Source organism: Homo sapiens, chromosome 10, assembly GCF_000001405.40.
Source record: "Homo sapiens chromosome 10, GRCh38.p14 Primary Assembly".
NCBI lineage: Eukaryota > Metazoa > Chordata > Mammalia > Primates > Hominidae > Homo > Homo sapiens.
This window is the reverse complement of record NC_000010.11, coordinates 111,977,234-112,935,018: the sequence shown is the minus strand read 5'-3', so window position 1 is coordinate 112,935,018 and position 957,785 is coordinate 111,977,234. Positions and strand designations below refer to the sequence as shown.

General features: G+C 41.6%; 5 protein-coding genes, 5 long non-coding RNA genes, 3 other non-coding genes and 1 pseudogene across 60 annotated transcripts, besides 36 other annotated features; 6 read left to right on the top strand and 8 right to left on the bottom strand.

The window, feature by feature from the left end:
• Nucleotides 1-7,080: 7,080 nt before the first annotated feature.
• Nucleotides 7,081-43,987, bottom strand: LINC02935 (long intergenic non-protein coding RNA 2935). The gene is made up of 3 exons (XR_001747706.2): nucleotides 43,947-43,987; nucleotides 28,806-29,042; nucleotides 7,081-7,890 (listed from the first exon to the last, which is right to left on the bottom strand). It is a non-coding gene; the product is annotated as a long intergenic non-protein coding RNA 2935 (long non-coding RNA).
• Nucleotides 19,212-19,412: a silencer, noted in NCBI's record as "peak1093 fragment used in MPRA reporter construct". NCBI's record gives its function as "represses an SCP1 promoter by STARR-seq MPRAs in K562 erythroleukemia cells {active_cell/tissue: K562}" and the evidence as "EXISTENCE:reporter gene assay evidence [ECO:0000049][PMID:32103011]".
• Nucleotides 21,458-21,958: an enhancer, noted in NCBI's record as "H3K4me1 hESC enhancer chr10:114672820-114673320 (GRCh37/hg19 assembly coordinates)". NCBI's record gives its function as "activates a minimal SCP1, AML or CMV promoter by ChIP-STARR-seq in primed H9 embryonic stem cells {active_cell/tissue: H9 hESC(primed)}" and the evidence as "EXISTENCE:reporter gene assay evidence [ECO:0000049][PMID:30033119]".
• Nucleotides 33,255-33,755: an enhancer, noted in NCBI's record as "H3K4me1 hESC enhancer chr10:114661023-114661523 (GRCh37/hg19 assembly coordinates)". NCBI's record gives its function as "activates a minimal SCP1, AML or CMV promoter by ChIP-STARR-seq in naive and primed H9 embryonic stem cells {active_cell/tissue: H9 hESC(naive and primed)}" and the evidence as "EXISTENCE:reporter gene assay evidence [ECO:0000049][PMID:30033119]".
• Nucleotides 35,343-36,155: an enhancer, noted in NCBI's record as "OCT4-NANOG-H3K27ac-H3K4me1 hESC enhancer chr10:114658623-114659435 (GRCh37/hg19 assembly coordinates)". NCBI's record gives its function as "activates a minimal SCP1, AML or CMV promoter by ChIP-STARR-seq in naive H9 embryonic stem cells {active_cell/tissue: H9 hESC(naive)}" and the evidence as "EXISTENCE:reporter gene assay evidence [ECO:0000049][PMID:30033119]".
• Nucleotides 43,988-79,650: 35,663 nt separating the features above from the next.
• Nucleotides 79,651-488,031, bottom strand: VTI1A (vesicle transport through interaction with t-SNAREs 1A). Of its 11 annotated transcripts, none has more exons than NM_001365713.1 (9): nucleotides 487,552-487,804; nucleotides 474,437-474,495; nucleotides 470,362-470,472; nucleotides 407,855-407,932; nucleotides 401,469-401,489; nucleotides 396,689-396,773; nucleotides 266,731-266,801; nucleotides 266,010-266,082; nucleotides 79,651-81,443 (listed from the first exon to the last, which is right to left on the bottom strand). In NM_001365713.1, exons 1-8 carry the CDS (start codon nucleotides 487,643-487,645, stop codon nucleotides 266,017-266,019), a joined length of 585 nt encoding a protein of 194 aa, NP_001352642.1. In that variant the 5' UTR covers nucleotides 487,646-487,804; the 3' UTR covers nucleotides 79,651-81,443; nucleotides 266,010-266,016. The 11 variants fall into 11 exon arrangements, 8 of the variants coding, with proteins under 8 accessions (NP_001352642.1, NP_001352640.1, NP_001352641.1 ...); NM_001365711.1 differs by having other exon boundaries at nucleotides 266,021-266,082; NM_001365712.1 differs by lacking the exon at nucleotides 79,651-81,443 and adding an exon at nucleotides 116,275-119,729.
• Nucleotides 99,949-100,038: an enhancer, noted in NCBI's record as "active region_4068". NCBI's record gives its function as "activates an Ori minimal core promoter by ATAC-STARR-seq in GM12878 lymphoblastoid cells {active_cell/tissue: GM12878}" and the evidence as "EXISTENCE:reporter gene assay evidence [ECO:0000049][PMID:35858748]".
• Nucleotides 107,287-111,523, bottom strand: LOC103344931 (uncharacterized). The gene has a single exon (NR_120684.1). It is a non-coding gene; the product is annotated as an uncharacterized LOC103344931 (long non-coding RNA).
• Nucleotides 122,069-122,768: an enhancer, noted in NCBI's record as "OCT4-NANOG-H3K27ac-H3K4me1 hESC enhancer chr10:114572010-114572709 (GRCh37/hg19 assembly coordinates)". NCBI's record gives its function as "activates a minimal SCP1, AML or CMV promoter by ChIP-STARR-seq in naive H9 embryonic stem cells {active_cell/tissue: H9 hESC(naive)}" and the evidence as "EXISTENCE:reporter gene assay evidence [ECO:0000049][PMID:30033119]".
• Nucleotides 122,769-123,467: an enhancer, noted in NCBI's record as "OCT4-NANOG-H3K27ac-H3K4me1 hESC enhancer chr10:114571311-114572009 (GRCh37/hg19 assembly coordinates)". NCBI's record gives its function as "activates a minimal SCP1, AML or CMV promoter by ChIP-STARR-seq in naive and primed H9 embryonic stem cells {active_cell/tissue: H9 hESC(naive and primed)}" and the evidence as "EXISTENCE:reporter gene assay evidence [ECO:0000049][PMID:30033119]".
• Nucleotides 123,468-124,168: an enhancer, noted in NCBI's record as "H3K27ac-H3K4me1 hESC enhancer chr10:114570610-114571310 (GRCh37/hg19 assembly coordinates)". NCBI's record gives its function as "activates a minimal SCP1, AML or CMV promoter by ChIP-STARR-seq in naive H9 embryonic stem cells {active_cell/tissue: H9 hESC(naive)}" and the evidence as "EXISTENCE:reporter gene assay evidence [ECO:0000049][PMID:30033119]".
• Nucleotides 130,292-130,791: an enhancer, noted in NCBI's record as "H3K4me1 hESC enhancer chr10:114563987-114564486 (GRCh37/hg19 assembly coordinates)". NCBI's record gives its function as "activates a minimal SCP1, AML or CMV promoter by ChIP-STARR-seq in naive H9 embryonic stem cells {active_cell/tissue: H9 hESC(naive)}" and the evidence as "EXISTENCE:reporter gene assay evidence [ECO:0000049][PMID:30033119]".
• Nucleotides 180,775-181,069: a silencer, noted in NCBI's record as "tiled region #7283; HepG2 Repressive non-DNase unmatched - State 7:EnhWF, and K562 Repressive non-DNase unmatched - State 24:Quies". NCBI's record gives its function as "represses a minimal TATA promoter and a strong SV40 promoter by Sharpr-MPRA in HepG2 and K562 cells {active_cell/tissue: HepG2 | K562}" and the evidence as "EXISTENCE:reporter gene assay evidence [ECO:0000049][PMID:27701403]".
• Nucleotides 202,170-202,671: an enhancer, noted in NCBI's record as "NANOG-H3K4me1 hESC enhancer chr10:114492107-114492608 (GRCh37/hg19 assembly coordinates)". NCBI's record gives its function as "activates a minimal SCP1, AML or CMV promoter by ChIP-STARR-seq in naive H9 embryonic stem cells {active_cell/tissue: H9 hESC(naive)}" and the evidence as "EXISTENCE:reporter gene assay evidence [ECO:0000049][PMID:30033119]".
• Nucleotides 213,635-213,929: a silencer, noted in NCBI's record as "tiled region #3692; K562 Repressive DNase unmatched - State 13:Ctcf". NCBI's record gives its function as "represses a minimal TATA promoter and a strong SV40 promoter by Sharpr-MPRA in K562 cells {active_cell/tissue: K562}" and the evidence as "EXISTENCE:reporter gene assay evidence [ECO:0000049][PMID:27701403]".
• Nucleotides 224,855-225,149: a silencer, noted in NCBI's record as "tiled region #921; HepG2 Repressive non-DNase unmatched - State 23:Low". NCBI's record gives its function as "represses a minimal TATA promoter and a strong SV40 promoter by Sharpr-MPRA in HepG2 cells {active_cell/tissue: HepG2}" and the evidence as "EXISTENCE:reporter gene assay evidence [ECO:0000049][PMID:27701403]".
• On the bottom strand, nucleotides 292,955-337,058 carry LOC124902503 (uncharacterized). Its single transcript, XR_007062292.1, has 2 exons — nucleotides 304,642-337,058; nucleotides 292,955-303,546 (listed from the first exon to the last, which is right to left on the bottom strand). It is a non-coding gene; the product is annotated as an uncharacterized LOC124902503 (long non-coding RNA).
• MIR4295 (microRNA 4295) lies at nucleotides 300,765-300,849 on the bottom strand. Its single transcript, NR_036177.1, has one exon. It is a non-coding gene; the product is annotated as a microRNA 4295 (primary transcript).
• Nucleotides 403,714-403,763: an enhancer, noted in NCBI's record as "active region_4067". NCBI's record gives its function as "activates an Ori minimal core promoter by ATAC-STARR-seq in GM12878 lymphoblastoid cells {active_cell/tissue: GM12878}" and the evidence as "EXISTENCE:reporter gene assay evidence [ECO:0000049][PMID:35858748]".
• Nucleotides 473,715-474,009: an enhancer, noted in NCBI's record as "tiled region #13267; HepG2 Activating non-DNase unmatched - State 15:Elon, and K562 Activating DNase matched - State 11:FaireW". NCBI's record gives its function as "activates a minimal TATA promoter and a strong SV40 promoter by Sharpr-MPRA in HepG2 and K562 cells {active_cell/tissue: HepG2 | K562}" and the evidence as "EXISTENCE:reporter gene assay evidence [ECO:0000049][PMID:27701403]".
• ZDHHC6 (zDHHC palmitoyltransferase 6) lies at nucleotides 487,447-510,607 on the top strand. Of its 30 annotated transcripts, none has more exons than NM_001363544.2 (12): nucleotides 487,447-487,873; nucleotides 489,369-489,849; nucleotides 491,413-491,504; nucleotides 492,668-492,827; nucleotides 494,324-494,485; nucleotides 496,630-496,683; nucleotides 500,555-500,722; nucleotides 501,738-501,779; nucleotides 502,498-502,643; nucleotides 502,733-502,779; nucleotides 506,581-506,637; nucleotides 509,426-510,607. In NM_001363544.2, the coding sequence occupies exons 2-11, from the start codon at nucleotides 489,583-489,585 to the stop codon at nucleotides 506,592-506,594; spliced, it is 1,152 nt and encodes a 383-aa protein (NP_001350473.1). In that variant the 5' UTR covers nucleotides 487,447-487,873; nucleotides 489,369-489,582; the 3' UTR covers nucleotides 506,595-506,637; nucleotides 509,426-510,607. The 30 variants fall into 30 exon arrangements, 28 of the variants coding, with proteins under 28 accessions (NP_001350473.1, XP_047281615.1, NP_001338011.1 ...); XR_007061983.1 differs by lacking the exon at nucleotides 487,447-487,873 and adding an exon at nucleotides 488,105-488,314 and having other exon boundaries at nucleotides 504,112-506,637; NR_147045.2 differs by lacking the exons at nucleotides 487,447-487,873; nucleotides 506,581-506,637; nucleotides 509,426-510,607 and adding exons at nucleotides 488,105-488,314; nucleotides 501,403-501,478; nucleotides 504,112-504,719.
• Nucleotides 487,739-487,998: an enhancer, noted in NCBI's record as "active region_4066". NCBI's record gives its function as "activates an Ori minimal core promoter by ATAC-STARR-seq in GM12878 lymphoblastoid cells {active_cell/tissue: GM12878}" and the evidence as "EXISTENCE:reporter gene assay evidence [ECO:0000049][PMID:35858748]".
• Nucleotides 488,199-488,318: an enhancer, noted in NCBI's record as "active region_4065". NCBI's record gives its function as "activates an Ori minimal core promoter by ATAC-STARR-seq in GM12878 lymphoblastoid cells {active_cell/tissue: GM12878}" and the evidence as "EXISTENCE:reporter gene assay evidence [ECO:0000049][PMID:35858748]".
• Nucleotides 506,643-560,903, bottom strand: ACSL5 (acyl-CoA synthetase long chain family member 5). Of its 4 annotated transcripts, none has more exons than NM_203379.2 (21): nucleotides 560,750-560,903; nucleotides 539,917-540,101; nucleotides 536,010-536,118; nucleotides 530,444-530,508; nucleotides 530,213-530,314; nucleotides 526,498-526,597; nucleotides 525,334-525,512; nucleotides 524,524-524,556; nucleotides 524,384-524,435; nucleotides 523,490-523,563; nucleotides 523,040-523,117; nucleotides 521,712-521,846; nucleotides 517,997-518,131; nucleotides 517,078-517,173; nucleotides 513,354-513,426; nucleotides 512,984-513,072; nucleotides 512,578-512,694; nucleotides 509,538-509,681; nucleotides 508,660-508,761; nucleotides 508,160-508,231; nucleotides 506,643-507,801 (listed from the first exon to the last, which is right to left on the bottom strand). In NM_203379.2, exons 2-21 carry the CDS (start codon nucleotides 540,070-540,072, stop codon nucleotides 507,661-507,663), a joined length of 2,052 nt encoding a protein of 683 aa, NP_976313.1. In that variant the 5' UTR covers nucleotides 540,073-540,101; nucleotides 560,750-560,903; the 3' UTR covers nucleotides 506,643-507,660. The 4 variants fall into 4 exon arrangements, with proteins under 4 accessions (NP_976313.1, NP_976314.1, NP_057318.2 ...); NM_203380.2 differs by lacking the exon at nucleotides 560,750-560,903 and adding an exon at nucleotides 559,477-559,751; NM_016234.4 differs by lacking the exon at nucleotides 560,750-560,903 and adding an exon at nucleotides 558,571-558,814.
• Nucleotides 545,341-545,390: a silencer, noted in NCBI's record as "silent region_2834". NCBI's record gives its function as "represses an Ori minimal core promoter by ATAC-STARR-seq in GM12878 lymphoblastoid cells {active_cell/tissue: GM12878}" and the evidence as "EXISTENCE:reporter gene assay evidence [ECO:0000049][PMID:35858748]".
• Nucleotides 545,411-545,540: a silencer, noted in NCBI's record as "silent region_2833". NCBI's record gives its function as "represses an Ori minimal core promoter by ATAC-STARR-seq in GM12878 lymphoblastoid cells {active_cell/tissue: GM12878}" and the evidence as "EXISTENCE:reporter gene assay evidence [ECO:0000049][PMID:35858748]".
• Nucleotides 558,170-558,670: an enhancer, noted in NCBI's record as "H3K4me1 hESC enhancer chr10:114136107-114136607 (GRCh37/hg19 assembly coordinates)". NCBI's record gives its function as "activates a minimal SCP1, AML or CMV promoter by ChIP-STARR-seq in naive H9 embryonic stem cells {active_cell/tissue: H9 hESC(naive)}" and the evidence as "EXISTENCE:reporter gene assay evidence [ECO:0000049][PMID:30033119]".
• Nucleotides 558,671-559,171: an enhancer, noted in NCBI's record as "H3K4me1 hESC enhancer chr10:114135606-114136106 (GRCh37/hg19 assembly coordinates)". NCBI's record gives its function as "activates a minimal SCP1, AML or CMV promoter by ChIP-STARR-seq in naive H9 embryonic stem cells {active_cell/tissue: H9 hESC(naive)}" and the evidence as "EXISTENCE:reporter gene assay evidence [ECO:0000049][PMID:30033119]".
• Nucleotides 558,671-559,202: a biological region, named in NCBI's record as "H3K4me1 hESC enhancer GRCh37_chr10:114135606-114136106".
• Nucleotides 558,693-558,912: an enhancer, noted in NCBI's record as "active region_4064". NCBI's record gives its function as "activates an Ori minimal core promoter by ATAC-STARR-seq in GM12878 lymphoblastoid cells {active_cell/tissue: GM12878}" and the evidence as "EXISTENCE:reporter gene assay evidence [ECO:0000049][PMID:35858748]".
• Nucleotides 559,053-559,202: an enhancer, noted in NCBI's record as "active region_4063". NCBI's record gives its function as "activates an Ori minimal core promoter by ATAC-STARR-seq in GM12878 lymphoblastoid cells {active_cell/tissue: GM12878}" and the evidence as "EXISTENCE:reporter gene assay evidence [ECO:0000049][PMID:35858748]".
• Nucleotides 560,904-578,423: 17,520 nt separating the features above from the next.
• On the top strand, nucleotides 578,424-626,841 carry GUCY2GP (guanylate cyclase 2G, pseudogene; annotated as a pseudogene). Its single transcript, NR_028134.1, has 19 exons — nucleotides 578,424-578,798; nucleotides 580,845-581,177; nucleotides 583,165-583,274; nucleotides 586,671-586,856; nucleotides 588,869-589,013; nucleotides 593,273-593,382; nucleotides 594,114-594,262; nucleotides 594,983-595,020; nucleotides 595,833-595,970; nucleotides 598,490-598,573; nucleotides 607,664-607,832; nucleotides 610,486-610,641; nucleotides 616,963-617,140; nucleotides 619,578-619,718; nucleotides 620,578-620,770; nucleotides 622,529-622,702; nucleotides 623,766-623,864; nucleotides 625,719-625,810; nucleotides 626,738-626,841. The product of NR_028134.1 is annotated as a guanylate cyclase 2G, pseudogene (transcript).
• Nucleotides 619,953-620,062: a silencer, noted in NCBI's record as "silent region_2832". NCBI's record gives its function as "represses an Ori minimal core promoter by ATAC-STARR-seq in GM12878 lymphoblastoid cells {active_cell/tissue: GM12878}" and the evidence as "EXISTENCE:reporter gene assay evidence [ECO:0000049][PMID:35858748]".
• Nucleotides 626,842-629,980: 3,139 nt separating the features above from the next.
• TECTB (tectorin beta) lies at nucleotides 629,981-651,619 on the bottom strand. Its single transcript, NM_058222.3, has 11 exons — nucleotides 651,523-651,619; nucleotides 651,209-651,371; nucleotides 650,294-650,484; nucleotides 648,806-648,948; nucleotides 648,628-648,700; nucleotides 641,178-641,281; nucleotides 640,958-641,041; nucleotides 636,788-636,950; nucleotides 635,455-635,527; nucleotides 632,886-632,918; nucleotides 629,981-631,756 (listed from the first exon to the last, which is right to left on the bottom strand). The coding sequence occupies exons 2-11, from the start codon at nucleotides 651,282-651,284 to the stop codon at nucleotides 631,707-631,709; spliced, it is 990 nt and encodes a 329-aa protein (NP_478129.1). The 5' UTR covers nucleotides 651,285-651,371; nucleotides 651,523-651,619; the 3' UTR covers nucleotides 629,981-631,706.
• Nucleotides 632,354-632,648: an enhancer, noted in NCBI's record as "tiled region #2531; HepG2 Activating DNase matched - State 5:Enh". NCBI's record gives its function as "activates a minimal TATA promoter and a strong SV40 promoter by Sharpr-MPRA in HepG2 cells {active_cell/tissue: HepG2}" and the evidence as "EXISTENCE:reporter gene assay evidence [ECO:0000049][PMID:27701403]".
• On the bottom strand, nucleotides 635,329-635,407 carry MIR6715A (microRNA 6715a). The gene has a single exon (NR_106771.1). It is a non-coding gene; the product is annotated as a microRNA 6715a (primary transcript).
• MIR6715B (microRNA 6715b) lies at nucleotides 635,331-635,407 on the top strand. Its single transcript, NR_106772.1, has one exon. It is a non-coding gene; the product is annotated as a microRNA 6715b (primary transcript).
• Nucleotides 645,988-646,616: an enhancer, noted in NCBI's record as "OCT4-NANOG hESC enhancer chr10:114048161-114048789 (GRCh37/hg19 assembly coordinates)". NCBI's record gives its function as "activates a minimal SCP1, AML or CMV promoter by ChIP-STARR-seq in naive H9 embryonic stem cells {active_cell/tissue: H9 hESC(naive)}" and the evidence as "EXISTENCE:reporter gene assay evidence [ECO:0000049][PMID:30033119]".
• Nucleotides 694,399-694,899: an enhancer, noted in NCBI's record as "H3K4me1 hESC enhancer chr10:113999878-114000378 (GRCh37/hg19 assembly coordinates)". NCBI's record gives its function as "activates a minimal SCP1, AML or CMV promoter by ChIP-STARR-seq in naive H9 embryonic stem cells {active_cell/tissue: H9 hESC(naive)}" and the evidence as "EXISTENCE:reporter gene assay evidence [ECO:0000049][PMID:30033119]".
• On the top strand, nucleotides 707,342-785,154 carry GPAM (glycerol-3-phosphate acyltransferase, mitochondrial). 5 transcript variants are annotated; one of them, XM_047425564.1, is made up of 23 exons: nucleotides 707,342-707,528; nucleotides 717,116-717,225; nucleotides 752,128-752,225; nucleotides 753,206-753,336; nucleotides 754,424-754,546; nucleotides 756,962-757,035; nucleotides 759,306-759,419; nucleotides 761,174-761,320; nucleotides 761,953-762,049; nucleotides 762,701-762,837; nucleotides 766,067-766,166; nucleotides 766,495-766,707; nucleotides 768,504-768,617; nucleotides 770,409-770,494; nucleotides 771,203-771,318; nucleotides 773,282-773,352; nucleotides 774,151-774,415; nucleotides 774,966-775,108; nucleotides 776,626-776,703; nucleotides 777,630-777,770; nucleotides 778,966-779,155; nucleotides 780,332-780,390; nucleotides 781,353-785,154. In XM_047425564.1, exons 4-23 carry the CDS (start codon nucleotides 753,235-753,237, stop codon nucleotides 781,467-781,469), a joined length of 2,487 nt encoding a protein of 828 aa, XP_047281520.1. In that variant the 5' UTR covers nucleotides 707,342-707,528; nucleotides 717,116-717,225; nucleotides 752,128-752,225; nucleotides 753,206-753,234; the 3' UTR covers nucleotides 781,470-785,154. The 5 variants fall into 5 exon arrangements, with proteins under 5 accessions (XP_047281520.1, XP_024303857.1, XP_005270055.1 ...); XM_024448089.2 differs by lacking the exons at nucleotides 707,342-707,528; nucleotides 717,116-717,225 and adding exons at nucleotides 719,628-719,851; nucleotides 720,604-720,700; XM_005269998.2 differs by lacking the exons at nucleotides 707,342-707,528; nucleotides 717,116-717,225 and adding an exon at nucleotides 719,628-719,851.
• Nucleotides 732,336-732,385: an enhancer, noted in NCBI's record as "active region_4062". NCBI's record gives its function as "activates an Ori minimal core promoter by ATAC-STARR-seq in GM12878 lymphoblastoid cells {active_cell/tissue: GM12878}" and the evidence as "EXISTENCE:reporter gene assay evidence [ECO:0000049][PMID:35858748]".
• Nucleotides 751,107-751,336: a silencer, noted in NCBI's record as "silent region_2831". NCBI's record gives its function as "represses an Ori minimal core promoter by ATAC-STARR-seq in GM12878 lymphoblastoid cells {active_cell/tissue: GM12878}" and the evidence as "EXISTENCE:reporter gene assay evidence [ECO:0000049][PMID:35858748]".
• Nucleotides 794,489-794,988: an enhancer, noted in NCBI's record as "H3K4me1 hESC enhancer chr10:113899789-113900288 (GRCh37/hg19 assembly coordinates)". NCBI's record gives its function as "activates a minimal SCP1, AML or CMV promoter by ChIP-STARR-seq in naive H9 embryonic stem cells {active_cell/tissue: H9 hESC(naive)}" and the evidence as "EXISTENCE:reporter gene assay evidence [ECO:0000049][PMID:30033119]".
• Nucleotides 830,141-830,640: an enhancer, noted in NCBI's record as "H3K4me1 hESC enhancer chr10:113864137-113864636 (GRCh37/hg19 assembly coordinates)". NCBI's record gives its function as "activates a minimal SCP1, AML or CMV promoter by ChIP-STARR-seq in naive H9 embryonic stem cells {active_cell/tissue: H9 hESC(naive)}" and the evidence as "EXISTENCE:reporter gene assay evidence [ECO:0000049][PMID:30033119]".
• Nucleotides 830,641-831,142: an enhancer, noted in NCBI's record as "H3K4me1 hESC enhancer chr10:113863635-113864136 (GRCh37/hg19 assembly coordinates)". NCBI's record gives its function as "activates a minimal SCP1, AML or CMV promoter by ChIP-STARR-seq in naive H9 embryonic stem cells {active_cell/tissue: H9 hESC(naive)}" and the evidence as "EXISTENCE:reporter gene assay evidence [ECO:0000049][PMID:30033119]".
• Nucleotides 859,521-859,721: a silencer, noted in NCBI's record as "peak1087 fragment used in MPRA reporter construct". NCBI's record gives its function as "represses an SCP1 promoter by STARR-seq MPRAs in K562 erythroleukemia cells {active_cell/tissue: K562}" and the evidence as "EXISTENCE:reporter gene assay evidence [ECO:0000049][PMID:32103011]".
• Nucleotides 872,277-872,826: an enhancer, noted in NCBI's record as "NANOG-H3K27ac-H3K4me1 hESC enhancer chr10:113821951-113822500 (GRCh37/hg19 assembly coordinates)". NCBI's record gives its function as "activates a minimal SCP1, AML or CMV promoter by ChIP-STARR-seq in naive H9 embryonic stem cells {active_cell/tissue: H9 hESC(naive)}" and the evidence as "EXISTENCE:reporter gene assay evidence [ECO:0000049][PMID:30033119]".
• Nucleotides 874,770-906,676, top strand: LOC107984268 (uncharacterized). The gene is made up of 4 exons (XR_001747587.2): nucleotides 874,770-875,282; nucleotides 893,670-893,711; nucleotides 898,893-898,962; nucleotides 901,466-906,676. It is a non-coding gene; the product is annotated as an uncharacterized LOC107984268 (long non-coding RNA).
• A 20,297-nt stretch (nucleotides 906,677-926,973) lies between these two features.
• On the top strand, nucleotides 926,974-931,703 carry LOC124902501 (uncharacterized). Its single transcript, XR_007062290.1, has 2 exons — nucleotides 926,974-928,102; nucleotides 930,705-931,703. It is a non-coding gene; the product is annotated as an uncharacterized LOC124902501 (long non-coding RNA).
• Nucleotides 935,783-936,297: an enhancer, noted in NCBI's record as "OCT4-NANOG-H3K27ac hESC enhancer chr10:113758480-113758994 (GRCh37/hg19 assembly coordinates)". NCBI's record gives its function as "activates a minimal SCP1, AML or CMV promoter by ChIP-STARR-seq in naive H9 embryonic stem cells {active_cell/tissue: H9 hESC(naive)}" and the evidence as "EXISTENCE:reporter gene assay evidence [ECO:0000049][PMID:30033119]".

Below are 957,785 nucleotides of genomic sequence, written 5' to 3'. Positions count from 1 at the left end.
CATTTTTTTTTTGTCTATGGTATGTACTTCCCAATTAATATTTAAATTATTTCCCAGCTTCACAATTCTACAGAATCTATGTTCACATTCACTAATATCACCATTAGATAGTTCAGTTCAATTTAAAAAGAATTACAAAGCATCTTCATATGTGCCAAGGTATTGTACTAGATGCTAAGAATTTAAAACTTGAACTTGGCATGGCAGTCATTCACTCAGAGCACGCAGTCTAATACCTTACACCCTGTGGTCTGCCCAGATCCATGTGAGGCTCCTGCCAACATCCATAGCATCTTTTCAAAGTCCCTTGCCTTAGAAGCAAGGTCTACCGCAGATTTGCTTTTCAGGCTGGTACTTGGTGCCTGTCCCCCAGAGTCTGGCTAGGGAGGTGGGAGCATGCTCACAGTATTACTCCTTTGGGGAATCTCTGAAGGTTCACAGGGAGAGGCTGAAATCTGGCTCCTATGTGAGTAGCAGGTCCCTGAGCCAAGTAAGAGCCTACATTCCAGCCAAGTCCGTGGTGGAAAAGATGCATTGTCTAGTCACCTGGAGTGACTCGAAAATCCCTGGGGCAGCTAAAATGTCAGTAACAGGACAAGTTATAAACTATGAATGACTTTTATGATACCTGATTGTATCATAACTGTTCTGCTTTGCTGGCCTCACTAGCTCTTCCAATGAATCATCAATCACATTGCTAACATCCAGCTACTAATTCCTTAGTCTGGGGAAGGTGATGTAAAGGTTGCAACCTCACCTACAATTTCCAATATCTGTCATCTGGAGACTTTTAGTGCTGTTCCAGAAGCTAGACCAAAAAAAAGAAAAAAAAAAGAAAAAAAACAAACAAACCCAACCCACTATCCTTACCCTTGGGCTCTTGAGGGCTCTTTCACTCCATCCCTAGTAATCACCCAGAACCCCCGTTCCTGGTTTCTGGCCCCTTCTGTTGGCCCAGGCAGGCTCTTTTTATTGGGACATATCAAGTAGTCGTGATTTCCCACTGGACCCAGACTCTCTTGGGGATTAGAGTTCATTCTGGCTCTTCCTACCCTGGTCCTTCTCAACGTAGAACACTCCACCCTCCCTAGGGAGCCCCAGCCTCCAATACTGACCACCAGCATTGATGGCTGTTGTCCCACCAGACCCATTGCAACTTCCACAAGACAAGGGATCTAGGCATTGCAGGAGGCCCCAGGGTCCGTAGCAGCTCCAGCCTCTACTTAACTACCCCAGGGTTCCTAGTAGCTCCAGGCTCTACTTAACTCTGGCCTACTTCATTTCTTTCTTTCTTTCTTTCTTTTTTTCTCGAGACAGAATCTGGCTCTGTCACCCAGGCTGGAGTGCAGTGGTGTGATTTCGGCTCACTGCAACCTCTACCTCCCGAGTTCAAGTGATTCTCTTGCCTCAGCCTCCCAAGTAGCTGAGATTACAGGTCTGTACCACCACGCCCAGCTAATTTTTGTATTTTTAGTAGAAACGGGGTTTCGCCATGTTGGCCATGCTGGTCTCAAACTCCTGACCTCAGGTGATCCTCCCACCTCAGCTTCCCAAAGTGCTGGGATTACAGGAGTGAGCCACTGCGCCTGGCTGCAAATTTATTTTTAAAAAATATTTTGATAGCTGCATTTCAATGTAATTGGGCTAATCCTGTGGGTTTTTTAAATTAATTATTTTTAACTGCTTTTTTTTTTCTTTTTTTTCTTGAGACAGAGTTTTGTTCTGTCGCCCAAGCTGGAGTGAAGTGGCATTATCTCGGCTCACTGCAACCTTCGCCTCCCTGGTGCAAGTGATTCTCGTGCCTCTGTCTCCCAAGTAGCTGGGACTACAGGCGTGTGCCACCACACCTGACTAATTTTTGTATTTTTAGTAGAGACAGGGTTTCACCATGCTGACCAGGCTTGTCTTGAACTCCTGGCCTCAAGTGATCTGCCCCCTTTGTCCTCCCAAAGTTCTGGGACTACAGGCGTGAGCCACCGCACCCGGCCAATTGAAATGTTCAGACCATTTACATTAATGTGAGTATTGCTATAGCTGGGTTTAAATATATCGTCTTGCCATTTATTTTCTATTTGTTATTTCTGTTCTTTGGGGTTTTTTTCCCCTCTTTTTTACCTTCTTTTGAATGAACTGAACATTTTTATGATGTCATTTTATCATCTTTGTTGGGTTATAGCTATAACTCTTTGTTTTGTTATTTTGATGATTGCTTTAGGGTTGATGGTATATATCTTTAACTTATCACTGTCTACCTTCAAATGATATTATACCTTTCTACATACAGTATGAGAAACTTACAATCACATACTTCCATTTATCCTCACCCAGTCTCTGTGTCATTATTGCCACACATTTTACCACCACGTATCTTATAAACCCTATAATACATTGTTAATTTTGCTTTAAACAGTCAAATATCTTTTACATAGATTTACATAATAAGGAAAAAGTCAGATATTTACCCATGTAATTAATGTTTCTGATACTCTTTATTCCTTCATGTAGATCTGGATTTCCAACCGATGCAATTTTCCTTCTGCCTGAAGAATTTCCCTTAACATTTCTTGTAGTATGGATCTGCTGGTGATGAATTCTTTCAAATTTTTTATGTCTGATAAAGTGTTTATTTCACTTTCATTTTAAAAAGATAGACTTTATTCTTTGCTTGTTTGTTTGTTTGAGATGGAGTTTCACTCTGTTGCCCAGGCTGGAGTGCAGTGGTGCGATCTCAGCTCACTGCAACCTTTGCCTCCCGGGTTCAAGCGATTTTCCTGCCTCAGCCTCCTGAGTAGCTGGGATTACAGGCACGTGCCACCACACCCTGGCTAATTTTTTTGTATTTTTAGTAGAGACGGGGTTTCACTGTGTTAGCCAGGATGGTCTCGATCTCCTGACCTCGTGATCCGCCCACCTGGGCCTCCCAAAGTGCTGGATTACAGGCTTGAGCCACTGCACCCGGCCGACTTTATTCTTTAGAGCAGTTTTAGGTTCACATCAAAATTGAGCAGAAGGTACAGATATTTCCCATATGTTCTCCTGCCTCAACACATGCACAGCCTCTCCCACTATCAACATCCTGCACCAGAGTTGCGTATTTGTTATAATTGATGAACATACATTGACACATCATTACCACTCAAATTTCATCATTCTCATTAGGGTCTACTCTTGTTCATTCTATGAGTTTTGACAAATGTACAATAGCATGTATTCACCATTATCATTTTACATAGAATAATTTCACTTCCCTAAAAATCCTCTGTGCTCTGCCTATTTATCCTTCCCTCTCCCCCAACACCTGGCAACCACTAATCTTTTTACTGTCTTTATAGTTCTGCCTTTTCCAGATGGTCATAAGGTTGGATTCTTATAGCACATATCTTTTTCACATTGGCTTCTTTCACTTCGTAATTTACATTTAAGTTTTCTCCATGTCTTTTTATGGCTTGGCAGCTCTTTTCTTTTTAGTGCTGAATAATATTCCATTGTCTGGATGTACCACAGTTTATTTATCCATTCATCTACTAAAGAGCATCTTGGTTGCTTCCACGGTTTGGTAAGTATGATCAAAGCTGCTATAAACATTTGTGTGCAGGTTTTTATGTGGACAAAATTTTCAGCTTATTTGGATAAATACCAGGGAGTATGGTTGCTGGATCACATGGTAAGAGTTATGATTAGTTTTGTAAGAATTGCCTTCCAAAGTGCTAAACTGTCTTCCAAAATGGCTCCCATCCAGTACCAACAATGAACGAGAGTCCCTGTTATGCCACGTCCTTGTCAGCATTTGATATTTTCAGTATTTTTGGATTTCAACCATTCTAATAGACGTATAGTAGTATCTCGTTATTCCTTTTAAACTGCAATTCCCTAGTTTTATATGATGTTGAACATCTTTTCATATGCTTATTTGCCGTCTTTGGTTATTTGCTTTCATTTTTGAAAGATCTTTTTGCTAACTATAAAATTCTAACTTATCAGTGTTGGGGTTTTTTTTTTCTTTCAGTTCTTTAAAGATTTTGCTTCACTGTCTTCTGGTTTGCATTGTTTCTAACAAGAATTCTACTGTTATTCTTATCTTTGTGTCTATGTGCATAGAAACAATGCTTCTTGAAAAATTTTCTCTTTATTACCAGTTTTAGGCAATTCTATTAAGATATGCCTCACTGTAATTTTATTTATTTCGAGTGTGTGTGCTTGGGATTTATTGAGCTTCTTGGATATTTTTTGGTTTGTTTTTCTGAGACAGGGTCTTTCTCTATCATCCAAGCTGGAGTGCAGTGGTGCCATCTCAGCTCACCGCAACCTCCGCCTCCCAGGCTCAAGGGATCTTCTCACCTCAGCCTCCCAAATAGCTGGGACCACAGGCACACATCACCACACCTGGCTATTTTTTTTGCATTTTTAGTAGAGATGGGGTCTCACCATGTTGCCCAGGCTGGTCTTGAACTCCTGAACTCAAGCGATCCACCTGCCTCAGCCTCCCAAAGTGCTGGGATTAGAGGCATGAGCCACTGCTCCTGGCCTGCTTCTTGGATCTTTGAGTTCATATTTTCCATCAAATAGGAAAAGTTTTTGAACATTATTTCTTCAAATACTTTATCATTTGAAGACTCTAGTTACACATGTATTGGGCTACTTGAAGTTTTCCTATAGCTCAATGATTCTTGTATATTTTTTATAAGTCTTTTTTCCTTTGTGTTTTACTTTAGTTTCTATTACGTTTGTAAGTTCATTAATCATTCTCTGCAGTGTGTAATCTGCTGTTAATCTGATCTAATGTACTTTACATCTTAGACATTATAGTTTTCATCTTTAGAATTCTTATTAAGATTTTTAAAAATATCTTTGATGTCTCTACTTAATATGCTTAATTGTTCCTCTAGCTTCTTGAATATAACTTCCATTGTTCCTGTCTGCTAATTCTGTCCTCTGCATCATTTCTGATTCAGTTTTGATTGAGTAATTTTTATACTCACTATTGGTTGTCTTTCCCTAATTCTTTGCATGCCTGATAGTTATCACACATCAGACATCGTGAATTTTACCTTTTTGAGTGCTGGATATTTTCTGTATTTTCACAAATACTCTAATTATTCTTGAGCTTTATTCTGGGGCATGGTTAAGTTACTTAGAATCAGTCTGATTTTTTCAGTCTTGTTTTCAAGCCTTGTTGGGTGAGAACAGAGCAGCAGTTAGTTTCAACCTAAATTTTTCCAACTACTGAGACAAAATTATTCAGAGTACTCTACCTTATGCCCTGTGGATTATGAGGTTTTCTACTCTGATTGATGAGAACAGGAACTATACCTGACCCTATGTGAGTTCTCTCTGTTCCTTTTGCTGGTTCTTTTTCTGGTCTCGCATAGTTTCTTCATGCACATGTGCTAATCAGGACTTAGCTGAAGACTCCAGGGAGACCCTCTCCAGATTTCAAGAGTTCTCTCTGTGAAATTCTCTCCTCTTTGATATTTTGCAAACTCCCACCACCTTGGCCTCCCCTCTCTCCTAGCTTTTCCTTCTCAGCCCAGCGACACCATGAGCTCCTCATCTTTGTGCCACAGTTGAGACACTCTCCTATGTCCCCAAGCTGGGCAATGTCATAGTGGTCACCTCGTTTATTTCTCATCCCTTGGGGATCAACTGCCCTATGTTACCCAATTGTCAATGTTTTGAAAACTGTTGTTGCATATACTTCACCTGGCTTTTTCAGGTAGGGTAACTCTGATCTCTATTACTCCATCTTGGTCAGTAGCAGAAATCTGCAATCAATCCTATATATTGTATTTAATGCATTTAAAACAAAATATGGAGCCTGAGAAAATGTCCATATCCTTCACTAGATGGTCAGAGGGGACCATGACACACAAAAACGTTAAGAACTCCTGCTCTTGCCGGGTGCAGTGGCTTACGCCTGTAATCCCAGCATTTTGGGAGGCCAAGGCACATCATTTCAGGTCAGGAGTTTGAGACCAACTTGGCCAACATGATGAAATCCCATCTCTAATAAAAATACAAAAAAATTATCTAAGTGTGGTGGTGCACGCCTGGAATCCCAGCTACTCAGAAGGCTGAGGCAGGAGAATTGCTTGAACCCAGGAGGTAAAGGTAGCAGTGAGGCAAGATCATGCCATTGCACTCAAGCCTGGGCAACAGAGCAAGACTCCACTTCAAAAAAAAAAAAAAAAAAAAAAACTCCTGCTCAGGTAGGATTAGTTAATATTTTTACAGGGTGCACAGATTTTCCCTGAGAAAGGTGGAACAAGGCCTGAGCTGCTTTTAGGCCCTCAAAAGCTGGGGTCTGAACATGAATGAGAACATGAAGATGGTCTCTGGCAGTCCTGGGCTTCTAGATTTTCCCCAGAGTAGATCTAGGAGGAAATTGGTTCCCACCCTGCAGTTTCTCCCTGTTGGCTGTGTCTCTCTTGCTTCCCAAAGAGAGGTTTGCAAATGTTCGGCAGGGTCTGGACAAATATGTCATGAAGTTTTAATTTCACAGCAAACTTGGTTATTAACCTTTTTTTTTCTTTATCCATGCCCTTCCTAAAAATCCTTCCCATCCCCACTGCAGACTCTGCCCCATTTTCTCCTCCTTTATAATTAGGGTGTAAGCTTGCTGAACCCAAACACCTTTGCCTGGTGAAAGAATCTATGTGCCCCTAGCAGTGCATGTTTTGTTAATCTGAGTGCAAAGTCAGAACAGGTTGAAGATCTCTGCCACCTCTGACAAAGGAGCTGGAGGCGGGGCTGGGTCCCACATGGAAACTATTCATTAGTCCTGTATTTTTCCTAGTATTCCAAGTCTTCCCTAATTCCCTTTGGGAGGCTGGTACTACCTGGGTTGCTGGGTAGAGACAAATGAAATGAACTCATTAGCATTTGTAAGCAAGTCCATGGGAGCTGGGCAGGAGGGATTCATTCTGTTGAGATGAACATTGATGTAACTCCCAAAGTTGAGATCAGCTGCTATTCCAGCATCAAGCTCAGAAGTATCTTCCTCTGAATCTCTTTTTCCTGGGTTTAAGGATCCTGCCCCGGGGGTAACACAGCCATCAGCCCAGGAAGCTCCAAAATCCAGCCTTGAGTATCCATGCATTTTTTTATTCAACAAATATATGAGACCCGCTGTATTCTAGTCCTTACAGTAGGCATTGAGGATAGAGCAATGAACAAAATCCAACAAGCTCTACAGTTCCTCTTTTTATGAGGCTTACCATCTAATTAAGACAGGCATTGATATGCTGTGTTTGTGTGTATAAAAGAGCACAAAATTACATGCATATATTATATGCATGCACACATATGTAAAATATAACTGTGACACTCCTTGAGGAGGAATAAGTAAGCATAAACTAGGGGAACTGACCTGGTTGGGGAGCTCAGGGAAGGGTTCCCTGAAGAAATGATAACCCAGCTGAGATGTAAAAGATGAGTAGACTTTAATTAGGGGAAGAGGGGAAAGAGCGCTCCCTGTGGAAGAAATAGGATGTCCAAAGGCCCTGTGGCCTAAGGAAGCAGGTGTGTGTGGCAGAGTGCATTTTCTAAAGATGGCTGCATCACTTTGTGATACTCCATAGCTCTTCCTGCAACATGAGGCCACACTCACCCATGGAGAGATGAAGGTCTGTGTCCCCTTGAATCCAGTGGGCCTACTGCAGATGTGATGCCATGTGACTTCTGAGGCTAAATCTAAAAATGTTCTATCTCGTCTTCTTGGGACCCAGGACCATGCTGTGAGGCACCCATGGAGCCACGTGGAAAAGTCCCAGCTGGCAAGGGCCAATTGCCCTCCAGACACAAGAGTGAAAGGGCCTTCAGATGACTCCAGACCCAGCCTCTGAGCCACTGCAGCAGATGCCAAGTGGAGTGAGCGCTGCCTGGATTTCAGATCTGTGAGCAAAATAAATATCATATCATCCTTTCAAGCCACTCAGTACTGACGTGGTTTGCTCTGGTGGCTGTAGATAACAGTATGTCTGGGGAACTCTGAGAAGGCCAGTGGAAAAGGGCACAAGTACCTCTGGGACCTGGCAATGGAAAGGGAGCAAGAGCTGGATCCAGAACTTGCTACAAGCCCAGTGACTCTAGAAAAGGCAATCTCTCCAGGCAAACAAAGATGTGGGGCCTATGCTTGGTTACTGGAGTGAGGACTGGATTTCAGCCCTCATTCATCTCTCAGCCAAATGTTCTTGTGCAGGGCACACCTACACAATCATACTTAGAGGCCCTGCTAGGCCACACAAAGTCTCAGAGGCTGGGTTAGGGATTTGGGTCTTTATTCTAGGAGCAATGTGGGAGCAGGTAATCGGGCCAGTGAAGTGATTCTTACCACTTTAGTTCAGAGTCTCCCAAAAGACTCAGAAAGCTGCTGTCCATAGATTTTAGGGTCCATTTCCAAGGGAGAGAATGGGGCCAAAAAAGTCAGGCTTCTGATTTTTTTTTTTTTTTTTTTTTGAGACGGAGTCTCACTCTGTCACCCAGGCTGGAGTGCAGTGGCACGATCTCAGCTCACTGCAAGCTCCACCTCCTGGGTTCACGCCATTCTCCTGCCTCAGCCTCCCGAGTAGCTGGGACTACAGGCGCGTGCCACCATGCCCGGCTAATTTTTTTAGTATTTTTAGTAGAGACGGGGTTTCACTGTGTTAGCCAGGATAGTCTCGATATCCTGATCTTGTGATCCACCTGCCTCAGCCTCCCAAAGTGCTGGGATGACATATATATATATATATATATACGTATATATACATATATATATACACATATATATACATATATACATATATACACACATATATATACATATATACATATATACATATATATACATATGTACATATATACATATATACATATATATACATATATACATATATATACATATATACATATATATACATATACATATATATACATATACATATATATACATATATACATATATATACATATACATATATACATATATATACATATATATATACACATATATATATACACATACATATATACATATATATATATATATATATATATTTTTTTTTTTTTTTTGAGACAGAGTCTTGCTGTGTCGCCCAGGCTGGAATACAGTGGTGTGGTCTTGGCTCACTGCAGCCTCTGCCTCCTGGGCTCAAGATATCCTCCCACCTCAGCCGGCTGAGTAGCTGGGACTACAGGCATGCACCATCATGCCTGGCTAATTTTTCTTTTTTCTTTTTTGGTGATGGAGTCTCACTCTGTTTCCCAGACTGGAGTGCAGTGCTGCGATCTCAGCTCACTGCAACCTCCACCTCCTGGGTTCGAGTGATTCTCCTGCCTCAGTTTCCCAAGTACCTGGGATTACAGGTGCACACCACCATGGCTGGCTAATTTTTGTATTTTTAGTAGAGACAGGGTTTCACTATGTTGGCCAGGGTGGTCTCGAACTCCTGACCTCAAGTGATCCACCCTCCTCAGCCTCCCAAAATGCTGGGGTTACAGGAAAGAGCCACCATGATCAGTCTTTTCTTTTTCTTTTTTTTTTTTTTTTTTTGTATTTTTGTAGAGACAGGGTTTTGCCATGTTGCCCAGGCTTGTCTGAAACTTCTGGGCTCAAGCAATCTGCTTGCCTCAGCCTTAATTTTTTTTTTTTCTTTGAGATGGAGTCTTGCTCTGTCACCCAGACTGGAGTGCAGTGGTGCAATCTCGGCTCACTGCAACCTCTGCCTCCCGGGTTCAAGATATTCTCCTGTCTCAGCCTCCTGAGTAGCTGGGATTACAGGTGCGTGCCACCATGCCTGGCTAATTTTAGTATTTTTAGTAGAGACAGGGTTTTGCTATGTTGGCCAGGCTGGTCTGGAACTCCTGACCTCAGGTGATCCACCCGCCTCAGCCTCCCAAAGTGCTAGGATTATAGGCGTGAGCCACCGCGCCCGGCCCCTAATTTTTTAAAATTATTTTTCATTTTTCAAAGATAGGGTCTTGCTTTGCTATCCAGGCTGGAGTGCAGTGGCACAATCATAGGTTACTGCAGCCTCAAACTCCTGGGCTCGAGTGATCCTCTTCCCTCAGCCTCCTGACTAGCTAGGACTACAGGTGTGTGCCACCACCCTCCAGCTAATTTAAAAAAATTTTTTTAGAGATGGGGGTCTTACCATATTGCCCAGGCTGGTCTGGAACTCCTGGCCTCAGGTGATTCTCAAGTGATCTGCCTCAGCCTCCCAAAGTGCTGGCACTATAGGCATGAGCCACTGTACCTGGCCAGGCTTGCTCATTCTTCAACATTTCTCTTGTCTCAAGGTGGAGATAATTTCTCCTACTTATAGGCTCAACTCTACCTACATACTAATCTCAGTTCTGTCCTAGCCCCCAGAATAGCTAAAACATGGCTAAAAGTAAAGATCAGCCTAGCATTTGGTCCCTTTACCTTTTTTTTTAAGTTTTATTTTCAATTGATACACACACACACACACACACACACACACATATGAAGTACAATGTGATGTTTTGATACACATATACATTGTGGAATGAGCAAATCAGGCTAATTAGCATATCTATCAACTCAAATATTTATCATTTCTTTGTGGTGAGAACATTTAAAATCCTCTCTGTTAGCTATTTTGAAATACACCATGCATTTTTTTTTTTTTTTTTTTTTGAGATGGAGTCTCACTCTGTCAACCAGGCTGGAGTGCAGTGGCACAATCTCGGCTGACTCTAGCCTCCACCTCCTGGGTTCAAGCGATTCTCCTGCCTCAGCGCTCCTGAGTAGATGGGACTACAGGCATGCACCACCATGCCTGGCTAATTTTTTTTGTAGTTGTAGTAGAGATGGGGTTTCACCATGTTGGCCGGGCTGGTCTCGAACTCCTCACCTCAAGTGATCTGCTGTCTCGGTCTCCCAAAGTGCTAGGATTACAGGTGTGAGCCATCTTGCCTGGCCTACAGTGCATTATTAGTAGCTATAGTCACGATCCAGTATATAGAACACCAGATCTTATCCCTCCTGCTTAACTGAAGCTTTGTACCTGTTGACCAGCATCTTCTCTTTCTCCATTCACCCCCGCCGCAGCCTCTGGTAACCACCATTCTGCTCTCTATTTCTGTGAGTTTGACTTTTTTAGATTCCGCATATAATTGAGATCCATAAGTGGTATTTGTCATTCTGTGCCTGGCTTATTTCATTTAACATAGTGTCCTGTAGGTTCATCCATGTTTCTACAAATGACAGAATTTCCAGGTTTTTTTTAAAGCTGAATAGTATTTCACTGAGTTTATATACCACATTTGATTAACATGGCAGGGGAGATATCTCTTCAGCATAATGATTTTAATTCCTTTGGGTATATACCCCAAAGTGGGATTGCTGGGTCAAATGGTAGTTCAGTTTTTTAGTGTTTTTTGTTTTTGTTTTTTGGTTTGTTTTTGTTTTTGTTTTGAGACAGATTCTTGCTCTGTTGCCCAGGTCAGAGTGCAGTGGCACGATCTCAGCTTACTGCAACTTCCTCCTCCCTAGTTCAAGCAGTTCTCCTGCCTTGGCCTCCCAAGAAGCTGAGGTTACAGGCGTGCGCCAGCACGCCTGGCTATTTTTTTTGAATTTTCAGTAGAGTTGGGGTTTGGCCATGTTGGCCAGGCTGGTCTCAAACTCCTGACCTAAAGTGATCTGCCTGCCTCGGCCTCCCAAAGTGCTGGAATTACAGGCATGAGCTACCGTGCCCGGCAGTGGCTTTTTAGTTTTTTTGAGTTATCTCCGTACTATTTCCAAAATGGCTGTACCTTTGCCTTCTCAAGCCCTCATTCTGGTGGCTTGGCTTTGACTTAGTGTCCCAGATACTTTGGATTTAGATTTCTATTCTTATCTTTGCACCTTCTTTCCCTTATTCTCTATTCTCTATCACCGATCTCCAAGACAATGACTCCTAATGCCCACCAAGACCATGTCCAAGCTCAGTCCCCCTACACATGGTGAAGCCATGTCCGGGATGAACGGTGTGATGAGTAAGCAATGGTGGGGATTGTGGGAGGCACTGTGGGCTGTCTACTCAATGGCAATTCTCTCCTATCTTCACGGTAATAGAATCCTGACTTTGTTCCCCTTCCCCAAGTGATCACAACCTTTTAGGAAGGTTGGACTCCTCCCTGGCCCTAGGGTTGAAATCTGGATGGATCTAAGCCAGTCATGATGGTCTCATTCTTCTTGACAAATGAATGGTTTGGATGTGGACCCATGTGTTGCAAGGGGAGGTTTGCTGGGGAGCCTTTTAGAACATTTTCATTGCTCATGAAAAGGAACACCAAAGCCCCACCCTGGCACTCACATAGATTTCTTAAGGGATGTTACTATGTTCATGTGGCTCTCAGAACTGCAGCGGCCAGCTTAGGCCTAGGTGGGAATCTCACCTAAGAGGATGAGTAAACAGACTGAGGATAACAAAATGAAAAGAGGGAAATAACCTGATTCCTTGAAGATATGATTGGGCAGCTAAATTACCAACCATGGAATCAGTCTAACTCCAATCTTATTTTTCTTATTTCTTTATTTTTTTTCAGACAGGGTCTTGCTCTGTTGCTCCAGCTGGAGTGCAGTGGCATGATCATAGCTCACTGCAGCCTCGATTTCCTGGGCTCAAGCTATCCTCCCACCCCACCCTCCCAAAGCACTGGGATTACAGGTGTGTGAGCCACAGTCCAGCCTTAACTCCCACCTTCTTGTCATATGAGATAATATATCATCTTAGAGTGCAGTGGCACGATCTTGGCTCACTGCAACCTCTGCCTCCCAGGTTTGAGCAATTCTCCTGCCTCACCCTCCCGGGTAGCTGGGATTACAGGCGCGCGTCACCATGCACAGCTTATTTTGTATTTTTAGTAGAGATGGGGTTTCCCCATGTTGGCCAGGCTGGTCTCAAACTCCTGACCTCAGGTGATCCGCCCCCTTTGACCTCCCAAAGTGCTGGGGTTACAGGTGTGAGCCACCACGCCTGGCCTGTTTAAGCCATCTTATGAATATTTTCTATTACTTATGATTAAGACTTCCTAACTGATACAGGACCTTCTGGCGTGAAATCCCAGACCATAAACTTCATTTCTTCTCCTTGCGGGTATAAGATGAGGAAAAGATGCTAACATTGTGAGCACCTACTGCATGCCAGACATTGTGCTAAACGCTGTCTACTCAATCGTCACAAGACAGTGTAGCAATTTTAAAACATGGCTGCAAATTCTTTAATGCTTTTTCCATCAAGAGGTAGGGCTTATGTCCCTTCTGCTTGGATCCCGTTGGTCCTGTGTATATATCCACCAACAGAGTCCAGTGAGAGGCTCGCTCATAAAAAGCTGTGCCTAGCTGGGCACAGTGGCTCACGCCTGTAAGCCCCACACTTTGGGAGGCTGAGGCAGGTGGATCACCTGAGGTTGGGAGTTCGAGACCAGCCTGGTCAACATGGTGAAACTCCGTCTCTATTAAAAAATACAAAAATTAGCCGGGCGTGGTGGTAAGCATCTGTAATTCCAACTACTCAGGAGGCTGAGGCAGAAGAATCACTTGAACCTGGGAGGTGGAGGTTGCAGTGAGCCGAGATCATGCCATTACACTCCAGCCTGGGTGACACAACAAGACTCTGTCTCAAAACAAACAAACAAACAAAAACAAAACAAAACAAAAAAAACAAAACTGTGCTGCTTTCTCCTTGCTTTCTGGAGTCACATAGGAAGTTCAGCTACCTTAATACCACCATGCCACGTAGTCATGGTGTAGGTGTGCTGATTGACAGTACCAGCTGAGCCCAGCTTGCCAGTCATCCCTACTAAGGCTCCAGACTTGTGAGTGATGCCCTCTTGAACCCTCCAGAGCAGCCTCTCAGCCTGCTGAATACCACTAAGTGACATCCGTTGATACTACATGGAACGGAAGAATCTCCCAGGCGAGCCCTGCCTAGAATTGTGAGATATAGAAATAATGGCTTTGAGCCCAGGAGTTTGAGACCAGCCTGGGCAACAAAGCAATACCCCATCTCAAAAACAAAACAAAACAAAACAAAATAAAATAAAACCATGGCTGTTGTTTTAAGTCATTAAATTTTGAGATACATAGTTACACAGCAATACATAACCAGAATTAGTAGGTTTTATTATCTCTACTTTGCAGCTAGGAAAGACTAAACCAAAGCTCAGAGAGGCCAGTAAGCAGAGGCAAAATTCAATCTCAGTTTGCCTAACTCCAAAGCCTAGACTTTTCTCACTACACTGTAATGCTTGGGCCCTTCCTTGACACCCAAGCACCATCTCTGGCCTGCTCCCTGCTTTGACCTCAGGCTCACAGTCTGGCTTCATTCTCTAGACCTGTGGTCTCTGCATTGACACTTTTTTCTATACTATTGGACTTTCCAACAGACACCATCCACTTAGTCTTTCTCCACCTGCCTAATCAGTGGCCTGGCCATTGCCACCTGCCCTACAGGTACTCCTGTGTTCTGCTCTGTTATCTCCTCAGCTCAGTCTCTGCCAAAGAGAAGTGCTATGCTCTTCATTTAAACCACACACATGGCCAGATGCAGTGGCCTGTAATCCCAGCAATTTGGGAGGCCAAGGCAGGAGGATCACTTGAGCCCAGGAGTTCAAAACCAGCCTGGGCAACATAGAGAGATGCTGTCTCTGCAAAAAATAATAATAATTTTAAAATATTAGCTGGGTGTATGCCTGAAGTCCTAACTACTCAAGAGGCTGAGGTGGGAGGATTGCTTGAGCCTGGGAGGTCAAGGCTGCAGTGAGCCATAATTGCACTACCTCACTCCAGCCTGGGTGACAGAATGAGACTCTGTCTCAAAATAAAATAAACTGCACACATTTATGGAGTGTCTGCTCAGTCCCAGATATTGAACAGGTACTGAGGATGCAAACACTGCATTCCACCTCAAACAGGATGGACCATGGAAAGCTTGTGTTAGATTTGTGAACAGAGACAACCATGTGCAAACATCCAGGTGGACACCGTCCTTTCAAAGAAAGTAAGACATTGATTCCAGGTTTGTGCCATGTTCTGCAACTCCCGAAAACCTCATCAGGAGTCATCATTTTGTTTTGTTTTGTTTTAACCTATGGAGGCATTACTCACTTCTGTCCCCAGCCTGATTCAGCCACAGAGCTGATCCTCCCGCTCTAAAAGAGCAAAGCTTGGTCACCACTGAGGAATGTCAAAAGGAGTAGTGCTCGTACTCAGGACCATTTCCACTCTCTCCTTGGCTCTGGTGTGTTTCCTGTGTCTCCTCGTTTGTTATCATCTGTTCTTTCCTCCATGTCACTTACTTCTTCGGGATCTTCGGTCCTTAGGTCTTCGGGGCTAAAGAGGTAGCTGGTTCTTGGATGGCCTCAAGACTCTGGCCAAAGGCAACCTCACACTGACATTTCTTTTGTGCCCCTCCCCATCTTACTAGACAGTAAATGAAAACAGAGGACTTCCAAGACCAAGAAAGTCGAATCAGATCAGAGGGGCCATCTATGCCAGGCAAACAACTCCTCGATCAACAGACACACATACAAAATAGAATAGGAGCCACATGGGACTTTTTACATAGAAGTGAGCCCCCATTATTTTATAATCCCAAACAGAATCAAAGGAACAGAGAAGGAAGATAAACAGACACTGGCCCAGCTCTGACATCTAGTAGTTGTGTGTCTTTGGACAAAATTCCTAACTTTTCTTACACTCAACTTTCTTATCTGTAAAATAAAGATAATCAGTGTATCTACCTCATACTGTTGTGAAGATGCAATGAAATAATACATAAAGCACATAGCTCAGTACCTGATACCCAGTAAAAGCTCAATAAATGGGAGCTATTTATCGTCATCATTGTCATCATCATCATCACATCATTGTCATTTCATCATCATCATCTTTTCCAAGTTCATATATTGCATCCTCTTAGTGCCTTGAAGGTCTTGCATTTTGTACTTGCGATCAAAAGGGTTAACTCCCTGGAAGGTGCCTTCTAGTTCCTGGTAGAATGCACCTCTTAGAGCTGGATCAAATGACTTCAGGATTTTTCTTTCCAAGCCAGTGGTTAGGGGCTCTGACTGCTCCACCTACCCCAGAAAGGGGTGGGAGCCCATTCAGGGAGGAGCCAGGTGGAACTGGATTTTCTCCCCTTTGCTTTAACCCAGTATTTCTTATAGTTCTTTGTCCTCCCAAACAAAGCAAGAGGAAAACTTCCCCAACTTGTAAATACTATGGCTATAAACCCAGGTTATGGCAATGTGCTAAGTGACTTTCATCTGAGGAGGGCACAGAGCCCCTGTGCCCACGACACTGCCTGGCACAGAGGGGCATGCAGTAAATATTGTTGAGCAGATGAATGAAATGAATGAATGAGTGGATGAGCAGAATGAATGCAAGGCCTCTTTCCAGTCCAGAGAGTCATTTCATCTCCCATAGAGGCTAAGCCATGGGTCCTACTTCTCTCTTCCTGTTCTCTCTTCTCCACCAGCCTTTCCTTGTTTGCTACTGAGGCTAGGTAGGGGCTTGTAAGAGTTCTACCATCAATGGCTATTTCCCCTAAGCCTGAGAAATAGATCTATTCAAAGCAAATAATTGGACGGGCACCTATCAGATTATGCCAGATAAATAGTACTGAAGAGATCTCAGGTGATTAAGTATCAACAGCTGTATACAGGACTACTTAATGCATTACTCAATCTCTGTCAATTGAAAATGCCAATGAATGCATCTTGTGAAGGAGACAACCTCCTTTCTTAGACTGAAGCTCAGATGGGTAAGGTAAGGCGAATAATGGAAGGTTCTTATATATCAACTACATTTAGGACAAAGTCTTTCCATCTCTTTTGAGGACTCATGTCTGGGGCCTGAGAGATTAGAATATTAGCAGAGATCTGTCACAAAATGCATCAAGCTGGCTTGTTCTACAGCCAGTTTTTTTTTTTTTTTTTCATGAAACAGGCAAAAAACAAACAAACAAACAAAACAACAAAAAACTCTGCAGGCAAGCCGTCACAGATAGTGGACATTGCTTTGGTTGGAGAAAGCTCTGACTTAAGCACTTTCCTAGATGTAGAATAACATAATGCGCTTTGGGGAACACATTAAGCCTCTCCTGTTCCTTGGTAGCTGCTCTAGATTTGCATTATGCAATTCTGGATTGATATGTTAAGGACTTAATGACCCCTGTCTCCTTTGCAACATCTGAACTGCCTTATTTATGCTTACGGCTAGATGGCTCATTGTGTATGGAAACACCCTCCTCTCTTTGAATAAAAGTAAAAACAGCCAAATTAAGGAGGCTGGTTAACATTTTTCCAGGAATAATGTCAGCTGGGAATCCTAAACTGTAGATTCTTCATATATAAAATGACTATAATGATAGAACTGTGTATTTTTAGTTTACAAAGTATTTTCATACCCATTTTTTTTCATTTGGTCTTTAAGGAAATGTTGGGGGAAGGATAACTCCCCTTATCAGTGCCATTTATGGAGAAGGCAACTAAAGTTCAAAATGGGTAAAGGGGGTGCCGGGCATGGTGGCTCATGCCTGTAATCCCAGCACTTTGGGAGGCCAAGGGGAAAGGATCACATGAGCCCAAGAGTTTGAGACCAGCCTGGACAACAGACCCCGCTCTCTACAAAAAATAATACAATTAGCTGGGTGTGGGTGTGTACCTGTAATCCCAGCTACTTGGGAGGCTGAGGCAGGAGAATCACTTGAGCCCAGGAGTTTGAGGCTACAGTGAGCTGTGATCATGTCACTGTACTCCAGCCTGGGCAACAGAGTGAGACCCCATCTCAAAAAAAAAAAAAAAAGAATTAGCAAAGGAACAGAAAGCAGAAATGGGTGACTCCAAGTCTCATGCTCTTAATTTACTCTTTTTTTAAAAAAAAATCTAAGCGCAGACATAAAATTCCATTGTGGCAAAATAAGTGTAGTAAAAATACATTATCACCCTCTTTTTATTTATTTACTTTTTTTTTTTTTTTTTTTTTTTGGAGACAGGGTCTCACTCTGTTGCCCAGGCTGGAGTTCAGTGGCATGATCATGCCTCACTGTAGCCTCTAACTCCTGGGCTCAAGGTATCCTCCCACCACTGCCTCCCAATTAGCTGGGACCACAGGCATGCACCACCATGCCCGGCTAATTTTCTTCTTCTTCTTCTTCTTCTTCTTTTTTTTTGAGAGATGGTGTTTTGCTTTGTTGCCCAGGCTGGTTTCGAACTCCTGGGCTCAAGTAATCCTCCTGCCTCAGCCTCACGAAGTGCTGGAATTACAGGCATGAGCCATAGTGCCCACCCTCATTTTTTACCTTCTCATAAGGTGGTCATGACTATAAAAATCACCTGGGAGCCTTGGCCCTCACCCCCAGAAACACAGAAAGGTTGGAAGAGTGCCCAGGAACCTGCAGGTTGGTTTAATAAGCTCTGGCTGGTGATTCTCTGGGAAGTTCCTTGGGTAATATTCGGAAAGAGTTATATACCAGGCTTTTTCTTTGCTGACATGATTCAGGACAAACCAAGAATATTTAGTCTCCTCTTATCCTATCTCTAAAACAACCACCTCTGAAGACCAAATCTTGCTTATTCCTGAGATTTTTTTTTCCAGCAATTCATAGATAGTGACTGTCTTGAAGCTCTAGGCAAATTCAAACGTCAACTCTGTTGTGTTGTCTTACAGTGAGCGAGTGACTAAGAGACAAACAGCTTGAACACTCTCCATTCGGGGAACATTTACAAACATACTCAAGAATTCCACCCTGAACAACTGAAATTTCAGACTGTGGGTTGAAATATTGAGACTTTTCACGAGCAAATGTCTGTCTGAATTTTTCTTTACTAGTTATGCTGGAAATTCTATGGCCAGATGTCTATTTTCAGCAAGCAATCATGAACTCTAGAAAGCTTAAGCTGTGTGTGATATGAGTTACTAATTTACTAGATCAATTACCAAAGGGTTACAGTGGTCAGTCAAGAGAAATATGACAGCTAAATTCCACTCTGACTCCAGCCAGACATTTTTACAGGCCTCATTTCTAAGAGCCTGAGAAATTCTGCAGTTCCACTTTCACTGATTCATAAGTCCCTTCTCAATTACCCAGGGAGGGTGGTTACTGACCATCAGCATGCCCTTCCAACTCTGTTTAATAGTTACTTTAAATCATGGTTACTGTGCTTTTAGTTGTGGTTTTAATGTACTTAAAATGGCAGCTCTATGAATGAAAATAGATCCTTGCCTTTGCAGGGTACAGCGGCACTTCCCAACCGTGGCTAAGACCAGAATCACCTACGGGGCTAAGATCAGAATCACCTACGGAGCTCACATGTTAGAGACCCACCCCAGACCTAGTGACTCAGAACCTCCCGCGACGGAGCATGGGTGTGTTTGTTTATTTGTCCTTACTTTTTTTTTTTTTTAAAGAGCTTCCTGGGAGTCCCCACCCCACTAGCCCTCCCCCACCCTCACCCTTAGGAACCACTGATATATTTTTTTGCTTTTCATGGTAATAAGATCTACCATATGTGAAGGTCTCTCATGTGCTGGGGGCTTTGCCTGTAACACACCTAATTCTTCTAACAACTCTGTAGGTTAGGAATTATTACCTTGCACATATTACAAATGAGGCAACCTCCACCCAGAAAAATTTAAGCAAAATTGTCCTGAGCTACTAAATCCAAATCTCTGCTCTTTCTACATGAAAATCCATCATTATGTGAGAGGCTCAGGGAATCAGCAAGATGAATTAGTTTGCTTAGGAAAGTAGTAGATACATCATTGGATATTTTTCAGAAAAAAAGTCCTTCTCTCCTGCCCTCTGCTTTTTCTTTTCTTTTCTTTTCTTTTCTTTTTTCTTTCTTTGAGAGACGGAGTCTTGCCCTATAGCCCAGGCTGGAGTGCAGTGGTACGATCTTGGCCCACTGCAACCTCCACCTGTCTGGTTCAAGCGATTCTCGTGCCTCAGCCTCCCAAGTAGCTGGGATTATAGGCATGCACCACTATGCCTCGCTATTTTTTGTATTTTTAGTAGAGACGGGGTTTCACCATACTGGGCAGGGTGGTCTCAAACTCCTGACCTCAAGTGATCCACCACCTCAGCCTCCCAAAGTGCTGGAATTACAGGCGTGAGCCACTGCGCCCTGCCTCCTCCCTGCTTTTTCTTATCCCTTGGGTCTTAGATAGCATTTCTTTAGGGGTACTTTTTCTGAGTCCCTAACTCTGGCCAGCTGTCCCTTCTCTGTGTGCCCAGTCCACTCTGTACTGGACTTAACACATATTGTAATGTTTGTCTACTTCTTTGTCTATTCTCCCAGAGGGCAGATATTCAGACTCACCACCAAAGCCCTCACTAGTCATCTAGTTGAGTACCTGCCTCATTTAAATGCTCAATAAATATGTGTTGAATGAATGGATGAGTAGACGGATGGACAGATGAACAGATAGGTGAAAGGATGGACGGATAATTGATTGTGGGCTGAATTAACTGGCAAGGGAGAAAAACGAGGACATGACTAAGAACATTTTGTAATTCTTGGAATAGGAGAATCACACACAAACAGACTTTAGACTCCTCTTAGTCAAAGGGGTGAAGATTCAGGGCAAATGTAATTTTGCGCATAAATATACAGGAAACCTGTCATAACCCCAGGGGAATATTTAGGTTACAAACGAATGAATGATTTAACTCATCTATTGTTATTCAATAGTCATAACAATGCCACCTTGGTTTTATACAAATCTTTTTCCCCCAAAGGGGTTAAGTCACTCAGCAAAGGACAGAGTTTGTGACTTCCCATTTCAAAGAACGTTCTCAACTATCTGGTTATTCCAACTGTCTGAAAAGAAAGAAGGAGGAAGGAAGGGAGAATAAAGACCATCTGTATGGCGAAGTCGGAAGCTCCCTCACCCTATTGCTCCACAGTGGTTCATATAAAGAGAAAAGGTTTTGAAATAATGGCAGGTCTTCAAGAGTAACAAAGGGCACCTTAGGAAATAACGTGAAAACAATAATAGTGCAATGCGGCAAAGACAGTGGCATAAATACAGAGGAAGGGAACATAAAGAGGTCTGGATATTAGAGAAGGAAGCTCCTTGGAGTTACTGCCCTAGGACTTGGGTAGTCCTTGTAAAAGGGAGAGCCTCATATTATGGGCAGGTGTTCAAGAGCAATAAAAGGCAGATTAAGAAAGTTCCAGCCCAGCGCAATGGCTCACGCCTGTAATCCTAACACTTTGGGAGTGTGAGGCGGGTGGATCACTTTAGCCCAGGAGTTCAAGACCAGCCTGGGCAACATGATGAAACCCCATCTTTACCAAAAATAGAAAAAATTAGCCAGGTGTGGTGGTGTGCGCCTATAGACCCAGCTACTGGGGGGACTGAGGCAGGAGGATCGTTTGAGCCTGGGAAGCAGAGGTTGCAGTGAGCCAAGATCATGCTACTGCACTCCAGCCTGGGCAACAGACCAAGACCCTGTCTTGAAAACAAAAAAAAATCCCAAGCACACTGTGTGCCTACACACACACACCCGCCACACACCCACACCTACACACACCCACATCCACACACACACACATTCACACACACCCACACACACCCACATTCACACACACACACCCACACACACCCACATCCACACACACTCAAAAACCCCACACCCCCCACACACCCACCCCTCACACACACCTACACACCCCCACACACACCCACACACACCCCCTCACACACACATACACACCCCCACACACCCCACACACACCTACACACACACACCTACACACACACACACACACCCGTGCACGCACACACACCCCCATACACACCTACACACACCTACCCCCCCCACACACACACACCCTTACCTTAGTACCCATCTTCATTTCCCGCCCCACTCTTCCTTAATACTGCATAACAAGGAGTTCAATGTCAGATTAAACCCATTTTGAACATGAAAGTAAAGACTACAGCTCCCCCCCAAAACCAGAACATTTTTTCCTCATTATCACCTCATTAAGATGCCCCTAAGGTCCTTAATCTTTATATGACGATATCATACAAGGAACAGGTCCTGCATGCCTGCGATGAAGCATGACTGATATTTAAGCCCAACAACTCTAGAGCATTTGATTGCTTCTGCGTTTATTCAGAATGGCACTTTTATGCGAAGCCATAAAGTGGCGAATTTCCTATGCAGAGCTGAGAGTGTGTGAGTTGGGGCAGGTGGTGTATGAAGGCCTAGGGTAACCTAGAGTAGCTCTAAGCATGGCCACCGGAGCCAAACGGGAGACTACGTGTGACTTCCCTGTAAATTGCTGTATTCATGTTGCCAAATCCCAACGCTACCTCTGAGAAAAGGAAAGGAGGAGGAAGTGACGTCAATGAGGAAAAAAGTCAGATAAAAGCAAATTGTCCCTGACAAATATGAGTCATACACCTTTTAACCAAGTCGTTCTCAGAAAAGGAAGCCATTGTTAGTCGAATTTAACCTCTGAGACTACAAACGCTGCGATGCTTAGGAGATGAAACTTTATGCGGCGATGGAAGGACTCCCACCCACATAAATACACTCTGTACACAGAATCTCCAGTTTTGGCCGTAACCTCAAACTCATCTGCCATTTTGGCCTCTAGAAGGGAAGAAAAAGAACAGCTGTGACTCCAAGTCGAGTGAATGTACCGCTCCATCTCCATCAACTTAGCCCGTTTTTGGATGTGGGTAGTGAGTGATTCCTTAGTCTTATGAATGAATACTGCTAGGTAAATGCATCTTCAATTACCTATACTACCCACTTGTAGTTCTCACATTTTCTTCTTTTTTTTTAACACAATTATTAAGATATAATTTATATAATCACACAGTTCACCCATTTAAATCATACAATTCAATGGTCTTTTGTATATTACATTACTACTTCCAAAAAGTTGCTTCTAAGTTTTCTTATTAGAATTTTCAGTACTGCTGCTAAAATTAGGAAGAAAATAGACATATAGAAGAAAACGATAGTAGAAGCACAGAAGGGAAAGGAGAAAGCGAGGAAGGGACAGAAAGAAAGGAAGCCAATGGCTTCCAAAGAAGGACTTCCAAAGAAGCCAATGGCTTCCAAAGAAGGACTGCTTCAGGACTTCTCAATGTTTTAGCCAGGATTCAAGAACCGACATGGCGGCCTGTCCCCCAAAGGCAGTGGGGGAAAGGAATGGGCCTGGGCACAGTGGAGAGTTATGGAGGAAGGAACTAGAATCAGCTTTGTGGATTGGGGCTGGGAGAGGAAAAGGCTTCGAAGAGGCTCTAGGAAATCTCAACCCCTGCCCAATTTCCTGTCACTCTGCAGAGCCCTCCCCTACAGAGAAACCAGGCAAGGCAAAGACAGAATTACAGCTCAGTGACCTGAACCAGGTGCCAATTTTCAACTCAGTCCTTGTCTTGCTTCTCAAAGTGCAGCATTTAATGAGGTTAAAAAATCAGATTATTATTTTTTTTAAAATGAGAATTCAGGGAAGTTTTTGGGTTAGCTGAGCCGTATGAAAGTATTTAACCTCTGTTCAGCAAACTGCCCTTTATTCACATTTTTCCTTCTACTGTTGTTCACAAAACTGCACTTTCTCAGACAAGTTCACCATTTGGCATTGGGACCTGGTTGTAACCAGATGGTGTGTATCACCATTACAGCATACAAATCAGCCTGGAGCTTGATTTAAGGACCAGAGGATTCTTTAGGGTAAATGCTTCTGGGAAGGGAGAAGAGCAAATGTTGTTGCTCTATGAGTGACAATGTGGGCTGCTCAGATGGCAATAGATGCTGATGCTGTGCGTCCCCCCCACCATTTATAATGATTAATTCTTTGCCTGGAGACCCACACTGTTTGGGAAGGAAGATGCAGAATGTCTTCCATCCATGCTACTGAAGAGGGGCCTTTTTTGACTTTTTACAAGGTCAATGCTTTGTTTTACTCCCTTCCCAAGGGGGCACACAACAGTGGAAAAACAGGTGAGATAAGAAAACAGTAGGCTGGACATGATGGCTCATGTCTGTAATCCCAGCACTTTGGAAGGCTGAGGTGGGAAGACTGTTTGAGTCCAGGAGTTCAAGACCAGCCCGGGCCACATAGTGAGACCTCATCTCTACTAAAAATAAATAAATTTTTAAAAACAACAAAAAAGAAACGTAAATAATCAAAAAGAGAACACTATCTTCTGCCCCACATTGTCCTCTTTGTAAGCTACCAAAGGACAGAAAGCAGAGAACTTTATTCTCCAAAATTACAGATTTTTAGAACTAGGAGCCACCTGAGAGCCAGTTGTGGTAGACACCTGCCATGGCGTCCCAGCATCAGCATCCTTTCTCTCTTCCTTGTCTCACAGCACCCTGATTCATCTTTGGGAGACCAATGCTCTTGTACTCTCAGATCTTTGGATGGGGCTAACCTGCTCCTGGCTCCAAAGGGTGGACATGTAACCCAGACCTGGACAATGGGCATATTCTATCCCTCCAGCCTTAGTGATTCATTTAGGATGGACACATGACTCCTATCAGTCCAAAGATAATATTTTGGATGGACCTATTGAATAGAGGAGGTCTATTTCTGATGGTGCTAGCTGTAAGGATAATGTCGGGCTAAGCTACTGGAGTCACCATATAAAGTGGGCATAACTGACTGTGAAAGTGTGAGGATGAGGCCAAATCATGGAAACTTTCTTTGAGCCCCTGGATCCAGCTACACCTGAAACTAATATAATCTCTGAACTTTTCAGTTATGTGAACAGATACGTCCAGTTTTGGGCTTTAGCCTGTTTGAGTTGATTGTCTATCATTTGCAACGAAATGAGTCATGACTAATCCATTCCCCAGTTCTTTCTTTTCACAAACCAAAATTAGAGAATGGCTTGTTCAGCTGGGCATGGTGGCTCATGCCTGTAATCCCAGCACTTTGGGAGGCCAAGGTGGGCAGATCACTTGAGGTTAGGAGTTTGAGACCAGCCTGGCCAATGTGGTGAAACCCCTTCTCTGCTAAAAATACAAAAAATTAGCCAGGCATGGTGGTGGGCACCTATAATCCCAGCAACCCGGGAGGCTGAGGCAGGAGAATCGCTTGAACCCGGGAGGCGAAGGCTGCAGTGAGTCAAGTTTGCACCACTGCATTCCAACCTGGGTGACAGAGGGAGAATCTGTCTCAAAAAAAAAAAAAAAAAAAAAAAGAAAGAAAGAAAAAAGAGAATGGCTTGTTCAACGTCTCACAGTTAGGAACATAACTGGACTAGCATCTAAGCCCCCTGATGTCCAGTCTAGGGCTTTTTCTAAAAACGTTTTAGAAGTATTCTTCCTGTTGAAATCACCATAACGTGGGCTAACGATATGGTATCAGATTTTTTTTTTTTGAGACAGGGTCTCCCTTTGTCACCCAGGCTGGAGTGCAGCAGCTCAATCACAGCTCACTGCAGCCTCGATCTCCTGGGCTCAAGTGATCCTCCCACCTCAGCCTCCTAAGTAGCTGGGACAACAGGCATGTGCCACCACACTGGCTGATTTTTTTTTTTTTTTTTTTTGGTAGAGACAAGGTCTTCCTATGTTGCCCTGGCTGGTCTCAAACTCCTAAGCTCAAGCAGTCCACCCACGTTGGCCTCCCAAAGTGTTGGAATTATAGGCATGAGCCACTGCTCCCAGCCTTTTATCAGATTTTGACAGCGAAGTCCTGTTACGATTGACAGGAACTGACCCCTGCCTATCTGACTGTTTAATGACAGACAGTTATGACTGCCACACTGTTCCATAGTGAGAGGGGATTCAACCAAGCGTGGCTCAAACACATTATCCCTCAACCTTTCTTTCTCTAGTGGATGGAGACAGTCTATTTCCTGAAGCTTGATACGTGGGTCTGAAGTTCACCAACACATATGGTTATGGCTGTGCTGGCTGTCAAGATATTGAAATGTCCCTCTCTTGCCAGGTGTGGTGGTTTACACCTGTAATCTCAGCACTTTGGGAGGCCGAGGAGGGTGGATTGCTTGAGCCCAGGAGTTTCAGACCAGCCTGGGCAACATGGTGAAATCCCAACTCTGCAAAAAATTTTTAAAAAACTAGCCAGGCATGGTGGCATGTGCCTATAGTCCCAGCTACTTGGGAGGCTGAGGTGGGAGGATCACCCGAATCCAGGAAGTCAAGATTGCAGTGAGCCATGATCACGCCACTGCATTCCAGCCTGGGTGACAAGAGTGAGACCCAGCGTCAGAAAAAAAAAAAAAAAAAAAAAAAAAAAAAGATAAAATAAAGGAAATGTGTCTGTCCTGATTAACAAAGAACCACTGCTCTGAGCTCCCTGAGGGTTCCTTCCTGCCCTGGCCCCTCCGCCTGGGCCCCGCTTCCCCTAGACCTCCTGAGTATCACAGGGCTTAATACTTGGGTTCTGGGGAGGGACCATCCGAACCCCACTCCAGCACTATGGCCGGCGTCCCTTCTGATTGGCTGTGCCTGTGCCCAGTGGGTTATTTCAAATTTAAAATTTTAGCTCTGTACACACAAAGACACAGCCCATGCCCAGGGGGAAAAGGGAGACGGAAAAGATGTGACCTGTTTCCCCTCACTGAGAGGCAGTTTGTACCTTCTCATCTGCCCCCACAAAAGTATTGGCTCATGGTGCCTTTAACAAGGCAGTAAGTATCGGACCAGGAAACGAGTACCTCTGGGTACTAATCCCAGTTCTCACCCAAACCTCTGTGGATCCAACTTAACTTCGCTGCATCCCACGCATGAGAAGTCAGAGGCATAGTTCTAAGTCCTCGACCTGTATGAACTCATTCAGTCCTCATCTCTTCGAGGCAGACACTACTGTTGTCCCTATTACAGAGGAGGAAACTCAGGCAGAGAGGTTCGGTTACTTCAGGCTGACTTCAGAGACTTCAGGCTTAATCATGACATATGGCTACCCTTGAGGCCACATAGCACAGTGGTTGTAGCATAGACTCTGGAGTCAGAATTCTGTGGGTTCAAATCCTGGCTCCGTTGCTTGGAAGCTCTGTGACTAAGTTACCTCTTAAGGAGGAAAAAAAAGCTGTGTTAGTAACAGTGATTGGCTATAGTTATGTGTGTTCCAGATATTGCACAGGACATGATATTGCATGGGACATGCTTACACTAAAAAAAATCAAATTGAACGGACGTCCTGAATCTTATCTGGCAACTGTTTTTTTTTTTTTTTTTGAGAGAGAGTCTCGCTCTTGTTGCCCAGGCTGGAGTGCAATGGTGCTATCTCAGTTCGCTGTAACCTCCACTTCCTGGGTTCCAGAGATTCTCCTGCCTCAGTCTCCTGAGTAGCTGGGATTACAGGCATGTGCCACCATGCCCGGCTGATTTTTATTTTTTAGTAGAGACACGGTTTCTCCACGTTGGTCAGGCTGGTCTCGAACTCCTGACCTCAGGTGATCCGCCCACCTCGGCCTCCCAAAGTGCTGGGATTACAGGCATGAACCAGCACATCCAGCCTTATCTGGCAATCTTATATAGGAAGTACTTGGCACAGTGCCTGGCAGGTTAGAAATATCAAGAGATGAGAGGTGTCTCTATTGGGAATGCAGCTCTGAATGCCAGCTTGGTGGGTCTGCAGAGTGCCACTTGCAAGGAGGACCAGATTGAGACGTTCTAGGCCACCAGAGTTGGTCGAGCCTCAGTGGCTGTTTCTGAAGGCTGAGGAGAAGCCCAGGGCTGACTTTGGCTGGGGAAGAAGTGGAATCTGAAGGCAGAGCTTTGGCCTTCATCTCAGCTTTGGCCCCTGCTCTGGGTTTTGCAGTCCCCACGTAACCCTGGTGTCTGGTCTGCCTACAGAGCCTCCAGGGTAGTCCTGAGGGACTGAGCCAGGCCCATTCAGTGCCTCCTTAGCCCCGGGAGGCCAGTGCTGCTGCCATATTAACAGTTCCTGGCGGCCGCCTGGCCAGGAGGACAGCATGTCCCCAGGCCTTGGAGCACACGAAGTGATCTCTAACTAGATGTTCCCGGAACATTCTGCCGCAGTCACACAGTGCAGGAGGGAAAGTGAAAAAACAAAACACCAAAAATACCCTGGGCTCTGCACGAGGATGAGCAAAAGGGAAGGAAGAAAGGAAAACAGACCTGAAATGGAGGTTTGCACCGAGTCACACTGGGTTTAAGGGCAAACCTACAAAGAGGACGGAGGCACCCTTCAGAGCCTAAAGTCTTTCTACCATCATCTTGTCTGCCCTTACTAGAGAGCTGTTCATCCGAGACTCCAACACCTTCCAGGCCCTCTCTTCTAGACCCAGCAGCCCTTGGCAGTTCACACTCTCTGCAGAGATCTACCATCCAAGACCTTCCCAGCAGGTCCCGGGTGCCTGCAACAACGTGGGCAGGTTGTCTTAACCACTGACTGCCTCGGTTCTTCAATTGGCTAAGTTGGGATAACACCATAGTACTACTCACTCAGTAAACTCACAGCTTTTCCTCAGTGTTGCCTAATAACATAGTTGTTAAGACCACGGGTTTGTTTGTTTGTTTTGAGACAGAGTCTCACTCTGTCACCCAGGCTGGAGTGCAGTGGCGCGATCTCGGCTCATTACAACCTCCGCCTCCTGGGTTCAAGTGATTCTCCTGCCTCAGCCTCCCAAGTAGCTGGGACTACAAGCACATGCCACCACGCCCGGCTAATTTTTGTATTTGTGGTAGAGACGGGGTTTCACCATGTTGGTCAGGCTGGTCTCAAACTCCTGACCTTGTGATCCGCCCACCTTGGCCTGACAAAGTGCTGGGATTATAGGTGTGAGCCACTGTGCCCAGTCTAGAGCATGGGTTTTTAAGATAGACCAAACTTTGCATTCTGGCTTTGCTGCTTACCTGCGCTTTGGGGCAAGTGTGCTGTCAACCTCTTTGTGCCTCAGTTTCCTTAGCTGTAAAAAGGATCTGCTCACACCTCTGCTTCATTGGACTGTTGTAAGGAACCAGCTCACATATTCAGGTGTTTCCTGGAGATGCCTCTGAGTTCCCTGGAGATGCGGTGACCAACAGGCAAAGCGTGGTCTCATTCCTGGCCAGCACTCTGGCTCATATGATGTACTGAGCACTTCCAGGGTACTAATAAGAAGCACACGAGAAACAGATACAATTGACAATATTCTATGCCCTCCAGGGTTTTACAGTGTGGTTGGGAAGACAGACCATTAAATCATTAGAGAAAAAGATACAAATACTTTCCTATAATTACGCACAGAGTGGGTGGCTCCAAGTGTAAATGCCTTGGACTGTCATGGAGGGAGGAAGAATAACAGGGAGGGTGCAGGAGGTAAGGCTGGGATGCTGGGAGAATGTGAGTGGGACAACTGGCTGACGAGGAAACCTTCAGGATGATGCTCCACCAGTTGCCCAAGGAGAAGCCCCCAGGGTACAAAGCGAGTCACCCTTACCTTGTTCTTTAGGTTAACAATTTTTTATTTTTTATTTTGAGACAGAATCTCACTGTGTCGCCAGGCTGGAGTGCAGTGGCACGATCTCGGCTCACTGCAACCTCCACCTCCTGGGTTCAGGCGATTCTCCTGTCTCAGCCTCCCAAGTAGCTGGGACTTCAGGTGCCTGCCACCACGCCTAGCTAATTTTTGTATTTTTAGTAGAGACGGGGTTTCACCATGTTGGCCAGGATGGTCTCGATCTCCTGACCTCGTGATCTGCCCGCCTTGGCCTCCCAAAGTGCTGGGATTACAGGCGTGAGCCACCGCACCCAGCCTAGATTAACATTTTTAAAAAAGATCCCAATCCAAGTCATGTGCTTGCAATAGTTATTGCTCCTTATCCATCAAGGACATTCCATTTCATCATTCAGATACCTGCACACAGCCCCAACAGCCTCTTTGCAGTAGATTGGAAAAGACAGAACTATCTCTGCCTCCATTCATAGCACAGCCTTTGCGGGTAGACTCACCACAGGTGCCCCCAGGCCTCCTCCCTGAACCACCTGTTTATTCCTTAGGATCACAATCCTGTGTTATACTTGGTGAAGGGCACAAAGAAATAGCAGACAGGGCCCGGCTGTCAAGCTGCTTCTAGTCTAACCAGGGGACATAAAACTCAATTTTTGCTTCTCTTGGCTTCTAATAGTTCATCAGGGTGGTCCTGTGTGTAGTTAAATCCCTTCTTGGGGGCACTCAGGTGAAGTCTTGTTCCTTCTGGATGTTTCTATGATTGGAACAGCTCAGTATAGATCCCAATGGGATTTCTTTCATATGTATCATTTTTGGTGAATTCCCTAATAACCCAGTGAGAAAGGCAGAGAGATGTTACATAATTCCACACCCACCCCCCCCCGCCTTTTTTTTTTTTTTTTTTTTTTTGGCACAGTCTCACTCTGTTGCCCAGTCTGGAGTGCAGTGGTGCCATCTCAGCTCACTGCAACCTCTCCCTCCCAGGTTCAAGCGATTCCTGTGCCTCAGCCTCCTGAGTAGCTGGGATTACAGATGCATGCCACTACACCTGGTTATTTTTTTGTATTTTTAGTAGAGATGGGGTTTCACCATGTTGGCTAGGCTGGTCTCAAACTCCTGACCTCATGTGATTCACCCGCCTCAGCCTTTCAAAGTGCTGGGATTACAGGCATGAACCATCGCGCCTGGCCCCAATGGGTTTTCTTTCATGTGTATCATTTTTGGTGAATTCCCCAAAAACCCAGTGAAAAAGGCAGGGAGATATTACCATAATTCCCATTTAACAGAAATCTGAGTTCCAGAGAAAGAAAATGACCTGCCCTGGGTGACTCAGCTGAAACTTGAACTTTCATTTCCTGGCTATAAATCAGCAACATTCTCAACATCGTTATCATCTCACCTCCTATGTAGCTCCTTGAAGGCAGGGTGTGTTTCTACACATCTCTGTCTCTCTTGTATAACCTATATTTTATGCAGTGGTGTGCTGGTAAATGTTTAACAACTGGCTCTCTGAGGAAATACATTTCTGATTTGTAGCAGTTGCCAATTTCGGTAGTGTAAATAGTCCCATCATGGCTGACTTCAAGCTACCAATGTGACATCAGCCACTTCAGAAATTCCTGAAAACTTGCTGGCCATGATAGCTCATACCTGTAATCTCAGCACTTTGGGAGGCTGAGGTGGGCAGATCACTTGAGGCCAGGAGTTTGAGACCAGCCTGGCCAACATGGTGGAACCCTGTCTCTACTAAAAAATACAAAAATTATCCAGGCATGGTGGTGCATGACTGCAATCCCAGCTACTCGGGAGGCTGAGGCATGAGATTTGCTTGAGCCCAGGAGGCAAGGGTTGCAGTGGGCTGAGAGTGTGCCATTGCACTCCAGCCTGGATGACAGAGGAAAACTGTCTCAAAAAATAAAAAATAAATTAAAAGGCCGGGTACAGTGGCTCACGCCTGTAATCCCACTACTTTGGGAAGCTGAGGCAGGTGGATCACCTGTGGTCAGGAGCTTGAGAGCAGCCTGGCCAACATGGTGAAACCCCATTTCTACTAAAAATACAAAAAAATTAGCCGGGTGTGGTGGCGTGTGCCTGTAACCCCAGCTACTTGGGAGTCTAAGGCAGGAGAATCCCTTGACCCTGGGAGGTGGAGGTTGCAGTGAGCTGAGATCCCGCCATTGCACTCCAGCCTGGTTGACAGAGCAAGACTCTGTCTCAAATAATAATAATAATAATAATGAATAAATTTAAGAAAAAAATCCTGAAAACTTAATAATTGTTTCCTAGAAGCTAGTATGAGCTGGTTCCAGCGTACTGCTATTTGTAGAGAACCTTACATATAATGGGACTCAGAGATATTTGATGCATTCAGTGATTATGATGCTCCTCCTTCCATTCAAATTCAAATACTCTGGGGGTGGAAGAAGATGCTCCCAGTTTACCCTGAAGGATGGATGGGATCTCCAGGGCTTGGGATTGTCTGGACCTGCAGCTCCCCTGAGATCAAGTAACATCGCTGGTTGGAGGTCTATGGTGCTGACAGAGAAGGAGGGAAAAACAGATTTAGAGAGGAAGGAATGAAACAATATGGGTGAAAAGAAGAGAAAAAGAAAGAGAAGACAGAAGTGAGGAAGGAAGGGAAGGAGGGAGACAGGGAGGAAGAGGAAAAGGAAGGAAAGGAGGGAGGGAAGAAGAAGGAAAGAAGGGAAGGAAGGAAGAAAAGAAAGAAGGAAGGAAGGAAGGAAGGAAGGAAGGAAGGAAGGAAGGAAAGGTGGCTTATAAGATGAATACTGGTAGAGGGAGAGTCTCCTGTGACCACTTCTAGCAAGCACCTGCATTTCAATGTCTAGTGCATAGTAGGTGCTCAGTAAATATTGCTGGCCAAGGATCCAGTCATGCTCTGCTTCTGCTATTCCTGTGTCTGATCTTATCTCCCAATGAGATTCTTTTTTTTTTTTTTTAAATGGAGTCTTGCCATGTCGCCCAGGCTGGAGTGCAGTGGCATGATCTCAACTCACTGCAACCTCTGCCTCGCGGGTTCAAGCAATTCTCCTGCCTCAGCCTCCCTAGTAACTGGGATTACAGGTGCACACCACCATGCCTGGCTAATTGTTGTATTTTTAGAAGAGACAGGGGTTTCACTATGTTGCCCAGGCTGGTCTCAAACTCCTGACCTCAAGTGATCCGCCCGCCTTGGCCTTCCAAGGTGCTGGGATTACAGGTGTGAGCCACCTGCCTGGCCCTATCTCCCAGTGAGATTCTAAGATCTTGGAAAGCAAAGACCGTATCATTCGTTTCTTACCCACAATAGAACTGCCTCTACTCAAAGGGGTTACTGATATTATTTAAATTCTCATTACAATTTTGCAATACAGAAAACAGGCTCAGCAAGATCAAGTAAATTGTTCACATTTACACAGCTATTTTAGGTGGTGGGGCCAAGATTCAAACTCTCTGCTCTTTCATGCTACTTCTGAAAGGACCTGAAATCTTTCTGACAAATGAATAGTGTATTTGTCTTCTCACCAAGATGGAGACTTCCATTTCCTTTCTTTTCTATAGTAGCCATTTTTCATTTGTCACGGGAGCCCCAGTAAGAACCTAAGTACTGATGCAAGCATATAACTCATATTCTCCAAACCTTAGCCTTTGTGCACTGGCTACTAACCCATGGTGGTCATGACATTATGAGACTTCATAAACACCCACCTCATTCCATAGAGCACATAGTAGACAAGGGCTCAGGGAGAGAGCAGATGCACCTCTGGATTTTTCCACTGCAAGGATTATTACATAGTCTCACTCATTAACAACCCTATGAGGTGGATGTTGCCAGACCCCTTTTACCATTGGGAAAACTGAGGCTTATAGAGCTTAGCATTTGGGAGGATTTGGGAGCAGGTAGTTTATTCAGGAGGCGATCCCAGGAAGCACCAGTAAGGGAGCAGGGAAGGAAGAGACATTGCAGGTGCTGTTATGGACAACTGAGGCTTCATCCTGCTGGGGGCCTTCCGAGGAACCAGTGCTTTGTGTCATCTCTTGTCCCCAAAGGGACGAGGAAGCTGAGATGCTTAGCCAACAGCCTCTGGCCCTCTTTGGGGGATGCCTTCTCTGGAGGGGTTAAATCTAGGGCACTCTGCTTGCCCTACTCAAGATTGAGCAAGTTCTCTTGGAACCAAGGGGAGACCCTGGGCACTTGAGGGTGGAGACTGTCAGCAGGCACAGGGAATGGCGGGTGACCTTGAAGGTGAGCCAGGGGAATATGGGGCGTGTTTGATCAAGGTCATACCTGCCCAGGGTCTTGCTGAGAGGAGAAGGAGCCAAACTGGGATTCAAATGCAGGTCTAGGCCGGGTGCGGTGGCTTACGCCTGTATTTCCAGCACTTTGGGAGGCCAAGGCAGATGGAGCGCTTGAGCCCAGCAGTTTGAGACCAGCCTGGGCAACATGGTAAAACACTGTCTCTACAAAAATACAAAAATTGGCCAAGCATGGTGGCTCCTGCCTGTAGTCCCAGCTACTTGGGCGGCTGAGGTGGGAGGGTCACTGAAGCCTGGGAGGTTGAGGCTGCGGTAAGCTGCAATCACGCTACTGCACTCCAGTCTGGGTGACAGAGGGAGACCCTATTTCAAATAAAGAAATAAAAGCAAAACCAAAAACAAATGCTAGCGTGTTTAATGCCAAAACTCATTTTCCTTCTGTGACACCAATCACTTAAGCCCAGTGAAGGAGTTAAAGTCCACACACCAGCCGGGCACAGTGGCTCATGCCTCTATTCCTAGCACTTTGGGAGGCTGAGGTGGGCGGATCACCTGAGGTCAGGAGTTCGAGACCAGCCTGCCCAACATGGTGAAACCCCATCTCCACTAAAAATACAAAAAAAGAAAAAGAAAAAAAAATTAGCCGGGCAAGATGGTGGGTGTCTGTAATCCCACCTACTTGGGAGGCTGAGGCAGGAGAATTGCTTGAGCCTGGGAGGCAGAGGTTGCAGGGAGCCGAGATTGCACTATTGCACTCCAGCCTGGGAGACAAGACCAAGACTCTGTCTCAAAAAAAAAAAAAAAAAAGTCCACAGACCTTGGAGGTGGACTGGGTAGGCTGGTGAGAAGAGTAGGGGTCAAAGATAGGTTGTCACCTAGGGTGGAGGCCTGTCTAGTCCTAACAAGGGCAAGAGGTGCTGTCATTAGCATCTCCTGCACACTCAGGAGCATAGAAAAGCCCCTGTCCCAAATGTAATTACCAGCACTTAGAGTGTGAGTGGAGGCAGGATCTATGAGTAGCAAAATACACAAGGGACGCAAGAGTCACACTTTCCAGATTAAAGAATGAAGGACAAGATGTGGAATAGCCTGGGATGATATTAATGACACTAACCACTGCTTCCTCCACATTTTGAACTTTTCTGAAGCACCAAGCTACATCTTTACATATCCCAGGGTCAGCCACATTTTCTGCAAAGGTCTAACAGGTAAATACCTTAGGCTTTGAGAGCTGCAGGGCCTCTGCTACTCAGCTCCACTGTTGTAGCATGCAAACAGCCATGGACAATCAGTCATTCAAAGGGGGTGGCTGTTTTAAAAACTTTATATAAAGAGACAAAAACAGGCACCTGCTAGATTTGGCCCACACGCCATAGTTTGCTGACCCCTGACATGTACTGTGTCTAATCCTGGCAACAACTCTCCCAAAGCAGTTTTGTTGACTCCATTTTATAGCTAAGTAAACTGGTTCAGAGAGGTTAAGTAACTGTGTGAAGTCACACAGCAGGTAACTACCAAGCCGGAATGGAGACCCAGGTGTGATTCCCAAACTGATGCTACTTATGTCTCGACTTGAGATCAGCCTGATGACATACTTGTGCTTCTGTGAAGCCCTGTGGGGGGATTCCAAACACCCAGGATGACAGACCCCAGGCTTCTGCCTCCCTGCCTGCGGCTCCGGAAGAAAGCTAGAGGCCCTCTACTGCTGTCACCCAGATGCCACATCTCCTCAGGAAGGAGAGGTCCAGAGCCAAGCTCAGGCATGGCCAGTGTTACATAGCTGGAGGCCTGTCTTGGCATCAGCCGCCTGGCGCCCAGTTAAACTTTTGACTTCCCAAATTGGAGAAGTTGAAAGTTCTGCTGGGCATTTTTTTTTTAGGGAAACATTTTTTGGTGTTAATTATTTACCAGAAATGGGTCTGTTTCTCTTTCTCTCTTTCTCATTCTTCCCCGCTCCTGGAATTATCTTCCCTTCAGATTCCCTCCTAACAAAGAGTTAACACTGGGGTAAGAGGCATTTAGTGGCTTCTCTTTCCAGACAAAGGAAAGCTAAAGTGTGGTTAGGGAGAGAACTGGGGGCTCTGGAAGCTTTTCCCTGGAGAAGTTGCTTCCCATTGGCCCGACCTAGCTACCTTGCATCTGATGTATAATTTAGCGATCCATTTCCTGCCACCCACCCAGCGTCGTCTGTTATCTGTGGGTATTTATCGACCCTTTCCCCAAGAAACTGCCTGGAATAGAGATGGGGAAGCCTGACAATCCCATTGTCCGAGAAGTTAAACATTAAGTTGGGCTCAAAGTTTGCTCCCCACCCCCACCCCCTGCTGCCCTTAAATTCCCTTTGGCCACACCTCCTTGCCAGAGCGTGAGGTGCTAATGGCCAGATTTACATCTGTGTAAATCCGAGCTGCGGGCACTAATGAGGCCTGAAGTGGAGGGAGCGGACTGGGGTGGAAACCCGGCTTACTCTACACAAGCCCTGTCAGAGACGCCCAAAACGGAACCCCAGGCCCAAACCCCGCCTCCAGAGTCGAGGCAGCAGGGAAAGAGTTAAACAAGAGGCAAGTGACTCAACGCGCTGCTGCCCTCTCCCTGGAAGCACCTTTCCCCAAGTCCCACAGCGCAAGGGCTTAGCCCAGGACCATGCATAATTGATGACGTCAGCGAGGCCCGATTTCCCCAAGCTGGTCATGATAGTGAATATTCACCTCATCCTAGGCAAGGGCAGAGCACCCTAATCCGGGTCACTGAGCGTCCATCTCAGTCCAGCATTTTGGGGACAAAGGCTCCCACGGCAAGAGCTGGGGTGGAGAAGGGGCATCCATGGGCAGCAGTACCCAAGTTGGTTTCAAGTCAGACTGATGGGGGGTCAGTTTCTTCTCCACAGCTTACTTACTTGCTCTGTGACCTTGAGAAAGTCACTGTCACTTCCTAAGCTGTTTATCCCTATCTGTAAGGTGAAGACGATAATAATTCTACCTCACTTGTAGAGTGTTGGGAAGATGACCTGAGCTAGCACGTGTGAGTGCTTTGCATGGTACCTGGCACAGGGGTGCTCAGTGACTTTATCCATTGCTTTCTTTTTCTTTTTTTCTTCTGAGATGGAGTTTCGCTCTTGTCACCTACGCTGAAGGGCAATCTCCGCCTCCCGGGTTCAAGCGATTCTCTTGCCTCCGCCTCCCAAGTAGCTGGGATCACGGGCATGTGCCACCACGCCTAACTAATTTTTGTATTTTTAATAGAGATGGGGTTTCACCATGTTGGCTAGTCTGGTCTCGAACTCCTGACCTCAGGTAATCAACCCGCCTTAGCCTCCCAAAGTGTTGGTATTACAGGCATGAGCCACCATGCCTGGCCTTATCTGTTTATTTCTAAATGGATGGCCCTAAAGGGAAGTCAGGATTGACAGATGGCAGGAAGACACAGGAATTTGGTAGAAAAGGAACTAAAGAAGTTTTTAATTAAAAAAATTATTTGTATATATTAATGGGGTACAAGTGCAGTTTTGCTACATTGACATATTGCATTGTGGTGAAGTGAGTGCCTTCAGTACCTCCATCATTGGAGCAATGCACATTGCACCCACCAAGCAACCTCCCAGCATCCATCCACTCCCACCCCCTCCACCTCTCTGAGTCCCCATTGTCCATCATTCCACACTCTCCTTCCATGGGTACACATTGTTTAGCTCCCATTTATGAGTGACAGCATGTGGTATTTGTCTGTGCCTGGCTTATTTCACTTAAGATAATAAGCCATCCATGTTGCTGCAAAAGACAGGATTTCATTCCTTCTTTATGGCTGAGTAGTATTCCACTGTGTGTGTGTATATATATATCATATATCATATATATGTGATATATATATAACATGATATATATACATGATATATATAACATGATATATATACATGTATATATAATGACATATATACATACATGTATATATACATATATAACGTGTATATATATACACGATATATATATATACTGTATATAATATCACGTTAAAAAAAAATCCAGTCCTCTGTTGATGGACACTTACGTTGATTCTGTATCTTTCTTATTGTGAATAGTGCTGTGATAAACAGAAGAGTGCAGGTATCATTTTGATATAATGATTTCTTTTCCTTTGAGGAGATACCCAGTAGTGGGATTGCTGGATGGAATGGTTGTTATTTTTTTAGTTCTCTGAGAAATCTGCATATTATTTTTCATAGAGGTTGTATTAATTTACATTCCCACTGTCAGGGTATAAACGTTCCCTTTTCTCTGCGTCTTTGCCAACCTCTGTTATTTTTTGTCTTCTTAATCATAGCCATTCTGATTGGTGTAAGATGATATCTCATTGTGGTTTTAATTTGCATTTTTCTGATGATTGGTGATGTTAAAACTGGAGAATTAAAAAAAAACCCTCCAGGCACGGGCCAGTGCAGAGTCTGGAGGCCATGCTTAGCTCTCCCATCTGGGGGATGCCCTTGGTTTAAACTCTCTGAGCTCAGTTTCTGCATCTGTAAAATGGGAGTGTGGGGGATGCTTACCCTCCTGCCCTGGAGGTTGGAGATGAGCTTCATGTGAGCTAAGGAGTGTGAATGAGCTTTGGAACCCACAATCCCTTCACGAGATGGTTAATTTTATGTGTCAACGTGACTGGGCTAAGGGATACCCAGATAGCTTGTAAAACATTATTTCTAGGAGTGTCTGTGAAAGTGTTTCCAAAAAGCTTGACTATTTGAATCAGTAGACTGAGTAAAGAAGATGGCATCATGTAATACATGGCCTGAATAGAACAAAAAGGCAGAAGAAGGGATATCACTCTCTTCTTGAGCTGGGCCATCAAACTTCTCCTGCCCTTGGACATTGGAGCTCTTTGTTTTCGGACTTTCGGACTCAGACCAGGACTTACACATTAGCTGTCTGACTCTCAGACCTTTGGACTCAGACCAAGTGACATCACCAGCTTTCCTGATTCTCTAGCTTGCAGACAGCAGATTGTGGGACTTCTTGACTTCCATAATTATATGTGCCAAGTCCCACAATAAATCGCTTCCTCTATCTATCTATCTATCTATCTATCTATCTATCTATCTATCTATCTATCATCTATCTCTCTACCTATCTATCATCTCTCTAGCCATCCATTCATGTCTGTATCTCCTACTGGTTCTATTTCTCTGGAGAACCCTGACCAATAACACTTCAGAAATGCAAGGGATTGTTATGGATATCAAGGTATCCATTGCAGTGTGTTCCTGATAATAATGATGGTGGTGATGATACTGACAGCACAAACTCCAAGTTCTCAGGGTCAAGAACTGCTCCTTCTTTGTCACCCTCAACTCCTCCCCAAGACAAGCACAGAGAGGAGCTCAGGACACAATTCACACACACATTTGAACCAGTTCATGTAATGGATCAGCACCACCTCTATGGCTGCATACAAAGACAGACAAAAGCAAGGCAGACCTGCGCTGCCTTCCCAGGCAGAACTGTTCCTCCCCTATATGAGCATCTATTATTCTAGTCCCTCTGCTGACCGCCTGATTCCTTGTAGGTGCTCAATAAATGTGGTTGGATGAACGAAGCATATTACTATTACCAGTTCAGTTCTCTGCTACACACTTTCATAGTTCATTTCCTCTGTAGAAGAATTATTCATTCTTTTTTTAAATTTTTTTATTTTTTGGTCATTGTGATGATTTTAAAAATGGTCACCAATACTTTGATATTCCTTCCACCGAAATGTGGGGCTTTGTCCCCTCCTCTTGGACCTGGGCAGACTAGTGACTGCTTTGACCAATTGGGTACGAGATATAAATGAAACCTTGTGACTCTGCCCCTCATTCTCTCAGTGCTCCCTTTCAAAATGTGTCCCCTGGGGACACAGCCACTAGGCTGTGAGAAGCTGGGGCCACCTGGGGAGGCCACATGCAGTGCTCCACTGCACAGTCCCAGCTTAGCCTGACTCTCCACTCATCACAGTCCAGATGCCACATGCATGAGTGATGAAGCTCCAGGTGATTCCAGTTGATCCCACTTGTCCTCATCACCCCTAAGTTGCACATCTTCTAGCCGATTCCCGAAACATGTGGAACAGAGACAAGCCATGCCCTCTGGGCCTGTCTGAGCTCTTGACCATAGACTCTGTGAGCATAATAAGGTGATGGTGGTTTTCTAGGAGGAAGCTGTGGGTGATCTGCTGTGGTAACTGGAATCTCCTTAGCTTGCATGTCTGCTACTGAAGTGTCAGCTCTCTGAGGGCAGAGTGCAGGTCTGGTTTGCTCACTACTCCTTCAGGGATGGGACTAGGGTGGGGTCAACCGAGTGCCTATGGCACAAACTTTAAAAAGGTGCTCACCTTCAGGACTGTGGGAGTTCAGGGTGAGTGCCTGAGAGCCAGTGCCTCCTTAGATGCCGTGCCTTGGGTGCCCTTCCTGCCTCACCCTCTTTCTGGCCCTGATCCCTGGAGACCAGCAGAGTGCCTGGCCCATAGTAGGCACTCAATAAAGATTAAATGAATCAATTAGTGAAGGAATAAAAGAAACGGACCCTGAAATGATATCTTCCTTGAGGTGGTAATGAAAAGAAGCAGCACTAGACTTGGAATCAGAGGGAGATAAATTCAAATCTCAGTGTTGTGGCTTCCTCACCACAGAAACACGAGCAAGTTGCTTAGCTTCTCAGAGCCTTGCCAAACCCCAAAAACAAAGAGCCTCAATCCAACTCAACCAGAGCCCGAAATTCATCTTTTGGCGGTATGCATTTTTAACAGTTACCCCTCAACTGACACATCTTTTTCCCCCTTAATGGGGAAATTAGTGGCATTAATACTGTCCCAGGGGTTACTGTGAAGGGAAATAACATGTATGTAAAGTGCCTGGCGTGTGTGGGGAATCAACACACATCATTCCCCTCTGCCTCCCCACTCCCTTAAAGTAGGCAACTATTCAGCAATCTCACAAAACTCTGCTGGGTACAACATTCCAGAGCCAGGGGGAGTCACAGTTTGGAAAATCCTGAGTTTGCCCCCATAGGGAGTTTGTTTTCATTTGCTTGCTTTTTTTTTTTTTTTTCCCTTAGCAAAGAGGCAGTATATTGTAGTAATTAGAATCACAGGAATCAGAGACAGCTAGGTTTGGGTTAAATCATAGCCCTCTCTGACTAACTTATTATATAATCAGCCTAAAGTCATTTAAACTGAACCTCAGTTTCCTCATGTAACAGCTGCAAGTAAAAATACTAAAATCTCCATGGCTAAACACAATAGAAATTGAATTCATGATCATATTACAGCTCAATACAGGAGTACTCAGCAGGTGACCTCCTCTGGAAGGTGTCATGAACCCAAGCTCTTTGCATTTGGTGGCTCCACCATCCTCTAGACCTCAAGGTCATTAGCTGGATCCTCTACATCTACTGGCAGAACAGGAGCGAGGAGCTTTGCAGGGGAGGTTTTTATGGGCCTGGGTTGGAAATGGCACATGCTACTTCCCCTCGGATTCTACTGGGCAGAACCAGTCACATGGTTTCACCTAACCACAAGGGAATCTGGGAAGTGTGCTCTAGCTGGGTGCTCAGGAAGAAAAGGACGATGCATAACAGTCCTTGCCGTATCTCATCTGTTAAATGAAACAAATCCTGGAGACAACCAAGAGGGCTGTGGAGAGATTTAAATTAGACAAAATGTGCAGTATGCTAATGCAGATCCTGTCCCAGAATAAGTGCTCAATAATGGCAGCTATTCAGTTCATCATCCACGTGTGGGTCAGTACCATTGCTTATCTACTGTGGAGGACACTAGAACATGGAAGAAATACACCACCATAGTGTGCTACAGTGACTGTGCTTCTTGAAGCTAAGATATCTGATTATCAACACACATTGAGCAGACACAGTGCTTCATAGACTAGGGTCCTTGGGAGATGCAAATGAACAAACACTGATCCCTGGAATCATAAAGCTTGTTCTTACTCAGTGTGGCTGATGGACTTGGCCCCAATGCCTATAATGCAGGTAAAATATATTAAGCATCCAGAAGGAAATATGTCTTAATTTCAGCTAAAGGGATTAGGGAAGCCATTTGGAGAATGTGATATCTAAGTTACACCATGAAGGTTTCCAAAAGGTGAGATGGCAGGGAAAGGCTTTGTTAGGGAAGAGACCAATGAGAGAAAAACCATGGAGAGAAGATCAGAGACAGTTTGGGAAATGGCAAATAATTCAAATGGCAGCAACAGAGTGTGAGTGTGGGGACAAACAAAGTGGTTACAGGCCAGCAGGAACAGACATAGGCATGGAGATTTGCATGCTGTGATGAATGACACTGGCTTTATTCTATGGGCAATGGTGAGCCATGAAGAGTTTAGGGTTTCCAGCAGCATTATTTTGATTATGACACTGAGCAAACTTTTGCACAGCTATCAGAGTTGGTTAAGACAGGTATAGTATTTTTTGTTTTTTGTTTTTGAGATGGAGTCTCACTCTGTCACCCAGGCTGGAGTGCAGTGGCATGATCTTGGTTCATACAACCTCCACCTCCTGGGTTCAAGCGATTCTCCTGCCTCAGCCTCTCGAGTAACTGGGATTACAGGCGTGTACCATCTTGCCCAGCTAATTTTTGTATTTTTAGTACAGACGGTTTCCCCATGTTGGCCAGGCTGGTCTCAAACTCCCAACCTCAGGTGATCCACCTGCCTCAGCCTCCCAAAGTGCTGGGATTACAGGTGTGAGCCACTGTGCCTGGCCAGGTATGGTATTTTCATTTCACAGATGATGGAACTGAGACCAGAAACTGTCTAAGCAATATATATATTACAGAGTAAATAATTTTAGCTACAAAATCAGTGGGTTGGACTAGAAACTCTTTCATTTCCCCTTTGTATCAGTTAGGTTTTTATTCCACAATGCTGCATAACAAAAGGCTCCTAAGTCTCAGTTGCATACAACAAAAATGCATACATTTCCAGCTCGTGGTTATATGAGTTGGCTGAGGCAGCACTGTCTTAGGGTATGGATTGACTGGGCTTCATTTCAGACAGTAGGGTAGGTCGAGGTTTTCTCCCTGTGTCTCTTAACTTCCTTTAATGGTTTCTTAGGGCATGCTCTTTTCATGGCATATGGCAGAAAGAAAAGACAGCAAGCCAAATGCACAAACCCATTTCTGTCCTAAAAAAAAAAATTACAGTACCTGTCTTACCCAATTCTCTGACAGCTGAGCGAAAGTTTGCTCAATGTCATAATCACAGTAATGCTGCTGGAAACCCTAAACTGTTCATGGCTCACCATTGCCCACAGAATAAAGCCAGCGTCATTCATCACAGCATGCATATTTCCATGTCTATGTCTGTTCCTGCTAGCCCACAACTCCTGTCATGTCTGCATGGCCACATCAGCGGCCAAGCCCAATGTTTAGGGACAGAGAAGTTCTGTGCTCTGGTGAAGCAATGAGAGGGGGATTATAATGCTAAAGAAGGAAGGACTGGGATGATAATCTCATTGACCACACTCCTATTGCTAATGCTTAGTGATTCTAAGCGGGAGAGCCCGTTACAGCATGTGGCTCTGGAGTTGGTAGAAGTAATAGAAGTGATACAGAATGAACTGCTGTATATAAGTGGATATATGGCAGAATCCCAGCATATAAAAATTTAAGTTATAAGAAACTCAGCTACATGGCCACACACACACAGAACAATGTAAATGGTGTAGCACCTGGCATTTCCCTGGGAAAGCCTGTGTTCTGGAAGGGCCTCCCATAGGATGCACCTCTCAGCCATGGCTCCTACACTGAGGGTGGGAGCCAGCATTTTGTGGCCCTCACACACACACACAGGCGCAACTGAAGAAAGAGCAACCCTCACACACACAGGCTCAACTGAAGAAAGAGCAACCGTTTCCCTTGAGAAAAAAAGGAAAAATAGGTTGTGCTGGATTTGTTGCGATATGGCAGTACCACACCCTTTAAGGATGATTTCCGGGATTTTCAGGATGACTAGACCACTGTGGAAGGCTTGTTGTGTGATGGGGTCAGGGTATAAGTTGGCAGTTCATCACAAAAAAATCAGTTAAAATGGAGAAACTTTATAAAACAATTCATATGCATATACTCTAAATGCTTTTAAAAATTTAAACGTGGTGGCTGGGCATGGTGGTTTATGCCTGTAATCCTAGCACTTTGGGAGGCTGAGGCAAGCAGATCACTTGAAGCCAGGCATTCGAGACCAGCCTGGCCAACATGGTGAAACCCTGTCTCTACTAAGAATACAAAAATTAGCCGGGCATGGTGACGTGCCTGTAATCCCACCTACCTGGGGAGGCTGAGGCACGAGAATCGCTTGAACCCATGAGGCAGAGGTTGCAGTGAGCTGAGATCACGCCACTGCACTCCAGTCTGGGTGACAGAGCGAGACTCCATCTACAAAAACAAAACGAAACAAACAAAATTTAAACATGGTAAGTATACATTTTCTTTACCAATCTTTTGATGTAGAACCAAGGCTTTTCTTAAAGGAATGGGTTTGGTCTTTGGAGTTCCGGCTTCTCTTTCTTGCCTAAGCCAAATGCACATCATTTACAATTTCCAGTTGTGGTTTTCTTAAGGTGAAGCCAGATCTTAAAGACACCTGAAGAACAATCAGATTGCAAGCCTCTTTGGGAGTTTTATGTTTCTTCTCCTATCTTTTATTCTGTCTCACTTGCACTTAGTATTTTTCCTATCAACTTTATGGAGGAATAATTTACATATAATCAACTGCATCTAGTTACAACACATAATTCAATGTCATTAAACAGTTGGATACAGTCTTATACAGCTGTGAAACACAATCAAGCTACAATGCATTTCTATTACCCCCAAATAATTCCTTAATTTTAAGGATTTTTTTTTAGCAACTTGCCTTTATAATTCCAAAGTATGCTTTTAGTTTTCATAGATACCACTATGCTCTCTTTGCTTCTTCCTATTTCATTGGCTGCCATACTTTTCTGTTAAATTAGTTCATGGCAATGTCGTGGTATAAGCAGGTTTGGGTATACCCAAACCACTAATCTGGTGGGTTCATGGTAAACATTAAACTCAGCTGGGGAAGCAGAGGTGCATGGAAATACTAGAGAGTATGAAATGCACCAATCCTGAGCATTCAGATGGCTATGGACACGCATGCCCTAGGATGTTTTACAGAGGCCAGGAAGAGCAGCCAATGGATCAGAGTTAGTTAGTGGGGGCTGATTAGGGAGTCTCTACTCAGGGCTGCCACATACCATTGTCCAGTCTGTGCACTGCACAAAGTGCTGCCTAAGGGGACAAATGGCAATTAAATTCCTGCTAGAAGTACTCTTTCCAAGCCCTGCACTCTGCTGCAGTCTTCTGTCTAGAAGAGATACCTTTTTCTAATTTGTCTATCCAAAGGCGGTACCTTTTTCCAATTTGTGCCAAAGCCCTGTAGAGACTAGTGGCAGTTCCACGTTACTCCATCTGTGATGCTGACCTTAAAACTGGTTTTAGTACCTAGCCAGCAAATAAGACGAGGCTGCACTGAATCATCACGGTGAACCTCCATGAACCCAACACCACAATACACGGGGTACCTCGACATCACTCAATGTCCTCACAATGACCCATTGCAAATCCCAAGGACTGTTTAGGCTCAGGGAGCTTTTCCTTTTGAGTAGGTTGTCACTTTCCCCAGTCCAAGCCAGTACACTGCTTGATTTGGAGGACTCTCTGAAACCCTGACTTCCTTTTGATGGAGGCTACAAGCTCTGCAGTAAAGCCCTGCGGTCTCCCCAGTTAAATGTGATGGATGCTGGAGATCTGCAGGGCTCAGCACCAGGCCACATCTCCTCATCACAGCCCCACTGTCTTTTTTAGAGACAAGGTCTCACTCTGTTGCCCAGGCTGGAGTGCAGTGGTACAATCATAGCTCACTGTAACCTCAAACTCCTGGGCTCAAGCAATCTTCTCATCTCAGCTTCCAGAATATCTAGGACTACAGGCAGGTGCACACCACCAGTCCTGGTTCAATTTTTTTTGGAGACAGTCTTGCTATGTTGCTGGTAGTGGTCTCAAGCTCTTGGCCTCAGGTGATCCTCCCACCAGAGCCTCCCAAGGTGCTGGAATTAGAGGTGTGAGCCACTACATCAGGCCCCTATCGTCTTGATAAAAGGGCTGCACTCTCTTTTATGGTGGCTCGTCCTTTTCCTGCTCCCGAACTTCATTGTGTTGCCTACCTTTCTCATTGGCATTGTGGAGAAGAATAGAAGAAGGGCCAAAAATGTTGCCTCAATTGCCTGCGTTAGCTAGAATTTTTTCAGTTAAGTGATACAAACCCAATTCTTATTGCCTTATGCAGAAAAGGAGACATAATGATTGGCTCAGGTAATTGAGAGTCCCAATGTATACTTCAGGCACAGCTGTATCCAGGAGCTCAAGTGATGCTAGTAGGACTAGCATCCTAGGGCTGCTTTTTTTTTGGATTGGACTGAAACTTTAAACTTTTTTTTGTAAAGTGCAGAAAAACAAAAGGTGAAATCTTGTAAGAAAAGAGATGATTAACAAAAGGAAGGTAACTTGCCTTTTGATTTCTGAGAGAAGGTAGCAGTTGGGTGTTTCAAATGGCAGAGCTGATCTTTCCTGCTGACGCCAGTCTGTAACAGAGTAAGATATTTGGTTGCCATAAATGCAATTAACAATCCCAATTAATGTGTTTGTTTGAGTGGATTGAAGAGCTTAAACTGGGCCAGGTGCAGTGGCCCAGTGGTCCATGAAGAGAACCCACTTCTCTTCATGCCCCGGTTGCACTTTCCTCTGAATTGCTTCTTCTCAGGCAGGCTCTCTCTGCCTGGTGGCAAAGAGACCACCAGCAGTAGAAGGCTTGTACCTTTCTTGCTTAAAAACCCAGTGGGAAATCATACCATCTTTTCTGGTGACTGAAAAATAAATGGTGAGAGGAATCTGATTGGCCAAATTGGGTATTGTGCCTGCTGGTTTAGGGTCAGACCCATCCGAACTGCATGGACCCAATGGGATTATTATAGAATGGGGGACAGATTGTCCCTAAAGGAATGCTGTCAGAGAAAAAATAATTTTCAGTGACTTCACAGCACATGTCCACAGCACATGGACACACACACACACACACACACACACACACACACTATTTGACCAAGAGCAAGAGAGCACAGTTTAAATTTTTTTTTTTTTTCAGACAGGATCTTGCTGTCACCCAGGCTGGAGGGCAGTGGCTCAACCTTGACTCACTGCAGCCTTGACCTCCTGGGCTAAAGTCATCCTGCCACTTCAGCCTCCGGAGTAGCTGGGACTAGAGATGTGCCATCGCACCCAGCAAATTTTTGTATTTTTTTTGTAGAGACGGGTTCTCACTATGTTTCCCAGGCTGGCCTCAAGCTCCTAGGCTCAAGCAATCCGCCCATCTCAGCCTCCCAAAGTGCTGGGATTACAGGTGTGAGCCATTGCACCTGGTCCAGTTTAAACTCTTCAATCCACCCAAACATACACATTAATTGGGATTGTTAATTGCATTTACTGCAACCAAATATCTGACTCTGTTACAGACTGGCGTCAGCAGGCAAGATCAGCTCTGCCATTTGAAACACCCAACTGCTACCTTCTCTCAGAAATCAAAAGGCAAATTACCTTCCTTTTGTTAATCATCTCTTTTCTTACAAGATTTCACCTTTTGTTTTTCTGCACTTTACAAGGAGAAGGTGTGTTTTATGCTCTGTGTAGATCTTGGCAGTTAACAGAACCCTTTGATTTTTAAGTAAGAGTGAGTCCTGCGTGTGCAGAGAAGGCTCCAATAGGCTGGGGACGGTACCTTTAGGTTCATGCCTTCCCCCAGCGCTGGATCGGAAGGATTGGACTGAAACTTTAAACATTTTGAGCAATACCTAGAATATGTATAATTTATAAGCCACACACCGTTGGCTGTCAAATAGGCGATTGATCTGACTCGGATCTTGTTAATTATCTTCCACATACATTACGCCTTAACAGATCTTCAGTATACTGTGTATCAATATTAATAAGATTATAAAACACTATTGATAATTAGGAACAGAAAGAGACCAGGCCTTTGATTCTGGCTGTTACAAATGCCCCTGCCTCTCTCCAGATTAGAAAGCGGCCCCTTTCCATTTAATAATATCAGATGAGAACATCTATGTCCTAAAGTGGGTTATTAGGAGACAGCTAAGATTTGCACCAGGATGCAAGGGGCTATTTGAAAATGAATATGAGAGCAGCGCTGATGTGCGAGAGATTTGTGTTTCTTATCCACAGGAGGCCTGATGGGGTGGGTGGGGCTTAAGAGGGAGCTGTGCCCACTTTGATCAGCCAAATTCCTCATTTTCTTTGTCCAGGCAAATCAGATCAATTTGGTTTTGCAGGATATTCACCAGGCTGGCATTTTATCTTGATTTCCTCAATTGGATGAAAGGTGCCCCTTTGGGAAGACAGAGAAAGGGGCTGGTGAGATGCAAGGCGGATTTCAAGCCTGTCTCATTTTGGATGGCATTTTATTTTCTATTTTTCCTCTTTGGAAAAGCCTCGTCTTTCATGTTTTTGTTGGGTTCACAAACTCATTAACATCAAACAGGCAGATCTGCCACTAACTAGGAAAACGCAAGCAATTTCGCATATAAATAGAAAGCCTTGAAGCTCGGGGCTGGGGCCAGGCCTTCTTCCTGGGGGTCTCTCACCTGGCTGAGGAGGGGGCAGAGGAGGAGGAGGAGGAGGGGAGGGAGCAAAAGGACACACTAAGGACCTTTCAAAGGCCAGTCTTAATGTGTTTGAGCAGAGATCAGTGGCTTCCAGGTCTTGGTGTGCACAAGAATTACTAGGGGATGTTTATCAATCATATTTGTATTTGATACAAATTCAAAGGCATTCTGTGTGTTTAGTAAACTTCCTTCAGTGGTTCTAAAACTAAATCTGATTTTTAGTCCATCTAGTTTTAACATTTATGATTCTTTCAGTTGCAAATGATCAAAGCCTCTAACCAAACTGTTTTAATAAAGAATGGCAAACTGCTGGGTCTTGTCACCGTCCAGGAGATGCAGGAGATATCTGGCTTCTGATGGAGCGAGAGCCACAGCTCAGACCATAGTTCCATTTCTTAGCTCCCATTGTCTGGCTTAGCCTCAGGCTGACTCTATCATCAGGCTGCTATAGCTCCCTACTTCACAGCCTCCATCACTGGGGAAGACAGCATACCTCTTCTATAAACTTCCATGGAGGAGATGAGCTTCTCTTTCCTAGAAGGTGCTAGAAGCTGGCTGTCACATCTCTGACTCTGGGTTGTTACCTGCAGATACCTGAACCAGACATTATGGGTGGGGACAGGTGAAACGTATTGGCTTAAAGACCTGGAGCTGTGGGTGAATTCAGCTTACCCTAACTATACAGTCACAGTGGAGGAGAGAAGCATTCCAGACTTTAGACCTGCTTCCCAGAAGGAGGGAAAATGGAGCCTGGAAAGCAAAGCACAGAGTTCCACCATCCACATCTTCCAAGTGACATTGGCACGCCCTGCAAAAGCCCTTGTGTCTGGTCTGCTCGAATACTTGCAGTCTCAGAGAGCTCACTGCTTGCCCCCCTCAGTCTCTTTAATCTCCAAACAGTGTCCCAGAACAAGCCATTTGGGTTCCATCTTAAAGATGGTTGAGACATCATTAAAAATGTTCCTTCCTCCATATATCAACTTTAGGCATTCAGCACTTGGTACCTGGCTGTCATCATTACATCCTCTGATAACCCCATCTGGGCACACTCATTTATTAGGAGCCACAGAAAGAAGGTATGTGTCTCTACATGTTCTGTGAATTTGTCCTTGTGGACAAGTCTTAAGGACCACTTGTGGCCACCATTGTCAAGAAACAATCTTTCAGCATTTCAGCAATCAAAGTGATTCACATCAAGTAATAATAAGCAACCTATCGTGTCCTAGCCTCAGAGATATGTTTATTTATTATTTGTTTTCTCCCCTAAAAAGATTTCAGGTGATTTAAAAAAATACAAATATGATTGAGAAAATAAAACACAGATAATGACATGGGCACAAGAGAGAAACAGGATACAATAATAAGAGAATGTAGTAGCAAAATTTGCATGTTGTACGAACTGGCAGTATTACTGAAGGTAGTCTTAAATTTGAATTTCCTGGTGTATTAGTCTGTTCTTACGTTGCTAATAAAGACATACCCAAGACTCAGTAATTTATAAAGGAAAGAGGCTTAATTGACTCACAGTTCCACATGGCTGGGGAGGCCTCACAATTATGGTGGAAGGTGAATGCAGAGGAGCAAAGTCACATCTTACATGGTGGCAGGCAAGAGAGCTTATTTAGGGGAACTCCCATGTATAAAACCATCAGATCTCATGAGACTTATTCACTATCACAAGAACAGTATGAGAGAAACCGCCCCCATGAGTCAATGATCTCCACCTGGCCCCACCCTTGACACGTGGGGATTATCACAATTGGAGGTAAGATTTGGGTGGGGACACAGCCAAACTATATCACCTGGTAATCAAAGCAAAGAGGTAACCGTGCTAAGTTACAAAATTTGCATTGTCATGAAGAAGTATCAGTTAAGCACTTAGGTGGCGCAAGACTAAATCCTGGCTCTCCTTCATCCTAGCTTTGTGGCTGTGGGTACCATATTATCCATCTTTCAGCCTCAGTTTTCTCAATGAAAAAATGGGGTTAATATTCTATGAATGTATACTGATGTCAATAAATAAGTAAGCAAAAAGGAGAGGAGAAAACCTCTTCCTTACAGAATTCCAGTTTTCAATGGAGAAAGAAATATGGAAATAGAGAATCAGCATTTGGCAAACACCCCAGTCATGATTGTTTTCAAGAAAGGATCACTGATAGATGTTAAAATTAGTGGGAAAAGTATGATGACAAAGAGGATATTTACATAGTCTCAAAGAATTTCCCCACAAGATACTTATCAGTTACAAAGGGGAAAAGAGTAACTTTATAGTGAAGAAAGGTGGTGTATACCACCTTCATCAAGTGATCAAAGTTGACATTCCCAGTAATGACATCATTGTATATTGACATCATGTACCTCCTGATATGATGCACTGAAAAAGGCACAGCATTTCTTTTGTGGTATTCTTGCCAAAAATGCATAACCTGATTCTAATCCTGAAGAAACATCAGACAAATCCAAGGAAGGGACATTCTATAAATCACTAACTGGCCAATACTCTTCAAAAGTGTTAAAGACAAACTACCTCAGATGAAAGCAAACTGGAGACATGTCAGCTGAATGCAACATGAAACCCTGGATTCTGGACCAGAAAAAGTCCAGCAGTGGTATAATTGGTGAAATTTGAATGAGATTAGCTATTATTAGATATAGTTAGTTATTAGTTCCATAGAGTTAAGTATTGCCTTGGTGTTAATTTTCTGATTTTGACTATTTTATTGTGGTTGTGCAAGATGTTAACATTTGGGCAGGGGCTGGGTAAAGGATATATGGGAATTTTTGCACTAATTTTGCAATATTAGTATTGCAGAAGAATTGCAAAATTAGTACAGAATGAAAAGTTTAAGGCTGGGTGTGGTGGCTCACACTAGCACTTTGGGAGGCAGAGGCGGGCAGATCACTTGAGGTCAGGAGGTCGAGACCAGCTTGGCCAACATAATGAAACCCCATCTCTACTAAAAATACAGAAATTACCCAGGCATGGTTGTGTGCACCTGTAACCCCAGCTACTTGGGAGCCTGAGGGAGGAGAATCACTTGAACCTGGAAGGCAGAGGTTTCAGTGAGCCGAGATTGCATCACTGCACTCTAGCCTGGGCAACAGAGCGAGACTTTGATTAAAAAAAAAAAAGTTAAAAAAAACTTAAGAGAGGTTAGTAATAGATAGTGTTGCATAGGGTTGGGAGAGAGCAGAGATCTCAGTCCACACTCACTCTTGTTAATGTTATTATCTGTAATACACGAGGGTGAATTATCCATGGTTACACCCCAAAGGAGCTAGTGAGGATGACTGGTGGGCATGCAAACAAACAGGACATAATTATAAGTGTTAACAGAGGTCAAAACAAAATACTTTAGACCCTTTACTTGAGCTCAGGTGGGAGGCATACCATTAGGGCAAAGTTGTTTTACTCCAGATCAGAGGGCCAGAGCTGCACTCAGATTTTACATCACTCCATTCCTCACCAGCAAATCTCTCAGCTGGGCTGAAACCAGCACTTCGGGACAAGTGAATTATTTTATACTGAAGGAGGAGCATGATGGGAAAAATTCAGGCCACAGGTAGGGAATGTGTTAGTGGCAGGTCACATCCTGGACTTGCATGTCTTCACCTCCCAATTCCTGAGTGTGGTTTCCAGGGTTGTATGGGACAGGTGTCTGAGAACTGTGCCTCACTCTGCAGGTAGAATCCCAAGAATGAAGAGATGAGTGAGTGAGAGTATGACCATAAACACCTTTTACATTCATGGCCTTTACTAGGGCCAGGGCTGGAGATTTGTGCTTGGTGGAGGAGGAACTGGGAAGAGAAGCAGAGAGAGGTGAGGCTGGTGTGGGTGTTTTGACAGGGTGAGAAGGCAACAAACTCCACCTTGATCAACCCCTGAAGGCTGAAGGAGAAAGCTGGAATTCTAGGAGCTACTGGCGGGAAGAGAGAGCTAGTTTGATGAGTTGGAATCCTTCATTCATTGGAACAAGACCCCAGTTAAGGAAATTTTGATTCACTAGAGCTTATAAATGATGGCAAGCTTGGGCAGTGTCCCAGGTAATCTGTGAGGCCAGCTGCATAGTGATCATGAAGCCTCAGAAATGTGTACAGAATTTGGGGGCATTTTCTCTCCAAGGGAAAGGGTTCATGGTTTTAAGCTAATTCTCTAAGGGCTATGAGACTCCCTGTCCCCAGAATGTTAGGAAGCAGTAACTATATTAGTGGGAAAAAGGCCAAAACTTAATCCAACTGGTCAACTGTGACGGAAGCTTCTTACACAGTTTACTTGAAACACTGTACTTTTTATAGTTAAACCTACAGGACAGCCCAGAACCCAAACAGTTAAAGGATTTGGGGGAAATGTTTTGATGGATAGTGGGACAATAACACAGAATGCTTAAGATCTTACAAAATACAATCCCACTCTGATGACAGAGACTATGTATTGCTTGCGTCCCTCAAACACAATCAAGCGGGTCCTCTGCTCACTTACTTGTGCCGTACAAGCTTGCATAGAGTTCTCCTTGTCACCCCACTCCCTACTACTGAAACTTATCTTGCCCGGGTCACAAATTATCTTCATATTGCCAAATCCAAAGGAAACTTCTTGTCCTTGTTTTGCTTGACATGTTGATATCATCAGATACTATTGTACTTGCTTCCTATTTCTCAAACTATTCTTCTCTTGTCTATTGGTTAGAATAATTCCATTTAAAAATAACAAAAAGGGCTGGGCACAGTGGCTCACTCCTGTAATCCCAGCACTTTGGGAGGCCAAGGCAGGCAGATCACAAGGTCAAGAGTTTGGGACCAGCCTGGCCAATATGTGAAACCCCGTCCCTACTAAAAATACAAAAATTAGCCAGGCATGGTGGTGGGTGCCTGTAATCTCAGCTACTCGGGAGGCTGAGGCAGGAGAATTGCTTGAACACGGGAGGTGGAGTTTGCAGTGAGCCAAGATCGTGCCACTGCACTCCAGCCTGGGCGACAGAGCAAGGCTCCATTTCAAAAATAAATAAATAAATAAATAAATATAAAAATAACAAAAAGTTCAGCACAAGCTGGCTTAAACAAAGATTTATCAGCTCATGCATCGTCAAAAGATCAATGGTTAGTAAGCTTCAGGTATAGTTTGATCAGGGCTCAGGCTCTGCAATTCTTCAATCTTTGTCCCCTTCTGAGGTATCGGCTTTGTCCTCAGTCAAATTTCCCACATAGTTGTAAGATGGCTGCCGACACAGCTTTTTAGGTCACATCCATAGGAACAAAGAGTTTTTATCTTTGCTCTAATTGGATCATCCCAAAACAATTGCTGTGGAAATGCCATGTGCTGTTTGGCTTAAGACTGAGCCACCTCAATCAGTTGTTATGATAAGAGGTTGAAATTACTCCTGGAGCTAGAGATGAGAGGGATCCCATGCAAATCACAAGGCTGAGACAGAAGTCTTGCTTTCCTCAATTTCACTCTGGGCTCCTTATCAGTCCTTCAACTTCTCCTCTTTGTTTACTCATCTTCTAAATGCCTAACTTACGTTTTAAACCTCCCTTTATAAGATCCTGAGTTCCTTTTACTTCCCCTATCAAATTACTCACCATGTTTTGCTAGAATCTGTTGAGCGATAGCTCCCTTCCTCATTAGTCTAAGGTCCATGATGGTAGAGTGCATGAGTATACTGTTCACCCTGCCACGTGTCAGAAGGCTTGTAACAGACTAGGCTCAAAATATCTGTGTTGAATGATGACCTGAGTAGTTACTATTCTAAGTGATTTTTCTTACTGAAGTTGGTAATGTCATCCCCATTTTACACATGAGGAAACTAAGGTTCTGAGAGGTCAAAGTGTTATGAAGGATCAGAATTGGACTTTGAACCATCAGTCTCATACCAGAACCCATGTTCTTTCTGCTATTCCTCCATCCATGAAGGAGAAAAATTAGATCTGTAAAGTCTGAGGATGTGATGCCCTTATTCTTGGTAGAGGTTGGCTGCAGTTAACAGGAATCTGAGGTCTTCTTTAACTATTACTTGAGAGATCACCTGCTTTTCCTCTGGCTGACACTATCCCAACTCTGACACTGTTCCTGCACCTTTTCTCACAGCACGACCTGGTCCCAAAGTCCTGCCTAGGATCCAATAGGAAACAGCTAAATGGTACAGACTTCAGGGAGGATAATGTTGGTATTTTAAGAATTGCGGGCTGGGTATGGTGGCTCATAACCGCATAACTGTAATCCCAGCACTTTGGGAGGCAGAGGGAGGGGGATCACTTGAGCCCCGGAGTTTGAGATGAGCCTGAACAACATGGTGAAACCTTGTCTCTACAAAAAATATGAAAAATTAGCTGGGCATGATGGTGCACACCTGTAGTCCCAGCTACCCAGAAGGCTGGGATAGGAGGATCACCTGAGTCCATGACGTCAAGACTGCAGTGAGCTGTGTACTGCACTCCAGCCTGCGCAATGGAGTGAGACCCTGTCTCAAAAAAAAAAAAAAAAGAAAAAGAAAAAAGAAAAAAAAGAATTATAACAGGCTATCATAAGCTGGGTGTGGTGGTGTGGTGGCTCACACCTGTAATCTCAGCACTTTGGGAGGCTGAGGCAGGAGTATCACTTGAGTCCAGGAGTTTGAGACCAGTCTGGGCAACATATGGAGACTTCATCTCTACAAAAAAATTTCTAAAAATTAGCTGGCCATGGTGGCACACACTTGTGGTCTCAGCTACTCAGGAGGCTGAGATAGAAGGATCACTTGAGCTCAGGAGGTAGAAGCTAATTGTACCACTGCACTCCAGCCTCGGTGACAGAGTGAAAAAGAAAAAAATTATAATAACAGCTCATTTAATCTTCATAGCAACCCAAGCCATAGATATTACTATTTTCCCCATTTTGCATTTGAAGAAACTGAGGATTAGAAAGACTAAATACTTTGTCTAAGGACACAGAGCTTATAAGCAGCAAAATATTGATTTGAAGCCAGGCAGCCTGACCTTAAAGCTCATGGTCTTAAGAAGCCATAGCTCAGGCCAGGCACGGTGGCTCACGCCTGTAATCCCAGCACTTTGGGAGGCCGAGGCAGGCGGATCACGAGGTCAGGAGATCAAGACCATCCTGGCTAACACGATGAAACCCCATCTCTACTAAAAATACAAAAAATTAGCCAGGCATGGTGGTGGGCGCCTGTAGTCCCCAGCTACTTGGGAGGCTGAGGCAGGAGAATGGCGTGAACCTGGGAGGTGGAGCTTGCAGTGAGCCGAGATTGCGCCACTGCACTCCAGCCTGGGTGACAGAGCAAGACTCCATCTCAAAAAAAAAAAAAAAAAAAAAAAAAACCCAGAAGAAGCCATAGTTCAGAGATTGAAGGAGAGAGGGTAGAGAATAAAGACAAGCATAGGCTACCACCTGGACTTTGTCTCACTAGGTGAGAGGTGAAAAACCACTGTGGTTTATTTGGTTTTCATAAAATGAGAATTTTTCTCCTTTAGGCTGGGTGCAGTGGCTCCCGCCTGTAATCCCAACACTTTGGGAGGCTGAGGGGGGCAGATCATTTGAGGTCAGGAATTCGACATCAGCCTGGCCAACATGGTGAAACTTTATCTCTACTAAAAATAGAAAAAAAATTAGCTGGGCGTGGTGGCATGTACCTGTAATCCCAGCTACTAGGGAGGCTGAGGCAGGAGAATTGCTTGAACTCAGGAGATGGAGGTTGCAGTGAGCTGAGATTCTGCCACTGCACTCCAGCCTGGGTGACAGAGTAAGACTCCATCTCAAAAAAAAAAAAGAATTTTCCCCCTTTGAACTGGCTGGTTTAGCATATTTTCCCCCTATATCAGCAATAACTATTTATGAAACACTTACTATATATATGCCAAGCACTGTGCTTGCCACAGGGGAATGTCAAGGTAAATCAGGCGTGATCCCTATCCACAAAGAACTTTGTATTGCAAGTGGCAGAAACCAAACTAGCTAGAGCAAAAGAGGAATTTATAGGCTTAGGTACCAGAAAAGTCTAAGGCAGAATTCTAACTTCAGGTACAGCTGAATCCAGGGGCTTAAACATCATCATCGCCTGGTGTGGTGGCTCACGCTTGTAATCCCAGCACTTTGGGAGGCCGAGGCAGGTGGATCACCTAAGGTCAGGAGTTCAAGACCAGCCTGATCAACATGGTGAAACCCCGTCTCTACTAAAAATATAAAAACTAGCCAGGTGTGGTGGCAGGCGCCTGTAATCCCAGCTACTCGGGAGGCTGAGGCAGGAGAATGAATCGCTTGAACCCAGGAGGCAGAGGTTATAGTGAACTGAGATCATGCCATTGCACTCCAGCCTGGACAATAAGAGTGAAACTCCATCTCAAAAAACAAAAAACAAACAACAACAACAAAAAAATCATCATCATCATCATCATCATCCATTTCTGTTCTTTCCTCTGATGTGGCTCCACTTCTGGGTGGGTCATTTCCATACAGTGGCCCTGATAGATCCAGTACCAAACATCAGACCAAGGGGATTGAATGCACACATTGATTAGGCACACATGCTCTTCTGAGCCAGCTAGGGTGCTGGGAGGCAGGAGAGAGAGGATGAGGGAGCAGTGGAGCCCTAAAGGAAAATCAGATCCTTTATCAGAAGGAGGAGTGAATATTAGTCTGGCAAAAATAATGTGTGCCTATCATTACACTTCATTTAACAAGAAAGGGCATGGTAAGGGAATGCATCATGATAAAGAGGTGGCACTCCTGTTATGGGGATGATGAGTATGTCCTCCTCTTCAAAGAGGCAGTTCTGGAGTAGTAGATGAGGATGGCATTTGGGGGCTAAGGCAGTTATAGAAAGGACCTCTAAAAGACTGCATGGCTGAACTGAGTCTTGAACAATAGAAGACTTGGATAATCAGGGAAGAAAGAGGGAGAACCTTCTAGGTAGGAGGCACAATACAGGCAAAGGATCGGAGGTGCTTAGGAATGGAGAGAGTAAAGCAGAGTTAGCTATGTAATCTCAGCACTTTGGGAGGCCAAGGTGGGTGGATCACTTGAGGTCAGGAGTTTGAGATCAGCCTGGCCAACATGGTGAAACCCCGTCTCTACTAAAATTACAAAAAAATTAGCCGGGTGTGGTGGTGCACACCTGTTGTCCCAGCTACTTGGAAGGCTGAGGTGGGAGAATCACTTGAACCCAAGAGACAGAGGTTGCAGTGAGCTGAGATCATGCCACTGTACTCCAGCCTGGGTGACAGAGCAAGACTCTGTCTCAAAAAAAAAAGGAGTAGAAGACTGAAACACTGAGGGGGGTGTTTCTTGGCCTGAGTCTTTCTCAGGATGAGGGATGCTATGGGTCACTTCCATTTTTGAGATTCTTTCTATGTTGAAAAATGAAGACATGTCAAGAGAGTACTAAAAATTCTTGTCTATTTTAACTCTTTATCTTCAACAAAGAAACACTCGAACACCCTTCCCCCAGCACAACCCAGGTAATTGTGCTATTCTCAGACAATTAGAGGATCTCTGAAGGACGTTATTACATATTGTCCAGGTGGGGTGGTCCAGTCATGGCCACAAATGAAAAGGGTAGAATGAACATTTTCTTCCACCTTGTCAGAAGCCTTTGTTGACTGTCTGTGGAGAGGAATTTGGAGAGAACACCAAAGTCTTGGACAGTGGCATTCTGCTCTATGTCAGCCCTCCTCCAGGTTTATCAGAGACCTGACGCGGGGTGAGAAACTGGACGAGTTCAGCAGTGGCTCCACAGGGTGGGAGACAGGGCTGCCATGTTGCTGAACTCCAGGGAGCACCATCCACATCAGAATCCCTGGGAGTGATACCCTGGAGTTTTGTAGGACGCAAAGCCTGTGTGCCCAGACATGGTGGTCCACGGAGAGTGGTGTGATGTCAGAAGAAACAGAGAAAACATCTAATCCCAGCAGATATACCTACTCCCAGAAAAACATAGCTCACCATTCATTGTCTTTGCTAAAGTCACCAAACGGCAATCTTTTTGGGGTTTAGTTCTTGTTAGTGTCAATTGACAGAATACAGGCTGGCCAGGATTCTCCACTAGTAAAGAGTCAACCAACAAGGCCGTAAAACAATTACTATAAGTTATGATTCTCAGGTAATTCATCACCATCAACATAGAAAACATTCTGTCCATTCAGAAGCATTTGCACAAAGACAGTGTGTACTTTGGAAGGAATTCCTAGAGCCCCTTAGTTTAAGCAAATCCAATAAGTGAAAAGTTGACTTTAGACAAAAAGGCTAATTCAGGGGAATTATTCACTTTGCAAAATAATGCTTCACTTTACAAAAATATTTCCCTGTGGTATTTCCTGCTACACAAAATCCTCGTTAGCATGTTTATAACATGAGACCATTTTGTAAAAATAGTGACGGCCCCACCACTTTGAGGGGGCACTCCTGTTATGGGGATGATGAGCATCAGGATTGGAAACTGCTTACAGACCAGGAACAGGACCCCAGTGTCATTAACAAGGACCCTGTGTCCCCTATCAGATCCATATTCCAGCAGCTCAAAGTGTTACTGGCTAAATCCTTCTGAGGCTCCTAGAGACAGCTGTGGGGCCGTGAAACCATGATGGATTTCATAAGAGGGAGGGAAATCCCGGCTCTGAGAAACACAGTGACTCACCCAAGGTCAACAGCAAGTCAGTGGGCAGGCCTGGGACCCTCCCTGCTCCTGGCAGCCCTGCCTAGTGTGCTGTGTATTTTTAAAAGCCCAGAGGTTCCTCCCTCCAGAAGTTCAATTCCCATCCCCTTGAGTGTGAGTTGGACTTTGTGACTTGCTTCTAACGAATAGAGAATGGAAAGGAAAATACAGTGAATTCTCAGTGGAGAAATCTCACAAATACCACCTTTGGTAAGCTTAATGTCAAAAGTTAACATCACCAGTAATATTGCAGGTTGGTGGCATGTGCCCCTGACATGATACAATGTGAATGGCATGACACCTCTTCCCAAACCTCATGACCTCAGTTGAGTTATGAGAAAACATGAGTCAACCCCAAATTGAGGAACATTCTACAAAACACCTGAGTGCTACTCTTCAAAAGCTCTCCAGGTCATGAAAGACAAGGAACGACTGTGAAACTGTCATAGACTGAAGGAGACTAATGAGACATGATGGCTAAGGCTAAATGCTATGTGGAATTCGGGATGGGCTCTTGGAATGGAAGAAGGACAGTAGTGGGAAAACTGGGGAAATCTAAATAAGTCTGTAGTTTGGCTAATAGTATTGTGGGAATGTTTTTGTTGTTGTTGTTTTGCTTTTTTGAGACAGGGTCTCACTCTATCATCCAGGCTGGAGTGCAGTGGCTCACTGCAATCTCCACCTCCCAGGCTCAGAGGATCCTCCCACCTCAGACTCCCGAGTAGCTGGGACTGCATGCGTGCACCACCACACCAGGGTGTCAATGATAATGTCTTCATTTTGACAAATGGATCATGGTTATGTAAGTAGTTAACGTTAGGGGAAGCTGGGTGAAGGGTATGAGAACCTTTCTGTACTACCTTTATAACTCTTTTGTAAATCTAAAATTATTTCCAGAAAAAAGATTTTGGTTTTGTTTATGAAGCCTAGAGGTAATTTAAATGCATGATCCTTCACTTGCTTTCCTTTTGGGAAGGTGGACCATCATTAGGGGTGCGGTACACATTTGGTCAGTCTGGCCAGCTCTGGCTTCTTCCAGGGAAAAAGCTACACCACATCCCCCAAATTCTGCAGAATGCCATACCACCTGTCCCATTTTCTGACATTAGCCCAGCTGCCTGTCAGAGTGTGACAATGCCCAGGAATGGGGATGGTGGGCCTGCAGAGCCAGGGAGGAAAATGAACACAGGCTATAAGGGGGCTCGTGTATAGGGGTCAGGGAGCTTCTCAGAATAATTTCCAGGCCTCAGGGAAACACATGATTCAAGAACATAAAGTTAATCAGTTTCCATCCACCAATCAAACTGATCAATATTATGCACACACAATGGCCAAAAGGAGAGAAGGGCACCCCAAGATGCCATGGTGGTGGTGGGAGGAATCAGTGTTTCTTGCCCATTCTGACAGTCTCCAAAGATGGCCACCATCAATTTCTTCTCTCCAAGTACATGAATGCTGCTCAACCCATCAAACAACTATCACTAGATGGAATCTCTCCTAGCCTTGAATTTGGGCTGGACTTTTGACTTATTTTGACCGGTACAATGTGGCAGAAGTGATGCTGTGCCAGTTATAGGTCTAGCCTCTGAGAGTTCTGGCAGCTTCTTGTTTCCCTCTTGAAGCCAGCTTTTGCAGAAATCCTGGAAACCCTGAGACTCTGAGGCTGCCATATTGTGAAAAAGCCTAAGATAACTGGCGGGAGAAGTCCATGGAGGACAACAAAGTTCCAGATGTGTGGGGTGAAACGTTAGACCTGCCAGTCCAGCTCACTTGCCAGTAGAATTCAGCCACATGAGTGACCTCAGCTGATGCCAAGAGAGTAGAATGGCCTGGCTGATCCTACTAAAGCCACAGTATTATGACAAATGAGAAATCACTGTTCATTTAAACTACTAAGCTTTGGGTTGATTTGTTATGCAGCAATGGATAACTGAAGTGCTCACAGACATACTTTCTTCCTGTTACTCAACTTTTTATACTTACCCTCACACATTTCAACTTTCTTTAAATGTAATATATCAAAATAAAAGGCAAAGTATGCCTCATTTATGTAAAGTAGTGGTAGAATATTTCAGACAGGTATTAATTCAGGAATTGGAAATCAAATTATATTACTTATCTGCTCCTATTGCTTTGCTGGCTTCATACATCACTCAGAATAAAAGCCACGTCATCAATGTGACCTACAAGGCCCCATATGAGCTGTCCTCTACTCCTTGCCTTCCTGACCTCAATTTCTACTACTCATTTCCTTTGATCTTCCTTGAATGTGATGGGTGCAGTCCACCCCAGGACCTTTGCATTTGCTGTTCCTCATGCCTGGAATATTCTTATCACAGACATATTCATGGACTGCCTGCCCTCTCATCTCCTTCAGGACTTCACTGACAAGGTAAAAATTGTTACCTAACCTGATTGATTTATTTATTTTATTTTATTTTTGAGACAAGAGTCTTGCTGTGTTACGCAGGCTGGAGTGCAGTGGTACAATCTTGGCTTACTGCAACCTCCACCTCCCGGGTTCAAGTGTTTCTCATATCTCAGCCTCCCAGGTAGCTGGAACTACAGGTGTGTGCCACCACCCTGGGCTAATTTTTATTTTTATTTTTATTTTTATTTTTAGTAGAGACGGGGTTTCACCATGTTAGCCAGGCTGGTCTCAAACTCCTGGCCTCAAGCGATCTGTCTGCCTCAGCCTCCCAAAGTGCTGGGATTACAGACATGAGCCATTGTGCCCGGCCACCTAACCTGGTTTAAAGTTGCTACTCTCCTCGTCTCTGACCCTTTCTACCTGCTGCCTTGCTTTATTTTTCTTCATCACACTCATTTCCATTTAGCATACTGTGTAGTATTATCCATCTTGTTTGTGGTCATTTCCTCTCAGTAAAACCTCAGTTCCAGGAAAGCAGACATTTCTGCTTGTTTTGTAGACTTCTATAAATCTAGAACTTAAAACTGTGTGTGGCACAAAGTTGGCCTTCATTAAATCTTTGTTGAATGAATGAATGAATGTTCTAAATCCCAAGCTTCAACTCCGGGTGGTTTCCAGCTGGTGTGTAGTGCATAGCCTCACCTACTGGCAATGTATGGCACTGCAGTTCAGCTCTATGAGACAAGAGTTTGGAATCACCAAGAATGCATTTAGGAGAACCTCAAGCCTACAGACCAGTGGTCAACAAACTTTTTCTGTAAAGGGCTAGATACTAAATGTTTTAGGCTGTGTGGGTCATGTGTCCATCACAATTACTTGACACTGTCCTTGTAGCATGAAAGCAGACTTTGGCAAAATATAAGCAAATGAGTGTGGCTGTGTTTCAATAAAACTGTATAGACACTGAAATATGAATTTAATATAATTTTATATATCACAAAATAGTTTTCTTCTTTTGATTTTTTTTCAAACATTTACAGATGTGAAATCCAGTCTTGGCTTGCAGGCCATATGAGAATAGATGGTGGAGCACCTTTGGCCTATGGGCTATATAGTTTGCTGAACACTGCTATTGACAATCTCCAAGTGACTCAAAGTGTGGACAAAGAATTCCATTTCCCAGGGTGAAGACTATTCATTTTTACAGAAGTATTATTCATAATGTAACTTCATGAATATTCATAGTAATTTCTGCATTCCAGGCACTTTTATAGCCAACATGCATGGAAGAGAAAGTGTCAAGCGTGGCCAAATGAGAAGAACCAATCTTCAGGCTGGGAATGCCAAATCCACTAGCCTCTTCATGCTTCCTTCCTCTGAGAAGGAGATGGCCCATGTAGGAGGGAGCATGGCAGGCTATCAAAGGTAGGGTGACACAGGAATCAGGTTGATGAAGGTGCTAAAGAGGGAAAGGCTGTGAGTTTGTTTCTTAAATGAACCAGTTGACTCTTCTGAAGCTCTTGGCTGAAGTCTGTGCCCCTGGCCCCAGACAGGTATTATATTAGTCAGGATTCTCCAGAGAAACAGAGCAAACAGAACACACACACACACACACACACACACACACCATAATATACGTGTATTTATATGTATATAAGCAATGAGCCAGTTCCATATTGTGTGTATATATGTACTGTGTGTACACAGTATTCATATTGTGTGTATATATGTGTGTATATATATTTATGTAAGTATAAATATATATATGGAACTGGCTCATGTGGTTATGGAGGCTAAAAGTCCTGCAATTTGGTCGGGCTCCATGGCTTACACCTGTAATCCCATGGCTCACACCTGTAATCCTGATCATTTGAGGTCAGGAGTTCGAGACCAGCCTGGCCAACATGGTGAAACCTTATCTCCTCTAAAAATACTAAAATTAGCTAGACATGGTGGCACCTGCCTACAATCCCAGCTACACAGGAGGCTAAGGCAGTAGAATCACTTGAACTTGGGAGGCAGCGGTTGCAGTGAGCCGAGATCATGCCACTGTACTCCAGCCTGGGCCACAGAGCAAGACTCCATCTCAAAAAAAAAAAAAAAAAAAAAGGAAGTCCTGCTATTTGTGCTGGCAGGCTGAAGACCCAGAAAAGCCAGTGCTACAGTTTCAGTCCAAGTCTGAAGGTCTGAGAATTAGGAGAGCCAATGGTTTAAGTCCCAGACCAGGAAGACTGATGTCTCAACAAAAAGAGTCAGGCAGAGACTGAATTCAACCTTCTTGCTCATTTTTGTTCTGGTCACGTCCTCAATGGATTGGATGAGGTCCACCCACTTTGGGGAGTGGAATCTGCTTTCCTGGGTCCACCAGTTCAAATGCTCATCTCTTCTGCAAACACCCTTGCAGGCACATCCAGAGGTAATGTTTAACCAGATATCTGGGCATCCTGAGCCCAGTCAAGTTGACACATAGAATAGCCATCAGAGCTGTCTTGTGTAGGTAGGAAAGGTAAGAAAGGGAGGGACTTTTAGAAGAGGGCCAGTTCAAACCCAACCCCTTTCTGACCACAGGAGAGGTAAGCCATGAAGAATGAAGCATGATGCTGGCCCTTTGTGATCTCTGGGGGTGTGTTGTGGAAGGAGTAGACACCAAAGATCACAAAGTGTCATTTTGTACTGACAAAGATTACTATTATTATTATTATTATTATTTATTTATTCATTGTTTTTGAGATGGAGTCTGGCTCTGTTGCCCAGGCTGGAGTGCAGTGGCACAATCTCAGCTCACTGCAACCTCCACCTCCCAAGTTCAAGTGATTATCTTGCTTCAGCCTCCCAAGTAGCTGGGATTACAGGCACCCACTACCATACCTGGCTAATTTTTGTATTTTTAGTAGAGACGGGGTTTTGCCACGTTGTCCAGGTTGGTCTTGACTTTCTGACCTCAGGTAATCCACCTGCCTCGGCCTCCCAAAGTGCTGGGATTACAGGCATGAGCCACCATGCTTGGCCTATTTATTTGTTTTTTTAAGAACCTTTAGTATGAAAAATTCCAAACAAGGCCGGGAATGGTGGCTCACACCTATAAGCCCACCACTTTGGGAGGCCGAGGTGGGTGGATCACCTGAGGTCAGGAGTGAGAGACCAGCTTGGCCAACATGGTGAAACCCATCTCTACCAAAAATACAAAAATTAGTTGGTCATGGTGGCGGGTGCCTGTAGTCCCAGCTACTCAGGAGGCTGAGGCAGGAGAATTGCTTAAATCCAGGAGGCAGAGGTTGAGGTTGCAGTGAGCAACCACTGCACTCCAGTCTGGACGACAGAGCAGGACTCTGTCTCCAAAAAAAAAAAAAAGAAGAAGAAAAAGAAGAAAAATTCCAAACACAGAAGTACAGAACAAATTAAAGCAAATCCCTATGTACCTGGTTACCCAGGTTCAAGAGCTGTCAACTCACAGCCCAAATTGTTTCCTTCATAGCGCAACCCTAGGTAACTTTGGAATAAATTCCAGATCTCAAGTTATTTTATTTTATTTTATTTTATTTTATTTTATTTATTTATTTATTTATTTTGAGACAGAGTCTCACTCTGTCAACCAGGCTGGAGTGCAGTGGCACGATCTCGGCTCACTACAACCTCTGCCTCCTGGGCTCAAGTGATTCTCCTGCCTCAGCTTCCTGAGTAGCTGGGATTACAAGCATGTGCCACCACGCCCTGCTAATTCTTTTTTTGTATTTTTAGTAGAGATGGGGTTTCACCATATTGGCCAGGCTGGTCTCAAACTCCTGACCTCAGGTAATCCACCCACCTTGGCCTCCCAAAGTGTTGGGATTGCAGGCGTGAGCCACCGCGCCCGGCTTAAGTCATTTTAGTAAGCAAAGGACATTTTATTTATTTAATTAAAAATTTTTAATTTTCCCTTCAGCTTTACTAAGGTATATCTGGCTAACAAAATTGAATATGTTTACGGAGTACAATGTGATGTTTTGATATATGCACACATTGTGAAATGATTAAATCAAGCTAATTGACATATCCATCACCTCACATGCTTATTTTTTTGAGGTGAGAACATTTAAGATCTACTCTCTTGACAAAGGTGATTTTAATTATATAGGAATTCATTTTTTGGAATTCCAAAACTACTCAAAATCCACTTAGAAAGATGAAAAACTAGGCCAGGTGCGATGTCTCACGCCTGTAATCCCAGCACTTTGGGGTGCTGAGGCGGGTAGATCACCTGAGGTCAGGAGTTTGAGACCAGTCTGGACAACATGGTGAAACCCCGTCTCTACTAAAGATACAAAAATTAGCCAGGAGTGGTGGTGGGTGCCTGTAATCTTGGGAGGCTGAGGCAGAAAAATCGCTTGAACCTGGGAGGCAGAGATTGTAGTGAGTTGAGATTGCGCCACTGACTCCAGCCTGGGCGGCAGAGCAAGACTCCATCTCCAAAAAAAGGAAAATGAAAAACGGAAGCAGCATGAGCTCCCCTGTACCTTCGGTTTCCTCCACTTTGCTGTTTATGTCTGAGTTCTTATTGTTGATGGTGTTTTTATTTCAACCTCCCCTTTAAAATTTCTTATTTTTTGCACACCTTTTACACCCTTGGGAAGAAGAGAAAAAAGAAACCCAAACTCACGTGTGCAGAAGGTATGCCCCAATTCCCCTCTCCTCCTCTCTCCTTTCCCCTCCCTAGGAAAAAAGACCTCAAGCATAAAAATTAAAAAATAAAGTTAAGCAAAAGGAAAGTAATAAAAATAATCCGTGTTCTCATCACCAAGAGATTGTCATCATTGCAAGTTCTTCCCACATTAAAAAAAATTATCTTACCATATAAAACCTTTGGAGCTTGATTTTTCCCCCTTACTAAAGTATCTATGACACATCTTCTTATGCTAATAAAAGATACATCTTCGCCAGTCACGGTAGCTCAACCCTGTAATCCCAGCACTTTGGGAGGCTGAGGTGGGGAGATTACTTGAGCCAAGGAGTTCAAGACCAGTCTGGGCAAAATGGTGAAACCCCATCTCTACTAAAAATACAAAACATTAGTCGGGCGTGGTGGCACATGCCTGTAGTCCCAGCTACTTGGGAGGCTGAGGTGGAAGGATCACCTGAACCCAGGAGGTCGAGGCTTCAGTGAGTCAAGAATGCACCATTGCACTCTAGCATGGGCAACACAGTGAGACTCTGTCTCAAATAAATAAATAAACAAGTAAACAAATGAATATATGCATCTTTGTCACAGCTCTTAATGGCTCTGTATATCTACATCCATTATGTAGATATACCTTTGTCTTAAAACCATTTTCTTATTGGTATGTATTTTGGTTATTTAAATCTTTTGTTATTATAATTAAACTGTAATAAACATCCTTGACCAATCTTGTGCCCTTGTTTAATCATTTCCTTTGGATAAATTAAGCAGAATTCCTGGGGCAAAGGGTACCTACGTATTTAAGGCTTTTCAGTCATACTGCCAAGCTGCTTTGTAGTAAGGTGATACCAAGGTCATATCAAGTGAACCAGGAAGGCAAAAGAGTGCCTGTTATCCTAATCCTTACCAATACTGCGTATTAACATTCTCATAACCTTTGCCAATCTGACAGGTGGGTAATTGCATATTGTAATTTTAATTTGCATTTCTTTGATCACTAGAGAGGTTAACTATATTTAAAGTATTGGGTGACCAACTTTGCAAATTTATTTTTAGAATCTATTTTGGAAAGTTTCAAAAATTTTCAGTAATAGAGAGTAAGGATACTCCTATGTAGCTATCACCCAGTTTCAACATTTATATATCTTCCTACTTCTCTTTCCTCACATACACAAACATACCAGATTATTTTATAACAAATTCCAGGCATCATATAAATTGTACATTTTCAGTATATATTTTAAACATAAAATGATTTTTTTTGGTGATAATATAACCAAAATATCATTATCAAACTTAAAAAATAGTAATTTATTAAAATACCAGCAAGTATATAATCAATGTTCATAAGTCTCTAATTGTCTCATTTTTTTTTTTTTTTTTTTTGAGATGGAGTTTTGCTCTGTGCCAGGTGGAGTACAGTGGCACGATCTCAGCTCACTGCAACCTCTGCCTCCCGGGTTCAAGTGATTCTCCTGCCTCAGCCTCTTGAGTAGCTGGGACTACAGGTGTGTGCCACTGTGCCCAGCTAATTTTTGTATTTTTAGTAGAGACAGGTTTCACCATGTTGGCCAGGATGATCTCGATCTCTTGACCTCGTGATCCGCCTGCCTCAGCCTCCCAAAGTGCTGGGATTACAGGTGTGAGCCACTGTGCCTGGCCAGTTTTTATTTTATTTTTTTACAATTGGTTTATTGGAATCAGCATCCATACCACACATTTACATATGGTTGATATGTCTCTTAAGTCTTTGTCTCTCTCTCTTTTATTGAGGTGAAATTCACATAACATGTGATTACCATTTTAAAGGGTACAATTTAGTGGCCTTTAGTGCATTCACAATGTTGTGCAACTACCATCTCTTTTATTTTCAAAACATTTTCATCAGGCTGAGCATGGTGGCTCACGCCTGTAATCCCAGCACTTTGGGAGGCCAAGGTGAGTGGATCACCTGAGGTCAGGAGTTCGAGACCAGCCTGGCCAAGATGGCTAAACCCTGTCTCTACTAAAAAATATAAAAATTAGCCAGGCATGGTGGCAGGCACCTGTAATCCCAGCTATGTGGGAGACGAGGCAGGAGAATCACCTGAACCCAGGAGGCAGAGGTTGCAGTGAGATGAGATCACACCACTGTACTCTAGCCTGGGCGACAAGAGTGAGACTCAGTCTCAAAAAAAAAAATTTTTTTTTTCATCACCCCATAAAAATACCCTTTTAAGTAATTATTCCCTGTTCCCCTCTCCCCCAGCTCCAGACAACCCCTAATCTACTTTCTGTCTCTATGGAATTACCTATTCCGAATGCTTTATATAAAAAAATTCATAACATACGTGGCTTTGTGTCTGATCTTAAGACTCTTTTAGTGTACAGTTTCCTCCTCTCTCTCTTCCTTTTCTTGACCTTTATTTGTTGAAAGAACTGGGTTGTCATCTGATAGAGAGTCCCACAATCTGTTTTTTGCTGACTGTATCATGTGGGTGTTTTTTAACCTGTTCCTCTCTCCCCTGTACCTTCTGTCAGTTGTAATTAGAGCTAGCAGCAAGATCAGATTTAGGTTTGATTTCCTGGCAAGAATCTTTCATAGAGTCCTGTGTATTTTGTATTACTTTATGTGAGAGGGTATTTAATGTTATTTGTTATAAGATTGATCAGTGGGCTCAGATATCATCAGCCTGGTCTGTTCACTATCCAGTTCCCCATTAGATTCTCACTGGATGATTTCAGGAGCCATTGCTGATCATTACCTGGATCCATTATTTCTTTTTTTTTTTTTTTTTTTTTAGATCGAGTTTTGCTCTTGTCGCCCAGGCTGGAGTTCAGTGGCACGATCTCAGCTCACTGCAACATCTGCCTCCCAGGTTCAAGCAATTCTCCTGCCTCAGCCTCCCAAGTAGCTGGGATTACAGGTGTGCACCACCATGCTCAGCTAATTTTGTATTTTTAGTAGAGACGGGGTTTCAGCATGTTGGTCAGGCCAGTCTCGAACTCCTGACCTCGAGTGATCCACCCACCTTGGCCTCCCAAAGTTCTGGGATTACAGGCCTGAGCCACCACGCCTAGCCCTGGATCCATTATTTCATTAGAGGTTGTAAAATGGTGTTATTCTAATTTTGTCACTCTTTCGCACTGATTAGCTGAGAATCTTGTATAAAAAAGAACTTTCCTACATCAATTATTTGATTTTTCTGAAACATAGTTCATGCCAGTAGGGCAGGTAAATACTTGATTCTTTCCTTACTTGCCAGTCTTCAGAAAATGAATTTGGTCCCTAGCCATCTCTAATAATTAACTACGAGAGTTTTAAAGAAAAGTATCACTGTGAACTCATGGATTGGAACATATTTGATGTGCTTTGATTTAAAGCAGTTATTATTTTACTGTGCAGATTTCTCCACCTTCGGTGAGTGGGGAGCCACTTTTGGTTAGTTCTATGTCCTCTGACACAATTACAGAAGTCTTTGATAGCCGTTTGCTGATATGACGATGATCCACTCTCATTTTGTACCTTTAAAATCATGTTGTTAGCATTAATACTGATGTTATTTTGATACTATTTTACGTCTTCAAAATAAGTAATTACGTTGGTGCTCTTTAGGAATCAAGATTTTCATCATAAAAGAAATACATATATAAAATCAAATAAGTAAAAACCCAATAGAATTAGAATTGGATTGTTTGTTTAAACTCATGATGTATTTTCCCTTAAAAAAATATCTTTCAGCACTTTCCACTTAAACATTAAGAAACAGCAACCAATTCAGCAACAAAGAGAGCCCAGATTATGGTCCTTAAATACTATTTCTCACTAAAGGTAGGGCTCCTCGGATAAAGACTGATGCTCAGTCTAGAGCAAGCAATTCACATAGGTTTTTGATGGACATTTGGGTGCATTTGTAAGTATATGCAGCTTGATATTTAACTTGCAGTGGCTATAGAAGGCACAAGGAAGGACTCAGCAACAGCTAGAGGGACTCCCTCTTCTCACTCCTTGGTCATTAGGCCCTGCCATTATTTATTTATTTGTTTATTTTTACCAACAAAACTCATCCTGCCAAGGTATTGGACCCAAAAGTCTTTTCCTCTTGTCCATCTCTTTCTTCTGTTTGGATGGTCTCTTTTTTTCACCTTATATTTTGTATGACCAACTTCTCATCCTTTGATAAAACAGGGCAGGACTCATGTAATGCACTGCATTGAAATGAAGACCTTCCTGTGTCTGGCACACAAGTTAGCCTCTGATAAACTCTCCTGCACAATTAGAAAAAGTGAATCAGACTTGCCTTATCTGCTAGGTTTTGAGCCCCTTGGGCAGAAGAAATGAGTCTCATGTTTCTTTTCATCCCTTTAAGGAGTGGCAGAGGCTGGGCACACTCCTTAATATTTACTAATTAATTTCTAGTTTTCTGTATAGGATTGCATAAAGTTTCAGCTGCTGAAACAAGGATCTAAAATAACAGAGGCTTAAACAAGATAGAAGTGTATTTCTCTCTAATGTAGCCATCTTGGCCTAAAGATTTCAAGGTTACATGTGGAGGCTGAATTGGGCCAGAGCCCCTTCCCTTTAAGGCCACGGACTGGCTGTTAGCAAATCATTTCTGCTCACTTCCCTTTGGCCAGAACTTATCACATGACCACACCTAGCTGCAAGGGAGTCTGGGAATGTAAAATTGAGGTTCTATGGAAGACGGTGGGGAGGTGGGGAGAAGGATATCAAGGGTTAACCAGCATTCCCTGCCAAGGTCCCTTAGGACCCGAACAATTCTGTCAGGACTCACTCTGAGTCTCTTCTCCCTTTCTAGGTCATTTAAAAAACACTTTAATTATAAAAGTAATATATCTTTATTGTAAAAAAAAAAAAAGAGCTAGAGTTTTAGAAGTATAAAAAATACAATGTGGAAAAAGAAAACACTTTCTTTATCACCACTGTCCTACACTCTTCTCCAGAGGTAACCACAGTTAACAGTTTTTTCCAGACTTTGTATTATGTTTTCACGAGTACATTTTTTTCCAGACTTTTTATTATGTTTTCATGAGTACACGTACCCACACACATACATGCTTCCTCATAGATATGTATTTATATATTTTTCAAATGGGATTGTACAATAGATATTGATATGGTTGTGTCTCCACCTATGTTGAATTGCAGCTCCTGTAATTCCCATGTGTCATGGGAGGGACCTGGTGGGAGGTAATTGAATCATGGGGGTGGATTTTTCCTGTGCTGTTCTCATGATAGTGAATAAGTCTCATGAGATCTGATGGTTTTATAGAGGGCAGTTCCCCTCCCACGGTCTCTTTGCCTGCTGCCATGTAAAACGTGACTTTGTTCCTCATTTGCCTTCCACCATGACTGTGAGACCTTCTCAGCCAATGTGGAACTGTGACTCAATTAAACTTCTTTCCTTTATAAATTACCCAGTCTTAGGTATGTCTTTATTAGCAATATGAGAAAAGACCAATACATATATATATATGTATATATATAAAATACATATATATAAAACAATTTGACTTTTCACTTTAGTATTATTTAGTATTTAGTATTATTTAGTACTTAGTATTATTCCATGACATAAATGGACCTTAAATTATTTAAGCACATTCTTCATTGATGGACTTTTTAGAAAACTACTGTGGTTTAAAAGTTGACCTTTGTTTGGATAAATATCTAAGCTGAATTGATGAGCTCTCGGCTCTGATTAGATCCAAAATAGAAAATCCAATGATTGATATATTATGTGACCAAAATCATCATCTATGTTTCTAAAAGGGGCTTGGTACAGTTGATTTAATCAAGGTATTTCAACTTTCCCAGAGAGGAATCAAGGAAATAATAATTTAATTGTTCACATTTGTTTAGTACATTCCAACTTTTCTTTTCTTTTTGAAATGGAGTCTTGCTCTTGTCGACTAGGCTGGAGTGCAATGGCACCATCTCAGCTCACTACAACCTCCACCTCCTGGGTTCAAGCAATTCTCCTGCCTCAGCCTCCTGAGTAGCTGGGATTATAGGTGCCCACCATCACACCTGGCTAATTTTTGTACTTTTAGTAAAGACAGGGTTTTGCCATATTGGCCAGGCTGGTCTCGAACTCCTGACCTCAGGTTATCCACCCACCTTGGCCTCCCAAAGTGCTGGGATTACAGGCATGAGCCACCGTGCCTGGCACATTCCAACCTTTCAAAGCATCTGTGATATTATTTAGTCCCTCTTATAGTCCTGGAAGAAAGCAGCACAGGCTTTATCATCCTCAATATACAGGTGAAACCAAAAACCAGAGTGCTAAAGTACATAGGAACTTGGTGGCTATTGGTCAGGGCAGACCTCGGTAAGTCCCAGAGTGGCCTGACCTCACTCTGTGTTCACTTGGTGTTCATGTACCATTGGCTGGTTTCTTACTTACACAGCCAGACCTGGGCTCCTGGATCCTGTAGACAGGCACAGAAACTGTCATAAGCCCCTCAGTCACCATCTTCTGACCCTCAAAGACTAAGCCAGATTGGCTAGGAGAAGGCATTTAATGTGATGATGGCCTATCTGAGGAATTATAGAAGAGAGATGAAGATCAGCTAATCCAACTCCCTCAGAGTACTGTCAGGTAAGCTGGGCCCAGGTGGCTTGCCCAAGTTTATACCAAACATCAGTGGCAGAGCCAGGCCAAGAACCCATGCCTCTTGCTTTCTACTCTTGGCCTTCTTGCCATACCTCATGGATGCATTAAGAGGTTTGAGGGATGGAACTATCTGTTAGTAACAATGTGCTTGGTGGGCACAAAGCACTGGAGAAAACTCAATTATGCTTTGGGTAAGAGATGTGAAAGAGAAAGCCATAAGAGAGAGACAAGCCTATGCTGCCAGAATCTCTTCCACCTCCTCTCTCTGCAACCTCACCCTCACAGCCTTGCTCAGGCTCTGTCTGTTTCTGTGCTTGGTTAAGTTGTGTGTGAGTTTAACTCTTGCAGACCAAATGGCACAGCAATGAAAGCAAAGGCTTAGGAATATTATAGACGAGGGTTCAAATTCCTTATTATCAAATTCCTTGTTATCTAGATGATCTTGGACAAGGGCTGAATCTCTTTTGTTTCAGTGGCCTCATCCATAACATGGGGGATAAGAGAGAGCCTTAGTGTGGTTGGAAACAGTACAAGAGAGGGAACATGCAAAAAACTTAGCACGGAGCTCAGGATAGCACACAGCCCCCACGAATGGGGGCTTTTACTTTCCACAAACATTTGCTGAGAACCTACAGGACATCAGCTACTATGCAAGTCACAGTGGGGGATACAAACATGAATAAGACATAGTCTTACCCTGTAGGAACGTACAATCTAGTAGGGCAGGGATGGGTGATACAGAAGCAGCTCTACCTTCTGTATTTATGTAATTCTGAAGCCTTCTACCAGGAAGGTTGGAGCTCTCTTATTCCATATAAGGCTCCTCCACCATGTAGGAAAACACATGATTCCAACGCAGCCATGTGTCAAATCCATCCTTAAGGATTAAAGAAATAGAAGTAACAGATACTAACGCTGATATCATATCTGCAGACTGCCAGATAGACAGAGCCCTTTGAAGTTCCAATCTCTTGAAGGTCTCTTTGGACCAGGCAAACTCCCCATGCCACATCCCGTGAGGCCATGTAGGCCCCTGGTGACACTCCTCTTCTTTGGGACCATGGTGGGCTTTTGAATTTAGTAGGGAGGTGGCAAGATCCCATCAATCTCCATGTAGTTAGATCCATCTTTTCCTCAGTGAAAGAAAAAAAATCTCCAACACCACCTCCAAACACAGAGACCTACCCTCCTTTATAAAGTGCATTCCTCTTTCTGGTTTTAGTTTCAAGTGTCTCCGTATCCAAAATGAGACTGCCCTTTGCCCGCCTTGTATTTATCAATACATTGAATTCCAGACCTGCAAATGTGATGACTGAACCTGAGCGGAATTTCTGTAGTCTCCAAGAGATGCCCACTGGTTCTCAAAAGGGAAAACCAAAGCTAAGCCTTCCGTGGCTCTTTTCCCTCCTGTTCCCCACCCCCTCAACCAGACCTTACGATGTCAAAGGTGCTCCATCAGCACACAGCTTGGGTTGCCTACTTTCCCCTTTCTCTGGAAAGCAAGTTTTGGCAGAGTTGAGCCATCTTGTTCCCATTTGGGGCTCTCCTATAGAAAAGGCTCAGTTATCTTGTTCAGAGATCCCCAATAATCACTGCGCTTACAAAACTTGCTAAGGGCTATCATTACAGCAACCACATTTTCTAAACCCGTTATCAAAACTTCAGAGCTGACATTGTCTGGGAAAAGGAAACAGACCCTGTGAAATGTAGCCATACCAGAGAGAACAGGGACATGCTGGGGCAAATGCAGGGATAAGACATTGAGCTTTGGGAAAATAGAGAAGGGAGCAACTCTGAGAAAAGCCAAAAACAGTAAAATAAAAACCTCTAATGCAAATCAGGCTCCCAAGTGCACATAAAGATAAACGGGCCAGTCAGGGTGGGAACTTGGGTCCTGGGGCAGCTCTGAAACTCCCAAAGAGTTGCCAAATGTGAGAACTGATTTTCTAGTAAATTAATGAGATCTTGCTCTCCTAATTGTAATGACAGTTATTATTGACTGCACGACTTGAATGTGTCAGGCACTGCGCTGTGTTTTATATGTTCTGTATCACTGAAGTGCAGATACTAAAATGTCAAAAGGATTTTACCATAATTAGTCCATTCATCCATCTATCTATCCATTTGTCCATCCATCCATCCATCCATCTGATCATCCATCCATCCATCCATCCACCCATGTGTCCATCTGTCCATCCATCCATCCATCTGACCATCCGTCTGATTATCCATCCATCCATCCATCCATCCATCTATCCATTCATCCATCTGTCTGATCATCCATCCACCCATCCATCTGATCATCCATCACTCCATCCATCCATGCGTCCATCCAATCATCCATCCATCCATGTGTCCATCCATCCATCCATCCATCCATCCATCCATCCATCTATCCGACCATCCATCCATCCATCTGATTATCCATCCATCCATCTGATTATCCATCCATCTATCCATCCATCCATCTATCCATTCATCTATCCATCTGATCATCCATCCACCCATCCGTCTGATCATCCATCCATCCATCCATCTGTACATCCATCCAGTAACATTTGCTAAGCAAGTACTAAGTCCCTGTAGGATCATGATTACTATGGATTGAAGGAGGCCCACACATAAACAAGTAGCCCCATCACAGTGTGATAATATAAGGTGAGATGATTTTTCTAGGAATCTACCAAAGGACTCCCGGTTCCAGCCCCACCTCCCACCTTGTGAGTCAAATTAAAACGCATTCATTAATCCCATCTGAAAGTCCCAAACAGCTCTCTGCTTCAAGTGGTAATAAATATTTCATGCCCAATTGTGCTGCGTTCCTCGCTGTGTTTATTAAATGGAGTTTCTCATAATTCCAGTTATTCATTTTAATGGGTCAGGCCTTGGCTGTGATTTAAACAGACCGCTGAGGAAACAGCCGTGGTTAAACATTGTAACGGTATGGATTATTAATTTAATTGGCTGGCTATTACTTGTTTGGACTCTGAGCTAACACATTTAGTTCAGTCTCTGGTGGCCCATAAACCGCAAAGGTCATGACTTTAACATTCAGAAGAATGGGAAAAAGGAATTGAGGTTGAGATTAGGAAGAAAACTTACAAAACAGCATGGGGAAGACAGTGTGAGGAAGCACGGGCTTGCTGGAGGCAGGGCAGGGCAAAGGGGGTTCATTGGTTGGATTCGCATTAGAACTTCCTCAGCAACCAGCCCCTGGGCTGACAACTGCCAGGAGCCAGTCTCTCACTCAGATTTCTGAAAGGGCCAAACACTTAAGATATGGTGATGGGAGCACCCCACACCCCGGGAAGGCCACACCTGTTTTCTGGATGCCTGAACCCCAGGGAAGGGTTGTGTGTTGTGGAAAAAGCAAGTGAGAAGTAAGGGGGTTACCAGAATGGCCGTTCTGCAGACCCCTGGACATCAGAGCCATGAATGACCTACTTTCTCTTCTGCCAAAGGCCCTGTGACCCTTCTAGATGCCGCCTCCCAATGTGCAGGGGTCCCAGGACCCTGAGATCTAGATGAGATCATCTCCGTACCCCTGTACTCCATGACCTGTGGATATCCAAAGCCCCCTCCTCTTTTTATTTTTTTTTGAGACACAGTCTCACTCTGTAGCCCAGGCAGGAGTACAGTGGCACTATCTAAACTCACTGTAACTCCTAGGTTCAAGCCATTCTCCTGCCTCAGCCTCCCGAGGAGCTGGGATTAGTGGCACCTGCCACCATGGCCAGCTAATTTTTGTATTTTTAGTAGAGATGGGGTTTCACCATGTTGGCCAGGCTGGTCTGGAACTCCTGGCCTCAAGTGATCTGCTCGCCTTAGCCAAGCATGGTTGTGGGCACCTGTAGTCTCAGCTACTTGGGAGGCTGAGGCACGAGAATCTCTTCAACCTGGGAGGCACAGGTTGCAGTGAGCCAAGATCGCTCCACTGCTCTTCAGCCTGGGTGACAGGTAACAGAGCGAGACTCTGTCTGAAAAAAAAAAAAAAAGGGCCGGGTGTGATGGCTCATGTAATCCCAGCACTTTGGGAGGCCGAGGTGGGTGGATTACCAGAGGTTAGGAGTTTGAGATCATCCTGTTCAACATGGAAAAACCCCATCTCTACTAAAAATACAAAAATTAGCCGAGTGTGGTGGTGCATGCCTATAATCCCAGCTACTCGGGAGGCTGAGGCAGGAAAATCACTTGAACCTGGGAGGCAGAGGTTGCAGTGAGCCGAGATTGTGCCATTGCACTACAGCCTGGGCAACAGAGCGAGACTCTGTCTCAAAAAAAAAAAAAAAAAAAAAAAGTAGCACACAAATTACTCTATTACAGTTTTAAAAATATTTTGATAACTGTATTCTAATATAGTTGGATTACTCATCTTAGGATTTTGTTTTATCTGTTTAAAAACATTAATCTGAGAAGGGATCCTTAGCCTTCCCCAGGGGGCCAATAATGGGCACACAGAGTAATTCAGGTTTACTCAGCCACCTTGACATTGCCAAACTCTGGACCTTTCTCTGAGTGGGAAGCTGTCTGTGGCTGTGCGGGCATTCTCCTCTCCACTCCCCCCAGTCACCTGCCTATTTGCTGCGTGGATCTTCACCGTACTATCAGTCCCCATGTGCTGATGAAGAAAGGGGACAGGGAGATTGGGTAACTTTGCGTTGCATATTTGGAAGCATCAGGCGAGACATTTGTGGCAGCAAGAAGTGATCATATTTGCCAGAATGTGACCAAGAGATAGGAGAACAGACCTCAAATTTGGAAGCAGTGGTTTGTGGACAAATAGAGTGTGTCAGTTTCCTAGTTCCTTTCCTGTCTCAAGAGTTGATGACTTTCATAGTTCTTACATTCAAAGTGAAGAGTAAGCCTGTGAAATGCATTATCTCAAGAGAAGGCACAGGCTGGAAGCTAACAACGGGGTAGCTTATATCAGATGTGCAGCCAGTGTCTTCCAATAGAGGCATTCAACACATGGTTGGCTGATTGATGAACAAATGAAGGAAGGAAGGAAGGAAGGAAGGAAGGAAGGAATGATAGTTATGGTGGTTAATTTTATGTGTCAACTTGCATGGGCTAAGGGATGCCCAGATAGCTGGTAATACTATTTCTGGGTATGTCTGTGAGGGAGTGGAAGAGATTAGCATTTGAATCAGTAGACCCAGTAAAGAAGATTGCCCTCACCAATGTGGGCAGGCATCTTCTAAGCCAGTGATGGCCCGGGTAGAATGAAAAGGCAGAGGAAAGGTGAATTCACTCTTTCTATTTGAGCTGGGACATCCATCTCTTCCTGCCCTTGGACATTGGTACTCCTGGTTGTTGGGCCTTTGGACTTAGATCAGGACTTACACTATCTGCTCCCCTGTCCTCAGGCCTTCGGACTTGGTCTTTAGACTTGAACTTAATGATACCACCAGCTTCTTTGGTTCTCCAGGTTGCAGACAGCAGATCATGGGACTTCTTTGCATCCATAATTTTGTGAGCCAATTCCCATACTGTCTCTGTCTCTCTCTTCCTTTCTCTCTGTCTATGTGTGTATAGCTAGCTAGCTAGCTAGATCCAACTGGTTCTATTTCTCTGGAGAACACTGACTAATACAGAGGACTTATATAAATTACTAGGGGAGGCTGGAGATTGGGAGATATAAGTCTATAAACAGCATGATCCCTAAGAATTCAGGGGCCCAGTTCCATCCCCAAATGTGTGTATGTGTGTATGTGTATAAAATCTAATTACAAAAAGCATCATAGATATCCTAGAGAGAAAAAAAAAGTAACAGATGTGGTGTGTATTATTATTTTCTTCAATCCCAACAGAAGCCCTGCAAAGTCCTGCCATGTGCTGCCTTTCACCCCCCACCCATCTGCCTGCCCCGCAGGTGCTCCCGCTCCCACTTGCTCCTGTCCTTGTCCACACTGTCCACACACCCAGCTCAGCCTAAGGAGAGGAATGGGAGGGGTGTGGCATTGGCTTCAGGACAGAGACCACCAAGCAACGTGCTGCCTCTCCAGGGTGGAGGTGGGAAATGGACAGAGAGGAGCCTTTAATTCTGGCAGAGATTGAAGTTGGAGATGGGTGAGGGCAGGTGAGATGAAAGGGGGGCTTCTGCACATTTTATGTGGAAAAGCAAGAGGCAGGGTGAGCTGTCCATGCACACAGACTCCAAAGCAAACCCTTTGCAGATGTGTGAATGGTCTGAGGCTCCCCTGAAAAAGATAGGAGTGCCTGCTTTCTTTTCCATGGCACCCCCATCTGTACCTGGCTGAGCGCAGGGTTTCAGAAGGTGAGACTGTCTGATTCTAGGAAAACCAGGCTTGGTAGCTGCTTTCCTGAGATTGAAAGGGAGTGTGTTTAGCCCTAGGAATCCATCCAGAGTGAGCTGAAATCACTGTTTATGAAAGGCAAACCACTCCAGAATTCATAGAGATGGTTCTCCATATTGTCCTTTTAAACTCTTGAGACAGTGTGTCCACAGGTGCACTCACAGCAAGCATGGTGTCTATGAGAACAAGGCTGAGCAAAGAGTTATTGATTTCCTACTATGTGCCAGGCTGAAAGGAGGATACAAAAATGAATAAGTAATACCCCTGCCCTGCACAGGGAGACCTCAGGGGAAGCAACGAACCAGGCAACTTCAGCCCAAGCTCTGTGGGCAGGAGGTCTGTGCATCTGTGGGCTGCCATTTTGTGTGGCCGTGTTACCTAATATTGCTAGGAGAGCAAGCTCCACTTCCAATGGCCTATATTGGTGGCATGGCTATGCCAGTCCCACCAAAAGCAGGCTTCAGGAAGACTTTGCGTTTGGACATCGCCAGGTGTTTATTTGATTTTTCCTATTTCTTGGTTTTTAATTGGTTTCAGATGTGAGTACCCAATAGCGGCCCTGAATAAATAAAACAGATCATAAAATATGGCCAAGCAAAATGGGCGTGAGTAATCCCAGAGTGCATGGAAATGCACTTCCAGAAAGGCTCATAAATAATGAGGTGGAAACAGTAGTCTATTTTCTCTTTAATGGAAAGCCAATTAGGAACCCTCTCTGGACTGGCGGGAAGAAGCCAGGTTCCTTTGTTCTGTAATGAGGAGGTGGGGGTAGAGTGGGTGAGGGGAAGCCACTAATCTTGCCAGAAAGGGCAGAGAAAATTCTCTGGTCATTGGGCCTGCAGAGAGTGACAAAATAGGAAGTTCAACACAAAGTAGGCTTCCCATCCTGGGTCGAGCTTCCCATCCCGGGTCGAGCTTCCCATCCCAGGTCGAGCTTCCCATCCCAGGTGGAGCTTCTCCAGCTCCTTCCCAGTTGGTGCAGGAAGGACTTTAAGCCCAAGCTGACTTGGGAAGAACTGGCAGAACTCTTTGGAGGCCCACAGCAGGCAGACTCTCTGTGAACTCAAAGAATCCTGTGGTTACTGACCCATTCTTGGCTCCTTCCCCTCCCTCACTGAGGCCCGGAAGGAGAGCCCCAGCTGGTACCATCTCCAGGGTGGGCCAGCTTTGAGCTGCAGGAAGGAAGACGGGAGTGCAGGATTCTAGAGGCGTTCTCTGCAGCAGGCGGCCCAGCAGACCCCTAGTGAATCTCCTTCTTATCGCTTCCCGATTGCTCTCCCTACATACTGGTGTCGCCTCATTCCAGACACTGGTTTTCTTCAAGCTGGTAATGCCTTTCATGGTGCTTCCATGCAGAACATTATAGATGATCTTGTCCCACTGAGGCATGGCAGGTATAGTGTCCTCCATCTTTCATAAGAGGGAACTGAGAAACAGAGGGGAAATGAGACGGTCGAAAGTCACACAGCCATGGAACAGCAGTGCTGGAAATCAGTTCTGTTCACTCTGCATGATCTCTGGGCGGCCGGGGCCCAGCTGGTGACTGTAAGTGGGGGTCATGGTGGCCTCCCCTCCGAAGCATTAGAGACATCTATAGTGGTTAAGAGCACAGGCTTTGGAGTCAGGGAGACCTGAGTGAAATTCTTGACTCTATCCCTTAATAATTGTGTGGTCTTGATCAAGTTTCTTAATTGTTCTAAGCCTGTTTCTGCATTTGTAAAACAGGGCTACTGAACTTGGGCTAATGGACTTAGTTCCCACCTGACAGGAAGCAATAAACAGCAGTGATACTGCTAGTACTTATTATTGTTAGAAGGCTTTGTGGCCAGCAGGCCTTTGGAATAGCCGGTGTGTTTCCTGTGGAACCCACTCAGGAGCATCACTACTGAGTTCAGACTCTGTCCATGTGAACAGTGTTCCCTGGAGACCTGGCTCAGTATCATATGAGGACCCAGGGAGGCAGCCAGACATGGCTAGCTGCCTCCAGCTCTAGGTTCATGCTGAGCAGGGTGGAGAAGAAGGGAGGCCTGGAGCTGAGGATGTCTGCTGAGAACTTCTCGGAGGATCTGAGGATCTTCTGTGCTTACCAATACAGAGTCACAGGGGAGGCAGCAGGTCCCTCAAAGCCAAGGCTCTTCCTACGTATGCTTCTAAAACAAAATCAGTGGCAGTCTGATGGAGAGAGGAGTCCACGGAGTGTAGCAGCTTTGCTGTGTAGAAGCTTGGGCCAGAGCTTTTGGTAAAGGGCCACAGCTGGAGAATCTGTTGCTTTTGTTCCTTATGATGAGTTTTTGGCAAGTTTTGTTTTTATTTTTAAAGAAATTTCACTTTTCCTCCATTGAAATGGATAAAACACTGCTCACCCATCTGTGTGACTCAAGGAAATGCTTGAAAAGCAGAGAGGTCTTGAAGAACAACACGAGGTCTCAGGAGACTTGACCATCGATGTTTGCCACTGGCCACCTGTGGAATGTGGGTACAGTCCATTACCTTTTGAAGGTCACTTGTTCAGCAGGGCAAGGAAGAAAGGGTGAAATATTTGTGAAACACACATGATGGACTAAGCACCTTGCCCCTCGCCTCATGAGGTATGTCCTGGTATCTCCAGTATATAAATGCAGAATCCAGGGCTCAAAGAGGCTACACACCTTGCCCACTATCAGACCCTGCATCACTTGGAGTTTGATGGCTGCAAGCAACAGAAACTCATTCTTAAAGACTCAAGAAAAAGCTGAGCAAGCAGGTCTTGCAAGGACAAGGATGTGGGCAGTTCTGGGGTTGGAGGTAGTAGGAGCTCACAGACATGGTCACTGGAGATTGCAGGCGAAATAGTGAGCTTTAACTTGTCACCCCATTCAGAATTTACCCCCCTGGAAGAGTGAGTCTTATGGATTTGGCCAGGTTGCCTGGCTGTACCTTGGACAAGGAGAACATGGCACTTTGAAAGACAGCCCTGGCCGGGCGCGGTGGCTCATGCCTGTAATCCCAGCACTTTGGGAAGCCAAGGCAGGTGGATCACGAGGTCTGGAGTTCGAGACCAGCCTGGTCAACATGGTGAAACCCCATCTCTACTAAAATACAATTAAAAAAAAATTAGCTGGGTGTGGTGGTGTGTGCCTGTAGTCCCACTTACTCGGGAGGCTGAGGCAGAGGAATTGCTTGAACCTGGGAGGTGGAGGTTGCAGTGAGCTGAGATTGTGCCACCACACTCCAGCCTGGCGACAGAGCAAGACTCTGTCTCAAAAAACAAACAAACAAACAAAACAAAACAAAACCAAGAAAGACAGTCCTATCCAGACTGAATGCAATGGGAGAGGAGCAATCCCCAGAGGAAAACTGGGGTGCTGTTACCAAGAGCAAAGGAGGGGACACTGCACTGCGAAGCAGATATGCACCATAGACATCCATTGGTCACAAAAGGTGAGTGGCACAGGTCAGTGACCCAAAGCCCAGAAGGGCTGCCAATAATGCCCACGTGCCAACCCCCACCTCAGGAGCCTTCACTTCTCTGTCCAGACTTGCGGCTTCCTCTTTAGTGGGCCCCATGATGCTGGCACTGCTTAGAAAGGGTTCATGCCCTGCTGGAGAGGAAATCTCCAAAGAAGGCAGAGAATTGGGAAGTGAAAGAGATACAGCAATAATTTAAGAGCAAGAGAGTGCCATGGAGAAGTGGGGAGGGCCTGTGGCTTTCTCAACGTGGGAAAATGACAAATCACTAGGAAGTTTTGTGGGGGAAGGGGAGCAGATAGGGACCAAACATGGGGAAGAATTAGAGGTGTAGGAATCATTGGAATCATCTAAAATTTAAAAGAAGCCACAGTATACTTTATCTACTCAGAAGTATTTGAGGTGTCTTATATTATAACATATTTAATCCATGAGAGTATTAACTTAAAAATTGTGAATTTAAAGAAATATAAAATGGGATGGTATATAATTAAAAATCTGGGAAGTTTCAAATTTAGCTTAGAGCTTCCTGGTAGCTAAGGCAAAAAAGGAAACATGATTGGTTATATAATTCTCATTTTCATTTTATTTTTTTCTTTTGTCTCATAAAAGGAAGTGAATCTGCAAGTCAGAAAACACAACATTCTCTTAAGTTATAAAGAAAAATTAACATGGTGGGATATTAAATATTCAATGGAAAGATTTTTCAGTGTAATTTCACTGAGGTTGAGAAACAGTCTTCCTACGGCCATTATCATATGAAGTGTGGTGGAAAGTAAAGAGTGTTCCTGCCAAGTGCCCCTCCCTGAGCTGGAAAGGTTCCCTACAGTTCTCAAGTTCAAATGCGTCTCCCTAGTTCAGAAGCTTCAGTTCAGAAGCCCCTGTATGGCTTCTCAGCTCTTCCATCTCCTGCAAAAACCAATTCCTGCGCTCACATCCCTCTGTTTTCAATACTTTCTGGTTTCTTTTTCCTGGGTGGACTTTGCTGGGTGTGCTCACTAATTGATGTCCAGCCTTAACCCAAACACCCTTGAGGAAGGGGCACCCCTTACTTCCCAAACAGAGCAGCCTACTTCATCTCAAAGGCAGGGCTGCCTGAAGGTGCCACTTCCACAGGGGTTCAGCGTGTAGACAGAATCTCGATTGAAGGAGGTACTAGAAAGATCTTTCTGGGCAGGGGAAGAAGCATATGAAGGTTTGTCAATTACCATGAGTATGACACATATCATGTCAATGTGCCATGAGCACATTGTCTAGTTGGAAGAGAGGCTATGTTTACTCAACAGACACGTTTTCAATCATTATCATTGCCCTAATATCACAGGCGACCCAGAAAAGGAATGCATGTGGCCCAGGCTCTGAAGGAGCACCTTGAAATGATTCAGTCAAATGCTCTGAGACTTTTAGGATCACCCCACACACTCTCTTAAGTTCTGCTCCAATCTGAATGCCTGAAAATACAATGGATTTTATGTGTCTGCTATAGTTTCTGTTTGCAAATGCAGGCCTTCATCTTAAAGCCAATCTTCCATGTGAAAGCAGAGTTCGGAAGGAAACATGCGCCTCTGTCTTGGGAGGAGCTTCAGTCTCAGGTGCTGCAAGGTGGACTAATCTGACACACTAGGGCATAAGAGAATTCTCAGGAGAGGCTGAGGTTTATTTGAATCAACTGGCATTTCTTTGGAAAGTTGGGGAAAGGGGCAGATCCAGGTTTCGTAGGGCATGAAATCAGGGTCGGCTTCATGGACATGCCACCTGCACAGTTGCACAGGGCCCTGTGCCAAGAAGGCGCTGGTGTTGCTATCTTCAAAGTTTTAGTTGTTTTTGAACAAAGGGCCCCACGTTTTTATTTTGCACTTGGCTGCCCAAATTATGTAGCTGGTCTTTTGTGACACTTATATGATTTGGGGGGCCCTCATTTTAAAAACAACACAAAATAAGAGAAATAAAATTAAGTTCCAAGTCTTGGAAGAGGTACCTAGGAACAGAAGGTGCTCTGCAGAAACTTAAGTTTCATTAACTTCACAGAAAATCTGCTTCTGGTTGGGGAAGGAGTGACCTCCACAGTAGTCTTCAAATTGTGGTCTTGGGAGTCTTGGGGGTTTAGTGAATGGGGTGTCAGGTGGACCTCTCTTTGCTCCCCCTCACCCTCTTCTTTACCCTTTACTTTAACCTAATTTCACTTTGTTCTGAATTAGAAATTGAGCTTCAGGCTGTTTCTTTTTTTTTTTTTCCTTTAAAGGTGCCATGACTCACATAGTTCGAAAACCACTAGTTAGACAAACCACATCACACCAGGCTTTTTGTTGTAGGGAATTGTCTTATTTCAGAAGGCCCCAGGTGACCCGCTGACCTGGGGTGTCTCCAAAGCCAGGTAATAATAGGCCGTGCTCTAATCTAAGGAGACTTTGCTGTATTTGCAGAGAGCTTTGAAATGTTCTGGGAAAAACGCTGATCAGATGTGCAAGGTATTATATTCACGGAGAGAAAAACCCTCCCAACTCTTTATAAAATGGATTAAGCTAGTTTCTAAAGGCTGCAGGTTTGTGTGATCTTAATCCCACTCCTTACTCCTGATCCACCACCTTCCTCTTTTGTTTCCAGGATGTGCACCTTCCTGGGTGAGGGCCGGGACGCCTTCCGGGGGAGCCCTACCCCTTCCCAGCTCTCCCCTTAGGAAGAACTAAGGGACACCCTCGCCCTTGCACCCACCTCGCCAGGGCTGCCTTTTTCTGTGGGCACATTTCACATTCACAGGCTCTGATCCGATGGAGGGAAATCTGAACAAAATATGGTAATGATGCCATTGTGCATTCAGCGACTCAGACTGGAGCAGCAGATGGGAAAAGTTGCGGATCACAACCCCATGCAATATTTGACAGAATATCAGTCAAATATAGTTCACCCAGATCCATGTTTCTGTCAGTCCCTCTTGGCTAGAGTTAATTTAAAGTGACAAGAATGACATTAGCTCTTTTCAGAGGGGTAATTCCTTCCTCAGGGCTGCCCCCTCCAATGGATACCCAGGCAGAGCCCTCCATCATCGAAAGGCGGGTTTTCTAAGAAGGGACCAGCCCTAGACCAGGAGTCACCATTCAAGACCTGTGCTGGTCAGTGTGCTGGAGGTTCAGTCTATTTCACTGTGGAGGAAGGAGCGAGGTTGCCCCAGGCTCCAGCTCCCTAGAGGGGTCGTCTCCACAAATGGGGTTTCAGGACTTGTAACCTTACCTCAGGGCTCAGGCAGAGAGAGCCCCACTGCGGGATGAATGCCCATGTGTGAAGACAATTTAGAAACATCTCCAGCAGGTGGAGGGCTCTGAGCTGGCACTGCCACCACTTGGAGTCTTAACAGTTGCAGATGAACAGCTTAGCATGTGTTGTTTTCCATTTGTTCTTCCTTGGTTCCTTCTGTCTTGCTACACCATGTACAAAAACTCACATAGTGTTGATAACTTTTGTAACTGGTCGATTCCACCAGCACTTGTGCCTTCTAAGGCTGCTTCCTGCCAAGACCTCAGTGGGTGTCATGACCTCCAAAGTTGGTCATGGGTCCAGAAGCTGGCCTCACCCCACCATCAGATCAATATGTGTGCATGTTGGGAACTGCATGTAGAAAGTTGGCTTTGCTCCTCTGTTTTTAAACCAGGTAGACCCACCCACAAATCATGGCTACCAACCATGAAAGATGACCCCCTACCCTTTATGGCTAGTGAACTCCTATTTGCCCTTCAAAATCCATCTCAATGGTCACCTCCTCCTGGGGGCCTTCCTGAATACCCCCAGAAATTATCATTCCCTTCCTCCTCAGGGCAGTCTCTGGGCTCCGTATGTACTTCTGTTTCTACACTATCAAAAGGCATCATAATCACTTTTTTGCTTCTCTGGCTTCCCTTTCTGGTTGTGGTCATCAAGAATTAACAAGTGTTTGCTGGACTGAATAATTGAATTGTTTCTTGAATAAGGTAATAGGCCAGGAGACCTTATCCACAGAAAACGTATGGTTTCCTGTAACTGCCATGATCTGTGTCTCCAGCCTGTGATATTAAATATGATCACTTCTGTTGTTTCTCATGAGACTCCCCATTTGCTGGAAGTCTCTCTTGAGGTTTCTCTGCTCTCCAAGGTCTGACCAGGGTCATTTGCCAGGGACTGTGTCATCAGGTCATCTGTAACTGACAGCAGGGGTGGGGTTCTGTGTCTGGAATTGCCCTAGTCATCGTTGCCTATCCCTTAATGGGTCCAGCTCAAGGGCTCCTCATCAAAGGAGGAGATTGAAGACCAATGGCATCTCCAGTCTGGGGCCCAGAAATGGCTAGTTAATTAATTACACCTGGCCACACAAAGAACTGGTTGGGCAGGTGATCCCAGCACTGCTGCCAGTTACAGAACTACAAGCAACTGACAAGGAGGGGATTGGGAGAGCTGGCCAAGAAGCTGGGAAGAGCCTGTTGAAACAAAAAGACAAGACCTAAAGTCTCATGATGGCGGTTGTGTCTGGGAATGTTTCAATTAGCTATTGTTGTGTAAAAAACTACCCCCAAATCTTAGTTGCCTAAAACAACAGTTTATTATTTTTTTTCTCATGATTCAGCATTTTGGATTGGGCTTAGCTGGGTGGTTCTTCCGCTCTATCTGGTGTGTGCTTGACTGTCCAAGATGGTTTCTTCTTTACTTATATGCCTGGTGCCTCAGATAGGAGATATGTTTCTTCAGTAACTAGGCACAGTGTCTGGCACCCAAGAGATTCTAGGGAAATGTTCAATGGTAGAATGAATAAATGAGGGTACACAAAAGCATAGGGTTTGTAAGAGAGAATAACTAAGTTATCTCATTTGGCATGGTGAATGGTGGGTGCTGTGATGATCAGAAAGATTCTCAGGATGATTAGGAAAGAATGTTCCCTGAGGATCTCTAGATGAAGTCAGGGCCTGGTCTTCTTTCTTGGCAGCAAGAAGGAGCTGCATGTAGAATGTAGCCTTTAGAGCCTGCTCAAACTGTAGAAACAGGGAAAGGTTGAGTGATTCAGTGGCTCTTGTAATCCTGGGAATCAGAGGGCAACCCTCCTTGCTCCTGATGGGAAACAGAAATTTGATTCCCATTCTTGCTTGAGTTTCTGGCTTTGCTTGTCAGACTTTTGAGGGGATAGAAGGAAGAGGTGACATAGAAGAGAGTGGGAAAGTTAGGTGTTAAAGGAGAACTCTGGAGTATTAAGACAAATCCTAGGAAATTCGGTCTGCTTGAAGTGCCTGAGGCCTCTTGGGAAAAAGGTAAAGGGAAATAGGGGGTGATGGTCAGCTCTCTAGAGCACCAAGGGAGATTAGCGGCTGCTCCAACTACCAAAGAGGAATCCCACACAACAGTCAAAAACTTACTGAGGGAGGAGAGACCCCGCAGCTGGAGGACACTGTTCAACAGAAGAAACAAACATAATTTGAAGGAAATAAGCTCCTGTCATCCATTTCTCTCAATTCTTTGGATCCTGGTGACAGCAGGAGCCAACCCTTCCAACAGTAGCTGTGTTAGCTATCCATTGCCACTGTAACAAATTACCAAAACTAGTGGCTTAATACAATACAGGCTTATTATCTTACAGTTCTGGAGGTCAGAAGTCTAAATCAAGGCATTGGCAGGGCTGCATTCCTCCTGGAGTCTTCACCTGGTGAGACTTCCTGAACCAAAGTATATCTTGGGTCTCTTCCAAGTTAGACTTTCTAGAATCACCGCTGTTCAATATGGTAGCCAGTAGACAATTTGGCTATTAAAATTAAACACCCAGTTCCTTAGTTCCACTGGCCATATTTCTTTTTTCTTTTTTTTTTTTTTTTTGAGACGGAGTCTCGCTCTGTCACCCAGGCTGGAGTGCAGTGGCGCGATCTCGGCTCACTGCAAGCTCCGCCTCCTGGGTTCACACGATTTTCCTGCCTCAGCCTCTTGAGTAGCTGGGACTACAGGTGCCCGCCACCATGTCCAGCTAATTTTTTGTACTTTTAGTAGAGACGGGGTTTCACCATGTTGGCCAGGATGGTCTTGATCTCCTGACCTGTTGATCAGCCCGCCTCAGCCTCCCAAAGTGCTGGGATTACAGGCGTGAGCCACCACATCCCGCCCACTGGCCATATTTCAAATGCTCAGTTGCCATACACTATTACATAGCACGAGTTAGTTCTATTGAACATCATCACGGAAAGTTTTATTGGCCAGTGCTGTTCCAATATCAACAGTGCGTGCTTGTGCCAATCTCCCGCCTGTCCAGCTTGTGCACACATCAGCCACTCCCAAGGCCATGAGGTATCCATTTCTGTAAGATGGGACTTCTTATGCCCCTTTTAGGGGAAATGCAGTTCAAGAGGAGATCCAACAGAACATGAAAGTTCTGATAATAGGATTCAGGCCTTGGTGCCTGGGGAAAGACCCCCAAAATAAATGGTGAACAGGATGGAAGATGACTCGCTTATTTTGGGAGTAAACTCTCCTATCTGTTACGCAAGTTCCCATCCTGCCAGGCTCTGCCTCGAGCCCTCTTCTCTTCTCCAGAAAGGACATCAAAATTCCCACCTCTGTCTTCTTTTCTTTTCAGACAGAGCCTCGCTCTGTCACCCAGGCTGGCGTGTCGTGGTGTGATCTTGGCTCACTGCAACCTCCGCCTCCCGGGTTCAAGTGATTCTCCTGCCTCAGCCTCCCAAGTAGCTGGGATTACAGGTGCGTGCCACCACGCCCGGCTAATTTTTGTATTTTTAGCAGAGACGGGGTTTCACCATGTTGGCCAGGCTGGTCTCGAATTCCTGACCTCAAATGATCTGCCTGCCTCAGCCTCCCAAAGTGCTGGGATTACAGGCGTGAGCCACCATGTCCGGCCCCCCACTTTTGTCTTTTGGTCATCAGCTCCACCTTGGGAGAACCTGGGGCTCGTCCTGAGTGAAACAGCTCTGACTTTCCTCCTCCTCCCGCGGAGGCTTTTCCTCCAGCTCAGCCCTCAGTGCCCTGAAATCTGTCTCCAAGGAGCTCTCAGGAGAGACGAAGCTACCGCTTCTCCCGTTTGTGGGTTACTTTTCCTCCCGGGGAGAGGGTCGCTGCTGCGCAAGTTAGTTCTGAAAGCATTTCTCTAGAGCCAGGCATTAATGAAGTCCAGGCAGCCCCTCTTCCTTGGTGGGGGAATTCGGGAACCAGAGAACAGGTGAGACAGGTGGATTTGCGGACCACAAGCCCCGCCCTCTCCAGCCACCTGTGCCAACCTGGAACAGCCAATGGGAGAATGTGCTGCCCCCAGGATTCAGCCAATCAGCAGGCGAGGTCTGTGCATGCTCTGTGTCTGCCTGGCCGTCCTGCCCCAACTTGTGCAGAGAAAGGCCGTTGGGTGCGGGTTTCTGCCACGTCCAGGCAAGACCCCAGCCAGAGGACCCCGCAGAGCAGGCGTGGAATGGTGGACTCGGGCCACCATTCTTCAAACACGCCCTCCCAGGCCTCACACCAACTCTGCCCTTTCTCTCCGCCAGGGAATAATGAAAATGAACTTGTCCTCTTCCCGAACCGACATATTTTACGGCTGACACGGTCATAGTCCTCTGGAGTTGACATCAGTGGGACCTCGGTGAAACTGCAGCGGGAAGAGGAACAGAAGGGTTCCTATTCCCCAAGATGGAACTCCAAAGTACATTTTGAGCAGAAAACCCTATGTGAATGGTTCCTCCTGCCTTTTCTTGCCAACAATAATAAAAACTGTCCAGTCATCGCAGTGACATTAAAAACAACAACTCAAAGCAGCATGTTCTCATTTCTCGAAATTTTGCGCTGCACAGTTAAGAGGAGGGAAAGGGTGAATATCTCTCAACTCTAGGATGTCAAACTACATTTTCCATGGTTCAATGTGATTTTCAATTATAAAAAAGGATTACACGCCAGGCGTGGTGGCTCACGCCTGTAATCCTAGCACTTTGGGAGACTGAGATGCGTGGATCACCTGAGGTCAGGAGTTCAAGACCAGCCAGACCAACATGGTGAAACTCCGTCTCTACTAAAAATACGAAAATTAGCCGGGCGTGGTGGTGGGCACCTGTAATCCCAGCTACTCGGGAGGCTGAGGCAGGAGAATCGCTTCAACCCGGGAGGTGGAGATTGCAGTGAGCCGAGATTGAACCACTGACTCCAGCCAGGGCGACAGAGCAAGACTCCGTCTTGGCTTTATCGTCCCCTTCTCCTTTCCATGACCTCAGAGCCTCTCATAATGAAAAGATCCAGGCTTCATGTTTGGTTCTCAACTCAAGTTTGGAAGTTAAGATGGAGATTTGCAACTCATTTCTTTGGAAGACAGGGGATGGGAAAAGAAATGAGGAAAGGAAGTGGAAAGAGAAGAAGAGCTGGTGTTTTAGAGGGAGACAAAACAAGCAGCACCAGAGAATGGTATATCTGGAAGGACTCCAGGGGGGCCTTTTGTTTATCCAGAGGTTCTTGAGCCTTTAATTTTTATTTATAGCAGCAGACCCTTTTCCCTTTTTTTTCAGATGACATCTTAAGCCAAAGCACAATATCTAAAACAGATAAAATAATGCCTCTCAAAGCCCTATGCCTTGGCATTCCTCTAACCTTCCTCCTCCTGAACACCCCAGGGCTCCTGGGCACACAGTCTGCAAACCATGGATCTAACCCAACTCCTAAATATGCCCATGAGGAAACCAAGGTACAGAGAGGGGAAGTAATTAACTGGAGATGGGGTGGGGGAAGGCTTCTCTAAGATCACGTGGTAGGCCTGGAGGAGCTGGGCCTGGAAGCTTAGAAGTGAAATGAGATAAGGACAGGGGATTGGGGGTGGTTATGAAAGAGCTGACCACATGATGACCTTGAGGAACGTGACTGTGTGGACTGTGAAGAGCAGAGTTCCAGGAGGCTGGAGACCCCCACGGCTTCCTCAATGTTCCTGCCCTGTTTTTCATTAGCTGCTCTAATTCTGAGGTCCCTCTTGAGCACCAGGTTTATGGGTGTTAACTCCACACATAGATGGTTACAACGTATATGTTTGACTCAGGGACAAAAGAAATAAACGCTGTTAGCAGTCACTTTAGAGAACTTTCCAATCATCAGTTTAGAGCAGGAGTGCAAGTGTGTTGCATACGATTCCTCACATTAATTCCACACCCATGACAGGCATTGCTAATCAGTCGTACCACCTTTTCCTGCTCATCCTATATACAGCCTCAAAATTATTTTCCACACAGTACTCTGGTCAGCCATTACCAATGAACCAGGAGCTGGCCCTTCAGATAAAATCTCTCTGCTCTTCCTGGTTTGTGGCTTTGCTGAATGTTGTCCTTAGCATCATGGTCACACACTTCTACAGTCTGCATCTCAGGGGAGAAGCCTGGAACTGCATTTCCCAGAATCCCTTTCCCTGTACAGCTTCACATTAGAGTCAGCCAATGAGAGGCACTGCTGGGAGAATTGGGAGGCGAAGAAGGAGAATCACTGTCATTCTCTGGGGGCAGCTGCAGCTTGACCCATGGGTAAAACCCAAAGCCTTGAGAATCGCATGCTCTGGTGCTTCCAGCTGTTGAGGTTGGTGGCTGCAGCCACCACTGAGACTGCTGGGTTCTTTGCAGCTTCTGGGTGAGCTCCCGTAAATCACCAGTCTCTGGCAGCTGCTGGCCTGACCTTTGTTTCCCCAGCCTTTCCAGTGATTGTGTAAGTATCCAATTCCCTGTATTGGAACCCTTCCTACTTGGAATACCCAGAGTGGCTTCTGTTTTCATGACCAACCCCCCTGACAGCTACAGTTCCATTAACACCTTAAGGGCAGGGAACAGAACTTGGTTGCAAGATGGATATTCTCCATGTTGCCAAACATGAAAGGTGGATGCTTGCTGCATTTGCTCCCCGTTTTCTGTGTTATGTCTGTGATCCACCTACACGGAGTGCAGAAAAGGAAGCAATGACAGGGAGACTGCCAAATAATCAGAATAATAGCATCATAGAATTTGGAGCTGAAGGACCTTTATACAGAAACAGCTTGGTTCTTTTCATTTTATTGATGGGAAAAACTGAGGCCCAGAGAGGAGAGTAGTGCCAGTTAGTCCCAGAGCTGGGGCTGGAAGCCAGGCCTGCTGACCTGGACCAGTTCTCATCCTTGGACCTCAGGATCTCAAATAAGGAGATTCATGTGATCTTGTAAGCAAGGCACAGCCAAGCTGAAATGTGTCCCATGGCAGGCTGGCTACTTTGATGTGAGCTAGTAAACACCTGGCTGTAATGGGAAGCCAAGGTGAGTGATCAGAGATGAGTTCTCCAGCCTCCCCAGGATGGGGGAAGCAGGGTGGGGCAGGTCTCATGAAAGCATGAGAATATGTAAGCCACATTTCCCTAATCCTAACCCTACTGTGGAAACCCTATCACTTTTCCATCTGGTAACAGGCATCTCATTTTAAAGAACTCCTTGTTTCTGCGAACCTGGGAGGCGGAGGTTGCAGTGAGCCGAGATTGCACCACTGCACTCCAGCCTGGGAGACAGGGTGAGACTCCGTCTCAAAAAAAAAAAAAAAAAAAAAAAAAAAAAGGAAAAAAAAAAAAGAAAAGAACTCCTTGTTTCTGTATCCAATTGTTGGAAACCATGTCATGAAATTAAAATCAACTATGTTGCTTGCTTTTTGTAATCATTCTCTTGCCTCCACCGGCCTTGGGCTTGTGGGCTGCATCAGAGCAGATTCCTAGTGGCAAGCCACTGGTTTAGCAGAGACGGGATTTATTGGAAGACTATTGCGGAGCGATAGAATTATCAAGAGGGCAGAAGACTGTTCCTGGAAACTACACCCTACTCAGTGGATGCCACCGGGGATGCTGCCAAACCCTGGTGACTGAGCTCCCACTGCCCCCACCATAGAGTGCCGCACCCCACATCTGGTGCTGCTCCTCTGAAAGTGGCTGTGACTGCCATGGGCAGGGCTGGAATGAATTCTTCACCACCTTTCTATTTTGTGATGACAGCTCCAGATTCAGACGCCCACTTTCCCTGGTCCCTGGCAGCAAGAGGGTCCTCTAGTGGGCTCTGATGTTGGCCAGCTGCATGACCAATGCCCCTTGCACCATCTTGGTGGTGTGGCTCCCAACGCCCCTCTTCTCTCAATCAAGGGTAATTTCTTTGTATCCAAACTGCCTGAAAGCCTACATTAATAGAGTTTCTCTGGACTCAGGGCTTTGCCTCCTATTAAAATATAAAGACTAAGTATGGATGAACAGCAATTCGGTTGTTTTCCAGAACACCCTCATCTAGCCTTCATACATGGGATGATGCACTAATGGTTTTGGGACCCACACCTTGTGATAGAATGTCACTTACCCTGTTAGCCCTTTGGGAAACTACCTTTGCTTCCACTGAGGTGGGGGCCTAGTTGGGGAGAGGGTCACAGCTGCAGATCCCAGGAGTCCCGCAGTGTCTTTAGTATCCCCTAGGAAAGCCCTGGGGTGAAGCTAGTGCGCTGAGGACTCCAGAAAGTGGTTCGCTCTGGGGGGTGTGCCTACATGCATCCTCCTGAACAGTTTTCTGAACCTTTGGCCTCTCACTTTGGTGCTGGCTGAGATGGCCGCACATTATCACCACCACTTCTGGCTGCTAGTTTCTGTTGAAGGCACATGTCCTAGATGGCAGGTGTCGTGCTAAGCATCTAACCCCAATTAGCTCATTTAGTCTTCTCCGCTTAACAACTAAGACAACTGTCACCCAAGGCCAAGAGCTAGCATGGGGTTGGGATTTGAACCCAGGCAAAACCCACTCTCTTCCCATTATACTAGTGGCCTCCTTCCCCAAAATATAGCCTCTCCCTAATCCCACCCCCTCAATACCATACATAAAGAAATACAGAATTTTATTAGGCTCACTTTCCCCCCAGGGGTCTAGTTGTTCTGGGAACCAGCCAATTCTTAGGGCACCTGTGCCTACCTCACAGCTCAGGGTTTGGAAACTCTTGGGCAAGCAGGCAGTGGGGCAGCTGCCCAGGGGGTCTCAATGGGTAGGGACAGAACCTCACTAAGCACCTGTTGAGTGCTAGGGAAGCAGTAGGAGCTTTTCATGCCTCGGCATTGTGGAAATAAATGATAGCAGCCAATGAGAACAAGCGAAGGCTATTTGTTCTGAGTTTGCTGTAGCAAAGGAGTTAGCCTAGCCACCATCACTTGTGTTTTGGCAGAGACTCAGAGACAGGCAGAGGAGTGGGAAGCCTTCGGTGTGCCCTGAGTGGAGGCTGTTGGGTTGGGGGACTCGTGGGTGGGATAACTAGAAGGGGGCATCCTATCTAACTGGTTGGGGTGCATATTTGGCTTTCTCTGGATGGTCCTAAGTAGGAAATGGAGACAAAAATTAGGGAAGCTGTCAGCTGTTAATCAAGTCCTGGCCATTTATGGTAGATTGTGGCAGGGGTTATTGTTTAGTTTCTGGATTTCACCAGAGATAGCAGCCTGGCTTCCCGTCATTCCAGCTGGCTTCCTGGGCTGTTTGTGTAGCTAAGGGGTTGGTTTCCTGGCCAGGTTGCTGCAGACTGTGGGGCAGAGTCCTGTTTTTATATACAGCCTGGCCCTCCTCCATTTGTGTATCCAGTCTCTCAGCTCTTTATCCTCACAGCTGTCCAACTTACAGATGAGGAAACTGAGGCCCAAAGATGTCCAGGAATGTGCCTGAAGCCCCTCAGCTGTACTGGGTATGTGGAGTTGGGCCATTCTGATCTACACCAAGCTGCCTGTCACCACTCATCCTCTATCCCCTGCCACCCCTGCCCCATGGAGATGGTCCCATTGACAGCAGGATGGTAGGCGCTCCTCCCTCCTGAGAGGGAAGTGGCCCTGCTTTGCCTTAGGGTGCTAGGTCTGGCAAATCATGATGGGGGAGGGGGACTGGAGTGGAGGTAGGAGTAGGGGTGCAGTGAGAAGGAAAGACTCCTGGGCTGCCCACCAGCAGCAGTGCCCCTAACTCAGAATCGCCCTTTGGGGCAGCGGGGAGCACTTGGGATCAACCCCAAGAGCCCACCCTTGTCTCTCTGATTCCATGTTTGTCCCCCCTTTCATCTATGCTCCCCCCAACCCTCCCAACCAGCCAGCAGTCCTTAAAAAGCTCAGATGGCATCACTCAGACCTTCCCGGGCTGCTCCCCCAAGTAGCCTCCTTCCTGCCTCCAGCCCTTCGTCCTGGCCTTTCCCTCTGCCTGGAACTCCCCACCGGGTTCCTCAGCATTTTTCGGGACTCAGCTCAGGCGTCACCTCCTCCAGCTCAGCAGCTGCCCCTGCAGGCCGGGACCCCACCCCCATCACTGTCACGGTGCTTCTCACAATGGGAAATGACAAGGGCTCACGATTGCTTGCGGGTTGTCAGCCTCCCCTGCCAGACTGTGAGCCCCTGAGGAGGGAAAGGGGCTGGCCCTGCCAGGGCTCAGGAAATACCCTGTGAATGGATGAATGAGTGAGTTTCGACTCCATCCCCAGTGTCTGCTCTTCCTGCTCTTGAGACAAGGCTCCAGCTCCATCCCTGACCAGTGAGCAAGGGAGGGGCAACCAGCAGAACCAGCCTCAGTAGCTGCCCATGGCCCCCTCCTTGGGCTGAGCTGCGAGGTGACCCAGCCAGCAGCCCTCAGGGAAGAAAGTGGCGTTCTTGCATCAGCTGCAAACTCTGCAGGCTGCGGGACTGACTGGATCTGGTCAAATGGTGATGGCAACCCTGCAAAGTCAGTATCACCATCATCCACATCGCTGGTGACAAAGTGAGGCTCAGGGAGGTTAAGGAACTTGTCTGAAGCCCCCAGCTAGGGAGATGCAGGATCGGGATTTCACCCAGATCTGACAACCTTTAGAGCAGTGCACTTCCGTGGCGCCAGATGCCTGGAAGCGCAGTGAGCTGCCCGGTGACCGAGGCCTGCTCCTTCTCTGCCACCCCCCTGCCCCTCCAGCGTCTTCTGTGCCCCCGTTCTTGCCCTTCAAGTCACCTGGTACCCACAGGCAAGGGCAGTGAAGGGTCTCTGAGTTCCTTCCCGTCCTGCCTACTCCCTTCCTGCCCTATGTTACTAAGAAGAGGGGGTGTCCTGATGCTTTCAATAAAATACTGGACACATGAAATACAAATTAGTCTAGGGGGAAAAAATCTGATACAGGATCATTCCCAGTTGTAATCTACACCATATATGACATAATGTGCAGCTCAATAAGCACTTTTTACTTTTCAGTAACTCAAATTTGCTTCCCTTCAGGCACATGTACTGGTGTTTGCCCAGTCTGTGCAGAAGGCTCTGCTCCCAGGTCCCTGGGACCCCCTAGCAGCCACCTGCAGTAGTCTCTGGCTCTGACCCCAGGAGGACCCGAGGTCTGTCCCAGGCCCTCCCTGGGGATTGGCCCCAGCCACCTGGGGCTGTCTTGGGAGCAGAATACACAGAGCAGTGGGGAGCACCTGCCTTGCGGGCTTGGCCCCAGCCCTCTTGGGGTCTTTTCCTCCCAGGCCACGTGGGCAGAGGGAGAAGCACTCAGTACCAGGCCAGGACATTGAGCTGTGTGCCTGGGCCTTCACACTGGCCTCGGTCCTGAATAGTGCCATGACTTCAGCATCCTGGCCTTAGTTTTCCCATCCAAAAATGGAGAACATGAAGGTTGCTGCCTCGTAAGAGGGCCCTTTTAAGGATTAATCAGATGATGCAGGTCAAACCCTTGGCCGAGGCCTGGATTGAGCTGGGTACTCCCTCCCTCCCCTTTTCTACTGTTACCCAAAAGTGGTTTCATTTCATGACTGTGAGGCAAACCAAATTCAGATAGTTGATCTGACCCTGGCACTTCAAAGACATCCCCAGACTCTCCCTATAAAGCCCAAATAGGACTTCAGGATTACCTGTGGCTAGGAATTACCTGTATATCTCTAGGGACTTGGCTGCCTGCTCTATGTTCCCAAGACCCAGGAACTGTTCCTGGGGAGCCATTCAACCTAAAACCTTCCAGACCAAGCCCTCCCATCTTGCAGATCAGCAAATTGAGGCCCAGAGGGCCAGCGAATTGCTCAGAGTCACATGTCTGAGATAGAGGCTGGAGCAGAACCAAGGATTCCTGAAGCCCTCAGGAGGGTAGGGCTGTCTTCATGTCAGCTGCAGCTCTGATTGAGCTGTGGGGGAGGGTTCCCACGCAACCACGCCTGGAAATCAAGCAGGCTGAGGAAAAGCAGGGGTCATGGCCTTCAGGATCCACATCGGTGGGTCACTGTGACATCCTTAACCACCCATCCTCCAGTCTTCTATCCCCTCCCCCTCCCAGGATTTTTTTTTGAGACGTTGTCTCACACTGTCACCTAGGCTGAAGTGCAGTGGCGCAATCTTGGCTCACTGCAACCTCCACCTCCCAGGTTCAAACGATTCTCCTGCCTCAGCCTCCTGAGTAGCTGGGATTACCGGTGTGCACCACCACACACCACACTCAGCTAATTTTTGTATTTTTAGTAGAGACGGGTTTCACCATGTTGGCCAGGCTGGTCTCGAACTCCTGACCTCGTGATCCGCCTGCCTCGGTCTCCCAAAGTGCTGGGATTACAGGCGTGGGCCACCACCTCCAGCCCCTTCCCAGGATTTTGATCTCCTTTGACTCCTTCTCCTGCACTATTGGCTCACAGTCCTGAGCTCCGAAGTGGCTCTGAAGATCCTTGGAGGGATAGAAGATGGAGTCAATTCCTTTGAACAATGTTTAACTTGAAGCCACTGCATTCTTCCGAGATGGTTTATTTACCTTGAGGTAGAAACGACTGGTAGCAGCTTGGAGTATGGTTTCTACTTTAGCTCAGGAGATAAAGTCAGGATCATAGAGTTCACAGATGGGCCTGAAACCACGGATTCCATACCCCCTCCCCGCCGCATCATGCTCCAATGTCCCATCCATCCACAGTCAACTGCATTTCATTTTGTAACTGAAATTAGACTCCCCTTTTAGGTCAACCAGAGGAGAAGACAGATTCAAGTGCTACTACACGTGGCCTGATTCCAATCTTGGAGTCAGGTTAGTTTGTGCTGAAGCCCCCAACTAAGATTTGACATGCAGTTACAAGAGAAAACGGAGGGAAATTTGCTATGAGGTAGCGGAGGGAAAGTTGAAGTTCTCTTTTATATTACAATATTGGAGAGGAGAGCACGTGAGGGGGCATGGACTGAGAATCAGGAAACTGCTGTTCTATTCTTGGCTCTGCAAGTAGCTTGCTGTGTGCCCTCGGGCAGGTCACTTCCCCTCTCTGAGCCTCAGTTTCCTCATTTTATATAACCAAGGAAGGATCTTCAAGTTTCTTCCTTTCAGTTCTAAAGAGCTCATGATTCTAGCTGGGTCTCTGGCCATGGGTGAAGAAATCAAAGACTTAGTTTCATTTCATAACTTGCACCCCCCAGCACTTCCCAGTTGGGGCTGGGAACAGGACCAAGCATTCATTGACGAAACTAATCTGAGCTTCAGAGAGGTGACTGCCGCCTCGGCTGTTGGAAACCTCACCCGGGAAGAGGACAGGGCTGGACGCAAGCTGGACAAGAGCTTAGTTCTCCCACCCCAAGGGCTGTGATTGGTGTCCAGGCAGCCGATGTTTATTCAGACTGGAGCTTTGGCCTTTGCAGGCTCAAATGTCATTAGCTGCTGTTTTTGATCAATGGGAAGCAGTGAAAGCAACAAATAATAATGTCCATTTGCGGGCAATTTCAGTCATTTGTGGCATTTAATTAGCATAATTGACCTGAACTGGAACTTTTTCTCCACCTGAATTTAAAAATACATTACTGCCCCCCCTACCCCAATATATCTGAGAAATTTTCTTTTTTTAATGAGGTTTTAACTAAAGCCCAATATCAAAACACCATATAATACTTTTATCTCATTGAAGACATTTGATGCTTATTAAAATATTATTGCTTTAAGGCTTATTTTGATTTTTTGCCCAAGAGTGTGTGCAGAGCCTTGCTACTCAGATAATAACAAAGAAACCTTAAACATGAAAAAAACACATGAAAGGTAATATGTTCCCCATTAGTCCCAGTATCATTTCCCCAGGATTACTGCTTTCCAAATATAGCATTAGTTTAAAAATAAAAGGCCGTTTACAGTAACGGGACACTTGGCACTACTTTGCAGTATGCGGGCCCTCCAAGGGGCTTGTACAGCAGCTTCATTAAGCGAGAACTGCAGGGGAGAGGGCTGGCTTAAAAACAATCGCAGCATGCCTCCTCGAAGGCCCCCCAGATAGGCCACCTATCCTGACCTGAGGCCCGTGTCTAACAAGCTCTTAATTCTCTTTTCAGAACTGCTTTTTCGTGCATTGTTTCTTCTGGAGATGAGACCATTTTGGAAACTGACAAGTAATCAATTGACTGCCACCGGGGAGGAGAAGCGACATTCTGGGGCTCCGTGTTCTGGCCTCATGGGTCAGGGTGTGGCTGCCATCCATGAGAGAGGGCTCCTTTTGGCTTTGGGAGGTCTCTTTTGTCCTGGGAGATCCAGGGCAGCAAGCCCCAGATGAGATTTATGTCAGTCGAGAAGCGCACGGGCCCTGTGTCTAAGCATGCTTTATTTGACTCAGACATGCCATTTTTTTTTCTTTTTTGCTAGGCACAGCTAAAGTCCATTTTCAGTTGGATGAACTAATCTAGCTAAGGGACAGAACAGTCATGTACATAGAAGGGCTCTCTCAAGTGGCAGGGAGGGCCACTCCAGTTTGCTTCCCTGTGGCCTGTGTAGAGTACCCACCGGAAGCTGCCAGCCCGCTGAAGGCCCCTGAAGAGACTCATGTTGCACATTTGCTATTTTAGTCCAACAATGCAGGCCCCTTCCGGTTTCAGGAGCTGGTCTCCTGGCACTCAGCAAACGCCCGGCTTCAAGAGGCCTCAGAGAGCCAGGGGAGCGAGCTTCCAGCCTGAAGGTAGGGAGAAGCTTTCCTGATTTTAAATCCTCAACTAAATGCCAGCCATATCTTGTTGTCAGCAGAGAGGGGAGATCAAGAGGGAGCGATGGAGGAGAATGGAGAGGTGGTAACAAGAGCTGAAATTTATTGCCTGGTGGCTTGCATTCTCCCCAGGGCAGGTGGCACTGTCCACTGGGCGGAGGGTCTGCTGTACCATGAGAGGGTTCTTTGCATGGAACCAATCACAGGTTGGTAGGGGGTTAGGGATGGTGTCTCTTTGGGAAGCATCCCATCTGACTGTCAGAATTGGGACCTCCTTGTTTGGCCTCATCTGGTTTGTGCTCTTGATGTTCTCAACTCCTCTTTCTAGCCAAGAATTGCTTATTCCCATCCGTATTCCTAGACTAGTGGCTGGCACAGAGCAGGCATCAGCTCACTTGAACTAAGAGAACAAGCTCCCATGGGTAATGTCTCATGAACAGACCAGAGACTGGGGCGGGGGTGTGGGCTGGTCGAGGCTGGTGGCCTTGGTGAGGGCTGTGATGGGCTTCCATTCACTGAGCACTCACTGCTGTCCAGGTTCTGAGCTGCATGTGTCACATGGATTCCCTCATCTGATCCTCATGCCACCTCCCTAACTTGGCAATGTTATCATGACCAACTTGCAGGGAAGGGAACGAGGTTCAGGGAGGTTGATTAACTTGCTTAGGCTCACCCAGCCAGAGAGCAAGCAGCAGTCTGGCTTGTGGTCCTGAGCCTCTGCCACCTCTCTTGTCTCTCATTGGCTCACGGTCCTGAGCTCCGAAGTGGCTCAGAAGCCCTTTGGAGGGATAGAAGATGGAGTCAGCCCCTTTGAACAATGCTTAATTTGAAGTTACTGCATTTTTCTAAGGATACTCCTTCTTTGGGAGCTAAAGATCAATGCCACAGGGATTGAACATGGCACCAGTAGGCCCTGAGTCCTCTGCCTCCCAGCACTTTGATGCCCCAAGGAGAAATAGAGTGTCAGCCCCAGACATGATTCCTGCCCTCCAAGAGCTCACATGAGTGGAGAAAGAAATGACTAAGGGCCATAATAAATGGCTCAAAGAGTGGGATAGCTGCAAAGGTATTTGCATCGTAACATGGAGGAGTTAAGATTCACTGTAGAGATCATAGAGTATCATTAATCTACAGATGGGGAAGTAAGGGTATAAAGAAGCAAAGTGACTTGTCCAAGGTTATCCAGCTAATTCAGAGGCAAAACCAGGGCCAGAACTTAGGAGTCTTCACACCCCTAGTCTCCGATTCACTCCTCTGCTTGGTTCCTTAGTGGCTGGCGAGGCAGGGAAGAGAATGATGGTCAGGAAAACAGGGACTGGGTGGAACCTTGAAGGAGTAGGCAGGGTACTGGAGAGGGGTATGAGGATGCTCTATGTAGGGGAAGAGGTATGCAGGTGATGTGGGATGTGGGACATGGGATGCTAGGGGTTAGATAGATTGCATGCCCTAACTCCACTCTTTCTGATGAGTAGAGGCTGCAGGAGATGCTGAGAGGAAGAGGACAAAAGAGCCAGGATCGATTAGCAATGTCTGTCAGGAGCATGGGGAGGGGAAGGAGAGGACCTCTTGCCACATGCCTGTCCTCCCTGGCATAAGGTGTGCTTAAAGCATGGTAACATGTGAACTCTTCTGATCCACTGACAGGTCTTGACCAGGGCTGGGGGAGGACTCTGCTATCGATTAATTTGTTTTTCATGGACAGTTTCCTGCTCACTCAGACCCAACTGGTGCTGGTATCAGCAGACCTTTGCATCTATTCCATGGACCCATCACCTGCCAAAGCCCCACTGCCTACCCTGCAAGGGGAGGCACCAGGTCTAGCAGAATTACTGCAGGGCCAGGGCTGGGAGGGAGCTGAGTTACAGAGCTTGGCAGGCCCACAGAGGAGCCTCTTGCATTTCAAATGGGCTCCCGTGGCCACTGCTGAGAGAGGCCACATTTCTGCTGAATGAGTCATTTCAGGCTCCGCTCACCTATAATGAGTGAGATTCTCTGGGAAACATTTCCATATTGGATGCAGGGGCCACCCAGGTAAGGGAAGAGGACAGTCTGAAAGCCAGAGGTTATGACTTTTGATCTAAGCCTCAGCTTTGAAATATTCACAACTCCACCGGAGCCAACTTGGGTCAGTGCCGCCCTTCATTCTTCTGAGAAAGAGAAGAAGTAAGTCTGATGTGGATGCGCTGCTGGGCAGCTTGGTGGGCAGGGCCCCTTTGGCTAAAATGGATGAAGTGCAGGTGAGAGCAGGAATGCATAGGGGCCCGACGGGGTGCAGGCAGGGCAGAAGCCTCCATGGGGTAAATGATACCCAGGCCCTCTCCAGCCTAACTAAGAGCCCACTAACAGCCCTGGCCTGGGCAGAATGAGACTTTCAGGGTCAGAGGTCTTTTTCACATTTTACGTGTTGTATTTTCCCCCAGCTTGCGAGTGTAATCCGACCTACCAGCGTGCAAGGCTTTGGGGGTTTTGAACTTGCCCTACATCAAAATACACCCCCTCCTCCACTAGGGAGAAAACCAGCCACTCTCTGCCGCAGACTCGGCGGGCATTTGATTGTCTAGAACACATCAAACAGCCTAAGTCTCCCTTGTAAAAGTTTTACAAGAAAATCATTGAAGACCAGCCGAGCTATCCTTTTTCTCTCCTCCTCCTTAAATTCCAAGCCGAAGCCGATATTCTCGATTCCCACACTGTGGTGTCGGCCGGCAAGAGCGCGGGGCTGCTGAGTGTACAGCGGCCGAAACCTCAGCCTCTGGATCATTAGACTTGCAGCGCATGGCTTGTGGGATCTAGTGATTTGGACATATTTTATTTAACCATCTTAGTAAAAGGTAATATTCAGCAGCTGTGATCTATAGCAGAATTACAATTTTCAGGGTCAAGGAGGGATTTTGATATTAGGAGGTTAGGCAGAATTGCTATGAAATCTCCTGAGCTGTCTTTAAAAATAAATGAGAAAATAGGTTATCCAAGAGTCATTGTAAGGGAAAAATCAATAGGCAGTGTCTATTCACTTGGGCTATCAAAATCCTTGAAATTTGAACAAAAGTTTTACGTTTAGTGTACTGTAGGTTTTGAAATACCAGCGCTGGAGGCTCGGCGGGTACAAATTCATTGTGCTACGCATCCAAACAAGACTAGCCTTGTGAAGCTGCTCAGCTCCCTCTTAAAATAGGGGAGAATCTTGGTGACCAAACTGGACAGTAAAAGGACACGCCTGGTGAATACCATTTCATCCAAGGCAGCCGTCTGTCCACAAACACTTGAGAAGCACCTGATGCGCCAGGAATATTAGCTCAGGTGTGGCCGATGGCCCAGCGCCTCTTCCCAGCCCCACCTCTTGTCCAGGAGGAAAGTGGATCCCACGTGTCTTCTCTCCCACACCATGCACAGTGCTCAGGCTTTTGGATGGGGACAAACGATAATTAACAGAGAACTTGCTGGTGGTGAAGTTTTGGCTGAGCAGGTTGTCTGAAATAATAGAAGTTCTCTCCCATTCATTCATTCATTCATTCAACAATAATCTACTGAGAACTCACTATGTGCCACCCTCTCTTCCGGCACCAAACAATGGAGAAATAAACAGGCCTTGTACCAGCCTCCACAGAGCATGCAGATTAGCTGGGGAGTGCATATTAGAAAAAAAAATGTCTCTACAAAAAATACAAAAATTAGCCGGGCATGGTGGCACGTGCCGGTGGTCTCAGCTTCTTGGGAAGTTGAGGTGGGAGGATCACCTGAGCCTGGGGGGTCAAAGCTGCTGTGAGCCATGATCGTGCCACTGCACTCCAGCTTGGGTGACTGAGTGAGACCCTGTCTACAAGAAAAAAAAAAAAAATATATATATATATATATATATATATATGAGGGTTTTAGGGAAGGTGCCACATGGAGCTGGGGGAAAATGTGGAACTTGAAGCTAATGCCTGAGATGGAGGAAACAGCAGCATGTTAATGAAAATTAGTGACAGACATTCCAACTGTTTTCTCCATCTCCTCGGTTTTAGGAGTGATTTCTCCTGGTCCCTGGTACAGGCTCTGAGTACTGCTCCTGACACCCACAGCCTAAGTGATCCACATAACGTGGATGATGGACACGAAAGAATAAACACAGGAATAAATACTTGAGTATGTATTATGATAAGGAAAAACGTAGGATGAGCAAGAATCAGGTGGACCTTCTTGAGATTGGAGGAAGGTTCAGGGAAGGCTTCTGTGATGGTGTATGTAACCTGAGACAGGGCAGGTAGAAAGAGCTAGCCAAGGAGAAGAGGGAAGAGGAGGAGAACATTCCAGGCAGAGGCTCTGAGGGGAGAAAGAGCTTGGAGTGTTGGAGGGAGAAAGGAGTGAGGGAAGTGGAATGGAGACAGGAGGTGGGGAGACATAAAATGCCTGGCCAGGGGTAGGCGTCAGGTCATGCAAGGCTGGACGGGCCATGGGAAGGAATTCTGATGCGAAAGGCTATGCCAAGTCAGAGGCTTTTGAACCAGAAGGCTCTATGATCTGATTTTCTTTTTCAAATCCTCACCCTGGCTATTGTGAGCTTGGACAACCTACCTAGTACAAGTGGGGAGAACAGCTTGGAGTCTATGGCAGGTGAGAGGTGGCAGCTTGACCAGGGAGGAGGAGAATGGACTAGGATTCTACCAGTGTTCCTGGGAGAGCACAGGTGAGTTATTTCTTCTCTACTTCCCTTTTAATTGCCCCTCAGCAGTGGATTATTTAAGAACCACACAGTGATCCAGGGGTCCAGGATTCCATTTGGAGTCAAGCATTGTGCACAGACTGAATAAAGAACTACATTCTAGATGCCTCACTTTTCACATTCCCACAGATGTTGTTATGAGTTCATTTAAAAGCATCTCATCACAGCATTTATCATTTCTCATAGTCTCCATTTTCTCAATCAATAGATTATTTATTTTTTATTTTTTGAAATGGAGTCTTTCTCTGTTGCCCAGGCTGGAGTGCAGTGGCACAATCTTAGCTCACTGCAACCTCCGCCTCCCGGGTTCAAGCGGTTCTCCTGCCTCAGCCTCCTGAGTAGCCAGGACTACAGGTGCCTGCCACCATGCCCCGCTAATTCTTTTTGTATTTTTAGCAGAGACGGGATTTCACCGTGTTGGCTAGGCTGGTCTCAAACTCCTGATTTCAAGCAATCCACCTGCCTTGGCCTCCCAAATGGCTGGGATTATAGGCGTGAGCCACCGTGCCCAGCCAATCAATAGATTTTTTTTTTTTTTCGAGACGGAGTCTCGCTCTGTCACCCAGGCTGGAGTGCAGTGGCGCGGTCTGGGCTCACTGCAAGCTCCACCTCCCGGGTTCATGCCATTCTCCTGCCTCAGCCTCCCGAGTAGCTGGGACTACAGGCACCTGCCACCACGCTCGGCTAATTTTTTGTATTTTTAGTAGAGACGGGGTTTCACCGTGTTAGCCCGGATGGTCTCGATCTCCTGACCTCGTGGTCTGCCTGCCTTGGCCTCCTAAAGTGCTGGGATTACAGGCGTGAGCCACCTCGCCCAGCCCAATCAATAGATTTTTAAAAATCAATGTTTCAAATGTGTCCTCAAATTTCCTTCAGGATACTGTATGCTGGACATTAGGTAGGCTCAAACCAGCATAAGCGACCAAGACTGCCTGCCTTATCTTTCCAGGTCTCTCTGTGACTGAACTCCTACAGCAGTTAATTGCCAGAGAACTGCTGGGTGTCCCTTAGTACCCTTGGGCTCTGGGGAAGGCAGAGACTCAGTTTTGTGGTTCAAATGCTGCCTTCATGATCCTGGTGCCATGTCTAATATTTATTCTTATGTGTGTGTGGTTTGTTTTTTTTTTTTCTTTTTTGAGACCCAGGTCTCACTATGTTGCTCAGGCTGGTCTTGAATTCCTGGGCTCAAGCAATCCTCCCACCTCAGCTTCCCAAAGTGCTGGGATTACAGGCATGAGACACCATGCCCAGCTCTATTTATTGTTAAAAAATAATTTTAGGCCGGGTGGGTGGCTCATGCCTGTAATCCCAGAACTCTGGGAGGCTGAGGCGGGTTGATCATGAGGTCAGGAGATCGAGACCATCCTGGCTAACACGGTGAAACCCCGTCTCTACTAAAAATACAAAAAATTAGCCGGGCGTGGTGGCGGGCGCCTGTAGTCCCAGCTACTTGGGAGGCTGAGGCAGGAGAATTGCGTGAACCCAGGAGGTGGAGCTTGCAGTGAGCTGAGATCGCGCCTCTGCACTCCAGCCAGGGCAACAGAGCGAGACTCCATCTCAAAATAATAATAATAATAATAATTTTAAAACATTTTTAAAATGAATTTTTTAAATAATGGAGAAATAAATATCTTTCTACCATTAAGGTGTTCTTCCACATACCGTGCGCTAACTGACTGTGCCACTGGAGCTACAGTATGGAATTAAGGCATTCTTTAGGTATCTGAAGCCCAGAATCATGAGGACTCTGCACATACACAAAAAACCCTAAACACCAACAACCCCCCAAGCAATATTTGTCTGCCATGTTACTGAGCAACACATTTAGTCATGATGAGTGTGATGGTTTGTCACATGCCTGGGGGTGTTTTCCACGGCGACCTAATTGAATCTTCATATCAGTCCTTGGGTGGAGTGCTATTTTCTCTGCTTTACAGTAGAGGAAACTGAGGCTCAGTGAGGAGATCAGTAGGTTATCCAGGCTCACCAGTGAGAGAATGAGAGCTCAGATCCAAGTCTGTGATTGCTCTGTAATGCCATATTTTTGGGAAATTAAAGAAAAATAAAAACCTGCATTCAAAAACAACCTTGAATATTATCTTTCCAAGTTTCATCATTTAAAAAAATGACAGCGTCTAATTCACAGTCCAAAAACTGTAGCAGAGCACTGAACTGAAGATTTTGAACTAACCTTCAATTAGAAAGGAAATGGAAGTAAGTGAAAGAATTCAAATGGAAAAGATGGGAATAGCCGACTTTAGAATTAGGCATTTTATTTAACTCATCAAATAATACAAGTTATTCCAGGAAACAACAATCAAAATGTATTACTTGTACTAACGATATGTAGAGCCACATTTCCAAGAAATCTCATGAAAATAAATTACTTGATGGAATAAAGCAAATAAATAGATTTTTTACAAACAATAACCCTGTGAATATTAGAAAAAAAATGTGAGGGTTCTGGGGAAGGTGCCACACGGTGCTGGGGGAAAATGGAACTTGAAACTAATGCCTGAATGAGATGTAGGAAACAGCAGCACGTTAACAAAAATTAGTAACAGACATTCTAACTGCTTTCCTCCATCTCCCCGGTTTTAGAAGTGACTTCTCCCATCCCCACCGAGAGAGGCTCCAAGTACCGCTCCTGACACCCACAGCCTAAGTGATCCACATAATGTAATCGCACCATCATTAGGAACCATGAAATTGCAATTCCTCGGGGAAGGAGCGCGATCGCTCAGTTACACGGAGAAGAGCGATTAATTAGCCGATCTCAGTTTAATGTGACTATGTACTACACGGGTTCTAATCCCACTCTGGAGCAGCTCTCGGGCCTAATGAATTATCTCTAGGAAGCTGAGCTGGAGCCAGAAGACATGACTCAAAATGAAATAAGTGAAATAAGATAAAAGCCAAAACTTTAACATGATATTGGGGAAAAGCTGTAGAAACCAAATGGGAGTCACCTAATTTTTCCTGATCCTGAAATGACACTATCGAGTATGAAATCTTATATTTAGACTCTATTTGAGGCAACTTCATCCAAACTGACTCATTCATTCATGCATTCATTCATTCCATAAGTGTTACCTTAAAGCAGTATTACTTTTTACAGAACGTGACGGGATGCTACTTTAGACCCATTTTTGGGCAGTTGCATCCTCAAACATCAGACAAAGCAGACTGAAAGCTGCAGGTGAAACCTCCATGAGGGTGGCTTAGAAAACTGTTCTGAAATGGGGATGCCTTCTTCCTGGAAACCTAAGTGGAATCAGGATATTTTCCTTTCCCAAAAGGAGGATGTCTCTAAATCCAAACCTAGTTGGCACCCACCCTCCTTCATGCTGGCATCTTTGTATTGAGCTCCCAAATCCTAGGCTTCACCTGAAACTCAAATGGATGGGTGCAGATACTGAGGACTGGTCTTTGCACACTGTGAGACCTCAGCTCTCTGGCCGACTAGTCTTTCCATTTCACAACTTGCTGGGATTCCAGATTAAATCTCTCCGGGTGGTTCTAACTCTGTTCTGTATTGATGGGGCTGCTTTTAGACTTCATTTCTAGAGCAGAGCACCTAGTGAGAGGAATACCTGGGAGAGAGACTGCCTTGCCCATGGTGGTTAAACCTATATGAGGGGACTGAAATCTCTTTGGATGCCAGTCCAGATCCCTTTTTAAGAAAAATGGGCTTGTGGTTCCAAGGCTGAGAGCTGGCACCACACACTGGTTTCTAAATCTCTGGCTTGGATTTTATCCAAGCGCATGTTCCTAACGTGCCCGTGAGCAGGAGGGGCAGGCGCAGTGTTAATGATCTAGTTTACTGATAGACAACTAAATGCCCAAGAGGGTAGGTGGCTCACCAGGCAGGACTGGCTACATAATTTTCAGGACCCACTACAAAACGAAAATGTGGGGCCCCTTGTTCAAACAGTCAGAAAACATGCTTTTTGCTTTCTTCCCCAGTCTCACTTTCAATTTGTCATGGTGTTTTAAATTTGCTAGTTAATACCATTCTAAGTAAAGTCAAAATTTTAAATTATTAGCATGACTTTTACCATTCCTTTTTATATTGTGCAATGCCAGTTTTAACTGGAAATATCCGAATATTGAACATGCATGTGGAATTATCAAAGCGGCACACTGTATTTCACGGTTCTCTCAGGAGGATACCTTGACCTGGCCGGAAGAGACAAGCTGGGCTCCGGAAGGTTGAAAGAAGGAAGAGAGGGTCCTCTCAGGCATGGAGATGACCCCATGGAGTGCTCCCTAGACATGAGGGTTCTCCTGGGGGAGTGCAGACCCCCACAGGCACCCTGGTGACTTGGGGAACACACAAACACTTGAACCCATCTTCTGGCTCCCTTTCCTGTGAGCTGCTGGGCCCACATGTTGTGCTCCAGGCCTAGGGCAGGAGGTTGAGCCAGGCATCCTCCCACAGGCCCCTGCCCCAACCCATAGCAGATGGGCAGCCCCCGGGGCACTACAAATTTTGTACCAGGACACACGAGGTACTGGATCTGGGGGGGGCTAGAGGCTCACCCCCGCAGAGTCCCACATGAAATGTGCCCTGGGCTGCCAGTGCAGGATGGGGACTGCTGCCACCATGCCCCACTCTGAGATGCTGTGGGGTGTGCTTGTCCCCCTCCCCCACAGGGTGTGCCTGTGCCCAGGTTGGGGGCAGGTTGGCAGTGGTTGCTGGGTGGGAGGCAGGGAGGTAGAAGGTGAGTGGAGCTGGAGCTGGAGCTGTGGGGGCAGAGGAGCAAGCAGCTGAGAAGCAGATCCTGGACGCAGGGAGATGGGAGGCTCCATGCTCCCAGTTCACATTCCACTGTCCCATTGGACTTCACTTACAAAACACAGTGACAAAGATAAAATTATTAAGAATTTGAAGACAGTGACTGCAGAGCCTTATTTCCCAAGCGTGGGGCCCTTCTGGGCACAAAGCCCTGTGTAGCTCTACTGGTCACACACCTGTGACACCAGCCCTGCATCCTGGACCACTTAGAAGCTCAGCTTACCAAGTCTCGTGGTCTTCTAGAAGGTTCTACAAACCACAGACTGCCATCTTAGCCTTTGGCTCTTACTTTGTTGGGAAGGTTCCCTTTGCACTGCCATGGAAGGCTGGGAGCTAGCAGAGACCTACCTTCCTGAGAGATTTTCTAGCCCAGCTTTCCCATTTTGTGGATGAGGAAACCGAGGTCTGGAGCAGGGTGTGACTGGCATATAAGGCCACACATCAGGCCACTGGCACAGCAGGGCCTAGAGCCCCGAGACCCGAGGCCCAACTCGGCATGAAAGGTGCCAGCCTCTGGGAAAAGACCAGAGCCCCACTGGTATCCGTACCACGCTGTTCCTGGCTGTGGCCGCATTCCAGCCACAGCCATCTGGACCCAGAAGTGGTATCAGGGTTTCCCTCCAGCTCTATCACCCAGGCTGGAGTGCAGTGGCGCGATCTCGGCTCACTGCTACTTCGGCTTCCCAGGTTCAAGCGATTCTCCTGCCTCACCCTCTTGACTAGCAGGGACTACAGGCACGCGCCTCCACGCCCAGCTAATTTTTGTATTTTTGTAGAGACAGGGTTTCACCATGTTGGCCAGGCTGGTCTCGAACTCCTGACCTCAAGTGATCTGCCTGCCTCGGCCTCCCAAAGTGCTGGGATTACAGGTGTGAGCCACTGTGCCCAGCCGAAAACTGAGTTTTTCTGTACATGTTGGTTTAATAAAAAAGTAACTGGAGAACTTTAGCACCAAGAGTGTGAAGGCCAATACTACTGAGGAGGCCCCCTGGCTCTGTGGCTGGGCCACAGCCCTTCTGAGCCTGAGGGGGCGAAAGACCCAGCCTTGAGTTGCTGGGCAGTGGGTGGGGATGAGGCAGAGAGGATTTGAAACAAAAGTTCCAACCCCTGGTGCTGTTTGAAGTTCCACTTCCTGGTGCAGAGGAAAGACGTCTCACCAGAGGCTGAAGGCATGGAATCTACTCCTGGACCTGTTACCAATTTGCTAGGTGCCATTAAGCAAATCTTGTCCCCTCTCTGAGCCCCCATTTCCCCATCTGAAAATCAGCAGGTAGGCCACAGTGGCCCCCTAGGGCCCACAAAGCTCAAAAGTTTTATAAATCTGAGCTCCTGGTTGGCTCACCCCATCGCCAAGGTGGCTAGCACTGAGCTCAAGGAATGCCGATCCACACTTCCTCATTTCAAAACGCTGCTCTTTCCAGCTCTGTGGGCTTCATCTCCCCTCACAAAGGAGTTCAGAGAGGCCGTCCAGAGGCGGAACATGCGGCTGCATTTGCTGGGATGCCCAGGCTCCTCTGTCCCTGAATGCCATGCACCCAGACATCAAAGTTTCTCTGCTGTCTGGGGGAGGATGGTGCGGGAGGAGGACCAAATCAGCCACGCGCCCCAATCTGGATTCTACTTCTATTTTCCCCTTTCCGCATGGGGGACAGAGAGAGGAGAAGAAGGGGAGAGAAGCCTTTGAAAATGTCTGCTGCTCCATTTCCTCCCCGTTCACTGCTCTCTGCTTAGCAATTCACCTCGCCGGCGGGCCCAGTGACACTCCCGTGGTGCACCTCTTAGCCACTCGGCAACTTTTTTCCCTTTTATGATATTTTGGGCTCCTGATTGCCTGCCAAGTCAAACCTTTAACATTTAATAAGCAGGAGGAAAAAATCCTCCAAGTCGGCCCCGATCTAAACAGTCCCCATTCCTATCCCTGGCCTCTCCTAGGCCAGTCCTGGAAGTAGGGCCAGTGCTGATGGGGACCTGCCCACCTGCAGGCAAGTGTCAGCCCTACTCAGCCTCAGCGGGGCTCCTTTGCTAATGCAGTCATGGGGATTGCAAGGAGGAATGAACATACAGCATTGTCCACTTGGAGAAGATTTTGCCTAGTAATTCACAGTGATGGTGCATTCATCTCAGGGGGCAGTGTAGAAGGTGGCAGAGGCACAGGCATCGCAATGTGATTTTGAGACCCTGAGAATGACCTTGCCCGGGATTGGAGTGAGTCAGGATTCTGGAAAGGAAAATAGTTTTCTGACTTCCAGTGCTGTGAGACTACCTTCTTTCTTTTCTTATCTATCTTCTTCACCATGTGTCTTCGGGGCCTGGAACATAGTAGATGCTCAATAAATATTGATTGAATGAATGAATGAATAAATCTGCTTACACCTCTCATGCTTCAAACAGGGAAAGGCTAGATTATTTAGAAGTCTTGTCGGGGATAATAATGAGCTCAGTGAAGCCCTCTAGTTCTCACTCGAGTTTCTCCCTTTCTTTAGAAATGCAGTGTAGAGCTCTGGAAGGGTGGGTGTGGATGAATGAGAGAAGATGGAAATTGAGCGGAGAGTCTCTGACGGCCACAGTGTCCCCTCTGTGCCAAGACCCCTGGATGTGGCAGTGTGGGGAAGGTCTGCTCAGGGCAGAAAAGAATCCCTTTTGGGTCCTTCCCCAAATGCCAAATTGTACACCACAGCGGATTTGGACTTCCTTCAGCCTCAGGAGGGCCAGAGGAGGGACACAATTTTCCTGCCCCCAGGGTTAGCTGTCCAAACTCCAACCCAGCCTCCCTGCTCTTTCTCGATCCTTCTCAGCCAGGGCATGGCTGTGGGACCTGTCAGGAGACCCTCAACCCATTACTGCTCCTTTGCAGAGCCCATTCTCAGGCTCCCATGTTTGCCTGCATGCAGCCCTAAGCCAGAACGCAATCCTTAGAAGAACGGGGTCCTGGCCAGGGAGTGGGTTTTAAGGCAAGGCTGAAGGCAGCTGATACGGGGCAACCTCCAGGGAGCTGGTCCTAGGGAACCAAGCCCCTCTTTCCTTCTAACCTTTCTCCCAAAGACCACTCAGGCTCCCTCATGTAGTGGGTCTGTCTTCCCCCAAACCCAAAATCTGCCCCCAGGAAAGGGTCAGACAACTCACTTAGAGGGATCTGTGGCTGGTAGGACTGAAGCTGTCTAGGGAAAAATGAATCTGCATTTTTCCAGTGTTCCAGGGCAGAAACCACAGGACGGCCTCTCTAGGGGTGGGGTTTCAGGCATCCACCACCGCGAGGGTGTCACTGCGCAGGGGCCTGGCATCCCTCAAAGGGTCAAGGCCTTGACCACTTCCTGTGTCCAGAAGAGGTGCAAACACGGGGAGGGACAGTCTGGTCAGAGGCTCAGGGAGTGGGGCTGGCAGGCTTTGGTCTCTGCTGGTCTCCCAGCCTGCGGCTGATGCACGTCTGTTGAATTTTGCAACAGTCCCCATCCCTCAAGGAGGTGGTGAGTCCTAGCCATGTTCTTGGCTCCTCTTTTCTGATGGGATGAGACAGGGGAGAGTAACGCGAAAATGTGGTACAGGATGCCGAAGTGCTTGTCAGCGCTGGGGGTATAATAGGGCCCCCACAGGTGTCAGCCCAGGATGCCTCTATGGCCTGGGTCCTTGGCAGAACATTCTGGGGAGAAACTGGAGCGGGAGGATGTGTTCATTCTCAACTCTGTGGGGCCTCGTCACGAAAAAACATTTCTCTCTAACTTAGGTGCTTACCCTGGCAAAATAAGTGAAAAACAGCAAAGTTGCGGTAACGAAGTGGCACTGAGCTGGAGAGGGCCTGGGCTCCCCCAGGTATTGTCCCCTCCTGAACACACCTGGGGGAGGCCGGGGAAGTGGGAGGGGGAGAGGAGGCTGTGCTGAGCGGTGCTGGTCCTGCCCCCAGGAAAAGCCCTGGCAGCTCTCGGCGGAGCCGGGTTTGCAGCCGATCAATACGGCTTCGGAGCCGCTGAGCTATTATTCACGCCAAAGGGCCTTGTTTGGATGAAGGGAAGGAGGGGGTGCGCGAGTTCATGGAATCACAGTCCAGAGCTCTGCTTCCTGGCGACTGCCCCCTCTGTGATGTCTGAGTTCTTCATGTAGCACGAGTAACGAGCGATTCCGGATGAGGAAGTGCTTTCCCCATGGCACACTGGGAGCCCAGGAGCTATGGCCACAGGGGTGTTTGACTGGGGCAGGGGGCCCTGGAGAGATGCACCCTGTCTTTCCCCCTCTTTAGCTCCTCCTGAAGAAGGGCAGTGATGAGCTCAAGGGGGCCTACTTGCCCTTGCTATCCCCTGGTGCTAGAAAAACCCTCCATCCCTCACCTGTCCACCCTCTGCTACCCAACCCCCAACATATCGTGCCCCATCCTGCCATCTTGCTTTTGCCCTGCTCGCCTCTGGTAAGCTGGCTCCTTGTTACTGCGCTGGAATCCCAATAGAGATGGGAACTCACTCTGCACTCCCCGCATCTGCCCTCCTCCACAACAGGACACTAACCCTGGCTCAGTCACTCATTTCAGGAAGTCCTGGCTCCAGTGACAGACTCTTGCTGCCTGGGCCTGGCTGCTCTCATCCATCTTGGGTGCAATATTTGTGGCTTCAGGAGCTTTTCTGAGCTGTCCACGCAGTCACCTGCCCTGTTTAACAAAGACTGGCATCTGGGCTGAGAGCCACCTGACTGCTGACATTATGTGGCCAGCCTCTGGCAGGTGCCACTGGTCTGAGTCTGATGGGTCACAGGCAAAGTGAAGCCACCAGAATATCTCTTGGGGGCTAGTTTAGAGTTAGAGAGTTACTGCATAGGGTGAGGTTGAGTTTGAGCTAGTCTCAGGCAGACCCTCAACCAGGGTCACTGGGAGTTGGACTGAGGATGGCTCTTCACAGAGCCAGCCTTCCTTCCTTTCTTCCTTCCTTTCTTCCTTTTGGAAAAATGGCTCTTGGTACCTTTTCTGTTGAGGTGTGAAGGCCATCCCAAGGGGGACAGATTGTCATGTGGCTAATTTATCCTGGATTGAAATGGAGGCTTGAGATCCTCCAAAGCCTGGCATGTCTGCTGTTCCTACGCCCATAGTAACCAAAGAGGCTTGAGGCCAGGTCCCACCTGGCTCGTGCCTGCCAGGCAGGTACCTCCCACGCCGTGGCTCCTGCAGGACCATCTGTCCTTGGATGGGTGATGCTGAGAGATGCTACACTGAGCAAGGAACGTGCACCATCTCTTCCCCTCACACCCATGGTGGAGCTACATAAGGGGCCTGGTCCCTCTGGGGATGGGAGAAAGGAACTTCCCATTCCCTGATATTGACCCAACACCCCTGCCCTGAAGTGTCAATGAACCGGGCCTCTGAGGGTGGCTTCCATGGTTATATAAACTCATCAAACAAACAGGCTGAGCAGACATAGACAGCAGCCATAGCATGGAGAAGGCCACTGACTTCCGATTTAGGATGAGGACGATGGGGCTTTGTCCTCCCTGGCCCTTCAAGCTCATGGTCCATGGAAAAGAAGAGCCATTCACCAATAGCAAGTCACAGAAAGGAAAAAGGACAGAAGGCCCATCTCAGCAAAGTGTCTCCCTGTTGCATATTAGGGAAGCGCTGTTTGTAATGAGCTCCAGTTGACGGCACGGAGATGCCCAAGACATACCCCCAATCAGACCCTCCCCAAACCAGCCAACCAGACACACATCTTCCTTTAAGATGTCTCTACTGGCTCTCCCGCCTGCCCACATCCCTGCAACAACACACCCAGCCAAAGGGGAAGGCAAGTGGCTTGGAGACCAGGGACTCACGGTGGTTCCTCTGAAACCAGCGCTGACCACAACCAACCAACAGAACTTGGCTCTGAACTTCCCCTCCACACACACGTTTCTCCCAGGAAAGCCACCTCCACTCCCAAGCATGGAGTGCCTCACTAGGCTAGCAGTTCAAACCAAAGGGATGAGGAAATCATCACTCCTAGTTAATTCTCCACTACGTAGACAAACTGCTATTAATATTTACGATGGGAAATTTCATTATTTAAAAATTCTGCCCTAAATTTCCAGCTCACTCCATGAAGAACGCCTGCTGAACAGGTTGCAAATTAAGAACAATTATTTTTCTCTTCTGCATTTGAATACAACTTACAGCTAAAGTCATTTAAAGGGGTTAACATCAACCTTAATTAAATATTAAAGTGTGCCTGTACCTGCTGCTATTGTTGCCCCTTCGAATAAGATATAACCTATTTTTGACAAGTTTTCATCTTTCTCTGTGGAAGACGCTACATGAAACCAAATCAGTGGCAAAGAGGAGAGTAATGAATAATCTATTTCATATTCCAACAGTACCCAGAGCTCGGAGTGGAAAAATATTCAGTCAGATGATGGCAAGAGGCTGCTTGGGGTACCACATGACACAGCTAATGTTTAAATAATAATAATAAAAAAAAGCGATAAACAAATCATTAGCCCTTAACAGTTGTTTAATGCAATTTGTTAATGAACGTAATGGTGGGGACTAATAATGAAAGAAAATAAAAACGTCTAAACAGGCGCCAAGTTGCTGGCAATGCGCAATTATTTCCTTGTCAAGTTTTTATGATTTAATGAGCCCCTCTGGGACTGACGGCTGTCAGTCAGTCGTGACTTTTTGACACCATTACAACTTCAAATACAGCAGCAGGCAGGCTGTTTTCCTCGGATTTGAAATACTGAAATGATCTGACAGTTTTAAAGAAAAGATGTGCAAAAAAAAAGGAGAAAGAGAGGGAGAGAAAGACAGTTGCTTTTCCTTTCTTTCTTTTTTTTCCCCTCCCTTCTTCTATGGGTTGATAATCTCTGGATGCTGTTTGGTAATGAAAACCCAATCACTGAGGTCATTATCTGATGAGGTTTTTGGAACAGGCAGGCTTTTTTCCCCCTCTTTATTTCTTTACTTAATGATAACCCTCAATGGGCTTGCCCCGCATGGGATGGCCAGAGCCGCACAATTTTGTTCACCATTAATTTCAGCCTTTGAAGCTCAGGGCTCAGAAGCAGTAGCAAAGCAAACCCCCCACCAAGCTGGTTCCAAAATAAGACAATCCAGCCTGCCTTAAACAGAATAGCAAATGGCCTCCCAGCCCAGGCCCGGCAGCTGACGTCAGACCCACTGCATTTGCAGGCATTCGCCTTCAACACGGATCATTTAAAACTCTTTACAACTTAAGAGACTTTAATTAAATTGCTTTTGATTCTGGAGTGGGGTAGCATCCACTTTATTTATTCTGTCAGGGAAACTGTTTAGTCTGCATGAATTTTATATGGCAAGGGCTTCCTTCTCTTCTTCCTCCTCCATGCCTTCATCTTCCCCCCAACCACTCCCTTAAACATCATTTTTAACAAGGGCTCCCAACTTGAGAAATATTCGTCAAAGTCTACACACTAAGTACCTAGAACCTCTCACAGATCTACTTCACTATCTGCTTCAAGTCTGTGGACGTTATTCCTTTCCTGGTGGGGCAGGGAAGGAAGGAGAGCAATTGGCCTCTGCTGGGGATCCCCTAAGTCTTTTCTGCAGTGTCCAGGAGGACCAGGAAGGAGTTGAGGGAACCTTCTGACCAGCTTCCTCACAAAGCACTCACTAGCCTGGCCTAGGTAGTTGCTCTCAAGGAGGTTTGATGGAGCTGTTAGGCCAAGGGTTATCTGTTCATATTCTTCCCACTCCCAAGGTTGAATTGGGGTAAAATCACAGGCAAGAGCTGATAAAGACATAGAACTTGAACGAAAAAAGCTATTGAGAGGTGAGCAATGCCCTCCTCCTTTCTCATTTTGTCTGCTTCAACATGAACGCCAGGATTCAGTGAAATATTCAGGAGGCGGCCAGTTTAGATGATCCGATCAACCTTGCTTGCTAGGTGGCCTTGGGAAGAGTCTGCTGCATTGTGGACGGGATGGCCGTGCGAAGTGCAGCTGGTAACTGGTTATACACTTTAGCTAAGATCAACAGTTTTGAAGGAAGCCACCAGAGGGGCTGGTGTAATACTCGATGACTATTCGTGTGTCGGAATGAGAAAAGGGTTGTTTGTTTGTTTCCTTGCTTTTTAATGGTTCTTAGATGTGGTCAGCACGTACAGCATTCCGTTATCAGAATACAAGATTCTTGCTGAGACGGATCCCTTAAGCTGACAGGAAAATTAGCATAGCTTCCTGCTCCTTCTCTGTCCTGCTTCCCTCGGCCAAAATCCCACACCATCCCTCCGAAGTAAAGGCTGCAGCTTTATTTACACAATACTAAATGATTTATCCGAACACATGCAGGCCTTGGCCTGTTTCGATAAGTGCAATTTCTCTGGTGGATTCTGCCATTCTGCATTTCCTCTCTAAACCATAATGGTTTTCTTCTGAGTTGGGAAAAATATCAAGCACTACATCCAGGTGATATTGATCCACGGGCACAGGTGGTTAGCATTTTTGATGAAGAGAACAGGTTTGCTTTTCAAGGATTCAAAGCTTCTAATTATATTCCAAAGATAGTACGGACCAGTAAGTGCCTATGAAGTCTTGAGAAAAACATTCTGCTTTGTGACTGGGGGGAAACGACCTCAGCTTGGGCAACTTTTAAGCCTGATCACAAATGAGCTCATTTTGAACGCAATTCCTGGTTACCTCAGACAGAAAGAAATGAAAGAAAAAAATCACAAAGCATATTAGAAGTTTGAATACATAGTGAATTCAAGAAAGGCTTGCTAACATTTGTTAGTTAAAAACCCAAGCCATTCCTTTTGGAACAATCTGCCATCCTCTATTCTTTTAAAGGAGGTTAGGGAACGTTTTCCGTGAAGTTTATCTCTGGTGGACCCTCCTATAGGACTCTCCCATATTTATAATCACATTTGAAATTTCACACTGATGGAGTCATGTTCTTGCTCTTACTGAAATATTCATGGTCTCTTTACATACTGGAATGTATGTGGAGAGAACCTTGTCAGACCTTTTGCAAGTATGAGGACTGCTTTTGGCAGTGCAGATATTAAAACCGAAAGGATACAGAGATGCTTACACAGGTCAGGGAAGACGAGGTCACAATTAAATCCTGTACCAGGGCTCACTTTGCCAGCAGATTCTGGGGAGTATGGGATTTGGGGAAGGCAAGAAAATATTTCTTGTAGCCAGTAATCAAAGTTGTGAACAGTGAATACTGGGCAGGCTCAGCAAAAAAAATATCTTTGGGTTAAAAAAAAAATTATGCAATAGAAAAACAGGGAAAGTGCTAAGTCAATTTCCTGTACAACCGACATTAAATACCGACCTTTACAATGAAAGCACTCAGGCAGGTTGATGACTATATTCATGAGGCCTGTGTAGGAACAGGGCTGGCTTGCTGGACGGGGTCACTGACTCCATCCCCTGCTTTTTGCTGCATTTTTATCCTCAGACATCACAGAAGAGCTTTTCAGCAACAAGAGGCGGGTGACAAACAGAAGCTCTCGTGACTGACTCATCATGTCCTCTCCCAAACCACGGCCCTTGACACGTCCAGAGGGCTAGGAGTGTCACTGGGGCTATTTTGGCTAGTTGATGACATTAGCAAAAAGGTAAATAAACATTCACCTTCCCCTCTAAAAAACGAATCTGGGTGAAGACAAACCTCGAAAAGGAAACCAACCCACATGCAAACAGGAATAGAAAATATTTTTACACTCTTTGCACTTCAGCCCAACGGCGGTGAGGGAGAGAGAGGGTCACCTGGGGCCTGTCAGCGCAACAGAATGATTCATGTGACCATTTTGTCTTAATTACTCAGAACAAGCTGTTGTTGCTGTTTATCAAGGGAGAGCAGATACATCAGTGTCTTCTGACAGAAAAAGTGATCGCCATCAGGATGGTGATGACCACGATGATCCCTAGGATGACGAGCAGGATGCGGTTCTGGATGATTCTAGGAGACAGCAAAGGAGAAAAAACACACACAGATAAGTGGAAGGCCTTCCCACAAACGCCGTCCGAGGCCAGGTTGGCTAATCAAACGGCAGCTTTGCAGGTGGGGGTGGGGAGCGTGTGTGTGTGTGTGTGTGTGTGTGTGTGTGTGCGCGCGCGAAAGAGACATCACGCAGCTTTCTGGTTCTACAAACGATCCACGAGGAAACGAAAGGCTCCACATGATTGTCACGCTGCCCTCCGAGAAATGCTTACTGCAAAGCTAAGGCGAATCAAATGGCTTTCGAGGCTCAGAAAATCATGTAGCCTCTTTAAGTGATCAAGGGCCCCTTGCGAGCTTCTCTTTCTAATTTAAAAGGCGAGACAAGCCTCATTTTTTGCAGTGTTTCCTGTTAAAGTAAAATACTCCAAGGAAACACATGTCAGCAATGTACTTACCTGCACAAAAATACCTGGGGAAAAGTAAAACAGAGACTAAGGAAGAAAAGGATGGGATTAAGAAACAAGTGTCAAATGTGCAGCTTAGGCTGTGAAACCATCATCTGTCAGTGTGGCTCACGCTCCGTTACGCTAGGAGGAAACGTTACATTTGCTCCATAGCAAAAAAGATGGAAATGAGAAATATACAATGTACTCAAGGTGCCTGTTGTGCGTCTGTTGCTGGGCCTTTACCTCCAGGGATTCTACCTCCCTGGGTTCTGGCTGGGCTGCACGCTGATGGGGAACCAGCAACTTAGAAGGGGGACCAGAGTGGAGACACACGCTCCCAGATGCCTGCAGAGAGCTTCTGATGAGGTTGTTTCATAATTTGTTACCTCATTCGGAGAAAAGAGGTCGAACATCAGAATGCTTTGTTGAGAGTTTCAAAGGGAACCTAGGTCAAACAGCCGTGCCCACGCTCGCTCTCACAGAGCTGCACGGAAATAGAGACATGAGCTGGCTGGCAGTCTAGCCAGCTATCTGTCCAGCTTAAAACCCCACGGCAAACCCCATCCAACCCTCCTCCAAATACCAAGCAGCAAAAGGCCTGCTGCCCTACTCCAGTCACCAAACACTGGACATGGGTCTTCCATGGGGAGGAGCTGGGGAGATGAAGCTGGGCTCCCCACGGAACAGAGACCCCACACCCCTACTTTGTATCTTCACACACAAAAAAATCTTTGCAGGGTATTTTCTACTTCCTAGATGAGTTTATTTCCTGGAAGGATGACATCAGGTTGTAGTTTTAGTCAGATTCCTCCTCACCCATCCCCTTCTTCTCCAAACCTAAACGGTTGAATGGAAACTGTCTTATCAGACCAACCCACTCCCTCGTGGCCCCCTAAAAGGACGAGCTCTCTCTCCTCCTGACAGGTAACAAAATGATCACATTTGCTGACACGTCTTCCGCAAAACTGCCTTAGTGCCTCTGTCCACTCTCCTCGCAGGAGATGAATGGTCCACTTGGTCCTCATTTATCACTCAAGGCTTGGCTAAGATCTGTCTCGTTTAGTTCTTCCCTTCCCCACTAGAAAGTCTGCACTCCGACATTAATTCTTCTGTGATGACAGCTAATTCAGACTTAACAGGCCACACTTACTCAAGAGGCAGGAAGATTCTCTGTCCCCCAAATAAATAAATAAAAACAGGACTTCATGGCTTATGATAGTGAGGCTAATTATCAACACTGATCGGTGCTACTTGGTGGCTCTGTTTAAAACCCAAATTGATTTTTTCCCCCTTTTCTCTGGGAGGGACAGGAGCCTTCAGAATGGTCCCTACACATCCCATTTGCCCAAGTCACTGTCAAAATCTCTATTTACCACAGTCACCCGCATCAGACTTGCAAAGGAAATCAGCAAAATTGAAACTCAGCAGTGAAACAGATTAAAAGCATGAAAACTCTTTAAAATTCTGCCTTAAGTAATCTACAGTAGTGTGTCTCTTGTACAGCTTGGTTGACAACCATTTTATTTGTGGGTTGAGGGCCCCAAGGCATCCATGATGCTAATTTAGAAAGGATTAACTGTGGGTGTTACTTGTTCAATCTGAGGCATGGTAAGAAATATGAATACACAGGAATCCTTAAATCCTCAGCTCTTCCCTAACCTTCCTAATTGGGCTTCACCCCCTCCTTGGTGCACCCACAGGGCCTGGTGGCTTCCCCTCCACCGCCCGCTCTGTTGCTTCCAAGGGCCCAACCTGTGTGGACTGGGACCATGTGGAATTCACCTCTACCACCCCAGCACATGGCACAGTCGCGTTGCACACAGGTACTCAAAAGAGAACTGCCCAAAGAGTGATCGTGAAAGAATGCAGTCTCTGGTAACTGTAATCTTCCATTCAAAGGAGAATGGAGAAGTCTGTGCAATTAATTTGCAGGAAAATCTCAGGAAGTCTGCATGGAAAAGGTTAAAGTTCAAAGTTGAAGCAAGCCCCGTCAAAGATGAAACTTCCTACCATCACGCCTTCTCAGCACTACTTGGTCTTCCCCCTGAAGCTAGAAGGAACTCCTTTGTGCTGGGTGGGGGCGGGGTGTCAGCAGGAAAGGGCATTTGCTTTCAAACCAAATGCTGGCAGACATTTGGGAGGAAGAGTAGAAGGGGATGGGGAAAGAGTTGGAATAGAGAGAGCTCTAAGCAAGCTTGACTGGCTGGGCCATCCACCCCAACCTTGGACCTCAAAGGAGTTGTGCAAATGTGATACCCCTCAGGACCAGAAAAGTGAACTGTCAGGGCATCTGGGTGGATAGGACTGAGCCAGTTTGGAAGGGGGAAATACAGGCTGGCATTGGTGGGCCCCATCTGTGAGGAAGCTTAGTTGCAATCGCAGCCAGGGGCTGCCGGCCTGTATTGCTGTAGGCAAAGCAGAAAGGAATGCAGAGCTCGGAGACAATCAGAAAAACCAGCTAGGCCAAGGGGTTCCCAGCTAGTGAGATGGCAGCGAAGGAACTTGGGGAGAAGCCCAAAGTAACTTCCTCCTAACTTTGGGCAAGGGGAGGGCTTTATGTTGAACTAGGTCTGCAGCAAGCCGTCTTAATCTCCCTTTTGAAAATGCAAAGTGTGTTTACCCAGTAAATAATTTAAGAAAGAATATACACTTGAAAGAAGACATCCATTGAAACAGCCAGGCTAAATTGCCTCCAGGCAAAAACTTGTGCATTTGCATGCTGCATTCTATTAAGTGAGCACACTGTGGCTTTAAAAGAATGCAGAGCCAAAATAAAAGGAATGTGGGCCCGAAACATCAAGGATTCTCCAAGTTTACATTATGAATCACAGTGCTGTTGATACAAGATGAATTAACCATTTACTTTGAGGCTGAACTCACAAAGTACTATTGAAAGTACTGATCCCCATGTGGAACTCAGGGAGCGGTTAATCTTTCCATTGCCAGTCTCCTCCCAGCCTGGAAACGAGCTCCTGCGTGTGGCAGCCGGAATCACAGAAGGCTGGTTCCAGTGCAGGGGACAGGCGCGGCACTGCACCTGGCACAGTTCTCTGCTCTTGCTCGAGGAGCCCAGGAATTCCACTGGAACAGGCATTACGAGTGTTCTCCAATAGCCAGTTCTCCTCTACTTCCAGGCATGGACTGCACTCTTTTTTTTTTTTTTTTTTTTTTTTTTTTTGAGACGGAGTCTCGCTCTGTCGCCCAGGCTGGAGTGCAGTGGCGCAATCTCGGCTCACTGCAAGCTCCGCCTCCCGGGCTCACGCCATTCTCCCGCCTCAGCCTCCCGAGTAGCTGGGACTACAGGCGCCCGCCACCACGCCCGGCTAATTTTTTTTGTATTTTTAGTAGAGACGGGGTTTCACCGTGGTCTCTATCTCCTGACCTCGTGATCCGCCCGCCTCGGCCTCCCAAAGTGCTGGGATTACAGGCGTGAGCCACCGCGCCCGGTCTGCACTCACCTTAATGTTAGGCTTGGTCATGGAACTAGCTTTGGCTAAAGAAATGAGAGCAAAAGTTCTGAGTGTCACTGCCAGCTGGAGGCATCTAACTTCCAGTGTTTGTCTCTCTAGCGGGCTCTTCCTGCGGTTTTGATTTGGGGAGGGAGGGGCTGTATTGTTCCAGAGAGTACAAGTTATAGGATGGTGGTAACATCTTCTGCCTGGATCCTGCAGTCATTATGTAAAGGGCCACTGTCCTGGAGATGCACCTGGACTCCCAGTGGACTTGCGTTAAGCCATTGAGGACTGGGGGTTGTCACTGCCGAATACCATAAGCTCTTTTACCCTGAGTGATAACGCTACCGTCCGCCTCTCAGACAAGACGAGGCATCTGGCCAAGCCAAGAGAGGCTCTGGTTTCATGTATTTCAGAAGCTAAGGTATGATGAAGACTGATAAGATTTTTTTTTTCTTGAAGAACAGGTTTTTGCCTCTTGGTTTTCAAAAGCTGGGAACCTCTTCTGACCTCTTGGTCACAACACTTTTCACTGAAGAATCAGGAGCTTCTTCCAGCCAATGCTCCTGTGTATTGATGACTGATGATATCATGCGTGAGGCCTCACCAGGCCTAGCCAGGCATCCGCTTCCTGTGTACAGCAGATCTACAGTGGCTGCGTTCGTTTCCCTATTCCAAACAGCTGATGCTACCCCAGCTCCAGGGGTACAGCTGTGACTGAGGCTGAGATGGTCAGTACATTCCATGCCCCTGGCCATGGTAACTGGACCAGGAGCAGGCTTGTGACTTAAGTCCATCCAACAGAGTGGATCTCAGCAACTTTGCTTGAAATGCGGGGTCACCTGGACAGTTTGGTGTGTGGATGTCAGGCTGGATCCACTGCAGGCCTTTTGATTCATTGAGGGAAGCCAACCTAAGAAAGAAGCTGACCCACAGTGGGCAGAGAAATAGAACCCCAGTCCTGAAGACAGAGAACTTTAATTTTTAACTTTTTTTTTTTTTTTTTTTGAGATGGAGTCATTCTCTGTCTCCAGGCTGGAGTGCAGTGGTGCGATCTCAGCTCACTACAACCTCCCCCTCCCAGGTTCAAGTGATTCTCGTGCCTCAGCCTCCCAAGTACTTGGGATTACAGGCACCTGCCACCATGTCCAGCTAATTTTTGTATTTTTAGTAGAGATGGGGTTTCACCGTGTTGGCCAACCTGGTTCCAAACTTCTGACCTCAGGTGATCTGCCCATCTTGGCCTCCCAAAGTGCTGGGATTACAAGTGTGAGCCACCATGCCAGGCCGACAGTGAACATTTTTTTTTTTTTAAATCAAACCACCCTTTCTTTGGACTTTAACTTATATGAGAAAATAAACTGACTTTATTTTCCAAAGTCAGTTTGAATTGGGTTTTCTGTTATTTATGACCAAAAAGCATTTTTAGGTTGAGTCACCCTGATTCCAAAACCAGGTCCTTGATCTACGGCATATGTGCATTCTTCCCTCCTCTTCCAAGAGGCATTTCCTGGCTATGTCCCTCTCGTATTCTCCTATCTCCCTACACATCTCTCTTTCCAGTACATTGACTACAGTCCCCAGTAAAAAGTGGACCTTCCACAGTCCGAATTTCTTTTGTCTTTTGTATCCCTGATGCCTAACACACAGCTTGGCATAAATGTTCTCAAAACATGCTTGCTGAGTGAAGAAATGAGAGACTCTACCTACACGTGCTCAGGGTCACGTGGTTATTGCTCTCCTGGTTTCTAAGGACTGCTTGTAGATAAGCACAGCTTTAGGACTTAGCTGTTAGCCACTGTCCCATTAAGGATGCCAGCGGAGTCCCAACTTTTTTACAAGCCTGTGTTCATTAGCTGGAGAGTGGCAGACACTTTACAGGTTCAGAGCAGCATCCTGTACCTGCCTTCCTGCCTGGCCGACTGGCCCTGAATAACGATGCCCCACTTTTGGGGTCTGACAGAACAGTAACAATTAGCAACCGTGAGAGCATAGGATAAATTCTGAGCAGAGGAACCCGGATCTGCTTCTCTCTAGGCACTTCCCAAAACATGGGCCAAGGGAAAGCTCTTTAAATTCTATATCCAATTCAACGTTACTATTCACCAGAAAGAAATGAAAACAGGAGTAGGAGAAACAGTTAATTGTCATCTGCCTCAAACACTCACTTTAATTGGAAGGGTTATTTTCAGAGCTGGGGACATGTTTGCCTCTGAGCTAGAGCTGTGCGGTTATCATGCTGCCTGATAATGCCCATCTTGGGTCTTCTATGTCCTGCATCTCTAGGAGTAATCCTCAGCCCCATCGCGAGAATTCAGGGAGGCTGATCCCACTCTGATTCCACAGATGGACATATGGCCCAGGCAGGCCCAGCCAATGACAGCTCTCTAGCTCTTGCACTACCATTTGCTCAAGGATTGGTCTGCCACTCAAGCCAGATGGAATTCCTCTTGGGATTCTTCCTGGAAAATCAAGAAAAAGATACTGTCTTTACTGAGATTGACTGTCAGGACAGTGAGAACCTGGAGCTGCCAAGGACCATTCTTACTACCATACCGGACGAGGCTGCCTGAAAGAAGCCGACACCAGAGGAATGCAGAGCCGAGAGATAAAGAAAAAGAGACGGATTCCTGAAGACATATTTGAACCCCTGCTTCCTGCTGTGTGCCTGAAACCTGAAGAGTCACACTTCAGCTTCCCAGTTACAGGAGCCAAACAATTCCCCATTGACTGCAGCAAGTATGGTTGGGGATTCTCTCGCTTTCTTTTTTTTTTTTTTTTTTTTGAGATGGAGTCTCGCTTTGTCGCCCAGGCTGGAGTGCAGTGGCGCAATCTCAGCTCACTGCAACCTCCACCTCCCGGGGCCAAGTGATTCTCCTGCCTCAGCCTCCTGAGTAGCTGAGATTACAAGTGCTGCCACCACGCCCAGCTGATTTTTGTATTTTTAGTAGAGATGAGGTTTCACCATGTTTGCCAGGCTGTTCTTGAACTCCTGACCTCAGGTGATCTGCCCACCTCAGCCTCCCAAAGTGCTGGGATTACAGGCATGAGGCACTGCACCCAGCCTCTTACTTTAAATCATACTGATTGTACTGGATTGAACAGTGTCCCTGCAAATTCATGAGGTTCCACCTGGAACCTCAGAATGTGATCTTATTTGGAAATAGGGTCCTTTTTATTTTTTATTTTTAAGAGACAGAGTCTTGGCCTATTGCCCAGGCTGGAGGGCAGTGGTGCAATCACAGCTCACTGCAGCCTTGAACGCTTGGACTCAAGTGATCGTCCCACCTCAGCCTCCCAAGTAGCTGGGACTACAGGCATGCACCACCGCACCTGGCTAATTTTTAAATTTTTTGTAAAGACAGGGTCTCACTATGTTTCCCAGGCTGGTCTTGATCTCCTGGCCTCAAGAGATCCTCTTGCCTCGGCCTCCCAAAGTGCTGGGATTACAGTCATGAGCTCCATGCTGAGCCACCACCATGCCCAGCCTGGAAAGAAGGTCTTTGTGGATGTGATTCATTAGAGATCTTTTTTATTTTTATTTTTTATTTTTTTTGAGACGGAGTTTCACTCTTGTTGCCCAGGCTGGAGTGTAATGGTGCAATCTTGGCTCACTGCAATCTCCGCCTCCCAGGTTCAAGTGATTCTCCTGCCTCAGCCTCCCAAGTAGCTGTGATTACAGGCGTGTGCCACCACGCCCAGCTAATTTTGTGTTTTTAGTAGAGATGGGGTTTTACCATGTTGGCCAGGCTAGTTTCGAACTCCTGACCTCAGGTGATCCTCCTGCCTTGGCCTCCCCGAAGTGCTGGGATTACAGGTGTGAGCCACCACAGCTGGACTTCATTAAGGATCTTGAGAGGAAATCATTCCAGATTTAGGGTGGCCCTAAATCCGATGACTGGTGTCCTTAAGAGAGGACAAAGAGGGGCACGTGAAGATGGAGGCAGAGACTGGAATGATGTTGCCACATGCCAAGGAATGTTGGGCCACCAGAAGCTGCAAGAGGCAAAGAAGAATTCTTCCCTTACACTTTTGGAGAGAGCATCGCCCTGTCAACTCCTTAACTTCAGACTTCTAGTCTTCGCAACTATGAGAGAATAAGTGCATTTAAGCCATGTTGTTACGGCAGCCCTAGCAGCCCTGGAAAATGAATACACTGAGTGCTCGGATCCAGACCAGCATATGGAGCTGGTGATCTTATCTTGGGTTTCGTGATGACTGTTTTCCACGTCTCCACCTTCTTCCCCATGGCTGCACTGCACATTTACTGTGGATCTACACTAAGATCTCCTCCAAAGGACAGGTCAGTCCCAGCCGAGTTCACAGAAGCTTTGCATGCAGCTGTGGGGCTCACAGTCTTCCGAAGCTTTTGATTCTTACATCTCAGAATAAGAATTCCATTCATGAGCAGAGCAGGCAGTTTCCTGAAGCCATGTGAGATAAGGGGACTGAGGGGGCATGTGCCACAACACTCATTTCACAAAACTCCTGCCTCTGGAATAGGCCATTTAAAACAGGAAGAAGGCCAGGTACATTGGCTCATGCCTGAAATCCCAGAACTTTGGGAGGCTGAGGTGGGAGGATCCCTTGAGCTTAGGAGTTTGAGACCAGCCTGGGCAACATAGAGAGACCCTCATCTCTGTGAAAAATTAAAAAAAATTAGGCAGGTGTGGTGGCCTGTGCTTGTGGTCCCAGCTACTAAGGAGGCTGAGGCAGGAGAATTGCTTAAGCCTGAGGGTGAAATCGCAATGAGCCACGATTGCACTGCTGCATTCCAGCCTGGGTGACAGAGTGAGACCCTATCTCAAAAATAAAAAAAAATAAGGCTGGGCACGGTGGCTCATGCCTGTAATCCCAGCACTTTGGGAGGCGGAGGTGGGCAGATCACTTGAGGTCAGGAGTTTGAGACCAGCCTGGCCAACATGGTAAAATCCCATCTCTACTAAAAATACAAAAATTAGCCGGGTGTGGTGGCGTGTGCCTGTAGTCCCAGCTCCTCGGGAGTCTGAGGCAGGAGAATCGCTTGAACCCGGGAGGTGGAAGTTGCAGTGAGCCAAGATCTTGCCACTGCACTCCACCCTGGGTGACAGAGTGAGACTCCGTCTCAAAAATAAAATAATAAAAAAAAAGGGAAGAAAACTAGATGCTATCTCTGGGCCAATCTACCAAGCCATCATCAGCCATTAGTAGCCCCCACTGGCTAACATCAATTTAGGTGTAGTCAGTCATCCGAGAGACCTGAGGGACTGGGACACAGTGGGGATGAGTTTTGATGGGCAGGGAGATGAGCACTTTCTCCAGCAAGGAACTGAGGAGCCACATCCACTCCCTGAGCCCTGGCATATCTAGATTAGGTCCTGAGTGAGGACTGGAGTCGCTTCGCCCTGTTTCTAAATTTTTCTTAATACTTAGCTCAACAGGAATCAGCACGCTCTGTCTGCAGAGGGCCAGATAGTCAGTATATTAGTGTGCTAGGGCCGGCATAACAAAGTCCCACAGACTGGGCGGCTTCAACAACAGAAAGTTATTGTCTCCCAGTTCTGGAGGCCAGAAGTCCAAGGTCAAGGTGTCGGCAGGGTTGGTTCCCTGAGAGAGCAGTGAGAGAGTCTGATCCATGCCTCTCTCCCAGCTTCTGGTGGGTTGTCAGCTATCTTTGGGGTCCCTTAGCTTGTAGATGCATTCCCTCATCTCTGCCTTTGTTTTCACAAGGTGGTATCTCTGTGTGAGTGCCTGTGTTCAAGTTTCTCCTTTTAATAAGGACACCGGTCACATTGGTTTAGGAGCCCACCCTATTCCCGTACCTCATCTTAACTAATTGCATTTGCAAAGACATTATTTCCAAATAAAGTCATATTCTGAGGTACCAGAGGTTAGTACTTCGACATATAAATTAAGGTGAGAGGCTGCAATTTAACCCATAACTAAACATTTTAGGCTTTGGGGACTACGCAGTCTGTCACAACTACTCAACTTTGTTCTCGTAGTGTAAAGCAGCCAGTGACATATGTCAACGAATAAGCATGGCTGTGTTCCAATACAATCTTTATTTACAGACACTAGAATCTGAGTTGTATAATTTTGAATGTGTATAATTTTCACATGTCAAAAATTCTTCTTTTGAGTTTTTTTCAACCATTTAAAAATGTACAACTATTATTAGCCCGTGGCTAAAACAGGAGGAAGGCTGGATATAGCCCACTGTCTGTGATTTGCCCACTCATGATCTAAAAGCCAAAAGCTACTGGCTGGGCACAGTGGCTCACGACTGTAATCTCCACACATTTGGGAGGCTATGGTGGGAGGATCGCTTGAGGGCAGGAATTTGAGACCAGCCTGGGCAACATGGTGAGACCCAAGTCTCTACAAAAAGTAAAAAAAAAAAATAGCCAGGCGTGGTGGGGCACACCTTTAGCCCCAGCTACTCTGGAGGCTGAGACGGGAGGATTGCTTAAGCCCAGGAGTTCAAGGCTGCAGTGACCTGTGATCGCACGACTGCATTCCAGTCTGGGAGACAGAGCAGGACTCTGTCTCAAAAAAAAAAAAAAAAAAAAAAAAAAATCTATAATCTACCTAGGGCGGCCCTCCTTGGTTAAATTATGTGGTGGTCTTCGACAAGGCATGAGCTGCACAGACAGGTCTGGCAGGTCTGGCTGAAGTCCTTCTGAAGAACAAAGGAAACACAGAGTCCCTGCCCTATGGGAACTTATGGTGTCACAATGAGCAATCAATGAATGACAGAAGCCTCACGACAAAGGCCGCGATTAGAGTAATGCCAGGGCCGGGACAATGTGTTCTGTGCCCATAATCTGGTATTTACCTGGTGTGACCTAGAGCAAGTCACCCCATGACATTTGGGTTTCAGTTTCTTCCCCAACAAAATCAGCCAACTCACAAACCACCCCAGGGAGGAGAGGATTAGCTCATTAAAGATTTTAAAGCACTCTGAAAAGCTCTTTACATGTGTGCAGCTGGCAAATCATTCTGTAAAAGGAGATGGTATTTCAGGAAAGGTGAGAGGCACTGGTTGTCAGAGGCTGGAGAAGCTGCCTAGGAAACTTCCAGTGGCTGGATGGGAAGGTGGGGGCAGGAATCCAGGAAGCTGCTGCTTCCCAAGCCTGCCAGGCTTCTGGTTCCCACAGGCTGGTATCCATCTGGGCCTCATGCTGACAGTCTCCTGAGCACAGCCGAGCCTTCTCTCCCATAAACATCAAAAGGGAGGGGAGGGCATCACATTGGCTGGCTCCGGGATACCTTCCCAGCCTGGGAAGGCAGCCAACAAGTACCTGTCAGAGCCCACTGATAAGTCCGATGGGTTTAGATCAGTAATGTGTAGTTACATTGCACTCTATGTTGCCAAATGTGTACAGCAAATTTCAGCCTGGGCACCACGGCCACTGCCATTCTTAAATATGGACTTGACAATGGCAGGGGGCCTGCAGAGCGGCTTTGCTGGCTGCAGACTCCCAGATAGGATCAAGGCAGCTCACTTCAATCAAAGGGCTTGGAAAGAACTTGAAGAGAATTAAATAAGGATGTTCTAGAAATGCAAGGTATATTTAACTCCTCACAGGTCTGTAGATGGCTAGACCTGGAAAAGGCCTCCATGCCCTAGTCTAAATTCTTCATTTTATTTTATTTTTTTTAGAGACAGGGTCTCACTCTGTCACCCAGGCTGGTGTGCAGTGGCACGATCACAGCTCACTGCAGCCTTCACCTCCTGGGCTCAAGTGATCCTCCCACCTCAGCCTCCTGAGTAGCTGGGATTACAGGCACACATTACCACATCTGGCTTAGATTCTTCATTTTAGAGTTGAGGACACTGAGGCTGTGAGAGGGGAAGAGATATGCCCAGGGTCAGCCATCTGCGGCACAGCCAGGCCTTCCGGCCCCACGTCCACTCTTGTTTCACTATCACACTCTTTCTCATTCAAGCGGCCACTGCCTCTAACGGTGTCTGTACCTGACGGCAACTCAAATCCATCAGTGGCCCCACCTCTTAATGAGCCCAACCCAAACTCACTTCTCTCTAAAATGAAGAAGGAGGCTGGGTGCAGTGGCTCATGCCTGTAATCCCAGCACTTTGGGAGGCCAAGGCGGGTGGATCACTTGAGATCAGGAGTTTGAGACCAGCCTGACCAACCTGGTAAAACCCCATCTCTACTAAAAATACAAAATTAGCCGGGCATGGTGGCACATACCTGTAATCCCAGCTACTTGGGAGGCTAAGGCAGGAGAAATGCTTGAACCCAGGAGGCAGAGGTTGCAATGAGCCGAGATTGAACCATTACACTCCAGCCTGGGCAACAAGAGCGAAACTTCGTCTCAAAAAATAAAAAAATAAAATAAAATGAAGAGGGGGCATGGGACGACTGGGAAAAGTGGCCCCTAACTCCAGGCCAAGGCTGAAGTGGGAAAAGAAGAGTAACATTAGAAAGTAGCTTTTTTCTTAAAACCAAGATTACTCAATTTCGAGGCTGCTCTTTTCTCTGAGAATATGCCCTTTCCACTGTTTCAGTGTCAAAATGTCCCTTGTTTTATGGAGTGATGATGACAGTAGATGGCAGGGTTTTTCCCCAGTGTCCTTCTTTGGACATTGGAAATGTAGTCTCCCTTGGAAATTACTTTCTCTTACTTGGCGAAATAAATAGTGGACAATCTTCCAATAGGCCTGTACTTAAAAAAAACAAAAAGGTCCATTCCAAGAAATCTGAACATCTGTAAAGCATGGGGCTAGAAAATCCAACCCGGCTCTACTCTTTGGTGATTCTTCTAGAGAATGCGGCTGCAGCAACATCCACTGCAGTGAGGACAGCTGCAGCCATGGCAGCAGGGATGCCTGCATGAGCAGCTCAGGTTGGCTGGGCTTTACTCCAGGCCAGGTGCTGTTCTGGCATTTTATACACTGTGCCTGAACCCTCACAACAACCCTATGAGCTGGGGCCTATTATCATCCCCATTTTTACAGAGGAGGAAACCGAAGCCTCAACCCACTTCTCCAGCCCCATCTTCTACCACCGTATGGCATACAGATCATTATTTATATAATCGTGTGTCTTAGAATCTTTACTAGATCCTCCTTGGTTCTTTGATAGAAGAGTCTTGGACATCTTCACATTATTTTCTATAGACACAGTCATTGAGTACACAAACTTATTTATATGTTTATTTTTTGAGACAAGGTGTCTCCCTGTTGCCCAGGCTGGAGTGCCATGGCACTGCTCACCACAGCCTCAACCTCCTGGGCTCAAGTGATCTGCCTCAGCCTCCCAAATAGCTGGGACCACAGGTGCATGCCACTATGCCTGGCTAATTTAAAATTTTTTTTAGTAGAGATGGGTCTCCCTGTGTTACCCAGGCTGGTCTCAAATTCCCGGGCTCCAGCGATCCTCCTGCCTTGGGCTCCCAAAGTGTTGGGATCACAGGTGTGAGCCACCACACCCAGCTGCAAGTTTATTTGTGTTGGTAGTGCAGGGCACTGATTAACCAAAGTCAACCGATTCTTCACTTAGTGCCTAATGTAAATACACAGTACATTACTAAGGTAATATTCATTTTATTCTGCAGCATATTTCATCAGCTTTCCTCAATCACTGGCACACTGCCTGTTTTCTTTCAGCCTTTTAAGGGGCTCAATTTATCTCTTCTAGGTAAATGCGTGATCACCTGATCCCTCACCAAAGAGTATGAGACAGAAAGAATGGCAAGTGTTCTCTGGGAGCTGCCAATGACCTGGTACCACACGATTTTTTATTTTTACATAACATATGGGTGAGGGGATACACTATAGAAAGATTCAGGTCTGCTGAAGATTTATTGTAGTGGATCTGTTGGAATAGAGTTCTAGACAGAAAGAAAATCAGATGGAAGAACTAGCTAGACTCACTGTGCGAATCTGGGAAAGGACTACGGGTCCTTGAGTTTCCCCATCCACGAAATGGTAATAAAGGAAGCTCTCCCAAGTATTTTCTGCGAGGGTTGTGAAGAGCAATATAACTTCCGGACAGTCTTAAAAAGAGAGTATCTTTTTCTGGTTTATTGCATACAAGATGTCATTGAATCTTTATAATTATGTTAAGTATTAGGACCTAGATCTGATGGCTCAGGCCTACCCAGGGAAAAGGCCAGGCCCACTCCAGAGGTGGCCGAAAGGTCTCAGCCCAGGGCAGACGTGATTGGTGTCTGGGCCAGGATGACCCCTCCCCAACCCCCAGCTTTAAGTACTCCTCACCCTCCCACCTCCTGCTGGCCATCCTGGGAAGATCTGCTCGAGAAGGTTCTCCACCCCCACTGGGTCCTAACCCTTTATTGAGAAGCAAACTTACTGCTCTTCTGAACTAGTAACCCACCAAGCTCTTTTCTGAAGGTCCCTCATCCTTTTCAGCCTCCAGAGAAGCCACATACTACATTCACGTGGAGGTTGAGCAACCACCCTCATTTTTGGAGCCAAACTGCTTGGATTCGAATCTAGGATCTACCACACACCAGTTGTACAGCATTGGTTAAGTTACTGCATTCCTTCTCTGAGATTACATCCTCTTGACTGTTTTAGTGTGAAAATGAAAATGTTCTTTATTTATGCAGTGATAGTAGGAGAAGATGTACCAGTGTCTTTCCTTGGACATTAGAAATGTAGTCTCTCATTGGAAATTACTCTTTCCTACTGGGCAAAATAAAGAGTGAACAATCTACCATCAGGTCTCTATGAAAGAAAACAGTACCAATATAAGGAATTGGCACGCTCCAAAGAATCAACGCTCTGCTTTCCCTCTATTGGTAAAATGGGGCCAATAATAGCAGCATTCTGTTAATGAATTACATTAGTAAATAAATGGCTTAATTCAATGTGAAGTGCTTAGATCAGTGCCTGGCCAATGGTAGTTGCTCAATAAATAACTATAGGAACTATTATTACTCCACTCCTATCATACTCACCCATCTCCCCACATTACTTCTGGAAACTCCTCCTTGTCTGGCTGTACCCCCACATGCAGGCAGCCTCCTGCCTCAGGTGCCTTGTTCTGAAAGCCTACAAATCCCTTCTCAGATTCCTGCAGATGCCCAGGGCTCAACAGGGCACATCTGGCCTTGGTCCTGATTAGCTTGGATTGTCCGGTCCAGGCTGAGCTACTCGCCTGGAATCCCTGCCTTCAGCTCCTCTGCAGCTCTGTGAGCTTCTCTGGGGATACTCGTTGACGGCCAAGATGCCTCTCCTGGAACATATTGGTGAAGACTCGGCTGCCTTGGCTTTTGTGATGGGCTTTATTTTCCTCTAAGATCTGACATTCGATACTTACCACTTAATAGTCATTTATTTAACACCTTTTTCTTTCCTGATGTCAGGAAGGACAAACATTTTGGCAGAGGCTTATCAGCCACCTGCATCTCTGCCAACTTTTGAGGGATGTGGTTACGTTTTCTAGATCCTAACATCAGAACTCTCTCTCTCTCTCTCTAACATCAGAACTCTCTCTCTCTCTCTCTCTCTGGGCTCCAGGGCCACTGCTCCTTGTCTAGTCCCCCCAGCCCAGGTGGAGGGGTGCCCTGCTGTGGCTAAGCCCTGGGCTGCTCTGTTTTCTTAGTTGGACACTGAATGAGACCGCTGCAGAGTGTGCTGTCTATTCAAACTTGTGATATCTCCTTCATAATCTTAAACTGACTTCACATACCCCAAAGCAGCATTAATCAGATCTGCGCAGGTGAACTCTGGGTTCTTAGGCTGGGAGGAGGGTGGGGTGGGGTAACGATCAGATAACAGAGCCCCCAGGTTTGTGCAGGTGAAGCCACATCACCTGCCAGCCTGGGAAGACATATCCTTCCCTCTAACCAAGGAAGAAAGTCCTGTGAGGGTGGGGGAGATCCAGTCTGCAGGCTGTAGGCATCAGGGGCAGGGACTGGGAGAACAGGGGCATCTGCCCTTTTTCTAAAGCGAGGGGCTGCTGCTGACTGCTGCTGGGACTGAGACCTTCTGATTTACCAAGATAAGCCAGAAATGGTGTTCTCTTTGTGAAATCTCCCAAGTTTTAAATATTGGCAACAAAGTCAAAGTTTTCCAAAACACTGGATGGCCAAAGAAAGCACATCTGTGGGGTAGACTCACCCTGTGGGCCTTCAGTCTGCGACCTCTGACTAGTTACTAAGGAAGAAATTAAAAGGAAGAGGGAGTGGTGGTGAGCGCATCCCTGCCTTACCCTCCTGGAGATTCCCTTGGAGGCAGGAAAAGCCCAGCCCTCTTGACCCCTGCGGCTCTCAGAAGCCTGAAGTTCAGCCTCTGTGGCAGCATCAATAACTAGGGTCTACACTGAGATCATCCAACTTAGCCCATAACCGATTCCTAACCGTGGAGTCAAAGGCCAGGGAGGGGTCAACAGGAGCCAGAAACCAGCCTGTGCGCGCCTCATGGACTCTCACGAGAAGCATAAGCAGAGATCAGGGCTGGACCACACATCTGCAGCCCCCTGACCTTGGCATGGTCTGCAGCACGTGGCTGGAAAAGCCCAGCTGGTGACTCTAGGGGAGGATGGTGTGCATTTTCTATGCAGCGTGTTATAGGTCAGGAGGCCTGGAATGGGAAAGCCAGAGGTCTCTCTTGGAGGATGAGGAGCAAAGGCAGCCTTGTAGGGTTGCCTCTACTTACAATTTGCTGTGTGATCTTCCGGAGAACAAATAGTGCCTCAGTTTATCCATCTTTAAAATGGCAGTAAACATATGAGAACCCAGCACCCTTGAGGATGGGCACCAAGAACCGTATTTGTGGATTTGATGAAGATAAAGAAAACTAGTTGCCAAGGAGTAGTGTGGCCTTTGATCACTCTCTCAGGTCCTGTATTTGGCAGCAATGAGTAGGAAAATCACCCATGAATTAGGAGGGATCTTCATACAGACTAAGTCAAAAGGCAGCCTGTGTCTTGCAAAGAGACAGCGACCTTTCACTCTGTCATTCTTTGGGGACACTCCCTTCAAGCTCCCTGGCCTTAATTTTCACAGATGAGGGTGATATCTGACCCCCTAATTAGTTACTAGACAACACGATGGCCCCTAAGTACCAATAATAAGGTGTTTCCACTCCAGGTCCTCAGCAAAGGGAACAACCTGAAATTCTCTCCTGTGGAAGACGTGTTGAAAGCCCAACTGAGAGACAGTGTTGGCTGAGGAGCCTAGTGAACTGGGGTCCACCTCTCCTGCTGGAGGCTCTGAAGTCGACCCTGGAGCAGCAGAGCCCCCTGAGGGTCCCACCTGCACAGCATTGCTTTGGTTCACAGCCGCACTGACCTAACACCGCCAGCCTGAGGAAAGGAGGATGGTCAGAGCGCCCTGCAGGGCTCACTGTGCTCCCTGGAAGGAAGCTTTGGAGCCTGGTGTTTACTAACCTGCACAGTGTGTGTCCCTGCGAAGAGGTCCCACGACAAAGTGTTCTCTCTCATCAGAGCAGGGGAAAAGGCTGAGTTTCTATCTCACAGATACTGACTCACGTAGCTGAAACAATTGCCCTCTCCAAGTCAGCTGCCAGAACGCTCAGAGAGAAATCTGTGGGCCACCTCTTACAAATGTATAGGCGATTCCACAGTTTGTGTACTAGCCTCCCCGTTACTTCTTTTGTAAATATTCAATCTTATTGTGTTGCATATATTTAGGTAAATGCTCTAATTCCTTTTGGGACCAAGACAGGTTCATACACAGGCACTAAAAAGGTGAGAAAACAAACAAACAAAAAATCCTCACGTCATCACAGATTGGCTACTTTAATGATTCTGCCTTTAGTTTCCCTCCTATCCCCAAAAATTCTGTATCATATCATACTTGGAATATGAGTTTTCACATTTACCAAAATAATAGGGTATCTTAATTTTTTTTTTTCTTGAATCTCCTTTCATGGCCAGCATAGAGAGGTTTCTAGAATGAACCCAAACTTGGGACTCGGGGCCCCTGGGCTCCTCCTGTAGCCAACTGCAGTGGATGGTGGGTCCCCTTTGTTTGGGGGATTTACAGCAATTGTCTTAACGACATGGACCTCTTTTGTGAAAGCTGCAGGCGTTCCCAGCAAATGTTGGCTGCAAATACACTAGCCGGGATGTTGCCACGGTCACGGCCCTTCCTCGAACAATCTAAAGCATATTTCTCTCTGTATATATTTGTTTTTTTAGATGCTTTAAAGCCTGGAAAACAATCATAGCTGAGGCCATTTCTGAGATGGCACTAAAAGAACCTACTCGGAGACAGATAAAAATAATGAGAATCTTTCTGTCAGGAAAGATTTAGAAAATATCACTGGCATTATTAAAATTTAATTTTTTACTCCGCTTTTTGGTTCCCCTTTCCAGTGATAATGAGCAGGACTGCACACCTCCGCCTTGCTAGTACTTGTTTTGTGCAATAAATTCAGCCTTCCAGTCTGAAGACATTTCAGACAACAGTTTTGACTGCTATAGGCTTATTTTTTACCCTGTGCTATGCTTTGAGTCTTCCTATAAAAACCAGTTCATGAGATAATTTTCCACAAGGCCAGTGGAACTAATAAAAATCAATTTTGCCCAACTGGTTCAGAGAAATCTTGGGAATAGCCAAGGCAGAACTGCAGAAAGGGGGAAAAAAAGGATCAATGTATTCACTAATGGTTTACTTGATAGAGAACTATCAAATTAGCTGACAGGAGACGCTTGGCTGTAGGAAATTTCCTTTCAGCCTAAACAGAATGCCTTTTACAGGCCCAGGAAGAACTTTTCCCTCCCAGGGTTTGAAGATACTCTAGTATAGTGATTCTTCCAAGGACTTGCCCACACCAGGGCCAACCTGGGGCCTGACAGATGGTGGCCTCTGCTTGTCCAGAACCTCTTTTATATGAGAGGAGCCAGTTTTGTGAAGAGGTGGGCTGCATTTTACTTGAATTGCTCTTAGACCACGAGATCAGTGGGTTGGGAATTCATCAGTTCACTTGGATGCCTTAGGTTCTTGAGACCTTCTCACACCCCTTGCAGACACATGACAGCCTTCTTTTTTTTTTTTTTTTTTGACGGAGTCTTGCTCTGGGGCCCAGGCTAGAGTGCAGTGGCTCAATCTCGGCTCACTGCAACCTTGGCCTCTGGAGTTCAAGTGATTCTCCTGCCTCAGCCTCCCGAGTAGCTGGGATTACAGGTGTCTGCCACCATGCCTGGCTAATTTTTTTAAAAACATTTTTTAGTAGAGACAGGGTTTCATCGTGTTGGCCAGGCTGGTCTCGAACTCCTGACCTCAGGTGATCTGCCCACCTTGGCCTCTCAAAGTGCTGGGACTACAGGGGGCAGCCACCGCGCGTGGCCCCGTGACAGCTTTTAGATCCCCCATATTGGCTTCTTGGCAATCCAAGTGGGATTTCAAGGGGGCACCTCTTTTATAATCAGAACACAAGGCTTAACGACTGTCTAGCTTTCATTAGTTCAAAACACTAGTTGAACTAACAGCAAGTCTTTGCACAGAAAGAAAAAGAACTGGAAGGAAACGCAGCCAAGTGTTAATGGTGTTTATACTCGGGTGGTGGGTGTTTTTTCTATCTTTATGTATTTCTACACTTTCTTGAATTACCGTATCTTATTACATATATAATAATTATTTAAAATAATGCTAAACTAAAAATTCAGTATATTGAATAAAAGAAACATAATAGACTAATTTATTCACAGTGTTATAAGAGAGTAAGAGGGGGCTGGGCGCAGTGGCTCATGCCTGTAATTAAGCACTTTGGGAGGCCGAGGTGGGCGGATCACCTGAGGTCAGGAGTTAGAGACTAGCCTGGCCAATATATAGTGAAACCCTGTCTCTACTAAAAATACAAAAATTAGCTGGGTGCGCTGGCACATGTCTGTAGTCTCAGCTACTTGGGAAGCTGAGGCAGAAGAATTGCTTGAACCCAGGAGGCAGAGGCTGCAGTGAGCTGAGACTGTGCCAATGCACTGCAGCCTGGGTGACAGAGCAAGACTGTCTCTCAGAAAAAAAAAAAAAAAAAAAGAGTAATAGGGAATGTGTAGGAGAAAAAAGAACAAGGGTAAAAATTATTTAAAAATTTTTTTTAGTGACTTCTACTATCCTAAGTCCTTCACTCAAATTATTTTATTTAATCCTCATACCAAATCTATGGCAAAGGTGTCAATGTTCCCATTTTCCAGAGGAGGAGACTGAGGCTTAGAGAGTTAAGTTAGCCAAGATCACACAGCTAGTTGGTGGAAAAGCTGGTATTTAAAATCGGATCTGATGTCAAAGACCACATGCAATACAACAGTGAGGAAAATAACAAGTCACAGAATGTCTTGCTTTCTAGCTGTAGTTCCAAACGGCTATGATGCCAGGTGAGTCACTTTGCATTTATGATTAAAGTCAGGGACAACAACATCTGTCCTTTTTTCCTATCTCATGGGTTCTTGTGATGCTGAAATTAGATCACACGTGTAAAAGAAGAGAAAACGCAATGTCCTCCTCAAAGGAATATGGTAATATGATAATATTTCATATAATATCGGTGAGTTGAGGGTTGTCACGAATGCTCTTTGGGTACTGATAATTTTCAAAGAAAAACTTATACAAAAGCAGAATTATTATTAAGACTATATTGAATAAATTTGTTTTTGATGATTCAGAAAGTTTAACAGAATCTGACCCTATCCTAGTCATCATTAGGACCACTAATTTTCTTGCTGATAATATATTATGTAAAAAGCAAGGGTTACAAATAGTACGTATAGTATGATCTGAATTTTGCAAAAACTACATATATAAATGTAAAACAGAAATCGGAAAGATATACATTGAAATGTAAATAATGATTGTGTCTAGGCGTTGGGATCATAATTTTAATTTTTTATTTATTATTTTATTTTATTATTATTTTTTAGAGGCAGAGTCTCACTCTGTTGCCCAGGCTGGAGTGCAACAGCGTGATTATAGCTCATTGCAACCTCAACCTCCTGGGCTCAAGCAGTCCTCCCACCTCAGCCTCCTGAGTAGCTGGGACCACAGGCATGCATGACCACACCTGGCTAATTTATTTTTTGTAGCAATGGGGTCTTACTCTACTGTCCAGGCCGGTCTCGAACTCCTGGCCTCAAGTGATCTTCCCACCTAGCCTCCCACAGTGCTGGGATTACAGGCATGAGCCAATGCGCCTGGCCAGGATCATGATTTTTTAAAAATCTCTGATTTTTTGAATTTTACAATTTTTTTTTGCATTTTGCATTTTGATTTGAATTTTGCAAATTTTGGGGTAATAAATATGTACTGTTTCTATAATCAGAAAATATGATCCAGCCCCCTCTTCCCCACAGTACAAAAACATCACCTTTTTCCTTGAATAAAACTGTAAAATAAATTCTGAGCTTTGTGGTTGTTTGAGTTCTGGTGAAATAAAAGTTTATGTGGAATACATTTAGAACTTAAAAAGTGAGGGGTGAGGGGTGTGGGCACTTCATCTTCTTTATGCAGGTCAGACTCAGTCGGTTGAGGGCTTTTGCCGACACAGCTTGACTGCAAACCATCAGAGGTCAAGAAGCAGGAGGGTACACAGTGCACCTGGAGAGAAAAACCTCATGCCTGCAACTGCAATGATGTCGTAAAACATCAGCACCTAGTCTGATTCTAGAACAATCTGATGGTTTGCCTGATGGCCTTAGAAGCAGAGCCGTGCCTCCTATCGGAGCACACAATCAGGAGCATAGCAGAAAAGCGCCACCCTGTTTGTAAAAACAAGGCCCAGTTCAGAGTTCAAGCAGTGCCACCAAGGAAGCTATTTTTAAGTATCTAATTGCGTTTGTAGCATCTGGCATTTTGCACACTTCATTTTTATGACTTCAGCATGATACATGTTCCACAAGACAAACAAACAAAAGAGAGATTAAGTGTGGTACATTGGAGTCATGTTGAATATTCCCAGTATAGAAACATTATAATATGCCCTAGAGATTATTCCAGGGCCAAGTAAAACATTACCCAATGTATAGAACCTTGGAATGGGGAATACTTAGCAGTGCAGGAGAACGGGAATTTACTTCATTTATTAGGCCAGTATACAGCCTCAGATGCTAACATGCACTGATAGGAAATGCCAACATTTCAACTTGAATCAAGGCCAGAGCCCATAACATCGACACTTTGCCTTTCAGCAAAGGATCACAAACAGCACAAATCTGGGTTTCTTGTACTAATTGGGGAGGTTTTCTAATTTGCTTATGATATCTGCCTCATGTCGAGCTAATCTTCCTCCGGTTACCTCCTAACGCTGTCTGAAATAATCCGCTTACTCCTGGTCTGTCCGCAGCACTTTATATCAAATAACACTGGCTTCCTTAACACAGCCACGGCAAAAGGCAGCCTCAGCCCCAGCCCTGTGCTTCCACTTCACCGAGTGTGCGACAATTACTGCAGATGCCTGTAACAGAGCCAGGCGAGGCAAGGAACAAGAGTGCATCACAGGCTTTTGAGTCAGTGAGACTGATGATGAAATATGTGCTAAACAGCACCAATTAACAACTGAAAGCATAATCTGATCAGCATTTTGAAAAGACTGAGACGTAACTTTGCTTTCTCAGACAGGCAGGCAAAATATTTCAGGGTGTTGAGCAGCCTACGTAATTATCACCATCAACATCCAAACTCAGTTCAAAAAAACTTTTTTTCTAAATACAGTCCCCACCTTTCCCCTCTTTTAAAAGGCTCATGTAAACATTCACTGACACAGCCAGGAGGCTTCATTGATACGGGCTGGCAATACCACTTCAGTAGTATCATTGCCGTATCTTGACTCGGTTTTTATGAGTCAGATTTTTGAAGAGTTCTGGGGAAGGAAATGTTTTAATTTTCATAAAGGAGAATCACTCAAAATTCCAATGCTCATAAAACGTGCCCTAGGTGTGTGTGTAGGGGTGATTATGTCAACAAACAATAGCAGCATTGGGCTGGAGAGCTCATTTGGGGAAGAGTGTGGTACTAAGGTGAGAGCCAGGCTCGGGTCCCAGGTGGGCTGCTGGGCTGTGTGACCTCAGGCAGAGCACTTTCTGCTTCTGGGCCCCCATTTCCTGATCTGCAAAGCATGAGACGTTGGGACACGTAAGGACTGGGGGACTTCTAAGACTCCTTCTAACACTAAGAGTCTACAGGTTTTGTTTGTTTGTTTTGAGATGGATTCTCTTGCACTGTCGCCCAGGCTGGAGTATAGTGGTACAATCTCGGCTCACTGCAACCTCTGCCTCCCGGGTTCACATGATTCTCCTGCCTCAGCCTCCTGAGTAGCTGGGATTATAGGTGCACACCACCACATCCAGCTAATTTTTTCTACGTTTAGTAGAGACGGGATTTCACTATGTTGGCCAGACTGGTCTCAAACTCCTGACATTGTGATACGCCTGCCTCAGCCTTCCAAAGTGCTGGGATTACAGGCGTGAGCCATCGTGCCTGGCCGAGTCCACAGTTTTTAATTGAAAGGTTCTTATTCCTTTCCTATAAATGTGTCTATTCTAACTACGCAATCCCAGCATCTCTTTTCCCCTGCTATGCAACACAACATATTTGAAAGTGTTTCCCTCACATTTTAGGAGGCTACTGAAGCAAAAAAAAAAAAGTTATATTGTTTAATCTTACTTTACAGGAGTTTGCTTTTTTATTAGAGAACAGACTCAGAACAGTGATCAGTGTAAGTTATACGTACCCAAAGTGAGGGGGTGCTGTGGGGGGAAGAAAAAAGGAGGCTGCCTTCAAGCACCTTGTGGAAATGTATAAAACAAGCAACGAGATAGTCCTTTGCCAAACACTGTCATAAATTTTTTATTTGGCAGCTAACATTCTCACTGGTTTTCTTGGCAGCAATTGGGACCTTTAGCAAGAAAGGTGCAGAAGAAAAATACCTTGTTTAGAGATGTTTTCAACACTTTCTGGGATTTTTCAGAACTTCTGCCTGCAGCACATATTTACAACTATAGTCTCCAATCACCTGATGAGTGGGTGGTGGGGTTTAAACTTTCTTCTTTTTTAAAAAAAGAATATATAGAGAGAAAGTGAACAAGCAGTGCTACCCCCCTCTGGCCTTTTGCTGAGCGTGTCTTTCTTATTTTTTGTGGTAGGCATTTCTGATATCCAAGTGGTTAGTCTTCTCTGTCTAGACAAAAAACTGAAAATAATATCAGAATGTACCTTTTGTTGCGCCTGATACTATCTATATTGTATTCCCAGATGACAGAGATAAATGAAAGTGAAACAACCTGATGACTAGGGCATTTTTCTTCAACAGTTCCGCCAAAAACAGGTCCCACCTGTTGCCTTTGGGTCAGCTAATGGGCCAAGAGCTGCCTGGATTCAAAGCTCATGTGAGCACATGCAGACGGGATCCTGGCAGTTACACCCTGATGGTGGAAGGAATGAAACAAGAGCATGCAGAGCTGGTCATTGCCATATTGGAGAACCTCAAGCACCAAATGCCCTTTGAGGAGGGGTCTTTGGGATTCTGGGAAGTAGAGGCCCAAATCCGCAAAGATGAGGTCTTTCATTGCAAGGGTATCCTAAACACTTTCTACAAACACATTCTACAGACCAGCAAAAATCCTCCTACCAGGGGACTTCCAGCTATGAGCGAAGAGGTCGGCAAATTCACAAAACAAGTATAAAACTGGAGAATGCACCAAAAAAAAAAAAAACGTCTTTTAGTGATCTGGATGACGACCAAAGGCAAAAAACAAGTTGAGAAGTGCTTATTCATAGAAAACTGGCAGAATTTTGGGTAAGAACAACCCCACCTCACCCCTTAGCTTAGTTGGCTAGAATGATGGTTTTACCAGGGTGGGGCTGCCAGAAGAGGCTGACTTGATTTGGAGCAGAGGGCAAAACCCAGGCCTAGCAGCATTGTCAATAAAAGTAGCAAACTCGGTAGGTAATGAATGGTGAAAACCCACACCTCTGCTAGCCTAAAGTTACAGTCCTAGTTGGGGCGGGTAACAGGCCAACCAAAAATGTGATGGGGAGATCCTGGAAATGAAAGAGCCACAGAAGTGCTAGATAAGCTCTCTATGCATCTCTTATGGAGTGGGAAAGTATATATATGTGCTGGGAAGACCTGAGAGACACCAGTGAGAAGCCAAAGCCAAGGCAAGCTTGGGAACTGGCTGAACTTTGAATGTGCTCTGCAACCCACACACAGATCACTGCAGAGGATGTAAGCCTTATGGGTTGGAGGTTTTTGAATACAATCTCTGCCCAGTCATTGGCTGACCACTAAGCTATGCACACAAAGGGGCAACCCCTAGGAAACCAGCCTCATAAAATAAAGATAAGACTTGAGGAAAAGAAAAAAGCAACAACTGAGTAGACTGCAGCGGAGACAGATTCTAGAGACTACATTCAGAAAAGCTACTTAAAAATACTAGACTCTTGTGTTGCTACAATATATTATCTAAAATGTCCTATTTTCAACAAAAAAATGACATGATAACAACCACCAAAAAAAAAAAAAGGAAAGAAAAAAAGGTGTGATCTATATATTCAGGGGAAAAAAGCAGTCAATAGAAACTGACTCTGAGTGGATCTGATGTTAGATTTAGCAGACTCCCAAGCAGCTATTAGAAATATGTTCAAAGAATTGAAGAAAATTATGCTTAAAGAATTAGAAGAAATTATGATGACAATGCCTCAACAAAGAAGAAATCTCAACAGAGAAAGAGAAATTATAAAAAAGAGCCAAACGGAAATTCTACAGTTGAATATACAGTAAATGAAATGAAGAGGAATTATGAACTCGAAAATCTGTCTAAAGAAATTATCCAATCTGAAGAAGAAAAAGGAAAAAAGACTGATGAAAAATGAACAGGGAGGGCTTCAGAGACCTGTGTGACAATATCAAGCATACCAACATATGTGTAATGGGAATCCAAGAAGAAGAGGAGAGAGAGTAGCAGATAAATATGTTGGTAGAAATGATGGCTGACAGCTAAACTCTTGAAAATAGCAAGACAAAAATGACTCATCATGCACAGGCAAATAACAAATATGATTAATGGCTGACTTCTCATCAGAAACAATGGAAGAGAAGACAGTGGAATGACATATTCTAAGTGTCAAAAAGGGTGAGGTGGGGGACTTATCAACCAAGAATTCTATATCTAGCAATACTATCCACTAAAAGTGAAGGTGACATAAAGACTTTTCTAGATAAACAAAGAATAAGAGAATTTTTTTTAGTAGACTTGCTGTACAAGAAATACTAAATAAAGTCCTTCAGGCTGAAAGAAATTATGCCAGATGGTAATTCAAATCCACGGAAGGAAATAAGAACACTGGAAATGGTAAATATGTAGGCAAATATAAAAGACTGTATAAATATATATATTTTTCTTCCCTTAATTTCTTTAAAAACCATTAGATTGCACAGCACTCACTATAATTTTGTATTGTTGGGTTTATATCATGTGTAGATATGATAATCATAGTCATATCTATACGTAACAAAGGAAGAGGGAGGAAATTGGTTATATTGGAATAACACTGCTATATTTTATTAGAATTAAGTCAGTATCAACCTGAAGTAGTTCATGAAAAGTTACAAGATACAATTCCTAGAGCAAAGACTGAGAACATTTAAAAATGTAATAAAAAAAATCAATATGTGAATTAAAATGGCATACAAAAATATCTATTTTTAAAAAGGAGGCAGAAAAGCAGAAACAGGAACAAAAAGACATAAGGAATATAGAAAACAAATAGCAAAATGGCAGACATAAATTCAACAGGACTAAAAAAAATCACATGTTAAATGTTAATGGACTAAATGTTAACATGTACATGTTAAAGGACTAAACACTCCAGTCAAACAGCAGAGATTGTTAGACTGGATATAAAAGACCCAACTTTATCCTGTCTGTAAGAGACACATTTCAGGTTAAAAAGCACATAGAGGGTGAAAGTTAAAAGGTGAAAAAATATATGCAAACAGTAACTATAAGGAGCTAGAGTGTCTATATTAATATCAGACACATGGCTTTTAAGACAAATAGTCTTAGGAACAAAAAAGGATGTTTCACAAATATAAGACAATCAATGTATTGAGGAGATACAATGATGATAAACATACACACACCTAATAACTAAGTCTTGAAAAACGTGAAGCAAAAACTGATAAACAAAAGGAGAAGAGAAAGTTCAACAATTATACTCAGAGATTTCACCACCCTATTCTCAATAACTGATAGAATAACTAGACAGGAAATCAGTAAGGCTATAGAAGACTAAGTAGACTAGATATAGAAATCAACATTTATAGAACATACATAGACCATACATAGGCCATAAAACAAGTCTCAATAATTTATTATTAAATAATAATTTATTATTAAAAATATTGAAATAATAAAAAATATGTTCTCTAATCACAAGACTAAATTATAAATCAATAATAGAAAGTAATTTGGTGGCCAGGCGCGGTGGCTCATGCCTGTAATCCAGCACTTTGGGAGGCCGAGGCAGGTGGATCACTTGAGGTCAGGAGTTCAAGGCCAGCCTGGCCAATATGGTGAAACCCCGTCTCTACTAAAAATACAAAAATTAGCTGGGTGTGGTGTCATGTGACTGTAATCCCAGCTACTTGGGAGGCTGAGGCAAGAGAATCGCTTGAACACAGGAGGTGGAGGTTGCAATGAGACAAGATTGTGCCACTGCACTCCAGCCTGGGCATCAGTGCGAGACTCTGTCTCAAAAAAAAAAAAAAAAAAAAAGAAAAGAAAAAAGAAAAAAGAAACTAATTTGGTAAGTCCTAAGTATTAGATAATTGAGTAACACATTTCTAAAGAATGCATGAATCAAAGAAAAAAATCACAACAAAAATTTAATGAATGGAAACCAAACCATAATTATCACTATTTGAAGGATGCAATTTAAGCAGAGCTTAGAGAGAAATTTATCTGCCTAGTTAGGGAAAAAGGAAAGGTCTCAAGTCAATGATCTAAGCTACCACATTAAGAAAGAGCAAATTAAGCCCAACACAAGCAATAAAAAGGAGTAAGGGTTAGAGCAGAAATTAATACAATAGAAAGTAGAAAATAATAGAGAAAAATCAATGAAACCAGAAGTTGGCTCAAAAAGATCAACAAAACTGATAAACTTTTAGCTAGAATGACCAAGAAAAAAGGGAAGAAGATACAAATGACCAATATCAGGAATGAAAGAAGAACATCACTACTTAACAAAAATTAAAGGATTACAAGGGAATATTCTGAACAGTGTTATGCAAACAAGTCAGATAATTTAGGTAGAATGGACAAATGCATAGAAATATACACATTACCAAAACTGACTCAAGAAAACATAGAATACCTGAATAGACCTATAACAAGCAAGTAAGTTGGATTAGTAATTTAAAATCTTCCCACAAAGAAAAGCCCAGGACCAGATGGCTTAAATAATGAATTACATCACAATTTATGAAAGAAATAATACTGTTCCTACACAAATCCTCTTAGAAAATAATGGAGAGACTATGCCAACTTGTTCTATGAGGGCCGTATCACCCGGATAAAAAAGTTAAACAAAAATATTACAAGAAATATTCTTCATAAACACAGACACCAAAATTCTTATCAAACTGAATCCTATAACATATTAATAAAGTTTAGATATCATGACCAAGTGGGACTTATCCCAGAAATGCAAGGTTGATTTAACATCTGAAAATCAATTAATGTGACACATGACATTGATAGAATCAAGAACAAAAATCACATAATCATTTCATTAGAGAAAAAACACTTGGCAAAATGTAACACCTACTCATGATAGAAACTCTCGACAAACTTGGAATAAAAGGAGACTTTTTCAACTCAATAAAGAGCATCTATGAAAAATTTACAGCGAATATCATACTTAAGGGTGAAAGACTGAAGGCTTTCTTTCTGATTGGGGATAGGGCAAAAATGTCTGCTCTTACCACTTCTGTCCAAAATTGTATTGGAGCTTCTAGCCAGTGCAATCTGGCATTTAAAAATTACAAGTAAAAGGCACCCAGATTGGAAAGGAAGAAGGAAAATTGTTGTCATTCACAACTGACGTGATTCTGTATGTATAAAATCCTAAGAGATCGACAAAATACTACTAGGACTAATACACAAATTTAGCAAGGTCACAAGATGAGAATATACAAAAATCAAGTGTATTGCTATAGCCACAAATAGTCTGCAAATGAAATTAAGAAAACAATGTAATTCACAATAGCATCAAAAAAGAATGCAAAACTTAGAAACAACTTTAACAAAATGAGACCTGTACCGTGAAATCTATAAACATAGCTTTAAAAAGTAAAGATCTAAATAAATGAGGAACAATTCCATTCATGAATTGGATGATTCAACATTGTTAAGATGACAACTCAATGCAATCCTTATTAAAATGTCAGCAAGCATTTTTTTTTGGGGGGGCGGTGAAAATGAAATGGGAATTCTTAAATGTATATGTAAATGAAACAACTAGAACTAGAATGTATAAAAATGAGTTTGAAAAAGAAGAACAAAGTTGGAAGACTTATACCACCTGACTTCAAACTTACTATGAAGCTACTGTAATCAAGACGGTGTAGTCTGGGTGTAAGGAAGACACAGTTCAATGGAACAAAACAGACAACAGACATTCCAGAAATAAACATTTATATTTACAGTCAATTTTTGACAAAGGATCCAAGGCAATTTAATAGAGAAATTGGGTACCCATATTTAACAAAATGAACATAGACCATAACCTTACACTATACACAAAAATTTAAATGGAACACATACCTAAATGTAAAGGCTAAACTATAAAACTTCTAGAAGAAAACATAGAAGTAAAATTTTCTAACCTTGGGACAGGCAAAGATTTTTAGGTAAACCACTACAAGCATGATCCATAAAATTAAAAATTGATAAATTTTTATCAAAATTAACAGCTTTTGCTTTTCAAAATTCCCCATTAAGAAAATAAAAAGACAAGCCATAGAGTGGGGAAAAATATTTGCAAATCATATATCCAAAAAAAGGTGTGTACAGACAAGTATAAAAATAAAGCCCCTCTATGGCTTTGTAGCAGAGTCTTACAAGCTCCAGAGCTGCCTTTGTTGGGGAGGGGCTTCTCTGCATTGCCTCTGGTCATTCCTCTGACAAGGATTCTGAAGGAATGGCTGCCTTCAGGAAGGCTCCTGGGGAGCCCAGTGAGCCCCTTGCTCCCATCTACAGGCTTCATGGACCTCTGCCCCCACTTCCTTCCCTTTCCCACCATTCTGGGGTCCTGCTCAGCTACACCACTGGCATGTGTGGGAAAACATTACTGGCTGTGCTTATATTCAGGGGCATGGAGGTCTTTTTCTGTATAAGTTTACAGTAGAGAACAATGAAAAGACTAAAATCCACAGCCAACGGGGGCCAAGGGATCTGCCTACATCTTGAGTTTTGCCATGATGTGAAAACACATGGCTTCAGAGTGTAACATGAACAACCCTGAGATCTCTCCAGGGTGGAATCTGTGTTTTCAGCTATGCAGAAATACGTACGATGGACCTTTTAAAAAGTCAGTGGGAGGGTGTGTTAAATGAAAATCAAGATAACCTTTCTTAGGCATGCTTTCCCCATATACTCCAAATTTTTTTCGTTTTGACTAGCATAACAGTTGGAGAAATGCCTTAAAACAGGGGAAGTATCTATTTTTCTCCAACCTCACTTGAATTGGGCACTCTGGGATGAAGGGGAGGTTTGCCGTTTGTAGACAAGAATGAAGCCTTTTGTGAACAGGCTAAGTACACCACTGACTTGCTTTAAAAAGTGTCAAAGGCTATTTCTGGAAAACGTGTGGTTGACTGTGCCACATTGAAACACTGACTTATCGCCCAATTTAGCGTTAAAACATTAGAACTTACAATTAGGACTACTCTGTTTACTCCAAATGAGTTTGTCAACATGCTGCAAATATATTTATGTTATCATAATAAAAGCAAGAAATAGGCAGGAGTGGTTTCTCACTGCTGAAGGCCACACTGAACAGCACTTCAGAACACTGAAATTTGAGCTGCCCTATCATATAGGCAATTTCTTTTCCCCTCGAAAAGCAGATGCTGGGTGTAGCTATATTAGTGCATAATAGGTTTATTCTCATTCACAAAACAGGAATTACTTTATGGCTCCAAAGTAAAACTAGTGTAAGGAATATACCGGCAGATTTGCTACAGATGTGGTCTCTGACACGTACACACGGGGAATCTGCTATTAATCACGTTAAGATTTGAACGTTATAAAGTACAAGGCAGACATGCGTTAAGTTCAAGGTCTGAACTGATAAAAAAACACGAGAAGAGAAAAAAAGATTAGTGTGCCTGTGCCCATCATTTGTGTTTAAATGTTCTGCTTTAAAAGATATTATTCATCCTTTTCCTTGTCCTCACCCCATTTTGCTTCAAGGTTGGTCTGCCTTTTATTTCTTTCCTTTCACTCTGACACAGATGACAGTTCTCGGGAGAAGGCGGCCCTTCGGCTGTCCTTCTTGCTTGTTGGAGTAGGACAGGAATGTGCTTGTTCGGCATTTGTTCAGGAGTGCCTAGACTCCCCGGACTCTGGGGACCGGGAGAGCCAGCAGCACATGCTGGAATCGGCTCAGCACCCAGGCCCTGCAGGCCTTTGTCACCACCTGCCTCCAGGGTTAAGGTGGCCACGGTAATTATGCCAAGGCCATGCATTACTCTGACAAAGTAATCCATCAAATTATGTCTCATAATTTCAATTCTCCCTTCGAATTTTCCTTACCTCCAAAGCCAGCTGGATATTATATTACTGAAGCTGTTGAAAAGGTAGAACACTAGCCATGAAGCCAAAGGCCACGGCAACTATGCAATGCATAAATTTTTATTGTTTGCTCAGTATTGAAATCTCATTAGGGTCCATAATTCATCTGAACACCGTGAACATTTACATCTGTTGATCATGAGAACCTAGAAGGAATGTACACCTTTAGCTAACTTGTTTTCAGAGGAGGCAGTGTGTGTGTGTGTGTGTGTGTGTGCACGTGCACGCGGGCATGCACATACAACTCATATGTTTTTAGCCCTTGAACAGCTGTGGTTTAAATATCCCTTACCCAAACCAATTTCCAACCTGAATTTAAATATCCCAAAGTTGTTTTCATTTGGTAGCTTTCAGACAAAGACTCAGTTCTCTTCAAGTCCGCTTAATCAATGTTGGAAAATTCCACTCATTGTACATTGGCCATAATGCAGCTCTGCTGTGTTAATTACATCAGAATTATCCCAAAGATTACACACCTTTCATTCAATGTATATATGTTTTTGTCTTCACTTAATTATGGCTTCAGAATCAACTTGAGAGAGGAAATGTAACTGTGACTGTTTCTGGGTCCCAGGGATATCCAGATTCGTGTCTACTTTTTTTGGTGTGTGTGTGTGTTATTTGAACATCTTTCCTACCAAGTTCTGCACTTTCGATCTGATGGTATTTTCATTTATGAGGCTCTTACCAGTTCCACGAACACTACAGTTTGAGTTATAATCACTGAATCACAAAATCGAAATTAGAAGGGGAAGGGACCTTCAGGGCCACCTAGCCAGGCCAGCCCTCTTCCAAGCTGGAATCCCCCCCAGTAACACCCCCTGACAAGTGGTCCTTCAGGAATGTATCCATTTTTGGAATGAACTATGGCAGCAGCTGAAAGGCTCTTAGCAAACACTCCCTAGCAGTTCAGGGCAGAGATGAAGAATGCTGTGTCCGATGAGAAGTCTGCAGGGAGTTTAGGTAGACCAAATGTAATTACCCAGACTGGCATCTGGCTAGGGCACCAGCTCGAACAGCCCCACTATAATTCCAGCTGATGGCAGTGACACCTTCTGATGAGAGTCTTGTCAACTACAAGCTGCTCTTTAGCCAGACTTCACTAATATGCCGCGACGGGAAAGATCGGATACAGATGTTTTCACTCAGAAGGCCTTGGAAACGCTAAGGTCCTATCTTCTCCTCAAGGAGAAAGAGCATGCGCTTCCACGCCGAAAAAGACGCCAAAGGGCCTTCACGCAGGGCCTGGCCTGATCCAAGCGTCATTGCAACATCCTTTTCCAGTGTGGCCTCCAAGTCGGCGTGAGGTTTTAGTGTTCCACTCTCAGTGCTGCTTTGAAAGCCCCAGCATGCAACTGGCGACAGCCAGTGAAATGGCCCTGGACACACAGAGTCCAGCAAGCGCTCTGATGAGGTCTGTGGGAAATGATCTGGTTCCATTCTGGGGGTACAGTGATGAGTAAAATTAGGTCCCTGTCCTCACAGAGCTTCTAGGCCTTAACAAAATCACATGTACATAATATAGAGTTTTAAACTGTGGTAATCGCTACAAAGGAAGCAGATATGATACTATGAGCATCTAGAAGAGGGGACTTGTGTCAGTCGAAGGGTCTTCTAGGAAAGGAGATGCTGGAAGGAGTTAGGTGTGCAAGAGGTTTCCTGGGGGTAATACCTGTAGCAGATAAATGGAGGAGGAGGCAGAATTGGGCAGGAAGAGCCTCGGACCACAGTGCAGAGCTGACAAAGTCTCATTTATTTACTTTTTAGACAGAGTCTCACTCTGTCGCCCAGGCTGGAGTGCAGTGGTGCAGTCTTGGCTCACTGCAAGCTCCGCCTCCTGGGTTCAAGCGATTCTCCTGCCTCAGCCTCCCGAGTAGCTGGGACTATGAGTGTGCACCTATGAGTGTGCACCATCACACCCCACTAATTTTTGTTTTTTTAGTAGAGGCGGGGTTTCACCATGTTGGCCAGGCTGGTCTCAAACTCCTGACCTCAAGTGATCCACCCGCCTCAGCCTCCCAAAGTGCTGGGATCACAGGTGTGAGCCACCGCTCCTGGCCAGGACTGACAAAGTCTTAACCAACCCAGTGATGAGCTCTGGAGCCAAGACAGCCCCGTAGAGGAATCCCACCTCAGGCAGAAACTGCCTAGCTTCAGGACCACACACTGTGCCTAGTCAATGACTGGGGGCCGCCTGGGAAGAGTGTGGCCTAGCTCTGATGCTGACATGGGTCTCTGAGGGTACCAACACCTGGGGCAGACTGCATGCCTGAAAGGTTGACAGCTGCATCTCTGTAGCTGCTGTAGGACTGAGCTTTTCTAGAGGCCCAGAGAGGGTGTCCCAAAGGTGGTAATGATGTTGAATTAAGATCTGGGCCGGGCGCGGTGGCTCATGCCTGTAATCCCAGCACTCTGGGAGGCCGAGGCGGGTAGACTGCCTGAGCTCAGGAGTTTGTGACCAGCCTGGGTAACATGGTGAAACCCCGCCTCTACTAAACTACAAAAAATTACCCGGCCATGGCGGTGTGCACCTGTAGTCCCAGCTACTTGGGAGGCTGAGGCAGGAGAATTGCTTAAACCTGGGAGGCGGAGGTTGCAGTGAGCCGAGATCAGCCTGGGCAACAGAGCGAGACTTCGTCAAAAAATATATATATATATTCTGAAGAATGCGCTAGGTTAAAAACTGAAGTGGGAGGGGTGAGTGGGAATGAGAAAGGGATTCCAGGCAGGTGGCACAGCATGTGCAAAGGCCCTTTATCTGTAGAGGAACACTGGGGTGCCCGGGGAGGAAAAAGCCAGGAGGAGAATGATGGGAGGGAGGCGAGCTGAAGAGGAAACAGAGGCGGAATCGTGCCAGCCTGTGGACCATAGTAAGGATTTTGGTTCTATCAGCCATGTGGCTTTGAGAAAGCCACATACTAATTTTACTGATATTTAGTTTCCTAATCTATAAAATGGGAACAACAATGCATACTCGATAAGGTTAACACACGGGTTAAATCAGATTATGCATATTGAGCTCTGACTCTAGTTCCCGGGACATGAGACAGCACATGGTTAATTATTATAATAATTTTAGAAAACCTCCACTGGAAACGCCTTCTGCAAGAAGCAAAGGAGAAAAATGGGCTTATTTTTACATTTTGTTTTCAAAGGCTTAAAAGTTTGATTCTGAAATAATGTGCCTGATTTGAGCAAACTCCAAGTGAAATTGCTCAATGCCTTTTCCACCAAGATCATGGTGCTACCACATTTTCAATTATTAAAATTCTAGGCATATAGGTAGGTTATTATTTTATTTATTTATTTATTTATTTATTTATTTATTTATTTATTTATTTATTTTTAGAGACAGGGTCTTGCTCTGTCTCCCAGGCTGGAGTGCAGCAGTGTGATCATAGCTTACTGCAACCTTGAACTCCTGGGCTCAAACGATCCTCCTAGCAGGGATTACAGGCACATGCCACCATATTGGGCTAATTTTTGCTTTTTTTTTTTTTTTTTTTAAGAGACAAGGTCCTGCTATGTTGCCCAGACTGGTCTCGAATGCCTGGCCTCAAGTGATCCTCCCAAAGTGCTGGGATTACAGGTGTGAGCTGTAATCTGCCATACAACTAAGTTTAGAATTAAACAATCTCAGTAACTCAGAACTGAGTAAGTAACAAATAGCTTGTAACAGAAAAATAATCTGTGAGAAACCTAAAGAACAAGGAAGTTCTCAGCCTCAACAGCACATTGTAAATGGAGGAATGTGGCTATAAAGAGCATGAGAGCTTCTATTTAATAATAACGTTGAAAAATAATTTCTTCTCTCGCCAATCTCACCTGTTTATGGGAGTAATCCTTCAGATGCCTATTTTCCGATTATTCTAATCCATAAAATGCCAGAAACAAGAAAATACAAAATGAGGAAAAACATATGTTGATTGGAGATGCTGAAACAGATTTGACTGCCAAAGAAACTTTGTACCGAGATGGTCATTTTTTTGAATAGTGGGATGAGCATGTGCTAACAGAGCAAAGACATTCTCTAAATTCAAGTCCAGATGATCTGAAATAGCTGAACATAAGCCCAGCGCCTACACCTTTGGCATGAGTATATAAAAGCTTAGAATAACCTGACCCATAGCTGAAAAAGAGAGGACAATCTCTCTTATGTAGATATGTTCACAACAAACTTATTTTATGGGTAACAGTTTAAGAAATCACTGTTTACTCCAGCTTGCTTATCTCTGTGTCAAAATCTAGTCTCCTCTTAAAAAGATAAAGCTGGCAGCCACTGTTTTACAAGCTCACACACCACTTCCTTTGACTTCTTAGCGTCTAGTAAATACATGAAGCTATTATTTTCAGCTGCTTATCCCCATGTTTATTCCATCCAAGTTGATTCTGACTCCTTCTGACCCTTAAAGAGTGCAGAAGACTGAAAATATCTGGCCTCTACTCTTGGAAATCTCAAGATGAAATATTGGTAATATCACTCAAAAGAACTGGAAGTATGTGTACCCTTTGGTATTTCTTTCTCTCGTTCCTTTTCAAGCTGCGATAAAGCAAACGTGAGATTTCCACAGCCACCTAAACAGAAACATCTTTGAGAATTTGAAAGTATTCAACAAATCCACTTCGATTATTATTCTTATTTTTTTCCTTCTTTTAGGAAAATGTGTCACTCAGTTCCTGAACTTCTCCTGCATATTTCTTTCCTGTGCCAAAGGCTTATCAACTCTTAGGTCATCTTGATATGTCAAAAACTTCTTGGATCACAGAGCTGAACCTAAGCAGACTGGACAGGAATTTCTTGATTCAGACAAAAAAATGTCTGATAAGAAAGCTATTTATGTCTCCCAGTAGAGCAAGGAGGCAGTCTACCTTTGCCCATATGTTGTATGTTAGTATTGACTAAACTAAAAAAAAAATTTTTTCCTGGAGGACTGCTACCTGATGGAACTGCTTCATGCTTCTGAAGCTTTCATTAAGGTGACTCATACTGCAAGTAATTTTAAAAAACCCTCCCAAGTTTTACCTTTGCCATAGATTTGCCAAAGACTTTTCTCAGTAAAATAGAGTGAACAGGAAAAGCTCTTTGTCCTGTATAGAATAATTAAATTCTTTTTAAAAATACAACATTTTATGAAAGATTTGCACTCAGTCCAGATGGTATCGGGGTTGTGGTTATTTGTGGGTAATCGGTTCACGTGGTGACATTGAGGCATAATTCACAATGGCCATCAGTTATCAGGGGGACAAGTGGGGTAACAATGGTGAATGGTCTTGGCAGAAGAACTTCCACCAGTGCTCAGAGTCACCGGCCTTTCCTGAAGCCATTCTAAGGTTCTTCAGTTCAACAACATGGGGATGATGGCTTTGGTATTAAGTTAAAAATGAGGTGATGTTTATCCAGGTAGCTGGTAATTCCAACTCATAGATCAGAAAGGTCACTTTCTAGAGTAATGTGAGCTCCATAAGGCTATTACGGAACTTGCTATCACCAATACACTTTTTTTTTTCCTTTTTTTGAGATGGAGTTTTGCTCTTGTTGCCCAGGGTGGAGTGCAATGGCACGATCTCGGCTCACTGCAACCTCTGCCTCCCAGGTTCAAGCGATTCTCCTGCCTCAGCCTCTCGAGTAGCTGGGATTACATGCATGCGCCACCATGCCCGGCTAATTTTGTATTTTTAGTAGAGACGGGGTTTCTCCATGTTGGTCAGGCTGGTCTGGAACTCCCTACCTCAGGTGATCCACCTGTCTCGGCCTCCCAAAGTGCTAGGATTACAGGCGTGAGCCACGGTGCCCGGCCACTTTCACCAATACTTTGTATTTGCTTCTGTGAAAGTTAAATGACAAAATGGGCAGAATCGAGTTTCACTGCAGCACTTCCTTAGTGAAGAGGCCAGAGAATGAATGCCACAATGTCCGGGAAACGGAGGCCTCTCATCTCTTTCCCTGCCAATGAGTTTTGCCTCTGACTGATGAATGTCAGGCATGGAATTAAAATGAGATAATCACCAAAAACTACTGAGGAAGATATCTCTACCAGGCAGGTCTTACATTCAGAATAAAATCCTTTTTGGCGAAGTCTTGTTTTCACTTTCTAGCCCCAGAGATGGCCTTTCCTCACAGTGCTCTATGTCAGACTCAAAGGATAAACCTTCTGCATAATTAAGCACTGCTCCGTGGCTGTCTCCATCCTCCCACCTGAAGAGATGGCACTGATTTGTTGGTGTCAATTTAGTGCTTGTATTGTGTGCATAAGGTCCTGAAATTTTCTATAGTGGGCCTAAGAAATCCACCCCCACCACAGTAATTCAGACACCACTCAGACAAGGCAAGCCTGGAAGGCTGGGAGATAGGTCAGCACCAGCCACACCTGGGAACTTGTCTTTTTTATTTTCTGGTCATCCATGTATAGAAACAGAATCCATGAGGATTCTTTAAAAGGCAAAAGAGTGACAGGAATTGACACGGACTTTGATTTTACTTTCTGTAATTAAAAAACTAATCATCAGGTATGTAAAAGTCAGCGTAGTGAACTTTTACATACCACTACCAATTAGGAAAAAAAAGCTTTGAAAGATGTGAGTTTTAGTTTCTCTTACTAAGCAAGCCTCAAGAAAAATGGCTTTTAAAGTTAAGTCAGCCTAGCCGGGTGCAGTGGCTCCCATCTGTAATCCCAGCACTTTGGGAGGCCAAGGCAGGTGGATCACCTGAGGTCAGGAGTTCAAGACCAGCCTGGCCAACATGGTGAAACCCCGTCTATACTAAAAATACAAAAATTAGCCAGGCGTGGTGGTGCGCACTTGTAGTCCCAGCTACTCGGGAGGCTGAGGCAGGAGAATTCCTTGATTCTGGGAGGCAGAGGTTGCAGTGAGCCAAGATCACCCCACGTACTCCAACCTGGGCGACAGAACAAGACTCCGTCTCAAAAAAAAAAAAAAAAAAATTAAGTCAGCCTAACTCAAGATTTGGAAGTGAGAAAATTATAATAATGTGGCTTCTTCTGTTTAGATGGTTTACATTAAATGCATCCTGGGGGATGAGGAGGTAGGGATGGTGCCACTGGCTGGCACCTCACACAGATGGGAGGCCGGATAGACGGATGGATGTCAGACAGCAGCTGTGAGATAATCTCTCTGCTCATAACCATCTTGTTTCCGGGACACAGACCAGAACAGACCGCCTAGTGCTAAGGCCCAGAGCCTGTTTCTGCACTCCCCTGCACCAGCCTTACTCCTGAGCTCCCCAAGGTTGCAGCAGATGTTAAAAACTAAAGTTGAAACCTTTAAGCTGTAATGAAGGAGTTCACAGGGTTCATAATCCCAGTACCCCACCCCAATTCTCCAGTGATCCCGCTGAAAGCTTTCAAATAGTCCTCAGCACTAACACGGTGCAGCGCGTGTTGAACACACTGATCTGCCCACGATTACCCTCGGCTGCTGTAAAACAATCTTACTCCTCGAGTGAATGCAGGCTGCAGCAACAATGGTGTTATTGACTTGTTGCTCCAGCTCTATTTAGTTATTACCCTCGGGGCCACAATCAATAGACTCTGCACCAAGTCAGCCTAATAAATCCCAGGCTCTCACTGGAGGTTTGCCAGAAACGGCAAGAAAATCTATGGCAGGGAAACACTTAGAGTGCGAAGACAGAGAAAGCTGCACTGACAGCTGTATAAATTAATTAACAAGGAACTGTTTATTCTTTCAAAAGATCAGATTGCACATTTACCATCACTGAAGAAGTCACAGATTGACTATCGCAAAAGTATCTGGTGATATATTTTTAAAACCCACATATTTGGAGGTACACACACAAAAGAGAGAGACCTGTGTCCTATGGCAATTATTTCTTTCTTTATTACATTTTCAATTACTCGATATAAATTTGCCTTCTGAGCACTAGTTCTGGCCAGTGTATTATTTTCAGCTTATTTGGACTAATGCAGTCTGCCTTGATAATTCTTTAAGCTTGTGGTTGAAACAGTCAACACGATAAAAATGAAATGTTGATCATTAACATTTGTTGTGCTTTGGGATTTTTTTTCCCCCTCTGCTGTTAGGAATTTGAATCCTACTTGTAATGCAGCAGTGGAAGGAAAAATGCTTTAGGTGATAGAAACACTAAAAGGTCAGTGAAAGCAAATGCTAGGTTATTTCAGATCATTGCAAAAGAATTCTAGGATGGTTCCTTACTTAATAAGCAAATGGTGTGTAGATTTAGTGGCAAGGAGCTCAGGATCCTACAGCCTTAAGACACATTGAATTAAACTTGGGCCTGCACTGGGACAACACAATCTTCTTCCATGGATTGAAAACAAATATAAGAGATCGATGAGGCTCTTGGAACCTATTTGCTACTGCAGTGGTACTTTGAAGAATTTTTATACAAAACTTTTTCTTTATCCCAACTCTATCCATGCTGGTATAGAATGTGTAACTTGATGAAAAAAGGTCTTTCTAAATGCTAAGCCGTTTCAGTTTTTAAATTCGGCAGTGGAGGTGTTAGAAATGGTCTTTAAGCAGAGTCACAAGACCCAACCTCAATATCACTCAGCTAACTGACCGACGTTCAGTGAGAGTCTATTAGGGACAAGGCACTGAGGCAGCCATTGACTGGTGGTGACACAGGCGTCATTGTTCTCAGGCGTCGAAAGCTTATTTCATTGCTTCGGTCTAGCCTGGGATATGTCAGCCCTGTTGCATGTTAACACACTCCTGTGAACACAAAAGGGCACAGCAATCCCCTCAAACATGTACCCTTGAACTTGACAGGCCCTCAGGAGGGGGGCTTCTCCGTGCACACACACGAAATCTGTTTCATTCTGGGACTGCTAATTGTGTTGTCCCAATAATTTATTGCCTCTTCTAAATGGTTTCCAGGTAATAAGAGTTAATTGACTCAAGTGACTTTCATCCATTGCAATTATCTCCTAATATTGTACATTAGGCCCATGTACTTTCTGTTAATCAGGTCAAATATGTCACCTGAATAGAGGCATTAAAAAAAAAAGGTGGAACTTAAAATCATCACCCTAAACTTATTTCTAAATGTGCTCACATAAAGTTGTTCCTCCTGAGATTAATTTACTGCCTAAGCCTGACTTGGCTTTCCCCTTGGAGACTGGTTAGAGCTGTCAGACTCAGAGTTCACCTTCTTCACACTCATCTCCTTTGTAGTGGGAAGACCAAAGTTCAGAGGAGGAAGTAGTCATCCTGGGGTGGCCCCTGGATGGTCAATGGCAGAGGCAGGCCCAGGTCATGGATTTCCCACCACTTCTTTCTGGCGTCCTGAAGTGAGGTGGAACTATGAGAGGAACTATGAGAAGAACCTTCCAGAAAACACAGATGCCTTTGTGTCTCTGCATCAGCCTGTTTTGGCCTCTCTCTCCCCAACAAAATAGCTCCTGAACTGCTTCTCTGGTGCCCTCAGCTCCAGACCTGAATGCTCAGTCTCTTTTTGTGACATTTTCTCCAACACCCTCCACATCGAAACATTCCAGTTTCCACGGCCTCAGTGCCAAATGGCATGAGCATTAGGTGTCCTGCGCTGCAGCTACTCACAGCCTCACCTCAGCCAAGCCACCCAGTGTCTCTGACCCCTAGCTGTCTTCTTTTGCCAAATAAGGGAGCTGGATAGAAGACTCCTAAGGGCCCTTCCTCTCTGCTCTAACCTCCTGTGTTTATGTCAGTGGCTACTCATTAGTTATTGTGCCCTGTCATGTTTGCATAGCTCTTCCTACACCTCCCAATATCTTCACATCCACTGGCTCTCTGCTGCCCACCCCAGATAAGATATTAGATCCTGGCAACAACACTATGCCTTAACCCAAAGGCACAGTGGAGTTTCAGGCCTGGGGTAAATCTCAAATCACACCTAAAGATCTCTCTTGGTCCTCTCTTCCCACATTTAGGATGCACCGGATGGGCAGTCACTTGGTCCTATGGCTACAAATTTTCTTTCCAATCAACTGTCTTCTGCCAGATACTGGACCCACCACTTGCAACACTGAGAAGTGTTGAGGGTGAACACTTCCCAGGCACACCCTTAGCCGAGTTGAGGTGTGTCCAAGTATCATCCTTTCCTAAGACTTCCAGTGGTTAATGATCTGGATGGAGGAATGGGGCTAGCACAGGATAGTTTATGGGGCAGGTTTGTGTTTCTGGAATTTGTGGTTGTGTGGAACTCCAGGGTTCTGGCTTCTATGATCTGAAGCAGCAGTTCAGTTAGTGTTCAGTGTAATCGATGGTACAGTTGGGAAGAGGAGTGTGATAAGTGTGAACATGCATGCTTTGTGTGGCAACTAGGTACCAGGTACTATGTGCTTTCCCAAACCTTGGAAAAACTTCCTTTGATTGATTCAATAAGACCAGGAACTTGGTATTATTATCCTACCTTAGAGAGAAGAAAACTAAGTCTCAAAGAGGTTAAGTGACTTGCCTAATGTCACAACAGTCACCAAGAATCAGCTCTTAGACTTCTGATAGCAAAGTCAATTCTCTTTTTATTACATCCTACTTCTACCCAAAAGGCCCAGAAATGGTAGGGAGGTAAGAGACGTATATAAATTATGGTGACTAAATCACGACCTTATTGGTAATTATTTTACCTACTCAATGGGCACACTTTGTGAGTTTTCGAGTTACACTCTATGGCTTGCAGGCTAGAGCTTCTCAAGCTAAGTGGCATTCTATTGCTAAACTCCACCCTGTTCTGCTCTGAATGACCTATGCCAGTCGGTCAGTTTTGTTCCGACTGACCAATGGGTTTCCAAGGTGGACTGGGCTGAGGTGTGTCTTGGTAGATGACCACATCAATCCACAGTTCTTTTTCTTCCTTCAAAAACATGGCTGTACAAGTAGATATCCATATGCAAAAGAAGACAGTTGGAACCTTACCTCACAGCATATATAAACATTAACTCTAAATGAATCAAAGACCTAAATGAAAGAGCCAAAATTATAATTCCCTTAGAAGATAACAGATAAATAAGTCCTTGTGGTGTGGGTTTTAACAATAGACTCTTAGATGTGACACCAAAAGCGCAAGCAACAAAAGAAACTAAATTGGATTTCATCAAAATTAAAAACTTTTGTGTTTCAAAGGACACTATCAAGAAAGTAAGAAGACACGCTGTAGAATAGGAGAACATGTTTGCAGATCGTATATACAATAAGACATATCTAGACTATCTTAAAAAACTCTTACAACGTACTAATAAAAAGACAACCTAATTAAAAAGCGAGCAAAGGATCTGAGTAGACATCTCCAAAGAAGATATAACAATGACCAATAAGCACAGGAAAACATGCTCAACATCATTAGGACTCGTGAAATGCAAATCAAAACCACAATCAGATACCACTTCTCATCCATTAGGATGGCTAGAATTGAAAAGTCTCATAACCATGAGTGTTGGTGAATATGTGGAGAAATCAAAACCTTTATATTGTGCTGGTGGGAATATAAAATAGTACAGCTGCTTTGGAAAGCAGTTTGCCAGTTCTTCAAAAAGTTGAACACAGAGTTACCATTTGATCTAGCCAATCCACTCCAAGTTATATAAGAGAATAAAAACATATGTCCACACAAAAACTTGTACACGAATGTTCACAGCAGCATTATTCACATAGCCAAAAGGCAGAAACAACCTAAATGTCCATTGGCTGAAGAATAGGTAAACAAAATGTGGCATGGTATATCCGTACAATGGAATACTATTTGACCGTAAAAAAGGAATAAAGTACTGGCACATGTTATAACCAGGATAAACCTTAAAAACATTATACTAAGTGAAAGAAGTCAGTCACAAAAAAATCACATATTCTATGATTCCATTTATATGAAATGGTCAGATTAGGCACATCTATAGAGAAAACAGAATCATGGTTGCATAGGGCTGGAGGAATGAGGGGATTGAAGATATAGCTAAAAGGTACAGGGTTTCTTTTTGAGGTGATAAAAAGGTTCTAAAATTGACTATGGTGATGGTTGCACATATAAGAGTATACTAAAAAAACCCCATTGAATTGTATACTTTAAATGGGTGCATTGTAGGTTTTGTGAATTATGTATCAATAAAGCAGTTACTGAAAAAAAGTACCCCCAAACTCCCTGAAACCACCAAACTACACAAAGCTCTTGCACAGCTGTTTTGCTGCAGGACAAGCAAACCCTTTCTCCTGTTCCCTCCCCAGTTCCTATGGTCGGCCTCATGTGGGCAGGGGTGCTGCTCACTTTAGAAGTGCTTTCCCTTTCATCCCTTGCAGGATGGAGAGAAGGAACACTAGTGATGAGAACTGACTCATTTCTGGGCACATGCTGCCTGCCAGGCTCCACACTGCGTGTTGTACAGAAATGATCTCATTTAGTTCTTCCAACTGCTCTCTGAGGTAGATACGACTTTTATCTCTCCACTTAAAGATGAGGAAAATTCTCCAAGGTCAGACAGCTAGTAAGAGGCAGTGCCTGGGTTTGAACCCAGGTCCACCTGACTTCGAATCTGGGCATATGTGAACCTTGGTTACACACTAGAAAGGGCGCCCGTGTGTGCTCATGCAAGCCATCCTCTCCTTGGGTCCTGGGGAATCCCGAAGTCTTCTCCATTCAAAACGACTCAGTGTTCCCTGGGAGAGCCAGAAATGTCTTTAGAGAGAAGCTAGAACATTCTTTAGAGATAAGTCCTATCTCTCCTGTTTATTTCTAAAACATGTCATTTGAAAATGGGAGAAGGGTCACCTTTTCCCCTGCAGCTGACATGCTGAATACCATCTCTAACCCTATTTGTTTCTGAAGAAACTTTTGTTAGGAAGAAACCTACTGGGTGAGTTTTAAGGAGATATTTCTACAAACATGGCAGAAGCAGGGTGTTATAAGATTTAACTACGGAATTAATTTTCTTTTTAAGAAAACATTTGGGGCCAGGTGCCGTGGCTCAAGCCTGTAATCCCAGCACTTTGGGAGGTGGAGTCGGGTGGATCACGAGGTCAGGAGATCGAGACCTTCCTGGCTAACACGGTGAAACCCTATCTCTACTAAAAATACATAAAAAAAAAAAAAAATTAGCCGGGCGTGGTGACAGGCGCCTGTAGTCCCAGCTACTCAGGAGGCTGAGGCAGGAGAATGGCGTGAACCTGGGAGGCGGAGCTTGCAGTGAGCCGAGATCCTGCCACTGCACTCCAGCCTGGGTGACAGAGCAAGACTCCGTCTCAAAAAAAAAAAAAGAAAAAAGAAAACATTTGGAATTAATCTGTTTTGTTCATGAGGCTGCATCTTTCAGCCAAATTATTGTTTTCGTGTCATACTGGCATACAGACTACATGAGTTTAACACTTTCATACAGTATGCCTGCCTCTGCCATTAACTAGCTGTGTGATCTTAGGCCAGTTACTTGCCATCTGTGGGTACCAGCATCCAGTTGGAATTCAATAACTGTGGAATAAAAGTGTCAAACACATAATACGAGTGGGTTGGATCAGATCAGAGGTCACCAACTGGCAGTCCATGGCCAGATTCCGCCTGCAGATGTGTTGGTTTGGCCTGCTCGGTTTGAAATTAAAAAAAAAAAAAATCGTTGCCAACATTTACAAATGCTAAGATTTGTAATCCAGAATGCAAGCATTCTGGAAACTCCAAAAGATATGACCCCAGTGGGCCTACATGCCCCTATGGCAACCATGGGGTGGATTCTGAGAAGCCTCTGGATAGGGTACTCCCTCTCCAGTTCTCAACACCTCCTGGCCTGTTTCACTCACTGCGGTACCCACCTGGTTCCTAAGGTATGTAAATATGCCACCTCTGACCTGGGTTATTTCCCAGATTCCTACCTGCTCTTTCTCCAGGCTATGTTCTAAGGTCTGTGGTGTTGCAACAGGAAGGTAAAAGAGGTGAGACTCCTGGATCTTGCCATATACCTTTCCAATACTAGGCAGAACAATGGGATGCATGGATTGAAACTGCATTGGCTTGCAAGCCTGATACCACACCCAGAACAGAACCTAAGGGAGATATTCAGAGGTCATTTAGGCCTCACCAAGGCTCCACCTTGCTGGGGACCTCCAGCTTATGGAGGGGTGGTGCACCCAGGCATGAACTAGGAGGCTACTGCTGGCAAGTCTGGCTTATCAAAGACATGAAGATAGGGAAATTCCATGGTCTTTCATCTAATATTCCAAATGGACTTGGACTTTAAGTCAACTCACTTTCTTCCTTATGAGAAGGAGAGGTAAATAGACCCTGCAGATTAAACGACAAAGCCCTCTCTGACTCCACCAGAGGCAGCGTAGAATCCTTCCACATACAGGAAGGGCTCACTGTCTAGTTGGGATAACCTTACAATGAGGCCCTGAGACAGCCACACCCTGCATCAGGGTATAAGCAAGGCCTGCTGTCTGTGTTCTGAAGTTAGCTGGGCTGTGGTGGTGATCTGGATTTCCAACTTACTTGTGGATGTAATTAATTGCAAATTTTAGCTCTCCCTATTTCACACAAAATTTATTTGGGCTCTGCATGTTATTTCCCTTTGCTAGCCCTTCCAAGTTTTTCTTTCAAGAAATGAGTAACTGTCAGTCCTAAAAGGCCAGAATTACTTCCTAATGGGTTTGGGTTTTAAACAAAACAAAACCAAAAAAACTTATTTTGAAATAAATTTAAACTTGAGAGAAGTTTCAAGAGAAATGAATTCCTATACCCTTCATGTAAATTTACTAATTATTATTATTTTGCACCCTAAGCTGTACCATTCTCTGTTTGTCTGCATAAACGCATATTTCATTGAGAACCATTTGAGTCAGTTGCAGACATGAGGCTCCATGATTATAACACATTTACCCAAATCAGGAAATTTAATAATGATCTAATACTAACATGGAAACCACAGCCTGTGTTGTCAATTGCCCTAGTAATGCTCTGTATTTCTTTCCCCACCCTCACCCCTGCTCCAGGATTCAACCTGGGATCATGAACTGCACTTAGTTTTCTAGTTGTCATGCCTCTTTGGTTTCTCTTAATCTGAAATCCTAACTGGTTTCTGAAGATGCTTTCTTTGTGGCATCGGAGAACCAGAACAGATAGAGGTTGAGGGTGGAAACATGCAAAAAAGGAGAAAAAACCCCAAATGTAATGGGTGAAACTGGTAGACGATCATGGGGGAATACCAAATGTTCCCGTGGACCGCAGCAGTTGCTCCAGGAATTGCATCATATGCTTAAAGTTGAGAAGGCCAACTTGCAAAGCTAAGAGTCTTCTATTTTGGTCTTATGCTTTCTTCCAGAGACAACTGCCACGTCCTGCTCTATTCATCCCAAGCCTCTCCAGAAAGCGCCTTGTGGAGCAGTAATTACATTTCCAGGGTGGCAGAGGCTCTTTCTCGTCAGCCTTGTGTCTCTCAAAGCCTCTAAATCATTCCATTATACCATAACAATGGATCCTCACACTCGTCATGCAATTTGTTTTCATTATGTAAATCACTTCATTCTCTTTTCCAATATCTGCAGGGAGCTGCAAACCACTGAAGGTCAAAATCGGAAGTGGAATATGCGGGGCAGGGACAGAGAGGGGTTGAGGGAAGCCTGGCTTGGTCCTGGAGGTCACCTATCACATGAGGTTGGGAAGGAGCAGATAGGAGCACAGAAGTCCAGGAAAGGCATGAGGATCCAAGGGGGAAGTAATACGTGTCCGGCTTCTGTGACACTAGTGCCTCTGGGCACATGACCTGCAGGTCACCCTCCCCAAGATGCCTGATGACAAGACTGGTCCTAGGAAGAGGTGAAGGGCCCAGAACATTTTGGCCTTTATATCATCTCACCATGCCTTACATGAAGTTTGTGTTTAAAATAAGTTAGTTACATGTCCCATTGGTCTTCAAACAATTTTAAAAATTATTATTTTTTCATCGCAACCAAGAAAATTGGGAGAATACAGAGAAACAGAAAAAAAAAAAGAGTAAGGAAGAAATAAGGTAGGCAGGCAGGAAAGACCCTTTAGTTGAAAACTCAAACGAATGCATTTAACATTAGGGAGTTTCTCCTCCCCTTTGTTCCAGTATGTGCCATGCTGTTGTTATTAGTTTATGCCCTCCTGTTTTCAGAACTAGCACAAATACACTAGAATGGTTTCTCTCCTTGTGCTTTTAATCTGACAGATTTTACTTCATATTCGGCATTGAATAGGCACTTACTTCCTTTTAGGCACTGGGTCTGCAATCAGGGTTTGCTGCCTCCAGGTGAAGAAGGGACTTGGGGAAGCAAAATAAACAAATGATTAAGAGTATGGGCTCTGAGGTCAGACCAGCTGGATTCAAATTCCAGGATCTCCACTTACTAGTTCATGACTTTGGGCCTTGGCCTTACCATCTGTAGCAGGAGATGATAAAACTACTTACCCAAAGATTGCTGTGAGAATTAAAATGCGCTAACACATATAAGAGCTTAGCACAGTACCTGACACACAGTAAGGCACTCAATAAATGCTAGCTATTACTATTATTCCAATATGGATTGAAAAGTCAACTTTAAGCCACAGATTGGGAAGCTGATGAAATCATTTCCCTTTTAAAGAATAAAAACTCACATGGCTAAGAAATCAGTGGCTTTAAACTCTGCTTTGAAGGATATGTAATATATATGGAGCAAGATTTAAATAACTAACACCTGAATGTACTATTGCTACGTTTTTCTCACTAAACCACAATTGGCACGGATCTTATTTCTTTTGTCCCTTTATAGCTTCAAATGAAGAAATCCTTAGCTTCCATCTCATCCAAGTTACCTGCCACTAAACCAGTCTCACAACTTCTTAAAGTACTTGTAAATACTTAGAATACCTATGCTATGTTAAATTTCCTTTGCCCCCAGCTAACTAAGGAAAAGGTTTATGAAGATGCATACAAGACCTGTTTTCCAGCACCCTTGCTAAAGTCATCACTTTCTCTTCCCTATGGTAGGAATCCAATGGGAGATTTTAGTTCTTTGGACCATATTCCTTGAGCATTTTTTGTTAATCTGAAGCAAGTATTTTTCTCTCCTCTTTGAAGTATACTAGCATTTCTTCCAAGGAGAATCTAGTTCCTGATTTTCCTATTGACTATTAATTTGAATGCAATGGTTTCCTCTTCAAGTGAGGTTGTCTGGAGCAACCAGCAGGTAAGAATCAGATACCAATTCTTGCAGAAACAGCTTCTTTCTAACTAACAAATCTAAAATTATATTGGAACTTAAGTTTATACACAGCTCTTAACTGAATTTAGCAAAGTTTATAAACAAAAATTTAAAGTAACTCCATAATAATTATTTTTATCTTTGAAAGTACTGGCTACCATCTGTTGAACTTAACCTTATTTATGTATAATTTCCACACTTGTTGCATTGCTTGTAGTCAGTTTTAAACTTTGACTTGTGTTTCTTTCCACGGAACGCCTTCTTTATTGCCTAATGTCTCCTTTTATGCTTAACCTTGTCAAAAGGCCTTAACATTCCTTAGCACGTGCTACTACACCTATAGGTCTGGCCCTGACCTCATACCACTCTCTCCTTTCTCTTGCTTCTCCAGACACACTGGCCTAATTCTGTCTCTTGTCCTCTGCCCACTTCCACCACAGGGCTCTTGCATAAGCTCTTTTCTGTGACAGAAGCATCTAGGTAATGCCTTCATACCTCAGCTCATGTCTCACTTTTTCATCAACCTGCCTTGGACTCCTGTCAAGGTAAAATCTCTAGACCACAGCTTCTCCAGGTGTGGTCTCTGGACTGGCGTCGTTAGCATCACAGAGAGATAGGTTAGACACAGAAACTCTGGGGTAGGGCCCAGACATCTGGGCTTTGTTTTAACAATCCCTCCAGGGGATTCTGGTGCCTGCTAAAGTTTGAGAACCACTTACTTATCATCTAGTTCCACTGCACCATGAAGCTCTCCTTCATAACAGTCATCACAATTACTTTCAAATTTGTGCGATTATTTGATTAATGTCTGTTTCCCCCACTATACTAAGGGCAGAAACTGTGTCCCTTTTGCTCACCAATATTTCCCCAGCACCTAGCAGTGTTTAGCATGTAATTGGTGCTCAATAAATATTTTTCAATAAATTAAACATAAATGTAATGCTTAAAAGGAAAAACACACCAGGTGAGGTGGCTCATGCCTGTAATCTCAGCACTTTGGGAGGCCGAGGTGGGCAGATCACTTGAGGCCAGAAGTTCAAAACCAGCCTGGCCAAAATGGTGAAATCCTGCCTCTACCAAAAATACAAAAATTAGCTGGGTGTGGTGGCGGGCGCCTGTAATCTCAGCTACGTGGGAAGCTGAGGCAGGTGAAGTGCTTGAAACCAGGAGGTGGAGGCTGCAGTAAGCCAAGATTGTGCCAACTGCACTCCAGCCTGGGTGACAGAGCGAGACTCCGTCTCAAAAAAACAAAACAAAACAAAACAAAACAAAACATACAAACTAGTAATTTACAAAGCAAGAAATTGAAATGGTATTTTAGCACACTCAAATTCAATTAGTAAACTAGGAAACAGGTATAATAATATGATGTCATTTCCCTTTCACTTCTCAAGTTAGCAAAGATGAAAGGGAATTATAATATCCAACCAGGACATGGGGATCATTGCTGTTGTAGCAATGTGGGTTTGAGTAGCTTTTCTGAAATGCAGTTTGTCATCATTTTGAAAATGTAAAATGACCCAGCAATGCCACCCTTAGTCATTAACTCTAAGGATATATTAGTACCTCTGCACACAGGTATATGTATGTACAAGGGTATAAATTATAACATGGTTAACTCTAATTTTAAAATAATGCAAATATTCACTAATACAGATTTGTATGAGCAAATTGTGGTGCGCTGACAACACTAACTACCATGCAGACAACAAAAATGATGACGCTGAGATGAATTAATTGATGTAGAATTAACCATGATCACAATGTTAACATTAACCAGGCTCAAAATACTAAGTAAAATGAAAAAGCTCAACTTAATTAAAAATTTATATTTATACAGGTATATATCCAGAGAAAAATGTCTAGACAGATACTCAGCAAAAGCACTATTAATGGTGTCAGTATGGTGGTCTTTATTTTCTTCACAATTCCCTATAATTTTCAAATTTTTTTCAGTATATCACTCTATATAAAACAGAGAATTAACAATAACATTTTTAAACACCACATTGGTTTAAGCAAAATATAACTAGGAAGGCGAAGCACTTTTGTAAACACAGAACCAACTAAAGATAATTCTCAAAAGATGACTCTTGCATTATTCACTGTTTTGGGTTAACCACACCGCAAGTCTCCTCCATTTCCACCGAAAATCAAGAATTTCTGCAACTGGCTGCAATGACCGACACATCAAGTACCGCAGGCACTGATTGGGGTTAAGTAGCTGGTAACTGACCGCATGCATGCAAACCACATCCAAACACTGCTGGCACAGGAGAGATAAAATCCCTACCCTTAACTAAGGATTCCAGAGGGCGCCATGTCCATGAATGGGGGCCGCCATCCTCATTGCTATAGGTCGGGCATCAGTCTGTTGGGGATCTCTAAACAACTCCCAGGGATGTGGGAGACAGTCATTGCAGGCATGATTGCAACTATTTAAAATATTTCCTTCCACCTCTCTCTTTTTCTCTCCCTGAAACTGTACATATTCTTGGGATGCTGTTTTCTGGAGAGGGTGCTCTGGCGTGAATCAGACAGATAAACCGATTGAGATCAGGTGATGTTTGTAGATGCCAGTGAAGCAGTGTCTGATTGGCACCCAGTTTACCACATGTTCTTCGTGTTATATGGTGGTGGGCAGAAAAAGGGTGAGGCTAGAGGTCAAAGGCAGAAACTCAATGACCTCGATGTGCATTTTAATAAAACAACACCCGAGAGCTAGACTGAGATGAAGGATAAAATAGGTCCCAAACCAAGAGAGCTTATATCAATATATTGTACAAAACTCCCAAACACAGGGCTACGAAGTCTCACAACTCAGCGAAGCAGGATTGTAAATGCCACCAGGCCATTATATTTACTTCTCAGAGCTATAAAGCAGGGCAACATGCTCTTAGTATAAACGGGCAGAAAAGAAGCAAGAACTCAATTCAACCTCATCACCTTAGTGCAGGTGAGGCATGTAAAATTATGCCTGGACATCAGACTTGTAACAAAGGCCAGTGGTACCTTTTTTTTTTTTTTTTGAGATGGTGTCTCGCTCTGTAGCCCAGGCTGGAGTGCAGTGGCGTGATCTCTGCTCACTGCAAGCTCTGCCTCCCGGGTTCACCCATTCTCCTGCCTCAGCCTCCCGAGTAGCTGGGACTACAGGCGCCTGCCACCATGCCCGGCTAATTTTTTGTATTTTTAGTACAGACAGGGTTTCACCGTGTTAGCCAGGATGGTCTCGATCTCCTGACCTTGTGATCCGCCCGCCTCGACCTCCCAAAGTGCTGGGATTACAGGCCTTTGGGATTACAGGTGTGAGCCACTGCGCCTGGCCCAGTGGTACATTTTAAGTCTACTAAGAGGCCACATGCTCAGTTATTCATTCTCTACTCACCAAACTGGTACCACTAATAGGTTTCTGAGTCCAGAGCCAAGTGGCAGGGGCTGTCTGGGTATGGAGTTTTTGGTGCCAAAAGGTAGGGGTTGAGGCTATGCAGAAACATCTTTCAGCTGTGGCTCTTGTTATATATATATTTAAAACTAGCATTGGCCCAGATCTTTTGGTTGTGCTGAGCTGGATCCGTGAGATTTAAATGTCTTGATCCATTACAAGTATGTGAAACATGGCCCTGAAATCTAAAGGGAACTGCTGTCCAGGCCCAGCACGGAAATCAATTCTGGAAGTAGCTGGGAGGGAAAGTAAGCTACATTTTCAAGTGAAAATGTTCATTTTCAGGCAGTGGTGATAGCCTCATATTCAACAACTCTCTTCCGGGTAGATATTAATGAGAAATTGGAATACTGACGCTAATGACTGCATATCCCTTGCATAATTACAATGACCTGTAGTCCTTTTTAAATGCCAAATTAGCTGATTAAAATTAGTCAGTCCTGTTGAAGTTATAATATCCTAACTCAAATCTCCTGCCCAAATATACTTGCAGAAACTAATATTTAAAGATGGATTTGGAAAACTCAAAAAGCACTCCGTTTCTAATATAGGGCCAAAGTAATTTCAAATGCACTTTAGGAAGCTTTAACTACGGCTTCTATTCCAATTCGTAGGAACCTCTCTGTCTTCGTGTTTCTGGATTACTACCTGCTTTCCATTCAGGAGAAAAAAAAAAGTTCTCAGCCTACTTTTGTCCAACTTCACCCCTGATTTCACTTTTTTTGTTCTTTTTTGGCCCTCACCCTTTACACCTTGTAGCTACAGAGCTGCATCTGAAACACTGGCTCTAGCATCCCCTATGAGCCCAACTGCAGAGAAGGGGGCTGTAGCCCTTGAAGCCATGTGAAATAAGACCTGAAGTAACCGCGATGCCAGTGTTTGGCCACCCTTGGCTGAAATAACATATTTACCCAGCAACAAAGCTTTCCCATCCATTTTTATTTAAGAGAGATTTTAAATAAAATCTAGTAAATGAAACTGTAATGTATCCAGTGCAACAACTGTCAAAGAACAGCCATTTAACTTCTTTGGAGGGGAAAGCATAATGCTGTCCAGGACTGCTGTAAATCAGTTCACTGTAAAAGACTTTATTTACTCAGATCGCGGAGTAGATATTCAGAAAACAAAATAAGATAGTTTCTTATGGCAAGAACAAGATTGCTACGTGTATAGATACACAAAGATACAAGATCAGCATATACATATATTAATATATTCATATACATACACACACACACACACACACACACACACAGAGAAAGAAAGAGAGAGGAGGGAGAGCAGGAGGGAAAGAGAACAAGCACTGGTAATAAATACAGCAACAGAATCAGCAGTTTCCAAACTCAGTTGTGTAAAATCGAACTTATTTTTCTAGCTTATAGGATTAAAACTGGATTTTAACTTAGAGGTAACACATTGCATTGACATTAAGAATAACGTCAGGCTGTGTAAATATTTTTTTAAAAGAAAATGTGGCATTATTAGTGAGAGTAAGACATAATTGTTATGTTTAAGGAAAGAAAGCCTTTATTTGTTCCCTATACAATCATAACTCAATCAAGCAAACAAGGCTTTTTCCTCCCCTCAAACCACCATCATAATGGGAGTTTTGTGTAAGCTCCTTGTTTGTACAAAAGCCTGACGATATAGTCTTGAGGGGTAATCCTAAGGCTGTTAGACCGAAATTAAAACAAACCTTACCAGTAGATCTGTGTTTTTAAGACAGCTCTATTTAAGAGGGCCATGCTGATTATACCAAGAGATAAGCCCCACAGAATCTAAGGGTGATCACTTCAGCAAACATGGGCATGGCATTGCAATTTTCTAGTTTTTCACCTCACAGAAGAGCAAAGATCTCACAATCACTTCGTTAAATAGCAGCGGATTCCTCAAGACATACAGTCCATGGTATGCATGAGCCTGAGTAAGAGGTTGACTTTAATTTTTTCAGCCTTGAAAATAAAAAAAGTTAAATGCTCACGTATATAATTGGTTCAATTATCACTAAAATAAAGCAGTGCTGACAAGGGTTCTATGTCCGATTTCTGCATTCTTAAATCAAATGTGAAGTTAATATTATACATCAATGAACATCTGTATTGTTTCCAACTTTTTGGTTTTTTTTTTTTTTTTTTTGGAGATGGAGTCTTGCTCTGTCACCCAGGCTGGAATGCAGTGGCACGATCTCCGCTCACTGCAACCTCTGCCTCCTGGGTTCAAGCCATTCTCCTGCCTCAGCCTCCCCGGTACCTGGGATTACAGGCGCACACCACCATGCCCAGCTAATTTTTGTGTTTTTAGTAGAGATGGGGTTTCACCATGTTGGCCAGCCTGGTCTCGAACTCCTGGTCTTGTGATCTGCCCGCCTTGGCCTCCCAAAATGCTGGGATTGCAGGCGTGAGCCACTGTGCCTGGACTGGTTTTTCTTATAATAAAATAAAATCTCATCTTGGTCCTTGACCCAACACACACACGCTGGTAATAAAAGTATCACAGACATAACAAATTGTGATGAGTCTCAACACTAGGTTTTAACATTTTAGAATAGAACAGGATATAGTAGTCTCCTCTTATCCATGGTTTCGCTTTCTGCAGTTTCAGTTACCCAAGGTCTGAAAGATACTAAGACATTTTGAGAGAGAGAGAGAGACCATATTCACCGAATTTTTATTACAGTATATTGTTACAATTGTTCTATTTTACTCTTAGTTATTGCTGTTAATCTCTTACTGTGCCTAATTTATAAATTACACTTTATCAAAGGTATACATGTACAGGGAAAAACAGCATAAATAGGGCTTAGTACTATCCATGGTTCAAGCTTTCAGGCATCCACTGGCGGTCTTGGAACGTATCCCCCTTGGATAAGGGAGAACTACTGTGTTTGAAATTGTTCAAACATCTACCTCCCTAGATTCTAGTTCTTCGTGTGGACTCCCATATATTTTTCTGTGTTTATATCTTCCCTATCCCTCTTCTTCATTTCTGGCTATTTGCAACCCAGGCTGAGATGGTTCCAGTATTCCCCATTGGGAATTGATGGGAATTGTTCTCCCATCCCAAACTGCCCCGTCACTTCTCAGATGTGTGTTTTTGTTTGTCTTGTTTAATTACAGCATCCACATTCAATCACCCCTCACTCCGAGAATATGTGGGGTTGGTTAGACCCTGAAATATACCCTATGTCTTCTGATCCAGGCAGACCTGGAGTGCTGGAACAGTGAGCCATCAGTGGCAATGGGAGACTTGTGGGGTGGGAAGGGGGCTGGGGAAGGGCAGGTGGGAGCTTCCGTGGGAGGAGAAAAGCATGCAGTTCCTTTGAATCTGCTTCTTGAACCAATAAAACGGAATTCCTTCATACTTTGTGTAGGTGTTATGGTTGACTGGGAGGATTCCCTGAATTCAGATGGCTCTCTGCAAGCTGGAGACTGGAGAAAAGAAGCTTGTTTGAAAAGTGTTTTGCAATTGAACTGTGTCCGTTGTGTTTCCAACAAAAATACTTTCTAACGCAGTGTCGCTAAACGTTGGTTCGGTAGGCATGTGAACGAACTCTATACGCTCGGGGAAATAAGAAATGGATTTTATTAAGTTTATTAGCAGCTCAAAACATGATACTTCAACAGTGGGAGGAAAGTGATCCACCCACACAATTTGAGTGGAATGAGCATTTGGCTTTAACTACAGCTCATAAGTGAAACCTAAAACCTAGTTTTCCATCTGAAGACCTTTGGGGTCCATTTTTACACTATCTTGATCAAACCAGGAATGAAAGTTCAAGCTGGCTTCCTCTGGTGAAGGGTCCTGGAGTTTCTCCAGTCACACCTCTCCACATCAGCATTGCCTCGGGCTTCTTTTTCTCTCTCACTGTAGCTTAACTTGGCTCCCAACCAAGGATGCATTTCTACCAATCAGATGCCACCAAAGACCTCCCCTCTGGTAGCCGGCTGGGGTAGGGAGGCAGGGGAGGCCTGGGAGGGAACAGGGCAGGAGACTCATCTCTGAGGCCACTTTCACAGCACAGGGTGTCATTGGTGAACTCAGCTCCAGCCAAGATAAAAGGCTCATATCGTTTCTCTTTAAAGCATGAGCAGCAGGTAGGAAGATGCCTACCTTGTAGATGCCATGTTGCCCCGGCTGGTTTCGAAAGGAAGATGCCTACCTGCTGCTCATGCCTTAAAAAGCAATGATGTGTATGAAAATAATAACAACTACCAAAACATGCATTGAGAATGGGGCATGGGCTGGGCCATCCATAAGCACCTCATTCAGTCTTCACAACCACACTTGGAGGGATTTTCTATTATGATCTTCCTTTTACAGAAGAGGAAACAGACTCAGTAAGCAAGGGGAATGGCCCAAGGCCACAAAGTGGTGAATGGCAGGGCCAGAGCCTGATCCCACACTTCTCAGCCCAAGCCCTTGCTCTTGAATACCGAGTGCCAGCCTTTGTGGCTGCAACCAGCACTTCCTCTTGCAGCATTGGGTCTTGGATGTCTTGCCCTGGAATCACTTTGGGGTGCATTTAAAAATGTAGATTCCTGAACCCTGTGCCACGGGTTCTGATTTAGCAGGTCTAGGATGGTGTCCAGGAGTCTTTTTAACCTGTACCCCAGGTGATCCTGGAGTAGACAAATGTTTGTGGATCAATGCACTAGAGCTTGAGATGAGGGGTAGACATAGGTGGTGGAGGTTGCCAGGCCTGAGCTGGCAGAGATAGAGAGATACTCCTTAGAGATGATGAGAAGAAAGTGCAGGCTGGGGGTTTTGAGAAAATCTGCAGTAATATGGGACTCTAAAAGACTCTACTACCCTGTGCAAGACCCCCCTCCTCTATGAGCTTTCCTGTTCATGCTAATCCTGAGAACTTCCCATTCCACAGGTTTCTGCAGCTCTAATGTGGGTCCTACAGTCACATCCTACCTTATTTTACAGGTAGTTATTGCATAACTGCTATTTGCAAATATATGTCAGATTGAAATAAATGACAATACTTACATGCAAAGATGCTCAGGGCAATATTATTTATAATCACGAAAAATTGTAAACAAAATATCCAGTAGAAGATTAAACTGTGCAGACCTCCTAAACAATAGTTTATAACATATAAAATGTTCACATGCTGTCAAGTGGAAAAAGTAAACAACAATTCTATTTGCATGTTTTGTAAAAACCAAAAACAAAAGATTGGAAGAAAACATATTGAAAAGTTAGAATGGGTATCTTTGGGTGGCCAGATTACAGATGATTTTTATTTTCTTTGAAAGTTTTTCTGTTTTCAAGTTTTTAAAAAGAAACATATTACTGTCATATTAAAAATGTCATTAAAAAATCAAAGCAACAGGTCAGGCGCAGTGACTCACGCCTGTAATCCCAGCACTTTGGCAGGACGAGGTGGGCAGATCACTTGAGGCCATGAGTTCGAAACCAGTCTGGCCAACATGGCAAAACCCCGTCTCTACAAAAAATACAAACAATTAGTCTGGCGTGGTGGCCCGTGCCTGTATTCCCAGTAACTCAGGAGGCTGAGGCGGGAGAATCACTTGACGCGGAAGAATTGCTTGAAGCTGGGAGGCGGAGGTTGCAGTGAGCTGAGATGGTGTCACTGCACTCCAGCCTGGGCAATGGAGCAAGCCTATGTCTCCAAAAAAAAAAAAAAAAAAAAAAAAAAAAAAAATCACAGCAACAAAGAAAGGGTGAAAGCAAAGGCAAAAGAGCTTTTCCTCCAGGAATAAGTTGGAAAATGGGCAAGTTGTGTGTGGAATAGTTACTCCTCTTCCCTCCCAGCACTCATCACATAGCAATTTTGTGTCATGGAAGTTATGCTTGACTGACTGTCTCTCTGCTACAGGGTGAGGCCCAGGGCATGTCCTGCTTGGTCACCCTTGTACCTACAGTAGCTAATGGAGGCCTACACTTGGCTGCCTCTGAATTAGTATTTGTTGAATGAATGCATAATGATGCATCTTTTTTTTTTTTTTTTGAGGCAAGGTCTCACTCTGTCACCCAGGCTGGAGTGCAGTGGCGCAATTTCGGCTCACTGCAGCCTTGACCTCCTGAGCTCCAGTGATCCTCCCACCTCAGCCTCTTGAGTAGCTGGGACTACAGGCACACCACCATGCCTGACTAATTTTTTGTACTTTTTGTAGAGACAGGGTTTTGCCATGTTGCCCAGGCTGGTTTTGAGCTCTGGGACTCAGGGATTCTCCCGGCTCGGCCTCCTAAAGTGCTAGGATTATAGGTGTGAGCCACTGTGCCCAGCCAAATGATACATCTTAAAGAAAGCAGGCTTACATTTGCCTTTTATTGCTGGATATCTCTATTGGCCTATTAGGGGCTAATAGAGAGAAAAAAATATTTTAATGACATATTCTAGATTCATAGACCAGATTTCACCTCTCCAACTAAGCTAACAGTACCTAGAGGGCAGGGCTTCCATCATATGTAGTATTTCTGAATTTTCCTGAACACCAGTGTTGGACATGTAGTAGGTGTTTAATAAAGACCGGCTTTTCTGATGGAGATCACAGCAGAAGGAAGCATGCCCGCTGAGAGAAGACAGCCTCCTGGATGCCTCCCCCAGAGTGCAGGCATGACTCCAGTGTCATGTAGTCGGAGCCAGCCTGCCTAAGTGTAAATGCTGCGTGGAACTGAATGGCTGATTTTGTTTGCTGAGAGAGGCAACTAGGTAGCCCGGGATCTTTATCTGCAAAAGTAGTCATGCCGTAACACACTGCCCCGCCCCACCCCTTTTGGAAAAAGATTGATAAGCATAATGATGATGTTTTAATGAGCTTAATTGCACATTCCTTATGTGCCTGTGGAGTTGCCAACCAGCTAGTTCCACATCCAACAGTTTACTTGTAATAACTTTTACCCCTTTCTCCACGCCACGGAGCATAATTATTCTTGCGGTGATCCCGTAGTTCAGCTCTTTCTCCCTCTCCTCCCCTCCCTCTCTCTTTTTCTCGCTGTTTTTTTCCTTTCTGGGAATTACTCTAAATGGGTATCTTTGAAAGGAGGGTGGCAGGCTGCTTTTGGTACAGTACTTACCAAGAACCCTTTCATCAAAGAAGCCCTTGTGAGCATGCTCTGGACTTGGGCCAATCAGATCATCTCGCTGTCTGTTTCTGACCCTGGTATGCAAGTCAAGCCAGAGACTGCAGACAGGCTGACTGCACTCCTAGGCCAACCTGTCTTAGCTGACTGAAAAAATGCTGAGGGGAAAATTACCTGTTTGGCTCCAGACGAAATTAACATTTTTTATATATATACACACAAGTATGTTTATTATTTTTTGTTTAAAAGCGTTTGCCTATCTAATATATTCATTAATGTTATCTGGTCAGTACTTGAAACATTTTGAAATATGTGCAAATGCAATAAGGCTACAGGGCCTGGAGGCAAAATAAGATGAATTTTCTAATTAACTGACAGAAAACTGTTTTGGGATTAACGAATGGCTGTTCTGTAATCTGTTTATGGGCGCTGCTCCGTGCAGGGACATTTGGTCCACGTGCAGACCCTGGTAAGTTATAAGGACCTGGATACCAAGCACTCCTACTTCTCCACTATTCTTCATTAACCCACTCTCCACCAGGAATCAAGTACTGAAGGTGGATAGTGTGGCCCCCACCCTGGCAGATAATGGCCTCTTCCCAAAGAGCATCTGCTGGGGTCTGCTTTCCCAAGCGGGCATCTTTCTGCTATGGGTGGCAGATATGTCACAGAATTTGAAGCATACTTTTCTTTCTTTCTTTCTTTCTTTTTTTTTTGAGACAGTCTCGCTCTGTCACCCAGGCTGGAGTGCAGTGGCACAATCTCGGCTCGCTGCAACCTCCACCGCCTGAGTTCCAATGATTCTCGTGCCTCAGCCTCCTGAGGTAGCTGGGATTACAGGCGTGTGCCACCATGCCCGGCTAATTTTTGTACTTTTAGTATAGACAGGGTTTCGCCCTGTTGGCCATGCTGGTTTTGAACTCCTGGCCTCAACTCCTGCCTACCTTAGCCTCCCAAAGTGCTGGGATTACAGGCATGAGCCACCGCGCCCAGCTAAGCAAACCTATCTTCTGAACAGCCTTGGAAACCTTTGAGCCCCAGTCCCCAAATCATCTTATGAACACATTTTTGACATTTTCAGAAAAATGTCATCATTGAGGAATATATTTTATAGTCTCCATTTGAGAGAAGTACTAATTCTTTTCCTCTTTCCTAGACCGATTCTAGTTTGTTGCCTTCCCTTTCCTCGGAAACCCCAAGTTTGTGGATGCTGCAGACACTCTGTGCCCCCCTGCATGCTGGGTGCCTGGCCAGCTGCCAGGGCATAAAGACAGAGACGATGTGGCCTTTGTCCTTAAGAATGAGGTTTGAAAGCCTCAGTTCTTCCATGTTAGGTGATTTCTTGCAGCTCTTGGTATCTGCAGAATTAGTGTGAATGCTTAAAAAATATTAACAGCTTTATATCATCAAAGTTTTAACAGTACACTGTGTGTACAGGTGAGAATTACTGTGTCGTGAACTTTTTCTTTGTGGTTTTCAGAATTTTCCAGAATTTCTACAATGAACTTTTACTTTTGTAGATAGAAAAGCAGCAGTTAAGAAGAAACTTCCTGGGAGCACTGAACAGGCACATTCCTGGATTCTACAGAGAATCAGTTGACAGACAGCAGGCTGGGCAGGAGTCAGTCATGGTAGAGGGAGTCTGAATCGAAAGGGGGGGATTTTAATGAGCGGGGCGGCCTGAGGATCACAGCTGGCTTGGGCTAAGTTCCTGGAGTGTTAAATCAAGTAATAACAAAAACATGACTACATTTTACATAGGAGATTTCATAACTTCCTGAGAAGTCAACAGTCCCTTTCTCCGTGGGTGTACCTTCTAAGGAACCTCTACGTGCTTGCTTTGGGCTTAACATTTTCCCAAAGTTTTCTTGTTTTTGCAGAGTGCAATGTCCCGAACAGAATGACAGCTTTATTTTCTCTCGCGGTCCAACTTACACACTTACATCAAGTTGCAGCAAGACGTCTGCGTGCTGGATCTCTTCCTGGCTCCACAATCCTGACCTGTGCTGTGTATACTGTTCTTCTTCTTACAGTTTTAGACTTGATGGTGGAAAGGATGCTTGGAAATTCTCTTGGTTTGATTCATTCTGACCTAAAGGGTTTCTTTCCAAAAGGGTTTTCTTTCTCTTTTATAAGCCCCACAAAGTCAAGGATATAAGCTGAAATTGAGGCTTTCCCAACCGTGAGAGAAAGAAATATCAAATTCTTTTCATATGAATATATTCACGAAAAATAATCATACTCTGCTCCTGGCGACTTCAACTCTGGGTGGGCAGAACAGAAGTCTGGGGAAAAAAGTCTATTTTTGCTCTTGCATAGTCTCTTTTCCCTTACCAGGGGAAAATAGCTAATTTTCATCACCAAATTATATCTCCGAATGGCCAATGAAAACAATGATGGAAAAAATTCTTTGCAAATAGCGCACGCCATGCTATCCACTATCAGATAATAGTAATTACAGGTTTTGTCTCAAGAGCAAACAATAACCCTGGAGGGAAAATTCTCTCTTTTTAAGGAGAATAAACTCTTTCTAGGATTTGCATACTTTCTCCCTCTCTGAGGATAGTAATTTTGGGAAAAAAACAAAAAATAAAAGACAAACTTAATCCCTTTCTAGAGTTGACAAAAGTGTCTTGGGGACATCTGTTCTTTCTGATTATGAAACTCCAGGTTGTATTATTATTATTATTATTATTATATTTAAAAGAGTAAAGTTTCTTGGCTGTTTCTCTTATGTGTATAAACCTGGCAAAGGATTATTTTTTCAAAAATAAGTTGTTGAGTCTAATAGCTGATAACATCGCAAATCTGTATATGTTACAGGTAGAATGTTCATATAACACCATTGCCTCAGGGCTACATCTATTTTATAAACTCTGATCCTTTTAAAGGTAATTTTTTTCCAATGTATAATTAAATCTAATTTAATTTAGAAGAAATTTTATGTAAGATACACATACAAATCAGGGAAAAAAAACCGTTTTTCAGGCTTCATGTCTTTCTTATTGATTTGTAAAATGTAGCTTCGGAGTCCACAAATTATAGACCTCTATCATACAAAAAAAAAGGGCATTGGTAAAAAACAAGTCCATGTAAGTGAGCTGAAGTACCAAAAATAAGTCTACACTATACCCAAAAGAGACTGCCAAGCCACTGTAACCCCAATGGGATGAATTTTAAGGTAGTAAATAGCAGAACACCAACCAGGCAGCAGAATTCTTTCTTCCCCAAACACTAATACTGTAGTGTGATAGTTCAATACAGAAAACAATCCATAGTTTCCTAAGTGGAGGCAACATCTATTCTAGAAGCTGTTCTTCACCTAGCTAAAGCAAATGGGCCTTATAAAAACCCTGGCAGCCACAGCAGAAAGAAAATACATTTTATTAAGTGGGCGTTTTTCCAAAGCATGTTCCCCCTGAAGGAGAATCATACCTTCAGCATTTCAAAGATTTCTCAAATAGCACAAAGGTCAAAAAGTTTGAGCAACAGAAATGCAGTGGGTGAAATCTCCAAGCTATTCTTTCAGCAGCTGTGGCTGGTGAAGCTGACTCCCCGGTAAAGAGATATCAGCTCTGCTTCAGACTAGTCGATAATGTAATCAGAATAGCACAAACCTGGAAAAGACAGAGGGGGATCAGAGGACAAAATGGAATCAGTATGACAACAGAGAAGGGGACCCTGGCTGGAGCCAGGCTGGATTCAGTCCTGGTAGCTCCTGACTCTGGGTCTCACCACAGCTTAGTTGGGAGGAACTGGTCATTAGCATCTGCAACCCTCTCATAACTGCATCTTCTCGTGTTTTTTCTATACCTGTTTTCAGCTTATAGTTTTACATTACCTGTGTATGGTTATGTCTATACCATGACTTTGGTTCTTCTCAGCTTGAGAAGACAGACCTGACTTCCCTGAGTTCTAAGTTAAAAGAACTCTTTGATTACTGTTAAATTGATGTATCTGAACATGTGTAATCACTTCCCTGATACCTATACTGGATAAGACTAGGTAAGTTGTAGCTATTAGAGAATGCCGTGCAACCTCTGCCTACCACACCACCATGTGAATTCACCGTTGAGCAAAGGAAGCAAAGGCTCCCACCTGCCAGGATTTAAATACCTCAATGTGATTGTGTAACCAATGAGAATAGTTGGAGATCAACTCCTCACCTCTGCAGGATGCGACATTAAATTGACCCTTTCATGTGGCTTGCTTTCTGCACTATTCTATAATGTGTAATCTCTAGTAGAGTACTATAACTCCTAGGTTCTTGCTCTATTTCCTTATTTCAGTGGAGTGATGGACAATTTTATCCCCTTTATTGGTCCTATTTACAAAAGTGGCTACAATTGCCTCCAAAGAAACTACACATTTTAGAAGAAATGGATGATATTTTAAATTATGTCCTAACTGCATCCCCATGAGATGTGGGCAGCTGTCTCTTGGTCTAGAAGCAAAGATGCAGCTTGCAGGGCTTTTTTTTTTTTTTTTTTTTTTAAACAGTTAATTACTGAACATTGTTGCTTTCCTCTACATGATTAGGGAAACAGCAGGGAGTTAATTATTGAGTACCTACTGTGTGCCTGGCCATGCCAGATGTGAGGTCACAGAAATGGCGGTGGTCTACTCCCTGCCCTCAAGTAGCCTGCTCTCTCTACGTGCCCTGGCAGGTCATTGGGGTCTCTGCTAAAACACACACCACATTCCCAGCAAACCTTTCTTCAACCCTTACATAATCTTAATTCTGTCCTCTTAAATCTTACCACAGTCGTAATTCTTTTCTCTCCCTTCAAAAGATAGGTACTTCACACCAAACACTAGCTCAAGCACTGACGTTATTCTACAGGACTATGAACCTTCATATCCACATTTACAGTCCGGACAGATAAAGGAAAACAACCCAAATCCAGGAGGCAATATAAAAGGAAGAGAACAAAACACACATTCATACACTCACACTTAAAAATAGGGGAAAACCAACAGGGGAACTTTCGTTCTCTTCCTGGATGTCTACTTAAAAATCCCATGTGGTACGTGTGTCTGTGGAAACCTTTGTTATCTCAAAGATAGTGAGATACTAAAGGCCGAGGTTGCCATGGGACACACAGTATTTGCTTTTTATTCTATTGCACAATATCTAATTACAGAGATCCTGATAAAATTATGCATTCCTAAGCACAAATTATGGCCATTCTACAGGAGACTTAGTGTACATATTTTGTCAAATTTCATTAAAAAATAAATGAGGGATGACTCTGCAGAGTATTAGGGATAAGCAGTCTAATAAGACTCAGTCCTTTCCAAGATAGAATTCTCTTGAACTCGTAGTTTGGGCTGTAGGAGTATCCTAGGTGAGAGGCAGCTCAGTTAGTTTGTTCTCCCACAAAAGCTTAAGTTGAAACTCTAAAGCCCTTTCTGCCATTAGAGTGTTGCACAAGACACAGATTTAAAAATCAGTCTTGGCTAGGTGTGGTGGCTCACATAATCCCAGCACTTTGGGAGGCTGAAGAGGAAGGATTGCTTGTGTCCAGGAGCTCCAGACCAGCCTGGGCAACACAGTGAGACCTCCTCTCTCAAAAAACAAGCAAACGAGAAAACCAAAAAAAAAATTACAAAATTAGTCAGGCATGGTGGTGCATGCCTATAGTCCTAGCTACTTGGGAGGTTGAAGTGGGGAGATCATTTGAGCCCAGGAGTTTGAGCCTGCAGTGGGCTATGCTCGTGCTACCGCACTCCAGTGTAGGCAACAGAGTGAGACCCTACCTCAAAAAACAAAAACAAAAACAAAACTAAAAAAAAAAAAGTCAGTCTCTTTGTTTCTCCCCAAAGACAATAATTGATTTAATCCCATGGAAGGCTGAGCTGGTCTTTTGATAAGATAACATGTGACAGTTCCTCCTCATTCATCTCTACCTCCAGGTAACTACTAACCTGAAGCTTGTCCCTGTTTTTATACTTTTACTACATATATATCAACATGCATAATACTTTGTGTATAGCATATTTGAAAATTATCTTTTGACTCAATGTAAGTTTCAAACTGCATATATGTGTGCATGGTTCACTTAACAGCTATATAGTATGCTACTGCATCGACCCTCTTCCCAAATGATGAACATTTATGTTGCTTCTAAATTTCTGCTACTCCAGTGCTGCAAAAAATGCCTGGGTATATGGCCTCTTGTCAGTATCTAGAAGGATTTTTCTTGAAGTCTTCAAACTAGAGCATAGCTAAGTTTAAGGGAACTGATTTCCAGGTCCCTCCTATATGTATTATTTGCTAAAAGCAATCCAGGTATCTTGCAGTTCTTTTCCCTCTCTTTCCTTAAATGCCTTCTCCCACTTTACTAAGTAGCTCTGCCTGAAGTGTAAAAACCTCCATAGAGGCAAACAGGCAATACGAAGGACTGCTGTAAGCAGCTACTCCTTTCATCAAGGGCCACAGATCCCAGCTACAGCTCTGAGTTTCCTCCCTGTCTTACACATATTCCTATCAAGGGTGAAGCAGCATTCAACCCTTGTTGGGATGATCTGAATTCAGATGTATTGTAGACTAGGGTGGTGCAACTTTTGACAATCTTCATTCATGGTTTCACGTTTTCCACCCCCTACCCTCATTTTCAAAGAATGTAGTTTTTCTGAGAAAGTCTTGTGAGGACAAAGCAAATAGAGTGTCAGTAAGCAGTACTGAAGGTGGCAGTGCCTTCTGCCCCATATGCCAAATTCACAGACAGGCTTAAAGCTCCACACTCCATAAATCCACCTAAGGCCACTGGACTGGCTTCGCAACTACCCTAGAATTAGAACAGAAGTGATGTGGTTGTCCTTGGTTCATGTATTAATGCATATATTTAAACAGAAAAAAAATCATGTCAGACTTGTTCTGTTAGAAAATCAGTCTACCTGGTTGTTTTATTTGACAACGAAGATTGGTTTTACTCATTGGGTCATACGGTAGACTTTTCCATAATTCGAATGAACTAAATCTGTAACTCCAAGGTTTTGATAAGAATATACTTAAAGCATGTAAGACAAAACATTTTCTGCTGGGAGCAGTGGCTCACGCCTGTAATCCCAGCACTTTGGGAGGCTGAGGCGGGTGGGTCACGAGGTCAGGAGATCGAGACCAACCTGGCTAACACGGTGAAACCCCGTCTCTACTAAAAATAAAAAAAAAAAATTAGCCGGGCATGGTGGCGGGCATCTGTAGTCCCAGCTACTCAGGAATCTGAGACAGGAGAATGGCGTGAACCCGGGAGGCGGAGCTTGCAGTGAGCCGAGATCGCGCCACTGCACTCCAGCCTGGGCGACAGAGCGAGACTCCGTCTCAAAAAAAAAAAAAAAAAAAAAAAGGTTTCTAAATTAAAAAAAAAAAAAGAGTAACAGGTGTCATTTGTGTGTGGGTTATTTGTACATGTGTATAATTATCCAGGGCACATCTTGGCTTTCAGAATAAGTAATAAAGGACTTGTTGGGCAACTTCCCTGCATCTCTGCTGTGGAATATAAATCTGGAGAAAACTTGACTGGCTCAGGTAATGTGACAACATGTGTTTTTATAGATGAGTCCCCAACTGTACGAATAAAATAGAGTTAATTTAAATAGCTTTTTTAGTGTTCTACACTGAAAATCTAGCCACCTGAGAAAAATGGGCAAAGCCTCTCTGGCTATTGTTGTTTTCAGTACCAGTACAATTTCCAAATGCAACCCCAAATTGGATTGCTGTATGACTAATCTAACATTGTGTATTTAGGCTTTGCCGTGGGAGGTACCTGTCTGGGTGGGTGATGTTGCCCTGAGCCGGGCATGTCAGCAGCCTATGGTGGAAGGGGTCTCTTGTCAGGAATCCTAGTGCTGGCTCCACCAAGATTAGCTGAGTGACCTTTAGCAAGTCACTTCCTCTACCTGGGCCTCAGTTTCTCCACCTATGAGATGAGGGGTTGGAGCACACATTCTCCTAAGGCTCCCTGTTGTCGCCTTGACCCATCACTTCCTCTCCGCTTTGGTCTAGGAGTCCAACGTCCAGGACCCTGTCTGGGCGTTGGATTGCCACTGTACCCTCCAGCCGGGCCATATGAGTGTGGCTGCCAACCCTGGAAACTTCAAAAACTTCCTAGGGAAATTGCTAGGTACAACTGAGAAACACATGGGGAACCTTGTTCCAGCCCCCAAAGGGGCAGCACTGAACTCTGAGTTTGCCAGAAGGAAGAAGCCATACTCTCCGTATTCCTCTTTGAGGGCCTCCTTCTACACAACCCAGTCTCCAGGTAAGGGTGAAGAATCAAGCATGTATCAAGCCTTTCGGGGACCAATACATATTTATTTTGCTCCCTTACCAATATTCTTATGTTTTATTCTAGGCACCCCAAGAGAAAACAAAACAAAACAATTACGGTCATCGGCCACCTAACAACGTTTTGGTCAACAACGGAAACTATAGTTATAATACAGTATTTTTACTGTAACTTTTCTATGTTTATATACACAAATACTTAACCATTGTGTTATAACTGCCTATCGTATTCAGGACAGTAAAATGCTGTACATGAGTGTAGCCTAGGCACTATAGGATATACCTTACAGCCTAGGTGTGTAGTAGACTTTACCATCTAGGTTTGTGTAAGCACACTCTGTAATGTTCGCACAACGATGAACTCTCAGAACGTATCCCCGTCATCAAGCAATGCATGCTAATAAGAATACTTGTGGCAGATGATAAAAACAGCTCCTGTTTGCTTTACCCACATCACAGGTAACATTCAGAGAGTGTCTTAAGGCATTCCCCATTTATGGGAAGTGTTTGGAGGCCCGGTGGAGTCCCGAGGAGGGAAACAGGAATAAGATTCAGATGGACCTCACTGTGTAACAGTGGATAAATGCACAGGCCCCCGAATCTGACTGCCCTAGTTCAAATCTGGTCTCCACCACTTGTTGGCTGTGTGACTGCGCTGGGTAAGTGACTGGATCTCTCTGAGTCTCACTGTCTTCATCTGTAAATTGAAATAGCCCCAGAGGGTTCTTGTGAGGATTAAATGAGATAAGGACTGTAAACATTCTTGGCCCAGGGACTGTAAGAATGATAATATTATTAACATATTTTTATCATGCAACCTTCTAGTTCGGACATATTAGAAAGTGATTCCATTGACTTGTTTAGTAGGAAAATCTGGCAGATAAGAAGTCAAATCCATCAGCCGTGATAGCAGCCAATGTTGAGTTTTCTTTCTCCCTAGGAATTTTTTCCATTATAAAATGGGAAGCCAAGTCAAATTTGCTCAGTTAATTTTGGCCTGAGAGGTGCTCTTAGGACCCTCAACATTTGTCTATAAGGTCAGGCTTATCGGTTCACGCTTGTTAGCGTGGAAAAACTCCTTCCCTATCACAGTTTCTGCCACTTCCCTTATCCTGTCTTTCTTCTGGAACAAGTGGCCTTGCAAGACACTTCACTCCCTGTTTTGGCAAACACACTTGTTCTGTGAGAGCGAGTTCCGCCCATGTGTACAGCGGTGGGCTGCACACACCAGAGGGTTTATCAGACAGAAAGGCTTTTTTCTGTAGGTGCCAGGGCACTGAAAGCAGGGTCGCTGCTGGCTGTCCCCCTTCTAATTAAGAGTGTCCCACCATTTCTGAACTGTGACTCTTAGGGACACCAGGATAAACCTAAGGACTGTACTATATTTATCAGTCCTTGGGGCATGCTGAGAAATACTCCCAGATGAATGAGGAGCAACATGGTTTCTAAAACATGGGTGGAGTAGAGGCAGTGAGTTTTGTTTCGTACAGATTTATCTGAAATTCTATATCATAAAATTGATTTCAAATAGACATGAAATTCCAGAGTCTTCAAGGAAGTTGGCCCAAATATGATCAAGAACACAGCAAACCTGTTTTGAGACTTAGATGTCCATTTTTTCTGTAGCAAATGTTGACCAATGGCTATGTACTTACTGAGCACTAAGGTGGGATAGGGAAGGGAAAGGTTTTGTAATACAAGACATGAATTAGCATAATTTAAAAGATTCTTAAATTGGCCTCTAAAGACTTGAGTTTAAATCCTAGCTCTGTCTCTTGCTACCTGAGTAACCTTGCACAAATCTGCTAGGAGATTCACATGTGGCTTCTCAGCTTCATTCTGGGCTTCAGGGTCAGTCCTTCACTTGTTTGGGCTCCTTCCAAGGTCCTGAAAGAGGTCTTAGCAATATGTTCACTTGGCCAAATATCTTTGTAAAAATAAGATACAGTAACTGCAATGCATGGTTAGGACGACTGACTTTCTACTATTCCCTTTCATGTTGGACAGCATCGGTGTGGCTGTGAGCACTTTTGGGATCCAGCTAAGGGGAAGCTGAGTTAGGGATAATTTACTTTGGATGTAGTGGGATAGATTCACATGTCCACAGTCATTTCCATGTCTGGTTAAATCACTGTCAGCTGTGTTGAGCTGGAGATGGTCAACTCATGGAGTACTGGGACACAAAGGTGCAGGCTCAGAGGTCTTACTGTAATGTGAACATAGTGAGAGCACTCGACACTGGAGGTACGTGGGTGGCACAAAAACAAAATGTATAGAGCCAGAAACTAGTCTGAGAAAAAAAAATCCAAATCCTACAGCTCATATATAGACAAAAAGTGAGAGATATGTTCATTTGACAACAATCTTAAAAACTTCCACGACATTACTAATACTGAACCACAGAGCCAAAGAAGCTTTTATAAAACTTTCAATCATTAAAAAAAAAACAAGTTTTGATCAACCATGCTAGAGGAAGAAGTTAACCCTCTTCCTACTCTCTCCACAAAAAGTCATAAAATAATTATTAGGTGAAGAAATGGCCAGGGATTATGCAGCCAAAAAACATAGGGAAAAAAAGTATTACATATGTGTCAATCAGTTAATTAATAAAACTACTTTTTTCCTGCATTTTATGGTGCCTGTAGTATTTGCCTGCTTTAAAAAATGTATTGTACTTTCTTTTCTTGACCTAGACAATCATTAACTTTCATAACTTACTGAGTTTAATGTTTCTTTCAGGGAGTACCCCAAACTGTAAATGCTTCAGGTCCCACAAAACCTGTTCTACCCCTGGATATCTCAGTTTGCTGTGAGGATGAAATGAGACAAGATGCTGAACGTGCTGGATCTGCAATGTAGCTGGCTTCTAGTAAGAGCTCCGACAGGGAGGGATGTCGATGCACAGCTAAGGGACAACATCGAAAGTGCAATAGTAGGCCAGGCGCCTTGGCTCATGCCTGTAATCCCAGCACTTTGGGAGGCGGAGGTGGGAGGATTGCTTAAACCCAGGAGTTTGAGACCAGCCCTGGCAACGCAGCAAGACCTTGTTTCCACAAAAAATTTAAAAATAAGTCATGCATGGTGACATGTGCGTGTAGTCCCAGCTACTTGGGAGGCTGAGGTGGGAAGATCGCTTGAGCCTGAGAGGCCAAGGCTACAGTGAGCCATGGTTGTGCCAGCCTGGGCGACAGACTCTGTCTCAAAAAAAAAAAAAAAAAAAGGAAGAAGAAGAAAATGTAAGCATGTAAGCATATGCCATATGTTCCATATCACTTCCGGCAGAATCTGGGGGTAGAACACCATAACCAATCACTGATATTTCTGCAAGGAAATATTTTTAAATTTCTAGCCAGAACTTTTATCAGGTTTATCTGTATGGTTGTGGCAAGAGAGTGGACGCTGAATTGGAGGGGGTTGAGAATTAAGGCAGGGAAGCTAATTCTGAGGCTAAGCTAATAGCTTATACAAGAGGAGATGTGAGCTTGATTTAGTTTTTTTCTGTAATGTGCAAGGGACATTTGTCTCCCTGCTATGAGGCTGACCCACATAAAATTGACATTTCCGTAAGTAGAAAACAAGTGAATACTGGCAATTTCTTATGGTTCAAATATCTGGAATATTAAAAACACAAACCGACAAAGAAAAAGTCCATTCTTCCTCCCTGAGTATATCATCCCTGTTTCCTTTCACAGGGAGGGTCCCAGTATTTGATGTGGATTTCTTCAAGGTGCTGCAGACTTGGTCTTATAAGGAAACTTGAGGTTGAACAGGGGCTTCACTGTATTTGTAAAATATTAACTCTAAAGCTTATACCAGGAAGAAAGGTGTTCATTATATTATGTCCTATATTTTTTATTTCTAAAATATTTGATTGAAAATGTATATAACCGAAATAATTTTTTTCTTTTTAAGAGTGTTCTCTCTGGAGAGGCAAAAAGGAGACACAGCAGAAACTTCTCTTGACTATTCCACTGGGGTGGGAGGTTCCTGAAACTTGGGTTTGCCATGTGGAGTTTAAATCCAAACCTCAGGAGACTCCAACCTTCCAAAGGCAGAGAGGGTTGGGCATGAAATATCTCCCCCCTGGCTCATGAATATGTCTAAAGGGCGCTGGCCAGCTGGGGCGGAAGTGAAATGAGTGGAGGATGTTGTTCATAGTTAATGGTTACTGGATATTGACGACTTGCAAGGAGAAACCACACTGCAGGAGGGACTAGCCCGGTCCTTACCAAGTACACAGCCAGCCCCAGCCACAAAGTGGAAGGCAATCCTTTTGTTACGAGTACCTCCAGATGATGGAGTGAAATAATGAAATAAATAAAAAGATTACTGCATGAGTCATCTCTGGAAAGTAGTAAACATTGTAAGCCTGACGAGTTTCATCTTTTGTAAGAGTTAACATGAATGAAGACGATTTATAATGGGTCTGCTCATTGTTGCAGGGGAGCATTCACAGACTTTGATGGGATGGTACGTTTAACCTCTGAGTCCTAATAATGTTCTATTTTCCAGACGAACTCAAGGCTTGTCATATTCTAGACCTGGAAAGCGTAAATGGTATTATCTTTGTATATACAAATAAAAATCAATTCATTTTCCAAATGTTTAATTCATTCAGGAAGACACACACACACACACACACACACACACACACACACACACACACGAGAATAGGTCCCAGCTAAATCAACAACATTAGCAAATCTCCTCTTGCTTATCAAATCAGGATATATCAGGTTCAATAAAGGTGCCTGGCTTATAAATCTACAAATAAATAGTTATTTTCCTTAAGAGCATTTTGATTTATTATCTCAAACTGTATTTCCTGTTCATTTATCATAGCTTTTTGTAACTCTCCCCTTAAATGGAAGGAAGTAGTACATCTGTAAAACAAAATATCTCAATAAACCATATTCTCTGAAGTATAAATGGACATTTTCTTCTTGTGAAAATGATCATAGAACAGAGATGCCAACTAGAAATCTTTTCTCTGTCATATTTTTAAAGAAATACCAACCAAAGGCTGCATTTTCCTACAAACTTGACATCCTGAAAGGAGATCTGTATAAAGCATTAGAATTAAGCAAACCATTTAGCAGCCTCCACTCCTGGACTCTTTCGAGACATTTGTGGAACACATCTTCTCAAATCTAATAATCTGCTTCACAATACTAGAGGGAAGAAAAATAGTTTTGGGTTTCTTATGCCCTAGGGATACAACCACATCTCAAAGCTGAGTTTCAGGCTCAAAACTCTTATTTCCTAGCAACTCTGATAATCTGACCTGGCTAGGAAGGCTAGGATGCTGGGGTTCTGTATCAAGCTGTTTACTTAACACATGTCACATCTAAAATAAGGATTGCTTTAGTTGAAAAAGCAATTCATTTATAAGTGTGCATTTATAAGGGCAAAAGTCAAGGCAACTGTGCAAACCACTTGTCAACTTATTTAGAGGAAATTGTGTAATCAACTTAACGTGCCAGTTAGCCTTTACCTGCCAGGTCAAGCTCAGAGTGCCTGTCAGTCACCACATTAGCCTATTAATCACTCTGCAGGAAATTCCACATTTTTCTTTAGATCAAACTACAGAAAGTAAAGTGGGAACGGAATCTAGAGAGGATTTCCTATTCGTTTCTTTGTTTCCTTTGACTTGCCTGATGTTTCATGATTTATTTATTTTTTTTACTTGCTTGCTACAGAATTTAAAATAGGTTCAAAATGATATATCTCAATATGCATTGCTAAAGGGACTTTTATTGCACAAAGGTAAATCTAGGTATTTGATGGCTGGGTGCCAACTGACTGCTGCAGATTCCAACCAGAGATAGAAAGCATTGACACTGTTGAACAAGTAACAGATCTTTCATTCCAGGAAAGAAAAAAAAGATATAAGCTATTAAATTGAAAAGCATTTCCCCCTTTTTTCTACGCTGGTAAAAAAGTTCAGATATGTTGATTTTTGAAGATATCCTAATTTTAAGTATAATTTTTAAAAACTCACCTTCAAATACCTTAAAAATTTTTTTATCTGAAAATATCTTCATTCATCTTCATTTGTAAACAGTTTTATTGAGGTATGATTCACATACCATGCAATTCACCCATTTAAAGGGTAAAATTTAAGAATTTTTAGTGTGTTCACTGAGTTGTACAATCATCATCAATATCAATTTTAGAAGACTTTCATCACTGCAAAAGAAACCCCAATATCCGTTAACAGTCACTCTTTTGTTTTTTAGTTTTTGAGACAGGCTGGAGTAAAGTAGTGTGATCCTGGCTCACTGCAAACCTCTGCCTCCTGGGCTCAAGTGATACTCCTGCCTCAGCCTCCTGAGTAGCTGGGATTACAGGCGCGTGCCACCATGCTCAGATAATTTTTCTATTTTTAGTAGGACGGGGTTCCACCATGTTGGCCAGGCTGGTCTTGAACTCCTGACCTCAAGTGATCTGACTGCCTCAGCTTCCCAAAGTGCTGGGACTACAGGCGTGAGCCACCGTGCCTGGCCCATTAATAGTCACTCTTAATTTCCCCTCTCCAGTGCTCTGTGACCACTAATAATCTACTTTTTGTCTCTATAGATTAGTTATTCCAGACATTCCATACAATGGATTCATAGACTATGTGGTCTCTTGTATCTGGCTTCTTTTACTGAGCATGTTTTCAGGTTTATCCATGTTGGATTAGTACTTCATTCCTGTTCATGGCTGAATAATAGACCACATTTTATTTATACACTCATCAGTTGCTGGACATTTGGGTTGCTTCTACTTTTTGACTATTATAAATAATGCTGTTATAAATATTCATGTATAAGTTTTTGTGTGGACATAGGTTTTCATGGGTCTTGGATACAGATACCTAGTAATGGAAATGCTGGATCATAGGGTAAACTCCATGTTTACCATTTTAAGTGATTGCCAAACTGTTTTCCAAAGTGGTGACCCCATTTTACATTCTCACCAGCAGCACATGAGCATTCCAATTTCTCCATATCCTTGTCAGCACTTGTTACTGTCTGTTTTATTTTAGCCATTCTAGTAGGTGGGAAGTAGTATCTCACTGTGGTTCAAATATCTTTTAAAGAAAATGTTCAAGGATGGGCATCGTGGCACACGCCTGTAATCCCAGCACTTTGGGAGGCCAAAGCAGGCAGATCACTTGAGGTCAGGAGTTCGAGACCACCCTGGCCAAGATGGTGAAACCCCTGTCTCTACTACAAAAATTAGCCATGTGTTGTGGGACGTGCCTGTGGTCCCAGCTACTCAGGAGGCTGAGGCAGGAGACTTGCTTGAACCTGGGAGGCGGAGGTTGCAGTGTGCCGAGATTGCACCACTGCACTCCAGCCTGGATGACAGCGCAAGACTCTGTCTCAAAAAGAAAGAAAGAAAGAAAGAAAGTGTTCACAGGGGGAATTCTGCATTGTTTTCCCATGGCCAGTATTTGTGAACACCAACTAATCAATGCTTACAGTATCCTGTACAGTACAAAGAATGGAAGAGAGTGCAGGAAACACAGATCAAGTCTACAAGATGATGGCTCGGAGGCTTGCAATGGTTGAGGTCTTATCTTTAATCTACAATGTTCTGAATTTCTAAACGTTTAAAAACAAAATGACGAAACCATTCACAAAGGGCATTCAAAGCTGCAAATTTTTGTGTTATTGTTTGGCATTTTCTTTGCATGATTTACTTTTAGAGAACAAACCCAGTCTTAATTGCAATGCATAATTTAAAAAAAATGATTAATTTTGCTTCTGAAGAGCCAATTGTAGCTACTGTTCTATTTGAGTAGCTGCCATGCTTATGTTTCCACTTTCTGGGGGCCTTGGCCCCAGCAACAAGAAAGATAATCCTCCTTTGTGGACATTCCCACAGTTAACTCCACACACATCTGGATGGCAGTTCAATAGTCCACTGTTATTCAAACAATCTGTAATCACACATACTATGTGTCAACCAACAAGCCAGGGTGTATGGCTTTTCAGTATTCCGTAGCATGCAGCACGCACAATTTACAAATAAAATAAAAATCTACAGCAGAGACAAGGGCACATTCTTTGCAGAGTAACTGAGTGAAAAGAATGTCTCTGTTGAAATACAAGACATCGCTTGTTATTTTGATGGTAAATGAAAAGAGGTTCGGAAAACCATATTTCATCTGTTAAGTCTCTTAACATGGAAGAGCACCATAGCTGTGGCATTGAAGAATCTGGGGCCATATGGTTTTTTAAGCTGGGCTTGAAGCAGAGATGTCCAAATAACCACCATTAGCATGTGGGACATGCAACTGACAAAATTCAACAGTATCTGTCTAAGGCATGATAGACTGGGGAAAATGGGGACCATGGACATCCTCACTGTGGGCAATTGTTTTTCTCATTACTTTGAGCTGGGAGGATATTGGGAGGGAGGAGTTGAGTTCAACCCCCCAAGTGGCTTGATTAACAATTTTGGAAACAAAGGGTTCGATAAGGCGGGAGGAAGTGAAGTTGAGCTTGTCCTGAGAAAACAGCACTGGGGACAGGCTCTCCACACACACAAGTATGACAAGGTGGCAGGAACAGCATGCCAATGTGCAAGCATCGTGAGACAGGGAGGTGTTGGGAAATGCAACCAGAGTGCAGCTGTGCAACATTCCACCTGCCTTGTCTGATTGGCAGCATGATGGCCTCTGACCCTGAGGGGCTGCATGCATCATTGGGAATCTGGAGTCCATTCAGAGCGAGTTCAGGCCGTGGAACGTGTTAAGCCCTCACTGCGGGATCATGCGGCTAGGTCACTGCTGAATTCCATAAGATTCAGGGACCAGATGATAAAGCATTTCTCTTCCATGAGGGCTTTCTCCTCAAGGCTTTCCCTACTGGCTTTCTGCCCACAACACCATAACTTGACTCTTGGGCTGTACTGAAAGCTTCTTAATAGAGGACAGCCCTCATTCCAAGGTAAACACAGTTCTGTCGTACTGTAAACTCAACAGTCTTATAAGAAAATAACCATTAAGATCCAGATGGCTCATGAGAGGAAGAAACTGTCACCATTTAATCAGACTGTATTGGGGAGAAAAGATTAATTTTACACTGAACTTTACATGTCTTGATTTCTCTCCACCCACAAAATATTAATTCCTTTAATATTTCAGATGTCCAGTCATTTATTTTCCAATTCATCAGCCGTTCACTGAGGACCAAGAACTGTGCTGAATCCTAGATATAAAGAAAAAGGAAACACACTCCCCGTCCTCAAGGATCTCCTAGCCTCAGAGGAGAGCCAAGTCTGTACAGAACAATCCATAATATAAACTGACAAATGCGTTATAGAGGAGAGTGAGGAAGCACAGAGGAAAGAATAGTTATTCTGCCTGAAGGCTTGGGGAGCTTCAGACAGAAGTTAACATTGAAGCTGGGCCTTGTGAGATGAGTGGGATCTACCCAGATGAAGGGACACGTGGGCACAGGGAACGTTAGGGGTGCTCGCCAGGGATGGTGCCACTTTACATATGGCCCAAATGAGGCCTCTCTGGTAAGACAACGAATCAGACTGGCTAGAAATCAGGTGAGGAATCTAAACTCCCTTCCTACATTCCATTCTCAGTATTCCATTTGCCCCAACAATTGACAAGGATAAGAATGAGATTGTGGTGCAGTGAATAATCCAAACTTCATTAACCAGACAAGACACTCATCTTGATCTCTGGACATCGGAGGACTTGCAGGAGGCCCTAAGCATCCCCGCCTAAATGTGCCTAGAGGGGACATACCTCCATCCTCAGCTCTCTCCCTCACACTCGCTGAAAGGCATCGATCCTACGGCTCAGCTATCAAACCAACGATAAACAGGAAAAGCAGAAAGAAATGCAAGAAAAATGACTCAGCAACAGAAAATCATCAATTTGTAATTTTTTTTTTTGATCTCCAGAAGTATGTCCTGAGAGGAAAGGCGGCCAGAGAGCTTTAATTTTCCAGATCACTGTAGGTCTCAGTGACCTTGACAGTCATCCGCACATGGATGGAGTGCTCTTGTTCTATTTTTGAGGTACCCCTGTGTTTCACACATAGAGGCTTTGCCTTCAGATCACAGAGCTGGACTAAGACCTTACATGCTGTCCCTGCCGCCCCCTGGGAATGCAGGCTCCTTGCTCACGATGTACCTAAAATACTGCACACCCCGTCTAAGGCATCCCAGGGAACAGAAGATGCGGAAGAGACTTTAAAAATTCAGCCTTATTATTTTGTTAGAACTTTTTTGTTCAGTTCATTTTTGTCATTTTTTAATTATCTTCTTATGGGACAAAATGAATAATCCACAGCTCATTTAAATTCCTCCTTTTAAAAATAATTGTTAGGGTTGGGCACGGTGGCTCACAAGGTTAAGAGATCGAGACCATCCTGGCCAACATGGTGAAACTCCATCTCTACAAAAAAAAAAAAAAAGAAATACAAAAATTAGCTGGGCGTGGTGGTGTGTGCCTGTAGTCCCAGCTACTTGGGAGGCTGAGGCAAGAGAATCGCTTGGACCTGGGAGGTGGAGGTTGCAGTGAGCCAAGATTGTGCCACTCCACTCCAGCCAGGCGACAGGGCAAGACTCTGTCTCAAAAAAAAAAAGAAAAAGAAAAAAAAAGAAAAAAAATTGTCCACTATGTAATGGGTTTCTCCCTTGATTATTACAGAATCATAAAGCTCTGGGATGGGAAGGGACCAGATAAATCACCCAGAACCACAGCACATTTGATGTCAGTTTCCCCTTTGATAGCATCCTTGCCAAGTACTCATGCACTGCGCATCTATAAATACTTCCACCAGCATCATCTCACTACTCATTTTCCGTCCAGGGCAGCTCTTTCAGTGAGAAGGCTTCTCATTGAAGGCACAATACGTGTTTGAGTAATTTCCACTGGCTGGTTCTGGTTCAAGCCTTTGGGGCCAGAGACAGGTTACATTGTTTTTTCACAGAACAACCCCTGTGAACAGTGAAGAGAAATCCTTATGTAGCATTTCTCACCATCCCTCATTGCTAAATGCACTAGTTTGTATACTTGTTTCCAATTTTGGCATTTAGAACAGCAGGCTTTGGTTTCTTATCAGAGGAGCCACTTTCAGAGTCATGCCTTTTCCTTGCATTCAATTTCTATCTTAACTCTGCGCTTGTCCCAACCAACCTAACTCGATTCCCTCATTCATCGCTTTAGTCCATCCATCCACCCACCCACCTACCCATCTATCCGTCTGCCCATCCAATACTTACTAAAAACTTACTACGTGCCGGGCACCATTCTTAGAGACTAGGGTTAGAGAGAGTAGTTCTAGAGACTAGTGAATAAGATAGACAAGGAATCTGTCCTTGCATAGCTTACAATCTAGTGGTGGTATATCACAATAATCAAGTAAATAAATGAAGAAAGGAAATAAATATGAGATATTAGGTAAGGTGGACAGAGAGTCTTTTTGAGGAGTGACAGTCAACTGAAATTTGAAGAAAAAGAAAAAGCCAGCCAAGTGAAGATCTGGAGGAAGAGCATTTGGGAAAAAAAAGTTATACATTTACATATATATATATATATATATATATATACACACACACATATATATGTAAAATATACTATATATAAAAATATAAAATATATTATACAGTATATAAACATATACTATATATAAATATAAAATATGTTTTAAAATATATGTATATTTTAAATTTCACCACTCAGAACAAAGTCATGTGCAAATTCTACTTTACCTGCATGTTGCAATGCCAAATTAAATTCGTTGTCCCCGTGTCTCTGTGGTCCATGAACATGTTGCTTTTCTCCAGAAATGCAATTAAAAAAGGTCTTGTGGCACTTGGAGTGCCATAGGGGACTCAGTGACCAGACTGACAGAATATTAATTTCAACTAAGTTGCAGGTTCCTGAGTAGTTGAGGAAGAACAGGGTATTTAATCGAAAAGCCAATTCACATAACCCAAGAGCAGGCTTTGTGTGTTCTAACCAATTAAACCTCCTCTAGTTTTTAACAGCTTTGTTTATGAAGCCCATATTGAAAATGAAATGTTTATTACAATTTTTTGAAGGTGAGGTATAGAACTTGGCAAAGTATTGATTAATAACTTGTGGATGGCTGGTGTAAGGAAACCAGTTTTGAACCCAGCTGTAAACAATGCCTCAGCAGAGTGTTTCAGCTCTTTGTAGGCTCAGAGCTTGCCAATTTGTAATTAGTTGCAGATTTTCAATTACTTCTCAGCAAACAAAATAGTTTTATTTGCATTGTTTACTCGGCATTTAATTTAAAAGGAATCCGATTGATTGTTTTTAAAGAAAGATGAATTTGGAGGGTTGGGAGAAAATAAATAGGTAAATGTTTGAGTAGCCCTACATCTGTATTTTTGTTTTGAGTGAAACAAGTGTACAGGATTTGGCCTAAATTCAATCGAGTCTATCACACAATCTCAAAATGCCTCCTGTGCAATTTGTCAAAAGAGAGATTTTTGGCAACTGCATATAAAACTCTTGAGATTTGTAATGAAGAACATAATCAGAAGGGAAAAAAAGCAAAGTTGCATTTTCTGCGAATTAAAACTGGTAAATCACTGTGGGTAGCTTTAAATTCAACAGAAGATAAAAATAATTACTATTTTAAATGTTAGTCCTTGTTACTTTGCTTCAGACTGGTTCTCTCCTTGACTTGGGGTCCTTGTAGGCCCATGGTTTTTTCTTTGGAGAAGAAAATTCAAATCATTCAACAAAATATTTATTGAGGGCTGGGCGCAGTTGCTCATGCCTATAATCCCAGCACTTTGGGAGGCCGAGATGGGCGGATCACTTGGGGTCAGAAGTTTGAGACCCCATCTCTACCAAAAATACAAAAAAATTAGCCTGGCATGGTGGCAGGCGCCTGTAATCCCAGCTATTCGGGAGGCTGAGGCACGAGAATGTCTTGAACCTGGGAGGCGGAGATTGCAGTGAGCCGAGATCGCGCCACTGCACTCCAGCCTGGGCAACAGAGTGAGACTCTGTGTCAAAAAAAAAAAAAAAAGAAATTTATTGAGGACTTATACAATGGTTGCTGCTAGATATTAAAATGAGTAAGGCAAGATTTCTGCCTTCATGAAGCTCAGTATTTAATTGGAAAAGGACAGAAATTTACAAAGAGCCCTTTTAAAGACTGGCTGTGATAGGTATTATGATAAATAAAATGCCAGAATTAGGGAGAAAGGAGGAATTCACTCTGATTAATGGACCAGGGAAGGTGAGAAGGTAAAACGCAGGATTATAGAGGAGGAATGGACTCCTGCATTTGTGGGGAGAGGAAGAATATTTTAGGGGGAGGAAACAGGACACACAAAGGGATGCAAGAACGAGTGTGCACCACGGGCCAGAGACCCCCGAACAGTCTAATGTGTTTGGCTCAGACATGGTATACAGGTGAGGGATGGGAATGATGAAGGGAGAGGAGGAACAGATTGTGGGCAGCCTTGGCCTGCTGGTAAGGAGCTTGAACCCTATTTTGAGGTGGGAGGAGCCACTGGAGAGTACTGAGAAGGGCAGTGACATGGTCAGATGGGTCTGCGTTTGAGAAAGACAAACTGGGGAAGGAATAGCATTTGAAAGGGGCAGGAGCAGTAAGAATGTAAATGAAGGCCAGGCACGGTGGCTCACGCCTGTAATCCCAGCACTTTGGGAGGCTGAGGTGGGTGAATCACCTGAGGTCAGGAGTTCGAGACCAGTCTGACCAACATGGTGAAACCCTGTCTCTACTAAAAATACAAAATTAGCTGGGTGTGGTGGTGCACCCCTGTAATCTCAGCTACTTGGGCTGAGGTAGGAGAATCACTTGAACCCAGGAGGCTGAGGTTGCAGTGAGCCGAGATCACACCACTGCACTCCAGCCTGGGCAACAAGTGTAAAACTCTCTCTTAAAATAAAATAAAATAAAATAAAATAAAATAAAATAAAATAAAATAATGTAAATGAGAACTGACTAGCAGTATTGCAAGTGTGGAATCCACAGGACTTAAAGAACAATTAGACAATAGGAGTGAGAGAAGGGAGAGGACCCAGCTGTTTCTCAGACTTCCATAGATGATGATGACATTACCCAAAACAGAGAACATATGAATAACTTTGACCAAATAATAAACACCACTACGCCAGAGAATGCCATAGTAAAACATTATGGCAAACTTAAAAAACTTCATGCTAAATGAAAGAAGCCAGTCACAAAAGGTCACATATTATGTGCTTCTATTTGTATGAAATATCCAGGGTGGGTAAATCCACGGAGACGGGGGCTGGGGGAATGGGAAGCAACTGTTTAATGGGCATGGGGTTGCCTTTTGGGGTGGTGAAAATGTTTTGGAACTAGGTAGACATGAGGGTTGCATAACATTGTAAATATACTGCATGCTATACTTTCAAATGGTTAATTTCATATGAATTTCAATTTTAAAACGATAAAAGCAAAGCAAAAAATAAAAAATAAAAAATCAAACCAAAAATAAAAAATCAAACCAAAACCCAAAAACACCATGGCAGCCCAAAAAGCCTTGTATTCCAGAGCTGAACGTGCCAGGAATCTCCTTTTAAACCCAGATAATCCCAGTAAGGAAAGAAACCTAAGGGAAGGACTGCTAGTGCCCATGCACTGAGCAGAATCACCTGGTCCCCAGTGGACACACTCCTTCCTAGCTGCTATTATGCACGTTTTGCTGGGAAGGCTGATAGCCTTGGAATTGGAGGTATGTTCTCTTCTTGGGGACCATCCACCTTTACTGTGTCAACTCTGGCTGACCTAGTAATGTGAGCAGTCAATCTGCCATGTGAAAACATATCAGAGGGAGGGGAAAAAGCAGCAAAGTACATCCAGAGAGAAGCATGTGGGTCAGGAAACAGTAAGAAAAACTTTCTGGCATTCATATTGGTCATCAGTAGCCCAAGGGGAATAAAGGGTTTCCTGATGCTCAGTGCATCATCAGGAAGATTAATTAACATTTGTAAAGGCCACACACAGTGTGAAAGGCCCAGTAATGGATCTCCAAAAGCCACAGTCCCTGCTTTCCAGAAGGTCATGAAACAAGGAGTGGAAAATATTCCCTAGAAGACAGAGCTGGATGACCTCGACCATGAAGAACATTGCAAAGAAACGACCGGGCTTGTCTGGGATTCTCTTCATTCTGAAGTTGAATCTGATCTGACAGATGTGGTGAGTAATTAAACCCTTGTCCATTCATAGTCTGAATGCTTGCACTGCACAGAGAATGGGGCAGGAATAATGAGAGGCACAGCCCCTCTGGGACTATTCAGGAGTGCTCAAATTTGCATGGTCACATGAACCCAAAGGAAGTGGATTATGCTGGCCTGGCCAGGAAGTAGAGACAGCCAAAGATTTCTGATTTGCATAAATCCTAAGGCTGGAAGGCAGAGAGGCTTAAAGGCTCTCAAAAAAGGCCAGATGTAGCTGCCTTCCCTAGAACCCAGCACATCTCTGTAGCTAGATGCCTTCTCACAAAGGCTGTACAGGTAATCAAACTTGTGATGTCATTTGCTCAAAAGTTTCATAAATATGTACTGTTAAGTTCCCCAAAAATGTGATTTTTACAAGTGAAGTTGCTGTACAGTCTCCTAGGGAATGGATTCTTTTAATTAGCTTGAAAAAAAGGTGATTCGGTAAAGGGTAATGCATTTTATTATGATTAATGCTGTCAAATAATTTCTAATGGTGTGACAAGGTGCTTAAGTAAAGAATTGTTTGTGGCTTTAAAAAATAGTTAATGCCTCTCAAAAAGGATTATTTTCTTTTTAAGTTTCAAATGAAGGCTACTAATTAATTAATCCATTTACATAAAAATGTCTTGGATCAGCTACCTGCAAAGATAAAGGATGAAATCTATCCTCTAATTGGAAAAAGAAAAACTGCTATAAAATATGTGGAATAAACATATGAAAGTAATCTACAAAAGGCAAATAGAAGTCATTAATTAAAAACTGACATCAAAAATTTCATTTCATTCTATGCAATATTAAAAATATTGGTGATGTCATATACTTAACTGAGTAATCTTCCTAAAATATGCCTTCTCATGTATGCTGTTTTATGCAGTTTTTTTTTTTTTTTTGAGATGGAGTTTCACTCTTGTTGCCCAGGCTGGAGTGTAGTGGCACGATCTCGGCTCACTGCAACCTCCACCTTCCAGGTTCAAGCGATTCTCCTGCCTCAGCCTCCTGAGTAGCTGGGATTACAGGTGCCTGCCACCATGCCTGGCTAATTTTTTTGTATTTTTAGTAGAGATGGGGTTTCGCCATGTTGGGCAGGCTGGTCTTAACTCCTGACCTCAGGTGATCCACCTGCCTTGGCCTCCCAAAGTCTTGGGATTACAGACGTGAGCCACCGGGCCTGGCCTTATGGAGTTTATTCACGGGAAGTCATGCAAAACTACATGGTGGTTTCAAGAAATTGGACTGAAATCTCCCTTCAGTTTTTCCCAAAATGTAGCTAACTTCATGTTATCTCCCAGATTCATAGACATCAGGCAACCAAGCTTGGTGAAAGCATTCCAACTTTTGCTCCCTTCAGTTCTGAACGAGTGCTACCCTTGATATAAACAGTCATTACAGACCCAGAATGCAACAAAGAAGGCAGATATTTACTAGTGAAAAACTGAAGTTCCTTAATCACTTTAATATATATAATCAAATGGAAATTATATATTACCCAGACTAATTATATATAATTTCTTGGCATCAGGTATAAACTATTCAGACTATCAAGGAAAAAAATAAAAAGATGCTTCTTTATAGCAGAATTTTTATTATAAAATATATCTCACAGCAAATCCCATCTTTTTAGTATCTGGTCTTTAGTCTTTGATGATTTCAGTTTGTTTTTCCAAATTTTTTTTCCAAGCTGAGGCTGTGCTGCCATTTTTGCAATTGGGATTGGTATTTTTATGATCACTTACTGGATTTATTATACGGTGGTTGAATAAACTGCTGACAAGAAAAGTGGAAAGGGAAAGAGAGAAAAGAGGAGAGAGTTAAAAAGCCAAGGAGATGGAAAAAGAAGAAAAAAGAGGGAAGAAAGAACAGGAAGGAAAGGGGGAAAGAGGTTAAAAAAAAAATCCTAAAAGTAGATGTTGTAATACATAGGAAAAAGAAACTCGGGCACCTGTCAAAGGGACTCCATGTGTCAGTGAACTGCAGGAGGTGACACTTAGGCATCCTGGCTGTACATCATCCCTCACTCTAAATGAATGTAAAGGTAGATCTTTATTCTTTTGGACTGACAAGATCACGCCACAAGGTGACTATCAATTGGCAGGGACTTCAACTTTACAAAGTTGTGCTGAAAGACAGAATTATCAATAAGCTCCTGAAGACACATTCTCACCAGGAGAAATGGAAAACTCAGGTTCTAGCCAAGTCCTTAAGAATGCAGAGGAAGGAGGGTCACAGAATGGAGGAAATCTCTGGTTTGCTGGTAGCTGTAACCTCTCCCCCTTAAAAAGCCCATCTTCACCTTTAAAATAATGCAGATTGTTCATGTATTCTTTGAAGGAGCTTAACATGACTTGTACAAAAGGCCAGCATAATTTTCCAGCTGTTTTGCTGAGAAATATGCCCTCTTCTATGGTCAGTGAGATTCAGCTCCAGAGAAGTGAAATAACTCAATCCAGGTGTTGCTGCTGGGGAGAGAGGTCCTGATGTTGGGGCCCCTGGATTGGAGGTCAGCATGCCCAGCCTTTGGCTGTGGAACTTTCTGGGGAGTATCAGGTTTGCTACGCACAAAGAGGGCTGGTAGAACTCTCCTGATCACAAGACATGACACTTGCCAGTACCACTAGAGCGCTGAAGAGGCGCAGGTTTCCTTTTCCCTGTCTTTGTAGATTACACCAAGGGTGTCCAGCCTGCAATCAGCTGATTTGAAAATGGAGTGCCCACCTGACTGTATTTCAATTGCTTCATATCCCCATCAACAACAATGGATCAGCCCACAGGAGGTGCTGACCCTTCACTGCTTGTGCCTCGTAAGAGATCTCTTGGAAGTGCTCATCAATTTGCGTGTGTTTTTCTTGTTACTTCTGTTGTATATTTCGCATGTGGTCTATTTCATAATGAGAAAAGTCTTCCTAAGATTCTACACAGAGCTATAACTTCTTAACCTTATGGAGTCTAAGTTTCTTTAACTGTAAAATTGAGACAGTTCCTATTTGTGGGGATTGTTGATAATTAAAAAATAAGCATGTTGCTTAGCACAAAAAAGGCACACAAGAAGTGGTAAACATCACAATTACTACCACAGAAAAAGAAGTGCAAAAAGTTGTTTAGGGCTATGAAAACATCTTTATTTTCATATTTTTATTCCCAGAGGTTTAAAATGTTCAGGTCTGTTTGCATTCTTTTTGGTCTCTGCTGCTATCAACACATTATTTAAAGAGTGTTAGAAAAGTTAATCCAAGAGAAACACACTTTTGGTCATTGGCCTCTTTAAGTGACACCTTTTTCATTAATTATTACCTTTCAGTGACAGTGCTGTGGCCAATTTCCATTCCCTCTGTTGGCCTGTATGAGTTCTAGGGTAAAAAGTGGTTTGGAACCTTTTTAGTCAAGGAGCAAAGAAGGCTATTTTTTTAAACTTTTAAGAAAAAAAATCAAAACCACCCAAACCAAAACCCCTAAAAGGCATCATGGTTGTTAAGGCTGAGAAGTTAGACCTGGTTCTGAGACCAGCTCGGCCACTTACGGAGGGCATGATCTGAGTTAGTTGTTTCCTTACTTATAAAATGGTATAATAAAAACATTGATCTCTTAGGCCTATTGTGCAGATTAAAAAAAAATCTACTAACATAAAATGCATAGCCCCATGCCTGGTACATACAATGGTTACCATAATCATGCTACTATCAATAACCATAAAACTCCATACAGGAGTCAGGGCATTGGTGCAGTGAACATTTGTTGTTAGATATTGTCCGAGAACACTAGGGGTAGCCTGAGCCCCTAATTACCCCCAAGTATGATTCTATTTTTTTTCTTCCATTTCAGGAAATTCATTTGTACTTGAAAATAGTCATTAAGCTGAGCCCTTTGTGATGCATGTGTTTAAAAAATGTGGTGGTGACACCTGGGTTATCAGTCTCTTTATTTGCAAAGACAAAGGTCACATCAGACTTTAGCTATTGTGCATTTCTGGGCCCACATACTGTGGACAAGCTCCTTTATCCCTTCAATGTCCCATGCATGGTAAGCAGGACAACTGTTTCCTTTTTATTAGATAGGGCAAACGGCCTGTGTTGTTCAAAAGGGATGTTAAAAAGCAAAGTTATTTCCACAAAATTTATAGCTCACTTAGTTGTTGATAAACATAAACCAGGTGTCACTCTTGCAACACATACCCAGACACCCTCTACTACTGATTTCACCAGCTGTGCAACATATTCTCAATTTTTCTTCTTTTACTTTTAGCAGATAATGTTTCTGAATCCACTCATTTTGAGGGGGGTGGGGGGAAGAAAAGAAAGAAGGAAACCTGTCTCTTTACGCAGGGACTGGTTCCACAGAACCTGAGAAACTTTCCTGAGGTAAAATCCCTTTCTCTGGTTAGTGAGACAGCCGGTGACTTCGGGTTCAGACTGTCCCCCCAGCAGCCTGCTGTGTCACAGATGTGCTGCTAGGGGTGTGGAATGGACCCTACTGGGTATGGGGGTGGTGAAGAGGGGCTGTGAGGTTGGGATTAAACCCCTCCTTAAGTTGGTCGGTCCTCAGGCCGCCTGGTAACTTTCTACAAGCCCAGTTTTTAAAGGCAAGATTTTCAAAGAACAGATTTTACTAATTCTGGATCCTTAGGGAAGACAGAAAGAGATGACATAAAGGGGTAAGAGAAGGGAAAAACTAGGCAGAGAATGCATGACCATATCTCGTTTGCCTTTCATTTATAATAAACTCTTATTCTGTCAATTAAGTAAATTATATTCTTCCCACTGTGACTATCATTATACTTGAGACCACTCTAGTTTTTCTGCCCTGTAAATGGATCACATTTGTTACTGACTTGTTAATTCATACAACATGTACACTGAAATACAAACCGTCCCGAAAGCCTCACAACTTCCACAGTGAGGACCAGCTCTTTAAGATTATTCTATTTATTTCACATTCTATGAGAATATTCAGTGAAGTTAATGACTGCTTATAATTTATTTCCTATCATATTTTTTTCATGTAAGTAGCTTCAACTTCCTAGGAATTATAAAAAAAATTTTTTTTTTCCCTGCAGGGTATCATTAGGGAATAAATGTGGTTTCTTCTTTTGGGCAACAGTTTTGCTCTGCTCACCTTTCAGCAAAGATTTACTGAATACCAACTCTATGCCTTGTTCTAGGTATACTTTGTAGAAGTATAGAGTGGAGAAAGACAGGCTAAAACAACAAGGTAGTAGGGTGAGTAAAGGTACTCTGGGTTTCATGTTGTTGCTTCTTAGACTATCTGAAATGAAGGACCAGTTTGTGCTTTGGTTTTTAATTTCCAACCTGTTGACAACTGATGGGGGGGCCTTTTTGCATGACTGCTATGCAGCTCCCACTGCGTGCAACTCACCTTGTGAACTCATCAGCACCCAAAATGCTTTGTACCCTATTCAATGAGACAAGTCCAAGGACCATATGCTTGCATGTTGTGACCACATCAAATTGCTATAAATTTTTTTAGATGCCTGTTCTCAGTTTCTACATTTATGATGTCACGGAATGACATCAAATAGTTCATAGACTGGCACCAGGAGTACTTCTATACCAAAGAATAAATAATGTTGAGTGGAGTGATTTGAAACTGACCCCCCGGTATCAGCTATATGCCTTCTTGTTCAGACTCACCTCCAAACCCTGCAGCCTCCAACAAGCCAGTGCACATCAGGATCTAGTCTATGAAAACAAATGAAACTCCAAGATACCCTGAGCTCCTTGAAGCCCATGAAATTGTCTGTAAAATTTTGTGTATATGTACATTTTTCCAGAGAGAGGTTCTATAGTTTTCATCAAATGTACAAATAGGTATGTGGCCTCAAAATGGTTAAGATAAACTAACTCCTTAACACTTTTTCATTACCTGGCAACCCTAGTTAAGAATTTCAACTTGCAACTGCCCATGCTTCCTAGGAAACACACACACCTGAGGGGATTGTTGGTTTTATGAAGCCTTCCTGGGTCTGGGGCCAGGACTGCCTGTTTCCATGGTGTTTCAAAGCATGGTTGTTCTGGGTTAAGAACAAGACTAAATTTGTCTACTGACGGCTTGGACAGCAACAGGAGGTTGACTCCCTTCAAGAAATAAAAACATAAAAATAGTCTGTGTAAGAAAGGGTACCATTATTCTTCAACATTAGAGAAGTGTTCCCCACTCTGGTGTCTTAGAAGCCCAGAGATGAGCTGGGGTATCTGATTTAGAAGGAGAGGATGAAGGCATTGAGAGAAGCAGCAGGATCTGGTTGGAGAAGGAGGTGGAATCACAGGGAGCACTGGCCATTATAAGACTGTGTGGGGAGGGAGCATCCAGGTGGAACCAGATGCCTACGGACAGCAGGACGATGAGATACCAAGGAAGACTGCGTTACCACTCCAACATAAACATAACCATTTCAGGGGAAATCTACCCTTGGTGTCTAGACTGAAGTCTTTATATACTATTTCCTAAGGAAAGGAATCAGGATTCCTTGTAAAAATAGTTGCTTCCAGGTTTGGGCCAGGAGCCTATGGCATCTTATCCTGACAGAAAAGACTAGTGGAATCATGTTAAAAGGCAAAAGAGGCAACTTGAAGGGGATCTCACCGATCAAAGAGTAATGGATGGACACCTATAAAATAGATAAAAGTCCAAGGGTTTATATTGATGCTCAAAACAAACAAGCAAGCATCATTGATCACTTTTGCAGGTTGCTGGTGCCATTCAATAATCTGAAAACTATTTAATAAACAGAGGCATTTATGCTGCTTTTCTGATATGAACTGTATTTCAGAGTAACCAAATAGTTGATGATAGTAAGCTTTTCTATATGATAGAATAATAGCTAGTAAATGCAAACTGAATGACAGAAGTGAACATTACCATGTTGTAATCCCTAATGAATGTTGGCAGTGATCATCAGTGGTTGCTAAAACTATTATGTTAACAGGTTGATAGAGAACTTCATAATGGATGAAAGGCTGACCACACCTGAACCCACTGATCAATCTTGATCTCAATAAATGTAATGCAAACAGATGTTATGTGCCTCCTGATGTGATACAGTTGAATTTGCATCTCATTAAGTCATTTGATCTAAGTATTAATTTACAGAAAGTACAGAGGAAATATAAACATGTTAAATGGCACCATGGAGATGCAATATTCAAATACATAAAATGAACATTTTTACAGGACGATAATCTACAGGACAAAAATTTTTACAGGACAATTTCTTCAACAAATAAATGTAATAAAAACAGGAGGGCGATCTGTAATAGATTAAAGAACGTTTAAAGACAGATCAACCAAATGCAATAGATATACTGTGTTTGCAGCCTGATTTAAACCGTCCAGCTATTTGTGAATGCTTTGGAAACAATTAGGAAATACTGAACCCAGACAGGTTATGCAGTCATTTCTAAATAGTGATTACGTTTTTTAAAAGTTATGCTGTATGTTCTAGAGATACATACTGAAATATTTACAGGTAAAATCAGACATCTGGGATTTGCTTTAAAACACTCTAACAAAACAAAACAAAAAGAGGAGAGAAGGATAAAACAAGAAGGGTGACATGTTGGTAGCTGTTGAAGATGGGTGTTAGAGACATGTGGGTTCATTACACTATTTTGTCTCTGTGTGTGAATTTCTGTAAAAAGGTTTTTGTTTTTTTTTCTTTTTTTTTTTTTCAAAAAAAGGGGGGATGGGGGAAGGAAATCTCACAGAATATAAAGCAAGCAAGACAGGCAAGCTAATGAAAACACAACCCTTATCTATAGAGTTTTTGAGTTCATGTCCAAACTTGCCCCAGCTCTGGGGTCTGAGGGAGGGCGAACACAGATTACATGAGGGAATGCACTCACTGCTCTCTTAGTGCAGGGTTACTAGGTGCATGGGAATTCACGGGGAAAGAGCAATTTGTGCTGAGTTCATAATCCCCAAGAGAGGTCAGGGCAGCTTTCTGATTGGTTGGAGGAGATAGAGCCTTCCAGGATCTACCCTGGAAGAGGCAAGCAAAAGGATCCCAGCCATAGTTTGGTGTCCTCTTTAACCTCATTCCCAGGGCAAATCCAAAACAAGTACCAACAGTACCATGCCATCTGGAATTCTATAATGCACAGCTGGCAATATGTCACGGTAAGCAACCCTCCGAACTGTAGATGATTGGCATATTTAAAGGCCACACACATCTTTTCTTCAGCTCTCTGTCTATCCTCTTATATGTTATTAATGCATGTAATAAATTTGGCCTTGGACAGGGCTTGGTTAAAGGCAATAACACCATACTTGATACAGAAATGACCTATTGGGACCTGTAATATCTCTGTGCCAGCTTTTTTCAATTAAATGACCACAACTAGCAAACAACTATTAACATGGGGACTGTGTGGGATACAAAGATATGCAGTGTCTGCAATGGTGAACCACTAAATGCTTGTAGGAGAAAAAGGGAAAAAAGTTTCTCATATAAGTTCTTGAGACAAAGATGTTATTCAGCTTTACAATCCTTTGAGCTCCTGCTAGGAATATTCCACCAGTGTCCACAATTGCAGTTAGAGGCTATCTTGATAGAATCTGTGTGCTAGAAAACCTGTAATATGCACATAATGTCCGCTCTTGCCCTGAATCCCAGAGAATGGAGGACTATTGCTACTGTACTCTCAGTGACTAGAGCAACTTCAAATTATTCCTTCATCAACTGAAAACTAAATAGAAACTATGCTTAATTGTGTTCTTTGATTTTTCTCTGAGGCTATCCCACATATTCAAATTATATTTACTTTTTAAACGATTAGGACACTGGCATTTGGAGCCCTTGCTTCCTATTTAGCAGTAACCATGCTTTCCAAACCACAGGTTTGATCAGCAGGGTGGGCCATCTGAAATTGAGATTGTCCTGAAGATTCAGGAGGTCAGCCTGCCGCATGCAGTACATGCCTTTCCCAGTTACGAAACAGAAACCCAGCCTGACCCTTCAGTCCGGGCCCCCACCTTGCAGAGCTATGGCCTGATCTTAATGTAGAATCAAGTGCTCGATGGAAAAACAGGTTACCGGGTTCAAGCTTGATCTTCTTGCAAAAAGTCCGATGCAAAACATTCCACTTCATCGGGAAGTTCTAGAGCTGAGAAGTATGTTGCTAATGTTGCTAAGAGTTCTTAGTTTTCAAGTAAGGCCAGGTATAGTCCTGTACAGGGAAGAGCACTTTTTCTATAGGTTCCTAGCTTCTAACACCTAGCAGGACACCACTGCTACCAACAACAAAACAATAATGGTGACGAGGAGGACGATGATGATGGTGGTAATTATAATATCATAATATGTAGAGTTTTAATTTTCTTTTGGGTCTTTATTAACTTTAGCCTTTACTTTGTAACTACTATTATTATCTTGATTTACAAATAAAGAACTTGAGGCACAGAGTGATTAAAATAACTTTCCTGACGTCACAAAGCTAGTAAGTGGACAAAGCCAGGCTGTCTGGCTCAAGAGCAGCAGTGTGAACCACTGTAAGACACTGCCCCTTATTGTACTAAAGAGCATTGGCTTTGAATTGATAATAGAAATGCTAGACAAGAAGCTGAATTACAAAAGCAAACGTCCAGATTTTGCCTGGACTCATGCTCAGAGTAGACTGATTAGATGAGCTCTTCTTAACTCTGGTTTCATGTAAGCATCACCCGGACAGCTGTTAAGATACTGGGAACCCACCAGTATCTGGGAACTAGAGAATATGATTCATTTGGTCTGCGGTGGGGCCTGGGCATCTGATTTTTAAAAAGCTCCCCAGGTGATTCTCACGAGCAACAAGGGCTGAGAGCCACTGACCTCTGAAGCACTTTGCAAAACTAAAAAACAAATTTGGAATTGCTGCCTCTTTTCTCTTTCTCTTGGATAGTCACAAAGAACAACAGCATGTTGCAGGCTCATATCAAATCTTTTTTTAAAAATGTTTAATTTTTTTATTATTATACTTTAAGTTCTAGGGTACATGTGCACAATGTGCAGGTTTGTTACATATGCATACATGTGCCATGTTGGTGTGCTGCACCCATTAACTCGTCATTTACATTAGGTATTTCTCCTAATGTTATCCCTCCCCCATCCCCCCACCCAACGACAGGTCCCGGTGTGTGATGTCCCTCACCCTGTGTCCAAGTGTTCTCATTGTTCAATTCCCACCTATGAGTGAGAACATGTGGTGTTTGGTTTTCTGTCCTTGCGATAGTCAAATCTTATCTGAATATAGATCCCTTGTTGTATACAGCATCTGTTAACATAGATGGGAACAGCTGTTCTAACCTTTTACAAACCAGTAATCCAGGTTGATAAATTTGGTTACTTTCTTTTAAAGAGAAAACCCTGTACCCTTAACATTGCAGGATAAGAGTGTATCAGAGCTAAACTCTCTTTCCTCAATAAGGATACAGAGGACCCCTTAAACCAGCTTACTCTCTTAACTAAGAACAAAGATCCACAATTTCATAGTTGAAAGGGCTCTTAGGTGCCATCTAACATCTCTCAGCACCACAAACACACTCCCCACCTCCCCCAATGCAGAAATGCCTTCTGCAAGATCCTTCCAGATGGTCAGTCAGCCCTAGTTTGAACAGTTCAATGACAAGAGGCCTCACTCCTTCATAAGACAACACATTTCATTGTTGGACAGATCAATTCTTCTTTATATGGGTTCAAAATTAGCCTCCCTATAACTTCTACTTGTTCATAGCTCTGTTGTTGTCTGAAATAATGGTATAAAGTCTCCTCTCCTTTCAAATGAGTGCCCAACAGCACATCATTATGGCGGAGGATGGTACACTGGAGGGAATACACAGGACTACATGGGAGCCAAGAGACTTGTTTTGAAAAGCAGCTCTGCCTCAGACTTTAGGACCGTAGTAACTAAAGCCCTTCAGGCCTTTGTTTCATCATGAGTATTAAAAGTACATAAAAACAAAGACAATGAAAAGCTTGTCAAATTGTGAGCATCAAATTAAAAGTGTAAGTCAAATGCTTTGTAACTGAAAAGTACCCTATGAATGTAAGTTGTTCTGTTATTGGTGCCTTAAGGTACAGTATTCTTACATTTGAACAATTCTTCTGTCCACAGAACCATATATTCTACTTCTGAAGTTGGTATTGTAGCGTTGCTAAATAACTGTTAACTATGGCAATGGTAAGTGAGTGCTCCTTGATGCCACCTATCGGTTATTTGTTTCAGTGACCATGAGAAGTTGGAAGATGGCACAGGAAGCAATGTGCTGATGCTGTCTTTCATTCCTCAGACAGATCAGAAGAAACAGAGCACAGCAGATTTGGAATCAGAAAATCTGCCACTCACTATGTAGGTGCCATTGAAAAAGTGAGCTAACCTCAGTTTCCCCACACATAAAACGAGAAAATAAAAGTATCAATCTTACATATGCTTCTATGAGGATAGAAGAAAATAATATGTGTTAAGTACTCAACAATAAATGTCACTGAGTAAACTGCAGGGCATTTTCACCATTTTTTTTTTTAAATCAGTGAGAACCTAGTGGCAAAGTGCTATATTCTCTCTAAAATAAACAGAGAATTTCAGATACTCCACCTGGATACAATTCCAACTCTATCATTAATTCTCCATGTGACCCACATATTTCACCTCTTAGGTCCTTGCTTTCCTAATTGGTAAAATGAGTTAATTAGACAAGCTGATCTTTCTAGGTATGCTTCTGGGACCACTAATATCCGTATCGCTAACCAAACGGAAAACAAAGTTTTAGAAGCAAATTGCTTCCTGAGAACAATTCAGTTATCGCCTAATCTAAAATACTACCATGGTAAAAAGAACATCTTCAACGTATACATTTGTTTGAAAATCCCTCCCTTTAGGAAGATATATTTGTTTCTAATGGTTCTGCTAACCACATGCCTGAGGTGAGGCAAAAGAATTTTTAAAAACTCAATAGAATCAGACATTTCTCCAAAGAAGAAATACAAATGGCCAATAAGCACATGAAAAAATGTTCAACATCTAGACATTAGGGAAATGCAAACCAAAGCCACCATGAGATAGTTCCTCACTGCTACTTGAAAAACTATAATATAAAAGATGCACAAAAGCAAGTGCTGGTGAAGAGGTGAAGAAATTGGAACACTTATTCATTGCTGGTGGGACTGGGAAACAGTGCAGCCACTTTAGAAAATAGTTTGGCAGTTTTTCAAAAGCTATGCAAAGTTACCACATGACCCAGCAATTCTACTCCTAAGTAGGCAGCAAGGAGAAATGAAAGTGTATGTTCACACAAAAACTTGTACATAAATGTCCATGACAGCATTGTTCATAATATTCAAAAAGTAGAAACAACCCAAATGTTCATCAATTGATAAATGGACAAATAAAATTTATGTATCCATACAATGGAATATTATTTGTCAATAAGAAGATTTGAAACATTATGCTAAGTGAAAGAAGCCAGACGCAAAATACCACATATAGTATGATTCCATTTATAAGAAATATCTAGAATAGGCAAATCTATAGAGACAGGAAGTATACTAGTGGATGTCAGGGGCTGGCAGGAAAGTGGGAGTGACTATTAATGGATACCAGATTTCTTTTTGCGGTGATAAAAATGTTCTACAATTGGGCTGGGTGTCGTGGCTCACGCCTGTAATCGCAGCACTTTGGGAGGCTGAGACGGGCAGATCACCTGAGGTTGGGAGTTTGAGACCAGCCTGACCAACATGGAGAAACCCCGTCTCTACTAAAAATACAAAACTAGCAGGGTGTGGTGGCGCATGCCTGTAATCCCAACTACTCGGAAAGCTGAGGCAGGAGAATCGCTTGAACCTGGGACGCGGAGGTTGCGGTGAGCCGAGATCGCACCATTGCACTGCAGCCTGGGCAACAAGAGCAAATCTCTGCCTCAAAAAAAAAAAAAAAGTTCTACAATTGTTTGTGGTGATGGTTGCATGATGCAGTGAATATCCTAACAGCTACTGAATTGTACATTTTAAATGGGCGCATTATATAACATATAAATTATATCTCAATAAAGCTGTTAAAAAAACAATAGAAGCACATAATCGATAAGGATCAAGAATCAGTTCCATTTAATCAAAGTGCAAGGAACATGTATGTTTGTATAATAGCATTTTATGTGGATAATTGCTTTGTACATTCAACTGCTTTAAACCCATTTTTGCATTTGGATCATTTTTCAAGGAGGAGATGAAATTTAAGGAAGTAAAATTGAATAAACAAGGCTATTGCAGCTCACAAAATATATTTCTTTTATTTTACTACCGAGGATCGACTCAGTGATGTAAAATGCCATTTAAAAAAAGAATGACAAAGTTTGAATGAGAAAATGTATTTCATCGTGAAAGATAAAAGTCTTTCCTTCTCTACAGTGAATACAGGTAATTTCAGAAGCAGCAGCTCCTAATTATTCACTGTTGAAAAGCTAAAAAAAGGTTCATATTGAAAACACTGACCTCTAGTTTGCTCTGTGAATGAAAGCAGACACAAATTCTCATTTTCCTAGAATTCTGGTTGATAACTGAGTTGGGAAAAGCATGCATTTCTTCATTACAGTGCAGTCGACTGTTCATTTAAATAACAATAACCTGCATAAAAGTCACAAAAGCATTATCTAGCAATTTTACTGTGTTGAAATGCATTATTAGTACTAACAATGCCAAACAGAGTAAATAAATGACTGTCTTCTTATTTTCAGCATTATTCCTGATTACTTAGCTTTATGAAAGGGTAGCATTATTATTACTGGTGCATTCAACACCTTGGTCAACACTATTTGCTTGGATAACTCTTGAATGAGAAGGGATTTCAGAATAGAGCTATATTCTTTTCTAGATTATCCAAGGGGGAAAAAATCTTCCAATTCAGTGCTTATATATCCTATATTTTTGATAACAAATGTTTGAAGAACTCAACTTCTGTTTTCTACATATGTGTAAAAACAAGAATTAAAGTCTTCATTAAAGATAGCACACTTGAAGTAGTGCTTACTAAAAAATGTAAAATTTACATCATTTGTTTAAATCAGAAGATTTCTTACCACGAACATGCTAATGCTTCAGTTTGTAAAGTTCCTTGAGCCCAAAATCTGGGCCTTTCTTTCAGTTTCTCTTTTTTCACTCCCTGAAGCATTCAGTACTCCACTAAATGCCATTGACCAAACTTGTTATGAGAGTACCATCAATCTCCCAGGTGCAGAGCAAATAGAGATTTGAAATCATTCACTCCTGAGTCTCTAGTTTGCAGGGGTTAGATTCAAAGGGGCCTCTCCATGAAAGATCTGAGCAATATTTGGCTTTAACAATGGATGGAAGTGCAAATTCCTAGAAGATGGGGCAACAGGATACATCCTTATAAAATGTTGTCATCTTGATGGGGACAGTACACACTTGAGTGACTGACTCTCATTCAGACAACAGGAGTTTTGTGGTTTGTGTGTGTGCACTGAGGCCTTGGATTTTGCTGTGGGAAGGGAGCAAGGAAGGTTGTGGGCGACACCGTAATGAGTAAATTAATTTTTAGGTAACTTAAAGGATTATGTGAGTGGATGAAAATGTTCTTCGGGGATGTGACAGATTGTATTTTCCAAAACTGGTTGCAACAATATTTCCTGCCCCACTGGTCTTCGTCAACCTGCCACCCCTGCATCAAAGAGTGGGGTATGTGTCACATCCCATCCCCTTAAACCTCGGCAGGCCCTTGCGACTGTCTTGCTGAGTAGAATGAGGCACAGAATGTGGCACTGTGTGACTTATTAGATTGGGTAAGAAAAAGCCACACAGCTTCTGCCTCTTGCTTTTGTAGCTCTCACCTTAGGTGCCCTGGGCTGCCAAGTCTGAGGCTGCCATACCGTAAGATTGCCCAAACCAGCATATGCAGGGAGACCACATGGAAGGGCCTTTTGACTAATGACAGAAAGAGAAAGGTGCCCAGCCAGTCCCGAGCTACTCCAGGCTCCTGTCCCCCCTACATAGTTCCAGCTCTGATCTCTGTCTGAAGAAGGCTCATGAGAGACCCTGAGCCAGAACACCCAGCCAAGCAACCCCTGATTTTCCTAACCCGCCAAAATCCTGAGAGACTGCTGCTGAAGTCACTGCATTTCTAGGGTGGTTTGCTACTCAGCAACAGATAACCAGGAGAAGAGAAAAAGAGAACTGAATGGAGAGTCACATCATCAACAATAGAAAGGGCACATCATATTTGGAGCCAAGCCTTTCAGGCCATGACCTCTGGACATGTAAATAAATGTAATGGGCAAAGACGCCTTGTAAATCAACATGTAAGCTTCCAACTCAGTCATGACTCAGAGCTTCCAACTCTCAGCACTGAGCCAATGTCCCTTCGGTGGAATCTCTAGATTTTCCATACAGAGGAGCTTAGGGCAGCAGAGGTGCAACGGCACTTGTTACGAAGCTGCGTTTACATAGCAAGCACAGTCCTCTTACTCCAACTATGTTTGCTTGGGGTGGCCCTGGCAGCATTCATGGCAAGGGGCTCTTGGGGTGGTGGGGAACCTACAGCCCCTCTAAGGTACCACTGGCTCAAACCCTGGCTCCCGCCTTGTCTTTTTTCCTCAAGTAAAACGGAACAGTTTGTAGGGGTTGGGTATCCCTTATCCAATATGCTTGGGACCAGAAGTGTTTGAGTTTTTAATTTTTTTTGGATTTGGGAATATATGCAAAATAACACTCCAGTTGAATATCTCTAATCCAAAAATCAGAAATCCAAAGTGCTCCAGTGAGTATTCCTTTTGAGCATCATATTGGGGCTCAAAAACTTGGATTTTGGGGCATTTTGAATTTTGGATTTTCAGAGTAGGGATGGTCAATCTGTAGCTCCTGGGCACAACATATTGTTTTAAGGCCTCCATGTCCCTGTTCTCTCTTCATTGGCTAACACACACTTATTCTTCAAAGCTCAGGCCAGGTATCACCAACTCCAGGAACCCCAACTTAGCTAAGAACTCCTTGTGTACACATATGGGTATGTTATACTCAAATTTATAATAAAATTTGCTTAGTTATGTCTTCTCACTAGAGTATACATGTTGGGAGAGCGACATGGATTATTTATATTTTATCTTCACTACCTAAGGCCTGCCATGTCTCAACAGCATGTGTTCCATAAATGTTTGTAGAATAGAAATGAACATGCCAAGACATGTTGCCTTCAAAGGATGAACTGGTGACAGTGTCTCCATGCATTTCAAATATTCCTTGCTCTTCCCTGATCTCAACTGGAAATCTCTCTCTGTGCTGGAAACTCCCAGGAGAACACTTCGTCAGAAATTTTTTCATGGCCCTTTCCCTCACCTCGGATCCTCATCCTCCATGCCTTCTTCCTCAGATCCATCCCTTCTGTGCTGGACCATACTTACTTATGTTCCCACTAGATCCCCTTCTAGGGGTCCGCTCCCAGCTGGCAGGTCCCTGGGCTGATGCGCATCCCGAGTGCCAAGAACAGCACTCCATATGCTCAGAGTAGGTTTGGTAAAGCAGCGTGTCTTCCCAGTCTCAATACACTGACAAAGTAGTTACTGACTCCGAAATCTCTTCCCTGGGGTTAGCAACTGTGCCTACAACAAGTCTGCGAATACACCAGTCTTAGATATGTTCAACAGGTGATATCAAGGTGAACTAAAATGATTTCAGGATAACCTGCTGAAGGCCTCAGAAGCTGACTGCGCCCTTGAAGTAGGTCATCCCCAGGAACAGTTGCTTTTCATCCACTCAGCAGGTGTGTGTCATCAAATAAATATCATAAAATGTCTTCCAGCCAGGAACAACTATCTGGCAGGGAAAAGGAAGTACACAGGCTCACTGATTACAGCTCTTGATGAAAAGCGTGAGATAAAGTTTTTTTTTTAACATATGAAAAACAGTATTTTTATGAACAAGAAGGTTTCCACCTCCACCGTTTACTGTCCTCCCAGTTCATCCAGCTGTCTTATCCCCCAACTAAGAAGCTTCCAGAATAAACTAGTCTCAGTTTCATAACTTCATTTACTAAGGTTTTAACAAAGAGGACTCCACAAACCTGGCACCATAAAAACAATTTTTTTTCTGTAAAACTGTGATTTTGAAAACAATCATAATAATTGGTAGGCCAATATGGTTTAATGCTTGGGATTCTCTCTCTCCTCCCATCCCTTTTTCAGTGTTTAGATTATTCATTTAGGTGCTATCTTCCTCCTTTTTGCTGGAAGATTCAGGAAGTATTAAAATTCAGTAATTTGTGGTTTTTCATATTTTGTAAGATTAGGGAGAACTGAATAACATGGTGCAATTTGTTCTTGAATATTCTCAAGCCTACCCCATCGTTACATACCAAATTACCAGGTATGATTGAACCCAAATATTAAAAAAAATGACTATAAGAAAAAATAAGCCTGTGGTTTAACCCTGATTTCAAAGTTAGGGGTACAACTTAAAAGAGGAAATATTTGGGCTCAAATGTGATGGGTAAGTTTTGGTTTTAATTTTATCCATATAACTTATAACCTGCAACGCTGATGACAATTCTAAGAGAACCATGAACACGGTGCACATCATGGAAGATTGAAAAGGTTGGCTCATAATAATTTCAAGATGAGTTATGTAGGCCAGTTTTTTACTTACTTGAATGTTATCTGCTAATATAATGGTGGATTTTTCAGTTAGTGTTTTTTTGATCGAATAGCGTTTTCCAGACACCCAGATACCATTTTCCTGATCCTCCTGTGCCTGGGCACCCATCTGAGTTAGTATTTACTTAACTGTTTTCTTCATGTCAACTTTAAATTGGCCCTTTAAAGAAAAAAGTCAGCTCATCCCAAACAACCATATCAGTAAAATCACAGGTCTGATGACTACCTAAATTTGTTCTTTTGGGAAAAAACAACCGAGTTAAGGGAAAACTACCCAGCTCAGAAGAGGCATGACAAGAAGTTAATCCTTTCATTTGATGAATATTTATTAAGTCCTTACTCTATGCCAACTCCTCTTGCAGATGCTGGGTTTATAGCAGTAAAGAAAGCAAAGTTCCTGCTCTCCTGGAGCTTACATTCTGCAGGAGGTGATGACAATAAGCCAACAAGTTTATAAAATGATTCCAGGTATTGATATATGCGATAAAAAGAACTAAAGCAGGGGAAAGGCATCGAGTGATGAGGGGCTTATCTGAGATCCAACGGAGCATGGAAAACAGTGGACTGTTTTAAGCAGAGGCAAAGCATCCAGAGAGTTAATAATATCACATGTCCCCATTTCCACTCTCCTTATAAAACTCAGTTGTGCCCCAAGATCAAGTCTTAGTGTGATGTACCGTCCTCAGATTGGTTTCTCAGTAGCAGTAGTGTCTTTCAAGGGCTAAGTTTTCAATAGGGAATGCATTTCTGAAACAGAATGGCCTGGATGGGGTTACAGTGGGGAGACCTAGAATGCTAAAAGGTGACCAAAAATGTTGAGAGGGGAAGAGTGGAAGGAAAAGGCTGGGTGCCAAAATACACGGGGAGCACCGAAGACCTCTTTTGCTATCTTGCCTATGGTCTAGTGTAGTAATCTCCATGTGCCACAAAAAAATTATTTCCTATACCAACCTTGGCTTAAATACACGGGTTGTTAAGGACCAGAGCAGCATTTTCCCCCTCTTTATGTAACAGGACCTGGTAAATATGCTTCTTGCAATTTTCCTTAAAAACTTGATTCTTAAGTTATTAACTGAAAACATCACTGATAATTTAAATGAAATGTATTGATAAAGGCATAGCCTGATTTTAAACAGATTTTTTTCTTTGACTATGTATAATTACTTACATTCTTGGAGGCTGACTGCATGATGAGAACCCAGCTGGTATCAGGTGTCAGACAAGGAGATCTGTGCTCTTAAGGCTGATAGACTGGAGCTGCTGCAATCCTGGCTCTGAGACTTGAGAGTTGTGTGAGTTTGAGCAAGTTACTGAACTTTTCTAAGCCTCAGTTTCCTCATCGGTAAAAGAAAATAATAATGCCTCCCTTATAGGTTTTCTCTGACAGTTAAATGAAACTAAACGAGATAATGCTTATATAGCAGTTAGCATTTAAGTACCCTTAAAATAAATGACAATTAAGATGGTGACAGTAATCTTGACAATAATGGTAAAAAAAATCATATGCGAGGTCCTTCAGTTTTGAAACTGAGAAGGAAAGCCCTGGATTCTAAATTACTAAAAGGATTAAGTAATAACCAATAGTTCTGTAAGAGAATACTAGTGCTCCATTGGGCTGGTGCATGCATCGTGGTGGTCAGAGAGAGAAGGAAACTAAGGAGGGAGGGGTCTTTCATATGGACCATGGGTCCATCTCAAATCTAAGGGGTTTAGAATGCAGTGGGCAGTGGGGACCATTCTGGGCAGCCTTGATGGCCATGGAAACACAGAAAGGGGATCCCTAAAGCTAGAACGGGGTCCTATATCAGGAACTGGAGATCCAACAGGAATGGAGAGACACGATGTCAGTGGAATGTGGCCCCAGCATTCTGAGGCCTCCCCACATTTGCAGCAGCTTTTGCCCTACTCAGTTTTACAGATGTTCAACATCTGCCACCCCAAATTTAAAGACAACAATGGGGGAGCACATCCTGACAGTCTAAAGCCATTAAATCTGCATATAGCAGAATGAGATGTTGTGGAATCAACATCCCTTGAACCTGCACCAGTCTCCATTGGCAACAGAAGCAAATCAGTTCACATGCTTGGAGAATGCAGCAGTGGAAAGTGAAGTACAAGTGGAAAATCAGGGTGGGCAAGTCTGTCCTAATGCACACTTTTTCTTATCAGGGCATGTGTTGCATGTAAGCAAAGATTCTTTAGGAAGGGAAAGGCCTCTCTTAGTTTCACGCCCCTACCCCTCTGCATGTATTCTACCCTTTTACCTTTCTTCCCCCTCTGGAGTAAACGTTTAACTAGATTTATATCATTTAATGTGTGTGTGTGTGTGTGTGTGTGTGTGTGTGTGTGTGATAATAGTTGATCTCATTTAGCTGTATTATATCATTTAGACCACATAGAGTTACTGAGTTCTATTGTGGGCCTAGCAGAGAAACAAATCATTAGGAGGATGAGCATTTCCAGGCAGCTTTTGCTTTTCATACCTCCACAGTCATGAGCTTTTACTGAAAATACATGTGAGGACTCCAACTTCCTTCTGTCCTGGTCCAATAAAAAGAGATTTGCAAGAGTAAATTTTAGGTTACTCTGTGGCCATGCCTGCAGAGTGTGACACCTACAACTTTTTGGCTGGGAGGAAGGGTGAGAAGAATGAAGATATCCAGGCAGGATATATCTGAAGAGGATGGAACAGCATATAGGTCATGAACAGAAAAGCAGACTGGGAACGAGAACTAGGTTCTCTTACTAATTGGGTCACTCATTCAAATACTGAAGGAATAGCAAGGGTGCTGAGGCTCCTTTTACTGGGCAGCCATGAAGAGTCATCAAGCACTGCTTATAAATGATTTCTACTTCCCTGAGACTATGAATGTGTCAGGTGTCTTCAGCTAGAGAATGGACAGAGAACAGATTAAGATAAAGTGGGACAAAGATTAAAATAGAAAACCACATAGAGGGAACCACACTCTAGGAAAGACTGAGATGATGGCTGCTTTGTGGGTTTCTCACAAACTGTAGCGTCGATCTGGTTAGAGAGTTCATTTTCTGTTGTTGTCCCAGAGGACACAGTTGGTACGCTATGGACCACATAGTAGAAAATAAATGACTCCAAAGCAATCACTTTGTTGGCGTATTCTCCATCTTGTTCCCCACAAGATTTGGGATGGTTTACTTACACCAACCGTGTGTGGGAAGTCACCGGTCTTGAACTTGGCCAGCTCTGATTCGAGGGCTGGCTTTACCAATGACTCACTGTATGGTCAGGGAGTATGGCCTGAAGCTCACCAGGCCCGGGGACAGCGCATGTGGGAGTCATTTACCAATAAGAATATGCTATACAAATGTCCGGGGTGATTATTAGTAGTAGGAATGCTTTTCATTTAATAGGCTAAATAAAACATGCTAAACAAACACAACTGTGAATAAAAAGCATAAAGTTTGACCTACACTGACATGGCCCCTGAACCTTAACAGTAGAAAGTTTTTCTCAGAGTAAGCAAAGCCATGATCTGGTCCTAAAAACAGCACATTTGTTAAACTGAAAATGCTCTAAATTACTCCTTGGTAAGGGCTATTCTGCACAATCTGATGATTTGGGATTTCGCCAAATTAATGTCACTAGATATGCCTTATAATTAGGATAAAATATTTTAAAAGTTTTCAAAATGAAGCTATTCATTAACTCATTGATTTTTTCTACAGATTGGGAGCCTGAATTTAAATGATACCCAAAAATATAACTAGGTGTGCTCAAAGAGAGAAGAACTGGTTGTGAGTCTTTAAATGGAATGCAGTGGTTTAAAATGTTATTACTATTCAGCTTCTCTGAGAATATTAAAACTGCCCATTAAATGAAAATCTAATAATTGGCCCCATTGAATTGTGACATTTTGTAACCTGTACAGAAATGCAGAAAATTGTGGAAGAATAGCTCTTTTGAGGCAGAATTTGATTTGGAATGTAATATTATTCTAAAAGTGAAGGTTCTCATACACACACACACACATACACACACACACACAGATACACATGGACAACAATGCAGACTGACTGAGAAAGCTGAGGAAGAGTCTTCAGAGCTAAGGCAGATAACTCAAGACTCTCCTAGGTAACTTATGCTACTGACCCGGGAAAAAAAGCAGGCAAAGCATGAGCTCAGAGTAAACCCCAACTTGGAAGTGGCCTCTCTTTGGACATTGCTTAAAAAATATAAACAAGTTAGGTCATTCCATGCTTTTATATAAACCACGTGCAATTCTGCAATTTCTATAATTATTCTGCAGTAGCACTAAGTGAATACAATTCAGAGACATTAACTGAGCCGGGCGTGGTGGCTCACACCTGTAATCCTAGCATTTTGGGAGGCCAAGGTGGGCGGATCACTTGAGGTTAGGAGTTTGAGACCAGCCTGACCAACATGGCAAAACCCCATTTCTACTAAAAATACAAAAGTTAGGCAGCGTGGTGGTGCACGCTTGTAATCCCAGCTACTTGGGAGGCCGAGGCAGGAGAATCATTTGAACCCAGGAGGCAGAGGTTGCAGCGAGCTGAGAGCATGCCAATGCACTCCAGCCTGGGCGACAGAGCAAGACTCCATCTCGGAGAAAAAAAAAAAAAGACATTAACTGGAGGACAACAAATGGATTCAAATCAGAGGTTTAAAAATCCTCATGGGCCAATATTTACCAAGCACCTTCCATGTGAATGCAACTGTGCTGAGTGCTTTCAGATTCAAATATGAGAGCTGTATTCCTTGTTCTCCAGGAGTTAACCCTATAGTAGAGGGAATGAGATAGGTACTGAAACAGCTGAAACTTAAGGCATACTAGATCTGTCCAACAAGAGCAGTACAATCAAAGCAACACAGAGCACTTTGGGAGGCCGAGGCAGGTGGATTGCTTGAGCTCAGGAGTTCGAGACCAGCCTGGGCAACATGGTGAAACTCTGTCTCTACTAAAATACAAAAAATTAGCCAGGCTTGGTGGTGCCTGCCTATAGTCCCACCTACCTGGGAGGCCGAGGCACAAGAATTGCTTGAACCCAGGAGGCAGAGGTCGCAGTGAGCCAAGACTGCGCCACTGCATTCCAGCCTGGGCAACAGAGCAAAACTATCTCAAAAAAAAAAAAAAAAAAAAAAAAAAAAGCCACATAGAGTGCCTCTTGTTGGGGAGATCTGAAAAATGTGATCTCTCCTTTCTTTGAGGATGCAGCATGAAGACAGGGAACTGAAAGATGGGCAGGATTTTTATGGGGAAGAGAAGGTAAATGTCCAGGCAGGAGGAATGGCATGAGCAAGATTAAGAGCAAGAGGCAAGTCTGGTAGGCAGGGAGCAGTTCCGGCTGGCTGAGGTGCAGGTCAAGCGAGGGGAGGGTGGCTGGGAAGGAAGGTAGAGGCTGCATTGCAGAGAAGGCTGAGGGCCAGCAGAGGCCTAGGCCAGCCCACAGCACCAGGGGGGCAGTTCTGTCTGAAGACAGACACTCTTAGGGAACTAGAGGTCAAAAATCTTCATTGTATACTCTTTATCTGTGAAAATACAGGGCTCCAACTTTCTGTCCCTTTTCTGAGGTGTTTGTCAGCAAAGCAACCAGACACTCTTAAAGAAGGGACACAAAAAAGGGAGCCAATTCCTGGGGAGAAATGGTGACTGAAATGAAATGAAGGCCGGGACTAATCAGGGAGGAGGATGGTGAGTGAGATGAAGGAGAATATATGCCAGAGGAAGGCGGTCTAATCAGGAACAGGATGGAGGTGAGGAAGGGGACACGTACCCCTCCCGGGATAATCCCTAAGAAAATTGACAATAGACGCTGGAGGGCCAGCAAGTCCATAGATTCAGAAACTACCAGCAACCGCGGGGTGGCATAAACATGCCAGCTATGGGTTTCCACCCAGAAACCAAGTACTGCTCTTTGCGCTTTTAGGAGACAGACTGTGTAACTACGAAACATGTTTTTAGGAGACTATTTACTGTCAAGAAGAAATGTTCACGGCAAACGGCGAAGTGGGAAAGGCTACACAAAATGGATGCATGTACAACATAATTCCATGTTTATAGAAATATGAGCAGCATTTATTGGTGTATTTGATCATCACGAGCTAGACTGCTGAATGGTGAAATATTTGAAATATTCCATGCCATCCAAAAGTTCTTCAGTTCTTACTTAGAATAGCTGGTGACTCGCTTCTGTCAAAGATACTGCTTAATGCTAATTAGTATGCAGAACACATTCCTTTACAAATATCTCTAATAAGTAGAATAACTAAAAGAATCTTGTCAAATATGTAGCTGGCACAGTATAAAACATTAGAGATGAGTGTTTTCCTTTTTACCACTTTTAGGAAACAGTCTTCTATGTAAGAAATACATGGGACCTTATTTGAAAAAAACTGAAGTATTAACACAAATATTCCCAAGCTTATATTAGCTCTTGTAATCAATGTAACTTCTTTACACAGACCTGTAACCCTGTTTATATAAATATGCCCATGTATAAACAATGCATACTGCACATTAGTGCCTGGTGGAGGCCAAGTCTTTTTCAAAATGCAAACATTTCAGAATTATTTTGTATTTCAACAAACCTACAGTAATATACATGCTGTATACACATACCACACAATTATTCTATTTTGCATGTGAAATTACATACTTTACACACCTGGCTAGCACAGTGGAAGGACAGGCCCACTGATACCAGTGAGAAGCAATGAGTCCTTGTGTTTAGCTTCTTCAATGTTATCAGGATAGAACTGTCTAACAGAAATGAACCTGCTTTCTTTGGCGGTAAAGAATGTTATCAACCTTTTACCTAAATAAACTTCACCAGGAACAGGGGTGAAAAAATTGGCTAGATGTTTAATAAAGTGCAACCAGGACTGCAGCTGCTAATTTTGTTTGATGTTTTACAGCTGAGGGTAGCAAAAAAACTAAAAGGCAATTACATGAACCAAACAGACTTTTATAGCTCATAGTCAATCTCAAATAAATAATTCTGGCAGAGTCTAATACTCTTTATGTTAAAATACATCATCTTCCAATTTAGGACAATAACTTTAAAATTTTTATGCAAAGTAAGAGCAAATCAGAGACAGGTCTGGAAAACTTAAATGCCAATAAAACATTCAATTATTTGTATGTAAAATATACATAAAAGGGAGGAGAATATATACAAAGTTATTAACAATAGTTCAATAGCTGGGCAAGGTGACTCAAGCCTGTAATCCCAGCACTTTGGGAGGCAGAGGCGGGCAGACCACCAGGTCAGGAGTTCGAGACCAGCCTGACAAACATGGTGAAACCCTGTCTCTACTAAAAATACAAAAATTAGCCAGGCATGGGGGCGCGTGCCTGTAATCCCAGCTACTCAGGAGGCTGAGGCAGGAGAATTGCTTGAACCTGGGAGGCGGAGGTTGCAGTTAGCCAAGATCGCACCATTGTACTCCAGTCTGGGCGATAGAGCGAGACTTCATTTCAATAAAAAAAAAATAGTTAGCCTGGTGTGGTGGCACATGCCTGTAGTCCCAGCTACTTGGGAGGCTGAGATGGGAGGATCACCTGACCCCGGGAAGGCTGAGGCTGCAATGAGCCATGATCATGCCACTGTACTCTAGCACTCCAGCCTAGGTGACAAAATGAGTTCCTGTTTCAAAAAAACAAATACAACCCCTCCCCGCGCCACAAAAAACCCCCAATGGTTCAATGGAGGATGAGGCTTAAAGGGAGTTTTAGTTTGTTCTTTAACCCTTTCTGAATTTTCAAAATATTCAATAATAAATATGAAAGTAATAGTTTTTAAACGTTTAGGTTTTATTGTTTAAAATTACAAGGAGTTCAGTAAACTCACCACATTTTTTTGTGTTAAAAAACAAAAATTAAATACTCTGAAGGTGATTTAAGCAAGTGGGAGCAACATGATAAACATGTTGAGTGTATGAAAAAAACCTGCTGCTGCTTTAAAGAACTGTTGGGCTGCTGGTCTGTTTCTGGGGTGACAAAGCAGGTCTGTGTTTTGATGTTGCGTGACAGGGAGGGGTGAGGTCAGGGCATCCTGAAAACACATGAAAGACGAAGAAGTAGCGCACTGGTAGCAAAAGTGCAGGTTTCTTGAGTGCATGTAAGTCGAAAGCAGTTATGGTTCAGAGTGGGAAAGGCCACATGTGCTATGGAGGGAGAAGCTCTAGAGACCGTAAGAGAAAAGCTCCCAACTACAATCCTTTCACAAGGACCAATATGCGTGCAGGTAATAGCTTTGTCTCTTTCCTACTTAATTTAGAGATTATATCCCTTTAATCTAGTCTGTATGGCAAAATATTGAGAGTACAGAGACCGAAGTAGGTAAGACTAAGAGCTCTCCACCATCTGAAACAGGCAGTAATGGCATAGGCACAACAGTTATTTAATTAGCACACATTGATTAACTTAACCCCATGTAACCACTGTCTTCTGCTACTGCTAATTTTGTTTTTGAAGTCAAATGAAATAAAGTAGCTGAAGAGTAATTAAACGTGTCCACTCCCTTTATCCCTATGGCTATGATGACTGGGCTGCCCTCCACTGCTGAGGTTTTCTGAGAAGATGCTGGAAAGGCTTTGAAATAACTAAAAGACATGTTCTCAGGAGGTGGCAACTTCACATTAAAAACCCTAATATGAATGAGGCTGTCGGCAGCACTTTCTCTGAGGACGTGGGAGAGGCACATGATTTGTAGTCATTTTCAAATATTGGCTACGAAAATGATGATGTTCTATTAAAAGGTTTGCTACGGAAAGGAATCCTAGGCTACATTTGTGACAGTCCACCTAACACAAAAGATGGAAGATTGATGAATGTAAACTGTAGATTAGCAGTGGTTTTCAAACTTAACAAAAACAACAACGACAAAAGAATTTTTTTTTTCAAATGACAATCGTAGACATGCCCAACAGAGGACCAGATTAACACGGAACTAGCTTCTCTAGATGAAGTCTTGTTTGTTTTGCCTTTTCTTCCTCCTTGGTGACCTTTAGGTGGGTGGGCAAATGTTAAGGTTCCTTGGAATACAATTTGAGAACCCCTCCTTTATGCATCTCTGGGAGTACTGTGCATTGACTCAGTCCACACGGATTCTGATGCTCTTTAGCAGCTTTCTTTGACAGCTAGGTGAGAAAGCTAAGAAGGACATTTCCAAAAGTCTCTTGCTACCAGGTTCTGGATGTGGCCAAGGTTCTGGAGGAGCCTGGGCAAAACGTGGAAAGTGGGTATGAGCAGTGTGAGGCAGCCACAGGGAACGAGATGGGTGCACTTCCCAGAAATGTGTGTGTGTCGGGGGTAGGGGTAGAGGGAGAAGAGGGGCGTGCCTTTGGTTCTTCTGGGACAGTTCTGGCAGCAATAATGGAGTCAGTATAGAAGCTAGTATCATGGATGCCATGTGGGATAACAGTGAGGCAGTGAGACCTCCCAGAACAGTCTGACTGCCTGTTCTGTTGCTGAAATTCATGGCTGTGTAGCATCTAAAAGAGCTTCACTGGCCTTCCCAAAGAGTCTGTAAGCTATTCTAGCGCTTATCTCTTTCTGCTTAAGTTAGCTACTGATTCTAACCCTCTGAATCTAAGAATCCTGACCAATTCAAATTCTAAAATAGAGGGGCTGGGCACAGTGGCTTATGACTGTAATCAGGTACTTTGGGAGTCTGAGGCAGGAGGATTGCTTGAGGCCAGGAGTTCAGACGAGCCCAGACAACATGGCAAAATCCTGTTTCTAAAAAAAAAAAAAAACTTAAAAACTTAGCCGGGCATGGTGGCACGTGCCTGCAGTCCTGTAGTCCTACTACTTGGGAGGCTGGGGCAGGAGGATTGTTTGAGCCCAGGAATTGCAGGCTGCAGTGAGCTATGATTGTGCCACTGCACTCCAGGCTGGGTCGACAGAGCGAGACCCTGCCTCTGAAAAATAAGTAAATTAAAAATAAAATAGACCCTCATTATCTCATTACCTCATAAGAGGTATCCATAACACCATCATCTTTGTATCCCTACTGGACCTAGCATCATTTTTATCATGTAGATTGAATGTTAGTTAAATCACACTACTATAGCCACAGCATTATGCTGATCAAATTTTAACACCATTCAACTACCAATTAGAGAGTGTGACAAGATCTAAATAATATACATAACAAACACCTCAATAAACAAGTGGTTGAAACACTGTAATTTCTAGCCATGTTCACTTATCTGGGTAAAGCAAGGCATTAAAAACAGTCTCAATTTCTCATCATTTGGAGAAGACAAAAGTCAAAAGCTATCTAAAATAATCATTATTATGATTAACAATGAGTCTGAACTTGACCACTGTAGAATGACACACTAAAATGCCTATGTCTTGGTGAAAAGTAACAAGCAAAAAGAAAAAGAAAAATAGGCCCTTTATTTTGAAAATAACATATTGTCCCTGTGGGGTCATATATATATAATTGTTATCTAAGAATTTGATTACTCACAGCACAACTAGTTTTCTTCATTTAGAAAAGACTATTTGAAAGGGCTTCTCTTTCTTCCATTTTGTACACAACCTTTATTTCATTTTCTGTAAGTGGTTAGACAAAGGGTCAGACGATGACTTTAAATATTTAAACTGGTCAATGACAGTCAAGTAGCCAGGAACTTCTCTGGTTTATTGTTAATACGAATTGCCTTAGAGGTAACCTCAAGTACATGGCACAGCTTCCTAATGAGTGATTAGTTATGAAACTATGAAGTAATTCTGAATTTTAAATAAGACCGAAGAAAAGACTGGGATATAACAAATTAAAAGTACCATAATTATGCAATATCATGAGATGTATTAGACAGTCACACTATGCATATATCAAAAAATACATTAATAAACCTAACATATTAATATAAAGCTAAGCTTGGCCCTTCAAGACCTCAACACTAATTGGAAAGGATTTTGACAGAACATCTTGAATAACTTTCATTATTAATTTTGGCAAGCTATTTTTTAGCTACCTAAATAATGATTATTTCTACACTCTACAGTGCATCTATCAAAATCTAAGATCTGAAAAATAACATGAGTGAGGATGAGTGAAGTAGCAAATGTTCAAATGTTACAACCTGAATATGAATTTATTGGTGTGATGTAAATAATATATATGTGATGTTTCATTTTCCTATGTTTTGCTTTATATTGTCTACTTAAAATATACATTTACAATCATATACTGTAGATTAATTATATATAATGCATCATATTCCAAATTTTAGCAATTTTTTTTTTTGAGACAGAGTTTTGCTCTTGTTGCCCAGGCTGGAGTGCAATGGCATGATCTCGGCTCACCGCAACCTTCATCTCCCGGTTCAAGCGATTCTCCTGCATCAGCCTCCCAAGTAGCTGGGATTACAAGCATGTGCCACCATGCCTGGCTAATTTTGTATTTTTAGTAGAGATGGGGTTTCTCCATGTTGGTCAGGCTGGTCTTGAACTCCCGACCTCAAGTGATCCGCCCGCCTTGGCCTCCCAAAGTGCTGGGGTTACAGGCGTGAGCCACTGCGCCTGGCCCAGAAATATTTTTAAGATCATGCATTCTGATCAGTTTAAAAACTCTTCCCAAGGTGTAATGATTTAAATGGATTTCATTTATAAAGAAAACACTTATCAATACATATCAAGGGCAAATCAATCTCACAATGAAAAAAAAATACATCTAGTAGTAGACATTATTGGTGAAAAGTATAAAAAGTATAATTTTGCCTTTAACAGCTTATTACTGTAACCAAGGCAGATTTATCCACCTTTTCTTTGTTGTTGGAATTAAAGTCATTGATTAAAAAAATCAGATCACTACTGAGTTTAAAATAAGAATGGTCTAGCCAAAAAGGAGGCCCAATTAGTTAATACTAGAGAGTACCCAGGTACCTACTAAAGTAATATAATTTATTGAGGTTAAAAAATAGGGCAGAGCCAGGCGCAGTGGGTCACACCTATAATCCCAGCACTTTGGGAGGCCAAGGTGGGTGGATCCATTGAGCCTAGGAGTTCAACACCAGCCTGGCCAATATGGTGAAATCCCATCTCTACCAAAAATACAAAAATTAGCCAGGTGTGGTGGCATGTGCCTGTAATCCCAGCTACTTCAGAGGCTGAGGCATGAGAATTGCTTGAACCCATAGGCAGAGGTGGCAGTGAGCCGAGATCACACCACTGCACTCCAGCCTGGGCGACAGAGTGAGACTCTGGCTCAAAGAAATAAAAAATAAATTAGCTGGGTGTGGTGGCACACGCCTGTAATCCCAGCTACTCGGGAGGCTGAGGCACAAGAATCACTTGAACTTGGGAGGTGGAGGTTTCAGTGAGCCGAGATTGTGCCACTGCACTCCAGCCTGGGCAGCAGAGCAAGACTCTGTCTGAAAACAAACAAACGAACAAGCAAAAAAATCAGGGCACTATGTGACATAGTAATGCTTTAAACGAATCCTGGTTTTAATACTGAATTTGGTGCTATTAAGGTTCTCCCCTTGAAGTGAAATGTCTGCTATCTGTATCTTTTTCATAGAAGGCTGTAGGTGCCATGTTTGTTGAAGGATATCATTTTATGAATACCCAGGCTTTAGCTTTCACCAAAATGGAAGGCTTGCTCAATAAATAAGGAACTTGCCCCAGGTCACGAAGTTAGATAGTATTAGAAAAGGAGGAAGATATTGCAGCCCAGGTTGGACTGCTGCACCCCACAGCCCTACCCAAAGTCCACCTACACAAGGAGGCCTTTGCTTCCTGCTTCTTTCAGTTGGGGTCCTGACTCATGGACTTCGTATGTTCCCTTTTCCTTTCTCACTGAAATGAAAACTCTCACACAGTATACCCATGATCATGCTGCAAGAGTAGAAATTAAGTTTATGAATGACACCCTTCACTTACTGCCCCTTTCTCTCATACAGTGATATTTGTAACTCACTAGATGTAGGATTTCTAAAGCTGAGTGATTTGTAATGTAATACTTCTAGAATCTCCAGAGTAATTTCAGCATTAGTTACTAATAAAAGTTGGCTCTCTGCATTTCTTAACCTTGGGAACATGAACCTTTAAGACTCAGAGATCAAATACCAACATTCCCCTAGGACTGCTGTGCACATCTGCATTTCTGAATGTAGGACTTTTTTTGTTCCTAATCAAGTATAATCTCACTTCATAACTTCTGCTTTTGGCTCAGTGCTACCTAGATTTCCAAGCAAATGAAGAAATGAAGGCTGAGGATTTCGTGCTTAGAGGTTTGGAAATTTGGCAAATACTACATTAAAATACAATCATTTGATCTTGAGCCTCAACATAGGGAAATGCAGTGAAAATACAAAGAAACCAACACGAGGCTTTATACATTCCAAATCTGCACCTGTGTTTGGATGTTGCCAGATATTTGTATGAGCAATTCTGTTTTCAGGACAAAACAGAATGAAGAGCCCCCCTAAATTTCCCTCTGGGATCTTCCAGCCATTCGAAGTAATCGCTAATTCCTGCTTACATCCACAAGTCAGGCATCCAAGTGTTGCTATTCCTGGCTGATCTTGTTCTGTGTTTAAATGGTCTAGTTGTTGGTTTCTGCATCTGGGTCCAAACCAATTTAACATGGAAAGTTAGTTCAAGGATTTCAGTCACCTTTAAATTATCTTTAAAGCCAGCTACAAAAATAGCTGGAGTTATTAACATACAATTATGAAAAATGCCATTCAGACTCACCAAACTCAAGGGTATCCCTCATTATATAGTTTGCTCAAAAATGACCCTTTAGGGTCCAGTCAATGAGATACAACTTATTTTCAAATAATTTAATTTAGCATCCATTAACTCTCTTTGCAACCTAAAACCCACAGAAGAGAAATGATTCCTCTCTTCTGATAATCGTGAGCACAAGTTACCTGTAAAATCAAATTTCCATGAAGATTTAGCCAGGGTAGCACATTTTATGGCCTTGCATTTAACCAAAGTGGTGGAACAGATGAAACTTGGACTTAATTTACAAATGCTTTCATATAATATCTGTAACTTTTACTTCTTGTTATATTTATCCACTTCATAATGTTAAACATTTTTAAAAAATCAATCACAAAGTACCATAACCAGGAATGATTAGGGGAAGAATATACTTCATCCAAACTTGACTTATACAATAGCTATGGTTTGTCTATGAACTCATTTATTATTGTTGTTTGGAAGCCAATATGAGCAATTTGGCTAAAGGTATGGGTTTTATTCAGAATTGGGCTTGCATTCAAATTCTAGCTCTGATACTTATGAGTTCTTTGATGCAGAGTATGTTTATTATGCATTTGAGGCCTTAGTTTCCTCACCTGTCAAATGAGTTGTTGTGAAGATCAAGAAAGATGATTGATTAGAAAGTGCCTAGTAGAGAACTAGCTCATAGTTCATGCTCAATAGATTGGAGTTATTTTTCATTTGTAAGTATCTTTGCTTTTCAATAAGCTCTTTGATGGGAAGGGCTATTTCTGGACTTTCTTGTACAGCTTACAGTACTTACCCTTGTGACATAGCAGGAAAAACACTGATTTAGGTATCAAGGGACCAGTAACATCCAATCTCACTACCTACTAGCTATGTAATTTTTGGCAGAGTTCTTAAGATATCTGGGTCTTAGCATGTCTATCTGTAAGATGGGGATAATGTTTTACCTCCGAGTGTTTTTTTTTTTTTGTTTTGTTTTTTTTTTTTTTTTTTGAGATGGAGTCTCGCTCTGTTACCCAGGCTGGAGTGCAGTAGCACGATCTTGGCTCACTGCAACCTCTGCCTCCTGGGTTCAAGCAATTCTCTGCCTCAGCCTCTCGAGTGGCTGGGATTACAGGTGCCCGCCACCATACCCGGCTAATTTTTGTATTTTTAATAGAGACAGGATTTCACCATCTTGGCCAGGCTGGTCTTGAACTCCTGACCTCGTGATCCACCCGCCTTGGCCTCCCAAAGTGCTGGGATTACAGGTGTGAGCCACCATGCCCAGTCTTTTTTTTTTTGAGACGGAGTTTTGCTCTATTGCCCAGGCTGGAGTGCAATGGCGCGATCTCAGCTTACTGCAACCTCCGCCTCCTGGGTTCAAGCGATTCTGCCTCAGCCTCCTGAGTAGCTGGGATTGCAGGCATGTGCCACCACACCCAGCTAATTTTTGTATTTTTAGTAGAGACGGGGTTTCACCATGTTGGCCAGGACGGTCTTGATCTCCTGACCTCATGATCCACCCGTCTTGGCCTCCCAAAGTGCTGGGATTATAGGCGTGAGCCACCATGCCCGGCTCCTCCCAGTGTTCTGACAAGGATCCAAAAAGATGGCTAAAACACATTTTATAAACTATAAACCATAGTTTAAATTTAGGTTAATATCACCATTGAATTCTAACTTGAATTAAGAACTACTATTTTTCTCAGCTCTCCTCCATGTGAGGATACAATGAGCAGACAACCATCTATAAACCAGGAAATGGGTCCTTACCAGACAGCAGATCTGCCAGCACCTTGATCTTAAATTTCCCAACCTCCAGAACTGTGAGAAACAAATGTCCCTTGCTTAAGCCACACCGTCTGTGGAATTCTGTTATAGCAGCCTGAGCTAAGATACCACCAATGACAGGTCTAGGTAGAGTGAGGAGGAGGTAGTTAGCTTGCCTAAAGTGATGGTAACTGCCATCTATGCTGAAATTACCAAGTAAGATGAAAGAGAATATGAAATCATTTCAACTCTACATCTGGTCATGAGTTAAGACTTTAGAGCTTGGCAGTTTGGGAAAATACAAATGAATTGGCTGGGGTGGAAAATAATACTTTGTGACACGACACACCCATCTGCTGGAACACTTGAACAGGCCACTACTCAGGGGTGTGGTAGCTACGGAGGACCACAGCTGTGGTCATCTCCGCGAGGATTTTCTTCTCTGGTGGACTGAAGGAACACAAGTGTGGACATCATCTGGCAGAAGGAGCTGTGACTTTATTAGGCACCAATCTTAGATGGAATGCTACTCACCAACGAACCTCTGGAAAGTCAGACTCTAGACAATACTCTGCCTGTGTTCAACAATGAGTGCACAAAGGGTGGCAAAGCATGTGTTCCAGCATATGTGAACAAAGGGCATAAAGATGTGCGAGACGGGTGTTAAAACATCAGTTCAAACACGTGTTTAACCATGTGTGAGCAGAAGGGTGTTAAGCCATGTGGTAAAGCAAGTGTTAGAGCAGATTCGATTACAAGTGTTTCTCATTTGGGGGCTTAAATTATTTTCTCCCTAATCCAGTGTTGCTAAGCAATAGCTCTGTGTTGTCCTAACTTAACACAATAAATTATTAAACTTAAAAAAACTGAAGCTAGAATTCTTTTTTCCTGTCTTGGTTTCATCACTAAGGATTTACGTCTATAGTTTCCAAAAGACATAGTGCTCTTCTGCTAGTGTAAGCAAAAACTGGGGTACACTCCATATGTAGGGAGGCAACAGTGAGAAATGAGGGGCAAACCACACTGAATACACAGTGAGACAATATGCAGTGTTCGGAAGATGCAGTGACATATTACCCAAGTCTCAAGGTCTGAGAAGCCGCATAGCCCACAGACTCAGGGTTCCTTTCCCACAGCTAGGATTTGGCTTTCTGTTTTCAATTTTAAAATATACATATCACTGCACTAAGAACAGGGATTCCTAGAGTTCTTATTGATAGCAACATGTGATAGAGGCTGGCTTTAAGGTATATCTGACACTATTTGCTGAATATTTTAGCTTATGTTACATTATGAATCACATTGCTGCTGTAGGCTTCCATTCCAAAGCAAATAGATTTGCTTAGTTTAAAATATAAATACACAACCCTGGATGTCACTTAAAAAAGAATAAAAGTAGACAAAACCCAGAATGTGCTATTAATGCTTTTCTACAGGGTGAAGAAAAGAATACACACACACACACACACACACACACACACACACACACACATGTAAATGCTAATACAGAGAAACAAAATTTCAGGCAGCTATTTTCTATTTTATCTTCTTGTTATGGAACAAAGCTATCAACAAAATAAACCAGTAAAGCTATTTAAACCCATTCATTTCTCTGCTGGTAATGGATATAATTACATATTCTTTTTAAAAATACCAAGAACAAGGCTGGGCGCGGTGGCTCACTCCTGTAATCTCAGCACTTTGGGAGGCTGAGGTGGGCGGATCACCTGAGGTCAGGAGTTCGATATCAGCCTGACCAACATGGAGAAACCCTGTCTCTACTAAAAATACAAAATTAGCTGGGCATGATGGTGCATGCCTGTAATCCCAGCTACTCAGGAGGCTGAGGCAGGAGAATTGCTTGAACCTGGGAGGCAGAAGTTGCAGTGAGCTGAGATAGCGCCATTGTACTGCCTGGGCAACAAGAGCTAAACACTCTCTCAAAAAAAAAAAAAAAAAGAAAAGAAAAGAAAAGAAAAGAAAATACCAAGAACAGAATTAGCCAGGTGTGGAGGCATGCACCTATAGTCCCAGCTACTTGGGAGGCTGAGGCAAGACAATCACTTGAACCCGGGAGGCGGAGGTTGCAGAGTGCCGAGACAGCGCCATTGCACTCCAGCCTGGGTAACAGAGCAAGACCCTGTCTGGAAAAAAAAAAAAAAAGAACAGAAGAAAAGCAAAAGATCTGCAAGTTTGTGTTTCAATTCCACTTCTCACACAGTACTAATTAATACGCCTTTTTCTGCTTAACAGAATAATTTATGTATAAGTACTATTTGACTATACCTAGGAAAATATTTCTGATTATTCTGAATAAAGAAAAACTGATACATCATTAGAAAAAAAATATTGCCTTCCCAATCACCTTTTGCTTCAAGATCATGGAATGCTTTATTGAATAAAAACTGGCAAGAGGAAAACACACAATTAAAGCTAGTGTTTTCTGCCAGCCACCTTTGTAGCAGAGGTCATAGAATTTTTGAATACTTCTCTTTTCCTGTTCACTTGTGTCACTTAATGATTTCTTCACGCAGCTCAGTACATACTCAAGGAAATACAATCCCTCAGCAGAAAAAGCATGGTTTCTGGCTGCTGTGACCTGACTCTTTGCTTAAACAAATTCCAGAGTGCACACTGACAAAGTGATGGTGATTATTTTTTCTTCTCGAAGACTCAGCCCAAATTAAGAAAACAAAGAAAACAGAATCTGACCAAGGAAATAATAGAGGAAAGTTGCTCATAGGTTTTCTTAGTTTATGTTTAATAGTTTTATTTTGACCAAAACAAATAGCCCGATGAGAGAATTCATTTTAGCAATCCCACGTTTCTTCAATATTAAGACATTTTACTTTGTAACAGAGCAAAAATGGATATAGAATGTAGACAATCTATATTCCATCAATAGTAAACACATCCTGAAATCTGAAACAATTTTACTTAGGTTGGTCTTGAAATGCATGCAAACCAGCCTCAGGAATTAAGACTTATGCTACCAAAATTATAAAACATTCTGTAAATTTCACTGGTTAGGAGAAAATCTATAAAGAAGAGAGTGTGCTTTCTGAGTCCTCAGAACCAGCTAGAACTGTTAGTCAGGTCAATTTCACTGAAGGCTCCTAGTCTTAAGTCAAACAAGCATGCAAACACATTCCACTTTATAGAAAATAGAATAAGATAAGTAGCTCTGATGGAGATACAGTCCTTGAGATAAACTTCTGAATTTCCCTGGATGTGCTCACGTGCATATATATATATATATATATAATCATTCTCTCTAATTACATTTTTCTATAGAGATGGCCTACTCAGTAAACAAAATACATTGGAGGCATTGTAAAGGAAAGCTCTTTTTGTAAAAAATTTCTGCCTAGTGCACTTTGTACAATGTTCTGTAGAGTAATAAGGTGCTTAGCAAATCTTACATAACAACTTACACGTTTCATCTAACTTTTCAGAGGACGGGAAAAATGATTAGAAACATAATTTTAACCTCCTCTGCTTTCTGTCTGAAGTAACCATCATGAACCTCAGTGGATGGGTCACGTGTGGCGTAAAAAGCCTCCTGAAGGTGTAAGTTTTCTTGATTTCACAGCCCTGGGTGTGTCCACTCCAGGGCTGCTTGGGTGTGGGCAAGCTGAGGACAGTGCTTGTCCACTGGGCACGCAGTGCATCTGCAACGTGCATTTCCACTGCCTTGAGCTTTGTACCTTTCCTGGAATGAGCCTCCCAGAGATTCCAGTGTAAGAAGGAACTATCCATAATCAACTGGCGCCATATTTGCAAAAGCAAATATGTGTATTTAAAGTAAGCTAGAGAACAGTCACAATGTCCCAGGCTGACACTGAGCAATTGCCTCCTGAAGTTATTAGCACTGCTTCCCTTTTTATGAACATAATAACCTCAGCAATTATGGGAAAAAGCAAAATCAATGCAAATAAACCAAGCCTTTTTTTTTAATCTTTATACCTTACCCTTAAAAAAAAATGTCATTTGAAGGCTTAATTAGATGCTTTTTATTTATGTAAATACATATGCCCTTTTCCTTATACCCAATGTTTCTTACTAATGCTAGTAGAATTAACCCTCAAATTAGAAATATTGAACTTTTTAAATGCTTTAAGTAATTAAATGCAAATGCTTCGATCAGAAATAAAAACAGTATATACTATGCAGCAAAGTTCAAGGTAGGTACTATGGTAAGATAAATGTTTCTCTAAACTTGAACTTTTCACTTTTGGAAATTAATAGAAAGACAAAGCTCAAAAAAAATTTCATGTGTTCCATTTCCCACATAATTTAAAGGGCATCCAACAAATGGAAGATGAATTTATACCTTTCAGTCAACTGGTTTACTTTGGAACATTTGCTATTTATTTATTTATTTATTTAGGAGACAGAGTCTCACTCTGTCACCCGGGCTGGAGTGAAGTGGTGTGATCTCAGCTTATTGCAACCTTTGCCCCCCAGGTTCAAGTGATTCTCCTGCCTCAGCCTCCTGAGTAGCTGGGATTACAGATGCCTGCCACCATGCCTGGCTAATTTTTGTATTTTTAGTAGAGACGGGGTTTCACTATGTTGGCCAGGCTAGTCTCGAACTCCTGACTTCAGGTGATCTGCCCGCCTCCGCCTCCCAAAGTGCTGGGATTACAAGGCTTGATCCACCGTGCCCAGCTGGAACATATGCTTTCTGAGACCAACTCAGATTGAAAAAGATTTTTTTTTTTTTGAGACTGAATCGTCAAACTTTGTTTAAAGGAGGTTAGAAGTAAAAAATCACCCCAAATAAAGAGACTAACTCTGCCATTCAGAGGCATGCTTCCAGACATTAGAGTTCTCTCCTAAATGTTTCCTTCCAGATCTTTAACTAAAATGCAGAAAGGTAAGTCAGCAAGCTTCATGTAAATTAGTGTCACAGCTCGTCTGTTCTTTTATTCATTAAGTCTGTCCGTCCGTCCATCCATCCATCCATCCACCCATCCATCCATCCATCCATCCAAATACTTCCTGAGTGTCCATTCTGTTCCAGGAACTAGCAAGGTACTAGCAAAATAAGCTTCAGTCCCTTGCCCTCAAGCAGCTTTAAGGCTTCTGGGGTGGAGAGGGAGATGGGAAGGGCAGTCCAGATTAAAACAGATAAAAAATATATATTTTTTGAGATGGAGTATCACTCTGTCGCCCAGGCTGGAGTGCAGTGGCGCGATCTCAGCTCACTGCAAGCTCCGCCTCCTGGGTTCAAGCGATTCTTCTGCCTCAGCCTCCCGAGTAGCTGGGATTACAGGCACGCGCCACCAAGCTGGCTAATTTTTGTATTTTTAGTAGAGACAGGGTTTCACCATATTGGCCAGGCTGGTCTCGAACTCCTGACCTTGTGATCCGCCCACCTTGGCCTTCCAAAGTGCTGGGATTACAGGGGTGAGCCACCGAGCCTCGCATTAAAACAGATAAAATATTTTAAGTTTTGGATCAGGAATGCCTTGTTCTACAGTGGGACAAAGACTGAGGGCACAGTGATCCCGTGGAGACTCTGAATGTGTACAGGCTCTTGGGCCAGAAGTGCCTTTTATTTCTCCAAGTGCATATTTATCTTGGGTCAGTCAGCACTCAGAAAGAGCAACTAGGGCCTTTTAATTTACCTTTTGTGCTTCCTCTGGGAAACTGAGACAATAATTTGATCACTGCTTTTGTTCAAGCACCATTTTCAACTCGGAAGTTAGAGTTCTTCAAGATCTTTACATTTTACATGGTGAAGGTGCCTTGAGCCTTGTGTCAGATAAGCTATTTTTATTTTTATTTACTTATTTATTTATTTTTTAGACAGAGTTTCAATATTGTTGTCCAGACTGGAATGCAATGGTGCAATCTCAGATCACTGCAATCTCCGCCTCCTGGGTTCAAGAGATTCTCCTGCCTCAGCCTCCCCAGTAACTGGGATTACAGGTGCCCACCACCACGCCTGGCTAATTTTTGTATTTTTAGTAGAGATGGGGTTTCACCATGCTGGCCAGGCTGGTCTCGAACTACTGACCTCAGGCAACCTGCCTGCCTCGGGCTCCCAAAGTGCTGGGATTACAGACATGAGCCATCACGCCCCGCCAGTTAAGTTATTTTTAAAGAATTATTTACAAATTTAAATCATTTAACTTCTTTCCCCTTAACATTAGGGGAACTAAATAAATAACAGTTACTTAAGAAAAAAGTTTTAAGAGGTAGAAAAATGGGCTGCACTTCACTTACACATGTTTGGTACTTATTTATGTTTTGATTCTATGTTTGAGTGCTTAAGAGTTTATCAGAGGTTGGGAATCAAAGTGAGAGAAAATAGCAGATATTTGTGTTTGCTGTGGTATTTCACTTGTGCTCGTGAGAGAGACATTCATTCATCAAACATTTATTGAATGCATATTATGCACAAGGCACCAGATTTACTGACACGGTGAGGCAGAGATGAAAGCTCGTCCCTGTCCTCCAGGGACTCACTGTCTGGTGGGGAGATGGGCAAGGAACCCGCCAAGGCCAGTGCAGCAGTGGTTCCCACTGTGATGTGTGCAGACCACTGGAGAAACGAGAGCTGATTTTAGGCAACACGCAGATGATTACTTACTTTTAACATTTTATTTCAGGTATTTAGTTATGCATCTATTTTAACGTGTGAAAAAATGCATAGCTAGCACATTAAAACCATGGGCAATACTCTGTGCGATAAAGCTAAAGAAGAAGAAATTGTGCCAATTTAAAGGAAAAATAATATAGGTGTTAGGCAGGTAGGTATGCCCTCCCCACCTCCCCACAATAAAAACAGTGATGGTACTACTCAAATCATTGACATCTGGGAAATAAGGTAGGTCAGTGTGGGTAAATCAAAAGAGATGCCATTTTACAAAGGCTGGAATCCTCAGTGCATGTTTCTGGGCCTGAAGTAAGATGCCATGAAAGAAGTGTGTGCTTCCATGAAGGTGCAGGGAGGGGAAAGACACTGACATGGCCTGGGGAATTCAGAGGCTTCCAGAAAGAGCAGACAGAAGAATGAGGAGAAACAAGTACATTTACTAGGACCCTTCATTTGTAGAATTGTAGAATCTTAAGTTTGGATGGAACCCCAGAAATCAACTGTTATACCGTCTGTAATTAACTTTAAAGCATTTCTGCACAGATAGGGAGACATATATGTGCATTAGTTATTTTAATCTACACTCTAGGGTGGTGAGTTTGTAACTGAAGTGGGCTAATGGGAATATACATTTCAGAGGTGTTTAGTAACATTTAAAAGACTAATGAAAAGCCACATTCCAGAGGCAGCTCATACATGTGTGGCAGCTATCTTTATCTTATTAATTAATTACTCTTAATTAGCATAACTAATAATTATTAAGACATTAGAAACAGTATTGAAGATATGTGGACTGGCTTGAAATAGTGTCACTTGCACTTCCACAGCATGCATGGAAAGGTTATCAGAATGCAGTGATCCCAATTGAGTCTCCCTGAATGGTGTCCTTGAATTCAGATTTTGGTCTGAATCCATCCATTCAAGGGAGGATTTTACCATGTCACTTTGACTAGAAGGTTAGCCAACTCCCATTGCTGCATAGTCTCACATCTGCCTCAAGTGAACCTTCCATGCAAGTTGCTGTCAATGTACCCTCCCATCAGGAAAGAGGACAGGACTTCATTGGGCCTATTGGACATGCTGAGTGATGGTTTTGTGCATGCCTGCTAACTCACATTTCTATGTATGCCTGAATCCAGGCTGAGATTTGCTTTCATTTGGATATATCACTTGTGATACAGGCATAGCCCTCAACCACCTCCAATTCCTCTGCCTCGAAATGTAGCTACTGTCCACCAAGAAGAACCTAATCATTGTGAAAGACCAAATTTGCTACAGTCATATCTCAACTAAACTAGCTCTCTCAGAGAGATTAAGTGATTTGTCCAAAGTCACATAGCTAGTTGGCAGTAGAACTGAGTTTAGAATGTAGGGTTCCTTGCTACATCTTCCCATCCAACAGTTGTAGGCCAAGGATGCTCATACCAATTATCTGTGGAACTTTCATTTATTTATTTATTTATTTATTTATTTATTTATTTATTTATTTTTGAGGCAGAGTCTCATTCTGTTGCCCAGGCTGGAGTGCAGTGGCATGGTCTTGGCTCACTGCAACCTACACCTCCTGTGTTCAAGAGACTCTCTCACCTCAGCCTCCCAAGCAGCTGGGAGCACAGGCACACACCACCATGCCTGGCTAATTTTTTTGTATTTTTAGTAGAGACGGGGTTTCGCCAGCCTGTTCTTGAATTCCTGGCCTCAAATGATCCGCCTGCCTTGGCCTCCCAAAATGCTGGAATTACAGGTGTGAACCACTTTGATCGAACTATGGGACTTTAAAACAATGCATATGCACAGGCCCAGCCTGGGAAGTTCTCATTCTGAAGGAGGGCTGGGGCAGGGGCACCTATGGCTAGGGCAGGACCTATGTTTTAAAAAGAATCTGTGCAGGTGACTCTGATGCACACACATATAATAGACAATCATGGGGCTATTGCATGGATACTAACAGGTACCATCTATTGTACATTTTCTACAGGCCCAGTCCTGTGATGGATGCTTCACATGCTCTATATTTTTCATTTTTACAACTAGCCAGCTAATAAATAAGGTGTTTTTAGCATTTTACCGATGAAGAAGCGAATTCAGAGAGAAGTCCAAAGTGACAGCTTATAAATGGCAAGATGGAGATTCCAACCGAGAATCTCCATAGACCCTGCTCTTAACTGTCACACCCTGCTATATGCTATGGAGCATAAAGTTGCTCAATGGCACAGGTCACAAACCTACAGGTTACAGGTGGGTAATGTAAATGAGGAAAATAGGTCAAATAGGAACTGGGGTGAGCTGGAGGCCATGTGGCCCTTTAATGGGTTCTGAGTGTTTGGATGCTTTAAGAGCAATGATGGAGAGCAACCGGAACTCTCATCCATGTTTATGGGACTGCAAAATGGTTCAGTGTCTTTGGGAACAATCGGATAGGTTCTTATAAAATTAAACATATACTTACCATATGACCCATCAATCCTACTCCTAAGTATTTACCAAGAGAAACGAAAACCTATGTCTGCAAAAAGATATATACACAAATATTCACAGCAGCGTTATTTAAAATAGCCCCAAACTGGAAGCAACTTACACATTCATCTACTGGTGAATAGATAAATTGTAGTATACCCCCACTCTGGAATATTACTCAGCAATTAAAAGGAATGAAATACTGACATATGCAACTACATGGATTAATTTCAAAAGCTCTATGCAAATGAAAGAAGTCATATACAAAAGATGACACACTGTATAATTCCATTTACATGAAATTTTAGAAAAGGCAAAACTCTAATGTCAGGAAGCAGATCAGTGGCTCTCTGTGGCAGGGTGGGGAAAGAGATTTGAATGCAAAGGGGTAGGAGGAAACTTCTGGAGTGAGGGAACTGTTCTATATCTTGATGTGTGGTGGTGGAGCAAGGCAACACAGCTGCATATGCATACCAACAAACATCCAACTCTACAGTTAAAATGGGTGAATTTTGTTGTATGTAAATAATAATTAAAAAAAAAACTGTGCAGAGCAAAAGTAAAAAAATCTGTAGGCCACTTGTGGCCCACAGACTTCCAGTTTTCAACCTCTGGTCTCAGTGGAGAGATTCTGCTTTAGCTGCCCCGAGGAAATACAAAAGATGACAAAAAGTCATCCATCATCCTCCCCAGGGCTGGGCTCAGGAAGAACGGTGACGTTTTCGTTTATCCCCCTCTTCCAATTCTCTGTCCTCCTTCATCACATACAAAATGCTCCCATGCTGCCCCCTGGCTGTCCAGCACCTCCTACCAGGGCACCCCACCCATGTCTCCTGGAGTCAGCTCCAAAACCACCCTTCCCTCAGGCCCTCCTCCTGACCTCCAGAATGCAGAGGCTGCCCCTCAGTGCTTTGTGCAAGGTGGAGACACATTACACTTGGTTAACACATGACCAGGTAGGTGCACATGACTGTTACTGATGACATTTCCAAGCACTGACATCTGATGAAGACAATGCATGGAGCCTTAACCCAAGTTCAGTATTACCTTCCAGTCAGGTAGGGAATACCTTGGGAAAAGTGGGGCTATTTCTGGAATTCACTGCACTTTTCCCTACCAGAGTGACTTGCCTGCTCTGCTTATACATACATTTTTGTCATCAATATTATCATCAAACACGTTAAAATTAATACATGCAAGTGGTTTGGATGGTCACTATAGAAAGGTACAAATAATTCTCAGTACCCAGTTGTCAAAACTGAGAGTGCTCTTAAATACCAGGCTGAGGAGCTCTAAGGACATGCTAGAGGCAGCCCTTTTATTTTCTGAAACCAAATTAATGTCAACCACACACTGCTGGGCTTTCCTGAGCCTCCATATATGTCATAATAACTTGATTTTTAAAAAACCCACTACTGACAATAACTATAATAACTATGAAAAATTGGCATTAGTAGGCCAGGCACAGTGGCTGATGCCTGTAATTCCTGCACTTTGGGAGGCTGAGGTGGGTGGATCACCTGAGCTCAGGAGTTTGAGACCAGCCTAGCCAACATGATGAAACCCCGTCTCTACTAAAAATACAAACAAACAAACAAACAAAAAATAAGCTGGGTGTGGTGGTATGTGCCTGTAATCCCAGGTACTAGGGAGGCTGAGGCAGGAGAACGGCTTGAACCTAGGAGGCGGAGGTTGCAGTGAGCCAAGATTGCGCCACTGCACTTTAGCCTGGGCAACAAGATCAAAACTCCATCTCAAAAAAAAAAAAAAAAAGAAAAAAATTGACATTAGTAGTACAAGCTGCAATGTTAACAACAAAAAGGCAGAACTTAAAACTGGCTACACTACAATTAGAGCCATATGAAGAAAAATGTCAACAGATGAATAAAAAGTAAAAACTAAAAAAAAGGGAGGGGAGAGATCATTGTAGATGGGGTAGGTTATGGTGTTAGGAGTGATTTTTTTTCCTTTTCTTTAAAAAAAAGTTTTCTTTTGCTTTGACGTTACTATTTGTGTAATAAAAATGAGAAGAAAAAGACTTGGCCAGGCATAGGGGCTCACACATATAATCCCAGCACTTTGGGAGGCTGAGGCGGGCAGATTACCTGAGGTCAGGAGTTCGAGACCAGCCTGGCCAACAAGGTGAAACCCTGTCTCTACTAAAAATACAAAAATTAGCCGGGCATGGTGGCGCACATCTGTAATCCCAGCTACTTGGGAGGCTGAGGCAGGAGAATCGCTTGAACCTGAGAGGCAGAGGTTGCAGTAAGCTGAGATCGCGCCACTGCAATCCAGTCTGGGTGACAGAGCAAGACCCAGTCTTAAAAAAAAAAAAAAAAAAAAAAAGACTTGGTCACCGGCCAGGATGGTTCCATATCATGTCCATTGGTTCATGTCTGTAGGGCTGTGCCCATTTCCTTCTCACAGATCTGCAAGGCCAAGATGTTCTGCAGTACCCTGCCAGGTCCTCTCAAGTACTCTGTCAGCTTTAGTCATGCTGATGAAATCAGCCCCTCCTTCTTCTGAGGCTGGCTGTTTTGTATCTCTATTTGCAAGCAGAAATAATAAAAGCCAGAGAACTTGATCAACGAGGCAGTTGTGCACCAAGAATGAACCCCAGTGCCCAGAGATGGGTTTCATTCTGAAAATGTTACAAAATAATATCTTGACAAGACATATTGTTGATACATTTTTCCCTAAAGCAAAACTGGGTGAAAATTTTCAAGTCCTATTAAAGCAAAATTGTTGCTTAAAAAAAAAGTTGCCGGGCGCAGTGGCTCACACCTGTAATCCCTGCACTTTGGGAGGCCGAGGCGGGCAGATCACGAGGTCAGGAGATCGAGACCATCCTGGCTAACAAGGTGAAACCCCATCTCTACTAAAAATACAAAAAATTAGCCGGGCGTGGTGGTGGGAGCCTATAGTCCCAGCTACTCGGGAGGCTGAGGCAGGAGAATGGCGTGAACCCGGGAGGTGGAGCTTGCAGTGAGCTGAGATCGCGCCACTGCACTCCGGCCTGGGAGACAGAGCAAAACTCCGTCTCAAAAAAAAAAAAAAAAAAAAAAAAAAAAAAAAGTTGTAGTATGCCTAGGCCTGTTTTGTTGATGTGGTGAAGTTTGATTTCATCCTTGCCTATCCAGGCTCTCTGATCTGATCTGCAGCTTCCTAAAGTCCTCCAGGATCTAGCCCTGGCTCCCCTCTACCCCTCCATTCACCGATTCTCAGCAAGGAATCTGATTATGCCACACTCAGCAGAGCTGAGGGAACAGGTTACAGCGGTGCCCACAGAGCATCTGAGAAGACAGCTCAGCTGCATGATCAAGGCAGCAAGCTCTAAAGGGAGGCATTTGGGCACCAGCTCAGTTTTGATGGCACAGTGCCCCTAAAGAAAAATTCCACCTTCTGGTGGAGTTCAATCCTGTCTATATACATAGTTTGTAGTACCTTTCAGAAGCCTTAGAAAAACACCACGAAACCAGTGATGTTCAAGAGGAAATAACGTGTGAAAAGAAAGACATCAATGGGTTACATGAAAACTATGAAAGAACTAGGCCCTTTAATAAGGTTCATTCTGTCCAGAGCATATAGTAGGCACTTACACCGTGGCTGACTTTGCGAGGCAGTATTTGAAATGGCCCCCGAAATCCTGCCTCACTATACCACTTAGAAGGACACTTAAACCTCAAAGAAGATTCATCTAAAGAAACTAGCACGTCGGAATTCATTTTCCCTAAGGCTTCCATGCCTTGTGTCAGTAAATCATCAATAATTAAATACCAACAGTTAAAACAGGACCACCCAGGCAGACAGGCCCAAGGGTAGGGCTATAGAAATAGTTTGTATGGCCCCCTTATCTAGGGCAATTTTAAAAATCACTCAGCTTCCAGTTTACAATGGTGCCTCTCCATGGATCCTAATGCTGCCCCTATCAAAGTGTCCATTACATTTGAATGAAGAAAATAGAAGATGATGAAAATTTACACCACCAAAACTTACATCACAAACTGCCAGAGCCTAGGATTTTCTACTGCTACAAAAAATGAACTGTGCTGAAAAATGAAAGAAGTGGTTCACCTGCCACATAGTCTTCTACTAGATAGAAAGTGCATGGTTTGTAACAACCAGAAATCAAGATGCAATCTCTCTTATAAGTATCGTAACTCAGGAGGTATTTGGACTGCTGTCTTCTTTTCCTTTTCTCCACATTCCCCATCTTGTTTCTGTTCCATATGCAGTAAGGAAACCAGAGTTCCCAGGAAAACAATAAATCAGTATTAGGTAGCTATAGAGAAGGTATGGCATCATGCACTGAATTCTGGGAACTGTGGTCTTCATAAATAGTGTGTTTTTTTGTGGTGGTGGCAGGGTAAGCTTGGGAAGGATATGACAGTTGTACACATAAGGGGTGGACATTTTTCCCAACAGAGTCAAGGAGTGGGAGAAGGAAGAAGTCTCATTTCTTTCCAATAAAGACAGTCCACAGACAAAGGGAATTGGGACAGAGGCGAGCATATCAAGCAGCTCTCCATTTGCAGATTCAAGAAGTCGTTTTGAAAAGTAACTAAATAAAAAACTCAAAATAACATGAGGTTGATGGGAAAAATCAATACTACAGAACAAGGGGGGAAAAAAACAACAACATCCTAAAGATTCTGAGAAAGAATGCGATTCTGAAACTTATGAACTAAAGAAACCAAAAAATGTTTTTGAAAATACTTTGGTGTCCTTAATAAAAACAGTAAGAAGGTAAAGCTTTATAAAGCCAGGGCAGAAAACGGTAAGGTAAGAACCAGCGAGACTTCAAGGAGATAAGAGATGAGGCAATAGGATAAAGAAAAGATTTCAAGGAAACCAGTAATGCAACAGCAGCATTAATACTCACATAACCAGCAGCACAGACTAGAAACAATGCTAGAGAGGGGAGTTAATGGTGTTGGAGATAAATGAGAAGAAAAAGAAGAGAAAAAAATTATTTTTAAAACATGACAAACATAAGAGATACAGAGGTCTAGTGTGAGAATCATGGATGATCCTGACACCAGAAAATTTGAAATGGAAGCAATAATCCAAGACATGATTTTTAAAAAACCGCTTCTGGTAGGTAGAGGGAAGACTTGAATTTGCAGATTTAAAGTTCTGTGATCCATGCAAAATGAGTGAAAGTCATCATATATAGAAATATCTAGACTCTGTTCAATTCCAAAGATTTAAAAAACCAAAACTAAACAAAGAAAACCTACAACATGTCACTCCAGAGTATCATAAATTGGTCTATTTTTCTGCTATTCTGAAACACGAAATGCCAGAAGACAATGGTTCCACATCTATAGATTCCTAAGAAGGGTAGGATCTAAAAATATTACGGCCAGCCCAATGTACACAGATACATACACATGTGTATGTCACATATATGCAGTTGGTGGCAGTTCCTATATAGAAAAAACAGATCCAAATCATATACCTTTCTTGAAAAGTTATTTGAAGATATATCCCAGCTGACTTCAAGATTAGAGAGCTAAGAACTCAAGAATGAGGAAGTCATAAAAGAGATGAGCAGGCCGGGTGTGGTGGCTCACACCTGTAATCCCAGCACTTTGGGAGGCCGAGATGGGCCGATCACGAGGTCAGCAGTTCGAGACCAACCTGACCAACATGGTGAAACCTCATCTCTACTAAAAATACAAAAAAGTTAGCTGGGCGTGATGGCCCGTGCCTATAATCCCAGCTACTTAGGAGGCTGAGGCAGGAGAATCTCTTGAACCCAGGAGGCGGAGGTTGGAGTGAGCCAAGATCACGCCACTGTACTGCAGCCTGGGTGACAGAATGAGACTCTGTCTCAAAAAAAAAAAAAAAAAAAGAGATGAGCATTTATTATCTTCAAGGATGCCACACTAAGCAAATAATATAGTTTATGAATGAAGATACATAGCTTCACTGTATAGCTATAAGCTAGAAAAAACCTGTATGTTTAACAGAAAGGAAATATTTCTATGAGGGAATACCATACAACCATATAAATAATGATTACAAAGAGTTTTTAATGGCATGGGAAAACACTTTCCGTTTACTCTTAATGCAAATAATAGGATATAAAGTTTTATATGTTGTACATAAAATACACAGAAAAAACTGGAATAAAATATGCCAATTAATAGTTGTGACCTTTAGCCAGTATAATTATGAATAATTTTCTCCCTGTTTCTTGATAACGTTTTTTACCCTTACAAAATAAGAGGTGTTTTTTTTTTTTTTGACACGGAGTCTTGCTCTTGTTGTCAGGCTGGCGTGCAGTGGCACGATCTCAGCTCACTGCAACCTCTACCTCCCGGGTTCAAGCGGTTCTCCTGCCTCAGCCTCCTGAGTAGCTGCGATTACAGGCACCCAGCAATATGCCCGGCCAATTTTTGTACTTTTAGTGGAGGCAGGGTTTCGCCATGTTGGCCAGGCTGGTCTCGAACTCCTGACCTCAGGTGATCTGCCCACCTCGGCCTCCCAAAGTGCTGGGATTAAGGTGTAAGCCACCGTGCCTGGCCCCAAATGAGAGGTTTTTAAAAATCCTTTGTTATTATAATAACTTTTTAAAACTTGGCAAAAATACAAATCACAAAGGCTATGTGGAAACTTTAAGATTATAATATTAAGTGAGTAGAGCAATATAATATTGAACTTGAAACATGACTGAAAGATTGGAAGGGAATACTTGGGTCAAAGGAATAGCTTGCTTCAAGGTACAGGGATTAAAAACAATTTTTTTATTTAAAAATTCCTTTAATATTACTATTTTCTGTTTTATAGGAAAAATATGATTTAAAAAGAATATTCCCAAATAAAACAAGTTAGTCATATCTTTGATATGGTAATATTGCAGAAAAACAAATCTTTCTGAGGTCAGCAACCACTTTCTGCCTATAGTCTACCAAAGACCACTCAGGTTCACTTTCATGTTCCTACCAATTACTAACTCAGGCCAAGCACTATAAGGGCAGGACCTTGTTATATGTTACACTCTCATCCCTAGTACTTAGCCCAGTGTTTGGGGAATCGCAACTGCTCCAGAAATATTTGGTGAATGAACAAATGAATAACAGAAGGAAAGACTATTTGATTTTATAGGTACATCTTTTGGTAAAAAGATTCTTTGCATTCATCTACTTTTTATAGCATCTCCAATGTTGAAACTACAAGCATGCTTTGCTTCAAGAATTCTCATCACTTATCATAGATTGCATGCTCTGTGGAAATCCAGCCAGAGCCAAAACCTGGTGCCATATTTTTATTTCTCTTTTTCCATTTCAAAAGAAAAAGCTGTAGTTAATTCTAATTTTCCTGCGGGCAGAGGGAAGAGGAACTTTTTATGTGTGTGAAAGAATGGCACCCCCTCCAGCCATCTGAGGACAGTTCCTCCCAGGAACACCTGTTTGCTCCAACTGAAGCCCATCCAAATTGAGTCCCCGGGATCAGGAGCGAGCTCTCCAAATGTCCCACCATTCTACAATATTTATTCCCCACCTGTCTGATGGCCATGATAGCTTGGGAATGCTCCAGCCAGGGAAAGCTGTTTCTTGGCCCTGACATGGCAGAGCTAACAGCAGCTAATGTTCATCCAGAATCTAGTCTGGATCCAGTCGCCCCAGAGTTTAAAAATGCTCCTTCTCTCTCAGTCTACCAGGCTTAGCAAAAGTTCTTAAGGAGGGGGAGGTAAATAATTTTTCATCTTCATATCAGCGTGTTGCAAAAACCAAAGTGGTATGTTTCATTCTCTGTTTCTTAAATCTGACTTTTGAGTTTTCTACTCATATTTAACACTTAGCATTCTGGTTTTATTAAATAGTTGCCCACTACTAAAAATGAAGATTGGTAAATTAATTTCTCCAAAAGGAAAACTGTTAAAATTCAGAAGGTAAAATACAATAAAAACAACCTTAAACACATAATTTAACATGTAATTCAGGGAAGAAAAAGAGGTGCCCACATCAAACTCTAGCTATAATAGTGAAATAATGTTTTATTTAAAAAATTCTATCCATGAGAAAACTGTATATTTGAAAAGCTTACATAAAGCCCTATAAAATAAGAGACCTTTTATCTCTTCCAGATCCATGAGCTCGAAAATACTTTATCTATGCAATTTCAAGGCACATAAAAACCCCAGTGAATAAATAAAATGTTCTTTTTTTCTTTATACAGATGCTTTAAAAATTATCCATATAAATAGCTTGGCCTTGAACAAACAGATTAAAAGACCTAAAAAGCTATGGCTTCAGATCATGTATACAGAATAGAAAATGAATGCTTTTCTTTATTGGCTGAGCAAGTTTTCTAATAACTAAATTTCTATAAGCCCATTCGATGATAAAGATTTAATTGGGACACATGAAAAGATTCAGTATTTTTAAGTGATATGCTTATCAAGTTAATAATATGCCACAATAAAATAATTTATGTACTCTGCCAACATTCTTTGCATCTATTCATGAATCATATGTAGAATATGTATAGTCAACATGCAGTATTATTTCAAAGACCTGTCTTTAAAATGAACTTTTTAATAAATAGGTAATTTTATAAATATGTAAAGTTTTGTAAATATGTAATTTTAGTCAAGTGTGTGAAAATTTGCAATATTATTCTAAAACTGGGGCACAACCAGTGAAAAGATTTTTCATAATTGTTTACAATTAGATCTTATTAGGTGATTTCAAGCCTTACTTAAAATTTTAGAGTTCATCATAATTAAAAAATTTGAATTTGTGTAATTTTTCACATGTCAAAAATATTCTTCTTTTGATTTTTCCCAATCATTTAAACATGTAAACCATTATTGGCCTGCAGGCCATACAAAAACAGGTGGCAGGCTGGATTTGGTCTGCTGTCTATGATTTGCTCACTCCTGTTCTAAAAGCTGAAGGCTCCTGGCTGGGCACAGTGGTTCATGCTTGCAATCTCAGCACTTTGGGGGGCTGAGGCAAGAGGATTGCTTGAGGCCAGGAGTTTGAGATCAGCCTTGGCAATATAAGGAGATCCTGTCTCTACGAAAAAATTAAAAATTAGCTGGGTGTGTGAGGTGGACCTGTAGTCGCAGCTACTTGGGAGGCTAAGGTGGAGGTGGAAGGATCACTTGAGCCCAGAAAGTTGAGGTTGCAGTGAGCTATTGTTGGGCCACTGTACCCTAAGCTCAGTGACTGTGAGACCCTGTCCCTTTAAAAAAAAAAAAAAGAAAAGAAAAAAAGAGAAAAATTCAACAGTTTAAGGTAAGATTGAAGCTTTCACATTATATTAACTTTATGAGCAGATGAGGTTATAAGTTGTTTTGTTAATTTCCTATGTATCCTCAACACAGCTGTGGCCAAACATCTTCCTAACACCCCAACACCATCACCACTGTTTGCCTGCAAGGATTCAAATTCTGCCGCTAGGAGCTATTACCTTGAAGCTGCCATGAGAAGGAAAGAGGCATAATGCCATATGTGGGTTAAGAATGGGGCAGTGACTGTCAGGTCTGGTTCTCACCTATCATCTCCTCTGTGAAGTCTTATCTGCACATCCAGGCCCCAGGAATTTCTTCTTCCTGTCATCCCCTAGAGCAATGATCTCTCACTTACTATGTAGCACAAGTTACTATGTATTGTTGTTTCTTAAAATGTCACAACAAAAGCTCCCAATTAGATATTAAGCTACCTAGGAGTAGAGTTTTGAATTTGTTGAATCTCCAGTGACTAACATTGGATTCTTAAGGGAATCTCCATATGCCCTTTTACCCAGTAGACATTAAACATTTGATGTTGAAGAAGAGGCTGATGGTGTTACCGCCAGAATGCTGCTAAGAACATGATTTCTGTGGCTAAAACCAGGGTTCTGGTCCAAGTTCTGCTCTATCTTTGTGGCATGAACTTGGGCAAGACTCAACTTCTGTAGGTCTCAACTATCTATACCACAAGATAATAATGACAATATGAATTCAGAGTTCTTACGAAGAATAACTTAAAAAAATAATATATGTGACTGTGTCTTACAAACCATAAGGTCCCATATAAATGTAATTGTTCTGATTGTCTTTAAGGACGTACTTTTGACAAATGATCTGATTTCCCAAGGATGGCATCCTTGAGTTTTCAGTGTCTTGTTGAACTTTGTGGACAAATTCAAAATAAGTGTTCCTTGTAGGTCAATGCATTTTAAGTAAGCCAGAGTATCAAAGTAATTAAATGGTATTTAGCTACGAAACTGGACACAGTTCTTTAACAATATCTCATTTTCTCAACTTTTTTTTGGAGTTGGTTGTAGACTCTTTTGAACCTTTTAAGGAAATGTAATGGAAAAGCCCCAGAAAGATGCATATACACACATATGCACATACATTTTTAGAAAACTTCAGAGATTCAAGACTCCATGAAGCCCACTCCAGGATAGGAACCACTGCCCTATGGCTTGAGACAGGGAGTGTGGTTTCAGGAAAGCATTGGGGGACCTGATTCGGACATCTTTAACTGATTTGGGAATTAAATGGTTGACAGGTGTTTTTTTTTTTTTCCCCTCATCACAAAATCATTAAGCCATTGGAAGATAGGTGGGCAGTGGAATAGCTTTTTCCTAGGTAAACTATAATTGCACAGGAAACTAAGGTGCTGTTTGTTTTCGTAATTCCAAACTGCTTCAATCCTCTTTTTAAAATTGTGGTCAAATTTGCCATTCTTGCATTTTCCCCATTGATATTCACACCTTGGTTCCAAAGTTCTTCACATAACTTTGCAAAAGAAGTCATTAGCCTTTTTAAAAGAACACTGAGGTTAAAAAAAAAAATCGTGACACCTCCTATCACATCAGCTTCCATGTTGTCAAAAATGTTAGAGATAATTTTAAATAAAAAATGAAAACCTCAATTAATACTAGCAAGGTGGTCAAACATCACAATTTAAGAAATATTTTAACTACGCTTTTGAGTATGGAATATATTTCTTCACAGTGCTTTCTTTTCCCCATAAAAGAAAAGAATTCTTTCTTAATACCTAGATGACAAATTCTCAAGATATACACAGTTGTTTCTTATTATGGCTTCCCTGGAAAACATTTCTGGGAAAGCACAATCCCCAGCCACTTACTTTGTTTACAACAGACAAAACTGCTTGTGTGGTATAAATAGGAGTCTGTCCTTAAATGCTGCTGAAAAATAAAATGCAATCATGAAAAGGAGCCATTTCCTGCCCTAACGGTGGCTTAAAAAAAATTCTTAGCTACTTTAGGAACAGCACCAAAGTGTAAATAATAATTATCAATTGCCGCATAATAAAAAACTAATTTTATATTATAGAAAAAAACAAAAATGAAAACAAGCCACATATTCCAGAGATGCCCTCAGAATTGTCAGCATTACAAGGTTTTCTTGCCCTGCAAGATGATGAAATCCCCTTTTGTCCTCCTGCGTTTGTGATGTATATCTATAACTCGTCCTTGTTTGTGCAGATAAGCCTTGCCTTGTCTCCCTAACTGCACTTTGAAAAGCAGATTCACAGTTGTTTGACTTTTGATCTGGGTAGCAGCTAGCTCGACCACCTGCACTGTGCATGAGCTGTTACTGAGCTTGCTTTGTCCCATCTTATAACACAGCCAGCCTTTTAAAATTGATGTGTGAATACGCTAGTTTACAATGTGAGCGTTCAAACAAAAAAATATGGTGGCGGTAGTGGTGGTGGCAGCCGAAGAAGGGGGAGATTTGTGGAGGGAGAAGCCCTAACTCTCGATTTATAAAGTTCAGATATTGTTTGCTGCCTCTGGCATTTAATGAAACAGATGGCCAAAGCCCTCCCTTAATTTACAATGGAGCAGACAGTGGTGTAATGGTGTGGGGGCCTGGAATTATAAAATGTTGTTTGGTGATGGTATATGTTAATAAATAGCCATTTACAAGGGGGGCTAAGGGCTCCATTACTTGTTTATAAGGAAGGCCTAGGGCTCCTTGCTTCAAGTTAACAGCTCAAGGCTGCGTTCAAAGAAGGCATTGACGGAAAATGTAAAGTGCACCCTTCATATTCTATGTGACATTCAAGAATGGCATGCATCCAGGGGAAAAAAGGAAAATCATAAAAGGAAAGTAATTCAAAAATTAGGTCAAATTGTGGCTCACAATCAAGAAAAAAGATAAGATGTGTTTCCATTGTGATTAAATAATGGAGAAAAATATTCTCTTATTGGGAAGTTACATATTTTATCTTTGAATGGACATGTTTACATGTAGCCAAAGTGCAATAGATAAAAACCCGCAGGGTTTCCACTAAATTATACCCATATGAACCCAGATAACAACTCTGAAACTATTTTTAGGCATTCTTCCAAAGACTATTCATTGATGAGGCCTACATCAGGGTAACATGGCCGTGAGCCAAATGTGAGGAGGCTCCTGACCAGCAGTATCTCACAATAGAGAAGCGAGGGTTGACCTCAGGATCCTGAAGACAACTGGTCCTATAGCAACTCCTCATTCTTTTGGGGACAGCAATGTGCTGCGTGCACTATCACCACTCTCCAGTAACCACGTTATCAACTGGTTATCAAGGGCCCATGTATGTGGCAAGAAGGCTATGCTGGGCATTGACTAAGGCTGCTTTAGCTTTCATGAAACACTGTGGACCCTCCAGCTGACTGTGCGTCCTGCTCTGCTTTCAGGTGGGAAATTCTAAACCTGTCTAGGAATCTGCACAGGAGTTACCACCATGGTTCCCTGGCTTTGTTTTATTTCTCTTTCATCCGTGTTTCTTCCCTTCTTAATTTCTGCTGGTTGCACAATACTGTGGGGGAGCTGTAAAGCATCCTTTTGGGGATAAGGTGGAGGATACAAAAAATCTAGAAGAAAATTAAGACACAGTTGATAATAATTACAATACATGCCATGCAAAGTGGATGATGTTCATGTCTTGTGAGAAGTACAAGCTGCTGTGAAAGATCAGGACAAGATGCATCATTTCTGGCTGGGAGAGTGAAGAAGGCTTGAGGGAGAATGAGGTAATTCACCTGAGACCCAGAGTATAGACAAAAGCTCATTTGGAATATTCCTATTCCAAAGGTAACATCTGTTGTTTTTGCCCACCCAGTATCCATTACCCTTTCGGAAAAAAGCTCTCGGATTCTTCTGAGGGGACTATGCCTCATCCATTCTCAGTCTGTCTGTCCGTCCCCTGCACAGGTTCTCATGTCTAGAACATCAGATCATAGATTAATGGAGTTTTACCTAACCAGAACCAATCCAAATCAGTAAGATTCCACGCCATTACTTTCACTGGAAGCATTCGAATGAAAAAATCGCTATATTCAATGGCTGTACTGAGATGCTGGCAAGAGCTGTCTCCACCAGGGGAATCCTTGACGAAGGCCAGAACCCATCCATAAGTGATCTGAGATGCGAGACGGAAAGAGCAAGACCCAGTCCTGACAATATTGTTGGAACCTTTAGATTCCAACACTGTGTTTCAAGTCGCTTCTACCCTTGGACTATTTAGTTACGTGAGTTGATATATTTATGGCCAGTTTGATCTACATTTCTGCCACATGCAACTGGAAGATTTTGACTTATATAGGTGGCAAAAGGAGAACATTCCAGGTAGAAGTAACAGACAAAGCAAATGTCTAGAATTAGTGAAGAGTGAAGCTAGCTTGGAGGTTGTAAGTAGTTACCACTAGTAGGGACATACTGCCCACCCAAAGAGAGCAGCAGCAAACAAGGCTAGAAAGTTCACTGGAAAACCTTAGCGATGAGACTAAGGAAGACATTCTGTGTTGGACATCACCATGGGAGATTCCTAAGTGCAGAAGAAACAGCACTCATCTGGCACCCTCCAAGTAAACTGGTCAATAATATTCAAAAGGGCAAAAGAAGGGAAGAAGAAGCACAGAGACCAACTAGGAGCCCCCCCTCCCTAAACAGCCTAAATGAGATGGGAAATGTGTGAGACTGGAGGATTGCTTTGCTCCAGGTAGTACTCAGAACGCACCAGAGCAGTGCAAGAAGTATTGCTGAGTGAGGGTCCCAGAAGGAAGGGGGAATGGTGGCGCCATGACAGGAATAGGGACATAAGGAAAGGATGATGGGATTTATTATTATTGATTTTTAATTAAAAAAAATTCTTAGGAAACTCTAGTAATGGAAAAAGAAAATTTAAAAACATAAATTTAAAATTCATCAACCTAGAAGAACTATTAATTAACATTTTGATTTTAGTCTTTGCTCTCAGGCCCTATTTCTTTTAAAACCGATGACGATAATGATAATAACAAATACCTCAATGTTTCCTGGCACTTTATTATGTGCCAGGCATTGTTGTGTGCACTTTACATGTATCTACACATTTATAAAAATTTCCATAGTAAAGACTATTGTTATCCCTATTTTGCAGATGAGGAAACTGAGGTACGGAGAGGTGAGATTCTTGCCAAAGGTTACTAGCTAAAAAGCGGCAGAGCCAGTGCGGCTCCAGAGCCTACTACCCCTTATCTACTGGGACATATGCCTCTGGACGTATACATAGAAATTTCACATGAGTAATTAAACAAGACTGGAACTGTTTGCTCCAGCAAGGATAAGACTCAGATGACAAAGTTAGATATAGAAATAAAATTTCCTAACAATGACACTTGTCAAATTCCGGAGGTAAGGGAGATTATAGATTCTTCTGCTGCACGGTGTTGTTATTTCTCGGTTCTGGTTAATGCCACACAGTCTATGCTTAGCAATACAACAATTCGAAAGGACTCCTTAAGAACACACTCACTTGGGACTCCTGTGGCATACAGTAGCTGCAGCTGAGCGCCTTCAGCCCACCCTCAATGGTGGAATCTGGTAGGGTTTGTTCATTGCTTTCAGGAACAACTGTCTGCACACCCAGAAGGGCTGTCTGACCATCTGTGAGGAAACTGGGTCTTCATAGAAGGACAAATAGTTGGTACAGTAGGAAAACCAGCCCCTGGAGGCAGATGACTTATGTAGACCCTGATGATATTTACCCGTGGTTCCCTTATTTCTTAAAATGGGAGTAACAGTATCCATCTTATAGAGTTATCATAGAAAGTGAAAGAAGATAACGTATAACAAATGTCTAGGACTGTGGCTGCTACCTACCTATCAGAGAGTGCATAAGTAGCAGTTTTTTTGGTTATTAAAAGGCATAGCATAGTATGGATTTTGAATTTCCTGGTCAGTGAAATGAGAGGGGGGCATGGGACAGTGGGAGGACTGACATATGATTGCCAATGTTTAATACTTACAAGTATTTATTTTTCTATTTACTGTAACAATGAACCTAGTTTAAGGAAATTATTTACTGCCACCAATTATTTCACAGAAGAAATGGAACTATAATAGTGTCTCACAATAAAAGTTGGCATAACAAAAACTCAACTGTTTGTTCTTACTCTTCTCATTTTACCACTAGTGAAAACTGGTTCTGATTCACAAACTGGCCTTTGGGAACCTTGTGTAGTGTGTCAAAAGAGCAAACTAAGTTCACATCCTAATTCTGTTCCTTTCTACAATATGTGAATCTGGATAGTTTACTTAACTTCACTAAGCACAGTTTGCCTCACCTGTAAAAGGGGGATAGTGATGCCTCCTTCACAGAACTGTTAAGGATAAAATCAGATAAGATGTACAATACATGATTGAGGGTCACATATGCACTTAAGGCTCAAAGAATGCAGCTGGTAGAGTTATCATTGACAGATAAGGTGTTGCATTCAAGTGTCTGACACTAGAGCAAAAATCTATGTTTAAAGGCACAAGCATGTTATTAAAGAGAAACATATAAGCAACTCCAAAGCTATTCTTTGGTTTGGTAAAAACGTTACCCATGCTGGCCTTGAAGAGGTCGTAGGACAAAGGCAATGAGTCAACTGTACAGAAATAAACTTATGCACACAAAAAGAACCAAGATTTTTAAAAATTCTCTTTGTAGCATTATTCTAGCTCAGATCCTAAATCTGTTAAGTCCAAAGAATCTATAGGAAATTCAATCACTTTATTCTGAAAGAATAAGCACTTGATTAAAAGCTGAAGAACAGTTTAGACATTGAGATTTTGCTACACTAATTTCAGGTCAGGGCCCGAGTTTATCACCAGTAAGTAAAATGTGCTGAGAAAGAGGAATGAGAGAACAGAGAAAAGAAAAAGAGATAGAGAAGTAAAAATATAAATGCAAGGTACTATGAGAGAAGATACTTTCTTCAGTGCCTAAAAATTTACAGCAAATTTTCAAGGACATTTTTCTCACAAGTCTTGAAAACTCTATACTGTTGAATTTTCAGACATTGTAGTAAGAACAATTAGAATATAACAGAATGTTTCCTGGGCAAAATGAAGGAGAAAAAAGAATGAGTTTTTAAAAAAAGCTTAAACATCTAGCCATGGCATATGTAAGAATAAACCTGTTTTTATTTTAAAAATTACATTTCTATAGCTTACAGATCTTGCATTGGCATTCCTGGTCTATTTACTCTTAGGAATCATTCTGACAGTGCATTTAAGCTTTCCAGATGTTTTACCTGTCATTCTACCAAAGACTACATTTAAAATGTAAAATATGATAGCAATGATAGGTGGCAATGATTCCCCAGGCTAACTCGAAAGTAACTCTAACAAAAATATGCATATCAGATAATATTGTGTGAATGGTCCTGGCTAGGTCAACTGCATTTAATACTGTCTGCTTTGTTTATACTACAGATTAGTTACAAAAGACCTCTTAGCAGCTCCACGCATAAGGAAGTTAACCATACTCATACTGGAAGGATAAACAAAATTCACTTTCTGAAGGAAACAATCTGAGTGCGTGTGTGTGTGTGTGCGCGCGCACGCGCGCATGTGTGTGAATGGGGGCAAATATAGGTAGTGTCGGGGAGAGAGGAAATTATTTGATTTGAGATTGTCAAACAGAATGGGTGTTAATCATCTATGCCATTCCTTCTTTTCTTTTCCTTTTTCTTTTTTTTTTTTTTTTGAGATGGAGTCTCACTCTGTCACCCAGGCTGGAGTGCAGTGATGTGACCTCGGCTCGCTGCAACCTTTCGCCTCCCAGGCTGAAGTGATTTTCATGCCTCAGCTTCCCAAGTAGCTGGGATTATTAGCTACTGCACCTGGCGAATTTTTTTTGTATTTTTTAGTAGAGGTGAGGTTTCACCATGTTGGCCAGGCTGGTTTCGAACTCCTGGCATCAAGTGATCTGCCTGCCTCGGTCTCCCAAAGTGTTGGGATTACGGGTGTGAGCCACCACACCTGGCTTATGCCATTTTTTTTATAAGCACTTTGCCAGCATATACAATGCAGCGGAGGAGCCAAGGTAAAGTAGTAACATATCCTGTAAATTTTTGTCAGTGGAGCTCTTAAGCTATAACTTTGTTACATTCCTGAGGCATTGTTCATATACTTTTAGAAACAAATGTACAATTAGTGATCAATCATTAACTCTTCAGAGGTAAAAGGAAATAGAATCATGATTTCTTTTTATTCTGACTGAATTTTGAAAATCTTAATTTTCATTTTTACAGATTGCCGACAGTTTGAACGAATAAGACTTTCTGCTCAAAGGTATAGAAAAAATACACACACAGACACACACATAAATACACACATATGAAGAGAGACATTTAAGTCTCCTAGTGATACTGTGACACTTTAAGACAGCCAATTATAATAATCAAATTTTGTGAAAGTCAATGAAAAGACCCATTTATTGGACCCAGTTACAACATAAATGGTCACTTGTTTCATGACCATTTTCATTATTATCTGAATTCCACTGTATTTAAACTCTGTCTACAGAGTTAGGAAATGAACAGTTTGTCCCTGGATGGCTCTCCATCACATGTCAGGATCGAAGAAAAATTACTTTCCAGGAAATCAGCCAGAGCTGTGTTCTGATGTCGAGTTTTACTATTATAATTTTGAATGAACCAATTTTCTCCTTTGTTTTCTTTCTTTTGGTAACATGGCATGCTTACATGAAGAGCAATTTCTTTTCGGTTGAAGCAGTTGCTGTCTCACTAAATTACATATTATATGTCAATGTTTTTGCACACCTTAGTTCTTTTCAAAATTTGTTTGTAATGATTCCATATACCATTTTCTATTTCCCTATTTTTTTTTCCAAACAGGTGGGCATTATAGCCATTTAACTCGTATTTTTTATTAGTTATTTGTTTTTCTGGTGTCCCTTTTAATGACCAGCAAGGACTAACTGGAGTTGTGGAATCTTCAATAGCTGCTTTGAGAATCCGTTAATTTTGTGAATTTCCATAGTACATTTTTATGCATACGTCCTCTACTACACTAAAGTACTCTGAAAGTGAGGATAAAATTGGTTTCATTTCAGGATCCCCGGCCCTGGCATACAGACATTAAATATTTACTAAGGAAATGAATAAGCAGAAGAAAGAAGAGAAGAAAGGAAAGAAGGAAGGAAATAGATGTTTATCTTATTTGAAGTTAATAAAATATTAAAAAGCATGAGTGGTAGATGATTATTTAGTGGCTGCTGGATTTTATAAACTTAATTTTTGTTGCTTACTTATTTTGATTTCTCCAATTCCTTTTGGTCAGTTTTACAGATAATCAAGTGGCCATACGCACAGATCTTGGTATCAATGGAACACTGGTTTCACCTGTCTTCACAACAGACCATACGTAAAATGGCTCAAATGATGAGCCGTGCCAAGCCATTTCTGTTCACTTTACAAATTTAAGAACAATCAAGGTTTAAAAAATTTTAAAAATAACCTGCAATCTTTCTTTTAAATAAAGCAACTCCTTGGTTTGGTATACTACAGAATATTTAACTATTTTCAGTCACACAGAATTTATCATATGAAAATAAGCTTATGTTATATGCAGGTAAATGCTCACACTTCACAAAGAGGACATTCATTTCTTTTATAGATTTGTGAAGGTGACAGATGAGTACAAGATTCAATAACATAACATTTCCTAAATCAGAAACGCTTGTTGACACACGATATAGCTATGCAGTTTTGGTAAGAAGAAGAGTAAGAGAATGTGGCTTTTCTTTCTGAAACACAAGCTCACAAGGGCTGGAAGTGAAAGCCATATGAATGGGAGGGTTGTAACAGGGAAAGCAAAATCAGAGCATTCAATAAAAGGCTTTGGTACATAAACCCTGCCTCTACTTCTCTAGAGAGAGCTTTTCCATGAGATAACCAAAATAATGAAGCAGAGAGGTTGGCAAAATGTTTGTGCCTTTTCAAGTCCAAAATACATTGTATATCATACGCGGCAGTAATTAGAAACTAAAACCACTGCATTTGGTCCCCAGAAAACCTGCCACGTTATGGCATTGGTTGAAAATATCTGAATATCCTGGCTGATACCAAGATCCCAGCTGTGCCTAGTGAAAAACATTGTCATGCATATGAACAGGTGGACTTAAGCATACCCTTGGTTCAGATGTAGCAAGGTGATGTCCATCTGGGAATTTTTATTTCTGTTCATACTCTAGACACATCCCAAAAGAAGATGAGTCAGTGATTGACTGAGTTTGCCTACAAAGAGAACCCCATGTAGATTTCACCAGAGTAATTTTCTTCCGTAGGCTTCTGAAACAACCACGTTATTATGATTTCCCTACAGAAAGCCCAGTCAAAGGTTGCAGAAGTTGTTTGTGCTTCACCCTCTCTAAATGACTTGCAAATTTATTCAAACACAATATGAGAAGATGCTTTATTTGTTGAAATAACTGTCTGCAGTGTCCCGCACTAAAGGGTGAGGTAGATCAAGCAGAAACATGGACAGAAATACATTGGTTTCGAAACCCATAAATCCTTATTTGAATCTGCCAACCTGAAAGCCACGTAGAGCCCGCATAAACTATTTTTCCTAAATGCTACATCTGATTAAGCCATACCATTAAATGACAGCTGAACTTTAACATTAATATGATATTATTTAAATAACCACATCATTTTTTTTACACTAAAAATGATGAATGATTTCTGGACAGCTCAATTGACATAAAGCAGGAGGACTCTTTAATGAGATTTGACAAAATGGAGACATATGCAGAATATTCGTTACAGCTCACGACGCAGGAGCCCTCCCAGGGAAGCAACAGAGGTTTTTCCCTCCCCTTCCTTTCTTTTTTATTGTCTATAGGCACTGAAGCATTCCTTTCAATTGCTACTACCCTTCTCTCTGAATTCTGAGTTTTTCTTAGGCCATTTACATAGTACTCTTAATCACAGAATTTGATGGCTTATGATTCTGAGTTGGGAGTCGGGTTCAAGGAAATGAGGGGAAATGTCACATTATACTAGCCTTGGCTGGAAATGTCCCAGGAACTTTAGGCTTGCTACTGGTCAGGCTGCTTAGAAAATGTTATCAGCCTTGAAGACCAAACCACTAGACATTTGATTGGTTCTTATGCAATAAGTCTGTAACACGGCAAACATACTTTTAGCAAACTATTGTATATGGATATGTGATCAGACAAGACTTTAGTTATTTTTAGATGGTTGTCTCTATAGTATCAACTATAAAGATTTCCTTCTTAAAAATTCCAGTTAAGCCATTCCAGAGGCCATTCTCAATGTTTCTCGTTCACTTTTCTATCCACAGTTCCAAACTGACAGTCGTGCTAGATGATATTTTTATGTGGTAGATTCTGAATGTGAAATAATTTCGTGCTGAATGTACTTATAAGAACATTACCTACATTCATTCATCTATTTTCTCATACTATTTAGCATATTTTCCATCAATCAAGGTAGAGTTACACATATAAAACATGAACATTTGTTTCTTAGCACATATTATTCAGATAATCTTGACGTTTTATAAATCATCTTTAAGTATATACATAAAACGGAAATGTTTCCCCAAACAGCGTCACTTAAAGAAATGAAAACAAGGCAACAGAGAGCAAAGCTAATGGCAAATGTGCTCCTGAAAATGGTAGGTCTGCATTCCCTCCATAAGAAGAAGGCCATCGAAATAGAAAATAAAATCAGCCTGCTGCTGCCCATGGGGCCTTCCTCAGGCTATGAAAAAATACTTCATGTCTAACCCTAATTTTTTCCATAGCTTGAGGTTACCCCCCTAGCTCAAGCCTTCTCTCTAATCTGTGTTAGTATGTGTCCCTGTCCAAACAAGAGTTAACATCAGTGCTCTGTTATTTCAAATGGGTCCTGCACAGGGTACTAAGAGCAGAAGCTCAAAAGCATGTAATATGCCCCATTGCAATTGAATGAAAACATAGTATTTTAAAAAAACACACAGAGAGAAAGATATGTCCCTACCTTGCTCTTACCTTCGCAACATCCCTGTCAGAATCCTGGAGCTTTTTCCCAAATTAGCATCTGTTTCCCGAAGCTACAAGAAGAAACAAAACAAAACAGAAGTTCATGCAATTAGATTATTTCTAAAGTGCATGGCAAGCGACAATTTATTTCATGATAGAAAATCCAAACAATAAAAATGTTCAAATACACAAAAATAAATACATTCTGACAGCTACACAAACTTGGAAAATTCTTAAATTTGGAGAATGACACGTGAGAGGTAATCTTGGGAGCTTTAAGCTGGATACTAGAACTGGACATAAAAGCAAAGCACAGGCTGAAAAAGTTTCATATACATTTGGTAATTCATCTCCAGCTTATGAATGTGCAAAGTCCTAAAAACATATAAACAAAAATAAAATGAAGTGAGGAAAGATGACCACCAATAATTCTATAGTTTTCACTCTAAAAGATGAACATACTCCAAAATCTCCCTCAGTGACCTTCTCCTCTATAAGAAGTAAATAAAATACCTACCTGGGAACATTCTGGAATGGGGACATAGAGTCAGCTGCTATTTGCTCCATCTCACCCTCTTCCTTTTCCTTTCCACAGACCTTATACCCTCTTTCACCTTACACACATATATCTACCTAATTGCTATTGTTTATGTCCCAATGCCTTTCATTTATGTCTTCATTTACTGAATATGTGAAAAAACTGTATCAATTGTACTTACTCTTTCACGTGCTCGCTGTATCTTTTCTCTGTCATGACTAAGGTTTTCCAACATCTCCTGACCAATTTGCTCTACGGAAAAGAAAATTTGAGTGAGGAAAAATGACTTGGAGTGCATATGAGAGTAAATCTCAGAAATACTAAAATGGCATAAAATGTTAAAGTTGCATGCATGCATTATACATCAGACACATATTTCAATTCATGTATTTGAAAAATATAAACAGTATTTGATAAATTTATCTATTTATCTTAGGCATAATTAGATATTTGACCTATAGAACATAACCAACATGAAAATAATGATTTAGAGATGATGTCTTGTCCAGGCCACTCCAGCAAATATCAGCAAAGGTGGAGAAGATCTGAGGTCCATTAGTCTATTTTGTCATCATGGAATTTAGCTGTTGGTTTTTACAGGTTACTAGTAATGTTAATGATTCTGCTCTCCCTTTCCCCTTTCATTTTGCATATGTATGTCAGACTCCATTTAGAACAATTTTAATTTTAGTGTATTCACCCTGCATAAGTAATCCTCATATGCTCACCTACTGTAGCTTATTGGTAGTGAACTATCTCTAGGCTTTTGCTCTCTTCAAGGCAAGGGCTCATTTAACGTGTTACCAGTGGCTGTAGGTACTTGAGTCAACTCAAGGTGAGGTGCATTTCTTCTCAAGTAGTTGAAGAGAGCTCATGCTGGAGACAGTGTTTTCACCCCAGAACTTTGAAACCCTTATACTGTTATAGGCAATTTAGAACATTCTTTAAAAAGTCACATTGCTGAGTTCTAATGAGGTTTTCTCTTGCCATGATCATCTTATTTGGTTGACACTAGGCAGTCTCTTCTCCAGCCGTAGACCCTTTTAGAAGACAGTAGGTATGGCTTGACATCATAAATAACCAGCTGCCTTGAATAAATCGTTTTCAGACTCATTCCCCATTACCTGGGAGGTGCCTTACTCCATACTAGAAGGATGCCTCTCTTATAATCTTGGCAATATCTGACTACCTTGTTCTACATCTCTCTCTCCTTTTCCCTCTTGCATTGTCTCTTTACTCATACCTATAACAACAATCATCTCTGGCTTATAAACATATAAGCATTCAAACAAGCATCTATTATAATAATAACAAGTAATTTAATGATGTTAGTAAGAAGTCACCATGGTAGTTATTTGGCTCATATATGCACACTGCTAGACTTTTTTTTTTAAAGGACACCCTAAAAATATAGAGCAGTAGTTAGGCCACATTGAGAGCTTTGGCTGTGAACTCACACTGCCTGACCCAAAATCCCAGTGCTGGCCCTTACTAGCTGTGTGGCTAACTTCACTGTGCCTCAGTTTATCCATAAATGGGTACAATAATAATAATAGTACTATATCATGAGATTGTTGTAAGAGTTCAATAAGGTAATTCAGTTACAATATTTAGCACAGTGACTAGCCTACAACAATAATAAGCATTTATTGAATGATAATTGATTGATATAAGAACATCACTGGACTACTATGATTTTGCCACTCTCCTATCTTAGTCTTGTTGTAGCCCATTTGAGCTAAAATCTTATTCACAGGATAAAATATCTGTCCTGCCTTTCTCACCAAGTTGATGTTATGATCCAATGAGGTAGCCTAAGTAAAAATGTTGTGGAAGCTATAGGGTACCATATAAAGGCATGTCATGATACAGTATGTAAGATTCAGAGCATTCAACAAAGAATCATTGAATCCCCACTGTGTGCCAGGTACAGGTGCCAGGGATATGGCCAGGAATCAACATCAAGTGTTTGCACTCATGGAGCTTCCATGCCAGCACTGAGGAACAAGCAGTTAAAGAAGTGTTACAGAAGAGTTACAGACAAGTGTTAACAGAAGAATTTGTGTTTCAAAGCACATCAGAAAAAGCACTGCATATTCCTTTCATGGCAGAAAATCCAACTCATAGAAAACAGTTACATACACTATCATAAATATATTTTTGACAGCATACAAATTCTTAACATTCTTTCCCAGTATAGTAGCTCCTCTTAGACTTATTCCAGCTCTTTATTATTAACCCCATACAATTTATCCTTAAGGTAAAATTGGGTAAGATATGTGGCTCCTAGTGGAAGCATCACAGCAGTGGAAGATGATATCAATAATGGAGAAGGAGGAAACAACTGAAGTTGAATTTTTTTCTTTTCTTGCACAACAATATTCAAATTTGTCATACTGTTATTACTATTCCATTGGATTTCTTTTATCAACATAATATAGCAATTATAATTCATTTTTTCACTTAAAACTTTTAATATATATGAGCACCATGAACACTGCAATTATTTCAGCAAAATACTATTTATATCAGATTTTCTCCTGTTCAGATTGATGGTATTATAACATGTAATCTAAAATGAAGAGGAAATACGTTATTACTATTGTGTCTGTGGCCAGTATCATATCCCCTGTAAGTATCTGTGGAAAGAATGAAGAAATAAAAGAATTAAATAAAGTATGCATAAAGTTTGCGACCTATTCTTGCTCTTAAAGCCCATCCAGTGTAGCATTGGAGAAGTCAACATCAGAAAGCAGGTAATAGATTCATCCTTCTATCAGGTTCGCCGAGGGGAAAACTCTACTCTGAGTGGACCTACAGTCTGCTACTGAAGGAATCAACAAACAGGAAGTAAAGATTTGGGTCTTTTCAGGAGTTATAAACCACTCCCACAATCTCCTTGCCTCCCTAGACATAGCTCAGCATCCCAAGTACTAACTCCATCTAGCAAGAGAAGAGATATTGGCAAGAGCGTATGCATCCCGGTCGTAACACCCAAATGTCATGCACTGTTGGAAACACAATTCTTTTTTCATTTCTAACTTGCTATCTTCCATTTTAATGCTCTAATATAGAAAATTTCAGGCCAAATATATCACAATGATTACTATTACGGAATGAAAAAAAATTCATGTGAATAAACTTATGTGGGCTTTTTTTTTTTTTCCCCCACTGTGGGGCCCACTCTTCTAGTTGAACCAAAACAAAACAAGACAACAAATTAGAGGGGATTTTTTAAATATAGACTATCTTGGGTTTAGCGATTATTTCATTAAATAATTAGAAACATCGTTAGGTTTATTTTTCTTGAATAATTTAACTGAAGATGTAAGCATTCACCAAAAACACCATAATAGAAAGAACACAAGCTCAGAGGCCTAAGCCAATGGCAGATGTGATATTTAAATTTTCAGTTCTTTAACTTCCATAGGGCCTTAAGAATGGAACAGCCATACTGCTGCTCTTGAAATAATTTGAGAAATCATAAATTTTATAAATATTATACTTGTTGACTGCGAGGGTCTTCTTGAGATTAAGAAACAATGGGAAGCATAACAAGGCAATGAAAACTGATGGTGTATGCTGGAATTCTCTATGTCAGTATGAGCATGATAAACGAATTCCTGGAAGGAAGAGCTCCTTCCTCTACTTCTCTCCTTTCCACAGTGGTCCTGGGAATCATCCTGGGAGTAGAGCTCTCAAACACATAAAATGAATTTTCATTTTTACAGTTACCCAGAATCAATCATATCCTTGATCCATAGCCCCTTTTTATAGAGAAACACACGTGCAAAAGGGTTTTTGGCTAACATTTCCTTTACTTTTCAATCTTTTGGAAGATATACACAATAGCCATTGAATACTTTCCTGCCTCATAAAGAAATTGAGAAAGAATCAGGTAACTTCAAATCTAGCAAGATACTTCCTAAAGGACTGGCCTGACATCATGAAAATAAGATTTAGTTTGAAGAGCTTATATCACTGAAAGCATCATGTCTCTCCACTCATAAAATAATAATACCATCTGAACAACAGTATAAGTCTAACATAGGACTAACATGAACTCTTTTTTTTAAAAAAAATTTATAAGACCTGTATTTCGGAGGTGAGCAGATCAAAATATTCTCTATAAGAAGTTAGGACTGACTGAAGCTCACATCATGTTATAAACTGGCTGAAAGGGAACGAGCCTCAAATCTAATTCACCAGGAAATGTCCCATTTGATACATTCAAAACATTTTTAAAAATTAGTCATTTGGAATATGCAGGACACTCTCCAGAAGACAGTGATTATTCCTCAGCACACCTATATTTATTTTTCTTTTCATAAACTTTGTTAAGAATGTGGTATCCAGCGAATTATTTTAAAAAGTGAAAACAGCAAGTTGGGTCTTTAAAGAACTAAGAGAAGGTAAGGTTATCTTCTGGTACTTGAAAACTTCACCAACAATTTTAGTAGCAGATAAAAGACATTCACAGTTACACAACTATTGTTTGCATATAAGGACTTTTGTGAAGTGCAGGAGTTCTGCAAAAGAGCTATGCTGAAGCGTGTGTTTTCATATATGTATTGCAGAACACCAACCAGATGAAAAACCTTGAAGTAATATTTCCTAACAATTTGGAGCACTGAATTTTGGACATGACTTGGGAACTTCTGGCCACGGAGTCTAATGAAGGTAGAAAACGTGCTGCTTCAGGAAGCAGAGGGATTGACACACAGCTTTCTCAGGAGGGATCTGATCATGGAGTGGTTGGGTCAGTCACTCTTTGGCATTTAGCATAGCTTCCTGGGCACTGACTCAGCTATCATGCCCTGAATAGCTAGGTTATCCTCTGTATTGATGTTACTCAGGCATGAAGAGCCTTTTGAATTTCTGATATCTGGAAAAATATCACAATGGAAAAGAGAGTTCTTTCAACATCTTTCATTATTTGACAACCTAAGACATGTGAGGAACTTCTGCTTCCAGTTACGATGTAGAAAGATGCCACAGAAAGATGCAAATTACCATTCCCATGGAAACAAGAAAAACCCAGACAAAATAATTACTAAACTTTTCTGGAGGAAGTAAGTAGATGCAAAGAAGCTCTGATGAATTCTAGAGAGAAACAAGTACTTTGTGTAGGAGCAAACAGTTGTGGCAACTTTGATACCAACTTCGATATAGGGCAAGTACCTGCTCTGAGAATGAGCCTGCCATAGATAGGATTTATAGGGATGAGAGAAATCAGTCAAACATTAAATGATGATGTAGGCTTACAAAACAGAACGGAATCTAGATGAACTCTAAACACAAAAACAAATTGCTTGGTCTGATATTTCTCCCCAAATCTTCAAATTTGCCAAATAAGAGGGAATAAAGAAGGAGCTCGTCAGTAAAGAGAAATCACATATTCCCACACATTCTTGTGTGCTTATATTTTAAGACGCCGTCAGAGTTGAGTCTAAAGGTGAACCCAAAAATATCTGCAACTGCAGATCAACCAACTCCAGCTCAAACATTGACAATATGTTTTGTTTGTTTGTTTGTTTGTTTGTTTGTAAGAAGAAGCATAAACACAGGTTGGGAGTGCACTAATCACGGATGAATCCAATCTTATTACAGCTTCAGCTCAGCACCAACTCAACTTTTGGGAGAATCGGCTCCTTCTATTATCTAAATACAAGACAGTGTCAAATGTTTTCGGAAAAAAACAAACCCAGGATGTTATATTTCAGATTCCCTTGTTCTTTTTTATACAGTGTGTGGAATACTATAAAATTGTGACATGCAAAAAAACAGGAAAAAAGAATAATCAAGAGACAATACAGTCTATATGAGTATCCCAATAGATCCTAGTCACTACAGTTAGCACATAAAGATTTTAGAACTATTATAATTGTGTTAAAGAATTTATAGGAAAAGGTAAACATAATCGGTGAAAATACGAGTTTATCAAGAAACAAATGGAAATTCTAAAAAGAAACCAAATAAAATTGTAGAATAAAAATATAACATTTGAAATTAATTCACTAGGTATACCACATAGAATATCCTTCGCTATAGAATAAAGGATCACTGAACATGAACATAGTTAATAGAAATTATCCAAACTGAAGGAGGAAAAAAAGTTAAAAAAATGAACATAGCATCAATAACTTGTGAGGTTATAACAAGTGGTCTTACATACATGTTATTAGACTCCCAGAAAAAGAGATTATTAGAGACAAAAAAACGGTATGAATAAATATCTGAAGAACTAACAGTCAAACTTTTCCAATCTGTATTTTTGTAAAAAGCCGATCCACAGATCAAAGAAGTTTAACAACCTCTGAGCAAGAGAAATAAATAAAAACCACACCTAGTCATGTCACAGTCCAATTTCTGAAAACTAAAGATAAATTTAAAATCTTGGCTGGGTGCAGTGGCTCATGCCTGTAATCCCAGCAGTTTGGGAGGCCAAGGCAGGTGGATCACCTGAGGTCAGGAGTTCAAGACCAGCCTGGTCAACATGGCGAAACACTGTATCTACTAAAAATGCAAAAATTAGCTGGGTGTGGTAGTGGGTGCTGTAGTCCCAGCTACTCTACTCAGGAGACTGAGGCAGGAGAATTACTTGAACCTGCGAGGTGGTGGTTGCAGTGAGTCGAGATTGTGCCACTGCACTCCAGCCTGGGTGACAGAGCTAGACTTCCTCTCAAAAAAAAAAAAAAAAAAAAACTTAACAGCAGAAAAAAAAGATACATTCAGGAGAACAATAATAAGAATGAAGCCTGAATTTTCATCAGAAACAATACAAACACACAATGGAACAACTTTCCAAGGTGCTAAAAGAAAAAATAAAAGGTCATTCTATTATTCCACGTCCAGCAATAATAGCCTTCAAAAATTAAGATGAAATAAAAATACTCTTTGATAACCAAAAAATATTACCCAGCAGAACTAAGCTGCAGGTAATGTTAAGGGAAATAATTCAGGCTGAAGGCAAATGACACTAGATGGAAACCTGAATGTACAAGAAAGAATGATGAACATCAGAAATGGTAAATCTGTGGATAAGTATAAAAGCAGGCCAGGTGCGTGGCTCATGCCTGTAATCTCAGCACTTTGGGAGGTTGAGGTGGGTGAATCACTTGAGGACAGGAGTTCTGGATCAGCCTGGCCAACATGGCAAAACCCTGTCTCTACTAAAAATACAAAAATTAGCCAGGTGATGGTATGTGCCTATAATCTCAGCACTTTAGGAGGCCGAGGAGGGCGGATCACTTGAGGTCAGAAGTTCGAGACCAACCTGGCCAACTTGGTGAAACCCCATCTCTAGCAAAAAGTACAAAAACTTAGCCGTGTGTGGTGGCACATGCCTGTAGTCCCAGCTACTTGGGAGGCTGAGGTGGGAGAATCACTTGAACCCAGGAGGCGGAGGTTGCAGTGAGGCAAGATCATGCCACTGCACTCCGGCCTGGGTGACAGACTGAGACCCTGTCTCAAAAATAAATAAATAAGTAAATAAAAATAAAAACATTTCTTTTTCTCTTATATTCTTTCAAAGTAACCGTTTAAAATAAAAATAGTGATAACATGCAGAAGTGAAATGTATGAAAACTAGCACAAAAGATGAAGAGGAGGTAAACAGAAGTATTCTGTTGACTGGCTCTTGAGTTTTATGTAAAGTAGCATATTTATTTAAGGTAGGCTGTAACAAATTAGGGATAAAAACCTTAATTTCTGAGTTTCTTTCTGCAATATTACACAGTACCCACTAGCCACATGGGGCTATTTAAATTTCAATTAATAAAATAAAATAAGACTTTAGTTCCTCAGTAGCACTATCCACATTTCAAGTGCTCAGTACCTACATGTGGTTAGCGGTCACTGTATTGGAGAATGCAGAAATACAACCAACTCTAAAATGATCTCCAAATTCCTTTGTCTTTAAGGCAAACTGAAAGAAATCAAGAAGTATTCACTTGGGGTTTAATTTAGGTAAAACATTCCCTTTCTCTGGGCCTCAGTTTCCTTAAATGTAAAATGAGACTCTTAGACTAGATGATCTTTAGTGCCACTTGGCTTTAAAATATTAGAACTTGGGCCGGGCATGGTGGCTCACGCCTGTAATCCCAGCACTTTGGGAGGCCGAGGAGGGCGGATCACAAGGTCAAGAGATCGAGATCATCCTGGCCAACAGGGTGAAACCCCTCTCTACTAGAAACACAAAAATTAGCTGGGCATGGTGGCGTGCGCCTGTAGTTCCAGCTACTCAGGAGGCTGAGGCAGGAGAATCGCTTGAACCTGGGAGGCAGAGGTTGCAGTGTGCCGAGATCATGCCACCGCACTCCAACCTGGGTGACAGAGCGAGACTCTGTCTCAAAAACAACAACAACAACAACAAATTAGAATTCAGTGACTCCAGAGAGCATATAAGAAAACTAGAGCACGGGGCCAAATAAGGCCCACAGATGTATTCCCATCCTGCCCCCAGAATAACGTTTTAAAAAACCCAAAACAATAGAAATTTAAATGCTTTTAAGCAGATCATATTGTTTCCATTTTGCCTAAGTCCCCAACATTAGACTGCTTCATACAGTAGCCTCCTTGGCCTCTGAGGACATTAGCATTTACTATGTACCATAAAATATTTACAGGCACTTGATGACATTATTTTAAAAAATTATACATTCATCTCAACTGAAGGTAAACTTAACATATTCTTAAAGAAATATAGCTAAAGACCATGCAGGGCCTATGCACGCGCGTGCGCGTGTGTGTGTGTGTGTCTGCGTGCGTGTATGTTTGTGTTTAAGCAATTATGTTTTAACACTACCTTCTCAGTAGCTGAGTATGTATTCTATTTTGCTTTAAGATGATCAAATCTATCATTAAGCAATTAAAAAAATCATCAGTGCTACTTTCATCAAAGTCATAGTAGCAGAACCTCCCCTTAGTTACCTGGTTTGCTGCAGATAATTAACAAACACTATTCCCAGAGCCCTCAGACATCAGTCAATGAAGCTGTGCTACCAGTAACGATGCTCTGGAATGAGCAGGTACTATGTAAATTGAGGTTGTTAAACAAAAGGAACCATGTTAATTACAGCTCCATTCAAAAATGAGAATGAATCCATTCTATCCTATAAAATGAGACTTGAGCAGCAGGAAGGACATCCCTTTTTCACAATTCAATAAAGCCTGTAAAAAGCCAGGAGATGAAGCAGCAGAAAACCTGAATGGGCAAAACTGTCAAAACACATTCCAAAGGCTCACTTGTGGAATTTACCAAACACGTATTTACTTAACAGACAAGGGAGACGTGTTCAGCGTCATCCAGCTCTCCAGGGTGAATGAATTACTCATTCTAAAAAAACAAAAAGTGCTTAAAGAATTGAGAGGTGATTAGAAAGTAATTAGAAAGGCTTCTTAGAAATCATTCTGAGCCGAGTTAATCACTATTTGTACTCTTTGTGAACTCTGCACACATTGCTATCACTAAATGTATAGCATTTTAATTACATGTTTGAGAAGTCACTATTGGGTGGACCACAGGACTTACGTGGCTAGCAAACATCTTTTGCTTTTATGAAAGACTATTCTAAGCATTTTTGAACCAGTTGGCAATCACAGGAAAAATTTGTTTAAACAGGAGGTTTCATATAAAATGATAAACTTCTAGTTTCTTTTGAAATTTGGAATATCTGGCAACAGTGAGTCCCCATTCCCACTTGGTAAACACAGGCTGGAACTGAGTTATAGCTTCTTTCTTTAGAACAGCCAGGTACTATCCAGTTTGCCACCTCCCCACTGGCCTGTTTCACTCATTTCTGTTCCCTGCTTGGCTGCCGTAGGATTAGATGTTTGTGACTCTTTGCTTATATATTCTTCTCTAATAGACTGTAAATGACTTTAAAGATGAGGCCATGTCTCATTCCTCTCAGTATATGCCGCATTTTAAGAGGCAGTACAGGACATATGCAGGTGCTCAGGAAATTTTTGTTCACTGGAACCATTCAACTTAAAAATATGGTCAAGTCCTTTATAAATTTGTAACAATAGAATCAAAGATTTTTAGAACAAATGTGGGCTGTAAAAGTAATGGCACAAATGAGCTGGGTGTGGTAGCTCATGCTTGTAATACCGGTGCTTTGGGAGGCTCAGCTGGGAGGATCACTTGAGGCCAGGAGTTTGAGACCATCCTGAGCAACATAGTGAGATCACCATCTCTTAAAAAAGTAAAAATTAGCTGGGCGTGGTGGGGCATGCCTGTGGTATCAGCTTCTTGGGAGGCTAAGGCGGGAAGATCACTTGAGGTTAGGAGATTGAGGCTGCAGTGAGCTATGACTGTGCCACTGCACTCCAGCCTGGGTGACAGAGTGAGACCCTGTCTCTGGGAAAAATAAATAAATAAAGTAATAGAACAAATGAGCAAACTAGAATGCAGGAAGTTGGGAGGTGGAGATCTCCAAGATCACCCAGATCATGTTGCTCATTACCCACAGAGCTGCAACCATGATCCTAAGTCTCCCAACTCCTAGGCCTTTGATCTTTGCATTAACAACAACAAAAACGAATTAAAAAGAAAACAAACATGCATTACAATGTGGAGGACAAGGCATCCTAATACTACACATCTTTTTGTTGTTCTGTTTTAAGGCATATATATACACACACAAACACACACACACACACAATATAGTGTTCTTTGATATATAAAAGTTTTTAACTTTCATAAAGTCTAATCTGTTTTCTTCTTCTGTTGCTTTGTGCTTTGGTGTCATACCTAAGTATCCATTGCCAACTTCATGCCAATGAAGATTTGTCCCTGTATTTTCTTCTAAGAGTTTTATAGTTTTAGTTCTTAGACTTGGGTCTTCGATCCATTTTGATTTAATTTTTGTATATTATATATGTGTGAGGTAGGGGATGGCAAGGAGTAATTTTTGATTCATACAAAATATTTAGAACTCATCTGGAAGAAGTTACTGCCTTCTTATACCTCTTATATTAAAAAAAATCTAATTTGTACCCCAACTCAAAGCCTGGACAAATGTTTACACTGACTCATAAATTTAAAATGTTATGTTTTATATAGTATTTTTATATATCTTGACTCTTCTGAGCACACAGAAAGAAAGAAGATACCTGGGTTAAAATAGGAGAAGAAAGTATAGATATACTGAATAAATGGAAAAAGTAAAGTTATTAAGCCTGAAAAATATAGGACAATGGATACAGGAAGAGAACAGGCCTTACACATACATGCTGCTATATTTGAGCTGAAAGAAACACAAAGTTTTTACCTAAAGGATTGTATTAGTTTGTTCTCACATTCCTATAAAGTAAACCCCTGAGACAGAAAAGGGGTTTAACTGTCTCACAGTTCTGCAGGCTGAACAGGAAGCATAGTGGCTTCTTCTTCCAGGGAGGCCTCAGGGAGCTTTCAGTCATGACGGAAAGCGAAGGGTGGGCGGGCATGGCTTACAGGGCAGGAGCAGGACCAAGAGAGTGAGGGGAAGGTGCTACCCACTTTTAAACAACCTGATGTCGCGATAACTAACTCCCTCGCTATCATGAGAATGGCATTGAGGGGATGGCACTAAACCATGAGAAACCACCTCCATCATCCAATCACCTCCCACCAGGGCCCACCTCCAACTCGGAGGATTAAAATTTGGACATAAGATTTTGTGGGGACAAAGATCCAAACCATATCAAGGATGATCAAGTTTTAAGAAATATCCCGCAGGAAATCATGAGAAGGGAAAATTGAGAAAGTGAGAAGACTGACATAAAGGTGGCTTAAAATTCAAGAAATAAAGTTTGTAGGCTGGGTGTGGTGGCTCATGCCTATAATCTCAGCACTTTGGGAGGCCGAGGCAGATCAAGGATCACTTGAGCCCAGGAGTTTGAGATGAGCCTGGGCAATGCAATGCAGGGAAACCCTGTCTCAAAAAAAAAAAAAAAAAAAAAAATTATCTGGGTGTGGTATGCTCCTGTATTCCCAGTTACTCAGAAGGCTGAGGCCAGAGGATTGCTTGAGCCCAAGGGTTCTAGGCCAGCCTGGGTGACAGAGAAAGACCCTGTTTAAAAAAAAAAAAAAAAAAAAGGTTTGGGAAGAAAAATTCAAAGAGATAAGTCAGTTTATTGAATTTTTCAACAAAATGTTATTTCTTCTATTCATTTATCTAACCCTGAGAATAAGGTCAACAAACACATGCCATACATGCCACAGCTCCTAAACACCAAACAGCTGGCAGGTATTGTCAATCAATCACAGTGCCCTGAACACACCTTGCAACAAACCCTCTCCTCGAAACACCCCAGGCAGTCAACTCGGGTTGGCACAGGGGATAAGACCCACTTGCTATCCTGGACCTATGGCACCGGGACCTTTTCTCAATTGACAACAGAAACTTGACAAATGGTAATTTTTTGAGTTCTTCACTTTTCAGCTTCCAGCTAGTGCTCTCATTCTCAGATTTTCTGCATGTATTTGCTTTAAAGGCCTGAGTGAGAGGACTGAAATTTGAAGGTCACAGACTCTGGCAAAGATTCTCATTTGCTAGTGTGCACTAGAATCATCTAGGAAGCTTTTAATAAACACTGTTGTGTAGCCCTTATTGTAGGCTGACTAATTGCCTAGATATGGGGCACAGATAGGCACACTTTAAAAAATGTCTGTCAGTCATGTCAAACTCCTTCTTATGGGCCACTGGCCTTCATTCTTCAACATTCTGTAGTCCAAAATACCTGGCCCTGGGACAGATCTTTACCCCTTTAGCTCTGGGCCTTTGGTACTCATAAGATTTACTTAAATTATGAAACAAGGAATACATCTATACAGTTGTAGTCAGGCTGATTTCAAGAATAGGATTCATCACGTTTCTTAGCTTGTCTTATTCAAAGACCACCAACACACTTCCTCCCCTTCCTAATAAAAAACACTTTTTTTTTTTTGACAGTACAAGGCAGAATTCATTTTGTACTAGTAATTGAGGCAAGCTATGCAATCCAACATGTTTGTTTGGTCTGAATCCTAGGAAGCCCTGGGTGAGTTTAATCCTTGATTGTTAAAGCATTTCTCTAGGTCTTCATGGAGCCCTGCTACCCCTGCCCCACCCCACCACATATACACACACCTTCTCTTTACTCCTTGGTTTCTATCCTTTGTTCTGGGTTAATTTTTTCTGCTCTTGATATACCTACTTGATCATCTATAGTAAGATACTTCAAATCTTTTCTGTGGAAGTGGATAATGAATAAATCAATTGATAAATGAAAGGGCCAGATTGTTAAAACACAGATTGCTGGGCCGTGAATCCACAATTTCTAATTCAGTACGGGTGTGTATGGGGGGTGGAGGGACAAGAAGTTGCATTTCTATCAAGTATCCAGATGCTGCTGGTGATGCTGGTTCCCTAAGACTATGTTTTGAGAACCACTGTTTTACTGTAAGGGTTGGCAATCTAGGGCAGTTTAGCCAAATCCAGCCTGTGGCCTGTTTTTGTAAATAAAGTTTTATTCACACACACGTGTAAGCCAGAGCAATCTACAGAGGAAGTGGGAGAATTTATGCTATATCATGAGGCAGACAAAAACTTTAATGTAGAAGACACTTGCATTTTTAGACAGTGACATTTTGAGAGGTGGAAACTAACAAAACTCAAGACAAGGGAACTAGTGAACAAATGGAGAAAAGTATAAAAAGAATGGGGCCGGGCGCGGTGGCTCACGCCTGTAATCCCAGTACTTTGGGAGGCCGAGGCAGGAGGATCACCAGGTCAGGAGATCGAGCCCACGGTGAAACCCCGTCTCTACTAAAAATACAAAAAAATTAGCCGGGTGTGGTGGTGGGTGCCTGTAGTCCCAGCTACTCGGGAGGCTGAGGCAGGAGAATGGCGTGAACCCAGGAGGTGGAGCTTGCAGTGAGTCGAGACTGTGCCAATGCACTCCAGCCTCGGTGACAGTTAGACTCGGTCTCAAAAAATAAATAAATAAATAAATAAAAAGAAAAAGAATGGATGACTGTGGGGCATATTCTGAAAGAGTTTTAAGGTGATACGATCTTAATATTATTTCTAAATTTGAGATGTATGCGTGGTAAAAGATCTAAACTGAGCTCAAATTATTGTCCTGTAAAAAAATAAAAGGAGATAAGGTTTCCTAATATTTATGCTATCCTTATGACATTAAAGAAAAGGCTAAGTAAATGTGGATTTTGATAATCTTGCTTATTAGATGGCAACTGCTGGTCAATGTCAGATGAAGCACACTAAAAAATTATTCATTTTATAAACTGAAGTATTAGCGTGACCCTAGAAGGAGAGTACATAACCAAATACGCACTTACAGACTTCTTTTAGTAAAACTCCTAACAACAAAAAAGTTTATTATTGTTTGCTTTTCTTAGCAAGCACTATGACATCGGGAGTTTCTAAAATACAGAATACAACAAAGCTACCATTGTTTCTAAGTACAATAGGGAATTTATTAGACTTCATCAGCCAGGCTGTATATTGAACTTATTAGCATAATTGTAAGAAGAATTTTTAATTATATCTGAATAGACTTTACTAGGGAACCACTAAAACTGAGTCTTTTACCAAACTTCCACCTAAGAGTATTAACAAGTTGGGATGGGACTTATTTTGGGGGGGAAACAAGCACGTAGGTTGAAACCCTGGGGGACAAAAAAATGACTGCATACATTCAGTATATATCCAACAAAAGTTTATTGCTTACAGGCTGTGTATAAAATACTGCAATGAATGCTCCCCTCCAGGGAAAGGTTTTTATTTTGGGCTACTATTTATTGACTGCTTCATTTTATACTAGCCACTGTGCTAAGCACTTAATGGATACCGTATTTAATCTTCACAACCACCACATGAAGTCGATTATTATTAATCCCATTTCAAGACAAGGAATCTGAGGCTCAGAGAAGTTAAGTAATTTGCCCAAGGTTGGCCAGTATTCAAGACCCAGGCCAGATTGATCCCTAAGCTGATTACATGGCCACTGTTGTGCACTGTGCCTTCCCCAGCACACAGGTGGCCGACGTCATGGGCATTCTGGTTGCGCAATTTGGACCTATACTTCGCACAAACACACACCAAAGAAGGAAGCTAGACATTATATGACTCTTTGGATGTCATCAATCAAATAAAAGGACAGGAATACAAAGCAAAATGAAAAAAATTCCCTCTTAATGAGGCAGGAGAATAGGGTCTGGAGGCAGGGAACATAAGGCTGATTCTCGCTGACTTCCTAGAACCAAATCAAATGGAAACACTTCAGCTAGGACAGAAAATATCCTCTCCATTTACATAGGGTGTACACTGAGTAAATGACTTCGTAACATGACTTCATCCTCTTCATTTACAGAGGGCGTACACCAAGTAACAAATGGAAACCTCTAGAGGGTATTTAAACCCCAGAAAATTCTGTAATGGGGCTCTTGAGCCCCTATGCTCAGGTCGCCCCCAACCTGTGGAGTGTACTTTCATTTTCAACAAATCTCTGCTTTTGTTGCCTAAATCTTTCCTTGTTTTGTGTATGCATTTTGTCCAATTCTTTGTTCAAGATGCCAAGAACCTGGACACCCTCCACCAGTAACACTACTTCAACGAAAGAAAAGCAAGGTGAGTCTTTTAGGGCCCAACAGACACATCATGGTCTGCCTCCTAGGCCCAGTGGGCCTATATTTCTCCTTACTTTCCTTCCTTTCCCTTCCTCCCTTCCTTCCTTCTTTCCATTTTTTTTTTTTTGAGACAAGGTCTCACTCTGTTGCCCAGGCTAGAGTGCACTGGCATGAACACGGCTCACTGCAGCCTTGACCTCTTGGGCCCAAGTGATCATCCCACCTCAGCCTCCTCAGTAGCTGGGACCACAAGTGAATGCCACCATGTCTGGCTACTTTTTTTAAAACAATGTTTTGTAGAGATGGGGTTTTGTCATGTTGCCCAGGCTGGTCTCAAACTCCTGGGCTCAAGCAACCTTTCTGCCTCGGCCTCCCAAAGGGCTGGGATTACAGGCGTGAGCCCCTGCAACTGGCTCTAACTCTTTGTTCTGCCCTCAGAGTCCTCAATTCCCTTTCCAGGATTTTGTGCATTTTGTTTTTTGTGAGACACACAGCAACTGCATACTCACTGAGACAGTCGGTGACAGCCAATGTGAAGGACACTCATTTCTGAGGACTGAAGTGTACCGCTCTAGTCTGTTTTCACCATCCATTTATCTGCGTCCCCTTGTGAAAATCTTCATGGTGTTATGGCAGTGGGAGGCTTTGATTTCACTCAGGGCTTGTCTACGCTAAAGTTTAGACATTGTTCTAACTAAGCACTGCTGCAACCATACTTCCATCCCTTTACATTGTCTTTGATTCAAAGAGTTGTTTTTTGTTTGCCTGTTTTTTTCTTTTTTCACCTGAAGGAAAGAAATCTCCATCACTATAGAATTCCAAATATTCTACCACACTCAACTCTAAACATCCTGTTAGGAGTCATGACAATTTCTAAGTGGTAAGAGATCAATCAGAGGACTGTGCTCCTTTCTATTTCTGGCTGAGGCTAACGTTCTGCGGAAGTTTGCAGAAATATACCAAGTAGTAGCCTTTTGGCTAAAACTTTTCCTTTGATAAAACAGACTTGGATGAAGTGGACTTTCCCATCTCTCTATTTCAACCTTTTATTTCCTGGAGGAACTATCCTTAGAAGTAAGAAGGTAACCTGGTATTCAAAGTCCATTCATTTCCTCCCTGACACACCGAAAGTGTATACTCACAGTTCTAAAAAATAATTATTATTACTATTATTGTTATTTTAATGTGGACATCAGTTTCAGCTAAAAAAGACTGGGATCATCAACTACTAGAAGGGCTATTCCAGGCCAGGCACGGTGGCTTACGCCTGTAATCCCAGCACTTTGGGAGGCTGAGGCAGGCGGATCACAAGGTCAAGAGATCGAGACCATCCTGGCCACCATGGTGAAACCCCGTCTCTACCAAAAATACAAAAATTAGCTGGGTGTGGTGGTGCATGCCTGTAATCCCAGCTATTCAGGAGGCTGAGGCAGGGAAATCACTTGAAACTGGGAGGTGGAGGTTGTGGTAAGCGGAGATCGCACCACTGCACTCCAGCCTGGGCAACAACAGTGAAACTCCATCTCAAAAAATAAAAGAGGGGCTATTCCACTAAGAGAGATGATGGCAATATTTTTCTACCAATTAAGACATTGAGATATTATAAACTATTTTGTCATATTTAAAATATCATGTAAAAACCATCTAATAGGTCACTTAAGCATGAAGGAAGTGCTGAAGACAGGAATGCTCCCCTTGCTGACTTTCTAGGGCCAAGAAGGACATCATCCCAACAGTAGCTGGATATAACAGATTAGGTGGCCTTAAATGTTGGTTAAGCCACACAGCATTACTTATAATTGCTCAACAGGAAGAGAAGAAACAATAACCTCTTCAAATCAAAGAAGTAATTTATAAAATAAAGACTGTGAAAAATAACTTATGTAACTTATCAAAGCAATCAGTCATATAAACAGATGAGAATAGTATGAATCATAGGTTAGAAAGTCAAGCTTAGCAGAAACATGAGAAAATATCTTCTATGTATTTAATGTATGTCAAACTGCAGGAAATAGTAACAGTACTTTTAATTTGAAAATTCTTCACTGAGAGGACATACAGTCATGCATTGCATAACAATGTTTTGGTCAACGAGGGACTACGTATAGGACAGTGGCCCCAAAAGATTATAATAGCGCTGAAAATTCCTATCCCTAGTGACATGGTAGCTGTCGAACATCGTAGCACAATGCATTACTCGTGTGTTTGTGGTGATGCTGGTGTAAACAAACTTACTGCACTGCGAGTCATACAAAAGTATAGCATATACAATTATGCACAGTACATAATGCTGGATAACAATAAACAACTATGTTATTGGTTTTTGAATTTACTATACTATAGCTTTTATCATTATTTTTGAGTGTACTCCTTCCACTTATTTAAAAAAAAATGTGAAGAGTAGAACAGCCTCAGGCAGGTCCTTCAGGAGGTATTCCAGAAGAAGGCATTGTTATCATAGGAGATGACAGCTCCATGCATGTTATTGGCCCTGCAGATCTTCCAGTGGGACAAGTTGTGCGGGTAGAAGACAGTGATACTGATGATCCTGACCATGTGTAGGCTTAGGTTAATGTATGTGTTTGTGTCTTAGTTTTTAACAAAAAAAGTTTAAAAAGAACAAAAGGAAAAAAAATTAAAAATAGAAGTTCATAGAATGAGGATATGAAGAAAGAAAATATTTTTGTACAGCTGTACAATGTGTTTTAAGCTAAGCGTTATTACGAAAGAATCAAACAATTAAAAATCTTATAAAGTAAAACAGTTACAGCAAGCAAAGGTTAACTGATTGTTGAAGAAAGAAAAACATTTTAAAAATAAATTTAGTGTAGTCAAAGTGTCCAGTGTTTATATAGTCTACAGTAGTGTACACTGATATCCTCGCCCTTTACAATCTCACTCATTGACTCACCCAGAGCAACTTCTGGTCCTTTAACCTCTATTCATATTCATGGTGAGTGTCCCGTCCAGGTGGATCATTTTTTATCTCTTATATCATATTTTTACTGTTTAAATATACAAGTCCTTACCATAGTATTACAATTGCCTATAGTATTCAGTACAGTAACATACTATACAGGTTTGCAGCCTAGGAGCAATAAGCTAGACCATTACATTAGGTGTGCTGGATCCTCTGCCATCTAGATTTGTGTAAGTACTCTCCATGGTATTTGCACAATGATGAAATGCCTAAGGATGCATTTCTCGGAATGCATCCCCATCATTAAGGAATGCATGACTATATTTAACAAAAAGGCAGATGGGTTTTCCTCTTGTAGCCATACTTGAATTTACAGAGACAATACTTGAAGAGAATCATAAGAAAGCATCAGAAAACTCTTCTAGCAGAAACTGTGCCTTATATATCTGATTCCTCCACACTGTGTCCAGCATGATGCATGAGCCCATAGTAGGCACTAGATTGATATTATTTGTGATGTAATATGATAAGCCACACTTCAAATTATTGGTACCAATTCAGTTTTTAAGACTGATACACCTTGAGAATCCAGATGATACCAAAACAAAATAAAAACTTCTTTTTTCACATAAACAGAAAGCTCAGGAAACTGGTGAACAGCTCAGCAACCTAGAAACTGGCTGTGCAGAGCACTCTTTGAATACGAATTAGCAGTGGGTAATGGCAGCATATTTATGAGGTCTCTTGCCGGGTCCTTCCCTCCTGTGAATGCTGTATAATTCATTGTGCGTGCCCTGACCCCAGTGCACTCCTGTTCTGACAAATCATACTTGATTAAGACAAATCTTTATTAGTTAGCTAGTCAACTTCCCCATTTATCACTGGCAAATCCCATTCTCCACTTCAGGTACAGGAAAAGTGACTGAAACCTTAAAAAAAATACCCCAAATATCTAAATAAAAATAAAATATTTGTTAATACACAGCAGGTAAAGCCAGAAACCTCTTAATAGATGAGTAAAGAAATTATTTAATAGATATATATTTTACCCACTGACAAACTCAAACCCACTACACATTTTACTCAAGCTGAGAAATTGTTGATCAGGTAATCTATTTAGGAATTTTTATCTCCTATGAAACTTCTGTCTGAAAGCAAAATGCTGTATTTTGAAAACTGTATTACAAAGTTAGAGGCTCAAAATACTGAAAGGGTAATAATAAAAATTTTAAAAAGACTGCTGAGTAGAAAGAATGTCTAAGCCTCCTACCAAAAGAATAACAACAACAAATCTTTACAGAGTAAGACAGAATAAGGCAGAATAAATTGAAAATTATTCTTGGTTCTCTAGTACCATAGGAAAAATGAACCTCTTTTTGAACTATGTATAATATTCTCATGAACTTCATTGTTGGTTAACCCTAAAGATGATTTAATTAATTTATCATGGTTGATGCTCATTTTAGAGTCTGGTGCACTGAGCTTGGTACCAGAACTGTTCTCAGAAATCTGACAATGATGCCATCAGTAACAAAGAAGCATGCTATGGGCTAGGATTGCCACTGAATATCACAAATAGCATCTTCTGACAAGTTTCAAACATTCTCTAGTTTCATGGAGGTAAACTTCAGCACAAACCATTAACTTTCCTTAGTGACAGCAAGAGAGAGAACAAAATGGAAGGAGAATGGATAGGTTTAAGCTGATTTCTGACTTCTTAAATTTTTACTCTTAAGCCCTGAGTCCAACAGAGGAGAAAAATCTTTTTAGCTTTTTCATAAAAAGCTACCAAATCAATCCAGATGTGTAACTGATGTGTAATTTCCACATAGATGATCTCAATGTTCTCTTTAAAAACAATGCAGGCTGGGTGCAATGGCTCACGCCTGTAATCCCAGCACTTTGGGAGGCTGAGGCGGGCGGATTGCTTGAGCTCAGCAGTTTGAGACCAGCCTGGGCAACATGGCAAAACTTGGTCTCTACCAAAAATAGAAAAATTAGCTGGGTGCGGTGGCATGTGCTTGTAGTCCCAGCTACTTAGGAGGCTAAGGCAGGAGAATCACCTGAGCCCGGGAGGCGAAGGTTGCAGCGAGCCAAGATTGCGCCACTGCACTCCAGCCTGGACAACAGGAGTGAAACTTTGTCTCAAAAAATAAAAATAAAATTAAAAATAAATTTAAAAAATGCAGAGACAAAGTATAATTATTTTACAAAAAATTTCTATGTGGAATCCTTTCTATACTGATAATAAACAAATCTATACATAAACTACGGAAAAACATACTTTTAGTCTTGACAACTTTAATGAAACACCAGTTAACACAATATAGTCCACACATATCATAGTTGACTTTATTGATGTCCTTATGTGTTAAACGGAAAGCAACATTCAAAAACATTTTGCATGTTGGGGCTGTCTTCTATTTGCCAAAATTTTCCATTTAGAAAATGTGGATACATCTTGAGAAATGAGGTCAGAACCTAGTATGAGAGACTTCAAAAGAACACCTAGTACAGTGGGAAATAGTGTGTTGATGATTTTATAAGCAGAGCCTGACTCTGATTATATCTATGGATTCAGAAGAGATTGCACCTGAACAATCTTCCCCACTCTACAGGTCTTTCATCACAATCTCAAAGCGCTAAACAGCTATTCCAAAAGTGAAAACCGTCATGGTCCCATTAGAAAATATTTATGTAATTTGGATAAGGACAGAGTGGGGTGGGCTAGAGAGTTAAGCCGTTTACACATGCCCATGGAAGTAAAGAAAAAGTTTTAAAGTAACTTTCATTTATCCCATGGGCTCTCCACTCATTTTTTTCTTGGAAATCCTGATGAAAATGAACTCTTCCAGAAAGGTTAAACAACTTGCCTGTGGGGGCAAATTTTAGGTCAGAGGTAGGATTATAATTCAAGCCAATAAATATTACGGAGAGTCAATTACATAACAGGCATGCAAAGAAATAAAAATAAAACATGGTCCCAACATCTAGCAGCTTACACTTAGATGGAGTAGAATGATATGAATGGAACCACCATCAGGATAAAGTACAGCACATTGCACAAGTGCTAAACTGAGGAATGTGCCAAAGGTGTTGTATCAACTAACAAAAGAACATGGTAGCCGGGCGCGGTGGCTCACACCTGTAATTCCAGCACTTTGGGAGGCTGAGGCGGGTGGATCACCTGAGGTCACGAGTTCGAGATCAGCCTGGCTAACATGGTGAAACCCCGTTTCTACTAAAAATACAAAAAAATTAGCTGGACGTGGTGGCACACTCCTGTAATCCCAGCTACTCGGGAGGCTGAGACAGGAATTGCTTGAACCTGGGAGGCAGAGGTTGCAGTCAGCCAAGATTGCAGCTTGGGCAAGAAGAGCAAAACTCCCATCTTAAAAAAAAAAAAAAGAACATGGTACTCTTCACAGATTTGCTCATCACCCTTGCAGGTCACCCACAATTCACATTTCCTGATGTCCACCCTGGGCTTCTTGCTCCTACACTCATACTCATCTGCCCCATAATGATGTGGATATCTTTGGATATAATAATCTGAGTGTTACTGACAACCTGTGTCTAATAATCTACTGGGTGCCTCACATTTCTTTTCAAATCTTAGAAGACAAAGGTAAGAACCTATGGAAACAATGCTTCCTAGTTTTATTTTATTTTTTTAACTTCCAAGTTTTTGTTTTGGTTTTTTTCAGAATGCACATAATATTGACCTGAAACTAATGGTATATGATAAATATTTAAAACAATAGGATAGGTAGTTGGATAACCTACAAGATAGGTTGTATTTCTAGCAAAATTTGTAGGTAAAAAATGTTGAAAGGCATCTAGTCCAGTTCCTTCTACTTATAAACATATATCTATCACCCTATGGCACATAAATAAAAATGGATGATAAGAAGATAGCATTCTATTCTGTCTACCCACTCCCCATCCCTGGCACTACATTGGCATCAGGTAACCAAAAAAAAAAAAAAAACACAGTATATTGGTGTTCTTTCTTTTCCATATAATGCCTGGCATACAATACATGCTTCTAGGATGGATGGATAGATGGATAAATAAATAAATGATCAAGTGAAATAAGTAGAAATGCACCAAAAAAAGTAAAAAGGGGAGAACATTAAAAGCAAGAAAGGCAAAGGGGTAAAGTTGGTAAAGAAACTATTATAGAGAGAACACTAGATATACACTTATCAGTAGAATTCTAGAATCAGGAGCGTTTTAGAAGTTATTTATTCCACTCAGGAGTTGGATTAGATCATCTGAGAGAAGTGATTTTTCTAAATGGCATATCAAGCAGAGCTTGGATTAGAACCTAGGCTTCTTCACTCCTCATTTCATATCTTACGTAACGCAAAATACACAAGCAGGAAGTTCAAGACCATGTAATTAGTGTGGACGCCTTCTTCAATGAATGGCCCTGGGGCATGGCTCCTTTATATAGCCCTAGCACTTCTGCAATCATGGGTGACATGCTAGGGAAGCTGCTCTCCCCCAAGAAGAATCCTGCACAGCACTGGTCTAACTCATCATTTTAGTGATGCTTCCTGAAACTAGTGAGAAATACCAAATATATACCCATTTACACCCCATAATGAGTAACTGGGTTAAGATAGGTGGCAAAGGGGAAGAGGAGTGTACTTTTCCTTACATTTCACTTATGATCTTATTGAATTCTGGGGGAAAATTTAAGCTGGGTACATATTGAGCTATCATAAATAGATTCCACATTAATTCCACAAACACACACTGAGTACTTGCTATGCGCTAGGCAGGGGAATACAAAACCAAATATGACATTGGATGACTATAGTGAGCTACAATGGCTCTTTGAAAAACGAATGTTAAAACCAGTTAACATTATAAAATCTACTTGATAGAAAACTTTGAGGTTACTTCCTTCCTCATCTATACGTTTTAATAGAACAGGTTCATATGAGTGCTTTCAACTTACAAACACATTCCTAGAAAGCACAATAAATATCAAATAATTGTACTATTTTGTTACTATGTCTAACTATGATTGAAACTAAACTATTCCTTACCATAATGTCATTTTGCCATTCTGCTTAAGGTTGGTAAATCAGTATAATCTGATATTCTCATACAAACGCTAGGTAGAGAAGCCCAATTCTGCTGTACATTTTCAGAATGTGTTAAAATTGATGTCAATGTCTCAGTAATTTCGCAGTTTAAAAAACAGTTAGAAATGTAATGACTACACTACACTTGATTAAAGCATTTACAGCTCTAATCAAAAACTGACAGCAAGATCAAAGATGTTAACTTAAATCTCTCCTCTAATTATGTTTAAAATGCCACACCTCAGGCCTGTCTCTCCTCTTCTTTTTCAAACCAAATTCTGCTTAAGAAAGATCTAACACTTCTTAACAGTTCATTATCCAATAAAACTATTCAAAGCTTAAAAGCAATCTACACAATTAGTCAGGACCTCAGGGAGTCCACCGGTAGTCTTTATTACAGGACTTCATATTAAAACACCTTAATTATATTTGTCAAATGGATTTCATTAAAACCCATCGTCACTTTAATTTTCATATTTTGACAGTGCTGGCATAGGCATTATTACCACCTGCCAGGCTAGGAACTACAACAAAATTGTCAAATTCCTTCAAATCCTAAGCAGTTTCTTTTGTACCTGATTGATAGTTTTCTCTGTGTGGGGAAACTATCACAATTAGAAGAATTAAAATACTCCTACTTAAATTCTACTCTAATATATATGTTTCTTGCAGATGCAATGAAAACAAACTACATCCGTGCTGGGTTGCCAGGTGCACTTTGCAGAGAGGGTGATGCACATACTTTGCAGTGCATCTGAATAGCAAAGCCGAGACATCAAACAGAATGCACTATGATTCAATCACATCACAACCATCAGGACTTGAAAGCCAGGACATTTTTTTTTTTTTACCTCCTATTCATTATGCTGCCATATTTCATAAAATATACGGTGTTTCTGGCCATTCACTTGAGATTCAATTGTATTTTCATTTGCCACTGAGACTCAGACTATTGAAATAGTAAACGAAAAAAATTACATATATGCCTTTCTTTCTAGCTATGCAATGTTCAATGTCAACAGTGATGCAATGTTTACAGCATTTTCCTAATTCGGCTAGTTATGCAACTTTAGGAAAATGGAGGTGTGTACATTAATAAGCAAAGAGTTTTTGTCTGTTTTCCTCTGGAATTTTGAAGTCTTTCGTAGCTTATGCAGTACAGAATGAGATTCTCTCGATGATTCTCCTTTTAGATTGAGGCACACAAAATTCTATTTTTCAAGTATTGAGAACAGAAATAGCAAAAAAAGGATAATTTTTTTTTTAACCTAACAGACTCATAAGATATAACAAAGGAGAAAGGTTTCTGGCCTATGTGTAACACACTTCAGGGCTTTGTACAATGGTCTCAAGAGTAATAATCACCTTGCTTTATGAATAATTTAAGTCATAGTAAATGGTCTTGGATTATTTTGAGTAAAGCTAAAATTTTAAAGATTTACTTATGAAATCACAGGACATTCAATAATCATAAATGATCACTGACTTATATGTCTCAAAATTTAATATAATTGAAATAGAAAACATGCTCAGAGAGGCCCGACACTGTGGCTCACACCTGTAATCCCAGCACTTTGGGAGGCTGAGACCAGCAGATCACTTCTTGAGGCCAGGAGTTCAAGACCACCCTGGCCACATGGTGAAACTCTGTCTCTACAAAAAAAAAAAAAGAAAAAAAAAAAATTAGCCAGGTGTGGTGGCGGGTGCCTGTAATCCCAGCTACCTGGGAGGCTGAGGCATGAGAATTGCTTGAACCTGGGAGGCAGAGGTTGCAGTGAGCCTAGATTGTGCTACAGCACTCCAGCCTGGGGTGACAAGAGTGAGACTCTGTCTTAAAAACAAAAAAAAAAAAAAAAAGAAAAGAAAAAAAAGAAAACATGCTCAGATAATTATGCACAGGGAACATGCATTTAAATACAGTTCTAGTGTCACCAATGTCCAAAAGTTTTTCATGATCAACTTAGCTGGCAACATTTTTCCCTCCTCTGGACTCAATTCATTATCTGTACCACTATTATGGCACAGACCCCAAGGCTTGGTGTTTTGGTCTTCTCCCTATGCTCGGCCTAGTTATTAAAGAATGACTAACTGGGGTCATGCCTGTCTCCCCATTAGACTGTAACAAACTTCCCCATAGCAGGGAATCAGTCTCATTCATTTCCCTCCATACAATGCCTCACAAATGGTAATCATTTAGCATGCACATACACACACACACACACACACTACCCTGTATACTATGAGTGTATACGTATATATGTGCTGATATACTGAATGCTATGAATACAACATTTTTTAAGCCCCCAAATTCATAAATCAAAAACAGAAGAATCAGCAACTGCTTTTAAATTTTTATTAAATGTTACTATAATTTTGAACCATGAATCCTTCACATCTGTCCCATCTTTCTCTTACTAACCCGTCAGCAACTGTGCTTGGGTTGGCTGATAACCCATAGAACTGATGGAGAGGGGGGGATCAGAGGAATACAACTCAGACATTTTGTGCGGAGTTCCTCAGCTGCTCGAAAGTGCATTCCATTGCAACCAGTCAATAATTTATTTGAAGCCATTATTATTAATAATCACAGAACACATGGATTTTTCTCATTAGGAAAAAAATTGGAACAATCTACTATTTTAGAAATGTTCCTAGAGGGACACTTCAAAAATGAACCAGATGCGGTCTACATTCTGGAATATTTGAAGTTTATTTGATGTAAATAGAGGCCTACAGAAACCCTGCTGACACAAAAGGCACAAGACACATATAAGTTTATGAATACTGCATTTATTACATTTTAAATGCAATACATGTTAACTTGGTGCTCAAAGAGTGGTCTGGGTTGAGAATCTTCCTGACTTAACACGGTGCGATCAGTTCAATTTCTGCTCAATGGTACCCTGTTTCCGGTCACTCACAAAGCCCAACAGTTCCTCTTTCTGCGGCCCATTTGTGTTCAAAGACAAGCGCAAGTGCAGGAGTTGGGCTGTGGACTGGAAACTTGATGTGGTCTACACAACGGATTGATATGGGGCCAAATGTGGTTTGTAAAAGCAAGCACTTTGGGCAGCATAAAAAAACATAACTGCAAGTTTGGCTAATCTCGTGCTCTCACTGAAAATGGATAATTAGGGAATGGGAAAGGAACATTTGGAAGGGACAGGATACTAAAGGTAATAGAGAAGAAGATCTTTTAAGGGTGACCTTCTACGAGTGGGGCTTTGGAATTGATGCTGGGACCCTTGCCAACTGCTGTTGGGAGTTTCTGCCTGAGATCATCTCCACACTATCAGAACTGCCACTTCTATTCCTTGCTAAGGTCACCTCCCCTCTTGAGCCCAAACTGTCATGCACATCATCACCTGGTCATTTGCTATAGCCTCTGTGAGTCCCTCCAAATCCCCCAGTTTCCTAGCCGCGGCGAGTGGGGAAAGGTCCTCAACCTTTCCACATTGTGCAAAGTAAGGAAAGTGGCTATTCTGTTTTTTCCTTTATCAACAGCAAGCTTAGCGTGTTTGAAGGATGGGGTAGCAGGGAGGTAATGTGGGACATGTGGGATCACTGGGGCCTGCAGGAGGACTGGAAGGAGAGTTGCAAAGGCTTTCGAACTGCATGATCAGAGAGAAAGCCTGAAGTGCCCAACTGACAGCTCAACAAGCCTGCTCAGATAGGGCTTTTTCCAACAGGAGAAAATCCGTGACTTTTGCTATCTGCCCCCCAACTACACCCCCTCTCAGAATGATCACCTTGAAAGAAAAAAAAAACTTTTGCTTTTTCTGTAATAGTCACAAGACAACAGGGCAATATTTAGTATTCTTTTGAAGTTATATGAAAACAGCCAATCTGAATATGCCTGATGGTCCATTGTTGGCTAGAAACTGAGATATAAATAGAGTAATTTGGATACTAAACCACAGCATCCATCAACGTCTTTCTGGAGCCCAGACAATGAATGACGCCAAGATCTGTTTCTGGACTGAGCCCTGTATTTTGCATTCGACTACCCTCAGGGCTACTCCTCTCTTATACACAAAAGAATACTGATTCACTTTAAATAAAACAACTGCCTAATTCAACAGCTGCCAAATGATAGGCCAATATTAAAATGCTTTAGCTGTATTTTTCTATTGGGAATCAACATTGGAACCCTTTTATATGGTACAAGTCTATATCATTTCAGCAGTTAATAAAGGCACATAAATTACTTACAAAGTACAACAACCTGATCCACATCAATATTTATCTATAGAAGCTAGTGGGGTTTTTTTTTGTTGTTGTTGTTGTTTGTTTTTTTTCCCAGATTGTTGAGATCCTCCTTACCCACCTCCAGGCTGTGGAATGCCTGATCCCCATGTGAGCTGGTCCACTCTTCCTCCATGAGAGGTGGGAGCAGGAGGAGTGGGAGAGGAGGCAAGCTATGGGCAAAATAAGATTTTAGTCAGATTCAAAAACTGACTGCGATTGTTTCTGATAAATTGGGTAGTTTCTGCATATTTTTTAAACACCCATGTTTTACTCTTAGAACAGTGGGACTTTATGCTTCATAGATAGATAATATTTTAATGGCATTGATAGATATTGCTATTAAAGATGTCCTAATATGACATCTTTAGCATCTGTGTTCTATTTTTGCAATATAAACACAAAGTAAATAGATTTAAAATGCTGAATTTTTAAATGGGCATTTAAAAATAAAAATGATTTAAGAGATATTCTCATATTCCATGAACTTAAGTCTTTGGGTAAAGAAAAATAATTTCATATTTCTATTTTAACTCCAAATGGCCCTTGAATCATTACTCTTCAAAGTCCCCAACAGAAGGTGGAAGACATGATTATTCCTAATTTACTGGTGAAGAAAAGCTGCACAAAGGAGTTAAATTACTTTTCTACTGTCACAAGGGAGGCACAGAATCATGAAATCATATTTTGTCTTCTGGTCTATTTTTTAGTCTTCAAAGCAGAAAACTGGCATAAGCCATATTGGGAATATGTGTAGTTTCTGGAACCAGCAGCTGAGAGTCAATGAAGATTTCAAACAAACTTTTCTTTTAAAAGCAAAAACAAACTATTAGACTAAGCTGGCTTTTGTTTTTTATAAAAATTTCCATATTCTGTATATACCTTTTCAATGTAAGTTAGTTTCTTGTATTCCAATATCAATTCATAGGTAAACACTTGGATGTTAGTGTTTTCAGCCTGTTCTAGAGCTCTTAAATGTTAAAACATCTAGTCACCCCATGTCAGTTCTTAAATATTTCAATGAATTAGGTAGTTCTTTGCATATGTATGATTGCTGAATTTCATTAGTGAGTCAGTCATGAAGCTTCTAGGTCTGAGTATGCCAAAATGATGATGTTAACATGAGGAGAGAAATACAAACATGTTCAAAGAGCTACCTGTTTTGAAAATTCCAAAATGTCACTGTTATAGAATAACTATCCAATTAGTAATTGTCTATGTGATTCATCAAAAGAATAAGCATCAGAAAGTCAGTCTCCTATACGTCTAAAAGCTCAGTATTTAAATGATATTTTGCTTTTTATAATCATGTCGACTCTCATTATGCATTTTTAATTGTCAATGAAATTTAGTAATAAAAAGAGAAAGCTTTAATTGAAATGTTTGTAAAATCCTCTTACTTGGAGAGTTTGTGTGAGTTGATTAATTAAGAGACTTTCACAGTTTTCATATTGATTGCCTTTGTGTTTCTGAACTTTCTGTCTGTTGCTCATGAGCAGAGCAAAAGTAAGAAATCCTGGATGTAACAAGATGTAGGATTTCTTGATACAGGCTTCCACTTTGATAAATTGAGTGTTTTTCCCTCCCTTTTTGGAGTATTTCTCTGTTCTCCCATTTTGTAGAAAGAAACAGGCTTTTAAATGCTGATACTTTTGCTTCAATGTCATAATTCCACCAAATGCCTTTAGGAAATAAAATCTCCTATTTCTAGTACAGTTTTTATTTATTTTATTAAATTGTTTAAAAACAGAAATGAAAAAAAAAAAAAGCCCAACCTGTTTTGCTAGGACTAAGCCAGAAGGAAATGGTAATATCTGTATTCTAGATCTCTGTAGTTAAAAAAAAAAAAAAAAATTAAAGAAATAGGAATTTTCTGCTTACATTTGGGTGAAATACATTTGTGCTACATTTAAACTATGAGAGCTGAATCTATTTGACAATAAAGTTAAATATTTCCCAATATTATCACTAAAAAGTGTCTCATGGAATTTTATGTAATAGGTTACATTTCAAAATAAATAAAAATAAAATTGATCTTTGGTACTTTTAATTAATCTTTCCTCTTGCCACCAAATACTTAGGGTGTTGTTATAAGATAAATAAATATTTAGGGGATTGCTATAAGTTAAAATAAGTAAATGTTTAGGGTGTAATAAGATCAGCTTACAAATTTTCTAGCTTGTTTGTTTAGGAATTTCCCCTCTATACCAAGACAAGATACTTCTCTCTTCTTTTGAACATTTCAGCATATTTGTCCAGCATTATTTTTTCATTCTCTTTTATCCCTGGGGCTCTCAATGTTTAAATAACTCCCTCCCATGTAAAGCTTTGCACCGATATCGATCAGCCTAGGCTGGAAGTTACTATGAGGCATTTTCAATAATCAGCCCAGCTGTTCAGAGAGCTTCTTGAATAAAACCCTTAGGTAAACAGCATAATACACTGAGAACTCTCTGCCAACAACCAGCCCTGCTCAGAAATCTCAAGGATTGCTACGAATGCTTCACTGAACAAAGAACTTAATTCTGATTTTAACAATGAAGGCTATAGAGTAATTCAAACAAATCCCATCTTTCATTCACATATGTAGAGACTATAAGGGGTTTCCCCAACAAACAACATGCTTGCATATGTGATTAATTCCAAAGCATTGTGTGTCAAGTAAACAGTTTTTACACATCTAAAAAGCAACTGTATACAAGACAATTTTTTCGTACTACCATTTTACTCCCTAATCCACACATTCTGATTTAAGTTTATTTATTTAGAACTTTTAGGTCAATCATATTGTCTATCTTTATGGGATGTACAGTACAGAAATAAAGGTGCAATTACTTATTTACAATTTTACTTTACTTTTTAATTTCTTCTTTACTTAAGAGTTAAATGCTAAAGAAAAAGAGAGTCTTTTATACAGCTGTTTTTTTTTTGAGATGGGAGTCTCACCCTGTCACCCAGGCTACAGTGCAGTAGCGCGATCTCGGCACACTGCAACCTCCACCTCCTGGGTTCAAGTGACTCTCCTGCCTCAGCCTCCTAAGTAGCTGGGACTACAGGCATGTGCCACCACGCCCAGCTAAGTTTTTGTATGTTTAGTAGAGATGGGGTTTCACCCTGTTAGCCAGGATCTCTTGACCTCGTGATCCGCCCACCTTGGCCTCCCAAAGTGCTGGGATTACAGGCGTGAGCCACCACACCCAGCCCTATATAGCAGTTCTAATCATGATTTTTTGCGGATATGCAACAAGGAAACATTAGAAGAGGCACCAAAAAAGCTGACACCATATATAAAGTATATTGTAAAAACAGCATTAGTTTGCCATGCAGTAAAACCCATAATGTTCACACCCTTCAATGAATAAACATCATAAAAGTAAACTGTTTCAAAATAGATGACACCTATAAAATCTCACGAGTCTCCAAATTGTTTTCCTTTTAAAAAAAGAAAACAAAACTAAATAAAAGTTAGGAATAAACAATTTCTAATGTTTCTATTGGAACCATTCAAAAAAGCCTTCATGTCATTATTTAAGTTAAATATATCTGTCTGGTTAAGGCTATTCTGAGATAGAATGAGTTGACAGAGGCCTCTAGGTTCTAGAAGAATAGACTGGCCTTCTGATACATAAGAAATGTGAAATGTTTCCTCTGATCTATCTATATCCATGACAATGAATCTTAATGACTGTTTTTTGTTGTTGGTTGTTTCATTTTGTTTTGCTATGGTTGTTTATTTTCTCTTTACTTTGGAAGAGAATAATTGATCTCTAGCATTTAATTTATACTGACTGCACCCTCTAGTAATACACCAAAGAACAAAAGATACTACCTCTACACTTGAAGTTTTTTTTTTTTTTTTTTGAGATCGAGTCTTGCTCTGGCACCCAGGCTGGAGTGCAGTGGTGCAATCTCAGCTCACTGCAACCTCCGCCTCCCAGGTTCAAGCAATTCTCGTGCCTCAGTCTCCCAAGTAGCTGGGACTACAGGTGCGCACCACCACATCCAGCTAATTTTTATATATTTTTTTTAGTAGAGACGGGGTTTCACCATGTTGGCCAGGATGGTCTCGATCTCTTGACCTTGTGATCCATCCACCTCGGCCTCCCAAAGTGCTGGTATTACTGGCATGAGCCACTGCACCCGGCTGGAGTTTATAATCTATTTGACAAAATGGGATACTCACCATACCCACCCATAACACACCATCCAATGGCAGGAGAAAATTAATGAGCTATTACAATAGGTAAAAATAACAAGTAATATTAATTGCAATTGTATACCTTTATATAAAGCCCTGGTATTGAATGTCAACTATGTGAGTTGATGAGCTCAAGATTATTGGTCTACAAAGTGCCCTTATATAAAGATTTATGGGATGGCAAAGTTTGTAGTGAAAGAGTCAGCCTTGACTTTGACAGGTATTCATCCACAAATGCATCTGTGCAGAGTGCCTACTGTGAGCAAAGCATTCAGAGCCCAACCCTCGGATCTCTCTCCCTTGCAGGTGCTGCCTCATCTCAACCCATAATTATTGGCAGTTCAAGTTCTTACTTTGTATTTCTTTCCTACATTCTCCAAACAGTCTCCTTTGAGATCCTCATTCACTTTCATGGTTTTTAAATATCATCTCTGTTTCTATGCTTAATCTGTTAAAAACTATTCCAAGTTTTACTCCCCATTTCCTATTACATGCTGGGTAGTTCACTCATCCCTTAAATTCAGTGGGCATGAATAAAAATCACAGCTTCTTGCTATGTGCCTCTTCCCATCAGCTAAATGTGGGCGAATCAAGTGGGTCTCTTGGGACTCACACATATCAACTCAGTTTGAATCTTCCTTTATTTTGCTTCCCATTTTGAACCAGTCATCGGGTTTTCTCAAATCTTTCTTTGAATTATCTCTCATACTTGTTTCTTTTCCATTCCTACTGTTGTAACCTCTCACAAAGACCAGTGCAAAAGCCTCTTAACTGGTTTCCCTGTCTTCATTGTCTACAACCATCAGTACGTCTCGATTGTTTGATCTTTCTAAAATCTTCCTAAAACACCACTCTGGCCATGCTCACCAAGAAAAATCCAAGGTTTAAGCCAGCATTTAGAACCTTTCAGAATTTAGGCCTAAATACTCTTTCAGGCTTCTCTCTCAATTCTCTCTGGCATATATTCTAGACTTGGCCACCTCTGAGCTTTGACCCTTGCGGTTCCCTGTCTGGAATGCCTCTACCAATCTCCAATCCGTACAATCCTGCTGACTGCTCACGGTTCTGCTAAAACACTACATCTGCCATGAATTCTGCATCTGCCTTTACCAAAGGGATCTTTCTCCTTAAATTCCTCAGCACGCTGTCTCATCTCCACAAGATTTACATGCCTGCATTATCCTCTTTACCAGAGTAAAAGCTGCTTGAAGGCAGGAAATGTGTTATCTTTTATTCCCCCCAAATAATGAGCACAGTGCCTGGCTCATATTATGAATAAAGGCACCTCCAGCCCCAGCTTTCTGAACTTTGCAGTTACAGGCAACAACAAGGCAGTGAAAACTCCGGCAAATGTCCGTAGGAGACTCCTAGAATTAGCTCCTCTAATGCTCCTCTGTCTGCCTATTTTAACAGTTAAGGAAGACACAGAAAAAATGTTGGCCACTCAGTCCAGGATTCAACCCCAGAGTTTATTTATTATGCATGTTTATGTATTCAGATTGTGAAGGAGGCAATGGGCATGGATTGTAAATTGATGGCAAACTTAATGAAAAGCAGACAAAACAGTGTAAGAAGGCTTAAATGCCTTTTAGAACATGGCAGATATATAAAAAAGTCATAAGAAAGTTTACAATAAAGAAAAGAATGTGGAAGAGTGAGAGTCAAAAAAGATAATTACGTAGAAGATTTTTAAACAGCTTGTCTAATGGAGATGCTGAGTGATTAAGACAAACAGCTTGCCAAACCACCTTGTCACAGGGACATAAATCTGAAAAAGCAGCAGACTCCTCAGAAAGGTCAGACAGATCACATTTAGTTTCAAAAGGAAGAAAACATGAAATTCGTGTGTGTGTGTGTGTGTGTGTGTGTGTGTGTGTATGTGTGTGTGTGTCTGTGTGTGTGTGTATAACCACCGAGAGGCAATGGTATGATATTGATAATCTTTGGAGAAAGAAACCTTCTGTATTGTCAAGTGACTTAAAACTCGAGGCACAATCCAAAACAAGAATTAAATAGCACAGCATAGTGTAGTCAACACCATATGAGAGGGTGCCTTCAGGGCAACACACACTGCTGCCAGAACACCAACCAAAAAATGGACAATCAGGATCTCAAAAGAGATGAGTCACCCAGAGGGTCTCTGTAGGAACAGTCTAGTTTCTTAGCCTTGAACCGAAGTGGTCTTGCCACAGGCAAGGAAAACATTGCACTGTTCCACAAAGTCAATTCTAAATGCATAAGCCATTGAAGCATATTTCTTATGGAATAAAGACTGAGGAGAAATAAAGGTTGAGTAATGAAAGTAAAGATGCAACAAAACTTTTAAAGTGGCCAATCTTGCTCATATAATGCTTGCAACCAAAAGGGAAGAAAGCTCTATTACTCTGGGAAAAAGGTGTTTGGATACACCACTAAAATAGGAAGCCTAAAAGAACCATTGTTTTATAATTCTGAGTTAACTGTGATCCTTTTTCCTTTTTTCCGTTTGTTAACTGATGGTATTTTCTGGAGTGAGTCATGACTTTTTTTTTTTTTTAGTCTAGAGCCAACTTGATAATGCTATTTAAATAAATTAACTAACTAAACTGCAAAGTATAAGCTCTTATGCCCATAAAATAAGAGAAGAACTGGGAAGTTCACCAACAAGGATGAAATAGGAGAGGCATTTAATAAAATTTGGTGACAGAGTCAGGGTAAGGTAACTCTCTCAGTGACACATTTATGTAATGCTAGTCTTCTCTGCATGGGAGACATTACTTTTTGGGGGCAATGCCCTTTTCCTCACCACTGCTTTTCTCCAATCTCTTCTTTGACTTCCTTTTGGGATCCCTGGGTATCCTGCTGTGTTGTTCCAGCCCCGGTGTTTTGCCTGCTATCTCTTTTCAATGTCTGAAGATCAATTATCCCTTCGTGCTAGCATAGGGAGGACAGAAATTCTGGGGACCACAACTTTTCCATTATACTTGAAGGAAAAAAGCAGCTCTCTCCTGTAAGATGGAGAATTCGGAGGTTTCCTCACAGGCTTCTGGTGATGCTTAAAGCAGAGAATCAACCTACAGGGTTTTAGCACAGTGCCTGGCACATGCGGAGTACTCAAAGGATGTGAGCTAATCTTCTTCTTACTATTATTATGTAAGTCCCGTAATTCTCTATGACCCACTATGTGTTCCAGATGATGCCGAAGACCTAGAAAAGTGGCTTTCATCACCATCAGACCTCTCCTCTCCTTCAGACCTCTCCTCTCAGGACTCACCATGTTGGTCAGGCTGCTCTCAAACTCCTGACCTCGTGATCTGCCCGCCTCAGCCTCCCAAAGTGCTGGGATTACTGGCATGAGCCACCACGCCCAGCCCAGACCACCTTTTTGTAACAAATATTTCACACAGGATTTTTAAAAAAGAAATCAATATAATGCCCTAGCTGTAATATAAATACAGGAAAATAACTTACAACAAAATAAGAAGTATTTCTATTTGTAAATACCCAGGCATTACTATACTAATAGATACAACTAAGTAAGTACATGCTTGTGCCTATACAACTGTCACATGCATGTACAATCAACATGCATGTGACACTACATATGCAAACCAATCCACAAGCACTGTAATGACAGCTCAAATACTACAAGTCGCATTACCATGAACACTGTACTCACCCAACTTTCCACCTGTTCCTCTTCCCTAACCCCCTTATGGTTAGGTAGGACTATATGACTATTTCTGGCCGGTACACTATAGTCAGAAGTGATGTACCTCAACTTTGGGTCAAAATATTGATGAGCTGGTATGTGAATCCCGTCTATCCCTGCCCGCAGTGGCTGGCAACGATCCCCATGGTGGAGTCTGGATGCTTGAGTAAGTGGGGCAGAGCCCTCTGTCAATGCTTGATCAACTTTTAGCATAAATAAAAAAGAAACCTTTGTTGTGTTAAACCACCAGAATTTCTAGGTTAATTTGTTACTGTAGCATAATCCTGTCTATCCTTCAATGGTAAAGAACTCTTTTAAAATAAACCCTGATTTTACACAATTATTGTATACTTGGAAAACTCCACATACGTTCAAGCCACACAAAAATACTTTGTGTTCATATGGAAAACTACGTTCAGATAATTATAAATAGGGTGTGCACCTTCACAAATGACCAGCAGGACATTTGAGAGTTTGTGCAGGATCAGGGAGTGTTGTAAAAGACTACGCAATACATTCCAGGATGTTTATTACCCTTGAGTTATCACTGAGATAACCAAAATGCCCCAACAAAGGTTCAAAATGTCCCCTAGGGAAGAATACTACCCCAACTGATGGACACTAACTTGGAGAAAAGATCAACATAACCATGGCTGGCCAAGTTGTATATTTTTACAATTACAATTACAATTATATTGTTATAATTACCATATTGTGGAATTTCATCAATAAGTGATTCATAGATTACAGTGTCTTAGAATCCTGGATTATGTTCTATAAGATGTAAACAAAAATAGGCGAAATAAAAGGGTTCTCTGGTCCCAGATTGAGCAATCCTGGGCTAAAGAGTGCAAATCTTTAGTACATGGAGCATTATGAGTCACGACAAACAAGACACAGTATGCACTGTTCCTCACACTTACTTGAACTGAAGACCTTTTGTTCCAGAGCTTCCTGCGGAACTCACATGCCATAGGCTACACAGCCCTCACCTTTACAGACGAGCAAAATAAGGCTCAGAGGTTTGCGTCAGGCTTTCAGGGAGTTAATAGCAGAGCTAGGCCTAGAACTTAAAATCAATATTCCCAACCATAAAAAGGAATGAAGTACTGACCTAGGCTGCAATGTAAATGGACCTCAAAAACATTATGCTGAGTGAACAAAACCAGACACAAAAGGTCACATGTTGTAGGATTCCATTTGTTTGGAATATCCAGAATAGATGAATCTATAGAGACAGGAAGAAGACTGGTGTTACTAGGGGTTAGGTGGAGCACAAAAGGGGAGCAACTGCCTAACGAGGATGGGGTTTCTTTCTGGGGTGACAAAAATGTTTTAGAACTAGATAGAGGTGGTGGTAGTACAACACTGTAAGAGTACTAAATGTCACTGATGTGTACATTTTAAAATGGTTAATTTTCTATTACGTGAATTGTACCTCATTAAAATAAATAAATAAGGTTTAAAAATTAATATTCTTTACTCTATACTACGCTCTTATCAGCTTGAGCTCCCCAGTGTAGTTGAGAGTAGCATAGCAGTGTCATGTTTTCATACTGCTTTTTTTTTTTGAGACAGAGTTTCGCTCTTGTTGCCCAGGCTGGAGTGCAATGGCGCGATCTCGGCTCACTGCAACCTCCACCTCCCGGCTCCCGGGTTCAAGCGATTCTCCTGTCTCAGCCTCCCAGGTAGCTGGGATTACAGGTGCATGCCACCATGCCTGGCTAATTTTTGTATTTTTAGTAGAGACGGGGTTTCATCATATTGGTCAGGCTGGTCTTGAACTCCTGACCTCAGGTGATCCGCCCCCCTCAGCCTCCCAAAGTGCTGGGATTACAGGCATGAGCCACCGCACTTGGCTGCCTTCTTATATTGTTACATATATTACCTTTTGTTTTCTGGTTATTGAGTAAGGAGGTGGATACCATAAACCAGTGAATAAAATTTTGTGAGGCTTGATTGCAGGCTGAAAAAGACATTTCAGCGATGTTGAATGGGGTATAGTGGTTTTCTCTCCATTAGCTCTACAAGCTACTATCTGTCTTGTGCAGAATAGAAATGTCAGGGCATTAGAATCAAGTGAATAGAGGTTCAAATCCTGACTCCACCACTTAATACTATACAGTTATAGCCAATTATTCAAATTTTCTGAGCTTCCATTTCTTTATGTGAAACATGGAGTACTAATACCTACAACACAGGGTCATTGGGGGAATTAATTGCAATGATATAGGTAAATATCTAGAACAAAACCTGATTCCATACTAGAAAATAAAACCAAGTTCTAGCACCCCCAAGTGTAATATTTTCCTGGAGAGCATACCTAAAATTTCCTCAGAGGGCTGGAGGGGTGACCCAACCCAGGCTAGGGATTTTCTTTCTGAAGCTGAGGACACATTTGGCTCCAGGAAAGAATTTCAGAGTGAGGATTTTCTTTGTTCTGTGACTCCATAGGATGCTCTGCTGTCCTGTGCAGATCAGAAAGTGGGAGTGTTGGGCAGAATATATTATGCATATGCATGTGTTTACAAAATAACAACTTCTCTAGAAAGGAACCCCTAATAATCAAGTCTGTCAGAAGAAAGAGTCTCTGGAACCTTCATCTTTTGATCAATTGGGAACGAAGTGGGCATTTCGAGAAAAAAACAAACACCTTTAGGCACAATTAATGTGTTTCTTTAACATACTAGAGTCCCTCTCAACTCTACTCTCAGTTTTAATACTATAAAACCATATTTTTTTTAAATACTGAAAAATCATCTTCGTTTAAAAAAATCCAGTAGTCACAAAGTTGTCCACTGTACTCCACAGAAAGACTTATGAATGGCATATGGCATGTTTAGGAGATTTGGCTCATATGAGGCTGGAAGCACAGTGGATTTATGTGCATCAAAACCCTCAAATTGACTGAGGAATTATCCAGTTAAAACAAACAAGCAAACTTACTAACTGCAGTCACTTGAAACTTAGCAAGCTTAGCTCAATACTGCTTAAGCCACTTTTGAGAACTGGAGAGCAAGTTAAAAATGTTTAATTACTAAACTGCTGCTGTATAGCCTCATTTTAAAATAACTTCTGCGTTAAATAAGCATTCATTCCTAAATCACAGCATGTTTCACACTCGTTCCTCAAAGGTCATGCAGGAGTCTGGAGACAAGAAGCCCCTTCCTAAGGGAAGCCTAACTGGAAAAAAGGTCCTGTTTTTAAAAGATTCTGTTTCTTCTTAATTCCAATGTGGGGGAAATCCCAGATAAGCCTCCAGTTAAAAGCCAACTATCCTCCTAACAGCTGTGCGGTGATGAAACAGGGAATGGGAAGAATGACGGCGATAGGAGGAATAGTGTAGGAGGAAAATCTCTTTTTCTGTGAAAATCCAAAGCAACCCCTTCAGGGCCTGGTCATAAGGAAGAGTAGGATAGAAGAACTTTCTGGTGCCCTGTCCCTAAGGAGGAATGTGATGCATGGGTTCAGATGCTCCAGAGTGCTATCCTGAGGCAGGCTCTGCCTGCAGCCATGATGACAGCGCTGGACAAGTGTCTGAGGCCTCTGAGTGTCCCAGTAACATCACCTGTTACCCCAGAAGCCATTCACTTGGCAAACAACCTGCAAGGCACCTGTCTATTCAACTGACAACATGGAGAGGGTCTGCTAGGTTGTTCATGATTAAGTGAGTAACCAGTAATAGAAAGATGATAAGAGAGGTAATGGGTCTATTTTAAGTGTGGGTTATGAGATGTCTGGTGTATCAAAGAGAGTCAATGAACCCAAAATTAAAAATTTCATCTAAAAAACTCATACTTTAAATGTAGACACACGTGTATGCATTAAAAAAACACTGCGAGGATATACACCAAAATACTAACAGTGGTTATCTCTGGGAGATAAGGTTTTCTGTATTTATAATTATAATATTTTAAAAGACTTTAAATAAGAAAATCTTACATTTAAAAGATAAAATATAGTTTAGATCAAATACTTTTGGATAAAGAAAACCGTAAAGCAGCAACACTGAAGATTAAATGGATGATCCAATACTAGGAGAACAGACATTATAAAAATAAACAAACTCAAACTGGATGCAATCCTGTAAATGAGAACCAGTGCCAGGGCAGTTGGTTGAACAACTATTAAACCATGGAAATCTGTAAAATATGGTCTTTTATGATAAAAACTTGATTTAGGATTCTTTGATGGCCCAATTTTAAAATTAAACATGATTAAATAAATCTTACCTCTATCTATACATAAAATGATTATTATACATGTTTGCATCCCAAGGTCCTGGTTCCTTTATTCTTGTATAGGTGACTCTGTTTTTCACTGATAGAATTCAAATACTTACAATAACCTCGTTTTGCAACAGAACAATAATATTAATCCTATAATACCTAAACACCTAAACATAAAGATTCCAGTCCATAAGATTTCATTGCAGCATTGTTTATAAATATAAAATATAAACAAAAAATGTCCAGCAACATGTGAATGATTACATTATGATACAGACACATTATGGAATACTAAGCAGTCACTAGGAAATAATTTAGATCTATCTATACAGACCTTGGAGGTGTGTACATAAATTAGAGTTGGCTAGAAAAATTAAGGTACAGGACAGTATATGTAATAGAATTTTATTTTTTAAAAAGAAAAACGTGTGGTTTTGCATACGTAGTCTAGAAGACCTTGGCGTCCACTTCTCCAACACACGCGCGGGGCTCATTTTCTCATGTGACTCTGTTCTCTGCCTAAATATCCCTCAGAGTCTTGCCCTGACCATCATAGGTCAAGTAGAACCCCCTGGAATTATCTATCCTTTTATCCTACTTTATTTTACTTTATATTATATATCATTACCACATTTTATATCACATTTTTATTGATATATTGCCTGTCTCACTATTATAATGTTGAGTTAATGAGAACAGGGATCTCATCAGTTTGGTCACTGTTGTTATCTCAGCACCAGGTCCTGTTACATAGTAGATGCTTCGATATTTGTTGAATAAATAATCTCATTATAAATGTAAATATGAATATATGCACATGTATGTGTGCATATATATTGACACATATAAACGTACTTAGATACAGACAAAACATACGAATACATAGGGGAGAAACCCTCAAAGCTTAAATACCTACTATGAATAGTGGTTATATTTGAGTAGTTAGAGTGGGAGAGATAGATGGGTAGGGGTAAAGGGGACGATCCTTTTATTTTTTTATATACTTCTATCTTATTTAAATAATTTGTAATAAAGATGAATTAAGGTATGATAAAACATTTTAAAAACTGTCATATAAGGACTAGGGTTTGCTGAACCTATATAACTACTTTAAAAATATGTCTGGTGATAACATTTAGGTATCTCTAGTTTTCAACTGGACTGATCAATGGAAGGTATTTTCATCAATGATAATTTCAATCTCCTTACTTTAGGTGGTCATTCTCAACTATGCATGCACCTGTCCAGTTTGTTAAAAATAGAATCCCAAGGTCTATCCCCAGAGATTCTGAATAGGGTTGGGTAGGAGGAATTTTTATTTTTTAAAAATCATCCAAGATTATTCAAAGCTCATCATTTAAGAGCTCATCTTGAGATAGAGCTGAGACAGGGAAGACTGAATCAACATATATTTAATGAGGATCAATTATCTGCCAGGCAACTGTGGATAATAAACATTAGATAAGTTTAATTAATTGGCTATTAGTGGACGAATATTTCAGCAAGCTGTGTTTGCAATTAATTTTTAAGTGGTTAAACACTATACCAGTCTGAACAGAACAAAATATCTTGGAAGTGAAAAGTTATGATGCAGGCTTTGTGGCTGCATTTGTGTGAATTTAAAAATAATATTACATTTAATAAAATTATTAGATTAAGCCTTTACCCATTTTAACTGGAAGATGGCAAATGCAGGCTATCTGAAAACAAAGTCATCCCCAATGTACCTGAAGAGCAGTGGACTACCAGCTGGAAAACCCTGGCTCTATCTCCTTTTGACCAACACATATGGTCCTTCACTAGGACTGAGTTTTCTCCTTTGTAAGCGGCTAGAGTTGGTTTTAAGATCACTTCTGGTCTGTATTTCTTTTTTCTTTCTTTCTTTTTTTTTTGCAAATACTTGTTAGGAGTTATTTTACTAAGCACTTTTAGGGACACAAAGAAGATTAAGATGTAGTCCTTGTCCTCAGCAACAGAAAAAGATTATAATTTCATTAGTACAGATTAATTCTATAAATCAATGGATAAATATACTGTAACTTTATGAATGTTGATTATATATCTCAAATTCAATTTGCCTAATAAACAGAAAAAAATCTTGTTTTCAAAGGCAGAAATGCTTGGATTTTTGAAGATGTAGATTAAAAAAAATAAAGATATAGCCACATGAAGAAGCTGAGCAGTTGCCCCAAAATTCATAATTGTTTTTGATTTCATGGTCTTAAAATCTCAGATTTCTACTGTTATGTGACCTCCGGAAGGGGGCTTTTACCTCTCTGTGCTTCAGCCACATCATCTGAAAAAGGAAGGTTTTGTGTGGAGCCAAGCTGTTGATTCAAACTGATTCTAGAACTGAATGATGCGTCCACATAACTACTGCGAAATCATTACAAAAAAAAAGGATGCAGTTTCCAAATGTACTTTGTTTCTTCTTCCTGACATTTTCTTGGGGAAAACGGAAAGATTAGAATAGACAAAACAGTAATAAAAATTTGTTGATCTACCACTTTGTGCAGCTACTGCTGAAGTGCTTTACGTGACTTATTAGAGATTTATTTTAGTACTGTCTTTGTTTTTTAATTTTTTATTTCTGTAGTGTTTGGTTACCTGAGTAAGTTCCTTAGTGGTGATTTGTGAGATTTTGGTGCACCCATCACCTGAGCAGTATATGCTGTACCCAATTTGTAGTCTTTTATCTCTCATCCCCTTCCCACCCTTTCCCCCTAAGTCCCCAAAGTCCATTGCGTCATTCTTATGCCTCTGCATCCTCACAGCCTAGCTCCTACTTATGAGTGAGAAGATATGATGTTTGGTTTTCCTTTTTTTTTTTTGAGACAGAGTTTCACTCTTGTTGCCCAGACTGGAGTGCAGTGGTGCGATCTCAGCTCACTGCAACCTCTGCCTCCCAGGTTCAAGCAATTCTCCTGCCTCAGCCTCCCAAGTAACTGGGATTACAGGCATGTGCCGCCATGCCCGGCTAATTTTTTGTATTTTTAGTAGAGATGGGGTTTCACCATGTTGGCCAGGCTGGTTTTTTACTCCTGACCTCAGGTGATCCACCTGCCTCGGCCTCCCAAAGTGCTGGGATTACAGGCGTGAAGCCGCCGCGCCCGGCCTGGTTTTCCATTCCTGAGTTACCTCACTTAGAATAATAGTCTCCAATCCCATCCAGGTCACTAGCTCTTCCTTTGCATATACCTGATGCTTCTGATAATCGTGCTTCCATATGTAATGGCTGCTGCTGTGCTTTCAGCAGTCTTTTACACTCAAACACATAAACACACAAACATAGGCGTAGCCACAAAGGTTACCCCCCAAGTTAAACATATGTATTCAGCGCTTACTTTATTACAAAATACTTTTTTTATTTTTTTGAGACAGTGCCACACTCTGGCACTCAGGCTGGAGTACAGTGGCATGATCATGGCTCACTGCAGTCTCAACCTTTTGGGCTCAAGTGATCCTCCTGCCTCAGCCTCTTGAGTAGCTAGGACTATAGGTGTGTGCCACTGTGCCTGGCTAATTTTTTAAATATTTTGTAGAGATGGGGTCTCACTATGTTGCTCAGGCTGGTCTCGAACTCCCAGCCTCAAGTGATTCTCCTGTCTTGACCTCCCAAAATGCTGACATCACAGGCCTGCGCTACCATGCCCGGCCCTTAATCTACCCATTACAATAAACAATTCCAATTATTCAAGTGAAGAATAATCTTGTGATTATTTGGCAGAAAACATATCGGAAACTGCCAAACTGCTGATTCACAGACTTAAAACAGCAATAACAACAACAGCAGCAAACTGCTGATAAAAGGTTATGAGGTTTGAGCCATTTTAAGTACCCTACGTGTCTTCGATTTTTATCTTTCTGTTATACTCGTATTTCACTTATAAGCATTTATCCTAATAAGAACTTTTTTTAAAAAAAACATAAAAATGAAAATGTATATTAAAAAACCTTCCCAGGTATCCTAGGAGTCTTATAATCATTTATCCTAATAAGAACCATTTTAAAAATAAGACATAAAAAATGAAAATGTATATTAAAAAGCCCTCCCAGGTATCCTAGAAGTCTCTAGGTAATAGGAACCACTAGCAAATACATCACTACCACAAAGATTTCAAAATAACATCTTGAGAACAAGGAGACACAATGGCTCATTTCATACTTTTTTTTCCCCCTTCACATTTCATTCTAGACTAATCATGGGGCTCAAACTGCCCTGCTGCCAGAATAATCCATATTCCATTTAGTATTGCTGATGATGGAAAGAAAGGAAATGAAAGAAATGGGATGCCTCTAGAGGACGACAAAGAAAAAGATCACAAGGACAGTGACTGCTAATTAGCAACATATTATAAATATGGGTAAATGCACTAGTCTTTCAACTCCTGAGCCCCTAAGTTCATATCTTAGACGGAAGTGAAAATGTGTTTGTCAGTCCCATGCTGGTCTCTTTTCTTGAAAGATGATGGACAACTGGGAGCCGAGGCTGAAGGCCCTTGCAAATAGATCTGCTGCTACAATAGGTTTCACAGCTTGGCAGCAGAGGCTGCTTCTGACCAGTGCAGTTCTCTCCTCCCTAAGTAACCTGTTTATAATCAGTTCTTAAAATCTTAAAACAATCTGTTCCTTTAGCAGAGGCAATTTTCCCCCTTTCCCTGCACAGTGCCGAGGTTGTTAATCAGAAGCTGGAAACCCTCGCAGTATTTTTTTCTAGCCCCTCCTGAAGCACTGAAGATTTTGTCCAAGTCAGAGGAATCCTATAGGAATGGATTATAAAACACCTCCAGGCTTGGGTAGTAAGTCCCAGTGCCTTTTGGGAAGCAGGATTCGATTATAGCCCCAATCTCTTGTTCTAAGACCTGTTGGGGAGAATGTGCCCCTGGCCACACAGTAGCCAACCCTGTAGCTGTTTCGGATCGTGACGGGATCCAAAGAGAGTTCTCAGCCAGCAGGCTGAGGATAATGGCTGAGATATCAAGTGGTCCAAAGGAAAGAAAAGATTCAGAGAGTTCTGGCAAAAAAAAAAAAAAAAGGTTATTTTAATACTGTTTAGAAGAAAGAAAAATATATCTACGTATATATACATACACACATGCCCTGACTTTTTGGGGCTACTCTAATAAAATGGGAACATGGTGTTTTCAGCCTTCTCTTAAAAGCCTCTAGCCTGTCTCTTTCCTGCTGGATTTACAATGTTAAAAAGCAAAATCCCAGAAACCTATTTCTGTTTACTTAAGAAGGATAAAGTGTTACCCCAAAACAGAGGGGCCTTTTATAGAGATTGGAAAACAAATGGTTTAAGAGCATTAAGATCTACATATCTCTCATGCCAGCACATTTAAAGTCATCAATCAAACATAATCCTGAACATACGAGGTGCAAAAGTGCTAAAAAGGCCCCATTAAAATCCGAGCCTTTTCAGGTGTACCACCCAATCCTGAGCATTATACACAAGGCAGAAACAGCTCTAGTTTATACACACAATACCATTAGGGACAATTTATCATGTCTTTAAAAGTGATATATAGCACATTGTGAAATTGCTTACTAACTCCAAAAATAACAAACCCAGCTTGTCTAAATGCACTGGAATACTCATAATTGGAATTTTGAAAACTTAAGTAACAGCCTATTCTTATTTACATAGCTTCAACTTTCTACCAATCTACTTCCTAACTTGTACTTCAGATTTTTAAATTCGCATTTTTAAACCAATACTGGAAAGTATAGCTATTTGGACAAAAAATTTTCAAGATGTTTGAAAGAAGTTTGCTACACCAAATGCTTAAAAGAATAAAGGAGATTATATGAACACACTGACTCTGGGTAAAAATCTAAATTATAGGAATTGATGATTTTTATCTTTCAAATCTTATTTTCTTTTGAAACATGGCCAGTCTGCACTTATTTCCTGGTTTTCCCTTAATCCATTATAAAGAAATACGTATGTGACTCTTTCTAGTCCTGGCTCTTCTACCCAATCCCATTACACCTCTTCTTTTTTTTTTTTTTTAGGTACTTTTTGTTTTATAAATATAAAATTTTATACATAAAAATAGCACTCTTGGTCTGCATTAAAATCTACCAAAGCCAAAGTTAAACATTTTAGCATCAGTAAAAGGCAGAGGAAGCTCAAAACCAGCGACAGACCTTGCTTCAGCTGGGTGTGTCTAGTGCCAATTAATGTTAAAACCTGCAAAAACAACTATATTCTGACACCCCTTTCAGGGGCACAGGGACCGGTTTGCAGTTTGGCTTTTAGGTATATCGACTGGCTTATGGCATGTTGTTGATACATTTCTGTGCTCACATTTTGATGGGATAACTCTATGTTTCTCTATCAGAGGATTACCTGCCTACATACAGAAAACAGAGCCTTAAGTGTTTCTTGGCAAGCTGACCCTGCAGCATGATTAGAACCAGAGTTAAAATAAGCACCCCAACTCTCTCTCTCTCTCTGTCTCCTTCTTCTCTCTCTCGACTCCCACAACTGAGGAATACTCTCATTTAGTAAAGAAGCACCCGGTGATACTACGGAGCCAAGGACGGTGGACAGATGCTGCAACTACTAAGAGTACCTTGCATATAAGGAGCGTATAGCGTGGAAAATGGAGACGAGTGTGCAAAAAAAGCATAATGTTCCCAGGGACTCTGGAGTAGTCAGTGCCACATGGAACAGCACATGTCATGAAAGGTGTTACACAGTGGACAATTAAGGATTTCGTGCTACATGCTATGACTGGAAAAGCCAAGGTAGAAGTACATTTATAAAGGACTTCTAGAGACAGGGTCCAGAGAAGGATGGGACACGCTGGTGCTCACTGAAATGATACACATGAATCTAAGAGGTAGTACAGTGTGGTGGAATGGTTCCCAGATTAGGAGAATTTAGGTACAAATTTTTGCTCTTTTCTTGGCTTGTGAACTTGGAAGAGTCACTTAACCTTAAGTTCTCATTTGAGTAATGGGGACAATAATGTGTACCTGATAAGGATGGTATGGGGACTATGAAAAACTTACATAAAGCATATATAAAAACTATGAAGTGTACCTAAGTCCAACATTTCCCCCCATCTTGTTTCGTGGGATGATAAGATGTACAGGGTCTGTGACCAAATACATTGAGAAACTCTTTGGTATAAAAAGTAAAAAAGGAATGTTACTTCTTAGAACCATTAATATGCTAATGTGTAATCTCTACAAGACAGGAGTGCAGTACGCAGCCTTGCACACAGACACTTGGCCATGAAGTCATCTTTTGGTGGAACGCCTCCTTCTGCAGCGAAACACACTTTAGGAAACAACGCTGTAAGTCCTTACATGTAGCTATCTGCTTAGAGTTTACAAGTTAATATTGGAACAGATGGCAATTATTGAAAACTACCAAAACAAGAAGATGGAAAAGAACAGGCAATTTTTCAACAGATTTCATATGGATGGAATTCTCCATCTATAGAACAGAGAAAATCCAAAATGCCCTATGTAAAATCAAGTCCTAGCCTATAATCAAAGGCTCTGCCAATAGTCCCGGTCTGGAATGCCGCATTGCTCACCTAACACCAATTCTAAGGCACTTCATGCCTCTGGACACTCACTTTTGCTAAGTATCTCTGAATTCTCCTATCTCTTGGCCATGGTTCAAAATTTCTTTTTTCTTTTCTTTTCTTTTTTTTTTTTTGAGATGGAGTTTCGGTCTTATTGCCCAGGCTGGAGTGCAATGGCATGATCTCAGTTCACTGCAACCTCTGCCTCCTGGGTTCAAGCGATTCTCCTGCCTCAGCCTCCCAAGTAGCTGAGATTACAGGCGCCCACCACCATGCCCAGCTTATTTTTGTATTTTAGTAGAGACGGGGTTTCACCTTGTTGGTCAGGCTGGTCTCGAACTCCTGACTTCAGGTCATCCACCCGCCTCGGCCTCCCAAAGTTTTGGGATTACAGACGTGAGCCACCGCGCCCAGCCAGTTCAAAATTTCTAGTTAAAAACTGGCCCCCGCCACAAGTCCTACCAGTTCTCCCCACTTGAATCTGTTTCTTCCTCTCTTATAGGCCTATAAGTAGTTTCCACCTCTGTTGTAGCTGTCAGACTCATAAGCAAGCCTTTCCCAGAGCCATTCTTTCCGCTAAACTGTGTACATCCCTCCAGAGCAGGCAGTGTGTCTTTCCTCTTCATAGATCCACAGTGCCTAGTACAATGTATTGCACATAAATAAAGAATAAATGCTTGTTGGATCAAATAGCTTCAATGATCAGTAACAATAATACCCCAAAGAGATTTACGGTCCAACAATAAGATGCAAATTCTACTAAAGTCCAATAATAATTAAGTGAAAGGAACAACACACACTGTTAATATTACACAAAGTTACTTACCAGGCTTAAAAACATAGTGTGCTTTTACCTGTCACCAGGATTTCCAGACTGTTGCCAGAAATACTTTAGAGGAGAGTTTTAAAAGCCCTGGGAGAACCAGATTGTTGCTGAACAATTTCAAAGTTAAAAATACAACCCAGGGGTCGAGACCTTCCCGAACCACATGGACAGCCATGTTCTCCATGCTGGACACCCTTTCAATTATGTCCTCCCCTAGGTGGTGTCTCCTTCCCTTCCACCTCTAACTTCCATCCTCCCTTCCTGATCCCACTACATATGTACTTGTTGGCAAGCAAATCAGTTCCACTGTCAAGGAAAAAGGCAAGAAAGATCCATGTACATTTTATCCCAAGCCTCACTCCAAGGAAGGAAGTTAATTAAAGTCTCATCTAGCAGACATTCCTCCCCCAGCTGTGTCTAGTCACGAGGAGAATGACGATTGTGTGCATCTGGGCAAAACATTAAAGAGGAAAGTTCTGCAAAAATTAGGTATGGTTTGGAAATAAGAAATAAACATAGTCTACATATTTTGCAGAAACAACATTAAAGAAGCCCCAGGCCAGCCCTGTCGCTTGGGGGCCTCCCAGGTGGAGGCAGCAAATAGTTCAAAGAGGAGCTGTTGGAGTATCAGTCTAGCTCCTAAAATGAGACTGTAAGATCCTTGAGCACAAGGGCCCACATTTTCTCCATCTCTGGGATGTGTTCCCCACCCAGACCTCCAGGTGAACGTGCTTACCCAGACCTCCAGATGAACGTGCTTACAGGTACCTGGGTTAGAGGAACTGTCTTCATTATCATGTCTGTCTTATTTCCACATTTTTATTCCCATTAAGCCCCCTTTCCACTGTTTCTCCCAAATAACTGTTTTCCAAATGCAATGGATTGGCTCGGACCACGCATATACTTATCCCTTCAATCATGAAGTCAGCTGGAAAAAAAAATACCTGCTAGTTTACTTCAACATGACATTACCAATATGACAATTTTCTGAACACACTGCACAACATATATTAGTTCCTTAAAAAAAAAAAAAAACTGTGTTTACTAATGTGCCAGGCACGATTCCAGAAGATGTATTTATTTTTTGTTGGAGATTCTCCCAGACATCATCTTGTTATCTGACAGCTAATTAATAATTGGTTGATTGTCATGATAGGCTGTGTGAACAAAACTCACTTCTGTAATTTCAATGTATTTCCTCTACCCTATCCTTCCAACCTCACCTCCTCTTAGCCAGTCAAGCTGAACTACCCCTTAATCAACCATTGTGTTTTTGCATCTCCCTGCTGTTCACCTTGGATGTCCTAATAATATTCAATAATTAGATATCTGCCTAATGGAGGCAGACGCCAAAATGTATATATAGCAACACTTTGGCCTAATGTCCTCCCTATCTATGGTATGCATGTTCTAACTATACCAATATTTTAAGGTCAGGCTCAAAAGTCATCTACCTCACAAAGTCTCTTCTGACAACCCTTCCTCCTTCCCCTAGGCCAAACATTATTGCTCCTTCTTAACAGCCCGTTGATATTACCTTTTGACATTTACTCTCTCTCTCTCTCTCTCTCTCTATATATATATATATATATATATATATATATATATAATATAATCATTTGTATATTTCATTATCCCAACCTATCAGGCTCTAAGATCTTGGAATGCTGGGGTCGTTACTTCTCTCATGCCTTTTAGCTTTGCACCTAAGGATGATGATGATGATGATGTTGATGAGGTAGGGGCTAATTTTTATTGAGAGTTTTACTGTGGACTTGGCACACTGTTAAATGCTACTTATCTCATTTCATTTTCACCATTCTATTAAGTACTACTATTATTGCCATATTGTAGATGAGAAACAGGCTCAGAGAAATTAACTGGCTCAAGTTCACAGCTGTTAAGTAGAAGAGTTCAGTCTTGTATTTTATTTATTTATTTTTTTGAGATGGAGTCTCACTCTGTTGCTCAAGCTGGAGTACAATGGCACCATCTCAGCTCACTGCAACCTCCGCCTCCCGGGTTCAAGTGATTCTCCTGCTTCAGCCTCCCAAGTAGCTGGGATTACAGGCAGGTGCCACCACACCGGGCTAATTTTTATATTTTTAGTAGAGACAGGGTTTCAGCATGTTGGCCAGGCTGGTCTCGAACCGCTGACCTCGGTAATCCAGCCACCTCGGCCTCCCAAAGTGCTGGGATTACAGGAGTGAGCCGCTGTGCCCGGCCACTTTGTATATCTTTTATTATATTCATTCCCAGGCATCTTCTACTTTGTAGTTGTAAATGGCACCTTTAATTTGTTTCCTTTTTTTGGCTTTTAAATAGAAATACAAGTGATTTTTGTAAAGTTTTTTGTTTTTAGTCTTATTTTTATTCTTTAAATAAGAATATTTGAAATTTTACCATGCATATGCAACAAAGTCCAAAGTTTATGAATATTTTTACACCTGTCCTGAAAATACAAGGCCCTTAGAATACTTGAACTCTGATCACTCACCTCCTAACTTCCAATAACAAAGCAAAATAGTCAGAAGGAGTTAGTTCTTTTATTTAAAATGAACTCTCCTTCCAAATTAGATATTGTTATTATTATTTTTAATCTAAATTTAAATGTAAATCTTATAATTTTTTTAGATTTAGTAATTTCTCATTCAGTTTTCATTTTTATATCTTCTATCTTCCTTCTGGAGTCATTTTCCTCCATTCTGAAGTACTTCTTTTAAAAAACCCCTTTAGTAAAAATCTACAGATGGCAATCTCCTAGTTTTTATTTATCTAAAAATGTTGTCTTGCTCTTGTTATTGAAAGACACAATGTTGAGAAGACAATTCTAGGGTGGCAGTTATTTTCCCTTAAAACTTGGAATACTATTTACTGTCTTGTGGCTTCAATTCTTGTTGAGATGCCTACTTTCAATCTAATTTGCCATCTGTTTATAGGTGATGTGTCTTTTATCTCTGACTGCTTTTATTTCTCATTGGCTTTGGTGTTCTGTAGTTTCACTATAACGTGTCTAGATGTGAAACTCTGTATTTATTTTGCTTGGTCTGTGTTGTGTCTCTGTGGATTTATGTCTTTTGGCAGACTTGGAAAATTCTCAGATATTATCTTTTCAAATTATTGCTCCTCTAACTTGTCATTCTGGAAGTCTAATTTGATGTCTTTTTGGTATGCTTTTTGTATCCTACATGTCTCAACACCTCTCTTGTGTGCTCCATTTTATTTTCTCTCTCTGTTGCATTCTGCAAAATTTCTTCAGATATATTTTCCAATTCACTAATTGTCTCTTCAGCTTTCTCAGATCTGCTTTTAAATCCATTCCTCCAGATTTTAATTTCAAAAAGTTCTGTATGGTTCCTTATGGCCATTTTAATAGTCTTATATTGCTTGATCATTTAAAAGTTCCACTTTAGTTTTCTGTATATATTATATACAATTCTTATTTTTATTCTACATTGATAATGACAGAATCTGAAAACCTTGTGAAGTAAAAATGTGTTATTTGCTGTTTGAGTTGACTCTCATTTATGGTCATTTTTTTTTCTTTGTATGTTTGGTAAATCTTTTTAATAAGCTCATATTTTGTTGAACTGAATGTATAGGAATCCAGAGAGCCTAATTTAGGGATGCTTTCCTCCAGAAGAAAATTTGTTTATTTTTTTCTGGAAGCCAGTAGGCATGATTTACCTAGGACTATTTTAACCCTCTTCAAGTGTACTGGCTAAATAGAAGAGTTTCGAATTTAGCTATCCCATTGTGTGTGAGTGTGTGCACATGTACATGTGTGTACAAATATATATGTGGGCATATATGCAAATGTGCATGTACTCCTGCATTTTAGATTCCTGATTGCAGTGCTGGTGGTTAAATTTGGTCCCTGAACATCTTGGGCTTTCTTGTACACTTATAAATCACTGCTCTCTATTCTCATTTCAACCCACTGCTTCTCTCTTTCTCTTTTTGGGGATTTTCCTTATTTTCTTAATAATCCTTCAATGCATTAAATAATATGTTTAAACTTTTATCTAATATCCAGTAATATCAGATCACTAATTTCCAACAGCCTCCTAGGTTGAGAACTTTGATGCTTAATCCTCTCATTTTGCAGGTGGAAAATGTCTGCCTCAGATACAGGCAAAATCCAAATATGGCCCATGAAGAGGCTAAATATGATTTAGCTCTCATCTCTGCCTCTAGGCACATTCCTAGCACACTCTACCTTACTCCCTGTGCACCTCACTGTCTCAGTGTGCCATACTCCTTCCTGTCCTAGGGCCTTTGCTTTGGCTCTTTCTTCTGCTTAGTGGGCTATTCCCATCTCCCACCCTTCCCCATGCCCTTTGCCTACTTAATTCTTACTTATCTTTCAGATCACATTTTAAATGTCATTTATTTAGGGAAGTTTCCCAGACTCCCTCAGACGAAGATCAAGATCCCCTATTACACACTTTAACAGCCCTTTGGACTTTCCATCAATCCAATTAATATGGCTTAAAATTTATATATTTTAATGTCTATTTCCATTATTAGGCTGTAAAGCCCATGAGGGCCAGGGAGGTCTATTTTGTTCACCACCAACTCACCTGTACCTAACAAGTGTCTGCCACGTAATAGGGCCTCAAAAATATGTGTTAAATAAACAACTTCATTGTTGTGACTCATCCAAACAAAAAGAGATGTGTTCTCTAGAAAAAGTTAAAGTGAAGACTCCCTTGACAATATCCATCAGGACCTGAGATGTAAAAGAACTATTCCTAAATACTAATTTATATCACTTTTCTGCTGCCATCTGTTTTCCAGATGGAAATCTCTCCATCTATAGTATCTCAGAAAAACCTTGCCCTTGCTAAACTACTGTGACAGTTTATTCTTGCAAATAATTTTTCCTTTAAGATGTTCAATAACTTCACATTTAATGCTAATATATATCTTCCAGAAAGTCAATATCATGGACTGCCACAGTCTTATTGGAAATCCTTAACCCATTGCCAATACAAATGTTAGATACTTATGGATTTTTAGGTTTTTTTTCAGCTAATAATTTCAACAATGATCCATTTGCCACATATTTGGGAAATCTGAATTCCATTATCTGTGTACTCCATCCCTTTCCTTGGATTGATCCATCAATATGATTCTATTTAAAAGCTACTTTCCTATGCTGGTGGTGTGCTTATGAAAAAAGAAAAAAAAATAACGGCACATTTTGTGTCCCTATTCTCATCTGTGAAACTGACCTTGCTTTCTGCTGAGAGCCTTGCTGTCACAGATCTCACAAGATTTTCAGTGTTGTAATTTCTTTCATAACTGTGCCTTGTGACCAGTATCTGACAATAGCCTCTTGGATTAACCTGATTTCACAAACTCACCAGGCCCATAAAATCTAACCTGACTTCACAACTGACCAGGCCCATAAAATCTCCACAAGTCCTTCAAGATGCCCAACTGTCTCAGTGTCTACCTGTCCATTAAAATATACAGGAGCTCTCTTGGATAATGTATAGTTATCTAGGTACAGAAAACAAACCCCCTTCAAAGCTTCTTCTTTTATTTTTTTGGAGAATCCCCTTTTAAAGATAATTTCTTATAAGAGACTAAGTTGGTGAGCCAACCACCAGGCATGATGAAGCCATGGGCGGTCTCTTTCTTTTTCCCATAAACTTATGGTAAGCCACAAAAGAGTGAACCAAATATTAACCGCTGCTGTCTACACTTTCTCCCCCTCAAGTGTAGTAAGGTCTCATTCTATTCTTAAAAAAATAAAAGCGCCACCTTAGGTGACAAGGGCATGAGTAAACAACACGTTGTGAAGAAGTACTTCAACATTTGATAATGCCAGATGCCTGATGCTCTTGTACCCTCACAAGGCCTAAAGAAAAATTGCTTCTTAAGACTCAAGACCACGCATGGCACAGGTACAAATGAGGGTTACCTGTAATTCCCTTCTTTAACTAACGAACTCAGGGGTTAACTGAGCACATTTCCATGAGTACAATCAACTTACTGGAACCTATGTGCATTACTTCCTCTAAAACCCACTTCTCTTTGTAAAAAATTGAAAAAAATATGAACATATTTTCACCATATGAAACATGGATTTCTAGAGACTGCTGAATGGGAAAAATGGACGAAAAAAAAGGAACAGCAAGAACAAAAAAATGGTTAACAGGAGGCTGATGTGTTTCCCAAGCACAGCAATATGAGCTTAATTGAGGCTGACGCATGACAGACTCGCATGTACAGTATCGCCCAAGCTCCGACTGAAGCTGCTGACAGAGGGTAAATGGTGCACGGCAGCAGGGCTTGCCCTGGCCTGGCATGGCAACGAAGTGCACTGAGCCTGTCAGGAGATAGCATGAGGGCTAATGAAGGGCAGCCCTTGTTTTTAAAATTCTTCTCACTTAGTTTTGGATCAGACTCTACACCATGAAGCCTTCTCAACCTTTTAGTGCTCAGTTAAGGATATGTGACACTTATTTAAAAATTAATGCATTCTAATCAATTTAAAGTTAGGCAGTGAAGAGTCTGCAAAAGAGGGGATACAAAAAGAGCAAAAGGCAGAAGGAGAAGAGAAAAAAAGAGGCCGAGAGAGAATGAGCTCTACAGAGAGGGGAGAAGGTGAAAGGCATAAGAAATACAGCATAGGAAGTACCTCAGTGTTTTTAGACATCTTTGTATAAATAATTTTGTAAAGATAGCCATACCAACATAAGAAGTGGGGGGAAACGAAACATATTCTTTACATATTCTTCCAATAGGATAAAAATTCTAGGAGCCAAAGTGTGAAAAGACAAACGCAGCAAAAGAAAAATGTTAACCTTCACGAAAGATGCACAATTGTAACTTTTTAAAAAGACCAACTTTTTTTTCAGCAACTAAAAGACTATTATTAAATAGTATATTGAATGGTATAAAATAGTATATCCCGTTATTAAAACGTCCTCTTCATCTCCCCATTCGGCAAAGTCTTCCAAAATGACTGGAAATGTGTACTGAATATATGCTTTATTAGAAAGAGTAATATTTATTCACTCTGTTGAATAAGTATTAACATTGAGAAAATTAGTATCATTTTTAAAAAAACAGCCATTATCTATAAACCAGAAAGAAGAAAATGGTCTGTTTCCTACCTCACAGCCACATTTGTAAAATATTCAGGTTATATGCAAAATAAATGGCAAACATTGAGAAGTGACTAGGTGTCCAAACAGGCAGGCGTAGATATCTATTATCTGTTTTATTTTTCTCTATTGTCAAGATAGGAAAATGCTTCATTATAACTTTTATTTACATGTTTTGGGTATGCAAAAAATCACAAGAAATTTATATTTTATAGGTTATTATCTACAAAGCCTTCTTTGAAAAGGTACTTGTGGGTTGGGCATGGTGGCTCATGCCTATAATCCCAGTGCTTTGGGAGGCTGAGGCAGGAGGATCACTTCAGGCTGGGAGTTCTAGACCAACCTGGGCAACACAATGAGACTCCTATCTCTACAAAAAATTCAAAAAATTGGCTGGATGTGGCAGCATGTACCTGTAGTTCCAGCTAATCAGGAGGCTGAGGTGGGAGGATCATCACTTGAGCCCAGGAGTTTAAAGTTACAGTGAGTTATGATCGTGCTATTGCACTCCAGCCGGGGTGACAGAGTGAGCAAGACCCTGTCTCTTAAAACAAAAACAAAACAAAACAAAAAGGTGCTTGTCTTTTTATTATAGTATGACTAGTAGGAAGCAAGAAAGAAATCACTCTAGGTTATCCAAATGTATGTATGACGACCAAAATTTAATTTAGACTGAAAACTATTGTTCTAGTTTCTACCAATCTTAATTAAAACCGTGTTTTCCTTTCTAGACCTCTCTAGGACAAATCACTATCTGACCAGATTGGGTACCCGATTGATAATAGAAAATGAGAGTAGACACTTTTTTAGTCACATGAAAATCCTGATACCTCAGTTTTCAAACTTACGATAAAATGGCTTTTTTATTTTTAAAAGAATTTGAGAATCCATAGGTTTGTATCCAAGAAAAAATAACTCTAATAATTACCTTTCTCAAGGCTGGGCACGGTGGTTCACGCCTGTAATCCCAGCACTTTCGGAGGCCGAGGCGGGCGGACCACGAGGTCAGGAGATCAAGACCATCCTGGCTAACATGGTGAAACCCTGTCTCTACTAAAAATACAAAACATTAGCTGGGCATGGTGGCAGGCGCCTGTAGTCCCAGCTACTCAGGAGGCTGAGGTAGGACAATGACGTGAACCCAGGAGATGGAGCTTGCAGTGAGCTGAGATAGCGCTACTGGACTCCAGCCTGGGCGACAGAGCGAGACTCCGTCACAAAAAAAAAAAAAAAAAAAAAATTACCTTTCTCACCAAATGGGCTTTACCAAAGGTGACTATTTTGTCAGATTTTGCAATTAGCAAAACTCACTTTTTCTTCTTCTTTTCTTTCTAGATTTGGTTTTTATATGCGAAAAACATCAATTTAGGTGCTGACATTAAAAATTAATTATTTTCTATGGCATAATCTTGATGACCTCTAAGGAACTCAACAAGCTTCCCACTGAACCTCACCCTCATTTTACCATGTAGTTTGAGAAAGGTCATCATACACAAGTACATTTTACACAAGTGATCAGAATAATATGTTGCCAAATTACCAGGGAGCTTTTAAGGAACTGCCGTATTGGAAGCATGGACAATCAATCAGAACTTCTAATCCTTCCAAAAGTCCTTCCAAGTTACTTGCTACATAGCATGATGATGAAAACAATGAAAAACAATGGCAATAAAAAGAGTAGAGAATCAAGCTCAACAGATAATACATTTTATTCTGTTCTACCTAGGTCCAATGAGACAAGAAATCTTATTCACAAGTCATCCCTAGAACCGCTGGACTTTGGCCACAGCAAGTAACATTACTCTATTGTCGTTTCTTCTAAAGATTATTAGGATTTGTCAATGTCACCATGCTGGGACAGCTCTCATTACAAATGGCTGAGATTAAAAGTAGCTCTAAGTTTCTTTACAGTGAACATAAGAAAATTTGGTATTAAGAAAGTAGCAAAAATCTGCCTGACAACAACTGATAGACATTTTCATTTCACGTGTTGGACAGTCCACACAGTCTAGATCCATCCTAAAGTTCAGAGGGAATGTAATACTTTTTTTTTTTTTTTGAGATGGAGTCTCGCTCTGTCGCCCAGGCTGGAGCGCAGTGGCGCGATCTCAGCTCACTGCAAGCTCCGCCTCCCGGGTTCACGTCATTCTCCTGCCTCAGCTTCCCGAGTTGCTGGGACTACAGGCGCCCGCCACCGCGCCTGGCTAGTTTTTTTGTGTATTTTTAGTAGAGACGGGGTTTCACCATGTTAGCCAGGATGGTCTCAATCTCCTGACCTCGTGATCCGCCCGCCTCGGCCTCCCAAAGTGCTGGGATTACAGGCATGAGCCACCGCGCCCGGCCGAATGTAATTCTTAAATAGGTATTTTGTCCTAAGTTCTGAGTAATAAGCTATCAAAGCAAAACAAAAGAAATGTACACAGATTTATTTTTTCTTTTGGCAAAATTATTTTATTCATTAGGTCATAATATTAGAGTCAACTGTCTAAAAGAAATTTGAGTAGGAGATAAAAATTGGACTGGATGATTTCAAAGATCCTTTCCAAATCAAAGATTCTTTGACTTTATGCCACATTTTGCTTGGTGTTTTGGTTTGGGAAATGCCTCTGAAAGGAAAATGAGATTACAAGGCTCAAGAGATTATTGATTTTGGGGGCTTTTACCTAGGGCAACAACAGCTCATCATTGGCTTCTTTGAAGCTCTTACAGACACTCCTGGGGCCACCCATGTTTTCCACAGGCTTTGCCACAGTGTGGTCCTAAATGGATCATCTTGAAAAAACTTGAGGAAAAAAAAAAAAAGACTGGAAAAGTATATAATTTTTATGATTCCCCCTGAACACTGAAGATGATTTTAACTGGAATAAGGCCAGTTAAATGCGCCTCATTTTTTTTTCTTTTCCTGTGTGTTTTGTTTACCACACTGTTTCTCTTTTCCTATGTGTTTACCACATTTTTTTTTCTGCAAATATTGTACTTGAAAGCCAGGGTGCAGTCTTTGAAAATGCCTAGGAATAAACTGCCATTATTTTGTGATAATAAGACTAAAACTTCCCTATCCTTTTAAAAGTGAGATTCAGAGTACCATTCTGGACGGAGCCATTTGCCTAAGGGCCATGGAGACTTCAGCAGCAAACCCCTTTCCACATGGATTTGGGACCGCTGCTCCATGAGGCACCACTGAATCTGGCAAACAAAACCCAGAACATTTAATTCACCAATGTGATTTCATTTTTTTAAAATTGAGGGCGTAATAATATGTCAGGGAGGGATGCATACTGGATAAATGCTTAAAATAATTTTATGATGACAAAGTATTCAGAAGAAAGACTTTAAAAAATAGAATGTTTCTAAAACAAGAAACATGGCTTCTATGCAGAAATAAGGTCATATAATTACATTATAAAAATCTACCATACCATTCATGTATCCATTCAACATTTATTGTCTTCTACTATACTCAAAAGTATTAGATTCAGGAAGAGGACTTTGAAAATTAACAAGATCTGATCCCTGTCGTCACAGAGTTTACACTCAAATTATTCCCCCATCCTCTTCATCATTACTACAAATGTAATTACTTTTAAAGTGATTTTTAACTACCCAAAAGAAGTTTTTCATATTTTTAATGATCTTGTTCCAAAGCTAAGACTACCTTCATTAATTTAACCATGTTAAATGTTTGTTCAATATTACTTGCTTCCTTTTCTTAGAATGAGTTCTTATTTTAATGAATTCTCCTTCAAAGAGCAAAAATACACCTCATCACTTAATCCTTTCCCAAAGCATATGCCCAGCTTTTTGGTAGGATTAAGCAGCACAGTATAAGAGGAACTTCTTAAAACGTACTGATATAGAAATAAAATAAGATTCACCAAATCTTTATCATAACCATATATCCCACCAAAAAACCATTTTCCAATGATAATTATTTCTATAGATTTCGATTTCCAACTTCATTTTTACTAGTATACATTTTGTTAAAATATTTTTAAAGTACAAATATTTGACTGAAGATATTGTCACTGCAAAAGCTGCTACATCTCATGATAGCTACAGGAACAGACACATGCTAATTAAGATACTAAAGAAGTGAAAAAGCATCCTGATCATTTAACATCAGTTTCAAGCAATATGGAAAGAGTAGAATAAGAAACAAGAGATGTTGAAGATGTTATTTTCCTGACCAAGAAAGGTCAGACATAGTGCATCAGAATGCTGCATCTTAAGAAAATCATTATTTTAACTGCTGAAATTCCAGTGAATAGAATTGTTTTCAAATATTAAAATCTCTGTGGTAGGCTCTGACCTCAGAATAACAAGAAAATGACAGGTGCTTATCTTTCCGAATATAAAAATGACCCTTATTGTAAGGTCATCATATAAAAGGCCTATTTCCCCTTCATGAAATAAATAATTATACCAGTGATTAGATATATTTGCCCACATGTCTACATGTGGTTTAAGTGGTCATTTCAATGACTTAAATATAGAAAAGAACTAACACCTACAAACTTTAAAAACTATAGTCCAAGTGGCCCATAGGCTTTGTGTATCATTTTTCCTTGGCAAATTATTTATACAGCTTCCTCAAAAACCCCATAAATGTTCTTTTTAAACAAATCGCACTTTATTTATCACATCAGGCATACACTGTTTTAAATAGCTGGTTTTCTATATATATATGCATATGTATGTATGCATGCATGTATGTAACAGCACTGTAAATGATGTGGAAGTCTTGTCTAATTCTACTGGAAGGGTATCTTCTTTAAGAAATTCTAAAAGGCTTAAAGTAAAATTTTTCAAAGGAGGAAGCTGTAACGTGAGTGTCTGTGTCACAGAAAGGGTTTACAGTAGAGTTCTGTGGTAGCCAGCCCCAAGATGGCCCCCAATACCTTTTGGGAGCAGACACCCTTATGTAGTCCCTCCCACGTTGTATCAGGGTTGGTCTATGTGATCAAAAGAATACTGCGGAAGTGATGAGGTGTCAATTCCAAGGTTAGGTTATAAAAGATGCTAAGGCTTTTGTCTTGGCTATTCTCACCTACACTCTCTCTTAGAGACGTCAGCTGCCATGTTGTGAGAACACTCACTTATGGAGAGGCCCATGTGGATACTTGCCTATGAAGAAGCCCAAGGGATGGAATAAAAGCACAAGGCTTCCAGACAGCAGCAATTTGAGTGAGCTTAAAAACAGATTTTCCAGCCCCAGTCAAGTGTGCTGATGACTACAGCCCCAGCCTACAGTTAATTATAACCTCATGAGTCCGAGAGACCGAGTCAGAACCATCTGGCTATGCCACTCAAGAATCCATGACCCAAAGACACAGTGTCAAAATGAATGCTTATTATCTCAGTTTTGGAGTAATTTCTTTCATAACAAAGGACAAGTAATAGAAGTGGGGCAGTAGGATACTTTTCCATTCAGAAAATCTTTCCTACCTTCCCATTTTAGGCCAGGCACTGTGCTAGGCACTGAGGATACTGTGATGAATAAGACAAAGTCAGTCTCTGCTCCTGGAGTTGTTGGTGTAGAGTGGGTACAGTGCAGTGAACAATTACAATGATGTCTTAAGTGCTGTAACAGGGGAAGTATAACTGCTCTGCTATCTTGGCTCACCTCCTGCCTATATGGTCTTGGACAGCCACTCAATCTCTCTGTGACTTAGCTTTCTTTTTTTTTTTTTTGAGATGGAGTCTTGCTCTATCACCCAGGTTGGAGTGCAGTGGTGTGATCTTGGCTCACTGCAACCTCTGCCTCCCGGGTTCAAGTGATTCTCCTGCCTCAGCCTCCCAAGTAGTTGGGATTACAGGTGCCCACCACCATGCCCAGCTAATTTTTGTATTTTTAGTAGAGACAGGGTTTCACCATGTTGGCCAGGCTGGTCTCGAACTCCTGACCTCAGGTCATCCACCCACGTCAGCCTCCCAAAGTGCCTGGATTACAGGAATGAGCCATCATGCCCAGCCAACTTAGCTCTCTTATCTTTAAAATGTGAATAATAACACTTACCTCTTGGGTTGCTGCGAGGATGAGAAATAACATATGTAAAGCACTTGACATAAAGTTGGTGTTTAATACTACGTGGTAGCTGTTGCCACTAGGACTAGGTTCTTTAAAAATAGGAAGCTAATTTGATTGTGAAAACTAGTATTTCATTTTAATAGCATAAAGGACAAAATTTAACAAGGAAACAGAAAAGTGAGTCTTCCCTCTAGTTCTTTTCCCATTCTCATCTTAGCCATCAGTCACTAATAAAACAAATGTAAGTGTCTGTTCAAGTGTCATTAACTAGTGGGCAGCTGAGCTATGGTCCTAGACATGTAATATGAAGAAAGTACTAGGAGTAACTGAAAAAAAGAACAACAAATCTATAGGTATTTACTTGGGCCCAGCTGTGCACAAGGCAATGAGAAAGTTGTGATGGGGAAATGCAGACATTAGTTCTTGTCCTCACACAGCTCATAACTGTCTTATGGTGACTTGCCCCACTTCCTGGAAATAATGAGGAAAAGCACCAGTAAGTGACAAATGAGTGGTAAAGGATGCTGGTTATGGAATTCGGGGGAGGAGCAGCACACCACGGGTGGTGAGGGCATGAAGACTTGATGCTCAAGCTGGTAAGAGTTATATCAGAATAGCACGCAATGGCCGGGCGCGGTGGCTCACGTCTGTAATCCCAGCACTTTGGGAGGCCGAAGTCGGTGGATCACCTGAGGTCAGGAGTTCGAGGCCAGCCTGACCAACATGGAGAAACCCCATCTCTACTAAAAATACAAAATTAGCCAGGGGTGGTGGCGTGCACCTGTAATCCCAGCTACTCGGGAAGGCTGAGGCAGGAGAATTGCTTGAACCCAGGAGGAGGAGGTTGTGGTGAGCCGAGATCACGCCATTGCACTCCAGCCTGGGCAACAAAAGCAAAACTCTGTCTCAAAAAAAAAAAAGAAAAAAAGAAAAAAAGAAAACTAGCACACAATGGCCTAAAGACTACATGTGGTCTTGTTTTGTTTGAAGAGTTTTGTTTGACTCACACAGTGCTTTAAAAATTGGATACTTTAAAGAGAACATACTATTTTCTAGCTTTGTGTGAAAAGTTGGATGGTCCAATAACTTAAGATGCACTCTCCACCACAGCTGTCCTTTCTAGGGACAGGGTGTGTGCCAATTCCCATACCCCTGTGTTCCACCTCTGGCCTATTTTACTCACATCCTTTCCCTGTAAGGCCCTTCTAAGCCATCATAATTGTGGAGGTAAGAATGACATGGAGCTGCAAGCACAGGCGGCTGGATGTGGGTAGGTAGATAGTGGCCTTAGTTGCAAGGAAAATGCCTACTGTCTTTCACTCCATCTGTCTTACACAAGGCATTTCTTGCTTGTCTCCAGATATCTGAGTTACAGACTCCTGGTGTGGAGAGAGGGAGCGGTGATCCTCCAGTGTGCACAGAGCTGTCTCTGGAGTTAGGCGAATCCATGGAATTGAAAGCAGCACACGCTCAGAAGCAGCTAAGGTTGTAGTGGAGAAACAGTAAAGCTATGAGCCTGTCCTTTTATTTACTCCCTCCCTGGAAAAGTAGAAGGAACCAATTTTCCTTTCTTCCTCTACCTCTTAGGTGACTTGTTGGTTCTTCTGTAAATTTCTTTCCCTCTCAACACTGTTCTTACAGTACAGTGTGGTTCAACTTCCCCAGATAAATACGTCAGGGGTGAAAGGAAGGCAAGGGGACACTACACATATCGTTCTTCCTCTTTCTGCCCCAGGAGCCAGGCCTGGGTTTGTCACACTCCTGGACAAGGTCGCCTGGAAGGGGCAAAACCTGTGGAGATTGAGCCGAGTGTGGGGGAAGATCAGGATGGAAAGTCTGGTTTGGCTACGTTGTCAGGGTCAGGGACATAACAGAAACTAAAAATAACCTCTCTGTGGGGAAAAAGGTTATAATGTATACCGAAAGGAATTCTATGTTGACTTTTTAATTTTTCCTGCACAAATTTTCAAAAGAGGCCTATATAAGAGAGGTAGAATATCCAGAGATAGATGTACAGAATTATATATTTAAACACAATGTTCACTATGACACATTTGATTACCCTATTCTAAATGAGAGTAATACTTCATTTACCTAAGTGAGTAAAACTGTACTCAGTGATCACCGCTGTACACCAAGAAATGTGCCTTTAATTAGACAAGGTCACCAGATCATAAAATAAACATGAAGAATCAGAAATGTAATGTTTTATATCTCTTCTGGCTTTTAACTTACACATAGTATTTTCTCCTCATTTATTCCTTTGTTTTCTAGTAATAGACTCGTATACAGGAATATGCCCAAACAGTTCCATGAGAAAGAGGTGATGTGTAGAACCAGAGATACATCTGGTTGTGTGGAAGCAAAATCATTAGCAGTTTATGAGTGTATAAGAGTTTCAAGTTATATGAAAGCCCCAAAGAACACTGATTTTCTCATATACTTATTTTAATCCTAGTGTATCTTAGATTCTTTATAGAAACAAGAGAAAGCAAAAATGGAGAGAAAGGTGGAGAGCGAGTTAGAGAGGGGGAAGAAAGAGAAGAATAGGATAGAGAAACAAGGACATAATCATAATTGATTGTGCACTGACTTTGTGTTAGGTGTTGTAACTCTTTACACGTATGAACTTTAACTGTTTACATGTATCTTCCTAATAACCCATGAAGTTGTTACAAGCCCCATTTTGTAAGTCAGGAAAATGGAGCATAAAGAGGTTGGATAACATACCCAAACTAACACAGCTAGTTGATGGAGGCAGCTGAAATGTAAAACCAGGCAGTGTGGCTCCAGAGCACCCACTATGCAAAATTAACAAAACAGATCATAGGGCTCGGTCTCCACTGTCTACTGGGTCACTCGTATCCCCACCCTGTGTTAACCCTCAAACCAAAAGAAAAAAAATGAGTTTATTTCTTAAGCATGTGAATCTGGCACTGACAGCCTCACATCCTAAAAGACAGCACACTGGACACAGGAAAATGCTCAGGGGGAAACAGTGAGCCAGGTGGGCTTAACTAAATTGCTTTCTAAGGGGGATGAGCTCATGAAGGTTTTGTTATTGTTACTGGGTGTTGTCATCTACCAAGAGTAACTGCTCTTCTCCTTTACAGGTAACCAGGCACACAGCCAGGCCTTGTACGCTTGGGTGGGGTGGGGGATGGGGAAGGCATTGGGAGGGAGTGGGTTGCTAAGGTGGATGATGGAAAGCTATTCTTTCTTGTCATTCATTGAGCTGGTCTTGGGATGTAATGCCCCTTTTGACTATCTAAGAAATCTGTGAGCATACCATACAAGGGGAAGAAATTTTGGAAATTCCTAGGATATATTTTGAGATCCAAAGTGTGAAGCACTCAGTTTGAAGTAAAACAGTATTTAGTTCCTATGAGGGAAAAAAACCTACTGGGAAAAATCATGACAACTAAGGAAATCACTATTACTATTACTACTGAAATGGTTAAAAACCAAACAAACAAAACATAAAACAAAATTAAATTAAATAATGACTTTTCTACTCAGGAAAAAAAAGGCAATGAATGTTATTGAAAAACTAAACAAAACCCTTCCTACCTCTGCTATATATCAATGGTCAAGGGCAGCCCCACACCCTCAGGATCAAAAGACTTCTATGGGACAAGTCTTTCTTGAAGGGAACAGGCTCTTATCTCAACACATTGTCAACAAGCTCCCAGTTAGCAATGTCCAACTTCATTTGGGTTTAGCTTGTTATACTCATGCTTGCAATTTCAATGCCACATGGCCCAAACCAGCTTCAACAAGTCAGTTCCCCCGATATGGCTCAGTTATACAGCCAGCATGGTAATACAATTTAGGCAAACGATACAATGAATTACTAGAAGCCTGAAAAGAACCCACTCCATGAATCTCCACAAATCATTTATGAATTCAAAATAAAGTATTATTAACAACAAACACTTCTGACCACAGATAACTAGGTGACACAGAAAATGTTTCAATCATGCACTGGGTTTAAAAAAAATTAAGCAGCACATCTGCTTTAGCAGGCTATTTGGACAATAGTTTCAAGTAGTTCTATGTGACCAAATGCTTTTAAAAAATTGATCTATAAAGGTGTTTCTCTAAAGCTTAGGCTTTCATAAAAAAAATCACCCAAATAAGTGTTTACAAAATTAAAATAAATATTGATGTGAACCAGCTTGAACTCTGCTGTTTTACTGTTTGACATTTTGACCACAATTTCCCAGTGTATGCATCCTTTATAAACATGTTAGTAGCTGCTTCCTAAAGGCTGCCTGATAGTAAAGACTTACAATTCTAAGTCCATCACAATGTCTTATAAATCCATTAGCACCAATATTTGTATATTAAAAACATAATCAATTGTGGCTTCACATTAATTGAGGCATTTCAGAATTTGCTATCAAAAGGCATCAAAACTATTTTAGAGTTTAAGAGGTTTAGATAAACATTTCAAAACATTTAAGGATCAGTCTGAAAGAAAGCTTTGATAAGTCTCTATCTTAATTTTCTGAGCTAGTATTATTTAAGCCCTGGACTGCTTCAGCTGAATTTTGTCTAACTCTTGCATATCAATTGCTCATTTTCAGCAATATCCCGGGTATGCCCCCTGCCATTTGTGGACCTGCCTAAGCAAAAGATTTGATAAAAAAAATTTTTTCATTCGCTCAATAAACAGTAAGTCCCAGGCACTGAGCAAGCAAGGTTGAGGTCAAAGGGTGAATAAAATCTAGCCCCTGCTGTAATTATTCTTAATTAGGAAAGGAATATGTTAGAATTAATGATTTAATTTTCACTTTTGACATTTCTATTGCTCATGTTAACTTTAGAAATGCTCACATTAAAAAGTGCATTCTATAAATGGTGATTTAGAGCAACTGTCATGTGAGGAACTAATGCCTGCATGTTTCAGTTCTTCTCATTTTTAATGGCCATCAACCCCAGCACTCAGAAAAATATGGCTCATACTCCAGCCACATGTTTTCTTCAGAATTTATGGAAATGTATTGTCTTTATCTGTATTTGAATAACCCCAGGCTACTAAGGGACCCTAGTTGTAATCATTCTGCTCTATCAAAATCTAAATCCAATTTCAGATGTGTTTATTTAATTTCCCAATGCCCTTCAGAAAAATTACTCCTAAGAAGGATAAAATGTGGACCATTCTCATTAACTAATAGTGATACCTCAGAGCACATGGCATCCCCCATCCCCTTGTCTTACTAATAAATAGTAATATCTGATACAGAGAATCTTTGTTTCATGATGGAATGAGATGAATTCGTATTACCCATTAATTTAAAGGTCAAGGGTTTTACTGGCCAGTCATGCTTATGAAAGCAAACAGGACAAACCTACTTCCTAGGATGAGGCACGGAACAACTAAGAAAAGTGACTGCATACCACAGTAAATAAAGAGAGTCGACAAGGCATTGGTGCCTGGTTGGCACCAAATTAATTAGACCAGACACATTTACAAAAGATTCCCCATAGAAATAGTCATTTAAATTAAAAAAAAAAAAAGTAAATAATTGATGAGTCAGAATTTTAGCCGAGAACCTTCTTAATATTAGCAAAATTGTTTAGGCATAGCAGATATGCCAACCAGTTTTTATTGAACTTCAATATTTACTGTCATTGGGGTAATATTGACTCTGGTTTCTCTGTGGTCAATATCTTTCTTTAGAAAAGCATCTTGGACTTTTCTGCCTCTGTACCTTTGTTTAAGCAGTTCCTTTCACCCAGAATGCTTTTCCCTTAAGTCCCACATATCAAAATGCTACACATTGTCCAAAATGCGGCCAAAGATGACCTCTCCCACTCCCCACAATGAAGGTTTCCCTAATGCTAGCAACTGGATACAGTGCTCCCTTCTCTGAATCCCCATAAAACTATCCTTGCAACATGATTACAGATGTCAGAGTCTACTACAACTTACACCTGTCAGTCCAACACCGATTGAAATTTGTCTTCTTTACTAGATTGTAAATGCCTTGAGGGCAAGCAAGGGATTGCACTTTCTTCATATTTGCATATTTTAAAGCCTTAGCACTAGGAAGTGCCCATAGCAGATGGAATATTGCAAATGCATATCCATGCTTTAAATGAATGTCTGCAACTAACTGTCTTAATGTAATTCACATCAAACATTAAACATTTGTAAAAATTCATTCATTCGTGATTTTTTGAACATTCACCTTTTGTCAGTCACTGTTTTAGGAGCTAGAGACACAGCAGAGACAAAACAGACCAGACATCACGGACTTTTCATTCTCGTGGGAAGAAAAGACAATAAACCCATAAATATAGACTATAAGGTCAGTTAGTGATAAGTGAAGGGTAAGGTGAAAATGAAAGATGCTATTTTAGACTGGTGGTCAGGAAAGCGCTTTCTGCAGAGGCCACACATGAACGAAGCCAGTGAGCCATGTGCGTATCTGGGAGAAGAAAACAGCAAGTACACAGACCCTGGGGCAAGGGTGTGCTGGGTATTTTAGAGGAGCAAGTAAAGAAGAGTGGTAGAAATTACGGTTGGAGGATAAGTGGTCAGATAATGAAAGGCCTTGTGGACCACGTTAAAGACGAGATTTTATGCTAAATATGATGGGAAGTCATTGGACAGTTTTGATCAGAAGATCCTTGATCTGAGTTATGTTTTCAAAGCATCACATTGGCTGCTAATAAGGATAAAAATGACTATAGTAGGGGCACTCTGGAAGATGGGAGAGGAATTAGGTTGTGGTCACACATCTTTGAGGGAGGGGTGCATTATTCTATGTACCACACATGGTTTTCAAACATTCCGTTTTTCAGATTGTTTTGTGATGTGGTGGTAAATAACTAGGGTCAGATAGCCCTGGATTTAAAACTTGCTTCATCACACACCAGCTGTGAGCCTGCAGATATGGTTCTGAATTTCTCCAAACCTTAGTTTCCAATTCTGTAAAATGAGAATAATAAGTATCTATCTATAACCTAATGAACACATAGCATAATTTATTAAAAAAAATTTACTGAGTTGCCCGGAGTTGGAACGTTATTATTCGTTTTGAGCATAGAAAGTCTCCAGTGGGCTGGGCACTGTGGCTCACGCCTGTAGTCCCAGCACTTTGGGAAGCCGAGGCAAGATCATCCTTGAGCCCAGGGGTTTGAAACCAACCTGGGCAACATACTGAGACCCTGTCTTGACAAAAAATTTAAAAATTAGCTGGACGGAATGGTATGTGCCTGTAGTCCTGGCTACTCAGAAATTTGAGGCAGGAGGATCACTTGAACCTAGGAGTTTGAGGTTGCAGTGAGCCATGATCATGCCACTGCACTCCTGCCTGGAAGACAGGTGAGACTCTGTTTAAAAAAAAGAAAGAAAAAAAGCAAAGCAAATCAAGCAAGGAAAGAAAGTCTCTGGCATTGAAGGCTTTCCATGAAGGCCTTCTCCTTCAGCGCTTATTGGCGGTCCAGTCGTTTGGCATCCACCATGGACTGTTTTGTCCTAATATTTAACTTCTCACATGCATACGCCCTAGCTATGCTCGAAGATCCAAGAGGGCAGTATCTTCCTTAAGCCCTGGTTCCATTTTAAAATCAATAAAAGCAGGTCTGTCCAATTGGCCTGCACCATATCTACCCAACACCACATCCTGGCTGCCTGTGTTTTCTTGCCTACTATGCTCTTAATGCAATCATGGCCCTCCTTGTGGGTTGCTTCCTACCTCACTCTGGCCTTGCAGATCCCCCAATCCTACTCTGCAAGCTGCTTCTTGTTTCGGGCCTTTTGAGGGTTTCAAACATTGGCTTTCCACAGTGGCCCTGGACCTCTGTCTCTCATTTTTCTTTATCAGAGAAGTTTCTGGAAGGTTGACTCTTCCTGTTCTGGGTCCAGACCCTCAAAATACAGTCAAAGACGGACTGGTATGTTTTGGAGAAATGGTGAACGGAGGATTGACTGAATGAAGGAAGGAATAGAGCAGACTCTTACTGCAACTTGGTTTCTTGTTATTATTGAGTCAGATATAACGCAGATTGACTCTCTCCTCTCAAAAATAAACTTGCTGTACAAAAGCAAAGTCGTAGGAAACCGGATAAGCCCAATTCACATATGAATGCATAGCAGGTCTTTCTTTACACACCAGCATTACCAAGGGGGTCTACCACACGTAGAAAATCAATCATGAGTCCAGCTTATTTAAAAGAAAGGGATCTTTTCCATCTGACACCTAATGGCAGCAGCAATAATGCAAAATCAGCTTTAAAAAAATTGGTCCCCATTGTTCTCCATTATTTGGGTCTTTGATGTATCCTACATTATGAACTATCAAAGCAAGGCAATGCATCCAAGGTAGGGAACGCCACTAATGAAGGAAACATTAAAAGGTTATGCTTTCCCCCCATTACTTTTGTCTTCTTTGCAAATGGTTTTAAAGGTCATTTTAAAAATAGCCTGCAAGGCTACAAAGGCCTCTAAATATTTAAATAACACAATGCAGTTTATTTTTACGTAGTGTTCTAAATGCACATCACAAAATGCTTCACAGAAATGTCAGTCAAAGGCTAAAGAGGAGAGAAAGGTACATTTGGAGACTGAACAGAAGGAAAACAATGGTTCAGAAGGAAAGGAAGAGGTCTTTCAATAAATGGTACATAAACTACCTGCATAAGTGAAAACACAACCATACGCTTTAGATAATTAGAGACTTACAAGTGAAAGGGGTTAAGCTGAAGACAGCCAAAAATCAAGGTGCCCAAGAGTTTACTGCAAGAAAACTGACTCAGAATGGTCTTGGATCTTCAAGTGCTAGTCTCATGTTACTCTGAAGAACGAAGCTAGATAAAACTGCTTTTATTTTTTTTGAGCATTTACTATGCACCAGGCCTCATGCTCAGTACTTTCTATGACACCAGGTATCCCTCATAGGTTGTTTCATTCTGTTTTGTTTCTTAAGAGACAAGGTCTCTTGGCCGGGCGCGGTGGCTCATGCCTGTAATCCCAGCACTTTGGGAGGCAGAGGCGGGCGGATCATGAGGTCAGGAGATCGAGACCATCCTGGCTAACGCGGTGAAACCCCGCCTCTACTAAAAATACAAAAAATTAGCCGGGCGTGGTGGCGGGCGCCTGTGGTCCCGGCTACTCGGGAGGCTGAGGCAGGAGAATGGCGTGAACCCGGGAGGCGGAGCTTGCAGTGAGCCGAGGTCGCGCCACTGCACTCCAGCCTGGGCGACAGAGCGAGACTCCGTCTCAAAAAAAAAAAAAAAAAAAAAAGAGACAAGGTCTCACTATGTTGCCCAGGCTGGAGTGCAATGGCTATTCACAGGTGCAATCATAGCTCACTGCAGCCTCAAACTCTTGGGCTCGGCCATAGCTAGGACTATAGGCATGTACCACTGTACCTGGCTTGGTTGAAATTTACTTTGAATGGACAAAGAAAACACAGCCCAGGCCAGGTGTGGTGGCTCACGCCAGTAATCCCAGCTCTTTGGGAGGCTGAGGCAGGCAGATCACCTGCGGTCGGGAGTTCGAGACCAGCCTGACCAACATGGAGAAACCCTGTCTCTACTAAAAATACAAAATTAGCCAGGGGGTGGTGACGCACGCCTGTAATCCCAGTTACTCAGGAGGCTGAGGCAAGAGAATCGCTTGAACCCAGGAGGCGGAGGTGGCGATGAGCCGAGACCGCATCATTGCACTCCAGCCTGGGCAAAAAGAGTGAAATTCTGTCTCAAAAAAACAAACAAACAAAAAACAAACCACAGCCCAAAGAGGTTCCAAAAATTCCCAAAGGTTAGCGTAAGTGGAAATGTCAGGACTCTCTCCCCAGATCTGTTTGATTCTCAAACCTCCAGTTCAAGTTTGCTTCAAAGAATGAGAAGCAGATACCAACCTAATAAGTAAAACACAGAACCATCTGGCATTAGAAGAAAAAATAAGCTTCTTCTGATCTTATGGTATGGAAGGCTTTCCTGAGCATACATTCAAACGAAAAACTAATTTAAAAAGAAAGATTTGACTGTATCAAATTCACATGTCAATACTTCAAGAACAGAAGAAAAAGCTTACCAACAAATTTGAAAAAAGTATACCACAAACTTGACACAAAAGGGTTTAGAAGAGTTCTTATGTAAATAAGGAAGAGAAACATAAACACATCAGCAAAAAATTAACTTTTAATGAAAAAATAAGCAAAAGAATTACAGTTAAGCAATGTAAGAGAAATTATCAGCCTTACTCGTGACAAAGAAATGTAATAAAAAGTACAAGCATACCTTCTGCTCAATGTGAGAGAAGGTTTAGGGAAAGGAAAATTAAACTATGGTAGTGTTTTGGAGGAAAATTTGGTATAATACATTAAAAATCTTGAAAATATTATGTTTTTCAGCCCAGCAATTTTGTTTTTAAAAATTTATCACTAAGAAATAGCCAGAATTTGATGTAAAGAACTATGAATAACTATCCCTACTGCAATATTAGTTAAATAGTTTTAAAAACCCCAAAATGTCCAATAATAGGGGCCTGATCAAATAAGTTTATGGTATACTCATGGGATAAAGCAGTAGACAGCCGTTAATGTTTTTCAAAGCAGAATATTTGGTAAAATAAAAAAGTCTTCATACTATATTAAATTCTAAAAGCAGGCTTTTTTATTATTATATTTTAAGTTTTAGGGTACATGTGCACAATATGCAGGTTAGTTACATATGTATACATGTGCCATGCTGGTGTGCGGCACCCAGTAACCCATCATTTAGCATTAGGTATATCTCCTAATGCTATCCCTCCCCCCTCACTCCACCCCACAACAGTCCCCAGAGTGTGATGTTCCCCTTCCTGTGTCCATGTGTTCTCATTGTTCAATTCCCACCTATGAGTGAGAAAATGCAGTGTTTGGTTTTTTGTCCTTGCGATAGTTTACTGAGAATGATGATTTCCAATTTCATCCATGTCCCTACAAAGGACATGAACCCATCATTTTTTATGGCTGCATAGTATTCCATGGTGTATATCTGCCACATTTTCTTAATCCAGTCTGTCATTGTTGGACATTTGGGTTGGTTCCAAGTCTTTCCTATTGTGAATAGTGCCACAATAAACATACGGGTGCATGTGTCTTTATAGCAGCATGATTTATAGTCCTTTGGGTATATACCCAGTAATGGGATGGCTGGGTCAAATGGTATTTCTAGTTCTAGATCCCTGAGGAATCGCCACACTGACTTCCACAATGGTTGAACTAGTTTACAGTCCTACTAACAGTGTAAAAGTGTTCCTATTTCTCCACATCCTCTCCAGCACCTGTTGTTTCCTGACTTTTTAATGATTGCCATTCTAACTGGTGTGAGATGGTATCTCATTGTGGTTTTGATTTGCATTTCTCTGATGGCCAGTGATAATGAGCATTTTTTCATGTGTCTTTTGGCTGCATAAATATCTTCTTTTGAGAAGTGTCGTTCATGTCCTTTGCCCACTTTTTGATGGGGTTGTTTGTTTTTTTTCTTGTAAATTTGTTTGAGTGCATTGTAGATTCTGGATATTAGCCCTTTGTCAGATGAGTAGGTTGCGAAAATTTTCTCCCATTTTGTAGGTTGCCTGTTCACTCTGATGGTAGTTTCTTTTGCTGTGCAGAAGCTCTTTAATTTAATTAGATCCCATTTGTCAATTTTGGCTTTTGTTGCCATTGCTTTTGGTGTTTTAGACATGAAGTCCTTGCCCATGCCTATGTCCTGAATGGTAATGCCTAGGTTTTCTTCTAGGGTTTTTATGGTTTTAGGTCTAATGTTTAAGTCTTTAATCCATCTTGAATTGATTTTTGTATAAGGTGTAAGGAAGGGACCCAGTTTCAGCTTTCTACATATGGCTAGCCAGTTTTCCCAGCACCATTTATTAAATAGGGAATCCTTTCCCCATTGCTTGTTTTTCTCAGGTTTGTCAAAGATCAGATAGTTGTAGATATGTGGCGTTATTTCTGAGGGCTCTGTTCTGTTCCATTGATCTATATCTCTGTTTTGGTACCAGTACCATGCTGGTTTGGTTACTGTAGCCTTGTAGTATAGTTTGAAGTCAGGTAGGGTGATGCCTCCAGCTTTGTTCTTTTGGCTTAGGATTGACTTGGCGATGCGGGTTCTTTTTTGGTTCCATATGAACTTTAAAGTAGTTTTTTCCAATTCTGTGAAGAAAGTCATTGGTAGCTTGATGGGGATGGCATTGAATCTATAAATTACCTTGGGCAGTATGGCCATTTTCACGATGTTGATTCTTCCTACCCATGAGCATGGAATGTTCTTCCATTTCTTTGTATCCTCTTTTATTTCATTGAGCAGTGGTTTGTAGTTCTCCTTGAAGAGGTCCTTCACGTCCCTTGTAAGTTGGATTCCTAGGTATTTTATTCTCTTTGAAGCAATTGTGAATGGGAGTTCACTCATGATTTGGCTCTGTTTGTCTGTTATTGGTGTATAAGAATGCTTGTGATTTTTGTACATTGATTTTGTATCCTGAGACTTTGCTGAAGTTGCTTATCAGCTTAAGGAGATTTTGGGCTGAGACAATGGGGTTTTCTAGATATACAATCATGTCGTCTGTGAACAGTGACAATTTGACTTCCTCTTTTCCTAATTGAATACCCTTTATTTCCTTCTCCTAAAGCAGGCTTTTAAAAAAGGATCCATATTAAAACTTCCGGGGTTATGAGCTCAAATGTTTAGAGGATGATAACAAGTGCACGGTGTGAAGTGACCAAGTTTAAAAGATGGAGACCGGCCGGGCGCAGTGGCTCACGCCTGTAATCCCAGCACTTTGGGAGGCCGAGGCGGATCACAAGGTCAGGCAATCGAGACCATCCTGGCTAACACAGTGAAACCCCGACTCTACTAAAAATACAAAAAAAATTAGCCGGGCATGGTGGCAGGCTCCTGTAGTCCCAGCTGCTCGGGAGGCTGAGGAAGGAGAATGGCGGGAACCCGGGAGACAGAGCTTGCAGTGAGCTGAGATAGCGCCACTGCACTCCAGCCTGGGTGACAGAGCGAGACTCCGTCTCAAAATAATAATAATAAAAAAAAAATTAGCCGGGCGTGGTGGCGGGCACCTGTAGTCCTAGCTACTCAGGAGACTGAGGCAGGAGAATGGCGTGAGCCCGGGAGGCGAAGCTTGCAGTGAGCCGAGATTGTGGCGCTGCACTCCAGCCTGAGTGACAGAGCAAGACTCCGTCTCAAAAAAAATAAAAAAAATAAAAAAAAGATGGAGACCACATATCCTGAATAAACGAGTTCACACATACACAGCCTGCTAGCCTATGACGCCTGGTATTTACCAAAAAATGTTTAGACTGGTTGGTGGTTGATGGGATTATGAGTAATTTTTGATTTTTTTCTGTGTGCTTTTCTATTTTCCCTAAACTTTCCATATGAAAAAGAACCCCTTATTTTTATAATCAGAAAAATTCCAATGAATGTTATGAGATGGGAAAAAAGAGGCAATCACCTCGAGCTGGCTTTTCGTCAGAACTACTGACACCCACATGCTCTGAAGAGGTTTTTTCTGTGCTATTTGCAGAGCCCTCCCTGAGGAAGGGGATTTCACTGCCTTCACTTCATAATCCTATCTTTTCACCACGAACTCAGAAAATACACCAAAAACACAAAGCAGTTGTTCACAGTCTTCAGAAATAGCTGGGAAGCTTTAAAAAATATTGATGCCTACACCCGACCATTGGAGATTCTGACTCAATCGGCCTGGCATGGGGCCCCTGCACCAGTCATTTTTAAAAGTTCCTAAGCTCATTCTAATGTTGAGCGAGGGTTGAAAACTACTGGTCTAACCTAAACTTTTCAGAATGCAGTTTAATTTCACTTCTCACTGCTTTCTTTAGGAAGATGGGAGAGGAGATCATCCTCGCTTTTGGTATAAGATGACTGCATCTAGTTTTAGTATCTATTTGAAAGTATTACTCTGCATTCTCTCCTTTAAACTGAATAATCTCAATTGTTCCTTTCCTTCTTCAGACACCACACAGTCCTGCATTCAATAAACGCTCCTGATTATAGTCTTCACAGCACCATATCACTTTCCTTCATGGAACGTAACACAAGTCTAATTGTAGGTTTATCCACAGGATTCACTCGGTTAACACCTTCCTTTCTTCCTGTGGACTGAAAGATCCATTCAACTAAGAGTAACATCCAGTTTTATTTGCCATATATCCTCATAATTTGCTGATTGTGTAAATGTATATGGGCACCTTGTCTAACCATTTTTTTAGGTTCTCTGAGGATGACATATATTCCAAATGCAACATTTATAGAATTGGGCACCTACTGTGTGCAAAGTACTATGTCAAATAATATGTGGATGTAAATCAAAGCACGGATAGATCAAGTGCTGTGATTTGGTCAGGGAGAGATGAATGCAAATAGGTAAACTGATATGGAGTCTAATGAAGATGCACCATTGCGGAGGCAGAAACTCAATGGCATCAACAGATGCAGGAGTGATTTTTCTGATTGGGGCTTTCCCAGAAGCCTTTATGGAGGAGAGGTCCTTTGAGGTAAGCCTTGGAGGATGAACAGATGATGACTGTTAGCAATGGTGGGGGAAGGGCATTTTGGATCCATGTCTTCATTTCTTGTTGTTGCTGTAACAGATGACCAAAAGCTCGGTGGCTTAAAACAGTACATATTTATGATCTCACAGTTCTTTAGGTGAGAAGTCTGGTGGGCACTGCTGCTTCCTCTGCTCTGGGTCTCACAAGGCCAAGATCAAGGTGTTGCCCAGGCTGTGTTCATTTCCAGTGGTTGTGGGGATGTATCCATTTCCAAACTCCTTCTGGTTACTGGCTGAACTTGTTCCTTGTGATTGTAGGACTGGGGTCTTGGTTTCCCTGCTGCTTGTCAGCCAGCGAACTCTCTTGGCCCCTTACACTGTCTACCTTCCACGTCACATTGTCCCTTTACTTTTAGACCAGAGACGACATATTTGGTCCTTCTCACGTTCAAATCTCTGCATCTACCCTTTCTGCTGAATCTCTTCTGCCTCCAACACAGAAAGTTTTCTGCTTTAAAGGGCTAACATGATTGGATTAGGCCCACTGGTTAATTGAGGAAATCTCCTAACTTCAGGTCTGTTACTTTAATTACATCTGCAAACTTCCTTTTGGCATGTAATGTAAAGTATTCACAGATTACAGGGATTAAGGCATGGACATATTTGGAAGGGGACCCTTCTGCCCACCAAGTCAGGTAATCTGCAGGATGATCAGTATAATACAGTTGGGAATATAGCGAAGGAGCTTAAGGGCCTTGAACACCAGCCTGAGATGTCCAGATTTTACCTTGCCATAAGGAAAGGGTAAAGACCTTGAGAAGTTAAATTTCAGTATAAAACAATTAAACAGTACACAATTGTTTAAGTAAAGTATCTCTTCTTCGTTTTGTGTGTGTGTGTGTGTGTGAGACGGAGTCTCACTCTGTCACCCAGGCTGGAGTGCAGTGGTGCGATCTCTGCTCACTGCAAGCTCCGCCTCCTGGGTTAATGCCATTCTCCTGCTTCAGCCTTCCGAGTAGCTGGGACTACAGGCACCTGCCACCACACCCGGCTAATTTTTTGTATTGTTAGTAGAGACAGGGTTTCACCGTGTTAGCCAAGATGGTCTTGATCTCCTGACCTCATGATCCGCCTGCCTCGGCCTCTCAAAGTGCTGGGATTACAGGCGTGAGCCACCACGCCCGGTCAACAGTATCTCTTCTAACATAAACCTGAGTACCCAACAGAGAGGCTGAATTCCTGAGCTTTGCTTGCTCAGCTCCTGCCAATGCTGCCCAGAATGGAAATATCGTAGCTGAAGCTATTTCTTTCTTTCTCTTTTTTTTGAGACAGAGTCTCGCTCTGTTGACCAGGCTGGAGTGCAGTGATGCAATCTCGGCTCACTGCAACCTCTGCCTCCTGCGTTCAAGCGATTCTCTTGCCTAAGCCTCCGGAGTAGCTGGGGTTATAGGCATGTGCCATCATGCCCAGCTAATTTTTGTATGTTTTGTACAGACAGGATTTTGCCATGTTTGCCAGGCTGGTCTCAAACTCCTGGCCTCAAGTAATCTGCCCGCCTTGGCCTTCCAAAGTGCTGGGATTACAGATGTGAGCCACCATGCCTGGCCATATTTCTTTCTTGAGTTGTGGTTATCTCACTATACATTAATTATTATCTTGGGCATATACCTTCTGTTCTCGTTTCCAATCTCTGGGCTAATGAAATAAATAAATTTATTTTATTTTTATTAATATTATTATTGTTTAGACAGGGTCTCGCTCTGTCACCCATGCTGGAGTGCAGTGGCGTGACCACAGCTCACTGTAGCCTCGACCTCCTAGGCTCAAACAATCCTCCCACCTCAGCCTCCTGAGTAGCTGGGATTATAGGCATGCATGCCACCATGTCTGGAAAATTTTAAGAAGGGGTCTCACCATGTTGGCTAGGCTAATCTTGAACTCCTGGGCTCAAGGGATCCTCCCACCTCAGCCTCCCAAATTGCTGGGATTGCAAGTGTAAGTCACTGTGCCCAGCCTGCAATAAATAAATTTATACATCTCTTTCCCACATACACAAACATATATAGAGAGGATATTCTATCTGCCCATCTGTCTGTCTGTCTGTCTATCTATCTATCTATACATTCATCCATACAACCAATACTCCACTTTCTTCTTTATAACATTCTCTGATTCACTAAGTATACATTTTCATTATCATCTCTGAGTAATAAAATTTTCTTAATATCAACTAAACTTTTGAGTAGCTACCAACTTCCACCTCTAGGTCCTAGCTAGGACTCAAAATATCCCTAATAGAGATCAGGGTAAAAACATCTGGGTAGAAGAGTAAACCATGTTCAGTTACTGAGTTCATCTTCTGAGTACAAAAATATTGTGTCATGAAAACGAGAAATCTGCACTTAAATAGCACCCTAACATTAAGGTTTGGCCCTTCAAACCCTATACAAATTAAATCTATAAAAAGGAAGAAAACTATAAATCATCAACTTTAAGGAAATGCACATTGCAATTCCCATGAAATAAATTCAGGCTTTCTTAACATAAAATATTCTCTCTTCTGACTTAATTCTTGTGCATGCAGTAATAATTTCCTCATCAAGAACTCAGATTCTGATGTCAGACTGCTGGTTTAAATCCCTGTTCTACCATTTTCTAGTAGCATTACTTCAGCAAACAACTAAGCTCTCTGTGGTCTCTTCACTATAAATGGGGACAATAAAAATACCTACCCCAGAGGGTTGCAGAGAAGACTTAATACATGTAGAGCACTTGCAACCGTGTCACACACAGTGCATGCTCAACAATTAGCTATTATCATTACTATTATTTTTTAGCTATGTCAGATGTTATTCTTTAGAATTCATATCCCCTCCTTTTTTCCCCTGTATTAGTTCGTTTTCACGTGGCTGATAAAGACATACCCAAGACTGGGCAATTTACAAAAGAAAGAGCTTTACTGGACTTACAGTTCCATGTGGCTGGGTGGAACTTACAGTTCCACGATCATGGTGGAAGGTGAAAGGCACGTCTCACATAGCAGTGGCAAGAGAGAGAATGAGAGCCAAGTGAAACGGGTTTCCCTTAATCCAATCATCAGATCTCATGCGACTTAATTCACTACCATGAGAACAGTATGAGGGAAACTGACCCCATGATTCAATTATCTCCCATTCGGGTCCCTCCCACAACACGTGGGAATAATGGGAGTGCAATTCAAGATGAGATTTGGGTGGGGAACACAGAGCCAAATCATATCACCCCCCATGTATTAAGGGGAAAGAGGTTTTAATTTTATGAAGGCAAACCAGTTCCCTGACACAGAAAGACAAAATAGTTCTTTTACCAGCTAACATCTTCGACATTTGTACATTCACTGTAAGTTAAAAAAAAAAAAAAAAAAAAAAGACAAGGAGTCAAAGTGTTGAAATATGTAGGGAATGTGGTGATAGAAAATGACACCGATGCTTTTGACTGAAATAAATACCTCTATCCCTTCCAGGAACTGTGTTCTGCAAGTGAGTGAAGGTGTCAGGAGAGGTAAGAAAGCTAGACAAAGCCTGAAGTAAAGGAGCAATGTGATTAAATAAAGCCATGACACAGTGATGACGTGCATGGAAGTTAATGCTGCCAGGAAAGAGAAAGTGTTGAACACATTTACTATAATACATTAAAGTCCCACACAATGATGGCCTATGTGAGGAATACGGGCTTGCAAGGCCAATAAAAATGACCTTTCATGCATTACTGTTCCCTACTACTTGCTACTTGCAGTTTTAAGACTCAGGAAAGAGCCTGCCTTTAAACCATTTGGAGTGAAACATAGCCTCGTCCTTCTTTTTGCTCTCACTTTGTAAGACGGGGTTATTATTCATTTCAAAAGAAGATGTACAGTAGCTCTGAACTGAATAGAGAAACCTAATTTTCAAACATGTTACAACATAATATTTTCAGTCTTTCACTGAATGACTTCAAATATTCAACAAGTAGTACTTCCTACAAATATACTACTGTGAAGTGATACTCTGAAATTTATTATATTGACTACTTTTGTTACTGCCTTGCTTTAAAAATTAGGCATTTTAAGTTTTTATTTATTTATTGTTTCAAGAGAAAAAAAAACTTCATAATGGTATGGCCCAATTACAATTATTTTAGATTAGCTGGAAAAACAAACTATAGTTTATTGCTTTTTGCTCTAGGCCACTTAGATTTTCATTTATATATTTCTGTTGCCTGTCTACCTTTTTCTTTTCATAAAACTTAAGCTCAATGTAGAGAAGCTGAACACACAATTGAAGCTAAGTTCAAGTTAGAAGATACTGCACAAGCTCCTTTAAAAGCCCCATCAGGTTTTCTTTACACATTTTGCCATCTTAATCCACTTCATTTTTCCTTTATGACATCAGAGTAGCAGTGGTTTTTAATTTCATTTCAATGGGAAAGAAGTGGCATTTAAACCTTAATTTACTAAAACCAACAAAGCATAAGTTAAGGGTAAAAAAAAAAAACCACTTCTCTTGAATAAAGTACTGCATTAAGAATGTAAGAAGGCAGCAGAAGCACTTCAAACAGTCCAGGAATTTGGAGGGAGGGAGGAGAAGAAGGAAGTCTAAAAGTCATTTTCTCCCCTAATACTGAGGGGAAAAAACCTTTATGAAAATCTTACTAATTTTTTGTAATCTATTTTTATAATTCCAGTCTAATTCTTAGTTCTAATTGTATCTGTACATTTGCTAATTAATATTCAAATTATGGGAACAGGCATAGGTAATGTCATTACATTTAGTTGTCCAAGAAGTGCAACTTAAATAGTAGTAAATATTCAACATTTTCTGCAGAGGTACCTTTTGATATCAAATTTTAGAAATTCTGTTTAACATAGCCATTTGGTCTTCATCAAAGTTTATTATCTTTCTCTCCTTTTTGCTTCATTAATGTAAAGGAGTCCTTTTAATTTAATATTCTTTCCAATTACTTTCTCTTAGTCACAGTTTGACTTATTTTTTTATGCCAGCTTTTAATTTGGTATTGTTTAACTTTCCTTCTCCTATGTTATAAGCTCTTTGGGGCAAGAACATACAATATACACTTCTGAAGTTTTCCACAGTGACTAACTACTGCAACAGTAGGTACATGGCAAGTATTAAATTTGTGAAATGAATCTTTGGAAAACAATGTTTACTCAGAACATTTATAGAGCTACGAAACCTTGGGCATGTTTTTGGAAGTAGCACAAGCAGAAAAGTCATAATTTCCCACAAATTTTATTTAATTAAAACATTATTGCAGCAACAGATGTTGATCCCTGTAAAAGAAATATATATTCCATACATAGTGTCAGGGCCCAACTGAAACATACAAAACCCTACTCAGATCCTAAATGCAATGCCTAGGAAAGTCAAAGACAAACAAATGAAAATGTGAACTTACATATATAAATGAATAGTGCTAGAACAAGCTAAGTTTATGGATGTGGAATTTCTGAGTTTAAATTTCAAGGTCCATGAAAGAATGAAACATGTTTGCTGCTCAAAACCACTGGCCATTTTTAGACGACTAAATCACCAGTGGTTACCCTAAAACTAAGTGCTATAATAATAGGATGTGCAAAATGGAGATGTTGGAAATGAGAAATTCTGAATTTGTTTACTTTGGTCTTTTTTACCATGGCTATGAGAGTAACTGTTTTGACTTCCGACTTTGTTAACCACAATTGTTTCTAAGGAGATCGGCTAGAGGAGGCAGCGGGGTACACAGAGAGGCAGCAGGAACAAAGAAAGAAGAGGAAAGGATGAAGAGAGGACAAAAAGAGATAAGGAAGACTGAGAAAGTATTACTTGCTTTTGAGATTACAGGTCACATGCAATGTCAAAATTATCCTTTATTTTATCCAGTTGAAAAACTAGTGGGTCTCTGTTGAAAATAGGCTTTATACAGAGGATTGCAGGAAAACTAAGGAAAAAGGTTCTCTTTTGCACCTGTAATGTTCACTTATTCCTTCTCAGTTTTAACGAATCATTTAAAAACGCCCACTTCGCACCATAATTAGCTATTTTATTGGCACTATTAGCAGTGCTGAAAAACAACCCAAAGAAGGTTAGTTCTTATTTTAAAATGAAATGAGTTTACACGGATAATACAAAAGGTCCAGAATAAATAGCAACCAAGGAGGAGTACAGAGCTTCCTTGAATGCTTTTTTGGCTGCGAAAAAGAATGTTGCCACAAAAATCTGTTTTGCATCATCTCAATGCTTGAAACAAGAACACATAATTTAGAAGGAAAAAAAAAAAGCCACTCTTTATGCCACTTAGCCATAAAGAGCAAAGTCGTGTTAGAAATAGCTTCCCTGTGATATTTTGGTACATTTCTGGGTTTTTTCAGCAATCGACGTAATTATGTGGTTTGAGAGGGCAGTGTTTACCCATATTACCATTTATACACTGTATACAAACAGAGGACTTGACTCCAACAGTCTGATGAGCACATGGGTTTGCAGGCACATCCTTGACCTCTGAGGAAGCCCAAGTGGTTTTATCAGAAGTAACTGCAATCTTTAAGGCTAGATAATGTTGATTTCTGATTCAGCTTCTGTCTGTCCGAAACACCCAACACTTTTTATGCTAGAATGCTATATTACAGTTTTGGAATACTGTTTATGTACTCTATGTCAATATGCTAATTCTTTCCAAAGTTACCGACATGGTGCAAAGAGGCGGCGAGGGTGTATGTGACACAACCAAAAAAAAAAAAAAAAAAAAGAAATCCACAATCTTTTGTTGTTTCTCTGTACCACTTGATGCCAGAAATAAACTCCCATATCTTTCCCTGTGCCTTCTCTGCAAACTTTGGAATGATTTCTGGGAAGTAGAAAAGGAAACTTATGCCTATAAGAATATTCAAGCTTGGCAAATCATTGCATATGTTAGGATGACTCTAAATGCTAACTTTATTGTACAGAAAGTTCTTTCATGAAAATGACATTCTTTTTCAGTTAAGAATGTTCAGATGTCAAAACTGGTGCAAAAAAAAAGTAACAAGCTGTAATAGCTGTTCTGAGCAGCAAAAAGTACAAAATCATGTTTTAAATATCACACAACTGAATCTATTCAGTTGGCATCCTAAGTGGCATGCCTGTTTCATCAGGCTGATGGCCAAAGCCCTGCTGGAGTGATTCATAACAGTGGTGCACCTCGCCCATTCATGTCTCGTACTGTCTGCGACACTGTTTACACAAGTTAGGAGATGTGAATCGACATTTTGTAGCATACATTTTCTTCTGTGTGGCCCTTTATTAAAACTGGGATGGTTCCCAGTAGCATTATATATTCTACATAAGTTGATCCACCCTCAATTAAAGAAGCTAGTTTGTGTAATCCTTGTTATTAAAATGACTTCTGCAACAAAATGCAGATACTACTCCATGTTAAGATTCCAGAGTCTTCTGACTAATTTTCACAATTCTGTTTTCAAAAGCCTGTCAAATAACATTCTAAATACATCATGGTTATTTTACTTCAAAAGACTACAGATTTAAATGTACTATTTTGGTACCTGCCCCTCACTATCTCTCTCCATAGAGAGAATGTGAATATGCTATCCCAACTCACTGCATGTAAGGAGGCTATGGAACCTCCTGCGCCTACATTTCCTTCTCTGTTGAATGGGGACAATAATTCTATCTATACTCCACGGGTTGGTGCAAAGATTAAAGGAGGAAATGCTTATCAAGAGTCTAGTACAGTAGCTGGTCCATAAGACGCAGTCAATGTCTGATCTGAGAAGCTTAGTTTGTTGTCGGTCACAATTTGAATTGGGTCAGAAAACTAAGGCAAGCAAGTCAGCTGTGGAGGAAGCTGCTGCTTCCAATGGCGCATGCCTGTATGTTGGAAGCATACCTGACAGGCGAGCGATGCCCAGTAGTCAGCTCATCTTCTCTCCAGAAGTGAACCCACAATATATTACTTTGTGATACAAAAGTCATCTTGGCATGCTTGATCCTTTTCGTTGTGCTCTTACTCATTCCTCCTCTGAAGTATTTCTCAGTAGTGCCCTGAAAAATGGCTTGACTTCCAGAGTTCACAAGAAGGCAAGGAGAAAATATGTACCATAAATTCTGACTGTTAATTTCTGTTATCTATTCTGATGTCAAAGTTCTGCCTTAATTACAATGACTTGCAGGATGCTAGAATGTCCAGACTAGTAGCAAAACCACCCAAAATACTACCATAATAATACTACGGAGAGGAGGGGAATTAATGAAAAAGGATACATAAATCTATATCCCTTCTGAATCTGTTTACTTATGTGCTCTTTAAATACTATTGTAGATGCTAAACAAATGGTTTTCTTGAATACAGTGCATTTGCCCCTATGCCAATTAGATCTGAACTTTGACACAATGTGTTTTACATACAGGAGAAGAAAAGAGAACATTATATGTGACTGCCATATGACAAGGCAACTTTGGGTATTCTGGGAGAAAAAAGCTGTTTTGGCAGTAAGAGAAAGTGCTGGCAATGTGCACCAACGTAACTCGTCTGTCACTTTAAGAGCTGAAATAGGAAAACCTGTACCATTTTTGTACTTTTGTTCATTCTTTTCAACTCATTCTAAGTTGCCCCCTGGGAGTTAGCCTTCCACCAAAAGTCTCTTTCAGTACACAACTAGCTCTCTCTATTAAGCGTACCCACCCCTGCTCTGCTATAACACTGCTTCCTTTGTACTTGCCTGGTGAACTGACCAGCCATACAGTACAATGGCCACAATTACTAAATTACACTGCCTGTCACTGCCTTTTGTATCACACCTCTAACAGGTGCCATTACCATGATAGGCAAATTGTAATAATCCATTCACAGCACCCACAGCCTTAATAATGTATTTTTTTATTTTACATAATCTGTGTGTGAATACCACAAGGCATTTGAATAGTTAGTAAATACATAGGACTGAAAGACGGAACTGCATGGAATGCAGCCACAAACAAAGGCGCTTAGGACAACAGACCTGAATGCAACCGCATTCCTGATAAAGCGGATATACACACAAACATATCCAACAGAGAAATGGCCTTCAGATTTGAGGGTTTTCTAAAATCAAACTTAGGGACCTGAGAAAATGAAAAAGAAGACATTACCAAACCGAAGTTGTTATCCGGGCTTAAAACTACATATGGTGTCTAGGTGAGTAAAGCCATACAAATCCTCTGCTGTTATTATCAGCACCCAGGGCCAGAAGGCACAAGAGAATCATGAAAGTACGAGTTGAGCTCCAAGAACTCTGCTCTTGATCATCGCTTATCCTTTTATCGCTCCCCTTTCCTTTCTTTATCTCTATAAGATGCCCACATGCATATAAGACATGAAACATGAAACCACTTAAACGATTTGGGAAGAGTTTACAGAACTGCTCTAGTATTGAATACATGTATCAGCAAACGTGCCTCCCTTCCTGGGCATCATGGTCAGTGGTAAAGCTGGGCAGGTCACTGATGGAGATTTAGAGGGTCTTATTTTCTTGGAGGTTTTTTACAGCCAAGAGATACTTACTGGTGTTCTTCAAAGCTGGTGCACAGTGGTGGTCTCCAGGTGGCTGACCTCACAGAGGAGTTATATTTACAATATAATAATATTTATACGTTAAAAAAGTGACTAAAAACACGTTTAAGTTAAAAGGCACTAATCAAGTATAAGATGGCATCACTATTATAGATTAATAATTTAGAACACTTCAAGTTTAAGTATTGCCTTGTTAGGTCATAACAAATTTAACAAGGTAAGCGTTTTGGAGTTTCCTCTCTACCAAAGTCATTCTTGGACCACAAGTCTTTAAAATCACTACTTTTCTACCACCTAAAAGGCACAGCCATGCCCTCAAAGGTTTCCACTAGCTATGTCACCATGAGATCTGGAGAAGGGCTCACAAGCAAGATGACCAGAGATGGTTCCACAATTTCCATACTTAACAGCGACCTTGGGGGCTGCTGGGGTGGAAGGAATGTACTTGGCATGTGAGGAGAACATATATTTGGGGGAACAAGAGGTGAATTCTATGGATTGAATGTCTTTGCCCACTAAAATTCATAGATTGAAACCCTAATCCCCAATGTAATATATCTGGAGAATGCACACTGGGGAGGTCATGAGGTCATGGGATCGAGGTCTGCATGATGGATTAGTGCCCGCATAAGAAGAGACAGGAGAGAGTGTCCTTCTCTCTCTTTCTAACTCCACGACAGAGCAAGAAGACAGCCATCTGCAAGCCAGGAAGAGAGTCCTCACCAGAATTCCACCATGCTGGCACCCTGATCTCAGACTTCCAGCCTCTAGAACTGGAGAAATAAATTTCTGTTGTTTAAGCCACCCAGCCTGTGGTATTCTGTTATGGTAGCCTGAGCTGACTAAGACAGAAATTAGCATCAAGACAGAAAGGTGTGTCAAGGAGGTAAGTCAGAGATATTGCCGTGAAGTTGCATTTGCACATCAAACATGTTATTTTTACTTAGATGTTATAGTAAAGATATTCCAATTGTAGTTTAGAGCATTTTGCCTATTAAGTTTCTTCTTTCCACATATTAGGTTGTGATACTATCAACCTAAAGTGCCTTTCAGGGGAGGTGCTAATAGAGATTATGGAGGTGGCTAGTGTCCTCCCTCTTCAATTTGCCCCTTAAATTCTGCCATTGATGAAGACGCATCAGGAAGTGCTATTTGCTAACAGGAATGCTGTCGCTGATCTATAGATCTCTATAAACATAAATGGAAATTCCAGTGTCTATATCTGCATCATCATCATCATAATCAATCATCATCATCATAATTTATCAAGAGCTTACTATTAATATATACCTTGCATTGTATAAGGATTTCACATTATCACATCTAATTTGTCTACCAAACCCACAAGGTAGGTACTTCTGTTATCTCAATCTTGCAGATTAGAAAAGTGAGGCTGAAAGCCTAAGTAACTTACACAAGGTGATTTTTATGAGTCCCAATAAAAATCAGACCACATACTCAAATTGGTAATTTAAGCAGACCTTGTAACAGAGATAATTTAAAAGGCGTGGGAAACCACAAGGCCTGGCACACTAACCTGGGGCAAGTAACAGTGGACAAGTTATCACCCCTAGGCTTGAATATGGGAAGGGAGGGAGGAGTTATCAGGACTCTGAAAGAAAGGGCTATGCAGAGAGAATGATGCAGCCAGCCCACTGCAATCCCAGAGGAAGAGAACCAAGTGAATTCATACCTGGACTACACTCTCCTCCCTGTGTTCCATCTTCTGCCAGAGCTCCCACGGGGTGACCTAACTGGAACCCAGAAGGCATGCGGAGCCCACTGGTGTGATCCATAGAGTTGATCTTCCTAGGAACTATGCAGGGTGCATGTGGGAAATGCAAACTTATATTTAGCATGATCATATGGTGTATAAATGCTAGTAGGTCTTGGGTTCAGATCCAAATCTATTGCTATGGACTATCAGGCTATATACACTGCCCTCTAAGAAGACATGTACATTCGTAATTCCAGTACGTAGTTATTCCTAAATATTCTATATTCAAAATCTTGAAATTCTCAAAATCTCCATTTAGTCAACCAGACTCCCACATTCCTTCTTTCCCTTCTTGGTTCTCTATGCACACTGTGAAATGTCAATCACCTGATGCCCCCCTTTTCCTCCTATCTGTCACCCTGATTTGGCCTTTCACTGCCTCCCCATCTGGCCTGCCTCCCACAGTTAGCCATTTCAACTTTGCACTCCCTACTACCCTACAGTCACTCCCTCTTTGTTCTCCTGTCACTCCTAGTCTGCTAGTTCTCAAAAGGCATCAACTTTCCACTGTTCACTTTCTTGGCTTCCATTCTTGGTCTGCCAAGCAATCCTGGGGAGAACTGTGAAACCATGTTATTGAGCCCAATACACATTAATGCTTCCTAACCTCAGCTGGGCCTTTGCGATGGTTCAGCAATTTCCAATCCCGCTCCTGCTGAGTCACCTTGACATTCCCCACCACAACTGTTCTCAGCCTTTCCCATCTTCTTTCTAAGTTCTTGACCTTGCCTTTCACCTTCAGGGAGTAACTTGGCTTCCTATTTGGAATCATGGTGATTCTCCAGAAGTTCTCTCTTCTATATTTATACATTATTCAAAATCTATCTTCTGCTTCTTTCACCCCTGCTTCAGAGGAAGTGTTTCTCCTTTCTGAGGTTACATCTTCAACTTCTGCTGTTGATTCCATCCCTTTGTACATCTTCCAGGTCCTGAAATGATCAATGAGGTTCCTTCATGCTGGCATCACTACCCCTTTACCAGTTTCCACCTCTAGGCCCCAACACATGATCAGGGATCTCTAGCCTGAACGTAAGAAAAAAAATAATAATTCTAATCCTCATCAAAACCACCTTTTTTTCTTCCCCAGTCACTTTTTCTTAAAAAGAAAATTCTAGGATCAACTTTTCCACTACTCAAACTTTTCTGTTCCTAAAAGCCACCACTTCCTACCTGTTTGAATACTCTCTGGGTCTTCTATAGTATTTAATTATTCTAAGTTACTTCTCTTTCTTGAAAAATCTCTTTCTTTAGCTTCCATGATGCTGCACTTCCCAGAGTTATCTGCAAATTCTCTTCACTTACTTTCTCCCACTTTCTCTTTTCTCCTGTGAAATGCACTTTCCTTAGGGTTCTAAGGCTCTTTTCTTCTCTATTAGTATTCTCTGGGTGATCTTATTTATTCCCGTATTTTAAATGTGTTTCTGAAAAGTAGCATTTATGAGATGACTTTAAGTGGAACATGAACTGACACTTTTTTATTTGGAAACTTTGTTCAATCTAACCTTAGTCAGCATCTATTGTAAGATATACCTTTTTTTAGTTTTTATTTTAAAAGACAATGTCTCACTATGTTGCCCAGACTGGTCTCAAATTCCTGGCCTCAAGCCATCCTCCCACCTCGGCCTCCTAAAGTGCTGCGATTACAGGTGTGAGCCACAGTGCCCAGCCAGATGCACCATTTTTTATACACTACTCAGAAAACAGCTGTCAACTAAATTATGACACTATATTTTCTTATCATTTAAAATTTTTATTTTATGCTTATTCAATGAGCTCTTTTTGACTCAGAGATCTTACATACATCTCTCTTGTGCATACACAAAATGGAAATATAAGCAAAATGAATGGGTTAAGGTTTTCCTAGAATTTTTCCACACATAAGTGTCCACCTCTTCTGATTCACTTTTCAACTTACAGTCATCAATGTCCTCTGCACCTGATGCTGCATCAAGGGTACTGGGATACGGCATCTCTTAAGTGTGTCTCTGGGATTATCTTCCATGTTGCTGATACTATTCTGTAAGTTTCCATGTACCAGAAAGTAAGGTTTTTCAGATGACAATTAAACTCATATTCTTTTCTATAAAGATCCTTAAATGGTTTGTTGATAGAAACTTACACTTTTCTGCTGATGTCACCAGGAATAGCAAGCAAGTTGGCTCATGTGCTGACAATGACAAGTATATCACCACTGTTGCTGGCCTGCAGAGTTTGTAAGATGCCATTAATTGTAAAACACTCTAATTACAGAAATGTTAAATTGTAAAAAGATACACATCTTACAATCATGCAATATGGTAATTATACATCTAATGGGTATCTTAAAAACTATATCCATCACATCAAATTCAAGATATTATTGTTTAGAATGGGGCTACGCTTTCAAAAAGTGAGCTAACTTAAAATAGATTTGAAAATATTAAGTAAAAGTATCATGCAAATATGACAAAAAGCTTACAAGTTGCACTCATATGGATAAAGTTTGAAATATATAGATTTAAATGACTATCAGTTCAAGAATGATTTATGTCTACATGTCTAACTATAACTTCATTCCTAAGCTTCAATCCCAGAGGTTTGACTGGCTACTCAATGAAAACACTTGGGCACTTTGTTAATATCTTAAATTCAGTATTTTCTGCCCTCCAAACCTATTCTTCCTCCTGATTTTCCTTTACTGTTTACTCAATCAATATATACCTTTTACTCAACCAGAAACCGTGGATTTCTGATAGGGTTTCTCCTAACTCTCCCTTCATCCCTGCCCCCCACCTCCTATCCTCAGAGCCAAATTGCTGCGTCTGTTGATTCTTCCTCAGTGATGTCTCTGGCATCCATCCTCTCTTCTTCATTCCTGCTCTCACAGCCCTAATTCGAGCCTCAGTTATTTCTTCTATGACCTGCTGCCATACTGTCTGAAATGCTTTCCTTAGGGTTTCTTCTCCTCTGAGCTGTCCTATATGCCACTGGCCAGATTCGTCTCCTAAAGCATCGTTATCACCAGGTCACTTCTTGGGCTCAAAAAGGTTCAAACAAAACAATAAGAAAGTTACTTCACATTTACATAGTATTTCCGGACTTTTTTCATTTGATTTTCTCAGCAAGTCTATGAGGTCGGATAAGCGTTATTAACCCCATTCAAAAGAAGAAATGAGAATAGAAAATGGGTAAATGATTTGCTGAAACTTAAACAGCGAACGGATTTGGTGGTCTGATGGTCTTTTCCCTGCATCATGCCCTCTTGCAATTCTTCACTGCCTGGAAGGCTGCTTGGCTGATTTAACCACGTACATATGATTCTATGTCTAATTTTAAAATACAATTTTTGATTAAATTATATTTCCAGCTTGTCCATCTCCCAGTTCCTTTCCCACACTACTACCAGGATAATGTTCCTTAAGTATAGGCCTCATCATATCACCCTGTCATTCATATGCCTTTAATAAGAACATATTAGAAGCTATTGAACACAACTTTTTACTTGGCATGTTATTTGTTCACAATGTTATCCCCACAGGGGATGGCTTTCTTTGTAACTGCTCCCAATCTTCAAGGCCCCATTCCAAATGTTATCTTCTTCTTCAACCTGGACTTAGTTTCCCAAAACCCTCTCACTTTTAACTGTTTACCAAAGAGTGCCTGGTCTACTCTTGGTGGTATATACTTCAATCATTATACAATTATATATTTAGATATTAGGGAAAGCTTGACTGGTATGTCTAACTCATGCGGATAAGGATATGTAATAAAAAATTTCAGTTGCTTTAAAGTTGGTTGATAGAAAAATATTGTTATAGAGTGAATGTCTCTGTCCCCCAAAATTCACACGTTGAAGCCCTAACCCCTAGATGTGATAGTACAGGTAATCAGGTTTAGATGAGGTCATGAGGTCTCCATGATGGGATTAGTGTCCTTATAAAAAGAGGAAGAAAGATCAGAGCTCTCTCCCCACCACGTGAGGACTCAGTGAGTTCTTTGTAGGCATGTTTTATGTTCCCTCTTGGAATATACAAGCTCTAAGTTAGAGCTAAAACTTATTTATCTATGCATCCCTAACATAAACTGTGGATTGTGACCTTATAGACGGATTATAAAATCAATTTAGAAATCAAGACTGCCATTTCTTTTTTTAAAACAACAAGAGTAGAAAATATTGGCATATACTATCTGTAGTTAGCAAGGCTAAGTATTGTTTCATAAAATATTTATTTCAGTTTTGTGTGTGTGGGTGTGTGTAATATAAATTGTGACGTGAAATGTATTTCTTACTATAGGTCATGATAACAAAATTTGAAAAATACTGCTGTGACATATATAGCCTAAAGCCCTGTACATATTTGGCACTCAAATATAGAATGAAGGAATGCTTCTTGAAATATCAGAAAACATCTTATTTTTAATCTTCGTCTGATTAGGAAAGTAATGCATCATTAAAATATTACCATTATAGATGATGGGAGGTAGTACCTTGTAATCACCATTCCACCATCCCACCCCAAGATACTCTTGAGAGTTTAATATTTATTCCAAGAATATATTTAAAATGTAATTTCAACTTCCACTTGGAAATTTTTTTATTATCTTCAGATTCCAAAGTTTCTATTTTGAGAATGGTACAGTTCTAAGGCTATTAAATTGGGTGTTTCCTGAATGTTAGCACAGTGCCTGGCTCCTAGGAGGTACTTAGAAACGATCTAATGATTAAATGCATGCTAAAACAGCAAATATTTTGAACATGTTAGGTCTGGCCCTTTTAGAAGAGGCAGGGGGCCGGGCGCGGTGGCTCACGCCTGTAATCCCAGCACTTTGGGAGGCCGAGCGGGGCGGATCACGAGGTCAGGAGATCGAGACCATCTTAGCTAACACGGTGAAACCCCGTCTCTACTAAAAACACAAAAAATTAGCCGGGCGCGGTGGCTGTTGCCCGTAGTCCCAGCTACTCAGGAGGCTGAGGCAGGAGAACGGCGTGAACCCGGGAGGCGGAGCTTGCAGTGAGCCGAGATAGCGCCACTGCAGTCCGGCCTGGGCGAAAGAGCGAGACTCCCTCTCAAAAAAAAAAAAAAAAAAAGAAAAGAAAAGAAAAGGCAGGGGGCAGGGTGGGAATGGGCAAAAGATACACAGAATGAACAAACAAAGAAAAATTCACGAGAGGTTTAAACTTTTCTACACAATAAATTGCTAATTGGAAGCTATTCTCTTCAACAAGATATCATCTAAAATAATGGAATAGTATTAATTTAACAGAACAATTTGAATGCTAAAAATATGAAGTCTATCAGGCAAAATCGTTTCAATGGCTCCAATGCTGCTGAGAAAATTAAAAAGACAATGAAATGATTTTATGAATGTTCCTTCATAACAAGAATAACATAGTGCCATCCTTCAAGTTAAATATTAAACAATTAATTTCATAAGGTAAAAGGTAATTTTGTTTTGTAATTAGTTAATAAATTGCTAATTTAAATGAGGGCAGTATTAATTCCACTGGACTGTAAACAGAGCCAGCATGTTTCCCTATAGAGCACTCTCAGCAGGGATGAAGATGAACGTTAACATTCTTGAAAACACACAATGGACGCGAACAAACGCTTACTGAAGGAAGCAGAAAACTGCTGTACCATTGGCCATTATCAATATCCACTCTTGCAAAGAGAGGATAAATATCAGTGATATTTAAACACACATGAAGAAAACCTTGACTTGTACATTTATGAAAACAGCTACAAAGATTATAATGAAAAGATCCATAAATTAGATCTGCATGTCAGAAACTGAAAACGAACTACAGGAACACAACCTAACTTTCATCAGTTTTCAGTGCCAGGGAAGAGACATCATTAGATGAGAGAAAGCAAAAAGATTTTTAGGCTGTGAAATCTCAAAAGAGAAATCAATCATTCATTTCATAGCTATTTATTTAGTGCCTACTATTAGCACCAAAGAGAGATATAGAGGTGAGCAAACCATACAAGGTCCTTGTGGTCATGGAAATTGCATGCTAGTGAAGCAAACTACAACAGTGATCTGGAATCTCAGTCCTTCCTTCACCACTACCTGGCTGTGTAAACATGGGCAAGCTACTTAACACATCAGGGCCTTATTTTATCTGGTAAAATGAAATGGTTGAGTTCAATCATTTTGAGGAGAAAATGCAAATATCAGGGTTCAATATTAGGACCAGTATTCAAAAAGTGAATTCAAACAATTCAACAATAGTCTAGTACCAGCCAAGTCAAATTCACGCAACATTTCCTTTGTACATTGGGTAAACACATAATTAGACCAGGACATTGAAGGCTTCTCTGACCCAATGCATCCACCTACACTGTACTCACTCATTTACTTCTGTCATGTCCATTCGATTTTATGTTGCTCCTAGTGCCTAATACAGTATGTATCACTTGATAGGTTCCATCCATCACTTAACGTGTGGTAGATTTAAACAATAAGCACTTTAGCAAGGTCTTATTAAGCTACTATTGTAGATAAGAAAAAAAGAAGCTCAGAAAGGTTAACTGACTAACCCAAAGTTACACAGCTCATAGCAAAGAAAGCTGGGATTTAAATCCAGGTCTATTTGATTCCCAAACCCAGCCTCTGCTGGGTATTTAACAAATGTTCGTTGATTTAGCAATGAACGAATAAGACTGCTATGGCTTTAGAGTAGTGGCTCCCAAACTATGGTCCATAGACTGGTGCTGGTTCAAATTTAAAAATAAGAACAGTGGAACAAGTTTTTCCTAAGACTAAATATATTTGCATTAAAGGACAATCACTTGTTCTGAGCTACAAATGCCCAATTTGTGGCATTCAAATATTATTTCCTTTATACAGAATTAGTAGACGTCAGTTCTCCCTGTCCCCTTTATAGACATACTTGAAGTAATAAACAGCTTCCAATCATGTGCCACTCCTCAAACTTATTTGATTTTATTTTTAAAACTTTGCTTGTTTTTGCAATCCAAATATCTAGAAGGCAATGATTTTGAGTATACAATGAGTACTGTACTTTAAGTAATTTAGAAAAAAATGGAATTTAAACAATATGATTCACTACAAACATGTAGAGATCTATGAGAATGAACAATTATATTCAGATAAAGAACCTAACCTTTTAACAATGTACTTTATCATATTCTGAAGCTTCTGGGGGAAGACAAAGTACAAAACATTCCTCACAGAAGCCAATGGTATTAGTCTTAATATATTTTCAAATTACAGGAACCCATCTCAAATTACCTTAGGCAAAAAAGGGGTTTTTAAATTGTAATAAACATTACAAACTTTTTCAGGCAATAAGACAGCTTTGCTGTTCTGAACGGCTTTCACAACTAGATCTTGGGTCTACCTCAACTAACATGCATTTTTGATGCATTACTGAGCTTGCTAGAAAATACGGAGGTGTCCAGAAGAAATAGGAGGAAGTGTGAGACAAATAATTTTCCTAAAGCCATAGACAGTGAATGGTGGAATTGGCAATAAAATTTGAATCTCTTTGATTCCGTGGTCTTTTCACTATATTACACTGCCTCCCAGGTAAGTAGGATAGGTTGTACCTCAGTCAATTTCTTTTTGATCTATTAAGGGATTGTATATTTTCACCAAACATGCAAATACCATTGTCATTTTATGTCTAATAATAAAATTATTTCATGAATACCATTAGGGTTTTTTTTTCCTAATAAACATACCCTCTATTATCAGCAAGAGTTGCAGAACATTTAAGTGCAGGGTACTAGACAGGAAAACGGGACAATAAAGAGATCTAGGGCTTAGTCTTGATTTCCAAGTTGCTTAGTTTATTTCGGATAATAGAGCAGATAGCATACAAGGACAGGTACATAGGCAGTGAGCATTAAGGACCATGAATACAATTCATTCCAGGGACCATAAACCTTGGGCTGAATACTGCTCCAATCACATCTGCTAGGCCAGCACAATTCTTCCTTAAGCTCAGCAACAATTCTCAAAATTTGCTACATTATGAGTATAAACCTCAACCCATTTGGGTCTGTCACCCCTGAATAAACCTAAAGCACTACAGGAGTTGGGTAACAACTTATTTATCTAGTATTGTGGTGAGATGGGATGCTTCAGGAAAAAGAACTTTCCAGACAAAGCTGATTTAACTTCAAGCAGCAATAATTTATTTGATTAATTAGTGAGAAACTTCTAAAATACACCATTAAAATACAGTTCATGGTTTCCTGAAGAAGAGAGAACATTTCTTTTTTTTTTTTTTTTTGGTTGAGACGGAGTCTCGCTCTGTCGCCCAGTCTGGAGTGTAGTGGCGCGATCTCGGCTCACTGCAAGCTCCGCCTCCCGGGTTCACGCCGTTCTCCTGCCTTCAGCCTCCCGAGTAGCTGGGACTACAGGCGCCCGCCACCGCGCCCGGCTAATTTTTTGTATTTTTAGTAGAGACGGGGTTTCACCGTGTTAGCCAAGATGGTCTCGATCTCCTGACCTCGTGATCCGCCCGCCTCAGCCTCCCAAAGTGCTGGGATTACAGGCGTGAGCCACCATGCCTGACCGAACATTTCAATTTTTTTATTGACAAAGTTATTATGACAAACAGCCATTTTTGATTGTTTAATGATAGTTTCATGACTTTCCTTAATGGTCATTCTCTTATTTCATGTTATCTATCCTCTTTAACTCTTCTGGTGAGGGCTGAGAGATAAAATAAGAAAACTACCAAAGAACTGTAAAAGCAAACCTTTTTAAGAATTTAAATGTAGGAATAATATCAACAACACCTACCACCACTCATACCTTTCATTGAAAGCTTATTAGGTGCACAACCATGCTATCATTGTCTTCATTTTATTTGATGATGAAGGGATAGAGAGATTAATTATTTTCCCAAAGTCACACAGCTAGCAAAGTGGCAGAGCAGGATTTACACAGAAACAGAATTCTACAATCAACCACTATCTTTCTTTTTCATCTTTTTAAATTTTAGAATCGGGGGTCAATGAGCAAGTTTGTTACATTAGTATATGGTGTGATGCCAAGGTTTGAGGTGCAATGATCCTGTCATTCAAGTTGTGAGCATAGTACCCAACAATAATTTTTCAGCCTTTGTGCCCCTCCTCTCTCCCCCTTCTAGTTGTCTCCAGTGTCTGCTGTTCCCATCTTTATGCCAATGAGTAGCCAATGTTTGGCTCCTGCTTTTAAGTGAGAATATGTGGCATTTAGTTTTGTTTCTGTGTTCATTTAGGATAATGACCTCCAGCTTCATCCACGTTCCTGCAAAGGACATGATTGTGTTCTTTTTTATGGCTATGTAATATTCCACAGTGTACGTATACACCATCTTTTCTTTATCCAATTTATTGTTGGTGGGCACCTGGGTTGATTTCATGTTTTTGCTATTGTGAAGGGCACTGCAATGAACATACAGGTGCATTCTACCTTTTGGTAGAATGATTTTCCTTTGGATATATACATATCCAGTAATGGGATTGCCAGGTGGAATGGTAGTTCAACTCTTAGTTCTTTGAGAAATCTCCAAACTGCTCCCCACAGTGGCTAGACTAATTTACATTCCCACCAACGGTGTATAAGTGTCCCTTTTCTCCATAGCATCGCCAATATCTGTTATTTTTTGACTTTTTAACAAAAGTCATCCTGACTGGCATGAGATGGCATCTCATTGTGTCAACTGCTATCTTATAATGCATGTTTTGTTGTGAGTTTTTTCTTTTAAGGCATCCCAAGATGGCTTTCCAAGGCTAGTGTTGTCTCCTATAGAGGAACGAGTTTCCTTAAGATGAATCACTGGATACATGAGATATTACTAGTCTTTTCTTTGGAGTATAAACTTGGAAGGAATAGACAAGATGGGAAGATATTTTAAATCATCTTAGGACAAAGTAAAATGGGGAACTAAGAAGTCTGGAATCTCTAATATCTAGCAGTATGGCATTTTGAATAAGTCATTTAATCACTCAGTTTCAATTTCTTCACATGTAAAATAAAGATAAATACCCATAAACCATAAAATGGAATGTTTTGAAGATAAAGATAACACAGGGAACAGCACAGTACAGTATGCAACACATAGAAGATGCTCAATAAATATTAGCTGAAATGGTTGCTGATTTCCTCATTTGTAAAGTGGGGATGATAGGACTTACATGGTTATTAAATGAAATAATCTATGTAAACTCTTTAACATGGTGCCAGGCACACAGTAACCACTCAATAAATGTTTGTTATTATGGTTATTATTAGTCTAGTTATTTGTTAACTCTCTTATCTCTGCTTTCAGCAATGAATCAGAAGGAGGAACGTGGGAAAATGCTGAGAGGGATACCTTCTATGAGATATTATGTGCTGAATTCCTCTACTGGCTCCAGAAGCTGGTGAGAAAATTAGCACAAAAATACATCTGGCATTTTAGCCTCTTCCGAGATGTATGCACAGAGGTATTCTGGCTATTACGTGAGCAACACTCTACTTTGAAGTCTAAACACTTTATTTAAATATTATATTTTCCTTCATTAAAATAGCTATCTTTTAATTGTTTTTTGTTTATATCTCAAAATATGGGTCAGCATTCACTGAACTTTTCATCTAAAATACATTTGATACTAATTTTTCCAACTGGAAATTAGGATATTCCAATATCCAAAGTATTACAAAATCCAGGCTCAATCTTTACCATTATTTTACTACTAGAATGCCAATATTAGGTTTTCTTTTCTTTCTTTCAATTTTTTTTTCCCCATAAGAAGTGCTGCTTTGCTTTGCCACAGGGGGAAAATGAAGGAAGCAGGGAAAATGACTTTAAATATGCAACCTTCAGGCAGCTATCAGTTTCCAAACTTAAAAAAAAAAATTTTGTACACAGCCAGTTTAGAGTTTGTTGGATTCCCAGATGTATGCCCTGACTCCATTTTTCACAAAAGGTAATTTTATATTTTAATATGATGGTGTTCCTGGCAACACTGCATGTTATATTTGAAAAAAGACCAACAAAAAGCAAGGGCCATATAATTGTATGAGATGCCACACAGTAGGCTTTTAAAGAAGAAATCCCCTTAATTATGTCTTTGAGGGTCTGAGCACCAAAATGCAGGGAATTGGTGGTACTGAATGCACACTTTGCATAGAAAAGACATTTCTCTAGAGAAAAACAGACTTTGCAGATAGGCATGTAAAGTTTCAAAGCACAGGTTCTTCTAGGTTCCTATTAGCTTCATACATGAAAGCAATAACCCTCAGAAGTTAATATGCTTCTCAAGTACCTGAAGTTACTTCTTAGGAAGGAAGTTGCCTGGGCCATACCTCCAGAGATTCTGATCTGGTCGATTATCATTGGCACCCAGGAAGCTGTGTTTTTTTTAGTAGGCACCCAGGCACTACTGATGCAAGTTTTTACCCACTTTCAGAGGCATGCTCTTCACAGCACCATATCACCACCTTCCAAAGTTTTCCCAGGATACCCTCTTCGCTTGTCAGTCCTCACTAATGTACAGTTATCTGCCAACATCATTACAGATGGCACTGCTTTGGCAGTTGGCTCCATGTTGAGGGCAAAAGCCAACCTCTGTCTTCAGAGTATAAACTTAAGAGATGTTCCAATTCAACTTTCAGTTCTGTTTTCTAGACTAGAAGTCAATTGGCATAATTAAACACTTTATCTTTAGCATGTGATAATGAAAAAAAGTAAAGGATTTGACTTTATACTGCCCTTCAATTGGACTGATTCCTTAACCTCTCTGGACCTCAGTATACTTATTTGCAAAATGGGAAAAACAGTACTTACCCCGTAAGATAATTATGAAGATCAAATGAAGTGTATGCCTGGATCACAGAAGGCAACAAACAGTTGTCCGCCTTCTCAGCAAATTTATCATTAGGGTTTCTAGAAGGCACACAATTAACCTACTTGAGTTTCACCTTTTTTCCCATAGCTTTTTTTTTTTTGAGATGGAATCTTGCTCTGTGCCCACGCTGCAGGGCAGTGGCACGATCTCAGCCCACTGCAACCTCCGCCTCCTGGGTTCAAATGATTCTCCTGGCTCAGCCTCCCAAGTAGCTGGGACCATAGGTGCAAACCACCACACCCGGATGATTTTTGTATTTTTAGCAGAGACAGGGTTTCACCTTGTTGGCCAGGCTGGTCTCAAACTCCCGACCTCAGGTGATCCGCCCACATATGCCCCCCAAAGTGTTGGGATCATAGGCATTAGCCACCGCGCCCAGCTGAGTTTCACCTTTTAAGTGGGCCTACTGCATGGCGGAGGAACACAAGGGTAGAAAGGTGGTCAAAGGAGAGTTACAGAAAGTGGGGGGAAAAACATGAAGACTTGATCATCTCAAACTGAATAAACAATACAAGTAGGTAAAAGATGACCAGTTAAGGCGAGAACATAAAATCAAACCTGATCATGCTTAGCTGGCTGGGTGATTGTTATAGGATAAGACGGGGATCTTATTTAGAGTTCTCTAACCTTTCCAAGAACCATTTGCTATCATTTACAGAACACTTCTCTTGGCTCCACCTCCTGAGCATGGCTATGTACAGCTGCTAATATGAAAAGCAGCTCCATCACAATTTTTTTTTTTTGAGATGGAGACTCACTCACTTTTTTGCCCAGGCTGTAGTGCAGTGGCGCGATCTCAGCTCACTGCAACCTCCGCCTCCCGGGCTCAAGAGATTCTCCTGCCTCAGCCTCTCGAGTAACTGGGATTACAGGCGTCTACCATCATGCCCAGCTAATTTTTGTATTTTTAGTAGAGACGGGGTTTCATCATGTTGGCCAGGCTTGTCTCGAACTCCTGACCTCAGATGATCTGCCCACCTCGGCCTCTCAAAGTGCTGGGATTACAGGCGTGAGCCAACCATCACATTTTAAGGTGCATAATTCCTCCTAGGACTTGTAATTTGGTGCTTCTGAGACCACAAACTTATTTTTTTTTCTCTGTCCAGAATATCATACGGTGCACAGCATATTTTTTCTTTATATCTGAGTTTTGGTTGCTGTGAAACAGCTATGAAATATCACAGTGGGCTCCAAAATGAAATCTGGGTACATTACATAGTCTTGTTTTAAGTGAGATGATCACAAGCTTAACTGCCAAGTACCGAAAATCGATTTAGTCACTTTAAGATTCAAAAACATATAAAGAGAAATCTGGTTTTGCCTATACGGATGTGTGCCCTATTTAAGCACTAATTCTCAGCACTCATCTTCATTTAAAATGGTCCTCCTTTCCACAGAGATCCAAATAATCTAAGGTCATTACCAGAGAGACATGATCTACCATGCCCTTGGAAATAACTGTGATATAAATCAGTGGTGACTCTCGAATTTGAACAGGTCACCAATATAGCACTTGCTAAGCACTCCAAATCATACCACGCAGTTATTCTACAAATAACAGACTAATAATGTCAATTATCCAACATGGTAGATTCCTAAGCCATAGTTTTAGCTAAAAAAGAATCATCTGCCCCCAATCATACCTCTGATGCTTTGACATTATTTACTATGAGAAAAAGGCTTAATTACATAAAATATACTAAGAAAAAAACATGTTAGCCTAATGTTATAACTTGAAAATCAACCTATTATTTCTGATAGGATTGTGTGATATCACAGACATCACAACAGAATTGAGATATAGATAATATAAATGTGAGCAATAATAAATTTTCACATTATCATAAAAAAAGAACTGTCATTCACTTTATGTGAATTCATAAAATGGTAAACCTCTAACAAACCACATTTTATAAAGTAAATTATGGCCGGCGCAGTGGTTCACACCTGTAATCCCAGCACTTTGGGAGGCTTAGGCAGGTGGATCACTTCAGCCCAGGAGTTCGAGACAGCCTGGGCAACATGGCGAGAACTGGTCTCTACACAAAATAGAAAAATTAGCCGGGCATGGTGGGCTGTGCTTGTAGTTCCAGCTACTTGGGAGGCTGAACTAGGTGGGTTACCTGAGCCAGGGAGGTCGAGGCTGCAGTGAGCTGTGATTACACCACTGCATTCCAGCCTGGGCAACAAAATGATACTCTGTCTAAATAAATTACATTATAGCATCTGAAGTGAATTTTATGAGATACAAAAAAGGTGTCTTACAAAAAATATGTTGCACTAGGTCCAAATATGATTTTCTTTTTAATGAAAATCTCAGATACTATGTCCAAATTATCAGTAGGACAAGTTAGCAACAATATAAACATTGGGAAAGACCCCCATGCCCCACACATAACTGGCTGACAAATATACTTTCTATAAACCCTTCCCTAAAGATTCACATATAGAGTGATGGAATATTCATGAAGCAGCATTTATGACCCGGAGCATGCAAGTTCTTACATGCTGGAAATCCAAGCAGAGTCCCATTCGCCAACAATACTAAAATACTTTCATAACGTTTGCTAAGGGGTAAATAGTCAATATCACTGCTTAAATTTTCAATCACAAGTTTCTCTACTATTATTATAGTAGAGAGAAATATCTCACTTTTCCCAATAAATCACTCTAATTATTAAACAGCAAAACAATAATTTACACAGAGTATTTTCGCAAAGAAATAGTCCCAGAGCAGTTTCTAGAATCTGCCGATCTGCAAGATGCAAGATCAAAGAAGGACGTTTAAATGTACAAGTCAAATTTTTTCATGTATTTGACAAAAGTATTTGATTATTCTTAAAATTTATTTTCCAACGTATAAAAGTTAAGAAGTGCTTATGTTTAAATGCAATGCAGTTGATGTTATTTTAAATCTATTATTTTAACATTTTATTGAATTAAAAGGTAAAAATGCAATAGAAATATCACTGTAAGTTTTTTATATGTTAGCTAGTCTCAATATGAATGGAAATAAAACATTAAAATGCAGTGTGTAATAATAATAACAAATCAGTTCTTACTTAGATTCATTGAAGTTTCATATCTTTCATTAGAAAAAAACATACTAATTTTGACTTCACAAATTTCTAATGCAGAATGCTAAATAGCTAGATTTTAATGTAAAGTTTCCAAGCACATATTTGTTAATTATATTTCACACTTTAAAGTTGTTTTAATGTTTATCTTTTAAATTATAATAAATTTTAAATAATCTTCAAAATATACCAAAATGACTTCACATGCTTAAGTTACAAATTATATTTTTCTATTAATACATTTAAATTTCTATTATACATTTACTAACATCTATGGGAAATAGTAAATAAAAACTTTTAAAAATGAGGTTTTGAAAGTATTACATTGAAAATTATTAGAAAATATCTTAAAAGATTTAAAAAGTGACGTATATCAAAATATGTTCTTTTTTGTTATATTAATTATAGTAACACACATTTTAAAAACTGATAGCCCGTCCTCTTGATTTCCATGTCCTCCACATTTCCATTTCCATGTACTACTGGCAGCACAAGAAACATTTCTTTAACTAGTGGCTCAATGGCGCAGCCTATGTGTAGAAAAGTATAATACAGCATGAGGAGCAAACTACAGCCAGTCGTGTAAGTTGTAAATAAGGGTTTAAAAATATAATATGGCTTTGAAAAATGATCAGAGGTATACAGGAAAGAATTTAGCTTCTATTGCATCATGACTTTCCCTGCTATTTGCAAAATGATTTAAAATAAACTGAAAGTAAATATAAATAAAATGTATAAATAAGTCTTTTAAAATTAATTTTAAATTGCCTTTGAATACAGAAAAAAATTTTCTGTTTCCTTCACTTTCATAAACCTAAAGAAGCATGGTGTTTTGTGGCCAACTATTTAATATTTTCAATATTTGTTACTGTCAGGTTAACATATGACATTGTGGTTGGTAATCTCTTTAAAATAGTTTTTCCCTGAAAAACAACAAATAAATACACTACAAATTTTAAATCAGAAAAATTATTCCAATTTAACAACTGTATTAGGCCAACTAAACAGAGGCCCACTGTTTTATGGTACAAGTGATAGGAAGGCTAAATAAAGCCTGTTCTGCTGCCTCATATATGAACTTGATAAATACATTCACTTCCATAAATCTCCTTCAATACTATGGGTCTCTGGTCAAATATAAGAGGGGGAGCTGTTTCATTTTACGGCAGCATAGGTGATCAGCTCCCACCACTTTTTTTAACATTAGCATTCAATGAGGTAAATATACATGTAAGTATATGTATATTTGAAATTTTAAGCTAGCCCATCTCCTAAAAAAGGAAAGAAAACAAAAATTATTGGCAAACACTCATTGCTACTACTAAAGTTTGAGCAAAAGTCAGTAAAACCATTTTTTTTAAGATCTGCAATGAAAGCCAGCATTCCATTGTACACAGTCAACTTTATTGTTATTTTTGTATCTCCTTTAAAAAGCCAGGAGCCATCATACAGGGAAATCTTTTTTATATACTCTCAACTTTTCTCTCCTCATGCAGAGTTGGCTGCTAATTCTAACAGAGAAAAGAACCATATTCAAAATTTGCACCCATTCCATTTCTCCATTATTTAAAAAAAGGGGGGTAACCCTGTAAATTTACTTAAGCTGTTTAAACAAGGAAGAAGTGCAAAAACTCAGGCTCTGTTGCAAAGCGAAATGTAATCAGAAAAACTGTTTCAGTGACACTACAACTTAACTGTTTTAACTTCACAATATGAGTGTTTTTTTTTTTTTAAAGAAGTACTTCAATCACACAGTAGAAGTCTGATCAATTTGACATTGACTATAGAAAACTAAACTCACAGTGAAGACAAGCACAATACACGGAAAATTATTTCTGTTTGGTTCACTATTACTTCATCTTTTCTTTCTATTGCTTTTGTTATAAAGAAATCAACAACGCGCTGAACAAAATTAAAACAAAAGCCACTCCGATGTTTATTTTTCAGTCACTGCCAAATGATTTAATTCCAAAAGCTTTTTTCATTCCATGCAAGTTGTGGTTGCATTTATTTTTTCTCTCCCTCAAGGTCAGATTTGTCAATTAAAAAAAAAAAAAAACTATTTTCAGGGTGAAATTGAAATTTTTCCACTCATACTTCATTAACTACTGAGATTTTACAATTTTCAACATTTTAGTAGATATTTTAATCACCTTAGGTTTTTAAAATAAACTTTATGATGTCTAATGTTTAAAAACCATATTTAAATGCACTGTCAATTTACAAAGCTAAAATATTAAATTTGAGAACTGAAGTAATATGCTATACCTTGCCATGAAAAGAAATGTTTTTGTCCAAAAACTACTCACAGATATTCTCATGTAGAATAGCCAGTCCACATCAAGGAATCATTCTGCTTTAAAACAGAGATATGTATACCTTAAGAATAACCCCATGGAACAAATTAAAATTAAATTTGCCAGTAGTTTCTACTTCAGTACTTTCTCAACTTAATTGTGTAAAAATATATTGGTGCTAATTTGACGTTAATAAATTAAGACCATTAGAGACAGTCTTTCATTGTTGGCCTTCAACAATTGTCAATGACACTATTTTCTGTTTGCATTTCCTCAAGCGTGTTAATGTCTCTTTGTTTAGGCTCGCAAGTCGAATGGTCAATGTAAACACAGTCAATGAAACATCAGGACTGGAAAACAAGTCTACTGAGAGGACCTATGGGAAGAACATTTGGTCTATTGCCAAGTATGCGATAAGGTTACAGCACTGAAAGGCTACTTAAAAATTTTTTTTATATGATGAATGAATGACTCTAAAAAAATTCACAAAATTCTTTGTTTTGCATACAAAGTCCATCAAGGATGAAGGTGGTCTGCAAGTTGAACTTAGTACTATGTGGGTTATAGTCTTTGTTTGCAGTCTTAACTGGGGATTGTACCTTAGCTACCGTAGTTCAAGCGTAAAAATACTTTGTCTGTAATACTATATACTGTTGCCAGTGACCCTCTAAATCCTTGAAGCAACTGTGTCTTCTGGTGTCACAGAAGATAATGCCAATTTATTGCAATGTGTGGCTTTTTTAACTGATTAAAATTAAGCCGTAAACACGTGACAATGGAATTAGCACATTTAGAGAGTCTGTTTTCCCACATCCCATTTTGTGCTAGTACGGCTGGTCCCTGCAACTCTACGCGGGTGCAATTTTAATGACTTTGCTGGGTTTTGATGTTCTTATGAAAAAAGCACTGCTTGGTGTTTGTGGAGAAGGTAGATATGGGGGCTGAAGAGCTGTGATTGGGAACATGGTGACATCGTTTCTGTTTTCCGATAGGATCGGTGTCATTTTCCTCTCAGCGATAAGACACCTCCACTGACAGTGCCCGATTAGGGAAAATTTTATTATAAAATTCACTTTTATCGAATGAGGATAGAGTGATAAACAGTTCAGCCTCAGGGAAGGAATAGGAACAGATTTTCCCCCCTTTTCAAATTCCACCTTTTCCCTCTTCTCTCTCTTTCTCTCCTTTAGGAAGATGATTGTGTTTTAGTTATTATTAATGGTACAAAAGAACTCCCCACAACATGCGATTGCCATGATAAAACTATCTAAATCAAGAGACACTCAGATGTTGTTATAAAAGAAAATCTATTTTATATAGTTATATATGTGTGTGTATATACACACACACACACACAAACATAATATTACTTTCTAAATCCTTCCATTTCTGGAAGTTACCTGGTATTTATTACTTAGGAAAATATAGCACTCTAAAAGCAAAGCAAACTGGAGTAATATTGACTTAATTATCCTAAATATACTGACATTTCATACTTACTTTCAGAAATAAACATTTGCCAAGCAGAACTGCAAGGTAAACACAGAGAAAACAGAAGAGTGTGGCCCTTTAATTCTCGAACAAACATTAAGGCTTAAAGGAAGAATATGAAAAAATATAGACTGTTTCTAAATAATAAAACATCATTGTTTCTGGACGATGATACTTTAAACCTGCAGTGTCGTAAGTTATGTCTGCCTGTTTGCTCCTGATAAACCAGCTGTAACTCAGGAATATATGACAAGTACTGGAAAGGGCATTTGAGAAGCAGAAAAATAGGCATTTGCCATTATTTTATTTTATTTTTTCTGAAGGAAAGTTCATCAAATGACTCAGAACACTCCTTTGGCTTTTATGAAATAAAAAAAAGTTGTATCTCAGGGGCTAAGAACTTCAGGTGGAATTGGTAAATTCTGGTAAAAGAGTTCGATGATAGATTTTTTAATTTTGGGGGAGTGAAATGTTGATGATAAAAGCAACTCAGAAAAGTATTTCTTTATTTATAAAAAACTATTTCTGAGAGGGAAAGAGAATACAACAGCCTTTAGTTTGCAATATTCTTCCATATATTTCTAGAGTCTCCCTAAAGTCTCTTTAAAGACTTTTTTCCAGAATGTTTTTTTCAAGTGCTGACTGTAAGCATGATCTATTTTGTTGTATGAGTTCCTATATTATTCTAGAATTTTTCAGTTATCAGTGATCAGAAAACCATGTTAAAATATCTTTTTCCATTTGAGTTAAACTTCCAAATTTAAATAAAAAGTAACCAGTTTTCAGAAATCATTGTTATGAACTGATGATGCTTACAGCTTCATGTTGATGAATTTAAGTATTTGTTATATCCTTGTAGGCAACCAAAGAGATTTTACTTATCATATAATAAAATGGAAAACTGAGATTTACACAAAGACACTACAAGTAAATGTCCCTAGTCCAACCATTTCTGCCTACTTCTTGTTACAAAATTTCAGCGAAACAAACATTATATTCCAATGATTGATAAAGCAACATGATCACACTGCAACCTAATTTTCACTATTAATTTTGTAGCCTAAAAACAATTACCAAAGTAAACTTATGAAATTGGAATGGGTAAACAGTGGAAAAGAAACAAAGCTCAATAACTAAAGCATGCAGCAAATGAAAAAGGGAACCTAGATTCATTATTGGCTTAAAATCTTTACCACCAAATGCTTATTAATGAGTATACACTAGTTTGCAGGGTAAACTGACTTGAGTAGAGTATACTTTTCTTAATTATAACTTTGCCAAATGAAACACAATATTCTTTTTTTAAAAAAATATTTTTTTTGAGAGAACCACTTGAATGTATTAAGAATTTCAATACAATAAGAGACAAAGATTAATTCTAAAATGTCATAAAACCACACGAAATCTTCTTAAAAGTGGTCTGGGATGGGAAATGGCTATAATTATTATAATGCTAAAGGTTAGTGAGAAACTTTTTGAAATAAGCACTTCTGGCCAGGCGCGGTGGCTCACGCCTGTAATCCCAGCACTCTGGGAGGCCGAGGTGGGTGGATCACTTGAGGTCAAGAGATAGAGACCATCCTGGCCAACATGGTGAAACCTCGTCTCTACTAAAAATACAAAAATTAGCTGGGCGTGATGGTGCGCGCCTGTAGTCCCAGCTACTCGGGAGGCTGAGGCAGGAGAATCACTTGAACCCGGGAGGCAGAAGTTGCAGTGAGCCGAGATCATGCCACTGCACTCCAGACTGGCGACAGAGTGAGACTCCATCGCAAAAAAAAAAAAAAAAAAGCACTTCTATTTGCAGTAAAGGAATATAGCTGCCCATTTCCTTCAATCATTCAACAAAATGCCTCTCAGGAAGCTTACATTCTTGTGGAGAAGGCAAACAAAAAATGAGTAATGGATTACTCCTTACAATTAATGTTATGAGGAAGGGGCTTGGTAAGATTCAGGGGAAGCCTGCTTTAGAAAGAGTGGTCAGGGTAGTCTTCTTTGAAGACATAACATTAAACTAGAAACCTAAACCATGAGAAGGAGCTTAGCCAAGTTCCTTTCACATGCGAATGCATCAACACTTTTAAAAAAAGGTATTTCTGGAAAGTTGCATACTACATTTTTTCTTATTTAAAAAAACCCTAGTAAGTACTCTAAAGACCTATCACTATTAAGATAATCCAGTAATAAAAACTCTCAAAGCAGAGAATCCTGAATAGAAAATCTTTATATGTTAAAGTACACCCATTACTAAACATCGCTCACCCTAATCTTTCTAGAGTCAGAAGGCCTTTCAAGATCATACACTCAATGGACCAGAGTCAGCACTGCAATTACTCCTGTCTGGGTCAGTTAGAACTACAAGTGACAAACTAGCTTTTACTATCTCAGATGCCTTAAAAGCAGGATGCATGTTTTTAGGTAACCATGGGTACATCCCCACACACGTGTGTGGCCACTCTGGCTGGTCAGCACTATAAAGAATAGAATACCTTTTCCATTTCAGTAACTACTACCCATCATAACTTTATTTCCCCCAATTTTTTCTCATAAGACACCCAATACAGGTATTCTCCATGTCTGGGGTACATGAATGCTTTTCTGTTACAAGCAACATCTAGAATGGCTGTGTGGCTCTGTGTGTACAGAATTAACATTTTATTGAAGTAAGCACCAGTCTTTCCTAAGAGGGCTGCCTGATTGGTTAGTGGAAAATGGATGGAGTGAAGGGAAGAATAGCTGATAAAGAGATAATCCACTGTGGAAACGTGGCTGTGCGGGATGGCAGCACTGGGGGGTGCATGTAGGGTGAGGGAAGAAGAGGAAGGCCTCCTTTCTGTTGTTGCATTTGAAGTGGGAAGGAGGCCTGCAGTGAGCAAACTTCAGATGTAAAGAACAAAAGGCCAGGTTTTCCCCCTACACCATCGCTCTACCTTTTTCTCAATACTGACGAGATGATGAGGTCTCAAGCTGAAGCCCTACAGAATTATACTTTGACAGCCTATATTTATTAGTCAGGTTTATTTTCCAGATATACAAAGTAAAGCATTCATTATTATGTATGAAACAATTAAATGGAGCAATGTTGCCAATCTGTACTTGGGCAAAATTTAGAAGTATCTCTGCTCTTTACAACGGAATCAGTGCACATCAGTATAACCAACATGTGTTATATGTTCATCCAAAATCTGAAATCACTTAAAGAAAGAAAAACTTGCAGTCAATCATCATTAATATTGCTTAGGTCAATTTACACATTTTTTTCCTATTCCTTTAAATGAATTATTTGGAGAGGATGGTAGTTCCTAAGCTGATGGTGGATCTGAGGTTGCCAGTTACGGGAGCACTTAAGCGCCCATTGGCACAGCAAGATTCAAAGCCCTGGTAGGCTTCAAAGAAACACTTTTTTTTTCTTCTTCTAGAACTCTTTGCTTTCTAGTAAAGCTGCAACCACAATGTTCTCTCTCTTAATGCCACCATAAAAAATCAAAACACTTTAAAACAAATTGATGTACTCTTTAATACAGTCACCACATCATCACAGGACCCTTGCACCCTGCATGGTGACAACCGTAGGGATGCATACCACACATCTCTTTCTTTGTTGCCTGCTTCAATGCTTAAAGAAAAATCGAGAGAGAGTGTGTGTCTCTCAATTGAGATATGGGCACCTTTGATTGACAGGACCTAATCAGCTTATCTCCACACTAATAAAGTTGGGGCCTGTGGAGCTGGTATATGCCCAGCACCAAGTGAACTTTTACTAGCCAAAGCTGCACAGGCCAGGTCTCAGGCTCTGCTTCTCTAAACTGGTTCAGATCAATTCTTAATGGGCTATTTTCATCTTGATAAACCTCTATAGTCTTCATTCATGATAGCATTAGAGGCTATTTAGCTGGATGAATTGCCTAAAGTAATGGCTACACAGTAAGTCTATGATAAGTATTTATGCACACTGAATCAATAAGCTGTCTTTTCCCAGCTCCCTGTAAAGAAATAAAAAGTAACTTCTAAAATCAGAGGTTTTTCCCTTTTACATGATTATTTATTAAAGGGCATGACTTTTTTTTAAAAAAATTAAAGGACGACAGGATCCTCTGCCCATTAGGAAACAGATTCTTTTAATAATTTCTACTGTAAATACTACTGGATTTTCACTTCCTTGGGATGAAGCCCAGTCCTGACACTGCCATACACTGTGATTTCTCTGTCTCCACCATTCTGGTACTTAGAGACACTGACTTGCTCAGACTAGACATTCACTAAATGTGCCTTGATTTTGGGGGAATGAAGAATGCAAGTCCAGGAAACACACATGAACAGGAGTTGAGGGGTGGGTGGCTACAGACACACGTGCATGCGTATTTTCTTCTTCAATTTTACTTGTAGGAAGCCCTTTCAAACCACGCCTTTTCTACCTCATTCAAGAACAATATCTTTGTTCTTATCTGTTTCTAATTGCTATGTAAAGGTTAAATTCAAGAGTTGAGGTGTAAATAAAGTTATTAAAACACCAGGTGCTTCTTCATCTACATGGTGGAGCCCTGGAGAAGAAGTCCTCCTTTACACATGCCAGGGTGAGAGTAAAATACACAGTGGGCATTTTGATCCCACCTTTCATATGCAGTTATCTAAAGAGAAAGATGGGCTCACTGGAGAAAGCAAGCTTTACAGAAAAATCTCCAGTAGTGGAGAAATGTTTTGAAATGATAACAATTGTCCAAGTGTGAATATATATATATAATTTGTTCCTCCCACCATATATAAATGGTCCTTAAAATTATTCAGTAATGCTGTTTTCAAACTGCAATATACCTTAAGTATTATAATCACCTGCATAAAATGAGGCAATTTTAAACACATTCCAAAATGACATTTCTACAGACTATAGGAAATCTTCAGCAATATTTTTCATTCAGATTGTGGTCTTCATGCTATAATTGCTTTATACAAAATCCACTCCAGCCTTATCACTCAATACTATCTTTACTGCTGAACATCGGAAGATAATTTTGCAATAAAATTTAATTTACAGAGCTTATTTTCCACTAATCTCCTAGCAGAGGAAAAATTAAACATGCCAAGGTACACACTCCAAGTTATGATCCTAATGGCATTTTTAAAAATTTCTGGAATAGCACGCCACTAAACATATCAATTTTATCATATTGAAATGTTGACAAATTTTAATTATCAAAACTTTATATCCTAGAAGAGAAAGTAAAAGAGGCTATTAAGAATATGTATGAAAATAAGATTCTTCAAGCAATAAAGTTCCCCTGTGGAAAGCTTTTCTTCCATAAGAAAAAAAATACTTAATATAAAAATATGGGACTAGTAAAGTTATTTTATTCAAACCATTAATATATCAGTAACGGTCAACAATATTGAGATTTTCAAATAAAAAATTCAAAGCCAGTAACAATAAATAGGGACTAGACATCAAGACTCAGTTTTCTGTATAAAATGACAAAGTCAGGTTTCTTATCTCCAAGGCTTATGCCAGCTGTAAAACTTTTAATTTTAAATATTTAGATGCCATGCAAAATTTGGAAGAGTAAATTAATAGTAGAAGGTTTATTTCTACAGGCCTTTTGGTCTCTATATATCATTTATGTCCTAGAAGGCATTCATCGCTTGAAAAACAAAAAAAATTTTCTTTTACAAAAAGTATTGAGCCCTCTAAAACAATTAATGCCACAAATTAGGATAAGATATAAGCCAATCCTGTTGCTCACAAAGAAATAGCTTCATTTTTACAATGGTGAAATATACTTAAAGAGTCCTCATGAAAACTTAAATTCTTTGCCAAAATGGTAACATAATAAAAAAATTAATGAGCATTAATGGGTTGAGAGATTTGTGTTTGATGTCTACACTGAATGAGACCACCATTTTCTAGAACAGATTTAAATCACTCTGCCTCTTTTAAAAGTTATATCATAACAAGGCCAAACTGATACTGAATCATTTATGAGGTTTTTAGAGTTGAAATATCAGAGTCATATATTTGCAGAAGCATTGTTCTGACATTTGAATTTCAGCAATAGGCAATTCTGAGACATTTCAAGTTATGCAAAACTTGACATTTCCATGTTAATATACAAAACAACGATGATGTGAAAAGCGACTTCTCTACCAATACTTAAACACTTAATAAAACTTTAGAATCATAGGCTTCTACGATTCAGACTCACATAAGAAGTCCTTACCTAAAAGCTTTAAATGTTTATCCACATGAAAAGTGTATGCGAAACCTCAATCTACACAGATTATTTCCATTTATACACAGAAAAGCAAAACATTATTAATCTCTTTTCAGACCACTTGTTTCCAATTTAACTTCCTTTTCATTTCTCATATATACATGTCAGAATATTCTTGCCATGAGCTATAGATTACTTAAAATTGTTTCTCAAACATTAATAACAACAGTAAATCAAGTACAATTAAATATATTTCACTTTTCTGTATAGTATGAATCTCAGACAGTTGCAATTTTATAAGAAACTAAAATGGAGCACTGATAAATGACCACCATGTCCAATGATTATCTCCTTAAACACCAAAACTAAAATGTTGATCTAGACATGATGATCTCTAGCGGAAACAGTAGAGACATTTTTTTAAAAGGCTGAAATAAGTAGGGTAATAATGAAGAACAAAATGTATAACATTTCTAAGCTGCAAATTAACAAGCAGATATTGACTTTTCTTTGAGGTCAATAACAGCTCTTTATTGATCTAAAAAGTTAACACCTACTAAGGTCAATATAAGATCTCAAGGGTCAACAAATCTGGATTCTAATTTCCACTTTCTTTCACATATAAATATTGCTGAAATGGGTACAACTGTGTTTAGAGAAACCAGGAAATCACCATTATGAAGCCAGAATAATCCAAAGGAATAGGCCAAGGAAGTTAAAAGCATACATAGAAAGAGTTTTTAAAGTCTGTTACTGTAGAATTTCCAGAGATATTGAACCTTAGACATAAATCCTACTACTACATAATTCAGGCAGTTAAATAAGGAGAAACAAACGTAAGTAAAAATTATGTTTTACCAGCATTTGGCTTCTTCATGATATTGACATATGGAATCTCTCCCCACTCGCACTCTGTATCTCTGTGTATGTTGTGTGTGTATGCATATATATTTGAAAAACTATGATGTGAAATAATTTTTCAAGAATAGATTTTAGGCACTTTAAATATAGAGAAAATTCTTTTTTAATTGTAAAATTAAATAGTAACATGTTAGAAAATTCAGAATAGGGAAAAAATCTATAATCTCATTATTCTTATGTTACCATTTCTATTATTATCATAATACACTCTTGTTTTTCTAGATTGAAAAAGAAAAAAATATTAACTCTCATTCTTCTAATAAGTAAAATGGTCTATTCATTCTTATGCATCTTGAAGATGGGCATGTGGGGATAGACCACATGAACGTTGGGACCATGTCCCCATATACATCGAATACTTCCTGGACTCATCAAATTAAATGATTGATTAGCCTGACCCTTTCAACAGTGAAGTAAAAGTTCATATTGTTGTTTTTGTAATTACTAGAAGCACTTAGGGAGAGGTAGAGAGTGGGAGGAAAGAAAGAAGAGGCAAATATTCTTAGAGCATTTACTAGTACCCAAACCTGGCCAAGGTGCTTTTAAATAGACATGAGGCCTCATAGTTACTGGAAAGGACAAATTATCTATAATTTTAATAAAAAATTAAAAAAGAGAAGTCAGGTTTGCAACAATGATGATATTACATGATGGGTACTCAATAAATATGAAGACTACTGTGATTGCAATGTCCTTTTGTTGAAATAAACTTTTAATTTCAGAATAGCTTTAGATTTACAAAAAAATTATGCTCATGGCACAGAGTTTCCATTTACTCTACATCCAGTTTCCCCCATTATCACTTACATTATTATGGTACATGTGTCACAATTAACAAACCAATATTGATACATTATTATTAACTAAAATCAATAACTTTATTCATATGTCCTTGGTTTTTGCACAATGTCCTTTTTCTGTTCCAGGATTCCATCCAGAACTTGCATTATGTTAAGTTTCCTTAAGTTCCTCTGGGCTGTGACAGTCTGCAGTGTAAGTGTACTTTTAGCATATGCTTTAGAAATGACATATATACATTTGCAGACTTACAACTATTGTCACCACTTAGATAAAAACACACACAGCAGAATTATTTTTTGTTACAGACCTAAGGAATATAAATTTGAAAAGTGAATAAAGATAAATGTCTAGTAGAAAAGAAAGCAGATGATATCGGACTCCTTAATGTATCTATTAATATGGAAAAGAGAGAAATAAAGTCTCATTTGCCACAAAAACTAGAAGATCACAACCACTGACCTGGCCTGTAAGTCATCTATCCTTTCACTTCTGCCCATTGTACTGTTAATAGCTAGGGTCTTAACTGATGATGTATGAGGCAGTGAAGTAGGCAAGAAATAAATACTTTGCAGAGATAGATAAACTGCCCTCCAACCCACCTATATTGTTCTCCCTCTTTCTTAGTATAAAGTTGTATTAGAAAGTGGTCATTCAGTTGGAACTGTACTTCCCAGTCCCCCTGCATCTAAGTAGCACCATTCAACTGTTCTTGACAGTGGAACACAGGTAGAATTAATGCGGAGCTTCAAAAGTGGGTATACCTTCTCCACTTTCTTTGCCTAGCTGCTGGCTAAAGGTAAAGGACACCAAAGCCCCAGGGCAGGGCAGAGCCAAAAGACAGCTGAAGCCTAGATTTCTGAATAACTACCTGAAAGGGCTGTCTGCCCACTTGGACACTTGCATTACACAGTTTCAAGAGTGAGAAATAAACGTCACTGAATCAAGCCACTGGGGCGACTGGGGTTTATTTGTTACAGCAGCTAGCGTTACTATGCAAATTAGTACAAATGGAAACTAACATTTATGGATCACCACTGTGTTGGATGTTTTATATAGTTTATCACATTTATCTCTCAGGACAACCTCCATATAGAAGATCTGCAAGGATTTTTATACATTTGAAAACTAAGACTCAGAAAGGCTAAGGAACTTGTCTAAGGTCTTACAGTTATTAAGTGGCAGGACCAAGATTTGAACCTGAGTCTGTCTCGTAGCAAAGCTCCAGGCACATTCCATTTTGCTTCACTGCAGGTGAAAGAGAGGTGACCTGACTTGGCACTTGGATGAAAAAATAATTTCTGTGCATTTTATATGAGTAACTTTTTTTAAATCCTCAAAGGAGAACAGAAATTGCACGTGTGTTCTCCCTACTTTTTATGTAGAAGACACAAAGTCCCAATTTACAAGGGGTGGATGTGAGACGATTAGTTCATTTGAATTTGTTAGCATTTTTCAGATCAAGACAACCTTATACAAAAATGCAGAAGAGAGAGATACACTACACCTTTGTAACCTGCTGATAATCTTACAGTGTTTAATTTGAGCAGAGGCCAGCAACTTACAGAGGGCACGAAAGAACTGTTGCTCCACAAGGTTTACAGTTAACAAAAGAGAGAAGAGAAAGACGTACTTGTTCTCACAACAGTATGAATTTAAAGAACTATATGGGGTGTGCATTCTACAGGAAGCCCAAGTAGGAAGAAAAATGAAACACTGTACCTTGCACACAGCAATAAAAATGAGGGGATTCATTGTAGTAAGAAAATTCACAGCTGGCAGGCAGTATCAGTGAGGCAATAAGATACTTGGTCCATCTTCATGCTTACCTTTTAGAGTCAATGGTTTTTTTTTTTTTAAAAGGTCTCTTTTTACAGTAACAAAGTCACTCCAGTCAATCCCTTTGACTCACCTACATGAAAAATTTGGATGTCTGTAAAAGTCTTATGCTAACACTAGTGAGAAAAACTCGTGCATCTCTTAAATTTGTGTAGCCTTCTTAGGACAGATTTTGTTTGTTGGTTGGTTGGTTTGTTGGTTTCAAATGAACAGGTCCTAATCATCAACAGATCTGCACAGAGTATTGAACATTACATAGATAATTCAAAGATATGCTAATGAGAAAGAGGGAAACTAAAAGTACTTATTTCTTCATGAAACCAAATAAAACTTAATACATATTCTGGATGGTGAAAGTAGATGGCATTTGGGGAAATATTCAGGGGATCAGTGTTACTCAGCTTGAACAAATTTCCATTTCAGATAAGGTAATTTATTGATTGATACGATGAGTTAACAGATGTAAAAGTAGTCTGAAAATTTTAAAGCAGAATATACAATGTTATCGCCTGTGTTACCATTGTTATTTTTAGCACATAATACATTAACAATTACCAACATTTATGATTTAAAGCATTAAAAACCTCCATAATATATTAAATAATTACATATCTGTCTATTAATGAATGGGTTAATTGGGATGGTTACTCTGAAATAATAAAAAGTTTGATGGAAAATGTTTTAAAAATAAGTGTTATCACTTTCAAGTAAAAATTACTGAATGATGAATGTTAAAAGATGAATGTTAGCTATGCCATAGGACACCCCCCAGGAATTCTCATAAGCCATGTATTTGCCCCAAAGCCTGGCTTTGCTCACAGTTTACTTACTTCTCCTTCCTCCTCTCCTTATGTATTCCATAAGGCCCATCTTTCTCAAGTCTTTCCCCGACATAATGAAATAGACTTAATTACCTCCTCTACCCTCCTTAAAAACACTAATTGTATTTATTATTAGAATCTATAGCTATTTATTTTCCCATAGGCATTTTGCCAAGATATTCCAGCTTATTAAAGGAAATTTATATTTATATAACAGCCAAGGACAGTGCCAGGATTTGTTCCTTCCTAAATGATATGAAATCTATTTTCCCTTTCAGGTGGCTTGAATTTCTCCTCCACCTTAATTCCAAACGCAAAATTTGCCAATAATAATAATGTAAGGCAGTATTTTTCTTGCTATAGCAGAGATCAATAGAAGTCCAGTCCACATCCAATAAATCCAATCCTAATTTCTTAGAGCCTAATAATTGTTTGCTGAACAAAATGTTAAGGTTCCACTGAGCTCTATTTAAGTGTTATATATTGCAAACAACTTTGAAAATGGAAATTTAAAAAAAAATAGCTCCATTGTGAAGGTTTTTTTTTTTTTTTTTTTTTTTTTTGAGATGGAGTATCGCTGTGCCGCCCAGGCTGGAGTGCAGTGGCGCGATCTCTGCTCACGGCAAGCTCCGCTCGCCGGGTTCACACCATTCTCCTGCCTCAGCCTCCGGAGTAGCTGGGACTACAGGCGCCCACTATCACGCCCGGCTAATTTTTTTGTATTTTTAGTAGAGACGGGGTTTCACAGTGTTCGCCAGGATGGTCTCCATCTCCCGACCTCGTGATCCGCCCGCCTTGGCCTCCCAAAGTGCTGGGATTACAGGCGTGAGCCACCGCGCCCGGCCGTGAAGGTACTTTATATAAACACAAATATCAACCTTTTCATGTAGACCAGGACCTTAGACACTTGATTACAATGAAATTAGCAACGTGGAGGGTAATGGTAGGACTACTACTCAACAATGTGCCTTCTTTATCCTCCAAAAGGAACAGTTTCCAAAAAGCCTTTTTCCTTTTTCTGGCTTTAGGATGGTTTCTTCCTCTCTCTAAATAAATAGATATTTATTTAACTACGACTTCACGCTTATATCTTAAGATACAGAAGGGCAACACAGTGCCATATGTGAATGATGACCCACCATGACAGTCTCTTTGATAAGGACTTTACTTGGAAAAACATATTCTTCAATAAAAAATTATTTTTTAATGTTTACTTTGTTCTCTTGTGGCAACGCTGGAAAACACTGTAGCCCAAGAGGAAATACAGACGAAAGCTTCAAATGTAGAGCACACACAAAAAAGCCATTTTTAAAGCTCATGCCCATCAAGTTTTCCACTTGATATAAGTTGTACACAAAGTCTTAGTCCAATGCAAACCCATGCTGTGAAAATTCTGTAGCATCCATCTCAAAAAAATTCTGTTAAATACATAAACACTGTTAAAAAAAAAAAAAAAACCTTCTGGCACTAGAAGTCAGACTCAAAGGGAAAATAAACTTGATTAAAAATTCCCAAAGAAAGTTATATAAGTACAGTGCAACAAGGTCATAAGCTTCACTGTAATATTTGAAATTAAACTGTCATTTTCACAATCTGCTGTAGTCTTCATTCTTTTTCTAAACTCACAGAGATGCAAGAGAGTAAGAATGGCTCCACGTGTATCTTACAAACCAACTGGAAAAGTGATAGGCATTATGGGGAAGTCACCTTTAAAAATGAGTATAACACTTTTTAACAGATTAAAAATGAACCCTATGAATTCACTTGGACTACCTAAGGAGAAGGTTCTCCAAACAGGATTTAAATGACATTCTTTTCTTACCACCATGGAGCTCACCAATACCTCAGAGGACCTCACAAAGTATATATAAGCACAACTTGAAAATACTCTTTAAGAGCTTTGCCCAAATGATAACCTCCTCAATTCTTTTCAGAAAAGAATCACAGCTTTTTGAGATATCAGACTTTAATAGGCTTGTAACTGTAAGGTAAATGGTAACTACACATTAAAAATGATGATCCTGCAACTGAACTGGACAGACTTTTAAAAATTCATAGGATCTGGTCAAGTAATTCTTCTCAGCATTAAAAAAATACCTATTCAAGCAGAGATATCCTTCCACTGTCCAAAATAATGAATAGAAAAACTTTTTCTAGAGAAAGAACTTTCTCTGTCAAAAAGTTTAATATTTCTATAGACAATTTTTTCTCTAAAATATTTATGGTTGGAAAAAAGATAGTTAATATCAACCCAACTGTAGAATCCTATCTTCTGTCCCTATATGGGAGAATAACATAAAGTGTTAATTTGTTATTTTCGCAACAATTTGGACACCATAGTGCCTTTCTAAATTCCAACCTGTACTTAAACAAAATTACTTCAGCTAATAATCTGAATCAGTGTTTATGGACACATAACATTCTCTACTCAGATAACCCAGACCAGGACTGTGTTATCTTACTGGCCCTAGCTCTGCACCTCTGCAGCACCTGACACTCAGTAGGGCTCAACGAAACCTGTTGAATAAGTGAAATATAACATTTACTTTCTTCCATATAATCTTATACCACTTTCACCAATAGGACAGAATCAGAAATTTATTCTTCTACCTTAATTGATAACAGCTCTGAGGGAAAGGAACACGTAGTGAATACTTTTTGGGTCTATTTTCTCAGGAGTCTTAAAAATGACTCATCAGTAAATGGGAGGCGGGGTGGTAGGGGGCGGCAGATGTAAGCGCTGGTATCTGCTGCAGGAGATGTTACATTGTACCTGGCACAGTGAACACTCAAAATATTTCTTGAAGAGAAGGCAGGAGGGCAGGGAAGGAGAAGAAGAGAAGAAAGAAAGATATAATTATGAGGAGGAGGTAGAAGTAGAAGAAAATGTCAGTGGATGTGAAGAAACTTCTAAAATGATTTTTTAAAAAGTGATTGATCACCGTTCCGGTAAAAAGCTGGAAGATGGCCCTAAATTCTTAAAGTCTGGTGATGCTGCCATTGTTGGTATGGTTCCTGGCAAGCCCATGTGTGTCGAGAGCTTCTCAGACTATCCATCTCTGGGTCCCTTCGTGATATGAGATAGACAGTTGCTGTGGGTGTCATCAAAGCAGTGGACAAGAAGGCTGCTGGAGCTGGCAAAGTCACCAAGTCTTCCCAGAAAGCTCAGAAGGCTAAATGAATATTATCTTATTCATTATTCAATGAATAATACCTGCCACCCTGGTCTTAATCAGTGGTGGAAGAATGGTCTCAGAACTGTTTGTTTCAATTGGCCATTTAAGTTTAGTAGTAAAAGACTGGTTAATGAATCATAACAATGCATCGTAAAACCTTCAGAAGGAAAGGAGAATGTTGTGGACCACTTTGGTTTTCTTTTTTGCGTGTGGCAGTTTTAAGTTATTAGTTTTAAAAATCAGTACTTTTTAATGGAAACAACTTGACCAAAAATCTGTCACAGAATTTTGAGACCCATTAAAAAAATTTAATGAGAAAAAAAAAGTGACTGGCTTTGAATTTGATAAAAACTGCCTCAACAGATATTTCTACTCAAATTTCTGAATGAATTCTATACTGAGTTGATTAAAATAATAAGGTGAGTTGAAAGACAGTGTCAAGAACCAAAAGACAGAAGGCGATAAAGTTGCAGTACTGTGCTTTTATACCACAAAATCTCCATATAATGAGACGACTTAGGAAAACTCTATTAGTAGTTCAGTCAAGACTTGGAAACAAACAAATACATTAAAAAGGCACCTCAAAATTTAAATGCATTTGTTCAGCTTCTTTAAAAAGTTCTAAACATGAAGCACATTTTAGCTGATTTTTAAAAAGAGTAAGCTTGGGTAAGCATATTAAAAAAGAGAAAAAAGAAAAAAAGTAAGCTTATACTACTGTTGATTGATTGCTTTTCTTCAAAAATTCTTTAAAAAGAACTAGATAAAGAAAGAAACAAACAAACAAAAACAAACAAAGTGGTGTACACGAATTATCTAATTCTCATTAAAACGCTATAATCTAAAAATAATTTATTTTCTAAAAGAAAAAATACTCCATATCTTTCTCTGGCTAACTCTATTAGGTCAAATGAATTCAAATTTTGATCAAATAAGCATAAAGGGCATACATAAACTGAACATATCATGTAAAACAGGTCAGTGGAAGTATATTCCTATAATGGGGAATGACTGCAGCTTAAAATTATTATTATTATGATTATGATTATTATTGAGACAGAGTCTCCCTCTGTTGCCCAGGCTGGAGTGCAGTGGCACAATCTTGGCTCACTGCAACCTCTGCCTCCTGGGTTCAAGTGATTCTCCTGCCTCAGCCTCCCAAGCAGCTGGGATTACATGCATGTAACCACCACGCCCAACTAATTTTTGTATTTTTAATAGAGACGGGGTTTCACCATGTTGGTCAGGCTGGTCTCAAACTCCTGACCTCAAGTGATCCGCCCACCTCGGCCTCCCAAAGTGCTGGGATTACAGGCATGAGCCACCACGCCTGGACTATTATTTTTTGAGACAAGGGCTCACCCTGTTACTTGGGCTGGAGTACAATGGCACAATCACCGCTTGCTTACTGCAGCCTCGACCTCCTGGGCTCAAGTCATCCTCCCACCTCAGCCTCCCAAGTAGCTGGGACTACAGGCACATGCCATTATGAACAGCTAATTTTTGTATTTTTTGTGGACATGGGGTTTCACCATGTTGCCCAGGCTGGTATCCAACTCCTGGGTTCAAGTGATCTGCCTGCTTGGCCTCTTGAAGTGCTGGGATTATAAGCGTAAGCCACTGCTGCCAGCCTGCAGTTTAAAATTAGATAACAATAACATAGCATGGAAATACTGAAATTGAAGAGAAATCCGTATTTTTATTTTTTAAAAAGAGATAGCCTTCATAGAAAAGAAACAGGACTCCCAAGGAAACCCTCAAACAGAAATGGAAAGAATCCACTCTATCAATTCTACAACAAATAAGGTTTGGGTGGAAAATATTTTCTTTTATGCAAGGAACTTGAAAACACACGGCATTGGTATTATTCTTACTCAGAGAGTCTATTTTTGCATTTCCCTAATGAAACAAGATATGCAGGAAATTGTGATGAATATGCCTCTTTTTTTAAAAAAAAAGGATGTGAGTAGTGTTAAATATAGAGATAAAATGTGTTTTGACAAAAATAAAGGTGTATAATTAGTCCCTTTTTGGGTTACTGGATGCTTTACTAGCTATTCTAGCGGACAAGTAATGCCTACTCACATGTTCCTGAGGTAAGACAGATAATTATTACAGCTCCTGAAAAGACCATCCCAGTGCCACCAATAATTAAATTAACAGACATAGCCATATTAATTATTTCATAGGGAGTATACATTTGTAAAATTTAATTGATTAATTTTTTATAGAGAGGGCATCTCACTATGTTGCCAAGGCTGGTCTCTAATTCCTGACTTCAAGCAGTCTTCCCACCTCAGCTTCTCAAAGTGCTTTGGATTACAGGTGTGAGCCACCATGCCTGGCCAGGAGTATACATATTAACTATAGCTAGCTACCTGGCCAAATTTTTGTATATATATATGTGTGTGTGTGTGTGTGTGTGTATGCATATATATGTGTGTGCGTATGTGTGTGTGTGTATATATATACACACATATATACGCACACACATATATATGCAAAATACACACACACGTGTATACACGTATATACACACATACGCGTATACACGTATATACACACACATACGCGTATACACGTATATACACACACATACGCGTATACACGTATATACACACACATACGCGTATACACGTATATACACACACATACGTGTATACACGTATATACACACACACATATACATGCAAAATACACAAACACATGCACACACACACACCCTGGTCAAATTTTTGCATATATACACATATATATGCAAAATACACACACACAGCCACAAACACACGCGCACGCGTGCGCACACACACACGAGATTCAATGAAATGACATTTATCCAGTTTGAATAAACACAGACTAAATACTAGCACTGGAAAGTAAGCATTTAACTCAACTTTAATGTGCATACAAATCATAGCTGATCTTGTTAAAATGCAAATTCTGATCCAGTAGATCCGACATGGGACCCAAGACCCTGCATTTTTAACAAGCTCCCAGGGGATGTCAACGTTGCTGGTTCTGGACCCCACTTTGGGTAGCAAGAAACTAACTCATTTCCTCTTTAGATTGATGCAAAATTGACCAAAATGACAACGTATGTTTAAACTCGGAACTTACCTGAAAATGATTAGACAGAAAAAAGAAATACCATAGTTTTGTGAGATAATTAACAAATATATTTATTATTTTATTGTGCCTTTCATGAACTCTAGGAAATAAGTATCATTATCATCATTCTTCATGTAAAATATTATCATAAACTTGGCTTTCAGCCCAGATTTATAATCACAAATGTCCATTACTGCCAGCCTGATGGGACTGGCCACTGTCCATTTGTCCCTACAAGGCACAAAGATTAATAAGTCTCCATTTGTTTTGGGGATAGCCTTACAAAAGAATCTTTGGAAACACACGCCAATTGTTAAAGAATTAATGATAAATTTCAAGCTCTTTGTTCCAAAATGCCTTTTAAGCCAGCTTATAATTTTTCCTGTATCTTCACGACCAAATTCCTCTGTTGGCAATTTCAGTTGGTAAAAGGACCAAATCTTGGATTACTATAATAAACTTCCTAACATGTCTTCTCATTTCCAACTCTGCTCTGCCACCACTCCAATCCCTGTTCTCCACACTTCAGATCAGGTCGCTTGCCTGATGAAAGTCCTCCATGACTGTCACACCCTACTCAGAATAAAATCCAGACCCCTTCCATGTCCCATGGCCCCACACAACTTGCCCCACTTGACTGCCCTAATCATGCCCCGTGCTCCCTGGCTCACTTCATCCCAGCTGTACTGGTTTTCTTTCTGTTGCCTGAACATCCTGAGCACATTCTCATTCCAGAGCCTTTGTGCTTGCTCTTCCCTCTTCTCAGAATCATCTGTCCCAGCTTACTGATGGCATCTTGGTACCATTCAAGGCTCAGTTTACAGGGTTCTTCCCTGGGAGATCCTTCCTGACTAGCCAATGTAAGGTAGCCTTTATCAGTTATCCTTTTTTTTTTTTCTGGAGGCGGGGGACAGGGTCTTGCTATGTTGTGCAGGCTGGTGCCGTTACTCTTGAATACCTCGCGTCGTTTACTGCTATCCAAAATGGTCTTGTCCATTATTAACTTAAGAAATGTCTGTCTCAGCCGGGCGTGGTGGATCACACCTGTAATCCCAGCACTTTGGGAGGCCAAGGTGGGTGGATAACTTAACATGGTGAAACCCTGTCTCTACTAAAAATACAAAAATTAGCTGGGCATGGTGGTGGATGCCTGTAATCCCAGCTACTCGGGAGGCTGAGGTAGGAGAATCACTTGAACCAGGAGGTGGACATTGCAGTGAGCCAAGATTGCATCATGGCACTCCAGCCTGGGCAACAAAGCAAGACTCCATCTCAAATGCCATCCCCATCAAGCTACCAATGACTTTGTTCACAGAATTGGAAAAAACTACTTTAAAGTTCATATGGAACCAAAAAAGAGCCCGCATTGCCAAGACAATCCTAAGCAAAAAGAACAAAGCACGAGGTGTCACACTACCTGACTTCAAACTATACTACAAGGCTACAGTAACCAAAACAGCATGGTACTGGTACCAAAACAGAGATATAGACCAATGGAACAGAACAGAGCCCTCAGAAATAATACCACACATCTACAATCAACTAATCTTTGAGAAACCTGACAAAAACAAGAAATGGGTAAAGGATTCCCTATTTAATAAATGGTGCTGGGAAAACTGGCTAGCCATATCTGGAAAGTTGAAACTGGATCCCTTCCTTACACCTTATACAAAAATTAATTCAAGATGGATTAAAGACTTAAATGTAGACCTAAATCCATAAAAACTCTAGAAGAAAACCTAGGCAATACCATTCAGGACATAGGCGTGGGCAAGAACTTCATTACTAAAACACCAAAAGCAATGGCAACAAAAGCCAAAATTGACAAACGGGATCTAATTAAGCTAAAGAGCTTCTGCACAGCAAAAGAAACTATCATCAGAGTGAACAGGCAACCTACAGAATGGGAGAAAATTTTTGCAATCTACCCATCTGACAAAGGGCTAATATCCAGAATCTACAAAGAACTTAAACAAATTTAGAAGAAAAAAATCAAACAACCCCATCAAAAAGTGGGCAAAGGATATGAACAGACACTTCTCAAAAGAAGACATTTATACAGCCAACAGACATATGAAAAAATGCTCATCATCACTGGCCATCAGAGAAATGCAAATCAAAACCACAATGAGATACCATCTCACACCAGTTAGAATGGCGATCATTAAAAAGTCAGGAAACAACAGGTGCTGGAGAGGATGTGGAGAAATAGGAACACTTTTACACTGTTGGTGGGACTGTAAACTAGTTCAACCATTGTGGAAGACAGTGTGGCGATTCCTCAAGGATCTAGAACTAGAAATACCATTTGACTCAGCGATCCCATTACTGGGTATATACCCAAAGGATTATAAACCATGCTACTATAAAGACACATGCACACGTATGTTCATTGCAGCACTATTCACAATAGCAAAGACTTGGAACGAACCCAAATGTTCATCAATGATAGACTGGATTAAGAAAATGTGGCAGATATACACCATGGAATACTATGCAGCCATAAAAAAGGAGGAGTTCATGTCCTTTGTAGGCACATGGATGAAGCTTGAAACCATCATTCTCAGCAAACTATCGCAAGGACACAAAACCAAACACTGCATGTTCTCACTCATAGGTGGGAATTGAACAATGAGAACACTTGGACACAGGGTGGGGAACATCACACACCGGGGCCTGTTGTGGGGTGGGGAGAGTGGGGAGGGATAGCATTAGGAGAATCCTAGGTTTGTAAGTGTGGACATAATTACTTAATCTCTCTCTAACTTGTTTTCTCATCTTTAAAATGAGGAAAGGATAATCACTACATAGGTTTGTGGTGAGGATTAAAGAGAGAATGAATATAAAGTATGGAAAACAGTGTGTGGCCCATATTAAATGTTCAATAAACATTGTGTTATTTCTACATATGTTCAGTCATCAGGACACGCAGGGCCCTGGGTGAAGGCTCGAGCACCTCTTCTTCGTGGCAGGAAGGCTCACAGAATGTTAGCTCCCTGTCGTGGAGAGATCAGTGGCCACCTGGGAAGTCAGGGCGAGGTGGCCTGCAGTGACTACTGAGAGAAGGGGTGACAACTTGTAAGGCTTGCTGGTGAGGGATGGGGGAGCAAGGTCATCAAGTGGTACAGATCGTGATTCAAGGATGTGAGGCTGCTGAGTGTAGACAAACTCTCACAGTTCCAGAGATGCACTGCCAGGTGCACGGGGGCCCATCTACAGTACCGGTGGGACAGTTGGGAGGGTCTTAAGCTACCTGTTTACGTATTAAAAGCAGAGAGTGAGCCTTGCATTTCTGCCCTTGTACAATTTCTCTTTCAGCCTGTTTCTTTGTTAATAATACAGCTCCCATTAGTTTTGTGCCTATTGTAATTCTGGGATATTTACTTCAGAGAAAAGAAGAATCATCATTTCAGAATAAAGGGCAGATGACCCAGAATTTTGAGTATTAAGTCCCTGACCTCAAACAAAATGGATATGTCCATAGCTAAAAGTCATATCTGACTATTAATAGTAACAACAACAAAAAAAAAGAGCTGCTTTTTATTCACAGATTCTAGGACAAGAACTTAAAAGCAATGCCACACTGGATCAAGCCAATGGTTCATGCAACCAGTGTAGTGTTCTGTCAATTAACTTGTAGCTTCATCAATATTCTCAAATAAGAAAGGATCCATCAAAGAAACCTGACTGGTATTAAACTCCGTGCATATCAGGGTGTGAACAGCACTTAGGAATAATCATGTGCCTTTTCTCAAACCAAGCACATTATGGACATGTGTCCCTCTGCTGAGTTCCAGAAGAGACAATGACTGCCTATATGACAAAATAAGATGTCAAAAATGATTCAAGAATTTTAGAAGATGGATTTCATTATTTATTAAGAAGACCCTATAATGTGCATTCTATTCTACTCTACTCCATTCTATTTTCTACATTAACTTTCTTTTATAGTATTTGCCAATTACATTCATCAAGTTAATGAATAGAAAAGTTTACAGATTTTTGTTGAAATCTTTGCCAATGATTCTCAAAGTTAACCACTTTTGCTGATGGTAGTTTATAAAAATGATGATTTTAACAGAGCTCTCTTTAGTTTCTAAGCCCTTAAATATATATGACCTTATTTTACTTCATAAAAACCTTAAGGGATACATAGAATCTGGTTGACAGTTTCCATTTTGCAAATATAAGAACACATGCAGAGAGGTTAAATGATTTCTCAAAGTCACACAGCTGATTAATGACATGGACAGATGATGTGGTTTTTCTCTCTCTCCAATTCAGTATATCAGGCTATAGTTCCTAATTTTGTGGTCAAGTAAAATTTGAAAAAAAATTTGAAGGGCCTAAAATAGGGATGCCAATTTTGTTATTCTTCTAAGTAAAGAAAAAAAAATAACTTCTACCTACTATTTCAATCACATTACAACTTTCCTTTACACCCCCAAATAGGAAAAACATCATCTTAGAAATAACTGTAGCCTTGTGAATTAATAAAATATGTTTTATGAGAAAGTCACTATGTTCTACTTCTCTTCTCATTTTGCAGTGCACTGGTGAAAACTGTTGTGGTCTAGAACTGGCTCTCAGACCAATACCTGGAAGCCATTTCCCTGTTTTGTGCTGTTTCAAAAGTTATACTAGTTCTTCCACCTCTCTTCCTCCTTGCATTCCATAGTCTTTAAAAAGAAGACATCAATAAGTGCTGAAAGTTTTTCCTTTCCAAAGATGCTGTTCTGATACTTTAACAAATGGTAAGTATCCTAAATTTACATCACAGTCAAAACACAGAGCTATGGATTGACAAGCCATGACTAGGCTGAGGACCAGTAGGGAAGCAGGAAATACGAAGCAATATGGTGCCCACCCCAGTGTATTCCTTCCACATTACTTCAGTAAGTAGCAAGAGCAGGAAAAATGCTTTGTCCCTGCCTTCTCATTTCCCACTCCACTTTCAAATTCATCCACAAAAGTAAATTAGCAATGATGACTCCCGTCCATGTACAGGCTGAGCCACATCTGTCTTTACTTCCACAAAGCCCATTCTTATCCATCCTCCCAGACTTGGTCTTGTATTCTGCAAGAAGTTCCCAAGCCTTATGTGACAAGTCAACATCTAATTTTATAACACTTCATACTCAATACCATAATATTTTACTAAAAAGTCCAAAGGGACTGAGGTAGGCTGACAGGACACTCTTAAGTTGACATTTCCATGTTGGTTATGTTGATAGTTTGATGTGGATGTTATGTTTTAGCACACACCAAAAATAATAACTATCAAATCCCATTCAAGCAAATAACCTTGATCAAAACACAGTCTTTTGGTATCTGCGATCTTCTTTCAGCTTTGGGAGGGAGCTATATGAATAGTTTAGTGAAAGAAAAAAAAGACACACAAGTATGTAGCCCAATCAACCAAAGCAAGCCTTGTGATCAGTGTCACGACGAGAAGACCCCCTGAGTCTGAACCAGCCCCATGTGGAAAGAGGCTGACCAATGGATGTTTTGTCAAGGAAGGTCCCTGTGATTATGGTCATATTCCATAGACACAGTGCTATGTTCCCCAAGGATTGTCAAAGTAACACATTTTGTTTTCTATTCCTTTACTATTTATAAATTTCAATCATAATAAAAGTTATCTTCTAGGAGATAAAGATAAATGCCTGTAGATCGTCAATGACCACACAATAATAATAATATTTATATTTGTATATGTGTTTTTTGGTATATAAAACATTTTTACATGTACCATTTTTTCTTAAGAATGTTTGGAGATAGGCAATATTATTTCCATGTTATTGAAGAAGAAACTGAGGCTCAGCGAGGTTACGTGATCTCCTCAAGGTCACACAAACAAGAGCTAGAACCCAAGCCTGGTCCTCTGACTTCATGTTCAAGGCTCTTTCCATTATTCACATTCTTCCCAAGAACAGTCACCTCTAAAGATGAGCTCCCAAACAAAAAGAACACACAAAAGCTGGCTTTTATTCCAATCCGGGCAGAAAGCCAATCTATCAATTACCTCAGGATGAAGGGCTGTCCATAACTATTAAATCTGGGAAGGTTTGTGGTTTTCTTTAGTTTTTTCACTATTAATATAATGCCAAAGTTGTTTGTATTCTTCCTGTTTGGTTGCCTAGAATTCATCACATTAACCAACCAATATAGGGCAGCCATGAACACAGGACAAGAAAAACACTGGCCATTCATAAAAGAAATTATTTGGAATCATTTTCATCATACCTGTTCTTACAAAATAAACATTTCTATGACTCTAAATCTTTAAAAATTGATAAAAACATTGTTGATTACATATTTTTGTGGTTTACACATTGGGCAAGAGCTATCCAAAATACACAAAATAGATTATTTACAATCTATGCTTGACAAAACAAAATAAAAAGCGTAGAGTAACAGTAAGAAACTGATGACTACTAAGGTGTTAATGGATATTTATTTACTCTGGAGACAAACAGTCATTGCATGAAACATTTATAACAAAAAAGCATGTTCATTTTAAGTAGACTGATTTTAGAAGTCATACTAAGATTATGTTTTCTGAAATTAATAACTGGTATTAATTCAAACCAAAAGTTTGAAGAGCATTAACTAATGCTAATAAGATTATCATGAACATTAGCCTTACTCCTTGCTATGACTTTTTCATAATTTTCGTATCTGATTATAGGCTCTATTCATGATTTTTTTTTTTAAACAGGATTATTAGGAATCATTTCCAACACCAGGACAAATATGCAAAGTAAAGTGGGTATTGTTATTTCTTTGTCCCTAGTTCACATGATTTAGATTGATTAAAATGTTAATTTTTACATATGTGAATAAAACGTAAAGGAGCAAACTGGAGATTGCGCCATGTGCTAGCAATCATTGCGGGTGGGTAAACTGACAACATGTAACTGCATATTAAGACAAATGTAGAATTTAGACAAAGTATTCCATCTCTTTTCAGATGTATACTTTTAAACCTCAGGAACTGTTTTCAGTAGATGTCATGCCTTTTAACTTGAAAAAAGATAAGCGCAAATAAGCTCCCAATTGTCTCCCCAATATGTAAACCACATCTCGGGCTGCTGTCTCTGCTACTCCTTTGAAGTTTCCCTGAAATGTCATGTGTTGTGAAGACTGCTGTGCATAAGCAAGACAATTTGCTCACTCTCAGAATTCTTACCGGTTTCCACTGCTATTTGGTATCCAGCCTCTAGTCTCCGAGATGACCTTTCCAGCCTCTCTGTGTTATCGAGCAGATGTGCCCTCTGAAAAAGAAAAAGGGGGAAAAAAAAATCAGACGGCCGTCTACAATGTTCTTTTTTTTGCCTTAAAAAAAAAATGCCTTCGTATGCCCTAACATGGGGTGGGGGGGTTCGCAACCCATTACAGTTAATTTTTAGCAAATTTTCCATTATAGGAACCACTACCATAGACAGATTTCCAGCAATCACGTATGGACCATCCACTTCGTGTTTTTAAAAGGAGACTCGTGTTGTATGTGGCCACAATGAATCTTACTTCAAAATACTGAGAAAAGTACGAAGACCATACCCAACTGGATCTTTGCTGTTTCAGCAGAGATGGATATATGAGATACTTGCATAGATCTACGTTCCCTATTTGTATTTATTTTTTATAAAATGCAATCATTTCAAAGATCCATTTGCTCCTTTGATTCTTGCAGATAGAAATTTTAAAACAGGAACTTTATTTGTAAGAAAATGATCCATAATTTTGGATGTGCAGCAAGATGCTATATAGAACAGCATATGCTACTAAGACAGAATACTAAACAGCACTTCTACTTTTCAGACAACTGGAGGCAACACTAAGAAACAAGAGACACATGTTTCTCCATTTACATAGATGTACAATATTGTGCATTTGTTCCTAAATATATGGCACTATGTAGATTGATGTTGATATTTTAACACACAGTGCTTTAGACTGTGAACTAAATTTACAGTAATTATATATACCTCTTTTATATTTATCTGATGGGGAAATTAGAGGATTTTCTTCAAATCCTCAGCTTCTAAACTTTCTTTCCTCCATTGAGATGGTTGTTGTTGATTTTTTTTGTAACCATAATGATCATACATTAGATCTATTCAGGTTGCCAAACAGATTTATAATCTAATCATGGCTATGAATGGATAAAAACTGATACAGATATATATATATATATATATATATATACCTAGATACTTAGAAATATATAAATGTATGTATCTGTGTGTGTGTGCGTGTGTGTGTACATGCATACATGTATCTGCATACGTTAATATCTTCCCTTCTCAAATCAGTTTTGGTATCTGGTCAAAAAGAAAGAAAAAACACAACCACAACTCCTACAACTTTGTGTTGTTGACAGATGTCATTTAAAATTGGAGAAATGCTTTCTAATAATAATAAAAAAGGAGGTGCCACACATATTATCTGAGTGGCTGTCGAGCGAAACGATCTACCTTGCTCTAATGAGCCCCCATGGATCTTGGAGATGCAAGCTGTATTGACATGCACACTTAAGCTAATACACCTAGACCAGTGCCTCCAAGCTCTAGCAGCCAGGGATGCTGACAGAATATCTCGCTTCCATCTTCAAAGAAAGGAAGTGATTAGTATGTTATCATTACCATTCACAACGTGATTTCCTTATTCCCTCCCGGCATAGGTGACACATCTGAGATGCGGCCAGACGTTGGAGGCAGCTAAAGCCACATCAAAGCTTTCCTTGAAATTTTTTTGGGGGGAAGGGTGGGGGGGTGAGAATCATTAAAACAATGCATTTAGAACAGAGAGATAGGACCTGATGTGAAGGTCAGGAAGCTGCAACAACAGTCTATCATAATTAATAGAGTCGTCCAATGTACAGCAGAGATATTAAGAGAAAAATTGTCCCCTCCCTCTGCAAAAAAAAAATATAAATATAAATAAATAAAACAGAGAGGAAAGCTTCTTGTATCATTAAAAAGCAAAATCACTGAAGGCTGTAATTAAGAAAAAGAAGAGAAAGGGGAGCTCTGTGTGTCTGGCATTGATGACTATTTTTAAATAAAATTAAACACTTTACTAAGGCTTGTCAAAAATAGCTTTCTTATTCCTAAGTTTCCCTATGTGCAGGTTCTGGGAGTAAGGATTGCTCTTCCCTTCCTTGAAAATTGTTTTCTACCTTAACAAAGGACTTAACTGCAAACTGGTGATTCTCTAAAAAGATATCAATCAGATCTGTGAAATCAAAAGTAAATCTGAATTTTAATCCAGAATAAGACAACAAATATCTTTGGTTCATTTTCATATTGGATGAAATCCCAAAATTAAAAGAAAACATTTAGTTATTAGAGATTTACAAAAAAACAAAGATCAATACTGGAAATGGACTTCCACTTTTATAATAATATTTAATGTAGGAAATAAAGCATTTAAATGTAAAATAACTAGGGGGATTTCATGGTTATAATAGCAAAATTTCTGAAAGACCTTTAAAAATATGTATATTACTGAATAATAGAAGTAACTCTTCTTCAGAACAGTTCAATTTTATCAGAGTAAATCTGCACACAAGAGGACTATCAGTTTATCAGCAGCTTTACAGCAGGATTTCACTTTCTATTTTGGAACCTCTTCACTTAAGTCAAACTAAAATCAAGTTCTTGAAACAGCTGCACTATTTACATTGTTCCCTTAGTTGTACATTGCCCTGGTCTCTGTAAATGAAAGGAAATACACTACAGTAGCAGCTGATGCTTTCAACTTGCCCCCACACTCCATCCCAAACTCATTCTCTCACCCTCTTCTCAGCCCTTTTCAAAGCAGGTAAGTGAAGCTGTGCAGGAGCTTCAGACAGAGCTCAACTTGTGTGAGGAGCTGCGCAATGTGGAGAGCTGGAGATGTAGGATTCAAACGGAGCTCGGCAGAGCCAACACCAGATCAGCTCCCTATGCACTACAACCCTGCCTCCAAGCATGCTCCCTTTCCAAAACTGAGCCCAGAAAGAGCAACACAAGGAAGAGAAGGGGCATATTTTTGTTTCCAAGCGAAACAAAACACATTTTGGAGCAGCTGAGTGCTTGTCTTCTTAGCACAGTTGCAAGTTAAGAAACATGGGGGTAACATTCTCTCTATGATTACTATTAGAATCCCAACTGAGAAATAATCACTCCTCAGCAAGCCATATACCAATGCAGCATCATCACTGTAATCTAGTCTATAAATATCAATGCTAGATCTATATCAAAGACTGTTAAAAGAATATTTCAGAGTATATTATTCTGTTAGTTGATTAATCTAATTTTTCCAATTATAATTCAATTACATGTTACAGTTTCAGAAACATGAATTCCAGAATCATAACTGATGAAACTGCTGCTACAGGCATAAGAAAAGAAATAAGCCATCAAACAAAAATAAAAAATATTTTAAAAGAAATGCAGACGTGATGCTTTAAGTTTTTGGAATTAAGACTTCTAATTTGACACAATTAGGCTTAACAAAAATAAATCTTCTGTCAAAAATGTTGATTGCAATAAGCCACAATTTAATACATAAACAATACTCATTGCTTAAATTCAGGGGCAAGGGCTTCACGTAGTTTCTTCGTATAGAGGTTTTCAAGTCAATTGTTAGTTCCATTAACATTTGAAAATTCAGATTCTTCACCTAAACATGAATATATGCAAATACAACAAGCACATACTCTATCTTGCAGAAAAATAATATTTATGTTATCCCTCACCTCAAGAATAATCTTATACATCAAAACTGCAACTGATTATATTCATTTAGTGTATATATACAACTGCTCCCCTGTAGGGAAGATAAAAAACACAAAAAGGTTGGAGGGCGAGGGTTTTTGTATATTTTTCCCCTTCATTTTATATATCATTATTACTTTTTCTGAGGGAGGACATCAGTAATGCATCTTAAATTCAAAGAGTTGTTGAAAAACACTATCTAGAAGCTTCTAAATTAACATCTGTATCACCTAGAGAATGATGACATACCAATAAAAAAAATTCTAGAGAATTCTCAATCAATGCAGTCAAATTAAACTCAAAAGTAATTCATACTACTCTATACTATAAGCAATTAGACAATTTTTAAATTGCAATATAGGCCATTATGTCTTAATAGAAAAATAAAACCCAATCTTACTAAATAAAAAATATGACTATCTCTAAAAAAGAGTACCAAAGCATGTTTGATATGTTTGACTTAATTTTTTAAAAATAGAATTATTCAGCATCCCTCATTAATACAAGGATACAATTATAAACATTGCAGTAAATATTTGCTGAGCCACACACAAAAAAATCTGGAGTTGCATTATGAAACAGTCCAGCAAACTCAGAAAAATGAGAACTCACTTGGGTGCTGCATGCTACAAAAAGCAAAGTGTTTAACAATGACGAAAGCTTTGGCTATTCTTAGGTATCTATGTACACAGAGTAGCAGGGCATTTATAACATATGTGTGTTTCCCCAAAAGGATAATACATCCATGGTGTCTTATGTTAAACCCAATAATTTTGGGTGGGGGAAAGGAGTTTATTTAAGAACAGTTTACAGTAAAGTAAATCAGAATGTTAGAAAAAAAAAATCATACTAGCTTCTTTGAGAAACTACATAAATAAACTTGAAGTTACAGCCTACAATAAAACTACACTCAGGTAGAGTTTTAAGATATTCCTTTATTATTCCTCCTTTTTTTTGGCCTTTAAAGTATTAACTTTGTCCCAGTTCCAACAAAGAACAATGATCCCTGAGATAAGCATGATTAGGATATAGTTGTGTTTTAAAAGATGGTGAGCAGAAAAGATTTCTGAACAATATAAATGATACTTTTTGCTATGTATAGATTTACCTGGAAAAACAAATCCAAAGATCCACTTCAGATTTAAAAACTCAATTTTATAGGGAAAAGCAGAATTAAAAAAAAAAAAGAAGCTAGGAAGTACTCACCTCTTCACGTAATTTTATCAACTGCAACATGAATGCACAAAAAAAAGATAAAAAGGAAAGAAATGGCAGGAAAGAAAGATCAGTTGTCTGACAGGATACAGAATTAACATTGACAATTTATCTGTTTACATGTTTAGCATTTAAAAATCACAGACAAACACATTAAAAGAACCTAAACATAGACTACATGCAGAGTTTTTTGAACGAATAAAGATCACTTTCTCACACTGTCACATTAAACAAAGAGAATAGTGTGAAATTCTCTTTTAAAGTACATCTAAGACACCATCATGAAATAAAGGGGAACGACTTCATAGAAGTCTATATTATAAAGAAAGAAAACAAGTTTACTGTTCCTCTCTTCTAAGAATGTACCATTGAAGAGGTTTTGTATATACAAGTTTTCAGGATGTTTCCCTATTTGGAATCTTGACAACTGATTTCAGATTTTACCTACAAATGAAAATGATTAATAGCTCATGCTTTGGTTCCAGTAAGTATTTAAAACAACAAACTATTATGTTAGTTAATGTTATACTTGTACCCACTCTAGTAATAAGACTGCATTTGGAAGTAATGTTATTTTAATAGAAAATAAAGTATGCCAGGAGAGATAATACTTATTTAGATCATAGTATCAAAAATTCACGATCATATGAACTTCTGTGTATGTAAGAGTCAATTTCTACATTTTTATTTTGCTTAAGAGGCTACCACAATCATGTGGCATGTTTTCATTTTAATTTTTGAATGATTTCTTCAGTTTTCAATTTTCTTCATATTGTAAACTGGCAATGAGCTCTTACTTCATTTATATTGCAGTTTTGTTTTCACTAAAGTCAAATAAAAAATCACTCCTTACTTCTTAGTAAATTATCCTATGATAACATTTTAATTCTCTTATTTAGAACATTTTTCTATTTACCTTAAATATAACAGATAAAACAAGCTGTTTAACTCTTTAGGAACTAAAATATATAACCATATATCTGGCTCATTGTGTGTACGTGTGGGTGTGTGTGTGTTTGACATTATTCTAAACTACAAATATCACTGTATAAGTGAGATGACGACCACAGTTTCTGCAATGACTAGAAACTGAAACCTATGTTGTAACAGACTAAACCACATTCTAGGTCTGAAATTTGCATCCTCAGCAATTCAGGTCTACGACTGATAATTTTTAAACATCCAAATATCTGTAACATCTGTTATAACACTTGACATATGCAGGTCAATAAATTAAACTATTGCTTTGGGAGAAATGTGCCTGAATTGTTCACTATAAGTCTCTGTAAGTATCATGTTTACTATAGCCCGGATATCTCAATGCTTAACGCTGTTTTTGTCCCGAATTCAAGGAAGGCAGTATGCATTCCAGCTTATTCTGTTATTTCATTTGTTATATGAAAAGTATTTTGAGTACCAAAGAATAAGATTTTAAAAACTGTTAAGAATCTTTATAAAAAGGGTACATAAGTTATCATGTAATGTCTCACAGTACATTCAGTGAAAATGAAACCTTTATTATCATCGTTTCAAAATAAGAAGCTTTCTTTATTTTTAATTAACACACTCAGCAACCATCCAGTTACATACAAGTAAATCATCTTTTCATTTCACATGAAAAGTTATAATTCTTCCCCAGAAGAAGCAAAATTTTAAGCTAAAATACCTGGCCTATCATATATCGGAATCTTTCTCTTTGCTATCCCAACATCATGGGAGAAAAAGGCAAACATTAATTCTCAGAAAGAGACGATCTGGGAATTGATCGGCCAGCGATCTTTTCTTTCTGGGGGCACTATTCTTTGGTTGACTATGATACTTAAAGGGCCAAAGTTTAAAACTACTCTTCAGCAATAGAGACCATTTGGGGCATGCCACCCTGCCATAATCAATGAGTGTTTAAAAATGCTACCCATTTGTTTTTTCAATAGGTTCCAAACAAAAAACGTTCTATCTTGTTTGTGCTGCATGGCTGCATTCAAGCTCTACATCGGATTTGTAGCCAAGCTAGGTAATGGGAGGGTTTTTCATCTTTATCTTTTTTCTTTTTTTTTTTTTTCTTTGCTTAGGCCGGGAGTTATTCATTCAAGTAAACAAAAGATGGCCTATTTCTGAAAATTAACAATGCGTAGACTGGACTGTAAGTCGTGATTTCGTATTTTCTCGAGTTACTAGCTCCATCATAGGCAACATGAGAGTGTGCAATGCCACCATGTTGAGTTATGATAATCAACATCTTTTCTGAAACAAAGATTTTTTTTCCCCCAATGCAGAATTTGATACAAGAGGTAATCTGTTCCTTTGTGGGCTGAAAAAATCTGGTTTACGCTGGTTTGAACCAGTGGAATCTCTTGTGGTTAAGCCTTCTGCTGTGACTAAAATCAAAACTGCACTGCAGAGCATGTGAGGGTTCATGCGCGCGCGCGCACGTGCGCACGTGTGTGTGTGTGTGTGTGTGTGTGTGTGTGTGTGTGTGTGAGGTGTGTCACGTGACCCCAGAACTACCGAATTTTTTTTAAAGCTGATAACGCGACTGCTGTCTCTGTTCGCATACAGATAACGAATAAATGCTGAACTCTATTAAACGCCCTTTACACATTATCGTGGGTCGAACACACAATTTTCTGAACTTATGATGACAGTCTATTTATTTTGCTATAAACCCTCAGCACGTAACGAACAGATTTGTGCCTGGTAATGATCTGCTCTGCCAGGGCTATATGAAATGATACCGACCTTCTTTAGATCTTGGGGAATTAAATTGACCGACTTCACCCCCTGGTCTGTAGCTGAAGTTTGACACACTTTATGCACAGCAAGCCCAAATCAGAACTTAAGAGAACCTTGTATTAAGAAATTAAGCAATCATTATCTGCTAAATATTGCTTTGCCACAAAACTTTCCCCACATTTGGAAATAGTCTACTCTTTATATTTTGAATCTTCTATTTAGGATTTATTAAAAGTCACTGATCAATATAATTCTGCATATAGAAACTGAGAGAGTATTAGGGTTCAAAATCAAAGCTTGGAACAGTTTATTTGCCCCATTATCACACTTCACTATGAAAGGCTTTATGATTTTATTCTATAAGTTGTGTTTTTCCTTTTATGAGAATGGTTCTCATGAAATGCAATCAAGTTATGAACTATTAATGTTTCCACTCTAAATACAACATCACTACATTCAAGAACTCAACTCTTTCAAAGAAATAAAATGTTGCCACATGGAATGGTAAATACGGTATTTTCAAAGAATAGAATGATAATGCTTAAGACAGTAATCCTTGGAAAGCTGATAGCCCAAAAGTACTCAAATGTACAAAGTAGGTAATTTTCTTGCCCCTTCTTTGTAAATCAGCATTAGCTATATTTGATTGAATGAAATGAATATGAATCAGAAATGAATGTATACAAAGCATTTAATTTGGAATTAAATGCAAAGGGTATTGTATGAGGGACATTAAAAATGCTTTTGAAAAATTCTTAATTTCTGAATTTTTAACATTTCTAATCATGGCAGAAATGTTTATGTACCTAAGAGTAAATTAACATACTTTATAGTTAATTGGCAGACTATAATTATATGTATTACAGTCAGGTTTCAGATGCCTAAAAAAACTGCATCATAAATTATCAGAATGAGAAATAATAGCTATTGTATTCATATTATCGAATCTTCACAAAGAAGCAACTATAAGGAGGATGTGTATGTTACATTGAAAATACCTAGCCAGTATTTTACCTATATAATCATTGCTATTAATTCCTTATTTTCCTATTTTGATCTATATTTTTAAACTGACAGGTATATCCCAATTGCAATTAAATGAATATTGCTATTTTTATCTCATTTTGTTTATCTCCAAGTTTTATCCATTTATATAGTTAGTATTCCATGGATAAGAAGTTCTGAAAATCAATTTATTAGCAAATAACTTAGAAGTAAACTTATTTGTAGGCAGAAGACCTTTTCTTATATAAATTATAAGCAGCCCTACCTAGAAAAAAACTCTTCCTAGCTACTGAGCTACAAAGATTAGTATAGAGCCAAATTAAAATATTTTCTTTCTTTACAGAAAGAGCTTCCGTTTTGACTCCATATTCTGAATGAATGCTGATGCGGAATAAAAAAGTTATTCTCAAGTGACCATACCTAGTTAAGGATGTGTTTTAGTTTGAGGGATTTTAATTCCTATATTATGACAAAGAGCCTTAAAACAAAATGCAATGACTTCATATGAAATGGAAACTTTGCTACATTTGGTAACGAAATATCCAAAACGTTCAGTGTGGTCTCTTTGAACTTTTACACCTCAATCAAATTTTAGATGGAAAACTTCACACAAGTAATAATCTAACAGTACATATTCTCATGACTATAATTTATCATACTCTATTTATTGAAGTGACAGTTCCTTACATGTAAACTTCAGGTTCTCCAAGCACTTTCAGAATTTGTAAGTTTGATTTATACAAGTCCAGGGGAAATCTCTGCATAATCACTTTAAGGTGACAGGAATATAATTTGAAAAATTCAGAAAATATGAACTCAATCTATTTTTGTGGAACAGTTTTCTTTAGGCATAAAAATCATACTTATATGTACGCAAGGCAAATGTTTTAGGCATATAAAATGTCCATTAAGAGAAGTGAACACGTTTGAAAAAAAAGGGATCCCTATCATAGAACTACAACATCCATTACGATAAAGGAGTCTGAGTTAGACAGGCACACCCCCTTCCTTTCTATTTCCTCTGCATTAGGCAGTAGTTTCAAATGAGGGAAAGATCTATAGCTGTTTAAAGAACTGACATGGGAACTACGCATTCACTTTTTTGCAAAAAAGATAGTGTTTTTTGCAGTAGATAGGAAATAAAATTATGATTCACTCATTTTCAAGAGGTATGAGCAATCTAAATCTCACTTTAAAAACAGAAGAAAATATTTTTTCTCTCATCCTCACATTATTTAATCTATTATGAGTAAAGCCCCTTTATCACATCACCCTTTTATGTTTGATGTGCTATTTTTTTTTTCCTTTAGCTATTCTCACATTTCAATCAGGGAAGCTGAAATCCCAAGTCAAATCTGAACGTGTTCACATGTCTGAACTCAAGCTGATAACATCCAAATAGTGGAGGAGGTGACATCTTTCCAAAAACAAACATAATCAGCTCAGTCATTCTTCTCTCTTTTTTGGGGGTGGGTGAGTAGAGTCCTTAATCACACAAACAACATCCCTGTTACAGATTATAGTATAATAGATAGCAAATACTATTAGCATATATGGACCTATAATATCATCTATTTGAGATGGTAAATACAATTATGCAATTTTTATAATATGTATCAATATATTAGGTTTCACTATCCTATTAAAATTTTGGTTTACTCAGTGACTGATTTATGTTCATTTTCATTTAGGCAGAGTAGAGACTTTTATACTACTTGCCAAAGTGGCATTAGTAACCATGTTCAGGTCTTGTTTCTGAAGGTCCCTATCATGTATTTTCTTTAAAAGTGTCAAAGAAAATCAGTCATTAGGGCTTTTTTGAGGCATTTTTAAAGTCATTTCTACAATGAGGTTCTTAAAACTTTTTTTAAAGTTGTATATAGTATCTACATGAATTAATGAAGTCTGTAGTATTAATTCAAAGAAAGAGGCGGGACATTAATTAGACTCATGACACTACGGTATGATCCAATGAGAACCGACAGCCAAGTTGTAAAGCTCTTTTAAGAAGAAACTGTATCTTATTTTTTGGCCTACGCAGATCTTAAACTGCAAAAAGACTTATCCTATTATTATTATTATTATTATTATTATTATTATGACTATTATTTGACAGAAGCAGTTCCTCTGTATGGGTATCCAAGTTCCACACTGGTGCTTCCAATTTGCATTTTGGTGAATGTATTTTTAAGAAGCCACACAATAGGAGATTGGGCTGCCCTGTTGAATTTTGAAAGCTTACTTTCATTTGTTTTGCTGCAAGTGTTGATTTAATTATACTGCATTATTATCAAAGCTGTATTATGTACTTTTTTATTCCTTTTACATGTGTTTGAGGTGAAGACCTTGGCTTTGTCTGCAAACGGTGTGTTTCAAGTTATTCCTTAAGTACTAAATAATAAAGAAAAGAGAAGAAAAGATTTTTTTAAAAGATAGCAGACAGTGATCACAAGGTAAAGGGTTAAATGTAAGATCTCCAAGAAACATTTTGAAGTTGATTAAGACTCCAGCTTTGCATTAAACAGTATCGCTTCCACATGAGTTGCTGCTAATACCGTTAAGGAGCAGCTTGAGAGCCCAGTGCGCCAGTGACCTCCTTCACCCTCCAGCCACCCACCGGGCCTTCCTGATTAGCATTCTACCTGGTTCTCTGAGGAATTCCCATCATCCCCCAGGAGCTCATTCCGTACTTCGTCACTGTAGGCGATCCGTGACCTTTTCTATAAAACAAAACAAAAAGGGAGAGAGTGAGAGGAACGTTAGAAAGTAAAAGCTTCCAAGCTTTATTGGTATCAAGGCTGATCTCAAACCTCGAGAGCCCCCTAATGGAAACCTATTGGCTACAATCTGCACACCAAAGTTGTGTAAAGTTCCTGAACTTCATAAGTTTCATGTAAATTAGAAGTTTATAAGATGCCAATAATGAAAGGAAACTCTGCATTGTGTATTCTATTCATAAACGCATCTGAACTTGTATATAGTTCCATACATCGCCATTCAAATAAGACCACTAAGCTGAAAGAAATACAGCTATATAACTGCATGTCTGTAAAACTCACTAGATTGTACTTAAGACAGGAGTATATGTTTTTTTTTTTCAATATTGTGGCAGGAAATGGACATTACAAAGCTTTCAATTTAGCACTTTAAAAGTCTCTAATACTAGGATAATAATTATATCTCCAACTATACTCTGCAATGCCTAGAATAGCACGTCTATATTTCTTTCATTATTGTGATGCTACTAACCAGAAAGAGAGAGAATTTAAAGCCCCTCCCCTGTACAAACAATAATTTAAATGTCTCCCAGCTCTCTATAAATAATGGCCTAAGGAAAAGTAATGAAAGTGTGTGTGTGCATGTGTGCATGCATGCGTACATGTGTGTGTCTGGTAAAAGAAACTAAATTTCTCAGTCACAGTAAATAAAGGCAAGTAGGCTATGAGTCAACTTTTCACAGTCCCAGTAAATAAAGACAAGTGGGCTATGAGTCAATGTTTCACACCCTGAAAATGTGTTTTACAAGAAATATACCCCTCTCTATAAAGTCAGAGGGACATGTCTGCAAGCAATTCATGAATTATCTAAATGTATACACATTTGGAAAAGCCAAAAGACTGAAAATTCGTTGGGAAGCTAAAGTGTGGGCCTCAGATCCCACTTCAGCGTCACTATTTCAGACCTAAATTCAGATTTGCAAGTTACTTTGTTGTCTTTCCTGCTTCAGAATTCACTAAGAAAACTACTCCATTAAAAAATGGCAGCTGGAAAACAGTAATCTCTTCCTCACTTGGGGGTCTAGAGTTTGGGACTTAAAATTTCTTACTTGTTCAACTGTGATCTGAAAAAGTATTGTAGTTTAAAAGGACTATCAATAATTCCAGAGCAGATGTCAACAATATGATTTTTAAATTAGATTTTAAACTAGTGAATAAGCGACACTGCTTGACCACATAGAGATCATAATACCTTAAACATCAAACGTATTACATTTGAATGGAAAAGAACCTTAGACAAGAACAACCAATAGACTTTAAATCATTCTGAAGTTACAACTTTTCCCAATTATCTTAACCACAAAACACAGAAAATTATTTCAGTAACTATGTTTATCAATTCTCCCAAGGATGGTACATAAGAAAAAAATTTAGTTCATTACATATATTTGAAGACAAGTCTTAAGTCTCTGGCAGAACCCAGTTGAAAAGGCTGAATAGAAATAAAAATAAATAAACCTAGACATTCCTTTGCTTTTTAGGGAAAAAAGTAAGTTTCATGGAATTCTAAAGGTAGCTCTGGTTAAACTGACACTGGAACACTGGGGTCCTGACTCACAGCTCAGTGCTCATTCTACCACACAAAAGTTCCTCTTCATTCTATTACCTTTAGAGTGACTCAGGAAAAAGGCACAAGAATTGCAAAATGTTTTGATATTAAGGAGACAGTGGCATCCACTCCCCGCCCTGAGTCTCCACCCTAAACCCCATTTCGCTGCACAAATGCATATCTTATACCTTGACTTCTGCAGTAAGTCTCTAAGTAGATAAATAAAATCAACAACGTTGCAGAGAGGAGGACAGAGTAAAGAAGTCAAGTCCTCAGCATGAAGTCAGTAAAGATATCTACATCAGATCGCTCGACAATTCAGTAGTGACCCAACTCAGTCATTTGTGAACATGCCAGACTTTTGACCATCGCACACAGCATATATTAAGCCTGGTTCTCTTATTGTATTTACTGAAGCCATTATTAATTAGCTATTTCTATTGACTTCATACAGAATTGCACTTAAAAATGCTAAATTATCAGGGCAGTCCACTTCATGGCCTTAATACAATATTTAGATCAAGCCAAAGCTTGCCTTTGCTCATTTGGAGTTCCTACTACAGTAGTTTCAAACTAGCTAAGCAAAAGTATTTTACTGCATTAAAGGAAATGAGAACCTTTAAACAGGCTGTGGTATCAGAGCTGCCTTTTTAATTATTCATCTCATCACTATGGGGGACTAAAACATTCCACAGTATGCAAGAGGATCATATGGAGATTGCTTTTGTTTTTCCCTTTTTTCACCAAAATACCAACAAATTGGCATAGATTGTTCAATTACATTATACTCTTATTTTGATTTACTATACTTCAAAAGGAGAAAATTATAAATGTGTATCCCTAAATATCGAATCTTGTTTTGGTTAGAATCCACCGCTTTTAAAAACCAGCAATTAAGAGTGTACATGCTCAGCAACAGAGGAGAACTAAGGCTTTATCCACAGTTGAAGGGTGGTCCCTATAAATGTCATTCTTCACCATTGGGATGGTAAAAACTGGTTGTTTGGATGGCTTTCTGGATATAATTAAGTAAATGATATGCTGAGTGTAACCAAGTGTTCTCTGACAGGACTGACTTTTCCTAAAGAATGAAAAGACGACTCATTTCAAATATCAGAAACAGTTCCTCATGAGCACGACACAACAATGCTGAAAACTGAACTCTTTATATGTGAGTTTCATTTTCCAAACAAAACAAATCAAGACTATTAAAAAAAACTAATTATATTTAGATGCCCAACATTGGTATTTTCTCATAATTTTTCACGACTTAAAATTTTCAGTAAGCTGATTGTACCCAACCATAACTTAGCCTGCAAGATCATCATTAAACTAACTGAATACCAAAAAAGGGGGAAAATCCTTTGAATGACAAACTGCTTATTTTATGGATAATTTTCCTCTAAAACATCAATAAGTTATGTTACCTTTTATGGAATTAAAAAAAAACCCATGCTACATTAATAAGTACCTACACAATAATTTAATTTGGAAGATTCAAAGTTAATAAAACTGAAGCATTTACTGTATCTTGATAAACTTCACTAAAATATTTTTTCTTTATTATCAACGGTATAAAATTCGTACTTTAGCCAAATGCAAACATGAGAATTTGAGCTGGAAATGTCACACATTCAGCTACAGTTTGAAGGAACCCAATTCATAATGCATTTTATAAATAGTTAATGACTTCTATACATAAGCTAACCAGGCAAATCAAGAAATTGTCAACATTTTTAGTCTTAGTTGTCAGTTACCACTGTCTACTGGTGCTTTATATGTGGCTTCTGGAGAAGACAGAAGCTCTATGCAGTTTGTAATCTACTGCAATTTCTGGTCTGTACCATAAGAGTAGAAAAGCTTCAGCTGACAATACTTGCCTCCCCCCGCCACCCACACACACACAACATACACAGAGTTAAATACAAGAGTACTCCTCACTTTTAATTGTGTGTTTGTGTAAAGTTTACTTCTTCTAACTTACATACTTTGGTAGACTACATGGTTAGAAAGAAAATCTACAGATCGTATATGAACTATAGAAAAAAATATGACAAATAAACAACTGATTGTTACCTCTAAGAAGTTAGATGCACAAGTTTCAATGGCTATTTTAAACTGATGACACAAGTGAGTTATGAATGCGAGAATTTCGGATTCAAGGCGATTTTCGATTTTTACTTGGTATATGAACAGGTCCTTTGCATACTGATTGGCTGATTTTCTTAAAGCCAAGTTCAAACAGATACACTTGCTTAGTTCTGTCTGGAAATTTGGCTTGAAACAATCTTTCTACTTGACCCAAGCCTTGACATTTCCCAACTGAACTGAATGTGTTCCTGGACAGGCACTGCTAAATTAGAAACAAAACGAATTAACTTAGCTTAAACTAATTAAAAACTGTGATCTGTGGTACCGCCTCCTGTATGATTCTACATGTGAAATAGAGTATACGTAACCAGAATGAGGATTCTACAGCCCAGAACTAGCAAAAGCATAACAATGAAGTTGGTTTATTACTAAAGCGTATATGAGAATTTAATTTCCATGGCGTGCACATGGCAAAGCAATTGCTTAAATTGCCTCACCTGGGAATTTAATACAATGTTATCATCAGACCAGCCACATTGTAAATAGATTTATAATGCTTTCCATGTGCTGTATTCTGTTGCATATGAATTAAGTAATGATCTGGTATTACAATAAAATCAGCTAGTTCCCACACCTGGCAGACAGGATATTTCACTAAATTAATACCCACACAGCTACATCACAAGGCATAGGAGAGGAAACCATCTCAAAAGGCATTCGACTTGAGTTTTACATGGGATGCAAATATTCGATGGCTACGTAGAATGTCAGTACATTGAATGGGGCTGCTGAAGACAATCTGTTTCTAACATCTGTATCACAGAATTAAGACGTTCTCATTCCCATTCGATTTTGGCCTAATTTTCTTCATTCAGCACTTTAATTACTAATCAGCAATCCGCAACATTCACAAACACTAAGCAAGCCCTTTATTCTAATCTATGTGCTGCAGACAGCCAAATAATTGATACAGAGTGCAGTATGGTTTTGGTAAGTAATGAAAGAACAGCTTGTCCTACTTCCTAATCAAATGGGTCTATAGAAGAATTGGTTAATAGATTTCTCCATAGGTCTAAAACAAATTACCCAGTCTGGCCAGACTTTTCCATTGCTTCTACATGTCTTTCAGTCTCCATATATTTAATAATGCCCAAGGTTACCAGGTGATACATCTATTAAAAATTGCATGCTTTCATAGCCAAAGAATTTAACTGCTCCAAAGAATTTAACTGCTCCTGTTATAATTAACACTTTGGGATATCTACAGAAAACCATGAAATTATATTGATTAGTTAGTCATATAATTGCTGGCACTCATTTCTTAACTAATTTTATCTGGTTCTAATTAAATAATATCATACTTCTGTAATGCCCAGATGGCATTTTCTAAAATGCATCTATCTTTGGCACCAAGTGTTCCATTTTTAGCCTCACTTCTATTTCTCATGGACAATTTCAGCTTTTCAGCCACACACCACCCCTGCACCAGGACTCAAAAAGGCTCATCAATCCAGGACAGAAAGCTTACACAGTCCAGAAAAAAAATAAATGGAACTTATGAATTTTTGTTTATCACAGTGTTCTCCATGTTGTATTAATTTCTAGCAAAAAGCAATTTAAGGTTAAAACATGTATCATACTACATGGCTTAGGTAAAGGTAAAGAAAACTGTTAGATATATGTTTGATCCCTGGAACATTGTTAGGATGGATGGAAAAGCACAGGGTACTAAATGAAAAGAACAGAGAGAGCATTTCAGTATGTGATCTTGGTCAAATTAAGTTTTCTGAGCATCAGTTTCTTCATCTCTAAAATAATGGTATAGTATTTATTTCCTAGGGCTGTTGTGAAGATTTAAATGTTATAAACAAATGCAAACCTACCCTAACACCTTGTATATGATGACCTCCAGAGCATGTTCAACTAAATTGTAGTTGATAATACTGGAAAGGATGCAATAAAACTAGTAGGCATACATGGCTGAAAGTATAAATTATGCATCCTTCTTAAAAAATCATTTGCTAATACATACCAAAAATGGCTTTAAAAATCTGTATTATTTAGATCCTGTAATTCCACCATACTGTTTTGCCCAATTCCTTATTTTATGGTGGTGTAATTTTTGGATGGCTTCCAATAGTAAAAAATTTTACTGCATTTCTTTAATGCTATCAGAGAAAGTAAGTTCCAATCTGTTTCTTCTATGTAGTCATTCCTCTAAGTATGGCTTGCTCTTGCTCAAGGGACTGTTTAGAGTTAAAGGTCAAGCTCATTCGCTGGAAGGTGCACATGCCACATGTCACCAATACTGTAGCATTAATAAAGGGAAAGCACACTTTGTGTCTATCATAAACTCATGGGCAATGGACCATATGCAAGCCACCAGAGAAAAAATACTAACATACCCTGCTGCAAGGCTACCAACAGAGCTGGAAAGTAGGTTACCATGAGACTGCCAAAATAATCCATTGTTCTTTAGTATGCAACACCAGAAAAAAAATTAAAAATTAGTTTTAAAAAATTTTGTCTTTTTATTGTAATCACTCTCATTTATTATTTTTGCTTATACTTTCAAACACATTTTCCATGTTCAGAATGGATATTTATGTTTTGGCTATAAACAATAAGATAAATTATACCACATTTCCCCTAAATTACTTTTTAAAATTTAGCTATAATATCATATGTGAATATTTATATGCATATCATGAGGTTTTATATATATATATATATATATATATACACACACACACACACACACACACACATATAGAGACTAAAAAACCCATTTGCAATCCATATGGAATAATAACTATGTTTACAATGCTACAACAGACTTTTATTTATATTAGGAACTCTGCCCATATTGCTGCTGTATCATTTAATGATTTGCAAAACAGAGATCCCAGAAATTATGTAACTGCAGTTCTTCATTTCCTCTTCCAGCATTTCTAAACTTTAGCCTGTAATTTAAATTTAGCATGAATGTTTCAAAAGGCAACATAAGTTAGTATCATGGCCCCACTTGCTTGCATATGCTTGCAGTTTATGACTTTTGACACTGCTATTGAATACGGTGTGGCTGTGTCTTAAATCATGTTAGCTTGTCAATCAACAATTAAATTACTTCATTCAGAAAATCAGCTCATGATAGAATGCCCAGATGTTGTTGTCAGCATCTGGAATAGTGTAAGTATGCAGTGGAGGAAATCTCATCCTTTAAAGTCTTTTGATACGTAAAATAAAATAACTCCATAGACTCTACTTGAAATAATCAAAATATCAAAATGTTTATTATTTTCTTTGTTAATGATTTATAAATACACTATACACCCCACTGGAAAATGTTACTCTGATAAATAAATGTTTTGCAATAGATGCTTCATTTGTATTTTAAAATAAACTACTGCAACAAAGTATATAAGTGTATACAATTAATTCCTATAATGCTAGTTTCTCTATATCATCTGCCTAGCATTGGGAAGGAAAAGGGGTCATTCATTGAAAATCTGTCCATAGTCACAGTTTCAAGTGATCTAAACATCCAAGAACAAGTTATCCTGAGGATTCTCCGTAACTGACCCTAAGTTATCGCATGAGGTTTCATCTAGATCAGGCTGCAAATTTAAAAACAAGGGGTTCTAAGCCAGATGAATGATCTATCCAAGGCCACGGAGCTAGGAAAGATGAGGCAGAACAAGGACAGAACCCCATTCCTCAATGCCAGTGTTCTTTTCACTTTATTACACCGCCACAACAGGCTGGAGTCCCCCTACCTTCATTCTCCAAAGCCATGGTTGGATGAACGATTCACCTAGTTCTATCAACTTATCATCAGCTAATTAGTCTAAAGGTTTTGTTTCTGGTCACCCTTCTCTAAAAACAAACAAACAAACCTTTATTCTTTGCTATCAATAGCTAGAATATTGGACACCAATCAAGATCGAGGGTGATAAATGCTTAAGGTAAACTGTTTTATTTGATAGAATAAAGCATCTGATCTCAGAGGGTGAGTCATAACCACACCTATGGGTGTTATTTAGACAAGTTTCAAGATTAATCTTCAAAGGCTGTACCATAAAGCAACAATAGCCTACCTATGGCTCAGAGAGGAGCCGCACCAGCTATTAAGATGTGTTCAGAACTGCTTGCTTACTCAGAAAATCTGGTAACTCCTGGTTACTTCAAAATTCTAGATTGGAATCAGCCATCTCATAGGCAAACAATTTTTATAACCTATTTTCCTGGTACTTACTTTTGGACCCATGTTGCGACAGTTTCTTTATTATAGACTATGCTGTGTTATAGTGAGGTTATAGGGTTCATAATTCAGAGATATACAATGTCTTTTAATGTTTTATGGATATAGCCAATAAAACTATGATGTTTAGGCAATATAAGAAAATTAATTTAGTCCAAATTTTCTATGAAAACATTTTGACGGTTACTTCTATACTAGGGTGACCCAAAACAAAATATAATGAATATGAAACTTCATACCTCATTCATAAATAACATATTCTTCCTGAAAGATTCTCCATTTTCAGTTGAATAAAATAAAATCTTGCCTACTCAGATGTTTCGCTTCATCAATTAAATGTTTTCTTGAGTATCTTCAATGTTTCACCCTCTACTGGTTCTTTCCTTTATGGTAGGTATATCAACACTTTTAAGTGTATCCCAGCTTTACACATTTTAAAAAGTTATGTGTGTGTGTGTGTATATATATATATATATACACGTATATACACATATATATACACATACACACACACACATATATATATATATATATATATAGAGAGAGAGAGAGAGAGAGAGAGAGAGAGAGAGAGAGAGAGAAAGAGATATGAGGTCTCACCATGCTGCCCAGGCTGGCCTTGAACTCCTTGGGCTTAAGCAATCCTCCTATCTCTGCCTCCCAAAGTGCTGGGGTTACAGGTATAAGCCACAGCACCTGGCAGTTATTTCATTCTACATTACTCTCCCCCAGCAAATGCCATCCTCTCTTTATGCTTCCCTTCCTAGCCAAGCTTCTTAACCCATTTATGTCCAGTGTTCCATTATTGGAACGCTAAGCTTGTGGGAGTTATTTATATCCTACCGCTCAAGGTCATCACAAAGGTCTGATTGTTCACGAAAAAAGTTTGCAACCTCCAGCATAAATGGGTTAATAGACTATTTTACATGCAATAACTCCATTTATTCATGTCTCAGTCATTTCTCAGCTTATTATAAACTGGATTTCTTCCTACCACTCTGCAGGTCTTCCAAAGATCACCAATGACTTCCTAGTTGTCAAAATTATTGGCCATGTTTTATAAATGAAATTTTTATTTTATGATTGTTTAAGATTTATAAAAAGTTTACAACAACAGTGCAGAGAGTTCCCATATAACCCACACCCAGTTTGTCACAATTAATAAATTATTCATTATTATTAATTAAAGTCATCCTTTTTTTCAGATTTCCTTAGCTTTTACCTAACGTTCATTTTGTATTCCAGGATCCCATCCAAGACTCCACATTATATTTAGTAGTCATGACTTCTTAGGCTGTAGTAGTTTCTCAGACTTATTTGTTTTTGATGACCTTGACAGTTCTGAGGAGTGGTGCTCAGGTATTTTGTAAAATGTGCCTCAATTAGGATTTGCCTGATATTTTTCTCATGACTAGATTGGAGTCATATATTTTCCGGAGGGAGATCACAGAAGTAAAGTGCCACTTTGATCAGATCATATCGAAGCTACATACGATCAGCATGACTCATCACTGTTGATGCTGACCTTGATTACTTGGCTGAGGTAGTGTTTATCAAGTTTATTCACTGTAACGTTACCCTTTTCCTCTTTTCATGTTGTACTCACTATGCATTAGCTCACAGGTAAGGAGTTGGGAATTAGGCTCCACCCCCTTGAGGGCGGAGTATCTACATAAATTATTTGGCATTCTATTGCATAGGAGATTTGTCTATTCAATCATTACTCAATCATCTATTTATATCAGTCTGGCATCATGGCTATTTATTATATTCTGGGTTATCGTCCAATACTACTTCATTTCTTTTGTTGCTCAGATTGTGCCAATTTTAGCTGCAATGGCCACTTTTGAGTCCTTTTTCAGGTCTGACCTCTTGATAGTACCTGACACTGTTGCCCACTTTCTCCTTAACAGATTCAGCACCACACTCCCTTTGAATTCCTCCTATCCTTGGAGGAATTGTGCTTCTCTTTCTCAGTCTCTCCTTCTTAGTCTCCTTCATTGTAACTTCTCTCACGATCTGCCCATGAATGCTGGTGTTCCCCTAGGTCTCCGTCCTTAGCCCACTTCTCACTCATCTGAGTGATCTCATTCATACCTATTGTTCAAACTATCACCTAGGAGCTGGCAAAGATGTTTTCTGCATATTCCACTACAAATCCAATTCCTATTGAGTACCTTAAATAATATAAAGGCATCTCAGGCTTAACACAGACAAAGTAGAATATTATCTTTCTCCTACCGCATGCTCCACCTCCTGTTTTCCCTAATGATGGATAGTATAACCATGCACATGGTATTCTTAGATAAAAACCTAAAAATTATCCCACTCTCTCCTTCATTACACAAATCCAATCAATCAGCAGGCCCTATGAATTAAACCCTTATTTTTCAGAATATCTACAACTGGGGCCCTTGGCTCTATTTCCAGTATGTTTGTTATCTTATGCATTAGTCCCCATTCTTTCTTTATAACTGTTATTAACATATATTTCTCATCCTTCTTTTTATATATGAATTATATTTGGGAGATATTTGGATGGAAAGACTGACATGTTTTTGGCAGAGGTAAGCCAATAGGTCCAAAGTCTCAGCTCCTCATTTTGGGCAGAAAAGGAGATACCTTTTCTAACAGAATATCAAAGCTATAAATGAATAATTGTCTAAAAATATAACTTATTTCAGGATAGAAATATTAAAATAGAAAGCAAATATATTCAACAAAAGCCAATATACTATGGGAAAATGGTAAGCAACAGACCACTCTCCAACTTTATAAGTCAATACCACATTTTTCTTTAATTTCAAATATAGGCATATCTCATATCTGTTGTTTTATTGTTCTCATGAGTTAGATATTGCCATTTTTTATTATGTAGAAACTAAAAGACCACCATTTCAAATGAGATGATGTGCATGCATATTTCTTCTTTGTTTGTCTGATTTGTGGACCTGAGGAATATGGATTACCTCTGTTATCTGCACAAGAAGCTCCGCTACAAGCCTGGCATTCAGTTTGCTTTTATCTCTGAGACCCCAAATTGTACTGTTAGGCAACAGAGGGCACTTATCTAGATTGAACTGTCATACAAATAGATTTTTGTCAGCCACTCAATTTGTATTGGGGAACATGCCAACAAAAACAAAACACAGCAATTTAAAACAACAATCCTATCCTCTAGTGACAGGAACAAATTGCTGCATTTCAAATGAATAAGAATTACTATAGATCGCACATCTTGTATGTGGGTGCTATAGGAAGAAAAATGTTCTTGGAACTAATTCTGTATAGTTTTTCTGGCTGTAGTCTAATATAAACCAAGCACATAGTATGCCTAATACTAATAAACATACCAAAAAAAAGCCACAAACAAAAAGGAATTAATTGTTATCTGAGGAGAATGAGGCTGCCTAATGAAGTTCCAAGTCAAAATTCAGTGGCTAGATGAAGGTGACATTATGTTGCATTTTGAATCTGTTCTCTGATCTATGGTCCCTCCAGGAATGCAGGTAGTGCCTCTGCCCACAAAACAGTCAATTTGAGGAGTGAGACCATAATTCTCCTTAGGCCTAAATTGATTCTGGCTCTATGTCTTCAATATCCATAAAGAACAAGCAAAAACTAGTAAATTGACCTCACCACAGTTACACTATATCTCAGGCTATCTGGAAGAATATTCAGAGTTGATCTATTCAAAGTTGATGTTAACATCAAACACTAAAGATATTGATAATTGATAATTAAATCAATAAAAAATAATATAATTTTCACAATTGAAAATAATATGTCTACTCATCAATATCTAAAAAAATTAATTTCCTCCATTATGTTTATTTGAGTTGAATCCTGTTCCCTTTCTATAAGCCATATCTTCATTCTGATCTTTTATAGCTAATCCTTCAGTGAAAACCAGTCTTGGACTTGTGGAATCATAAACTACTTTAAGAGAAACAAACAAATATGTAAATTTGGCCCTATGACTCTGCATCAAGCTGAAACAGAAAATAAGTAAGGGTCAAAAACTTCACTTGAACCCATGTAATTTTCTAAACAAATCTAATTAATTCAATTTTTCAAATGTAAATATTTACATTTTTTAAATGTTTTCTTATATTAAAATTAGATAAGAATTTAGTGCTTGCAAAATTCTGTAATATGTCACTTGGTAAACCTGTAGCATTACACGTTACAGCAACAGGGACTTATGTCAAGACTCAAGACTTTACCAAAGAACAACTGCAAAAAACGATATACTCCATATACAGGCATGAAAAGGACCTCATTATTGGTAGTTAAAATAGGTAACAGGACAAAGGCAAGGTGAAATATAATGCTTCAAGTTACCGCTACATTTTGTTAAATAGTAGAGCTATCTGACAGTAAAACATTTTTACTTCAAAGGAAGTTATAAAATTATATTACTTTAAAAACAAGAAACAACATACCAATACTTATGGGATGCAGCAAAAGCAGTCCTAAGAGGGGAGTTTATAGCAATGAATGTCTATATCAAAAAAGAAAATAACAGATAAACCATCTACTGTTACAGTTCAAGAAACTAGAAGAACAAAAATAAACTAAGCGCAAAGTTAGCAGAAGAATGAAATAACAAAGATCAAGGCATAAATAAATAAAAAAGAGACTAGAAAAACAATAGAAAAAAATCAATGATACCAAGAGTTGATATTATGAAAAGATAAACAAAATAAACAACCCTAGCTAAAGACTAGCTAGAAAAAAAGGAGAGACTACTCAGGTAAATAAAATTAGAATGAAAGAGGAGACATTACAACTGAAATACAAAGGATCATAAGAAACTACTATGAACAATTATATGCCAACAAATTGGATAATAGAAGAAATGGATAAATTCCTAGGCACATATAGCCTACCAAGACTGAAGTAGGAAGGAATAGAAAATCCAAACAGAAAAATAACAAGTAAGAAGATTGAATAAGTAATAAAAAGTCTCCCAACAAAGAAAATTCCAGGACCGACAGCTTTCACTGCTGAATTCTACCAAACATTTAAAGAAGAACTGATGCCAATTCTTCTCGAACTCTTCCAAAAATGTGGAGTAGAGAGAATATTTCCAAATGTATTTTATGAGCCTAGCATTATCCTGATATTAAAGCCAGACAAGGACACTACAGGGAAAAAATATATACATCAATATCTCTAATAAAAATATAAGCAAACTGAATTCCAGAATACATTAAAGGAATCATTCACCATGATCAAGTGAGATTTATTCCAGAGATACAAGGATGGTTCAATATATGCAAATCAATAAATGTGATACAACATATTAACAAAATGAATAAAAATAATATGATCATCTCAATGAATGCACAGAAAACATCTGACAAAATTCAACACCTTTTCATAATAAAAAAACCTCAACAGATTAGGTATACAGGGAATATACCTAAACACAATAAAGTCTATAAATATAAAACCCATAGCTAAAATAATTCTCCATGGTGAAATGTTAAATGCTCTTCCTTTAAGATCCGGGATAAGACAAAGATGCCCACTCTCACCCCTTCTTTTCAACATAGTACTTAAGTCCTAGCCACAGCAATTAGGCAAGAGACAACAATTAAAGGAATCCTAACAGAAAAGGAAGAAGTAAACTTATCTCTATTTACTGATGACATAACCTTATATATAGAAAACCCTAAAGATGCCACCAAAAAACTGTTAAAACTGATAAATAAATTCAGTAAAGTTGCAGTATATAAAATCAACATACAAAAATCAATAGTGTTTCTATATACTAATAACAAGCTAATACAAAAAGGAAATTCGTAAAACAATTCCATTTGCAATAGCAACAAAAAATTAAACACTTGGGTATAAATGTAACCAAGGAAGTAAAAAACTTGTATACTGAAAACTATAAAATACTGATGAAAGAATTTGAAGAAAACACAAATACATGAAAAGATATCCTGTGTTCACGGACTAGAAGAATTAATACTGTGAAAATGTCCACACTGCCCAAAGCAATCTACAGATTCAATGCAATCTCTATCAAAATACCATCAATCAGTCTTCACAGAATTTAAAAAAAAATCTTAAAATTATATGGAACCAAAAATGAATCCAAATCTCCAAAGCAATCCTGAGCAAAATGAACAGAGCTAGAGGCATTACATTATCTGACTTTAAAATATCTTACAAGGCTATAGTAATCAAAACAACATGATATTGGTATAAAACTGGACACATGGACCAATGGAACAAGAGAACTGAGAAATAAAGACATATTCACAGCCAACTGATCTTCAACAAAGCCCACAAGAACTTACACTGGAGAAAGGACTTGCTCTTCAATAAATGGTGCTGGGAACATCAGCTATCCATATGTAGAAGAATGAAACTGTACCCCTATCTCTCACCATATACAAAACGAATTCAAAGTGGATTAAGGACCTAAACACAAGACTCCAAACTATGAAAATACTAGAAGAAAACCTATGGAAAATTATTGGGGACATCGGTTTAGACAAAGAATGTATGACAAGATCTCAAAAGCATAGGTAATAAACCAAAAATAGACAAATGGGACTTAATTAAGCTAAAAAGCTTCTGCACAGCAAAAGAAATAATCAACAGAGTGAAGAGAAAACCTGTTGAATGAGAGAAAACACAAACTATTCATCCAACAGGTGACTAATATTCAGAATATATAAGGAACTCAAACAATTCTACAGGAAAAAACAAATAGCCCCATTTGAAAGTGGGCAAAGTATATGAATAGATATTCTCAAAAGAAGATACACAAATAGCCAACAGGTATATGAAAAAATGCTCGATATAACAAATTATCAAAGAAATGCAAATCAAAACCACAATGAAATATTCTCTTACCCTAGTCAGAATGGCTATTATGAATGAAAGGTAACAGATGTTGGTGAGGATGCTGAGAAAAGTGAACAGTGTTGGTGGGAATGTAAACCAGTACAGCCACTGTGAAAAACAGTATGGAGATTTCTCAACAAACTAAAAATAGAAGTACCATTCGATCCAGCAATCCCACTACGGAGTATCTACCCAAAGGAAAAGAAATCAATATATCAAAGAGATACCTGCACTAGCATGTTTATTGTAGCACTACTCACAAGCAAAGATATGGCATCAACCTAAGTGTTCATCAACAAATGAATGGATAAAGAAAATGTGGTACATATACAGAATGAAATCCTATCCAGGCATAAAACAATTGAAAATATGTCATCTGCAGCAACAGGATGGAACTGGAGGTGGTTCTCTAAAGCAAAGTAAGCCAGGCACAAAAAGACAAATATTACATGTTCTCACTTATATGTGGGAACTAAAAAATTTGATCACATGGAGGTAGACGGTGGAAATATAGGTAACAGGGTCTGGGAAAGTTGAATTAGGAGGAGGAGGAGGGAGGATGAAGAGAAGCAGGTTAAAGGGTGCAAACATTCAGTAAGATGGAACAAATTCAACATCTGACAGCAGAGTAGAGTGAATATACTTAACTTGGGTGGTAGCACCGTAAATAACCTGAATTGAACACTATGCATTATACAAATATGTAAAAAATCTCACATGAGCCAGGCACGGTGGCTCATGCCTGTAATCCCAGCACTTTGGGAGGCCGAGGTGGGCAGATCATGAGGTTGGAGATCTAGACCATCCTTGGCCAACATGGTGAAACCCTGTTTCTACTAAAATACAAAAAATCAGCTGGGCGTGGTGGTACACGCCTGTAGTCCCAGCTACTTGGGAGGCTGAGGCAGGGGAATCACTTGAACCCAGGAGGCGGAGGTTGCAGTGAGCCGAGATCATGCCACTGCACTCCAGCCTGGTGACAGAGCAAGACTCTGAAAAAGAAAAAAAAAAAAAAACCTCACATGTATCCCATACATTTGTACAGATTAAATAAATAAATAAGCAAATGGAGCAAAACGCTAACAAAAGGTAAACCCCGGTAGAGAGTGTATGTTCTTCTTTGTACTACTTTGTACTTTTCAGCAAGTTTGAGATTATTTTCAAATACAAAGCTTAAAATGATCTAAAAATGAAAAGATTAGCAAAAAAGGGGGCAAAGGTCCCTGGTAAGCTAATTTTCAACAAGTAACTAATGTCTGAGATTAGTGAATATCAAATAAATCCTTGAAGAAATGATAGCTAATGTTAAACAAAAACATAAGACCATGATTCCTTTCAAATTCAGGCAATTTAAACTTTTATCCCATATGATGGTGTTTTCCTTTTTTAGCAATAAAATATGAGACTTTATTTTACAGTTTTAAATTAGCAACATACTTTTATTTTTTATTTCACCAATTAGTATGGATTCCAAATCATCCATGGTCAGAGAAGTTCAAAGTTATCAGTTCAAAATAAAAGAGTATTCCATAGCATTTAAAACTATTTGGCAATGAAGTATGAATTCTTTTTCTCTTTCGTTTAACTATAATTGTTTTTGTGGTGGTGGTGGTGGTGGTGGTTTTTTTGAGTCAAAGCCTCACTGTCGTCCATGCTGGAGACCAGTGGCACAGTCATAGCTCACCGAAGCCACAACCTTCCAGTCTCAACCAATCCTTCCACCTCAGCCTCCTGAGTAGCTGGTACTACAGGTGCATGCTGCTACAATCTGCTAACTTTTTAATTATTTTTTTAGAGATGGGGTCTTGCTATGTTGCCCAGGCTGGTTTTGAACTCCTGGCCTCAAGCAATCCCCCATCTCAGCCTCCCGAAATGCTGGGATTACTTCCATAAGCCACCACACCAGGTCCACTTTATTCTAAATAAAAAGTTTTTGGGACAACAATTCTAAATTAGATTGCTTAACAGATAAGAATAAATGCCAGATTGATGTTTATACAAAAATGCCTAGAGGAACTTAATGCAAATCTCACTGGAATGCTTCAGCACTAACCAAAGATCTTTTACCGTGCTCTTAGGTCATTGTCAAATGTTCTTGAAGAGAATACACACTTTCAGGTAGACATGTGCCCAGTAAACTTTAACTCGATTTGGCAACTAAGATATTGCTGATCTGTCTAATTTTGACTGTGATAGCACTGGACAGGGATTGAATGTAATTCTAGTCCTTGCAAAGAACACAGAAGATTTTGGCGTTCTATAAATATGCAATAATAATGGGACCTTAGGGCTAGAAGGGACCTTGAGAGGTCCTTTAGGGTGCCTTGCTCCCTCACAGCATCTTACACTGAATGTATCTTAAAAAGACCTCAGGAAGGAGGTCCCTTACCTTTCACAAAGAAGCTTACCAACCATCACTGGTTACTGGCAGGAATGATTTTTCCAAATTAAACTTAAACCTATGTTCTGCAGTTGCACATGCAGTAGAGATCAATAAACAGCTGCTGACCATATTTGGCATAATAGCTCTTCACAGACGTGAGGACTCTTAACAACTCTACAACTCTCCAACCAGGGAAAATGATCCCAGGACTTTTCTTCATCCATCTAATTTTCCAACTCCTCTGACAGGCACTCCCCAGAATTTTCTCTGAATTATCTTTGGGCATGGTAGCCCCAGTTAGACCCAGAGATGAACATTAGTAAACTCTTCCAGAGTCTCACATGAACCACAGGGCATTCAATCTTAACGCCTGATATGTAAACTGGAAGAGGTCATTCTTTTTTCTTTTTCTTATTTTTGCTCTAATTATATTTCACATTGTAAATGCACCTTAATTTTTAATTGAGTTTTGGGGCTACTTTCTACCACTCCTTTAAATTTGTTTTCTTGGCTGGTATTTTCTTGCCTTTAGAAGAAACAATATTATAAAGTAGAAAGGCCTCGGATTTGGGCAACTGATGAGCCTGGGTTCAAATTCCAGCTTTGTCTTTTAAGCGGTGATTAAGAACTCATATGGACTTCAGGTCTAGCTAAGATAAAGTTAATAAAACAGCAATTATAGTGCTTAGCACATACTAGGAATTAAAAACAACTACTCTGATTATAACAATTATTATTGAGAATGCCAGCAAGTTTATCCTCTAGCATACAAAACTGTGTTTGCCTCTGAGCTCTTTATTTTAATGTGGCCTCAAATACTCATGTCCAACACAGTCACTTTAGACCCAATCCCAGTTATGACCCAACCTCTCCTGACTAAAAAGACCAGATGGCTACTCTATTCCAGTTCTTCTTGGCTCTTGTGACTCACGTTTGTCTCCCAATTTTGGTCTTTTTGCTTTTGACATTATTTGCTTGCATCTGAGCTTGATTTTCTCTGCTTTGAGCCATCAGTGTTTTCTGAGGATTTACGTTCCCATTCACCCTTTGGCTCTGTCCCTACAGGAGAAAGTACTTGTATATTTTATCCCGAACTCTGAAGAATTCAGACAGTAAAAAACATAAAAACTTCAAAGATAACGCACTTCATTATCAGCACATGATTTAGTAGTATGAATTAAACAATAATTCAAATTCCAGTTTTGCTATTTATTACCTGCGTGGGTGCAGAAAGGGTGTCTAACCATTCTTAGACCCAGTCTACACATCTGCTTAGAGGAAATAAAAATGCATACTTGGTTGTCATATTAAGTGGGACTCACAATATGAACACAGCTTCATAAGTTAACAGGTTCCCTTGAAGTCATCACTTTTGTCTCTCCTACCCCCTTGAATAGAATAGATGGATGAAAAACAAGAACAAATATACCCTGAATTCTCTATTTCTGGCAAAACTATAAAATAGATATTATTCACAGACTCCAAAATATGTGGAGAGGTATCCAAAAGCCAATGAGATCATGCACAAGCCACTTGGTGAAGGTGACAAAGAGCATGAAAAATAAAGAGTGCTCAGCAATAGATAAGCTTGAGAAGCACCAGCCAAAATACACTTCGTAAAGATGAGGGACTTATTCAGAAGCACAAAATCTATTTCCTTTGTTTGAAACAACAAACGTGAGAACAGGTTTAAGCTGGTTGCTGGCAGAAGCGCCTCCTAGAAACGGTTTGTTCAGAGAAGCAGAAGAGGCAGGGCTATGTAAAGAATAACACAGGACTTCTGCTTCCCAAAGGATATAGAAAATCACAATAGACTTATTGTTTGCACCTTAACAAATACAAGCTGGAGAAGCCACAAAATCATAGTTTTGAAAACCTATCAGAAAGCTGATGACACAAAGACACCTAAAGAAACTACATTCCAGAACATCATGAACCTTTTTCTTAAAGAGAAGAGAGCCACAGCTGTTCTCATTCGTGGTGGAGTGGGGGAAACCTCCACAGATCTAAGTAAGAAGAAACCAGCCAAACTTCTGGCAAACTTTTAAGGGCTGCATTAGACCTGGCACAATAGATTAGGATCTCAAGGAGCCTGAGCCAGAGTGAGGTAATAGGGTCAACCAGCCAATGCTTTTTCCTATAGTTCATCATTGAGTGCTCAGAGCATGGTAAAAGAGCTAAGAGAGATGCCCCCTGGGTCATGTGAGACCTTTCCCAATTTTAAGCCAGCTCTCTTAAGGAGGGTTGCAAGGCAGCAGAACTAAAGGAAGTCCGTGCTAAGTGCTCTGAGATCTTGGGTATAGTATAGGTTTGAGGGTGGAGGTCGGGGGCAGAAAAGCTGATGGAAACCTATCTGAGGCATTCTGGCATTTCAGCCACCAAAAGTTAGAGTGGAAGAGAGGCACAGAAGGGCTGAGAGAAAATATTCTGACGCATTCAGAATCTTCAAAGGGTGTAAGGCAACTACATTTGTAAGGTTTAGTCTATGCAGCAGGGCAGAGAGAACTCTCTCAAGGTTCAGAAAGCCAGGAGCATGACTGGAGAATATACGGAACTTGCCAGAGACCCAAAAAGCAGTGGTGCTATAAAGCACAGGAAAACCTCCCTGTGGCTCAGCTGAAAAGCAGAAAGAGATCTCTGGAAACGCGCCAGCATTTGGAGCTTAAGTGATGCTGAAAGGAGAATCCTAACTCCAGCCTAAAGACATCTGAATTAAACTGAAGCTTAAAAAGCCGTACACAGTCCAACTGAAGATCAGATTGACTTAACCCTTCCATTCTGGACACCTGAAACAAAAGTAAAACTTTATTCAAAACCAAAAAAGCCAAAACAACTGCTCCCCTACTTCATTCTCTACAGTACTTTTACATCAAATACTTGACACAATCAAAAATTCCAAGATGCATGAAGAAGCAAAAAAAAAAACACCCATAAAAACCAAAAAAATACAGCTTTAAATACAGAAAGAAGACAAAGAAATTGTCAAACTAAAATTCAATATCCAGTGAATATATCATTCAAACATGATGGTGAAATAAATAAATGTTTCAGACAGATAAAAGCTGCAAGAATTTACCTCCTACAGAACTACCCAGAGGTACTAGAAATGCTGAAACCAGTTCTTTAACTGAAGAGGAATGACACTCAATGGAAATGAGATTTGCAAGAAGGAAAAAAGAACTCCAATAAGAGTAAATACTTGGGTAAATATAAAAGACTTTTTCTGAGCATATGTCACGAATCTCATAGCATATGTAGAAGTAAAATAGAAGACAACAAGAGCAAAATGGTGAGAGACAGGTGAATGGAATTCCAGTGTGTAACGTCTACATTATCCAGGAAGTAATATGATATTGTTTGAAAGTAGACTGCAAAAACCCAAAGACTCACATTGTACTCTCCACAGGAACCACTAAAAAATAACACAAAATGGCATAGTAGCCCGTCTCATCTGTGGGGGATGTATTCCAAGACCTCCCTGTGGATGTCTGAAATCTCAGATAACACCAAACCCTATATATACTATAGTTTTCCCTACAGTCATGTGTTGCTTAATGCTTTGGTCAATGATGAACCACATATACGAAGGCAGTCTCATAAGATTATAGTACCACATTTTTAGGGTACCTTTTCTATATTTAGATATGTTTAGATACACAAATACGTATCATTGTGTTACAATTGCCTACAGTCTCCAGTACAGTAATATGCCGTACAGACTTGTAACCTAGGAACAATAGGCTAGACCATCTAGGTTTGTTTAAGTATATTCTAGGACGTTCACACAATGAAATGGCAACGACACATATTTCTCAGAACATTCTCCTGTCGTTAAGCAACACATGACTGTATATACATACCTATTATTAATTTTATTTTATAAATTAGGCACAGTAAGAGACTAACAATAATACAATATCTTATTATACTATACTATGGATAGCTGAAACCACAGAAAGTAGGTAACGGGGGACTACTATATAACTAAAATTTTAATAAATAAGATAGAACAGAATATTAAAAACTATGTGATTTAAATTAGCCAGGTGTGGTGGCACACACCTGTAGTCCCAGCTACTCAGGAGGCAGAAGTGGGAGGATTGCTTGAGCCTGGGAGGTTAAGACTAGAGTGAGCCGTGGTTACACCACTGCATTCCAGCCTGGGTGACAGAACAAGACCCCATCTCAAAAAAAAAAAAAATTATGTGATTTACCCACAGAAGGCAAGAAGTAAGCACCACAGGAATAAAAAACAAGCATATAACATAGTTTACGCACAGCCACATATATGTCAAGTATATCTCAATAAAGCTGTTTTAAAAAAAGACAATAAAGTGACCACTAACACTACTATTATTTAACATTTTACTAGAAATACTAGCAAACATAATTAGATTAGTAAAAGAAGTTAGAAGCATAAAATTGGAAGGGAAGAGGTAAAACCATCATTACTTACAGATGATATAATTGTATATCTCAAAAATTCAAGAGAATAAACTGAATTGCAAACAATAAGTGAATTTAATACGGTAGCATGCTACAAAATTAAAATATAGAAATCAAGTCATACAAACAACCAGTGAGAATATACAGTGGAAGAAAAGTCCTCATTTAAGGTAAAACCATTAAAGACAAGACAAACAGGATTAAACTTAATTTTTTATAATCCTGAGGTGCAAAAACCCTTTGCAACTATGACTCTAAAAGCATAACTATATAAGAGTAATAATTTCAACTATATAAAAAACAAAAATGTTCGGCAACATATAGAACAAACATAGGATAAATTTAGTGTTTGACTAAACAAAATAATAGACATAATAAACTGGAAAAGTACATGCAGATTTCATCTTTGATAAGGAACAATCTTCAAAGCATTAAAAAAAATAATAGAACTTAACAAAAGAAATCAACAACGAATCCCCACACACCCCCCCACCAAAAAAACTAGCAAAGCATAAGAACGGTTTCTGAAAACATATAAAAAGACATTCCATCTTGCTCATAAAAGCTAATAAACACTACAGTGACCTCCCCTTTACTCCTATTAGTTAACCAATATTCAGAAGTTTGATACTTCATTTTATAACTGATAATTCAATTTGCAAGTAACCAATATCTCCATGCAATGCCGGGGTCATGTAAATTAATACATCCCCCATAGAGGACAACTATGAAAGAATGATCAGTATTGCAAATCCATATATTCTTTGAATAAGTAATTCTACTTCTTATGAAAAATGTCCATATGAAAAATGACATAGTTCAGAGTTATTCATTTCAGCAGCATGTGCAATAGCAAAAGCTAATTCACATGGATTGGTTAAATAAATTTGGTACATCCATACAATGGGACCATTAAGCTATAAAAAAAAAAGAATAAAAAAGCTCTTTACATATTGATATGGAAAGTTCTCCAACATCGACTGTAAAAGCAGGATGTAAAATAGTGTGTATAGCATATGCTGTCTTTCGTGTGATGTGCCATTTTGTTGTTGTTTAAAGCAGGGTTGGGGGAGAATATACGCTTGTATTTGCTTGTGTATATTTAAAGAGAATCTGTAAAGATACACAAACAATTCGTAACAGTAGTTACCTGGGTTGGAGATTTGGGAGGAGGTTGGAATGGCAAAATGGGATAGGGAATAGAAGTGGAAGGGAGAGTTTTCCTTATACATCTTTATAATCATCATAACTGTAATCATTTTCATCATACTGGCAGAACCACCTCTAGCATCTTCTAGGTAAGTTTTCCAACAGTGCAACAAGAACTTCAGGTTGTATTTTTAGAACAACTTTTCAGCAGTATAGTTTAAATGACGGGGAAATTTCAGGCATGAGTTTAAGAAAAGTTCCAAAACAGTGAGATCTTTTGGACCATGGAGCAGTTTCTCAAGGGAAAAAGAAGGAATCCCCATTTTTGACTCATTTCGTAAAGTGGCAGAATGCTGAAACCTGTGCCATGGAGAACAATCACACTTTGGCCCATTTAAGAAGGAATAAGGAATCCAGTGAATCTTATCTATCCTGTTTCTGCAGATCTATGACATCATACATATATGCATTGGGTGAAATAAGAAATGGTAACTAATGCCCAAGAGATTACAACAGAAATGCACTATTTCACGTAGATAGCAACAAGCAATAAAACTTTCAAAACTGACCAATCAGTGATACCAGATGATTTCTATCATATACTCCACAAGAATTAAACATTAATATAATGGTTGTCCTCTTAAAATTTCTACCAAAGCCACCATCTGTTAGTTGAAGAAAACTTAGAAAATTTATTTAACGAAGACATTTGCTCAAAATCAAAATTTTAATTTTAGATTTCACTAATTACAAAATTAGTAACTTACCAAAGGAGCATCTTCTGTCTTCTTAGGATAAACAATATGCAGCAAGAAAATTTGTTTGCTTTCTTTCAGAAGTGAGAGAAAGCCTAAGCAATTGAAATAAAAAGTACATTCTATATGATGTTAAGTGAAATAAGTCAAGCACACGAAGGCAAATATCACATGTTCTCATTCATATGTGGGAACTAAAAAGGCGGATCTCATGAAGATGGAGAACAGATTGGTGGTTACCACAGGCGTAGAAGGATGGGGGAGAGGAGGATGAAGAGGGGTTAATTAATGGGTACAAATATACAGTAAGACAGAAAAAATAAGACCTGGTGTTCCATAGACCAGTAGAATGACTAGAGTTAACATTAATCTACTGTACATTTCAATACCACAAGAGAATAATTAGAATGTTCCTAGCATAAAGAAAAATATTTAAGGTGATGGACATCCCAAGTCCCCTGATTTGATTATATAAATATATAAAATTATCACATGTACCCTGAAAATATGTACATCTATTATGTATCAATAAAAATAAATAAACAAACACACTCCAAACTTCTATAAAACCCTTTGTTTGTTCCTAAAGAATCACTATGTAAAAACATGGAATTCAGTTACTTGAAGGATACTAACACTAGAAACAGAATAATGAAAAAGAAGTCAAAGTTAATTATGATAAAAGAAAGAAGTTTAATCCTAAATTACCATTTTTAAAAAAGCACACAGGGTTATATAGGGTTAGAGTTTACACTTTCTTGAAAAGGTCACGATCTCTCAATCCTTGAGGAAGCTGGGGACATTTTATTCCAGTGGCTAGAGCCAACACTAAAGATATGCTCATGCTTCTGGTCATAAGCACGAGTTGGGAAGAAAATGAAGAGAGATGCAAATAAAACCAGTTCACTTTTAGCAAAATAATTCAGAATGCATGACCTGATGACAGTGGGTCCACAGTCATGTTCATGTAAGAAATTCAACACATAAACATCTGCAGACGTCCTTCTAATATACTGTATTTATCACATTTGTTAACCATTCAATTCTATTTGATTTAATGTCTTTCTTTTTTTGTAGGGGTTGTTGACTGGAAGGTCACAGGTATAACTGCAACACAGATAACAACAAGCAAATATGAATATCTAATTTACCTAGAATAAGTTAAAAAATTATAGTAGATTTAAAATGAGTAAGAAGCTGGGCGTAGTAGTTCACGCCTGTAATCTCAACACTTTGGGAGGACAAAGTGGGAGGATTTGCCTGGGCTTAGGAGTTGGAGACCAGCCCAGGCAACATGGTAAAACCCCGTCTCTACAAAAAATTAGAAAAAAAAATTAGCTGGGTGTGGTGGCATGCACCTGTGGTCCCAGCTACTCAAAATGCCGAGGTGGGAGGATTGCTTGAGTCCAGGAGGTCGAGGCTGCAGTGAGCCGTGACCATGCCACTGCACTAGAGCCTGGGTAATAGAACAAGACCCTGTCTCCAAAAAAAAAAAAAAAAAAAAGTAAGGATTCTAGGGAACATGGGCAGAGAGATATTTTGCTACTTAACTTTAAGGCTAACTAACCACTTTATGTTTATTGGTAAAACAGCACGGAGGATATAATATTGTGGAAACTCGAGGGCCTGAGATCATAGAAATTGAAGTAAATGTCAACTTTAAAAGTTCCCACATACAAACTGTGCTGTTATAAACTCATGCATTATCCCTTTTAAGAAAGAGCTACATTTTAATTTCAGGCATTATTTTAGAAAATAAGTTGCTCAATTATCCCCAACAAACAAAAACAATCTGACTATTCAATTTAAAAGCAAACATGAAAATTTTAGTGTAAAAGTTTTAGATTTCTGAGGGCGGGAGGTGGGGGTGGGGGGTTGGGGAGGGAGTAGCAAAAAGGTTTTTACTTCCAATTAGTAGCTAAATTACACAGAGTCCTTTTAAAGTATGACTATTAATATAGCATTCTTAAAAATCAAAGTAGGTAAAATGTTGATCAGAAGTGGAATTTTAGAATATCTACTTTCTTACTTCTTTCATTTCTTTCTTTTTGTTCATTTTTTTGTAAATATCTTTTAAGAATTTTAACAAAGAATTTACCTTAAGAGAGAACAGAAAGATTTAAATTTACTAAAATAGCTTACCATGAAAGACCAGAAATATTGGAATTTCACTTATAAAACTGAAAATGTTATGATGACATAAAATAAGGATTACCACTAGTTTTGGGGAGAAAATTTTATTATTTAATAAAGCCATGAAGTTTTATTGACCATCTTGTACTCAAACCAAAAAAGATAACAAATCTAAATAAGACTACAGATATAGGGTTCTATATTCATCCATCTGTTTCTTCATTTAACAACAATGTATTGAGCAGCTGTGTATGCCAGACATTGTGTTAGTAATGAAACAGGTTCCTGAACTGTGAGCTCCTCGATGATACCAGGAAAGGCAGGCATGAAGACAAATAATTGCAGTAAGTGTAAACTTGACATACTAGAAAATGGAGGTTTATTTTGATACAGTCAAATAAAGGAAGGAACTAACTTGGTTGAATCAGGTCAAGAACAGCTTTACAAAGAAGAAGCCTGACCTGGGGCTTACATGCTAAGTAGTTTGTCAAGCAGACAAGGAAAGGAGAAACATTCCAGGATAAGGACATAGCATGTATAAAATAACTGAGGCCTAAAATGTGAGGCACAACTCTAAACGGTGGAGCTTTAGCATGTATGGGCAAAGGGTGAAAGGAAAAGAATTGTAAGAGAAAACGGTAGGTAGAAAGGAAAGGTCCATCATAGGAGGCCTTAAAAGGTATAATCAAGAGTCCAACATTGATCTAGGAGAAGCAAACTCAGATGCCTACAGGAGGGAGGCCAATAATAAAAGTGGGTGAAATGGCAGGTGACAGTGGGGACCCAGACAAAATATGTTCCTCCCAGTGGAAAGCCACTTAGCTTTAGCTATTTCCAAATTTTCCAGATCTCTCAGAATTTCTGTAGAAACCTGAAATTTGAATGCATGTGATATCTCTCAATATTTTAATGTTGGCAACAATTTTCTTTTTTTTTTCTTTTCTTTTCTTTTTTTTCTTTTTTTGAGATGGAGTCTGTCGCCAGGCTGGAGTGAGTGCCGTGGTGCGATCTCGGCTGACTGCAACCTCTGCCTCCTGGGTTCAAGCAATTCTCCTGCCTCAGCCTCCCGACTTGCTGTGACTTCAGGCGCGAGCCTCCACACCCAGCTAATTTTTGTATTTGTAGTAGAGACGGGATCTCACCATGTTGGCTAGGATGGTCTTGATCTCTTGACCTCATGATCCGCCCACCTTGGCCTCCCAAAGTGCTGGGATTACAGGCATGAGTCACCACACCCGGCCTTGGCAACCAATTTCAATGTATGAAAAACACTGAAAAGGCCAAGGATATCATGTCTTTTAGCTAGATTTAACTGGTAGACTGAGGCTTTATGAACTCCTATAGGTACTGTAAAGTCATGAAAACAATAATTTGATATAGTCAGCTTTACGTTTTTCAGGAGTTTCCTCTCAACTCAAAGTGGAAAACAGACAGGAGGACTTGACTGAAGACAGAAGTCTCAGGCTGGTTCCTAAACGTCAAGAGAACAAGAGAGTGACATGTCAAGAGAGTGACCATGTGGCCCTCATTTAGAGAGCAACAGTGAAGATGGAGGGAGAGATATTCTAGAGGTGGAATCCATGAGACGTAGTGGGGGTGAGGGTAAGGCAAAGAAACAAGTATGAAATGTCTTCAAGGTTTCTCATATGGGTAACTGTGTAGATGGCACATTAATTAGAATAACCAACATATGCGTTAACCAGCATAATAAATGCGGGAAGAAGAAATGCAGGAAGAAGAACAGGTTTTGGAGAAAAGATAATAAGTTTAATGAATTCAAGTTGGAAGACTGTAGTTTAATGTCTGTAGGACTGGGACATGTGAAATGGACAATTGAAAAAATGGTGGAGAATGCAATGTGAAAGTCTAGGCTAGAGATATAATTTTGAAGTCGTTAATCTATAGACATTGGTGAAAGCCATGGGCATACATAAAATTAACCAGAGAAAATAAAGAGATGACAAGTCAAAACAACAATGACATGAAAATGCAAACATTAAGATGAAAGCAGAAAAAGAGAATCCAATGGAGATTCAGAACAGAGACCCAGGGAGAGACCAAGAGAGTATGGAATCAAGGAAGCTAGTTTCAAGAAGGAGGGAGGGAATCAAGTTCTACATAGATGACAAGTAAGATAAAAGCTGGAGAAAGACCTCAGAAACAGGGGTCACGTGTGACTTTAGCAAAAAAGTTTCAGAGGTATGATATCTATCATAGTATTGCAAGCAATACAATGTAAAAAGAAGTTAAATACTCTAATTTTTCCTTATATATACTTATTAAATGCCATATCTCCCCTTACCTAATGTTGAAATATTTGTACAGGATACAGACTAGATAAGGCAACTTTTCCCAAAGCCTGGTTATTTCTTCATTTAAGCCTTTGCTGACATCTAGCAGATGAATGATTGATGGTACCAACCCTCCCGCCCCCTTTCTGTTTAGATAAAACTCTACTGGAAAACATTTCAGTCCCAGTGGTGAAAATAGAATAATTTAGGTAGAGACACTTAGGAGGGAAGACATTTATTAAAGTGACAGGCTACCTGAATAGAGCACCTACCACTTGAAGCAACAGCATTTCTAAGAAAATTGTTCATCTAAATATGATAACCCTTGGAAGTCACATAAACAAACAAACAAAAAAAAAATGGTGGTCAAAACTCTAACTGCGTCCACTCAATCTTTATTTCATTTGAGCCCCATATGAGTAAACTCAAAAATAGCAAATCAATAGTTACAATGAATGTATCCCACAATCTTTATTTTTTTCTTTTCTGTCTAGTTTAAATATATTTGCAAATTATGGTCATTTTGTTCCTCTAAATAGTCACAGCACATTTTATAAATTTTTTTTTTAAGAAAGAAGATTTTACAGAAGTATCTAGGAACTCTAAGAAGTAAGGAAATCCCATTGAGCTCATTTGGTGGTGGTGGCGGCGATGAGGAGATTAGTTTACCATGTGTTTGGAATCTGTGGATAAATCAAGTAAGAGGAAAAGTATCCAACTTCAAACAAAATAAACCAACTTTAATGCTGTCACAGAATAAAGTATAAATATATATTAACATTTTATAAATCATAGAATAATAGCACTTCAGAATTATGAGACTCTTTAAGAATAACTTAACCTTATCCCCTTATGGATGAGGAAAATGCAGATTATGGTCTAATAAAATAGAAAGACCAATTCTTCAGTCAGTATAAACCTGGCTGGCTGCTGACAGAGACTTGTTTTAAATAAGAACTCAAGTGCATTCTGAATGCTTGGAGAGAAAGCATTTATATGTAGGACATAATCCAGTGGAGAAAGGTCATACCAAAGAACATCAAATATTCTGAATCATAATGAAAATTATTTAGGGGTAATCTATTATAATATTTCATGCCATTTAATATAAACAGTGGGGAGTCAGCTGAAAATAACAGCATGATTTCTTATTTTAAGAACTATAACTTTTAGAAGAAGTTAATCAAATATCTTTCATTCTTTCCCGTAAGTAAAACTGGCACTAGTTTATGTGAGACTGTACATGAGAGATAAACTTTAACCTATTTACATATTCATCCAGGTCTGTTTTCTAGAGCTGGAAAATATAATACAATAACGGTAAAGTAAGGTGAATCAGTAATTAAATGGTGTCACTCAATACACTGAGTAACCAAGTGTGGTTTGTGGGTTTACAACTGAGGAAAGTCTCAAGCCAAAGGAACCATCTCTCTTGGAAAGTTTGGCCTAATTTAGATTATATTTTACTCTGAAATTCAGCAAGTTAGTTAAAAACAAACCTAATTTGTGTCAGACAAAAATAATAGCTAATATATCTTTTGAGCTTACTATGGATCAGGCATTATTCTAAGAGCTGTGAGTACGTGTGTGTGTATGTTAATTTACTCTTCACAATAATCCTTTGAGGCAGACATTATTTCCATTTTACAGATAGGAAAACTGAAGCACAGACATTAAATAATTTGCCCAAGTTCAGAAAGAAAATAAGTATCAGAGCAAGAACTTAAAACCAGGCAAAGCTTCTAAAGTTGTATCACTTTATTTATTATTATTATTTTTTTTTTTTTGAGACGGAGTCTAGCTCTGTCACCCAGGCTGGAGTGCAGTAGCACGATCTCAGCTCACTGCAACCTCCACCTCCTGGGTTCAAGTGATTCGCCTGCCTCAGCCTCCCGAGTACCTGGGATTACAGGTGCTTGCCACCACGCCCAGCTAACTTTTGTAATTTTATTAAACATGAGGTTTCACCATTTTGGCCGAGCTGGTCTTGAACTCCTAGCCTCAGGTGATCCGCCTGCCTCGGCCTCCCAAAGTGCTGAGATTACAGGCATAAGCCACCGCACCCAGCTCTAAATCACTTTATAATAATCAATCTAGTCACATGTCCTCATATGTTTCCCTTCTTTTATCATCATTACCTCTACCCCCTATTGCCAAAGAAAGAATAGCTAGCTTGTTTATTTTTTATTTTTAAGGCAACTTACTTTAAACATTGGTACAACTGGCAGTTGTATTGGTTAGAAAGAAAAGAGGTATAAAAAAAACTCTGCTGAAAAATACTTTTAAGTGGTTGTGATCACATATACATTCAGAGTAAACTTGTGTTCTTAGCTGAAACAGTCCTTTGTCAGCAGCATATCAGGTTCACACTGACTGAAAAATTGCAGTGCCCATTGTCACCATCTACATTATCAAGAGTATTTGAATGAGTTACTGATAAATATCTGCTTAAGTGAAATGAACCTAAAACTGAATTTGTTTAATAAAGCAATAATTTTGCCTTAAATAATCTTCATGTATAATTTTTTTTTTTTGAGATGGAGTCTTGCTCTGTTGCCCAGGCAGGAGTGCAGTGGCCCGATCTCGGTTCACTGCAACCTCTGCCTCCCAGGTTCAAGCGATTCTCCTGTCTCAGCCTCCCGAGAAGCTGGGACTACAGGTGCGCATCACCACGCCTGGCTAATTTTTCATATTTTTAGTAGAGATAGAGTTTCACCATGTTGGCCAGGCTGGTCTTGAACTCCTGACCTCAAGTGATCTGCCTGCCTCAGCCTCCCAAAGTGCTGGGATTACAGGCATGAGCCACTGCACCTGGCCCAACCTTCATATGTAAATACTTCAACAACTATGGTTAGAAATGATCATGTCAGGCTTTACTTATTTTTATTTTGTTTAGAGACGGCGGGGGGGGGGGGGGGGTCTCCCCATTTGCCTATGCTGGTCTTGAATTCTTGGCTCAAGTGATCCTCCCACTTAGGCCTGGCCTCCCAAAGTGCTGGGATTACAGGCGTGAGCCATCGCACCTGGCCAAGTCAGGCTTTAAAGGGATTTGCTGAATCTTAGGTCCTACCACTCAACCTACAGGTTCTTGTCAAGGTTAACGGTGACCATCATGCTGACAATCTAATAGATACTTTTTTATGTCTTCATTTCACTCAGCTTCTCAATAGCATTCAACTTGGTTAAAATGCCCTCTTTTTTGAAATAGTCTCTTCTGTAGAAATGATCTTCCTGATTAGAAGCTTTTTTCATAATTCAATTCAAGTCATTGAATTGAACTCTAAATACAATTCTAAATACAATTCTAAATTCTACTTGAACTCTAAATACAATTCCTGCGAGCTTGGTCGAGAACTCTCTTCTCTCCCTAAGTATCCTCATTTATTTCTGAAACTTTAAATAATATCTATATGCTGACGTCAAAATTGGTTTAACTCAGTTTCTCCTCTGAAATCAAACTTGATATTTAACTCTCTTCTGAACTCAAACTGGCTATTTAATTTCTCCACTGGGATGTATCTGAAGTATCTCAAATTTAAAACACGTAAAGTGAATTACTGATTCTACAACAACTATTCCCCTACCAAAATAAAACCAACTTGCCCCACCCCTAGTCTCTCCCAACTTAATTAGGTAGTGCCATCTCTTGAAACACCTAGTCATTCAAGATAGAAACTTGGGACTTTATCCTTAATTCCTTCTTGAGAAACATTCACAGATTGAATTAAAGAATCCCTCTCCTAGAGAGAAAGCAAACGAGGAAAAAGCATTAGCAGTTATTGAATTTAGGTACAGGTACCTGGGCAATTGTACACTTCTTCTCACTTTTCTATATGCTTGAAAGCTTTCAAATAAAAATTTATGGAGAAAATTTTTTTTTAACTAAAAAAAAAAAAAAAAAAAAAAAAGACCATTACTGAATTCTTCCCATCAATGAAACGGACCATTGGCATGTGATTCCTATTATTGACCTAATTTTTCTAAAGTAAAAATACTGTGGTAAAACATTCAGGCCTCTTCAATGAATCAAAAAAGACACATTTCCATCAGTTTTTGCATTCATATACCTTAAACAATTACTGAGACCTTAAAAGCATTTGAGTTACTACTGAAAAAAAGCTCCGATTCTTAGCTTCCCAAGCCTGTTTTCAAATTTTATTATAGCCCAATATTAACATTAATCTGGGTAATAATATAGAAAATGTCCACAGGTTTAAATTTTAAAAGCAGCTAGCTGGTAGGGGAAAATTTAGAGCTTTAAACACTTGTCTTAAGAAAGAAAGAAAGATCTGGCTGGGTGCGGTGGCTCATGCCTGTAATCCCAGCACCTTGGGAGGCTGAGGCAGGTGTATCACTTGAGTTCAGGAGTTCAAGACCATCCTGTCCTGGCCAACATGGTGAAACACTGTCTCTATTAAAAATACAAAAATTAGCTGGGTGTTGTGGCATGCACCTGTAATCCCAGCTACTCGGGAGGCTGAGGCAGGAGAATCACTTGAACCTGGGAGGCGGAGGTTGCAGTGAGCTGAGATGGCGCCACTGCATTCCAGCCTTGGCAACGGAGCGAGGAAAGGAGGAGGAAAGAAGGAGGAAAGGAAGAGGAAAGGAGGGCAGGGGAAGGGAAGTCTAAAATCAATCTCACTTCTAGAAAAGAAGCTAGAAAAAGAAGAGCAAATGAAACCTGGAGTAGGTAGAAAAAGGAAATAAAAATCAGAGTCAAAATCAACAAAACAGAAAACAGATAAATAATAAAATAAAAGAAACCAAAAGTTGTTTTTAAGACACAAAAATTACAAAACCATGAACAGAAGAGGAGACATTTGTTACAGACACTACAGAAATAAAAAAGATTATAAACAAATATTATGAAGAATTTATTGTCAATAAATCAGAGAACTTAGATGAAGGGCACAAATTGCTAGAAATCTATAAATTATAAAAATAGACTCAAAAGATAATAGAATATAAGAAGTAACAAAATTAAATTAGTAAAACAATCTTTTCACACAGAAAGCTCAGACTCAAGTGGCTTCACTGATGAATTTTCTATCAAACATTTAAGGAAGAAATAAACAACCCTACACAAAATCATCATTTAGAAAACAGAGGAAGAAACACTTCCTAACTTGTTCTATGAGACTAGCATTACCGTGATGCAAATGTCAGATAAAGATACGACAGGAAAACTCCAGACCAGTATCCCTGGTAAACAGAGATGTAAAAATCCTTAACACAATATAAGTAAACCAAACAGCAACATATAAGGAGGGTTATACACTATTACAAAGTAAAATTTATCCTACGAATACGAGGCTGGTTTTACATCTAAAAATCAATTAATGCAATATATATTAACACAATAAAGGGCAAAAACAACATGACCATCTCAACAGAATGAAATAGAATTTGATGAAATCCAACACCTATTTATAATATAGACTCAAAACAAACTCAGAATAAAAGGGAAATTCCTCAACCAGATAAAGGGCATTTACAAAATACCTGTAGCTAACATCATTCTAATAGTGAAAATCAGAATACTTCCCCCTAAAATTGGATGAAAGCAAAGAAATCCATTCTTAGCATTCTTATTCAGTATTATATCAGTGTGTAGCCAGTGGAAAAAGGGAAAAATAAAAAATAAAGAAAATTTTAAAATTAAAGGTATACACATTGGAAAGAAGTAAAATTGTCTTTATTCACAGATGACATGATATTTTATGTAGAAAATCCAGAAGAATCAACAAAGAAAACTACTTGAAATATTAAAAGGGTTCAGCAAGGTTGCAGGATACAAGATGAATATACAAAAATCAATTGTATTTCCATGTACTAACAATGAAAAAATGAAAAAGGAAAGAAAAAACATAATTCACGACACAATTAAAGAGAAAATATTTAGAAATAAATTTCACAAAAGAGGTACAAGACCTGTATACTGAAAACTACAAAACATTGCTAAAAGAAATTAAAGAAAATCTAACTAAATGGATTGGAAGATGTAGTATTTTTAAGATAGCAATTTCTCCCATATTGATTTATCCAGATTCTATTCAACAAATTAATATAAAATTTCTAGAAAAGGCAAAACTATGGAAAGAGGAAGCAGGAAAGCAGGTCAGTGGTCACATGGAATGGGAGTACGAATGAGGACGGACTGCACATGATCGTGAGGGAGCCTCTAAGAAGTGTCATAAAACTCGATTACGGTTATGTTTGAACAACTGTATAAATATCCTAAAAAAATCACTGAATTGTATATTTATAATGGAAAATGTTATGCTATGTGAATTATAACTCAATCAATTTTTTTTTTGCTTTTTTTTTTTTTGAGACTGTTGCCAGGCTGGAGTGCAGTGGCGTGGTCTTGGCTCACTACAACCTTTGCCTCCCAGGTTCAAGCGATTCTCCTAGCTCAGCCTCCCAAGTAACTGGGATTACAGGCATTCTCCACCATGCCCAGCTAATTTTTGTATTTTTTTGTAGAGACAGGGTCTCACCATGTTGGCCAGGATGGTCTCAATCTCTTGACCTCATGATCTGCCTGCCTGGGTCTCCCAAAGTTGGGATTACAGGCATGAGTCACTGTGCCTGGCCAATTTGTTTTTTTATAAGAAGTAGCTGGTCTATAGGAGAAATAGCTTTTATCTAACAAATAAATCTGTTATAATATCAAAACAGTACTACTGACTGCGGCAATTGCAATGATATACCGCGCAGAATTTCTGAGTGTAAAAGACCCTTAGGGCTAATATCAAAGGCTCCCCTTGTACCTTATATGATGTTTCTTGTTGTTATTTTTCTGAAAACACTTCAGAGTGTCCACAAATATCTATTAGTCCCTCAGTTTATGGTTTACTGAGTGACAACATTTTGGGACTGATCTAAAGATTCTATATACCCCTTATTGACAAGAAAGTGGGGTGGAAAAGGGGAGATTGGAGACGACAGAATCTTCGTTAGCAATGGGAAGTCTGTGGAATAAGACACAGCTGCCTTTTAAGAACATTATGTCTAGGGAGGCAGTGCCCAACCTTGATCGAACATTGGAATCACCTGGGGAGCTTTTTAAAACAATCCCTGGGTCCTGGCTACACCTAGACCAACTAAACTAAAATCTCTGGCAGGGGATCCAGGCATCAGTAGTTTCTAAAGCTCTGCAGGTGATTCTAATGTGCTGCCAAAATTGAGAACCACTGGCTGAGGGAAGAGGCGGAGGCTTAGGAACCTTTATTTTTATGCCCAACAGGCTCCTGGAAAAGTGGTTTGGCATAGTTGCATTGTAGCACCTAGAGCTGCTGTATAATGTGGTGCAGTAGTTACCATCCACATGTGATGACTGAGCCCTTGAAATATGGATAGTCAGAACTGAAATCTACTGTAGGTGTAAAACATATATTGGACTCTGAAGACAAGAAAAAAAGAATGTAAAATATCTCATTAAAATTTTTAATATTTATTACATTTTGAAACGGTAATATTTTGTTTGGAGCTATTAGATTAAAGAAAATATATTACTAAAATCAATTTCGCCTCTTTTGTTCTGCATTTTTTGATGTGGTTACTAGAAAACTTAAAGTTACATATGTGGCTGCCATAACACTTCTATTGAACAGTGCTGATCTTCAGTCTTAAAAAGAATCACATCTCAGAGCTGAAAATGACCTTTAGAACCACTTGATACAATCTCTTCATCTTACAGATAAGGAAACTGAGGTCCAGAGAGAGAAAGTAACTGGCCTTACATGACTCAGCTAGAAAGTAACTTCACTGAGATTAGTCAGGTCCCCTGACTCCTGCTGTCTATGCTTATTTCCATTACACTTTTCCAAGGATTGTTAAAACAAAAATGCTCTATCATCTCCTCTCAAAATAGAATGTTTAATTTAATCAACTGGTACTGAAATATGTCCTTTTTTTAGAGTACATTTTTTCCCTCTAGGATTTTGATGTAAGTCTCCTGCCTACAACTTCTCCTGAGTTTGGTGCCATACATCGAATGTTCTACTCTTGTCATGAAATAAACCAAGGAAAATATAAAAAGATCAGATCTCACATTCCACTTTATACTGGGGAAAGGTGGTATGTCAAAGAGCACTTGCAGAAACACCACAGAAATAAACTTAAGGGAAAGAAATTGGTAGGGGAGGGTGGGCAGGGGGGTTGAAACACAATGAAAATAATACTTTGTGTTCCTATTTTAAGTGCCTTTCTCAATGCTATATGCATAGCAGCTAGAGGCAAGCTGGAAAGCAGCCAGGTCCCGGCTGCCAGCAAAAATTTTGTCACCTCCTTTGAACATCTGAAGTATGTTTACCCAATAGATTTCATTAAATTACACTTCCATTAGGAAGCATACAATGTTGATACTCATCTCAAAGATCAAAGGGATCGCTAAGAGGCATGTCATCCTGCTCCCCAGCTGATTGCTATTTCTGGGCCAATCAAGGAAAGGAGCCAGAACAATACTTAGTTTAAAAAAAAAAAAAAAAATTGTAGCATCTCCCCAAGGACTATAGACTAAGAATCTGCAGCCCCATTATCAAAATGAGCATATCATTAATGACAATACACATATAGTGAGTTATTTTAATACAACTCCTACACAACAAACAAGCTGGATTTGGGTCATTAGCTGAATCTGTAAAACAGTATTTATGAGGGCTGAAAAACTCTTTAGTAAAAATACAAAGTTTAGAAGATTGAGAAAGAGTTTTATTACAAATGCAAGAGAAAAATGTCGTATTTATTAATTTCACTGTGACTTTCAATAAACCAACCGGTGAGCCAAACTGGAGATGGCTATTTAATCACCGACAGGTTGTAAGACTTTTTTCTCATTTCACTATTTTGTTGTTGTTGTTGGATGATTTAAAAAGAAACAGCAGAAATACATTTATTTTAAAAAGGCAAAAATGATTCCATCTTGAGATCCAATAATTTACCATGAAAGCACTTAATTTCCAGGAACAAGTGGCATTGATTTAAAAAGAAATAAGGTCTAACCACTGAAAATTAATAAATAAAAACAAGTCATTTCAACTGGGTAAAAATATATCAGGTAAGTTTAATAGAGAGTTAAAAAGAACAAGGTAATGACAATGGCCCAAATCTTTTATTTGACGTTAGAATGGTGGCTCAGCAACAGCTCAATTTTCTAATCCAGATTTCAGGTAGTGGGAACTCTTCCAATATTTTTTATTGTGAGGAATTTGATCAAAATGGGATTAAAAAGGCAAAGTTCAGGCAAATGTTCATTCTACAAGCTCTTGTAGTAAAGGTAAATTACCTATATATAGCCACAACCCACAATCTAGATTTCAGCTGCTCCCTTTCAACATGTAAGTCAACCTCTTGGTTATCCATATTTGACACAGCATATGAACTCTAATTATCTATCTTTTGCAATTAATCATCTGACAATGACATTTCCTGCACTTATAAGCATCCAGCTGGGAACTGAGTTTTACTCTGAGAGAGAAAAAAAGAGAATTCAGGTTCCTAACAAATTACTTCTAATTAACCAGAACCTTTTTTAGTCATCCCAATGTAAAGATGCCTACAGCTAATCAAAGAATTTATTGTTTGCATTCTTAATGATACTTTAAAATTTCATTTAAATTTCCCCAAAGAGCAGTTCTGGAAATGTATTTCACTAATATTACTTAAACAAACATTCTGTTTGGCAGTACACAAAGAATGGGGGGTTGGGGGAAGGAAATAATTTCTAAGGGAAAGCAACTTAGAGTAGGATGAGAAACAGCACCAAACAAAATTAAATAAAGCAGAGATTCAGGGAGTACCTTGTATCTTCCAATAAGTCCAGGAAATTGACAGAGCTGAGTTATAAAAATTTTAGAGCTGGAAGAGATCTCAGGGATCATCCACTCGAGTAGTTCTCAACGTATGGTCCTGTGACACCAGCTTCAGCCTCAATATGAAACTCTTCAGAAATGTCAATCCCCAGGCCCTGTCTCGGCCCCACCTGGGCCTTCAGAATCAGAAACTCCAGGGTAGACCCAGCAACCTGTGTATTAACAAGCACTCCCAGTGATTCTGATGTTGCTTGAGTTTAAGAACTACTGGTCTAGTCTAAGCACTTCATTGTACAGATGAGGAAACTGCGAGCTAAGAGGCCAAAGTTCCAAAACACGAGAATAAAATAAAAGGATGACATCAAAGAGTTTACTATCATCTTTTTTTCCTTTAATTAAAAAAAACTTTGTTAATACATAAGATATAATACTGTAGTTTCTAGGACTACTGAGGCTTGCATTCCCCAACAGTGCTTCCTTTCATGGTATACTTAGCTCTTGGGACCCAAAATACATAGACATTCCTAGAGTATTGGTTACCCATTCCTCCAAACATAATATTCCACAAATATTGAACCAAAAAGAAATGAAGACCAGAGAAATTAGAGGAAGCCAGAGTCCTGCATGACTTTTAAAAAGTCAGACCACTACAAGAAGTGCAAATTATAGAAGACAAAGTGGTACACTGGAAGTAACGCTGAATACAGAATCAAATAATATAGGTTTCTAATTCTTGCTCAAGCCACTGATCAGCTCAATAATATTATTAAATAATACCTTTGGGTCTGGTTCTGGCTGATATGGATAGCAAAATCCTCTATCTTAACCAAGAATAACAGAGGCATTTTAGTCAGACTTAGGAAAGCTCTGCATTATAATGATAGTTCGACTTGGTACTCTTCACTTAATACAGAGAATAGCTAGTTGGACAATTATTTCAATTTTTCTAGAATATTAGATTTGATAACCTTATTCATCTATTCATTCAGAAATATTTACTTAGAATTTATATGCTCTTACATAGCATGCTATATCACAGTTCCTGCTCTAAAATAGCATATAATGTAGTTGGAGCAACAACACTAATTAAACAAAGTAAACTAAAAGGCAATATAAGGTTTAGTACCTGATAGTACAAACATTGGAGAATGCAGGATGAAGCAATAAGGAACATGTTTAAATTAAATTGGAAGTATGTATTCTGACACTACCACAGTACTCTTTTAATTTATTTATAACATGATGAAATGTGACCCAATAAGCCAAAATCACTACCCAAACAGTTATTTGAACATTTCTTTGCATAATTATCACTGTTTTCTTAAACAATCTACACAGGCAGAAAATGTACCTATTAATTACTACCAAATGTACCAAACTACCAAATTACTACCAATATACCTATTAACTACTACCAAAATATTTGTATAAATTTAAGTTAAATTCTGAGATGACAGCCAATTTTTAAGTTAAACTATTTGGACAAAAGTGTTTTCTTCCTTTCAGGTAAATATATTATAAAAGATATATAAAGTAGAGGGGATGGCATCAGCCAGAAAGACTAAGTTGGAGTAATGATTTTTGAGTTATATACAGAAGGCCATAGGTTACAAGCAGGAGGAGAGAATTCCAGACAGAATAGCTTGTATAAAAAGACAACTAGGTGAGAGTAAGTGAAGCAACTGTACATAACAAGGTCCGATTAATTTGATTACAGCAAGCAAATAAAGACAATTTATGCTTGTAAAATGATGAGGCTTGGGGGTCAGGAAGAACTGGGAGCAAAATGAATGCTACAATGCCAAATTTGGATTTGATCCAATTGCCAATGATAAACCTTGCATGCCTCTCAAAAATGCAAGATTAGGCCAGGCACGGTGGCTCACACCTGTAAGCCCAGCACTTTGGGAGGCTGAGGCAGGTGGATCATTTGAGGTCAGGAGTTTGAGACCAGCCTGCCCAATGGGGTGAAACCCTGTCTCTACTAAAAATACAAAAATGAGCCAGGTGTGCTGGCACACAACCATAGTCCCAGCTACTTGGGAGGCTGAGGCAGGAGAATCACTCGAACCGGGGAGATGGAGGCTGCAGTGAGGCAAGATCATGCCACCTCACTTCAGCCTGGGGGACACAGTGTGACTCTGTCTCAAAAAAAAAGCATTTAAGTTTGTTCAGTTTTATCATAGTATTTCTCAACCCGGATGCAGAGTATTTATAAGATATATATGCCTACACAAGCCTCCTTAATCTGAGGTCACTTCTCCCTTTAAATAGTGATAGTATCTCTATTAAATAGTGATAGTATCTCTATCTGAAATATTACTGTTTTAACAGAACCATACACAATGCACTGCGGTAAAGAGAGATTAAATGTGGCAAAATCAAAAATCACTATAAATAGAAGAATGTGGATGTGGAAATGCAGAAATTACTGTGGCCTAGGGATTGGCCATAAAGTCAAGGAAAAAAAAAAGATTTATGTATAAGTACAAAACTTAGGGTACCAGTGGTCTTTGAGTGTGTTATTGTAGGCAACATTATTGGTTATTTGCACTTTTTGTTACATTGTATATTCTTTAGAATATACAGTTGTATATTCTAAATATAAGTTGTATATTCTTAAGAATATACAACTGTATATTCTGTGATATTATTTCTAATGATTATTGTGTACAGTGACTAAAAAATCTTAATATCTTGGATTTAACAGTGTCGAAAACTCAGATTTCCAAGGCTAGTTTTAGATTTAAGCAGAAAAGTAGTCTATTAGAAACAGAGCAAGTAAACAAGAAAACATCAAGGATGTACCACATAAGGGCACTGTAATAAGGATTTCCAAATGTGTCTTTTCCATGTATTTTCCAAAATACATTTTCAGGGCATTTTCATGATGTATTATTTCATGATTAACCCATTGTGAGGTAGGTGAAACAAGTATCATTATTTCCATTTTACAAATGAAAAAGGGAGGCCCCAAAGTGTAGTTAACCTGCAAAAATTCTCAAAGGTAGTTGGTGGCCAAGGCAGGATTTAAATCCAGGCCTTCTAACTAGAAGTTCAGTGCTCTTTCCAGTCCACCCCATTGCTGTCACATATAAGCCTCCATAAACCAAAATTTTCTGCAGTGCTACATGGCATTCTAAACTGTTTGATCTTAGCACAGACATACGCGTGGTAAAGTGTTATAAGAAGTGTTTTAACATAAAATATGTGTGGGACAGAAAGGGAGATTCATAATATTTCCCTTAGGCTCACTTATTAACCCAAAGTACTTTGTATAGATAAATAAAAGGATGCTACAAAAAGATCCGAGAGGCAGGAAATGAGCATGGGAAAAAAACATTTAAAAATCAGAAAAATATATACATCTCTGCAGTTGCAATCATTTAAATGGGAGCACCACAGAAAAAAGTTCTCAAGTACAAATCTTATTCCAACAGCTGCTTTTAGTGATACATGAAACAGTAATGGTAACAGGCTAAAAAATAATAAAAACTTTGAAATAAAGTTAAAAGATACAGGCAACTTAAAACTAACATCTTTTCTCTACACAGAAAGGTTAAATTGTGAGGTTGACATTTGCATTTGTTACATTGTCAAGGCTTTCTATCAGCATGTGTACAAACAATATCTAAAGATGTCATCTGCATATTTATACCAAAAGAGCTTATGAACCGGACCTGTCAGTATATTTTAACATCCTTCCAAAACGTCAGCTTTCATCAGATATAAACACAACATGTTTAATTTATTAGTTTGGTCTTAATATAAAAAGTTGACAATCATATGTCACTATAACTACTGATAAGGTAAATAAGGACTACGGGGAAAATGTCAAAAAGTTATTGAAATGTTTGCTAAAATACAACATCAAATCATATATATCAGCTCTTCTCTGGCAATGAACATGTCATATTTTCCTATACATGGCTATTTCCCAAAAGATATGCTCAATGGACCATTTCAGAAACTTCATTCTTTTCTTTTTTCTTTTTTTCTTTTTTTTTTAGACAGAGTTTCGCTCTTGTCGCCCAGGCTGGAGTGCAGTGGCGCAATCTCGGCTCACTGCAACCTCCACCTCCCGGGTTCATGCAATTCTCCTGCCTCTGCCTTCCGAAGTAGCTGGGATTAGATGCCTGCCACCACGCCCAGCTAATTTTTTTGTATTTTTAGTAGAGACGGGGTTTCACCATGGTGGCCAGGCTGGTCTTGAACTCCTGACCTCAGGTGATCCACCCACCTCGGCCTCCCAAAGTGCTGGGATTACAGGCGTGAGCCACCGCACCCAGCCAGAAACTTCATTCTTAAAGCATCTTAATTCCTAGGTAAGAGAAATTTAAAAGAAGTCAGAACAAAGAAAACACTTACTGTAACACATGGCATTATTATTTTGTTCTATTTAAGTTAAATAAAAATTGCATTTAAAGAATAATTCATACTAGATGCAACTTTTTCATTGGAATACTTATGTTTTGTGTGCCTATCATTTATTATAGATGTTTCTCCTAAAAAGTTTGCTTTAAAATCATAAATCTTGGGTCTTAAAATTAATCAACAGGCACTTATTGAACAGCTACTATGTACAGCATCTGTTAAATACTTCAAAACTACAAAAAATAGATGACCCACTCTCCTCTCTTGAAGATCTCATAACTGGTTGAAGTAATAAAACTTAATTAAGTAAGTGAAAATCGATAAATCATTTCAGCTCTGACAAGGAAACAGTGTGTAAGTTGATACAGGTTACAAATATAAGTGTCAAGGTGAATGGAAAGTAAAGAAAATCTATCATGAAGTCCTAGAAAAGACTTCACAAAGGAGGTGAATAATGGTTATGAAATCGTAGACATGGAAGACATATCATTATGAGCCTAACAGATTAAGTTGAGCCCAATATTCCAAAGCATACTGATTGTCCTAAACTAGATATAGAATAGATTTAAAGCAATGTGAAAAGTTTCACAAGCCTTAAAATGCCAAGTATTCAAATTTTCAGCATCATTAAACAACAATGCTTACTGACCTTAGAAAGCATGGAGGTTGACCTCTGCATCTTAGAGTCGAAGAAGCTGAGACACAATGACTTGCCCAATGGCACTCAGCTAGTTAGTATTAGAGCTGACACCCAAAGTCAGAACTCTTGACCTTTAATCTAGTGTACCTGCTGCTGCATCACACTGCCTCTCTTGGTTTATAGCCTATTTGAAATAAGTGTAGGTTGGTTATGAACCAAATCATCTTTAAACTCTACACATTAGATGAGCAGAGAATTTAGTGACTCTTTAAATATAAATGCTATAACGGAGCATGATTTAGTAGCTTGAAAGTCTGACAGACTTGATTTCTAGTCCTGGATCCAAATTAGGAGAGCTTGGGAAAGTGTGTTAGCTTTCATCACCTCCTGTGTCTGAATTATAAACTGGCTGTGAAGAATAAATGATATACAACATGATATCCAGCCTATTAGATGCCTTTAATTGTTATTGTTAATATTCTCTCTCTCTCTCTCTCTGAAATCCCCATCAACGTCATTCTAGACTGAGTGGCTCTCAACCAGGGATAATTTTGCCCCCAACGGGATATTTGGAATATCTGGAGCCATCTTTTGATTGCCATGACTGGGGTTGGGGTGGCAGTCTGCTAGCATTTAGTGGGTAGAGGCCAGAGATGTTGCTAAACTTCCTAGAAGACACAGGACCACCCCTCACAAGAATTATTCAGGCCCAAATTTCAATAGTGCTGAGGTTGAGGAATCCTGTTCTAGACCAAAGAGAAAGACTTACCATTACCACTAGTGTTCAGTCAAAAGAAAAATCATATCTTTGCTGCCCTAAAAGGCAGCATCCTGACTTTATCAAAGTATCAATATCAAGGTAGAAATGCATCAGACACTCGAGTTTATGCCATGGACTACAAAAATAAAATTGGGTTAATATTCATTGTCGTGCAATCTTCCTCACTATTTGCATGCAGTGACAACCCTGCAGCTGAGCAGCTCTTTATGGATTTTTTTTTTAATTGGAGAACTGGCAGAATTCTTTAGGCAAATTTAAATGTAATGATAACATCAGTCTGTACTTTGAGACATTTCTTAGTACTTTCTAGATTCCAAAAAAGACATTAAAAGCATCTGGATATAGCAGGAGTAGGCAGATCGTTGCTTGAGCACCAACAAACTGGCACCCGAGACAGTTGCTTCCAGCATCCTTACCCTCCTGGAAGATACTGGGTATTTTTCCTCCCCATCTCTTAGGCTTTTATTTTCTCCTACGCCTACTTCTTTTCTCTCTTTTTATTTCCCCTGCTGTCTGTGCCTCTTGTCACTTGCCAGTGACAGTTGTTTAGCCCCAGTCACGACAGAATTCAAAAGACAGAATACCTTGAGTTAGTGGCAAGGTTTCAGCGATGCTTTCTTGGAGGTAAGAATGAGAAGCATGGGCATATGCATAATTTAATTTTCACTTTCTATGTGTCATCCCTATGTAAAAAGATTTTGTAGAAATAGTATTAAAAGAGACCCAGCTTTGAAATACATTACCAAGGGCACAAGAAATACAACTGCTCATAATCTATTATAAAATATTGCTTGCTAATATTTTAAAAATACAGTTCGCATTTTGAATTTTACTGGGTTAAAAAGAATGCCTTTTCAGAGTGAAAAGCAAATTCTTAATGCAAAGAGACTATTTTAAATAAATTTGGTCTTGGAAATTTTTCTCACAAAATGCCAAAATATGGTATATTTTAAATATTAGTGTGAGCCACAGTGCCATCTACGGCCATTTTTCATTCGAATTAGAAAGCACAATTTTACTACTCTGGCAGTTCTCTAAACAGAGTAGGGAGAAAGCCCTCTCAGATATAAAATGCACTGACAAAAACTTCACCCTAGATCTCTACTTCTAGACACATAGAAAGATTATATCCTCAGAATCCACCTGAGGGTACAACAATTTGCTTAAAAGAAGTAAATTTATATGATGAAAACATTTTGAAATTACACACTTTCATAAGGACAACCTCTCTGATTACAAAGTCCATAGCAAAATAATATACTTATGAACCAAAACTCTTTCATCAATATATTATGTTAAAAAACTGAGAAAATAACAATTATTTTGCTTTAAGAAATATAACAGGTTTTAAAATAGCAATTGTTTAAGACACAGGATAGTATTTTTTTCTAAGTCTTCCTGACTACTATTCAGAAATAGTTTTTAAAAGTAATTTCCTAATTAAAAATTCTATCCCTTGATATGATGATCATTCAAACTGATATCATAAGTTACGGGTTATGTTAAGCTAGAAATTTTCCAATCTAGCCACAAAAGGAACTTCAATTTTCCCCCTAAACAAGATACAAGAAATCCTCTAGTAATTGTACTATCAAGTTGTACGTTATTTTCCCCACACCAATGCACAGCTATCATCATTTGGAACCAAGCAGATTTTCTCTCTCTTTCTTTCTGTTCCAAATTCACTCGGCTCACTGCCAAGAGAAAATACAGACACTGGGGAGGCAAAGAGCAATTCTGCTAAGATCAATGAAGATGCTGGCCATAACAGAATCCTATTTATCCATCACATCCTTACTTCTTTTTCTCTGATTACAGATTACTAGCAATTTCTTGACAATTCTTGTACAAAATTAAGTTAAAATCAGCCTTACAAGACTTCACAGGGTGAAGAAAAAAAATGGACATATATAGTGTCTCCTACTAAATGCAGAAACAACATACATATACAAGACTTTTATAACCATATTTCCCTTCTTACCAGGGAGTTAATATACCTATTTCCAAAGCAGTTAGACTGCAAATTTGAAAACAAAACTTCATATGAAGACATTCCATTGGCATTGGCTTAAGGTAGGCCAAAGAGACAGTCCGTATGCTATCAAAGACTGAGGATTTGTTTTCTTGTTAAGCTTAATTGAAAATTTAAAGTACTCATTTTGCCACCTAAGCAGAAACATTATTCAGTCGCGGCTTCTCTGTTTTCCCCAACTAACACCTAACTTTACACTGAAAGGAAATTAACTTTTAAAATAGTTTGATACAGAATAAATGTAAAATACTGGATTTTGCCAACTTTAAATTTTTTATTTAAAACAATAACATTAAAGATTCAAGGAGAAAAATAAAAATAAAATAAAATGGCACTGCAACCCATATGGAAGAAAAAGCTTCATTGTTTCAGGTGCTTCATTAAATATAAAGCCACCATATTACCCAGCACAAGTAACCTTTCAATAGCGTCTAATCCTAAATGAGATAAAGGCTGAGCTGCTCAACTTAACCAATAAGGCTTTCTCAAGCTCTCTGGCTCAGTTCTCCATACTCTGGCTCAGTATTTCCTAAACTCTGCTGCATAGAGGATCACCTGAGATTTAGAAAAACCTTCTGATGCCCAAGTTGCACCCCATGCCAATTAAATCACAACATCTGGGAGTGGGAGCTGGGCATCAGAACCTTTTTAAGATCCTCAGATTCTAATGTATAGCAAAGTATAAGAATCAAGTCTCTAGCCCTATATTTTACACCTGGAGCAATTTCAAACACTCCAGTCCTCCCCTTCCTCCCTTCCACTATCCCTCCCCAAAATTCTTTGTTCATGTTGTTCAACCTGACTACACCCTGCTTCTCTCAAATTCCTCCTTATCCTCCAAGTCTCAGTTTGGATATCACCTCCCAGAGGGTGCCTTCCTCAAAACCCTCACTTCCTACACACGCATGCATGCCTACACGCACATGCACATGCACATGCACACACACACATATGGGTTGAATGACCCTCCCTGTTTCCACGTACGATCCCATCTGTACCTCTGTAATTGTGCTTACCACAGTATTGTAATTATTAAGGCAACAAGCTCCCTGAAAAATTTGTCTTATTCATCTTTTGGCCACTTGCACTATGTAAGTTGTTTATAGTAATCTATATCAAAACAATAACAAAAAATTGTTAAGAACCACCAAAATTAAAACTGACTTTATTGAAGTGACTAAAACACCATCAGCTCGAAAGTTCTTAGCTTCAGCTTCCTCATTTGTTCTTTAGTTTGACATTTGTTTAATATTATTTGTTTTACTAATGAGAGCCTGATTTAAGTCATTTTCGTTTCTACCATATTATTTCTAGCTGTGTATTACACTGCCTTCTATGTGTGTGTATACTCTAGGCCAAGTTCTCAGTATGTAACAATACTTGGAACTTTTAAATTATAGGGCTATTTTCTTGCTGTCTTTAGGTATGTACGCTAAAGTCAATACTTTATCAATATGAATGACAATATTTAACAGATACTTTTAGAAAAGTTTAAATTTATGCTCTGAAGATTCAATAATTGAGTCATCCCACTGAAATAAACTGACAATAGACAGATTAACTGGATAAAAGGCATACAAATGTATTAATGTGTACATGAGATAGAATATGAGATTCAAAGAAGGTCCAGATAGCTGAGGTTTAAAATGCACCCTCTTCCTAGGGGAGAGGTCGAAGACAGAGGGGAGTGGACAATTTTGAAAGGTAGTGAATAATATTTAGGGGAATTTAATGAGCCCAAAGATCAGACAATAGTTTGTAAATGATTATTTTCAGAAGTTGAATGGGATGAGTTACGGGAAGGTGGGGGGTGAAACTGCACTGTTAATGGTAGTCTTATGCCAAAACAGTCTCTTAAGTAATCTCTTGGTGCAGCTCTCAGAAGAATAAATGAAAATCTGTCTGGGCATGGTGAGGACTTTGAGTCTCTTCTCAAGTGGTTGATTTTTCCTGGTTATTTGATGAGATTCAGAGAGAAAGGGAATCTTAAGACAAGTGCATTTCCTTTGGAAGAAGTTTTCATCAGATAAGGGAACTTCCAGAGAGAACCCCTCCCTGTGCTGCGGCAGAAGCAGGGGTTGGGGGTAAGGTGGGAGAGAGAAACAAGAGAAAGTTAGAAAGTCCTTGGTTCTGAGGTAGTGTCTAAGTCCTTCCAATTTCCTTTCATTCAAAAGTAGTAGCATGCCTAAAGCCCCGTACTACAGAGTCTTCCTCCTCTCCCTCTCAATATAGTATATATTAGGCCAGTGTCCGGCCTAGTAAAGAAAGTGGCTTTTTGTTTGTTTGTTTTTGTTTTTGAGACAGAGTCTTGCTCTGTTGCCAGGCTGGAGTGCAGTGGCGCAATCTTGGCTCACTGCAAACTCTGCCTCCCAGGTTCAAGCGATTCTCCTGCCTCAGCCTCCCTAGTAGCTGGGATTACAGGCGCGTGCCACCACGCCTGGCTAATTTTTGTATTTTTAGTACAGACAGGGTTTCACCATGTTGGCCAGGATGGTCTCGATCTCTTGACCTTGTGATCCGCCCGTCTCGGCCTCCCAAAGTGCTGGGATTACAGGCGTGAACCACCGCGCCCGGCCAATAGTGACTTCTAAATGTTGCCGGGTGTGTCAGTTATTAGAAGCTAGGGAAGAAATGGGAAGGAAATCCAAAGTAATCCAATGTGTATTATGAACTCTAGATAAAAACTCAGTGCAAATATAACTCTAAATAGTAATATAATACAATAATAAAATGATATAAAATAATATGTAATATCATATTTCTTCTTCCTTTAATTCTGACTCTACTATCATAGAGTGATTAATTTCTAAGATGTTTTCTACAAAACAAAATGTGCTAGAATACAAAAGCTATCCAATTCAGAAGGTCATATTCAAGAATGAGATGGAAGATTTCATATTTTAATCCTTTGTGTACGCTCCCACAGTTAGCGCTCTGAAGCAACGCAGAAGAGGGTTTACATTTTCAGGATATTTAAGAAATTTTCTGACCTTGAGATACGTTAGCCTCTAACCTCTTTAATTATAGCATTACCACTTGTTCACAGGAAAGTCACTGACTAAAAAGCAGTGCAGTTCTCCAAGTGTTTTAACATTATCTATTTGACCCTCGCATTTTCCCATTAGGTGGGCAGAGTTGGTATTAGAATCCAGATTTGCAGATAAGGAAACTGAAGCACAGAATGAATATGCCACATGTCCAAGGCCTCCAATCTACACTGCCTGGGCTTTTCTGACTATTTCACTTTCTCTTTTGGTAGTATGGTCAAATTTCGCTTGCACACAATATTAGAAAAGTATAGGATTCACTACTTCTAGCAATCTAATAATATATACATAATATTTTTGAAGTATAAATAGAACATTCAACTAGGAGCCCAGGATCATACAAAGATGAAATGGTTAGCACTGAACCACATTCATTCAAAAAAGTAAAAAATTTTAAACTTCACTGAAACTAAAATGAATATAAATCTGCAAGATGCTAGCTATGAGGATAGTAATTTTCTCCTAAGCTTTACTTTAAAAATTACATTTCCATAAGTAAGACAACTCTAGCCTTACTTCAGATGAATTTTTTGTAGACTAGGTTTGTAGAAAAAGGTCAAAATAAGAAAACAATGAAACAAAAAAGTCAGTCATTCAATATGCAAAGATGCAATACTCCATTATGAAAATCAAAAGGTATCAGATAAAAAATTCAGAAGAGATTAACAAAGGGCATCCTTGTTTTAAAGTACAAAATACAGTTTTAAGGAACTCATTTGATTTCTATAATCAGACATTTCACACCAAGGCCAATGCCATGCAATGTGACTTTCCAAAGCATAAAATCTAACACTCTTTCTCCATTTTAATAATGCAATTGCAGGTCAAATTCTTCATGACTAATAAAAGAAGTCTTCATTTCACAGTACATTTCCAAGTCCAAGACAGTGGTAACTTGTTTAAATAATACTTAACAGAACCAAATGGAGAATGAGAAAATTTGGACATTTCCTTAGAATCTTCTTTGATGGAGCTTGACCTGTAATAGCTTTGGTGTATTTGCAAAGATGAGGAGCCTCAAGAACTAATAAAATGCACTGAGGATGGAGTCACGTTTCTAGAGGTTTCCCAATATGATCGCACTTAAGCATTTCAGAGGCATTTCTAGCAAAGGCTTTTTAATCCATGATCTGATGAACTTCTTAAAAGAAAAGCCAAAAGCACAATTTGACTGCACAGTTGTTATTTGTTTTTACTCCTAAAACATAGTTCATCCAGTTTTGGGAACTAAAGGACACAAAGTCAAACAAAACAATATAAGCAAAAAATGAGACTATTTGTACACATGGTCCATTCTCTGCTAGGTTTATGAGGACTTGAAATCATCAGAAAAGTCTCTGGCAAAATCTATTCTAGTCCCAATTTAACTTCTTGTATAAGAAAGCTTAAAATAGTTGACATAGCAAAACTCAACCACTATTACACAGTTTAAAAATCTTCACCCTAGAGATCAGATCTGGCTCAGTCTTTACCACCACCAGCTAAACTCACCTAAAAGCTATATGCTAAGTCAAAAGTGCCTAACCCATTTTAAATTTTGTTCCACATCTCACAAATGTGGAACTGGGTAAAGCCAATAAGAATGGTATGAAAGCAACTGAAGACTTATGAAAAAAGAAATGAGACACTGGAATCATGATGTGTCATTTCAAATTGCTACCTTACTTCAGTTTGGCAAAGCACAAAATTGACACACTTTATTCAAATACTTTTGTAACCCTAGGGCCAAAGTATGAAATCTTCTAGTTCAGTTTGTGGTATTAAATTGTGAGTTTCAAGAATTCTAGAACGTAAGTAAGCCTTAAGAGGACAATGAACATGTGGACATCACTACCATACTGAGCCATCACCTTAAGGCCTCTGTTCCCTTCAGCAACATCACTACCACAGCATCACTGTTTCTTCTTTAATGTTTGATATTCTACCAGGAGAGTGACTAGCAAGTACGTTCATAAAAGGCATTTCATTTAAAAATCAATTAGCTACTTTTCTTTCCAAGTAATAGTATACCATACATGAAAAATGAGAGTGACTCAAAGGGAAAGCCAAGGAAAAGGTTTGTCTTTTAAACTATGCAGTACTTTTCCCAGGGAAATTAAACGGAGATTCCACTAGTCTTGATAACACAGTTTCTGGCCATATATTTGCAGAATATTGGACTACTGTTGACCATGGGACAGTCTGTAAGCAACCACTAAAAAGTTTACTATTTATGAGCAAACAATTTAACATTAAAACAGAGCTGGCTTTTTGACGATGGCAATTAGCTTCTTCATGTTCCAAACACCAAATAACATTTTTCCATTAATTTTTAAACCGATGTGGCTTTAACTTAAAATAAACTGTACATCAAAAGAATGGAAAATAAACAGCCAGAAATACAATTTGACGAATTGGATTTATTTAGCTTATTTATCTAAACAGGGACCATTGGATCTCTTTAATAGGCTGACAGTTGCACTGGGCTGGTTAATAAAACATTCAACACAGTGTCTTCAGCCAATATAGAAATGCAAATCCCATCAGAAATATTTTATTCATGAGGCAGTAATTTCAGTTACTACCATAGTTTCTTTTTTAAAAAATGGCACTCTGCAAACAAACAGTGCCATCTAGTGCCATCTAACAAAGCCAAATTTGTCATCAGTTTATAATTAATCTCTCAAAATCTTATCTGGTTTTATCTTTGCTCTTTATTTCCTAGGTAAGATCAAAGTCACTGGGCAAAACAAGCAAACAAAGTTGATAATAATTTAAGTCATTTAAGAAGGATTATAAACAGAAACAACTGTATTAAAACCAATAAACTATATACATATATAAAGCATGTTAGCACTGTTTCTGGAAAATATATACTTCATCTACTTGGAAAACTCAAACAACTAGAAATGCCATAAAGTCATAGCAAAAATTTGCTCCTTCTGCCATAAAATGGTAACATAGCTATAATTCCAGTGATGAAAAATCATTGTTAAGTAAGGTAGGAAAAAAACTGCAATTAAATTGCAGAATTCAATCAGGAATCTGACATAAACTTAAAAAGAATTTACATGCACATGACTGTGTGGGTGCATATGCACACACATATCTGTATCAGGACATGCTTCAACTTTGACAATGACTACAGTGAACATGGAAGTTATTTTACAGGTTATAAAATTCTACAGAAGCTAAAGGCAAACAGTTTCAAGCCCAAAGTTGTCATCATAAAAATAGTCACATTGGAAGAAAGTGCCAGAGTTTCCAAAGTGAAGAAAATCTATTAAGACCAATCTCAAATTCAGCACATAGGACTAACAATAAAATCTTTAACACATAATATTATTCTAATCAAGTGTACATGATGAGAAGGGTCAAGAACACGAACCTTTTATAGGCTCTTGGATAAGGAGAGCAGGGTGATACACAAGCACACATCAGCTCCCAGAAGGCACTGACAACAGGTGAGGATAGATTTTTGGCAAATTCTCTACCTGATGGGTCCCTTTCCTGTGTTGGCCTTTGAAATTAATGGGAGCTCTGTGAGAAGACTGACCAAGGTCAAGGCCAGGAATAAGAATCCTATAAACAATGAAGGGCAACTGCATGATGATTTTCTAACAATTTCACCTAGCAGAGCCTTAGTAATGGAGAACCAACTTTTTAAGAAACTGAATGCAGGCCAGGCATGGTGGCTCATGCCTGTAATCCCAGCACTTTGGGAGGCTGAGACTGGAGGATCACTTGAGTCCAGGAGTCAGAGACCAGCCTGGGTGACATAGGGAGACCCTGTCTCTACAAAGAGATTTTAAAAATAGCCAGCTGTGGTGGCTTGCACCAATAGTCCCACCTACTCTGGAGGATAAGGTGAGAAGATCACTTGAGCCTAGGAGGTCAAGGCTACTGTGATCTGTGATTGCACCACTGTACACTAGCCTGGGTGACAGAGCAAGGCCCTGTCTTAAAAAAAAAAAAAAAGGAAAGAATGAAGAAAAGAAAATGAATGCAAACAAGGAAAATAATGGGCATGCACATGCACATAATATATAAATAGAGTAGTACTTTCTCTCTTAAAGGTCATAGTTGCCGGGCGTGGTGGCTCACGCCTGTAATCCCAGCACTTTGGGAGGCCAAGGAGGGCAGATCACAAGGTCAGGAGATCGAGACCACAGTGAAACCTCGTCTCTACTAAAAATACAAAAAAAAAATTAGCCAGGTGTGGTGGCGGGCACCTGTGGTCCCAGCTACTCGGGAGGCTGAGGCAGGAGAATGGCATGAGCCCGGGAGGCGGAGCTTGCAGTGAGCTGAGATCACACCACTGCACTCCACCCTAGGCGACAGAGCGAGACTCCATCTCAAAAAAAAAAAAGTCATAGTCATATCCAAATAACTAAAAGAAATATTCTTCAGCTTCTGATTAAGAAATGTTAAGTATGTAAAGTGGATTTAGGGTAAGGCCAGATTCTCAGAACCATGCAAATTTGCTAGCATTACTAACATTAAATGTATCTTCCATGGAAGAGTATCTTAGAAAAAGGAATCTCAGTTGTATTTAATTCTAGAGTCTATAAAATCCCCAAAATCATAAACAACAGTATATTTCTTATATAATTGTTTGTGGATTAAATGAGTAATGCATGTAAAGTACTTAGTCCTGGTCTACCTAAGATTTTTATTTTTAAAGTCACATTCTAACACAGAGAAAATATGGAGAAAGAACACAAGTGATTTGATGAGCCGCAGTAAAAATGTAGTTCCAGGCATATTTTATTAAGAGCCATAAAACTGTTGATACCCTTTCACTTGGTCATCTGCCTTCTGAGAGACGATCCTAATCAAATAATCCTGTTCAAATATGTTCACTGCAGCACAATAAATGATAGAGGAGGTAAATGGAAATATATTAGGATTCAACAAAAGGTTAGCTAACATCACTCAAGGAAATATTATGCACACATTAAAATGATCAAGAATATATAGAAATGGAAAATACTAATGTTACAATCTTTTATTTAAAAAAAAATGTGGGACGGGCGCAGTGGCTCACACCTGTAATCCTAGCACTTTGGGAGGCCAAGGTGGGTGGATCACGAGGTCAAGAGATCAAGACCATCCTGGCCAACCACATGGTGAAACCCCGTCTCTACTAAAAATACAAAAATTAGCTGGACATGGTGGCGCGCTCCGGTAGTCCTAGCTACTCGGGAGGCTGAGGCAGGAGAATCTCTTAAAACCAGGAGGTGGAGGTTGCAATGAGCTGAGATCATGCCACTGCACTCCAGCCTGGCAACAGAGCAAGACTCTGTCTCAAAAAGAAAAAAAAAAAAAAAAAAGTGGATCAAATGACCTCATTGTTATGTAAAATGAAACAATAAATTATGCAAGGGAGAAGGGGAGAGAAGATTGGAAAAAACAAACCAAAATCAAAAATAGGGCTACTGGTGATTTTTTTTTTCTTTTTTACTCTTCTTCATTTTCAGAATATTCTATAACGACCAGGTATTATATTTACACAGAATCAAACAACAAATGTAATTTTTTAAAGTAGCAGGCATATTCATTAAGTGTACACAGTAAAGAAAATTTTCTTTTCTGAGGTGGCTCTGTCTAGCCTTTCTCATTTCTTTTTAGAATGCACTTATGGTCCTGTAAGAAGGATTAGCTGATGCTACAGTTACCACATATTACCACTGAGACTATCCAAACCTCTAAAACATGTTTTCATGGTTTCCCATAGCTTCCACAGAAATAGAAGTAAAATATCCCAGGAAGCTGTAAGTACAGAAAAGATAAAATGTAAACAGAAGCATACGTTCTTGACCTTTCAACAAAAATCAAAATTTAAATTCACCTTTCTCATTTGAACTTCTTTAGTCTATCTCGAGTTAAAAAAAAAAAAAAAAGAATATGGGTACTGGCTTTACTCATAAACTCAGATACTCAAGTTGTCCATTCACCTATGAAAAGAGAGAGTACAGGTAGTATCAGTAAAAGCTTCAAGCTGTTCCACAACATCCTTTGAACCCTGACCTAAGGGACCAACTCCGATAGTCTGCAGGTAGTTGGATTTCTAGGACCATTCAGCCTCACTGCTGAGACTGTCAATAGAAGTGCCATTCTCTGATGTAGACAGCTCTGCACTAGGAGCTGGTCTAACAATCACATCACATAGCCTGCCAAACAGGAAAAGGCAGCATTCGGGCACCACTGACCTGGGATAGAAGTGAACTTGAGACTGGGGCTAGAAAGCTCTCTTTTTAACATTCATTACGATCTAATCATTCACCCCAAATCCTTCTGTGTATGTCTTAAAGGAAGTTCAGCTTTGTTACAAGAAAAAAGAAATATGCAACTATATAAATCAACCACAAGATGGTGCTAGCATCATAGCACAATATCAGAGACGTGAAAAAGCATTCAACACACCATGTCCTCATAACCTTTAGAACCTTATACCAGCACACCACTTACTTGTTTCTTTCTTTTTCTATTTACTGAGACTTGGTCAAACATTTTATACAATTTTGGAGGGTTTTTTGTTTGTATAAATTTAGGGTTTTAAAATTTGCTTTAATTTTCTTAAGAAGCAAACTAATCTTAAACTTGAAAAATTCCTTAACTACATTTTTTTTTTTCCTCTTGGCTGGTTCATTTTCCTGGAACATTCTGACATGAGAAGGCCCTAGCTAACCTCATATCAATGTTGAAGGAAGAAATTACAAGAACAGCTTACAGGAATTCTAATTTTTTTTTTAAAAGTTGTTTTCAAATACCTAAACAGACTATTAAATACATTTTTATGGAAACTCAAAGGCGGGCAGGTTGCAAAGGATTGTGAAGAGAACATTAAAACGGGTGCTTAGTTACTCGATTCTGATTCTGGCTCCAGAAAGCAGTGTGACTTTAAGTCATTTGGTCTCCTCAGTCCTCCATTTCTTCATCTAAAACATAAGGTGATTAGATTTGACCTCTTCTGAACCTAATATTCCTAACTTCCTTTGAGGCTACACAAGAAGCCAAAAATGAACAATTATAGGCTGTAAGAAGCAAAAAAAAAAAAAAAAAAAAATCAATAAGAATGAAATTAGGTAAGTGAACAGAATAATCAGGAATGGTAACAGTATAAATGGGCACGTAAGTATGACCCCTAACTTTCCTTAACACCCTCCCACACACACGATGCTGACTGCAAATTACCGCATGAATTTTAAAATCCTTTAAACAGGTATTTAGTCAGCTACAAATTATATTCTATGATAAGCCACCGTAATGAAGAAAACCAAAATATGCCACCCCAAAATATACTTCTTTGGTGTATTTTTGAGATAGCTATTCAGAAGGGCTACAAACACAAAAATGGCTCTGAAAAGCTGGAGATTTGCATTTGTAGAGGAAATCAATATTAGTTAAGTAAACAGCAAATGCAAAACAGGCTTTCTCTGAGCGCCCCCACCCTGACCCGTATTGGCTTTACCCAGATCTTGGAAAGATGAACTCACAGGAAAGGGAGACTGAAAGTCTGATGCTTTTTTATTTTATTTTATTTTTTGACACTGAGTCTCTCGCTCTGTTGCCCAGGCTGGAGTTTAGTGGTGCGATCTCAGCTCACTGCAACTTCGGCCTCCTGGGTTCAAGGGAGGCCTCGGCCTCCCAAGTAGCTGGGATTACAAGTGTGCGCCACCATGCCCGGCTAATTTTTGCAATTTTAGTAGAGATGGGGTTTCACCATGTTGGCCAGGCTGGTATGTGAACATTGGTATGTGAACTCCTGACTTCAAGTGATCCGCCTGCCTCGGCCTCCCAAAGTGCTGGGATTACAGGCATGAACCACCGCACCCAGCACTTTTAAAGGTAACAGAGGAAGCTTTTCCACAGGCTCCCATCCATTCTTCCAGGGGGCTGCTGCCTGCCAGGCTCCAACAGCAGAGCCAAGACAACCTTTGCTTGCCTTCCTCCGTTCTTGCTCTGAAAACCTGTTCCCACACTCCAAATCTCTATGCTTTTCTGCACTACAGTATAAAAGCTTCAGTTATGTGGCCCTACTTTGAGTCTCTTACTTTGCGTGTGGCCCCTGTACTTACGCACACAATACATTTTGTTTGGTTTTTCCCATTAATCTGTCCAGTGTCAATTCATTTTAGCATACTTCGACTCAACCCTTGAGAGGGAAAGTTTCAACAGTAAACAGCAGACTATTATTTTTCATTCTCTGATATATAAAATTATCTGTTAAGGAATTAAGAAACATTAAATCTACACTGAACTTTCACTTCCTGCCATGGTGGGGTAATTGGTACAAGACAAACCCTCCTGTTCTACACAACTGTGAACACGGACAAAATGGATGAATCAATTATTTTCCAAAGTTGGACAACAAGCAGTGGAGGAGCGTAATTCCTTAAAGAAGAAAAACATGTGAAATGAGCCCCGCATGGCTCTCAGCCTGGAGGCACTTTCCCAATTGCAGCACACGGAGGGGGAGCCCACAGGGAGTGCAGCAAGTCACTGAACTTAGGAGGCAGACACTGGAGTTAGGACTGCTGGGATGCATCATCAAACATAGCAGGGTAATGGTGAGAAGCAGCCACAAAGAGAAGGAGCTCCAGAAATCGAGAAAGTGGTCCCCTAAGTCTTTGGCTGAAAATGAACTTGCATATGTAGAGGATGGGACCCCACGAGGTCTCACAGAGAACAGCTACTGGGGAGTAATGGATTGAATGGATATTTTAGAGGTTGCCCAGGGCAGAGAGATGGAATTCCAAACAAACATAGGCGAGAGAGCACTTATTAAACACTACAGTCATTCAAAAGGAACCCAAGAAAGGCCAAATCATAAAAGTAGGGCTACTCAAAATGTGTTCTAAAAAGTCTAACAATAAACTCTGAAAGGACCAATCTGATTTGCCAGTAAATTATCTAACTGTCTGAATAAAGCCTCTCATGGTCTAAAGCATGCATTGTCAACAGGAGCAATATCATGTCCACAGAGGCAAAAATTAGTTCTTGGGAGTATGATGAATCTTAAGATATTACAAAGATGTGTGGCCCTCCAAGGAGCCATAGTACATGAACAGATGTACAGATACAGAATATCAGTGGTATTAAAATTTAATAGGGGAAGGAGTGGGACGATTAGGAAAAACATGTCTAAAAAGTATCCTTGGAGAAGTGATAATGAAAAAAAAGGTTGAGCTGTGCTGTTCTAAAAAATAACAATAAAATCTAGGCTTTATAACAACATAGAGGCCATAACAGCAAGTATACTATAATAAAATTATTAGACACGTGAAGAAGCAATGGAACAAGATAGAATACCTAGAAATTGACCTGGATTTTATTCAGCAGGCAATGAGGACTCTGGGATTTTGTGTAATGGCATGACATATACAGATCAGTGTATTCAAAAGCTAATTATGGAATGGTGTACAGGGTTTTGAATGACAGAAGAACAGAATCAGGAAATAGTACTACAATTATCCAGATAGAGAAACCATGAAGGCTTTCAGTAGTAGAGATATTTAGGTGGTAGATCTGCTAATTCTCAGTGACCCAGTGGATGTACAAGGTTGAAAAATTAACGATAACTCTGAAGTAACCAGTACTTGTTGAATCTGAGTGTGTTTAAAAGACTCTGGGATAAATAGTAAGAAATATAAACCCAGAACTACCAAGAGGTCTGGGCTACAAATACCAGTCAGTATAGACGCAGCCATGGAAGGAACAGGAAAGATGATAACACACAGAGGAGGTTATGGGAGTAAGTACTGAGGAAGCCTGAAGGATCCAGGCATCCAAAGGGTAGGCAGAGGAGAAGGAACGGCTGGGGAAAGAAAGCAAGTGGACAAACGAGTCAAAGAAAACAGTATTGAGTTGTCCTCTGCCCCTCCCCATGGGCATAAATGCTCCCCTGAAGTCTTGCTATTACAAGTGGAACAGAAGAACGGCTTCAACTGCAATAAACACAGAGCTGAAGAACCATCTCTGCTAGCCTTTCTTGAAATTCAGTATTTCTAGGTATGGCATGTCAGCATACGAAAGTTATCAAATATCTTTAAATATTCTCCATTCATTTAAAAAAAAGATTAGATCTATAAAAGAAATAATGATTAAAACAAGGGAGTTATGTCAATATTTTCTACACTCTATTCAAATATACCATGTGAGATGGTGTGGTAAAATGAACAAAGCTGTAAAACAGGAGTCGAAGGACCGTTCACTTCTCAAAGTCCTCCGGTGGCCTTTCTGCAACCCAGAGTAAAAGCCAAGGTCTTTACCACGGCCTACAATGCCCTCACAGATCTTTCCTCTGCTTTCTCTGCAAGCACACACACGTTTCTTCCTCTCTCTTCAACTGTAGAGAACACCCAAGCACAAATGGCCACAATCACCCTGCTGGTCACTCTCTATTCATTTATTCACTTTACATAATGTATCTCTACCTGAAATTATAATGTGTATGTATTTGTTTGTTGTCTTTCCCACTAGATTTTTTCCCCCACTATAATTTAAACTATATGACAAGTAGAACTTTATCTTGTTCACCACTGCTGCATTCTAGCACCTCGGACAGTGCCTGACACACCATAGTACTCAAGAAACTCTTGTTGAATGAAATCTATAATTAATCTAAGCCTCTTTGTTCTATCATGTGTAAATGAGGATAGTAATCCATACCTGCTCTGTCTATTCTTCACACAATGAAATGAAATAATGTATGTTAAAGTAATTTACAAACTGTAAATCCCTATTCAATAGAAGTAGTGGTGGTGAAAGATGTTTCCTAACATGGTAGAAGAAAGCTGTGGTAGCAAATATACATATAAATACATGAATTGTTAATGATAGCCTATATCAAGCTAGTCCAACCCATGGCCAGCAGGCTGCAGGCAGCCCAGGATGGCTTTTTGCAGCCCAACACAAATTAATAAACTTTCCTAAAATATTATGAGGTTTTTTGCTATTTTTTTTTTTAGCTCATCAGCTATCATCAGTGTTAGGATATTTTATGTGTAGCCCAAGACAATTCTTCTTCCAATGTGGCCCAGGTAAGCTAAAAAATTGGACATCCCTGGCCTAGAGAATAAATTTTTAGTTTCATAGTTGTTGGTTCCATTTTTCTTTATAATAGAAAATATAGCCCAGAAAGGAACACTTATCCAAGTATACAATTTCCAAATACCTAAAGGACTTTGCCCAGTATTGTACTCTTTGAGAAACAAAAAAGACTAAAGGTTGGGTTAGCTGACTTATAAGCCACAGAAATAATTTAATTTCTGAAAAAAAAATTAAGAATAAAAGATTAAAACTGACCTAAACATTATGAACTGAATTGTGTCTCTTCTAAATTCATATGCTGAAGTCTTGATTCCCATACTGAGAATGTGACTGTCCAGAGATAGGGTCTTCAAAGAGGTGATTACATTACAATGATGTCATTCGTGTGGGCCTTAATTCAATACGACTGATGTCTTATATGAGGAAATAGGGACATGGAAACGTGAAGAGGGAAGACATATGAAGACATGGGGAGAAGCCATCTAAAGATCAAGGAGAGAGGCCTCAAAAGGAACCACACCTGCCAACACCTTGAACTCCAACTTCAGTTTCCAGAATTGTGAGAAAACAAATTTCTGTTGTTTAAGCCACCCAGTCTGTGGTACTTTGTTGTCACAGCCCTAGCAAATTCATACCCTTTGTTTTTCTAGAACCCATAAGAAAAATCTTCAGAAAAGAGTTCCATTAAAAATGAGGTAAGCAAGCTAAAACAATCTTTATAAACATGTTATTTTGCTTTCATCATTTATATTGAAACTTTAACTTCAGGTAGAATTTTCTCAGTATAAATTTGAGTTGTCAAGTTCTTAATCCAATTTTCTCACTATATTTCATATTTTTACTGAGAAAAACTAGCCTTTCACAAAGCAGTTGGAGAAAATGTTACCCTAGTACAGGGCACATACTTAGGCATATATATTTATTTTATCAATTTGGGCCCATAATGAGTTTTAATTTTTTTTAATTAATAGGAGCCCAGTCTAAAAGGCATCAGAGTTATTGATGTGATCCACCTCAACTTATCAAGATAGTAGCCATTCACATACAAAACAAGCATGCATAACTGCAAATCACCCTATTTTCAGACTCTAGGAGGGATTTCTACCAGGTCCATTGATGTTGGTCTTACAGTGGAAAGGTATACGGTAGCCTAGAAGCTGTACCCTCCAAAAGCAAAACACCTAAGGCAAGAACTGAGGCGGAAAGATCCTTAAACATTCTTGACTTTCCTTGTGAATTTGGGCCCCAGATTCAGAAATACAGCTGATTTATCACCCAACACATGACTTCTGTTGCTCATAGGTAAGGCTCAGATCTTTCCTCGCCTGTATCTTTTTATTTTTTAAAGTGAGTCATATGAAATTTCATTAATTTGCTGAAAACCTAATTTCCTGTGCCAGCCTATAAGAACAGTTAGTTGTTATTGTGTTAACTTCTTTGTTCTTTTATCATTAGCAGGGTTTTTAAAATACTTTTTATCTGTATCTTTTTATTTTTAATTGCGGTAAAATCACATAATATAAAATTTACCATTTTAACCATTTTTAAGTGTATGGTTCAGTGGTGTTAAATATATTCACATTGTTGAGTAACCAATCTCCAGAAATTTTTGTAAGTTTCAGTCTGGCAAAACTGAAACTCTTTGCCCATGAAACAACTCTCCATTTCTCCCTCCCCTCAAGTCCCCGGTAACTACCATTCTACTTTCTGTTTCTATGAATCTGACTACTCTAGATACCTCATATCAGTGGAATTATGTAGTATTTGTCTTTGTGAGTGACTTATTTCACATAGCATAATGTCTTCGAGGTTCATTCAAGTTGTTGCATGTGACAGAATTTCCTTTCTTTTTTAAGGCTGAATAATATTCCATTGTGTGGATATACCACATTTTGTGTATCCATTTATTTAACAATGGATGCTTAGGTTGATTCCACCTCTCTGCTATTGTGAAAATGCTGCTATGAATATGGATGTGCAGATCTCTCTCTGAGACTCTGCTTTCAATTTGTTTTTGGACATATACTCAGGAGTGGAATTACTCAGCTGTATCTTTTCTACTCCTATTAATTTCTAATTACTAACAACTTTAACATTATGTCTTTACATTTATATTCTTAAATTTGCTATAAAGCAGATACGGTTGAAAGCCAGATATATAGGAAGAGACAGCTACATATTCTCATGGGCAATTAATAAAAAGGATCACATATAAACTGTCAATTGAAAGTGGTTTCTTTTATCTTTTGGGGGAAGGGTATGATACATCCTATTAAGAATCTAATAAAGTCTATGGAGTTTATCCCAGGGAAAAATACACATGGAAACATGCATCCAAAAATACAGATATGCTTTCAGGAGACTATGAGCCCCTGAAGTCCAGAAGCTGCAAATGTACAGGCTGCCTCTTAAAGGCTCCAAACCCTGAAAGGCCAGAAACTGAGTTTCAAAATTTTAATAAATGTTAAGTATCAGTAAATACCATTCAGACTCAAAGGGCCGCATGATTTGGATCTATTTGTGAATCATTAATCCAACATACCTTAAATTCCACCATTAGCTATCTCTATAACCATTTTTTAGATCCCTAACTCATAAAGAATGAAAGCTGTTACTTGTCTTCTACATGAGCCCAAAAGACTGTGCATTTAATGCTGACTGAGGCATGAGGAGGAAACATTTTTAAAAAAAAGTAAATATGACAAAGGGTCGAATTTGACTCACAAAATCTGTTTCGAGTTTTCCCATTTCTTGTTTGTAGCTTCTCATTCTGTTGCTGTACATCCCTCGACTTTGGGGTGGTATCTCTCGGACTTCCAAATCCATCTGTTCAAGCTAGAAGAGGGAAAGAAAAATGTGATTTAAAACACACTGTTATTCTTATTTGAACAAATGTTTACGGCTGAAAGGATCTAATTCCAGTTCCTCATTTTGTAGTTGAGGCACCAGGTTCAGGGTGCTGAATGATCAAATAACACTGAAACTACTTTTACACTTAATTTTTCTTTAGTTCAACAATTCTGAGTACTTGCCAAGTGACACACACTGTGCTCAAGTACATGCTTTGTTAAAACATATACATTTGGCCAGGCGCCGTGGCTCACGCCCATCATCCCAACACTTTGGGAGGCCAAGGTGGGTGGATCACTTGAGGTCAGGAGTTTGAGAACAGCTTGGGCAACATGGCGAAACCCCATCTCTACCAAAAATACCAAATTAGCTGGGCGTGGTGGTGGGCACCTGTAATCCCAGCTACTCAGAAGGCTGAGGCAGGAGAATAGCTTGAACCTGGGAGGCAGAGGTTGCAGTGAGCTGAGATTGCACCACTGCACTCCTTCCAGTCTAGGTGAGAGAGCAAGACTCCATCTCAAAAATAAAATAAAACAAAATAAAAGATACACATTAACCCAAACGTTATTAATAATTTGATTTCAATATACTTGGAATAGCCCATCATTCAATCCAACCGGGTCTTGTCTTCTGACCATTAACCTCCACAACTATGGGAAGATAAAGTAAGCTATTATTTCCCATGGGTAATCCATGAAACATCAGCCAAGCCTTATTTGGTGATATTTATTCTGGCAGGTGTTTTGTAATTAGGAAAATCACATACCAACCAACATGTGATCTTTACCTTCATCCTAACTCCCGATACTTTATAACCACATTTATATGGCATTAAATGGATACAGTAATATGCTAAATTACATATAGCTTAATGAAATCACAGCAAGGCGCTTTTTTTTTTTTTAACAACCTGCTATCAGATAACACTTTGGATACAACACAGAAGAGTTTAATCAGCAGCAATGCAGAAATACTATAATGGTTTAGGCATAGGCTTTGAAGCCAGACTCTTACGTTGACATCATAGGCTCTACTACTTATTAGTCCTGGAATCTGGAACAGGTTTCTTAATGTCTCTGTGCCTTAGTTTTCTCACTTACAAAATAGTGTCTTTTTCACAGAGCAGCTGTGAAAACTAAATGAGGCAATTCTTATAATGTACTTAGAACAGTGTCTCTTACTTGATAATTGCTAGATTAAAATTAACTCTAGTAACGATGATTGCAAGTGATGAAGAAGATACAGCAAGCACTATACAAGATAGCAGAAGTGGCTTACTTGTAGTTGCCATTAAAAAATAAAAACCAGGCCAGGCGCAGTGGCTCACCCCTGTAATCCCAGCACTTCGGGAGGCCGAGGCAGGTAGATCACCTGAGGTCAGGAGTTTGAGACTAGCCTGACCAACAAGGTGAAATCCCGTCTCTACTAAAAATACAAACATTAGCTGGGTGTGGTGGCGGGTGCCTGTAGTCCCAGCTACTCGGGAGGCTGAGACAGGAGAATTGCTTGAACTGGGGAGGTAGAGGTTGCAGTGAGCCGAGATCGTGCCACTGCACTCCAGCCTGGGCGATGGAGCGAGACTCCGTCTCAATAAATAAATAAATAAATAAATAAATAAATAAATAAATAAATAAAAACCAGTAACAACAACAAATTGGCCCAGGCCATGTCTGCTAAAATCACATGCAAAAATGCTGCCATGTAGTTTACCTTTTAAAGCTTTCTAATAAGTTCCTTCCGGAACCCTACCAGCTTATCACTAATAAAACCTGTATTCAGTGTTAGCGACTGAATAACTACAGTAGCATACAGATAAACCACACAATCACCTTTCAATTAATAGGCTTCAATTTATTATAAAGAAAAAAGATAATTTTAATTAGCCTTGATTTAAACAGTGATAGTTTAAATGATTATGTCTCAACATAAATGAGAAGCACCAATAAATAAAATCATTACTTAGCAAGAAAATTATTTAAAATAACTCTCTGAGATCATCAATTATTTAGTTCTAACAAGGTAAACAGGATCATCTGGAAAAATAACAGCAAAAATACTTGCAAGCCAAAATCTGAGCCTTAAGTATATTTTTGTTGAAGATATTTTATATGGATATTTAAAACTAAATTAAAAGTAGGTAAGACAGAAAAAGGAAACACACAACAAGCACTTAAAATGAAACCAAGAATGAGGCTAATGTGCACTTGTTCCATGTTGTCACAACATTTATGTGGCCAGTGCAGAGTGGGAGAAAAGATCATTGCAAGATGTGTAGTGTCCAAGAGACTAATACAAATCAGATGGTCAGCAGAAACACAATTAATCCCAATAGTCAAATCAAAAGAGTTTTTCTCCCAAGGTCCTCATCAAAAGGGCAGTATCGGCTGCGCACAGTGGCTCAGGCCTGTAATCCCAGCACTTTGGGAGGCCAAGGTGGGTGGATCACCTGCGGTCAGGAGTTCAAGACCAGCCTGACTAACATGGTGAAACCCTGTCTCTACTGAAAATACAAAATTAGCCAGGCATGGTGGTGCATGCCTGTAATCCCAGCACTCTGGGAGGCCAAGGCGGGCAGATCACTTGAGGGCACGAGTTCAAGACCAGCCTGGCTAACATGACAAAACCCCCTCTCTACAAACAAACAAACAAAGTAGCCAAGTGTGGTATTGCTCTGTAATCCCAGCTACTTGGAGCACTGAGGCATGAGAATCGCTTGAGCCCAAGAGGCAGAGGTTGCAGTGAGCCGAGATTGTGCCACTGTACTCCAGTCTGGGTGACAGAGTGAGACTTTATATCAAAAATAAAATAAAATAGAAAAGCAACACACTCATAGGGCCACAATGCATAGTAACAAGTTGAGTCATGCTTGTAGTAGTTAGCTTTTAAAACCCCAAATTAAGACACAATACTTTTAGTCCTTTTTTGCTCCATGTTTTACTGATGTATTTATATAAAAAAGTAGTAGATGAACCAGAGCTCTGAGTTTAGCAAACTAGGAACAAATATTTACTCTATCACTTAACAGGATTTGGGACCTCCAACAAGTTACTTCATCTTTCTAAGTCTCAGTCTCCCCATCCACAAAATGGGAGTGGTAACAGTGTTGAGAATCACTTGGCCAAGGTTCTCTCATGCTGCTACATGTCTTGCCTGGTCTGCCAAGAATACAAGGTCCTGAGGACTCTGTCTGAGCCATTTTTCAGGATTGGGTTTGCGGGGAGCTCAGGGAGAGGAAATAATGTGTCCCCCTGGGACAAACAACAGCCTTGCTTATAGGCTGCTAGAAAGTGGCACATTTTCTAGGCTCTCGTTCTATTCCTCTAAGGTATTCTAATGCTGTTGTAAGCATACATCTAGGCCTGCCTGCATCACCACTGTGGGAATTCAGACTCAGGAACTGATGCAACCAGCCTGAAACACAGGCAACTGCTATTGTTGTGGGTAATAAAAATCTTTTGTCTCTGACCTAGGAGTCTCATGTCTTAGAGAAGACATGAGACATAGTCATCTATGAAACTGTAGCAAGCAAGTGAGTCACTTGAGAGTTTGCAAATAGCAGAAAATATCAGACCCTTTATCATTTTTGACAAATAATATTGTCTCACATGGTTATTGAGAAAATTAAATATTATAAAGCAAGTAGTATTTTTAATCCAGTGTCTGGTACCCAGTATGCCTTTATCCAGCATTAGCTATTTACAGCTGTTATGAAACGTATTATGATGGAATAAAAATTAGAGATAGATATTTAATGAATCACCTTTGCTAAGAAGAATAAAATCCCAAGAAGCTACTAAAATCTCTTCAATTTAAAAATTGACAAATTCTGAATTATAAAATGCTAATCAGCAATGCTTCACATTTCCACAATGTATAAAACAGGCTAGAGGAAGACATTAGCTTAAACGGCTCTGGCTGTGTGTTAAAATACATTACTGTCTGTACATACCAGTTCTTTCGCTTCTTCAAGCTGTTTCTCCACATTTGCAACCATCTGTTTCTTTTCATCTGAAACAAACAATAATACCAAGAAATTGCTAAAGATACAAATAAATTTAATATTTTAAAACTTCAATTTTTATATGCCTTTTTCCTTTCTGGTCAATCAGATTACAGAACATAAGGCAAAAGAGCATATCATTCTTTGGTGGGTTTGAAACCACTTTAAGCCATTGATTCCAGGCTATCTAGAAACATATAATCTGATAGAATACCTAATTATTAAGAGACACCATTTTTAAGAGAGACCTATTTTTAAGAGAGACTAAAAATTATGTTGCCCTTTAGGAGAGACTAAGTCAACAAGAGCAGATTTGTGCTGGCCTAAGGAATCTGTGAAGTCATAACTTTAATAAATTGGGAATAACTGATTTGTTAATACAATTTAAAAGTTATATACAAAAACACTTCCTAAAACTGGGCAAAAACAATCCTTTAAAAAATTGTACTTTCAGTAGCATGGAGAATCAGGTGTAATGGAATAAATATTTGAAGTTAGGACTACTGATTCCAAACCGAAAGCTACTATCTCACTCAATGGTTATGGGATCCTGGGCAAGAAATTTTTCTCTTTTTTTCTGAGACTCACTCTGTACTCTCTAAAATGGAAATAAAAAATATCTACGGGATTACTTTTAGCTCCAATAAGCTTGATGCAAGTGAAATTACTTTAATATTATAAAGTGCTAAGTCTCTGTATGTGGTTTATTTTTCTAATACAATCAAGTTATAACCCAACTGTAATTCCCTTCTCTAGGAGAGACATGTCCTGGCAGACAATTTCAGAAAGCTTTCCCATACCCTCATTCCAGCCAGTCAGCCTATTTGTTCACATACCCTAGTTAAGTTTTGTGCAAACCAGATGTATTGAACATCTCTAGTTTTTGTCTGCCTAGCATGCTTCTCTTCTCAGGCAACAGCCCCTACTCTCTTCAAAGGCCTTCTTCCTCACCAAGCAGGACAATGAAAATGCTATCTCCATAAAGACTCTGCTTCTTCAGTCACAGTGACTTGGCAAATGACCGGCATCTAATCCTAGCTGGACTAATCTCAGTAACTCAATCCTCTGGCCACATTCATCTGGGAGTTGGGCGGTGGGATAGGCATATATGAACCAGAGAGAACAAAGTTCTAGAGCAAGGGGAAAGCCTTTTCCTTTCTCCTGGTAACGAAAAAATGAGCCTAGAAGCGCTGCTAGCATCCATTGGTCTAGCTCCAAGAAGAAAGCAAGCGTGCAATGGCTGAAAATAAAACCTGCATTTAAAAAGAAACACAACTGAGAGACAGAGAGAGAGAGATATAGTTAGTTCCTGGCTTGAAATAACTGAAATGGCTTGACTTTATAAAAGCTTGACTTTACCATAGTTTGGTTTCTTGAGCCAACAACTTTCTTGTTCTTTATTTAAAACTGGGTTTATGTCACATGGGAGCCTAATGAGACTGACTAACACAACAGACTAGAAAAGTCATGAAGCTTGAAATGGGTACAACACCTACCAGCTGACCAGCCTTCAGAAGGACAGCCAATCCTAAGTGGGGAAGCTTTAATAGAAATTATTATTTCACTGGCCGGGCGCGGTGGCTCACGCCTGTAACCTCAGCACTTTGGGAGGCCTAGATGGGTGGATCACAGGGTCAGAAGTTTGAGACCACCCTGGCAAACATAGTGAAACCCCGTCTCTACTAAAAATACAAAAAATTAGCTGGGTGTGGTGGTGGGCGCCTGTAATCCCAACTACTTGGGAGGCTGAGGCAGGAGAATTGCTTGAACCCGGGAGGTAGAGGTTGCAGTGAGCCGAGATCGCACCATTGCGTTCCAGCCTGGGCAACAGTGCGGGACTCTGTCTCAAAAAAAATAAAAATAAAAATAAAAATAAAAATAAAAATATATATATAATTATTTCACTAAAACAATGATTAGATTATTAGTAGATTCTACTAATCTTAACCCTTTCCCTTTGTTATCCCCAAACTACAGAGGGGGAACAGTTGTCACATAAGGTGTTTTATGTGTACTCACAATATTTCTCCCTAAGAAAAATAAGCCTTTGGGATTACAATTCAACTTGATTTTCCCTCCTTGAAAAGTTAAATCTACATATGGCCAGATTAAATATTTAATAGATGATCCCAAATGTATTTGCTTCTGGGACATTTCAACCCTTTTAGTATCTTCACACAGTTACAGTTAGAATAGACTACATTTTTGTGATAGAGAAAAATACAAAATAAGACAGGCTTATCTTGGATCAAAACTGAGATGGTGTATTTACGTATCAGGAGGAACATCCTGTTCTCTTTAAGGTATTCAGTTGATAGGAAAGTCCATGCCGTGGACCTCCAGGACTAATAAGCATCAGTTTTTCTCATTAGCAAAATAAAACAAAGAAAGAAGCCTCCCTTGACCTGTATTCCCCTTTGCTAATATTCCTCTCCTTTCATCACCAGTCAATTTTCTTGAAAGCAAGGGTACAGACTCTGTTTCCCTTCCTCATCTTCCCATCCACTCCCTGTAAACTAACTCCTGCCCCCACCATTCCACTGAAATTACTCTCACTAGATTAATAACCCTTCCTTTGCCCAAACTAATAGACATTCTTAGGTCCTGTTTTTATTTAATCTTGTGGTTTCTTACACTTTGCTCCTCCCGTCCTGTAACTTTCTCCTCTACTGGCTCCCATGGCACCCTGATCTGGTCATTCTCCTGAAGGCTCACTCCTGTCTCACGGTCCTCTGTTAGGCATTGTATTTTTCAGGCCATCTTTCAACTGCTGATGTTCCTTGGAGTTCAGTCCTTGCCTTTCTTATGACTATCGTCTATGTCCCTGGGCAATTTCATCCATTTTAAAACTATCATATTATGTATTTATGATCCTAAATCTTTATCTCTAACGCTGATATATTTCCAGGCCTTCAATCCTTTAATCCCAATGCCCATCTCCACCAGGCCCACCTGGCAAACCTCTATTCAAAACTCTCTTCAGAAATCATCACTTCTTTGAAGGCTTTCCTAACCCAACATAAGAGTTAATCACCCCCTTGTACATAAAATATCTATAACTCTTATGTAATCCTAATGATTTATCCCTCACATGAACAACCTTTCAACTTAGAGGCTCTGGGAAGACAAGAACCATGTCTCAGTCATCTTTATAGTCCTACACTATACTGAGCTTGGCATACACAATCAGTTTTCAAAAAATGAAAGTAAGTTAAATACATAATGCAGGACACAGCAAGAATTTGCAAAAGAAGCTATGCTACTAACCACCTTGGTCTCCCTGCCCCCTCTCCCATTTAATCTTCCTAAAATTTGGCTTTGGTGGGTCAGTTGAGCTTAGCAGTTAAGGTCCTCGACATTTCAGAGCCGAGCATCCTTTCCAACTTTATTTCCAACTACAAGGTTTCTAGTATGCAGTCTACAGACAGACTGTTCATTGCTACCCAAACAAATCTTGTTTTTTTCTTCTCTAAATCTTTGTTAAGCTACCATTTAGGGTTCTTTGGCTGAATGCGACAGAAGTGATTCTGGCTAAACTAATTCAAAAAAGATAATTTGTTAGAATAATGTGGGGTGGCTCATAGGATCAATGGACAAAAATGAGCCACCCAGCTTGGGAAAGACAAGTATGAGGAGTAGCTCAGGATACCAAGGAAATAGGAACTTACAGTCTCTGCTAAAGCAAAGTCTTGAGCGGCTCTAACTATTCTCTTTCCTTGGTTCATTCTGATCAAATTCCTGGCAAAAATTCTATAAATGTCCTTGCTTAGGTAATATGTTCACCTCTTGACCTACAGAGGGCAGGGCAGCCTGTCAGTTCTATCAAGACTGGAATAAGGGGGTTTAAGTAGTTCCTCAATAGGAAATTGAGTAGATAGAATGAAAGCTGCTGGGTGCAACAGATGCCCACTGCATCCATTTATTGCAACCTCTTATAATATAGTCTTTGCTTGTTTCTGTCTGTCCAAACCCCACCTATCCTTCTAGGCGAGGTCCTGAGACATACCTCATTTCCTTTGAATTCCTAGAGTTCTATGCTCGGCTCTAGGGGGTACAACGGTCATTAAAAATTAGGTTCTACAGTTTCCTCTTTTTTTTTTTTTTTTTTTTGAGATGGACTCTCACTTTGTCACCCAGCCTGGAGTGCAGTGGTGCAATCTTGGCTCACGGCAACCTCCACCTCCCAGGTTCAAGTGGTTCTCCTGCTGCAGCCTCCCGAGTAGCTAGGACTACAGGCATGCGCCACCACACACAGCTAATTTTTGTATTATATTAGTAGAATGAGGTTTCACCATGTTGGTCAGGGTCATCTCAAACTCCTGACCTCAAGTGATCCACCTGCCTCGGCCTCCCAAAGTGCTGGGATTACAGGTGTGAGCCACTGCACCTGGCCTGCAGTTTCCTCTTCAGGCTCATTGCCGGCTCCTTGAAGGCAGAGACTACTCTTGACAAATCGTGTCCAAACTCTGTATTTAGCATAGAGAGCTGTACATGGTAGGGGCCACTAAGTGCTTACAGAATAAATGAGTCAGTCTTAGCACGCAGCAACATACTTATTACTCACAGAGAAACTGAGGGGGAAAAACAGCTCATTTTAGTGAGGACTGGGGCAAATCTTCCCATTTGAAATGACAAATTTCCCTTCACGAAAAAAATAATTAAATTGGAATAGAGGTGGAGTTAACACAATTAGATCATTTTCTTTTCATAAAATTCATTTTGTGATGGTGCTGTCAGAAATAATGATGGAACTGAGACATTCTTTGATTGGTCCTTATAGTGTTCCTCATGTTTTTAAGAAGGCAAATCTCAAAAGTGATGATTTAGGGGTAAAGTATGAGGAAGGAAGGAAGGAAGGAAGGAAGGGAGGAAGGGAGGGAGGGGAGAAGGAGGGAAGGAACAAAGGAAGGAGGGAAAGAACAAAGCAAGGTGAGAAGGAGGGCGGGAGGAAGGGAGGGAGCAGAGAAGGAAGGAAGGAAGGAAAGGGAAGTGAAGGGAAGGAACAAAGGAAGGAAAGGAACAAAGGAAGGAGAGAAGGAGGGAGGGAGGGAGGAAGGAAGGAGGGAAGGAGGGAAGGAGGGAAGGAGGGAAGGAGGGAAGAAGGGAAGGGGGAAGGGGGGAAGGGGGAAAGGGGGGAAGGAGGGAAGGAGGGAAGAAGGGAAGAAGGGAAGGGGGAAGGGGGAAGGGGGAAGGGGGGAAGGAGGGAAGGAGGAGCGGAGGGGAGTGGAGGAGGGGAGGGGAGGGGGAGGGGAGGGGAGGAGGGGAGGGGAGGGGAGGGGAGGGGAGGGGAGGAGGGGAGGGGAGGTGAGGGGAGGGGGGAGGGGAGGGGAGGGGGGAGGTGAGGGGAGGAGGGGAGGGGAGGAGGGGAGGAGGGAAGGGGAGGGAACTGAACTAGATGACCTTGGAAATACCTACCAACACGAAGTTTTGGTAACCTGGCAACATTTACATGTAATTCCCAAAAGAGATTCATTCTGCCCACCCCAAATGACATCCCCTTTCAAACAACATGTACCTAGGATTCAGACCTTTGTAACTAAGGGCTATCATTAATGTACATGGTGCTCTGTGTTTAACATTGTTATAGTCAATCCTTAAAACAACCTTTTTGAGGTATTATTACTATCCCTTTCTCAAGCCATTAAATAAGATCAGAGATACTAAATTATTTCCTGAAAGTTCAACAACTAATAAATAGCAGAGTTGGAACTCTAATGGGGTGGGTCTGTTGTCCTGAACTGAGCTCGTAACTGCTATATGTATTATATAAAATATACTATTTAATATATAAACAGTCTCCCACTTTTTTTTTTTTTTTTGGTCTATAAGCTTGATAAGTGCTGATGTACATACACATAAGTCTTAGCATAGTATGTATGATCTTTTCTTTCCTACTCAATACATTTTTAATTAGTTTTCTTTTTCATTTAGAGACAAGATCTCGCTCTGTCACCCAGGCTAGAGTGCAGTGGCATGATCATAGCTCACTGTAACCTCAAACTCCTGGGTTCAAGGTGTCCTCCCATCTCAGCCTCCTGAGTAGCTGGGATGACAGGTGCGTGCCACTATGCCCAGCTAGTTTTAAATTCAATTTTATTTTGTAGAGATGGGGCTTCACTATGTTGCCCAGGCTGATCTTGAGCTCCTGGGCTCAAGTGATCCTCCCATCTTGGCCTCTCATTTCCTACTCAATAGAAGTTCTTAGTGCTGACGTACAAACAAGTCTTTGCATAGTATAATTCTTGATATTTACAGAAGTGCTTAATCAGCACAGAACACCCTCATTAAAGTGTCAAGGCTCACTTGAATTCAGTTACTTGTACCTGTCTTTGTGCAATGTAGATATGTTAAAATAAAACTAGCAGCAGAAATTATGTATGTACTTAGAAATGTAGGGTCAAACCACTAAGAGAGGAACAGATAATTTTTAAATGGGTATATTACTGATGCTACCCTGTGTAACATGGTATAGAATGGTCAGTGTTGAAATAAAGCAATTACAGAATGATCCATCTGATAATGGATTAGAGCTGGAGATACTAGTATGAACTTGTGTTTAACATACTATATATACAAATGATTACATATGCAAATGCTTGTAGATATGTTCATATACATGGCTTAGTATATACATGTGAATTTCCTTGCTTTGTCAGCTGAGAGGTTCCAGAGGCAACAACACCCCGGGAGTAATGTGCACACCTACTGTCCAGATCTTGGTTTCTAATACCCTTCTTTAATTAAAGGAAACAGGATTCCTCAGAGAAAGGGCTGATTCTAGCACTGAAACAGGAAATAGAGAAGATGATCCTGGAGTATCTTATACTATCAGAAAGCAATATAGTCCTTAAAAAAAAGAAAAGAAAAAAGCCAAAATGATGGGGGTATACCAAAAGGACACAGAAGCCAAATTAAAAAAAAGGCTCCCAATGGTCAACGCTAAAACAATTTGAGCAACATGAAAATAAAGTAGTATTGGAATATAACACAAAGGATAAAATAGGTATCTATGAGTCCATACTGATGTAAATGACTGAATAAGTAAATAAATGAATAGATAAATCTCTCTTACATAAAAGAATTACAAATAATTCACGTAATTACTTGGCTTCAAGGAGGTAGAGTGTAACTCTCCACTCCTTAAGTATAGGCTATGCATATATGATTTTCTTCCAAATAGTATGGAAAAGGGAGGGAAACAGTAACTTTACAGTGGAGAAACCTGGCAAACACTACCTCAGCCACGTGATAAAGGTTAACATCAGTAGTGATAAGTCATGTTGACAGTATGTATTCTTGGTATGTGGTGAAAATGATGCTTTACTTCTGTGGTCCTCCTCCCCAAAACCCAGAACTCCAATCTAATCATGAGAAAAACATTGAGCAAATCCCAGTTGAGGGAACCTTCTAGAAAATATCTGACCAGTACTCTTCTAAACTGTAAAGTCATCAGAAACAAGGACAGTTTGAGAAACTGTCATAGCCATGAGGGGCCTAAAAATCCATGAGTACTAAATGTTTTACAGTGTCCCAGATTGGATCCTGGAATAGTTAAAGGACATTAGGTAAAAAGAACAAACAGAACAAAACGAAATCTGAATAAAGTATGACCTTTAGTTAATAATAATGTATCAATATGGGCTCACTAGCTGTAACAAATGTACCATATTAACATGATGTTAATCACAGAGAAAACTGGGCATGGGGTATATGGGATTCTCCGTACTATCTTTGTGATTTTTCTGTAAATTTCAGACTGTTCTAAAATAAAAAGTTTATTTAAAAAAAAAAAACAAAAACAAAAGACTGAAGCCATTACTTAGGTTGACTAAATTGACCAATATATAGACAACATACAGATATATAGATCTATAGATGCATACACACACACAATTGTTTATATGAATGTATATTATTCAAAGATGAATACAACCCCATAAAAGCTTAATTTTTTTTTTTTTTTTTGAGACAGAGTCTCACTGTGTCACTAGGCTGGAGTGCAGTGGCGCAATCTTGGCTCACTGCAACCTCTGACTCCCTGGTTCAAGTAATTCTCCTGCCTCAGCCTCCTGAGTAGCTAGGATTAGAGGCACGTGCCACTACACCCAGCTAATTTTTGTATTTCTAGTAGAGACGGGGTTTCTCCATGTTGGCCAGGATGGTCTCGATTTCCTGAGCTCGTGATCTGCCCGCCTTGGCCTCCCAAAGTGCTGAGATTACAGTGTGAGCCACCGCGCCCGGCCCTAAATGCTTAAATTTTTTATGAGACATAACTGGGCCATCAGTAACTGCTAAAGACTATCTTCCCTGTATGCTCAATTGAAAAAGCTGGACCTTGCCCAGCAGCTCATGAAGCAGATTTTGAGGTAGCCTGAATCCTAACAAGGAACAAACTATTGTAGCAGTGAGTTCCTGAATCAGGACTGGAACCATCCCTTCAACTGTAACCCTCTAGAGCAACAGAAATATAATGCAAGTCACACATGCAATTTTAAATTTTCTTGTAGCAGTATTTTTTAAAGTTTTCAAAAATAAAAAACTTTTAAGAGAAACAAGTGAAATTAGTTTTAATAATGTTTTTAATTTCAATAATACGTAATTGCATATATCTAAAATATTATCATTTCACAATGTAGCAACAGCCACATTTCAGGTGCTCAATAGCTACACGTAGATATTACAGCTCTAAAGCCAAATATATTTTAAGCAAACCACAATATTCATGAACAAAAGCCAACTTTTCTGAATTATCTCACTGCAACCACCTTGCAAAGGCAAGAGAGAATCACAGAAGTATGTTTATGCCTTCATCTACACGTGGCTAAGTCTAGATGGTCTAGACAATCCTCCAGGGCTTGGCATAACCAATCCACTAGACTCAGGCATTTCCTTCCAGAAAGGACACCTGCCTTGTCCGACACCACTTTCACTTCTCTCCTCCGACTGCCCCCCTTGGGATCCTGAGTTCAAAGCCCAGTTCCAAATTCATATCCAAAAGGCCCTAATCACTTACCTCCTTTCAAATGTGTTCATCAAGAGAAATTTACCTAATTCTAGTCTAGGAACAGAAAGGAAGCAAGAATTGAAGTGTAAGATTTAAGAGTTCAATTAACATGACAAAGTCTGAAGAGCGGGGTCCTAGCTAATCTTACCAACTGTTGTCTTCAGCAGCAGCAGTAATATCATTAATGGCTAGTATATCACGTGTTTTCTCTGTGTAAGAAGGGTGCTAGTGTGTTACATGTTTTATTTCACTGATTTTTACATTATAAGGTTGAAATTATTACTCTCTCACCCCCATTCTACCGATGGAGGAGACAGGCCTAGAAAGGCCAAGCAATTGTCCATGACTGCACATCTAGTAAGTAGCAGAACTAGGGTTCTAAACAGATCTGATGTCATGTCTGAATCTGAATCATTTTGCTGTAATACTTTCTTGGTACAATTCTGAGGACAGCCATAAAGTGACAGGATTCACAACAGATCATTCCCTCTCTGTGAATGGTAAAGTAAGCAACTAATTGCAAAAAGACTACTTTAAAATTCTTCAGGAAGCCTATTTCGTGTAACAGAATCTTTGCACCAGAGGAAAACATTCCCCACTTAAGAATTCACTCCCATCACTAGAGGAAAAGGAACTTCACAATAAAGTACTAACTGTATAGTTTCTGCTCATCCCTTTTCCTTACTTTCCCACAGAACCATAATAATTAAAAAAACAATGTTCAAATATAGTGCCATAGGGTATTAAGAAAGAACTCACCCATCTCAGTTCAATTACTAAAATTAGTTAAGATTCAAACACTTTAAGAGCAAAATCTCTTTATTGTTTAAAAAATATCACAGAGTAATCAGATTTCTTTCTTAAAATAAAATTTTTAAATGTTCACTCTTCTGTTCTCTTTGGAAGCAATACTTTAATACATTGTAACATGCACAGCAGAGTAAAGTTCATTTCAATAGATCTACCCACTCTACTTGAATTTAAGTAAGTTACTATGTTGGGGGAATTAACTGCTTTGGCTGGAAAGTTTGCTCCAATTTTTATCCTTCTTAACTCAAGTAAATTATAGTTCACCTCCTCTGGGTCACTTTTAGCTCAACACTGCACTCGCCAATGATGGCCAGAGAGAGAGATTATAATTACTTGTCATCAAACTATTTTTGCCATGGTTATATATATTAATGTCTGTTCATCTACAGACATACATCTGAAATTCATAACTACATGGATATATTTTTCATCTTTTTCTATACATCAATTGGAAATAGATTTAAAAAGGGGCAAGCACAAGTCATTATTAAGAGGGCAACTACTGCGTTTTTAAGAATTATGATCAGGCCAGGTGCGGTGGCTCACGCCTGTAATCCCAGCACTTTGGGAGGCCCAAGTGGGTGGATTGCGTGAGCCCAGGAGTTTGAGACAAGCCTGGGCAACATGGCAAAACCCCATCTCTACAAAAAAAAAAAATCAGCCGGGCACAGTGGCTTGAGTAGTCCCAGCTACTCGGGAGGCTGAGGTGGGAGTAGACTTGAGCCGTGAGGGAGAGGTTGCAATGAGCTGAGATTGCGCCATTACACTCCAACGTGGGCGATACAGCAAGACCCCATCTCATAAAGAAAAAAGAATTATGATTATTCAATAATACAAGTCAGTAAGCATTCTTCCAGAGCCAGCAATGCAGTCTCCTTTCAATTGTAATGAAGCTCCTGTGTTTGGGCCTTATATAATACTACAGCTAAGGAAAGACATAGTTTTTTTTTAATTTATTTATTTATTGAGACAGTTTCGCTCTTGTCGCCCAGGCTGGAGTGCAATGGCGCAATCTCAGCTCATCGCAACCTCCACCTCCCAGGTTCAAGCGATTCTCCTGCCTCAGCCTCCTGAGCAGCTGGAGTTACAGGCATGTGCCACCACGCCCAGCTAGTTTTGTATTTTTAGTAGAGACAGGGTTTCTCCATGTTGGCCAGGCTGGTCTCAAACTCCCGACCTCAGGTGATCCGTCTGCCTCGGCCTCCCAAAGTTTTGGGATTATAGGCATGAGCCACCGGGCTCTGCCCAGTTTTATTTTTAAGGTACTGAATTCAAAAAGTTTCCTTCTATGTGTTAAGAATTGTCACATTAAAATATAAAGGCAAGAAAAAAATTGTAACACGATCTGTTTTCTTGGAAATTTACAACTTTGCATCCAAGGATGATTTTGTTACCTTGTAAAACAGCTTCCCAATACAAAAACTAATAACCCAAAGAAATGTTTCTACTGCTAAAACAATTACAATTAAAAATGAGTAAAACTCTAACTGGAACCACAAGTCCTGATACTCTGAGGCTCTGGGACTCAATTCAAAGGAAGTAGTCTCCAACAATAACAAAAATCAAGACGATCTCCGGCAGTGGAGAAAAGCAGAACTGAAGAGAAGAGGCGAGGTGATGTATCATGAAGAGATGAGGCCATCAGCCACTTTCGACACAAAAATCTCTGAGGCAGCAGAGCTTGGTGGTATATACTACCTTGGTTCTCTCCTCTTGTTCCCTTACTTGGACTCATAAACCTCTTTAAGACATCATCCATCTCCTCCAGAACTAACTGGGGACTTCAGGAGATGAGTGGGGTATAAGTTCAGAGATCCTGGCTTCAAGCAAATATCCCTATTAACAGAAAATAGGTGAGGGGAAGAAAAACAAAGAAATAAGGGAAGAAAATTACTTATAAACACATAAGTTTTGGGGGAAGTAGGGAAAGGGAAAGAGGAATGACAACTTAGGTCCGGGAGAAATTATTGCTAGTACCAGGACAAGTGGGCAAGTGAAGTGCCCACCAATCCGCAGATTAATGAGCACATCCACCTTTCTACACTTTATATCCTGGAGCTAGGGTAGGGACAAGTCTAGCAGCCAGATGATGGTTCAATTTCCCTAACAAAACTAAACAAAAATGTAAAACCCTTTTCTGTAACTAACTACTCTAATCTGTAGAGAAAGATAGTCCCCGAATCAACATTGTACAAACCATAGTTACAAAAGATCATATTTATATTCACCTGCTCATTCACTTATTTTCCTGAGCCCCTAATAAGTAAACGCCAAGGAAATCAGACACAGCTCCCACCTTCACATAGTTGACAGTCTAGCATAGAAAATAAGATGTGCTAAAACACAAAAGGAAACACAAAAACAAAAACATTTCCAGATGGGAGATGTGAAATTTTTAAGTGTGAAAAATTATCTTGTACCAAGTTTTACATGAAACTGGGTTATACAATAAATCCCCAAGAAGGATGAGAAACAAGAAATGGGGGTGGGGGGTATGAAAAATACTAATGCTAATACAGCAACTAACAACACCAAAAGTGACTTTAAATATGTTATATAAATTTAATCTACCTAACAACCCCATGAGAGAAGTACAATTTTCCCCCATTTACTAAGAAGGAAAGTTGAAAGAGACTAAGAAGTCTGTTTAAGAGGCACAACTTTTATTTTATTTATTTATTTGAGACGGAGTTTCACTCTTGTTGCCTAGGCTGGAGTGCAATGGCGAGATCTTGGCTCACTGCAACCTCCGCCTCCCGGGTTAAGAGGCACAACTTCTAAGTGACAGAGGTAGGATTTGAATCTAGGCACCCTGATTCTTACCTCTATTTTGCCGCATATAATTATAACAATATTATTACTAACACAACAACGCCGCTGTAGATTGTAGATCCATAGGCTACATACTTTCATTCATTTTCTTTGAATACTCACATGTCTATAATTTACAAATGAAAACATTAAGACTCTTAAGACGTTAAGAAACGTTTCCAGGTTATGCAAGTTACAAGAAGGTAGAGCCGGGATTCGAACTCAGATGGCTCAGATTCCGAAGGCTCTTTTCACGGCACCCCACACCCGAACTTGACTCCTTACCCTCAACCAAGCCAAGCCGTATCCCTCCTGGGAACAGCCGGCACCACCCACTCCAGCCTCGCGCCTCATAGACACACTTACTCGGGCGGCGTTCCACCGCCCGCACCCTCCCAGCTCTCCCCAGCACCCTCGTCCAGCCGGGCAAGGCTCTCACCAGGCGGGAGTCGTGGGACCCTCGCAATCTTGCTGGTGATCTCTGCAGTGAGCACCGCGAAGTCCTGCTCGTAACCTTCGAAGTCGGACGACATGGCGGCTCCGGAACGAGTAGCCCAGGCCAAAGCCTAGGTCAGGGAAAGGGCCTCGAGGGGCAGCGAGGGGCCCCGCGGCTTAGGAACCCCGGAAGGTGCCCCCGAGAGCAGAACGGAGAACCGGGGACAGCTCTCAACCCAGCCGCTTCCTGGTTGTTCGTCGCAATCTCGGTTCTCCGGAAATTGGGTTGCGTGCGTGCTTTATTTTCCGCTCCGACTTTAAGATAAGTAAGTTCGCAAAGGAAAAGCGCCCCAATTAGTGCCTCCCCCCAGAAAAGCGTATGAAAATATGCAAGTTCTGAGGGATCATTAGAAGCGTTTTTTCCCCCCTTCGTGTTCTGGGAATCGGCTCCGGATCCACACGCTACAAGGCACAGCAGCTTGCTTCCGGAGGGAGGTTTGAGGCGGCGAACCTCCGGAAGTGACAGTAACAGAGACTGCGCAGGGGGCCTGAGCGGGAGAGTCCTGGCGAGGGCGCTGGCCGAGAGGTGCTCGGCTTGTAGCAGGTCCCGCACTCCAGCCTCTCGCTGCCAGGGTTTGCTCTCTGCTTGTCCTGGGCTGAGGTGTCCATGACGGAGTCATCCAAGGAGGAAAAAATCTGTTCCGGGTGAGCCCAGGCCGCCCCGGATATGCGATGGCTGAGGAGCAGACACCAGGGACCACACTGAGGTGGGAGTCAAGGCAGGGAATATAAGCACGATTTTGGTGGTCTTTGTCCCACCAGAGTGGGAGCAGGCTCTCCTGAATGTTGAGACCAACCTGGCTTACCAGGATATTTCTTCCTTGGGTGAGGATTTATTTCTAAGCCCTCTGCTCCATGACTCGGGCGGGAAACTGAGGCACAAGTCAACAGCGTCTGCTGCGTGGTAGTCTGTATTATCCATGTAGCTCAGATCCTCTTCCAGATCTTCAGATCCAGTCCAGGCAGAGATGCCCTTCCACAAATCTCTCCGGAGCTCGCCGCCCTGCCTTCCATTTCCCTCGCTCCTGGAGGCACTTCCTCTTCTTTCTTCCCTCGAATCTTCTAATTCAGGTTCTTCTCATATACTCTTCTGGTCATAATTTCACACACACCACACACACTCTCGCTCTATCTCCTCCCTTCCTTTCCTTGCATGCTCTCTTTGCTTTCACTGTCGCTCCTTTACTTTTGGGCCAAATTGACTGTTCTCTTGATGTTTGGGTGGCGGGGTGGAGGAGACTGCAGGCAAATGGCATAGACCATGTCTGACTCATACTTGGCTTAATTCAAGACTTCATAAGAGGCAGCTTAGAATTTCATAAAGGGAGGTCGTTGACTTGCCTTCTATTCTGGTTCACCTGTTACTTGTGACCTTGGTCTAATCACTCAGCCTCTCTAAGACAATTTCTGTTCTATGAAGAAGGAAACTGAATTAGATCAACTCTAAGGTCCTAAAATTCTTTGTCTTCTCAAACTATTCACTAAGCGTTGGATGGTGACAGTCCCCTGACAAGCGGAGAAGGAATAAAAAAAACTATTTTGGAATCGTGTATCCAGTTTGCATGCCATTCAAACTTGTACCATATTTTGGATAAGTCAAAAGTAGTTCTTTTTGACATTTGACAAGATATGCATCCCAAAGTGTAGTGCACTTGTGAGATGCTGTTGTGTAGGTGTTTATTGTAGTTAACAAGTATGGTATGCAATAAAGGTTTTGTTTTGTTTTGTTTTAACTGAACTTTCCCATTTTGTTTTCTTTAGGTTGGGTTTCAGACCAAGACACTGGATTCTCCTAGTTAAGATAAAGAGCTTTGGGTGCCTGACAGTGAAAATGGTGTAATCTGCGTTAACAGTTCACAGCTTGAAGGCATGACAATTAAAGAACACACATGGACTTGTGGCACATGGAAATGTGCGCACAGAAAAAGGAAATCTATAATTCTTTTAAAGTAGGAAGGCATTCTTCCTTGCCAAAATGGGTACATTCTGTTCGGTTATCAAGTTTGAAAATCTACAAGAATTAAAGAGACTGTGTCACTGGGGTCCCATCATAGCCCTTGGTGTTATAGCAATATGTTCTACCATGGCCATGATTGACTCTGTGTTGTGGTATTGGCCCTTACATACAACTGGAGGAAGTGTGAATTTCATCATGTTGATAAATTGGACTGTCATGATTCTTTATAATTACTTCAATGCCATGTTTGTCGGTCCGGGCTTTGTCCCTCTGGGGTGGAAACCGGTAAGAAAGATTCTGTAAGACAATGAACTTTAATGATAATCGTATATTTGGTTTTTGCCTTATCTACTAACCAATAATACCAAACACAGCCTACTGTTTGTCCTCACAGAGACTAAGTATATTACTCTAATCACTGATCATTTAGGCTCGGAGACTTTATTTCATATCTGTTTGAACACATTGATCCAAAATAGCATTTTCCAAAGCAATTTTATTGAATATTTGCTCTGCATTAAAAAAAAGATGGAGGTGGGGTGGAGGTGGGATAGGTTCATGGTCAAAAGTTTAGGAAACATCACATGTCATACACAGTGAGGTTTGGCTGTAGTACCTTTTTTCATGTAATACATTAACATCCCTTAGAACTGAGAAAAACGCTTTAGAAACTGCTGGTTTAAATCATAAAGTTTTAAAATCATTGCACTGAAAATATAACATTGGGAAGTATAGTCCAAATCCATTTATAGCTTAAAAACTACTGGGAAATTTATGCTTATGAATGTCCATGTTTCCTGCTAAGGGACCACACCTGATGGCTTGTCAGAAAGGCAGAATCTTGGGCTCCACTTCAGACATACTGAAGCAGAATCTTTATTTTAATAAAGTGCCCAGGTGATGCTTAGGTATATTAAAGTTCGGGAAGCACTGGTGTATATCATGTGCTATGTACTATTCAAAATGCGTACAGAGGAGGGTAAGATGTAATTTGAACTCTGAAAGAGCTTATAACCTAAGCAAGAAACAAACGCACTTGTGCAAATCACTAAACTATAAAGTAGAACGTGATGGGTGCTGTTAAAGTTAGAAGAATTGAGCATTGTTAGTTGGGGACCTGAGGGAGGAGTGGGAATTTCCAAAGGAGATGGGGAAGAGGGCATTTCAGGTTGAAAGAATGGTGGGACCACGTATTCAGAAACAGTAGACAGCCCTGTGTGACTGGGGAAAAGATCATGTAGGGCAGAGACAGCTGAAACAAAGGCAGATTGTGACAGTCTTAAATACATGAGAAATTGTAGACCATAGAAAGTTGTAGGGGTTTTCAGGCAGAGTCTGACACAGTCAGAGGTGTATTATAGGAATATTATTTTGACAATACACGGTTTGTGCTGAAGAAAAACTACAGTAAAGGAAACTAGTTAGGAAGTGATTAAAATGGCCCAAGAAAGGGGTGGTGACGGGTAATGTCAAGGAGGGAGCAGATTTCAGTAGGACTATCAACTCACGATTAACTCCTCACTCTAAAATACCTGCTAAGTTGTCAGCTACCTTTTTCTGAACTCCTGAATCCACTAAGATTTGGGGTAAGTAGAACCAACTAGTGACACTGAATTTAGGTGGAGCACAAGGAAGAAAAATTTAAAAGGACTTCTGGGTAATTGGGAAAGTGATGCTGCTCTTACCAGAAAACTTATTTAAAAATATTTTAGCTCAAATAAGAGGACTGGAAATGCAAGTTAAGATTCTCTCCTTCCCCTATCGCCCATAAAAGAAAATCATACCGTAGGAATCATACTTATATTCAAGTATCCGATGATGCATTTTTGTTTCTGTTTTGCTGCCAAGGAAATTTCTCAGGATACCATGTATCTCCAGTATTGTAAAGTCTGCCAAGCATACAAGGCACCACGTTCACATCACTGCAGAAAGTGTAACAGGTACCTGTCTTTCTTGCTGTTCAGCGAGGACTGATCAACTAATTACTGATGTTTTCATTGTTGCTTATACTACATTAGTGCTACTTCTATTCACTGCAAGGTTACCATATTATAAACAATATTGTCAGAATACTTGTGTCCATAATCGCCATTTTATACTTAAATTATCTAGATAATAAATAGATTTAATTCTTCCTTGTTACAAGTGAAAAGATTTTCCAGAAAAATACAGATTTACTTTGCCTCTTGTCCTACAAGAACAAGGGAAAAAGGTATAAACCTTAAGTTTGTTTCCATATATCAAGATTAATTGTGTTAGTCAGCTGCCATCTGGACTAACTTTAGAATTGTTCTGAGTCTAAATTATAAGGGAGATCTGCTTTTCCCATTACTTATTGACAAACATTTACACTTTATACACATCTAATAATCCAGGTGCCTATTATCACAAATGTTTTAATATCAAAAACTTAGAAGAAAACTGACTATTAAAAATATGAAATAACCTGTGACCTTTTTTAATGAACAGCTATAATCACTGATTAGTAAGAAATTTAGAGAACCGTTGAAAGCAAATAAAGTTTTGTTTCAGGCCAAAACATTGTCTTCTATCAACAGTACACGGCAAGACTTTGTTTATTATACCATATCTTATATTCTGGAGTTAGCTTGCTTAGCTCAGAGATCCATTAACTAAAGGATACTATGAGAACAGGAAGGAAGTTACATGTGTCTATTTGAGCCCATTAACCCCACTGGAGGTCTATAAGGGATTTGTTGAGTCTCTATTGTAGGTCACTTGGGTCACTGCACTTACAAACTAGAAGAAAACCAGGAACCATGCTCATTTCTTTATAATGAGCATTATAAAGAGACCCTCTTTCAGTGGGTCTCCTGACTTCTTTAAACAAATACTTGTAGCTGACATCTTTTCCTCAGAAGCTGTTAGAAAGCCTGCCCTTTCCTGTGCTGTTTAGAATTTAAAAGGAGTCACTTAATTGTTTAAAAGCTCATAAAGATTTTTCTTTCTGTTCCATGAAGTATAATTCTCTCGTAGCTCATGGACATGCTGGATTCCTATTTGCTTGATCTTTTGAAGACCAAAGTTATTTAAAGTAGACAGGATTTTCTGCCTCATGTTTTATGTAAATTTTTCTTGTTAGATGTGTGATGAAGATGGACCATCACTGTCCTTGGATCAACAACTGTTGTGGTTACCAAAATCATGCTTCGTTCACACTGTTTCTCCTTTTAGCACCACTGGGTTGTATCCATGCTGCTTTCATTTTTGTGATGACTATGTACACACAGCTTTATCATCGGGTAAGTGAAAATGAAAATGTTTTGTTATAAAATCATCCATGCAAGATTAAATGGTAGTTATCAACATTTAAGAGGTTCCTTTTGGAAATATGCTTTCTGTGATTTAGTTGGGGAAATAGAACTTTGTTTTACTGGTATATGGGTTCCTTTTTAGAAAGCATTAAAACTTAAATTTTAAGATGAGGAAAGAGTATTTGTTCTGAAAACTTACATGCTGTAGTTGAAGGTGATAAATATTTTAGTACTGTATATGTAATTTGTTAGACTTCAAACTTAATAGTTATGGAAAGAATAGAAGAAAAAAAGACAACACTAGTGCTTCCTACTTTCATCCCATTCATGTGGCAAGTTGTAGTTCTTTGTTCATTTCTGATTCTAGTGCCCTGGAAGGTGGCTCATGGAGCAGATGCATACCATAAAATATAAACAGATTAAACCAGCAAGAGATCAAGTTGATTTATGGGCAAGTAGTCATGAGATAAAGTTCAAGGGACACAAACCTCCCTAAACAGGCCTTGAAAGTAAACGAGAGACACACCTGATGGGACTGCCAAACTGGAGAGTCTGTCCTTTGGGGAGGGGACAGCCCATATTTGATCTGCTAGCTTGTGGTGTTTGGAAATTCTAGCCCAGAAAAATCTGAAAATCTGGATTTTTATGTGAAATCTCTTGATTTTTAAATGTTGGCACCTAATTCTGAATGTTGAAACATTATGCAGGCCAGGCAGCACACATCTGTGGCCATATTTGGCCTGCATTTTATCAGTTCTTCATCACCATTTGTAAAACATGAGGGAAGAAACAACTGAATCCTAGGCAGCACTTGTCACTGTGGAAGAATACTGCGATGTAGAATAGCAAGAGAAGAGAAAAGACATAGTTCTGGTTTAGATTAGTGTCTAGTGTTGTTTATGTATGTTAATGTTGGTAAGGTCTCCTTGACACTTTCTGAGGAAACAACAACAACAAAAAGTAACATTTGAGAAAACTAAGAATGATATCCTGCACATCGGTCCGAGCTCATTACTATATTAATTAAAAATAGCTGGCCCAGCTCAGTGGCTCACGCCTGTAATCCTAGCACTTTGGGAGGCTGAGGCGGTGTGGGTCACAAGGTCAGGAGTTCAAGACCAGCCTGGCCAATCTGGTGACACCTGTCTCTACTAAAAATATAAAAAATAAGCCGGGTGTGATGGCACATGCCTGTAGTCCCAGCTACTCGGGAGGCTGAGGCAGGAGAATTGCTTGAACCTGGGAGGTGGAGGTTGCAGTGAGTCGAGATCGTGCCACTGCACTCCAGCCTGGGCGACAGAGTGAGACTCCGTCTCAAATAAATAAATAATAAATAAATAAAATAAAATAAAAATAGCTGTGTTTGCGTTGGCCACAGGGCCACGTTGTTATCTCTTTGATCAAGTTGTTTTACGTGTCACAGTAGAGTCTGACCAGTTACCATAACCAAACATTTTGTGCGTGTGCTATTGTTGCTGCGATAGCTCTCCTTTGGGTGGAACACAGTGAAGATCGACATGAGTGCAGCCCGGAGAGATCCTCTTCCAATTGTTCCATTTGGATTAGCTGCATTTGCTACCACCTTGTTTGCCTTGGGATTAGCTTTAGGAACAACCATAGCTGTTGGGATGTTGTTTTTTATCCAGGTAAGCATCTCAATTACCTCAAGTCAAAAGTGTCAAGTTGTTGGGACTGATTGCACAAGAAAGAGACAAAGCCTGTATTTAAGTGTCCAGTATGAAATGGAAATTATTTTTGCTTATTTCATTTAGGTAACTAATCTCCTTTGTATTCGTCAGATAATTTTGATTTAATTTTGCCAGAATTTCTAGGTATTGATTTAGTTTTTAAAATGCTAACTTCAAGTTAGGTAAGTTCTGGAGCACTTCAGAATTGAGAGAGCTCTTCTCACCTGTACAGTCTCTCTTGCTCTTCACATCCACCCCAATAGAGGAGTCTTACTGTTTTCCCTTCCCAACACGTGATTAATTCATTGATTCTCAAAAAGGTTAAGTGACTTACCCAATGTCACCCATTCATGTACTTGGTAAACATTTTCCCTTCCCGACAGATGATTAATTCATTGATTCTCAAAAAGGTTAAGTGACTTACCCAATGTCACCCATTCATGTACTTGGTAAACACTAATGTTATTTTATAATAGTATATATTTAATAATAGTAATCATAATATAGCTAACATTTATTGAGCACTTATTATGTGTAAGGCACTGTTTTAGGCACTTTACATGTATTAGCTCATTTAATCTCCATAACAGCCCTATGATAAAGATGCTATTTAAAGCCTACTCTGATGAATCACTTTGCTAATTTCTAAGGCTGCATAAATGATAATGAAGAGGTAGCTGCCCTTAGGAACTGACAGTTAATATTAAACAGTTAACTAATACAGGGCCATATGTACATCATAGATTTATGTGCACAGTGCTATGAGAACACAGAGGAGGAGGACCTGGCTCTGAAGGGACCAAAAACCATTCTTTTTCATTCTTTTTTTTTTTTTTTTTTTTTTTTTTTTTTTTTTTTTTTTTAGACGGAGTCTCACTCTGTCACCCAGGCTAGAGAACAATGGCGTGAACTCAGCTCACTGCAACCTCCGCCTTCCGGGTTTAAGCAGTTCTCTGCCTCAGCCTGCCAAGTAGCTGGGATTACAGGTACCTGCCACCACACCCGGTTAATTTTTGTGTTTTTAGTGGAGACGGGGTTTCACCATCTTGGCCAGGCTGGTCTTGAACTCCTGACCTTGTGATCCACCCACCTCAGCCTCCCAAAGTGCTGGGATTACAGGTGTGAGCCACTGTGCCCGGCCCAAAAACCATTCTTATGACTTATTGCATTCACGTAATTCATTCATTCATTCATTGAAGGCCTACTGTGGGCCAGGTATTATGCTAGGCCCTTGGAATATGATGAGGACTCCTGGGCCAAGGCTGTTTATTTTTTTATTGTTGTTTGTTTGTTTGTTTGTTTGTGACAGAGCCTGGCTCTGTTGGCCCAGGCTGGAGTGCAATGGCACGATCTCGGCTTATTGCAGCCTCCACCAAGGCTGTTTCTAACATACTACACTGTCTCTCTGAAGGCACAGCCAGACTTTAAGGGAACTCTTGGTTTTAAAATAATCTGGTTTTGTTTATACTTTATTATCGTCTACTAGCCTGGGACCAAATTCTTTGAAAAATTTTCCCCAATGCCTCTAATTTAGAATCATATTAGAAATAAACTAAGATCCTATAATATAAAAGCCTATATATGTGGAATCAGTCATATCTAGGAAAATCAAATAATAGAATAAAGACTGAATACATTCATTATTTTTAAGGCAAGTGAAATATTGAGGTTGACTGAAATGAGTCACTGTTACTTCTCATAAATAGATTAATCGTAAATTTAAAGTTAGTTAAAAATAGTGATAAAAGATTTTAATAGCAAATTATAAGTAAGCACTGATTAAATGGATTATATCAATGTTTTATTAAACCTTGCTCTGAAAATAGTACTTATGACATAAAGTTTGATTAACATACTAGATTCAGATTTGATTATGGATGGGTGTAATCATTGTTACGGAGAGGTACCGTGGTGCAGTAGTTAAGAACAAGGACTTTGGAGTCAGACGGATGACATGGTAATTGTGGTACTTAACCTCTGTTATCCTTGGTATCTTTGTCTATGGAATGGAGTAATAAAAGCTATCTCAGAGAATTATGAATATGATAATCTTAAAGGAACCAAGGTCGCATTATTAAATTTTACTATCATTTAATTTCCAGATGAAAATAATTCTCAGAAACAAAACTTCTATTGAGTCATGGATTGAAGAGAAGGTAAATTTTAATAATTGTTTCTTCAATATTAAAAAAGTATATTAATAAAGGACTGGTAAAGTCCTGAATATTAATAAAGTCTGTTATTAGACCGGATTAACGAAAAGTGCCTAAAAGTGAAAACATGGCTGCCAAATGGCTACCGTAAGTCATTTGCATGCCACATAAAAGGTGAATATAGGAAACATTTTTGTTCATTCTGTAACTCCCACAGAAAGGTGCTTCTCATACACCCTGAGTGGTCGCAGAGGCCTAAGCCACACGTCAAACCATCTGTTTGTTGTCTCTTAGACTAGAGGAGAAAGCAGCCCATTTGGAAAGGAGCTTCCACCCTACCAAACTGCCATCAGGTTTTTCTCAGTGTTTTAGACATTCAATGAAGCTCCTAACATTTTGCTTGTCACAGACCTCACAATGTCCAATACTTCATACTGTCCATTGTGATTCTAGCATGAAACACAAATCTGACTACCCTGCTCTGTGTTTAAAACTTCTCAGAGCCTCACCATTCCTGTGGCAGGGGTTGAAACCCAAATACCTGCAGGGTCTGGGCAGATAACGTCCATGAAGGGGAGCAAGCCTGTATACCAAAGAATTGCCTGGCAGACCAAGCTGATTGTTGCCACAGGGGAATATTCACAATTTCCAAATTACAAAATAGGGAGAAGAATAGCATCGTTTTATATCTTTACAAATCTCTTTAGTATCTTTGACTTAAGAGAAGATGGTTGGATTCTCACTTCTGCATTCAGTCTGTTGAGATATGTTGCTTCGATTGAAGTATGTGAAGATCTAGCCTCACACAGATAAGTAGGTAGAAAAGGATAGAATATTTTAATAGGCCTTTTACATGATAATAGTGGATGTTCTTCCGTATTACATTGAAAACTTGACAAGTGATATTTCTTATCAATAAGATTTTTATACCTTTTTATTTTAAAACTCATCAGTCTATCTTGCTCTTTGAATTAATCTTTTACCAGTATGTGGTTTTATGTAACATCAGGCATCGGTCATTTGGCAAATACTAGTTTACTGTGTTATGTAGATTTTGCAAACGTTAAACACCTTTCATTATACAATATCCCAAAATTGCATTCACGTATATCAATATATCATTTTTATGAGAAAAAATCCTTAAGTATTGGAAAGCTGTCAGGCTCACAGTGGTAGATACAAGGTTTTTTTTTTTGTAATTCTAGTATACATTTGAAAGCCTTAATTTTTTACTATTAACCCATACTGTCAGTCATTTCCCTTGAAGTGACTGCCTGACTGTTCGTTTTTGAGAAAATGTTCACCAAGTCCTGAAGTCTGAATAACCTTAGTTTGCTATATTACTCATTCTTTCAAATAAGAATAGTGTTACATTAAAAAAGCTGGCTCTACAGCTTTTGTTAGCTTACAGCTTAACAACTATTTTCCTTGAGATGATCATTCTACTTGGGCACGCTTTATGTATACTTCTCATTTTGTCACACAGACTGTTAAAAATAAAGGACATCTCCTTGAGAGTTGAGATTTAATATTTAAAAACAATTTTTACTGCTTCATCAAGGACATTCTTACATGGAATTGCTCATAATGACTACCAACACAGTTTGGTGCCACTGCCTTGGTTTTTGCTAAGATGCCAACAGTTTTATTCACCATTGCAAATGTCAATGCAACAAAAAGACAAATAACATTTCAGTATTATTATGAAAATAGCTTGGCCTTGCTGACCAGCAAGAAAAAGTCCTGAATACTCAAAGTGATCTATAAAGCATGCTTTGAGAACCACTGATGTACAGGTTGAAGTCTGAGCTTCTTAGCTTCTACATAAGTAAGACCTTTTATGACTTCTTTTTTTGTTTTCTGGCGACGGAGTCTCGCTCTGTTGCCCAGGCTGGAGTGCAGTGGCACAATCTTGGCTCGCTGCAACCTCCACTTCCTGGGTTCAAGTGATTCTCCTGCCTTAGCCTCCCAAGTAGCTGGGATTACAAGGTGTATGCCACCATGCCCAGCTAAGTTTTGTATTTTTAGTAGAGACAGGCTTTCACCATGTTGGCCAGGCTGGTCTCAAACTCCTCACCTCAAGTAATCCACCCGCCTTGGCCTCCCAAAGTGCTGGGATTACAGGCGTGAGCCACTGCACCTGGCGGACTTCTTTTTATCTACTTCTCCAGCCTAATTTCCTACCCTTCTCTACCCTGTCTCACACTTGATACTAAATTACTCATAGTTTGTACATCTTATGCTTCTGTATCCTTGCACATGTTGTTCCCTCTGCCTAGAATGCTCTTCCCTCTCTTTTTGCCTGATTTCTTGCTTCTCAAGACTTAGTTAAGGTATTGTTTCTCCCAAGGACCCTTCCTGGATACTCCCTAGACTTGGCTAAGTACTTTTTGTTTCCTTTGTTCCCTTTTCCCATAGCATCTACCACACCCCTTCATCACCTTTTAACACACAATATTGATAGAATCCTAACTTCATTGAGTGTTTCTGTTAGGCAAAGACATGTCTTAGTCATTTTATAAATTCTCTTATATTTACCAGTTTTTCTTTGTAAATAGCCTAGAACTCTTTTCTTTGAAATTCAGTCCATTTTGAAGACTCTGAAGCTGTGTTTATAAAAAAGAAAATGAAATTATTCTTTACTTTCTGGGGAGGATGGATTTATATAACTTAATAGATTCATATGCATTATAGCTTAATAATTATTTTAGTAAATAGTTAACTTTAATATCACTCAACAAATAATTGCAACATTTTCCATAAAACATTGTCCCCTGATAATCAAATATTTCAAAGTATCATTTCTAATAAGCATAATAAATATATTGACATTAGATTAACATTTTTTTGTTTGTTTTTGTGGATGACCAAGGCTGCTTATAAACCGCCATGCTACATTTAGAAATTACCTCAGATGAGATTGAGTATGCTGAATGGTATGGCCATAGACTAGAAATTATTTCAGAACGGGCACTTTATTGCTGAGTAAAAAATTCAAACAAATGACCATATTAAATTTATAGGAAATGTATAGAAATTACCAGACACTATATACAACAAATTTGAAGGGATTTGTATACTTATTGTTAAAATAAATAATGTATCTTTGTACCACTAGGTGTCAGTGGAACTTAAGAAATCCAAAGCCAATTTATTTCCTCAAGTTAAAGCTAACAGTTTAAATGCCTGGAATATATGCAAGCTGAATAGTTATGTACATGCATAACATGTACATATAAATGCATATATAAATGAGTTATGTGTACATGTGTGATAGTATAAAAAAAGAAAGAAGATCTCCTGTATATATCTGCTAGCTTTAAAAAATGTTTTTCATAAAACAGCTCTCCTGTTACACCTTTCCTGGTCATTCCCATGGGCATCACTGCCACCCAGGATATAACTGTTACCCTCTGATACAACTGTTACATTCTGGTGCACCCCACAAAACAGTTCTATCTTGAATAAAACGGTTCCATCCTGAATAAACCTTTACCTTTCTCCTGAATCTGTTTATCTGCATCCCTTCTATATACCTGAATTGTTTTGTATTGCTGAACAACTAGGAGCATTGAGGACTTTTTATGTATGAGATAAAGTTAGCTAACTTTTAATAAGCCTTTATGAGTGCTTATTCCTAAAGAAACCCTGTCAGATATTTCCTAGGTAATCACATACAAGGCTGGTGTTCTATATCAAGTTCTTCCTATATTGTGATGAAGTTGTCTATTGCTTCCATGTACACTAATATTACAGCAAGGAGGAAGTATTTTTATGAATGTTAGAAACTTGAGAAATAAGTGTTCTCAATAACATATTACTGCAGGCCACTTAGACAGAGGCACCTGCCATCTTATATCTTTGTTACCCACAGGCTAAAGATCGAATTCAGTATTATCAACTAGATGAAGTCTTTGTTTTTCCATATGATATGGGAAGTAGATGGAGGAACTTTAAACAGGTATTTACGTGGTCAGGGGTCCCTGAAGGAGATGGACTTGAGTGGCCAGTAAGAGAAGGCTGTCACCAATACAGCTTAACAGTGAGTATTTTTGTTCAAATAGCCCTTCCTTTTTGCCTCGCCTTCTTTCCCTTAACTCCCCCTCAACTCAAGTGACATTTTGTAGTAAAATAAGTAATATGAATGTTTTCACTATGTCAAAATGAATCTAATAATTCTAAAGCACTCCTTGTATCATGTATCTCCCTTTATTTCAATATCTCCTTAATTCTCTATACCTGTGAGATAAAGTCCTGATCCCTTAACATAGTTTTATGAAATCTGGCCAAAAATTACCTTCCAACTTACAGTAGCATATGAATTCCTTATACATTCCTGTCACCCAACTTTGCCCACAATTTTTTCCATCTTATATGACCTCCACTCTATCTAAAATTATTAAGACTCGTTCCAGTCTTACCTCTTCCATAAAGTCTAACCTACCCCCATAGACTCATCTGAATGTGACATTTAATCACATACTACTCTATGGTAGCTCATGAAGTCTCATATTTTTATTTAATTCTGCTATCTTATATCTGTAACTTCATAAGATTCTAGGACAGAGATCATGAGTTATCTTTATTTCTCCTATTATATCTAATATAGTGCTATTTAATAGTAGCTATGTCAAATTAAGTTATGATGACTTTTATTCATTCAACTTCATTATTAAATGTTCTTCATTATTCATTTGTAGTTTGTCTGCCATGTCTCTACAGAATCAGTGAATCTCAGTGTTTTCACCTGAGAAGCTTCATGAGGGCGGAGAATATACTCCCTGATCCCTGGGCCACAGTAAGCACTCTAGGAATATACACAGATGAGGACATTAGAGAGTGAATAGCGAGAAGAAAACCTCACTCTCAGCCTCTGGTTCTTAGCATAGGGCCTTTTTTTCCATGCTAAAACAACCTGTGGCCTTTAAATTATCAGCAACTTGAAATGCTGGAAAATTGGGGTTTTGCCATATCACTCTGACAGTTGATGAGGAAAGGCGATTTTTCAACATTGAGACAAGAGACTTCATTTTTTTCTTTTTATTTCTTCCAAACAGATAGAACAGTTGAAACAAAAAGCAGATAAGAGAGTCAGAAGTGTAAGTACTTCTTTTGCAGTGGTAATTTTTTTTTCTTTTGTTAGGCTCTGTACTTCCATACAGTTTTTTTAATTGACTGACTAGAAACCAATTGTTGGCCTTTATTAAATAGTATTCCTTAATACATTTGTTGAAATTTGATGCAGTTAACTTTTGTTTTTATTTAAATAATTGGGACTAGAGGTTGGGAGGAATTTAGTCCATTTATATTGCCAACATAGGAAAATAATTATCCTCAATACAGCTCCTTAATGTGAAACCTATCCTTACAACTATGTTGTTGGATATGATGGCCACCAGCCACATGTGGCTGTTTTATTTAAATTTGTTAAAATTAAATCAATTTAAAAATTCAGTTTCTTGTTTGCATTCACTACATTGTAAGTGCTCACTCAGTAGCTACATGTGTCAAGTGCTGCTGCATTGGATACTACACATACAGAACATTTCCATCATGGCAGAATGTTCTTAGCCCTGCTCTAACTCTAATTCTTAGCTATGGGCTTGAAAAGAGGAGTAAGAAAAGCCTTGAGAACTAGAAACATTAGTTGCCTCCCAGGGAACTAGGTGGATGGGGAACTGGGAGGTTCCCCTAGAAGGGGAACTAGAAGGCTTGTCACTGGATATTTTGGATCTTGCTTTAAAATTTGAAATTCAGACTTAAAACTCAGATATCATGGGTGAATATTTAAAGGTTTCTTCTGATCACTGACGACAGGTTCGCTATAAAGTAATAGAAGATTATAGTGGTGCCTGCTGCCCTCTGAATAAAGGAATCAAAACCTTCTTCACAAGTCCCTGCACCGAAGAGCCTCGAATACAGCTGCAAAAAGGGGAATTCATTTTAGCCACAAGAGGTTTACGGTAAGTAATAGGAAGTACTGCATTTCTTCTTCAAGGACAAAATTAATATCTAGCCTAAAAAATTAATTTTCATCTTTTAAATATTTCAGATACTGGTTATATGGAGACAAAATTCTTGATGATTCCTTTATAGAAGGTATGGAAATGGAAGGGCATGTTTAAAGGACAAGACTATTAGCAATAATTCCAAATTTTACAAGAATAACTTTTATAAACCAATCATGCCTAATGCATTAGGGGAACTGCATAGAAGGGTATATCACTAAGCAACAAAAGGAACTTCCTTATATATTTCTCTATAGCTCTTGTATTTTTCAGGTCTTTTTAATGATAGCTAACATTTGAGCTCATAACTATGCGAAAAGTACTTGTATAAGTGCTACCCTTAAGGTGTAGAAGTCCCCAAAATACTTCGGAGGTAGGCACTATTATTTATATTTGATTGAGGGAACTGAAGCACAGAGAGGCAACTTGCCCATAGCTATGCACTGAAAACAGATGGAGCTAGGGCTTAACCCCAAGCAGTCTGACTCCAGATTCTATGCACCAAACCCCTGTACTATTTGCTGCCCCCACTTTGAGCATTTCTCTTAAGTTGTTATAAAAACCAGTAGATTGAAACTTTGTGTTTTTTTTTTTCTTAAGTTTTATAATTGTTTCTTTTTAAAGTAAAGATTAGCTCGGGATGTTCTTTAAAAAATAGTTGGGGTTAATCATAAATTAACCTCTTATGACGGCCGTGATATAGAAATGTATATGTTAGGCCAGGTGTGGTGACTCATGCCTGTAATCCCAGGACTTTGGGAGACCAAGGCAGATGGATCACCTGAGGTCAGGAGTTCAAGATCAGCCTGGCCAACATGGTGAAACCCTATCTCTACTAAAAATACAAAAATTAGCCGGGCATGGTGGTGTGTGCCTGTAATCCCAGCTGCTCCAGAGGCTGAGGCAGGAGAATTGCTTGAACCCGGGAGGCAGAGGTTGCAGTAATCTGAGATCGTGCCACTGCACTACAGCCTAGGTGACAGAGCAAGACTCCATCTCAAAAAAAAAAAAGAAAGAAATATATATGTTAGAAAAAGTCTAAAAAGGAAATTTACAAAGACTACAAGAAGATAGTTCCCTGGAAAAGACAGTGTGATGGTGTGCCAAAAACACCTTTCCTGATCATACACATATAAGTAAACACCCATACCGAGTTCCCCCTGACTCTAGTTAGGAGCTGTCTTTAACCACATTAGTCCCTATTCGGGATCATCAAATTTGGGAAATACCTGTTCCTAGCTTGTTATGAACATTTAAAAATCTTATTTTTTTCCCCTTCAAACTGTGCTTATAATAGATAGCAAAGTGGGGAATAAAAGTCTAACTACAAGCTTATTAATTTGAAGTAATAGGACTTACTGCTTTCAGTAATGTCACTGTCATCCATCAGACTATTTCACCTCAATTTCATTTTCTCCCTCAGGTGTTTCAAGAATAAGGGGTTGGTTCCCTAGAAAATGTGTGGAAAAGTGTCCCTGTGATGCTGAAACAGATCAAGCCCCAGAGGGGGAGAAGAAAAATAGATAGCTGCTGTTAAAACAAAATTATCCTTTAAGTCTGCTTAATTACTTGAAAATTGTACATATTACTAAAGAATTATGCAATGAGCCTACTCTGGTTAAGATGTTCTTTTCCTCAAAGGTGCCCTAGTGCCATGATTTAAATATTTTTATTACCATTTTGAAATGGAGAAGCCATTCTGCATATGCCTTTGAATTCCTGCCCCTCTTTACCACCTCTTCCTCCCCCTCAAAGGAAAAACATTTCATCCAAGTAAGTTAACGGCATTTTCTGTAGGATTTTCTTATGCACTGCACACTCTGGACCTCACCTGCAGATACAGTTCCCCCCTTGCCAGGAGCATCTGCATGTGGTACTTCTCTTTTCCCTCAGTTGATATTTCTTATATGATATTCTAGATACTATAGAACTCAATTTGTCAGATTCAGTATAACCTCAGATTTTGTTACCTGTCTTTTAAAAATGCAGATTTTGTCAAATCAAATAAAGATCAATGGATGTTGGGTATAATCAGTTTTTACTTAAAGCATTTTTCTTTTTGCTGACTAAAAAGGTTCATCTTAGTTCCTTATGGAAAAACTGCTCTGCTGCCCTGTGGACAACTGGCATCTTAAAACGTGGCTTAAGACATGACACACTTGCTTCAAGATATTAACCCTATTAATGGGATATTGCGGTCATAGTGATGGCAGCGGATGGCAGTGGTGGCCTGAGGGGTGTTGAGGGGGAGCCGTGATAGGCAGGAGCCAAGCGTAGCTACAGCTGTCCAGCCGTGGCTGCGGACCCGGGCATCCTTGTGCTCTAGGGGGCCGAGGGGAAATACCCCCCCCACACCCCCCCCCCAACAACTGCTTGGCCTCTTCCTGCTCCTGGCACTCGCTCTGGAGCAAAGGTGAGGCCAAGCCCGGGTGCTGTGAGGACCTGGCCAGGTGTACGTGAGCTCTGAGTGGTGCTGACACCAGCGCCCTGCCGCCTAGGCCCCCTCTGGACTTTGGGCTGCCAGCCACAGAGGATTCCAGCTGGGGAAGCAACACCCCAAGGATCCCGTGGCAGTAGTGTTCTAGACTTTAAACATAGTGATATCAAACTACTCATGTACCCTTGAGTAAAAAGCTGAAGCTTGTGTGAGTGGTAGGATCCAAGCTGGTGGGCTTGGATGCTTAAATTGGGCTTGTCTAAACATAACAGTGGAATCACAGAAGGAAAGAGAAAGCCTATTTCTCTGGACTTCAGAAACCTTTCCAAGGCAGGGAATGTGAAGCTTTGGGGGCCAGGCCTGTAATAGTTGAGGATAAGGGAAGAGCACTTGGGAATTCAGCAGTGAACAGACAGGTAAAATATATGTAAGATGGAGTCATGTTATTGTGAAGCAAGAAGGTAGGACAGTCTTGAGTTGGCATTTGAAGCAGATGAGGGGACAAGTCATGTGCTTTGGGATATTTGCATTTTAGAGACAGCAGCAAGAACAAAAACAGGCTGGACCTGTGTCTGACACGTTTGAGAAACAGGAAGGTAACTAGTGAGGTTCAGCTGTAATGCGTGAGGGGAGAATAGGAAAGGAAGTGAAGGCGAGAAAGTTAAAGTGATAATGGGAGCTAGACTTTAAAAGTTAATTCCTGCCTACCCTTTTGTTTCAGATCCTTAAGAATAGATATTTCTTTGGCTTTTCTGGGCTCAAAATCTAGAAAGACCATCCAAGAACATTCTCTTTAACTCCAGTTGGAGGCCAGAAAAGAATACTATTAATATTCAAGATTATAATTAGAGTACAACAAAGATGGTAAAAGAATGGATATGACTTGTGCTCAGTTGGAGTTTTGGCTCAGCTGGTATTTGTTTTATTCTTTACAGCTATGGGATAAGAAGGTTTGGTCTTCAGAACTTACTTTTCTTCACTAACCTGTTCGCAGACTAGAATCATCTGTGGGTCTTCTTAACAATCTCAGTGCCCAGGCTGTATCCGGCCATTTAAGCCAGAATCCCTGGAGTGGCAACCAGGCATTAGTGGTTTTTTTGTTTTGTTTTTGTTTTTTTTTTTTGAGACAGAGTCTCACACTTTCACCCAGGCTGGAATGCAGTGGTGCGATCTCGGCTCGCTGCAAGCTCCGCCTCTCGGGTTCATGCCATTCTCCTGCCTCAATCTTCTGAGTAGCTGGGACTACAGGTGCCCGCCACCACGCCCAGCTAGTTTTTTGTATTTTTAGTAGAGATGGGGTTTCACCATAGTAGCCAGGATGTTCTCGGTCTCCTGACCTCATGATCCGTCCGCCTCGGCCTCCCAAAGTGCTGGGCATTAGTGTCTTTTTAAACTTCCTAGATAATTCTATTGTGTACCCAAGTTTAAGAACAGATACTGTACTTGATTTTTAAGGGGTCCTTGTTTAAGACTGATTTTCATCATGGTCCATGAGGAAAGAAACACCACAACGTAAGTATCTGTAATAGTTTATTTTAAAGACTTTACATTTACAAGTAGAAACAACATGTGTTATCTGTGGGTAAGGTAGAGCAGGAACTCTAATCCAAGGGTGGGGGAGATCAGTTGGTTCCTTCACAGAAAATAAGCCTGTTGTGTGGGCATCTTGCTTGCCTGTAGATCTTTGTTCCCAGTTCAGGAGGTTTTTATTCAGTGCTTGCTTCATTTACTGGAAAAGTTCACTGGGCCCACCTGTCAACTCCTTCCCCCACAGCTTCCAGCTCAGCAGCAAACTGTAGGGAACAGATTTACTCCCCAGTTCCTACTGTAAATAATGCTTTAAGAACAGCATTCCTTTTGGACAATATGTCATAGACCCAATTTTTAATACTCCCAAGTCAGATATCTAACTAGAGAGTTTAGGAAATGTTTGGTATGATCAAACTTTTCCCTTCAGTACACAATTTAATTTACGCAGAAGAGCATCGGAGACATTTGTCTCATAGATATGATTGACATGAGTGATAGGCTAAAACTAAAATTTTAGTGGTTTGTGGAGTGGCTAGAAAACATGAATTGTAAGCAGTTTTTCAGAATTTAAAAATCTCTTAGTTTGAACAGTAGAAGATGTAAATAAGCATAGAGACTGTTGGCAAGTTATGTTTATCACAAAACAAAGAAGAAGGCACAGAGGGTCCCTTTGACCCTTGAACTTGTGGTTACTAATAGTATTAAGGTTGGAAATCATGAGGAAGGACACAGAACATAAACTGGGATCTTGAAGACAGGCATGTTGATAAAAGTAGCCCTGAAGCCTTAATATTAGCAACATCGAAGATGGGAAAGACAGGATTGATTTATTTGGGAACTAAGTTTACACATTATATGTCTCAATATAAAACAAAAGCTATGGCTTTAGAGTTTAACAGGTTAAAAAAAAATAGGAGGAAAGGCAAAACAAATGTAAGAATAGTTTTTAATCCATTTTCTCACAAGCAGTGCACAGTGGGCCGGCAGGTACTTAAGTACCTTATCCTAATCCTGGATGTGCTCATACAGGCTGTCAATTTGGGTCCGAAAGTATTTGGAAAGCTCTCCTCGCTTTGCTTTCAATGTTGGTGTCAAGAGCCCATTTTCAATGGAAAATGGCTCTGGATGAAGAAAAATGGCTTTGACCTGGAAGATGAACACACACACATCCATGCTCATTAGTGATTTGGACTTCTCTGCAGAGCCCCCTGAGTGCTCTGTGAAGAAAGTGAGGTTGATGCAGTGAAAGGGTAAAGGTAACAGTAACACATGCCCATTCCCACAAACATAATTTAAGAAAGTAATGAGTAGGGAGAAGGGAGAATGGACAATAAACAGCAAAAAAAGGGCGCTGTACAAGTAACTACAAAAGGTCATTTTGTAGTTAATGGCACAAAATCTAAAATCAATTCCTTAGAAATTATACATTTAAACCTCATTAGATGGAAACTTTAAACAAAACTTTCTGACAAGAGGCCAGTATAACATCAGTGGTAGCACACACCTGTTCAAAAGTTTTAAGGCCACTTTCTTTCCCAATTTTCTGCAAGTCTTCTAAAATGGCTTCCCTTACAACCTAAGAATACAAAACATCACTTAAAGCATGGCTGTTTCAAAAAGCCTGAAGGGCTAAGCATGAACCAACTCAAAGTGCCTGTCAAAGCCATGCAGTATGAAAGCAGGAATATAAAACTATGCACAAGCACATTATATGCCCAATATTGAAAGAAAAACTGAGAAGAAAAGGCACATCTAAGTGTTAACAGTTTTCTCTGAATAGCATTTTTACTCTTCTTTCCCAATCTTTTCCCACAATGAACATATTATTTTAAATAGAAAAGAGAGTTTTATTTTTTAAACTCTCCATCCTATCCCCGAGTCCCATAAAACTATTCAGTCTGTTTGGGCTGCAGCCACTTGTGACAGATGCAGGAACTGGTGAGGCATCCTCTCCTCCACGATGGGCCCATGGGTGTGCATAAAGCTTTCCTAGGCAAGACTTACTTGGTTTTGGCACAGTTCCTCAAAGGAGCCCTTCACCCCAAGCTTGGCTGCAAATGAGGGAAGTACATCTGTGTCAGGAACCACCACTCCTACTAAGGATGACTATGGAAAGGAAATAAAAGGTGCAAGGGCATGAGAGAAGTTATGTAGGGATGTCCCCCAGTAGTTAAATAAAGCAGAATTATGTCATTGTAATAGTTATTTCCCCAAAACCTTAAATCCAGTACTAGTGTTCTTTTCTCACCATATATTTTCAACACCATGGAACTGTAATCCCATTTTCCCACTCAATATCTCATTACAAAGATGTTCCATTCAAATCTGATCCTTCAACATTAAGCTTAAAGCGCCTCTGGCTTGTCCATGTCAACTCTCCCCTTGTCCCCTAAAAGCTACATTTAAGCACAGTGTGTATAAAACAGTTCGTTGTTTTGGGATAAGGAGTTCCTTAAAGCTACGTTTAAGCATAGTATGTATAAAACAACAGTTTGTTGATCAAACTTTTGTTTGTTGCTTTATATATATTGCAACAGTTTGTTGTTTTATACATACTGCTCTTAAACATAGCTTTAAGGAACTCCTTAAGGAATGGGAACTAAGTGCAATGTGGAGCTCATTTTTTACTGAATCATTACCTTTTAGTATAGCCATTCTAAACAATTCTACTGACTTGTGTACAACGTCCATCATAGTTTTGAAATTTTTTAAATTGAAATTGCCTTATTTGAGGTTTGGAATGTAACTTCATTTTTTTTTTTTTTTTTAGTTTTATAAGCTTGGATCTTCTCATTCTGAACCCAACTATACAAATTTCCTGTAGCTACAAGAACCAGCATGGTTTGTGACTGAAATGGGCTATTGTTAAAATGATATATTACCCGTAAGCTCTCCCCGTGTACAAAAATTTGTAACACTGGTTGACTCCTGTTGTAGATATTTTCTATCTTCTCTGGTGCAATGTATTCTCCTTGGGCCAGCTTGAAAATGTTCTTTTTACGGTCGATGATCTTCAGAGTTCCATTCTACATGAGACAGATAAAAGTATCAGTATTTTTGAGCCACAGAGATGATATCAGTGGGGAGAGTGGTGAAGTCACAGTCATCTTTCTTCTCTAAAGCTGATTTCTCCAGAGACTTTTGAGCTGTCTTTCATTTCTCTTTCTTGGCTTTGGTGAAAGGGGAGGGAAGCATCGTGCAGCAAGAACCTGTCTTTACTGTATATCTATGTGGAGAGTCAATGCGCAGCCTTAGAGAAAGTCTCCTGGATCTACTGGAGTTATGCAAATTGATGCCTCATCCAAGGAAGAAATTGCACAGCTCTCAATTTCCAATCACTAATTTCCAATTAGTTCATTTTCAGAACTCTCAGAAATAGAGGTGTTGTCTTTTGTTTAGACTTTTGATTTGATTTGAATAGTTCTCCCACCACTTGACTCCCTGTTATGTTTTCCTCCTTGTTAGATCCGGGAGCAGGCTCAAACAGCTCCACTGTGCTAATCAAGCAACTCAATTACTGGGCTTGTTAGGACAGCAACAGGGCTGAGAGGACTCTGACCAGCCACCAAAGGTCATTTGCAGCTTCATTTCTCTGAACTAATTGGTCTGAGGAGCTTAGGTCTTTAGGGATTTGAATTGTAGAATTGGGACAAATGGCAAATAAAATCCACATGCTAACACCCTAAGTAGGGCGACTAACTAAACCAACACTGGAACTATCACAAGGCCGACTTGATAAATTAGCCATCAATTCAGCCTAACGTTCATTATCTGAAAGTGATTAATAAGGTGCAGCCTTCTATAACCCTGGTGTGGGGACATATCTGTTGCTTACATCCTAGGCTTATTAGAGTGTTATTTAATTCTGTTACTAGACAGAAACAAATATATTAGCAAGATACTACCAAACCCAAATCAATAAAATGCATCGTTAGGACCAGTGTTCTTAAAAGTTACATTGTCAAGCATTCCTTAAATCTCACTTAAATCTTAAATATTGATTGAGCAAGAAAGGAGTTTTAAGTTCTAGTGACATTCCCACTTCCCCAGCACATAGTTAAGACAAAACTTTTGAGAGGGAAGATCTTTTGGGAAATCCCATCACTGCCCTTGCAATAATTTCCTTTCTTCTTAGGAAAACTAATAGCAACTACTGCTAATTATCAAGCTATGCTAAAAATATGTCTCTGTATCTTCCACAGAAAGGGGCTGTGAAGGTCAATGAGAGACAAACACTAGCCTCTGCAAACACTTGATTTAGAAATCCTTCTTCCTTGTTTTGATATGCCTGTGAATTAATAGGGAGGATATTTATCCCAAGAAACTCATAAGAGGCAAAAGCTGTGGACCAACGGCATTATCAAACCAAAGTTTTTTGGGTTTTTGTTTTGTTTTGTTTTGGTAGACACAGAGTCTTGCTATGTTGCTCAGGCTGGTCTCAAACTCCTGGCCTCAAACAATTCTCCCTCCTCAGTCTCCTAAAGTGTTAGGATTATAGGCGTGAGCTGCCACACTTGGCTTCAAACCACAACTTCTGCCTCAAGAAAAGTTAAGGGGGAAAAAAAAAGGACAGAGTAGTACATCTCCCTTCCCCTTTCCTAGAGAAGTCACCTAATTTTTCCCTGGCTGGTAGCAAATTTATTCCATTGCAGGGGACCCATGCCAACTCTGATGTGCAGGTCTACCTGACCTGTTAAAGAATCCCACCTTCAGTTTGGGTCTAAAAACAGTGCTAGGATCACTGACTTACTGCTTGCTGGTTGTATATTCGATAAGGAATAAGGCAAGAAGAAAACACTTCAACTGGTCTACATCTTGGTGTCTTCTGTAACAGTGTGATCAAAATACCAAAAGTACTCTGGCAGTACTTCTGGTGTGGTAGCTTATACCAGCAATCCCAGAACTTTGGGAGGTCAAGGCAAGAGGATTGCTTGAGGCCAGGAGTTTGAGTCTATCCTGGTCAACTCAGCGAGACCCCATCTCTATAAAAATTTTTTTTTAAGAAAGACTTTCTAGCTTTGGCAGCTCCTATTCACACGTTAAATTACTTTCTCAGAATTTTATATTGTTGATCCATGGAAGAGCTGCAACCAGAACACAAATCTCATGACTTCCAGCCTATATATATATATATATATATATTTTTTTTTTTTTTTTTTTTTTTTTTTTTTTTTTTGAGACAGAGACTCGCTCTGTCCCCCAGGCTGGAGTGCAGTGGTGTGATCTTGGCTCACTGCAAGCTCCGCCTCCTGGGTTCAAGCCATTCTCCTGCCTCAGCCTCCCGAGTAGCTGGAACTACAGGCGCCCACCACCACGCCCAGCTAATTTTTTGTATTTTTAGTAGAGACGGGGTTTCACCGTGTTAGCCAGGATGGTCTCGATCTCCTGACCTTGTGATCCGCCCGCCTCGGCCTCCCAAAGTGCTGGGATTACAGGTGTGAGCCACCATGCCCAGCCTTTTTTTAACTTAACCTAGATTCTTTCAATTGTATGTTCTTTTTTTTTTTTTTTTGAGACAGAGTCTCTGTCACCCAGGCTGGAGTGCAGTGGCACAATCTTGGCTCACTGCAACCTCTATCTCCTGGGTTCAAGCGATTCTCCTGCCTCAGCCTCCCAAGTAGGTGGGATTACAGGTGCCCGTTACCATGCCCAGCTAATTTTTGTATTTTTAGTAGAGACGGAGTTTCACCATGTTGGCCAGGCTGGTCTTGAACTCCTGACCTCAGGTGATCCACCACCTCAGTCTGTATGTTCTTCTCTGGATAGTATGAGGAAGTCATAAGCCAGGTAGGGTACAAACCTAATCCCCTCCAGCTGCCTCAGCTGATTAACCTACTTGCATTTCTGCACCTCTTGCTATAAGCAGATTGTTCTTCTCAGTCCATTAGCATAGACTTCCAGGAGTTCTGATGATATACCTACCGGGAGCCAGCGACCAATGTCTCCTGTGTGAAGCCAGCCATCACTGTCCAGGGCTTCCTGTGTCTTCTCAGGGTCCTTCAGGTATCCTTTGAACACGTTTGTACCCTTGATGCAGACCTGCACAGCAGACATACAAGGCGGTGACAATAGCAAAGGCTGCTCCTCCCAGCGTGGGCAGTTTATGAAACACCTGCTCCCCTTAAATCATTTGATGGCTTCCACTACACTGTGAAGAGCACCAGATCTAAGTCTCCACTATAGGGGATAGGAAAGTGAAGTTCAGAATGCTTAATTCTTTGCTAACAATCTCAAAGGGGCCAAATCCAAGTTTGCTTACAATTATTTGCTCTTTCTGATATAAACCTCCCCACCATGACTGTCTGACCACAGGGCATGACCTACCCACCTCTCCTTCATTATTCACTGTAAAGTAGTTCATGTCAGCCACATCTTCCAGCTTCACGTAATTGCAAGCCAGGGGCACCCCAACGTGACCTAGAACATACCGTGCTGAATTAGCTGAGAAACTCTTGCATGGTGATAATTCCAGGCACATTTCTAAGATATTTATGAATTGACTCTAGAAGAGGAAGACTGAAAAATCACCTGGCACCAATGCAGACTAGCCAAGATAGGCAGGCCTGGACCCAAAACTTGAATTTTGCATTTGCCACATTAGTCCAGAGAACTGAAGTTATCTAAACTCCAAAGTCCTAGTTCAGTTAGAACCTTTCTCCCAACCATGGCACCTCCTGCCCAGCAGATGGAGGACTTACCTGATGTCCAGTCCCCAGGTAATGTAAATGTACAGCCACCTGTGCATTCTGTTTGACCATAAGCTTCATACACCTGGGAAACCAAAGAAGAGCTTTTAGACTTACTCAAGATAAAGTGTGAGCTGGCCACGTGCTATGGTCAAGACACGAGGAAAGCAAGGTCTCTAAGGGTTCGAGACCACTTAGTGTCTTAAAACCTTGAACTTGGAGGGGGCGGTGGCTCATGCCTGTAATCCCAGCACTTTGGGAGGCCGAGGCGGGAGGATCACCTGAGATCAGGAGTTTGAGACCAGCCTGGCCAACATGGTGAAACCCCATCTCTACAAAAACACAAAAAAAATTAGCTGGGCATGATGGCAGGTGTCTGTAATCCCAGCTACTTGAGAGGCTGAGGTGGGAGAATCTCTTGAACCTGGGAGGCAGAGGTTGCAGTGAGCTGAAATCACGCCATTGTACTCCAGCCTGGGTGACAGAGCGAGACTCCGTCTCAAAAAACAAACAAACAAACAAACGAACAAACAAAAAACCTTGAACTCATACCCAAGCTGCAAAGTATTTACTACCAAGCCTTCTGGCCATTCAGAAACCAAAAGGGTCTGGAAATAGACCAAAGCATAGAACTTTATATGAAAATGCAGCATTTTGGCCAGGCATGGTGGCTCATGCTTGTAATCCCAGCACTTTGGGAAGCCAAGGCGGGAGGATCACCTGAGGTCATGAGTTCGAGACCAGCCTGACCAACATGGTGAAACCCCATCTCTACTAAAAATACAAAAATTAGCCGGGCCTGGTGGCACATGCCTGTAATTCCAGCCACTCAGGAGGCTAAGGCAGGAGAATTGCTTGAACCCAGGAGGCGGAGGTTGCAGTAAGCCGAGATTGTGCCATTGCACTCCAGCCTGGGTGACACAGTGAGCGAGACTACATCTCAAAAGAAAAAAAAAAGAAAAAAAAGAAAAGAAAATGCAGCATTTCAAGTAGGTGGGAACATGTAAGTTATTCACTAAGTGGTGTGCAACCCAATAGCAATTGAACTTGACCCTGAGCAATGGAGCATCACTGAAGGAACTGAAGAAGGGGAGTAGTATTTTTTAAGGGAAATAGCCCCCACTATGATATAAAACAAGGGTGGGCAAACTTTATCTGTACAGGCCAAGATAGTAAATATTTTCCACTTTGTGAGCCATCTGGTATCTGACTCAAAACTTGACTCTGCCAAAATAGCACAAAAGCAGCCACAGTCCATATATAAATGGATGGACATAGCTGTATTTGAATAATATTTTTAAAATAAAAACCAGCTGCAGACTAGTTTTAGCCAGTGCTACAATTTGCCAATCCTTGGTATAGAAGATAATCTTGACTGGAGAGAGGCTGGGGGCAGGAAACAAGTTCAAGGGCTGCTGCAATGGGGGGTGTGGCCTGTGATAGGCAGAGTTGGGAGAGAGAGGAAGGCTTAGAGAAGACATTTCGGGAAGGAGTTAGCAACAGGACCTGCTGATCTATTGGTTTTAGGGGCTTAAGGAAAGGACAGTATTAAAAATGGCTAAGAGGATGCTAATTTGAAGGACCTCAGGCCTTGGCATCATTCTGGAGTCTCTTTTGATTGTGGTTATACAGATAGGGGACTCATGAGGAAAAGTCTATGCCTGTTTTGTTCATGCTCTGCATGGTTGGTTGAATGAATGAACTAATTATCCATCTGGGTGAAAATTGAGACAATATGCATGGCCAAGCACTTGGACAAATTTCAGGTGGAACTGAGACTTAAAAGGAAAAAATGGAAAATGGTAAGTTTGCCAGAAAATAAGGGTGAAACAGTCTTATGAAATATTGGGGGTTAGGAAGTCCTGTCTAAGCAGTTTAAAACCTACAAATAGAAAAGATTATTTAGTTTGACTATAAAAACATTGGAAATTTTTATATGGCAATACACAGGGCAAAAATGATGAGACCAGGAAAAATGTTTCCAACATGACAAAAGTTAATATTACAGGTTGACTATTCTAATCCAAATGTTTGAAATCCAAAATGTTCCAAAATCCAAAACTTTTTGAGTGCCAACATGATGTTCCAAGGAAATGCTTTTTGGAGCATTTCAGATTTTGGATTTTCAGATTCAGAATGCTCAACTGTTTTATAATGCAAACATTACAAAATTGGAAAAAAATGCAAAATTCAAAACACTTTTAGTCCCAAGCATTTCAAATAGGGAGATACTCAACCTGTATTACTCTGTGAAGAACTCTTAGAAATATAAAAAAGGACCAAATTATCTTTTGCCTGTTTTTCTATAAGGAAGTAATAGAATAATTCATGGATAAAATATACATGTCAATAAGCAATAGAAAGATGTTTGGTGTAAATAAAAGAAACAAAACTGTAATAAGATTTTTCATTTATCTGATTAGCTAATATCTGAATGACTGATAAAGTCTGTCACTGGCAAGAGCATGGGCAAATAAGGCCTTGTATACTTGCAGAAATGTGCAAAAAAGATCTTTCTGGAAGAAAGTTTGATAATATACATTATTACACACACACACACACACACACACACACAGATACATTGTGTGTATTACTTTGACCCAATAATCCCTTCTTGCGTGGATTTATTCTAGATTATTAATTGATTATAACAATGAAAAATATCATAAGCAACTCAAGTGTCCATTAATAGGAGATTAGTTATTTGGGTACGGTTGACCCTTGCACAACACAAGTTTGTATGGCACAGCTCCACTGATAGGTGGATTTTCTTCTGTCTGTGCTGCCCCTGAGATAGCAAAACCAACCCCTCCTCTTCTTCCTCCTCAGCCTACTCAACATGAAGACAGTGAGGATGAAGACCTTTATGATGATCCATTTCCACTTAATGAATAGTAAATATGTTTTCTCTTCCTTATGATTTCTTAAATAACATTTTCTTTTTTCTAGCTTACTTTATTGTAAGAATACAGTATATAATACATATACAAAATATGTGTTGATTAATTACATTATTGGTAAGGCTTCTAGTCAATAGTAGTCTACTAGTAGTTAAGTTTTTGGGGAGTCAAGTATTTTTTTTATTTTTATTTTTTTGAGATGGAGTCTTGCTCTGTTGCCCAGGCTGGAGTGCAGTGGCGCAATCTCAGCTCACTGCAAGCTCCACCTGCCGGGTTCACGCCATTCTCCCGCCTCAGCCTCCCGAGTAGCTGGGACTACAGGCGCCCACCACCACGCCCAGCTAATTTTTTTGTATTTTTAGTAGAGACAGGGTTTCACCTTGTTAGCCAGGATGGTCTCTATCTCCTGACCTCGTGATCCGCCCGTCTCAGCCTCCCAAAGTGCTGGGATTACAGGCATGAGCCACCATGCCCGGCTAGGGAGTCAAGTATTATACATGAATTTTTGACTGCCATGGGGGTAGGCAATCCTAACTCTTGCATTGTTCAAGGGTCAACTACATTCAGTAAACTACTGTGAAATCATTAAAATGATGCTGAGCTTTATTTGACAAGGAGCAACATTAACAAGTGTTTTAGAGCACTGGTTTTATTTATGTGAAGGTTTCTACACACAGATGCCTGAAGAGATGGTTAGAAGGATATTTTCTTTGGATTTTGAGAATTTAGGTGACTTTCATTTTGGTACCTTTTAGTTGTTTTCATTTTTATTTAAACAGTGAGCCTGTTTGTGCAAAAGTAAAATAGCCTATTCTCAAAGAAGGTGCTTGGCTTACCTGACATCCCATTGCTGCCCGGAAGAATGTCATGACTGAAGTGGACATGGGGGCAGCTCCAGTGACAATTACACGAACCCTTCCGCCCAGGCTGTCCTGTTCAGTGGAAACAAAAGACATACTAAAACCTATTCTCTTGGCTTCAATTTCCTCCACTGTAGAGTGGGTATAATAGCCTGTGCAGCGTTGTTATGAGAATTAAACTGACATCAATTCTCACGTTAATTTACAAAGCACTTAGAATACAGTCTGGATTGTAGAAAAGCACTTAAAATGTTAGCTATTATTGTCATCACTATCCATAGCTGGGACCAGAAGCCATATATTTCTCAAATAATTTGTATTCTTCAGCCCCTCAAATTGCTTATAATCTCAACAGACCACCAAAGAAAATAAGAGAGAGTGCTAGAACCTAAATAAAACTTTTTTTTTTTTTTTTGAGATAGAGTCTGGCCCTACTGCCCAGGCTGGAGTGCAGTGGTGCTATCTCAGTTCACTGCAACCTCCACCTCCTGGGTTCAAGCGATTATCCTGCCTCAGCCTCCCATGTAGCTGGGATTACAGGCACCCACCACCACGCCCGGCTAATTTTTGTATTTTTAGTAGAGACTGGGTTTCACCATGTTGGTCAGGCTGGTCTTGAATGCCTGACCTCAGGTGATCTACCCACCTAGGCCTCCCAAAGTGCTGGGATTACAGGTGTGAGCCACCACACTCAGCCTGCTTTTTTTTTTTTTTTTAAACCTACTCCCTTTAGTAGTAAAGTGGTACAAGAAAGATCTCAAAAGGCAGTGGACACAAAGTCTGAAAGGATCTCTAGTTAAAGTGACGCTCAAGCAGCAGAGGAAAAGCAAGGTCTAAGGAGTCAGAAGGCAGCCCAGGTATTTGCCTGCTTCAGTCCAGGACCTGCCCAACCTACCTGGATCTTTGCAAAGATGAGCTTGTCCCAGAAACTATCATGCCTGATGATACCCTTTTGAAGCTCTTTGAATTTACTGGAAACAGCCAGCTTCAACAAGAACTTCTTCAAGGGTGTCTTGGCCTCATTTTGTACCTGCAGAGTGATAGCTCCTTTTAGTTGGAAACCTATTGGAGATACTCATCAAAGCCATTAGTGAGCAAGAAACAGTGTGTTCTAGCTTTATAAGGAAGTGGTCTCACAGTCTCACAGTCATGAATTGGATTGCTGAATAATGATGAGCCCAGAGAATTATGGCCATGCTCAGAAAGAAGTGAACTTAATGCAGAGCTCCAGTCCTCCCACTTCCTGCCCCAATTTTTAGTCCTTGGGAAACAACTTGACAACTGAGATAAAGAGGGACTGCCTAAAAAGTCACCTGGGGGGTACTAGATTTAAAACAAACAAACAAACAAAAAACACAGCTCAATGGGCACCACTTCTAGGGCTTTTGATTTAGTAGGTCAAAGGGCAGCCTACGAATCTGATTTTTTTTTTTTTTTTTTTTTTTTTGAGACAGAGTCTCGCTCTGTCGCCCAGGCTGGAGTGCAGTGGCGCCATCTCGGCTCACTGCAAGCTCCACCTCCCAGGTTCACGCCATTCTCCTGCCTCAGCCTCCTGAGTAGCTGGGACTACAGGCACCCGCCACCACGCCCAGCTAGCTTTTTGTATTTTTAGTAGAGACAGGGTTTCACCATGTTAGCCAGGATGGTCTCAATCTCCTGACCTCGTGATCTGCCCGCCTTGGCCTCCCAAAGTGCTGGGATTACAGGCGTGAGCCACCACGCCCGGCCCAGGAATCTGATTTTTTAAAACAAGTATCATGTCTTCCTCCCTCTCCCTCTGTAATGCTTATATAACTGAACTTGGAGAATTCCCACCCTTCCCTATAAACAAGGTGTCTTTAGCCACACCATACAAACCCCAACAGAGTTTCCTACCTTCCTACTAAAATGATTTCTTCCCTTTGGGCTTAATTCTGACACCATTTTTCCAGCTCGCATGATTTCCCTGGTCTCCCTGACTCTGACCTCACTGTGACCCTACATTCCATCAACCACACTCCTGCCAAAGGAGAGCTTCCCCAAGTACAGCTCAAAGTGACCCCTTATTTCCAAAATTTAGTCCTGAACTCTTATCTGGCTTTCAAGATTCCACCCTACTGGAAGTCAGATTCAAGGCAATTGAAGTCTTTTTTCTTGTTCAAAATTTGAAGAATCCCTCTCCATCCATCTTCCATGTTTATAACCCCATTTTTGGGCCTCCAGCCAAGCAGGGGTGATAATTTTCATCTTCTAATGTAAATTGTGCTCTAGGACATAAGCATCTTCTTATGCCTATAACATTATCATTGTACCAGTATGTCATAATCTGTCTCCAAGATCCATGCTCAAATGCTTCCTGCATCATGCCATTCTTAGAATCTCCCTCAACTAAAAGAGATTTATCTTTCTTCAACATTCACAAGACTCACCCTCCCTCAACAAGTCACTGACAAAGAGCTAGTATTAGAGACGTGTGCTAATAAAGTCCTTCATTTTAAAAATACATTCCAGGGAGATCGAGACCATCCTGGCTAACACGGTGAAAACCCGTCTCTACTAAAAATACAAAAAATTAGCCGGTCGTGGTGGTGGGCACCTGTAGTCCCAGCTACTCAGGAGGCTGAGGCAGGAGAATGGCACGAACCCGGGAGGTGGAGCTTGCAGTGAGCCGAGATCGTGCCACTGCACTCCAGCCTGGGCGACAGAGCGAGACTCCGTCTCAAAAACAAAAACAAAACAAAAAAAAAATACATTCCAGAAGTGAACTGTGTATTAGGTATTATATTATACAATAACTATCTCTGAAAAATAAAAAATGTACAACAACAACAACATATGAACAAAAACCATAACAACCACCAAATCTACTAATTGCGTAGCATGGTAAGAAACTGCTGGAATTGTTATCAGTTCTGCTAGAACACTGCCTGCCCTGTCACCAGAGCCCATTTAGCATCTGCTGAGAGTCCTAAGAGTGAAAGGAAGAGTTAAAATCTTGGAGGTGGTTGGGGAGGTGGGGGAGGGTTCCAAAGCATGTGAAGAATGGCCATGCATTACTTCCTCACGGATCCCAGCCCGAGGAATCATCACATACTATATTGCCTGGGTTCAAATAGCTTCAACGGCTCCCTGAAGCAATCAGACACTCTAAGAATTGGGTGAGAAATATACAAGATGAGGTTGAGACATCTTGTGCCAGAAACCAAGGAAGCTATCAGAGGCTACAGGGGTATTGTCAAAAGGACACATGAGCAACTTGATGAGGTTTCCCAACTGCCACGATGGGGCAGTTAGAAGATCAAGAAGAAAGACTAACAATTTGGGAGGCTGAGGTAGGGTGATCACTTGAGGTCAGGAGTTCGAGACCAGCCTGGCCAATATGGTGAAACCCCATCTCTACTAAAAAATATTAAAAAATTAGCTGGGTGTGGTAGTGCACGCCTATAATCCCAGCTCTCAGGAGGCTGAGGCAAGAGAATCACTTGAACCCAGGAGGCGGAGGTTGCAGTGAGCTGAGATCGTGCCATTGCACTCCAGCCTGGGTGACAGAGTGGGACTCTGTCTCAAAAAAAAAAAAAAAAAAAAAGAATCACTGAAATTAAAAAAAAATCTGAAAATTATGAATTCCTAAAAATACAAAGAGAAAATCTCATTGGCTACTTTTGAAGATTGCTGAGGCACAAATCCATTCTTCTGAAGATTGATAAATAAAAAGAATCAAATATTCACCAGGTTTTATGGAAGAATCTCAGCTAATGAATGCAAGAGGAAGACAGAATTACAGAAATCACCATTCTGTAATTTCTAATGAAAAATAGAGCAGTGCTAGTCATCAACATGACTAGCCGACATGACTACTGAAACATGACTACTGAAAGCTTAATTCTGCCCTACCCCTTATTAGATGTGACTCTGGGCAGGTTATTTAACCTCTGAGGCTCATTTTCCTCATCATAAGTTAGAAATAATAGGTGTAAGTATGATTTACTATGATTTTGTGAGGATTCAATGAGAGGATGCATCTGAAATGTATATCATGGGGCCTGGCACTTCAGAAAGGGAACAACTTCCCAAGATGTCTGCTGAACCCTGAGGGGCCCCCCAAGTCTCTTAGTCAAGCTTTCTTCAGATCAGGTCCAAGTCATCTTATCCAAGGAAAAGGGGATTGCACTTATTTATTTTTCATTTTTTAATTTTATTTTTATTTATTTTTTGAGATGGAGTCTTGCTCTGTTGCCCAGGCTGGAGTGCAGTGGTGTGATCTTGGCTCACTGCAACCTCCGCCTCCCGGGTTCAAGCAATTCTCCTGCCTCAGTCTCCCAAGTAGCTGAGATCCCAGGTGCTCCCCACCAGTCCAGCTAATTTTTGTATTTTTAGTAGATACAGGGTTTCACCATGTTGGCCAGGTTGGTCTCGAACTCCTGACCTCAGGCAATCTGCCTGCCTTGGCCTCCCAAAGTGCTGAGATCACAGAAGTGAGCCACCACACCTGGCGGGGATTGTATTTACACACGGCTTTACGTAGATACTTGTAGAGGGTGGAGGTAGAGGTGGAGTAAATCTCATAGTAGTACAGAGTTCCTTCGTGCAGGCCCAAGTCACAGACAGTCCCTTCAGCTGAAAGTTAGTACCTTATCGTAGATCCTGTTAAGGAGTCGAGGCACCGCGGGAAACAATGTGGGCTTCAAAGTCTTCATGTCGTCAGCCAGCAACCGAATATCCCCTTGGAAGAATCCAACTCTGGCTCCACAGCTGTACACAACAGCCTGAAAACAAAACCAAATTATAGAGCTTAGAGGCAAACAACCCCTTTAGTGGGGACCTGTCTTGGAAGGAATTCAGGAGGTGGGCTGAGGCAAACAACCCCTTCAGTGGGGACCTGTCTTGGAAGGAATTTGGGAAGTGGGCTGAGGCACACAGACACTTTTCTTGCACAGCACCTCCCTCCCAATTCAGGACTCTGAGAACCTTCCCCCAAGAAAGGATGGACATTTATTTCTGTTGTGGTGGCATGACAGATAAGACAGATATTGAGACTGTGTGGTCCCCCAGACTCCACCACAGGTCTGTGTGACAGTCTAAGATAATCATCCTTTGTAAGACGCAATTCATTATGTGGCACTAAGAAAGCACTGCCAATTAAAGCAGAACCTGCCTTCAATCGTAAGACCATCACAATTTCATAAATTATGTTAAAATATTTTTTAAGATTTCTTAGAATCAATTTTTTTATGAATCAGATATCATTACTTTAGCCCAAAGAACTGAATCTTGCATTTTGGCATTTTAGGCATCAACCATGAGCTTGTTGAAGAGGCATTTGGGGGTAGCGAGGAGCAGAGAGAGAACTTTCCAACCACACTACCTGCGTTTTTGAAAGGCTGACATGGCTCTTGGTTCTCAAATCAGCCTCAAAATAGCCTGAAAAGCCTGGAGTCCACTCACAGAAGAGCAGACCTCCTCCGGTATGCACCATGCTGACAGCACCACCTTACACACTCAGGTGTGCAAAAACCGGCGCGGGGGACATCTCACACCTTATGTAGATCAAATGCTCCTTCCCTGATCCTCTGTAGGGAACTTCCTTTTCTCTAATCCTAGATCTTTTCAAAAATTCTAACCAAAATAAAATTTAAAAAGAAGACAATGTCTTGTGTCAGCTCAGAATTAAGGGCAGATAGATAGTAAGCTCCTAGCTGTGATGTCACTAGACTCACACACCCCCATGAAGGCAGGAGCAAGTACTATCCTCCCTGGACACATGCAGACTTAGCAGAGGAAGACTCTGCAGGAAATGAGGGGCCATGCCATGATTAGGGCTCCCATGAGCCAACTCCTTGCCTGCACCTCTCACACCGGAGAAAGAACAGTAAATACTGTGTAGCTGCCTTTGGAATAAACATGTGATAGCAAGTCAGGACCCCCTTGCCACATACTGCTAGGAACACAGAACACTCACCTGTACAATCCTCTCAAACATATGAGCCAGAGGGAGGTAGGATATGGCCACATCATCAGGAGTGGGCTCATAAGCATGCTATGTAGGCCAGGGAAGTAAGAGGAGGCAACATGAGATTAATGCCAACTTTCAATTCCAATGGAGATTTTAAAACTACCTCCTCCCAGGACTACCACAGACAGCTGTATAGGCGGTACACTGTGTAGATCTGAGATGCCTTGAACTGCATATAGTGTAGAAATTTGCAGTGATCCTAAAAGACCAACGCTTGAAAATGTACAGTCCTCTAAACAAAGAACACGCTGGTGTTTGTCCACACTCCAGCCTTTAACGTGTGTGTGTGTGTGTGTGTATGTGTGTGTGTGTGTCTGCCTGCTCTAACCTCAAAAATAAAAATCTTATGACAGATTCACATTTTAATGAGAGCCTCTTTTTCAACTGACCACTGACCTCCACACATTTGAGAAAGGCAGCAGCATTTGAAACAATATTTTGATGGGTTATCATGGCTCCTTTGGGGTCACCTGTAGGAAATAAGAGGTGGAGAGAAAGATACTTTATGTAGCTAATAGGTAGCCTTTGGCCTTGAAAGAAACTAGATTCAATTGGTTTTATTCCAGAAGGCCAAGAGCATTTCCTGTCACTGTGTCTTTTTGTGGATGGTATATGCCTCTGTTTAGGAATAATTAATGCCCCCGGAGATTCTACTGCTGAATGCATCGTTGGCCTTCTACTACTATGCAGAGCACAGCCATGATTTCAGATAGAAGCACAGCTGCAAAGAAAAATTCAAGTTAACCCTCCTTGTCCCTCTGCCCCACATCTCATGCTGTTTATATGTTTGGAATTCCAGATCTACCAATATTATATAGTGATATGGTTATAAACCTTATAAACTGGGCATACTAGAAAGAATATAACTGTAGACCATGATGGACCACATTAAAAACTATTAAGCATTCTAACAGATGGGTGGATGTAGGGTGGGGTTGAAGCCCTTTATGGAGAACTATCACTGAGTTATCTTGATTGAATGAAACCATTCCAGCGGTGTCAAATCAAGAGAGTGGTGGGTTGGTGGGGGCGGGGGAAAGGACTTTCTGACATCATCTTTAAGACCCCTGAAATCTATTGAATATAAACACCTCCCAATATATTAAATAAAGTGTATTTACTTATGTTTATGTTTTTCCATTTGGGAATTCACACTTAGAAGCCTTAGGCTGTGAGCCCCTAAGTATAGGGCTCTTTAGAGGGAGTATTTACCAGCCTACCAGTGGCCAAGAATTGAAGCCATGTTCTTGGCTGACCAGGGGTCTAAGGTTCAGTTTCATGGGCACAGACCTGTGGTCCCACTGGTGAAGCAGATGACGCTCAGGTCTTCTGGGCTAGGAGGCTGGAGGAGGAAGCACAAGGGCTTATTCCACCATGAACTTTGAGAGTTGACTATGGCAAGGCTCAAATTCAGGCAGAAGAAAACTTACCACAGGTTTTCTGAAGTGCTCTTTGCCTAGGTTCTATGTGAATGGAAAACCAAGAAAGAAAGACATTAGTTGAGATGGACAGACTGTGATAAATGTGGCCCTCTCCCTCCCTTTCCCGTGAGAACATCTCTATGGGAATATAAGCAAAATTCCAACCTGGATCAGGACCAGAAGCCAACATTCAGGAACAATGGAAGCCCCAGGGAAGAGCATAAGATTTCTCTAGAAAATCATCTACCTATAGAGGGTAGATTGCATGTTCAAACTTCCCATTGTACTCTTAAGTTTCAGTCATCTAGGGCCCTAACTAAATCTTTTTTGAAAGAAATGAATAGCTAACATTTTCAGAGCTTATTACATATCCATCACTGTCCTGAGAAATCTACATATATGAATTAAGCTAACTCTTTACAAGACCTCTGTGAGGTAGTGATTATTTTTATCACCATTTTACGGACCGAGAGAAGGGAGATGAGATTGCCCAAGGTTGCCTAACAGATGTGGAGCTGGCATGCGAACCCAAGCAGCCTGGCTCCAGGAGCCACATCCTTTAACTATTACTAAACCCCTATTTATATATTATCCACTTAGAAGTCCATACAGCTGGCCACAGAACTTTGTCCTCTCCTGGCATGAGTTTCAAAGTTGTCTTGTGGAAATTATTCTCAGAGCTTCACAGCATGAGTCTAATCTACTCCTCACGTGCCACCCCTGGAGAACAAGAACACTGTCCTCTTGGGAAGGTATCTTGCAAGTTGCCCAAGGTGTTGGACAAGCATTGGAGCTGCAAGCTAAATTTCAGATCCATACCTCAGCATCATATAGGGATAAGATCTCAATTCCACTCTTCTCCCCTCTTTGCTTCAGGTCATCATCAAAGGGGTCCATAAGGATGATCACCTTCAGGCTCGGGGTGAAGCCTTTCTCTACATTCCCTATCAGCACCAATGCCTTTTGGGGTGTGTCACAGATCACCATGGCGATATCAGCTGGAAGCCAAAATAGAACCAGAGGTCATTCCCTCTCTCTGCTAAGTACCTGATTGCCTTGCAAGAAGGAAGAGGTTTTAAAAGTTTTCAAAGCTAACAGGTGTCCAAAGGAGATTACACCTGCAAATCAGATTTATAATGTACAACCTGAAACATTCCATTGATGATAAATGAACTTAACTGAAACAGAAGCACATGTTCTTGAACTGTGCCAGCAGATTTTACAGTTTCTAGAGGAACCACAGAATTCCTTCTGCTTAAGAAGTCATTCAGATAACCTAAACAGGTTACTGAGGTGTGGTTCTATCACTGTTTTATTTGAGGAGGATAGTAGGGAATAGAAGAAAAAGAAGGGGGCAAATAGGATTTTTAGCTGACAAGTATTTTACAATTCTAAATTTTAGCATTTGCTTTGATGCATGTTTAAAGTTTCAAATGATGTTTACTGTGCAAATGGACTTACTCACTTAATCTACTAGTCCCATGACAGAAGGTAACATGTTGGATATGTGAAAGGGCTGTTACTTGCCCATCAAATTTGGACTTGTTTCTCTAACAACGACAATTATTTTCTGCAGACTCACCATGGACATTGGTACATGCTGGTTAACTGTATTGACTTGGATTTACAAAGGTAGGAAATTAAATCTGTAGCTTTACTGTGATTAAGTCAATTAAGCTCACTCTCTGGGCTTTTATCTAGTGTGTTCAGAGTGAGTAGTCTTGTCTCTATATCATCATACCATGTCACCCTGACGCATGTCATTGAAACTTCTTTCTGTGTGTATCTCTGCTTCATGGGCTTTTTGTAGCTTTCCTGAAAATTATATCCTAAGTACTACAAAACTAGAAAGACTTGAACATTTTCCGACCACAGCATTTCAAGTTTGCTTAAACAAACAAACAAATAAACAAAAAAGCAGAAATTGAAGAAATACTCAGCATTGAGAAAGAATCAAGTTGTAATGTAACAGCAAAATTTTACCCTTGTTGACAATATGTACGATGGCTTCTGGTCCCAAGGTGTCATACAGAGGTACAGCTACCATAGAGTACGTGTAACAAGCCAATTCGGAGATGATCCACTGTACAGAGAGAAGTTCAAGTAAGGACTGGAGGGCACACTGAAGAGTACCAGTTCAGTCATTCAGCCAACAAATGCTGTCTGGTTTTTTGTCTTGTTTTGTTTTGCTTTTTTTTTTTTTTTTGAGACAGTGCCTCACTCTGCTGCCCAGGCTGGAGTGCAGTGGTGTGATCATAGCTCACTGCAGCCTCAACCTTCCAGGATCAAGCAATCCTCCCACCTCAGCCTCCTGAGTAGCTGGAACTACAGGCACACATCACTATGTCAAGCTAATTTTTGTATTTTTTGTAGAGACGGGATTTCACCATGTTTCCCATTCTGGCATAAAACTCCTAGGCTCAACCTATCTGCCTACCTGGGCCTCCCAAAGTGCTGGGATTACTTATTTGTTGACTTTTATGTAAAAAAAAAAATCACTGTGGGGCCATAGGGACAGTTGTAAATACTGCTATAAAGTACAATTAAATAAGGGAGATAAGAAAGGCACAGGGACAACTGCAATACAAAGGTAGACCAGAATACAAAGGCAGAGTGTGATAAGTTCCATCCGTAAGAGGTATGGAAGGCATTAGGAGCCTTAGGGTGTCAGAGATCACTTTCAAGGGTGAGGAAAGCTATTTGGGACTGCTTGTGGGAAACTGATGAAAACTGGGCAGGGCTTTAGAGGACTAGTAGGATTTGGTTATGGAGGTAGAGGTAGATTAAAAGAAGGAAGTGAATGAACAAAGAATAGTGATATGGTTTGGCTGTGTCCCCATCCAGATCTCATCTTGAATTGTAGTTCCCATAATCCCCATGTGTCGTGGGAGGAACCCAGTGGGAGGTAATTGAATCATGGGGGTGGTTACCCTCATACTGTTTGACGTGGTTTAGCTGCGTACCCATTCAAATCTCAACTTGAGGCCGGGTGCAGTGGTTCATGCCTGTAATCCCAGCACTTTGGGAGGCTGAGATGGGAAGATCACGAGGTCAAGAGATTGAGACCATCCTGGCCAACATGGTGAAATCCTGTCTCTACTAAAAATACAAAAATTAGCTGGGCGTGGTGGCATGTGCCTGTAATCCCAGCTACTCGGGAGGCTGAGGCAGAAGAATTGCTTGAACCCGGGAGGTGGAGGTTGCAGTGAGCTGAGATGGCACCACTGTACTCCAGCCTGGCAACAGAGTGAAACTCCGTCTCACAAAAAATAAATAAATAAATAAATAAAATAAAATCTCAACTTGAATTGTATCTCCCAGAATTCCCATGTGTTGTGGGAGGGACCCAGGGGGAGGTAATTCAATCATGGGTGCTGGTCTTTCCTGTGCTATTCTCATGATAGTAAATAAGTCCCATGAGATCTGATGGGTTTACCAGGGGTTTCCACTTTTTGCTTCTTCCTCATTTTCTCTTGCTGCCACGATGTAAGAAGTGCCTTTTGCCTCCTACCATGATTCTGAGGCCTCACCAGCCATGTGGAACTGTAAGTCCAATTAAACCTCCTCTTCTTCCAGGTCTTAGGTATGTCTTTATCAGCAGCATAAAAACAGACTAATACATTGTTCTCGTGACAGTGAGTGAGTTCTCATGTGATCTGATTTCATAAGGGGCTTTCCACCCCCTTTGCTCTCATTCTTTTCTTTCCTGCCACCATGTGAAGAAGGACATGTTTGCTTTCCCTTCCGCCATGATTGTAAGTTTCTTGAGGCCTCCCCAGCACTGCAGAACTGTGAGTCAATTAAACCTCTTTCCTTTATAAATTACCCAGTCTCAGGTATTTCTTCGTAACAGTGTGATAACGAACTAATACAGACAGCATAACATCATTGTGTGGATACACATTAGCAAGCTTGAAGACTACAGGAAATAAAACTGGAAAGGTAGGTAGGAATCTGCTAGTGATGGGCCTTAAATATCAATGTAGATGTTATGGACTGAATCCTGTCTCCCTGTCACCCCTCCTCCGGCCCAACCCAAATTCATGTTGAAACCCTAATCCCCAATGTGACAGTATATGAGATAGGGCTTTTAAATAAGTAATTAAGGTTAAATGAAGTTTTAAGTGTGGGGTCCTAATCCCTTCCTTCTATGAAGAAGAACGGTCATGAGGGATACATGTGCACAGAGAAAAGGCCGTGTGAAGACAAAATGAAAAAGTGGCTGTCTACAAGTCAAGGAGAGAGGCCTCGGGAGAAGCTAAACCTGCTGACACTCTGACCTTGGATTCCTAGACTCCAGAACTGTGAGAAAATAAATTTCTGTTGTTTAAGCCACATGGTCTGTGTATTAGATTATGGCAGTTCTAGCAGACTAATATACAGTTGCTCCTTGAACACATGGGTTTGAACTGTAAGGGTCTGCTTGTGGATTTTTTTTTTCAATAAAAGTTACATTGAGGGTGCCTATATTTCCTGCCTCTCTTTCCATCTCCTCTACCTCTTCCACCTCTGCCAGGTCTGAGACAGCAAGACCAACCTCTCTTCTCCCTCCTCCTCAACCCACTCAAGGTAAAGATGACTCAGATGAAGACCTTTATAATGATCCACTTCCACCTAATGAATAGTATATACATTTTCTCTTCCTTATCATTTTCTTAATGACATTTTTGTTTCTCTAGCTTACTATATTGTAAGAAAGCAGTATACAATACATATAACATACAAAATATGTGTTAATCAACTACCTATATTATCATAAAGGAAGGCTATTAGTAGTTAAGTTTTGGGGGGGTTATCTGTGGATTTTTTTACTGAATAGGCAGTGGTCCTAACCCCCATGTTGTTCAAGGATTAACTGTATCAGATTAGGTGTTAAGTTCCTAAACTAGAGTCAAGGGAACCTTTTTCTATTGAGGCTGACTGTGACAAGAATGGAGTATGCAGATTCACCTAAAAATGTTGGTGAATATTTTTATATTTGTATTAGCATTAGAAATGGGACTTACAGTTTGTGAACTTTCAACAAGATCCACATAGAACTTAACTCCCCCAAAACTTAACTACTAATGGCTTCTGTCGACTGGAAGCCTTGCTGATAACACAGACAGTTAACACAGATTTTGTATGTTATATGTATCATATGCTGCATTTCTAGGGAGCGTTTGAAGCATAAAAAGACTTCCTCTGGGGATAATGTGCCTAATGACTTAACCAAAACTTGGAGATAAGCTTGATTCTGTCATCTTACTGTCTAAAATCTGCTTCCAACTCACTGTGGAAAGATAGCTATGGCCAGACTCAGTAGCAATGAATGGCTGAATTTACTAGTTCAATTACAAATTGCAAGTTTCAGTTCTAATACTAATACATACTTTCCACAATATCTTCAAGATCTTATTTGGCGGTCCCTCCTAGCTTCCTTATTTTCCTCATGTAACAATCAGACTGACTTCAAAAAACACATGATAGGCTGAGAAAAAAGAGAAGTCCAAACACCTAGGTGAGAGTGCCAGACACTTAACCAGAAATTAAATAGGTTCTGAGTGGTAACTCTTTCAAGTAGAATAAGCATTAGAAAATTTTAACAATAGCTTTGGTAAGGCATTAACAAGTGTTGGAATGCTGGACGGGGAATAGCATTTGAAGTTTTTAAACTTAACCCTGACTCATTTCCTTTAGTTAACTTCAACATAGTTACCTCTGGCCTATTCTGAGCAAAGATGCCGACAAACTGGTCTGGTGATGATTTATAACCTTTATGCAAGAGACAGGAACCCAGGTACTCTGCTCTATCAGACACCTACAAAAAAGAGAGATGGGGTGAGAGAGAGAGAGAAGAGGTCAAGACCAAAAACTGACCAATATCGTATCCTGTAGTTCAGAATACTATGTTAGAAAGAATCTGTCTAAAAACATGGACTCAACTTACCTGTTTGTAAGATAGCCATCTGTAGGGCTGGTTTGGTTTTCTATATCCCAAGCAGGGCCCATTGTCTAAAAACATAATATTAAAAGAAAATCAACTCCAGTTGCAAATTCTCTGGACCAAGGAAGCTAAAAGGAGATTAAGAAGGGGCAAGACACAAAGGGTAAGTCCAACAAGGATTTGAGCTTCTATTATATGTCCAGGAAATTCAAAGTCAGAAAGCACTGAGTCCTCAAAAATGAAGAGTCCTATAAACTATAGTTGAAACATTTAGGAAATGCTACACAAAACAGGAGTGGTTCAGTGTTGAATATGTAACCTCCATGATAATGTAGACATTCAGAGAAAGCCATCCATATGGGGTTAGCCCACAAAACATGACCAAGTGAAAGCCTACAAGTAAACACAAACAGCCTGTATTGAACAATCTTGGATTGAACTTCCCTACAATAAAAACTATGCTCATAAAGATATAAAAAAGTTAAAATATGAATCATCAATCTCATCACCCAAATACCATTATTAACACTGATATATTATCCCATGGCCCTTTTGCATAGTTTGACAGTTATGTTCATTCCCCATGTATAGAATGAATATAATACTTTGATACCTTGCTTCCTCTCCCAATCTGACCTAAGTATTTTCATGTCATTATCTCTTCTCTGTAGTGGTTTCAATGGCCAGTCGATGAAGGGTTCTATTATAGTTGACTTTATTTCATCGTGGGTATTTAGATTGTTTTCAAGCTTGACACTTTAAATTACGCTAAATATTTTCAAATTGATCCTTTTAAATTTAGACCATTTCCTTAGAATAGAGCCCCTAAAATATAATAAGGGAAGGGAATAGGGGCTCAGAACAGTCAGGCTTTTGATACCTAGACCACACTGCTTACTGGAGCAGATGTGACAATTCACTTTTCTCCTATCATATCAAGTTTTAACACACTCTCCTAGACTGCTAAATAGTGTCTTTAAAAACTTTCTTCAAGGCTGGGCGCAGTGGCTCATGCCTGTAATCCCAGCACTTTGGGAGGCCAAGGCGGGCAGATCACCTGAGGTTGGGAGTTCAAGACCAGCCTGCCCAACATGGAGAAACCCCGTCTCTACTAAAAATACAAAATTAGCTGGGTGCAGCAGCACATGCCTGTAATTCCAGCTACTGGGGAGGCTGAGGCAGGAGAATTGCTTCACCCGGGAGGTGGAAGTTGCGATGAGTTGAGATCGTGCCATTGCACTCCAGCCTGGGCAACAAGAGCAAAACTCAGTCTCAAAACAAAACAAAACGAAAATATTTTCAGGTTTGATAGGTTTGAAAAGTTATTACTATAGTCTAAGTTTCTTTAACAGCTAGTAAAGTGGGACCTTTTTCCTTGTTAGGTTTTATTTACTTTCATGACTTGTTTGTTCATGTACTTTGCCCATTTGTATGAGAGTATCTTCTAAGATATCAAGGCTTGTAAAAAAACACGGAAACACACACAGAGGTGTGCACACACTCATGCATTTGTCTTCAGTATTTTTCCAATTTACATCTTGCATTTGACAATAAAAGAATTAAACTTCTGAATATCTAAACTACTCAGCCTTACTTAAAATAAGTTTGGGAACATCCATTTACAAGAATAAATGGCATCTCAGCTTTTAAAGCTAAGTCAAGGAAGTAGTGGTATTAGGCTGAAGAACACACTAAGTGGCTTAGAAGCCCTCACGTCTAAGCCAGAAGGAGGTTGTTATAAGTAGACAAGTAGAAGGGCAGGAAAATGTATAGAGAGGATCTAGTCAAACTGCTAAGAGGAATTCAGGTCTTGCCAAAAGGAATTATTCAGAAAGAGAGTTACTAGGAATTCGGAGGCAAGTAAGTGGACTTCTAGACTAAGAGATGGGAAAAAAAGGAAGGAAAGCAGGGAAGAGATACCCACTCTGATTAAAGAGATATAAAAATGAATGAGGAGGCTGTGTACAGAAAACATTAGTACTTTTGCTTCCAATTGAAACAGCTGCATGAAAGCCTTAGAAGTAACGTCTCAGACTAACTTTCCCTGAAGCATGGCTTTGTCAGAGTGGAAGCCACTTGCTCCCCCAGGGTGTGTGTCTTGGGTGGTCTAACATTGAGATCATTTGTACTAACATTAATCACTAATGATAGCTACCATTTATTAAATGCTTACTCCATGCCAGGCACATTAACTCATCTTCCCAGCTATTATCATTTGTATTGTACTAAGAATTATGAAGGACTGAGACAGCTTGGTTAAGCTCACTCAGCAAGTGGTAGAGCTGATGAATGTCTAAGAAAGTATACTGGGGGCTGGGCACAGTGGCTCATGCCTGTAATCCCAGCAGTTTGGGAGGCAGAGGTTGGCAGATCACTTGAGCTCAAGAGTTCAAGACCAGCCTGGGCAACATGGCAAAACTCCATCTCTATAAAAAATATAAAAAAATTAGCTATGGGTGGTGGCATGAGCCTGTAGTCCCAGCTATTTGGGAGACTGAGGTGGAAGAATGGCTTGAGCCCAGGAGGTGGAGGTTGCAGTGAGCTTAGATCGTGCCACTGCACTCCAGCCTGGGCAACAGAGCCAGACCCTGAAGAAAGAAAGACAGAAGGAGAGAGAGAGAGAGAGAGAGAAAGAAAGAGAAGGTGGGAGGAAGGAAAGAAGGAAAGAAAGAAAGAAAAGGAAAGAAAGAAAGAAGGAAAGAAAGAAAAAGAAAGAAAGAAAGGAAGGAAGGAAGGAAGAAAGAAAGAAAGAAAGAAAGAAAGAAAGAAAGAAAGAAAGAAAGAAAGAAAGAGAAAGAAAGAAAAAGAAAGAAAGAAAGGAGAGAGAGAGTTCCAGGAAGGAATTATACTGCATCTTATCACCTCTTGATTGATAAAAATGCTAGCAGAGGCTGGTGTCTAAGGAATAAGTCAAATAATTAGCCCAAAGGGGCAACAACTCAGGTCTCATTAAACTCTGTGACTTGATCAGCTTCAGCCTACTAGCCAAATGCCTGACCAGGCAACAGCCTAGCCTTTCATTAACTTAGTCAACTCAGACCTGTTCTGTTCTAAGCTGTGGCCATCTACAAAGAGCCCATCCATTAACAAATTCTTGGCAAAGTTGTCCCTCTAAACTAAGTAGAATTCCAACTCTGGTATACAGAATCCCCTGGAAGTGTTGCTAAAAATACAAAGCTTCCTGAGGATTTTTAGGTTTCATTATCTGGAAATTTAATTCAGTGAACCTAAGGTGTAACCAGAAGATATATATTTTAAACAGTAGCCCCAAGTGAGTCTCAAGATAAACAAACTACTAGCTAAGGCTAATGTATGCAACCCCAGATAGGACCAGAAGTGTCATTTTTCTTTTTTTATTTTTTTGAGATGGAGTGTCCCTCTGTTACCCAGGCTGAAGTGCAGTGGCGCGATCTCGGCTCACTGCAACCTCCACTTCCCAGGTTCAAGCGATTCTCCTGCCTCAGCCTCCCAAGTGGCTGGGATTACAGGCACCACCACCATGCCTGGCTATCATTTTTCTATGTAAGTAGCCACACCAGATTTCTCACGCCTGCTTCCATGAGAAGCTATTTCAACGGTATTGGTTTAGGATTTAGTATTTAAAAAAAAATCCTAAATTATATCTCTCATGTGCCACATATCACTTGCTAAATGGCTTGTTTTAGTCACAATAACAACACATCCTCAATAAAGAAAACTTCTAAAAACAGAAAATCACTAGAGCTGAGCATAGTGGCCCACTCCTGTAATCCCAGTACTTTGGGAGGCTGGAGTCGGGGAGGGGGTTATCTCTTGAAGTCAGTTTGAGACTAGCTTGGACAACATAGTGAGACCTTGTCTCTACAAAAAATTAAAAAAATTAACCAGGTGTAGGCCGGGCATGGTGGCTCACACCTGTAATCCCAGCACTTTGGGAGGTCAAGGTGGGTGGATCACCAGGTCAGGAGTTTAGGACCAGCCTGGCCAAGATGGTGAAACCCCATCTCTACTAAAAATACAAAAATCAGCCAAGCATGGTGGCAGGTGCCTGTAATCCCAGCTACTCGGGAGGCTGAGGCAGAGAATTGCTTGAACCTGGGAGGCAGAGGTTGCCGTGAGCCAAGATTGCACCACTGCACTCCAGCCTGGGCAACAGAGCGAGACTCCATCTCAAAAAAAAAAAAAAAAAAAAAGAAAAGAAAAAAAGGAAAAAAAAATTAGCCAGGTGTGGCAGCACATGCCTGTAGTCCTAGCTACTTGGGAAGCTGAGGTGAGAGGATTGCTTGAGTCCAAGAATTTAAAGTTGTAGTGAGCTATATTCTATCACACCACTGCACTCTAGCCTGGGTGACAGAGCAAGATCCCGTCTCTGAAAAAAAAGGAAAAAACCCCAAAGGAAATTATACTGTATTAGACATATACTATCTTAAATTGCCAGAGAAGTAAAGAAACTGATGTTTGGTTTGTTTTTATTTGTTATTTGCATGAAGTCTATAAGTAAATGCTGATTTGGAGCCAGATATACTAAGTACAGGCCCCATCGGACTCTTCAGATAGATGTTTTCTTGACAATAAATCTTTCATTGTCTGGAGGAGTGACTACTTTTATAAAACACTTACGAGCTAACCTAAAATAGAACAACCAAGTCAAACAGACACACTTAGATTTTCCTATCAGCTCTGACATTTTCTAGTTCTATGACCTTGGTAATGGTCTTGAAGCTGTGAGTCTGGGTCCTCATCTTTAAAAATGGCAGTGATAGTAACCACTCTCTATGGTTTAGGGAAGATGAAGTAATATATGTGCAGTAGCTATTGTATAGTTAACACTTGACAGGAGTTGGCTATGAATATGCTCTTAGTCTTAGTTAACATGCAGAAGTCAAGGGACGGATAAAAGTTACACGGCCAGAATGTCACCCAAAAGACCAAAGGCACAGAAAGAGCTATAAGCCAGCAGCTTTTAAAAGTAAACGTGTGTGTGCCAGGCATTATGTTCAATGATATAAGATATAAATATTAAGGCTTGATGTATTCCAAATGAACGTGTCAAAGCCCATTTGGTAGTCTCTAAAAAAGTCCAAAGAAGTGCTAACTTTGGTCAGTAGGATGGTATCAGAGTTAAGGACAAGGTAAGACATCAGGAATCCTGGACTGCTAGTCCTGGCTCAGATTGTCTATCTGTAAATGCAGGGAATTACATTAATGAAAGGCATGTTTCTAAACAAATATGAGGTACTAGTGAGTTAAAGATACTGTCCTATATTATTATCTCCTTGACCCTTTAACAACAGTTTTGGCAGGGACGTTCTTCTTGTGTTGAGAAACAGATTCAGAGAAGCAAAGTGGTCTGCACAAGGTTATGAAGCTGGAAATGGAAGAACCAGGTTTCAAACCTAAGTCCGTCTGACACTGGTTCCAACGCCCATCCTAATACTATGTTCTAATGTTGCCTCTATTTTGCATGTTGCGATTCTACTTGGATCACTGCATCTAAATAGCTGGGGTTTTAGAAGTGAGACAGAGAAAGAGAGATGGGCCACAGACCTCACCTTGTCTTCTTCAGGCAAGGACAGACCACCAGGCTTACCAGACACAGCGAGTCCTCTTTGGAAAACCTCATACATAGTCTTGGCATCTGAGAAGCAGCAACTTGTTAGGTCATTGTTCTTCTGGGAAACCCCCTTCCGTGCTCCTCCCTAAGACACAAGACCAAGTTTAGGCCAAGTTCAAGTCTCCCCTCACTCTTTCCAAAACCTTTATGAATTGAATTAAAGAGACCATAAATGCCGATTTTGAGGTCACGGGAATGTTCTCTTCGCTAGTCAATTGATTTTTAAAAATCCCCAAATCATAGTATGTTTACATCGTAGACATTTTAGAAAATAGGAAAGTGGCTGGGCTCGGTGGCTCACGCCTGTAATCCCAGCACTTTGGGAGGCTGAGGCGGGTGGATCACCTGAGGTCAGGAGTTCGAGACCAGCCTGACCAACAGGATGAAACCCCGTCTCTACTAAAAATACAAAAATTAGCCAGGCATGGCGGCAGATGCCTGTAGTCCCAGCTACTTGGGAGGTTGAGACAGGAGAATGGCTTGAACCGGGGAGGCAGAGGTTGCAGTGAGGCAAGATCGCGCCACTGCACTCCAGCCTGGGCAACGGAGTGAGACTCCGTCTCAGAAAAAAAAAAAAGAAAATACAAAAGTGTAATAAAGGCTTAAGAAAAGTGGATCTGTGGCCGGGCGCGGTGGCTCACGCCTGTAATCCCAGCACTTTGGGAGGCCGAGGCGGGCGGATCACGAGGTCAGGAGATCGAGACCATCCCGGCTAAAACGGTGAAACCCCGTCTCTACTAAAAATACAAAAAATTAGCCGGGCGTAGTGGCGGGCGCCTGTAGTCCCAGCTACTTGGGAGGCTGAGGCAGGAGAATGGCGTGAACCCGGGAGGCGGAGCTTGCAGTGAGCCGAGATTGCGCCACTGCACTCCAGCCTGGGCGACAGAGCGAGACTCCGTCTCAAAAAAAAAAAAAAAAAAAAAAAAAAAAAAAAAAAAAAAAAAGAAAAGTGGATCTGTAATCCCACCCAGAGATTGCCACTGTTATGTTTTTGGTAACCCTCCTGGCATCCATGTGTGTATATATATGGAGGAGAGATGATATGTATAGTTTTATATCTTTTTTATCTTATCGAGTTTAAACTTCTACTGAATGCATACTATGTGTTCTAGGTACTCTGTACATACTGTAGATGTGAGTTAAGACAAAATAGCTGCCCTTAAGCACCTCACACACTACGGTTGTTGGAGTATGGGTAGGTCATAAGGAAAAAATGCAAATATAATACTATGATGTACATGCTATAATGAATTTGGAGGAAATGGATTAGTGGTGGGGATGAAGCAACCAGTTCTGTATTAAGCAGAAAGATTACAGAGAAGAAATGGTATTTCAATACAGACTTTGAAGACAAGTAGGCATTTGGCAAAAGATATGATTTGGGTAGGGTAAAGGAGAAAAAAGAAAATTCCAGAGTGGAGGAACAGCCTGAGCAAAGGCATGGAGGTAAGAAAACGCAGCGCAGAGTTGGGTGGGCAGCTAGAGGACGGCGTATTCAAGAAAAAGGGGGTTAGCTGGCTGGGCGCTGTGGCTCACGCCTGTAATTTCAGCACTTTGAGAGGCCAAGGCAGGTGGATCATCTGAGGTCAGGAGTTCGAGACCAACCTGGCCAACATGGTGAAACCCTCTCTCTATTAAAAATACAAAAATTAGCTGGGTGTGGTGGCAGGCACCTGTAATCCCAGCTACTCGAGAGGCTGAGGCAGGAGAATCGCTTGAACCTGGGAAGCGGAGGTTGCAGTGAGCCAAGATCACACCATTTGCACTCCAACCTGGGGGACAAGAGCGAGACTTCCTCTAAAAAAAAAAAAAAAAAGAAAAAGGGAGTAGCTAGGAATCTATCTGAAATGTCAGCTGGATCTACAGGATCAGGGCCCTGGGATGGACCCTGGAGCTACAACAGGTGCTGCGGGTGTGGTCCAGTGGTCCAACTCTCATGAAGTTTCGTGTAGAGAAGAACAGGCAACAATTAAATAAGCATTCAACAATGTAAATTAGTATCCAAAGTGAGAGCTATAAAAGTACAGGAAAACACACGAGGATGTAACAAGAGATCTGACTTAGTCTAGGACATCAGGGAAAATTTACATGGGCCATCACGTTAAGACAGAAAATAGCAAAAATAAAGTTCCTTGTCTAGTGAAGGAAGACAGGGTCTTGCTGTCTGTTTAAGTGCCTAGTCAAGGAAGAAGGAAGAATCCAAGATGTTTCAGACTATTAACTTTGGCAACTGGGTAAGAAGAGATACATTTAACTGAAATAGAATAGGAAAGGAGGGGTGTGTGTGTGTGTGTGTGTGAAGGGAGAAAACATGCATGAAAAGACATGGAGAGCTTAAGTTACTTAAGCATCACTGAGGTCAGAATAGAAAATCAGATTTCAGTGTCACAGACTTAGGCACATTTTCAAGTCATAAAAGAGGAGGTATTTTCTTAGCTGTGAGAATTTAGATGAGGGTTTGGTAGACTATAATCTGCAGGCTGAATCTGGCCTACCACCTGCCTTTGTAAGTAAACTTTTATCGGAACACAGTCATGCTCATTTGTTTACATGTTGTCTGGTACTGTACTCTTATTCTACAACAGCAGCATTGAGTCGTTGCAAAAGAGCCCATGTGGTCTGCAAATTCTATGCCATTTACTGCCTGGCCTTTACAGCATATGTTTGCCAACCCCTGCTGCAGAGGAATCAAGAGATGCTGAGAATAAAACCCTATTATGAAGAGAGGAAAGAACAAAGAAAGATTGTTTTGAAATTAGGAAGAAATCTCATGGAATGATATTATAAAAGGCGAAAGGAGGAGTTTCAAGAAAGAAGTCTCAAGTCAATTGAGAGGAAAGCTGAAAGAGAAGTCACTGAATTTAGAAGTTAGGTTATGAGTGATTCAGAGCACTTTGGAGGAGATGGTAGTGGTAAAAGGTCAGATCTCAGTGGGTTGAAGTTCAGAAGAGGAAATCGATAAGCAAACTACTCTCAAAGAACTCTGGTGGGAAAGGAAAGGCATGAGAGGTGGTGGTGGAATGCAGCAGGACGGGAAGATGTCAGTGAAGACATTGAACATGCAGATGTACCCACAGGTGGGAGAGGAGCTGGAGAGTAGAGGTAGCTTGGAGTAAGATTCCTTCTATCCTGGAAAGAGAAGACTGTAAAAACAACAGAAGAAATTAGCCTTGTGAAGGAACAGGAATGCTTTTTTCTCTGAAGAGGGTAGAAGATGAAAACAGATGAAGATATTCATGGGCGCAGAAGGAAGGATAAACGAAGAGAACATTCTTGGAACTTTCAATTTGCTCATAGATACAGGAAGCTGGGGAATTTGCTGAAAGTCGGGGGAGTGAGCCTAATTCAATTTTTATAGTGTTAAGAAAAATAAATTTAACTCAAACTAGAATTTAACTGGAGGAAATGGCTTAATTGTTCTCAGACACTGGGTATCTCAATGAAAATGTCATCCTGTCCCCAAAGTTCTGACACTATTATTTAGATCATGGGTTGTCAAACTACTTCTGCAAAGGGCTAGACAGCAAACACTTTAGGCTTTGTGGGACATGCCTCATCTTTCCCATTTTTGTTTTTAACTCATCCCTTAAAAAAGGTAAAAACTATTCTTTACTTGCCAGATGCACAAAAAAAGATGGATTTTGTTCATGGCTATGTTTGCCAACTCCAATCTAGATTACTGACATCATACAACTGTCCTTATTACAAAAGAAAATGTGCCAGTAATAGAAGTTTAAATTTGTATATTGCCTGTTGATTGGTAACATGAAAGCTTTACTTTCCCATGCTGCACCCAATCCCCTTCATGAGCTATCCCTAGGTTTGGAGTTACAGTTTGAGTTTGAGGAAGGTTGACAAACTAAAAGGATGACTGGTAAATTACCTCAATTCCCACAGACTGATTGTTCAGGTCAAGAAGAGGTAAGACGGGTTGAGGTCTGGTGATCAGCCACAAGAAGATGGCAGCTCCAAATGTCAGGATGCAGATCAACGCCGGGGTCGGAAGTGGGGAAAACAAAAAGTTAAAGATAAAAAGCATCTTTGTGAACAGCAGCAGGAAATTCAGACCTTAAAAAAAAAACAGGGGAAAGAAAATTTAGAGGAAATGGCCATATTTTTGTACTCAATAGCTCTATGTTTTCAGAAGGACACACACACACACATACACACACACACGCGCGCACGCCTTCAAACCCTCAAACACAGTTGTACCTCTCTAGTGGCAGAATTTCCCCCAGTGTTTACTTAGCACTGTTGAAAATAATAGAACACATTCTCCACCTCTGCTACTTGACTGTCCTCACACAGAGCAGGGAGGATCAAAGGAAACAAGTTAATCATTTCCCAAACAATTTTGAGAAATGACTGCCTTTTTAATGTTGGTGCACAAAGCCTGGAAGAAGGCAGCCTGCTAGACCCAACATAATCTGATGGTCAGAGGACAGTACCTCCTCTGCCCAGGCAGACCAAGGGTCAGGAAGGACTCTTCCAGTTGGATTCCCCCGTATAAACCAAACAGAAGAGATCTGTCAAGGTGATGCCACAGGTTTTAGAAATTAACCATTTTGTATGAAGGATATTTCCTGCTGGCTAGACATGTCTTGCTCATTGCTTTATTTTTTGGAGCATCGGAAGGATTTCTGAGATCAACAGCATTACAACTTGCTATGCCCAACATCCTTTCACCTAGGGAGCCCAGAGGAATCATTTTACTGTGAGGCAAACTGTCAGTCAGGTACACAGAAACAGTGCTGGAGAATGGATGACACGTGGTGAGCATTGAAGAGTTAGGTCAAGAAGAGATCTCAAGAAACTAAAAGTAACAAAGGCTTCCCCTAAACCAGCCTTTCTTATAGTTTTCAGCCAAGTTCAGCTTCAAACTACTCTAATAGGAGAGACTAACTTTAGGGTAGGTCCTAGGAACATACCCTTGGCTGAAGCCATCTTTTCCTGGAAAGTTGCTGCCTCACAGCTTTCAAACTGGATTAGGAGAATATAATAGCAGCAAACACATGAGCACTCACTGTATGCCAGGCACAGGGCTGGGCTTTTTGCATGGTTTGTTTAATTTAGGCCAAACAACACTATAAAGTAGTATTTCACAGAAGAGTAAATGGACGCTTTGGGATAAAGTGACTTGTCCAAATTCACCCATCATTCCCTATTGCTACTTCTCTATGAAAACCTACAAAACGACAATTCATTTTTTCTTATAGGTTCTAGTCACAGAATTCAAGGGGATTGAATTTGTCTAGCACCTTCCAGGTGACAGCAAATGAAGTTCAGAATTTGCATTCTTCAAAGTTTACTGCAATGCCTGATGAAACAATAGCTCAGAGATGAGGCCACACATGCCCACTGAAAATCAAAAGAACAAAGCAAGCTCAATTAAAAGTTGGATCAGATCAAGATCACAGTTGCCCTTAGAGCTTTGGACAGCTGCCATTAGCTGCCACCTGGAACCATCTTTAACAATGGAAACACACTTCACTCTAGTCTAAGAAAGGCCACAAGGTGCAGGAATTTTGTGTGGGGGCAGGAACAGTCACAAGAAACCCTGGGCCACTCTTACTATCTTTCTGCCTCTCGATTAGTTATTACCTGATTTTGGAGAGTCCCTTTCCATTTTAGAGGAGAAAACTGAACTTCCAGAAACTGGGATAATAGTCCTCAACTCCTTGGTTCTTTCCATATTGCATTTAGGGGGAGAAAAATAAGTAAAAACAAAAATAAAAGCCAGGTCCCATGGGTGCTAGGTTACATAAAAACAAGGGTGCTATTGTGACCACCTGGCAGGATTCTGAGAGTTGGGATTTTTGGAATTCAGCCTTACTTGGACTTGTATGATGAGGTACTCCAGGAGGCAAAAGCATTCAAAAACTAGCCATAAAGCCCAGGCAGAGAAGGGAGGACTGCCTCAGGGAAGACTGTGAAATTGAAAAAGCAGGTGGCAGTACCAAAGGGGAGGAGAAGCCCGTGCCTGTTTTGTGCTCTCCCATCCAGTCTGCCACCAGCCACTCCCTTCAGGCTGGGATATTGTGACAAGACTGGATATATATATATATATATTTGAGACACGGTCTTACTCTGTTGCCCAGGCTGGAGTGCAGTGGCACAACTCTGGCTCACTGCAGCCTCAACCTCGTGGGCTCAAGTGAACCTCCCACCTCAGGCTCCTGAATAACTGGGACTACAGGTGTGTGCCACCACACCCAGTTAATTCTTTAATTTTTTTTTTTTTTTTTGAGACAGAATCTCGCTCTGTCACCCAGGCTGGAGTGCAGTGGTACAATCTCGACTCACTGCAAGCTCCACCTCCCGGGTTCACGCCATTCTCCTGCCTCAGCCTCCCAAGTAGCTGGGACTACAGGTGCCTGCCACCATGCCGGCCTACTTTTTTGTATTTTTAGTAGAGACGGGGTTTCACTATGTTGGCCAGGATGGTCTCGATCTCCTGACCTCGTGATCCGCCTGCCTTGGCCTCCCAAAATGCTGGGATTACAGGTGTGAGCCACCGTACCTGGCCAATTCTTTAATTTTTTGTAAAGACACAGCCTCACCATGCTGCCCAGGCTGGTTTCAAACTCCTGGGCTCAAGCGGTCCTCCCACCTTGGCCTCCCAAAGTGCTGGGATTACAGGTGTGAGCCACCGTACCTGGCCAATTCTTTAATTTTTTGTAAAGACACAGCCTCACCATGCTGCCCAGGCTGGTTTCAAACTCCTGGGCTCAAGTGGTCCTCCCACCTTGGCCTCCCGAAGTGCTGGGATTACAGGTGTGAGCCACCACGACCACCCCAAGCTGGTGATATTTTATCTGGGCTTTTTCCCTCTGCCTCAATCCCACCCACAAATTAAGAGATCCTTACCAACACCCTCCTGTTCGACTATGGAAAAAAATGGTTGCACTAAGGATTTCTGCCCTCTTCTTCCAGATGGCACATTTATATTTTAATAGGAGACTTTGCAAACAATGTCTTTGAATCAGAGTCTAAAAGTTGAATTTCTGTTCAGTTGTGGTGATATGGGGGTGGGGTCAGGAAGAAGAGTGAATAACCTGACTGGTAATACATATGGGAGAAAAGGGACAGAGAATCTATGGCGTCTCAAGGGGGCACCTGCTGTCAATCTCAGGTGATTGTTACCATATAGTAACAATACTATGGGTCACAGATTGTCAGAATTCTGCCCCCTCCCTAGATAATCCAGAAGACTGCATTTTTTGAAACCTCAATTTTAACTAACAACCGTTTTTAAGAGTCTGGCATGGGATAAACAAGAACACATTTCATAGTTTAATTTGGATCACGGTCTGTTAATGTTTGACTACTCCTTTGAGACAGACTTCAATCATATTGCCCACAAACAGAACGAGACTGACCACTTCATTACAAACAAGGGAGATATTTACACATTTCAAAGCCACAGTTTCATGAGAATGAAAATACCTTGCCTATATTGGCAAGGGATTTTATTTGAGGAAGACAATGAAGGAAGGATTTATTTGTATTTGTCAATGGAAATAGCTTGCTTAGTTTGCTACCACTGACCAGGTATCCAACTCAAGTAGGAGGTGCACAGAATTTCACATGGTTCCTTCCTCAATTTTTTTTTTTTTTGAGGCACAGTCTGGCTCTGCTGCCCAGCTGGAGTGCAGTGGTATGATCTCGGCTGATTGCAACCTCTGCCTCCCAGGTTCAGGCGATTCTCCTGTCTCAGCCTCCTGAGTAGCAGGTGCCTGCCACCATGCGCAACTAACTTTGCATTTTTAGTAGAGACGAGGGTTTCACCATGTTGGCCAGGCTGGTCTCAAACTCCTGACCTCAGGTGATCCGCCCGCCTTGGCCTCCCAAAGTGCTGGGATTACAGGCATGAGCCATTGCACCTGGCCCTTCCTCAATTTTTAAAAAAATTGAGATACAATTTACATAATGTAGAATTAACCACTTTAAAATGTACAATCGGGCAGTATTTAGTACATTCACAATGTTGTGCAACCATTACATCTATTTAGTTCCAAAACATTTTCATCACCATAAAATACGAAACCCTGAACCCATTAACAAACCCTTCAATGCCCAGCCTCTAGAGAAAGGATTAGGCTGCTTTCTGTTGCTATGGATTTATCTATTCTAAATATTTCATATAAATGAAACCATATATGTGACTTTTTGTGTCTGACTTCTTTTACATAGTATAATTTTTAAGATTCATTGATGGGGTAGTATGTCTGTACTTCGTTTCTTTTTATGGCTCAATGTTATCCCATTGTATGGATAGACTACACTCTATCTATCTATCTATCTATCTATCTATCTATCTATCTATCTATTTATCTATCTACCAGTTGATGAATATCTGGGTTGTTTCTACTTTTGATATTGTGAACAAAGCTATTACGAGCATTTCTATACAGTTTTTGTTTGAATATCTTTTTCCAGTTCTTTAGGGTGTAGACCTAGGAGAGAAATTGCTGAGTCAATGCGAATTTTATATTTAACTTTTTGCGGAACCACCAAAGTGTTTTCCACAGTAGCTGCACCATTTTATATCCAACCAGCAATGTAAGAGGGTTCCAATTTCTTTCCCTTCTCCCTAACACTGCTACTTTCTCTTTGTCTGTTTAAATAGCCATTCTAGTAGGTGTGAAATGGTACCTCATTGTGGGTTTGATTTGCATTTCTCTAATGACTAAGGATGTTGAGCATTTTTTTATGTGCTTCTTGGCCATTTGTATTTCTTTTTTGAAGAAATGTCTACTCAAGTCTTTTGCCCATTTAAAAATTAGGTCATATATATATATACACACAACACTTATCAGAGATATGATTTGCAATATTTTCTTCCATTCTGTAGGTTGTCTTTTTACTATCTTGATAATCTCTTTTTTATTTTTATTTTTTTACAATTAACAATTTTATTTTAGATATGGTGTCTCACTATGTTGCCCAGGCTGGTTCTGAACTGCTGGGCTCAAGTGATCTTCCTACCTCAGCCTCCCAAAGTGCTGGGATTACAGGCGTGAGCCACTGTGCCTGGTGTATAGTCTCCTTTTTAATGCCCAATACACTCAAACATTTTTAACCTTACAAGATTAGCGCTGAGAGGATTTGCAACCATATCATGTAACTCTCTCACTGTTTAAGTGGAAGAAACTAAGGGCCTGAGAGAAGGTGAGACTCCTGGGTCAAACCACGACAGGAGTAGGAAGCTCTGTTTACCATTCTAACCATTAGAATCTGTTAACACTTCCAAGTAAGTTCAAAGAAACAAGGGGGAAAAAAGTCACCCTCCTTTTGTCACACGTCCTGTGTGACTCAAACTACAGCTCTGGTTTAGTCACTCCACAGAATCCCCTGTAAGCAGTGGGCGTGACTGGCATTTCCTCTTCCTTTTAACATCACTCCTGGTTACGGTAGGGAAAAGCACAATAGTGGTAAAGAAAAGAGGAAAGAGGGCTCTGTCATGCTGTGTCTGGGATTTCCTGTTTCACGTAATATACAAATAGCTGAACAAGCCCCAGTACACACCAGGATGTCCCATGTCAAAAGGCTTACTCCACTTTTTGACGTGGTGATGGTGACATGCCTTGGCCTCAGACCCCAGGATGCCCATTTGTCCACCATCCTTGTCCTTGATCCACTCCAGGGCCTTCCCCTCTCCTGTGGATGGATGACTGGAGCCACAGTCACTCATCTCCTGGCTCCTAACATGTTTTATTCCCAAGTTAGCTGAAGGACGCCTTCTGCCTTCACACCTCTGTGCATGCTTCCTGGACCATTCTTGGTGTCTAGGTTATGATCACCCCATATTCAGCTTCGGATTTTTTTCCTTTTGTGGACTTGGGGCAGCATGTCTTCATTTAGTCTCCTTTTCTTTGGATAAATGTCCTAAATGGCTCCTTCTACTCTAATATTTAAATTTTTGGTCAACTATGTTTATTGCTATGAATCTTTCATACTATCCCTATTGGCTAAAAATCATTTTCTTTTGATAGTCTCTATCTTTTAAAAGATTGTATTTTTCCTATGTATATATCCCACTCAAACCCTATTCGAAGTCTGTTCCCATCTGGAAGCCTCTGTATTTGCTCTTCTCTTTGCCTGGAACATTTCCCCAGATCTGAAATGGTTGTGTATTGCTGATAGGTCAGGCCTCACCTCAAATGTCACTTCCTCGGAGGCTCACTGTTTCTGATCACCTTATTGAATATTGTCTTTACCTTTCCAGTCAGTGTCATGGACTTTGTTCTCTTCTCCATGACACTGTTCACTGGGAAATAGTCCTAGCTCCTTATCACTCATTGTGCCAACTGAGCTGATGTTCTCTTTGGAACAGAGATTTTAATTTTGTTTACTGCTGTGTCTCTGATGCCCCCACCATGCCTGGCACATAAAAAACTTTCAACAAGTGGTTGTTGAGCAAATGAACAGTTTTCCAGGTCACAATTGTTTATTCCATATACTCTCAGTTAACTCATTTTCCCTGCAGTACAAAGACCCCACCCTTAAACCCCCAAATCTTAGATCATAAGAAGTCATTCAGGCCAATCTGGAGAGGATTGCTCCCTAATCAATACTTTGGTAAGGTATTGGATAGGGATGGTGGCTGGTGACAGGGGTGTATTTCTGACACACATTAAGGACTATTCAAGATCCTTCTACTCCTCCAGGCTTAGAAGAGTTGGAATGAAGTTATCTACATGGGATAAGTAGGTAGAAAGTCCAGCCAAGAAATAAATCATACTGGACTAGGAGCGGTGACTCACGCCTGTAATCCCAGCACGTTGGGAGGCCAAGGAGGGCAGATCACTTGAGGCCAGGAGTTCGAGACCAGCCTGGCCAACATGGCGAAACCCCATCTCTACCAAAAATACAAAAAGTTAGCTGGGCTTGGTGGCGCATGCCTGTAATCCCAGCTACTCGGGAGGCTCTGGCACAAGAATTCCTTGAACCTGGGAGGCGGAAGTTGCAGTGAGCTGAGATCACACCACTGCACTCCAGCCTGGGTGACAGAGCAAGACTCTGTCTCCAAAAAAAAAAAAAAAAAAAGGAACAAATAAATCATTCTGTTACCTTTGCTTTTAGGCCTGGAGAACTATTATTTTTTTGTGCAATAATAAGACATAAATTGCAATTATAAGCTTTAAAAAAATCTGCCTTCATTAATTTGTATTTAATTGATTTCTGTGTTCTTTTGCATGTATGGGCTCATCCTATGGTGATAGAAAGCTAATTAAAAAGGAGACCAGCATCCTCAAGTTCTTACACCCAATTAGTTAACACATTCTTCCATACTAGGAATTACCTACTCTCTCCTAGAGACTATGTCAAAAGTCTTTACAACTTATAATGACTCCAAAGGGAACTGTGTGTTATTTACGAGGCTGTATATGAAAGTTTTGCTTTTTGAGCTGGGATTTCCATTTCTAACCCAGCTTCTAAAATCATTTTTCCTACATTCCTGCCACCCTCAACCTAGGAAACCTCTCTCTCAGTCCTTGACTACAGAGTCAGTATTTCTAGACAAACCCAAAAGTAATGACAAAAGGCCAGTATGAAATTACAAACCATTAGCATCATGAGCATACCTGGAAAGAGCTGATAACCTTTTCCTTTATATGCTATGAACGTGAACCAGGTGTGTGTTCTGTTGCAAGATCCTTCACCCAATTTCCTCAGAGCCCTGGGATGAAGGGCTTTTAAAAAATCATTTCTTAAACTAGTTTGCTTTTCTGTATCATAAGTAGTTTTCTTCTACTAGGGATATGACAGATGAGGTGATTTGAGACAATGATCTTGCTTCACAAAACTCAGTCAAAGAAAAGCATCATATGGAAAAAGCCCAGTAGATTGTCCCCCAAGGGAAGCTATTCTCAGCTACCCAAGCTATTTAAAATGATTCAAAATCCAAGGGGTCAACATTCAGATCTGACATAAAAATCTGTGGTCATATCTCCCAATTAAAAAACAAAACAAAATTTAAAAAAAGAGCTGAGAGGAGAAATTCTAAAAACCCTCTAAGGAAATAAGAGGTAACTAGTATGTTTCAGTTTTATAATTACTGAGATAATTTGGAGGTGGCCAGTTACTAAAATTGGTATGCAGAGAGTTAATAGCTTTCCTATATTTTATACAAATAACTGATTTAGAAGTCATGAAAAAGATGCTATTCACAATAGTGTATATAAGAATAAATGCGTAAAACCTATATTTTAAAAGTTTAGATCTGAAGTACCTAAGAAGGCTAGAAAAATGGAAAGACATACCTGAAATATTCAAGGTTCCTGTCACCTTAAAGGTATCTATACATTTAATGCAACCCTAATGAAGGCTTTCTTAGGAACTAAAATGCTAATTCTAAAGTACATCCAGAAAAAAATAAAACTTAACAAAGAGTGAAACAATTTTGAAAAATAGCAGGAATTGGGTAGGTGGCAGACCAGCAATCATTACCAAATTTAAATACTTACTATAGAGCTATAGGAGTTTTCTGGCCAGACACAGTGGCTTATGCCTGTAATCCCAGCACTTTGGAAGGCCGAGGCGGGCGGGTCACTTGAGGTCAGGAGTTCAAGACCAGCCTGGCCAACATGGTGAAACCCTGTCTCTACTCAAAATACAAAAATTAGCTTGGCATGGTGGCGTGCGCTTATAATCCCAGCTACTAGGGAGGCTGAGGCAGGAGAATTGCTTGAACCCAGGAGGTGGAGATCGCAGTGAGCCGAGATTGCACCACTGCACTCCAGCATGGGCAACAGAGCCAGACTCTGCCTCAAAAAAAAAAAAAAAAAAAAAAAAAAAAAAGAGCTATAGGAGTTTTCTATTGGTCATGAATAGACAAACCTATTTAATAAAATCATCCTGAAACATGCCCAGTAGATGCTATTATCATGTACTAAATTGCATTTCAAATCAAAATAGGTATTTTTTCACTTAAAATAAACGTACTGAGACAACTGGCTAGCCATTCAGAGAGAATACATTAAGCTGTCTACTCTCTTACTCCTACAACAAAAATAAGCTGAAGATAGGTCAAAGACTTAAGTATAAAACAATGAAAACAATAAGAATGGTTGGGGTGAAAAAGTATGGAGAGATTTTCTCTTATAATTTGGCATGGGGAAGACTCAAGACAGACATAACACCTAAAATCTATAAACAGAAATGTTGGCAAGTTTGATTATATAAAAATAAAAATTTTCCCGCAGAAAAGATACCAGAGACAAAGACACGTTGAGGAAAAAGTATCAACCCCCTCAGATAGGCTAAGAGTTAATTTCTTTAATAAGAAACTCAGACAACAATGAAAAACAAAATATAACCCAATAAAGCAAGGGCAGAGCTTGCTGAAAGTTCACAGCAAAACAAGCAAGTTATTTACAATTAGGGAAAGACATTCAACTTTGCTTATAGTTCTTAAGAATGCAGATTTAAATGACATGCCTTTTCCTCGTGCATCAGATTCCAGTGATGAAACGGTGAGAAATGCAACGTGAATTGTGGAAATGTACATTTGACGCTGTCTCTTAAAGAAGTCCCTATTGCCCTCTACACATCATAAAATGTATGCCCTTTCACCTAGTAATTCTACCATCAGCTTATCTCATAGAAAGACATCAGATCAATAAACTACATCACAAATGACATGTAAAGTACAGGTTAAGAATGTTGGCTCAGACTAGTTGGGCTCAAGCTCTTCTTGGTCATTTTCTTTGTGACCTGGGGCAGATAACTTAATTCTCTGTGGTTTCTCATCTATAAAATGGCAGTAATGGCATCTCCTTTCTAAGGCTGTCACCATGATTAAAAGAGTTAATGGATATATAAAGTGCTTAGAACCATGGCTGGCACGCAGGTTCATGTATTAACTATTATATTTATCACCTTTAAAGCTGTAGAATTGTTTCTAATCCAAAAGCCTAGGAAAGCCTTCCTTGATAGGAGAAGAATGAAACAAATTACAGTACTTCCACACAATGGAATTCTGGGCAGGTATTTTAAAAAAGAAAGTCGATCTGTAGGTAATGATATGAAAAGAGCTCATGATGTACTGCCAGGGAGAAAGAAAAAAATATTTGGACAGTGTGTACATTATCTTCTCAATTACAATGAATTATATACGCATTTGTGTTTCTGAAAAGACAATCCTCATAGAAAAAGAGAGATGGAGGTCGGGTGCAGTGTCTCACACCTATAATCCCAGTACTTTGGAAGGCTGAGGTGGATATATTGCTTGAGCCCAGGAGTTTGAGACCAGGAGTTTGAGTCTGGGGAACACGGTGAGGACCTGTCTCTACAAAAAATACAAAAATTAGCCTCGCTTGGCGGTGCATGCCGGTAGTCCCCACTACCTGGGAGCCTGAGGTGGGAGGATCGCTTGAGCCAGGGAGGTCAAGGCTGCAGTGAGCTGTAATTGTGCTACTGCGCTCCAGCCAGGGCAACAGAGCAAGACTCTGTCTCAAAAACAAAACAACAAAACAAAACAAAACAAAAAAACAAGAAAAAGACAGATGGAAGAGGAGAAATCATGACTGGATTTCTTGAAAGTCTTGTCTACTCCATCATTCAGCCAAAAGCTATTGAAGGGCTTGGCTGTATATGTTGCATTGTTCCAGGTGCTGGGGATATAGCAGGGAAAACCCTGCCCTCGTGAGATTGCATTATATTGGGGAGTTTGACAACAAGCCTGAGCAATAACTAGGTTACTTAGGACTACGGAACAACAAAAACAACAAGAGTAGGGAAAGAGAACTGGGGGTACAGCAGGGGGATGAGATTTTTGTTTTTTGTTTTTTTTTCTGAGACAGAGTCTTGCTCTGTTGCCCAGGCTGGAATGCAGTGGTGTGATCTCGGCTCACTGCAACCTCTGCCTCCTGGGTTCAAGCGATTCTCATGCCTCAGCCTCCCAAGTAGCTGGGATTACAGGTGTGTGCCTGGCTAATTTTTGTATTTTTAGTAGAGACAGGATTTCGCCATGTTGTCCAGGCTGGTCTTGAGCTCCTGGTCTCAAGTGATCCACCTGCCTCAAGCCTCCCAAAGTGCTGGGATTACAGGCATGAACCACCGCGCCTGGTGGATGAGTTTTAATTAGGGAGGCGTAGCGTAGTCTCAGTGGGAAGGTAACACTTGATGTGTACTGTTTAATCTGAAATATGCACACTTACAAAAAAAAAGAATAAAATGAACAGCTCCATATAATCCCACCTCCAACACAGGCAGCTAATTTAGAAAGTTCTACCACCTTGGTTGGTGGCATTTCATGTGAATGCACCTAAGTGTACACCTCAGCTTTGTTTCTACAAGTGTGGCTCTCCCGCTACCAAAACTACATTTGACACACAGCCTCTTCCAAGCCCTCATGTTGTGTAAAATGCTTCTCAGCCACTGAGTAATCCAGCTGGACAGCAGCTCTGTGGGTGGAAACCTTTTTCATCCATTTCTCTAACCGATAAGAAACCAGAGCAAAGGTGAAGGCTGAGTCACAGGGCCGAGGGGCCCTGAAACTGTGTCTTTCAATATTCATTCCAAGTAGCTAAGAAGGAAGGATGGCCTGAGATCCTGACCTACAGCCTGCTGATAACTTCCCAGCCATTCACCAGTTGCTCAAGCCATTGTCTTATAATAGCCATGGCCCCAGGCAGATGGGAAGGGCCTTATTTTATTTATTTATATATTTATTTTGGGACAGAGTCTCGCTTTGTTGCTCAGGCTGGAATGCAGTGGCGCTATCGCAGCCCCATCCTAACATGCTCAGCTCACTGCAGTGTTAACTTCCCAGGCTTAAGTGATCCTCCCACCTCAGCCTTACAAGTATCTGAGACTACAGGTGTGCACAACCACACTCGGCTTTTGTTTTTTGTTTTTTGTTTTTAAGTTTTTTGTAGAGATGGGGTCTCCCTAAGTTGCCCAGCCTGGGCTTGAACTCCTGGGCTGAAGCGATCCACCTGCCTCAGCCTCCTAAAGTTCTGGGATTACAGGCATGAGCCATGGCACCCAGTGGGGAAGGTCCTTCTTATCATCTCCGCCGAGAGGTGGTGGACAGAGCAGGGAGACAGCATTACCAAAGGGAGCCCTGTTAAAACACCAGGTGGTAGCTAAGTAGTAGTTTCCACACCATGGAAAGATTCAATTCGATTGCTTACGTAATTTTTTAAAAGATAAGTGATAATAACCTCTCATATCTCTCTTCCAAGCCCAATTGCTAGACAGCATCTAACAGTCCCAATGTGTAAGACAGCTGGCAGAGAAAGGGTTAAGAGTCTAGGCTTCAGACAGGTGTCCTGGGCCACAGGCAAGCATACCATAAATAAATCATTAGGGCGTTCGATGCAGCTCCACTGGTAAAATCTTTGCTGCTGAATTGCACAGGAAAAGCTACAGGAGCCAGAGCTCAGAAGAGATAGAAGAGGTGGAGCAGAATAAGCCCTTTCCTCGGGTTTGGGTCCCAGTGAGGCTTCCTGGGACTCATGGATCTGTGTGTCAATAGGCCTCCCAGTGCTGTGAGCACTCATGCACATAGTGACCATCCTCACCTGTGGATTCCACTGCACCTAGCATGGCACCTGAGACACAGTGGGAAGCTGCTGTTACCAAGCCACCTTCACCTTTTACTCACCATTGGCACAATTTGAGAGAAAGGCAACTAGCGAGGAGAGTCTGCTGAAGGAAAGTTTGCAGTGTTCAATCCCACAAGGAACAGAACATGCTTCTATGCACACAGCAGGACAGGGTCGGCGGAGTCTTCCTCAGGAATGCCACAGCCAGGGGCTTCATGCCATGAGAAGGGCAACGCTAAGCAGTCCGACCTAAGTGAGGGCGGGTTCCCTCATAATGTATCCATTTGGGTATTCAAGCACCTACTGTGTGCCAGGCAGTGTGTTTAGCACAGGAAAGCATGCTCAGAACTTCTGGTCCAGTAGAAGATAAAGCCAATTCCCCAGGCAGCCATGATGCTTTTGAGACCAGTGCTCTATGGGATGCACCTCAGCTTTGGCAGCACCTGGTGGGCTGGAGAAGTGTCTGTGTGGCAAGGGATACATTTACTCTCTGCACTTTTAACTTATTTACACATTTACTTTTTATTTTTTTTGAGACGGAGTCAAGCGATTCTTTTGTCTCAGCCTCCTGAGTAGCTGGGACTACAGGCACGTGCCACCACGCCCAGCTAATTTTTGTATTTTTGGTAGAGACTAGGTTTCACCATATTGGCCAGTCTGGTCTCAAACTCCTGACCTCGTGATCCACCCACCTCGACCTCCCAAAGTGCTGGGATTACAGGTGTGAGCCACCGCACCCGGCCTCTTTTTTTTTTTTTTTTTTTGAGACAGTCTCACTCTGTCACCCAGGCTGGAGTGCAGTGGTACGATCTTGGCTCACTGCAACCTCCGCCTCCAGGGCTCAAGCGATTCTCCTGCCTCAGCCTCCCGAGTAGCTGGGATTACAACAAGCATGCATCATCACATCCGGCTAATTTTTGTATTTTTAGTAGAGGGGGTTTCACCATGTTGGCCAGGCTGGTCTCGAACTCTGACTTCAAGTGATCTACCTGCCTTGGCCTCCCAAAGTGCTGGGATTACAAGTGTGAGCCACTGTACCCAGCCTATACGTTTATTTTCAGTAAAGTAAACAAAAACTGTGGACCTGTGTGTTCAGCACTGTGCCATGTGCTGAGGGATGAACACTTGGCCGATATAGTTCCTGCCATCTGGGTACTTATGGGTCTATCTAGTCCTAGAAACTCTTACAGAATGCTTCAGTGTGTGCAGTGAGCTCATGGTTTTGAAGGAGGAAGAGGTCAGTGCAGACTGGAGCACATTAAGACGGCTGTATGGAACACTAGAACCTCAAAGATGTGTGATCCTTGACCCCCTGGCTTTATTGCCAATTGTCTCTTTCCAGGGGCAAGGATGATGATCTGGCCAGACATGATGGCCCATCCCTGTAATCTCTGCACTTTGGGAGGCTGAGGCTGGAGGATCGTTTGAGGCCAGGAGTTTGAGACCAGCCTGAGCAACATAGTGGGACCCCATCTTTACAAAAATAAAAAATTTAGTTGGGCATGCCTGTAGTCCCAGGTACTCAGGAGAATGAGGTAGGAGGATTGTTGAGCCTGGGAGGTTGAGGTTGTAGTGATCCATGATCCCGCCACTGCACTCCAGCCTGGGAGCCTGGATGTGCAGAGTGACAAGAGTGTGACCCTGTCTTAAGAAACAAAACAAAAAAGGATGACAATTCTACCAATCAAGCTGATGTCTAGTAAGATCTCAACTATGATTCCAACCAGTGGGCCTGCCACCAAACCATCTTTCTCAACTGTTGTCTGTGTCTCTCTATCTACTTTCTTCACGGAGAGACCAATCATCTCATTAGGTTGGATGGAGCCAAATGGAAGTGGAGAAGGGGAATGGCCAGATGTGCTAGAGGCACTAAAGTGGGACAAGTGGGACATTTAGGGGAGGGAAATGGTGAAGAGGTATTTCTGCTGGAGGTGGAGGGTCCATCTTTAGTTAAAAGGTTGGGGGGCGGGGGGTGGCAGGGGGAAGAAAAAGTCTCCAAGGATGAATGAGATGGTGTGTGGGGCCCAGTGTAGACACTGCACCTCTGGAGCCATTGCCTTCACATACTCCAGAGAGCCTGGGTGGGGCCAGACATTGGCCAGTTGAGCTGAGTAGCATTTATCAGGAGATCTCATGTTAAGTCAAATACCAAGAGCCTCTTAAGTCAGTCCATTAAGATAGCATAGGATAGTTGAGTCACCCACAGGATGTGACCCCAGAAGTGACAAATCCCACAGGAGCTCAGGTCGATAGAGTCAACCTTGATCCACCACTGGGCTTCAAGTGAGTCACAGTCCAAATCCCGACCCCGGGACAACTTGTGTCAGTAACACCCCCAAAGGGCATCCCAGGCCTGCTGCTGACCAAGTATATTATGACAGAACTGGGGTAAGAAGAAGCAGTGTCAGAAGTCCACTGGATCTGATAAGGGGGTCTGTAAAAAGATAGGCCGGACAAAGTGCTAGGACCCTGTCACCTGTGCCAGGGTGAGGCAAGAGGTTGGGAAAGCAGACTTCTTGCCTTAGTTTTCTGCAGAATCAGCCCTTGCACTGCCTGTCCCAACCAGTGGTCAAGGGTCAACAGTTTCAAAGTGCAGGCAACAAGCTTTCTTGTCAACGGTGTCATTGCCAGGGGCAAACTTTCAAGGTCGTGCCCTTCCAGGTACCAGAGCAACAGCTCCTCACTTACTACATGTGTAGCCCTGGGGACAGTTACTTAGAGTCACTGAGCATCAGTTCCCCGCCACTGTACACAGAAGGAGCAGGTGAAAATCGCTACTTAAAGGAGATGCTGTGTGTAGAACAGTTGGTATGCTGTCAGGCACATGGGAAGTCCTCAATCAAATCTAGCTCCCCTTTCCTTCCCTTTTCCTCAGTTTTCACATCCTTGCCAATATCAGATGTTCTATTACGAGATGTCCCAAAAGAAAAGAGATGACCACGGTCTTGAACGATTACTGCCCCTCCACTTCTGTGCAAAGGTTTTAACAAGCCCTCATCTCTTTTTTTTTTTTTTCTTTTTTTTGAGATGGAGTTTCACTCTTGTCACCCAGGCTGGAGTGCAGTGGCGAGATCTCAGCTCACTGCAACCTCCGCCTCCTGGGTTCAAGCGATTCTCCTGCCTCAGCCTCCCGAGTAGCTGGGATTACAGGCAGCTGCCACCACGCCCAGCTAGCTTTTGTATTTTTAGCAGAGATGGGGTTTCACCATGTTGGCCAGGCTGGTCTCAAACTCCTGATTTCAAGTGATCTGCCTGCCTCGGCCTCCCAAAGTGTTGGGATTACTGGCATGAGCCACTGCGCCCGGCCAACAAGCCCTCATTTCTATTTAAACAGAGCACTTCTAGTTGTAGGGAACCATGGCCTGTCTCTGACCTAGCTTTACCCCAGACCTCAAATCCTCAACTTGAGCCACTCGCAACCTCACAACTCTTAGAATAGAATGGCCCATGAAGACTGGGAGATCCACCAGCTTCCCCAAAGAAGGCTAATAGTGTGGCCTGACCACAGCATTGCACGGGCTGTCTGACCTTCCAAACTCCAGATCTCATGTATTTATTCAAACAATGAGTTGAGAACCTAGGAAGTGTCAGGCCCTGCGCCAGGGAGGACAAGTTGGTGAGAGAGTCCCTTTCCGACCTCAGGATGTACAGACATAGAGGGGAGAAATAGACCCAGATGCATTTCCAGCAGAATGTGATAAGCAGTGATGGCTGGACTCATGGCTGCTGGGGTTACGTCACCCTTGCTTGATGCTGCCAGGCACAAGAGTCACCTCTGACTGCACTCCAGCTGAGGGTCTGCTCATCTGCTGAGGAGGCATATGAGAGACAGACAGGAGCAGACACTGTATTCCTGGTTTCTAAGAAGCTGGCAAATCCTATAGGCCAGGTGCAGTGGCTCACACCTGTAATCCCAGCACTTTGGGAGGCCTAGGCAGGCAGATAACTTGAGGTCAGGAGTTTGAGACCAGCCTGGCCAATATGGTGAAACCCTGTCTCTACTAAAAGTACAAAAATTATTTGGGCATGGTGGTGCATGCCTGTAATCCCAGCTACTCAGGAGGCTGAGGCAGGAGAATTGCTTGAACTGGGGAGGCAGAGGTTGCAGTGAGCCAAGATGTTGCCACTGCACTCAAGCCTGGGAGTCTAGGTGACAGAGTGAGGCTCCTCCAAAAAAAAAAAAAAAAAAAAAAAAAAAAAAACAAGAAGAAGAAGATTGTCTTGATTAAATATAAGAGTACCTACTGTGTACTGGTACTTCCCTGGCTTCATCTTCCCTCTCTCCATTCATTTCTCTCTCCTTCCTCCATCTCCAGCCTCCATGTAGTATCTGTGGTCTCACTATAGGTGGATGGTTAGGTATGCAATGACACGCTGATGTTGTTGTTGGTGTCTTTGCCCTCAAAAAATTACAATATAGCCTGGGAGAGACTATTTTAGGTCAGGCTAGGCTGAAATATTCTGTTTGGTCTGGATTAAAAAGTGTTTTCTCTTTTTTAATAATTAAATTTGAATGCATTTATCTGGGGTATGCCTGCTCTGAATTTTGCTAAAGTTTCCACCATTAGCATCTTATTACACACCATCTACTTTACTTCTCTATATTACTTGCCTGTCCTATAAGCATTTGCACTTACACTTCTTGTTTTATTTAGGTTTTTGTTCCTTTTATTATGCCAAATACACAAAAGATGGCTATAAAATTTTACACCATGCCTCTTTCAAGACATGTTCTGTGTTTAACCTTGAATACTGATCAATCGGAGGGGACTACCACAGAGTGACTCCATATCAGAATATGAAGGGAGAAATAAACAAAACCAATTACTCCTTTTTTAAAAGAAAACTAAGTCAGTTTTCAATGTTTTTTTATTTGTTTGTTTGTGTGTTGTTTTTGAGCCAGAGTCTTGCTCTGTCATCCAAACTGGAGTGCAGTGGTGCCATCTCGGCTCACTGCAACCTCCGCCTCCTAGGTTCAAGCAATTGTCCTGCCTCCTGAGTTGCTGGGATTACAGGCGTACGCCACCACGCCAAGCTAATTTTTGTATTTTCAGTAGAGATGGGGTTTCGCCATGTTGGCCAGGCTGGTTTCTAACTCCTGACTTCAGGTGATCCACCCACCTCAGACTCCCAGAGTTCTGGGATTACAGGTGTGAGTCACTGCGCCCGGCCTTAACTTTATTTTTTAAGACTCTGCCTCTGATATAGAATACTAATCACCTACACATTGGAGCTATAGATTCAATTCTACCTTTCAGACCACCAAAAAAAGGCTGATATCTCAGAAGGTACCAAGCCCCGGTGGTAGAGTCCCTTTCCAGTGCTTATTCCCTGAGGGTCTCCGGTGGTAGAGTCCCTTTCCAGTGCTTATTCCCTGAGGGTCTCCGGTGGTAGAGTCCCTTTCCAGTGCTTATTCCCTGAGGGTCTCCAGTGGTAGAGTCCCTTTCCAGTGCTTACTCCCTGAGGGTCTTTGAGATTCACCTTAGGACCCTCAGGGAGTGGGCATTGGGAAGGAAGTACTTAGGAATTAAGCAGCACCTGAGACTTAACCTGTGGCCTTACTTCCTAAAATACACTCAGCTCCATTCATCTGTCTCTCCCACCCCATTGGTCTCATTCATCAGTCTTACCCAACATAAAATTGAGGGCAAACCCCCAGCCCACCTCAGGGGAGCTATGCTGGATGCTCAGACCCACAAAAAGAGGTCTCTGTTTTGGTTCACCTTCCCCAAGAGAGTCGAGAGAAGGAAAGTGAGCCCCATGCATGCCCCACATCCTTCCTTCCCGTTGCTCCTCCTGACACAGGGTCTGAAGGCATGACCGAGACCAGGAGGGAGACAGCATGATGTGCCCGTGGAACTCAGCCGGCCCTTGATTCTAAGTCGCTTAAAGAAAGTCGGGGGTCAGGATGCCCCCTTGGCCTCTGTCACACCCTCACAAGACCCCCTTGCTGAATAACACCCCCTCGATGGTCCCCTTACCCTGCGAGGGGGCCGCATCTCTCAGTGCTTCTAGTGAATGGGGGCTTCCCGGCTCTGAGTTCTTCCTGCCACACGAGTCCCTGTCCTTCTTCCCTCGCTCGTGGTTCCTCCAGAGACAGGGTGGCTTCAGAGCGTCCATGCAGGCAGAAGGCCGGCCCAGAGTGTCCCCAGTTCTGCCCTGCTCTGAGCTGTCCCGAGTCAGGCCATGTCAGGCTTTCTAACGTGCTCGGGGACTTCACTTCCTGGTTTTAATTTTTTTTTTCACAACTGAAAGTGGAAGTGTTCTGACCAGGAGGGGAGAAGCTGCCAAAGCTACCCTGGCTCCGTGTCAAAGCCTTTCACCTCAGCCCCTAAGGGCCGACACAAAAGCCAGCTTGCCTCAACACAGTTGACCCTGCCCTCCTGTGGCCTATCATCTTTCAACTAAGATGAAAACAAACAAACTAAAATGACTTGAGGTGCCCCCTCAGATCAGAAGCCTCACAGAGGCAGAGGTGACGCTGTTCCCTGCTGGATTCGGAGGACAGGAAAGTCTGGCTAGAGGGTACCTCAGCCCTCAGACCCACACAAACACCTTCTACCCCGCCTCTCTCCAGTCGCCAGAGCTGCCTGCCTTGGTCTCTGAAGAAGTTCTGGCAAAGCCAAGAAAATAAGCAAGTCAGGAACGACAGGGCTGTGAGTCGTTCAATTGGCATGGTTTCTTTCCCTCTGATACAGTCACACCTCAAAACTTAACTTAAAAATCGATTCTTTCGCCTTGGTCACCCCCAGTATTACCAGGACCTGTATTAGTCTCATTTTTGATCCGCCTAAGGCTGTGGCTACAGGGGGGCCCTGGAGCTACCATTCTCAGATTAGGAAGCCGAAATGACAAATTTTCCTGCCCCTTCCCCACCTCACAGATACCTCAGAATGAAGCAGCACTTTCTCCAGCCTCGATCCCCCACGAAGGCTCACAGGAAGTTCAGCATGATCCTGGCTCTTTGCTGGAGCTAGATTAGGGTTTGTTCTTTCTACAGAGCAGTTCTTAAAAGCTTCCTACTAAGGAAGCCAGGGTGAGCTGTGCCACAGTCTCAGAGAACACAAGAGCTGAGCCCTTGGCCTCTGGGGAGCCGCCTTTGGACATGGAAGAAAGATGAAGGGCTGGGAGACGAAGTGGGGCCTGTGGCATTCCATCCTCTGGCTCATCTCACGGCTGGAGGAGCACTTGTCATTTGCTTAGTTTCAGGAACTCAGCTCCCCAAGAGGCAACTTCCTCTAGAGGAGAGCAGAGGATGGCAGAGTGGGTGTCGAATCTCAGCCACACTAATACCTCTGAGCCCTTCACCGGGTGCTGTCTTCCTTCACCAAAGGGCTCAGGGCCAGGGGAAGATGAGGTTTTATTTCTTTTTTTTTTATTGACCTCCTCCAGTAAAAATGCTCAAGTTCAGGAAGGTTGAGTCATTCTAAAGGCCCATCAGAGTTGTATTCCTATCAATCCTCTGTGCACATGAGTGACACCCTCAGGATTTCAGGGGGTAACTGAAAGCTTTGGCAACCCACAACAATTCTGCATTATTGGGCAGGCTGTGGAAACTGACCAATCAAGTCTCAAATTCTAGCCACACCACCTTGGAGCTATGTAGCTTAGGCCATGCTGTTTAACAGCCTGGAGACGCACTATGCCTCTGTGAAATGGGAAGGATACCACCTGCTTTATAGGATGAGATACACCAATGAAGTAACATACATAATCTACCCAGAACAGTCCCCAGCACCTAATCGAATATCTGCTGATTCCCTTCCTCTCTGTCTGCCAAATGGGACTCTCTGCCCTCAGCAGCTGACGCACGATCCTTCTAACTACACTGAGACAGAAATTTCTTAATGGAAGATGAAGGAGACCCACATTCTGGCTTGGTGTGCTTTAGTACACTTACCAAAATCAGTGTTCCCTTCCAATTCCATCCCCTGCTAGCATTTGGATAGCTCATATATCTCCACCCCTTTTCCAACTGATTTTTTTCTTTGCCTCCCACACAAGTCAGCTGAGATTACTATTCAACTAAATGTAATTTCATGTTATTAAAGAGCCTTAGGTTGAGCATAACAAATCCCACTTTCTTTCCCCACACCAATCCCCTCCCTACTATCTCACAGATATATTCAATATAGTGCAGGTAGTATCATTGCAGCTTACCTTGGAAGAAGACTCTCCCTTCCTGGGTCCAGGAAGTGCTCCCCTCACAGCTGGCTGTATTGATTCAGCACCACATTCAGGCACTTCTACTCTTTCCACAGCTCCTAGGACTGACTGGGACACACCCGAAGCTACTGTGTACTGTCCTGAGAGTGGCCAACACACTCCCCTGGAACCTTTGAATCTGTCACAACAGAAGTTCAAAGGTAGAAGTTACCTGTTCAAACACTTGTAGTAACCTCTGACAGTAAGAAAAGCAGTGTTGGGCAAAAGATTAAAACAAGAGATTGTTATGCAATGGGCTTAAGCGGGAAAAAAAAAAAAGACGGCCCTTAGTTCAGAAAGCTAACGTTTACCAAGAGAAACCTTCGATAAAGCTCTACCTCAGGGGAAGGAGAAGGGGTAGACAGGGCTTTGCATCTGCTTTGGGGGCACAATCCTTGAGACTGTGATAGGAAGAGGAAGGTCTAGATTACTAGAAGAAAAAGGGCTCCTTGAGATCAGAGTGAGAGAAAAATGAGAAGCCACTTTAATTGGCTCAAGCTATAACTTTAGGATTCAGACTAAGCAGAGGTGTGCATTTGCAGACCAGCTATCTTCTAGAAGGGACCACTGCCCCCTTCAGAATTAGAACGTCTCCAAGACAACCAAATGAGCCAAATCAGTCTAGAGTCTAGGCTGAGAGACAAGCCTAGGACGGTTGTTTTTAGGATTCGGAATCACGAACACAGTCTGCAGCACACATAGTTTAGCAAGGCGCTAGAATAGGAAGCATTGCTTCCTGGCTAACACGGTGAAACCCCGTCTCTACTGAATACACAAAAAATTAGCCGGGCGTGGTGGTGGGCCCCTGTAGTCCCAGCTACTTGGGAGGCTGAGGCAGGAGAATGGTGTGAACCCGGGAGGTGGAGCTTGCAGTGAGCCAAGATCGCGCCACTGCACTCCAGCCTGGGCGACACAGCGAGACTCTGTCTCAAAAAAAAAAAAAAAAAAAGAAGCATTGCTACTGCGTCATGGCTCAGCCATCCTACTCTCTCCTTTTTTTTTTTTTTTTTTTTTTTTGAGACGGAGTCTCACCGCAACCTCCACTTCCTGAGTTCAAGCAATTCTCCTGCCTCAGCCTCTGGAGTGGCTGGGATTACAGGCATGCACCACAATGCCTGGCTAATTTTTTTTTTTTTTTTTGTATTTTTAGCAGAGACAGGGTTTCACCATGTTGGCCAGGCTGGTCTCGAACTCCTGACTTCAAGTGATCTGCCTGCCTCGGCCTCCCGAAGTGCTGGGATTATAGGCATGAGCCACCATGCCCAGCCTCTCTTTCCACTTTGAAGTTCTCTAGTCACCATTCTTGATTCCAAGATCATTAGGACTGCAAGGCATCATTACTAAACAAAAACAGTGGGTAGAAATGAAAGAAACCCTGGAGATGATGTGCAAACTTACTGTATAGGTGAGGCCAGTGAGGCCTTTTCAGGTGAAAGAAGGCTTCTGGAATCACACAACCAGTCGGTCAAGACAGCACCTGACTCAGAGTCATGAGAACCCCTGCAGTGCCTTGGCCCCTATGCTGCCCCATTGATCTGTGTATGTTTAGCTACCAGAATGAAGCCGCGGACCCTCGCAGTGAGTGTTACAGTTCTTAAAGGCGGTGTGTCTAGAGTTTGTTCCTTCTGATGTTCAGATGTGTTCAGAGTTTCTTCCTTCTGGTGGGTTTGTGGTCTTGCTGGCTCAGGAGTAAAGCTACAGACCTTTGCAGTGAGCATTACAGCTCATAAAAGCAGCGTAGACCCAAAGAGTGAGCAGTAGCAAGATTTATTGCAAAGAGCTAAAGAACAAACCTTCCACAGTGTGAAAAGAACCCCAGGTGGTTGCCACTCCGGGCTCGGACAGCCTGCTTTTATTCTTTTATCTGGCCCCACCCACATCCTACTGATTGGTCCATTTTACAGAGAGCCGATTGGTCTGTTTTACAGAGAGCTGATTGGTCCGTTTTGACAGGGTGCTGATTGGTGTGTTTACAATCCCTGAGCTAGACACAAAAGTTCGCCATGTCCCCACTAGATTAGCTAGATACAGAGTGTTGACACAAAAGTTTTCCATGTCCCCACTAGATTAGCTAGATCCAGAGTGTCGATTGGTGCATTCACAAACCCTGAGCTAGACCAGGGTGCTGAATGGTTTACAAACCTTGAGCTAGACACAGAGTGCCAATTGGTGTATTTACAATCCCTTAGCTAGACATAAAGGTTACCCAAGTCCCTACCAGAGTAGCTAGATACAGAGTGTCAATTGGTGCATTCACAAACCCTGAGCTAGACACGGGGGGCTGATTGGTGTGTTTACAAACCTTGAGCTAGATACAGAGTGCCCATTGGTGTATTTACAATCCCTTAGCTAGACATAAAGGTTCTCCAAGTCCCCACCAGAGTAGCTAGATACAGAGTGTCCATTGGTGCATTCACAAACCCTGAGCTAGACACAGGGTGCTGATTGGTGTGTTTCCAAACCTTGAGCCAAATACTGAGTGCCGATTGGTGTATTTATAATCCCTTAGCTAGACATAAAGGTTCTCCAAGTCCCCACCAGACTCAGGAGGCCAGCTGGCTTCACCCAGTCGATCCCGCACCGTGGCCACAGGTGGAGCTGGCTGCCAGTCCCACACCGTGTGCCCACACTCCTCAGCCTTTGTGTGTCTGGAATTGGTGGGTTCTTGGTCTCACTGACTTCAAGAATGAAGCTGCACACCCTGGCGGTGAGTGTTACAGTTCTTAAAGGCAGCGTGTCCGGAGTTTGTTCCTTCTGATGTTCGGATGTGTTTGGAGTTTCTTCCTTCTGGTGGGTTCGTGATCTCACTGGCTCAGGAGTGAAGCTGTGGACCTTCGCGGTGAGTGTTACAGCCCTTAAGGTGGGGCGTCTGGAGTTGTTTGTTCCTCCCGGTGGGTTCGTGGTCTTGTTGGCTTCAGGAGTGAAGCTGCAGACCTTCGTGGTGAGTGTTACAGCTCATAAAGGCAGTGTAGACCCAAAGAGTGAGCAGTAGCAAGATTTATTGCAAAGAGCGAAAGAACAAAGCTTCCACAGCATGGAAGGGAACCCCAGCAGGTTGCCACTGCTGGCTGGGGCAGCCTGCTTTTATTTCCTTATCTGGCCCCACCCACATCCTGCTGATTGGTCCATTTTACAGAGAGCTGAGTGGTCTGTTTTAACAGGGTGCTGATTGGTGTGTTTACAATCCCTGAGCTAGACACAAAGGTTCTCCACGTCCCCACTAGATTAGCTAGATACAGAGTGTGGACACAAAGGTTCTCCAAGTACCCACTAGAGTAGCTAGATACAGAGTGTCCATTGGTGCATTCACAAACCCTGAGCTAGACACAGGGTGCTGATTGGCGTGTTTACAAACCTTGAGCTAGATACACCGTGCCGATTGGTGTATTTACAATCCCTTAGCTAGACATAAAGGTTCTCCAAGTCCCCAGCAGTCAGGAGCCCAGCTGGCTTCACCCAGTGGATCCAGCACTGGGTCACAGGTGAAGCTGCCTGCCAGTCCCGCGCCATGAGCCGGCACTCCTCAGCCCTTGGGGTGGTTGATGGGACTGGGCGCAGTGGAGCAGGGGCCGGTGCTTGTCGGGGAGGCTCCGGCCACACAGGAGCCCACGGAGGGTGGGGGAGGTTCAGGCATGGCGGGCTGCAGGTCCTGAGCCCTGCCCCGCCGGGAGGCAGCTAAGGCCTGGCAAAAAATCCAGCACAGCACTGGTGGGCCGGCACTGGTGGGCCGGCACTGCTGGGGGACCCAGCACACCCTCTGCAGCCGCTGGCCGGGGTGCTAAGCCCCTCATTGCCTGGGGCCGGCAGGGCCAGCCGGCCGCTCTGAGTGCAGGGCCCGCGGAGCCCACACCCACCCGGAACTCGGGCTGGCCCGCAAGCACCATGCGCAGCCCCGGTTCCGCCCACGCCTCTCCCTCCACACCTCCCCACAAGCTGAGGGAGCGGGCTCAGGCCTCAGCCAGCCCAGGAAGGGGTTCCCACAGTGCAGCAGTGGGCTGAAGGGCCCCTCAAGTGCTGCCAAAGTGGGAGCCCAGGCAGAGGAGGTGCCCAGAGCGAGCGAGGGCTGTGAGGGCTGCCAGCATGCTGTCACCTCTCACTTGGAAGGTCGATGGGAAGGGGCAACGTGGAGCAGGGGGCGGTGCTCGTCGGGGAGGCTCTGGCTGTGCAGGAGCCCATGGCTGGTGGGGTTGGGTGGGGGAAGGCTCAAGCATGGCAGGCTGCAGGTCCCGAACCCTGCCCCACAGGGAGGCAGCAGCTAAGGCCCAGCGAGAAGTCAAGCACAGCAGCTGCTGGCCCAGGTGCTAAGCCTCTCACTGCCGGGGGCCAGCGGGGCAGGCCTGCTGGTCTGAGTGCGGGGCCTGCCGAGCCCACGCCCACCCGGAACTCTCGCTGGCCCACAAGCCCCGCGTACAGCCCCGGTTCCTGCCCGCGCCTCTCCCTCCACACCTCCCCGCAAGCTGAGGGAGCCGGCTCCAGCCTCAGCCAGCCCAGGCAGGGGCTCCCACAGTGCAGCACGGGCTGAAGGGCTCCTCAAGTGCCGCCAAAGTGGGAGCCAAGGCAGAGGAGGCGCCAAGAGCAAGCAAGGGCTGTGAGGGCTGCCAGCACGCTGTCACCTCTCACTTACTGTATTTGGTCAGGTGACCAATACCAAAATCAGAAGCTAATACCACTTCCTGTTGACTCTTGTGTGGAGGAGAGACTAGCATATTAACATAGAAGTCTTCTTAGGTCAGATTCTCATGTGCATTAACTTTTTTTTTTTTTTTTTTTGAGACGGAGTCTCACTCTGTTGCCCAGGCTGGAGTGCAGCAGGTCTGTCTTGGCTCACTGCAACCTCTGCCTCCTGGGGTTCAAGACATTCTCTTGCCTCAATCTCCGGAGTAGCCAGGACTACAGATGTGTGCCACCACACCTGGTTGATTTTTGTATTTTAGTAGAGATGGGGTTTCACCATGTTGGCCAGGCTAGTCTTGAACTCCTTACCTCAAGTGATCTGCCTGCCTCGGCCTTCCAAAGTGCCAGGATTACAGGTGTGAGCCACTGTGCCTGGCCGTTTTTTTTTTTTTTTTTTTTTTTTAAGACAGGGTCTCACTCCTGTCACTCAGGCAGTAGCAACATCATGGCTCACTGCAGCCTTGACTTCTTGGGCTCAGGTAATCCTCCCACCTTAGGCTCCTGAGCACTGGGACTACAGGTCAGTGCCACCACACCATTTAGGTAACGGTCCGTCCTCTCTCCAGCCACCTACGTTTGCTGAGCCACAGAGGCCTGGATTCTTCAAAACACAGGATTTTTCTTTTTTTGACATAGGGTCTTCCTCTGTCACCCAGGCTAAGTGCAGTGGTGCAATCTCGGCTCACTGCAACTTCCACCTTCTGGGCTCAGGTTATCCTCCCACCTCAGCCTCCAGAGTAGCTGGGACTACAGGCATGTACCGCCATACCTAATTTAAAAATGTTTACTAGAGATGGGTTTTGCCATATTGCCCAGGCTAGCCTCTTACTCTTGGGCTGAAGTCATCCACCCACTGCAGCCTCCCAAAATGCTAGGATTATAGGCATGAGCCTCTGCACCCAACCTGGTTCACTAACTATTTTTTTTTTTTAAGAGATGGAGTTTTGCTCTGTCACGCAGGCCAGAGTGCAGTGGTGTGATCTCAGCTCACTGCAACCTCCGCCCTGTGGGTTCAAGTGATTCTCCTGCCTCAGCCTCCCAAGTAGCTGGGACTACAGGCGTGCACCACCATGCTTGACTAAGTTTTGCATTTTTTAAGTAGAGATGGAGTTTCACTATATGTTCACAAGGCTGGTCTCAAACTCCTGACCTCAGGTGATTTGCCCGCCTCGGCCTCCCAAGGTGCTGGGATTACAGGGATGAGCCACTGCACCCAGTCTGTTCATTAACTCTTGAAGGTCACGTTTTTGCTAGAGTCTTAGTCCTTCCTTAGTATGTGAAAGAAAAGGGCTTCTAAGAAGTGGCTAAAGAAGACACAGTTCAATGGGGACTAGGGGTGTGACAACTACTTGACTGGACTAGAGTCCAGTTGTGTTAAGTAGCAACCCACTGAACTCCTTTGATACCACACTTACTGGAGAGTAAGATACTCCAAGCCAGTGGTTCCCAAACTTCAGCATCACAATCCCCATGGAGGGCTTGTTAGTTACAACATAGATTTCTGGCTAGAATTTCTAACTCCGTAGGTCTGATCTGGGGCCCAAGAATCTGCATTTCTAACAATTCCAGGTGATACGGATGCTGCTGCTCTGGGGACCACCCTTGGACCACATTTAGGATCATCTCTGCTTCAAGCAGCTATCCTGTCTTCAAAGGGCCCGGCTACTGAAATGTCACAAGGGATTGCATTTGGGGTAGTCTTGGCTATGGTGAGCCTGCAGGTGGGGGGAAAACTTGACACAGAATGGAACTCCTCAGATGCTCCAGGAGAGAGGTGGTCTTCAAAAGCAGCCAGCAGGCCAAGTCTCAGAGAAGTGCTTTGGCCACAGCAGGAGGTATCGGCAGTCACGGTCGCACCTCTTTAGGGAAATATAAAACAAAACTCACAGCATCACCACTAGACAGCCCAGGTGGGTATGAGAGTGGGTGTGTGGGGGACATCAGCTGATCCAACAACAGTCATTTTACTTGTGAGGGTACCTAAAATGCCAAAAAGTGAGGCAGCTGGCTCAGGTGATGTATTAACTAATGAGAGAGATAAGCCCAGGACCCAGGTCTCCAGTGCCCGAGCAGGCTACACCATCTCGATAAACCACTGCTTCCTACAGCCTCTCTCTTCAAAAACGTGTTAGATAAGCTTCTTTGCAACACGCTCTGTCACTCCCTCCCCTCCTACAGCCATATCCATTTAGAATCCAATACGAAAATTAATAACCTTTAGGCTTGGGCATCCTGCAGCCCCTAAAAAGTACAAACTTTCACTTTTAAGGTCATTCATAGGTGAGGTCTGGAGGAGTGAGGAGTCTGCCCCACAGCTACAACGCTGACATACTCACAACCATGCTGCTGGGATCTGTTTGTATACAATCCCGCTACAATGCTGACATACTCACAACCACACTGCTGGGAACTGTTTGTATACACTCCCACCCTCTTCCTAGGGCCAAAGAAACCACACATGTACTACACAATGTTGTTCTAGAATACTAGAGTCTAACATTCTAGAGTTTTGTAACACAGCCTGGAAATAGTCATTTTATCTTTAATGGCAGAGGCTGGCAACTCTTCAGAAACAGAAACCAGGCTTTCCCCTCGTTTTATTTTATTTTATTTTACTTTTGAGATGAAGTCTCACTCTGTTGCCCAGGCTAGAGTGCAGTGGCACAATCTTGGCTCACTGCAACCTCTGCCTCCTGGGTTTAAGCCATTCTCCTACTTCAGCCTTTCGAGTAGCTGGGATTACAAGCACCTGCCACCATGCCTGGCTAAATTATTATTATTTTTGTGTATTTTTAGTAGAGATGGAGTTTTACCGTGTTGGCCAGGCTGGTCTTGAACTCCTGACCTCAAGTGATCTGCCTGACTTGGCTTCCCAAAGTGTTGGGATTACAGGTGTGAGCCACCGCACCCAGCCCCCCATGTTTTAGAAAGCAGAGAAAGACAGACAATATAAGCAGACTAACTTTACATAGTGCCATCATGCATTCACATAGCTCCTCCCGGTTTATAAAATGCTTCTAGTTTGCCTCTTAGCAAACCTGTGAGGTCTGAGTGGGAACAATACTTTCAACATCCAAACTTCCAGTGGCTGCTGGGAGCCAGGTCCTGTGACAAACACTTCATTTGACCCTCACAATACACTTGGAAGGTAGTTATGATTTGTACAGACAAGAAAAATAGAAGCTCAGAGAAATGACATCCCTTCCCAAGATCCTATAGCTTGGTAACAGAGTGATGACGGTGGTGGGGCCAAGTGTTATTTTTTAATAATTTCAGGCGATTTTGCAAAGCCAAGTGATTTGCAGCTTGTCTCTGAAAATCTGCCTTTCTTTAGGAAGCACAGCTGGTTGCAAAGCAGATTTCACAGCAGGTTGAGACGAGTCAGGCAGAGCAACCAAATGTTACTTAAAGGTCTTAGTGAATATGTCCAGATTCCAGAGACCACTGAACCTAATGAAGTCCTTTTTTTTGAGACAGGGTCTCGCTCTGTTGCCCAGGCTGGCGTACAGTGGCACAATCTTGGCTCACTGCAACCTCTGCTTCCTGGGTTCAAGCAATTCTCCTGCCTCAGCCTCTCGAGTAGCTGGGATTACAGGCACCTGCCATCACACCCAGCTAATTTTGTTTTGTTGTTGTATTTTTAGTAGAGACAGGGTTTCACCACGTTGGCCAGGCTGGTCTTGAACTCCTGACCTCAAGTGATCCACACGCCTCGGCCTCCCAAAGTGCTGGGATTACAGATGTGAGCCACCATGCCCGGCCCCAGATTTCTCCTTTTAATATAACCTCTGACCTCAGAATCTAGAAGATTCATCTTAAACCTCTAGATCTTTTGTTTTAGAATATTTCACTGGATTAAGATGATGGAACAGTCACAAAATAATGCTTACCATAAGCATTTTTGGTGAGGGCAAAGAAGAAATGTGAGGACCAGAGAGAAAAGGGAAAGCTCATGATGTCTGCAGTAGCTGGGACATGTGAAGCACGCGAAACACTTATTTAGGAAGGATCTTAGGCTGTTTTGACCTCTACGTCAAGCCTTTTCAAGTCAAACAACATGACTCAACAGGCAAGAGAAGCAAAGACCTAGAGCTATGGGCTGGATCTATTCTTGTTAACTTCACAATGATGGATCACAAAGAAAGAGGGGAGATGTCCCTTCCTGGAGTTAGCTGAATAGCAGGGCAGAGGTTGTGATGGCATGCAGTGGGCAAAAACAGAGCTGTGTTGCACTGACCTTTAGCTTCCCACATGGCAGAGTTGACTCTGAAGTTTATCTGTGTACTGAGATATGAGAAGGAAGGAGCGAAGTCCCTTAACTCATAACCAGGGTGTCATAATCAGCCACAGAAATTCATGTTCGCCCTTTCCCTGGTTATCTGATATTTCAAAAGGCTAATGACACTCAAAGTACAACTTACAGGGCAGTGATTCAAGTTTTTCATGCCAGATCCTCTCTGAAGGCCTTCATGATGGCGAACATCACTGAGCTCCTACCGCGTGGTGGCAACACTACATTTAAGTACTATCGCATTTAATCACACAGCAGCCCTATGGAAGTTTTTATTGCTATTTAGAAGGAGAGGAAAATCTAAGAGAGGCCAAGTAACACAGTTAAGAGAAAGAGTTGCTGCCATCGCTGAGCTGTGGGGTCAGCTTCTTCCTCATGCCCCATGAAGTTCCCATGGTGCAGGGTTCACTACAGGGCCCGGAATGGAGCTGTGAGCCCTTGCTGCATAGCAGACGGCTAAGAAGAAAGAGCTAGGGGGTAGCCTAATTAAACCTCCAAGGTACACAGCTAACAGTTGGCTGAGTCTCAGAGTCAGATTTTGAGCTTAGGTGGTCTTGAGTCTAGAGCCCAAGCACATATCTGTGACTGCGTACCATCCGTTCCAAGACCCCCTAGCAAACTGGTGTGTTTATATATGCGTTTCTTTTCAGAATTTTTACTGGTCTCTCAAAGAAAACTAAGACCCATTGCCCTACAGGAAGCCAGACCCAATACCAGACATGTGGACCGGATGCCAAGGGTCCGGCCCCCTCGAGAAGGGGTCCCTAGCAGCCTGGACATCCTGCCTGCTGCAGAGCCCATTACCAACTCAGAGCCTTGCTTCACTTCACTGGAGGGGCCAATGCTCCACGGGTCCCAGCTGTGCGACCCCCTAGCTCTTTCTTCTTAGCCGTCTGCTATGCGGCAAGGGCTCACAGCTCCATTCTGGGCCCTGTAGTGAACCCTGCACCATGGGAACATCACAGGGTATGAGGAAGAAGCTGACCCCACAGCTCAGCGATGGCAGCAACTCTTTCTCTTAACTGTAGCTGCTGATATCAATTGCTTGGGCATGCATGCTCTTGAGAACACGTGCTTACTCTTCGTGGGAAGAAAGTGTTACCCAAGTGTGAGCACTTGGCTGACAAGAATGTTGTTTGCCCAGATTACAATAAAAAGCTCCCCCAACCCCAGGCACCCCTCCCCTTTCTTGAACCACACACCCAAAGCAAATTGCCTTTCAGCCTTAGATTTGAGCTTTCCAATGGGTGGGGCATGACACATGACACATGGAAGGGCCAGTAGACACTGATCACCCTCAACCCTCGGGATGTGCTCGTGAACAGCCCCATCTCAGCCTTTTTTTTTTTTTTATCCCCCTGAGGTGGAGCCTCGCCCTGTTGCCCAGGCAGGAGTACAGTGGTGTGATCTCAGCTCACCGCAACTTCCGCCTTCCAGGTCCAAGCGATTCTCCCACCTGAGCCTCCCAAGTAGCTGGGATTACAGGTACCTGCCACCACACCGGGCTAATTTTTGTATTTTTAGTAGGGAAGGGGTTTCGCCATGTTGGCCCGGCCAGTCTCAAACTCCTGACCAGGTGATCTGCCCGCCTCGGCCCCTCAAAGTGCTGGGATTATGGGCGTGAGACACCGTGCCCGGCCCCATCTCAGGCTTTAAGTATGCTGAATAAATATTATTCTCAGTGTCATGATGTAGGCAGCTTGTTCCTTTATCAGCAAGAGCTTCCAAAGAGCATTAAAGAATCAGATAGACAGAACTGAGGCCACTGAGAGAGGTGTCAAGTTGAAATTCCCAGAACCTTCAACACCCCATAGGAAACATCGCTATCTCCCAGGGGATTAAAAGGGTGGCTCAGAGTGAAAATTTACTGTTCAATACTATAACCACTAACTACACGTGGCTACTGAGCAGTTGAAATGAGGCAAGTCTAAATTGAGAGGTGTTTAAGTATAAAACACACACCAAATTTTCCAGATGTGGTATAAAGAAAATAACATAAAATCTCAATGTTTAAAATACTGATTATGTGTTGAAATTATAATATTTAGGATACTCTTGATAAGTAATCTTAACTGCTATTTTTACTTTTTTAAATGTGTGTGCTAGAAAATTTTAAATAATATATGTTACTCGTGTTATTTTTTTGGACAGTGCTGATTTAGAAACTAAAGGCCCTGGCCAGGCGTGGTGACTCACGCCAGTAATCACGGCATTTTAGGAGGCCAAGGTTGGCGGGTCACTTGAGGTCGGGAGTTTGAGACCAGCCTGGCCTGAGGCATGAGAATAGCTTGAACCTGGAAGGCAGAGGTTGCAGTGAGCCAAGATCACGCCACTGCACGCCAGCCTGGGTGACAGAGTGAGACTCAGTCTAAAAAAAATAAAAAAGACAAAGAAACCAAAGGCCCTTTGACTTAATGCCTACAGAATATAAGCAAAAGGTAGTGTTGCCCAGTGGCAGCAATGAACATGTTGTAATTGTTCTGGGAGAACTTTTTTCCCCCTAAAAACCAGCCAGAGCTTCATCATCCCATGTAATGCTTGAAAACTATGTATATGCCTGTATATATTAGCAATTATAAATCCAGGCATCTTCAGAAACCTGTCCCAGCAACATCTTTTACCTGTTCCTCTGGTTTCTGCAGCAGCAGCAATTTGTTCCTTAGGGTCAACACAGAATCCATCCAACAGACTTTATGATCTTTTGCCTGGAGCAATAAACCTTTATTATAAAACTGCTACCACTTACTGGCTATTGTTACATGCCAGGCACTATGCTGTGTATTTTACATTTACTACTTCATTTAATCCTTGCAAAAGGTTGTCAGAGTAATTACGAATGAGGAAATTGGGTTCAGATAATACATAACTTGTCCATGCCAGCTTTTCTCATTCCAAAACCTGTGCTTACAGCCATTCTGCGACACTGCCTTCTACAGGAAGGTAGTGGGAGAAGCCGGGGTTCCTGTGCCATAGATAGGAATACCAGTATTCTGGGGGGATGTCAGCACCTCCCTCCTTTTCAAGCCTTTAAGGATATTATCCTCTGCCTTGCAAGCTTTCTTTCCCTGGGCTCACAGCCTGGGGACAGACACACCACGTGCTTGGCTCAAGAGCCTTTACCAGGAGCAGAGAGGAAATGCCAGGAAGTGGGAGGGCTCCTGGTTTCTCCAGACAAGAAACTGGAGAGGGCGGAGGAGTCAGGGACATCCTGTCTCACTTTAGATGTATGGCTATCCACCAGAAAGAAGCTGCCAGATGCCAAGCCCAGTGCCACAAAGGTCGCCAATTTACACAGATGGAGAAACATTCTGTGGGTCAAGAGTGTGTCATCACCAGAGAAAGATGGATTAGTACATATTTTTTCTTTTTTTTTTTTTTTTGAGGAGTCTTGCTCTGTTGCCCAGGCTGGAGTGCATTGGCATGATCTCTGCTCACTGCAACCTCTGCTTCCCGGTTTCAAGTGATTCTCCTGCCTCAGCCTCCTGAGTAGCTGGGATTACAGGCATCTGCCACTATGCCTGGCTAATTTTTGTGTTTTTAGTAGAGATGTGGTTTCACCATGTTGACCAAGCTGGATTCAAACTCCTGACCTCAGGTGATCTGCCTGCGTCAGCTTCCCAAAGTGCTGGGATTACAGGCGTGAGCCACCGCTCCCGGCCAGGACACATTCTTTATTTGCTCAGTGTTTGGGACACTATGACAGCAAAAGTGTCTTGGCAAACCTAAAATTTTATGGAAAGTGGCTTTGGAATTAATGGCATCACTGTTAGTCATTCCGTATCTTTGAATACTGAGTACCTGGAGCAGGTGGTTGCTTCTCCTCCTCACAACCTCTGAAAGTTTTTGCTCTTCATGCCAAGGCATAATGGGGGCAGGAGGAGGAGCAGAGACTACGAAATAGTAGGAACAGAGACTGTGAAATAAATATTCAGAAATCTGGCATTTAGGCCAGACTAGCCTGCTACCCCGGAGATTATAGTGATATCTGGGAGAACACTTCGTTGTTTAAAGTATTGCTTAAAGCCTCAAATTTGTTCAGGTGTCAAAGACTCATTCCTTTAGGACAAAGGTATGAGAAAGTCTGTTTCAGCCACACAGGATAAATAGCAGATGACTGAAGCACAGAGGAGACAGGCAGGGCTTCCAGGAGGGAGGAATTTTCTTCTCTTGGCACAAACGTTTTCAGAAACAAGACCAGAGCGTTCTTGTCAGTCAGCCAAGGCCACACCTCATCCTCAGCTTTGTAGGAGTCGTGGGTGCCTGTGTGCATCATTACTGACAGGATTTGCATCCTGGGGATTTTGTTTTGTTGCAGCCCTAAGAGCCATGATCTTCCAGTTTGATCTTAACTCTGCTTTCCTCTGGCTCCTCAAACTTTTGCTTAGTAGAAGCTGCATCTTCAGAACCGGCACCATAGCTGTTTGTAAGAGCTGAGAACACAAGGGGAAGTTTGCAGTTCACACCCTGATAGGTCACAGCCATGTTTACTTGCTCTTATTTCTAGAATAGTGAGTACGCGGTGTGCTCTACCTTTAGGAATGTCCCCGTTAGGAACCTGTAAGCCCGAACTGAAGAGAACCTTGCTGTCATCACCCAGCAGGGCCCCCAGGAATACTGTCTTCCATTTGTTAGGAATCCACCAGAGGCCTAGTATCTTAGGGCAGGAGGCTGGTAAGGTCAGAGCTCTCTGCCCTCTGCCTTTTTCCCATTTCACAGATAAGGAAACTGACGCTCAGGTAGTCTTACGGACTTGCTGAAGCCTTTTCCAGGAATGCACCGGTAGGTGCTCCCTTTGCCTCTCCCCCAGTGTGATCACAGGCTCATCGCATTGCATTCCACTTAGGTCAAGCACCTTTTTCTGCCTCTCACCTTTTCCCTGGGGGAGAAGTAGAGCCCAAACATGCCAAACCTTTACTTTTCACCTAAACTTGATCAGGCCACTGATTTAGAAATTGAAGGGAGGCAGGCAGAAAGAGGGAGCTGGAGGAAGGAGAGCTAGAAAGTTGCTAGAGGTTTTACTAAAACCCACCATCCTGGATACAGCTCATCTTATCTGACCTAGGACGCCGAACAGCTGGCCTTGCATCTAGTTTATAGACTAGGCTGGTCACTATTGAGGAAGCCACAAATCAGGCAGAAAGAACCCTCCCTCGGTAATAGTCTCTTCAGGAAGCAGAGATGGGACAAAGTAGCAAGGAATTAAAGAGTTACCCCAGGCAGAGGGGGCTGCACTTTGAACCTCTGCTGGCCACGCACAGACAACTTCTGTTCCAAAGCACCATCCGATGAAATAGCATGGCCTCTCCTAATCATAAGGGTAACTTCTAGGCCTAAGAATCCCCTAGAAGGAAGGAGGGCTGGGGAGCAAAATAGAGGACAGTGTGCCCCCTCCAGCAGCCACAGTCCTTACAACACCCACCGCCCCCCAACCTGGTTTTAACCTCAGGCTTTCCATTCCAGCCAATCAAAGGCATCACACAAATTGGGCTAGTAACAATGGCAATGCTTTTCCAGCTCATAATGGCCATTACCTGAACCGCTGCATCTCTGTCTCTGAGGGCAATGGAGAAATGGAAGGGGCTGAGCTCAGCAGAGAATAATTAGGGCCTACGGAGGTAAGCCAGGTGTCTGTAAGTGTGGGGTGCTCCTGAACTGAGCGATTAAGGCAGTATGAATTTAGCCTTCTGTGTTGATCCTTCAGAAGTACAATTCTGTAGGGTTTATTTTTAATTAAAATATTCACTTTTCTTTCTTATTGCAAAGAGATTAAGACAAAAAATGAAAATTAATATAAACAAAGCAAGGACAAACCACCCCTAATTCCTATGACACAGAGCGAGCCACTTTTAGTGGTTTGTTGTATGTAATCTTTCCTTTTGAAAAAAAAAACAAAATGGAATACTAATATATATTATTGTATGATGTGCTTCATCAGTTAGCAATACACTGCGGCTATCTTTCTAAGAGAATATATATATATTTATATATAGATATATAGATAGATATCTATTTATATATAGATATATATGTATAGAGATATATATAGATACATATTTATATAGATAAATAGATACATATTTATCTATGTTTGCGGTTCACACCCTGACAGGTCACAGACACGTTTACTTGCTCTTATTTCTGGAATAGTGAGTACACGGTGTGCTCTACCTTCAGGAATGTTCCCATTAGGAACCTGTAAGCCCGAACTGAAGAGAAATTTGCTGTCATCACTCAGCAGGGCCCCCAGGAATATATATATATATAGAAATATATATATAATAATATATAGAAATATATATATAATATATATAGAAATATACATAATATATCTATATGTATTTCTACATATATAAAATATTATTTTTAGTGATTGCATGCCACTCAGTCATATGAATTCACTACATGTTATTTATCCTGGTCTCTCTGTTGGACAATGAAGCTTGTGTCTAAATTTTGACTGTTAGAAATAACACTGTGTTTAAATCTGATCATATGATTTTATTTATTTGTAATAAATCCCCCAAATTAGAGTTTTGAGTCCAATATGCACACATTCTTAAAGTTTGGTGCATATTGAAGAACTGCTGTTAATGAACATTCCTACCAGCCAGTGTATGTCTGTTTCTTAAACTCCCAACAACACTGAACATCATCAGTATTTTCTTCTGGTTTTGACCATGCTCACTTGTAAGCATTTAAGAATACAAAATACTTATACTTGTTATGATTAATATTAATTTGCTTGTCTAGAGGCCTAATACTGTGCTGAATATTAGGATCCAAAAAAGACACACACAGTCACCTGGCTCAAAGATTCTCAGGACAAAGACAATCTGTAAACACAAAGAATCAGAAATGACCCAGTGTGGGAATACAAATCAAAGAAAGTATACATATGGAAGGTGGGGGAGGGAACAAAAAGTGCATAGATAACATATTGTTTCCAGTGTTCTAGTTTTGAGACCATGACATGTGCAATGACACATCTATTAACAGAATTCCTTTACTGATTCCTAATAATTGTGAGGCACCATTCTAAGTAATCATGCAATCTCACAGTATCTTTATAGCATCCTTCCAGGAGGGGTGTTACTCTGCTCATTTTGACTTTCAGGAAACTGAGGCACAGATTTAACTGACTTGTCCAACATCATGTAAGCATCTGAGCCAAAAATGATTCATGGGATTTTGCTTATGGTTCCAGTGAGTTTTTGGACTCAGATGATTTTGCAAATTGACTCCAAGCCGTCCTAGCAGAGGAGACAGAGAAACTGCAGGTCAGTGAAGAAGCAGTTATGATGAATTTGGTTTGGAGAAAAGCAACTCCCCTAATCCATGGGTTTAGAAATGGCCCTCTGAGATAGCCAAAGCTAAGTCTCCTTAATTCCATCCTGGGGGCTTGCTCCTCAAGGAAGATAAGTAGAGAATAGCTATTGGCTATTCTTTCCCTCTTCTCACTTCAGTCTGCCAGGGGTTCTCATACTTTAGTGTACTTAGGGATATATGAGGACCTGTTAAACATGGATTCCCAGAGCAACCTCAAAACATTCTGGTTCAGAGGGTCTGGAGTGAAGCCCTGGAATCTTCATTTCTAACCATCAGGAGAGACTGAGGTAGGTGGTCCTTAGATCAAGACTTGAGACTCATAGCGAGTCGACTGTGCTCACATAATACTGAGATGAACGTGAGATGCCAGCCCCTTCCCTGCCAGAGTAATCAGAAAGCAAGCCCACAGTAGGTGGGAATTCAACCCTTTATATTCATGTGGATTTTCCTGGCTGATAGCTGGGCCATCTTACTTGGCAGTAGCAATGGCTTCTCAAGGGTCCTGTCATCCCTGTGATATTTCAGACAATTGAGAGCTGCCCCCAGCTCCTTGCCCTGACCTGTGTAGAGGGAGGGTTAGTATTTCATGCATCAATAACCAATCTCAAGCGCCCTAAAGGCCTGGGTGAGGGATACAGACTGTGTCAACCTTTCAGTAAACCTTATAGCCATAAGCTTACTTATTTCATAAAAATTTCCTAGAAGATGGAATCAGGAAGTGATAATTATTATCACTATTACTGGGATCATCATCATCATCAACACCATTGTCAAATCTAATACTGATGGACTGGCTCTCTTTGCCCAGGTATTTTGCCAAGGGCTAGTCTTGTATGATCTCTTTTAATCTTTACCATATCACTTCACGGAAGACCTTATTACAGTTTTATCCCTGTTTTACAGAGCAGGAGATTAAGGCATAGAAAGGGGAAGTAATATGTTCTAGGTCACTCAACTAATGTGTGATGGAGTCAGAATTCCAGCCCGGGCCATCTGACTCCATTTGAGTCATTTCTGTGGTTCTTATTTTACCGGTGGAGAGGGACAGAGGGGTCATGTGACTTGCCCAGGAATGTGAAGTTTGTCAGGGATGTCACTGGATCAATCACCAGGACCCTGCTGACTAGCTGCCTTGGCCTCCTTCTGCAAGGCTGCTGCTTCTAGATGGTATTAAGACAGACTCAGAAAAGGGAGAGTTTCGGTTAATTAATGGCACTGAATAGAAAGCAAGCTGTGATCCTCGGGGAACTCTACACTGTCATGTAAGTTCCTGGCGTGAGTAATCAGGAGGCTGAGCCTCTCACAGTTCTGCAGTGACACAGGTGTTACATGCCATCCATGGCTCTCAAACCATGTCTTGAGGCCCCAATTGAGTCTGGGCTCTGTTCAGGGATTGAATGTCATGCTGAGCACCCAACACTAGTTCTGATGCTCTTTGCCAGTGTGCTGGTGACTTGCCTTGAGGCTGCTAAACTCACCGTAGGCTTCCAGACCCCCTGGAACATCTCCCATCCATTCAGCATGCAAAGGCTGGGTGCAGGCCTCCAGATTGCCATGGACAAGGTCAACTCAGAGCTAGTGGACCTTGGAAATTTCACCACTTACACCAACTCAGCCTGCAGCACCAAGGAGTCTCTTGCTATTTTCAACAACCAGGTCCAGAACGAACAGATTTCTGCCCTGTTTGGACCAGCATGCCCAGAAGCAGCTGAGGTAGAGTATATATAGCCTCTGGAAACTTTAAGTTTCCATTGGAAGGGGTGGCCTTCAAGATGATGGTACAGATTTGAGTAATCTCCTGACAAGGATCACATTATTATAACAATAACCGTGTAGATCTTGAATATCATTTTTGAGATGCAATTAGTCTATGTAATTAGAAGAGTTAACATTCTCTTTAAAGAAAGCCTTTCTTTCTTTCTTTTTTTTTTTAATGCTCTGTTGTCCAGGCTGGAGTGCAGTGGCATGATCTTGGCTCACTGCAGCCTCTGCCTCCCAAGTTTAAGCGATTCTTCCATCTCAGCCTCCCGAGTAGCTGGGATTACAGGAGTGCCCCACCATGCTCAGCTAATTTTTGTATTTTTAATAGAGACAGGGTTTCATCATGTTGTCCGGGCTGCTCTCAAACTCCTGACCTCAGGTGATCCACTGGTCTCGGCCTCCTAAAGTGCTGGGATTACAGGCGTGAGCCACCACATATGGCCAGAAAGCCTTTCAAATCAATAATTGTTTATTCACCTACCCTCTTCCTCCTCTTGTTGACTGTCTGAAGTTGATGCTATTGTGTATAGACTCTTATAGTTCACTCTCATGTTCCTAAGCTACAAAGCTTAGGAAAATTAAGAAGAAAAAAATGCAGCCAGGCGCAGTGGCTCACGCCTGTAATCCCAGCACTTTGGGAGGCCAAGGAGGGTGGATCACGAGGTCAGGAAATGGAGACCATTCTGGCTAACACAGTGAAACCCCGTCTCTACTAAAAAAAAATACAAAAAAATTAGCCGGGCATGGTGGCGCATGCCTGTAGTCCCAGCTCCTCGGGAGGCTAAGGCAGGAGAATGGCGTGAACCCGGAGGCAGAGCTTGCAGTGAGCCGAGATTGTGCCACTGCACTCCAGCCTGGGTGACACAGCAAGACTCCGTCTCAAAAAATAAATAAATAAATAAATAAATAAATAAATAAAAGAAGAAGAAGAAGAAACAAATGCTTGGTTTTAAATAGAAAACTATCAATTGTTTGAGTAGGCTTTTCTTTGGCGTATATAATAAATTAATCAGTGATAATGCAAGTCAATGAGAAAGAATCAAGTATGGCAGCCTACCTTACCTACAGCAAGAAAATGAGGGAAATGAATGACTTGTATTTGTTTGGTTGTTGGGATGAACTTTGTTGGTGTCCTTCAGTATCATGTCGCCTGAAAAGTGTTGATGCAAAAGGTGAACAGGAAGGAGCAGCACAGGTCTTACTCTCAACAATGTTGCAGAACTATCATTAGCTGGAGCTGCAGAATTAAGTTTACATTTAAATTGGACCCATTCTCTCCTGGAATTCCCCATCTGACACATTTCTATCTGTTCAAGGGTTACTTGTCTAAGAGTTAATATCAAATGTCATGGAGCCTTTCTTTATCCCTTCACCTCTGCCCTCCTTATCCCTAATTCCCCAATCGAAAGTAATTGTTTACTTCTCTAAATGCCTATAAATCTATTATCTATGCATCTTAAAGAATATATTTAATCTTAAAGCTATTTTTTATATACCTTGGTTCTTGTAATAAACCATGAGCTCCTTCAAGAGCAAGGTCTCCAAAGATTTTTATATGTGATAGGCCCCTAATTAAAATGAATGAAAAATGAATAAAGGAGAAATTAAGAAAGAGAGAATGAGTAGTTATGACTGTGGGCCATGGAACCATATTACCTAATTTCCAACCCTGCTCCACTATTTGCTAGCTATGTAACTTACATCTCTGTGTCTTCCTGTTTTATCTTAAAGAGGGGGTAATAATACCTAGAAATGTTGTGAAAGTTGAAATGACACATGTAAGCTCCTAGAGTGCTCGGCACAGAGTAAGTGCTCAATTGATGCTCGCTTTCGTTATCTTTGTTCTATGAGGCTGACGTTGTCATCAACATTACAAAAGCGAGGGCCCAGTATGACCCACAGACTCACAGAATCTGACGTTTATGCAGATGTCTCACACTGGGGTTTGCGTGTACATAAACTCAATTATACAAAGACATCCTTTGGGTTATTTTCAAGGTTATCGGCTTGCTGGCCTCTGAGTGGAACACCCCATGTTTGACTTTGTTGGACAAACCACAAAACTGTCTGACACCTGTGTGAAACTTGTGTCACCCAAGCAGGACATTGGTGATGTGCTCCAGGAAAGTCTCCAGTACCTGGGCTGGAAACACATTGGGATGTTTGGAGGCTACTCTGGGGCTTCCTCCTGGGATGGAGTGGATGAACTGTGGAGGGTTGTAGAGAATGAACTCAAATCCCATTTTATCATCACTGCCAGCATGAGATACACCAACAATAGTCTAGTCCTTCTTCAAGAGCATCTTTGGAGGATATCATCAATTGCCAGGGGTAAGTAGAAAAGTCTTCTGTTGCTTTTATTTGGAGAGAAAAATGGGACAAGCAGATTTGAAAAAAAAAAAAACAACCCAAAAAACTCTTCACTTTTCTATGAGTGTAAAAGCAGATGGAAACAAGGTACAAAATTAATAATATATAAAAGCAACTTCCTTTATTGCTTGACATCACTAACAAAAAATTGTGGGTTTTTTTTTTTGGTCTAAAGTAAAACCCCACATGCTACAGTGTTATGATACACAGCGCAAGTTCTAGAAGCATCTTACAGGTGGGCTGGGTCCTGGACTTCACTATTTGTTTACAGCATGGGCTCTGCAGATTGACAGACCTAGGTTTGAATCCAGTCTCTGACATTTTAGCTGTGTCCTCCTTGGGTAAGTACCTTAATCTCTCTGTATCTCAAATATCTTTTCTATAAAATGGAGACAACCATCCTACCTATGTCACAGAAAGGGGAGGATTAAATAAGGTTATGCCTGTAAAGTGCTTAGCACCATGTCTGGACAAGTAGTTGGTCAACATATGACAGCAATTATTTTTGTGGTGATGCCTATAAGGCTCAACTTTCTAGCATGAATTAGTAACTGACTCCTTTCTGTTCCTCAAATAAACTGAACTCTCTCCAGCCCTGAGACTTTAGGGTTTTCTACTCCCTTGGCCTAGGGTGTCACCTGCACCCACTCCAACCAGTGATGCTAATGTGGGACTCTAAGGCACAAGTGGCTCTCACTTGTTTTTCTTCCACAGCTACCTCCCTGTGTCCCTGTTGAATCTCTAATAAAGGGCTTGAAAGACCAACACTGATCCAATGAGGCAATTGTTATGTGGTCTCAGTCACATTCCACCCTACCCAGCACCTTCTTAAGGGTAGCGTCCTCTCATCCTTGCATCCTTGCCGACTGGGTCCAGAGCCCACCTCCTCAGGAAGGCCTTCTCTAACCACTTGATGTGAAGCTGTTTCCCCTCCCCACCCATTAGCATCACAGCATCCGTTTCCAACCTCACTAATTAGAATCTTCAATGATCTCTTTAATCTGTCCACTTGTATGCTGTCTGCTGGCTCGTTCACTGCTATGTCTGTGCCCAGCAAAGTGCCTGACACATAATTGGAGCTCAGATAAATAGACTATAAATTACTTCATTTAAAAAACTAGCTGGGTGCGTTGGCGCACGCCTGTAATCCCAGCACTTTGGGAGGCTGAGGTGGGCAGATCATTCAAGGCCAGGAGTTGGAGACCAGCCTAGTCAACATGGTGAAATGCTGTCCCTACTAAAAATACAAAAATTAGCCAGGTGTGATGGTGCATGCCTGTAATCCCAGCTGTCCTGGAGGCTGAGACATAAGAATTGCTTGAACCCAGGAGGCGGAGGTTGCAGTGAGCCGAGATTGTACCATTGTACTCCATGCAGCCTGGTCAATACAGCAGACTCTGTCTCAAAAATAAATAAATAAAAAATAAAACCCACTACTTCATTTGTGTATTCTGAAAATGAACGGTGATGGGATTAAACGGCAGAAAAGTACCATGGCCTACTCCTCCCTCCGGCCAGCCCAACTCAGAAAGTCCAAATGCCCTTGAAAGTCCACATGTCCAAAGGTCCTCTGTGAACTCCTCTTAGCTGAAGTGTGGCTGACAAGTCACAAGCCAGGTCTGCTGTTCTGATTTTTGAGCCAAAAAGAAAAAAAAAACCTAGAGCACAGAGGTGATCCCAAACTTTTTTCACTTGTACATTGTGGGGAGGCTGCAGCAAAGACTTCAGTGCTATAACTGCTAGTTTGTACACTTCAGGTTTGGTTAAAGAATGTAAAAACTCAGGGACTAGTTTAGGCATTCCTGTTTCTTAAGGCATGCCCAAGGAAAGAAAAAGTTCACGTCTCATTTACAGTGACTTTAGGCCAGACTTAGAGTGAGAGCATGCGTGAGAAAGCACACATACACAAGCATGTGCAACTGGCGGACTCTGGTTTTCATTCTTATAGTTATCATCTTAACGTGCAGCTCAGAGGATGCAAAAATTATTCTTCTGGCTGCAGCAAACCTGGGACTCAGCACTGGAGAATTTGTTTTCATCATTTTGCAGCAGTTGGAGGTGGGTACCGTTGACCACTCAATGGCTCTGGTAGTAAGAGGTAGCAAGTATGGAGCACTCGTTATGACCCACATGTATTAGCTCACTGAGCACTCACTACAACCCTGTGAGGTAGGCACTCTCGCGTCCTCTTCTTAAAATTAGGACACTAAGACAGAGCTGGAAGAACTTGCCCAGAGTTCTTCTCCACAGCTAGTGAAAGGCTGAACCAGGCCATGAACTAGGTCAGCTGGCTTGAAGGCCTAGCCCGCTGTATTCCGTATCAGACAACAACAGTTGAGGAACTACTGTCATTTCTACCGGGCAGCTGAGACCTTCCCAAGGGACCCTCAGACACAAGCGGCTCTCACTTCTTTTTCTTCCACAGCTACCGCCGTGTCCCTGCTGAAGCTTTAACAAAGGGCTGGAAAGACCAACATACAGATGCAACGAAGCAATTCTTAGGCAGTCTGATTCTTTTGGTAATGAGAATGGCTAAAAACACAACTGCTTACTATGAGGACTGAGTTACACATTTTACACACGATTGCACTTAATATTCTCAATGGCTTTGCAAGGCAGTTCCTAAATGCATTATTTATGTGCCTGTACATTTTGTATTTGGTATTTCGAACAGCCTTGGAAGGTAGATATTATTGTTATTCCAATGTACAGGTAAAAAAACCCAAGGCTTAATTAAGGTACCTTATCTAAGATTTCAGCACTCCCAAGTGGCATACCTAGTCTTCCAGACTGGGCCTTTCAGTCTGAGCTCACCCCACACAACTCTGCCTTCTGGAGAGCTTATGGAGTACTGGGCCTCACTGTGAGTGCTTAATACATTAACGCTTATTGCAGCCCACCACCACACCATGGGGTATTTTGGATCTGGAAATTGGTGGGTTCTTGGTCTCACTGACTTCAAGAACGAAGCTGCGAACCCTCGAGGTGAGTGTTACACCTCTTAAAGATGGTGTGTCCGGAGTTTGTTCCTTCACATGTTCAGATGTGTCTGGAGTTTCTTCCTTTTGGTGGGTTTGTGGTCTCGCTGACTTAAGGAGTGAAGTTGCAGACCTTCACGGTAAATGTTACAGCTCTTAAACGCAGCGTGGCTGGAATTGTTCATTCCTTCACGTGGGTTTGTGGTCTCGCTGGCCTCAGGAGTGAAATTACAGACCTTCACAGTGAGTGCTACAGCTGTTACAGGTGGCGCATCCGGAATCGTTCATCACTCCCAGTGGGTTCACGGTCTCGGCAGCTTCAGGAGTAAAGCTGCAGACTTTCGCACCATGTTATAGCTCACAAAGGTAACATAGAGCTAGAGCAAGCAGCAGCAAAACTTTAGCCCAAAAAGCAAGACAACAAACTTTCCAAAAAGAACCCAAAAGGGTTATCGCTGTTAGCCCACGCAGCTTTTTATTCCCTTATCTGACCCCACCCACATCCTGCTGATTGGTCCACTTAACAGAGAGCTGATTGGTCCATTTTGACAGGGTGCTGATTGGTGCGTTTACACACCTTGAGCTAGACAGAGTGCTGATTGGTGTGTTTACAATCCTTTAGCTAGACATAAAAGTTTTCCAAGTGCCGACCCAACTCAGGAACCCTGCTGCCTTCGCCTAGTGGATGCCGCCTGCGGAGCTGCCTGCCAGTCCCAAGCCACGCACCCACCCTTCTCAGCCCTTGGGCGGTCGATGGGCGGGGCCCTTTGGGGACGCTGGGGCTGCGCGGAAGCCCACTGGTGGCGGGGGGGGCGGAGGGGAGGCATGGCAGCTGCAGGTCCTAAGCCCTGCCGCGTGGGGAGGCAGCTGAGGCGCGGTGAGAATTCGAGTGTGGCGCGGACGGGCCGGCAGTGCTGTGGCACCCGGTGAACCCTCCGCAGCCGCTGGCCCAGGTGCTGAGCCCCTCACTGCCCGGGGCTGGCGGCGCTGGCCGGAGCTCCGAGTGCGGAGCCCACCCCCACCCGGAACTCACGCTGTCCAGCGAGCGGCACCCAGCCCCGGTTCCCGCCCGCGATTCTCCCTCCACACCTCCCTGCAAGCAGAGGGAGCTGGTTCCGGCCTCGGGCAACCCAGAAAGGGGCTCCCACAGTGCAGCGGCGGGCTGAAGGGCTCCTGAAGCACCGCCAGAGTGGACGCCGAGGCCAAGGAGGCGCCAAGAGCGAGCGAGGGCTGCTAGCACGTTGTCACCTCACTTTTATCATCCTCGTTTTACAGAAGAGGAAACTGAGGTTCAGAGAGGTGCCAAAACTTGCCCAAGGCCATCCAACTAGTATGAGGGAGAGCTAGCATTCAAACCCAGGTGGCCTGGGCTCCTTTTCTACCTCTCATCAAGTGCACTGATGCATGGAAATAATGCACGTAGTATCTGCCTCACAGGGGGCTATTGTGTCTGTGCTTGTAAGCATCTTACACAACAGGCATCTACAAAAGCTACTTGCCTTTTCCTATGGACACGGTGCATTATTTTTCTAGCAGTTTTATCTTTCTAAAATAAGCTTTTTAAAAAAATCACAAGAAGCTGAAATAGGACAGAAGAAAATAAAGGGAGATATATAGTAATGTCCCAGATTTTTCTTTCTTTATCATGAAGTCTTTCAGATCCACAAAAGCATCTCAGATTTCTTTGGGTAGGGAGCTGGAATCCTAAAGGCATGCCAGACTTTCCAGAACACTCTCTTACCCTAGATATCCATTGTGACCGCCTCCCTTTCTCTTCACTTTTCCTCTCATCTCTGCCTTCAGGCACATTGTTTTGGCAGGGAAACTTTTCAACTCCCCTGTTGCTTTCTCCCACACATTGATGATCCATTCCAACTGGTGTGTAATGGCAGAAAGAAGGTAGAACTAAGAATACACCAATGTCTATGCAATTGAATTCATGCTGCTTCATGAAAGAATAGCATAAATCTATTTTATGAAACTATTCCCAGTATAGGTTTAGGTGGAAAAAAATCAAGCTGCATTATGGTATGATATCATCATATATATATATATATGTGTGAGTGTGATGTCATATATATGTATATATACATACATATATGTATAATGAGTGGGTATATACTGTTCATAATAGTAACGTAGATTATAATGATAATGCCACAAGCAAAAAAAATTTAAAAAAAGCAAGAATCTATAGTCTTAAGCTTTTTAAGTTTTTGCAATCATTGTTAGTAGGTAAGCTTTCTGCATCTTAGCAGCTGTATGCACCAGGAACATTTTTTCTTTTTATTTGTGGCTTTCCTTCCACTGCTTATATGCCAGCTAGAGAATGTGGACCTTGTATTGCAGGCCTTCTGGAATCACTGTGTTTCCAGGAATTAGAATGTAGTGGTTCAAATTAAACATTGTGTTACACGCAGTGCCCTTGCCAAGGCATTTCCTACCGAATAACAACATTTATTTTATTACTTTTTAGGACCGTTTTTGGAAGGAAGTACTGACAAATCAGAAAATGATGCACCTCCAAAAGGTGTATGGGTCACTGCTTCTCATTGCCCTCAGCTCCTACAGAAAAGGCCGTGGAGACGAAGGCTTTTGGAAACAAGTCTACCAAACACCGAGGAGGTCGCCCTTCCGCAGCACCATCTCCTGGGAGGAGCAGGTGTGATGCCGGGTCTTCCAGCTCAGGCTCCCTCCTCCCCTTCTTTGATCATATTTGTGTTTGCCTTTGCATTTCTCCCTCTTATTTCTCCTCATCTCTCCCTACCCCCCTTACACACATGCAGGTGCACACACACATGCACTTCCCCATCTTCCACGCCCAAAATAAACAGCAGTTTGATGCTCTCTTGTGAATTTATACCTCAGAGGTTACTGGGTGAAAGGCCTTTGGAGCAGAGGCCTATGCCCCCATCCTACTGCTGCTGTTTGCTAACTGTAGGACCTTGTAGTGAATTGCTTAACCTCCCTACACCTCGGTCTCTTCTTCTGTGAAATGGGACTGATAATGGCATCTACCTCCCAGGCTGTGGTGGTGTGTATTTAGTAACATTGTCCATGGAAGAAGCAAAGTATATATCTTCTTCTTTTGAGGGAAGGTCTCGCTGTGTCACCCAGGCTAGAGTGCAGTGGTGCAGTCATGCTCACTACATCCTCGACTTCCTGGGCCCAAGCAACCCTCCCACTTCAGCCTCCTAAGTAGCTGGAAATATAGACACATGCCATCATGTCTTGATAATTAAAAAAAAATTTTTTTTGTAGAGACGCGATTTCCCTATGTTGCCAAGGCAGCTCTTGAACTCCTGGGCTCAAGCAATCCTTCTGACTTGGCCTCCCAAAGTGCTAGAATTACAGGCGTGAGCCACTGTGCCTGGCCCAGAACAGATATTAATGGGTACCCAGACCATGACAATTTCCTTCCCCAGGAGGATGCCAGGACCTAGACCCAGGATGGAGTGGTCAGAGATGTGGAGCTAGGACAGGTCAGGGCCAGCAGGTGGGCTGGAAAAGGGAGGAGATGATCAGGAGAGAGAGGGTCCGCCTGTGGTAATCCCAGTATGTGTGTGATGAGGAGGCAGTATCTGGCTTTCACAGAGAAGTTTTTGAAGAGAGACCTTTGTCCAGAGCTGGAGCTACTTCCAGTGTGGGGCCAAGCTGAAGCCTAAGGTGACCACAGGCCACTGATGACAAGGAGTTTGATTAGAAATGAGGGGGCCGATTGTGGATCCCAACATATAAGACAAGATAACCAATTAAAGAATATTTGAGTAACAGTCTACTAAGTGTCAGCTTTGTATCTGGTACTGTTGGGAGAACAGTGCCTGGCACTTAGTAGGCACTTGTATTTTCCTTGACTGCCCAATAGAAGACATCACGTCCTGAAGACCTACTAAGGGTCAGGGACTGCAATGGATAGTTTACCTATTATGCCTCATTTAACTATTGTCACATTCAACCCAACAGCAGTTTTATCCCCCTCCTTTTTTTTTTTTTGAGATGGAGTCTCGCTCTGTCACCTAGGCTGGAGTGCAGTGGCGCAATCTCGGCTCACAGTAACCTCTGCCTCCTGGGTTCAAGTGATTTTCCTGCCTCAGCCTCCTGAGTAGCTGGGATTACAGGCACCTGCCACCACGCTGGGCTAATTTTTGTATTTTTAGTAAAGATGGGGTTTCACTATGTTGGCCAGGCTGGTCTCCAACTCCTGACCTCGTGATCCGCCCGCCTTGGCCTCCCAAAGTGCTGGGATTACAGGCGTGAGCCAACGCGCCCAGCCTATCCCCATTTTATAAACGAGTGAGCTGAGATTCAGAGAGGCTGTGGAACTTACCTCGGGACTCATAGCCAGTAGGGAGCTGAGCTGGTCTAGTTCCAGCATGTACCCTCTTTCCCTGAAACCATGCTCCCTCCCACCTGTGGCCTGAAGAGCGTCCCTGAAGGATCAGAAGATCTAAGTGGGAAACGCAGCATTCAGAAGGAAAATGAAGACTGCGACGTCTGGGTTTCATAGTGCAGGCGCAGGTGTATGCTGGACCCTCTGCTCTGTGGGATGGGGGAAGAAAGTGCTGTGTGCCACTGCCGGGCGGACGGAACAGAGATTCCTCCTAATTTAGTGCTGGACGGTGACCCAAGAGGCCAAGAACCTCTTGAGACCCTGCTTTGCTTGTCTTATTGAAGGTGAGCCCTTACTCTGCCTACCTTCACGACGCCGTCCTGCTCTATGCTGAGACCGTGAAGCAGGTGGTAAAGGCTGGAGGCGACTTCCAGGATGGGTGGCAGCTGGTCAGCGCTCTGAAGGGTTCCAGTCAGACCACAGTGCAGGGTAGGTGGCTTACTGCTGGAGGGTGTTCTAAACTCAGACCTGCGGCTCCAGTCGGTGGGGGCTTTGAGATCTTGGGCATGTAATTAAAGGCCTCTTTCAGGGCCTGCCTCACACTGAACTCCAGAATTCATCTTTCTTATGGGGATTCCTGTCTTCCTTCTGTAAGTGTAGTTGAGGTTAAGACCTCCCAGCTCCCACAGTTCGCTCATCCTTCTGGCCAGAGCCTGCCCAGACCAGGAGAGGAGGCTGCTGGGCACCTTATCCCCTTTCCCCTGGGAATTCTCCCCCGCAGTTCCATTCAAACTGAGTCCATCAAGAATAAAATTCAGAAATGTGAGACCTGTCTCCCGGGGTCACTTCCCATCTGCAGCCTCTGTGATGGGGGCCCTGGCACCACAGACTTCTGAAGATGGGTTGTAGTCTCATTCTTGCTTTCCTGGTGGGGATGAGTATAGGTTGGGGAGTGAACCGCTTTCAAATCACATTCAGCTGACCAACTGCTTTGATCTTTCTTGTTCTCGTTTTCTCAGTTGTAAGATAGGGATAACACCTGTTACCACATGCAGAAATAATAACCAGCATTTAGGGAGGGCTTACCTTACACTAGGCCAAGTGCTAAGAGCTTCCGAGTATTACCTAATTGAATCCTCACACAGCCCATGAGGCAGGTACTATTTCTATCTGTATTATTCAGGTGAGTAAACTGAGGTTACAGAGGTTATGTACCTTGTCTAAGGTCACAAAGTTATTAGATGGTGGAGCCAGGATTCAAAATCAAGTCTGCCTTCTCCAGGGCTCATGTTCTTTGCTATCCTGTAACATAGGAGTAATGAGAATATGACATGCACCTGGCACATAGTATGTGCTCATTAAATAGTAGGTTCTTTTTTTTTTTCTTTTGAGATAGGGTCTTGCTCTGTCACCCAGGTTGGTCTCATACTCTTGGGCTCAAGAGATCCTCCCGCCTTGGTGTCTCAAAGTGCTGGGATCATAGGTGTGAGCCACTGTGCCTAGCCAAATGGTCACTATTTTTATCCTTGCTTTGGCTTATCTTTTTGGCTTTTGGCTTATAAATTATTACCTAAAATTTGTCTGAAAATTTAAAGACAGCAGCCAAGGCCTGCTCTTTGAAGTTTTCATAGAAGCAGGTCGCGTTTACCCTATTAATGCCTTTTGCAAGTGGAAATATTCACCAACTTCTCTCCTTTCCTTTCAGACCCTAAGGCATTTGCTTAAAAAGGGGAGAGGTCACAAGGGGGGATCCTTCTTTCTGCTCTCAGTTTAATCCCCTCTGCCAGATCAATTAATTCCTCTTTCCTGTGGTTTTAGAAATTCTTCATGCTGGAATGAGGGGAGGTTGTGAAGAGCAGTGAGGCCCTTTAAGAGCCTGAGTCATCCCACTTTGGTTCTGGGACCCGTGGGCCCCTTTCAGGGACTCATGACCAAAGGGCCCTCCTCACCCCTTCCAAACTGGCTTCTGTTCCCTTATGGGCTACAGGACTAGCCTTGGCAGAACTGGAGTATTTGTCTCTGCTTCCTGTGTTCATTTCTGCCACATGGTGGCAACCACTCCATCGGCCAGTGCCGAAGGGCTTTTGCACCATTCCAGAAGGAAAGCCTCTTCTAGGAGGTCGAGTTAGGGAGCAGAATCCCCCAACCCCACTGGCTTTGGCTCAGTGAACGCAATGCACACTGAAAGAAGTGGCCCTGGTTGTCGCAGGAGCTCTGGCCTTTCCCCTGCAAACCTCAGGCTCAATACCCACATTCAGGATGCCCACGGATGTGTATGCAGAAAGGCAGTGTGGCATGCTGGAAAGAACATGGCACTTGGGGCCTGATAGGCCTGGGTTTGTGTACCAGCTGTGCCTCTTCGTGGCCCTGGCAGGAAGACCCGAGGAGTTCATGCCTCCAAGCTTTGCTTGTTGGGAGCAGATGATGGTGCCCCTTCTGAAGGGTTAATTAGGATTAGACATGGGAAGTCAACACCACCTGCAGTGCCCAGCACTTATTAGGTGCTTTATCAGTGGTAATTTTGTGTTCTGTCCCCTGTGGGACAAAATCAGCAATAAGTCCTTTGTCAGAACCTACGTACTAGTTTGGGGTGTGAAGGAGCTGTGCTTCCAAGATGCGTTCCTTCAGTAGTGGAGTTAATCACGTTCTAAGAAATAGCAAACAGCACATCAGGCCCTGTAAAGCCTCTGCACCAAGCCTCTGCAAAGGGCCTGCAAGGCCTCTGCACCCAGACCAGGAGGGAAGGGGCTGCCATGAGAACAGAGATTGCAAACTTGTGCCCCAGGGCCTGGCAGCATGGAGGCGTGGGGTGGGTGGGGTCAGGGGAGGAAGATGGGAGGAACTGGAGGAAGCAGCTGTCCCTCGGCCCCAGACGACTGCTGACATGTTGTCACATCTGATTGTTCGAGGGAAGCATAAATCTCAGGTTTTAAGTGAAATTAACTGGAAACAAACTTTTTTTTTTATTTTTAAGTGCTGGATGAGCTTCCCCAGTGTGGGCCTGAGAAAATACATCTGCCTGCCCAGTGTGGCCCTTTAACCCTAACAGGATGCTATCTCTGAACTGTCTTCTTCCCTTTGCTGGTCCCCATTGACCCTGTCTCAGATTCACTGAAATGACAGAAACCCTGTGTCTGGTTTTTAATGGCTGTTGGGGAAGGGGGTTCTGTTGATTTGAGTTGGGGCAGGCTGGCATTTTGAGCCACATGTTGCTGTCCCTCTCCTGACCTTGTGCAATCTCCTGTCTTTCTAGGAATCACAGGCCCTGTGTTTGTGGATGCCCAGGGAGAAAGGCACATGGATTACTCTGTCTATGCCCTGCAGAAGTCTGAAAATGGGCCCCTTTTACTTTCTTTTCTTCATTATGACAGTTATCAAAGTAATCAGATACTGGCCGGACATTTCTGCAAGTGTAGATTGTGCTACAGAAAGAGACATAGGAAGAGGAGGGCCCTGGGAAGGCCAGTTTGGGATCCAGTCCCTAGAATCCCCCAAGTAGCCTGGTGCTCTTAGAACTCATGAAGATAGACTTTGGGCCTTTAAGGTGATTTTATTCCCTTGACTGAGGTTATGGCTTGACCGTTTCAGATTTCAGTGTAGGACAGAGTACCCACGAACTGCACCTCCACCAGGGCCCTGTTCTCCTCTCGTGTTCCAACCAGTGGTCCCATTGGCCATGGTCTAGGGGAGAGGCCCTGGGCCCAGAGCGGGTGGTGGAGCACAGCGTCCCCGAAGGGATGGGTTTACAGGCCCCGAAATGGCTCACCTAGACAGCCTGACTCCCAGACACATTTGGACACCAGCAACCAGAACCCAGGAATCCTGGGGAAAAAACAAAACAAAACTTTGTTTTTGTTCTTTCAGCTACAAATCAATGAGAAAACTAAAAGGAAACCTAAGATGTAATTCAATTTCCACTCACCCCCACTGCCACTACTTCCAATCCAGATTCAACTTGAGGCTTTTTAAATTTTTAGACAGTCTTGCTCTGTTGCCCAGGCTGGAGTACAGTGGCACAATCTGGGCTCACTGCAACCACTGCCTCCCAAGTTCAAGTGATTCTCTTGCCTCAGCCTCCTGAGTAGCTGGTATTACAGGTGCATGCCACTGCACCCAGCTAATTTTTGTATTTTTAGTAGAGACGGGGTTTCACCATGTTGGCCAGGCTTATCTTGAACTCCTCACCTCAGGTGATCCACCCACCTCAGCCTCCCAAAGTGCTGGGATTACAGGTGTAAGCCACCACACCCAGGCAACTTGAGGCTTTTTTCTCCCCTTCTCTTATGGAATTTTAATGGACCAAAATGGGCCAGAAAACAAAGTAACCATGGCAAACTAGGTCTTTAGTATTGTCAGAACAGGCACACTCCACATAGGAGGAGATGTTTTGTTCTGTGAAATGTCAAGCTGCTATATAACAAGATTTGTCTACGTCAAACACAGATGAAAGTCCCAGCAACATTGACTTGGCATGTCATCTTTTAAATCAAAAGAGACATGGTTTAAGTCAAAAGATTGAGGAAGCTATTTCAACAGCAAAAAGATACTGCCTTCCTTGAATGAGATTACCTGAAGGCTGGATTTGAAGAGCCTAGGAGAGTTGGGCAAACTGGACAGAAGTTTGAATTGAGAGACCAAGGCTTGAGTTTTGCAAATAACATGCATTTTTCCGTTGTCTCTGCTGTACATGAGGTAGAGTCAAATAGAACAAACTGAGCTGACGCTGACCTTTATTTTTTTTTTTAAAGACCCACAGGGAATTTCTCCAATATGACCTGGCCGCATGGCTCCCTTCCTGAAGACAGACCTGGCTGTGGATTTTATAATGAGCTCTGTGAAACTCAGTCTGCTTTTACGGGTAAGTATGGCTGTTTGGAGAACGTAGCAGGGAAAGACTTTCTATAGTAGGGTCTCTGTATGGCAGGCAGCACTATTGACATTTTGGGCCAGGTAATTTTTGTGTATGGGGAGGCTGGCATTTCAAGCCATGCATCCCTGTATATTATAAGATGTTTAGCGGCACCCCTGGCCTCTACCCACAGATGCCTATAGCAGCCCTCTAGTCGGAATGAGAAATGTCTCCAGACATGGCCAAATATCCCCTAGGAGGCAACATCACCTTTTTCCCCTGTGGAGAATCACTGCTCTAAGGGAAACTGGCTCCTGAGATTTGAGTCTCAGGAACTTCACCTCTAGGGAGGTTGAAAGAGTCTGGGGAGGGGAGTGTGCCCCAGTGGTTAGGAGCCCAGCCCTGGAATTAGATGGATCATGCCTGGAGAACCACCCTAAGGAGAACACACAGTAAATGTTTTGTAAACACTGCTGGTGGAGTTAGAAGTCATCATTATTATTTCTCTGCAGTGGAACTTTCTATACAAAGCGGGAGGTGAATGCAGTTCCAGTGGGAACTAGGGTGGTAGTCAGGGAAGAATTCCTGGAAGAGACAAGTCAGCGTAGACTTTGTGTGTCCTACCCCAGACCTTCCAGAGGACAGCCTTTGAGGAACCTGCTCGGCTGGGCCCAGCTGGGCAGGGATGTACTTGCTACTGCTCTTGGGCAAGGCCTGGGTAATATGCCTCTACCCTCCAGGCGTGACTGCTGTGCTTCTGACATTGATGATCCTCATTCCTGTCTTGGGAGCTGCCATCATAGGTCTGATTTTAAGGATGCAGAGGCAAAACAAAGACATCTGGTGGCAAATCAATTTTGATGATATCACCATTCTTCCCCAGAACAAGGTGAGGCCATATGTGACCCAGATGTCCCATTTCCTGGTCACTGCTGGAGATGTGTGGAAGGGACCTCATCTAGGAGCTTATAAGAGCAAGAGGCTAATTTATTCAGTGAGCACTTCATGAAGAGTCTGCAGGCCTGAGTTCTGGTTCTAGGCCTCCCACTTGCTTGCTGAATCTGAGAATGTCATTTTACCTCCCCAAGACTCAGTTTCTAAATACTTACAAATGATTGACAGTCTCTAAAGTTCCCTTTGCTCTGTTACTCTGTGGGTGAGAACTGTAGATGGTGTTCAGATATTAAAGCTGTCTCCTGGGGAGGATTTAGTTATTTTATTTTTTGTTTTGTAATTTTTTTGAGATGGAATTTCGCTCTTGTTGCCCAGGCTGGAGTGCAATGGCACGATCTCGGCTCACTCCAATCTCTGCCTCCCGAGTTCAAGTGATTCTCCTGCCTCAGCCTCCCCAGTAGCTGGTATTACAGGTGCCTGCCACCATGCCCAGCTAAGTTTTTCTATTTTTTTTTTAGTAGAGATGGGGTTTCACCATATTGGTCAGGCTGGTCTCGAACTCCTGACCTCAGGTGATCCACTCGCCTCAGCCTCCCAAAGTGCTGGGATTACAGGCATGAGCCATCGCTCCTGGCCGGATTTAGTTATTTTCAAAACCACATTAACTCCTTTAATCAATTGATGACTAATACAATAATGTTCATTTGCTTGACAGGGACTTGACCATTAACTACAGGCCAAGCATCATACAAGGTATGGGGATATCCCACAAATGAGATGCCTCCAGAGGGAGGCAAGTGTCAGAGAGGTGTTTCCACGGTGAGATGGAAGCCTTGCAGATGGAGGGACTGAAGGTCTCAGCATCTGGAAGGCTTTGGAGAGGAGGTGACATTTGAGAAGAGTGAGTTTGCAAGTGATGAAAAAGAGTGAAGTACACAGGATATAATGAGATGTGGGATGGTCAGGGCTGGGAAGCTTAGCTGGTACCAAGTCAGGGAGGCTTCAACATGCTAAGAGCAGGTGACTGTGATTCATTAGTAACTCATCTCCAAACGTCCCCGGGGATTCAGACACTTACTCTTCCATCTTCCACCAAAGCAGCTCTGCTTCGATCTACCTCATTTCTACATTAGGGTTCCAGATAAGATTCTCCTTGAAAACAAGATTCCTATGCTTTGAAGGTGTTTTCTAGGTGTTGGGAGGCACTGAGAGTGTTAAACAGAGACAACTTGGTTAGATGTTCTTTAAGAAAATGGCTCTAACCCCAGGCCACACATCTAATTAAGTGCCACAGCCAGAACTTGAGTCTGGGCAGTCTGACCTCAGAGCCTTCCCTCTTAACCTACACCTCCATGGTGGTACAGATGCCATAGAAGGCATGGATGATTGGATGATGCTGTCCTAGAGTGATGCATGTAACAGGTCAGAAAGATCAGGGTTCAAATCCTGGCTCTCTTATTATTAACTGTCTGACCTTGGCACTCAGCTTCCTCATCTATAAAATGCATTCCCTTTTGTACTTGGCCTTGCTGCTGAGAGTGACCAAATTACTTCCTGTTTTACAGCCATCCCAGAGAGCCACACCTGTGTCAAAAGGCATCAACAGTAACTCATCTAGTGTGATGATTTCTGTGGACCTCAGCTCTTTTGTCAAGAGCCAGCAGTGGGAAGAGCTCTTCTATGCCGCAGTAGGGCTTTATCAGGTATTTCTGAGGCCAGGTGGCTGCCCGTAGATCTTAGTGTATCTCTGTTCTGTTCTCTGCATCGTTTCTGCCAGGCAGGGCATTCTGAATAGAAGAACATTCTGCTAGCAAAAGCCAAGGTGGTCTTGTGACTCCATACTAGTGCTTCCCAAACCTTAATGTGCAGATGGATCACCTGGGACTCTTATTAAAATGCAGATTCTGGGTCAGTAGGTCTGGTGTGGCACCTGAGATTCTGCATTTTAAATAATCTCCTGGCCGGGCATGGTGGCTCACGCCTGTAATCCCAGAACTTCGGGAGGCCAAGGCGGGCGGATCACGAGGTCAGGAGATCGAGACCATCCTGGCTAACACGGTGAAACCCCGTCTCTACTAAAAATACAAAAAATTAGCTGGGCTTGGTGGTGGGTGCCTGTAGTCCCAGCTACTTAGGAGGCTGAGGCAGGAGAATGGTGTGAACCCGGGAGGCAGAGCTTGCAGTGAGCCGAGATCACGCCACTACACTCCAGTCTGGGCGACAGAGCGAGGCTCCATATAAAAAAAAAAATCTTCTAGGTGATTCCCAAGCTGGCTTCTAGATTATACTTAGCTTTGTCCAAAATAACCTTCTGTGATGATGGAAATGTCGCGGATCTGCACTGTCCAATATGGTGGCCACTAGCCTCCTGTGACTACTGAACATTAGTGTGCCTGGGCAACTGAATTTTAAATTTTATTTAATTTTAATTAATTTAAATTTAAATAGCCTTATGTGACTGGTGGCTCCCTTAAAGGACAGTGGAGTCCTAGAGTGTGGATTATTTCATCCTTGCTACTTTGGCATGGATGAATCAGTTGTGGGGCCTGGTGCTTCTGCAGTGTAGACAGTGACTGCTGCTGCAGCTTAGAACGTAATTTCCACTTGTCCTTTCTCACCTTCCCTCCCACACCCAGACCATGATCGCTGTCTGCATTTAGCAATCCTTCCAAAATTCAAGTCCCCTTGGGGTAAGAGTATATACAAAATTGTATTTATTCTTTAAAATGGGGGTCCCAGAGAGTAAAGACAGAAAGCTCCGAGCAAGGGAAGAATTGTTTATTGCTCTAAATTGGGGTTAGAAAAGACTAGAGCCAAATTATCCCCTATGCATTGAAACTTGATTTTTTAAATGTTTGCTTACTTGAGTTCTCAAACTACAAAAACCTCCTGGGATATTACTAAATACCTTAGGGACCACCATCCATACAAAACTCTACGTGGTCGTCACCCAGCCACATAAAGAAGGAAGTAGCAACACATAGCATATCGCTGTTTGATTGATCTTCCAAAAATATGTCTCCTCTCCTCTCTGTGAAACACCATCACTGGATTCCCCACCTCTGTTGCCTGCATGATAGTGCCAAAACTCTTTAATAAGAGATTTAAGCCTCTTGACTCCCTAGTCCTTATCTATTTTTCTAATCTTTTTTTCCCCTGGCTTATATTCTGTGCTCATCCAATTGGTCTTGCCTATTTTGCCACGTATGTTTCACCTTCTGACAATGCCACACCCCTTCCACCCAACCCATGTGGAATCTTCTTATCCTTCAAAGTTCAGCTTAAGCATCACCCCTTCTAAGAATCCTTTTCTTCATCCCACAGGCATTCCTTCCTCTGTGGCCCTCCCATCACAGTCCTGAGTCCTTTGCCATTGCCCTCATATGAAACGTGAAAGATCTTGGGTTGATATTTACCTTCTCTTGTGGCTTACCTTCTCTTGGGTCCAGATTCTATGCCTTCTTCTATCCAGCTCTTACCACATTATGATATGTTTTTGTGGTGACTGATTAAGTGGCTCTCTAAAAGCAGACTCCATAGGCAATACAAATAAAATATGCCATTTACTGAAAATTTGATATATGCCAGGTCTTGAGTTACCAGTGGTATTTTAACTGATTTAATGCTCAGAAAACGTTATGAGATTGGTGTTTTTAAAAAAAAAAAAAAAAAACTTATTTTAGGTTTGGTGTTATTTTTAATCCCATTTTACAGATGAGAAAATAAAGGCTTGGAGAAGTTAAGAACAACTCAAGGTTGTTAAGGCAGTAAGTGGTAGCACTGGGCTTAGAATCAGGCAACTGACTCCAAACCTACGCTTATCACTGTAACTCACTATTTCCTCTGAATGATAATGGGACATTATTATATAATAAAAAGTGTATAGTCTTGGAGTCAGACTTTCAAGTTCTCGCTGTACTACCTACAAATATGCAACTTGGGCAAGTTACGTAACCTCAACAATCCCATCTGGAAATGGGCCAATCATACCTACCTCACAGGACTGTGATGCCAGTTAAAGGAGATCTTAGTGTTAAGCAGCTAGCTCAGTGCCTGGCCATGCACAGGGCCACCGAAGGGGTTGATTTGGGCAGTGAGGAGCTTGATGATTGGCTCCTAGGTGCATTTCTTTCCAGCTTTTTTTCTCCCCTCCCTAGCCCTAAGTGGAGCTTTTTCTGGTTCATTCTGAGTTAAGAACATTCCACTTTTTCTTTGATTCTAGGGAAACCATGTGGCCATCCGTTACGTTGGTGACCAAGCAGAAGCCTGGGTTAGGAAGCCGATTGTGCTACAGGAAATACAGCTGGTGAGGCCCCCTGCCCAGGGTCAGTGGAGAGACAAAGCAGTGATGCTCTCTGCCCCTCCTCTGCCAGCTCCCTGGTTCCAAAGGAGCAGAGATGGGAGGCTGCTTCCCTTAACGTGACCCATCTCTCCCTCCCCTCGACAGCCCAGGCTTTGAATCTCAGACCTCTAGCCTCTCCCAGGCACCTGAAGCCTGGGATCATTCCTACCTCTGTTTTTTTCCCCATCATTCTTTCTGGCCTTGATTCTGGCTCTTCATCCTCTGTGTCTGTGATGGCTGCTTGCCTACCTACCAGCCTTGAACCTGGTACTTGGAGGGAGTCAGTTTCATGGGCCTGACTTCCTGCTCCTTCTCTGTGATCTGTTGTGGGCCCCACATTGGCATTGACAGCCATAAGCATGGAAGCAGGGCTGAGTCCATTTACTGTGACGTGGTTGAGTTAATCACCGTGCGTGAGGTTAGACTTTGATCGTTCCTCTGATTTATTTGCTGCAGACAGACTTCCTGGGTTTACCTCCCAGCTCTGCCACTTGTAGGTGTTACTTTACCTTACCTTTCAGTGGCAGTTCCCTTATTTGTAAAATGGGATCTGTAACAGTTCTTATCTAACAAGGTCTTTATAAGAATTGACTGAAAATATGCAAAGCACATAGCATGGTCCTGGACATAGAGACACACTCTATACATGAGCTATTGTAACCATGATTATTTCCAGATGGGTGAATTAAGGCACGAGAGCATTGTTCCCTTCTTTGGTATTTGCACCGAACCACCTAACATCTGCATTGTCACCCAGTATTGCAAAAAAGGAAGTCTTAAGATAAGCAAAACAGTAAAATGCTCCTTAGGTTTGATTAGTGGTAGATAATAAAGAAGTTTCTCAGTGCCCTCTGCTATTCATCCAAGGTCAGTTCCTCTCTGTTCTAGTTGCAAGACCTGAACTATCTTGTCAGGCTACCTTCTGGGAATCAAATTAGCCAAATGTCTGCTTCTTTTGTTCTGGGGGAAAACTGAGCTTGGTTTCTTCTCTTAGGATGTTATGGCTACTCTTGAACTGTTGTTCCTGGACCCATCCTATTATGGTATGTGACGACAGCTTTCTGTCAGGAACAAGGAAGTGTTTGTAAAACTCGAGACTGCATGCATTCTCAATATTGAGTCAGGTTATGGTATCTCCTGGGAAGATTTCCAGTTATTAGGTTTAATGTTTTCTGCCCCACATTGCGTTAGTTCTGGCCAAAAATATAAGCTATATTAGAGTCAAATCTGTTCAATTGTTAAAGCTCACTGTGCTTCAGGTTGAGTCACTAGGAATCTTTTGAATTACTGAGTTTTTCAGGATGTTTTGAGAAACTCGGATCATGAAATGGATTGGATATTCAAACTCTCATTTGCATACGACATAGTCAATGTAAGTATAACACAAACTTACCAAAGAATGAATATGATAGTGTTTTTGAGTTGCTGTGTCTTGAAATAAACTGTAATTTTTCTTGAAAATGTTAGACCTCTTCAGATCTCCTCTTCAGAGTGATTCCAGCTCTAAAATCTATCACTTCTATCTGATTTTTTCTTTTCTTCTTCCCTGATTACAGATAAATATATAGAGAGGAAAGTATTTTATGCTAAAGTTGGAATGGATGCTAAGTTTACCCAATCAGAAAAGAGCAGAGTATTTACATTGTAGGGTAGAACTTTCTATCTCAAAGGGTATCTCATCACTAGGTTGTAAATTGGACTGGGGGAAGTGATTCCTGATATTCTTCCCTGCTCTTCAGCCCCTGATTTCTTTCCCTAGGAAATGGGGATGCCACATTAACCACATAGCTGCTGACCTAAGAGTTGGGCCATAGATTCTGATCTGAGGAGGTAGAATCTTTGCTTTGGCACAGGGGACTATGGTGGCTGCAAAGAAGGGAATAATAGTAACACTAAAATATATAGAGTGCCTACTTTGGGCCAGGCACTTTCCAGTACTTTGTATATATTAATTTATTGAATTCTCACAAGAATGTAAGGTAGATCTATTGTTACTTTTATTTTACAGATTAAAAAAACACAAAGCACAGAAAGTTCCTATGACCTTCCTGAAGTCTCATGGCTATGAAATACTAGAGTTAGGATTCAAACCCAGGCATTTTCAAGTCCTATACCCTTAACCACTGTACCATACTGCCTCTCAGTAGGAAGCACTAGAGCTTGCTTTTGTGTTTTACCACAGGGAGAAGTCAGTCTCACAACTAGAAGCCAATTAGGGGCTGGGGGGGCGTGTAATTCAGAGGGAGTTGGAGAGAGACCAATTCCTGCCTGTTGCCAGGAAGGCAGTGGAAATACTGAGAAGTGGCAGCTGGATCCAAAGCCCAAGGTGACACTGTCTTGAAGGGCCATGCCCTAGGTATAAGCTGGTGATGAGGGATGGAGAGGGCAGGAGAGGGAGGAGATTCGCTGTGGGGCGAGCCATGTCAGTGTGGACCAGCATCCTGAGGCTGCTGTCTCCCACCTGCGCTAAATCCAGCTGTTCTTTCTTAAGCTTGCTGCCTATACTTTTACCACCAGAAGCGACAAAGCCAGTGACCTGGGAGTCAGTCCGGTGAGGAAACCTCTCAGTCATGGGCAGCACGGTGAAGGGTGGTGGTCCACTGCTAGTCATTAGTCCAACCATCAATCAACCAACAGACTCCTGTGGGGAAGACTCATCTGGGTGTTGAGAGGGCAAAAAGGATGAAACACAAGCTGTGCCCTCCTGGATTAATGGGCCACTGACTTATTGAGTGATTTTGCCAGGCCACTTCCCCTCTCTAGACCTTGACCTCCACGTAGGTAGAATGAATGAGGCTGGCCCAATTGAAGTCTAACGGCTTTCCTTCAACAAGGATTTTATTGCTTTTTGTTTCTAGGGAGCTGAGTCCCATATCTCTGTGAGACTTTGATTTCCTAGGCTTTAGCAGGAAGCCAGCAGATTGTTATAAAGCAAGGTCAATAGGCAGAAGCGTCTCTGTGATTGGGTCTTCATGGGCAACCCTGGACCACCACTGTTATTATTTCATTAAAATTTTATTGAGCATCTGTTAAGAGTCTATCCTACTCTGGTCACTTTTGTAGGAAGAAAGGACTTGTTTCCAGCTTTGGATGGCTTAAAAGCTAGGGAAAAAAATAGTCTGGAGATGTACATATAAAATTCTTTAAGTGGCAGTGGTTATAAACTGGGAGGATGCGACATTGGCATCTTTTCCTACCCTGGGATCTTCTCTCCTTCCCTTCACCCACTTATTCCTTCTCTTCCCACCGAGCACAAAGAAGTATTCTGGACTCTAATTATCTGCCTCCTGCCCCCATCAAAACAGCCAACATCATTTATATTGGAAGTGAAGAGTAAGCTAGTAAGTAAGTTCTCACCAAGCCATGAATGACTAACAGATTTGACCTTTTTAGTGTAGGCATCAGATTTCAAGAAGCATTAACCCAAAGGTTTCTCTGGAAAAACGCTATGGCAGGTGGGCATGGCACTTTGAAGGGGAAGAGCTCCCTGGTGGTCATCACCTACTCTAGCTCACTGAGTCTACCCTCTACTCTGTGCCAGGAAAACAGAGGACAGCTTGGCATTTTGCTTTGGAAGGATCATTACCTCCTGAGATGGAGTGTGCACATTCTGGGATCATGTAGGGCCACTACTGATGACACAATAGGCTAGATCAAGGCACAGGTAGGCCCTTTGAGGTTAATTACTCTGCCAATGTTCTTTGAAAGGGGACTGCGAGTAACAGAAAATGTACTGTACTCTTAGAGCCTTGCCATGGGTCTGGGCATTGGGCCAAGCTCCGTGGGGGCGATTGTAGTTTGGAAACAAGTCTCTCTATGTCTATTTGATCAGCACCTCCTCTATATCAGGTATCAGAGAGACTCTGAGATGCCATAGACATTTCAAGGCAACAAACATATATTGATCAAGCGCCTAATTTGGATCAGACCCGATTCTGGGCGTAGGAGGCACAGACGAATGAGCCTCATTGTCCTGTCCCCAAAAAGTTCAACCCAGTTGGGCAAGCCTGGGAAGGAGTTTGGAGAGTATAATACTCTTCTTGAGTTACAAATAGGCCTTCATGTCTAAATAAGAGAAGTCTTGATGGATTAAGAGGATGAAGGACAATTCAGCAAAGAAGTTGTCGTTGAAGTTTGAACCCTGACTGCCACTTACTGGCCAGGTGACCTTAACAACCCTGGGCCTCAGTTTTCCTGTGTGTAAAGATAACATCAGTACCTGACTCATAGGGTTGTGTGAGGACTAATGTATGCAAAATGCTTAGTGCCATGCCTTCCCTGTAACAGGCGTCCAGTAAATGTTGATTGTTAGTAGTAGCAATAGTATTATCACGATCATAGATAATTCTATTACTGGTGCTAAAAGAAGTACATATTCTTGTTTTAATTTCCCCAACACTCCTATGGGGCAAGTCTGCACTGTCCAAATATGATAGCCACCAGCCACATGTGGATAATGAGCACTGCAATTGTAGCTAGTTCAATTTGAGATGTGCTATAAAGTTTGTACTGAATTTTGTAGACTTAGCAAAAAAAAAATATAAAATATCTTGCTAATATATTTATGTTGATTACTTGCTGAAATAAGATTTTTCAATACATTGGGTTAAATAAAACATTATAAAATACATTTCACCTGTTTGGTTTATAACATGGCTGCTAAAAATGTAAAAATACACATGTGGCTTGTATTATGTTTTTATTGGACAGTGATCTCAATAATTAGCAATTAACTCCATTATTAATTCATTTTTAACTCCAATAGTAGTAATATTGGAGTAACATGATCTCCATTTCCAAGAGGGAAAAAGTGAGGCTTAGTGAGGTGAAGTCATCTGCCCAGCTGGTAAGACGCAGATTGGGATTTGTAGCCAGTCTGTCTCCAAAGGCTGTGTTTGCTCTTCCATGCGATGCTTCCTTCCTGCTAAGTACCAGAGAGTACAGATATAGGGCCCAGAGGTAGGAGTGCTGTCTGCCACCCAGGAATTTCCAGTAGGGCAAGAAATGTAGCTAACAGACAGATGATTGAACTGATACTGGTGGGCTAGGGGAGGTCCCCAAATGCTGGTGGGACCTTGACCCCAGCCAGTGTGCAAGCTCTTAACACCACTGTGAGAAGGAATTCAAGGATAAATCAGAAAGTAGTGAAAGTATGGAGATTTACTGCAAAGTGAAGAGTACACACTCAGGAAAGGGGAGTGCGGGCAGACTTGAGAGAGAGTCACGCAATGGAATTTGGGGCTTCTACCTTCATGAGTTTCTTTAACCAAGGGGTAGAACATTCATGAGGATTCCTGGAAAAAGGTGGAGATTTCTGGGAACTGTGATGTTACCCATTTTTACATTAAATATGGCTGTTCCTGGGACTGTTGTGGCACTGGTGGGTGTGTGACCTAGTATGTTAATGAGCTTATAATAAGGTCCCAGGTGAAACTTGGGTCAAATCCAGCACCATGTTGGATCCAATTGGTCTTAGCTGGCTTGGCCCACACCCTGTTCTTTTCAGGGTCTTGTCAGCCCTGAAAATAATGGCTTATGCAGCTATTTCAGTTCCTTTTTGCTAGTCATGTGTAACTGCCTGGAATTTTCTGTTCTCCTGCAGCCACTCCTGTTATTCCTGTCTCAGAGCTGCCAAAAGTGCATAAAATCTGGCATGTAAATAATAAATCCTTTCATAGCTCTATTTGCTCTCTGATAATATACATAAAAATCATACATTTCCATCAAGATAGAAAATAAAGACATGCATGCCATCTCTTGGAGAGGAATGCACACCCAGAATTCCAAGCGCCCCTCAGCATGTCATTTTCACCCTAATGGAAGGAGCTCTGTTAAAATCCTATAATATAAAATCGTTGACTGTAAAATATCTCATACTTGGGGTAGGCATGGCACTAGCAAAGGCAGGAGGAAAGCAGAAAAAAACCTTGTGTGTATCAGGGACATTCCTGTTGAATGGAGAGGTCTCCTGCTGGAATCAGAGAACTCTGGATCAGACACAGGTCTCACCTGATTTCAAGCTTGGACCTTAGCCTATTGGAGCCTCCCTGGGGAAGTCCCAGAGGCAGCCCCAGCCAGGCCCCTCCCGGTCCAGTTGAGTGGGCGGCAGTTTCAAAATGTGATTCAATGTTACCATCTAAAAACAAATAAGGCATTTTGATAAAGGAACATGGGGTAGGGGGTGGAGAGTGATTGGGGCAGGGGTGGGGGCATGTATCCATTCTCCTGGATGTTTTCGGTATTATCTCATATTTCTTTGTTGTTGTTGTTATTTATTTTTTGAGATGGAGCCTCACTTTCTTGCCCAGGCTGGAGTGCAGTGTCGGGATCTAGGCTCACTGCAACCTCTGCCTTCTGGGTTCAAGTGATTCTGATTCTCATGCCTCAGCCTCCAGAGTACCTGGAATTACAGGCACCCACCACCACGTCCAGCAAATTTTTATATTTTTAGTGGAGATGGGGTTTCACCATGTTGGGCAGGCTGGTCTTGAACTCCTGACCTTGAGTGATCCACCTGCCTCAGCCTCCCAGAATGCTGGGATTATAGGCATGAGCCGCCCAGCCCCTATCCCATTTTTTTTTTTTTTTTTTTTGAGACAGAGTCTCACTCTGTCGCCCAGGCTGGAGTGCAATGGCATGATCTCAGCTCACTGCAACCTCCACCTCCTGGGTTCAAGCGATTCTCCTGCCTCAGCCTCCTGAGTAGCTGGGATTACAGGCACGTGCCACCATGCCAGGCTAATTTTTGTATTTTTAGTAGAGACAGGGTTTCACCATGTTGGTCAGGCTAGTCTTGAACTCCTGACCTCTTGATCCGCCCACCTCGGCCTCCCAGAGTGCTGGGATTACAGGCATGAGCCACCGTGCCTGGCCCTTATCCCATATTTCTAATGCAATATTGGCCTCAGGGCTCTGGCTCAGGTGGGATAGTTACTTGGCCTGTCAGCACTGCTGGAGGAAGAGATGCACCCCTGTGCTGGTGAAGCTGCTTGTTGTCTGGGGTGAATACCCGAGGTTCATGGTATCACGCCAAGGAAATTGAGTACTCACGACACCCAAGAAATGGGTTTAGGAGCACAGTTTTAATAAGCAAAAGAAAGAGAAAGGAGAATAGCTCCCTCTCTTATGAGAGAGAGGGGGCCCACAGCGAAGTGCACCAGATTTTATAGACTGGCTTGAGGAGGCAGTGTCTGATTTACATAGGGCCCAAAGATTGGTTGGACCAGGTGTGACATTTACATAGCCAGCGATGAAGCTGGCTTCCCCACCTTAATCTTCTATTATGCAAATGAAATCTTTGCCTGCCTGGCGCCATGTTGCCTACTGCTTACCGTACGTGTGGTTTACAAAGAAAAGGGACGATGGAGCCCCTATCTGAACATGTCTAGTCCCTAGGTAGCCCCTTTCCTATTAGCACAACTGCAGGCATTCACCCATGCAAGCTTCTAGCCTGCCTTTCTATGTCTGCAGCTTGATTTTACAGGCTGCTCTTTGTTAGAAAAGAAAATGATTTGGGGGCTATCACACGTGTCCGTATAGAAGACCACCTAAACAGGCTTTGTGTGAGCAACAAGGCTGTTTATTCACTTGGATGCAAGTGGGCTGAGTCCAAAAAGAGAGTCAGTGAAGGGAGGTAGGAGAGGGGTAGCTTTATAGAACTGGGGTAGGCAGTGGAAAGTTACAGTTAGAGGTGGTTATCTATTGTTAGCAGGGGAGGGGGTCACAAGGTGTATGGTGGGGAGATCATAAGACTCATTGTCCAGAAGAAGAAAGTCACAGGGTCAATTGATCAGTTGGGGCAGGGTAGGAACAAGTCATAATGGTAGAATGTCATAAGGTGGGTTAATTAGTTAAGGCAGGAACTGGCTGTTTCACTTCTTTGTGGTGTTCCAGCTACTCCAGACTTCTTGGCTCCTGCAGGCCATCTGGACATACATGTGCAGGTCACATGGGTTACAATGGCTGAGCTTTGGCTCAGAGGCCTGACGGGCTGCTTTCCATTTAAAGGAAGACCTTACCGAGGACTCCCATACACTCACTAAGTGTCTAAATAATTCCTTTATTAACTGTTTTTTTTTTTGGTTTTTTTTTTTTGAGACAGAGTCTCGCTTTGTCGCCCAGGCTGGAGTGCAGTGGCACAATCTTGGCTCACTGCAAACTCTGCCTCCCGAGTTCAAGTGATTCTCCTGCCTTGGCCTCCCAAGTAGCTAGGATTACAGGCGCGGACACCATGCCTGGCTAATTTTTGTATTTTTAGTAGAGGGGGTTTCACCATATTGGTCAGGCTGGTCTTGAACTCCTGACGTTGTGATCCACCCACCTCGGCCTCCCAAACTGCTGAGATTCCAGGCGTGAGTCATCGTGCCCAGCCTCTTTCTAACTCTTATATCACTGGTGCCCAAGAGGCCCAAGACCCTGTCCTTGGGTTCACTTATCTGTTCAGGATGTTCCCCCCACCCCATTCCTCCCTGGGACCTCCTCATAGCCCCTCCCACACATGACTTCACTGCCCCTTCTCAGTTAGATTGTGTCATTGTGTAATTACACATTGGGGTTGTGTCATTGTGCAGGGGGAGTATGTGCTTTGACCCTCCTTCCTCCCTCTTCCCTCCTCCCCCTTTTTATCTCCCATCACCCAGGGCACAGGAAAGACGAAAATCTAGTGGTTTAGAAGAAGCTGGGCTTCTAACCCAATCCCACCTGGGTTTATATCCCAGCTCTGGTCCTGACTTCTTGGGAGCGATTTAACACTCCAAATTTACTCATCCTAGCCTGATCACTAGGATGTATTTATTTTAAGCTGGCCTGGCCTTCTTGGCTTCACACTAAGGAGCTGGAAATAGTTTTCTCCATTTTGGGTGTCCCAGCCCCAGTTGACTCCAGGGACAAGGGGCTATGCTGGTGGCTCCTGAACAAATGAACACAGAGATGGGCGCATCCCCTGCCCCAGGCCCCTCTGTCTGTGTTTCTGTCCATCTGTCTCTCTGCCTTGGTTCCTTCCAGCAGTGTTATCAGCACCTGGTCTGCCTCATTTGCTCATTTTCACCCTTGCAGGGCATGCTGTTCCTCCACAGGAGCCCCCTGGGCTCCCACAGCAACCTGAAACCTTCCAACTGCCTGATGGATGGTCGGCTGCAGGTGAAGCTGTCGTGATTCGGGCTGTGGGAACTCAAGCATGGCTAAAAATACAGAACATATGATGAGACAGTGACCAACCACTCAGGTAACCTTTGGTTGATCTTGCACCCACTAGCTATTGGCAGCATGGTCAGAGGTTCCTGGCTCCATCTTTGCTTCCTGATGCTCATCTGTACAGGTATCCACAGGTGGGCCTTCCTCTGGAGCTGATGATATGTGGCTGTTCCGTTCAACTGAGGAGAACGAGAAAAAGAAAAAGTATCTGCAGGTGGCATGAGTTCGTGGGGTGATGTCTGGGTTTGGAGACTGGTTCTCGTCCTAGCTCAGCTGAGCCACCTGGAGCAACCATTGCCCCTCTCTTTAGTTCTCTTTGTTCCTTCCCACATTCATCCTATGTTCTCAGCTTAGAACATAAGATCCGCCAGATATTTTAGAGATAATCGAGTTCCATAGTTCTCTCTCTTCTAGGTCCTGGTCCCTCTACCCCCAACCAACTATCAACTGAATCAAAATATCTGAAGATGGGGTCTTGGCATCTGAATTGTTTTTTAAATGCTCCCAAGTAATTCTGCTGTGCATCTGAAGACAAAACCATTGCCTCAAGTCCACTTTTCCCTTCCCTATGTGCCAAGTGGGGTTCAATGACTCTTCCTACCTGTCCAGTTAATTGAATGCCTTGGATTCGTACCTTTGCATGTATCCTGGGCTCTCCTGAGACCAGTGTTCTCAGCCCTGATCCCCTTTTTGCTGGAGCAGCATGTCACCAGGAGCTTTTTTGTGTCAATTTGGGAGGTTTCTATATCATATGATAGGATGATGTCTTACAGAAGGACAAGGGGGATGGGAATGGTTGCTTATGCCTGAAATCCCAGCACTTTGGAGGCTCAGGTAGGAGGATTGCTTCAGTCCAGGAGTTTGAGACCAGCCTGGGCAATATAGTGAGATGCTCCCGCCCCACCATCTATACTTAAAAAAGAAAAATTAGCTGGTGTGGTGACATGAGGCTGAGGTAGGAGGATCACTTGAGCCTGGGAGGTCAAGGCTGCAGTGAACTGTGATTGCGCCGCTGCACTCCAGCCTTTAGAGACCCCGTCAAAAAAAAAAAAAAAGGGATGGGGAGAAATTTTGTTTTTATTATTAATTAATTAATCTTTTTTTTTTTTTTTTTTTGAGACAGCGTATGGCTCTGTCGCCCAGGCTGGAGTGCAGTGGCGCGATCTCGGCTCACTGCAAGCTCTGCCTCCTGGGTTCAAGCAATTCTCATGCCTCAGCCTCCCGATGTAGCTGGGGATCACAGGCATGCACCACCACGCCTGACTAATTTCTGTAATTTTAATAGAGACGGGGTTTTGTCATGTTGGCCAGGCCAGTCTTGAATTCCCGATCTCAAGTGATTTGCTTTCCTCAGCCTCCCAAAGTGCTGGGATTACAGGCGTGAGCCACCGTGCCCGGCCAAGACCTGCTGGCAGCTGTCCTAGTTCCCCTTCTGCATCCTCTAATGTATATCTTTTGTTTTAATGACTATTACCTATAATGACATAAGCCTATAGACTTCACTGCAGAAAAGGAGGTGTGTAAAATATCTAGAATAGACCCATAAATCTATAGAGACAGAATGCAGGTTGGTGGTGATTACCAGGGGTTGGGGGTCAGGAGAACAGGGAGAAACGGCTTCATGAGTAAGGAGTTGACTTTGGAGTGATGGAAATGTTTCCGAGCTAGACAGAGGTGGTGGTTGCACAACATCGTGAATGTGCTAAATGCCACTGAATTGTTCATTTAAAATGGTTAATTTTTTTTTGGCGGGGGGATGGAATCTGGATCTGTTGCTCAGGGTGGAGGGCAGTAGTGCAACCTCGACTCACTGCAACCTCTGCCTGCTGGGTTCTAGTGATTCTTCTGCCTCAGCCCCCCGAGTAGCTGGGATTACAGATGTGTTCCACCATGCCCGGCTAATTTTTGTATTTTTATTTATTTTTATTATTTATTTATTTATTTGAGACAGAGTTTCGCTCTTGTTGCCCAGGCTAGAGTGCAATGGCACGATCTTGGCTCACCACAACCTCCGCCTCCTGGGTTCAAGCGATTCTCCTGCCTCAACCTCCCCAGGTGCTGGGATTACAGGTATGCACCACCACACCCAGCTAATTTTGTATTTTTAGGAGAGATGGGGTTCCTCCATGTTGGTCAGGCTGGGCTTGAACTCCTGACCTCAGGTGATCCACCTGCCTTGGCCACCCAAAGTACTGGGATTATAGACGTGAGCCACCATGCCCAGCAATTTTTGTATTTTTAATAGAGGAGTTTCACCATGTTGGCCAGGCTGGTCTGGAACCCCTGACCTCAATTTATCCTCCCACCTCGGCCTCCCAAAGTGCTGGGATTACAGGCGTGAACTACGCCTGGCCTAAAATGGTTAATTTTATGTTCTATGAATCGTACCACAATTGTTTTTAAAAATAAAGGCAATACAGAGAAGGAACTTGAACATGAAAACCAGCTGTAATTTTAGTCTTGAGTAAACCACCGTTAACATGTTAGCGCACATCCTTCCTGCTAATTTTCTCTGTATTCACACACACGGACCCCTGTTAGCTCTTCAAATCAGACAACACTGGGGCTGATGGCTCAGGGCTGGATACCTTCCTTTCTCCTGTGCCCCAAAGGATGAAGAGGTGGCTTTTCCTGTTTTGCCTGGCAGTACCCTCACTCCATGCGGACATCCCATTCTTTTGCAGAGCTCTACTGGACTGCCCCAGAGCTGCTGCAGTTCCCGGAGATGCCCTGGTCGGGTACCCCGCAAGGAGATGTTTACAGCTTCGCCATTCTGATGAGGGAGCTGATCTACCATTGGGACCACGGGCCTTTTGATGACCTCCACGAGGCACCGGATGGTAAAGCGGGACAGCCTGCTTGGGAGGTTTTGGTCGTGTGGGCCAGCTTTGAAATGCTGGTTTTTTAAATTAATTGTTTTATTAATATACAATTTATTCCATTATTTTTTATTGAAAAATTCATGCTCTTTCCCAGCAAGCAGTCTCAGAAAAAAATTAAAGAAAAATAAAAATTCATATTCTTTTTTTAAATTAGAAAATGAATTGCATTTTGGTTACCAAAAAAATCAAGGGACCCCAAATTATATAACTTGTTTTGTTACAGCAGCCAGAGGGATCCTATTAGAAAATGAGGCAGATTATGTCACTTCTCTATCAGAAGCCTCCCCTGGCTTCCCATCTGAGGAGTGAAAACTAAGTCCTCCTCATGGCCTACAAGACCACTGAAGGCGTTGAAACCGTGTAACCTCTGCGGCCTTCTGGATTAGTTTCCTAGGGGGCCATAACAGTGACCACAAGCTTGGTGGCTTGAAACACCGATGCTTATTCCCTGGCAGTTCTAGAGGCCAGATGTCTAAAGTCAAGGTGTTGTCAAGGCTCTGCTCCCTCCAGAAGCTCTAGGGAAGGTTCCATTCTCTGCCTCTTCCAGCTGCTGGTGGCTGCCCCAGCATTCCTGGGTTTGTGGCCACATGGCCTCAACCTCTGTCTCCGTCTTCACATTACCTCCTCCTCTGTGTACTTATCCTGGCTGTGCCACTTATGAGGACATTTGTCATTGGATTTGGGGCCCACCCCTATAATCCAAGATGACCTCCTCATCCTGAGATCCTAAACTTAATTCTGTTTGCATATTTGGTTTATATCCCCTTTCCCAAATAAGGAAACATTTGTAGATTCTGGGGATTAGGATTTGGACATTTCCCTTTAGGAACCACGATTCAGCCCACTGCACCTTCCTACTGTCATCTCTTATGGCTCATTCCTTTCAGTCACATTGGCCACCTTCATGCGTCTCCAACATAGACAAATCCATAGAGACAGAATGCAGGTTGGTGGTGGTTACCAGGGGTTGGGGGTCGGGAGAACAGGGAGAAACTGCTTAATGAGCAAGGGGTTTACTTTGGAGTTGTAGAAATGTTTCTATCACTCTAGACACATTTCTACCCCAAACCCTTTGTGTATACTGTTCCCTCTGCCGGGACACCTCTCGCCTCATATTCCTATGTACAAATTTGCCCCATTCTTTCTTAAGGGCTACAAAATTTTTCACTGTGAGAATATGCCATAAGTGGTACCTTGATACACATTTTGGAAATTGCTGCAATGAGCAGCTCTATATCTTTGCACACATGGTGAATGTTGTTTCAGGCTAGATTTCTAGCCATGAAATTGAGGAGATAAATATATTTTAACTATATTCAAAATCCATGATAAATGCTGTTCAGTTGTCCACTTACAAAGGATATTTTCGGGCTTTTTTTTTTTTTTTTTTGCTGGGTTGTCTCTTAATGGCTGATGCCTGGATCTCAGCCTGAGATTCTGATATCATTGGTTCGGGGTGCTGCCTCAGTGTCAGGGTTTCAAAGCTCCCGGGGTGATTGTAATATGTAGCAGCTCAGGCTGCTTGGAGAGAGGATACCAGTGTGTGTGTGTGTACACACATAAGTGTGAGTTTCTAAGTAAACTCAGCCCACTTTCTCTCTTGATTTTTTTTTTCTTGCTTTGCCTACCATTTCTAGCCTATCCTCAGTGGTCTATCTCAAGCCTCAGCTTTAGATCATTATCTGTTACCTGGAGACTTTTTGAGTCAGGAGCCCACTGTGAGGATATGCAATTGCTTTTAGACCAGATTCCAGTTTCTAATTTCTGGCTAAATAAAGCAGAGGTGAGATTAATCCAAAAAGGGTAACTCAAAATCCAAGCGCATCTGACTTTGGCATCAAGCACACACACAAATATTTCCAGACTGAGCCCAGGCAGGAGCCCACCCACAGTCCCTCAGCCCCTTCACCGCCTAGGTTTTGCCAGTTGGGATCTGTAAGGGAAGATACTGTGGACAATCAATGTATTTCCCCTTCGTTGTTGAGCTCACAAAATTAACTGAGAGCTGGCTACATGGGACTATGTATCCACAGGACTGCAACCAGGAAGAATACAGTGTATACCTAATTTATGGGCAAACAGTTCTTCAATTAACTTCTGACACTTTCCTATAAACAAAGCTTGTACTGGGAACTGAGTAGCTATTGATTCTCTGGGCACGCAGGACCCATGGTTCTCAAACTGTGGTGGGCATCAGAATCACTGGGAGGCAGTTAAAACACAACATTGTTGGGTTCCACTCTTGGGGTTTCTGACTCAGTAGGTCTGGGGTGAGGCCTGAGAATGTGCATTTCCATCACCCTCCCAGGTGATGCTGATAAAGCCACAGCTTGAGAAGTACTGGCCTTGGTCCTTGTGGTCCTTGGACCAGCAGCATCAGCATCAGCTGGAAACACGTCAGAAATGCACATTTTCAGGCCCCACTCCTGACCTGCTTCATTGGAAACTGTGGAGGAATTGGTCCAGAAATCTGTGTGTCAGCAAGCTCCCCAGCGATTCTGATGCACGTTGCCAAAGCAAATGAGCAACAGTGCTAACATGTCTAGTAGACGGTTAAAGATTATAGGATGGAAACAGCTGGTTAGAAGTTACTAGGTAATTCACACATGTGCTCTGAAGTGCAGTCCCATGGGTCTGAATTTGCTCTCGAAGTCCTATGTCATTTTTCTGATTCTTTCATGCATTTCTTAGAGCTAAACACAGAAAGCAGAAGATGCCATAGTAATTCAGTCACTGCTTTTGAAGCCATTGCTGTCTCATGTCTCAAATTGTACTTCATTTGGGAAGTAAAACACAATTTTCCAGAGTACTTTTTTTTTTTTTGAGATGGAATCTCTCTCTGTCGCTCAGGCTGGAGTGTGATGGCGTGATCTCGGCTCACTGCAGCCTCTACCTCCCGGGTTCAAGCAATTCTGCCTTGGCCTCCTGAGCAGCTGGGACTACAGGCATCCACCACCATGCCAGGCTAATTTTTGTATTTTTAGTAGAGAGAGGGTTTCACCATGTTGGCCAGGCTGGTCTCGAACTCTTGACCTCAAGTGATCCGCCCATCTTGGGCTCCTAAAGTGCTGGGATTACAGGCGTGAGCCACTGCGCCTCCTAGAGTGCTTTTTAATGCACATACTTTCAGAATACTTTTAGGCATTAAACATGTACACTTAAACAAGATGACATTTTATGCACAGTTTTGTAACCTGTATTTTTTTATTATATTAAACTAACAGTCATATATTATTCAGATTTCCTAGTTCTTACCTAATGTCCTTTTTCTGTCTCTGAACCCCATCCAGGGTACCACATTATATTTGGTTGTCATGTCTCCTTAAGCTTCTCTGGGAAAATTTCTCAGACTTTATTTTCAATGACCTTGACACTTTTGAGGAGTACTGGTCAGATACTTTGTAGAAGTTCTTTCATGTGGAATTTGTCTGATTTGTTTTTCTTTTCTCATGGTTTTGCGTATATGTATTTTGAAGGATGACTGAACAAGTAAATTGTCCTTTTCATTGATTATTGCTGTTGATGTTGACCTTGATCACTTGGCTGGGGAAGTGTTTGTCAATTTCTCCACCATAAAGTTACTCTGATTTCTCCCTTCCATACTTAGTCTAGGGAGAGAAATCTCTATGTGAAACCCACACTTATGAGTGAAGAGTTAGGCTGGGCGCGGTGGCTCACGCCTGTAATCCCCACATTGTGGGAGGCCGAGGAGGGCGAATCGCTTGAGCCCAGGAGTTTGAGACCAACCTGGGCACACGGGAAGATCCAGTCTTTACAAAAATACAAAAATTACCTGGACGTGGTAGCGTCCCAGCTACTCTGGAAGCTGAGGTGTGAGGATTGCTTGAGCCTGGGAGGCGGAGTAAAGATCCTGCCACTGCACTCCAGCCTGGGCAACAGAGACCCTGTCTCAAACAAAAAAAAAAAAAAAAAAAAAAGGAGAGGGAAAAAGAAAAAAAAGGGTGGGAAGTTAGGTTCCACCTCTTTGAGGAGGGAATACTTGGAATTCTTCTCCGTGGGAGATTTGTCTACTGTGCCCATTCATTTATTTCTTCAAGTACTTAGGTCAGTATGGACTCATGGATATTTATTTCATACTTTGAGTTATAACTGAATCACTACTATTTATTTTGTGGCTTAAATTGTTCCAGTTTTGGCCATTCCGTTTCAGGTGGCTTCTGTGTCTCTTTGACATGTAGCCATCGCTGTGGTGTTTTGTCTTGTTTCTGTGTATTTCCTTACTTTCTGGTAAGACAAGAAAGTCTCATTTTGCATATCCCTGCGCCAGTGCTAGAAGCAACCAGTTCTCTCCAACAAGCCCTGGCTGCTTTTGTTGGAGAAAGGTATTAGAAAGTTAGAGCTGACACTAGATACGCTCATTGCTACCGGAGTGTTGTTGCTTATGGGCCTTCTCAGTGGACAGAGTAGGGAAATGCGTGTGCATACTAACCCGTATGTATACATATCTCTATAACTACACATGCACCCATACACATATATCTGCATCTACATTAAACTAAACATGAGTTCCCATTGACGTCTCCAAATCTAACTCATCGCCATCACGGTTCATTGCAGTCTTCCCCATTACTTTTCTGTAAATTCCAACATTGAGATACTGGCTCCCACCATCCACCATCCATGTACTTTGTTCGATCCCTATGTGTGTGTTCGGTGATTTTAGACTTGTTAATCTGCATCCCCATGAGAAACAGTTTTACCAACTAGAGTACGATGATTATGAATAGTTCCTTTTGCCTTTAGTCTTAGAAAGTTTCTAGTGATTTCACAAGCGATGTAGGTCAGCATTCTTTCTCACTCATCCCATTCAGTAAGGTTATGCCATATATTTGTAACACTGTTAGATTCTTTTATCGCTGTTTGCATTCTATCTTGGGGTTGCCTAATTTCCCAATTGGTATTTTTTAAAGTTTGCTTTCCTTATGGCTTACTTTTGTGCTATTAAGCTCTATGGGTTTTGGTAAATACATAGTGTCATCTATCCACCACTATAGTATCCTACAGAAAAGTTTCCTCATCCTAAAATTATCCCCTGCACTTCACCTAGTCAACGCTCTCTGCTCCTCAAACTCTTGGAAAACACTGATCTGTTTTCTGTCTCTAAAATTTTGTCTTTTCTAGAATGTATATTTCCTTAATTTCTGGGAAGACAAGAAAGTCTCATTTTGCATATCTCCTGCCCCAGTGCTAGATGCAGTCAATTCTCCAAGAAGCCATGACTTCTTTTGTTGGAGAAAGGTATTAGAAAGTAAGCAGATAACGAGGTCAAGAGATCGAGACCATCCTGGCCAACATGGTGAAACCCCATCTCCACTAAAAGTACAAAAATTAGCTGGGCGTGGTGGCGCATGCCTGTAGTTCCAGCTACTGGGGAACCTAAGGCAGAAGAGTCGCTTGAACCCAGGAGGCGGAGGTTGCAGTAAGCGGAGATCACACCACTGCACTCCAGCCTGGGCAACAGGGCCAGAGTCTATCTCAAAAAAAAAAAAAAAAAAAAGAAAAAAAAAAGAAAAGAAAAAAGAAAGAAAGAAAGAAATGATGCTAGATATGCCCACTGCTGCTTGCGTGTTGTTGCTTCTGGGGTGCCATGTAAATAGAATCATACAGTACACAGCCTTTTCTGACTGGTTTCTCTAACTTAGTAATAATGCATGTAAGACTTATCCATGTTGTTGCACACACAGTATTTTTATTTTTATGCCAAAACATGTATACATTGTTCTCAAAATATTATTTTCTTGACAACATCTGGTTAAGCAGAATGTTTAATAAATGTCAGTAGGAGCCAGTGAAGAAGTGGGAAAAATTAGGTTTAGAAAATCGGACAGAGAGGCAGGACATGATGGTAACATTTATTACGTGTTAAAATAGCATTTCTGCGACATATTACAGAAAATTTAACAAAATTGCATGAAGCGCGCTTTGGGGGTTTCCAACACGAAATGCCTATACATTCCTGAAATCATATAGAGATATGCTTCTCCTCAAGCAAAGTTCTATTTTAAAAAATCTTGATTTGAAAACAAATTAATTAGGAGGATGTTTGTTTATATGTTTTTCATTAGAATTGTTCATTTTCCAGGCAGATTCTCAGAGTATTCCTATTAAAATATCCAGATTACTTTGGAATTCTAATCTGTTCTATTTATTTAAAAACTCAGTTTACAAATATAAGAGCACAATTACTATTGAAAATGAAGTGTAGTAAGTGGCACAAAGTTCTGATGTTTGGCTGTCTAAACCCAACATGAATTTCAGAAATCATCAACCAAATCAAAGACCCTGCAGCAGCAGTCCCACTGCAACCTTCCCTGCCCGAGGAGAAGGGCAATGAAAAGATCGTGGCCATGGTGAGGGTGTGTTGGGATGAATCTCTGGAGAAAAGACCCAGTTTCTCTTCCATCAAGAAAACTTTACGAGAGGCCAGTCCCAGAGGGTGAGTTAGATGTGCAACAGATATTTGCTCTCACTCAGTTAACCATTAGGATTTTAGAGCTGCTGGGCATGGTGGCTCATGCATGTAATCCCAGTGATTTAGGAGGCTAAGGCAGGAGGATCCCTTGAGGCCGGGAGTTCAAGACCAGCCTGGGCAACATGGTGAGTTTCTGTATCTATAAAAAATAAAATAAAATAAAAAATTAGCCAGGCGTGGTGGTGTGAGCCTGTAGTTTGAGTTTCTTAGGGGGGCTGAGAATTGCTTGAGCCCTGGAGGTCAAGGCTGCAGTGAGCTATGATTGTGCCACTGCACTCCAGCCTGGGTGACAGAACGAGACCCTGTTTCTAAAAAACAAAACAAAACAAAATTAAATCTATATGGCCGTGATTGGTTCTATGTGACTCATTCCCTTCCTCCCTCCTCCCTTCCTCCATTCCTCCCTTCCTCCCTTCCTTCCTTCCTTTCTTCCTTCCTCATACACTCACTCAGTGCTTACCATACACAAAACACTGTACTACATGCTGGTTACAGTGGAGTGAGAAATTTTTCCTTTATTTCATAAATGCCACAAAAATGGATCAGATATTAATAATTCTACTGCCTTCTTTGTCTATCTCAGGTGTCACTAATCAATTAAGGCCCTTGTTTCCAGGGAGTTTTGACATGGCTTCAGAGTCTTTTTCAAATCAGCATTCCAAGGGTTAGGCTAATCAATTTGGACTGGACTGTGGGATAAAAATTACTCACCACCCATAGAGTAGGTTATGACTTAAATTACGCATTCCTCTCCAACAACTTTCTCAATAGTAGCTTCCTTTACACCAGATAATTGTATCATCTTTTAGTACATGAATTTAGGAAGACATGCCCATGTTAGAGGTAGCTTGAGTTGGTAGAAAGAGCCCCAGGCTAGGAATCAGGTGTCTACTCTTAATTTGGACCTTCAGCTATGCATTATTTAAAAAAACAAAACAAAACATTTTTTGGAGTCAGGGTCTGGCTCTGTTGCACAGGCTGGAGTGCAGTGGCATGATCTTGGCTCACTGCAATTTCTGCCTCCCGGCTTCAAGTGATTCTCATGCTTCAGCCTCCTGAGCAGCTAGGACTGCAGGTGTGTGCCACCATGCCTGGCTAATTTTTGTATTTTTAGTAGAGACAGGGTTTCGCTATGCTGGCCAGGCTGGTCTCAGACTCCTGACCTCAGGTGATCTGCCTGCCTTGGGCTCCCAAAGTGCTGGGATTACAGGCAAGAGCCACCGTATCTGGCCTCAGCTATGCATTCTTAACACAATAGCCCTGGGTTCTGCATTTCCAAGCTCGTAATAGTTTTTAAATTTTAAAAATCATTTTTAAATGATTTTTAAAATTAACAAATGAGGCTGGGTGTGGTGGCTCAAGCCTATAATCCCAGCACTTTGGGACGCCGTGGCAGGTGGATCACCTGAGATCAGGAGATTGAGACCAGGCTGACCAACATGGTGAAACCCCATCTCTACTAAAAATACAAAAATTAGCTGGGCGTGATGGCACACACTTATAACCCCAGCTACTCAGGAGGCTGAGACAGGAGAATCGCTTGAACCTGGGTGGTGGAGGTTGCTGTGAGCTGAGATTGCAGCACTGTACTCCAGCCTGGGTGACAGAGCAAGACGCCATCTCAAAAATGTAAAATAAAATAAAATTAAAATTAAAATTAACAAGTGAAACATTGTTTATATTTATGGTATACCATGTGATGTTTCGGAATACGTATACTGTGTAGAATGATTAAATCAAGGTAATTAACCTAAAGATACCTCTTAAGTAAGCTTAAGATACATCCCCATATTTTTTACTTAGAAAATATGGACCTCAATGTTATGACAAATCTATTTTCCTATGTGAGTCTAGGTCTCCTCATCTGAAGATGAGGAATTTAAATGAGTTCTCTGAAGACGCTTCGAAAACAAAGGACTAATAGAATCTAGAAGTGCCCTTACATTAGACCGTCTGAAAAGAAAGGAATGACCCATCCTGAAATCTGCATTCTCAATGTCTGTTGGGAGGTGGGGAATGGGCCATTGAAGGCCACCATTTGTTGAGTGCCTGTGGCCCTGGACGTGACCCTAGACACTTTATGCATGTTATCTCCCTACATCCTCAGAACAACAACGTGATCGTATGTACATGAGGTACGCGTGATTATCTTCATTTTCCAAATGAGTAAAGTGAGGCTCAGAGAAATGAAGGAGGCAGCTTAGAGGGCTGATGAAAGGCAGGCTCTGTCCTGTCACGCGGCTGCAATGCCATTGTCACTTCCCCGATGTCCGTTGGCAACCCTTAACTAGGACACCTGAAAGGCAAGCAATATTTTCCTGGAATGTGTAGCTGGAAGCTCTGTTCCACTGAGGCCCTAAGGGTCTTGGGAGAAAACATCAATGTCTGGTTTCTTTTAAAGTCATGTGAGCATACTGGCCAGTGTGATGAGCAAGCTGGAAGTGTATGCCAATTACCTGGAGGAAGTGGTGCAAGAGAGGACCAGCCAGCTGACTGCAGAGAAGAGGAAGGTGGAGAAGCTTCTGTCCACCAAAGTGCCCAGGTATTCGGAAGCACTGGGGCCTTGAAGCTGCGGCATCACCATCTAGCAGCCCCACATAGGGGGGATTATTTCCATGATTATTTTTCTAAGAGAATGTCAGGTTCTTCTAAAAGGGGTCAGGCATTTTTTTTTGTGCAGTTTGGTACACCTGTAAAGGGAGATAGAGGCAAACTCTCCTGAATCCATAGAAATAGAGGCTGTAGTCGGTCTTTTACGTGGAGGGTGGTGGATGCAGCAACAGGAGAGTAGCCACTAGATGGCGCCCTCGTTTCACGAGTCCGACTAATTGCTACCTCCCCTGTATTTGATTGTAGGTCCAAAACCTCCACACAGTTTAATATGTACCTGTGGCTTCACATTCAAATATTGCTTCATTTTTGGTTCTGTTTCTATATGTTCACTCTCTCAACACTTGGCAGAAGTATTTGCTGTTAAAATTCCCGTGCGCTTCTTGCATGTCTAGACCAAAGAAGTGGGGGCAGGGATTTTTAATGAGATTGGTTGACTGAAATGAAATTGATTTGTGGATTGGTGAATGATTATATTCCCTTCCACAACTGCAGAGTCTTTACACCCTAACTCTATAACCAATATACATAAAGAAAATCCTTTTTGTAAAGGCATTATGTGACCCTCTCTCCTACTCCCCCACAATTTATACACGTCAATTAAAATATCTCTTTAGAGAGAATGCAACTGGAGAAGTGGATGTTAAAAGAATTCCTCTAGAAAATGAATTTTGTTAACCAAAAGCTTAGCCATTGAAGCAAAAGGACCAATGAGGACAACTTTGCAGGAGTCTGTAGGAGATGAGATGAATAAGATCCCATTCAAAAATGATCCGTTTCTCTGGTTTCAGCTTCACTGGAGAACAACTACTAGCCGGAAGGTCCGTGGAACCAGAACATTTCGAATCTGTGACAATCTTTTTATCTGATATTGTTGGATTCACAAAGCTGTGTTCTCTCAGCTCCCCTTTGCAAGTCGTCAAGCTCCTCAATGACGTGTACAGTTTATTCGATCACATCATCACAACTTATGATGTTTATAAGGTGAGATGCCTCATCCTGACTGTGCGATCACGTGTGCTCCTTGCAGGCTGTCTCCGGGGCATGATGGAGAATGGAACTGATTCCAGACATCAGCCAGGAGGAAGCTCCATTTCAGTCTATGTCACTTCACGGCAGAAACTCAATATTTTATTTCTGTTTGTTTTCTTGGAAAAGGTCTTGATTAGTCACAGATGTATGTGCTTGTCAAAACTCACCAGTTTCCTCTGTTTCCTTCCATTATTTTATCTCACAGTAAACACTTTTTAAAAAGAGGCATTGACCTTCCACTGGCTAATTCCTTCCCGTCTTTCCTAAATACATTTCCTTCAGAGGCAGAGAGGCTCCTGTTTACTGTCCTTCAAAGGTTGTCCTTGGATCTTGTGTGGGTCTCACCTCTGTTGTCCTGATCCTTAGCAATTAAGAGTGAAGAAAGATTCCCACTTTTAGACTATCAGACTTGTGACTAAAAGCGGGGCAGCAACAATTCCCTGCCGGGTGCTACTGTGGGAGATAGAAGGACACGGTCACCTGGAGTGAAAACCATTTTTGATGGGGAAAACAGAAATGTTTTGGCTCTTCATGACTGCCGGGTGGTGGTGGTGATGAGGGCTGCTTTCTGTGTGTTCTGACTCTTTAGAAGGGGTCAGCCCATGACTCTAGGGACAGTACCGTGTGCCTGTGCTCATACATGCCTGGTGGGCAGCCACAAGTGCACCAGCACTGACCACAATCCCAGGGCCCTGTCTCTGCCTGTGGACCTGGGGATAGCGAGATTTGGGGGACAGTGTGGTCATATGGTCACATATCTCAGTGACACAGTGACACGTCTTCAATGTTTATCTCCCAGTGTTCCCCACAAATGATGCCTCTGTTCAAGGGTGAAAGAAAGGATGGTATAGATAACCTTTAAGAGTAGATCACACACACCCAACAAAATCAGAACCTGCCCTGCTTAGGAGGATATCTTCTGGGATTTTCCTCTTAGTATTACCTTCTCAGTTGTGTTTTGCTTGAGCTCATATTAAAACTTAGTTTGTATTTCTAAAGGACGTTACCACGGTGGGGAGAGGAAACCCGGAAGCAGGTGAGGCTTGTCGAATAGTTGACTTTGCGTAATTTCAGGGTCACCAGGACAGAGGTGTTCTTACTGTCTGGCTAATGCCTGAAATTCAGCCTTTACCACATCATCTTTGGATTCTGCTAAAATGCAAATGTATCTGGAAAGGGCTGTAACTTTAAGCTTCTACTTGTCATTTATTTCTCTATTGTGAATGACAGATCTGAAAGCTGATTTTATTAGGAGGATGGAGGGGGAAGAGGACAGACAGGCAGATACATACATTATATATATATAATGTGTATATATATATAATATTGGGTGAGATGGTCTCTGCTTGACGGATCCACCTCACCCTTCAAGGTTGACTCTAGGAGCATACTGCTCCCTGTCTCACTGGTTCTGAATTTGGGCTGGGGAAATATAGTCACCGCTACTATTGGATTTCAGAGGAGGAAACAGTGACTGTGGGGAGGGAGGCTCAGGGAAGGAGGGTGAGGGGGGCTTTGTGGAAGAGCCATGACAAGGGCAGGAACTGAAGAAATGCTGGAACTTGCATGGGGTGGAGGTCAGGGAGTGTGACGCGTCCAAACATGGGGCCTCAAGGTTGGGGACAAATGAGGGGCCTTAATCTCTGACCCCACCCCAACCCTTGGCCTCCCTCATGGAAAACAAAGGTCACTCTGTCACTTTGTTTTCAGGTTGAGACCATTGGAGATGCATACATGGTGGCTAGTGGACTCCCTACCACAATGGAAGCCAGCATGTGGCTGAGATTGCCACCATGTCCCTGCACTTCCTCAGTGCCACCATCTGCTTCCAAATTGGGCACATGCCCCAGGAGAAGCTCCAGCTTCGTATTGGCCTCTACACAGGTAGACAAAACTGATGGCCTGATGGTCCAGGGATGGCAGCAGGTAGTTCCGGGTTCCACTCCTAGGTCCAGGGCTTTTAGGAACCTGGACATTGAACAGTAACATCTTTAGGGGAAATAAAAGTTTGAATTGTCTCTGCATGTGTATTTCTATTTAGCTAGGTTGCTTGGTAACAACAAGGACACACAATGGCTTCAATGTATTCAACCAAAAGTAAGGACTGGGCACAGTGGCTCACGCCTGTAATCCTAGCAATTTGGGAGGCCGAGATGGGTGGATTGCCTGAGCTCAGGAGTTTGAGACCAACCTGGGCAACATGGTGAAACCCTGTCTGTACTAAAATACAGAAAACCAGCTGGGTGTGGTGGCAGGCACCTATAATCTCAGCTACTCAGGAGGCTGAGGCGTGAGAATTGCTTGAACCTGAAAGGCAGAGGTTGCAGTGAGCTGACATCGTGCCACTGCCTCCAGCCTGGGCAACAAAGCAAAACTCTTTCAAAAAAAAAAAAAAAAAAAGGAAGAGACCAAAACCCAGGATGGGTTCTACAGGGCTAATTTTCTTCCATGCCTTAGCATCAAATGCCCTTTGATATGCTCTGTGTTTGCTAACTCATGGGCATGTGATCTGTGCAGAAGTGATGCATGCTTGGTTTCACGCTCTTTCTGTCACTGTCTGGAAATTCTTAATCATTTTTGCACAGAGTGTCCTGTGTTTTCACTCTGCACTTGTTCCAGCAAATTTTGTAGCCAGTTATGCTACCTATCTTCCAAGGCTCAACAAAGATAAAACCCGATCCTCAGTCAGAATGAATTGCTCCCATGTTTGTACCACTATTGGCATTGTTCACAGCTCTAGTTCGTGAGTGACATGGTCATTTAATGATGATGTCGCTTTCCAGCAGGTGTTTGTGGGTTCTGTCGGTTTCCTTTCTGTAAACCCTAAAACCTATTGCCAATTTGCCCCAAGAGGGTGCATCACTACATTTGTTCATCTGATGCGTATCGTCGAGTCCAGCCTCGGGCAATGCAGAGCGGTTATGGCCTTTGGTTCTTCATTCTTTAGGTCCTGTGGTGGCTGGTGTGCTGGGGATTACCATGTCCAGATACTGTCTATTTGGAGACACTGTCAACATGGCATCCAGAATGGAGAGCAGCAGTTCACGTGGGTATCACTGACAACACTTTGTAAACACAATATTGTTATCTCCCTCCAGGCCCCTAGCTTTAACCAGGGGATACTTTTAGAAGATGCATTTGCTTTTTGCCTACTGTTTTCCATCTGGAGGTTAAGATCATTATCCACTTCAGGCAACACTGATCACATGCTTTATAGACAGGGTTTTGCACTCTGCTCTTGTTAGAACCATGCAAATACACGCAGCCTCCTTTTTTCTATGACTTTCAGTCCTAAGCAATCACAGGCACATATAATCACTTAAATGAAGAGCAGGAGTTGGAAAGCTTTTTCTTTTTTTTGAGATGGAGTCTCACTGTGTCACCCAGGCTGGAGTGCAGTGGTGTGATCTTAGGTCATTGTGACCTCTGCCTCCTGGGTTCAAGCGATTCTCCTGCCTCAGCCTTCTGAGTAGCTGGGATTACAGGCATGCGCCACCACGCCCGGCTAATGTGTGTGTGTGTGTGTGTGTGTGTGTGTGTGTGTGTGTGTGTGTGTGTGTGTTTAGTAGAGACTGGGTTTCACCATGTTGGTCAGGCTGGTCTTGAACTCCTGACCTCAAGCGATCCACCCACTTCGGCCTCCCAAAGTGCTGGGATTAGCTGGCATGAAGCACTGTGCCTGGCCCGGAAAACCTTTTCTATACAGGGCCAGACAGTAAATATTTCAGGCTTCAGGGGCCATAGAATCTTTGTTGCAACTACTTAAGTGCTGTTGTAGCTCAAAAGCAGCAATAGACAATATGTCAATCAACAGGCATGGCCATGTTCCAATAAAGCTTTATTTGCAAACACAAGTAGTGGACTGGATTTGGCCCATAGGTGATAATCTGCCCTTCTCCGAGGTAGAGTATATTCTTGGTGGTACAGAAGAAATCTATAGCCAGGACCTCCAGGGAATATTACATTCTTTTGCTTTATAGTAATTTTATTGCATTACCATTCCCAGGCACTCGTATGCCATTTGTCAGATGAGACATGTAAAAAAGAATTACTCAGTGATGTCAGTTTCAAAAAGGCTTAGATGATTAACATTGTTTTATATTGTAAATTTTCCACATTATATAAAAACACATTCATTGTTTAAGTTAACCGAGTCTCAAACAAGAATTTTTTTTTTTTTTGAGATGGAGTTTTGCTCTTGTTGCCCAGGCTGGAGTGCAATGGCATGCTCTCGGCTCACTGCAACCTCCGCCTCCCGGGTTCAGCCTCCCCAGTAGCTGGGGTTACAGGCATCTGCCACCACGCCTGGATAATTTTTGTATTTTTAGTAGAGACGGGGTTTCACCATGTTGGCCAGGCTAGTCCCGAACTCCTGACATCACATGATCCACCCGCCTTGGCCTCCCAAAGTGCTCAGATTACAGGCGTGAGCTACCATGCCCAGCATTCAAACAAGAATTTTAAACCTCTCTCTTATCTTGTAAGTAAAGGTTTTTAGGATAAACTTTGAAGCTAGAGCTGCTTATAAAGGATCTAGACCTGATTCTAATTGCATTTCTGGTTACAAACAACATTTTCAGTAAAATGTCCCAGCTGAGGAGCCCAGTGAACTGCCCTCCATGGGGATTACCTTGTATGCTGAATCAGTTCTGCCTTCTGTTTCCAAACTGAATGCACTAAGGTTTTGAGCAGGACTCAACAATGATTGAGCAATGTCAGAATGGTTGAGAATCCCAACCTAAGAGTCCCAGACTTCAGAGAAGTCGTCTGTGATTTGCTTAATGAAAAGTCCTGGTGATCAGAGAATTCAAGCAGTGTAGGTTCCCTCTCCAAAGCAGCCCCTACCCCACTGACACTCCACTGATAAGTTGATAACTAAGCAGTGACTGGTTTATGGCAGCTCTCCGGATTCATGTCTCTCAGAGCACTGCAAGCACCCTGGTGGCATTGGGAGGGTACGATTTGCTAAAGAGAGGCACCATTCCAGTCAAGGTAAGACCAGGCCAACCATGCCCTGCCTGCCCTGTTTGGGTCTCTGATAGAGACATCGAGGAACTTAGCGGGATGGATGCATCTCCATGGAGTGATGCAGGGAGACCTCTAAGGTTCCCCTGGAGGCACTCATGACTGCCAGATCTTCTTCCTTCAGAGGAGAAGAAGTTCCCTCAAATGATCAAACGTGGAATCTTCAACAGAGAACACCTTAACTCCCAGCTAAACCAACCCCTTAGGGAATGCTTTCTTTTTTTCTTTTCTCTCTCTCGTTTTTTTTTTTTTGGCTACAAATGGTCCCCTAGCTTCCTCTTGAACACCCCAGTCCAGAAAAAGAAGTAGAAGGGAAGGCAGTGGCATCAACTCCCCAGTTTTGCTTAGCCTGGCCTTAGCATTCTGTATTCAATCAACTGACTTCAGTAAGAGGAAGACTTTTCTAGAAGGCGGCATTTAGCCATAGCTTGGAACCCATTCCTGCTACTGACCAGCTGTCTGAGTTTGAGGGCTTGTTTTTGTCATCTGCAAAATGGGGGTGGTGATAATACCGTCCTTGAAGGGTGGATGTGAGGAGTAAATGTGGACATGGATGTGAGGCGCTTCACTGGGTGTCCCACTCATACTAAGAGTGCAGTAGATTTTATTATTATTTTTAAAAGATTTTCTTTGCAACAAGCTTTAGTCTCCGTGGACTGTCACCCCCTAGGACATTGCTGCCTGGCCATGCAGGCTTATCAGCAAAGCCCAAGAAAATCAGTAAGATTTTATCTGTAAGGAGGCCTTTTGCTTGTGGAGGGAGGGAGCTCCCACTGTCCCAGCAAGTAAGACAGACCTCAGACATCTGCCCAGAGGCCATGCATTACAGGCAGCCCGCCAGCCCCACCCCAACCCTGCCAGCGATTCCCCAGGGCCTTCCTTTGCCTCCCACAGGGCAAAGGAGAGCAAACAACTTTCTGGTTGAAAGATAAAGAAGGCTTCACTCTTCCACTCCCGAATTTACTGAGGAAAAAGCCAAAGTCCCAGAGATATTGTGAGGTGAGTATTTTCTTTCAAGATGTTTGTGGAGTCACATGAAAGTCTTTGGGGACCCTTCTTCAAGATGCAGTCGATATCCCATTTAAGAGGTGTGGTTCTGGGGCATTGATCCAGTCTCCCACTAGGGGGAGCCGTCTAGCTGGCCCCCTCTTCCACCTCCAGGTGTTTGCTCCCAGCCTGTGCCTCCAGCAAATGCAGATTTGGAGGAGCTGAAGATGGTGAACTCATTTCCTGGGGTGCCAGGGCTGACTTGTGGCTCTCAGCCCTGTGCAACTGCCCTAGCTGCCAGATATTTACAGCCCATTAACTTGAGAATTTGTGTTGAACCCAGTTTCATTCTGCAGGAGGGGAAAGTGGAGAGGATGAAGCCTGTCTTTCTTGTGCAAGATGCCTGCTCTCTAACCTTTGGTGCTGATTTTCCTTATCAGCTAATCAGCTTGCAAGGAGATAGGAGCTCATATCTGACAGCATCTTGAGAATGTGTTCAGGAAAAAAAGCTCTAAGGCATGAGCAGCCACTGAAATCCAACAGGGCCGAGGCTATTTCAAGCAGTCAGGCCCTCTGCAGTTATTGGAAAGCCTGGTTCTGAGCCCTGAGTTACTGTGAGCCGAGCAGCTCCCAAATGCATAATGCCCTCTTCCTGATGTATTGCCTAATTTCTCTCCTATTCACCGAGCAAAAACTCCTGCAGTCAAGGCTTGAATGTTAAGTAGAATTTCTCAGTCATTTATGAAGAGTTTAATTTAAAAAAGGTTCCAGTAGACAAAGACGAACCCATCCATTCCTGCTACGATGGTTTTCTCTTCTACATAATGAATAGGATTCCATGTTGTTTTATTGAGTGGATGTTTTAATAGATTTACTGAACCACTAATGCATTTATAGTACTTCTTTCTTCATCTCTTGCAACTCCTCACATCCAGATATCTTTCATGTGGTTGCTCCTGAATCTGGCAGAGCAATTTGAATGAAATATTGTGTTTGAGACCTTTTCCTGTTGAACTTCCCATGACAGAAGGAGCGAAAATCAATGAGACCAGAAATAGTTTCTTTCTTGCTGGGTCTCTGAGCTGCCTTTGCTGAGATACTTTTGAGACCTGTATGGGAAATAAACTACTTTTTGGCTTATTGAAGGCTTTTAACACCAAATTATATAAAAGATTTGGTGGAATTCTTGCCTTTCTTTAGGAAGAGGGACACAAAAGCACTTTCACTTCCCAAATAATCCAGTCTTCATTGGGATCCTAAGCATTTCCATTACCAGTATTTTGCTTCTGCCCAGAGAGGGAAGACTGAATTCTACATCCATCACACACTCTGTTTTCTATATGAAAATTCTGTTTTCATTGTGGTAGGCTTCGCTCCTCCCCAGAGGCCTTAAGCATTGGGGACTGAAGGCTTTAGACTGATACTTAAAAGGAGAGAAGGCAGAAGGCATTTATGTGAAGAGGAGAGGAGGGCTTTCTCCTGCTACTTTAGCATGGAGACAGTAAGCCAAATTTATCTTCTCATTCCCCATAACTCCTTTTCTTGAGATAATGGCTCTGGATCCCAAACACCTTGCTCAACCATGAAAGGAAACAAGGCCACCTCTGCTATGAGTCCTCCTAGAGAGCTAGGATAGTCCCCATCCATCCATCCATCCATCCATCTATCCATCCATCCATCCATCCATCTATCCATCCATCCATCCATCCATCCACCCACCCGTCCACCTATTCATGTGAACATTTCTTTAATCCAAGGAGCATTTGTTAAGCACTTACTCTGTGCCATTCTGGGGTACACAAGAGAATATGAACTTTCCCTTGATCTTTGGCTTGCAGTCTAGTTAGGGAGAAGAAAGCATAATTTCATTGCATAAAGCAATATTAAGGACTAATAGAGCTATATACAAAAGCGTAGCAGTAACTAAGCAGTCCATCACTGTGACATTAAAAGAACATTAGAAAATAATACACAGATGAAGGAATGGGGCCAGGTAGGGCAATTGCCTATTATTATCCTGTCTTTGTATTGTGTGTGTGTGTCTGTTTTTCTTCCAGCCCTAGCCCATGTGCTTATGTAAGTTATGTTCATGTAATATAGATTTAGTTCTGCCTTTCTTATTGAACATCATAAGCATTTGGCATCTAGACACACATACACACAAAAACACACGTGTGCATATGCAGACATCCACGTGTGCACACATGCACATATATATGTATGCACACCCTCATATATATACACACACACGTGCATACATACACACACATATGCACATGGAGAAAGAGAGAGCGAGACTGTCTTTATGGATCACAACTAAGAATTTTGATAAGAACACTTTTCTAAATCTATATTCAGTATTTGTTCTATGTCAGCTAAGGATACCTGGGGGAGAATTAGTTTTCTTCTTTTTCTTAATGTTTCTAATTGTGTTTAGAACTACTGAGAATTTACAAGAGATTGTTTTGAGAGTACCTTGTCTTATTTTCTCAAAGAAGAAGTTATGAGACAAGAAGGGTAATCAAACATCATGAGGTTGTTAGTTAATGTCAAGTCAAAACACATCCAGTCACTGGTGAGAGACATTCGGGCTCTATAGGCAGGGATGACCCAAAAGACCTTTTCCCCAAAATGTTAATCATACAGATTGGCTTTACCTCCTTGCATCAGAAACCCAATACTGGGAGTTTTTTAAATGTAAAGGTAGGATAGAATAATTAGAAGTCTGTGGCAAGCCGGGTGCAGTGGCTCATGCCTGTAATTCCAGCACTTTGGGAGGCTGAGGCAGGTAGATCACGAGATCAGGAGATTGAGACCATCCTGGCTAACATGGTGAAACCCCATCTCTACTAAAAATACAAAAAATTAGCTGGGTGTGGTGGCGGGCACCTGTAGTCCCAGCTACTTGGGAGGCTGAGACAGGAGAATGGTGTGAACCTGGGAGGCAGAGCTTGCAGTGAGCTGAGATCACGCCACTGCACTCCAGCCTGGGTGGTGACAGAGCGAGACTCCATCTCAAAAAAAAAAAAAAAAAAAAAAAGTCTGTGGCATATATGCGAGTCTACGAAGCTCTAGTTGTAGAAACCCCTGGGAGAATTGGGGAATTAGCTGTCAACATGATATATTAACACTGTAAACTGTAGTCATAGGTTATTTATTTTAAGGCATTTTATTTATTCCATAGCGCCAGGTAGAGATACAAGATCATAAAACACAATGATGAAATACAGCAAAACTAATACAACATTGGTTTATTCTGACAGCAAAGGATTTGAACATGGCTATGAGTATGCTATTTAAGAGTTTTCTACTAGAACCAATAAAATATGTCTTCTGTTTTTCCTGACTATAAAAACTCTGAATTTACAGAAAGAAGAGATCCTAAACTCGTTGGAACTCCAGCTTAGAGACCAAGTCTAGACCAAATTGAGTCATTTTACTTTAGCCTATTACTAAACAAACATACACTTCATGTATCCGGAGATTTCATAACTAGTTTAATCTCTGAGTTCACTAACACAAGTTGTAAAAGAATCATCAAACTGCAAATTGCAAAACTTCTCAAATACCTTAAATACAGAGAGACAAACCCATGTGTTGTTTTCAAATTATAAGCCTACTAATTAAGTCTTTACATAACTAAGGACTTAGAACTCTGCCTTTTCCTATCACAATCCAGCCAATTCTCTACCAGAATTGGTTCATTCAGTTTGTATTTTGTTGACAATGTAAATCATTTATATGGGCATATTCTGGATCACTGGGGTGGCCAGTTACCAAGATGTGCTACTGCATGCTTTCATTGGCTGCATTTGCATTTGTGTTTCTGATTTTGTGTTAGCTTCATTCTAATGATTGTAAGTGAATGAGACAAAAACAGATGTAAGCTTCGATGTTTAAGTAAAAGCTAAATGAGATCAGACCATTTCTTATAAATGAAAACTTCTTAGTAGAGCAAATAGAGAAAAAATAGCATTGAGTGTCACAAGGCATTTATCTGTAGGATTGGGTCACCAAACTCACAGCACTTGTGTCATTGGAGTCACTTTATAGTCATGTTTCCAGCAGCAGTTTCACTGGGGCAATGCCGTGTTATTAGGTTAAATTAATGTGAGTTGTATTCTTCTTGTGATTATTCTTTTTGTAAATATTCCTATTTAATTTGTAATTTTCTTTTGACTTTAGAAGTATACATCTGCTATAAAAACAAGGAGTTTCTACCTATATCATGTTTATATATTTAACAAATGGTATAATAAAAACAAATTAGGTCAGTACTAGGGGCTTTCAAGAATCTATTTCCTTTATATCATTAGGTTTGAGCAAAACTATTGTATTCCACTCTGAATCCCACATCATCTCCCATGTCATCAGTTGAAAGATTGGAACTCCCTGCGTGGGGGCTCAGCTCTGGTCCTTAAGTAGAATGACACTGCCTCAATGACAAAGCTCCTTTTTGGCAAAGTCAGCTATTAATGTGCGTTGTGCATTTAGTGTTGACTTTGTAGTTGCACCCTACATTCTCTTCAAAATGCTCAGCAGTACTTGGTTGGGTCTGCTAACCTTTTAAAGTTAAAATAGCTTTCAAAGGAATTTACTGCAGCCCTGACTTGAGTATGGAGAAAGGAGGCTCCTCCCCCAGCTGTAGAAGGACTGTGAGATCTAAGGGCCACGGGAAGTAGCCTAAGTTTTTCTTAGAAAGAAAAAGGCATCACCAAATTCACAGAAATTATTGGAGTGCATATTTGGCAAAGTGCTATTCTCTGCCCCCCAACAATGTGGTCTTCTGTTTGTTCTTTTTGGCAGCACAATAAATGTGTTTGTCATTCGCTGAGGACTATTGTGGGTGGAGGAGCGGCAGCTGCCTGGCTAACTCCTATAACACGGCACAAATCCCCAACATCATGATGAGGTGGTGGAGAACATCTGTGGACCAGAAGGGGAGGGAGATGGCACTCAGAGACAGTTCTACAAGGGTAAAGCCAACTCAACAGAAGAGTTAACTCAGGGGTCTTCATAAAATTCCACACATTTTAGACAAAGTCGATTTTGTTCATCCCTTGGGGATTCTGTAGCTCACATTTATCAGTACAAAGAACCTGACAGATAAACCTAGGTTGTGGACCTCTGACAAATAGAAATCAGTGATGGTGCATGGTACTCTAGGGCTTTCAGTGTAGAACTTAAAAACGATGAGAATCTAGGATTGGAATTTTAAAAGTTGATTTACATGATTCTCCTGTAATGATGAGAGCAAAATCTGTCTGTGAGATTATTAATAAGTGAACTGTCTTACCCCATCTCCTCATGTAGTTGCTTCCTTCTTATCATTCAGGTGAGATCTTGGGTCTTAGCTGAAATGTTTCTTCCTCTAAGGGGCTTCCCTGGCTGCTCTCTAAATCACGTCCCCCATTGAACCCCAAATACTCTACACATATTGGCAAGGGAAGGGGCCTTGTCTGTCTTGTTCACGGCAGTAGCCACAAGACCAGTTCCCAGTACAGTCATCATAATCATGGCTGACCCTGACTGGGTGTTTGCTGTTTGCTGGGCATTGTTCAGTGCCCTTAGCTGTAATTAAATATCTATACCACAGCCATGTAGATAGGGGCAATTATTAGCCCAATTTCACAGAGGAAACTAGGGTATGGAGGAGGGGTGAGGTCATTGCCCAAGGTCACTCAGTTAATAAAAGACAGAGCCATAACAAGAATTCAAATATTTGTTGAATGAACAGATCACTGAAAATCTTGTTCTGTAAATGTTGGAATCCAAGGGAAGCCATCTGGGGATGGCTTTACTAAGACTTGGGGAAGTGAGGTCCAGTTCTGCTTCATCCGATTTACCTTCGGTTCCTCCCTCTCTTCAGAGTTCAGGGGCTGGTCAGAGGGAGACCTCTTGATCTCGCCCCCTCTGCGCCACTCAGGTGTGCTTTAAAGTATAATTTTCAATCCTTAAAAGTTTTGCCGGGGCCAAAGTTAAGCTTCTCTTAAAACACTCTCTGCCTTTTAACAGCATAGCCCCACGAAATCCCAGAAGTGTCTCTTTTCCTTACCTGAGAAGCTATAGAGACTGGAAAATCCCCTGCCTGTAGTGAGTAAAGAGAGAATGCAGAAAGTTTAAGAAAAGATCATGGAAAGGAGAAGTCTCAGAGTGATGTTTCTACAACACAAAACCTGGCTGGGGGCTGCGGCTCACACTTGTAATCCCAGCACTTTGGGAGGCCCAGGTGGGCGGGTCACTTGAGGTTGGGAGCTCGAAACCAGCTTGGGCAACATGATGAAACCCTGTCTCTACCAAAAATACAAAAATGAACCAGATGTGGTGGCACGTGCCTGTAATCCCAGCTACTCAGGAGGCTGAGTCAGGAGAATTGCTTGAAGCTGAGATCACGTCATTGCACTCCAACCTGGGCGACACGGTCTCAAAAAAATAAATATAAATAAATAAATAAAACACAAAACCTGACCACAATCCTCCCCTGATTAAACCATCAGGTGCTCCATTGCCTTTCAGACAGTTTATACTGGGGGTTTACAAAGTTTCATCTCACAACGCTTTCTCTCCAAAGCAGGGGTTGGTAAGCTTTCTGAAAAGAAAAAAGTAAATAGTACATTTTGTCAGCTTTGCAGGCCATCCCATCTCTGCTACCACAAATCCACCTGTAGTTGCAGTGCACTGCTGTAGACAATATCTACATGAACGAGTGTTGCTGTGTTCTAATAAAACTTTCTTTAAAGGCACTGAAATTTGAATTTCATATAATTTTTTTTTTTTTTTTGAGACAGAGTTTCACTCTTGTTGCCCAGGCTAGAGTGTAGTAGCGTGATCTCTGCTCACTGCAACCTCTGCCTCCCAGGTTCAAGTGATTCTCTGGCCTCAGCCTCCCAAGTACTGGGACTACAAGTGTGCACCACCACTCCCGGATAATTTTTGTATTCTAGTAGGGACAGGGCCAGGCTGGTCTCGAACTCCTGACCTCAGGTGATCTGCCCGCCTTGGCCTCCCAAAGTGCTGGAATTAGAGGCATGAGCCACCATGCCTGGCCCTGAATTTCACGTAATTTCTACATGTCACGAAATATTGTTGTTTTGATTCTTTTTTTGAACCACATAAAAACGTGAAAACTGTTCTTAATTCCCAGGCCACAAAACCAGGTGGCACCTGGGCCTTGGCCCTTGGCCATAGCTTGGTGACTGTCCTCTAAGATAGAGCCGCTACAGCTTCCCGCCTTCCCACAGGTTTTGCCCACCCTTCATGTCACACTATCCTTCAGGTCTCACTTGGAGATTGTCAGCAGAGCTCTTCTGCAAGCCCTGTACTAGGTTGAATCCCTTTGCTCCATTCAGGATGAATATCCCTTATCCAAAATGCTTGGGACCAGAAGTGTTTCAGATTTCAGATTTTTTTTTGGATTTTGGAATCTTTGCATTATACTAGTTGAGCATCCCTAACTGGAAAACCTGGAATCTGAAATCTAAAATGCTACAATGAGCATTTCCTGTGAGCATGACCTTTGAGCATCATGTGGGTGCTCAAAAAGTTTCAGATTTGGGAGCATTCGGATTTTGGATTTTCACATTAGTGATGATCAACTGTGCAACCATGGCACCAGCCCACTGTCACCCTCCTTAACAGTAATTTCTCTTTCCCTTAGTGTCTAACATCTCTCTCCTTGCTAGACAGTAAATCCCTTGAGGACAGGGCCTGCTTGGGTCACATTTATTTCTGAAATCCTAGTGCCCTGCCAGGCCAGGCAGTGCTGGATACTCAGTAAAGGTTTTTTGACTTGCACATGACATTCTCATGACATCTCATTTTTCCTTCCTTCCTTCCTTCCTTCTTTCTTTTCTTTTCTTTTTTCTTTCTCTTTCTTTCTTTCTTTCTTTCTTTCTTTCTTTCTTTCTTTTCTTTCTTTCTTTCTTTCTTTCTTTCTTTCTTTCTTTCTTTCTTTCTTTATTTCTTTCTGTCTGTCTGTCTGTCTCTCTTTCTTTCTTCTTTTTCTTTCTTTCTTTTTTTTTTTTTTGAGACGGAGTTTCGCTCTTGTTGCCCAGGCTGGAGTACAATGGCGCGATCTCAGCTCACTGCAACCTCTGCCTCCCAGATTCAAGTGATTCTCCTGCCTTAGCCTCCCGAGTAGTTGGGATTACAGGCGTGCCCCACCAAGCCCAGGTAATTTTGTATTTTTAGTAGAGGTGGGGTTTCACCATGTTGGTCAGGCTGGTCTCAAACTCCTGACCTCAAGTGATCTGCCCACCTCGGCCTCCCAAAGTGCTGGGATTACAGGCGTGAGCCACCGAGCCCGGCCCCATGACATCTCATTTTCTATTATTATTGTTCACTGCATGCTCTGTTTGGAAGCTCAGCACTTCCTGATTCTTTGGGGGTATTTGAATTTAGGGTGCAGTTAGAACTTTCAGAGTAGATAACAAACCTCAACTCCTTCGTTTGGCTTGAGCTGTTCCCCACCCCTGGCTGGAAGACTCCAGGAGCAGGTGAAGGTTGTGCCCACAGGCACGACTGGTTTGGCAATTCAGTAAAAATGCTCAAACCGGCTGTGCCTGTGGACGCAGCCCAGCGTGAACTCAACCGTTTGGAAAACAGAGGAAAACAGAGACGCTTACTCCGCAGGGAGAGCTCCACGACCAGGACTCCCCCGGTCTGGTCTCGCAGGAGGCGCTTCCGTTTATCGCAGGTCTGAAGACCCAGAGAGGCAGACAGGAGAGAAGCGGGGAAGGTGGGATGATGCGTGAGCAAAGGGGAGAAAAGAGAAAGAAAAGATATTTTAAAAAGGTCACAAATGGGGTGGAGTCACAATTCCCCAGTCAACAGAGATGAGTTACCTTTTTAAAAAATAACCCAGAAGACACACTGTTCATCCCTTCTCCAACTTGAATACAAAGAGAAAGCTTTACTTTGTTAACTCTTCAAGCCAGAGGGAATCCTTCTGGAAGAGGTCATTGAGTGTGGAAGGGATTGATCCCATTTCCTTTGATAAGGCTTCTACTTACCACTCTCACCACAATAATTAGAGAAGTGGACACTTGCAATTGTATTCTGGTTCATTTTCTTTTCTTTCTTTTTAAAAATATGGCATTGATACTTATCCTTTGATCAACTGTACAGTGTCTCTCCCCTCCTCTCCCTGGCTCTGCACTCTCTGGTTTCTTTCCCTTTTGCTGTTTGTGCTCATAAAGAACCATTTTCTGGCCAAATGAAACAACAGCAATAGAGATTATGACCTTATTTTTGTTGGTTACTATAGGCTATGTGGATAGCAGCCTCTTTGGAAACACCGAGGTCTCCAGTTGAAAGAGACCAGAAAGGAGAACAGTTTGAGATTTGGCATGTCTAAGTGTCTAAGTGGTGGTTCTCAGGCTTGAGTGAGCACCGGCATGACTGCTGGCTTGTTAAAGCACAGCCTGCCCAGGCCTTCCTCTCACGTGGTCAAATCAGCCATGATCCAGTGTCGGGAATTTCTGCAGCATCTCTCTGAAGTCACAGAGGTGAACCCTCGGGCTGTTCAGTCAAGACTAAAAACACCCACCTTTTGAGTTATTTCCACGGCCTGTCCCTGCCACCTAGACCTTGAATTTCCCTTGCCCTTTTCACTTCTTCCAAGTATTTCCAAGTCTGTTATCACTTTCATTTACCTACACTGCCCTCTGATGAGGGAAGGGCCATCATTACTTAACACACTTTGCTTAAGGATGAGAAAGCAGGTCCCAGCAGGTTAGGCGACACATGCCAGACCATGTGGGTTGTTGGAGGCAGGGCAGATAGGGCCCTGAGCATCTGCCCTCACGAGCATCTGCCCTTATACTCAGTGCCATTTCCTCCAGATGTCCTCAGCACACAGCTGCCCTGGCCTGGTTATGATCTCCCCACTCAAACTCCAGCTCCTCCAATACTGGCACCCTTTAGGTAACATTGTCCTTCTGGAGAGAGGCAGCTCACCACTGGGCAGGAGAGTTTCTCACTGTCGCAGATGAACGTCTCACAGTGTAACCACACCTTGGAGAGTTTGGGGATGTTCTGGAACCGGAAAGCATTGAATTGGAAGGTTGCCCTGTGATCTCTCCCATTCTCATGCACGAGGACGGTTTCATCCGTGGGGCAGCTGAGGCAGATGGGGAAAGAAGAGTGAACTGTCATCTCCTTGAACTCCAGCAAGAGCTGCTGAGCGATTTACACACAAGGCTCCCGAGGTGGTTATATGACCTCTAACCTTCCCAGGCATTTTGATTAGCAGCACCTCACTTGATCTTCACAACTGTGAGGTCAAGTTGATGAGCTAGGAGATGGGTATTACTGTCCTCATTCTATAGACAAGGTACGATGGGAGGGGAGTGACTTATAAGAGTCACACTTTTAGTAAGTTACACCTGTGTCCCAAAGAAAGAAAATCCCTAGGAGATAAGGCCCTCCGAGGACTGGAATATGTCCAGCCCTTGAGGGACATACAAAGTAAGGACAATGGCACCAGGTGCAGCATTGCCCCTGCTGCCACAGCTGCCTAAGCTCAAGTCACACCCAACACATTTCTGTGTGTGAACTGTGAGGTTTTGCATTGAAAATTTGTATTTATGGTATATTATTTAAATTATATATATCTACATAGTTACTTTTGTAAAAATGTGGTCACATTTTTAATATAAGCACAGAAATAATGACTGAAGGATACCGTCTAAATGTTAACACAGGCTGATACAAAGGGATAAAATTATGGGCATTTTTGGTTTTCTTCTTTGTATTTTTATGTATTCTTCCAAATTCTCTATAATGAGAATACAATATTTGTATGATATTCCAACGTCTCAAAGGTAATAATTCAGTTTAAAAAATGACACAGATGGGCATTTATTTAAGCTAGTGGTTCTCGCTTGGTCCACTTTGTGCCCCAGGGGACATTTGGCACTGTGATTGTCCAGGCTGGGGGAAGTGCTGCTGGTATCTAGTGAGTGGGCGGAGACCAGGGCTGCTGCTGAACGTCCTACAGTGCACAGCACAGCCCCCACAGTGGAGAATGGTCCCACCCCAAATGTCAAGGTGCCAACATTGAGAAACCCTAGTTTCAGCAAACATACTTTTTCATTTAACAAAGACTGATGACCTAAGTGCCGTTCCTTTAACTAGGTGTTGGAAACAGACGCAACCATTCTTGGGACTGTACAGAGAAGCCCACACTATTGTGGGGGTTTGTTATCTGCAGGTAGCACGGGGTAGCAGGGTCTGTCGCTCTGCAGGAAAAGGTCTATGTTTCGAAAGCGTCAGACCACTGAATAGCACCATAGCAGGCCCCAGATTAATGCAACTCTGAAGCATCTTTCTTCTTGTATGGTAAACTCGGCACACACGCCAGAGAGCGGTCCAGTTACCCCAGGGAACCTTCATGATGTTCTCTACCCCACCCCTTTTCCCTCAGAAACAGACAACGGGGGGCCAAGCTAAAGGCAGGCACTAAGGAAGTCAAGTGTGAGAGTGAGGGAGTGAAGTGAGGGAATGCTGTACCTTTGTATCTGGACCAGGGGTCAGAGCCGGGTCTGTGTGTGGTGGGCTCTGAACAGTGATGAAACTGTGGCATTTTCCAAGTTGTGAAACAAGACTTCTGTAGGATCATTTTGTCAATAAACACGAGATCCTCGTATGAACTCAAGATGGGAGTTCTTAAAATAGCTCTTTGCAGCCAGAGTGCCCCAGGCATGGTCAGCCAGTGGAAAATAATGTAAGCAGAGCTTTGTCAGGGGGTGGGGAGGAGGCAAAAAATAGGCAGATCTAGATGCCTTGGCACTGCTGCTTCTTGGCACCAGCTGCAGCACCCACACTTCAGTGGCAGCTGCCTCTAGATGGTGGAAGCCCACAGGAGGCTTTTATGCCCTCTCTGCATGAGCCTCCTTTCCCATGTCAGATTGCTCTTTGAGATAAGTATGCTGCTTTTGGGGCATCCATGTGTACAGGGAAATTCCTTATGATATATCTCCTGCCATCTCTCCAGGAACTTTTGCAAACTGGGTTTTTTTTTTCCAAAGGGGCCCAGTGTTGTGAGCAAAAATCATCTGGAGATTGTGGGAGTGGACTTTTCCATTCTCCCCTTTGGCACTGAACTTTGTGCATGTATCTCCAACTTTGAGGTGCCATGTCAACTAGGAAGAATGTAGAAATGGGTCGGGATGTCTTACATCTGGCTGTGTTGAAATGCAGATTCCGTGGGTTTCCCCAGAGTCCTTCTGATCTGGTAGGTTTACAGTACACCTGCATACGTAATAGGCACCCTACACAGTTTGTGTGTACACTAGAGCTTGAGGACAATTGTGCAGACCACCCAAAGCCACAGGCATCCCTTTTTCAGCCATGTTGCACATCTGCCAGATGGGAACAACGGCACTAGAACTCCCTGCAGAGAGATGATTCCAGGGGTAGCAGAAGCCTTTGCCTAGTGTGACCATTGCCTGAGAGAGGTTCCCAGTGCCTGATAGCAATTTCTGGTCCCTGCAGGTCAATACGTTATTTCAGAATTCCTGGAGTCATTTGATTGCACCATTGCTAACAGAGGCTGAATGAATTGAATCATTCAATGGCAGATGTGAGGTAAACACCCAGATTAAGCTGCCATCTCTACAGGAGGCTTTGCTGGGCTGCACAGGTGTGCCTCGGCCAGCCTGTCCTGTCCAGGCCACTCAGGAGGTAACACTGACTGAGTCTGAATCCCAGGCCTTCTCCTTACTAGCTCCATATCTTGGGCACATTTCTGGACCTGTGCCTCAGTTTTCTCCTCTATAAAATAATGATTATTATACTGTCTACTTTAGAGAGGGTTTAATGACATTTAGATAAATTAATATTTGTAAAACACCTATCTAGAACAATGTTTGGTATATTGTAAGAGCTGTATAAGTGTTTGCTAAATAAAAATAGAGGTCCAAAATAGCTCCACTTTTGTTATCCAATTATGTTTATCCTTGACATTAATTTTTCCTTGGCCTGATGGGTTCTGAGAATAACACAGGCACATTGGTCTGTTACATGCTTTGTTTAGAGAATGATCTCTTCTTTGTTTACTGCTAATTATGTGTATGATGTCCACATCTCTTGTCTAGCCCTGTCTCTCCTCTAATTTCCAATAGTACAATTCTAAGTACTTCTGGACAATCATCATTTGAAGCTTAACATGTCTGTTAGTGAACTCAGCGAGAATCCATATTTCCTTATCCAAAAACCTCCTTCTCCAACAGCCAAATCCAGACACTCTTCCTCAGCTTTGTAGTCCACAGATTTAAGAACACAAAGCCATCTTTTTCCATTACTCCCCAGATTTCTTGCGCTGTCCTTTCCTCCACCTCCTATCTGATTAGTTCCTACATTTTCTCATTCCTGCAGAAGCATCTCCCTACTTTTTATTACCTTGTTCCATTCACTTGGCTACAATAGCAGTTCATGTCTTATCACCCTTGCACAATAGCTGCCAGGGCCTCTAATCTGGTTTTTCTCCCTTCCATGCACGTTTCTAAACCATCCTGTGTATGACTTCCAGCATTGCCTTTCTAGGGCGCACTTCTAGTACTACTTTAGTGCTTTACTCCAAATTGTAAAAGCTCCCGGTTATCTACTTAATTAGTAATAAAAACAATGATCTTATTTAAAATGGTTGGACTATCTAGCAAGTACCATCTGCTAAGCTTTTGATATCGATTATTTAATTTAGTCATCATCACCGTGGTTCTGTTGTCAGACTAATTGGATTTGAATTCAGCCTGCACACTTCCTCTTGCACACATACACACATGCACACACACGCATGCGCACACACACATTTAATATGAGACCTTACCCTCTCTTGTGCCTCAGTATTCACATCTGTAAAATGGGGATGATAGTAAAACTAACTTTCTTGTTGTACGGCTTAAAGGAGTTAATATAAGGTAAAGCTCTCAGAACAGTATCTGGCCCCTAGAATGCACTATGTCCTGTTTCTTAGTATTTGTTCTTTGCCTGGAACCACAGATGGTGTCACTGCTGTAACTCCAGCAGGCTTCACCTCTTCCTCCCAAGCTTTCCCAAGCCAGAGCAAAGTAGCCCGATAAATGCCTGGTTCCACTGTTCAGCCCTGTCTCTAGATAGTGTACCTACCCCTTGTTGATCAGCTGCCACTGCAAGGGATACATGAAGTCAGCCGAGGGGGTGGCCCAACAGCTGTTCAAGACCACTTTAAACCTGGAAATAAAACAAAATGGCATCACTTTGAAACAGAGAATCTTATGCCTACAAACATCTGATGATTAAAAAGTATGTCAGCTAGTCTTTTTTTTCTTTGCATTTAAACATATAAACTTGGAGGAAATGTACTTACCTAATGCTTAACCCTTTGGCTTCCACTCCTGCAAACAGATCTGAACCGATTTCGGATGCCTCCAGGACAAAGGGAGCTTCTTTCTTGATGGAGAACTTGGCATTCTTTGGAAGGAAATTGACACTGGGCATTATGAACTCTCAGATTGAGCAGCTAGGTCTACCAGGAGCAGATGAATTGGGATGGGGTGGGGATGAGAATCAACCCAAAGACATAAGCAGGTGAGACCATAGAGTGATCCTCCAAGACCAGAGAAATTCTAAGTCTTAAGACACTATGCCATCTTAGAAGGGATGAGGACATCATATAATCACGTATTCTAGATTTGCTCATTATAGTGAGACACACACTGTATGTCTCATTTATGCCAATGAGATTTCACTAATGGAAAACAAGTGAAATTCAGGGATATTAAGGCACTGTGTTATACTGAATCGCCCAAGGACACAGGGACTGAGCACATACAACACCCGCCTCTGCCCTCACTCGTTGCTACTTTTTGCCTGAGCAGATTTCAGCGTGGGTTGGGAAGTGTAGGATCAGATTCCCAGATTCCCAGTACAATCATCAACAACAATAACAACCACTACCACAATGTATTGATCAACTACTATGTGTTGGGCACTGACGATGGACTCTGTCAGGATTTTGTTAGCGAACAAAGCAAAGATATCTGCCTTCAATGATCTGGCATATTCTAGCAGGGGAGACAAACAGTAAGTAAGTAAATGATATAATATGTAACTATAGACCATAGGACATTATCTAGAAAAGCTATAAAACATGCAGAGTGGGATAAGGAAGATCAGGAGTGTGAGGAAGGGCAGGTTGCAGTTTTAAATACAGTGGTTGGGGAGGCCTCACTGAGGATGTGACATTTGAGCAAGATTTGGAGGAAGTGAGGAGGGGGGCCATGTAGCTATCCAGGGAAGAATGCTTGAGTCAGGATAAAGGCCCTGGGGCAGGACTGTGGCTGGCAGCACAGCAAGGAGGCCAGTGTGGCTGGAGCAAGTAAGTGAGGCAGGAGGGTGGAGAGTGGGGAGCGGGGTGGGGGTGAGGTTAGATAAGTTGTGGGGGCTGATCAAGAAGACTGGGGCTGGCTGGGCGCTGTGGCTCACACTTGTAGTCTCAGCGCTTTGGGAGGCTGAGGCAGGCAGATCACTTGAGGCCACAAGTTCGAGACTAGCCTGGCCAACATGACGAAACCCTGTCCCTGTTAAAAATACAAAAATTAGCTGGGTGTGGTGGCAGGCATCTGTAGTCCCTGTAATCCCAGCTACTCTGGAGGCTGAGGCAGGAAGATCTCTTGAACCTGGGAGGTGGAGGTTGCCATGAGCCAAGATTACACCATTGCACTCCAGCCTGGGTGACAGAGTGAGACTCTGTCAAAAACAAAAAACAAAAAACCTCAAAAACTAAACACTGGGTCTTACTCTCTGAGTGCAGTGGGGCAGCAAGGAGTCAACACCACGATGTGAGCACAGTAACAGCAGGTTCTGATCACTGGCCTGGCATGTGGGATATTTCCCTGCCATTCTCATCAGGACATGCTGGGTGAGCTGTTAGGAATAACAGCAGTGTTTCTGTTTGACTTACTCAAAGGAGGCTGATTTCTCCATTCTCTGAGTCTTGAGTTCATTCAACCCTAGTAACAATCTTGAACTGCTCTGTGGATTAGCTTTCTTTCTTTCTTTTTTTTTTTTTTTGAGATGGAGTCTTGCTCTGTCACCCAGGCTGGAGTGCAGTGGCGCGATCTCGGCTCATTGTGAACTCTGCCTCCCGGGTTCACGCCATTCTTCTGCCTCAGCATCCCGAGTAGCTGCGACTACAGGTGCCTGCCACCACGCCCGGCTAATTTTTTGTATTTTTAGTAGAGACAGGGTTTCACCGTGTTAGCCAGGATGGTCTCGATCTCCTGACCTCGTGATCTGCCCGCCTCGGCCTCCCAAAGTGCTGGGATTACAGGCGTGAGCCACTGCGCCCAGCCTGTGGATTAGATTTCAGAGACAAAAGCATTACCATGGAAGGGCAAGGATCCTGGGCTAACCCGAGCTTCCACCGCTAACTTGGGACACACTATAGGCAAGTCAGCCTTTCAGGCCTCAGCTTCTTCCTATGCAAAATGGACATAACCTTTGTGACTTTATGTAATAGGAGAATAAAGCTTAGACCAGGTTACTGTTTGAAAGATTGAGTTTCATAGACCTGGAGATTTGCAGAACTGCAATAGGTAGACAGTGGCAGGAGGAACGGATTTCAGCAAGGATGTCTAGTTAAAATGGACTTTATAGTATTCCATGGTGTATATGTACCACATTTTCTTTATCCAGTCTGTCACTGATGGGCATTTGGGTTGATTCCATGGCTTTGCTATTGTGAATAGTGTTGCAATGAACATATGCATGCATGTGTCTTTGTAATAGAATGATTTATATTCCTTTGGGTTGCATGTATCTTTGTAATAGAATGATATACATTCTTTTGGGTATATACCCAGTAATGGGATTGCTGGGTCAAATGGTCTTTCTGGTCGTTTGCAAAGATGGATGGAGTTGGAAGCCATTATCCTCAGCACACTAACAGAGGAACAGTGCATGGTCTCACTTATAAGTGGGAGCTGAACAATGAGAACATATGGACACAGGGAGGGGAACAACACACACTGGGGCCTGTTGGTGGGTGGGGTGGGGGAGGGAGAGCATTTGGAAAAATAGCTAATGCATGCTGGGCTCAATACCTGGGTGATGGGTTGCTAGGTGTAGCAAACCACCATGACATATGTTTACCAGTGTAACAAACTTGCACATCCTGCACATGTACCCCAGAACTTAAAATAAAAATAACAAATAAAGATAAAATAAAGTGGACTTTACCCCTCACATGTCAAACACACAGGGACTTTGTTGAGACGACTCAGAATCTCTTTTGTTTCCTAGTACCTCTGACATTATTTTACTGATGGCAAGTCCAGCAAGGGCTGCCTGATTCAGTCACCTAGAAGTCAGTTGCTTCCTCCCATTTGTCAGCCCCTGCACCATTTAAATGACTGCAATAATTGGATAATAATGTTCTTAATCATAAGGGATCTACTGGCTTAAAATGCAGGTTGAAGTGGCAGATTTACAGTGATTTTTAATGTTCCTTGTTATGTTCTGAGATTTGTCATATTTTGAGAGGCCATTTTCAAATATAGGAACTTACCTGGGGACCCCGATGTAGTCCCCAAACCTGTCAGAGGTATCGCTCCCAACTCTTTCTGCCAGGGACCAGCCAGCAGAATGTTAGAATATTGGAATAATACCTCTCCTCATGGAAGAACCTGCCTGATTCTGTTACAAAGTGAAGAACAGAGCTGACACCGTTAATTCAGTTTCTGAAATAGAACACTAATGATTGAGTTCTCTATATTCTCACCCAACAGCTCAGGGAAGGCTTGGAATAATTTTTCCCCTACTTTCTCTATAATGTGAAAATTAGAAACCTATTCCAGATCCAGTAATCTTCCTTTATCCACAGGAGATATGTTTCAAGACCCCCAGTGGATGCCTGAAACTGCAGATAGTACCAAACCCTATATATATTACTTTTATTTTGATCCGATAACATGGATGGCTACTGAGTGACTGACAGACAGGTAGTGTCTACAGTGTGGATATTCTGGACAAGGGGATGATTTATATCCCAGGAAGTACAGAGTGAGCGGTGCAAGATTTCATCATGCTACTCAGAACAGGTGTGCAATTTAAAACTTAAGAATTGTTTATTTCTAGAATTTTCCATTTAATATTTTTGGACCACAGTTTACCAAGGGTAACTGAAACCATGGAAAGCAAAACTGTGGGTAAGAGGGGACCCACAGTTGTGAACGGTTGAGTCACAACTAGCCAGTGTCACAAGTTAAGGATGAGTACACCTGGCTTAACAATAGTTCATGTGGAAACATCTCGGAGTTGCTCCATGTGAAGTAGCGGTGAAAAAAACTGCCCTAAAGTTATTTTCCTAGGACACATTCCTAGAGTCTTCCAGAACCTAGAAGGTCACCTCTGACCCGTGATGGCCTGCACGGGTCTGATAAAGTCTAGAATATAACACTTCAACTTTGGGCTTCATTTTTTAATAGGGATACTGAGCAACTGGATCATATTCAGAGAAGAGTGACTAGGATGGTGAATGAACCACCAACAGAGACAAGATGTTTAGCTTGGAGAAGGTGGACATATTTGAAGTACTGTCAGCCAGATAATTATATGATATTATTTCAGAAGACAGAACTGGGACACATGTGCGAGAGTTCAGGGTGTCAGATATCAGAGCTGATCTAAAATGGGAAGGCCCAAATATCATTGTCTTTGGAAGAGGCAGGGAGGCCACCCCACAGCAATATTGCAGAAGGGTTTTGGGCTTTGGGTGGAAAGTCAAGGTTTACCACCTCGGAGGCTTGTTTTGACTCCTGGAGTCTATGATTTTGGCCTCTATTGCTTGCATTTTTTCCGTCTTAAGCTTTTTCATTTCTATCTGTCTAAAAGGAATGATCAGTACTGTTTTGATTGAATAAAAGTCAATATAATCCAACACTGACATCGATGTTCAGCCTTATAAAGTTAACAATGCTAGAAGCCCTCAGAGTTTCCACTTTAAATAGAGTCAAAGTCTACAATGATGAGAATGGCTACTTTCTTGGGTACTTAACTTGTACCAGGCACTGTGCTAAGTGCTTCCTAAAGATTATTTCATTTAATTCTATAACAAACCTATGGGGTAAGTGCTATTATTATCCCTGCTAACAAATGCAGAGATAGAAGCCCAGAGAGGTTGGTTAACTAACTTGCCCAAAGTCACACAACTAGTAAATGATGGAACAAGGCTTCAAACTAGTGGTCTGTTGAGAAGGCCCATTTTCTTAACCACAGCACTAGGGTATTTCCGTAAGCCAACTACCTTCCTTATTTTGTATTGAGGGTCAAAATAACTTTTCACTAGGAATACCAACCATGGGATATTGTCAAGAGTGAGTGGGAGGGGGATGGAGAGAAAAGAAAAGAGGAAGCCTGCTGAGTAGAACTGGTGCTTTTAGAGCCCAGCATTTGAAGCTCTCAGGATCCTAAGCAATTAGCAGTGCATTGATTCCATTGTGTTATCTAGGGCAGAGCTCTCTTTCTGGTAATTTGATGGAAATATATGCAGGGAGCAGTTGTTGCTTCAGAAACACATAAGAATGCTCTGAAAGTGGAAGAAGGGAGGAGAAAAAAATACCAACCACATGGGTCAGGCATAGGGAACTGAGCCCATGGCGGGAATATTAATCAGTACGAAAGTGTCAGGATGGCAGAGTCCCTTCTTTGCTGAGGCCCGTTTGTCCTGGAAAGGTCTTGGTGGGCCTCAGGGGACGCTTGACCCTTAATTCTATACTTGTTGAAGGGAGTGTCCCGTTATCTGTCTGTCCAGCCCAGAGGATGGCCTGGGGGATGCTGAGGACATGTCTCTTATTATTATTATTTTTTTTTAAGAAAATAAGCTCATTCCAGTTCTAAGACTTGATGTTTTGTTTATGCCTGAAGCTCAGCTCTACGCAGCTGATGGTGGGCAATGATTTTTGACAATCCTGGTGTCTCCGTGTTGCCAACTATTGTAAAACCTTCATGGGATCATATCTATAATTTTATCTGGTTAAAATAACAATTATTCACTTCCAGACAGGGATTCAATAGCAAAGGCAGCCTGTCATCAGGGAGTCCCCTGAGACTGTTGTCAGTGCGCAGAAGCCAATTTTCCTCTCCGGACGGCTTTCATCACTGACTGTAGTGGTTTCACCACCTTATCATCACCCTGGTGGCCCATGCTGTATTTAGCCCCCGATTATAGGTCAAGGGCTACGTGGATTCCCTTTCTCGGTACTTAACGACTAGTGGTGTGTGGCTAGGGGCAGATCTAGATTTTGTGGGATCTTGAAACTTTTACAATGTGGAGAGCCCTCTTTAATGAAAAGAATCACATTTTTCAATACAGAATTAGACACAAGGCCTTGAAAGGGCCTTGAAATGAGTTTCATTCCCTTCGCAGTAAGTAAAGTGACCATATCTAGGAGATCTGTGTTCCAGACTGGCCACCGCTCTGAACTACCTGTGGGCTCTCAGGCTAATCCTTCCTCCCTCTGGGCTTCTGGTCCTCATCTGTACAACAGACTAGGTTATTCTAGGATCCCTTACAGCTCTCGCCTTCTGAGTTCAGCAGGGCTGATAGCTTCCAGGCAGCAGGTTAAGCAAGCTTAAAGAGTTCAAAGTTAATGGAGTTAGAGGTAGTACGATGTTTCTCCTTTGAGAAGTGAATGGGTTGGACGTGATGCCTTTCCAACAGGTCCTCTGGCTCTAATGTTCTATGCAAAGGTTTGTATTTCTGCCCACATCTTCCTTTAGCCTGCTGGGACAGTCTCTGTGTGTATGGGTCCTCAATGCAAGCTGCAGGTTTGAAGAAACAAAGCACCCCTTCTAAAGAGGAGAGCAGCTGGGCAAATGGCCATTGCATATTTAGTTTCTCTGGAGCACTTTATTTTGAGAGAGACCAAAGTGTGCCTTTAACTTCTATGTCAACATGGGCAGCCTGCCCAAATTAAGCAAGGAGGAAATGCTACTTGAAAGGCTTTAGAGACCAAAGAATTAGGCAGTGGAGGCCGACCCCAATCCTTCTCTTTAGCCCTGTCCCAGTCAGGAACCTCAATACATTGGGCCAAATATTTTAAGAGCTAGATCTTAAATATAAATCTCTGGAGGGGGTTGTAGTGAAAACTAATCTTGACTAAGAGTCAGACATTGGCTGTCTTATTGTCTGTTGACCTTGCCTCAGTTTTCTCATCTGTAAAATGGGAAGGTTGGTCTTATATCTTTGCGGAAGATTGGTTTTTTTGTTTTTATTTTTGTTTTTTGAGATGGAGTTTCACTCTTGTTTCTCAGGCTGGAGTGCAGTGGTGTGATCTTGGCTCACTGCAACCTCCGCCTCCCAGATTCAAGCAATTCTTCTGCTGCAGCCTCCCAAGTAGCTGGGACTACAGGCATGTGCCACCACATCTGGCTAATTTTTGTATTTTTTTAGTGGAGACGAGATTTCACCATGTTAGCTAGGCTGGTCTCAAACTCCTGACCTCAGATGATCTGCCTGCCTCGGTCTCCCAAAGTGCTGGGATTACAGGTGTGAACTACCACGCCTGGCCAGAAGGTTGGTATTATAGCTTATATCTTATACCTTTCAGCTCTTCTATCCAGTCTATGAATCTGACTTTCTGTGACACTTAGTTTTTAAAGAGGTTTAAAGCTAAACCAAAGTTCATGTTTCAACTTGAATTTAAGAATGGGGCTCTGCACAGAGCTTGGGGAAGACTGAATCCCGAGGAAGCATCCCACCATCTCCTAGAAAGGAAAGGCCACAGGGAAGTAATGGGAACCTGGAGACCACTTACAGTGTAGAAGTTGAGAGACAGTTGGCTCTCAAATGTGCCCATGCTCCCGTTCTTCACGTGAACAGTGGCCACTCTGAAAAGGGGAGAGAATTTTGCATAAGGACTGAAACACGCTGATTGATAGGACCTGCAGTACACACATGAGGCAGCCAGCCCTCCATGCCGCACAGCAACTTACCTCTGGTCAAAGGCAGCCTGGTTCACCAAGTAGGTGGAGTGGTAGGTGCAGGAGAAGGAGTAGTTGACAGGCTGGTTTTTTACAATCACTGTGGTGTCATTGGAAACGATGTGACTGTAGAAGTGATAGATAGGTGGCTTGTACTGGACAAAGAAAGGAGACAGTCAGGATGAATCTGTTTCCCCGCGATGGGAATGAGGGTTCTGGGAAAAGTGCAAGAAGATGGCTCAAAAACAAGTCCAGTGGGGAGACAGAAATGTCTGCCACTGACGGTGGCATCCACTCTTCTTGTCTGCGGGTGAGCTGATAATTTTGTAAAGGGTTCCTTAGTTTATTCAACTAAGAGTGTTTAAAAATGATCTAGGTTGATGTCGTATGCTTAAAAATCTCCATGTACCCATTGGGCTTCTGACCAAAAAGAACTGGCTCAAGAATCTCTGTTTCCCAAAGTCAACTCTTCATCCATTTCTCCTGTCCAAATATTCTAAATGAATGCTTCACCCATCTCCAATTTCTAGAGTGTTCCCTTCTGGTTCTTTGCTCTTTCCTTCTTCTGACTATAAGCACGATTTCTGAGACTCTTTCGCCTGACTTGTTGGGCTCTAAAATCACAGAATATTAGAGCTGGAGGGGATCTTGAACATCCACTTGAAAAGTGACTGACCTGAGACCACACAGCTGATTTCTAGTTCACCAGGATATACTCAAAGACATGATGTCTTGTTAATCATGCTCATGACTCTTCCCATTAAATCACTGAATCCTTGTGAGGCCTTTAGAAAGAGGAGCTGGCCCTGGAAGCTCTTTGCTCTCATGCTCTGAGATGGATAGATGCACAGCCTTCTGGCAGGTAGGGCAGTAGGAATGCTAGATCTTGGTGGGGAGGTTGGGAGACCTAGCCTCCCTTCCTGATTCCATCCCTACAGGCTCTGTGGCCCTGAATGAGTGACTTTATTGGGAAGTCTCAGACTTCTCGTCTGTCATATGATACTTGGTAAGAGGGCGTCTGTTTCCTAATAATTATCTTATGATATCCCATCCTGGGCACTTCACAAGACTGCGTTAGAAGTTGTATTATACATTGGTCACTCCCTAAACTGCTCTTCCAAATGCTCTTTGTCACCACTTTGAAGTCTCAGGCAGAGAATGGCTCATCCATCCACCCATCCAATCTAGGAAGGATGGCGGCTTGTGAGCACAGGCTCAGAACTTGAAGGTGGGAAATGTACTTTGTTCTACTAGAAGGTAGCTTCACTGGCTTTGGCAACAAATTAGGAGGATAAGAGTCAAGCCAAAAGAGTTATCTAAACTAGGCAGAAGAGAATATTTTAAATAACACCAACATTCCAGGATATTTGGGAATCAGGACTGACCTTTAAAAGGAAATGGGTAAATTCTGAATCCTTTCAAGGACAGATGGCAGACATCTCATTCTTGGGTCCAGTTGCCTTACCTTAAACAACTCTGCACTGTGTGGCCTGGTCTTACCTCAGACTGGGTTCCACAATAGGACTTGTTTTTAGGTGATAAATCTGGGATCACAAATTGGTAGTAACCTCCTTCGTGGACCCCATTGTAACACAGCCCTCCGAGGGCCAGCTGATGAACTTCCCATCCATAGGGACACTCGGGGATTTTGGTGATGATGGTTTTGGGATAGCAAAACACAAGAATGACATCTGGAAAGAGCACACATATAGTTTAAAATCAGTTAGGGTAATCATGCTAACCTACGTAACGAACAGTGGATTCCAGCTACACCTGAGCATGCAAAAGCAGTTGGTTAAAAACACCTTCCCTGCTATTCCTCACCAGCTGTGACAAAAGTTTTCCCCAAACTTCAGTCATTGAAGAGTCACTCTCACAGTTTTTGCTGCATTTATTTAATGACTGCACCACGTTTAACATGGAATTAAAATTAGTCCATTTGGAACAAGGAATGTATCTGTGAAACCACAGGTAGGATGTATTAGACATACATAAATATATATTAAAATCTCCATAACAATGAGCACATAATTTAAACATTTTAAATGTCAATTTCATGCATAATATTGTGAAATACTGATTTAGGGCACAAGATAGAAATTCAGTAGTTGAATGGAAAAAAAAGTGGAGATGTTTTATATATATATATAATGGGATGTGGGGAGAGAGTGTGTAAGTAAGAGAGTGAAATAGAGCAAGCATTCTCTAATTAAAAAAAAAGTCCGAGTTTATCCAATACATCTTTGCTCCATTTGGGAAAAGTCTGATTGGTATTGGAGGGGGTGCTTAAGTACTTTCCTGCTTGGCTACATCATTACATTTTTATAACAAGTTAAGCACAGAAGTGCTGAGCATTGTAAAAGGAAACTTCAGGAAACTTTTCGTCCCAGGAAAATGGACTTGGCGAGGACATACCTGCTTTATTTGGAGCACACGATTTTGCAGAGGCTTCTGCAAAGATGGCCAACAAGACAAAGGCCTTCGTCACCATTGCTTCTCAGAACCTGGTCTCTGCCAGGTATCCAAACCAAGCTGGCCAAATGTTTACGGTCCTTCCAGGGCCTGAGCCTCGATCATTCTAAGTCAGAAACATGAATGAAAAGTTAAAATCAAGGGAAGAACAAAGCCGCACATACAGTCTTGGGGAAATTTTCAAGGGAGATAAACGATGTTGTGTCGTTTCTAATTGTTTCCTGTTAGCGCTGAGAGGCAAAAAGTGGGGCTCATACCGTTGGAAGCGTCAATGACACATGGAGTTGTTCATGTTCCCGACTGTTTCATCCTCTCCGGACTGTAGAGGCTGGCTGCTGGATGCTCCCCAAATCTGCTGCCCCAGTCCTAGTTTGACTTTATATAGCCCGAGGATGTAAAAGAAACCAGCTCCAGATAAGTCACAATGAGCATGCATTATCCACTGTGTGGGGAATAAAAAGGGGGGCTAGCACAGTAATCCGATGGGAAGCTCAGTTACTTGAATCTAATTTCTTTTGCTTTACAGAGTTGGAAAAACTTTTTTTTAACTGCTTCAACCAAGATTGGGAGGAAAAGTTGATTTTTTCCCCTTTTGTACAGAAAATAACTCTGAATGGAGGCAAACTATTTCTGTACAATTCCAGGTGACAGTTTTAATTCTTTTGTCTTGCTTTCTTTGCTTTATTTCCTGCTTTCTTATTTTTGTATGTAGGTAAACTAAACTTTGATAAGAAAACTCAGGTTTAACATTGTTGCACCTGATAACTATAAATATATGTGTGTGTGTGTGTGTGAACGTAAACATTTTAAAGGATTTTCCCTCTAATTAAAAAACAATAAATAAACTCTAGTGTCTTGAACTTCATCCTGAAGAACAACTTTTAATTGTACACCCTTGAGATTTCTAAAGCTTTATTAGTCTCCCAGAGCAATGACATTGGAAGAAGAAACTTAGAAAGTCTCTCTTATAATTCAATTCTTAGTCACCCGACAAGATCCCACTGAAAACAACAGATAACATGCTACTCCCATGAAGGTTCCAGATATATTATTGATAATGCACATCATTTAATGTTTCAAAACATTGGGAGGTATCTTATAAGCAACATGCATAAGTAATACAGTACAGTTTCCTTATTTCCTCAAAACCTATTGTTAAATTGATGGGATGTTTTATAATGATGGTATCAAAGAATGAAGGAAATAGCCATGTGGCAAGCCATTAAAAAGTTCTGTAACTCAGTTTCCTTCTGTGTAAAATGGTGGCTGTGATTCTGGGCTGAACTTACAGAGTAGGAGAGCAATGATGTAAAGGCTCTTGTAAACTGTAAGTAGTACATAAATAAGTAGATTACATGAAAAGACAACTGACAATTTCCAGTAGCATGTATGTGTCCCATGAGTTGCTTTTCCTTTCTTTACATGCAACACAAAGTGACTCATTGTAGATTTATGATTCACGTAACAGGAGGCATATCTGTATTGTATGACACGTATGCAAAATATTTTATGGATGATGAACAAATGAGCTGAGAGGGAGAAGAGAAAGAATATATTAAAAAAATTTTTTAAACAGTAGGATCAAGTTTATTGTGGCCTGGAAACATTGCCGTATTTCTTTTTTATTATTATTATACTTTAAGTTGTGGGGTACATGTGCAGAACGTGCAGGTTTGTTACATAGGTATACACGTGCCATGGTGGTTTGCTGCACCCATCAACCCATCATCTACATTAGGTGTTTCTCCTAATGCTATCCCTCCCCTAGCCCCCCACCCCCCAACAGGCCCTGGTGTGTGATGTTCCCCTCCCTGTGTCCATGTGTTCTCATTGTTCAACTCCCACTTATGAGTGAAAACATGCAGTGTTTGGTTTTCTGTTCTTGTGTTAGTTTGCTGAGAATGATGGTTTCCAGCGTCATCCATGTCCCTGCAAAGGACATGAACTCATCCTTTTTTATGGCTGCATAGTATTCCATGGTGTATATGTGTCACATTTTCTTTATCTGCTCTATCATTGATGGGCATTTGGATTGGTTCCAAGTCTTTGCTATTGTGAACAGTGACATTGGCATATTTCTACTGTTCTCCATAGTTCATTCCTGAGCAGAAAAAAGACACTTGAATCTCGAAAATATGTGTGAATTCTCTGAGTTCCTCTTTCCTGGGGCTTAGCACTAACTCTCTGTGTATCTTTTCCCCTCTTTTTTAGTAAGCATTTATTGAGCCCCTGTGGTATACTGGACCAGGCCCTGGGAAGATGCATGCACTTCATGTGGCTTCTTTCCCTGAGGAACTAGGGGAGGAGAGGACACAGAGATAGGACTATGGGATGGAGAGGAGGAAAAAGGGACCATCAGAATGCTTGGCAGGTAAGTCAAGCCACAGAAGAGTACAACAGCCCAACTGCATAAGGAAAGGCTTCTGATGTGACATAAACGATTATTCATCACTGGCAATTCAGTATTGTTTTTTGTTTTTGTTTTTTGTTTTTAATTGAGACTGAGTCTCACTCTGTCACCCAGGCTGGAGTGCAGTGGTGTGATCTCAGTTCACAGCAACCTCTGCTTCCTGGGTTCAAGCGATTCTCCTGGCTCAGTCTCCCGAGTAGCTGGGATTACAGGCACACACCACCACACTTGGCTAATGTTTTGTATTTTTTTTAGGAGAGATGGGGTTTCACCATGTTGGCCAGGCTGGTCTCGAACTCCTGAGCTCAAGGGATCCACCTGCCTCGGCCTCCCAAAGTGCTGGGATTATAGGTGTGAGCCACCATATCCGGCCTCAGTATTGTTTTTTTACATGGTTTGGAGTACTTGTTCACATTTCAAGAGGATTCTACAGATATGTATCTCTTTTCAACCAACTTTGGCCCAGGCAAGTCAACAGTGTCATCTTACCTCTGACTTAGCAGGGCAGGGGTCACTCATGGACAGGGCTGCAGTGGATATAGACACCTTTCCTCTTTCCCAGCAGAAATGTCTGATGGGTGCTTGCAAGATGCTGCGAGATGTGATAGGAGAAGCCTGGGCAGTTGGACTCTGCTGTTTGCCTGAAATCCAAAGTCCACCTCAGTCATTACTAACTGTGTGTTCTTGGGCAGATTACTTGGCTTCTGGGAATTTTAATTTCCTCCTCTCCTGAAAGGATATGCTAATATCTATGACACAGTGTTACTCAGACTATTAAATGAGATATATGTCTGCTAGCACAGACATGGCTTATTTTTCCCGATCAGGGCAAGGCACCAGGAAAGCCTTTTGTGTCTGTGCTTAGCTCTGCTTGGGAAATTCAAAGAGGGAAGCCTAGTAGGAGTGGGTCACCCCTAGATAACACACATTATTGTCATCAGCCCTGGATTACATCATATGTAACTAAGATCACAGGTTCTGAAATTAGAGGTCATGGCACTGTCACATTTCCAATGGTGTTATCTTGGGTTCATAACTTGACCTTTCTAAGCCTACAGTGTTCAAATCTGTAAAATGGGGCTTCTCATTGCCTATGGCTTTTGCAAAGATAGAATGAAATAAGGCATATAAATTGCTTAGCACAGTGCCTGGACACAGTAAGCACTCTATGAAGACTCGCTGCCCTGAAGTGTGTTCATCTGAGGTTGGTATCCTCAGGCTGGAAGGACCTGTCAGTGGCGTTCTCATGTGAACTCTGGGTGTTTGCTAATGGTAATATTTCTCTCTTTAGAAGTCCACCTTAACAAAAGAGCAGGTGCTTTTGATTTCTAGAGAAGTCTGATAGCGATAAGATCCTGGGACAGAGAAAGAGATGTCGCCTACAATTTCTTAGGGTGGGAATCCAGCTAACCATCAGGTACATGATACTCCTTTCAAGGACGAGCTGAATGAAATTGGGAAGTAGATTTAACTTTTGTGGCAGGCTGGTCTCTAGATGTTTAATTTGCATACGAAAGAGAATGGGACAAAATGTACTTGGGCCAAACAGTATTTGATACTTGCTCTGATAAAAGTCAGGAGGCTTCTATTTTTCCTGGTAAGTACCCCCGCCCCCATACCAATGCCCCAGCCCATCCCCTCTCTGCTTTGCAACACTCTCTCTCCCTCACATGAAGGTGGAGGGGGAGGGGGTGCCACTGGGAGATGGAATGCAAAAGCAAAGTCTCTCACTGAGAAGCACACTGAATTTTGCTGTTTCTTCAAAAACACACAAACTGAATGGAAGATCTTAACATTCACAGGACCTCGAGTGAGCCCAAGAAAGGGAATTTTATGGCAGACTTATCTAAAAGATGAGCTTGTCTGACCTGTACCTTTCTTTTGTGAATTGCCTAGCAATAGAAGGTACCTATTCTATTTGAAGGCCCTGAATGATTTGGGAAAGCTGCGGCCAGAAACAAAAGCATTTCCATTTGCAAAATTCCAATCAATATTTTCATTCACAGCCCAGAAATCATACAGGCAATGAATCATTTGATAAACAACACCAGTAAACCCATACTGAGGTAACAGATAATACTTCAGACATAATGCTAGCAAGCGTGCATTAAAGATTAAAAAACTGCTTTATTGACTTATTTTTTAGAGTACTCTATTTTGAGTTCATTAAATGTTAAATGAACTCCATTGTTTCCTTATAGCTCTGAATCAAGCCTTCTTCTACTTTGTGGGCGGCTCTGTTTGCCAATTTGCAAATGAGTGGGTGTTTCCCTGCAGGCTTCAATGGCTCAAACCTCACACTACTCCCCAGGAATTAACAATTCCCCAGAGAAAGTGATGGAAAAGGAGAACTGAGAAGTGAGAAAAGATCCACTGGTAATAGTGCATCAGGAATTAAGAGTAAGACACCCTGCCTCCCCCATCTCTCAGCTGACCCTGAAGCTATCAGCTTCAGAAACCCACATTGCTCCAGGCAGATAAACTGGCCCCTCCAGGAGATCTTGGAATCTTTTCTGGCTAATTTCTAAGCAATGCCTTGACCTTTCCCTCAGAAGAGGGGGACCCACAGTCACATCTCTTATGGTCCCATCAGCCCCTCCCTTATCTGTCTTCCCCTCTCCCTCCTCACCCCCACTGGCAATCATCAGGCTGAAGAACTAAAAATTGCTCCTCCTCAGATCAAGTTTAGGGATCTCATTACTGGTCTAAAACATCCAAGGCAAATAACTTATTCTGTTCCTGAAACCTCCCAGAGAATCATTCGTGTATTCTTTTATTTATTTACCCAGTCATTCATCTACCAAATATGTAATGAGTGTGTGTTACTGCCGGGCAGTAATCAACTATCTATCTGTATCTGTGTCTACATCTTCTGCTTGGGGTAAATGTAAGGATATGGAGGAAGGGCACAAGTGGGCTTCAGAGATAAAGAATAATGGAGCAGAGAGGAGTCATTGACTTTAGATGGCCTGGTCAAGAAAATCTCTTTGAAGAGAGACTAAGATGAGGCCTGAGGCCAGGCGCGGTGGCTCAGGCCTGTAATCCCAGCACTTTGGGAGGCCAAGGCAAGTGGATCACCAGAGGTCAGGAGTTCGAGACCAGCTGGCCAACATGGTGAAACCCTGTCTCTACTGAAAATACAAAAATGAGCTGAGTGTGGTGGTGGATGCCTGTAATCCCAGCTACTTGGGAGGCTGAGGCAGGAGAATCGCTTGAACCTGGGAGGCGGAGGTTGCAGTGAGCTGAGATTGTGCCATTGCACTCCAGCCTGGGCAACAAGAGCAAAACTCCATCTCCAAAAAAAAAAAGGTGGGGGCGGTTTCTATATAACTGTAATGCACATACTTGCCAATGTTTTCTTTGCTCTAAGAACCAAATTTTGCATCTTGGGATCAGGGGTGAAAGTACTCTCAAAATCCTACAGCTCCATCAGTACTTTCTCTACAAAACGCAAACTTGACACTGTGATTAAATGAATTTTAAATGATTTCTTATACCGAATTCTGAGTAGTTTCATTTTTCTGTTCTTCTTGACCCTAAGTATGTGGTCTCATTTGTTTAATAAGCAGGGATAATTACGCTAATTAAAGCTATTGAGCATTTCTGACCTTGGAGAATTGCAACGCCTATGTTAAGCATTATGGGGAAAGTTGAAAACGGGAAGTTACACAGTAGTTTCTATTATGGCACTCCAACTGCCTTTAAAGACTAAAGAGCAATAGTTTTGATTATGGAAAGCAAAAGTGAGTTATAAACAATAGCATATTTTCTATCATATCATCTATAATTCATTATTTGAGAGAGGAAAATATGAGCAGTAAGTTTATGTTGCAAGCTTTCTTCACATGGTAATAATTAAAATACAATGGATTGATCAGCCTTCTAATTTCCAAAATGCAATTCTTTGCTCGTACAGCCTCGAGCTTTAACTAGAGGGAAATGATAATTCAAATGGATTAATTGATCAATAGCTGCAAGAATGGCAAAATGCTAGAGTAATATAAATATACAGTTATGGTTTCATTTTCCAGCCATTTCCTTAAAGCCACAGACCCAAGGCTGTGATGGACCCATGGGAGAGGATATAAAAGATTCTGAAGCTGGAGGTCCTTCCTTTCTTGTCAGAGCCTTTGGAAATGGGGAGTAGAAATGTTAAATGATTTCAAAAGTTGCAGATGATTGAAGGCCATTGCATGGAAACTAGGAACCAGATCACTCTGGAAATCAGAAGACATGAGCAATAGAGAAATATTAAGAGCCAAAGTGTTCTGCAGACTATGGGGGTGGATACTGGATGATGGGGGATTTCGTATTGATGTTTTTAAGTGTTGATGAATGAATAGTGTCTCCATATCCAGATAATTCATATCCATTTTTCAGTGACAAGCTCAAGGCTACATGCTATGTGATGCCATCTCAGATCCCCCTACTTCTGGGGACTTTGAACTTTTTAAACTTAAAACTTATGTTGTCTACATCTTGTATATGACTGCTATGTATGTGTCTTGTCTTCTTAAATTGAGACCTTGTATATCTTTGTATTTCCCATAATGCTAAAATATGTTTTAATGATTATTTATTGAGGGATTATTAAGTCAGGTTCTGTGCAAGAATGGATGGATGGATAGATAGATAGATGGATAGACAGATGTAAAGCCTCAAATCTTAGTGGCTTTATATGATAGAAATTCATTTCTTACACAGTGAAGTTTCAAACAGGTATTCCCAACTGGTAGGTGGTCTTCCCATGGTCACCCAAGGACTTGAGCCTCATGCATCTCATGGATCTGTCCTCTTCTGGGTCCTTGGAGTTCTCTATATCAAGCCAGCAAATAGGAAAAGGTTATGGAGGATCGTCAATGGAAAATGTGAAAAGACCAGGCCTGGAAGTGGCACATGTCAGTTCCACCCAGTTTATTGGCTGGAACTCCATCATGTGGTGACATCTAACTGTCTGCCCATTGAGAAGGGGAAATGGGTTTTGGTGAACACATAGTAATTCAATATATATAGTTATTTTCTGCAAGATTGTATGTCTGTCTGTCTGTTTATCTATGTATCTATCTATGAGTGGGTTTTATTATTCCTATTTTACAGATAAGAAAGTTGAAACTTGGAAGATTAAGTCACTCGCTGGGATAAGTGCTGGTGCTTGAATTTGACTCATGGTTGTCAGTTCTAAAGCCACCCCACTCTCCTTGCTTAATAATTTGGGTTCTTACACCATCCAACTGTTTGCTCTTTCCCCTGTCACCATTCTTATTCAGGCTTTCCGATGACCTAACTGACCTGCTGTAATAACCGCAAACCACTCCCCTTGATGTCAGCTGACCAGGCAAATTATTGACAGATCAATCTTCTTAAAAGACAGCTCTGACCTTATCAATTCATAGCCTGAAAACCTTCAGTAAACACTCAGCAAATATTTGTTAGCTGACTCCCTAATGAATAAAAAGTAAAGGCCTTGGCATGGGTTTAAAAGGCCCCCATAGAGAATTATCCAGAAAGAATCTGGACAATTCTGAGCATATACACTGGGTCCCAGAATGTCCTAACACTCTATAGTAAGCCCTGGAGAAGGTCGTGCTCACAAACAGCAACCCATTGATTCTGGATTATCAGAAGAATAACTTCTTTCCTGATTTTATTCCAGAAATGGTTAGACATCTTACTCCCTGCAAACCTTTAGGTTTGATCAGACAGACCTCAGTCTTTGGCAGGAAGAGAACAAATAGCCTTTGGACCTGCCACCCAGCTCTTGGATTCACTAATCTGTGCACACTGGCTGTGGGTGAGGAAAACATCACAGAGGATTCCCAAGCCTGTGTAGGGGCTCTGTTTAATTAATCCAGTGATTTAGCTGGAAAAACTAGTTTATGTACAAGGGTGGCAGCAGATTTTCTTTAAGAAAGGGCTTTAAGGCAGCAATCTAGTTAGAAAGTGGGATATTTGAGTGATTAAGGTCACCTTACATAAGGTTGAAAATGATCTTAACTGTTCGAATCAAAGATTGAAATGACGAATGTGAATTATGAAAAGCCGAATTTTCTCCAACCATCCCCATCTTTTTTGCTGTACTGCCTAGGATGTACTTTTTGCAGTACTGAGGTTCTCTGCCTCTTTTTCTTCGTCACCTAGTTCTCCCACCTCAGCTTCCTTTAGAAACATTGCAAGGCTATGCCTGCCAATCCCAGCTGCATTAGAAGTGTCCACCAGCAGCTACCTCCTGGGCCCTGGCCCGACAGAAGATCTGCAGACAGTGTGGCGATTGCTTTGATGGCAGCTAACTGTGTGGGGCCCATCTTCCCTTTCCTGTCCTCCAGTGATGAACTCTAAAGAGCAGGCCCTGTAGAGATCATGGCAGCAGGGTTTAGTGTAAAGACTTTACACGTTGCAGTGTGGCTTGGTCTTCTGACCCAAGACAGCCAAGCCTCAGGCCTCAGCATGCTGAGCTTCAGACTCGTGGGGAAAGGCAGAGAAGAATTTGGGATTCTAGGCTGGATGTGTCAGTGGTTGTCAAAGCTGACAGGGACTTTTGAGATTATCTATCCAGAAATTGTAAATCTTGGCCTAAAGCTGTTGCATCTTCTCCTCCTGCCCTGGGCAGACATTTTGCCCACTGAAGTGCCTACTGAGCCCATCTGTAGATTCCTGGTCTCACCCCAAGGGAGGATCTCCTTGGTCAGCTAGTACCCTATTGGCAGAGCTCTTTTGCCAAGGAAGCTGTCTCAATAGTTGCTGACTGGCCTATAGGTGGTTCGATCCCTGGTCCAATCAGCTGAGATCAGAAAGCCATGTTCAAATTGGATAAAGTATGCTGATCAGGTGTAAGAGAATTTTGTTTTTTCTTTCCTTTAGAGAGGGTCATAACTGTGTGAGGCCCTTAGAGTGGTATGTCCAGGACATTCAGATAGGCCCTTCTTCTTCTTCTACAAAATAAAAATGCCATTATATGATATTTTTCAAATTTGAATTGCAAAGAGAGCAAGGTATTTTATGATATCACAACTCCAGCTGATAGTTATGCAACCTTTATTATGTCAGTACTATCATAAACACTTTTCATGCATTGACAAATTCACTCTTTGCAACAGTCGTATATGAGGTTGGGTATATATGGTTATCCTCAATGTGCAGCTGAGGAAAAGCTCAGGATCTTGCCTAAGGAAGCCTGACTATGACCCTCAGCTGTGTGGCTCCAGGTTTGCATTAATTCAAGTGGTTATTAATTCACTTCAATTTGTAACATGAAAGGGAAAGCAAAAAGTTCCGCTAGTCTTATTAGCAGAAGTACTAGCGAATAATTATATTAGCACAGCCTGGAAGCTAATACAGATTTGTTTAAATGAGTAAAATAAGAAAAATGAACAAAACATATAGAAGCCTTGGAATGACAATACCTAAGTATTCAGGCAATTATCCATCTTGTTAATAATCTTATTATTTACTATAAAGATCTAAATCGGTAGCACTTCTTAAACTTTTTGGTCTCAGGATTCTTTTATGCTTTTAAAGATTGTTGAGGGCTTTGGTTTATGTGGACTACATCCACTGATACTTAACTATATTAGAAATTAAAGCTGATAATTTAAAAATATATGTGTTAAGTTATTTGAACATAACAATACTTAACCCATAAATGCTAACACAAATAATGTATTTTTAATAAAAAAATAACTTTATATTCCAAAACAACAAAAAAATTCATGAATGCCACTGTTTTTAGATTGTTAGGAGAATCTTTACAATTTAGCTTAATAGAAGACAGATGAATTCTAATATCTGCTTTTGCATTCAATCTTTTGTGATACGTTTTTTTGGTTGAAGTATACTAACAGCATGTGACTTCACACAGATTTATAATTAGAAAAACTATAAATTTAGATGTTTTTTAGATGATTGTAGATATTCTTTTTTGATAACTACACCTAAACTCAACATATAGTAGTTTCTTACAGATCAGTAGCAATGTGGAATCTGAAACCATATCAGTAAACTTTTTGTACTCTGTAACACTAAAATCCATTGGTTTTTGTTGCACTCGAATGGAATCTGTGCTCATGCAGAATTTATAATACCATGCATTGATCTTTCAGAAAATATCGGTTCACTGAGTTATTAGAGCTTCCAAAGGTTAACACATTTCATTATAGATATTTTTAAATATCACATTCCTTAAAGCCAGAATTAGAAAATTCAATGAGTACTGAGATCATGATGGTGGAACTAGACTTTGGAAATTCCAGTTTTCTAGTAGAAGTTCGACTTTTATTGTTGGCAACAGACATCGTCAGTTGTTTCTCATAGTGAAAAGCTCACTTTGTTCATTTTAGAGAAAATGTCTGCCAAAGATCCAAGTCTGAACAATGATAGCTAGTCTGTAGATTGTTTATTCAAGAAAAAATGTTGTTTCATAAAAAAGTGGCTAGCTCACCCCTTAATTTACATGATCTTAGTGCTTTTCTTCAAGATAATTATTATACTTTGATAGGGAGCAGAAATGCTTCATGCATGCTTTCCATTTTGTCATATGCAATATTAATATTAAAAAGTTATCTACTTGAGAGTCAGGATTTATTTTGATTAATAATTTTTGCTGCTTCATCAAGAAAATTCTTATGTGAAAACAGCTTTTTTTAAAACCACAAGTATGTTGCATTGACAATTATGACTACTATTTAGATTTGGCGCCACTACCTTGATTCCTGCTGAGGCGCCAGCAGTTTACCCACCATTGTTTTTGTATGATTAGTGCAAATGTCAGCCTAGTGGAAAAGGCAAATCACATCTTAGTATTATAATGAAAACAGTTTTTACCTCACTGACTCTCTGAAACAATCTTAGAGACGCAAAGAGACTGGGAGACCACATTTTGAGAACTGCTGGTCCAAGTTAATTACAAAAAGAAACCTCTTGCATTATCATTTTCTAAGCACCTTTGAGGCTATCAACTTTGTGTTAATGGTCATGTTATTATTTTTTGTTGAATTCTTATCTTTCCCACTATACTGGAAGTGCTGCATGTCAGGGAACTGTCTCCAGCTTGTCCACAGCTGAATTCCCATCACTCAGCCTTGTGCCTGGCATTTAACTAAATAATTGTTAAATGATGACATAAAATGCAGTGATTGCTGTCTGAGTCTTTTTCATACCAGGAGAAAGTATCATTGCCTTAGCCCATGAATATGATGCAATTGTTTCAGTAATGATGGGAGGGGCTACGTGGATGGTTAGGAGCCAGGGCATGAATGTGAGACAGACCGCCTGTGTGTCTGTGGATAAGTTACTCAATCTTTAAATGATATTTAAGCCATTTAGATGACATCTTTCATCTGAGTCCTTCGGCTTCTTCTGGTGAGGTTCTTAGGGACTCTCTATGTATGGGGAGCTGATGGCCTACCTTTTCACGATGCCAGCACAGTTGCCTTCAAGATTTTGGGTGCTTCGAGTCCCAAAGTGCTTCACGCCCTGCAGTGAATCTTTCTGATACTAACTTTGCTTTTAAATCACATCCTATAGAACTGTTCATCCATCAATTCTGTCTTACCAGCCTGTGTCTTCTCATGTATTGGGAAATAAGTTCAAAGCAGAAGAACATGCCGGATCTGAGCTTGTAGGAGAAATTTAGGCCAACCCCTTACCACCTTCCACCTGCAGTATTGGGACATGGGGCTGGAGGTGTCTTTCTGGTTGCATTCCCATTTGCTTTCATGTTAATTGGCTCTGTCTTTACAGACCCAATTTATTTGGTGATTTTCTGGTTACTATTTCCCCACTTCATTAACAATTTGTAATTAAAGGGCTTTATCTGTCTGTGACTTAGTGAGCCAATAGGCTGGTCCAAATAACGGTATTGATATTTTGGGAACACTCAGCATTGTGTTCATATATGCATAGCTGCAAGATTTTTTTTATGGGAGAACATAGTGTAATGATTTTTTTCTTCTTTTGAAAGAAAAAACAAAACAGAGTAATCCAGTAACCTGAATTTGAGGAATTTGGGAGCTGCATAGTCAGGCCTGCGATTTGCTCCAAGTATTGTTGACGCTGGAGAGTTCCACGGTTTCACGCCCTGGCCTTTGCGCTCCATCGCTTTACCCGTAACCTCAGACCATTCACATTACTTTAGCTTCTGGTTTGAAACCAACTCTCTGTTCTCTTACAGTTGGATTTAAAAAGCTATGAAAATCGATCCTCCCCAGAGGATTTAAAAGATGGTTAAAATTGACAGGAAATCCATTTATGGCTGTGTGGACGCCTCCAAGGTAACTACAGCAAAGTGTGGTCTACCCTTGGAGAGGCAGAAGGACTTGGACTTAGGAAGGACTTAGATTCTCCCCGTTTTGGTTCTTCCCTTAACTCTCTATCTGATCTTGGGCCAGTGGTTCCATTTCTTTGGTCATTCATTTCCACCTCACTTCTTTTTTTTTTTTGAGATGGAGTCTCACTCTGTCGCCCAGGCTGGAGTGCAGTGGCACGATCTCGGCTCACTACAACCTCTGCCTCCCAGGTTCACGCCATTCTCCTGCCTCAGCCTCCTGAGTAGCTGGGACTACAGGTGCCTGCCACCACGCCCGGCTAATTTTTTGTATTTTTTTAGTAGAGACAGGGTTTCACCATGTTAGCCAGGATGGTCTCAATCTCCTGACCTCGTGATCCGCCCGCCACGGTCTCCCAAAGTGCTGGGATTACAGGCGTGAGCCACTGCGCCTGGCCCCCACCTCACTTCTTATAAGATTGTGGTGAAAGTCAAAGGAGAGGCATTCACAAGATGTTTTGAAAAATTACAAGTTGTATATCAAAGCACTAATTACTCATAAGGAATTATGCCAAATCTCCCTCTCTCTCTACCTATAAATTAATGACATCTCTTGCTACCCACACTAGGTAGAGATACAGACTGGTAGGTGGAAGTTATGAAAGCACTTTCAAAACTACAAGGTCACACATGCATGCAAGACACTATTAGAGATTGCGATTTCTAACAGTGAAGCTAGCCCTGTGGCTAGTGGTGCCTTTATCTTGAGAAAAGGCTGCTGGTTGACCATAGTGCAATTTATTGGAGGGGTAAGTGGAGGGGGCCCTTGAACAGTGACTCTGAGCTGGTTTGCACGGCTGGGGTTAGGCTGAGACGTTTTCTTATCCTTTTACCTTCCTCAGTTTCTTCCTTTTGAGTTTCTTTCCCTCTTCCTCTTTCCCCTTTGTGTTTTTATTTTATTTATTCATACTACAGAAGTAATACTGATCACTGCTGAAATATTTAGAAAATGTACAAAATATTAAAGATGCAGAGAAAAACACAGAATTACATCTTCTTGAGTCAAACTCTGTTAAGACTTTGACCTATTTCCTTCCTTATGCTGTTGTTATTATTTTTTAACTATGCATTTTAACTATGCATTTTTCTACTAACAGTAGGTAGAGAGGCAGACTGGTAGGTGGATCTCAACTATTCATTGAGAGCCCTTTGCTTATGAAGTTTTGATATCCTGCTAAAACCTCATTTTTGATTACAGCATAGTAGAACCTTGACGATCACTGGGGATGGATCTTAAGACCTTCTTGAATTTCCATATCTGCTAACACTTGCATAGAATATAATTTCCCCAATCAAACTTCCCTTCTTTAAAATACCTTCCTTTCTTTCCCTCAGCAGTTGAGTCTGTTCAGGGTCTCTTCCCATAAATTAGGACAGTGATAACAATTGCCCATTGACTGGGGTCCATCATGGCCCATTGACTGGGGTCCCATCATTAACTATGGAACTAGATCTCATCACCCCATTCACCATGCTTGAAACTCAAATTCACATGACCAAAAATAGCAAATGACTCATGTCTTGAACTTTCAGGATTATGTGTGAATATAGAATAAACCTCAAATATTCAACTGTGACAGCCAAGGGTCTCCTGAGCTCCACACCACTGAGTAAGAGGGGAAGTTCAAGATTCTGTCTCATCTGTACTCAATCCTCTCCCAGGTGGAGTTTGGAGAATTGAAGCCTCAGAGAATCACCTCACTCAGCTTCATTGCCATTGAGGGAGGGGTGACTTACAGCAAAATCTTTATTTTCTAGCTGGTAAAAGGGAGTGAGGTGGGGTTAACTGCAACGTGACCCATAAGCTGCCCACCAGAATCTCATCAGGGCCCAGTAGAGGTCCCCTATCAAATGGCTGCTGGAAAATGCAAATGTTGACCTCTCTCTCCCCTCTGCACTTGAGCTTATCCTGAGTGGAATCAGAATTCTCTCCTCCATATCACTCAAACCCATGACTTCACACCAGGGCCTCCTTTTCTATGCACTGGAACCATTATCCTACCGGGCAATCCCATTTTTCTACGTTTGGGATTTCAAGGGAGCTGATAGCATCCTCCATGGAGTAGGACTCATTGTCCCAGGACTTTTGGAACTTATATTAAATAACTTCAAGGTGGTTCATTAGAGGCAGCTTACACATTGCAAGCGAGAGAACGACAAGACAGTGGTTTTGGGAAAAGAGAACAAAGTCAAGTCAGTGAATCAGTGGAGCTGATTTGGGCTTGAGTTTCAGCTGACCCAGTGCTGCAAAAAGTGCTGCAGCCCTCCAGAGCTCTTCCTTTGATTGCATGTGTATTCATTTCGTTGAAGAGAGAGAGAGATTTTCATATTTTGGTAAAAGAGGCCTGATTTTGTGTAACCCTTCTGCAGCCAAGTGTCAGTCACTCCCATGCTCAAACATCTTCAGTGGCTCCCTATTATTAACAAGATAAAATAAAATCTCCAGATACCAATATTTGGGTCTCCCAATGATCTCCCTTAACTTATTCTTCCAGTTTTATTTCCTTTCTCCCCATCCTTTTTACTGGATTAATCAATCTCTTTGTTGTATTCTGTTGAACACCTCCTGACTTTTGCTTAAATGTTTCCATGCTGCTAGTAATGACCCCTTTCTCTTTCCCTCCTTCCTTTTCAGGGTCATTTCCCACTACTTTCCTGATTAGTGAGTATTTCTGGAAGAGCATTCCCTAACTCAGAGGTTATGGACTGGCAGGCCATGGGTTGATTCAATCCGTTTTAGGGTTTTATGAATTTGAGCCAACATTTAAAAATTGGCAGATTTCTTAGAATCATTTAACTTTTAAGTCGCCCTGAAAAGTGACAAGGTCTGGCAATGCTGTGTCCACATTTCTGCCCAGTGTTCGTAGGGGTGGCTGCAGAGCAGCCCCTGCCCCTGTAGGTAGATCAGCAACTAGTGCGTTGTCTCCTGGGAAAAGTCCCTTTGATGGTGAGAGTGAAGCCTCATTTCTTATATGTGACACCATCTTGAGACACCATCTACATAAATGCCTGGCTGTGTAGGGGGGCTGGTGTCCCCTCTGGGATGATGAATTCCAGAAGTTTGAAAATATCCAAGGAGAAGAGTATATTTCTCTTACTGGTTAGAAATAAAACTAGCCTTTTCTTTTTTTGTAAACAGACTATGGCTGGATATTTCCAGAGACCTTTGAGAAAGCATAGATCATGATTGGTGCCTGCTTGTCTTCACACCCCTGGTCCAGAAGCAGATGATGCTAAAGTCTGGTTTTCTTGCTCCTCTGGGACCCTCTGCAAGGGCTTCTCCCTGGATATGGCCTGGAGGGGCCAGGTCTCCCTGTGGGTCTGTGACTGGCCAGTCTGGGCTCATAGAGGCCAGAGGACTCTCCCCACCAGTACCTGGTCTTGAGGGAGGGGCCTGATTGTCAAATCTGACCTGAAGCAGATGAGGTTCCTAGTGTGACTTGGATATTGTTTGGCTTCATTTCTGCCTTCTAGAGTAACCGAACTCTCTATCCTTTGTCAAGGGCCTCACTGATTGCCACTGCATTACTAGAAGAAAGTTTGGGGCTAAATTGGCAACAATGCTTTCAGTAAAAGTCACTTCTAAGTGTTACTAGTTATAGGGATTGTTTGAGACATTTATCAAGCCTCATCTCATTTATTTCTCAAAGCAACCCAGTAAGGACTTCTATCATTCCCATTTTTAAGACGAGAACACTAAAGTTTAAGAGTTAAGGCTGGTGAGTAGTATAACTAGGAAGTTAAACTCAGACAAGTCTGGCATTAAAGCCTCCACTTTTACCACTGTTGTATCTCTCTTAGTGATGAAATGGATTAACTGGAATATGTAGTTGGAAGGGACCTTTTAGACCAGTGTGCTAAAAGGGTTTTTTTGGTTTTTGTTGTTGCTGTTGTTTTTTAACTAATGAAGAAACTGAAATTCAGATTTCATAGTGATTAAAACAATGCCTGGGTTCATGTCCTGGCTATATCCCCTACTAGCTCTATGACTTTGGGCAAATTTCTTCATTTCTCTCTGCCTCTATTTCTTCATCTGTAAAATGGAGATGATAAGAATGCCCAATTTGTGGCATTCTTGTGAAATAATGAAATAAGATAATCCTTATAAAGTGCTTAACACGATAAATATTAGCTATTGTTATGGTCATTGTTTATAATGGTGAAAATTTAGATATAAATTTCCAAAAGTACTGGTTAAGTAAACTAAGTATACATACACATACATGAATATTGAAATGTGTATATAACTGCATAAATGAAATATCTCTATATAATTTACTTCATATGTATTATATATCATAATATAAAAATGCATTATAATGAAATTATTAGAAACCATTATTTTGGGTCAGCTGCAGTGGCTCACATCTGTAATCCCAGCACTTTGGGAGGCCAAGACAGGTGGATCACCTGAGGTTGGGAGTTCAAGATCAGCCTGGCCAACATGGTGAAACCCAGTATCTACTAAAAAGGCAAACATTAATCGGGTGTGAAGGTGGGTGTCTGTAATCCCCGCTACTTGCTTGAACCCTGGAGGTGGAGGTTGCAGTGACCTGAGATCGAGCCACTGTACTCCAGCCTGGGTGATAGAGTGAGACAACAACAACAACAACAAAGCTATAATTTTTCGGAATAAGTACATGGAAAACTGCCCATAATGTAATGTCTAATGAAAAAATAGGTAACAAAACATTGTGTATAGTATAATTCCAAATTTAAATTATATACACACACACACACACACACACACACACACACACATCTATCTATCTGTTTATCTAAGCTACAACAAAATGTTAACACTTCTTCAGTTATTTTCTCTGGGCAAAGAGATTATGGGTAATTTTTACTTGTAGTTTATGCTTTTCTGCACTTCTCCAGTTTTATGCAATAAAATGAATTGCTTTCAACATGTAGGCAGTATCCAGAAATGATTAGAATTTCGTCATTCTTGATGTTTAGTTGATTTGTGACCTTTCTGTCCACTGGAGTTCTTATAGCTCTTGTTTTCCTTTTACACACCATAAGAATGATTGGCCTATTCCTTATCTGCCTGCAACATCACAAGGGCGCCTGCCTCAGTCCATGTGATGTCCATGAAGGCCTTTTGTCCTGGGCACAAAGTGGAAATGCTCCCCCAGGACCATGCAATCCTGCAGCCTGGGCCAGGGAGCACTTAGTTTGTTCAGCTGCTCCTGGCTTGCTTGCTGTTTGAGCTAATTCTTTTCAAGGTGAACTTCAAATTTCTGCCCCAGTTTTATATTTTAATTAAGTTATTTGTGTTTGATAAGCTCCGATAGTCTTGTTTGGAGAGGCAGGCCTGGAGCTGGCACAGACATACAACCACACGTGATGTTAGGGACCATCTTGGCCTGTGTTTCTTAAACTTTTCTACCTCATAAGAGTATATGAATGGGTTAGGCCCCCTCCCTACCCTGGTCTTAAAAATCTATAAAAACAGTTTTATCATAATATATCTGTGTTTTTAAAAATAAAAGCAAAATATAAAGTTTTATATTGCCATTTTAAAAAACTGCAAAAAAATAAAAATAATTTTAAAAATTACAATACAGTGTCTCAGTAAGATAAGCTGGCTTTCTCATGCCTCGGGTGTCCCTAGCTCCTGCTGCATTCCTGCAAGGATACCTGTCTCTTAGTTTGAGAAGCAAAGATTTTAACTGCTTAATTCTCTCTGTGGGGCCTAGAAGGCCAGGACAGGCCACTCCTTCCAGTTTTTCCTTTGTGGTTGCTACAGAGGTGAAGGATGACCTTTCCTGTCCTTCAGAGAGAAGCATCTGCTAAGAAGTTTCCCTCGATAATATTGGCTAACTCAGTAGCAAATCTTTGATGTATTGTTTGCTAACAGGGTTTCTGTCTCTTCTTTTCTTTTCTTTTTTTTTTTTTTTGAGACAGAGTCTTGCTCTGTTGCCCAGGTTGGAGTGGAGTGCAGTGGCACGATCTCAACTTAATGCAACCTCTGCCACCTCGGTCCAAGCAATTCTCATGCCTCAGTCTCCTGAGTAGCTGGGACTACAGGTGCACACTACCAAGCCTGGCTAATTATTTTTGTATGTATTCAGTAGAGACGGGTTTTCACCATGTTGGCCGGGCTGGTCTCAAACTCCTGGCCTCGGTGATCCATCCTCCTTGGCCTCTCAAAGTGCTGGGATTACAGACATGAGCAACCCCGCCCAGCCTCTGTTTTTTTTTCATCTTACTAAAGCCTCACCCCCATGGTAGCTGGGATCCATTCTAGAGTCAGGAGGTGAGGGAAACCAATATAGGGCCTGCCGACGTAGATCTAATTCAACCTTTTCATCTTGATGACCAGAAACCTGAGGTCCAGAGAGAGTAATTAGGAGAAGAACACTGAAATTCATTATCTGTGGGCTGGGCACAGTGCTAATTGGCCCTTTCCACCCTATGCCTTGTTTAACCCTCACAACCCTGTGAGATAATGGGTGCCATCTCCATTTTTCAGGTAATGAAACAGAGGCACAGAGAAGTCATCTAACTTCCCAAAGTCACACAGCCAATAAGCAGAGCTGAGATTTGCTATATAATTGCTCTGACTCTAAATCCAGGGATCTCTCCACCTTCTTGAGCTCCAAATGCTCACGACGTCCTGGGAGGAATGTTCCCGGGGTCTATAACACACTACCATCAAAGTGCTCATGTCTGCAAACAATTCACTTTTAAATTAAATTAGGAGGAATCACTATTCCTCACCTGCTCACATGCTTTCTTGGTTGGAAATGAAAGGGGAGGCATGGGTGAGTAAGAGATATAGGGGAAGAGAGGGATGGAGGGTATGGTATTATAAAGAATCTTCTAGAACATGTTGTCAACATAACATTTATTAATTATGGTTATATTTTACTTTTCCATACATTAAAAAAATAATAAATTTGTTCTCCTATGGAAAAGTCATCTGTCACTGGGTTGTGGCAGACTTTAAGTTGAGAAGTGTCACAAACCACCTGCTTTCAGGGACTTGCCTAAGGCCACTCTGACTAATCAGTAATAACTCTGGAATCAGAATTCAGGTGTCCCGGTTTCTAGCCTGAAACTTGTGTAATATTGCTGCTTTTAAAATTTGGCCTTTAAAATGACTTAAGGGGGACTCTAATTGGGAAGAAGGACTTGACCCCCTAACAGTATCTCAAAAGCTTTAACTAAAACCAGTGAAATAAATGAATCTGACTTTAAAAGTCTGCACCTTGCACACTTCTTTTCCTTCCTTCATCAATCCATAGAGCAAATGGTTCTGAGGAAGTGCTCATTCAGCATATGTTGGATGTATGAGTATGCATCTACTATGTACTTGGACAGTGAGTCTTAACACACTTTGACAATCAAATGAAAGCTCTGGGTTTTTGCGGCAGACAAGTGTAGAAATGAACATCCTCAAAAACATTTACATATATTTTTAGGGAGTTATTGGACTTGCTGAAGTTTGTTCATCGAGGTCCTAAGCGCTAGGGAAGGGCTTTTGGCCTAAGCATTAGCCCTTGAATCAGACATTGTTCCTGTTCTCAAGTTGCTCACAACCTAGTTTCTTGCTGCTCAACCCTTAAATTTCATAGCCTCTTCCACGCAAGGATGGAGAAACATGTTAATGAAGCACAGGGTGCTTCATCACAATTCCCAAAGCATTGAGCTTAAATCCATTTATTCTCAGGATTTTATAAGAAAGGCTTTATACTAGGTGCCATGAGCAAACAGAAACATACCCCACATAAGCCCTGCCCTCGAGGTATCCCTTGTCCATAAGGAAGCATCGAAAGTGATGCAAAATATGGCAATTTCAAGGCCTAGTGAGCAGGGCAGCTCATGAGGATCTTATGCGTTTGAAGCAGGGAGGGCAACTGGTGGGCTCGGGTGGTGCTCAGGTGATGGGAGGTGAAGCTGAGGCCAACTTCGTGCTGTTGGTTCCTGTGCCAGAGACTCAGATGGGGTAAGCAGGATTCTGTGCAGGGTAGGTACTCAGATGGTATGGTGGTAAAATCTCACCCCTAGGGCCCAACAATTGACATTACTAGAGAGAATTGCAGAGTGGGGAGGGGGAACCACGGAGCCAGAGGAACCTGGGTAGGGCCCACATCTCTACCAGCTACTGCCCGGGTATTCTCAGGCTGGTTCCTTAATCTCTTTGAGCTCAGCTCGCTTTCAGACTTGTTGGAAAAATTAGAAATCAGATGTAATACTGTGTGCATGCGGATGCTTAACAGGTTAAGGTTTGTTCATTATTACCCCTTAAGGGAAAAATATGTTAGGGACCAGGCCAATGTTAACTCCTCCAACTTGGCGCATGTCGACCCAACATTTTCAGATAGTGACTCATCCCTTCAAACCCATTTCACTCTGCAGCTTTGGGAAGGAGGAAGGAGCTATGCACTGGAAAACCTAATTTTGAGTGCCCAACTCGTCACTTACCAGCTTGTGATAACCCTCAGCAACATGTGTTCCTCAATTTCCTCATCTGTAGCATGGAATACGATAGCTATTTAATAGGGCTGTTGTGAAGATTAAATGAGAGAATATATGTTGCAAAAAATAAAGCCATTGGGAATGATCCACAAAATGCCTGTTGACATCATGATGATCTGACCAAGCCCTGGTGGAATTGTATGGACCAAGGCAACGCAGTTGCGCTGTCATTTCTGAAGATGAAGATGGCAAGTGTGATCAGATGGAGGCTGGGCTAATGGTTTCATGCATTCTCTCTTTTCCTAGGCTCATCAGAATAGAACCCTGAAAAGGACGTGAAAGGGACAAAATGAATATTTACCAGGAGCCTGCTATATGCCGGCACTGAGACAGATGGTTTGTACACATTAGTGCATTTCATACTCATAGAGCCCCAACAGATCTTTATGCCTGTTCCAGTTTAGGGATGGAATAAGCTCAGGAGATCCTCTTAAGAACCTCATAATTAGAATTGCCCTGCGATATGACAGAAGGTAGTTTTATGCGGGGGAAAGAAATGAAGAAAAACGACAGGGTTCACATGGAGGAATTGAGGAAATGCAACCCTGGATGGTTCTAGCATCCTCTTTGCAGAGACTTAGCATTTCATGGAACACTAATGTTTCAGAGCAAGAAAAGTGGGTATATGGAGATGATCTAGATTGAATTCTTTTTTTAAAAAATGAGGAAATTGCGGCTCAGATAGTAAGGGACTCACCCATACTCACAGATATGAAGTGAAGAAGGCTAGATTAGAAGTTAGCTCCCTGACTTCTTAGTCCAGCCCTGTTCTATTGCACCATTATTTCATGCTTCTGTGTGTGCCTGTTGGTCTGACTAGGGAAAGGAAATTTGAAGAGGAAAATCACTTTTGGGTTTATTGCTCAAGTGAGAGGCCAGGGGTCATTGAAAACATTAGACTTTCAGCATCGCTGGAATGATTGTCGGTAACACTTGATGGATTCCTTTGATGTCCAGGACTCCCCTTTCTGGGTCTTAGGGAAGCAAGGTCACAAGGCTTTGGAAACTTTGATGTTCACGTGAGCAATTAATGCTTTGCTGCAACTGAACTTTGCCACTTGAACATTATTAGTTTTGAAAGAAGCTGCCTGGCCTCAGAGTTCAAGTTAAACTTGCAACTGGAGCTATGTCCTAAGAGTCAAGCAAGAGGAGTAAAGCGCAGTGGCTGTGGCATGAGACATGAATGATTCAGCACATATTTATCAAGTGCCTGCTCTTTCTCTGTGCAGGGCTCTGTTGAAGACCTTCCTAACTGAGGGAGGTGGACCACAACAAATAAGTGAAATACATAGTGGTGAAAAGAACTATGGGGAAAAGCAAAGCAAGAGAAGGAGAAAGGAAGTTCTAGGAGTGGAGAGTGGGGTTCAGGGTAGGCCTCGCTGAGAAGGGGAGACATATATATGTATATATATAAAACTGTGGTAAGAACAGGTAACATGAGATCTATCCCATCAACAAAAATCTAAGTTAACTACACACACAAGGTTGTGCAGCCGACCTCCAGAGCTTCCTCATTTTGTATAACCAAAACTTTATGCCTGTTGAATAGTAACTCCCCATTGCTCCTCCTCCGGCCCCTGACATCTACCATTCTACTCTCTGTTTCTATGAGTTTGACACGTTTAGATACATTATATAAGGGAAATCATGTAGTGTTTGTCCTGTATCTGGCTTATTTCACTTAGCATAATGTCCTCCAGTTCGTCCATGTTTTGGCATATGGCAGGATTTCCTTCTTTTTATGGCTTCATAATATTCCATTATGTGTGTATAACCACACTTGCTTTATTCATTCATCCATTGATAGACATTTAGGTTGTTTCCTTATTTTGGCTATGGTGAATAATGCTACAATAAACACAGAAGTGGAGATTTATTTTCGACATACTGATTTCATTTCCTTTGATATATACCCAGTAGTGGGATTGCTGGATAATATGGTAGTTCTATTTTTAATTTTTCAAGGAACCGCCATACTGTTTTCCATAGCCGCTATACCATTTTCCATTCCCACCAACAGTGTACAAAGGTTCCCATTTCTCCATATCCTCACCACAACTTATCTTTTGTTTTTAAAGAACAGCCAAATAGGTGTGAGGTGATATCTCATTGTCATTTTGATTTACATTTACCTGATGCTTAGCAATGTCGAACTTCTTTTTATATACCTGTTGGCCATTTGTGTGTTGTCTTTGAAGAAATGTCTATTCAAGTCCTTTGGCCATTTTTAAGTTGGGTTATTTGAAGTTTTGCCGTTGTGTTTTAGGAGGTAAAGGAGACGTTTGAACAAAGACTTGAAGGAGGATTAGAGAGTACAAAGCCACACCAATGACTGGGGAGGAGTTCTTCCAGGCAGCGATAACAAGAAGCAAAAAGTATTAGAGACAGGAGCCTGTATGGGGAGATGGAAGAGTAGCAAGGAGGCCAGTATGGCTGGACTGTGAGTTAGGAAAAGTCATAAGACATGAGGTCAGCATGGTACCAGGGACCAGAGCTGAGGTGGAGAAGTAGTCTGATATGGGGTATATTTTGAATGTGATATCACAACAAATCATCCAATACATCTTTAGTTAACAAATATGCAATGTGTGCTTTCTACATTCAAGGCAAATACAGCACAACCCTGAAGCACTCACCATAAAGGTGGGGTGACAAGAAAGGTAAACAAATAACTGCAATACAAGGCATGTCATAAGCAACACAGAGAGGAGCAAATCACTAGGGGATGTTCCTCTTGTTCCCAATCAGGGATAATTAAAGGCTTTGCTGGTTTGGCCTTTGACAAGGTTTTCAAGAATGGATAGAATTTCTAAAGTCTTTTTACTGTTCTGGTAATAAATATTAATATAACATAAGTTCATCACAAAAATGTTGTAAAGTGCAAAATATAAAATAACCACCAATAATCCCACACCCAGAAATAATCACTATTAATATTTTGATGTATTTTCTTTTTCTTTCCCCTATAGAATCAATTTCCCCTGTACAAGCAATTATATAATCAGTCAATTTATACAGTCACACACAGTATAAAACTTAGATCAAACTGTTCACAGATTTATAGTATCATTTTTCATTGAATAAATTATGAGCATTTTCTAAGACTATATAATCTTTGAAATGTTAATTTTATTTATTGCTTGGTATTCAATTATATTGCACCATGAGTGGTTCAATAATCTTCCATTGTTGGAAATGTATTGTTTTCTTTACTATTATATAGATAGTTCCACTTTACCATTCAAAATGCTCACCTCATTAAACATCATTATTCATAAATCTTTGTGCATATTTCTAATTATTTTCTTAACGATACATTATTGTACTGGAATTACTGGATTAAAGAATATGTATATAAAGTTCTCAAACATATTATACCTATTAATCAACTTTCCTTCAAAAGGTTGTAACAATTTACATGCCCAAAATAAATCTAAGAGAAGATCTGTTTTCCTATGCTCAAATTAATAATGGTCATTGATACCAAAAAAGAAATTTCCAATTTGAAAGGTTTAAAAAGAATCTCACTTTTATTCCTGATTCAGTTAGTTTTGTTGTATAACAGAACATTCCCAAAATAGTGGCTTATGAAGAAAACCACTCATTTAGCTAATGATCTGTGAATCTGAAATTTGGGCTAAATTCAGTTGGGGTCACTCATGCAGCTACTATCAGATAAGGGCTCTACTTTTAAAGGATTTGCTGCTTATTGGTAACAAGGGCAGGGAAGTTTGTGACTGGATAACGTACTTCTCATCATCCATCAAGGGCTTCCTTATGTGGCTGGCAAGGAGTTCTGAGATACAAATTCTTTTCAAGTCTCTGCTTGGATAGCACCTGCTAACATGCCATTGGCAAAACCAAGTGACATGGTATCAGCATGGCAGCAGGTTCCTTGCTGTTCACATGGCAAGGAGGTTGGAACAGAATGAGGGAAAGAACTTGTGACAGTCTACCAAGGTTATTACAAACAAAATAGAACAAGACCAAATATTTGTTTAGCAATTATTTGTGTGCCAAACACTTTCCATGCATTATCTCATTGAATCCTCACAACTGTCCTGTGAGTAGGTGCTATTATCTCAATTTAGAGCTTAAGGATTGTATCAGTTGAAAGCAGAACAAGTATGAGATATATATTAAGAGATTTATTGCAAGAAATTTGCTGTATGCAATTGTGGGTGCTGGCTGGGCAAGTCTGAAATCTTTAGGGCAGGCCCTGGAAGGGCAGGCTGGAAATTCTGGGCACAGGCTGAAGATATAGTTCAGAGATGGAATTTCTTCTTCACCAGGGAAGCCTCAATTCAGCTCTTAAGGCCTTTTGACTGACTAAATTATGCCTATGCAGATTATCTGGGATAATTTATCTTACTTAAAGTCAACTGATTATGAGCTATAATTACATCTTCAAAACATCTTACAGCAACACCTGGATTGGGGTGATGGAACAACTAGAGACTGTAGTCTAGGCAAGTTGACACATCAAAAGACCATCATAAGAACCCAAGAGAGGTTCAATAACTTACCCCAAATCGCATAGCTGTTAAAGTGGCAGAGCTGGAACTAAAATGCAGCTCTGATTGTGAAGACCTCAGTATTATTAACCACTACACTCCCTTTTGATATTGTAATATTTTTATACATATATTGGGTGTTTAAGTATTTTTCCCTTTGTAAGTTTTTCTTCTCCATTGTGGAGTGGGGTAGCATTTTAACAAGTGGTGATGTGAGGGGCCCCTGGGAAGAGGCGGAGCTCGTTTGTAAATGTAGAGATAGAAACCCAGGGGTGTATGCAAGGGTGTTTTAGTTTCCTGTTGTGCTGTAACAAGTTACCACAAATTCAGTTGTCTAAAATAATGCGAGTTTATTATTTTACAATTCTGAAGGTCAGAAGTCCAAAATTAGTCTCAGTGGGGTAAAATCAAGGTGCCTACAGGACTGTGTTCTTTCTGGAGGCTCTTGACTTGTCTCTTCCTTGTCTTTTTCAGATTCTAGAGGCTGCCTGACTTCCTTGGCTCATAGCCCTGCATCACTCTGACCTCTGTTTCCATTGACACATGTCCTTCCTGGACTCTCCTATTTCCCTCTCATAAGGACCCTTTTGATTACCTTTGGCCAATGTGGATAATTCATGGTAATCTCCCTATCTTAAGATGCAAAACTTGTTCATACTTGCAAAGTCTCTTTTGGCATATAAAGTAACATTTTTACATGTTCTAGGGATCAGGACATGGACATCTTTAGGGACCATCATTCTTGCTACCACAAGAAGTTATGGTGTGAGGGATTCACACCGCCCCTATAAACTTTATAAAATCAGTGAAGAAGGGAGGGGGAGATATGTAAATAAATCAAGCTTGCAGCTAACTCAGCATTAATCATTAGGTCAGCTTGCTTTCTGACCTGCTTCCTCATAGCTGTATGGAGCCTATTGCCTCAGGATCATGTACGCCCTGTTATAAGATTTTTAAAAATTTTTTTATTATTATTACACTTTAAGTTTTAGGGTACATGTGCACAATGTGCAGGTTTGTTACATATGTATACATGTGCCATGTTGGTGTGCTGCACCCATTAACTCGTCATTTAACATTAGGTATATCTCCTAATGCTATCCCTACCCCCTCCCCCCACCCCACAACAGGCCCCGGATTGTGATGTTCCCCTTCCTGTGTCCATGTGTTCTCATTGTTCAATTCCCACCTATGAGTGAGAACATGCGGTGTTTGGTTTTTTGTCCTTGCGATAGTTTGCTGAGATGATGGTTTCCAGTTTCCTCCATGTCCCTACAAAGGACATAAACTTATCATTTTTTATGGCTGCATAGTATTCCATGGTGTATATGTGCCACATTTTCTTAATCCAGTCTATCATTGTTGGACATTTGGCTTGGTTCCAAGTCTTTGCTATTGTGAATAGTGCTGCAATAAACATAGGTGTGCATGTATCTTTATAGCAGCATGATTTATAATCCTTTGGGTATATACCCAGTAATGGGATGGCTGGGTCAAATGGTATCTCTAGTTCTAGATCCCTGAGGAATCGCCACATTGACTTCCACAATGGTTGAACTAGTTTACAGTCCCACCAACAGTGTAAAAGTGTTCCTATTTCTCCACATCCTCTCCAGCACCTGTTGTTTCCTGACTTTTTAATGATTGCCATTCTAACTGGTGTGAGATGGTATCTCATTGTGGTTTTGATTTGCATTTCTCTGATGGCCAGTGATGATGAGCATTTTTCATGTGTTTTTTGGCTGCATAAATGTCTTCTTTTGAGAAGTGTCTGTTCATAGCCTTCGCCCACTTTTTGATGGGGTTGTTTGTTTTTTTCTTGTAAATTTGTTTGAGTTCATTGTAGATTCTGGATATTAGCCCCTTGTCAGATGAGTAGGTTGCGAAAATTTTCTCCCATTTTGTAGGTTGCCTGTTCACCCTGATGGTAGTTTCTTTTGCTGTGCAGAAGCTCTTTAGTTTAATTAGATCCCATTTGTCAATTTTGGCTTTTGTTGCCATTGCTTTTGGTGTTTTAGACATGAAGTCCTTGCCCATGCCTATGTCCTGAATGGTAATGCCTAGGTTTTCTTCTAGGGTTATTATGGTTTTAGGTCTAACATGTAAGTCTTTAATCCATCTTGAATTAATTTTTGTATAAGGTGTAAGGAAGGGATCCAGTTTCAGCTTTCTACATATGGCTAGCCAGTTTTCCCAGCACCATTTATTAAATAGGGAATCCTTTCCCCATTTCTTGTTTTTGTCAGGTTTGTCAAAGATCAGATGGTTGTAGATATGTGGCATTATTTCTGAGGGCTCTGTTCTGTTCCATTGATCTATATCTCTGTTTTGGTACCAGTACCATGCTGTTTTGGTTGCTGTAGCCTTGTAGTATAGTTTGAAGTCAGGTAGGGTGATGCCTCCAGCTTTGTTCTTTTGGCTTAGGATTGACTTGGCGATGCGGGCTCTTTTTTGGTTCCATATGAACTTTAAAGTAGTTTCTTCCAATTCTGTGAAGAAAGTCATTGGTAGCTTGATGGGGATGGGACTGAATCTATAAATTACCTTGGGCAGTATGGCCATTTTCACGATATTGATTCTTCCTACCCACGAGCATGGAATGTTCTTCCATTTGTTTGTATCCTCTTTTATTTCACTGAGCAGTAGTTTGTAGTTCTCCTTGAAGAGGTCCTTCACATCCCTTGTAAGTTGGATTCCCAGGTATTTTATTCTCTTTGAAGCAATTGTGAATGGGAGTTCTCTCATGATTTCGCTCTCTGTTCGTCTGTTATTGGTGTATAAGAATGCTTGTGATGTTTGTACATTGATTTTGTATCCTGAGACTTTGCTGAAGTTGCTTATCAGCTTAAGGAGATTTTGGGATGAGACAATGGGCTTTTCTAGATATACAATCATGTCATCTGCAAACAGGGACACTTTGACTTCCTCTTTTCCTAATTGAATACCCTTTATTTCCTTCCCCTGCCTAATTGCCCTGGCCAGAACTTCCAACACTATGTTGGATAGGAGTGGTGAGAGAGGGCATTCCTGTCTTGTGCCAGTTTTCAAAGGGAATGCTTCCAGTTTTTGCCCATTCAGTATGATATTGGCTGTGGGTTTGTCATAGATAGCTCTTATTATTTTGAGATATGTCCCATCAATACCTAATTTATTGAGAGTTTTTAGCATGAAGGGTTGTTGAATTTTGTCAAAGGCCTTTTCTGCATCATTGAGATAATCATGTGGTTTTTGTCTTTGATTCTGTTTATATGCTGGATTACATTTATTGATTTGCGAATGTTGAACCAGCCTTGCATCCCAGGGATGAAGCCCACTTGATTATGGTGGATAAGCTTTTTGATGTGCTGCTGGATTCGGTTTGCCAGTATTTTATTGAGGATTTTTGCATCAATGTTCATCAAGGATATTGGTCTAAAATTCTCTTTTTTGGTTGTGTCTCTGCCAGGCTTTGGTATCAGGATGATGCTGGCCTCATAAAATGAGTTAGGGAGAATTCCCTGTTTTTCTATTGATTGGAATAGTTTCAGAAGGAATGGTACCAGCTCCTCCTTGTACCTCTGGTAGAATTCAGCTGTGAATCCATCTGGTCCTGGACATTTTTTGGTTGGTAAGCTATTGATTATTGCCACAATTTCAGATCCTGTTATTGGTCTATTCAGAGATTCAACTTCTTCCTGGTTTAGTCTTGGGAGGGTGTATGTGTCGATGAATTTATCCATTTCTTCTAGATTTTCTAGTTTATTTGCGTAGAGGTGTTTGTAGTATTCTCTGATGGTAGTTTGTATTTCTGTGGGATCGGTGGTGATATCCCCTTTATCATTTTTTATTGTGTCTATTTGATTCTTCTCTCTTTTCTTCTTTATTAGTCTTGCTAGCGGTCTATCAATTTTGTTGATCTTTTCAAAAAACCAGCTCCTGGATTCATTAATTTTTTGAAAGGTTTTTTGTGTCTCTATTTCCTTCAGTTCTGCTCTGATTTTAGTTATTTCTTGCCTTCTGCTAGCTTTTGAACGTGTTTGCTCTTGCTTTTCTAGTTCTTTTAATTGTGATGTTAGGGTGTCAATTTTGGATCTTTCCTGCTTTCTCTTGTGGGCATTTAGTGCTATAAATTTCCCTCTACACACTGCTTTAAATGCGTCCCAGAGATTCTGGTATGTTGTGTCTTTGTTTTCATTGGTTTCAAAGAACATCTTTATTTCTGCCTTCATTTCGTTATGTACCCAGTAGTCATTCAGGAGCAGGTTGTTCAGTTTCCATGTAGTTGAGAAGTTTTTAGTGAGTTTCTTAATCCTGAGTTCTAGTTTGATTGCACTGTGGTCTGAGAGACAGTTTGTTATAATTTCTATTCTTTTACATTTGCTGAGGAGTGCTTTACTTCCAACTATGTGGTAAATTTTGGAATAGGTGTGGTGTGGTGCTGAAAAGAATGTATATTCTGTTGATTTGGGGTGGAGAGTTCTGTAGATGTCTATTAGTTCTGCTTGGTGCAGAGCTGAGTTCAATTCCTGGGTATCCTTGTTAACTTTCTGTCTCATTGATCTGTCTAATGTTGACAGTGGGGTGTTAAAGTCTCCCATTATTATTGTGTGGGAGTCTAAGTCTGTTTGTAGGTCACTAAGGACTTGCTTTATGAATCTGGGTGCTCCTGTATTGGGTGCATATATATTTAAGATAGTTAGCTCTTCTTGTTGAATTGATCCCTTTACCATTATGCAATGGCCTTCTTTGTCTCTTTTGATCTTTGTTGGTTTAAAGTCTGTTTTATCAGAGACTAGGATTGTAACCCCTGCCTTTTTTTGTTTTTCATTTGCTTGGTAGATCTTCCTCCATCCCTTTGTTTTGAGTCTATGTGTGTCTGTGCATGTGAGATGGGTTTCCTGAATACAGCACACTGATGGGTCTTGACTCTTTATCCAATTTGCCAGTCTGTGTCTTTTAATTGGAGCATTTAGCCCATTTACATTTAAGGTTAGTATTGTTATGTGTGAATTTGATCCTGTCATATGATATTAGCTGGTTATTTTGCTCGTTAATTGATGTAGTTTCTTCCTAGCCTTGATGGTCTTTACAATTTGGCATGATTTTGCAGTGGCTGGTAGCGGTTGTTCCTTTCCATGTTTAGCGCTTCCTTCAGGAGCTCTTTTAGGGCAGGCCTAGTGGTGACAAAATCTCTCAGCATTTGCTTGTCTGTAAAGTATTTTATTTCTCCTTCACTTATGAAGCTTAGTTTGGCTGGATATGAAATTCTGGGTTGAAAATTCTTTCCTTTAAGAATGTTGAATATTGGCCCCCACTCTCTTTTGGCTTGTAGAGTTTCTGCCGAGAGATCACCTGTTGTTAGTCTGATGGGTTTCCCTTTGTGGGTAACCTGACCTTTCTCTCTGGCTGCCCTTAACATTTTTTCCTTCATTTCAACTTTGGTGAATGTGACAATTATGTGTCTTGGAGTTGCTCTTCTCGAGGAGTATCTTTGTGGCATTCTCTGTATTTCTTGAATCTGAATGTTGGCCTGCCTTGCTAGATTGGGGAAGTTCTCCTGCATAATATCCTGCAGAGTGTTTTCCAACTTGGTTCCATTCTCCCCGTCACTTTCAGGTACACCAATCAGACATAGATTTGGTCTTTTCATATAGTCCCATATTTCTTGGAGGCTTTGTTTCTTTTTATTCTTTTTTCTCTAAACTTCCCTTCTTGCTTCATTTCATTCATTTTGTCTTCCATCACTGATACCCTTTCTTCCAGTTGATCGCATCGGCTCCTGAGGCTTCTGCATTCTTCACGTAGTTCTCGAGCCTTGGCTTTCAGCTCCATCAGCTCCTTTAAGGACTTCTCTGCATTGGTTATTCTAGTTATCCATTCGTCTAATTTTTTTTCAAGGTTTCTAACTTCTTTGCCATTGGTTTGAATTTCCTCCTGTAGCTCGGAGTTGTTTGATCGTCTGAAGCCTTCTTTTCTCAACTTGTCAAAGTCCTTCTCCGTCCAGCTTTGTTCCGTTGCTGGTGAGGAGCTGTGTTCCTTTAGAGGAGGAGAGGTGCTCTGCTTTTTAGAGTTTCCAGTTTTTCTGCTCTGTTTTTTTCCCCATCTTTGTGGTTTTATCTACTTTTGGTCGTTGATGATGGTGACGTAAAGATAGGTTTTGGCATGGATGTCCTTTCTGTTTGTTAGTTTTCCTTCTACCAGACAGGACCCTCAGCTGCAGATCTGTTGGAGTTTGCAAGAGGTCCGCTCCAGACCCTTTTTGCCTGGGTGTCAGCAGTGGTGGCTGCAGAACAGCGGTGGCTGTAGAACAGCGGATTTTGGTGACCCGCAGATGCTGCTGCCTGATCGTTCCTCTGGAAGTTTTATCTCAGAGAAGTACCCGGCCGTGTGAGGTGTCAGTGTGCCCCTACTGGGGGGTGCCACCCAGTTAGGCTGCTCGGGGGTCAGGGACCCACTTGAGGAGGCAGTCTGCCCATTCTCAGATCTCCAGCTGTGTGCTGGGAGAACCACTACTCTCTTCAAAGCTGTCAGACAGGGACATTTAAGTCTGCAGAGGTTACTGCTGTCTGTTTGTCTGTGCCCCGCCCCTAGAGGTGGAGCCTACATAGGCAGGCAGGCCTCCTTGAGCTACGTGGTGGGCTCCACCCAGTTCTAGCTTCCGGGCTGCTTTGTTTACCTAATCAAGCCTGGGCAATGGCAGGCGTCCCTCCCCCAGCCTCACTGCCACCTTGCAGTTTGATCTCAGACTGCTGTGCTAGCAATCAGTGAGACTCCGTGGGCGTAGGACCCTCCGAGCCAGGTGCGGGATATAATCTCCTGGTGTGCCGTTTTTTAAGCCCGTTGGAAAAGCGCAGTATTAGTGTGAGAGTGACCCTATTTTCCAGGTGCCATCTGTCACCCCTTTCTTTGACTAGGAAAGGGAACTCCCTGACCCCTTGTGCTTCCCGAGTGAGGCAGTGCCTCGCCCTGCTTCAGCTCGTGCACGGTGCGCTGCACCCACTGTCCTGCGCCCACTGTCTGGCACTCCCTAGTGAGATGAACCTGGTACCTCAGATGGAAATGCGGAAATCACCCGTCTTCTGTGTCGCTCACACTGGGAGCTGTAGACCAGAGCTGTTCCTATTCGGCCATCTTGGCTCCACCCCCTGTTATAAGATTAAAGTTCCCCTCAACTGTTCTATAGATAACAACTTTAACATTATGAGATGTTAAGTTTTCCCTTTGAGATATTCCTTTCAAGTCCTGCATACCAGTGAAACTACTGACATCATCTGGTCTGAAGAACCTCACAGGAACTGACTCACCAAAAAATAGTTTCCTGATGATTTCATCCCTCTTACCCCAATAAATCAATGATCCCAACTCTCCAGCCCTTTCCACTCCACAATCCCCCCGCTTTTTTTTTTTTTTGCAGTTTTTTTTTTTTTTTAATTATACTTTAAGTTTTAGGGTACATGTGCACAATGTGCAGGTTAGTTACATATGTATACATGTGCCATGCTGGTGTGCTGCACCCATTAACTCGTCATTTAGTATTAGGTATATCTCCTAATGCTATCCCTCTCCCCTCCCGCCACCCCACAACAGTCCCCAGAGTGTGATGTTCCCCTTCCTGTGTTCATGTGTTCTCATTGTTCAATTCCCATCTATGAGTGAGAACATGCAGTGTTTGGTTTTTTGTCCTTGCGATAGTTTACTGAGAATGATGATTTCCAATTTCATCCATGTCCCTACAAAGGACATGAACTCATCATTTTTTATGGCTGCATAGTATTCCTTGGTGTATATGTGCCACATTTTCTTAATCCAGTCTATCATTATTGGACATTTGGGTTGGTTCCAAGTCTTTGCTATTGTGAATAGTGCCGCAATAAACATACGTGTGCATGTGTCTTTATAGCAGCATGATTTATAGTCCTTTGGGTATATACCCAGGAACAGGATGGCTGGGTCAAATGGTATTTCTAGTTCTAGATCCCTGAGGAATCACCACACTGACTTCCACACAATCCCCTTAAAAGCACCAGTCAAGAACTTCTTGGGGAGATGAATTTGAAGATCGCTTTCCATCTCCTTGCTTGGTGCTCTGTAATCATTAAACTCTTTCTCTGTTGCAAACCCTGCTGTCTCTGTGTAATTGGTATTTTACTACACAGTGGGCATATAAACATATTGGTCCTATAACAGGATCTATTTTATTAGACCTATTTGTGCTTGTTGGGAGATGGTGCCACATAAATCAAAAGAGATGGTGTATTAGTCTGTTCTCATGTTGCTAATAAAGACATACCCGGGATTGGGAAATTTATAAAGGAAAGAGGTTTAATTGGCTCACAGTTCAGCATGGCTGAGGAGACCTCAGGAAACTTACAATCATGGTGGAAGGGGAAGGAAACACATCCTTCTTCTCATGGTGGCAGCAAGGAGAAGTGCTGAGTAAAAGGGGAGAAAGCCCCTTATTAAACCATCAGATCATGTGAGAACTCACTCAGTATCATGAGAACAGCATGAGGGTAACCACCCCCATCATTAAATTACCTCCCACCAGGTCCCTCCCATGACACGTGGGGATTATGGGAACTACAATTCAAGATGAGATTTGGGTGGGGACACAGTCAAACCATACCAGGTGTGTTGGGACAAGTATAGAATGTCTTGAGAATCTTCTGCAGTAAAAAGACCACTGAACTTGGTATCAGAAGACTGGGGCTCAGCTCCCTGCTCCACCTCTGGTTGTGTGGCCTTGGAAAACCTATCTAACCATTTTATGGCTTCAAGCTGATGCTCAATGAAGTTTTCACCTTGACAATAATCAGCAGTTTCTGTGGGCTATGGACCCTGGGGCCTGTGGGTTTCTTGGGGTAAGTCAATGAATCTATGTGTACAGAAATGGCACAACAGCTCTCAATATGTGCTATTTTTCAAGTATATGGAGATTCTGTAGTGATGACTAAGAAACACCATTCATTTAAAAGTGTTACTGATCTCATAGTACCTATTTGTCAGTCCACATACTCTGCAAATGGAAAACTACTAACATATGCAGAGTCAGTGAATTTATTTTTAAAATAGGGCTTGGAACTATTTGGATGGATGGATTCTCCCAGCAATAAGATTTCTTTTGAATTGAAAAAGAAGGGGGACACCAGTGTTTTTCAGAAGGGGAGAGGCCTGGGTGGAGCTGTCTTCTGAGAAGGCCATTCTAGCAGTAGTGTGAGCCGTGGACTGAGCAATGCTTCTCAGCCTTGCAGGCTCATTGGAATCCCATGGATCATACTGGTACCTCTGTCTGTGGCCACACATTCTGATGTAATTGGTCTGTGGTGGGCGTGGGGACATCAAATCTCCCTAAATGATTTTAATGTCCAGCAAAGTTAGAGAACCACTGGTGTAAGGTGTCATTATGCTCATCAAGAAGCTGAGTGGGACCACATGAGAAGTGCTGAGGCCCCAGTCTCACTAGGCAAGAGGCAATGAAAGGGATAGAAATGGAGAGAAGGGGACAGTGGAGGCTCTGCAGAAATGAAATCAGTAGTACCTAGAAAATGATTGCATTGGGCCCAGGATGGTGGCTCACACCTGTAATCCCAGCACTTCGGGAGGACGAGGCAGGCTGATTGCTTGAGGTCAGGAGTTCAAGACAAGCCTGGCCAACATGGTGAAACCCCGTCTCTACTAAAAATACAAAAATTAGCTGGGCGTGGTGGCAGTCTCCTGTAATCCTAGCTACTAGGGAGGCTGAGGCAGGAGAGTCACTTGACTCTGGGGGGGCAGAGGTTGCAGTGAGCTGAGATTGCACCACTGTACTCCAGCCAAGTCAAAGTTAACCTGAGGCTTCAATACTCATGTTAATAATAATTACTATAATACTATAGGAAGAGAAGACAAACCTTTAAAAAATGTTTATATGTGCCTTGTGCTGTGTTAGCACATCCACCCATCAAGTCCATTTCTCCTCACAGCAATGCTCTGAAGCAGGAGCTCTTTTTGTTCACTTTTTATAGATGAGGACATTTGAGGCAGCTGATAAGTGGCTGAGCCAGGAGCCAACTTCAGGTCTGAGTCACACTCTGGATTCTCCATCACCAGTCCACGTTGCCACATTGTCAGGCTTGGGGGACCTGGGCAATGTCTCTTTTACATGGAAAGAGGGGCCCAAGCTAGTAATAAGTCAGGCCAACGCTGTGGATCCTACTTCTAAGAAGACTCCTCACCCCTTCTGGGTAAGATCTCACTGCAGGTCAAATACATACCCAAATGGGGGTCAACTCTAGACCCTAAAAAGCATGATTGTTACTGTCTGGGAAACGTAAGATCTGACGACAAGGGGCAATACTTTCTCAACCTCAGTCACCTTCAGGTCTATGCTAAATCCTCTCACAACACCTCTTTAGGGCCTGCTTCTCCCTGGTCAAGAGATTTTTAATGTCACAGGTGATAAGATTAGAAGGACAATTTAGTAGGCCTGATGATTGGAAGAGATTATTTAAAATGTGTGTTGGTAAGAATAGAACATTTACATGTTATTAACATGCCCTTAAATTGGGACACTGCAATAATTGCTAGCCACTGGATTTTGCTACCTGAGGGAAGGGTTTAAATGATTAAAATTTTGAATTGTTGTATTGTTAGAGTGTGCATTTGAAATATATAAAAGGTATAGCCCAGAAACCAGCCCCAGGCCCTAAAGGATGAATGCCAATTAATTCACTTGGGTTTGAAAGATGCTACTTTGCCCTCATCTGTAGAATGATGATAATAATGACTAATCGTCATTGAGGTTATTATTTTTAGCAACAGAAATTGATCGTCTCACAGTTCTGGAAGCGAGAAGTCTGAGATCTAGGTGTCAGCTGAGCTGTATCCCCTTTGAAACCTGCAGGAGAATCTGACAGTGCCTCTTCTTAGCTTCTGGTAGTTTGTCTGGAGCCCTTGGCATTTCTTGGCTTATGGCTGCATCACTGCGATCTTGCCTTTGTCATCACATGGTGTTCTCACTGTGTTTCTCTGTCTTCACATGGCCGTCTTCTTATAAGGACACCAGCCATATGAGGTTAATGGCCCACTCTATTCCAGTATGACTTCATCTTAATGATTTTTGCAATGTCCTAACTTCCTAATAAGCTCACTTGATATCCTGAAGGTTAGGACTTCAATATATCTTTTTTCTCTTTTTTTTTTGGCAAGAGAGACACGATTCAATTAATAACATCTGCCTCACTTGACTATATTTCATTTCAGGGCTTTTTACAGTAAACTTTCTTTATTCCTACCCCCACTTTATTTTTGTTCAATGAGATCTTATCGATTAATTCTCACAATAATTCCATAAGGTAAGTCATTATTATTTTTTGTGTGTGTGAATGAGAAACCTGCTGGAGGTCATGCAGCTTATAGGATTCGGAGGTGGGATTTGAAGTCAAGCAGTTGACCCCTCTTCCTGTGTCCACTCATGGAGTTGTGAAGAAGAAAGGAGATAAGAATACATCTGAGGGCAGGCTGGGTGTGGTGGCTCACACCTGTAATCCTAGCACTTTGGGAGGCTAAGTCAGGCAGATCATGGGGTCAGGAGCTCAAGACCAGCCTGGCCAACTTAGTGAAACCCCATCTCTACTAAAAATACAAAAAATTACTGCTAAAAATACAAAAAATTAGCCAGGTGTGGTGGTGGGTGCCTGTAATCCCAGCTACTTGTGAGACTGAGGCAGGAGAATCGCTTGAACCTGGGAGGTGGAGGTTGCAGTGAGCTGAGATCACGCCACTGCACTCCAGCCCAGGTGACAGTGTGAGACTCCATCTCCAAAAAAAAAACACACTACATCTGAGAGTGATGACCTCAAAACCAATCACTTTTATTAAAATGAATTCATTATACCAACACTGAGCACCTGCTGTATACTATGCATGCTCCTGGCACTAGGGAGACAGGTGAGTCAAAGTAGACTTGACCATGAGTAAACCTTACAGTTCGTGGAAGACAGGCAGAAATCAATAACCGCACAAATGGGATATGTAAGTACACTTTAAGATTAGCACTCTAAAGAAAACTGACCCAGTTTTAAGAGCATTTAATTGGGAACTGGCCAAGACTGAAGGAGAGGGCTAACTACAAATAATATGACAATTATTATTAATGGGGGAATGGCTTGGATGGGCACTATATGTGTCTCACAAGTAATTGAATAAATAAGTAATCAAGTATTCTTTCCATATCATGGGATGTGTCCCATTAGTGAATTGTGAAATAAGTTAAATGATTGCAAGTGGCATTTAAAAACAGAATAGAACTAAACATCAGAGTGTATTGCCCATGAGAAAGGAGGTTTTTATGAAACTTTTAGTTATATATGTGTGTGTGTAATCTGAGCCCCTACATAAAACATATTTTGTAATGTGTCATCATCAAAATACAGAAATATTAGTTGAGCTTTGTGATCAGGTTGGTCTCCAAATTTGAATCCCTACCTTGTCATATTCTTCCAGAGCAACTTCAGGCAGCTTGTGTAATTTATTCAAGCTTTCTCCTCTGCTAAAACAGAAGAGCATCTCTCTTATGTTTTTAGGACCGACTGCAAGCAGAGAAGGAAGCAATGCACAGGCAATGTCTGAAACATGCTGTATTCGTTCGCCAGTGGTTTGGTCATGTTCACTGGGTACTTCTTTGGTGAGGTCAGCCCTTCCCCCACCCGCCTTCCTGACATGTGTCTCTTTTCTAGACAGTGAGGTTCGACCTCAGAGCGTTCTCAGAAACTGAGGGAACCTACTTAGCCCACCTGTAGGTGTTGCCCAGAGCTGGAGGCAGTTAATGTTCTTGGAGAGGGATAAATGCCTGTTCCAGGTCCTTCAGAAGACACTTCTGGCCTTGTGCAGTGGCTCACACCCGTAACCCTAGCATTTGGGAGGCCAAGGAAGGAGAATTTCTCGAGCCCAGGAGTTTGAGACTAGATGGGGCAATATGGCAAGACCTCATCTCTACAGAAAATTTCAAAATTAGGTAGGTATAGTGGTGTGTGCCCGTGGTCCCAGCTACTTTGGAGACTGAGGTAGGAGGATCACTTGAGCCTAGGAGGTCAAGGCTACAGTGAGCCCTATTCGCGTCACTGCCCTCCAGCCTGGATGATGGTATGAGACCCTGTCTCAAAAAAAAATAAATAAAAAACAGAAATAAATAAAAGACACTTCTGAGTTACATTCTACGTGGTGCCTCATACAGTCCCCAGAAGGTCTGGGCTCCATTTCCCAAGATGGGAATCAGCTTGATAATGTCCTAGTGACTGGTGCTTCCCCCTCCAGATCTCATTCTCTGTGGTCTCTCACTCCTGCTTCCTGAATCTTTTCGCAAAAGGTTACCTGCTTCCAAGGGTGTGCTTTAGGCTCTGTCTCTGGAGAATCAAAAGAAACCATGCCTGCAGCACTCAAGGAGGCTTAGGAAGACTTTTCTCAACAGCTCCAGGTTCAGGAAATTTCATCCAATCTGCTGACTCTCACTTCTCTAGACTAATGGAAACTGAAAAGGGTGGGGACAATAAAAGCCCCAGAAAATCCACACTATCTTTTTTTTTTTTTTTGGCAGCCTTCTCAATTTGAGCTTGAGCTTCTGAGCTCAGCCTGGGTCAGTTGATGCCTCACTTACTTTTGCGTTCTGGATGATTCACTAGCAGAAGTATTCATTATATTAAAACAAATATACTGATGGGGCATGGTGGCTCATGCTTGGAATCCCAGCACTTTGGGAGGCTAAGGCAGGAGGACTGCTTGAGGCCAGGAATTCTAGACCAGCCTGGGCAAGATAGTGAGACCCCATCTCTGCAGAAAAAAAAAGTTAAAAAAATCTAAATACACGGAAGTAATCCCGGTAGTCATGTAGTGAGCTACTATTGTATCTACTAATTTTTAAATGTCTGCATCTATTGATTTAATCTTAAAAATTTTAAATGTAATATTCTTTTTTAACAGCTTTATTGAGATACAATTCACATATCATTCAATTCACCCATTTGAAGTGTATAAGTAAGTGGATTTAGTAAATTTACAGAGTTGTGCAACCGTCAGCCCAATTATTTTTAGAACATTTCATCATCCTGAAAATAAACCCTGAACCTATTAGAAGTCACTCTTCACTTGCCCTCAACTTACGCCATCCTCTGGCAACTACCAATCTATTTTCTGTCTCTATCGATTTGCCTTTTCATAGAGATGGAATCATACAATATATAGTCTTTTGTTTCTGGCTTCTTTCACTTAGCGTAATGTTTTCAGGTTCAGTCATGTTGTAGTATGTATTCGTACTTCATTTGTTTTTATTGCTAAATATTTCATTGCGTGGATGTACCATGTATCTATTATTTCTGGATTGTTTTTCTGGTTCACTGTAGTGTCCCTAACTCCTACAACAACACCTGCCATAAATGCTGTTGAATAAATGCATATGTGAGTGAATGAACGATCAATAATAGCTATCATAACAGGAACGAATCTTTGTTCACAAACTAAGCTGTGAAAGAGGTGCAGGAGGGAGGTGGAGAAAGATGGCTGAAGAGAAATCTTCAGCAATTGTCCACCCACACAGGAACACCAAATTGAACAACTATCCACACAAAAAAACACCTTCATAAGAACCAAACATCAGGTGATTTTTCACAGTACCTGGTTTTAATATCATATTAAGGAAGGAGACACTATAGAGGGTAGGAAAGACAGCCTTGAATTGCCTGCACCACCTCTGCCCAATCTTCCAGCAGCCACCATGTGGTGCGGAGAGAGAATCTGTGTGCTTGTTGGAGGGAGAATGCAGTGATTGTGGAAATTTGCATTGAAACTCATTGCTGCCTTGTCATAGCAGAAAGAAACACCAGGCAGAACCCAACCAACACCCATGGAGAGAGCATTTAGACTAGTCCTAACCACAGGGAAATCATCCATTGCAGTGGCCAGAAGCTGAGTTCTGGCAAGCCCTGCCATCATGGGCTAAAGTGCTCTGGGCTTCTAAATAAAATTGAAAGGCAGTCTAGGCCACACGGACTATAATTCTTGGGCAAGCCCTAGTGCTGTGCTTGCCATGGAGACAGTGGACTTGGGGTGCATGGGACCTAGTGGGATATAAGCCGGGAGGCCAAGGGAGTGCTTGCATAACCCCTCTCCCAACCCCAGGCAGCACAGCTTGCAACTCTTGGAGGTACTTCTTCCTTCTGTTTGAGGAGAAGAGAGGGGAGAGTAAAGAGGACTTTGTCTTGCAACTTGGATACCAGCTTAGCCACAGCTCCTGGACAATATTTCTAAACATACCCTAGGCCAAAAGGGACTCCATTGCCTTGAAGGGAAAGGCCCAGTACTGACAGAATTCATCACTTGCTGACTAAGGAGCCCTTGGGCCCTTAATAATCAGTAGTAGTAGACAGGAAGTATTTGCCGTGGCCCTTGGGTGAGAATCAGAGTTGTGCTGGCTTCGGGTGTGACCCAGCACATCCCTAGCTGTGGTGGCTCTAGGGGGGAAGACCCCTTCTGCGTGAGGAAAGGAGAGGGAAGATTAAAGGGGACTTTGTCTTGCAACTTGGTTACCAGCTTGGCTATAGAGAAATAGAGCAGCAAGTGGGATCCTGGGATCCCCAATTCCAGGCTTTGGCTCCTGGATGGAATTTCTTGACCTGCCTTGGGCCAGAGGGGAGCCCACTGCCCTGAAGGGAGAGACTCAGGCCTGGCAGAATTCACCACAAGCTGACTGAAGAGCCCTTGGGCCTTGAGTGAAACCCAGTAGTAGCCAGGCAGTCCTCATCGTGGGCCTGGGGTGGTGCAGGCTGTGGCAGAGAGACTCCTCTGCTTGTGGAAGTGGGAGGAAAGAGCAGGAAGGACTATGTCATGTGGCTTGGTTGTCAGCTCAGCTGTAGTATAATAGAGAGCCAGGTAGATTCCTGAGATTCTTGACTCTATGCCCTAGCTCCCAGATGGCAACCCTGGACCCATCCAGTGCCAGGGGGATCTCATTGCCCTGAAGGAAAGGACACAAGGCTGGCTGGATTTGCTACCTGCTAATTGTAGAGCTCTAACACCTTGAGTGAACATAGGCACTTGTCAGGCAATGGTGACTGCAAGCCTTGAGTGAGACTCAGTCCTTGGCTTGGCTTTGGGTCTGGCCCAGCACAGTCCCAGTGGTGGTGGCCACAGGGGTTCTTCTCTAACCCCTTCCCCGGCTCCAGGCAGCTCAGCACAGAGTGAGAGAGAGACTCTGTTTGTTGGGGGAAGTAGGGAAGAGAATAAGAGTCTCTGCCTGTTAATCTAGGAAATTCTTCCAGATCTTACCCAAGACCACCAAGTCAGTATCTCTATGAATCTGCAAGAGTCACAGCATTACTGGGCTTGGAGCACCCCCTAAAGCAGATATGGCTGCAGTGACCAAAGACTTAGATCATAACACCCAAATCCCTTCAAATACCTGGAAAGCCTTCCCAAGAAGTATGGGTACAAACAATCCCAGACTATGAAGAACATAATAAATACTTACATATTCAGTGCCCACACACCAATGAACATCAACAGGCATCAAGACCATCCAGGAAAACATGACCTCACCACAGGAACTATTAATAAATAAGGCACCCGTGACCAATTCTGGAGAGACAGAGATATGTGGCCTTTTAGGCATAGAGTTCAAAATGGCTGTTTTGAGGAGGCTCAATGAAATCCAATTTAACACAGAGAAGGAGTTCAGAATCCCATCAGATAAGTCTAACAAATAAGTTGAAATAGTTAAAGAATAAAGCAGAAATCTGGAGCCGAAAATACAATTTACGTACTGAAGAATGCATCAGAGTCTCTTAACAGAAGAATTAGTCAAGCAGAAGAAAGAATGAGTAAACTTGAGGACAGGCTATTTGAAAATACACAGTTAGAAGAGACCAAAAAAAAAAATGAAGCATGCCTACAAGATCTAGAAAATAACCTCAAAAGGGCAAATCTAAGAGTTATTGATCTTAAAGAGAAGGTAGGGAGACAGAAAAAGGTAGGAAGTTTATTCAAAGGAATAATAATGATGGCAGCAGTGGCCAGTCTGGAGCAGCTGTTATGAAGACACCACTTGCAGCAGGGGAGGTGCAGCGGGGTTGTGCATTCTGTGGCGCTGGTGGGAGCTGGGAACAGGTGAGAGCCTTGTCCCCTACTGAATTGGTGGAGCAGGAGCCCATGCTCCTGGGCACCGCTGCTGCCGCCCAGCCCTGGCTCCCGACCTGAGCATCCCTGCGCTCTTGTGGGCTCTTTCCCCACAGGCTCGGAAGTGTCTGCTCCTGCTCCCTGGCCTCTCTCCACTCCTGGCTCCCACTCCAGAGCAGAGCAAAGCTGTGGCTGAGCCCAGGTACTGTCGTGACTCAGCCAGGTGTGCGTGCACTTGGGGCGGCACCGACACGCCAACCCCCTGCCGCCTCAGCCCCCACTGGACTCTGGGTGGCGATGAACATGGGAAGGAGGCTGGTGGGGGGTGCTGCAGGCAGCTTGGCGTGGGCCTGCAGGAACCCCTTGACACAAACAGCCTGGGCCCTGTGGATGGAATGTTGATGGCGGCAGGAGGCAGACAGGCTCCTGGGCAGAAAGGGGCGGGTCCCTGGTGAAACTCCACCTTCAAGCCAGGGACCACCTGAAGCCTGGGGTCTGGGCTGCCAGCTCCAGATGGAGTCCGTGGCCCAGAGTGAGAACTTACAATGCTTTTTCCAGGCCTATTCATGGCTGCCCATGGACCAATCAGCATGCACTTTCTCCCTTCTGAGCCCATAAAAACCCAAGACTCAGCCAGACTCACACAGATGGCTGACTACCCACTGTGGAAAGGAGCTACCTATGTTGGATCTCCTCAGCTTGTAGGGACAGCCTGCCTGTGGAAATGTGCTACCCACTCCTGGTCTCCTCTCTGCTGAGAGCTAGACACTCATTGGGATGATCTGCCTGTGGGTAGGAGCTACACACTCTGGATCTCCTCTCCGCTGAGAGCTGGACACTCCTCTGGATGACCTGGCTGTGGAAAGGAGCTACCCATTTTGGGTCTCCTGAGAGCTGTTCTGTCACTCAATGAAGCTCCTCTCCACCTTGCTCACCCTCCAGTTGTCTATGTACTCCATTCTCCCTGGATGCAGGATAAGAACTTGGGACCTACTGGATGGCAGGACTGAAAGAGCTGTAACACAAACACGTCAAATACATGCCCCCTGCTTGCCATGTTGGGGTCAACAAGGAGGAGAGAAGAGAGGACAGAAGAGGTGTAGCCCTTTGGGGAGCCTAGACTTAGGAGCTCCTCGAGCCAGGGCTGTGACACCCTCTTTGGGGCTCTGCAGTTCTTGGCATCTCCAAGCTTCTGAGTGCCACCACATTTCCCAGTGCCCACATTGGAAGCTGCTTGTGGTACGCCTGGTCCAGCCGCAGCCTTGGAGGGAGCCAGTGCCTGTGCTGGCTCCTGGAGCTACCTACCCTGCCACAGCTGGCATGCCTGTCTGTGCACAGTGGCCAAACTCCGCACTCACTCACACACTCCTCACCGCTCCATGCTTGGCTTGCCCTTGGCAGGTGTGGGATCTGGGCTGATAGTGTGACCCAAGCACAGCCTGCTGGGCTGAGTGGGTGGAATGAGCCCAGTGGGCCCGAGCAAAACTCAGGCAAAAGCACCACCAACCACAGAGGTTTTGAGCTGGAAAAGTGACACCCTAAGGATCCTGTGACAATAACAGAGAACATCCCAAACCTAGGGGAAAATATCAATATTCAAGTACAAGAAAATTGTAGAATACCAAGGAGATTTAACCCAAATAAGACTACCTCAAGACATTTAATAATTAAACTCCCAAAGGACAAGGATAAAAAGGGACCCTAAAAGCAGCAAGAGAAAAGATACAAATAACATATAATGGAGCTCCAATATATCTGGCAGCAGACTTCTCAGTGAAAACCTTATGGGCCAGGAGAGAGTGGCATGACATATTTAAAGTGCTGAATGAGAAAAACTTGTATTCTAGAAAACTTTTATCTTTAGGATAAACTTTTACTTTGTTCCAACAAAAGAATCCTTCAGACATGAAGGAGAAATACAGACTTTCCAAGACGAACAAAAGCTGAGGGATTTCAACACCAGACCTGTCCTACAAGAAATGCTAAAGAGAGTTCTTCAATCTGAAAGAAGAAAGATATTAATGAGCAATAAGAAATCATCTGAAGTAAAAAACTCACTGGTAATAGTACCTACACAGAAAAGCACAATATTATCACACTGTAATTGTGGTGTGTAAACTACTTATATCTTGAGGATGTTTATGGATTGGAGGAATCGATATTGTTAAAATGTCTATACTACCCAAAACATCTACAGGTTCAATGCAATCCCTATCAAAATACTAATGAAATTCTTCACAGAAATAGAAAAACAACCCTGAAATTTATATGGAACCACAAAAGACCCAGAATAACTAAAGCTATCCTGATCAAAAGGAACAAAACTGGAGGAATCACATTATCTGACTTTCAAATTATACTACAGAGCTATAGTAACCAAAACAGCATGGTACTGGCATAAAAACAGACACACAGACCAATGGAATAGAACAGAGAATCCAGAAATAAATCCATGCATCTACAGTAAACTCATTTTCAACAAAGATGCCAAAAACATACATTGGAGAAAGGACAGTCTCATCAATAAATGTTACTAGAAAAACTGGGTATCCATGTGCAGAAGGATGAAACTAGACCCCTCTCTCTCACCATATACAAAAATCAAAGAAAATGGATTAAAGGCTTAAATTGAATGCATCAAGCTATGAAACTACTAAAAGCAAACACTAGAGACACTTTCCAGGACATTGGACTGGGCAAAGATTTCTTGAGTAATGTCCCTCAAGCATAGACAAGCAAAGCAAAAATGGACAAATGGGATCACATCAAGTTAAAAAGCTTTTGCACAGCAAATGAAACAGTGAACAAGGTAAAGAGACAATCCACAGAATGGGAGAAGACATTTGCAAGCTATCAATCTGACAAGAGATTAATAACCAGAATATATAAGGAGCTCAAACAACACAACAGGAAAAAAATCTAATAATCTGATTAAAAAATACGCAAAAGATCTGAATAGACATTTCTCAAAAGAAGACATATCAACAATAAACAGGTTCATGAAAAGATGCTCAGCATCATTGATCATGACAGAAATGCAAACCAAAACTATAATGAAATGTCATCTTACCCCAGTTATAATGGCTTTTTCCAAAAGACAGGCAGTAAGAAATTCTGGTGAGGATGTGGAGGAAAGAGAATCCTTGTACACTGTTGGTGTGAATGTAAACTAGGACAACTACTATGGAGAAGAGTTTGGAAGTTCCTAAAAAAAAAACTAAAATTGGAACTACCAAATGATCCAGCAATCCCACTGCTAGGTATAAACCCAAAAGAAAGGAAATTAGTATGTTGAAGAGATATCTGCACTCCCATGTTTATTGTAGCACTATTCACAAAAGTCAAGATTTGGAAGTAACTTAAGTGTCCGTCAACATATGAATGGATAAAGAAAATGTGGTACATATACACAGTGGAGTACTATTCAGCCATTAAAAAGAATGAGATCCTGTCATTTGCAACAACATGGATGGAACTGGTGTTTATTATGTTAAGTGAAATAAGCCAGGTGCAGAAAGATAAACATTGCATGTTCTCACTTGTTTGTGGAAGCTAACAAAAATTAAAACAATTGGACTCATGAAGATAAAGAGTAGAATGATGGTTACCAGAGGCAGGAAAGGGTGTGTGTGTGTTGGGGGGAAGTAGGGATGTTAATGGGTATGAAAATGTAGTTAGATAGAATAAATAATATCTAGTGTTTGATAACACAACAGGGTGACCATAGTCAACAATAATTTATTGTACATTTAAAAAATAACTAGAAGAGTATAATTGGATTATTTGTAACAAAAAAGAAAGGATAAATGAGGTGATGTGATTTACCCTGATGGGATTATTACCTATTATATATGCCTATATCAAAATATTTCATGAATTCCATAAATATATACACTTAATATGTACCCACAAAAATTAAAAAGAATAAAAGAATAAAAAGAGGTATAAATAAGTTAACTTCCTATTTTGAACCCTACCATGCTCAATTCAGTGCTTCCCAGCCTTTTTTGCTTAAGACTGTATGTGTCTCCAGGGTCATAATGTACGCACACTGATAGCCTCTGAGATAACCCCACTCCCAGCAGTTGCAGGTTTGGGAGGACCATCAGGCAGGATGCAGCTGGGTTGTCCCATTTCACAGCCACTGGCTCAAGAATTCTCCTTGAAGCTTCCATGCCCTCTGGGTACACAGGGCTCTCTCCCTGAGGGACACTTGTACAGCTGCCCAAGATCTTCTTTGCTTTGGTGTGTATGACACAGCCTGTGACTCCTTCTCCTCTGGGACCTTGCCACCTTGCCAGGTGTTGTCAGCTGAGCCAAGACAATTGGATTGTTCACAGTTCTTTAGTTCTTCAGTAGATACGGGCGGGATCTACAGGTAAGATCACAGAGAAAACAAGTCTCAGTTGGAATTCCACCACATGTGCCTTTGCTTATTAGCAAAAAGACATGCAAACATATAATTATGTAAGCTTGATGAAGACTCAGCTCTCTATCCTTTGAGGTCTTCCCTTAGCATCTTGCATAAAAGCTTCTCTTTAGATGAATGTAACAATATTTTAGCAGTAGGAATCAGATAACCTATCCGGAATCAGACAATAAAACCTTCCCGTGAACGAGTCTTAATAAGCCCAGGGTGGCTTTCCAGAGAGTACAGGCTATTGCATGGGACAGGCCCAGTGAGCTCCTGTTGTCTTGCAGAATTAGGCTATGTTCTCACATTCTGTTAATGCAAGAGTAGGAGTGCCTGAACATGTCTAGCAATCTGCATGTGTTCATCATTTCATTCCACCAAGGAAAAATTCTTTCTAACATTCATCATAACTGTTTATAAAGTCTCTGACCGAAGGGCTGGTTGTAACCTCTATTTTTTATTAGATCATTTCAAATGCTAACCAGTGCCTGAAGTGTGTATTCCTGATGAGTGTACTTCAAATGTTAACTAATCACATCTAGGTGAGTTACTACTCCTTGTTTTACCCTAGGGCATAGGTTAAAACAAACACATAAACATCCTACGATCTAAGCTGAAATATCTTGAAGTATATCACAGACCTTGTAACACAGGGCCTCTATCTATAAACTGAGGCCCAGTAGGGTGAGTATATAATTTGTCATCCAAACCAGGGTTGTGTTACAAGATGAAAGAGGGTCTTAAATAATTCTGCAAGACAATAGGAGCACTCTGGGCCTGTCCCATGCAAAGAGGGATATGTGATCCACTCTCAGATCCTACGATTATGTGGGGGTTGGGCTATTCCTTGGGCTTTGGCCCTAGAGAGATAGATGAGCGTGCAGGGATCCGCATCTGTAAACATCCCCAATCCTCCTGACGCTACTTCTCCTCCTGTCCTTGAGTAGCTTTGAATAACTCAAACAAGGTGGAATCTGGCATGTTCAGATTCTGAAAACACAACATGTGTACAGCACCTCCCTCCTGGGAGCGAGTGTGGGGTGAGGTAGCAGCTGGATCTCATCTTTCATCTTGGTTCCCCTCCGCAGGCACCCGAGTACCTACTGTGTGCCAGGCACGGCATCAGCGCTGCACATCTGTTATCTAGACACACTTCTTTGTCTGACTCTATTTCTCCTTCCCAACTGCCCACTTTTTAGCTGACTGTAGTGGGATGAGCAGAAGCTTAATCTATCAGTTGCAGGATCGACTCCAGCTTCTACCACCCTAACCTTGTGATCTTGGACAATTCCTCTTCCCCTCCTGAGCCCCGCTTGCCTTATTTGTAGTGTTATGAGAGAGACCAGATGTAATGTACATGTCCCCTCGAAGTCCACTGGCCCCTTTTTCCCTATGGATTGACCCTGTTCTACCCTCAACACACAAAAAATCAAATGCTTATCAGTTTTGTTCTTTGGCTGGCCACCACTCTGACCTCAGCCCCTCCTGCTCTCACCGCCCACTCTGCTCCTGACCGGTGGATTTGATGTTTCTCTCTCTAATACTCCAAGCACGCTCCCATCCCAGGAACTGTGCTTTTTTTGTTTCCCTGCCTGGAAGGCTCTTCCCCCAGGCATCTGCAGTACTAGCTCCCTCATTTCCCTCAGTGCTTAATAAAAACTCACCTTCTCCCGAGGCAGACGGATTACTTGAGGCCAGGCACATTCGAGGCCAGCCTGGCCAACATGGAGAAACCCCGTCTCTACTAAAAATGCAACAAAAAATTAGCTGGGTGTGGTGGCGCACACCTGTAGTAGTCCCAGCTACAAGGGAGGCGGGGGCACGAGAATCATCATCTGAACCTGGGAGGGGGAGGTTGCATTGAGCTGAGATGGCACCACTGCACTCTAGCCTGGGTGATGGAGTGAGACTGTCTCAAAAAACAAAGAAACAACCCCCCAGCCAAACACACACAAAAAAACAACTCACCTTCTCCCTGACACCTTCCCTGGCCTCCCCTGACAGCGCTCCTATTCCCCTCTCACATACCACCCACTCTGTGGGCTGCCTTTCCTGACTCAGGCTATCACTCCATCCTGTCTCACTACCTAACATTTGATATCCTTGTTAACATCTGTCTCCGCCACTACAATATTAACTACAGGAGAACAGATTTTGGTCTGTTGAGTTTACTGTTATAGTCCCAGTACCCAGAACACTTCAGAAGGTGTTTATTTACTGTTTGTTGAATAAATGTTGAATCAATGAACGCAGATGTGGGGGAGGAGGAGGGCCTATATTGTCCATCTCATCATATTCGCTGTCCATCTTTTGGGGCCACCCACAGTGGGGATTTCCTATTTGGGGCCTTCCCAGCCTCTGAGGCTTCAGCTTCCCTGTCCCACTCCCCACTTTCCCACCCCCCAGGTGTCTAGATGTCTCATCACTCACTTTCTTTCTTTCTTTCTTTTCTTTTCTTTTTTTTTTTTTTTTTTTGAGACGGAGTCTCACTCTGTCACCCAGGCTGGAGTGCAGTGGCGTGATCTTAGCTCACTACAATCTCTGCCTCCTGGTTCAAGCGATTCTCCTGCCTCAGCCTCCTGAGTACCTGGGATTACAGGTGCCTGCCACCACGCCAGGCTAATTTTTGTATTTTTAGTAGAGATGGGGTTTCACCATATTGGCCAGGCTGGTTTCGAACTCCTGACTTCAGGTGATCCACCTGCCTTGGCCTCCCAAAGTGCTGGGATTACAGGCGTGAGCCACCGCACCCAGCTGTCATCCCTCACTTTCTCACAGAAATTCAGTGCCCCTGGATTTGCATACCACACATGAGATCAACTTAGCAGGGTTGAGTTCAGGAGAAGGCAAGCATTAAAAAACCTTTTCTTCCTCTTTCAGATAAAGTGCTTATCGGAGGCCTGAGCAAAATTGCGTTTAGATAACAGACGTGCATTGCTGACATGTGCCTGGCACACAGGAGGGGCTCAGGTGCCTGCTGAGGGGAACCAGGATGAAAGATGAGATCCAGGTGCTACCTCATTTTATGGCTCACTCCCAGGACAGAGGTGCTATTCAAATGTCATGTTTCAGAATCAGAACACGCCCCACTCCACCTTCTTCAAGTTATTCAAAGCTAGTCAAGAATAGACATAGAGTCTGGGAGGAACTGGGATGTATAGAGATGTGGATTTCTGCCCACCCATGCATTGCTCCAGAGACAAACCCAGAGATTCTTTTATTAAGAGGAAGGGATTGACTTATACAGGAACTGACACAACACTGAGAATGGGGGCTACCACATTTTCTCCTACTCTTGGCACCATTGCTTACATAGGCTAAGGAGGGCAGTGACATAGCTTAAGGTGCTTGATTTATTCAGAACCTGGGCAGCAAGTAGTGTAACAAATTGGGAATGTTTGATTCTAAGTCTCTACTCACCTCCAGCTTGCTATGTGACCTTGAATAACGCCCTCAGCCACTCTGAACCTTTGGATTATCCTCTGCCAAGGTGGGGCACTGGCAAATTAAAATGTCAAGTGGCTTTCAAAGGTTGAGTCACTGCTCTTTGCCATGAAAAACGAGATGCCCTGGACTTAAAGGGTTTTGCATAGTTTGCCTGAGACCTAAAGCAGAAGTGAGAAATGGCTGGATGCCTGGCATGTCAAGCTCCCAGCAGAGTGGGAACGCCGTTGTCTTGTGAAGCTGTAGGCACTGCTGGCTTCCTGCAGGTGTGTTAGATCTGAAAGCACGGACCAGTAGGGCTTGTCAGTTCTCATTTTTCCCTTGTCATTGCAGGTATCCGTGGACTCACTTGAGGGGCTGGACTTCATTCTTTACTCTCTTCTCTACCCTGAGAGCTAATCACTAATTTTGAGCCATTTCAACTCCTAAATAGCTTCAGGCCACCTACTTATCTCCATTCCCTCTGACACCCTCGAGTCCAGGCCCTGGATTCCTGCACCAGTCTCCTAATTCATGTGCTCCCTGGTTGGCAGGGAAGCTAGAGTGATGTTGGGAATGAAACCAGGGTCGCTCCTCTCTCCTGCTTAAGCCCTTCAAAGCTTCTCTATCTCCGTAACATGAAGTTCAAACTCTTTGCATTGCTTCCACTGCCCTCTGTGATCATGTTTCTCCAGCCCCTTCTGCCCCTGCCCTTGTAACCCCAGCCACATTGAATTACTTGCCCCAGGCCTTCCTACCTCCAGCCCTTCACACAAGCTATTCTGTGAGGAACCACTCTCTGCCATTTCAGTTAGATAACTCCCACTTGATCTTTAGGCCTCTCAATTTGGGAAGCACTTTCTCTCCCCAATTTCCCTGACTCACTATGTCTGGCTTAGGCTGCATTTTTTCTTCCTATGCTAACTCTGATTAACTGCCGGGGCGGGGAGGGGGTGGGCATCTGCCTGGAATGCTAGTTTGAGAAGGTTTTCGGGGCCCAGGTTAGTGGGAAAGAGAGCTGTGAATGGTTAAAGGTATTTGCCATGGAAGGAGGAGTGGGTGCGTGCAGCCTAACCTTTGCCATCCTTGATGTAATACTTCCTATCCTCTAGGTCAAGCCCACTCTCTCCCCATGCAATCCTCTGACTGCTTCTGCTCTCACTGATTTCACCTTCTCCAAATGTGTTTACATAAATTAGAGTCACATGACTTAGCCCCGAATTGTTCCATAATTGCATTAGGCATTATTTTTGTCTCCTGGTCTAGACTAGAAGCTGTGAGAAAGCAGAAACTTTTTACTGTCATCCTTAATCTTCTCTGACACAACTGGAAAACAGGTGCTGGTGCGTGAGTGCATAGCTGCTTGCAACCTTTGGCTTTTGATCCCCACTACGCTGTAGATAGCCACTTGTTCTTAAATCTACGCTCCTTCCTGCAGCCTCGAAGCCCCTGTGCTTTTGTGCTGCCTTTCTGGGCTCACCTCCTGTCGCTTGCCCCATCTGGAACTCTGCTGTTGCCTGCCTGTGCCCTGCCGGAACTTCTCATGGCTCCCTCCTTCACATCGTTCAAGTCTCAATTCAAATGTCACCTTCTCAAAGACTCTTTCCTGACCACCCGCCTACTCCTTTGTGGCTCTCTAGAACCTTACCCTGCTTTATATCCTTTAAATCACACTCTCACTTCCTAAAATTATTTATTGATGTGCTTCCTTTTTTCTTATTCTCTGTCTTTCCCTATCACCCTGCCTCCCCAAATAAGCTTCCCGAAGGCCGTGTTTACTTTGCCTTGTTCTCACTGTATCCTCAAGCCAGGCACTGTTGCTGAGTGGATGGATGGATGAATGAGTGAATGAATGAATGAATGCCTAATGAATGGACTGTCTGCTTTTGAAATTGATCCAGTAGGAGAACCCTTTACCTAGACGTGCATTTTCTAGGCCTTTGAAATGATGGCCTTTAGCTCTGCAAATTCAGGAGAATTGTAGATGGACTCTTGCTTTTTGGGAGAAAGCTGTGTTTATTGGAAAGAGAAAAATAAATAAGAGAAATGAAATGACTGCTGAATTTCTGTGTGGAATGGTGTGTCTGAAAGGCAAAGGAGGCATCTTCTTGCTCCCCAGCCTCTCAGCCTCCTGGAAAGAGAAGAGGCCATGAGAGGACTGCTTCTGGTGGCCATATTTGTTGAAACAATGGGCCATGTTTCACAGCTGACTCACCAGAAAGGAACAAACACCCTCTTTCTATCCGGCTCTTAGCCTTGGACTTGAGAATCCCCTGAAGAATGTTAAGGGGGTTTAATGTTTCTCAGCAGAAACTGCTTTTAGAGAAAGGAAACAAGGAGGGAAGCATTTTATTGTTTTCCTTTTGGTCTTAACAAACAAGGCCTGTTCAGTAGAATTTCTTTTTTCTTTCTTTCTTTCTCTCTTCTTTCTTTTTTTCTTTCTTCCTTCCTTCCTCCTTCCTTCCCTCCTTCTTTCCCTCCCTTCCTCTTTCTTTCTTTTCTTTTCTTTTCCTTTTTCTTTCTTTCTTTCTCTTTCTTTTTTCTTTCTTTCTTTTCTCCCTCTCTTTCTTTTCTTTTTCTTCCTTTCTTCCTTCCTTTTCCTCCCTCCCTCCATCCTTCCCTCCCTCCCTCTCTCTTTCTTTCTTTCCTCTTTTTCTTTATCTCTTTCTTTCTTCTCTCTCTCTTTTTTTGGTGTGATTTTTATTCCCCAAATTCTGTTTTTCAGTTTATGCTTGGAAGACTTCATTTCCTCCAAGTCCAGGTGGAAAGCTACATAGGCCACGATTGTTATTTGTTTTTAATATTTTTTGCTGTGATCAATTTGGAAAATACCAAAAAGCAGAGAAAGAAAATGAAAGCAATCTATTAATATATTCCCAGCATTCAGAGGCAACGCTCTAGGCTTTTGCTACTCTCTGAAAATTGGGAATGCATTGTATACACTGCTTTTCCATTTGACAATATACCATAATGAGTCATGAACGTTCTTGTGAAATTTTTTTTTTGCTTTCTTATTATACAACAATGCACTTTTGTTATGGCAAATTAAAAAAAAACAAAAGAACAAAACTAGATAGCACAGAGAAATAAATTAAAAAAAGTATAATTCCACCACTGAGAGATAATCACTACAAAATTTTTACCCAACTATTCCTTAAAAATATATTCTTAAAAACATAATTATATCTAAAAACCTAATTTAAAAAAGGCAAGTAGAGCCAAGTTGTACATTCAGTGGGGCAGAAAAATAGCTTTTTATAATGTAAAATCAAGTAAATTTCATATACCGCGTGATTATTATGTGATAAATACATGGCAAATTCTATTGGTCCAGTGAAACCTATTTAAATCGCCTTCTCCCTTGCCTTCCTTTACTATGGAGCCTGCAAAGTAAAAAATACCCAGTTCCTTTGCAGTTGGGAGTGGCCATGTGATTTGTTCTGGTCAATGAGATGAAAGTAGATTTCTGAGAAAGGCTTCTTTTTGCAAATAAAAAGGCAGTCATTTACAAAAGAGAAGACTTTTGTCCTTTGTATTTCTCTCATTTTTCCTATTGCAATGTGGACATGACACCTGGAATGCTGCAGCCATTTTGAAAACATGAGGACAAAATCTACAAGCAGAGGACAATATAGAAAGAAAATAGTAGAAATTATTGATTATTTTCATGGCAACTTCTCCAGCTATGAGCAGTCTAACTCTGGAATTCTTGATGAGTAAGAAAAATGTCTCATACTTGGTTACGCCATTATTTGTGCATTTTCTGTTACTTGCGGCTGAATACTCTCCAAACTATTTTGTGATGGCATGACATTTTATCAAATCTAGCATCATTCATGTCTGTCCTGTATCTCTCCATGCTCCATGCCAAATTGTCAACTGTCAAATTAGAACTTGGGAGGGTCCTGTTCACAATAATATGCCTAATCCAGCAAGTTACATATTTCAGATATTTATTTCAGTGGAAGTTCATATCTGGCTGAGTTTCCACTCCCTTATTTTTTATTTTATTTTATTTATTTATTTTTGAGACACAGTCTCATTCTGTCACTCTGGCTGGAGTGCAGAGGCACAATCTCAGCTCACTGTAACCTCTGCCTCCCGGTTCAAGCAATTCTTGTGCCTCAGCCTCCCAAGTAGCTGGGACTACAGATGCTCACCACCACGGACAGCTACTTTTTTGTATTTTTTGGTAGAGATGAGGTTTCAACATGTTGGCCAGGCTGGTCTTGAATTCCTGGCCTCAAGTGATTTGCCTGCCTCAGCCTCCCAAAGTGCTGGGATTACAGGTGTGAGCCCTGTGCCCGGCCTTATTTTATTTTTTTGAGACAGGGTCTTACTCTTTCACCCAGGCTGGAGTGCAGTGGTGCCATCATGTGTCACTGCAGCCTCAAATGCCTGGGCTTAAGTGATCTTTCTACCTTCTGAGTAGCTGGGACTACAAGTGCATGCCACCATGCCTGGCTAATTTGTCTTTTCTTTAGGAATGAGGTCTTGCTATGTTGCCCAGGCTGGTTTCAAACTCCTGGCCTCAAGCAATCCTCCTGCCTTGGCCTCCCAAAGTGCTGGGATTACAGATATGAGCCACCATGCCCAGGTCACTCCTTTATTTTTATGTAGGTTGCAAAACTTTTCTGTCCTCAAACCCTGATGAGTGACCAACTCACCATCTCCAAGTCAAGGATTGAGCTTTATACATCTGTGTATCAACCCACAGCCCAGTGCCTTGTGAATGGTGGATACTCAATAAACATTCGTAATTGAATTGTTTGATTTTAACTTTCTGATATCTTGGTTACAGAATATGTAAGTCTTTTTGAGATTATTGATTTAGACATCTTTACAGAATCCACAAACAAAAAATGTTGTTTGTTTATCAAAATGCTAAGCAGAGCTATTAAAATGATACTATCATATTCTTTTGTTTAAAGAATAGTTTTTAGCTTCCTGTCATCCATCAGTTAATTATTATCACTAGCAACCTATCTCAGGCTGGTGGTGAGATAACACATTTGGAAGAAAGATTGTGTTTAGAAAGACCTTGAAATGATTAGTGAGGAAACTATGATTCTATTCATGTTGTCTTGTCGTGATTGCAAGTGGGATGTGGTCAATTAGTCGAGCTATGCTTTATGCATCCAGACCCTTATAATTGAGGAGCTGGCATTCTTGCCTGTCTGGGCAGGCAATTGCTCAGCAGGGAGCCTCATGGCCAGACAGGCAAGAGGGAAGAGGGCAATGTGGTTGCTCAATGAGCCTTTAGAACAAATTGATCCGGACTGTTTGTGGTTCCAAAAGCCACCCAGTACTTGCTATGTGGTTTTCCTTGTGGACAATTGGGCAATGGGAGGGGGTGGGGACAGGAAACCTTAACCTCTGCCTAGCCACTCACAGCAAGATGAGAGGCAACTGCTCAGTGCGTGTCTTCAGCTCATGCCCTCTTTCGCCTGTCTTGGCCCATCTTCTTCAGGGATGGGAACCAGCATGATGAGGGAGAAGTTACTCAAGGGGCCGTCTTCTTGGCTTCAGCCCTGTGGAAGGCCTAGTGGGCTTTGGACCTCACAGCCAATCAGGTGAGTCACTTGAGCAACTGAAGAACCAAGACAGCTTATGGCTGGGCTCCAGGATGGGGAGGTCCCAGGAGAGGGCAGAGCAGGAGAGAAGGCTCTAAGGTTAATTGGAAAGAACAGAACAGTGAAAACCCCTGAGCTCTTTCATGCTCCTTTATCCCCCAAACTATTTTGCCTAAATCAAAGGTCAGGTGTAATGGACCCTCCTTTGTGGAAAGATCACATTAACTGTCATAAGTCATTTTCTAAACTGAGGTATCAGGACAGGGTCCACAGGAAGTAAAGGAGGAAGATGCTGTGTTGATTAGAAAAGATCATAGATGTCTTTATGTAGTGAGCCTTAGAGGTTGCTGAGGCTAGCAATTGCCCTTTACTGAAATGGAAACAGCTTAGAGAACGAGAGTGGCATGCCTGAGGGGTCACGGTGTTGGGAGAAAAGCTGAATGTTGGGAGAGAAGCTGAGGCAGGGCTTGCGTGTCTGACATAATGTAAAAGAGTCTTGGAACATGTCCGGGGTCCAGGGTCTAAAACCCCTCGTGGCCTTTGGAACACCAAGCTCTGTGCTAAAGGGTGGAAGTCTGCCCTGCTGCACTATAATCTAAGCCCAGGGCATAAAACCCCTCATGGCTTGGATGGAATCCAGGGCTCAGGGCATAAAACCCCTCGTGGCCTCTGGAATGTGTCTAGACTTGCTGACTCCTTGCTTCTAGCACTCTTACTATCTCAAGTAGCAGAACACGTTCCATATGCTTCAAAGAAAATGCTAAACCATCACAGCTGCAGCTCAGTCGCTTGATGCATCACTTTCTCTCAACCCTCACAACCTCACCACCTGTTTCTCTGTTTGATCACCAATAAATAGCATGGGCTCCCAGAGCTCGGGGTCTTTGCAGCTTCCATACTAGTGTTGGCCCCCTGGTCCCACTTTCTTGTCTTTTCTCATTTCTTTGGCTCTGCTGGACTTCATAGCCCCCATGGCCTGGTGTTGGGTCTGATCACCCCAACACAGGGTGCAACTGGGCTTCTTTACACCAGGCCTAGTGATCCTTGCCCATGTCTCTTCTGAGCCTCCTTTTCTATTTCCAGTGGGAAATGGCTCACACTTCCCTGCAGCCTCTGTGTTCTAATTGTTGTGCTCTGCAAGTCCTACTTCTTCCCCTCCCACACTCTCCACAACGATGACCTTCTTTTCAGGGGCAAAACCCACCTGGTTCCAGAAAAGCACATATCACATGCTGAGAACATAGTGGGTGCTCAGGCAATGTCAGTCTTCTCCCTCCTTTAGCATCTCCTTGATCTCTGGAAGATCAGGAAGCAATTGGAAACCCAAACTAGATGACTTTTATGTGCTAAACTACATTGCAAGCTATTTGGGCAAGGGGTTTGCTTGGTCTGTCCTGTAAACTCAGGGCCTAGCTTGGGATCTGGCACATAGTGGGTGCTCAATACAAGCTTGTTGACAAAATAAATGAGCACCATGGGAAAAATGGTGTGATCCTCAGAGCAGTCAGGGGAGGCTCCCAGGGGAGGTGGGGCTGAGCTGGGCTCTAGAAACAAGGCTACTTGTGATTCCTTTGTTTATTCATTATATCGATTTAATAAATATTTATTGTGCCAGGCATTCTTCTAGATGAAGGGAACACCGCAGCGAGCAAAACAAAACATGCTTGCCATTAAGAAGCTGACACCCTAGTGGAGGGGGATAGTTGATAGACAATGAGCTCTGCAATGTTTTATGATGATTCATGTAATGGAGGAAAATGAAGGCAGGTAGCAGGGACAGAGATGCTGGGTGGTGGTGGGGAGTCGAGGGGAAGCTGACATTTTATATGGAGAGGTCAGAGAGGGCTTTACTTATGGAAAGGGGACTGTGAACTGCTGTGTAGCAGATCACAGTGCCAGGGGATCCCACTCAGACTCCCACAAACCCATGAGTCCCCAGAATATTCTTTCCCCTTTGCTTCCCCATGTAAACATCCTGGTAGTGGAATCAGGCTGGCTGACTGGCTGGCATAGGTAGGAGGGTGGCATTGTGGAATGGAAAGGTGGTGGTGGTCACACCCAGACACGGTGGTCACACCCAGACTAGGTACTCAGTACCCAGAAGTTTTGAACCCCAGTCCCTGGCTTTCCAGGACTTGACTCAATGGTCCCCACCCTCAGGACTCTTCCCTCCAGGAACCAGCAGCTCCCAGGCAAGGCCATTAGAGGGGCTTATCCAGTGCTGGGCTCTCCTCTGGGATTTTGGAATTGTGGGCAAATTTGTGCTTGTGTGTGTGGTGAGGGAATCTGGATAGTGTCACATTGTGAAAAGGCAGCACATCCTGCATTCTAGACCAGAAGCTGAAATCCAGGTTGGGGTGCCATCCACCCCATTCTGGCGGAGACCCCTGGGGCCACTTTCTTGCTGGGGAGTGAGGCTGGCACATGGGATCACCAGGCCGGCCCTGACCAGGCAAAGTCATCCTAAGGCATGTGCTTCAAACTAGAATGTTGAGTGTTCTGCTTAATGAGAAGGCTATATGCATTCTGTGGAAATGACTGTGATACTAACTGGTCTGGGATTATTGTTGTTTGGATATAAACAAAGAGGTGATCCTGGAGGCTGGAGAACTTGCGGTGACTATCGCACATGCATTTTTCCTGCCGAGAGCTCCATGGCTGTCATCTGATTCCAAAAGGGGTGGTTGACTTCCAAATGGCAAAGATTCATCTATTTAATATTCATAAGGGTCTTTGGATTCTTAGGGGCAGAAAAGGATGTTTTTAGTCCTTAGTACTTGCATATTTTACAGAAGGCTTTTTGATCTTTCTGATCAACAAGTTTGAATAGAGAGAGGAAATGTCAAGGTTGCCTTCCCAAAACACAAAAACAAACAGCTTCAAGGAGAAGAGAGGCCAGGGGAACACGGTGTTTCCCAGTTATGATGGGCTTTGCTTTGAATACAGACACTTGCTTGGAGGGAATCTAAGATAGCTTGCAACTCTCTCTCAGCACCTGTGTCTTGCAGTGGAGGAAATTTAAACCTTGCCTCCTGAACTGCAACCTAAGGCCAGAAAGCTCAGCTCATTTTCTGCCAGTGGAGAAACAAGGCAGACATTTATCTGTACATACTAAAAGAATGCATCCCTACTTTCCAGGAGATGGGAAAACAGCACTTTGGGCCTAGTTGTTCTTGCTGCAAAAAAATAACCATGATCATTGTGTATGAAATAATTTAACTTATTATTACTTAAATTGTATTTTAAATGGCTGGGATTTTTTTTGCTCCAGATAAGAATGTTTTACATTGAAGGAATACTTTATACTTTTCAAAACACTTTTATATTCATTATTACTGAATAATTGGTCTCAGTTTTCTCAGTTGGGGGGTGTGGGATGTGAACAAATCAAGAGGAAATGATAGACATCACTACACATGTCATCTTAGCTTGATTGGTCACCCTGTGTTAAGAAGGATGCTGAGGCTGCTTCTGAACTCTGCAGGAAGGCGCTTCCTGATGGATTAGTCAGGTCTATGATGAATGTCAGAGGAAGGATCTAGTTACCTAAAACCCTGTGATGCCTGTTATCTTTTCCAACCATAAGCGTCCATGACTCTAGGGCAAGGGTCAGTAAATTACAGCCCTGGGACCAAGTCCAGCCCACCACAAGTTTTTATTTGAATAGAATTTTGCTGTAGTCTTTGTTTATATTGGCAGCTTTTGTGCTACATGGCACAGTTGATTAGTTGTAAAAGAGACTGTATGACCCATATAGCCTAAAATATTTGCTATTTTGTTCTTTTCAGAAAAGTTTGCAAACCCTGTCTTAGGGCAGTTTAGAGTACTTCTAAAAAACATAAATATATCCAACATCTCCATGAAGGAGGAAGGAAGATCCTAGTAGCCTTACTTTAAGAATAAAGAAAGTGAGGGAACATAAGAAGTGATTTGCTTAAGGTCACAAGGCCAGGTATCACTGTATAGGTTCCCTAACGCCCTCAGTTCATTCCACTGCAACATGTGACTTCAAAATAGAATGTCCTAGTTTGATGTGGAAAAGTTGATTTAGTTTGTTTTAGGATAAGAGTTACACACCACATATTTAGCTGTAAACTAGGAGATCGATAGAATTTTTTTCATGTGCAAGACAGGGAGCTTGGAAATCCCTGGTTGTTATTGGATCTCAGGCACTTCACCTATTCAACAGTGTGAGTCCTCCTAGAAGAAGATACTGAAACAGGAGTAGATATGTAAAAGATTTATTGGGGGAGGTGTTTATGAAGGGTGAAAGGAAATGGAGCAGAATTAGGCTGGCCTTGGACCATGCTACAGGTCTGAGTCCTGTGAAAGGAGAGAGCAAAGGAAGGATTAGGTCAGAGGAGCCTCAGACCACAGGGCAGCTCTGAGAAAGGCTGCCAGACTGATGAGAGAAGGCTACATGGGGAGAAAGGGAGAGGCCTGGCTCCTATGCCACCATTGTATTCAGCTGCTGACCAGGAGTGGCCTGGGGTACATGTGGCCCTGGCAGGAATGGCATGGTGGAGTCAACAGGACAGCACCGAGAGGCTGTCAGTCAACCAGGCACCTGCAGAAGGTTCTCTTGAAGGGGAATCTAAACAGTGCTCCTCTGTGGCTGGCATGGCATGGATCATTTACCCACGCCATGGGTAAATGGTGTGGCTGGGCCTGGCTCTGTGCTAGGCCTGGAGACTACAGAGATCTGAGAGAACATTGTTCTCAACCTCAAGGCAGCTCATGATCTAGCTGGGAAGACTGAACATGCACACCTGAACAAGCAAATATACATAAGGCAATAATAAAAGGGGGTGCATAGTGGAGTAGCCTGAAGTTATCAGGAACAATGTGTGCCATGCTTCAAAGAGGGACCCTGGGAGGAAAGCCTGAGATGTTCCCATTTGGCATGAAGACAGGTATGTGTGCAGGGTGCTCTGAGTCATTTCAGCCTTCCCCAGGCTCACAGGTCACCTTCACCCATCTGGCATTCATTGAATACCTACCAAGTACAAGGATCTATGCCAGGTATAGCAAATAGGTGGGTTCTTGGCCATAAACAAACTTACGATATTGAGGGGTGTTATAGGCATTGATGAGTCATTTTAAAAAACAAATCGATAGAAATATGTCTGGGTTTGCGTGGGACTCTTAATGACTAGAATCTTGCTAATATTCAGGTTAGGCACAAACAGTGGGCAAAATCATTCATTTAGCAACCATATATTTGTAAAGCTCTATAATGCATGATGCAGTGGTAGGAAGGAAGTCTTTTCTTTCAATTCATTATAAAAAATAGAAAAAATTTAAATTTAGAAAAATGAGAAAAATATAGAATAACAAATTATAAAGCACCTGAATAACTCATCACCCAACTTCAACAATTGTCAACTCATGACAAATTTTGTTTCACCTTTAGCATCACCCACATCCTCTCTCTTGTATTAGTTTGGAACAAATCCCCAGACATCATATCATTTCACTGGTGAATATTTTGGTAGGTATCTCTGAAGGATAAGGATGCTGTTTTTCTTTTGAAATATATCCAGAATACTACTACACATGTCACCTTTGTGAGTCTCGTTTTCTTATTTATGAAATGAACATAGTGGTATCTATTTTGCAGCGTTATTATCTGCATTTTATATGAAGTGCTTGGTTCATATTTAGCCATAGTCATATTCCCTGTTATGATTATAGCACGTATGAGAAATTGTGACTCAGAAGGGCATAGAAGTCTGCATTTCAACAGGATATCAAAGTGGTTCTGATGCAACAGTGGCCAAGACCACATGTTGAGACACACTGTTCTGGGGTATACAATGACAGATTGGTGCCATCTTTTTAAAACCTAAGTTGAAGTATGTCACTTTCAGACATTTTCCAGAGCTTTCAGGACACACTTAAATGCCTTATCTTATACTCAAGGTTCTTCAGACCTAGAGCCAGTGATTCTTAAATTTGAGTGGGCATCATAATTACTTGGGCATTCTGTTAAAATGCAGATTCCCAGATTCTGTCCCCAGGGCTTCTGGGGTGGTGCCTAGGAATCTGTATGCTTATTAAGTTCCTGAAGACTAGTGATACAGGGGTCCTCCCACCACACTTTGATGACTCTAGATTACAGAAGTAAGAGAGACAAACCCACAGCCATCTGGAGGATTGGCTCTCACAGTCTACTTAGAATATTTGGTCACCGTGCAAGAGTAGGTAGGTATGTGTAAGCAAGTGCATATTATGTCCACATTAAGGGGCAAAAACTGGCAGCCCACAGACTAAGTTTATCTTGAAATCTGTGTGTGCTTTCTGGCTTGTACAGTATTTCATATCTGTGAATGTTTACCAAATTAAAAAAAATGGAGATTTCACATTAAAATCCTTATTTCTAGCCTCCTTTGAAAATAAAAAGATTTGACCACACTGAGACTACATTTTCCCATGGCAATATTGGGCTGGAGATAGTAGATGCCATTGGATGTGATATATATTGTCCACTTGACCCCAGTCCCCACTACTTCTCATTAATCACGTCTAACCCAGTTTTCTCATTTATATTGGCTGCCTGGTGCTAAGATGTTCTGAATTTGTGAATAATCTCCCCATGTAAGTTGACGTGTGTGTGTGTGTGTGTGTGTGTGTGTGTATTTGAGATCTGTCCTTGGCAGTGCAGATCAAAGCCAAATCAAAGATGGGTTTAGTTTGGTCATGACATGCACATCAATGGTACACATCATTGGGTAACACCATTAATGGAAGTTTCCACAAATCTTCTCTGGGATGAAAGAACCATCCCAGAGAAAAAATACTCAGAAGATAGCTGCAGCAAAGTAATTGTCCTCGTTACAGGAGTCAGTTTCTTTACTCAAGTGATGACATACAATAAGAAGATCACCACAAACCCACTATTCAAGGACAGGCTTTTACCTAGCCTCAAGGAAATTAAAACTAAAGCCACTCACACCCTTCTCTGAAGGCAACAAAACACATATAGCTAAAAGCAAAGATACATGCATATGAATATATGTGCACACAGAGATGTATTCTCACAGTTATATATGAGTATGGCTCTAGATGCATGTATGAAACCACCCAGTGGTTCCATTTTGCCTACTGCCTAGATAGAGCCAATTTATCAAGACAGGAGAATTCCAATAGAGAAAGAGTTTAATTCATGCAGAGCCTGCAGAATGGCAGACAGGAATTTTATTACACAAATCAATCACCCGAAACATTCAGAGGCTAGGGTTTTTCTAGGATAGTTTGGTGGGCCAGGGAATGGGTGCTGCTGATTGGTTGGGGATCCAATCATAGGGGTGTGGAAAATGGTCCTCCTGCCTGCTCAGTCTACTTCTGGGTGGGGCCACAGATCCAACTGGCTGTCTGGGTGGAGCCATCAGTAGTCAGAAATGCAAAAACCTGAAAAGACATCTAAAAAGGCTTATCTTAGGTTCTACAAGAGCAATGTTATCTGCAGGAGTAATTGGAAAAGTGGCAAATCTTGTGACCTCCAGAATAATGGCTGGTAATTGTTTACCTTAGCAGAATTCAGGCTCCTTTCATTCTCCTGACCTGGTGGTCTTTCATTAGTTTTACAAAGGTGGCTTAGTTTTAGGGAAGGGCTATCATTTAAACTATAAATTAAATGTCTCCCAAAGGTCACTTGGCCAGACCCCAGGAATGATTAAGGGCATTTTGGAGGTTAAAGGCAAATTGGGGTTGCTTAGATCAGATCTCTTCGACTGTCATAATCTCACTGTTATATAATTTTTGCAAAGGGGGTTTCATGTATGCTGCAAACACACACAAGTGATTTTGGTAGTGCTAGAATAATCGCAGGAGGGAAAATGTAATAAGTGACAGCTTGCAAAAGACAGAAAGAAAATGAATTTAAGAACTCTCTTAGGAGTGGGAGCATGAAATGATAGAAAAATTATGGATTTTGGAGTCAATCTGACAGTGACGTGCCTGATATGTACTGAGTTCTGTAAGTAATGAAAATAAAAGGGAAATCAAATGAAGTTGGCAGGATCTTGGTGCCACGAATCAAGATCCAGGGGCTGTGAGGTGCCTAGCTGGTTCCAGACCTCTGGTACTTCCACATCCCTGCTGTCCTTTCCGTCATCCCCACTCCCAGGTGAAAGCACTTTGCACTGGAATCTCCATCTCAGACATGACCTGTGGCCAGGCCCTGTCACCTGTGTGCACTTGGCCTGCTCAGCCTCCTCTCTACCCCCATGGAGAGCTTTACCCCCTTTTGGGAAGGTCCTTTTCTGGTGCTGCTCTGCCAGGGCTGTGGGCTTTGGTTGGGACTGGACAGGTGCTGAGAATCTGGGAGGATGCTGTCACTCTCAGTCACCACATTTGTCGTCCCTGAGTCAGAGGCATTCAAACCAGTGACTCCATCTTGAATAGGGGCTGGTAAAATGAGGCTGAGACCTGCTGGGCTGAATTCCCAAGAGGTTAGGCATTCTTAGCCACAGAACGAGATAGGAGGTTGGGGCAAGATACAGGTCACAAAGACCTTGCTGATACAACAGGATGCAGTAAAGACGCGGGCTAACACCCACCAAAACCAAGATGGCTACAAAAGCAGCCTCTGGTCATCCTCACTGCTCATTATGTATTAATTATAATGCATTAGCATGCCAAAAGACACTCCCACGTGCACCATGACAGTTTACAAATGCGAAGGCATTTACCCTGTGTAGTCTAAAAAACCTCATGAGTTGAAACCTCAATTCCGGGAACTCCTCACACCTTTCCTGGGAAATTTGTGAATAATCCATCCCTTGTTTAGCATATAATCAAGGAGTAACCATAAGTATATTCAGTTGAGCAGTCCATGCTGCTGCTCTGTCTATGGAGTAGCTGTTCATTTGTTTCTTTACTTCTCTTAGAAACTTGCTTTCACTTCACTCTGTGGACTTGCCCCAAATTCTTTCTTGCACCAAGAACCCTCTTTTGGTGTCTGAATCAGGACCCCTTTCTGGTAACACCAGGTTGATTTTTTTTTCTTATACCATCCTACCCAGCGCATCTCCCTTATTGTTTATCTGGTGACCTCAAGGGTTTGGATAAAACATTCCTTGCAATGGGTCAAGCTGAGAACTTGGCGAGCCTTCAGTGAAGTCCTCTCCATCTCTCCATAGTCGCTCTGTTTTCTCTCCTTTGTAGCCATCTTCCCCTGCATCTTGAGACTCCCATGATCCTTAATCCATTTCCGTGTGCCCCTGCTCTGTATGGCATCCTCCTCAGCCAGTCCTACCCCATCTGCAGTGCTTTCACCCAGAGTTCACCTTCCTCTCACTTGAACAAGCCAGGCAGCTGCAGAGGCACTGCCCTCAGTAGGCTGTTAGGAAGGAAGCAAGTTGATCTCACCTGTGTCTGGGAATCAGATTTCTATCTTCCTTTGAATCGTCAATGGCCAGCTTGCTAGCTCTGTGCCTTTTGGTAAGATATTCAGTCTTTCTGAGCCTTAGGTAAAAATGTTTTAAATGCCAACATAACAGCTATTTGTTGACCTCATTGCCATTTTCTCCATAAACAATGAAGTCCTTTTAAATTTCTTTCTTTTTTTCTCTTGATCTAAACAGCTAGGAAGCCAAGACTGAATATGTAGGAGAAGAATAAAGACCTGTTTTGTGTGTGAAGAGTTGGAGTAGGAAGATCACAGGACTTCATTCTGGCTTCAGTTCCTGCCTGGGTAGATTTTGGCAAGTTACTCTAAAGTTTCTGATTCTCCAGCACCTCATCTTTGAAAGGGCAATAAAAATACTACCTTCCTTTTGCTTAGGGTTGTAGGGAGGGTTACATGAGACAGAATGTATAATTGTGCTTTATGCACTGTGAAAATCTGTGTAAATGTTAGACTTGGCTACTGCTATGACATCATAACTTCTGGCGGGAGAGAAGCCCTTTAATGACTAGCTCTCTCGCTTGCTTTGTTTCTTTCCTGTTTCCCTGCTATGAGGTTGTGAATTCGTGGCTATAAGGGTATGCAAACTTGTACATGAATGTCCATAGCAGCATTATTCATGATATCACAAAAAAAAAAAACAAACAAAACGTGGAAACCACCCAAATGTCCTCCAGCAGATGAATGGTGGATATTTGTGACTGTATAAATTGTAGTATATTTATACTATGTAATATTATTCATCAATAAAAAGAAATGAAGTAAACCTTGAAAACTTTATGCTAAGAGAAAAAAAACAGCTGCAAAGGTCACATATCCTATGATTGCATTTATAGGAAATGTCCAGAGTAGGCGTTTCTGATCTATAGAAGACATACAGTAGATCAGTAGTTGCCTAGAGCTGGATGAGGTGTTGGCAGAGTTGCGGGTGATCGTTAATGGGAAGGGGGTTCTTTATGGGGTGATGGAATGTTCTAAAATTCATTCTGCTCATGGCTGCACAACTCTATGTCTGTATTTGAAATCACTGAACTATATATACGCTTTAAATGGGTAAATTGTATGGTGTGTGCATTATATTTCAATGAGACGTTATATATCAATTTTTTTTTTTTAAGGAGTGGAGATACACACCTTTGCTTTTTCTCCTTCTTTTCCCAGTAGGAGTGGTGGCTTACACCTGTAATCCCAGCACTTTGGGAGGCTAAGGCAGGTGGATAACCTGAGGTCAGAAGTTCGAGACCAGCCTGGCCAACATGGTAAAACCCCGTCTCTAGTAAAAATACAAAAATTAGCTGGGCATGGTGGTGGGTGCCTGTAGTCCCAGCTACTTGGGAGGCTGAGGCACGAGAATCGCTTGAACCTAGGAGGCAGAGGCTGCAGTGAGCCAAGATCACACCACTGCACTCCAGCCTGGGGGACAGAGTGAGACTCTGTCTCAAAAAAAACAAAAAAAGTAATTAATTAATAAAAATAAAAAAGGAGAGGAGATACACACCTTTGCTTTTTCTCCTTTCCCCAGTAGGAGCCCTGCAGGGGGTCCCCTTGGAGAATATTTGACTGTACTTGTCCCTCTGACTTGGATCCGCTTCCTGTCTACCACTGCTGGTTTTGTTGTGGTTCCTTTGGACAGGCCCATACCCTTCAAGACAAGCCCTCTTCACCAGTCCCTGCCATTGGTTCCACTGCACTAAGGACTTCTTTCACAAACTGCTACCTCCTGTGCTGACATTGTTTTGGGAGGGCAGGGAACTGTGCCAGGTTTGGCTCACCTCAGTGCCCCCAGTCAGCACATCTCTACCAGAGTAGATGCAAAATAAATAACTGTTGAACGAATGCATATTTACCTAATAAGAGGGTTCCCCTTAAGTTCCTTTAAATATTGAGCTCTAATATATCAAGACCCTTTGAGGGTTTGTCTACCAGTCTATAGGGCCTGTAAGAGCCTCAGAGGAAGGAGAGGGAGTTTTTATGCATGTAGTCTTTGCAACAACTAAGCAGGAAGCGACTGACAGTGTTTAAAGTCACATGGACACAGCTAGCAAGGGCCTTTATTCGCCCCTACACCTTCTTAGTTCCCAGAACCTACTGTCTTTACTAGAGCTCTTCATAAGCCGAACAGAGCAATAATAGTTTTGAAAGGGGAGGGTGGCAGCAGCTGGAAAGAGGATGAAGAAATAGAGAAGACCAAAGTCATGACTGCTTAAAGACAAATACGAAATGCACATAAAGCATCTCCAACATCTCTCCACAACCTTCTCAGGGTCACAGTCAGTGAGCTGCACATCTGGTGTCAAATAGGCTCACCCCATGGGGACCCCAGCCCCGCTCAGCCCCAGTCAAACCTCCCTTCCCCTCAGCAGTGAGAAATGCAAATTGGAAACAGCCAGGCCCGGAGCCTGACGCCCCATGTGAACACTCAAGCTGTGGACACCTCCGCTGAGAATGAGGTTACTGAGCTCAGAGCTTTACTCCCCAGTTAGAAAATCCCCACCAGGCAATGCGAAGAAGACACCATTCATTGCATCATTAAATTGTAACAAGCCCTGAAATGCACTCCAGAAGCCTGGGTCTGTTTGTCCTTGCAGTCGGAAGGAAGCCTGTGATTGGCTGGCCAAGCTCAGCCTAGCAGGCCTTATCTCTGACTGGTTATTATTTGATTAAAGAGGCTTCCTCCTCTTGCGGTGTTTCAAAACTGCATTGGGAGAATTTGCTGCTGCGGGGGGACTCTTTCTGAGGTTACTGTGGAGCACCCAAAGTCTGTCAGCCTCTGGCCGTGCAAACAGGCACCCAGAGGAACCAGACCTTGCTTATTCACCCACAGCCTGGGACTGTCTTCTCCAGAGTCTCCATCAGCTTTGCTAATCGACTGATTGGAAATAATTCCTCAAACACCACCAAGTCAAGGATACAGGTATTTAAAAACCTGGGGTGCAGGGAGTAATTTCTTAGGATGTCATGACATGAGACACGGGGGTAGGACGAGGAAGCCTGGGAAGCAGCGTGGAATGCAGGAGAGGCAGACACAGTAGGAAGAAGAAAGTCAAAGAAAAGAACTCAGAATCATGGAATTCTGTGCAAAGGCAAAACTGAGGTGCTTGGGCATAGTTATTTGCAGCTGACAAGAGGTGCAAGCACGTTTGTGATGTAACATTCACATCTGTGTGCATTTGCTCCTCATGAAATCCTTCCCGAGTTTTTGCTACTCTTTTGGCCTCCATGAAATCCTCCATCCTGGCTCAGAACCCCCAAATCCTGAGAAGGTTTTGGACAGTTTATGAAAAATCTAATTGCTTTAGCTTGAAACGTCACCAAATCTGATTTGCAAACGGCACATGGCCTTCAAAGGCTCTGCTTAGTAGTACAAATCCTGGTACCAATCCTCGTGATGTTGGCTACAGAGGAAAGAGGAGGAGCTGAGAATGTCTTTTATGAAAGTTTGATTCCCACTTTAAGATCTGTGTTTAACGGGTGATATTCATTCTTATCCCCACTGTATTCCCTACTCAGGGTTGTTTTCTGAGCTTGGATCGGGCAGATAGCTTTATGTCAAAGGACTTTCTCACTGTAGAGGAAAGCTGGGCTCCATATGGGGCCAGCAGGATTTAACCATCTGGAATGAAGATCAAAGACAGCAGAAAAGACAGACTTCATTCTCTCTGTTAGGTTTGGCTGGAGATGGCAGCAGAGGGGAAGATACGATGCAAAACCAAGGAAATCAATACTTTTGTTTTAGTATTGAGTGGAAAAGAATGTTTTTACGGTATGTCAGTATTCTTAACACTGATTTTTCCCTATATGCATTTCAGGTTAAGAAATAACCATGCCAACCGCATTTCCTCTCTCCACTCTTTGTGTCTGTCTTTATTCCCAAGTACTTCTGTCCGTGTTGTCTTAATTCCCAGTGTTGGTATCCAGATCGTCCCTGCTTTGTTAGCCACAGTGGGATGAGTCTGTGGATCCCCCCACAGGATGGTGGAGATGCTTCCTGTGCTGACTGCTGTGGTCCTCAGGGAGCTTTCACTGCAGGGGTCCCGTGGGATTTCCTGAGATTATCCAGAGTATGAGGGCCTAGAAGTTTGTCATAATGACTCACGCTCCTCTTCATAAATTTATGGAAACTGCCAAGAGGTGGAGGACAAGCCCAGTGCAAGGGGTTATACCTCTTGGATGTGATTCTTCTCTGCTCTTTTGGAACATTTTCTCCCTTTGCCATTGCCAGCATAGTCTGGATCCTGTGTGCCTCTTGGGCCTCTTTTCTCATCCTTCTCTACCTCTGTCTCACCACAGAAACACTCTTTCAGTTTTCTGGACCCACCATGGTCGAACCTTATCACATGTTATCTTGTCTGCTTAAAGCATTCTTCACCCTACCCTGCCTCTGGGTCTGACCAAGTCAGGAGATTAGTCAGGTCTCTTTCTGAGTAAATCTACTTCTTCTGCTATGAGGTTAGGGTCCCCTGAACTTCCCCTTATTGGACCACTAACCATATTGTCTTATGATTGCTTGTTTCCTGATCCATTGCCCCCACCAGACTGACAGCTGTGAAGGCAGGGTTCATGCCTTTATAACTCTCAGCCAGGACCCCAGAGCCTAGGAATCTGTGACACCCGGTAGGCTCTTTCTTGTGATAATGGCTAACATTGATGGAGTGTTTTCTATATACCCAACACTCTTCTAAGGGCTTTATCTTATTAACTCAGTCCCCACAATGAGCCACTGAGGTCACTGAGGTGAGTGTCAACCCATTTAATGAATGAGCAAACTATAAGTTAAGGAAACTGCCCAAGTTAACACAGTAAATGGCAGACTTCAGAGCCCATGCTTTTTTTTCTTTACATCTATGTCATCATGACCACTCTAGGGCTGAAAGAGCCAGTGAGAAATGAATGAATGATAGCAGGCTGATGGTAAAAACATTGTAACTGTTTCACATGCTCGGTTGGACCCATTCATTCAGCTGGGCCTATTGAGCACTGACCATGTCCCAAGCTGTGAGCAAGGCTTTGAGAATACAGTGATTAGCAAGCACAGACCCTGAGCTGAGATGCTTTCAGTTCTGAGATCTGCTCTGTTCTCCCTGTCAAGATCAGCTTTCCCGTCCCTCTCACCTGCCTTGGTAGCCAGGGTTAAGCACTTACAGGCTTTCGCCTAAACATGAAGAGGAGCTCCAAATCGTTTTTCCAGCCTTGAAGTAAGTGCTTAATGAAGCTACCATTGTCCAGAAGCTGACTGTATCTCAGGCACTGTGCTGAGTGCTTTGCCCTGGCTGATCTCATATTTCCTCCTTATGAGGTAGAGGGATTACCACCACCCTGTGTTTCAGATGAACAAACCAAGGCTAAGAGAGCATAAGGAATATGCCCAAGCTGGTAAGTGCTAGAGCTGAGACTCAATGGCAGGCTGGTCTAGCCTCCAAGCCTTTGCCCTTTTCATCAACCAGGGGCTTTCTCGAGACCCTAAGCTTTGGGTTCACTGCATCCTGATGACTGGTTTCTGTTATTAAAAGTAACAGCGAGGCCGGGCACGGTGGCTCATGCCTGTAATCCCCGCACTTTGGGAGGTCGATGCGGGCGGATCATGAGGTCAGGAGATCGAGACAATCCTGGCTAACATGGTGAAATCCCGTCTCTACTGAAAATACAAAAAAATTAGCCAGGCAAGGTTGTGGGTGCCTGTAGTCCCAGCTACTCGGGAGGCTGAGGCAGGAGAATGGTGTGAACCCAGGAGGCAGAGCTTGCAGTGAGCTGAGATCGCACCACTGCACTCCAGCCTGGGCGACAGAGCGAGACTCCGTGTAAAAAAAAAGTAACAGCGAAAACCGGAATTACTTTTGCACCAACCTAATAATATTCCTGTCAGACAGATATTCCTGTCTGTCTGCCTCCCCAGTTACTGAGTTGGGGTTTTCTCCCTGCTTAGTGGTCCTCAGCCCCCTCTTCCTTGACTGGACCCCTGACCTAACATCTTTTCTGACCACTGACAATTGTGGGCTCCACACTTATGCCTGATTAGGCAAGACGGGGCACCTGCCTGGGGACACCTGCTTTGGGCCGCCCTTAGTCTCCAAGTGGCCCTTCCTCTTCTCTTCTCTCAGGGAATGGTCTTGGAGCATCTGGTTCTAGAACATCATGTTTGAAAAAGTCTAAACCAAGGTCCCCAGCTTAAGAAACCCTCATACATCTGTTAATCTTTTGTTAGAAAAGCAGACAGCCTAAGGAAAAAGGTCATTAGAATCCAGAGCTGAATCTTGCTTTTTTCACTTGTTATTTAAATTGTTCAAGCTCTAGTTTCCTCCTTTGTAAAATGGGTGTAATACTTTCTCATGAGGTTACTTTGAGAGTACAGATTCTGTGTTCTGTAAATATGGGTTGTGTGCTTACTGTGTGTGAGGCACACAGCGGGTAGAATAGAGAATGAGGCTGAGAAAGCTGCGTGCCCTTGTGGAACTTGCAGTTGAATGGGGATGACCGACATTTAAAAAATCACACAAACAAATAGCTCAGTCCCATATGTGATGAGAAAAAGAACAGAGGACCTAGTTTCGATGGGGTGGGAGACCCACTGATGAACCAATAGGATTTGAATCCTTAATAGCCCGCCTCGACCAGAATGCAGGAAGTTCTCAATACTTGCCGCCCTGGCCATGGACCTGCACCTCTCTGGGGCTCAGAGTCTGTGAGAATAAAATGAGAGAGTTGGACTGAATGATTCCTAAGACTGAGTTGGCCACCTCTAGCATTTTGTTATTTGATGGCAGGTTAGATCCAGGTGAAACGAGGGCCTCTGACTCCCTATCCTGGGCTCTTCTTCCCCAGGTGCTTCTGCTGGTGGAGAGAAGCTAGGCCCAAACTCAAGGACGGCAGGAGGAAGAAGTGACCAGTTTTGTCTTCTAGAATCCCCATTCTCTCAGCACCTCCCTCCTACTTCCCCCAGCTGGATCCCAGTATTCACTCCCCTGGGGTCACTCCTATGGGAAAAACTCCCTAAGCCCCTTTCCAGGAACTACATCCTTCCTGTAGACCCAGTTCTCTGTGTCCTTCCTCTCCAAGCACCTGCACGTCCTGCCTGGGCAGTTAACCCACCTGGGGTGGGATTCTTTGGATGGTGAGATTCTGAGAACAGGAACGCTGCGAGGGCAGCAGGGAGCTGAAGATTTGAGAATAGGCCTAGGTCTGTTCCTTGGCTGCCCATGAGTGCTCCCAATGCTTTCCACTTGACCTCCCCCAGGCTCATGATGTTCCCTCTGCACAGCACACAGTGTCTATTGTGAGCTCTTATTAGTGACATCTCTTACAAATGGCTGGTTAGCATTTTTTCCAGACAGAGCAGAAACTCTGGAGGTGGTGGGGAGGCTAAGTTTGCAGAGGGCGATGAAAGGAAATGCTTAGTTAGCCTCAGGCCCCTGAAAGAATGGAGATATCAGCATCTTCAATTCTCTCCCACCTTTCCTGGGTGGGGTTGAGGGGGGCTGTCCCCTTGACCTCCAGAAGCATATGCATTCTTTCTCCATCTCTTCTTCCCTAACTGGGGTCTCACTCTTGCCTTCAGCTGTCTGTTATCCAATATCCCCCATTGTTTGCTGGTCATGGGGCTTAGTGAGACCTCCCAGGGCATTGGTGTTTTAGCCGACGATGCCTGAAGAGAGCAATAATGGTGGGGAAACTGAGGTAGGCATGAGACTTCAGGGCACACAACTCTTCTCCACATGAATTCAAGATTTGAAAACTCCCTGTTTGATGGTGGAGTCATAGAGAGTTGAATGTTAAGAAAGGGACAGAGATGCTATGCAACAAAACTCTAGATCAAGAACATTTCCAAAGAGAGGTTGAATAGGAAGTTGTACTCCAAGGCAATTACCCCCAACAGCTCGTAAGAGGAAAATGATAGTATATGTGCAATGAAATATTCACTCTCATCCTTCAGTTCCCAGAACTTCAGCCTTGCTATTCCCACCACGTGGTACTGGGTTCTCCAACTGCCACAGCACGTCAGACGTAAAACAGGGACCCTGCGTGTCAGGCTGAGTCAGTGCTAATTAAATCATTGCATCACGGCTCCTGGGCTCTCCAGGCACAGGCAGACAGGAGCCCTTTCCCTACCCTGTCCGCCTTGCCTGGGTGCACTTGCTTAGTGAGCTTTGCATGCAAACTCTACCCATGCCCTGTGGGGCTGGCGGGAAGTGTAGCTGTGTTATGGGCTTCAGCATCCTGCCAGAAATCAGATTGGCCATAAAAACACCCAAAATGAGTCTTGAAAGAAAGTGACATTCATTTCCCTGTGGGCTGGACATTCTGCAGGAAAGGGATGGTTGCCATAGAAATGAACCCTGAAGGCTGCTAGTAACAGTGTCATTCTTTTTTTGAGTCAATTCCAAAAAGTGACTGTGAGGAACAGGGGCCTGGGAAAATTGATAAACCTTGGTACTGAGAGCTCTGCTAGGACTTGGCTATGGGAAAACCAGGGGGACCATGAAGCAGCAGCAGGCAGGAGGCTGGCTTCTCCCCACAATCAGCTCTGTTCCCACTTGGACATCTGCAGGCAATGTGGGAGAGGAGCTGAACTTTTGCTCAGTGGTCCCCCAGGGATGGGGCAGCAGCAATTCTGACTCCCATCAGGCTCCCCTTGGAGCACATTTTAATTATCCTGTGGGCTGATGCTCAGGCTGAGCCCGCTGGGTAAGGTAGGGGTGGGGCCCCTTCCACTACCCAGACAGAACAACACGCACTACTAGATACTAGAAAATGTGCTCTCTAATCATCCGATTGCATGGATCCGTGAAGCAGCACTGTGTATCCCTGGGGCTTCGCCATCACTCCTTCCGTGCCTGACTACACCATCATTCCTGCCCCATGTCTAATTAGCTCCATGAATCAGGGCAACAAGGCATAGTCACTGCTCTCAAGGAACTCACAGCCCAATGGAAGAGACTGGTAATTCAACAGGCAATTTAGTGCAGCATTACAGAGTGGAAAATGTGACCGGACCATAGAGCAGTGCAGTGTATTCACAGTGCAATGTGTTTCTTCTCAACTGTCCCCATCCCCAATCCCTGTCCTTGCCCTGAACACCATCTCCATTCCAGCTGGGTCTCAAATCTGATCCTTCTCCAGCCAACGCCAGTGGTTGTTTAGCATTCATGGCACCCACATTCCAGACAGCAGATAGCTGTTGGCTTATGATGTTTTTTCCAGTCTAGGGTGAATGTATTCAATTTGAGGAACTTCCCTTCGTTTTGAGAGTCTATCCTTCCTGCTTGTTGGGATTTTAAAGCATTACTTCTTTTATCAAATGATGGGGTTAGTTGATTGGCAATTTATGTTTAATTTAATTTTAACATTATGACTGGGCAGAATTAAAAAATTAGTATCCCTTGGTTTACTGCACTGTAATAGCTCAGAGTCCGAGAAGCATTGTTCAAAAAGCTGCTTGTCACCGAGGCTAACATTCATGCCTAAACCCATGCAGGAGCCCTTGGGATATCCTTCTTAGTTTTTGATTTCCCAGCCTGTAGCAGAGTGGCAGAGTTGATCTATTCAAATTCCATTCACTTCCCCAAGACACTTAGCTGGCTATTGCAGCCAAATCCTTAAATAGAAACTACTGTTTTCTTGGCGTCTCAGGCTCCTGTATGTTTAATGCCTCAAGTATCCACTTTCTGGGCCAGAGTCATGAAAATCTAAAGGGGAAACTATCCGTCTCAGAAAGCAGTTGCAATGGAAATAAAAGCCATTAGTACTCAGGGTTATCAGGATGTTTAATTTTTCATTGATATTTCAGGATAAAAGTTGATCTTCAGAGTGGTGTTAATTCAGGTCACCAGCTTCCACTTAGATGCAGCTTAGAGACTGCTGCAAAAGATGCCAGTACGTTGATTTATGGTAGCCGAATCTTGGGGGTTCTCTATCCACGTGCTTCTGTTGGGGCATCTTGGGATCATTGGCTCTGCTGTGATTAAATGAAGTCCCCTGATGCATGTGGTTATCCTGACACTTGAGACATGGTCCAGGGCACTGGAAGTCCCTCACAAGCTTGACAGATACAACAAAATGTCCACCAGGCAAGCCGAATCCCAAGAATATAAGTGGCAAAGTCCAAGTTCTTGGGCTGTAGTTGAATGTTCCTGTGTTAAACATTGTTTAAAATAAGCAGGTCATGCTAGGACCTCAATGCTTACATATTTAGCTGTAAGGAGCATTTTGCTTTACCCATGTTTGCAATGTTGCCTTCTCTCTGTGACAGCAACTGCAAAAGAGACTCTCATGCTTGGGTTGAGTGCTTCTTGAGGTCAAAGATATATCTTGAGCGTGATATTGGTGGACACCTTCTCCCTCTGCCTGTCTCTTGCTTGAGACCCAGCACATCTCCTGGCACATAGAAGGCCAAACATGGTTGTTGGTGACAATGATAATGCGAACAATATACATTTTAGAGAGAATGTTTCTGGCAGTTTCTACCATGACCTAATATGTCTACTTAATTATTATTTTAGCTTGCCTATTTCATTATTAAAATAAATTCATTTGGCTTGATCATTGTGTTTGGTTTACTTCCCTAAGAAAAGGAAGTTTAGGGAGCATGAAGCTGGTGGGCAGCAGGGCCTCTAAGGGGACACTGTGTTCCTTCGGAACCTGTGCTGGCTGCTTATGCAGGGGCAAGAACATTGTAGAAGATTTCAAGCAGTGTTTCTCATCAAGGCTCTGCCAGCTGTGTGGACCTATGCAAGTCTCTTTATCTCCCTGGGTTTGGGTGTCCTTATCTGTAGAATGTGTTAGGTTGGATCAGAATGGGTCAACCTTGGCCCTATAGGTGCTATATATCAGATAAGTCTTTTCGTGTGGGGACTGTCCCGTACATCATAGGAAGTTTAGCAGTGTCCTGTCTCTAAGCACTAGATGCCAGTGGTACCTCTCCCTTCATTTGTGACAACTAAATATATCTCCAGACATTTACAAATATCCCCTGTGGAGCAAAATCACCTCTGGTTGAGAACTACTGGATCAGATGATTTCTACCTGAGTTTGAGAAACCACATTAAGAGTTGTTAATGCATCCTGTTTTATTGAGCTTCTACTCTGTGCTAGGCACTGTATTAGGCTTTGTAGCTTGAATAGATATTCTGTTGAGAAAGGGGCATCTACTTCATGGAAATCTGAATGAGAGCTGGATAAGCTGAATTATTTGCACAGGCATGGAGGTAGAGTGAAGAAGATAGAATCCCTGTTTTGATTCTTTTTTTTTTTTTTTAAATTTTTTTTTTTATTATACTTTAAGTTTTAGGGTACATGTGTACATTGTGCAGGTTAGTTACATATGTATACATGTGCCATGCTGGTGCACTGCACACACTAACGTGTCATCTATCATTAGGTATATCTCCCAATGCTATCCCTCCCCCCTCCCCCGACCCCACCACAGTCCCCAGAGTGTGATATTCCCCTTCCTGTGTCCATGTGATCTCATTGTTCAATTCCCACCTATGAGTGAGAATATGCGGTGTTTGGTTTTTTGTTCTTGCGATAGTTTACTGAGAATGATGGTTTCCAATTTCATCCATGTCCCTACAAAGGACATGAACTTATCATTTTTTATGGCTGCATAGTATTCCATGGTGTATATGTGCCACATTTTCTTAATCCAGTCTATCATTGTTGGACATTTGGGTTGGTTCCAAGTCTTTGCTATTGTGAATAATGCCGCAATAAACATACGTGTGCATGTGTCTTTATAGCAGCATGATTTATAGTCATTTGGGTATATACCCAGTAATGGGATGGCTGGGTCAAATGGTATTTCTAGTTCTAGATCCCTGAGGAATCGTCACACTGACTTCCACAATGGTTGAACTAGTTTACAGTCCCACCAACAGTGTAAAAGTGTTCCTATTTCTCCACATCCTCTCCAGCACCTGTTGTTTCCTGACTTTTTAATGATTGCCATTCTAACTGGTGTGAGATGATATCTCATAGTGGTTTTGATTTGCATTTCTCTGATGGCCAGTGATGATGAGCATTTTTTCATGTGTTTTTTGGCTGCATAAATGTCTTCTTTTGAGAAGTGTCTGTTCATGTCCTTCGCCCACTTTTTGATGGGGTTGTTTGTTTTTTTCTTGTAAATTTGTTTGAGTTCATTGTAGATTCTGGATATTAGCCCTTTGTCAGATGAGTAGGTTGCAAAAATTTTCTCCCATGTTGTAGGTTGCCTGTTCACTCTGATGGTAGTTTCTTTTGCTGTGCAGAAGCTCTTTAGTTTAATTAGATCCCATTTGTCAATTTTGGCTTTTGTTGCCATTGCTTTTGGTGTTTTGGACATGAAGTCCTTGCCCACGCCTATGTCCTGAATGGTAATGCCTAGGTTTTCTTCTAGGGTTTTTATGGTTTTAGGTCTAACGTTTAAATCTTTAATCCATCTTGAATTGATTTTTGTATAAGGTGTAAGGAAGGGATCCAGTTTCAGCTTTCTACATATGGCTAGCCAGTTTTCCCAGCAACATTTATTAAATAGGGAATCCTTTCCCCATTGCTTGTTTTTCTCAGGTTTGTCAAAGATCAGATAGTTGTAGATATGCGGCATTATTTCTGAGGGCTCTGTTCTGTTCCATTGATCTATATCTCTGTTTTGGTACCAGTACCATGCTGTTTTGGTTACTGTAGCCTTGTAGTATAGTTTGAAGTCAGGTAGTGTGATGCCTCCAGCTTTGTTCTTTTGGCTTAGGATTGACTTGGCGATGCGGGCTCTTTTTTGGTTCCATATGAACTTTAAAGTAGTTTTTTCCAATTCTGTGAAGAAAGTCATTGGTAGCTTGATGGGGATGGCATTGAATCTGTAAATTACCTTGGGCAGTATGGCCATTTTCACGATATTGATTCTTCCTACCCATGAGCATGGAATGTTCTTCCATTTGTTTGTGTCCTCTTTTATTTCCTTGAGCAGTGGTTTGTAGTTCTCCTTGAAGAGGTCCTTCACATCCCTTGTAAGTTGGATTCCTAGGTATTTTATTCTCTTTGAAGCAATTGTGAATGGGAGTTCACTCATGATTTGGCTCTCTGTTTGTCTGTTGTTGGTGTATAAGAATGCTTGTGATTTTTGTACATTGATTTTGTATCCTGAGACTTTGCTGAAGTTGCTTATCAGCTTAAGGAGATTTTGGGCTGAGACGATGGGGTTTTCTAGATAAACAATCATGTCGTCTGCAAACAGGGACAATTTGACTTCCTCTTTTCCTAATTGAATACCCTTTATTTCCTTCTCCTGCCTGATTGCCCTGGCCAGAACTTCCAACACTATGTTGAATAGGAGCGGTGAGAGAGGGCATCCCTGTCTTGTGCCAGTTTTCAAAGGGAATGCTTCCAGTTTTTGCCCATTCAGTATGAGAGAAGTTTATTTATTGCATGTCTACTATGATCTGTTGTTTTCCTATAAACAGCCCACAGCCTGTTTTGATTCTTACTAGCCATGTGAGCTTCATTTCCTCATCTGTAAAACATCAGATTTTCACACTGTTGTCAGAACCTAATGCCCAGTTTATAGGAAAACAACAGATCATAGTAGACATGCAATAAATAAACTTCTCTCCCCAACCACCGAGGGAGTCAGATCTGTGAAAATCATTAGCTTTGCCAGTGTTGCTCTATCTTTACAACCTACTCTTCTTCCCCTACCCACTCCCAACCCTCTTCCCACTCAAGCCAGTGCTGATATATCATCTTAAAATCCCCAACTGTCTATTTCAAGAAGAGCCCCCAGATCTCTTGTGTCACCAGACGGTTGAAGTTGGGCCATCCTTGAAAGGGTTGTCTCTTCCTATCAAAAAAAAAAAAAAAAAAGAACAAAGAAAAAATTCTGTAATAACCAGAGATTTGCAGACAGCATTGTTCTATCTGTGTGCTTGAGCAGGACAATGGCAATAGGAATTGAGGACAAGGGACCTTCTACCATGTGCATTAGCAGCATGCTCCTCCTGGAGGCACTGATTAGGCACGGGTTCTTAGTGTCTCAAGACACCATGCTTTGGATATTGACAGCAGCTGCTGTGCCATCTCCTCCACGGAATACACCTTGGTGTTTGGTAGCCTGGCATAGAGAGAGGCCTCATGTCACAGTGAGAAGGAATTCAGGGTGAGGGAGTTTGAAGCTGTACCCTCCTCTCAGTGAGACACTGACTAGGGGCTCCAAGGAACATGAAGACAGAGTAGTTCTTTAAAAAACAGACTCTGCCTCAAATCCCAGCTTTGCCACCTACTCCCTGTGTGACCTTGGGAAACTTAGTTCTTCTTCCTGAACCGCAGCATCATATCTGACAAGTCTGTAATCATAAGGGTCTTTCTCGAGTTGGACAGTTATGAGAATTAAATAACAGAGTGTATGGAGAGCGTGTGGCACAGTCCTGGTAAATACTAAGTGCTCACTAGAAATCCATTATTGTTAGTAATGTGTATCATCTTAAATGGTAACTCTAAACACTAATGAATATAACATGTTAAACAGATAACAAAAGCAGAAGTTTGAGTGGGTGAAAAATTTGAGGTTGACTCATTCTGTTACTGACAAGAAAAAAGGCTTAGAAAGGGGCAGAGTGGGAAAGCCTTAGTAACTAGGACCTCAATGCTGGCTGTTGGCAGAGCAGGGGCAGATTGCCCCTCTCCAGAGTCCCCTTCAGATGCTGGTTCTCCCATGCTGGGGCTGCTTTTCTGCTCAAACATTTATGGCCCATGTTTAGAAAATTACACAAAAATTAAGGAGAATAAGGTGTTAGACCAGTGTGCTATTTGCAGAGGGAATCTTTTTTGGAGGCTTGTTTTTAGAGGGACTCTTTCTTCAGGATAAGAGAGAAATGAATATTTTGTCTAATACTTTCCTAAATACCTAGGGCTACCCCAGAGAAGGGGGTTTCTATATTTCCATCTTAGCTAGATGAAACAGGAAGAGGAGACTGAGTGTTTCACTGCTTCTCTCTCCCTCCCCTCTGCTCCCCCTACCACAGCGCTGAGAGGAGGCCTGTCCTCTACACTCCAGCTCACACTAACCCATTGCTTACACACCGTCAAGCACCACTGAAACTACCTCCTTTGTCCATTGTTCTCCCACCTTCTCAAAGTTCAGCCCCTGACTCCCAGCCTAGACCCAAGGGATGGCGAGTTGATATTTTGCTTCAATGCTGATATTCGGTCTTAAGAACCACTCTGAATTACTAAACAACAGAGCACAAATAATGTTCACCTTTCCAAATGAGATTTTAGATTTCTCTAGGCTGGCTCAGACCCGTGATTCATATCTTGCCTTTTACCCCTGGCCAGTGACTCATAAGTTTGCTTGAGAAGGAAAGACTGAGGTGTCCAGGCTCCATGGTTGAAAGAAGAAGGGTTTTTAACAGAGTGGCTTGGTACTATTTTGGACATGCTTGAGATGAAAATTTATGTAGGTATTTTATGGTGTCAGCATGTAAAATTATGCATAACTACAATGCGAATGGAACCTTGCTTAAAATGTCATAGATTATTTGAATTAAACTCTACTGTAGTCTTAAGTGATGGTTATAATTCAGTCAAAAGGTTTGGAGTCATAATTCCTATTAGAACTCAATTTCCTATTTTGCCTTTTTAAACTTAACAGTTATCTACCTGCTGTCTTACTTATTAAAAGAGGGCTTACCATGAACATAGTACACATTTGAATGTTCTTCTTTTCTTCACCCCCTCATTTTTAAACCCCTTTCTAGAATAGCATATATAGAACAATGACTTAATGGAGAGATTGGTAACTATGGCTCCTGGGCCAAATACTGCTCACTATCTGTTTGATGAATAAAGTTTTATTGGCACACAGCACATCGATTTTCTTATATACTGTCTAAGGCTGCTTTTATGCTACAAAAGGGTTGAGTAGTTGTGACCAGGACCATATAGCCCACAAAGCCTAAAATATTTACTATCTGGCCATTGATTTTTTAAAAAGTGCTGATTTTGACTTAGAGAATGAGTGTTGGAGTCAGATACATCTGGGTTCAAATCAAGTCTTGGTTCCTTGCTAGCTGTGACATTGGGAAAGTTGCATAAGCTCTCTGCAAAACCTAACCTGTACCATGGGAATGATAAATACCTATCTTGGAGGGCTGTTGTGCAAGTTAATTGAAAAACCTACAGCCTTGTGCCTGGCACAGAGTAAATGCTCAATAAATGGTAGCTATGCTGATGATCTTTCATTCTTTTATCCAACAAATATATATTTGGTGCTTTTTCTATGATAGGCCTGGGGACTACGCAGTGACTAAAATGTAGAAAGTTCCTGCTCTTATGGAGCTCACATTCTAATGAGGAAGATAGACAATGGTCAAGAAAAAAAAATCAACAGGTTATTTTCAGAGAGGGTTAAGTGCTATAAATAAAATAAATAGGATGATATAGAAGAAAGTGACAAGGCAAGGGACAGAAAGTTGCTAGCCAAGTTAAGGTCTAAAAATAATAATGAATCAGCCATGCAAATGTCTGCAGAAGGAATGTCCTGGGAGAAGGGACCATAACCACACAGTCTCTGAGCCAGTGATGAGCTGGGGATGGTCCAGGAACAGAGAGATGACCTTGGGGACGAGGGTTGAGTAAGGCAAGGGAGAGTGATAGAGGACCAGGGAGGAGAGGTAGGCAGGGGCAAAACAATGTGAGAGCTTGTAGTTCCTGAAAAGATAATTGGCTCAGAGGCAGGGATGCAAGCTGAGACCATGAAAGAGCAGAAGTGTAAGTGGGACCTTGACCTTATTCTATGATATTTGTTCTAAGTATCATCATCCATCCTCTTTGGTCTCAGGCATTGGCCACTCTTGAACAGAGGAATGAGTAGGGTCCTCGTGAGTCCTGATCAAAGTGGCAGCTCTTGGCTGTGGCAAGCCCATCACACCCTACTTGGGTTCTTCTCCTCACACTGCCCCCTGATTCAGCAGACACATCTTCTGGCCAATGTCACTACCTCTTTAAAATAATTCCTTTTCAGAAGCTTTTACTGCTTCTCCAGGTAGAGCACTTAAGGTGAAAATCAGTTAATGTAATCTCAAAACTCTAATAAATGTCCAGCAACATAAGACCACCAGATAAGCATTTTGTCTCTAGGGTCACTCAGAATTCACAGCTCAGTTCCCATAATTAGCATTTCTTTTATGTCTGATTCATTGAACAGTTGTGGACAGCCCCATAAAAATATTTTACCTGTTTAAGGTTTAAAAGAAGGCCTTAGATATAATCAGTTGCTCAAACTGCCTCCAGAGTTGCTAATAATAGCTACACAGTATTCCACAGTAGCAAAACACTATTGCATACTTGTGGCTCATTTAGAGGTAAAAGTATCCCTTCAGTTTGCTTACCTTTATCCATTTTGAATGACTCCTTCTCTTCCTCTGCTTGTTCTCTTCTTCATTCTCCTTCTTCATCTTCTTCACCATCAGCAAAACTTTTTATTGGAAGTACTTAGCTCACTAATAGTAATTAATATTTCCCTTACAAAGCCGGGCATGGTTGTTCATGCCTGTAATCCCAGCACTTTGGAAGGCCAAGGCAGGAGGATCCCTTGAGCCCAGGAGTTCGAGACCAGCCTGGGCAACATAGTGAGACACTGTCTCTACAAAAAATAAAAACAAAAATTAGCTGAGCCTGGTGGCATGCACCTGTGGTCCCAGCTACTCGAGAGGCTGAAGTGGGATGATAGCTTGAGATGGGGAAGTCAAGGTTGCAGTGAGCCAAGATTGTGCCACTGCACTCCAATCTCGGCAACAGTGAGACTCTGTCTCAAAAACGATCAACAGTATAGTTGTTGAAGGAAAACTATTCTCTCTCTCTCTCTCTCTCTCTCTATATATATATATATATACATATAGTGTGGACTGAAATATATATATATATATATATATATATATATATATATATATATTTCCTTTACAATGTGTAAATATGTGTTCCTGTCTCCACTTACAATGTGTAAATATGTACTCCTGTCTCCAGTTGCTTTAACATTGTTAAAAGAACAAGATCCAAGTGTGGCTGTCTTCCAAGCCATGCTTTCATACAGTGATTCTTTTTTGATTTAGTTGACAACAATTGTATATATTTATGGTGTACAATGTGATGTTTTGATATGTATACTTATATGGTTTGGCTGTGTCCCCACCCAAATCTCACCTTGAATTGTAATAATCCCCACGTGTCAAGTGCAGGGCCAGGTGGAGATAATTGAATCATGGGGGGCGGTTCCCCCATACTGTTCCCATGGTAGGGAATAAGTCTCATGAGATCTGATAGTTTTATAAATGGGAGTTCCCCTGCACAAGCTCTCTTGCCTGCTGCCACGTAAGATGTGACTTTGCTCCTCATTTACCTTCCATCATGATTGTGAGGCCTCCCCAGCCATGTGGAACTGTGAATCAATTAAGCCTCTTTCCTTTATAAATTACCTTTATCAGCAGCGTGAGAACAGACTAACACATGTACATTGTGGAATGATTAAATCGAGCTAATTAACATATTCACCACCTCACATACTTAATTTTTTGTGGTGGGAATATTTAAAATCTATTCTCTTAACAATTTGCAAGTATACATTATTATTAGCTATAGTCACTATGCTGTACAAGAGATCTCCAGGAACTTACTCCTCCTAACGGAAACTTTCTACCCTTTGACCAACATCTCATTTCCCATCTCCTCCTGCAGCTGCTGATAACCACCATTCTACTCTCTGCTTCTTTGAGTTCAACATTTCTGTATCCCACATATAAGTGAGATTATGCATATTTGTCTGTCTGTGCCTGGCTTATTTCACTTAATATAATAATGCCCTCCAGGTGGCTGGGCGCAGTGGCTTATGCCTGTAATTCTGGCACTTTGGAAGGCCGAGGCAGGCGGATTGCCTGAGCTCAGGAGTTTGAGACCAGCCTGGGCAACATGGTGAAACCCCATCTCTACTAAAATACACACACACACACACACACACACACACACACACACACACATTAGCCAGGCGTGGCGGCGTGTGTCTGTAGTCCCAGCTACTCGGGAGGCTGAGGCAGGAGAATTGCTTGAACCCAGGAGGCGGAGGATGCAGTGAGCCGAGATGGTGCCACTGCACTCCAGCCTGGCGACAGAGCAAGACTCCGTCTCAAAACAAAAAAAAAAACAAAACAACAACAACAAAATAAAAATAATGTCCTCTAGGTTTATCCATGTCATTGCAAATGACAGGATTTTCTTCTTTTTTCAAGGCTGAAGAGTAGTCCGTTGTGTATATACACCATACTTTCTTTACCCACTCTTCCATCAACGGACACATAGGTTGCTTTAATATCTTGGCTATTGTGAATAATGCTGCAATGAACATGGGAGTACAAATCTCTCTTTAATACAGCAATTTCAATTCGTTTGGATATGCATCCAGAAGTGGGCTTGCTGAATCATATAGTAGCTCTATTTTAAATTTTTTGAGGAACCACCCCATACTGTTTTCCATAATAGCTGTACTGCAAACACTGATTCTTAATCTGGGGTCCATGGATGACCTTGGAGGGAGGTTATGAAACTGCTGAAATGGAATGTAATTTTTTACATGTACTTTTTTTCTGGGAAAGAGCCTGGAGTTTCATCAGATAATCGAACTGTTCCCAGATGCCAAAAAGTGAGGAACTACTGCTTTAAAGACTTTACTGACTCAATCAGTAGTATAGTTGTTAAAGGAAAACTATGCACGTTTATACCTGGAAACGAAAAACATGCTGAAGTTGAATCTGGAGAACGCTGTGATTCTGAAATACACCTTTTACCAGCTATGATCTGTGAAAGCAAGTGGGACTGATATCTGGATCCAATGGAACCTTCAGACTTTGAGGGGACTGGACATTTTCCTAGGAACTGCAAACATTACCTAGTACCCACTCTGTGCCAGGTGTTGTCTCAGTGCCTTACATATTTTAACTCTTAATCCTTTTAGTACTATAAAGTAGGTACTATTATTAGCTTTGTTTCATGGATAAGGAAAATGAGGCACAGAGAGATAAAAACCATAAATTGAGTTTACTTTAAACATTCCAAGACCCTTCACAATTGTGGACAGTGTAATTTTGTGATTTGTAATTAATGGTTCACAATAATTATGATTTTGACATGTGTAAATGGCAGCCATGTTGTAATCTTGAAGTACATCCCAATTAATAGTAGGATTCCTATACATGCCACCTCTGTTTTTGTGAATAAGAATGCCATGGAATACTATGCAGCCATAAAAAAGGATGAGTTCATGTCCTTTGTAGGGACATGGATGAAATTGGAAATCATCATTCTCAGTAAACTATCGCAAGAACAAAAAACCAAACACCGCATATTCTCACTCATAGGTGGGAATTGAACAATGAGATCACATGGACACAGGAAGGGGAATATCACACTCTGGGGACTGTTGTGGGGTGGGGGGAGGGTGGAGGGATAGCATTGGGAGATATACCTAATGCTAGATGATGAGTTAGTGGGTGCAGCGCACCAGCATGGCACATGTATACATATGTAACTAACCTGCACAATGTGCACATGTACCCTAAAACTTAAAGTATAATAAAAAAATAAATAAAAAATAAATCAGTATATGCACTACTGAAAAAAAAAAAAAAAAAGAATGCCTTACCAGGTCACATACAGAGGAGAGCAAGTTAACTGCTTTGCTTAATTAGAATTTGGCTAAGAGTCACTATGGCTTATAAAATAAGTTTACTAACCAAGTAAGCAATTTTATTTTTGTAACTATTAGCACAATCAAAAAAATTCAGACTGTTTACCTAAGGCATGCCACAACATTGTGGAGCTTAAAGTCAATGAAACTTTATCTCTGGGAGGTTAAAATTTCATTCATTTAGGATTTGATCAATTGATGGAGCTTTAGATATAATTCATTCTTTACCTAGATTATATTTATTCAACAGTTAATGAGCAGGTGACCTAGAAATTTAAATGAACTATTCTCTAAAAACATCACTTATAAATAAGCTAGAGAAAAACCAACATTATTGATCTTGATTTATTTAACCCATTGATTACCTATAGCAGTTACTAGGAATTCTACAATTTATGTATGTGTGCTTAATTTACATATGTTCCAATGCTTTATGGAGGTGAAGTAGGCCCAGAAGTGAGAGCCTCTGGAAAAATAACTATGATGTGATTGATAAAGGGGGAAGGTGTTTTGTTACCTTGTAAGCAGAATCAGATGTGCAAAAGGAATGGGGTGAGGGAAGTGTTGGTCTCTGTGATCCATCCAACCAGTAGTAAAACAAAATGGGGCTAGAAGAAGAAATTGCACCTTGTGATCCTGGATTATGAAAAGCCTATTCTCTAATATCTCACTTGCATTTTGGAGATCATCCTTGTAATAAACATCAAATATTGTATGGAGTAAGATGATGATGACTGCTAGTTAGAAAAGATGTGGTTAAAACCATAACCAATCCTGCTATGCTTACTTAGGTTTTGCTTTATATAAGGTAATTCAGATAATTGGAAACTAGGTTCATAACACTCTTTACTTTGGAGGCCTTTTCTTTTGGGAAATCTGTAAGTTAAAAGCCAAAGACAGTTACACAGAGTATGTTTAGAACACCCAAGAGAATAAATTTTCCAAAGGAAAATATTTGAGCTTTTATATGTCAAATTTCTTTAGAAGTGTTCTAAAAATTCTAAATTTCTTTAGAAGTATTCTAAAAATTAGCCTTAGTTGAACTTAGATTGATCTTCCTTCCGATTATACTTAATGAGTGAGGTTCTACCTTACTTTGAACTCATTAGAAAAAGAATAATCTAATTGCAAAGTAGTTCAGCTTCTCCTCTTCATGAAAATTCTTTCCTATTGACAAAGACTGATTCTGAGGGAGAAACAATAAAAATAAGTCTCTAGCCATGCCTAGTTTTTCCCTTTCAAGCCTTTTCAAATTCCTTCTTTCAAGAGTATTGGGCATGTGTGTGTTTCCTCCCAGGCTCTGCTTGGCCTTGTTCTAGATTGTGGCATTCTGTTCTGTGTAGACCACCCCCTACACTGGAGATCAGGGCCCCTAGTTTTCCTTGTAGTCACATGTTTTCTCTACTCTGACCCAGGGAGTGGGGTGAGGGAGAGAAGATGGGAACTCTGCTGTCTACCTTAGATGCATGCCTGCTCTAAGAGCTACAAAGTCACAAGCCCCCAAACTCTGTGGTTCCCACATCGCTCCTTGAATGTTTCTATTCCTAAGGCTATCCTTGTTCAGGACTCTTGATAGTTATAACAGCCATGCACCCTGTCCTTTCATAAGTAGCTAATCATGTCTTGTACTTAGACATTCAACAAATAGATATTGAGCATCTGCTTTAGCAAGGTACCGTCAGGTACTAGGAATGTAGGGGAAAAGTCAAGAATGCCATTTAAGAGAGAGAGAGGGGCAGATATTAAATGATTAATTCTACAATTAAGTATTTAGTTATAATTATGGTCATTCCCATGGGGAAGAAACTTAAGAAAGGGGCCTGCCTTAGTCTGAAGGGTCCACAAAAATTTTCATGAGGCGGTGAGACTTGAGCTGTGTTATGAAGTATGAGTCAGAGAAGAGATGTGGCAGGGACCACTGCAGGCAGAGCAAATGCCAGGGAAGGGCAGAGCCTGGCTTTCGTGGGGAAGTGAAAGAAAGCCAGGGTGGCTGGAGTCAGAGAGCGAAAGAGTACGTGGACGGAGATGGGGGGTGGTGAGATTAGCAAGGGCGGACTGAGCTAGGTATTTAACACATGTTACAGGCTTTAGTTTTTGTTCTAAAATCTGTAAGGAATATATGGAAGGATTTTAGTCAGTTGGGATGGTGACAAGGGAGAGCGATGGGGGTATTTGGCATGGTGCATTTTGGCATGATGCATTTTCAAATGTTTAGGCTGGCTGATGTGTATGGGGGTATTTGGCATGGTGCATTTGGCACGCTGCATTTTCAAATGCTCGGTCTGGCTGATGTGTATGGGATGTCTGGATGGGTAGCCAGTGCAGAAGTAGATGTGGGGCATCCAGGCAGTGAGTCATTATGCCCCCCAGTGAAGATGGTGATATTTTGGATTAGGATAGTGCAGGTGGAGAGGGAGATAAGGGGGTGATGGGTTTAAAGCTATTTAAAAGGTAAAATTGTTTAAGAGTTAATGTTCTATTGGATGCAGGAAAAAGTCAAGAACTTCCAGGTTCTTGGCCTGCTGAGGAGATGGTATGAAGTGAGAATGAAGGAAGGACTTGAGCCAGCAAAACATGCCAAGAGAAAACATCTAGGGGGGTAGAAAGAAATGCAGGAGAGCACAAGGTTGTGAAAGCGGAGAGACTGCCTGGCTCTTTACACCCAGAGCTGGGACTTGCTCAGCAAGCCATCCCTACCCAATAATCTGCCGTCAGGTTATACAACAGTAGAAAGCTTGGAATGAGTCTGGGTTTGTCCATGTTAAAATCTAGTCCACCTTAGGATCTCTTTTCCAGAAGACAAGACGCTTTATTTTCATATCATTCCAGCCAGTATCTCAGCTCCACAAACCATCTTGGACAGTATCTTTTAAGAACCAATGGTGATTTTTAGGGAAATGTTCTTAAGCAATACTTAGGAACAAAAGGTTTTCCTGAAAGACATAGTGTCCGCAGAGATGCAATTTTAAGCACAGCAAAGACAACCTTTTAAAATGTTATATAGTGTAGCCTGTCTTGTTAGAAGCACCTAAGTCTCTTCATTCTACATTACGACCTTTGGTTTATCTCAGTCCAACCAGAAGTGTCATAAATGTGGTTCGATTGTCATTAGAGCTGTTCACAAATGTTTAGTTATCCGGGACACATGGTAGGATTACACTTCTTTACCCAACAAAGCGGATTAAGAGCCAGTGTACAGCTTACTACACTCTCTTTTCCAGCCTTGGCAAACACGAAGGCATGTATCAACATGGAACCTTCCTCAGCCTGGGTCCCTCAGTGACCATTATGAGCAGAGTCCCAGGATAACCTGCTGTTGACATGTAGCATAGGCAAGAAACAAACTCTGTTGTTTCAAGACTAAGACGTTTGTTACTGTATTATAATCTAGCGCATTCTGACTGATATAGTCACTCTCCCTAGAACAAAGTAACTTTAAGGGTTCATATGAGTTTCAAAAATTTAGGACAAATTTTGTGAGGATCCAAGCTCAAAGGAATAGCATTTCCTCTTTTGTCCCAAAAGTATCTGCAAGAAGTATGTTTTTCAAGCATAAGATCTTCGCAGCCTAGCCCTGAGATGAGGACGACCAAAAAACTAGAGCCAGTTCCAAAGCAAATCCTAAAAACAATTATCATAATGTTTTCAGACCTGGGATCTGCTAGCGCAGCTCTAACTACCATGTTCTTGCCTAGGCTAGCTGAATAATATATCCCTTGTATGTTTGGGCTTTAGTATCAGGTAGACGCTGAATTCAAAGTGTGTTTCTGCCACTTTACAGATTCTGACCTCTCCTGGTGCCTCAGTTTCCCCATCTGAAAAATGGGAGTAATAATAGTTTCTAACCCATGGGGCTATTGAGAGGACGGGCCCATCATCTGCCTGTTTGCCCTTGGATCTATTCCCCATCCTTCCCTGCTCTACTCTAGATCTTAGGACAATGCCTCCTTGCAAACTTATTCCTCAGGCTTCCTTGAAGCTTGGGTCAGCCCCAGTTGGCAGAGAGAGGATAAAAGTCATGGTATCTCCCTGTTTCTCACGTGGCACCTCCAGTGGCAGTGGCTCCATGGTTTTGGCTCCTCCTGGTCAGGACCCCCTCCTTGGTCCCAGTTGTAGCCTATGAGGAGATGGCTCTTGGCTCTGTCAACACCTGTCTTTGCCACTCCAGCCTGAGGGAGGGTAGTGATCTCGTGTTGCTGCTGATCTCTGGGCCTCACCCTTCTACTTTTGTCTTCTCTGCTCTTCCAAGACCTTTCTAAGTAGTTTTCTGTATTAAAGTCTCACTAGCAAGCTGTCTGGAAGGGGTTCGTTTTTCTGATGGCGCCATGACTGACACAGGTGATTATTTGAGAAAATGCCTCTAAAGTACTTAGAATAGTGCTTGGCACATAGAAATTGCTCAATAAAGGGTAGCTAACAAAACCTACTTACTTTCTTCCTTACCTAGATTCTCTGCGGCCAATTTAACCCAGGCGGGCAGGCCCCTGCATACAACATAGCTCCTGAATCATTGCCCACTTCTTCTCTTCCTGGTTGACCAAGTCCATAGACATGGGCTTCTATTTTGATTCACCCTTCTCTAATCTTACAAGGTAAAGGGTATTCACATACCTCCATGACATTTATGACACATGTCAGAATTTTATTTTGAATTTTCCAAACTTTTTACTATGGCTTAAAAAGACCTGGTCGGCCTGTGTTCCCAATTCCTTCCTCTGCCATTTTCCCACTTACCCACTCCAGCCACACTGGCCTTGGTTCAGTTCTCACTCTCTGCCAAGTTCTGCCCTCCCTCTGGGCTTTGGCCTGTGCTCTTCCCTCTTCTTGGAGAGGTCTGCTCTGGGCTCCTGTCTTGGCCAGGCCCTGCTCACACCCTGGCCTCAGTGTAGCTGCTCTCCCCTTTTAGGAGTCCTCCCTGACCACCTTATCCAATATCGGCCACCTCTGTTCTTCTCTGGGACAGATGCTGTTTGGATTCTTTATTGCACTTAAAAAAATTTCATTGTGATTTTAAGTTTGTTTATCTTTCTTCCTACTGTCTCCATCCCTACATACCATATGCCATTAGACCATGAATTCCACAAGGGTAGGATCTGTGTGTACCTTCTTCATCCCTGTGTCTTCAGCACTTAGCAGGATGCCTGCTGCAAAAAAGGCTCTCAGTCAGTGTGTTATGAATGAATGGATAAACGAATGAATACTGTATTACTCTGTCTTTAAATAGCTTATGTCAAAGTTCTCTTGAAGGCCAATAGTGATAATTTGGGGCATTCCACCCTCCTACCCCTTACCCTGTTGCTTGTGTTGTGCGGAAGCCAAGCAGAGGCCCTGGGTCGGCTCAGGCTGGTCCCCTTCCTCATTGCACCTTGCCTGGGCTCTGCGTGGTACTCAAAGTTCCATTCCTTTCATGACATACTCCACCACTGGGACCTTCGCTGCGGTTTCTAAGGTGCTGGACTGTCATTCTTCACAGTCCCCCCATCTTCACCCTTTTTTGAAGCCCTGCCACCTCCAAGGTTCTGCATCTGAAGGATCTCAGAGCTGAGCCACCATCAGACCCCTGAGTCCTGTCCCTTCTCAATGCCGAGCCATTCTGGCCTCCACTCTTTTCTTGGACAATCTCTCCTCCCACAATCCAGCTTGAGTCCATGAGAAAACAAAGGCCCATTTAGAATTTGTCTTCTTGGATACCAGCCCCAGTTGAGCAGCTTCTCATTTTTTTGCTTTTGATCACAAAAAGGCAGTTAGTTGCAATTACTTAGCCTACTTCCAGGTCTTAGGAAACCTCAGGATTTAAACCACAGAGCCTGGCTATGCTCCTGGGAGAAAGGAAAAATACCTTTTATTCCCTAAGAACAAGCAAACAGTAGTTAAAAATTAAGAGACATTCAAGCTAATTTCTTAACTACACTGCTCTGCTAGTTATCCCATGCAGGGCCCCAGTTTCCCTCTAGAATTGGTGCCCTGCCCAGTGGCACAGCTAGTGGCTAGAAGCGTGAAATACTACCTAGTTCCCACCGTGCTTTCTTCCTGGGGAGTTGAACCTTGTCATGTACCCTATCTGGTGGGAGATGGCAAGAGAGATCTCCCAGAAGCCTGGCTGCTTACTGCCTGGCTCCAGTGTATTTGATGACCATCTTGAGAGACTGCTGCTCTAACCTGCCTCATCACAAAGACACTTTCCATTCTAGGCTGTCCGAGTTGGACCTGGACTTGGTGCATTCTTTGAACACTATGTCTTGTTATAACTAACTTCAGTGTCCAGGAAAATGTGCTTGTCTTCCCGTCTGATTGGCTCTGCCCTCCTCACTCTCCCTCCTAGAATGAGGTCCCAGCATGCCTTATGCTTGAGCCCAGGAAGTTTACATTATTATAAGCCGTGATGTTTGGCCACAGTTCAGTCTTCTTTAAGACTTGGAAGCAAGTGTGTATGTAAGAAGAAATATCACAAATATTTTAGCTTGGGAGCAATCGCTTGGGACTAAGGAAATAGTTGTCTGTGTCTGTCGTGTGGGCCCACTTTTCTTGGTGTAGCATTTTGGAAGATTCTGCCTTCTCTAAAAGAAGGAAGAATATTCATTATTTGCTTCTCTGAATTATTCAGTTCTGAAGTATGATTTCATAAACCAATATATATGTGATGGGTAATGCAATTAGCAGTCCAAGTGTGGGGTGCCGTTATAGACATTTCCAGCCAGCACTATGCTATTCCAGTCATCCTCTAACATCTCTTATTTAAAGCTGAGTCTATTGATTGTTTCCTGATGAAGCAGGTTTCAGTCAAAATGAAGTCCTTATTATGCCATAAATGTGGTAAAAGTAAGTCAGAGGGGTTTCTTTCTCTTCTGGCCTAAGACCCTTTCTTTCTTTTCTTTTTTTTTTTTTTTAAGATGGAGTCTCACTCTGTTGCCCAGGCTGGGGTGCAGTGGCACAATCTTGGCTCACTCTCTGGCTCCTGGGTTCAAGTGATTCTCTTGCCTCAGCCTCCCGAGCAGCTGGTATTACAGGCACACGCCACCAAGCCCAGCTAATTTTTTGTATTTTTAGTAGAGACGGGGTTCCACCATGTTGACTAGGATGGTCTTGATCTCTAGACCCTGTGAAAGACCCTTTCTTAAAGGCAGAATCTAAGGTCACCTTCACTGCCACCCCTCAGCATGCGATACACTGGTAGGGACTATTTCTGGATATTTTCTCTCTCTTTTATTATTTTTTTAGAATGTTTGAGTCATTCTGGCAATGAGATCCAGGCTCAAATATGATTAGAAATATATTTATTTATTTGCAGCTATTTAATTGTGCATATTTTATTTTATCCAATGAAATCTTGAATTTCTAAAAACAGGGACTAGAGTGTATCCTCCTTACAGAGTATAGGTAGGCAGTAAAAAAGTTTTTGATTAATTGTTTAAATAAACTGGGCTTGGGATGTGTTGCAGTAGGGGTCTAAGCTGCCCATTTCATTAAAATGAACCTACATAGTGACAATCAGGAATGTTACCCGAGAGTAACAGAAGACAACATTGTAATGGCTTACACAGGTAGAGGTTTGGCAAAATCCAGAGGTGTGTGATTCGTGGTGTTGGGTTTGGATATTGAATTACGTAGCAAATGGGAACAAAACGGAAAAGGAAGCGGTGCCAGCTGTGTCCTCTTTTACTAGGAAAGAAAAACTTCAGGAACCCTCAGTTTGCCTTGCTCTCAGTTCACATTGCCCAGAACTGGGTCATGTGACCATCTTGGCTAGAAGGATAGTTGCAGTATTAGGGAACAAGATTATCATAATTGGCTTAGATACCTTGATTCATTCTTTTCTCAGAGCTAGGCAAGAGATCACCCTGAATATAATCAGAGAGTAGAAATACGTCTTGAACAGGTAGGTCTCAGTGAGTGCCCCAGATCAGCTGGAAGTAGGGAAGTGAATTCTGGAAGCCACAAGTCAATGAACTTGATGCTGATTTTTGAAACTTTTTGAAACAATGATTAAACAGGAGTAGTGTAAATATTCTAGACTATAAGCTTGAAGGGAGGAAGTGTGGTGCTGTCTTGTTCAATGCTGTCTCTACAATAGGTTGGGTGGCGTGAAGTAGATATTCTATAAATATATACTGAATAAATAAATAAACAAAAGCAGCCCAAAGAAAAGTAGGTCATAATGAGAAGAGCATGAATCCAGTAAGAATAATTCATGCCAAACTACTTCCTTTAAAAGTTCTTGATAGAACAATCATTATATTTTATATAAGGGAATTTAATAGATACTTTATCATTAGATTTTTGCAAGTCAGTTAACAATGTCCTTACAATATTCTTGTAGAGCAATGCTATTATACATGGGTAGATCTGCAGCTACTTGAACAAATGCACCCAGGGAAGTTTGGTCAACGAATCTGGATCAGTCTGAAAGGGAGCCTCTGAACAGGGACTATTAGGAAGGCAGCATGAATTATTGTCAAGAATATGAGGTTTAGTATGAGAAAGGCCTAGGTTCAAATCCCTTCTGTGCTGCTTTGTGTCTGGTTGATTTGGGCAATTTATTTAATTACTCTGAGCCCATTTTTCTTATCTGTAAATTAAGGATCATAATATCTTGCAGCATCATCATGAGAATGAGCCATGTTAAAATGTAGCAGGTATACTGGTCAATATGTAGGATGGCAGAACAAAGATTTTAAAATACCTCGAACATCTGGAAAATGGCAAAACAAAACAAAATGCAATGTACACAGAGGTACATGTGCATTACTTTCACAAACACAGGGTGTGTGCCATTTTCATAATTGGCTTAGGTATCACAATTCATTATATTTTCAGAGTTGGCCAGGAGATTGTCCTGAACAAAATCATAGAGAGGGAAACAGAGAGGGAATAGCTTCTCTGCTGGTACAATGGGTGGGACCAGCTTTTTATAGGATCTAATCAGACTCACCTTATGAAGACAGGAAATCTAACATCTGGTACACCACCCTGAAAACAAAAGGCAACTAGCTTGGGTAATGAAAGGCTGTATTACTGTGTATACAGAATTTGTAGTGCTGTCACTCTTCTTGTTCCTAATATCAATAATGTGTGTCCTCCTCTTTTTTCCTTATGAATCTGGCTAGAGGTTCATTAACTCTATGGATTTTCTCAAAAAATTAACTTTCAGTTTCAATTGTTTTTTATTTTCCTACTTAAAAATTTTTCTGCTTTCGTTGATATCTGCCCTTTATTATTTTCTGTTTTTGTTTTGCTTATTTTGGGTTTAATTTATACTTTTTTCTTAAGGCTGAATCTGAGATAAATAATTTGAGATCTTTCTTTTTTTCTAGTATAGGTGTTTTAGTGCCATAAATTTCTAAGTACTGTTTTAGCTGCATTCCTCAAAGTATGATATATTGTGTTTTCATTATCATTTAGTTCAAGGTACTTACAAATTTTCATTTTTCTTTTTTACAGCATGATTTTTTAAAAGTATGTGAGTTTCTAAATAGTTAAGGATTTTCCAAATACCTTTAAGTTAGTGGTTTCTAATTTCTACCGTGCTCAGAGTATATGTTTTATGATTTGGATCCTTATATGTGCATCAAGACTTGTTTTATGATCCAGAATATGACCTATCTTGGTGGATGTTCTGTGCACACTTGAATGTTTATTTTCCTGTTATTGGGTGGCATGTTCTATAAATGTCAATTAGATCAAGTTGGGTTGATAGTATTGTACAAGCCTTTTACATCCTTATTAATTTTTTACCCACAGTTCTATTAGTTATTGGGGGAGGGGTATTGAAATGGCTGACTACAATTGTAGATTTTTAAAATTTCTTCTTGCAATTCGATTAGTTTTTGATTTATATGTTTTGAAGTGCTGTATTAGAGGAATAAATATGTAGAATCAGTTTGTCCTCATTATGAATTGACCCTTTTATCATTATAAAATGATCCTCTATATTTCTGATAATATTCTTTGTATTGAAATTATATGATATTAATATACCCACCTATATTTCTTTTGATTAGCATTAGTATAGCATACTGTTTTCTAACCTTTTACTTTTACTTGTCTTAATATTTAAAGTGAGTTTTTAAATAGGTGGCATATCATTGGATCTTCATTTTTTTTCCAGTCTGACAATATCTGCCTTTTAATTAGGGTGATTACTTATATGAGCTTAAATCTATCATCTTGCCATGTATTTTCTCTTTATTCTATCTATTCTTTCTTTTCTCCCCCATCATTTACTGCCTTCTTTTGAATTCATTAAACATCTTAAAAATTCGACTTAAGCTTCTTTGTTGATGTGTTAACAATAACTCTTAGTTTTGCTTTCATAGTAGTTGCTTTAGGAGTTAAAGTATACATTTTTAACTTATTACAGTTTACCTTCAAGTATATTATACTGCTTGGTGCGTAAGATAAGAATCTTACAACAGAATACTTCTCCCTTCCTGGACTTTGTGCTGTTGTCATCATACATTTTATTTGTACATGTTATAAACCCCACAAAATATTGTTTTTGTTTGTGCATTAAGCAATCATGTTTTAAAAGAGTTTTAATGGCTGACATGGTGGCTCACTCTTATAATCCCAGCACTTTGGGAGGTCGAGGCAGGCGCATCACTTGAGGTCAGGAGATCGAGACCGGCCTGGGCAATATGGTGAAACCCCAACTCTACTAAACATACAGAAAAAAATTAGCTGGGCGTTGTGGCGGGTGCCTGTAATCCCAGCTACTCGGGAGGCTGAGGCATGAAAATTGCTTGAACCTGTGAGGAGGAGGTTTCAGTGAGCTGAGATCACGCCACTGCACCACTGCACTCCAGCCTGGGTGACAGAGCGAGATTCCATCTCAAAAATAAAATAAAATAAATTAAAATAAAAGGGTTTAAAAAATAAGAAAAATTATTTACCTACGTATTTGTGGTTTCTTAAGCTCTTAATTCCTTTGCATAGATTCAGAATTCCATCTGACAGCATTTTTTTTTTGCCTGAAAGACTTTCTTTAACATTGCTTATAGAACGGTCCTGCTGGTGATGAATTCTTTTGGCAATTCGATGTCAAAATATGTTTTTATTTTATTTTTTTGATATATATAAAAATATATAAAATGTACATACCATATATTAATATAAAAAGAACTCTTGATTGATAGGTTCTTCATTCAGTACTTCAGATGCTGCTCCACCATCTTCTGGTTTGCATTTTTCTGATGTGAAATCTGCTGTCATTCTTATCTTTGTTCCTCTGTACAGTAATGTCTTTTTTTTTCTCTCTGATAGCTTTTAAGATTTTCTCTTTATCAGTGGCTTTAGGCATTTTGATTGTGATGTTTCTTGGTATGGTTTTCTTCATGTTTCTACTGAGTTTGTTGAGCTTTTTGGGTTTATAAGTTTATAGTTTTGGTCAAATTTGGAAAGTTTTCATCAATTATTCTTTCAAATGCTTTTTTCTGTCCTCCCTAATCTATTCTCACCTCATATTTCTCATTTTCTTCAGGGACTACAATTGCATGTATACTAGGCTCACTGATACTCTACTTTTACTTTCAGTATTTTTCTTCCCTTAGTGTTTCATTTTGGATAGTTTCTATCACAATGCTTTCAAGTTTTTTTTTGTTTGTTTGTTTTTGTTTTTGAGACAGAGTCTCGCTCTGTCACCCAAGCTGGAGTGCAGTGGCACAATCTTGGCTCACTGCAAGCTCTGCCTCCTGGGTTCACGCCATTCTCCTGCCTCAGCCTCCCGTCAGGTTTTTTACTGTTTCTTTTTTAGTAATGTCTAACCTATTAATCCTGTGTGTGTGTGTGTGTGTGTGTGTGTGTGTGTGTGTGTGTGTGTCTGTGTGTGTGTGTTAGGGTGTTAAAAATCTTAGATGTGGTTTTATTATCTCCTAGATGTTTGGTTTGTGTCTTTTTTTTTTTTAAAGATTTTTCACATCTCTACTTCCCATGCTCAGTTTATTTTTTCTACTTGTTGAAAACATTGAATACAGTCATAATTACTTTCTTAATGTCCTTGTTCTCTTATTTTATCATCTCTGTCATTTCTGGGATGATTTCAATTGGTTGATTTTTTTTTCTCATTTCCTGCTTCTTTTCGCATGCCTGATAATTCTGTTTGGATTCCAGATGTTGCAAATTTTACCTTGTTAGGTGTTGGTTATTTTTAATTTCCTGTAAATATTCTTGTGCTTTGCTCTGGGACACTTTGTTCTCAAAAACGGTTTAATCCTTTGGTGGCTGGCTTTTAAGATTTCTAAGATAGAATCAGAGTAGCTTTTACATTAGAGCTAATTTTGCCCCACTACTGAAGCAAAACCATTTGAGTTGTGAATTATGAGGTTTTCCAGTCGGGGTGCCAGGATCAGGCACTATTTCTGGTCCTGTATAATCACTGGGTATCTTTCTACTCTGCCTTGTGGGAGCAGAATTAATTTCCTACCCTGTGCAAACTTTAGTAATTGCTCTCTCTTTTCTTCATACATGATTATTTCCTGCCCTTAGGTAGCTTCCTCACACACATGCTCTAATCAGCGGAAGACTGGAGTGAGATCTGTTGTAGATCTCCACAGCTCCTTCTTTCTCTGTGTAGCTTTCTCCTTTCTGATATACAACTCACAGTTCCAGCTGCTTTGGCCTCCCTGCTCTCCCAGTTCTATCTCTTCAACTCAGGGAGTCTGCCTAGCTCTTTTTGGCTGCTCCCTCTAGTTAGTAAATCAAGGCAATCATAGGGCTCACCTCATTTGTTTTCCCTCCTCAAGGACCACTGTCCAGCACAACGTTTAAAAGCCATTGTCTTATAAATGCCTGTTTGTTTTTGTTTTTAGTTGTTTTAGGCAGGAGAGTAAATTCAGTCCTGTTGCTCCATCTTAGCTGGCTAGACTGGATTGCTATAAATTTTAAACTATCTAAATAGTTGCATATATTTAGGGGGTACAAATCGATGTTATGACTTATGAATACAATGTGGAATAACTGAATCAAGCTAATTGACATATCCACCTCAAATACTTCTCAGTTTTCATGGTGAGAACTTTTGAAATGTACTCTTAGCGATTTTGAACTGTATAATACATTATTATTTACTATATTCACCATGCTGTGTAACATATAGTCCGAAGGGGGAAAAAAGCCCTTATTTCTCCTAACTGAGGCTTTTTATACTACAAGCCTTATTTGCTTCTTTTCATATCTCATTTTCCTCCTTAAAGGAAAAGGCACTCAGCCACTTTGGTAGAAATTACACAACATGGCCATTTGCAATCCCTGCCTCTCCCATTCGTAGTAAATCCTACATAGTCTTACAGATCTCATAAAAAGTCAGACCACACACATAACCTGATAGCCCACGCGCACATTCCCAACAGAGCCTGGAAGAGGGACAAGCTCCCGGATAAGCTGAATTTACACAAAGCAGAATGAGGTACCCACACACACTCACACACGCATGGCCTAGGCAGGGTAACCATCTGTCCAGGCGCTCACACACTATCTTTAGCCACACACAGGCACGCACACTCGAGTACACACATTACACCCTCGGATCCGCTCACGCTCCCTGAGGCTCGCAGGCCGGGCCCCGCCCCCGGCGCTGGCTAGCCGGCGGCCCCGCGTCAATGCCACGCGCCGGTTGCGTCATCAGGGTGCGCCACTGCAGCTGGCATTGGCCGGGACTGGAAGTGCGGGCTTCTGCAGCAGCCGAAGCTGGAGCTGCTAGGGTGCGAACTGCCAGGGCAGGTGTGGGCTGCGGGAGGCTACTCGGGCCGGGAGCGCCGGGACAAGTGCATGGAGGTGGTGCGACTCCTGCAAGTTGCTGGGGCAGTCGTGTCCCCTATTCCCTGACACCCGAGCTCCGGTCTTCTCCCTGAGAAATCGGTCGGGCTCGTGCAGGGGTGGGGATCAGGATTCATCTCTCCTGGGGAGACTGCGCTGGGGCATGGGTTCCCCTGGGTTGGAAGGAGTCCTTATGGACTCAGTCCCCTAAGTATCTGCACGCGCGGAGGCGCCGCCAGCCAGCCCGCCTGGGTCCCTAGGGAACATTGAGGCAGTAAGGGGTACTCTGAGAGCAGCCGGTATGCTGGAGATAATTAATGACAGCGTTACCATTGATTGGACTGAGCGCTCACTGTGTGTTACACACTGTGGTAGACCCTTTGTTTATATTATTCCGTCCTCTCAACAATCCAGGAGGTTAAGAGCTATCATTCTGCCCATTTTCCAGATGGGAAAACTAAGGCATAGAAGTTAACCAACTTATGGTAATAAAAAATCACACAGATGGTAAGCAGTGGAAGATTTAAACCTCACAGCTGGTCTTCCAGCCTCTGTCCTTTTCAGATCCTCTAGTCAGCTTCTCTCAGCGCATGCTGCTGGCTGGTGCCTCTGGGATATTGCTTCTTTATTACTCCTTGACCTAGAGCGAACTGTGCGGAGGGAGGAAGTGCAAAACGTGGACCTCCTGTTGGCACAAACGAGCCTCTTTGTCCTCTCCTCATCCTCTCTTCACTTCATTTTCTCAGGCAGCAGCGGCTCCCCTGTTGTATGGACATTCTGCACCCGAAACTGATAGCTGAGTCCTGAAGTTTTATGTTATGAAACAGAAGAACTTTCATCCCAGGTGCATTGGTTTATTCTCTCCCCTAGCCTGTTATGTTAGATTGTACTTATGTTAAATTTTTAAGGACATAGGTGGTTATGCCGAGAATAACAGTGACTGTAGCCAACCCATGTGGGGATTGTAAAGAAATTGGAATATGCCTTCCAAAGGAACACTGTTAATCTAGACATGACCTTTCAGGATTTTAAAGGAATAATTTTAGGCCAGGTGAGAAACAGCCAAAAGCAAAAATAATGTGAGGCTAGAGATTATGTTTGAAAGTTTTTATATTTTGGATTAATATCTATTCTAGGAGTTTACTCTTAGTGAATCTTTTTCCTTAGGGTAGAAAAAAGCTTATCGAAAAGGATGAAAACTTATACATCAGATATTTCAAAATAGTGTGCTTTTCTTTCAGAGCTTTGTAGCTTTGTATTACCTTTGTATTAAAAGTGAAAATGTTCTTTTAGGACATCACAAGAAAATTAAGATCTTAATTTAAGTACGGGAACTTAAGGGGTGCCCTAATTGCCTTAATTAAATAAACATGCCTTCCTTCTGCCAGGAACTATTCAATTAACAAAAATGAAATAAGAATAAGCTCTTATTTTCATTTGCAAATGACTATTCATAGCTATTTTGTTTGGATACAATTCATAGCTATTTTGTTTGGATACTATTTTGTTTGCATACTATGTTTTGTTTGGATACTATTCATAGCTATTTTGTGTGGATACAAAGGATACAATGTTGTATCCTTATATATTCAGGAAGTCTTAGAATACAAATGCTGATTTTTTTTTTTTCTAGTCAGGGAAGCCTAACTGTGTTCATATAAACACATCAAAGTCAGTTTTTACCTTGTGACTCAACATGGTAGAAGTCTGTCAGTTCATGTGATATCCCATTGTGGAGCAAAGTAATGTAGAAATCAGAATTTTGAGTTCTAGTATTTACTCTCTCGATTCCTTGTTAATTTAAATGGTACCTATTTTTTATAGCACATGATTTGGGAATTACACTTTGTGACATGGATGAATCTGCACTGACCCTTGGTACAATAGATGTTTCTTATCTGCCACATTCATCAGAATACAGTGTTGGTCGATGTAAGCACACAAGTGAGGAATGGGTAAGTTTAGGATAAGAGTTAAAAGCACTCAGCCTAAAAATGTTCATTTCAATGATGTTTATGAAGGTGCAAATACTGGCAGCAACATAATATCACATCAAGATTAATAGCTACAGAAACTGGTATGTTTATGAAGCCTAATAAAAAATTTTATGGCATTATATTGGGAAGAAAAAATGGTTAGAAAATTTATGTACACTGATTATGTTAGAAAACAAAATAATCATTTTGCATAGGAAAAAAACCCTAGTAGTAGTTTTGGGTCGGTAAGAAATTTTTTTTTCTTTCTTTCTCTTGGTATGTACTTTCCATGAGTTATACTTGAAAAGCATGAATTTTATAATAGAAGTAAACTTTAAAAAATTAGGAACTTATAGTATGAATTCAATCCAAAAGGCGTACATTTTCTTGGATTGTTTTTCCTATTTCAATATAACATGACGTATTTTAAATATCTTAATTGTCTTTATATAAAAAATGGTGGGGTTTTTTTTTTTGCTTAATTTTGAGAATGTTATATCTGTATAACAGAGATGTGAGCAACTGAGCTCAAAGTTAAGCATTTTTAGAATAGAAGAGCAAGGTTTGACCCTAATTGAATAGTATAGCTATAATTTAAGTTCTGGTCTTTAAGTTCCCTTGATAAGATAAAGGAATGTTATATAAGTTTACCTGTTTTTTATTTAAAGTAAAATTATAAAAACTTGCTCACTATGTAAGGCCTTTATAGTTCTGTAGTGCGACTGTGTGATTTAAAAGGGGGTAAGGTTAATTGTTAGACTAGAGATCCAGGAGTCTGAATTGATTTATCTAGCTGTCAGAAGTCTGTTTGACCTTCTACAATTTAGTTTTTAAATTTTTGAATACTGCCTTCAGTGTGTAGCTATTACTATCCTTGGGTGCTCAGCTTTTGCTTATGTGGTAAGCTTTTATCCAAGTGTTGATCATGGAGGGAGTACTTAAATGAAAATCACCCAGAATATGCCATAAGTTTTTCTTCTGTTCAAAATACTTTAGATTTTGAGATCAAGTAGACAAGTATTCTCTTGCCATTTAGAAACTATATTTTTTTCTTAATATTTGTCAGGGTGAGTGTGGCTTTAGACCCACCATCTTCAGATCTGCAACTTTAAAATGGAAAGAAAGCCTAATGAGTCGGAAAAGGCCATTTGTTGGAAGATGTTGTTACTCCTGCACTCCCCAGAGCTGGGTAAGAACCTTACTGCTTATTGACCCTAATACTCAGCATAAAATATTATTTCCAACTTTGTAGTAGGCAGTCTTATTGGACTAAATTCACTTTCAGAACAGAGACCCATGTTTATGAACCAAATATTTCAAGTAAAGATGTTGACACACTTTTTCTTTCCATTTATTTATTCAGTAAATATTGGTCCCATAATTGATACTAGGTAACATTCTAGTTCTTTTGAGGTTTTAGTAGGATTTTAAGGGGGAGAGTAGATCTTACTTTTGGTTAAGTCTTCAAAGGAGTTAGTGGGAACCTTCATGAACTTTTAGGTGTTGAACTTTAGCACTTAACATTAAAATTCTAGCAAGATAAGAAAGAGATAATGGGACAGAATAAGAAGTTAAAGCTGTGACTTTGCTCTGAGCCTTTGCTAATGGAAGGTGTCTGTTGACTTTGTGATAGTGAAAGATTGTCACTAAAATGTTAGAATGAAGATTTAAGAGAGTGTATATGGGTTTGTTGTTTGTATTTTGGTGAAAAAACACAAGCCATGCAATATCTTTTGCATTACAGTGCAGTCTTTGAGAAGAGCCAAGTGGGTGAGAGGTATATTTTCGGTGGTAGTTGAAGAGAAGGACAAATTAGCACAGGAACAAGAACTTCACGTAGTTGTGTTTGAAGGCAGTAGAATTGCCTTTTAAAAGTCATATCTGGATGTTAAGCTCTCTCTGGGATCCAGTTATTAGGATGAAGAAATTCTGCCGTTTAAGTGCCTGCCATTTATAGAGGTTGCTTGTAACTTGTGTGGCTAGGTAATTGTGCTGTGTGAATTTTCTACTCAAGGTTGGTTTGGCAGAAAGTAGAATTCTGAGTCTGGTATAAAGGGGTTTACTAACATGGGAGAGATTTGTGTGGAACCCAAGCAGTTTATGTTAAATGTTCAGATCTGCTGAAGAATGTCTTGTTATAAATATTGCTTCTTTTAAACCACAACTACCTTGTTGCAAGAATTTGGTAGAATTCAAGAATCACAGAAATTTCTAGCCTAGGAGTAAAGCTAGTTCAGATTAATAGGTCACTTGAAATCAAGATTTAAACAGAATGTCATTTTCTTTTTAGATCTGACATCTAGTCTAATTCTAATTTTGAATACTTAAAACAATAACTACAATGTGTTCTTAAGTCAGAGGGTATAGGAAATAATTTGGTGGTGGTAATGGTTTGGAGTAAAGGGTAAAGGTAGATAGTACAACAGACAATTGATTTTTGCCCTACTATAGTACCTGATGGAGTTGAACTTGATCTTGAATTACTTCCATGACATGATCATTTAAAATAATTTGTTTAAAAATGTTTTTATTGGTAACTGTATAATATTTGCTATCTTTTCTCTGAAATCGTATTTTCCTTTTCTCTAAAGAGATTCCACTTAAGTAGTTTTATATTTGTTGAGGGAACATTGTGCTTTTTCAGCATTTAAGTGTGGAACAGTTACCTTTTTGCCCATATTGATAAAGCTATAGACTATCTTTTCAGCAAAGCTATCTCTGGATTATCTTTCAAGATCACATGTAAAGAGGGTGACCAGTAGACAGACGATTTCTCATTAAATGGACAGTTATTTAGGGGTAATAGAAAGACCATACTCTTTAGATCAAGACATAAGATTGAATCCTAAACCTCTCCCGGTCTTAGTTTCTCACCTAGAAAATGGTGATAACTCTTTTGTGTCAGGGATTTTGGGAGATTTAGTAAGCAACAATAACTGCATGGTACTTAGCGTGGTCTTTGTATTTTGGGAAAACTGAAATCTCTGACATTCTTGTAGCTTCACTTCTTTCAGGGTGGAGATGAGGAGTCAAGCAGCAAGGGGTACTGTTTCCTTTGGTTTTAAGGTGGTTTGTTTGTTTGTTTGTTTTTTGTTTTTGTTTTTGTTTTTTTGAGATGGAGTCTTGCTTTGTCGCCCAGGCTGGAGTACAATGGCATCGTGTTGGCTCACTGCAACCTCCGTCTCTTAGGTTCAAGCAATTCTCCTGCCTCAGCCTCCCAAGTAGCTGGGATTACAGGCACCGACCACCACACCCAGCTAATTTTTATATTTTTGGTAGAGACGGAGTTTCACCATGTTGGCCAGGCTGGTCTCAAACTAATGACCTCAGGTGATCTGCCCGCTTCGGCCTCCCAAAGTGCTGAGATTACGGGTGTGAGCCACTGCGCCTGGCTAGTTTTAAGATTTTAAAGATGAATTTTGAGTTTATGACATTCTTTGAAGGCTAAAAAGTACTTTTCAATAAAACTTTTTTCTTCCCTAAGATTTTTGAGGCAATATCTGTTTTTATGCTTGATATTAAAGTTATCAAGAACTCATAATGAGAGCTCTTCACCGTCAATCTAGTTGTGTATTTATGTCTACATTTACTTTGTTTTATATAGGACAAATTTTTCAACCCCAGTATCCCGTCTTTGGGTTTGCGGAATGTTATTTATATCAATGAAACTCACACAAGGTAAAAAGAAATTTCTTATGTTTTTAATACATCTCAAAAGAAAAACTTCATAATAATCAGTTAACACACTTTAAGCTGAATTGCTTTGCATTACTGAGAGTGAATAGAATATGAGTTTCTGACACAAGAGAGATTATCTGAAAATTGGAAGCAGTATAGCCACAGAGAGAACTATTACTGTTACCACTTGTGTACTTACAGATAATTTCAGGGGAGTGTAGATGTCACTTAGAATGTTCTTTGACTTATATTGATTTGCATATGAAGTATGCCAAAATGTGGGAAATATTTGTCTGAGAAGACCGGTAGGTTTGAATCTCTTATGATTTATTATGACTATTTAATACTTAAAAAAAGTATAAATTATTGAAATCTGCCCAATCTGTAGGGTGTTAAAAGACATTTTCTCTGTTGAGCAAATGTTGTTTGAGTTACTATTTACCCAAGACTTTACTTAGAGTTCTTACAATTTCTAGGCATATGGGGATAGGCTTGTAAGCACCAGTGTGAGAGAAAAAGGTCTTTGTTTTATCTGACTCTAGGCCAGGGGACAGGGAAGGAGGGTCGAAAGGTTGTGTGAATGTCTGTGAGGCAAGAGAATCAGTAGCCAAATGCTAGCAGTCCTTGTAATTCTAAAAATAGATACCTGGAGTAGGCAGGCAGATAGGCTCAGATGAGAAATACTTGAAATTCTATGAAAATTAGTGCAAGAAATCAACTACTTGAAGCCCTTATGATATTACTTCTCATAATTTGATGATGAGATCACATATGAGAATGATAATACTTGGATATATAGTAAACTTTTAAAAATAGAACTTAAGTCTAAGTACATGAGCAGATCATTCCCAGGCTGCTGGTCTCTCTCTCTCTCTCTTTTAAATTTGCATTTAAATTTAAATTTAAAAAAGAGGGGAGAGACTTTGGTCCGTTGAATTTTTTTTGATAAGATGATAAGATCCTAAGAAAAGGGATCTCAGAGTCTTCCTTATGTAAGTAGATATTTTATATATAAAGCCAAGAGGTTTGTTTCTTGCCCTCAATTAGAGACAGTTAAGGAAAATCGCATTTGCTATGATGACGAGGCAGAATGAAACTATTCAGTGAAATAAGCTGCATGTTCAGCTATTTACTTCTTCTGTGTATTCTATGAAGCAAAGCCTAAAACATTTTTACACATTCACATAGAGTCACACACTCTGTCACTGTCACACTCATGCACATGTGCGCACACACACACAATGCTTTCAGTCAGTTGCAAAGGGATTTCATAGAGAGCTTGGACTTTGTACATACCAATAATATTTCTGAAAATGTTGACTGAAGGAGGAGTTTAGGATTAACATTTAATATATTGGGCCAAATTTTTGGAAGATTTAGACAAAGGAAGGGAGGAAGAAAAAGAGAATGGCAGGAAGGAGAGGTGAAGAAATAGGTGATTCATAAACAGTTCTCTTTCAAGTTACTTTTTCTCTATTGAGGGTATTCTGGGTCTTTTCAGAGTTACTGAATTGATAATAATAATGTGATATCATGTAATCATTACAAATGTTTTCAAAGTATTACATAATGAAAGCTTGTAGCATTCTTATTCTGAAACTCATCTCTCCATCCTCCCATCTAAACACCACATAGTCATTTATAACTGACAGGAATATGTTCTATCCCTCAGGTGTATTTAAAATGTGAAGGGGGAAAAAGTGAGAAATTCTGGCTTCGTTAGCCTAGAGTACAAATATTTAGATCATGCTTGACTTCTTTCAACTGATCTGCCTTGTCAATTCAATTAGAGAATCAGTGATTATCTTAGGAAAAAACAAACAAAAACTTAACAAAAAAAATTAGTCTTTGATCATAGGAAAAGACTTCCAAATTTATCTTTTTATAGCCCATAGCTATAAATATAAGCTGTATGGTTTATCAGAATAGATATAGCTTATATATAGCATTAAACATTTTTGCCTTTTTAATGGTATTAATAAAGCCAGATGTTCTTATTTCTTTTGTTTTCATATTAGGGTTATTCGGCACAGTAACACTATTCAAACATTAATACACAAATTCCAAGTTTCAGTTTTAGCTGAGAGTACATGAATAAAATTGGCTGCACAACATTCTGAACTACTAAGGAGAATTTGCTGTAGGAGAACCCTAAATCTCAGAAAGAGATGACATTAGGCTTTGTTTTTATGGGCGGAAAATTAGTTTATGATTTAAGCAACTTGTTTTAGGGGTACCTCTAATACTTCTCTGCTAAATCATTTTCACAGACACCGCGGATGGCTTGCAAGACGCCTTTCTTACGTTCTTTTTATTCAAGAGCGAGATGTGCATAAGGGCATGTTTGCCACCAATGTGACTGAAAATGTGCTGAACAGCAGTAGGTAAGGGCGGGGCAAGGTGTAAAGGTGGGAAGAGGCAGGGATGGGCGGTAGGAGTGGGAGGGGGAAGTAATTCTTAGTAACCTTTAGTTTCTCTGGGACTGTGTCTCAAGAAGTGTTCACATTTCCAAACATTAAATGTTAAGCTCCAAAGGAAACTAAAGAAAGGCAGGAGAACAGGTGCTTTGGTGACAGTGCCATGTGGGAATAGCAGCCTTGTTTTATGGATTAATAATTGAATGGGTTTCTAAAACATGAAAGGCAAATAAGAGTTCAGAGATGCACATATTTCCAGAGTTCTCTGCTTTCTGTAATATAAATGTTGGAGACATTGTATTTCCTATTTTATAGCCGAAAGAGAATTGAGTTTGATATTTTTGCCAGTTACTGAGTATCTAGGTACAAATTCTTGTACTGGAAAGTCATTGCTAGAAATCTTAACAGAATGAATTACTGCCTTTGCTCTTACAGGAGCTTGCTTACAATAGGAAAGACTGATTGGAACTCAGGTGGAATGGGGAAATAAATATTCTAGAATATGGGAGTTTGGGTGAAGATGTTCCAAACTCCCGTACTCTAGAATATTGATTCTAGAGTACTGGCCTCATTGGTGTGGCCAGTTTCAGAGATCTACCTGGATTTGGGGAGCAGGAGACCAGGGTGAATTAAAAGGCTGCTTTAAATTCATAAGTGTCATCTGTAGACTCTTCGTTATGTTTGTTAAGGCCTGAACAATGCTGGCACATAATATGTACTCAAGAAATACTTCTCGAATGGATGAGTGAGTAGTTGATAATGGAGGTGCATCAGTCATGGTAATGACGTGTAGAAACATTCCTGGTCAGAATGCAATGAATGCTTTTTAGGGAATAGACTTGGGGGGCATCAGTGTCCTGTGGTATTGGTCTTTTTGTATTAGTGAATTATGGGGCTATGTGGAATTTTGCTGTACTTCACTAGTCCAAAATCAGCACCACTGGGATAAAACACAATTATGTGAAATTCTTAGATTATTATATATTCTGTTTTCTTGTTAAAACCTTCAAGTACATTTATTTCATCCAGATGTTTTGACTAGTAACTGGGATGTTAGAAGTGGTTTAAGGAGGTTGAACCTCATGCTTTCTCCCCTAAGTCAGCTGGAAGATTTATAAAACTGGATTAAATGTTTCCTTTTATCTCACTGCTTATTATTCTGTGCTGTGCTCTTTTGATCTTGAGCTGTGCCTTTTAAAAATTACTGGTTTGAGTTGAAAAAATTTGTAAATATTTATGACCATTTTTGGTCCCTCCCAGAGTTTTACATATAGTTTTACTAATGGAGTCACAATACAAATTAAAAGTAAATTAAGTCTTCAAAAGAAAAATCACACATTAATTTGGTAGTAGACTTTTGGATACCTCTGAATTATATGCCTAAAGGGATAACCTTTCTTTTTCTCTCTTCTGCTAGAGTACAATTTCGTGTCCCTCATACTTTAATGGGAACATTCAAATTCACCCAGTAAATTTGAATTAAATTCTTAGTCTGCTTTCCAGATTCCTCAGAGATTCATTGATTTAGGAATATAGTATTCTTAATATTTAATAGATAGCCAGAAAGAGCACTTCTAGCTTGAGCTTATTCTTTCATGTTACCGCATTTTAAAGAGAACATACATTTTGTTTTGTGATTTACAGCTGCAGTTTAGAAAATACTGAATACAGAATGTAGTATAGAAACAATTACATTGTCTCTTTTTCCATTTTCATACCAGAGTACAAGAGGCAATTGCAGAAGTGGCTGCTGAATTAAACCCTGATGGTTCTGCCCAGCAGCAATCAAAAGCCGTTAACAAAGTGAAAAAGAAAGCTAAAAGGATTCTTCAAGAAATGGTTGCCACTGTCTCACCGGCAATGATCAGGTATTAAAAGGCAAGGCAGAAAGCTTTCAATCACAGCCATGCTGATTTGAGCAAATAAGACTGAATTATTGAACTTTCCTAGCACAGTTCTCTTTGTCCAAAAGATGTTTTAATGAATCCTGATATTAAATTAAACTCTTCTTATATTCTTATTCAGCTTTCGTGCAAAGTAGCACTGTGGTAGGCTTGAAGGTGCCTTCATATCTGTTAATTGATAGCAGCCAATGTATTACTACTAACATCTGCTCACCTAGACTGCTTGTGAATCAACTTTCACGTATCTGAGTCATAAAAGGAGTGGTTTGTGTACATCAGAGGGATCATTCTGCTCACTAAATATTCATTCGCCTTGGTCATTTGCTTCTGCAGTATAAAATGTTATTAGAGTGAACTATGACTGTAGTCTATAATAAATGGATACTTCTGTAAGTAGTATATATATATATAAAATTAGCTCTAGTTCAGCAATTCAGACATACGTGCATGCATGTGCACACACACTAAGTCATTTACAAGTACTTTGAGGTTGTAGGTCCATAAATTTAAGTAGACAGAAGTCAACTGTATGTGCTTGTATGTAAAAATAACGTGTGTTCATTTATGTTGTTTTTTTTGTTTGTACTTTGTTTCAGACTGACTGGGTGGGTGCTGCTAAAACTGTTCAACAGCTTCTTTTGGAACATTCAAATTCACAAAGGTCAACTTGAGATGGTTAAAGCTGCAACTGAGGCAAGAATTTCTGTGAATCTATTACCCCATTTTCCCCTCAATTGTAGAGTGGTTTTAGGGTTCTTGTGGAAATGTTTTCTTGTGTACTGTGATGTATTTCAACCCATTTGGAAGATTTCCCTCATTTATGATAACTTCAATAGCTGTGTATTTGGGGAGGAGAAATGAGATACAGGAGTACTTACTAGCAATATGCAGGATTCCTTTTGTAAGTTACCTTGCAACAACCCTGAAAATCTGGTAGAACAATCCCTATTTTGTAGATGAAGCAATAGAGACACAGATAGATAAATAGGTTGTCTCAAGTGGCAGATAATAAGTGACTTGCCCTGGATTTCAAATCAAACCAAGCCTGACTCCAAAACCTGTGCTCTTTTTATATCAGTGGAGCTGCTTCTCAGAAAGGGTATAGGTCAACTGGAACTCTTGATTGCTCTTCTTCCCCCAACTTATTTCTGTTGTTATAGTTGCTCTTTTTCTTTTTAGCTCAGAAAGTATTACATTGAAGGAAGTTCCTATTATTGGAAAATGTTTTTAAAGAGTGAGTCACTGATTAGCCAGTGTTTGAGTGACTCTAGCCAAATATGCAGTTGCAAAGTGTGATTGAATTTTACATTTGAGTTTTAAATTTGGCATTTTTCCCTTTGCTAGACGAATTTGCCGCTTCTGTTTCTACCAGTTCATAGATCCCATATTGACTATCTGCTGCTCACTTTCATTCTCTTCTGCCATAACATCAAAGCACCATACATTGCTTCAGGCAATAATCTCAACATCCCAATCTTCAGGTAAGATGAGCTTATTTTGGAATTTAAGGAATTAAAAAGATTATGTTTTGAATTTTAATTTTTTAAATTATAGCTTTCGATATGTTATTGTAAAGATGACATTAGCCTTTTTTCTTTTATTATAAAAGTGATACATAGTTATTGTGTAAAATTTGGAGAGTGCAAAAATGCATTAAGACTATCATCATTATTTATATATTTTATATGGGATACTTGGTGAACTGTGACTACCTAAACTTTATGGGCATTGTTTATCAAATAGATAAAAGGCAATTAGAAAGGCAAGATAGCAAATTACCATACCAGGCTCAGCAGTAGGGAGTTGTTTGGTGGAGGAGGGGGCAGTGAAGTGGGAGAAGGGTTAGTGATATAAAGACAACCATACCTGTTACTTTGACCTCATAATTTAGTAGAGCTAGAACCACTTAAAAAGTACAATATCATGTGAAAGGTATGTTTTAGAGGTTTTCACCTTTTGAAAGGTTTTTTAGAGGTTTTCCTCAATGCGTTCCATTCAGGGGAAATAGTATGTGCAAATGCGGAGAGATACAGGAGCATGGTATGGTTGGGAAGTGATGGACAATTGGGTAAGGTGGGAATATGGGATGCATTAGGAAGGATCAGAGACTGGAGGTGGTAGCTGTGTAGGTAGTGAAAGCTGGATCAAAACAATTTCTAAGCCAAGAGATTAGAGTCTGTCCTGTACTTGAGAAATGACATGTTCAGGTTTGTATTTTGAAAGGTCATTCTGGATTAGAAAGAATGAAATCAATTCTGCTTCCATTAGGATAGTTCAGGCAGAAGATAATGGAGGTTTAAATTGTAGTATTGTTTTTGGACAGGAGGGCATAGATTTAAAAAGTACTTAGTAGCTCGAATTTAAAGACCCAGTGCTAGTCCCTATGGGGGCTCAATAGAGGGGGAGAGGAAGGAGCAAGATTCCCAGGTGTTTACCACCTAGGAAACTGGGTAGGTGGTAGGTCTGATCACCAACAAAGAATTGGTGAGGAACTGGTTGAGCTGGTTTGGGAAATTAAAAGTTTCAAACCTGAAAGGACAAAGCATCTCTAAGGTCAGCTCTGTGGGTAGAGAGTGGATAAAAGGAGCATGAATTTAGAAAGAGACTGGAAGGAAAGTGGGCTGGCAGGTTGTGCAGGTGGAGCTTCACAAGATGGCCTTCGTCACCTTTGTGTGCTGTGTCCTCAGTATCACAGTCTAAGGAGCTCCTTCTTAATCCCTTGGTTCAGAGTTCTATAGGCTTTCAGAGTTCTGTAGCTAACCAGACTCTTGTGACCCAACTGAAGAGAAGCCATGGATTCATGCAGTCAGTGATATTTATCCAGCTGTGCTTTAGACAAGAGAGAACAAAATATATAGTCCTTGCCTTCACATAGCTTAATGGATAATGTAGACAGACAGCTAGCTGTAATAGCGTGTGATATGATTCTACAGGGTAGATGTGCTTTTCCAGGAATTAGAATATCTGTGTTTGCTCTCCAGGGGACCTCTCTCCAGGAACAAGGAACCGGGAAACTGAATTAGAAAGTCATCAGGAAGTTTCTGGTGGGCACAGACTTAGAGGGAAGAGGACTATTCCACTGGGGCTCTAGAGAAGCCTTGCTTCTCTTGTAATTAGAATATTTCCTATACCCATTTCCTTCACATTTGGTTCTCAATTAGGATTTCTTGGAACTGCTTAATAAACACTGATAATTTTTTGTAATCCAACTTCCCTTTCATGGACTCTATGCCAGTGACTGTGTAGCTCACCTGTCCTTCAGACACAGCAGGCTGTAGTTAGCCCAGCCTGTTTTTGTGCAGCTTTCTTTTGTTACATGACAGTCTACCCATTCACAAACCACTTCTCAGGTGTTATTTTTGTGGATGGCTCATCTCATTCATTTTATTCTGCAGAGTTTTACTCTCAAAGAGTGATACTAAGCTTTGGCAACACCTTACTGTGGCCTCCTTCTATTTACTGTAGAGCAGTGGTCCCCAACCTTTTTGGCATCAGGGACCAGTTTCATGGAAGACAATTTCCACAGACCATGGGGGTGGGGAGGATGGTTTTGGGATGATTCAAGCATGTTACATTTATTGTGCACTTTATTTCTATTATTATTACTTTGTAATATATAAAGAAATAATTATACAACTCATCATAATGTAGAATCACTAGACGGTCCCAACTGGGGGTGATAGGAGACAGTGACAGATCATCAGGCATTAGATTCTCATAAGGAATGCACAACCTAGATCCCTCATGGGCAGATGTGCAGTTCACAATAGGATTTGCGCTCCTATCCTATGAGAATCTAATGCTGTTGCTGATCTGACAGGAGGCGGAGCTCAGAGGGTAATGCAAGTGATGGGGAATGGCTGTAAATATAGATGAAGCTTTGCTTGCTTGCCTGCCACTCATCTCCTGCTGTGTGGCCCGGTTCCTAACAGGCCGGGGACCGGTATTGGTCCGTGGCCCCGGGGTTTGGGACCACTGCTGTAGAGGATACCAAAAATATATATTAATGTTTATGTTAGTATCACTCTACTTGAAAAGAATAGGAGGCTGTGAGTTTGGAAAGATTGACTTAGACAGTTTCAACTTCATATCAAAATTAGTGTTGTAGAAAGAGACATAGGGTTAGGAAAAGAATCGTTTTATGCCTGTGTATGTGCAAATGAAGCACATTTTTGTTTCATGTTTTGGAAAGATGGTTATGCTTGGTTTCAGTTGGATAAAATTGTTTTTGTCTCACAAGGATCCTCTGTAAACAATAATTATTTGAGAAAATTTCCCCCAAGGAGCTTTCGTAATAAACATCATATTCATTTTGTAGTAAACATGCCATGCGCAAATTTCAGAATGTCTAAGGGTCAGTGTCTTGAGACCCTGGGCAGGATTTTAAAATTTAGAAGTGTTCTATAATCCTCTTAAAATCTATACTATCATTTTTACGGGTAATATGTCATGCAAACTCCTTTTGGCTTGGAACAGATATAATAGAGGCTCATTATACACAGTGATATCCCAAAGACTGATGAACAATGTAAATGACTGAAACATGTCGATAATATGGAAAATGAAAAAAATGCCTGCATTTTTACTGTCAGCTGCTCAAACGGCACATATGGCTTGTATCCACTTGGCAAATGTTTTCAATTAACTTGGAATGTGAGTATTCTTTTTACATTTTTCTTTGTAAATAATTCATGTATTCTGAATTTATAGTACCTTGATCCATAAGCTTGGGGGCTTCTTCATACGACGAAGGCTCGATGAAACACCAGATGGACGGAAAGATGTTCTCTATAGAGCTTTGCTCCATGGGGTATGTGTGATCTCTAATTATCCTTAGGGACATTGTGTTGGTTATCACAGTGGAAGGAAAAATGACTCTTTTGAGTTGAGATTTTTAAAAACTGCTCTTTGAGTAACTGGAGTGATTATTGCTTGAGTTTGGTAATTTGTTGTTGTTGTTGTTGTTGTTATTACCAAAATATAGCATTGGAGGAGCTGTTTTATTAGTGTGAATAAGATACTTTGTCAGTAGTGAAGTTATCGTTTTTTCTGTTTTGCTTTTAAAGATTTAATTTTTCTGAGCTCATTCTAAGTTGAGTGGTCTTGAATGTATGTTTTACTTTCTTCTTATATCCCAGCATATAGTTGAATTACTTCGACAGCAGCAATTCTTGGAGATCTTCCTGGAAGGCACACGTTCTAGGAGTGGAAAAACCTCTTGTGCTCGGGCAGGACTTTTGTCAGTTGTGGTAGATACTCTGTCTACCAATGTCATCCCAGACATCTTGATAATACCTGTTGGAATCTCCTATGATCGCATTATCGAAGGTCACTACAATGGTGAACAACTGGTAAGGGTACCTACACAAAAGTTTTCTTTGCTTATCAAGTCTTTTAGATTTAACTTTTAGAATTTACATTTGCTTTTAGAATTAAGAATTTTTTTTGGTACTCCCTATGTTTAAAGCACTGTATGAAATGTGATTGGATGGGCATGGTGAGTAGCTTTCATGCCCTATCTTTAACTTGATTGGTAGTGCTTATGTGGTGTTTTCTTGAGCTTGGCAGAAGTGACCTGGTTAGATTTATCAGTGCCGACCTTGGTCATGGGATTGGGAAGTGGGAGAAGACTTGCCACCGTGTTGCCATCTCTGCTGTGGAAGGTTATCTGCGGTTTGTTCTCCCCAGGGCTTAATGAATATGTGCATATTTTAAATTGGGCTTGAAGAACTTGTGGGGTCATGTTGGCAAAAACACCTACAGATTAATTTGAGAGGTAGCAATGACTTTTTCAGTATACCTTTTTATTGAAGTATAATAGTTACAAAAGAGTATATAAATCATAGGCATGTAGCTTGAATTATCACAAAGTGAATACATCTATGCAACTAGCACCCAGATCAAGGAACAATATTACCAGGACCTTTGAAACCCTCCTTGTGCTTCTCCTATCATCATCCCCGCAAGGGTAATGATTAATTTCATTTCTTACAGACTGGGTTAGTTTTGCATATTTTTGCACTTACGTAAATTGGATAACATGTGGTCTGTACGCATCTGGTTTCCTTTGCTTAAGCAGGTGTTTGTGAGATTCATCCACATTGTTGCATGTAGTCTATTCCTTCTCATAGCTGTGTAGTATTCCAGTGTATGGTATACCATAATTTATTCTACTGTTAACAAAATGTTTGGCTGTAATCATTCTTGGATATTTTTTCTTGATGACCATATATATTCATTTTGTTGGGTATGTGCCTAGGAGAAGAACTGATGGGTCTTAAAAAATATGTATTTTCAGCTTTAGTAGGTACTGCCAACCACTTTATCAGAATGGTTTTACCAGCTTACCACTCCAGTCAGCAGTTAGAGTTCAAGAGGAATTTAGTTTTGTTCTTATTTATTGTGGAAATTTTGGCTGAGGTACTTATTTCAAGCTTACGGCTCCAGACATGTCAGAAATTCAAGGACGTCTGACAATCAGAGGCTTTAGAAATTAAGTGATAGGCTTACAAATTAAGTGATATGATCTGTATGACACTCTTCTCCTTGTGTTCTATGAATCTGTCCTTGATGTATACCCTACTCATCCTGACTGTGTCTCACGAGTTCATATCTGAGTCTGTGTCCGTTATATGTCCTGTCATTGTGCCTTATGTGTAATAGATACTAGGTATTTACTGAATGAATACTCAGCTCAAAGGCCACTGTAAGGCTGGATTTGCAATTACTTGCCTAATATTAGACATTTAGACTCTGGTGATCATCAGACCTCAGATAAATGGCCTCTTTGATGTTTTATTCTTGTTTAAGAACCACAGAAGTTTTCCAGGCTATGTCATTTTTTCCTTCATTAGTTTGCAATTGTATTTTTGTGAATTGTGTGAACATGATACTAAATGAAATAGTATTAAATGTTTTGTTTTTCATTGACTGAATTCCATCTCCCAATGACATGATTACATCTTTGAATACTAAACGTTTTCTGACAGGCCGCAGTTAATGATTACCTCCTTTCCTTCTTCATTCATTGTTCTTCTTCAAGATGAACTTACAGTTTCCATAAAACAAGTTATTCTGTGGATAATAGAATGTTTGTGTATGTGTTGGCTTTATTTCTCACCATGTTATTCTCACTATTGGAATTTAGGGCAAACCTAAGAAGAATGAGAGCCTGTGGAGTGTAGCAAGAGGTGTTATTAGAATGTTACGAAAAAACTATGGTTGTGTCCGAGTGGATTTTGCACAGCCATTTTCCTTAAAGGTGAGTGTCTGTTGAAATGAAACCATGTTGAAGCATCTACCTGGAGTCAGGAGGCTCCAGTGCTGACTCTTAACAGCACCTCTCTGTGTGACTTGGGGCTGCAGTTTGCTCTCCTGTAAAATGAGGACTATGATAAAGGTGGTGTTGCCTAAATTTTTCCACAAAATTTGCCTATTGACAAAGGAGAGTGAGTATCTGTTTTTGGGAGATATCAGGCTCGACATTTATTGCTATTATTATTTTTTTTTAATTCATGACCATCTAAGGGGAACAAAAAACAGGTAGAAGGAATAAGTTTTAGTATTTGATAGTACAGTAGGGAAATTATAGTTAGCAGTAATTTATTGTATATTTCAAAATAACTAAAAGAGAAGAATTGTAATATTCCCAACCCCCCACAAAAAGCTAAGTGTTTGAGGTGATGGTTATCCCAATTACCCTGATTTTATCATTACACATTGTATATAGATATCAAAATATCACATGTACCCCAAAATATGTACAAGTATTATATATCAATTAACCCCAAAAGTCAAAAAAATTTTGAGATGGATGAATGAATAAATGAATAAATAATTGTAAAAAAATAAAAATTCATGGGAATCTTGCATGTGCCTTTATAATACGTATTTATATCTTATGTTTCAAAATTGCCTTTAGGGGAAATTTTTCCAAACACCTCCCCTAAAAGCTGGGTAACTTTTTTTTTGAGACGGAGTTTCATGTTCTTGTAGCCCAGGCTGGAGTGCAGTGGCGAAATCTCAGCTCACTGCAACCTCTGCCCCCTAGGTTCAAGCAATTCTCCTGCGTCAGCCTCCTAAGTAGCTGGGATTACAGGTGCCCGCTACCACACCTGGCTAATTTTTGTATTTTTAGTAGAGACGGGGTTTCACCATGTTGGCCAGGCTGGCCTCAAACTTCTGACCTCAGGTGATCTGCCCGCCTCCTCATCTGCCTCCCAAAGTGCTGGGATTACAGGTGTGAGCCACTTCGGGCAGCCAAAGCTGGGTGAATTTGACAGGATAATGCTCTCTATGTCCTATTGTGTAGAATCCAGTACCCACACATCCCAAAGGATAGTGCCATCCTCATTGAAAGTCTGGGACTGGCAGGTCCCTGAGGCCCTTGCTGGTTTAAATTCTTAAGGTATTCAAATTGTAAAGGAGAAGGAGAAAAATGGGTACAGAAGTAGGGAGCCCAGGGATAAGGAGCAGAAGGTCCCGCCTCTCCTTTTATTCTACTTCCTGGCTTAACTTTAAGAGATTCCAGCTGCTGTGGTAGATGCTTGCTAACCTTAAATGCTTTGATCTTTTAGAACCTTATCATTTCTTGCCACTTTCTTTCTCTTTATTTTTTAAATGGTCACATAGCTTCTCTGTCTTGTTATGATTTGCTTTTAGATTGAGGTTCTTTTGAAAATAATGTGACCCTTGGGTTGCCAGATTTTTTTAAGTATGATTATGTCTATCATCACTATTAATGATATTAAGAATGTCAGTTTTATGATGATGTGTGAGAAAAGTTAAAAATTTCTTTTAATTTTAAAATGATTTTGTTTAAGCATCCTATTCTTTGTGTCTTCAGTGTTCAAGTTCAGTTTCATGCTTAGCAGCATTCTGTGAATCATTCTGGACTTCTGAAGACAGTTTAGGATATAGAAAGTATTTCCCATGCTCTATAGCATGGCTTATTTCATAAACAACTCCCTTTTAACCTTTGGAAGATGAAATTACATTTTATATGTTGGTGCGAAAGTGAGGGTAAATGATCATGTTGTGTTTTTTTCTCCAGGAATATTTAGAAAGCCAAAGTCAGAAACCGGTGTCTGCTCTACTTTCCCTGGAGCAAGCGTTGTTACCAGCTATACTTCCTTCAAGGTAAAATTTGTAGAATTGTTTAATGCTAATCAAGCTACCAAACATCTGTTATTTCTTGTATTGCATAGATTAACCTTATTAAAAATGCGCACATTCTTATTTTCACTTCTTAAGTAACTTTTCTCTTAGTCCAATAAGGGATATTGAGATGACATGTTTTCATATTAGTTTGGAAGTTTTTAATTATTTGCTTATAACTTTTTGATTTTGTGACTCATATAGGAGTTCTTAATTGATTTATGCTTTTTGAATGCTTGAACTGAGTTTTTTTGGTAGTAGGTTATGCATATTGTATGTAAGTGAACCATATGAAAGAATTTTGCTGTTTGAATTTTTCGGAATTCAAATTGAATTCAAATTGAATTTTAACTTAGAGAAATTGAATATGAAGCCTTTCCTTTAATATGTGGAAGTGTTGAATTTTCAGAAATGTTTTAAAATAAGGCATCTTGAATTATGTATTCTTTCTGCCAGTGGTTTTGGAAGTGGTGTATCAACAGACTATTTAGTCATAACTAAATAACATGTTTTGGCCAGGCCATAATGTAGTATATTATGGAGGAAAATAAGCCATAGAAATAATCTGTTTGTGGTTTAAATTTAAAATATATAGTAATTTAAAGTATCTAATTCATTTAAAGATCAGTTCCACATGGTTTGCCTTGTAAAAGAGTGCGGTTGTGTGTTGATTTTTGAAACACTTTTTAGACCCAGTGATGCTGCTGATGAAGGTAGAGACACGTCCATTAATGAGTCCAGAAATGCAACAGATGAATCCCTACGAAGGAGGTTGATTGCAAATCTGGCTGAGCATATTCTATTCAGTAAGTAGAATACCAGACTCTTTAATTCTACAATTTAGATTCATCATGGTATGGTGCAAACTATACAGATTTTGGAATCTGCTGAGGTTAGTTTCCACTTCTATTAATTCACAGGTGGTGATAGGTAAGTTATTAGAAAGAAGGTGATACCGTGAGGATTTGAGATAATTGGAGTTAAACATCTTATACAGTGTCTGGTAATTAGTAGGTGTTCATGTGGTAGTTGTTGTACTTTTTAAAAATAGTTATTATTAAAATGATTTGTTGCCTCTGTTGCTCATTAATGTGTTTTATTTGAACTACTTGAACTAATTTGTGGTACAACGTCTAGATTTATAGTTGCATGTCCATTTCTCCTTTGACCCCATGAGTTTTTGTAATGCAGCAAATATGAGTGGCCTTGTATAAAGCTTTGCCTTAGCCGTGGAGAATACAAAATGAATAATTAATGGTTCTGAACTCAATGAGCTTATGTTCTTGTCAGTGGGATGGTTATACACAAATAATTAAAGTGAACCTAGAGAGGAGAGGAGTGTGAGTTCACTGCAGGACCAGTCTTCTTTAAGTTCCAAGCTGTACAATTGTGTACTGTTGTGGAGGCTGCTTTAAAATCCCAAGGCAGCACAGTGGTTCTTTGGTGCTCAGCCTAGTTGTGATTTCTTTCTTGCTGCTCTCTGGGCCAGGACCCTGATGATACTCTCCGCACCCCCTGCCAATGCTACTGGGGAGGTCTTCCTCCCTCACCTTGCTCCTCCCATTCTGGAGGCCCCTATTCCTGCTTGACTTTGGGTCAGAGGATTCTTTCTCAAGCACATTTGATTATGTCTCTATCCTGCTTAAAATCTGGATACAAAAAATAATACCTTATTGTTAAAAAGTTTGAAAATAAAGATGAAATAGACAGCAAAAACCCATTACCCAAATAACCAGTGGTGTTGCTGTGTAGTCTCTAAAAATATTTTTTACAGTTTTGTATTGTGCAGCTTTCCATTTATAACACAATATTCATATTTAAAAATTCTTTATAAATATTTTTAATAGCTATACATATAGTACTGAGTACTTTTTTTTAACACTGGAGACGACTTCAGTTACCAGTGGTGAATGAAGTATTCTTAAATTTATTGTTATCTTAGAAAACTCACAAATGTTATCGTGATTTAAGATTATTCCATGGGTGTTCTCAGATTTGATTTATATAATTATAATTTTATGCAAATTCAGTGTAGGGGTGTGCACTGTAGTCATTCTCAAATGTGTGTCTGTGCCCTTCCTTCTTACCTCTGGGTCAGGTTGAAAGAGGAAATACAAATATGCTGAGCACCCATTACTGTGGCTCCTGTGCCGGGCCAGTCATTTTATTCTCATGTGGTCTAATGAGCTAGGTAGGATTTTCATTTTATCAGCAAGGAAGGTGAGGCCAGGAATTTAAGTAATTTGCCCCAAGTCATGAAGTTAGTTAGTGAGTAAATTAGGATTTGAGCCCAGATTTTTCTGACTTCAAGTCAGCTGTTATCCTTCTACTACACCTTCGTTTTAATATGGTGAATACCAGCAAGAAGAGTGAAGTAGAGTTGTAGTTATAATAGACTGTAGGTGGGAGCAAGTAAAGGAATATGGAAATGGGAGATCCCGTAGAACTAAAACAGCCTTGTACTTTGGGTCTTGATATTTCAATAAAAGTGTCTCTTCGTCATTCAGTAACTAAATTCCACTGGCCTGGATTGAAGTTGGACCTGTCTTACTTAGCCTGTTGTATGATGAATAGTGATCTCTAATGAGGTTCCATTATACCAGAACACTGTAGTATTATAACTTCCTTTTGGTAAATCACACTTATGGGAAATGTGATAGAAGACTTTCACAGTTTTAAATACTCCTGTTTAAAATTTAGGTATTTCAAAAAAGTTCAGCTATGTTTGTAAAAAGTGCAACTAAAAAAAGCTTTGTGTTTGCCTTCCAGCTGCTAGCAAGTCCTGTGCCATTATGTCCACACACATTGTGGCTTGCCTGCTCCTCTACAGACACAGGCAGGTATGTCTGCAATGTCACCTGCAGTTAAGTAGGAAGCAGGAGAATGTTTTGTCAGCTGCTCAGATACATACTCAGGGGCAGATTTGGCCCACTCATGGCTAGTACTATGAGGTAAACAGTAAAATAAGCTGAGGACCCTGCCCAAAGGAGCTTATCAACTTGGTGGAGGAAGAATCTACATTTAAAAACAAAACAAAACAGACTGCTTAATATATATAGTACTAAGCTATTGCTTGATTAATACTGTTAATGTAAATAAGGTCTAACTCATTAACATGTGGTATATATTCTGAAAGCAAATGCTTTCCAAATGAATTGACTGGCATTTTAGAACCCACCCTTTATCCTCCCAAAATACATTTGTCTGAGCTTTATGATGGAAGAGACCACACCAGTCTTGTTCAGTCATATTCTCAACACCAAACAGTGCCAATATATATAGGCACCAAATAAATATTTGCCAGATAAATATTTAAAATGAAGGAAATTTTGCTAAAAAATAAGCACTCCTTACTTGCAGATGGCTTTTTTCCTCCCCCTTGTGATCTTATGTGTGCATATCATGTGTCATGGCTAGAGTGTTCACTAGCATGTGTAATACCTTGACATTCCTGGAGGACCAGCTTTTTAAGTAGTTTTCTGACTCGCTCTGCATTGGTGTTCTGGCCCTACTTCTCTATGTGCTAGCAGTGAGCTGCAGGAAAGCCAAGGCAAGAAGAAAGTCTTGGAATGTTGGCCTCTCAGCTTTTTGGAAAGTAGGTTTTCCACCATCATGATACCGTTTCCATCTTTCTTTAGGGAATTGATCTCTCCACATTGGTCGAAGACTTCTTTGTGATGAAAGAGGAAGTCCTGGCTCGTGATTTTGACCTGGGGTTCTCAGGAAATTCAGAAGATGTAGTAATGCATGCCATACAGCTGCTGGGAAATTGTGTCACAATCACCCACACTAGCAGGAACGATGAGTTTTTTATCACCCCCAGCACAACTGTCCCATCAGTCTTCGAACTCAACTTCTACAGCAATGGGGTACTTCATGTCTTTATCATGGAGGCCATCATAGGTATGTCAGACCTTGAAATATTTTCAGTAATTTTCATGGAAAATAAAAAGGCCTAAAACACATAGTGGTATCTGCTTTAATTTGGGTGATAGCCCCTTGCTTGAGGGAATGTGGCTATAATTTTAGTTTTCAAACGAAAATGTAATCTCCTGTTATATCACTGTTTACAATGAGTAGTTACTGAATTACCGTTTGTATAGCATTACCCTTATTTTTCAGGAGAGGTAGAGTGTCTTGCTATCCAGGAGCTGAAAATCTAACTGAGATGAGACATACACAGAGCAGCAAAGTGAGTGGAGGGCCTCATTTGTGATTAAGAGAAAAGAGAGGAAGGAGAGAAGAGGGGGCTTATGTCTTTGGAGAAGGTTTTTGATGCAGTTGGGATCATATGGAATCATAAGAATTTAGTCTTATGGGATTTACTTAAATTTCTCCAAATACAGGCCATTATTTTTGATGTATTAATAATCTCTTAAGGTTATTCAAGCCAGTTGAAGTTTTTCTTGGAGACTTTGAGCTGGCAACTTCATTGTTGCTTTTCTTTTCTTAGCTTGCAGCCTTTATGCAGTTCTGAACAAGAGGGGACTGGGGGGTCCCACTAGCACCCCACCTAACCTGATCAGCCAGGAGCAGCTGGTGCGGAAGGCGGCCAGCCTGTGCTACCTTCTCTCCAATGAAGGCACCATCTCACTGGTGAGTGAAGACCCTTCAGTGTTGCCTGGTCTCTTTTCTTGAGCGTTTTCATGAAAACGTAACCCCCCGTGTTTTTCTGTTAGATAATGTTTGACCCATTGTTGATACTTTATATTCCACTCCTGGATTTCAGTGACCACCAAACCAATATGTCATTTACTATCTTGGTTTGCTCTCTGGGTCACTGCTCCACTGAATCTATCCTGCAGCTATGAGCCATGATAGGACAGATTGCTCAATGTTCTCAGGCAGTCACATCCAAAGCTAGTGAGCACGTATTGTGTGTGAGGCACTGGGTCAGTGGTTTGTAAATAATTAACACACCCACCTGTAGATGATGGAACCACAGATGGTAAGAGTCAGAAGCAGCCTTAAAAATCATCTGCTCGGCCAGGTGCGGTGGCTCACGCCTGTAATCTCAGCACTTTGGGAGGCTGAGGCGGGCAGATCACGAGGTCAGGAGATCGAGACCATCCTGGCTAACGTGGAGAAACCCCGTCTCTACTAAAAATACAAAAAAAAATTAGCCAGGTGTAGTAGCACCTGCCTGTAGTCCCAGCTACTTTGGAGGCTGAGGCAGGAGGATCACTTGAACCTGGGAGGCGGAGGATGCAGTGAGCTGAGATTGCGCCACTGTTCTCCAGCCTGAGTGACAGAGCGAGACTCCATCTCAAAAAAAAAAAAAAAAAAAAAAGAAAATCATCTGCTCAACACCTCTCAATTTACAAATGAGGAAAACCAAGCCCAGCAGTACTAATGAGCATTTATATTATATACCCAAACACTTTTAGGCATTTATCATGAGACATATGTATTAAGTAGTAGATTTCCTTCTTCTCAAAGTCATCAACATGTAGAATTCATATTTTATTTGAATTCCGATATTTTCTTTTGTATGAATGTGTCTTGAGATGTTGACGAGATGAGTGCATGTGTTAGGAGTACCGCCCCCTCCATGCCATGCTTTGTGTGAGGTGTGCTCGTGGTCCTGTTGGGGAATCTGTTTTGCATGAACCTTGGGTGGTGGGATGGAAGGGATGAGGGCAGATAAGACTTCCAAGATTGACCTTGTCCTTTCTCTGGTATTTATTTACTTATTCCAATGTTGCCTTTCCTCAATCACCACTTTTGTGTACAGTATTTATTATAAGATAACTATTGCAGAGAAATTGTCTTATAAAGTAAAAGAAATAGATGGTGGGGGGCTGATAAGCAGTCTTCAGAGGGCTTTCCACACTGTGGGTGTGGGGAGAGAATTGAGCTCAGGAGTACCCCTTGCAGGTGGTGCAGTGTTGGGTGCTCTGCCAACTTTAAGTGACAGAGGTCTTTTCTTGGGCTTTGTCCATGACCGTGTGTGTATCAAGACAGTGGGCACTGGGAATCACAGGACTTGCTCAGTGGGGTGATGGAGGTAACAGAATGGAAGGCTTTGGCAGCTACCTTGTACCATGTTTTCTGCGTTTAAAAAAAGAAGTATAAAATGGTGGCATTTATATTTAAATGAATTTTCTTTTCAGCCTTGCCAGACATTTTACCAAGTCTGCCATGAAACAGTAGGAAAGTTTATCCAGTATGGCATTCTTACAGTGGCAGAGGTAAGAGGTAGAGCTTTCCTTTATTTGTCTTTATACTTACTCTTCATTCCCTTACCTTTTCTACAACTTATTTAAACCAATAATTGGCCAGGCATGGTGGCATGTGCCTGTAATCCCAGCACTTTGGGAGGTGAAGGCGGGTGGATCACCTGAGGTCAGGAGTACGAGAGCAGCCTGGCCAACATGGCACAACCCTGTCTTTCCTAAAAATACAAAAATTAGCTGGGCATGGTGGCACACACCTGTAATCCCAGCTACTTGGGAGGCTGAGGCACAAGAATCGGAGTGGTGGAGGTTTCAGTGAGCCAAGATCATGTCAGTGCACTCCAGCCTGGGTGACAGAGTGAGACTCAGTCTCATAAATAAGTAAACAAACCAATAATTACATTTGGTATATAGTCATGTTCAGATGTAGAGAAGCAAAAAATAAGAATGGGGAGAATAAGTGTCCTTTGGGATTATTTAATATTTTGGTTCCTATTTGTAAGTTGTGTTGTCTAAAACATATCCTGACTTGATTCCGTGACATCCAGAAGTTTGTATGCTAAGTTGAGACGTTACACCTATCAGTATGCTTGCAGCTTGCACATCTGCAGTTTTCATTTTTGAGATTCTATTTTAATTTTGGTAGATTTAGTGTAGAGGAGATGGCCTGGAAAAGTACATATCAATTTAGAACATGTGGGGGTACTTTTATTTGATCTTTCTTTCTGGTAGCTCTCCCCTCCCACCTGCCCTTTCTTTTGTCTCCTGCTGTCTCCTGACTGAGTTTGAGTTTGGAAGGGAAGTGGACTGACATTATGAGTGGCTAAACAGAGAAGAGCCAGGAAGGGTCAGAGAAGAGGACTGCCTTGTCCTGGCTCCACTGGGCAGTTGTTTGTGTGCCAGTGCATATTTATTTACTATCCATCATCTCCTTGGCCTAGCACGATGACCAGGAAGATATCAGTCCTAGTCTTGCTGAGCAGCAGTGGGACAAGAAGCTTCCAGAACCTTTGTCTTGGAGAAGTGATGAAGAAGATGAAGACAGTGACTTTGGGGAGGAACAGCGAGATTGCTACCTGAAGGTACTTGGGTGAAGAATTCTGGTGGATATTACAGGGATATGTTGAGGTTTATGCTGCAGTGAGATCAGCTGGAGTCCTGGTGATGTCTTCTTATCTAAAGAATCCCCCAACTAGCTCTGGTACCTTCTGTGTGGTAAAGACACTCAAACTGTTTGAGTTGAATTAATAGCATTTTAAGTAGAAAAGGAAAGGAGAGTCTGAAAAGTCAGGAAGATGAATGTCATAGGTGAGACTTTCACCATCCTTTTATGAAATACACAGGTGCATACCTGTTTACCTACACCTGCACCCCTCATGAGGCAGCAGTTTTGCTATTGAGCTGCCACTGACCTGGCTGCTCTTTTTGAGTCACTCTTGCTGTCCCTCCCAAAATTTCATATATTAAGCTCTTTGCTGTCAATTAAAACAAATACCATTATAGGAGAAAATTGAGATTAAAAAAAAAGTCCCTGATTTAGAAAAATCAATTTTGTCTAATTTATAATTTTAGAACTTAGTAATAATGACCCGTCTTTTCTGAATACTCTAAGAGGATTACTCTTTTTTGACATTTAGAAATTGTCTTCTTTTTCACTTGGGTGGTATTAGTTTAGTTTCAAGATGGGGCAGTGATCTTGCTTTCACACTCCAGAGGGGCTTGACCGAACCAGTGTGTTTTGGGTAGGTACAGTGAGAGCCTCTCGGCCATAAAGCACCGCCGTCACAGTGGCCATCATTCCCCACAGTGCTGGACTGTGGGCAAAGGCCATTTAGGGGAGGCAGGGAATAGGTGCTGCAGAAGGAGTGAGATAATCTTGGTGGTCTCCCATTGGTCTTTCTGCAGACTTGAGTGACTGTTGAGCCCAGGCTTCAAACCATGGAGGGCCTGGTCTTAGGAGCGGCTATTTTTAGTGATGACAGCGTATCACAAGTAGGGCATTCATTTATGAAAATTTCTTCTAGGTGGCTGTTCAATGAACACAAGCCTCAAATACCATAAAAAAGTGAATGATTACAATAAAGAATGTGTTTGAAAGCCAGCAGTTGTTTCCAGCAGAGATTCTCTGCATGAGGGGCAGGGGGCCGCTTTCATGTAGTGCTGATGTGAGTGGCCATCTTCTCACGTTACTGGCTCTCCAGAGAAAGTCCTCTGTCCACTTGCCTTGTGTCTCTTGTCCCTTCCTCATGACTTCATCTCCTGCTTTTGCACACTCAGGTGAGCCAATCCAAGGAGCACCAGCAGTTTATCACCTTCTTACAGAGACTCCTTGGGCCTTTGCTGGAGGCCTACAGCTCTGCTGCCATCTTTGTTCACAACTTCAGTGGTCCTGTTCCAGAACCTGAGTATCTGCAAAAGTTGCACAAATACCTAATAACCAGAACAGAAAGAAATGTTGCAGTATATGGTATGTTAAGTCACTATTTATTCTTTTAAAATCTTTTTTTTTTTTTTGGATTTCAGAAATTTGCTAATTGTAGAAAATTGGAAAAATGCAAACTTATCCTGACCTCTAACACCGTAGAGTATTACTATTATCTTCTTTGGCATGTTATATAAGTTGAATGATACAGTTATACACTCTTACATCTGGCTTTTTTCACGTAACGTTATTTTTGAGATTCATACATGTTGCATATAGTTGTTCCTTTGTTCTTGTTGTGTAGTGTTCCATTGTATAAATATTTACCACATTTTATTCATTCTGCTGTTGATGGATATTTGGGTTGTTTTCAGTTCACAGCTGCTTTGAACAGTGTTGCTATGAGCATATTTGAATATGTCTTTTGGTGAATATCTGTGCCCCTATATACAGCATGTATGTGGGAACAGAATTGCCTGGTTGTAGGCTCTGGGTATATTCGGCTTTGGTAGATACCACCAAACAGTTTCCAAGGGATTATACCTACTTGTACTCCCACAACAGTGTGTGTTTCACTTGCTGCACATCTTGGCCAGCGCTCCGTCTTCTTTGTTTTAGGAGGTGTGATTGGGGTGGGAGTACTATTTTATACAGTTGTAGTTTGGAGCTGAAACTACTTGAATCACTTTTTAGAGCCAAAAGGAATCTAATCTAATCACCTCATTTTATAGTTGAGGAAAATACCCCAGGTCACACTGCTAATTAATGGGTAATCTCGGGATCAGAATTCTTGTTTCCTAACCTCGAGGCCTGTGCTTTCTCTGGTTCCACTGATGTACAATCATCTGTGTACCACTGGGTAGCTTAAAGAATATTTATACACTATCTCATTTGATTCTCACAACAGTCCTGGAAAATGGATGTTTTAGGTATTTCTACTTCCCTCTGTTCTCCCTATTTCTCTCTCTACACCCTCTTTTCTTTCCCCTTCCCTTTCTTATTTACCTCAATATAGGACAAAGTAGGTGTAAGCAAAGTAGGTTTAACAGCAAGTCATCTGAGAACTCACAGGTTGCCAGTGGTGGAAGTGGGGCCCCACCCTTGTCTGCTGACTTGCCCTCATTCTCTTCCTAGCTCCCCATACTTTCTTACTGTGGCTGCTGGGATTGTCATGATTTGTTGAGCGTAACCATTTGACAGGGTTTTATTCTCTCTCTTCAGCTGAGAGTGCCACATATTGTCTTGTGAAGAATGCTGTGAAAATGTTTAAGGATATTGGGGTAGGTGTCCACCATTTATGGTATAAAAGCTATCTCAACTTCTGTTCTCTTTAGATCTAGTCTGTTTGAGCTACCTTTGTGGTGGGGTGGACCCCGAGAGAAGCAGTTTCTGCTGGCTTAATGATAAAGGCATTTTTGGGAACGGGGCATGTAGGATGGGTTGGGCTATGTTGAAGGTGAAGCCCATCAGTGTAGATTTATTTGAATGTTCTGGAATTTTACTGGTTTCACATTTATTCCCAAGCTGCTATATATAACTGGTATCAATATGTTTCAAGGTGCTACAGGTTGAATATCCCTTATCCAAAATGTTGGGACCAGAAATGTTTTGGATTTCAGATTTTTTTGGGATTTTGGAATATGTGCATTAGACTTACAGGTTGAGCGTCTCTAATCCAAAACCCAAAATGCTCTGATGAGCATGTCTTTTGAGCATCATATTGATGTTCAAAATCTTTCAGATTTTGGAGTACTTCAGATTTTTGATTTTGGGATTAGGACCACAATCTTGGCTCTTAATTATTCCATATGATTTTTAGTTACTTTCTTGTATTTTTACAAGAATTTCTAGAAGTATCCTCAGGTGTCCTTTACCTTCATGATTCATGGGGAATGTAAGTTCTATAGAGATACTAGCGGCCTTTTGTGAGGGACTGTTTGTGACTTTATTCTAAGTCATTTTAGAGTATAGTTATGTTGGTTGAAATTTTAGAATATAGTTAATGTTGGTTGAACTCCATCAAAACAAAAAAAAAAAAATAGAAAAAGAAAACCTTGTTTGCATTGGAAACTCCCACCTCATGCTCACACACACCCAGGCATACATTTACTTAATGCCAGGATATGGTTTTTTGTGCCTTTACTGCCTTCTGAGGTCTAGGACACCACAGGTCAGGTTGGTAATGGAAATTTTTTTTATTTTTTATTTTTTGCCTTTAATTTAATCTAAACCTTTTCTTTAGGTTTTCAAGGAGACCAAACAAAAGAGAGTGTCTGTTTTAGAACTGAGCAGCACTTTTCTACCTCAATGCAACCGACAAAAACTTCTAGAATATATTCTGAGTTTTGTGGTGCTGTAGGTAACGTGTGGCACTGCTGGCAAATGAAGGTCATGAGATGAGTTCCTTGTAGGTACCAGCTTCTGGCTCAAGAGTTGAAGGTGCCATCGCAGGGTCAGGCCTGCCCTGTCCCGAAGTGATCTCCTGGAAGACAAGTGCCTTCTCCCTCCATGGATCTGTGATCTTCCCAGCTCTGCATCAACACAGCAGCCTGCAGATAACACTTGGGGGGACCTCAGCCTCTATTCGCAACTCATAATCCGTAGACTACAAGATGAAATCTCAATAAATTATTTTTGAGTTTATTAAAGATTGACATTTTAAGTACAACTTTTAAGGACTAATTACTGTGATGGACACAGAAATGTAGCTGTGTTCTGGAACTGAATCTTACATGGTATACTTAGTGCTGCTGGGTAATTTGTTGGTATATTATCTGGTTAGTGGTTAATGCTTCCTTTAAAAATAATTGAGTCATCCATTCACTCTTTTTCAGTTTTATCTGTCAATAGTAGCTACATTTTTAATGGGAGCACCTTTTATCCCAAAGTGCTTTATAAATTGAGTGGACTGATATATATCACACCCAGGTATCACTGTGCTGTCCTTTGCTGTCAGATTTAGAAATGTTTTTAAGAGCTATGTGAAAACAGACAATATTAGTTTAGGTCGGGAACTGAGATATTGTAATCAAATAGTTAACATCAGGAAGTTAATTTGGCTGGCAAAATTCTAGGGAAACTTGGCCAGAAAACTGGTGTTGAAGGCTTTTGCTCATATAAACAAGTGCCATTGAGTTTCAAATGACCAGCAAATATATTTAGAACCCTTCCTGTTTTATGTCTGTACCTCGTCCACCCCTCAGGTAATACCTGCCTCTCACAGGTACAGCTGTTTCTTGGAAATCCTCCAACCAAATAGCAGTTTTCCTAACTTGATTAGCTTGAGCTGACAGACTGTTAGAATACAGTTCTCTGGCCACAGCTGATGAGGGCTTTCTGTACTGCACACAGATTGTGTACTGCACCCCAGTCCAGGTGACTGGTACCCACTCGAGTTGTGCCGTGCACAACCTGTCCAGTATATGCATGTGGTGGCCCTACTGACTGGTAATGGTTAGAGGCATTTATGGATTTTTAGCTTTGAGGAAAAACCATGACTTTTAACAAATTTTTATGGGTTATATGCCTAAACCCTTATGCCACATAGTGGTAAATAATTATGAAAAATGGTCTGTTCATAATTGGTAGGTGCCTTTTGTGAGCAGGGAGCATAATTATTGGTTTATTATGGTAATTATGGTGATTTTTTAAATATCATGTAATGTTAAAACGTTTTCTAACAGTTTACTGTTGCTTATCTCCAAGATATTATGGAATTAAGAATTTTTCCAGATGAGTGTTACATAGATTCTTTGAATTTAGTATAAAAGTACTGAGAATTAAGTTTGTACTTCCATAAGCTTGGATTTTAAACACTGATAGTATCTCATGAGTAATGTGTGTTTTGGGAGAGGGAGGGATGCTGATTGATATTTCACATTGTATGAAATACCATGTTTGAAACTCATAGCAATAATGCTATGCTGTTGTGATCCCTCTCAAGTTCTGCATTTAAAATATATTTTTTCTTTATAGGAATTGATGTATACCATGAAGTCATTGTCAGTTGTAGTAGCTCTGATGTTGAATGAGATATCATGTTTTAGCATTCCATTTTACTGACTAGGGTAGAAGAACACTTTTCTTGGCTACATTTGGAGGATACCCAGGGAGTCTTGGGTGTTCCTTATCTGGGGAAGCAAACATTTCACTAGTCTCTTTTTTTCATCCTTTAAATTGTAAATTAAGGATTACTCAAGCTCACCATTATTCAAGATTGGGACTCGCTTCCCAGTCGACACTCTGCCCTGCCTGTCATTGCTGCAAAGAGCTGCTGCTTTGCCAACCTAAGCAAAGAAAATACGGCTTCTCTTGCATTATTTTCCCTTTTGGTTGGTTTGTTTTCTAGAAGTACGTTCAGATGCTTTGGGGAATGCAATGTATGATTTGCTAGCTCTCTCACCACTTAACTCACTGTGAGGATAAATATGCATGCTTTTTGTAATTAACTGGTGCTTTGAAAATCTTTTTTAAGGGAGAAAAATCTCAACCAAAGTTATGCTCATCCAGACAAGCTGACCTTTGAGTTAATTTCAGCACAACTCATTCTTCAGTGCCTCATGACTGAAAACAAAAAACAAAAAAACGAAAGCATCTTCACAATGAAGCTTCCAGATAGCACCGTTTTGCTAAAAGATACATTCTCATTGTTTTCCAACAGTGATGGCTTCCACATAAGGTTAAACAAACTAGGTGCTTGTAAATAATTTATTACAGTTTACTCTATCGCATTTCTGTAACATGAAATGCATGCCCTTCTTCAGGGGAAGACTGTGGTCAAGTTAAAAAAAAAAAACAATATTAAACAACATGAAACTGCAGTCTGTTTTTGAAAATGAGAATGTCCTAAGTGATTCAGAAGAGAGGAGGGAAGTTGTGCACTCTGAAAATGCATGAAAAACAAAGGCAAAAACTAGTGGGAAATGTGTAGAACTGTTAACTGAGATGGCTTCGAGTCTTCCTTCTGGAATCTGTTAAATTTCACAAAGTCATGAGGGTAAATGGAGAAAATATTTCTGGGATTACAATGAATGTAAGCCCAAATTGTGGAATTGCCAGTAACCTGGATGGGGAAAAGCATTTCCCATAGCACTCCATGTAATATGAGTGCTCTGTGAGATGTTCATCAGTGTTTTATAGAAATGGTGTTGCTGGGAAACCAAGTTTGCACCTGGAAACTTACAATGCACTTTAGCGCAGTAAGGGCTTGGCATCCGGTAGTGAAAAACTGTCTAACCCAGCATTGCCCAAACTATTTTGACACCAGGACCTTTTTCTCCTTTGGGATACTTATGAACCTCTCACTAATGTCCTGTGGAGAACATTTTGGGAAACACTATGTTAGATAGTTCTTTAAGGAGACAAAACGGTAATGAACAGATAGCACTGGGGCAGAATATGCATGCATTTTGTAACGTCCAGTGTGGCGTTGAATAGATGTGTATTTCCTCCCCTGCAGAAAATAAGCACAGAAAATTATAATGTAGGTGATCGGAGCTCTTTCCTTTGATAGAGAGAACAGCCCCAATGATCCTGGCTTTTTCACTGAACGTATCAGAATACATGGATGAATTGGGGTAAATAAGGTTTTAATTCAGATCTAGAAGAAAGTATTGTACGTTTGAATGCAGATTTTTATCCACAGATAGTTGTAGTGTTTAGACATGACAGGACCTATCGTTGAGGTTTCTAAGACTTACTATGGGCTGTAAACCTGTTTTTTAAAACTATTTTAGAAACCTGAGACTTGCCGTCTGGCATTTTAGTTTAATACAAACTAATGATTGCATTTGAAAGAGATTCTTGACCTTATTTCTAAACGTCTAGAGCTCTGAAATGTCTTGATGGAAGGTATTAAACTATTTGCCTGTTGTACAAAGAAATGTTAAGACTCGTGAAAAGAATTACTATAAGGTACTGTGAAATAACTGCGATTTTGTGAGCAAAACATACTTGGAAATGCTGATTGATTTTTATGCTTGTTAGTGTATTGCAAGAAACACAGAAAATGTAGTTTTGTTTTAATAAACCAAAAATTGAACATACTCTTGATGTGTTTGATTTGTATTTAAAACAGTTTCCTACATAATTCATTATACGAACAATTATTGTTTTCTGACTTTATATAGCAACTTATTAAAATGCTTAACGATACCTTACATAAATGTATGAACCTACAGTTCATGCTTTTATTATTGACCCACAGCTTTCCAAATTTGATCAAGCATTTGGAGATGTAGGTCTGCTTCTTAGCTATTGCTCTCCTTTTATTTAGTAAATATTCATATTCTAGGGAGATTCTGTGGGTTTTTGTAAAGATTTCTTTAAGCTTGGTGCTTTTTGTTATATTTTTACATATTTAAGTTTATAAAAAGTGTTTTCTCCACTAGTTTATCACAGTTGCTCAAACAATATTAGTTTACTTTTTTGACAAGAAAATTATTTCTTTTATCAGAGCACAGATTTTGTGGATTCTTTGAAAGTTCTCAAATACAGCCTGATCTCCAGAGTGTTCCTTCTAGAAACGGTGGTAAACGTGTGCCTGCTGATGATGTCCGTGTCCTTTGGATGCATGATATGGCTGTGAAACTGATTGACGCCCAAGACCATCCCATCCGTTCTCCAGCCAGCCTCTCTCCCTAAACTTCCTACTTGAACGCTTCTGATTTTCTCTGTGATGTTGCTGTGACTGTGCCCTTATTCTGGCACATTCATTCTTTACATTAGCAACTCTCTTGCTGCTGCCAAAGGTTACCTTCCTTTTATTGTAGCTAAATTCTAACTTTCACAGCCACTAGGTAAGTGGATGTTAATTTTGAAGTCTCATCTCGTTGTTTAGTCTACTCTCTAATTTTAGTCCTGTCATTTTCCTTTTTAAGCCCTTGCTGTCTTCTACACATCTAGCTAGTAAAATTCCAACATACCTCCTTGACATGTACAAGGGCACTTGTGGTGTTGACACCCCTACCTGGCTTCTCTTGCCCCTTCAGTTTCCATGGCCCTATTGTCTCCTGTCTCCCGTCACGACTCCGTGCTTCTCCAACTCTTCCTTGCCTCCCATCCCTTACCAGATAGTCCTGGTGGTGTTGCCTGATCCTCTGATTTGAAAAAAAAATTTTTTTTCAGTGTAATCTGGAATTTGTATTTTTATGTGAAAGCATCTAATTTTTACACAATGGTCCAACAACATATATGGATCAAGTAAATTGCCTTTCCAGGCCATTTCTATCTTGTCAACTGCCAGTTTGTATCTTTTGGCCTAGGAAAAAGAAGCATGAAAGGACCAGTTTCAAGGTGCCCCTTCCAGGAGGAGCTAGTAGGCAATCCCCAGGGGAGAGAAAGCTAACCTTGGTCATCTGACTTAGGCAGGACTAGAGCTTGAGGCAAATATCTGATGAAGACTGGTGATGTTTAACTAGGCAATGAGCACGTCTGGGTCAGCTTTTGACATCTGACTCACTCCTGTGCCCATGTCAAAGAAACTGTATCGAAACAAGCTAGCATTTGCTGCTGGCAGTGGGCTACCTGTGACAGGTGATTAGAGTAAATGAGTGGACAAACGCAATTTCCAGCCCTCTGGGAAAACATCTTTCCTCTTTTGTCTTGCAGGTTGGTGGACAATCAGAAAGGAAAGAACGCAAGTGGACACACCCTCAACCACCTGCTGAAAGTTCCCAACCTACATAGCCAAGATACATCGTACAGAACTTAGTAGAAGTGAGGTGACTCCCTAAGGCAAGAGCAGAGGTAGCATGCCTGAGTGTGCATTTCACCTTGTTCCTCACTCCTTACTGGTGGGCTAATCCTATGCCCATACCCTCCTTTTTCTTTGTAATTATTAACAATGCCCTCTTTGACTCTTAGAAGAGTCTAGGTGTGCATAATAGACTATATGGTTGCTGTATCCATGGGCTCTGCAGCTGCTAGTGACAAGGAATCCTGCTGGAATTGAGAACAAATCTACCTTAAGAATATATATTCAGGTTTTTATCACCTGAGAATTTTAAGAGTCTTTGAGTTTACTTGTAAGGAAATGTTTATGCACTATAAAACATCTAACTTCTGCTTCTTGAACCAATCTTAGCACTTGTTGGGGAGAGCTCAGAAATAGCCCAATTGTCCCCAAGTAATCTCTCTCGAAAAGAGAATCCTACAAAGCCCATCTCTTCTCCTACTTTTGGAGGGTTTGAGGCCCAATTTACTTGCTTTATTATTTCTCCATTGTTGAAATGGTGGGCAAACATCCCACTTCTATTTCATGATTCTAGGTGTGCGTGGTGGTGAAGGGAGTGCTGACTCCCTTCGCCTAGCAAGGGAAAAGTAGAACAGCATGCGGCCCACAGTGAGGATTTTAAGGAGCCATGGAATACGGTGGCTCTGTCTAGACCAGTGATTGTCAAGTGTGGTTATCAGACAAGCAGCATCAGTATCACCTGGGCAATTTCAGTATCACCTGGGAAATTTCAGTATCACCTGGGCAATTTCAGTATCACCAGAGCAATTTGTTGGAAATGCAACTACTTTGAGCCCCAACCCAGAGACCAGCAATACGTATTTTAACAAGTCCTCAGGTGATTGTGATACACATGAAGTTTGAGCACCCTTGCTCTAGACACTTGGCACAATCAGGCATTTCACAGTTCTACACAGTGTACTCTGGAAGTAAAAATGAGGGAGAGGGCATGGGTGATAAATGCCCTTCTAAAGTGGCTTTTCCTCCAGGACGTGTTAAAGTGATCAAGTAAACGGGACAGAGCTGGGCTTTCAGGTAACAGTGCTTAGATCCTTTATGTACCTGGAGATGTTTCTTTCTACAATGGGAAATGGCTGCCTTGAGCCTTGTCATTGTCTAGCCATCTCTGTAGATGCTGGCATAGCTCGCATGCAGTTGGGTGACTTACACCACAAAGTTTGGCATTGAGGTGCTTCTTAGCCCTCAATCTATGAAAAGGAGGCTTGCCCGAGTTGAATTGTGTGTGTGAGCTTTACACAGTCCTTTAAACTGATCCCTTGGTCAGTAAACCTAGGACTGAGAGCTGGCTTTCTTGTGCGCATGCAGACTCTGAGCTGATCATGTCACTTCTGTGGGCATGGTTGTTCTCCGTATGGCATAGGGGCAAATGCACAGTGGATTTTTGAAGATGAAATTAGGTTTAATGAAGGCGGAAGTGTTTTGTAGGCCGGCAAGTGTGAAACAACTGTGTGTGTTTTGTATGCTTTCATGTGATGGCCAGTCAGGTGTGGCCACAGAAGAGACACAATTTATTATAGTCATAGGTCGTAGAGACAGGAGGCATGGGACACCCCACACAGGGCCACATGGGAAAGACACAGGGGTGGTCAGGAGGCAGAAGACAGGAGCGTGGTGGGGGCTTGGGTCGGAGCATTTATTGATGCTTCTGAGGGAAAGGCAGGGCAGGGCAGGGTGAACTGTTTAGCATTGATAATGGAATAGTCTGGATAATTTCACTGGGCTCTAAACTATAGGAGTGGTCCTTAGTTTTCTGTTATCAGTCCCTGGGATGAGTTAGGTAGAGGAATATTGCTTGCAAGGGTGTATGGGCCAGATTGAGAAGGCATGGCTCTGGATTAATTAGTGTGTATATCAAAGTAGGCTCCTGGCTGAGTCCTTTGCCATCTCTAAGAATTGACTAGTGCCAGGAGGGGCAGTCTCTCCCCAGCCAGACAGTCTTTTTAAGATGTCAAAGAATCATGGGTTAGAAAGTTTAGCTCTGAGGAAGCTTATGCGTCGTTCAGAGGGAAATTAAGCGTCACCTAGTATTCTGCCTCCAAGTTTTACAGAAGAGAAGATTACCAGTGCTCACACAGTAAGTTGATAGAATCTAGACCAGAAGCAACATTGTTTGACACAGTCCAGTCAACACCAGCCAAAGGGAACACAGACAAGTCAGTAAAATGACCAAGTTTTCCTGCAGCAAAGTCAAATCATGCATATCTTTGATGTGAAGCTTGGCAAATGGCATAATGAGGTGGACTGGACGGAAGTTAATTGGCTCCAGCAAAACAGTGTGGCAGACATATCTAGGACTGACTTGTGCTTCTATCATTAGGCACTGTGCTAAGCACTTTGTATGTATCATCTCAGTCCTCTGGGGTGGGTACTATTAGCCCCATCCTACCAGCGTTGAAACTGAGACTCACCGGTGAAGTAGTTTGCTTCAGACTGGTAACACAGAGTTCACATTTTCTCTTGATCATTGTGACATGCTTCTTTCTGGAGTTTGCAAACCCAAGGAACCTTCATCTAGGAGCAATTGACAAAAGCACAGGGAAAACAGTGCTTAGGAAAACATCCTCAGGATGGGGGAAGAGAAAGTGAGCGAAGAGCTTCGCAGAAGATCTCTTAGAATGTTCTTGCACAGAGTAGAGCAGGAAGGGAGTCTTTGAGGTTGAAAATAGCCAGAATGTGCTACTGCTTATTGCAAATCTGTTATGGCACAGAGCCACACTCAGCAACTTAGCATAGGGTAGTATTTTTATTGTATGCTGCAGACACCATGCTGATCATGGTCCTAAACAACCCTAATAGTAACCTGAATGTGAGCAATTTCTCAGCGTCGTGGTGTCGGCAAGTGGTGTGGCTGTTTTCCAACTTGAGCTTCAACATTGTGTTTTACAAATGCTCAGTGGAGTCGCTTAGCATCCCTGGTGGGTCCATGTCTGGAAGAGAGAACAACTAACTTTGAAACAGAATCTGGAGATGGCACTTATTTGGGAAGTGTTTTGAGCACAAAGCGAGCTTTAGTCAGGTTCACTTTGAAGTCTCTCACTGTGTTCACTGGGTTGGAAAACTCACTTTTCTCTTGTGGCTGAGGGAACAGGTGGCAGTTCCACCCTGTCCTCCCTCACTGTGCAGGCTATGGTCCTGGCCCCCTCCCTCTGCAGTCAGGAGACACCCCTCCCCTCCAAGATACTGAATGGATCACTTCCAAACCTGGAATCCTGGGACAGTAATGATTTTAACAGGGCCAAAGCTACATCATGCTTTAAGGCTCGAAACTACAAGCTGTTTCTTCATTTGTTTGTTTTTACACAAAGTGTCTTTCTGCCTCCGGGTCAGGATTTTTTTGTTGTTATTTTTGAGCTGGAGTCTCCCTGTGTTGCCCAGACTGGAGTGCAGTGGCCTGATCTTGGCTCACTGCAACCCCGCCTCCTGAGTTCAAGCAATTCTCCTGCCTCAGCCTCCCGAGTAGCTGGGCCTACAGGCGCGTGCCACCACACCCAGCTAATTTTTGTACTTTTAGTAGAGATGGGGTTTCACCATGTTGGCCAGGATGGTCTCGATCTCCTGACCTCGTGATCCACCCACCCTGGCCTCCCAAAGTGCTGGGATTACAGGCGTGAGCCACCGTGCCCAGCCAGGAATTTTTGTATAATCTGTTTTGTAGGAGGCTTCTGGCCTCCTTAACATTCCCCCATAGAAGTTCCCTCTCACTGCAGACACAGGGCAGGAAATTAAATTTGGAGAGTATATCTAAAATGGGCAATGGAACACAATCATTGTTTCTGGTCAGGATGAAACTTAATTTTTATTGGCAACAACCTTGCATTTAGTTCTTTCTCTTCGTGAGAATTCATACTTCTTTATTCTAATCTTTTGAACCAGGAGGGTCAGCTGAAATGGTGTGCCTGTGCTTGCTGTTTTAATTCAGTTTTATTAAAGATAAAATCTTGTCAGGGCCCAGGAAATAATTTTACATAATGGTGACATGTAGAGGTTGAAAGAGTAACTGTCAGAAAGACATTTGGGTCTCATGGCACTGTGAGGGGCTAAGACTTGGTAGATACTGAATGTGGAGTTACTGTAGCCAGGCCAGGCACACAGAGACAGGAGATACCCCACACCAGGTGAATCCCCAAAAAGCTCCAAGGAAATCAACTTTAAAAATTACAACATGATTTTAAAGGAGTAAATGCTTTGCTATTTAAAGTAGCCCCCTGGCAAGGTCTTCAGTAATATGAAGGTCATCGAGTCTGCAAAGTAGAGTTAGTAATTGGTTATATGACTTCGGGCACACACTTGATCTCTCCCTTTTGTTAATTAGGGCTAGTAACAATGACTGACAACATGTCTAGCACGGGAGTGTTAGGAAAACCTGCTGAGCCAGTGTGAGGTGCTTTGCAGTGTAATTTAGGCGTAAAGGTGGGCTTCGGTCACAGAATTGGACTTTCTTGAGGCGGAGTTTTGCAGTAGATTCTGTAGGCCCTATCTTTCTCCCCTCAGCCACCCTGCAGGACAGATGTGGATGTTCCTGCACCCCCTCTCTTCCTGGGTCTCTCTGTGGAGGGTGTTCTTGGTTTCTGCCTCTGGTGCTTGGGAGCCAACACCCCAGAGGTGAGAGCTGGGGGATAAACAGCTCACCTTCTCTGCCCCTCAAGGGCATGCTTTGGAGGGTTCCTGTGGGTGGGATGATGCTCCAGTTGCCCTCATCAGTGACCTACTCATGAGCACCCCTTTCTTGGCTTTTCCCCTCTGTGTCTCCCTGTCCCAGTCCCTAACTGGCCTTCCTGGCATCAGCTCGCACATAAATGACTTGCAGCCAAACTCCTGTCTCTCTAGCAGCTTTTAGGGAGACCCAAAGTAAGACAGGCCTCATGAGTATTCATCAGACAAGATGCTGAACTGGCTGGGCGCAGTGGCTCACACCTTTAATTCCAGCACTTTGGGAGGCTGAGGCAGGTGGATCACTTGAGATCAGGAGTTCAAGACCAGCCTGGCCAACATGGAGAAACCCCATTTCCACTAAAAATATGAAAATTAGCCAGGCATGGTGGCGCATGCCTGTAATTTAAGCTACTCATGAGGCTGAGGCAGAAGAGTCATTTGAGCATGGGAGGCGGAGGCTGCAGTGAGCCGAGATTGTGCCATTGCACTCCAGCCTGGGCGACAGAGACTTCATCTCAAAAAAAAAAAAAAAAAAAGCCAGAAAAAGATGCTGAGCCACAAAGCCATGTCAACAACTAGTGTTTCCAAAGACTGCTAAGTTGCACTAACCAATGCAGTGTCACTCCAGGTTGTGGAACAATTAGAGGGAGAGAGAGGGAAGCTGACGTTTCTAATTCCGGGTTTGAGGTCCCTGCCAGAAGTTGGTGATGAGGAGTGATCTGGAAATACTGCCCTGGTTCCTTTGCTGGTTGCCAGGAAGAAAGATGATCAACTGTGCTTAGAGAGATTAGGATTCAGGGTGGGAAGTATTCGGGGAGGGTTATTACCATCATCAACCCACATTCACAGAGCCTAGAGAAGGCAGAAGATACAAAGGGCCAACCATGGCCTCACCTGGGGCAGCCCTCTGGCTCTCAGGGGACACAGGACTTTATCCAAGAAAAGTTACCTAACAATATTGTAGTTGGAGATTTGGATGGTGATTGAGGGAGGTCTCATATCAGAGTTAGTTTTTAATTGAGCCTTGAAGGAAGGGCAAGAACCAGAGAGTGGGGACAGGAATCCCTTCAACAGTTCACCAGACGGTTTTGTTTTCTGCTTTTTGTTTCTTTGAGGCAGAATCTCACTCTGTCGCTCAGGCTGGAGTGCAGTGGTGCAATCTCATCTCACTGCAAACTCCGCCTCCTGGGTTCAAGTGATTCTCCTGCCTCAGCCTCCCGAGTAGCTGGGAGTACAGGTGAGCGCCACCATGCCCGACCAATTTTTGTATTTTTAGTAGAGATGGGGTTTCCTCATGTTGGCCAGGCTGGTCTCGAACTCCTGACCTCAAGTGATATGACTGCCTCAGCTCCCAAAGTGCTGGGATTACAGGTGTGAGCCATTGTGCCTGGCCCCAGCAGTGAAACTTAACAAAACTCTTAAGTGATAATATGCGAGGCCTGTGTGTGGCCACACATAGTGGTGACCTGTGGGCTCCAGACAGATGGCCCACCCATCACATCACATCACTAAAGCTACTGTAAATAATTAAAGTAGCTTTAGTTATTTAAAGCTACTTTGATAACTTTAAATTTTCAAAGAAATGAGGTCGATGCTTCAGATGTCAGAACATTTTTCTGTAAAATTGTAGCTTTTGTTAAATCTGTCAGAAGACCTGGCGGCCCTGGGTCTGTGCCGCAGCATGGAGTAAGGGGTTGCTAGTGAACAGAGAGCATTTGGATGGGGCATGTGTCTTTTCATGTGCCACACTCCCCCTACCCAGTTGGTTCTCAGACCAAGGGTGAGGGGTTGTTAATTATTGGACGTACACTTTTCTTTTTTCCAAAATAGAGTGAAATGTCTCCAAATGCCTATCTTTATTTAAAACGGAAAAAAAGAAAGCAGACAGACAATTTGTTTTTTTTTTTTTTCAGGGTAAAGGTAAAGTAATACGTATTGAGCAAGAACTAATTGCCAGTCATTGGGCTAACAGCTTTACAGGCACGACTAGCCACTTCCCATTTTACAGATGGAGAAGCACAATGAGTGTGTCTTGGGAAACTCCTCAAGCTCTTAGGGGAAGCTTCGTGAGTGGGCACTCAAACTCCAACTCTTCCCACTGAACCTGAAGTTTCCTTGACCTTGATTTCCTTCCTGGATGTCTGGATTTCATGATATGGGTTTCGAGATGAGGGGAAGGAGAAGGAAGGTAATGCTCTAGAATGTGGGACTTTACCAAAAAAAAGTAAAGCCCGCTTCCCAGGACCCATGTGTCTGCCTTAGGAATTAAACCCACCCGTTCCAGGGTAAAGGGGCTATAAGTATTTGAAGCAGGGAGGCACACACTGCTGTTGAGTGTGATGGGTGGGCCAATCTCATGTCAGGGGCCTCAGGATAATAGAAAGCCACAACCTGGAAGGTCATGGGCAAGTCCATTTTCACAGCCTTCTTCCAGTACAGAGCTCTGAACTACCAACAGACGAGAGTTTCGAGCAGCTAGAGTCTGGTGCATGGTCTGGGGGCAGCTTCCTACCTAAATGCCTTCTGTCTTAACTGCCTTTGCATGTGACTGCTGTCCAGGGGTTTATAGCTTTATGATTCAGAATCTGGCTGAGGGTTCCTGGGTTCAAATCCCTGCTCTGCACTTACCAGCCACATGAACCTTGTGTCTGCTTTTTGCTTAGTCATTTCCACCTGATAGGAGATCAGATGAAGTAATGAGCATGCATGAAGCATTTAGCACCAGCGTGGCACATGGTAAACACTTTATACACATTAGCTCTGCTAAGAGGCCTGCCCTTTTCCAGATGAGTCTGCACACTTTCTGCAGGAGCCACTGCTTTTCTACCCCTCCCTGCCCACTGGCTCCTTTGGCCAGCATATTGAAACCACCGCATAAACAGGGGCATCCATGTGCAGGGCTACTGCTTTGGGGTTCACCACCCTTTTCAGCCTTGCTAATGGTCATGAATTTTCAGATGCTAATTTGCTTGCATTAAGCCTCACCTGGACTTCAGCAGGGGCATCCGTATGCAGGACTAGTGGTTTGGGGTTCACCAGCCTCCTCAGCCTTCTTGTTGGTCGTGAATTTTCCGATGCCAATTTGCTTGCATCAGGCCCCGCCTGGACCAGGGTGCAGGGTGTGGCCACACTGCGCATTCCAACTCTGTCCACTAGATGGCGGTCAGATTTCATCAAGGGGTACCAGGCCCAGGACTGGAAAAAAAGGTGTGGCCTCCGCCCAGACCCTGGGACCAGGTGGACGCCTCCTGGGGTGCTTCTTAGCAACTGCAGCTTATCACTGACGGCCAGAAATGAGACCTCAGGATGGATCCTTCAAGTGGAGGAAAGGAAAGGAGAGACAGAAATGCAGATGGGGTGGGAAGTGGGGTAAAAGTGGCAGCAATGGGCATGGCTCAGGGATCCCAAGGTCTCCATCTAGCCTCTGTTTCCTGTCTGCAGCCTAGAGGCACAGGGATGTGGATTGATGGGGACCCGAGGCAGCCTGTCCCCTGCCAGGAGACAGGCCCTGTCACCTCTGCCTGGGTTTCACATCTGCCCGTCCCCTGTGCTGGTCCAGGCTCTGGTCACTCTCTGTCAAATTGTCTCTGCTGATTTTATTGCCTTCTCTCCAGTTTCTCTGCCCACCTCTGCCTTGCAGCCCATCTTCCCTGAGCCTTTCTGCTCCTCCGTCAATCACTGTCAGAGCCCTCCAAGACCACCTGCTTTTCCCTGGCCTTCCCTGTTCACTGCACTCAGTGCTTCCTCAGGCACACCCCACCCCATGCCTTTGCTTCTGCAGTTTCTTATTCCTCACCTCTGCATGTTCAAATCTTATTCTCCACCCCAACCTGTAAGTGATTGCTTCCTCCTCTGAAACCTCATTGCATTGCTTCTATGGTGCTGGGCCCTTTCATGTATTCTTTCATTCTAATGTTTGCTGAGCACCTACTATGTGCGGCAAGATGCCAGGGATACAATGGTGAATGAAGTCAACATCTCAACTCTCCTTGAGCTTCTATTCCAGCTGGCAAGATGGGGCTAAAGGTAAACAGTGTAAGGAAAACAATCACAGCCTACCACGAGGGCAGTGTGGGGAACCCATGGGTGCTGTGGTCGTGTGTTGTGGGGTGCCAGCTGGCGAGGCTTCTCTGAGCAAGGTGATGTTTCAGCTAAGCCTCAAGACTGAGAAAGAGCCAGGTTGGCAAGGGGCTAGTGGGGTGGGAGTGGGCTGCCCTGGCAGAGGGGATGGCGTGAGGAGGACCCTAAGGCGGGAAGAGACTGGGCTGGTGGAGAAGCTGAGAGAAGGCTTGTATTAGTCCGTTTTCATGCCTCTGATAAAGACATACCTGAGACTGGGTAACTTCTAAAGAAAAAGAGGTTTAATGGACTCACAGTTCCACGTGGCTGGGAAGGCCTCACAATTAAGGCAAAAGGCACATCTTACATGGCGGCAGACAAGAGAGAATGAGAGCCAAGCGAGAGAGGAAACTCCTTATAAAACCTTCAGATCTTGTGAGACTTATTCACTACCACGAGAACAGTATGGGGGAAACTGACCCCATGATTCAGTTATTTTCCACCAGGTCCCTCCCACAACAGATGGTAATTATGGGAGCTACAATTCAAGATAAGATTTGGGTGGGGACACAGCCAAACCATATCAAGGCTGAAGGCAGCATCTGAGCTGAGAGGGATGCCAGAGGGCCAGGTAGGGAAGCTGTTGAAGGGGGGTAATGAAGACTCAAGCTTTTTAAAGAGCATTTTTTTCCCTCCGCTGATCTGTATACAGTGTCCTGAGTGGAAGGGGAGGAAAAGAAACCATAGTCCAGAAAGAGATGCTGGTAGCTTGGGTGGGGACGCAGAGAAATGGGTGGATTTGGGCATTCTGGAGACCGGTGAGCAGGCTCTCTCCACCATACAGGGATAGGGCACACTGTCAAGGTAAACTCCAGTGGCTTAGGGTGGGGTGGAGGACAGCTGCCTCCAGAGCACAGAGAGGGAGGGGTCCTGAGGCCATGTGCAGTCTGGGAGGTAAAGTGTGATGTGTTTGACAGCCCTAGTGCAGCACAGCACAGGAGGGGTAGTGTGAGATTGGCAGTTGGATCTGACATTCGATGAATGGCCTCCCAACTCCTCGAGGGCAGGAACCGTGCTTGATTCACTGTTGTGTCTCTTAAAAAGCTTTTCCTGGGCTATGGGGAAGTGGCCTCTCTGACAAGCATAGGGATTTGATATTGTTGGAGAAATGGGTGCCAATGGGTCTGGATGGGCTTCTCTTGCCACATGCCACCTGCTGTCTTGGGAGCACCTAGGGATGCCTCCAGTGGCTGCAGAGTGAGGGTGAGGGCGGGTCATTGCTTTTCTCCCCCGCCCTCCATTGCTGTGCCTAGGGGACTCCAAGCCCGCTTGGTCCTCTCAGATGTTGCCTAGGCAGTGAGCTCAGGATCTCCCTCACTCCCCTTTAGGGTCCACTGGTTACACCTTGGCCTTTGAAAAGTGGAATGCTCCTGATTTCAAGTCATATGGTATAGAAGCCTACTTCCTCTCAGAAGGGGAAAGCGGTGCCTCGCGTGCCGCCTAGAAATACCTCTTTAATGTCTAAATCACCATGTTGGAACTTCACTCCTAACAGAGACTGTGCCAGCTGCACCTAAAAAACCCACCATATTATCCCTTATTATTCATTTACAGTGTAAATTTTACACATTGATAGACATAAGATTGGCAAAGCAAACTGGGGAAGAGTGGGAGGGAGAATGCGTGGCTTTGTGTCTGAGATCTGTGGGAAGAAGGGGGAAATGCTGAGAAGGGACAAGGGGAGGGATGCTGGGGCTGGAAGCAAGTGTCCTGCACTGCACAGTCTTGCCCTGAGCTTGTGCCTGCCTGGGAACTTGAATCCTCCTTCCTCAGTAAAGGAGCCGGGGGCACCTGCCATTTTTTCCACTAGAGGGCGCCAGCACCCTGCAATGCAGCCTGGAGGTTTGGGACCTGGCTGGGAAGACAGCTGAGAATGGAAGAGGTTTGGGGCGTCTCAGGGCCTCAGAAGCACCGTGTACCTGGAATCCCTTGCCTTGCATCCCCTGAGCTCCCTGCTCCCCTCTGCTGCTCCAATGGGGCTGCATTTCCTTGGGTATCTCCCAATCCATCTCTGGCCCCATGTTCGCCAGCATGAGCCCTTGGTTGTGGGAGCTCCAGCTAGACGTGGGGACTTCAGGAAGCTGTGATGAGCACCAGAGGGACTCCTGAGCTGCTATGTGCAGCTAGGTCTGCCTGCCCTGGAGCCTCCGGTTCCTATGGCCTCCTCCCTGGAGGGAGAGTTTGCTAGGAGAAGAGAGCTTGTCTTTGCGTATTTTGTTTATTCTCTATTTCCTTAGGGCCTCACTGGACCCTGCACTGAGTAGGTACTCCTCAAATCCACTGCACCTGTGTGCATGCTGGGCATTGGCCCTGGCAGCTGCTATGCAGTGTGGGAGTAGAGCCCCGGGAACAGTGAGTGGGTGAGAAGGCTCAGCTGGTGTGCAAAATGGGATCAGAGCAGAGCTGGGAGGCTGGGGATGCTGGGTGTGGAGGGAGGAGAGGAAGAGGAAGGAGAGGGCAATGAGCTGGTCTTGGAAGCTTGGGGAAGCATTCAGACAGGCACAGAGGAGCCACATTAAACAAGGGTTTGGCCCAGTAGCCACCTGGGCTGCCAGTGTTCTAGAACTAGGAAACCAACCCAGGAAGCTGGCTCTGCTCCTGGCCCCCAAAGCCCTTTCCTCTAGGCTGTTCTAGGCCAAGGAACGGAGGGGAAATGTTTTCCTTATTCCATTCTGGCCTTTAGCTGTGGTATCGCCTGCCAAGCTCTCTGGAGGATCCAGGGGGACCGGCCATCAGATCCCCCCAAACAGCTGTGCTCTTCTGTCCAGACACTGTTCAGCCACAGCCTTGGGCTGGGCCTTTCCTCTGTGTCCTGGGCCGAGGACCCAGAGCTGCTGGGGGCCTGTGTGCCCCACAGGATCCATGAAGGTCTCCACAGCTGCAGGTGCAGGTGTCATAATCTGCATAAGTTGCAGTTCATGTGATTGTCACCGCCAGAATCTCTGAATATTGCTCACCTGGGTATGGAGCTGCCCGAAGTTCTTGTGTGGGTTTTCAGCCATACTTACATGGGTTATAGGCATGCTGGACCATTGGTAAAATCACATTGGCAGGCTGTGTTTTCTTCTCCCAGCTGTTAAAGCTGCAATTCTGGCAGTCAGAAGACGTCGCTTACTTGGTGGTTTCTAGCAGCCAATTCCCCTGTCTGAAAAGGATCCCTCATGGGGTTTGTTGTGTTATGGGCTTGTCTGAAATGTTAACCTATTTGTTCTTAAATGTCATCGGTGAGTGATTTTTATCACAATGAGAGTCTCATTGATGAAAGTCGTTGAGAGCCCGAGGACTTTGTGCAGAGTCTCTGTGGACCACGAGGGAATCTAGCAGAGAGGGGAGGTGGGTGGGTTGGATGTGGTGGTGCCTTTCAAGCTGAGGCCATGGGAGCTGCTTCGGGCTGGCCATTTGGGCAGTTCCCTTCAGTACAGGCCTCACCCCCAAGCAATGTTGTGTTACAAAGGCAGGTTCACCTGAAACTGGGAGGCAATGGGCAATGGTCAGATTTCCATCCATTTCCTGTCACAGCATGGCCATCAGGAAGAGTGACTTAAGAGGCTCAGAGAGGTTGAGATTCTTGCTCAGGACCACACAGCAAAGCAGAGACAGAGTAATGCTGAGAAGGCAGATTTCTGCATCGTATCTTTTGGACTTCTTTCAGCAAAGTGGGACCCTGAAAAGCCAGGGATGCAGAGTTCATTCATTTGGTTGGTCAAATAGTACTTACTGAGTGCTTACGGCATGCTAGGTGCCGAGGACAGCTCAGTCTAATGGGGGATGCCCCTGCAGAGTGTCAGGATGATCCTGGGGAGACGCCCACTTCAGCCGAGTTGGGTATCAAGCAAGCTTCTTGGAAGAAGCAAAAAATACCTGCGCCCTGTTGGAGGATAATCAATTAATTTGATGCTCCTTTGAGACTGTCCCAAGAGAAACAGAGAGTAAACACTCATAAACAAATAGCAGAAATAATGAACAGGGATGGAGTTCTTGCTAGACACTACTCCCTGCAGGCAGGAGCCCCTACCCGTGGGGACACTGAGGCTCAGGGAAGCCAGGAATGGTTGGGAGGGCCCCAGCCGGTCAGTGGTGGAGCTGGGAGTCCCCTCGGTAGAGTTTTTTTTTTTTTTTTAAACTTCTGTTCATCATGGAAAATTCCAAACATGTACAAAAGTGGAGAGAACAACAAAGTACCATGATCCCAACATCCATCTTCAACATTTGCCAACTTAGGGCCAATTTCATTCTGTCCATACCCTCTCCACTCTCCCACTACTGGAGTATTTCATAGTAAATCTCTGACATCATCTCATTTCATCCGTAAGTATTTCAGCAGGCAGCTCTAAAGGATAATGACTCTTTAAAAAAAAAACCTAGTCACAATCTCATTATCACACCTAAACACATCAACAGTAATTCCAGTCAGTGTTCAATGATCAATTGCCTCAATTTTCTTTTCTTTTCTTTTTTTTTTTTTACCAGTTGGTTTGTTCAACTCAGGATCCAAATAAAATCCACACATTGCATGCAATTTCATTTGAACTGTAGTTTTTCTCTCTCTTTCTTTCCTTACAATGTAATTGTTTACACAATGTGGTCATCTCTTCTATGGTTTCCATACCTCACATTTGCTGTTTGTATCCCTGGGGCCCTGTTTAGCATGTTCCTCTGTCCCCCGTATTTCCTGTAACCTAGAACTTGAATCGGGAGGCTTGAGCAGATTCAGGTTTGAGTTTTTGTAGTGCCAGTGTGTTGAAGCACAGATCACAGGCAGCCTGCTGAGCTCTGTGTGTGTGTGTGTGTGTGTGCCAGTGTGCCTGTGTGTGTGTGCACACATGTGTATGTGCCTTTGGGCTTTTCTCTTCTCCCTTGGCCACTTCTCAGAAACCACTGCTTTCCACTCTCTGGTAGTCACAGGCTCCTCTTAAGGTTACAAAACTGCTTCAAGGCTGCTTGTCAAAGAGCAGGCAAGGAGCAAAGAGCAAGTATTTCTCCTTGTCAAAGCTTCAAAGAAGCCTTCAGCACAGACAGAATTTCTTTTAATGTCTGCACTTCAGTTTCCTCCTGCTGCCTCCTTCTGTTGCCCATATTTTGACTTTGGGTCTTTTCTGTCAGGATCTTTAACAGGTCTGAGGATCCAGCATTCTCCTCCCTCTCCCTTCTGTTTTTCAGCCCCGATTTATGAATGACTTACCACATATCAGCTCTGCTCCAGTGAAGTTAGACATAAACTTGAGCTTCTACCCTGAAGGTCCTATGGTCTGAGGTGGGCAGGTCAAATGAAACTACATGCGATGTGTGTATTTTATTTGGATCCTGAGTTGAACAAACCAACTGGTAAAAAAAAAAAAAAGTTGAGGCAATTGATCATTGAACACTGACTGGAATTACTGTTGATGTGTTTAGGTGTGATAATGGGATTGTGATTATGTTTTTTTTTTAAAGAGTCATTATCCTTTAGAGCTGCCTGCTGAGATACTTATGGATGAAATGAGATGATGTCAGAGATTTACTATGAAATACTCCAGTGGTGGGAGAGTGGAGAGGGTATGGACAGAATGAAATTGGACCTAAGTTGCCACAGAAATGGCAACAACAACCGTTCACCCACCTGCCAACCAGAGGTCCCCAGGGGTGCTCTGAAAACAGAGGAAGGCGATCTGGGGGAGGACCTGGGAGGACAGGTCAGCTTCTGCCTCTCTGGCTGGGTGGAAGCCCCCGTCCAAGTCAGAGACTGAGTCTGGAGGAGTTGGCTGCAAAGTGGAGAAAGAGGCCATGTGCCCCACTACTCAGATACCTGCTCTGGCACCGGAAATGTTTGCCCTGAGCCATCCGTCACTGTGCAGGTGCTTAGTGAGCACTTCGTCTGTGCTGGGGGAAGAAGGGGCTTGTCTCATGCTCTCAAAGTATGTATGGTGTCCAGGCAACTGGGTGGCGATCTTTACCCCTCTCCTTTACCCTTCACATCCATCCAGGGCCTATCATGTCCCTTCAACCTCCAGAACAGATTCCAAGTCTATCCCTTCTCTCCACCTCCCCCAGCCCAGCGTGGCCCCCATCATCCTCCAAGTGTCCTGTCTCACTCCTGCTTCCTCTCTTCCTCACTCGAATCCATTCCTCACAGTCCAACCAGAACCCTGTTTTTGAAACATTAATCTCATTACACCCATCCCCTGCCAAAAATCTTATAGTAGGTTGAATAGGGATTCCCCGCCCCCACAAATTCATGTCTTCCCAGAACATCAGAATGTGACCTTATTTGGAAATAAGAGTCCTTGTAGTTGTAAGTAAGTTGAAGTCATCCTGGATGAGGGTGGGCTTTAAATCCAATGACGGATGTTCTTATAAGATGAGGAGAGGACACACAAAGACAGGCAGAGATTGGAGTGATGCATTAGTCCAACTGCATGACTGTAAAGGAATACCTGAAACTGAGGAATTGATGGAGAAAGGAGGTTTAATTGACTCACTGTTCTGCAGGGGGGACAGGAACCTGAGTGCTGGCATCTGCTTCTGGTGAGGGGCCTCAGGAAGCTTCCAGTCATGGCAGAATGTGAAGCGGGAGCAGGCAGGTCACCTGGTGAGAGTGAGGGCAAGAGAGAGAGAGAGAGAATTGGGGAGGTCCCAGACTCTTTTAAACAACCAAATCCTGCATGAACTCACTGAGCAAGAGCTCACTCCTCACCAAGGGGATGTTACTAAACCATTCATGAGGCATCCACCCTCCTGATCCAATCACTTCCCACCAGGCCCCACCTCCACCATTAGGAATCACATTTCAGCATGTGATTTGGAGGGGACAGACCTCCAAACCATATCGTGCTGCTATAAGCCAAAGAGTGCCAGGGACTGTGGGCAGCTGCTGGAAGTTAGGAAGAAGCACGAGGGAATTTTTCCCTGGAGCTTTCAGAGGGGGCACAGCCCTGCCGACACCTTGATTTCAGACTGTCACCCTCCGGGACTGTGGGAGAATACATTTCTGTTGTCTTAAGCCTCAGTTTGTGCTACTTTGTTATGGCAGCCCTAGGAATCTAATAAAACCCTTAATAAATAGCATTCAACATTGAAACATTGTACCTAGAATGAAATCCCAAACCATTCACATGACCTGCCAGGCCTGGCATGTGCCGGTCCTTCTCCCCTGCTGCCTGTGCCTGTGCCCTGTCCACACCTCACGTTTCATCTGTCCTCCTGATCACTCAACATGCCAGTTCCCCAGAGAGACCTTGCCTGGCCTTTCCTTCTCTGACCCTGCTGTAATCAAAACCAGATCTGCCTGTGCTTCTCTGTCACATCTATCTGGTTTTAACTTCCTCATAGCACTTACTCCAAGTAGTAATTTTGAATAAATTGTGAGGCATGCTTCCTTACCAGATTGTGGTCTCTTTGTGGGCGCATGTATCTGTCTTGTCTGTCCTGTATCCCCAGCCCTTAATTCCACATCTGGCACATAGTAGGTGTTTAATAAATACCTGCTGAATAAATATACCCAACATACACATAAATGAAAATACCTCACGGGAAGAGGCTGTAGAGAGGGTCAAATGCGGGGTTGGCGGAGAAGAGGGGGGAGATCAGAAATGACTCCGTCCATGTCTCCAGGGGTCAGACATATTGATGAGGGAGGGCCATGGATCTCATTGTAAACTTGGGGGCACCGGGTGCTCATCACTGTGTGCCAGACGACTCTGCCAGCGGACAGAAGTGGCTCTGCTTGCTGACGAGGAGGCCCTGAGTTTGAGCAGGAAAGGCTGTTCAGCTCCCTGTGCTGTGATTTATGGCTCCCAGACAGAAGGCAGGTGGTCACAATTTATAAGGGCCACAGACCCTTTGGGCCACAACGGTGGTGAATGACATCACCCAAGAAAGGGAATTTACTGCACAGGCATGATGCCAGGTGTCAGGGTGAGTGAGAAAGGCCTGCAGAGCATCTGCTCCAACTCCAAGTTTATAGACGGGTCCACCGAGGCCTTCAGAGGCACGTGACTTGCCCAGAGCCCACCGTGGGTGTGCCCCTGTGGCATCGCAGGCCTGGATCCACGTCTCCTTGTGCTGTTCCTGCTTCCCTTGAGCCTTTCCTTTCAGAAAAAGAGCAAAAACCAAGCCAAGAACCTCCCCTTACGCTCTCTGGGAGGCTGACATTTAAGTAAGTTCATCTGGCTCAGCTTTTACTTAAAGCTCACAGAGGTGACTGTTCTACTTTATAGAAAAGTTAAACTTTAAAAAACTTTCTAGCTTCTTCAACAACTTTGCCAGTGCTGGACAGGTCACTGCTTTTTCTGCAGCCCCCGCTTCTGTCCTTGCTGCCGTCCTGAATCTTTGATGTCTGGGAGCCTGAGACGAGAACTCGGGGGTGGGAAGGTGTAGCAGCGTGGACAGAGAGCAGGCGTGTGACCTCATTTACCTGTCCAACTCCATCCAAGTGAGGCCTTACAAGGAGGCTTTGTGCTGGGCACACAGTGGTGCTCAATTAAGACTGACTGACACAATGAACAGCCATGGATGGTTTGAGTGATGGGGTCCAGCCCCCTCTTTCTGTGACCTGCTCCATCCTCTGAGGCATCGGAATCTTCCGCACTCAGCAATGATGCATCCCCAGCCCTGCCCACCTGTTCAGCCAGGAAATCTGGAGATGGCCCAGGAGTATCCCCTTCACAAGCTGAGTCTTGATTCCTACCACATTTCAAAGGCCCCACTTCTGGCCAGCATCCCTGCTGCCACCGCAGCCCTGCTACCCACCCAGCTGCTGCATGAAGCCCATGACTGGCCCTGGCAGCCATCCTTGTCTCCCAAGTAGTCTATATGTTACAAAGCAGCTTCAAGGAGGTGAGATTTTTAAGATCAAAGTCACTCAAATTCTGCCGATTCCCTACATGAAACTGTCTGTAGCTTCCTGTTGCACTTGGAAGAAAATTCCAACTTCTTGCAGGGACCATGAACCATGCCCACTACCTGCCACCCCCTCCCTTGCAAGTCCCTGACCTCTGTTCTGCCATCAGATGCTCCACTCAGCTAAGCTCGTCCCTACCAGGGGCTCTGTGTCCCCACAGCTGCACTTCCTTATCCTTCAAGTCTCAACTTACATGTCACCTCCTCGGGGGACATCCTCTGTGACCATCCATGTAACATAGGTCTCTGCCCCCATTTCACCCCACGAACATTATATTGTAGCTCAGGGGTCTGCAAACTACAGGGCCAAATCTGACCACAACCTGAGTTTGTAAATAAAGTTAATTGGGACACGGCCACACCCATTCCCTTACCTGTGGACTTGGCTGCTCTCGGGTTACGTTGGCAGAGCTGAGTAGTTGCAACAGACACCGCATGGCACACAAAGCCTAAAATCTTTACTATCTGGCCCTTTGTGGAAAAAGTTTGCCAGCCCCTGTTCTAGCTCAGCCTCTCATTGGCTTTCTTCAATGCCATACTTCACATGTAATTATTTTATATATTTTCATGTTTTTTTCCCTAGTTTTTTGCCAATCTTTCCATAAAAATATGAATTTTCTGAGGGTAGGGCCTTACATGACATTCTTAAGCATATCTCCAGTCTCCAGTTGTTGACAAAAATACAATTTATAATATTGTCCAATACTTTCCTAGGACTAATAGAGTAACTACTGGTCAGATTGGTTGGTATATTTGGTTCATCTCTGCTTGGCTTATTGGTTCCAAATACATGTACACACACCCTAGACCAGATGAGTGTTGACCCTGTATTTATTTACATTAGTGGTTCCCAACCTTTTTGGCACTGGGGACCAGTTTTGTGGAAGACAATTTTTCTATGGACGGGGGTTGGGGTGGGGATAGTTTAAGGATGAAACTGTTCCACCTCAGATGATCAGGCACTAGTTAGACTCTCATAAGGAGTGTGCAGCCTAGATCCCTCGCATGCACAGTTCACAATAGGGTTTGCGCTTCTACGAAAATCCAGTGCCCCACTGATCTGACAGGAGGCGGAGCTCAGGAGGTAATGCCTGCCCGCCTGCTGCTCACCTCCTGCTGTGCGGCCCGGTTCCTAACAGGCTATGGACTGGTACTGGTCTGTGGCCCAGGGGTTGGAGACCCCTGATTTATATCACTTCTTGCTCTTGCAGTCGCACCTGGGCACAGGCTCCTTTTTTATTTCTCTCTCAATCATATTGGCTTCTTGGATAGCTTTTGGAGCGTGAATGAATTGGCTACAAATGATGAAAAAAAAAAAAGGATAAAAGCACTTTGGGAGGCCGAGGCGGGCAGATCATGAGGTCAAGAGATCGAGACCATCCTGGCCAACATGGTGAAACCCCGTCTCTACTAAAATACAAAAACTTAGCTGGTTGTGGTGGCATGCACCTGTATTCTCAGCTACTCGGGAGGCTGAGGCAGGGGAATCGCTTGAACCTGGGAGGCAGAGGTAACAGTGAGCCGAGATTGCGCCACTGCACTCCAGCCTGGCTACAGAGCAAGACTCTGTCTCAAAAAAAAAAAAAAAAAAAAAGGGCTAAAACTTTTCGCTTGACAGAGTGCACAGGGTAGAGGACAGACTACAGGCTGGTTTCTGGAGGAAGAAACCTTGAGCTAGGCATCTATTCTAGTCTTGATGCCATGACCTTGTGAAGAGTGGCCTCAGGTTCTTTGGAAGTAGATGGACTATAAATGATAACTGAGAAAGCAGACTCCCTCTGAGCTTAGCATCTTCATCCTGCAACATGGTTTCCAAAGAGTATAGAATTACTGCTTCTCAGTTTCCTGAGGCTGTCCTTAAAGTTGGATTTCCCATGTGAGGTCAGGTGATTCTCACTCACAGCTGAACCCACCGAACAAAATTCTCTCCCATAGTTCATATTCCTGAGGCTAATTTCTGGCTCGAATTTTTCCACAAGCATTCGCTCTGTGTCTTTGGGCAGGGCACCTCATGTCTCTGAGCCCCAGCCTCTTAACCTGTGGTGGGACCATATTTTTAAAACGTGATCTGATTGTCGTTATTATTGCTATTTCTTTTTCCCTCATAGAGCTCTTCCTTCCATTCATTGGGGAGACTCCCGTCTTCCTACCCCTCCCTGTGATGGCAGAAAGGGGATGAAAAGGGAACATTCTTGCTGGCCTTGGAGTTTCAGTAGCCCAGACCTTCAGGCAGACAAAAAGCACTCCTGTCTGCAAAAAATTATTTTGAAGGACATGAGATGCATGAGAGGAATACCCTCCTCCCATCCCTATCGCTGGACAGAAAAAGATTCTCAGGGCTGCAGGCAGGAATGTGAGTTGGAGTGGGGCAGGGAAGGCGTAGACACGGAAAGACCCCAGGAGGAACTTGGCTTCCTGTCCCCCAGGCTGAGCGCTGGGCAAGTAGCAACATCCCCAGGTGTATCTGTGGGAGCTGAGGGCGGAGCAGGCTGTGTCTGTTTTGCAGGGAGGCAAAGGACCTCAGAGAAGAAACAGCTTCCTCACAGGTCATGATAAAGCATGCCCTGAACAGCTTCGTGTATCCACCACCTGACATGAAAAAGGCACAGCAGATGATTCCACAGAGGCCATGAAGCCAAAAGGGCACTCACAGGCAGGACTAGGGGTGGCTTGGCGGTGACCTGCATGGGCCTAGGCCATCATAGCCCAGATGGTCCTTTCTTCTCCCTGCCCCCACCGAACCTGGGCATCGCATTGACCTTCTTGAGCCTTCTGGGCTATTTCAGGGGAAAGGGTGGGTGGATCTGAATTGGCTGATGTAAATTCCACCACCCTGATCAGACAAGAGAGAGTATTGTCACTCTTGGTTGATGTTTGTATGTGATAGAGGGCAGAACATATGTGAGGTTGGGTTTGAAAACAGATCAAAGGGGGTATGGGGTTTTGAACTGATGAGAAAGATTGTTTAGAATAAAAATGCGTAAGTGTAGAAGGAGTAAAAAGGAAGAAAAGAAAAGAGAGAGAGAGAGAGAGATTGTGAAATCAATCCTCCAGCTGATGGGCACCTGATGGGAAAATGTTGATCTACACATCAGGTCCCTTTTACAAGGCTGATGGCAACCATAAGACGCCACCTGCAGCTGACTTTTCAGAAAATCTGGCACCAGAACACGGGGCTTGGAGTAATCCATCTCGGGAAGCACTGAGCCATGAACCTGTTAAATGGTATCTGCTGGAGGCCTGCTCAGCTCATGCCCAGCTGCAGGTTGTGGTGGAATCTCTGCCGCTCGAAGGCCAGATGGCGCAAATAGTGGTGGTGGACCTGGCGTCCTACTGTGGGGAACACACACTGAAGCAGATGCCTGGGCTCACAGCTCCTGGGTCAGCTGAACTCATGTTGTTGGCACTCCCTGAGCAGTCGAGAGGGGCATCTGTTTATTCTGTGTGTTCCATTTCCTTCCTTCCATGTCCACCTTCCTCTGGCTGGCACCTGCCCTTCTGCTTCAATGGAGCCTGGTGCTTCTGCTGACCTCCACCTGCCAGGATCAGGCTGGTCCTGGTTAGGAATTGAGGCTGTTGCAATGGGAAGAGGTAGACAGAGCAGCATGGTGGAGGGGAGAGCTCTGTGCCCAGATGGACTCGGGCCCCAATCCTGGCTCCACCCCTATATGTGGGACTACAGGCAAGTAACTTAAACCTCTTTAAGCCTTAGTTTCCTCCTCTGTCAAAAGAGAGCACCTAACTCACAGAAAGATTTTGAGGATTAAATAGTATAATGTGAACAGCATACTCAGTGCAGTACCTGGCACCCAGTATCCAGTACCTACTCAATGAAGTCACTTCAAGACCATAACCATGGGGGTCTTGCATAATAACCATTGTAGTAACAACTCGTGGAGCACTGGCACATGACAGAGGGGACCCGGAGCCCAGTGCTCAGCTCTCCAGGGAGGTAGGGGGCATAACTTTCCCAGACCTTGGTGATCTTGTCTTTTCAGCCTGTTTTTCCCACTCAACCTGGAATGGGCTTGCTTTTCCTCCTTCCAGCTGCATGCAATGGTGGATGCTGACTCTACCCAGGCAGAATTGTATTAGAGGTTTCCATTTCCTGAAACCCTGCCCATTGGAGATAGCCTGTTTCCAATTACTGTACCTACCCGTAATTAGATGAGAACAAACTGAAAAAATGGCTTTCATGGGAGCCACCGGCACTGCTGGATTGGCTTTGAAGCTTAACCTCGTTATTAATAATAAACATTTTGCGATGGACTTTTGACCACGCACTCATCCAGCATCTTTTCCTCATGAACACTCTTTGCTTGAGAGGCTGTGTGTGGTCTAAATGTTGGAGGTCAGCTCCTTGATTATGCTTGAAAAATCAGCTCCTCTCTCTCTCTCTGCCTGTTTCCTTATCTGTAAAATGAGAGGGTTAGACCCTATGGCTTCTGAGGCTCCTTTTGCTGCTTTAGTGAACTTGAATGCTTGTAGGAAAAAATTAAACCACTAAGGTCTAGAGTAAGCAGCTCAGAGAGGCCATGGCCAATCAACGCCCTTTAGTTTATAAAATTACTTCTCTGGGAACGGACCTTTAGTGAGTGGTGATGCTCTGTGACCCTTTCAGAGGGAACATGTTGAGAAATGACTCCCTGGGTTGACAGAGTTTTCCTAAGAATATTTTTTCATTTCAAGGCTATCCTGGTTTGGATTTGATCGTGTCCTTCTAGGTAGTTCTTGACTTTGGCTTCTCATCAGGGTTTCTGGGGAGCTTTTCGAAATTTTCATGCCCAGGCTACAACTTAGAACAATCACAGCAGAATTTTTGGGAGTAGGGTGGGCCTCAATGCTTTGTGAAAACTGCCCATATGATTTCAGTGTGCGGATGACGGGGAGAACCATAGTGCTAGAACGGTACATTTCAAACTTCCGTGGGCCCGTAAGTGACTGGGGATCGTGTGAAAATGCAGATTCTGACCGCAGAGGGCTGCAGCGGGGCCTGAGACTCTGAATGTCTAACGAGCTTCCAGTTGATGCTGCCACTGGTTTCCAGACCACACTGTGTGGCAATACTTGGAAGGCCCAGCCATGTGACTCTGTTGTCAGAAACTACAAATCCATGAGAATGCAGGCTGCAGACGTTCCCCTGGGAATCTTCTCTGCCCACCCTTATCAGCAGAATGAGACTGGGAAGTGCAGTGCCCTAGTCAGGTGCCCCACCTGAGAATTTGGCCCCTCTTCAAACAGATAGTCTTAAAGTACTTATTCAACATTTCTTTAGTGGGAGTGGCATTGGTTTTGGCAACGATTTTTTAAAATTGTGACTTGAACATCCTGTCTATCCCCAATATACCCATGTCAGCAGCAGCCCTCCTGCCAGATGACATCTCAGTCCCATGGCAGACTAGGAAGGGCCTTTGGCCTTAGCTGAGGCCATTGAATGCTTCTACTGAGGACTTTGACCTGAGAAAGTGCCTCAAAGGTGCAATGACAGAGTTGCTGCAGGCAGTGGTGAGTGTCTCTAGGTGCAGGGGTAGTGGTGACGATAGTGACCTGTGTCCAGCAGTGGCATTTGTTCTTTGCCGGGCCCTGCCTATGGATGGACCTGGGATGGGATTCTGGACATCCAGTCTTGATGGGTTTCAGGTGTTTCATTGATTTTGCAAGCTATTCAATATCCTTCCAATAAATGTACTTTCTGCATAGTCTTGCTTTCTGTTGTGTGGAATCAAGAATCCTGATTGAGACATATCAGTCAGACAATTGAGTTGTTAATAGATTAATGAGATAATCCGTATAGAAAGCTTAGAGTTCTACCCAACTTGTAGGAAACAACCAATCAATGTTAGCTAGGTTAATGATGGAGGAGAAGGAGGAGGAAGAGGAGGAGAAAGAAGGGGAAGAGGAAGAAGAGGGCATGGGGGAGAGGAGGAGGAGAAGATGTTGAGTAGGAAGCTGTGAGGGGCAATATTGAGGGGGCTTGCTTTCAATAGAGTGATCCCGAAGGCCCCTCTAAGGACAGGCCATCAAAGTTGAGGCCTGAAAACAGAAAAGGAGCTTCATGTGAAGAGCACATTAGACAGAGGGAAAGGCATGTGCACCTGTGCATGAAGAGGTCATGAAACCGGCATGTTCCAGGAGTTGCTGGGAGGTCAGTGGCTGGGCAGGAGTTGTGGCATGGGGTAGGGAGGAGCCAGGTCTCCATGAGTTTCCAGACTGGGGTGGGGACTCAGCCTTTCACATTGAACACTAAGAACATTGGCAAAGCTTTGCCAACCCTGGTCCTTCCTCCCAGTGGTGGGTTCTCTCTGGTTGATATCTGTTGTTGTGGGGATCCCTCCAGCAACAGGGAGGTGACTCCCCCACCTCCATCAACCAGCTCTATTTTTGCAGTGCACTCATGTGGAGTAAAATGTGCCTTCTTCTCCTTAAGGGGGAACAAATTACAGTCTAAAGCTTCCTTTCCTCAGGGATGATTACAGTCTAACCCTGGCTCTAGCCATAGCTTGCAAGGAAGGTCATCCCTGTTGAAAGAATTCGGGGCATCAGTGTGGAGGAGAGGAGGGCACAGGATGAGGGTATCCCTCTTGATTGAGGTTAACAGCCTGTTAGTATCTCCTTACTGTGCCCTTGGATGGGGAGCTCTGGGACTCACTTGAAGTCCAGACCTGGGTCAGGAAGGCAGAGAGGGATGAATAGAAATAAAGGGTAGTCCTTGCGCACACACACCCAACCCAGATAACAGCTGATCCAACTTTCCTTTGTGTGGCTTTGTCCATATGTTTATGGGACACATATGGCATTCTCATGTATTCCATAAACATGTACAAAGCCACATGAAAAAGGCTGCCTTCCTCTTTTCCCAGATTTAAAATCCCTTGAGGGCAGAGACTGATTCCTATTCCTAGCAAGCCTGATGGGTTGCTTTTAAGATGCCATTCTAAAAGCACCTTGGGCAGATAGGCCTGGAGGGGGAGAAAATCACGTGTCAGTCTCCTTCCGTGTGCTGTCTTTACCTGGATATTGTGTGTGTGTGTGTGTGTGTGTGTGTGTGTGTGTGTGTGTCTGTGTCTTTGTGTGTATGTTTGCATGTATGTTGTGCATGTGCATATATAGTGTCTGTGCGGGTCTCTGTATGTACAAATGTGTATGTGTGCGTGTGTGTGTGTACGCCTGTAATCCCAGCTACGCAGGAGGCTGAGGCAGGAGAATTGCTGGAACCCGGGAGGCAGATGCTGCAGTGAGCCAAGATCGCGCCACTGCACTCCAGCCTGGGTGACAGAGAAAGATTCCATCTTAAAAAAAAAAAAAAAAAAAAAAAGATATCTGCCCTTTTATGTAACAACCCGAAGTCAATAACGCTTTTGCTTTTTCTTCTCAAAATGAAGGGTAGAAAAATACAGCTAATGATATTTTCCTGGTTGCTCATAGCTGACAGCCCTGCCAGCTGCAGTCCCCTCAGGCCTGTAAACTGCACGAGCCACAGCTGCTTTCTGATGGTGGAGGAAGGAGTCACTGGCTCATCATTCACTGGCCAGGAGCTTGGAGCCTAAAATCTCCCTTCTTGCCACTTCCCTCCCAGCCCCTAGTGATGGAAGAATGTGCTTTAGTCTCAACTGTCCAGCTCTCAGATCCCTCGCCTTCCTACCTCCTTAGACACAGCTTTTCCCCCTCCACTTCTCTTTTGATATGATTTTGATGAAGATAGGAAAAAAGAAAATAGGAAACAATAGTAACCGACGCGGAAATTTTACCAAGCATGATTTTTTTTTTTTTTCCGTTAACAATGTCAGTTTCCTCCACTACAAACAGAAGGTGTTGGACTGGGTGATCTCACAGATCCCTTCCGGCTTTTAAATCAATTACAGTGCCTCTCCTCCCCACCCCCAAATTCACTAGTGCACATTTCTGGAACTTGGTGAAGAGATGTGCCATCACCTAAAGCAGCTTCCGGTGTTAATCCTCTGCGATCTCACAAGTTGGTCAGGGCAACAGCAAGATGGTCTGGGGAGGTCTCATGAAGGCTGCTTCCCAAAGCACAGTTCAAGTTCTCAGGCTTCTAGGTGAGACCTGGAGGAATCCTATTAAACCCTGGTCCTCCTGAGAATCAACAGGGAGCCCCGGACAGTCTAACTTAGTTGGTTGGGGGGTTCTGTTCCAAAATGTGCATCTCTAGCCATACCCCAAACTAATTCAGATGTAGCTAGTCCAAGAACCAAACTTCAAAAGATGTAACCGTAGACCAGGGTTACTCAGCACCAGTACCGTTGACACTGGAGCTGGACAGTCAGTTGTTGGGCAGTTGTCCTGTGCATCATAGGATGTCTAGCAGCAGCCCTGGCCTCCATCCCCAAGATGTAGCAGGAATTACCCTTTCCCTAGTTGGTACAGTTAAAAATGTCTCCAGACACTGTCAGTTGTTCCCTGGGTGGCAAATTGCCCTTGGTTAAGAACCTCTACCATAGACAGTGTCTCCCCTTGGGACCTGCTATTGGACATTTTGATCAACACAACACAGGTTGCTAGAAGGTTCCCACACGACACAGGTTGCTAGAGGAGGTTCCTGTCACTGCTGAGGGAAAAATACCCTCCCACTGAAGCCAAGCTGTGCTGGAAGCAGCCAACCCATGTATGGACGGTGTCTGTTGATCCTGGTGACTACCTGTTGGAGGGAGGTGGGGGTTCTTTGGAGAATCCCTTTGGTGGGACCCATTATAGCACTACCAAACTTGCCTGCTGGTTTGTGTAATGAGCTCCTTTGTCACGGTGGAAGGTAATTGTCCCAATCCTGAATGTTTTTCGAGCACTTGCTTTCTACCCAGCACTATGCTGAGTGCGTTGCATACATTATCATTTTTGATCTTCCCAGCGACTATATAATATGGCTTCTATTATAATCCCTATTAAAGACATGAGAACAGTGAGTGAAATAATGTTTCCAAATGGCTGACCTGGAATTTAGACTTGGACAATCTGACTCCAGAGACCACATCATAAATCGCCGTGCCATATACATATGCATGTCTCTTTCCATTTCCTGAAAAATATAACTCAGTCTTCGCAAACACCAGAGAAATATAATTTCAGGTTGAAGACACATTATAATAAAAATTGAGGGATGCTTTTTGCACTAAATCTCCCTTATCGGGAACACATCAGCCTGGGCAGCTTTCTGCTCCCTGGGGAGCAGCACGGGAATGAAGTCCCACCCAGGGTAAGTGACAAGGCACCTCATTCTGTCCATGCTTCTGCCTGTTTGAGAAGTTTTGGAGTGTCAGGCAGTGGCGAGTAGCAGCGGGGGAGGTGGAGAGGAGGCGACTTGCAAGAGGACAGCGAGTGGGGTTTAGGACATCTGCATACATCTGCCATCCCCAGTGGGAGGTTTTAGGCAAAGTTCTTTAGCTGTGAATTTTTACAAATATCACCAGAAAACCCCTGTGGTATAATAGGAACTTTGGCTTGGATTGGTGCTGTGAAGGGTCCCACTGTGTTTGGCTTTATTCCCTGAAGATTAGCAAGTAGGGGAAAAATGAAGACATCATTTAGGATGGTTATTGCCTCTGCTAATGAGCATATTGAAATAGTAGTTAAAAACTCCTTCATTCATATGTGGACTGGAAATGGAAAAAACCAAGGGGACGTTGGGCATCAGTGAACTGGGGGTGCCTTGTAAGGGAGCTGCTAAACTGATGGATGCATCAGGTTTATTTTCCTGTGGCTGAAGATGCAGGTGGTGTTGGAACAGGAAGATGAGCTGAGCAGGTCCTGGGTGGGGCCATGGGGCAGGTTACAAAGTACTACGAGAGTGAGAGGAAGGAGGCCTCCGGGCAAGCCAGTGACAGAGATAGTTGGCATGTTTAGTGGAATGTGGACATGGTTGGCCTTGTCAGTGCATAAGGAGAGTATGTCAAAGCACAATCGGCTGTGTTAAATAGCAGCCCTGGTGCCAAAGGGGGTTCAGGTGGTTAGGATGGAGACCATAGAAAATAAAAAACATTCCAAATTGTGTCACTTGGGACTTGTGTTTGCAAGTGATAGAACCCCAACTTAAACTGATTGAAGCAATACACAAACCAAAACAAGTGTGAGTGTGTGTGTTTGTGTGTGAGTGGGGTAGGGGACCATTTGTTAATGTCATGAAAAATCCCAGAGGTGATTGTTTTTAGGCATGGGTATCTGCAGACACTCAAATGATGTCAAAGGCCTTTGTTTTTCTGGCACCACTTTTAGCACCACTGTGTCTGTGGGCCACACCTGGGGCAGGCTTCCTTTCCACGATGATCCCCAGGCACTTTCTTCAAGTCCAGCAGAAAGTGAAGGCTGCTCTTTCTTAATAATCCAAGCTAAAGTCCCTGATTTGAGTCTCACTGGCCAGTCGTGGGTTCCGTACTTCCCCCAGTTTGGGGATTTTGTCTGGCCCAACCAACCAACATGGCCTGAGAGTAAGGGCGGGACCTCACTCAGAGTGGGAGAAACCTCCTGGGCTCATGGTGGGTTTAGATGGGCAGCCTGATCTTTCTCTCTCCATGTTGAACAATGACCTATAGACAAGAGCTTGCTGATTAAATGGTAGTCACACAAGGTATTCCAGCCCCCGTGTTTCCTTTTTGTCCTAGAATAAGCTAGGGCTGACAATTTGAATTCAATAATAGTTACTTCCTAGCTGGTGGTTTTTTATTTTTTAAAAAGTAAACGCTAGAGTTGGGTTTACTGATAAGTATCATATAATAAGTTATAAAGATGGGCAAAAAACATCACTTTTTGCCCCTTGTTAAACATGTAAGTTTCTTAAGGGGAGGCCAGGTCTCAGCGTCTTTTCTAAGGGTTTCATCACTCAACCCAGTAGCTCCTACGAGTTCCTGTAACAGGAACCAAGTTACACAAACCTCAGGAATAGGAGCTCCTCCATCTTTCGTGCTGTGCTTCCTTCCCTGCACATAAGACAGGTGAGGGGCTGTGGCTCACAGACATTTTCTGCATTCCCTGCAGATAGGACAGGTGAGGGGCTGTGGGCACACAAACATTTCACTTACTTAATGGTGGCCATGGCCACATCTGTGCTGACAACTGGTTTGCAATGCCAGAAACTGCAGATTGAACAAGCTCATTACAGCCTCCCTGATGGTTTTAGAACCTTAGATTAACTTTCCTATGATCCAATCCTTGGTCCACTGTGCAAGCTCCTCCCAAACTCCAACCCAGATCTTCCTCTGAGGCAATTCAGCAAGACCACCTGTTGCTCTGCCCTAGATTCCTACATATCTTATTGGGTTATGACTTTTTTTTCATAAAGTCATCGACACGAGGATATGACTGGGGTAGCTGGGGGTGGGGCTTGCTCAGGGAGTCTTGGACAAACCCTCCCTGCTTAGTGGAGCTCTGATGGGACTCTTGACTCCCTTCTCTCTGCAGGCCCAAGAACACAAACACATTCCACCGACAGCTTATCTTGACCGCATCTTCCAGTGTCTCCCCTGAAACTACCGTTGGCACTTTCAAGTTCTATTGATATTATAGGGACCTTATGGATCCCATGGCTTTATTTTTTGAAGTTCTTGGAAGTGCTAATTTTCATTTCAATGCAGGTTAAAAAAGATCTAAATCATATCCCAGAGCTTAGGCATCAAGAAGCCGTGGGCATTATTAGCCATCAGGGAAATGCAAACAAAAATAATCTCAGTGACATACCCCTTCCTACCCACTAGGGTGGCTGTCATCAAAAAGGTGGGTTTAGATCGGTTTTATAATCTTAGACTAACTTCTTATGATCTGGTCCTAACAAGTGTTGATGAGGGTGCGGTGAAAGTGGAACCCTCATACACTGCTGGGAGGAATTCATGGTGTAGTAATTTGGAAAACAGTCTTGCAATTCCTCAAAAGGTTAAATAACAGTAATCTAAACAGCATGGCACTGGCATAAAAACAAACACACAGACCAATGGAACAGAATAGAAAGCCCAAAAATAAAACCATGCAGCTACAGTTAATTGATCCTCAGCAGGGGTGCCGAGAACACACAATGGGGAAAGGATAGTCTCTTCAGTCAGTGGTGCTGGGAAAACTAGATACCGGATATCCACAGGCAAAGGATAAAATGGACCCCTATCTCATACTATATACAAAACTACCTTGAAACAGATTAAGAACTTTTTTGTTGTTTTTTGAGACAGAGTCTCACTCTGTCGCCCAGGCTGGAGTGCAGAGGCATGATCTCAGCTCACTGCAACCTCCACCTCCCAGGTTCAAGTGATTCTCCTGCCTCAGCCTCCCAAGTAGCTGGGATTACAGGCATGTGTCACCACGCCTGGCTAACTTTTGTATTTTTAGTGAAGATGGGTTTCACCATGCTGGCCAGGCTCGTCACAAACTCCTGACCTCAAGTGATCTACTCACGTCAGCCTCCCAAAGTTCTGGGATTATAGGCGTGAGCCACCACACCCGGCCTAGAGACTTTTACATACAAGAAAGACCTGAAACCATAAAACTACTAGAAGAAAACCTAGGGGAGAAACTTCTTGACATTGGTCTGGGCAATGATTTTTTTGAATATGACACCAGAAGCACAGGCAACAAAAGCAAAAATAGAGAAGTGGGCTCATATCAAGCTAAAAAGCTCCTGCACAGCAAAGGAAGCAATCAACAGAGTGAAAAGGCATTTACAGATTGAGAGAAAATATTTGCAAACCATATATATGATAGGAGGTTAATATCTGAACCAACCAAACAAAAAAGTTTAAACATAGTTACCATATACCTGTAATTCCACTCCTAGGTATATATCCAAGAGAAATGAAGACATGTCCACACACACGTGAACATAAATGTTCATAGCAACATTATTCATAACAGCCAAAAAGTGGAAACAACCCAAATGTCCATCAATTATGAATGACAAACAAAATGCCATCTATTCATGCCATGCAATTATTTAGCAACAAAAAAGAATGAAGTACTGCTACATGCTACCACATGAATGAACCTTAAAGACATCATGCTAAGTGAAAGAAGCTCCCCGCGAAAGACCGCATATTGTATGATTCCATTTCCATGAAATAGCCAGAAGAGGCAATCCCACGAAGGCAGAAAGTAGATTAGCCATTTCTGGTGGCTGGGGAGAAGGGGTTATGAGGAGGGCCTCCTTCATGTATGGGGTTCCTTTTTGGGGTGATAAAAATGTTCTGAAATTAGATAATGATGATGGTTGCACAACTCAGTGAATACACTAAAAACCATAAAATTGTACACTTTAAATGGGTGAATTGTATGGTATGTAAATTTATCTCAAAATGGATATGTGTGTTTGTGTGTACATGGAGAGAGAGCTGTCTGGCTGAATCTCAGGCTGGGGTGTTCAATCTGCAGAATTCTCTGATGGTATAGAAATTAGCTGACGAAAACATTCAGTGCTGAAGTAACTTCATCAATAACAGTACTAGAATGTCCCTTTCCCCTCCAAGCATATCATTCTAATCGTGTATTAGGTCTCAGATTCTTTACACTAATTCATGAAAATGCTTGTTATTGAGCAGAAATATTTAATATTCTTAACTTCATGGACGAAGATGCAAATCTTAGCTTTGTGTTGTTTCATAAGACTGTGTTTGCTGTCAGAAATGGGCAGTGTCTTTTAATTATGAAGCATTGGGGATGCATCTCACAGCTAGCTCAAAATGGAAGGGGGCAAATGAGTCTCTGAAAGGAAGTACAATTTCCATTTTGCTTAAGAATTGCAAATGTCATTTATAAGAGCAATTCAAAGTCATTTTGAATCTCGGGTCTTGCCTCGTGTGATGACTTATGGGAGCTCCCTTCTCCCTGAGCTGTCTTTGGCTTTAGTGTGAGGACCAGACCTGGAGGGGCATTTCAGAGGTCGCTGCAGGGAGACCAGAGGGGAGGCTCTTTTAAACAGTCAGAATTAATGTCCTTAGCCAACCAAAAGGATGACATCTGGGCCATAGCGAGGGTAAGCAACTCCACGTTAGGGACTGGACCTAGCCAACTTGACCTCCTCAGGACCCAGCGCAGTGGCTAACACACAGTAGGCATTCAATATTATTTTTTGGATGTTACATGTCAGCTAGGATGAAGTGGGTAGACAGACACAGACGCTTACAGAAATAGTAAGGGAAATGTTCATCAAATGATCACCTACAGATGGAATTATAAACTATGAAATACCTTAAAGGAAAAACCATGCAGGGGCATGTGGAATTATTGATGACGGAATGGCCACGTAAAACGCCTGTGACCTTTACCTCTGTCACACTTTAGGTCCTCCTCGCTTTAGGCGGAAGAGAGTTTAAGTTACCCTAGCCGTCACGGGGGTGCAGATGATCAGGACTAATTTACCAAATGGAAAACTGCTTCTTCCAGTCGGCCTCTTTGTGGAAGAGGCAAAGGGCAAGCACTAGGGCCTCCCTTGGGACCATTTTGCAGGTGGAGCATTGTCACCTTGTGTCACCCGTTAGAGGCAATGCATCAGGGAAATAGGAGAGCAGCAGGTCCCCAGTGAGGAGGGCTCTCTGTGCTGCCCTCATGTGGTGAAGCTGGGAGCATGCGCCTTCCTTTGCCTCTGGAGTTTCAAAATGCTCCTCAGGTGGTCCATGCACATGAGTCCACACGGCCCATAGGGAACCAGGGTGTCATTTTCCATTGCTTCTTTTATTGTTTTTGATAGGTTCTGTTGTAAGGAGCTCTGATTCCACATCCGCCAGCCTATAGGATATGCCTCCACTTAGACTCTCCATAGGAATCTTGTATTTAACATATTCAACAGTGAGCTCGCCATCTCCCCCCGAGTCCCCATCAAGCTGCATCTCCTTCTACACTCTCTGACCTAGGAAATGGCATCATTCAGTCCTCTAGGCTAGAAATCATGGTGCCTTCCCTGCCACCTTCCTCTCCCTCTCTTCCCAGGGCTAATCAATCACAACCCTGTTCGTCATTCATCTATATTCATTGAATCCTCTCTTTTCCATCCCCAGTACTGCGAAGAGACTGATTTTACTCCATATTAATGCAACTATTTCCTGCCTGGTTTTCTTGTCTTCCATCTGGTGTCCCTTGAATCCATCTTCCACCCTGTCACCAGATCATTCTAAAATGCTACTATGACCACATGAACACATCCACTTCAAACTCTTTGGTGGCCTGGCCCTGCAGACAGTTTCAGGGTGTTGCTCACAGCTCCTCCAACCCTGGCCCAGAAGCTTCCCTGGAGGGCTGGGATTGTACGCCTCGTCTTGCCCAGCTTCCTTCTTCTGGGCTGCTCACCCCATGTGCACCACTCATTTTTAGACTTGGCTCAAGAATCACCTCCTCCTTGAAGCCTTTCCTGCTTTCTTCTCCCAGGCCCTATCCAAGATGACACTCACCACTTCCCTGTTGTGGGATTCTATTGCAGCATAAACAAAAAGAAAACAGGGTTTGGAGGTGGATGATCCCAATCTACCCCTTGGCATCACCACTGTTGCTCTGTGTGATCCATGCGGGTTACTGAACTTCTCTAGGCCTCAGTTTCTCTCTCTTTGAAAGGTGAAGGTTACAGTGCCTTGGTCATAGAGTTCACCTCAGGATTAAATGAAATAATCCTGTAAAGTGCTTGGTGCATGGGAAACCCTCAGCAAATGTTTACTCTGATTTGAACCCCAGAGATAGTCTGAGCAAGTTTCCACCCTAGGAAGGTAACACCTTGGTGTGTCCTTATTTCTGTTTCCACATCCACAGCTAGATTAAGCCTGAGGAAGACAGGTTGATGTTTGTTTCCTCAGTTCCTAGAATAGTGCTCAGCAAATAGTAGACTGTTAATCATTTCACAGCTTCCTACTGTGTCTCTGTGAATCTCAGGAAACAATTAAGCTACAGCCCATTGATGGTATAATTAGGAGTAGATCTTCAAAGCAGTGATCTAGCCATCAGTATAAAGGAAGATGAAAGCACAGTGAGTCCTGTCTACCCTGAATTCCCAATTCCTCGGGATGACATGCTGGAAGAAATCTTGTGTTTTCTAACTTAGAGAAAAACGTCTCAAATAATAAAATTATAAAATTTAAAAAGCCAAACCTTTTAAAAATTAAATTAATTGTTCAGAAGCATATATAGAGTGTGTAGGCTGTTGTTTTATTAAAAGGTTTTTATTTAATTGGCTGTTGGTTAGGGTGGTCCTTCTTGTTCGTTGGACAAACTTTTCTAAATATAATGGAGATTGGCCTGTTGGGTTGAAAATGGGCCCCCTTCCAGGAATGTTACCAGTTACCTGTTTCATTTAGCTGCAAATAAAATATAAACAAAATGACCCCACCATCTCTTCATTTTTGGATGGAGCTGTAAATTTGAAAAAGATAAAATGCTTCGTTGTCTGGAAACTATAGCATATACCTTCTGTAAATGTCATCTACATCTATCTTCAAGTTTGGAGGAGTATGTGTTAAAGGTAAAGTATGCAAATGCTGCACATCTTGCAGAAAGCCTTAATTAAATGGAATTTTCCTGATTAATGCTTCAAGTCACATTTCATCATAGAAATCCAAAATGGCTTCTGTAGCACTCACTATTAATTGATAGACTGGTAAAAAAAAATAAAGAAGCAATCATTATGAAATACTTCTTTTTTCCTTTTTTTTCTTTTTTGAGACAGAGTCTCACTCTGTCACCCAGACTGGAGTGCAGTGGCTATATCTCAGCTCACTGCAATCTCCGCCTCCCAGGCTCAAGCAATTCTCCTGCCTCAGCCTCCCTAGTAGCTGGGATTACAGGTGTGCACCACTACCTCCTGGCTATTTTTTGTATTTTTAGAAAAGATGGGGTTTCACCATGTTGGCTAGGCTGGTCTTGAACTCCTGACTTCAAATGATCTACCCACCTCGGCCTCCCAAAGTGCTGGGATTACAGGCATGAGCCACCACACCCAGCTGCAATCCTTATGAAATATTGACTATGCTTTTCCTTTGCCCGGAGAAAATTTAGTATTTAGCTTGTGTATCATAACTTGTGACCTAGTAGTGATTTGACCCTCTCTAACTCTCAGGCGTATCTCATTTGAACGACATTTATTGCACCGGAGGTGTTTGGCTTATGTGTGAGTATAGATCAGTGAATTACTAAAAGCTGTTTGAGCTGACAAATAATTGGAATTAAGAAAAAAAAATCAGTCTCTCTTTGGGTCACAATATCCTCAATTTCTTAGTACCACCATTATCTGTGTTTTTGCCCTGTTTCCTTAATCTTAGATATCTGGTGTTGTAGAGTCACAGAATGCAAGCTCAGCAGAGAACTATGAGTTTATCCCCAAATGGAAGTTTCTGGAAAGAGTCACAGTCTACTTTGGTCTTTTATGTTCAAAGTTAGAGGTACTTGGGCCCAACTGACTACTTTTGGTCCAAGAAGCCAGATGCTTTTTTCTTCCCTTTCTTTGCCTCTTCCCCACCTCCCTTGTATTAAAAAACACCAAAGGAATTACCGGTTGTCTCTCAATGTTTCCAGTGAGCCTTGACTGAGCCACAGTTATGAATCCTACTGAGATGTGCTGTATTTCTGAGGTGTCTCTAATGAGCAGTGTTTTGTTGTGTTTGGTGAACTGAAGCAAATAAATCATCTGCTGATATAAAGCTGATGACATGCAGCTAGTTTTGCTTTATTGAGTTATCCATACTGTTTGGCATAATAAGTTGTGTTGAAATACTTCCCACTTCTGTGCCTGCCTTTATTGGTTTAAAATCTGGGTCTTTTTTTATTGTTAGTGGTGCTTAGTATAGGTTTTATTATGATATGCAATTATCTCTGTGTCATGTTCATTTTGGTTTAATCGCCTATTCTGTATCCTAATGGGGTAAGTCAGCAGAAGACAGTGTCCCTTTGCTTGAGAATACTGCACTAAGGTATCTCACATAACTTTATAAATTATTTGTAATTCTAGGCAACATTGAAACCACAAACTTCAGAGATAAATTCCGTATCTATTCCCCTTGAAACTACTTAAAAACCTAACATTTCTTTGCATAACCTGAGAGAGATAGCAATTGCTGTTTGGTTCAATTTTTCTTTTTCCCATTTTTACCGTTGCTTTGCTATATTATTTAATTCTGATTTCTGCCACAGCATTTCCATCTTCTAAATACAGTAGATCCTTGGCATGTGCAGATTTTCAAACTCATGGAGTTGACTATTTTCCAGAGGTCCTAAAATTATTTGTAGTTTTGCAAAAACAAGAATTAGAATTGTATGTAGCACAGGCTGCTATGCTAGAGAGAGGTCCTTGCTAATGAACGTGCCTGACTTATTCAACCCTTAGCATAGAATCACTTCTCCATCAATAGAAGCTTCTGGTTGCATCTGGGTAACTACTGTCTTAATCTTTACTCTTCCTCAACTATATTTTATGGACTAAATTATAGATTATAGAAATATATGTGAATTGGGGGTTTGGGATGGTTTAGGACAACCTTTTAAAAGTTACCCATGCTTGGATAACACCCCTAGATATTCTGACTTATTTGAAATGGGGCCTAAACATGTGCATGTTTAAACAGCTCCCCCGTCTATTCCCATGTACAATCAGGGGTGAGAGTCAATGGACTAGGAGATACCTAAATTATTCATAACTCTCCAGCTCCAGTTTAAAAGACTGTGAATGATTTCCCATTGCTATTAAGATAAAGACCAACCCCTTTATTGTCTTCTAAACCAAGCCTCTTCTGGTGCCACCTTCATTTTCCTTGTATGCGTCTCAGCCTCTTGTATGTATTATACTCCTTTCTGTGACCGTTGTATGTGCTGCTTCCTTTTGTTTGGAAAGGTCTGTTTCCCTAGAGAATTTCTATGCATCCCTCAGAACTTTGCCCAATCATGGCTTCCTCAAGGAAGCCTCTCCTGACCCCTTGACTAGGTGAAATTTCACCATTAATCACTCTTCCACTTCCTTATAGTGCTTACAGTTGCCACTTCACCCTGAGTTGGGTGATTCTTTGCCTAGTGCCCATCTCTCCAACAATTCTCTCAACCCTGTGAGCTCCATGAGGGCAGGGACCATGCTTTCTTCACTCCAAAGCCCTCTTCCCAGTATGATGCTTGCATATAGTTGTCATTTAAGACAACCATTAAGTAAATAATTAAAAGATTTGCCATATTCCAAATCTGTCATGGTGATTACTCCACCATCAAAATAGAAGAGGATTTTCATTGAGTTAGACCTAAATCAAGTTTATGAATTGCCAATTGAACACTGCAGAGTATTATTCTAAGCTAGGGTTTCTCCACTTTGGCACTATTGACATTTTTGGGGTTCGATGATTTGTTGTGAGAGTGGGCTGCCCTGTGTATTGGAGGATGTTGAGCAGCATCCTTGACTTCTACCCATTATGTACCAGTAGAATCCCCTTCCCTAGTTGTAGCAGAAATGTCTGCAGGCCTTGCCAAGTGTTCTTTGGAGTCAAAAATGACCTTGATTATTACAGGCAACCTAAGGAGAGGGACCCAGATGAGAAGTTATTATGAGTATCTTTCATGGCTTGCACTTTGGTGGTCAGATTCTGTTACAGGTATTGTAGGGGGCTCACTCAGAAATACTGATGGTTCTCTAGGTTTGGGAGACACTGACCTGAGCCGTGGGCACTACCCAGAGACCCACAGTCAGACCTTGAGCTGTTAACCCAACTAACAGGTAGTTAGGTGAGAGCAGGGCAGGAGAGGACTCTTACCCCCGCCCACCAGAAATGTCGGGTGATGGTTTGGCAATTATTGCATTGCTTCTCTAAAAGTAATAAACTGGCAGCTGGAGCCAGGGAGAGGCCATTTCCAGATGGTCCACACCTGTTAACATTGAAATGTTAATTAAAAGCAGCCCCAGGGAGAAGAAACTTCCTGGGTGTATTAGTCCATTTCCATGCTGCTGATAAAGACATACACAAGACTAGGAAGAAAAGGAGGTTTAATGGGACTTACAGTTCCACATGGCTGGGGAGGCCTCAGAATCATGGCGGGAGGAGAAAAGTGCTTCTTACATGGTGACAGCAAGAGAAAATGAGGAAGAAGCAAAAGTGGAAACCCCCAATAAACGCATTAGGTCTCGTGAGACTTGTTCACTATCACGGGAATAGCATGGAAAGACTGGCTCCCATGATTCAATTACTTCCCCTTGGGTCCCTCCCACAACACATGGGAATTCTGGGAGATACAATTCAAGTTGAGATTTGGGTGGGGACACAGCCAAACCACATCACTGGGCATACACATTGAGAAACGAAATTGGCAAAGTGTGATCTTCTGGATACACTCCACTGGAAAAAGGAAGAAAGCCTCAGATGGGCATGGGTACAATTTCCTAAACACACTGTCCATGCTCACTTCCCAAAGGTAAGGAGGGCACTGCACATGCAGAAAGCCCACCCTAAAGGAAGAATCATGGAAAAGAGGCAAGTCTATAATATAAAAGTCCTAAGATCATGGTTAAACAGGCCACTTGACCTTTCTCTCTTTAACCTTCAGGTGCCCACTTGAGTCTCTCCTTTCTTTCCTGTACTGAAGCTTTTTATTTATTTATTTATTTATTTATTTATTTATTTATTATTATTATACTTTAAGTTTTAGGGTACATGTGCACAATGTGCAGGTTAGTTACATATGTATACATGTGCCATGCTGGTGCGCTGCACCCACTAACTCGTCATCTAGCATTAGGTATATCTCCCAATGCTATCCCTCCCCCCTCCCCCCACCCCACAACATTCCCCAGAGTCTGATGTTCCCCTTCCTGTGTCCATGTGTTCTCATTGTTCAATTCCCACCTGTGAGTGAGAATATGCGGTGTTTGGTTTTTTGTTCTTGCATTAGTTTACTGAGAATGATGATTTCCAATTTCATCCATGTCCCTACAAAGGACATGAACTCATCAATTTTTATGGCTGCATAGTATTCCATGGTGTATATGTGCCACATTTTCTTAATCCAGTCTATCATTGTTGGACATTTGGGTTGGTTCCAAGTCTTTGTTATTGTGAATAATGCTGCAATAAACATATGTGTGCATGTGTCTTTACAGCAGCATGATTTATAGTCCTTTGGGTATATACCCAGTAATGGGATGGCTGGGTCAAATGGTATTTCTAGTTCTAGATCCCTGAGGAATCGCCACACTGCCTTCCACAATGGTTGAACTAGTTTACAGTCCCACCAACAGTGTAAAAGTGTTCCTATTTCTCCACATCCTCTCCAGCACCTGTTGTTTCCTGACTTTTTAATGATTGCCATTCTAACTGGTGTGAGATGGTATCTCATTGTGGTTTTGATTTGCATTTCTCTGATGGCCAGTGATGGTGAGCATTTTTTCATTTTTTCATGTGTTTTTTGGCTGCATAAATGTCTTCTTTTGAGAAGTGTCTGTTCATGTCCTTTGCCCACTTTTTGATGGGGTTGTTTGTTTTTTTCTTGTAAATTTGTTTGAGTTCATTGTAGATTCTGGATATTAGCCCTTTGTCAGATGAGTAGGTTGCGAAAATTTTCTCCCATTTTGTAGGTTGCCTGTTCACTCTGATGGTAGTTTCTTTTGCTGTGCAGAAGCTCTTTAGTTTAATTAGATCCCATTTGTCAATTTTGGCTTTTGTTGCCATTGCTTTTTGTGTTTTAGACATGAAGTCCTTGCCCATGACTATGTCCTGAATGGGACTGCCTAGGTTTTCTTCTAGGGTTTTTATGGTTTTAGGTGTAACGTTTAAGTCTTTAATCCATCTTGAATTGATTTTTGTATAAGGTGTAAGGAAGGGATCCAGTTTCAGCTTTCTACATATGGCTAGCCAGTTTTCCCAGCACCATTTATTAAATAGGGAATCCTTTCCCCATTGCTTGTTTTTCTCAGGTTTGTCAAAGATCAGATAGTTGTAGATATGCGGCATTATTTCTGAGGGCTCTGTTCTGTTCCATTGATCTATATCTCTGTTTTGGTACCAGTACCATGCTGTTTTGGTTACTGTAGCCTTGTAGTATAGTTTGAAGTCAGGTAGTGTGATGCCTCCAGCTTTGTTCTTTTGGCTTAGGATTGACTTGGCGATGTGGGCTCTTTTTTTATTCCATATGAACTTCAAAGTAGTTTTTTCCAATTCTGTGAAGAAAGTCATTGGTAGCTTGCTGGGGATGGCATTGAATCTGTAAATTACCTTGGGCAGTATGGCCATTTTCACGATATTGATTCTTCCTACCCATGAGCATGGAATGTTCTTCCATTTGTTTGTATCCTCTTTTATTTCCTTGAGCAGTGGTTTGTAGTTCTCCTTGAAGAGGTCCTTCACATCCCTTGTAAATTGGATTCCTAGGTATTTTATTCTCTTTGAAGCAATTGTGAATGGGAGTTCACTCATGATTTGGCTCTCTGTTTGTCTGTTATTGGTGTATAGGAATGCTTGCGATTTTTGCACATTGATTTTGTATCCTGAGACTTTGCTGAAGTTGCTTATCAGCTTAAGGAGATTTTGGGCTGAGACAATGGGCTTTTCTAGATATACAATCATGTCGTCTGCAAACAGGGACAATTTGACTTCCTCTTTTCCTAATTGAATACCCTTTATTTCCTTTTCCTGCCTAATAGCCCTGGCCAGAACTTCCAACACTATGTTGAATAGGAGTGGTGAGAGAGGGCATCCCTGTCTTGTGCCAGTTTTCAAAGGGAATGCTTCCAGTTTTTGCCCATTCAGTATGATGTCGGCTGTGGGTTTGTCATAGATAGCTCTTATTATTTTGAGATACGTCCCATCAATACTTAATTTATTGAGAGTTTTTAGCATGAAGGGTTGTTGAATTTTGTCAAATGCCTTTTCTGCATCTATTGAGATAATCATGTGGTATTTGTCATTGGTTCTGTTTATATGCTGGATTACATTTATTGATTTGCGTATATTGAACCAGCCTTGCATCCCAGGGATGAAGCCCACTTGATCATGGTGGATAAGCTTTTTGATGTGTTGCTGGATTTGGTTTGCCAGTATTTTATTGAGGATTTTTGCATCAATGTTCATCAAGGATATTGGTCTAAAATTCTCTTTTTTGGTTGTGTCTCTGCCAGGCTTTGGTATCAGGATGATGCTGGCCTCATAAAATGAGTTGGGGAGGATTTCCTGTTTTTCTATTGATTGGAATAGTTTCAGAAGGAATGGTACCAGCTCCTCCTTGTACCTCTGGTAGAATTCGGCTGTGAATCCATCTGGTCCTGGACTCTTTTTGGTTGGTAAGCTATTGTTTATTGCCACAATTTCAGAGCCTGTTGTTGGTCTATTCAGAGATTCAACTTCTTCCTGGTTTAGTCTTGGGAAGGTGTATGTGTTGGGGAATTTATCCATTTCTTCTAGATTTTCTAGTTTATTTGCGTAGAGGTGTTTGTAGTATTCTCTGATGGTAGTTTGTATTTCTGTGGGATCGGTGGTGATATCCCCTTTATCATTTTTTATTGCGTCTATTTGATTCTTCTCTCTTTTTTTCTTTATTAGTCTTGCTAGCGGTCTATCAATTTTGTTGATCCTTTCAAAAAACCAGCTCCTGGATTCATTAATTTTTTGAAGGGTTTTTTGTGTCTCTATTTCCTTCAGTTCTGCTCTGATTTTAGTTATTTCTTGCCTTCTGCTAGCTTTTGAATGTGTTTGCTCTTCCTTTTCTAGTTCTTTTAATTGTGATGTTAGGGTGTCAATTTTGGATCTTTCCTGCTTTCTCTTGTGGGCATTTAGTGCTATAAATTTCCCTCTACACACTGCTTTGAATGTGTCCCAGAGATTCTGGTATGTTGTGTCTTTGTTCTCATTGGTTTCAAAGAACATCTTTATTTCTGCCTTCATTTCGTTATGTACCCAGTAGTCATTCAGGAGCAGGTTGTTCAGTTTCCATGTAGTTGAGCGATTTTGAGTGAGATTCTTAATCCTGAGTTCTAGTTTGATTGCACTGTGGTCTGAGAGACAGTTTGTTATAATCTCTGTTCTTTTACATTTGCTGAGGAGAGCTTTACTTCCAAGTATGTGGTCAATTTTGGAATAGGTGTGGTGTGGTGCTGAAAAAAATGTATGTTCTGTTGATTTGGGGTGGAGAGTTCTGTAGATGTCTATTAGGTCCGCTTGGTGCAGAGCTGAGTTCAATTCCTGGGTATCCTTGTTGACTTTCTGTCTCGTTGATCTGTCTAATGTTGACAGTGGGGTGTTAAAGTCTCCCATTATTAATGTGTGGGAGTCTAAGTCTCTTTGTAGGTCACTCAGGACTTGCTTTATGAATCTGAGTGCTCCTGTATTGGGTGCATATATATTTAGGATAGTTAGCTCTTCTTGTTGAATTGATCCCTTTACCATTATGCAATGGCCTTCTTTGTCTCTTTTGATCTTTGTTGGTTTAAAGTCTGTTTTATCAGAGACTAGGATTGCAACCCCTGCCTTTTTTTGTTTTCCATTTGCTTGGTAGATCTTCCTCCATCCTTTTATTTTGAGCCTATATGTGTGTCTGCACGTGAGACGGGTTTCCTGAATACAGCACACTGATGGGTCTTGACGCTATCCAATTTGCCAGTCTGTGTCTTTTAACTGGAGCATTTAGTCCATTACATTTAAAGTTAATATGTTATATGTGAATTTGATCCTGTCATTATGATGTTAGCTGGTTATTTTGCTTGTTAGTTGATGCAGTTTCTTCCTAGTCTCGATGGTCTTTACATTTTGGCATGATGTTGCAGCGGCTGGTACCGGTTGTTCCTTTCCGTGTTTAGCGCTTCCTTCAGGAGCTCTTTTAGGGCAGGCCTGGTGGTGACAAAATCTCTCAGCATTTGCTTGTCTGTAAAGTATTTTATTTCTCCTTCACTTATGAAGCTTAGTTTGGCTGGATATGAAATTCTGGGTTGAAAATGCTTTTCTTTAAGAATGTTTAATATTGGCCCCCAGTCTCTTCCGGCTTGTAGAGTTTCTGCCGAGAGATCTGCTGTTAGTCTGATGGGCTACCCTTTGAGGGTAACCCGACCTTTCTCTCTGGCTGCCCTTAACATTTTTTCCTTCATTTCAACTTTGGTGAATCTGACAATTATGTGTCTTGGAGTTGCTCTTCTCGAGGAGTATCTTTGTGGCGTTCTCTGTATTTCCTGAATCTGAATGTTGGCCTGCCTTGCTAGATTGGGGAAGTTCTCCTGGATAGTATCCTGCAGAGTGTTTTCCAACTTGGTTCCATTCTCCCCGTCACTTTCAGGTACACCAATCAGACGTAGATTTGGTCTTTTCACTTAGTCCTATATTTCTTGGAGGCTTCGTTCGTTTCTTTTTATTCTTTTTTCTCTAAACTTCCCTTCTCGCTTCATTTCATTCATTTCGTCTTCCATCGCTGATACCCTTTCTTCCAGTTGATCGCATCGGCTCCTGAGGCTTCTGCATTTTTCACGACGTTCTCGAGCCTTGGTTTTCAGCTCCATCAGCTCCTTTAGGCACTTCTCTGTATTGGTTATTCTAGTTATACATTCTTCTAAATTTTTTTCAAAGTTTTCAACTTCTTTGCCTTTGGTTTGAATGTCCTCCCGTAGCTCGGAGTAATTTGATCGTCTGAAGCCTTCTTCTCTCAGCTCGTCAAAGTCATTCTCCGTCCAGCTTTGTTCCGTTGCTGGTGAGGAACTGCGTTCCTTTGGAGGAGGAGAGGCACTCTGCTTTTTAGAGTTTCCAGTTTTTCTGCTCTGTTTTTTCCCCATCTTTGTGGTTTTATCTACTTTTGGTTTTTGATGATGGTGATGTACAGATTGGTTTTTGGTGTGGATGTCTTTTCTGTTTGTTAGTTTTCCTTCTAACAGAGAGGACCCTCAGCTGCAGGTCTGTTGGAGTACCCAGCCATGTGAGGTGTCAGTCTGCCCCTGCTGGGGGGTGCCTCCCAGTTAGGCTGCTTGGGGGTCAGGGGTCAGGGACCCACTCTAGGAGGCAGTCTGCCCGTTCTCAGATCTCCAGCCGCGTGCTGGGAGAACCACTCCTCTCTTCAAAGCTGTCAGACAGGGACATTTAAGTCTGCAGAGGTTACTGCTATCTTTTTGTTTGTCTGTGCCCTGCCCTCAGAGCTGGAGCCTACAGAGGCAGGCAGGCCTCCTTGAGCTGTGGTGGGCTCCACCCAGTTCGAGCTTCCTGGCTGCTTTGTTTACCTAAGCAAGCCTGGGCAATGGCGGGCGCCCCTCCCCCAGCCTCGCTGCCGCCTTGCAGTTTGATCTCAGACTGCTGTGCTAGCAATCAGTGAGACTCCGTGGGCGTAGGACCCTCCGAGCCATGTGCGGGATATAATCTCCTGGTGCGCCGTTTTTTAGCCCGTCAGAAAAGTGCAGTATTCAGGTGGGAGTGACCCGATTTTCCAGGTGCTGTCTGTCACCACTCTCTTTGACTAGGGAAGGGAACTCCCTGACCCCTTGCACTTCCCGAGTGAGGCAATGCCTTGCCCTTCTTTGGCTCGTGCACGGTGCACGCACCCACTGACCTGCGCCCACTGTCTGGCACTACCTAGTGAGATGAACCCAGTACCTCAGGTGGAAATGCAGAAATCACCCATCTTCTGCGTCGCTCACACTGGGAGCTGTAGACCGGAGCTCTTCCTATTCGGCCATCTTGGCTCCTCCCCCACCAAAGCTTTTTTAATAAACTTCCACTCCTGTCCTGGAACTTGCCTTGGTCTCTTTTCTGCTGTATGCCCCTCAGTCTAATTCTTTCTTCTGAGGAGGCTAGGACTAAATTTGCTGCAGACATGTATGAATTTGCCACCAGTAACTTGGGGTAGCTCGAATCTCTTCCACCACTAACAATTCCACTGACCTTATCTGTTATCCTGAACTGCTGGGAGACAATAAGCTTAGTAATTGTTCATCATAGACTAATTCTTAAAAAAATGAAAAAAGTTTGAATATGTTAAGTTCTATCTGAAGGGCTTTTTTCTATAAGGTTGGTGGCTATTGAAAATGATTTGGTTTCATGGGCCACCAAAGTCCTCAGAATGAAATCTGCAGGCAGTAGTAGGTGCATGATAAGAGTGTTTTCCTGTGAGCCCCAAAGCTCTCTCAAGTCTGTTTCTTTTTGGTAATGTCTGGTTCCTCAAAGATTTTCTGGTTACTAATTACCAAACTTGGCCAATCATCAAAATGATAAGAATAGCCTTTTAAAAGCAGAGATGTCCATCCCTCACCTGTGGAGATTCTGATGGGACAGGATGGGAATCTGAAATTGCAAGGGGCTCACTCAGAAATCCTGATGGTTCTCTAGGTTTGGGAGACACTGACCTGAGCCATGGGCACTACCCAGAGACCCACAGTCAGACCTTGAGCTGTTAACCCAATTAGCATCAGTAAGAAATTATGTGTTGAGCTCTATTCTAGTCAGGGTTTGGTATGTGTGTTGGTGGTGGAGAGTGAGGGAGAATTCATTAAGGCTGTGGGATTGGCCAGTACTCTGTATGAGGGTTATGGATTATTGAGTGTGGGGAAGAAATGAGTGGTAAGTTTAGGGAACTAAAGACAGGTGGCCTGCTTGATGTAGGGAAGAACTGAAGAGAATATTTACACTGGGGATAGTGCCTGCACACCAGAGAACTCCAATCCTTTATTATCAATTCGTTTGAATTCTTTTGGCTACTGTATTAGTCTGTTTTCATGTACCATATCAGCTACCAAGAGGGATCCTCATTCTAAATATCTCTCTTGCTCTCCCTCTCTCTCAATGAAATACTTCCAACATTGTCTTAATATTTTTATGTGGGGAAAATAGAAGGAAGGGGTGAGAAAGGTAAGTAAGATATGTTGCTACAGGCAAAATTTCCCTCTACTTTGAAAATTTTGCAAAGTCTAGGAAACACTCACCAAATAGCATTTCACTGGCATTTGGACCACTCAGGACAGGTGGGTACAGGGGTACACAGGTGCTCTGGGGGTGCCCCACTTTTCCCAGGAACTTCAATATGTCCCAAAGAGGAGAGAGGTGGGGGTAGGGCGGGAGCTTATGTTCTTGGTGAACTCTTGGGTTTATGCAGTGAAGATTTCTTCACACATTCCAAGTAGTACTTACATACTGTGTAGCAAGTTCAGTTTGTAAGAATCTATTTAAAAGATGTCACCACACGTGTCAGAAAAAATATTCTTGCAAGGAAGGAGTTAGTCATGTTTCATATTGCAGGCAATTTGGAAGAATGGGATTTGGATTACAGGATATGAGTGCAATACAAATGTAATTGTTTGGAGGTAATTTGAAAAAAATGAAATATGCTTGTACTGGGAGTTCAAGGACATCAAGCAGTCTTTATAAGATGGAGTTTTGGGTGAAAGCTCTCTTGGAAATTATAGTCTGAGTTCTGAGCTGTCAGTCCAGGGACTTGGTCCTTCATTCTGGCTGAACTCTCAACTCTCTAAAAGGAAAGTAACTACTCTAAAAAGTCTTCACCATTCAAAGATTTCTTCTTGATGTTTTATGTAAATTGGCACTTTACTTCTTACCCTTTGATTGTACCACAAAACATAATCCTGTGGGCTTTGTTTATGATATTGTCAGTGCTTGAGATTTCAGCAAGGACAATATTTAGTTGGATGGGTATATGGTTTGGCTGTGTCCCCACCCAAATCTCATCTTAAATTCCCACATGTTGTGAGAGGGGCCTGGTGAGAGGTAACTGAATCATGAGGGCAGGTCTTTCCCATGCTGTTCTTGTGATGGTGAATAAGTCTCATGAGATCTGATAGTTTTAAAAAATGGAATTCCCATGGACAACTCTCTTCTCTTGTCTGCTGCCATGTGAGATGTGCCTTTCACCTTCCACCATGATTGTGGGGCCTCCCTAGCCACATAGAACTGTAAGTCCATTAAACCTCTTTCTTTTTTAAATTGCCCAGGCTTGTGTATGTCTTTATCAGCAGCATGAAAATGGACTAATACAGTAAATTGATACCAGTAGAATGGGGCGCTGCTGAAAACATATCCAAAAATGTGGAAGTGACTTTGGAACTGGGTAATAGGCAGAGGTTGGAATAGTTTGGAGGGCTCTAAAGAAGGCAGGAAAATGTGGGAACGTTTGGAACTTCCTAGAGACTTATTGAGTGGCTTTGATCAAAATGTTGATAGCGATATGGACAATAAAGTCCAGGCTGAGGTGGTCTAAGATAGAGATGAGGAACTTGTTGGGAACTGGAGCAAAGGTGACTCTTGTTATGTTTTAGTAAAGAGACTGGTGGCATTTTGCCCCTGCCCTAGAGATTCGTGGAACTTTGAACTTGAGAGAGATGATTTAGAGTACCTGGCAGAAGGAATTACTAAGCAGCAAAGCATTCAAGAGGTGACTTGGGTGCTGTTAAAAGCATTCAGGTTTAAAAGGGAAACAGCATAAAAGTTTGGAAAATTTGCAGTCTGACAAGGTGATAGAAAAGAAAATCCCATTTTCTGAGGATAAATTCAAGCCAGCTACAGAAGTTTGCATAAGTAAAGAGGAGCTGAATGTTAATCACCATGACAGTGGGGAAAATGTCTCCAGGGCACGTCAGAGACCTTTGTGGCAGCCCCTCCCTACACAGGCCCAGAGGTTTAGAAGGAAAAGATGGATTTGTGGCCTGGGCCCAGGGTCGCTCTGCTGTGTGCAGTCTAGGGACTTGGTGCCCCATGTCCCAGCTGCTCCAGCTGTGACTAAAAGAGGACAAGATGCAGCTCAGGCTGCTCCTTCAGAGGGTGGAAGCCCCAAGACTTGGCAGCTTCCACGTGGTGTTGAGCCTGCAGGTATGCAGAAGACAAGAATTGAGGTTTGGGAACCTCTGCTTAGATTTCAGAGGATGTATGGAAATGTCTGGATGCCCAGGCAGAAGTTTGCTGCAGGGGTGGGGCCTTCATGGAGAACCTCTGCTAGGGCAATGTGGAAGGGAAATGTGGGGTGGGAGCTCCCACACAGAGTCTCTACTGGGGCACTACCTTGTGGAGCTGTGAGAAGAGGGCCACTGTTCTCCAGTCCCCAGAATGGTAGATCCACTGACGGCTTGCACTGTGTGCACGGAAAAGCTGCAGAGACTCAATGCCAGCCCATAAAAGGAGCCATGTGGGAGACTATACCCTGCAAAGCCACAGGGGCAGAGCTGCCCAAGGCCATGGGAACCCACCTCTTGCATCAATGTGACCTGGATGTGAGACATGGAGTCAAAGGAGATCATTTTGGAGCTTTGAGATTTGACTGCCTTGCTGGCTTTTGGACTTACATGGGGCCTGTAGCCCCTTTGTTTTGGCCAATTTTTCCCATTTAGAATGGTGTATTTACCAAATGCCTGTATTCCCATTGTACCTAGGAAGTAACAAACTTGCTTTTAATTTTACAGGCTTATAGGCAGAAGGGACCTTCCTTATCTCAGATGAGATTTTGGACTGTGGACTTTTGAGTTAATGCTTAAATAAGTTAAGACTTTGGGGGACTGTTGGGAAGGCATGATTGGTTTTGAAATGTGAGAACATGAGATTTGGGAGGGGCCAGGGGTGGAATGATATGGTTTGGCTGTGTCCCCACCCAAATCTCATCTTGAATTCCCATGTATTGTGGAAGGGACACAGTGGGAGGTAATTGAATCATGGGGACAGGACTTTCCAGTGCTATTCTCATGATAGTGAATAAGTCTCACAAGATCTGGTGGTTTTAAAAAGGGGAGTTTCCCTGCACAAGCTCCCTGCTCTCTTCTTTTTTCTTGTCTGCCACCATATGAAATATGCCTTTCACCTTCTACTATGATTGTGGGGCCTCCCCAGGCAAGTGGAACTGTAAGTCCATTAAACTTCTTTCTTTTGTAAATTGCCCAGTCTCGGGTACATCTTTATCAACAGCACGAAAACAGACTAATACAGGTGGTGTTGAGATATGGAGATTGGTTTTAACAAGATTTAGATATTTCCTCCTTCTTTTAGCTTTGGTTTTTGGCATGGCTGACTCAGGTGTCAATTATTGTCTGTTGATGTGGCATTGAACATGTGTTTGCATAATACATAGGAATTTTAACTTGGAGGGAAATACTTGGGGAGCTCAAACCAGAAGCATAGAATCTTAATAGCTGGGAGTGTGAAAAGCTACATGAATGTGCAGTGTTAGAGCACAGGGTCCAAATCTATACTGCTTGGGTTCCAATCCGGTTCCATCACTTACTAGCTCTGGTTGATTAATAGCTTCCCCAAATCTCTATTCTTTGCAAAGTGTCTTTGCTCCTCCCACTAAGGAATAGAGTCTATTTCTCCAGCCTATGAATCTGGGCTAGCCTTGTGACATGCTCTATTCAACAGAATGCAGACAAGGTGATATCATGCCAATTCCAAGGCTCGCCCTTAAGGGTTCTTATATACTTCTGCCTTCTTTCAGAATGCTGGTTCTGCCTTGGGAACAGGCCAGAGCTAGCCAGCTGGAGCATAAAAGACCATGGGCAGGTGAATGGGGGCACTTCAGCCAACAGGAGCCAGCATCCAGAATTGGAGATGCCTTGCCAACCTGCAGTTGATGGCAAAAAGAGAAGGAGCCCCACCAAGCCAAGAAAAAGTGCATAGGTGATCCTAGCTTGAATTTTCAAGAGGTTTTGGGGAGTTTTGTAACTCAGCAATAGCTCACTCATCCGTGAGTGATATGATCATGGACACATTGCTTAACCTTTCTGTGCCTATTCCTTCCACCATAAATAGATATAATCGTATTTGCTCAGAGCCACGCTTGTGAAGCTCTTGGCCTGGTTCCTTGTGCACAGTAAGTGGTTATAGATATCAGTGTTTATACTTCAGGACAGATTTGCAGTAAGGCTTGGTCTGAGCTCATTTTGGAGTGTGCTGGTAACTGGTATGTAGCTGTAGTGCACTTTAGCCTGAAACTGTGCTGCTCTATGAGAGAAAGGAAATATGGCTAGGTGGGTAGAAGTCAGAGATTTTTCTCCCAGTTCTAGGGAAATATGAAGAGGTAAAGAGGCAGATCTTATCTTTGGAGGGAAGTCCACACCAGTTCCCAGAGGTGGGAGACTCCTAAGCCACAGGGGTAGAGATAGAGAGGGGCTCCCTATCCAGGCTGTTTGCTCTCTCCAGCCAGACTCTGCTTTCAATTGCTGTACAGAATCTGAGCTTTCAACATCAAGTAAAGCAATAATTTATTTCATGGAATTGGAGGCCTCAAAGCAAAGGAAATCAGATTGGTGTTTATTCTATGGTAGATGGGGCAGTATTGGCCGATCTTTCTCTATCAGGCTTCAGCAGACCCAGACACAGAAAAGCATCTTTCCAGACTCAGCCTTTAAAACTTCCCAGGGTCTGGGAAGGACTGAGGGCTTGGACACTGGAACCACAGAGAAGAGAGGTATGTGTCAGGTAGTGAAGGGGTTGGGGAGACACTGAGCATCAGAAGACCCATGGATATCTAGAAGAGGGCTGCTGGGACCCTGCTTCATGGGCTCCTGCTACCAGTCACAACTCATTTCCTTCCAAGATACAGCACAGCTTTTGCTCTGTAAGGAAATTTACCCCAGAGAGATGAGCCCACGTTATCTGCTTAGAGAGTTATTCGGAAATTAAGGAAGAGCCTGTTTGCACACTAAGCCCTATGTCTGGCACTTACAGGGACATCAAATATTAAATAGGCATAGTTCCTATCCTCAGGAAGCTTATACTCTTGCAGTGGTCTGCCATTCTGACTGCAGAGCAGAATCATCTGGGAACTTATAAAAAGTGAGGTCTGGTCTCCACAGCAGTCTGACTAAACTAGAATCTCTGGGAGTAGAACTGGGGCATTGGTATGTTTCAAATATTCCCCAGCTTTTCCTAATGTGCAGGCAGGTTGAGAATGGCTGACCTGAGTGGCAGGTACTTTTCACATCTCAAACAATAAAAAAGGCAGGGTGGTTCCATAGTTAGTTAATATATGGGTGAACTATCTTAAAAGATTATGTTCTTTTCACATCTCTTCTCTGCCATCTTCATGGTGTTAGCTTTGGTCCTCAGCCTCACGGTCACAAGATGGCTGCAGTAGTACCAAGCATCACTTCCTCATCAGTTGAATCTAGAGATGGAAAAAAGATAACATTTCCACGTATTTTTCTTTGTAAGAGTGAATAAAGCCTTTCCAAGAAGTTCTTCAGGAGATTTATCTTATAACCCTTAGTCCAGAATTGTATCACAAGTTCAAGCCTAAACTAAAATCTGGCAAAGCAAATCAAACCACTGTGGCTGGCTGAGATCAATTCATGACTCACCCTTCTATGATTGGAGAGGCAGTCACTTTGAGCATGTGGTCAAGCAAAGAATGGACCATGAACAATATTGGGACCTTACCGGAAAGGAATGAGGGGATAGGAATGGCTGATGGATTGTATCTGGCAGGATAGAATAGACTGGGCTGTGGTGACAAGCAAACCCCAGTATTTCAGTGGCTTAGCACAACAAAAGTTTACTTCTTACTTACAAAGTCTGATGCAGATTAGATGGAGTCTGTCCTCCATCTGGTGACTTGGATCCATGCTCCCTTGTCCCGCCATCTTGGTAGGTTCCCATTTCACCAGTTGGCCTCCAAGCTTGCTAGAACAGAGAGAGAGAGTGATGGTAGACACATTTTTTTGAACTACCTCAACCCAGAAGTGACACACTTCACAACTGCTCATTATCCATTGACTAGAACCAGTCAACTGGTCTTAACCTAATTCCACGGGAGACTGTGATGTATAATGGACATATGGAGGATTTTATGAGTGCTTGGCCATAGCAGGCAACTAAGAAGAAGGGATGGAAAATGTGAGTGGAGTTCAAGGGAAGAAATGGTTTTGGGTCAAAACATGCATGCACGTTGGTTGTGTCCAGCTTTTGCTTCCAAATGTGTTGGACTCCCACTGTCTCTACCACAAAGATGGAAATACCAGTTGCCACTTGCACTGATGCATTAGGGAGATTTTTGTTTATAGCTTTAAAAAAATTTTTAAAGAGCTTCTGAGCACCTCAGGGGCAGGAAATATGTAAATATTTGGCATCAGTATCATGCTGTTTGATGGCCCCAAAAGCTCCAGTCATTACTTAGCTGTGTATCTGCATCCTGACCCAGCAATAAGCGATAATACTCACATCTAGAGAGAAAAATGATGTTCCACAGCCTTGCCCAGTTTCTTCATGTCTTGGTTCAGTAGCTCGAAAGACCCCTTTCTGAACAAAATTAGTCCTTTTCTTCTATGTGCTTGAATTATTTTCAGAGAGCCATTATACTGACTTTTCTGTTTTTTCATAAGAACATGGATCAGGTTCTTTGATCAATGCAAATGTGTTTGTCCATCCGTGGGGCTGTGAATTGAATTTGGGGGGTCCAGAGCTTTTGGTGTAAACATCTTATCATGAAAAGAGACTATAAACTTTCCCAGAGCAGAAAAGTATCACTTATCTTCTCCATAGTACCTAACATAGTCCTGGGTTTACAATCAGAGCTCTGTAAATCCAATTTGATAGGAAATATGTGGACAGTTTTGTCTCCAGGGCTGGAATGTGCTGAATTCCTGGAGAACTGTTGGTAATGTACAAATAAAGTCGATTTTACTTTGTCAATGTGTGGGTTATCTATTTCATGATCTCTTCTAGGCAAAGTATTTGTCTCAGGATGGCGTCTTTCCCCAGGGCTGACATCACTAAATGCCAGTTTACAGATGCTCAGAAACTACTAACTAGTTTTAGAACAATGCTGCGTCACTTCGCTGAAGGTCATGAATCTGGTAACAACACCCATTACAATGCAGCTAAGACACAGGAGGTAAGCAACAAAAGACATTTTGAGCAGATGGAAGACATAAGAGAATTCTTGAGTTAAATTTCCTCGTATCAGAGTTCGTTAGAGTCTTACTCAGAGCCCAGTGACTACTGTTGTACCCAGAGTTCTAAAATAAATTATCATCTGGTCTCATAAAATGTCATAGTAGCATGCAGTATAAGGCTGGTTAAAGAAATGATGATTTCCATGCAATGAAAGGCAGTCATTTAAAATAACAATATAGCTCTATCTTGAGTAATATGGAAATATGTCCACTATCTGTCATTAAAGAACAAGACAATTTACAGAGCAGCATGCAGAGTTGTCCCTCAGTGAGAGAGAGACAGAGAGAAGAGAGAGAGAGAGAGAGAGAAAGAGAGAGACAGATGTGTGCTGGGCACTTCTTACAGCAGTGAATATTCCCCTGCCTCCATGGTGAGAAAAAGAGAAGAATCAATAGCAATTGCATTACAGGGGGGAAAGTACTGTGACGGGTGCTATGAGAGCACATGTGAGTACCCGCCTTGGGAAGTCAGGGGGGTCCTTCTGAAGGAAATCACATCCAACAATGATTACAATTGTATTATGCTGCAGTGTTATATTGTATCACATCTAATTATATATGACATCATTAATTAGGTAATAATTATAATGACAATAATGTCTAAGCTGGAACCAGGGAAAGAGGTTGAAGGCAGGTTTTTAGAGGGAGAATAAAATTCTTTTAGACAAAGGGATCTGCCTGTGGAAAGGCTTGAGGTGGGGCACGACTGGAAGAACTGAATGAAGCTCAGTCTGGCTTGCAATTTTAAAAATAATCAATGCTGACGTTTTTAGGTATTGAAATTTTATTTTATTTACTTCTTTATGCATAACTATTTTTAATATGTATACTGAACACATTTTTATTTTGTAGGGAAAAATCCTATGGATTTATTTTTGTTTTGAAAAACGGAAGAATATGTTTTGTCATCCGGAACATTTACTTAGGTGGTTCAGAACTTGTGTTTTGAAAAGAGCATGCAAACCTTACAGAAGCACCATGAACCAAATATAATGAGGAAATTATAAATGTATTCAAGTCTTTTGATTGCCAAAGGAAGATGCTTTTCTATCCTGTGCATAATTTTGATTGTCCACAGAACTGCTTCTTTTTAATATCAGGAAAGATCCTGGGAAGGACCAATTGCAGAAATTCATTCTGCCTTTTTGTTTCATGGAAATCCTAGACCTGAATTGTTCTTCAAATATCTTTTCTTCCTCTTTGCAGAAGCAGACAAATTCTAGGAGTTCATGGGAGGCCTCTCAGTCCTAAGCCCATAAAGGAGAAATATTACTGAGCATTCCTTCAATCTCTTCCTAAGAAGAAGGTGGAATGGCTCCAATTCCTCAGTCACTAAGGATTGGCCAGGTCATAGCCTGCACAAATGGTGGTGAGGATGGGAAATGGGGTGGGTCAAGGATGTTGAAGAAAAGTGCCTTTATGTGTCTTGTAGCCTTGGCTGTTGTCATGGTATCATCCAAAAGAACCAACCAGGAAGAAAAATGTTATTTGGGGATTATAGTTAGTTTATTCATCTCACGTGGGAGCCAGCTCACTTGAATCAAGTTTTCCTCTATTCTTGTTGTATGATATATTCTGAGATCCACTAAAAATTAGCAAATACAATATGGTGTGGTTAAGTAGTACTATGGTTGGGGAATTATAAGGTGCGATGGGAGTATCCAAGAAGAAAAGCTAATCTAGACCCCTGGTGGTCAGGGCAGGCTCCTCCCTGGGGCAGCAGTTGGCCATGATGAGGATAAATAATGAATAAGAGATAGCCAGAGAAAGGGGCGTAGGGAAAGGCTTTTGCAAGGAACTGGAAGTGGCTGGGTAGGATACAGCATAAGCCGCAAGTCAGGGTATGCTAAGCCGAAGACAGCGAGGAGAGGAGAGGCCAACTCAGGAAGCATCTTTTATTCTACATTCAGGAGTTTGGATTCTTCCCAGGGACAGTGGTACAATCAGACTTGCATTTTAGAATGTCCATTTTGTTGCAGGAGGAGAAGAGACTGGTGGAGGCAGCGAGGTGTTCAGCAGGCTGGTACCAGATTGAGAGAGAGAGAGACAATGTGGCCTAGCCTTGGAGATGGAGGCTCAGGTCATTCCATAGAAAGAAAAGAGACAGCCTTCATTTCTTTGGTCCTTTGTCTGAAGGAATTTCAATTAATTCAAATAGACTGCATTTATTTCTCAAGAGTCAGTGTCTCAGAACAATGTAGGTGGGAATAAAGACAGCTTTTCTAGACACTACAGGACACCTGGGGATGCTTGTGCAGCTCTAGGGCCTGGGCTGGTGGTGGATGCAGAATTCTAATTATGTGCAGAAAATCTGGTACAATATAACTGCTAAGTTTCCATTGCTCCTTCTCCTGCGCTGGAGTTCCAGTCTATAAGGCAGTGGTCTTCTCAGGGCTGTAGGGTGACTACAGCGGGCCCTGGAATCCATTTGTGCCTCTAGGCTGAGTAACAAATGTGTAGTACACAGGTATGAATTTTCAAATGCATGATAAATGTAGTGCACACTCACTTATCAGTGTAATGAATGTAGAATAGTTCTCTTTGTGAATTTTCTCAATCCAACAATGCTAAAAGCATTATTACCATCAGCTGGAGCTCTGAGAAGTATTTTGTCATTAAAAATATACTTAAAAATTGGAAACCACTGTTTTGGAGGGAGGCATAAGATAGAGCCCCCAGGACCCATATGATACTATGTGCCCCTGATTAATTACCTTGCTACAGATTTGGCTCCAACCCAAACAGGTGGTTTTAAGTAGACTTCCATGAAGATCAGCAACGTGGTGGGTGGATTTAACAAGGTTCTGATGTCTCATTTCTTTGATACCTCCTGCCTCTCCTTAGCACTGGCATCTCCTCTCCTTGCAAACTGCAGTCCTTATAGATGGCATTTGTGACTTCACCTAAGTAGGACTTCAGCTAGAGTTGCAGACATCCAGAAACAATTTCACAGCAAGCCTGTAAAATCTAATTTGATTTGATGATGATATCAACAACCGTGACTAACACAGAAACAATGTGAATAACAAGAAGCTTGACATTTATGGGGCCTTTGAAAATGAGATCTTGCCTTTGCCAAGCTTGACCAGTCCATTCTTCAGGGGCTGAACATGCAGATTAAGTGCAGATGGAGCTGCCTTTGTGCAGGGAAGCAAGGCAGGTGGGGAAAAGAAAGTGAATATGGATTTGTCTGGGAGCAAAACTGCAGGACTCAGCACATCCCAAGCAGTGCTTCTCAACAGAAACTGACTGCTGGAATCACCTTGGGAATTTCTTCAATGTGATGTTTAGGCCCCACCTAGACCAGATCCAATCAGGATCTCTGGAGTGGGGAGTAAGCATCTGAATTTTTTAAAAGCGTCCACTGTAGTCACCTTCACAGGTATTAATGTCTTCTCGATGGCTTGTTAAAACAGATTGAGGGGCCATATTCCCAGGATATTGGATTCAGTAGGGCTGAGTAGTGCCTGAAGATACACATTTCTGGTAAGTTCTTAGATGATGCTTTTGCTGCTATTTCAGAGACACACTTTGAGATTCGCACCTTGCTAAGCTCATAGGATTCTAGATAACTTTGAGGCTATAATCCCATCCCAGTGGGGCCCCAGGCCTTTCTTTCCACTTTACCTGGAAGAATGTTGAAGGCAGATCAGGTTAGTAATATGTTTCCTTGGACAGCCCTAGCTCCAGAAATAATTTTATAAAAGTCACAAATTGTTTGATCAATAATCCTCTTTCCCATGAACTCCATTCATTGAAACTGCGTAAGTTTATCTCACACTGCTTATGTGAGAAAGCATAACATAAACATAGGGTTGGGCTGGCTGCCATTGGGCCATTGGTATTTCCTGTCATTTCAGCCTTCACCTGTGTGTAAGCTGGGTTTAGGGGATGGGATTGTGGGACTTTTGACCTAGTGTCATAGTTGTTAGAGTGCATATTGCTTAACACAGCTGGGTAATTAAGGCTGGGATCAGGTAAGATCAGGTAAGATCCTCCCCCTGAGTGGGAACAGGTACCACAGGCATTTTCTGGAAGAAATGCCAGCAAATAAGAGGTGGCCTCTCTGATGATCAACACTGGGAGATGGACATTCCAGAGTGTTGGGGTTGAGCAGGGTGTTGGGGAATTCAGAAGGAGGTGAGGTTTGCAGACCTAGGCAGATGGCACTAGTGAAGGCGGGAGGGTCTCTACTATTAGGCTGAGACATCTGTCAGAACCTTGGGAGAGGACTCATGAAGGTAGGATAGAGGAGAGAGCAGGGGTGTTCAATCTTTTGGCTTCCCTGGGCCACATTGAAAGGAGAAGAATTGTCATGGGCCACATATAAAATAACAATAGCGGATGAACTAAAAAAAAATCACAAAAATACCTCATAATATTTTAAGAAAGTTTACAAATTTATATTGGGTTGTATTCAAAGCTGTCCTGGGCCACACATGGCACAAGGGGTGCAAGGTGGACATGCTTGGGATAGAGCTTCAGTCTTTTGGGATGAAGGGCCTAGGCAGGGATTGAGATAGGAGAATGAGATAAGGTTGTCTGAATGAGAAAGTGGGTCTTTGGAACAAGACAGAGGCCTGGTTACTCCAACAAGGACTCAAGATTGGGACCAGAGTACCTGGGTAAGATGATGGCAGAGTTGCTCAAGTGCCTCCTGCCTGAAAGCAGGCTGGTTTTAAAATAATGGGCAAGGCAGAACCTGCAGATAGAGACCAGTGGGCGTCAGCTCTAGAGAGATGTGTTCTATAGAGGTTTGCTATTAGCAAGATCAGACACATTGAGGGTAAACCTTTCCACAGTATAACATTATATGCATTTTCTTACCTAATCACTAATCAGTTGAGCTACATTAAATGTTTGCATGAAATGTTGGGGTTAGCATCATGTTCCTGCCTGAATGTTCCTTAGGGGCTCATGCTGGAACATGCTTGCAAGAGGTGGTCAGCATACATTTCCAATCTCATGTCCTACAGCCAAGGAGATGTACTCTGCATGGAGGAAATAAATTATAGCAATTTCCTGAGGATTTTTATGTAGAGATGGGTTTAGCAGATTAGGGAAGCTATTTTATTTTGTTTAAATAAAAGGTTTTTGAAAACATCTTCCTCTGGAAACAGACCTTTTCCTCCTGGCTAGAGGGATGGTCCAGGGTGCCAGGCATGGCTAATGAAAATCATTAGTGACTGATTTAAGAGGTGGACAGGTAATTCTTGCAGAGCCATTTGGAATCCTTCTCTGGGACTGATACATGAACACAGGGAAGAAGCTGGTTTCTCCTTATGTTGGGTTTGCCAAATTGAATCTACCAGCAGCCATGTTTCTACCTGGCTGCCAGGAGCAAAAAGACCCAGCTGACATGCAAGATAATGAGGGGATGAACAGGGATCAGAAACATTACATACACCTGGTACATACCTAGTGGTGTGGAACATCTGGTTGTTGAAGCTTTTCCGTCAATTTTGTGAGCTGATGGAATTTTGTGAATTGTATTCTTGCCATGAGCACTAATAAATCCCCCTATATCTGATTGATTAACAAGTGAAATCCCCAATTAATACAATGTGTTGATTGGTAATCTCAGAGGGTGGGGAAGTAGCCCAGAGTATTGAAAAATGAAGATTAAATGTTTGCCTTCTTTTGGGAGGGCAAATCAGTGAGAAGGTGCCACCCCTTGAAGGTATGCAGGACCCCACAATCCTGAATTGGAAACCTGGAGAGCAGAGTTCCGAACCTGCTCTGCACCTGTCAGGCTGTCTGACCTTCAGTTTTTTTAATCTGTAAAAAGAAGAGGGTCAAAGTGCAGATTCTTGCCAATGTCTATTCTAGGTCTAGCAAGTAAAGCCATTTCCTTTCCTTTTTATTTTATTATTTTTTTTTATGGCATGGGGAGTGGGGTTTGCTTTCTTTCACATTATGGCCTGAAGTCAGGGATCTAGTTTTTCCTTGCATCTGCCTCTAATATCTGGCCTCTCCAGTTCATCTTTACTCTGCTGCTGCCGCCATTTAAACAAGCCAGGCCATGTCACAGCTCAGCTCACAAAGTCTGCAGTGGCTCTCCATCTGCTTTAGAGAGAAATCCGTATGTCTTGTTCTGGCATTGAACGATCTCTCATTCTGGACTCAGCTGCCCTCTTCTCAGCCTCATGGAATTACAAAACTGCAGAGATCTTCGTTTAGTCTAACTGCTTTATTCTGATGGAAACTGGGATTTAGCAAGCTTGTGACTTCTAAAAACCAGTATTAGGCTCCATCATCATTATTTTATTCTGCATATTTCCTGAGCTGCCTGCTTAGAGAATTCACCTGCAGATAGAGGCCAGTGGGCATCAGCTCTAGAGCACTTAATGGGCTCTAGAGTTCCCTAGTGGGCCATGTCCACTTGACTCCTTGGGCGTTCGCTTCCACCGTCTCCCTGTCTGGTGCACCATCTTTCCATATCCAGTCCTTTGGAAGCAATACATATTCCCAAGGCTCATCTCAAGGATGACCTCCTATGTCCCAGGCTCCCTCAGTCAGGATGAACTTCTCTCTCCTTGTTATTTCCGTAGGACTGTGTGGCATTCCAGGAGTCTTTATTTCATGTTTCTTTCAGTTATAGGTTTGTTTCTTTTTTCTTCAGCACAGGGAGCTTTTTTGATGGCAAGGGTCTTGTGCCAGACATCTCAGAAAACTTCGGAGTGTCTGGCCCTGTGTACCCACTCAATAAACAGCTGCTGGGTAAAATCTCCAAGATGTGGTATAAGGACATTCCTAAGGTCCCTATGAAAGTACCCCAGTCCTGACGCTGAATGCCTCTCACAGCATGGTTGGAATGAATTCTAAGAATGTTAATATTTTGGCTCATTTATGTTCTGTAGGTCAATAACATTTTTAAAATCCATTGGACCTTAGAAAGTACAGTGTCTTGAAATTAGGTGATTTAATTAGCCTTTACGGGCTAATAAAATGTATTCAGCTGGCACATAGTTTGTCTTTTGGGGAGGAAGTTGGATGGGGGTATGGAATGGGTAGGGATGATTTGTGTTAGAAGGCGAGGCACTCACAACATTATAGATATTAGAGAGAAAAAACAGGGACACCGGTAAGGGTATTTTCATGCTGTATCTTTTGCCCCATCTGACTCTGGACTGTTTTATTTGCCTTGAAATTAGGCCGTGAGATTGCTGAAACCAGAGGTTTGATTTTCCTAGAAGGCTGTGGAGCTGCATCTCTTGCTTTTTAGGCTAACAAGGGTGGTGGGGAAGACAGCGAATATCTCAGCCACCAGGGCTGTCCTGGTGGCTCCTTGCCCAGGCTCCCAGTTATTGCAGACCCCTTGCACTTTGAGGTTGGCATTTGGAGCATGTCCCCATGCTGCAAAAAGGAACATTAATGAGACAGCCATTTTCCTGTCGACTGCATGTGTCTTCATTATGAGGATGAAAGCTGTGTGCCCTGTGAGAGCACGCGTGCCTGCCCCTCACATCCATCACTCTGCGTCCGCAGAGCCCGCCCTGCATCCTCATCAAGACCCCTGCTCCCCAAGGGAGGCACTCTGCAGGGGAGGGGAGAATCTCTGTTTCTGTTTTTCATGTTGGGGCTCCCGAGGGCTGCCTGTATTGGAAAGTGAAGTGAAGACAGCTGAGAGAGACATGGAGTGAGATGAATTACTTCACCTGGAGGTCAGCAAACCTGCTGTGGGAAAGGGAAGGACGTGGAGGAAGAAGAGGGGGCGGCGGGAGAAGACCACTCAGGTTATGTCTAACTTCACAGAACCAAAGGCCTGGAGCTTCAAGATGTAATTGTTTCTGTTTTCTATCATTCAACAGTGCATCACAGAGAAATTTCCATTTAAAATAAGATTAGCCGAAATATGACCTATTTTTTTCCTGCAAATGGTTCCTAGTTAGTGATGGTCAAGGAGATTCCACAAGGTTCCTTTGAGAATGGTGGGCTCATTAAAATAGCAAAGAATGTTTTTGAATTCTCTTTTTTAATAAGTAGTTTGACTCTTTCAATTTTTCCAGGTCAGCTTCACTGAGGCACCTCACTGACTTGCTTTACCTGCTTTTATGATGTAAACTTAAACCAAACCTCTGCTCAAATAGGAATGCTGAAAACTGAAACATGTACATCATTGTGTAGGAGCCTGGTTGGCATCCGACAATGTGGGGATGTGTAATCCTGGCATTGGCTCAGATGGGGAAGGATAAGCAGTTTCTTCCATTAAGGATGAGACAAGGGGGGTTCTATTCTGGCAAGAGGGATTCATGTAGGACTTTTGGAATTCAAATTTAACTCATTTTATGAAATAGATGTCCAAAAATCCAATTAGAAACTCAGGGAACTACAGATTAGCTCATTCAAACTTCTCTATAAAATTTATAACCAAAAGAGACAATCCTGGATCCCACTCTGCCCCACTTCTGATCCTCATTCCCAGAGGAAATTAACAGATCTTTTAGTCTTTCACCATTTCTCCTCCCATTTACTTCTGTATTTCCAAGTGCTATGCATGTATACTTGGATTTTTAATTTTTCAGTGTTAGATATTGTTCATCAACTTCCTGCTATAGAAGACCATGATTTAGCTTTCTTACCAAGCCATTTCCTCTCTACTCCATCTCATGATAACATTAAAAAATATTCATCATCCAGTGTTTATCTTATTGGGAACATATGCAATCACAACTGATAACTCATGTGTATTTGCATAAATCTTTGAACACACACACATATGTACATTCGTGTTGTTGTGTCTGTGTTCTGTCATTCTGGAATCTTTCTCCATCGCCATTGTAGCGGTTCCCTTTGCCTGTCTCCTGTACTAGATCCCCATTTTCTCACTCCCATGTCTTCCCATTTGTTGTTTGTTTCTTTATTTGGATGAAGATCATCCTTGTGCACCTTCCTGAGAAAGGGCACATGATAAATAGACTTCTGAAAACATGTATCATGTATTATTCTACCCTTCACATTTGATCAGTAGTTTGACTTGGTAGAATTCCAGTGGTAAATACTTTTCCCTCAGTATTTTAAAGGCATTTCCGCTTTCCCTCTTGTTTGTGCCATTGTTGCCATTGAGAAATATAACGTGATTCTGATTCTCAATCTTGTTATTGACCTGCTTTTCCTCCCCGGAGGCACTTAGGGTCCACAGTTTATTCCCTGTGTTCTAAAACATCACAGTGGTGTCCGTGGTATGTCTTGGTGTGAGTCTTTTTATTTTTATTTATTATTTTTTTTTGAGACAGGGTCTCAGTCTGTTGCCCAGGTTGGAGTGCAGTGGCATGATCTGGGCTCACTGCAACCTTTGCCTCCTGGGCTTAAGCCACCTTCTTGCCTCAGCTTCTCCAGTAGTTGGAAGCACAGGCATAAGCCACTATGCCTGGCTAATTTTTCTATTTTTTGTAGAAATGAGGGTCTCACTATGTTGCCCAGGCTTGTCTTGAACTTCTGGACTCAAGCTTTCTGCCCACCTTGGCCTCCCAAAGTGTTGGGGTTATAGGCGTGAGCCACCATGCCCGGGCTGTGAGTCTTTTTTCTTTGCTTGAACTGTACTTTAAATCTGGAACTCAAGCCCTCTGGTTCTGGGATATTTTCTCTAAGTTGTTGTTGTTGTTGTTGTTGTTTTTGGAATTTCCTCCCTTTCTGAGTTCTGTTTTCTCTTTCTGGAGCTCTATTAGTTGATTTTCCTGGTTCTATACACTGATTTTCTTTTCTTTTTCTCCCTCCTGTTTCCCACCTTTTTTGGCTTTACTTCATGAGTGATTTCCTCAACTTCACTTTCGATACCTTCATTGGATTTTTTCATTTATCCTTCCATACTTTTAAATTTTCAAATATATAGTTTTTAATATCTGCACATTTCTTTTTTTTTTTTTGTAAATAACATCATGTTTTTCTTTCATGGTTGCTATGTCTGTTCTTATCATGCTGAGAATATTAATTATAGCTTTCTTTGGGTGTTTTTTCCTGATCTCTGTTTGTTATTTTGGTTTCTATCTCTCATGTTGGATACTTTTCTCAAATATTTGAGGATCCTTGGCTTCCTGTTCAGTTGTTTTTTAATTGAAACATAAAAAGTGATGAGAAGCTGCCTGCACTGGTAGGTCTTGCAGTGAGGAATTCCCTTTGGGGGACTGTGGAAGGCCATTTCAATGGGGAACTCACAGGTATTTCAATATCCAGAGGTCATTTTTCTTGGGCTTTTGATGTTCCTCAGAGAAAAATTTTTCCAATATTCTGCCTGGAGGGTATAAATTTGATGGAACATTTATGGAGGACAGTGGGACAGGGGTCTAAGACTCTCACCACTTACCCTGGAGACTTTCTCATGGGTCCCCTGTTTTCAACATTGCACTCTCAGCCACAGAAGGCGCCTGGAGTCCCCGAGTTCCTAGCCGCCTAATCCTCCAATCTTCTACTGGAGTGGAATAGGGGCATTGTTTGCCAGTGTTGTCTAGGGAGGGATGGAATTTCGTTTTTTCGGGGGATGGAAATTTGTGAGTCCAGTTATTTGCTAGACCTTCAGCCTATCTAGTCCCAGCCCTGCCCTTGTGTTCAGAGGCACCTCCAATCACTAAGCCTTTCTGATGTTATACAGAATACTAGGGCTTCATTTTGGCCTCTTCCGCTTTCAACTTAACTTTCATGTTATTTTGCTTTCTGTAAGTTTGTTACAATTCCTTCGTCTTTTTGGTTTCTAAATTTTGTTGTTATTATCTTCTCTCTCTCCTCTTTGTCTTGTTAGGTTTATAAACTCTCTTATAAATTCATTTACTGAAATTTTAGAATTTTTTAAAATAAGAAAACACAGGTAAATACCTATTTTTATTTGTGTTTGGTCTGCCATGTTTAACAGGAGCCATCCCCAACCCCTGCCCCTCCTTAATTACCTACAAAACAGCCCCAGAGGGAGTAAAGAATTTGCTTAAGGTTACATGTACATTTAGAGGAAGAGTTCTCATTGCACATCTTTCAGTTTCATCTGGGACTATTTTGGTTTACCTCCTATGTTCCTAAGTTCTGCCTCGGTCATATTGTAACTACATGAGTCCTGTTTTAAAGGGATTAGTGGAGCCATCACCAGCATCATCACCAACAAAAACATTTCTTGATTTCATCCATTTAACAAGCTTTTATTAAGCACCTACTATGTGCCAGGCATAAAGAGTCCAACAGACACTATGTTTCCTTTGTGGACTTTACCATCTAGTGGGAAAGATAGGTCTCCATGAAATAATCATCCTCAGTGGAATTTCACCCACCAGCTGTGTGATCACATTACATTACAAAATCTCCCCAAGCTCAAGTTCATAGTCTGTGAAAGAGTGTTAATAAGATGTGAGGGGGCCAGGCATGGTGGCTCGCGCCTGTCATCCAAGCACTTTGGGAGCCTGAGGCGGGCAGATCACTTGAGGCCAGGAGTTCGAGACTAGCCTAGGCAACATGGCAAAACCCCTTCTTTACTAAAAATACAACAAAATTAGCCAGGCATGGTGGTGTGATGGTGCCTGCCTGTAATCCCAGATATTAGGGAGGCTGAGGCATGAGAATTGCTTGAACTCTGGTTGTACCTGCCTGTAATCCCAGATACTAGGAAGGCTGAGGCATGAGAATTGCTTGAACCCTGGAGGCAGAGGTTGCAGTGAGCCGTGATCACACCACTGCACTCCAGCCTGGGTAACAGAGTGACAGCCTGTCTCAAAAAACAAAAAAAAAAAAAAGGAAGAAAAAGAAAAAGATGTGAGGATTAAATGAGATGATGTATGAAAGGGGCTTAACACAATGAGTAACCCACCGTAAGCTCTTGATTGAGTGTAGCTATTGTTATTTCCATTATTACTAGCTGTGAAGGAAAAATGAATAGCATTATGGGGGTACATGTATGTGCACACGGGTGTGTGTGTATATGCAGAGACACTGTGCTAACCTGGAACTCACCTGCTGTATGTAGGACTCTACTAGTTGCTGAAGGCTCTTGGTTAAAATGAACCTTAGCATAACATTTTCCCACAGAGAGCAACTGCCCTTTGATTTATTGATTGCATAAACTGTGATTTATCACAGAACATGTTTGTTTCTATCTGCACTTGGAAGTGAAGCCAGTGCTGCTGATGACCGTGAAAAATTATAGAATGTCGAAAGAAGTGCAGGCCCATAAAATGAAATTTTATGAGTTAGAGCAATGCAGTTATTCGAAAAAAAAATTGTCACTGCAGAAGAGGAAAATGGGAGGGGGTGATATGGAGATGTTTTGTGTAGTGTTTTACATTAGTCAGACTTCTGGGTAAAATATTATAAAACATTTGGGGGCAGGAGGAGAGAGGGAGAATCAGTTCAATAGAAGGAAAGGAGCTATTTGATTTCTGAGTCCACTACAATGAAGAAAATGGAGGCTCTTGCCTAAGATCATGAGACAGTAAGTCAACCACGGGCATGCATAAAGAGAAAGATCATAGTGGAGCAGTCAGGGTCTCAGGGGACAAGATTTTCTGGGCAGCAGAAGAGTAGGGTCCGGGACATTAGGAGAAAGGAAGGGAGGGGACGAGAATAGGAAAAGAATGCATTTCTGGATTCTGTTTGTTGGCAAGTCATGGAGACATGGAAAATTTTAAATTTTTAGAAATGTTTCTGGTTTGTTAGAAAAAGAATTACGACTATGTAAACATGGAAATTTCTTTTAAATGTAGAATGTAAACAAATAACCCTGGGAGATATGTATCTTCTCTTTGTATTGCCCTAGAAGGAGAAATATATAAGTCAATAAAAGATCAGAAGGAGCTTGCTATAAGAGGAAAAAGCGAGGCATTGCCCACCAGAAAGCCTGCTTGATGGGGCTGGTTATTTTAGATATCTGTTAACTGAGGCTATGATGGTCACTCTTCTTAAACTTCTTTCTGGACCACAATTTTCCTTTTGCATAAATTTTGCTAAGGCTTCAATCTGTCAGAGTAATGTGGACACGTTTGGGCAAAAATAACTGGAGAACTTGAAAAAAAAAAAAAAGGCAATGCAATGGAATGATGAGCGCAATTCAGGAGAGCAGTTCCTTCTGGGAAGGGAGAGAGGTGTGTGCATGGAGCAGGGAGCGGGTAAGTTGAGCTTTACAGAGAGGCTTTGGCTTCCTCCCTGGCAAACCTTTCCTCCTGGAAGAAATCTATTTTCAACCTACTGCAGAAACTGACTTGAGCTCCTTCAAGACATCTGTGGATTGACCCCTGATGTGCTTTCCCAAAACAGGTACTTTTTGTTTTCAAAACATGCGATAATTAACACGATTGCGGCCCAGGTCTGGACTCTGAGGCACCCAACCCTAGATCTCACTAGTGATGCCCTGGTGCCTGGGGCTTGTTTGGGACAAGGTTCCAGTCCCTTCCTCTCCCGGAAGCAAGGCTGACTGTGTGCCAAGACCATGGGCTTCGGAGTCAGAGAGTCTGGAGCTCAAATCCCAGCTGGGCTACTTGCCAAGTTGTTATTTTGAGCAATTAGCTTTGGGATCCTGATTTAACTCATGTGTAGAATAAGCACAATAACACTAGCCTGGGAGTGTGTTGTGAGAATTAGAGCTAGGTGGTGCTCAACTGTCATTATGAGCAAGAATCAGAATAACTACCTCAAATATCTGGCCTTGCTAGAGAAGCATTAACCATCGTTAAATTACCAGTTCCTGATAGAACTCCACATGATTTAGCATACAGAGTTGCTCTTGTGAGAAGTAACTCAATTATAGATCACCATCTGCACTTTGGGGTATCTACCCATGCAACCTTTATTTAGGGTATTTCCCTTCCCACAGCAATTCGATAATTATGGCTTGTATTTCTTGATCAACAGCCCTTTTACTGCACTTCAGTTTCAGCTGTGAAATTCAGAGTGGATTTCATAAGAAATGTAAATTGTGTTTTAAGTTAGACTGTCCCAAATATATTCTCCAAACTGAAAAATCAGTCAAATAATGTTTTTTTGTCTGATGTAGTAACAGATATAGATAGAAATCTAATTTTATTTCTCTGGATGAGATAGATTATAACAATAGCATCTGCATCCATCTGTGTCATTTGCAGGGCCTGGAGAGTCCCTTCATGTCAAGGAAGCCTATTTTCTACTTGCTAATGTTCCCAGTGCCCAGCATGGAGATGTCTTACCTTGAATTATGTAGTCATTTATTCAGCAAGGTATTTTAGGGATATTTATTGCAAGGTGTGTGATGGCTGTTTGGGCTCCAGCCCTGAACAAGACAGACACAAGCTTGCAATCTTGGGAGAGGGTGAAGTTAAACAAATACTTGCCCAAACAATTAATTCCTGTTGATATACAGTGAAGGAAAAAGAGTGTCATACAAGTGTACAATGCAGCCCCGACAATGGCAGGATATTTCTGGTTCAGGGGATTTGGAGGCGTTCAGGTTCTCAGGTGAGGCTGACCACAGTGAACTGGATTTACAGAGGCTCCTGTTAGCCGTCTGCTCTAAATACCCATAAGTCCAGTGTTTCAGCCCATGTCCACACTCTAGATAAAGATGAGGTTGTTTCACTCTCATGCAATGTGGTTTTTCCTTCCTTCCTTCCTTCCTTCCTTCCTTCCTCCTTTCCTTTTCTCTTTTCTCTTCTCTCACAGTCTCACCCAGGCTGGCGTGCAGTGGCACAGTCATAGGTCACTGTAACCCTCAAGCTAGGCTTACAGGTGTTGCTACTGTGCCCAGTTGATTTAAAAACTGTTTTTTGTAGAGACGGGGGTGGGGGGGAGGTGGTGGTGGTGTCTCACTATGTAGCCCATGGTGGTCTCAAACTCCTGACCTCAAGTGATCCTCCAGCCTTGGCCTTCCAAAGTGCTGGGATTACAGGTGTGAGCCACCATGCCCAGCCTTCATGATACATGTTTTAAATGGCTCCTCTTTGCCTTGTGCTTTCATACGTGTCACCTCATTTGATCTTCCCAACAACCCAGTGTGTGTGGAGGAAGCCCTACCTACGCCTGAAGTGGAGAACACTGAACTTCAGAAAAATTGCACAGTCTAGTTTCCTATAGGTAATAATTGGTTGGGAATGAAAAAATATCTTGTCTTCTGGTTCCAAGCAGTATTCTGTCTACAGTGGTTTTCTTTTCTTTAAAATAGAATTTTAGTAACAGAACTTTTTTCTCTAGCAAAGCCCAATATATGAAGCTGTCGGAAAAGAGCCACCCTGATTGAATCAAGGGTGGAGGCTCAGATTACCACCTGCTAGTCATCCTTTGTCTTCCAGGCAGCCTCTGAATTACCCTGAAAGTGTTTAGGAATTGTGTGAGGCTTGGTTTTAAAACCACTACTCTATACCATATTGTACTTCTTGGCTCACAAACCCCTGCAGCTTAGTTCCTATTGGATGAGCACAATTAAATGCCAGCATTTATTAGAGCTTCGTGATTGTAAGGGAGACCTCTCTAAACCCAGTTAATGAGGGAGCCCTGCTAAATATTCATGAGCATTAATATTTTCCCAGTCTTCCTAATCTTAGGTTCATTTATATTTTCACCTGTGTTGCTTTTATGTAAACAAGGAGGCTGCAATGGTCAGGGAAGAGTGCCTTGCTTCCAGCAGGTGCACAGAAAGTATTTGTCAATTTCCTCACCTAGGTTAGCCCTGGGGAAGGAAATATTTGTTTGCCTACAATGCAGACCATGTCTCTCCCTCTGGGACATAGCAAAGATGTCGACTACATGGGGTCCTTCCCTTGAAGACTTTACAGTTCAACTGCAGATCAAATGTGTGCTGAAACAATTAGACAACCCTATTAGACGGAAAGTAATCAAGTGCTAAATCATGTATTGCAGCTACTGGTGCTGTGAGAGGTCAGAGAAGAAGGAGATTAACAGGAGGGAAATGGAATAACGGGGGTTAACTATAAAGCTAAGTGGTCCTTCTTCTGAGTCTTGATAAATTGGTGGGAATTAGAGAGTTAGAGAGAAAGATGTTCAAGATGGGGGAAGCTCTGCAAGTAAAGACATGGAGGCAATCACCACGGCTAAGCAGAGGAGAGGAAAGGCATTGGAGAGATGGAAAACATGCTGGGAGTGGGGTCATGGGAAATGACTTGGGGGGATAGTTGGGGCATTAGTTAACAGAAGACACCCTTTTTTTGTGAGAAAGGGTCTTGCTCTATTACCCAGGCTGGAGCGCAGTGGCATGATCTCGGCTCACTGCAACATCTGCCTCCCAGGTTCAAGTGATTTGCGTGCCTCAGCCTCTGGAGTAGCTGGGATTACAGATGTGTACCACCACACCTGGCTAATTTTTAATATTTTTTTTAGTAGAGATGGGGTTTTGCCATGTTGGCCAGGCTAGTCTCAAACTCCTGGCCTCATGTCATACACCTGCCTCGGCCCCCCAAAGTGCTGGGATTACAGGCATGAGCCCAGCCACGAGTGAACAGAAGACACCCTTAAGGCAGGACACAGTCATAAGAATAAAAAGAGAACAAAAGGAACCAGCTCTAGTGACTTGGCTCTAGCTTTTGTGAGGGTTCATAGTGGGTGGGATAGAACCAGGGTTATAAAGCACTGTGTGGAACTCCTGTTAACTTCAGCAGGGAAGGCACCAGGTAAAGAGGCCGAAGGAGAGACCCAGAGCTGGCAAATGAAACTTGGGGCTTTATCTGGGGGTTACATACAGGGGAAAGAATCCAGTGGTGGCGGGCTGGACAGGAGAACTGTCTTATGTACAGAAACGGTCCAGTGGCAATGGGCTAGACAAGGTGCCTGCCTTACCTACAGTCTAGTGGCAGCAGACTAGGCAGGAAAACTGCAACCACTTGCAAACAGCATGCTGTTTATATAGCATTCTCATGTAACAGCCTCCCCTAAAAACCTAAAGACCTCCACCTGGCAATCTTCATTTAACCCAAAACTCAGGACCTCAATTCCTGCACAGCTTGTGTTCCACTGGATGGGCCAGGGACTCAGATATTTATCCTAGGTAGGAAATGAATCTCCAGGTTGGCCACTCCCAGATTCCCTAGCTTGGAACACACATTCAGATGTGTCTGCCGTACAAAGTCATTGTCAGGGTATGCTTAAATTACTGCTGTCAGGTGCGTTTACTATACAGGAAGCCAGACAGAGGAGCTGTTGCTTGATCTTATGGCAATAGAGAGCTGTTACGGCTTTCTTGAGAAGTAGTCATCCTTCATATTTTGGAAAGATTGCTCTTCCAGCATGCTTCTGAAAGATTGAAGGGATACCACCTCTCCTTTGCACACTTTCCAAACTGGAGTCTTCTGATGCTTGCAAGTTCACGATGATGACCCAACAGGAGGTTGGTTTTGTGAAATTCTTGATGATTACTTCTAGCTAGTTGAGAGCAGTTCCAAATAAATTGTAAATATCAATCAATGAAAACATTTTAGTAAATAATAATTTGGTCAACAGGTAGAGTTAATAATGTATGAACAATGAAGCACAGAGATGTCTCACTTAGGTAAACTATTAGATAATATGATGTTCATCTGACAATATTCCTGCATTAATTTCTTGCAAACACAGAAAGTACATTAAATAGATCAGGCTGTTATATCTGGCAAGTACCAAGTCTGACCTCTGTAATGATGACATCACTTATGTATTGACTTCTGTGAATAAGGAACTTCAGTATTGCCTCCCTCCTCAAATTTATTTTATGACCTACAGGCTGGGTCTCCACAATTCAGAGGGAAGACAAGGCTGGGTCCCTGAGATCAAAGTAGGTGATCGAAAATTAGAGAGTGATTTGATATCTCAGAATGATCTAATCAGCATGTTTAGTTATTTATTTTTTAAAAATTTATTTTCATAGGTTTTTTGGGTAAAAAGTGGTATTTGGTTACGTGAGTAAGTTCTTTAGTGGTGATACGTGAGATTTCAGTGCACTCATCACAAGAGCAGTATACACTGAATCCAATTTGTAGTCTTTTATGCCTCACCCCCTCTCACTCTTTCCTGAGTCCCCAAAGTCCATTGTATCATTATTATGCCTTTGCATCCTCGTAGCTTAGCTCCCACTTATGAGTGAGAACGTACGATGTTTGATTTTCCATTCCTGAGTTACTTCACTTAGAATAATAGTCTCCATTCCCATCCAGGTTGCTGTGAATGTCATTAATTCACTTCTTTATATGGCTGGGTAGTATTTCGTCATATGTATATACCACAGTTTCTTTATCCACTTGTTGATTGATGGGTATTTGTGTTGGTTCCACATTTTTGCAATTGAGAATTGTGCTGCTGTAAACATGTGTGGCCAATCACTGTGTTTAAAGGATAATGATGATGATATATACCATTTATCAAATGCTCAGCATTCAATGAATAAAAACACTTTTACATTTTTTATCTCAGTGAATCTTTGAAACACTTTATTGCTGTATGCATTTTTGTTTCCTCTATTTTCTAAGTGAGGCAACTGGAACTTGAAAGTTAAGTGACTAGTACACAGCTAGGAAATGGAGGAACTAGAAAAATGACTCTACGTCTTCCTGTCCAGATCCTATTTGTTTAATCACTTCATTATCCTGCTCCTCCATCATAATGATGAAGATGGGTGTGATGGTTAATATTGAATATCAACTTGATTGGGTTGAAGGATGCAAAGTACTGTTCTTGGGAGTGTCTGTGAGGGTGTTGCCAAAGAAGATTAATATTTAAGCCAGTGGACTAAGAGGCTATATGGATATATGAAAGGGTGTTTATTAAGAAGAATTGACTCACACAATCACAAGATAAAGTCCCACGATAGGCCGTCTGCAAGTTGAGGAGCAAGGAAGCCAGTGGTGGATGAGTCAGTGTCCCAAAACTTCAAAAGCATAGAAGCTGACAGTGTAGTCTTCAGTTGTGGCCAAAGGCCCGAAAGACCCTGGCAAACCATTGGTGTAAGTCCAGGAGTCTAAAAGCAGGAAGCATCCAGCACGGGAGAAAGATGAAGGCCAGAAGACTTAGCAAGTCTGTTCTTCCATCATCTCCTGCCTGTTTTATTATATCCGTGCTGGCAGCTTATTAAATAGTGCCCACCTAGATTGAGGGTGGCTCTGCCTCTCCCAGTCCACTGACTCAAGTATTAGTCTCCTTGGGCAACACCCTTACAGATACTCCCAGGAACAGTACTTTGCATCCTTCAATCCAGTCGAGTTGATAATTCAGTATTAACCATCACACCCATCTTCATCATTATGATAGAGAAGCAGGATAATGAAGTGGACCTTTATAGCACCTGACATACATCAGGGTTTTTCAACTGTGACATTTATTGACATTTTGAGCTGAGTACTTCTTTGTGGTTGAGAGCTGTTCTGTGCATTGTAGGATGTTTAGTAGCATCCCTGGTCTCTTTGCCTACCAGTTGTGACAACGAAAATTGTCTCCAGATATTGGCAAATGTCTCTCAAGGGACAAAATAGCTCCAGTTACAATCATTGCCATACAGTATTTTATTTGATATTCTCAGTGTTTTGGAGGTAAGTAGAAATGTTTAATTGATTTAAAAGATGAAGCACTAGAGACTCTAAGACATTAAGTGACATGCTGAGAGTTAGGAAATTAGTAAGTGGGGGACCAAGGACTCAAACCCAGGACTTTTTGCTCGAGGTTCAGTGTGTTTTCCATTGTTTATGCTTGAGGTATTTGTTTTGGTTAAGATCACTGTTCCAATTGCTTTAGATACTGCCAGATTGTCTTAAGGAAGCAGTGCAACTGGTTAAGGAAGAGTGTTTATTGAACAGAAGATAAGTATAACTTTTTTCCCTTTCTTCACTTGGTCAGAAAGATGTTACTCAATATTTTAAAAGACAATCCCCAGATCAGGCCTTCCTAAGTGTGCTGATGTCATTGTCCTGGCTGCAGTTGGATTGCCTTCTCTTATTTTCAAACAAATAAAATAATAAAGTTACTGGTATAAGCAAGCAGAAGCCAACATTTTCCCTAGCTTTTTCTACGTCCCAGTGATACCTTATCCTCAGCCAACCCTTGGGAAGTTAAAAAAAAGTTGAAAAGAATCCATTTTGATTTCTTTTTTCTCCCTGCTTTATTTACTATGAAAGCAATATGCACCAAACACCAGCCACCTACACACTCAGCCCATCTTTGAGTCAAACGCTTCATTTAGCTTCTCTAGTGTTTCCGGATTTCTCAACTGGGATTGCCCACTGGGGTGTGATCTAAGTAGCACCATCATGAGTTCCAATTCTGGGCCTGTAAGCAAAAGAACACAGCTTCTCTTAGCCCATTATTAACTGCCAGAGAACTGTTCTTCAGTGGGAATATCGGGCAGGGAGTGCCTCTTGAGAGAAGGTATCTTCAAGGGAGCAGTGCTTTATCAACCTACTTCAGCCTTGACCTTTGCTTCTGCCTCATTTTTTTCTTCTAATGGTTTCAGACCAAAAGTCGATTTATTTTTTAAGTGCATCGCTGTCTAGTGTCTTCAGAGAATCCCTGTGAAGTCTGCTAGACTTGCTAATAGCTACCAAGGCTGAATCATGTTACTTTACTAACCACCAGCCTCTGTCAATGTTGTCTGGGTTTATTTTGGAAAGTTATTGGGTTGTTTATGAGTAAATTGTAAAATGTTGTTCTTGAAAAGTTGTTCACCATACCATCTTGTGGCACTAAGGTAGACAGATGAGCACTCCTAAAGGAACATTATAAGAAAGGTAAAAATTTATGTGTGGCTTTGCCTCATTTTTCTTACTTATTCTAAAAAAATTTTATTTTCCTATATGGTATGCTGTCTTAAATTCTTTTTTTGAAGAGGGGCATAATTAAATGAGTAGGAAATTTATAGGTCTAATTTTGTGAAACATGAACCTATTGCATTGATGGGGAATTATAAGTTGATTTAAGGAAACAGTTATGGATCTAGTTCACTCTGTTAGTAGACAGGTAAATAGCGAAGATAAACAATGCAAAATGATGCATAAATATGTCTATGCTTTGTAATTGTAAGAGTTTCTGTTCTATAGAGACTTGGTGTTTATACACTAATTAAATCTATTTATTAATTGAACAAATATTTATTTCATGCCTACTATGCAGTAGACATGTTATCAGATATGGATATTTAAGGATAAATTTAAAAATGATTTTCATGAAGGAATTCAGTCTGATAGAAGAGTCAGATACAAAAATAACTAATTATCTGACAATATAATATAAAAGTGTAGAGTGCAATAGAAACGGTAATGAAAAAGTGGTATGAAACTGACAACTTTTATTTGTACCGAACTTTCCATCTTTTGTGATAAAATCTTTATTGTGGGGAAGTATGATTTTTTTCCCTCCTCATGATTCTATTGCAGGACAGGGTGGTGGGAGGGCAGTTCCTCTTCCCTCCAAACGATGGGAAAATACTGGAGGAGATGTTTTCTCCATTTCTTACTAGTTTTCCTGGAGGGAAAGTGAGTATCCAGTTGATTGTAGATAACTTAATTTCCACTGAAGCACGTTTTCCCTCATGTGTGTAGTTACTGCATTGAAAATGGAACAAAGGCCCATCTCTGATTTTCTTGGTTCCTCATTCTGTGGAGGTCTGGGTTTTAGAGGCAGGCTGATCTGACCGTCAACATGCACTCAGGGTGTACTGGCAGAGGTGACTCTACTAAAGGCAGATACTGAGTCTAGATTTGGAGAGGAACTTCATTAAGAAGGTTCCATTTTGGCCTTCAGTCCAAGCAACATTCTGCAGCACCTCTTTACTAGGGGACCCCAGTTATCAGGTGATGATTTGCAAAGCTATCCATTGATCTCCATTTAGCTTTAGATATTGATCTCTACCAGGTAGAACCCAGACGATAGGAGAGATGAGTTATCAGCATTCCTTACATTCAACAATCTCATTTGATAATCATAACAACCTTATGAGACAGTTAGAGTGGGGATTACTTTTCTCATTTTGCATGTGAAGAAGTAAAGTTAAGTGGAATAATGGAATGCCGGAAGCACAGACATGGGTTCAAATCCTTGTTCTGCCACCTATGAGTGAGCCGACGTGGGAATAAGTTCCTTAATTTGCTGAGCCTCAGTCTCTTCTTCTGTAAAATTGAGACTGCATCATCTGTTTTATAAGTTGTTGTGAGAACTAGACATTGTATGTAGACAGCACTAGGCACAATGTCTAATGCATACCAGTGAATCTTTGACCTGAGTTGGAGTGGAGCTGTAAAGCCAAAGCAGAGAATTAAAGGATCTGGGACAGTTGAGACCAAGAAGTAACTGAATGAGCCAGTGGGAGGTCATCTGGAGGAGTTCCACAATAGAGTGCAGATATGTAGGATGGCCTCATGGGGGTACCAGCATTACTTAATGTGGGAGTCTTGCTTTCATTTATAGAAGCTAAAACAAGGTAGATGTTACAAGTCCTAGACCAATGGCCCCCAGCGACCGGTTTCACGGAAGATCATTTTTCTGTGGACCAGGGCAGGGAAGGGGTATGGTTTCAGGATGATTCAAGTGCATTACATTTACTATGCACTTTATTTCTATTATTATTATATTGTAATATATAGTAAAATGATGAAATAATTATATAACTCATCATAATGTAGAATCAGTGGGAGCCCTGAGCTTATTTTCCTGCAACTAGACGGTCCCATCTGGGGCTGATGGGAGACAATGACAGATCATCAGGCATTAGAGTCTCATAAGGAGCACACAACCTATATTCCTCACATGTGCAGTTCACAATAGGGTTCATGCTCCTATGAGAATCTAATGCTGTTGCTGATCTGACAGGAGGTGGAGCTCAGGTGGTAATGCGAGTGATGGGGAGTGGCTGTAAATACAGATGAAGCTTCGCTCACTCACCTGCCACTAGCCTTCTGCTGTGTAGACTGGTTCCTAGCTCAGTCTGTGGCCCAGGGTGTTGGGGCCCCTGTCTTAGACTATGTTAAGCTCACTGAGCAGAAGCTTATTTCTCAGAAGATATTCTAGTTTTTTTTTTTTGGAGGGAGGTAATTTTTTAAATTTGCTGAGCCTCAGTTTCCCCCGAGTTGGGTGGGTAACCTGTGGTACAGATACAGTGTGCTCCAGGATTGGAGGGACCAGACTGTTTTTTCTCCAGCTCTTTGGGAGGCCAAGGCAAGAGACTTTGCTGAGGCTAGGAGTTCAAGACCAGTCTGGGCAACATAACGAGATCCCATTTCTACAAATTTTTTTTTAAATAAAATATTTTGTTGTATAAACTGAAACACTGTGCACTTGGAGAGACATGATCAATCTTATGGATTGCTGTGAATTATAGCATGATGTATTCAGCTGTAACTTTTGTATCTCTTAGGAAGATGGTGAAGATAACTGGATTGCCCCTGCAATTTTCTCATTGGCCATATAAAGTCATGCTTTGTATTTGGGATTTTCCAGGTTGTTAGTGGTAACAATATTTCTTGAAAGCATGCCATTTAGAATTATTTCTTCCTTCCTAGGGACATTGGTGGGTGCATGTGGGAGGAAAAATGGCAAAATAAAGGACAAGCTCTGATGCATACACAGTCCCTCTACAAATGCATCTGAGCCGTAACTGAGCAGTCATGATACTCTCCATTAATTTAATGAAATTAATTTTTTTCATATGCCACTTTCAATGCTACAAAGTACTTTACAGTGAGAGGCAAAGGAGATAATGAGATAATGTTTTATGGAACCATGCAGCAGCAAGTTTCCTATCATTAGCAAGACAGAGAATATATTAAAAACGGTGTGGTTAAAAGAAAACTCTGAAATAGCAACCAGAGAAGAAAGTGCAAAAGCAGGATGTGGCTCTCAAAGCTCTTTATCCTGTACCTTAAAGATGACTCATTTTATTACTGGGATTCAGAGTGAGCCTAGGGCAAGTGAGTCTAGGAGCTGAGCATTTGCCCTTTCTAGAGCATTAGTGCAAAGCAAATATGTTCATCGCTTCTGGTTGCTCATTCATAAGGTAGTTTGGCATGGTGGAAAGATTGTAATATTTGGAGTCAACCAAATCTGGATTCCAATCCAGTTCTGCCATTCACTGGCTAATGTGTGACTCAGTTTCTTCATCTATGAAATGAGTGTAAAAACTTGTCTCAACAAATGCTACATTCCCCTTCACTTTTGTTAGTAACAAAGAGTTTTAGGTTAGTCTATCACATCATTTGGCTCTTTCTTGCTGCAGCTGTGTGTGTGTGTGCATGTGTGCATGTGTTGGGGAAGGTTGTCAGAGTGGGGAGGGTTCACCAGATGGTACAGGTTGCCTATTCAACACCCATGGCTCTTTTTTGCCATGCTGGCAGAGCTCCAGTTTTGTCCCACCCACTCCTAAATTAGACAACTTCGAATTGGTCTAAGCCTATAATGGTCCCGTTTTCTTGACAATTATTCATTTAAGGGTGGACATCGGGACTCAGTTTTGGTTATCGTGACATAAGGGGAATTCTGCCAGGAGACTTTTGGGGAAGTTTCTTTGCTATTTAAAAGAGATACATGCAAAAGGAGCAGCATTTTTTTTTTTCGAGACGGAGCGTTTTTTGTGTGCTGGATGTTATATCCACAAAGGATACATGACACTGCACCAGCCATCTTGGGACCAGGAGTGAAATTATCTCCAAAAGAAACATGCTATAGAACGAGACCAGGGATCTTGATGCTGGTCTTATCTGCTAAACTAGCCAACTCTGTAGTGGCCTCCCACTAGACATCTGTTATGGGAGCTAACACATCCATTTATTGTTTGAGCAATGGTTATCTGGGCTCTCTTTTATTTGTAGCTTAAGGCATCCTAACTGATAGAAGAGCCTGTCAGTTGGGAATCTAGAATTTGACCCCAAGTTCAATTACTCTTTAAGTTTAGAGGAAGTTTCTTGTGTTTCTTTCACTGGTGCAACTTTATTTTAAGTGAAATTAAAAAATAGTTTCCCATGTTCACCTGTCCTAAGTCAGCCTCCAGGGAAACATTTGGAAACCAGCACCTTTCCTGTTCCTGTATATAGACAGATACCAGACTGGGTCTAGTGGACTCATGAGCTGTTCAGCCTGGACAAGAGAAGGGGAAGCTACGAATAATTTATGGAGCCCCCATTTTATGTCAAAAGCACTTCACATATATTTTGATTCCCACAATAAGAGTTTAAAAGGACATAGAATTGTGTTATCTTCATTAAAAGATAGAAAAATTGAGACTAAGAAAGGTTAAACTGTTTGCCAAGATGTCTGCTATTTAGTGGTAGAGTCAGTGTAAAAGTACCAGAATCCAGGCACGATTTCCTAGATGAAGAGATGAAACTCCAACAAAGTTAGGGGATATAAATAAGCAAATTAATTGCTGAGGCTGGTCTAGAACCTAGATTTCTTGATGCCTTATCCTGAATTTCTTAAATTGCCTATCCTAACCAAGATTCTCTGATGCTAGCAATAAGTAGATTGGTGGAGATTTGCCTATTGAATTCATTCCTTCATTCACTATGTATTTATCATGCATCTACTGTATCCCCAGCACTGTGCTAGGCATTGAGTATACAGTGGTGAACAGAAGGATTTGGTCCCTGCTGCTCCCTTGGTTGGGGCTCCACCTCTGGGTGGGTCATGGATGGGACTGAGACAGCAGATGGGGTGGCCAGGAAAGGCCAAGGGCCTGCTTTGTAGAGGATGCAGAGAAGAGCAGGACTTGGCAGAAAAACCCAGTCTCTGGGGTGTAGGGACTGAAAGAAATCTACCTGTGGGTGAAGATGAGGCCTCAGGACCTCGGGACATGCTGTCTGTGTTGAGAGCCAGCGCCCTGTGTTTCAGGGTAGAGCGTGCGCCCAGGGCCGAGCTTTTCAAAAGTCTGGCTCCAGGGGGTAGTCTTCTGGTGGGTCTGTTTTATCCAGACCCTTCCAGAAAGCATTTAGATATGGCCCTCTTTGTTGATACAGTCCTGTATCTCCATTAGTGGGAAGTTTCTGGAAGACGCAGCTGCTTTTCTTCTTTCTTTTTTGTAAATGTCCTTTGGCAATGTTCTGCAAGCCTAGACACCTCCCAAAGGAAGCCCACGGGAAAACTGAGAAAGAAGCAGTGGTGTGCTGGTGAAAGTTTAACAACCAGCTCTGTCGGGGGTTGGGGGCGGCGGGGAGGGGAACTCTGGATTTGTTGCATTTTCTACTTTCTGTAGTGTGGATACTCCCACCATGGCTGATTTCAAGCCACCAATGGAATATCAGCCAATTTCCAAAAATTCCAGAAATTGAACAATAGGCTCCTGGGAGCCAGTGTGAGGTGGCTGCAGCACATCTTGGCTCTAGTACACTCCCAGAGAGAGGCATACGGGACCACCCATGCAGTTGTTAGCCCCCTAGCATATCTGGAAGGGACAATGTGAGTACCACAGGTGATTTCTGGAGGTGAGGCTTGTATCAGTATGGGCACTTTGCCCTGACTCTCGCATTCCTTTCCTCTACCTTTGAAATATCGGCTGATTTCTGGCCATCCCTCCTTTTCCAACTCTCCTCCTTTGAAGTTTGTTCTTTTATCTCTGAATATATATATACACACACACACACATATATTTTTTAAGAAATACCTGGAACAAAAATCTTGCTTTCTGTTTAAACAAGATATATTTTTCAGGCTTGTTATTGATTTTTCTGTTATTCCCATACCGCATCATGTTAGAAAGAAGAGGTTTGTTTCATTTTTTTTTTTTCCGTAAGAGAAAATAAACATCCTGTGGGCTTTTCCTCGTATCACAAACTGGTACCTTCTGAAGCGCATTTGGAAGTGAAATGTCAGGTAGCAGGGTCTTGGGGCTGCCTGAAGAGAGTCTCCTATTTCCAACAGACTCTAATTTTCAAAGCTGCTCCTTTCCTTAATATGATTTAGAATTTTATTTGTTCAGCCTGTAAAGTAGAGCTGAGAATATCACAGACTCAAGATATGAATCCTATTAATGAAACAGCATTTAGAAATGTGAGCATTGCTGTCTTGGCTATTACATCGTCTGTAGATTAATCATAATGTTTTGAGGACCCTGTCCGATTAGAAGCTTATTTTAAACAGCAAATTTCATGTGACTAAAGAGTGCAATTATTGGTTGCTATCTTCAGTGGACAGTTATGGGGCAGATTTAAAAAAATGAACATTTCTTAAAAGTGATTAAATGGGTGGGAACCCCGTTCTGGAAACAGAAGGAGGCAAGGGAAAAATAATGAAATGAAATAAAAAGGGATTTGAAAATTAAAAAGCAAGTTAATTTGTCATTGTTGTGCAGAAAAGCCTCCAAGGTGGGAAATGATTACCTGGGCTGAACTACTGAGGCCTTAAGGCTATGCCTTGCAGATTAGTGTCTGTTATTTTTGTCCTGTCTTTTATTTATTTATTTATTTATTTATTTTTATTTTTTAAATTTATTTTTTTATTATACTTTAAGTTTTAGGGTACATGTGCACATTGTGCAGGTTAGTTACATATGTATACATGTGCCATGCTGGTGCGCTGCACCCAATAAATTGTCATCTAACATTAGGTATATCTCCCAATGCTATCCCTCCCCCCTCCCCCCACCCCACAGCAGTCCCCAGAGTGTGATATTCCCCTTCCTGTGTCCATGAGATCTCATTGTTCAATTCCCACCTATGAGTGAGAATATGCGGTGTTTGGTTTTTTGTTCTTGCGATAGTTTACTGGGAATGATGATTTCCAATTTCATCCATGTCCCTACAAAGGACATGAACTCATCATTTTTTATGGCTGCATAGTATTCCATGGTGTATATGTGCCACATTTTCTTAATCCAGTCTATCATTGTTGGACATTTGGCTTGGTTCCAAGTCTTTGCTATTGTGAATAATGCCGCAATAAACATACATGTGCATGTGTCTTTATAGCAGCATGATTTATAGTCCTTTGGGTATATACCCAGTAATGGGATGGCTGGGTCAAATGGTATTTCCAGTTCTAGATCCCTGAGGAATCGCCACACTGACTTCCACAATGGTTGAACTAGTTTACAGTCCCACCAACAGTGTAAAATTGTTCCTATTTTTCCACGTCCTCTCCAGCACCTGTTGTTTCCTGACTTTATAATGATTGCCATTCTAACTGGTGTGAGATGGTATCTCATTGTGGTTTTGATTTGCATTTCTCTGATGGCCAGTGATGATGAGCATTTTTTCATGTGTTTTTTGGCTGCATAAATGTCTGCTTTTGAGAAGTGTCTGTTCATGTCCTTTGCCCACTTTTTGATGGGGTTGTTTGTTTTTTTCTTGTAAATTTGTTTGAGTTCATTGTAGATTCTGGATATTAGCCCTTTGTCAGATGAGTAGGTTGCGAAAATTTTCTCCCATTTTGTAGGTTGCCTGTTCACTCTGATGGTAGTTTCTTTTGCTGTGCAGAAGCTCTTTAGTTTAATTAGATCCCATTTGTCAATTTTGGCTTTTGTTGCCATTGCTTTTTGTGTTTTAGACATGAAGTCCTTGCCCATGCCTATGTCCTGAATGGTAATGCCTAGGTTTTCTTCTAGGGTTTTTATGGTTTTAGGTCTAACGTTTAAGTCTTTAATCCATCTTGAATTGATTTTTGTATAAGGTGTAAGGAAGGGATCCAGTTTCAGCTTTCTACATATGGCTAGCCAGTTTTCCCAGCACCATTTATTAAATAGGGAATCCTTTCCCCATTGCTTGTTTTTCTCAGGTTTGTCAAAGATCAGATAGTTGTAGATATGCGGCGTTATTTCTGAGGGCTCTGTTCTGTTCCATTGATCTATATCTCTGTTTTGGTACCAGTACCATGCTGTTTTGGTTACTGTAGCCTTGTAGTATAGTTTGAAGTCAGGTAGTGTGATGCCTCCAGCTTTGTTCTTTTGGCTTAGGATTGACTTGGCGATGCGGGCTCTTTTTTGGTTCCATATGAACTTTAAAGTAGTTTTTTCCAATTCTGTGAAGAAAGTCATTGGTAGCTTGATGGGGATGGCATTGAATCTGTAAATTACCTTGGGCAGTATGGCCATTTTCACGATATTGATTCTTCCTACCCATGAGCATGGAATGTTCTTCCATTTGTTTGTATCCTCTTTTATTTCCTTGAGCAGTGGTTTGTAGTTCTCCTTGAAGAGGTCCTTCACATCCCTTGTAAGTTGGATTCCTAGGTATTTTATTCTCTTTGAAGCAATTGTGAATGGGAGTTCACTCATGATTTGGCTCTCTGTTTGTCTGTTGTTGGTGTGTAAGAATGCTTGTGATTTTTGTACATTGATTTTGTATCCTGAGACTTTGCTGAAGTTGCTTATCAGCTTAAGGAGATTTTGGGCTGAGACAATGGGGTTTTCTAGATATACAATCATGTCGTCTGCAAACAGGGACAATTTGACTTCCTCTTTTCCTAATTGAATACCCTGTATTTCCTTCTCCTGCCTAATTGCCCTGGCCAGAACTTCCAACACTATGTTGAATAGGAGTGGTGAGAGAGGGCATCCCTGTCTTGTGCCAGTTTTCAAAGGGAATGCTTCCAGTTTTTGCCCATTTGGTATGATATTGGCTGTGGGTTTGTCATAGATAGCTCTTATTATTTTGAAATACATCCCATCAATGCCTAATTTATTGAGAGTTTTTAGCATGAGGGTTGTTGAATTTTGTCAAAGGCTTTTTCTGCATCTATTGAGATAATCATGTGGTTTTTGTCTTTGGCTCTGTTTATATGCTGGATTACATTTATTGATTTGCGTATATTGAACCAGCCTTGCATCCTAGGGATGAAGCCCACTTGATCATGGTGGATAAGCTTTTTGATGTGCTGCTGGATTCAGTTTGCCAGTATTTTATTGAGGATTTTTGCATCAATGTTCATCAAGGATATTGGTCTAAAATTCTCTTTTTTTGTTGTATCTCTAACTGGCTTTGGTATCAGAATGATGCTGGCCTCATAAAAAGAGTTAGGGAGGATTCCCTCTTTTTCTATTGATTGGAATAGTTTCAGAAGGAATGGTACCAGTTCCTCCTTGTACCTCTGGTAGAATTCAGCTGTGAATCCATCTGGTCCTGGACTCTTTTTGGTTGGTAAGCTATTGATTATTGCCAAAATTTCAGCTACTGTTATTGGTCTGTTCAGAGATTCAACTTCTTCCTGGTTTAGTCTTGGGAGAGTGTATGTGTCCAGGAATTTATCTATTTCTTCTAGATTTTCTAGTTTATTTGCGTAGAGGTGTTTGTAGTATTCTCTGATGGAAGTTTGTATTTCTGTGGGATTGGTAGTTATATCCCCTTTATCATTTTTTATTGTGTCTATTTGATTTTTCTCTCTTTTTTTCTTTATTAGTCTTGCTAGCGGACTATCAATTTTGTTGATCCTTTCAAAAAACCAGCTCCTGGATTCATTAATTTTTTGAAAGGTTTTTTGTTTCTCTATTTCCTTCAGTTCTGCTCTGATTTTAGTTATTTCTTGCCTTCTGCTAGCTTTTGAATGTGTTTGCTCTTCCTTTTCTAGTTCTTTTAATTGTGATGTTAGGGTGTCAATTTTGGATCTTTCCTGCTTTCTCGTGTGGGCATTTAGTGCTATAAATTTCCCTCTACACACTGCTTTGAATGTGTCCCAGAGATTCTGGTATGTTGTGTCTTTGTTCTCATTGGTTTCAAAGAACATCTTTATTTCTGCCTTCATTTCGTTATGTACCCAGTAGTCATTCAGGAGCAGGTTGTTCAGTTTCCATGTAGTCGAGTGGTTTTGAGTGAGATTCTTAATCCTGAGTTCTAGTTTGATTGCACTGTGGTCTGAGAGATAGTTTGTTATAATTTCTGTTCTTTTACATTTGCTGAGGAGAGCTTTACTTCCCAGTATGTGGTCAATTTTGGAATATGTGTGGTGTGGTGCTGAAAAAAATGTATATTCTGTTGATTTGGGGTGGAGAGTTCTGTAGATGTCTATTAGGTCTGCTTGGTGCAGAGCTGAGTTAAATTCCTGGGTATCCTTGTTGACTTTCTGTCTCATTGATCTGTCTAATGTTGACAGTGGGGTGTTAAAGTCTCCCATTATTAATGTGTGGGAGTCTAAGTCTCTTTGTAGGTCACTAAGGACTTGCTTTATGAATCTTGGTGCTCCTGTATTGGGTGCATACATATTTAGGATAGTTAGCTCTTCTTGTTGAATTGATCCCTTTACCATTAAGTAATGGCCTTCTTTGTCTCTTTTGATCTTTGTTGGTTTAAAGTCTGTTTTATCAGAGACTAGGATTGCAACCCCTGCCTTTTTTGGTTTTCCATTTGCTTGGTAGATCTTCCTCCATCCTTTTATTTTGAGCCTATGTGTGTCTCTGCACATGAGATGGGTTTCCTGAATACAGCACACTGATGGGTCTTGACTCTTTATCCAATTTGCCAGTCTGTGTCTTTTAATTGGAGCATTTAGTCCATTTACATTTAAAGATAATATTGTTATATGTGAATTTGATCCTGTCATTATGATGTTAGCTGGTTATTTTGCTTGTTAGTTGATGCAGTTTCTTCCTAGTCTCGATGGTCTTTACATTTTGGCATGATTTTGCAGCGGCTGGTACCAGTTGTTCCTTTCCATGTTTAGTGCTTCCTTCAGGAGCTCTTGTAAGGCAGGCCTGGTGGTGACAAAATCTCTCAGCATTTGCTTGTCTGTAAAGTATTTTATTTCTCCTTCACTTATGAAGCTTAGTTTGGCTGGATATGCCATTCTGGGTTGAAAATTCTTTTAAGAATGTTGAATATTGGCCCCCAGTCTCTTCTGGCTTGTAGAGTTTCTGCAGAGAGATCCGTTGTTAGTCTGATGGGCTTCCCTTTGAGGGTAACCCGACCTTTCTCTCTGGCTGCCCTTAACATTTTTTCCTTCATTTCAACTTTGGTGAATCTGACAATTATGTGTCTTGGAGTTGCTCTTCTTGAGGAGTATCTTTGTGGCGTTCTCTGTATTTCCTGAATCTGAACATTGGCCTGCCTTGCTAGATTGGGGAAGTTCTCCTGGATAATATCCTGCAGAGTGTTTTCCAACTTGGTTCCATTCTCCCCATCACTTTCAGGTACACCAATCAGACGTAGATTTGGTCTTTTCACATAGTCCCATATTTCTTGGAGGCTTTGCTCATTTCTTTTTATTCTTTTTTCTCTAAACTTCCCTTCTCGCTTCATTTCATTCATTTCATCTTCCATCGCTGATACCCTTTCTTCCAGTTGATCGCATCAGCTCCTGAGGCTTCTGCATTCTTCACGTAGTTCTCGAGCCTTGGTTTTCAGCTCCATCAGCTCCTTTAAGCACTTCTCTGTGTTGGTTATTCTAGTTATACATTCTTCTAAATTTTTTTCAAAGTTTTCAACTTCTTTGCCTTTGGTTTGAATGTCCTCCCGTAGCTCAGAGTAATTTGATCGTCTGAAGTCTTCTTCTCTCAGCTCGTCAAAGTCATTCTCCATCCAGCTTTGTTCCGTTGCTGGTGAGGAACTGCGTTCCTTTGGAGGAGGAGAGGTGCTCTGCTTTTTAGAGTTTCCAGTTTTTCTTTTCTGTTTTTTCCCCGTCTTTGTGGTTTTATCTACTTTTGGTCTTTGATGATGGTGATGTGCAGATGGGTTCTTGGTGTGGATGTCCTTTCTGTTTGTTAGTTTTCCTTCTAACAGAGAGGACCCTCAGCTGCAGGTCTGTTGGAATACCCTGCCGTGTGAGGTGTCAGTGTGCCCCTGCTGGGGGGTGCCTCCCAGTTAGGCTTTTCTGGGATCAGGGGTCAGGGACCCACTTGAGGAGGCAGTCTGCCCGTTCTCAGATCTCCAGCTGCGTGCTGGGAGAACCACAGCTCTCTTCAAAGCTGTCAGACAGGGACATTTAAGTCTGCAGAGGTTACAGCTGTCTTTTTGTTTGTCTGTGCCCTGCCCCCAGAGGTGGAGCCTACAGAGGCAGGCAGGCCTCCTTGAGCTGTGGTGGGCTCTACCCAGTTCAAGCTTCCCGGCTGCTTTCTTTACCTAATCAAGCCTGGGCAATGGCGGGCGCCCCTCCCCCAGCCTCGCTGCCGCCTAGCAGTTTGATCTCAGACTGCTGTGCTAGCAATCAGCGAGACTCCGTGGGCGTAGGACCCTCCGAGCCAGGTGCGGGATATAATCTTGTGGTGCGCCGTTTTTTAAGCCCGTCCGAAAAGCGCAGTATTCAGGTGGGAGTGACCCGATTTTCCAGGTGCCGTCCGTCACCCCTTTCTTTGACTCAGAAAGGGAACTCCCTGACCCCTTGCGCTTCCCAAGTGAGGCAATGCCTTGCTCTGCTTCGGCTCGCGCACGGTGCGCGCACCCACTGACCTGCGCCCACTGTCTGGCACTCCCTAATGAGACGAACCCGGTACCTCAGATGGAAATGCAGAAATCACCCGTCTTCTGCGTCGCTCACGCTGAGAGCTGTAGACGGGAGCTGTTCCTATTTGGCCATCTTGGCTCCTCCCCTCCTGTCCTGTCTTAAATAGAAAAGGAGCATTCACTGGAAATCAGAAAGCCAAGGGTTAGAAGTTGCCTCATCACTTTATTGATGTAGGAAGTCTTTGCTAACAACTACACTTGACTAAAAGATGATAGCAAAGAACATCTTAGGAAAAAGGCAAGAGCAAGCTGCTTTTTAGAATGAATAGGAAAGAGGGAGAGAACGTATGAGCAAGAAGAGGCAGGTGGAGAAATACTCATTTTTGGAACAAGTCTCTAGATGCAGCAGAGGGGCTACAGCTCTGAAGTCAGACATAACTTCTTGTGAATCTTGTCCCTGTCACATCTTAACTGTGTGACTATGAGCACGTTTCCTAACCTCTTTGAGCTTCAATTTTCCCATCTGAACAATGGGATCAGTGCACCTAGGGTTGTTGAGAAAATTAAATAGAAAGTAATGGAGCATACAGCACACATTCAATAAAATGTTCCCTTCTTAGGGGCTTGACCAATTGCTCTGAGCCAAAATACAGTTACAGTTATGTTACATGTGGTGAACAGTCCCATTTTTATTGTATTTTCTGCCACAGTCTGATGGGATTCTAGAGGCCAAAGCTGGTGGTATTTAGGCAGATGAGTGAGCCTCAGAGGCCATCCCAGCCCTTCCAGATCCCTAGTGTAGAGAGACTCATAGGTACCAGAAATCCTGCCTGGGGACAGCTTTTCCGAGTAAGGATGAGGTTTAGGTTGACCACGAATCCTTGGCTGATAACTGTTCTTCTCATGAGCTAGTCTCAATCTGTAAACAGGTGGTAGTGGCGGGGAAAAGTAATACATTTTATGTTTTTGGTAGAGTTACTATTTTGGTATTTTCTCTGTAAGTGCAGTACTGACTCATTTCATAAAAAAAAAAAAATCAGCAAACACAAAGAAGCCGAAAGAAGAAAATATAAGATACTCATAATTCTTCTACCCACATTAAGATATTAGAGTGTGATTCTTAAACTTTTTATTCTTATTGAATGAGTTTATTCCCTTAAGAATGAGTTCCATATCTTATTATAAACCTACATTTCTTTCAATACACACATCATACTTTCAGCTAAATTACTTAATGTTCCCCACTCCTAGGTACTTGAGGACAATTGACTCTGTGGGTGACTCTATGGCTAATTCAGTGGCTTTCTGTGCCAGTAGATAAACTGGTGTGTCCTAGTTTGGGGTATCTTTTTCAAGGCCATTTTTTCATTTTCCGTGCATATATATGCTATAGTGCTTACAGCTGTTTGCTCTGGGTAGTTAAAAACATGGATATTCAAAATTTTAATATTTTGCTTGTATGTTTTTGCTTATGTCTTTGAAATGAACATGTATTGGTTTTACAACAACAAACTATTCCGTATATAAAACTTTACAGAAAATATATTGAAATCTGCTTGCAAATTGTGTTTGGTCTGTACTTGAAATGTAGTAAAGGCCATAAATACATATGTATACACACACATAGACACACATATTTATAGCTATATAGAGATTATATAGCTATAGATTTACTTTTATCTATGTATGTTTTAAAATCTCTATATAGTTATATATGTATATATGTATGGTTTTTATGGCAGTAAGTCATGACTATATTTTCATGTCAAATACATTTTGCCCCATAATTTTCTTGGTTGCATAGTATTTTCTTACATAACTATAACATAACTAGCCCTATATTGCTGGGTATTTGTGTTTTTCCTAATTTTTTAATATTAGAAATTATGTTCTGTTGAATATTCTCCTATGTATCCTTAATTATTTGACATGTCGTATTTTTTCTCTATATGTAGATGAATGTAGACATGTTGTATTTTATTGTTTATTCATTTATTTATTTTCAAGATGGTATCTTACTGTGTCACCCAGGCAGGTGTGCAATGGTGTGATCTTGGCTCGCTGCAACCTCTGCCTCCTAGGTTTGAATGATTCTCCTGCCTCAGCCTCCCAAGTAGCTGGGACTACAGGTGCCCACCACCATGCCTGGCTCATTTTTTGTATTTTCAGTAGAGACAGAGTTTCAGCATGTTGGCCAGGCTGGTCTCAAACTCCTCCTGGCCTCAAGTGATCTGCCGCCTCAGCCTCCCAAAGTGTTGGGATTACAGGTGTGAGCCACCACACCTGGCCTGGACATGTTGTATTTTAAAAGTCAGTAATCTTATATTAATGTTAAAATGTGGTGTTCCAAATTTCAGTGTTATGAGCACTGATTAGGTTCCCAGGCTATCATTAATTTAATACACATTGTAGCTAAGATAGGATTTTGATACTATTATATTATAGTGGATTCATCTGTGTCCTCCCCATCCCCCAAATATGTTCAAGTCCTAAACTCCTGTACTTGTGAATGTGACTCTATTTGGAAAAGGGTTTTTGCAGGCATAATCAAATCAAGATGAGGTCATACTGGATGAGGACAGGCTCTAGATTCAGTGACTCTTATCTTCATAAGAGACTTGGACACAGAGGGAAGAAGATCATGTGAGGACGGAGGCAGAGGTTGGCATTAAGCTTCCACAAGCCAAGGAATGCCTGGACCCATCAAAAGTTGGAAAAGGCAAGAAAAGATTCTCTTCTAGCACCTTCGATGGAGTGTGGCCATGCTGACACCTCAGTTTCAGAATTTTGGCCTCCAGAATGGTGAGTGAATAAGTTTCTGTTTTTCTAAGCTACCCAGTTTGTGGCATTTTGTTATGGCAGCCCCAGGAAACTAACATATATACCCGATCATCTTTCTGAACATATTTCTCCATAGAATGAATGTTGTAAAGGGAGGTTATGTTCTAGATACAGCCCACAAAAAGTATCTAGTGCCTAATATAGTTGAAACATAACGCTATCAAATTAAACGTCATTAAAGCAGTCTCTCATGGAAAGTCCAACCTATACATTGGGCAGGAGGGATTCTGCCTTCCTTGGTCTCACGCAGACAGACGTGGAGACAGTTCTCTATTCTTTCAGGAGATGGCGCTTTCGGCAGTGGGTCTTAGAAAGTTAAATGAGCATTTTTAACTCAGCCAACATTTAATGACCACCTTCTGTGCTGGTATACAGTGGTGGATCACACCAAGTCCATCCTGCATGGGATGAACAGCTCAGTGGAGGATAAGAAAAATAGGGGTTTGGGGAGGATGGTAAATGTGAACTGCATAGAATCCTGTTGGGACTGGTGAAGAGATGCTAGGTTTAGGGGGTTGGGGAAAGGGAGGGGAAGGGTGGCCGTTTCTGTTAGGTGAAGAAAATCTAGGAAGTTTTCACTGTCATTGGCATAGCTTGAGGGATTGCCTTATGTACACTTAGGGGAGAAATTTTCCCAAGGGGTCTCTTGCAAATTCCTCTGAGATTCTAGCCACTTCTGTATCATTTTTAGTGCCTGCTCACCTTACTTCTTATTCATGCCAGGCCAGGAAAACAGATTTGTGACTTAAATTTGATTACCTTACATTTGTAGGATCGGTAGGATTGTGACCTTGAATCAGTTTAATTGGCCTAATCCATTGGAGCCGAGTAATTGAATGCCAGCAAAAATGAGTCCCAAACTAATGGCAGTGACTTGCTTTCTGGTAGGAAGATTGTTTTAATGTGGTAAATTGATGTTTTAGAGTCATCGGTTAATTTCTTTTACGTCCCTCATGTTAATAGTCAGAGGAAACAATTTTATACCTAACTGAAAAAGATACAAGATGTTGATTCTATGGCAAATTACTTGGAATGAGAAAATCTGGGAGAATAGTCCAATAGCAGTGACTTTAACATTTCCATTTAACAATGAGGCAGATGTATATCTAACTAATATCTTAGAGGGTAGGATATTGAGTTCCAAGGCCAAGGTAAGGACATATGATATAGACAATTGTGAGGCAAGAGTGAGAAAGGGCTTAAACCTTTCCTGAGAGTTGTTCATAGTTGCTGTACTTACCTGAAATATTAGGCTTCTCAAACTTGGTGACTTCTGAGTCTGACTTAATTATTTTAATTATAAAGTTACTTAAATATATGAAAACATAATCGTTTGTACAAACCCTTTAATAGCTCCTGGACAACTATAAACCCCATCACATTTACACATTAAAGAATTAGTCTTAATTTGAATTTTTTTTAGTTTGTATATAATATGTTGGACAATGTTTGGCTGAAACTACATTATCACTCTCCATATGAATTTAGTTCTATTGGATTATCCATGGCATTGCTACAGTGTCCCTTTTTTCCCTTCATGTCATATCACAAGCATTTCATTCATTTATTAGTCTTCGTTCTCTTTCAATTTTTTTTTTTGAGATGGAGTCTCACTCTGTCGCCCAGGCTGGAGTGCAGTGGCACAATCTCGGCTCACTGCAGGCTCCGCCTCCTGGGTTCACACCATTCTCCTGCCTCAGCCTCCCGAGTAGCTGGGATTACAGGCACCTGCCACCATGCTTGGCTAATTTTTCGTATTTTTAGTAGAGACAGGGTTTCACTGCATTAGCCAGGACGGTCTTGATCTCCTGACCTCGTGATCCACCCGCCTCGGCCTCCCATAGTGCTGGGATTACAGGCATGAGCCACTGCACCCAGCCTGTTCTCTTTCAATTTTTAAGTTAATATTTGAATCATATTTTGCAGAGGCTATATGCATTTTGTTACAGTCATGCATCACTTATCAATGAGGATACCTTCTGAGAAATGCATGGTTAGGTGATTTCATCATTATGGGAACACCATGGAGTGTACTTACATAAACCTAGTTGGGGTAGCCTACTACACACGTGGGCTATATGGTCTAATTGCTCCTAGGCTACACAACATACAATGTTACTATACTGAATACTGTAGGCAATTGTAACACAATAGTAAGCATTTGGGTATCTAACATATCTAAACATCAAAAGGGTACAGTAAAAATACAGTGTAAAAGGTAAAAAAGGAAAAACCAACACAAATAGTACACCTATTTGGCACTTATCTTGAAAGGAGCTTGCAGGATTGGAAGTTGCTCTGGGTGAATCAATGAGTGAGTGGTGAGTGTGAAGGCCTAGGACATTACTGTACACTTCTGTGGACTTGATAAACACTGTACACTTAGGTTACACTAAATTCATTAACAAATTTTGCTATGACATCATGAGATCTCTGATGTCATTAGGTGTAGGAATATTTCAGCTCCATTGTAATCTTATGGGACCACGAATGTATATGTAATCTGTCGTTGACTGAAATGTCCTTATGTGGCACATGATTGTATTTGTATTTTGTATTGCTTTCATGTAACTGAGAAGTAATTTTCAATCTCAAAATCAAATCCTGCAAATTCCATAAAGATGTGTGTAAAATGTCTCATCAAAAGTTTGTGACATTTCAGGTTCTTGATGAAAGGTTTTGTTGTGGTGGTAATGTATGAAATCAAGCCTTCTAGAGGCTTCCACGTCTTCACAGATGCTAGTGACTTTACCTAGATGCAGCTTGGTTTAGAGGACTGCTCCTTTCCTGGCATAGCATGATAGTACAAGCAGGACACAAGACAGGCAAGGCTGGAAGGTGGAAGCATAATTGAGCTAGAAAGGAAGGATACAACATGCAATTAGTGTGCTTCTGGCCTCAAAGATGTGACTCATGTGTGACTGTGACCGTGACTCTGTCATTGCAACTGACTGTCCAGTGTGATGTAACTATAAGGGACAGAGAGGTTTCTAAGTCAAATATGAGATGGCCTGGGTCTAAATCCTAGCTCTGCTGCTCACAGCTGAGTGACCTTGGGCACAGCTGTGGAAACACAGGCTAGACTGCTGGGACCAGAGTTCCCAAATACAGTGGCTCATACAAGGTGGATGTTACAATTATCCCTTGAATAAAAGTCTAGATGAGGAGTCCAGGGCTGGTATGGAGGCTTGACAGCATGAGAGAACAGCCTCCTTTCATCTTGTTCTTCTGTCAACCCTGACTTCATCTGCATGTTCAAAGTCATGGGCCACCATGTTTGCATTTCAGCCACAGGTAGAGGAAAAGATGAGGAAAAGGAAGTCACACTGTCGGTCATGCCATCAGCTAGAATTTACGTGGTTATGAATGTTGCAAAGCATCCCTTGCAACATTTCTAGAGAAGAAGAAAGGAAATATATCTGGGTGTGTGTGTTGGGTGGGGGCATGAGACGGCATCTGGAAGTCTTTGCTCCAGCTTCCTAAGTCGAGGTTTCCCCATCTTTTAAATAAGGATAACACTGGTCTACTTCACAGGGTAGGGATGTCAGTATTAAATTGGAGTTTCCATTGAGAGTTTTTGGTGTAGCACCTGACGCTGAGCAAGTAAGAGGCACTGTTGCCCACAGGTATGGGCAACTCTGTCAGCCAGTGCAATGTCACTCATGGCTGCAGCATCCCATCACATCAGATGACACAGAGTGCCCTAGACAGTCAAACTCTGATGGCAGTAACCATGATGATTGGCAGTGATGCCACTCTGAGGCCATGCTGTGCAGAACGCTCTCTTGTTGACCTCAAGTTTCTGCAGGCAACATGGCAAAGTGGTTAGAGAATGGCTTCTAGAACCAGACTGCCTGTATTGGACACCTGGCCCTGCCCCTTAGAGCTGTGCCATTTGAACAAAGTTACTTCATCTGTCTATCCCTCAGTTTTCTCATTTTTAAGATGAAGGTCACAGCATCTGTCTGGTAGAATAATTCAATGACTTCTTTATCTGTGAAGTGCTTATAACAGCACAGAGCACTGTGGAAATTGCTTTGTAAGTCAGTATATATTAAATAAATACAGTTATTATAGGTATGCTCTTTAGTCCTAACATTAGAAACCTTATCATCTACTAGATCCATAAAAAAAAGAGGTTGATTCCTTACTTGCTTCCTAGAACGGAAGCTCCATTGTGGGAGAGAATTTGTCTTTCTCTCTGCTGAATCCCAGGGCCTGGAACAATACCTGGCCCTTTGTAGGCACCTGATGGAGGCTTGGAGGTTCGGTGTTCCTGTGTCAAAACGGACCTGACATCTTATTTTCTGTTTGTGTTATCTGCTGCTAAGGAGATAGTATCCCAACGAAAGGAAACAGTCATTATCTTAGGGAAAATCCGGGATATCAACCCTCAGGTACGGAGCCGTGGAAAGAACAAATACTGATGCTGGGGTTGCAAAGTTTGCTCTTAAGAACTGGTCCTGCCCCTAGCTATCTGCAAGACTTTAGGGGAAGGGGGCTATGAATGCCTTAGTTTCCTCATCTGTAAAATGTGAATGACATTGACCTTATAGGGCATTTTGAGAAATAAGTGTGTCAATTCATTACAAATATAGGGTGTGTCTCGTGTGCCTGGTGCAGTGAATACAACATGTCTATCTGTTGTGAAGGGGCCTTGCTAAATGTGGAGGGTATCCTCATGAGGGGAAATAGGATCAAAACATGAAGGAACTGGGCCCATATGAGGCTGCCCTTGAATGCAGAGGAAGGCCCTGAGTTGGGCATTTTACAAGGGAACAGCTAATAATCTGTAACTTGTGTCTGAAGAGAGGAAGGCTGCTTTTTGTGATGTGAAATCATTTTGATCTTTAGGTGCAGCACTTGCTTTCAATTGAAATATTTTTTTCTAACACAGGAAGATTCTGTGCACTATTCCGAGAAGCCTGCAGACCCTTTTTACAGTGATCGTAATGCGATTTGCTGCATGCATCAGAGGGCGAGGGAGCTGCGTGCTTCTTGTGCAGAAGGCAGATTTGATTTCAAACTCTAGAGGCAAATAAAGGAAACCTGGGAAACAAATATGAAAAATCTGAGCAAATGTGGAAATGAAAAAAGGGGGATGGGAAAGGGATAAAAGACAGAACACTGAGAGTAAACAAGAGGGCTTGCTTTTGGCAACCTCACATTCTACTTCTAATGAACTTGGACCAGACCTTCACTGAATATTGTTTTGGTGAGATTTGCCTCACCTTGGGGACACAAAGCCAGAAGCTTTCCTCGATAACACACAGAATAAAGAAACCTCATTCATTACAAATGGGAGAAGGAACAACGAGACTTTGATGTCTTTAAAATCAATTCAGCAAAGATTGTTTCAGGTGGAGGTTATGAGCAGTGAGGAATAAGGACATGGCAAAACTCTGTTTCTGCAAGGAAGGAGCCTTAGGCACAGAAGACTGCTTTGCAAGGCATGCTTGGCATCCCATGACCTGACCAAATGCTCCGGGGTCAGGGTCACCTCCAAGATAGGGGCCCTGTCCCTGTGGCTGTTACTCCCTACACAAGGCTATTTGGGCTCACCTTTTGTCCACAGTGATTCTCTGTTTACCAAGGGTCTACAAACCAATCTGTCCATTTAATCTATGCTTAGCAGGGGTGACTCTTTCATGCAGATGACCTCTGACCTTACCATCCAAATACTACAGCAATGGCCCTCTGGAACTCTTATGGTGGCAATTCTTATGATGTCATTCCCAGCTTGGTTGAGAGGTATTATGGTATCCAGGCAGGCTCACAGTGGGAAGTGGGGCATATTTTGGCAAAAGCATAGCTTTGTGCCATCTCTAAAACTGTATGCAGGCAGCTGATAACTTCATCCATCAGCAGAATAAGCACTATGTTAAAAACAAACTCACTGACAACCAAGATGAAAAATAAAGACACTGCACAAAAACCATGTTCTGAGATGAAAAATAAAGCTCCCTATATCTGGGCAACCAGGGATTGGGCACATTAGTGTCAGCTGAAAGAGTAGAATCTGTTCAGTTTTACTGAAGTGGATATGACTTCCCAGGATTATGTGAAGAATAGACATTCATTTGTTCATTTGTTCATTCATTCATTCATGCAAAAGGCAATTACTGAGTACCTTCTAGGTGCCAAGAACTATGCTAGGGCCTAGGAATTCAAAGATGTATCTTGGAAATTGTCCCTGGTACTAAAAACTCTAGCTAGAGGGGAGACAGACATGCAAATAAACATATGCCATAAAATAATTGGTATAGTGGTGTTTGTACAACAGAGAGAAGTCTTCTTAAGAAAATGGGACAGGAGTGGCCGGGCACGGTGGCTCACACCTGTAATCCCAGCACTTTGGGAGGCCAAGGTGGGCGGAACATGAGGTCAGGAGATTGAGACCATCCTGGCTAACACGGTGAAACCCCATCTCTACTAAAAATACAAAAAATTAGCCAGGTGTGGTGGTGGGCGCCTGTAGTCCCAGCTACTCAGGAGGCTGAGGCAGGAGAGTGGCGTGAACCCGGGAGGCGGAGCTTGCAGTGAGCTGAGATTGCACCGCTGCCCTCCAGCCTGGGTGACAGAGCGAGACTCCGTCTCGAAAAAAAAAAAAAAAGAAAATGGGACAGGAGTTTGAACAAAGCCTCCCGCAGAAAGTGTTTTCTGCTCTCTGTAATAAGTGTAATTGTGTTAAGAAATTGATACAACCATGTGCACAAGTGCACACACACACACATTTAATTCTACCTGCAAGTGCCAGAAGGCTGCAGATGACAGCAGTCTTGGCTCTAGAATTCTCCTAATGCTGGTCACAAAGACCTAGGCACTTAAACAATGGTTCTAGCAGCAATGAGAAAGAGTCACCTAGATGGGAAGGATTTATTCATTCTAAGAAAAACAACAAAGACACATTTCTTTCCTGTAGAAAGTTTGGAAGATGGAATAGACGAGATGAAAAGGATTCAAGGCAGTGGAAACAGATAAAATATTTAATAAGCTTATAACGAAAAGGAGTGGAAAGAGCCATTGTTAGGGAAGTAAATGAAGACTTTAAACGGCACTTTTATTGCTTATTCTCTTCCAGCCTCTGCATCTGATCTCAGCAGTGAACTCTGCGTGTTTTTTCTAGTATGGCCCATGAGGCTCAGTTTTCTGTTTGCAATCACCTGAGCCCTGGTCTCAACCTTTGTAACCGAATTATTTGTACCCAGAGGACAAATTGAGTCAGAGGAAGCTACTTCTGCAATTACATGGGAAGAGGATGTGACAGCCTGCTGCTACTTTGAGGAGACAGCCCCAGGGCAGATGCAGGTGGCAGTGTGGGAGACAGCGGGCTGCAAGAATGCAGAGCCCTGGCTCCCCTCCCTACCTCCCTTTCCCAGAGGGGAAGTACAAAATGGAGACATTGGAGACAAAACAGCCTCAGGGCATCTCTGTCCATCATGGTTGTCTATCGAACTTTCCGTCAGAGTGCATTTTGGAAGATGCCTTCCCTATAGGGCTGTTGTGAGCATTACTGACTTAACACGGAAAGCACTTTAGACAGGACCTGCCTGGCCAGTGAAAAGTGCAATGTAAATGTCGGCTATGGAGGAGGTTGAGAAATTTCACATAAAAATGAAGAAGACAAAACCTTAAGAACTTTCAAAGTGTATATATTTTAAATATAAAACTGGCTGGGCACAGTGGCTCACATCTATAATCCCAACATTTTGGAAGGCTGAGATGGGAGGATCACTTGAGCCAAGTTGTTCAAGACTAGCCTGGGTAACACAGTGAGAATACTGTCTCTACAAACTATTTAAAAATTAGCTGGGTGTGATGTCACATACCTGTAGACCTAGCTATTGCAAGAGGCTGAGGTGGGAAGATCACTTGACCCCCCCAGGAGGTTGAGGCTGCAGTAAGCCAAGATTATGCCACTGCGCTCCAGCCTGGGTGACAAATGTATCTATATATGTTTTTATATATTTATATAAACATATATATTTTATATGTGTATATATATGTTTATCTAAAACAGATATATATATATATATATCTGAGTCCTAAAAATGTATGTGTGCATGCACACGTGTACCTGCACACACTTGCATGCACATACACTGTAAATGTTTGCTAAAAAAGGAATTTAATGCTTCCTTTATGTGAGAGCTTTCTTAAAAATAAGTAGTTGTAATCACAAGAGAGGTGCATCCTCCCACCTGGAGGCAAAGAAGTTTTGATTTCCAGTTCTGTAAACACTGAGGTCATGGCTTAGACTGCTAAAGCTGTGATGACCCTCTAGTGTTGCTACCAACCCCCAGCTTTTATAGATGAGAAAACACACTCAGGAAACAAGACTTGTCCAAGACCACATGGCCAGAAAGAGGCAGAGGCAGATTATAGATCCTATGAGCTTAGGGGAATTGGGAAGGAGAATTGGGAAGAGGACTGTGAGTCCCCTTCAAGCCTTTCTGACCCAATAGGCATTGAATATTGATCCTTGAGGGCCAGGAGAAGGGCCAGCCAAGCACATGGTAGCTCTGAACATAGGAGATAAAGATGCCCTTGAGCTTGAGAAGCAGATATGGAAATGTCCCCAGCTTCCTCTTTTTTCATTGTCCTGCTTTTGTTCTGGGTGCCATCTCTGCTGACGAGGTAATGAGCATTCGGGCAGGTGCCATTGGTCAGAGTGATGTACCTCTAGTAGCTCTGGCTGTCCCGTGATTCAGTCAGGAACAGGCTGCTGGACTGACCTGGGTGGCTGTTGTTGCATGCGTGTGTGTGTGCGTGTGTGTGTGTGTGTGTGTGTCAGTCAATGTGAGAGAGACAGAGAGTCCCTGGGAAGTTTCAAATGGGCTTGGAAGAAAAAATTTGAAACCATGGGAATTGTTCTCATTACTCATTACTCCACTTCTTATTACCACTTTCTATTGGCCTGATCCAACCTCAGTGTAAAGTTGAAGAAAAAGAAAAAGAAAAAAAGAACAAAGTTAAAAGAAAAAAAACAAAAAAACTCTACTCTTAAAATAAACTTTTGGCTGGGCGTGGTGGCTCACACCTGTAATCCCAGCACTTTGGGAGGCCGAGGCGGGCGGATCACAAGGTCAGGAGTTCGAGACCATCCTGGCTAACACAGTGAAACCCCATCTCTACTAAAAATACAAAAAAAATTAGCCAGGCATAGGTGGTGCATGCCTGTAGTCCCAGCTACTCAGGAGGCTGAGGAAGGAGAATGGCGTAAAACCCGGGAGGCAGAGGTTGCAGTGAGCCGAGATCGCGCCACTGCACTCCAGCCTGGGAGACAGATCAAGACTCCGTCTCAAAAAAGAAAAATAAAAAAATAAACTTTTGTACAGTGTCCTGAAAGTCTTAATGCCTGCTTAAAACTGCACTGACTTTTGAGACACTCGGTAAGTGAAAAGATGAAAAGCCTGCAATCCGTAGAATTGAGGTGGTGAGTGGGTGAGCTGGGTAAGTCAGACAGGATTGCAAATCTGCTCCCCAGGGAGGGCCAGCCACACATCTCAGGGGTGAGACCGCAGAGAGGAGCATTTGTGGGCAATGGCCTTTGTAAGATGGAAAGCGTTTGGCAGGTGACTATGCAGTCAAGTTATTAGACTCAGAGGTGCTTAACTCACCTGGACATTTTTGTGGGATTTTGTAGGAAATAGAAGGGAGATGCTAGGTACTGGCAAAGGAACAGGGATAGAGGAACCATAAGGAAGTGAGGCTGGAAATTCACAGACAGTGGGTGGTGGTGCTATTTGGACTCATGCTTAGAAGTGGGGTTCAAGCCAAGTTCAATGGAATCGTTGAGGGGTAAGGAGCTGCGATTAATATCTGGGTTACATAAATATTTCAAGTACTAACTATCTAGAAATCCAAGTCCTGAAGACTTATGAGGTCATCTTCTCCTTTAATATTTAACAAGAAATAAAAAACTGCTTGTGCTCCCTGTCTCACATATGGCAGAAGTCCCATTCCAATCTTAATCTTCTCATGAACTTGTGGAAGCTGACTTTCTCTTTCCTGCCTCTTTCTCCAGTTTACTGCTGTCACTGAGTAATTCTTGATCTTTGCCTATGTTCACCTTCTCTGGCTGTTGTTTCCATTTTCCCATGTTCACCCAAATGTGCCACTAACCCTTTAAAAAATTTCCCCTACAGCATCCCCAAGTCAAGACAGCTGATGGAGTAGACTTTTACTGAGGAGGAGTTTCAACACATTCCTGATATACATCTTGAATCATTTGTGAGACGATCCTGGCCTATAAATCTCCCCTGGCCTTTTGCCACTGTCAGGAACATCTCACTTGCTGTCTTCTGTTCCCAGGCGCTGGCCTCCTTGCATTTTACTAGAGTTGTCTTCCTTTTTTTTGTGGACCAATTTATGTCTGTCAATTTCTACCTGTTCCCGGACACTCCGCCCCTATCTCCTTCATCTTGGCATATTTAATACATTTATTTTATTCCACTGATCTGCTTACTTTTTGGCTTTCTTTTATCTCCTCCATCTTCGATATCTTGTCTAGAACCCATCTTTTCACAACCCGAATTGCTATCCAAGAGGTTTTTCTAAATAACAGACTGTGTTTTCTCTAAGAGGAATTTTGCTCTCAGGTTTTAAGATAACATGTATCCACCCCAGCTTCATTAAAACATTCTGATTTCTTAATTTAAGGAAGAGGAGGGGAAGGAATAAATATTTCTTGAGGGTTTATTAAAATCAGACCCTGGGCTAGTGCTTTTTATGCATCCTTTAATTTCATCCTCAGAAAAGTCCTGGGAAGTGGGGTCATCACCCTGGTTTACCGAGGACAGTGAGTCAGGAACACAGGGCTGCTCCAGTCACATAAGCTGCTGGGTGGCAGAAGAAGTTGCCATCAAAACAAAGTCTTTGGACTCTGGAGCCTGAGCTGTTTCCATGATTCATCTTGCCTTGGAGGAGGAGATGATGACAGAGATGAACCTGTGTGTACTGGACCCTCCTTCTTTGATGGCCTGCTCTTTGCCCTCCAGCTACACTTTCCCACTCACTACTGATGCTTGCCTGAGGATCTCCCTTTTCCCATCCCTTCCTGCTTTTCTCCAAGGGTAGTGGGTCCTGGGTTCTGTCAATTCCAGCTGCAGCCTGGCTCCTGATTCTGTTCTCTCCTGCTCTAGCTGAAGCCGTAAGTGGTGCTTGGAGCCCTCTTGGAGTAGAATCTGCTGACTTTCTCACCCTCAGTGTCTCTTCCCCATTCCATCTCATCCTACACTTATGATAGGCTAGCTCCAGCACCCTGTGATGGGCACATGGTAAAGAATTTTGGCTTTGAGTTTGATATGCGGTCAAACAGCAGCTTGGCCTCTAATCAGTTGTGTAACCTCAGATAAGTTGCTTGAACAATTTGCTTCAGTTTTTTCTTCTTTAAAGTGGGGACAATGAGAGTATCCAACTCAGAGGGATTCTGGAAGGCCTCAATGGCATGATGTAGGTAAAGGGATCGATACAGGGTCTGATAAATAGTGAAGTTTCATAAATGGTAGCAATTGGTGTGGCTACGGACACAGTGATCTTGCTACCACTCTCCTCCTCCAGTCCAGACTCCTTGGCCTGACACTCAGGGTCCTCTGCTATCTATAAATTAGCCTGAGCCCACCTTTCTTATCTGTTGTGCTGTAATAATGCTGGACTACACACCACTTCCTGGCTGCAGCCCCTGGTTTTAACCTAGAATAGCCACCGCTACCAGGAGGAAGTCTAACCATGTTTCCAGGGCCAGCTCAATCATTTCCTGGAGATACTCCTTTCTGACTCCTCTCCTGTCCGCTCCCCTTGGGAAGTGAGCTGTCTCTAGCCTCTGTTCCTTTAGCTCTTTGAGCATGTTAATGATGCATATCTCTTGCTACCCCTAGGCATGTTTATTAACTCTGCTTCAAAATAAAGAAAGTTCCTTGAAGATGGGAGCTTACTTCATGTCCTCTGTGTCATGGGCAGTGCTGAGAATGAATTCAAAAAATGATCTTGGAGACAAGAAACTGAACAGCTCCCACTGTGTGTAGCCTAATTTGGGGCTTCACTTAATCCTCCCTAATAAAATCCCCATTTCCTGCCTCTTCCCCATTCAGTCTTTGTCCACAGGCTACCCAGCCCCTGAAATAGACATATGATCTTCCACTCCAAGGCACGGGCACATATTGAAAAGTTTCCTATCATCTCCTTGGAAGGTTGCCTGTTTCTTAGTGGTCTCTAAGAACAGAGGATACAGACCCAAGGGAACACACAAAAGCAGTCCATTGGAATGTAGGAAGAAAATATTAGCACTTCTATTTACTTATCTTGCATATTTTCATTTCTTAGTGTCTGTCTTTTGATATATGCCTTATTAAGTACATAGTACACTAGAACAGTGACTTGCATATATAATTTATAAATAAATATGTATTTATTGCACACCCAAAAATATTTTTATTTACAGGATGCCTGATACAATAAGTTTAGAGTCCAAAGATGTTCCCTATACACTGCTACTAGTTGAGAAGAACAGCTGTGCATATATTGTTTCTTAATGCAGACTATTAATTGGTGCTCTGATGTGCAGCAGATCCAGGTCCTGCTCCTTAACCTGGTCTTCTAGGCCTTCTGTGATATTGCTTACTCTACTTTTCTAATTTTATTTTATGTATATTTATTTTTTAATTTTTTGAGACAGAGTCTTGCTCTGCACTCAGGCTGGAGTGCAGTGACGTGATTATGGCTCCCTGCAGCCTCCATCTCCCAGGTTCAATTGATCCTCCTACCTCAGCCTCCTGAGTAGCTGGGACTACAGGTGCACACCATCATGCCCAGCTAATTTTTTATTATTTTTTATAGAGACGGGGTCTTGCTATGTTGCCCAAGCTGGTCTCAAACTCTTAGGCTCAAGCAACTCTCCCTCCTCAGCCTCCCAAATTGCTGGGATTACAGGCATGAGCCACTGCATCCAGCCTTACTTTTCTAATTTTAAATCCTACTTCAAGCTTCACCTGTATGTACTCAATGCTTTCTCGACCACTTGCCTTTACATGTGCTTCTTCCTCTTAGATGTTCATCTCTACCGATCCTGGGGTAGTCACTTCATCTGCATCTCCTCTCTGTCATGTGTTATAATTCTTTACTTTCTATTTTAACTGTTTATATAAATGTCTTATTCCCTGTTCCAGACTATAAGCTCATATTTCTGATTCCATCTTTTTATCCTTATCTCTTATCCTAGTTTCTGCACAGAATAGATGCTTAATATAACTTTGCTGATTAAATGGAATATATGATGTATAACCCATATTTTCAGTCATTCTCTCAGATACAACTGTGACTGTTAATCTAAGCCATCTTGTTCTTCTCCATGAAGTCTCCAATTTCATCTTCTTTTACAAAAGCAGCTCTGCTGTTAAATAAAGCCAACTAGTAAATGAAGGGGTGTGAGAGGAATGTCCACATCCACTGTACAAGCAAATTGTTCTGCAATGTGCTCTCCACAAGAACTAAACTTTGCAGGATCATGTTCTTGTGGGGAATGAAAGCAGCGGGAGACCCTGGACTCGGAACTTTTGCATAACATCTGTTAGCCATCAGGGACTCGTTCTTCTACTGCTTTTTCCAAGGGAATGAGTAATGTGCTTCCTTTCTCCTGTCCTCTCCAGTCTCCAGCTGTCCACCTGGTTCTCTTCTATCTGGCCTACAGACACATCAGAAGTGTCCCATTATTTTAAAGGAATGCCACTGTCAGGAAAGCCTGTGTTTGCTCATAATTAGGATTTGTGCCCAGTATCATTTAGCATTCTCAGCCCAATGGGCCATTCACCACTCTGAGAAGATAAAGCCATTTCATTTCATTAAATATTTCCTGAACTCTAAGTACAATATTATAGAGCCACGTATCTTACACTTGCCACTCCAATTCCACTCCCCAACCCTTTTCTACGCACTCTGTCTCTCCTGTGGCTGACCTGGGCTACATCAGTGGGCTCCCTTGTTCTCTGCCTTTGAGGTGGATTCTGCTAATAGGGAGCACCGGCAGAAGACTGGATGAATGGAGAAGATGAGTTCAGGCTGGCTGCCTCTCTCATCCAAAGCTCACAGCTCCTGTTGGATGGCCCTTTCCATGACACTAATGAAATTCTTTCTGTGTCTGGGTTCTGGTAACCATCCATCTGCACCCCTTCTCAGGCCCAGCAGTGGTAATGGGGCATGACTGTTGCTGCATTATCCTTTCTGCTCTTTGTAAATAGTCCCTTTACTATGCTCTTCTCAAAGTAGGCATATTCCTCTTTGAGTATGCCATGTCTTCCAGGAAAAAGAGGGAGAGAGAGATCCTAATTAATATGGGAAGTGTGAATGTTATTCTCTAGAAGAAAGGGACATATTGGAGTTGCATTTTAGAAAACAAATTCTCTTTGAGTAGAGCAGTGCTACTCAAAGTGGGCTGGCAGCATCAGCATTTCTGAAGCAGACCCTCTGGGGATGAGCCAAGGGTCCAGCGATCTGTGCTTTAATAAGCTCTCCAAGTGACTCTTACACACTGAATCTAGAGGAGATGAAGCTGGAGGCGGAAAGACCAGTTGGGAGGCTGCTATGGTTGAAAGGAAAAAAGAAAGAGGAAAAAAGAAGAGGAGACGGCAGTGAGTCTGGGATAGATATTTAAGGTTTGGGATTGATGAGACTTGGAATTGAATAGATGTGGAGAAGCTTAGAGGAGAAGCTGATCTCAGGTATTAGGCTTAGATGGTTTTATTAACCAAGATCAGAAAGAAAGGAGCATAGATTTGACAGGAAAGTCATTATGACAGTAAGGAGCACAGTGAGTTTGAAGTGCTTGTGGGGACAACATGGGGAAGAAGTCCGGAAGGCTTTTTAATACAGGGATGTTGAAATCAGGAGAAGAGTCTTTTGTTTTGTTGTGTTTTGACTGTTACCATTATTTTATTTTATTTTATTTATTTTATTTTATTTTACTATTATACTTTAAGTTATAGGGTACATGTGCACAACTTGCAGGTTTGTTACATATGTATACATGTGGCATGTTGGTGTGCTGCACCCATTAACTCGTCTTTTACATTAGGTATATCTCCTAAAGCTGTCCCTCCCCCCTCCCCCCACCCCATGACAGACCCCAGTGTGTGATGTTCCCCTTCCTGTGTCCAAGTGTTCTCATTGTTCAATTCCCACCTATGAGTGAGAAAATGTGGTACTTGGTTTTCTGTCCTTGCAATAGTTTGCTGAGAATGATGGTTTCCAACTTCATCCATGTCCCTACAAAGGACACAAACTCATCCTTTTTTATGGCTGTGTAGTATTCCATGGTGTATATGTGCCACATTTTCTTAATCTAGTCTATCATTGATGGACATTTGGGTTGGTTCCAAGTCTTTGCTATTGTGAATAGTGTGGCAATAAACATACGTGTGCATGTGTCTTCATAGCAGCATGATTTATAATCCTTTGGGTATATACCCAGTAATGGGATGGCTGGGTCAAATGGTATTTCTAGTTCTAGATCCTTGAGGAATCACCACACTGTCTTCCACAATGATTGGACTAGTTTACAGTCCCCCCAACAGTTTAAAAGTGTTCCTGTTTCTCCACATCCTCTCCAGCACCTGTTGTTTCCTGACTTTTTAACGACCACCATTCTAACTGGTGTGAGATGTTATCTCACTGTGGTTTTGACTTGCATTTCTCTGATGGCCAGTGATGATGAGCATTTTTTCATGTGTCTGTTGGCTGCATAAATGTCTTCTTTTGAGAATTGTCTGTTCATATCCTTCGCCCACTTTTTGATGGGGTTGTTTGATTTTTTTCGTGTAAATTTGTTTAAGTTCTTTGTAGATTCTGGATATTAGCCCTTTGTCAGATGGGTAGATTGCAAAAATTTTCTCCCATTCTGTAGGTTGCCTGTTCACTCTGACGGTAGTTTCTTTTGATGTGCAGAAGCTCTTTAGTTTAATTAGATCCCACTTGTCAATTTTGGCTTTTGTTGCCATTGCTTTTGGTGTTCTTAGACATGAAGTCCTTGCCCATGCCTATGTCCTGAATGGTATTGCCTAAGTTTTCTTCTAGGGTTTTTATGGTTTTAGGTCTAACATTTAAGTCTTTAATCCATCTTGAATTAATTTTTGTATAAGGTGTAAGGAAGGGTTCCAGTTTCAGCTTTCTACGTATGGCTAGCCAGTTTTCCCAGCACCATTTATTAAATAGGGAATCCTTTCCCCATTGCTTGTTTTCCTCAGGTTTGTCAAAGATCAGATGGTTGTAGATGTGTGGTATTATTTCTGAGGGCTCTGTTCTGTTCCATTGGTCTATACCTCTGTTTTGGTACCAGTACCATGCTGTTTTGGTTACTGTAGGCTTGTAGTATAGTCTGAAGTCAGGTAGTGTGAGGCCTCCAGCTTTGTTCTTTTGGCTTAGGATTGTCTTGGCAATGTGGGCTCTTTTTTTGGTTCCATATGAACTTTAAAGTAGTTTTTTCCAATTCTGTGAAGAAAGTCATTGGTAGCTTGATGGGGATGGCATTGAATTTATAAATTACCTTGGGCAGTATGGCCATTTTCACGATATTGATTCTTCCTATCCATGATTATGGAATGTTCTTCCATTTGTTTGTGTCCTCTTTTATTTCCTTGAGCAGTGGTTTGTAGTTCTCATTGAAGAGGGCCTTCACATCCCTTGTAAGTTGGATTCCTAGGTATTTTATTCTCTTTGAAGCAATTGTGAATGGGAGTTCACTCATGATTTGGCTGTCTGTTTGTCTGTTATTGGTGTTTAGGAATGCTTGTGATTTTTGCACATTGATTTTGTATCCTGAAACTTTGCTGGAGTTGCTTATCAGCTTAAGGAGATTTTGGGCTGAGACAATGGGGTTTTCTAAATATACAATCATGTCATCTGCAAACAGGGACAATTTGACTTCCTCTTTTCCTAATTGAATACCCTTTATTTCTTTCTCCTGCCTGATTGCCCTGGCCAGAACTTCCAACACTATGTTGGATAGGAGTGGTGAGAGAGGGCATCCCTGTCTTGTGCCAGTTTTCACAGGGAATGCTTCCAGTTTTTGCCCATTCAGTATGATATTGGCTGTGGGCTTGTCATAAATAGTTCTTATTATTTTGACATACGTCCCATCAATGCCTAATTTATTGAGAGTTTTTAGCATGAAGGGCTGTTGAATTTTGTCGAAGGCCTTTTCTACATCTATTGAGATAATCATGTGGTTTTTGTCTTTGGTTCTGTTTATATGATGGATTACATTTATTGATTTGCATATGTTGAAGCAGACTTGCATCCCAGGGATGAAGCCCACTTGATCATGGTGGATAAGCTTTTTGATGTGCTGCTGGATTTGATTTGCCAGTATTTTATTGAGGATTTTTGCATCGATGTTCATCAGGGATATTGGTCTAAAATTATTTTTTTGTTGTGTCTCTGCCAGGCTTTGGTATCAAGATGATGCTGGCCTCATAAAATGAGTTAGGGAGGATTCCCTCTTTTTCTATTGGTTGGAATAGTTTCAGAAGGAATGGTACCAGCTCCTCCTTGTACCTCTGGTAGAATTTGGCTGTGAATCTGTCTGGTCCTGGCCTTTTTTTGGTTGGTAGGCTATTAACTATTGCCTCGATTTCAGAGCCTGTTATTGGTCTATTCAGGGATTCAACTTCTTCCTGGTTTAGTCTTGGGAGGGTGTATATGTCCGGGAATTTATCCATTTCTTCTAGATTTTCTAGTTTATTTGCGTAGAGATGTTTATAGTATTCTCTGATGGTAGTTTGTATTTCTGTGGGATCGGTGGTGATAACCCCTTTATCATTTTTTTATTGCATCTATTTGATTCTTCTCTCTTTTTTTCTCTATTAGTCTTGCTAGCGGTCTATCAATTTTGTTGATCTTTTCAAAAAACCAGCTCCTGGATTCATTGATTTTTTGAAGGGTTTTTTGTGTCTCTATTTCCTTCAGTTCTGCTCTGATCTTAGTTATTTCTTGCCTTCTGCTAGCTTTTGAATGTGTTTTCTCTTGCTTCTCTAGTTCTTTTAATTGTGATGTTAGGTTGTCAATTTTAGATCTTTCCTGCTTTCTCTTGTGGGCCCTTAGTGCTATAAATTTCCCTCTACACACTACTTTAAATGTGTCCCAGAGATTCTGGTATGTTGTGTCTTTGTTCTCATTGGTTTCAAAGAACATCTTCATTTCTGCCTTCATTTCATTATGTACCCAGTAGTCATTCAGGAGCAGGTTGTTCAGTTTCCATGTAGTTGAGCGGTTTTGAGTGAGTTTCTTAATCCTGAATTCTAGTTTGATTGCACTGTGGTCTGACAGACAGTTTGTTATAATTTCTATTCTTTTACACAGGAGAAGAGTCTTGACAACATTCAACAAATACTCAGCGTGATGGTAAGTCAACTTTGTAAAACGTCAACTTGCATAGGCCACCTAAGTTTCTCAGAATTCCTTTTTTTGTGTGTTTCTGGTTAGGGTGAGTCATAAGAGAGAGTCTTGGGAGACTTGGTGGGTGGAAGGGCAGCAGCAGCCATTTTGAGGCTCACAGGCATTGTCACTGATCTGCTGACTTGCCCCATCTGCATGAAGAAGCAGTGGCCTTGTAACTGCTCCATTTTCCCTTGACAGGCTCCGCCTTTAGCTTCTCCGACTCCTAGCTCAGTTATGTATGTTTAGCTCCATGACAAAATACTCCAGCTTCTGCAGGGACCCACGCTATCAAAGTGAGAAGCAACAAGAAATGACAGAGGTTTTAGTTTATCCTTGTTGGCTGGGTTCCATCCTCTTGCTTGTGGGTTCCAGCCTGATCTTAATCTCTTTCACTTTACATCAGTCTTCCCCTACCAACTGCCTGCCCTGGGGACTCCAAGTTTCTGCATCAGATATAAAAAGAACAGCCTTACAGAGATGTACCTGTGCATTGCCTAGTGGTTCTGCTTGAGCCATAAGGCTTGGTTGCATTGACTAATGCATTCTCCAAAAGAAAGAGCAAAAGGGAGAATAACAGGTAGGGCATAGGTGGAATCTACTATTCGATAAGACAAACATCTTGGAGTGAGCATATGATGGGAGGCAGGGGTCTGTGATTCCTGGTAAATCTCAGTTTTTATGTGCCTCTCATGAAGGGAGCATTTTGCTTGGCTGAGTGCAGAATAGAAGTTCATGGATGATTTTGGTAATGTTCATAAATTTTGCCTTGGTCTCTAATTTGGGACCTAAGTCATGCATAAGATGTGAGTCCACTACAGATTATGGAGTCATTGGAGAACAGGTAAGTAACACTCCTCAGGGAGAACCTGAAAAATGAAAAGGAAAGAGAGCCTAGGGAGGTAACTTAAATGAATTCAAATTAATATGGTAACCAAAATATTTGGTCATATAGTCTTTACAAAAGATTTCTTTTTATATTTCTATTTATGTGAAAGGCATACACTACTATATTTAGGATTTGTTTAATAAAGAGTCATTATTGTAAAGTATAAAACAAGAATCAGGACTGGCCTAAAAGATTGAGGGCTCAATCATGAGTATGTTGCTAGAGAATAAAGCGTATTTTTGACTCTTGGTTTAGCATACTTTGCTGTGTTCTTGCTTCTGCTGCATATACACATGCTTTAGGGGAAAATGGCAATTTCAAACCCTGACAATATTTACTCATTTCCTGTTTGCCCTGGGGTGTCCGAGCTCACCATTACGGTGATTCAGCTGCTTAAAAGAGGAGGGAGATTTTGGTTCCACAGCTTTGCTTTCCACTCAAATTAAATGAAAATGGAGATTTTCCTCTAGCACTTTATGTGGAGATAGTGTTGTTGGGGGACTTGGAACCACTAGTGGAAAAGAGGGTGCCTTGTGTAGCCAGCCTCCCTGACCATCCACTTAGATAAGTTTGTGTTTTGAAATGTATTAAAGCTTGTTTTGGTTTCAAGGATGAGAGAACTATTTGTTTCCTCTCATCTCTGGCCAGCTTCTATAGAGCAAGTCATTCACCTAACGTTTCTGATTAACCTAGATATTGGTTTCCCTTTGAAAGTAAAAGCTTGGCTTGAGTTCACAGAGGACTACGACTTCTTGGTTTCACCTTTGCCTGCTGAGTTCGTCTTCCCTTCAAAGTGCTTTGGATGGAGGGCGGTCATGGTTCCTGGGGAGGCTGGGAAGGGTGTAGTTGTAGTCTTTGACAGGTCTCAGATTTCAGAGATGTCTGTTATAGCCTCTGTCAAAAGAACCTCCCCTTAAACCTCAGCTGTGCCAGGTTCTGCTATTTGCTTTCCTGGTAGCAACTCAGTGCTTTGCTGGCTGAGGAGCTGGATCTTTCCACAGCAATTTTATTCATAGTCAGACATTCTCCACTTTCTAGTAATCCCAGAAGCTTTTCCTTGTACTGCCTTCTCATTCAGTCATTAGGGGGAAATCAGCTCTCTTGTCCTAAACATGAAACATGGAATGTGTTAGAGAACACTGCTTTAAGGCTTCAAATGTTTCTCTCTTAAAAACAGTGAAGGGGACTTACATTAACTAGGCCCTTAACAGCGAGAGATGTTGTGCTAAGCATTTCTTTTTTTGTTTGTATTGTTTTGTTTTCTTGAGACAGAGTTTTGCTCTGTCGCCCAGGCTAGAGTGCAGTGGTGTGATCTCAGCTGACGGCAACCTCTGCCTCTGGGTTCAAGCGATTCTCCTCCTTCAGCCTCCCCAGTAGCTGGGATTACAGGCATGTACCGCCATGCCGGGCTAATTTTTGTATTTTTAGTAGAGATGGGGTTTCGCCATGTTGGCCAGGCTAGTCTCGAACTCCCGATCTCAGGTGATCTGCTGGCCTCAGCCTCCCAAAGTGTTGGGATTACAGGCGTGAGCCACCATGCCCAGCCTTATGCTAAGCATTTCATATTCATCAACTCATTTTATTCCTCAAAACAGTCCTATAGAATAGATAATTAAGATTCTAGTTTATGTGATAAAACTGAGTATAGGCAACATTTGCATGGTTATAGAACTTGTAAGTATTAGAGCTAGAATTCAAGTTCTGCCAGACACCAAATTCATACTCTTAGTTTCCTCACTTACCTCCTGCTTTCTTTGGAAGGTCCTCATTTCCCCACTGCCCAACTGTTAGCAGTGTATTTGTTAAAAACAAAGCCCTAGCTGGGGACAGTGGTGGTTCACCCCTGTAATCCCAGCACTTTGGAGGTTGAGGTGGGCAGATCACTTGAGGTCAGGAGTTTGAGACCAGCCTGGCCATCATGGTGAAACCTTGTCTCTACTAAAAATACAAAAATTAGCCAGGTGTGATGGCGGGCGCCCATAATTCCAGCTATTCAGGAGGCTGAGGCATGAGAGTCACTTGAACCCGGGAGGCAGAGGTTGACGTGACCCAAGATTGCACCACTGCACTCCAGCCTGGGTGACAGAGTGAGACTCTGTCTCAAAAACAAAAACAAAAAGCAAAGCCCTAGATTTTATTTCAACTCATCTAACATGACTTCCCTTGAGCATTTTGTTTTGAGGCTAAAAAACATGAACATGAGCATCTCAATTAAAGTGCCCTTGAAAAGGTTTATTGGCAGATTGCTTTCATCTTGACCATAACGAATCACAGAAAAGGGAAAACAAGACAAGGAGTGGCCCGAAGTACCCTTTGAAACACTGCATTTGGTGAAACTGGCACAGAGTAGCTTTTAAGAATGCATTCTGTTCTTGCAAGCCAGCCTGGGGTCTAAGTGAAATAGAACCTGCAATACAATAAAGGAGATGCCTGTAAAAGATTCGTACCATGGAGCGGGGATGGGAGAAATTGACTGATGAAAACCCCACATTTCTGTAGTCAAGTCTTTACATGGAGTTGTCTGACGTGCAACCTAAGGTGGTATCACATTCGTAGACTTCTCTTCCTCTCCACTCCCCTCCCCTCCATTCATTTCCTCCCTCCCTCCCTCTCTTCCTCCCTTCCTCCTTTCCTTCTTTCCTTTTTTTCTTTCCTATTTCAAATATTTATTGAGCTCATACTACATGCTAATTACTAGGTGCTGAGGTTTCAACAGTGAACACAATCCCCACTACGGGGGGACCTATATGCAAGTGGGAGAGACAATCAACAAATAAATCAATACATATATATAATAATAGTTTAAGTCATGATAAGCACTGTGGTGAAAACATAAGGTGAGGCAAGTGGCTAGAGAGTGATGACACATGCCCTTTTGGATAGGAGGAGCCAGGAAGACCTCTCTGATGAGGGCATATTTGAGCAGACACCCCAGAGAATTAGGAGACCCAGCCACATGAATTTGTGAAGAAAGGGTACTCCGCAAAAGGGAAACAAGGAATGCAAAGGCCCCGAGGCAGGAGCACGCTTGTCGTTTTCAAGCAACTGCAGAGAAACGAGTGCAGCCAGAGCGGGTTGAGCAATGGTAAGAGTGGAGGAAACAAGGCTGTAGAGTGGGCTGGGGGTAAAATCAAGCCTTACAAGGGAAGGAGCCTGCACTTTATTCTAAATACCATGGATCCCACTGTAGGGTTTGAAGCAATAGTGTGACATCATCTGACTTGCTTTTCTACAAGATCGCTCTGACACAGTGAGGAGAGTGGACCAACGTAGACAAAAATTAAAGCAGGGCGACCAGAAAGGTGGTTATTGCAGTCATCTAAGCAAGAGTAAGGGTGACTCAGGAGCTTGCCCGCCACAGGGACTCTCCAGTGCTTTTGGGGTAGTATTGACCTATTCTATGTGCTAAACATTTTCCCTGTATTAGCTCCTCTTCACCTCTCAATCAGGTCCATACTCTTGAAGGATGTCTGCAAGCAATTCCTCTGTCTCCCTTACACACATACTGCCTCTTCCTACCAACAGCCTCTTTGCTCTTCTCTTGAATCTGAGATGCCTTTGTGACTTGCTTTGGCCACGAGAGTGTGGCAGAAACAACACTATGTCATTTTCAGACCTGTTCTTTAAGAAGCCTGGGAGGTTTCATATTCTCTCCGGGGAAGCCAGGCCCCATGTAAAGATGGCCCCACCCAAATCTCATCTTGGACTGTAGCTCCCATAATTCCCATGTATTGTGGGAGGGACCCAGGCTGGACTCCTGAATGATGAGACACCAGTGGAGAGAGAGCAAGAGGCCACATGGGAAAGCACCGGCCAAGGTGGAGAAGCTTTCTTAGCATGCATCCCTCCTAGCTGCTACTGAATACAGCTGAGTGAGTGATCTCTGCTGATGCCACTAGAACAAAGAACTACCCATCTGAACCCTGCCTGAGTTCTTGACCCACAGAATGGTGAGGAATAATTTAACATTGTTTTAAGCCATTCAGTCATGGGGTGGTTTATTAAGCAGCCATAGTTATCCAAAATTGTTGGTATCATCACCCCTATCTTGTAGATCAGAGTGGGCAAACTATACCCATTGGGCCAAAGCTAGCCTGCCACCTTGTTCTGTAGATAAAGTTTTATCGAAACACACCCAAGATTATTAATTTACATATTGTCTATGACTGCTTTCATGCTACACAGCAGAGTAGAGTAATTGCAACAGAGACCACTTGTTATGGCTGGCAAAACCTAAAATATTATTTTGCCCTTTACAGACAAGTCTGCTGTTCCCTGTTATAGATGATGTCTCATGGGACTGAGTAACGGGCTAAGATTGCCCAATCGGTAAGTGGCAGAGCTAGGACTCAAATCCAAGTCTGTCTGATTCCAATGTGTTTTGCATTCTTGCATACTGTTTCTTACATCAGTTCTAGCCTCAAAGGTGCGCACCCAAGGAAATTAAAAACAAACAAAACACACTCTTGCTCTGTGCTAGTGCTATGGTTTCAATGTCTATCCCTTCTGAAACTCATGTTAAAATTTGTTTGCTGTTGTGGTGATGTCAGGAGGAGGGACCTTTAGGAGATGATAGGGCCATAGGGCTCTGCCTTCACAGGTGTGATTGATGCTGTTATAAAAGGGCAAGTTTGACCCCTTTTGCCTCTTTGCCCTTCTGCCTTCTGCCATGTGATGATGCAGCAAGAAGGCCCTAGCCAGATTCCAGAGCCTTGCTATTGGACTTCCCAGCCTCCAGAACTGTCAGCCAATGCAGTTCCATTCATTATAAATTGCCCATCTCAGGTATTCTGTTAGAGCAGCACAAAATGAACTAAGACAGCTAAGTTAGGTAAAGTCAAGTAAGCATGATGTCATGCTATTTTTTGGGGGGAGGGAATCTCATTTTCTCCTCTTCTTCTCCTTTATTTTTTATGCTGTGTTATGATACTATTTGTAAATGGCAAAATCATGTTGGGATGAGAACACTGGATTTGGAGTTAAGACCTGGCATCATCAGGCTTTGCTACCTTGAATCTGTGTGACCTTGAGCCGGTTACTCAACTTTTATGACACACCATCTGAAACAGTATTTCTCCTTGTTTTATTATCAAAGCTAAAGAAACATTTTATGTATATGTATATTTTCATAATTGCACCCTCTCCATGAAATTTTCATACCGTAGATGAATCCCATAGATGAGGGGTCCCCAACCCCTGGGGGCCATGGCACCACAGATCCTTAGAAACCAGGCTTCACAGCAGGAGGTGAGTGGTGCGTAAGCTAGCATTACCACCTGAGCTCCGTCTCTGGTCAGATAAGTGGTGGCATTAGATTCTCGTAGGAGCACAAACCCTATTGTGAACTGCAGAATCTAACTAATGCCTGATGAGCTGAGGTGAAACAGTTTCATCCTGAAACCATACCCCACGCCCTCACCCCTTGCCTTGTAAGCGGAAAAATTGTCTTCCACGAAACAGGTCCCTTGTGCCAAAAAGGTCGGGGACTGCTGCCATCGATATTATACTGTATATCTGTTTTAAAGAGTCCAGATTTTCACCCCTTCCCCAAGAACCAACTTTTACTGCCTTGGGAATGATATCATCCTTGCTGAGGACACATGATCTCAAAGATGGATGAAATGGCCCTTGATGCTTGGTTCCCAAAGTGTTGGACCTTGTCCACATTTGCAATTTAGGGAAATCACCTACCGAGCAAGGTAGCATTCTAGAAGCCTGACAAATGTCACTTCCTTCACAGTCAGCACCTCTGTGGGGTAGATATTGTTCCTATGTTTTTCCTGAAGAGAGGCCTGAGACCTGGAGAAGTAACTGTCCAAGGTCACACTGCTAGTCAGGTCAGCGACAGGATTTGAATCTGGGTCACTCTAACATTAAAACCATCACCCTTAAGCAAGAGTAAAACACACTCTGAGAACGTAGGTTGTTTTTGAATCTGAGGGTTCCTTTCTGTGTTTTCCCGAGGTGGGACTTCTACTCACTGTGAAATAGTGGATCTCGAAGTATAGCTCTTGGACCAGCAGCATCATGTTTGTTACCTGTGCAAATGTTCTGACCCTGCCCCAGAGCTTCTGAATCAGAAACTCTGGGAGCAGAGTCCTCTCTCAGTAGAGGTTTTGGACCAACCCTCAGGTGATTCTGATTGAGAATCAATGCTGAAGAGGTTTTCTCCTGGAAAGGGACTTCTATCTGGAACATGTTAGGTCTAGCATAGTGGGAAGGGGTTGGAGAATGTGTTCTTAGTGGCTCTGAAGTGCACTGGCAGCTCCTAAGGTGATCGAACCACCTGCCTTCAACTAGCACGACAGGTCTGATTTCTCCTTTGTTAATACCTTTCTATTTTTTCCTCATGTCTCATCCACTTTTCCAAGCTGCTTTTGCTTTGGCTAGGCACTTTGGCTTCAAAGGACTGTTACTTCAAAAGACTTTTTACCATGATCTAAGTCACCATAATAAATTGTGCCACTGCCTGGAACTTGTTTTTCAAGTATGTTGCCCTAAAATCCTATTGTTATTTTGTTGGTCAGTCAAAGCTAGGTTATGCTGTGGTAACAAATAACCTTAACATTTCAGTGGCTTAAAACAGGTAGGAAACTATGATCCAGGGTCAAATTTGGCTATTTCCTGTGTTTATAAGTAAAGTTTTGTTAGAACACAGCCACACTCATGCATTTACATATCATCCAAGACTGCTTTGTGCCACATATAGCAGAGTTAAACAGTTGTGATAGAAACCAAATGGCTTGCAAAGTTGAAAATATTTACTCTTTACTCCTTTAGAGAGAAAGTTTCCTGAGTTAAAACAACAATGGTTTATCTTTCCCCATTCTAGGAGGCTGTTCCATGTCATCCTCCCTCAAAAACGTTAGATAATGGTGCCTCCACCATGTGGAACATCAAGGTTGGTTGTGTTGGGGCAAAGGGAGCAGTGGATAATTTCACACTGGGGATTAAAACTTCCACCCAGAAATGACACATTACTCCTTGATATGATTTGGTTGTGTCCCCACCCAAATCTCATGTTGGATTGTAGCTCCCATAATTCCCATGTATTGTGGGAGGCACCCAGTGGGAGGAAACTGAATAATGAGGGTGGGTCTTTCCCATGCTGTTCTCGTGGTAGTGAATAAGTCTCGTGAGAGCTAATGGTTTCATAAAAGGGAGTTCTCCTGCATAAACTCTCTTGCCTGCCGCCGTGTAAGACATGACTTTGCTCCTCATTCACCTTCTGTCATAATTGTGAGGCCTCCCCAGCCATGTGGAACTGTGAGTTAATTAAACCTCTTTCCTTTATAAATTACCCAGTCTTGGGTAAATTTATTCTTTATTAGTGGCATGAGAACAGACTAATACACTCCTCCTCTCATTTCATTGCACAAACTAACTGGCCTAGCTGCACCTGACCTCAAGTGGGCCAAAGAAGTACCATCCCCCCAGTGCCAAGGAGGAAAGTCAGCAACACTGTCAACTACAGTCAGTGCCAGTGAGAAAGGTCAGGGCTAAGGAGGCCTGCAGTAATGGTGAAGGAGAGTTTTGAGCTTTGGAATAATTTTCTTCACAGATTTCAAAGCTCAGGTCCTATTCTCAGGATAACCTAGCAGGGAAGAATTTCTAAAAAGTGAGAAAATTAGCCTATTTAGTTAGATCACCATTTTACAGACAACGTGGTGATCTTGTTATCAAATAATCACTAGCAAGTTTCAGGGAGTTACTTCAGTGCTAAGGAAAACAAGCTAATGATAATAGTTGCTGGGATATTTTTGTGTCTATAGTTTGGTATTTTGCTCCAAAAGCAAACCAGGAATACTCTCTGATGATATGCAAATAAATTTTTAAAATACAAATAAAACAAACTGTCAACTTTAGAGAAGCCAAATTACCAGTAGTAAGTAAATATCAGCAACATGGACTGGGCATCTTGATACAAATGTGGCCAGGAGGTAGGTTGTGGCTATGTAGCTGTGAACGCTGTTGAGTGCAGTCATGGCTGGAGCCAACCAGGAATTCTCTGGTATGGGAAGATTTGGAGAGACATTGTTCTCATGAGTTTTTGTTGAGATGGAAAAATGGAGCCCTTCTTTATCTCTCTCTACTCTCTTTGGGTGCTCATTACTATAAGCAGCAACCACATTCCAAATCCACTTGGCAAAGTTCTTTACCCAAAACCCCTTTGTAAAAAACAGTCAAAGCCTGTATTTGAACAAGGCAATCTGATTGCAGAGCTGCATAGTTTACTACTACAATATGGTGACGCTCAAATGTGTTTGACTACAGTTTCTAATGCAAATTTTCTCATATATACTGTTTTAGCCACATGATACCTAAATGCTATGTCATTAAAGGTCACTGAATATACACTTCCCATCTCATTCCTAGTAATTGAGGTAGAGATGTACTAATTTACTTCATTTATTATGGATTCTTTATGCTTTTCTTCATTTTGCACCACTGTAGGTTACGTTGTGATGAGGACTTTAGTTTTGGCAAGTATCCTTAATCGTTTGCTTAGGAAAAAGCTCCTACAAGTGGAATTTCTGGGTCAAAGGGTATGCTTGTAGAGTCACTACTTTTGGCCATGCCAACTTCACCTAGATGTCAACTCCAAGTAAATTAGAATGGTGACCCCTGAAACTGTGCTAGTCTTACAGTGCTGTAACATTAGGTATGGATTTTAACATCCATAACTGCCAGTCTTCCAGAAAGTTTGTGCTGAATAATGCTTCCATGAGCAATATTCAAGAAAGCATTTCTGTCCGGGTGGCATATACAGTAATCCTAGTAATAATAATAATAAAAACATCTGCCATTTTTTAAAGTAATAAAATATTTCATTGTTTCAATTTTGCATTTCAACAAAGTATTTTGAAAATTGCATCAGTGCATTCTCATGGTTTGTTTCCTCTGATCCAAGTGGCTGCCCTCAGAATGCTTCTTTTCCAGTGTTCAATTATGCTGATAAAGTCTGATCAAAGAGAGGACCTGTCAGGCCCAGGAAGCATGACATGGAGTATATGTGCCAATGAATGATTAAATTAGATGATGTCTGGCCTAATAGAATGCAGCTATATTCTTATATGTGCTTCTTCATTCAATGAGATATAATGTGTTATTTAGATTGAAATATATGAAGAAAATCTGGTCTCACATAGATATGTGGGTGGAAAAGGGAAGAGTAATTTAATAGCTTTTCAGATAATTGTGGCTATTTTTTCATACTACATCAAAACTTGACAAGTGATATTTCTTAGAGGTTAGTAATGATGTAGAATGTGAAACCATATCAATGAAAATTTTGTATTCTGTTACATTAAAACCTATTGGTCTATCTTGCACTTTGAATGAATTTTTTTTTATAATGCATGATTTTGTAACAACATTGACCATGTGGAAAATAATGATCTTCTGAAATACATCTTCATAAGGTGGATTCATTTCATATAATAAATTGTCAAGTCACATTTATTAATATCACTGCTGAGTTCATAAAGTATTTAAATATTGAGAACTGTCACACTCATGACAGTAGATGTGAGTTTTCCAAAATTTCAATTTCAACTACAAAGTTTCCATTTTAAAATTAGCAAAACAAATGATATTATTTATTACCCTTGAAATGACAAACTTTCTTCATTTATTTTTGAGAAAATTTCTACTAATTATCTAAGTCTAAATAGCTATAGTTTGTCTGTCATTTCTCCTTTCCAGTAAAAATTATGTTCCATGAAAAAAGTGGCTAGTTTAGCTAGTAACTTAAGTCATCACACAAACACTTTTCTACGAAACTGCTATTAAACTTTGCTAGGTAGCAGAATTTTTTATGTAGCCTTCCCATTTTGTCACACAATATTAGAAAGACGTGTACTCAAAGGTTGTGATTTAATAAAATTAATATTGTTTTTACTACTTCATAAAGGAATTTCTTAGTTAAAACTGGCATTTAAAAAAATGGGGCATATATGGCAGTGAAGAATGCAATGACTAGTAGTACATTGTGGACCCACTGCTTTGATTTGTGCTAGGGCACCAGCAATTTTACCTGCCATTGCTTTTATGCTGTCACTGGAAATGTCAACATGGTAACAAAAAACAAATAACATTTAATTTTATTATTAAAAAATATTTTGACATTGAAGACTCCCTGAAAGAGTCCCGAGGGAGTTTTCAGGAGTCCACAAACCACATTTTAAAAGCCTCTGCTACAGGATGACCTGGGTAAGGTGGAAATAGCTTTTTACTACCCGGATCCTCCACCAATAGGGATATTGTACTCAGTAAATATCCTGTAGCTGTAGTCATTTGGTTAGCATTTATGGGTACATTTTTAAGTTCCTCAGAATTAGGAGTGCTAGTTTTGATTTCCTCTACATTAAAGCCATGGTATATAAAGAGAGATGAGAAACAGTGACTCAGTGAGGAAAGAAAGAGAATGGGAAAATCCAGAGCTATCTAGGGTCAGTGGGGCCAGTGTATGTGTTGGGGAGTTTCCATTTTCCACTTGGGTGGTGAAGAACTTCAAAGAACTCCTGGCAAATAATGACTCTCCAAACCCCTGCACTAAGAGACTTGATGAGACCTGATGAACCCCTGCTAGAGGGGTTTGTCAACCCCTCTAGCAACCTAAGGCCATGTCCCTGGGATAACCCAGTCTCCTTTTCAGTTTCTGTCTAGAAAAGCTCAGGGCTGTCATATGAAATTGTTTGCTCTAACTGACACCACATCATGAGAGGCTCATGATCTCCCTTTCCTGAAAAGGACTTCATGCTTGTGAATTTTTCCTTTGTCCCTTTGACATGTATACATATTTCCTATAATGTAGGCTTGTCTTTCTCAAGGACCTGAAAGCCATTCTTTGAAATGTGATCATCAGAAAGATAGGGGCTCTGTCTCACAATCTCTGTGAGGAGTTAGAAATCCTACCTTCCATAATAGCCAGCCAGCCAGCCAAGCCAGCTGGCCTAATTACATTTTCACCCATCAACTCTTTGCCATTTTTCTCTTCCCTGACTCTGCTTGGGACATCTTCCCTTCCCTACTCTCTCATTCTCCCTTTAAAAAGTCCAGTCACCTCTGTGCAAATCATAAACTGGATTGGAGCTCAGCTCTTTCCCCTATGGTCAGTGGATACCTAATACAATCCTTTTCACTACTTCACTGTCTGACTTTGCTCATCTTTGACAGTGAGCTTACCAAAGTAGGCAATGTCCTGCCTTATCTAAGTAACATAATCGCCCCAGTCCTGAGTGCGGCTATGGAGCAGTGGGTCTTCAAGTGTGGTCCCCAGAGCAGCATCATCACCCTTGAGAACTTTTTAAAAACACAAATTTGGGGCATCCGTCCTGATCTATTGAATCAATCACTCTGGGGTTGGGACCCCACAGTCTGTGGTCTAACAGGCTCTACAAGTGATTCTGATGCTTGTTGATGTTTTTGAACACAGTTGTAGGGAATAGCAAGCTTATTAAGGGTGCAATGGAGGCAAGGCCAGTGCTCAGCTTTTAGGGACTCAATGCCAAGAGGGTGTCAAAACAGAGGAAATGATTCTCCAGCTGGGCTAGCCTCACCCGTCTTCCTGAGCTACTAGAAACTCCATCTGGGCAATGCCACTTCCATCCTGTTCCAGAGGGGAGCACATGCAAACTCCTTAGAACCCATGGTCCCCAGAATGAAGCATGAGCTACTCTGCTTTAGTACGGCTTCTCATGGAAGTGCCAGCTCTCCCCATGGAAGTGCCAGCTCTCCCCTGGCTAAGGGTTTGCTAGTAAAACTTAACCCAAGACTAGTGATAATCTTACAGATATTATGTTGAGGAAAGAAGTCAGCCAAAAAAGAATGAATATTATATGGCTTTATATCAAGTTCAAAATGGGGCAACATTGCCAAAATGACAGAATAGTAGTTGCCTCTGGGGGTTGGATATAGACTTGGGATTGGCCCTAGAGAACATTCTGGGAATGGCACCATGTGCAGAAGTTATGTAGGTGTATAGAGATGTAAAGTCACATCAAACTATGTTAACACATGCGAATGTGTTTTTACCTCCATAAAAATTAGTCATAAACCTTCTAATATTATTATATGTAACATATTTAATGATATTTAATTATATCTGATTTATATTTAATAGCATAAATTAAAAAAGACATAAATAAGATAACTACTCAACTAAATCGGATAAAATCACACAAATGTGACCAATGCAGTGTGTTCTGTTCCTGCCTAGGGAAGCTCCGTTGGCCAAGAAGCTGGTTCATATCTGATTTAGAAGTATGGATATGAGCAATTAGATGCAAAGAATGAAAGCTACTTCATAGTTCAGAAAATATGAGGAAGTATCGGCATGCTAGGCTATTTCTTTGCTCATGTGCAAACATGTACACAGATACATTTCTCAACATGAGACCTAAAGCACTTTCAAGGGAATAATTTTCAAAGCAGTTGCATCCTGCTGTTAATAGCCAATTAACAAGTAGGAGATAATAACTCCTCAGTTGTATTGTGGGTAGGTAGAGCAGTGTAAAGGCAACTAATTAACACCCAGTCTTTTAACATACTAATTAATCTAGCCAGGCAAGAGTGGTTTAGAATACGTTGAAGGCTCTGAGTCCCCCAAATTTCATTTTTCACCATGCCAATAAATAATTGAAGCCCACAGCTTTCATTTGTCCTATTCAGCCCTCTTCTTTGATGCCACTCAGCTTTGAAGTACCATCCCTAACAGAGGCAGAAAGCTATTTATCTATTTCTTTAATAGCCTCATGAATATTGCTTTGCTATTATTCTTAGCTGGCACTTGCAAGTTCTTAACATTTCAAGTTTTCTCTCCTGGATCATATTTTCTTTAGCTGTCTCTTTCACTTTGTGTGATATGTTAGCTTTGGTCGTGATAATAACATAAGTTACCTAGGATTTTCTTGACTAGTAATTTAGTGTACTGCTTTATTTAGTGTAATGCTTTGTAAACTTTATGAGGCTTCAGTATCCTCTAGAGAAGTTTGTAATGAAATGAAGATTTCTGGGCCTCACCTCTCTCCCTCTTGCCCTCTGATGATTTCATTTCAGAAATTCTGGGATGGGCCTAGACTCTGCATTTTAAATAGTTTCCCTATCCCTACATTCCCCAGTGATTTGAAGGCAGATGACTCTACTTGGAGAAATACTCCTTGGGTAAACAACTGAAGTCTTTGGTAATTTTGCCTAGTTGAGAAGTAAATTTTTAGGACAGAGTAAGATAACAATTTTTAAAATGTAAGCCTCTTACTTGGGTCTCTGAACTTCTTCTTGCTTGAGTGATGAACAAGTTAAGGAATAAAAGAAGGAAATAGCAGATGGGGGGCTGAAATATCCTCCTAATTACTGATAAGAGTGGATTTGTAGGATGAGGTTGAGTGTGAGAGCCAAACAAGCCACCAACGAACCCCAGAATGGGACAGCGTGTCCTCAGTCTCTGTGCACTGAGGCAGGCTTCCCTGTGCTTCAGGCAGGAACGAAAAGGAACTGTTTTCTGGGGCAGCTTGTGCTGAGAGGAGGAGGTGAGAGAAGTACACCAAGGTTATGCTTCCCAAATTGACCAATCTAATACATGACTTTACCTTCCAGGGAGTGGAGAGAGCCATGGGGGTCCCCTTTACTTATCAGGAAATAGCAGAAATAGAGTAAGCAGTGCTTCTCTATCTACACCTCTCAGTACTGGCCAAAAATCAAAGTTTGACAACCCAGGGAGCTCGCTGGGCTCTAAGGAAACAGGCCCTCTAGTGGGAATGCAATTTGGTGCAAGTTTCACCGAGGGCAATGTCTCAAGATATGACAAATGCGTATTTCACTTAGCATTGTGTCCTCTAGATTCATCCATGTTGTCCCACATGACAGAACTTCATTCTTTTTTTAAGGCCGAACAATATTCCATTGTGTGCATATACACTACATTTGGTTTATCCATTCATCTATTGATAGATGTTTAGGTTGATTCCATCAGCAGGGTGATAATAGTCAATAATAATGTATTGTATATTTCAAAATAACAAAGAGAGTGAATTTCAAATAGATCATCACCAAAAAGTCAAGTAAATGAGGTGATGGATATATTAATTAGCTTGATTTAATCAGTCCGCATTGTATACATAAAACACATTGTACTCTGTAGATGTAATTATGATTTGTCAATTAAAAATACATTTTAAAAAGCTACAAATGCACATATTCTTTGCCTCGGCAGTTCCCCTTCTAGAAACATCCTACAGATGTACTTAGAGGTGTGCCATGGTGAATTTGTAAGGACAATCATTGAACCATTGCTACTAAGAGCAAAATATTGACATTTCCATTAATAGGAGACTGTTAAATATGCCATGGTATGTCCATATAATGGAATACTACAAGAGCATAGAACACATGGGAACTTTTAATTTTCTGATATGGAACAATCTTTAAGATTTTTTTTTGATGAAAAAAGCAAGGTTAGAATAGTGCATATCATAAGCTGCTATTGATGTAAACCAGAAAAGGATTGGAATGAGAATATTTTTGGTCTGCATGGCACAGAATATCTCTGGAAGAATAAGCAAGAAAGGGATGGTATTGGTTGCCTCTGAGAAGAAATGGGTGGCTGGGAAGGAGAGTGAAAACATTTCAAAATTATGTATGATATTGTCCATTTTGAAATTTTAACCATATGAATGTTACCTATTCAAACCGTTAAATTAAAGCAATAGCAAAGCCAGCCATCTTGATGCCTACTCTCATATTGGTCAGCATCTTTTCATCTAACTCTAGTAGAGTATTTCAAATTACCTCCCACGGACAATCCCAAAGGACCCTGTCTTCCCCAAACCTGGCAGGATCTCCCTGGGCCTGGGCCCTTTCCTGATCCAGTCCTCACCTTCCTTCCATGTTTGTGTCCCTGTTCCTGGCAGCAGCCCAGTGCTCCAGCCAAGCCTGTCTCTTCCTGGTCCTCCGTGTCCCTTCTCCCTCTGGCTCTGGGATCTGCGGTCTGGCCCTGCCTGTGGATGCTCCTCTCCTCCCTCTCTCTTGAGCTCAAGATGTAGCCACATTCTCCTCAAAATGAAGCCTTGAGGACAATCAGAGTTACACGTGGTTTCTTTCTCCTCTGAATGTCAATAGCCCCTGTCTGCACCACTTGCCCAGTACCAAATCAGCTGCCTAAGATGGCTAATTTTTGTGTATGTAGGGGGTTACAAATTTACTCTCAGTCAATTGAGACGTGTAGATGAAATTGGCTCTCTTCATGTCTGTAGCTGATCTGGTCTCTTTCTAAGCCTCCACATATTGTGATGAGGAAAAAACCAAGCAACACATCTGGTTATCTCTGTCCAAACCAATAATCAATTAATCTGTAAACCAGTCTCTCTTTTGTAATGGGATAGGCAATGTTTAATGTTTATTTGCTTTATCAAAGGATTCATTATAGGCTTATTTAAACAGAGAAATTTCCTGTTAAATATATAATTATTTCCTTCTAAATAAATAGCTTTTAGTTAATATGACCACATAATTTCCTATCTAAAGTGGGACACTTTTGAGAAAGAAAGGGGATACTAATTGGATGGAACATGAGGATCTTAGGTAAAAACCGGGACTATCCCAAGAAAACCAGGGTGTATGGTTATCCTACTTTGAACATAGACAAATTCAGGGATTCTTAATCACAACCGGGTGGCTGACTTGGCCTCCCTTTCACTCTTAAGGGCTACCAACTCCTCTTCATCTCCTTCAGGCCCTCAACTGGTCTCTAATCTGGGCAGTCTGACTCCACACCTACATCATGGTGGGGGCACCATGGCAGATGTGCTGGCTCTCAGGTTATACAATGCAGCAGGAATGCTTATGCAAGCAGGTTTCATCTAATTTAATATGTATCCAACCATCAACAATTATCTTGTCCACTTGAAAACAAAGTCTTTACAAAAATAGAAATGTCAAAGACAGGAGGTTAAGTATCCTGATAACCTAATACATTTTAAAAACATACATTTTATGAAAGTACATTTTGCACATTTTGCATTGACAATGTCTCCTGGAACCTTCACAGCAACCATTAAAGTTGTAGTACCATAACTGAGGCTGACAGGCTGCTCTGCTTGGATGACTCAGCTAAATACATTAGTCTTCAGAGCCCCTTGCTCTCTTCTCTCCTCCTGTCCAATATGGTGGCCAAGAAGATGGAGGAAGGAATGGTTTATGTGACCTGATAGGACTGGGGTGAAAGAGGGCCACCTGGCCCTGGGCTAGACTTTTGGGTTTGCTGGCCTGGTCCACACTTGGACATTCTGCTTCCATCCACTGCTCATGTTGGCTGCTGCCACCACTGCTGCTATTAAATCTCCTTCTCATGTCTTCCAGCTTCTCCTGGGTCTTTTCTTCCTTCCCTATCTCCTTAGACTTCCCTTAACGTCTAGGGACCAGAAACCCCTCTGAAACTCTGCTATATCCGTCAGCCAGGCCCTGGTCTGGGCCTTCTCTTCCCACACACCTAGCTGACCCTAGCAGGCTCTGTGGCTGGTCTGTTGGCTCTCAGCTTTGCATTCCCTGTGCAATGAAACCCAGAGAAACCTGGGAGAGCAAACCTGATCTGTTTGCTGAGCCTCCTGTGCTGCCTTCTTGACTATATGGGGGATCCCTGCATTGGGGCAGTGCTGGTCTGCAGGATGAGCTCCCAAGTCCTAAATAGGAAGCTGGGCTCAAAGCCATCTGCCAGCAATGTGTTGATCAGCTACCTCCCTCTTCTCCAAGGCTTTGTGCTTTAGGACATAAATCTGATATTTTAGATTTACCTCTCCCCTACTTTGTCCCCACATTCCACTGGACTCAAAGGGATCTTGTCACAGGTTTTCTGGAAAGCAGATACTGAGATATAGATGAATATATAGAAGGCTTATTAGGGAGTCCTCTAGTCATCACCACCTATGGAAGGCACAGGAAGGAAACCTGACTGGGTAGAGTACTCTGCTGCAATCTTGATGGCTCCAGACAGTCCTAAGGGAACTCTGAAGCTGGGATGCCCTTCAGAGATATTCTGAGTTGGGGCAAAAGGGACAGGCCTTTACATTGCCCTGCATCTACCAGTTATTGGATGGGAGCTGCCCTGCCAAGGTGCACAGCCCAGGCAAGATGACTCTTCAGCTAAGGCAAGTTCCTAAGAAGGCCGACAGAAAGGGCTTCCTGGGAAGCCATACTATCTGAGAACCATGGTGTCCACCGCAGTTAGAATTTTCCTTTACCTTTCCTATGTCTTCTTTTGACTCTGGGCAAGCCATCATAGGTAGAAAATTATATTATCTATATTGTGGAAAAAGTCTGTGATTTAATATGCCAAGACTAGCCCTTGATATGTTAAATGGGAGCTAAAGAAATTTAAAGAATTGTTTCATTTTTAACAATGTCTGCCTTATGACCAATTATCTTGCATACAAATGCTATTTTGAATTTTGGAAACTCAATTATAATCTTTCTCTTTGCAGCTCTTCTATAATAATCCCAATACCCCTAAAGTATCAGATTCGATAATTTGGGCTAATTAGGAAGAAGGTGCTGCACACAGAAAAACCCAAGAGAAGATCACAGAATTATTTTCTAAAATATTTGTGATTTACCCTCATATATGCTTTTCTCTTTCCTTCTGTCTCAAAGCTACTTGAGAGCTGCTAGCAGGAGCATGTTATTCTTAAGCTTTTTTTTATTTCTCCCATTGTATTTATACGAGGCTTTGCATACATATATTGGTTATATATGTAACAAATTACTCCAAAATTTAGCACCTTAGCAGTAAACATGTTACCCAGATGCTGAAGGTCAGGAATTTGGGAGCAGCTTAGCTGGGTGGTTCTGACTCAGGATCTCTCATGAGGCTGCAGTCAAGCCATTGTCCAGGTCTGCAGTCACCTGAAGCCTTGGCCTGGGCTGGAGAATCTACTTCCAAACTCAGGTCCTTGCCAGCTGTTGGCCACAGCTTCAGGTCCTCACCAGCAGGTGTCTTCATAGGGCTGCTGCAACATGGCAGTTTGCTTCCCAAAGAGCAAAGGCTGAGAGAGAGAGAGAGAGAGACAGACAGAGAGAGAGAGAACAAGAGAACACTTAGGAGGTAAGCCACAGCCTTTTACAGCCTCATCTCAAAGGTGATATGCCATTGCTTCTGCCATACGTGATTGGTCACCAAGGTCAACCCTGGTACAATAGGGAGGGGACTATACAAGGGTGTGAATGTCACAAAGAGGGGATTGCTGGGGGACATCTTGGAATCTTGGAGACTGGCAGCCACAACTAGCTATAAATTCTTGACACACTGGAAAAGATTTGGGTTTGAGACTCAGATATGGATTGAAAATAACTCACTCTGCCACTCACTACCTGTGTGACTCTGAGCAAGTCCCTTTAACTTAGTTCCAGTTTGCTATGAGGATTGTAATACCTTCTTTGGAACAGTGTTGGGAATAACAAATGAGGTAAATATGCAGAAAGCCTTGCCCAAGAGGAGTGCCAATAGAGGGACATAATAAACGATAGCTGTTGTTATGAAGAAGATCTGAATTTTTCCCCACTCATACATCATGTGACGTTATCTGCCCCAAGCAAGTGGTCACCCTTAGGCCCAGTGAGTATTTCAGGTATTGATCTGCAGAACTGGGGAGTGATCTACTCAACCCAAGATCTGCATCTTCAGTGTTCTTACATCCCTCACTTTTCCTGACAGAATGACGGTCAGCTGAACTGAGGAAACAGCGCTTCTGGTTTAGGTAACCCCGGGTACCTTTGCCTCCTCCAATTTTTCTTGCTTAATGTCAAGGCAAATTAGTTATTGCAATTCAATTTCTTGAGCTGTGTTTGTCTTGGTCCCAAAACCACCCCAGGGGAGGAGACTGGATGTGATTCTAATTTGCTGTAATCACAGTTGATATTATCATTGTTTTGAAGATTTGTATTTTCTCTGACAAAATGTCAAACATACGAGGCAAATTTTATTCTGAATTTTAAATTAAATATTTAAAAATACACGAGTGGTTTGAAAATAATTACCCTTTTAAAGCTATCTGGAACTCATGCAGCTCCTAATAGGTGCCAATTGGCTTACAGATGCCATTGATTAACATAAGGGGGAAAATCCAGTCTTACATTAATTGTATGCTGAAAATTTTTAATACGGGAAACGTATTTAAGCATTGCTTTACCTCTACTAGGGTGAAGCATATGTTTTTAGTTACACTCAGATTGCTCTAACTGGTCAAATGTTCTTGGTTCTTAAATTGAAAACTCTAACCTTTCATACAAATAATGGATTTTGTCAGGGGTTTCTGTGCGTATTGTCCAAACATGTTCTTTTGGAAGAAAGCAAATAAGAAAAACAATTAAGCTTGCCAGATGGAGAATTTAGTGTTTTAGTTTTTCTTTTTCATATTATCCAGGAATTACTGGTTTCCTAAATAATTCACTGCTGGGTGAATTCCCAAGTGCATTTCAAATAAAATTTGATTTGCATACATCTTTCCAGGAACATATGTACCCTATCAAGAGAGCTCTGGTTATATGATTAAGATTACCATTGTACTTGACCACCCTTTCACACATGTAACATGCACACAATGGAACAAGAGCATTTTGAAACCTACAATATAATTCTAAATGGAAATTTGCTACGGAAGTTAGCTCACTTCAGGCAACTTTTGATGCATATCTAAAGTTTAGAAAGCGCTGCAGGAGGAAAGCCAATAAATAATTTATCCTTCTTTTCAACTCTTTATGCAATTTTTTCCCTTTAGCTAATTCTCCTAAAGTTGTGTCTTTCATTAAGAACTTGAAAGAATTATTTTTCTTTTACCAGACTCATAAATATTTCCTTTTCTATTCTCACTGATAGTTGAAACACGTTTAAATAAAATTTTTCTCCTAAAGGTATGCTATTTTATCTTTTTTCATGGAATGAAATGAAATTAAAATCTGTCATACTTTGAATTTCAGGACTCAGGTCAGTTTATTAAGGTGAATGGTACACTACTTTTTAGAGAGATCACTTTATTTTTTGAAACTAGTACATTCAAATCTCAGAATATAAGCAGAATCTCAGGATATAAATCTTTGCTTTTTATTTGCTTTGTATTTAAATATTTAGAAGGTTTGCTTTCATTAAAATAGTGCCTGTTTATTAAAAAAAATTTGAAAAATGCATAAACATTTAAAGCACATCCTAATGGTCCATTTACTCAGAGATACATACATGGATATTCTTGTATATGTTTTTCTTTTTCCCACATTTTTAGAAATATTTATTTGGGCTTCTGAATCTGATTGAAAACCTGCCTAAGTAAAGTATTTTTGAGAGAAATATCTAATTATAAGGCTTTTCTCTTAACAACGGGTAATGGCTTATAAGCAATATTTTTATTATTAGGCTTCATCCAGATATCATTGTTATTGAGCCAACTAGCTTTCTACATTTCCCCCCCACATTCATTAGTGTTGCCAGAAGAACCAAGTATAATTAACTTAGGGGATAATTCTCCTTAGGACCCTTGTGATGAATTGGGCATTATGCTTCTTGGGAGTTCTACTGGCCACTAGGCTGGGCCATTAATACAGTGACTAATATCATTGTTCTTGACTATTTTCATTTGGATTTAAGTCTTGGTCATCTGGAGTACACCTTCAAGTAGTCATTTAGACAGTGGTCAATAGCTGGCATATTTTTAGGGTATTGACATAACTAATTTTCTTCCCCTTGTCAGCTTTTTTATTTTTATTTTTTTGAGACAGGGTGTCACTCTGTTGCCTACGTTGGAGTGCGGTGGCACCGTCATAACTCACTGTAGTCTCAAACTTCTGGGCTCAAGTGATCATCATCACACCTCAGTCTCCTGAGTAGCTGGGACTATAGGTGCACACCACCATGCCTAGCTATTTTATTTTTTTGTAGAAATGGTGACTTACTATGTTGCCAGGCTGTTCTCAAACTACTGGGCTGAAGGGATCCTTTTGTCTTGGCCACCCCAAGTGCTGGGATTACAGGCATGAACCAATTAAAAATTGCACCCAGCCAATTTTTAATTTATCAATGATGTGGTTCCATTGCATCTAGAAAGCCTTAATGATGCAATAATGTTTAAGATCCCAAGTGTGGAGTCAGAAATATCTAGATTCAATACTGGTTCTACCAGTTATCTGGCTTTACAAGTTAATGTGCCTCTTTCCTCATCTGTAAAAAGAGGATAATGGGATCTGTCTCATAGGATTGTTGTAAGGATGAAATAATAGGATATCCCAAAACACTTGGAGAGTGCCCAGCATGTAGTAAATATCAATAAATATTAGCTAACATTTCCCTAGCACAGAGCAATATTTTCCTCCACCCTCAACTACAGGCTACCTAACTTCAACTGATTTGCCAGCCATCACCTGATTCAGCAAATCTATGATTTTGTAGCTTAATGATGAACTTAGACCACACCATGGAGAAGGGGAGGCACTTTTTCTTTGATTCAGGTAGCGGGTTCAGGAATGTCTTGGCTTCTGATGTGTCCTATTTTAAAGGGAAGAATGGGGGAAGGGTATAAGTTATCGATGATTATTACATCCCTTCCACAACTAGAATCATTAGAAGTTTTCCAAACTGAAGGCCTCTTGATTCTCCAATGTCCTGTACAGTCATCAACACCCTAGGACATTCTGGGACATTTTCTTTTGCCAAAGATCCTGTTGAGTAGCATTTTGTGTTTTCCTCCTTACAACAAATATCCAACGTCATGATGCTATTCCTGGGAGAAAATAGGCGCCAGGCTGCTTCTGAAGGATAGCTCTGAAATTAAATAGTATTAGAGTTGACATTAAGTTTGCCTCAATAATGAAAATTTGAAAACTCCGAAAGAGAAGCTTTGCTTCTTGCAAATATCTTGGCACAAACATTTAAAGATATCTAGTTCAGGTGTGAATTGGAAACTAACAATAGGAATAAGACTGGAGCACCTGCCTGTATAGTATAGAAATATGACAGGAGGTGAAAAAGAGGTTCTCAGGCCTGCAGTGATCCACAGAGAGTCTCTGTCCCAGTGGTTCTCAACCAGCACTGGTGACTTGTTGGGCCAGGTAATTCTTTGTCGTAGGAGATTGTCCTGTAAGATGTTTAACAGCATTACTGGCTTTTACCCTTTAGATGACAATAGCATGCCCCAAACCCACGCACCCTTGTATTCCCCAGTTGCGACAACCTAAAATGTCTCTAACCATTGCCAAATGTCCCTTGGAGGCAAAGCCATTCCCGGTTGAAGACTGCTAATTTATGCAAAGGTTTTCTGCTACCTTACACTGAATATTTGGTCCCTCTCTTGATTGTGGGCATTGGTGCTTTAGAGTAACAGTTGGTAATCCACAGCCTGTGGACCACATCTGTCTCATAGCCTGTTCTTATGAACTAATAGTTGTTTTTAAAGAAGAATATTTTACAATCAATTTGAGGATATCTGTCTTAGTCAGTTTGGGCTGCTTTAAAATATGTACTATGATATATAGGCTGGGTGGCTTAAACAATGAACATTTATTTCTCATAGTTCTAGAGGCTGTGAAGTTAATGATCAAGGTGCCTGCAGATCTGGTGTCTGGTGAAGGCCAGCGTCCTAGTTTGCAGATGGCGATCTTCTCATTGTGTTCTCACATGGCAGAAATCAGAGAGGAGAAGGAAGCTCTCTCAAGTCTGTTCTTATAAGGGCACTAATTCTGTCAAGAGGGCTTCACCCTCATGACCTTATTATCTCTCAAAGGCCATACCTCTAAATACTATCACACTGGAGATTAGACTTCAACATATAAATTTTGGATGAAAATACAAGCATTCAGACCACAGCAATAGTAAAAATTAACTTAGAACTACAATTAATCAAAATGTTATTCCTAAAAACATATTCTATTCTTTTAATTAGTAGACCTGTATTACAAAAAATTATATCCCATTATTATCACAATATATTATATAACATACTTCTAAAGCTCGTCGGAAATTTATAAAATTCGTGTTCTCTCTTGTTATGTAAACACTATCTACTATCTTTGATTTTCTTGACCCTGAGCCTAAGTATTTATTATCTGGCTTTTACAGAAAAGTTTGCTGATCTGTTGCTTTTGCTTTAGAGCATCAAATTTTAGTGAGCATCACAATCACTTGGTGGTCTTGATAAAACACCGATTGCTGGGTCCCACCCATCAGTTTCTAATTTACAAGGTCTGGAGTGGGGCCTTGAGAATTTGTTTCTCATAAGTTCCTGGGTGGGGCTGCTGTTGCTGCTTATAGACCATGCTTTGAAATGACAGTTTTAGACTAATCGTACTAAAAATGTTTAGAGACTGAAGATTTATTTTGTTTCTTGGTGGAATGGCTCTCCTGCTAACATTTGGCATGGAAACTGGTCTTCTTTTGGAAAGTGAAGAAATATTTAAAAATTTATTTCAAGATACATACAACGTATGCTTTTTGAGTATCTACTTTGCACTAGACACCAAGAAAGGGAAAAACCGAAGATGAATGAAAATAGCTCCTGCCTTGCCTTTATAGTTGACAGGTGAAGGAAGGAGGGAGGGCCTATGAGGGGTCTTCAAAAAGTTCATGGAAAATGCATATTATGAAAAAATTATGCATGGATTTTATTTTTTTGCACCAACATAAACTGGTGCTAATTTGTTATAACATGTCTGAACAGGATCTAGTTTGAGGAACTAAGAAGGAAAAGGACCTTTATCAGAGAAACATGAATTCTGCTAAAACTGAAGCAAGAACAAACATCAAATTTATGGCGAAGCTTGGCTGGGAGAAGGGTGAAATCATTGACACTTTATGAAAAATTTATGGGGGAAATGTCACAAAGAAATCAGCTGTTTACAATGGGGTAACTCATTTTAAGAAGGGAATAGATGATGTTGAAGATACAGCCCACAGTGGCAGCCCATCCACATCAATTTTCCAGGAAAAAAAAAAAATCTAGTTTATGCCCTAATTGAAGAGGACCAACGATTAACAGCAGAATCGATAGCCAACACCGTAGACATCTCGATTGATTCAGCTTACACAGTTGTAACTAAAACATTAAAGTTGAGCAAACTCTCCACTTGATGGGTGCCAAAACTCTTGTGCCCAGATTAGCTGCAGACAAGAGCAGAATTTTTAATGGAAATTTTAAACAAATGGGATCAAGATCCTGAAGCATTTGTTTGAAGAATATAACAGGAGATAAAAACATGGCTTCCTCAGTATGATCCTGAAGACAGAGCACAATCAAAGCAATGGCTGGTAAGAGATGGAGGTGGTCTGGTTAATGCAAAAGCAGACTGGTCAAGAGCAAAGGGCATAGCAACAGTTTTTTGGGATGCTCCAGGCATTTTGTTTGTCGACTCTCTGGAGGGCCAAAGAATGATAGCAGTTGCTTATTATGAGAGTGTTTTGAGGAAGTTAACCAAAACTTTAGGGGAAAAAAAAAAACAGGCCAAGCATGGTGGCTCACACCTGTAATCCCAGCACTTTGGGAGGCCACGGCGGGTGGATCACCTGAGGTCAGGAGTTCAAGACCAGCCTGACCAACATGGCGAAACCCCTGACTAATAACCTAAAGCAGGATGGCATAACTCCTGCACCAAAAGGAATGATCATAAAGAGAAGATGAACACAAAAAAGGACAAAAGGCTTTAGCACAGGACTGGACAGCATGTAAGCTGTGCATTGGGTGTGCTAAGCACAAGAGAAATTTGAAGACTGATCTAATCATGATTCGTGGTGGCAAGCGACAGAAAGCAACCTGAGTTAACTTGGGCAAAAAGGAGAAATCATTGAAAGACTTCTGAATTGTTTTAGGTCAAGGATTGACAGAGTTTTTCTGTAAAGGTCCAAATAGTGAACATTTTCATATGGTTTCTGTCCCAGTGACACAACTCAGCCTCTGTAGTGTGAAAGCATCCGTGGACAATTTGGAAGTAGACAAATTCCTGTGGCTATGTCCTAATAAAACTGTATTTACAAAAATAAGCTGACCAGATTTGTCTTGTAGACCCTTAGTTTACAGACAGCCATTTTAGATAATTCAAGGAAGTTTGCATAACCAAATAATAAAAGGGTCACACAGGCAGCCAAGTTCAGAACACTTAGAACCTGGGACCTGAGGCCCTGTAGGACCTTCTTTCTTTGCCTCGGTTGTCCTCAGTTTAAGTTTCTCCATTCTCATTGCAGACTATTGCAGTAAGCTCTCAACTCCCAACAGCTTGTACCCTGCAACTTCTGCAGAGGTTGGGGAAGGGGGTGCCTAACTTCCTCTCAGTTTTAAGAAGAAAATCTCAAACAAGGATTCTGATTAGCTGTCTCTGTCTCTATATGTATGTATATATGTGTGTATATATATATATATATATATATATATATATAGGTATGTATATATACGTGTGTATATATTTTTATATATATATCTATCTCTGATTTTGAAATTTTGGCTACCACCTATAAAAACATGCTTTATTTTTTCTTAATTGGGTGGAGAAGACTATATTGTATTATTGTGTAGGGTATTTCAAGGCCTTGGAAAAATAGTAAGTTCACTCCGGGTTCATGAAAATCCCACGTCATAGCTATCAAGTGGCAGAGCCAAGACCCCTCTGTCTGATTGCAAAGCCCAGGTTCTAAACCTCCAGAAACTTTCCCCCAACCATACTTTGTATTATTAGCAACATCATGCCATTAAGGGGGTACCATAAACAGGGCGATCACTTCAGGCCATCTGGGGAGCAGTTTGTGTCGGAGTGACATTTTCTTCCAGGAGTCCTGGGTTTGGGGCCTTTCTTCATATTAGGGTATTGTGGGACTGAAATGGATTGCTGTTCTACTTGCACATCGCAGAGATTAATAGCTGTCTTGTTCGAAAAGAGAATTAGGAGTGGCCACAATCAAGCTCTCCTGATGGTTTTCCCTCCTTGTCTCTAATGACTTCTCTGTCAGAGCTTTCCTCTCTAAATTGAGCCCCAATTTCTTCCATTGCACTTAAAACTGGAGGCTTTGTTCTTCCTCTGGAGGCAGGGCCTCAATTGCTCTCCTTTCTCAGGTAATAGCCCTTAATTTACTGAAAGAAGTTTTTTTTTTTTTTTTTTTTTTTTTTCTGTGGGGTTCAAAGATAGCTGGGTGCTTCAGTTTCAGTAAAACCTATGTTCAATAAAACTGTTCTTGGGAGCATTCCGAATGAACACCTTAGCTCCTGTTCAGGATTACTCAACAGAGAAAATGGCCAAGTACAAGAGAGAACCTCTAAATGTCATTTGTAATCAAGGCAGTTCTCTGTGCTACTTACCCAATCAGCCAACGAGAACTTTTTTCCTTTGTGTGCGTTTTAAATGGACCTCTACTTCTTTATGAAGATTTGGGGGTGGTGATGATCTAGACTTTGATGAGGACATCTGTGTTTATGTAACGTTCATATCTTTAAAAACAGGCTCTGAAAATACATTACATCTAAGGAATAAACCAGAACTCTATTTATCAGAATCCCCAAGGAAGAAAAAATCAAATGTTTTGGTTTTGATGAAAAATTAATAGAGGAAGAAAATGAAGAAAGAGAAATTAAGTGCTGATCCATTATGTTTTTCCACTCATATACATGAGGATGGTTATGAATTTTATCTCCTTGTTATCATCTCTCTTTTTGTCAACATTCTCCTCTCTGTACAGCCTAGCTAGACTGAAACCTCTGCTACAATAGCCTGTAATATAGAGCAGAATTTGATGTTTATCAGGTCCCTCTTGGGAGGCAATTGTTGTAGTGAAAAGTCAACAGGCTTGGAGATTGACAACTCTAGGTTAGAATCTGGCTTGGTGTCACTAACTGTGATGTCAGGCTCTTTACTCAACCTCTGTGAGCCTCCGTTTTTCCCTTGGCAAAGTAGGTGTAGGACCGTAAGGTCTTGGACCAGGTGTTAGGGCCTCAGTGAGAACATCTCTGAGCATGTTATCTAAGTAGTGTGTCTCTTCATTCTTTATTAGGTTATCCTATTTATTTCCTTGCACAATTGTTTCTTCACTTGTCATCTGCATCTCCAGGCTGGAGTGTACACTCCTGGAGGGAAGTATTTCATGGGTCTTTTCCAGTGCTGTAGACCTACCAGCCTAGACTGTACTTTGTACATTGTAAGCCTTATACAGAGTTTTGCTGAATTAGTGGTTGGATGAATGATTGAATACCTACTTCATAGAGTTACTTACTATGACGACTTTTTCAGGTCGTGTTTGTAAAGCATCCAGTACCATGCTTAATATACAGCAACATCTTGAAATAGATATATCTATGCAGTTTAGCCAGGACACCCACTCTAAGGGAGGTGGAGATTTAGTGAATTCTTATCATTTTATGTTGCTTCAGCATCCATCTTGAATACAGGTTTAACTTTCTTGTACCAGAAGCAGGGCTCAGTCACCCTGGACACAGTTTCCAGTTTTGAACCACATCCAGGTGGCTCAAGCTGGTGGCGAAAGATAAGAACTTAGAGGCATCTCTCTGGCCTAGCCGATGGGCTCCCTGCTTTTCTACAACTCCACTTAAAAGGACCATGCAGACATTTGCCCATGAACTTAAAGTGACCCACACCCTACTCCCTTAGATGTGCAACTAGTTACCACACACGCCCCTTCTCTCTTCCTGACTCTTCCTTCCTGCTTTGTGACCTGAGGACTCACGACACCCCCTCTGTCCAGGATCTGTAAGTAAAAATCTCTACACATGTTTCCTGTTGAGGTGGTGTATTGAATTCGTACCTTTCGTCTGAAGACTGGGGGGCTGCCCCAGGCCAGGTCATCCCTGGGATGCTGAGGAAAACACAAAGCTGGGCTCCCAGCATCAGAGCAATTGTCAGGCAGGAATAAACTGGACACAGGTCAGACAAGAGCCACAAAGGCATCTGCCAGTATAAACAAGTTTCCTCTGTGAGGGACTACCTGGTTGCAGTTCAGACAACCAGACATTAGGCTGTCCACTAGGTAAGGGAATATTTTGTGAAAGGCACACTGCAACACTCACATCCAGCTCTATTCATTTCCTTTTAGGAAAGGGTTGTTGGCTGCTCCAGTGCAGGTGCCCCAATTTAGCTGGGGGCTCTCAAAACGGGGGTAATGCTCACATGAGTCCTATAGGATGGATTCGCCCAAGGATAGTCTTGTATGGGGGCTCAGAGGCAGTGCTCCCAAACTCAGATTTCTTAAGTTATTCTCTATATTTCAGAAAATCTAGTGAAAGTCCTATATTTCGCCACCCTAAAACATCATGTATAGGAACCTCAGAAGCAGCTAGGGTGGTATTGTGGTAATCCTGGATCTTTCATGCTGCTCAACCACGCTGCTTGGTGGTTATCTGTGTCTACTTAATTTGAAGTAGAAAAATTAATTAATTGGACATAATCAGTGCTGCTTCTTTAATGAACACAACCTTTGAAAACTTGGTGAGTGGGCAAGGTAGAGGAGAATGGGAAATCTCCGTGGTGATGAATAGATTGGAGACCTCTGAGCTCAGGTGAGGGCTTTGAATCACAGACTCCCAGCAGTCTGGTTGGGCTGGGAGATCATTGAGTTCATTTAAGCTAATGAGCAAAAGGTATTGGGAAGAATGAGTTCAGAAGGAATAATTTAGCTAAGAGAACAAATTTCTCTCTCTTTGGTCCAGGTTCTTTAAAAGACTCAAATCTCGCAGTTAATTGTACTCCAGTTATCCATCTTTTGTGACAATTCCCATTCTGACTGGGAGACTGTTATTTGGTGGGGGGTGGGAGGGGGTCAGTGTCAGGGGAGGGTGAATGGAGCTACATCTGGTACAGTTGGTTCTTTCCTGTTCTCTAGCAGAAGTCTGAGACTATTCTCAACTTCTTTTCATGAAGAAGAATTAGCAAAAATAAATAAATACAATAAATGCTGTTAAAATTGTGACTGTGGTTCGGGGCATTATGACTTAAGTTTGTGAGCATGAATCTCTTCCCTATAGGAGCTCAGGTAAATTCCCCTTTAGGAAACAAAATGCTTAGAAATTTGTAGCTGGAATAGTTGAATATCCTTCTCTCACAGATGTGGGGGAGTACGTGAACCATGGCAAATTTCTTATTTGATGCTGAATTTTTCCCTTCATTATGAAAAGCACAGCTATAATGCCATAGTTATGAAATCCATAGAGCAAGGTTAATCCTTAGGTGGGAATTCACATAGGTAATAATAATTCTTGTTATCCCTATCAAAAACATCATCATATTTAAATACAATGCCGTTCAAGGCGTTTTTTGTGTGTATGTGTGTGTGTAAAATGTTTGGTATGGCTTGATGAGGACTCAAATATTCCATAGTAATCAAAGACACTTAGGCAATTTTCTTCCTGTAAGTAATTTTAGCTAAGAAATCAACCAGAGTTAAGTACTGCATATGGGCAGGAAAATAAGGTACTTTCGGGTTTATTTGTTATATGCTAATATCCCAGTGAGAAACATATTTTCAGGCAAGGAACAAAGGAACAATAGATGTTCGTGAAAATGTAATTTCCCAGCAGCATTTTACAATTCAAAGTTTCAGCTTCTTTTCATTTGTTGTTAGTAACAAACTTGGAAGAATCTTTTTTTTAAAAAATGTTTCTGAAGGTGCTTGCTTCTTTTAATCTTCAGTTTTAAATGTAGATACTGAGTGATTGCTGCATATCTTAAGATGAGATGAAAAAAGAGACAGTGATTATGAATCGTGACTTTGAGAGTTTTATTGTCTTACTTGACAGGATGGACATTTTATATATACAATATAAAAATATTTTATCATTTTATATATATAATATAAAAATATTTTATATTTGCTTATGAAGTAATTCAAGCCACAGGAACTGATGTAGTTGACAATATAAGTCTTTCCTGAGTAAAGGTATAGAGGCTTAGGTCTATGGCTATAATTTTCCTGCTTCATATATATATTGGGCCTTCTGCCCATGATTTTCTAAAATACTCTTTGATTTCTATCTTTTTTTGTTTTTTGTTTTGTTTTGTTTTGTTTTTTGAGACAGAGTCTCACTTTGTTGCCCAGGCTGAAGTGCAGTGGCATGATGTCGGCTCACTGCAATCTCTGCCTCCCGGGTTCAAGTGATTCTCCTACCTCAGCCTCCCGAGCTGGGATTACAGGTACGCACCACCATGACTGGCTAATTTTTGTATTTTTAGCAGAGATGAGGTTTCAGCATATTGGTCAGGCAGGTCTCGAACTCCTGACCTAGGTGATCCGCCCGCCTCAGCCTCCCAAAGTGCTGGGATTACAGGCGTGAGCCACCGTGCCCGGCATGATTTCAAATCTTTTCAACACATCTTTCAGTTTAAGAAATGTGTGCTGCTGTTTGAACACTCATAAACCTAGGCAACTCTCCATTTTACAGTTATCCTTATATATTATGAGACGGATTAAAAAGCATCATGTCTTACATTAAATATCACATTCTGTTAATAATTGTTTGAAAGAACTTCTAATATTTTTGCTTTTAAATAATTTGGCTTCCTATAATGTAACTTACTACTGTTTACAATTTAGCAACAATCATTGCAAGAATTCCTGAGTATGTGTTCATACTCATACAATGAGAAAAATCTAACCAATAAGTTGTTTCTAAAATTAAGTGTCAATTTTTAAATAAAATTAAATATGCTTATTTAAAAAGTTTGCATAATGTTAGATTTTGTAGACATTTATTTACATATTTATTAAATTCAATTTCACAGTTTTCTTGTATATATTAAAGCTAATTTTTTTCCAGACCTCAAACATTTCAGACTCAAAAATCTCTAGTTGTTAGGGCCTGTGCAGGACTTCAAACACTGTGGGCCACATATAGAGAGCAAAAACATGTACCTTTCTTGGTTAATAGGCAAGACCATTACAAGAGAAGTTTTGTTACCCTCAGAGTAACTGACAGTAGAGAATTTGGAGGCCTTCACTCTTTACTTCCTTTACCAAAGGACTAAGTTCCAAAAGATTTACAACTCTTTCTCCTTTCTTGGTAGCAACTGGGTTTGTGGTTGCAAACAGGGATAAGGTGACTAGCTTTTTTGATGATTGAACAAAATGTTTTCTTCAATGGTTAAATCCCTACACTTAGCTCTTATTACATATAATAAACAGCCATATAGCCAATAATCCCTCAAGAAGGAATCTTTGTTGAGTACTTACTAAATTCCAGATTTCATGCTAGGGGCTATATGGATGTAAGTAAATTAACTCATAAATACGTGAGCTCAATATTTTAAAAACTTTTTTAAAGATGAGGGAACTGGGGATCAGAAAAATTAAATATTATATCTAGGTCCTGAGATCAAGTAAAAGGGAGCATTGGGTAATATTCACACTTGTATAGTTATCTTGTTTTCTATTTTAATTTGATTATTGCTGGCATAAGAGACTACTCTCTCATTATTCTAATAATTTTGTCATTTTTCTCTTGGGTTTCCTTTTGGGATGATCATGTTGACTTTAGATTATGATATTTCTTTACAATCCTTACACTTCCCTTTCCATTTTTTGTTTTATTATTTTAGTTAGGTTCTGCAAAACAATGTGAAATAGAAGCTATAAGAATGGACATCCTTTCCTGTTTCCTAACTTTAATGCAAATGCTTTTAAAATATCACTATTAAGTAATGATAGTTGATACAGGATTTTGGGAAATTAGCATTATCAGATCTAAGAAGACTGATTCGATTCCAAGTTTGCTGGGATTCTTTCCTAAAGATAAGATTGAATTTGTGAATGCTTCCTTTGATTTGTTCCCATGTATTTATACATATTTATACATGTATATATGTATACATGTACGGAAGAAAGGACTAAAGACTTTGAGAAATTTCATCTTCATCTTTGTATAATCTTAAATATTTTACCTTAACAAGTAGGTCTTATTTATTTTGCTATGTCCAGTTGGTAAAAACGAAAGCAAACAACTAAACCTTTTTCCCTCCTTCTTTGAGCTGTTTGTAGGAAGGGACAATGTTATAGCCATCAAGGTGAAATAAGGCTGCCGGGCGCGGTGGCTCACGCCTGTAATCCCAGCACTTTGGGAGGCTGAGGCGGGAGGATCATGAGGTCAGGAGATCGAGACCATCCTGGCTAGCACGATGAAACCCCATCTCTACTAAAAATACAAAAAATTAGCCAGGCATGGTGGCGCATGCCTGTAGTCCCAGCTACTCGGGAGGCTGAGGCAGGAGAATGGCGTGAACCCGGGAGACGGAGCTTGTAGTGAGCGGAGATCGCGTCACTGCTCTCCAGCCTGGGCGACAGAGCGAGACTGCGTCTCAAAAAAAAAAAAAAAAAAAAAAAGATGAAATAAGACTGAGCTTGTTTTTATCTCCTGACACACTCCCAGCTTCTTGAAAGCCCCCTGCAGACTGCAAGCCATAGGTTTGATACTTTGCACAGCTCTTCCCCTGGTGCTTCCAACTCAGGACATTGGGGCCAGCTTGTCTCTGAAAAATCAGGCTTTTATAAGAAATCTCAAGGCAAAAGGCTGAACTCTCTTGGTGGCTCCCAAGCACAAATAACTTTCTTATGTGAGTTTTTCACGTTTTGCAATTGGGGTCAGAGGAAAACAGTTTCCATTCTACGTGGCTCTGGGTGGCGTAAGCCCCACTTCTAGTCCTAGCTCTGTCATTTCATTCCTCTAGACCTCAGTTACCTCTTCTGTAATGTAAAGTGATTGAATCCTACAAGGCACTGACATTTGGACTCTTGTTTCCAGGAATCGCAGGGTGCTTATAGCTTTCACCTCTCTGCCCTCCTTTCCCATTTATGCCTCTCTAAGGATGTCTAAATACGAGTCCAGACACTTATCATGTGTTGAGCATAAGTGTGCCCCTCTGTTCAGATCAGCCTGCACGATGGACATGAGAACAAGGGATGTCATGACTACTTATTTGCCAGTGAAGGAAGGCACTTAAAGTGGCTTAAGCAATAATGGGGATTTATTGGCTTGTGTAACTACAAGTCCAGGGAGTGGAGAGTCTTCATGTATGACTTGATCCATGTGCTCAAAGAACGGTGTGAGGAACGGGTCTCTTTCCTCTTCTCCCTACCGCTTGGCTCTCCTCAATTTGGCTTCATTCTCAGGCAGCATTCTCCATGCTGGCTTCAGTTTGCATTATAACTTCTGCAGAAAGAGAGCTTCTCTTTCCCGAAATCTTGGGTTGGCTTTAATTATCTCAGCTTGTGTCACATACTCTATATCAGTCAGGACCCTAACAGGAAATAGTTCACTGAAATTGGATGCTTTGAGGAGACTTTAATTAGGGACTGTTCTCAAATACGTAGGCAGTGTGCAGAGAAACCACAGAGAACGGAGGCACCCTGAGGCTGTAACACTGGGATTCTATTATTATTCCTAGGCACGGAAACAGAAAGAGCTGTGTGGCCAGGACTGTCTGATGGACTGCAACCTTCCTTTGAGGGCTGCATTTACCCACGGTGAATACATAGCTTACTCGACCTCCTTCCTCCCTCTGCTCTTTTGCTAGTGTTTGCCAACGGCAGACTCTTAACTGGAAGCCAGAAGGTAAGGGAGCTCACTGATGAAGCCTGCACTGGTCAACTTTTTGGGCATAGAGCAGAGTGAGAGAGTGGATCAGATGGGAGATATCCATCCCATGCACATTTCTGAACACTGCGGTTCCTGCGGCTGAGGGAAATTAGTGTGTCATTGGTTAACCAGGGATGGAGCTGACAATGAGGCCAGGCTTATCTCAACTAAATGAGCTGTGTGTGTGTGCACATGTGTGCATGTGCATATCACAGCAGACCTTCATAACAGACCTGTCATGTGAGTGCAGTTATGTTTCCCAGGTCATCAATAAGGCAACTGAAACAAGCATGGTTAGGTCACCTACCCAAGGTCACAAAGTCTCACAAGCTTAGTAAGTATGAGTCCACTGCTTACTTACACAAATGAGGATAAGGAGAGACTATCAGAGTTTCAGGGAAACCAAGAGGGAAGCAGCGAAGAGACACTTACAATGGCAAAGAAAAAAATCCCTGGGAAATTGCTGGTTGTCCTGAAAATACATCATGGTGTGTTACCAGTTAAAGAGAGAGAGGATCCTGGGCTGGAAAAAATAGCAGGAGACCACCATGGGGCAAATGCATTTCTCTTGACTTGTGCTTATTCTAACCAGGCTTGAAGACACACTGATACTTCTCCTAGGTCTTCTCCTGGCAAGACTGAAGTGAACCCTGATTGGCCAAGGTGGCCCTGGTTGCTGAGGCTCAGCCTCCTCACCTTATGTGGATTTGTTCATGACCCCCAGTGCAAAGTTCCCTGGAAAACATGCTCCCCATGCTGATGGCTTGGCCTGATCCACAAGCTTCAATCTGAGTTGACCTTTGGCTCCCCATTGGCTGCCACCAAGCCTTGCCCCTTCCAGGCCAGTGTGCGTTGTTCTTCTCCCATCATTTGATACCCAATTCCAGTTCTTTCTCTCCATCCCCAATTTTAGACCAGATAACAACTTTTAACTGTTTTCCATTCCATGGGCTATTTCTCATTTAGGTGCTCAGATCCAGAATCCCAGTGATCCGTAATAAAGCCAAATTTTTGAGCTAATTGCCTTTGAGGATGCTACTTTTCTGTTGGTGCTGCAAGATGGAATTTTAGAGACTCTAACTCTAGGCAGCTCCCCTTTCTCCTCACTTCCCCCTTCCAATATCATGCGCTCTCCCAGGGCTCAGTAAATTACACTATCACAGCCCACCCTGCAGTGGTCACTTGGCAAAGAAAGGTGCTTCTGATGGTGGTCGCAGAGGAGTGTCACAGAGGAAAGGCAAACAGGAAGGGAGAGAAGACCATGGAGAGAAAATATTCTTTAATTCTGAGCTTTGTTGATGTAGAAACTTCAAACTCTAGACCAAAAAGTTCCCCAGAATCTTACCAACTTGTACCCCATTCTCCTCCCTGTCCTTTCTCCTCCTGGCATCCCCCACCAGGGAGGAACAAATGGGAATTGCGCACTTAAAGAACATGGGGAAAAGGAGACATTCTTTCTCAGGAAGACAGCAAAACCCCTGTCATTATTGACATAATGCACTGAGTATGTATCCGTAATACAATCATAAAATATTCTGTCTTAGGAGAGAGCCTGTGTGCTTGCTGCACTTGTTGCTATGGCAGCTGGACAGTTTTAATAACTGCAAATCACAAGTCTTTGGCTCATAGGGTCTTTTTTTTTTTTTTTTTCCAGGACCAGCAGTAATTTCCCAGGGACGTTTTTTCTTTGCCATTGTAAGTCTCTCTTGGACTGCTCCCCTCTTGGTTTCTCTGAGACTCTGATAGTTTCTCTTTACCCTCATTTTATAAGTGAACAGTGGACTCATACTTACGAAGCTTATGAGGCTTTGTGACCTCGGGTAGGTAATGTAGCTGTGCTTGCCTCAGTTGCCTTATTTATGACATGGGAATCTAATTGCACCCACGTGATAGGTCTGTTGTGAAGATTAAGCGAGATAATGCAAACAAACTGCAGAGCACTGTGCCTGGCGTTAGAAAATGTTGCTTCTTATTATTGAAAAAGGAAATATGGATTACGGGGATCTTATAACAGGCAGGAGGAGTTCAGGCCCTGTGATCTAGCCCTGAGAAGGTGGATAAGCACTTGGTGTTCCTTTGCTTCATTGCTTCTCCTGTTTCCTGATCCTATGCCTGGGTTAACTCTTGCTTTGCTGGACTTTCCTCTCTCTGCTGTCTCCAACGGGATGACAAAGATAGCGGCAGATGCCATGAGGACGAGGCCTGTGGCTCAGATCTTCTTTGGATCCCCCAGGGCCCCTCACAGGATGTTTTGCACATAATAAGTGCTCAGGAAGTGTCTGTGTGTTGATACCTGCATGGGGAGGGGGCCACTCCAAAAAGGGAAAATGCTACTGAACACCTGTCTGGAGGTGGGAATTTACATGAACGATTCTGGCCTCGCAGGGAAATTTTCTCCCAGTCCTCTCTGGCTCCCATTTTCCTTTGGTCAAAGTTCAGTTACCAGCAGCCACCTCTTCACACCTTTGGCTTTTGTCCACTTGACTCCAGCAGCCATTCAGGAACCAGAACCAGCATGCTGCCTGGTGCTGCATTCCATCCATTCCCTGTTTCAGCCCAGGTGGAGGACTGACAAGGAGAAGGAAGGAAGGGGAAGACTGAGAGGACACTCGAGAGGTCCAAAGCTGCACTTTGTCTTTCGTCTTCTGCTTTTTCCTTTAGTTAACACATTATTTGTAAGTAATAATGTACTGCATTAAGTAATTAAGTAATGAATGCATACAGTCCTCATATATTGCATCGGTACAAAAGTAATTGTGATTTTTGCCATTACTTTCAATGGCAAAAAGAGCAATTACTTTTGCACCAACCTCATATATGTATAAAAGTATTCAAGCAAACAGAAAAAAGTATGACTTCTCTCTCTGAAGGTCATTGCTGTTATCACATTAGCATTTATCCAGATGCTTTTATTTATTTAAATGTATACATACACATACACACATAGAAAGAAAAATGTGCCTTTGTGTTTTATGCATATTTTATCTAATAAATAATATTATTCTGCATTTATTGTTTGTAGCTTTTTTTTTCTCCTTAGTTATATACCTTACCATGTTGGCACTCAATCTTTTTACCTGCTACATGATAGAAGTTTGTAGTATCATTATGCTACATTTCATTTAATTAATCTTTTACTAATGGAGACTTAGGTTGTTTTTATTTTTCTTTATATAGTGAGCATTATAAAACATGAATTGTTATACATAGGTACTTGTTTTTCTCCAAGACAAATGCCTTTTCACTGGTATTGCTGGTCCTTTAGGTAAGTTTTCTTTTATACTGTTTGCTAAAATATTATTTTCTTCATTAAAGTCTTAGAAATTTTTGTGAGCTGTATTCTTAGCTAGTTTCATAATTTCTATTATGAACAAGAATCTGTTATTCTGTTATATTTTATAATGCATTGTCTTTGGTGTATAGGAAAAGCTATTGTTTTTTTACTTTATTTGTATATTTTTTAAATAAAATTATTTTATTTGTTGTAGAGATGGGATCTTTTTATGTTGCCCAGGCTGGTCTCAAACTCCTGGCCTCAAGCGTTCTTCCCGCCTTGGCCTCCCAAAGTGCTGGTGTTACAGGTGTGAGCCACTGCACCTGGCCTGTATTGATTTTTGAGTGCTGATCTCACTTTGGATCACTTTGCTGAAAGTGCTTATGAATCCTAAAATCTTTTTAGATCTTTCAGTTAAATTGTATTATCTGCAAAAAATGATAATTTTTATCTTCCTTTCTAATTCTTATATTGCACTTCTTTTTCTTATCTTATTGCATTTGCAATACTATTTACTCAAAGTTTGTCCAAATCTTCACACCCTTAGCCTTAGGGGAGAAATATCTCACAGGAATAGTCAGGAGCATACAGATTTACTGATATTTTATGGTATTTCTCAGGAGTAGTTTTTCTGCCATAGGAAATGACTTGATGATTAGAAAAAAATCGCATGAGGGCGGATTTCAAGGGAGACATAAAGGTTCTTGCCCATTGCCCTGAAAAAAATTAATGCACTGAGAATAGCAGGCGGTGCAGCAAAGAAAGAATTTAATTATTGAAGGGCCAGCCAAGCAGGAAGATTGAAGACATTTCTCAAATTTGCCTCCCCAAGAATTCAGAGGCTAGGGTTTTTAAAAATACTTGGGGTGGCAAGGGGGGACTGGGGAACTGAAAGAATTGATTGGCTGCAGATGAAATCACAGGCTTAGACAGATAATTGATTGGCTGTAGATGAAATCACAGGCTTAGTCAGTTTCCAGGAGGGGGTCGCAGGACCGGGTGGCATGTCTTGATCTGCCAAAATGTTACATCTGAAAAATATCTCAAAGCCCAGTAGTTGGGGAAGTTGTAAATCCTGTGACCTCTGGTTATGTGACTCTGGGGCAGTCAACCACTTATAGAGAAGCAAGCTAAGCATGGTAGGTTATTGTTTAACTATGCTTATTCTTTAGCAAAGTTCATGCCCCTACCGTAATTCCAGCCTTGTGATCTTTTGTTAGTCTTTACAAATACAGTTTCAATTTTTGAACAAGGAGGGAATTAATTCAAGGAAAGGACTATTATGGCTTTGCACAAGAATAAGCAAAGGCAATTTAGCCCAGTAGAAGCCAGATGGAGTCAGTTATGTCAGATTTCTCTTACTACTATAACTTTTGCAAGACAGTTTCAATAATGGAAAAGAAGACTGGAATGTTCTTTCAAAAGCTATCAAAAGGTGATGTCAACAATATCCACTAACAAAGGAATTAGGCAGCTCTTGTAGATGTGAATATGGGTGTTCTTTCTTTTTTTTCTTTTTTCTTTCTTTCTTTTTTTTTGAGACGGAGTTTCACTCTTGTTGCCCAGGCTGGAATGCAGTGGCGCCATCTTGGCTCACTGCAACCTCTGCCTTCCGGTTTCAAGTGATTCTCCTGCCTCAGCCTCCTGATTAGCTGGGATTACAGGAACCCGCCAACACAGCACACTAATTTTTGTGTTTTTGGTAAACATGGGGTTTCACCATGTTATCCAGGCTGGTCTCAAACTCCTGACCTCGCGATCCACCAACCTTTGCCTCCCAAAGTGCTGGGATTACAGGCATGAGCCACCACACCTGGCCATATCTAGGTTTTCTAACAGCTTTGTCTTGTGGCACAGGATTGTCTTTGACTTGTGGTTGGAGATTTTCAGACTTAATGACAAGTTGTCAAAGGATCACACCCAGATAGATCTAACTCAACTCTATCTTCACGCCTGTGAAGGTGACAAGCTTCTATGCTCCCAACCTGATATCCTAAGTGTTTGCAATATTTCAGACTGGCTCCATGGATCCATTCACTCTCTCCATCACCTCCCGTTTTGATGAATGTTCATAGCCTATGCTGCAAGGTAATATCTCAGGTTGAGTCTCAACAATGGACTCAGACAAGCTGATTGGATATAGAGCTACTCCACACCTTTGACTCTATAGCACAAATTTCTGAATTATTTATTTAACCAGGCTAATGATGTGGGAATGGTGGAAATCAATATAATGAAGATCAGAAATTCCCCAGTGTGGACATGTCTTTTTTCATAATAAGATCATTGAAGGACACTCCACATCATGCCTCCTTGTATTTCGGTGATCACTAATTGCCTTCTGCAAAGTGCTTCAAATCACAGCCCCCTTTGCAAATAGATTTTTAAAGTTGCTCAGTCTCAGAAAAAGTTGGACTCTAATTTAGTGCTTTAATATTGCTATGCTTTGTGTGGAGGCATTTAAAAAACTTTTATTATTTTACATGAGAAATCTACCCCTGGAGTTCAGTGATATAAAGAAGTTACCAAACTTTAAGTGAAAATCTTAGATTTTAATAAAGTGGATTTTCTCATCTTTCTTTCCTTAAGAAAATGTCAAACTTTGGGACTCAAAGTAGAACTGAAGGGCCTTGAGTAAATATGCATGAAGATGAAATGGCAATGTGGGCAGCCTGGCTCTGGAACAGACAAATCCTAACGATATTGCTTCTGTGTGTTTTCCCTTCTCTCCCTCATGTTCATTTCTTCCTGAGTAATGCTCTGGGCCTGACAGAGAAGCACATGAGGTTTTCTGGTTGCTGGAATGAGGTTATTTAAAGTAATAAAATTCTGCCAACTAAAGTTTAGGAGGAAAATGCTTAGTAACTGTTGGGAAACAGCCAGTTCCTAGGAAAGCAGTAAGTAGTGTGACCAGAAAAGGAGCTCAGTGGCTTGTGCAACAGTGGGTGGTTCTCCAGGATAGAGGTCAGCCCCTTTGGTGGACGCTGGGAAGATACCTATTTGAAAACTGGTCCCAAATGAATTTCCACTGGACTGTAAGCTCCATGAGGACACAGCTGGTGTCTTGTTTTGGACAGGGCATCCCTAGTGCCTAGGTCACAAATCTGTCCTTGGTAAAATTCAATGGAAAGAGTCCACAGGGGAGAAATCTGAGTGACATAGCAGATGCCTCTGATGCCTGCACGTGCCACATCCCTTCATTTACCTCTGAATCAGCTGCAGCTTCCATGGACTCACCTCGTGTTGCTAGCTACCCACCTCAGATATGCAAGGCTGCAAGGTGAGTCTTCCAGCCCTCTGCCCCAGGGTCCTCTTGGAGGTCACAGGAATTTGCTCAGCTGTGCATTGCAGACTAGAGATGGGGTGACATTAACACGCTGGGCAACCCTCAGCCAGTGAGGCTGGCAGCTGGTGAATACACACTGGTGGATAAAGTCTCTTGTCTTTTAGGTGGACAACTGTGGCAGGCATCCTGTATGTGTAGAAGTGATTTCCTGTTGCTCACAGCAGCAACCCCGGTAACACACCCTGATGTTTGCTTTTCCTTCTTCCCTGTTTCATTCTCCCTCCTCCCTCATTCCTGCTTCCTGAGATTATCTGCTACATAGAACACTCTACCTTTCTTGGTGGCTTTTGCTCTGCTTGGGAGGGAACCCAAACTAAAACAAGTGTGTAGGAGGGGCACGTTCACTTTTATCTTTCCAAGTGGGTCTTTCTATTATTTCAGCCTCATTCACATTCGACACTGAGCCATACCACCCAACTATGAGAGCACATGCCCTGGATGTGGCTGTCTGGGTTTACTTCTTTTAAACAATGTGACCCTGAGCATGTGCAGTGCTTGTGTGTGTGTGTGTGTGTGTGTGTGTGTGTGCGTGCACATGCATGTATATACTGTAAGTGTATATGTAGGTATATATTTATTTGGGCATTTTGTGATATTTTGACTTCTTAAAAACAAACATTTCTGGCTGAGAAGAGACTGCCCCTCCTAGGACTAGTCAACTCTTAGAGGCAACAAAGGGCTCAGCCAGAAGCATGCCTTTGATATGCAAACTAATCAATCCAGAGCCAGGCCTCCCCTGTCTGACCCATGCACCCTAGGAGGCAACATTCATCTGCCTCAGACATCCCAGGGCCAGGGCCCAGGCAGCTAGGAATCAACTCTGTAGAGTGTCCCAAATTATTCAAAGTAGCCAATCCCAAACTATTTTGCCTGCCTTTCGTTTTCTTTCCTGGGGAAACCCCACTGAAGGCTCTGGCCTCCACCTTCCCCTGGCTCCCTTCTTCTGCCTCCTGACCATGCAGGTGCTTTCCCATGTGGTCCTGCATGGTCTGCCAGAGGCCTTCTGTCTGTAGGACCCGTGGGTATAATATACTTTGTTTTCTTGAGCCTCTTTCCTTGTGGCTGCACCTGACTGACCATCTCATGAAAGAATACAAAATAGCATGATCATTTTCAGCATTTTGTTGTATTTTCCTCTGTAAAATGAAAATGATTCCAGCTGATAACCTACTAGGTTGATTATTAAGCTTCAACAAGAGCATGTCTGTGAAGCTCTTAACGTCACACCAGCACGTGCTAAGTGCTTAATCCACGCTAGCTGCTGTTAGGATGATTGCTTCTCATGTAATGCTACTTTCAGTCCTCTATATCTGTTGTTACCTGTGTATGTCGATTATCTCTCCAGCTAAACGGGAAGCTTCTTAAGGACGGGACCTGCTGCTTTTCCATTCTTGTGTGCCCCACTGCACCCAGTTTTATGACTTTCACAGAGTAGGCATTCGATCATGTTATATGAATGAAAGAATATCCTTGCTGTTATTGGCAGTGATTTGAATAGCAACTGCTTATTCTCAGAGCTCGGATGTCTGAAATCACTATACTATCCTCTGTCCTTCAGAAACAAAGACTAATCTCCCAGGCCATGGACTTTTGAGTACATTTTCCAGAAATATTATCATCATCAGATTGCATTTGTAATTGGTTAAGAGTGATTGAGAGGAGAAATTTATTTTTTTCTTCCTTACAACAGTTGTTCAATAGAACTTTCTTTTTCTTTTTTTTTTTCTTTTTTCTTTTTTTTTTTTTTTTGAGATGAAGTCTTACTCTGTCACCAGGCTGAGTGCAGTGGAACGATCTCGGCTCACTGCAACCTCTGTCTCCCGTGTTCAAGCGATTCCCCTGCCTCAGCCTAGTAGCTACCATGTACATTGGAGCTCTTGAACATTAAAGAACTACATAAAAGGTGGTCAATATGACTGAGGAACTAGATTTTATATATTATTGTATTTTTAATACTTTAAATTTAAATCTCAAGAGCCACATGTGACTAGTGTCTATTGTACTGAAAAATGCAACGCTGTGTAGTTCTTGCCTGGGACATGGTTGGTGCTAATAAGTTAGTTGAATGAGTGAGTGGATGTTAAACATTTAACATCTTTTCACATCTAATTTCTTCTTTGTTCTTCACAACTACCATTTGAAGAATTGTAGCAGAGCAATTATTATTGTACAAATAATGGTGATACCACTGCTATTATTGTTGCTACTATTAGTACTAACAGTAACAATAGCCCTAAAGGACAGGTATTGAGTTTCTCCAGGCACCTGCCAGGTACTTTAGACACAATGTCTTATTTATTCCTCATAATAACTTCAAGAGGTGGTGACTTATTTTACCTTTCCTCTTCATTAGTTTGCCAGGGCTGTCACAACAAAGTGCACAGACTGGGTGGGTTAAACAATAGCAGTGCGTTTTCTTAAGTTCTGAAGGCTACAAGTCCAAGATGAAAGTGTTGACAGGTTTGGATTTTCCTGAATCCTTTCTCTTGGCTTGCTGGTAGCCACCGTCTGCTGTGACCTCACTTGGCCATTCCTATGTATGTGCACACCCCTGGCGTCTCTCTGTGTGTCCATATTTCCTCTTAGGAGGATATCAGTCATATTGGATTAGGGACCCCTAAGGATGTCATTTTCACTTAATCACTTTAAAAGTCCTATCTCCAAATAGAGTCACATTTAGAGCTGTTGGGAGTTAGGATTCAATATATGAATTTTGGGAGGACACAGTCCAGCCCATAACACTCCCAAAAAAGACTCCCAGACAAGAACTTGTGTGCAGACCATCCATTTGGGAAGCACAGTTGAGTTTATGTAAGTGAAAGTGAGACATGTAGAAAAGCCAATAAAGGGTGTCTTAATAAACCTCAATCCTGCTGACAACAGACATTGAAATCGCCCAACCAGCTGGGCATTGTGGCGCAGTGCCTGTAATCACAGCTACCTGAGAGGCTTTCACTTGAGCCCAAGAGTTTGAGACCAGCCTGGGCAACACAGTGAGACTTCATCTTAAAAAAAAAGAATTGCTCGACCAGAGCCTGGGGAGGTTGGGGCTTCTACATTGGACAACCCTCTGGCACTTGGGGATTGCCTCTGCCTCTGGCTGAGCAGGCTCTTATGATGCTGGAGAACGTCCTCCAGAAGAGAAGCAAGAGACAGGAAGATGTACTTGAGGTGGGAAGCTGTCAGCTTCAGCTGGAAACTCAGCTGTGCCTATGGGAAGGGGGGTGGAAATGAGAGAACATTAACAACACCTGTTACAGGGAGGTAGTATTGTCCTCATTTTATGGATAAGGAAACTGAAACACATAGATGTTGAGTAACGAATAGAAAATGATGGAATTTGAATTTAAATTTAGTTTATTTTTGGTTGCAGAACCCACAATCTTGGCTGCCTCATTAAAGAAACTCATTCATGGGCCTGGTGCAGTGGCTCATGCCTGTAATCCTAGCACTTTGGGAGGCCGAGGTGGGCGAATCACGAAGTCAGGAGATCGAGACCATCCTGGCTAACACAGTGAAACCCCATCTCTACTAAAAATACAAAAAATTAGCCGGGTGTGGTGGCAGGTGCCTATAGTCCCAGCTACTTGGGAGGCTGAGGCAGGAGAATAACTTGAATCCAAGAGGCGGAGCTAGCAGTGAGTGGAGATCGTGTCACTGCACTCCAGCCTGGGCGACAGTGTGAGACTGTCTCAAAAAAAAAAAAAAAAAAGAAGAAGAAGAAAAAAGAAACTCATTCATTAATTAAACAACGTTTCTTGGGCATCTTCTATATGCCAGACACTGTGCTAATGCAGGGATATAGTGGGGCCACACACAAATCTGCTCCCAAGCAGGTCATGGTTCAGTAGAGACTTATCCAAGAATGAGTCAGTGGTGAAGCTGGGGTGATAACCCTGTCACAGTCTTCTTTCCTGCCCACAAGCTGAGCTACAAACCCAGGTGCATGCACTCTCAGGCTGTGTGCATTCTTCTTTTAAGACTACCTTCTCATTCTTAGATATCAGTCCCTTTGTTGACGTGAAACATCTCAGTTCTTTAGTTTTGTTCCAAAAAGAGGCTACCTGGGAGATGAATAGAAAGTGAGTGTGAAGTTTGTCACTGGACAGTGTTTTCTACTACTCATTCATGTTTGCTCTCCCACCTCACAATACTCCTTGCACAAGCCAGCTCTGCCATGCACCGTGGTCTCTGCACTTCTGTTCTGTGACATGGCCGAGGTGAACATGGCAAAGATGCCTAAGGGACTTCTGGTAAGAGACCTGGAGCTCCATCTGTGATCTGCTTGAAGGGATCTTATGGCAAGTGGGGAGGGATGGACTGAATCTAGCAGTCTCCTTGAATTACTTGGAAGGAAAAGGAAGCTTCTGTTTCCCTGATTTGTGGTGCTTTCAATCAAGTTCATTTATTCAGAGGTGACAAGCACATGAGGTTTACGTTAGAATGTGTGCATTTATGTAGCTACTGATGATGCATATTTAGCAAAGATCAATATATTATACCTGTTTTGACATTCTTGTCTTTTTAGCTGGCAAAACCTTACTTTTTGGTGTCCAAATGTGTGTTGACTTACTCCGTCTCATTTGAGTCTCATAAGAGTTTTACAGTGTGGAAGCTGAGGTCCAGAGAGATGAACACTTGCTCTACTTCCCAGGGTTCTTGGGAAGAATAAATGAAATTATAAATGGAGAAGGAAGTTTGGGAAATGGAAAGTAGAGCATTATGCAGGTGTTATTGTTTTCCAAGTCAAGTGTCTTTTTAGTGACACATCTGGAGTCAGACAGCTTGCTTTTTCACTTCTAAAACAGCACAGTGATCACAGTGATTCTGTGATTCTGCTGCTACAGGATAGTTGTTTTCACTGAAGCCTTTTAGAACATCAAAGGAATCCAATTCCTTCACAGGTGAACACTGAACATCTTGATGTTAAGCAAGTCTGTGAATTACCATTACTACATGTTCCAGTTATTACTGCTGCAGAACAAATTACTGTAAATTTAGTTGAGCAAAACAACATCCATTTTATTAAGCTTCCAGACTCTGTGGGTCTGGAATTCCAAAAAAAGCACACAGTGGGAATGATTTGAATCTGCTTCATGATATCTGGGGCCCTCAACTGGGAATACTGGAAGGCTAGAGGTGACTCTATTGCTGGCGGCTGAAATAACCTGAAGATTCTTTCATTTGCATAACCAGTACTTAGAGAGGGAATAAGACCAGGACTGCTGACTGAAATACTTACATGTGGTTTCTCCCTGTGTCTTGGGCTTCCTTACAGCATGGCTGCCTCAGGATAGTTTTCTTACATAGCAACTCAGGGCTCCAAGTGCAGGTATTTCACTAGACAAGTCACAAGCTGAATTGTCTTTTAACATCTGCCACAGTCTCTTGGTTGCCAAAAGCTTACTCAACTAGGAAACAGGGACAAAGACCTCACTTCTTCATGGGAGGAGTATGTGCGAGGTCATGTTGTCGAAGAGCTTCTAGAATATGGGAGATACTGCTGCATCTATCTGTCCAAAATACAATTTGCTATCTGGTTTCATCTTTTTTGCTCTTTTTCCTAATTTCATTTTTTTTTTAAATTATAGACTCATATGTGCCTATGTAAAATGTTTCAAAGTTTATTTGAAAAGATGTGCAAATATTAACACAAACAATGAACAAACATAAATCATAGCTTTGGGAGCAAGAGAGAAAACAGAAGCATAATTTACATTTTCCATCTGGCTCCATAAAGATAGCTTTTCCTGAGACTCTATGGAGAGAAAATTAGCCACTGGATAAAAATGTAAGCCGTTCCACCTAACACTAATAGCATTTATTACAAAGCAATTACTGATAGCCTTAAACAGCTTCTAGACTGCAGCTGTGATGTAGACACACATTCAGCTTTATACATGTTAAGTGGACGCCTACCATCCTCTCTCCCTGAGTTAATAAAAGCCAACTACATGTGAAACAGGGTGATTGACAACTATAACCATAGTAGCAGCATAAGATATTGCAAGGGGAGAGATTTGACAAGCAATGGGTATTTCTGAGTAGGAAGATGGGAGCAAGTAGTGTGTAGTGTCGCAGATAAAAGCTTCCATTGGATCACATCAAAGCTTTCCTGACAAGTATGTGTTCCTGGGAACCAGACAAGAAACCAATTTCCTGAGAAATCTTTGGAAAGGGGTTTTATATAGGAAAAATCAAAGCAACACGAGGTGGCTTTCCAAAGTCCAGGATGGTTTGTATGAAAAAGAGTGTTAACATGCCTTTGCTAGACTGGCCATAACATTTGTGTTTAGATTTCAAGGACACCACTGACGTCAGATAAGCACACACACACAAGCACACATCATGCTCAGATTAGGTTTGTACCTAATTATGGTTTTAGTCTGTGGAGTTGCTAGAAACATAAAGGTTAGATTATAATAGGATACTTGCAAAACTCCTAATTGAAAAATCTTTATCAGCAGTTATTGAACACCTACTGTGTTCAAAGTTCCAGAAGACACATAAAGATGTTTGACCCTGGAATGTTGCATTCTAGTTGGAGAAACCAGATGTAAAATGTAGAGTGTTGTGTTGCTAATTGGATATGGGTTTAAGAGATAAACTGAGTGTTGCAGACACTGCTTTTGTTGGGAAGATTGTGTACTCCCTGAGGCTGAGGCTGTCTGGCAAGTATTCTCAGAAGAGATAAATCCCAAACTGAATTTGGTGGGTGGCTAGGATTCAAAAGGTGAGAGACTGAGGCATTCCAGACTCAGGCTGAGGGAGCAGGGAAAGAAAATAGGGGTGTACAAAGGTGTGGGAGCAGGGATGCTATGTGTGGGCTTCCGCAGCCCAGGGAGTAATGACAACTGAACTTGAAAAAACTGGTCAGGTCATCTCACAGAGGGCCTCGAATGTGAGGCTGCTGGCTGTTTAGCTGGAGGCAGAGGGAATCACTGCATGTCTTTGTTTTTGAGTGAAGCCAAGAAGAAAGTTCAGAGCTCTGGGACTAGCAGCAGCCAGAGTTGAAAACAACCCCATTCCAGCAATCCCAGCCTTTCTCTGAGGCCTGCCTTTGATTTTATAACTTCCTACCTAGTGACAGCTCTGATAAGGACACTTGGGCCACCACATGAATTACTCAGATCAAATTAAAGTTATCAATCTCCAGTACAAGTAGAAAAGAGAATGAGGCTGCTTCTGAGTCTGAGTCAGAGTAACTGAGGCTTTAGCAATCAGCCTGGATGCTTGGGGAATTGCTGTGTTCCAGGGGCCAGTGTTCCAGCAGGTATTCTGCTTATAACCCACAAAGGAAGGTGAAAAAGTCTGCTTTCAATTCCTCACCACTGCCTGGCTGCACATCAGCAAGGGATGTGCATAGAGGAGCCCCTTATCCTCTTTTATCTAGTAGAAAAGGGTCGGGAACAAACATTAGAGAGAATCAGGTTGGGAAAGGGAGACAGCCCATGTGGGCTTAGGCGACATCCTGCTTGTCTGTCTCCTGCCTCCCTGCTTCATATGGATGCTCAGGGAAAGGCATGGGGCATCAGCGAATGCTCAGCATTGGCAATTCAAAGATACTATCCAACTTTTCTTCCTTTGAACAAACAGCACAAAAGTGATGGGGAATGAATGAGAAATATGTTATTTTTAAGCAGCAACTATATACATTTTCTCAAAATGCAAGGGAAGTTATTTATTCATTTAACAAATATTTTTTGAGAAGCTACTACACACCAGGCTCTGGGCAAAGAATGCCATGGGGAACAAGACAGGGCCCTGTATCATGGAGCTTTGGTCTATGTGCGGAACGGTACTATGGAGGGACTAAGCAGGAAGCTCAGATGGGTGGGTGGAAGAGTAGGTGGAGGCAGGAGGCTTCAGGGGCACTTCCTGGAAGAGGTGATATATAAGCTGAGACTTTTGTAGGAGTTCAAGTTAGTCCAACAAATGGGCTAATCAGGGAGCAAATAGGAAAGAAGAACTGTCAGCAGAGGAACAACTACATGTTCAAATGCCTGGAATATGTCTTAATAGTTTCATGAAACTAAAATACAAAAATAAGACAAACAAAACAATGAAGCTGGCCTATACAGGACAAACAGAAGAAAATGTTATTTTTCTTTTCTCTGCATTCTCATCTCAACCCTGCTTTTCATGAATTCATTTGGTCATTCATTTTACAGTCAGATATCAAGGCATAAAAGCAAGGGGACAAAATGTTTAGCTAAGGCAAGAATAGGACTCTGTTCCTTTTGCTCTCACCTCTTTGGTCTCAGGCAACATACATTTTGGAGCTGAGTGTGCTTGGGCTTGAATCCTGATTTACTCTTGAAATCTTCATTTACTAGCATTGTTACTTTGGTCATGTGGCAAAATGCCCTTGGTCTCAGTTTTCTTATCTGTAAAATGATGTACAGATAATATCTACCACACAGAGTGGTCTGGATAATTCAATGAAATAACACATGTATAAAAATAAAGGTGCCCACTCCACAGTGATCTAGCTTGAGGTTACCGCAGTGTATTTTGTTCAGCCCCAAGTTCACATACAGAGACTTGCCCTTTGCCTCTCTTTGATCTCACAGTTGTGGGGAGTACCATGGAGACATATCTCTGGAGGACAGCCAAATGATGTAGTGTGGTAATTTATGGCATGGGTTAGGTATCACACCACTCCTGGACCTACTGGCTCTGGGTGGGATGCCCCATGCACTGGAGGACTATGTAGTCATCCAAGAAGCTCGGCTCTGACAAAACCCCCATGCACTCAAACAGTTCCCTGGCAGAGGCCCTTCTCTCTGCCCACTCCACTGGGACCTCTGCAGCAGCAGCCCTTGTCTTGAAGTCCACTCACAGATTGGGTTTCTGCCATTTGGGAAGCTTCCTCCTTCTCTGTTACTCAGTTGGGGTGCACTTCATCACCAATGAAATGAAAACCCAGATTGTTAACACCTAAAAAGCTTTTCATGTTACATCTGGGAAGGTACAGTTTCTGACCTCTACTTTGCCTTAAGAAGCAAAGCAAAAAGCAAGCAGAATTTGTTTCTATTAAGAGAAGTTTGAGTGCCTGAGCCCTGGTTACTTAGCCCCTAGAGTCTAACAGCCTAGATCAATGGAGGCTTCTTCCGACCCATTTCTTCTTCCTCTTATTTTTCCCCTGGTTTCTCTTCTCTTTCCTTTCCAGCTTCTTCCTCCTTTCATCACATTCCTACTGGAGATCATAGTCAATTTTTAGTGCAGTATGCCCCTGATTCCTCTAGTGGCCACCGCAACCCATCTTTCCTGAGCAGCATCCTCTTATCCGAGTATTAAATAGATGGGACCTAGTGACCCCCTCTCATGCTTTTTAAGCCTGGGAATTTCATTTCTACCACAACTTGGAGATTGTTTTCCCCCAATAAGTAATATTCTGCTATTCTCTTTCCTAGAATGTTAATTTCCAGAAAGAGCAATGAATTACCTAGAAAGAGCAATGAAGCACAATGAAATACCTGTATATCACCCCCAGAAGGATTAATGTCAATAGGGCTGATAGTTACAAGTGCTGGTGAGGGTGTGGAGCAACCTCGCTAAATGAGGATGGGGTGAGTTCCACAGTGATACTGCTTCTTCACATCCTGAAGTCCACAGCTGCTCTTGGGGTCACCCTAGCTCACTGGTTCTCAGAGTGTGGTTCCTCAGCCAGCAGCATCAGCTTCAGCTGGAAACTTAACAGAAGGGTACATTCCTGTGCTCCAGTCCAGACCTACTAATTCAGAAACTGTGAGGGTGGGGTGCAGCAATTTGGGATTTTAACTCTCACCCCAGGGGATTCTGTTGCATGCTCAAGTCTGAGAACCACTAGTGTAACTCTTAGTGGAGCCACTGAAAACTTGGTAAGAGCAGCTACAGATGAATGCCTTGGGCTAATTCTTCCTATCTGCCCAGTCTGGGCTTCCCTCTCCCTATCAACTTATAACTAGCACACAATTCACGAGGCATGGTTCTTTTTCTTGATTGCTTTGAGCAGTCTTCAGAGGTTCCTAGCTACTACTGATCCATAGAATATCTCTACAAAGGGTGCTAGGGTGGGTTTAAAAAGGGGGAGAAGAGAGGAGAGACAGGAAAAACATCTTTAATGAACTTATTTCCTCTTTGATATGCAAGGAGGAGAGGATGCAAGAAAAAAATAGGGATTATTCCTTGTCACCCTAAAAGTAGCCTAATCAACACATAACAAAATTGCCACAGCTAAAATGCATTGAAAGACAATCTCATTTACTCTTCCTGCTACCCTGACTAGGGAGAGAGAGCTTCTGCTGGAGGACCAATCCATCCTCGTGGGCATGGGAGAGTCCTGCTCATTGGTAGGTAACAAGCTGCTGCTCTGCCATGTTTTTGACTCCCACCACGAGCACGGCTGCTTATGCACGGTAAATTAGATGTGGCTGCCGTGCTGACATGGACAAATTGGCAATTACAGCGGAAATAATGCTGCTCTGGACTTCTGTTCCTGAGCTCGTGCTTGCCAGAGATTTCAACAGCAGGTTGCCTCCTCCTGAGTCAGGTGTTGCCTGCGGCATCTCTGCGAACCTTTCCTCCCCTCTCTCCCGGGGAGGAAAGAGCCGCGCAGGCAATTTGCCAGCTGGGTCTCTGGCGTCCTCAGCCACACAGCAGTCAGAGCCACTGTCACGCAGGTGTCTCTAGCACAAAACTCACGGAAGCAGAATCTGGGGTGGTCGCGGCTCCACTGAGACTATGGGGGTTCTCTGTGCAGGCTCCCATAGCTAAGCAGGCTAGGCTGGCTGAGGATGAGCCCCACCAACGAATCAACATGTGCAAGGCTTTTTTAGCTTTGACAGTTACCAAATAGAAATGTCAGAACGAGCATGTGGTGTCTGTAAGTGCTGAATAACTGGGGGGACAGACTGGATCTTCCTGTAGTCATTAGGCATTTAAACATGATTTCTTTCGGGATGGCTTCTGTGAACTTGCTTGTCTGCTGGGGAGTGCTGTCTTTCTTTTCCCTGTCTACTTAAGAACTGACCTTGATATTCACAAACAAATGGATTAAAATCGATAGAACTGGGCTTTTAAAACTGGAATGTGTGCACACATTACATGGAGATTTGTTAAGATGTAGATTTTAATTCATTACTGCTGTGGTGCGGCCCAAGATTCTGCATTTCTTGCAAGGTGCTAAGTGACGCTGAGGTGACGCCGCTGCTGCTGCTGGTCTGTGGACCCCTATCTGAGCAGCAACACTATAGATCAGCAGCAGCTCCCAGACCTATCTGTAAGTTGGAACCATCTGGGGAGCTTAAACAACTCTTGACATGTGTGAACACCCGATATAGTTTGGATTTGTGTTCCGGCCCAAATCTCATGTCAAATTGTAATCCCCAATGTTGAAGGAGGGGTCTGGTGGGAAGCGATTAGATCGAAGGGGCGGATTTTCCCCTTGCTGGTCTCGTGATAGTGAGTGAGTTCTCACGAGATCTGGTTGTTTAAAAGCATGTAGCACCTCCCGCTTTGCTCATTTCCGTCTGCTCTGGCCACGTGAGATGTCCCGGTTTCACCTTTCCCTTCAGCCAAGATTTCAAGTTTCCCCAAGCCTCCCTAGAAGCAGAAGCCTGTACGGCCTGCAGAACTGTAAGCCGCTTAAACTTCTTTTCTTTATAAATTACCCAATTTCACGTAGTCGTTTATAGTCATGTGAGAATAAACTAATACAACACTTTTCCCCACAACTGTGATTTAATTGGGGTGGGGAAAGGCCTGGACTTTGAAACTTTGACTCCTAAGTGATTCTTAAGTGCATACAGCTTGGGACCCACTGCTCTAGAGGAACTGATAAACAGCTGGTGCCTAGTAGACTCATCAGCAGCCCAATGAGCAAGGGAGCTGGGGTGAGGGAGAGCAGCGTCCTCTGCTAGGGCAACTTGTAAAGTAGGTTTGTTCTGTCTTGCAAAGATGGCTGGGTATCTAAATCACCTGAAACCGTGTTAACAGTTTGCAATTTGGGGCGTCACCCCAGGTTTACTGAATTTGAGTTTGTGAGGTGGGGTCCTGGAAATGTGTATTTTTAACAAGCTTCCCGGGAACTTGGGCATAACCAGCCCAGCACAGGTGTGGACTTGCCTGAGTTGAACACTCACATCTCTCACAGGCTTTTCACTGGAGTCACTTATTAGTTCCTCCAAGCCACCTGCTGTTGAACGATATTAGATATGCATTCTTGGAAATATAGTTTGCTCTGTTACTAGATGTTAAAAAAAATCTCATATGCTGCAGTTTCTCTCCTACTACAGCAGCTAGTGGCTGGCCATAGTGTGTACGACTGAAATGATTTCAGAACCTGGGGACCAACCCAGCCTTTGCTAGTGGGACGTTAGTGCCATCTTGGCCTGCCCTCTGGGCTTTACCAAAGAGATGACTACAGTCTTGGGAGACAAAACTGTGCTTGGAGCTGGGCTCTGGGCTCTACCGTAAGGCTCAGCCCTCGTGAACTTGCGAGCCCTGGAGAGGTTCTCCCTCTGAGTTACCTTTTCTAGCTTTGTGGGCTAAAGCCCTAGCCATTCTGTAGTTAGAGATTTGTATCTCCTTTCTGTTCCTTTTTTTTTTTTTTTGTTCCTTCAGGGGCATTCAAGTGTTTAGATTGAGCTATTGAGTATTGAGTTATTGAGTAGAACTGAGGAATATTAGAGCTGACACGTCTCTGCGGGTATCACCATCTCTCCAGGGCTTGGTTCTGGGCAAATTGACCTCCTTAACCTTCTTGGGTGCACGTTGAGTCTTTTTACTCATATGATTTCTGCCCATGTCCTTCCTTCAGGAATATGCTTCTACTTCTATCTTCCCGTTAAGATACATCCTTCTTTCAGTAATACCAACTTTCTCTTCTTCTGTGAAACTGGTCAGAGTGAAGGGTGGTAGGAGTTGGTATTGAAAATGTAAAATGGGGCTGCGTGTCATGGCTTATGCCTGTGATCCCAACACTTTGGGAGGCCGAGGTGGTTGGATCACCTGAAGTCAGGAGTTCGAGACTAGCCTGGACAACATGGTGAAACCCTGTCTCTACTAAAAATACAAAAATTAGCTGGGCATGCTGGTGGGCGCCTGTAATCCCAGCTACTCAGGAAGCTGAGCCAGGAGAATCGCTTGAACCCGGGAGGCGGGGGTTGCAGTGAGCTGAGGTCGCACCATTGCATGCCAGCCTTGGCGACAGAATGAGACTCCATCTCCCCTCACCAAAAAAAAAAAAAAACAAAAAAAACCCAAAAAAAAAACAACGGACCATTAAATGACTAGCTAAGATGTCTGGATTTAGCCTATTAAGCATGGAACACCAGAGCTGGGGAAAAAACATGATCAGAACTATGCATGAGGAATATTGAGAATAAAAACCAAGAAATGGGAATAAGTTATGAGGCTATTACAAAATTCAAGTGAGTGGTAAATTGTGTGAGCCTCTCTTAGGGGAGCAGAAATTTAGAAAAGGCAATAAAAGTGAGCAAAATAAAAAACATCCCATCCAAAGATAAGTAACCATTTAGATATATTTAGGAATTGACACCAAACTTCTGAGGAGATGAGACATGTTAAAATGCTTTCATAAGCAGGAAAGTGCCATGTAAAAGTAGGATATTGCCACTAGTAACTCATGTCTCTGTTGCTCATGAGTTTATCCAAATCTTAGAAAAATAGATTTAATGACTATCAAAAAGGTTGATGAAAACAGAGGGCATCATATCTATGATGTGGTGACCTGGTTTGTCATCAAAATGAAGTTACCCAAATATCACATCTACTTTTAAAGCAATCCAAATTTTAAGTCTGAAAATTCTGCTTTGAAATGCCACAAAAATGAAAGTTTCTCAAGTGAGTCATTCAACAGGACAGGCTGTTCTTTTTGGTTGTTCTATTCAAGCTACTCTCCAATCTCAAAAGTTTAAAAATACATGTCTGTGTCCCAATGGAGTCATCATCTATGGCTTGGTACAACAATTTATGATTTAGATCCAGGAAACAACTTGAATCACCTATTTCTCCACTGGGTTTTTAATAAAACATTTCTCAACATAAACTTGCAAATTGATGTCCATGTGCTATTTCCAATGGAGATTAGTACAACAGACTACCATTAAAATCTAATGGGTTTCTCTTGGAAGCTACAAGTATTATAAATGTTTTAAGGGAAGGGAATCATGTCTTAATCTTCCTGGAATCCTTCAAAGATCCCAGTCCTGTATCTGGCCCAGAGTAAGCAATCAATAGATATTTGTTACATTAGATGCAATTGCTGTAGGTTAACAGTATTTGTCTACTTGTTAATAAGTTACTGAAACATTCTGATTAACGTAAACTTACCTAAGACATGTATGAAATGACTATCATGGATTTAGACCTTAGTTGTGCTATCTGATTGGAACTGACAGCAATCCAACTCAAAATGACCTAGACTTTAAAAAATTTATTGCTGTTTGTCATGGGAATACCAGAACTATGTTCAGAAAAAAATTTTTTTTTTTTTTAAAATCTTTCAGGTGTGCTTGCTTCTGTATTGACTTTATTCTCCTGTAGGGTGTCTCATTGTTATGCAAATATGGCACCGGCATCTGCAGGCCTACATTCTATAAGCTTCAAAAATATAGAAGAAACAAAATTCTTTTCAATTATTCCAGCATCAAACTCAAACTGACTTTTATAAGCTCTGATTGTCCAAGCTTGGCTCATGGGCCCATCCCTGAACCAACCATTGTTACCAAGGAATATGAAAGTCACTTTTCCTAGCCCTGAGTTATTCCTGGATCTGGGGAATGATGCTAACTTCACCAGAGCCACTCAGGCTGAAAGTTGAGAAAGGTAATTTACAAGGGACAATTAAGATTCTGCTACTGGAAGGTAGAATAGATGCTGGACAGGCCAAAAATAGTAGATACCCATTTCAAGAGGATTGACATATATATCTGAAACAAGTTCAGTCTTCAAGGAGCTTAGAGTCTGGTACTCAAACTATTTACAAACTTTGCTGCAAAAAAATTAACACGTATTTATATTCCTGAGTGGAATTCAGACTTGGAAATCTAGTTTGGACAAATTGTTCAAATGCAAGGGACTTGTACAAAACTTTGTACATGGGATTCCTCAATGTTTGATCAGGCTTCCCAATAGTTAAATATACATCTGCCCTAACCTTAAGTCTATTCCACCTGCAGTTAAATGAGTGAACTTTGTTTTTACTTGGAAATCAGTAGTACCTTCTTAAAAACCTTATGCAAGTACATATATTCCTAAGACATATTTTCCATAGCAATCGTTCCTTAGAGCATAATCCCTGCTGGTTATGTAAGATGTGGGCTATGTGCCTATCAACAGACACCGAATCCTTAAACTCCATTGTTACTGTTGTTCTTTGATGACCAAATAGCACCAATGGATGAAAATAAGAGACATGCATGTCACAAGGAAGAGGCTGCCATCATTTGCATCCAGGTGTGATTTTCTGTGCTTAGACTTGCTCCTTACTCAATGTCTTAGGTTGGGTTTCCTAGAAGCAGAGTCAGACAAAATTCGTATGCAAGTGATTTCTTGAGTGAGTGCTCTCAAGTATGGTCCTTAAAGGAGCCAGGGAAGCAGGAGAAGACTAGGGAAGAACCTGGATGAAGATGTAGGATCCTAGCCTCAGTGTGATGACAGAAGGAGCTCTGGAGCATGAGAAGCATCCCAGTGTCGTCCCTGGGGAGGTAAGGCAGCCAGCTTCTAATACACATATTGTTCAGTCAATGGCAGCAGTCTTCTCCCTGCCCCATTCCTTGCAGTATTGTGCTTTGGGTAATCTCTACGGGATTGCTGGAGAAAATGGTTCCTGTTGATAAGGATTATTCTTAAGGAAAGGGTGACAGCTGTGAGCCATTTGCAGCCAACGCTCCCAGTTGGAGACTGGGAGGAGCGTTACCGCACCAGCCTGTAAAGGGGATCTGGGTAATGCGTGAACAGCTTATGCTGTCACAATGGTAAATTATAAATGTGTGGATGCTAAAGTCAGTCTGGTAGACAGTTCCCTTGGCTACAGAGACGCATTGACAGTGAACAAGTTTTGAACACACACACACACACAGTTTGTGGCTATACTCTCACTGTAGGAGATTGTAGGCCTGCCTGCCTCACTTTGGGACATGATTGGCAGTATTGTGTACAAATTATTATTTCAGCAGGAACAATGGAATTGTTGCTGTAATGCAACAAAAGTGCTTTCCCCTTGGAATGCTAGGAAGACATCCCAAAGATTTTCACAGTAGTTCTTTTAAAGGAGCATCAGTTTGAAATTCATTGTTTTCTGAGTTTTAAGGTTAATATGACCATAGGAAACAATAGGTTGTAATCTACTCTTAGTTCTTGTTCTATAGCTTGCCATTGGCATTGCTAAATAGACAATGCAAAGAAGAAGGGTGATTCTTAGTTTCCATCAAAGACTAGCTCCAGTACATTAACTAGAGTGTATCATTTCATAGAAGGGCAGCTCCTGAGAAGAACTGATGAAAACACATTCCATTTACAGAGAAAGATTAAACTGGGCCGTGAAGTAAACATGGCCAAGAAGTAGAAATGGTACTCTTCCTGACAAGTAATTCTAAACTGGCCCACGCTGAATTTAGGGGCTGCAGGATCTACAGTCCTTTCTGGCCTTTCTTTACTGTATTAATGGGAACATCCAGAGACCTTCTTTGGGAATGAAGCAGGTTTTCAAAACAACATTCATCATCAGGTTATAGTGGCTGCAATACAGCACTGAGGGCATGAGGCTAGGGAGTGAGGGACAATCTCTTTCTCTTGCCTTGGTCCTGATGGGTCTTGGATGGTGGTGATTTGGGGGTGGGCATGGGATGGGTAGGGGCAGGTGGTGTACTGCCTACAGGATAAAGCTGCTCTCATTTGTAATTACTGTGGGGAGGTGAGGCAAGGGGGGAGGCTGTTCTGGCTTTTCTAATTTCAAAAGATGCCTAAAGGACATAATAGGAGCTACATGCTTTTCATTCACAAATAGTTACACCAGAGAATGCTAACTGGGGTTTGCTACCTTAAGTGGCAAGGAATCTCTTGGAGCAGTTGGGGGGCATCATTATCTTGTTTATGTGCAAAAGAAGATTTAAGTAGATGAAAAGATGATTTTTATCTAGACAAAATGTTCCTACCATCCTGCATGTATAACCCAATTGCCTCATGTTAAAGTCATTCATGGATGGCAGAGGCAGCCAGGGCTGAAGTTGCCCATGTGTGATTGTACCTTGTAGATAAATAAGTTAAATGAGTCTGGTTCTGTTCTTCTATAAATACTAGGAGGAGCAACTATGAGAAGGAAACACTGAAGTCAATGTCCCAATGAAGACAGGGACCTGAGAAGACACATAGACAGACAGAGATGGGCTCTAGGAATGAGCTTTAAGTTTGCCCACTAGTGATGGTGGAATCACATTTTGCCTCCTTCCCTGCTCCCAGTTGAAGAGAAAGTGACTTGCTTGAGGTCACACAACTAGTTAGTGGGAGGCAGATCCAGGGCTTCACTCTTCAACTCCCATACCTCAGGGCTTTCTACTATACTTGAAATTAGAAGACAGGACTCATGGCTATGTGACCCATCTCTAAGGACTTCCTTAATCAGTTTTAGATTTATCCCCATTTTCTGGGGATATAACACTACCTTTTCCCACCTCACAGAGATTTTGTGACAGATAGGATATATATAAATACTTTGGAAACTGTGGGCCATTACAGTAGTCCCCCGCAATCCAAGGTTTTGCTTTTCATGGTTGTCCACGGTCCACCATGGTCTGAAAATATTAAATGAAAACTTTCAGAAATAAGCGATTCATAAGTTTTAAATTGTATACCACTCTGAGTACTAGACCGTGATGAAATCACCCAGGACACAGATTCCCCCTTTGTCCTGTTGTAGACACTGCCCACCCATGGGTCACTTAGTAGCTGCCTCAGTGACCAGATCAACAGTTGTGGCATCAAAGCGCTTGTGTTCAAGCCACACTTATTTTACTCAATAATGTCTCCAAAGTGATGGCAAGAGTGGTGATGCTGGCCCTTCAGATATGTCATAGAGAAGCTGTAGAGTGCTCCTTTTAAGTGAAAAAGTGAAAGTTCTTCACTTAAGGAAGGAAAATAATCGTATATGGAGGTTGCTAAGATCTATAGTAAGAACAAATCTTCTCTCTTGAAATTGTAAAGAAGGAAAAAGAAACTCATGCTACCTTTGTGGCACCTCAACTGCAAAATTATGACCATAGTGTATGACAAATTCTCAGTTAAGATGGAAAAGGCACTAAATTTGAGGGTGGAAGATATGAACAGACACGTGTTCTGATGGACAGCAATCCAGTTTGGTATTATCTGGGGTTTCAGGCATCCACTGGGGGTCTTGGGACATTCCCTGTGGATAAGAGGGATTACTGTATTTAAATATAATGATACTAAAAGATTTATTTCTAGAGTACCACACTGTCTCCCAGACTCCTGAAAAGTTATCCCTCTGCCGGGTTTCTCACTCCAGTAACATTCCTGTCAGTGGCTGCTCTTTGAGGAGAAGGTAGAACTTGTTTCCTCTGATGCTTTGATTTTAACTGTTTGGAAATAGTCCTTGCCCTGCTGAGAAAAGGTGTCTCTTTTTGAGAAGCCAGGTGTTTATTTAATTATGCATCAAAGGCTCTTTTTAGAACACATGGAGGCTTTTGTATTATAAAGAAACAGAGTGAGAAACATGTTTTCAGCAATCAGCTTTCAATTCTTATGCCAGTGAGTAAGACATTACAGGAAAACCTGGAAAAACTGCAATGAACCGATGTTTCTCTGTAGTTTTCCCTGGCAGGGATGCAAAGAAGGATCAACATTGTTCTACCCATGATATGACACAGGGGTAGTGTTCTAGGCTATGGTTTCTGTTTCCTTCCTGAGCTGAAAGTTAGTCAAAGACTGAAGAGTTTTAGCCTCATTAATCAATACCACTTCAGAGAATGACTATTAGCTTTGAGCAGTTTAGTAAGAACAGCCAAAAGGCAGTGTGAAATAGAGGAAAGAGCCTTCAGGGAAGAGGAAGTCTCACTGGATTTCCCTTTTCCCTTTGGCTACTAGAGAGCTCAGAGCCAAATATACGGCTCACTCACAGACTTGGCAAAAGGCATGAACTCTAAATGGACTAAAGATTTAATGTAAGACCTAACACTGTAAAACTCCTTGAAGAAAATATAGAGGAAAAGCTTCTTGACATTAGTCTTGGCAGTGATTTTTTAAAATATGTCAAAAGCCTAGGCAACAAAAGCAAAAATTAACAAATGGGACTATATCAAACTAAAAAGCTTTGTACAGCAAATGAAACAATCAATGTGAAAAAGGCAACCTGCGGAATAAGAAAATATTTGCAAACCATACATCTAATAAGTGGTTGATATTCAAAATACATGAGGAACTCACAAAATTCAATAGCAAGAGATCAAATAAAGAACTAAAAAAGAGGGGCCAAGAACCTAAATGGACATTTTCCCAAAGAAGACATACATATGACCAACAGATCTATGAAGAAATAGTCAATATCAGTAATCATCAGGGAAATGCAAATCAAAACCATGAGATATCACTTCACACCTGTCAGGAAGGCTATTATCAACATGGCAAGAAATAACAAGTGTTGGCAAGGGTGTGGAGGAAAGGGAACCCTTCTACATTGTTGGTGGGAATGTAAAGTGGTACAGCTATTATGGAAAATGATACAGGGATTCCTCAAAAAATTAAATAGAACTGTCTGATCAGCAATCCCACTTTGGGGTATATATCCAAAGGGAATAAAATCAGTATCTTGAAGAGATGTGTCCACCCCCATGTTCATTGAACATTATTCAGAATAGCCAAAATATCTAAACAACCAAAGTGTTCATCAAAGATGGAAGGATAAAGAAAATATGTTATATATACAATGAACTATTATTCAGCCATGAACAAGAAGAAAATGTTGCCATTTGTGATAATATGGATGAACTTGGAGGACATTAAGCTAAGTGAAATAAGCCAGAAACTAGAAGACAAATGTATGACCACAGTTATATGTGGAATCTAAAAGAAGTCAAACTCATAGAAGCAAAGAGTAAAATGGTGGTTGCCTAGGGGATGGGAGGTAGGGAAAATGGTGAGATGTTGGTCAAAAGGCACAAACTTTCACTTGTAAGATGAATAGTTCTAGGAGTCTAATGCACAGCATGGTAATGGTAATTAACAATACTATATTGTTTACTTGAAATTTGATAAGAGATCATTTTAAGTGTCCTTATTGGCTTACCGCCACCAAATGGTAACTATGGATGCTGATGGAGGTGATATTAATTTGACTGTGATAATTAGACAATGTATATGTATGTCAAATCATCATGTTGCACATCTTGAATATATACAATTTTTGTCAGTTAAATATTTTAATATTAAAATGAATTGATAAAGATGGGTTTATTATTTGTTTCTTGTGGTGTATTTCAGGTTCCATCTATGTCCCTATCACTGCTTTCTCTTTTCTTCTACTGATTTATGTGTTCCCCTGCCCTCCCTTTTTTAAGAGATGAATCGTGTTCTGTCACCTAAGCTGGACTGCAGTAGAGCAATCATAGCTCACTGTAGCCTCAAACTCCTGGGCTTAACCAGTCCTCCTCCCTCAGCCTCCCATGTTGCTGGGATTACAGGCCTGAGTCGCTATGCCTGGCTGTGTTTTTAAAAAGCATCATGCTAAACTGACATGAATCCTCTTTGGAACAATGGAGAGTACAGATTATAACAACTTTGAGTTTTGTCTGGTTATTCCTTCTTTCTGAGGCTGATTAGAACTTGGCTGAGATCTATTTCTGCCCTCAGATGTAATGAACAGCCTGAGAATAGCACTCTCAGGGGCTGGAGAGCGTGGAGTCGGCCAAGGGCAGAAGAGCAAGATCGATACAGGGACAAGATTTAGAGAACAGTAGGGCTGGAAGGGAATCTGGCGATCTGAGATTAAGCCATTATTTTGCAGATGGGGAGACTGAGGCCCAGAGAGAAGTGTGTTGCCTGTAGGCACATGAATGGTAGTGGCAGTTCCAGACCCGATTCCAGGTTTGTGTGTGTGGCAGGGCAGAGCATTCCCTTTCTCCCGCTCCTCCTCCAGTCAAGGTGGTCAGGGGTTCTTTTGGGCATAATAATACATCAAAGTTATCTGATGAGAGATGACTTACATTAACAAAAGAAAGATTTTTTTCTTTATAGATGTAACTAACACCAATGGATGTGAACATCCCAGACCAGACTGCTTGCCAGGGCAGATTCTTGGAGTGTCAGTAAAACTGGATCTGTGACTTGTTAATTAAGAGTCAGGGAGCAACTGCATGAAAGAAGAAAGCCATGAACCTTCAACACAAAGGAAGGCTCAAAATGAACCTGGGAGGAGACTAGTAGGGAAAGGGAGTTGATGGAAAAAACAGGAGAAAGGTCTTCAGGACACTCATGTGGGCAGATGCCACAGTCCTGACTAAAAGGATACTGAAAAGGAGTAAAAAAAAATTTTGGTTCACTTTCTGTGCCTTGACTTCGTTCTTCACTGGTTATGAGTAAGACAGGAACTTTCTGGGGACAGACTGAGCCTGTGTACCTTTTTGACCATTGCAGGACATAGTACCCAAGATACACTGAGTTTTTTCCCCTCTTCCTCAGAGGCTCTGCTGTGTATGTGTGTGCTCCTTGCATGCAGTGGCTGGGATTTAGACAGCCCATCCAATCTGTCATTGCCAATTTGAACTCTAGGTCTATCCCCATGGTATAGCAAACCCCATTTGCTTGAGGTCATTTGAACATTTAATGAGTATACTTTTTGTATTATATTGAGTGAAAGCAAAGCCCACTATCAGAAAAGTCTTAATAGAGAAGATGAGACCCGAGTGAAATTGGCATAACTGATGGAGAGAAAACATTATTTTTAGCATTAATGATTACCGCCAACCACCATCCAAAAGTATCTTCTTTTAATCAATACATTTGGAGACAGATTCATTGGCTCCAGTGACTTTTCAGTAGAAATGTCAACTTTGTCATTTTCTTCCGGATGAGTAGCATCTCTAATTACTAAGTGTGTGGGAGCTGAAAATTACAGATGCTCTTTTGGAAATGAAACTTCAAAGATGATTTTGATGAGATTGCAATGTGGCTTACCCTATATAACTGGTCTCTTATTGTATAAGTTTGAGCAAGTTTCCCAAGTGGAGTGGAAACAGAAGCTAGAGAAAGTAAAGCAGCTCATGCTCACCCAAGACCTTCATGAAGTGGCAGTTGAATTAGATGTTGCTGGTGCTGCATCAATGGTCTAGAGAGAAGGTCCCTGAAGAATTTAAGACATGGTTTACAAATGTTCTCCTTTATTCACATTTTTTCATATTTTTAAAAGCATGAGAGAGTTCCTTTTTGGTATATTGATCAAAGATGTAACTGACCAGTACTGAAATAGAATGACTAGCTCCAAGTGCTGCCAGCTAGCTCACTTGTATAAATAGAATAAATTTATATAACGTATAGGACAGAGTTCTGTATAAATGGAATGAATAGGCTAATGAAAAAAGCACACAGAAGGGAGAATTTACCCAATCTCATAGTTTTAATTATGTGGGAAATTTCATGTTTTATTTTTTAATAGAATAATATTATCAGCATAAATATGATGTATAGATGGATTGTCTTGGAAATGAAGTCTCCAATGGTGAGCTTCCTTTGGTAGAAGAACTCTCATCCAGTTGCTTACTGACTGGTGCTCTTTGCAGCAAGCGGTGACTTCAGAGTATGACACACTTAAGAAGAAGTTTGTGGAGCTGTGGCAGAAATGTGGCATGAATCAGGCTGATGCCCTTGCCTCAGCACACCTGGACAGGTGTACTTGGAAAGCATCTAGGGGATGCCAACTCCTTAGGGTTATTTTTAA

What these genes read in the sequence shown, in the direction of transcription:
- VTI1A (NM_001318203.2), bottom strand. Translation starts at nt 487,645, where the DNA reads ATGTCGTCCGACTTCGAAGGTTACGAGCAGGACTTCGCGGTGCTCACT. An exon ending in GGTCCCACGACTCCCGCCTG is followed by an intron (nt 474,496 to 487,551) that starts GTGAGAGCCTTG and finishes TGTTTGTTTCAG; the next exon opens with ATGAAAAGAAACAGATGGTT. An exon ending in TTGAAGAAGCGAAAGAACTG is followed by an intron (nt 470,473 to 474,436) that starts GTATGTACAGAC and finishes TCCCTCTTCTAG; the next exon opens with CTTGAACAGATGGATTTGGA.
- ZDHHC6 (NM_001351082.3), top strand. Translation starts at nt 489,583, where the DNA reads ATGGGTACATTCTGTTCGGTTATCAAGTTTGAAAATCTACAAGAATTA. An exon ending in ACACACAGCTTTATCATCGG is followed by an intron (nt 492,828 to 494,323) that starts GTAAGTGAAAAT and finishes TTGCTGCGATAG; the next exon opens with CTCTCCTTTGGGTGGAACAC. An exon ending in TTAGCCACAAGAGGTTTACG is followed by an intron (nt 502,644 to 502,732) that starts GTAAGTAATAGG and finishes TAAATATTTCAG; the next exon opens with ATACTGGTTATATGGAGACA.
- ACSL5 (NM_016234.4), bottom strand. Translation starts at nt 558,709, where the DNA reads ATGGACGCTCTGAAGCCACCCTGTCTCTGGAGGAACCACGAGCGAGGG. An exon ending in TGTTTGAGAGGATTGTACAG is followed by an intron (nt 521,847 to 523,039) that starts GTGAGTGTTCTG and finishes TTTTGTTTTCAG; the next exon opens with GCTGTTGTGTACAGCTGTGG. An exon ending in CAGTGAATAATGAAGGAGAG is followed by an intron (nt 512,695 to 512,983) that starts GTGGGTAGGTCA and finishes TCTGCTGTGCAG; the next exon opens with GTCTGCATCAAGGGTACAAA.
- TECTB (NM_058222.3), bottom strand. Translation starts at nt 651,284, where the DNA reads ATGGTGACGAAGGCCTTTGTCTTGTTGGCCATCTTTGCAGAAGCCTCT. An exon ending in TGTCTCTCAACTTCTACACT is followed by an intron (nt 641,282 to 648,627) that starts GTAAGTGGTCTC and finishes TTCCTTCCAAAG; the next exon opens with AATGCCAAGTTCTCCATCAA. An exon ending in TGGCAGCTGATCAACAAGGG is followed by an intron (nt 636,951 to 640,957) that starts GTAGGTACACTA and finishes CATCTGCCTCAG; the next exon opens with CTGCCCCACGGATGAAACCG.
- GPAM (XM_047425564.1), top strand. Translation starts at nt 753,235, where the DNA reads ATGGATGAATCTGCACTGACCCTTGGTACAATAGATGTTTCTTATCTG. An exon ending in AATGTGCTGAACAGCAGTAG is followed by an intron (nt 759,420 to 761,173) that starts GTAAGGGCGGGG and finishes TTTTCATACCAG; the next exon opens with AGTACAAGAGGCAATTGCAG. An exon ending in GCATTCTTACAGTGGCAGAG is followed by an intron (nt 776,704 to 777,629) that starts GTAAGAGGTAGA and finishes TCCTTGGCCTAG; the next exon opens with CACGATGACCAGGAAGATAT.